Here is a 1153433-nt window from a genome sequence, read left to right as displayed (position 1 = left end):
TAGAAAAGTTCCTTCCCCAGTCAGATGTGGCTACATTTTCCTCAAAGGCTCCAGACGTTTTACAGGTAAACGCAGCAGCGGAGGCAGCTGGCAGATCACTCACCTGGCCAGTGCTCTGACACAGCTCTAGACGTAATTGCTGGAAGGTCGCCCCCCCCAGCTCAGTGATTTTGTGGCCACATGAGATCCTCAGTATGTGCTATGTCTGCTTAAATTAGCCATAGTGGATTCTGTTCTTTACAACTACAATGCTAACTAATAAAAATTGTTTTAATGAAAAACAGCTATTTAAATCCACACCTCACACCACACACATTAACGTGAATTCCTGTAGATTAAGAGATAACTGTTTTTGCATCAAATCTTTTAAAAACTAAAGAAAAATATAGATGACCTCTGAATAGAGAAAGACTCTCTAATGAGGGAAAACAAAAAAAAAAGAAAACAAGAAAAAGGTAAATACATTTCAGCACTTAAAAATGTTATACTTCTTGGGTGAAAGGGTACAAACATACAGTAAGATAGAAGGAATAAATTCAATGTTTGATAGAGCAGGGTGAGTATACTTAACAAAAATGTATTGTATTCAGGTGATGGACACCCTAAATACCCTGCCCTGACTTGATCACTTCACATTATATACATGTAACACAATTTTACATGCACCCTATAAATTTGTACAAATTTAAAAAAAATGCATTGACAAAGGCTTTTTTAAAAAGTTAGCATGCAGAATCTGTAAAAAGAAGTAAAATGTTGTTCATTGTCTTTTTATCTTTATGAGTTCTTTTGTTTCTAAATAAAGAAGGATTTACTCAATTAAAAAAAAATGTCACACTTCTATCCCTCCAAGGGGGGGAGTGTACAAAAGCTAATAAATATGTACTTATTGGCTTATTTAGATATTTTTATAAACATCACTAGTAATTACATAAATGCAATAAAAATAAGATGGTTTCAACTATCAAGTTAGCAAAGGTTTAATAATAATAATAATAATTTTTGATTCTAATAAAAACATTCATTTACTCAATTTGCAGGAATGTGGATTGGTACAAACTTTCTGGGATACAATCTCACAATATGTATATTAAGAGTCTTTAAAATATTTAGGCTGTATATGAAATGAGTAGTTCTAGAAATCTGTGTAAGGCAATAAATTATACTTTTCTATATTACTTTCATAAGCGAAAAATCAAAGGCATTACAGAGTTACTAAATACAAATTTAATGGAAAAAGAGACTACAAGGAAATCTTCCAGCAAGACTACTACTTCCCACCCAATACACTTAAAATTATACGTTAACAAATGAAAGTAAAGAAGGATGTATTTAGTCTACAAGTCAGAAACTGAAGTAATTCTGTCCTTCAGGCACATCACACACATTCTCTTTTGGAAGAAACAGAATAGAAAGGTACAGCTCACAGGCCTTTGTGACCCAGGAGTGGTACAGGAAACGGAGGAAAGGTTGTAAATTACTCTGAGGATTTCCTCCCCTCATTGGCTAAGATGGGTGCTTAACCCACACGGCCCAGCATTTAACATTGGGACTATTCCAGAACACCCAGTCATATAGTCACTGTGTGATCCTGACATCTCCTCAATATTTATAAAATGTCATGCCAATAAGGCCTTTCCTCCTATGGTAAGCTGGGATATTTTACACTGCTCAGATATTTGTAGGGTGCAGCCTCTGGCTTAGTTTGGCCTCAACCACAAATATAATTAGCTAGAGAGTAAGATTCAAAATTTAGTATAAACTAACCCAATTTTAGAAGCAAAAATAAGACATAATTCTGCTTATAATGAATCCAAAAAGTATAGTAAAATGTAGAATAATTGCCTCACATCTGAATTAATAGTGTTGACATAATCACTTAAATCTGGAAGTTACTTATTTCAAGAACTAGACACCTGAATTTGAGATAATTCTCCAAAGACTATTAGTAAATTATCAGTTATATTCCCCATTTATAACTGTCTTGTATTTTTTTCATTATATTATGTTATTTTATTTTTTGTGGAGACAGGGTTCTCAATATGTTGCCCAGGCTGGTCTCAAACTTCTGGCCTCAAGTGATCCTTTCCCTTCAGCCTCCCAAAGGGCTGGGATTACAGACATGAGCCACCATGCCCGGCCACTCATAATTATTATTAAGTTATTTCCTCGGTTATAAGACATCTGAGACATCTGGGTCAAGCATTTTCAAGATGCCATAAAATATCAACATGAGGCAGAAAACGTGAGGATGAAATGGTTCAAAGATGCAAATCTGAGAGACAGGGTATGGGTGAATCTGGGAGGTGGGCACACACCGAGAGGCAGGCCCTGGAATCGGAAACCACTCTCTGCCAAGAAGGGATGCACACTGATCTTTCCAGCCACACCCACATGTGGGGGAAACAATATCAGTGGTTATCTTTAACATCCTCTAAGCACATAAAGGACAAATGCAAGATTGTTTTACTCATTTTGGCAATTGTAAGTTTTCTAACTTTGAATCCACGTAAAGCTAGAAGTGTCATTGATGTGTATCTATTAAGTTTTAATGGTAGTCACCATGCCTATAAAGGTGGCCCAAGGTGATAAGATATCAGGGTTCAGTTCCAGAGAGGTGTGGCTGCCACTTCCAAGGAAGGCAGCAGCACATGGATGACCCACTCCTGACCCAGGGATAGCAACAAAGAATAACGGCACAAAGACAACCATGATTCAAAATGCCAAGATGTGCGCCGTGGTCTGATAGAAAATAATTGATCATGTTCTTTGTAATCATCCAAAGAAAAGACCACGGGGCTTAAGGTATATTCCATACATGTTTAAAAAGTTCATTTTAGTATTATTTATGAACATATGCAAAAAATCTATCCTGTGTACACATAATAGAGTCTGTTAATTATTTTGTCAGTTAATGGAGAACTCAGTTCAGGTTGGGCCTTTTAATCTAAGTAGAAAGTTCCCTCTCTCAGGTGTAATCCTCACTAAAGGACAATATGTTTAAGAGATATTTTCTAAGGAAATCTGAGAAAACACTGAGGTGAAAACCAGAGAATGTCAAGATCTTTCTCCCCAAAACCACTGCGTCTCCTCCCAACTCCACCATACTCCTCAGCAAGTTTTTTCCAATTCCTGCTCCCTTCCACAGGACCAGGTTAAGGACATGGAGACTGGTACTTACCACAAAGTAAAAGCCCTGTTGTGAGGGAGACTCACTGCGTTTTTTAAGTCCCTGCTAGGTATGGATGCCACATTGGCCTCTTTCCACCCACAGATGGCCCTCTCAGCTTCCAGAAACTAATTATCTAGGCTCCTAGTCACTCAGCCTTTCTTCTAAGGCTTCTGTACTCTGTGTCTGTTAAGTCCACCACTACTCCATGCACCTGCATCAATTACAGCTTCCTCCCCCACCTGGTGGCAACTCCAACAACCAAAACTCTGGGAGGTCCCAGACTCAACCCAATTCCTGAGCCTATGAGAATGGAGACAACAAGGACATCAGCATCCTTGCGTCCACCCGCATCTAATGGAATCAGGAACTAAGTCAATGGAATAGAGCCAAGAAACCTAGTAAGTCTGTACAATATTCCTCGTAGTTCATCTCCCATCTCCCATCATGTTGGAGTCTCCAAAGGGTAAGGTTTGTGCGTTGGTTTCCCCATTTAGCACTTGAGTTACTCTCAAGCACTAGAGCCATGCCCATCATAGCCTGAGGCCTGAGAGCATGCATAGTTGTGAGCAGCCTTCTCCTCTGATTCATTCTAGCCACAGACAAATTACCTGGCACTAAGCAACTGCCATCTGGCTGGTTTTGATCTATGCTGGTTATTCTCTGTGTGCTCCCTCACTTCCAACCATCCTCCACCCTTGTATGTCTTGCTCTGTGCCCCAGGATGCTGACTTCACGGATTCTCTCATTGCTGTCTCCAGATTGGGTTTGACCAATGGGAGGAACCAGGAGGAGATGGAACAGAAGGAGAACAAGAGGTCAGGTTATTTCTTTTCTTTTCTTTTTTATACTTTAAGTTCTAGGGTACATGTGCAAAATGTGCAGGTTTGTTACATATGTGTGCAGGTTTGTTACATATGTATACATGTGCCATGTTGGTGTGCTGCACCCGTTAACTCGTTATTTACATTAGGTATTTCTTCTAATGCTATCCCTCCCCCCTAACCTCACCCCACAACAGACCCCGGTATGTGATGTTCCCCACCCTGTGTCCAAGTGTTCTCATTGTTCAATTCTCACCTATGACTGAGAACATGTGGTGTTTGGTTTTCTGTCCTCATGATAGTTTGCTCAGAATGATGGTTTCCAGCTTCATCCATGTCCCTACAAAGGACATGAACTCATCCTTTTTTATGGCTGCATAGTATTCCACGGTGTATATGTGCCACATTTTCTTAATCCAGTCTATCATTGTTGGACATTTGGGTTGGTTCCAAGTCTTTGCTATTGTGAATAGTGCCACAATAAACATATGTGTGCATGTGTCTTTATAGCAGCATGATTTATAATCCTTTGGGTATATACCCAGTAATGGGATGGATGGGTCAAATGATATTTCTAGTTCTAGATCCCTGAGGAATCGCCACACTGTCTTCCACAATGGTTGAACTAGTTTACAGTCCCACCAACAGTGTAAAAGTGTTCCTATTTCTCCACATCCTCTCCAGCACCTGTTATTTCCTGAATTTTTAATGATCACCATTCTAACTGGTGTGAGATGGTATCTCATTGTGGTTTTGATTTGCATTTCTCTAATGACCAGTGATGATGAGCATTTTTTCATGTGTTTGTTGGCTGCATAAATGTCTTCTTTTGAGAAGTGTTTGTTCATATTCTTCACCCACTTTTTGATGAGGTTGTTTGATTTTTTCTTGTAAATTTGTTTAAGTTCTTTGTAGATTTTGGATATTAGCCCTTTGTCAGATGGGTAGATTGCAAAAATTTTCTCTCATTTTGTAGGCTGCCTGTTCACTCTGATGGTAGTTTCTTTTGCTGTACAGAAGCTCTTTAGTTCAATTAGATCCCATTTGTCAATTTTGGCTTTTGTTGCCATTGCTTTTGGTGTTTTAGTCATGAAGTTCTTGCCCATGCCTATGTCCTGAATGGTAATGCCTAGGTTTTCTTCTAGGGTTTTTATGGTTTTAGGTCTAACATTTAAGTCTTTAATCCATCTTGAATTAATTTTTGTATAAGGTGTAAGGAAGGGATCCAGTTTCAGCTTTCTGCATATGGCTAGCCAGTTTTCCCAGCACCATTTGTTAAATAGGGAATCCTTTCCCCATTTCTTGTTTTTGTCAGGTTTGTCAAAGATCAGATGGTTGTAGATGTGTGATATCAAACTATACTACAAGGCTACAGTAACCAAAACAGCATGGTACTGGTACCAAAACAGAGATATAGACCAATGGAACAGAAAAGAGCCCTCAGAAGTCAGGCTATTTCTTCTCCACTCCCTCCCTGGTCTGGGCCCTGTGTCTAGAAGTGGCTCTGCCCTCTTGTGATCACAACATTGGCCAGAGGCAGCTCCTCCCTAACAGCTCCTGATCTCAAGGGGCTGCAGAGACATCATTCTCTCTTACTCCTTCAGACCTAGGGTAGTAACAACTCCCAGCTGTTGCTAGTCCCTGAGTACTCCATCTTCCCTGATTGGCTCCCTTAACTCTGTCCACACCATTCTCAGCTTTCCCTTCATCACTGTCTTGTGAATGATCTGAACTGCATTCTGTTTCTTGAAAGTTTCTCCGTCGTTCATATCTACCACCATGTCCACTACCCCATTCCACATGCCTGATTCTTCACCCCCTACCGAAGCCTACTCTGCCCCATGGACAGGACATTTTGAGCCTTTCTGCATCCCACCAAGTGTGCCAGCCATGCTATACCCCCTAAGCATTGGACTCTACTCTGTCCAGGATGCTGCATTGAGATCTCTGCACACTTCAACTACACTAGCAAGATACTCAGCTATGACTATGACTTCACTGTTTACCTGGATCATTTCTGGTTTGCAAATATCCCAATGCACACTATTCATGCACAGCCTGGTTGTAACCCACCTTGCACTCACCATCAATACAGTAGATGTATCCCATTCTGGCTCTTCTTCATGTATTGAAGACCAGCTATACCCTGACTACCAGTTTCCAAGTGCTGTTCAGGGGCTGGGGTGCTACTGTATCCTCCCCTCCATCCTGTACTCTATACCAGCCAGTATAGCTGGAGCAGTCCCAGCACCTTCAGAGGGGATAAGGAGATGGGAACCATAAGACTTTCCATTGGATTATATCCTAAAATTCCATCAGATTCTGTATCCACAAAACTCAGCTATATTTGGGATCATATGTAGATGTGTCATGGTCTTGGGTGACTTTGAAAGAGCTGATAATCATTACTTTTAGAATTCTAGGCTCTTTGGACTTAAAACCTTCCTCATCTTGCTACAGAGGTCTGCATGACTCATGCTGCTATTTGCCTCCCTCATCCAGTGTCTGACCTCACTCTCAGGGAGGCCCCCTCCACTCTGGCAACATCCTACCCCAGACACCAGGCAAAATACAATTTCTCCCACTCCCTGACAGCCTGCCTCCTGTCTCCCCAAGATACCACTCCCTTTCTTCCAAAAGAGCCTCCCAGCCCTCCCTCTCCAGAACATCAGCCCTCGTGCTGCATAAATAATTTGTGCGTCTTCCTCCAATACCTTTCCTCTTTTCCCTTGTCATTTTCACTCACATGCTGATGTCCAAAAAGATGTGGGGGTGGGGGAGGGCTCTAGCCAGGAGGGAAGAAGATACATTATCTTCCTGGCACTTTCTAATAGGGTCTTTTTCAAAATTTGAAGGGAGATACACAGGTTGGAACAAATTTCTTTCAAGCCCATTTAGGCTTTCTTGTGCTTTTTCCATTATCATTTTTATAGCGGAGATTTCAGTGAGGATTCACAGTGAGTCATTTTATGAGGTAGCTCCATCTGTACCATCTGCAAGCATGACTTTCCCATCACTCCAGACATTACGTATCTCCTTATGGCAGCCCGGATAGGGGGTGGAGATTGCCAAGCCAGGTCACATGCCAGGAGTCCATCACTCATCTGAAGGTGGTGGGCAGGGTCTGCTTACAATTAGGTTCAACTCCTGGTTCTAGATAATATGTCCCTCTGGCTTCAGATGCTTTCTTGCCAGCTCCCTGCTGGGCCCAGGAGGAGTTGGGACTCTGCCTTCTTGGTTTCTTTCCTTCTGTATCTCTGATCCCCATCACACCTGCTTTCTTGCTCTCATTATCCGTATCTGTCTATATCTGTTTCCATCATCCCATCTCTGTCTCTTATTATACACCTCTCTCCATCTCTTTCTCCTTCCCCATGTTTCTGTTGCTCCATCTCTCCTCTGCCTCTCTTTCGCTAGGCCTCATTCTTTATCTCCCTCCTCTTGTCCTTCCTCTTTTCTGTCCTCTTCTCTGTGACTGGTCCTTTACAAAGAAAATTTTCAAATCACGCTAACATAGAATACAGCTGCTTCTCACAATGTAACCAGAATGCCAGGATGCAGAGCAAATGAATTCAAAAAATCCATCTCCCAAGACAGAGAATCTCATGTTCAAAATGTTTTTAAGAAAAGTCAGGATTTGTATATAGTGCTATTGCTGGATAAAACATATGTAAACTTTAGGGATGGGAGTGAGAAAGTCATTTGTGAAATGAGTATTAGGGAGAGGTCACCACTAAATCAGGAAGTAGAACTTCTCACTACAGTCTTTTCAATGCTAATATGGCCCAAATTTTAATTTAGAATAAATTTCCTGGGTGTCAATTATTTCTCCCACATTCTGTTCCATTCATTGTAAAACATCAGAACCAAAAATGAGATTGTGATTACGAATTTTTTTCTATAACTCAATCGCCTGCATTTAATTTGCATCTTACTTGGGGAAGCTATATAAGTAAATAAACAAAGACTTCCAAATCTTCAACACTGTCAATTCAATTTAAAGGATTCCTAGTAATAAAAAAAAAAGTCTGTCTTTACACGACTCAGTGGTACAACCACTCTATTAAACAGATGAATCTACTTCATGATTGTTTGACACTCACACTCACATGTTAAATCATCTAAACATCAAGGAAGGTGATTGGGGCTTTTCTTTTGTCACACCACAAAGATATTCATACAGATGGCATGACAGATACTTGACATATTATCAAATTCAAATCAATATGTGCTCAAATCCTTACTTTGCTAACTTACATGTTATGTGGCAGTTAACTTTTAAAAGCTTCAGTGTCCTCCTCTGTAAAATGTGCACTGTAGCACCCGTCCCACAGTATCCTTGGGAAAATGTAATGAAGTGCTATCTCTACTCCAGCTAGAAGTTAGATCATGCCCAATGCCTTTTGTGTTTCTTAAAAAGCTGCTCTATTAGGTACTATGAATTAGCCCTCAAATTAACAAAATCACCCAGTGATATAGATGGTTGAAAAACTGATGATTCCACTGTTTTAAAATTGTCTGACAGCCTTTCACATAATGTATTTAATTGTCTCACCCTTAGAATTGTCAATAACAGTAACAGCAGGAGCTAATACTTACTTAGGTAAGTTCTATGCTGCGTGTTTTATATGTATTGTCTCATGTTGTCTCACGACAACTTTTAAAGTAGATGTTTTCCTCCTTTTTCATGAAACTGAGGCTCACAGATCTTAAGTAATTTGCCTAATGCCACACGTACCTAGTCAGTGGCACAGCTGGAAATTTTCTGCTGTCGTTGTTGTAATCTCACCTTTTATTTTAGATTTAGGGGGTACATGTGCCGGTTTGTTACTTGGGTATATTTCGTGACACTGATGTTTGGATTACGAATGATCCCATAGCCCAGGGAACGAGTACAGTACCCAGCTGTTAGTTTTTCAACCCCTACCCTCCTCCCTCTCTACTGCCTCTAGTAGTCCCCACCGCTGGGAATTTAAACCAAGTCTTTCAGACTCAGAGCCCATGCTCTGCTCCCAAGACAATGTGGCACAAAGGGATAAGGTGACTACTGAACTTTATCATGACAGCTGATTTAGCTAATAAGTGGCTGAGGTTTTTTTTAATCTATGAACAATCTAGAAACTGAACAGCAATGTCTAATTTAAACTCTTGGAAAACAGCGCCTTTCTCCATCACAAGGCCTGAACATCAACTCCAGCAAGATTACAAGACCATGTAACATGGAGCCCAAGTCCTGGTATTAAGTCCCAGCTCTAACTGCAAGCTGTGTGCCCTGGGTAAAATCATATCACCTCTCTGATTCTCAGTTTTCAAATGTTGAAACATAACTAGAATAAAAGTTGAGAATTGAACCAAATGGTATGTTAAGTGTACCTTTTACCTAAGTGTAAAGTATTTTCATTTTCCTATGTAGGTTTTCCAAACAATAGAGTGTGGAAAAGCCGAGTCACCCTGAGATAAGTGTTAGGCTGAGAAATATTTGGCCTATGGGCCACTAGTCCAAGGCAAGAGCATGATATCTGCCATTATTACCATTCAAAAACTCTACGCCAGAATGAATGGGGGGTGGGGAGGAACAGAACTTTTGACAACAGACCAGTAAGAAATAGAATGTAGATGTTAATTCATAATAGAAAAAGAAGTACAATTCATAGCAGGAAAAAAATAAAAAGAAGTCTATTTTTTTCTATATATTAACATTTTCTGGCTGGGCATGGTGGCACATGCCCATAATCTCAGCATTTTGGGAGGCAGAGGCAGGAGGACTGCTTGAGCCCAGAAATTCAAGACCAGCCTAGGAAACATAGCAAGACCCCATCTCTACAGAAAATTTAAAAATTAGCTGGGCATGGTGGTGCACACCTGTAATCCTAGCTACTCAGGAAGCTGAGCTGGGAAGATTACTTGAGCCCAGGAGGTTGAGGCTACAGTAAGCAGTGATTGCACCACTGTACTCCAGCCTGGGCAACAGAGCAAGAACTTTTCTCAAAAAAAAAAAAAAGTAAAGAAATAGAATGTAGACATTAGTTCACGGTAGAAAAAGAAGCATAATTTATGGCAGGTAAAATTAAAAGTCTCTTTTTTCTATACATTAATATTTTGTATGCGTTTTTATCTATTCAGTAATGTCACATGATCACCTATGGAGTTTAACTTGAAATCTACTCCAAGACATGGTAAAAAACATAGAATCTAAGACTCTTGTGAAGTTTACTTCTGTTTGCCCAAAGATGGTCTATATCAATCAACAACTTCTGGTGTCACTGATTCACCTGCTAACTCTTCATGGGTAGATGAGTCCCTTTTCTGTAGCCCTTGTTGTTTTTCAGTTGGGAATTTCCAAAGGATTTGGAGTGCAACAAATGCTTTCCTGGACCCTGTGTAGTGAGTTACCACTTTGTCATCATTCAGGATTCAACACGGACATGAGGCTAATGCAGGACATGGTCATATAGGTTCATGGTTGCAGAACCATCTCAAAACAGAAAGCAAGGCTCTTCCTGTACTTTCTGTTGGTTTCAGGTGGGAACATTCACTTCCTAAATCATTTCTCATCGGAAAACAGCTGAACTTGGGTGTGGATGAGGAAAAAGGAAGAGATGATAACCAACTGAATGGAAAGCTCTTCTCACATGGCACCATCTGGTAGTGAAAAAGCAGGGGATTAGAGCTCCAGGCCCTGACCTGCAACTCTCTGTGGGACCTTGACTAGTCACTTAATTCTTCTGATCTCTGTCTTCTCATCTGTAGAATTACAAGACTCACCTAAATGGTCTCTTTCTAAGCCCAAGACTCTATCCAGTAATTTTAAATATTCTCTAGATTAAGTAAAGCTAAAATACTTGATTTCTGATTAAGCCCTTTTTTATTATTTACTCTAAGAGGCAAAGAAGATTCATCTTTTAAAAAAACAGACTAAGAAAAATTAACTATTAGCTCTGGAAAAAGTATAAAAATATCATTTTGCTCTACGTGACTATGTCAGTCCATGGTGGACATTAGCATCAGAATGCCGAGAGCAAATTTAGCTCCGCAGTGAAATACGGATTCAAACACATAGCCTTTATCAGTCCCTAGCAAATGTTATTCCCCGTACATAACTTTCCTGGGATCTTCAGTGTATTCCTTAAACTGCAAAATTTAAAGATTTCCCAAATAGCTGCTTCTAGAAACACATTTCACCCATGCAATGCCAGCAATACCAAAAGAAACTGCCATTTTAATTTTAATGTAAATATTGTAGACACTCATCACTTCATTGCCTAGTGGCACAGAAACAGATCTGGTACTTGAGATACCATTTTTCCTTTGTACAAGACGAACACTGGGTTCTTTGCTTAAAAATAGCTAAATTGATTTGTCCCCAGCATAGCATATGATAAGAAGAAAAAAAACAATTTAACTGAGGGGAGTTTCTTTTTGCTTTGGGAATTGTTTTAGAGCATTTCCTTCTGCTCAAACTGCATTTCTCTAATAGTAAGAGTAGTAGTGTAGAATGTGAAAATACCACTAAAAATTAAGGCCACTTTGAAACCCAGGTATATCAAAAACCAAGCCCTTCCCACCTCACCTTAAGAGAGAATACAGGAAGAAATCAGGATGGGTTTTCTGATAGCTACTATATTGCAATAATGAGACAGTTCAATATCTGAATCTTTACACCAAAAATTTCAGACCAATCTGTTGAGTAGGATAACAAACTACAAAGCACAAATGCCAGATTCCAACAGGCTTCTCATTCTTTGACTCAGATTCAGAGGCAAAGACTCATGATGGTAGTTTCATGTATTATTCAATGAGTAATACAATTTTAATGAGAAAAGCAAGAGAACAACAGAAAAGAAAGCAGCCTCCTAGTACACAGACACTTGGCTGAAGGCCAGACATACAGCCATTTGCAGCAATGAAGAAGTGGTCCATGTTCTCCCCACAAGTCTCATATGGTTGTATAAGTTCAAATGACAAAAGATATCAATTAAGCAATGGCTCCTTTCCTTGGCGTCAACCACAATTTCAGAAAAGCTGCCTGTCATCTTCTTTGCAGCCTAAGTCTATGTACAGTAGCTCCATTCAATGCAAGAGTCTGTGTGCTGGACACCAAGGGACGACAACAGAACTGGTTCTGCTTGACTCTCTATGAAGGTTGTATAAGCAAAGCTTGGAGTTCAGGGCAGAAGCCCAGATGGGCAAAGGACCAAAGAAGACAAGGGCAGCACCCTGCCCCTTTGCAACACAAGTAATCTCTGTTTATCACAGCAAATCCAGGCAGCCTCATGTTTTAAAAAGCAAAGTCACCAAATTTTCACCACCCAGAGATGACCATCTTTGCATGTTTTTAGATATCCTTCAAGAATTTATCTCCATACAAATGAGTGTATACGTCCATTTACTGCAAATAGAATAATAGCCATTTTATACATATATATAACATTCTAAAACTTATTTTTCTGACTTAGTAGTATGTAATATTCTGTATTACTTTTTAAAACTTCAAATCCCCTATTTTGGCACATTTAAGTTGTTTCCAACTTTTCTTTGTTCAAATGTATATACGCTCACATTTGCATGGCATTACATTCTGGAAAGACACATACGAAAATATCACACTATGATAAACATCTTTGAACATGCGTCTTTTCATGGAACATGCTTTTTCTGATTTTTTCCTTTGAAATATTACAAGAAGTGAAATTACAGCTTCCAAGACTCTGCACGTTTTTAAAGCTACTGAGACTTATCCCCAGACTGCCATACATTTTTCTTCAAGGGGAGCCCCACGCTCAGCATGGTGGCATGCAGGATGCCCAAGATTGGATGCTAAACGGCATGCAAATCCCTACTGCCAAGAAGCCGATGGGAAACAAACTGGAACACTTTCTAAAGCGTTGAGGTGATTCTTGCTTAGTGCCCAGAGATCTTTCAGCAATTTCATATAAAATATTCCTTCACGTCAGACCCATAATCACCCTTTCAAAATTGTGCCGTGGAGAGTCATGGATATGTATTCGCTGTGCAGGGCATAAATCTCTCTGATCCACGCTGCAACCTGCAGAGCTTCCCCTCCCACAGGAGCAGGGCTGCTCCAAGGCCAGCCAGGGCAGCTGAAAAGTATATGTTCTGGTCCCCGGTTCTCACCTCTTCTCCCCACCTCTCCCACACCCTCCCCCAGCTTCCGTCCACCTTTGGACTTGCACACTTCCCTTTGATAAATGCTTTTGGGAAAATATTTTATAAAATGCTTAACTATGCAAATCTGTCTTTCAAAACAGTACCCACGATCAAACCTAAATATGTAAAGGAACTACTGCACCTATTCAGTGCCAAATGGAAATGCTAGGGGGATCAGAGCCGTGAGGATTTGGTGAGTGCCAGCACAGAGCCCAGTCCTTTTCTGGCCTGGATCATTTGTCCAAAGAGCAGAACACAGTGGCTCTGCCCTTCAGTTGAAGAGCATCTCACATAGACTGAGGCTGGGTAGGAGATAGACCAATCAATGTCATTCCCCAAGAAGTTGGCATGAAAGTTGACATATGAGGGGAGCCTTTCTCATAGTCCTGGGGTGTTCTGCTATCATACTTGACACCTCTTACTTCACCATGAAAAAAATAATCACTCTAAGTGCAAACAGCTTCCCAAGCCCTGGGCTAAGTATTAATAGTCTGGCTCCTCCAAAAGCTGCCAAGAGTCCCCGTTCAGGTCTCCCAGAGTCTGCTGCCTTGGGACAGGCTTGGCTGCCCTCACTTATGTCACCACACACAGGCTCTCCAACCCTGGCTTATTCATATGCAGCATTTGCTGACATAGCAGCACACAAAATCACGGGGCTGTTATTTCCATTGTGGTCTTGCAATCAGTGCCAAGTGACCTATAAGCTCCTGAAATGCATCCTGAGCCCTTGGCACAGGAGGGCTATTTAAAGTCCGTGTCTGTGCAGGACCTGGAGTGTTTGCAGAATGTCCTAGTGCTGTGAGCTTTGGCCACTGCCCATGGTTATTCTGAACTCAACCTTGTCAAAGCTCAGAGGCAGTTGGTGGGGGAGGGGACAGCTGATAAGAACTTGGAAAGGACTGTACCTGTGTAGGGGCAGCTATACAAAGCTAGACCTTTCATGGTGGTCAGGGAGGTAGGCAGGTTCTGGGGACTCTGGAAGCTGCTTAAAGAAAACACTCTGTGACCCTGGTGAAATGATATCTTTCTCCAATCAGGCTCGTAAGAAGCAGTGAATGCTTTTATCTGTGCTCAGCAGCTTCAGAGTGATGAAAAGTTGATCAGCAAGACCCTCACACTCAGAACAACCTTAGTCCCCAAGACGGTCACCTGAGAGTCCCAAGCCCACTAATGGGTTTGTAGACTGCAGTCACTACAGGCAGCCAGACATCAATGATAACAATAATAATTACTGCATCTATGACTTGTAGAGTGCTATATACTATTGTACACTTCTTTGTAAATGAAATTGTATGCAATTTTATGTAACCCCCCTAATATCTTTGTGAAGCTAGTATATTATTCTTCATATTACAGGTGACTATCCTGAGGCTCAGAGAGGTTACATTGATGGTCCAGGTCACACAGCTAGTAAGTGACAGAGCTGGAATTCAAACCCAGGTCTGGCTGACTCGGAAGCACCTGCTCTTAACCTCTGCACCAGGCATACACCTACCTGCTCACTCACAGACAGAACAGAAGATAAGCACATTCAAAAGTTATTCCCATGTTGACACTCTTCTTTCTCATGGGCAGTTGACTCAGGTCCTATCTTCACAGGGTTTACTGGACCATGTCATTTGAATGCTACCCCATACCCACACCACCACTTGATATGGCCCAAAGCAAAATCAGCCTCTTTCATCAAAACTATTTCCTTCTTCATCTCTGACATGGAGCCATTATGCACGTCAACCAGGTGTGAAACTACATAACCATATTTATCTAACCCTTCTTCCTCACTTTCATGCAGTCAAATAAATCCTATCTTTTCTCCTTCAAAATGGTTCTTTGAAGCTAGCAATCAAGATTTCCTTATTCCAGCTGCCTTGGAGCTGGGCTCCCTGTATCCAGCCCCCAGCTCCTCTGCTCTCTCCTGAATATCATTTCCAGACCAGACTTCTTCAACAACGCTTCTGTCAATTCATATCTTGCCCTAGGCCTACAATCTCCTGACTATATTCCTTGGTCTGAGTATCAGGGCCCCCTATAACTGGACCCACCCTACCCTTCACTATTCCTCAAAGATGCCCTCTGCCCTACCAGATAAAACCACCTACACCATGCTCAGGGCAGAGGGCATTCTCTCCTCTGTACTTTTACTCACACCAATCCTCTCACCAACAAAACCCATCCCAACAACCTACAGCATCCCAATCCAAACCACCGTTCAACCATGAGGTTGATTTCACTGCCTCCATGAAACCTTCTTTTATTTCTCCCAACAAAACTGTCCTAACTTTTCTCCGATCAGCACTTTTGGTCTACTCAACACAATTTCCCAGTTCCTCATAGTCTTCACTAACTGCTTCCTGAATCTTGGTCCCTTTGCCTCTCAACCAGATGTTACATTTCCTGAAAACCAGAACTATGTTTATTTAAAATTTCTTAATAAATACTTACTAATAAAATAACTAATAACACAGTTGTCACTTGACTATACAAAGTGTATATTGTTGCATTTCACAAAAAACTCGGTGTATAGAGTTCAGTCAACACATCCATTTCTAAACTAATTATGATAAAGTTAAAACAACTTTCTCGAATCAAGAGACTTGGCTTGGCGTGACCTTGTGTGAAACAGATCTTAGCCATTGGTTGGCCATACATTTAAGTGAACCAGTTGAGGGAAAAAGCCAAGCCAAGGCAATTTGGTTCTGTATCATGAGAAACACAGTGACCAGGTGATGAATATAGGTCCCAAGGCAACCTGCACTGACCTGAACACATGCTGAGTGCCCTATTCAAATTCTGTGTATCACATGGTGACACTATTGATTACCCATGGGAATGGGATGAAACCAAGGAGGGGATATAGAAATGATTATAAATGGAAAAACCTTTGATGGAGTCAATATGTTCAGAGGCCTTTCCAATAAAAGGGACATTCTAACAAAAATCTGTTCTATGTTCCTCCATGGGCAGAAGCATTCGAAGAAAGTTTTAGGTGAGGGATGCAGGTTGTCCTAGTTTAACATGTATCTTAAGTATATATAAGTAGTAATTTCTCTGTCATAGAAACAATTGCACCAGACATTAAGTGTCTATGTCAGGAATGCTTTAGAAAGGATTCCTCCATTGAGTAGAAGCTACAGTGACACAGTCCACTGGAGGCTCTATGACCTCTTTGCTATATCACCTGGTTATATTGAGGAGATCCTGGACTTTTCTTGCCTCCAAGAATGTGATCATCATGACATTCCAACAGTCACAGACTCTTCTTTTCTGAACCAGCCACAAAGAGCTAGAGAGAATAGAAAACTCAAATGCCTACCGGGGATAAGCAGGTAACTAATTGTCTGTATCACATTGCAAATAAAACAATAGAGTAGAAAGTCCAGTGTAGAACTAGTATGTCCAGGTCTTGCTCAAAGTTATTCAAATTCCATTTATTTCAAAACTTTGTGCCAGGAAAACTGGAACAACCAGTTTGTAACTCTAAAACATAGTACAGAATAAAGTATTAAAGGATTTTGCTTTATTTTGTTCTGTTTTGTTTTTGCTATGACTGCAGATCACTGTGATTAATAGCAACAACTGTGAGTCAGAATGACTGGGTTTAAGTACCAGTTCAGTTGTTTTTAGTTATTTCATTTCTGTGGACCTTAATTTCCTCATCTTTAAAATAGGGATAAGAAGTATAATTACCTAACTGGGTTGTTTTGAGGGAAAAAAATGAAATAATGTGTATTATATGCTTACAGCACAGCTTAGCACTTTGTAAGCACTCAAAATTAAGTTGTAACTGGAAGGATATTCTAAATTGTATATTTGTTAGGAATTCCTAAGGTGTTTTTATAAACAATGCTTGAAGTTTAATTAGGACACAGTCATTACATTTTCAAAAAAAAGACTAAATATTTTCTCTTGTAAAATATGTTGTGCTTCATTCCAAGAATGGGTAGGATTCATAAAGTGTGGGCAGTACAGATTACATAAATCCAAAAGGGGTCACAGAGCATGAGGGGCCCTTCCCCACTCGTGGGCTGAGCTGGGGGACACATGTCACCCCTACAGCTCTGTCTCATCCACAGTCTCTGGATACAGCAACTTTACAGCAAAACCCCATTATTCGAATCTTGAGAGGCATTTCTAGTGCGTGCCTGATAAAGCAGTGAGTCCTAATGGTTTAGTGTAAATGTGGGTATTCAAGGGCTTTCTTATGATCTGGTCTACTGCAAATTCCATTTACGTTCAGAGAAAACCAAAACCTTCAAAAACACTTTAATTTAACTAAGACAATATGGCTGCTTTTTTTTTTTTTTTTTTTTTTTTTTGAGACAGAGTCTTGCTCTGTCGCCCAGGCTGGAGATCAGTGGCGACATCTCGGCTCACTGCAACCGCCCTGACCCCCCAACCCAGGTTCAACAGATTGTTCTGCCTCAACCTCCCAAGTAGCTGAGATTACAGATGCCCGCCACCACACCCAGCTAATTTTTGTATTTTTAGTAGAGATGAGGTTTCACCATGTTGGCCAGGCTGGTCTCGAGCTCCTGACCTCAGGTGATCTGCCCGCCTCGGCCTCCCAAAGTGCTGGGATTACAGGCATGAGCCACTGCACCCGACCAAGATAATATGGCTCCTTTTGCAATTATTCCTTAGTGTATCATTTCCCTCTTAGATTACAGGAATCTCTGAAGTTTTTAGAAAAAAAAAAGCAGCAATGTAAAAAGGTCACTGACATTAATTGAGCTTACCCAAAACAGAGCAGCATTCCCTAAATCACAGTCCTCAGAAGAGTTGATAACAAATGTTCTGCACAAAGAGGGGTCCATGATTAAATAATTTTGAGAAGTGATACATACTATAGAAATCCTCTCGAAAATATACAATATACATTAGTATAATAATGGCACCAACAATGAGTTAACTTGGCTTGATCTGGTATATTGACCACAAAACTCTATTCCTTGAAACATGTATATAATCACATTTAGAAATGCCTTCTTGTGACAGTCTCTTAATTTTCTTTCTCAAAATATTTGCTCTTTTACCACCTCTACCTCCAAAAAAGAATTTGAAGCAAATGCTAATGGGGTCAAAGAAAGTGACCTCTCTAGAGACCTGAAATTGTAAAACTTCAACCTTCTGTCTTTGCTAGCCTTATTCCTATCCCAAAGTCACTGCAAAACGTCAAAGACAGCATTAGCATACCTTTCTTGATCTTGCTCAAAGGTGTTGAAGTCTACATGTGTTCTGCATAAATGATCACCTCTTCTCCACTGCTGATTATCTATGCAACAGTCCTCCCCACTTACCTGAGGCCGCAGGACCACTTTCATACTTCTCCAGGTCAAATTCTGCTCTATAATAAGTTGTAAGGAATACAAAGGTAGTAAAAGACATGCAGACCCTGACCTCATGGAGTGTACCTTGTATTAGAGGATCCAGGTCTACACTTATGCGAGAGTCAGATAGGCTAAGAATTAACAAGCAGGGTGGAGCAAATATGGCCAAATAGGAACAGCTCCAGTCTACAGCTCCCGGCGTGAGTGACAGAGAAGACGGGAGATTTCTGCATTTCCAACTGAGGTACCTGGTTCATCTCACTGGGGATTGTTGGAAAGTGGGTGCAGGACAGTGGGTGCAGTGCACCAAACATAAACCGAAGCAGGGCAAGGCATCGCCTCACCCAGGAAGCGCAAGGGGTCAGGGAATTCCCTTTCCTAGTCAAAGAAAGGGGTGACAGATGGCACCTGGAAAAATGGGTCACTCCCACCCTAATACTGCACTCTTCCAACAGTCTTAGCAAACAGCATACCAGGAGTTTATATCCCGCACCTGGCTCGGAGGGTCCTAGGCCCACAGAGCCTCACTTATTGCTAGCACAGCAGTCTGAGATCAAACTGCAATGCGGCAGTGAAGCTGGGGGAGGGGCACCCGCCATTGCTGAGGCTTGAGTAGGTAAACAAAGCAGCCGGGAAGCTTGAACTGGGTGGTGCCCACCACAGCTCCAGGAGGCCTGCCTGCTTCTATAGACTCCACCTCTGGGGGCAGGGCACAGACAAACAAAAGGCAGCAGAAACCTCTGCAGACTTAAATGTCTGACAGCTTTGAAGAGAGTAGTGGTTCTCCCAGCACACAGCTGGAGATCTGAGAACTGACAGACTGCCTCCTCAAGTGGGTCCCTGACCCCCAAGCAGCCTAACTGGGAGGCATCCCCCAGTAGGGGCAGACTGACACCTCACATGCCCGGGTACTCCTCTGAGACAAAACTTCCAGAGGAACAATCAGGCAGCAACATTTGCTGTTCACCAATATCCGCTGTTCTGCAGCCTCCACTGCTGATACCCAGGAAAACAGGGTCTGGAGTGGACCTCTAGCAAACTCCAACAGACCTGCAGCTGAGGGTCCTGACTGTTAGAAGGAAAACTAACAGAAAGGACATCCACACCAAAACCCCATCTGTACATCACCATCATCAAAGACCAAACGTAGATAAAACCACAAAGATGGGGAAAAAACAGAGCAGAAAAACTGGAAACTCTAAAAATCAGAGCACCTCTCCTCCTCCAAAGGAACGTAGCTCCTCACAAGCAATGGAACAAAGCTAGATGGAGAATGACTTTGACGAGTTGAGAGAAGAAGGCTTCAGATGATCAAACTACTCCGAGCTAAAGGAGGAAGTTCGAACCAATGGCAAAGAAGTTAAAAACCTTGAAAAAAAATTAGACGAATGGCCAACTAGAATAACCATGCAGAGAAGTCCTTAAAGGACCTGATGGAGCTGAAAACCAAGGCATGAGAACTACGTGACGAATGCACAAGCCTCAGTAGCCGATTCAATCAACTGGAAGAAAGGGTATCAGTGATGGAAGATCAAATGAATGAAATGAAGTGAGAAGGGAAGTTTAGAGAAAAAAGAATAAAAAGAAACAAACAAAGCCTCCAAGAAATATGGGACTATGTGAAAAGACCAAATCTACGTCTGATTGATGTACCTGAAAGTGACAGAGAGAATGGAACCAAGTTGGAAAACACTCTGCAGGATATTATCCAGGAGAACTTCCCCAATCTAGCAAGGCAGGCCAACATTCAAATTCAGGAAATACAGAGAACGCCACAAAGATACTCCTCAAGAAGAGCAACTCCAAGACACATTATTGTCAGATTCACCAAAGTTGAAATGAAGGAAAAAATGTTAAGGGCAGCCAGAGAGAAAGGTCGGGTTACCCACAAAGGGAAACCCATCAGACTAACAGCTCATCTCTTGGCAGAAACTCTACAAGCCAGAAGAGAGTGGGGGCCAATATTCAACATTCTTAAAGAAAAGAATTTTCAACCCAGAATTTCATATCCAGCCAAACTAAGCTTCATAAGTGAAAGAGAAATAAAGTCCTTTACAGACAAACAAATGCTGAGAGATTTGGTCACCATCAGGCCTGCCCTAAAACAGCTCCTGAAGGAAGCACTAAACATGGAAAGGAACAACCGGTACCAGCCACTGCAAAAACATGCCAAATTGTAAAGACCATCAAGGCTAGGAAGAAACTGCATCAACTAACGAGCAAAATAACCAGCTAACATTATAATGGCAGGATCAAATTCACACATAACAATATTAACCTTAAATGTAAATGGGCTAAATGCTCCAATTAAAAGACACAGACTGGCAAATTGGATAAAGAGTCAAGACCCATCAGTGTGCTGTATTCAGGAAACCCATCTCACGTGCAGAGACACATATAGGCTCAAAATAAAGGGATGGAGGAAGATCTACCAAGCAAATGGAAAACAAAAAAAAAGGCAGGGGTTGCAATCCTAGTCTCTGATAAAACAGACTTTAAACCAACAAAGATCAAAAGAGACAAAGAAGGCCATTACATAATGGTAAAGAGATCAATTCAACAAGAAGAGCTAACTATCCTAAATATATATGCACCCAATACAGGAGCACCCAGATTCATAAAGCAAGTCCTTAGAGACCTACAAAGAGACTTAGATTCCCACACAATAATAATGGGAGACTTTAACACCCCACTGTCAACGTTAGACAGATCAACGAGACAGAAAGTTAACAAGGATATCCAGGAATTGAACTCAGCTCTGCACAAAGCAGACCTAATAGACATCTACAGAACTCTCTACCCCAAATCAACAGAATATACATTTTTTTCAGCACCACACCACACTTATTCCAAAATTGACCACATAGTTGGAGGTAAAGCACTCCTCAGCAAATGTAAAAGAACAGAAATTATAACAAACTGTCTCTCAGACCACAGTGCAATCAAACTAGAACTCAGGATTAAGAAACTCACTCAAAACCACTCAACTACATGGAAACTGAACAACCTGCTCCTGAATGACTCCTGGGTACATAACAAAATGAAGGCAGAAATAAAGATGTTATTTGAAACCAACGAGAACAAAGACACAACATACCAGAATCTCTGGGACACATTCAAAGCAGTGTATAGAGGGAAATTTATAGCACTAAATGCCCACAAGAGAAAGCAGGAAAGATCTAAAATTGACACCCTAACATCACAATTAGAAGAACTAGAGAAGCAAGAGCAAACACATTTGAAAGCCAGCAGAAGGCAAGAAATAACCAAGATCAGAGCACAACTGAAGGAGACAGAGACACAAAAACCCCTTCAAAAAAATCAGTGAATCCAGGAGCTGGTTTTTTTTTTTTTTTTTTTTTGAGACGGTGTCTCACTCTGTTGCCCAGGCTGGAGTGCAGTGGCGTGATCTCCGCTTACTACAAGCTCCACCTCCCAGGTTCATGCCATTCTCCTGCCTCAGCCTCCCGAGTAGCTGGGACTACAGGCGCCCGCCGTGATGTCCAGCTAATTTTTTGTATTTTTAGTAGAGACGGGGTTTCACCATGTTAGCCAGGATGGTCTCGATCTCCTGATTTGTGATCCACCCGCCTCGGCCTCCCAAAGGGCTGGGATTACACACGTGAGCCACTGCACCTGGCCTCAGGAGCTGGTTTTTGGAAAAGATCAACAAAGTTGATAGACCGCTAGCAAGATTAATAAAGAAGAAAAGGAGAAGAATCAAATAGATGCAATAAAAAATGATAAAGGGGATATCACCGCCGATCCCACAGAAATACAAACTACCATCAGAGAATACTATAAACACCTCTATGCAAATAACTAGAAAATCTAGAAGAAATGGATAAATTCCCAGACACATACACCCTCCCAAGACTAAACCAGGAAGAAGTTGCATCCCTGAATAGACCAATAACATGTTCTGAAATTGAGGCAATAATTAATAGCCTAACAACCAAAAAAGGTCCAGGAGCAGACAGATTCACAGCTGAATTTTACCAGAGGTACAAAGAGGAGCTTGTACCACTCCTTCTGAAACTATTCCAATCAATAGAAAAAGAGGGAATCCTCCCTAACTCATTTTATGAGGCCAGCGTCATCCTGATACCAAAGCCTGGCAGAGACACAACAAAAAAAGAGAATTTTAGACCAATATCCCTGATGAACATTGATGCAAAAATCCTCAATAAAATACTGGTAAACCGAATCCAGCAGCACATCAAAAAGCTTATCCACCATGATCAAGTGGGCTTCATCCCTGGGATGCAAGGCTGGTTCAACATATGGAAATCAAAAAACGTAATCCAGCATAAAAACAGAACCAAAGACAAAAACCCACATGATTATCTCAATAGATGCAGAAAAGTCCTTTGACAAAATTCAACAACACTTCATGCTAAAAACTCTCAATAAATTAAGTATTGATGGGACGTATCTCAAAATAATAACAGCTATCTATGACAAACCCACAGCCAATATCATACTGAATGGGCAAAAACTGGAAGCATTCGCTCTGGAAACTGGCACAAGACAGGGATGCCCTCTCTCACCACTCCTATTCAACATAGTGTTGGAAGTTCTGGCAGGGCAATCAGGCAGGAGAAGGAAATAAAGGGTATTCAATTAGGAAAAGAGGAAGTCAAATTGTCCCTGTTTGCAGATGACATGATTGTATATCTAGAAAACCCCATCATCTCAGCCCAAAATCTCCTTAAGCTGATAGGCAACTTCAGCAAAGTCTCAGGATACAAACTCAATGTACAAAAATCACAAGCATTCTTATACACCAACAACAGACAAACAGAGAGCCAAATCATGAGTGAACTCCCATTCGCAATTGCTTCAAAGAGAATAAAATACCTAGGAATCCAACTTACAAGGGATGTGAAGGACCTCTTCAAGGAGAACTACAAACCACTGCTCAAGGAAATAAAAGAGGATACAAACAAATGGAAGAACATTCCATGCTCATGGGTAGGAAGAATCACTAACGTGAAAATGGCCATACTGCCCAAGGTAATTTATAGATTCAATGCCATCCCCATCAAGTTACCAATGACTTTCTTCACAGAATGGGAAAAAACTACTTTAAAGTTCATATGGAACCAAAAAGAGCCCACATTGCCAAGTCAATCCTAAGCCAAAAGAACAAAGCTGGAGGCATCACGCTACCTGACTTCAAATTATACTACAAGGCTACAGTAACCAAAACAGCATGGTACTGGTACCAAAACAGAGATATGGACCAATGGAACAGAACAGAGCTCTCAGAAATAATGCCGCATATCTACAACTATCTGATCTTTGACAAACCTGAGAAAAACAAAAAATGGGGAAAGGATTCCCTATTTAATAAATGGTGCTGGGGAAACTGGCTAGCCATATGGAGAAAGCTGAAAGTGCATCCCTTCCTTACACCTTATACAAAAATTAATTCAAAGTGGATAAAGACGTAAATGTTAGACCTAAAACCATGAAAACCCTAGAAGAAAACATTGGCAATACCATTCAGGACATAGGCATGGGCAAGGATTTCATGTCTAAAACACCAAAAGCAGTGGCAACAAAAGCCAAAATTGACAAATGGGATCTAACTAAACTAAAGAGCTTCTGCACAGCAAAAGAAACTACCATCAGAGTGAACAGGCAACCTATAGAATGGGAGAAAATTTTTGCAATCTACTCATCTGACAAAGGGCTAATATTCAGAATCTACAATGAACTCAAACAAATTTACAAGAAAAAAACAAACAACCCCATCAAAAAGTGGGCGAAGAATATGAACAAACACTTCTCAAAAGAAGACATTTATGCAGCCAAAAGACACATGAAAAAATGCTCATCATCACTGGCCATCGGAGAAATGCAAATCAAAACCACAATGAGATACCATCTCACACCAGTTAGAATGGCGATCATTAAAAAGTCAGGAAATAACAGGTGCTGGAGAGGATGTGGAGAAATAGGAACACTTTTACACTGTTGGTGGGACTGTAAACTAGTTCAACCATTATGGAAGTCAGTGTGGCGGCTCCTCAGGGATCTAGAACTAGAAATACCATTTGACCCATCCATCCCATTACTGGGTATATACCCAAAGGATTATAAATCATGCTGCTATAAAGACACATGCACACGTATGTTTACTGCAGCACTGTTCACGATAGCAAAGACTTGGAACCAACCCAAATGTCCAACAATGATAGACTGGATTAAGAAAATGTGGCACATATACACCATGGAATACTATGCAGCCATAAAAAAGGATGAGTTCATGTCCTTTGTAGGGACATGGATGAAGCTGGAAACCATCATTCTCAGCAAACTATCACAAGGACAAAAAAACAAACACCGCATGTTCTCACTCAGAGGTGGGAATTGAACAATGAGAACACACGGACACAGGAAGGGGAACATCATACACCAGGGCCTGTGGTGGGGTGGGGGAGGAGGGAGGGATAGCATTAGGAGATATACCTAATGTTAAATGACGAGTTAATGGGTGCAGCACACCAACATGGCACATGTATACATATGTAACAAACCTGCAAGTTGTGCACATGTACCCTAAAACTTAAAAGTATAAAAAATAAAAAATAAAAAAATAAAAATAAAGGAAAAAAGGAAAAAAAAAGAATTGACAAGCAAACTGTGTGACAAGACCTGAGATGTCTCCCTTCATTTTTTGATTGAGTTTCTGCATTGCATTTTCAGTGGAACAGCTTAAAGTAAAGATCAATATGTTTCCCAGGCAAAAATAACCTCTGTCAGGGATGAGTAATGGACACATCAGCCCTCCAAGCATCAATGACATGGTTAAACCTCCACTGCCTAACTAGAGAAATGTGAAAGTTTTGCATTCCTGAGAGTCTCCATAAGCAACACCTTTCTCAAATTCACCCAAAACTGGCTTTGCTTCCAGAAGGACTCAGGGGGAAACAGCTCAACTGGTGGCATGGTCTAGAAATCAACTGCGGGCTAATTAACTGGAAATTTTGTGTTCAGGCAGTTTGAATTGAGTTTGGGGTGGTTCAGGTTGAGTTCGGGGCAGTCCCTATATATGTCAGCCTATGAGACCTCCAGTGTTTGGAGTGTGACTTTGGGGGTTGGTGGGGGTTTATGATGGTGAGGGAATATTCATTCATAAGTTAAATATGCAGAGGAAACACAGCCCTGAAATTGACCATGCTCATCAAAAACTACCTTCAGTGTTTAAAGGTACACTAAGTGGCCCTACAGTCCCCCATCCCTGGAATAGGTAGGGAACAGCCTGGGAGGAAGCCAAGGACAAGAATACCAGGGACTCTGTCACTTCATTTGGAGCAATTATTAAATGAACACTGAAGATTCTGGCCAGGTGTGGTGCCTCATGCCTCCCAGCACTTTGGGAGGCCAAAGCAGGCAGATCACCTGAGGTCAGGAGTTCGAAACCAGACTGGCCAACATGGTGAAACCCCATCTCTACTAAAAATACAACAATTAGCTGGGCATGGTGGTGCGTGCCTGTAATCCCAGCTATTTGGGAGGCTGAAACAGGAGAATTGCTTGAACCAGCGAGGCGGAGGTTGCAGTGAGCTGAGATCGTGCTGTGGCACTCCAGCCTGGGCAACAGAGCAAGATTCCATCAGAAAGAAAGGAAGAAGGAAGGAAGGAAGGAAGGAAGGAAGGAAGGAAGGAAGGAAGGAAGGAAAGAGAGAGAGAGAGAAAGAAAGAGAGGCAAAAGGTTCTATATGGTTTATGAAACAGTATCACACACACTATTTAATCTCACAAGTATCCTTTGAGCTGAGACCCCTGTCTCCCTTTTATAGACAGAGCAACACAGCTCAGAAGCACAGATAAAATGGTTTTAACCACGATCCTACACTTCATGCACAGCAGAACTGAGACCCAAACACAGATCCTCCTGGATTCCAAATTCCATGCTCTTTCTCTCTTTCCACCATTTAATATCTCTGCTCCTACAGGTGGTAGCAAATAAGTCCAGTCAAAAATTAGAGAGGAAAAGACAGAAAAGGTTTCCCATGCTCCCTAAACCACTGCAACAAGTGGCATTTCAGTGTCAGTGAGCAGGAGACAGCTCTGGCATGCTTGCGGCTCATGCAGTCCTCCAGATCTGCCTCACTATCCATGATGTCCCTTGATCCCAAGGAGAAAACCCTCCATTTCAAAATCATATGGGAATTGTAAGTACATCCAGACAATGGAATCATACTCAGCACTAAAAAAAAAAAAGAAAAAAAAAAACCCCAATGAGCTATCAAGCCATAAAAAGACATAGAGAAACCTTAGATATATATTACTAAGTGAAAGAAGCCAATCTGAAAAGGCTACATACTGTTTTAGTCAAACATGACATTCTGGAAAAGGCAAAACTATGAAGATAGTAAAAGGATCAGTGATTGTCAAGGGTTACAGTGGAGAGACAGGTGACTAGGCAAGACACAGAGGATGTTTAGGGCACTGAAATTATTCTGTATGATATTGTAGTGGTGGATACATGTCATTATACATCTTTCAATACTCATAGAAGGTACAGCAACAAGAGTGAACCCTATGTAAAGCATGGACTTTAGATGATAATGACATGTCAATATACGTTCATCGATTGTAACAAATTTACCACTCTGGAGAGGATGTTGATAACGGGAGAGGGGAAAGGCGGTTCCAAGATGGCCTAAAAGGAACAGCTCCAGTCTACAGCTCCCGGCCTGAGTGACACACAAGATGGGTGATTTCTGCATTTCCAACTGAGGTACCGGGTTCATCTCACTGGGGCTCGTTGGACAGTGGGGGCAGGACAGTGGGGGCAGGACAGTGGGTGCAGGCCACCAAGTGTGAGCCAAAGCAGGGTGAAGCACTGCCTCACCCAGGAAGTGCAAGGGGTCAGGGAATTCCCTTTCCTAGCCAAGGGAAGGGGTGACAGACGGCACCTGGAAAATTGGGTCACTCCCACCCTGATACTATGCTTTTCCAATGGTCTTAGCAAAGGGCACACCAGGAGATTATATCCCGTGCCTGTCTTGGAGGCTCCCACACCCACGGACCCTCACTCACTGCTAGCACAGCAGTCTGAGATCAAACTGCAAGGCGGCAGCAAGGCTGGGGGAGGGGCGCCCTCCACTGCCAGGGCTTGAGTAGGTAAACAAAGAGTCCGGGAAGCTCGAACTGGGTGGAGCCCACCGCAGCTCAAGGAGGCCTGCCTGCCTCCGTAGACTCCACCTCTGGGGGCAGGGCATAGCCAAACAAAAGACAGCAGAAACCTCTGCAGATTTAAATGTCCCTGTCTGACAGCTTTGAAGAGAGTAGTGGTTCTCACAGCACAGAGTTTGAGATCTAAGAATGGACAGACTGCCTCCTCAAGTGGGTCCCTGACCTCCGAGTAGCCTAACTAGGAGGCACCCCCAAGTAGGAGCAGACCGACACCTCACACAGCTGGGTACCCCTCTGAGACGAAGCTTCCAGAGGAACAATCAGGCAGCAACATTTGCTGTTCAGAAATATTTGCTGTTTGGCAGCCTACGCTGCTGATATCCAGGAGTGGACCTCCAGCAAACTCCAACAGACCTGCAGCTGAGGGTCCTGACTGTTAGAAGGAAAACTAACAAACAGAAAGGACATCCACACCAAAACCCCATCTGTCAGTCACCATCATCAAAGACCAAAGGTAGATAAAACCACAAAGATGGGGAAAAAACAGAGCAGAAAAGCTGAAAATTCTAAAAATCAGAGCACCTCTCCCCCTCCAAAGGAGCGCAGCTCCTCGCCAGCAACGGAACAAAGCTGGATGGAGAATGACTTTGACGAGTTGAAAAAAGAAGCTTCAGATGATCAAACTTCTCTGAGCTAAGGGAGGAAGTTCAAACACAACACAAAGAAGTTAAAAACCTAGGAAAAAGATTAGGCGAATGGCTAACTAGAATAACCAATGTAGAGAAGTCCTTAATGACCTGATTGAGCTGCAAACCATGGCACAAGAACTACATGACAAATGCACAAGCTTCAGTAGCCGATTCGATCAAGTGGAAGAAATGGTATCAGTGATTGAAGATCAGATGAATGAAATGAAGCAAGAAGAGAAGTTTAGAGAGAAAAGAGTAAAAAGAAATAAACAAAGCTTCCAAGAAATATGGGACTATGGGAAAAGACCAAATCTACATCTGATTGGTGTACCTGAAAGTGACAGGGAGAATGGAACCAAGTTGGAAAACACTCTTCAGGATATTATCCAGGAGAACTTCCCCATCCTAGCAAGGCAGGCCAACATTCACATTCGGGAAATACAGAGAACGCCACAAAGATACTCCTCGAGAACAGCAACTCCAAGACACATAATTGTCAGATTCACCAAAGTTGAAATGAAGGAAAAAATGTTAAGGGCAGCCAGAGAGAAAGGTCGGGTTACCCACAAAGGGAAACCCATCAGACTAACAGCTGATCTCTCGGCAGAAACTCTACAAGCCAGAAGAGAGTGGGGGCCAATATTCAACATTCTCAAAGATAACGGGAGAGGATATGCACATGTGGGGTAGGAGGTATATGGGAAATCTCTCTACCTTCCTTTCAGTTTTGCTGTGAACCTAAAACTACTCTAAAAAAAGAAAGTATATTTTTTAAAAGGAGTAGGTTCACATACCCAATTTGTCCCAAATATATACTTAAAAATTCTCCAATGACTGACTTGTGTGTCAATTTTTAAATTTAATTAATAAGTAAAATTTCAAACTCAAAATGAAAATTGTATGAGCATCATCATAGAACCTCATCCTCATTTCTAATTAGAAATCTCACATCTTCCTAGGAGAGCTAGACCCTTCTGAGGATCTGCCCCCGAAATTTGGAAGGTCTTTTCCCAGTCTGGGGGATGGAGGTGAATATTCTAGCGGAAGTGAGTTGTTGCAGTTGGAACATTACCCAAATATGGAGCCATTCAGGGAGCTGTCCTCCCCTTTGTGGTATCACCCTGAGCCCCAAGATTAGCAGGAGGGTCTATGGACTTGTCTTGCGGAATTGGAAGCACATTTCCATTTGTATGAGTCATCCTGGTCCATTCAGCATCTGCTGCTCCCACCAGAATACGGATTCCTCTTCCCTCCCTCCCCACTCACTCCTGGAAAACATCTCCTGATTGTGGATGGTGCCCATGAAAGGAGGAGGAGGAGAAGGAAAAGAGGCACCTTCCTGACCCTACAAGCAATCTGTTCACACCTGGCAGCGTGAGCTTTGATTGTCCTCAACTCAGGTTGTATAACTACAGATGTCTCTAATTTTCACAAAGTAAAGGAGCCCTTGTCTGGAATAAATGAGATAGATAAATTAGACCAGGGAAGGGAAAAAGTCAAAGGTGTCTCCCCTACTTTTCATCTGAGGCGATCTGGGTGCTGTAATCTATTGTACAAATGTCTGCACACAGCATGCCAACACTTGCTTGTAAACTCACAAGAGAAATATCACCTGGAGACAATGAATAATGTCTGTTCCATGCCTTTCACCCCTAATATACTTTTTGTTTTGAAGGCATCATATGGATTAAGTTAGTAACACCCATCCTCACGTTTTCAAGCCGCTATCTCCTCCTAAATCATCTCTCTTTGGAACTTGACAGGTTATCACACCTTGTCTCATTTCATGCTGCAGCTTCCCACAAGCAGATTAGTCTTGCTTCACAAATCACAGGCTCCTTTCCTGAGTGAAACACCTTCAAAATCACAGTGACTTCCCCCAAGGGGTCTCAAAGTTCTTTTTTCCAAGGTCTATGCTGTTCCACCAAGGGGCTTCATTGTTCTGAAGCGCCAAGCCTTGCTTCATCTCCTTGGCTGATGGTATTATCATAAAACAGCCAGAGAAGAATTTGCCAAGCCAGTGATAACTTCATCTCTGTGTTTAACAGGGTGTCTTCTGGGCAGGGCTCCAGGCTGCCTCAGGCTTGTGAGCCTTCAGAGGGGCAAAGCAATGCCTAGAGCTGCTCTCCCAGGTCTGAGGTGCAGAGAGAGAAGGGAAACAGATTTTCAGCACTATCCTAGTGGTTCTGTAGTTTACAAAGTTCAAGCACAACTGCTTGTGATTTCCTGACTCATTCCAAACCATGGATAAACCAAACACAACCAGATGTGGCAATTTCTGTGTAAAAAGACACTATGAAGGATCAGGGAATTTGACTGCTTCTCCCATGTGCTCCTATGATATACTTCATAACTGTAGTGGCCATCTGTTGCTTCTGCCTGCTCAGTATCCATTCCTTTGTCTTATGCCATTATCACCTTTATTTTTCCTGCAGGATCACTTCTTAGTTGATGCAATTTGGGCAGAGCCTACTTCATGGTCCTAGTACTCAAGGAGAACATTTGACCAGGACTCAACGAAGAGAAGACTCCATCATCCTGGCCACAGTGATTGATTCAGGGCTACACATGTGGCCCATGTCTGAGAACTTCTTCAGGAACTACTGGGAAAAGATGTTTCCTTTCTACCGGGTTTGCTAAGCTGGTACAATGTAAATCTGGATCTGCTGGTGAACATCTTGCAGGGGAAAGATCCTGTGTGAGAACGGTGCCCTTAACGAATGAAGCACTGTCAAAAGTGAGAGATAGATATGAATATATTGCTTGACACCTGAATACAGTCATGCCTAAAGTCATTCTCACATTTTAATCATGAGACCCAATACATTTCATTTCTTGCTTAAGATGGTTTTATCTAGGTTTCTATTTTGAAAATAAAAGTTCTGATAAATATGCTACCCAACAACAAAAAGGAAATAAAAGGTGTCAAGTGTCTCAAATGATTCATGCATTGATTTATTTTAAAAGCATATATTGCCCAGGTGTGCTGGCAATGCACCTGTAGTCCCAGCTATTCAGGAGTCTGAAACAGGAGGATCACTTAAGCCCAGGAGTTCAAGTACAGCCTGAGCAACATAGGAAGACCCTCTCTTTTTTTTTTTTTTTTAAGAAAAAAGCATATATTAAATACCTAACCTATACCATGCTCTATGTTTGGTAAGGGACACAGAGACAAATAAGGCACAATCCTTGCCTTAAAGGTTTACAGTCTAATTTCCAGTTTGGCAATCAAATCATTGGCACTCGAGAGTTTCAAGAATTCAAAGGACAGTGGGGATTCTTGAGCTTATTTTTATTAAGAAATTAAACAGCATGGATTTGCACAAGGACCCAGTAACTTCATATAATCCAGATTATGTGCCTTAGTACTTCATATGCAACTTACTTCCATTACATACTTTTGTGAAAGGAGCGAAATACATAGCTAGCAAATTTGAGAAAGAGGAATATGGTAGCCACATGTTTATGCCTGCACAAGTCCATTCCTTCTGATAATGGCTTTGAAGTACCAACTCCACCATTGCCTGCAATCTTGGTGAGACTATCAAGCATGGTGCTCCGATTCACAGACTAAGGCATGGCCATAAGATACAAGATGGTCTAGTCGGTTAGGTCACTTCTCCTCAGTCCTCTTTTCCAGTTCCTCCCCTTGTGTCTCTGCCTCGGGCTTTTTCTCTTTTCCATCTACACTCACTCCCAAGTTGATCTCAACCAGCCTCATGGTTGTAATACCAATGATTTACTGATGTCTCCCAAATTAATATCTCCAGCACAGACCTCTCCCTTGAACCCTGATTGCCTACTTGCAATTTAACACATCGAAACCAAGCTTCTGAATCCCCCAAAAACTGCTCTTTCCCGTAGCCTTTTCCATCTTAATAGCTGCTCAGGTGAAGAAACCTGGGAGTCATGATTGATTCATCTCTTTCTGTCATGCTTCGTATCCTAGCTGCCATTAAATCCTAATGACCATTCCTTCGAAAAAGATCCAGAGCCAATCCCTCTCATCACCTCCACCAAGGTCACTCTTGCCCAAGCCCAAATCGTCTCCTACCTGGGTGTGTATTCTCAGCAGAGCAGCCAGGGTGAGCCTTTTTTTTTTTTGAGGCAGAGTCTCCCTTTGTCGCCCAGGCTGGAGTGCAGTGGGGCGATCTCAGCTCACTACAAGCTCTGCCTCCCGGGTTCCCGCCATTCTCCTGCCTCAGCCTCCCAAGTAGCTGGGATTACAGGCACCTGCCACCATGCCCGGCTAATTTTTTTTTTTGTATTTTAGTACAGATGGGCTTTCACTGCGTTAGCCAGGATGGTCTCAATCTCCTGACCTCGTGATCTGCCTGCCTTGGCCTCCCAAAGTGCTGGGATTACAGGCGTGAGCCACCGCGTCTGGCCCACAGTGAGCCTTTTAAAAAGCAAGTCATCACTGTCTCCTCTGCCAGGAAAGCTCATCCCTAACATCTACACAGATGTCTTCTGGGTCTTGGCTCAAACCTCACTTTTAAGTCAGGCCTTTACCAGTCACTCAATTTAAAATTGCATCACCCATAGAAAAAGTAAAACAAACAAACAAACAAAAAAATGCATCAACCTCTCCATTTAGTCTCCATAACATGAATTGCCAAGTAGCATATTATATGTTTTATTCATTTTTGTTTGTTAATTTATATTGCCAGTCTCTTCTAACTAGAATGTAAGCTCCATCATGGCAATAATTTTTATCTGTTTTGTTCAGTGTTTTAAACCGAGAACCTAAAACGGTGCTTTGCACTCAATAAATACATGATTCAATAGTAAAGCCATGGAATCAACCTAGATGCCCATCAACAGCAGATTGGATAGAGAAAATGTAGTATATATACACTATGGAATACTATGCAGCCCTACAGAAGAATTAAGTCATATCCTTTGTAACAACATGGATGCAGCTGGAGGCCATTATCCTAAGCAAACAGCACAGGAACAGAAAAACAAATACCACTTATCCTCACATGTAAGTGGGAGCTAAATACTGGGTACACATGGACATAAAGATAGGAACAATGAACACTGGAGACTACCAGAGTGGGTAGAGCGGAGATGGGGATAAGGGCTGAAAAAGTACCTATTGGGTACTATGATCCTTTATACCTCAAAACTCAGCATCATGCCATATACCCATGTAACAAACTTGCACAAGTACACTCTGAATCTAAAATAAAAGCTGACATTATTAAAAATAAATAAATATGTGATGCATGAATGAATGAACTGGTGTTCTTTTAGAGGAGGAGCCAGTAACAGAAAACAGTTGGTGCAGATTAATTCCGGGACCAATGCCCAAAAGAGAACACCCTTTAGCACGAGCCACCTAGATCTTCTGAGCTATTCTATATTCCCTAATGCCCAGTTCTTCTGCCTTTCTTTCCGTTCTTTGAGCTACCCATGTCTGACCAGTAAACTTTCCATGTTATGTTAGCCAAGGTCAGTTTCTGTTGCTTGCAACCAAAGATTCCTGGCTGATTCAAGGAGCTGAATGAACATGTAAGCCCTCACTACACCATGACCACTGTGACAATGCACAGAGATGTGGTAGTCTAATAAGGTTTTAAATGCAAATGGCATAGGGAGAGTTGTTTATAACTTAAATTCACCAAAAATAATAAAAATAAATGTCTTTACTCTGAGTCTTTCCTAAAATGAACATTATCCTGCTCATTTTAAACCAGCAAGACCTTGTTCATTTGCTAAATGTATCTTTTCTTCATAAAACAACGTATTTGCATAAATATTCTAAAGAGATTCATGAGGTGATACTAAACAGGAGATTTGTGAATAGAGCAGAATACCTTCACCGCAATGTTAGAACTGAGATGATCAGACATGAGTGGTATGAAAAACAGCATAGGCCTTTAAATATATTTGATTCCAATTTTTATGTAAAGTGGGAGAAGAAGAAAAGGAGATACACCAGAACATTAATGGTGGCTCTGTCTAGATAGAGGAATTATGATGATTTATATTTTATTATTTATCCCTTACTGAGTTTTTACAAGTTTTCTAGTTAATGAACAAATATTCCTTTGGAATTCAAAAGACAAACCTTTTTTTTTTTTTTAGGTATGAAAAGAGTCTGAAAACGGCATGCCCTTTAGTAAAACCTCCCAGTTACAAGCAAAAAGTCACAGGCGATAAAATGAGACCCTCACCTTCAGAAAGTCTTTTCCTTCTGGATAGCAACAGAACATGGGCAAAAAGGAGAAGAGGAAGCAGGAAGGGGAACAGATCGTAGATCAATGCTTCTCACATGACACCCGGAAAACCATCTGCAACAGAATCGCCAGGGGTGCTTGTTAAAAATGAAGATTCCTGACAACCAGCCCATATCTGCTGTACAGAACCTCTGAGGGTCTTGAGCAAGTTCCCCCAGTGAATTTCATGCCTGTTAAAGTCTAAGAACCCCTGGAAAGATGAAGGACACTACTTGAAGCTCCTTGGAGGATTTATCGAACCTCTGCTTGAATAATTCTAACCGAATGATAAAGCTTCACTCTGTAGAGAGAAAAATGCAATCAATCAGAACCATCACCAGTAGAAAGCAAAGTTTCTACTTTGCTTTCTATTGTGCAGACACAATGTATATCATATGCTGATGACACAACATCTGCTATCCGAACCCCCATAAATCCATCAGCCAGTTACCAAATAAGACAGTGGAATCTTCATTATGAAAGCTTATTTGACAAGTTATAATAATTGATCATTAAATCATTTTTCCCATGATAAAACTATCATCAGTGAAAATCTGATCAACCCAATTAGCACTAAACACATTTGTTTGGTCTTACTAGAATTTTTAAAGGACAGCTCTTTAATAGTAAATCAGTTTGATGCCTGCCTCGTCCTTCCTGCTTTTCACCAGACACTTTCAGCCAGAATAAATGACTCCTCAGGCTCTTCTACTCCTTATTCCCTGGGTATGACACATGCATTCCACTTCTGTGCCTGAGTCTCCCTGTGCCTCCTATGAATGACCCTCCTCTCTCCTTTCTGCTTTCCTGGGTCCTCTCCTTAAGGCCCTGTCAGTTAGGACTTGGCCACTTGGAGCAGAAGCCCAATGACCCGTGGCTTAACCCCAGAGTGGTTGGTTTCCTTGCCCAACAGGAACTCCAGGGCTGGTGCAGGTGCTTGAGGACATTACCCAGAGCCAAAGCTCCTTCCTTCCTCCCGCTCCACGCTGTGTGGCTTTTGTCCTCTTGATGGTAAGATGGCTAACCCTTCTCCTGGGCATCACATCTGCCTTCCAGACCAAAAAAAAAAAAAAAAAAAAAAAAGCACGTGGAGGGTAAAAGCACCTCTCCTATCACTCCTGCTCACTCAAGCTTGAAACACATGGTCACCTGGGTTTTCTTCCAGACCAGAAACCAGTCCTGCCAACTCTTCATTCCCAAAACCTCTTAGTTACCCATTTCATTCATTTTCTTCTGCCACCTTCTGTGTGTTCTCTTCCCCTCACAACCAGAGTGGTACAAAAGCTTTCTGTTATGTTCATGACGATGCCTGCATTAGACAGCTATCTTTTCACCTTGTTCATGCCTTTGCACCTCACCAGAGGGAAGGAATCTTATACCTCTCATGTGTATCCAGCAGAGTGCAGACATATATGGGACTTCATGAAATACCTGACCAATTGGCATTATTATGCACACTGTGTGAGGTCAGCAAACATTGCACCTGGGGAGCCACATTTATGTGAACAGGGCAGTGTTATTCGTACCAATTTCTTCCAGAAATTTGTTCTTTAGGCCACAATCACACCTTCCAAAAATGCATTCTTTTAAAAATAAGCATAATTTTTCTTTTATTTTACAAACAATATATAAACATTTTTAAAATCTATTGGTGTTTCTTTGGCAAAAATCTATTTTTTTTTCATTAACTTCAAGTTCCAGGGTATACATGCACGATGTGCAGGTTAGTTACATGTGGTGATTTGCTGCACAGATCAACCCATCACCTAGGTATTAAGCCCAGCATCCATTAGCTATTCTTCCCGATGTTCTTCCTTCCCCTGCCCCCTGATAGGCTCCAGTGTGTGTTGTTCCCCTCCCCCATGTGTCCATGTGTTCTCATCATTCAGCTCCCACTTATAAGTGAAAACATGTGGTGTTTGGTTTTCTGTTCTTGCATTACTTTAGTTAGCAGTTGCTGAGGATAATGGCTTCCAGCTCCATCCCTGCAAAGAACATGATCTCGTTCCTTTTTACGGCTGCATAGTATTCCACTGTGTATATGTACCACATTTTCCTCATCCAGTCTATCATGATGGGCATTTGGGTTGATTTCATGTCTTTGGTATTGTGAATAGTGCTGCAATGAACACACACATGCATGTATCTTTATAAGAGAATGATTTCTATTCCTTTGGGTACATACCCAGCAATGGGATTGCTGGGTCAAATGGTATTTCTGCCTCTAGATCTTTGAGGAATCGCCACGCTGTCTTCCACAATGGTTGGACTAATGTACTTTCCCACCAACAGTGCAAACCTAACTGAAAGTGGTGGTGTCACATCTTAATCCCCTGGAAATGTAGTTTCAAATACATTTTCTCTCACACAATGCTAGTGTTGTATTTCTCTTCATTGGTAAGTTTGCTCAATCCTCCATAAAAGCCAATGTGGTCTACATCACTTTTCTCTTTAAGCAATTTAACAAGTCGATACAATAGCCTCTTTGTAAAATGCTGGGTTTCTCCTTGATTTTTTTAAATGCCTCTGATGGATCCTACTTGGAGGTTTCCTTTTTCCATGATCTGAAATGTGAAAATGGAATTATTGTTGAAAAAGTCAGGTTCTCCCAAAAACATAATCACCCTTCTTGGTGCTGTCTAGCCAATCTTGTTATCTACTTTATGTAATGTTTCAGAGAAAAATAAGATGTTTGGGGAAGTTTACTCTGTAAACAGCACACTTTGTGAGCAACTTAAGAAAGAGCTTAATGTCTATCCATAAACACCTCCGCCATGGTTGCAATAAGGGTCACTGTTGTAAACAGTTTACGGTCAATTACTTGATCAAACAGTCATTGAAATAAAAGGTATTCGAGTTCTCCTTTGTGCCTCTGCACTCCACACCCTCCTCCCTTCCCCAGCAGAAAAATGCCTTTTAACTGGCTGCAGAAGGACTTGTTCACAAATGTTTCTAATTCAGCTAAACATCTTGATAGGAAATATCATAAATTATATGTATAGGCCTGTCAGTACAATTTTCAACAGGGGTAACATGAGTTCAGTTTGAAATAAAATGAAAAACTTCAGACCAATTTCTGAACTTGCTACCTTGAGTTTTAATCCAAAGCCCACTTGTGTAAAGAGAGACAGCAAAATTCTGGTGCTCTTGGATTGAAACCTACAACTAACAAAGATGCTGAAGACACATTGATTCTATTTTTTTACACTCTTTTGGGAGCTGGAAAAAAATGCAAAAGCATAAAAATGTTGGAGATAACCTAACTTAAGATCTAACAAGACTTTTGGTGTATTTAAATATCCACTGTGTTACTTAAGCTCATGCTTGACTTCCACTGAAGGGTTCCTTAGGAATTTCCCTATCCTAGACACTAAGAAAAGGGCCACCAAGAGGAAAGAGTGTGCTACCCATAGTAGACACTAAATACGCAAGGAGAGAGGGGAGAAGGGGGTAAAGGGGGAACTAGATTAGGGCTGATGATCTTGAATATAAATTACTTTTTAAATTTCAGTTGTACTCACTAACACAGCATTGCCAGCATATAAGAAGATCTCTGTTGTAGGATTGTCTAGAAAGAAAATTAGCATATTAACAACTACTTCTAGAGAACAAATTTAATGTTCTAGAAAATCACTGCAATATAGATGCACGGGAAATACACATTTTAGGTTTTCTTGTTTTAGTACAAGCACGTATGTATTCTGTCCCCTTTTCATAAACCTTTTGTTTATTCACATAGTGAACAATACTTTTCCAATCCCCATTCTGAGACAATAATCCTATATTTGATGAAACAAGTAATAACACAGTGGTTATTTTATGCTTTTGCATATTTTTCACCTTTTAAGATACAATATATAAAATTTAAGAGGAGAAAGGCTTAGACTGACAGATTGTGACTATATAAACAAAATTTATTCTCCCTTTTCACTCATAGAGAAATCTATTTTAGAAATTATTTGGGGGCTATTAAATCAAAAGCCTAAGATTATATAACCAAAAAACAAATTCATCCAGAAAGATTCAGCATGATTGATAACATTTTCTTTTTTTTTTTTTATAAAAAACATTTCATATTAACTTCAAAATCTGGTCCCACAAATTTAGCATATGTACAACAAATTTTTAATTCCCCTTCCAGATAACCAAGAAAAATAGACTTAATCTTAATTATACAATGTTTATTGCAAGTATAGTTGAAACTCATCAATTAAGAGTTCATTGGTTTCTAAACTGCAGTTGAGGGAACTGAAACATACTTTTAAAATATTCATTACTTCACATATGATCCCATGTATGTGACGTTCTGGAAAACGCAAAACTATGGGAACAGAAAACTGATCCATCACAGTCAGGGGCTGTGGAAAGGGGAAAGATGACTGATTCCAAAGAGGTACAAGGGAATCTGGGGAGGTGATAGAGCTATTTTAGATCTTGACTGTGGTCGTGGTTACATGACTGGACACTGGTCAAAACTCTTTGAACTATAAACCTCTATAATGTATCAAAATTATACCTCCATCGACCTGACATTTAAGACTATCTACTGAGAAAACAATTTGTTGAACAGTTTGAGTACAAAAATGAAATTATAAAATTATAAAATACTAGATTACCCAATTAGGAAGACAAACTTTTCAAACAGATTAGAAACAGTGTTTGAATATAAACAGTGCTACCATATGTCAACATAAGGAGAAAAGGTGAGGCCGCTACTAACTAATGATATGCTAATGATAAATGTGTCCTATCTGGTCCTTTAACAAGGGCCTCTGCAGACAAGGTTAAGCTACTTTTTTTATGTACTTAATTGAGGTAAGAAAACTTCATTTCAGAATACACTGCAATGCAACCTAGCTTTCCTTCACTTGCAGAAATCAGTAATATTTTACTCTAGGCCAGAGGTTGGCAAACTTCTTGGTAAAGGGCTAGAGGGCAAATGTTGCTGAGTGTGAATGAGTGTGGCTGTGTTCTTCTTCTTCTTCTTTTTTTTTTTTTTTTGAGACAGGGTCTCACTCTGTCCCCCAGGCTGTAGTGCAGTGGAGTGATCACAGCTCACTGCAGTCTCAACCTCTTGGCTCATGCAATCCTCCTCTGGTCTCAACTTCCCAAGCACCTGAGACTACAGTCATGCACCACTATGCCCAGCTAACTTTTGTATTTTTGTAGAGATGGAGTTTCACCATGTTGCCCAGGCTGGTTTCAAACTCCTGGACTCAAGCAATCTGCCCGCCTCAGCCTCCCAGAGTGCTGGGATTATAAACGTGAGCCACCGTGCCTGGCCGTGACTGCGTTCTAATAAAATTTTATGAACACTGAAATTCGAATTTCACATAAGTTTTCTGTATCCCGAAATATTATTCTTTTGATTTTTTGCAGCCATTTAAAAATGTACAAACTATTTTTAGATCAAGCACTGTACAAAAACCGGCAGGGGGCTAGATGTGGTCTGAGGGCCATAATTTGTCAACTCTAGCCTAGGTTATCAATAGATGCTTATAAGAGCTTCTTCAAAGTGTGGGTCTCTCATGTATTACAAACTCTTTTCTGTTAAGGCTGTCCATTCCAAGAGCTCTTGTTTTAAAATCACAGGACTTTGTCTCCCACATACAATTATTCAGATTGCTTGAGCTAAAATATTAGGTTGCAACAAAAGTAATCGTGGTTTTTGAAAACTGTGGTTACTTTTGCACCAACCTAATATCAGAGGAGATAAAAGGTGAGGAGCCTCTGGAAATACATGGGTCATGGAAAGAAATTCTGACTGCAGTAAGAATAAAAAAGGCAGAAGAAAAGCAATGGATGCACACCCTTCCAACTAAGTTTCCTCAGGTTTCTAGACCAAAGTGCTTAAAGAAACCAGGTTGAACACCTGTACTGGGCACCTCCAGAGGGTCAAGGGTTAATGTCACCTGTTTGCATAGTAAATTGCTTATATTGGTATTCTTTTAAGCAGTGCTTAGACCGGCTATGACTTATGAACATGTACTTTTAGATATACAGTATGATTTGGTGGTTTGTTTTTTTTTTTTTTTTTCCTGTCTTAGTGAAGACAGGAACGAGGAACATTTATCTGAAACAGATTGTGTGATGGAAACATTTCCAGCTGCACAAGTGCTGTAACATCTACACCCAAATTAGCTCATGAGTCAACATATCTCGTTTGGTTATTACATTTATTGCATCAATTATCTACAAATGAAATACAGCTGCATTGTCAGTATCCCCACGTTCAAGCATATGCTTAATGAGATGGCAAGGTAGGAAAGATCAGGAGCACTTGCTGACAACAAATAAAGAAGAAACCCAATCCTTGCACCCCAGCCGGACGTTGCCCAGCTGAAATTCCTTTCCTTTATGGGCCGTAGTCATCATATTTTAAGAGCATCTAATCAGGTATTTATCCCAAACATGAGCAGCAGTACATTCGATTTGTTTACTAAACAGAAATTGGATAAATCTGGCATCCAAGTCACAGTCACCACTTTGCTTGTACAGCCCAAGGTCACTCGGGTAGCTCAGGTGGGGAGAAGGGGGTAAGGCAGGATACAAGAGCCACTTTTCCAGCCGCACAAGGCCTATTCTGATGTTTTGACAGAGTCCCGCTAATCTTTTTCACATTTCTTTCTTCGTAGTGGTAGAACCATATGCTCCCAGTTTCCCTCCAAGTATTTGTTTGAATTTTTTCTTTTTTCTAAGAGAGATGGGGCTGGAGGTCTGGAAGGATCTAGGCAGAGTCAGATTTGGGAATTGTCTCCATATTTCTACCAGTTGAAAGAATCTCCAAGGATCTCCCCCATTGCCAGTATATATTTTATAGGCACTGGGTGGACACCTGTTTTCAATTGCACATTCAGATCAGACGAGCCCTCTAGGAGTGGCCTGGGAGTGCAGGCCTGGCCCAGAGCAAGAGGAAAAGTCTCCTGCCCAGGGCTGTCTTTTTTGTTTGCTTTGTAAATGATTTCTGAGCCACGTGTGGGAGAAAGGCCTGCCCTGCTCTCACTTACATCATGCATGTGGAACTTGAGTCTTGCCATAGGAATGCCACAGAAGGGGACATTTGTTTAAGCCGTTGGTCAGCCAGGGTCTTCCTCACTGCAAATGGATTTGAGATCATAAACTATGGGAGATTAGTTTTAAGCCCTCACAGTAGACCTCACTGAGCAGACTCCAGGTGATAAGAAAGGCAGATGAGGGGCAGCAGGGGCCCAGCCCGGCACCCCTTTCCAGATGGCTGCACTCAGAAACCAGGGTCTGGGGACGGATATCCAGGGCAGCTGGATTCCAAAGAGGTAGGCTAGGCAGGTTCCATCTACAACAGTTACGTGTGACAACATCTCCCAAAAAATAATTCACTGGGAAACAAAATATTTCACCTCCAGGTATAAGTGGGAATGTCATTAATGAGCCAGGCCATCTTCTCTGCTAGCACCTAAACTCTTGAGCATACATGGAGAAATTGCTTAGACACCAACTCCCTTCAGACAGAGAATAGGATTTAGGATACCTATTCCCAGGTTTACAGAAATCTTACCTTGACCACTTGTTAGTTCTATACCCAAAGACAAGTCAACTTCATGATCTCTAAACCAGGACACAAACGTCATTACTTACTCCAGACATTCCATAAATACAGAGTCCTAGGGTGCAGTTGGAGTTATCAGATTCCCTCACATCAACCAGAGCCCAGCAAAACACAGTCTTGCATGTCTTCACATGGCACACCGCCTTATGGGGTCACCCTGTCCTTCCCACTCTCCAAGCTTTCCTGCTGCCAAACCCTGGACTTTGCTGTCCCTGCCCCCCATGGCCAAACTTGGCTTCCCACACTTGGTGAGGTGCTATCTTAGAAAGACTCAGATAAAGCAATTCTGTACATGTCTGAGAACAGCTTAATAGGACGTGTGTAGTACACCAAGAAAATGCCTGACATCCAGTAAATAAGCCCAATCATTGTTTCAGTCTTCAACTAAAGGTAGGAGGGGACATTGTGAGGGACACCAGGGCCTTGCTGATAGCTTTCTGTAGGTCCTGCTATGTCATATTTTAAGAGATGTCAAAGACAAAACATAATCAGGGACAAAACCCCAGAGTCAAGACAGGTGGCACATTAATACTAAAAACTCCTGAGCCAGGCCACCTTCGCCACACCCAGGCCTTCCTCTCCCCATCCACCCAGAACCAAGAGGAGGGTGAATAACAGGCCAATGGCAGAATCAGGGAGGCAAAGGTCAAGATGGCTGCTGCACTAACGTCATCTAATGATGCCCTGTCACCTCTCGCCTACTCGCCTATTCAAGGCGCTTCAGAACCCTTCAGGCTTTTGGATGCCTAAGCTATTTCTCCTCCCCTGTCCCCACTCCTTGTCCCTGCCCCTTATTTTTCCTTCCCACACCCCCTCAAGGATGATGAGGGCCAGAGTTTGGGACAGAAATGGCAAACCTGATGGATACTGGGCCAGTAGCGTTAGTATCTGCCACCTCGGCCTGAGCGTCCCCCACCTTCTTCTTGGCAAGATTTCATTTGTTTTGTTTTTGCAAAAGAAAGAGAAAGCTCCATGCCAGCAGTGTCAGTCAGCTCCAGGGGACGTAGCTCAGAGTAAAGGAGGAAATGTGGTTTTCACTGACACCCATGTTCAAGTGTTGGTTAATGACAGCAAAACAGCCACACAGTTTACATTCCTTTTACAAAGGGTTTCACACATGAGACCCTGGCATTCTCCCTCCTGTTCCTGTTATTGTCATTTCATAGCATGTAATCCCACTGAAATTAAACAAAAATTTTATGTTGCCTTCGTTTGATCTGTCATTGTGGGGTTATTTTCCCTCCCTCTCCCATGCCAATGCCACCCATCTCCCTCTCTCTCTCTTTCACACACACACACACACACACACACAGACACACACTCTTCAAGGTGGGCCTGCTCTTCAAAAGCCAAAAACAACAAGATCAAAAAGTCTTGAGTGGAGCAGATGTCAAGTGGTCCCCCCGGACTCCTACTTAACCCTTTCCAGAGGTCTGGTTGTACCCTGACAAGGAATTGATTTGGTGGGGAAAGCAGCAGGCTTGGTAAACATGGCCCCACTCCTCCTTATAAATCTCCAAAACTAAGGACGGAGCAGCGATTCCACACAATTGCCATCTGCTCCTAGGGAAATGTACACACACCTGCCTTTCGAAAGGCAACTTTGACTGTGAACATGCTTTGCTAATTGTGGTTGTTTATGACCCAATGTAATAAAATTTGATGTTGCAAACTGGAAGTGTTTTCCTTGTGTTTTTCCTTAGACCCTCCCCTCTTCCTACTCTAGAACTCTTATCTGAAACCAGGTGTGTGAAATGTCTGAGTGGCAGTTAAGAAATTGGAGTCTTTTATCTACCTGACAGAGATGTATGGGGAATTTTAAGACCTAATGGCTAGAAATAGGCAGGAAATTAGCAGCATGAAGGAATTTTTCCATATCTTACCTCTAAACACAGTATGCATTACTGATTTATCATATTAGACTGGGATCATATTGGAATGGCCTACAACTCTTTAATACAGTGGAAAAAAATTGCAAGTAATTTTGAAGGACCTCAAAGCCATCTTCTCAAATTGCAGTCCTTTTTAAAACTGGAGGAATATAACCCAAGTTGTATAAACACAATAAGATGAAAACATGGAAATTTTCTGAGGGTGCTTAGTTGGAACAACCTTACAAAATATTTACAGTAATCAGAATGATCAAGTTATTTTCCTGTAATCAGATAACTTTTGACTTTAGTTGAGTGGTCACTTGGTGAAGGAGAAACTATGTTTGCAAATCAAACACAGAATGTGACATAGCATTGAACAAATTTCCAGCTCCTTGAACCAAAGTTCTACGGTCACTAAATAACCCTCAAAGATGCAAGCAACTTCTTTGCCTTGGGGGGAAAAAAACACCTTTTAACGGCTTTAGATTCATGCTCTTTTTAATCAAAAGCATTCGATGGTCATTAGTTATATGTTTGTCAGAAACTCTAGTCTGTTTAAAACGTTATTCTTTGAACTGGAGTATCACGTTCAAGTGCACTGCAAGTCCATAGTGGGTTTTATTGCACTTTTACTTCACCTTTTCCCCAGTGGTAGGCGATTCAGGTTGCATATGAGCTGACAAGCATCAGCAACATAAAGTCGATGCGGGATGATAGACAGTGGGGTTTGTAACTTTCAAAGATGTGGGCAGCCATATTTTAGGGGGCAGACCCAAGTGACGGGTCTGCTTTCATTTACTTGTGTGTGAATATTTTGGTCCCAGGGCTTAGTTATGGAGTTTGACATCTCCTGAGGTGCTCCAGAAAACCACACCCAAGCAAAAATGTGCCAAATGACAACTTAATTACAACCAGGAGATGCGGCATTGTGCAGTTGACCACTGTGGGCACCTCATTCCCAAAACTCAGTCTGCCCTCACATTGTGTGCAGGAGGCAGAAAGCAAGCCAGTGGGGCAGCCTAACAGGGAGGGGGGCCATACCAATCCAGGTTCCAAATGCAGTGGAAAGATGAGAACCAGCCACACATTCGGCGGCCTGCCTCGGACCTAGGATCCTAGGTTCTGTCCTAACTGGCCCATTTCAAGTTGGGACTCAGTCTGTGCTTTTCCCCTAGCCTGATGTGCGGGACACAGTAGGCGTGCTCCGTGGCTAGTGCCTGATAACAGCTCCCAGCACCCTCCTTTCTCAGTGTCTGTGCTCATTCTCATTCCTCCTCCTGGAATATCCTTCTCTTCTTCTCCCGCAGCTAAAGTGCAACCCGTATTTCAAGGTCCCAGCTCAAATTCTATCTCTTCCAAAAGCTTTCTTAGCATCATCTAGATGTCATGGGGCATCTCCTTCTCCTCAGAAATGTAGTTAAACGTGGCCAGTTTCCAGTTTCTTAACCAGGTCTAGTGTGAAGCTCTCCCCTTCACATCCTCAAGTTCCTGAGACATAACCTCCTGTTTCACTCTGTGGCCAGTGCCCTGCATCAAACTATCTCCATTCTGCCTTACTAGGGCCAGAGCACACAACTTAGTGTATGAAAAAGGATTTATATGAAGCGTTTCATAATCTTTGTAGGCATGGTTGAAGATATAGCACTTCAAAGAGAGGAATTACACTGAAAAGCATGCAACCTTGCATCCTCTCCTGGCTCGGTGTCAAGCTCCCACTTCCTTTCTCTCTCTCCCCGCCTTCTTTGCTCTCTCTCACTCTCCCCCAACTCTTTCCCTGTCTCTCCCTCTCTACCTCTCTCCCTCACCACCAACAACGACAAATTGCTTGCTTTGTCCTAGTTAGGGCAATTCATTCAGGACACCTGAGATCTCAGTTTCCATCCAAACTGATGTTTCAGGAAATTTCTTTTGAAAAAAGTTACAGCATTTATCCTTAATAAAATTTTTTTGAAAACAATTTTCGTCAATTGTGTTGCCTTCAGAATTTATATCCCTCTCAAACTCCCATGTTGTATACCTGCATGCTATTGATTCTTATGTAAGAATATATACATAGTCTATTTTTATGTGAGCTTTTTGTGTGTTTATCTTATTCCTCCATCATTTGGAGAGTTCTGGAAAGCACAAACCATGTATATTCATTTTGCATTCCCTTAAAAAGCATAGTACAGTGCTGTGCCCATATAGAACTCTCAAACTTTTCTGGAATTGTATCAGAAAGCAGGTAAAATGATGATGCATTACTCCTCCAAGTAGCATTCAACTAGTTGAGTTTTATTGGGGTGGCATTCACAGAAGTATGCTCAAAGACTACTACCACCACCACCACCCGGTAGTAAGAATCCAAGTAGATACACTGTACACAGCTGTGCTTTGAAGAAAGTAGTCAAATCTCCTGTTAAACAAATTGATAGAATTTTGTCAAATAATTCATTTTTCCGATTAAATCCAAATCTGATTAACTGTTCTTCTTGGTTTAATATTCCTCTACAAATTGTTTAAATTTTATTTCTTTAAATATTATAAACACTCATATTTTATGCCTAAAAATATCAGTATCTGGATTCTTTGTGGATCCATTTCTATTATATGTTGTTTCTGTTGAATCTCATTCATAACATCTTTTTTCTCTAAATGTTTAATGAATCATGGCAGTAAATTTCTTATTTTCCTGAATGGGGTGAAAGTGGTTTCCTCCAGTAGGGGTTTGCATTCATAGAGCTGGGGGCCAGGGAGGGGAATCTGCTTGTCTGGGACCACTTTAAACTACATTCTTAAGTTTTTATCAGGCCATTCAAGTAGTTTGTCTTCAGGCTAAGTATAGGAGAGGAGCTTGTGGTTACAGCTCCCCTCATATTTTTCATATTTCAAAAACTACTATTTGTCTTACTCCTCTCAACAGCTAAGCATTTTCCTTCCAGTCCTGATTATGAGAATGGGAGTGGGTTGGAAGAAAGGTTTATTTTTAGTTCATCCTTCAAGGCCAATAAATCCCAAGCAAGAAAACTTAAAAGGAAACCATAATTACATACTGGAGAACACCCACATCTAAGAGAAGATTGTAAAAGTAATCAGAGAGAAGAAATGGATTATATTCAAGGGGGTAGTTTTTTGACCAAAACTACAATGGAAGCCAGGAAAAAAAGTAATATATCTTCAATGCACTGGAAGAAAACAATTTCTAGCCTCAAATTCCATACCCAGCAAAATATCCTTCAAAAATTAAGGTGAAATAAAGACATTTGCAGACAAACAAAACACTAAGAGAGTTCGTCACCAGAAGAAAGAAATTCTAAAGGATTTCAAGCAGAAGGAACATGATTCCAGATGGCAGGTTAGAGATACAGGAAGAATAAAGAACAAAAAAAGATGAATATATAGGTAAAATTAAACAGATATAAACCACATTAAATAAAAATGATAAAGTCATTGTGAGATTAAGAATAAACAAAAATAAGATACACAATAACTACAGCATATAATGTAAGAGTAGAGCAAATGGAGTTAATATTTTGTTTGAAAACAAGATACTGATTGATTGTAGATTTTGATAAATTAGGTATGCATGTACTAATTGCAGAAGTAATCACTAAGAGATTAGAAATGGAGTGTAGTAAAGAAAAAGATAAAATGAACAATAAACTCAAAAAAGAAGAAAATAAACAGATAAAGCTCAGATTAATAGCACAAAATAAAATGCTAGATATAAATTCAAATATAGCAGTAATTACAATAAATGTAAAAAGACTATTTGTTTCAATTAAAACACAAAAATTTGCAGACCAACTTTTCAAGGAAAAGGCACAACAATAATATTTTATTTCTTAGTCATTATATTAGCAATAGAACTAAAATTCATCTATATTCATACTTTTCAGAAAAAACTGCCTTCTAAATATTTTATCCTTTTAGTTTTTTCTAAAGACATTCATTTTTATATTAAAATAGTAGTTTATGTATATGTTTTACAGCTTTATTCTCTTAAAAATATGAATATATTTTCATATTATTAAAACTTTCTCAAAGATTGCTGTAAGGATTAAATAATACATGTTCAGTAAATTCAGAAAGATTTTGCATTTATTATCATACCATGTGCATAGTATTTTATTGTATGGTTATAATGTATTTAACCAGTCTCCTACTGTTAGATATTGTGGTTGTTTTCAAAATTTCATTAATATATTTAGCTTCAAGGAAACTTCTCAGAGCCAAGTACTGGCACATAACCTTGATGATCCTTGGGCTGTATTTCTTAGTATGTACATTTGATGCCTAGTGCAAAGTTACTCTCCAAAATGTTTGCAAAAATTTACTCTCCCACAAGAAATGTGTGTATTTCCCCTAGTCAAACGAGAGAGATTATTATTTCCCTTGCACTTTTCACAAGTTAAAGAAGCAAATCCGGAGAATTTTCTGTCACCCGATTCATTTAATCCTTCTAGGATCTCCAAACTTTTCTTTTAAAGTCAAAAACAACAGACACAATAGAATGGGCAGAGAGGAGCAAAATCTCTTTCTCCTTTAAAAAACTTTTAAAAGATGATCCTTAATTCTAATTTACTATTTCTTCTGACATCACCTCAAATTACATGTATTTTGAATCCAAAAAAAAAAACAAGATGGATTTTTTTATCTTTATTGGTATATTTGAGTCCTGTCAAAGCAAAGCTCAGAAGTAGAATCACAAAACTGTTAGATTTATATCTCATAGTTCCATGGACAAAACGCTAACATAAGCTCTTTGATCTGATGTTCACAACCCCTCTTTTCTTTCCATTCACACCACTCCATCCTGTGAGATGGTCTGTCTGGGAATATGAATTTGAGTGAGAGGAAGAATTCAAGTCCTTGCTCTGCCATTTTCTGATTGAGAAAGCTTGAATGAGTTAACCTCTTAGTCTCCATTTCTTCCATGCAACCTGATGCTTACAAGCAGATTCTAGAACCACAGATGTGGGTACAGAATCACAGATCTGCCACTTACCAGCAGTTTGTCATGGACAAGTTCAATTATTCCACAGCTTACCTGTGAAATGAGTGTATTAGGAGGTTTATATGAGATCAATTTCTTAACCCAGTACCTGGCTCATAGTAAGTGCCTAATAAATGTTTTGCAGTTCACCTTCATCATTAGTGGATTCTGTATTTGCAAATTCATTTACTTGATACAATTAATTTGTAATATCAAAATTAATATTCATGGTGCTTTCCCAGTTGTTGGTCAACATTCCCAGAATAGCAAAACATTTGAATGACCCAATGTGCACATTCTCAGTGGAGATCAAACAAGGAAACACAGCCTTCCTGTTCAGCTATCACAGACACTGAAGTGTTATTTAGTGTTACTGAGCACAAAAAGGCTGTGATGTCCATTACAAAGAAAATACAGGTATTACATATACTTCATTTAGGCCTGGGATATAGTGCTGATGGCTATGAGTTCAATGTTAATGAATCAACAATATATATTAATATTAAATAGATATCTTTAAACAGAACTCTAAGACACATAAAGCCAAGATTATGTATCAATCAGTTGATGTCCAGAGACTCACATACTTCCCATTAATTCAGTATTCACTAATTCAGTACTTGTGGTAACTTTATAGAACATAACTACCAAGAATAATGAGAATCAACTGTATATTCTTTTTCAACTCTAAAATGAAGATTAGTAACTCCTGTTCACACAGCTGTCATGGTGATATTTATTTGTCAGGAAGTTTTATAAATGTGACATTTCCCATCTGGCTTATCACACTGGCTTCCTAACATGTCTTTCTTGACTCTTTCTCCTCCAGCATAATGGAGCTAATGTATACCTTTTATCAACCCAAAAGATTCCCATTGGCAGCCCAGGTGGTGGGAAAAAATATGGGCTTTGGAGGTACACTCATCTGGGATCCAATCCCCGTCTTTCTACTTAGCAATGATAATGACTTGGGGCAAGTTAGTCTTGAAACTTCAGTCTTCAATTTTCCTAGCCATCTACTGTGACAGAACGGACACCAAAATGCAGATTTTTGTTAAAACCCTCACAGAGAAGACCATCACTTTGGAGACTGAACTCTTGCATACAGTAGGCCAAGATTCAGGATAAGGAAGAAATGCCTCCTGACTAGCAAAAATTGACCTTCACTGGCAAACAACTAGAAGATGGACATCCTCCGTCTGACCACAAAATTCAAAAGGGGTACACTCTCTATCTTATTTTGAAGTTTTGTGGTGGTGCTAAAGAAGAAGTTTTATACAAGTCTCAAGAAGAATAAGCATAAGAGAAAGAGGGTGACACTGGCTATCTTGAAATACTATATAGTGAATGAGAATGACAAAAACTAGTCACCTTCATTGGAAGTGTCCTTCAGATGAATGTGGTGCTAGAGTTTTTAATGGCCAGCCACTTTGACAGATATTACTGTGGCAAATGTTTTCTGACCTACTATTTCAACAAACCAGAATGCAAGTAATTGTACACAGTTAGTAAAAGGCATGAACTAAAAGAGAAAGGAGAAAAGCAGGAAGTCAGGAAGAAAGAAATGAAAAAAGGGAGGGAGGAAGGATGGAGGGAGGGAAGGAGGAAGGGAGGGAGGGAGGGAGGAAGGAAAGAAGGAAGGAAGGAAGGAGGGAAGGAAGGAAGGAAGGAATTCCATTTTTACATGTAATACTTTCCTCTGCCTAAATGATAAAATACAAACTTAATCATTTAAACTGACCATAATATGCCCATCCAGACACCTCTCACTCTATCAGCTAGGGTGGAATATGCACAGGCTCCCTCCTCTGATGGCTGCAGAGCAAAGTGGAATCTGGGGAGGGAGGGAGGAAGTCAGGATAAAAGGAAGGAAGGAAGGAAGGAAGGGAGGGAGGGAGGGAGGGATTCCATTTTTACATGTAATACTTTTTTCTGCCTAAATGATAAAATACAAACCTGATCGTTTAAACTGACAATAATATGGCTCCAGCTTACCTATCATCCTACTTCCTTATATAAATCCCTGACATCCTTATATAATCTTCTCACTGGGCCCCAGGCACATGTTCTTCCCTCCTGCATTTAGTGTTCACTTCCTCCTGTCTGATATGCAATTCTGTTTCCTCTTTATACTGTCTAAATTCTTCCCACCTTTCAAGGTCCAGTTAGAGTCCTACTTCCTCCATGAAGCCTTTCCAGTTACATCAGTATACTATTGTCAATAGACATAGAAAGACTGAGGCAAAGACCAAGAAGGGAATCTCTAGATCTATGAAAAGAGCAAGACAGCACAAAAAAAGAAAAGAAACACCTACCTCCGTTCAATTTTTCAGCAAACCTATGTCTTACTCCCCAGCTTGGCTATTCATTTTTTATTAGTTTCACCCATGGTCTGCTCCCCAAATTTTATGTGTTGAATTTATTTATTCTGATTACAAAATAACCTGAATACTTTCTGTGTACTCAACCTCTGCCCCTATTCTCAAAATCTCCATTCTCTGGTCTACCCACTAGGCTAAAGTCTGACTTTCCCAGTCCAATATTAGCAGTTTACATAGAACTAGAAATGTAGCCCACATATGGCTCATATGGTGTCACCAAATCATATGGGAAACTTCATAAGCATAAGCCCTACCTTACCAACTAAATATAAATTATTTATTGGTAGCTCTTTATGTCTCCCACAGTTTTTAGACAGTGTAATGATAATAATGATATTAATAATAGAATAGAAAGCATTCATCAAGTGCTTGCTATGTCTCAGACACCATGCCAAGAACTTTACAAACATTACATATTTAATTTCCACAAAAAAACCTTTGCAATGTATCTCTGTTTTATACATGAGATAAGAAAACAAAAGCCCAAGAGAAAACAATGCTGATAAGATATCTAGTTAATAAACATTTGCAATAAATTTAAAAAGAAACAATTCTATTTTTTTCTTTCAGATTCTCAAAGACAATCTATGCAACTCTGTAACTTGTTAGCTCCTTTTTTCAATAAGTTTATAAAATTGTCAGACTGCAAAAAATAAGGCCATTTATTTCACCTAGAAACTTCAAATTTTCTGAAACAGGAAAATTTATAGAAACTTCCTAAGCCACAAAATATAAGAAAAAATAAGTCTCTAGCCATATAGGGATCTTCACAAATCTTGCATGTGTTGTTTAAGGCTCCATGACTATAGTAAGAGCTTTTTTTTGATATTGTATAGGAAGAAAGCAAGTTTATAAGAAAGTATATTCTCTTTTTCTAGCTAATAATAGCCTTCTTACTGTTGACCAAAAAAGTTAGTTTCTGGACCTGTACTTTACCTCACATAAATATTGCACAAACTAACACCATAACAATATGACACTAGAGAGAAACATTGGAAAAATATGCAACACTTCATCAGGTTGATTTTTTGGCAAAGATAGCCAAGATATCTGATAAGAAAGAGATACCTTTTAGCCATGAAAATTCAATCTTATCTGTGAAGCTAGATAACTCCTTTCCCCAACTGAATTGGACTGCCTGCCTACCTACAACACATATATCCTTGACAAAGCATAGCTTTCTTATGTTTGAGAAATACCATTCTTTTTGGCCCATCATAAAGTTTGGGGAAATTGAGGGGTGGAGGACACCCTTATAGCTCACCAGTTCAATTATATCAACATAGTGACCATCACTGGCCTACAATAATACTGGCTTTGCATTGGTGTTGATTTTATAGTGTTTTTTCTTACCGAGGCCCAAAGGGCTATTGTTAACATATGACTTCACTTACAATAAAGATTTCTTCCAGGTACTTCTAGAGATAGTGCCAGTAAATCCTATAAAATCTCACTATCAAGTTATTATGAAAGTTAGAAAGACTAACAAAAAAAGTTCCAAAATAAAAGGTGTATAGCAATTTCAGCGGATGCGTGGTCCTGGCCTACCTCACCATACCAGTGCACTCTCCTCCCAGAATGTAAGATACACATGCTTAATATTCAGGTTGTTGCTGGAAACACTGAGTCATATTTGGAGGCATGAGCTCAGACCTGACCTAGAATATAACTGTAATTGCCCTCATACTCAGGAGAAGAGAATATGGGTAAAATACGAAGAAAGTCATATCAACAAAAACTCATCTAAATTTTATCCTCTAAGTCCTCACCAAGTCAAAACTCATCATGTGAGTTTACTAGATACATTTAAAATCCAATTTCAGATATAGCATCAGCAATGCACAGTGGTGCCCCAGTAATCTTAGTACTTAAGGATAAGTAACCTATACTTTGGCTTCTCCTCTCTGAACAAATCTGTGTTTATAATAAGCGTACCAAATCTGCCCCAGCAGAGCAACCCAGTATTTCAATCATCTTCCCAATGTGTGTAACAGCAATGGGAACAACCAGTAGTCAACTAGATTTTGTCATAAAGAGACGAAGAGATCCAATGACTATGCCACCATTTGCTTATGTCTATAGCCTACATTTCCTGACTGCAAACGAAAAACATCTACTTCTTCAGGGTGGCAATGAGCTAGTTAGTAATGGCAGAAGTATGTAACAAGTATTTCTTACAATAATAAGAATAAATGTTTCAAAGAGAAAGAAATTATATAGATTGTAGGGTTGGCATCAGTGGGTTAAATTTCTACCAGATTTAGAAAGAGAGTTTTCATGCATGTTACTTCAAATTCAGAATTGTCATTTATTTCAAAGAACTTCTCCAGTTGCTGTGTTATTACTAGAATGACCCACTCTTTACAGCTTTCCTGGGACAGTCTTGATTTTAACACTGAAAGTCTCTCAAGCTGGGCCTCCAATTAGGGTGAGAAACTTAACCCAATTTTCCTGGAATTGTGTCCATTTTAAAATTGAAAGTTCCCATCTCCCAGAAATCTCTTCAGTCCATGGAAAACCAGGATGGTTGGTCACCTTAGTTGTCACACAGAGAAAATACAAATATGTTATAGGCCTTCATTTTGTCTATCTTGAAAATCGGAACTTCACTGGTAGACTTATACACATACATAAGTAATAATAGTACTAGACAGACATAGAACACTCAATAAATACACTAATATTCATTTCGTGGTGTAATCCTGACAATAAGCTTATCAAGAAGATGAACAATATATTTTCCTCTTTTTGCAGATGAGAAAACTTGGGGGCAAAAGGTTAAGTAACTTTCTAAAAGTCAACTTTTTAATTAGAACATAAGCTACACTTCTATAACAAAGAGACCAAACAATACTGTGACTTAAAAATAACATAATTCTATTGTCTCTTAATTAACAGTATAGAGATAGGCAGGTGGGCTAGGACAGTGAGTAGCTCTGTTCCATGTGATCATTCAGGGACCCAGGTTCCTTCCATGTTGCTCCACCATCCTCGACATTTCAGTCCTTATCCACTTGGTGCAAGCTAACTCTCCAGTGCCACATCAGCGTTCCCAACCATAAGACCAAGTAAAGATCAGTGGGGAAGGGATAGCAATTTTCTTTAAGGAGGTATACTGATATTTCATATATCACATCCACTCACATTTAGTTTAAGAGAACTCACTGACTTGTCAACACTAGATTCAAGGGGTGGAAAACATGGTCTCAACCTGGACAGTCAAGTGTCCCATTCCATTTTCAAAAGAAGGAAGGGGAAATGATTACTTAGGGACAATTAGTAGTCTCCCATGATTAAATAGCTGGGGTTTGGCATTGCGGAGATTACAACCCAAGCCCATCTGATTCTAAAAACCACACTTCTTCCCTCATGCCTTGCCACCTCTAGACCTAATTTGGTGGGAAGGGGCTGGGGTCAGGAAATATGTCAACCAATGAAAGTGCTTCTCAGAGCTTATCAAAAGAAAAATAAGTCATTCTGAGCACCTAGAAACCATCTCTCCTTCCAACTTATCCTGAAAAGGGCTTAAACAAACTATATCCTTTCACTTAAAATCTGACAGAGCTGTGCCTCCTGAGTGCGAAGTGAAACCCAAGGGCTGTCAGTTTTAAAGTGTGATGTTTATTCAAAGATGTGAGAAGCAAAGAGCACATAGGGTCTGCCAAAGAAATAGCAAAATACTATGGATCGTCTCTCTAGCGAAGTCACTGAAGAACAAGGGGGCGGTGGGCAAACCTATGTGTGTACCCATGAAACAAAGCCAATCAATACCATCAAAAACATTGCACTCCATAAATATTCACAATTATCATTTGACAATATAAATAAACAAATAAATAAAAAGGGAGCCACTTAGGATTTTGCTTCTGCTGGCAACGTTACCTGGAAAGAACATTCCTGATTAGAAAGCGGTTTAGGTTACTTTTTAGCTTTTTCAGTTGCTTTTGAAGGTAACATGAGTCTCAAGATGGTATTTCACTTTGACTTTATTCAAGCTTCTGTTGATTCTGGACAAACCTAATTTACACAAGACAACGCTATCTGTTGTCACTGTTCCTTCCCCCTGTTTGGTTTTCTCATTATTCATAGAGGCTTCCAGCTCCTTCCCCTCACTTCAGGCTTATTACTGAGCCCCTTAGAATTTCCGTAACACCAGCTTTGTAGCTCGCTATGAAGAAATGACGACTCAGTAAGAATGGGCCTGCAAGAGATTCACTTCTTGAAAAAGGACAATGAAAATCAGAGGTGAACAACTTTGCTGCTAGCAAAAAAATATATCAGGAAAGAATCTCTGTTGGCTGTACATTTTTTCATTTAAAATTAACATGGGGCTGGGCATGGTGGTGTATGCCTCTAGTCCCAGATACTTGGGAGGCCAAGGCAGCAGGATTACCTGAGCCCAGAAGGTCAAGGCTGCAGTGAGCTATGATCGCACCACTGCACTCCAGTCTGGGCAACAGAGTAAAACTGCATCTTTAAAATAAATAAATAAATAAATAAATAAATAAATAAATGAGTAAATGATACAATTAACATGGCTTTATAGAGTCCCATGGGATAAATGTATATTCTTACAGTGTTGTATACATGCGCACACACACACAAGAACACTCACCAAGCAGATGAGGAATACAACCACAGAATGGTGAAGATGGAACAACAACACAGAGGAAACCTGAATGATCACATGGAGTAGAACTGCCCACCCAGCCTCGCCCACTCACCTAACTCTGGGCTGTTATGTGAGAGATACTACTTTTTCATTTGGTTGGTTAGTTGTTTGTTTTTGATAGCAAGAGAAAATTAGAACTCTCTGAACCATGCTATTATTAATAGTAGAGAATATTTCTAAGTGGCACACATTCAAATAAAAAATGTGATTCCCTTCAGCAGTGCTTGTGCCTGCCTGGATGAGCTTATGGGTTCTATGGACATCACATACATGTCAGTCATGCCCTCCTCATTCAGAGCCACAAAGATTTTTCACACTCACTCTCAGGACCAATGAGATGTATCTTTTAACTGGTCTGTAAATGAAATAAATTTCTCTGCCCCATCATCCGTTAAGTTATGGGCTTTTGAAGTGATGGAAAAAGAGAAAGAAATGGTCTCACATCCCCTAAACAAGTCTCAAAGGCTCCTAGTTCCTGCATTTTGGGGTTGGAGCAATTTGCTTTGCCCTGAGTGAGGCATTTAAGAATATAAAAATGTCATCCATGGCTAATTTAGGGGTCAATGTGAAGCACAGGGATGCAGAGGCAGCTTTCTGATCTCTCTTGCTAAAATTAGGTTGTGGGTTGCATAAAAACACTGGGCACTCTGCTTGTATCACTGTGTCCATGCACTGTTATTGACTGCTTTCAAAGAAGAAAGCTGACCAGCCATCCAAGAAAAAAAAAAAAAAAGATGACTAATTTAAATCAGACAAATCAACACAAGACTGGCCAATCAGTCAATAAAGGCTGACAGTTCCTTTTCTGTGGGTAGGAGCTAGTGTGAGTGCCACTCACGTGCACCCCAAACACCCCAGTTCCCCTTCTCTCTGCCTTCCTGAGGGACTAATTCTTAGCTAAGCTTTCCTCCCTAGGAGCTAGCCAAAGGCAACTGTGTACACATCTTAGATCAGAGTAACTCAAGGAGATTTCCCAAGCCAAGTACAAAATCATTATTTATTCCAGAAGAGGCAGGTTAGCATAGTCCAGGTACCTATGGCCAAACAGCTTTCCTCCTTCCTACTTCCCAGTTCTCACCACTCCTACTTCTCATGCGTTTCTGAGGAAATTTAACCTGCAACTCTCATACTCAATGACAGCTGACTCACACAAACCCCTTCCCATTGAAACTATTGGATAGCCAGAAAATCCATGTGAAGATTTTTACTTTCGACCAGAAAATTGGATGCAAATTGGATGCCTAAGGTTTTGAAGGCCACGTAATCTCCCAAGACATTGGAGTTCTATCAACTCCCACATATAATCACTTCCACATATAGTATGTTTTAAAATAAAATGTTTGTCTTTATTTTCTAACTGGATTCCAACACATTAGGCAGAAACTATTATCCATCTCCCCATTTTACCCACAAGGTCTCCAAGGTTCTAAGAGGAAAGTAGACAAACTATGGTCCATGGCCAAATTCAGCCCCACACCTGTTTTGTAAATAAATTTTTACTGGAACACAGCTGCATCCATTTATTTACATTTTGTCTATGCCTGATTTTGCTATGATGCCAGACTTGAGTAGTTGTGCAGAGACCACATAGCCCAAAAAGCTGAATATATTTGTGATCTGGCTCTTTACAGAGAAAGCTTGCCAATTCCTGCTCAGAGAGATTATCTGGCTTTCACAAAGTCACATTTTGGTAATTTTCCTAAAGGCGATGACACTTAAAAATTTCCGAGAGGCAGTCAAATAATGTCTTTGGTCAAATAATGGCTCTTTCCTTTCTGCCACACTGCCTCCCTGTGTGCTAGTCAGTCTACCCTCTAGGGATCGCTGGTTGGGTCAGCAGGAGGACAGGTCAAATCATAGTTCTAGAGCATCACACAGAGGAAGCACCCAGGACTGTACAGGACAGACTATAAAATGAACAGAAAGTGTCTACCCCATTCTATTGCAAATCTCTTCCTTGCAAGGAGTAGGAAACATGCACACCTCCAAGGCTCTTCAAATTGTTACCCACAACCTTGGGCCATGGGCTTCAGGGACGTTTGCTTGTAGTCCAACCCTTGAAGAAGAGATCTCTCCAGGTGTTCTCAGACATGCCATTACACATTCCGTTCTTAGAACTTTCAGGGTTGGTGTTTGGTGTTTTTACTATTGTTGCTAGTATTGTTGTGGTTTGATTTGGTTGGGTTTTGTGGCTTTTAAGCCTATTTAGTAAGTATCATGCTATTGTCATAGAAAGCTAGTGGCTGCTTATTTAATATCTAGATGATCTTCAAAAGTGGAGAAAGCCAACTGAAATTGAAAACTACTTTTGTAAAAGTCCTAAATGCCTATTATGCGTGTAGTAGTCCTAAAGTTTGGAGATTGTACGTGTGTTTGAGTGGGGGGGGGGGGTGTTTGTCTAAGTGTGTGTGTGTGCGCGCGTGTGTATGTTTGGGAGGTTTGGGAATTTTGTTCTGTTTTTCTTTTATGGAGAAGCAAGAAGTGGGGATAGAAAGTACTAGACTAACCAGTTTCAGGATGTATCTGCATTCTACTAAATAGCAAAACTTGCCCATGTGATCAAGCCCAGTCACTTAAAGTCATAACCAGTGCTGCAAATTGTTCTGCTACAGACCTTGGAAACATGATTAGAAAATATATACTAAAGGATATACTGATCTTGAATAATTTCTTTCCTGCATTAGGCACAAACCTATGGTCACTCAGCCTATGGTAAAAGATTTATCATGTTGCAACTGGTTTGAAAAACTCCAGTGTGTGTGTGTGTGTGTGTGTGTGTGTGTGTGCGCGCGCGCATGTGTGTGTGCATTAAAATTTTTGTTTTGTTTTACCTTGAAGGTTGTAAGTGGTGTAATACTTTTTCCTTTGTTTTCTGTTGCATTTGATAGAGTTAATTTTTTTATTTTATTGGAGTATTTTTAAAGGAATGCTGTTTGGTAAGTATGGTGACCTGGGAGAGGGAAGAAAAACACAGACTTTCTGATCACCCAGGGCTATGAATTACCACTAAGAGAGACTGATTGATCCAAGTGCTATGTTCCCTGCCAGGGGTTGAAAATGAAACTGGTACAAAGAGGTACCAGATAAGAGAAGAGCAAACAAGAGTGTAAAGTAGTGGTTCTGTTGTGGCCAGGCTCACCACCCTGTACTTCATCCTCCTCCTTTGCCTCCACTCTTTTCCCAATAGACATTATTAAACACACTATCAGACACAGTACCTCATGCCTCCAGGGAAATATGAGCACACAGGAACAACTGCTGGATGAATTTGTAACTTATAAACTGAGCAACTCTTGCAGGAGGCAGGAGGAAATAATATAGAGATAGATGGTATAAAAGAGCATTTTAGAGATGTGGGAAGAGAAATAACTGCCTACATTGAATAACCGGACTACTAGAAAAAAGACAACATAAAATAAAGACAAGAAAATATTTGAACAAATAATGGAGATAAATTTCCTGGAAATAAAACAATATTTCTTAAAACCTGAAAATTAAAAAGGCACATAAATGCCAAACAGAGATATAAAGAAAAGGACACCTCTGTCTAGAGGTGAAAACTATCAAAGACAAAGCAAAATTCTAAAAGCTTCTAGAGAAACAGAGCATATCACTGATAGAAAACAAGAATCAGATTGTAATTACACATCTCGGTTCTAATACTATGTAGAAGAAATCAGTGGGGAAAGATTTTAAAAGTATTGAAAAACGATGTATTTAAAACTGGATTTTCCTAAGCAACCAAATTGTTATTCAAATCTGAGAACATAATACAACATTTTGGGCACACAGGCTTCAAAACTTTTTCTACCACAATTCCATATAATGATAAGGAAACACATTCAGAAGTACGAGAGATGTTGGGAGAAATGGAGTATCAAATTTCTTGGTAAGATGTGTCATTGTCCAAACAAATTTAAAGGACTAAAGAAAAGAAAAAGTACATCTATAATAAACTAGAGATGAAATTCTAGACTGTATCAGTATGATAGAGCCAGGAAGACAAAAAGTGTAGGAGCACATGTGACTGTGCTTCTCTTGTTAAATAAGTGTATAAATATGTATACTTATAAAATTTTAGTATATAAATATTGATATGTTTAAGGAATCAGAGAAAAATAAACATGAATCTGAAGAAGGCAACCACCAAAAGCACAAACATAGGATACCGCTTACCTTAGATGACACAGGTTTGAACTGTGCAGGTCCAATTATACGAGGATTTTTTTCAACCAAACATAGATCAAAACTACAGCATTCATGGGATGTGAAGCCTGTGTACACGGAGGGTTGACTTTTCAAATATGTAGGTTCTGCAGGGCCAACTTGTGGGATTTGAGTAGGCCCAGATTTGGGTATACGTGGAGGGTCCTAGAACCAATCATCTGTGTATACCAAGGATGACTGTATATAACTTTCTAACAGACAAAAAAAAAATCCTTCTATCTAATGGAAAACAAGAAAGAATAAAAAAATAAAGAAGATAGAGAATCTGAACCATTTATTCTTTTCAATTTACCTATAAGGTAAATCAAATAATACTTCTCCAAATTCGTGAATACATTCTCTTTAGGTTGACTTCTAGTAGTTATCTTTCCTACTTAGGACTTTTAATCCACCTAAAAATCATTCTTATATATGGGGTGAAGTAAGCAGCAGCATTTTATTCACGTGAAAAACATCACTCGTTATTGAAAAGATCATCTTTTTCTTAGTGCTCTGTAGTACCACCTTTATTGTAAAATCAAATTACCACGTTTATGTATTTTCTGGATGTTCTGTTCTGTTTTAGTGGTGTATATCTATCATTGTACCCATATCATACTTCCTTAGTACTGTAGCTATGTAATAAACATGGATACCTGGTAGAATTAATCCTCCTACTTTGTTCTTGTTGAAGATTGTCTTGCCTATTCTCAGACCTTTGATTTCCATATATTTTTAAAATCAGTTTCTACACATACACAAACACAACACAACCTGACATATTGCTAGGGATTACATCTGTACAATGTTGAGTCTTTCAATCCAGGAATATAATATATCCTCTGACAAAGGAGAAAAGTCATAAGATTATCTCCACAGATGCAGGAAATGCATTTAATAAAAACTAACATCCACTTATAATTTTAAAATGTTAGCAAACAGGAAATAGAAAGAAACTATTTAATCTGATAGAGTACCCACAAATAATCTCCAACAAACATCTATTTAGACCTTCTTTAATTTCTCTTAACATTTTTACTTTTCTGAGAAGAGAGATCACAAATTTTTCTTAGCTATATTTCAAGATAGTTGGTGTTTTTGAAAACTGAATATTTTTTGTTTTCTAATTAGTTATTAGTGATATGTACAATGTATAATTAATTTTGTGTATTGATCTTGTACTTGACAATCTCAGTATATTCAATTATTCATTTTAATAATTTATCTATGTGTTATTTTGGACTTTCTATGAATAATAAGGGTTATATTTTTATTTCTCCTTTTATAAGCAATTTGTTTTTGTTTTAATTGCAATGGCTAGCCAGGCTCTTCAGTAAAAATGTCAGACAGAAAATGGTAATAGTAGATATATTCATCTTGTTTCTGATATGATTTCAGAAAGGAAAAGAAGCTTTTAGTATTTCACCATGAGTGTAAAGATTATTTGTGAGTGCTCTAGCAGATTAAGGAGTTTCCTTCTATTTCCAACTTGCTAAGATTTTATTATTACAAACAGATGCTAATTTTTATTACATGTGTTTCCTGCATCTATGGAGATTATCTTATGACTTTTTTCTCCCTTTTTCTTTTTTTTTTTTTTTTGAGACAGAGTTTCTCTCTTGTTGCCCAGGCTGGAGTGCAATGGTGCGATCTCATTTCACTACAACCTCCGCCTCCCGGGTTCAGGCGATTCTCCTGGCTCAGCCTCCTGTATAGCTGGGACTACAGGCGCCCGCCACCAGGCCCAGCTAATTTTTTGTGTTTTTAGTAGAGATGGGGTTTCACCATGTTGGCCACGCTGGTCTCGAACTCCTGACCTCATGTAATCCACCCACCTTGGCCTCCCAAAGTGCTAGGATTATAAGCATGAACCACCGCTCCCAGCCTCCTTTATTCTTTCATACAATGAATTAGATTGGTTGATTGTGAATGTTGAACCAAACTTATATTTCTGGCAAAAAAAAAAATTGTTCTTGATGTAGTATTCTTTTTATGTATTGCTGGATTAGGCTTTCTAATACTTATTTCAGATTTTTAAATTTGTATTGATGAATGAGATTAGCCTGTAATTTTACTTTCCTATAATGCCCATATCAGGAAATGTTATCAAGATTATGAAGGCCTTATAAAATCTGTTAGGTTGGAGAATGCTTTATACCATATGCAGGAGCCAACAGTCACCAAGCCAGGACAGCCTGACAACCTGGGCCTGAGCAAGCAACACCACAGCCCTTGGGCAAAACTATTGTCAAGCCAACTGTTAGTAGTGAGCACCTGGCCAGATAGGTGCTGTGGGCTAGGGATGTGGGCAAGGGAGTTGGCTGGTACATAGACTGCTGAGCATGCACGCAGACATTTTCTCTCTCCCCATCTGTACAAAAAGTGCCTCACAACCTTCAGAATCACAGTTTTGACCCTCGTATCCCAGGATTTATTTTGTCACAGAATCCAGCAAAGTTGCAATTCTTCGTGTTCCAGCCCTGAGTGGAGTAAGAAACTTCCAGCAGAGTTGATAAAAATGACAAACTCAAAAACTTTCCCAGGTTATCTGCCAAATTGTCGCTGAATTTAGTGCTGTATCCACTGCAAACCTCATTTAGCAAATCTCCAAGTTATTTCATGTTGGTCAAAACAAAGACTGCCTCTTTAATTCTGGGAGAATGTAGGCTGTGGCCCAGCAGAGGGGAGGCCATCTCTGTAGTTAGCATGCTGTAGCAAAGATCTGCTGTGAAAACTGTAAAATTACTCTTGGTTGGAAATAGAAACCTGCCTTTGAGAGCAGTCAGCAATGTTAAGAGATGAAAGTTTATTACTGAATGAGCTCACATGTTCAAAGACAATGGTTGGCATAAAAACTTTCCGTTCTGTTTTGAATACCATTTTGTGAAAGACAGGATGAAAACAAAGGGGTGTCCTTGTTGATAATATTTCTTTAATTTTAACCTCATAGACTCACAGCAACGCTCGTGACACTCCTTATGGTTTCTTCGGCCTATTCTTCTTGGATAAGGTATTCCCTCTTTTATATATCATCTTATTTATGCAGTTACTTCTGAAGCTCCTGGTGACCTTTCTCTAAACTTTTGCATTTGACAAAAATAATGAATCAACTACTGAACTCATGTTCAGTAGATAACCAAAATGAGAATCTCTAGAGAATATAGGAATAAAGTCTCTCTTCTATAAAAATGTCTCACCACTATACTTTATTAGAGTGAAGAAAATAGAATGTTATAGTTCATCATTTAAAAATTGCAAACAGTGAAATTTAACTGGATACTCATGCAGATGAATTGCTAAATTCATAATGCTCCTTAGATGTCTTCTAGAAGCAGCACTAAATTTATATATCAAGGATGTTTTTAAATTTGTTCAAAATAGATGACCTCAGAATTTTATATAGAATATTACTGAAAAAATATGCCTAGTGTTAATATCTTGCATATTTAAGCATTGTGGTGTCTTATCTAAAAATCAAGTAAATTAGTTGTTATAAATGACTGCCTACCTAAAAGCAGAAAGAGACATTTATTATTAAGGAAACATTCATGTCTCGTTCAGTTAATGGAATTGGAAATTACACCTCAAATTTACACATCAGTAAATTATTTTATGGCTTTCAATGAAAATAACTTAATGCTGGACAAAGGAAAATTCCGAGTTCTTAGTCTACTATTAATTGACTTGAAGAACAATAATTCTTTTTGCAAATCAAAGAAGCCAGAACCAAAAGGAAATTAGATACTTGAAATACACCCAGACTACATCTTAAAATTTTTCAGAAAAGGTTAAAATTATAAGATAAGATTAACATTTTTAAGTGAACTGATATTTGATTTTCTGGATTAAAAAGAAAAAAACAGTTTTTTCTGAGTTTATTTTTTTCTACCCATTAGAAGAGATTGTGTAAAAATGGTATTGTTTCCTTCTAAGGTAACTGGTAAAACTCATTAAAGAAGTCATTTAAGCCAGGAGTTTTCATTGACTGACAGTTTGAAATTACTAATACAATGTTTTTAATCCTCGTAGAAGTCTTCAAACTTTCCAGTCATTTTGATGTGTGGCATTTTTCTAACAGTTTTTTTATTTCATCTAAATTTAGTAACTTGTATTTTCCTAGCAATTTGTCCATTTCATCTAAATGTGTCAATGTATTGCCATAAATTGTTCATAATATTTTATAAGGTTGTTTAATGGCTATACACTACATAGTGAAGTCTCATTTTTCATTTCTAATATCTCTCCTGTCTTGTTGCTCAGTATTATCCATGGGTTTATTTATGACCAATTATTCTTTTCTGTTTTTATTATACTTTAAGTTCTAGGGTACATGTACACAACATGCAGCTTAGTTACATATGTATACAAGTGCCATGTTGTTGTGCTGAACACATTAACTTGTCATTTACATTAGGTATATCTCTTAATGCTATCCCTCCCACCTCCCCCAACCCCACCACAGGCCCCAGTGTGTGATGTTCCCCATCCTGTGTCCAAGTGTTCTCATTGATCAATTCCCACCTATGAGTGAGAACATGCGGTGTTTGGTTTTCTGTCCTTGCCATGGTTTGCTCAGAATGATGGTTTCTAGCTTCATCCATGTTCCTACAAAGGACATGAACTCATCCTTTTTATGGCTGCATAGTAGTCCATTGTGTATATGTGCCACATTTTCTTAATCCAGTCTATCATTGATGGACATTTGGGTTGGTTCCAAGTCTTTGCTATTGTGAATAGTGCCACAATAAACGTACGTGTGCATGTGTCTTTATAGTAGCATGAATTATAATCTTTTGGGTATATATCCAGTAATGTGATGGCTGGGTCAAATGGTATTTCCAGTTCTAGATCCCTGAGGAATCGCCACACTGTCTTCCACAATGGTTGAACTAGTTTACAGTCCCACCAACAGTGTAAAAGTGTTCCTGTTTCTCCACATCCTCTCCAGCACCTGTTGTTTCCTGACTTTTTAATGATCACCATTCTAACTGGTGTGAGATGGTATCTCACTGTGGTTTCGATTTGCATTTCTCTGATGGCCAGTGATGATAAGCATTTTTCATGTGTTTGTTGGCTGCATAAATGTCTTCTTTTGAAAAGTGTCTGTTCATATCCTTTGCCCACTTTTTGGTGAGGTTGTTTGATTTTTTCTTGTAAATTTGTTGAAGTTCTTTGTAGATTCTGGATATTATCCCTTTGTCAGATAAGTAGATTGTAAAAATTTTCTCCCATTCTATAGGTTGCCTGTTCACTCTGATGGTAGTTTCTTCTGCTGTGCAGAAGCTCTTTAGTTTAATTAGATCCCATTTGTCAATTTTGGCTTTTGTTGCCATTGCTTTTGGTGTTTTAGTCATGAAGTCCTTGCCCATGCCTATGTCCTGAATGGTATTGCTTAGGTTTTCTTCTAGGGTTTTTATGGTTTTAGGTCTAACATTTAAATCTTTAATCCATCTTGAACTAATTTTTGCATTAGGTGTAAGGAAGGGATCCAGTTTCAGCTTTCTACATATGGCCAGCCAGTTTTCCCAGCACCATTTATTAAATAGGGAATCCTTTCCCCATTTCTTGTTTTTGTCAGGTTTGTCAAAGATCAGACGGTTGTAGATGTGTGGTATTATTTCTGAGGACTCTGTTCTGTTCCATTGGTCTATATCTCTGTTTTGGTACCAGTACCATGCTGTTTTGGTTACTGTAGCCTTGTAGTATAGTTTGAAGTCAGGTAATGTGATGCCTCCAGCTTTGTTCTTTTGGCTTAGGATTGTCTTGGCAATGCAGGCTCTTTTTTGCTTCCATATGAAGTTTAAAGTAGTTTTTTCCAATTCTGTGAAGGAAGTCATTGGTAGCTTGATGGGGATGGCATTGAATCTATAAATTACCTTGGGCAGTATGATCATTTTCACAATATTGATTCTTCCTATCCATGAGCATGTAATGCTCTTCCAGTTGTTTGTGTCCTCTTTTATTTCATTGAGCAGTGGTTTGTAGGTCTCCTTGCAAAGGTCCTTCACATCCCCTGTAAGTTGGATTCCTAGGTATTTTATTCTCTTTGAAGCAATTGTGAATGGGAGTTCACTCATGATTTGGCTGTTTGTCTGTTATTGGTGTATAGGAATGCTTGTGATTTTTGCACATTGATTTTGTATCCTGAGACTTTGCTGAAGTTGCCTATCAGCTTAAGGAGATTTTGGGCTGAGACGATGGGGTTTTCTAAATATACAATCATGTCATCTGCAAACAGGGACAATTTGACTTCCTCTTTTCCTAACTGAATACCCTTTATTTCCTTCTCCTGCCTGATTACCCTGGCCAGAACTTCCAACACTATGTTGAATAGGAGTGGTGAGAGAGGGAATCCCTGTCTTGTGCCAGTTTTCAAAGGGAATGCTTCCAGTTTTTGCCCATTCAGTATGATATTGGCTGTGGGTTTGTCATAAATAGCTCTTATTATTTTGAGATACGTCCCATCAATATCTAGCTTATTGAGAGTTTTTAGCATGAAGGGCTGCTGAATTTTGTCAAAGGCCTTTTCTGCATCTATTGAGATAATCATGTGGGTTTTTTCTCTGGTTCTGTTTATATGATGGATTATGTTTACTGATTTGTGTATGTTGAACCAGCCTTGCATCTCAGGGATGAAGCCAACTTGATCATGGTGGATAAGCTTTTTGATGTGCTGCTGGATTTGGTTTGCCAGTATTTTATTGAGGCTTTTTGCATCGATGTTCATCAGGGATATTGGTCTAAAATTCTCTTTTTTTGTGTCTCTGCCAGGCTTTGGTATCAGGATGACGCTGGCCTCATAAAATGAGTTAGGGATGATTCCCTCTTTTTCTATTGATTGGAATAGTTTCAGAAGGAATGGTACCAGCTCCTCTTTGTACCTCTGGTAAAATTCGGCTGTGAATCTGTCTGCTCCTGGACCTTTTTTGGTTGTTAGGCTATTAATTATTGCCTCAATTTCAGAACATGTTATTGGTCTATTCAGGGATTCAACTTCTTCCTGGTTTAGTCTTGGGAGGGTGTATGTGTCTGGGAATTTATCCATTTCTTCTAGATTTTCTAGTTATTTGCATAGAGGTGTTTATAGTATTCTCTGATGGTAGTTTGTATTTCTGTGGGATCAGCGGTGATATCCCCTTTATCATTTTTTATTGCGTCTATTTGATTCGTCTCCTTTTCTTCTTTATTAATCTTGCTAACGGTCTATCAACTTTGTTGATCTTTTCCAAAAACCAGCTCCTGAGGCCAGGTGCAGTGGCTCACGCCTGTAATCCCAGCCCTTTGGGAGGCCGAGGCGGGTGGATCACAAGATCAGGAGATCGAGACCATCCTGGCTAACATGGTGAAACCCCGTCTCTACTAAAAATACAAAAAATTAGCTGGACATCACGGCGGGCGCCTGTAGTCCCAGCTACTTGGGAGGCTGAGGCAGGAGAATGGCATGAACCTGGGAGGTGGAGCTTGCAGTAAGCGGAGATCACGCCACTGCACTCCAGCCTGGGCGACAGAGCGAGACACTGACTCAAAAAAAAAAAAAAACACCAGCTCCTGGATTCATTGATTTTTTTGAAGGGGTTTTTGTGTCTCTATCTCCTTCAGTTCTGCTCTGATCTTAGTTATTTCTTGCCTTCTGCTAGCTTTTGAATGTGTTTGCTCTTTCTTCTCTAGTTCTTCTAATTGTGATGTTAGGGTGTCAATTTTAGATCTTTCCTGCTTTCTTTTGTGGGCATTTAGTGCTATAAATTTCCCTCTACACACTGCTTTGAATGTGTCCCAGAGAGTCTGGTATGTTGTGTCTTTGTTTTCTTTGGTTTCAAAGAACATCTTTATTTCTGCCTTCATTTTGTTATGTACCCAGTAGTCATTCAGGAGCAGGTTGTTCAGTTTCCATGTAGTTGAGTGGTTGTGAGTGAGTTTCTTAATCCTGAGTTCTAGTTTGATTGCACTGTGGTCTGAGAGACAGTTTGTTATAATTTCTGTTCTTTTACATTTGCTGAGGAGTGCCTTACTTTCAACTATGTGGTCAATTTTGGAATAAGTGTGATGTGGTGCTGAGAAGAATGTATATTCTGTTGATTTGGGGTGGAGAGTTCTGTAGATGTCTATTAGGTCCACTTGGTGCAGAACTGAGTTCAATTCCCGGATATCCTTGTTAACGTTCTGTCTCATTGACCTGTCTATTGTTTTTGTGATTAAGCTAGAGATTACAATGTATCTTTTGCTTCTTAAAATATTTTACTACTTTCCGAAATGCAAGTACTTTAAAACACTTTAACTCTATTTACTACTCACTTTACATGGATTTTATTGCAAATATATATATGCTCAGATTCTTCAACAAAATACTAACAAGCTATAATACAACTAGCAATATAACAATGCATTGAAAAGATGATACATCATGACCAAGAAGGATCTATTCCTGAGATGCAAGGATGGTTCACACTACCAAAAATAATCAATGCAATCCCTATCAAAATCCCACTAGTATTTTTTATAGAAATAGAAAAAACAATCCTAAAATTTATATGGAACCAAAAAAAATCCTGAATAGCAAAAGAAATCTTGAGAAAAAAGAGTAAAACTGGAGGCTTTAAACTTCCTGATTTCAAAACACACTACAAAGCTATAGTAATCAAAACAGTATGATACTGGAATAAAAACAGACATATTGACCAACGGAACAGAATAGAGAGCCCCCAAAAATTCATTCATATGTAGTCAACTGATCTTTCATAAGGATGCTAAGAATACACAATGGAGAAAAGATAGTCTTTTCAAGAACTGGTACCAAGGAAATGATATAAACCATGCAAATGAATAAAATTGGACAATTACCTTGTACCATACATATAAGTAACTAAAAATGGGTTACATATTTAAGACCTAAAACTATAAACTCCTAAAAGAAAACAAAAGAGCCTTCATGGCATTGGCATTGGCAATGATTTCTTGGATATGACATCAAAAGCACAAGCAACAAAATTAAAAATAGATGAGTGGGATTATCAAACTAAAAAGCTTCTGCACAGCAACAGAAATAATCAACAAAATTAAAAGGCAACATATAGAATGGGAGAAAATATTTGTAAAACATATATCTAATAAGAGGTTAATAGCCAAAATATATCAGGAACTCCTATAATTCAATAGAATAAAAAATGATAATAAGATTAAAATGGGCAAATAAGGCCGGGCGCAGTGGCTAACACCTGTAATCCCAGCACTTTGGGAGACCGAGACAAGCAGATCACAAGGTCAGGAGTTCGAGACCAGTCTGGCCAATATGGTGAAACCCCATCTCTACTAAAAACACAAAATTTAGCCAGGAGGGATGGCAGGCGCCTGTAGTCCCAGCTACTCAGGAGGCTGAGGCAGGAGAATTGCTTGAGCCCAGGAGGCGGTGGTTGCAGTGAGGCCGAGATCGCACCACTGCACTCCAGCCTGGGCAATGGAGCAAGACTCCATCTCAAAAAAAAAAAAAAAATGGGTGAATAACTTGAATAGACACTTCTACCAAAAAAAAGACATACAAGTAGCCAACAGATATATAAAAGATGCTCAACATCACTAATTGTCAGGGAAATTCAAATCAAAAGCACAATGAGATATCACCTCACACCTGTTAGGATGTGATAAAACAGTAGATAAAACAAAAGATAACAGTTGGCAATAATGTAGAGAAATTGGAACCCTCGAATGCTGTTGTTGAGGATGTAAAATGTTACATCCATTATGCAAAACAGGCTCCTCAAAAAAATAAAAGTAGAACTACCGTATAATCCAGCAATCCCACTTCTGGGTATGTACTCAAAGGAATTGAAATCAGAATCTGGAAGAGATATGTGTATTTCCACGATTACAGCAACATAATTTAAAATAGCCAAGATATAATAAAAACCTAAATATTCATCAGTGGATGAATGGATAAAGAAAATGTGGTATATACAAAACAATGGAATATTAGTCAGCTTTTAAAAAAAAGATATGCCATACGCAACAACATGGATGACCCTGAAGGACATTATGCTAAGTGAAATAAGCCAGTCACAGAAGGAAAAATGCCACATAATTTCACTTATATGAGGCATCTAAAATAGTACATTTAAGTGTATTCATGTATTTTGTCTTTATTTTCCCTTCAATTTTGAGAGACATTTTCAATGAATATAAAATTTTAAGTTGGTGATTATTTTCCTTTAGCACTTTGAACATATGATTCTATTATCCTCTGATTTTCATCATTCCTGTTGAGAAAAAAAGTGTTAGGCCGTTGTTGTTCCTTTGAAGATAACAGAGCTTTTTTTCCTTTGCCTGCCTTTAAGATTTTTTTCTCTGTCTTTGGTTTTCAGCAGTTTTCTCTAATGTGCCAAGATATGGTTTTCTTTTTATTTATCCTGTTAAGTGTTCATAGTATTTCTTGAATCTATGGTTTCATATCTTCCATCGGATTTGGAAAGTTTACAGCCTGTGTCTCTTCAAATGTTGCTGTTGCTGCTATTGCATTCCCTGTTTCCTACTGCTAAAATTCTAATTTCGGGTATTTTGTGTCTGTTCATGATGTTTCATATGATTCTTAATTTCTTTTATCTATTTTCTACCTTTTTATCTCTCCATGTTTTATCTGGGTTGACCTTTCTAACCTACCTTCCAGTTCACTGAAGTTTTTCTTCGGCTTGATTTAAGTTGCTATTAAATTCATCCATTGCATTCTTAATTTTAAGTATTATATTTTTATCCCTAGAATTTCCATTTGGTTCTCCATCATAGTTTTCAATTTTTTGATGAAATTTTAAATCCTATATTTTAATTCCTTAAAAAATGGTTACTTGCAAGTGTGTGTCTGATAATTCCATCATCTGGATGCCCTAGGAGTCTTTTCTATTGTATATTGTCTCCACTGATTTATAGACAAGTCTTTTCTACTTTTACACTTGGATTTTTTTTTGGCTTGAAATTTGAACATTATTTTAAAAATCAAGAGATTATTTGAAATATTGGATATGTTGGCTTCCTAGAGAGGATTTATCTTTTTTTTTTGGCAGGCAACCTGGCTGAAACACAGACAATTCCAGATTATCATAGTCCAATCAGGGGTTCCTTTTATTCAAAGCTAAGCTTTAGTATCTGTAAGAACTGCTCTATTTTTGATGCACCCTTATTCATATAGTGACTCTATCCCAACCATTTGTGTTTTGACTCAAAATTTGTAGCTTATTTGGGCCCCTACACTTTGAAGGGCTCTGAAATTCAACTTTTGGCCTCAACTCATGAGTCTGTTAAAGTCTCTGTTCAGCTTATTATCAGCAAATGAAATGAGCAAATGTCTCCAGGGGAAAATCAGTCCCAAATGCTGGACTCACTGCTCTGAGACTTCTTTCCCAGATGCTGACCCACAGTATCTCAGTGCCTTTCTTATAGATTTACAATGCCTTTAAACAGATTTTTTAAAATATTTCTTCAGCTTTTCTAGTTGCCTTAAGTGGAAAGTCAGTCTAAAACAGCTCGTATGCCATTACTAGAAGTAGAAGTCTCCTTAGTGACTTTTTAACCTCCAAACTCTCAGTCACATCTTTTTAGATACCACCAATCTTTTGAAAGATTTTATATTTATGATCTCTATTTCTTCTCTGCATAGTCACAACTTAATCCACTCTAGTCTGACTTCTGCCTCAAGTATCCACCAAAAAAGATAAAGCTGAAGTCATCAGTGACCTCCGTTTTGCTAAGCCAATATCTTTCTCAGCCTTCTTATCCTCTGACTTCTCAGCAACATTTGTCACTGCTGATATCTCCTTCCTTTCACTTCCTGAAATATTCTCTTTCCCTTTGTTTCCATATTATAATTTTCTCCTTTTGCTGTCTCATTCTTCTCTGCCATGAAAATTAATGTTGAAATACAGACCTGTTTTTTAACACTCTACACTCTCTTAGATGATCCCATTTATCGAAGCAAATGACTTATCTATGTGCAAAAAACTCATATGTTTTTATGTCCAACTCAGACATCTCCTCTGTGCTCCAATCCATAAATCCAAGGAGCTACTTGAAGAAACTTCCTTTTGAATCTCATAGTGACACTTCAAAATCAAAAGGTCCAAAATCAAACTTATAATTACCCACAATTTAAAATAGAGGAGAGAAGGTGATGTCAGCCAGATGGCAGAGAAGGAGATCTTGTCTTTCATTCCCCCTACGCGCACACACACACACACACATAAACAACCATGCACAATTAGACAACTATCCATGAATGAAAATATCCCTGAAAGAGCTCAGGAGTCAAGTTAAGAAGCTGAAACACAGTGACATCAGCAAGATGGCAGAATAGTAGGTCTCAGGCTTCACTACCCTCCTCCACAGAAAGTACAAGCAGCAGCTATTGACAGAGAAGAACACTTTTGTGAAAACCCCAATATTTGGGAATGAGACTGAGACTCCTGCAAGGGCCACAAAATTGAATAAAAACATTAGAAAAGGAGGAGAAATGGACTTAGCCTGCACTACCCCTTCTCCTACCCAAAGTTGGCACAGCACTACACAAAGAGAATTCCCCTGGGTTTATGGTTTCCATAGTAGAAAAAGAGAACCAGAGGTGGACATCCAGCTTCCCTAGTATGCCAAAATGCTTCCTAGGAAGCTGATTCCAGTCTCACCTCTCCAGAAACACTTGGGATAATGGCAGGGCTGGACCACTTGAAGTCAGGTAGAAACAAAGAAAGGAGGCAGAGCTCACAGTGACCAGCAATCAGATCTTGGTGGTAACTCTGTGTTTCTATTGATGATAGCTCCCACTCACAGGTACCAACCAACAGCATAGCTACTCACAATGCTAAGCCAATCATTCTCAAAAGCACGGAGGAAAGTTCAACCTGGCTTGAGTCCCTAAGTAGCCAGCTTCCATGCCCAGCCTCAGAGCCCATCCCACAGCCCGGACCAGGCAGAGAGTTACCTGCTTCCACACATTTCTTTTTTTTTTTTTTTTTTTTTGAGACGGAGTCTCACTCTTTCACCCAAGTGGGAGTGCAGTGGCACGATCTCAGCTCACTGCAAGCTCCGCCTCCCGGGTTCACGCCATTCTCTTGCCTCAGCCTCCCGAGTAGCTGGGACTGCAGGCACCCACCACCGCGCCCGGCTTTTTTTTTTTAATTGTATTTTTAGTAGAGATGGGGTTTCACTGTGTTAACCAGGATGGTCTCGATCTCCTGACCTCGTGATCCACCCGCCTCGGCCTCCCAAAGTGCTGGGATTACAGGCGTGAGCCATCGCGCCCAGCCCACACATTTCACCAGAGTTTAGCGGCTGACCTGCTCAACCCAGGAGTTTAAACAGCGACTCTACCCAACCACAGATCCCAGCCCAGCAGGGATTTGCCTACCACTACACATTACAGCAGAGAGCAGGGGTTAGAACTGCCAACACAAGAGTTCAAACAGCAGCTCTGCCCAGCCTCAGAGCCTACTCTAAGGCCCCATCCAGTCAAGGGGATGCCTACCCTTGTGCATTTTGGCAGAGCTTAAGAGCTGGACTTGCCTGACTCAAGAGTCCAGGCAGTGGATTGCACTAGCCTCAGAGACTACCTTAATCCCTAGGATAGAGACAAGCCTCAACTGTACATTTCTATGTATCCTGCTTGGTCCCATATTTCCCAAGCAGTGACTTGCCTAACCTCAGAGCTCTCTACAGCCTTGTCCAACTGCAGGACTCACATAGTGATACCATCTAGCCAGAGAAGCCACTCTGCAACCCAGACAGATCAGAGGCAATCACAGTGTCCAGCCAACAGTCCCACCTGATTACAGAGCCTACCTAGTGGTCTTGTCAGACAGTGGAGCCCCGTCAGCTGCCTCACCTGAACCCAGAGTGAAAGTGGCAGCCCAGCCAACTAGTAACTTATGTCTAACTGAGGTCATTACCAGCTGGCCCATCTAGAATCACAAGCTGGACTAAATGGTAAGGGCCTATCCTTGCCAAGGAACACTGAAAAAGGCCAGGATAAATAGCTATCTCCTCAAATGTGCAGACGCCAACACAAAGACACAAGAATTATAAAGAACCAGGGAATTGCCTGGGTGCAGTGGCTCATGCCTGTAATCCTAGCATTTTGGAAGGCCAAGGCGGGTGGATCACTTGAGGTCAGGAGTTCAAAACCAGCCTGTCCAACACAGTGAAACCTCATCTCTACTAAAAATGCAAAAAAAAAAAAAAATAGCTGGCCATGGAGGTGGACGCCTGTAATTCTAGCTACTTGGGAGGCTGAGACAGGAGAATCGCTTGAACCTGGGAGGCAGAGATTACAGTGAGCTGAGATCATGCCATTGCACTCCAGCCTGGGTGACAAACTGAGACTCTGTCTCAAAAAAAAAAAAAAAAGAACCAGGGAATTATGACATCATCAAAAGAAACTCTGAGAACTCCAATAATGGACCCTAAAGAAATGAAGATCTATGAAATGACAGTCAAAGAATTCAGAATAATCCTATTAAAAAAATTCAGTGACCTATGAGAATATATGGATAGAAAATTAAATGAAATTTTAAAACAATGTACAAACAAAATGAGAACTTTTTTAAAGAAATAGAAACAGTTTTAGAAAATAGAAATCCTAAAGAGGAAGAATACAATGACTAACTGAAAAATTTAATAAAAGGCTTCAATCACAGACTTAATCAGAAGAAAGAATCAGTGAGCCCAAAGAAAGAACATCTAAAATTGTCCAGTCAGAGGAGCAAAAAGAAAAAAAAGAATTTAAAAGAATGAAGAAAGCCTATGGGAATTATGAGACACCATCAGGAAAACTAAGAATCACATAATAAAAGTTAAGGAAGGAGAGAGGAAAGGGGGAAGAAATCAAATTTAAGAAAATAATGGCTGAAAGCATCTCATATTTGGGGATAGATACCAACATTCAGGTACAGGAAGTCCAGAGCTCTCCAATCAAATTCAACTCAAAGAGGGCGGGGCACAGTGGCTCATGCCTATAATCTCAGCATTTTGGGAGGCCGAGGTGGGTGGGTCTCTTCGGGCCAGGAGTTCGAGACCATCCTGGCCAACATGGGGAAACCCCATCTCTACTGAAAATACAAAAATTAGCTGGTGTCATGGTGCATGCCTGTGGTCTCAGCTACTTGAGCGGCTGAGGCATGGGAATCACTTGAACTCAGGAGGTGGAGGTTGCAGTGAGCCAAGCTTATGCACTGCACTGCAGTGCAGGCAACAAAGCAAGACTCCATCTCAAAAAAAAAAAAAAATCAACCCAAAGAGGAGTTCACAAAGACACATAATAATCAAACTATCAAAATTAAAAGACAAAGAAAAATCCCGACAACAGCAAGACATAATAACACATTTACATATAAGGAAATTCTAATACAACTACCAGCAGATTTCTCAGGAGAAATCCTGCAGGCCAGGAGGAAGTGAAATAGTATATTTAAAGTACTGAAGGAAAAAATAACACTGCCAACCAAGAACTCTTTACCAGGCAAAGCTGTCCTTCAGAAATAAGGGAGAAATAAAAACTTCCCCAAACAAACAAAAGTTAAGGGAATTCTTAACCACCAGGCCCACATTACAGAAAATGCTTAAGGGAATTCTTTACACTGAAATGGAAAGCCACACTAATTAATAACATAAAACACATGATAGCACAAAACTCAATGATATAAGTAATACAGAGACATATTCAGAACACCCTAGGGCTTTAATTGTGGTGTATATAGCAATTTTAACTCTAGTATGAGGGTTAAGAAACAAAGCTATTAAAAAACAACTACAGCTAAAATAAATTGCTAAGGGATAAAAATTACAAAACTGATGTAAATTTTGATATCAGATATATAAAACATGGAGGGGGAGTAAAAGTGCATCATTTTATACACTCAAAATTAACGTGTTATCTGCTTGAAATAGCCTGTTATAAGTGTTTTCAGTAAGCTTCATGTAACCACAAGGCAAAGATATATAGTACATGTAAAAAACACACATAGAAATGATTCGAAGCATACCACTACAGAAAATTGCCAAATGACAACAAAAGACAGCCAGAGAGGAAGAAAGAAACAAATCATCTACAAACAACCAGAAAACAAATTACAAAATGGCAGTAGTAAGTCCTTAGCTATCAATAATTACTTTGAATATAAGTGGATTAAATTTTCCAATAAAAAGATATAGAGTGACTGAATGGATTTACTCGAAGACCCAATTATATGCTGTCTACAAGAGACTCACCTCAGTTTTTAGGACATACATAACTAAAAGTGAAGAGATAGAAAAAGAGAGTTCATGCAAATATAAACCAAAAGAGAGCCAACTTGGCTATAGAGATATCAGACAAAACAGACAGTAAGCCAAAAACTGTAAAAGGAGATAAAGAAGGTCATTATATAATTATTTAGTGGTCAATTCACTAAAAGAATATAAAAATTGTAAATATATTTGCACCCAACATTGGAGCACTTAAATATATAAAGCAAACATTAAAAGATATGAAGGGAGAAATAGATTCCAACACAGTAAAAGCAGGGACTTTAGTACTCTACTTTTGACAATGAACAAATCTTCCAAACAGAAAAATCAATAAAGAAACATTGTACTGGAACTATACTTTAGTCCAAATGAACCTAACAGACATATATACACCATATTCCATCTAACAGCAACAGAATACACATTCTTCTCAAGTGCACATGAAATATTTTCCAGGTTAGATTACATGTCACAAAACAAGTCTGAACAAATTTAAAAGGACTAAAATTATATTAAGTATGTTTTCTGATCACAGTGGTGTGAAACTAGAAATCAAGAACAGGAGAAATCTTGGAATATTGGCAAATACATGAAAATTAAACAACATTACCCTGCATAATCAATGGGTCAAAGAAAAATTCAAAAGGGAAATTTTTAAAATGTCTTGACATAAGTGCATGTTGTAGATCCAAGGAGAAAGAACTGGAAAAGTTGCTGCCAGAGAAAGGATATAGGACTGAAGCAAATCTCCCTTTAGGGAGAAGGGAAGAAGTTCTCAACTCAAGTATATAAAGAGGTCAGTGTTTCTGGGGTAAAGACATTATCCTTTTCCAGAACTGCAGGGAAGACGAGGAAAGGGATGGGATAGGCATCTGTTAAAATGGTAGTAGGAGCAGCTTGGGAAGATGGCGTCTGAAATTAATTTATCTGAGGGGGCTTGGAGTGAGATAGCATGACAGTTCAGTAAGGAAAGAACAGTGCTCATGCATACTAAAAAAAAAACAGTCTTCAGACAAATGAAAATGAAAATACAACATACCAAAACTTATAGGGTGCAGCAAAAGCAGTTCTAAAAGGGAAATTTTTAGCAAAAAAAAAGTCTTCATTGAAAAATTTTGGGAGGCCGAGGCGGGCGGATCACGAGGTCAGGAGATCGAGACCATCCCAGCTAAAACGGTGAAACCCCGTCTCTACTAAAAATACAAAAAATTAGCCGGGCGTAGTGGCGGGCGCCTGTAGTCCCAGCTACTTGGGAGGCTGAGGCAGGAGAATGGCGTGAACCCGGGAGGCGGAGCTTGCAGTGAGCCGAGATCCCGCCACTGCACTCCAGCCTGGGCGACAGAGCGAGACTCCGTCTCAAAAAAAAAAAAAAAAAAAAAAAAGAAAAATAAGAAAGATCTTAAATAAGTAACCTAATTATACACCTCAAGAAACTAGAAAAAGAAGAACAAATTAAGCCCAAAGTTAGCAGAAGGGAGGAAATAAAGATGAGAGCAGAAATAAATGAAATAGTATAAAAACAATAGACATGGTCAACAACCCGAAGAGCTGGATTTTTGAAAAGATAAACAAAATGGACAAACCTTTATCTAGACTAAGAAAAAAGAGAGAAGACTCAAAATTAGAAGTGAAAGAGGAGACCTTACAAGTGATATCATACAAATACAAAGGATCATAAGAGATTACTGTGAACAATTATAGGCCAACAAGTTGGATAACCTACAAGAAATGGATAAATTCCTAGACGCATACAACCCCCACAAGACTGAATCAAGAAACAGAAAACCTGAACAGATCATAATGAGTAAAAAGACTGAATCAGTAATAAAAGTTCTCCCACCAAAGAAAAGACCAGGACCTGATGGCTTCACTGCTGAATTCTACCATACATTTAAAGAAGAACAATACCAATCTTTCTCAAGCTCTTCTTTAAAAAACTGAAGAGAGGGGAATAGTTCCAGACTCTTTTTACAAGGGCGGAATTACCCTGAACTTATCAAAGCCAGACAAGGACTTTAGAAGACAAGGAAATTATAAGTCAATATCCTTTATGACATTGATGTAAAAATATGATATAGATGCAAAAATCCTAAATAAAATAATACCAAACTGAACTCAAAAACACATTAAAAGGATTATTCACCATGATCAAGTGGGATTTATCCCAAGATATAAGAATTAACATTTGCAAATCAATAAAAGTGATACATCACATTAACAATGAACAAAAACCATGCAATCATCCCATTAGATGCAGAAAAAAGCATTTGACAAAATTCAACGTCTTTCCATGATTAAAAACTTTCACCAAATTAGGTATAGAAGGACTATACCTCAACATAATAAAGGCCATATATGAGAAGCCCACAACTAACATTTTACTCAATAGTAAAAAATTGAAAGTCTTTCCTCTACGATCTGAAACAAGACAAGGACATCTACTCTCACCATTTCTATTCAATGTAGTAGTAAAAGTCCTTCCAGAGCAACTAGTTAAGAGAAAGAAATAAAAGTCATCTAAATAGGAAAGAAAGAAGTGAAATTAGCACTGTGTGCTTATGACATGATCTTACATATAGAAAACCCTATAGACTCCACCAAAAAAACTGTCAAAACTAATAAATGAATATAGTAAAGTTGCAGGATACAAAATCAACATGCAAAAATCAGTAGCATTTCTATACAATAACAAGAAAATTTATAAAAAGGAAATTAAGTGGACAATCCCATTTATAATAGCTACAAAAAAAAATAAAATAGGAGTAAACTTAACCAAGGGTATGAAAGGTCTATACACTGAAAATTATAAAATGTTGATATAAATTGCAGAAAACACAAATAAATTGAAAGACATCCTGTGTTCATAGATTAGAATAATTAATATTGTTTAAAAATATTCATACTACCCAGAAAGATCTACAGATTCAATGCAGTTCCTACCAAAATTCTATCATTACTTTTCACAGAAATAGAAAAGCAATTTTAAAATTCATATGGAACCACAAAAATACCTGAATAGCTAAGACACTTATGAGCAAAAATCATAAAGCTGGACCATCACACTACTTCATTTCAAACTATGCTATGAAGCTGTAGTAACCAAACCAGCATAATACTGGAGGGAAAAAAAAAGACACATCATCCAACGGAACAGAATAGGGAACCCAGATATCAACCACACGTGTATGGCCAATTGATTTTCAACAAAGCTGCCAAGAACACACAATGGAAAAAGGATAGTCTCTTCAACATATGGTTTTGGAAAAACTGGGTATTCACATGCAGAAGAATGAAAATAGCCCTTTATCCCATGCCATATACAAAAATCAACTCGAAATGAACTGAAGACTTAACAAGAACAGAAACTGTAGAAACATGGGGAAACTATACAACACTGGTCTGGGCAACGAGTTTTTGGATTTGACCTCAAAAGCACAGATAACAAAAACAAAAATAGGCAAATGGGTTTGCATTCAACTAAAAAGCTTCTGCACAGCAATGGAAACAATTGACAATGTACAAAGGCAACCTAAGGATTGGGAGAAAATATTTGCATCCATATATCCAATAAGGGGTTAATATCCAAAATATGTAAGGAACTCAAACAACTCAATAGCAAGAAAACAAAAAACGCAACTTAAAAATGGGCAAGCCAAGGTAATTTATAGATTCAGTGTTATCCCCATCAAGCTACCAATGACTTTCTTCACAAAATGGGAAAAAAACTACTTTAAAGTTCATATGGAACCAAAAAAGAGCCCACATTGCCAAGACAATCCTAAGCCAAAAGAACAAGCTGGAGGCATCATGCTACCTGACTTCAAACTATACTACAAGGCTACAGTAACCAAAACAGCATGGTACTGGTACCAAAAGAGAGATATAGACCAATGGAACAGAACAGAGCCCTCAGAAATAATACCACACATCTACAACCATCTGATCTTTGGCAAACCTGACAAAAACAAGAAATGGGGAAAGGATTCCCTGTTTAATAAATGGTGCTGGGAAAACTGGCTAGCCATATGTAGAAAGCTGAAACTGGATCACTTCCTTACACTTATACAAAAATTAATTCAAGATGGATTGAAGACTTAAATGTTAGACCTAAAACCATAAAAACCCTAGAAGAAATCCTAGGCAATACCATTCAGGACATAGGCATGGGCAAGGACTTCATGACTAAAATACCGGAAGCAATGGCGACAAAAGCCAAAATTGACAAATGGGATCTAATTAAACTAAAGAGCTTCTGCACAGCAAAAGAAACTACCATCAGAGTGAACAGACAACCTACAGAATGGGAGAAAATTTTTGCAATCTACTCATCTGACAAAGGGCTAATATCCAGAATCTAGAAAGAACTCAAACAAATTTACAAGAAAAAAACAACCCCATCAAAAAGTGGGCAACTGATATGAACAGACACTTCTCAAAAGAAGACATTTATGCAGCCAACAGACACATGAAAAAATGCTCATCATCACTGGCCATCAGAGAAATGCAAATCAAAACCACAATGAGATACCATCTCACACCAGTTAGAATGGCGATCATTAAAAAGTCAGGAAACAACAGGTGCTGGAGAGGATGTGGAGAAATAGGAACACTTTTACACTGTTGGTGGGACTGTAAACTAGTTCAACCATTGTGGAAGACAGTGTGGCGATTCCTCAGGTATCTAGAACTAGAAATACCATTTGACCCAGCCATCCCATTACTGGGTATATACCCAAAGGATTATAAATCATGCTGCTATAAAGACACATGCACACTTATGTTTATTGTGGCACTATTAAATATGGCACATATACACCATGGAATACTATGCACCCATAAAAATGATGAGTTCATGTCCTTTGTAGGGACCTGGATGAAGCTGGAAACCATCATTCTTAGCAAACCATCGCAAGGACAGAAAACCAACCACCGCATGTTCTCACTCACAGGTGGGAATCGAACAATGAGAACACTTGGACGCAGGACGGGGGACATCACACACTGGGGCCTGTTGTGGGGTGGGGGGATGGGGGAGGGATAGCATTAGGAGATATACCTAATGTAAATGACGAGTTAATGTGTTCAGCACAACAACATGGCACATGTATACATATGTAACAAACCTGCACGTTGTGCACATGTACCCTAGAACTTAAAGTATAATTTAAAAAAAAATAAAATAAAATAAAAAATAAAAAATAAAAATGGGCAAGAGACCTGAATAGACATTTCTCAAAAGAAGACATAAAAATGGCCAACAGCTATATATTTTTAAATGCTCAACATCATCATTCATTAGAGAAATGCAACTTAAAACTGTAATGAAATATCATCTCACCTGTTAGAATGGCTATTATCAAAAAAAGACAAAAGATAACAAGTGTTAGCAAGGATGTAGAAAATAGCATACACTGTTAAAGGGAATGTAAATTAGTACAGCAGTCCTCCCTTATGCATAGTTTCACTTATCTGCTGTACAGCACAATAAGATATTTTGAGAAAGACCCCACCCATGTAATTTTTACTACAGTACATTGTTGTAATTGTTCTATTTTATCATTAGTTGTTGTTAATTCCTTACTTTGCCTAACTTGTAAATTAAACTTTATCATAGGTATGTATGTATAGGAAAAAACATAGTATTTTTAGGGAGGGAAAAATACTAGACAACCCATATAGGGTTCAGTACTATCTGTGATTTCAGGTATCCATTGAGTGTCTTGTATCTCCCTCAGACTAGGCAGGGGACTACTGTATAGCCATTATGGAAAACTGTATGGAGTTTCCTCAAAAAACCAAAAGTAGGATTACCATATGATCTGGCAATCCCACTTTGGGGTATTTACCCAAAAGATTTGAAATTGGTTTGTAAAGGAGATGTCTGCACTCACATCCTCACTGCAGCACTATTCACAATAGATAAGTTATGGAATCAACTTAAGTGTCCATCAACAGATGAATTGATAAAGAAAATGTGGCATGTTTACACAATGGAATAGTATTCAGCCTTAAAAAGGAAATTTTGTCATTTGCAACAACATAGATTGAAATGGAGAGCAGTATGCTAAGTGAAATAAGTGGGTAGAGAAAGACAAATACTACAAGTTCTCACTTATATGTGGACTCCAAAACAATTGAACTCATAGAAGCAGAGAGTAGAATGTGGTTACAAATGTGAGGGCATGGGGGAATGGGTAGATGATGGCCAAAGAGTACAAAATCTCAGTTAGACATGAGGAATTTTTTTTAGTTCTATTGTGCAGCATGGTGAATATAGTTAATAACAGAGTATTGTACATTTTAAAATTGCTAAGAGAGTAAATTTCAATTGTTTTCACCATTAAAAATTGTTAAATATTTGAGGTGATGGATATATTAACTAGCTTGATTTAATTATTTTACATTGTGTACTTATATGATCACTTTGTATCCCATAAATGTATACAATTATAAATTGTCAATTTATAATTTTTTAAAGTCTTATTAAGAGAAATACAGTTAAGCATCTCCAAAATTAGGGACTTCAGGTTCCACTCCATCACGATCTGTTGCCCAGCTAGAAAACAAGGATGATATTTACCTACAGCCATGGCTATTTGAAGATGAATTTCAAATGCATCAGGAAAATAAAAGAATCTATGTTAGTTCCTATGACTTAGTTAGGCATGAGGAGGTTATTGCAGCAGCCCAGGACAAAAAAAGAAAAAAAAATTATAGTACAAGCATCCATGTAATGCAAGGAGACCTAGTTCAGAAACTTAGCAAGGTAAGTGGAGTATAGTAACCTCTCAATCTGTGAGTGAGCAATGATGAGTGGGTTAAACATAGAGGAGGAACCGCTGTCCTCACTCTGCAAAAATCTACATAAATAGGCAGGAAAGCAGGTAGGTTCAGGCAGTAGGTATGAGGTATCTGTAAGATGTTCAAGTAGAGATACCAAGTAGACACATCTGTGGATCTGGAGCTCAGATGAGAGGTCTGGGCTATTGGTAGGGCTTTTTTTAATATACTAGGTGATTCTAATATGCAGACAACATAGAGGTTTAGTACATGAGGAGACTCCTGCAAAGGAGAACTAGAAAGAACAACCTTATAAGGGGAATAATGAGCATGCATTGAGGGGGTCACAGAAACAAGAGAGTGTGTCAAGAAGGAGAAGGCCCCACTGTGTCAAATTATCCTCAGAAGTTAAATAAGAGGCTGGGTTCAGTGGCTCACGCCTATAATCCCAACACTGGGAGGCCAAGGCAGGAGGATTGCTTGAAGCCAGGAATTCCACACTAGTCTGAGGAACATAGCAAGACTCCATCAGAAAGAAAGAAAAGAAAAGAAAAGAAAAAAGAAAAGAGAAGAGAAGAGAAAAGAAAAGAAAGAATTGAGACAGAGTCTCACTCTGTCTCCCAGGCTAGAGTGCAGTGACATGATCATGGCTCACTGCAGCCTCAATCTCCGCAGGTTCAAGCCATCCTTATGCCTCAGCCTCCCAGGTGGCTGGGACTACATGCATGCACCACCATGCCCAGCTAATTTTTGTATTTTTTGTAGAGACAGGGTTTCGTCATGTTGCCCAGGCTCAACATTTTTTTTAATTAGCTGGGAGTGGTGCATGCCTACAATCCCAGCTACTTGGGAGGCTGAAGTACGAGGATCGCCTGAGCCCAAACGGTCAAGCCTGCAGTGAGCTATGATCACACCACTGCACTTCAGTCTGGTCAAGAGGGTGAGACCTTGTCTCTAAAAGATAAAAATAACATAAAATAAAACAAGTTAAATAAGATGAGAATGGAGAAATGTTTACTGGATTTGGAAATATGGTAGCTGTTGGTAACTCAGGCAGAGTTTCAGTCCTGGCTTTAAAGGATCTGGAGTGCTGGGAAGGTTATCCAGAGATCTTCTTAATGACCAAACCTGGGCTGCAAGTTAGACTCGATACCAAGACCTCTGTGTAGTCCAACTAAGCTCCAATCCTAACTAAGCTCAGACTTGGTACCAGATCTAGGGTAGGGCACAGGGTGTCTCCTCAAATATGAGAGAAGACTGAAAAAACAAGGAACTATGCAAGTGAACAGGCTTAGAAGAGCACACATACAAACTGGCATCACTGCTGATCAATTTTTCATGACAATGGAATTGAAACAAAATCATTCAATCCAAATTGGTATTTATGGACTCGCTTATTAATTCAACAAATATTTCAAGCTCTGAGTAACTGACAGAATAGAGTCAAGTTCCCAGATACAGCAAATAAATATACAGGATGCCTAATTAAACTTGAATTTCAGATAAAGAAGGAATTTTTTTTAGTATTTGGAACATATACTAAAATTTTTGTTGTGTGTCTGCATTCAAAGTTAACTGAGTGTCCTGTATTTTATTGAGCAATCCTGGAATAGAGGGTGCTATATTTTAATGGGCAATCATAGAGCAGAGGGAAGGAAAGACACACACTCTCTCTTTCATCACGGACCTTAGTAAATTAACACAATCAGTTCCCGGTGAATTTGAATTTTCCCAGCACTCCGGTGCATATAGGACTTTGTAACAATAGAGAACAAAATAAGTGGATCCTGAGACATTAGTCAGCAAGTATGCAGGTCACCCAGCCGGTGAGGGATACTCACAACCAACCTTATCTCAAATAGCCTTTGACATTTCCTCTTTGTATTAATAATATTTTCTTATTTTCCATATTCTTGATGTTCTGGCATCTGGTTTCTAGCTGCCCGGCAGGGACTATCCTCTCAGGGTTAGCTAATTCCTGGAGACAACAAGCAACTTGCCTGCGAGTGTGCCTTTCATTTGCAAATTCACCAAACACACAGCACATAATTTAAAACTGATTGATTAGCAGCAGGTTATCAGCTTCTCTGAGACTAAACAGCTTTCTCTCTGAGACCATTTGCTCTAAGGCTGTGGTTCTTAACGTGCTATCCCCAGACCAGCAACATCAGTATCCCCCCGAAGAACTTGTTAGAAATGCACACTCTTCACCCCACCCTAGACCTACAGAGTTAGAAACTCTGAGGATAGGGCCCAGCCATCTGTGCTGTAACAACTCTCCAGGTGATTCTGATGTATGCTAAAGTTTGAGAACAGTTGCCTAAAGTGTGCTTAGGTCATATACTAAGGATATTTACACTTGCACTCTTATCCCACAATACCTGGCAACTTTGTTTTTTAACTGATTTCCTGTATTCACTCTAAGAGGAAAGTCTTAGCCTGTTCAGCTGCTATAACAAAATATCATAAATTGGATGGCTTATAAACAACAGAAATTTATTTCTTACAGTTCTGGAGGCTGGGAAGTCCAAGATCAAGGCTCCAGCATATTCAGTGTCTGGTAAGGGTCAGCTTCCTGGCTCATAGAAAACTGTCTTTTTGCTCTCTCCTCACATGGAGGAAGGAGAAGGGGTGAACAAGCTCTCAGGGGCCTCTTTTATAAGGGCACTAATCCCACTGGTGAGGGTTCTATGACCTTGGAGGTTAGGATTTCAACACATGAATTGGGGAGGGACACAAACATTCAGACCATAGCAAGGGATTGTCTAGGGAAATCCTAGGGATGGTGGTAGAGAGAGAGTTACTATGCCTTGTGTTCTAGAATGTCTATAACAAACTCATTACTCCGTCAGTATTCAAAGACCTCCTATGGTGCCTAGAGCTCAAATCAATAAAATCCCACAAAATAAACAAAACACCAACAGTAAAAATGCCATTCTCGCATCTTAATTGGGGAAGGCCATGATATATTCAAAAATTTAAAATCAGATTCCTGTATTCTTAATCAGGGGGGTTTCTCCTTTTAAGCGTATTCATTGCCATGCCTCTAACTTTGACCCAAATATGGCTCCTTTCTCTCAAGACTTTGAGCTTCTGAGAACAGCAACCAGGACTTGTTTTTCTTTGAATCTTTGCACCAAAAACAGTGCCTAGCTCATAACTGGTGCTCAGTAAGTGACTCTGAAACCTAATTGCACCCGCCAGTCACCAGTTCACACAGATGTTCCACAGCCTGCTGTAAATCAAACCATGAAATTAGCATTATTTAAACCCACATTTACCTTTGGTTACTTTCTATCCCTGGGGAAGGAAGTTACTGTAGAATTCACAATATAACTTGGGGAGAAGACTATTTCTTCATAAGACACAAGTGAAGTTCTGGCCAAAAATCTTGATTTATTGGGCACTGCTAGAATCTGATCACTACATATTTATAGCAGTAGCTAAAGATAAGTGCATTCAGGAAAGTGCTACTGAAATGTGTTTCCTTCATTTCCTTGACAGCAAAAGGAAGCAATGAATGCTTTAAATCACAGAAAATATTTAGAATATGAAAGACAAATGGAAGTCACATCTTCCTCAACCTACAGAACAGCCAGTATTTTACTAGGTTCACCAAGAGTTTGTGGGAAACTTTGATCCCTCTTCTCTGCTTCTAGAAGAATCCATGAAGGCCCCGTTTGTTTACCAGCCTCGGACAGGGAGTCATCACTAAAGAGGAAAATTTGGTACCAAATGGGTAGCCGTTGCTTAAAAACAGGTTCATTCTTCATACCTCTCTCACTGTTCAAAGACCTAAAAGGTATTTTGAAAGGACCTAGCCGCAAATCAACTCTGTTCCCTTACTTCACCCTCACTCCAACCCTTGAAACCATGAATGTTAAAACAACTTCATTCTGAGGTCTACTCCTTTTAATATTTTTATGACAAAAAATTCAAACTGTATAGAATTATATAAGAAGAAAACCCAGGACCCATCACCGTCAGTTCCTACACTCTAAGAATAATCACTATTCACAGTTAGAACGTATCCCTCCAAATTTTTTCTACACATTTACTTGTGTGTATATTACATTTTCATACACTGTACAGTTATTGCACATTTTTCAATGCTATTATACTCACATCTGTATCATTCTTTTTCCTCTCCCACATCAACTACTCACTAATTCAGACTTTAGACCGCCTAGACTTCCTTTTTAAAACCCTTGTAAAATATTGTTTTGAAGAACTAAAACAAAAGATAAAACATATATGAACACTCATGAAAATTTCTAATGAAGAAGTATATGAAATAAAAAGAAAATATTTTCCTTCAACCATCTTTCCCATGCCCCTCGGAAGTAACTATTGTTAATAGTTTGAGGTGTATCCTTCAGTCCTTTTTGCGTATTCCTAGGCATTTTCAACATAAATTGGACTATACTGGAACTTGCCTTTTACATTTAATAATACGTCTTACAGATTTTTCTGCTTTAATACATACAGAACCATGTTCTTTTCATCTCTACATTGTAATCCAAAGGACGTATGTACTACAGTTTAACCATTTTGGCTGTTTCTCATATTTTACTCATACAAATAGACTTCTGCAAGCCATTTAAAATGCATAGTTTTCTATATTTATTTTTGTCCACATATGTGGGTGTCAGTGTATGAGTTGTTCTGTAGGATAAGTTCGTTAAATGGATTTTAAATCTTAATAGGCCTGGTCTAGTTGAACTCCAAAAAGGATATGTACCAGTTTACAATTCTATAAACTATATATGAGATTCCTATTTCCCCCAAACTGTCAACATCTGATAGACATTTGATAGACACCCGATTGCTGCTTCTAATTTATGTCTCTCCTGAGTTGTTGGTTTGTAAGAGTTATTATGTCAGTTCATTGTATCACATAAAGAACCCTCTGGAGATTTTTGTTGAGATTTTAAAGCTTACTTTGTGCAGAATAAATATCTATGTGGTGTTCTCATCTAAAAATACATGTCTCTTCTTTTATTTGTGTCTGAATTTTTATCCTTATAGAAAGTTGTATCATTTTCTTCATATAAGCCTTATATATATTCCCTCTCCAGTTATATTTTAATATTATTTTTAGATATTTTTGAGGATGTTTTTGCTGTTTTGAGTGGGTTTTTCTCTGCTCATTTAATTACTGTTAAAATATAAGAGTATCATCAGTTTATAAGTATTATTCTCATATCTGGACACCTTCCTGAATTCCCTCTATTAATCCTAATAATTTTCAATTGATAGTCTGGGGCTTTTTGCTACACAATTAGCTCATATATACCTAATTATAGTTTTCTCTCTTTCTTATTACTTTATTTTTCCATTCATTGCATTGGTTAGAAAAATGTTGAATCCTTGCCTCATTCTGAACTTTAATAGGAATGCTTCTAATATTTCATTATTAAGTGTATAACCAATTATAGGTTTCTTATATAGTCTTTTTTCCAAGTTAAGAAACCTGTCTTCTACTCTTAGATTACTGAGTGTTTGTTTTAATGGGAATGGGAGTTGGATTTTATCAAACGCTCATTTTATGTCCAGTGGGATGATCTCATGGGAGAAAACACAGTGAATTACATCAAGAGGTTTTCTAATAGTGAAACCTCCTTACATTCCTGGGATATGTTTGCACTGGCTTCTGACTCATTGCAGATGTCAGTGCAGGGTGAACTTGAAAAGAAAGGAAACCTGGAGAAAATTCTTCTCCCCCTGCTTAGGAAAACACACTCCTCAGGACATGATAAAGGAGCAGAGTCTTCAATTAGCTTGCCTAAGCTATAGTGATTCTCCAAGCTCCATGTCCTCCAGTAACACTGAATAACATAATTCATGGGCCTCGTTTACCATTAGTGTTATCTAGGGGAAAATGGGAAATGGTAAAGCCAGTGGAAAACTTATATCAACAGAAATCATATCCAAGGAAAGAAACCACGCAATTACAACACTGCTTGCACAGTTGTCTTCAGTACTGTGACTAGCACCTGTGAAATCCTATACCCAGAAACATTCTACCCCATTTTACACTCCCAATCAGATCTCTTCTCAGCACCAAGCTCCCAGTAGACTTAGATCAAATTTGAACTGTAAGAAATCAAAATGTAAACTAGTAATAAAGGATGCTTTTCTTTTTCTTTTTTGTAAAAATTCCAAGGGTACAAATGCAGTTGTTACATAGATATATCGTGTAGTGGTGGAGTCTAGTTTTTAGTGTAACCATCACCCAAATAACGTGCATTATACCCATTAAGTAAATTCTCATTCAAGGATGCTTTTAATTTCAAGATGTGATGGGGTCAGAGAAATGTCAGCAGGAAAAGTAATCCTAGCATACTTTTTTTCTTTTGAGACAGGGTCTCACTCTGTTGCCCAGGCTAGAGTGCAATGGTGTGACCACAGCTCACTGCAGCCTTGACCTCTCAGGCCCAAGAGATCCTCCCATCTCAACCTCCCAAGTAACTGGAACTATAGGCATGCACCACCACACTCAGCTAATTTTTTTAATTTTTTGTAGAGAAAAGGTCTTACTCTGTTGCCCAGGCTGGTCTTGAACCCCTGGCCTCAAGGAGTCCTCCTGTCTCAACCTCCCAAAGTTCTAGGATTATAGGCATGAGCCACCATGCCTGGCTGCATACTTCTTCTTAAAGCCAAAGAGATGAGACACCATAGGATAGACAACCCTGGGATAGCTTGGGCTGAAGTTGCCATCTTCAGCAAATAAAAATACAGGATGCTCCCTTAAATTTGAATTGCCCCATGCCAAATGTGACACATACTTGTACTGTAAAAAAAAATTATATGTTCCTCATCTGAAATTCAAATTTAACTGAGTGCCCCCATATACCTTACATTGGGATCCAAGTTAACTTGCCTTTATTTCTGGCCTGGCCCCACCTCTTAGTAGATATGTGACCCTAATATGTTAGGAATTACTCTAAGTTTAGATTCCTTAATGGTAAAATGAGTTATTTTGAGGATTAAATGACTTGAAGCATGTAAAATGCTCATTACACAGAAAACAATGAATGATAGGCAAAACTTAGCATTTAAGTAATAGTTACACTAGGGATTTCAGGGAAGTACAGAAAAGAGTAGTGGACTGGGAAATAAGGAGACATAAGTTTTTATGCCTGAATGTTTTGAACTAGCTGTGTGCCCATAAGCAAGTCCCTTACCCTCCTGTGTCTCAGTGTTCTTATCTATAAAATAAGGAGGTTGAATTAGATGGTCTCCTTTCACTCTCAAGAGTTTCTGATTCCAAACCCCCCTATTGCTTGAACTTTGGAGAAATATATAAAAGTATGTCAATTCCCCTTAAGTAAATTATTTCTATGGAGCAGTGTATGATTAATATCTTTTCAATACTATTGAGAGTAAAAGTATGCTGAGTTGAGATTTTAGTAGCCTTTGCTTTGAGGAATACAGGTGCAATTGGTCATACTTATTCTCAGACAACAGTCCATGTGGTTTCATGGTTTCACCTAAAGTTATAAATCAGTTCCTGGAGCCAGAGCCCAATTCCTGAGCCAACCTTGAATGTGAGTTACGGTAACTTCAGCTTTAACAAAATAAGAATATGCTGTCTTGTTGTCACAGTATGGTGGTTTATGACAGAGAGAGGAATAAGTTGTGGAGTCTCCAAATAAATATATGCAACATGCCTTTCAAACTAAGCAAATAACATATATAAATTTCATTTTAATTTCATTAGGGGTTAGGGGTTTTTTTTGTTTTGTTTTTTTCTCTATAAACCACTAATAAAACTTTTGATTTTTTATGGTGGTTGTGGAAACTGTTGTCTAATCGGCCAAGAGGAAATATCAGCCCATATTCCATTAGAGTCATTTAAACCATATTCATCTGATTTCCAGAACTATAAAACCATCTTTCCATATATTATGTCTATAGAGCAAGCCAAACTCAAACACACAATGTCTCAATCGAAATTTTTATTGTTGAAAACTCCACTCTTTTTAGGGGGGGATCACGTAATATTAGCACATAAAGGAAACAGTGATCTGGTTTGACTTCCTTGTTTTACAAATGAGCAAACTCAAGCTCAAAAGAGTTAGATGAGTGAAGAGTAAGATGCTTCCTTAGATCAAAAAGCAGCAACGCTATCTTTTCTCTGATGTTCCGTTTATTCTGATGTCCTCTGATCGACAAGTAAAGTGAAAATATGATGGATAAAATAATTTGGAACCCCTTTGGAGGGCACCAGCAAGAGTTTCTGCTGACATAACTCAGAAATCCATGAAACCTCTGAGTGGCTACTTTATGCAGGGCACTATATTAAGCACTGGGATGTTACCAATGAATAAGATAAGGCCCTATACTTGAGAAGATATTTCTTCTTCCTGTTAACTGAAAACTTGACAAGCCAAACCACCTGTCCATTTCACATCCACAGCAATCATGACATGGATCCAAAGAGTATTGTATCAGGTACCAGAGTTCATGTGAAATGATTGGAAACAGCTTTCAAAAGACATTATTTGAAATCCTATTCCTGAAAGCTCAGTTTACTATTTCAAGGGTTTCTCCTGACATTTTTATAATTTATGTTACAGGCATGTTTCCAGGTAGCATGGCATAGTGGAAAGAAACATGGGTTCTATTCCCAGATCTGCCGCTAACAAACTGGGTGCCTAAAATAAGTGACTAATCTTCTCTGATTCCCAGTTTTCCCATGGTATAACAATGCAGAGCTTGATCAACAGGAGCCAAAGTCTCCTCTGAGATAGAACATTCTAAGATTCTACTTAGGGTGCAGTACATACAATCAGCACAAGGCACCAGATGATGGGGAGGGATAAGGGGAGTGTGGAGTAGGGCTGAGAATGAAACTAGCCAACTCTGATGCTCCAAGCTTGGGCACTCAGGGGATGACACATAATTCCTTCCAAGTCTCATCCCAGAAGTGAATGCAACAGTGGAAGAATATTCTTAAGACTAACCAAGTATCTTTACTTCCATGCAGGATCACAGAAGTAACTAGGGGCTTATTAACTGACAGAGTTTTGTAAGGAGATTACTCTTTTGGAAAAAAACCCACTCTACTTCTCATTTCTGCACCTAGCCAAGTGTGCTGAGCTCCCACATCCCATCTACTTCTTTTAGTTGGATTTCTGAGGCTGTTCCCACAGTTTCAAAGACTCACTTTGACCTAATCGGGAGAAACACTGTTCCTAAGCATCAAGCAAAACTACCCTGGGTTATAATAAATATACCATTTTGGAAGGGGATCCTTTGCCAGAACATTTTCTTCTTTGCATTATTATTCCAGGAAGTCATGTGATTTTGTCAGCTCTCACATTGCCCATACCAGCAAGTCCTTTGCATTCAACTTCAAGCAACCAAACAACAAAGCTCATTGTGTCAATGTACTGCTGACTCTGCAAGAGTGAGACAGTCACACCTCAAAATGAGGAGGCTGGCCTATTCACAATAGCCAAGGTATGGAATCAACCTAAGTGTCTCTCAATGGATGAATGGATAAAGAAAACGTGGTACTTACACATGATGGAGTACTACTCAGCCACAGAAAAGAATGAAATCCTGTCATTTGCAGCAACGTGGGTGAACCTGAAGTACATTATGTTAAGTGAAATGCCAGGCACAGAAAGACAAACACTGCATGACCTCACTCACAGGTGGAATCAAAAAAAGTTGATCTCACAGAAGTAGAGAGCAGAATGGTGGTGACCAGAGGCTAGGAGCAGGAGGGTATGGGAACAGATTGGTCAATGGGTACAAAATTATAGTTAGGTAGGAGGAATAAGTCTGGCGTTCTCCTACACAGTACAGTGACTTTAATTAACAATATTATATTGTGTATTTTAAATTAGCTAGAAGAGAGAATTTTGAATGTTCCCACTACAAAGAAATGATAAATGTATGAGGTGATGAATGTGCTAAATGCCCTGATTTGGCCACATCATGCAATGTATCCATGGACCAAAACATCACACTGTACCTTCACAAATATGTGTAATTATTAGGCATCGATTAAATACAAAATTTGACCCGCCACGGTGACTCACACCTATAACCACAGCACTTTGGGAGGCCAAGGCTAAAGAATTGCTGAGGCTGGGAGTTCGAGACCAGCCAGCAGAACATAACAAGGCTCTGTCTCTTCAAAAAATTTAAAAATTAGCCAGTCATGGTCCAGATGCCCATAGTTCTAGCTACTTCAGAGGCTGAGCCAGGATATTGCTTGAGCCCAAGAGTTTAAGGTTACAGTGATCTAGATTGCACCACTGTACTCCAACCTAGGCAACAGAGAGACCCTATCTCTAAAAATACACACATATATATATATACATACATACATACATACATACATACATACATACATACATACATCCTTTTCCATTGCTTGTCTTCAATATTAGGCCATTGACATTTCTTGTCAAAAGGAGAAAAAAGCATCAAACATCACTGTGATGTTACACATACAAAGTGCTATGCAAATGTCAAGTGAATTCTTTGCCACAGGATTTATGGTCACTCTTCTTAGTTATCGGACTCAGAGGCAGGAGAGCTAGACAAGCATTAGCCTTGAGGTCAGAGAGCTGGGTCAAGCCCAGCTCTGAAAGCAAGTAGCTGCGTGACTTTGGGTGAGTCACTTCACCTCCTGAGCCTCAGTTAACAACTGGGCTACACAATCATTAAGGACACCCTCTCCCTCCCCTGCCCTGTTGTCTTAAGGTCCCATATTCTTTTCTCTCTGGCCAGTAAATTACCTGCTTTGGAAGATGCATTAGCTCTCTTAGGCCGCTGGAGCACAATTTAACACATTCCTGATGCAATAAATCAGCAGTCCTCCTTTCCCTTTGCATGAGCCTTGCGTTTTTTACATCACTCTGGCCATGGAGGATTACAAAAGAACAGGTGCCTCGAGGGTTAACACCAGGGCAAAACCTAGAGCTGGGACGGCTCACCAGTTCCAGGTGAACTGGAATCCTAATTCTGAGTCTTATTCATTTGTAAAGCAAGAACTGACTAGGAACCCCTGTGAAGTAATGAAAAACTACTTAACACCCAAACAGGAACAGGAATATGTGGTGACTTGGATCTGTACTCAGAGCTATCCCATCCCATTCATTCATTCATTTATTCATTCTTTCCCCCATGCTCGGGACCGGCTACATAATTTTTGGAACCCAGTGCAAAATGAAAATGCCAGATTCCTTATTCAAAAAAGAAAAGAGAGAAAGGGCTATTAAAATTTCTGAAAGAAAACATTTTCCTGTTTTACACAGTCTTTCTCTTGACCTGTCACAGTGTTTCTTTATGTACTATTTAAAGTCATGCTCCTTCAGGCACTGGGATACTTGCAGGGAGAGTTCAAACCCTCACAGGTTCGAGGGTGACTTGGCACATGTATGGCCCCCTGGCTGCCAGTTCCTTCTTACTCCAGCCCAAGTCAGGAAAATCAAGCAAGGAACTGCTACCCCAATACATGATACATGAGCAACTTCCAAGGATATTGCAACCTCTGCACCAGGATGCGAGAGGCTAGGCCCCACCAAGTCACCTGTGGAATGCACTGTGGTGCTGCCAGCCCCAGGCAGGAATGGCCAATGCTATGCCTGGCCCCAAGATGCCATATACCCCATGTAGCTTACCCCAACCTCCCTGGCACTCACTCATACCCAGGCTCCCACTGGGGCAGAGGGCAGCAGCAGTTACCAGCTAGAGGAAGGAAGAGGGAAAGACACGGGGAGACTGGGTACTGCCTAGGCCTCCAAGAGGCAGGGAGCAGGCAGCCAAGATTCATTTGGGGGAGGCAGGACCACAGGTGAGCCAAGGATTCAACACCTTAGCACAGGCTCCATTGTCCCATCAACTGCACTTACAAACATATATTCAAATGAATATATATTCATCTGAACATATATTCAAAGGTAAAATTAAGAATTTCCAGACTATGACAACAGAGCATCAAACCCCAAGCACAGGGTCCTTCCTTTGCTATAAGCTCCAGAGGCTGATCCTGCTGCTGTATGTAGAGCCTGAAGCCCAGATTCTCTCACATGCCCATGCACATGGTCCCTCTGCCTTCCATAATATCCCTTCCCACCTCATCAGACTGACAAACTCCTAATTATCCTTCAAAACCCATTAGGGCATTACCTCTCCTGTGAAGTCTTTCCTGCCTGCTCTTCCCTGGGCTCTGATTGCATTCTCCCTTGTATCCCATGCATTATCTTGGAAAACTTCTAAATATCTTATTATCAAACTTTATTTGCATTTATTTATTTCAGTCCGTCTTTCCCATAAGTGTATAAGATATTCATTTTTATATCCCCAAAGCATCATAGGTAATCAGGTTTTAGTACTTTCTAGCCTTTGCAACAAAAAGGTCCTGGATTGACTTGGTCACTGCTTAGCCTGTAGGCATCTGCTGATGAAGTCTGTGGCCAAAGAGCTTGTGATCCCCTCTCTCAGCTCCATCAGGCCTGGCAAGTCCTTTTGGCTGAATTGGCCCTCTTTCAGCATCCCTAGCACAGCACATCCATCCGAGGTCTTCATACAACTCCCATTTGATTTCTGGTTCCAGGAGCTGTCCCATAGCCCTTCATTTTGGCTTCGCCAATTGTGGGATATCTTTTCTGATAGTGCTGACTGCTAGGCATATCAGCACCACGCCACTCATGTACCTTCAAAAGCACGGGGGACTTTCTGGACACTCCCATACAACACAGGAGCCAAAACAGACTCCAGAAAGCCAACTCAAGCCAAGGCCACCACAAAGCACAACTCAAGGGGACAGAGCACTCCCAGCAATGTCTATGTGAGTGGTGACCTTTGGAGTTGTGCAGTGCACAACCTGCATAGCTGTATGCAGCAACCCCAACTCAGGTCTTCCTCTGCCTAATGTCATCACAGTGACAAATTTCTCTGATACACAGGGCATCCTTCAAGTCTGTTTCCTGCAAAACATCTGCCTTCCACTTTCCTCTCTGTGTATCTAATATTTCCCTTCTTCAGGATTTTGACCTTGATTGGCAACAGGTGAGTTAGTGTAGCTCCATAATCCAAGTCACCAAATACTTTTCTGCTTTCACCTCCTTCTGTCTCCCTTCTCGTTCCCACGGGCCACCATGGAGAAAAGGACAAGCTTTTTATTTCTTCCAATCTGACTGGACTCCCACTACATGCCTCCTATTTCTTCATGGAGATGCTAAGCCTTAAGGGGGAAGGGGCAGTCATACAAAGGAAATCTCCAGTCTCCAAACTTAGATCTTGATATGTGAACAAGGAAACTGAGAAATTCCTTCTCTAACAATGCCTATTTAAGGACATTGTTTTGCTCTGGACATAAAATCTTACTTTGTGTGTCAAAAGCTGACTGCTGAAGGGTTCCCTAATGAGTAAGGGTAAACAGCCGATTCCATGGCCAGACTGCCTGGGCTTATGGTATAACTACAAGGTAGGACCTTGTGGGGCTCTGCTGAGGATTGAATCAACATGTACAAAGAACAGAGACCAGGATCTAGCCACTAGCATGCACTATAAAGGGCTGGCTATGATTACTGGCCCCCTCTTTGTCATAGCAACCCTGCTGTAACTTCTTAGTCCTCTCTGAAGCAAATAGATACCTCTGGCAGAATAGATGGAACTCACACCCAAAGCTGTGCAACAGAGAAAATGGGATTTTCAAATAGTATTCTATTACCCACATTATCTTATTTAATATTCAAAACATTAAAAGGCAATAGTAGGATGGCATAATGGAATGGTCAAGAACACAGGCATCTAATCTCACATAACAGAGCTATTATAAGAACCAAATGAGATTGTATAAGCACAGTCAAAACCCACTGGCAGATTCCATATTTGCAATCTCACTTGCTCACTTAAATTTTTTCATAACCTTGAAATCAATACTTTGGCACATCCATAGCCATTCATGGGCATGTCAAAGTGGTAAAAATGTGAATCACCCAAAGCACACATCCCTAGCTCAGGTTAAACAAAGCCACCCACTGGCTTCTTATTTCAGCTCTCATATTAAAAACAAGTGTCCTTTTCATGGGATAGTTAGCACCATGCTTTCCTCATTTTTTGCAGCTTTTGTTGGTGGTTTTGCTATTTCAAATGTCCCTAAGCATTGTGCTAACGCTCTGCCTAGTATTCCCAAGTGCAAGAAGGCTGTGATGTGCCTTCCAGAGAAAATATAAGTTATGGCGCTGTTGACTGTGAGTTCAATGTTAATGAATAAATAATATATATTAAATAAGGTGTCTTCAAACAGAAATACACAAAATAAGGCTATGCATTGATTGGCTGATGAAAATATCGTGACCAGAGACACACAGGAGCTTAACCCTGGTATTTTCCCTATGAGCAATGCTTCAATATTTGCTAATTCAGTGTTCCTAGCAACTTTATAGAACATAACTACTGTGAATAATAACAATTAATCATACATACATTTATGTGTATGTATATATAACATATATCTAAGTATGTTACACACACATGTATATGTATAATATATATCTAAGTGTATGGGTATGTCCATGTATGTGTGTGTGTGGTGTGTGTGAGTATATATACTTAAGTAATAGGCAGTCAACAGATGATCAATATTACTGTCATTAACCTCATTTAAAGATGAAGGGGCTGGGCCTGGTAGCTCATACCTGTAATCCCAGCACTTTGGGAGGCCAAGGCAGGTGGATCACCTGAGTTCAGGAGTTCGAGACCAGCCTGACAAACATGGTGAAATCCCATATCTACTTAAAATAAATACAAAATTATCCAGGCATGGTGGCAGGCACCTGTAATCCCAGCTATTTGGGAGGCTGAGGCAGGAGAATCGCTTGAACCTGGGAGGTAGAGGTTGCAGTGAGCCAAGATTGCATGATTGCACTCCAGCTTGGGTGACAAGAGTGAAACTCCATTAAAAGAAAAAAAAAAAAGAAGAAAATGAAGAAAAATGAAGGAGGAGGAGGAGGAGAAGGAGGAGGAGGAGGAGGAGAAGGAACAACTGAGCTGCAATAGTGTTAAATACCTCATTCAAGATTGTCCAGGTACCAATAATAATATCTGTTCTAGTTCTCACTTGCTGCATAACAAACCTCCCCATACTTAGTGGCATGAAACCACCACCATTTTATTATGTTCATGGATTGGATTCTGTGAGTCAGGAGCTCTGATAGGGCACAGGGGAGATGATTTATGTCTACTCCATGATGTCTGATTGCTCCCATTTCCACCAAGAAACAAATTACTATTTAGGAGGAAAACTCTATTACTTTGGTGAGGGCCATTTTATGAGGATCTTTATCTAGGCCTAGATTTTTTCACATGATGGAGATCACATAATTCCAAAGAAAGATTTGAAAGATAACAAGGGTAAATGCTCTGAATAAAAGTACCTCGACAGAAACATGTTGCCATCTCTTTAATTTTTAGATTGCCTGTTGTGATCCCTCCTTATAAAGAGATGGGTGGCAGGTTGAGACAGTCACACTCCTGGGAAATCTCACTTTGAAACACAGATGTAAATGGATTCTTTTCCCATGAAGCCCAAGATAAAATGCCTCTTATGCCAGGTGATGGATTAGAATATTGCAACATGGCTTTATGTCGTCAGCCAATATCAACACGGCACCAATCAGAAGCGATTAGTTGGCACTGTCAAGATTCTTATCCAACAATTGTAGTTTAGAACTTAAAAGTGTGCCGTCTCGTTCTATATCAACATCACTGTACAGTAACATTGAATAAATAGAGAATAAATTGTATGCAGAGAATAAGTTTTTGACATGCAAGTTTAAACATAACAAAAGAAGCCTTTTAAGATGTCATTGCACTCAGATAAGAAAACATGTCTTTTATCACTTTGACCATATGTATGTGGATGCTTTTTAAGTATTCAAAAACCTCCGGGTAAAGTTTCTAATTTTTAAGCAGAAGATATTATTAACTCATGATCGAAAGAAATTTCACCTTTCACCAACTTAATCCACAGGTGCTTTAGAATATATGATACTTTCATTCATGTTCTTCATAGTCTCACTTTCACAAACAGCCTGTAAAGTATGTACCTGTACCAACAGAAATTGGTTATATTGTTCCATGAAGCTCCTTAATCACTCAGAGCTTTAGAGGTTGAACTCTGGCTCCTGAAAGAGCAGATGTGGGTCATTTTACAAACTTCTGACCGGATAAAATAAAAAAAAAGTATCTTCTTATTCTGGCTAGAGAAGAGAAGAGACTTCCCTTGGCTACCAACATCTTGACCAAAAGGTTTTGATCTAATTGAATAATATCTAGCTTTAAATTTTTCTCTAGCTCAAATTTGCCTACAACAGAATCACGGGTCCACCCCAGATTCAAAGAGAGAGAACCACACAAAGGTGATGTATTAGGATTTTTCAGAGAAACAGAAAAAAATAGAATATACAGATATAGATATACAAGAGAAGATTCATTATGGAGAGTGGCTGTCATGATTATAGAAGCCGAGAAGTCCCATGATATGCCATTTGCAAGCTGAAAACCCAGGCAATCTTGTTCTTAGCCACCCAGTATGTGATACTTTGTTACGGCAGCCCTAGAAGACTGTTATAACTTTCATGATTACACTTTTTAAACCTGTGTAAACATGAGTTTGGGGTTGTTTTCAATAATAGTCATTAAGAAAGCCTTTTGAGAAAACCAAATACTTTTTATAGCTAAATATGAGAACAAGCAGAGAAAGATGAAGACTGGAAGTCAATGTAGTATCTATTATGTGTTCCAGGCCAGGCACAGTGGCTCACACCTGTAATTCTAATACTTTGGGAGGCCAGTGTGGGAAGATTGCTTGAGCCCAGGAATTCAAGACCAGCCTGGGCAACATAGTGAGACCCTGTTTCTACAGAAACAATTGAAAAATCAGCCAAGAGTGGTGGTGTACACCTGTTATCTCAGCTACTTGGGGTTGCTGATGTGTGAGGATCACTTGAGCCCAAGAGTTTGAGATTGCAGTGAGCCAGGATCACACCATTGTACTCCAGCCTGGGCAACAGAGTGAGACCTAGTCTTTTTTTTTTTTTTAAGTGTTTTGACGGCAGAAGAAAACCATTTAAAGTGTGTAATAAGAGGTGTGGCAGGCCGGGCACAGTGGCTCGCACCTGTAATCCCAGCATTTTGGGAGGCTGAGGCAGGTGGATCACTTGAGGTCAGGAATTCGAGACCAGCCGGACGAACATAGTGAAACCCTGTCTCTACTAAAAAAATACAAAATTAGCCAGGTATGGCGATGCACACCTGTAATCTCAGCCACTTGGGAGGCTGAGGCAGGAGAACCACTTGAACCCGGGAGGCAGAGGTTGCAGTGAGCTGAGATCATGCCATTGCACTCCAGCCTGGGCAACAGGAGCAAAACTCCATTGCAAAAAAAAAAAAAGAGAGAAAGAAAGAAGGAAAGAAAGAAAGAAAGAAAGAAACAAAGAAACAAAGAAACAACGAAAGAAAGAAACAAAGAAAGAAAGAGAAAGAAAGAAAGAAACAAAGAAAGAAAGAAAGAAAAAAAGAAAGAAAGGAAGGAAGAAAGAAAAGAAAAGAAAAGGATGGGTGTGGTATCATTAAATCTGTGTTTCAGAAAATTCACTCAGTCCATGTGCAGAATGAATGGATTGAAGAAAAACAAGAGTAGAGAAGCGACACCAGTTAGAAGACTGCTAAAATGATCTAGGCCAGCCATTTAGTGCATAGGATATAGGAATGAGCCAAAGAAAATGAGGACAAGGGGATGAATGTGAAAAATATTTAGGAGGTTGAGTTAATAAGACTCAGCGATTGAGAGGACATAAGAGTAAGAGAAAGTCAAAAACTATTCCCAAACTTTTGTCTTCAGCAGCTGGTTAGGTAGCAAACCTGCCTTGTTCTATTAATATTTCTATACAATCAGTGTGCCCTCTGGTTCAACACACATAAGGAGACCATCACTATCATCTGATTCAACCTACTGCTCACATAGTCAAGGTCCAAGTATCCCTCTCTGGGACACACCAGTGAACTTCATTTTCTGCTGTCCCTAACAAAACCGATGTCTGAGTGAGAGTTACTTCTATTAACCCATCACAGTCTAGGACCACATTTAGCCAACCTGCCATAGAACATTGCAGCAGTTTATGGTACAGATACTAGAGCTAGAACTCTGAGGTTTGAATCCTGGCTCTGCCACTATGAAACCTTTGGAAAGTTATGCAACATCTTTGTGCCTCAGTTTCCTTGCCTATAAACTGATGATAATAAATGTATCCACCTCCTGGGCCATCTTCATAGTAATTGAGTTAATATAGAGTGCTTAGCACAATGCCTAACTCACACATAATACGCACCAAAAAAATTGTTTTTGTTGCTGAAGAAGATGATGATATTATTTACATAAGCCCAAAATTCCCAAATGCCGATTGGTGATGAAGTTTTCATCAGTCCACTGGAAAACTGTTATTGTAAAAATTCCAGCTGTCTTTTACTAGGAATGATTGTTCTTCCTCTTGGATTATAGCCTTTCTGCTTGGTCAGGGAAGTGGTAGTAAAAATATCCATTCCTTTATAAAATGATGATGATAGTAAACGATAGTTGGTTGGATATCTTTTTGATGCCCATAATTACAAAGTAAAAGTTGGCAATCCTTGGCCAGCTACCAAAATAAATTTGAAATCTTACCATTGTTTGAAATTTGAAAGTCTGAAAATTCCTAATGAAGATAATAATAGAATGAAAGAGGTGAGTGTCACCACAGTTCTACTGTAGCAAGGAAATGACATCAGACAGTAATTGGAATTCAGAGAAAGAGATGAAATGAAAAGAATCAGAACAAGAAAAAGAAAGAAGAATAAGAAGGAGGAGGAGGAAGAAAAGAATATGACAAACTCAATAAATAAATATTTGCTCTCCTTTATTCCCAGATTTTTTAAAAGACAAAATATTATAATAATAATTTTAACAATGTGTTGTTGGATTTGTCACATATATAGACATAATATATATAACAATACTAGTATAAAAAGGAGAAGGTGGAATGAAGCTATATAGGAATAAAGTTTCTATATTTCACTGGAATTGAGTTAGTATAAATATAAATAGACATAGATAATTTAATATGTATATAGCAAACCATAAAACAATAAATACAAAAACAATTTTTAAAAGTATAATTTAAAAAGTATCACAGGAATTTAAAAGTTAGACTAGGAAAAAACCCATTTAGTATAAAAGAAGGAAGTAAATGAGGAACAGAGGAACAAAGACATGAAGCACATAAAAAAACAAAAGGAAAATATCAGGTATAAATCTAACCATATTAATAACATTAAATAAAGTTGCATTACAAAATGCAATCAAAAGGCAGAAATTATCAGATTGGATTTTTTTAAATCAAGATCCAACTATGTGATGTCTACAGGAGACAAATTTTATATTTAAGGATAAAAATCGGGTGAAAGAAAAATGATGAAAAAAGATATACCGCAAACAGAAACCATAAGAGACTTACAGTAGATATACTAATCATACAAAGTAGAATTTATTACAAAATTTAACTAGAGATAAAGATGAACACTTCATAAAGATAAAAGAGTTAATTCATCAGGAAGACATAACAATCATAAACATATGTACACCCAACAACAAAGACCCAAAAACTGACACAAATGAAGGGAGAAATTGACAATTAAACAAATGTGGTTGAAGACTTCAATACCTCATTTTCAATAATGGATGCAACAAGCAATCAGAATATCAATGTAAAAATAAAATATGAAAATCATTATAAAGCAACTACACCAACAGACATCTATAGACATCTATAGTACTATCACTATACCCAACAATAGCAGAATATACATTATTCTCAAGTGCATCTGGAACATGTGCTAGGACATAAGACAAGTCTCAATAAATTTAGAAGGATTAATATCATCAAAGTATCCTCTCCAACCACAATAAAATTAAATTTGAAATCAACAACAGAAATAATTTGAGAAATTCACAAATATGTAGAAATTATATAACACACTTCTAAATAACCAACGTATCAAAGAAGAATCACAAGGAAATTATATAATTGTAGTTGACTACATTTTAAAAGAAAACTATCTCAAATCAATAACCTAACCTCCCATCTTAAGAAACTGGAAGTAGAGCAAACTAAACCCAAATCAAGCAGAATGAATGTAATGATAAAGATTTGAATAGAAAATTATAGACAGTAAGAAATAGTAGAGAAAATCAATGATTTTCAGAAGTTGGTTCTTTGAAAAGATCAACAAAATTGACAAAGCTTGAGCTAAACTGATCATGATCAAAAGACTGAAGACTCAAAGTACTAAAATTAGAAATGCAAGAGATTAAATCATTACTAAGAGAAATAAAAACAAATAATAAAAGCACACTATGAACAACTATATGCCATAAATCGGACAACTTAGATGAAGTGGATGAATTCCTAGGAAGATACAATTTCCCAAACCTTTCTCAAGAAAATTTGAATGAACCTATAACAAGTAAGAAGAGTGAATTATTAATTTTAAAATCCGTGGAAAAAAGCCCAAGTTTAGATGGCTTCATTGGTGAATTCTATCAAACATTTAAAGACATATTTCATAAACCCTTTTTAAAAATGGACTAGAAGGTAACATTTTCCATTTCATTCTATGAAACCAATATTATCCAGATAACAAAATCAATACCAGATAAAGCAATCACAAAACAGAAAACTTCAGAGCAATATCTCATATGAATATAGATGCAAAAATCCTCAACAAAATACTAGCAAAATGAATACAGCAACATATAAGAAGGATTATACAGAATAAATAAGTGGGATTTGCCTCATGAATGCAAGGTTGTTTAACATTCAAAAATCAATTAATGTAATACACCACATCGACAGAATAAAAGACAAAACTCATGTTTATCTCAATAGGTGCAGAAAAAGCACTGACAAAAACTAACTTCCTTCATGATATAAAAAAACTCAACAAACTAGGAATAGAAAGAAACTTCCTCAACTTGTAAAAGGCATCTACAAAATCTCTACAGCTAAAAATCATACTTAATGGTGAAAGATTGAATGCTTTTCAACCAAGATTAGAAGCAAGACAAGAATGTCCACATTCACCACTTCTAGGAAACATTGTATTGGAGATTCTAACCAGGGCAATTAGGCAACAAAATGAAATAAAAGGCATTCATAATAGAATGGAGAAGTAAAATTATGTCTATTCACAAAGAACATGATCATGTATATAGAAAATCATATATAATTCACTAAAAAATTGTTCAAATTAATAAAAGAGTTCAGCAAGATTTCACAATACAAGATCAATATATGGAAATCAACTGTATTTCTACACAGTTAGCAATGAGCAACCCAAACATGAAATTAAAAAAACAAGTCCATGTATAATAGTATCCAAAAATACATAGGAATACATTTAACAAAAGAGGTGTAAAACTTGTATTTTGAAAACTATTGAAAGAAATTTAAGAAGACCTAAGTAAATAGAAAGGCATCCCATGTTGATAAATCAGACTACTTAATACTGTTAAGGTGGCAATACTCTTCAAACTGATCTAGAGACTCAACACAATCTCTACCAAAATTTGTATGGAACCAAAAAAGATCCCTTATAGCCAAGACAATCCTAAGCAAAAAGAACAAAGCTGGAGGCATGATGCTACCTGACTTCAGACTATACTACAAGGCCATAGTAACCAAAACAGCATGGTACTGGTACCAAAACAGATATATAGACCAATGGAACAGAACAGACACCTCAGAAATAATACCACACATCTACAACTATCTGATCTTTGACAAACCTCACACCAACAAGCAATGGAAAAAGGATTCCCTATTTAATAATTAGTGCTGGGAAAACTGGCTAGCCATATGCAGAAAAACAAAACTGGACCCTTTCCTTATACCTTATACAAAAATTAACTCAAGATGGATTAAAGACTTAAATGTAAAACCCAAAACCATAAAAATTCTAGAAGAAAACCTAGACAATACCATTCAGGACATAGGCATGGGCAAGGACTTCATGACTAAAACACCAAAAGCAATTGCAACAAAAGCCAAAATTGACAAATGGGATCTAATCAAACTAAAGAGCTTCTGCCCAGCAAAAGAAACTGTCATGAGAGTGAACAGGCAACCTACAGAATGGGAGAAAATTTTTGCCATCTACCCATCTGACAAAGGGCTAATATCCAGAATCTACAAGGAACTTAATCAAATTTACAAGAAAAAAAGAAAAAAAACAGGCCAGGTGCAGTGGCTCATGCCTGTAATCCCAGCACTTTGGAAGGCTGAGCTGGGCAGATCACCTGAGGTCAGGAGTTCGAAACCAGCCTGGCCAACATGGTGAAATCACTTCTTTACTAAATATACAAAAATTAGCAGGCCATGGTGGCGGGAGCCTATAATCCCAGCTACTTGGGAGGCTGAGGCAGGAGAATTGCTTGAACCCAGGAGGTGGAGGTTGCAGTGAGCTGAGATCGTGCCACTGTACTCCAGCCTGGGGAACAAGAGTAAGACTCCGTCTCAAAAAAAAAAGGAAAAAAAAAACATCAAATGTGGGCAAAGGATATGAACAGACACTGTTCAAAAGAAGACATTTATGCAGCCAAAAAAACATATGAAAAAAATCTCATCATCACTGGTCATTAGAGAAATGCAAATCAAAACCACAATGACACACCATCTCACATGAGTCAAAATAATGATTATTAAAAAGTCAGGATACAACAGATGCTGGAGAGGATGTGGAGAAATAGGAGAGCTTTCACACTGTTGGTGGGAGTATAAATTAGTTTGACCATTGTGGAAGACAGTGTGGTGATTCCTCAAGGATCTGTAATTAGAAATACCATTTGACTCAGCAATCCCATTACTGGGTATATACGCAAAGGACTGTAAATCATTCTACTATAAAGACATATGCACAGGTATGTTTATTGCAGCACTATTTACAATAGCAAAGACATGGAATCAACCCAAATGCCCATCAATAATAGACTGTATAAAGAAAATGTGGTACATATACACCATGGAATACTATGCAGCCGTAAAAAGGAATGAGATCATGTCCTTTGCAGGGACATGGATGAAGCTAGAAGCAATCATTCTCAGCAAACTAACACAGGAACAGAAAACCAAATACCACATGTTCTCACTCATAAGTGGGAGTTGAACAATGAGAACACATGGACACAGGGAATGGAATGACACACACCAGGGCCAGTTGCAGGGGGTGGGGGACAAGGGGAGGGATAGCACTAGGACAAATAGCTAATGCATACAGGGCTTAAAACCTAGATGATAGATTAATAAGAGCAGCAAACCACCATGGCACACATACCTATGTAACAAACCTACACGTATCCTGGAACTTAAAGTAAAATTTAAAAAAAAAAAAAAGAAATTCATTCAAAACCATACAATTGCATGGAAATTGAATGACTTGATCCTGAATGACTTCTGGGTAAATAAATGAAATTAAGAAAGAAATCAAAAGTTCTTTGAAACTAATGAGAACAAAGACATAACATACCAGAATTTTGGGGATACAGGTAAGGCAGTGTTAAGAGGGAAATTTATAGCACTAAATACCCACATTGAAAAGTTGGAAAAATCTCAATTTAACAATGTAACATCACCACTGAAAGAACTAGAGAACCAAGAGCAAACAAATCCCAAAGCTAGCAGAAGACAAGAAATAACCAAATCAGAGCTGAACTGAGGGATATTAAGACACGAAAAAAAAAGCATTTAAAGAACGAATGAATCCAGGAGCTACTTTTTTGAAAAAATTAACAAAATAGATATACCACTAGCTAGACAAAGAAGAAAAGAGAGAAGACCCAAATAAACACAATCAGAAACAACAAGGGGGATATTACCACTGACCCCACAGAAATACAAACAACCATCAGAGAATATTATGAACAACTCTATGCACATAAACTAGAAAATCCAGAAGAAATGGATAAATTCTTGGACACATACACCCTCCCAAGTCCAAACTAGGAAGAAATTGAATCCCTGAACAGAACAATAATGAACTTTGAAATTGATGGGGATAGACAGCATTAGGAGATATACCTAATGTAAAATGATGAGTTAATGGGTGCAGCACACCAACATGGCACATGTATACATATGTAACAAATCTGCATGTTTTGCACATGTACCCTAGCACTTAAAGTATAATAAAAAATATATATATTAAAAAATAAGAAATTGAGTCAGTAATAAATAGCCTACCAACCAAAAAAAGCCCAGGACCAGACAGATTCACAACCAAATTCTACCAGATGTATAAAGAAAAGCTGGTGCCATTCCTACTGAAACCATTCCAAAAAATTGAGGAGGAGGGATTCCTCCCTAACTCATTCTATGAGGCCAGTATCATCCTGATACCAAAACCTGGCAGGCACACACACACACACACACACACACACACACACACACACACTTCAGGCCAATATCCTTGATGAACATCGATGCAAAAATCCTCAACAAAATATTGGCAAAAGGAATTCACCAGCACATCAAAAAGCTTATCCACCGTGATAAAGTAGGCTTTATCCCTGGGATATAAGGTTGGTTCAACATATGCAAATCAATAAATGTGATTCATCACATAAACAGAACTAAAGACAAAAACCACATGATTATCTCAGTAAATGCAGAAAAGACTCTTGAAAATAATAAACACCGCTTTATGTTAAAAACTCTCAATAAACTAGGTATTGAAGAAACATACCTCAAAATAATAAGAGCCATCTATGACAAACTCAGAGCCAACATCATACTGAATAGACATAAGCTGGAAGCACTCCCCTTGAAAACCAGAACAAGAGAAGGATGCCCTCTCTCACACTCCTATTTGACATAGTTTTAGAAGTCCTGGCCAGGGCAATCAGGCAAGAGAAAGAAATAATGGCATCTAAGTAGGAAGAGAGGAAGTCAAACTACCTCTGTTTGCAGATGACATGATCCTACAACCAGAAAACCCCATAGTCTCGCCCAAAAGTTCCTTAAACTGATAAACAACTTCAGCAAAGTCTCAAGATACAAAACCAATGTGCAAATAGCACTAGAATTCTTATACACCAAAAACAGTCAAGCTAAGAGCCAAATCAGGAATGCAATCCCATTCACAATTGCCACAAAAAGAATAAAAATACCTGGGAATACAGCTAACCAGAAAGGTAAAAAAATTATATAAGGAGAACTACAAAACACTGCTCAAAGAAATCAGAGATGACACAAACAAATGGAAAAACATTCCATGCTCATGGATAGGACGAATCAATATTTTTAAAATGGCCATACTGCCCAAAGCAATTTATAGATTCAGTGCTATTCCTATTTAAATACTAATGACATTCTTTACAGAACTAGAAAAAAACTATTTTTAAATTCATATGGAACCAAAAAAGAACCCAAATAGCCAAGGCAATCTTAAGCAAAAAGAACAAAACTGGAGGCATCACACTCTCCAAATTCAAACTATACTACAGGGCTACAGTAACCAAAACAGTATGGTACTGGTAAAAAACAGACACATAGAACAATTGAATAGAATACAGAACATGAAATAAGGTCACATGCCTACGACTATGTGTCTACAAAAACATAGAGACCAGTAGAACAGAACACAGACCCAGAAATAAGGTCACATGCTGTAATGGCTGATACTGAGTACCAGCTTGATTGGATTGAAGAATGCAAAGTATTGATCCTGGGTGTGTCTGTGAGGGTGTTGCCAAAGGAGATTAACATTTGAGTTAGTGGGCTGAGAAAGGCAGACTCACCCTTAATCTGGGTGGGCACCATCTAATCAGTTGCCAGTGCAGCTAGAATACAAAGCAGGCAGAAAAATGTGAAAAAACTAGACTTGTCTAGCCTCCCAGCCTACATCTTTCTTCCATGCTGGATGCTTCCTGCCCTCAAGCATCAGACTCCAAGTCTTTCAATTTTGGAACTCGTACTTGCTCTCCTTGCTCCTCAGCTTGCAGACAGCCTATTGTGGGAGCTTGTGATAGTGTGAGTTAATACTTAATTAACTCCCCTTTATATATATATATATATATAATATATATATATACACACACACATATATGTATGTATATATGTATATATGTGTATATACGTATATATGGGAATTAAATTCATATTTATATATTCATTACATATATTTATATATAAATTCATATATATGAGGACATATATATAGGGGAAGAATATATATATAAATCCTATTATATATAATAGGATATAAATATATATATCCTATTAGTTCTGTGTATATATATATAGGAAGTATATATATATATAAAGGGGAAGTGTGTGTATATATATATATATAAAGGGGAAGTATATATATATAAAGGGGAAGAATATAAATATATAAAGGGGAAGGATATATATATGTATATATATATAAAGGGGAAGGATATATAAATATATGCAAAGGGGAAATATATATATATATAAAGGGGAAGGATATATATATATATATAAAGGAGAAGGCTATATATATAGATATATATATATACGGGAAAGATATATATATATATTCTATTAGTTCTGTCCCTCTAGAGAACCCTGACTAATACACATGCTTATGTGATCTTCAACAAACCTGACAAAAACAAGCAATGGGGAAAGAACTCCCTATTCAATAAATGGTGCTGGCATAGCTAGCTAGCCATATGCAGAAGATTAAAACTGGACCTTTTCCTTACACCATAAACAAAAATCGAAACTCAAGATGAATTAAAGACTTAAATGCAAAACCCAAAACCACAAAAAACCTGGAAGACAACCTAGGCAATACCATTCTTGACATAAGAACAGGCAAAAATTTCACGATGAAGACACCAAAAGCAAATGCAACAAAAGCAAAATTGAAAAATGGGATCCAATTAAACTAAAGAGCTTCTGCACAGAAAAAAAAAAACTATCAACAGAATGAAGAGACAACCTACCAAATGGGAGAAAATTTTTGCAAACTATGCATCCGACAAAGGTCTAATATCCAGCATCTATAAGGAACTTAACCGAATTTACAAGACAAAACAAATAAACATTAAAAAGTGGGCAAAGGACATGAACAGACACTTTTCAAAAGAAGACATGCATGCAACCAACAATCATATGGAAAAAAAAAGCCCAACATCACTGATCGTGAGAGAAATGCAAATCAAAACCACAGTGAGATAACATCTCACACCAGTCAGAACGGCTATTATTAAAAAATCAAAAAAGAACAGATGTTGATGAGGTTGCAGAGAAAAAGGAACACTTACATACCATTGGTGAGAGTGTAAATTAGTTCAACCACTGTGGAAGACAGCATGGTGAATCCTCAAAGACCTAAAAGCAGAAATACCATTCGACCCAGCAATCCCATTACTGGATATATATCCAAAGGAATATAAATCATTCTATCATAAAGACACATGTACACGTATGTTCATTGTAGCACTATTCACAATAACAAAGAAATGTAATCAACCTAAATGCCCATCAATGGTAGACTGGATAAAGAAAATGTGGTACATATACACCATGGAATACTATGCAGCCATAGAAAAGAGCGAAATAGTGTTCTTTCTAGAAACATGGATGGAGCTGGAGACCATTATCCTTAGCGAACTAACTCGGGAACTGAAAGCCAAATACCACATGTTCTCACTCACAAGTGAGAGCTAAATGATGAGAACACGTGGACACATAGAGGGGAACAACACACACTGGGGCCTATGGGAGGATGGAGGGTGGGAGGAGGGAAAGAATCAGGAAAAATAATCAATGGGAACTAGGCTTAATACCTGGGTGATGAAATAATCTGTACAACAAACCCCCATGACACAACTTTACCTATATAACAAACTTGCACATGTACCCCTGAACTTAAAAGTTATGTCAAATATATATATACACACATGTGTGTGTGTATGTGTGTGTGCATGCATGTGTGTATGTATAAGTTAGTGTCAGGTTTGGACACCCTCAATTGGCAGGCAGATATGTTCTGTGTGTTTTCCTATCAATGACGGGAGGACAAGTGGATATTACATTATCTCTGCAACATTTCCTCCCCTAAATAAACACAGCAGTTTGCTTTCCAAGGAAAACTATGAGGAGCTGCAACTAGTATCAAATTGTCTTTCAGAAAGAGAGGACTTAGTAAAACAATCTTTCTATTAACAAGTACATTCCCATAGTAGTTTCAGGTTTGCTTATTTCCCTCTTACACAGCTGCCCACATTCTTCTAACCCATACTTTACCAATGTGGATAAACACTCCTGAGCCCTTTGCTTTGAGAATTGCAGGGTTTTTTGTTTTGTTTTGTTTTGGGGTTTTTTTGGTATTTTTTTTTTTAGTACTGAAAATGGCAGAAGCAAAATAACTGGGTGAAAGAAAAAGATTTGCTCTCTCCTTCTCTGTCTTCCCTGCCCTCAGTACAAAACTGAACTATATTGGCTTCATTTTCTTTTACCTCCCCTAAGAAATACCACCAGTCATAAATATTATAGCTGTCCCCTCGACTCTGGCTGACATTTCATGCAAAATTCATTTTAGAGAACATCCACCTTTTAGTGATTTATAGCCAAAGTGTTAGAGATTTCAGAAAGCAAAAGATTTGAAATACAACCAAACAAAGACCTCACCTTGTCAGTCACTGTGTGCTCTTTTTCCGGTGGGTGGTGGTGCATTGGAGACTTATTGTTCTGAAAATAGAAACAGAACAGAACAAAACCTCTATGTTCTTATGGAAGGGATTTCACGGTCATTACATGAAAGACAGAAAGGAAAATGCCTGCCTGCCTGCTGTGCTATCAACCTGAGGGATGAATTTTTCAGCATGGGGGGGTGGGGGGAACACCATCTCTTAAAGGGGACTCCAAGCATAACTGAAGACAAGACACAACTATAGCGAACAGTGGAAATTTGCCCACAAGTTATTTTAGCAGAGAAAATCAAAGTCGACAGACATGGCTGAAAAATCGATAGAGAACAGAAACTGAAGTCTAAGGACTTCTTGTTTCCAGTTTGGAGGCTAAGTCAGGTAACTTCTGGCCTATCAGTGAGTCTCCCTGGACCACAGTCCTCACTTGTAGAATGGATATCATCAAATTAACCTCTCTTGTGCTGTATAGAATTGTTTAAAAAGGAAAAAAGGCATAAACACCCAAAAACCTATAGAAAGATGCTGTGTCATATGAGGAAGCTCTCAGCAACGCTAATATATACCTGAAGAGTAATTTGGGGTGTCATGGGAGCAATTATATTTTCATACACACATACTCATCCACTCTCTCACCCTTTATTAAGAGCCAAATGAGCTATATTTAGAATGTTCCCAAATCAGTGGCTCTGAATGTACACTCATATCACCTTTTTAACCTTGACTTGACTGTCACTTTAAATATTTAGCCATTAAAAAAGCACTTGAACACCTGCAGTACAAAGAAAACGTTTCATTTCCCTACTAGAAAGGCAATCAGGCAAATTTAAATAAATCACCTCAATGTATCTCCAGCAATGGCCCAGCTGCCTGGTTATTTGTCCCTGACTTGCCATTAGATTTAACTTATCCCCACCCGGTAGATTTATCTAACAAAAGCACAATGTGCTGTTGACATTCTTCGGAGTAAGGAGAACACTGGAAAAATGGTAGGAGGATGATGGGGCAAACAGGAAAGTGACTTTTGTTGTAGCTAAGAGGGAATCTCTGTTTACAGCAATTCACGGTATGTTCCCCGCCCCTCTTAGCCCCCATCTCTCTCTCCACATCATTTTCTATCCCCCACATACTTCTAACAGAATGCCATGGTGCCATGGTTCTTTAAGTTAGGTTCCCCCGCAAGTGACAACAGCATCACCTTGGAACTTATTAGAAATACAAATTCTCAGGCCCTTCCCAAAACCTCTTAAATCAGAAACTATGGGTGGAACCCAGAAATCAGTGGTTTAACTATCCCTTCAGGTGATTCTGATGCACACTCAAGTTTGGGAACTGCTCCTGTAGTGAAAGATAATCACACCTGTTTGTAGTCTTCTTTCTGGAAAGGTCACATTCAGTTTACCAGAACCATCAGAAGTCATTTTAGTTTGGGGAATTTTGTTTGCATTTCTAAAGCCGTTATGAACCTACCCAGACAGCTAAAACTGTGCAGGTCATGCAGGCTTTGGGGTCTTTTCCTGTTTTTATAATTTAACCATCACATACACTACACGGAGACATCAGCGGCCCCCATGAAATGAAAGGAAACTGACTGAGATCATCACATGTCCTCTGTCTGAGCAAAGGCACAAAAGAATGTCTTCAGGACCTTGCCCACTTAAGCATCTTCTAGCCAATATGTGAGCATGGGAAGGGAGGGAGAGTGGAAGGCTAGTACTCTGGAGAGCCTGTCCCATTCACAGGCGTCACCTAGTGGGCATTGCTGAAAGGGAAGTGGCCGGGGAGGCATTCACCGTACGTCGGACTTCCAGCGCCCCAGCTGCAACTGCTGAGACCTCGTTTTGCAGCAAAAACATCATGGGGCAGGGAGGATAGGCCATTCTGGCTACAAAGCGAGGCTGGGGAATCTAATCAATTGGTGCTGAGTTACTCTAATATAAGCTGGGAAGAAGAAAAAGTACATTTAAAAAGGCACTTGCTATATTTAAAAGCAAAATCTCAGACGTTTATCATACCCTGACTTTTGGATTTCAGAGACCGAACTATCAAAGTAAAGGCACATATCTCTGGTCTGGCTCTAGCCAAATGATGCAGCCCTGGCTTTATATCAGTGTTTGTCCTGTAAGACAGTCAGATTGGACTGTCGGCCTTGTTCTTGACTTTCTTAGGATGCTGTGATTCCCCCGGGGTGCCCTGATGTGGGTAGCAATTCATGACTCCTAAACCTCTGTGACCCCTAAACTGTGGTCTCCACCTTCTGCCTTTCTCTTTGGTTCTGATGCTGGCTCCAGCTGACATCCAGACCTCTCCTTCTCCTGACTCATCCGTGCTATAAACTCAGCTTTACAGTACCACTCAGACTCCACTCAAGTCATGTAAAAGAGGCCAGAACGTTCTTGGGTGATACAGCACTGTTTTATATGAAACTCTGGGACAACTCTCACTTGCAAAGGTAAAGAGAGGACTTATACACAGTGAGATGCAAGCCTGATGAATCAGGATGTTTTACTGTGTGCACTGCAGCTGTGTCACTGGGGAGAGTCATGTTGAATATAAGGATGACATATCATACACACACATTTAATTTTCAGTGCTTGCAAAATTCTCCTCTCCCTCCCTCAAACCTGGAGCTTAGAATGGAAGTGAACTGACATCTTAATGGTCTGAGAATTTTTTTTAATACTTGAATGAAAAACAGCTTTTTAAAACTTTCCAAAATAGGCAGTTGAATGTTAGCAAGCTAAAAAATTAGTGTTACGAGAACCTATTATTGGGAGATAGAGTGACTCTCTGCATAGAAAGAATTCTAGAATAGATCAGTAGGAAACCCAGAAAACAAGCTGTGGCCCAAACTGCCTCACACTTTACTGAAAAGAGTACAGGCCTTGAAGACAGGTGGAACTGAGTTCAAGTTCCAGCTGTATGCTTACTTGGGAAAATGACTTTCCCTCTCTTAGCTTCAATTTCCTTATTTCTAAAATGAGGAGAAAAATCTATCTTGCAGCACTGTTAATAGGAATAGTAGGTGCTCAATTAATGCTATCTTTTATACTTTTTGTTAAATATTGAATGTTACAGAATGTTATCTATTATAAATATTAAAATAGAAATAAAAGAAATACTTGTCTTAACAGCATGGGGAAAAGAATACCACTGGTACTTTTGAAATGTCATATGTGCCTATCCCCATCCCCCCTCCTCATAGCTATTAGCTGTTCTTCTTATGGTCTGAAGCCTTCCCAGTCAGCCAGACTAGCTGGTTAGCACTTTAGGGAGAGGCACCTGTTTTTTTCCTTGGCCCAGCAGAAGTCACAGAAGAGGCTTCAAAGACAGACCTTGCTTCAGTTTTGAGCTCTCCCATTCCTGGACACCTTGTCCCCTAGAGTTTTTCTAACCTTTTGCCTGGTTTCTGACCCACTGCCTCATTTTAAGCACAAGGGTCGGTGTGTTCTTTGCTTTCTAATGGATGGCTTCTGAGTACTTCCAAGCCCAACCTACTCCTGTGTCTAGCTTCCAGCCTCTCATTCCCAACCTTGCCTAAGTTCTCTCCATACTGAATCCAGGCACTGCCTCTGTCCAGGGTCTCAATAAGATATGATTCAGAGGTACCCCAGCTCTGCCCTCATGTTGAAGGGACAGTAGACAACAGAGGACAGGGTGGGAGAAAGGATCCTCGGAGAGAAGAGAAAGATTATGAAGTCAGGGACATAGGAGACAAATCTCCCCTCCTTGGGGCCTGCTAGTATGGTGACAGTGAAATTTAACCTGACTCCAACACCAATAAGACAGCAGGTTACATTGGGAGTCTACCATTTGAGACTAAAATACTGTCCATTTATTTTAAAGAGTGCAAAGCTATGCATTCTGCACAGGTGTGTTGAGTTTTCAGGACACTGCGGGGGATGTCTTAAGGAACACAAAAACGGCTGTTTTTTTTCTCTCCACATTCATTTGCCCCAACTCTCCCCTCTCTCCATCAATCTCCTCCAGCAAAAAAATTCACTTATGTGTCCTTGGAGCCATTTATATGGTGCCAAGTCCACATGGTCAAATGAAACCATCTGGTTCATAGTAATGAAAGAGGCCTGTTCTCAGCACTGCAGGATAGAGCAAGGGAAGGAGGAGATCTGGCCTATGCCCAAGAGATGTTTGCAACATACCAGAGACATGTGATCAGCTTAAATATGAGTGACAGCACAAAGTATGGAGCTGGTACTTTACACAAGACCAATTATAGTTGTGCAGCTATTAACCCCAATGGCAATTGTTCTCAAAGTGTAGCCCCCAGACCAGCAGCATCAGCATCAACTGAGAGCTTGCTAAAAAGGCAAAAATTCTCAACCTCCTCCTAGACCTACTAAACCAGAAACTGGGGGAAAGGGGAGAAGGAAGGGTGGGCAATCTGTGTTTTAACAGGCCTTCTAGGTGATTCTGATGACCACTAAACTGTAAAACCCAATGTTCTACAGCAGTTTCTCAAGCTTGACACTATTGACATTTGGGGCCAGATAACTATTGTTGTAGGTGCTGTCCTGTGCACTGTAGGATGTTTGGCAGCATCTTTGGCCTCTATCTCCTAGATGCCAGTAGCAACCCACCCCTCAGCTGTTACAATAAAGATATCTTCAGGCATTGCAAAATGTCCCCTAGTTGAGAACTATTGCCTTATGGTAAACCGTTCCCTACTGTGGTTGGATTAGGAACACTACAATGATACAGAGTATCAATAATGGTGCCCAACAAATGAGCATGGAGTTGACTACAATACTCCAAGGAGACAGGAATATGCAAAGACCCTCAAAGGACATCAAATGAACCCGCACTCCTGGAAAAGCTCTAGTTCCCAGTTATCTTTGGAATATGGGATTACAGGTGACTATAATTTTCTTCTCTGTAGGCTTTTGGTTTGTTTTGTATTCCAAATGTTCCATTCCATATATGTATTATAATCATAAAAGAACAGAGAACTTAAAAGAAATAAAAGATAAATGACATTGGAGTTTTCACCCAAATAGCTCTTCCTTTACTTCAATTTAACAAGAAAGGATGAGTACTGAATGACATTTGTGCTTTCTTGCCAAATCCGCTCTCATCCAACATATAAAAGAATAACATTTGCACATAGTGCTTTATAATAAATTACCCAGTGCTTTCACAAACATTCTCTTATTTGATTATCTCCACAATCCTTTAAAAGCACTTGGATCCCCAAGTTCCCTCTACTAGTAAGTTTTAGATCTTTGAACTTTAAAGTCAGATGATCATTCCAATCAATTTTTGTACCTAAGACCAGAACCATTTTCTCCACTACAAAAACTAAAAAGTTTTGCTGTTCTTGGTTGCACAGTTGCTAGAACAGACCTACACCCTAGATCGTTGCTAAAGAAAACCTAGTTTGAGACCAACAGCATCATGTCACCCAGGAGCTGGTTAGAAATGTAGGATCTCAGGACCACTCTGGACCTAGTTAGTCAGAATCTTTATGTTAGCAAGGTCCTCCATATAATTCATATGCATATTTAAAGTTTTAAGATCACTGACTTGGACCACTGAGCTGGTCATCATATAAAGGCTAGAATCAACACTTTATTCATTTTTATGTTTCCTAATGAATTGCTCCATTTGGTACTTTTTCAATGTGTTAGTTCCTCATTGCTGCTGTGACAAATTACCACATGCTTAGTGGTCCATCTCAGGATCACTAGTTTAATCACATCCTCACAGTCCCCTTTGTCATGTAAGGGGCAGGTTCCAAGATTTAGGGCACAGGCATCTTGGTAGGGTCAAGAGGATCATTATTCTATCTATGACACTCAATAAATGTTTGCTGAAATGGATTCAAATGGGCTAAACTGATCTACAGTGGTTTACTTCTCCCTAGACTCCTATGTTCTTGGGAACGTCATCTCCCTTCTAGGCACTCAGTGCTTCCTGCAAGTCAGTATCTCTCCCTGTCACTGTCTACTTTTCCATTTTCCGCCTCTGAGCCACAGCATCCGACACTGGCTCCCTTCTCCTGCCTGCCATTCACACCTGTAAAATCTATATTTAGCAAGACTGTTAGTGTCAGCTCTCATTTCCTCCCACTCCCACCTCATCTGCCCAGACCTGTCCACTAACCACTGCGTATATTTCCTGCATTCACTCCCTTCTTTCCTCTGTCTCCCCCTATACCTGAGGCCACCTGCCTGCCACCAGCCTGTTGGCCCAGCTACCACCCTGCCTTCCTTTAAGTCTTCCCGAATAGTCACTTTTTCAAAACGACTTTGAATGTTACTTCCTTGGTAAGACATCATTTCTTTTTCCACACCTGCCTCAAGCTCACACAAAAAATGAAAAAGATAAACCGCAAATAAATATACTATTTTCTCTTGTCACAGCACGTTTCCAAGGAGCCTACTTCATTAATGCCTCTACCTTGTGGTGAGTAGATTAAGAGAATCATTAACCCCTGGTTGAGAACACACACTGAAAAAAATTTTCCATATGGCAGCAGCCAAGGTTTATTTTCAAGTTTAACCTCTTCATGTGTTTTTGTCATGAATCAGTCCATCTGATTTGCATAATCACCACATAGTGGTTAGAGACAATATGACATCGGAAAGGCTGGGATTTTTACTGGGAAATATGGAAAGCATGCCATATCCTGAGAAGGACCAAATGTGAGGACAGGCAACAGAAACATAGGGAATAAAATGGTAGGATTCGAAAGAGACACAAAGGAAAAGGGAATCACTATTACTATACCTACAAAATAGGGCTAAAACTACCTCTTTCTCTCTCTCAAGGCAACTCGGAGAAACAACTGAAGATGAGTGAAAGCACTCTGAAGCTTCAATCTGCCATTCACATTGAAACACTAATCCTAACAATAGCCACAAAAAAGAACATTCAATGATATAAAAGGAATAAGAGAACTCAGAAAGACTAATAATTTTGCCCATGATCACCTCACCATCTCACTCTGAAATCATTAGGTACAGAAAAAATTATTAAGCTAGGGAAGACTATAAGGTAGCAAGGTACTCAAATGAAGTCTTTCTTAGACATGCTTGAAGCTAGGAACTTCCAGGAACTAGAGACAGCTCTAGACATGGAAGCACAAGCAGAAAACTGCTGAGAATATCTGGGGAAATTTTGCTTTCCTAACAGAGACCCTGACCTTTGCTCCTTGTCTTTTTTTCCTTACACCTTCAAGAGAAGCAGATGTAATGGCTGGACCTGCAGCAGCCATGTTACACACTTGAAAGGTCAAGGAAATCTCAGGCCTTAGTATTGAAATCCTTGAGCCACTGAGTCAATAGCAGTAACTTTATATCTCTAAGACTCTTGTTGCATGAAATAAAAAGCAAGACTTTAACTGTTTAAGCAAATATCATTATGTCTGTTCATTGAGTTTTCTTTTCCTTGCAGCCAAACAGAAATTCTTTCTGAAGCCTCAAAGAGAAGTTAGAACTCTTGTGTCTTAGGTAAAATGAGTCTTTGACATCTTCCCAACTTAACTCCCAAAGTCCCTCTCCTTCTTAATATTCCCTCCTCATTGGCTCACTTCTCAGGATGACCAAGTCCCAGAAATTGTAGTGCAGTCCTGAAAAGTACTGCACCCCTGGATTCCATGGCCTATCTCAGGAGACTTCTCTACCCTCAAATGATTAATTAACCTCCAACATTTCACAGTGCTTAACAATTGTGTAAAATTATTTAATATATTATCTCATTGCTAAAACAAGTCAGTAGAATGGTAATTTTCAAAGTGTGGTCCTTGGGCTGGCAACATCAGCATAATCTGCAGAAATGCAATTCTCAGGGCCCACCCAACACCCATGGAATCAGAAACTGAGGGAGGGTGCAGCAATATGTGTTTTAACAGGCTCCACAGGTGACTCAGACATGCACTAAAGTTTGCGAGCCATTGCTGTATGGTACTACGTACATCTTTCAGATAAAGAAACTGAAGCACTTGTGGATTGTATTGATTCATAGTGAGGTGTTGGAGATAGGCCTCTGACTCCAAGCTCAGGGCCATTTTTACCATACACGAATACTTTCCCTCCAGTAATACCTGTTGACTGTCTCATTCTAGAGAGAGCTGTCATTTTGAGAAAAAAAAAAATTCTTACAAACTCATTGACTCTAGAATATTAGTAACTGATAATATTTTGGTTTTCCCTAAGGAAACCTGCACTTAAACTAAATACAAATCATGAGATGCCACCTCATACCCATTAAGATGACTGCTTCCAAAAAAAGAAAACATAAAATAAGCTGGTAGTAGGAATATAAAATGGAACAACTGCTATAGAAAGCACTATGGCGGTTCCTCAAAACTTTTAAAGAGAATTACCATCTAGCAGTTCCACTTCTGGACATATACTCAAAAGCACTGAAAACAGGAACACAAATATTTGTACACCAATGTTCATAGCAGCATTATTCACAACAGCCAGCAGGTAGACATAACCCACATGTCCACCAGAAAATGAAGATGAATAGATAAACATATTGTGGTATATACATACAATGGAATATTATTTAGGCTTAAGAAGAAAGAAAATTCAGACATATGCTACAGCATAGGTGAATCTTGAGGACATTGTGCCAAGGTGAAATAAACCAGTAACAAAAGGATAAATATTGTATGTTCACTTACATGAGGTCCTGCACCTAGAGCAGTCAAATCCGTAGAGACAGAAAATAGAATGGCGGCTGTCAGGGTCTTGGGGAGGGGGAATTGGAGAGTTATTGTTTAATGGGTACAGAGTTTCAGTTTTGCAAGATGAAAAGTTTTGTAAATGAACGGTGGTGATGGTAGCACAACAATGTTAATGTACTTAATGCCACTGAATTGGACAACTGGCCCATGAAGAGTATGGAGTTTACAGTACTGACCTGTCCCCCATACAGTCAAAAATTCGAATATAACTTTTGACTACCCCAAAACTTCACTACAAATAGCCTATTGTTGACTAGAAGCCTTACCAATAACATAAACAGTCTATTAACACATATTTTGTATGTCATATGTATCATATACTATATTCTTACAATAAAGTAAGCTAGAGAAAAGAAAATGTCATTAAGAAAATCATCACGAAGAGAAAATACATTTACAGTACTGTACTGTATTTATCAATACTCTAAGTTTATGTTATCTGTTTACAAGATCTGACACAGCAGGCAACCACAGCTGCAGACCTCAATCTGTGGTACATATCAAGCAGTTCAGCTTTTTCTTGTAAAGTCATGACTTTTCTCTGCTTCTTGGGAGCATTTCTGGCATCACTAGTAGCACTTTGCATAGGTCCCACGGTGTTGTTCAAGGTTTACAGTATTGTCATTATAAAATAAAAATAAAGCTCTTAGGCCCTCCAGGCAGAATGAAATGGACTGCCTGTGGCAAGAGATCCCAGAAAACCTTTTAAGCTGTATTCTACAGCTTTGGCAACGCAAGAGGTCAGTCATGCCTCAACTCTCCCCTATCTCATTAACCACCTCAAGACTTTCCTACAATTAAAGAAAAACCAGTTCCTAAAAAACTATGTCTGGAAGACTTCCCCTGCAACCTCGACAGACCATCCGACATTGTGGTCCACCTCCCTCCTGTCTGTATCAAAGTTTCACTCTTACACACGGCCAGCCTTGCAAAGCATTCCATCCTAATAACTGTCCACCAACCACAGACAGATTCTGGCCAGTTTACAGAAACTGTGCACTAAGTGCCTTTATGCCCTATGTTTCACCTTTTGGTGTATAGAGCCTAATTTTACTGCATTTGGATGTTAAGTCTCTACCTCAAAGTGAACATGGGTTGTATGTAATATATGTGTATTCACTATGCATGTGTTAGACTCCCTCATAAATATTAACAAGATGCTCCTATAACCTACTGAATATATGTATAGCTAATCATACTGGGCATAAATCTCAGCATCTCTCCCTTTTGTCTCTGAAGTGTCTGCTTTTGGTTTTGGCCAGAGACTCCTCTTTCCAGTCTGCAGGTTGTAACCCTTTATAAGAAATAAAGTTCGCTGGGCGCGGTGGCTCACGCCTGTAATCCCAGCACTTTGGAAGGCCGAGGCGGGCGGATCACGAGGTCAGGAGTTGGAGACCATCCTGGCCAATATGGTGAAACCCTGTCTCTACTAAAAATGCAAAAATTAGCTGGGCTTGGTAGCGCGCGCGCCTGTAGTCCCAGCTACTCGGGAGGCTGAGGCAGCAGAGTCGCTTGAACCCGGGAGGCGGAGGTGGCAGGCAGCCGAGATCGCGCCACTGCACTCCAGCCTGGGCGACAGCGTGAGACTCCGTCTCAAAAAAAAAAAAAAAGAAAAAAAGAAAAAAGAAAAAAGAATTTACTCGAGAGGTGAAATGCTCACACAGAGATGATTAGCATCACATGGTGTTTTAAGCAGATACTTACAATATTTGAGCAACAGGAGGTGGCTATGAAATTATTACAATAGTACAGAATGTAGTACAGTTAATTTTATGCAGTTATGATTTAATACTGCATCTTTATGTTTGTTTACATTTCTCTAGACTGTAAACGGTACCATATATGGTCTGTGTTTGTATGTGTGAGTTTTGATAAATTTTAACTTTTTATAATAGATTTGTGTATATTTTATGGTAGTGTGTGACAAAATAGACTAGTATCTACATATATTTTATGCATTCATGATATACCGTTTTCTTTTTTCAATATTTCCAGGCTATAGGGGTTCATCTGCAAGTTTTTGCAAATTGTTACAAATTTCCAAAAAATTGTCTAATGTATTTATTGGGAAAAAAATCCACATATAAGTGGATCTGTGTAGTTCAAACCCGTGTTGTTCAAGGGTCAACTGGATAATTTCAAAAAGTTAAACTGGTAAATTTTATGTTATATATATTTTACCACAATTTTTCAAATGTATTTTAAACAACAAAGAAAAGAAACACAACCCAACTTGTAACATTCCTATTCACTTCTGATAGGCAAAATATTAGAGATAATACAATCAGGGTGACTTCCTTGCTACTGCTCAAACCATATCCCAAAAGTAATCCTGAACTCCATATGGAATCTTGGAACACAGTTGGAAATTAAACTAAAGAGTAAATGTTTTTCAGTCCCCACCAGTTCAGGGTACTATAGAGGGGTGATTTCTTAAGGAATATTATTATAAACATATCATATTGGGGAATTGAGATGTTAAAGTTTTAGCAAAATTGAAATTGTTAGGTTTGGCATATTCTATTTTGAGTAAGGAAACAAAACCCTCTGTTCCCCAATAAATGGCTCCTCTTTTTATAATTCTGTTACTAAACCTACAAGCAAAAGGCAGTTAAGCCAACAACAAGTAGGAAGTCTTCACTCCTAATGAGTCAGTCTTGGGGACCAATATGCCCTTCAGGAATGCTATTATTTCATTCTCCTAGGGAAATAGAGATGTCATGGGTCAAATGTTGACTGCCGAAACTCATCAGAATTTTTTGTTGTTTTTTCTTTTCTTTTTTTTTTTTTTTTTTTTTTTTGATACAGGGTCTCACTCTGTCACCCAGGCTCCAGTGCAGTGGCGACCTCCTGTGCTCAAGCAATCCTCCTGCCTCAGCCTCCCAAGTAGCTGAGACTACAGGTGTGTGTCACCATACCTGGCTCATTTTTGTATTTTTTGTAGATATGGAGTCCCACTATGTCGCCCAGGCTCATCAGTATTTTTGACAAATGACCACATGTACTAAATTTTTCTGCAGTATTTTTCAATATGGAAATAATTGCATGCTTACTAAGAAGATGTAAAAATCATACAGAGAACTTTCATATACCCTTTATTCAGTTTCACTAATTTTTTCCATATTGGCATATTTTCTTTTTCTTCTACCAATATTCACTTTATCGTCGGTTTCTTTTCTTAACCATTTGTGAACACTCCTTTTCTCAATACTTTAGTATGTGTTTCTTAAGAGCAAGGATATTCTTTTACAATGCTACACTAGCTACACAATTCAGGAAATCCAAAATAGATGATAATAGTTTTATCTAATCTACCACCAATAATCCAGTTTTGTCAATTATACCAATAATGTCTTTTAGAACATTTCTCTCTCCTGTACAGGATACTGTCAAGAATCACATGTTGGATTTTATATGTTACATCTTTTCAATCTCTTTAAATCTGGAACAGTTAGTTCCTCAGTCTTTCAGCAGGGGTCAGCTATTCTATACAATGCTCCTCAATTTGAGGTTGGCTGATGTTTCCTTATGATTAAATTCAAACTGCATATACTACACATATTACTACAGTATACTACAGAACACCACATAAAGTGGTGTTGTGTCCTTCTCAAAATATCACATCTGGAGGCATATGAGTCCATCACTGGTGATATTAATTTTTACTACTAGATCAAGGTGTTGTCCACTTTCTCCACTATACATTTACTACACTCCTCCCTTCCATCTAATAGGTAATCTAGGAGTAAACATTTTAAGACCATGAAAATGTCATGATCTGCATCAATATTTATACCCTAGATATAGTATCCACTGATGATTCAAGCCTAAAACAATCTTTGTTATGATTATTGCAAAATAGTTATTTTTTCCAACCATACCACTCCCTCCATATTTATAGGTTGGTATTCTACCTCAAGTAAAAGCTTCTTTTCTCCCGTATTTTTATTTATTTTTCTATTATTTATTATCAGCACAAACTTGTGAATTATTTTATTCAATGGATTTCCATAAATTACTGTTCTTTTGATGCTCAAATTTTTCTAAATTTGGCCAGCTACAGCCCCTTCAAGCTGATTCCTATAGCCTTTTCACAGGTCTCCATTACTTTGTATGAGGACTTTTTTACTTTCTGGCATAATAACGTGTTCCAAGCTTATCTCTTACTTTCTCTGTTCTAGTTGGAATCACTCATTTCTCAAAGGACCTCTGGTTCATTTTCTTTTTTCACAAATTTGTATATACTGAGATAGAACTATTTCAGTGTTTTTGATGACTGACTAGGTTTCATTTTCATATCTCCTTTGTATTATCATTAGAAATCTTTTAAGGAACATACTATGGCATGTGGAAAAGACCTGCGCTTTGGAACGAGACCTGGGCTTTGGAAAGAGTCCTGGCATTAGCACTTTCTAGCTGCAAGAACCTGGGCAAGTTACCTAACTTCATTAAGCCTTTGTTTCTTCCTCTTTAAAGCAGGCAAAATAATGACCACCTCACAGTGTTGTTATGAGGTTTAAGCTTTAAAATGGCTTCTGAGCCTGACACATAAAAAGTACTCAGTAAATTTAAGTGACTTTTTCCTCTTTTAATTACACCACCTTACCATCTTAATGTGATTACTTCTCTCCCTACCCCTTCCATTGCTTCCTCTGAAGCCCTGGAGAACCACTGATTACCTGCCCCTGGTATTGTTCATTGAAATTTTCCCATAATGTCTAATTCTCACTTCAGCCCATCAGGATTCCTTGGCACAGGACACATGCCTAATAATCCCCCTCCTTGCCCCTTCCGTTCGTTCTTTAGAGTGAGAGGCAATATGGTATGAAGGACAAAAATCACTTGATTATATAAAAACATGCAGACAAAGCATTTGATGAAGTTCAGTGACCCCAGAGAGTTATGAATCTTAGGTAATTTCCTTGGCTTAAAATAGGCTACATATCAAAAACCTACACTAAGCATCACATGTAACAGAGAAATGTATTCCCAATAATATTGGACACAAGACAAGAATTCCTGTTATCATTTCTCCACTTAACATAGTACAAAAAGAACTAACCAATGCTGTAGGCAAGAAAAAGACATTAGATGCGTAAGGATTAGATGGGGAAAGTAAACTTACTATTTTCAGACAAAAGTATTATCCACGCAGAAGATTCAACAGAATTAACAAACTATTAGAATTAGTAAGAGTTTGACAAGGTTGTTCTATTATAGGATAAAATTTACAAAACACAATAATATTCCTCTGTGCTAGCAATGATGACCTCAACAATAAGATATCATTCGCAATAGTAAGAGATTATAATCAGTCTGGAAATCAACAAAAAAACTTTGATTTTTACAGAATAAAAACTAAAGAAAATTCTGAATAAATGGGTAGACATCAACTCTTTGAAATGTCAAAGATGACATGTCAAAGTAAAGGTGTCAGTGCTCCCCAAATTAATCTGTACATTCAAAGCAATCCCATCAAATTTGCAAAAGGATTTTTTAAGGAACTCCACAAATTCACTCTTAAAATTTATACGGAAAAGTAAAATTTCAAAAATAGCTAAGGCCACTTTGAAATAGATAAGCAAGGAGAGGAATACTCACTTCATCAGACACTGAGACATGATGGAGCCATAAAAATAGCGTGGTGCTGAATCTGAACCACTGCAGAAGAACAGAGGTCTTAGAAGTAGTACTACATATATATGGGAACTTCGTAAAGATGAAGTTGGAACCACATAACACGCAGAAAGGATGGATCATTTGCAAATTGTGACCGGAAAGTGAATTACTATGATAAGGCAAAATAATGTTAGACCTTATAACTTACATTAAACAATGAAAAAGTGTGCTTTGAATGGATTAAAGACATAAATGTAAGAGGTAAAATTATTTTTAAAAAATCAAATAGAGAAGAGGCCAGGTGCAGTGGGTCACACCTGTAATCTCAACACTTTGGGAGGCCAAGGCAGGAGAAATGCTTGAGCCCAGGAGATGGAGACCAGCCTGGGCAACACAGGAAGACCCAGTCTCTACAAAAATCCAAAAGTTAGCCGGGCGTAGTGGTGCTGGCCTGTAGTTCCAGCCACTTGGGAGGCTGAAGTGGGAGGATCACTTGAGCCCAGGAATTCAAGGCTGTAGTGAGCTTTAATTGTGCCACTGCACTCCAGTCTGGGCGACAGAACAAGACCTTGTCTCAAAAAAGAAAAAAAGAAAAAGAAAAGAAAGAAGAAATATAAAGAAAATGTAAAATAAATTTTAAAGAAAATGTAGAACAGTATATTTTTTATATAAGAGTGAGGGAAAGACTTCTGGAACAAGACCCTAAAATCTCAAAGATTTTTTTAATTGATGTATTTGATTCTATCAAAATAAAGAACACCATAAACAAAGGAACAAATGAATGAGTCTGGGGGAAAATATTTGTAACATCCAAAACCACCAAGAACTTAACACCTATAACGTACAAACAACTCCAGAAAATCAACAAGAAACAGGATGTGAAACCCAATTTTTAAATGAGCAAAGTATTGAAGAGTCATTTCTCAGAAAGGGGAGTGCAAGTAACTAATATATATTCAGAAATGCTCTAACTCTTTACTAAACAAAGAAATTCAAACGAAAATAAGATTATTAAAATAGAAAAAAAATTAAAAATTAGATAATTCCAGAGATGGCAAGATGTAACAAGACAGGAAGTTTACTGTACTGTTAAGAAAAATGTAAACTGATATAGTCATTCTAGAAAGCAATATATTCTGTTTGGCCCCCAAATCCCCTCCTGGGTCTATATGTTAGAGAAATTATTGCACAACTTCATAAGGAGGTCTGTATGAGGTTGTGATGTGGTTTGTGGTAGTGGATCTAAAGACAAACTTGGTGACCCTCAGTAGGAGAATAGTAAAATACAGTGGATGCAATAGTGACTGCCAAGGCCGGGGCTTAAGGAGGAATGAGGAGTTAGTGTTAGTCAGAGGCGCAGCTTCGGAAGAAAAAAAAGTTCCGGAGATGAATAGCGGTGATGAGTGTAGAACAATGGGAATGGATCTAATGCCACAGAACTGTACACATAAAAATGAAGAAAATTTTAAAAATTTTATTATGTAGATTTTACAATTTTTAAAAGATTTTTAAAAGAGAGTGAATGCTTATTATGTAATACCTTAAAGGAGTTAAAAATGAGGGAACCATAGTTATAGCAATATCAATCTCAAAAAACAGGATTGAATGATAAATTAGAAACAGAAACATGTTCCAAACAGCACTCAATATTTTACTATGATATCTGCATCATTAAAGACTCATTATCAACATATTAGTTTGGAAACTGCAGGGAGGGGACTAGCAATGGAGATTGGGGGGAAAATACTAGAATAAGAAGGGTGTTACACAGACCAGTGATAAATGACAATAAGTTATTATGAACTGAGAAGTTTATAGCTTCAGTTAAAAAGAAATGACATCATACACGTGAAAACCTTTGAAAGGATATAAAGTTTTACAGTTTATAGTTTGTTATTTCCGTTATTTGAGGAAGCATGAAATGAACCAAAATAGATTTCATTTCTAATTTTTTGGATCTTCGGTGCATTCTAAGAAATAGTGATTTATACATTGGCTAAGCATCACACATTGGAAGTTCATCTGTATTTTATGAGATTTTATATATCTCCAGTGATCTCTCATTACTACAAATTTTTTCTTTCCTCCTTTTTATACCTGTTCCATGCAGAGCCAGATTAAGGGTGAGTCAGATAGGAGTTGCCTGGGGTGCTAGTATTTAAGAGGTGCTAAAAATATCACTGGAATTATAGCAAGATGGAAAAAATTATTTTCCTAGCACTCCTGTTACAGAGAGTACTTTGCGAGGTTAACAAGAATCCAGTTATAAATTGTGTGGGGTGGGGCTGTGTGTGGCCCCTCTTCCAGGAAAATACATGAATAATAATAGGGGTTGTTTAAACTCAGGGTCACAAGGCCACAATGTAGAGTAGTGCACAACTCCAGAAGTCATTTACATATGACCTGCAAACTGTTCATGGTGACCCTGTTTAAAGTGCCTCCTTAGGAGGGTGATTAAACCATTTGAGTGAACAAATATCCCACTCAATCAGAGTGCAGGGCTTTTGTTTTGCACCCTGGATAATCATGTTTGGTACTGGAGTTGCGTTGGTTGGGAAAAGTGAGCAGATGCTGAGTGCCACTGCCAGTGGTCTTTCTTCCGCATCCTTCTTCCACACAGCCTGTATAAACATGGGATGCATATTTTAAAACTATCAAGGCACTAAGTTATTTGGTTGCCCGGGGAGCCACCTATTTATTTTGTCTGGCTCTGCTTCAAAAAGAAAGACAGAATCACAGAAGTTGCTCCATTTGAGAACGCTGAAGCCCAACTCTCACTCCCATCCTGGGGCAGGCCTTTAGAGTCTAACTGTGCCCTTCTGCTGGCCATCCTACTTTAAGTGGCAGAAAGAGGTGGGAGTGGTGCATGGCAGTCAAGGGGTACTCTGTGGATTCCATTTGCAAAGGGAACAAAGCTAGCATGGCTGTGGGTAAAACCCAGGTTGTCCCTTTTTTTGACAAGAGGGACAAGTGTCTTTATTTGATCCTAAGTCTTAGGAAAAGGAGATAAACCACTACTGATTTCCAGAGGCATTTCGGGATATCAAGAGAAGCATTTGTTTGTTTGTTTGTTTTTCTGAGCATATCTCTGTGGGATGTTAGGCAACTCATAATTCTTTAACCTTTGTTAACTCATTTAACACCACTTAATCTGAGCTGCAAAATAAGCATTTTAAAAGCTTTTTCGGATTACCCGATAATGATTAGGGTTCCAACAGTATTCTCATACATCAGTTAGCAATTTTCCTTAAAGTATTCCAAAATTTTTTGGCTCAGTTCACATATTAAATTGTTTAATAACTTGTGTCATGCATTAAGCACTTCACAATGTTATGCTCATCGACTCTTCAGAAAGACTTAGAAGCTGAAACAGTTCTAAGTGAAAAAGGATCTCTTCCGGTGACATCCTAGCATCCCTGAGTTTCATTTACCAATGGAACAAACCTTCATTGAATGCCAGGCACTGTAGCAGGTGATGATGATGCCCTTGTGGGCCCAGCTCTGGTGGCAGTGGGTTCTGGCAGTGTGGTTTTGAAGAAGGAACGCTGGATTAAGACTGGGCATCCAGGCCGGCTGCAGTTCAGGATCATGCCTGTAATCCCAGCACTTTGGGAGGCTGAGGCGGACAGATCACAAGGTCAGTAGTTCAAGACCAGCCTGACCAATATGGTGAAACCCCGTCTCTACTAAAAATACAAAAATTAGCCAGGCATGGTGGCATGCACCTGTATTCCAGCTACTCAGGAGGCTGAGGCAGGAGAATCGCTTGAACCCGGGAGGTGGAGGTTTCAGTGAGCCAAGATCACGCTACTGCACTCCAGCCTGGGTGACAGAATGAGACTCTGTCTCAAAAAAAAAAAAGGCTGGACATCCAGACATTCCAGGCTACTTTGCCCATCATCTCCTGTTCCCCAAGCCATGCCCATCTCTAAATCAGGATGTCAGACCAGATGGCCTCAAAGGTCCTTTCCAGTGTTTGAATTTGAATTTATTTATTTTTTTTTTATTTAGAGACAGGGTCTCACTCTTTCACCCAGGCTGGAGTGCAGTGGCGTGATCATAGTTCACTGCGGCCTCGAACTACTGGGCGCAAGCAATCCTTTTGACTCAGTCTCCTGAGTAGCGGGGACCACAGGCAACCACCAACACGCTCAGCAATTTTTTTTTTTTTTTGGTCACAGGGGTTAGAGACGAGGGTCTTGCTATGTTGCCCAGGCTGGTCTTGAACACCTGGGTTCAAGCAATCCTCCAGCCTCAGCCGCCCAAACTGGGATTACAGGCGTCAGCCACCATGCCAAGCCTGAATTTGAAATTTTGAATGACACTTTAATAAATACTTTGCCACCTTTCTTGTGTGTAATGAGTTCTATTTTTTAAAGTAGACACCTAGATAGAAACATTGAGCTAAGCATTTTACACACACTCTTTTCTTATTCATACTCCTCATAGTCCTCTGAAGTCGGCACTTAGAGCCCCAGTTTTTAGAGCAGAAACCTCTTAAGTACCTTCCCTAAGGCCACATAACTAGCAAGAGGAGGAATGGAACACAACCCAGGTCTTCTGGGACAGAACTCCAGACCTTACACTGTCTTTGCCTTTTTTAAGTCTCAGCTGGCAGGTCTCGGTGGTACAGCCCTGCACAGTTCAGCCACTTATTTCCCTCTGTGAAATGAACAGCTTCCTCAGGACGATGCCCTTGTACCATTCTCCAGGCAACTGAGCCCGCAGCCTGGAGGCAGCTCTTTCCCAAGGGGGGCGGAATGCAGGATGACTGACAGCAGCCCCGCGCATGCTCCTGGAGTCTCTCCCCACAGAGCGCCCCGAGGCGTTCCCATAATTTACATGCTCCATTTAAAATATAGACGCTGAAGCACCAGAATTACACATCTGCTCCCTTGACTTTTTAACCAAAGGGTGCTAGTTTATTGCTGAGCTTAAGGATAAAAGAACAAGAAATGAAAGTTGGGTTGGATTTTTTTTTAAGTTTCCTTCCCCGCTAAGTACAATCAGATGTTGGATTCTCAGCCCGATGCTGAGTGGATGCTCATTTCGCTTTGCCTCTCAGTTTAACAGCTCTTTTCTGAGATAACACTTTTCCTCACAAAAAAAAAAAAAAAAAAAAAACGAAGGGCCCTTCCCTATACAAATATTTTTAGTTAAATGCATCAAACAGCCCCAATTTTGTGGTGCCAGGAAAAAAAGAAAAAAACAGGAATGATACTGAAACTGATATGACGCTTTGTAGGGAAACAACTGTCCTTTCATCTCTGGATACACAGTTTATCTTTGACCCTGGAGTACTTGCTTGAATTCTTGGCGAAGGGCACCTATTTAGAAATCATCTAAGACCTGAAGAGCTCCATCATGAACCAGACATCAAACGCCTTTTATGTTCTTTCTGGTCCAGGATTAAAACTTCAGATCTATTATATTTTAATGCACAAATAAAGAATCAACCAGGGGAATCTGCAGCCTCGGCAAACACTTTCATCCAAAAGAACAAGTTATTTGTGATATAAAACTCAGCGAGTGTCTCTATTGAGTATCGCAAAGATGGTGAGATGGGATGAGTTTCTTTGAAGAGCAGTAAGGGAAATGAATGAGTCAGTGGCTTAACATGTCTCTTCATTGGAAGCAGAAAATGTCAAAGTGCTCATATTCATCCCTGGCTCTAAGAAATGTGTGTTCTTTTGGGATACATGGCACAAGAAATTTCTCCGCATCTTTCCCACAGCTTTCTTTTTTGGCCAAGAGAATTTTTTTTCCTGGGTCTCAGATTTATATATAGTCTCCAGGTGTATCACACAGTGTTTCTCCACGTTTCTGCACCTAGAGATCAGCACAGAAGCATATCAGATCAGATATGCAGGGTTTTTAAGAAATGCAAAGAGATGCCTGGGCACCCAGAGATAATTAGAACCAGCACACTGTGGTAGGCATCAAATAAGAGTCTATCTGGCTCAAGAATCTTTTTTTTTTTTCTTGATCTCCAGTAACCTTATCTACACCTTGTGCCTGCATCTTACTCACCAAGGTTAAGTGGTCCAAGGATGACACTCTACCCAAGCCTGACCAATCAGAGTTTTTTCCCAAGATGTTTAACCAGACATTTCTTACTTTTGTGCAGCGGGTACGGGGAGAAAGGGGTAACAGCAGTGACCTGTTACTCCTGAAAAATGACTTTAACTTGGCCCAATGGGAAGGTAACAACCCTCCTTTTAAAAAAAATCAGGTAGTTTTGAGATATAATTTACATACAATAAAACTCACTAATTTTAAGTGTACAATTCAATATATAATTTTAATATGATCTTTAAAAAACCATTTTAGTGAGATATTATTGACCTACAAAAGCCTACATATTTAATATGTACAAATTGATAAGTTTGTGGATAAGTGTATATCCATGAAACTATCTATGCCATGAATTTACCCATCACGTCCAAGATTTTCCTCCTGCTTTCTTATTATTATATTTTTGTGATAAAAACACAAGATAAGATTACCCTCTCAGCAACTTTTTATTCTATATTTTAAATATACAATACAGTATTATTGACTATAGGCATTATGCTGTACCATAGATCTCTAGTATTTATTCGTCTTGTATAACTGAAACTTTATACACTTTGACTAATACCTCTCCATTTCCCCCTCCCTCCAGCCCCTGGCAAATGTATACAGTTTTATAGCCCCGATCACAATCATAATATACAATTTCATCACCCCCAAAATGTCTTCGTGTTCCTTTGTAGCCAATCAGCTCCCCCGACCCCACCTTGGCCCCTAGCAACCACTTCTATGTTTTCTGTCATTATAGCTTTACCCACAGGCTGGGTAAGTGTTAGGTAGCATCTAATAGCCTGCCTTATTATTTCAGAAAGACACTATTTTTTTCAGTTTAGCTAATCAAGAAACTCATCCCATCTCACCATCTTTGCGATAGTCAATAGAGACACTCGCTAACCAAGAACCTCTGTTGAACCTGTCTACATCTTTAATCCTAAAGTAGCTAATGATCAAATAAACATGTGATATTGATTCCCAGTATGAAACATGAGGACACCAGCAATTAGGGATAGACCCATTTATTGGGGAATGTATTGATTATACAGCAAAATAATGCCAACACTCTACACTTCCATCAATAGTAGACCATTTAAATAAGCCATAGAACTTGCAAATAAAAGAAAAAGAATGTACTCTATATAGTAATATGAATCTTCTCAAACATGTATTGTTAATGAAAAAACAAGATGTAGGCAGGAGAATCATTTGCTACCATGTTTATGAAAAAGGACGAAGAAGAATGTCTATATGTATTTTATGTATATACTTAAAATTCCTCTGGAAGAATACACTGAATTGGGTGGCCAAGGGAGATGGGTAGGAAGGTGAATTTTCATTGTGTACAATTTCATAGGCTTTGCAGTTTGAACCATGGAAATATACTACACGTTCCAAACAAATTAATAAACAAAACAACATACTGATTACCACAGTGTACTAAGTCTTATCCTAGAACTTGGGTGGAGGATGGTCTGTTTAAATAGCCTATTATTCTACCATCTCTGTTCTCTCAATTTCTCTACCACTTATTTTCTCTAGCATTTATTTTGTTGTTAATCATGTTTTGCCTCAAATCTTATCTCTAGTTGTATAGAAGTGTTTAAGGAATTCTATGGTTAATATTCTATATTTTATGTCTTATCTATAACTTATTGGTTCCTAGAAATAGATACTATTTTATTATTTAAATTTTATCTTTTGATTTGGCTCAAAATTGCATCTATATTTTTAAAAGAAATGTTAGTTTTAAATTTCAGAAATAATATGCTCATATTTTTCAGTAAAATGATATATTACAGTCAATGTTAAAATTCCCATTTACTGCTTTGCTCATTTTCCTCCTGACTGAGATGAGGTAACTATTATCAGGTTAGGAAGTGTCCTTCTAGATCTATTTATGTGCTTTTACATCCATATATATACGTACCCTAGCAAATACATAGCATTATGTGGGTGTAGTTTTTTTCTTTTTATCTGTGTATCTTAATGTATGTCTTGGTCTATATTATTTATACGCAATGATATATTTTCATATTTGCACATATAATGTCAAGGTTGATTTTTTAAAAGTTCACACAGTATCTCATAGTTCAGGTAAACTATATTTTATTTATCTATTTCTTATTTACGGATATGTGAATTCTTTCTCAATTATTTTGCTTATATATTCCATACTATCTAAGCTAATGTCATCTACATGATAGAGTCTCAATATATATTTATTGATTTCCTAATATATCTCTGATATATTAATCTAAAGTACAAAACAAGGAATCAATAATTGTGTTGCATAATGATATATTTTCATTTCAGTATTATTTGTATTTTATGAGGTGTGTGCTATAATAATCTGTTACATACTAATATTTCTTCTGTGGAAACAAGTGGAATTTAGGATGAAAGTAGATTGCATGTTGAATATAAACCTTAATATTAACTGATGGAACAGGTTCTATTTGAATTTATTCTCAATAAATTCTATCACTGCTTTGAAAAACTCCTCGTGGAGTTTCATCAGAACACTTTCAACCAGACTCCTAATTAGGTCTCCCTCATTTTCTCAGACTGTGGTCTGCATGCATCTATGTTAGAATCATCAAAGGTACTTGTTCAAAATGCAGATACCTGGGCCCTGTCCAGACCTACTGAATCAGAATCTCAGGGAGCAATATCCTAAAAACTATTATAAACACAAACACCAGGTGATTTTTATATAACTCAAAGTCTAAATATTTCTAATCTAAGGATTCCAGGGGGGCTAACAGGTGGAATGGAGGATTACATTTTCCAACTTCACCTGCTTTTCTACTGATTTTTGGCTGTGAATTGTGGTTCTTGACTTATTTAAATCCATATGAACATGGATGGAAAACCACCCCTCTTTTCTATTCCAGCCCAAGCACTACTTATACAGGCTGATGTATATTCCTTTTAAAGACCTGGGAATAATTATGGGGTGGAGGATTAAGCATAGTATATAGAACAAGAAGCAACTTAACTCTAAGCATTCCACATCTTGCATTGATTTGCTTTATCCAATGGTTGTAGATTAGATCACTGTTTATTAGATAGTCACTTCCTCCTCCTTCCCCATTCTCACCTCCATTGGAGGACTGTCCGCAACCCACAACTTTGGACTTGGCTGTGAATTGCTTGGTAAGATGTTATTAAAATATGCAAGTATCTCCTAATATCATCAAGTGAAAAATCAGTTTGGAAAACAGGAAACTTAGGTTTAACTCTAACTCTATTCTTAATCAGCTTTGTGACCTTGAGGGTGTGGTTTGAACCATGTGACATATCTAAGGTTCTTTCCAGTTCTGACATTGTATTAGCCCATATGTAATGCATATTCTTGCATATTCTTCCATAGGGAAGAATTTTTCATTGGACTAGGAATGGCATCATCATTGTAACATGAGGACTAACCTGGATGTAGTATGCAGTACAACACAGGGAGTCTTTGTGTTGCTACCAGGTTATCCTAGCTCTTGAATTCTTTCATAAAGAGTCCAAGTCTCCTCTTCATCTTGAGAAAAGTTTGCTTCCTGAGCTGCAATACTGATGTAACTCTTTCCTCAGCTCAGGAGAAGACTCAAGATCAATATTTGGGACCTCTTTTCTCATGTTGATGGCATCATCTCCACCTCCCAGGTGTTCTGGCTCTCAGGCTCCTTCCCTCACCCTCCTGCAGTGTTCTGCCTCAGTACGTTCCTTCGCTGCAATCTATGGCATAACTGACTCAGAGGCCTATCAGAATCAGCTGGGGGTCTTTTTAGAAACATGGTGTCCCAGGTCTCTGTTCCATTGCATCAGGATCTTCAGGGATATACGTTTTCAAGAGTTTCTTAAGCAATTGTGAGGACTGCCAAGGTTTAAGGACTGACTTTACTCCCAGAGCAAGAATCCCAGCCCAGCATGCACCCATGGCAACTCACTTTGATTGGCCTGTCCATTCTCCTTTTGTATAGAGTCAAAGTCAGAAAGATCTTACTAAAACTGAGGTTCCTTGGAACTTCTGCCCATTCCTGTAAATTCTACTCTGTGGCACTATAGAGAGAAAGGGTAATTCTGCTTCCAGAGAAAGTCTTCAGATAATGAGAAGATTGTTGTTACGTTCTTGCTCTCTTGCAACAAGACTTCCAGGTCCTTGCCATAGATGTACTTTTTCTCTGCATATGCTCAGTTGGCCAGCGTTCCCCTTTAATGTATTGTGTCCAGTACAAAATGCTGCCTTAAAAATACAGAATGTGGTACAGTCTATAGGGATACTTACTTTGTACCAAAACTGGAAGTAGAAGTTCAGAAATTAGGGAAAAAAGAAAAGTTGAGGATGAATTTGACCTTCCCAATGCTTTTCCGAATTATACAGACCTGGCTGGGTGACTCCGCCTGTGCCAAGATATGCCCTAAGATAACTATTCCCCTTCTTGGGGATGTGCACAGCTCTTGTCTGTGCTCATTACAACAAATGAAAAGAAGCACTGAAGCAACTTTATAGAGGTTTTTCACGCTGCCTTCAGACTACCTAGAGGGAAACTAGGTGAATGTGTTTCCCTGACTTGTGAATGTTCTCTGTAATTCACAAGTCAAAAGAGACAGGAACCCTGCCAAGATGTACCCTTTTCTAAACAGATGCAGGAGGAAAACCACAAGATCACTGGGCTGTGAAAGGCAAAGGAGAAGAGATTCCCTCAACCTCAACCACAAAAAGGCTCTCCTTCTGCCCTGGGCTGGGCCATGGTGGCATCTGATGGCCTAAGGCCGCTTCATGCTTGTTCTCATTCCCAAACACTCTCCTGGAGAAAGGCCATCAACCAGTGTCAGACTTGTAAAGTTGTCTGACAATGTCTCCAGTTCAAGAGGTAAGATATGAGTGCCTCCACCACAACTAGCCCTCCCTATAAATATAGATGAGAAACACAATGATGTTTTCCCCAGATCAGAACTGTCACACAGTGAAGACGGTTCAAGTGACTTTGTCCTCCAAGGCCAGATAAGGGAATGCTTTCCTGGAGAAAGTAGGAAGGTTTCACAAGAAGCTGAGAATTCACAATGAAACTGGGTGGTATGTTCCATAGTTTAAAAGGAGGAAGTGGGATGCCGGCTAAATTGGCTGGCAAATTTGGTCCTTATGGAAGTAAAGCCAGTTAGCAGTGTTACATTGGAAACACCTTCATGACTGGGCCTGCATCACAAAGCTCTATGTTCTAACCACATTTGCAGGCACCTTTGACCCATAGCCCCTAATGACCAATCTTCCAGCTACCCATACCCCTCCCAACACAACACAATATGCCTTTCCATCAAGACAGACAACAGTGTCACTTGTTTTATTGGAAATATTTTACTTGACACCTGCCCATTTTTCAGCACTTCTCATCCTTTTTCCCCACTTTCCCAATCTTGTTCCCTCCTAGAGGAAGAGAAGAAGTAAAATACAGTATATAAGGGCACGGGTTTTGGAGTCAGGGAGAACAAGAAACCCTGGGCAAATTATTTAACTACTCAAGCCTCATTCTCCTCATTTGTATCTCACCCTTGTTATGACTCCTAAATGAAATATAGCACATTATAAGCACTAAATAAATATTAGCTAACTCACTGGCCCAATATGTTCACACATTTGTGCATGTGCACACACCTTTACTCATACACAGCATAGTAACATGGAAAGCTCATTGAAATGAAAATCAAGCAATAAGAAACCTTGAGTAATGCATATGCCCTCTATGGGCCACACTGTTCCCATCTTCACAATAAAAGCTTGAACTAGGTCATTTCTAAGAACCCGTCCAAGAGGAAGAGTCCAACAATCTGAGTTAGCATTAAAGCCGCTCTATATGAACTGGTATGGAATGCTCTCTAAAACAAGGCTCTAAACGAAAAAAAGCAAGATACAGAATGGTGCACATAGTATGCACCCATTCATGCCGAAAGAAAAGACTAAATACTTTTACACGTTTGTAGATTATTTCTGGAGGCATATAGAAGGGATTGGCAACAGTGATGCCTCTGCAGAAGGAATTTGAAGGACAGGAAGAGGGAGACTTACTCTGTACTATACACACTTTGTAGTCTTATACCATGTACATTCTTCAGGTATTTTTTTTAAAAAAAATTTAAAGTCTAGAAAAAAGGCCCACACTGTCCGGGTGCAGTGGCTCACATCTGTAATCCCAGCACTTTGGGAGGCTGAGGCAGGCGGATCACAAGGTCAGGAGTTCAAGACCAGCCTGACCAACATGGTGAAACCCCGTCTCTACCAAAATTACAAAAATTAGCTGGGCATGGTGGTGCATACCTGTAATCCCAGCTACTCAGGAGACTGAGGCAGGAGAATCGCTTGAATCTGGGAGGCGGAGTTTATAGTGAGCCAAGATCATGCCACTGCACTCTAGCCTGGGCGACAGAGCAAGGCTCTGTCTCAAAAAAAAAAAAAAAGCTCACACCACATTACAAGTGGATACAAAATAGCTAATTTTTATCATAGTGTATTTCTACCTATATGTAGCTTTTATAATAATTTTATATATATTAGGGTATTAGGCCAGGTGCAGTGGCTCACGCCTATAATCCCAGCAATTTGGGAGAGACCAGGGTGGGTGGATCACTAGAGGCCAAAAGTTTGAGACCAGCCTGGCCAACCTGGTGAAACCCCGTCTCTACAAAAAATACAAAAATTAGCTGGGCATGGTGGCACGCGTCTATAATCCCAGCTACTCGAGAGGCTGAGGTGGGAGGATGGCTTAAGCCTGTGGGAGGCAGAGGTTACAATGAGTCGAGATTGTGCCACTGCACTCCAGCCTGGGCGACAGACCCAGACTTTGTCTCAAAAAATAATAAAAAAGATAATAATTTTATATTATAATATTTAAAAGTTAAATGACGCAGGCTGCTGTTCTATGGAATCTTGAGGCTAACCTTTCCACTGTAATAATTAGTCCTTAAAACCACTCAATTCTTACAGGCTATGAAACTACTGGCTCTCAGTGGGAAGGAAATGCCTTTTAGGGAAAGCCATGGGTCAAAGGCAGAGAGAGAAACTTAATTATGGGTCACGTATTTTATATATATTGTCTCATTCAATCCTTAAAACAATTCACTGTGCTGTTAATTTCTCCATTGTACCCATCAAAAAAGGAAGCTCAAAGAGGTGAAATAAGCTCAAAGAGCTGAATTTTAAACCCAGGCTGAACTTAATTCCAAACTCACATGTATTCTGGTTTGCTACAATGTCTCCTGGAGGTAATCTAAGAGAACAGGTTCACATTAATAATTAATCAAGAATTAAGAATAGTGTTCAGGTCCGGGTGTGGTGGCTCACCCCTGTTAACCTCAGCACTTTGGGAGGCCAAGACGGGTGGATCACGAGGTCAGGAGGTAGAGACCATCCTGGCTAACATGGTGAAACCCTGTCTCTACTAAAAATATGAAAAATTAGCCAGGTGTGGTGGCGGGCACCTGTAGTCCCAGCTACTCGGGAGGCTGAGGCAGGAGAATGGCATGAACCTGGGAAGCGGAGTTTGCAGTGAGCTGAGATCGCACCACTGCACTCCAGCCTGGGTGACAGAGACTTCATCTCAAAAAAAAAAAAAAAAAAAAAAAAAAAAAAAAAGAATAGTGTTCAGGCCAGCAAGGTAGCTCACGCCTGTAATCCCAGCACTTTGGGAGGCCAAGACGGGTGGATCACGAGGTCAGGAGGTAGAGACCATCCTGGCTAACATGGTGAAACCCCGTCTCTACTAAAAATATGAAAAATTAGCCGGGTGTGGTGGCGGGCACCTGTAGTCCCAGCTACTCGGGAGGCTGAGGCAGGAGAATGGCATGAACCTGGGAAGCGGAGTTTGCAGTGAGCCGAGATCGCACCACTGCACTCCAGCCTGGGTGACAGAGACTTCATCTCAAAAAAAAAAAAAAGAATAGTGTTCAGGCCAGCGAGGTAGCTCACGCCTGTAATCCCAGCACTTTGGGAGGCCAAGACGGGTGGATCACTTGAGACCAGAAGTTCAAGACCAGCCTGGCCAACATGGCAAAACCCCATCTCTACAAAAAATACAAAAATTGGCTGGGGGAGGTTGCAGTGAGCCGAGATTGCACCACTGCACTCTAGCCTGGGCAACGGAGCAAGATTCTGTTTCAAAAAAAAAAAAAAGAATTAACAAAAGTGTTTATTTAAGTAAGTGGGGGAAAAAGAGAAAACGGCATGTGAAAGGTAGACAAGAGCTGATTCTTAGTTACTAGGAGCCACGCCTGTTTCCTTTGTAGGCTTTTTATCATCAGGGTAAGCTTCCTAAAACACACCCTCTGGTTCAACCCTCAGATGTCCCCCTGGACAATTTTTCTTTATTGTATGCAAAGTGACTTTTTAAAAAGTCTCTTCCAATAGATTAACGCTACAGGTGGATCATAAGCTGAATAGATTGGCCAGAGCAACCACAACTCAGTTCTGCTGCGTCTTCCTGCCACGTGAGAAGTATGTGTCCCATTAGGATTCAAAGTCAGGCCTTTCAACAGCCAAGTCTTTAATGCCCATTCACCTACTTCTCTTGTTTTACAAATAGAAAAAAATCTCTAAGCAAAAGGGCAGAGGGAGGAAGTACTGGGTGGGAACTCAGATCTCTCACCTCTCCCATCCTGTGCCCTTCATCCTATACCAAGACACTGCTGTAAAAATGGGCCATTTTTCATCTCTGAGAGACAGTGTAGGACAGTGATGAGGAGTATGATCTCTGAAATCCCAATTACCTAGGATTCTTCTCTACTCAGTCACTTCCCAGATGTATGATAGTGGGCAAGTTGCTTCACGTCTCTAAGACCATGTCCTTATATGTAAAACAAGGATAACAAGCATACCTACTTCACAAGTTAAATTGTATGTGGAGTAAATGAAATAAGGCATACAAAGTTGAGACCAAAAAAATGAAGAGCACAATAAATATTAAGTATTATTCTTAATAATCTCTGACTTAATGATTGAAAATGGATATTTTGCAAAAATCTTAAACATATGGATGTTTCTTCTTCAGTAGTCTCTGAACTCTTAGAATGCAAGGACCATGTCTTATTCATCTTTGAAACTAGTTTGGGAGAGGAATTTATTATATTCCAAGAGCCTGATACATCCAGGCTTCCAGTGAGAGGTTGCATATGGGAGCTTGCCATGGCTTATAACACATGACTCCCCACAAAGACCAACTGTAGGTACCTTACCTGTAAGGCAAAACAAAAGAAGCAGCAGGAATTAACTGGACTCATCAGATCCCACTCTTAGATTTGCGTGAAGGACTTACAGTACAAGGGGACAGTAGGTGGTAGAGACAGAAGCCAAAAGGTACACAGAAAAGAGTAAAGAGAAGCTATAAGGGGAAGGAAAATACGGAAGAGTCATCAGGAACCATAGGAAAAGCAAACGCATTCAGCAGATTGTCCATCAGAGTGGAGGAGTCCATCTTTATCAGAAGGAATTACATTCAGCTGTTTGTAACTGAGACCTAGTGATGATGGTGTGAAAGGAAAATACATCTCAGGACCCCAAAAATCACTAAGCCAAAGGGAAAAGTCAAGCTGGGAATTGTGTCATGTAAACCTGCCTCCCATTTTGTTCCTAAATAAGATAGCTATAATTTAAAAAATAATAGTTATAAAGCTACATACTTCCCTCACAATTTTCCCACTGGGAAATTCCTTGTGGACCCCAAGATGTTTATCCTAAAACAATTCTGTAGAATTTCCCCCTGACAATGTAAATTGATAGCTTATCTTCACAGGTACGGGACAAAGGACAGAACTCGAAGTCATCCCTCTGCTCACCTAAGACAAATGCACATCTGATTGTTTCCCTGCCCTTTGTTTATTTTACCGTATGTAAAAATGTAGATTCATTCAGCTAGATGAATGCATAAGTAACTATTCCCCTGCCCCCACTCACAGGTGAATGGCTGATTAAAGACTCAAAATAATGCAGACACGTGCCTCTTATCTACCCACAACTTTTTAAACTTTCTTCTTCTTTCCCAAATATCCACCCTTTCCCCTTTAAATATTGAAGACCTCAAAATCATCTTTGGAGAAAGCCACAGACCTGTCTCCTGGGCACGTCTTTAACCTTGGAAAAATTAACTTCTAAACTGATTGAGACCTGTGTCAGATACTTTCTGGTTTACAATGGCTTATGCACATAAAGAGTTCTTATTTCCTATAAAACACGAATGAGCCGAGGAAAGTGATCCAGGGCTGGTATGGCAGATCCTCAAAGTCAGCCAGCATCCAGCTCCTTTGATTTCTCTGCTCCAACCTTCTTTGAACATGGCTGCCAACCTCAAGGTTATAACAGGCTAAAAGAGGTCCAAATTCCAAGAAGAAAGAAGGTGAAAGAAGAAAAAAAAAAAACTCTTCCCTGTAGTTTCAGTTCCCTTTAGAGAGATCTTCTGAAGTCTCACCCGTGGCTGGCCACCTGCATCTCTACAGCCACACCTAGATGCAAACTAGGCTGGGAAATGCAGTCTTTTACCTGGGCACTTCGCCAGTCCAAATAAAACCAGGGCTCTGTTACTAAAGAAGGGAAGAATGGATATTGAAGAGGCAACTAGCAGTTTCTGGTATTTTCCCTTGGTCAAACTGCCAAGGGAACAATAAGGAAATAAGACTGCCAGATCTGGGTGAAGCTACCTTTTAGTGCTTAGACCATGTCGTAGTATTTGAAAGGCCTGCTAAGTGCTGAGATTCTCATATTCCTGATGTCCTTCTCTCTCCTTAAATTAAGCCTTATTTTTTAAAAAATAACTAAAGTGGGCCTCTGGTTTGGTTTTGCTTTTTGAAACAAGGTCTTACTGTGTTGCCCAGGCTGGAGTACAGTGGCATAATCGTGGCTTACTGCAGCCTCAACCTCCTGGACTCAAGCAGTCCTCCCACCTCAGCCTCCCAAGTAGCTGGGACCAGAGATGCATGACACCACATCTGGCTAATTTTTTTATTTTTTGTAGAGACAGAGTATTGCTTATGTTGTCAGGACTGGTGGATTGTTTATTTTTTTTTTTTTTACTTCAAAAAAAGCTCTAAATAACATATAGGCCCAGTTACAAGCATGCATCTGGCACATAGGAAGGTTTTCGATCAATATTCATTAAAGTGAACTGAATTCTATGAACAGTCACACAGCCCTATAACTTACTCACCTGCCCTCTGCCTGCCTTGGGTCTTCAGACTCATTATCTCAGAAGAAGATGCTTGGTTTTTGGTGGTTTGTTTTTCATTGGGACTTTGCAACTGTTTCCTGCAATATCACCATTAATAGCAAGCATTTAGGTGCTTTCTGGCTAGTGGGTCACACTGGGTTCTTAATTCTTTTAATGTGTGTGTTAAGGAATAACTGTCCTTTGTTGATTTCATGGCCACTGTTACCAACCTTGAGTTTTATAGCAAACTGGGGAAACTGAGACTAAACCCACTACTTTCCTACAGGAAACTCCTGAATCTACAAATTTCATTTCAAAAGCTCTGATCACAGTGAAACATGGAGAGAGGAAGAGTAAAAGACAACAGAGTCGCATCCAAACAATCCATGCCCAGAATGACAGGAAATAACTGTGGACTGTCTCCAAGCCGGAGACTAAGAAAGCTGGGAGGCAGAAGGGCTGTCTGCATTCACAAAGTACATGGAGAGAAAAATGATGAATGTAATCTACAGTAGCCTTCCAGATGATAAATGTTTGAAGACCATATCTTAATTGTCGCTACCTCTCAGAGGTCACCATTGCTCAGCTCACAGTTAGTGCCTAATACATGCTTGTTGAATTAAATAAAAACAGTAATTCAAATCTAAAGAATCAGATTTACAGATTTGCCTAACAACTTCAAGTAGAACTGAAGTTCAACTTCACTACATTTGAATAGAATCAGACTTTATCTAAATTAATAATCTCAATTAAATCTATTTTGGGTTTTTTAGCCATAAGAAATATTATTTTAAATCAAAATTGACTAGCTATTAAGATGGCTAAAACAGAGAAGGCATTTTCAGGATTTACTGTTTATCATCATATAGACCAGGGGTCCCCAACCCCCAGGCTATGGACCAGTACCAGTCTGTGGGCCGCACAGCAGGAGGTGAGCAGCAGGCAAACAAACATTACTGCCTTAGTTTCACCTCCGGTCACATCAGGAGTGGCACAAGATTCTCATAGGAGCCTGAACCCTATTGTGAAGTGCACGTGCAAGGGATCTAGGTTGCATGTTCCTAATGAGAATCTAATGCCTGATGATCTGAGGTGGAACAGTTTCATCCCAAATTCCTGTCCACTCTCGACCTGTCCATGGAAATATTATCTTCCATGAAACCGGTTCCTGGTGCCAAAAAGGGTTGGGACTGCTGATATAGACAATAAATCCCAAGAATTAATATGTACGTTTAATTTTACAATTGACCCTTGAACAACATGGGTTTAAACTGCTAAGGTTCGAGGATTTTCTTTCATCTCTGCCACCCTCAAAGACAGCCAGACCAATCCCTCCTCTTCCTCCTCCTTCCTCCTAAGCCTACTCAATGTGAAGGTAACTAGGATGAAGACCTTTATGATAGTCCACTCCCACCTAACGAATAGTAAATACATTTTCTCTTCCTTGTGATTTGCTTAATAACATTTTCTTTTCTCTGGCTTATTTTATTGTAAAAATACAGTATATAATACATATGACATATAGAATATTTGTTAATCGACTGTTTATGTTATTGGTAAAGTTTCCAGTCATCAATAGGCTATCAGTAGTTAAGTTTTGGGTGAGTCAAAAGCTGTAAGAGGACCAGGTGATATAATTTCAGCACCCGTAATCCCAGCACTTTAGGACGCCAAGGCAGGAGGATAACTTCAGGGCAGGAGTTTAAGGCCCCCTTGGGCAACATAGCAAAACCCTGTCTCTACAAAAAATTTTAAAAATAGCTGGGCATTCAAAAGCTAGCAGAAGACAAGAAATAACTAAGATCAGAGCAGAACTGAAGGAGATAGAGACACGAAAACTCTTCAAAAAAAATCAATGAACTCAGGAGCTGGTTTTTTGAAAAGATTCACAAAATAGACAGACAGCTAGCCAGACTGATAAAAAGAAAAGAGACGCCAGGTGAGGTGGCTCATGCCTGTAATCCCAGCACTTTGGGGAGCCGAGGCAGGTGGATCATGAGGTCAAGAGATCGAGACCATCCTTGCCAATATGCTGAAACCCTGCCTCTACTACAAATACAAAAATTAGCTGGGCGTGATGGTGTGCGCCTCTAGTCCCAGCTACTCAGGAGGCTGAGGCAGGAGAATCGCTTGGACCCAGGAGGCGGAGGTTGCAGTGTGCTGAGATCACGCCACTACATGCCAGCTTGGCAATAGAGAGAGGATCAGTCTCAGAAAAAAAAAAAAAAAACAGAAGAAGAAGAAGAAGAAAAGAGAGAAGAATCAAATAGACAATAAAAAATGATAAAGGGAATATCACCACTGATCCCACAGAAATGCAATCTACCATCAGAGAATATTATAAACACCTCTACCCAAATAAACTAGAAAATCTAGAAGAAATTGATCAATTCCTGGACAGATACACCTTCCCAAGACTAAAACAAGAAGAAGTTGAATCCCTCAATAGACTAATAACAAGTCCAAGTCCTGAAATTGAGGCAGTAATTAATAACCTACCAACCAAAAAAAGCCCAGGACCAGATGGATTTACAGCCGAATTCTACCAGAGGTACAAAGAAGAGCTGGTACCATTCCTTCTGAAACTATTCCAAACAATAGAAAAAGAGGGACTCCTCCTTAACTCATTTTATGAGGCCAGCATCATCCTGATACCAAAATCTGGCAGAGACACAACAAAAAAAGAAAATTTCAGGCCAATATCCCTGATCAACATTGATGCAAAAATCCTCAATAAAATACTGGCAAACCAAATCCAGCGGCACATCGAAAAGCTTATCCACCACAATCAACTCAGCTTCATCCCTGGGATGCCGGCTGGTTCAACATACGCAAACCAATAAATGTAATCCATCACATAAACAGAACCAATGACAAAAACCACATGATTATCTCAATAGATGCAGAAAAGGCCTTTAATCAAATTCAACAACGCTTCATGCTAAGAACTCTCAATAAACTAGGTATTGTTGGAACATATCTCAAAATAATAAGAGCTATTTATGACAAACCCACAGCCAATGTCATACTGCATGGGCAAAAGCTGCACGCACTCCCTTTGAAAACCAGCACAAGACAAGGATGCCCTCTCTCACCACTCCTATTCAACTTAGTATTGAAAGTTCTGGTAAGGGCAATTAGGCAAGAGAAAGAAATGAAAGATATTCAAATAAGAAGAGAGAAAGTCAAATTGTCTCTGTTTGCAGATGGCATGTTTGTATATTTAGAAAATCCTATCATCTCAACCCAAAATCTCCTTAAGCTGATAAGCAACTTCAGCAAAGTCTCAGGATACAAAATCTATGTGCGAAAATCACAAGCATTCCTATACACCAATAATAGACAGAGAGCCAAATCATGAGTGAACTCCCATTCTCAGTTGCTACAAAGAGAGTAAAATATGTAGGAATCCAACTTACAAGGGATGTGAAGGACCTCTTCAAGGAGAACTACAAACCACTGCTCAAGGAAATCAGAGAGGACACAAACAAATGGAAAAACATTCCATCCTCATGGATAGGAAGAATCAATATTGTGAAAATGGTCATACTGCCCAAAGTAATTTATAGATTCAATGCTATTCCCATCAAGGTACCATTGACTTTCTTCACAGAATTAGAAAAAAACTACTATAAATTTCATATGGAACCAAAAAGGAGCCTGTATAGCCAAGACAATCCTAAGCAAAGAGAACAAAGCTGGAGGCATCACATTACCTGACTTCAAACTACACTACAAGGCTACAGTAACCAAAACAGCATGGTACTGATACCAAAACAGATATACAGACCAATGGAACAGTACAGAGGCCTCAGAAATAATACCACACATCTACAACCATCTGATCTTTGACAAACCTGACAAAAACAAGCAATGGGGAAAAAAAATCCCTTTTTAATAAATGGTGATGGCAAAACTGGCTAGCCATAAGCAGAAAACTGAAACTGGACCCCTTCCTTACACCTTATACAAAAATTAACTCAAGATGGATTAAAGACTTAAATGTTAGATGTAAAACCATAAAAACACTAGAAGAAAATCTAGGTAATACCATTCAGGATACAGGCGTGGGCAAAGACTTCATTACTAAAACACCAAAAGCAAGGGCAACAAAAGCCAAAATTGAAAAATGTGATCTCATTAAACTAAAGAGCTTCTGCACAGCAAAAGAAACTATCATCAGCGTGAACAGGCAACCTACAGAATGGGAGAAAATTTTTGCTATCTATCCATCTGACAAATGGATAATATCCAGAATGTACAAGGAACTTAAACAAATTTACAAGAAAAAAACAACCCCATCAAAAAGTGGGTGTAGGATAGGAACAGACACTTCTCAAAAGAAGATATTTATGCAGCCAACAAACATATGAAAAAAAGCTCATCATCACTGGCCATTAGAGAAATGCAAATCAAAACCACAATGAGATACCATCTCATGCCAGTTAGAATGGCGATCATTAAAAAGTCAGGAAGCAACAGATGCTGGAGAGGATGTGGAGACATAGGAATGCTTTTACACTGTTGGTGGGAGTGTAAATCAGTTCGACTATTGTGGAAGACACTGTGATGATTCCTCAAGGATCTAGAACCAGAAATACCATTTGACCCAACAATCCCATTACTGGGTATATACCCAAAGGATTATAAATCATTCTACTATAAAGACACATGCACACATATGTTTATTGCAGCACTATTCACAATAGCAAAGACTTGGAACCAACCCAAATGCCCATCAATGATAGACTGGATAAAGAAAATGTGGCACATATACACCATGGAATACTATGCAGCCATAAAAAAGGATGAATTCATGTTTTTTGCAGTGACATGGATGAAGCTGGAAACCATCATTCTCAGCAAACTAATACAGGAATGGAAAAGCAAACAATGCATGTTCTCACTCATAAGTGGGAGTTGAACAATAAGAACACATGGATACAGGGAGGGGAACATAATACACCAGGACCTATCGGGGAGTGGAGGGTAGGGGAGAGATAGCATTAGGAGAAATACCTAATGTAGATGATGGGTTGATGGGTGCAGCAAACCACCATGGCACATATATACCTATGTAACAAACCTGCACATTCTGCACATGTATCCCAGGACTTAAACTATAATTTTTAAAAAAATAAAATAAAATACAAATACAAATAAAAAAAATAGCTGGATGCGGTGCTGCGCACCTGTAGTTGTAGCTACTCTTGAGCCCAGGAGTTGGAGGTTACAGTGAGCTATCATCACGCCACTGCACTCCAGCCTGGGCAACTGAATGAGACCCTGTCTATTAAAAAAAAAAAAAATTATGCTAGCTGGGTGCGGTGGCTCATGCCTATAATCCCAGCACTTTGGGAAGCTGAGGCGGGCAGATCACCTGAAGTTGGGAGTTCAAGACCAGCCTGACCAACATGGAGAAACCCCGTCTCTACTAAAAATAAAAAATTAGCCGGGCATGGTTGCACATGCCTAAAATCCCAGCTACTAGGGAGGCTGAGGCAGGAGAATCGCTTGAACCTGGGAGGCAGAGGTTGCAGTGAGCCAAGATTGTGCCATTGCACTCCAGCCTGGACAACAAGAGCAAAACTTCATCTAAAAAAAAAAAAAATTCATGCTGTACACCTTAAATAGGTAAAAGTATTTAAGTAAAAGTTAAAATTCCGAAGAACTAGTTGGTGATATGATTTTCTAGAGAATTTGGCTAGGAGGAAAAAAACTTCATCTGATCCTTTTCAGTGGTAATTTTTCATAAAATCAAGAATTACCGGAGTTGACGAAGATTCTCCTCATTCAGCAAAAATCTCTTGACACCAACTGTATGCTAGGACCTAGCAGATGAAGATAAATGAAGCAGTCTCTGCTTGCTAATTCATTCTCATACCCATTGCAAGGTTTGTTTCTTTGTTTCACATGAAGATCTCTAAATGCATTCTTTCACAAGGCCGACCAGGCCAAGTATGAACAAGCCAAACTGAAAGATGATCTCCCTTTTTTTGTGCTATATTTGATCCCCTCTAGCATCCTCTTAGCACTGTTTCTTCTAGAGACTACCAAGGGACCTTAATTCCCTCTCCAAAATGACAATATTTCAAATATATAAAAACACAAATCAAATCCTTTCCCTTAAGATATCTATTTTCCAGGCCACATCCCCAAGGCCCTTAACTGTCTATAGGTAGGCAAAATTGTCAGTCCTTTCACCATCCTCGTGGCCAAGTCTATCAATGTCTACACTAAAAATGCAGTGCTCAGAGCTGGGCACAAGTTACTAGATTTGATCTGTCAGGAGAAAGGGGAGGAAATGCACTGTAATTAGCATTTCTCTTCATCTGGAGTCTCTGTTAATGGAATCCAGGTTAGTATTAGCAATTTCTTACAGCCATGATTCATTATGGTTCTTTTTAAGCTCTGTGGTCTTCTATGACTGCCAGATCATTTTCACATAAACTAACATCAAGTTAACTCTCCCTCAACATAAAGTTTCATAATTGGGTGACAGTTACTTTTAAAATCCAAATATTAGATTTGACTTTGAGTTATAGTCCTAGTCTCACCCAACTCTACTATCAACAACAGTGGCCAGACCTCCCAACTTAATGTCATGTATAGATTTGATAAGTACACTTTTTATGTCTTCATTTGCCAGCCAGAATATCACCCAAAACAAGAGGTCTCAATGGCCATGAGACTAAAGACTTTCCTTGAAATCGACTTTGATTTATTACTCTGTCTTGTGAAGATAGCTGTTCAAGCAGCTACAAATTCCCCTGACTTCACTGTTATCCATCCTAAAATTCCCTGTCACGAAAGGCTTTCTTGAATTCCTTGACAAATTGAGACATAACTTGTATGTGGCCTTCCCCTAATACCTCTATAGTAACATTATTCGAAAGAGGAAATAATATTAGTTTGGCTTCACAGCTTCACAACATCTCAGGTAACTTCTTTTGATAACTTTTTATGATGACATTCCATGAAAATAATTTGGTGGTGATGGATAGCAGCAGAACACTCCCCTTAGGCCATGCTACTTAATGACATCAAATGATATACTCATCAGAAAAACAATTCTTCACTGCTTGCCAGCGTGCTATACCAAATGTCTCAGTTCCATCTGGGGTAAAGGAAGTTATTTCTCCAGTTTTATTTTTTATTCTAAAACAAAAATGTATATAGTCTTTAGTCTAGTAAGCACATATGAAGTAATAACACCATTTCCTGCCTTCCAGCTTATATCTTTATCAAGGACTTAAACTTTGATTGCAGTCATCAAATCCAAGCGTATATGGTCTTTGGATTGATCTCAATTCAAAACAAAGAAAATAATAGCAAAATTATGTTAATGAAAAGACGCAGGGAGAATACCTTACCTGATTGATGAGTTTGGGATAGGAAAGGGAGCCTGGGTAGCTCCTCCCGTTCTTCTTGCCTTCCCTTCAAGAGCTAACTTGAACGCAGAGAATACAGACACTCAATCACTACCCACATGCAGGGGAGGTGTGCTGGGCCACTGTTGACTGTTTCTAGGTAGGTAGTCTGTATCATCCTGGAGTTTAGTGTTATGAAGTCCCCTAGCTCCTGGATATAAGTCATATTCTCCAGTGTAATCATAATCAGTTTTAAAGGTAGTTAAGAAGATTCTAACCTCCAAGTGCCAACTCCTTTCTCTTATTTCTTGATTGGCTCAGAACTCCAGGCATGGAGCAGAGGTGCTGGTTTTGGAGCTCATCAAACATCTATAACAATACACTTGAATGAAGAGTTCCCCCACTAAAGATGCCTGATAGAGGAATCCCATGACAGGGCAAAAATGGCTCCTCTCCAGCAACCCTGCTCCACTCAGTCATGTGCAGGAAGCAACCCAGAGAAAATGTGGCCTTAGTGTTTCTCTTTCCCTTTTCTCATCTCACTTGGTCTCACAACCCCATGAGACTGGTGTGTGCATGTGTATAACTTACTGAAGGTAGAATGAATGTGCAAATGTAATAGAGATAGATGTAATCATACAAGTAAAATTATACTTATGTAATGTATAATATATATTACATATCAGCATTAGATGCACTTAAAATTTATATACAAAGGTTTAGGGCTGTATTATGCAATTTCAAGTCATGTTGTATATTGGAAAGAATTCCCAAATTTGTAAACATATCCACAGACATATAGATTCATCTCTTCATATGGCCATTTACCAAATTTCTATAGAATTTATGTGAGGAATATAAAAAATGATAAATGTCAATGTGCTCTGTAAATTGCCAGGCTCTAAACATATGTTGTTATTTCACATTTACCATTATAGCAAATGCCAACCTATTTATAGGTGTGCAGTTGTCCAGCATGCCCTAGATGTATTTAGACATCACAAGTTACAAACTAAAAGAACTAAGGGGGTGGAATGTGATAAAAGCTTTGTATAATTATTAAAATAAATATAAGAGGATGCCAAAGGCCCAAGTTTATATAATGCAAGGTCCAACCATTTCATGAACTATCAGCCCTACAAATTGGACCCTACCCATGGAAACAAGCCTAAGTTTATAGACATAGAATAGGAATATTAAAATTAATCCAAAATTAATGAAATCAGGTGAGCCACTAAGAATTCTAGTCCCTATTGAAAACTCAGCCTCGACACTAAGTCTTATCCATTATTCTACAAGGAAGCGTGGATTCTCCTTATTTCTTCATCTTGACCTTCAGCCATTTTCTCAGTTTAGCACTTCTGAGGCTTTGCAGAAGGAATTCCAGAAAGTTTGTTAATACAAGTTACAGTCTTTCATTACACAATTGGAATTAAGCTTTTAAATGAAGATATCATTTAAGCTCATACTAAAAGGTACACAACTGATACTGGAGCCTTTCTGGGCAACAACAGTGTTGAGTGGAAATGGTCCACACACTGCAGGAGAGGGGATAGTTGGGAGGACTGTATACCTGAGATAACTCAGTTCCTAAGGACAGGAAGCAGGTGAAACTCGGAAGTGAGAACAGGGTGAAGAGAAGGGGCATACATACCAAAAAGAGCTAAAAGCAGGGTTTCAAAGAACTATTTGGACATCCTTGTTCATGGCACTATTATTTAAAATATCTGAAAGCTGGATTCAACCCAAGTGTCTATCAACAGATTACCAGATAAACAAAAATGTATGTGTGTGTATGCACTGTATGTGTATGTATGTGTGTATATATACATATAAACACATGTGTATGTATGTATATATGTCTACATGTACACCGTTTACACTCATACGCACAGTATTCCACTGTGTTTGTGTGTGTATTTATGTATGTGTGTGTCTGTGTGTATATATATACATATATATAGTGTGTGTGTATATATATGTATAACATATATATACAGTGTGTGTATATAACTTACCTAATTGATTAGTTTGGAGTCGGAAAAGTACCTTACATAAGGAAAATACCTCATATAAGTAAAATAAGCCAATTGGATTCCCTTAATGGGATTAAAATGATACAGAGAGAAAGGACAGAAAAGAAATTCCCATACGTTCATTGAATACAAAAGAGAAACATCTTACAACTATTAGCATTCAAAATACAAAAATGGAGAAAGTAAGAGACAAAATTCATGTTTAGATTAAGAAGCCTTCTCACTGAGATTTTTTTATGTGGTTTTATTCTAATGGCTTTCCCTCATTACCTTTGAAGCAGCTTAAACACACAGACATACACACATATACATACAAACACACGCAAACACAGTGGAACACTACTCAGTCTTAAGCAGGAGGAAAATTCTGACACATGCTAGAACATAATAAACCTTGAGCACATTATGCTAAGTGAAATAAGCCAGTCACAAAAAGACATATAATGTCTGATTTTACTTGTATGAGGTACTGAAAAAACACAATACTGTATGATTGCCCTTTATGAGGTACTTAGAGTAGTCAAATTCACAGAAGCGGAAAGTAGAAAGGCGGTTGCTGGGAGGGGAGGGAGTTACTGAGGGTATAGAATTTCAGTTTTGCATGATGAAAAGCGTTATGTGGATGGACGGTGGTGATGACTGCACAATGTGAATGTACTTAATGTCACTGAACTGTATGCTTCAAAATAGTTAAGATGGCAAATTTTATGTTTTCCCACAGTTAAAAATAAAAGATACATATTATATTTTTAACCAAATTAAAACAACTTCTACCTTTGTGAGAAAAAAAAAGAGACGGTGGGGAGCAGGCACTGTCTGCTGCATGACTTGCCTGGGTCTTGGCCTAGGCTCAGTAAAAAGGAAAATGGCAGCCAGGCGTGGTGGCTCACAACAGTAAGCCCAGCACTTTGGAAGGCTGAGGCAGGTGGATCACTGGAGGTCACGAGTTTGAGAGCAGCCTGGCCAAAACGGTGAAACTCCGTCTCTACTAAAAATACAAAAATTAGCCTGGCGTGATGGCAGGCACCTGTAATCCCAGCTACTCAGGAGGCTGAGTCAGGAGAATCGCTTGAACCCAGGAGGCGGAGGTGGCAGTGAGCTGAGGTCACGTCACTGCACTCCAGCCTGGGCAACAGAGCGATACTCCGTAAAAAAAAAAAAAAAAATTTGGTTTTTTAAAACTATTTCTGTATATTAACTTACTCATGCTAGTAATATTATGATGATTGCATTACAACTCAAAATCCACAGCAGATAATATTAAATGTGCGTTGAAATACCAGAAATGCTGCAAGCATTGTTACTCAAAGTGTGGCCTGAAGCCCAGCAGCATCGGGATTCTCAGGTGGTTCAATTGTCCATTAGTTTGAGAAGCACTGTTGTAAACTTTCGAGAACTGCAAATTCAGCTAACGATCATGCTTGATGGGTTGAGATGGAAGGATAACATGTCATTAGAGTTGTATTATTGTATTGTGAGTTAAATTGAGAAAAATGTCCACGTTTTACTATCCTTTACATTCTCGAAAACTATTAAAACTGTATCCATTTATTGCCTTCGATAGAGAAAATGCTTAAATCGAATCCCAAGTTTGATTTAATGTCAATGGCAGTGTTTTCTGAAGATTCTATATGACACGTTCATGGAAGTGAAATGATTTTCAAAAGCAAAGAGCCAAGCACAAAGCTCTTAACAAGTGGCTGACGGTAGATTTGGTAGTTTTTTTTGTTTGTTTGTTTGTTTGTTTTTTTGAGACGGAGTCTCGCTCTCTCGCCCAGGCTGGAGTGCAGAGGCGCGATCTCGGCTCCCTGCAAGCTCCGCCTCCCGGGTTCACGCCATTCTCCTGCCTCAGCCTCCCGAGTAGCTGAGACTACAGGCCCCCGCCACCGCGCCCGGCTAATTATTTGTATTTTTAGTAGAGACGGGGTTTCACCTTGTTAGCCAGGATGGTCTCGATCTCCTGACCTCGTGATCCGCTTGCCTCGGCCTCCCAAAGTGCTGGGATTACAGGCGTGAGCCACCGCGCCCGGCCTTTGGTAGTTTTAAAATTCAAAGAACTCATTACAGCAGAACTAATTCATAGTATAATAATAAGTTTGCCAGGGGAAGTAGTGACCCTCATAAATGTTCAAGAACAATAAAATTCTGGTCACTGGTAATGTGAGAAAAACCACTAATACCCACAGCCAACTGGATTCACATAATGGGATTAAAATGATACAGAGAGAGAGGACCGAAAAGAAGTCCCCATGTGTTCACTGAATACAAAAGAGAAACATCTTAACAAATATAAGTATTCAAAACACAAAAGTGGAGCAAGCAAGAGATAAAATTCATGTTTAGATGAGAAGACCTCTCACTGAGATTTTTTATGTGCTTTTATTCTAATACGTTCCCCCTCATTACCTTTGAAGCAGTTTAATTAAATGCTAAGGATACATTTAACACTTGAAACAAAAAAGTAAATTTCCAATAGAAAGACAAAAATTAGTGATTATAGACAAAGCAGAGACGACTGGGAGGGAAAACTGGAGTTAGATTCTGTCTCTGACATCAGGGCACACTTGGCTGGAAAACATTTTTCCGCTTAATGATAATCTTTAAAAGTTATTGGAATCTCTGCCTGTTTTCAAATCCTTTGCCTCTGGCAAACGTCCATTCACTCTGACTTTTGCAATAATACAAATAACTAAATTTGACTCAATAAAACCAAGTATTATTTTACAAGTACAAACTGAAAGTCAACCCAAGGTTTGGCTTGTTGTTTTTTGAAATTGATGCTAATTTTAAGCAACAATTCAGAGAATCCCAGGAGGTTTACATGAGGTCATTAGTAGCAAAATCATTTCTAAGTAATTCAAAGTGTTTTCACACTGCTGAATCACTTGGCATCTTCCACATACCCACCTCATGTTCTTGTTACCCAGAAGACAGTAGCAGAATTTGACGTAAAACCTCCCTCTGTGGCGGTATTAAAAGTGAGATACGTGACTCTTGATTTTTTGTATTAGAATGACTATGACACCTTAAACTTCACTTGGGGTCCACAGGTGAGGTCTTAAGAGATGAACTTAGTACTCTCATAAAAGTCTTACTCTTATTTTATCAATTATATGGAACAACAGCTAACATTTTACTGAGTAAAACAAGAGATTAACAAGAACTTAAAAATGGGAGAAATGGTGGGTGTGGTGGCTCATGCTTGTAATCCCAGCACTTTGGGAGGCCAAGGCACGAGGATCATTTGAGACCAGGTGTTCAAGACAAGCCTGGGAAGCATAGGGAGACCCTGTTTCTACCAAAATTTTTAAAAACTTACCTCTGCACATATTCCAAAAATAATAATAAATTTAGAAATTGGCCAAGCATGGTGGTGCATGCCTGTAGTCCAAGCTACTCAAGAGGCTGAGGTGGAGCCTGGGAGGTGGAGCCCCTTGAGTAGCTGGGACTACAGGCATGCACTTGAGCCTGGGGAGGTCGAGGCTACAGTGAGCCATGATCACACCACTGCACTCCAGCCTTGCCGACAGAGTGAGACCTTGTCTCAAAAAAAAGGGGGGGTGGGGGGAGAAAAGGTGTAAGAATTAAGAAGCCACCCTCATGCTGTGATAAACATCTGCAAGCTTCAGCAACTGTCAGCTGAAGCAATCTGAATACTAAACGTTTTTGTGTCAGAAGAGAGTTACACTGAAGGCCTTTGACAGTGGTGCAAATGTGGGAGGCATAAAGCTGATACTTGGGGACCGGATGAGAGTTGTGACTGGGCCTGCATCCAAATGCCTGCTGTCACCAGTGATTCAGAAACAGTGGACTCACACAAGAGCTGAGAGGAGGTTTGGGCCCCATCAGTACTGACCACATCTTAAAAGGAAACCTGATTTGTGGCTCCTAGCAACCTAAAATCATAGACTGTTCAAAGAAACTAGAAATGTTTCTAGAAAGGAAGCTTAGGGCCCCACATAAACATCCTCGCCAGGGAAAGAAACTGGGACCCAGGGAGTCAGAAGAAATCTATTCCAAGAACCCAAACCATCTAATGTAATGTAAAAGAGACATTACACTTGATTTCCCTTCCAATTAATTCAGCTTTGTCCAATCACGTGAAATGAAGATACTGTAAACATGCAAATGGCCCTATGTTCTCCTTAAAGTGATTTTTGCCTCAAACAGTCTCGAATAATTAAATTTATGTGCCCTCCACAATGCAAAACTAAAGTATTATAAAGGTTTTCCTGTGGCCCCCAGTGACCATTAAGAGTACTTCAAAATATACAAATATACAGAATCATAGAAAAATAGCTTCTTCATCTAGACAGAGACAGCTATTTGCTTCGGCAAATATTGGGTCTTTGAGAAGACAGTGTCAATTTTATTGCTTTTTGAAATGCTGTGTAAAGTGTGGTACTTAACAATTTGCACATTGGGCAATTTCCATCTGTAAGTTTAAATATATGTGATAAGAAAAAGTACATGCATATTAGGAATATATAAAATTTTTCAAAATCATCATCTTTACATTAGAAATTTCTTTACACAAACATCTTAACTTTTAAAAAAAGTAGCAAATGGCTATAATGCTCTAAGACTGCAGAAAATCCAGCTTTCTGTTTAAGCAGCCTTTCACTGAGAGACACGAGTGATGGCAGATGAAGGCCTCTTAAGAATAGACTCAACAGAAAATGACAGTGGTTCATTCACCGAGAGTTTTGTTCCAACTTGTTTGGCTACAAAAAGGTCTTTTGCACATCTATCTATTGTAAATGTGTACTTCTGGTTGTCCTTAACTAAACACTCTCTGTGTTTCTTAGGGGTCTCTTCAAAGGCCTCTTTGACAAATGGTGTTTTCAACTCAGGACCCGATTTGTCAGTAAGTGTTTGCTGGAATAATGAGTGGAATGGATTATGTCTAAGTGGCAGAGGGTGCCTGGTGTTTTCTTTGCTGATCTTCGTTAAGACATGCCCTTGAGCTGCCAGGGAGTCCGTGTCAACAATGGGAGAGAAATTCCGTCGGGGTGGGGAGAACGCGGACCTCTCTGGGACAGCCTGATGACCCTGAAGGTCACTTCTCGTGGTCTGGATCTCAGGAGTGTGAGGCAGCACCAGGGAACCTTCCAATTTCGATGGCATCATGTCCTGCTCTGCACTGAGTCCATCCTGGACTCGTGCTCCCTTCAAGTCCCAGCTGGCCCCAGGCTTCAGGGCTTGAACTGAGGTGGTGGCATTTAGCAGGCATTGCTGGTAGAGGAGGGTGTCGCTAATGGGGCCACACTTGGGCCAAACTAAAAATCTTGAGGACAAGGGATACTGTCTATAAGTTGTGGCCACGCTGACATTAGAAGAAATTAGTTCCATATTCCCAGACCCTGAATACTGCATGGTTAAATCAAGGCAGGTGGGCAAAAAATTACAGAAGTCCTTGCTTGGTGGTTCCACTGGGCTGGGGCTGTAGGCACTTTTGTAGGAATTGTAGTCAGGTCCAGGCACCATGCGGTTGGGCAGAAACAGAGCAGCAGCTTGAGAAGTTTCCAACATCTCCCTTTCTTTATATTCTCTCTCCAGCATAATGTTCTCCAACTCTTTATCAGCAAAGGCTCTTCTTTTCCTCATCCTGTCACTAACTGGGGGAGGTAGAGGGAAGGTCCCTCCTACATAAGTCTCCGCTGGAATGGGGCGATAGCCTACAAGAAGCAAAGATTGCACATGAAAGAGATTAACATCTACGGAATAAAAATGTGGAAACCCAGAAGGTAACAGCAACACTACAGATCAGCAGAACAATTATTTACAGTTCCATCTCACTGATATTTTTATACAGATGCAAAAGTACAGATTAGGTTTGAAAGAGTTTCCTGGGAGGGTGAAAGATATCCATACTGCAACTTCTTCTTGTTGTTGTTCTTGTTCTTGTTGCTTGTTGTGGTTGTTATGGATTTGTTTGCTTGCTTGCTTCAACAGACATACTTTATTGATTAAAATTTTAATATTCTTCCCAGGCCCCCTACGCATTAAGAGACAAGACTATTTATCTTGTATCAATCAATGTTTTATTATTATCCATGTCATCTTTTTTCATTATTAAAAAATATATCTATACCTAGAGCTGATGTCACTTTTATTTTCTAAAGATGGTTCATTATGTACACATAATAGCTGTAGAATAATCCAAGGAGAACTAGGAAAAAAGAGAAAGAAAGAAAGTTAAAGGAGATTAGCGAGTAGAAAAAGAAAAAAAAGGCTTAAGAAAATAGAGAAGCATAGAAAATTGAAAAGAGCTGTTAACTAGTCAAACACACTCTACAGTGAACAATTTAACCAGGCCCCTTCCCCTGATACCACTACAAAAAAAAATAAAATAAAATAAAACAAAACTCAAAAAAGGCGGGGAGTATTCCCTGCTCTATCGAAAATAACTGTTCTGAAACATTCTTCCCAAGCTCTAATCATTTTGGCCGGATACCAAAATGGTTGAACAAGCAATCATTAAAACACAGGCTAAGTCATCGCACGAATAGGAGCAAACTCAAATACAAAGATTAGTGTAACATAAATAGAATTCCTGGAGGCATAAAATACTTGGAGTATTTCATCACCCCCAAGCACTCACCTCTGTCATATTTGTTTGAAGCATCCATTGTTATATTTGTGTTTACATAGTGACAAACCCATTATACTCATTTGCAAATAAAATAAAATTTGAAAATTAATGTTTACATTTCTATGATAAGTTTTTGCCAGGAAGTTATTTAGTTGAATTTACTATTCCATTTAGTCCTCAGACTTCACAAGTTGCTTTGCATAATCTCAGTTTATCAATGTGGCCCTATTATTATAAATCTGTTTATCCAGTTTGTAACCAAATTCATTTTTAATTCATAAGAAACCACTCTATGGTCAGAAGTATACAACACATGATAGGACACACACAAACTTCAAAACCTGTCCAGAACCAACAAAATTCAGAAGCTACACAAGAAAAAAACAGAATCCAAATGTCTACTTAAAAATTTTTATAGGACACACACAAACCTGTCCAGAACCAACAAAATTCAGAAGCTACACAAGAAAAAAACAGAATCCAAATGTCTACTTAAAAATTTTTGTTTACTTTCAACCTGAATTTCATGAAGTGGCAGTGATTAAAGCAAACATTAATTGTCCCTTATTTAAATTTTTAAAAATTTAAAGAGAAACGGTTAAAAATAGTCAATATATTATTGAGGTCAATAAATAAATTCCATACCCAAATAGAGATGCTTTTAAAAATGAGTAATATTTTAAGAAAAATTAATGTACCCCCAGGCTTTCACGAAAGTGAGAACATGGAGACAGAAAGCTAGAGATTTCGCACTGTTCGCATTCAACCTCCACTTCGCTTGCTGGATTCGAAACCTTTTTCAGATTCTATAACCTTGACTGTCAAAAAATGGTAAAAATGAAGTTTGGAATAATAGGAATTATCCAAGTAATCCAAAAAAAAAAAAAAAAGTACAATGAAAAAGAGCGGAATCTGAGGTTGAACTTCCAGACTAAACGGCTTTACTGGTTGCGAGCAGCTGTTAAACTCCTCACTTGACTTCATCTATTCAGCTCCCACAACTAAGAAAAGTGGACGTGGTTGTGTTGTTTTGTTTTGCTTTGTTTAAGTTATTTATTTCCTTCCAAGACATCTGCTCCAGGATCACTTGGCAGTATATCTTTGTACATCCCTCATACGGGGTAAATTTCACATGCACTCCACATTAACCGATTAACCACTAAGCAGACAACCAAATAATAGGGATTCTTCAACTGGTGGTGACAGAAACCTCAGGAGGTATGTGAGATTCATTTTCCCAGGTGGCGGTTTCCTTCCTAGAAGAAAACTTTCTGGTTCCCGGGCCATGCTAATCTTCTCCGTACGGGTTCAGTTTTAGCGTACGGGCTCAGCGAACACCTAAACAAAACCTTTCTAATAAAAAGTACTTTCCCTTTAGATAGCTCTTTCACAGATTAATAAACACACTTTGTGCTGATTAATGAGAGTCACTCAACTCTGTTTAAAAGGCTGAAGGATAATTTTGTTGCTTTACCTTCTAAAATGCTTTTGGCCAGCAAACTGGGGGCTCTGACTTGCCTCTGGTACACAGCTTTGCGCTCGAAATTATTCTGTTTCCCGGAAAGCCCCTTCTTGTCCTGTAAACACAAGAAACATCATCAATAATGCCCTGAAAGAAAATGGGGGCGAGAAGGGGGAAGGACGGGATGTCCGTAAATCTTCTAGAAACTCTCCCCCTTCTAAATGTATTGAATTTTCCCATTCCGTGTGAAAAATAATTACAAACGAATTAATATCAGCACCCCTTAATCCTAGGGCAAGGAGCTGGAACCTCAGCTGGTGAGCTGGATCCCCTGCTTTCCGCAGCATAGTCACTCTAGACTCTAATCACTCTAGATATACGCAGACCTATGGCCAGAAGTGAGGGGACATCCCGGAGGGAAGTGAAAAAGTGAAATCCCTTTCAGGGGGGCACCCGACCTCAAGAGATGGTTGCAGCCAGGCTGGGTCCTGGGAGCCCACCTGTCGGATAGAAGGTGCCCAAGGCCTGCTGTGAAGCAGTGAGGCCGGGCGGATTTCTCCCTGTGGCAGGGCAGGCAGGGTGGGGTGATAGGGGAATGAAGAGATGAGGGTCTCCTGGGTCCGGCTGCAAACTCCAAATTTGCGCTTTGCGGACACCCACCCTCGCCTCTGCAGTCACCTATCCCACCAGCTGGTGGGATTCTGGGCCCTCCCACGCCCGCGTCCTACCCAGCATATGCTACAGAGAACGCGTGGGAACGCAGGGCAGGCGATGACCCATGCGGGACGCGGGAGGAGACCAAGCCCAGGACCAGGTGCCCATGGCGTCCAGCGCGCTCTCCTGGGCCCTCGAGAGGCTTTCCAGTGGGGTTACTGCCTTCAGTGTGTCTGGCGATCCACTCCCCAGCTCCTCTCCGCCAAAAAGTAAAATTGAAAGTCTTCCCTGGTCCTGAGTCTGGGAGGAGGCCCTGTGAAGCCTCGCTCGCTGAACTCTCCCTGTCCAGGCGCACATGGAAACAAATACAAAATCGAAGGTTCAAGAGCGTCTCTCGGAAAGAAAGCCCTGGCTCTCCTCGCAGCTGGAGTCCTCCGATGGGAAGCAGCAGAGACCCTCCCCTTGCTCTTAGGTAGTTTGCAGGGACAGTAGCTTCGGATTGATGACCTTGGGCTGCAGGCATCTAATTTCTCATGCATTTTGTGTCTCATCCATAAAATGAGTGTTCTAGATATCTCAAACGTCCAGGTGACAGCTGAAGCACCGAGCGCATGCGTGCTGCGTGGTTCTTTTTCTCCATCATCACCAGTACAGCAGTGACGAGCCTGGAGCTGCACGCCGTGCTGTGGATCAACCACTCTCCCCCCAAGCCCCCGCCCTCAACACCACGAAAATGCACTTTAAAATGCAAAAAAATAAAAACATTGATTTTCTCGCGATGTTCCAAATGGGCCTAAACACTTTCAAGGCCTCTCTGCCTGCTTTTTAAGACAAAAACATTTCCCAAGTTCCCCAGAGATGCCTGCTTTTTCCCTCCCGACCCTGCTCGCCAGTGCAAGCAGAAAAGCGTTCTTACCATCCTTCCTAGGGAGTGCCAGGCACCGCAAGGCCCTGGGCGCGGGGGGTGTGGACGGCCGCCCCGCTCCCCTCCAACTCCCCCACCTCCACTGTGGCCTGAGACGCCCGGGCCGGGCGGGTACGCACCTCGGTGGCCTGCTGCCTCCGGAGCGCCACCTGGGCGGCCATGACGCGCTGCCGCTCCACCACCAGCAGGCAGTTGGCGCACTGGCAGTCGCGCCAGCGACAGAAGCGCTTGTGGCCCTTCAGGCAGGACACCACGCCGTGGTTGCGGCAGCGCGCGCACTTGGGCGTGCGGCTCAGCTTGCGCGGCTCCGCGCCGCCGCCCGCGGGAGTGCAGCGCTCTCGGGGACCGGTGCCGGCGGGTGAGGCCTGAGGCGCGAGCGGCGGCCTCGGCTGCGGTCCCCCCCGCTGCTCCGGCTGGCCGGGCATCCCGGGGGACGCGCCTGCCTCCTCGCCGTCGCCCTCTTCTTCCGCGTCTTCGTCCACCCCGTCGTCATCTTCGTCGTCCTCGCAGTCCCCGTCCGCCGGCGGCGGGCTGGGCCCGGGGGGCGTGGACCGCGGCGCCCCGCAGACGTCCTCTTCCAGCTCCAGGCTCTCGACATCGATCTCCCAGTCCCCGGCCGCGGAGCCAGCCTGCGGGTCGGCCATGGCGCTCGGGGCTTCGCTGGGGCCTGAGCCTGGCGGCCCTCACTCTGGGGAAACACAAAGAAATCCAAAGACCCACCGGCCGCCGTCAGGGACCATCCCTGAGCCTCCGGCCCAAAGCTCCTGGTCTGCCCGCCTCCGGCCGCTTGAGTCATCCTGTTCTCATTACATGTCCCTCACTTCCAGGCCACACGTGCCTTTCCTGTATCTCCAGGGCCCCCAGGGATCCACAACCCAACAAAGGTTTTATTTTATTAATTCTAAGTGCTCTGTGAGTACCTGACCTTTAACCGTGGCCCTCTCTGGCTTTACACGGGCTTTCCGGACAAGTCCCTGGGTAACTCACTTATCACACACACACAAAATATTGTGTCCAAATAGGCAGCCCCAGGCCACTTGTCGGATTTCCCCATACTCAACTAGTATGGCCATGATGCATATAAAACTATCCGTGGAAGAACAGTTTTCCTTTGATTACAAGTGGCCCTTCAGACTCACTGAAGTACCACTCTATGCTTCCCAAATGCCTCTCATCAGCCTACACCACCACAAGGACCCCTCCTTGGGCTTGAAGAGGTCCTCTCACCCCCCTCCCCAAAATACTCAACTGAAAACCAAAATTTTGTTGTCATTAGCGTCCCATAAGGGCAAAGAGCACAATACAGACGCCCGTCCAGCCTTAATAGTACCTGAGGTGCACAGGGCTGAGCCGCGTGGGCTCTCTGTACTTAGGCCTTGGTTTATATATTTAAGGTAAGGCATCCAAGTCACACAGAAAAGGTGAAAGATGATTCACGCCCTTTGCCCTCCCTGACACCCCGAGCGGCATCACAGCACTCACCAAAACTTTGAGGCCCGGGCTGGTAGCCCAGTTAAAAGATATCCAGCTTTAGGATCTGGCGCTAGGGCTGCTGGCTGTGCATGCAAACAGAAATCGGGGTCGCTACCCTCAAACACGAGATCGGGAGCTGATAGCTGGAGGCCCGGAACGAACCCACTGGATGGTGGAGGGGGAGGGAGAAGGTAGGTGGAGGGAAGGAGGGAGGAAGCCAGTCAAGTCCTCAGCGACCTAGCCCAGCACATCCCGAACTCTGCAAAGTTCTGCTCGGTCTTCTGCAGCCTCGGGCGCCTCACCTTGCTGAGGCCGCTTTCGGCTTCCTCTGACCCAGGCTGGGCGGGAAAGGTCGGGCCGCCCCCGCCTGGCTCAGATCGCTGGCTCACCCGGCGGGCGCGCGCAGTTGCATTCAGCGCAGCGCCACTGGCTTCAGTCTGCAGACTGCGCTCCCCTTCCTAGTACTGTCCGCTCAGGCCCCGGAGCTTTACGTCCTCTGATTGGCCGGTTGTCAGGCGGTGTGAATACTGATTGGCCGAGGCACGCTGGCAGGGAGCCCTCCGCCTCCCGCGGTCTACACTCTTCTCTCTGAAGCGCTCCGCCAGAGTCCGCCTACCGGGCCTTCGGTGCAGCCGGCTCGCCTGTCCAGAATCTAAACCCGAGGTATGACGGTGCCTGCAAGAGAGAAGTCACCATTTATCTCGCGGACTGGGAAACAAGCAGAGATACATTCTTAGGAATGCGTTGTCCACAAGAGAAGGTAATAAACGACGAGGAAGAGATCAGAAAGACCAGTATTGGCCTCTATCAGCATCACAAGCATTTCTGCGACTCAATCAATCATTAATCCAAACTGGGCGTAAAAATGATGCCTCTCTTTCGGGGCGTACAGCGACATCCTTCTTTCTCCTGCAAGAGTACATCAATGGTTACCTGGCACCGAAACTCCTAGTTAGCATACAAATAGCCTGTTGATATTTCTGTGTCTAGTGCCACCTATTCTCGAAGTGCCAAATAGCTCCTCATTAACCTTCACCGAGCCCGTGTGGCAGGTGGCCAAGTCGACTACAAGTCACTTACATTTTTCTGTTATATCAGTTGCTATTACAGTTAATGTAGGGAAGATCAGAAATGCATGCTATTAAGAGAATTAGGTAAATCCATTCACACTAAGCATGCATTTAAACAAAGTTATTTTTAAAAAGATGACTACTTTTTAGTGTGCGTAGTTGTATTTATAGACTTTCTAACGACTCCCTCAAAAAATCCTTTACAAAATGTTTAACGATAAAAAATTTTCAACATATTAAAAGAAGGAATTAGTCTTCTAATTCAACGCTGCATTCTATTTCTTGAACTCAATTAAAAATAATATGGGCGCTTTTCTAACTGCATCTGTAAATAATCAAGACCTCTCGAGTAGGATCTGTTTAGGAGACTACAAAATTGGGTATCATTGCACTGAGTACATAGTAGGCCCGCAACAAATATTTGTTGAAGGGTGGGAATTCCTGACGTAATCCCAACGTTACTTTTGTCCGAGTTTGTCAGAATGTTAAAAGTTAACCTGGATCAGAGAAGTGGGAACAAAGGCAGCTTAGGAACTACCGCGACCAGCCAGAAGCACTATTCTCAAACCTTCAGTGATGTTGTAAAGTTCCTCCCCGGTGACCAGGCACTGGGATTCCCATTTGTACGGGTGCTTCTTCCCAGAGCCTCTTGCGAAGCCCAATGAAGGAAGTAGAGAAACAGTCCTGCTTATTCCCATCGGCTTTTCGGTAGCTCTGGCGACTCAGAGGGTGACTTGGGAGCGGTGCGCGCTCCGACAAGCGACAGGGAGGTCATACAGACTTTTACTTCCTCTCCCTTGACACCACCTTGTAACGCCAGGTTCTTTTTGCACATTTTTTATACCCAGTCATCAAAGCACATTTCCTTCACCTGCACTGGAGCGTTTAAATTCTTGACAGCAACAGAAATATGTTCCTATCCCCGTTTTTCCAACGACGAAACTGAGGTTCAGAGAGGAGCCCTGGATCACCCAGTAGTCTCGGGAAGAGCAATGGACCTTGTCGACCTCTGTTCTGAAGTCCCAGAAATTTTGCAGAGCCCCTCACTCCCAGCAAGAAAGACTCGCCATGGGTTTGCTTTTTTAAATTTTATTCCCCTGCACCCCTTCTGATGTGAGTACCTGGGACTACTCCCAGCAGCCCTCCTGTAACAGGGCCCAGCACGTTTTTATCAAATCACTCTGTTTTTTCAGCGTCTTCCCCTGCTAGCTACATTTCAGCCTTTGCAAACAGGCTTCTGCCCCGCGACGTGTATGCAAACTACAAACCCCCACCACCGCTGGCCGTGTGTGCATGCGGTTGGCAGGCTGGGCTTTTATTTTATTTATTGCTTTTAAGGTTAGGGGTGGTGGTAAGGAGATGAAATCATTAGCCCTTCACCAGTTGTTTTAAATGTTAAGAAACAAAATCAAGAAAGTAGGTTTGCTAACTTTGGGAAACTAGATTGAGGGGAAGAGGGACTGGAGGAGAAACAGGAGGAGAAAGGGGTGTAAGCCTCTGTTCCCAAAACTGAAAGTAAACGAGCAGCCGAGCAGCTCTTGAACTAGTTCGAAATTTTAAAACTGCTGCATAAGGAGGAAACAAGCGGGATTTGGGTACAATAAACCACGCTGGCTGAGGCCAAATGGGAGATGGGACTGCAGGTCCCAGCGTAGGCAGAGAACAAGGCCCTCAGAATGTTCCGGCAGAGCCACCAGCCTTCCTCCTGTGTGTCCTCCATCCGTACTGACATAGGGAAAGCTGAGCCCCAGTGCTTCCTGGAGGACCTCAGCCCGTGGGTCCCAGCGGGGTGGGCTCGGAATTGTTTCCTCCCTAGCTCTCAACCCTCACCTCTAGCAAAAACGTGCACAACAGCCCCACTGCTCTCTCCAGACATCTTGCCCATCTCCACGTGCCCCACCCTCCCTACACACCCGTCTGCGGCACAGGGGAACCAGCAGCTGTAATCATAACTCAGTTGAATTACACTCAATCAATCCGCCCGGAATGCCTCCAGAGAATCGGGATCCCAGCAATTACTGGGAAGCGAGGTCGTGGGGCGGGGCAAGGGGGAGGAGAAAGAGGATCTTTATCCTGGGACTAACTTCAGGAAGTCCGAGAAGCTCCGATATTGAATGGGAAAATAAGTACATTTTGGGGAAGGGGAGGAGTAATTATAGATTTTACCGGATTGTGAAGGGAATCTACGGCTGCTCAAACAGTTTAGTAAATTAAATATTCAGAGGGAATAGGAGCCAGAGAGCCTGGGCTCGAGCTGTTTGTTCCACTGGCTGGGTGATCTTGGTCAGTTAGTTTTCTGCGGCTCAGTTGCCTCAGTTGCCTCATCTGCAAAGGGGAAAGAGTAGCCTTCCTTGGCCCCACTCCGCAATTATGAGGACAGCAGGTCTTCACAGGTTAGGAGTTCGGTACAGACGTTGATTTCCTCTGGAGGTAGCAGCACAGCCAGTCCGGGAGGGCCCGGCCAAAGCGTGCCTTGAAAACTTGATTGAAAGGCGAGGGCTCAAGGAATTCAGCTCCCCTCTTGAGGTCCCTCTCTTAAAAGGGGTCAGGCCGTGACTGAGGACCTGGTGAGGTGAGGAAACAGAAGTCCTTTGCCTTGTAAACCGACACCAAATTACAAAGTACCATTCGGAGTCCCTCTTGTAAATTACAAAGCAACTGGGCCGCTGTTGACTCAGCCCGTGGAGCTCGGCCGGCGGGGCTCGCCTCTTGGAACTGACCGGCCTGGGGCCCCCTTCCCCCTCTGCCTCCCTCTCCCTTTACCCCAAATCTCTCTCACCCTGTATCCCTTCCCTTTCTGGCGCTGCTCAGACCCACCCGGTGAGAATCTCTCTTTGGGCGAGTCACGTATGGGAACCTCAACAAGAAAAGAAGGAGGCCCAGCACTTTGGGAGGCCGAGGAGGGTGGATTGCTTAAGGCCAGGAGTTCGAGACCAACCTCGACAACAGGACGAAGCCCCGTCTCTACTAAAAATACAAAAAAAATAGCCGGGCGTGGTGGAATGCGCCTGTAGTCCCAGCTATTCAGGAGGCTGAGGTGGGAGGATCGCTTGAGCCTGAGAAGTCGAGGCCGCAGGTGCGCCGAGATCGCGGCACTACACTCTAGCCTTAGGCGACAGGAGTGAGACCCTGGAGACTGAGAGAGAGAGAGAGAGAAAACTCTTTGTTGTTGTTGTTTCCTGGATGAGGGTGGTTTTCTTGTTTTCTTCAAACACCCTGCCACAAATTTAAAAATAAAATAAATAAAGGAGGAAAGTGAGTTTCAAACTGGCTCCCTCTCACCCACCCAGTTCTTTTTACGAATCCCATCCCACCCAGTTCGCCCCGGAGCCACGCAGCCCAGGTGGCTTCCCCCTCGCGTAGCCACACGGGCTCGGATCCCATTCGAGGGTCCCGACTTCTGCAGCCCCGCCCTGCCCCTTCCCACTTCGCTCCCAGAGCTAATCGCGGGAGCGGATCCTGCCCCGAGCATTCCCCCCACACCCCCCAGCTCCGCCCGGACTCTGCGCGGACGGCCCGGCTTAGAGGCCCAGCCTGACAGAGGCGGGTTGGAGTGCGGATCCGCCCCTCCCTGGCCGGGACAGTGAGGAGGTCCCTTAACCCTCCTCTGCGCCTCGCTTTCCCCAACTGCAGAATGGAGGCCACCTAAGAGGAGGCGACGCGCGTGGACGCCCCGGCACGGTGACCCGCCCACACTGAGCATTCAGTGCTTGCGCGTAATTTGTATCATTTTTGTGGTTGTTTCAACTCCGTGAGCTAGCCTGCAGAGCGCCCGAGGCTGGGGGGCATCCGAAGCCCGATTTCCTCCCTATTCCACCCAACTCTCCAGCTTCGGAGGCCTGCAGAGGAGGCTGGGGGCCGGCGGGAATCCTCGCCTTCCACCTGCAGCCTAAGTCGCCTGTGGCTAAGTCAACCTGCCGCCAGCGCCCAGGGTGGCGACCGGCATTTGAAAACGTCTGAGCATCCCGAGAGAAGTGCTTTGCTGTGGCCGGCTTGGCTGTGGCTCCTCCAGAGCCGGCCTCGAAGGCACCTCCTTCTGCGGAAAGCCGCTCAGCGTTGCACCGTCTCACGACTTCCACCGGCTGCGGACGCGGCGAAATAAATAATCCCAGATGGGATTGCGGACATAGGATTTCCCAACTTACTTTGCGTAATCAAATACGCGACCCGTCGCAAGCCATGGGGGTGGGGAGTGGAGACTGCGGGAGACAATTCTCTCCGCCAGGCTGTTCGAATCCTCCCTTTCCGGCCGCGCGCGGTGGCTCACGCCTGTCATCCCAGCACTTCGGGAGGCCGAGGCGGGCGGATCACGAGGTCAGGAGATCGAGACCATCCTGGCTAACACGGTGAAGCCCCGTCTCTACTAAAAATACAAAAATTAGCCGGGCGTGGTGGCAGGTGCCTGTAGTCCCAGCTACTCGGGAGGCTGAGGCAGGAGAATGGCGTGAACCCGGGAGGCGGAGCTTGCAGGGAGCCGAGATGGCGCCACCGCCCTCCAGCCTGGGCGACAGAGCGAGACTCCGTCTCAAAAAAAAAACCAAAAAAAAAAAAAAAAAAAGAATCCTCCCTTTCCCTGCTCCGATTTACAAAGGAAAGGAAAAACTGAAGCTCGGAGAAGCTCATGGGAGTTGCTGGGAGACACACAGCTAAAACAGTGGCTGTGCGGGGTCAAAGAGCACCTCCAGCTCCCTGCCTCATACCGTCTTTTTAAATGTGCTCTTTGCAGCGGGATACGGAGTCAGACGCCGACTATGAAGTAATCGTCCCTTCCTAGCATATCTATCTGGAGGATCTGCCAGCCCGCCTGTCCCAACCCCCGGCAGCTTCCATCCTCCATGCTGGGAAACGTGGCTCAATTCCCTTGGGGGGCTGGTAGCAGCCAGGAGATGAGGCAACTGCAGACTTTCTTGACTTCTCAGTACCCATTCCAAATGGTCCTCAGGGGAGGCAGATACCGTGGGCTGTACTGGGGCCTGGGTTCCACCCCCGGGGCTGTGGCCTTGCTATGGAAGGCAGTCCTGGGAGGGCATGTGGCTGGTTGCCACATCAGGAGACACACAGCTCTTCACCCCCGAGAGCCTTCTTGCAGCCCCTAGGGGTCCTCACGACTAACTGGAACAGTAAACCCTTAACTCTGAGAACTTTCCACTCCCTATTCCCATTCTATTTTGGGGTTTTACATTTCAAGGGGGCAGGCTTTATCCACACTGAAATCACTCTCCATATTTTCCCAGCAGTCTAACAACCAGGTAGAGAGGAATCAAGGCGGGGCGGGGCGGGGGGGGGATTGCCAAGTGTTGGCAAGGCAGGTGCTGTGATGAAAAGTTAACTTCTTCCATGTGCATGAACCCCTCAGCAAATCTTTCCACCTTCCTGGGCCTGGGCTTCCTTGACTGTAAAGTGAAGGAGGGAAGTACATTGATTTCTAGGTTCTGCCTCAAACGTTAAAGACTGTAACAAATCTTAACTCCCATCTGATGGACTGCTTGCTCAGGTAGCAAGATCAAGGGTATGAAGAAAGTCCAAGCTGGACAGGAGGAGGAGAGGAGAAGGAAAAGAAGGTGGCGTGTGGGGAATTAGAAACAAGCTTTGGCATTGGTTTTGACATTTTGGTGATATTTTTGCTCCTCTATGCTACTGCTATTAATCTTACCTAGTTAAAAATGTAGGGGGTGGGTGGAATCTATCAACTAGGGAAACGATGGGACATGGAGTAGTTTCACAAAAGATTCAGTTTCCTAGAGCCCAGATCCAATAGGATTCATCCAAGTGACAAAGAAGGTTGCCACAAGTCACAAAGGTTCCATGATCCTGTGGCTTCTAGGTCAGGTTCATTCTGACTGGACTTTAAGCCAAAAATTACCAGGCTTCCTTAGCCCTGTCCTGTGCGAAGCTGACTCTGAGGTCTGAGTTTCAGCTCTGTGGAGGGCTGAAATATTGCCTTTCCTGTTAGCCCCAGGAGATCCCTCTGAAAAGTGTTCTTGCTGGAGGAGGGATTCCCCCCAATTATGCCAGAAGAATCCCTGTGCTCAAATTTTACCCACGCCTGGGAGAAGACTTGCCCAGAACACATGCTCCATAGTGTTTTTCAGGATGGAGTGGGAGTGAGAAAGGAGTGTCTCAGAGGAGGGATCAGAGTGTACTCGGCTCTGTCGTTGGATAGCCAGCGACTCCCCATGATGTCCAGGTGACAAGTGTGATGCTAAGTTTTGCAGCCAACTGGCAAAAGCACAGACACCTTTAAAGAGTACTTGACCTGCCTAAGAGAATGATTATTTTTGTCCATGAAATAAGTAGCAAAAAATATATAGTAAGACTCTAGGGATTCTCCTGTTCTACTCCTGGTTTTGCCAACTGAAGTAACCCTTGACCTTGGGCCACTTTTCTCACCATCACCACTTTAGGCTTCTGCAAAATGAAGAGGTTGAAGTGAAACCAAATCACCTTCCCATATATTTTTTGTAGTTCTAAGTGGGGTGAGAAAATGCAAAAGGCCTGCTCGGGGGTTTCTCCACGGGGATGTGGGGGCGGGGCAGGAGAAAGAGGGGACAAGGAGATACCAAAGCCAGCTTCCAGCGCGCTCCTTGTAACAAGGCGCCACGTAAATTTTAAGGGCCTGGAGGAAATCTTCTCTTTGATAATGCTGACCCCGGAGAGCAGGCGGTGTTCTAAAGGAGGGAGATGAGCAAGTTCCAAGGGGGCGGGTGAAAGGGAAATGTCACTTGCTTCCCACTGACTTAACGCGGCAGGAGCGCAGGTGCAAGAAACCCCCGGACCCTCCCTCCGGCCAACCCCCGCGCCCCACCAACCCCCGCCCCAAGCCTCCACTCCTGCTCCCAACTTTCGCCGAAAATTTATTGACGCGGCGAGGCCAGGCTAACAACACTGCAATCCCAGGCTCTTTGGGCCCCATAGGAATGCTTTGATCTCCCCCCAGCTCTAGCGGTCCTCAGCCGACGGCGTGGCCAAACGCCAGGGCTACCCGCGGCGGGTCGCCGTGCGGGGCGCAGCGGGAGGAGGCCGCGCGGGGGCGCTGTGGGGAGGACACGCCGGTCCGCGCTCAGCATCCGGGCCTGAGACCCAGCGCCCCCGGCTTCCGCGGCCTCCGCGCTCCCTCCGCGTTAACTCATCGCCCTGTCGCGCCCGCTTCTCCAGCGGGTTCGGCGGTCGGGGGAGGACAGTGATCGAGTTCGAAGTTCGGAGGGTCTCTGCGTCTCTGGGGTTTCTATCACTGCTCCTTCCAGCCCTCAAGCGGCTACTCCGAAGAATGACGAAGGGCCCTACTTGCGTAGATTCGTGGGATGATTTTACCAAGAAGGAAAAGGGGGAAAAGAAATCACAATTATTGAGGGTCCAGCCTTGGTCAGATTCCGTGTCAGACCCTTCCAACTTGACATTATTGACTCTTCACAACTCTTCATTTTGTAGTCCAGGAAGCAGGCTCCGAGAGACTGCCTAGAAAAAACAGCACCCGGATCTGAATTCGAGGCCGTCCCACACCCATCCCGGTACGGTTCCCAGCAGAACTGAGCTGGAGTGGCCCTGATGCAAATGAACTTAGATCCCAGCTGCTTGTGATGGAAGCCAATCCCAGCTTTCCCAAGCTTACAGGTTTTTTCCAGAAGAAGCCAACTTGATCTCCCGGAACACGAATTCAGCAGGCTCTCATCTCAGAACTGCCTCCAATCCATCCCATACCCCTTCACACTTCAGTCCTTGGTATTTTCTCCGATCACACCTTCCACTCCTCCTTCATATTTGCAAGTCTCTCCCTGCAGAATCTGCCCCGAGGAGCAAAGGACATTTTTCCATGGGGAACAGAATTTTAGAATTTCCCTTTGTACCCAGTGAGAAAGACTAAAGTTTGGTATAGGAAATAACCCAAAGACAAATCTATACACTGCATAGAACACAGGAAGCCTGGGCTCTGAAAACATAAAAGACACCAAATCATTCCTGGAGCACTTGTGAAGTTTTGGAAAATTCCTTTAACCTCTCTAAACCTCAGTCTCCTCATTTGTAAAATGAACATAATAAATATTTTTTCTTGCCTATGTCAATGGCTTCCTGATTTCCAAATGAAAAAAAAAGCAATTGGAATTCTTTGAAAATAAGAAAGCATTTAAAGCATAAGGTATGAATGAGACTTCTTTTCTTACTTAGTTTGCTTTCTAATCAGGAACCTCACTCCCTGAGTAACAAGTTGGTAAGATCAAATAAGACAAGTCTGGGAAAGGCCACAAAGGGAAATATGGGTGCTGGTTTATTAATTATTGTTCAAGCAATACCCTTTTCTAAAATGAAGCTGCCATTATGTTCCCTTCATCAGCCATATAAGAAATCCAGTGCCTAACCTCCCTTGTGGCCAGTGAGGAACAAAGCTCTGGAATTTTTACACAGATTTCTATTTCCCTGTGGAAGCACTGGAAAGGAAATGTCATTCTCACTTTGAAGAGGAAGAGGGATGCAGCAAGGTAATAAACGCTTTCTAAATAAGCACGTTGATTCAATGCTTTTCATTTCTCTTCAGAGGAAACCCTGTTATTGTGCAAGAAAGGATGAGTCCAGCTTCAACTCTTACCTCACTCAGCTAAGGCTGGTTTCCAGCTGGAACTATAAGCTGGGTTGTTTTCTTTTATATTACTTATACTTTTAATTACGGAAATTTTAACAATATACAAAAGTAGACCAGTAATATAATATCCATTACTATAACCCAGTAGAGTAACCTCCATACCTATATATCCATATGGGTATGTAATATCTATATATCTGTTAACCAGATTCGACAGTTATAATGGACCCATCTTTCTGCCCATCCCTGCTCAGAAAAATTCTTCAGAACGTCCACTACATTTCTGTCTATTAAAACCTGCAGCTGGCCAGAAGCGGGGGCTAATGCCTGTAATCCCAGCACTTTGGGAGGCTGAGGTGGGCAGACGGTTTAAGCCCAGCAGTTCGAGACCAGCCTGGGCAACATGGCAAAACCTCATTGCTACAAAAAATCAAAAGTTAGCTAGGCATGGTGGTGCACACCTGTAACCCCATCTACTCGGGAGGCTGAGGTGGGAGGATCACTTGAGCCCAAGAGGTTGAGTCTGCAGTGAGCCATGATCATACCACTGCTGCACTCCAACCTGAGTGACAGAGCAAGACTCCTGTCTCAAAAAAAACAAAAACAAAAGCAAAAAACCTGCAGCCCCATTTATTGAGTTGGTAAGATTTAATTATACCAATTGAATGGAATTTTTGGGACCTCAGATCTGATACTTTCTAGAACTCACAAACTCGTGATAAATCATCTGGGCAAGATTCTCATTGAGAGCCCAGCTTGATGCCAGTAGACTAGGGACAAAGATATAAGTAGCAGGGGTGAGTCATAACCCTAAATTCTAGAGTCTAGAATCTGAACTCTATGCAGTTTTTCTAACCAATTTGGGAAATTTCCTCCATAACTCACAATAATTACTCCCTCAAAGGGTTTAGGATTGTTAACGCTGTTAAGGATCTAGAATTCGTTCTTTTAGCAGAGACTTTATCTCAGCCCTGGCTTTAGAACTACACACCTGTTGTATTCCTCTCCACTTAGAGCCTTACACTTTGCCCAGGAGTAAAAACACCTCTTGAGCCCAGCCTAAGACCTCTTCAACTCCATCACATTCATGTTAACAGGCAACCTCCCAGGATCTCAAAGAACAGAGTTTTGATTGTTGTTTTGTTTTCTACAGTTTTTCTTCACCCTAGTTTGCACAATTCATGCAGACATCTGCACACTCAACTTTCATCCACTTAAGAGTCATGAAGTCAGTAGATTTGGCTTATCTTTTCCAAAAGAACTAGATCTGACCTCGGTATACAGTTCAATATACGAAAGCACATAATCAAGTCTCCAGTCATGGCACTCTTGTAATGTTTCCAGACACTTTGTGGTGTTTGGCAAATCTATAGGGTAATGAATATTGATGGCTCCCGTACATGTGGTGTTAAGATTTGCTCAGCCAAAAGTTTTTTCCTGCACTCTCTTTTAAAAATGTGTCACTAGAGTTGTCTTAAAATTAGTTTATACTCTGGCAGCTTTATTTAAATGTCAACCAGATGCAGCGTTTCATTAGAATGTTTTCCTTTTTTTATTTGTCCCTGCAGATTGTTGGTGTTTTAAAACTTTTTTTTTTAATCTTTCTGTCTTTTCCTGGCTGAAGATAAAATATTTAAAAGTCAATAAACTTCCTCACTTAACATATGTTTTAATTTTCTTTTCTGGCTGCAAGATCCCAGTTCCTGAATTCCAAATGTTTTTCAAGACCCAAGTAGAGTAACTGCATATTAGGTAGCTTAACGTTCCTGTAATGGTGACTTTTGCACCACAGAAGGGACCTGTCAGTTACAACCTTTTTGCCCTCCATTTATAGTTACGCACACACTTCCATTCAAAGCTTCTGTTTTCACTCCTTTCCAAAAATACTGTCTTTCTGGGTGAAATTTTTCACACAGAAACTCAGCTCTCCAGCAATTTCATTTTTTTAGTAAAGCTTGAATAAACTAATTCTTAAGTTATTTGAGGGAGCTAACATACACTGGTTTTAAAACCTAGATTCCTGTGTGTTAATAATTAAAAATTGAAAGAGGAAAATAAGCCTGCAATGAGAAAGACGTTTGAAGCTTTGAAAGTTACCAAATAGTAAAAAGTGAAAGTAATTTTAAATCACTTTATAGATTCTACAACATTTATTAAAGATTTAGGATGGCAGAATTGTTTCCATTTCTCTGAGGTTCAATAATTATAATAAGCATTCATTGCTACAGGGGCATATATATTTAGTAGGCTCAGATAAATGCAATGTTTTTATCACAGCCACAGGAAACGTTTTTGTTGTTTATGTTGCTGGTGTTTTTTAAACAACTCCTCTTTAAAAAAAAAAAAAAAGAAAGCACAGAGAAATAAAAGAAACTCTGATTATCCTGTGTTGTGCACAGAAATACAAAATAAGAAACTAGAAATTTTAGAATATTCAGCTAAAAATTCACATTGTGTGTAAATGGCATTTACTGGGAAGATGGTGATTCTTAACTGTGGGATTTTGTCTAGAAATGTTGATAAATTTACATCCTAATGGGATTGATCTCACATTTGGTTTTGCTTACATGTTTATAAAGCATTAAAGTTTGGTTAGCCAAATTTCTCATACTTGATATGTATCAGAAATTGTATTTAAAAGCTTTACTTCTGTTGTAAAATTAGTTTCCTGAAATGAATAAAACCAATTAAATTGATATGAAAAAGACTAACGCTGTGGTACCTGGTTTGGGAAAGGAGATATCTGAGTAGTACCAACCATTTAATTTCTATTTCTTATTAATTGTTCGCAAAATTTTTAATGAAGACAACCAAACTAGACTATTTTTTAATTAGTCAGTAATTACAACATCCTAACAAAGGAATTTGAGAGTGTAATTTATCAGATGCATTGGATTGTTCAGGAGTAACAGGCAAGGGCTATTCCACGTGATGCTGCTTGCTTTATGCTACTGTGTTATTTAATATTCATTCTCACAGACCCTGATCCCAGTCCCACCTTCGTTGGGCATCTCATCCAACCAAGAAGTAATTAATCTCAATTCAAGTCAGCCCTACTAAGTCTCAGTAGTCATGTTGAAATTTTGGGCAGCTGCTTACAGGAAAACCAGAATGGAGGGAAAAGCTACATATAATACTCTAACATTCATTTTCTCTGTGAAAACAGATCCTAAGGGGCTTTCAAAGGCATTTCTATGAATGTGTTTGTTTTCACTTTTGTGTTCTTACCACTTTAATCTACTTAATAGTGAAAAATATTGAAGGAGCTTCTTTTCTTTGTATACAATGAGGTGAGTTGTTTTTTTTTCTTAATTCAACTGTGGACAAAATTACTTAAATTTTTAAAGGCCATATTTGATGGCATTCCAAGATTCCAAGTCATAACTAAATCATCCTAATGGGTTTGAGAAATTAAATTCACATCCATCAAATAGGCTGTTACCAGAAGAACACCCAGAAGGCAACTGAGGCAACAAGCTAAGTAATTCAAAGACTCAAAACGCTTTATCACTTGGGCTTGGGGAATTGGGTAGCAGGCCATGTCTCTAAATAGACATGAAGAGACTATTCTTACAAACATAAGCAGTAGTCCACTGACCTGACAGGGCCTCAGAGACCAGCAAAACATTTGCTTAACTTCATTGTTATGCCTTGCCAGTGGAGCAGTTTCTAAGCAAAACATACTTATGAGCACCGCGGTAAGACAGCCAAAGCAATTTACTACACAGAGCCCTTGCTTCTATCTGTGTGTACTTGGGACTGTGATAGGCAGGTGATTGAACTAAGCTTGCTAAGCATGCAGTAATTAGTGTGTATAAAATATACAATTTTATAAAATATGAAAGTTAATATTTATAATTTTTTAAATGTTTATAAAAGCCCTGGACCCAACTCTTTGCCCTGTGCAAGCCAATTTTAAAAGGAGGGTGTGGCCTCACCGATAAGAGACCTAAAGGAGATGTTGATATCTCATGGAAGAACATTCCAGCCAGAGAAAACAGGGAATGCAGTGGCCCTGAGGGAGGAATGTTCCTGGTGTGTTTAAGGAACGAGAAGGGGCAAGTGCAGCTGGGTCAGAGTGTACAAAGGAGGCAGTGCTGATCTGTGAGTGTTTGGGGTGGAGAGGGGCAGATCATATATAGCCTGGAGGACTTGGGCAGACACTCTCAGGGAAATGGGGAACCGTTAGGGATTAGAGGAGGTGACATATTAATAGGTAAACCAAAGTGTAAAGCATTAAAGCAGTTTGTATCATTCATATCAGTCAGTGTCTAAGCTCCAACCAGCACTCAAGCTATTTTGTGTAAAATAAAAACACTACTATCGCTTCTTGGCCTTTTGGCTACCATCAAGTGTAAAAACACTACTATATTTATAGAACACTCACCTAGGCCAGATGCATGAGTAAATTATCTAATTCATTCCTCAAAACCATGCTCTAAGTCAAGCATCTTGTCTCTTTTGTAGTTGAATGAATAGACTTACAGAGGTTAAGAAACATACCAAAGGTCACACATCTGATCATTTAGTGGTGGGCCTAGAACCCAAAACCAAGTAGATCTAACTCCAGAGCCCATTCTCTTAATCGTTGTTCATGGAAATGGCAGAAATCTCAAACATACGTTACATTTGAATATATACAATTGCATACAGATGATTTGTATATGAAATGGTCAATATCATCTGTATAAGTGCACCCTTTAGTATTGCTAACATTTGAAAACCTGGGTATAGATTGTTGGCAAGTGGCACTACATAGATAAGTGGTAAGCTAGCTGCCATTAACCTATTTCTAGCAATACTCTGGTGGAACTACATTGCATGGAGGCCTGAGAGTATACAACCTCTCAGCATCCAGGCTACAGTGTCTTGTTACTACAGCCTCTCCATTAGCCTCAACAATACCCAAGGGTCGAGTGTGGTGGCTCACTCCTGTAATCCCAGCATGTTGGGAGGCCAGATGGCTTGAGGCTAGGAGTTTGAAACCAGTCTGGGCAACATGGTGAAACCCCATCTTTACAAAAACTACAAAGACTAGTCAGGTGTGGTGGCTCGCATCTGTAGTCCTAGCAGCTCAGGAGGCTGAGGTGGGAGGATCACCTGAGCTGGGGGAGATTGAGGCCTCAATAAGTTGTGATCATGCCACTCTACTCCAGCGTGGGTGACAGAGTGAGACTCTGTCAAAAAAAAAAAAAAAAAAAAAAAACCAATACCCAAAGGATCAAATACTGCACCTACCCCATCCCTCCAGGACAGAGTTTCTCAATTTCTGGAAAACATGGAAGCCACATATGAAATTTTGGTCCCCTTTTCCCCCCCAAAAAAATGTGCCTAGTCTAGCACCCATACAGGTACTAAATCAGCAGGTCTGGGGTTTGTTTTTTGTTTTTTGTTTTTTTGAGACAGGTTCTCACTCTGTCATGCAGGCTTGAATCGGCAGACCTGAAGTGGGAACCAAGCACTTGGATACCCACCAAAGATTAAAAATCATGGACCTAGTGGGTCAAATCTGTGAGTGCCATTCTATCCAGGGAACTTGTCCAGCTCTGACATAACTGAAAGGCTCACTAGGTAAATATATATCCAACAAATTCTTCTTTTTTCTTTTTTCATTTTAGAATCATAAAATGTTGCATCAATTGGGTAAGCACCCAAACTCAGTATTTGAGTCTAGATGTATTAAAAAAAAAGGAGAGACATTGATAGATACTCTCATAAACAAAAAGTAGGCAGGAAGTGTTGTCTTTGCAAAGACAGGGACCCCCTGGCCAACTGGATCATTGAATCAGGAAGCAGTGATGACCACAGAGAGGATGGCAAATGGCTTCAGTTCCAGTCCCAACTTAGCTTGACAGTTTGTGGGTGTCAGCACTCTGCCTTGAAAAGGATTCTGAGGCTGGGCAGGAAAGACAGAGTGATTGATGAGCAGTGTCTGCCATGGATGTGCAGATGAAACACATTTTACATGAGTGTTAAGTGGGAAAATGTCATGTTAGAGAAAGGCATCCTACCTTATTGAAAAAAGAAATTAGGCCTGGCGCGGTGGCCCATGACTGTAATCTCAGCACTCTGGGTGCCCAAGGCAGGCAGATGGCTTGAGCTCAGGAGTTCGGACCAGCCTGGGCAACATGGTGAAATCCTGTCTCTACAAAGAATGTAAATATTAGCCAGGAGTGATGGTGCACACCTGTAGTCCCAGCTACTCAGGTAGGAGGATCACCTGAGCCTGGGGAAGTTGAGGCTGCAGTGAGCGGTGATCACGCCACTGCACTGCAGCCTGGGTGACAGAGAAAGACCCTGTCTCAAAAAAAAAAAAAAAAAAGGAAAAAGAAATTAAATTACAAGGAACATCAAAATTTATACTTACTAGGTGAAAGTCCATCTATTATCTACTCAACCATTAGGAGCATTCAGATTGAGATTTCAATAGAAAGCCCAGTCTTTACAACGTTATTCGTTAACTTATCTAATGATGCTAATATTTAAGAAGAAGGGTAAATTTAATTGTCCTGTGGTTTATCAAGCATCTTGTGGTGAATGAAACTATGTTTTAATGTAATCCTGCAGCTGGATTAAGGCCAACAACACTTAGCTAATCATCAAATTGTTCATGTACTGACACCGTTATTTTTAATCTAATGGGTTGTTTGTTTAACTTCTGGCTACCGTATTAAGGGCTTTTAGCTTCTTCCTCTGATGTTTTTCTGAGCCTGGCAGTGTGATATTGTTTGTGTTTTTTTTGTGTTTGTTCCCAAAGCTTGCTGTTGGTTTGTTTTAATATTCTTTTGATGTGTCTACTTGTGAGACAGTTAAATAAACAAACCCTTAGGCTGAGAATACGTGAAAAACAAACCACCATCATCTAATCCCCTGATCTCTAAAAATATTTAGGCAGAGGAGGACACAAACAATTTTAGGTCATCCTTCTCTTGCCTCGCAATACAACTCTTGAATCTAGTTTTATTTTTTTCTCCTATGTTTATGGAACTATTTGTCATAAATACTTTTTAAAATATTATAATACCCTAGATTATACATAGTGATTATTTCTTATTTTATGTAATTTTTAGCATACTTTTTAAAATATTGGAATATCATATTATGCATAACTATGATTTTTTTCTACATTACACATTAGGCATACTTCAACATAAAAAGATACGTGATTCCGGAAAGATAACAAACATCTCACATCATAATGTATACTCATGCAAACATCTCCTAGTGATGTTACAAAATAATAGATGCATACAATCGAGAGCTGGGAGGGACATTAGAGATCATTTACTCAACGGATTTTCAAACGTATCTTAGCTCAAGAACCTTTTCCACAAAAGAAAGCATCACAGAAAGCCCCCATGTGAAAGAGGTAAATTCTGAGCCACCCTGATTGAAACAGGAAGGGAGATCCTGAGCTGCTCCACTTCTCTGCTTCCCCCAGGCCAGCCCAGGGCAGTGGTCCCTAAATCATGGAGCTGATTTAGGGAAGTGAAGCTTAGTTGGATGCTGTATTATGCAGGATCTGAATCCTGTATAAGGTTTTGCTGAGCATTTCGACACCAGACTAGGAGCATTTGTTCATGTTTCCCTCAGATGGCCCCTCTATGAATAGGCTTTGAACACGCACTTCCTTTTTTAAAAAATAACTTGTATTATAAGTTTACATCCATAGTCATTTACATCAGTAAGAATAATGTCATTAGAGAATAAAGACCATAGGATTTGGCATGCAGGGTTATGGGTGTCATAGTAGCCCCAGCACCATTTTTATATCTTGTTTTGATTGTAAGACATCCAAAAACTACTGGTTGCTGCAAAAGGTAATTTTTCAAACTATTTTATTGAGGAAAAATTTATAGACCATGAAAACACACATATTAATTGTGCAATTCAATAATTTTTTTTTTTTACAGACAGAATCTCTCTCTGTCTCCCAAACTGGAGTGCAGTGACATGAATCACGGCTCATTGCAGCCTCAACATCCCCAGCTCAAGCGGTCCTCCCTCCTCAGCCTCCTGAGTAACTCACAGGTGTGAGCCACCATACCTGGATAATTTTATTTTTGTTTTTGTGGACACAGGGTCTCACTATATTGCCTAGGCTGGTCTCAAACTCTTGGGCTCAAACGATCTTCCTGCCTCAGCTCCCCAAAGGACTGGGATTACATACATGAGCCACCATGCCTGACCACAATTCAGTAATTTTTGATAAATGCATTATACCCCCCATAACCAACAACCCGGTCAAGATCTAGATGCATATATTTCCGCTTGGCCGACTTTGGGATGAGGGATAAATGCTTTTTGCAGGGTGCAGGTAGGTAAGCCAGTTCTCATTTGAACAGCAAGTCTTCCTGAGAGGTTCACTTAAGAGCTGTGAACCAGGCAGGGCCTGAAATCCCAATGGTAACAGTAGCCCAGCGTGTGAGAGAAATGCCTCAACTCCCACTCAGGGATGCTGGGAAGCCTCGCTTTCAGGCCACCCCACCCCACCCTACTGTTCCGTGAACTCAGGCACTGTCCCAAAGCAGAAACAACAAGTGGACAGTGGACGCCGCCTATATCATGATGCCCAATGGCATTTTTTATTTGATGGGGCAGGTCGAGCCAGGGAGAAGGGGCTGGAGCTCCCTTTCCCAACGTGTGCTCTCCTTGGGTCAATAGTGAGATTGTTATGAGAGCGAAACCCGAGCCAGGTAATGTGTGCAGGATCTGTGGCTTTATTGTGTCCCTGCTATGTTAATTAGTATTAGGAGCATGATGGATTGGCAACACGTGTGCGCTCTGAGTCTTAAACCAGCCCTGAGAGTTTAGCACTCCATTAGTTACACATCACAGAAACCCAGGGGATGTTTACTCAAAAAGAGGATCACTTACAGGAGGGAAACATGCTAATTCACTCCCGATACTGTCTGGGGAGAGGGACACCCCATCCACCAGTGAGTAGTGTAACCCGTGATCCAAGACAGAGCTGGAATTAGAAGCTGGCGGGAAACTACAGAAAACCCCGGCCCCCAGCCTGGGAACCCTGAAATCTCAAATCCTCAGTTGTTCCTACATGAATCCCTCTGAGACAGAAGTTCAGAGAAGGCTCTGTGTTGACATTTCAATTCATTACCCCGTTCCAGAAGCAAGGAACCCTCTCCCACACCCGTGCCAGGCCACAGAGAAGGGAATTCCTACTCTGCTGTCCTTCTCACCAAATTTTCCAGCAGCTGTTGCCTCTCAGGCCTGGACCAGCTGTATCTACCCCCACTCCATCACAAAGGGTACCAAGAGGGCCCGTGAAGGGGTGTCTGAAATCCCGGAAATCCGCAGAAGCAGGCGATTATTACTGACCTATTTTTAATTACAAATTAGAAATAATCAAAATGATTTGATTTTGTGTTCATTCAGAGGGCTTTAGAGAAGATAAGCTCTCTGCTCCCTTCTGACCCTAAGGTTCTAGAGTTTTAATGTTGTCGAAAGCAATTCTGTAGACACGAGGAAACACAGGTGCAGCTAAAACATTAATGGATCCATGAATGGTGCTTGCTTTATATTCTCCAGGCTAACACGTATGCAATGTCTACCAAGAACACATGATGTCCAGCTTTATACAGTGCATGCATTTAGGCAATGATGGAGTTTCTGAGGTATAAATGGCCCTCCCCGCCCAGGGCCAATTTCAAGCTGACATCACTGAACACAAAGTTGAGAAGAGATGTTTACCATTAGCCCTTGCAAGATGGTAGGAGCAGGTCCAGCACACCGCTACAAATTCAATAAATAAATTGGGATTGAAAATTATCCCTGTGCCTTGTTGCCTTGTTATCTGCAAAGTCTGTCTTCCTTCTCTCCCTTCTTCTCTCTTTTTTTTTTTTTTTTTTTTTGAGACAGAGTGGCTGGAGTGCAGTGTTTCAATCTCGGCTCACTGCAACCTCCACCTCCCAGGTTCAAGCAATTCTCCTGCCTCAGCTCCCCCTCCAAGTAGCTGGGATTACAGGCGCATGCCACCATGCCTGGCTAATTTTTGAATTTGGTAGAGACGGGGTTTCACCATGTTGGTCAGGCTGGTCTCGAACTCCTGATCTCACATATCTGCCCACCTTGGCCTCCCAAAGTGCTGAGACTACAGGTGTAAGCCACTGCGCCTGGCCCTTCCTTCTCTCCCTTCTAATCTCAGGCCCTAAATCAGTATATCTGGGTTCAAATCCCGGTTCTGCTGGTGTGAAGCCTTGGGTGTATCCCCTTTTCTCTTTCCTCACCAACAAAATTTGATACTTTTAAAGATAGGCTGTTTTTACAGAGAGTAGAGTAATAGATATCAGGGGTTGCGGGGCAGAGGGAGCAAGAGAATGGGGAGATGTTGGCCAAGGGTACAAACTCTGAATTCTAAGATGAAGCAGCTCTGGGGATCTAATGTACAGCCTGGTGTCTATAGTTAACAGTACTGCATTACATACCTGGAATTTTTTTGGAGAGTAGATCTTGGGCATTCTCTCACCCACAAAAGGTAACTATGTGAGGTGACAGGTGTGTTAATTAACTCGATTGTGATAATCATTTCACAATGTCTACATATATCAAATTATCAGATTGTATACATTAAATATATATAATTGTATTCGTCAATTATAACCTAAATAAAGCTGAAAATTTTTAAATAGGTTTGACTCTATATGGGTGTTGTAAGGATTAAATACTTACTTAACATACCATAAAACAGTGATACTTGAACTTCAGTGTACATCGAGATCACCTGGTCTGCTTTCTAAAGCACAGCTTGCTGCGCCTCACCCCAGAGTTTCTGATTCAGCAGGTCTGGGCTGGGGCCTGAGACATTGCATTTCTAACACGTTCCCAGGCAATGACATGGCTGTCCAGAGCTCACACTTGGAGAACCACTAACCTGAAGGGTTCCGTAGGGTGCCTAGAATTTATTAAGTATGGTTTTATGATCATCGATTCCAAGATGTCAGAGCCATTGCCTCTAAATAAAGACCATGCCACGAAGACTCCAGGCCTTCCCTAAGTGAAGGTCCTATCCCAGAAGGCTCCTCTGGATCTGTGAAAACTTCCACTGCCGTCAAACAAGGAATAGCAGAGAGAGCTGCCACTCTTTCCTTGCTGTTCCCTCCATCGGTCAGTCAACAATTCAACACCAACTGAGTGCCCAGCATGTGTGCCAGCTCTACAAAAGGTAAAGATCAGGTAGGGTTAACAGGCACACACCTTAAAGAGACAGATAGAAAAGGGATTAGTTCAGAGGACCTTAGCCCAAAGGAGAGATCCCCTAAGGGCACCTGTTCTCACATCAGGCATTCAAGTTTGCTTGGCTGTTTGTTTTCAGCAGTTGATCATATGTACTCCTGGGCAGCACAGGTACTCACTGGTGACAGCAGGAGGTGATAGGGTCTACTCTAAGCCTCAGGTATGACTCAATCTTGAGAGAAGTACATGGATTAATTTATATTCTGCATCACGTATCCTTCCTAAACCCCTCATTTTGTGTTTCACACTACATGTAAATAACTCAAAAGTATGTAACTTCATATATTTGCTTTTCATTACAATTACTAATTGCCCCCAAGCCTACTGCATTTGCTGCATACCCAAGAGGGAAGGTAGGAATGGTTAAATCTTAATGGCTTTTTAGGTCAACAATGCTACTAGTAATTCTTTTTTGCTAAAATAAGTCACAGAAGCCACACCCTGGGATCAGGCCATACGGTAATGGCAGCTTAAAATAACACAAGGGAAAGCAGGGCTCACCAACTGAGAAACAGAATTTTTATGCCCCACTCATTCCCTCGAGAACTGCCTGGACAGTGGTTCCCGGCAGCTGGGGTGTTAGGACCCATGCTCTGCTTGATTATGAGACAACTAACACCATCCCTTCCCTGCACACAGCAACCACAGGAAACTACAGGAGACACAGTAGAGTATTGAAAACCCAGATGAGAATCCCTGGGGAGGCAGGTCCTTCAGACCCTCCATGGACCTTAGCCCTTGAAAGGCTCACTACTCTGATTTTCAGATATACCCAGAAAAGGACTGGCCTAACGTTTCCATCTCACTTTAATGGCTACATTTCTTCCCTTTCATGCAATACAGTTCCAAACTGGTGCCAGCACAAACGTTTGCCTTGTACACAGACCCCCCCGCCCACAACCCAACCCTGTTAGACCAGCTGTACCAGAGCCAAGAAATACTGGCTCCATCCTTCCCCCTTCCCATATTTTTCATTTAGAAGGTAGCTGGTTCCTCCAAAAGCATTTCAAGATGATAATCCTCTTCCTTCCTGCAACACTCAAGCCAACTGCCTTTCACCTCTCCTGCCATCTTCAAAGTTTCCACAAGGGTTACGACTAAGTGGGGAGGCAGAGGAAAAGTTAGCCTTCGGCCTGTTTGTTAATGAATCCCACAGAACAAAGACACAATGCCAAAAATGTTGGCGCTATATCATACCCTTCACAGAATGAACAAATCATACTACTAGAAAATTCCTAAAGTCAATACGGAATGAGGTGGAAACTAGCCAGCAATTTAAAACAAGAGAAATTTTCCCTTGTGTTTTAAGCGCTCATCTTTCCCTCTGTTATGCTAGTCACATTCTTGTGGCTTATAAACCAAAGTCAGAGGAAAAGATTAACAGAGGTGACAATACGAACATTAAAACAATAGAAGGAAAAAGGAAGGAAGGAAGTGAAGGGGGAAGGAAAGGAAAGAGAGAGGGAGGGAAAAGAAAGAGGAAAGGAAAAATTACAGACTAGTGACAACATTTGCAGGTGAATAGCTTAATTAGGTAAGTATTGTTCAGATAATAGAAAACAGCAGTGAACAAAATTCACAAAATAATAAATATAACTAGTAATCAAATACAGAAAGATAGCCTCACTGGAAATCAAAGAAATGAAAAATTAAGTTATTGAGATATCAGTATTAACCTAATAAAGTAGCAAAAAAGAATTTTCTGTTCACAGCCAAAGCCAGAAAGCTTACTGTAAAACTGGCACTCAAACACTGCTGGGAGCAGTAAAACTTGGTACAATACTTGGGCAAAGCGATTTAGAAATACAAATCAAATGCCATAAATTGTTTCTACCCTTTGACCCGGAAATTCTACTTGTGGAAAACGAAATAACCCAAAAGAAGGAAGCTATACACACAAGTATGTTGAAGGTAACATTTACAATTTTAAAAAAATTGAAGCAACCTAAAAGCCCCACAATAGGGAACAGCTAAGAAAACTGCTGTACATTCATGCATTCATTTATTCAACAAACATTTAATCATCAGCCTCCATGTGCCAGTCACTCCTTCTAAAGGTAACCAGTAACAGCAGGCGTGGGAGACAGAGTATACATTTACAGATTTTCCCTTTAAATGAAGAGGTGTCAGCCTTCAGTGGGACACTGGCATATGTATCACTCCCAAGTCATCAGAGAATAAAACACCCAATGTAAATATTACGGAAATTGATGACAGTTGGCCTTGAGGCCTACTTGACTAAGGGCTCTGGAGAAAAGCGTTGGGAAAATCATGGCAGATGGCTATGCTAAGGGCTCCAAGTAGCCCTGAATTCACAGCCCACTACTTTAAGACACTTGAAATTAAATGTACTGGGGCCGAGTGTGGTGGCTCATGCCTGTAATCCCAGCACCTTGGGAGGTTAAGGTCAGCGGATCACTTGAGCCCAGGAGTTTGAGACCAGCCTGGCCAACATGGTAAAACCCTGTCTCTACTAAAAATATAAAAAAATTAGCTGGGCATGGTGACAGGTGCCTGTAATCCTAGCTACTCGGGAGGCTGAGGCAGGAGAATCGCTTGAACCTGGGAGGCAGAGGTTGCAGTAAGCCGAGATGGCACCACTGCACTCTAGCCTGGGCAATAGAGTGAGACTCCGTCTCGAAAAAAAAAAAAATGTATTGGAGCCCCTGAGCCTGAGCAACCAGTTGCCTTTAAAGAGCCCTGTGAATATGTACTTGATTCCTGGTTTCTGGGGGGGTGCGTGGAGGCGACAGGCAGAAGCAGGTGATGGAACAGATCTTCGCTCCCCAACGGGGCTCCATTCCTCAAAACATGTTCCCTGAGCCTTCCTGTGTGCTCAGCACCGTACCTCTGGCTCTCAGGAGGCCCCACTGACTGTCCAGGAGCAGAGTCAGGGAGCACCGGGCATGAAAGGAGGGGCAGCCAGCACGCAGTCAAGGAAGCTGGCCTGTCTTAGGACCATCGGCTGCTTGGGTCAGCCTTGCCAAAGGGAGCCCTTGGGGACGCACCACCTGCCACTGGCCTCTGACAGCAGCACCCATCTTCCAGGAAGAGTGGGCTGCCCCAGGCGCTGACGTTAGGCATGGACACCTGCCTCCAGGCTGCAAATCAGGATATCGGCTAACATGCCACCCTCCAAAGGAGCCACTTTTCCACTTTTCCAAAGATTTTTTTCGATCGGGAATAACTCTTCATTTCATAATTAGAAATGTCTTCAAATCAATCCCCCGTGGCAAGATAAAAGTAACAAATATAACAAGTTAAGTATTAAGCATAGTACTTGCTATGTGCAGGATATTATTCTAAGTGCATTACATACAGCAGTTCATTTAATTCTCACAACAAACCTGTGAGTAAAGTACTATTTTATAAATCCCATTTTATACATGAGAAACTGAAGCACAGAGACACTGAGCAGCTGGCCCAGGTTACACACTAGCAGAAGGACCTTTTGACCCAGTAATCTCACTTCTGGGAATAAATTAACCAAAAAGAGTGAAAATTTATATACACAAATATATTTGTGGTGACATTATTTAACATAGGAAAAAGTTGGAAGCAACCTAGAATGAACAATAAGCAAAAAATAGCTAAGTAAATACATTCTTTTTGTATGGGATTTGTACTCAGGCAGGCTTACCTCTTTAGAAAGGGGATAGCTAGCCAGCCATGGTGGCTCATGTTGTAATCCCGGCACTTTGGGAGGCTGAGGTAGGAGGATTGCTTGAGCTTAGGAGTTTGAAACCAGCCTGGGCAACATAGTGAGAACCCCCCACCTCTATGGAAAAAAAATCGAATTAGCTGGGCATGGTGGAATGCACCTGTAGTCCCAGCTACTTGGGAGGCTGAGGTGGGAAGATCAGTTGAGCCTGGAAGGTTGAGGCTGTAGTGAGCCATGTTCATGCCACTGCATTCCAGTCTGGGTGACAGAGAAAGACCCTGTCTCAAAGAGAGAGACAGAGAGAGAGATAGAGAGAGGGAAAGGAGAGGAGAGGAGAGGAGATAAACTTTACTATGGGTAAATGGTTGAGATACAGAGCCAACTTTTCTGTGCCAACTACTTCTGTGAGTAGTTTTGGGAGAGGGGAGACACTAATGCCTGAAAGATGAGGGACATGGAGGTGGCGGTTAGAGTCAGGGCCCAGGTGACACATTTTGATGACCTCATGGTTTTGCCTATATGAGGTCTGTATACCCTAGTCTTTCCCAGACACAAACTGCTTATACCTACCTCCTCTTCTTCAAAATCAGAAATAAGAGGTAATAATCTAGTTGCCCACTTGTTTTTTTAAGGAAGTAATTGGGCTTTTATTCTCCCCAAAAGCCACAGAACCGCTGGCTAATCTAAACCAAACCAAAACTTCTACCCACTGTTTCGCTGTGGTCAAGAAACACGTTAACAGCTTTTGCTGTGGGCTTGGATCAAACGCCTCAAGCTGGGCTACCCAGGGGCTTAGCAGATTCCCATGCTTCCAGGCTAAGGAGCAGCGCCCCTGAAGAAGATTTTCTCAAGTTAGCATTGTGAGTCATTCCAGGGGCCGGGCTAGGGAACAAAGCACAGCTAGGACTGGCCTGCCATCTGTAGCGGCCCCACTCACGTCACCTGCCATGCACCTCAAGCACGGACAGGCACAAGCACATTCCACCTCCCACCCAACAGACACACTTGTGCATGAACTTGCCTGCACACACACACACACACCCTCCTCTCCAGTTGGTTTCCCTCCTGCCTCCTCCACAATGCTCACTGCTAAGAAGCACTCCTTCCTCTGAGGTTCTGCTGGAAGGTGTCTAGGGACACAGGTGAGGCCTTCCTGAGCCCCTGCTCCCATATGGATTGGGAATTACCCCCTTTTACTTTTGAAAAGGCCTTTTTTTTTTTGAGACAGAGCCTTACTCCATCACCCAGGCTAGATTACAGTGGCATGATCTCAGCTTACTGCCACCTCCACCTCCCGAGTTCAAGCGACTCTCCTGCCTAAGCCTCCTGAGTAGCTGGGATTACAGGTGCACACCACACGCCTGGCTAATTTTTATGTTTTTCTTAGAGGCGGGGTTTCACTATGTTGGCCAGGCTGGCCTCAAACTCCCAATTTCAGGTGATCCACCCGCCTCGGCTTCCCAAAGTGCTGGGATTACAGGCGTGAGCCACCATGCCCAGCCTGAAAAGGCCTTTCTTAATTCCTTCTTTAATTTAATATCCCAGGATATGAAAAAGAGATTTGGCCAAGAAATCAAGGGCTATCATGGATCAGGTTGTTGTGGACTCTTGGCATTCCGAGTTTCAACATTCATGATTCCAGCTTTCCCTGTGTGACCTTGAAGATCCGGGATATGCAGGCAATGGTGATTTTACTGGGACACAAATTTGAATCAGACTCACTGCATGGCTGGCATGCAAATGAGTCCTTTAATTAGAGTGAGTGAGCCTAGCTGAGCACCTAGCAAGTGCATCTCAGCCCAGCATTGGGGCTCTGTACTGGAAATCTAGAATACATTTACCAAAAGAAGGGAGAGTCATTTAGGCACCTGAGGCTCTCATGAAGGTCTTGGAATATATCACCATAATGCCATGAGTCATCCCTTTTCTCTTTCACTGTCATAAAGACACCAGGAAATGTATCCTTAAGTGTGGGTGGAGATAAAGGATTTGGTTCTGTGAGCTGTGTGACAGTACAACCTGCATGGATCAGTCAGTAGGTCAGGATGTAGATGACGTGGGTCCCCAAATCAGGATTTCTGTCCTAAGCAAGAGTTAGACAAGCAATGGGCTTCATCCCTTCCTCTGGGAACTTGTGGTATCAGCAAAGAAAATGCAGTCAGAAAGAGAAAAGAAAATGTAAGCTGACAACAACGACTGACTCCTCAATTCAAGGAAAGATACGAGGACATGCTTGTCTATAGGGGAAATGTTTCTGTAGTATCTCAAAGCACAGCTTTGATGACAGACATGGCTTAATGTCCAGCTCTGCCATTATTGGTTATAGTATTTCTCTAAGCCTTCATTTCTTTATCTGAAAATGAAAAATAGTAAAGTATCTTCCTCACTGAGTTACGAGGTTTCAATAAAAAGATGTGTATGAACTAGTAAGTGCTCAATTAACATTAAATAACATTTTTATGATTTTACTACCTGTTAGAGAATGATGGAAATCAGAAATTTCCTGGGTGCCTAAAGCACCACTTTCTCCTTCAGTTGCTTTTGGTTTTGAGGTTTATTTTCCCTGTCTGATAAATGTCTCTGGGTTTTGACTCTTGTGAAGCCAGAGTGACCTCCTGCATTCAGTCCATTCTCTAAGCCTATAGTAATAGGCAAGCCCTACCTTGTGGCTATTAGATAACTTTACTCTCCTGAAAGAGAATTGGCAGGCCAGAGAGGGTCCCTCTGGGCAAACAGCTGGTTAATAAAAGCCAAGGTGCTGCAAAAGGAAGAAACAACGTTTCAGAAATGGGATGGGCCCCATCCTGTGATGGACAAGACATCTGTTTGTTCCATCTTGCAGATTTTGGAATGCTGGGTCTGGAGCTGTTTTTTCTGACAGCATTAGATGGAATGCTCTATCTATGCTCACACAGGGTGTCTTTTCAACTCCAAATGTAAACATTTAGCTCCAAGAATGGAAGAAATACTAGAATGCAGGAGCAAGCAATTACATGGTGTTTCTTAAAGGATCCTCCAGTTTGGGACCACGTGATGGTAAATTAACTCTTGATCAACACCCCCACATAGTTTGGAAGGAGCAAAGTTTTAAAAGCAGACTAGTCCACCTGGAAGGAAATAATCAAAATACACATATTTTGGAAAGGACTTTTAATCAGATTATATAAAGAACTTTTGCAATTCAATAATAAAGAGTGAAGCAACTCAATTTAAAGAAAAATGGAGAAAATATTTTAATAGACATTTTGTCAAAGAAGATATACAAATTGCTAATAAGTCCCTAAAAAGATGTGTGAAATGCAAATTAAAACCATAATGAGGTAATATTATACATTTATTCGAATGGTGGATTTTTCAAAATTGACAATATCAAGTGTTGGTGATGATGTGGAGCAACTGGAACTCTCATACATTGTTGGTGAGAATGGAAAATGGCACCACTACTTTAAAACATTTTGGAAGTTGCCTATAATGTAAGACATACACTGATCTTATAACCTAGCATCCCACTCATTGGTATTTACTCAAGAGAAATAAAATATGTCTACATAAGGACTTCTATGTGAATGCTCATAGCAACTTTACTCAAAATAGCCCAAAACTGGAAATAAAACAAATATCCATCAACCGATGAACGGATAAACAAGTTGTGATATGGCTATGCTCCTGCTATGGAATACTACTCAGCAAAAAACTGAATGAATTAATATATACAACAACATAGTTGAATCTTAAAAACATTATGCTGGCCAGGCGTGGTGGCTCACACCTGTAATCTCAGCACTTTGAGAGGCCGAGGCAAGTGGATCACTTGAGGTCAGGAATTTGAGATCAGCCTGGCCAACATGATGAAACCCCATCTTTACTAAAAATACAAAAATTAGCCAGGCGTGGTGGCAGGTGCCTATAATCCCAGCTACTCCAGAGGCTGAGGCAGGAGAATTGCTTGAACCCAGGAGGCAGAGGTTGCAGTGAGCTGAGATCATGCCACTGCACTCCAGCCTGGGCAACAGAGCAAGACTCCATTTGGGGAAAAAAAAAACCATTATGCTGAGTAAAATAAATGAGACACAAAAGACAACATACTGTGTTCTTTAATGTATATGATACTCTAGAAAGACTACTCTAATGTACAGTGACAGGGTTTGCATGGGGCTGGGGTGGGGGGAGATTGAATAGGAAGGAGCAGAAGAAATTTGGTGATTCTCAGTACACGTATTTATTTTGCTTAGAATATATGTGTAGATATTCCTTATCAAAACACTTCCTACAAAGTTAGAAAGATAAAAAAGTCACTAATGAGAATTTAGTCTATGAATAGATTTTCCCTATTAACCAAAGTGAAATAACAACAGAGAAAACTTACATAATATTTATTATGTACCAGGAACCTTTTTAGACACTTCAGGCATTCAATCCTCTCCGGAGCCTGTGAGAGCCGTACTGTTACTATCCTCATAGTTGAGGAAACTGAGGTACAGAGAGGATGCTCAGATAGTAAGTGCCTCAGCTGAAAAGTGAAAGAATTAGGATCTGGACCCAAGTTGTATGGCTCCAGGAATCTGCCTTCTTAACCACTTTGCTATGGTGCCTCTCTTGGAGTGAATAATATTTTGGTGTCAGAGACTTTAATTTCCTAGAATTAAAAACATCTCCTAGAAAGGGAAGCAAAACAGAATAGCTCTAAATGGCAGAAGGCAGTACTTCCCAATCAGGATAAGTCAAGTTTCTTCTTGTGAGAAGATCTTTGAAAGGAAATGGGCAACTCTTTGCACAGGTCATTTTTCTCCTGGAAGCAGGAGAATGGATTGAATCAATATCTGAAAGTCCCCTCCCATCCCTTGCCTGCACTGGAGTTTGTAAGAAGGTTAGTTTGCATGCTGGTTAAAGGAAACACACACCTAAGCCAACATAAGGATCTCAAGCTAGTGAATCCAAAAAAGAGGCATGAAAAGAAACGAGGGAAAAAAGCGAGAAAGGAAGAGTCTACCAAGTACCCCAGGATAAAGAAAAGAGCGCATAGGAGAGAGATGGCACCAGAGACTCTTTCCTGTGCAGTCAGAGATTAAGTGGGAAGGTGAGACAATAAAATCTCAATGCACACTCTTGCACAAGCATACAAAACTTCTCTCCGGCAATTCCTAAGGGCAGGATTCAAGGGAGGTTCATTTTGGTGCCAGGCATCACTACCAACATCCAACAAAATCACCTAACCACAGAAATCTTCGTAAACAAGCCATGCAGGAAGAAGAATCGGCCCCTTCCCAATGCAAGCAAATAAGGAGGAGGTCCTCCTGGGAGCCCCAGTTTCCCAAAAGTCTTGAGTCGCAACTACCTAATCACACTTAGCCTCCTTCACACCAACCTGAGGTGGTGCCCTCCGTTCTAAACTCCTTTTTTACAATCTTGGGATGCTTTTCGGATTCTATCTTGCACACATTTTATATATGTTTTTATTTCCTACTAGAATGTAAACTCCATAAAGGCAATGACGACTCTGCTTAAACATCTGTGTATCTGCCTCAGCATCTACCGTGCATTAGCTACTGGTACATATTTGACAAAAGAAGACAGGAGGCAGGAAGGAAATGAGTGAATAAATAAATGCATCCAAATTTTCTTAAAATACTAATGATAGTAACCAGTAATATTAAGAAGCAAACTTGGCCAGGCACAGTGGCTCATGCCCGTAATCTTGGCACTTTGGGAGGCTGAGTCAAGTGGATCGCTTGAGTCCAGGAGTTCGAGACCAACATGGCAACATGGCAAAACCCCGTTTCTGCTAAAAATACAAAAATTAGCCCGGCGTGGTGGTGCATGCCTGTGGACCCAGCTACTCAGGAGGCTGAGACAGGGGGATTGCTTGAACCTGGGAGGTTGAGGCTGCAGTGAGCCAAGATCACACCTTTGCACTCCAGGGCGACACAGTAAGACCCTGTCTAAAAAAAGCTAACTTCCCCAGCCTGCCAAGGCCTCATGCTTCATGATGTTAAAATATCATCCCTGATGGCTGATGTCTTCTAGGGGCTCCATTGCTTCAGAACCAAATGGTGACTTCTGTTCTTCATTGTTAGTCTGCCATCTCAACCCTGGCTGATAAATAACTCTTTGGATTGTCATTAGTGAGTAATATTTTCCAGGTGCCAAGTTTTGGATAAGTACATCTGTCTTCCTAGGAAGCTCAGTAGTTTTTTTAACGGGAAACTATAAAACTCCAAATGGATTGGCTTCTACTGGGTGCATCCTCCTCTACCATTCTTATCCTGGTTTGAGTAACAAGATCCAGATGAACTGTAACGTTAGTTCATTTCTCTCCAGACCCTGATTTCCTATGAGAAAGGAAAGTGAATGACATTTCAAAAGGGCCTTCTGTGATTTATGTTTTTGTATCCATGGAGGTCTTCTCAGAGCCTAGCATTTTTCTCATAACCTATGGAAGCTCCTTTTGTCTGCCTTGAAAGTATTTATTAGCTGAACAATTTTTTTAGGCAAATTGAAAAAAGAAATAGTCTAAAAGTAAAAGTTAAATAGAGAGGAGTTAGGAAAAGGAAAATAATTATTTGTGAATTTCCAGTAGTAACAAATGGTCTCATCTGAAAAAATACACATACACACACACACTCACACCCCGTAAGTGTGTGCACATCCATATGTATGTGGGTATATGGGTATGTATGAAGAGAATGGCATTTATTATTTTAGTACACCAAAATATTCCTACTTTTCCTATACTGTGTTACAGGGAACACAGATAGACTACTTTTATCTTGTGCAAAAACAAACCTTTGCCTAAAATGAATTCCAGCATGAATTGCCATCAGAACACACCCCGCCAGGCCCCTAGGATACTCACAGCACAATACTAGCTCTCTGAAGCATAGAAAGAAACTAAGTCCCTGGCCCTGCTTTAAAGAGTTTATTGTCTTCATGGAGACACTCGAGACGTGCATATAAAATCTGATCATATCGTTCCCCCATGGAAAACCCTAGAATGGTTTTCCACTGCACTTAGGATAGAAAGTTAAAACATTAAGCTGAGCCTCGGTAAGTCTTTCTGTGGCAGAAGGGAACGCATTGCTCTCTGCATATTCAGCGAGGCATGGTGGCTTCTTCAGCTCCTCAAATACACCAAGCTCTTTCAGACCCCAAACCCTTAGCACCTGCTGTTTTCTCTTCTGAGAGCCTTCTTCCTCCCCCCTTCAAGTCTGTGCTTAAATGTTACATACTCAGGAAAGACTTCCTCCAATAAATCGGGCTATTGTTACCTTGCTGGAGTGCAATGGCGCTATCTCCAGTCACTGCAACCCCCGCCTCCTGAGTTCAAGTGATTCTCCTGCCTCAGCCTCCTGAGTACCTGGGATTACAGGCGCTTGCCACCATGCCTGGCTAATTTTTTGTATTTTTAGTACAGACAGGGTTTCACCATGTTGGCCAGGCTGGTCTCGAACTCCTGACCTCATGATCCACCTGTCTCGACCTCCCAAAGTGCTGGGATTACAGGCATGAGCCACTACTCCCAGCCCTGTGGTTTATCTTTATCTTTATTTATATTTATTTCCAAATTTCCCCCCACTGAACTATAAGCTCCATGATGCCTGCACTTTTTTGTTCCTTGCTATCTCAAATCCCTAGCACGATGCCTGTCACATAGTAGGTGCACAATAATATTTGTTGACTGAATTAACAACTCAATGAATGTGGAGGTTCACCAGCCATTCAAGACAAATTCACTGAAAGGTACAGTCCAGTTACATTTTATCAACGTGTTACCCATGCTCTACCTAAATTTCTTGCTATGTTTCCTTTTGTGATCTTCCGCAACATGACAATGTAAGATAGAGGCCCCACGGCCGGGGTCACGTGCCCGATGCAGCCCTGGGCCTTCAGGTTATCAGACTTTTACCCAGAAAGTCTTCCCTCTGGTGGCTAAACACTCCCTCCTAGCGCCGGTTCTGCTGTCTGCTTTTGTAACACGGGGCGGGTGGAGTAGGAGAGTGGATGAGGTCTTTCCTAATCAGCAGAAGTTTTCATGAATCTTCCAGAGGAAAAGCCACTGTTGCTGAAACACAGGCACAAGAAAGACACTTGTGGGAACACAGCTCTCCATATTCATCAGGGTAGGAGTATTTTTGTCTTAATGCTTAAAGATAGAGACTACAAATCCCCACTTTACAGAAACAGAAGAGAAGTGACACATTCGGAGTGACAAGAAAAGTTCTAAAGAATATTAAAAACCAGGCCTCCTGGTGGATGAGCACTGGTCACGTAGGAAATCTTCAGGCATTTGGTTGCATTCGTAATGTTTCCTTTGGGGGAAAACAAGTCATTTTACTTTCATGACGATAGTGGCAAGAGTGAGCACCCATCAGAACCCTCAATGGGGGAACAGACGTGGATGCCAGGGCTTCTGTAGAAACAGCAAGCATTGGAGCAGAGCCGGCTGCTGGCTGCCAGACCGTGCGTTCCCTTCTGCCACAGAAAATCAGGGGCCTGTGGGGTGGGTCTCCTTTGCACTATAGTAGCCTGACCACTACATACCCCCCAGTTTTTCACAAAATTATATATATTCCACATTAAACTCTTACACTCCTTACTTTGCAATAAGTAGTGAAGACAGCAATGCACACCCTGACCAAGCTCTTGAGTGAAGTAATTTCTAATCTACTGCAAGTCCTGGGGAAGACTGGAGAAGAACCACTTGCACCATGAGGGCGATGTCCCAGGGATCAGCAGTCCAGGGGCGAGCACGAGGTCATGCATGATGAGGGGTCCTGGGGTCATGGAGGAGAATGTGATGGACTATTTAAAGGATGTGGGAGCATAGTACCAAGACAACTGCATATCTTTGTGCAAATGAATGAAGTTGGACCCCTTCCTTCTACCATAAACAAAAATTCACTCCAAAGGATCAGAGACCTAGATGTAAGAGCTAGAATTATAAAATTCTTAGGAGAAAACATAAGAGTAAACTTTTGTGACCTTGGGTTAGGTAAAGCCTTCTTAGATACAACAGCAAAGAAACAAGAAATGAAAAGAAAAATAAACTGAACTTCATTAAAATTAAAAACTTGTGCTACAAACAACACTATCAAGAAAATGAAAAGACAACCCACAGAATGGTCAAAAATATTTTATTATTGAGTTGTAACAAAATCCAGCCTAGATAGAACACTATATAAAGAAAACTTACAACTCAATAATAAAAAGACAAGTAACACAATTTAAAAATAGACAAAGGACCTGAGTAGACATTTCTCCAGAGAATACATACAAATGGCCAATAAACACATGGAAAGATGCTCAACATCATTAGCCATTAAATAGATGAAGATCAGTCACAATGAGATGTCACTTCATACCCATTAAGATAACTATTAAAAAAATTAAAAATAGGCCAGGCCCAGGGGCTCATGCCTATCATCCCAGCACTTTGGAAGGCTGAGGCAGGCGAATCACCTGAGGTCAGGAGTTTGAGACCAGCCTGGCCACTATAGTGAAACCATGTCTCTACTAAAAATAAAAAAATTAGCCAGGTGTGGTGGCACACACCTGTAGCCCTGGCTACTTGGGAGTCTGAGGCAAGAAAATCACTTAAACCCGGAAGGCAGAAGTCACAGTGAGCCGAGATGGCGCCACTGCACTCCAGCCTGGGTGAGAGAGCAAGACTCTGTCTCAAAAATAATTAATTGGCCTGGCGCCGTGGCTCACACCTGTAATCCTAGCACTTTGGGAGGTCAAGGTGGAAGGATCACCTGAGGTCAGGAGTTCAAGACCAGCCTGGCCAACATGGTGAAACCCTGTCTGTACGAAAAATACAAAAATTTGCCGGGTATGGTGGTGCACGCCTGTAATCCCAGCTACTCAGGAGGCTGAGGCAGGAGAATTACTCCCAGCCCGGGAGGTGCAGGTTGCAGTGAGCCAAGATCACACCGCTGCACTCCAGCCTGGGTGACAGAGTGAGACTCCGTCTCAAAAAACAAAAATAATAATAATTAATTAATTAATTTAATAAAAAATAAAAATAATTTTTTTAAAAATGAAAGGAAGCAGAGATATGTGGAGTCAAGATCCCAGAAAGAAAAGAGGCACAGAGAGGTGACCTGATATTTGGCTACTTTTCCCTTTAAGCTTTTTTCACTATATAATTGGTGACCAAGAGGCAGAGAAACTGAGCAGAGTTTTTGGAGCTGGGGAGACAAAATTGGGGTTTTGGAGGAAAGGTCCAGTGAAACACCTCAGATTTTCTGTTAAGACCCCTGAAAGCCTCTACTCTGGGATTAAAGATAATGAATAGCACTCACAAATACAGAAATCCAGCTCAATCCCAGATTGGATAAAGTAATTCACCCTCAGCTCAACTGCCTGGAAGAATCAGGTTACATGATTGTGGAAGTCAAAAACTCAGAAAAAATCAACAGATAAACTATTAGAATTAATCAGTGAATTTAGCAAGGTCACTAGATACAAGGGCGAGGTTAAAAAGTCCATTTCATTTCTATATATCAGTAAGAACTTTTTTTATTTTTTGAGAGACAGTGTCTCACTCTGTCTCCCAGGCTGGAGTGCAGTGGTACAGTCACGGCTCACTGCAGCCTCGACCTCCAGGACTCAAGCAATCCCCCCACCTCAGCCTCCTGAGTAGCTGGGACTACAGGTATGCACCGCCATGCCCCGCTAATTTTTGTATTTTTTGTAGAGACAGGGTCTCACTATGTTGCCCAGGCTGGTCTCAAACTCCTGGTCTCAAGCGATCCTCCTGCCTCAGCCTCTCAAAGTGTTGGGATTACAGGCATGAGCCACCATGCCCAGCCCCAGAAAATATTTTAAGACAAAACTTTAAAATCTGTACCATTTATAATGGCATCAAAAATCAAATATCTAGGAATAAACCCAACAAACATATGTGAGATCTCGCTACATAAATCTACACAATATTATTGAGCATAATTAGGGAGGACTTAAATAAACGGAGAGATACATTCTGAGTCAGAAGACTCAATAGTGTAAAGATATCAGTTCCTCCCAGATTGATCTATAGATCTGATTTAGTCCCAATCAAAACCCCAGCAGGTCCTTCTGTCCAAATCGAAAATATATGTGGAAATGCAAATCACCATGAAAAGTCCATAAAATCTTTAAGAACAAAATTGAAGGGCTTATATGGCAAGATACCAAAACTGATTATGAAGTTATAATAAGACAATGTGATATTGGCAGAGGGATAGACAAATTAACCAATGGAAATAATCCAAAAACAAATCTTCCTATAGTCACTTCATTTACGGCAGAAATGCAATGCAGTGGAAGAAAGAGTCTTCACAATAAGTGGTGCTGGGCCAACTGGAAATCTATACAGAGAAAAATGAATCTTGACCCCTACCTCACCCGACACACAAAAATCCATTCCAGATGAATTGCAAATCTAAATGTGAAATGTAAAGTGGAAACATGTAATACCTTCATAACCTTGGACTTGATTAAAATTCAGAATTTCTGTTATTAATACATCCAACAATAGACTTGAATTCACAATATTTAAAAACTTCTACAAATCAATAAGAAAAAGACAGATAAACCAATTTTAATGGGAAAATGTGAATCTACACTACATAAAAGAGAATATCCAAATGGCTAATAAGCATATGAAAAAGCGCTCAACATCACTAGTTTTCAGGGAAATGCACATAAAATTACACTGAGATAATCACGGAACACCCACCAAAATGGCTAAAACGTAAAAGACTGACAGTACCAACTGTTGGCAAGGATGTAGAACATCTGACACTTTCATGCACTGCTGGTAGAAGTATAAATTGCTACAAACTTTTGGATAACTGTTTGGCAGCATCTAGTTAAACTGAACATATGTATACTCTGCCTGAGCAATTCTATTTCTACGAATATACATAACAGATATATGTACATATGTTCACCAAAAGACATGTGTAAGAATGCTCATAGAAGCACTCTTTGTAGTAACCACACCCAGAAATAGCTCAAATGTCCATTATCAGTAGAATGGATACAATGTGGTATATTCACATAATAGAATACTGTACAAAAATGAAAAGAAGCAACCGCACGCAACAATACAGATGAATGGGCCGCAGACATAATGCTGAATGAAAGCAGCCAGTCATGAAAGAGGACAAACTTTATGATTCCATTGTTATAAAGTTCAAAAAAGGCAAAATGAATCTGTGGTGTCAGAAATCACCTTGAGAGTTGCCTTTGATGGAGGGGCTGGCAGTAGGAAGGAGAGGAGGCTTTGAGGTCCTGGCACTGTTTTCAGTCTTGGTCCAGGTGCTGATTGCATGCCTGTGTTCACCTTGTGAAAAAAACATTTGGCTAGCCAGTGACTTGCGCTCTTTTCTGTATGAATGCTGTACTCAACATCTATTTTTAAATAATTGATAATCTGAATTTTATTGGCTTTGTTTGTATTTACTTTGTATAAGAACTATGAGGCTATCAAGATTATAACTAGTTACGTTCATGCATATTTAAATTTTATTATAACAAAAATAACTTGAGAAGACATTAAGATGTTAGAATCATTTTTAAACTCCTTGTCTGAATTTTAGATATTGATGAGTGATACCAGATATAAAAATTAGGAAATTAAACTTTTTAAACTTCTTCCCACTTCCCTCTCCCAAACTTCTGTTTTGTCGCTGTTAGTTTTGTTATCTTGTCTTTTATAATATATTTATGTCCTATTCAGTGATCATAAACCTTGTGGTCATTTTCTTAATTCTAATTTACATTGTTCACTTTTCACCACCCACCTCTTTCTTTTACTTCAACTTTTTCATTCTTGAATTTGTCAGATGAGACCACTATTCAATATATAAGATAAAAAGACAAAACTGAAGTTACTGCTTTATAAGAGACAACTGTGCTGATCAGCAGAGCTGACTATGGATCTCATACAGGGTTTAGGGGAAGGTGGAAGTTAGAGACAGGATTTCCAGGGGTGTAAGTGGGCTGACGTCATTGATGACACTGTTGTTGATTGGTTGACACTTGGAGGCCTGTTTAATTGAACTTCCTCCTTTCAGAAGGGAGACCTGACACTGACTGGTTGGCTTTGAAAAGTGTGTTCACTCAGTTGCCGCGTTGTTGATCTATTGGCAGGTGAAAAACAGGGATATGTCCGAAGTCTCCTAATGTATAACAGTTCCATGTTCTTGCCGTTGTATCATCTCAGGTTTTTAGCTCTCTTCTCCTGTGGGTATTTTTCTCTTCTACACTAGCTTGTCCATCTATCTTTGTGTGTTCTGTCCCTCTGGTATCTTTTCTTCTCTAATATTCTATACATTTTCATGTTTTTTTTTTTTTAGACGGAGTCTTGCTCTGTTGCCCAGGCTGGAGTGCAGTGGCACAATCTCGACTCACTGCAACTGCCACCTCCCAGGTTCAAGCGATTCTCCTGACTCAGCCTCCCAAGTAGCAGGGATTACAGGCACCTGCCACCACGCCCAGCTAATTTTGGTATTTCTAGTAGAGACGGGGTTTCACCATGTTGACCAGGCTGGTCTCGAACTCCTGACCTCAGGTGATCCACCTGTCTCAGCCTCCCAAAGTGCTGGGATTACAGGCGTGAGCCACCACGCCGGCCAATGTCATTTCTTTTCATCTTTTTCATGCTTAAGGTGGGCAATGCCATCCAGATGTTCTATAATCAGTGGCACAAAATTAACACCTCATGAAACAAACTTTTATTTTCTTTGGTCTGTCTGGTTTTTTCTTTTTTTTTTTCTTTTTTTCGAAAAGGCAAATTTGTTGCCAACATTTAAAAGTTGGGAGGTGACACATAAAAATTCAGAATTTCAGCTTCTCTTGAAAAACAAAATCAAAGACGTGACAATACCGGACTTAAGTTGGCAGAGAGCAACAATCACCTGGAGTATTATTTTTTATAGCTTCATGTATTTTAATACAGGAACGGCACAGAAGACAGCCAACATTAAAAATATATACTTGCATGTAGGACAACTCAGTTAGAAAAGTCTGTGGATGGAATCTGCTGTATGATAAAAGTGCTACAAACACCAGTTAGTTGCAGTCAATAAGAAATTTGCTTGTTTTTAAAAAATGCAAATGCTGGCATCGTCCAGAAACATTTAACAGGTGTATTTGTAATTGCTATAAAGTTGAACTGCTGAAACTTGTTCAACAAAACTTTTGACTTGCATGAATGCTGTACATCTCATTTATATGAACAATTCACACTCAGATGAAAATGGAAAAACTGCCCATACCTGATTTCTGTCTCCTGTTTTTCCAGTCACAATCATATACTTAAGTACCTTTTGGCCCCACGAAAAAAAATGTCTATTGTTCACAACTACCAAAAACAGGAAGAAGAGAGTTTTTATTTTTTTGAGAACGAAACGTGTTTCTCCTCATGGTAGATTATTAAGCTGTTCTCCACGTGCTAGCTGGATGCCTTTTGGCATAATTGTTACATGTCTGGCATGGATGGCACACAGGTTGGTATCTTAAAAAAGGCCAACCAGGCCAGCTGCAGTGGCTCACGCCTGTAATCCCAGTACTTTGGGAGGCCGAGGCGGGTAGATTACTTGAGGTCAGGAGTTCAAGACTAGCCCGGCCAACATGGTGAAACCCTGTCTCTACTAAAAATACAAAAAAAAAAAATTAGCCTGGTGTGATGGCGCATGCCTGTAATCCCAGCTACTCAGGAGGCTGAGGTGGGAGAATCGCTTGAACCCAGGGGAAGCGGGGGCAGAGGTTGCAATGAGCTGGGATCGCGCCATTGCACTCCAGCCTGGGTGACAAAGTGAGACTCTATCTCAAAAAACAAAAAAAGGCCAACCAGGTAGGCCTCCCTTGCCTCCTGCAAAGCACCAACAGCTGCACTCTAGAAGCACAGATCTGTTTTGATGTCCCGTGCAATTTCTCTCACCAGGTGCTGCAAAGGAAGTTTTGAGTTGTAAGTTCAGTGGACTTCTGAGACCATCTAATTTCATGGAGTGGCACAGTGCTAGGCCAGTAACGATGAGGTTTCTTTAGCCCTCCAATATGAGGCCCACTCTTGTGAGCAGCATTTGTAACCAGCTGCTTCCTAGGTGCTTTACCCCCAGTTGATTTGTGGGCAGTCAGCATGGTAGGAGCCACAGTATAGAAACTTCCTTCCCTACCCACCTTCCTCAGCTGGAGCTCAGCAAGCTAGTGGTGGCTGCGAACACAATTTGGAGACCGTTTAACATCGGCAGTTTTCAAATGTTAGTGAGCATCAGGACTACCAGGAGGGCTTGTTAGAACACAATTTTTCAGGTTGGGTGTGGTGGCTCAAGCCTGTGACCCCAACACTTTGGGGGCGCAGAAGCAGGAGCATCACTTGAGGCCAGGAGCTCGAAACCAGCCTGGGCAACATAGCAACACCCCATCTCTATGAGAAATTGTTTTAAGAATTAGCCAGGTGTGGTAGCCTGCCCTGTAATCCCAGCTACTCGGGCAGCTGAGACAGGAGGGTCACTTGAGCCCAAGAGTTCAGGGCTTCAGTGAACTGTGATCATGCTACTGCACTCCAGCCCAGGAGACAGAGTGAGACCTCTGTCTTGGGGGAAAAAAATCACAATACTCTTAACCTTTCCCACAGGCTGCCTATTTACTCCGTAGGTTTTCTTTTCTTTACATCGGTGGATATTAGTGAGAATTCTCAGAATTTCATCACCAGCCTCCTTTTCTTGAATCACTCCAGGCAGGTAGGATGGGATTGGTAGGTACCTGTGTGGTCTACACTAGAAGCTTCGATTATTTTCTTGGCCACCATGTTTTAAAGTTTCTAACAAGAATTTGTGCCTCTTAACCTAATTTGTTTACTACTGGAGAGTTTTTGCTGAGTTTTGGCACTTTTTGTTCCTTTTGTGAGATCTTCAGGAAGGAGCTATAGGCCAACTTCCTGTACCCTCACTGTGGTAAAATCCAGCTCTGGGTAATTGAATGGTCCTGCTCTAAATGGTCAACCTCTTTCTCAATGTTTGTCCTACCACCACACCACTTCCCACCCCCAGAGATTAGAATCAGTCTGGAGCGAGGGCCAGGTATCCAGATCTTTAGAAGCCCTCTGGGTCGTTCTATTGTGATGCCAAAGTTGAGAGTCACTGCCACAGTTCGGTGCTTTTCAAATGTTAGTGAGTGCGCCAATCTCTAGGGTCTAGCTAAACTTCAGATTCTGAATCAGTATGTCTACAGCGTGGCTCCAGAGTCTGCCTTCTAGCCAGCTCTCAGTGATGGTACTGCTGCTACTCCTTAGACCACACTTGGTAGCGAGCTTTTAGAGCTAACTCAGCTAATGATCTTGCCTGGGTACGCTTAGTGCCCCGTGTCCTCAGACTCAGTGTGGCAGATGTCCTGTCTAAAGCACGGAAGGCGATGTACAGAGACTACTTTTTGGAAATTTTCTGGGACTTTTGTGGAGTGAGGTCGGGTCATCATAGAGTAAGAGCCAATCACACATTGGACCCTGAAGCTAGCCACTTCTAATTATAGCTACTGGACATTCACAAATTCTTAGGGTTCCAGGAAGGGCATGGAAAAGACAGAAACATCCCCTTAAATCCTACTTCAGAACAGGACATATGATTTTTGCCTAGGTACCTATCATTTGTCATCAGTTCTCCAAAGGATAAATGGGACCACGCAGAGAAATGGCATCACCAGCATGTCCCAGCATGTCACCCACATGCCACAGTGAGAGGCACAGGAGTGAGGCAGAGCCAGAAAGAGAGGAACAGTGAGCAATGTTCCCACCTTCTGAGGAGCTGATGGGAGCCCAGGCAGCCGACTGCACTTTAGTAAGCGTGAAAGACAAGAAGACGTCGCTGAAGCTTATTCTTGTGAACACTCAGGGTAACTCTGAGAGTGGCCACAAAACCTGGGCCCAGGGCCAGGCTGTGTTAGCGCAACAGCACCACTAGATGGCGCCATTGGCTCGAGGAGCACAGAGTGTCCGCCCGGTGCTGGTGAGGCTTGTTTCAGCCCCGCTTTAGGACACGATGCTTAGATCCGTAGAACGAAAATGATGGAAGTGAAAGATCAGGGCTGCTACAAGATGCTTTTCATCAGGCCAGAGCCTTTCTTTTTTCCATTTTAAAATATTTATTTTTTATTGATACGCAAATATTTGCACATATTTATGAGACACGCGTATCTTTGGTTACATGCATAGACTGTGTAATGATCAAGTCAGGTTATTTATCGTATCCATCACCTCGAATATCATTTATACGTATTGCAAACACTTCAAGTCCTCTCTTCTAGCTTTTTTTTTTGAAATATACAATACCTTGTTGTCAACTCTGGTCATCCTACTCTGCTGTCGAACATTAGAACTTATTTCTTCTAATTGTGTGTTTGTACCCATTAACCAACCTCTCTTTACCCCCATCTCCCACTACACACCCTTCCCAGCTTCTAGTGTCTGTCATTCTACTACTCTCTATCTCCATGAGGTCAGCGTTTCTAGCTCCCACATATGAGTGAGAACATTTGACATTTGTCTTTCTGTACTTGGTTTATTTCACTTAACATGATGACCTTCAGTTCCATCCATGTTGCTGCCACTGACATGATTTCACTCTTTTTTATGGCCAAATAGTATTACATTGTGCATATGTACCATATTTTCCTTATGTATTCATCCATTGATGGGTATTTAGGTTGATTCCATGTTTGCTATTGTGAACAATGCTGCAATAAACAAGAGGGTATATGTATCCTTTCAACATACTGATTTCCTAACCTTTGGATAAATACCCAGCAGTGGAATTGGTGAATCATATGTTAGTTCTATTTTTAGTTTCTTGAGAAATCTCCATACTGTTTTACATAATGGCTGTACCAATAATTTACATTTCCACCAAAGTATATAAGAGTTCCCTTTCCTCCGCATCAGGCCAGAAATCTTTGACATTCAGAACAACCTAGCAATGTCTAAGGGGCATCCAGCTGTCGGTGGCTGACCAGGTCACTCCTGTTCGCATGACAGAAGGATACCTGGAGGAGTCTTTGTGCCCACTGGATTAGTGAAAATAAAATCTTTTTCTACCAACTGGTGGAATCCTCTTTTGAAGTAAAAAATCTTTTCCATTTTTTGTTTTCACTTTTTCAAAGTTATTATATATTGAAGGCTTATATGAAAGGAAATGTGGTAAAGGCTTCAAGTCCACTTAATCTTCACAGTAGCCTTGTGGCCTTGTTATTATCCCCATTTTACAGGTGGGGAAATTGAGGGCTGAAGACATTAAAGCCTCTAACCCAAATGATGAAGCCAGGACTTGAACCCAGTTAGATCTGTCTCCAAAGCCTATGAACTTAACCACTGTGCTACACTACCACCCAGTCGGTATTTATTCAGAAACGCACATGTCTAGACAGTGGCCTTTCTCAGTCCAGTATTGTGTGACTTGCAGCAAAAATATCTTACAGAGATACGGTGTGGTAGGGGAAGAATGGGGATTTCAGGTGCCCATAATCGGGTATCTAACCCATTCTTTAGCAGCTAAAAGTTCCCAGAACATCTTTATTTCCCTTCTTCCTTCTTCCTAGTATCTCTTCTTAGCATGAAATGCTGTCAGCTGCTTCTACTAGCTGAAAAAACAACAGCTGCCTCCACAACCATCTAGAAAGGGCCCTGCACCTGGTGATTCAACGCCCTCTTTTTGCTACTTCCTTTCCAGGCCTGTCTCTCCCGCATCAACCTAATCTGTGAAATGGAAAGCAAGCTGGTTGCATTAATTCTTACTAAAGTGTACACAACTGAGAGTCATTGCAACATATTATCCAAATATCATCCAACTAAGTGGTGTTTGGCTTTGGGGCGAAAGGAATGTGCTGAGATTTCAGTGATGATATTTCAGCCTACATGCTTTATTACAACTCAATGCTTTTGCTGATTCGAGGAGACAGACCCTGAGGAAAAGACCAAAGGCAGGGACAAAGGGTAAGGCCTGCAAGTAGAAAGGATCGATTAGTAATTATGACATTTCACACACATCTGGGGCTAAATATTCTATGGTAATAAGGAAAGCTAAAAAAAAAAGGCTATTTCTTTCCTAGGCTAATTCCATGGCCTGAACATAATATGCTGTTCTTTGTTTCCTCAACTGGAGAAGGATAGACTACTTAAAAAACAAGAAACCTGAGGAAGCCATTGGCCACTTTAACAATGATATAAACTATTCCAAGGTGACAAAATAACTCTAGTTTTCTTTATATACAGAAAAAACTCCAACTAATATGTGGAAGCAATGGTAGAATTAGAAAATCCCCGCTGGGTGCAGTGGCTCACGCCTATAATCCCAGCACTTTGGGAGGCCAAGGCAGGTGGATCACCTGAGGTCAGGAGTTCAAGATCAGCCTGGCCAACATGGCGAAACGCCATCTCTACTAAAAATACACAAATGAGCCGGGCGTGGTGGCGCGTGCCTGTAATTCCACTCGGGAGTCTGAGGCAGGAGAATCACTTGAACCCAGGAGTCGGGAGGTTGCAGTGAGCCGAGATTGCGCCACTGCACTCCAGCCTGGGCAACAGAGGGAGACTTCCTCTCAAAAAAAAAATTAAAAAAAAAAAAAGGAAAATCCCCATTTTTCAACCCCTAATTGAAATTACTGATTCCAGCAACATAGTGAGCAAATGAAAGGTTGTAGAGAAAAGATGGAAAGTGGAGTTTGCAATGGAGGGGTTGTCTGGCTGACGTTACTGACCCCTACTGATCTTGCCTGGTGGACAAAAGACCCACTGTGTCCTTTCGGAAGTGACGCAGTAGGCAGTGGACCAGCATCTCCTGGGAAGTACATCTCCCTCAAACATTTGAACCCATATCAAAGAAGCCTCTAGATCTGCTTCCACTCTACAGGAAACATGGGGGATCCAGGAACAAATTAAGTGACTCCACGAGGAAGCAAACACACAGTTTCAGAATGGAGAGGATTCTGCTGAGCAATGGACTCCGTTTCCTCACAAAGGGGGCGTCCACTGTGCAAATGAAGAGACGTAAGAAACATAGAACCAAATACAGCGTGTGGACCCCCATCAGACAAACCCACGGTAAAGGGGGAGCGAGGCTGGAGATAACTCGGAGATTTTTATGAACTCGGTCTTATGATACCAATGAATTACTTTTAATTTTGTCAGATCTGATCATGGCATTGTAATTATATATGACTATGCCCATTTTTAGAGATGTTTACTGAAGTACATAAGGGTGAAATGACATTATTTGCTTTAAAGACTACTTACCTCATCCAAAAGGAAGAAACAGGAAATGGGATGGATGGGTCAAGTGTCGTGTAGTCTTCGTAACTGCTTAATGTTGGTGATGTGTAGATTAGGGTTCATTTCACTATTCTCTATATATGTGGGCCTTTTATTTTTTTAATAATAAAGTTTTGTTTTGTTTGTTTTTTGAGACAGGGTCTCACTGCGTCACCCAGGCCAGAGTGCAGTGGTGCAGTCACGGCTCACTGCAGCTTCAACCTCCCTGGGCTCAGGTGATCCTCCCACCTTAGCCTCCCAAGTAGCTGGGACTACAGGTTCTTGCCACCACACCTGGCTAATTTTTTGTGTGTATTGTTTTGTAGAGACGGGGTTTCTCCATGTAGTCCAGACTAGTCTGGAACTCCTAGGCACAAGCAATCCATCTGCCTCGACCTTCCTAAGTGCTCGGATTACAGGCGTGAGCCACTACACCTGGCCAAACATTTTTTAAAAATCAAAAAGACATGCTCACTTCAGTGACATCAAGTAGGACAAAAGACAATTCAATAAGTTGATGATATTTTCAGCTTTGATGGAACGCATCCACAGCCCCTGGCAGAGCTCATCATCAGGGTCAGGTCCCTGAAATCATCCATGTCAGGTCCCAAATATCCCGCTTGTAAAACTGCATTGCATTCCATTTACCCATCTCAGAAAGATAGATGGCGCCATCAGCCTGGTTAGGATTGGTTTCAGTGACCAAGCATTTCTAATGAGAACACACTGCAGAAACCAACCACTTCCTTGCATAAGACATTCAGCTACAAACCCTGGTGGTTAAGCTGCGATGGGTTCTGCCAGCTTTGAGCTTGGGTCACAGACCTGTTCAAGGGCAAGTGTTCTTCCAGCACTCCGAGAAAGAGATGGCTGTTGATGCAGATGGCATCATACGAAAAGCTCACCTCCATTCATAAGAAGAGAATGCAAATGAAAGCATACTGAGATTTTCAAGTTGTGGGAAATCACAACTGAAAACACACTCACTGGGGATGTGGGGCAACTGACATTCTTGTACTTTATTGGTGGGAGTATAAACTGGAAAAATACCTATAAGGGGACAAATTGGCAGTATCTAGTAAAATTACCAATGCATGTACGCTTTGCTGCAGGAATTCCTCTTTCATCAATTCATGCAACTTATACTTGCTCCCAATTCAAATCACATTGGTCTAAAGTTATTTATTACTAAATCGTTTAATAGTAGATGACTTCAAAACTTAACATACTTACCAGAAGGGGACTGCTAAATAAACTATGGAACAGCCAAATACTATGTAATTTTTAAAATTTTTATTTTAAATAAAATTTTAATTTAAATTTAAATTTTTAAATGAAGAAACTATCTTTATAATTATATTTAGCTATCTCCAAAACATAGTAAGTGGACAGAAAAAAAAAGGCAAGGTAAAACAACTGTGTATATAGTATACTATAAATAATGTTTAAAGAAAATGAAAAAAGAATACTTATGCTTGCATGTGCATAAAATATATCTGGAAGGGCTGCGCATAGTGGCTTATGCCTGTAATCCCAACGCTTTGGGAGGTTGAAGCAGGAGGATCACTTAAGTCCAGGAGTTCAAAACCAGCCTGGACAACATGGTAGGATCCTGTCTCTACAAAAAAATAACATAAAATATAGAACAAAAATTAGCTGGGCATGGTGGCGTGTGCCTATAGTCCCAGCTACTAGTGAAGCTAAAATTAGGAGGATCACTTGAGCCTGGGGAGGTCAAGGCTGCAGTGAGCCGTGATCATACCACTGCACTCTAGCCTGGGTGACAGAGCGCTGCCTTGTTTGTAAAAAGAAAATTAAAAATAAAATATTTCTGGAAGGATGCCCAAGACACTAAACATTGGTTGCACTCAGGTAGCTCGGAGGAGGGAGAATTTTCCCTGTAAACCTTTTTATGTCTTTTTACTTTGGAGCTCTGTAAATCCCTGACCTTTTCAAAAAATAAAAACAATTTCCTAACAACAGAAAACAAAAAACTGTCGGTTGACTTTCAAACCAAGCTTGAAAAGAAAACATCATATTTTAATTAGGGGCTAGTCTGGGACTGGGAGTTGGAAATTGTACCCACTGGAACGTGGGCCACTAAATGGCAAAAAGAAAAAAAACACAGTTAAATTTCCCTGTAGGGGCAAAATATTTCACATCCAATTAAAGCCAACTTACTATAGCTGGTCAAATTAAGGCCAGTTTCATCTTACACTCAGGCTTCACTGTCCTGATGAGCTGGTCTCTGAAATCCTGAGGAGCAGACTCTGGAGGCTGGGCATGTCAGGGCCCCTGAGCCTAATGGCCCCAGTGTCAGCCCAAGATGGGCTCTCGGATGTGACTCTCAGGGGGAAATCCAGCTCCCCACAGCAACTGTGTGACCCTGAAGCAGCGTGTTAGTGATTCTGGGCCTTCTGCTGGGAAAATGCATGTATCAAGAATGCATCACTGAAACAGCACACAGTGGACTCGAGTTCATTTTTCAAATATATCTGTTCAAGTGAAGACAGAGCCTGTTTTTAAAATCTATGAAACAGTTCCTGTTAAAAAAAAATAGTACAGGAGCAATAAAAAACGTACCTACCTTTTAGGGCTGCTGTGAAGATAAGTTGAGTCGATACACGCACACAAAATAAAAGTTAGCTGTGGCCGGCATGATGGCTCACACCTGTAATCCCAGCGCTTTGGGAGGCCGAGGTAGGCGGGTCACCTGAGGTCAGGAGTTTGAGATCAGCCTGGCCAACATGGTGAAACCCCATCTCTACTAAAAGTATAAAAATTAGCTGGGTGTGGTGTTGGGCGCTCATAATCCCAGCTCCTTGGGAGGCTGAGGCAGGAGAATTGCTTGAACCTGGGAGGCAGAGGTTGCAGTGAGCAGAGATCGAGCCATTGCACTCCAGCCTGGGTGACAAGAGCGAAACTCTGTCTAAAAAAAAAAAAAAAAAAGCTATTATCATCAGGAAGGAAACATAGGATTTGGAACTACTTAAAGCTCAACATATCTGTAGCATCTGTTCTGCTTGACAGCAGTCAGTCATCTTAAAGGTCAAGCCAGTGTATCTACAGACCACACCATGTGACCACTCTGAAGAATGACAGAATGTAGGATTTTGGAACTGAAAGGGCTCATGTCCCTGTGGTGTCACCTCTTAGTTTCATTGTATGCTTTTCTCCACAGCTTCCCAGGCATGCAGAAAACTCTACCTCCTAGCCCTTTCCTCTAAGTGAAGCCATGGCACTGGATCCAGCCAATGAAATGTGAGCAGAGGTGAGGCCCTGGAAAGCCCACCAGCACACCCTCCCCTGCCAGGAAAACCACGTGTGGAAATGGTCAAGCCACAGTAAAGAAGGAAACTAAAGCCAGAGTGGCTGTAATCCCAGCATTTTGGGAGGGCAGATCGCCCAAGGTCAGGAGTTCAAGACCAGCCTGTCCAACATGGTGAAACCCCGTCTCTACTAAAACTATAAAAAACTAGCCAGGTATGGTGGTGCATGCCTGTAATCCCAGCTACTCAGCAGGCTGAGGCAGGAGAATCATTTGAACCTGGGAAGCGGAAGTTGCTGTGAGCCGAGATCATGCCACAGCACTCCAGCCTAGGCGACAGAGTGAGATTCTGTCTCAAAAAAAAAAAGGAAACAATTCTTGTGTCACTGCCTAAAGAGCTGCCAAACCCATGGCAGATTCTGCACGGGTTAAAGTTTTAAAATAAACCTTTATGTGTTAAACCACTGAAATTTTGGAGTGTGTTAGTGAAGTGTAACCTAGGCTACCCCACCCAGCCCTTACTGGCTTTAAAGGCATTCCTATTTTCAGCAAGGTTACAGGAGCTTACAAAATGGTTTTGCTTTTAGAGGGAATTTGACCCATGTGGTGTGATGAAACCAGTTAGCTTTCAGGCAGGCCAGAACTTACAGGCTGTTTGTAACATATGTCATTTGCTTGGGTAGACAGATCTTTGAAAACATCGGGTCCATGTGCTCGCTTCAGCAGCACACATACCAAAATCGGAATGACAGAGAGAACATTAGCGTGGCCCTGAGCAAGGATGACTCACAAATTTGTGAACCATTCTATAAAACAAACAAACAAGCAAAAACTGGAACCACAGTGGCATAAGGTTGACAAAACAGAACTTTTGGTACAAAAAAGTTGGGAAACATGGATAGTTGTCCCCTTGTTTTAGGGATGAAAATAGAGACCCTGGGAGAAGCAAGGGACCTGTCCCAGGTCACATGTAAGCCTTATAAGGAGCAAGTCTCCAGGTCAGACGTCGAGGGTGAGGGGTAAAGAGCCCTCCTGCTTTAGATCAGCCTGGTCAGGCTCAACAGGCACTCAGGGATTCCAGCACCCCAAAAAAAGTTCCTCCCTGTTCTAGGGAAAATTTTAGGGAATTGAATACCCTACATGGATCTGTCCCAAATTCAGCTACAGGAAAGAAGCACAAATGAGTGAGACCAAGACAGGGAACATCTAATTTGTTTCCATACGATATTGACAGATCTTCCACCTTTTCCAGAAATGCCTAAACACTCGGTGCATACGTGAGATCTCTGGATTTTTCAATGTTGGCAATTACTTGAAAATGAAAACAAAAACTCTGTACTAATCAAACAAAATACACCTGAGGGCTGGATTAGGCCTTCAGCCCATTTTGTTACCACTTCAGCTTTCCTGTTTTCTTAACTGCAGGGACATGACCGAGGCGACAGCTATAGTCATACCACAGACACATCGCTTCCGGTAGGGTTACAAGATTTAGCTAACAAAAACATAGGATGCCCAGTTGAATTCAACTTTGGATAAACAATGGATAATTTTTTAGTATAAGTATGTATAGGCCATACATATATTGTAGAGCATAATTATGTCCAGGGAATATTATATAAGTATTATATCATATGCTACATGTATCAGTATTATATATTATACTTACATACTATTCCCTGGACATAGTTATATATATATATACACACACACACACACACACACACACACACATAAAAATATATACCTATACAAATTCAGCCTGGGACATCCTTATGATAAAAAATTATTCACTGATTATCTGAAATTCAAGTTTAACTGGTGTCTTATATATGGACCAAGACAGTTGATTAATGAGCTCTTCCTTCTTTGGCGCTAATTTATCAGGAAAACTGGAAAACAAAGGTATCTGGGTCCAGCTAGGCTCAGAACAAGTCACCAAAGCTCTGGTGTGTGAATAACTGTATGCGATGCTGTAGGAAGGACTTGATCCCACCCACAGAGTGGCTACTCTCCTGGGCAAATGGCCACTGGAACCCGCTGTCTGGTCAGGCTTGCCTGGCTTCCTTCCAGTTGGGAGGCCTTTAGGCCACAACGGGAATGCATTTTATTCTCCCTATCCCTTCTACTCACTGAGGGTCAAGCCCACTACCTATGGGTGTATCCTCTGCAGGCCGCGCTGGCTTTTGCAGTGCCCTTTCCTCTCCCTGCCATAATAGCTGCAGCAGATGCTGGTGCTCCCAGGCACAGGTGGGCTCACTTCCCTTGTCCTCCAAACACTCATCATGCCCGTGCTTCTGGTGGGGGCCGGAGCTAATGGATCTCAGCTGAGGTTGCTCCAGGCCTCCCTCCCACCCCTTGGGAGAGGGAGGCCAGCTCAGAAACCACAATCCTCCCTCCTTCCTGTAGACTTAACTATCTCACCTTGTCCGCCCTGCTCCCCGGTGGAGCTGCAGAGGATATTCCTTTCAACCGGGAAGCCAAGCAGAGATCCCAGATGCCACCACCCACCTCGATCCACCCCCATATGGTGGCATAGGTCAGTGCCATGATTGGCCAGGGTCAGAGCTGTACCACCGAACGTGCTGAAAGCCCCGCTTTGCCCAAAGAGAGTCTCCGTCTTCACTTCTCCTTTCTTCCTCTCTTCCTCCTCCTCCTTCAAAGGCACACTTGTAAGGCAACTGGGTCCTCCACCCACAGTTCAAAATGCTTACTGACTGGGTCTCACTCTGAGTTTAAAAAAAGAAAAATTCTCTTTGGGTAATTTTTCTTTTAATTGATCGAACCAATCCATAACTATGAAGGGCAAATAACTGTCCTTGCACCCCAAGCCCTGTGGGGATGATGTAGTTAGTATTAATAGTTGCTGCTGATCACTGATGTTAACCACCCCCCACCCCCAGGAGCCTTATTACAATGATTTGGACAAATTCACATGTGCTTTTACCCTGAGAGAGTGTTTTATTCACCTGGGTGGGTAATTTACAGATGAGCAATATACTTCAAGTATTACAACTAGATTTGTCTTTTCCTCCTTCACTGGAGGGCCTGAGTTCTCTAAGGCTGTTCCCTGGACAGGAGTGGACTTCAAGGTTCTCATTGCAATTGTGGATTCCTGGGAGGGAGGGAGATATCCCCTCCCAGAAGTTCTGGTTGAGAAGGTTTAAAGATGGATTAAGAATCTAAATTGTTTGAACAGACACTTCAGGGGATTCCAGATCCAGTGAGTCATAGGCGCCCCTTGGAGAAACTATGGCTGAAATGGTTTTCCTGGCATTCTATTATTTGCCTAGCAGTTTTAATAAAGTTGGGTCTTAACATTACATTTCCTCCATGGCGGCATTAGATAATTCATATCTGAGTTTAATCCGCAAGCCGTGGTCAACACACATGCATGTCATCAGCCAGGCTGAAACTTCTAGGAGGGTCTCAGCGACCCATAGGCTAGGGGCTTCTTGGAGATCCCCTGCCGGTCCTGCGCCGTGGGGTGGGAGGATGTGAATCCCATGGTCTGTAGTCACAGCTGTCCTGGGAGAGGGATCCTTGAATTTGAGTGAAATAAAATATAGCAAAGATATCTTTGAAATACCCTCACATCTTTCTGGTTTGGCCGAGAGATGAATGAGGAGGACTAACAGGCGGAGGGAAAACGCCGACTTCACGCATTTACCTCCACTAGCCTCCAGGGGGCAGCAGAGCCGGGAAGAACATTCACGCAGGCGGCTCCGGGAAACGGAAGGAGGGAAAACGCCGACTTCACGCATTTACCTCCACTAGCCTCCAGGGGGCAGCAGAGCCGGGAAGAACATTCACGCAGGCGGCTCCGGGAAACGGAAGGAGGGAAAACGCCGACTTCACGCATTTACCTCCACTAGCCTCCAGGGGGCAGCAGAGCCGGGAAGAACATTCACGCAGGCGGCTCCGGGAAACGGAAGGAGGGAAAACGCCGACTTCACGCATTTACCTCCACTAGCCTCCAGGGGGCAGCAGAGCCGGGAAGAACATTCACGCAGGCGGCTCCGGGAAACGGAAGGAGGGAAAACGCCGACTTCACGCATTTACCTCCACTAGCCTCCAGGGGGCAGCAGAGCCGGGAAGAACATTCACGCAGGCGGCTCCGGGAAACGGAAGGTGCGGGTCGCTCTAACCCACAGGGTTTCACGCCACGTCCTCTCAGGCTCCTGGGGGTTGCCCTCGACAGCCACGGCCGCACCTCCCACCTCTCATGGAGGTGTCTTCGGGCCCAGGAGGAAGCCAGGCGGCTGGGCAAAGGTCCAGGGGCTCCAAAAAGCCCTGTGAACTCCGAGACCGTAAACTGGATCCAAAGTCCTGAGAGAGACCGAAGCCCACATCCACGTGACCCTTCCTGGTAGTTGACCTTGAGAAAGTTACTTCTTTGCTTCCTCATCTACGAAATGGGAATGGTAATCTACTGACTTCATGTGGTTGTTGAGAGGATTAAATGAGTTAATAGATGTTAATAATGGCTAGCACAGAATAAGTGCTTTTTAAATTATTATTAAGAGACAGCCGCCTGGGCTGGAGTGTAATGGCCCAATCATAGCTTACTGCAACCTCGAACTCCTGGGCGCAACAGATCCTCCTGTATCAGCCTCCCGAGTAGCTAAGGCTGCAGGTGTGTGCCACCACGGCTTTTAAAAATTTTTTGTAGAGATGAGGTCTCACCATGTTGCCTAGGCTGGTCTCAAACTCCTGGGCTCAAGTGATCCTCCCACCTTGGCCTCCCAAAGTGCTGGGATTCCAGCTATGAGCCACCACACCCAGCCGGAATAAGTGCTTTTTAAATGCTTGCTCCTGTGTTCACTTAATTCCAAACCACTTTTGGACAATGTGGGATTCTGGGTAGAATCGGTTTTTCTGTTTTTGTTTTGTTTTGTTTTGTTTTGTTTTGTTTTGTTTTGTTTTTGAGACCGAGTTTCACTCTTGTTGCCCAGGCTGGAGTGCAGTGGCATGATGTGGGCTGACCGCAACCTCCGCCTCCCGGGTTCAAGCAATTATCCTGCCTCAGCCTCCCGAGTAGCCGGGATTACAGGCGCCTGCAACCACGCCTGGCTAATTTTTGTATTTTTAGTAGAGACGGGGTTTCACCATGTTGGTCAGGCTGGTCTCAAACTCCTGACCTTGTGGTCTGCCTGCCTTGGCCTCCCAAAATGCTGGGATTGCAGGTGTGAGCCACCGCGCCCAGCTAGAAGTGTTTTTTTAATAAAATAATTTGCATTTGGATTGGTTTCAGATAATGTTTCAAAATAATACCTAGCAGGTGCTTTGAATTACTAATTTGACTAAATCAGTGTTGGATTCATAAGATTTTCTCTAAGGGTATAAGCAGTGGTATACAAAGCATTATTCCAATTCTCAAAACTCTGGATACAGTAAGATATCTTTAATACTAAGCTGCATTACACATAATGTTTCTTGAAGATTCAGGATCTGCAGTGAATCTCAAATATTACTGTATTAAGAGATATGCAGACAGGCTGGCTCACAGAGCTATCTTGAAGATAGAAAACTGCATAAATCGGCTGGGTGCAGTGGCTCATACCTGTAATCCCAACACTTCGGGAGGCCGAGGCGGGCGGATCACAAGGTCAGGAGGTCAAGACCATCCTGGCCAACATCGTGAAACCCCGTCTCTACTAAAAATACAAAAATTAGCCGGGTGTGGTGGTGCACACCTGCAGTCCCAGCTACTCAGGAGGCTGAGGCAGGAGAATTGCTTGAACCCGGGAGGCGAAGGTTGCAGTGAGCCGAGATCACACTATTGCACTCCAGCCTGTTGACAGAGTGAGACTCCATGTCAAAAAAAAAAAAAAAAGAAAGAAAACTGCATAAATTAGTGTTTTCTGTGGGCATTTTCATTCATTCATTTGTGTTGTTTTACATATGCTGTTGTCTACTCAGGCAGCCCTAAATGATATATGCCCACCTGGTTGCTGGTGGCCTGAGCTGGTTTTAGATCAGGGACAATCCTTAGAGATATACTGAGGTCAGAATGGTGGGCTGACCTAACAGATGCAGGTAGTAGATACTCAATAAAGGCTAGTTCTTCCAGCTCCCTTTCCAACATCTCCCTCCATTTCTAATCTCAAGTCCATTGAGTGAGATTTTTTTGAAAATTGAAACTACTTCCTATTTTCTCAAAGGGGACAGGCCAAAGGAGATAGGTTGACGAAGATTTATTTATCCATGGCTTCCACAGTATTCCTTTCAATGATCAAACTGTTCTCTAGCAACTCATTGTTTTTTCTTTCTCTCTCTTTCTCTAGGGTCTCTGCTAGGTTTTAGTGTACCTTTGAGCAGAGTAGAAAAAGGCTTCTCCTAAAACAGCACCTTTTCTGGTCTGACAAATTTGAAAAGGGTACCCACTCTGGATCTGAGGCCCCACTTGCTCCTTGGCTGGACCCCTTGGTGCAATACACAAAATGGACAGCCTCCACAGCAGCCTATTTCACCCAGTGATCCCTGAAGGCAGAAGCAATAAGGAAAGCCAGGGGCTGCAATGGACAGCCAGCAGGCTGCTAGTGAGGACAGAGCCCACTGGTATTGTCATAGCAGCCCCTGGGGCTGAGAAAGGTCCCACGTTTAATTCACCCACCCTCCCTCTATAGAAACCACCACACATCTGGTTCTGCCATATTTGGCTAGGAGACAGAGATACTTCCACAGATCTTAGGAATCTTTCATTTAAATCACAGTGGCAGGGTGAGGTCATGGTCTAAAACCAACAAGCAGTGACTCAAGTCTTCGGAAGGGATAATTTTTCTCAACAGCTGCTGTTTACTTTTGGTTAAGTCCAGTGGCTTTGCCCATGGGATATATGAAACTCTTGACATAACCTAACAATCTCGGCAAACTCTCAGAATCTAATTAGTAAATAAACTCCATTGTAATTTAAGGGAAAACCACTACCTTTCCTATTTACCCTTCACACTGAAATAGTAAATGATACTGTGGGAACGTTGAAGCATGTCCAGAATAGACCATCAACAAAAGGCAAGATTGCCTCTCCTGAGCCTCCTCTGTCCTCTGAGATTAGAATTTGGGGAGGATGCATTCAGAAATGATTTTTTTCCGGTAATGACAACGTTCAGTACCACATAAGAAATGAAATTGAAGCATTGATCTTATTCTTCAAATATAGGATAGCTTCCATATTAAAATTAACATACAAATTTAGCATCCATCTTATTTTTGACTCACTTCTGCTGAGTAAATGCACATATAAAGAATGAATCACTGAAACAGTATGCAGTGAAATAAAGTTCATTTTTCAAATACGTCAGTTCAAATGCGGTCAAAGCCTGTTTTCTGGGCACCCAACAAATGTTCCCAAGATGCTCCTTCTGCCACCACCTCCCATCCCCTCTATCCTTAGGGCAAGCTAGGGACCTTGGGAGTTGAGTCCCTAAAGAGCAAGTGTGGTAATACAGGACTGCTACACCTCACACCTCCTTCTCTAGTCCTGTTTCTTTTTATACATTTGAAATGTTCTTCGGCTCTTAGGAGCCTGTTGACCAACTTAACAGCCTGGACCAGTGGTCCAGAATCACTGCCCCTTTTCTCTGGTGCCTGATGCCTCCCCAGGTTGCCCTACCGTTAATTTCAACCATATCCATGTACCTAACAAATGTCTTGCTTCTCAATTCATCTATAAAATTACTTCCTCCCACCCCCATCATCAAGAATGTTGCTATTTCTTAAAGCTCAAATCTCGAGGGCAAAACCTATTCCCAGATGTCACTAGTAAACTGAAAATCATGGGACAGCCGGAAGGATCAGCAGTGCCAAAAATTCTGGCCCTCCCCTTGGGGGAAAGAATAGCACATTTAAGCTCTTATCAGGTCCTTCACCAACCAAATTTCCAGAAACAAGCAAGTCTGATCCCAAATGTATACTCAACCTAATAATTGACATTGATGCCAACATTGTTTGAACTAGATCTAGGGTATGTACTAGGACTGTTTACATGTTGATGTTTACCCTTGCCCTAGAAAAGTAGGTGGGAATGGGGGAGAAAGGACTTAATATCTCAGCATAAAAGTTTATGGCCTTCAGCCCTTTTACGTGGTGTAGATCTAAAAAGAAAACCCAAGGATGTGATGAAGAGGAAGTTCATTCTCACATCTTAGTGAGTGTACAAATTACCTGGAGAGGACAATAAAAATGTACTGCTTAGGCTACCAGGGATTCTGACTCAACAACTCAGGCCCAGGAATCTACCCTAGAAATTAAGCATCTGGGTACATGGACCACACTTTGACACAAATGCTCTAGAACACAACGAACCAACCCACACTCTCAGCATCTTAGACAAAGCATTTACACCAACACTAGGAGTTGGCAGATCCACCAGAAGGGAGGAGAGGCATTGTGGTTTAATGTGGATTAACTTCCTCTAAGACCGGATTGACACAAGTCAAACATCAGTTGATGGAAACTGAAAGTGTACAGCCTAGCCCGGCCCCCAGATGTTGCCTGTGTGACAGAAGGAATTAAAACAGAAGTTGGTTTTTCTCTTCTTCCAGATGTTCAGTTTCATGTGAAAGAATAACTGAGTACCTGTGGGCAGATGAGTATTCATTTCCCTTGAATTCTACGTGCTGCAACAGGATGGTCTCTGAGAGCTGAGTTAGAATCCAAGAGGTTTGCCTCTTTAACCAGAGGGGGCTCATAAATTGGGACTCGGAGTAAAACTGAATGCTGGGAGGACAGAGGATCTTAACACCCAGTTTCTCATTTCTGACCCCTGACCACACTTACCCCACTGAAGCAAACATTTCTTTCTTCAGAATTTTTTTTTTTTTTTTTTTTTTTTTTTAGAAGAAGTCTCATTCTGTTGCCCAGACTGGAGTGCAGTGGCGCAACCTCGGCTCACTGCAACCTCCACCTCCCGGATTCAAGCGATTTTCCTGCCTCAGCCTCCTGAGTAGCTGGGCCTACAGGCACCCTCCACCATGCCTGGCTAATTTTTGTACTTTTAGTAGAGACGGGGTTTCACCATGTTGGCCAAGCTGGTCTCAAACTCCTGATCTCAGGTGATCCACCTACCTCGGCCTCCCAAAATGCTGGGATTACAGGCATGAGCCACCACACCAAGCCTCTTTTTTCAGATTATATTGAGGATCAAACATACCTGCACTAGCCCACAAATAAATTGCTTTACAGATAATTCCATTTTGCTGGCCATCATAGAGAGGCCAATGATAATTATTTATAGGCAAAATCAAGCTGTAAGGATGCCGTTATCAGTGAGGTTTTGTTCAATTTGGGTGGTTCAACCTGAAGATGTAATATCTGAGGACAGGCTTTTTAGCATCTTGGCTTAGGTGCTGTGGTACATTATCATTATTGCTTGTTAAATGTGGGTAAACTTTTGCAATGAAGATGCCTTTAAAATACATTTGTCCTAGATAGGTCCAGACATCAGCACTTCATTGCCACATAAAATGTCCTGGACATGTCTTTAGAATCAGGGGGCAAACTGCTCTCCCTTCTACTCCCTTTCTTCCTTATATAAACATTAATGTTTAAATATAACCCTAACAAGAAGCCATATTTCCCTTTTTTTTTTTTTTTTTTTGAGACAAGGTCTGGCTCTATGGCCCAGGCTAGAGTACAGTGGTACAATCTCTGTCCACTGCAACTTTTGCTTCCCCAGCTCAAGCCATCCTCCCACCTCAGCCTCCCAAGTAGCTGGGACTACAGGTACATGCCACCACACCTGGCTAATTTTTGTATTTTTTGTAGAGACAAAAATACAAAAGCTGGTCTCAAACTCATGAGTTCAAGCGATCTGCCTGCCTCGGCCTCCCAAAGTGCTGGGATTATAAGCATGAGCCACCATGCCTGGCCCGTATTTAAACACTCTAGTATGTAACTATGTCAATTAAATACATAGTAGTCCAACTAATACAGGGGATTTTTTCTCCTCAAAGGTTTTTCATGTCAAAAGTGCCCAGTGGAATTAAAAATGAGAAGGCTCTTTTACATATCTCCCTTCTCTTGGGAACCCATTCAAGGGTGGGGAGCATCTCAGGCTGAGAGAACTTGCCCTTCTCCCTCCGAGGACCGAAGAACCTTTTAAGACTTATTCCTGCACTGGGAGCTCTCTCTGCATCCTTGTCATGTAGAGGCTTTTATTTATTTGCTTATTTACTTTCCCTTCCACATTTGTAAGTTTATTGTCTGACCTAAGCAGTCATCTTACCTTTCAAGCACTTTGAAAAATGGAAACAGTAAGTCAGAGAAGTGGTTGGTGTGAGCACCACTGAATGTTACTGTTTGAAACTTCTCTCTAAAAAAAAAAATCTGAGCAAGAAGTTTGTCATATACAGCACCTCAAGAATGTTTTTAAAACGAAAGAAAAAAGCCCTGGTTTTCAATGTTTTGCCTCAAACCAGAATGGCATGGTCTCCAAGTAAGAATGAAGGAATGCACGTCTATATTCTGAATGCAAGGCTACTGAATTTCATTAATAGAAGCAGTAGTTTTCATGGACTGCATACTTCCTATGTCAGGTACTGGGCTAAGCACTTTCCTTGCTTCCCACACTCAACTATACATTGTTGGGAGTTTTCCATTTTTACTTTGTTTTCAATGGGATTCTCCACTAAAATATCTGCTTATCTAGGACTCACGGGTAGGTAACTTGGACAATACATGGAAAGCACATTCTCTTACACATAGTAGGCACTCAGTAAGTATCTGTTGAATAAGTGAATGGATGGAGAGAATTAACTCCATTTTGAACAAATTATCTTTCTGAATGCAACCCTAAAACTTTGCCATTCATATTTCTCAGGAATGTCTCATTTAACTGATAATTTGATTCCTGGCCCATGCGTTAGTAAAAGTCATTTTTACATCAAGTTTCTATTTTTAGAGATCCTCTTTCCACAAGTAGAAATGACATAAACCACGCTCGTCTCCTTAGTTTATTTTTTTCTAGAGTCCTTAACATGCTACATTAACCTGACAAAGCTTAATCTTGTGTTCGTTTCACAATACATTTCATGCAGTTCACAGCTGTGATTGGTTTTACATTGACATTACACATGTTTCGATTCAGCCATGTGAAAAGAGTAATTCTTAATGGGGTTTGTCTCTGAAAACTGTCCAAGCTTAAATAAGCATATGAGCAGTTCACTCTATTCTTAAGTGCATCTCTCTTTAAAATGCAAGGATTTTTAGTGTAAGAATATAATGTCCCTGTTTATAGTCCATTTGCAACAGAACCACTTCCTTTAGGTTTCACATATCCTGAGGAATCCACTTTTACAAAATTGCATTCAAGTATATTATTTCATTTAACATTCCAGGTTGGGTTTAGGTGCAAGGCTGACCTTCAGCTTTACATCCCCAAATAAATCTTCCACGGACCCAGCCTTCCCAAGACTATTCTTAACATTAGACTCTCTTTTACAATAAACATTCAGCACTAAAGCCACAGAACAGAGCTATTTGGCATTTTCCAGTGAAGTGCAAGAAGTTAAATAAGTTATGTTTTTATTGCTAATGTATAGAATCAAGCACAGTCACTTTGTCAAACAGAAGGAAAGGGCATACACAAGATGTGGCCTCTCCTCAGATGCCTCAGGGTCAAAACGCACAGAAAATGTCACCTGGCCACCACCCATCCAGCACCACTTTAAGATGATGTGTTGAGTGTTCTAGAGTCTGAGGAGTCAGACCTCTCGTCATAGTCGTCCTCGGTGTAAATGGACTGCTTTGACACAAATGGACACCCATCATCAGGGATGGAAATCCGAGGGTCTTCCGTGGCGCGGGCAGGAAGGACGGGCGAGCTTCTGAAGACGCTGGTAGAGTTACTGGGGAAAGGACTGACATACTGGGACCTCAGCTGATACTGCTGCTGCAGCGTCATGGTGTTCCACAGGGTGACATCATTGGGCAAAAAGGGGCTCGACTGGCTTCTCGCCAAAGTATTCCTCAGCATCAGCGGGTACCGGGGTGGCTGGGGGAAAGGGGGCTGCAGAGGCCCAGCCAAGGGACTGGGGACAACGTTGCTAGAGTCGGCAGAAAACCTCAACGTGTCTGGGACTCGAAAGGCTGATCCCACAGACCATTTGGAAGACGAGATGGGGTAGGAGCTCAAGGTGTGTTCAAAGATGTGCCCATTGGAGGGCAACGCTAGACTCTCAGGTTCTGCGGAAGTTCGCTCTGCTCCCGTGACTGAGGATCGGCTGGACAGAAGGACTTCCACGGCGCTCACCAGGTCCCCGCCACAGCCCTTGAGGATGAGCTCAAGCACCGTTGGCTTCTGGTTGGGGAATATCTTTTTTAACACTTCAAGCGGCGGTCTGTTGGCTTTCAAGCTGAAGGGCAGAGAAACAGTCCCCGAGGGGCCCTCAATCAGGAGGTGATTCTGCTCCGCGTGACACTTGGGGCTGTCAGGGCGGCTCTCGGGGTTGCCTCCGTTTTTCTGGACAGCGTATCCCCCTTCCTCCACGGACACTATCTCAGGGCTCTCAGGGGTGAAGCAGCCCTTACTCTTTGCCACATCTGGGGAACTCCTCTGGTCAGTGTCTTTGTCACTGAAGACCTCTGTATTGTCTGCCGACTTGCCGTCTCCAAGTCGTTCTTCAGTCAAATCTGGAAAACAGAACAGCTGAGTTAATCTTTTCCTGGTGTGCATAAAGAGGAGCAGATGTGCTCAGAAGAGACCTGTACACGTGCTTTTTGGAAGAGCAAATGCATCTCAATGGGTCATAATATACTACAAGCCTTTTTAAAAAAATTCGAACTATATCACTGGCAAATGAAACAAAAACCCTGTAAATAAAGATCTAGAAATCAGAGTGGCTTCCTGGAATGCTTTGTGCAAGGAAGCTTGCCTTCAACATAGAATGGCTACATGAACCTGTAACATATGGCTTTCATAGCAGTAACAATCTCAATAGAGAGCCTCTTTGGGAGGAGGGGTGGGGGACTCCTGGAAGAGCAAAGCTCAGGGAGAAACAGGAAAATCAGCTCAGCTTGTCTTCCGGCTCCTCTTCTGCAAATAAGGTCCCCAGCTGTTATCTAGGGATAGTACCATCCAGATACCCACAGGGAATTTTAATATCTGAAATCTATTTTCCCATAGGCTGATTTTGTGTTAAATATGTCTTATGAACCAATCAGTAAGTTGCATCAGGTTACCATATACAATAGCTAGCTAATTCAATTGCTGAAGTGAAAGATACCTCTATCCATTGAAATCTTTCATAAGAAGCCACTTGAGGCATTGGCAAACTTGGTTGCCAATAACTTGTACTAGAAAGCAAACGAAACCAGCTATGAATTCCGGATGGCAGGATAAGTTGCTGGAGAGGAAAAAAGGAAGTGGCTAGAAAGGGTTTGTTAAATTGCACGGGGGCATTATTATCCATCAATGAAACAACGCATCACACTCCACCGCCACGGGTGGCACGAGGCAGATACCTGTGCATGAACTGTTTTGCTGGTACAGTTCATGGAAAGGACTTGAAGATACCTTTTTTTAAAGCCAGTGAAATTTGAAGATACCTTTTTATATTATATGAAAAGAAGAAGGAGGGAAAAAAAGGCTTCCCAAATAAAGCAGAGACTTGCGATAAAGTAAACCAGTTGCAAATTTAACATCTTGACCTAAGAACATTTTTACTTAACAGCTGGTAATATTGCAGGGCTAAGCACACAGAAAAGAGTAAGTCAGAGTGGTTTGCTTTGCAGTAGTAAATTCCAACAGGACTTTATAATAAAGAAACATATTTTTTAGTAGCAAGCTATTTGCAAATAGAGTTTTGTCCTTTTTTGAAACACGCGCTGGCTGTGGCTACTCAAAGCCAGGGTAGCTGATCGAAAGATGAAAATTCCTAATGACCCAGTTGTTGAGTTGTAAACAATTGCTTTGCCTGTGTTTTCTGCTGCCCTGCCTGAATAGCTTCATTGTTGCCTTCTCTGTGGGCACACCTGATTATATACAGATAGCCAGCCGGTGAAATTTCATCAAAGCACCCTCTAGAAACAATCTTCTCCTACACTTGTCATTTTAAAAGCCTTAAGGGCCTACTTATGAACATTCTTCTAATACAGGTGTATCTTAAGTGTAACCAAAAAACAAAACTTTGTGAAATTTCATCAAAGCACCTTCTAGAAACCATCTTCTCCTACACTTGTTATTTATTTTAAAAGCCTTAAAGGCCTACTTAGAAACATTCTTCTAATACAGGATGTATCTCAGATGTAACCAAAAACCAAAACTTTGGCCTTTAACAAAGCAATAAATATGTGGCAAACATAAGTAAATACACTTTAAAACACTCTTCAATTACCTCAGTGCAAGTGTCAACATACATCTGATAGGAATTCATACTTATCCCAAATTTGCATTTTAATTAAACTGCTTCTTTTTTAATATAAAATATAAGGTTTCCAATGAGAGGTTCATTTGCGTCACATACATATGAAGCCATCTTCACTTTATATAATGACTCTATAGAAAGACTCTACTGTAGAATGACTCTATTTTTGTAAGAGAAATTTGACATATTCTCTCCTACAACTTCTTAGGATGGGGGACACAGCTTTTACCTCTTGAGTTAATGTGGTATTTGAACTCATGTCCTTGATTCAAAAGAGAAAAACAGCAACAAAAAGGCTTCTATAGATTTACTTTATAATCAGCTAGATCTATTTAAATGTTCCTGACTCATGACCCATACATACTTCTTGGCTGTTACTCTATTATTAAACATTTGAAAATTATTAAACACTTGAAAAGTGATAGCATATTAATATACTATCACTTTTAGAAATTGGAAAAACAAGTCAAATACTCTCCCCATGTAAATATGGACATAAAGTACTTCTTTAAAATACTATGTACTTCTAAACAGTTTCCTTATTTTTTAATTTTAGCGTAATTATCAGCACCAAGTATTTATATTTCTGCACGATACTGGGAGAAACAGAATAAAGGATGAAAAACACCAAGAAGTGTAAGACCCACACCTAGCTTATGGACCTTATCTTCTAGCTGGGGAAATAAGACACACATGCAGGAGAAGAAGCAAACAGGGCCTGGCAGCATTTGCTAAGCCTCAAATATGACACACATTGTATACCAATGTTCATGGCAGCAGCATTCACAATAGCCAAAAGGTGAAAGCAACCCAAATGTCCATCAGTGCATGAATGTATAAAACGTGGTGTACACACACACACACACACACACACACACACACACACACACACACAGTGGGATATTATTCAGCCTTAAAAAGGAATGGAATTCCAATACATGCTATAACATGGATGAACCTTGAGAACATTAGGCTAAGTGAAATAAGCCAGACACAAAAGGACAAATACTGTATGACTCTACTTATATTCGATACCAAGAATAGGGAAATTCAGAGAGAAAGTAGTGTGGTGGTTGTCAGGGGCTGGAGGAAAAGGGAATGGGGAGTTATTGTTTCATGGGTATGGAGTTTCCGTCTGGAATGATGAAAAGGTTCTGAAGATGGATGGTGGTGATGGTTGCACAACATTTTGAATAAATGCCACTGAATTGTGCCCCTAAAAATGGTTAAAATTGTAAACTTTATGTTATATATACTTTACCACAATAAAAAAAGAAAAATATATGCCACACAGTGTCATAGTAATATAGAGAATGAAGAGATTTTTTTAAGCAAGAGAAACAACTAGTCCTTCTTGGGAATAAAGCGTACATAGGCACAGCTGGAAAGCTCAAAGCTCAACTTTTTTTTTTTTTTTGAGACAGAGTCTCACTCTGTCACCCAGGCTGGAGTGCAGTGGCATGGTCTCGGCTCACTGGAAACTCTGCCTCCTGGGTTCAAGTGATTCTCCCGCGTCAGCCTCCCGAATAGCTGGGACTACAGGTGTGTGCCACCACACCCAGCTAATTTTTGTATTTGTAGTAGAGACAGGGTTTCACTATGTTGGCCAGGCTCCTCTCGAACTCCTGACCTCATGATCCACCCGCCTCAGCCTCCCAAAGTGCTGGGATTACAGGAGTCAGCCACCACGCCCGGCCAGCTCAACTATTTTTAAAAGAAATATATGAACCAAATAGCTTTGTGTTTTAAAAGGTACATCCCCTGCCCCCACTTTAGATAAGTTTCAAACACTGAAAACATATTAGGAAGTGTTTTCTCAGGTCTGTCAACCAAATTGACTCTTCCACAGTACACTTCAGTCTCCAGAAAAAAAGTGGATCAAACAGCAGAAGGCTAACTGAAAGGGGAATTAGGGAATGAGGTTCTCACTAACATAATGACTCTACCATTACAAAAATGGAGGCTTTTTTTTTTCAAGGTAGCAACAGATATACTGTCCCAATCAACTGAATACTTGATACCAGGATTACAAGTCTGACAATATAAAATTCCACTCTTGTACCTATTTTCCTAAGTTCTGCGGAACAGACGGTAGTGGAATCTTATGTCAGTGCCAGCTTGTTCAGCAATTGTGAACTCTCAGACTGTGAAAGTCACTTTCTCATTTTGTTGTGTTACCCTTTGCCCCTGCTACTGGGACATGCTAGTGCATCATGCACTTCTGGTTACTTGTCAAGGAGTGGTGATAGATTACACCGAATCCTCCATGCTCTCTCCGCAGGTCTCTGTGCCGTCTGGCTATAGCCAAAATATGAGAAAAGCTAACACAATGTCACAGGAATCAAATCTACAAATTCAGCGTAAACCAACCAACCAGCTGAGCTCAGCACTGCTTACACTGTGTTCAAAGGAAAGACAAAGATGATGAAAGAACAAGCAGAGCACACCTGTGAGGCTTATGCACCTGAGCCGCACACAAGGTCCTGCTAAGTAGTGCTGGGTGAGCCAAATCCCCATCAACATGTAAGGCTGTTGGAGTTTCAAAACTAGGCAAAGGAAGACTAGCCTCTAACTTTGCACCAAGAATAACTCCTCACCAAACAATAATTTCTGAAGGGCAGGATATATAGTTCCTGCAATTTTGTGGCGCTATGGTGTCTAGTACTGGTTGTATTATTGCACCTAAACTAAATATATTGTAAATTATTCTATTATAAATACAGACTTTCACAGGTAATTATAGAGGGTGAGTTTTGAGCCCAGTGATAAAGTGTAATTTAATAACAGGTACTTCTTTACATCTCCAGATTTGTTCTTAAATAAACTTTACAAATCATTCTAGTTGGTTTAAAACATAAAGGCCTTTCTAGACATAGAAATGTGAAACTGCCAACTAACAAAATAAAATAGGAAATACTCCTGAAACATTTTACCTTCTTTCTTCTTGAAACTGAAACCCTAATTCCTAGAACATTAAGAGTGTATATCAACTGATAATATTTTTACCCCGGTAGATGGGTATAGAAAGTCAAAGCTATTAAACAGGGAAGAAATCAATTTTATCGAATATGACAAATATTACTGAAAGTGATACAATATGCTGTTTCTATTGCTAAACATGTACATATTTTTAAAATCTTAATATTCTCTCTTCCATTTCATATTTCATGGGGTAGAAACACTTATAGCTATCCCTGAAATAAACTGTGCACTAGGGTAAAGAGGTTTTTAAAAGAAGTAGATATTCAATTAAAAAGAAAAGTTTTTCTACAGATAACAATGCTACCGACTTCAAAATATATATGCCATAAGATGACTACAATACTTTTTTTTCTTTTTTTGCTACAAGACTTTAAAGAGAGAAAATAAACACTCACAAAAGTGCTTTCAATCTAAAATTACAGTTTGAAAATGTAACTTTCTTTAGGGGAGTTTTTCACATAAAAATGCAATTTAGTAAAAAAAAAATGTATTATTTCAAATACTTTGAGAAAGTCTACCACATATGAGAAACAAACATTCTGCTCACGATGCATAAAAGTGAAAAATCTGGCTGGGCGCGGTGGCTCACACCTGTAATCCCAGCACTTTGGGAGGCCGAGGCAGGTGGATCACGAGGTCAGGAGATCAAGACCATCTGGCTAACATGGTGAAACCTCATCTCTACTAAAAATACAAAAAAAAATAGCCGAGCATGGTGGCAGGTGCCTGTAGTCCCAGCTACTCAGGAGGCTGAGGCAGGAGAATGGCGTGAACCCGGGAGGCAGAGCTTGCAGTGAGCTGCAGATCTCACCACTGCACTCCAGCTGCGGCGACAGAATTAGACTGTCTAAATAAAAAAAAAAAAATGTGAAAAATCTTTCTGACTTAGATGTCATAGGTTATATCCATTCTATCCAATTATATCTACGAAAACAAAATAGTTCTTACATACAGAATGAAAACACAGAAAAACTCGAGCAGAGAGGAATATTTCCTAGCTCAAAAGTCACTGGACTCCCCCATCCCTTTTGAAATCATGTCACGCATTTTGAAACATAGATTGTCATATCCTCATCTGTTCACTTGAGCTGTGGGGAACACACCTGTAAATAACAGGTCCTTGATGGGTAGTTTTCAAAGCACATAAATCTTACAACAATGGCAAGGGAGGGAGCCCAGGCAGGATGAGACTTTTACAGGAGACCATTGCCTAATCAGAATTCTAATCGTAGACAAACGCTTCACATTTTCTCTTACCTTCATCTCACACTAGAAGTGATGAATTATTTTAAAAAAATGAATAGTTGAAAATCTAAAGAACACCAGGGAATGATCTCGATCTAAAAACTTTCCTTTTCTTCCTGGGGTGGATTGCCGGGTTGGGGAGGGTTGTGAAAAGTTAAAAAAAAAAAAAAAACTAGCCATGCTTTACTTTTTAAAAAATCATTAACAACACTGAATTAATAACGTATGAAGGAATCAGAGTGGTTCCTTGACACTATATTTTGGGGGAATATTGCTATAGACAGGACTGGGCTGAAGGAAGTATGGTTTGCAACTGTGGACCTCACATATTTTGTAAAAAATTAGTTTTGATCTCTTTCTTGACTCAGAAGGGAATACCTTCCAAGAAGCAGAGGGGAAATTACCTACAAATCTACATGTTTATTTGGTACCTTCCAAAATGCACCTGTCTAACTCATCCATCTATTTAACAAATGCCCCTAAATGCCTTACTATGCTCTCATGTACTGTGCTGGGTAAGATCATACAGAGATGATCAAAGCATTGCCTCTTGACCACTGAGAGGCATACAGTTTACTAACTAATCTTTTGCAAAATTCCAAGTAAGCTGCAGTTGGTTATATTTCACAGTGAAATACAGCAAATAATTCCAAGGATAGCAGCTGGGCAGACCATGGTGTCTTCACAGGAGGAAATATTGTTTTAAATGCTTACATATAAAGATTATGGGTGCTAGAGATATATACTGAACTAAACAAAGTAATAATCAGTGGGAAAAACGTGGAACACTAATCCCAGCTCTGTAAAATTTATGTCTGCCTAGTTGTTGTAATCAAGAGATTGGAGATTTTGTAAAGAATTGATGTGCCGACTCTTAAGTTTTTCATTATTATTATTGTTACTTGGTACTTGATTGTGCCTTTTATAGCTGTTTATGCAATAAAATGCAAAAAAACCCCATACCTAGTTATTTTAGTTTCCCTTCTGAGAACAGTAGTATGCATTGCTCAGGCAAGAGGATGACTCACTAAGGCGATGTGGGACGTAACTGACACAATCACAAGGCGGTGGACCTGTGAGGACCAGCTGTCCTATCACTGCATCCTCCACCTCTGCCATGAGCACCCGTGCACAAGCCATCAGAGCCACACAGGACTAGACAAGGAGGTCCAAGGACCTGAGCAGCTAATGGCTAAGGGGCTGCAACAGGTTTAAAGGCGGGAAGAAAGGAAAAAAGCAAGAGGCGAGGAAGAAAGGAAGAGAAAGAAAGAGGAGGCGGGCAGGCAGGGCAGGCAGGCCCATGGTTTTTTGCTGGGCTTAGTCCTCCTTCCCGTCAGGAAGAAGTGCAACATTTCCAGAAAAGGGCTCCGAGTCCTCCAGGGACTTTGATTTATGAAGATTTATTCCTTTTCTCTCTGTAAAGCTGTTAGCAGAAAGTGCTGACTGGCTGCAGCAAAGAATTTCTCATCAATGCTCTTTGATTGTATTTTGCAAACAAAATGCCTGTTGCTTGGTAACATTTCACTTGAGCCTGACCTTCTCCGAAAGTTATTGCTATCAGATTCGATTCACACTGTCCTCCTGTGATTACTGTAATCTTTTAAACCCGGGAGTTCATCCATCAGGGAAAAAGAAAAGTTGGTTGTGTAAGTCGAGAGCACGGCTATCCTCCAGATTTATAACACCAAGGAGTGATTTGGAGGTGGAGAGAGGTTCTTTCCCAGATGGCAGTAGAACTCTGGTTCCTAGACGTGGAACACACTCTCGTTTTTCCTGCCAAACCGTCCCAGATCCACAGGATGGACCCCAGCACCTCCCTGACGCCAGTCCCAGGCAGCTCGGGCTCTGCAGAGAAAGAACTAGGAGATGAGCACAGGCGACCCCACCGCCAAGGGGTGCCCTGCGTGGGTACTGGGGCTGGGTGAGGAAGGCCTAGGCCTATGGTTGCCAGATAAAATAACAGGATGTCCAGTTAAGTGGGACCATCAAATAAACAAAGAAGGCTTTCTAGAGAAAGTATGTCCCATGCAATATTGGCATCCTATTTTTTGTTTGCATGATTTTTGCAGAAGGTGTCAACTCACCTCGGGACTCCTGCCTTGGGAAGGAGAGGGTAGTGAAGCTCAGGAAGAGCAGAGAGGGAGTGGTGGCCCAAGAGCTGGGCAAGGGAAAGGCAAGGGATGTGGCTGTCTCTGGGCGGTTCCTGAGCTGCCTAGTGAGCTGCTTCCTGACAGTGACCAAGGAAAGAGCCGTCCCCAGCAGGCGGCGAGAAGCTGGGCTCAGCTGCAGCTCCGACCCCCTGGTGCAAGGAGACGGCAGTCCATTGCGGCCGCAAGGAGCCGCTGCCCCCTATCTTTGCCCCTACTTTGAACCCGCTGTGGCCAGGGTCCCAGTCCTGGGCCAGCTGCCGCAACCCTCCGCAACACACACACAGCAACTGCACTGCGTGCAAACCGGCCAGGCCAAGAGCTGGGAAGACCGGTCCCCAGCAGCATCCCAGCCCCAAGAGCCAGCCCTGGGGTGGGGTTTGGAAGAGACCTTAGTGCCTGTATGCGTATTCCTTTTTATTTGGTTGGGTTTTGTTTTTTAAAATGCAACTGAGTCAAGCCCCTCACCCTCAAATCAAGCTGTCTTAAAATGAGACCCTGTTTTTCAATTCACAGGTACACTTCATAAATGGTTTTTAAGTATTTCCCGCTTTTCTTTTCTTCCTAGCCAACAGTCAGAGGGTTTCTCATCCTGGCCTGGACGAGTGTTCCGTAACACCCATTACACTTGCAGGTGCTTCTCTTTGGGGGAAAAAAAAATTAAAAAAAAAGGAAGTGGACTTTGCGGGACCCAGTCAAGCCGGAGCAGAAAAGCCCAGAGGCAAGCATAAAGATGCTAGGAGGCGCAGGGCAAGAGGAAAAAATAAAATAAAGGCAGTTTTCCAAAATCTCCTAACTTCTCCCCCTATAGTTATCTTGTTTGCTCCGCCCCCACCCCCTAAGAAATAAACAGGAAAGAAGATCCTACTTTCCCATTTGATCCTTCTCTCTTATTCCTAACCATGTTTTCGATTTCTTTTTCCTTTTAAAAGCATTTAAAAGAATGTGTGTACATATTCATTTTGATGGCAGATGGAGACCTAGGAAGAGTCTACAGCCACAGATCTTTCTTCTCATCGCACCACAGTCTAAGGTGTCCGAGGACACTCCCCTGGAGGAAAAGTTGGGGGTAGGGAAGGGAGCCACAACACAAGAATGTAACTTTAGCTTTTCACCTTGGCAGTGACCCTTAACTTCCCTCAGCTCTTGAGCCCACGTCCTGAAAGGCTGGCTAGGCTGATTAAAACTGCTGATTCAGATACACTAACAGTTGGAAGATCTTCATGCCTCCTGTATTTTCATGGGGAGAAGGAGTATGAGAAGAACATAGAGGGAATTTAGGAGAAGAATAAATGAATTAAATAGTGTATGTATATATACATATATATATACACACACATATATAGCTTAAATTAGAATTTAAATTTAAGCTATATATATAGCTTTTAATAGATATATATAGCTTAATATATCTATACATAGCTTAAATCAAAATGTTCAGCTCAATCAAAATCTAATAATTAATTCCAGGTCCATCGTAGATGGTAATCAAAGAGAAGGAGAAATCTACATTCAAAAAGAAAAAAGAATACTTCATAACTAGAAGTAAAAACCACTAGAATATGAAAATTCTCCTTAAAAACACCACACATTGAAAGGGATATTCAACATACTACACCATTAGATAAAATAACCCCATTCCTTTAAAGAATCTAAAGCAGAATTTGAGAAAAAATTCTTCCAGTTACAAAACTGAGTTTTGATGTGAATATGTCACTCCCTCAACGGGGTGGTTTTCCTCCAGTGATTCACAGCAAACATACTCTTCCTTAAGGCATGTGCTTTTCTCAAAGATTTCTGGAGAGGAAAGACTCCATGTGCTTCTGTTTACAAGAAAAAAAAATCTCTCTTCACAGCTTATGTATTAAAGAGGTCCTTTGCCCCGCAAAAAGACTAACCACATTTCAAAGTCAAAGTTCACAAAGTAATAGATCTACATTGCCAGCAGATATTGAAAGATTTCTGATGGTCTGTATACTTAATGTACATGTGGAACTACCATTCCAATAGAGTTCTGCTTACTCTCTGCACTTAGTTTTGCTTACTCTCTGCACTTATTCAGGAGTAGTTCTGATATGCTTCTAAATACATATGGAATGTTATACACAAATACATTATTAGAACAACTGCAAAAAGGGTATAATACCTATAGCAACAGGCAGTCTCAGTGAGCAGTTTTCTTCAGCTTAAACCCCAAATAGACTTTATTTCTACAAGCACTGTGTAGAATGGATCCACTTGTATGCCTGTCTTCCTAAACAATCATCTATTATTTTCCTACCTTTCTCCCCACTCCCCATCAGAGTGGTGATTTGCTTTTTTTTAAAAAAATGGGAATTATGGGGTCACAGCAAGTGAAAGAAGAAAACAAAAGTTGTGTACATCAATGTACAAGGTATGGGGGGGTGGGGGTGACCAGCTGGAAACTGAGCCCTTGGTCCCTGATGCCTCGGTCCCCCAAAGTCCTCACTTGGACCTCGCCTTGTGATAAATCCTATTCTCCTTTGCAATTACTTGTTTTCAATTCGGAAGGCTCAGGCTATCCCTGAGTGCTAAGTAGGAGTAAAACAGCACAGCTCTGCTTTGTCCAGTTGAGATCCGTTTCCTTTTTCTATTCTCCCAAAGCACGTATCCTGCTGCCGCTGCCTACTCTGCCTTCCTGCCTGCCCTCACTCCTCCTCCTCCTGGGGTTGTGTTTTTAGTTTTGTGACTCTTTAGAAATCATGAACTTTAGCTATCCCAAAGAATACTCTGAAGAACACAGGATGTGAAAGGCATCTCCTTGGATAAAAACCACAGAACCCAATGCCCGATCACAGGAGTGCTGCTGAGTTAACCTCTGATGTTAACTCAGGCCTCTGCCCTAGTCCTGGGGGAAACGGAACCAGAGAAGCTGGAAATGGAAAAAAATTAAGAAAATATATTGGTACAAATCCAATTCTAGAGCTGAGACCAAACTCTTCCTTGTTATTTGTTCAAACCTATGGGAGAAAAATAATAAAACCTTTTTCTCCTCCCTCCTCTTCGTCTGTGACAAATCCATAAATATAAAAAGATGAGACAGACAAAAGAGAGACAACTGGCGATCATTTCTGAGAAACGTTTATATGCTAACTTGGATTAAATATCCACAAAATCCAAGTTCGGCAAACTCTCTTCAGGCTTTAAAATTCCCAGCTCTACTGTCACACAGGCTGTTCTCAGAGCTTCAGGCCTGGAAAGCATGGCGGAAAGACAGGGCAGCAGAACTCCACCTGCCAGTCACCCGTTGACTCACCATGAAACAGGTGAGTCCGCCTCACTTCCTCAGCTCCACAGGATCCAGACAAAGCAGTCCTGGGCTCCTGAAAGCCTTTCTCCGAAGCTAGGGGTACCGTCTTTAGGGAGTTGGCAGGTCAGTGTAGGTACCAGTTTTGCCACAGTTCTACTTACAGGAGGGCTCTGGACCTTCCCACTCCTAATTCCAGCATGCCCCCTTCCGGGAGAAGGTGGGCTGTGTTCCTTTGCACATTTGCCCCAGTTAAGGAGAAACACCAAACACATATCCACTGAATTCCAAGAGCCATCAAAAGAGCTCTTGAGCTGGGCAGAACCGCAAGCTAGAAATTCCCCAGGAAGAGAGAGACTAAGAGACTCAACTCAGGCCTGCCAAGCTCAGGAGGCCTGGATGGAAACGGATGGGTGGTGGGGGATCAGATTTTTTGTATTCCTTTAAACCACGAAGACAGCTGAGGGCAGCCTGGGGAACAGTGTTAAAGGATCTAGGAGGTTCTGCAAAGGAGTGAATTCTGGGCGCATCAGATTCTTTTCCCGCTATCAGCTCACAAGCCTTTCCGGACCCTTTTACTATCATTGCTAAATGGAACTTATTTCACCAGTTACAAGAGTCTGGAGGCCACGGAGCAAAGCTAGAAAGGCCAGGGTTCTGAGAGTTGGATACTTGTCCTCACTCAAATTTTCCTGGGCCCTGGGCAGGGCCGGGCCGGCCGAGAAGCACAGCCAGCTCGACTCAGCCGAGTGTTGGCCTTGGCTCCTTCCCTACACCTACCTACCCATTCCAACCCCCAAATGGCAAGGACCTCTAAAGCCTGCAGCCAGGAAAATCCGACCCCACCGTAGTGAGTGTGCGCACGTGGGTTTTAATTTTGTCCTGTCTCAACTCCGTTGTCTCCCTGCTCAATCTGACACGTTCCGAACCCTTCAACCTGGGAAGGCACCTGGCGATACTGACGCACAGTCCCGTCGTTTGGCTGCCCGGAGGCGCCTTCCCTGCGGGCGCGAGTGCCACTCGCGCTGGGTCCAGACTCAGCCGGCTTCTCCCGGGAGAGGAAGCCCCGGCCTGGCGGAGAGTAGGAAGGAAAGCCCCGACAGGCCCACGTCCCAAAACTTTGCCTCCAGTCCTCCCAAGTGGAGCTGCAGCTGGCACTCCGAAGTTGCCCCCGCGCCCGGCCAAACTCCCGCACCTCAGACGCTCTTACCTGGCTTGGCGAGCTGCGCCTGCAGAGCCCCGGGCTGCGGCTCGGCAGTCCAACGCAGCGCGGCGGCCGCGGCCAACTCGGCAGCAGGGCGCGGCGGCTGCGGCTGCGACGGCTGAGAGGCTGGCGGCGGCTGCGGGGCGGCGACGGCGTCCCCCGGCGGCGGGGGCCCTGGCAGAGCGCGCAGCGAGTCGGGGATGAGGCTCTCCAAGCTCTCGTTGGCCTGCTGCCGGCGCAGCGCCACCTGCGCAGCCATGACCCGCTGCCGCTCGATGATGAGGATGCACTTCTCGCAGGTGCAGTCCTTGAAGCGGCAGTAACGCTTGTGGCCCTTGAGCCAGGACAGGACGCCATGGTTGCGGCAGCGCGCGCACTTGGGCGTGCGCTGCAGGGGCGCCCGTGGCGGCTGCGACACCGGGCCGCCCATGTACAGGTAGGGGGAGCCGTAGCCGTTCATGCCCCGGGCTCCCGAATGAGTTGGCAGCCTGGCTGCGGGAGAGGGCCAGGGAGCGCTGGACGGCGGGGCTGCGAGGCCCGCTCAGGGGCGGCCTCCGGGCGACGCGGCCCTTGGTCCCGCAGCCCCGGTGGTCGTGTGTGCTCCGGGGCGGCCGGAGGTGCCGCAGTCGTCTCTCCAGCTCCCTTCGCGCTCACAGCTCGGCCTCCCAGCTCACGCCCAGCCAACGCCGACGCGGGCCTCTGCCTTGGGCGCGCAGCCGGGTCGGCACGTCCTCCTTCGCGGAGGCGCTGCGGCGGCTGCAAGGAGCCGGCGACAGCTCTGATTAAGGTCTGAGCCAGCTCTTCTGCAGCTCCCTCGTGAGCCGGCCGGACCCAACACCTCCGCCGCCCTCCCCCAACCCCTCCTCCTTCCCACCGCCACCCCCGCCCCTGGGGTCCCTGTCTCCTTGCACTCCCCGCCCCACGCCTTCCTCCTCCTTTGCGCCCCTCGGGTGCCTGCACTTCACCTTCCTTGCCACCTGCAGCCAGGCCACTCTCGCGGGGGCGCTCGCGGCCCCCTCCTCCAAGCCCTCTCCGCTACCCCAGCCCGCGGCTGGAGACTGCGGCGCTCCAGAACGCGGCGGTGCTCGCGGGGCGGAGAAGGGGAGGACCAGCGGGAGTGAGGGTGGGGGTGCCTGTAAGCGAGTGAGGTGGCCGCTCCGCTTCTCTCTCTTCTCCTCCCTCCAGTCCAGATCTGGCCGCGTTTTTCCGAGCCCAAGGCCGCTTTTATCCCGACATTTGGCCGCAGAAGCTCAGCTCCGGGAGAACTCGAACCTACGGGAGTGTTGCGGTTGCACCCCGGACCTGGGTGGAGTTTAGGATAGGGGAGTGAAGTGATGTTGGTTTAGGAAAGTTAGGCTCTTTTCGTAATTTCCTTTTAGAACGTATTTTTTTCTCTTTTGTTGCTTTAGAAGAAAATGGTTTTGGAGATCTGCCGGCCCAAGGATGACAAGCCATTTTGCAGGCGAATTTTACTTTTCTACCCTCCTGTCCATGTTTTAATATAAAACAGTATCCTGAAAGGTCAGGGACGTACGTGCTCCTGTAAAGGATTTGTTAAGCGCCGGGTATAAACTTTCAAGGGGCAGACACAGAAGCCACATTGGCGCCCCCAAAGTTACCGATATCCTCTTCCCTCGCTCCCAGCAGCTACTGGAAGCAAACGGAGGTCTTGCGCCAGCCACTCAGTTCAAATCCCCACGGATTCTGTGATTCAGTTATGGATATGGGATGGGGCCACTTTTTCACCTCCTTAACCCATAGACCCCAGTCATAGATGTCTTGGGGGAGAGGGTCCTTCACAAGATGACAGCAGAAAACTTTGTTTAGATTATTTGCGTGTTCCCATTCTCCCAGGAGTAGCGGGCTTGGCCTAGTGCAGACTATCGCTATATATGCACAAAGAAGGCCCTCCACCCTCGCACCTCCCCACTGCCCATCAGCAAACAAGCAAAAACCAAAAAACAAACAAACAAACAAAACAAGTGGATACACTGCAGGGCAGCACAATAGCTCTATGCGAAGCGGGGCAGTTCCAGAGCCTTCGGTGGATGCGCTTCTGAGAGCGTGCACCAAGCCCATCTCCTGGTGGGGAATCAAATGCTAGATGAGAGCGTAGGCAAGTCCGCTGCAATGTCCGACCCCTCATGGGCACAGAGGCCCTTGTCCCCTCGGGGAGGCCGCTTTTCTCTGTACTGCCCTGGAAGTAAGCAAGCAACCTGAAAACTTTCCTCTGGTGTTTGCCATGAATTCAAGGGAAGCACCTCCAGGCGTTCTAGCAGCCAACCCTCTGCCCAGAAGGCTGATTTGCGGAGAGGAGGGTTGAAAACCGAACCCCAGTTGTGTGTTTCCCTTGAAGCCCTTAGCTGTTCCCGTTTCATACGCGTCCGGGAGGTGGGGATCGCGGGACACTGACCTGGTAGAGTGTGGACAAGAAGCTCTAGCATTCGAGTGCTAACCCTGGGAGGCCATCCTCCAAAGCCGCGTGGGGTAGGGACCCCTCGGTCTTGCCCCTTCCCCCACCACTTTAATCCTTCCTCTAGTCTCAACCTTCTCTAGGAAAACAAGCCCTAAAATACAACTGGAAGGAATTTTGTAAGCTCTGGGGACGGGAGGCAGAGGTCGCCCCCAGCCCTGTAGGCCCGAGGCTAGGAAATGGGGAGCTGGACGCGAGTCATTTAACGTGCTGCGATATAGAGGGCCTCAAATGACACCTTAACTGAAAACTATTGCGCTGAAACCTCCGGATCTCTTGGAAACGTGGGGACCAACGACTTTTTTCAAAACCAAATTTCTTCCGATTTTCTTCAAACAGTGAAACGAGGAAGTATAAAGAACTTGAGTATGAATAAATTTTTAAAAGGAAAGCAGAAGAGCTCTGCACCAGGTTTGTGGGGGCACTTTCACTACCAAGGCGACCCCTTTTCCCCCGTCGGTCACCTAGCCACCCTATCTCGTTGCCACTCAAACAGTCTGGCATTTGGTCCCGGGGGCCCGTTTCACTCCGGTGCACATCGGGGGCTGAGATCTAAATACTCATTTGATATAGTGCAGTAATCCTTTTCTCATATTTGATGGGAATGTTTTCCATATCCCAGTATTTGACAACATCTCCCTATAGGGACAGGTTTGTATTTATGTTGGTAAAATGTCCCCTGCCTCAAAGTCTATTGTAACCCAACACCTGACAACCCCGAGTCCCATTTCTGTTTGCAGAAAGGGTTTATTCAAGCACATAATGGGATCCCAGCAGAAAGCCTTTCAGAACAAGGGGCTGTGGTAAACTTCACCACATGAACTCCGTTTCCAGGGCTATTAAGCTTTTAATTGGAAAATAGCAGAGGAAATTTCAAGGTGACTATAACGTGTTAGCAGTTAGTGCAGAGAAGAAAAGCCGAAGCGGGAATGAATGTAGAAAGCATATGGTCCAAATCACATTTAGGAGGAGCGGCCTGCTTCTACTAAGTCCCAGTAGCTTACACACTTATGGGAAAAATCATCAAAGAAATGGGAAAGGGAAGGGGGAGGATTACAAGTAAATGTAACCTCACTAGACTAGATCCATTGGTGCTCTCCTGTGGATGGTGTGTTCTCAAACCGCAATTAACTGAGTAGAATTCTGGCAGATAATCGTGGAAGAGGAAAAAACAATGTGCGTATGTGGGTCTTTCTCGGCACACACAATCGCTGGGTGTGTGTACATGTAAAAGCTCAGGATGCAGGTGCCCTTGCTGAGAAAGTGAGGACTCCAGATCTGGGAGTCCTGGTATGTGCTCCTCATCCCAACTAATACTCAATCAAAACGGCAGTTTCCGATTGTCCCGGATGTATAACACATCAGCAAATTCTCTGCTGGATTCTCATGGAAGGGGAGGTCAGGGTTCCTATTTCACTGTTTTCATCGCGACCACGATGATGTCAGTGCAGGCAGACGCTGGAAGCCTGAGCGTGAGGAACCCCTGTGAAAACAGAAAAACTTGTCCCCTCTTCCTGTGCGTGAACTACTCAGCTCTCACCTGGTCAGCTTCTCGACCTCGCTCTTCGGCCCGCTTCAAATTGAAAGGAGTTGGGGGAATGTCCAGCCAGGCAGTGGGGCATCCAGCAATCAATTTCTTTAGATGGCAATAATGTCTTGGTTCTCCCTCAGTTGGCTGGGGACAGACTCATGCAAACCCCCCATGAGATCCCCGAAGCCGCCCTCCGGGGCGAGGGGTGGAAAGCAGAGGCCGCTTGGGGTCGGGGAGACGACTGAACCCCGGGGTCACCGGCCCGGGGATACCGCTGAACAGGGGAAGGTCCTGGACCGCTGTTCCCACATAATTTTGGTAGGGGAAGAGACGGGTCGCAGCCTGAGGCCTGCTCCAGATCCCCACGTGCCGAGGCCTTTGGGGACAAACAGGGAGAGCAGAACGGCCTGTGACCTCGCTGGCCCTAAGCCGACCGGGCGGGAGAAGCCAGGTCCTTCATGTTCTCGAACTCTCGAAGCCAGCAGCGGCTCACGCCTAGGAGTTAGCGCTCTCCCGCTTGCGGATTCCTCAGACCCAGCCTGGATACACGACCGCGCCAGCCTTTCGCGGGGTTCAGGTGTAGCTACAGCACGGCTTCATCCGAGGGCCCAGCGCCGCGACCTCAGCCCCGCGCTTTCGAAGGGAACTGGAAAAGCGCTAGCCTGGGGCGCTCCCCGCTGGGCCGCGGTTCCTGGAGGCCCTGGGGGCAGCCGCTCGTCCGACTCCAGCTCCCTGTCGGGAGCGCCCGCGGCGGAGCCGACGCCCAGTAGTAGGAGGGCGTGAGTCCGGCTGGGGACGTCGGCCGCTTCCCCACACCGTCCTGGAAGGGAGCGTCGCAGACCCTGTCCACCTTAAGTGCAAAGGAAAAAAGGCACGTCTCCACCAACGTACAAATGAGCAGCGCTGATGTTAAGTCTTAAGATAACCTTTACCCTGCGACTTTAGAACACAAGGGCTGAAAAAATAATTTTAGGTAATCTGAGCAACATTCAAGGGAGAAGGAAAGTTTCTTCTCCCCAGAGCGTTGGCTCTCAGGGATCTGGGGCACTTCCTCCTCGGGACAAGCCCCTTTTCCAGAAAACCTCACCAGCCTCCCGCCTCCTCCTTTGCTGTCCCTGAACAAAGCCCAGCCGCGGGGAAAGCAAGCGGATTTGCGCGCTTCTGGGAAAGCGTTCGGATTCAGGGGCCCGGGAGTAATGAAGGGAAACGGCCCGCGCGGCCGACACCCCAGGAACAGGGGGCGCGAACTTTGCCTGGAGGCCAGGCCGAGGCGCCCTGCGGAGGCGCGGGAACTGGGAGGAGGGGAGGCTGAGGGGCGCCACACCAGGACGAAAGTAGGCCCGGGCCCTCTCCTCACTTTCCCAGGAGCCTCCTGGGCGGGGCAACTTCCGGAGTGCTCGGGGCCCCGCCCCCCAGACACGCCCCGCTTTCCCCTCCCAGCCCGGCCTCGCGGGCCGCGGCTTTCAACTGTGGAAAAGTTCCGTTTGCTGGTTTTTTGGACCGGGGCCGGGGTGGGGACTGGAGGGGCGCCGAGGGGGAGGAACTTAAACAGGTGGTGGAGTGGAGGCGACCCGCTCCCGAGGGCAGGCGGGTGGGGGAGGGGTAAGGGGGCGACTGTTGAAGGTGAGAATCGCGAGCGGTTGGCAGTGGCCCAGCTTCAAAGGCGCAGGGCCTAGAAAAGGCTGTGGATCTAAGGCCTCGTCCGCGTGTGCGCGGAGGGCGAAGGGAGAGCCAGGGCCCTACGCCAGTTTCCCGGACAAAATTCCAGAGTCAGCGGCGCGCGGGCAGGCTGCCACGACCCTAACCCGCCCGGCGGACGGGGCCCAGCAGGGAAAGCCAATGAATATCCCCTACCCCTCCACAGGCTGCCCGTAGGGTTTCTCTGTAAAGCGCGACGACGCGTTCTCAAAAGCGCCATTAATGCGACTCGATGCAAAGCGTCAAAATGCGGTGCGATACACGTATACGTGGGAAACCGGTTCAGCATTAAAGTTCAAGTGGAGCGGAGGGGGCTGCATATTTTTATTTCTATTTATTTGTTGAGACGGAATCTCATTCTGTCGCCCAGGCTGGAGTGCAGTGGCGCGATCTCGACTCGCTGCTTCCCTCCGCTTCCCGGGTTCAGACGATTCTTGTGCCTCAGCCTCCCGAGTAGCTGGGATTACAGGCATGCACCACTACTCCTGGCTAATTTTTGTATTTTTAGTAGTCGGTCAGGCTGCTCTCGAACTCCTGACCTCAAGTGATCCGCCCGCCTCGGCCTCCCAAGGTGTTGGGATTACAGGCGTGAGCCACCGGCGCCCGGTGGCCGGGAGCTGCATTTTTATGTGTGGGCGGGAGTCTTGTTTCCGCAAGAATCGAGGGAAACGGCAGTGCAGGCCAGGGGGGGTCTGACTCCCACCTCTGTCCCCGATTGGGGTCTCCAAGCGTGGTTAGCGGAGGGAGCCCCGGCTGCGGGTATGACGGTGGTTGTGGCAGCAAGAAGGCGAGTGTCACCAAGGGCGTCCTGGGCCCCAATTCAGTGGCGCAGGGTCTGCAGGACTCGAGGTGAAATTTGAGCCAAGGGCCCCGGGGCGGCGGCGCGAACCCAGCCGCCTGCTTGTCGCGGTGGGTTGTCAGCCCGCGGGTCAAGTCCGCTGGAAGCGGGGAGGGGTCATCAGCGCCCTCAGCCACTGCGGCAGCAAGAGGCGGCCTGGGGAAAAGCGCGTGCCCCCTTTGCTTCTAGCCCCTCGTGGAGTAGCGGCCGCTCACCAAGAGTCCAGGAGAATTAGGCCTGGCGCTCCTGCCTGGGTTTCCCCACACCGTAGCACCCAAACATCTGCAAAAACCTGTCAAGGCTGTCTGGGCGATCCGCACAGTGCGCGGGGCGAGCACACGACGCCTGCCACGCCCACACTTGAACACACGCGTTCTGCGCACTCTTACACTGCACACACCATGGATCCCGCCCGCGGAAGGGGGCAGAGCTTGGGGAAACTGACACCCCCTCGAATGTGTTTATTAAAATACGGTTAAAATCCAGCCGTGAGGATGTACTGTCTGTGCTCTACCTTGTGTTTAGAATTGGACATTCATAACGCAATCCCCCCAGGCCTTGGGCCTGTCTTGCACTCTCCTGGGTCAAGACTAACAACCCGAGGACACCTGAGCGTCACTACGCGTGGGAGGAAGGCTCCAGACCCCTCTCTTCTGGGGCTATTGGACACAGGCCAAAAGCCGGGTCTTCCGGTCAGCTTGAGACCCTGCGTGGCCAGCGCAGGTCCCGGGCCCCGCCCTCCCGCTGGGAGTGGCCCTTCCAGGGGACCGCGTGAGGCCGCTCGGATGCAGCACCAAACGGCGTTAGGCGAGGCCGGTGGGTTTAGAAGGGCCTTTTCAAAAATGAGGATGCTGCCCACTGGACAGGCCTAGTTCCCAGGGTGCAGGCGGCCACGATGCGCATTGCTTGCGCAGCCCAAGCCCGCTCTGCCGAGCCAAACCTGGCTCTCGGGGCTCACCAGAGGCCCGAAAGGTGCTCAGTCAAGGCTGAGAGTGCACTGGCAGCCTACCTGGGCCTTGCCTGACTTTCCAGAAATGCAGGGGGACTGAAGGGGGCAGTGCTGAGAGGGGACACTTTCCCACTGAGGACGCGTGCGGAGCTTCTCCGACCACCCCGCGGGTCACAATTAAGTGTGCGGAGGTTATCTGCGGAATGGCGGGAGCTGCAAGACTCCGGGATCCTCAAAAGCCAGACCTAAAGAAAGAGGGGGGGCAGTGGGCAGGGGCCCGCGAACACGCCGGCAAGGTGGGCGCGGGATCATCTTCCAGGAGGCCACTAGAAACACCTTGGAGGTGACGACTCCGCGGTCCGGCTCCATTCCCCGCGCGGCCGCAGCCTCCGCCGTAGCCGTCACAACAGCTACAGCTACAGCCGCCCGCCGAAGGGCACACGGCTGCAGTAGCAGCAGCCTGACAAGTGTGATAAAATGATCTTCCTTAACTAAACTCGTAAAGCACTGGGCAATAAAACTCAATCTTCTGTAAAATCCAATTAAGTCATTATCTGACTGATTGTATCTTTAATTGAAAACAGAAGTGACAGTAAATTTCTGTGATATATCAGGATCAATCGATACCGCTATACGATTCAGCCCCAAGAAGTGATTTATAATGTCAAACCTATATAGGTAACTCCACATTATTCTCTCTAAAACCACTGGTGGATGAAATTAAGAGTAAGTGCATTTAATAAAAAACAAGATGGTCAGGTTATTGATTACAACAGATGGGGGTGAAATCAAATAGATGTTTTCAAAGCACAGAGCGAAGAAAATACAAGTAATTTCTTTTTTCCTGTTTAATACCGCTCACCAAATATACACACAAGAAAATTCAGTCATCAATAACATTTTTATTTCAGGTACAGCTGCAACTAAGTAGAACAATGAATTTTTTTAGACTAGTTTCATTTCAGGATGGCTTCTGTTATATAACAAAGTACTCCATAGCAATTTTTAACAAAATCATGAACTCAAATCTGTAGCAACTTTTAAAGATGTACTTATTTCCAAATCAGATTACAACCTAAGGTTACAACAGTCCAGACTGCATCCATTTTTTTCCAGTAGTAGAAAGAATGTATGATAAACTCATTCTACAAACACCACTCAGGAACTCTGCATCACTAAGGTCACTTTAAATTGCACTGTTTACAAATTACACCCTTTACCAAAAACGCAGCAATTTTTTTTTACAGGCTTTAATGTTTCTGATTATATTTCAGTTACGTTTTGGATTGGGAGGATGGGGTGGGGCTATTTCCAACAGCAACACACACAATATATCCATTTAGCAGACTTCTAAAAAAATCACTAATTTTGCCTGCTCTTTTCTTCTCACCCGTCAGGTAACTTGGCTAAATTTATATCTTTGCAGGTTTTTAAAAAATACTTAAAAAAAAAAAAAACCCCTAAGGCACCTAAGATTTCATTTTAAAACTAAAAGTAACATCTAATTAGATGACTCATTTAGAGGCACACAAATGGCTTCACTTGAATGAATTCTTTTATTTCTTGAAAACTACATGAAACCAGTGTCATTAAAAAAATGAACACTATTATTTAAACTCCGTGAGTAAAGCACTTAAACCATGCAGATGGTAGTCACGGACCCTAAAGTATTACAAATGTGTTACAGCCTCTGGACTAAACTCTAAGGAATATAAACCAAATACGTTCTCAACAGTTAAGATAGTATGAGTCAATGCAAAATATTAACAAACCCCATGGAAAGTGGAATAAGCCTGTTACTCCAAGTGAACCGCCATCGGCAGCAGGCACTGCTCACTCGTCCTCCTCGATGACGGGAGTGACTGTGAAGCTGCTGGGCTCCGACGCAGGCTCACATTCAAGCACTGCCTTTGTGCTCTTGTTACTAATAGGAGAGCTGCTCGAGAGGGAAACCAAGCCAGAATCTTGACTGCTGGGCGGCGAGAATACTGCGAAGTGAGGTGAGAGAGAAAGAGAGAAAGGGAGAAAGGGAGTAATGTTAAAAGTGGCTGGTCTTTATACATTCATTATTCAATTAGGTTACAACAAAGAAAGTGACGCTCTCCATTTCTATTCTGAGTTGAAAGTGTTTTTATAGACACTCATTAAAACTCCTAGCATTTCTTTAGAATAAAAAAATAGTATTCTACACAGTATACCTATTTAACGAAAGGAGTAAGCTAGATAGCAGAGTTCCAGTTTAACGTTCATTAAAAAACAAAACAAGTCGGCTGCATCCTCTTTGGGAAACTATTTCCACCCTTCACCGGACTCCTCCCCTTTATGCAAAGTATGCTGATGAAACTTGTCAAGTGATCCATCTGACACATTACCTCAAGCAAGACTCCACCCATGCATTTCCACCACGACAGGTAACCCACCCTACTTTTTCAAGATACAGCAGGTGAAGTGGATAGCATATTAACTTTACTATTATTTCTCTTGGCATAACAGGACAAAGACGGGGGAAAGGGATGTCAGCATACATAACTTTTAAAAAGTAAAAGACAGTAAATGGGAGAGAAAAATTGTAAAAACAGAAAAGTAAATAAATTACATCACACTAAAATAGAAGTCAGATAAATTGTGAAAGCAAACCTAGGAACATAAAACTCCACTGGAAAACCCACATTAAATATGAAGGATGCAAAAGTAATAATGTGTTAAGCAACTTTTGCAACCTTAGCAGCCACAGTAGATAAAAAACTTAAGCAAAAGGGTCTCTGACCTTCTTAACCTTAGCTGAGTTTAGATCCACCCCCAGAACTCCCTTCCTGCCTAGTGTGAATGTAATTAAGGGGAAGCTGCAGTGGTAATTTCTCTCCTCATTAACTTCCTGATTGGTTTCAGCCTCAGGATTCTGCCGGGCAGTAGTTTGTCACCAATTCCAAATGGCCAATCGTTAATACTAATGTTTGTGTAACTAACTGCCAGCATCTGCCACGGCTTCTTGTACAACAATAATGGTGAAAGGGTACATTAGTGCTCCTGTGTTAATTCAGCTTGTGTTCATCAATAGGGAAATCTATGATGTAATTAGCAAAATGCATTGGGAGCTGAGTGCTGAAGTCATTTGTAGAGAACTAAATCATAGTAGAAGCTGCACTGGGTCCTGATGTGTTTGCCATCAATACTTATTATGTTTGGAATTTAATAAGGTATATTACCATGCTGAAAAGAGACCTTTTTACAACTGAACACTATTTACACTCGTTACGGGTTTGGAAAAGGTTTGCTGCAGCTAGTGGAACCACACAGAAATAAAAGAACAGAGCTAGGATTTAAGAAGCAGGCCCTTAACCACTCCACTGGACCACATTCTTTCAGAAGGCCCCCTTCTTCCAGTGTGACATATGGGTAGACAGATAGACAAATGGATAGTTTTGTACAGCTACCTCAATATCCAAGAAGGAAAGAGATGATCTGAAAATTCAGTAAGTGAATAAATTTGAAAAACAATTTAGGCAATTTCCTGACAAGTGGTTACTTTTTATATTGATAGATTTGTTTAGTCTTTAATAAGGTAAATAAAAAGCAAAGGATAAGTTTGTAAGCTTTAAAATATAGGAAAATATTTTTTTTTAATTTAAAGGGAGTCATTAAGTAGTATTTCATAACAAAAAAGCACGCATATGCATATATAAATATAGCAACCAAAACTAGGAATCTAGGAAATATGAAGCCTTCATCTTATTACAGTTCATAAAAGTATCTTACTAAATTTGTATTGTTATATGCATTTAAATTCCATGCAAATCCAAGGTGATTTATTAATTGTATACATGCACCTGGTTGTCATATATATGTACAGAGAAATGTTTTCCAAAGGCAGCAGACTGCTTTGAGATCTTGTTACTATACAGATCTGGAGAGCCGACTAAGAGCTTCCTGGAGTCCGTGCGTTAATGTCCCCACCCCCAACCAGTGACAGAAGTTTCTCTGTATAGAAGCTATGGAGAAGAACAGTAAACATTACTGACTACTACCTGTATGCCACACACATACTTTAGTGAGGTATTTCACCCTCAAACCATTCACTGAGAGAATTACTCTCCCCGTTTAACACAGGGATCCTGTGCAAGCTGTCAAGGGCAGCACTGTACTGATTAGGCTGACTCTGGCGTGCTCTGGCCCCTGCACCAACCTTCTCCTGGGCCCCACATTTCAGAACTGGCAGCTGAACCTTCCCAATCCCTGTGTGAGTTTAAGGAGGCAAAGCAACGGACCTTTGCCAAGCTGATGCAGAGGCTTGTAAAGGAATAGGTATGTGTTCTCCCAACATGTTCAGAGCCCTGGGCCTGTTTCCAGTTAGCAGCTGACTGGGAGATGCCCCGGGAGATGCCCTCTCCTCATTTAGCCAACTTGGGACTGAAAAGGGGAGGAGTGGGAATTTTGCAAAAGAAAGGAATTTGACAATATCCCCCTTTTGCTCTAACTTGCCTTATGAATATTTTCTTGGAAAGTGCTCTTGCGACGTGGGGCCACAAAGCATGCAGAATATTACCTGCATGGACTAGCGGGGCTCCAAGCATACTTTTAATGCATGACTGCACTCTAGAGAAAATGTAAAACTCACCCTGTTTTGAAAAACAGCCGTATTGTTTATAGTGTTTCTCCACTCAAAATTTAAACCCATGCTATTTTTACATTTGTTCAAGGCTTAGCATTGTTTTTAAATAATAGGCTGTTGAAGTTAGGGATAGTATCTGTTTAAGTATAGCCCCTCATAGAGTTCTAGGTACGTGAAAAGATTTAGTGTGTTTTTCCTTAGTGACTAATGTCCAAAATCACTTTTACTACCATCCTTAAAGATCGTCCCTCAGAGGTACCTTTTCCATTTTAATGCAGCTTCCTTAAACTTTTGGAAGGAGAAGGCTAATAGTTGACCGTTGTAAATTATTTCATACCAATTAAAAATTCAAAAATCTAAATGATGCTTTTCGCTCTTTGATTCTAAGGGGCCCTACACCAGGCTAATTTCAACTCAAAAGTCTTGTCTTAGGTCATTTTGTAAAAATGCTAACTCCTAGCGTCAGTGGCACTGTGGGGGAACAGATAGTATTGGTAGCACTAGAAATTGGTTCAATCTCTCTGGACAGCAATCTAGTGACATGTAATAAGAACCATAAAGCTGTTCAGCCCCTCTGACCTGGTAATTCCACTCTGGGGAATAACCCCGAAGAAAGGAAGAATAATTGAGCCTGAGATGCTCAACACACCGTCAGTGAAGATGTTAGTGTACTGCTCTTGTGCTTGGGGAAGGGAGTTGGGGCCAGCTGCACTGGGGTTGGGGGCAGGAAGCATTCACAGGCAATAAACAATTAAGGATTATACTACCCTATAATCATTGATAGCCTCCCAGCATTTACAGAAATAGAAGAAATTATTTCTGCACACCACAGCAGAGACTGAAAAGTAAGGAAAAGAAAAAAGGAAAACTTGCCCATCTGATATTTTTTTGTGTTACAATGAAAGGTGGGTAAACCTCCGAGGCTGACCCTTGTTTGAACCAGCAAATCTAGTATCTGTTTTCTCTCAAGAAGCCTATTTGTCTACCGAAGCTACTGGGATGTTATTTTATTATGATTTAAAAATAAACAGAAAACCTTACACAGGATCATTCTTACCAATGAGGGGAAAAAACACTTCAAGATGATTTTGATGCCATCTAACCATGAGTATTATTTTTGAAAAATATTTATACTGTCAAAAAAGAAAACCTTCTTAAAAAAAAAACCACAAAACTCTAAGTGCTAAATCTTTTGACATTGCAAAGACCCCTGACTTTTAACTTGAATGATCTGTTGGAAGTCAATGGACTGGAACGAATAATTCTCTTCCAGTGATGTGAGAAAACAGGATATTCATGCTTTAAAAACATTTTTCCTTCCTCTATATGTTAAACACTATTAAACTCCTAAGAAACCATTTTAAAATAAAATACAAGTGGCATTTTTCAGTTGTTACCAACTCTTCATCTAGATGCTGACTGCCAAGGCAGACAAACAAAATTGCTGGCCTCTTCAGTTTCCTAGACTTTGTAGGCATAAGAAAGAATCTGATGAAAAGCTGATGAAAATTTCTTAAACAACAAATTCTTCCACTTCATGATAACCATAGTGTTTGGAAATAAAATCATGTGCAATCAATACCACTTAGCATATATTTAATGTTTCACAATAGAACTCTTTTCCAGAGTGGAACTGCTGCCCTTCTCACTAACATTTAAAATAATTAGGATTATCTTAGCTGTCCGAAGCTTGGCAGGTTCAGTTTGTACTTTCAAATAGCATTAATTCTTGGCACTCAGAACAAGGGATAAAAGGTAAAGATATGAATGGAGATCTTTATTCCACCTGATCTATCATGGATTAGCTCATTCTTTTCCAGTTCATGCCTGCACTCTAGTTAAGAAGAAGGCTGAGCTGTAACTGATGTAATTAGAAACCACAAGCTGAGAAAAAAATAGCCCTTTGGTAATCTCCTCCATTTACTATAAATTTACTAAAAAAAAAGTAATGATCGTTGAAACAATTAAATGTGTTTTTCCCCCGAGTGCAATTAAAGAGTAGTGATGAGAGAGTGGAGCATAGGATTGTGTTTTCCGTAACACCATATCTTAGTTATCAGCTTTAAAATCGAGTATCGGTTTTGAAGGGGGCTAGCTCTGCACTTTGCGTATTGTAGAGAGAACTGGCCAATCACTGTAAATGAAAGAACCTATAGATGGCATCAGGTAAATTAAATGAAAGATCCTATAGATGGAATCAGGTAAATTATCAGTGCTTCCTCGTTGATACAACTATCACAACCTTTGCAAGCACTGGCAAATAGCATACTTTAAAAACTAGGTGAACTTAACAGAAAGTACATATTTATGCAACATTACCTCTTTCCCTCTAAATTTTATGTAAAACATAATGTACACACAATTCACAAAATAATAGTAGGCCAATTTTTTAACTCTCAAAAGGAACAGAGCCAAGCAAGCATCCTTCTACAGCATGTCAGAGGTTGGGGGAGCACTGGCCCGGGAGTCTGAGAATCTGGGCTCACAGTCTGGTCCTACTGTAGCTGCAGATTAGTTTCCCTGCTGCTTGTGAAACTAAGTGATAATGCACCCATCAAACTTACTCCCCCACTTACAGAGTTCAACCGAGAAGCAAAGGGAAGAAGCCTTTTTTGTTTATATTAACATGGTATGCAAAAAGGGAAGAGAAAGAAGGGGCGCATTCAGCCTTATACCCCAACCAGGGACTCAAGCAAAATTAGCTCACGGCCAGGCGTTCCTTCTCCAATGCCACCTCCACCCCACCCAGGCCCTCCTGGACCACAGCATGGCAGCTGGTGGGTCCCCAGTGCCACCTCCACCCCACCCCACCCCACCCAAGCCCTCCTGGACCACAGCATAGAAAGCTGGTGGGTCCCCAAATTCCCTGCTTGTTTCATGGAGGAGGTCACCACAAGCAACTTGTGTCTCAAAGCCATGAATAATCAACATGTCCATGGCAGCAGCCCTACCCTGATAGGGGCTCAGCACCCTTTGAAGTACCTCCTCTCCCCTCACTCCTCACCTTCCAAAAAACCCTTCTTGCCTGTCAGCAATGGTGATGCTCCAGACTGCTCCCTTGCCCCCAAACTCAGTCAGTTGTGGGAACTTTCCTCCCACTGACATCTCTTCCTAAACCCTCTCAGAGGTGAGCAAGCGTGCACACGAGGGGCTGACTCACTTTTACTGACTCAGTTGACTAGTCCCGTCCAGGGGTGTCGCATTTGGTGATACACGCAATCCAAACAGTCAAAGTCACTCTAAAACTATGTTTTAACCAAAATATATTAAGTCTTAACACCTAATCATCGTGGGGCTTTTAATTCCCTTTAGTAACAACATCCTGCAGTAAAACCACAGACTGGCTAACTCTTTGCTCTCCTCTGCTCTCCAGTAAAATAAACACGACCTAGACTTTTAAGAAAACTCCTCTGGTACCTGGGACATTGTTTAAGCATCCTGCGCCCTAGTTTCTCCATCTGTGAAAAGGGGGTAATAACAGATAGTAGTGAAGATGACTGGAGTAATGTTTACTCAACAAATATTAGTTTCCTTAATTCCTCTGTCAGCTGTCTAAATCTCCATGTCTTAATGTGAGAAGATTCTTGCTTTTGAACGCATCAGAATCATATCAGGATTTAGTACAAGGTCTGTTTATTCCAGGCCACACATACATGTTGCCTTTTTCAGAGAACCAGGAATACATGTTTACTATGTAATAGCCTGAAGGTCACATCCAAGAGGCAAAACAACCTATTCCTCACTTGAACGGCCTTTGTTAACATCAGTTCTGCCTTTTTCAATCTTTTTGAGGAGGGAGGTGAGAAGATGGCTGGCATCAAATCAAACACCAGAATGTCTGTGAACATACTTTATAAACCAAACAGAAAATAGCATTATTATCCCACGATCAAGCAAACCATCCCTTCAGACTAGCATTTGGAGGAAGGAAGAATCTGTGGTTTTTGAGCCTAAGTTTGTCCTAAAAGTTGGGAACTCTGGGAAGTACATGGCACAGGTGTCAATGTCTCCAAATAAGTACGGGTCTCATCTGTTCCTAATCTACAATTACTGGGTTCCTGGAGCCCTGTCACAACGAGGCTTGCGTTCTGAGGAGAGAAGAGCAAAGAGTTACCCAGTGTGTGGGTTTGCTGCAGGATGTTGTTACTAAAGGGAATTAAAACGAGGCATTCCAGAAACTGTCCCTGGGTCAGAATGCAACAGAGTAGAGGGGTCAGGTGTGGGCTCCGGAGGTGGGCTGTCTTACTACCTGAAGACCTTGGACAGGTCCCTTAACCTCTCCATGTCTCTGCTTCCTCATGTGTAAAATTGGGGATACAGTAGAGCACTTAGGAGGATTCTACACAAGGCGTGGGGCCCCATTAAGTGCTACGTTCCCTCCTGTGGTCACCCACACGTGTGGCCCGGTGACAACCACATCTCAGCACCTGATGCTGTCTGAACTGAGCCCTGTTCCTAGCGTCACTTCTCAGCACTGCTCCCCCACTCCACTTCCCTTGTCTACACCTGCCCCACCCCACCCTACTTCATCTTTCTTGAGCTCGAAGAGGCAGCAGAAACACAGCCTCCTTTCTGGGAGACTGTTTTCCCACCACACTGCACGCTAGGCAGGAGGGCTGAGGGAGGCCTGCTTCTGGCTGGCTCCTCTCACTTAGGAGTACCTGTCAGGCTGGGCCAAGCCCAGCTCGTACCCCTCAGCCAGGAGCAGCCACCGTCTGAGAATTGTCCAGAAAGACCAGGAGCTCTGCCATCCACACTGGCACCTCAATAAACACCCTGTGCCTCAGTTTCCTCAATTGTAAAGGAAGGTAATAAATATCTCACAAAGTTGCATTGAGGATCAAGGAGACAAAATAGTTTGTAAACCCTAAAGGTCTATACACTTGTTACTCATTATTTTCTGTCCCCTCTCCTCTGGCAGAAGCCTATACTCTTCTCCAGGAAAGAATTGTGAGTGTCTGTACTCCATTGGAAATTAATAGGATTTTTATTAAACATTGGTTGAGAAAGGAAAAAAAGTGACAACACACCCAACACCTCTGAATGTTCTTGGACAAGTTTCAATTCTGATGTGAAGGAAAGTCAACAATTGCTTTCTTCATCCCTCTTTACACACCAAAAGACTGAAAGTTAAAATGAATTCCAAGCTAAAACCTGAGCCTATTGTTTGTGCTTTTCACGGCATCATGTATAGGCCTTCAGTGACACTTAACCATTCCTGAGGCTGGGCCAACAGGCAAGCCGACTCCACTGAATCAGGCTAGGGCAAAGAGCCAGGAGAACCACCTGGAGGCAAAGACACAAAGTCCACAAGGTAAAAGACAAACCTCGGGTAAATGGAAATTGAGCTGCGAATGTCTACCATCCATTGTCCATGTCCAGCACAGTGCAGAGCACATAGTGGGTGTTTAATAATGGATGCATGAGTGAGAAAAACAATGGAATGTAGCCTTCACAAGACACACTGCAACCATAAAACAGGACTAACCCATGCATGCACTGGCAGACAGTCTCAAGTCTAAAACCAGTTTAAGGTGGCTGGATGCGGTGGGTCACGCCTGTAATCCTAGCACTTTGGGAGGCTGAGGTAGGTGGATCACCAGAGGTCAGGAGCTCAAGACGAGCCTGGCCAACATGGCAAAACCCCATCTCTACTGGAAATACAAAAATTAGCCGGGCATAGTAGCACATGCCTGTAATCCCAGCTACTCGGGAGGCTGAGGCAGGAGAATCGCTTCAACCCAGGAGGCAGAGTGGCAGTGAGCCAAGATAGTGCCACTGCACTCCAGCCTGGGCAACAGAGCAAGACTCCATCTCAAAAAACAAAAAACAAAACAAAACAACAACAACAACAATAAAACCAGTTTAAGGAGTTTAGAGTACAAGTGTTTGAATCAATTCTGCCTGTAGTGACTACATAGTGACTCTATGCAAAGCCTGGACACAGAGGCAAAGGGAAAAGCAGCATCAAACACACCCTCTGACAAGTGGTGGCACCAGGACCCTGTCAGCCCAGGCCAAAGGCCCCCAGCTTTTAATGAGTTCCTCAGGGACTCTGTGCAATGCAAATGAGTGCTCAGATCCACATATAGGTGCCATGACTGGGTTGGCCACACACACCACAAGTGCATTTGAAAACAGACTTAAATATATACGTGATCATCTCAGTAACGAAGGCAGGCTGGGCAAAGAAGATGCTCTACGAGTCGTCTCTGAAATAGACTTATCATTTGATTCTGGGAAAGCTGTTTTCTCAGATACAAAAGTAATCAAACCCATAAAGTAGGCTGTGACATTTGCCACTCTACAAACTAGGTTGGCTGTCCAGATATTTTGCAGTATGAGAAAATTTTAAAGCAGCCTTGCAGAAGAATCACAGATGCTCCAGTCTGAAAGGGTAAGGTGTGATGGAAATCCCAACCTTGATGGGCATCTCGTTAAGGCTAAGAAAAAGGATTACAGTTTTGGAGTCAACACCACTGCCAGAGGAGCTGGTCACAATAATGTCAACACTGCCTTCTCATCCAGAGCGCCAATGAGCTTGGTTTCCTATCTAATCCACAAACTGCAGTTAGCCTTTCACTTTAGATTTATATAATCTCTAATAAAACACAATGTTTAACAAAATATTTACACTTAGGATGTGCATCTTTAGCTATATGGTTTTTAGAAAGTTTTTCATTTAAAAATATTCTGGACCAGGCGTGGTGGCTCACGCCTGTAACCCCCGGAGAGTTAGGAGGTCCAGGCGGGTGGATCACCTGAGGTCAGGAGTTTGAGACCAGCCTGTCCAACATGGTGAAACCCTGTCTCTACTAAAAATACAAAAATCAGCTGGGTGTGGTGGTGTGCGCCTGTAATCCCAGCTACTTGGGAGGCTGAGGCAGGAGAATCACTTGAAGCCAGGAGGTGGAGGTTGCAGTAAGCTGAGATCACGCCATTGCACTCCAGCCTCAGTGACAGAGCAAGACTCCATCTCCAAAAATAAAAATATTCTGACACTTTGCAATTAAGTGGATATGAGAGAAAGTTCCCAAGCCATTTCTCAAGTAGAATTTTATAGAATTTGCAGCTTATAATTTGAAAATAAATATTGTGGCACAAATGATATGCTAGTAGCACGGTAGAGGATTGCATACAGCAAATTATTTTCTCTTTACTACTGGGAGACTCATATTCTTCAAAAAGCAACTATTAATACTATTTAGGGTGAACATTACATGTAACACACAAAACTTCAATGTTGGCTTATCATACTATGCCAACTATTTCCTTCTGTTTCTTTATAACCAGCATTAATGAAAATTTAAGATTCATAAATTATTAGTATTTTTCATCTTTTTCTTCTTTTTTTAAAAACAGAGTCTCGCTCTATCCCCCAAGCTGGAATGCAGTGGCACAATCTCCAATCGGGGCAACCTCCGCCTGCGGGTTCAGGTGATTCTCATGCCTCAGCCTCCCAAGTAGCTAGGATTACAGGCGCCCGCCACCACATCTGGCTAATTTTTGTATTTTTAGTAGAGCCAGTGTTTCGCCATGTTGGTCAGGCTGGTCTCGAACTCCTGACCTCAGGTGATCCACCTGCCTCAGCCTCCCAAAGTGCTGGGATTACAGGCGCGAGCCACTGCCCTCAGCTCAATATTTTCTTCTAAAATAGAAGGAGGAAGCAAATACCAGGACACATCTAAATAGAACATCTACGGATCGAAAAACAATCAAGATTGAACATTTTAGGCATTTCCAGACAGGAGAATACATGCCTACTCAAAGTTGCACATGTTATTTTACCACCTAAATATAACACGGCCATCATGGATGATAAGGTAAGTTCAGATTACAGAACCAAGTGCACACTGTTTAGGAATGGTTCACATTAGGGCTGAAGAGAAATAAGAAAATAACAGCACAGACTGTGTAGGCTTTTCTGAAATAATATTTCTATACATTGCATAAGACTCCAATTGCTAAAATTCTTTAATACATGTATTTCTTAAAACATTTTTGTGGTATCTTCTGTCCAATTAGCCCCAAGAAAGGACTTTAACCCTAAAGAGGTTTAGTCTGTAGGCAATATAAGGCATTCATGGAATGTTATTGTTACTGTGCCTTCTTCTCTCCAGGTGTTTATGATATTTTTAATTGTTTCAGGACAGGTGAGCTCATGCTCATGTTTCAACAGGTATTTTAGTCTGCCTTCAAGAAAAGATGTTCCATTGGGTATGGACATAAAGATGGCAGCGATCAACACTGGGGACTACTGGCGGGGAGGCAAGGGTTGAAAAATTAACTGTTGGGTACTATGCTCAGTACCTGGGTGACAGGATCATTCATACCCCAAGCCTCAGCTTCATGCAATATGCTGACGTAACAAACCTGCACATGAACCCGCTGAATCTAAAATAAAAATTAAAGGGAAAACAAAAAAGGGTTTCCTTTTTCTCCCTAGCTGCAGCCCACCTGAAGCCAAACTTAATTGTAGACTTTCTTAAGGGGCTTCTCAGAACAACCACCTATGATCTCTGGGTGAGATGATCCCAGAAAGGGCCTGTTGGTACTGGGTCAAGAGAGCGAGGCTCTGAACTTAAGGAAAGAAAGGCTGGCAGTTATTTACCAAAGCATGAGATAAATTTTTATTTAATTATTTCTTCCCCTGGTCAACAAATTGGCTTCTTCCAGCATTTGCTTAATTTTTTATTGTAGTAAAATACACATAGCAGAACATTTATCATTTCATCATTTAAAAATTGTCTGTATGGCCTTTTAAATTTTGGGTTTTTTGTTTTTTGTTTTTTTTTTTTTTGAGACAGGGTCTTGCTCTGTCTCCCAGGCTGGAGTGCAATGGCTCAATCATAACTCACTGCAGCCTCAAACTTCTGGGCTCAGGTGATCCTCTTGCCTCAGCTTCCCAAAGTGCTGGGATTACCGGCATGAGCCACCACACCTGGCCCTTAACCATTTTCAAGTGTAGCGTTCAGTGAAATACATGCATTTGAAGTACATTCACAACCACTGCCACCATCCATCTCCAAAACTTCTTCATCTTCCCAAACTGAAATTCTGTACCCATTAAACAACAACTGTCCATCCTCTTCTCCCCTCAACTCCTGGCAACCACCATTCTACTTTCTGGCTCTATGATTTTGACTACTGTAGGTACCTCATATAAATGGACTCATACAGTATTTGTCCGTTTGTGTCTGGCTTATTTTACTTAGCATAACGTTCTCAAGTTTCATCCATGTTGTAGAATACATCAGAATTTCCTTCCTTTTAAAGACGAAATAACATTCCATTGTATACGTATACACCTTTTGTTTATCCATCCATGCACTAATGGTCATTTGCGTTGCATCCACCTTTGAATAACGCTGATATGAACATGGGTATACAAATATCTCTTTGACACCCTGCTTTCAATTCTTTGGGGTATTTACCCAGAGCAGAACTGCTGGACCGTATGGTAATTCCATCTTTAATTTTTTGAGAACTGCCATATGGGTTTCCACAACATCATTTCACATCCCCACTGGTAATGCACAAGAGTTCCAACTTACCCACATCTCAGCAACGCTTATTTTCCGTTCACTGATTATTTTTTAAATGACAGCCATCATAATGGGTGTGAAACGCAGGATTTAGTTTTTTGCTGCTGCTTTTTTTTGAAACAGGGTTTCATACCCACAGCCCGACAGTGCAGTGGCACTATCACGGCTTACTGCAGCCTCAATTTCATGGGCTCAGGTGATCCTCCCACCTCAGCCTCCCCAGTAGCTGAGACTACAGGCATGCACTATCATGCCTAGCTAATTTCTTGCATTTTTAGTAGAGGCAGGGTTTCGCCATGTTGCTCAGGCTGGTCTTGAACTCCTGGGCTCAAGCCATCCACCTGCTTCAGCCTCCCAAAGTGCTGGGATTACAGGCGTGAGCCACCACACCAGCCAAGTTTTTTGCCTCTTTTATACTAATCTTTTCCTTCTTTCCCTTCTTCCTGCTCTCCCTTAGTCATGACCTACTGTCCTGTCTCTATTTTATTACACAGTAATGCTGGCAAACTGGCTACTGTCGAACTCCCAGAAAACTTTCCTCATGCTCACATGTAACCTGCTGGTCACCAATGCCAGTGGCCTGCCCTGCTCTTTCCTGCCCTCTCTCAGGAGCACTGGACAAGTGCCCATGCCCTACCCTCTCCCTCCTCCCCAGTCCTCAGGCCACAGTACTCTCCTTTCTCCAGGCCCTCCCCACTCCACTGACCACCTCTTCTCTAATCCAACCCTGAGCACGGACATTCTCCAACTGCTGAACTGGGTTCTCTTTTGTCACACAAGGCTTTAAATATCACCTCATTGCAAATGACTTCACAATGTATATCTCTTTCCCTGACTTCTTACTGAGCACTATGTCTGTATTTTAAATAGCTAACGAACGGCCAGGCGGAGTGGCTCATGCCTGTAATCCCAGCACTTTGGGAGGCCGAGGCAGGCAGATCACGAGGTCAGGAGTCCGAGACCAGCCTGGCCAACATGGTGAAACCCTGTCTCTACTAAAAATACAAAAATTATCTGGGCGTGGTGGCACGCACCTGTAATCCCAGCTACTAGGGAGGCTGAGGCAGGAGAATTGCTTGAACCTGGGAGGCACAGGTTACAGTGAGCCGGGATCGTACTACTGCACTCCAGCTTGGCGACAGAGCAAGACTCTAAAAAATAATAATAATAATAAAATAAAGCCCAAACAACAACAACAAAAAAACAAACAAAAAAAACTGAACCTACCAACTTCTCCTCCTCCAATAACAAACCTGACCCTCCCTCATCTCTTGGATCTTGGGCTCACACCCTCTTCTCTAGCCAGCTCAGACTCGAAGCTTAAGACTACTCCACCTCCCTCCCACATCTAAGCAGCTGCTGCATCCTGCTCTCTTGAACTCTGCCACATCCCTCCTTACACATATCCTTCCTTTCCAATGACCCTATCCTACCACAGCCTCATCTAAATTCCAGCCCTCATCCCCTCGCGCCTTCTCTGCTAGCATCTGGTGCCCTATCCGGTCCCTTCTCTCTCTGCTTCACTTTACCCTGGTGGCTGTTACGCTTCCAAAAGCACGTCTCTGACATCTTTCCTAAATAAACACCTTTGGTGGTTTCTGCAAAGGTCCAAGCTCCCTAGCCTGGCATTTCAAGAGCAATCTGATTGCCCACTTCTCCCCGTGCTTATTATGCCACGTCCTAGCCTCTCTCCTGCTCCAGATGCCTGCACAGACCTCTAAGGTCCCCTGCCTTTGATGCTGAGTTCATGCCAGTCCCACAGACTTTCCCCAATCTCCACAGCTTAACACTCAACTCAAATGCCAACCTCCTCTAATCCCCCTTCTCTAATGCCCACAGTACTCCACCTTCCTTGTGCCACTATCACTTTCACTCTCATTATGGATCTAATGACTCCCCTACAGACCAGAGGAGGGACCATGTTATGGTTCTATCTTTAAAGCCCTTTGGTGGCCACTAGTTAAAAGACTTACATGTGGCCAGCACTCAACAAATAGTAGTTGATGAATAAATGAAAGATCACTGTCATGAGACAAAGCCAGCCAATCTGTTTCCTAGACCAATCGTGATCAGCACACTAGGTAAGTATGCATGGAAAGAATGGTGGAGAGGCAGCTCTGGCAAGAGAGAAGAGATGATTGCTGGCCCCACGTCAAGGAAGGGGCGAGGAAAACTAAGAAGCAGCTTAAGCAGCAGTGGAGAGGGAGTACAACAACAGAGGTGGCAACGAATCCAAAACCTCAAGAATGGGTCAGCTTCCTGCAGGCGAGAGAGAAGAATCCACTTGATAAACTTTCCTGTCATCAAAGGTCGGGGGGGCAGAGGCCTTTGACAACTGCAAGAGAAGATTTTCGTCATTTAGAAAATAAATGCATGTATGTGAAACAGATCATTTCTCAATGATGGCGAGTTAATGAGGCAGCTCGAATCTACCCTTAAACTCTGTCCTTGGATGGGTATAACTAAACTCCAGACACTAACAGAAATATCAGAATGACTAAAGCTAGAAGACCAAAAAGATACACAGACTTTTTTTTTTCTCCATAATAAAGGAGGCTTATTAAAGCTACTACCTTAGAAAAATAGATAAGGGGTGGCCGTCAGATACGTTTTAGATAGATCACTTTCATTATTAATTGACTGAAAATGTAAACAAGATAAGTAAGCTTGACTCCACGTATATAAAATTCTGCATCCAACAATGAACAAATCCGCATTCTTCACAGGGACACACAAAGCATGTATGCAAAATAACCATGTAGCAGTCCACAAAGAAAGTCTCTACACATTTCAAAGATGTGTATCTTTCAAAACCTTTGAAGTCTTAAAGATTTAAGTCTATAGGCTATGAGAATATCTCCTAAGGAAAAAAACCCTTTCGGCTTTAAAAAATGATCAACAAAAAAAGAATATAAATTTCACTGACTCTGCCTAACCAACACGCCAACATTTGGTCACAATATAATTAATTTCACCCTTAATGTTACTGTTGAAAGTATTTAAATGCCCAGGCACTGACTCCAACCCACACACTCCTCCCTGATCCCACATTCCAAGTAGATCAGGTATTTTCACACTTGGTTCATCTTCAGTGAAGACTGTAATTAAATCTTTAATTTGAAAAAAAGAGTGGAAGTCCAGCACTCACTGCATTATTGGCTGGCTTCGAAGCTCAGGGCAAAGAGCAGTCAGATAACAAATGGCGACCTCAGCTCCTTCAAGCATAAGTAATCTGCTAATTTCAGAAATTATCAGCTCATCTCAAAACTGACCAATTTACATGTAAAAATGCTTTCCACTGTTAGGCGCAAGCTTCCTGGGAATCAGAAATGTTAGTCCAATTGCACAAATTCTCAGGTTTACGGGCTGCCTGGCCTTTTGATTACACCGTAATTTTAAAAGTATAAATTTTAGAACATGTTTTATCTCACGTCCAAGGTGTTGGAAGAGCCTCTTTGGGAGCCGAGTACTCTAAGGAAAACAATGACTACTGTTAGTCCTTTTTATTTCTTAATCTACCTCCACAACTAACTAAAACTCACGCATAAAAGGCACTGTGGCGCTAATTTGGTTACGTAATTCACAGAACATTTACTGAGCATCTGCTCTGTGCCCAGCACTGTTCGAGATACAGGGGATATGGCTGTGAATGAAACAAGGCTCTGTTCTCAGAAGAAAAACACCTGTAATCAGACACACCTGGGATTACATTCTGGCTGGGTCACTTACTAGTTATGGGACCCTGGGCAATCATTTAACAGCTCTGAGCCTCAATTCCTCATCTATTAAAGGAAAACAACAATGTTAAAGGCTGTTGTGATTTTAAAAATATATACATAGCATAGCAAGCTCCTTAGCTCAAAACAGGCATTGAATGGACACTGGCCCCCCTCCCTTCCTGTAAGAAGAGAGCAGATAATCAGTAAGTGCTTCAAACTGGCACCAGGGACTACCTGAAACAGAATCAGAAGAAGGTGCCATTTTTTCTCTATTATGTGTTTGCCTGGTCCTCTGCATCTTCCTCACATCTGTGCTTCTTTTCTGTTCTTAGGTATCCTGTGGCCCCTGGTCCACTCCCAGGGTCTCATTTCTGTCAAACTACAACTTATACCCTCCCTCAATCTGCTCCAGAACAGTTTTATTCTTTAAGTATATTGCTTGGAGCTCTTCAAAGAAAAGCATTCAATTAAACTAATTTACCCAAGAGGTACATGCAAGCTTCATGCTGCCAACCCTCTTGTTGATATTTTCATTTTAAAGAGGAAGCTTCTAGACATTGCAGAGATGTCATCTTTAGGGGCAGGGCAAATTGCTGAAGTGTCATCTGTACCATTCAGTATACAGAATGCACTGCTAGGTAAGTGGATAAATCAAGTTTTATTTTTACTACATCAAATTTTCATAATTTACAGAAAAGACGCATTCTTGCTGATTAAGGTTACTGTCCATGTCTGGTCTGTGTTTCCAGCTTACCAGAGGCTTAGCCTTTCAAAGTGATTTACCAGTGAGCTAATCTCAAAATCATTTTTCTTTAACTCTGCCTTCCAGGAGCTTAACTTGAATGTAGTCCTTACAGCCAAACAGAAATGACTGGTATTTAAAGAAAAATATATATTAAAATAAATTTATTTTTTGCTAGCAGTTAACTCTCATGTTGTCTAGTGCTTCAATGAGGCTCTAGGATTTAATTATTTGTCAGAAATTTTAATAAAATGAACTTTTAATTATTTCCATTAGCAAATATTACTAGTTGTAATACTGAATCAGATAAAATTGAGAGAAAAGGCAAAAGACACAAATATTAGCATTAGCTAACTAATATGCCTGGTAGTAAGGGGGATATACTTTTTATAATCCTAAACCAAGGTCATCCATTTATTTAAGAAGCACTTATAATTTTCTATATCAAAACAACTATGAAACAATAAAGGACGAAACATTTTTGTAGTAACAAAAAGTGATAGAAAAAGACAGAAAGCAAGAATAAAAGGAAGTCCAAGAAAACAGTCGTTTCTGGAAACACTGCTTTTCACTTGAACTGCAGGAGTGAGATGCTTTCTTTAATGAGTCGGGGCTAGGAGATGCTGGGGAAATGAAACAGGAATTCTTAGGAAGGCTCATCTACCAGCCTAAGGCAGGAGCTGGTAAATGCTGACTTGGGGAAGCAGGCTTGTGAAATGAAGTTCAGTCCACATTATTTATTAGCATAATTATTAATAATAATTACTATCATTCGTTGAGCCCCTATCATGTTCCAGGCACTATACTTTACCATCTTCACAAAAACCCTTTGGGGAGGTGGATATTAACATCCTTACTTGACAGATTTTAAAAACAGACTCAGATTAACATGCCCAAGCTCACATGACTGCTGAGTATCAGAGCCAGAATTTGTACTCAGGATCTGAATGTGGGACTGTTCACAAGAGACCACAGTGCATCACAACAAGCTTGCTGGTGGTGTTCCTCACGCTGCCTCCTGCTGACCCAGAGAGACCTCTGCAGTGAGCTTTCCTCTTCTTCACATCCACAAATCTGTTGCCCAAGTATCTCTCTAGATAATCATGATTTTGCTGCAAAAAGACAGCTTTGAAGTCTAAGGCATCAACTGAGTTGCAGGTTTGCCTTCTAAAAATGAGCTGAGTAAGGAGATATCCAAGAGACCCAAATTCCCACATCTTTCCACTTTCCAAGCAGAAGAGACTTCAATAAACTACTGTATGATCCAAGAATGCTACTTCTGAGTGTATATTCAAAGAATTGAAATCAGGATCTTGAAAAGGTATCTGCACACCCATATTTACTGCAGCACTAGTCACAGTACCCAAGGAATGCATGGAAGCAACCTACATGTCCACTGACAGACAGATGAATAAGGACAATGTGCTATATGCATACAGTGGAATATTATTCAGCCTTAAAAAGAAGGAAATCTTACCATTTGCAACGGAATGAACCTGGAGGACACTGTGCTAAGTGAAATAAGCCAGACACGGAAGGACAAGTACTCTGTGATTTCCACTTACATGAGAAATCTAAAATAGCCAAACCCACAGAAGCAGAGTAGAATGGTGGCTACAGGGCCTGAGAGAAAGGGAAAACAGGGAAGTGCTTAAAGGGTACAAAGTTTCAGTTACACAAGATAAGTCCTAGAAATCTGTGCAGCTTAGTGCCTACAGTTAACAATACTGTATTTTATGCTTAAAAACTTGCTAAGAGGGTAGGTCTTATGTCAAGTGTTCTTATCATGAATAAACAAAATAATAAAGCAGACAGTAAGAAACTTTTGCAGGTGATGGGTAGGTTTGTGGCACAGATTGTGGTGATCGTGTCACGGGTGTATACTTATCTCCAAACTCACCAAGTTGTATACACTAAATAAGAACAGCTTTCGGTATTGTCAATCATACTTCAGAAAAGTTTTTTGTGGGTTTTTTGGGGTTTTTTTTTCCCCGAGAGAGGGTCTTGCTCTCCCAGGCTTCAGTGCAATGGGGCTGTCACAGTTGGCTTGCAGTCTCGAACTCCTGGGCTCAAGCGAGATCCTCCTGCCTCAGCCTCCCAAGTAGCTAGGACTACAGGTATACGTCACCATGCCAGCTAATTGTTTTATTTTTTGAAGAGAAAGGCTTTGTTGCCCAGGCTGATCTTAAACTCCTGGCCTCAAGGGATTACAGGTGTGAGACACTGCACCTGGCAAGTGTGTGTTTTTGTTTTGTTTTGTTTTTTAAGATGGAGTCTCACTCTGTTGCTCAGGCTGGAGTACAGTGGCACGATCTCAGCTCACCACAACCTCTGCCTCCCGGATTCAAGTGATTCTCCTACTTCAGCTTTCCAAGTACCTGGAAGTACAGGCACCCACCACCACGCCCGGCTATTATTATTATTATTATTATTATTATTATTATTATTATTATTTTGTATTTTTAGTAGAGACAGAGTTTCACCAGGTTGACCAGGCTGGTTTCGAACTCCTGACCTCAAGTGATCCATCCACTTTGGCCTCCCGAAGTGCTAGGATTACAGGCATAAGCTACCGCGCCAGCCTGTTTTGTTTTTAAAGGGAGAGACTTTAAGGACCCATTGTGTGATTGGGTGGAGTAAAGTGTTGGGTGGCCACTCAACTGTTTGCTGCCTGGCAGATTCTGAGTGTTTCAGTCAACACAGTGTAAGCTGCTTGGTAAAATTCCAGGTTTTCTTTTAAATCAACCACTTGTTGCGGAGCCTTCTGGGCCCCAACACAGCAGAGCGCAGGGGAAGGATGGTCTGTCCCGGGCCAGCAGAGAGGCTTCCAACAGGCTGTGGAGAGGATACTGACTTCCACAGACTCTAGGGCATCTAATGGTAGAGTCTGAAATGGAATCATAGGGTCTGGGAATTTGAAAGCTACCAGACACCCAGATGTCAAAGAGTTTTCAAGAAATCTCGTTTTTCCCAGTAGTTCATGTCCCTGTGGAGAGGAGAGGAGAAAAAATGGGCCAAATAATCTTCCTAATATAAAAACTTTGCTTTTCCCTTCATCTCATTTAAGATAACGATGAGAAAAACTGTTCATTAAAGCACACTTTCAACAGAGGGGAGGAGGGGCGGGCCTGAGCAGGCCGGGGCTGGGTTGCAACCAAGGCAGGCTCCACCCCACAGGCCTCAAGCTCCCCACTGTGTTCCCAAAGCACAAAGCAGCAGCACAGGAGGCCCACATTCTGTGCAAATCCATACAGGTGTGTTTTCAGAGTAGATAAGTAATTACCCAATTCCACCTCATGTGACCTTCCATGAAGTCAAGGTGGAGAAAATGAAAAATGAACTGATTCACCCCAGTGAGCTCCAGCACCTCCCAGTCAGCAGCAGCAAGGGCTCCTGGAACATCTAACAGAAACACAGCATGGCTGACCCCAGGCCCACTGTTGGGAGAAATCCATTCATCAAAGAAGCTAACATAGAATCCAGCTCCGGCTGAGATCTATGACTCCAGCGACAGGAAATGGTTAGTAGTACAATAATAAAACTTGACTTCAGACAGTATTTGTCTTGAAGGGCTATACCGTCCCCTTGGGCAAGTCATCTCTGGGGCCTCAGTTTCCACATCTAAAGTGAAGGGGTTGGTCGGGAGGCGGAGGCTGCAGTGAGCCGAGATCGCGCCACTGCATTCCAGCCTGAGCAACAGAGTCAGACTCTGTCTCAAAAAAATAAAATAAAAATAAAGTGAAGGGGTTGAGCTCCGTGACCTCCAACTTCCAGAATTTAAATTCTATCATTTTGTTATGATTTCGCCAATCTCCATTTCTTTTAAGTGCTAAAGGTTTGGTGCCTGCTCAAAGTCAGAATAAATGGAGTACAAAACAAGAGAGGATAATTTAGAATTGAGTGATTACTTCTGAAGCAAGAAATTACGAGCTTTCCTTCCTTAATAGACACATTAACATTTTCTGTCAATAATGGACTAGGCCTGGGTGTTCAACCTTTTGGCTTCCCTGGGCCACATTGGAAGAATAATAATTGTCTTGGACCACATGTAAAATGCACTAACACTAACGACAACTGATGAGCTTTAAAAAAAATCCCAAAACGATCTCATAATGTTTTAAGAAAGTTTACAAATTTGTGTTGGGCCACATTCAAAGTCATTCTGGGCCGCATGTGGCTGTAGTCCTGTGGGATGGACAAGCTTGGACTAGGTTCTTTCCATTTACTGGAATTCAGCCACTAAATGGGGTAGGGTTCAATTCCTCCATCCTTCAGCTGCTGTAGACGAGTTGCTTCAAGTGACGTAATGACAGCCTCTGCCTCATAATAAACTGCCAATCATGTAACTGGTCAAAATCAAATCGTTAGCTAATTCTGCATGACGAATTTCCTAACATTATCGGCTCTTTGGTATCTTGATGGGCACCGTCTGTGAATCCAGTCCTTGCATTGTCAGGCACTGCTCTTTTGTGTGAATCTCAACTACTGCCAGTGTAAACTTGCAGACCTGGACGTACACACCCATTAGCACAGAAAGGACGTATTCCCCAATCTTTCCTACCAAGGAGGCAGCACATTTTTCAGCCCAAGTGGAAACACAATTGTCCCCACATCATGTCAACAAGAGTGCAGGGTGGAATGGCCTTCTGCTTTCTGGTTTTATTTTGGGGAGATCGCCTAGTAATGAGAAAGTAACTACAAGGAAGGAAAGTCACAAGGCTCTTTACCGGAACCTCTGTTTGTACAAAAGCCAGCGTTTTTATGTGGAGATTGATTGGGATTCAGTGTGAGGTGGCTGTTAGGCAGAGATGGACTATGCCGGGGCTTGTCTTATGACCTGTGACCCACTCTTGTACTTTTCTTGCAGAGGGAGGAGAGAGCCACGGTGGATGAAATGGTCCAGTTACCTGGCACTTCAGGCACTGCACAGATGCTGGATGGGGCACCTCCCTTACCATGCTGGCTCTGATGGAAATGGAAATAAAAACCACCACTAGACTCCATTTCCCATCCACCCAATAGACAAAAATGTACATGTTGGATAATACCAAATTGCTAGGAATACATTGCTGCTAGGATTGTAACCAGGTGCAGCCAGTCTTGGGGTTAATTTGGCAGTATTCAATACAACCTTACTTGCAGGCTTTCATCTCCCCAGAAAAACACCAGCACAATTGCACAAGGAGAGGGCAGCATTTGTTTGTCACATCAAAAAAAAAAAAGAAAGAAAGAAAAATAACATGACTGCCAATAAATAAGAAAATTAACTAATAAACCATGCTCCATCCAAACTGTGGAATAGTAGGTGCCAGTTAAGAATAATAAAGTAGACCTACATGTACTAAACATGTAAGATCTCTAAGACCAAGCATTGATTGAAAAAAGGAAAGTGCTGAGGAACAATACATTGACTACAACACCCCTTATGTTAAAAAGCCAAGCAAACCACATTTCTACAGAAACACATATCTGCATGTAATTTCATAGCAAAAGGTCTGGAACAACACACATCAAGAGTTTAGCTCTTGAGGCAACTGTTAAAATAAATAAAATGAGGGAAAAGTAGGCCATAACACTGTATTACGCCAAGATTACAACTGGCAAAAAAAAAAAAAAAGTGTGTATTTTTTTTTAAAAAAGCAACTCATCAGGAACTACAGAGAATAAAAACAGCAGTGTTCTGTTCATTTAAGAAAAAAAAATAAAGCTGTCTTAACTATACATTGAGAAACATGTTCTGAAAAACCAGTTTTCCAGTTATTTCTGACTGCTGTCTTTTAAATCTCTGCTTTTAAAGGTATTTTTTAGATGAATAAAAATACAAAAAATAGCAGTGTAGCAAGTTTCATCTTGATGAAAGTACGAAATGGCTGATTGGAAATTATTATGAAAGACAGAAACAGGCCAGATACGGTGGCTCATGCCTGTAATCCCAGCACTTTGGGAGGCTAAGGCCGGTGGATCACCTGAGGTCACGAGTTCAAGACCGGCCTGGCCACCATGGTGAAACCCTGTCTCTACTAAAAATACAAAAAAATTAGCCAGGCGTGATGGCAGGCACCTGTAATCCCAGCTACTCAAAAGGCTGAAGCAGGAGAATCGTTTGAACCTGGGAGGCAGAGGTTGCAGTGAGCTGAGATTGAGCCATTGGACTCCAGCCTGGGCAACAGAGCAAGACTCCATGTCAAAAAAAAGAAAGAAAGAAAGAAAGACAAAAACATTAGAGTCTAGCTAGCTATACTGTTAAGATGAAGCACTTTATTTTCACTTTTTGAAAATGCTATTTTGCAAAGGATCTAATTTGTGGATAAAACTTGTAGTAGATTTCATAATTATTGTCAATGTGTTTTTATACAGCTGCTTTATCTGACAGAGGTCTGGACAATTCCCCAGATTAAGTCGGTTGTTTGGGGGACATTAATTTTAGGCAACTAGATTTACCAAATTATCTTGTTAACTTTGTAGGTGGTCATGTGCTTTCCAAAGCAAGTAACTAACAGAACTAAAATACACGATAGTGCCTATGTTTGAAACACCATAGAATAGTAATATTTTATGACAACATAACCTTTTATTATAAGCATTTGATATCATAATGGGTGCACAAATATAGTATTTGGAATCAAACACAACTTAAAGCACTTCAAAAAGCAAGAATCAGGCTTGGTACCATTTACCCAAAAGAGGTTGCTACTTATAAATGAGGGCAACGGATTCTGTTCTCAAAATGTGCCTGCCAAGCAAGGACCAAAATATCTGAAATTCCACCATTAAAGATCCGTTTCTTCAGAATTAAATATCCATCTCCTTTTAAAATGCAAACAATCAGGAGGACTAAGACACAAAATCAGTTTTATTTTACCATGTTATTTATCAAATCATTTTCTCTCAAAGGAGGGAGGAGCAAGAGGGGAGTGAGCTGCTGAAAATTGTATATGTGTTTATTGAATGTGCTTATTGTGTGAGGATGCTGGAGGGGAAATTACAACAGTCTAATCCTACTAAGCATACTGTTTCCTGGAATTACTCTTGACTGTAATCTTTCCACTGAAATCTTTCAAAAAACTGTGGCAGGTTCAAAATCAGGAACACACAATAATTAAGGAGATCATGGAATTCCTGGACAACCAATAAAGGTAGTAACTACAAATTAGTGAACACCACTCATGTGCCGGGTGCAGTGTTAAGCCCTTTAGAAACACTATTTCACTTACTCCACACAAAAACTAAATGAAATGCATCCTATCACCTCCAACTTACAGTCAGGAAAACTAAGGTTTAGAGAGGGGAAGAAATTTGCCCAAGTCAAATGGTGCCCAAGTTTATATGGTTACTAAGTGATGACCCAGGTCTGAGAGACCCCAAACACAGTACTCTCAACCATTATGCAATGCTGCCCCACTCCAAGAAACACAAGGGAAAAGAATTTGGCCACAAATGAGTGCTTAAGCCCAAAAGCCAACCACATACTCTGAAGGATACCTTTAAACTCATCTTTTCTTTAAATCAATGTATTTTGATTAAGAAAGATAAAAATAACTTCTTTCCCATTGTGCTTTTGCGGCTTTTCTTACAAAAATAAATCCTCTTGAGAATGGGGTCCTTCATCAGTAAATTGTAATCTGCTGGCGGATCTTTAACACGTTATTTCCAACACTCCTCCCTGACCTCTTGCTTCTAGCAGAAGAAGAAGTCCATTTCGCTATGGACCACATACATATCCCCACCATCCCCATGACCTTCAGAATTTAAGGAAATAAAAATAATTATCAGCACCCCAAATTCAGGATGTAAGTGTTAGACAACTGTGTATTACTTGCACAGAAAATATTTGGGTAAATGTACTGTCAAGTGTGAGTTCCAGTGACATGCCTGTTGAGAGAGTGTCCTCGTTGCCCCTGGTGCCAACTCTCATTCTCCAGCCAATGCCTCTGTGAAAGCATCACCTCACCTCCCTGTGACAGCAACCTGCATGGAGATGAGACTATGAGTCACTTCCTGCCCCAGGGCTCCTGTTACTGTTTTTCAAGTACACAGGTGCAACTCAGAAGTGAGGGGGTTCAACACCTCATTGAGAGATAAGGGCCGATGGGAAGGTAAATACTCTGTTTTATCCTCAGATGAATGATTCTGGAAGGCTCTCTAGGAACTCTGCAGAAAGCCCTGAATCTAACACCTGTTGCCTTCACAATTTTATGTTGGCTTTTCTTCCTCCTCCTGATCCTTCACTCTTACTCCTTGGAATAACAACCTGATATGCTATCAAAACGCAAATCCTTATTGTCTTCGGTTCTGCTTTTATGTGAAACCCAAACTAAGACACAGATATCCTGTATACTTCACTAAGCAGCATCATATAGGGTTGGGGGGAGGGGTGTGCAGAGGTTTAAAGTCAGATCTGGTTTTGAATTCCTGCTCTGCGATTTATTTGCCACATTCCTTAAGGGAGTAATTCTTTGCGACAGATGGCTTAAATAACACCCCAGTGTTTTTTGTGAGGATTGAAAAAAAAATAGAAATAAATAAAGAAGTTCAAAAGTCTCTTTAGAAACAACTATAAATTATATCAACCAAAATTTACACATGCACAAATAAACTCATGATGTTGCTACGAAATCACCAATAAAACCAACGAACCTCTGGAAAATCTGACTATGAACACAAGAAAATAAACAAAAAGAAAAGCAATAAACTTGAGATGTACCTCCAGAACCACAGGTATAGTGTTTTTAAAAATTTGAGAGATCATCATTGCAATTTTATATCAAGTTTAAAATGAAAAATAGGCCAGGCACAGTGGCTCACACCTGTAATCCCAAAACCTTGGGAGGCCAAGGCAAGCAGATCACTTGAGCTCAGGAGTTCAAGACCAGCTTCGGCAACATGGCTAAACCCCATCGCTACAAAATATTAAAAATTAGCTGGGTGTGGTGGCACGCGCCTGTAGTCCCAGCTACTCAGGAGGCTGAGGCAGGAGGATGAACTAAACCTGCGAGGTTGGGGTTGCAGTGAGCCATGATCACACCACTTCACTCCAGCCTGGGTGACACATTGAGACCCTGACTCAAATAAAAAGGAAAAGGAAAATTGATATTTCTCTTTAAAGAAAGACACATTGCCAAAACTGAGGAAGAAAGCTTGTTTTTAAAAGATTACCATAAAAGAAACAGAAAAGTTAATCAAAAGATTTACCCCCCATCTCCAAAAAGACCAAGGCCTAGATGGTCATGGGCAATTTTATTCAAATACCAAGATGTTGTCATACCTATGTCACTTAAAATGTCCCAGAGAATAAAGGAAGATGATGGCTTCTGTTTCATGTTATACATAACCATGATATAACAACATTACAAGGATACCACAAACTGGGATAGAAAGCCAAGCTCACTTCTGGATATAAGTGCAGATGTCCTAAATAAATACAAACAACCTGAATCCAGCAATGTACTAAAAGGACAATACCTCATAACCAGATAAGATTTATTCCAGGAATATAAGAATCATTCCACATTAGGACATTCATCAATGTGACTTACTACATAAATAAAGAGAAAATAATGTTATCATTTTGATACATGCAAAAAAGATACTTGATATAAATAAAATGTCCATACTTTTTTCTTTTCTTCCTATTTTTTTGGTGGTGAAATACATGTAAACATAAAATTTACCATCCTAACCATTTTTTAAGTGTACAGTTCAATAGCAATTAAGTTCATTCAGGCTGCTGTGTAACCATCACCACCCTCCATCTCCAGAACTTTTTATGTTCTCAAACTGTAACTCTATACCCAAAAAAACGATAACTCTCCATTCTGTCCTCCCCTCAACACCCAGCAACCACTACTCCACTTTTTGCCTCTATGTTTTGACTACTCTAAGTACCTTAAACATGTGGAATCATACAGTATTTGTCTTCTTGTGAACGACATGTAACTTAGCATAATGTCCTCAAGGTTCATCCATGTTATAACATGAGTCAGATTTTCCTTCCTTTAATATTCCATTGCATATGTGTGGGGGGGGGGAGGGGGTGTGTGTGCGCACACGCTCATGCATGCGCCACATTTTCTTTGTCCACCCTCTGTTGATGGACACTTAGGTTGACCCCCATTTATGCTGCTGTGAACATTGAGTGTACAAATATCTCTGGACCCTGCTTTCACTTCTTTGGGGTAAATATCAAGAAGTGTAATTGCTGGATCATGTGGTAATTTGGGTTCATATTTTGAAGACCCACCATACTGTTTGCATAAAGGCTATAGCACTTCACATTCCCACCAATAGTGCCCAAGGGTCCCAATTATTCCACATCCTTGTCAACATTTGTCATTGTTTTTATAGTAGCCATCCTAATGTGTGTGAGGCAGTATCTCATTGTCATTCTTATTTGCATTCCCTAATGATTAGATATTGAGCATCCTTTCATATGCGTATTAGCCATTACTATATCTTCTTTGGAGAAATGTCTGTTCAAGTCCTTTGGCCATTTTTGAAATGGGTTGTTTTGCTGTTGCTGAGTTTTAGCAGATCTCTGTGTATTTTGGATATTAATTCCTTATCAGACATATGATTTGCAAATATTTTCTCCCATTCTGAAGGTTGTGCCTCTTAACTCTGTTGAATAGTGTCTTTTGATGTACAGATTTTCAACATCAAGTCCAATTTTTTTTTCCTTTTGTTACCTGAGCCTTTAATGTCATATCCAAGAAGTCATCGCCAAATCCAATGTAATGAAGCTTTTCCTCTGTTTTCTTCTAAGACTTTCATAATTTTAGGTCCTGCATTTAGGTCTTTGATCCATTTTGAGTTAATTTTTGTATATGGTATAAGGTAAGACTCCAACTTCATTTTTTTTTTATGTGGATAGCCAGTTTTCCTAGCTCATTTGTTAAGAATGTTCTCTATTGAATGTTCTTAGCACTCTGGTCAAAAATCATTTGACCATACATGTGGGAGTTATTTCTGGGCTTTCTATCCTAGTCTATTGGTCTCTATGTCTGTGTGTGCCTTCTTTTGTTTATCTGTTCTTCTGTTGATGGGCACTTGGGTTTCCACCCTTTGGCTACTGTGAAATAATGCTGCTGTGAGGTTTGGTGTACAAGTATCTGTGTGAGTACCTGCTTTCAGTTCTTCTGGATATATATCTAGAAGTAGAATTGCTGCATTAAATGGTAATTTTATGGTTAAGTTTTTGCAGAACTGCCAAACTGGTTTCCACAGTGTCAGCATGATTTTACATTCCAGTCAGCAGTGCATGATGGTTCAACTTTTTCCATATCCTTCCCAACTCTTGTTGTTTTCCGTTTTTTTGATAATAGCCTTTCTAATGGGTGTAAAGTGGAATCTGATCATGAGTTTGATTTGCGTTTCACTGATGGCTAATGATGTTGAGCATTTTTTTCATGTGCTTCTTGGCCATTTATGTATCGTCTTTGGAGAAATGCCTGTTCAAGTCATTTGCCCATTTTTAAATTGGGCAAATCTTTCTGCCAGTATAATGTCCACCCTTATAGGTATTAATGACTATTTCTACAACATACAGAGGAGGGAGAGGAAAAATATGTAGTATCTATATGAAAGAAACTATAAAACTTCACTACAAAATTTCTGGTTTTACTTTGTACACTCCTACATTATTTGACTTTTCCCCCCGTGAGCTTGTATTGCTTTTGGTAAAAATGATAAAAATAACTTTGTATGATGCTCTAAAATAGGAGTTAAGCAGAGAATAATGCAAAGCCCTCTTTGTAGCTTAGGTGTGCATTAAATGCCAATAAAGGAATAATAAAGTCCAGAGAACAAACGAGAGAAAGAATATACAACAGAGAACAGGACAAAATATTTTCAGCATGTGTGGGGAAGTTTCATATTTCAAAACAAGACTGGCCACGGTAAATTAACTCTGTTTTTGTCATTCATTTTGGAAATATCCTGACATAAGAGTTTTAGAGACGGCTAATTAAAGAAGAAGACTTGGTGAATGAGGGAAGTTAGGAGGACTGGGTAGGGAGTTAAGATTGTTCCCAGCATATGGTGCAATTTGGGAGTTAAGTGCAACAGGAATAAGCAGACAGTTAAAAGGAGGTCCTTAGTGGCCTGGTAAGTGGTCTCTAGAGTGGAGGGTAAGCACTGGGATGGAAGCATCTTGAAAGGAAGAAGCTGAACTATCTAGGACAGACAGAAGATGAGCAGGGCTAGGTCAGGATCCACTAAATCGTGTAAACGAAGAGGATTCTTAGGGGAAAAGGATGCACAGGCATAAATGGGGTGTTACTGGTACCTTTAAGGTAGCCCTAGAAGGCTATGGAGTGGGGCAACCCAACCTAACCAGTGAAGGCAGGGGTGGGTTACAAGATCACTGAGCAGTTGACAACTCCACCACCCACTTCTTCATAGATTAATGATTACCTTAGATTAAAGAGTCCAGAAAACAAGCAAATCAGGCTATTAGTGTTCAACATGATCACGGTCGTATATGAAAAACCCAGAGCTAAACATCACATTCAATGGTGAAATAATAATGCTTTCCTCCAAAATCAGAAACCAAACAACGATGCCCACTTGTGCCACCTCTGTTCAATACAATACTGTAAATTCTAGTCAGAGCAAATAGACTAGAAATAAAGCACCCAAATTGGAAAGAAAGAAGTACAATTATCTTTGTTCACAGAGGATGTAAACTTATTATAGAAAATACTAGAGAATCCACAAAAAAACTGATAGAGCTAATAAATTCAGCAAAGTTGCAGGATATAAAATCAACACACAAAAATCAGTTGTATTTCTATACCCTAGCAACAAAATATTAAGAAATTCTATTTACAATACCATCAAAAATAATATTCAGAAATAAATTTAACCAGGGAGGTGACAGGCACAGATAAAACTATTAAAAATGCTTAAAGAAAGTATTAAATACCTAAATAAATAGAAAGACATCATCCCGTGTTCATGGACTGGAAGACTTAATATTGTTAAGATGACAATAGTACCCAAAACAATCTACAGATTCAATTCAATTTCCATCAAAATCTCAAAATCTGTTTTTTGCATAAATAGAAAAACCCATTGTAAAATTCATATGGAATTCCAAGGCACATCAAATAGCCAACATAACCTGAAAAGAAAGAACAAAATTAGAGGGATCACATTTCCTGATTTCAAAACTCACTACAAAAGCTGCAATATAAACCCTCAAATATACGGTCAACTGATTTTTGACAAGTGTGCTAAGACCACTCACTGGGAAAAGGAGTCTTTTCAATAAACAATGTTGGGAAAACGGGATATCCACATACCAAAGAATAGAGTTAGATCCTTACCTTACATTGTATACAAAAATCAACTTAAAATTAATGAAAGATCTTAAGAGCTAAAACTATAACTATAAAACTCTTAAAAAAACAAAAATAAATCTTTATAACCTTGGATTTGACAATGGTTTCTTAAATATGACACCAAAAGCACAGGCAACAAAAGAAAAACTAGATAACTTGGACTTTATCAAAATAAAAAAAAAACTTTTGTGCAAAAGATACTAAAAAGAGAGTAAAAAGACAACCCACAGAATGGGAAAAAAAATACTTGGAAATCATAGCTTAAAAGGATTTGTATCCAGAACATAATAAAGAACTCCTACAACAACGACAAAAAACCAAACAACCCAATTTAAAAATGTGCAAATGACTTGAACAGGCATTTCTCCAAAGACGATACATAAATGGCCAAGAAGCACATGAAAAAAATGCTCAACATCATTAGCCATCAGTGAAACGCAAATCAAACTCATGATCAGATTCCACTTTACACCCATTAGGAAGGCTATTATCAAAAAAACGGAAAACAACAAGAGTTGGGAAGGATATGGAAAAAGTTGAACCATCATGCACTGCTGACTGGAATGTAAAATCATGCTGACACTGTGGAAACCAGTTTGGCAGTTCTGCAAAAACTTAACCATAAAATTACCATTTAACGCAGCAATTCTACTTCTAGATATATATCCAGAAGAACTGAAAGCAGGTACTCACACAGATACTTGTACACCAAACTTCACAGCAGCATTATTTCACAGTAGCCAAAGGGTGGAAACCCAAGTGCCCATCAACAGAAGAACAGATAAACAAAAGAAGGCGCACACAGGCAATGCAATATTATTCAGCCATAAAAAGGAATGAGGGTCTGACACATGCCACAACATGGATGAACCTTGAAAACACCGTGCTTAGTGAAATAAGCCAGATGCAAAAGGACAAATATGGCATCATTCCATTTATATGAGGTATTTGAAATAGGCAAATTCATAAAGATGGAAAGTAGAAGAGAGATTACCAGGGGCAGGAGGAAATGGAAAATGGGAAGTTATTGCTTAAGAGGTAAAGAGTTTCTGTTTGGAATGATAAAAAAACATTCTGCAAATAGATAGTGGTGATGGTTATACAAGATTGTGAATGCATTTAACGCTACTGAATTGTATGCTTAAAAATGTTAAAATGGCAAATTTTGACATTTTATGTTATGTATATTTAACACAGTAAGAAAAAATGTAATAAGAAAGGATTATCAGGGCTTCCTTGAAGAAGACTTTTTTTTTTTTTTTTTGAGATGAAGTTTTGCTCTGTTGCCCAGGCTGGAGTGCAATGGTGTGATCTCGGCTCACTGCAATTTCCGCCTCCCAGGTTCAAGCGATTCTCATTGCCTCAGCCTCCCGAGTAGCTGGGATTGCTGGCGCCTGCCACCACACTTGGCTAATTCTTTGTATTTTTAGTAGAGACAGGGTTTCGCCATGTTGGCCAGGCTGGTCTCGAACTCCTGACCTCAGGTGATCCACCTGCCTCAGCCTCCCAAAGTTCTAGGATTACAGGCATGAGCCACCACACCCGGCCTGAAGAAGACATTATTAATATAGCCTAATAACCTCACAGGAGATGTTAAGTGGAAGAAGACAATGGCCCATCAAAAAAGCCAAGAAGAAAGCCAGGAGATAGTTCTTTCATCTAGTATTAAATATGAAGCAGGTATTTCATAACCATAGAGCTACTACAATAAAACTGCAATATCTATGTCCTACCAAGAAGGGGCAGACCTCTGATAAGTCTAATTTGCAAAAGGAATGCATACATTTCAACAGTTCTCTCTTGACTCCCAAGTAAATAAGTATCAAGCAACACACATCCTTCATAAAGAAGTGGAGACAAGCAATCCAAAGAGAGAGAAATGTATTTTACAAAATTCACTTTCTTCTCATAGAAATGACTGGGACAAGAAGCCATGCTTTTCCGAGCTCTGCATTGTTGCCACATATGAGGTAGTGGGTAGAGACAGGCTGCTACTCAGAGTTGCAGAATTACAATAAAGTGTCTCCAGCCTTGAAAACGACTTTGGGATATTTCACTTATGGGAGGGTGGGGATAGGTGGCACTTTTCTACCTAACAATACACAGAATTTCCTCTCTGGTTTCACAGCAGTGAAGTGCTATTCACAGGATTAAAAAATGAACAAATCATCTGCCTCCATTTCCTGGAGACAAACATTTGGTTTGATAAGTAAACAAAAGTCATTTATACTCAAAAGACCACTTGGATGGATATAAACAGTTCTGATTTACTCAACGGGTCTGGAGGGGGTGTAATTTATTACAGTCCATTTAGCGCTGTAACAACTGCTTTTCAAAACCCGACACTGATTCATGAAAATGAACATACGGGCTCTCTTTGCAGCATAAACTCTCACAGCCTCAGGCAAGTGCTGATAGAAATGTAGTACAAGGCACTGCGAGACTGGTATGCGGAAGCGAGCAATTACGCCAGTATTTAACCCAATCTATCGCTCATCAGAAAAGTGCTTAGCACTGGAGTCAGACTCAGACAGGCTGACAAGGAGCAGAGCCACTTAACTGTCCCCTCCGGCAATTACACTCTCTCAACCTAAGAGTGTGTCAAATTAAAACAACTACACATTGACTTTTCACTTTTGTAAACATTAAGAGGTGATTGACAATTTCAGGCTGCAACCAGCCAGGCATTATCCATCTGCCCCCCTCGTTTGCCAATCTGCTGTTAGCTCTGATAGTCCGTTTCTTTAGGAATATTCCTATAGGACACTAGAGGATATAGGGGCTTTTCCACTGGAACTTACCATCTCTTACATATAAGCAGCTACAGATGATCCTTAAAAACTGGGTATTTTAAAAATTACCATTAGTCACTTTCAATTAGAAAAACACTAGTCACTTAGAACTAGAAAAATTGAAAATCACCCACAGTCTTTAAATGCACTACTATTCTCACTGCTTCTATTATAAATGATTTTGGAGGATTCCCTTCCCTGGTTACCCTATATGCCTTTATTTCAGAACTGTAGGAAAGATATAGTTGAGACAGCTGGGAGAGACAAACAAAAGTAAGATAACCGAGAAAATATTCACCAGAGAGATCAAGGTGTATCAACAACTGCCGATTTTATAGGCTTGTGCTTAGGATTCAACATTCAATGTCTGGTGTTCTCTGATGCTCACAGAAAAGGGCCACAGTCATCGAAAGTGTCAAAACTTTCCTCTTTTGCCACTTTGTCCTCTTGGCACCAAGACCATTTAATGGAGGAAAGGAGAGTGTTTAACAAATAGTGCCGGGAAAACTGGATATTCACATGCAAAAGAATGAAGCTGGACTCTTCCCTTACACCATATACAAAAATTAACTCAAAATGGATCAAAGACCTGGATTAAACCTAAGAGCTAAAAAACTATAAAATGCTTAGAAGACAATATGACACAGATTTGGCAATGACTTCTCTTTTTAAAATTTTTAAATTTTTTAATTTTTGAGACAGGGTCTCATTTTTTTGCCCAAGCTGGAGAGCGCTGGTGTGATTACAGCTCACTGCAGCCTCAAACTCCTGGGCTCAAGTGATCCTCCTCCCTCAGCCTCCTGAATAGCTAGGACTACAGATGCATGCCATCACATCCAGCTCTGATTTCTTAAATATGACACCAAAAGCACAGGCAACAGAAGAAGAAACAAAACAAACTGGGCTTCATCAAAAATTAAAAATATGTGTGCATCAAAGGTCACTCACTGGTCACTATCAACAGAGTGAAGAGGCCACTCACGAAATGGGAGAAAATATGTGCACATCTTCTATCTGATAAGGGATGAATGCTACATCCCCAGTTTTGGTTTTAATGAAAGCATCCTTGCCAAGTCTCCAAGGCTCACATGCTGCTCCAAGGCCATAAGACAAGTTTTCCACTCTGGGCAAGTACTATTCTTGGACTGAGATCAACCAAGTTCTAGCTGAGTTACTCACTTTCATCATCTTTTTTTTTTTTTCTTAAGTGTGCATCACAGGTTAGGTCCAAGGATCAACTAATTCTGTTAGCAGTCACTCAATAAGTCTGTCAGTAACAGCTCCTCAACCCGACAGGATAGGAGAATAAGGGCTGATGTTCCCACAAAAGTCAAGACCTTTAAATGGTGTTTGTGAGCATATGGGACTTGTTTTCTCAGGTTTAAACCCTGCAATGTCCTTTCCTGTCACTGTAAAAGACCCAAAAAGTTGCCGAATACAACTTCCTATGATGATGGAAATATTGTTTCTGCACTATCCAATACGATATAACTAGCCTCTTGTAGCCACAAAGCACCTGAAATGGGCCTGGTGTGACAGAGGAATTGCATTTTCCATTGTAATTAAAATTTAAATAACCCTATGTGCTGGTAGCTGCTGTACTGGATGGTGCAGGTCTACAACATCAGGCTAAAGACAAGGGTTCAATGCTGGTTTGACAGCCTGAGGCTGAAAAGTGTCCCAGGAAGAAACCCGGTCAGGAGAGATAAGGTCACCCTGCTCCATTCCTAGCTTTGTTACCCATTCTCTCTATTCAGCATCGGCTTATGGATAAAATAGGGTCAGTGGTTTTTGCTCTACCTACCTGTGGTATCGCAGAAACATACTTGGTCTTTGTCCTGGGTTCCTGGCACAGAGTTCCTAAAACCCTTGGAATTTCCTGAGTGCTAAGGATGTAGAAGCCTCTTTTATTCTAATAAAGTGACTTGGTGGCAGGCAGTTAGATAACATCAGGATGGGGGCTGGTCGCCCGAAAGACCCTAAGCCTTGATTAAAAGCTTGGAGCTCTCACCGGGGCGTGGTGGCTCACACCTGTAATCCCAGCACTTTGGGAGGCCCAGGAGGGTGGATTGATCACCTGAGGTCAGGACTTCAAGACCAGCTTGGCCAACATGGTGAAACCCCATCTCTACTAAAAATACAAAAATTTGCTGGGCATGGTGGTGTGCACCTGTAATCCCAGCCACTCGGGAGGCTGAGGCAGGAGAATCGTTTGAACCCGGGAGACGGAGGTTGCAGTGGGCCAAGATCACGCCATTGCACTCCAGCCTGGGTGACAGAGCAAAACCCTGTCTCAAAAAAAAAAAAGAAAGCTTGGAAATCTCAAAGAGCACGGAGATACCGCGCCCCATGCACATCTTCCATTTGGCTGCTCCTGAGTTGTATCCTTTATTTAAAAAAAACTGCTTAGAGTAAGTAAAGCACTTTCTGAGTTCTGTGAGTCATTATAGAGATTTACTGGACCAAAAGGGGGATTGTAGGAACCCCTAATTTGTAGCCAGCTGGGTAGAAATGTGGATAACCTGGGCACCCCATTTTCAGCTGGAGCCTAAAATGGGGGCAGTTTTGTGGGACTGAGCCCTTAACCTGTGGCATCTGGGCCAACTTCAGAAAGTTAGTGTCAGAATTGAATTGAATTGTAGGACACCCAGTTTGTGTCAGAAGGAAAAAAACCTCTCATTACTTAGTAAGATTGTTGTTAGGACTGAACAAAATGATCTATGTCAAAGTGCTTCCAAAAGTAAAAGTTTATTTTTCATATATGGATGGTCTATATAGACATTAGATAGTTCATGAATGTTAGCCAGTTCACTCTGAAGTTACCATTGCATTGGCTCATTATAACATCAAGAAATAACGCACTGCTCTCTCATTCATGTCCCTGCGTGTGGAGGCCCAAATTCTGCTGTATCTGCCAGGAAAACTGGCAAAGTCTCTCACTTTAGCAGTACATCAGAGTTAAACTGTTTAAGGTTATGCAGAGCATTTGTTAAAAGGCAAAGATGGCATGGATTAGAAATTTTCTGAAATTCAGAGGTAGAAATGAAATGAAATGAAATTCTAGGGAGTTAAATGAGGAAAAGAAGAGCAACAATCTGGAAAAGTGTTCCCGTGAGTGGGGTGTGAGTGACCACTGCGTTCTCTATCTCTGAGAGCCACCGCTGGCTCTAGGGATGCGATCTGCAGATGAGGGCCTGACGTGGGCTGGGGTCTCTGTGTTGGAGAGTTAGGAAGGTAAGTGATCAGCAAAGACCAGAATTGAGGCAGTAAGACCTGAAAACACACAACATACTCCGTTCATTTTACACACACCGACCCACCAAATCTCATCAAGAAGAGACATTTAGAGACATAAAACCCTTCAGTAGTGTTAGTGACTGAATGTAGTCTCTGTGCTAAAACTACTGAAGTCCTAGCTCCCAATGTGACTGTATTTGGAGACAGGGCCTTTAGGGAGATAACTGGGGTTAAATGAGGTCATACTCTCTAAGACTAGTGTCCTTTTAAGAAGAAGAGAGACCAGAACTCACATTCCATTCTCTCTCTGTGTCTATCTCCACACACACAAAGAGGAAAAGCCATGTGAGGACATAAGATGGCAGTCTACAACCCAGGAGAGAAGCCTTACCGGAAAGCAACTCTGACAGCACCTTGATCTTGGACTTCCAGCCTCCAGACTATAAGAAAATAAATTTCTGTTGTTGGGCCACCTAGTCTGTGCCTTTTTGTTACAGCAGCCCAACCAGACTAATAGAAATAGTATTAGCACAAAACGGGAAAATAACACAGCCTGGACTGCTCAATGTCCATATGCACCACATTCCTCTCACTGCATAGAAGAGGTTCTACTCATTACATTTGTATGTTGAATTCAAAGAACTGGAGACTTAATAAAATGAGACAGAATAGATATTTCACTTTGGTAATCTTGTGGTTTAATAGTTTTTCTTGGTCCTCTAATAGTTTTTGAACTAAAAATAAACCAAGCCCCTCCATATAATGGAACGTTATTTAACTACAAAAAGAAATGAAGCTCTGAAACATGCTACAACATGGATAAACCCAGAAAATATTATGCTAAATGAAAGAAGTCGGACACAAAAGACCACATATTCTATGATCCCATTTATACAAAAAGTCCAGAACAGGCAAATTCATAGAGACAGAAAGTAAACTAGTATTTTGGCAGGGGCTGGGAGGGAGGCAGAAATGGGAGTAATATGGGGATTGTTTTGGGGATGATGGAAATGTTTTGGAATTAGATAGCAGTGATGGTTCCATAGCTTTGTTAATATACTAAAATCCAATGAATCATACATTTTAAAAGGATGAATTTTATGGTATATGAGTTATATTTTAATGAAGCAGTTATAAAAAGACAAACAGGGCTGGGCACAATGGCTCATGTCTGTAATCCAAGTGCTTTTGGAGGCTGAAACAGGCCGCTTGAGGCCCAGAGTTTGAGACCAGCCTAGACAACATAGCAAGAACCTGTCCTACAAAAAATTTTTTAAAATTGGCCGGGTGCGGTGGCTCATGTCTGTAATCCCAGCACTTTGGGAAGCTGAGGCAGGCAGATCACGAGGTCAGGAGATCGAGACCATCCTGGCTAACATGGTGAAACCCTGTCTCTACTAAAAATACAAAGGATTTGCTGGGCATGGTGGCGGGCGCCTGTAGCCCCAGCTACTCAGGAGGCTGAGGCAGAATGGCATGAACCCGAGAGGCGGAGCTTGCAGTGAGCCGAGATCGCACCACTGCACTCCAGCCTGGGCGACAGAGCGAAACTCCGTCTCAAAAAAAAAAAAATTTTTTTAATAAAAAAAATAGCCAAGTGTGGTGGTGCACACCTGTAGTCCTATCTACTTGAGAGGCTGAGGCAGGAGGATCACTTGAGCCAAGGAATTCAGATGACTTGAGCCAAGGAGTTCAAGGCTACAATGAGCTATTATCATGCCACTGCACTCTAGCCTGGGTAGCAGAGACCCTGTCTCTAAAAAAACAAACAAATAGAACAATCTAGCTCCATCCTACCTCTATAGCTATGTAAGTAACAAAGGTGAAGTGTGCCTGGAAAAGGCTCCGTATTTGGAGCATTTATCAAGAATTTGACTGTAATCCTGGTTTCTCTAATTTGAGAAGAAAACACCCTCTTAGGTTTATGAGGAAGACTTCAACCAGGTCTTGAATAAAGTCAAGACGGCTGGGCACACAGCTACTCCATTCCACAGCATACAGAAGCTCAGACGCAAGGCTGTTCTGCAGACAGGAAGGGAAGGGAGGTGTCCCTAAAACCGCTGACCTTTCACTATCCCTGCAGCCACGCCTTCTCTCATGGTTCATCTCCCAGAGCATTATGCTAGGCCCAGACACTAACTGGCACTCAATGAATTTCTCACTTGTTTACTGACTGAGCCATCAGTTTACATCCTGGGGGGACTTAAGGAAAGAGATATTGAGGAACTGACCCTGCAGAACAGCTTTAAGAGTCACTGTTAGGCCTGGCACAAACAGGGGGACAACGGAACAAAATGCATGAAAAGTATAAATTTCCATTTTCATTCTGAGCAGCAGTGGATTAACTTTCATTTACATATATGAATGTGTCTAGCCTGTATAATAGAAAGAAAGAAAGAATATTCTTTTGACCTTTCTGGACCTATGTATCACCCAAGCAGAAGGAGAAATAATATGTTAATATGTTCAAGGATAAACTACAATCCAGAAACTTTTCACCAAGAAATTACTAAACAACATCAATCAAAATAAGAGCTTTCCAAGCATGATTAGCATTGCCCTCTTGTACTGTTTTTGTAGAAATAAAAATGATACTCTGGAGGCTAAGGCAGGAGGAACACTTGAGCCTAGGAGCTCGAGTCCAGCCTGGGCAACATAGTGAGATCCTCATCTCAAAAAAAGAAAAAAACTGAAACCACCCTTAAAATTACTGAACATGCTTAGAGAAGGTACTGCAATCCTTTGTTCACTTTCCATTTTGCCTTCTATCCCAGGGTGTTTCAGAGAAGACACAGATGAAGTACAAGGTTGTCAGATTTAGCAAATACAAATACAGGGTGCTAAAATTTAAGCCGGGAGTGGTGGCTCATGCCTGTAATCCTAACACTTTAGGAGGGTGAGGCAGGCAGATCACTTGAGATCAGGAGTTTGAGACCAGCCTGGCCAACATAGCGAAACCCCATCTATACTAAAAATACAAAAAATTAGCCAGGCTTGGTAGCATGCACCTGTAGTCCCAGCTACTCAGGAGGGTGAGACACAAGAATCTCTTGAATCTGGGAGGCGGAGGTTGCAGTGAGCCAAGATCACACCACTGCACTCCAGCCTGGGCACAAAATAAATAAATAAATAAATAAATAAAAATAAATAAATAAATAAAATTTAAATTTCAGAAACAAATAATTTTAGTATAATAAAATATTCATAACATGCTTATACTAAACATTTGTTGTTGTACATCTTAAACTTAAATTTAACTGAGTGTCCTACATTTTATCTCGAAATCTTAATAAAGTGATTGTACATGTTGGGCCGACCCACCCTGGTAAAAAACTACTGGGCTGATTTGGGTATAGTCTCTGGTTCTCCAAGAGTCAAAGCCAATGGAAAGCTTCTGGCTCCTCTACTGCCCCTAGAGGTCAAGTTCCATACACCTGTGATTGTTTCTTTCGCTGCCTCAGGAAGCTCAGACCTGGCCGAGTTAATCATCTCTAGTAAGAAGACACTGCAACTAAGAGGCAGAGAGTATGGCTGGGAAGGCTATGTTGACCTCTGCATTTAAAGTAGAGGAAATCCCTAACCCAGATTTTATGCAAGTATACATGGGGGAGAGACCCTGGATTCAATGTAAAGCCAGGTGTTTAAAGACCACAAAATGACTCTCCTAACAATCCTGCTATACTTAACAGAGAATTTTAAAATATGTGTGTTAAGCAGATGATCATGGGACTGCAGAGCCGGCTGCTGTCTCTGAATATTATTTTTTTATGGAGCTCATTTTTAATATCGGCACTTTTAGCGTGAATGTAAATAAACCTGATCATGCAATAAATTCAGTGTGCTCTTTTATTTTGCAGATTTAAGCTAAAACACCATCAATCTCTTGGAAGCAGCATCTTTCAAGATAACACTAGGCAGCACTAGGATTTTGATACCCACTAAAAGAAATAATAAATAAGCCACTGACTTCAGAGACCTCCCCAAGCATATGTGCTCAACAGGACAGGCAAGATGCTCCACAATGGGTGGCAACAGTTGTATGGGTTTCTCCTCTTTGCCCTCCTATCAAACGGACATTCCAATGTACCACAATACTCCCGGGAGAAAGTGTTCCAAGTTTTCATAGGAAAGGATGGCAAATATGGTCACTTCACACATAGCAAAATCAAAGCTGCTTCTAAACTGAAATAACCATCTACTCTAGTTCCCCCCAAAGATTCCATTTATGCCAATTTCAACGGACAACAATTTGGAAGGCACATAAAATCTGGTCACCATTCTTTACACCAGGAAGCGCATTTGGAACCTGACCTCAGCATCTATTGTATACCCCGTGTATACGGGCAAGATGGGAAGTATATGCCTATATATAAATATAAATACATATAAAGCTAACTTTCAGTGTTCAGAAAACAAAAGCTATCCCCATATAACAGCCAAATTCTGACATAACTCAATTTGGACACCTCATCTGGTGTGCACTGCACTCATTCCTAGTGTAAACGCCACCGCGCCGGGCAATGATATACTGTAATGTCACATCGCAATCTGGATTTACTATAAAGGGCCGCTGACGAGCTTCAAAGCAGTAAACATTGCAGCGAGGTGTATTTCACACTGAGCTGGTTTTTATGAAGAACACTTCACCGCCCAGGCACGGCACCTGGATGATGAATGGTGAAAGATGCATGACAAGCTTCATCATTGTTTGTAAATCTTAACTGTTCCTGCTCACTAACTCTGGAGGCAATTTTCAAAGACAGCGGCCGGCCGAAAGAAGGACAGCACACCTTTCCTGAAGGTTATTCAAGTTGTACTTGGCCTGGGCCGTGCCTCTGAAGAGGCAAGCAGGGAAAATAAACTCCAGAAGTACTCCACGCCATCCCTGAAAAAAATCGCTAGGGCCCTGTGGATTCAGGTCAGATTCAAATGAGGAAATCTCATGAGTGAGGATGCTGGAAGCTCTAACCCAACTGGCTAGTGTCACATCCAAGGAGGGCCCAACAGACAGACGTCAGTTCTCTGGGATGTTCAAATACAAATGGTCTCTAAATGAGTAACAGAAACTGGCCAACTTGATGATTTGTGATGTACCCACAAGAGAGCTGGGTCCCTCTACTGAGCAGGCAGGGATGGAACTCACTGCCACACCTGAATCCCATGAAGATAACATCAGCATTGAAAACAGACAGGCAATGTTTTCTAGTAAGTATGTTCAACCTGGCTATGTCAGAGCATTTAGGCATTCCTAAACTGTGGTTTCCAGAGCTTCTCTCTCTCTCTCTCTCTCTCTCTCTCTCTACCTGTGTCTTCTCTAGGCTGCAATCTTTAGCCAAAATGAAAACCTCTGTGTAGTTGCTCTGTGTATTCAATCTATAGCTTTTACAGAATAAATTAAAGTCGTAAAAGCAATCTCATGATAAGCTGCTGACAGACTAGGTGAAGATTAAATAACATCTTCCTCAAAAATTATCTGAGGAAAACTGCCAGGCCTCTTAGTCACAGGAGTTTAACAATAAAATAACAAGTAGAATATGTAATCACTTAACAGCTGATGCCCACAGGGAAAAAAGAGAATAAATATTTTTGAAAGTAGCTGATTGTGTTTCTATTTGCACTTATGATTTCAAAGCTAATCACTAGTTAAATTTTGTGATTTCTGCCCTTATCAAATATTAACCCTTCCACTTGACTCTCTCTTATTAAATAAAAGGAAAATTCAAATATAATCACAAAATTAAAAGTGACTTTACTGTGCTCATAAAGGTATCTTAAAGTTTATACTGAGCTTTGGGAATAGCAATGTAAAGAGAACACCACACCTGATATGCCGAAGGGTTTAAGTTTGCTTTTGAGTTTTTTTACTGTGACAGTAATGTGCTACAGAACCACAACCCCAGATGGGGGCATTTCTGCATCAGGCATGTGCTACCTGTAAGACAGGTATCTCATCATTACAGCCAAACAAACTGCATCCATGCCTTTAGTCCCTGCAAATAGAACATTCCCAAGTGCACTCTCAACCCCAATCACAGCCACCATTTCCTTGAAAATACTTAAAACATGAGGGTGCTAGACTGTAGCCCAGTGAGGCCTTGGATAAACAGCATCATCACTGAGCTTCAGTTCCTCCACGTGCCACACTGGAACAGGACCCCTCCTTTCCCCTACCTAACAGGCACTGTCTCTATGCTTCAATATCCTCATCTGTCAAATGGGGATAATAGCATTATCCAGATAATTAAATGAGTTATACACAGAGTGGTCAGATATTGTCTTACAGACACTGGAGGAGCTGCACGTGTGTTTGTAAGGGAAGAAAAAGAAAAGGAAGGAAATGAAGAGAAAAACACAGGATATACTAGAAGAAAGAGCGCCCAGGAAAGTAATTCAGGGATCTGAGTTCGTAGGCTGGCTCCTCCTCTTAAACACTAGCAACAAGGCTTAGAGGAAGTCACGGCGCTCTGCCTGCACACCCATCCTCTCTGTTAAGTGTGAATATTGAATAAGCACCCCTGACCCTCCGGCAGGGCTGCGTTCTTAATCAAAATACCAGTCACACATAGATAATTAAGTCCCTAAAATTCAAGTTTTGCAAAGGGAAGATTCTACATGGCATAAATCCAAGATGTCTGTGGCCTGGGGACAGTACCCCATGTTTGTTGGTGTCTGATTTATTTCACTGAATGCTTCACTGGAATACCTAACTCCAAGTAGATGAGGAACGAACAGAAAAGATTCCACAGTTGGTTTCTTACTCATTTAAGAAATGACAAACCATCCCGGGAGCCATCTGAGAACACTGCACGATGCCAGGCACCTGGAGGAGTACGAAGCTGACCCTCCGTGTGGGCACACACCCTGGTAATTCTTGCTAACATGCTGCAGTGAATGGACCTTATCCTTACATGAGTAAGTGTGACCTCCCTGAGGTAGGCCCCTGGGAAGTCTTGCTATTTCCAGACTACAGCCTGGAGGAGGCCTTGTCAAATGGCAGTGCTTTACACAGAGGACACGTTAGGAGCCCGACAGCTCTCAATCTTGCCCACAGTTTGCCTTGTGGGGTGCTCTTTGTATGTAGAAAGAGAAAGAAGTTTGAAGGAAAGACAGAAATCTGCTTGTCCTCATCCAACAGCATGTCAGCTTGCTTCTGTACCATTCTTTAGGCATAAAGGGACCTGCTGGTGTTCTTCACATTCCCTGAAAAGCACTGGTGTGTTTTACTTGGCAAACATATCATAAGTGTAATATATTAAAAAATACATCTTTAAAGCTGCCATTTCCAAATGTTTATTATCTGCTTAAAATTAGTATGCTCCATCTTCCTCACTCGGCAGACCATGATGTCTAGCTAATTTCAAGAATCATGATACACATACGCTTAGCCCTCCTTAATGACAGTAATCATTTTCATTTGTACAGCCCACTGCCAGGCACCTGCCAAAACAGAAAGATACATAAGCCACGGTAAAAGGTCTACATACAAGTATATGAGAGATGACAGATTCTGCCATACTTTTACATAATTCCTTATGTGATCCATATATAAAAATAGATACATGTGTTATTATTGTTTTCCACTTTCCAGATGTAACTGAAGCTCTAAGGGATTGATCAGGCCAGGCACAGTGGCTCACATCTGTAATCCCAGCACTGTGGGAGGCCAAGGCGGGCAGATCACTTGAGGTCAGGAGTTCGAGACCAGCCTGGCTGACATGTAGAAACCCCATCTCTACTAAAAATACAAAAGTTAGCTGGGTGTGGTGGTGCACCCCTGTAATCCCAGCTTCTCAGGAGGCTGAGGTAGGAGAATTGCTTGAACCTGGGAGGCAGAGGTTGCAGTCAGCCGAGATCATGCCACTGCACTCCAGCCTGGGAGACAGAGAGAGACTCCAGGTGGAAAAAAAAAAAAAAAAAAGAGATTGATCATCTTACTACTGGCTCCAGAGCTGGGGACCTGAGCAAGACCTCGTCTCCTGGGATAGTTCCAATGCCCTTCCATTCACTGGCCTTGTTGCCACTGAAAGCCCCACTTACTTCTCTGTTCCAAGTTAAAGCTGAGAACAAAATGGACACATAACGAAAACAGATTTACCTACAAAGTTCTCTTTTCTTTGAAATTTAGCAAATAATAAGTCGTTTCTAAAATGTCAAGTTTAAATTAAACTCAGCATTTTCTAAATGTTGCATAAAACACATTCAGCTTTCCTTAAAGCAGAGAAAGACAAGGGTTGATGTTTTTCTATCCTACTGGCTGAGAAATACAGCTCAGGGCAGGATGCATACATAACAAACGCAGCCCTCTGAGTCTTTGCCCCACTCTCCTTCGTGCCAGCCAAGCTCTACAACATTTCAAAGGCATCGTTCTCCCCTACAAGAAGAGCTATGTGAAATGCCCACACAGCCCTCGCAGGAAAAAATGGGGGAAAGTCATGATAACACCTGCCATCCTTTACCTGCATTTTGTGATTATTGAGCTTGTTTGCACATCAGACACCATTTCATCCTCACTGGTGTGGCCTCCACAGAGCCAACATCCTCACCCTCTCTCAGCAGGTAAGGAAATCGAGGCTCTCAGGGAAGCATTTGGTACTGCCACATAACCTGCTAAGTCATGGGTCCCATTCAGATTCCACGTACAGAATTCTCTACCACCCCACATGGCCGCTTGTCACAGAATGTCACCTCACCTCACATAAAGGGCACCTTTGGCGTTCTGGATCAAGAGCAAGTAGATCTCAGGGTGCTCCCAACAGAGAGCAGAACCTCAGTTTTCTCACCTGCAAACTTGGGAGGTGCAGCCAGATGACCTTTTCCTAAAAGTCCAAGTCTGACATGCAGCATTAAGCAAGTCCACTCCCTGAGGTGCAAGCTACCCATTTTGCATGCAGTCCTGGTCATCCTGAAGGAGAGGCCTATGGTATCAGTGAAATCAGGCACTGCTAGACTCCCTGGTCCACGACATTGCCAACGCCAGATGGATTCGAAAAGTTGTATTTGGGAGCACAGAGGCCTCTGCAAGCTGCTTACACATCACAGAGGAGCATGAAGCCTTCAACTCCATGGAGCCCATCACTGACGGTGGCCATCTGACCTTTGGGTAAAATGTAGATGCTCTGCAACTCGCTTCACGGAACTGCTGACAACCTCTGTGTGTTAAATGAGTAATACATGAACACTTCATGATCTGTAAGCACCACCTTAAATGTTTCTTTCTCCTGAAAAGAGTGCAGCTTGGACGTGAAGGAAGGCTGAAGTTGCACGGCAGGCTGCCACTCTGAGACGGAACCAAAAGAAATAAGGCACCATTTCTAACTTTTAAACCGAGATCACAAAATAAACAGACAAAAATATCTAAGTGTATTACCTTCACCAACTGAAACCTAAACCTTTTTGCAGGTGTCGACCAACCACGTACTCCAGCAACTTATACTCAAGAATTCAACATGCAGAGAACGATGTCTATTCTCAAATGTGCAGTGCCACCCACCTCTAGACAGAGGTGCATCTGTTAAAACACAGGGGCTGCTGTGGAGATCTGTCTCTTCATCACCAGCTGGGGAAGCATCATTTCAAAGCTGTTCCCACTACCACTTCCCGAACAGCTTGCATCTGTTACTACGAAGTGGCCACATTCTTATATAAGCCAACCCTCCATCTGGGCACTAGACAAGTGATCTTCAAACAGTCTGTGGAGCAGGAGAGGCCTGCTTTAAACTTTTTTTTTTCCAGTTTCCAACCCACCGTGGTCTGGTACTTTGGCAAAATACAATAAAAATGAATTACTAGAGCCCCCCAGACTTTTTTCTTGGCCAGGTAAGATGGCTCACACCTATAATCCCAGCACTTTGGGAGGCCGAGGTGGGAGGATCGCTTGAGCCCAGGAGTTCAAGACAGCCTGAGCAATATGGCAAAACTCTGTTTCTACAGAAAAAAAAAAATTAGCTGGGCGTTGTGGTGCTCACCTGTAGTCCTAGCTACCCGGGAGGCTGAGGTGGGAGGATTACCTGAGCCTGGAAAGTTGATGCTACAGTGAGCTATGATTGCACCCCTGCATGCCTGCCTGTGCTACAGAGCTGGAGGGCTGTGTCGTGATGCAGTGCTGGATGCAGTGTGTGTCTCAGGGTTTCGCTCTGTCACCCAGGCTGGAGTGCAATGGTGTGATCATAGCTCACTGCAGCCTGGGCTCTAGTGGTCTTCCTGCCTCACCCTCCCAAGTAGTCAGAACTACAGGTGGGTGGCACCAAACCCAGCTAATTTTTTATTTTTTATTTTTTTGTAGAGATGGGGTCTCACTATGTTGCTCAGGCTGGAAACTGTTTTTTTAAATGGAAAACAAGTGTTGGCAAGGATGTGGAGAAACTGGAACCCTCATATACTATGGTAAGAATATAAAACGATGCAGCTGCTGTGAAAAACAGTAACATGTTCCTCAAAAATTACATATAGACTTACCATAGGACCCAGCAATTCCACTTCTAGGCATACACCCAGAAGAAGTGAAATCAGACATTCAAACAAAGACTTGTACACAAATGTTCAAAGCAGCACTATTCACATTACCCAAAAGGTGGAAACAACCCAATATCCCTCAACTGATGAACGGCTAAACAAAATGTGGTATATCCATCCATACTATGGAATGATATTGAGCCACAAAAACGAATGAAATACTGATCTATACGACAGTGTAGCTGAATCATGAAAACATTTAAGCTAAGCGAAGCAAGACACAAAAGGCTACATATTATGAGATTCCATTCCAGAACTGGCAAATCTATAGAGACAGAAAGCAGATTAGTGATTACCAGGGGGCTGGAGGAGGGAGGATGGGGGGTTTCCTTTTGGGGTGATGAAAGTGCCTTGCAATCAGATAGAGGTGACGGTTGCCCAACTCTGTGAATGTACCAAATGCCACTGAATTGTACACTTTAATTATGGTTAATAGTTAATGTTAGGTGGATTCTACCTCAATAAAAAATAGGCTACTAGAAAAATGAAAGACAAAAAATACAAGCCCCAATATTTTATCAACCTCAACAGACAAAACTGCTCTACCAAATTGCTATAAAGTTTGTTTCCTCTCTATTTCTTATCTCCCCTCTTAGACAAGTAACAAAGCACTCCCAGACCCACATCAGACCATGGCCCCCACTCTGCAGACCCTTGGTTCCCACCCCACCTGGCTTGCTCAGGGTCACCCCTACAGCAATTGTGCCCTCCACACACTCCCTGTATCCACAAATTCTCCCTCTATTGGGATCGCCCTCATCAGCATACAAGCGTATTATAAAATCTCTCTTCTTTAAAGAAGGAGCCAAGGCCCTTCCTTGAACTCACTTCCCCACGGGTTGACGTCCCATCCCACTATTCCTCTTACAGCAAAACTCCTGAAGAGCTGCCTGTATTCACTGCACCAATTCTTCTCTCCCATGCACTCCTGAATACGCAGGCAGGCTTTGGTTCTCACCTCCCACCAAAGTGACCACTCAGAAGGTCACTGATCATTTCCACCTTGCAACAGCTGATGGTCGATTCCAGTCCTCATCTCATTTGACATATCAGCACTCTTTGGCTCTCATTAAAATCCTTTAATTTGGCTTCTAAGGCACCGCTCACACACAGTTTCCCTCCTGCCTCACAGGCTGCTCCTCCTCCCTCTTTTCCTTGCTAGTCCTCCTCATCTACAGGGCCATAAACACTGGAGACACGCAGGCTCAGTCCCTGGTCCTTTATATTCTCCACCTACATTCATCTCTCCAAATGATCTCATCACATTGACTTCAAATAAACCTATGCACTGAACCCCCAAATCTTCATCTCCAGTAGAGATATTTCCCCTCCCCCTCAGACTCCACACATCCAACTCCTAATCAACAATCCACTTGGGTGGTTCATGGACATCTCAAACTTAACACATGCAAAGTTAAACTCGTAATGCACACAAACTTATTTTTCCCATAGTCTTCTTTACCTCAATAATTGGAAACCCCAATCTACTTTGGAATTATCTTCGAGGAGTGTACAAATACGTAGAAAATCAAAATACCAATTGGTCAGGTCAAAAATTAAGGAGTCATCCTTCACTCCTCTCTTCCTGTCCCATCCAAAGACCAACAGCAAATCTTGTTGGTTCTATCTTTAAAATATATCCAGAATTCGACCACCCGTCATCACTGCCACGCTCCCACCCTCACTCAGCCACCATCTTCTTTTGCCAGAATTACTGCCATCACCTTCTAACTGGTCTCCCAGCTTCCACCCTTGCATCCCTATAGTCTATAAGAAAACAGTCATCAGGGTGATCATTTAAAAGCACAAGACAGACAAATCACCCTGTGCTTGAACCCTGCTATGGCTCCCCATCTCACTTGAAATAAAAGCCTAATTGTTTCCAATAGCTTACAAAGACCTGCAAGATCTGACTCCACCATCTCTCTGACCTACCCTCTTAACGTTTTTCAGGATAAGGAAAGAAGGAATGGCTCCTATCCTTTTACAAAGAAAAGCATTAAAAAGCAGTAACACGACAAAAGGAAAACTTGCCCTGTAAAATGCCCCCCTCCCCCCGCCCAACATTCCATTTATTTCATGTTGCCAGCTTTATAGCAAACCCAGAGGAAGACACTGAACTTGGGTTCATTTTTTTAGATGACAGAGAAGCTAAGCTTAAATTTATTTTTAAAGAAACTGAAGAACATAGATTTAATGGGCAAATTTATACTTAAATAAGACTTTAAAGAAGACATTAAACCTACTGAAAACACTGTCTTTCAAGTTCTTTAGAAATCCCTATTTAGAATAAATAATAACTTACATATTAACACAATCAACCAAAGGAACTTAGACTTGACGGATCTGCCACATGTAACTGGTTATGAGCCAACCTTTGCCGATATCTCACAAATGAATATACTGATGTCCGCATCCCCACCCATCATTTCCTGTCTCTAGCCTCAGCCCCACCTCCCAGAAGGGCTAACATGCTCTCAAAGAACACCCCACTGTGTCAATGCTGATAAAACTGAGGATCCAGTGTCCCATGAGATGACCTTTGAGGTGTCCTTACTGACCTCCAAACACGCTTCCTTTACCTTCCCACTTGCTTTGTAAAAATTCATGCAATATAAAAAAAGCCAAAATAGCACACATTTGGAAGGCATTAAGCCTTCTGTTAAAAATTAGCTGGGATTTTGATTTTCTACGTATTTGTACACTCCTTCTCGAAGATAATTCCAAAGTAGATAGTGCTGAGATTTTACTTCCCAGCTCTCGTTTCTGAAGCTTGGGCCTCCTACTTAACTGTTAGTGGGTTAGCAGGGTACCAGGAAGTTAAGCCTGGGGCCTCCTCACACACTACTCTTTCAAATAAACACATGGCCAGAAAAGTAATAAGGAATTGTAGGTGGTATTCACCTATTCTTCTTTCCCTGTGAGCGCTAGTACAGCTGGTCTTTTTCTTTCCTGGACTGTAACCTCTTTCCTTCTGAGTCGCTTCCTTTTCTGCCATAAATTCAAATGCCTACCGCTCCTCTCCAAATTCGCTCCTCTCTGCTCTAATAAATTGCCTCTTATATTTTTGTCTTACTGCCTTGCTCTGAATTTACACCTTTGTCTCAAGAACGCCAGTGCTTCAAAAAATATTCCATTATTCCTGGTGTAAGAAGCTCAGGCAATTTCTTCCTGAAAGTGGGTTTCATTCTTAATTTTCTGTATTAACAAATGTTCCTTTAACTGCTTCATCCCCAAATTGTGCAGACAGGCCAGTTAGGATTCTGACCTTTCATGCTTGCACGCCCTTACAGGCCAAACTCAGTTAAAAATAATACCAGATTCATTCATTCATTCACTCAACCAACAAATAAATAAAAGGCATCACAGCAGGTAAGAAAGTATAGAAAATGTGTTGTTTGTCCTTAGGGAGCTTATAAGCCAAATAAATATATAGACTCAAAAGCAGTATGAAAGAAGGACCTATGGGCACACATTATATAGTATGAATACTTATAAAACAGAGTTGTGCTTGTCCACTCCCAACGGAAAGTGATTCTTAATAAAAGTGAAACTGCAATCAACAATGTGTACTTCGGCCTCTCTGCAGCTCAAACTACATAGGCTCCCGTGACCTATATATTTCATATTAATAGAAGTCCTTTATTTTATGTTAATATGGTAAATAAAGCATAACTTGCCCAGCTATTTTAGACTTTCTGGTTCTGAATTTGGAAATCAAAGCATGGTTCTGATTCTCATTCTCTAAGTTCTCTAAAGAGTCAAGTTACTTAGAAAATGAACATATCCTTTTATTTAGCACAGAGTAAATTCTTCTAGATTGGTTTCTCTTCCAAGACACCCTCTACTGCCCTGATTTCCACTTACTGCCTATTGTGTATGTTTCTCACTTTCCTACATCAAAAGAGGATGCTTAACTATAAAGAACTTAAACACGGGATCTGGAAACGCAGCAGCTGTAAAGACCTGCCTCTCACCACAGTGAAAATGCTGGGGGATGTTAAAATTGAAGTCGAGTTACTATGTATTTCAAAGTGCTTTGATTCATTAAACAGTCATTTTTTATTTCAAAGCCATTATATCAGAGTTATTTGCATTGCTACTGCATAAACTCTGAGATCTATTGTATTCAAAAATGTTTTATTATGTTGTTTTCGCCAAAAAGATGAATACGCCTTCAATTTTAAAATGAAAGTCTTTGGGAAAGGAGTTTTCAATGCACAGAAACTCACTTCACAAAAAATACCAGGTCTTGAACCACATTTAAAGTGCCCCTGTATTTCATATTGATCCTCCATAAAATACATTTTTAGCTTCCAAGGGAGAGTCTCTCATCTTACTCCTGTCACTCTAGGAATCCAGAAAGGAAAAAAAACATGATATTAAGAATCAAGCATAGCAAAGTCATTTTATAACTAAATTCTTTAAAGGATACTTATCCAAGCTTCACACAGCAATAAAATTTCCAACAATTACTAACAGCTAAGCCATTAGACACAGCTAATGACCCAATACTGGATAGCCATCCTCTCTCAACCCCAAATCCAGTCTGTGTGACCAGACACCTACCGCTCGCCCTGGCTTCCGGGTAAGAGGGAGCATCCTCAAAAGTGAAGAACTGGGGCACGCTCTGGCCCAGGTAAGAGGGAGGCGGGTAGTAAGAATGCATCCTGTACTGGGAGCTCATTGCATGGCGGTTCTCCATGTTCTTCATCTGCTTAAGAAAAAAGAAGAAATATACTGAGATCAACATTGCATGTCACAACTAGTACAATAATTATCTAGTTCTTTAAAACAAGGTAACAGGCTGGGCACAGTGGCTCATGCCTATGTTCCCGACACCTTGGGAGGCCAGGGCGGGAGGATCGCTTGAGCCCAGGAGTTCAAGACCAGCCAGGGCAACACAGTGAAACCTCTTTTCTACATAAAAATCAAAAAATTGTTTGGGTGTGATAGTGCACGAGTGAGATCTCAGCTACTCAGGAGGCTGAGGTAGGAAGATCACTTGAACCCAGGAGTTTGAGGCTGTAGTGAGCCGTGGCTGCTTGCACTACTGCACTCCAGCCTGGGCAACAGAGAAAGACCCTGTCTCAAAAAAAAAAAGCAAATTAAGGGAATAGCCTATCTAAGTTGGAAGTGGCCTCAGCCATGAATATGCTCTTCCAATGTACTGGGCCTAGAACTATGATGGTGCCCTTTCTATCTTAAGGTCCCCTCTAAAGCACCCCTGAAATTCCTTCTGTTCATTTGGTGCTCGATTAACCAGTACAAAAGAGAACAGGGTGGTGGAGAGGGGACAACACAATCTGCTGTAACACTAACAAATTTGTTTGAACGGGCGCAAGTTATCAGACCTCTTCCCATGTTTCTTCATGTGCAAAACTGGAATTTTATCTTGGTTACCTTACAGTGTTCATATAAGGAGAGTATTTAAAATGACTATAGGCTGGACGCAGTGGCTCACGTCTGTAATCCCAGCACTTTGGGAGGCCAAGATGGGCAGATCACAAGGTCAGGAAATCGAGATCATCCTGGCTAACACAATGAAACCCCATCTCTCCTAAAAATACAAGAAAATTAGCCAGACGTGGTGGCGGGCACCTGTGGTCCCAGCTACTTGGGAGGCTGAGGCAGGAGAATGGCGTGAACCCGGGAGGCAGAGCTTGTACTGAGCCGAGATCGCGCCACTGCACTCCAGCCTGGGCGACAGAGCGAGACTCTGTCTAAAAAATATATATATATTAAAAAAAACAAATAAATAAATACTGTAAAACAACATGCAAACCATGTGTAATGGGAAGCTGTGGACATTAGCACAATGCCATGCTGGATCCTGTTAGTCGGTGTCTGTTCCCTGCAGCAAGAACAGGAGTCTGAGATCTGAATTCTGGAGGTGATTTGGCTTCTGCTAACTGGACACATGGGGCAGAGCAAAACTCGGAAGGCAGTAAGGAGGCACAAGCGCCCCTCCAGTGGCAGCTGCATGTGAGCACAGCAGTCATTCATTTTTTTCCGGCAACCAGACCCTGCCTTTAGGACCATGAGATAGCTTTTATATAAGAAGCAGTTCATTCCCTGTGGCTTCCTGATTCTCATTCAAAGCTAAGAAGATATGACTTGATGGCTTAGAAAGGGCCCCCCCTCCATTTCCACTTTCCTGGCCCTGATGACTCTGATTGTGTAAGACCCACTTCCATGAACATCTAGACCCTGTTAGAGACACCGAGCATTCAACTCATGATCACATCTTCACGGCAACAACAGAGCTGGACTTCAGTTATTTATGACAGTCTTTTAAAACTTAAATTTAGATGGTACTCGCTTTTAAACAAAATTCGATCTAAGGGAATGTTCAAGATAAACCAATTCTGTCCAGAAATATGAGTAATTTCAAAATAATCCAAAATAATTCAAAATCATGTTTTTCAATCAAGTATTTTAAATGGTACTTGAAAAAGAAAATAGCACTAACTTGACAGAGCCTGGTAGTGTAAAATTAGGCACTGGGCTTCCTCAAGATTTTCTATGAACATCTACATTCTGGACAATTCACCAACTAACACTGGCTTAAGTGTACTTTGGGTATTATGGTGCTGTTTGGTAGAAAGAGCTAAGTCCCTGATTTCTGCCTGATGCTTTGAGCAGCTCAAGGAATTTATTTTTGATCTCTACTGCTCTCAAGCTCAAATCTATGTTCTCATGAGTGGATTACTTCTTCTGGAGAAGCAAAGATACCATTACAGGTGATTATTTCCTCTCAAGTGAAGTTTACCTGGGTAAGTCCCCTTTATCCTTTCTAGTTTGTTTTTCTGAAGTATATGAAATGGTGTCTCTTCTAGGCCAATCACTCCGTTTTCACTTTCTACCATTACATTAAATCTTTTTTTTTTTTTTTTTTTTTTTGAGACAGAGTCCCACTCTGTCGCCCAGGCTGGACTGCAGTGGCATGATATTGGCTCATTGCAAGCTCCGCCTCCCAGGTTCACGTCATTCTCCTGCCTCAGCCTCCCGAGTAGCTGGGACTACAGGCGCCCGCCACCATGCCTGGCTAATTTTTTGCATTTTTAGAAGAGACAGGGTTTTACCGTGTTAGCCAGGATGGTCTCGATCTCATGACCTCGTGATCTGCCCGCCTCGGCCTCCCAAAGTGCTGGGATTACAGGCGTGAGCCACCGCGCCTGGCCACATTAAATCTTTACTAAATAGAAGGTTAAAGAAGCTATACTCGGAAAACAGCCAAAAAGGAAAAACTGGCTACCCCTAATAAATAAGACCACACAGCAGAAGAGCCCATTAAGAAGCCACTAAACCATTTAAGAGAAAAGGGACAATCATGGTAGCTGTTTACTACACACACCCAGTTATCAATTAGAGCACTGCAGCATCTTTTGATGATTCCCAGCAGCTCTCAATGCGCATATGAATGGCCAGGGGGTCCTGTTAAAATGCAGGTCCTGATGGTAAGACTGGGCTGGAGATGCTGATATTGCTGGTGCCCAGGGACTAGAATACGTGATCCTTCCTCTCATACTTAGTACCTCTCAGAACCCAAGACCAAAGGAAACCCTTTAAAAAAAATTGTTTGAGACCGAGTCTCACTCTGTTGCCCAGGCTGGAGTGCAATGGCACAATCTCGGCTCACTGCAACCTCTGCTTCCTGGCTTCAAGCGATTCTCCTGCGTCAGCCTCCTGAGTAGCCTACTCTACAGACATGCCCCACCACGTCCGGCTAATTTTTGTATTTTTAGTAGAGACGTTTTCTCCATGTTGCCTAGGCTGGTCTCAAATTCCTGGCCTCAAGTGATCCGCCCGCCTCGGCATCCCAAAGTGCTGAGATTACAAGTGTCAGCCACTGCCCCAGCTTAAAAAAAAAAAAAAATTACCAGTTGCTTACAACCATCCAGTTTCCAGCTGAACTGGAAAAGTGAAACTATGTAAATAGCAATTTTTAATTTTCATTCTTTTTTTATTTTTATACACAAAATTCCCCAGAACTAAAAGATTTTTTTCAGGGGTCTGTTGCCATCTACAACTGCTGCAGCAGTAAAAACTCAAACACACTTTGAATTGAAAAGCCATTTGTGTCTCCATAGACTTCCTTAAGTCAATTACACAGTCTGAGTAGTGAACACTGAATTAGAAGCAAGGTGCCGACATAAGCCGTAATATAAATAATGGAGCCTCCCTGCTCTGGGGGCTGAGTTTGTCACATCTACTTCAGGTTTGACAATATCTTCAAGCCAGTTCTTCAAGGAAAATGCTTTTCAATTTTGCCAGGGTACAAGAAAACAGATAGGATTTGGGCCTAAATGCTCTGCAAAATGCTGGATGTTTTTTTTACTATGAAAGTTTACACAAACCTTCCTTTCAAAATGTTTGAAAAATGTTGATCATGAGTCTATAGCAGGTGTCAGCAAACTTTTTATTGTAAATGTCAAACAGTATATATATTTTAGGCAAGCCATACAGTCTCTAGCAATTTGTAAAATGAATGGGCATGGCTGTGTTCCAATAAAACTTTATTTGTAAACAGTGGCACTGGTTCCTTCTCAAACTTCACTCTCACTGGAGTAAGGTGAGAAGGGAACTCAGTACTGATGCCTGGACTCCACTCAAGAAAATCTGGTTTAACTGCTCTGGGATGTGGCCTGGGCCCTGGATATTTTCAAAGATCCCAGTTAATTCTAATATGACACCGAGATTGAGAACCAGTGCTCTACAATTACCAACATATCGTCCATATACCTTGGAAGTACGAGATCCCAACAATCCCCTATATTAACTAAAACAGGCTAAATCTGACAAATAGACTGGCTAACGCTGCCAATCCCAATGTATGTATTATTTGACAAAAAGATGAAGATGAACAGTAAAATTCTTTTTTTTAACTAACGCTTACTGGAAAATAAACACAATTTCAAATCCATGCGTGTGCTTATTTATTCCCTTAATTCCTTTTCCATGTTTTCCAAAAGCATGAAATAAAAAGAACTATTAGGAAATAGGAATTTAGTTATTTATATTCAAACATTCACTATCCTTAATGAATCCCCAAGATCACTGAGCTATAAAAGAATTCCAGTAAAAGAAGAAAAAGATACAAAGGGTCAGACTCCATTTGAGGTTACTAGAATGTGAACTGATATGGTTTGGCTCTGTGTCCTCACTCAAATCTCATCTCACACCGTAATCTCCACGTGTCAAAGAAGGAACGTGGTAGGCGGTGGTGATTGGATCATGGGGGCGGTTGCCCCAATCTGTTCTCATGATATGGAGGGAGTTCTCTTGAGATCTGATGCTTTAAAAGTGTTTGGCAGTTTCCCCTGTTCTCTTTCTCCTCTCTCCTGCTGCCTTGTGAAGAAGAGAAGGTGCCTGCTTCTTCTTCGCCTTCTGACATGACTGCAAGTTTCCTGACGCCTCCCCAGCCATGCGGACCTGTGAGTTAATTAGACCTCTTTTTTTATTTATAAATTACCCAGTCTTGGGTAGTATCTTTACAGCAGTGTGAGAACAGACTAGTACATGAACTTACTGAGGTCATCAGTCACTTCAGCTACATCCACCTCAAAGAATCCACAAACAACCCATCCACGTGACAACTTGCTCATAAGAAGAAAAGGACAGTTCTATGTGTTTCTAAGTGCATGTGTAGCAATATAAACAGGATGTTAAAACTGCAATTCATGGATGGGCGCGGTGGCTCACGCCTGCAGTCCCAACATTTTGGAAGGCTGTGGTGAGTGGATCACCTGAGGTCAGGAGTTCAAGACCAGCCTGACCAACATGGTGAATCTCCGTCTCTACTAAATACAAACAATTAGCTGGGTGTGGTGGCAGGCGCCTATAATCCCAGCTACTTGGGAGGCTGAGGCAGGAGAATCGCTTGAACCCAGGAGGCAGAGGTTGCAGTGAGCTGAAATTGCACCACTGCACTCCAGCCTGGGCGACAGAGTGCGACTCCATCTAAAAAAAAAAAAAAAAAAAAAAAAAAAAAAAAAAAAAAAAATGCAATTAACCCAGAAAAAGGCATGGCAGAATGCAATTTCAAACTAAATTACTTCCTGCTCTCTTCTAACTTTAAAAAGAAAATCACAACCCTGCTACTTTTGGCTTAAACAAAATGGGAAATTAACGAAGCCTTTGAAACTCACTTTACTTTAAACCAGTAGTTCTGAACTAGGGGCAGTCTGATCCTCCACAGGGCATCTGGCAACATCTGGAGACGCTTTTGATTGTGACAAGGGGGCAGGGAGTTGATGCTGGCATCTAGTGGTCAAGGTCAGGGATGCTGCTGACTGTCACTACAGTGTAGTGTCCCACAATTCCCACAGGACACAGAATTAACCAACCCAAGGCCTGAACAGCGCCAAGGTGAGAAGCTCCCTTTAAACTAACTGAGCACCACCCCTGTGCTCAGTCCCTCACCTCCAGCTAGAAGAAAACAGCTAAGTGCTGCTGAGGGACAAGAGCGGCAAAGAAATCAGAGGAGCCACTCAGTTTTCCTAAAGGGATATATATTTTTCTCCTTTGTGAAATGCCTCCTTGTTTCCTCTCAAGGTTTTTTTTTATTCCTTCAAGCTAAGCAAATAAATAAACCAAGTAAACCCTAAAAACCCAGGATTCCAGTGAATGATGACTACTATTATTATTAGCAGTGGTCACTGGCAAGCAAGAGGCATGTTTTATACGTTATTACCCATCCAAAGTCTCTGAACCAGAGTACGACCCATGGATAAGAGCTGGCTGGTGGAGGATGCTCATGGTGTTAGTATTAACTTTGCAGGCAACCCAAGACCTTGGAGTTGTGTTCTATTAAATTGTTAAGAATATGCATTACAGTAAACCCGAGCCATAATTTCCTTTTATACGTGTTAGCCACCCTATTTTATAGTAACAATAATATCTGAAAAAAAAACCATAAAAATGTTTGAGTTCACTTCTTTTTTTAAAAAAAAAAATCCCAAATACCAGTCACTGGTTATCTAGTAACAGTTTAGATGAGTGCCTGGTCTTGCATCAAAGTGAACAGTCTATCCAGGTGAATGACTAAAAGGGATTTGTGAAGACCAAATTGTCATCTAGTTGTTTACTAAACATCGCATGGCTGCATAAAACTGGAGTTGATGTAACAAAGGGGAACAGTCTTTTTTTTTTTTTAATTTCTAAGTTTTTTCATTTGTTTTTGAACTTATATCAGATGATGCCTTTTTCATTAAAAATGCCTGTGCTCACATTTATTAAAAGTTTTCATCATCAGTATTTAGGTATCTTGATTCTTCATGCTTCAAGACAAAAAAATCTTCAGCGTTAAGTTCGTATCTCTCTAGAGCTTCATTCAGCTTCACTGGAGGCTCTAAGTAATGCTCATTTGCAGAAAGGGGAACAGTCTTAATGAGAAGAGTTATTCTATAGGATAACATTCCTAATTGCAAACTGATATTTAAACAAATAGTGTAATGACTCAGCCAGGCACAATGGCTCACACCTGTAAATCTCAGCACGTGGGAGGCTGAGGAGGAAGGATTATTTGAGCCCGGGGGTTGGAGAACAGTCTGGGCAACATGGTGAGACTCCATCTCTACAAAAAATTTAAAAAATTAGGCAGGCATGGTGGTGCACACCTGTGTTCCCAGCTACTCAGGAGGCTGATGTGGGAGGATCGCTTAAGCCCAGCAGGTCAAGGCTGCAGTAAGCTATGTTTGCCCTGCTGACTCCAACCTGGGTGACAGATTAAGACCCTGTTTCAAAAAAAAACAGAAACAAAAAAACTCCCTTGGTATTCATATGTGGCTTACAGTCTTTTAAATGGCAAAAGCTGTATTTGGGGTAAACCTTTGGTTTTCTGAACAGAAACCTTTTTATAAAGGTAGGACTCTTCACAGGCTGTAGAATTCTGGGTCTTCTGGTGGTGCTGGGTGTGAAGGCTGGGGTTGACTTTTACCCTCATTAAATGATGGCTTTAGTTTTAATAGATGCTTCTTTTCGAACCATCTAAATGGGATGCCTGTTCCCAAGCTCACCTAAGCACACACCGTGAACTGTCTGAGCCTACAGACTTCACCTACGCAAAGGGCTTCACCCAAAAAGCCCCGTTCACCTTCTGAAATACACACCTTATTCATTTTTCAGCATTCCATATTTCACAGCTGAGAAAAAAATTTTAATATATAGGCTAAAATGATTGCTATTATGCACACATTTCAGAGATTACCAAAGCACCAGGCCAAATGCTGAGGTGTGTGACCCAAGCAGATTCCCACAGCGAAAACCCGCCCCTCCCGACTTCCTTTCCTTTTGTGTCCAGAGCTCTGAAGATGAGTCCTTTGCTCCCTTCCTCTCCTGCGCTCACCTTGCTTTCTCTTAGGTGGTCCTGCTATGGAATGCCCTCCACTTCCCTCCTAGAGGGAGGAAAGAACCGAGGCAGGCAGAGACAGGCACTTGTGAGGACTCAGCCTTTGTAAGGGATTCCCGCAAAGGCCAAGAGGATCCTTCAACGTGTGTGGGGTGAGGGGTGGACAGGGGAGGGGTGAAGCTGCTGTGCTAAGCGTGGGGCTGGGGCTGGGCATTCAGATGCTGAAGAACCCAAGAGTCCTTTTTCCAAACGAAAGCTCTCCCTCCAAATGCGCCCAGGAGAGGTGGGAGGGGAAAACGGGGGAGGAGTGGAGAGGAGGACGCTCACACAACAGGGCAGAGAGAACCAACCATTTCAGAAGTGATTCATTTAAGATGTTTTAAGTTGCAAATCCCAAATTTCCCACTACACATGCAAAAACAAAAGAAAAAGTGTGGGTGGAGTTTTCAAAAAAAAAGAACCAAAGGAAAGTTTGTATTACAGTAGCTCCAAAAATAAAAATAAACAACAGCCCTAAGGTGAACCATAAAAAAACAAACAACTCACATGGAAAAACAGAACCAAAATTGAACACAAGGATATAAAGCAAGCCCTCCCGCAATTTCCATAAATTGTGGAGAGGGCATGGAAGAGAAATTCACATCAGTCTTTTTTAAAAAAACATTTTTAGAGACAGGGTCTCTCTGTCGCCCAGCCTGGAGTACAGTGGTGTGATCGCAGCTCACTGCAGCCTCAATCTCGTGGGCTCAAGTGATCCTCTCACCTCAGGCTCCTGAGTAGCTAGAACTACAGGCGCACAACACCAAGACCAGCTAAATTTTTTATATTTTTTGTAGAAACAGGGTCCCACTATGTTGCCCAGGCTGGTCTTGAATTCCTGGCCTCAAGTGATCCTCTCACCTTGGGCCCCCCTCCAAGAGCTAGGATTACAGGCATGAGCCACCATGCCCAGCCCACAACAATCCTGAATACCCATTAAGGATAGAAACCCCATAGGATATCAGGATTACACTTGTATTTATTAGTGGTCCATTTTGCTTATCTTTAGCCCAGAAGCAATTCAGATGTGAGTATTTTGACATTTTACAAAGGCCAAATTATTTTTTTAACTTGTGTTGTTCAACTGTTTTCACCATCTGCCATCAGTGGTACTGACGGAACAACAGTGTACTTCTTGAGACCATGTTTTCCAAAAGGCAGAAGTGTTACCTTTTATAGGGCCCTCAAATAATTCAGTATGCAGTCAGTGTGTGTTATATACATATAACACACACACACACACACACACACACACATATATATTTTAGAGAACTGTATGGAATTGAACAGAATGCAATAGAATAGAACAGAACAGAATAAAAGAGAACTGTATATAAGAATTCATTGCATATACAATTTGGGTAAGGGGTAAGAACTGTTCTACAAAACTTGTCATTTTGTGTATGTGTGTGTAAATATATACTGGAATACAGTTTCTTACTGTGGGTCTCAATCTAAAATGTTTGAAAGACACCAACGTATAAATCAGGTAAAGGGATGCAAGTACCTCTAAAAGGAGGTAAACAGTAAGAAAAAGCCAAATTTTAAAAAATGTTTCCTTTTCCTAAAACCTGAAAGGGTCTTGGTGCATATCAGGGGGTTCACAAAAGAGAGTGGGGTGGTTGGTTTGGACCAGTGTCTGGCTGGGACTAGCTCAGCGCCTTCTTCATCTTGAGAAATCTATGCAGGATTTTCCAGTTCCTGGGTTGGAAACCTACATTTGTCTAGTTCACAAATCTAAAATACAGACCCGGACTTCCCAACTGAACCCATGTATACCAGGCATAAATGCAAGTACCATTTACATAAAAGCAACTAAGAAACAGAGTTTCAGTAAAATGGCTGGAGAGAAAGGAAATTAAAAAGGTTGTATTTTTTAAATTTGGTTAATAATGATCAGCACGCTCCACTCTCTCACATGTCCAGTCTCTGAAGGCATCTACAATGCTTCTTAAGACTGGGGTGTGTGTTTGTACGGATGGGGGTTGTACTGATGATATTCTTAATGTTAATTTTCCTGAGAAAATACTGGTTACTGACGATAAGATTAACCAAATTTCAGAGGAAGAAAATGAGCATCTATTGAGAAATAATATAGAGACTTGTTATCTCATGAGTCTTCATAATTTAATAATCATTGATATAGGAAGAAACTGCTCAGAGAGATCAAATAACTTGGTTCTGGTCCCAAGGAATTAAGTACAGACAGCAAGATTCAAAGTAAATCACCTCAGACGCTTCTGAGATTTCTCTCTACTAAACCAAGGAAACTTTCTAATTTTAAATGAAGGTATCTGCTTAGTATAAAGACCTACTTTGCTGCCTTTAGCTTTTAACAACTCTTCGCATTGTCTCTACTTCTGGAGCAAATAAACTTTTTTTTTGATTGTCTGAAAATGAGAAATGATGCCCACAACCGCACATTTAGGAACTTTGATTTCAGAACCAGAAACATCAGAGGCATCCATATCTGTTCCCACCTTGATGGACAAACTTAATTAACCTTTGCTACTCTGTTCCAACCTACTGTTTTAGACAAAACTAGTGACCCAGAAACAATATGTCACCATCACAATCTCCAGGGCTGCGACATCAAGAGATATAGCCCTATCAGCAGTATAGGAAAATAAGCCACTTGGATTAGCTGCTGTAAGAAATATGGATTATATTCATGTCACACATGAGCTGTCAGAAACATTAGGATACTTTTAGCATAAATCAGCAGTGTGAAGGGTGTCTTATGAGCACAGAACATGAGAGCCTGCCGGGAGGGCAACGTGAGGCTGTCTGGGGCCACATTCTAACTAAGCACACGCACACACTCACATCCTTTACCAAACTGGTATTCAAGATCCGACGCAGGCTGGTGACCTCTGATGGACACACTCAACTTGTGGGTGGCAGGAAAAAGCCCTGCCCACTCTAAGACCATGAAGGGAGTCCACCTCCAACTAATTGAAATGACACAAGAATGACCAAAAGCATCACGTTACCACTGTTCCCTAAAGTACATGGATTTGGAAGAGTGTGTGAGTGTGTGTGTGTGTGTGTGTGGGTGTGTGTGTCACAGAAGCATCTTGAGAGACAGCATGCCTAGTGATTTTCCAGAATTTCACGGCTTTAAAAGGAAAACCAAGAAATGTGCACTGCCCTGCAAGGAAAGCAGAGACACCACGGGAACAGAGGTGCCTCTCTGCAGTCAGGCAAACTCCAAATCCAGCTTCCCCGTTTCCAGCCGTGCAGTACTAGCTAGCTACTTCATCTCCCTGAGCCCCAGTTTCCTCATCCACAAAAGGAGGCTCACAGCCCGGAAAGGCTGTGTTTATGGATGAAATGGAATAGGAGACAGGAAGTGCCCAGCAGCGTGACACTGTTCCAGGGCTGTTCTGCTTGCACCCTCCTCTTCCCCTCACGGGTCCACCTGCTTCTGTCAACGGGAGAACGGGGCACCGCAATGAAAGACTCCTCTTCGGGGTTTGCAAACAAATGACTCAAACAAAAAACCTTTCCATTATACACTTTAAAGGTGATTTTAAGTACATAAACTTTAGTTTGACATGTCCTGCAGTGCCACACACACACACACACACACACACAGACACACACACACAGGGGCAAGGGAGTGAGGAGACAGCGAAATTTCCAGGCCTTCCCATTTTTTGGTTTTATACAAATACTCCAGACATAGAATTATGTCTGCCTTCCTTCCCCTAGAACTGGGACTTGCCAGAAAGAATGTTGTGAGAAGGAATGTGATAAATAAAATGTGGGGATAATACCTTTTTCCCTGTTCCTCAGTCTATGTATGAACACCCCTTCCAGGAGGCTGTGCATCTCAATGGTGATGCCCACAGGGCCAATGCTATACCAAGGAGGGGGTGCTGAGGGCAACCCATCCTGGGGGGAGGCAGTAAGGGGGTGCACTCACTGTGGGATAATTTTTTAAAAATAAAATCCACTAAAGTCAATCTATCACCATGCACTGGAAATTCTAAACAATAGTTGTGATCAAACACTTGTCCCCACCCTGCCTCTTGGCATGCCACAGCAAGGGCTCATCTTTCCACAAGGCATCACAGTTCTCCCCGGGCTCTGATCGAAACAGGAATAAGAGAATTACATGTGTCTTTTTTTTTTTTTTTTGAGACGGAGTTTCGTTCTTGTTGCCCAGGCTGGAGTACAGTGGCGCAATCTCGGCTCACCGCAACCTACGCCTCCCTGGTCCAAGCGATTCTCCTGCCTCAGCCTCGAGTAGCTGGGATTATAGGCACCTGCCTCCACGCCCAGCTAATTTTGTATTTTTAGTAGAGACAGGGTTTCTCCATGTTGCTGAGATTGGTCTCAAACTCCTGACCTCAGGTGATCCACCTGCCTCGGCCTCCCAAAGTGCTGGGATTACAGGCGTGAGCCATAGCACCCGGCCACATGGGTCTTTTGAGTTTTCTTTCTCATCCATTCCACCATGAGCCAGTACTTGAGAGTCTCTAGCACAGTGCCAGGCACGGAGCAGCCACTCAATAAAAACAATCAACAAATGCATAAAGGAGTCTCTAACGCATACTCTGTAATACAGTGGATATTTTTTGGCAACTCTAGTCTTTTTTTCTATCCTATTTCTATTATGGTATTGAAAAAACAGGGCAAACCTGTTATGCATTCCCTTGATTTTCATCTTTATTCAAATGATGAGGAACACTTAAGAGACCACAGAAATATAGACTCCTAAGAAATCTGAGAATCACTTATACATGTAATTAAACGTTCTGAAAAGCAACTAATTTCATATCATATTCATGTCTACTTAACAGGAAAAAAAGTAAGCTAAAAGGGCAAACATAAATGGATAAGATTTTGGCCACCAGCCAAACCAAATCAAATCTGAAAGCTTTCAAAAACTGTGATCTAATTATCTAAATTTCAAGCCAATTACAGAATCCCCAAATGACTATATTATTTACTAACCTAATGCTACTGTGTCAGATAATAGGTAATGTAACAACCTCGCAAGACTAATAATATGCTTCTGCCTCCGATTCAATTGTGAAGTAGTCCCTGGAGTACATCAGCACTTTACAGGGGATTTCTTACTCAGCCCAGATCACACTGAAGTCATCTAACAATGGAAATGAATCTGTAGGACAGCCCAGGACTTACACAAGTCTTCCGAAGGTTGCTGAAAAACCTAATGTTTCACTCTATCTGGCTTCCTGGGATGCTACTGGACCACTTCAACCAGACTGAAAAAACAATCCCTTAGGATGCCCAGGTCTGCACTCCTTCTAGATATTCTCTGAGTCAGAGCTGTCTGTTCTCCAGGGCCCCAGGTATCCAGAGGCCAATTCTAGTTTCTTCTGGAATCTACATATTTTTAACCAAAACACACTCCAAAAATGTCTCTCCTGTGCACTATACTGTAGCTACGGGATATTCCTAAACCCAACCTCTCACCATCTGTCTGGGCTCAGCGGCTAAACTTCCCACCATCACCCTCCCTGAGCTTTGGCTCCAGACAAAGAGCCACTGGGAAAATTGTCATCGCAGGCACCAGTTCTTACAAACAACTACCCTTGCTGCAGGATCAAAAGCATGCAAGTCATTAAGCTTTCATCATCTGTGAAACAAAACAGCAATTCCTTCAAGGAAAGGTGTAATAAAAACCAGATGATGACTGTCACGATCATCACTTGTCATCAGCTAAAATGAGACAAAATAGGAACTCCTTGGTGAAAGTGCTGGTAGGTGAGGTGATCACCTAGAAACAGAAAGCCGGGACTGCATTCACCCAGGCTTAATGCTTCAGAGGAGTAATGTGGGTGGGGGTGGGCAAGGACTCTCACTGCTCCTTACAGGGCCAGCTAGAGAAAGAAAGCTTTGCTCCCTGCAGGAGTAAGACTATGTTGTAAAGACCCAAGAGAATTGGGTCCACTATTTCTCTTTAAAAGAGAGGAACCTAATGAGGAATTATGTTGCAGAAGAAAACATCATAGGCATGGCTAAGACTTGACAAGCCATTTAAGGCAAAGTTTATACTAATAGTAATGTGACCCCCAAACTCAGGGAACATGACAGCTTTAATTCCACTGGCTTTAAACTTTCTAGGGTCTATCATGACTTTGGAGTTGCATTTCCTTAAACAGAAGAGTCTCCAAAACTTGCCTACTGACCTAGTAGGCCCAATCATTACATCCTCACCATGTACCTGACAGCAGAACCTACTTGGGGTTCCTGTGAATGAATTCCTCAAAATGCTAGACCAGCATGAGGGTGTTCCCATGGCTGTCATAAAAAGGAGCGGAAAGCTGGGCATGGTGGCTCACACCTGTAATCCCAGCACTTTGGGAAGCTGAGGTGGGCGGATCACTCGAGGTGAGGAGTTCGAGACCAACCTGGCCAACATGGCGAAACCCTGTCTCTACTAAAAATATAAAAATTAGCTGGGTATGGTGGCGTGTGCCTGTAGTCCCAGCTACTCAGGAGGCTGAGGCAGGAGAATCGCTTGAACCCGGGAGGCAGAGGTTGCAGTGAGCCGAGAAACTGCATTGGTGTACTCCAGCCTGGGCAAGACAGCAAGACTCCATCTAAAAAAAAAAAAAATGTGGTGGGAGGGGAAGCACCCTGCAAGTCAAGAGGTAAGCACAAATGTAAGTCCACATAATTGCTAAAGGGAGCACACTGAAGCCCCTAAAGAACTTCACTGTTGTCACAAGGACACACTGAGTACTGCAGCAGTCTTAAAAAAGAAAGGTGGAGGAGGAGGGGGTGTAGGAAGGAGGCGAGAGACAACGGGTATCAACTTTTTACATTGCTGAATAAGAGCATTAACAAAAAACATCCCACCATCTAATACATCACTTTATGTTTTAAAAAGTTGAAAAGTGGCTGGCGCGGTGGCTCACGCCTGTAATCCCAGCACTTTGGGAGGCTGAGGGGGGCGGATCACCTGAGGTCAGGAGTTTGAGACCAGCCTGGCCAACATGGCAAAACCCCATCTCGACTAAAAATACAAAAATTAGCTGGGCGTGGTGGTGCACGCCTGTAATCCCAGCTACTCAGGACGCTGAGGCAGGAGAACCGCTTGAACTAGGGAGGAGGTTGCAGTGGGCTGAGATCGCATCACTGCACTCTAGCCTGGGCAACAGAGCGAGACTCTGTCTCAAAAAAAAAAAAAAAAAAAGGGCTAGTTTCACTTGCTGATGGTGTGGGCCATGGGGGTGAGAGGGCAGCCTTGGAGTGAGGGTGTTATCTTGTGGATAACAAGACTGTGAAGGGCTCCCGGCCAAGGGTGAGAGGGCCCAGGGCAGGTTCGTAAGGCAAGTCACTCCCGCTTTCTCCATCCAGAACTTCCCAGGAGTTTCCAGTGACCAGAGCACATCATCCTGGGAAACCTGACCGTGGAGCTCAGTGGCAAAAAAAAAAACTCATGTGAAGTCTCCTACTATGTCTTAAAAATTGGTCAGGCAGCCGGGCGCGGTGGCTCCCGCCTATAATCCCAGCACTTTGGGAGGCCAAGGCAGGCGGATCACCTGAGGTCAGGAGCTCAAGACCAGCCTGGCCAACATGGTGAAACCCCGTTTCTACTAAAAATACAAAAATTAGCCAGGCATGGTGGCAGGGGCCTGTAATCCCAGCTACTTGGAAGGCTGAGGCAGGAGAATCGCTTGAACCCGGGAGGCAGAGGTTGCAGTGAGCCGAGATCGCGCCACTGCACTCTAGCCTGGGCAACAGAGTGAGGCTCTGTCTCACAATAAAAAACAAACACACAAAAAATTGGTCAGGCGTGGTGGCTCATGCCTGCAATCCCAGCACTGTGGGAGGCCAGGGCAGGCAGATCACTTGAATGTCCAGGAGTCTGAGACCAGCCCAGGCAACATGGTGAAACCCCATCTCTACAAAAAGTACAGAAATTAGCTGGGTGTGGTGGTACATGCCTGTAGCCTCAGCTACTGAGGGGGCTGAGGTAGGAGGATCGCTTAAGTCCAGGAGGTGGAGGCTACAGTGAACTGAGATCATGCTGCTGCACTCTGGCCTGGGTGAGAGAGCAAGATCCTTCTCAATTAAAAAATAATAATAATTAAAAAAAAAAAACTGAAGTAGAGCTAGGCACAGCAGCTCAAGCCTGTAATCCCAGCGCTTCTAGAGGCTGAGGCAGGAGGCTCACTTGAGCCAAAAGTTTAAGACCAGCCTCGGCACCACACTGAGACCCCCATCTCTACAAAAAAAGTTTTTTAATTAGCCAGGTGTGGCATGGTGGCACACACCTGTAGTCCCAGCTACTCGTGAGACTGAGATGGGAGGATCACTCGAACCCAGGAGTTGGAGGCTGCAGTGAGCTACGATTGCACTACTGCACTCCAGTCTGGGTAACAGAGCAAGACGCTGTCTCCAAAAAAAAAAAAAAATTAAGTAGATTTTGCATTCTGCTGTCTTCTCCCTATTATGTCTTTGTTGTTTTTTTTTCAATTTAAGAGTATTTTAAAATCATATTTGTTCATCATAACTGTCTCCTGAGAGCCAGGTTTCCGCCTTGTCTTCCCATGGCTCCACCCTCACTGCGCCTTCCTACAGCACAAATATGGCACAGCTGCAGAGAGTGCTCTGGCCACCCCCACACAGCAGATACTTTGGAAAGTGACTTGTTTTGACCATTCTTTCAAGCTAACAAACAGGTTGTTCTGATGCTGAGCTACACTTAAAAAACAACAAAAAAAGGGGGGGCAGTGGGAAAACGAGAGCCTGTCTGGCTGCTCCTTACGGCGGACAAGCAGTGAAAAGGTACTGGCTTTTCTGAGTGCCCTTCCCAACCCTTCCACCCTCAGCAGGCAGAAGGTGCTGGAGCACCGGGCCAGGAACACTCACAAGGGGGCACTTTTTTCTGTGCTTCAAGCTCCAGATGCCAGAACGCGGTTTCCTTCCTACCTGTAGAAAGGTTTAGGCAATCCCCAACTCCAGGGATCAAGAAATAGCAGCCTTCTCCCAAGACTCACTTTTCCCAATTTTTGTGTTTTGTTCAGTGGTAGATCCCCAGCACATGGTGGGCTCTGGAAGCATGTTAAGACATGAATGCATTCCTTCGAGGTGCCTTATCGTCAATGGACAACCATAAAACACTTCAGAGGAGACCACATAACCACCAGAAAGAACGAAATAACTGCCAGTGCTGCCATTTGGCCACACCCTAAACGTGGCTGGAATGTAAGTCTACACATCTGGGGGCACAAGCTTTGGAAAAGCAGTCAAGAGGGCGCCTGCCATAGGGCCTGAAAGGAGATCCGAGGCATAGCTCAGAGTCCTCCCATATTTATTTCTGCTCACTCGATACGCACCTCTCCCTTGTCAACCTGGTACAACATGTTTATTTAAGAGATAATGTTGCGGTGGAGGAGTGCACAAGGCAATAAACAGCTTTTGCAGGCAATTAAATGCAGAAGTGAAATTGAGCTGCTGGTCAGCGGAACCAGCCATTCATTGTGAGTTTGTTCCAGTGTCACAAATGTTATTCCTGTTTCACAACAGGACAGGAATCTATGATTGGGCCACAAATCTCCTACACAGGCTGAGGCAGACCAGAAGCAATTAAAAGCAGCTCTCAGCAGGCAGGGCATTTACACAAAAGAGCCTTAAGATTCTGGAATGCCGAGCTAGGAGACTGCTCTATTTTTTAAGGAGGTTTGGCACTTAGTAGGTGCTCAGTAATTATTCGTGGCTTGCTTGTTTTTATAGGGAGGCTTGCAGGAAGTCTCAACTGTACAATAAAAATTCGAAACCCTTTCTACTCATCTCTAAGAATTCCTTCTAGCTTTAAAAAGTTATGACGATCTCCACTAGAGTCAGTTTTTTTTTTCTAGGAATCAAAAAGGAGTTGTTGGTTTTAATACAAATTGTTTTCTTGTTTCTTTTTTAAAATATTGATTTTTTTTGAAGAAAGATTTGAATCTTTCTTGATTCTGATATAAATCAGAAAGGAGTTATCCTACAGGATACAAAAATCAACATACAAAAATTAGTTAGCATTTCTATACATGACTAGTGAACCATCTGAAAAAGAAATCAAGAAAACAATCCCATTTACAATAGTTAAAAAAATACATGTAATCAAAGAGGTGAAAGATTTCTTTACTGAAAACTATAAAACACTGATGAGAGAAACCGAAGACAGATAAATGAAAAGATATTCCATGTTCATGGGCTGTAAGAATTAATATGGCTAAAATGTCCACACTACCCAAATTTGTATCACAATCTAAAAAGAAAAAGAGAGTTTACATCCTACTAGGCAGGATAGCTAATAAAAAGATGACTCCATCTGGTTAAGTTAGGAGGAGAGTCCGGCCTTAGCAACACAGTCAAGAAAGTAGTTGAAGACCCAACCTCACATTCTGGCCTCAAGGTTGAGCCATTTTCACACCAAGAAAATCAGTCAGGAGAGAACAGCACAGGTGCTCTCCAAGTGCAGCGGTGGGGCACCTTCTACAAAGAAGACAGAAAAGCAGGGCAGCAACCAAAGAAGAGCCCCCGACTCTGCCCTCTCCTAGGAAGCTGCCACCAAGAGGGGCAAGGCATTGTCCAAAGAGCAGAGTGAGAGAGCCTTCCAGGAACAGCAGAAAAAGCGAAGTGAGGAAAAGACTGCCATCCAGATCTCTGTTCCTGACACTTCTGCTACCTCTCTGGGCCAGGCACGGTGACTCATGCCTGTAATCCCAGCACTTTGGGAGGCCGAGTGGGCGGATCACTTGAGGCCAGGAGTTTGAGAACAGCCTGGACAACATGGTGAAACCCCATGTCCACTAAAAATACAAAAATTAGCCGGGCGTGGTGGCACATGCCTGTAATCCCAGCTACTTGGGAGGCTGAGGCACAGGAATCACTTGAACCTGGGAGGTGGAGGTTGCAGTGAGCCAAGATCACGCCACTGCACGCCAGCCTGAATGACAGAGTGAGGCCCTGTCTCAAAAAAAGAAAAACAACAATAACAAAAGAAAAAAGAAAAACGACTCTGGTTAAAAAGTGAGCCATCCAGTTTCTCTCCCTTCAACATTAGCTAAAGGTATTATTTGTAGATTTTTACTATTTAATTTTAATACTTCTTTATAACATCTATGTCTTAACGCATTTTGCACCATTATCATTTTTACCTATACTTTATGTTTTCTATTTCCTAAGGGCATCAAATTCTTCCCCAAAGATACAGAAATCAATCCATACACATTCATACTTGGTCCATATTCGCATGTCAGTCTTTTGATAATAGTTAACATATGTATTTTTATACCCTATCTTGCTACAAAGGGGATCTGAGGTAGCTAACGAAAATACATATGAACAAACAGTCAAGAACTCAATAGATTTTTTAGGCCGGGCGCGGTGGCTCTCAGGAGACAGTTATAATGAACAAACATGATTTTAAAACATTCTTAAATTGGAAAAAACCAACAACGACATAATAGGGAGAAGATAGTAGAATGCAAAATCTACTTAATTTTGTTTTTTTTTTTTGGAGACAGTGTCTTGCTCTGTTACCCAGGCTGGAGTCCAGTAGTGTAATCATAGCTCACTGCAGCCTCCAACTCCCGGGCTCCCATCTCAGTCTCAGTTCCACAGATCATTGCATTTCCTTTATACGTATATTACCTCTCAATTCCAATATCAATGTGCTTTAAAAGCTCCCTTCAAAAATAGTATGATTCCCTCACGCCTGTAATCCCAGCACTTTGGGAGCCCGAGGCTGGTGGATCACGAGGTCAGGAGATTGAGACCATCCTGGCTAACATGGTGAAACACCATCTCTGCTAAAAATACAGAAAAAAAAATAGCCACGCGTGATGGCACGTGCCTGTAGTCCCAGCTACTCAGTAGGCTGAGGCAGGAGAATCACTTGAACCCAGGAGGCAGAGGTTGCAGTGAGCCGAGATGGCGCCACTGCACCCCAGCCTGGGCGACAGAGCGAGAATCTGTCTCAAAAATAATAATAATAATAATAATAATAATAATAATAATATGATTCCAAAAATAAAACGTATGAAGAACTTAAGAAAATTTGTAGCTCAGGGGATTAAAATTGACATTTTAATATGCCCAAGAAGTCAGATCCCTGAGGGTAGCAAAAGATCCCAAAAGTGGAATGACTTCAATTTTATCAACCTAATGACTTCAATTTTAACAACATTTTAATACCTGAAAAAGGCAGACGCAAAATGGAACAGAATGGGTCAGAGGAAAATTTCAATTCACATTTTCTTGAAGTGGGCTTAGAAAAGTCAATTCTTTTTTTCTTTTGAGACAGAGTCTCACTCTGTCGCCCAGGCTGGAGTACAATGGCGCGATCTCTGCTCACTGCAACCTCCACCTCCCGGGTTCAGACGATTCTTCTGCCTCAGCCTTCTGAGTAGCTGGAATTACAGGCGTGCGCCACCATGCCCAGTTAATTTTTGTATTTTTAGTAGAGACAGGGTTTCACCATGATGGCCACGCAGGTCTTGAACTCCTGACCTCGTGATCCACCCGCCTCGGCCTCCCAAAGTGCTAGGAATACAGGCATGAGCCACCGCACCTGGCCTAAATAATGCTTAAAAAGTCAACCTCACAGAATCAGAGAACAGTGGTTGCCGGGAGCTCGAGGTGGAGGAAATAAAGGGATGTTGGATTAGCGAGGAGTGGTGGTGCGTGCCTATAATCCCAGCTACTCAGGAGGCTGAGGCAGGAGAATCACTTGAACCCAGGAGGTGGAGGTTGCAGTGAGCCAAGATCGCACCAGCCTGGGCGACAGAGTGAGACTCTGTCTCAGGAAAAAAAAAAAAAAAAAAGAAAAGACAAGAAAAAAAAAATCTCAGTTTAAAATGTTCTTACTCCTTCAACAGAACCAAGATACTAATGGTTGACAAATATCTACTGGTCAATCAAAGCATTTATATACAACAAGGGAAATAAAATTCATTGAGCTGGAAAAAAAAAAAGATGTTGGGCAAAGGGTAAAAAGTTTCAATTACGGCTGGGAGTGGTGGCTCATGCCTGTAATCCCAGCACTTTGGGAGGCTGAGGTGGGCCAATCACAAGGGCAAGAGATACAGACCATCGTGGCCACCATGGTGAAACCCCGTCTCTACTAAAAATACAAAAATTAGCTGGGCTTGGTGGCGCGTGCCTGTAGTCCCAGCTACTCGGGAGGCTGAGGCAGGAGAATGGCTTGAACCCGGGAGGCAGAGGTTGCAGTGAGCCGAGATCGCGCCACTGTACTCCAGCTGGGTGACAGAGCAAGACTCCCTCTCAAAAAAAAAAAAAAAAAAAAAAGTTTCAGTTATAAGATGAGTAAATTCTGGGAATCTAACATACAGCATGGTGACTGTACTTAATAATATACTGTACACCTGAAAAATGCTAATAGAGTAGATCTTAAGTGTTATCAACCACACACATAAAAATGGTAACTATGTGAGGTGATTAATGTGTTTGTTAATTAGCTTAATTGTGGCAATCATTGTGCAAGGTACACATATATCAAATCATCACATTGTACATCTTAAATATATACAACTTTTTTTACCCATGATACGTCAATAAAGCTGGGAAAGTGAAAAAGAGGGTCAAACACTTGCACTGAACTCCCAAATATATATGTGGCATTGCGTTGAATCAAATCCCCACTGAGGAAGCCTGAGCATGGCAAATGCATCCAGAATGAGAACAGTTCTTGCAGAATCCTAATGTCTTTCACTTGGAAGAGGGCTTGGAGGTGTTGAGTCTAACTTTTCACCTACATATTCCCACAACATACCTCTGTACAAGGTAATCTAGCCTCTGAATGCTTTTGATGCCTTCAATCTGCTGCTAACAAACGGGCATGATGAAAATGGTTGCAACTGAGGAAGCAGAACAGCCCTAGATAAACGCTCCCTTCTCTAATAAAGTAAAATGCTTTGTTTTACTCCAAATATCAAATGCCCTTGATTGCATGCTATTTTAAAAATACATACTTGGGGCCGGACACGGTGGCTCATGCCTGTTATCCCAGCACTTTGGGAGGCCGAGGCGGGCGGATCACCTGAGGTCAGGAGTTCAAGACCAGCCTGGTCAACATGGTGAAACCCCATCTCTACTAAAAATACAAAAATTAGCCGGGTGGGGTGGTAGGCGCCTGTAATCCCAGCTACTTCACAGGCTGAGGTGAAAAGAAGCACTTGAACCCAGGAGGCAGAAGTTGCAGTGAGCTGAGATCCTACCACTGCACTCCAGCCTGGGCAACAGAGCGAGACTCTGTCTCAAAAACCAAACCAAAACAAACAAACAAACAAAAAAAAAAACAAACTTGGAGAATGAAAGACTGACCTCTATTCCTAGCGAAAAATGCACCCAGGTTGGGTCCAGCTCAACAGTGACCGAATTCCTTTTCTTACCTTTCTTCCATACAGATTATGACCTGTTTCCTTCCCAAGGTGCAAATTCATCACGCAGATTACTGCCACCCAGAAGGCTTTACCCAGCATTTTCTAAGGTGCCCAACGAAAGTGGGGACAAAGCTGGAGGAGGTGGTACCTCATTCAGTACTTGTGATCTGCCTGTGCCCAACTGGTTATTTATGCAACATTCAAAAAATGAGAAAAGTAAAATTTGAAAAAGAAAACAAGTTTGTACATTATTTCTTTCCAATTCCTTGCAGCCAACCTTTGAGGCTAAAGGGCATTATTGACAGAGTAAAAAATTCCTTACACATTTTGCATATTGTGCCTACATGTGTGCAAAATGGCACACACACATATGTGTGTGTACCTGTGTGTGTCACCTGTGTGTGCCTCTGGGCGCACAAGTGCGTGTGTGCCTCTGTGTGTATGTGCATGTGTGTGCACATGCATGTGGCTTTCACACAACCAGTTCACTCTCTGGGTAATTAATATCATACCTGCCACTGGTTTCCTGTCTGACCAGGCACATAAGGTCCGGGGAGGCCCCGAAGGCTGTTCTTCACAGGGGATCCCCCGAGGGGATTTCCCACCTCCCCAGAAGCAGAATCAGCAGCCAAGGCCATGGAGTACTGCGGGCAGTTGTATAGATTGTTGTAATAAGGAAACAGAGACGGCTGGTAGAAGCTGCTGTAGTAGGTGGAGTCTGAAACCAGGTCAGGTGTGTTCTCCACATGCCCTCTGCTGGTGACAGCAGGAATATCCTGGATGACCATACGTCCCTCTAAATTGGAAGAAAAAAGAAAAATACAACATGGTATTAATGTTAGTCCACGAAACTTTACTTCTAAACCTTCCTACCCAAGACCTGCGGAGCAAGGTAGCTGAATATGCAGAAGACAAAACCATCTGTTGCTTCTCCTATAGCCAAAATAAGGGAGAGTTTCTAAGGTTCGCTTCACTCTGGTGGCACAACCGAAAGACTCAGCTGATTGTTTTTACTGAGAGTATCAAAACCATTTTAGAGGTGATTTTAATTACATAAAGCCCAACAGCACAACTTCTATCCAGAAATTCCTATCCTAATGTCAAGAAACTGAAGAGCAAATCTAGTTGACCTGATTGTGCATTCTTAAAACAAAATTAATTGTAGCCACATAGATAGGTTAGAAAGTCAAAACGAGTGGCCAAGAGTTTAGGTGAATTTAGGTGAACACCTGTTTCCTTAACTTCCTTCCACAGGTGATCAGGTATCTTCAGAAATCTGGCCAAAGGTGCGGACCAGGGGCAAACTTCTAGTGTAAGAGGTCAGTAACTATTTCAGGTTTTGTCAACTATTCAATCACTGCTGCAGCATGCTTGTGTTGCAATAAAACTTTATTTATAAAAACAGGCAGTGGGCTGATCTAACCCAAAGACTAGTTTCCCAACCTCTGGCACAGACATTAAAGTGTTTATTGTCAATTCCAATAAATGAATTCCTAAGTCATCCATCCAATGGACATTTATTAAACAATGTTCTAAGAGCCAGTCCGGGTGCCTGAAACGTCTGCCAGCTGCCGTGCCCACAGGGAGTCTACGGTCTAGGATAGAAGATGGGAAGGGAATACCACCTACCACCTACCATCATACAGGAAGACCCATAAACTTCCATGGGAAGTCAGAGGAAACAGAGATGGCTTGTAGCCTAGTTAGAAATTCATGGACAAAACTGCACCTGAGTTGCACTTAAAAAAAGATGCAGGACACAGGTGAAAAATGAGAAAAGGAGAGGAAGGAGAAAGGAGCAGCAAGGACAAAGGAGTGGAAGCAGGAAAGTGGGGGTAGAGTTTGGAATGATGGGCAGGGAAGTGAGGCTGAGGAACTGGATGAGAAAAGGGAAGGAGACATGTAGTATGAAAGATGGGCTAGGGTAAGGTGAGGCGGGCCTCAGTCCAGCTCTCCTGACTCTGGGATGTAATGGGAACCACTGAGTTCTGAGCAAGGAGGTTACACGGTCAGAGCTGTGCTTGGAGGAGATTTATCTAAGGGCAACTGCTTAGGGCAAGTGAAGGAGAGAGAGATCAGAGGCAGAAAGACCTGCTAGGGAACCACCAAAGTGAGTTCAAGGACAGACCAGAACTCTAAGGCCTGCAAATGTAAGAGAGGAGCCTGTTCCAGGGACATGTGGGGGATGAAACGCAACAGAACTGGAGGGCTGAGGGGCTGCCAGGAATTAAGATGCAGGGGAGGCAGAGAGCAGGAGCCTGGGTGTGTAGAGCAGAGGGTGGGCAGGTGTGCAGGTGGAGGGCTGGGTGAGGGTGAGGAACATGAAACGCGTGCTTTTGGGAGAGGCTGAGACTGGAAGCCAGATCCAAGAGTCACCACTGGAGGTGCTAGCTCCATCTGGGCAAGGAAGGGAGGAGCTGTTACAGAATAAAGGAGAGCCAAGACCTGGAGCGTGAAAAACAGAGAATACAACGTCACAGAGGTTAAAGCTGACTTGAATCACAGAGCAAGCAGGCTGTGGTGTCAACTGCTGCTGGGACATCAAGCAAACAGTTCTAGAAAAGACCAACAGACAACTAGGTCTTCAGGGCCTTGCGGTTTTAACCATGATGAAAGGAGCAGATGCAGGCCTGCAAGAGAGCAAGGAGCAACAAGCAACAAGAAATCCAAAGAGATGACTCCAGTGAATGGCCTCTCTCCTACCAGGACTACCAGGACGTGAGATCCAGCAAGAAGGCACCCAGCCTCCGGGCACACCACTGTGTCCTCCGTGCTTAGCACACTGCCAGACACAGTGGGTCAATATTTGCTGAAGGGACTGAGGAATAATCATTTTTCAAGTAGCTTGGCATCAAAAATAATGTGAGTTAAAAGTAAAAGCTCCAGCCAGGCACGGTGGCCCACGCCTGTAATCCCAGCACTTTGGGAGGCCGAGGCAGGTGATTCACGAGGTCAGGAGATCAAGACTATCCTGGCTAACACGGTGAAACCCTGTCTCTACTAAAAATACCAAAAAAAAAAAAAAATTAGCCAGGCGTGGTGGCGTATGCTTGCAGTCCCAGCTACTTGGGAGGCTGAGGCAGGAGAATCGCTTGAACCTGGGAGACAGAGGTTGGAGTGAGACGATATTGGGCCACTGCACTCCAGCCTGGGCGACAGAGCAAGACTCCGTCTGGGAGAAAAAAAAAAAAAAGTAAAACCTCCAGGGAGTCATAAGATCTTGTCGTTTCACTTTTATTTTGTTTATTTACTTATTTGAGACAGGGTCTCACTCTGTCGCCCAGGCTGGAGTGCAGTGGTACGATCTCGGCTCACTGCAACTTCCTCCTTCTGGGCTCAAGCGATCCTCCCACCTCAGCAGCCCAAGTAATTGGGAATACAGGCGCAAGCCACCATGCCTGGCTGATTTTTGTATTTTTTTTAAGTAGAGACGGGGTTTCACCATGTTGGCCAGGCTGATCTCGAACTCCTGAGCTCAAGCAATCTGAATTTTAATAAGCTCTTAGCTTTTTTTTTTTTTAATTTTTTTGTATAGAGATGGGGTCTCACTATGTTGCCCAGGCTGGTCTCAAACTCCTGAGCTCCAGCAATCAAACCACCTTGTCCTCCCAAAGTGCTACGATTACAGGCATGAGCCACTACACCTGGCCTTGTTTCACTTTTCTAAAAAGGTTTAAGGCTGAGCGCGGTGGCTCACGCCTGTAATCCCAGTACTTTGGGAGGCTGAGGTAGGTCTGATCATTTGAGGTCAGGAGTTCGAGACCAGCCTGACCAACATGGTGAAACCCCGTCTCCACTAAAAAAAAAATACAAAAAAAAATTAGCCGGACATCGGCATGGTGGTGCGTACCTGTAGACCCAGCTACTGCAGAGGATGAGGCAGGAGAATTGCTTGAACCTGGGAGGCCGAGGTTGCAGTGAGCAGAGATCGCGTCACTGCACTCCAGCCTGGGTGACAGAATGAGACTCTGTCTCAAATAAAAAAATAAAAATAAAGAAATAAATAGAGGTTTAAGTGTCCTTAAGCAGACAGAATTGGCTCATGAGAGAAATTTCCAGCACAATGCATGGCCCAAAGAAGGTGCCCAGAAACCATCCACTGGCTGAGTGTGTGGGAAAACAAAAACATGCAAGGGAGAGGGCAAAACTAAAGTGCAAGCTCTGGAAGGTCTGGCTGAGATCTACAACAAAATTTATTTTTGAAGCCTCATTTTAAAGTCAGCATTGGTGTCACTTTTCTCTGAAAGGAAACCAAATCCACCTATGCTAGGCTCCTGTAAATGCACTCCCAAACCACTGTTTTATTCTATTCCTTTCCTTTCTTCTCTCCTCTTCCCAGCTAATGAGATGAGACATTCCAATGCCATTATTCCACACCCCCAAGTCTGGAGAGGGCACATGTCCATTCGCTCCTCCTCAACTTCCCCACTGGGCCTTTCTCTTATTTTAAACATCAGTTTGGGCCGGGTGCGGTGGCTCACGCCTGTAATCCCAGCACTTTGGGAGGCTGAGGCGGGCGGCCTGAGATCTCAGCTCAGTCGGCCTGAGCCAAGATCACGCCACTGCACTCCAGCCTGGGTGACAGAGCAAGACTCCGGCTCAAAAAAAAAAAAAAAAAAAAACACGTTTGGTGGCGTTAAGTGGTGGTTTTCTATATCATTCTTTTGTTTTCAAGGTCATGTCTCTATTGTTTATCTGATTACAAAAGCCTTATGAGCTTCTCAAATTTAATAAATTATATGAGCATCTAAGTCAGAAAAAGAATAAATGACCTATCCTACCATGCAGTCATAAACATTAATGGTTCATTCCTATACAATCTCACAGACATTTAGGAAGGCATTTTAGACACTTAGGCCTGTCCCTGCATTAAAAACACTGAATACCTCCCACTTAAGGCCTGCCTTTCAAAAGCAAGCTTCTTAAAAAAGAAAACAAAATACAGTAGCAGACGAATAAATAGAAACCCAAGGATTCCAGCATTCCAGAATCAGGGCACAGCACAAGTTCTTGAATTTCTGCAGCATGACCTTAATCTGAACCTTTTATCAGGCCTCAGTTTATCAAGCAACAAAATAATGGCAGTAATAACTCTGAAGGTAACAAGAGAATGGCTTCAATAAACTGCATAGTAAACCTCAACTAAAATGCTACGTCAGGTCAAAGCAATAATTTGTTTTGTTACAGCTGACTGTAATTAGTTAACAACACCATCACTTTTCCACTTACCCGTATTTTATTTCCTCTTTCAAGTTATACCAAGCTTTAAGAATAAATAGGAGATATGTATTGGAAAAGTTGTTCCATACCAATATTTAAATAATAAAACCATTTGAACTTTGGAAGAGCAGATGTCTGCCTTTACGCTGTTAAAATGTTTAACCACTTTAAAAAAGTTAGATTTGACAAAGTACTATGTGTATAAACCACCGAATTCTATATGTTAAAATTCCCAATTAAAATTCTCAGTCAGTGTTAAAAACAGCTTCATAACTCCTGGCATTTATATGAACACTGCTAGTACATGGAAAGGTTGAAATTAATATCTGTCAAGCTACATGTGTCTAATCCAATGGTTCGCACAGTGTGGTCCCTGAATCAGTAGCATCAGCATTACCTGGGAACGTAAAGAAATGCAAATTCTTGGGCCCCACCACAGACTGACAAAATCATACACCCCGAGAATGGCGCCCAGCAATCTGAATTTTACTAAGCTCTCCAGAAATTCTTTTTTTTTTTTTTTAATACAGATGGGGTCTCACCATGTTGCCTAGGCTGGTCTCAAACTCCTGGGCTCAAGATATCCTCCTGCCTTACCCTCCCAAAGTGCTGGGATTATAGGTGTGAGCCACTGCATCCAGCCCAGGAGATTCTGATGTGCTAAAACTGTTGAGACACACGGCTGTACTCTCAAAATTCAAAGCAACTGCTCCACACGCTATTCCTAAAAATATGAGATACCTTCATGCCCCTGACTGCATCGCTGTGACAGTCCTGACTATTAACAACTGCTCCACACGCTATTCCTAAAAATATGAGATACCTTCATGCCCCTGACTGCATCGCTGTGACAGTCCTGACTATTAAATAAAAGTATACAACAAATGAGGTCAGGCACAGTGGCTCCTGGCTATAATCCCAGCACTTTGGGAGGCCGAGGTACAAGGTTCACTTGAGCCCAGGAGTTCGAGACCAACCTGGGCAAACAAAACCCCTCTACAAAACATATAAAAATTGGCTGGGCATGGTGGTGCATGCCTGTAGTCCCAGCCACTAAGGGAGGCTGAGGAAGGAGAATCACTTTAGCCTGGGAGGCAGAGGGTGCAGTGAGCCGAGATCGCACCACTGCACTCCAGCCTGGGCAAAGGGGCAAGACTCTGTCTCAAAAGGAAAAAAAAAAAAAAAGAATTCCATTGTATTGAAAAGCTAGGCTTCTACCTAAATCACTCAGAGCTTAGATCCCAAGCTGTATGTACTGTGTGTGTATCGCTGCCAAATGGTTGTGAGTTTCATGGCTTACATCCAGACTTTCTTCATTTATTCTAACCACAGTAACTTAATTCATCTATTCAAATGCTTATTCCAGTTGACAAATATTTATTAAGCACCTACTATTTGTCAGGCATTCAGTTAGATACAAAACATTGCAGAGTCAAAATTTAATATTCTTCAGAAGACTTCTGGGTAATCCAGAGGAGCAGGTGTTACAAAAATCATTTATTCTTGACCTTAAGTTGTATTTTTATATTTAGATTTGATTCATTCACTAGTTATCATATAACAACTATGTTCAAAGCTTTCTTTAAATGTTGTCAAAGGCACAAAAACATACTTTAAACATTACATTTTTTCTTAAGAATTTGCCATCTATTTGGGGAAATTAGGTGCAAACTGGGAAATCTACAAAGCAATAATCCAAGTGCCGCAGTGACAGTATAGATAATGTCACCAAATGGTTCTATATAGAGAGGTGTCAGAAAAGGCCACGGTGAGTGATGAGCCAGAGTGGAGGTGATTTAGAGACAGTGGGTAAACACTCAAAAAAAGGAGAATAATACCAATAGAGTCATGAGGGAGGTCAACAGAGGCCCAAAGGAGAGAAAGGACAAGACGCGCTCCAGCCACAGTGACCAGATGAGCCTGGCTGGACTGCAGAGTTCACAAGTGACAACTGCAAATGAGAATGGAAGGTTATGCTGGAGTTAATTGCTGAAGACCCTGAATGTGAATGCCAGGCCAACAAGTTCTCCTCTAGGGAACCAATGAAGGTTTTCAGAGCAAGGGAGTAGCAGAAATATATTTGGGAATCTGGTCAAAGCACAAAAAACAGACCTAAGAGAATAAGGAGATGGGGGAATAGACTAGGTGCTTTAAATACTCCAGGCAAGAAGTCACTTTAAGCTTGCACAAGGAGGCCGTAGTAAAGGAAGGAACTTCATGAAAATCACTGGCAGATCTCCTTTTCTATGAATTCCCTCCAAACAACTAAGTTACATTGTTTGTTTGTTTGAGAGACAGTCTCACATTGTTTCCCAGGCTGGAGTGCAGTGGCGTGATCTCCTGATCTCGGCTCACTGCAACCTCCGCCTCCCAGGTTCAAGTGATTCTCCTGCCTCAGCCTCTGGAGTAGCTGAGATTATAGGCTCCCGCCACCACGCCCAGCTAATAAATTACATTGTTAATATCTGTCATCCAGAGACCAGGAAAGCAATCCAGATTCCCTTTTGATGCTTGTTCAACTGCTGAGTGATCATAGAATAAGCAGCTTCAGAAGGAATATCCGATTCCTTGCCCAGACTGACAGAGGATAAGCATAAGCAGAGTATACCTACCATCTGTCCAGCCCATGCTACAGCAAACTCCCCAGAGAGAAGCCAGCAATATTTGCTTCAACACTGGGGTGTCAGCAAAGATGGCAGGCCAGCCTAAGTGTCCCTATTAATTGATGATAAACCTAAAAGTAATATTTCCAACTGATACGCCACAAAACACACAAATTTATCATACAAAATTTAAAATATGTATATATTTATATATACATAAAGTTTTCAAAAAGTGGTTTTCCACATACAATTAATAAGCTCCCCCAACCATATCCATTCCCACTCTGAGCCACAGGAAAAAAAAAAGTCACAGTAAGAAGTGACAGTTTGGCCGTACACGGTGGCTCACGCGTGTAATCCCAACACTTTGGGAGGCTGCGGCGGGTGGATCACTTGAGGTCAGGAGTTTGGGACCAACCTGGCCAACATGGCAAAACCCCATCTCAAAAAACAGAAAAACTAGCCGGGCGTGTATCTGGCCCGTGCCTGTAGTCCCAGCTACTCAGAAGGCTGAGGCAGGAGAATCGCTTGAACCCAGGAGGCGGAGGTTGCAGTGAGCCGAGATCGCACCATTGCACTGCAGCCTGGGTGACAGAGCGAGACTCCGCTCAAAAATAAAAAACAAACAAACAAAAAAACACAGTTGGCTCCATGAACCTGAGCTGAATGCACCAATGTTTATCAAGTCCCTTGATCTGAGTATGAATTACTCCTGCCAGTCTCCATGGCTTGTGTGCACTGTAACACGGACTTTTAAAACTGCATGGCCAATACAACTAAGTACAGCAACCACAGAAGTATATTGAAGGGAAACATTTTAATGAGTCTGCTGAAAATTCTTAAGCTAGATCTCACTCTCTATTTTTCTAGAATGATAATTGGCCAAAATTGCTTAATGAATAATAACAGAAAGCTAGCAGCATTGTTTTCAAGAGAATGTGCTGTGTTGTTATAATGAATAATAACAGAAAGCTAGCAGCACTCTTTCCAAGAGAATGTGCTGGCTTTCTTAACCAGTAGTCCCTTACAGTCCATTACAGAATTATCAACCTGTAGATCTGATACAGAAGTGGGCAGGGAAGTGCTGGGTAGAGGTGGGCGTGGTCCCTTGCGAAGGCTCCACTGCAGAAGCCTGTGCCCATGGACTAGCTGAAGACAGGCACTTCTGCCTTCCCACCTAAATGTTGCATTTCCCAAGACCACCCTGGACCACCATGCCTCCATCCTGTGTCTACAAAACCCCTGAAACCCTAGCGAGCAGACACACAAGCGGCTGGGCATTGAGACGAGTAGATTGGTGGAAGAAGGCAAGCAGCTCAACGTCGAGAGCAGACTGATAGGCACTGGCAGGTCATTGATGGGCCTAGGCCATTTGACCAGCAGAACAACGCTGCGTTTGGTTGGGGAAGTAGGAGAAGAGTCGGGCCGCTCGACAGCCTGACTCCAGGGGAAAACCATCTCCTTTCTGACTCCCCTATCTGCTGAGAGCTACTTCCACTCAGTAAAACCTTACACTCATTCTCCAAGCCCACATGTGATCTCATTCTTTTGGTACACCAAGGCAAGAACCAGGGGATACAGAAAGCCCTCTATCCTTGCAATAAGGCAGAGGATCTAATTGAGCCGACTAACGCAAGCCACCTACAGACAGCTAAACTAAAAGGCACCCTGTAACACACACCCACTGGGGCTTCAGCTGTAAACATTCACCCCTAGACACTGCCATGGGGTCGGAGCCCCACGGCCTGCCCATCTGTATGCTCCCCTAGAGGCTTGAGCAGTGGGGCACTGAAGAAGCAAGCCATGCCTCCTTCACACGCTCTAAAACGGGGACAAGAGGACCTTTCCCATTTCAGATCTGCTGTTATGATGCAAATGGAAATATGAAGTTAGATGTTTTTGTTTTTGTTTGAGACCGAGTCTCACTCACTCTGTTGCCCAGGCTGGAGTGTAGTGGTGTGATCTTGGCTGACTGCAACCTCCACTTCTTGGGTTCAAGTGATTCTCCTGCCTCAGCCTCCCGAGTAGCTGAGATTACAGGTGCGCACCACCGTGCCTGGCTAATTTTTCTATTTTTAGTAGAGACGGGGTTTCACCATGTTGGCCAGGCTGGTCTCGAACTCCTGACCTCAAATATCTGCCTGCCTCGGCCTCCCAAAGTGCTGGGATTACAGGCGTGAGCCACCGCACCTGGCCAGATGTTTTAAGTGTTACCATTGGTATATACTCCTAATTTGTGCAATAAGAACAAAAGATCAGAAGGACTGGATCCAACCACTCAGAAAAGCATCAGGAACTCAAGAAATACACATCTGGAAAAATTACCAATAGCATTTGTCCCACAGACCATAACAGAGCTCACTGTCTCCCCTCAGATGCATCTGCAGAGATGTTGCTTATGAGCTCAGTCACCTCTTATTCTAATACTCATGTTCATGGCTACACCCGTTTACTTTCTGCACATTCAGTTCTTTGATAGGGCTTCACAATCCCTCTGCTACTTTTTTTTTTTTTTTGCACTAACATGCAGTGTGAAATATGATTCACTCCTTCATGAGGGATCAATACCTGCACATGATAAATACCCTTACTGATCGTGGAGTGTTATATGCTGGTCTCTGGGCCCATGACATATTAATAGTAGTTAACCAGTAATTCATTTTAAGGTGGGTGAAGGCTTGCCCCCCTCTTTGCTGGTGTCATGATTCCCAAAGTTGTTGCACTTTGAGTCCTTTGTGTTCAAATCTGGATCCACACTCACCTCCATGAAAAAACCAAACATCACAGTTTCCAGCATGAAGTAAAAAAAGGTCACAAAACCAAATTTACCATTTACAAACAGTAAACTACTTGTGATTCACATGAGGTCATGTAAACGATTAATTTATATACTCCAGATTTTCTCTTTGTAACCCCATATCTTGCATGGTGTTTGTCCTACTTAGCTTCTGAGTTTTAAGAGTTACATACCAGTCAGGCAAAATTATTCACCAGTAAGTCTGAAAACTATCCATCACCAACTAATACTTTGTGTTGAGCGCTACGAGGGTATAGCAAAAGCGTAAGTTGTTTTCCCCATTTTTTTTTTTTTTTTTAAGAAACAGGTCTTGCTCCGCCCAGGCTGAAGTGCAGTGGTGTGATCATGGCTCACGGCAGCCTCCAACTGCTAGGCTCAAGTGATCCTCCTGTCTCTGCCTCCCAAGTATCTGGGACTACAGGGGCACGCCACCATACACGGCAATTTTTTTTTTTTTTTTGTAGAGACAGGGTCAGGCTATGTTGCCCAGGCTGGTCTCAAATTCTGGTCTCCAGTGATCCTCCCACCTCAGCCTCCCAAAGTGCTGGAATTACAGGTGTGAGTCGCTGCACCCGGGCTCTCCTTTTGGGGGTCGGGGGAGTTAATGCATTTTTTTAAAAGGCTGTGTCATTCGATGATGACTGATTTCATGGCACTGGGATGCTCCTCACTGAGGGGAGAGGATTCATCTCAACCTTCAAAGTACAGGTTCCCCTGATGTTGGCTCACTAGTGTCGCTCCTGTAGCACAAGACACGGAATGTGGTAGAGCCTATTTCTCCTTTCTCCCAGGAAGAGATTTTTGTCTTATCTTTTTAACGTAATTTGGTTGTGAAGGAATGTCAGCTCCTTTTTTTTTTCTTGGTGTGAACTCTTTTCATAGCAAAGTGAACCTGAAGTTGGCTTTTAAAGATAGGAGCGGGCTTGGTTCAAAGGGGAGTGCAGCGTCAATGTGGGACAGATGGCAGGCTATGCGTATGGAATCTGGAAAGAGTGAAAGAGTGAAAAGGGTGGGGTGGGCAGGCTTGGTGGCTCATGCCTGTAATCCCAGCACTTTGAGAGGCCGAGGCGGGAGGATCACTGGAGGCCAGGAGTTCGAAACCAGCCTGGCCAACATGGTGAAACCCCGTCTCTACTAAAAATACAAAAATTAGCCGGGCATGGTGGCAGGCACCTGTAATCCCAGCTACTGGGGAGGCTGAGGCAGAAGAATCACTTGAACCTGAGAGGCAGAGGTGGCAGTGAGCCGAGATCATGCCACTGTACTCCAGCCTGGGCAACAGAGTGAGTGAGACTGTCTCAGACAGACAAAAAAAAAAAAAAAAAAAGATTCAGGGGAGACGGGGGCGCCACTGAGCACAACCAGATCAAAGAAATCAAGCAGGAAGATGACGGGAAAATACAAACATGAGGCTGAGCAAACACAGGCCTTCAAGGTGAGCAGGTCTTGATTTGAAACAGGCTGCCCTGGGGCTACTGAAAAGCCCAGAGTGTCAAAGCCCATCCATTGTGTGCAGCAACTCCCAAAGTGTTGGCTGAGAAGAATGCAAAACCCTGGCCTGGAGGAGCTCAGGTGATTAACAGTGCAAAGGAGAATGTAAAGGACTGGAAAAGGTTTCCCAGAAGACACCTTTAAGCAAGAGAACATTCTGGATGTATAAAGGATAAGAAAGGACTTCCAAGTCAAGGAAAGAGAGGAGACACACAACAAGAGCTTCGAGGCACAAGTAAGGTTAAGAGAAGAGCCTGCAGAGCAGGTAGAGCACAGGGTCCACTGCAGGAGGAGAATGGGGGTGCTCCTGGCACAGTGGTATGCAATTTGGGATCCCCCTTCACACCCCCAGAGAAACTTAATTGGGCCTGAAAAGGCTGGCATGTAACGCACAGTGGCATGCTAAAGTTAGGAGGATCCCACTTCCACCTGCAGGGGTTTCTGCCTCTCCCTGCCCTGATTCCTGCTCTCTGCAGCTTCCTCCTTCTTCCACACCTCTGCCTGTGCCTCAGAATTCCCCCAAGTCACCGAGGAAAACTGTTAATCCTACAATGAGAGTCAGATTTGGAGGAAATGCCATTTCTCTGACCCTCCAAGGCAATGTCTCATGGCCATGAAAGCCTGTCTCACGGCCAAGACAGAGATTTCTCTCTTTAGGCCAATTCAGAATGTCCTACCATTGGCAAGATACCAGAGACAGTTTGGGACTCTATCAACACCTCCCAGCGGATTGGAGGAGCAGGTTGTGCCACAAACAGGCCAATGGGAAAGCTTGAGTTTGGGGGTGGAGAAGAAGAAAGGGATGATTCCCAACACAGTTCCTATCCATCAAGGCTACATTCTAAAAGCCGTCTTACAGAGAATCCCTTCTTGAACCTTTTAAATATTTCGTACACTGAGGATGTTTTAAATTAGGAACTTGTTTGACTGACTGTGTACATGTATTTAGGTCTCCACAGAAAAGATCTGCTCTCAACTGTAATCAAACAACTTAAAATGGAGAAGCCTAATTTATCAGGGTCTTTCTCTCTAGAGCATGTAGGGAGCTGGACAGAAGGTAGCAAAGATACATGTTTAAGTTTGCTCATGGTCAGCTCCATGTAGATATAGGATTCAGATCCTGCTTTTATGACTTTCTTTTACTAGTAAGATCATAGATGTTTTGTCTTTGTCCCTGCAGGCCCCAGAAAGTGATGTGAAGGAGTAAGTGGACCTCTACATAAATGTATACAATTAAGAAACCGAATTATACCTCACCATATTGTTTCACATAGCTTCCGTTCAACTCAAGATTATACCTAGTTCAATTTATTATCGCCAATTTTCAATCAGGCATTTGTCTTGTAAATTTTCCTGGCTGTCATGAACAGTGACTTATCCAATTGTACAGGACTGGAGAGCCCCCTCCCTACCAAGAATGTTTTAGAACCTGCCTCTAAACCAGAAGTTTTCAAACCTGGCTGCACAGGAGGAGGAGGTGGGGGGGGTCTATAGAATTCCCCATGATCAGGCCACACCCCAGACCACTTTGCGTGACAGCCTCCCGCAATGGGACCCAGGCAGAGCAAGTTGAGAACTGCTTTAAACCCATTCAAGCTTGGTGCTTTGATGTCAAGAAATCACACCCTTACATCTTATCGCAGCAGCTGTCAAAATGTGGTTGGAGGTCCTCGCCTACAACTTCCTTCTGAGGGCCCAAGAGGTCAGAAGTATTTTTGCAATAACATAAAGATGTAATTTGCCTTTTTTGCTGTGGTGACGGGCACTGATGATGCAGCGGCAAGGGTGGGGAAGGCCGCTGGTCCTTAGCACATGGCAAACTACCCAAGTATACTTTTTTTCCTTTTCTTTTCTTTTTTTTTTTTTTTTTTTGAGACTGAGTTTTGCTGGTTGCCCAGGTTGGAGTGCAATGACACAATCTCAGCTCACTGCAACCTCTGCCTCCCAGGTTCAAGCAATTCTCCTGCCTCAGCCTCCTGAATGGCTGGGATTACAGGCATGCGCCACCATGCCCAGGCAATTTTGTATTTTTAGTAGAGACAGGGATTCACCATATTGGCCAGGCTGGTCTCGAACTCCTGACCTCAGGTGATCCGCCCACCTCAGCCTCCCAAAGTGCTGGGATTACAGGTGTAAGCCACCACGCCCAGCCCAAGCTACCCAAGTATACTAATGCTCGCATATTCCTCATCGCTATGAAGGAAAATGTTAAAACTTTAAAAAAATGTTATGTTGATTTTGCTAAAGACACCCTTGATGAAGCAGAAAGAAAGAGTAACTTGATCAAATCTGTACCTCAGAGTACACGTCTTTTTAAAAACTGTGTGACTCAATGGGAAGGACTCACACAGCCTTTCTGCACACCAAAGGAAAAAGGACATTTGTGCAACTGTTGAAGAGCTACACTCACTGCTTTTTCTTAAAGGAACACCATATCCTGGAAGAGTGACTGATGACAAACTACAATTACTGAAACTCAGATATTTGGCGGCATTCTCTTGAAAATGAACTAAGTGAGCCTGTCACTTCAAGGAAAACAACTGACAGTATTTATTGCCGAAATTTGAGTTTTCAAGTAAAAATTAGAATTTTAGAAAATTTATGGCCCCCCACTATGTGGATGACAGCTTCCAAACTTGAAGATTATTCTAACAAGATCAGCAGTAGTATTAATGAATGTGATTTTCTGGTATTTTGTAATAAAATGTGTCAACATTTGGAAGTTGTACATAACTTACTGAAGTAGTATTTCCCAAATGACCAATGCATAATGTTATAAAGTCATACACGGATGAAAGAGCCATCCAAAGTATAAGAGAGTCTATGGCCATACCACCTTGAACGCACCAGCAGATCTAGTCTGATCTTGGAAGCCAAGTCTGAGACAGATGAATAGATTTTAATGAAACAGAGTACAAAATGTTCGTTAGCATGGTTTTGGTTTCCACATCACAACTAATCTTTAAGCAATTACCACTTGTCAAGTTTTGGTCTAGTATCAAAGAATAGTGACAATGATGTAAAAGGCTATTAAAATACTTCTACCCCTCTTCTAACTATCTACGTGAAGCTGAATTTTCTTCCTGTATTTCCATTAGAACAACAGCCTACCTGAAGCAGCAGCTATGCAAACCCACCTACATCCTATTAAGCCAAACGTAAAAGAGATTTGCAAAAATGTGAAACAATGCCACTCTCTTGTTTTTTTTTAATTTGCAAAATGTAGTAATTTTTATTGAAGTATGTTACGTATGCTAAGAGGTAATGAGTTTATTATTTTAAAAGCATAATTTTTTTTTCATTTCTCAATTTTAGTTTCCAGTATGGTATCGATAGATATAACCCACATAAATAAAAGCTCTTGAGGTCCTCAATACTTTTTAAGGTTGTAGAGAGATTCTGCAAGTAAAAAGTTTGAGAACTTCCATCTTAACAGCCCCTGTCTTTTTAGGGGGACTGATTTGAGAGAATTAGAGCCTGGCATCTTATTCTGAGCTGGCTCTCAGGGTTGTGTTATTAGTAGACAGCAATAAAGTCCTAACCAGGCAGCTCTGGCTTTATCCTTATGTCTGAAATATTTCTTTCCATGAAACAGGCATTAAGAATGACACAATATGGCCAGGCAGCACAACTTCAGGTTGAGAGCACTGGTCCCAAGCAAAAGTAATTGATCGGATCTGAAATCTAATGCCATGCAATCATGGGGCAAGTTATATACGTTTTGCATGTCCCAGCCTTTGCACGTAGCAAAGAAATACTACTACTACTTGAGAATTATATGAGAGAAGACATGTACTTAGAAAGGCTCTGCCACGTGTTGAGTGCTCAATAAATGTTAGCTATTATTGTTATCACAATCACAACACGGCCATAACGTTTTCTGCCATCAAGCAAGAGAGCCACCAAATAACTCCGCACAAAGTTATCCTTGCTCCAAATCCTCATCATTAGGGTACTGCAGGAGGGCTGGGCTGCACCTGGCCAGGCTTCCCAAGCTCAGCTGAACTTGGAATCTTCCACTCCTGGCCTTCTCTGAGGTCAGACAGTAGCCTTGAGTGCGTTTGGTGTGATATTACTCCCTAAAGTCATAATCAGGAAATGCGGGAACAATGTGTTTCTCCCACAAGGCAATCATGACAGGGCTATTTTAAACGTCAAACACAAACCTGGCGCCAGGAAAGCAACAACTGCTTACTGTGCACCTCCTGCAAGCCACCACCTCTACTTAGTGAGGCAAATGCAACCCAGTGGAGTAGAGTGCACCATTCCTTCCCTTTTCCAAAGTCTGTCTCCCACAGTCCCATCTCCTCCTTTATTCGACTCTGCTTTTGAGAAGTGCAGCCACTCCTGTGATTACCTTAAGACAGGCAGACATTTTTATTGGGTGGGGGGGGGGCAGCAGCTGCAGTTCCAGGGCTGAACTTTTAGCTTGCTATAAAGTTAATGTGCTATTCAATGTTCATTCCAGGCAAGGCTGTGGGGCTGTGTATTTTCTGCCACCCCCGGAAGGCCATTATCTGTAATTGCCCATTACCATGCATAATTATTTCTCCTAGCGTGGTCTATGACCTCCAGGGTTGCTGGATGTTTTAGCAACCTGCTCCACCTAACCAAATTTGTGAAGGAAGCTTTTCTGACCTCCAGTACTTTAATGGTATATTCCAAAGCCAACCATGGGTCATTGTACAGGCACACTTATCCAGAATCAGGAATATTTCAGATCTCTTCCAGGTGTACTTTTCTCACCTCCATGGACTTTTACCTTCCCTAAAATAAAGGAAAAATAATCAACTCTCCATTGTGTGGGAGCTGATAACCCAAACTGGGAATTATCTGGAGCCCTTTATACTCCCTTTGCTTTGATTCTGCTGTTTAATTGTATCGTGCTTTTTAAAGACTGCTACTGGGAAAGTGAACAGAGACACAGAGAAACTTTACATCTTAAATTCAATATATACAATTCCATATTTAGCTTCTTTTTTTGGAATGGGAGGAGGAGTTCTGTTCAAATTAGTGACTGAAATGAGATGTGCAGATTCCCTATGGATTCAAAATATTAATGCTAGAATTGACATCTAGTGCTACATCAAAAAGTGCAGCTTTACATTTAGCTTGCTTTTCAACATAAATAGCAGGGAAAGAAAAGGTGCAAACAGGGTTGCTGGCCATACATGTGCCCACCAAATGCTTAGCCACTTGCTGGCATTTCTTTGTCTCCTCTACCATCGCCTCCTTCAGAACCCTTACTGCACCCTCCAGGGGGGTGAGACATACCTCTAAGGTATTACACGGTTCAAAACCTGTTCAGCAGAGTGTATGTATATCCTGGGAACGAGACCACTCAATTTTTTTATTCCTTTGGAATAAAGCTTCTTTGACATTAAAAGAAGGTGATTCTACAAATAAAAATTCATCCATTCTTTCAACCATCATTTTTACCAAAGTCAGGGAAGGTGAACCACAGAGAATTAAATCCAATAGCCTTTCACAGAATGTGACCACAGAGAAGTCCTTGGAGGTAATTTCATCCCTTGTTTCTACACCCAGAGAGGTTCAAGTGGCAAGTCTGAGGACACACATGTAACTGGAAGTGGGACCATGGCTGAGGCAGCCTCTTCTGAGCAAGTCTGAGGACACACATGTAACTGGAAGTGGGACCATGGCTGAGGCAGCCTCTTCTGAGACCTCACACTTGTCTACCATGCCGTGTCAGAAGGGGAAAAGGGAGCCGTGGAGTCTGGCTGATAGACATTCTCAGACACCTGTTACCTGGGCACAGTGGTCATGCCTGTAATCTCAGCACTTCAAGAGGCCAAGGCGGGAGGATTGCTTGAGGTCAGAAGTTCCAGACCAACCTGAGCAACATGGCGAGACCCCATCTCTACAAAACATTTTAAAATAGCTGGGCATAGTGGCACGAGCCTATAGACCCAGCTACTCAGGAGGCTGAGTGGGGAAGGATCACTTGAGCTCAGGAGGTGGGGGTTGTAGTCAGCTATGATTTCACCACTGCACTCCAGACTGGATGATAGGGCAAGACTCTGTCTCAATAGATTAAAAAAAAAAAAGCCTATTGACGAGGAGTCAACCTAGCAGTTTCCTGGAAAAGAATATAAATGACTACTAACTTTAAGCACTCACATGGGAGTGTGTCAAGCAAAGAGGTCAAGTTCTTAAGCTCCAAAGACAGACTGTGATGGTCTAGGCCTTTTCCCCTTTTCAGCAGGGAATGTCAGGTAAGGCAGTGGCTGAGAGTCATGATTTGGCCCCAGGTCACTTCCCACTGGCCCAAAGCCCCTGACTTGTGGCTCTTCTACCTTATCCTGGAAGCAGCTCCCTCTAAATTCTGGCTTCTTGTTCAGCTCTGTACTTGGAAACTGCAGCCTCACTGCCAGCTGCTGCTAACCTAACTATGTTGTGCTGTTCTCAAAGGATATACACAAGCTACTCGGAACCAGGTAAGAAGACCTGTCACCCAGCTCTCAATTGTGTCCCTAGGGCTAACTGCTCCACCAAATCTACCACTAACCACAGGGATAAAAGGGTGCAGCAAAGCATGCCATACTGTGTCAACTCCAGCATCCCCAGTGTAGGGGCGGGAACTCGAGTTCCCAGCCAGGCAGGTGACACAGCTCTGCCAATCACATGTGGCACCTCTTTTTGGCCAGAGACAGGGGCTTCTGGCTTTTAAACACCGGACGCAGCTATTTTCCAGCAGTTCAAAAGCCCTGAAGGCTCTGGTAACTTGGGATATGAGCGTAAATATATATGTGTGTGTACATACACTATATATGCACACACACATACGTACACATACATACATACATACACACACATGCACGTGTCTCAAAATCTTACCTGAAAAGAAAATCAAATCTGAACTGAAAGAAATGACTACAAAGAGCCATGCTGGGCTTGTTAGCTAAAATGTCTCTATGGCAACCAAGACACAAACAGCATGACAGAAGCTATCTAACTGGCCCACAACTATAGTCACACCATCATCCATATATTTTCATTTTCCTCATTTGGTGATCTTCATTGTACAGAATTTGTACATCTGGATCACCAGAAACCTAACATGCTTTCTGAAATTTTACCTCACAAGGTCTTGATACCTCTCAAGTATCAAAAACTATGTGACAGTAATCAAAATAGATGCAGAACCTAGGAAAATCTCTGTGGGGAGGGTCCGGCCTGTGTCAGGGAAGGACAAAGACTCTAAAGCTGTCGGGCCCAGGTCTGGGAGCCCTATCTGTGGAAAGTGAGTTTGCAAAGTCTGTGGGCAGCACCTGGTATCATCTGTAACTGCGTCAACCACTAGCCTCACCCACAATTCTCAAGGTTTATTCCACCACGGAAACAATACTGGTTTTAAGAGTAAGAGAATAAAGACATGTTTTTTAAAATTTACAATGAGGGAAGGGCCATTATCAGAACGACAAGCACATACTCCTACAAACATACAGGTTTTAAGATTAAGTGTTGGCCGGGCGCGGTGGCTCACGCCTGTAATCCCAGCACTTTGGGAGGCTGAGGTGGGTGGATCACAAGGTCAAGAGATTCAGACCATCCTGGCTAACATAGTGAAACCCCGTCTCTACTAAAAAAAATACAAAAAATTTGCCGGGCGTGGTGGCGGGCACCCGTAGTCCCAGCTACTCAAGAGGCTGAGGCAAGAGAATGGCATGAACCCGGGAGGTGGAGCTTGCAGTGAAGTGAGATAGCGCCACTGCACTCCAGCTGGGGTGACAGAGCGAGACTCCATCTCAAAAAAAAAAAAAAAAAAAAAAAAGATTAACTTGTTGTTGTTGTTATTGTTTTTAATACAGGGTTATGACAAGTCCCAAGAAGAGAGGAAGGAAGGCCAAGACAGCCAAGAAGGAAGTTCCTTTTGTGTCCACAGAGAGGATGCATACCTAAATTTCACTCAAGAAATTAAGGCATCAAGATTTGAAGAAAGGGGTACTGCTTTGTTCCAAATTCCTTTCAGGCATCATGGCCCTTTTTCTAACTAGGAGCAGGGAGTTTATGGCAGTTGCCATCATTAACAAGAATATCTAACATAGCATGCACAGACATGTATTTAAGGCTTGTGTGTGCCTCATACACATTTGCTGTATATATTAAGATTGTGTAAAATAAACTTATATACAAGTTCAGAAACAAATAAAGGGCTGAAAATGACAATGAAGGGGAAACAAAGCAAGAACTAGATCTAGATACAAAAAGGGACCCAATCTATATCTCAACTGTATAAATATTAGATGAAGGCGCTATGATTTTTCTGAGAACTATTCAAATGATCCTGATATTCTGATCCATGAATCAAAACTTACACCATCTCAAAAAACAAAACAAAATGATTTAATAGAATCTCAAGACTGGGAAAAAATTTCAAGAGGTATTGTTGACTCATTCATTACCTTCAAAGAGAATCATACACATGAGGAGAAAAGAGATTCTACCCCCTATTCAAAGCTGAGAGAGCACCATGCCAATGCTAAAATCTCACTTACCAAAAGGACTACATTTTAAATTTGTTTCCTCGTTTAATCTTAAGAGAAATACAAAATACATGGTCACCATACTCTGTAGGAATAATTTATTTCCTTGAGAGCTTTTAGGTACTTTCCACTTCCAAGTTAAATATGCCCACTTCCTATATTTCTTTTCCCCTACTAATTGAATTTTGGGGGGAGTACTAGAAGGTGAACTTTTTCTCTTCTTTTCTTTTTCTCACTTCCAAATCTATGCATTGTCTGTTCTCTCCCTGCAGGTCATCTTTAGCCTTAGTCTCTCCAAATGGACAATACAATACTTAAAAGGTATTAGAAGGCCATTCCCCCAGTTATTAAAACACCTTTCCACTGCCTTTCACCTCACCTTTGCCACTGCCTAGCTAAAGGGTTTCCCTTCCTTTATTTCACTCATTCACAAGACCTAGCGATAACCTAAGAACATTAAATGTCTATAGAGGCTGGGCGCGGTGGATCACGCCTGTAATCCCAACATTTTGGGAGGCCAAGGCGGGTGGATCACCTGAGGTCGGGAGTTCGAGACCAGCCTGGCCAACAAGATGAAACCCCATCTCTACTAAAAAAAAAAAAGAAAATACAAAAAATTAGCTGGGCGTGGTGGCAGGCACCTGTAATCCCAGCTACTCAGGAGTCTGAGGCAGGAGAATCACTTGAACCCGGGAGGTGGAGGTTATGGTGAGCCAAGATTGCGCCACTGCACTCCAGCCTGGGCAACAAGCGCAAAACTCCATCTCAAAAAAAAAAAATGCTTATAGAAATGTGTTTTACAATTCAAACTTAAAAAAACAAACAAAAAAAACTTACAAATGGGCAAAGGACTTGAATAACCATTTTCTCTAAAGAAGACAGACAAAAATGGCACAAAGTGCATGAGAAGATGCACAACGTCATTAGCCATCAGCAAACTGCAAATCAGAACCACAAATAATACCACTTCGTGCTCACTAGGATGGTGTGATGGTTAATTTTAGATGTCACCTTGACTGGGTTAAAGGTTACCTAGCAAACTGCTCAAGGATTATTTCTGGGGTGTGTCTGTGAGTGTTTCCGAAAGACACTGGCATGTGAATCCATGAACAGAGTAGAGAAGATCTGCCTTTAATGTGGGGGGACATCGTCCAATCAGCTGGCCCAGATGAACAAATTTTTGTGTAAATGTATGTCACACTGCTGGAAATGTAAAACGGTGCACCCGCTTTTGAAAAACCTTAGCAGTCCCCCAAAATGTTAAACACAGACCCACCACATGAACCACCAAGTCCGCTTTGAAGTAAATACACAAGAGAATACATATATTTACACAAAAATTTGAACATAAAATGTTTTCCATTAACTGATGAGTAAACGAAATGTTGTATATTCATACAATAAAATACTGATAAGTAATAAAAAGAAGTCCTGATGTCCTGAAACATGCTACAACACGGATGAACCTCAAAAACATGCTAAGTGGAAGAAGTCAGACACAAATAATCCCACAGTGTATGATTCCATTTACATGAAATGTCTGGAATAGGCAAACCTATACAGATAGAAAGTAGGCTAGTGGTTACCAGAGGCTGGGGGAAGAAACCCAGTAACCAGTAATGGGTATGAGTTTTTTGGAGATGGTATGAGAATGTTTTAAAATTTGATAGTGGTGATGTTTACCCAACTCTGTGAATATATTAAACATCACCTTAAGATAGTGAGTTTTGGCCGGGCGCACTGGCTCACGCCTGTAATCCCAGCACTTTGGGAGGCCAAGGCGGGTGGATCACAAGGTCAGGAGTTCGAGACCAGCCTGGCCAACATGGTGAAACCCTATCTCTACTAAAAATACAAAAAATTAGCCTGGCATGGTGGCGGGCGCCTGTAATCCCAGCTACTCGGGAGGCTCAGGCAGGAGAATCCCTTGAACCTGGGAGGCAGAGGTTGCAGTGAGCCGAAATCAAGCCACTGCACTCCAGCCTGGGTGACAGAGTGAGATGCCATCACAAAAAAAAAGATGGTGAGTTTTATGGCATGTAAATTATACCTCAGTAAGTTATTTTTAGAAGGGTCTCAAATAATATAAAGTCTGCTTCCTATTTACTCAGAAATCAATAGAAAAATGTAAATAGGTATATAGAGAGATGAAGAAAATATAACAAGAAATGGTAGTTGTTGGAAAAGGGCCATCGTTTTAAACTCAAAGCAGTGGTTCTTAATACTTTTTAGGTCACAGACTCCTTGAAGAATCAGACAAAAATGCTGGGCCATCTTCCAAAAGAAATGCAGCTTTAAGAGTTCAAAGACTAGGCCGGCCAGGCACGGTTGCTCACGCCTGTAATCCCAGCACTTTGGGAGGCCGAGGCGGGCGAATCACGAGGTCAGGAGATTGAGACCATCCTGGCTAACACGGTGAAACCCCGTCTCTACTAAAAATACAAAAAGTTAGCCGGCGCGGTGGCTCGCGTCTGTAATCCCAGCACTTTGGGAGGCAGAGGCGGGCGGATCACGAGGTCAGGAGATCGAGACCATCCTGGCTAACACGGTGAAACCCCGTCTCTACCAAAAAAAAAAAAAAAAAAAAAAATTAGCCGGGCGTGGTGGCGCATGCCTGTAGTCCCAGCTACTCTGGAGGCTGAGGCAGGAGAATGGCGTGAACCCGGGACGCGGAGCTTGCAGTGAGCCGAGATTGTGCCACTGCACTCCAGCCTGGGTGACAGGGCAAGACTCAGTCTCAAAAAAAAAAAAGAGTTCAAAGACCAGCCGGGCTACCGGTTCATGCCTGTAATCCCAGCACTTTGGGAGGCCAAGGTGGAGAATTGCTCGAGCTCAATAATTCAAGACTAGCCTGGGCAACGTGGCAAAACCCCGTCTCTACAAAAAATTAGCCGGGCATGGTGGTGCACACGCCTGTAGTCCCAGCTACTCAGGCTGAGGTAGGATGATGGCTTGAGCCCAGAAGGCGAAGGTTGCAATGTGCCCATGATTGCCCCATTGCACTCCAGCCTGGGCAACAGAGCCAGACCTTGGGTTCAAAGACCCCCTGAAACCCAATAATACAGTTTTAAAAGGCTTGAATGTATGGGCACAATGGCTCACAACTGTAATCCCCGCACTTTGGGTGTCAGGAGGATCAGCTGAGCCCAGGAGTTTAAAACCAGCCTGGGCAACATGGAGAAACCCTGTTTCTACATACACACAAAAAAAATTAGCCACACTTGGCGGTGTGCACCTGTAGTTCCAGCTACTCGGGAGGCTGAGGTTGGAGAATCACCTGAGCCCCAGGACTAGAGGGTGCAGTGAGCCATGATCACACCACTGCACTCCAGCGTGGGCAATGGAGTAAGACCCTGTCTCAAAAAAAAAAAAAAAAAAAAGTCAAGAAAATGAGAAATATGGGAACCTAAGCTTAAAGAACAAAATAAGCAAAGCCTTTAGACTCACCAGGGGTTCTTTCTTGGACCCAACAGAGACCAGAAAAGTGACAGACTAAAAAAGTATCAGAAAGCTTAACCTTCTGAGAAGAGACTACAATGCTGTGGCTAAAAGGATTTCACAGCTGAAGAGCTAAGCTTAGTGAAAAAATTATGACGGATGCTGTCACGGGACGGACTCATCAAAAGGTCAACCACAGGCCACAGGATGGCGACCAGAGCTATGTTGTTGTTGTTATTGTTGTTGTTTTTTGAGACAGAGTTTCATTCTTGTTGTCCAAGCTGGAGTGCAGCGGCATGATCTCGGCTCACTGCAACCTCCGCCTCCCAGGTTCAAGCGATTCTCTTGCCTCAGCCTCCCGAGTAGCTGGGATTACAGGTGCACGTCACCACGCCCAGCTAATTTTTTGTATTTTTAGTAGAAACGGGGTTTCACCGTGTTACCCAGGCTGGTCCCAAACTCCTGACCTCAGGTGATCCACCTGCCTCAGCCTCCCAAAGTATTGCGATTACAGGCGTGAGCCACCGCGCCCGGCAAGCTATTCTTTCTTACATGTTGAATAGTCACAGTAATTTGCCCCCAAAAGGTCAACTTCTAAGAGAAAGCTCTCAAAAACTTAAGAAACTTATTCGTTCAATACAAACTGGGTGCTCAACTGTTTATCTCCAGGGCCGTATTTTTACAACATTACCATATACACGCGCAGGGGTCTTCAGGTTCAGCCAAGTCTGTAACTAGGACGCCCACCAACTCCACAGAATACACAGGACTTTATTACAAGCCAAAATAGAGACACAATGCAGACTTGCATTAATAGCTAATATAAACCAAATGGGGAGAAGAGGAGAAAAGACTATTAACTGTGCGACAGAGAATGCGACACCTTAAGAAAAAATAGAAAATAATGAGAAACAGATTATTAAATTCTCGGGGATTGAAAAAGCCAAAATAGGGAGGAGAAACAAAGTCACTGCAGATTAAATATAGAGAGCTTTAAGCCAATTATAAAAGATCAAAGAGAACAAGAGAGGGGAGGAGTAGCCTTACAAGTAACCGAGATAGGAGACCTTGGGAGAAATATGGCCAGAGTCAAATCATTACAGTTTACAGTAAAAGTAATCTAGGGATACTTTAGAGAAGAATTCACTAGAGACAACAACTAGGAGCAATGACCCGGAGACGGAAATTCAAAAAGTTCTGAATTTTAAAAGGTACACAATTCCAAAGGGAAGGTAATTCCTACGGAGAACAGCTAGGAGAACTGGCAAATGGAAAGGTGCAGATGAGTACACCTTTGTATTCACAATGCAAGTGTAGATGAACATGCCAATGCCTTGAGCCACATTTTTATTTCTATGCCATCCACCTTTAAGATCTGGCATGGTCTCCATTGCATGTCACCATAGGGAAAGGGGAGGAAGAGGCAAAAGCTGTGGCCTTAGTAGAATATCCTTGAAATTCACTTAGTACTTTCTGTTCCGCCCCCGGATAAAAATCTAACAAGGTCCTTTGGATGTCAACTTCCTCAGAAGCCTCAACCATCCCTAAACTATATCAGAGTTTTACCAAGAGAAGCTGCACTAAGAAAAAAGCTGCTAATATAAAGGATGCTAACTTTTATTTTTATTATTATTATTTTTTCAGATAGTGTCTCACTCTGTCACCCAGGCTGGAGTGAGGTGGCACGATCATGGTTCACTCCAGCCTCAACCTCCCCAGGCTCAGGTGATCCTCCCACCTGCATCTCCCAAGTAGCTGAGACCACAGGTGTGTGCCACCATACCCAGCTAATTTTTTTATTTTTTGTAGGAATGGGGCTTCACCATGTTGCCCAGGCTGATCTCAAACTCCTGGGCTCAAGCCATCTACCTGCCTTGGCCTTCCAAAGTGCTGGGATTATAGGCATGAGCCAACGTGCCCAGCCGATGCTAACTTTTAAACTTAACATTTTTCATTTAAGTATACTCTGCAATTCATAAACAACATTTTATGTATATTCTTTCAAACGCTACCTACGATAACCTTGTAAGGTTGAAGACCAGGAGGTACAATGGCCCAAGACAGAGGAGCTAGCTGTGCTTAGAAAGGTGCCCAGCACACAAAGAAACATAGCTGGAACTGCGATTGAAACCCAGGCCTTTTGATTCCAGGTTTGGTAACTTCTTGCAATGACATGAAAAACCCAGACACACAGCTCTTCACTTTTATTCTAAGTAGTGAAGAATTCTGTGAATTTTGTTTTTTTAAAGCAATCATCAATACACCGGATATTATCAAATATCAGAGACAGAAAGCTGAGGCAAATATAGAATACAGCTAAGAGATCCCCTGTAAGATCCAGGATAATGCTTGCCTTGTAAAATACTTTCTTTCAGGCCAGGTGCAGTGGTCACGCCTGTAATCCCAGCACTCTGGGAGGCAGAAACAGGCAGATCGCTTGAGCTTAGGAGTTTGAGACCACCCTGGGCAACATGGTAAAACCCCATCTCTACAAAAAAATACAAAACTTAGCCGGGCATGGTGGCTTGCGCCTGTAGTCCCAGCTAATCAGGAGGCTGAGGTGGGAGGACTGCTTGAGCCCAGGAAGTCAAGGCTGCAGTGAGCTGTGATCACACGACTGCACTCCAGCCTGGGCGATAGAGACCCTGTCTCAAAATAAAAAACAACAATTGTTGATTTCCTAAGTGAGATTGTACATATCACTATATAACCACAAAGATGACTAAAAGCATATAGTATAACTTAATTTACAGAATGATAAAATGTAGTATGTTAATAACACAGCACTTACAGAGAAAATATATCTCAAGAAAGGAAAATAAGAGAAAAAGAAAGCAAAGGGAGCCTTGGACATCAACTATTTTACTTACCCTTGTACCAAGATACAAACCACCTGGCCACCTACTGGGTCCCAGTTACTACTCTCATGACCACAATGACAGAGTAATGGAGCCCGATGTAGGGCATGAGCATGGGCTGTGGGTCACAGACCCGGGTTTGAGTTCCACCTCCACCACTTAATACACATGCCATCTTGTGGAAGTTACTAAACCTCAATTTCCCTATAATTGGAAAAACATACTTCCTATTTACAGAGTTGCCGTAAAGATTAAATGAAAATATAAATAACAAAGCAGCTAAGACAACACCTGCCACAAGGCAGACACTCGGTAAATGAGAGCTACTCGGGTTATAATTATTACTACCACCTATGAAAACATAATGCCAAAGAGTTGAGAATTAAACCGACTGCATGCTTAGGAGGCACAGAATAAAGCACTGCCCGCTCTCCTGGCTTCCCAGAGAGGAATTAGGAAAACGTGATTCATAGTCGTGTGTGGATCTTCAGTTTGACAAACGTCACTTCTTCCTCCTACCATCCTGCATCCTGGAAACACAAACTAATGTGAGAATTACATTTCTTTGCTTAATCACCCTTATTATGCTTTGTTTTTTTTCAGTCCTACCCAATTTCCCCCTGCTCCTAGATGCATGCTTTTGTTCCCTGTCAAACTCCTCTCCACTGCTGTAAATAATCTCTCTCCCTCTTTTATATTACCTTTCAAATATTTATAGACTGTTATTCTCCTTCTCTCCAAGTCATACATCATTTTTGTTGCCCTTCCCCTGGATTCTCTCTAGTTTATCTACATCTTTTAGAAAAAAACAAACCCCAGGTGCTTCATGATGAAAATAGCACACCCAAAGCTAACAACCCCAAACCAATAAGGCCGCTTATTCAAAGCCACACAAAAAGGCTTTGATGTGCCTCTTACTCCTTCCTCCTGTAACTCATAATTCCATCTCTCAGATAAAAATTGAGGGAGAGGGTGATAAGGAAAATGAACACCACCCTCATCAAGTGGATGACTGGACTCTACAAGGTAGCAGCTCCTGGGGTGGGAAGCCATGGGACAGTCTCACACACATCTCAAACTCACTAAAGAGGAATTATGCACCGTGTACATACATTGCTTCCGCTTGTTACTTCCTTGCCCATCCACTGCATTTGGTATCAGTGTATCAGCCCAATAACGTCCTTGAGACTCTCTCGTTGCTTTCTGGTTTGCCCCTAATGAAAAATCTGACACTGTTTATTTTCAAGTAAACACAAGTTTTGAGAGTGTTTTCAAGAAGGAAAACTTCTGAAACTAAACACTTTAAAATACTATCCCCACAACGGGGTAAATGAGTCCCTTTTGCAATGGATCACAGTGTGACACACCTAGTTCAGCTTCCCCATATTGCTTCTTAAAGGTGGTGACGTCAAGGGGTCTGAAATATTATGACATTCCCTTGTCCCACCCGCAGGCCAGTGCTGATGCCTCCTGCTTCTTCATCTGATATGCAATGTCCTGACGATTTCTAAATGTGCATTGATGGTGCTTTACCTGTTCTGCTAAAGGTAACGTCCCAGTCTCAGAGTCCTGAGTATTTGTGTGGTTATAAAACACCCACCACTGTCTTTTTTTTTTTTTTTTTTTTTTTGAGATGGACTCTCACTCTGTCACCCAGGCTGGAGTGCAGTAGCAGGATCTCGGCTCACGGCAGCTGCTGCCTCTTGGGTTCAAGCGATTCTCCTGCCTCAGCCTCCTGAGCAGCTGGGATTACAGGCACCCACCACCACATCCAGCTAATTTTTGTATTTTTAGTAGAGACAGGGTTTCACCATGTTGGCCAGGCTGGTCTCGAACTCCTGACCTTAGGTGATCCGCCCACCTTGGCCTCCCAAAGTGCTGGGATTACAGGTGTGAGCCACCGTGCGCTGCCCTCACTCTCTTTTGAAAGGATGACAGATGGCTAATACTGAAGGCATCTATCAGCGAAGTCAACAAAACAGAAAAAGAAGGTCATGAAAAGAAGGGGAAATATTTATATTCTAATGGGACGGTTTAATACATCTACCATGTTTGAGCATTAAGATGTGTCTCTGAGATTCCTGGCAACTGGGGGTGTAGGGAAATGTGATGGGTTATGTAATCCTCACCCAAAGATGTAATTCTTGTTGTATCTGTTCAGGTAGCTTCATTTTTGCAAAAACTTGTTTATTGCTACAGGATAAATCATATCCGGGCTCATTCATCTGCTCCTCCTATTAATATCTGAAATGTGAGCTCTATGACTTGTTCATGTACTTCATCACAGTGTACAAAGGTATTTTTCATAAATACCTTATATTTCATATATATCATATATATTTATGAAAAATTAAGTACCATACATATCTTAAGAAAAAAATGAGCACTCTAACAATTCTACAAGATATCCTAGATAGATATTATTATTTTATTCATTTCACAAATGAACAAACAGACAAAGTTAAATGAACTGCTGAAAATCAGAGAGGTGGTAAGAAACTGAGCCAGGTCTTTTGACTCCAGATCTTAGGTTCTTTCACTGAGAGTCCTTTCCAGGTATAAAGTTATCAAGATAACAACAAATCTCTTTTCCCAGGTGTCTTCAATATTCGAGAACTTTGATCAAGCCATATACCATTCTCTCAGGGAAAACCTGGAAACGTCATGCAGGAATAATGACAATGCTCATTCCACATCAACGCAAACAGTAAAATGACTCTGAGATAGCTGAAGGTAACGTGCATTCTAATTCCATGCTCACTGACCACACTGGTAAGAATAAGATTAGCCTCTAGAAACCAGAATATGTGACTGGACAGTATATCTCCCCATTCCTGCATCACGGCCATACCACAGTTTATTATATAATGAATGGAACTGTAAAACTTCCAAACCATAACTATGAAATGGTTTAGTCGAAGCTTTTGGCTTAAAACTTGAGACCTACTCATAGCTAAAATTGAACTGAGGAATAGAAGTTAAAAGAATACTGGCTGGCGGGCACGGTGGCTCACGCCTGTAATCCCAGCACTTTGGGAGGCCGAGGTGGGCGGATCGCAAGGTTAGGAGATGGAGACCATCCTGGCTAACATGGTGAAACCCTGTCTCTACTAAAAATACAAAAAAAATTAGCCAGGCGTGGTGGCGGGCGCCTGTAGTCCCAGCTGCTCAGGAGGCTGAGGAAGGAGAATGGCATGAGCCTGGGACACAGAGCTTGCAGTGAGCCGAGATCGCACCACTGCACTCCAGCCTGGGCGACAGAGCAAGACTCCGTCTCAAAAAAAAAAAAAAAAAGAGTACTGGCTGGGCATGGTGGCTCACGCCTGTAATCTCAGCACTTTGGGAGGACAAGGCGGGCAGATCACCTGAGGTCAGGAGTTCAAGACCAGCCTGGTCATCATGGTGAAACTAAAAATATGAAAATTAGCCAAACGTGGTGGCAGACACCTTTAATCCCAGCTACTCGGCAGGCTGAAGTGGAGAATCGCTTGAACCTGAGAGGCAGAGGCTGCAGTGAGCCGAGATCACACCACTGCACTCCAGCCTGGTGACAAAGCAAGACTGTCTCAAAAAAAAAAAAAGAAAAAAAAGAAGAAGAAGAAGTTAAAAGAATACAAATAACACATTGGTTTAGCCATTCTATGGCCATTTTCATTTGGACTGAAGAATGGCCTACCAACAGGAAGTGGAAAAGTTACAGGCTTCTCTGCTCCTCTGCTTGTCCTCCAAAGAGTGCAGTGACGAGGACTCAGTCCTGGGACTCTTATCACCCCGCAGTCTGTCCCCCGCCAGTCTCATATAGTTTCCTGGTTTAAAATACCAAATAGTCGGGGGAAACTTGCACCTCATATCAAAAAGGGCCAATCTCCACAATAAATAAGGAAATTCTTGATGTTGGCCGGGATCAATAGAGAAATGGGCAAAGGACATAGATGGTTCAGAGAATAAAATACAAATGGCCTTTAAACATACGGAACGATGTTCAACCCCACTAACAAGGGAAATCTAGATTATAAACTATACCAGTTGCATTAGTCATCTTTCACTGTGTTAACAAATCACCAGAAATTTAGTGGCGTAAATGACACAAATTGACTATCTTAGAGTTCTGTGGGTCCGAAATCTGACGCCAGTCTCTGTCAAGGTGTCTGTGGGGCTGCATTTCTTTCTGGAGCCTCTAGCAGGGACTGTTTCTTTGCTCAATCAGTTAGATGGCAGAATTCAGCTCCCTGTGTGTTAGTAGGACTAGGTCCCATTCCTTGCTGGCTGTCAGCTGAGGGCTGTTGCTAGCCTGTAGAGGCCTCCCATATTCTTTGGCTGAGGGGTTCCCTTCCTCCACCTTCAAAGCCAGCAATAGCAGGTCAAGTCTCTGTCAAGCCTGGAAACTCTCCTGTGTCTTCTGTCATGGCATCTCTAGTTGCAGCCAGGAAAGGTTCTGTCCACACTTCCCCTGCCCTTTTTTTTTTTTTTTTTTAAGAGACGTGGCCTCACTCTGTCACCCAGGCTGAAATGCAGTGGCATGATCACTGTTCACTGCAGCCTTGAAATCCTGGGGTCAGGCAATCCTCCCACCTCAGCCTCGCAAGCAGCTGGGACTAAAAGCAGCCACCCCCACACCTGGCTAATTTTTTTTTTTTTTTTTTTGTAGAGACCTGATCTCGCTGTTGCCCAGGCTGGTCCCAAACTCCTGAGCTTAAGCAATCCTTCAGCCTCAGCCTCCCAGAATGCTGGGATGAGAGGCATGAGCTACCACACCCAGGGAGCTCTCCACTTTTAAGGATTCATGCCATTAGATTGTGCCCATCCGGAAAATCCAGGATCATCTCACTCATCTCAAGACTCTTGACTCAATCACATTTGCAAAGTCCCTTCTGCCATGTAAGGTACCAACTTCACAGGTTGCAGGGATTAGGGCACAGGCATCTTTTGGGAGGCCGTTATTCACCTGACCACGCTGATGTACATAACCTCACCTAACTAGGAAAACCCCAACCACCTAGTGCTGGCTGCGCTGTAGCAGCCACTCTCAGAAGGGAATACCATTGACAACACCCACCAAAACTACACTTCAACGTACCCCCAGTATAGACTTCCCGTCCCAGCCTTTCTTTCCATCTCTACTGCCACCACCCCAGCCTAAGCAGCTCTCCCTTTCACCTGGACAACAGCACGACCTTCCCATCAATCTCTCACCCAGTTCCCTTCAAACACCACCACACAAGAGCAGAGATATTTTAAGAAAGTAAATCTCAATCTCCCTCCCCCTCCCCCTCCCCCTCCCCATTGCACGGTCCTCGTCTCCCCTTTGCACCGTCTCCCTCTGATGCCGAGGCTGGACTGTGCTGCCGCCATCTCGGCTCACTGCAGCCTCCCTGCCTGATTCTCCTGCCTCAGCCTGCCGCGTGCCTGGGACTGCAGGCGCGCGCCGCCACACCTGACTGGTTTTCCTATTTTTCGGTGGAGACGGGGTTTCGCCGTGTTGGCGGGGCTGGTCTCCAGCTCCTGACCGCGAGTGGTCTGCCAGCCTCGGCCTCCCGAGGTGCCGGGAGTGCAGACGGAGTCTCGCTCACTCAGTGCTCAGTGTTGCCCAGGCTGGAGTGCAGTGGCGTGATCTCGGCTCGCTACAACCTCCACCTCCCAGCCGCCTGCCTTGGCCTCCCAAAGTGCTGAGATTGCAGCCTCTGCCCAGCCGCCACCCCGTCTAGGAAGTGAGGAGCGTCTCTGCCTGGCCGCCCATCGTCTGGGATGTGAGGAGCCCCTCCGCCCGGCCGCCCAGTCTGGGAAGTGAGGAGCACCTCTTCCCGGCCGTCATCCCGTCTAGGAAGTGAGGAGCGTCTCTGCCCGCCCGCCCATCATCTGGGATGTTGGGAGCGCCTCTGCCCCGCCGCCCCATCTGGGATGTGAAGAGTGCCTCTGCCCGGCCGCGACCCCGTCTGGGAGGTGAGGAGCGTCTCTGACCGGCCGCCCCGTCTGAAGGAGCCCCCCCCCGCCCGGCAGCCGCCCCGTCTGGGAAGTGGGGAGCATCTCCGCCCAGCAGCCGCCCCGTCCAGGAGGTGGGGGGCAGCCCCTGCCCGGCCAGCCGCCCCGTCTGGGAGGTGGGGGGCCCCTCTGCCCGGCTTCCCCGTCTGGGAAGTGAGGAGCCCCTCTGCCCGGCCGCTGCCCCTTCTGGGAAGTGAGGAGCCCCTCTGCCCGGCCGCCACCCCGTCTGGGAGGTGTACCCAACAGCTCATTGAGAACAGGCCATGATGACAATGGCGGTTTTGTCGAATAGAAAAGGGGGAAATGTGGGGAAAAGAAAGATCAGATTGTTATTGTGTCTGTGTAGAAAGAAGCAGACATAGGAGACTCCATTTTGTTCTGTACTAGGAAAAATTCTTCTGCCTTGGGATGCTGTTAATCTATAACCTTACCCCCAACCCCGTGCTCTCTGAAACATGTGCTGTGTCCACTAAGGGTTAAATGGATTAAGGGCGGTGCAAACTGTGCTTTGTTAAACAGATACTTGAAGGCAGCATGCTCCTTAAGAGTCATCACCACTCCCTAATCTCAACTACCCAGGGACACAAACACTGCAGAAGACGGAAGGCGGCAGGGCCCTCTGCCTAGGAAAACCAGAGACCTTTGTTCACATGTTTATCTGCTGACCTTCCCTCCACTATTGTCCTATGACCCTGCCAAATCCCCCTCTCCGAGAAACACCCAAGAATGATCAATAAATACTAAAAAAAAAAAAAAAAAAAAAAGAAAGTAAATTAGATCACACCATTCACTGCTTTAATAGTTAATGGCTGTCCACTGCATTCATGCTAAACTCCCAACCCTTTCCGTGGTATACACAGGCAGCTGTGCGCCCTTCTGCTATGAGCCCATGACACAACCCCACTGGTGTCACCCTGTGCTCAAAGCACTCAGGCTCACAGCTGCCTGCCTCAGCACAGTCTCACCTTGCTGCTCCTTCCTCCTCAAATGCTCTTTCCCCAGATCTTGATGAGAATGGCTCACTGTCATTTGGGACTAGCTCTGACTTAACTTCCTTAGAGAGGCCTCCCTTCTTTGACCACCCTATTTAAAACAGCCCGTGTCCCCTTGGTCACATCCATCATATCACTTTGTTTTTCTTTACAGCACTTACCACTTACTGCAAATATCTTATTTATTGATGTACTTGTTTATCAACTGTCTTCCCTGGCAGCCCCCAAGAGATATAAGGTCCATGTGAGAGATATATGCACTGCTATATATCCTGCACCTAGAATAGGATCTGGCTCAGTGCAGCCATAGAATGAACATTTGTTGAACGAATAAAGAAGTAAAATGAAAAAACAGAGTAAGAAGAGTGAGGGAGGAAATCTTGCTCAGACAGCAAACTCTCCAGCAGAGATGAATTCAATTCAATTCAGCAAACATTTATTGCCATTTGATAAATCCAATCTGCTTCACTGAACTAATTTGTATTTTGTGTATTTTATTTTACTTTTTATGTATTTAATTTTTTTTGAGACAGAGTCTCGCTCTGTCGCCCAGGCTGGAGTACAATGGCACGATCTCGGCTCCCTGCAACCTCCGCCTCCAGGGTTCAAGCCATTCTCCTGCCCCAGCCTCCCAAGTAGCTAGGACTACAGGCATGCGCCACCACGCCCGGCTAATTTTTGTATTTTTAGTAGAGATGGGGCTTCACCATGTTGGCCAGGCTGGTCTTGAACTCCTGACCTCAAGTGATCCACCCACCTCGGCCTCCCAAAGTGCTGGGATTACAGGCGTGAGCCACCGTGCCCTACCCCATATTTTAGATAAAACCTAAAACCTCAGGACTAGAGTTAACGGGTAGTTAACGGCAATTTTTATAAGTTCTGAAATCAACATTGAAAGTCATCTGTTACTATATGCTGAATGGCAATGGATGGCTGAAGCAGTATCTAAGAACCTTACTGCCAATAAACATCAGAAAATCTGCTATTACTGTAATACTGAATTGATTATTTTCTTTTCACAACTTGCCAGCTATTTATAGTCTACTTTAAGAGTTTCTTACACATTTTTTTCTGGAAAGCATGTTCAGTGGTATTGTACAATGAGACCAGATTAGCAACTATGAAGTCTGCCTGCAGACGTTTTAGAGACTGGCATAAACTTGGTTTGAAGTGTAATTTGGTTCAACAACAGTAATCAATATTTATGTGAATTTTCATAGGAGACTCAAAAACACCGAATTGGATTTTTTTGTGATTTGGAAAGTGAAGACACCTTCAGGCTGAAACAGAAATGCACATATACATTTGCATAGCTGCTTTTGACAACCGCAAAAGGGACCGTGACAAGTCAAGACTCCGTGAGAGAGCACTGAGAGCCCCAGGGGACCCACAGGCACCCCTACTCCACTTCCTTTGCTTCACGGTACAACTAAGGGCACTCCTAGGCTCAGAGTCCAGATCATCAGACAGAATTTACAGTGTACTGCATAAGGTGTTAGTATACAGTCCCCTGCATCCGTTCCCTATAAACCTCAGTTATTTTACAGACTTTGGAGCCCCTTATTACCCAAGAGGCACAGGTTAGAGCAGCACTTAAAACAAAGGAAGAAGTCAGCAATACAGGAAACATTTGGGAGTTAAGAGAGCCAAGAAAGGATGCTGGCAGAGATCAAAGGAATCATCGTAACTCATGTGAGTCTACAGGTGATTTCAGAAGCCAGGGAACTTTCAAGAAAGCTGGGCTTGCATAAGAGACTGGCCTCAGTCATAAGTTAGTTCATGAGAGGGGTAAATGGGAAATAATCGTTTAATGGGTACAGAGTTTCTGTCTGGGAAGTTCTGGAGATGGATGGTGGTGACAGTTGCACATTATGGTGAATGTACCTAATACCACTGAACTCTATGCTTAAAAATGGTTACAATGATAAATATATATATATATATATATATATTTTTTTTTTTTTTTTTTGAGACAGACTGGAGTGCAATGGCGCGATCTCAGCTCACTGCAACCTCCGACTCCCAGGTTCAAGCGATTCTCCTGCCTTAGCCTCACAAGTAGTTGGGATTACTGGCACCCACCACCATGTCTAACTAATTTTTGTATTTTTAGTAGAGACAGGGATTCGCCATGTTGGTCAGGCTGGTCTCGAACTCCTGACCTCAGATGATCTGCCCGCCTCGGCCTCCCAAAGTGCTGGGATTACAGGCGTGAGCCACTGCGCCCAGCCTAAAATGATAAATTTTAAGTTGTGCATATTGTACCACAATAAAAGAGAGTTTTTAAAAATAAGTTAATTAATATAAAAAGAGGACAAAAAGGCATTCACAAGACTCCAAAAGTAAGTAGGTACCTGAGGGGTGATCAACAGGACAGGATCCTCAAACCACCAAGTAACTAGGAATATGTGAGTCAAAGAACTCCAGGGGGATGCTGCTGAGTAAGCAAGTGACACTGATGACACAGATGACCTTTGTGACCTTCCAAAAGTTCCCTATGGCAGCAAGCGTAAGGCAGCACAATACAAGGACAATACCTAGTGTCACCACCTGTAAAAGTTCCCCAATGCTACAACCAGGTCTGAAAGTCTTTGTGAACTGCCCTCTTCCCACTGGCCACATGAAGGACAGCTGTCCATTTTCACCAACTCTCGGGTTTTCTCTTTCACTCCCCAGAAGAGTGACAGTGGTTTTCCAATTTTAGAAACTCACAGATTAAAAGGCACATGCACACGTATGTTTATAGCGGCACTATTCACAATAGCAAAGACTTGAAACCAACCCAAATGTACAACAATAATAGACTGGATTAAGAAAATGTGGCACATATACACCATGGAATACTATGCAGCCATAAAAAAGGATGAGTTCATGTCCTTTGTAGGGACATGGATGAAACTGGAAACCATCATTCTCAGCAAACTATCGCAAGGACAAAACACCAACCACCACATGTTCTCACTCATAGGTGGGAATCGAACAATGAGAACACATGGACACAGGAAGGGGAACATCACACACCAGGGCCTGTTGTGGGGTGGGGGGAGGGGGGAGGGATAGCATTAGGAGATATACCTAATGTTAAATGATGAGTTAATGGGTGCAGCACACCAACATGGCACATGTATACATATGTAACTAACCTGCACGTTGTGCACATGTACCCTAAAACTTAAAGTATAATAATAGAAAAAAAAAGAAACTCACAGATTAAAACTATTCCTGCCAAGTTTTAGGGCAACAGAATTCTTGCTCCCTCGTTTTCAGGAAACACATGTCACCCAAAGTCCAAAATGTTACTTTAGCCCTTCCTATAGATACCAATATTTCTACCAACCAATAATACAGCTACAGCAAAGAAAAACTCTCTCCAGGTCCCTTTATGAATTGCTTTACTTCCACAAATACTGTTCCTTTCAATATAAACTCTGTGACAAGTAAGAAAGGAACGTTTTCAAAGACTGAATATATATATACATATTATATTCAATATATACACATATATATATTTTTTTTGAGATAGAGTCTTGCTCTGTCACCCAGGCTGGAGTGCAGTGGAGCAATCTCAGCTCCCTGCAACCTCCACGTCCTGGGCTCAGAAAATTCTCCCACCTCTGCCTCCCGAGTAGCTGGGATTACAGGCATGTGCCACCACGCCTGGCTAATTTTTGTATTTTTGGTAGAGACGGGGTTTCACCATGGCTGGTTTCGAACTCCTGACCTCAGGTGATCCACCCACCTCGGCCTCCCAAAGTGCTGGGATTACAGGTGTGAGCCACCACACCCAGCCTGAATATTAACATGTATCTATTGATAATAAAATGCAAACCTAAAGAATCCTTCATAATCTAAACTTGTCATGAGAGACTCTCGCAGGGTTTTAATTACCTGTAGCTTGCTAGGATAAAGGCATCTTCCCTTGTAACTTAAAAAAACTTAGTTTCAATTTTCTGGAACCCTCATAGACTGTCGGTAGGAATGTAAAATAGTGCAGCCTCTTTGGAAAAGTGTGGCAGTTCCTCAAAACGTTAAGGACAGAGTTAACATAAAACTCAGTAACACCACTACTTGGTATATACCCAAGAGAATGAAACATACATTCATTCAAAAACTCTTGCACACAAGTTCACAGCAACATTACTCATAATAGCCAAAACCCATAAGTAACCCAGATGTTCATCAGCTGATAAACAGAAAAATAATGTGGTATATATCCATATGATGAAATATTACTAATATAAAGGAACAATAATAATTAAAAATACATGCTACAACATGGATAAACTTAGAAACATCAGGCTAAGTAAGAGAAGTAAGACACAAAAGGTTACACATCTTATCATTCCAGTTATATAAAATTTCCAGAATAGACACCTCTGTAGAGACAGAAAATCTATTAGTGTCTGCCTAGGGCTGGAGCGAAGAGTACATGGGGAGTGACTGAAATGTTCCAAAACCAGATTCTTGTGACTGTGGTACAACCCTGTGAATTTACTAAAAAACACTGAATTGTACACTTGAGACAAATGAATTACCTGGTATATGAATTACATCTTAAGTCGTTAAACTACATTTGAATTTTTAATCACCTTAAAAATTCAGAGGTCACCGGGCGCGGTGGCTCACACCTGTAATCCCAGCACTTTGGGAGGCCGAGGCGGGTGGATCACTTGAGGTCAGGAATTCGAGACCAGCCTGGCCAACATGGTGAAACCTCGTCTCTACTAAAAATACAAAAATTAGCTGGGCATGGTGGCGGGCGCCTGTAATCCCAGCTGCTCAGAAGGCTGAAGCAGGAGAATCGCTTGAACCTGGGAGGCAGAGGTTGCAGTGAGCCGAGATCATGCCATTGCACTCCAGCCTGGGTGACAGAGCAAGACTTCATCTCAAAAAAAAAATTCAGAGGTCAGGCATGCTGCCTCATGCCTGTAATCCCAGCACTTTGGGAGGCCAAGGTGAGAAGATCACTTGAGCCCAGGAGTTTGAGACCAGCCTAGGCAACACAGCGAGATCCCCATCTCTATAAAAATATTTAAAATGAGCCAGGAGTGGTGGCACGTGCCTGTAGTCCAAGGTACTTGGGGACTGAAGTGGAAGAATTGCTGAGCCCAGGAGGTCAAGGCAGCAGTGAGCCAAGATGGCACCACTGCATTCTAGCCTGGGCTAAAAAGCGAGACCCTGTCTCAAAAAGAAAAAAAATTCAGATATATGTTTAAAATATCACAGAACAAAAATGTACACTGAACATCAATAGTTTTATTCTCTGGTGTCTACAGGTGGGTTCAGATCACTTACCTAGTATTTTAAAATAGAGCTTCAAATTTAACCATCATTTATTCATTCAGCAATGGTTTATTGACCATTAACTATAAAGCCAGGTACTGTACTATACAGAAATGGATAAAATGCAGTGTTTGTCCTTAAAGATTAGATTTTCACAAGGGAGACACAGATGTAAACCAATCAAATGTTTTTGTTTTTTAATATGCTGTTATAAAATTTATTTGTAACTTTAACCCCTGTATTTACGTTTCCTGGCTCTAGATGTTTTCTAAATTTCCTTTCTAGTCAAAGGTAGACAAGTAGGTTACTTCCTACGTACTTTGTTTTCATAATTGCTTTATTAAAATACTATCCACAGAAAGTTTCTATCTGACCAATTAAACTGCTATACTTGACATATAAGCAAAGACTATCCCTGAGATAAACAAAATTGAGACACTATCTAAAATAGGCTATCAAAGCCATCAGTCCCTGGCCGGGCATGGTGGCTCACCCCTGTAATCGCAGCACTTTGGGAGGCTGAGGCGGGCGGATCACGAGGTCAGGAGATTGAGACCATCCTGGCTAACATGGTGAAACCCCGTCTCTACTAAAAATACAAAAAAAATTAGCCTGGCGTGGCGGCGGGCGCCTGTAGTCCCAGCTACTCGGGAGGCTGAGGCAGGAGAATGGCGTGAACCCAGGAGGCGGAGCTTGCAGTGAGCCGAGATTATGCCACTGCACTCCAGCCTGGGTGACAGAGTGAGACTCTGTTTCAAAAAAAAAAAGGAGTTTTGTTTTGCTAGAAACTCTGAAAATTTGTTTAATTTGAAAGTAAAATTTGGGAATGTTTTTATCTGAAAAGCTTTTTCTTAATCTAATATCATTTCCTATTCTAGCTTTAATTGAAAGCTGTCTAAAATCAAACGGATCTCATTTCACTTAAGTGGCCAGACTCTTTCAAAAATAAAGTCTCAATCCAATTTGTATAAAACGCTTTTATTGCTTATTTGAATAAAGTATTTCCTTCTTTACAACATTAGAAAACTCCAAAGATAAGACCAGCCTGGCCAACGTGGCAAAACCCTGTCTCTACTAAAAATACAAAAATTAGCCAGGCATGGTTGCATGCGCCTGTAGTCCCAGCTACTCAGGAGGCTGAGGCACGAGAATCACTTGATCTGGAAAGTGGAGGTTGCAGTGAGTCAAGATCACGCCACTGCACTCCAACCTGGGCAAGAGTGAGACTCTGTTTCCCAAAAATAAATAAATTAATAAAATTAGCTGGGCATGTAGCGCACCTGTAGTCCCAGCTACCTGGGAGGCTGAGGCAGGAGGATTACTTGAGTCCAGGAGTTTGAGGCTACGGTGAGCTATGATTGTGCCACTGCATTCCAACCTGGGCAACAGAACGAACCTCTGTCTCTTGAAAAATTAAAAAAAAAAAATGGGCTTAGTGTGTAGGCTCACACCTGTAATCCCAGCACTTTGGGAGCTGAAGCAGGAGTTCAACTCCTGACTGCTGGAAGCCAGGAGTTCAAGACCAGCGTGGGCAACAAAAAGAGACCCTGTCTCCACAGAAAGAAAAATTTTAAAAATTAGCCAGGCATGATAGCGTGCACCTGTAGTCCTAACTGCTCGGGAGGCTGAGGTGGGAGAATTGTTTGAGCCTAGGAGTTGGAGGATGCAGTGAGCCATGATGGAGCCACTACACTCCAGCCTGGGAGACAGAATGAGACCCTGTCTCTAAATAAATGGCCAGTCCTGGTGGCTCATGCCTGTAATCCCAGCATTTTGGGAGGCCGAGGCAGGCGGAGCACCTGAGGTCAGGAGTTCAAGACCAACCTGGCCAACATGGTGAAACCCTGTCTCTACCAAAGATATAAAAATTAGTGGGAGTGGCTAATTTAAAATACAAAAATTAGCCAGGTTTGGTGGTGCATGCCTGTAATCCCAGCTATTCAGGAGGCTGAGACAGGAAAATCGCTTGAACCTGGGAGGCGGAGATTGCAGTGAGCCGAGATCACACCACTACACCCCAGCCTGGGAGACAAGATCAAGACTTCGTCTCAAAAAAAAAAAAAATTAATTAAATAAACAAAAATTTAAAATAAAATAAAAATTTGCAAAAAACTCTAAAATGTTTAAAATGTTATCTTAAATTTAAATAACCCCACAGAGAATTTTTAGGACAGTGGCAATGCTGTGAATACTATAATGGACACAAGCTATTACACATTTGTCCAAACCCATTAAAAAGTACATCAACAAGAGCAAACCCCTATGCAAACTACGGACTCTGGATGACAATGATGCATCAGTGTAAGTTCATCGATGCTAGCAAATGCACCACTCTGATGGGGATGCTGGTAATGTGGGAGAGGCTCTGCATGTGTTGGGGCAGGGAGTATATAAAAAAAATCTCCGTACCTTCCTCTCAATTTTGCTGTGAACCTAAAACTGCTCTAAAAAATTGTTTTTTTTAATTTAAACAACTATCTTCCGTTGTGAATTCACCAGCCATATCTCTTACTTGTAAAAACTGCATGGGATACTATTCCATTTTCAAACGAACACATTTCATGTTTTATGAACTTTTAAGCACTTAAACATACGACACAATGTGTTTCCCAACTGGCGTGTGCTCTCTCACTGTGTGCTCTCCAAGTGGAGTAACTGCTGAAGAAAAGTGAAGGAAAGGCCCCTTCAATATTAGACACAGACCTGACTGATCCTTCTAACAGGGGAAAGGTGACTGAAACTGGGCCACGAGCCACAGAAGAGGCTGGAGCTGCCCAGGGGGGCCCGAGGTGGTTTGATCTGGGGGAGGGTGAATGTGAGTGTGGATGGAAGTCCCCGGTGCTCCAAAAGGGAGGGCCCCAAGACAGATAACATTCAGGTCCTTACAAAGGACACACATGCAGAACTGAATTATCTACAATGCAACCCTTCATCTGACAGCTTCTGCACAGAAAAGGAGAGGAAGAGAACTATGCAGACCTTTGCATTAAGTACTGTGTCAAACAGCATTCTATAGGAGCACGGGAGGCTGAAGAAAAAGTAGAATATTAAATAAAACAAAACAAAGAGGAGCCTACATTTACAAAGAGGAAGAAGACCTGAGATTTAAGTCAGCTAATAACTTTCGAAAAAAAAAAAAAAGTACATTTTATGCTAAAGTTCAAAACATGAAACCACCGGAAAAAAATGTAAATTTGCCGTTAATTATTTGTCATGTAGAGTCAAAATCATTTATCTTTTTTTTTTCTGAATACTCCAAAAATGGCTGGGAATAAACTATTTGCTTATCAATAGTGTACCTGCGGCCAGGCACGGTAGCTCACACCTGTAATCCCAGCACTTTGGGAGGCCGAGGCAGGCGGATCACTTGAGGTCAAGAGTTCAAGACCAGCGTGGCCAACATGGTGAAACCCCATCTCTACTAAAATACAAAAATTAAACGGGTGGTGGTGATCGCCTGTAATCCCAGCTACTCAAGAGGCTCAGGCACCAGAATCTCTTGAACCCAGGAGGCAGAGGTTGCAGTGAGCTGGGATCGCGCCACAGCACTCCAGCCTAAGCGACAGAGTGAGACTGTCTCAAAAAAAAAAAACAAAAAAAAAGTGTACCTGCTAACAACTGATCCTGCTGGTACAAGCAACAGCAATAAACAGAATTTCTTCAAAAGACTATTTCTTTCCACAGTAATATCCAAAATCATGTAAGAAAATAACAACAAAAATATTTTACACTCGTTATTCAAAGACTATCCAGTTAATCTGGTCAGTCTTAGCCAATCTTTGGCTAAAGATTTTAGAGATTTTCTTCTAATATATGTTATCCTCCTCAGAGAGGCCAGTTTCTCCAACAAATGAAACCATACTTAATTTCCTTCTAAGTGTCCTCAGAATTTGGCCAATATTCTTGGCAATAATTCTTGAGCATTTCTCTTCTTCACTTTTGGCCCTTTTGGGAGCCAAAAGGAGATAACTAAGAAACTTCAAGGACTTTAAATTCTACTAAGGCCAGATGCAGTGGCTCACGCCTGTAATCCCAGCACTTTGGGAGGCCGAGGCGGGCAATCATTTGAGGTCAGGAGTTTGAGACCAGCCTGACCAACATGGTGAAACTCTGTCTCTACTAAAAGTACAAAAATTAGCTGGGCATCGCCACGCACGCCTGTAATCTCAGCTACTCAAGAGGCTGAGGTGAGAGAATCGTCTGAGCCCGGGAGGTGGAGGTTGCAGTGAGCCAAGATTGCACCACTGCACTCCAGCCTGGGCGATAGAGCGAGACTGTGTCTCAAAAAATAAATAAATAAATAAAAGTTGACTAAATTTCACTAAGCTACTGACCTAGTAAACACTAGACATCAGGTATTAGAAAGTAGAAAGTTAGCAACTTGCCCCAAGGTGTGCCAGGTTGGTAGGTTTTACTATTCCATGACAACTCCTACAACTTTCACCTCTCACTGCATAACTTCAAATCGTAGCCTTCCACGTCTATTTTTCTTTCTTTTTTTTTTTTTTTTTGAGATAGAGTCTCACCCTGTCGCCCAGGCCGGAGTGCAATGGCACAATCTCAGCTCACTGCAACCTCCACCTCCCAGATTCAAGAGATTCCCCTGCCTCAGCCTCTCGAGTAGCTGGGATTACAGGCGTGTGCCACCATGCCCAGCTAATTTTTATATTTTCAGTAGAGATGGGGTTTCGCCATGTTGGCCAGGCTGGTCTAGAACTCCTGACCTCAGGTGATCCACCTGCCTTGGCCTCCCAAAGTGCTGGGATTACAGGCATGAGCCACTGCGCCTGGCTGGCCTCACATCTATACAGTGGAATTCTAGGTCACTAAAAATTCTCAGCTGTAGTAAATGAAAAAAGCTAATTAGACACAAGTAGGAACAACATACTTCCACTATATTAATTATGCAAATATTTTATATTACATATGAAAAGGATAAACAGACACATACACCTGTACATGCAGTAAATCATCCTGGAATGACAAACAGACCTGCAGGTTGGGGTTAGAAGAACAATGATCTTTCATGGAATATATTTTTGTACTCCACTATACATGTTTACCATTCACCTCCATGAAATTATTTTAAGTAAATCCAACCTCTGAAAAATGAATATAAGCTATATATTTGTTAGTAGGAAGCTATCTAAGAAGCTCCCTTTGCTGCATACAAGCTTCAGGACTCTCCACAGTGTGTTTGTTTTTTTGGCTCTCCCCCACTCTCCCACACTCCATCTTTCTGTCTCTATATTTACGTAGTTTAATTCTGCTGGCATCTGAATTTCCCTCTTGCTCACATCCTAACTCAGTCCAGAAGTTATCAATCCTCACTCAGGAGGTCTGGTAGCAAATCCCATGAATGACAGCAACCTGTGGCTCCTGCCCCACAGAGATGAGCTGGTTAGCAGAGAGCCTATTGTCAGCTGGGCGTGGTGGCTCACGCCTGTAATCCCAGAACTTTGGGAGGCTGAGGCATGCAGATCACCTGAGGTCGGGAGTTCGAGACCAGCCTGACCAACATGGAGGAAACCCCGTCTCTACTAAAAATACAAAATTAGCCAGATAGCGCATGCTTGTAATCCCAGCTACTTGAAAGGCTGAGGCAGGAGTATCGCTTGAACCTGGGAGGCAGAGGTTGCGGTGAGCCAAAATCGCACCACTGCCCTCCACCCTGGGCAACAAGAGCAAAACTCTGTCTCAAAAAAAAAAAGAGAGAGAGAGAGAGCCCATCGTCCTCAGAAGGTAAAGGCTCCCGGAGCCATACTTGCCCACCTGTGCCTGAGCAAATGAGCACAGCACGCTGTAGGCTTCCACATGCCCCTTCCCTGTGAGTGCTAGTTCAAGGCTGTAGAATGACTCCAAGGTCTGTCAACTCCACAGGTGAGGAAGGGACTCTGGTTAAATCCTCCTTGACCCTGAACCCTCTATCTTGCCCCCCTACTGCTTCCTTTTGTAACTTTCCCTATCACCACTCTGAAACACCCTTGTGAGAGTCGTTCTGAACTCTGCATAGCCTAAAGTCCTTCTCTAAAGCTCCACTATCTTAGGGTTTATAATCAAACCTTGATGTTATGCCACATCCAGCATTGACACTGATCCGTCACTGGCCTTTCCCTGTATTTCTTCCTGTGAAGACCCATGGCTGCTGTCTTCTCTGCCAAGATAGAATGGCAGGGACTTTTTCACCTAACATTGTTGCTAACTGTCCATCAGCCCTAAATTACTCTGAGGATTAGACCACAGCCTCTAAACAATCGTTAAGTGTCCATTTTCCAAGGAAACATGGCAACTGGTCCCAGTTAAGTAGAATGGGAAATCCATAGGTTTTGGAACCAGACAGGCCTGGAATAAATCCTAGCTCAGCCAGCTCTTTTCTGTGGCAGTCTCCTTACCATTTACTAAGCCTTGGTTTTCCTATCTGTAAATGAGGATAATAATTCCTACCTCCTGAGACGTTTGTGAAAATCAAATGAGTTACTCCCCTATGGAAAACCTGGCACTGGAACTTGCCCTCTTTACTCATGTGACACATCCCATTTCTCATCTCAGCCCCACAGCTGAATCCACCAGATTAGCCATGACCCTGTATTATTTAGTCACTAAACCTTTGACACATCTTAAAATCTTAAAGCATAAAGATCGTATTTCTGATACACTCCTTCCTTCCTATGAAAAGCAAAGTTTTGGCCTGGCATGGCAGCTCACGCCTGTAATCCCAGCACTTTGGGAAGCTGAGGTGGGTGGATCACTTGAGGTCAGAAGTTCAAGGCCAGCCTGGCCAACATGGTGAAACTCCATCTTTACTAAAAAATACAAAAATTAGTCGGGTGTGGTGGCGGGCGCCTGTAGTCCTAGCTACTCAGGAGGCTAAGACAGGAGAATCATTTGAACCCAGGAGGTGGAGGTTGCAGTGAGCCAAGATCACACCACTGCACTCCAGCCTGGGCAACAGAGTGAGACTCCATCTCAAAAAAAAAAAAAAAAAAAGAAAGGAAACAAAAGTTTGGAAACTATTATAAGGACATACTATGAGCAGCCAATCCAAGCAAAGAAAAAAGAGTATCTTGACCTCTGTTAATTACATAGTCAGTAACTTCAGTAAAATACACAAAGACAGACACAGACAGACACACCTTCCTGCTTTCTTTGGTGCTTAACTTCTTTTTTAACTTCTTTTCTGCTTAACTTCCTTTTTAATAATGGCCAAGATTCATAAGATCTTTAAGACCCTCAGGAACCCTTTCCCTCATTTTTGACAAGAGGAAAAAAAGGCCCAGGGAGCTTAAGTAACTTCTCCAAAGTTGCACAGCTAGTTAATAATATATAGTTGTGTGACTTTAGTACACAGTGCTTAAGCCCAGCAAATGGAGTAATTCATGAAAGCTTAGTCAAGGTGATATCACACTGCTAGGCTGTATTTCATGGAGCTTAGAACACTTTAAAGACATTTAAAGATATTCTGTGAATTACAGTATGTGTATCTAATTGCCAGAAATAACAAGATTCCACAGGTCTTTATTTGGTGGATGTCTCATAGCTCCCACATTCTAGACCAGTGCCATCGAATTAGACTTTCTAAGAGACAGCAATGCATTATCCAGTATGATAGCCCTTAGCTGTATATGGCTATTAAGCACATGAAATGTGGCTAGTGTAATGAAGAAACCGAATGTTTTCATTTATTTCATTGTAATGAATTTAAATTTAAAAAGCCACATGTGGCTAGGGGCTTCGATATCGGACAGTACAGCTCCAGACCTGTGTAATTTAGAGACCTAGTGCAGTAAGCACATTGAGTATTGAGCTTTGGAGACAGATAAACTCATTCAGATACTTTCTAATTCAGTAAACTTGGCCAATCCCATAACTGTCTATGTCTCAGGTTTCACATGTGTAAAAAAGAACACATTCCTCCTTAGCACCCAGGGGAGAGAATTCAAGCCAACGTGGCCTTCCTTCCGGTGTTACTTCCCGCTCATTCAAATTTGACACTAGGATTTGGCCTTTCTAGACACTTTCCCCAAATGGATGCAGTGGAGAAGTGGACTTCTAGTTCTAGGAAACAAGGATATTTAGTTCCCACAAGGATGACTGGAAAATGAAGGGGTGGACTGAGATGAAATCTGAACAATCTCACCTCTCTCTAACATCATTCTCTGTCCAGACTCAGTCTTGACTAATAACCAACAGGAAAGAGTTGAACCTGCATTTCTAGAATTCACGGCCCCCTCCTTTGTGATGCAGGCACAAACAGCCCTTCACAGGGAGAATCCTCTACAGAATCCTCTAAGCTCTAAACACTGTATGTAGCTCAGGGGAGCCCTGCTTCTGTGGCTGCAACCCTTCGGCCTCCCTCATGCCCAGCCTCCATGTGAACCCCAGCCCCTCCAGATTACCTGAAGCTGCAGTGGTGGGGACACTGGCCGGCGGTGGCTGAGAGGTGCCACTGCACTCAGTCATGAGGCACGGGTTACTGCCATTGTTCTCTCTTTTGACAAGCAGCTCGGCCGCACTGGGCAGTGGGATGGGGTGGCTGATACCCAATTCCTCCTCCTGGGCCTGCTGCCTTCTCAGGGCCACCTGGAAGCACACGACAATGAGTCATCCTCCAGCACTCCAGAATCAGCTTTGCCAAAACACAGAAGCCCCACCCATCCCAGACACCATGATTCACTAGCTCTGGAGGTGAGGTCTGAAAATCTCCCATTTCTTCTTAAACCCACCCAGGTAACTATGATGTGCAAAGCTGAGAAACAGTTTTGAGCCAGACAGTAGGTGCTCAAAAAATGCTTGTTGCCAGACATGGTCGCAGATACCTGGAATCCCAGCTACTCAAGAGCTTGAGGCAGGAGACTCACTTAAGCCCAGGAGTTTGAGGCTACGGTGGGCTATAATCGCACCACTGCACTCCAGCCTGGGAGACAGAGCAAGACCCTGTCTCTTAACAAACAAATAAAAAAGCTTGTTAAACAAATGACTGTGTAGAATAAGATTGGCTAGGGAGGATCAGGAAAAAACTATAGTCAGCCAAGGGGAGGAGTACAATCTGAAGAGTAGAGTGGGTCAGAAGCACTAACAGATTAGGAAGGAAAATGGGATCACTCACTCCTTCATTCCATAAACTTGTAAAAGGCCACTGTACTAAAAACAGGTACCAGTAAGAGTAGATTGTATCCTACATTACTTACTGTTTAACAAATGAAACAGGGCCAGGAGTGGTGGTTCGCACCTGTAATCCCAGCACTTTGGGAGGCAGAGGTGGGCCGATCACCGGAGGTCAGGAGTTCGAGATCGGCCTGGCCAACATGGTGAAACCCCATCTCCACTAAAAAAAATACAAAAATTAGCCAGGCATGTTAGCCCACCTGTAGTCCCAGCTACTCGGGAGGCTGAGGCAGGGGAATTGCTTGAACCCAGGAGGCAGAGGTTGCAGTGAGCCGAGATCGCGACACTGCACTCCAGCCTGGGCGACAAAACAAGACTATGTCTCCAAAAAAAAAAAAAAAAAGGCAAAAACAGGAGGCAAACATGCAACTACAACAAAAGGCAAACTGAGACCAACACCACAAGAGTGGTACACAGAAGTACCTTTCACTCCTACAGAAGAAAGTCAGAGAGAGAAATGTCTTTCACATGTTAAAATCAGCCAGCAGTAGTATTTGGACAGAGCCTTGAAGAATAGGATGAGGAGGACTTGGACAGGCAAGGATGAAGGGGCAGTACATATCGGAATAATATGGAACAGGGTGGGCAGGAAAGGCAGGCAGGGTCTGCTTAGGAAAGCCTGCAGAGCCCTGATTCCTGGGGTGGAGGGAGCATGCGGGAGAAGCAGTGGGGAAAGGGGCTGGAATTTGGTGTTGAAGTCCCTGAAGGAAGAAGAGGCTGAAGGCAGGGAGGAAGGGAGAAGACAGGTGTGTGATATTCCAGACAGACAGGAAGAAGAGAGCCAGAACTGGGGACTGGAAAGGACCTGACATACCCAAGAAGCTCTTCATGGTCCCTCTTCAATAACACCGTTAAAGATTGAAAAAAGGCCAGGCGGGGTTGCTCACACCTGTAATCCCATCACTTTGCGATGCTGAGGCAGGTGTATCACCTGAGGTCAGGAGCTCGAGACCAGCCTGACCAATATGGTGAAACCCCATCTCTACTAAAAATACAAAAACTAGCCAGGCATGGTGGTGTGCGCCTGTAATCCCAGGTACTCAGGAGGCCGAGAGGAGAATTACTTGAAGCCAGGAGGTGGAGGTTGCAGTGAGCCGAAATCGAGCCACTGCACTCCAGCCTGGGCAATGGAGCAAGACTCCGTCTCAAAAAAATAAATAAATAAATAATAAGATTGAAAAAACAGGTTTAAAGAAAATTAATTGTATTTTTGCTTTCTACATGTAACAAAGACTTTCTGTTGAAACTAAGGTATGGTGCTTATGAAATGACAGTGAAGCACCCACACCGCAGAGCTGCCCAAATATAAGCCAAAGGTGAAATCAAAACGTTCAATTAAAAAACACAACTACAGGCCGGGCGCAGTGGCTCACGCCTGTAATCCCAGCACTCTGGGAAGCCGAGGCGGGTGGATCACCTGAGGTCAGGAGTTTGAGACCAGCCTGGCCAATATGGTGAAATCCCGTCTCTAACTAAAAATACAAAAATTAACCGGGTGTGGTGGCGTGTGCCTGTAGTCCCAGCTACTCGGGAGGCCGAGGCAGAAGAATCGCTTGAACCCAGGAGGCGGAGGTTGCCGTGAGCTGAAATCATGCCACTGCACTACAGCCTGGGGGACAGAGCGAGACTCCTGTCTCAAAAAAAAAAAAAAAAAAGAAAGAAAGAAAGAAAAACAACTACAATTTATATGTTGTTTTAGGAAAACCACAGTCCAAACACAGGAAGCTGATTAATTGGGAAGTAATTTTCCTCATAGCCAAAAAAAAGTCTTCGACTTAGAAAAATTCATCTTAAATAATTAATTACTTAAAATTAAATAATTAAGCTTAAATCTTGGATTTCCTATTACTAACCAAGAGGCTTAGAAAGAGAACATCAATGAATCTGGCCAGAAACAAGTTTTAAACCCCTGCAAACCTCTGAAGCACATCCAAAATGCACAGGTATCTACTCCATATGCTAAGGACCTTCTCTCAAGGTTTCTTAGAAAATATTATATAAAAAGGAAAGGGGATAACAATTGATTAAAAATGCAACTATACAATTATTTTAGAATCATACGTAAGATCAATTTCAAACTATTTAAAAATGACTAGAAGTAGTTGTTTTATGGATTTTTAAGGATTCATCTGGCACAGTACACACCTTCTGGTGTAGAAAATACTGAAGTTTCCCATTCTAAGTGACCTTGAGTTGCTTTTGTTTTTAACGGTGTAAGCAGCCTCCTCTACTAATAAAGGTTATTCAAAATTAATTCCTCTACTAGAATATTTTTACTACATTTTGAGAAATCCCCCAAGCATGTTCTCCACACTAAATAAGCCAACGACTAAATGTTTAGAGAATTTTTCTGCCCAGAGTATAATTTAAAAGTCCATTAATTTTTTTCAGTAAACTCATTGTGATGCATTTTACTGCCACACCCAGTGTATTCTTTTCACCCACTACAGATTAAGCTTTAAAAATCTATTAAGAAATTAAGCAAAACAATATCTATTTTCATGACTGCACTCGCCATCTGTGAAGCCAAAATACGTTTAGTATAAAACACATTTGTAAAAATCTGATATATTATATAAAAGCATATAACCTTCGGGCATTTGTTTTCAATGGAGGATATTTACACGTTCCTAATCAAAAGTAGCACATCGTTAGCAAACATTTCTTCGTTATCTTTTCATTTTAAATAACCTGTCTTAAAAAGATGAAACAACTTTTAACTGGAAATAACGTGGATTACTGCCTTCCAAAAATCCTTTTAGAATACTAAAGACATTAACTTTCCGTTAAAATGTTAAATTACCAGCCTACTTACGAACCTTCAAAAAAACAAAACCACAGACGGACCAAATCTCAAACCCTGGCGCGCTTTTTTCCACCTGCGCATATTCTTTAAAATTCTTAAGCGTGCTTTAAAACATCTTCAAAGTAATTTGCACTTTAATCTTCGGTCGAGAATGCAAATTTTAAAATGCTAATAAAATTTCCAGAGCTCTCAAAATGGCTGAGGCGCTCAGCCTCCATCCACGGAGGGCGAAGACAAAAAGCGCCCCAGGCGCGCAGGGAAACCGCGCAACGCTGTGTCCATTGCAGCGACTTTTCCAGAAAAACAAACAAGGCTTTCCGACAGGTTACCCGCGTAAGCAGCAGCCGGCCGAGCCTCCCTTTCCCGCTAACCTAGCAGCCAGCGCTGCCGCCCTCCAAGATCCTTTCTAATTTAAGTGCAACTCAGCAAGGAGGGAGAGTCAGAGATTCTGGGGACGCTCGAGGAAATCGAACCCCGAAACCCTCTGCTCCCAAGGCGCGGTCGGAGATTTTTGGGACCCCAAAGCGGAGAGAATTCCTTAATTCTCTGCTAGAAGAGCGGGGCTAGAGATCCCTGGGATTCCCTTGGAGTCGAACCCTCCCCTCTAGCCTCACCTCGGAGGGCGGGAGCGAAGATCCTGAAGACTCCTCTAGCGCAATAAACCCTCCCAATTCTGTTGGAACGCGGGCTCTGGGATCGCGGGGAAGCCCAGAGGGGCGAACCCCGGAATTCCCTGCCCTGAGAGCGGGATCAGGGATCTCAGGGACCCGGGAGCAGAGGGAACCCCCGCAACTCCGCCGAAACACAGGGTGAGAGATCGTGGGGAACCCCGAGCCGAGCGAAGCCCGCAACTCTGCCCGGCGGGCGGGATCAGACGCGTCTCCGGCGCTCCCAGACCGGCGATGTAGCGTGGCCGGGAGCCCAGGACCCCAAGCGCCGCCGCTGTCGGCAAGTACCGCCGCATCTCTCCACAACCCAGGACCCGCATGGCAACGGCCATGCTGGGGGGACTTCATTCAAGAAACTCGGGCCCCGCCGGGAGCGGTGGCCCACGCCTGTAATCCCAGCACTTTGGGAGGCCGAGGCGGGTGGATCACCTGAGGTCAGGAGCTCGAGACCGGCCTGACCAATATGGTGAAACCCCCGTCTCTACTAAAAATACAAAAATTAGCCGGGCATGGTGGTGTGCGCCTGTAGTCCCAGCTACTTGGGAGGCTGAGGCAGGAGAATTGCTTGAACCCGGGAAGCGGAGGTTGCAGTGAGCCAAGATCGCGCCACTACACTGCAGCCTGGGCAACCGAGCGAGACTCCATCTAAAAAAAAAAAAAAAAAAAAAAACTAAGGCTGAACCCGGGCTCCCGCACGCCCGCACCCACCTGCGCGGCCATCACGCGCTGCCTCTCGGCGATCAGGTTGCACTTCTTGCACTGGCAGTCGCGCCACATGCAGAAGCGCTTGTGGCCCTTGAGCGGCGAGGCGTAGCCGTGGTTCCTGCAGCGTGCGCACTTGGGCAGCCGCGGGGACTTCTTGCTCCCGGCACCCAGGTCCGACGCCCCGGAGCCGGAGCCGCCTCCTCTGCTGCTGCCCCCGGCGCTCGAGCCGCTGGCCGCCCCCACTAGCGCCCCAGACGCTTTGCCAAAGCCCCCGGCTCTGCCCTGCGGCGGTACCCCGGGGGCGTGAGGGGCTTCCGACGGTGTAGAGGGCTTGCTGAATGCCTCGTCGTTGGGCATGGTGCCCCTAGGAGAAGTGCGAGCACTCTGGCCCCCTCTCTCGCCTGGAGACTGCTGCGAGGGATGAACCCGACGGACAGCGACGCTCCGGAGGAGGAGGCGCAGGAGACGTGTGCGCTGCAGCCGGAGGCGCAGCTGGAGTGGCGAGGTCTGGGCACGCCACGCCCGGAGTGGTGGGGGGTTGTGCCTTTTCTTTTGGCGCGCGCGCGACTCAGAACTTTCGGATACTTTTCAGAACATTCCCGGGACTGCCTGGGAGGGAGCGTGGCCACGCCCACCGCCCCCCGACTCCAGCCACCGCTCTCCAGCTGCTTGCAAACTTGCACCGGCTGCAAGCATCCAGGGCTTTGCTGCAGGGTCCCTGCAAGCGCACCGAGAGATACAGAGCGGCCTGGGAATCGCGTGGCACCCCTCGCCCCGCTCTCGGAGGCGCCAAGACCCGGTTGCCAAAGCACGGTGCACCGAGGAAGCTGGGCTCCCCAGGTCAAGACCAGAGCCGTGCTTGCATGCTTAGAGGAGGTGCAAACCACCCTATGGGGTCTTCTAGCTCCCTTTCCCCCAGAGAGACGCACCAGATTTGATAGAGCCGACCTTGGCAGCAGCCAAGTCAGAAAAAAATTTTTTTTCTCGCTTAAGAGAATTAAATATGAGGTGGAAGGCCTGAGAAATTTATAGGGTAAATCAGAGTTGCCCTATATACGGCAAAGAAGATCCTCAGTGTTGGGGCACAAGCACTTCAAAAATCTCAAAGGTTGGAACTTTCTGTTCTCCGTTTATCCCTTCCTGCACCTGTCTTCATTTGCTCACAACACTTCTACCTCCTTCGCTCCAAATAACTTTACGATCTACTGTTGCAGCCCGTGTTCCCGTTCACTTCAGGTGCATATAGCTTCTTGTCTGTGAGGCTGTTTAAACTTAGACTCTGCAGGCACGGGAAACTCAAACTTAAAAAGAAACATATGTATTAAAAAAAACTGAGGTTGTGGGGGGTGGTTACACAGATGTAGAAATGTATCAAAACTCATTCTACACTTCATATCTTGCATTTTACAGTATGTCATTATACCTCTACACACACACACACACACACACACACACACACACACACACACACCCCTGGCTCGATCATCTTACAGCCTGTCCCAGGGTTCTCATCCTGAACTCCCGCCCCAGCCATGCCTGTGTCCTCTCTGCACCTGCACAACAAATGTATCCCTAAGGCCTGCTGAGCAGTTCTTCCTACACACCCACGTGCCCCCCTAAGGCCAGCCCTTCACCTCAAGTCTGAATCTCTGCGGTAGCTCCCAGCTGCTATCTCCATGTCTTAGTCTTCCGGTATATTCTATACACACAGCAGGGGGCCCCAGCAGTACTTTGCTATTGTTTTCCATGTTAACAAGTTAAAGACCCCGGAGTGGCTCTTAATGCACTTTGAATGCTCCTTATTTTCCACCAGCACTGGTACTCACCTTCAGGATCCTGGGCCGCCTCCAGACCTAGGGGATTATTTCTCCAAAGAGGCATGGTCACCCTGTTCAACTTCTCATCAAAATGGTTGTACTGTGGCCACCTCTTTCAGCAGTTTGGTGTTTTCAGCACTGAGTTCTGAAATCCTCGAATCTGCCTTTGGAGCTCTAATTCTGAGGCCTCTCTCACAGGCCCTTTCCCTCAGTCTGAAATTTCTCCATTAGTATTCTCTGTCTGAAAATTACTTCCAAAAGAAGCTTCTAGCTTTACACAGCACCTCATACCCTACCTGTGAAACCAGTGAAGCTCTACTCCTGACAGGAGCTAGGATGCAACAATCTATTCCATCCTGGAAACTTATAAATGATAACCACTTAAATCTTCCATTAAAACAATCTTCCATTAAAACACGCATGTCAATTGCTGTTATCCAATATTTATGTTCTTTTTCCAGATTTATATTTTATTTATTTAATTTTTAGAGATAGAGTCTTGCTCTGTTGCCTGGGCTAGAGTGCAGTGGCACAGTCATAGCTCACTGTAGCCTCCAGTTTCTGGGCTAAAGGGATCCTCCTGCCTCAGCCTTCCAAGTAGCTGGGACTAGAAGCATGTGCTACCACGCCAAATTTTTTTTTTTTTTTGAAATGGAGTCTCGCACTGTCACCCAGGCTGGAGTGCAGTGGCGCGATCTCAGCTCACTGCAAGCTCCGCCTACCGGGTTCACGCCATTCTCCTGCCTCAGCCTCCCAAGTAGCTGAGACTACAGGCGCCTGCCACCATGCCCGGCTAATTGTTTGTACTTTTAGTAGAGACCGGGTTTCAACATGTTAGCCGGGATGGTCTCGATCTCCTGACCTCGTGATCCACCCGCCTCGGCCTCCCAAAGTCCTGGGACTACAGGCGTGAGCCACCAAGCCTGGCCCCAATTTTTAAAAATTTTGTGGAGACAGGGGCTTACTATGTTACTCAGGCTGGTCTCAAACTCCTGGCCTCAAGTGATTCTCCTCCTTCCACCTCCCACAGCACTGAGATTTATAGGTGTGAGCCACCGTGCCTGACCCATATTTGTATTTTAATATATAAACTGGAGCTGAATCATTCCCAAGGTCCTGTCCAGTTCTAGAGAGTGAAGTAGATGCAGGAGGAAACAGCTGTCAAATCCCAAATTACAGGGGAATATAGGTTCTTTATAAGCATCCTATTACTGGAATCTGTGAAGGAGGAATTTAAGCCCACAGAAAATTCGGGGCTAGGAATCTCTGTGACCAAGGTATTATAACATAAAATGTTGTGATGAAGTTAATAGCCTAGTAAATTTATTCACAAACCACAGAAGAGGTACCAGACAGGAGACCACCAAAAATAGAGACGGGCCCTGCACAGTGGCTCACGCCTATAATCTCAGCACTTTGGGAGGCCGAGGCGGGCAGACCACCTGAGGTCAGGAGTTCGAGACCAGCCTGGTCAACAGGGTGAAACCCCTTCTCTACTAAAAATGCAAAATTAGCCAGGCATGGTGGCACACACCTGTAATCCCAGCTACTCGGGAGGCTGAGGCAGGATAATCACTTGAACCCGGGAGGCGGAGGTTGCAGTGAGTCAACATCGTGCCATTGCACTCCAGCCTGGGCAAAAAAAAAGCAAAACTCCACCTCCAAAAAAAAAAAAAAAGTGGCCAGGCGCGGTGGCTCACACCTGTAATCCCAGCACTTTGGGAGGTGGAGGCAGGTGCATCATGAGGTCAGGGGTTCAAGACCAGCCTGACCAACATGGTGAAACCCTGTCTCTACTAAAAATACAAAAATTAGCCGGGCTTGGTGGCGCGTGCCTGTAATCTCAGCTACTCGGGAGGCTGAAGTAGGAGAATCTCTTAAAACCTGGGAGGCAGAGCTTGCAGTGAGCTGAGATTGCGCCATTGCACTCTAATCTGGGCAAGAGAGGGAGACTCCTTCTCAAGAAAAAAAAAAAGTCTGGGCGCAGTGGCTCATGCCTGTAATCCCAGCACTTTGGGAGGCCGAGGCAGGCAGATCACTTGAGGTCAGGAGTTTGAGACCAGCCTGGCCAACATGATGAAACCCTGTCTCTACTAAAATACAAAAATTAGCTGGGCAGGGTGGTGGGTGCCTGTAATTCCAGCTACTTGGGAGGCTGAGGCTAGAGAATCGTTTGAACCCTGGAGGCAGAGGTTGCAGTGAACCGAGATGGTACCACTGCACTCTAGCCTGGGTGACACAGTGAGACTCTGCCTCAAGAAAAAAAAAATAGAGACAGGAAGGCCCCAAGAATGAACAAATTTGTACTGGATATTTCAAGTAGCCTGGCTTTGTTGTCTCCTTTCTCTCCTCTCCTTTTTCCAGACATGGAAGCCATAAAGATGGTGATGCAGATCTGTATTTACTGAAATAGAAATATGTCCAAGACATATTGGTAAGTGGGGGGAGGGGCAGTTCTAAAACATGTCAGGGTTGGGCAAAGACTTCTTAGGCATAACACCAAAAGCAAAAGTGGGCCGGGCGCAGTGGCTCATGCCTATAATCCTAGCACTCTGGGAGACTGAGACGGGTAGATCGCCTGAGCTCAGGAGATCGAGACCAGCCTGGGCAACACGGTGAAACCCCATCTCTACTAAAATACAAAAAATTAGCCAGGCGTGGCAGCCTGCGCCTGTAATCCCAGCTACTGAGAAGGCTGAGGCAGGAAAATTGCTTGAACTGGGGAAGCAGAGGTTGCAGTGAGGCAAGATCACACCACTGCCCTCTAGCCTGGGCCACAGAGCAAGACTCCATCTCAAAAAAAAAAAAAAGCAAAAGTGATGAAAGGAAAAAAACTGGCAAACTGGACTTCACCAAAATTCAAAGCTTTTGTGTCTTCAAAAGATACCATTAAGAAAATGAAAATACAGCCTGACCCGGTGGCTTATGCCCATAATCCCAGCACTTTGGGAGGCTGAGGTGGGCAGATCGCCTGACATCAGGAGTTCAAGACCAGCCTGGCCAACTTGGCGAAACTCTGTCTCTACTAAAAATACAAAAATTAGCCAGGCGTGGTAGCGGGTGCCTGTAATCCCAGCTACTCGGGAGGCTGAGGCAGGAGAATCGCTGGAACCCCGGAGATGGAGGTTGCAGTGAGCCAAGATGGCGCCACCACACTATAGCCTAGGCAACAAGGCAAGACTCCATCTCAAAGAAAAGAAAAAAAAAAAAAAGAAGAAAAAAAGAAAAGAAAATGAAAATACAAGCCAAAACATTTTGTGAGAAAATATTTGAAAATCATATATCTGATCATCATATATCTGATTTGTATCCAGAATATATAAACAACTCTTACAATTTAATAATGAAAAGACAACCCAATTGAAAAATGGGTTTAATATGGCCAGGCATGGTGGCTTACACCTGCAATCTCAGCACTTTGAGAGGCTGAGGCAGGAGGATATCTTGAACCCAGGAGTTCCAGACCAGCCTGGGCAATATAGGGAGACCCCATCTCTGTAGATAATTTAAAAATTAGCCAAGTGTAGTAGTGTGCACCTGTAGTCCCAGCTACTCAGGAGGCTGAGGTGGAAGGATCACTTGAGCCTGGGAGGCTGCAGTGAGCTGAGATGGCACCACTGCACTCCAGCCTGGGAGACAGAGCGAAACCCTGTCAAAAAAACAAAACAAGATTTGAACAGACATTTTACCGAAGAAAATATTCAAATAGCCAAAAGATGTTCAGTGTATTTACTCATTAGAGAAATACAAATAAAAAACATAATAAGCTATTGCTTCACACTCACTAAGATACCTGTGATCAAAAAGATAGACAATAGCAAGTATTGACTAGGATGTGAAGAAACAAAAACTCTCGTATATTGCTGATGGGTATGTAAAATTGTGGAAAACTTAACATATGACCCAATAATTTCAATACTAGGTCTCTTCCTCAGAGAAGTGAAAACATACACCCATGCAAAGACTTGTACATTAAAATGTATAGCAGCATTTTTTTTTTAAGCGGAGTCTCGCTGTTGCCCTGGCTGGAGTGCAGTGGCACGATCTCGGCTCACTGCAACCTCTGCCCCTCGGGCTCAAGCAGTTCTCCCTGCCTCAGCCTCCTGAGTAGCTGGGATTACAGGCGCCTGCCACCACACCCAGCTAATTTTTTTTTTTTTTTTTGAGATGGAGTTTCACGCTTGTTGCTCAGGCTGGAGTGCAATGGCGTGATCTCGGTTTACCGCAATCTCTGCCTCCTCGGTTCAAGCGATTCTCCTGCCTCAGCCTCCCAAGCAACTGGGATTACAGGCATGGGCCACCACACCCGGCTAATTTTTGTATTTTTAGTAGAGACGGGGTTTCTCCGTGTTGGTCAGGTTGGTCTCGAACTCCTGACCTCAGGTGATCTGCCCGCCTTGGCCTCCCAAAGTGCTGGGATACAGGCATTAGCCACCACACCCAGCCTAGTTTTTGTATTTTTAGTAGATATGGGGTTTTACCATGTTGGCCAGGCTGGTCTTGAATGCCTGACCTAAGGTGATCTGCCCGCCTTGGCCTCCCAAAGTGCTGGGATTACAGGCATAAGCCACCGTGCCCAGCCCAGCATTAGTTATTTGAAACAATTCAAATGTCCATCAACAGGTGAATGAATGAACAAACTGTGATATATCCATACAATGGAACATTATTGAGCCGTCAAAGGGAATGAAGTAATGATATATACTACACCACGGATGAACCTTGAAAACATTGTGCTATGTAGAAGAAGCCAGATTCAAAAGACTACCTGTGGTATAACCTCATTTATATGAAATGTTCACAAGAGGCAAAATCAATAGAGACAGAAATCAGATTAGCCAGTTGCCAGGAACCAGAGGTAGATACTGGGAGTAAGTGTAAATGCATATAAAATATTCTTTTGGAAGCCAGACATGGTGGCTTGTGCCTGTAATGCCAGCTACTTGGGAGGCTGAGGTGGGAGGATGGCTTGAGCCCAGGAGTTTGAGGCTGCAGTAAGCTATGATCAAACCATTGCAGTCCAGCCTGGGCAACAGAGTGAGACCCCATCTCCAAAAATAAATAAATAAGGCCGGGCGCGGTGGCTTACACCCATAATCCCAACACTTTGGAAGGCCGAGGCAGATGGATCATGAGGTCAAGGGATGGAGATCATCCTGGCCAACATGGTGAAACCCCGTCTCTACTAAAAATACAAAAAATTAGCTGGGCATGGTGGCATGTGCCTGTAGTCCCAGCTACTTGTGAGGCTGAGGCAAGAGAATCACTTGAACCCTGGAGGCAGAGGTTGCAGTGAGCCAAGATCTCACCATTGCACTCCAGCCTGGTGACAGAGCAAGACTCTCTCAAAATAATAAAAATGTTAAAAAAATAAATAAATAAATAAATAAATAAATAAATATATTTTAGGGATAATGAAATGATCTAAAATTGGATTGTAGTAATGGTTGCAAAATTGTAAATTTACTGAAATTATTCTTATCATTAAAACAATAAATTTTATGGTATATAAATTATACCTCAATGAAGCTATTTAAATTTTTTTAATTAAAAAACACAAAGAAAACTACCCATAATGTACCGTATGGTTCCATTGTGGTTTTCTTCATTGTTGAAATACAAACTAATGCATGTTTATTTGTGCTTGAGCAGGTTATTTAATTTTCCCTGTGTGATAGGATTATGAATGGTATTCTCCTACTTTACAATCTGACTTTTTTTTTTCCAAGATGGAGTCTTGCTCTGTCACCCAGGCTGGAGTCCAGTGGTGTGTTCTCGGCTCACTGAAACCTCTGCTTCTGGGGTTCAAGCGATTCTCACGTCTCAGCCTCCCTAGTAGCTGGGATCTTGGCTCACTGCAACCTCTGCTTCTGGCGTCCAAGCGATTCTCATGTCTCAGCCTCCCTAGTAGCTGGGATTACAGGCGCCCGCCACCACACCCGGCTAATTTTTTTTATTTTTAGTAGAAACGGGGTTTCACCATGTTGGCCAGGCTGGTCTGGAACTCCTGGTCTCAACTGATCCGCCCGCCTCAGCCTCCCAAAGTGCTGAGATTACAGGTGTGAGCCACCGCACCCGCCCTGATTTTTTTTTTAACACTTAGCAGGCATTACTTTTACTATTAGAATAAAACAATATGTTGTTTTATTGGTGAGGCAATATAGCATATTGATTAAATGCATAGCTTTGAATCCAAGCTCTGTGACCTTAGGCTCCTTAACCGTTCTGTGACTCAGTCTCCTCACCTATAAAAAGGGGTTAATACTAATGCCTACTTCAAAGGGTTAGTGAGAAGACTAAATTAGTTAATACTTGTGGAGTGCTGAGAAAAGTAAGTGGTACACAGTAACATGTCTTCTACTGTGGTTGTTATTTCCCGATTGGAAAGAAAAAAAGAGTACAGAGAAAGCAGATATATACACATATACACCTGCCACATATTGGAAGAACTTGTGGGGAGGGGCAGCTACAGAAGGCACTGATGATCAATTCCATCTACTTCGCATTTCATCCACAGAAAGCTGTTTTTGTCCCAGATCTTGGTACAACACGTCAAGGGAAACTTCTCTGTGGTGCCTCTGACCATGTATATGAAGTGAGATACTATGTGATCAAAATATTCAGCTCCCTATGCCAAGCATGCAGCTGTGAGTCAGCTGGCTTGAACTGACGATAAGGTGTACAGCTGTGTGTGATCAATGTCCCGGTTGATTCCATCTCATACGAGTCCTCCTCCACTAAATGCTACTGCTCCTACCAGCAGGTAGAAGGGACAAGTGGGACTGCTAGGACCTGAAGCATTTAGTGGAGGAGGACCTTGTATGAGATGGAAGATTGAACTGTAGTCACACAGGATTTGAGGAGGCTGAAAGGAGAAAACAAGGCATTCTAGGTCATGGGAACAACGGATGGAAGGCTGGGCATTGGGAGTGTGCCTGTAGGTTGGGGGAGAGGGCACAGACATGCCAGTCTGGAACAGAGGAGTCAAGCTGGAGCCCAGCAGGAGATAAGGTTGGAAAGATAGCATGGCACCTTGCCTGCCAGTGAGGAATTTGGCTTCTATCCTTTAGGCAAATTGAGAATGATGGAGGCTTTTGTCCTTGAGGTGTTTGAGGAATGAAAGTGTAAGTGTGGGTTCTGCCAATCACTGCCTGATTGGAACAAACCAGTTAGCAGCATCTTTGAGCTTTCTGTCCTTACACAGGGACAATATCAGGGATTAGGGATGTTTGTAAAATGCCCAGTTGTTTGTTCTATGCCTGCCACATAGAAATTGCTTGATCATTGTTGGTAGCTGACACTGACTGTAGTTTGGATTGGAGGAACAGGAGGAACCTGAACGCAGATAGTGCTGGCGTGGACCTAGTTGTTCAGAAAGATGGCTATGTTTGAGGTTGCAGAAGTGAAACCTAATTACCAACCATTTTCCTCTATGCATTTGAGTTCCCACCAACATCCATGCAGACAAACAAAGGCAGTCAAGATCCTGTGTATCTTAGGTAAGAATACAGGCCTCGCAATCAGACTCCCTGTGTTGGAGTCCCAGTTTTGCTATTTACCAGCCATATGCCTATGAGCAAGTCACTTACCCTCTTTGTGTCACCCTTTCCCCATCTGAAAATTGGAAATAACCTGAGAACTGTTGTGAAGATGTAATAATTGATGTATGTAAAGGGCTTAAAACACTGCCTACGAGAGAATAAAGACTGTCCAAGTGTGAGCTATTACTGTTTTCTAATTCTGTAAGAGGAATTTCTTTTTCTTTCTTTCTTTTTTTTTTTGAGATGGAGTTTCACTCTTGTTGCCCAGGCTGGAGTGCAATGGCTCGATCTCGGCTCACCCAATCTCCACCTCCTGGGTTCAACAGATTCTCCTGCCTCAGCCTCCCGAGTAGCTGGGATTACAGGCATGTGCCACCACTCCTGGCTAATTTTGTATCTTTAGTAGAGACAGAGTTTCTCCACGTTGGTCAGGCTAGTCTTGAACTCCTGACCTCAGGTGATCCGCCCGCCCTGGCGTCCCAAAGAGCTGTGATTACAGGCGTGAGCCACCGGTGCGTCCGGCCCTTGTAAGAGGAATTTTGAAGCACAAATTGAAGATGAGGGGATCTAGGAGGCAGGTTTAAGGATCTGAGCAGTTTGCTAGTTCTTCCCAAATACAATGTTCTCAACAACGTAGTAATTAGAACCCCAGCTTGGAAACTGGAAGTAAATGACAAAGCCTCTAGGTGGTAGACATTTGTCATAAGCACAGCATCCTGATGTTATCTGAGCATCCAGAGCCTGTCTCAGGCTCTTAAGAAGATGAGGGGTACACTAAGGTGGCACATCATAAGCAGCACATTGGCTGGCAGGTTAGCAAAATAGAAGGCTGATGAGAGGGGGCAGCACAGCCATAAAACAGGGAAGCCTGGTCTGTGTTACTCAGGGCTGGGGCCGTCACTGCTTTATTAGACTATATAAACAGTGATTGGTTTTCACAAGTAATGCCTGTATGAGTTATCAAAAGAGTACGTCATGTTCATTTCATTACCTTTTTTTTTTTTTTTTTGAGAGGGAGTCTCGCTCTGTCGCCCAGGCTGGAGTGCAGTGGCGCGATCTCGGCTCACTGCAAGCTCCGCGTCCCGGGTTCACGCCCTTCTCCTGCCTCAGCCTCCCGAGTAGCTGGGACTACAGGCGCCCGCCACCACGCCTGGCTAATTTTTTTTGTATTTTTAGTAGAGACAGGGCTTCACCGTGTTAGCCAGGATGGTCTCCATCTCCTGACCTTGTGATCCACCTGCCTCGGCCTCCCAAAGTGCTGGGATTACAGGCGTGAGCCACCGCGTCTTCCCTCATTACTCTTTTTTTAAGCGTGTGAATAATTTTAGATTTTTTTTCCCCAGTGAAAATTGTTAAAATGTAAGTTTTGACATGTAAAAGAGAAACTTTGTCATTTAGAAAAAGCACTGAATGTGATGCAGGTTAAAAAAAGTAATTCAAAGAAAATGGACTCATAATCCAGATAAATTAAGGTATTTATTTATTTATTATTTTTTTGAGACGGAGTCTCGCTCTGCCGCCAGGCTGGAGTGCAGTGGCGCCATCTCAGCTCACTGCAACCTCTGCCTCCCAGGTTCAAGCGATTTTCCCCTGCCTCAGCCTCCCAAATAGCTGGGACTACAGGTGCGTGCCACTGCCCAGCTAATTTTTGTATTTTTAGTAGAGACAGGGTTTCACTATGTTGGCCAGGATGGTCTCAATTTCTTGACCTCGTGATCTGCCCGCCTCGGCCTCCCAAAGTGCTGGGATTACAGGTGTGAGCCACCTCGCCTGGCCAAGATATTTATTTATTTATTTATTTATCTTTTTATTTTTTTGAGACAGAGTCTTACTCTGTCGCCCATGCTGGAGTGCAGTGGCGTGATCTCGGCTCACTGCAACCTCTGCCTCCCGGGTTTAAACGATTCTCCTGCCTCAGCCTCCTGAGTAGCTGGGATTACAGGCGCCTGCCACGGTGCCTGGCAAATTTTTGTATTTTTAGTAGAAACGGGGTTTCACCATCTTGGTCAGGCTGGTGTCAAACTCCTGACCTTGTGATCCACCCGCCTCAGCCTCCCAAAGTGCTGGGATTACAGGGGTGAGCCACTGCGCCGGCCCCAAGATATTTATTTTTAAGATAATTGTAGATGACTTTTCAGTATTAACTGCTGTTTTGAAACAATCAGGAGACTGACTCATATTAATCTAAAGAAAAAAATGGTTTATCATCATACGTTTTTCTTGTAGAATCAGTTGCTTAAAACTTCAAGAAGAAGGATGGGCTCTGTGGCTCACGCCTGTAATCCCAGCACTTTGGGAGGCTGAGCGGGGTGGATCACTTGCGGTCAGGAGTTCAAGACCAGCCTGGCCAACATTGTGAAATCCTGTCTCTACTAAAAATACAAAAAGTTGCCGGGCTCAGTGGCTCACGCCTGTAATCCCAGCACTTTGGGAGGCCAAGGTGGACGGATTGCCTAAGGTCAGGAGTTTGAGACCAGTCTGGCCAACATGGTGAAACCCCGTCTGTACTAAAATTACAAAAAAATTCGCTGGGCGTGGTGGCGTGCACCTGTAATCCCAGCTACTCGGGAGGCTGAGACAAGAGAATCACTTGAACCAGGGAGGTGGAGGTTACACTGAGATGCACCACTGCACTCCAGCCTGCGTGACAGTGTGAGACTCTGTCTCAAAACAAACAAACAAACAAAAAACAACCCAAAAAATTAGCCGGCTGTGGTGGCATACACCTGTAATTCTAGCTACTCGGGAAGCTGAGACAGGAGAATCACTTGAACTTGGGAGGCAGAGGTTGTAGCGAGCCGAGATCAAGCCTGGGCAGCAGAGCAAGACTTCAACTCAAAAAAAAAAAAAAAAAAAAAAAAAAGAAAAGAAAAGAAAAGAAAGAAACTTCAAGACGAAACCTGCTTTTAAAAACATCTATTTTGGGCCAGGTGCAGTGGCTCACGCCTGTAATCCTAGAACTTTGGGAGGCCGAGGCGGGTGGATCACGAGGTCAGGAGATCAAGACCATCCTGGCTAACACGGTGAAACCCCGTCTCTACTAATAATACAAAAAAAATAGCCTGGCATGGTGGCGGGTGCCTGTAGTCCCAGCTACTCGGGAGGCTGAGGCAGGAGAATGGCGTGAACCCAGGAGGCGGAGCTTGCAGTGGAGCATCCTCGACCTCCTCAGGCTCAGGTGATCCTCCCACCTCAGCCTCCTGAGTAGCTGGAATACTGACGTGCACCACCATGCTTGGCTAATTTTTCTATTTTTTTGTAGAGACAGGGTTTCTCCATGTTACCTAGGCTGGTCTCAAACTCCTGGGCTCAAGCAATCTGCCTGCCCCAGCCTCCCAAAGTGTTGGAATTACAGGCTTGAGCCACGTGGCCCAGCTGCAAAATAGATGGGTTTTTTGTTTGTTTGTTTGTTTGTTTTGAGACGGAGTCTCACTCTGTCGCCCAGGCTGGAGTGCAGTGGCGCAATCTCGGCTCACTACAACCTCCACCTCCTGGGTTCAAGCGATTCTTGTGCCCCAGCCTCCCAAGTAGCTGGGATTACAGGCATGCACCACAACACTTGGCTAATTTTTGTATTTTTATTAGAGATGGAGGTTTCACCATGTTGGTCAGGCTGGTCTCGAACTCCAGACCTCAGGTGATCTGCCAATCTCGACCTTTCAAAGTGCTGGGATTACAGGTGTAAGCCGCCACACCTGGGCTGCTATGTTAGATTTTAACTTATTTTAAACAACTTTTTTTTTTTTTTTTGGAGACAGAGTCTCACTCTGTCACCCAGGCTGGCGTCCAGTGCCGCGATCTTGGCTCACTGCAACCTCTGTCTCCCAGGTTCAAGCAATTCTCTTGCCTCAGACTTCCAAGTAGCTGGGATTAGAGGCGCCCACCACCATACCTGGCTAATTTTTGTATTTTCAGTAGAGACGGGGTTTCACCATGTTGGCCAAGCTGGTCTTGAACTCCTGGCCTCAAGTGATCCACCCCCCTAGGCCTCCCAAAGTGCTAGGAGTACAGGCGTGAGCCACTGCACCCCGCCTAACCAACTTTTTTTTTTTTTTTTTTTTGAGACGGAGTCTCGCTCTGCCGCCAGTCTGGAGTGCGGTAGCATGATCTGGGCTCACTGCAACCTCCGCCTCCTGGGTTCAAGCAATTCTCCTGCGTCAGCCTCCCAAGAAACTGGGACTACGGGCGCCTGCCACCATTCCTGGCTAATTTTTGTATTTTTAGTAGAGACGGGGTTTCACCATGTTGGCCAGGATGATCTCGATCTCTTGACCTCGTGATCCACCCTCCATGGCCTCCCAAAATGCTAGGATTACAGGCATGAGCCACTGCACCCGGCTCAACTATTTTTTAAAAAGCAGCTGATTGCTTTCTGAATTTAATAATCCACCCAAAATTATTGTCTATTTAAATACTTTCTTATACAATTAATGATCTGATAAACGGAGACTATCTCAAGCTTTCCTGTGCCTTCTGCTATAAGAGACCTGAAAGAACAGAGGAAACAGTGAAAACAAATACTGAAAGAAAATTTCATTAAGAGTTTCAAGATGAATTGGAAGTTAAAATGTGTATCACCAAAAGTGCTCAGATACATCCCCTATTGGGTTCAATAGCCACTATCTTTCTGATTTTTCAGCTTGTCAACAAAATAAAAACAAGTCAAACAGATTAGCATATGGATACTGCTAGGATAAATAACAATGTAAGTGTACCTGTATTTTTATCATAGGTCACTTACATAGGGTAGAGAGTTGGGAATAGTAAAATGAATATTTTGTGACTGATTCAACGTTTAACAATTGAAACCCTAAGTAGACACATATATGTAGGCTATTATGTATTTTATCAATCTTTTTTTTTTTTTTCAAAGAAGGCCTTGTTAGGTTTCTGCTTTACCAACTGTTGGAGAAAACTACACCATTTTAGAGATCCATTATAGAAACAAAAATTCACCTAATTGCAGAAGACAGATGAGCCAAGAGTCAGAGTCTGGCTCTGTCAACCAGGCTGGAGCGCAGTGGCATGATCTTGGCTCACTGCAACCTCCACCTCCAGGGTTCAAGTGAGTCTCCTGCCTCAGCCTCCCGAGTAGCTGGGACTACAGGCGCATCACCACACCCAGCTAATTTTTGTATTTTGGGTAGAGATTACCCAAAATACAAATGCCATGTTGCCCAGGCTGCTCTTGAACACCTGACCTCAAGTGATCCACCTGCCTCGGCCTCCCAAAGTGGTGCTTATATATTTCTATATGACTATTGATATGCCAAGAGTTGATTATATGATTATTGTCACAGTCGTCTGCTATGTCTTGAAGGGTCAAAACTACCTTTAGCCAACCATGACTTCAGGTACACTGATAAAAAGCATGTTCCTGGCCCTTAGAAAATAAGGAAAATGAGTGAAATATTTCACCATAGAAAAAAATTAGCAACAGTTCAAGAGGTGTTGCGACTCATTGCTAAACCATTAGTGCAAGATTCATTGCTAAAGGTTACTTTAAGGAAGTTAAGGAGTTTAGAAGAGAAAAACACTTAGGATTGGAGCGGGACGGGAGGCTTCCTGGAAGAAGCAGGCTTCTAGGAGAGCAGTTTTTGGATTTATGAACCATATCAAGGAGTGGTAAAAATACAAACTAGAATTCGATCTTCTAAGAAAGGGCTGGGTCTCATGGTGGGGACATTCACGCAGTCCCGACTCTGCCCTCGACATTCCATCCCTGGCCTGCCCAGTTCCCTGTCCCCGAGCATTCCTTGCAGACTTACACCGTCCTACTCTCATAGGCTCAGGAGGAATACAAAGCCTTTCCTTTGTTTACAGGATCCTTTCGGAGACAAGACTGGGGTATTTTTATTTATTACTATCTACAAATACTAATGAAAGCTGCAAACAGTCACAGAAGAGATAATCATAGCGCCATGAATCGACACACTGGGGCCTGCAAAGTGTAATCTCCTGTTCTTCTTCCTGAGAACCCCCCAAAAAATTGTTCTTGCCTGGGGCTTTACCAGCCTGCAGCCAGGCTGCCCCTGCCCGCATGGTCTCGCCCCACGTGACTGGCGCCATCTTCCTGCAGCTCCCGTGCTGGGCACAGGTAGTCCTCGGCCCGCTCCCCACTGATTGACAGGGAGTGGTTTTGTTCTCCCGCCCACACGGTGAGGTCAAAGGGCTCTCCACGCGGGAATATACAGCGGTAACTGATAGCTCTCACCGGGGGCGGGGATGGAGGTGGGGAAATGCGGCTGGAGAGCGGGGTGGGGAAGGGAAAAGAAGGGAAGACAGGAAGGAAGAAGACGGGGAGCATGGTGAGAGGGTGGGCCATGGGCCAGCAGTGTGGGAGGTGGGGGTGGAGGATGAGAATATCTTTGCACCTGGAGAGTACTATACTATTTGAATTAGGCGTGTCGGATAAGATACGTAAATATTGCATGAGACATATACTTTTAAAAAGTATCCCTTGTTTACCTGAAATTCAAATTATCTGGGTGTTCTGTATTTTTATTGCTAAATCTGGCAATCCTACTTTTAAGGGTCCTTGGATACACTATTTCCCCCAAGGATTCACAGAAATAGAAAAAAGGCCTGATGCGATGGCTCACGCCTGTAATCCCAGCACTTTGGGAGGCCAAGGCGGGCAGATCACTTGAGGTCAGGAGTTCGAGACCAGCCTGGCCAACATGGTGAAACCCCGTCTCTACTAAACCTACAAAAATTATCCAGGCGTGGTGGCGCCCGCCTGTAGCCCCAGCTACTCGGGAGGCTGAGGCAGGAGAATCGCTTGAATGGGAAGGCAGAAGCTCCAGTGAGCCAAGATCACGCTACTGCACTCCAGCTCTGGGCCACAGAGCGAGACTCTGCCAAAAAAAAAAAAAAAAGAAAAGAAAAGCCCGGGCAACTCAGCATGCAAGAACCGTCTCTACCAAAAAAAAAAAAAAAAAAAAAAAAATGCTGGGCGTGGGCGTGGGCATGGTGGTACATGACTATAGTCCAGAGGCGAGAGGATCGCTTGAGCCCTGGAAGTCCAGGCTGCAGTGAGCTACGATTGAGCTACTGCACTCCAGCGTGGGTGACAGAGTGAGACCCTGTCTCTAAAATAAACAAACAACAATTGAAAAGCAGTAGAAAAAAAGATCCTTTATACCAGTAGTCTACAAGCCGCAGGCACTTCCGCCAAATCCACCTACCTTCTGTGTTTGTATGGGCTGCAGCAAAAAAATGAGTTTTACTTTTTTTTTTTTTTTTGAGGCACGGTCTTGCTTATTGCCCAGGCTGGAATGCAGTGGTGTGATCATGGCTAACAGCAGCCTCGGCCTCCCAGTCTCAAACAATCCTCCCACCTCAGCCTCCTGTACTGGTACTAGAGGAGCATCCCACCACACTTGGCAAAATTTTTTTTTTTTTTTTTGGTAGAGACGGTGTCTAGCTATGTTGCCCAGGCTGGCATAGAACTCCTGGGATCAAATGATCCTCCTGCATTGGCCTCACAGTGCTGGAATCACAAGGTGTGATCTATTGTGTCCCGCTGAGTTTTACTTTTTTTTGTTTGAGACAGGGTCTCACTCTGTCGCCCAGGCTGGAGTGCAGTGGCACAATCATGGCTCACTGCAGCCCCTGCCTCCTGGGTTCAAGCGATTCTCCCACCTCAGCCTCCTCAGACTACAGGCTCGCGCCACCACACCTAGCTAATTTTTGTGTTTTTTGGTAGAGAAGGGGCTTCACCGTGTTGGCCAGGCTGGCCTCGAGTTTTACATTTTAAATGGGTGAATGAAAGTCAAAAGTAAACTATTTTGTGACACATGAAAATAGTATGAAATTCAAATTTCAGGGTCCATTTATGAAATGTTATTGAAACGCAGCCACACTCATCCCATTCCTGTACTGTTGAGCTACTTTGAAGATACATGGGCAGTCAGTGTTCAATAGTTGCAACAGGGACCAGATGACCCACAAATCCTAAAGTATTACCAGGTCCTTTATGAAACAGTGCCTGACTCCTGCTGTAAACTTTCCTTTTTCTTTTTTTTAGACCCCCAGTATGATTTTTTAAATGAAGATAAGTCAAAAGGGTCTAACACTTGGAGGTATGTCCAAAGTCTTATAAATGGCAGGCATAGTCTAAAATGGTCATCCTGTCCTTGCCCCTCAGACAGTCCGCCTTTCCCAGGCCCCTGCTGGCTTAGCCGATGAACAGGGCGTAGACCCTGCCATTGCAGATCTCATGATTACCAGGAAAGGTGGCCATGTAAGTTAAATAGGACAATGGCACTTTGAGGAGGGAGCAGCTAATTTCACCTGGGAAAGTTGGGGGGGAGTTATGCAGAGAGTCCAGCCTTACCAGGCAGACAGGGAAGACAAGAAACCTAGTCAGCCAAGCAGGCAGGTGCATGATGTATTCCAGAAATGGAGACATGTTATGTTTGGCTGAACTTGATGGAAAGGGGTGGTAGGTGGGGGAAGGAATGACTAAAGATAATAGCGATCATTAACAAAATCCACATATTGCTTTCTATATGCCTAACACTGTTATAAGTGCTTTGTGTATTCATTTTTATTTTTATTTTATTTTTTTGAGATAGAGTCTTGCTCTGTTGCTCAGGCAGGAATGCAGTGGTGCCATCACAACTCACTGCAGCCTCAACCTCCCAGGCTCAAGTGATCCTCCCACCTCAGCCTCCTGAGTAGCTGGGTCTATAGGTATGTGCCACCATGCCTGACTAATTTTTTTTTTTTCTGTAGAGATGGGGTCTCCCTATGTTGCCCAGGCTGGTCTTGAACTCTGATTCAAATGATTCTCCTGCCCTTGCCTCCCAAAGTGCTGGGATTAGGGGCATGAGCCACTGTACCAGGCCTGTATATTAATTTATTTACTTATGTGGCCTATATATTAATTTATTTAGTTATCACAACAGCCATTGACAGAAGTCATGTCATTATCCCCACTTTAGACTTGTGGAATCTGGGGTGTACAGAGGCTGACTGATTTGCCCAATCTGAAAAAAGGGGAAGAGCAGTCGGACCCAGGTTCACTTGTTTTGTTTTGTTTTTAAGAAACTGTCTTGTTCTGTTGTCCAAGCTTGAGTGCAGTGGTGTGCATGTGCCACCATGCATGGCTAATTTTCTTTCAATTTTCTATTTTTTGTAGAGACAAGGTATTGCTAGATTGCCCAGGCTGGTCTAGAACTCCTGGCCTCAAGCAATCCTCCCACCTCTGGCCTCCCAAATGTGAACCTAGGACAGATTCACACTTTTAACCACATCCTAGGAAGGTCCCATTGCTTATCTCTTGTTCCTCAGATGGTGGCAGTGGGAACAAGTGGGTAGTGGGAAGGGAGAAGAGGGATATTTCTTAGGTCCTGGGATGATCTTAGACAATTGTGTGAACGGTGACAACAACTGAGTGTGGGTGATCTACACTGAGCACTCTTGAAGCCACAGCAAACGAAACAAAGGGGCAGGTAAGTAATTGTTAAGTGTGGTGCAGACCAGTTCTAAATGCTATAGAAAAATCAGGAGAGAAGTGCAAGATTTCTGTTCATAGAGGAGTTATTACTGGTGTCAAAGGAACTGTCTTTTGGATACAGGAAACAAGGGGCTGTAATTAGCTGGGTGTGGTGGTGCACACCTGTAGTCCCAGCTACAGGGAGGCTGAAGGAGGAAGATCACTTGAGCCCAGGAGTTTGAGGTTATAGTGAGCTATGATTGTGCCACTGCACTCCAGCCTGGGTGTCAGAGTGAGCCCCTCTCTCAAAACAAAACAACAAGATGTGTGACGCCTACGAAAGTCTTTCCCATCTTTTCTATTTGGCTTGGTTCCTATCTGTATCCCCAGCACCAAGACCAAAACCTGTTATCCCTAAGGGGCTCATTAAATTTATTTATTTATTATTATTATTTTTTTAGACAGCGTCTTGCTCTGTCACCTAGGCCAGAGCTCAGTGGCACAATCTCGGCTCACCGCAACCTCTGCCTCCTGGTTCAAGTGATTCTCCTGCCTCAGCCTCCTGAGTAGCTGGGATTACAGGCACGCACAACCATGCTCAGCTAATTTTTGTATTTTTAGTAGAGATGGGGTTTCACCCTGTTGGCCAGGCTGGTCTTGAACTCCTGACCTCAGATGATCTGTCTGCCTCGGCCTCCGTAAGTGTTGGGATTACAGGCGTGAGCCACTGCACCTGGCCGGTTTTACATTTTCTGAGATTTCTTGCAGAGTTACTGTGTGCATACACAAGTAAAAACATATATATGTGTGTTACTTTCCACTTCCTCTCCACATTTTTTATACACATGGTGGCATAGTATACATACTGTTCTGTATGTGGCTTTTGTTCACTGTGTATATCAAGATTATTCCCTATCAGTCCAGAAGGATCTTTTTCAACCTATTTGACCGCTGAATCCACTGCATGGATGTGCCACACTTTATCCAGTCCTTTACATTGGTCTTGTAGGTCTTGTTCTTCCTTGGCTCTTGGAAACAGTATTGCAATGAGGAATGTGAGGATGATGAATGAGGAGATTTTGGGCTAGGGAAGTATAATGATTTAAAATCATCACTCTTTTTGACTAACCAGAAGTCACCACCACTCATGGGTGTGAAACCACCCACTGTCAGAATCTGATAGCCCAAAAAGTGGACCAGTCTAATGAAAGGAAGACAGTGGGCTTTGGGGCCAGGCAAACTTGAATTCCCATCTTTGTTCTACTCCTTATGACTTGAATTCCCTTGGAAAACCTATCAAATTCCTTTTTAGTTTTTCTCATCTAAATAGGGGATGGTAGTGCTCCTAGACTATGAGGATTAAATTAAATAAGACAATGAATATTAATAGATTGCTTAGGTACATGGTACATAGAAGGGAATTTATTCCTGCCATCATCTCATTGTGCTGTTGTGTCGTAGCCCTCAGAATTCTCTTTCTCATTCTTCTCTTTCTCATTCTTCTCTTTCTTATTCTTCTCTTTCTTATTTTTCTCTTTCTTATTCTTCTCTCTGCCCCTTTATTCCACTTACCTTGACAAGAGCAATTGAATAATCTGGAGGGCTATGGCATGGATAAAACTTGAAGACATTACGCTAAGTGGAAAAAGCCAGTCACAAAAACCCACATATTATATGAGTCCACTAATACAAAATGTGCAGAAAAGGCAAATCTATAGATTGATGGTTTCGTAGGGTTAGGGGTTGAGGGGAAATGGGGAGTGACCACTAATGAGTACAGGGTTCCTTTTTGAGGTGGTGAGAGTGTTTGAAAATTGACATGGTTGCATAACACTCAGTATACTAAAACTCATTGAATTGTACATTTTGAATGGGTAAATTTTAAGACATGTGAATTAAAACTCAGTAAAGTGCTAGGCCAGGCACGGTGGGTCACGCCTGTAATCCCAGCACTTTGGGAGGCCGAGGCAGGCAGATCACGAGGTCAGGAGATCAAGACCATCCTGGCTAACAAGGTGAAACCCCGTCTCTACTAAAAATACAAAAAATTAGCCGGGCGTGGTGGCGGGCACCTGGAGTGCCAGCTACTCGGGAGGCTGAGGCCGGAGAATGGTGTGAACCCGGGAGGCAGAGCTTGCAGTGAGCCGAGATCGCACCACTGCACTCCAGCTTGGGCGACAGTGCAAGACTCCATCTAAAAAAACAAAAACAAACAAACAAACAAACAAAAACAACTCAGTAAAGTGCTTATAAAAAGTGCTCCAGGCCAGGTGCAGTGGTTCACACCTATAATCCCAGCACTTTGGGAGGCCGAGACAGGAGGATCTCTTGAACCTAGGAGTTCAAGACCAGTCTGTGCAACATAGGAAGACCCCATCTCTACAAAAAGTTTAAAAATTAGCTGGCCTGGTGTCACATGCCTGTAGTCCCAGGTACTTGGGGGCTGAGGTGGGAGGATTGCTTGAGCCCTGGAGGTCGAGGCTGCAGTGAGCTGTGATCATGCCACTGCACTCCAGCCTGGGCAACATAGCAAGGTCCTGTCTCAAAAAACAAAAACAAAAACAAACAAACAAACAAAAAACTCCGGCAGGAAGGTAGAGGAGAAAGAAAGGAGAGGATTGTGGAGCAGCACAGAGACAAGACTGCACACAAGGTACAGGTCTCAGACAGCACTGGGCATCAGAGGGCCTAAACTTTAGTCCTGGCTCTGCCTCCAGCTGACTTTGTGACCTTGGAAAAGCTCTTTCACTTCTCTGTACTTTGTTTGCCTCATTTAAAACTGAAATGAAATGATGACCTAGGGTCTCTTTCCTGACTAAAAGTCTACAATTTGCCCCCTGCCTCAGGCTGGGGGAGGAGAGGCAGGGGGAAGCCAGAGATAGGAGGAGAGCAGAGATCCTTGCAGGGCCTTTCCCTCCTCTCTGCCCTGCCTGCACCCTGCCCTCCCCTTGAACCCTAGGCCTTTGTTCAGCTTCCCCCAACCCTGGAAGTCATGCATGCAGGGGAGAGTATGAGAGGGTTGGGTCAGGTGCGGGTCATGAGGAGGCTGGGACAGGAGGCACACTGTCCAATACTATTCCATTTTCTAGTAGAGATTATAGACCTTGGGAGGGAAGCAACTTGGGAAAATAAGTGAAGAGCCAAGGCAAATGTTCCAGGCAGAGAGGTGTTTTTTCCATCTACTTATAATGTTAACTTTTCCATCATTAGGGTCAAGTTTTTTATTTATTTATTTATTTATTTTTCACTTTTTAAAAAAAATTTTGAGACAGGTATGCTCCACCACACCCAGCTAGTTTTTGTATTTTTAGTGGAGACAGGGTTTTGCCATGTTGCGTAAGCTGGTCTCAAACCCCTCAGCTCAAGAAGCCTACCTGCCTCAGCCTCCCAAAGTGTTGGGATTACAGGCATGAGCCACTGCACCCGACCAGTAGCATCCCTTAATATATGATAGTGAGCTGTACTCAATTAAGTATGTGTCTTTCAATTTTTTATCATGGTAAAATATACATAAAATGTTCCACTTTAACCTTTTTTAAAATGTACAGTTCAGTGGCATTAAATACATTCATGTGGTTGCACAACCACCACCACCATCCATCCGTTTTTAAATTTTTATAATGAAGTATAAGGCCAGGAGCAGTGGCTCACACCTGTAATCCCAGCACTTTGGGAGGCCGAGGCAGGCGAATCACCTGAGGTCAGGAGTTCAAGACCAGCCTGGCCAACATGGTGAAAGCCTGTCTCTACTAAAAATACAAAATTAGCTGGGTGAGGTAGCATACACCTGTAATCCCAGCTACTCAGGAGGCTGAGGCACGAGAATCACTTGAACCCAGTAGGTGGAGATTGTACCACTGTACGCCAGCCTGGGCGACAAAATGAGACTCCATCTCAAAAAAAAAGAAGTATAATACACATAAAGTGCAAGAATCTTAAGTGTTCTCCCCATCAGTTTTTACATTTGTATGTATCCATATAACTGCCACTGAGATTATGATACCGACTGTTTACAGCACACCGGAAGTCTTCCGCTTACTCCTTCTCATCAATTATGTTTTTTGTTTTTGCTAAATTTAAGTCTTTGCTCAAAGAAAAAACAAAAAACAAACGTGGTTCTTTTGCAAGCAACTTAAGTGGTTTTGCAAATTGCATAATTAGTATCTCAATATTTCATTCCTAAAGGTTCAAGTCACAGTGTACTCTGGCAGGAAGGCACTGTGCTAGCACAGCGAACACATTGCTCTGCAGAGAATCTGCTCTCCTCCAGTCGGATGGAATCCCTCTGTTGCACATCCCAGGGCCAGTTTCCAGATTAAAGAATTCTGAATGTGCTCTAAATTCTCACTGCAGATGGGACAATGGTAACAATCCTTTTGCTAAACAAAATGCAAAAGATACATTCTACCCCCTGCCAGGTAATTTACTGGGTAAGGCATCTACACTTATGCCCCATCAGGGACTTCAAAATATTTGCTGGTTCTGTAGCTGGATTAGAAATGACATTTTAGCCCACTTTATCATTCTGTAGCAGAAGCTGAAAGCTATAAAAGGTTAGCATTAGCCTGTGATTTATTTTTCTTTTCAGTATTTAAATTTGGGCTGGTTGTGGGTGAAGGAGGAAGCATAGGAGTTAAAAGTATAATTCATCAGGCTAAGAAAGAAACCAACAGGAAACCGGGGAAAATAGATAGTAAAGGACACTTCAAGAAGGGAAAATTGGAAAAGGATCATATAAATCCCAGAGAGGGAGAGGTCACACAGCTCTATTCAGGAAATCCAGAAGCAGGCAAAAACAAACACTACCCCACCACTGTCCCCGATCTTCACCTCTACCTTTTCTACCTGCAAATTGGCTCTTGGCATTTGTTACCTTTTCTTGAAGCCCTGCGAAAGCCGGTGTGCTTTATTCACCACAAGTGAAAAAAGAGCCTAACACAAGTGCCTGGCACATGGCAAACAGTCAAGAACCAGGAAGCCATGGATAGAGGAACCAGCTAGAAAGGCCCCCTCCTAACTGGAGAAAAGGGCCAAGGCAAGGAGGATAGGAGGCAGGGAAGAAGGGTCGGTAGGGAGGCGGTCACCTGTTCAGAGTGAAACGTAATAGTGCTGGCACTTCCAAGCGTAGGTACCTAGAAAAGGGGAAATAAGCCTTAGGGTTTTTTTTTGTTTTTTTTTTTTGTAAGAGAAATAAACACTTGGAATGGGACAGAATTAGCCAGAGGTTATGAGGGAAAAGCCTTTTCATTAACTCTAGCAAAACAGAATCTATAAAAATTAAAGAAAAGGAAAGCAAGGAGTATATTTTTTTGTTTGATATATATATCTATCTATATCTATCTATCTATCTATATATATATATATATATTTTTTTTTTTTTTTTTTTTTGAGACGGAGTCTCGCTCTGTCGCCCACGCTAGAGTGCAGTGGCGCCATCTCGGCTCACTGCAACCCCCGCCTCCCGGGTTCAAGTAATTATCTGCCTCAGCCTCCCGAGTAGCTGGGATTACGGGCACCCGCCACCACACCTGGCTAATTTTTTGTAGAGACAGGGTTTCACCATCTTGGCCAGGCTGGTCTTGAAGTCCTGACCTCGTGATCCACCCGCCTCGGCCTCCCAAAGTGCTGGGATTACAGGCATCAGCCACCACGCTCAGCCTATTTATATATATATTTTTTGAGATGGAGTCTCGCTCTGTCGCCCAGGCTGGAGTACAATGGCGTGATCTTGGCTCACCGCAGCCTCTGCCTCCCAGGTTCAAGCAATTCTCCTGCCTCAGCCTCCCAAGCAGCTGGGACTACAGGCATGCGCCACGACACCCAGTTAATTTTTGTATTTTTAGTAGAGACAGGGTTTCACCATATTGGCCAGGCTGGTCTCAAACTCCTGACCTCGTGATCCACCTGCCTCAGCCTCCCAAAATGCTGGGATTGCAGGCGTGAGCCACCGCGCCTGGCCTTTTTTCTTTTTGAAGAGACAGGGTCTCGCTGTGTCGCAAGCTGGAGTGTAGTGGCACTATCGTAACTCACTGTAACCTCGATGTCCCCAGGGTCCAGGGATCCTCCCGCCTCAGTCTCCTGAGTAACTGGGACTACAGCTGCACACCACCATGCCTAGCTAATTTTTAAATTTTTGTGTAGAGATAGGGTCTCACTGTGTTGCCCAGGCTGGTCTCAAACTCCTGGCCTCAAGCAGTCCACCTACCTTCGCCCCCTACAGTGCTGAGATTATAGGTGTGAGCTACCATATACCCAGCCTAAAAATAACTTTTGTAAAGTATAATTATAAATCATAAAGTTCACCTGATTCAAGTGTAGAATTGGATGATTGTTAGTAAATGTACAAGTTGTGCAAACATCTCCGTAGTCACAGTCTTAGAACATTTCATCACTCCAGTGAGATTCCTCTTATCCATTTACAGTCATTGGCTATCCTTCCTACCAGCCCAAGGTAGCTACTAATCTACTTTCTCTCTCCAAGATTTGTCTTTCTTGGACATTTCATGAAAATGAAATGATACAATATAGAGATTTTGGAACTGGCCTTCTTTTACCTAATATAATGGTTTTGTGGTTCATCCATACTGATGTGGAATACCACATTTTGTGTATTTATTAACCAGTTGATGGACATTTGCATTGTTTCCATGTTTGTAGTGGATGAATGAAGCTGCTATAAGTCTTTGTAAAGGCCTATGTTTTCATTTCTCTTGGATAGATACCTAGGATTGGAATTGCTAGGTTATAGGGTAATTTTATATTTAACGTTTTAAGAAAGTGCTAAATTGTTTTCCAAAGTGGCTACACTGGCTGGGCATGTTGGATCACACCTGTAATCCTAGCACTTTGGGAGGCTGAGGTGGGCGGATCACCTGACGTCAACAGTTCGAGACCAGCCTGGCCAACATGGTGAAACCCCGTCTCTACTAAAAATACACAAATTAGCTAGGCATGGTGGCAGGTGCCTGTAATCTCAGCTACTCGGGAGGCTGAGGCAGGAGAATCACTTGAACCTAGGAGGCGGAGGTTGCAGTGAGCTGAGATGCCGCCATTGCACTCCAGCCTGGGTGACAAGAGCGAAATTCCGTCTAAAAACAAAAAAAACAAACAAAAAAAAACAAAAGTGGCTACACCATTTTACATTCCCACCAGCAATGTATGAGGGGTCTAGTTTTTCTCCATCCTCCACAACACTTATTATTGTCTGTATTTTTTATTATAGTGATCCTAGTGGGTATAAAGTATATCTCATTGTGCTTTTAATTTGCGTTTCCCTAAGGCTAATTAATGATGCTAAGCATCTTTTATGTGCTTATTAATTATTCCTATACCTTCTTTAGTAATCTATTCAAATTATTTGCTATCTTAATATGAGATCGTTTGTCTTCTTCTTACTGAGTGTTAAGAGTTCTTATTGTAGGCCAGAATGGCTCATGCCTGTGATCCCAGCACTTTGGGAGGCTGAGGCCAGAGGATTGCTTGAGCCCAGGAGTTTCAAGACCAGCCTGGGCAACATAGTGAGATCTCATCTCTACTAAAAATAAAAAATTAGCCAGGTGGTGGAACACACTTGTGGTCCCAGCTACTCAGGAAGCTGAGGCAGGAGGACTGCTTGAGCCCGGGAGGTCAAAGCTGCAGTCAGCCATGATCACACCACTGCACTCCAGCCTAGGTAACAGAGCGAGGCCCTCTCTCAAAAGAAAAAAAAAAAAGAAATGAGCCGGGCACAGTGGCTCACACCTGTAATCCCAGCCCTTTGGGAGGCCGAGGCAGGTAGATCACTTGAGGTCAGGAGTTTGAGACCAACCAGCCTGGCCAACATGGTGAAACCCCATCTCTACTAAAAATACAAAAAATTAGCTGGGCGTGGTGGTATGTGTCTGTAATCGCAGTTACTAGGGAGGCTAAGGCAGGAGAATTGCTTGAACCCGGGAGGCGGAGGTTGCAGTCAGCTGAGATCATGCCACTGTACTCCAGCCTGGGCAACATAGTAAGACTCTATCTCAAAAAAAGAAGAATAGAAAATGAAAAGACAAGCCACAGACTGGGAGAAAATATTCACAAGTCATGTATCTGATAAAGGTCTTATGTCCATAACTCTCTCTGTCTCTTTTTTTTTTTTTTTTAGAGAGAGAGGGAGTCTCACTCTATCACCTTGGCTGGAGTGCAGTGGCATGATCATGGCTCACTGCTGCTTTGACCTTCTGGGCTCAAGTGATCCTCCTGCCTCAGCCTCCTGAGTAGCTGGGACTACAGGTGCGTGGCACCATGGCTGGCTAATTTTTACAAAAATTTTTATTGAGATAAGATTTTGCTCTGTTGTCCAGGCTGATCTTGAACTCTTGGGCTCAGGCAATCCTCCTGTCTTGGCCTCCCAAAGTGCTGAGATTATAGGCATGAGCCACTGTGCTGGGCCCCTTGGCCTCTTTTTATTTTCTTAATGGTTTCTTTGGAAGTATAAAAGTTTTGAATTTTGATCAAGTCTAATTTATCCATTATTTTCTATTATGTCTTGTGTTTTTGAATATTCTAGCTAAGAACTCTGCCTAACCCAAAGGAAGACCTGGTTTTGCTGAATATACAGTTGGAGAGGAAAGGATAAATTGATTGCTTTAGGAGCTGTTTCTTTTTTTTTTTGAGACAGGGTCTTTGTCACCCCGGCTGGAGTACAGTGCTGTGATTACAGCTCACTGCAGCCTCAAACTCCTTGGCTTAAGGAATCCTCCTGTCTTAGCGTCTTGAGTAGCTAGGACTATAGGTGCACAGCACCATGCCCAGTTAATTATTTTTATTTTTCTTAGAGTCTCACTGTGTTGCCCAGTCTGGTCTTAAATTTCTGGCCTCAAGTGATCCTCCCTTCTTGGCTTCCCAGAGCACTGGGATTATAGGCATGAGCCACCATGCCCAGCATGGCCCTAGGAGGTGACATTTCTATGTGTTGTTGGTTTAGAACTAGCTTTCTGAATGCTTTTTGAGGTAATATTTGAATGCACATCTCATGAAAAATAATTTAAATCTGGTAATCAGTTTATAATGAGAATAAGAATGGCTAATATTTATTAAACTGGCACTTGGCTGAACTCTTTAAATGAACAAATCTCACTTAATCATGATACCCAACCTCTGGAGTAAGCACTGTTATTATCATTGTGTTAAAGATGGGGCAACTGAGGACTGAGAGGATAAGTAAAGGGATGAAGTAAGGGTTGTAACCCAGGCAGTCTGAAATGATAGTGCAAGTATGCTCAATCATGATGATATACTCACTCCATGGTGGGTAATACTTACATTTCTGGCTCCAGAATTCTGTGAGCCTCATCTGAATGCACGAGTATAAGCCTCCTGATTCTCAGCTACTTGCTGGGAGCTAGCTGTGGGATCAACAAGTCTTAAGTGATTTTTGGGTCTTGCCTGTATAAAAGTTTTTTCTTTTTCTTTCTTTTTTTTTCTGAGGCAGAGTGTTGCTCTGTCACCCAGGCTGGTGTGAGTGGCACAATCTCGTCTCACTGCAACCTCCGCCTCCCTGGTTCAAGCGATTCTCTTGTCTCAGCCTCCCAAGTAGCTAGGATTACAGGCACCCACCACCACACCTGGCTAATTTTTTCTGTTTTTAGTAGAGATGGGGTTTCGCCATGTTGGCCAGGCTAGTCTCGAACTCCTGACCTCGGTTGATCTATCCGCCTTGACCTCCCAAAGTGCTGGGATTATAGGCGTGAGCCACCGCGCCCTGCCAAAAGTTTTTTTCGTAGCTCTCTAGGGTACCTACAATTTCTACCTTTGATAGTTATATGTTTTGGGATGAAGCGTTAGTAGTGCAAAATCCTTGGTGAAAAATTCATCTTAACATAACGTTCCTTTTCTTTCTTTCTTTCTTTCTTTTTTTTTTTTTTTTGAGATAGAATCTCACTCTGTCGCCCAGGCTGGAGTGCAGTGGCACAATCTCAGCTCACTGCAACCTTCGCCTCCTGGGTTCAAGCGATTCTTGTGGCTTAGCCTCAGGCTCCCTTGTTTCTGGGATTGCAGGCATGTGCCACCATGCCCAGCTAATTTTTGTATTTTTAGTAGAGATGGGGTTTTACCATGTTGACCAGGCTGGTGTTGAACTCCTGACCTCAAGTGATCCACTCGCCTTGGCTTCCCAAAGTGCTAAGATTACAGGTGTGAGCCACCACGCCAGGCCCATAACGTTTCATTGAATGTGAATCTAGGCCTACTCTTTCTGATTGATTCTGAATGATTATCCAACTCTAAGATGGTTGGAATCAAGTTTTCTTTTTGCATGCATTTTAAAATGTGGGCTTCTGGGCTCATGGTCTGTGAAGCTTTATTTGTGAGAAAGGAAATCTAGGTTGAGGGGATGGTCCTCCAGAAAAATTTTGCATTTGCTTCTGCCAGCTACTCCTGAGGGTGTTAACAGCCCATAACCACTTCTTGACATTAATATCTCAGCCCTCACAGGTAGTTCCAGCCCTAAAACTCTGTGAAGATAGGTTTGTGGTTACAAAGTCTCATGGAAGATGTCTTCCCCATATCTTGTCCCATGCATCCAAAGCCAAGGCCTAGGCAGACAAGGTCCCTCATCATCCTTCTTGGCCAATGGGTGTGATTTTCTAGTCCACTCTTTCATTCAGGATGTATCCCTTTGAAAGCCCCAGCTTTGTGTTGGTTATCAATTCGAACTCATTTTTAGGAGAAGCCAAAGGCCTTGTCTCCTGGCCCTGTGAGGCCCTTAAAACCCAAGTCCCTTCATCACTAAAACAGGTGCAACCCACACTAGGGTATCCAAAGTGTCCATTCTCTTACCTTCAGTTTTTTAGCTGCTTCTTTGTGTTTGACCTCTGGGGATTTCCTTCATTTCTTGTGAGATCAACCATGTATTTATAGGATATTTACGATATTTTATTCATAATGTATAGGTCTTTTGTTTTGGGGAGTGGTTCAAAGTATCTACCTTGCTGTTTTGTTGGAAATGGAAATCTGCCAAAAACCACATTTTTATGTCTTTACATTTTCTTCAATACCCAACATTGTATTGTATACAGATTGATTGCTTAATCCTAAATAATGATTGAATGAATATCCATGCTGTTCCCAAGGGATAACATATTATTCCATGAAAATATATTTGCTTATCATATTTTCATTTTGCACTGACGCCAGATTCCTTCCCTTAACCGATACGACACATCTAAGACAGGGGAGCTTTAGTGGAAAATAGGGAAGAAATGAAAGATAAGGACGAGATTCAAAAGTCAGGCCCAGGCAGGTCCTTGGTAGGTTAGGGAAAGGGACAAGATTGTCAGGCAGCAGGTCACTGTGATTTCATTAAAGGGAGGGGCTTCTGGGAACCCAGTCCCAACTTTTGCAAATTATTATATGGAGGGCAGTTTCTTGAGTATCACTTTTCCATTTATAAAGTCTCTGGAAGTTTGATAAGAAAATGTGGCAATGTGTGAACAGAGGTTAAGCTTGCTTTCCTCGATTTTCTTTCTTTCTTTTTTTTTTTTTTTTAAAAAAAAGGGTCCTTTTCGAAAAATTAGGAAGAGAAAAGAAACTCCATATTTTCTCTTCAAATGTGTGGGTGGTGAGATTTAGAAGGGGCAGACATGTTTACTAACTCTTAGTAAAAATATTTGTTGAACACCCACTGAGTGCCAAGCCGTGTGCTGGACACAGGGCTATAGCTGGGAACATGGAATGAGGGCCTGGCTCTGTGGTACTTCCATTCCATTTTACAGATAATCACAGAAAGAGATGTATACGTACAGATTATGAAGCGTGTTAGGAATGCAAGTCCATTAAAGAGCGTGGTGAAAGACTATAACCTGGGGTTGGTAGGGAAGGGAAATCAAGGAGCATCAAGAAAGGCTTCTCAGAGGAAGCAGCTCTATGCAGAGATCAGAAGGATGGGCCGGGTTAGTCAGGCCAATAGCATGCAGAAGAACAAACAGTGGAAGGAACAGCCTGTGTGCAGTTTCTCATTAGTCATAAACTTATGCAGAAAATACTGAAGCTTTTGATTCATTATAATATTACCTGCCATGCGGTGGCATGTGGCGGCTCACTGATTGTTTTCCTTGAGCTGGGCAGCCGGGCATCATCATCTCCACTTTCAGGATGAAGTTAGCAAGGCTCTGAGGTGCCTGGCTACCTGCCCAGGTCATATATTTTAAAGAGTCATAAGGCTGGGCGCAGTGCCTCATGCCTGTGATTCCAGCACTTTGAGAGGCTCAGTCGGGCAGATCACTTGAGGCCAGGAGTTGGAAACCAGCCTGGCCAACATGGTGAAATCCAGTCTCTAATAAAATACAAAAACTAGCCGGGTGTGGTGGTGTGCACCTGTAGTCCCAGCTACTTCTGCTTAGGAGACTGAGGCCGGAGAATTGCTTGAACCTGGGAAGTGGAGGTTGCAGTGAGCTGAGATCACTCCACTGCACTCCAGCCTCAGCAACAGTGCAAGACTCTGTCTAAGAAAGAAAAAAAAAAAAAAGAGTCATGGAGCTGGAGGTTGTGCTCTGGTTGTTTAAGTAGCTTGTGTTTAAAGGGAAACTTTGAAAGGCCCCCAGAAACAAGTGGTTTTCTTTTAGACAGCAGCCTGGCAGCTTATTGGATGCCCAACAGAAATGACTAGCAGTCTCTCGAAATAAATAAATGGCATTTTGAATAGGACAGAGGCTCAGGAGGAAGAGGTCCTAGCGGTAGATTTAACTGCAGGTCATCATCATAAATATAACTGGTTTCATCAGAGCTGTAATAAGGTTCTTGTGGGTGGAGTGTGCTGGTTTTGCTGTCAGAAATTGAGTAATGCAGTGTTAGTGCTACAGCTATTGACAACAAAACAAATTTCTATGGAAATTACTTTTAATATTGAGTTACTACAATTTAATGGCCACAATTTTTTTAAAGATTGGCTAAATCGAACACTAACTCCTCTCATCATTCATAAAATTAAAGGTGAAACAGCAAACAGAGTTGAAAAACCTACCTAGTCAATGAAAACACTGCGCCGTACCTTTCCCTTTATTTTTATGCGTGTATTTATTTATTTTTGAGAGACAGGGTCTTGCTCTGTTGACCAGGCTGGAGTGCAGTGCTGCAACTGTGGCTCACTGCAGCCTCGACTTCCTAGGCTCAAGTGATCCTCCCATCTAAGCCTCCTGAATAGCTGCAGCTACAAGTGCACACCACCATACCCAGCTAATTAAAAAAATTTTTTTGTAGAGGCGTGGTCTCACTACATGCCTAGGCTGATCTCAAACTCCTAGGCTCAAGGAATCCTCCTGCCTCAGCCTCCCAAAGTTCTGGGATTACAGGCGTGAGACACCTTTCCTTTTATTGCTAGAGATAGTTCTAATATGTTCTGCAAAAGGGCCTAAAGCAGTGTTTCTCACGTTTTTTGATATTATTAATTTTTACTCTGTCTTAGCTCAGGCTGCTGTAACAAAATGCCATAGATTGAATAGTTTAAACAATAGACATTTATTTTCTTACAATTTTGGAGACTGTAAATCCAATATGAGGGTCTAGCACAGTGAGATTCAGGTGAGAGACCTCTTCTGGGTTGCAGACCGGTGACTTCTTTATCCTCACCTGGTAGGAAGACAATGAGAGCTCTCTGGGGTCTCTTTTTTTTTTTTTTTTTTTTTTTGAGACGGAGTCTTGCTCTGTCGCCCAGGCTGGAGTGCAGTGGCGCGAACTCGACTCACTGCAACCTCCGCCTCCCAGGTTTAAGCGATTCTCCTGCCTCAGCCTCCAGAGTAGCTGGGATTACAGGCTTGCACCACCACGCCTGGCTACCTTTTGTATTTTTAGTAGAGACGGGGTTTCATCATGTTGGTCAGGCTGGTCTCGAACTCCTGACCTCGTGATCCGCCTGCCTCGGCCTCCCAAAGTGCTGGGATTACAGGCGTGAGCCACCATCCCCGGCCAGGATTAGGATTTCAATATATGGATTTTGAGGGAATACAAACATTCGGTCTATAACACACTTTCTAAGGAGAAAATTTATGGTAATTTAATAAATTTAGACTAATTAAAGTTAAACAAATTAAGTTCCATAATAGGAAATTATAACATATATATAATTTAATTTCTCCCTAGTGAGAGAAATATTAAAGAAGAAGAATTTGTCAGGTGGAATTTGACTTTGGAGGGCTACACACCATTGTAATATCTAGGATTTCTTGGCCCCCCAAGAACCAGTTTTAGCTTCTGAGAATTCATGGCCTAAAGGAGAAACAAAGAAAACACACACACACACACACCACACACCACACACATACCACACACACACCACACACACACCACACACACACCACACACACACCACACACACACACCACACACCACACACACACCACACACACCACACACCACACACACACACACACACCACACATACACCACACACCGCACACACCACACACACACACACCACACACCGCACACACCACACACACACACCACACACACCACACACACACACCACACACACACACCACACACACCACACACACCAGACACACACACACCACACACCACACACACACACCACACACACCACACACACACACCACACACACACACCACACACACCACACACACACACCACACACACCACACACACCACACACACACACCACACACACACACACACACACACACACACACACGTTGCAGAGCAGCATTATCTTATAACCTGTAAAGGATTGTACTAAATGGGAACTAAATGGTCATTGTGATGGTTATTTTGTTTGTTTGTTTGTTTTTGAGACGGAATCTCTCTGTCACCAGGCTGGAGTGCAGTGGCACAATCTCAGCTCACTGCAACCTCTGCTCCCCGGTTCAAGCGATTCTTCTGTCTCAGACTCCCTAGTAGCTGGGACGACAGGCACAAGCCACCACGCCCACGCCCAGCTAATTTTTTTGTATTTTTAGTAGAGACAGGGTTTCACCATGTTGGCTTGGATGGTCACTGCAGTAAGCATTTTGCCTGCATTATTTGTTTAATCCTCAGAACAACCCTATGAAGCATATACTACTGTTGTTCACCTTTTATAAATTAAGAGAGGCTCTGAGAAGTTAACAGCTGTCAACTTTTAAGTAGCAGAGCTGTGAATCGTACTCATCTCTGTTCCCCACACAGCTCCCAGGCTGCAGCCACTGCAGAGGATAGCATCCTCTGGAAGTGTTCTTAGTATCTATGCGAATTTTGTCCTTGGGGCCATCTCACCTCTCATTCCCCTTCTCTTCCACTCCTGGCCTGCTCCCTTGTTCCTATTACCCAGTATAAAACTTATTCCTCCTGAATCAGGGTTGGAAAGCAATCTGATAAATAGTTATTATTGGCTTGGGATTCCTAGCATTTGCCTTTCAGCAAAGGATATCTGTAACTCCCAAAAACTGAGTGGTGGGATTTGAGCAGGGGGGAGGAATTTCAGCAGGTGGGTAAAGTATTTGGAGGCTATGTGAGTTAGGCTACTGACAGGAGGAGGGTGGTACCCTTAGGTGGGGAATGGAGGAGAATTTAATAAAGAGATAATTTACAGAAGTTTGAGGAAGGTTAAGGGAAACCAACATGGGATAGCAACAGGCCTCCCTGGGGATGGCAACAAAGGGAGCCACCACCATCCGACACCTGAAGGGACAAGGAATAGTCCTAGGAACCCAAGAAAGGGGCTGAAGCTTTGGAGAATGCCATCTGGCAGAGGCCTTGGCTTCAGCAGAGACCTGCAGCCAACCTCTGGTCACCCAGCAGGGAGAAAACCAGGGAAAGAAAGACTCCTTCCTTGCCCTTGTCCTACCCTCCTACTTTTAAGGGTACCTTTTATGACCACACGCAAACTAAAGCTAGAGGACAAGGGGCCTGTTGATGCAGTCCATAGAGGCCAGATTTTGGGACACAGAGCAGAGTGGAGAAGAGGGCACAGGGGACCTGGAGGGCAGCGCTACAGCCTAGGATGGTGGCCGTCTGTGACAGGTGAACACAGGGCCAGTTTCATAAATGAAACACAGAGGATACCTCAGTTTTCATCAAGTGGCTGGGAGCATAGCAACGAAGGACACAGGGAGCTGGACTGCCTGGCCTGAAGACTGCCCTGCCATTTCTACCTTGGTGACTTTGGTGAAGTTCCTTAACCCTTCTGTGCCTTGGTTTCCTTATCTGTGAAACAGGCATGATAATCTCTACTCATAGGATTGTGAGGATAGAATTAATTGTAGCACTTGAACAAGGTCTGACTGAATTAACACCATCCTTATGACACTCCAGGTACAAAGCAGGTAGGAAGAAGCAATGTGCCCTTAGGTACTTACACGCTAAGCGGGAGACAGACACACCAGCCCTCACGACACAAGGTTAGGTGAGCTGGCAACTGAGGAGAAAGACTTGGCCGAAGGAGGGGTTGATCCTGCACCTCAGTGGGTCAGGTAGGGTTTTGCAGAGGAGGAGCCTTGAGCAAGGACTTGCAGAATGAGTTGATTTGCAGATGTGCCCAGTACACATCAATTAACAGTTCTGGAACTTTAAGGAAGGAAGGAAGTCCAGTTGGGTATTAAAAAGACTGGTAGATTTGTGGATTGTCAGAGGACAAGAAAGAACCCTGGAAATTAGGGCACAACTAAGCAGTGCAACAAGAATCCAGTAGGTGGCATAAATACCCCATTCATTTGGAGTTCCATTTGTCGTTTTTTTGTTTTGGTTTTTGGGTTTTTTTTTGTTTTGGATTTGGTGAATTTCTTTTTTTCTTCTTCCCTTCCTTAAGCTGCCCATTTCACCAACACTGTTGTTAGCAGTTTTATATGATCTTTATTTAATGCAATTAGATTTGCCTTTAGATCAAAGCAAACTATTTACAATTGATATAATAACTAAGCACCTCTCCAGAAAGAAGGTTGACTGCTTTGCAAGTATGAGCCCATTGTCTTAGTCCATGTGTGCTGCTGTAACGAAATATCACAGACTGGGTAATTTACAGCCATGAGCCACTATGCCCGAGGTGCTAAGGCCACCTCTTCACCTCTTTTTTTTTTTTTTTTTGTGATGGAGTTTCACTCTTGTTCCTCAAGCCAGAGTGCAATGGGGCAATCTCGGCTCACTGCAACCTCTGCCTCCCAGGTTCAAGTGATTCTCCAGCCTCAGCCTCCCGAGTAGCTGGGATTACAGGCATGTGCCACCATGCCTGGCTAATTTTTTTGTATGTTTAGTAGAAATGGGGTTTCACCATGTTAGCCAGGCTGGTCTCGAACTCCTGTCCTCAGATAATCCGCCGGCCTTGGCCTCCCAAAGTGCTGGGATTACAAGTGTGAGCCACCGTGCCCGGCCTAAGGCCACCTCTTAATACATCATATTGGTGATTAAGTTTGAACACATGAATTTTGCAGGACATTCAGACCATAGTACCATATTTAAAGAAAGACTGATTCACGTTGAGGTGAACCATCTAAACCCAATTTTCGTTATATTGTTTTCTAGAAAGTAGATTAAAAATTAAAATACTCCCAAGCTTGTCATGGTGGCTTACACTTGTAATCCCAGCTACTTGGGAGGCTGAGGTAGGAGAACAGATTGAGCCCAGGAGGCGGATGTTGCAGCGAGCCAAGATCACCCCACTGCACTCCAGCCTAGGCAACAGAGTGAGATGCTGTCAAAAAAAAAAAAAAAAGAAAAAGGAAGGGAGGGAGGGAAATAATATTATAGAAAGCATATAAAAATATTAAGAAAGAGAAAAAAACAATCTTAACTCAGGTATCTTTGTAGAAAATGCTAGCGATTTGAGGTATTGCCTTCCTTTTTCTTTTTTTAAGAAAATTAAATCACTTATTGATTACACATGATAATAGATGATACAAGCTTCATTCCAATCTATAATTTTATCTGGTAGCATTATTCAATTTAGATACATTGCATAGGATGTGCTAACAACCATTTTTATAACCACATGATTTTGCTTGATCCCTTTTAATGGTGAACTTCAGGTCACAACAGTAACTATCAGATCCACTACACCAAGATTTCTGAAGACAATGGCATCTCCACCCAAGCGCGTTGTAAATAAATTCCGAATAGAACCTGTCATCACCCTGAAGGAATTCTAACTTCACACTGTTGGGGAAATTTACCAAGATGGCTTCAGAATAGACTAACTTTACACAGCACATTTTTCAAAAAGACATTTATTCAGCATCATCATCAGAGTATTACATTTAGCAATCAACAGCATGGGTGCAAAAAAAAAAAAAAACTACATTAAAACCCTTTGTTGGAATGCTCTTCACTTTCCACAGAGCAGAAACTAAAATTACCTGTTATACAGTTAGTCACAAATACAGTCCTTGAGTGTTTTGCCCATACACATGAGCATTTGTCTAAAACATGTCTTATTTGGAGCAGCTATTGCCTTTCTTTTCCTTTGCATATTTTCTTTTTCTTTTCTTCTTTTTTTTTTTTTTGTTTGTTTTGAGATTTTGTCTCGATTTGTTGCCCAGGCTGGAGTGCAGTGGCGTGATCTTGGCTCACTGCAACCTCTGCCTCCCAGGTTCAAGCAATTCTCCTGCCTCAGCCTCCCGAGTAGCTGGGATTACAGGTGCCTGCCACCATGCCCGGCTAATTTTTTGTGTTTTAGTAGAGACAGGGTTTCACCATGTTGGCAGGCTGGTCTCCAACTCCTGACCTCAAGTGATCCACTTGCCTCGGCCTCCCAAAGTGCTGGGATTACAGGCGTAAGCCACCGCACCCGGCCACATATTTTCATTTATTCATGGAACAGATAGTAACTGACCAAATGTTATTCTGGGATATGGGGATCTAATAGCAAACAATTGGCAAAGCTCCTGTTGTCATAAAGTAAACAAGAAAATGAATGAATAAGCTGAAATAAGGATAATTTCACATTCACCGGAGAAGAAAATTGAACAAGGTGATAAGGAGGCTTGTGTTCTCTTCTTTAGATCGGGCTTTCAGGGAAAGCCTCATGAGGGCATGATGTTGAGCCACACTTGACTTGAATTGCTAGGAAGGATGTAGCATGTGAAGAGAGGGAGAAGGGCATTCCAGGCAGAGGGAAGAGCTGTGCAGAGATCCCAGGGTGCAAACAAGCTGGGTGTGTATGAGGCACCAAAAGAGGTCCTGAGTAGCTGGAGCACAGCAAGAGACCAGGAGAGAGGGAGGAGATGTGGTCAGAGAGCTGGACAGAGGGCTGAATCATGCAGGCCTGGACAAAGGTGTGGGACTTTATTATAACTGTTAATCATTGTATATGAGTTTGTAAGAACACATTTATCCTTCTGCCTTTTTCTCTTTGACATTATTAATACACTTTCTCCATGTCATTACATAGAGCTCAAAGCCATCATTTAAAATCAATACATACAATTCCATCAAGTGGATAATAATTTACTTAACCATTTTCCCCGTGAAAAGCATGTCCTCTTAACAAATATCCCTGAGTGGCAATATGTAGGCCAGGCACAGTGGCTCACGCCTGTAATTCCAGCACTTTGGGAGGCTGAGGCAGGCAGATCATCTGAGGTCAGGAGTTCAAGACCAGCCTGGCCAACCTGGTGAAACCCCATCTCTACTAAAAATACAAAAAAAATAGCCAGGCGTGGTGGCGGTTGCCTGTAGTCCCAGCTACTCAGGAGGTTGAGGCATAAGAATCTCTTGAACCTGGGAGGTGGAGATTGCAGTGAGCCGAGATCACACCACTGCACTTCCAGCCTTGGTGACAGAGCGAGGCTCCGTCTCAAAAAAGCAAAAACAAAAATCAAAAACAACAACAACAAAGCAAAATAAGGAAATAGTTTGGACACAGACATGCGCACAGGGAGAACACATGAAGATGAAAGCAAAGATGAGGGTGATGCTTCTGCAAGCCAAGGAACAGCAAAGAGTGCCAGCAGACATCAGAACCCAGGAGAGTGGCCCGGAATAGATCCTTTCCTTACATCTCACAAGGAACCAACCCTGCTGACACCTTCATCTTGGACTTCTAGCCTCTGGAACTGTGAGACAGCAAGTTTCTGTTGTGTAAGCCACCCAGTTTGTACGAAACCCTAGCAAGCTAATATAATATCTGTGCCTGCTAGATAGCTAATGAATTAGAGAGTCCAAAAATATGTGACTGTGTCTTGGAAAATATAGAAGAAATAAAGCCCATCAATAGGTGATATTCATCTGAAGCCAATTTGTGGCTGTGGGCTTGAGTGCCACAAATTGCCAAACTACAAATTACAAAGATTTCACAAAATTCAAATTAAAGCCCATGTGGTTTCTGGAGACTCTGAATGGTCTGGCTTTGCCCAACTATGGTGTGTTATCGACAAATTATGCTACCCCATATTAATGCTGTTGGAGGGAGGAGCTAGGAACTGAATGTAAGCATCTTGATAAATTCTTTGTATTTTGCGCAGGTTTTCATGTTTTTCTTTGATTTCTAGGTGGTATAATACATGGCAGTTATTTTACATTTTGTTCCTTTTCTTTTTTGAGAGCTATACCTTTGTATAGGGGAAAAGTCACGTTCCTGTTCAATTTTAAATTCTTCTCTTCTAAGTTGTGATTTCCTTTAGCTGTCTCCAGCCCATCAGGTCTAATATTCATGCATAACAGTGTGCAGTGATGTTATGGAGGAAGATGACGAGTGGACACAGTGGGGACAGTCTCCAGCCTCCCGGCTCACTCACACCAAGGGGAGGAAAGCATTTTCTGAAGGAGCAGTGGCCAAGCCGTCTGATGGGCGATAGAGCCACCCTTCCCTTCCCAAAGCGCTACAAGAAGGGGGCCTTTTGGGGCGACTCACACTTGGTTTAGATGACAAAATCTCTCTTCTGAGGACTCAGCAGTGAAAGTACACAGTCTCAGCACAAAATCCAGTACAGTATAACCTTTTAAAGCCTTTGTCCTATTAAAGGCTATTTACCTGAGTTGGCAGGTAAAATTATGGCCTGAGGATAAAAACATGTAGGGCAGCAAATGAAAGAATTAGTGCACTGTTAAAATGCGATTTGGCATTCAAGCAGAGAAATCTTTACCTGTTGGGGCTGTCGAGGGCACCTTCAAAGGTCTTGGGCCAAGGACGCTGACAGGGCCAGAGAGGAGCACATTTGTCCCCACATTTCAGCAAGAGCCCTTTCCCACACTCACCTCCCAGTTCTGCTCTGGCAAGAAGTGTACAGGAAGGGGTGGATTCATTGTGGGCACTGCATTTAAAGTCCCCTCTTGCCAATCCCCTCACCGTTACGATGCATTTATTTTTCTTGTTTGGCTCTGATAATGATTCTGATTATCAGGTGACCTGGGGTTTGGGCCACTGGGATGCCTTTGCTTTTTAAAGTGCAAGAAAACGGGCAAGAATTACAAAAAGGCAAGTCAGAACCAAGGCATTTCAAAAACAACTTTATCGCTCTGCCGCCAATGGCCTTTGGAGGGGGAAACGTAATTGAATCACTGACTTTGAATACTGAGCCGCTTTGCATGACTCATTAAACTGCCATTTCCAACACTTTTGGCTCGTGCTGTAAGAATGATAGAATCCTATAACAATCTATATGTTTAAATTCTTTTCTATTTGAAAGCGCCTTGTGGTACAAGTGCCTTCAGATGTGAGCACAGACATCAGTTGAAATACAAGACAGTCGTAATAGAGCTAAATTTGATAAGCCACACAAGCATGACTCAGGCAACCCAGCCTCTTAAATCAGGATGCACAATTAATTGCTACTCTTTTATTTATTATCTTTAATCCCTCATTGGATACAGTTGACTTGCTACTTCCTGGGATGAGGCCACAGCATAAGCAGGGATGAATAATTTTTAAATTATGAAGCAATTTCTTTGTTACAAACCTGGGCTCAGATGTAAATTCTAATCATTTCCTTTTCCCAGGACAGTGCCCTCTGAACTCAAAAGGGCGTTCATCCTTTTCCTCCTTCTACCCGTAGCGGGCAGCAAGCCAGGCATGTCTAGTTCTTAGAGGTCATTGTTGTTTTTCTTGCCCTCACTAAGGAATTGGCATATTCCCCCGAGACTCCTTTTTGACACCCTAAAGGCTCATTTAAACCCTATCTGATATTACAAATAATAAAACTCTCCTGGGTGAACTAGCTCTTTCTCCAACCCTCTTCCACCCTGCCTCTCACTTGGCTTCTTCATTCATGTTCATTTTTTGTTGTTGTTTTTTTGAGATGGAGTCTCACTCCATCACTCAGGCTAGAATGCAGTGGCGAGATCTGAGCTCACTGCGACCTCCACCTCCCGAGTTCAAGTGATTCTCCTGCCTCAGCTTCCAAAGTATCTGGGATTATAGGTGCGCGCCATTATGCCCAGCTAATTTTTGTATTTTAGTAGAGAGGCGGGTTTCACCATGTTGGTTATGCTGATCTCAAACTCGTGACCTCAAGTGATCCGCCCTCCTTGGCCTCCCAACATTCATGTTTATTTTAGCAAGTTTTGTACCTCTTAGGAAATAAGGTTTTTCTTACTTTGAGCTGTCAGTGGTTTTGAGCTGAGCCAGAATGAATAACTCAACCGAATGAATTAACAGGCTTTGATTTCAGGAGCATCAGGAAGCCATTTTCCTTCCTGCTTATTCCACAGCTTCCTCCATTGTCTTGGTGTTGCCCAAAATGCCACTCTTAGGAATTTCATCCTTTGTTTCCTGGTAAAACGTACATTCTTGTGGCAAGCATAATGCTTTATGCCTTTTTACAGTTGAGCTTGAGTTCACAGAATCCCGTGCTGAGAGGAGGCCATGTAAGGGGGAGGAGAGGAGGGAAGTGAAGAGTGGGACAGTTGTGATGGGAGAAGGGCCACACGTCTGGAGATACCCAGAGAGCAGGAAACTGCATTGAGGGAGCACTGATGTGGAAGAAAAGCATTACCATGGAGGGTGCAGCACAATCGTCCCTCGGTCTCCACGGGGGATGGGTTCCAGGACCCCTTTCTTTTTTTTTTTTTTGAGGTGGAGTATCACTCTGTCGCCCAGGCTGGAGTGCTGCAGCGTGATCTCAGCTCCCTGAAACCTCCACCTCCCAGGTTCAAGTGATTCTCCTGCCTCAGCCTCCCCAGTAGCTGGGATTACAGATGTGCGCCACCACGCCCAGCTAATTTTTTTTTTTAATTTTTAGTAGAGACGGGGTTTCACCATGTTGGCCAGGCTCATCTTGAACTCCTGACCTCAAGTGATCCTCCTGCCTCGGCCTCCCAAAGTGCTGGGATTGCAGGCGTGAGCCACTGTGCCCGGCCCGGGACACCTTTCAGATACCAAAATCCACAGATGCTCAAGTTCCATGGCGTAATGTTTGCGTATAATTTACATAGACTCTTCCATGTACCTTAAATCATCTCTGGATTACTTATAATACCTAAAACAATGTAAATGCTATGTAAATAGTTGTTATACTGTATTGGAAAGGAATAGTAACAGAAAAAAAAATCTGTACATTTTAGGTACAGAATCAACCATCCATTTTTTGCCCCAAATATTTTCCATCTGCTGTTGGTCGAATCCACTGATGAGGGTACCCACAGATATGGACAGCTGACTGTACATATATACCCTAAGATGCTTCTTTATTAAAAACAATTCCTGATTATAGAAGTAATTGATACTTATGATAGAAAAGTTTATAAAATTTGTAAAATATTAAAAATGCCCATAATCTTTACAGGCCAGAGATATCTAATAATTTTCCATGGTGATGTTTCATGGCCCCATAATATCCCGTCATTTATTTTACCAATTCCCCATCAACGTTTGCTATTACAAGTGATAATAGCTAACTTTTACAAAGCCTTCTAGGCTCTTTTCTAAATGGCTGGTGTCAGTCAATTCACTCAATCTTTAAAGCAGCCCAGTGAGGAGGTACAGGTATTATTCTCACTTTAGAGATGAGGAAACAGGCGGCGGGGGATAACCTGTCCAGAGCCACACGCTAGACAACAGTGAATTCAAGATTCATACCCTGGCAGTTGTCTCCAGGGCTTGGGCTCTTAATGTTTCTGCACAAATTGTTTTCTGAGGCTAGTTTCCCTAAGATAGCATCTCTGGGTCCAAAGTTCAAGAGCATATTTAAGGCTCTTGATATATTGCTAAATTGCTCTCTGTAAAATTTACTCATTTGGCAATGTGTTTCCACTTCATTTGCTTCTTTGATGTTTGAAAACAAAATGAGGCCGGGCGCGGTGGCTCACGCCTGTAATCCCAGCACTTTGGGAGGCCGAGGCGGGTGGATCACGAGGTCAGGAGATCGAGACCATCCTGGCTAACACGGTGAAACCCCGTCTCTACTAAAAATATAAAAAATTAGCCGGGCGCGGTGGCGGGTGCCTGTAGTCCCAGCTACTCGGGAGGCTGAGGCAGGAGAATGGCGTGAACCCGGGAGGCGGAGCTTGCGGTGAGCTGAGATCAGGCCACTGCACTCCAGGCTGGGCAACAGAGTGAGACTCTGTCTCAAAACAAAACAAAACGAAACACCTGTGTTGCTGTAGCTGAATAGCTCTATTTACATTTTGTCTCCCATCCCTGAGCTGGCAGCAGGAGAAGGGACCAGAGAAACAAAGATTTGTCTGCACAGGAGACCTGAAGTCCTTGAATTATGACAGCTTTGGAGATTTCTAAAAGCACATTTCGATCAGGCACATCCTGGGCTTGGCCTCCCTGTTCTTTGAGTTGCCTTGGATATGAGGTGAATTATCAGTGTCACTCCTTTTGGGCTTTTCTTTTTTTGTAAACCACATGTCTGGGAGGCAATGACAGAATTCCTCCCCAGTCCTCTGTCTTCAGAGCACAGTACGTGCACTAGGACACTGGCATGGGGGAGGTGCCCCTCGGAAGGGCAGCAGGGACCAGATAGTAGCCTGAGCTAGAAAGCCCAGAGGTTTACTTGGTTGGTTGGTTGTTCGTATGTTTGTTTGTTTGCTTGTTTTTTGGAGATGGAGTCTCACTCTGTTGCCCAGGCTGGAGTGCAATGGCGTGATCTTGGCCCACTGCAACCTCTGCCTCCTAGGTTCAAGCGATTCTCCTGCCTCAGCCTCCCGAGTAGCTTGGATTACGGGCATGCACCACCATGTCCAGCTAATTTTGTATTTTTAGTAGAGACGGGGTTTCACCATGTTGGCCAGGCTGGTCTTGAACTCCCGACCTCAGGTGATCCACCCTCCTTGGCCTCCGAAAGCGCTGGGATTACAGGCATGAGCCACTGCGCCCAGCCTATTTGTTTTTTATAGAAAAGGCTCTTAAATGTCTCATGAGAGATCAGTTAACTGAATTATGGAATATCCATTCAATGGGATACTATGAATGAGGTAGATCAGTATACACTGACATGGAAAGATGACCAAGGCATTCTTTTACGTAAAAAAAGAAACAAAGAACAAATTACAGAACTGCACCCGTCATATAATCCCATTTCAGAAAATGCATAGAAAAGATTTCCTCTAGAAACTGCGATGGGCCGGGCGCAGTGGCTCACGCCTGTAATCCCAGCACTTTGGGAGGCCGAGGCGGGCGGATCACGAGGTCAGGAGATCGAGACCATCCTGGCTAACATGGTGAAACCCCATCTCTACTAAAAATACAAAAAATTATCCGGGCGTGGTGGTGGGCACCTGTAGTCCCAGCTACTCGGGAGGCTGAGGCAGGAGAATGGCGTGAACCCGGGAGGCGGAACTTGGAGTGAGCAGAGATCACGCCACTGCAGTCCAGCCTGGGCGACAGAGCGAGACTCCATCTCAAAAAAAAAATAAGTTAATAAAAATAAATAAAAGAAACTGGGATGGATAGAGTTTAGGGCCTTCCATCTTCTTTTTGAGGTGGTGTTCACTCTTTGTCATCCAGGCTGGAGTACAATGGTGAGATCTTGGCTCACTGCAACTTCTGCCTCCCGGATTCAAGCGATTCTCCTGCCTCAGACTCCAGAGTAGCTGGAATTAGAGGTGTGCACCACCACACCCAGCTAATTTTTGTATTTGTTGTGGAGATGGGGTTTCGCCATGTTGACCATCCTGGTCTCAAACTCCTGACCTCCATCTGCCCGCCTCAGCCTCCCAAAGTGCTGGGATTACAGGCGTGAGCCACCACGCTGGGCCCCATTTTTTATTTTGTATATATTTCCTTGAAATTTTCAGTGAACTTATGTTACTTTTAAAAGTAATATAAAATCAATAGAGACTTTATAGTAAGGTGGAACAGCTGGATTATAAAATTTTAAAATATGCATCACTTGAGCCCAGGAGTTTAAGACTAGTCTGGGCAACACAGCAAGACCTCATCTCTCCAAAATAAATAAATAAATAAATAAATAAATAAATAGGCCAGGTGCGGTGGCTCAAGCCTGTAATCCCAGCACTTTGGGAGGCTGAGGCGGGCAGATCACGAGGTCAGGAGTTTGAGACCAGCCTGGCCAACATGGTGAAACCCTGTCTCTACTAAAAATACAAAAATTAGCCAGGTGTGGTGGCACGTGCCTGTAGTCCCAGCTACTTGGGAGGCTGAGGCAGAAGAATCGGTTGAACCCAGGAGGCAGAGTTTGCAGTGAGCCAAGATTGCGCCACTGCACTCCAGCCTGGATGACAGAGCGAGACTCCATCTCAAAACATAAAATAAATGAATGAAATTTAAAAATTGTATCTTAATTAGGTGGGCATGATGGCATATACTTGTGGTCCCAGCTACTCAAGGGGCTGAGGTGGGAGGAGCCCTTGAGACAACGAGGTTGAGGCTGTAGTGAGCCATGATCACCCCACTGCATTCCAGTGTGGGTGACAGAGCAAGATCCTGTCTCTAAAAAATAATATTAAAATAAACATTTTAAATATGCAAACATATAAACTCATATTTATAAATGGAGAAAATTTTATATGTAGAAGTAGAAAACAGGATCTCAAGGAATATTAAAATAGTACTAATTGAACTGGTGTTTGGGGAATGGAAATATGTTGTTTTCCTTTGTATTTTCTAAATGCTTGGTAATTTCATTGCATAGCTACTGTACACTATTAACATACTTTAAATATAGATGCAGTGAAAGAAGGAATGAAATCATATTAAAATTAAAAAGGCAACTCTGAAAGGAAAGGAGAGAACGTGGAGCAGCCGTAGGAATGGAAAATCAGGATCCAGACACCTGACTTCTCCCCGAGGCTTAAACTGTGTGATCTGGGACAAGTCACTCTACCTTTCTGGGCTTCAGATTCTGCATCTAGCCTGGGGGTCCTCAAACCTAACTACACATCAGAATCACCTCAGGGGCTTTAAAGCAATCAGTGTTCCAGCCCCTCTGAGGTGGGGCCTGGGAAGGCTCAGCAGGTGATTCTGATGAGCAGACAAGGCTGGGAACCCTGAGCCAGCCTGAGCTCTGGGAGGGGCCCACCCTCCACCCAGGCCCAGAGTGATCATTTAAATAAGTAAATAAGTAGATGTTTGTGCAGATCTTGAAGAAGAAGAGCTTTAAAGACACAATGTGGCCAGATCGCCCATCAGTTTTGAAAAGTGGTTGCCCCTGACTGTGCGCGGCGGCTCACGCCTGCAATCCCAACACTCTGGGAGGCCAAGGTGGGCGGTCTGGCCAACATGGTGAAACCCCATCTCTAGTAAAAATACAAAAATTAGCCAGGCATGGTGGCACACACCTGCAATCCCAGCTACTCGGGAGATTGAGGCAGGAGAATTGCTTGACCCAGGAGGTGGAGGTTGCAGTGAGCCGAGATTGTGCCACTGCACTCCAGCCTGGGTGACAGAGTCAGACTCTGTCTCAAAAAAAAAAAAAGTGGTTGCTCTTTGCCTATAACAACCACTTGCCATTGGGGTTTTCACTCGGCATTTGGATGTAAAGAGTATGCATTTTTAAAGCTGTCCAAATGCCTATTTATGCAGCAGACCATAACTCCTCTCTTGATAGGCTGCTATGCTTTATCAAGTAAATGATACACATTTAAAAAACTGTCTGAAGGAGCATTTACCTGAGGGACTGTTATTGTGTTTGGTTTTTTTTTTTTTTTTTTTGAGCTCTCATGGTTCATTGGGTAAATAATATCTTTTAACCAATTTTTAAATAGACGTGTCTAGCAAGATGCCATTTTATCAATCTTACATACCCTTACAATCTCTCATACCCTTCAGAGAGGGCTCCTTTAGGTCATTTTAGTTTTAAATTTCACATTAAGGCCAGGTGCGGTGGCTCACGCCTGTAATCCCAGCACTCTGGGAGGCTGAGGTGGGTGGATCACCTGAGGTCAGGAGTTCAAGACCAGCCTGGCCAACATGGGGAAACCCCATCTCTACTAAAAATACAAAAAAAAAAGTAGCCAGGCGTGGTGGTGGGCACCTGTAATCCCAGACACTTGGGAGGCTGTGGCAGGAGAATTGCTTGAACCCGGGAGGCAGAGGTTGCAGTGGGCCGAGATTGTGCCATTGCATTCCAGCCTGGGTGACAAGAGTGAAACTCTGTCTCAAAAAAATAAATAAATACAAATAAAAAATAGTAAATTTCACAGTAAGATATTTTACCAAAAAAGGAAAAAGAAAGGATCAAATCTTTAAAAATGGCTTTGAAGCAAGCATCTGGCACCTGACTTTTTTTTTACTTTTAGTAGATAAAAATACTTTTTTCACTTATTCTTCTGTGGTGCTACTTCAGTGCTAAAATCAGAATATTTTTGCCTTTACGGCAATAGACCCCAGACCTGTTGTTCAGTGAGGATTCATGGATTATTTTTGAAGAAGGTGGGGAGATTGGAAATGTTGCAGAATGAGAGGGAGTTACTTAGATATGATTGGGAAGTAGAACAACTTCTGGTAGGACAGGGTTTGTGTCAGCATGAGTCATATGACTCGTCTAAGAACTAGAGGCAGGGACAGAGCATTGACATAGGGATCCTAATGAGGAGAAAAGGAGAATTCAGTAGAAAATGGCAAGTGACTAGAGCATCAGTAAATAAAACCAAGGATCTTATGTGGATCAGTGTTCTTAGTTGCAGACAACAGAATTCACTCAAGCTAGTTTAAGCAGAAAGGGGTTTACCAATGGGTATTACTGGATTCACAGAATCCCCAGGAAAGCCACACAACCTTGGAAGTTATACATAGGAACAATGCAGCCACAGATAGAGCAGCCACAAGAAATGAACCACACTTTTAAAGAGTGGTTTCCAAAGTGTGTCCCCCAACCAGTAGCATCAGCATCACCTGCGAACTTCATAGAAGTGGGAATTCTCAGGCCACTCCTCAGACCTACTGAAGGAGAAACTATGGAGTTGAGGCCCAGCAATCTGTGTTTTAATAAGCTTTCCAGGTGATTCTGATGTACAGTGAAGTTTGCAAACCACTGCCTGATGATTCTAGTGCAAGCACTAATGCTGCTGCTTCCCACTCTTTGGCACCTGCGAAATTAGGGACTGGATGCTGGAGATTCTGCCAGAGTTAACGCAGAAGAATCAGCTGTGTCTGCCCGTGTGTTTGCCAAAAGAACTCATTCCCCCCTGCCTATATATGGCTGCTGTATCACACTGGTTACTTCTAGCTCTGAGACTCCTGGAAGTCATCCTCTGGGGAGAACCAGAACCATGTTACGTATGTGCACCCCTAGCTGGAGAGGACACAAGAAATCACCTGTAGGCCGGGCACAGTGGCTCATTCCTGTATCCCCAGCATCTTGAGAGGCTGAGGTAGATGGATTGCTAGAGGCAGGGATAGAGCATTGACATAGGGATCCTAATGAGGAGAAAAGGAGAATTCAGTAGAAAATGGCAAGTGACTAAAGCATCAGTAAATAAAACCAAGGATCTTATGTGGATTAGTGTTTTTAGTTGCAGACAACAGAATTCACTCAAGCCAGTTTAAGCAGAAAGGGAGTTTGAGACCGGCCTGGGCAAAATGGCAAAACCCCATCTCTATAAAAAATACAAAAATTAGCTAGGCAGGGTGGCATGTGCCTGTAGTCGCAGCTACTTGGGAGGCTGAGGTGGGAGGATCACTTGAACCCAGGAGGTCAAGGCTGCAGTGAGCCAAGATTGTGTCACTGCATTCCAGCCTGGACAACAGTGAGACCCTGTTTCAAAAAAAAAAATGGAATTTTGCTCTCCATAATCTTCAGCTCAGAATTTAGCTAGAAAGCAACCGGAATGGACATTGAGAGAGCTAACATCAAGCAATTGACTCCATATCCCCTTCCTCTTGTGGATGTCCATGACTACATGTAAGGCAGCCTTTTACAGCAGGGTGGGCACAGAAAATGAAAGCTATTGAGACTGGCCACCCAGTCCTGGCTCCACACACAGGACAGACAACACCCCATAGGAACCCCAGCCACTGCGTGGAATCCAAAGACTTCTCCCAGATTTCAGGGAGCCTTAACTCAGACTGTGTATGAGTTACCGTAACCGTGACAGAAGAATGGCAGAAGTGGCCTGTGGTTTAAAGAAAATAACGTCCTTCCTAGCTCCCTTTTAAAATAGTAAATTGAGGTAGAAGTTGTTCCCAAGGGAACATCCCTTCCCTGCCTTGATGAAGTGGACTGTTTCCCAATACTGAACAGTTAACAAGCTTACATCCAACTGTGTGCACACATTTATTTCACAATCAGAGCAAAATCTTTGTCAATACGTTTTTTGTATTTACATTTGCCCTCTTAAGCAGTATTGCTTTAACAGTACTGACTGGAAGGTATATCAAAGCTCATTACCAACAGCAGAAGTTCATTTACTTGGTAGGCGCTGCCTGCCCCAGGTGGAGGCAGGCCAGGAAGACTGAATAAATCCAGCACTGTGTCTCTTGAGGCCCCGCTTCAACCTAACAACGCTGTACCTCCTTGTAATTCTGCTCAAACATCATCTCCTTAAAGAGGGTCTGCTTTGAGCACACAGCTCACGTTGTGCACCCAGAGGTCGCCGTGGGTCACAGTGCCCTGCATCGGCAGCTTCTCAGTACTTAGCACTCTGAAATGAGCTCGTGTTTATGTTTATTTCCCTGGCGGAACAGAAGCTCCATGGGGGAGGGACTGGTCCATCTTGTTCACCCTGGCGGCTCCATGCCTTCCTTCTCCAGTGTCTAACAGGCTCACAATGCAGTGACTATTGTGGAATGAACAAGTGAGTTTGGGTGGCCCCAGGGCTGCGGTGCTGATGTCACTAGAGTGTGGTGGGAAGCTATCACTCACCTCGCAGGTGGGAGAGGTGATGTTGGGGGATGTGGCTCCTTTGAAATATCCGCCTGTTCTGGTCGGCCGGTGCGGTGGCTCACACCTGTGATCCCAGCACTTTGGGAAGCCGAGGTGGGTGGATCATGAGGTCAGAAGATCGAGACCATCCTGGCCAACGTGGTGAAACCCCGTCTCTACTAAAAATACAAAAATTAGCCGGGCGTGGTGGCACACACCTGTAATCCCAGCTACTCAGGAGGCTGAAGCAGGAGAATCACTTGAACCTGGGAGGCGGAGGTTGCTGTGAGCCGAGATTGCGCCACTGCATTCCAGGCTGGGCGACAGAGCGAGACTCAATCTCAAAAAAATTGTGCCTGTTCTTTCCTCTGGAGACGGGTAGAGCAGCCTCACAGGGTACGGCCAGGAGGGAGGCACCCCGTGGAAGAGGCATCTCAGGCACGGTCTCGGGAAGGATCGTGGTTGTGCCAGAAGGATTGTTTCCTCCAGCCTACTCCTGAACCTGGAAACCAGCAGCTGCTCTCTCAATCAAGGAGAAAGAAAGTAGAGGCCGCACCTTCCTTACGTGGTGCTCATGGATTCAGGGAAGAAACCCAAATCATGACATGAAGGTATCTTACCTGGGGTCTTTGGTTTAAATTTGCTGTGTGTGACTAATTTAAAGAGATTTGTACTGTTTCTCATAGGTAGCCTTTTCCTTTCTCATTGCTACACAGTTGTAATTATCCTGGGTAATTTCCTTTCAAATATTTTTGTTTTATTTTAAAAATGTGAACATTGGCCGGGCGCAGTGGCTCACACCTGTAATCCCAGCACTTTGGGAGGCCGAGGCGGGTGGATCATTTGATGTCAGGAGTTCAAGACTAGCCTGGCCAATGTGGTGAGACCCCTGTCTACTAAAAATACAAAAACTAGCTGGGCGTGGAGGTGTGCACCTGTAGTCCCAGCTACTTGGGAGGCTGAGGCAGGAGAATAGCTTGAAACCGAACCTGGGAGGCAGAGGTTGCAGTGAGCCAAGATCGCGCCGTTGCACTCCAGCCTGGGCGACGGAGTGAGACTCCGTCTCAAAAAATAAATGTAAAAATGTGAACATTGATGTAGTATTTCCCCTACATATTTTAGTTTTACATTTCCTAAAACTACAAAAAGCAAAATAAGCAGAAAAGAAGCACACTTGGTTCAGACCTAAATGCTCTGATACCGTAGTTTCCCACCATACGCAGCAGAGCATGTGGGTTAAGAACATGGGCACAGAGGTAGTTTGGTTCACCTATGGGGGCCTCTGTAGTTCATTTAACATCTCAGAGCCTTTAGTGTCCTCTTTTTTAAAATGAGGATGGTGAGAGCCTCTTAAGATTTTTGTGGTAATATAATGAGCTACTGCGTGTAAAATTAGGTACGGCCTGGCCCAGAGTAAGTGCTCAACTATCATTAGCTGGGAGCAGACCAGGGGCTAAGGTAAGTGTATCCTCAGGAGAGTAAGCTAATCAGCCACTTTGGAGCATGCCCCCAGCTCTCACACAGGAAGATTTAGTCACTGTCCTGGGTTGACAATTGTCATATCACCCCCCACCCCCAAATTCATGTTCACCTGCAACCTCAGAATGTGATCTCATTTGGAAATAGGATCTTTGTAGATGTAATTAGTCAATTTAAAGTGAGGTCAGGCTGGGCACAGTGGCTCATGCCTATAATCCCAGCACTTTGGGAGGCTGAGGCGGGCAGATTGCTTGAGCCTAGGAGTTGGAGACCAGCCTGGGCAACATGGCAAAACTCCTCCCTACCAAAAATACAAAAATTATCCTGATGTGGTGGCGTGCCCCTGTAGACTCAGCTATTCAAGGGGCTGAGGTGGGAGGATTGCTTGAGCCCTGGAGGTCAAGGCTGCAGTGAGCCATGACCCACTGCACTCTAGCCTGGGTGACAGAGATCCTGTCCAAAAAAGCCAAAAAAAACAAATTGATGTCATACTGGATTAGAGGGGGCTAATTCAATTCCTGGTATCCTTATATGAAGAGGGAGAATGTGGACACAGACACACAGGGGACAACACCATGTGAAGACCCAGACACAGAGGGAAGAGGACCGGATGAAGACAGGTAGAGTTTGCAGTGATGTATCTACACACCAAGGAATGCCAGGGTTGCTAGCCACCACTGGAAGTGAGTGGAGACAAGGGCTCTCTTATATTCTTCAAAGAGAGCTTAGTGCTGCCAGCACCTTGATTTTGGACTTCCAGCCTCCAGAGCTGTGAGACAATTTATATTGTTTTAAGTCACCCAGTTTGTAGTAATTTTGTTACAGTAGTCCTCGCAAACCAATAGTCATTTAGCAGAGACCACACTGCATTGAGTGGGCCTTATGCCCTGCTTTCAGCTAAAGCCTCTTGCTTTCTTTAGTGGGAAATTTTAGCATGAAGGAGATTAAGAGAACAAGACTTTAGGGTTTTGACAAATGGGCTATAGCTGATACTTCATTAGATTGTCAGGCATGTGAACAGATTGAGGAGGATCTTAACATGCATTAATTACTGAACTCAGAAATGTTGCTGCAGCAGCAGCAGCACTGACAGGCTTTCCCTGTGACTTTTTTTTTTTTTTTTTTTTTTTTTTTTTTTTTTTTTTTTTTTTTTTTTTTTGGCCAAGGTCTCACTCTGTTGCCGAGGCTGAAGTGCAGTGGCACCATCACGGCTCACTGCAGTCTCAACCAGGGCTCAGGCAATCGTTCCACTTCAGCCATCCAAATAGCTGGGACTACAGGCATGTGCCACCATGCCTGGCTAATTTTAAAATTTTTTGTAGAGATGAAGTTATACTATGTTGCCCAGGCTGGTGTCAAACTCCTGGAATCAAGCAATCCTCCTGTCTTGGCCTCCCAAGGAGCTGGGATTACAGGTGTAAGCCACCACACCCAGTCTCTGTGACTTTTTTTTTGTTGGAGTCTCCCTCTGTTGCTAGGCTGGAGTGCAGTGGCATGATCTTGGCTCATTGCAACCTCCACCTCCCAGGTTCAAGTGATTCTCATGCCTCAGCCTCCTGAGTAGCTGGGACTCCAGGTGTGTGCCACCGTGCCCAGCTAATTTTCGTAGTTCTAGTGGAGATGAGGTTTCACCATGTTGGCCAGAATGGTCTCAGTCTCCTGACCTCATGATCTGCCCACCTTGGCCTCCCAAAGTGTTGGGATTACAGGTATGAGCCACTGTGCCCGGCCCCCTGTGACTTTTAAGAGTCCGTGTAGCACTGTGCAGTTAGGGTATTTTACAGTGCAAAGTGCTCATCAACAGAAAACAAGTGAGAAACCAGCACCACTCAGTGTGGTGCAGAGGTGCCACCCACACCAGCCTTCCCTCATTAGACCCTGTGCCCTGGCCTGCAGGGTATGTGCAGTGGCCCAAGAAGCAGCCGCACCCTACCATAGCATCCTAGCTGGACTCCAGCCCCGCGCAGCATCTTGTTCATTTATTTGCTTACTACACATCTATATCTCTCCTAAACTAAGCAAAATCAATTGAAGCGACAACAAAAATCTTTTCCTCCATCTTGCAGCCCTAGTTACTGCCATTTAGCCAACCACCTTTCCCCATTCAAGTGTCCATTTCCTTATTCAGCATAGATAGATGGAGCTCATTTATGTGCTGGGCGCTGGACAAGCTGGGAATAACAGCAGATACTTAGCACTCTGTTGGGCACTGTGCTGAAGGATTTGCATATATTATCCCTTCCAATATTCACAACCCCACTAAATAATATAAAATTTTCTGTTTTACAGATGAAGAAACAGGCACAGTGATGGCAGGTGACTTGTTCAAAGAGCTAGACCAGCTCAAGGCCTACGTTCTTTACCACTGAGGCCTGTGTGTCTCTTAGAGTAAGATACAATCCCACCCTCCAAGGAGCCCCTCTGGAAACTTCCCAGCACCTTTTCCTAAAAGCTTTGATCCTGGCCAGAAGACCTCAGCTTTCGTCTTTTCGTCTATAAAATATGAACTCTAATACTCTCAGCTTCTTAGAACTGTTGAGTAAGTAACGTGATGCTTAAGAGTGATAAGCCGAGCGCTCCAAGGTGTCTGTTGAATGGAAGTGACAACAATTTATATTAATTGATTCCAAATGTGTATTCATTTATTGTCATGGAATCAGGTGTGTTCAGCTCAGTTTTGTGGGTTCAAGGTCATGACACCCCTTTCTGTCCTGCTCTCTGCTACATACTGGGCAAAAGGGGCCTCAAAAGGGTGGCCTCCCCTGCTACAGAAGCTTGTGATAGGATAAGACCACATAGATGAGAAGAGAGCTAAGATTTTCTCAATCCTTTTCATCTTTCTTCGACCAAATGCATCCTGCAAACGAACTGACTATATACAGATATCTTCGCAAGCTCTTGAAGACCCCAAACAGTACCTTTTGGAGGGTGGCTATTATGGGCTGAATTGTGTGCTCCCCACCAAAATTCCTATGTTGAAGTCCTAACCTTGCAGGACCTTAGAATGTGACTATATTTGGAGATAGGGTCTTTAAAGAAGTACTTCCATTAACATGAGATAAATAGAGTGGGCCCTGATCCGGTATGACTGGTGGCCCTCTAAGAAGAGGAAATTTGGCGGGGCACGGTGGCTCACGCCTGTAATCCCAGACCTTTGGGAGGCCAAGGTGGGCGGATCACCTGAGGAGTTCGTGACCAGCCTGGCCAACATGGTGAAACCCTGTCTCTACTAAAAATACAAAAATTAGCCAGGCGTGATGGTGGGTGCCTGTAATCCTAGCTACTTGGGCAGCTGAGGCAGGAGAATTGCTTGAACCCAGGAGGAGGAGGTTGCAGTGAGCTGAAATGAGGCCATTGCACTCCACACTGGGTGACGAGTGAAACTCTGTCTCAAAAAAAAAAAAAGAAATTTGGATACAAACATACATGGAAAGATGTGAATATACCTGAGAAAGATGGCCATGTACAACCTAAATAGGCTTGAACAGATCCTTTTTTTGTGTGGTCTTGGAAGGAACCGACCCTCCAGAAACCTTGCTCTGAGACCCATCCTGCAGAACTGTGAGGCATACACTGTTGTGAGGCTGCCCAGTCTGTGGCGCTTTGTTCCTGCAGCCCTAGAAACCGAATACAGTGGCTTGCACATGAACAGGAACCTCTTTAGGCTCCAGAAGGTTGGGGGTGGTGGGGAGATTTTGTGGTTTAATCAGTCTTCAGGGATATCCACACAAAAAGGCCTGAACTACAGTGTGAGACAATCAGTGAAGATGCTAAGATTTATAAAACTTTTAGCTCCCAAAGGGTATTGTGGAATCAACTTCATTGAAATTCCCTAAAAACTGAGCAGACTCTCCCTTATTATGGATTAAATCACTGTAGAAAGAGTTTTGGAGTAGCTGTTAGGAAGATGCTTGATTTTTAGTCCTTTCTGCGCTAGTATTAGGATGGGCTAGGTTATGCTGTAGAAACCTACAAGCTAAAAATTTCAGTGGCTTAAAATGACAAAGACATTTTTGCTTTTTTGTTTTTGAGACAGCTTTGCTCTGTTGCTCAGGCTGGAGAGAAGTGGCATGATCTCAGCTCACTGCAACGTCTGCTTCTGAGGTTCAAGTGATCCTCCCCTCTCAGCCTTCCAAATAGCTGGGACTCTAGGTGCATACCCGGTTAATGTTTGTTTTGTTTTGTTTTCGTAGAGACAGGTTTTACTTTGTTGCTCAAGCTAGTCTTGAACTTCTGAGCTCAAACAATCCAACCCCCTCAGCCTCCCGCCGTGCCGGGATTGTAGGGTGAGCCACTGAGCCTGGCCTGTGGGGTTTTTGCTCATCCAACTTGTCCATCAGTGCACTGTTGGCTGGAGGCTCTGCTTTGCATCCTTCCTGCAGGCCCCAGGCTAAAGGAGCAGCCACTCTGTAGAACGTTCCCAGTCATTGTAAAGGGAAAGGGAGCTCTCGAGGGTCTCACACTGACAATTACGTACTCAGGCTCAGAAGTGACATATGTCACTTCTGCTCATGATTCATTGGTCAGAACTAGTCATTCAGTCTCTACCAACTACAAGGGGAACAGGAAGTGCAGCCCTACCCTGTCCCCAGAATGAGAGAGAACTAGAATACTTAGTGAACATCACTGATAAGTCTAACAGTCGACCCATCTGGTAACCAAATATTCAATTCAGCCCTCCTTCCCATGCAATATACCCATCCCCCTCCCATTTCCTAGGGAGCCCCAGCGTCCCATCCAGTTTCAGTATTCAGCTCAAAGTTTAGGATGTCATGATGGTGTCTACTTTAGTGAATGAGGCACAGTCTCACTGATGTGGAGTACGGCTCCTCTTGATTTTGAAACCAGCGAACTAGGAAAATGAGCTATTCGTGTTCTCTCTCTAAAAATGCAATCGTTGAATAAGGCTGGGATAACAGCATTAAATGCTCCCAGTGGAAATGGGAGAAGTGGGAGATATACAGCATTTGCTGGTCCATAGCAATCCTGAAGTAGACTAAAGGTGGGCGGATGTTCCGAGACCTCCACTCTTGCAGAGACGGTATGTTTCTTGAATCGGCAGCCCTGGGTCAGCTCCCACGAGTTGTTCCCTGTCTGTGTTCTCCATGGCCTTTGGTTCTGCTTTGTTTTTTCTTTACTTTCTTGGGTATCATCTGAAGAGGGCATAAATGAGATGATCTGTTATATATTATGATATATATGACATATTTGAAAGAATACACACAGGTTTTCATCCACATTTCCTGGCTCATAACTCCCATAGCCCTTGTTATAATGTTAGGGCCCTTTAGGCCTTAGAAAACAGAATCTCTCTTTCTCTTGCCCTCCATTCACTTGCTCGTTTTCTTTCCAAGGCAGGAATGTCCCCCAGCCTTTCGGTCTTGAAGCTGACTATAAAGAAATTCTCTGATCTATCTTGTCTGATTATAGGCCATAAGATGTAAAGAAAGGGTCCTGCCCCATACCCAGGAGGAAGGAATGCTGCACAGAGAGGCCAGGAAGAATCTGAACAGACAGGCCTTGCTGGGTTTCCCCACTCAGTCTATTAGTATTTATTAGATCATACCTTTTTTGTCCAGCCAGTTCCACATGGCTATCCATCTTTCAGTCATGCCTATCAAACGAAGTCTCTGTAAAAGGCCCAAGGGGGTGGATTCTCCATACCTCTCTAAAAGTATGGAGAACTTCTGGATAGCTGAATACGTGGAGGTTCCTGGAATGCAGTGTCCTTAGGGAGGGCATGGAATCTCCATACCCCTTCCATACATCTCTATGTATCTTTTTATCTGTATCCTTTGTAATATTCTTTTTTTTTTTTTTTTTTGAGATGGCATCTTGCTGTGTCACCCAGGCTGGAGTACAGTGGTGTGATCTCAGCTCACTGCAACCTCCACCTCCCGGGCTCAAGTGGTTCTCCTGCCTCAGCCTCCTGAGTAGCTGGGGTTACAGGTGTGCACTGCTATGCCTGGCTAATGTTTTTGTATTTTTAGTAGAGACGGGGTTTCACCATGTTGGCCAGGTTGGTCTCGAACTCCTGACCTCAGGTGATCCACCCGCCTTGGCCTCCCAAAGTGCTGGGATTACAGGCGTGAGCCACTGCACCTGGCCTGTAATATTCTTTCTAATAAACCAGTAAACCTAAGTGTTTCCCTGAGTTCTGTAAGCCATCCTGGCAAATCAGACTCAAAGAGGAGGTTGTGGGATCCCCAATTTACAGCTAGTTGGTCAGAAGCATGTAACACAACCTTAGGCTTTCAACTGGCATCAGAATTGGGGACAGTCTTGTGGGACTGAGCCCTCAGCATGTGGTGTCTGACACTGTCTCCAGGTAGAGAGTGTTGGAGTTGAACTGGATTGGAGGATACCCAGATGATGTCACTGCATGTTGATTTACTTGCTTGGCACGTAGGGAAAAACCCCTACACATCTGGCCACAGAAGCCCTCAGTGTTGATTATTGTGGAATGAGCATAGAGGAAAGACAGTTTGTGATTTGACCTCACAACCTCCTTGGGGGATGAACAGCATTCTCTGACTGGTTGCTGCTCCACAGTGATGGTGGGCGGCGGGGAGGGGAGGAATAAGTGAACTAAGGACTGGGGAGGGGAGAAGGAAAGGGGAAAATGGGGAGAAGCTGGCCAACAGGTACCAGGTTTCAATTAGATAGAAGTAAATTCTGGTGTTCTTTTAGTCAGGTGACGGTGATTAATGGTAAGGTACTGAATATTATAAAACAGCTAAAATAGAGGCTTTTGGATGTTCTCGCTGCAAAGAAATAAGTGCCTGAGGTGACACATTAAAAACCCTGATTGGATCGTTATACAGTATATAATATCAAAACATCAAATTGTATCGCATAAATATCTATAATTACAAGATGTCATTACAAGGATCATTTAAAATCTCCAGCAGTCACAAACATTTTTAGGCTAGGCTAGTGCTTCCTTTAAAAACACGGTTAACTTCTTGACTATTTTAGTCTAGTCGGTGCTGAGGCTAAAGCAGCTCCATCTTTGATGCTAATCTGCCACGTTGACTTCTTCAACGCTAGTCCCGGGAATGCCTGTAAGATTTCTACTTTCATGTACCACAAATCCTGCCATTAGATTGTTTACCTTGATGTTAATGTAAACACATACTTACCATAAATACTGCCGTGAGGCAAATTCCCTCTAATATATAAGCCCTGGGTCTGGGATGGGGGTAACAGAGAGGGGACACCCCATCTCTTCGCCTGCAGCCTGAGGCATGGCTTGTGTTTTTAAGGGCCTATTACATTTTTGTTTTGTTTTTTGTTTTCTTCCCCGCTGAGAAACTGGATTTGTTGCCTCCTCCTCTGGCCCCTCAGCTTCCTCAGACTTTGAGGGTAGGTTTACATAGACCTGCTTAGCACAGAACATTTTCAGGTGCTTTTTTTTTAAATTGATATCTTGTAATTATAGATATTTATGAAATACAGTTTGACGTTTTGATATTATATATTGTATAATGATCAAACCAGGGTATTTAATGTGTCACCTCATGCACTTATTTCTTTGTGGTGAGAACATGGCAAAAGCCTCTATTTTAGCTGTTTTATAATATACAGTACCTTACCGTTAATCGTCGTCACCTGACTGTAGCACAACACCAGAACTTACTTCTATCTAATTGAAACCTGGTACCTGTTGGCCAGCTTCTCCCCATTTTCCCCTTTCCTTCTCCCCTCCCCAGTCCTTATTTTCACTTAACATAATGTCCTACAGGTTCATGGATATTGTCACAAAGGACAGGACTTCATTCTTTTTTATGGTGGAATAGTATTGTGTATGATAACTACATTTTCTTTATCCATTTGTCACTTGCTGCTCCCTTAGGTTGATTCCATAGTTTGGCTATTGTGACTAGTCCTGCAATAAACACGGATGTACAGCTATCTCTCCAACATACTGGATTTCCTTTAGCTATCTGGTAGCGAGACTGCTAGATTATGTGGTAGTTCTATTTTTAATTTTTGTGGAACCTCTGTACTATTTTCCACTCTACTAAAATACAGTCCCATCAACACTGTATGTTCCCTTTTCTCCACATCCTTGACAAATCTTGTTTTCTTTGTTTTTTATTATAGTCCTTGTAATTGGAGTGAGGTGGTATCTCATTGTGGCTTTGATTTGCATTTCCCTGACAATTAGTGATGTTGAAAATTTTTTCCTGTACCCTCTAGCCATTTATATGTCTTCTTTTAAGAAATGTCTATTAAGGCATTTTGCCCATTTTAAAATCAGGTTATTATTATTTGCTGTTAAGTTTCTTATATATTCTGGGCCAGGAGTGGTGGCTTATGCCTATAATCCCAGCACTTTGGGAGAGAGCGAGGCAGGTGGATTACCTGAGGGTCAGGAGTTCGAGACCAGCCTGGCCAACATGGTGAAACCTTGTCTCTACTAAAAATACAAAAATTAGCCAGGTGTGGTGGCACATGCCTGTAATCCCAGCTACTCGGGAGGCTGAGGTAGGAGAATTGCTTGAACCTGGGAGGCAGAGGTTGCAGTGAGTCGAGATTGGGCCACTCCACTCCAGCCTGGGCGACACAGCAAGACTCTGTCTTGGGTGGGGGAAAAAAGTTCCTTATATATTCTGGATATTAATCCCTTGTCAGATGTAGAGTTTGTAAATATTTTCTCCCATTCTGTAGATTTTCTCTTCACTCTGTTGTTTCCTTTGCTAGGCAAGAGCTTTTCAGTTTGATGTAATCCAATTTGTCTAGTTTTGCTTTTGTTACCTGTGCTTTTGAGGGGTCTTCTTTAAAAAACCCTTGTGGAGCCCAGTGTTGTAAAGCATTTCCCCTATGTTTTCTTCTAGTAGTTTTATAGTGTTGGGTTTTACGTTTAAGTCCTTAATCCATTTTGAATTGATTTTTGTATAAGGTGAGAGGTAGGGGTCTAGTTTCATTTTTCTGTATGTGGATATCCAATTTTCCCAACACCATTTATTGAAGAGACTACCTTTTCCCTAATGTATGTTCTTGATACGTTTATTGAAAATCAGGTGGGGCATGGTGGCTCACGCCTATAATCCCAGCATTTTGGGAGGCCAAGGTGGGTGGATCACTTGAGATCAGGAGTTTGAGACCAGCCTGGCCAACATGGTGAAACCGTCTCTCTACTAAAAATACAAAAATATTAGCCAGGTGTGGTGATCCGTACCTGTAGTCCCAGCTATTCAGGAGGCTGAGGTGGGAGAATCACTTGAACCTGGGAGGTGGAGGCTGCAGTGAGCCGACATAGTGCCATTGCACTCCAGCTTGGGTGACAGAGTGAGACTCTGTCTCAAAAAAAAAAAAAAAAAAGTTGGCTGTGGGTGCATGAACTTATTTTTGGGCCCTCTATACTGTTGCATTGTTCTGTGTGTCTGTATTTATGCCAACTTTAATCATGTTGTTTTGTTTATTACAGTATAATTTGAAATAAAGTAGTATGATACCTCTAGATTTGTTCTTTTTGCTCAGGATTGTTTTGGCTATTGTGAGGTCTTTTGTGGTTCCATATGAGTTTTAGTATTTTTTCTGTTTCTGTGAAGAATGTCATTGGCATTTTGATAGGGATTGCATTGAATCTGTAGATCACTTTGGATAGTATGGCCATCTTAACAAAATTATTCTAATCCATTAACATAGGATAGCTTTCCATTTATTTGTGTCATCTTTCATCAGTGTTTTATAGTTTTAATTGTAGAGATCTTTCACTGTCTTGGTAAAGTTTATCCCTAGGTATCTTATTGGTTTTGTAGCTATTGTAAATAGAATTGTTTTGTTAATTTCTTTTTCAGATAGTTAACTATTAACAAATAGAAACACTTGATTTTTGTATGTTGATTTTGTTTCCTGTGACTTTAAATTCATTTTTTAGTTCTAACAGCATTTTGGTGGAGCCTTTAGGGTTTTCTATATGTAAGATCATGTAGCCTGAAAACAGGGACAATTCGACCATCGGGGGACCGGCCCCGATAATCACGTAGGTTCTTTTCTATTTTCCTAAGCGTCGGCTGGCTTGAGAAATGAAAGGACAGAGTACAAAAGAGAGAAATTTTAAAGCTAGGCGTCCGGGGGAGTCATCACACATAGGTAGGATCCGTGATGCCCCACAAGCCACAAAAACCAGCAAGTTTTTATTAGGGAGTTTCAAAAGGGGAGGGAGTATACAAATAGGTGTGGGTGACAGACATCAAGTACTTAACAGGGTAATAGTATATCACAAGGCAAGTGGAGGCAGGGCGAGATCACAGGACCACAGGACAGAAGCGAAATTAAAATTGCTAATGAAGTTTTGGGCACCATTGTCATTGATAACATCTTATCAGGAGACAGGGTTTTGAGATCAACTGCTCTGACCAAAATTTATTAGGTGGGAATTTCCTTTTCCTAATTAGCCTGGAAGTGCTATGGGAGACTGGAGTTTATTTCACTCCTGCAGTCTCAACCACAGGTACGCCCCAGTGGGGCCAGTTCAGAGACCTACCCCTAGGTGTGCATTCTCTTTCTCAGGGATATCCCATGCTGAGAAAAAGAATTCAGCAATATTTCTCCCATTTGCTTTTGAAAGAAGAGAAATATGGCTCTGTTCTGCCCGGCTCACCGGCGGTCAGAGTTTAAGCTTATCTCTCTTATTCCCTGAACAATTGCTGTTATCCTGTTCTTTTTTCAGGGTGCCCACATTTCATATTGCTCAAACACACATGCTGTACAATTTTTGTAGTTAACGCAATTATTACAGGGTCCTGGAACGATATACATCCTTCTCGGCTGACAGGATTAAGAGATTAAAGTAAAGACAGGCATAGGAAATCACAAGGGTATTGATTGGGGAAGTGGTTAAGTGTCCATGAAATCTTTACAATTTATGTTTAAAGATTACAGTAAAGATAGGCATAAGAAATTACAAAAGTGTTAATTTGGGGAACTAATAAATGTCCATAAAATCTTCACAATCCATGTTCTTCTGTCATGGCTTCAGCCAGTCCCTCCGTTTGGGGTCCCTGACTTCCCGCAACATTCGACTCCCCTCTTTGCAATTTGGATACCTTTTTTTATTGTCTAATTGCTGTGACTAGGACTTCCAGTACTAGGTTGAATAGGATTGGTAAAAGTGGGCATCCTTATCTTGTTCCTGATCATACCCCATTCAGTATGTTAGCTATGGGTTTGTCATATATGGCCTTTATTGTGTTGAGGTACATTCTTTCTCTACGTAATTTGTTGAGAGTTTTTTCATGAAGCGATGCATTTTGTCAAGTACTTTTTCTGTATCGATTGAAATGATAATGATTATTTTTGTTTCTTTTTGTTAATGTGATATATCACATTTATTGATTTGAGTATATTGAACCATCCTTGTATCTCTTGGATGAATCCTATTTGATCATAATGAATTATCTTTTTAGTGTGCTATTGAATTTCCTTTACTGGTATCTTGTTGAGAATTTTTGCATCTATGTTTATCAAAGATACTGGCCTGTAGTTTTCTTTTTTGTTGTGTCCTTGTCTGGTTTTGGAATCAGGGTAATATTGGCCTCATAAAATGAATTTGAAAGTATTCCATCCTCTCAAGTTTCTGAAATAGTTTGAGGAGAATGGTGTTAGTTCTTCTGTAAATGTGTAGTAGAATTCAGCAGTGAAGTCATCAGGTTCTGGGCTTTTTTTTTTTTTTTTTTTTTTTTTGGAAGACTTCAACTTTTCTGAGTTACTACTAGTCTTCAGATTTTCTATTTATTCATAATTCAATTTTGGTAGGTTGTATGTGTCTAGGAATTTATCCCTTTCTTGAGTGTTCTCACATTTGTTGGCTTATAGTTACTCATAATGGTGTCTTATGATCCTTCATATTTCTACAATATAAGTTGTAATGTCTACTTTTTCATCTCTGATTTCATTTATTCAGGTCTTTTTTTCTTAGTCTAGCTAAAGGTTTATTGATTTTTGCTTATCTTTTCAAAAAACCAACTCTTCATTTTGTTGATCTTCTGAAATGTTTAGTCTGTGTTTTATTTCTGCTCTGAGCTTTATTCTTTTCTCCCTTCTACCAGTGTTGGGCTTAGTTTGTTCTTGTAGTTCCTTGAGGTGCATGGTTAGCTTGTTTATTATAAATCTTTCTCCTTTGTTGATGTAGGCATTTGTTGCTATGAACTTCTCCCTCTTAGAACTGTTTTGCTGTGACCCATAGGTTTTGGAGTGTGCTTCCAGTCTCATTTGTCTTAAGGAATTTTTAAATTCCCCCTCGCCCCTTTATTGTCTTCATTGACCCACTGGTTATTTAGAAGCATTCTCCATTTATTTATAGAGTTTCTAAAGTTTTTCCTATTGATTTCTAGTTTTATACCATTGCATTCCAAAAAGATACTTACTATTTCAGTTTGTTAAAACTTGTTTTGTGGCCTACTGAGATTTGTTAGCTTTTGCTTGTCTGGGAAGGTCTTCATTGTGCCTTCATTTCTGAAGGATAGCTTTGCCAAATAGTTTATTCTTGGTGGAAAGTTTTTTTTTTTCTTTCAACACTTTGAAGTTTATAATCCCATTGTCTCCTGACCTGTAAAGTTTCTGCTGATAAATCTGCTGATAGTCTAATGGAGATTCCCTTATATATGACTTGATGTTTTCTCTTACAGCTTTTAGAATCCTTACTTTGCCTTTGCCTTTTGACAGTTTGATATAATGTACCTTGAAAGGGTTTCTAGGGGTTGAATCTTATTGGGGACTTTTTTTTTTGAGGCAGTATCTTGCTCTCTGTTGTCCAGACTTGAGTGTAGTAGTGTGATTGTAGCTCATTGCAACCTCAAATTCCTGGACTCAAGTGATCCTCCTGCCCTAGCCTCCCAAGTAGCTAGTAGTTAGTATTAGTATTAGTTTGTTTGTTTGCTTTTGTAGAGACAGGGTATCACTGTGTTGCCCAGGCTGGTCTCAAACTCCTGGACTCAAGTGATCCTCCTGCCTCAGCCTCTCAAAGTGCTAAGATTGCAGACATGAGCCACCATGCCTGGTCTCACTGGGGACTTTTAAGCTTCCTGGATTTGGATATACATCTCTCTCAAGATTTAGGAAGTCTTCAGCTATTATTTCATTAAATAGGTTTTATATTCCTTTCTCCACTTCCTCTCCTTTTGACATTTCTATAATATAAATACTTGTTTGCTTAAACAAGTATTAAATTTTCATTTTTTTTATTTTTATTTTTTGTCACCCAGGCTGGAATGCAGTGGTGTGAACATGGCTCATTGCAACTTCAACCTCCGAGGCTCAAGCAATCTTCCTGCCTTAGCCTCCTGAGTAGCTAGGACCACAGGCACTTGCCATCATGGCTGGCTAATTTTTGTGTCTTTTGTAGACACGAGGTTTTGCCATGTTGCCCAGGCTGATCTTGAACTCCTGAGCTCAAACAATCAGCCCATCTCTGCCTCCCAAAGTGCTGGGATTACAGGCAAGAGCCACCATGCCCAGTCAACACCTGTCTTAAAGTTCAGAAATTCATTTGCTTAATCTAGTCTGCTGTCGAAGCTCTCAGTTGTATTTTTTTTATTTCATTCATTGAACTCTCCAGCTCCAAGATTTGTTTTTTGATTCCTTTTTATGGTATCTATCTCTGTTGAATTTCTCATTCAGATTATAAATTCTTCCTGGTTTCACTACATTGTTTGTATTCTCTTGTATCTTGCTGTGATTCCTTAAGATCATTACTTGGAATTTCTTTTTCTTTTCAGCCATTTCATAAATAACCTTTTCTTTGGGATCTATTATGGAGATGTGTTGTGTTCCATTGGGGCTGTCATGTTTCCTTGATTTTTATCATGTTTCTTATATCCCTACATTGAGATCTATGCATCTAGTGGAACAGGCACTTTTCCCAATTTTATGGAGTGGCTTTTATAGGAAAAGCTTTTTTCCCTGTAATTGGGTCCTAGGATGTTGATTGGGAATGGTGCATTGCTTTAGGTTCTGGATGAACTCAGTAACATGGTCTTTGTACAGATTCTTCCACTGTAATTCTTGATTGTGATGTCTGCAATTGTCTCAGTGACCTAGGCCATGGGGGTTCGTGACAGTGGTGTTGCAGTTTTGCTGGGGCTGGGGGCACTGGGTTGGTTGTCAGGTCAGAGGAGGGGTGTGTGTGTGTGTGTGTGTGCGTGTGTGATGAGCTGGCAAGCTGTGCAGTGAGCTCTGCAGAAGGGCAGGGCCACCACTAGGCTGGGTGCTGGCATGCATGCCAGGGAGCTGCGTGGGGCTCTCTCTGGAGGAACAGGGTTGCATCCTCTTGGCTGCATGTTTGGCTGAGGGTAGGTACATGAGAGCTGGGTAGCTGAGTAGCTCTTTGGCAAGTAGGGGGCATCTCTAGGCTGGCTGTCATGCCAGGGGCAGGCACATGCAGGCCAGGCTGCTGTCACGGCTTCCCGACTATGCAGGTCCTCCTGTTTCCCTGGGGAATAGGGTTTCTCATTGGTTCAGATATTGGGGTTTTGGTCATTCCTCCAGGCCTAGGCTCTGAGCAGTTGGAGTATTGGTGCTGTAAGTACCATGTGAATGTAGTGGGATGATGGCAGGGCCTCAGGAATGGAGGGGGGTTAGTGGCTACTGGCCCCTAGGACAGGATGTACTCCAGCTGTGGGTCTGGTTTCAAGATGGTGTTGTGCCCTACCAGCTTAGATCATGGAGGTTGGGAGTGCCAAGAGTGTTCCTGTTCCGGGGCAAGGTAGTGGTGTGGACTCCTGGCAAGAGTTTCTCCTGGATTTAAGGACTGTGAGGACTGGGAGACCCTCCTATAGCAATGATTTCTGGTGTTTGTGGCAGTGGTGGGGACCTGTGAGGGTCTCCAGCTTACCTTTTTCCCTGTAAGAAGAGGTCTCCTCTGGCTCTGAGCTGAATCCAGTTGGGGAGACAGTGTGTCAGAGGCAGGATGCCTCACTTCCCTCTCTGTGGTGCCATCCTGAGCTTCTGTGCCCTGCAGGGATTTCACCACTCCACTGGTACTTTCCAGCATTCTTTCTCCATCACTCTAGTCAAAATACAGTTTGTTTTTTTTTTGGTCTTCCTCAAAGCCAACATGGAAGAATGTTTTTCACAAGACAGGCATTAGAAGCTACATAATATGGGCCAGGCGCGGTGGCTTACTCCTCTAGTCTCGGCACTTTGGGAGGCCAAAGTGGGCAGATCACTTGAGGCCAGGAGCTGAAGACCAGCCTGATCAACATGGCAAAACCTCATCTCTACTAAAAATACAAAACTTAGCCAGGTGTGGTGGTGCATGCCTGTAATCCCAACTACTCGGGAGGTCGAGGCACGAGAATCACTTGAACCTAGGAGGCAGTGAGCCGAGAATGCATCACTGCAATGGTAACATTGCTAGCCTGAGCAACAGAGCAAGACTGTCACATTTAAAAAAAAAAAAAAAAAAAGGCTGCTACGTAATATCACAAGTGACATTCTATCACCCTTTGCCATATTGTTTTGATTGAAGCAAGTCCCAGGTCCCACCCACAGTTGGAGATGCACATCACATAGGTGTGAATGTCACAGGCCCAGATGATGGGACAACCATTGAATCTGTCTGCCACACTAATTTTCTGATTATATATATATATATATATATATATATATTTATTATTTATTTTTATTTTTTGAGATGGAGTTTTGCTCTTGTTCCCTAGGCTGGAGTTCAATGGTGCGATCTTGGCTCACTGCAACCTCTGCCTCCCAGGTTCAAGCGATTCTCCTGCTTCAACCTCCTGAGTAGCCGGGATTCCAGGCATGCACCACTATGCGTGACTAATTTTGTATTTTTAGTAGAGACAGGGTTTCTCCATGTTGGTCAGGATGGTCACAGACTCCAACCTCAGGTGATCCACCCGCCTTGGCCTCCCGAAGTGTTGGGATTACAGGCATAAGCCACTGCCCTGTGCCAATTTTCTAATTATTTAAAGTACATATGTAGCTTCTGTAATAATGTGCTATTTTTAAAATATTGGGCCAGATTCAGTGGCTCATGCCTGTAATCCCAGCACTTTGGGAGGCTGAGGTGGGTGGATCACCTGAGGTCAGGAGTTCGAGACCAGCCTGGTCAACATGGTGAAACTCTGTCTGTACTAAAAATATAAAAATTAGTGGGGCGTGGTGGCATGCACCTGTAATCCTAGTTACTCAGAAGGCTGAGGCTGGAGAATGGCTTGAACCTGGGAGGCGGAGGTTGCAGTGAGCTGAGATTGTGCCACCGTACTCCAGCTGGGACGACAGAGCAAGATTTGGTCTCAAAAAAAAGCTAGTTGAGCCTGGTGGCCAGCGCCTATAATCCCAGCTACTCGGGAGGCTGAGGCACGAGAATCAGTTGAACCTGGGAGGCTGAGGTTGCAGTGAGCCAAAATTGTACCACTGCACTCCAACCTGGGTGACAAGAGCAAGACTCCGTCTCAAAAAATAAATAAAATGTTGTATTAGAGTTTTAAAACTTTAAAAATCAATAGAAAAATGATTATAAATAACACTACAAGGTACTAATTTCTTTGTGAAAAATTTGTTAAAAGTTATGCACAGTTCTAATTATTGTGCTTCTAAAGTTAAAGTGTATTTAATAAAGCTAATAGGAAAGATTGAATTTTTTTTTTTTTTTTTTTTGAGATGGAGTTTTGCTCTTCTTGCCCAGGCTGGAGTGCAATGGTGCGATCTCAGTTCATTGCAGCCTCTGCCTCCTGGGTTCAAGTGGTTCTCCTGCCTCATTCTCCAAAGTAACTGGAATTTCAGGTGCACACCACTATGCCCGGCTAATTTTGTATTTTTAGTAGAGATAGGGCAGCCTGGTCTCGAACTTCTGACTTCAAGTGATTTTCCCGCCTCAGCCTCCCAAAATGCTGGGATTACAGGCTTTTTTTTTTTTCTTCTGAATCCTTACCTCAAATAGGTGGAGGCTTGTCAAAGATTAAAATAATCTCAGCACTTAGGGAGGTTGAGGTGGGTGGACCACCTGAGGTCAAGAGTTCGAGACCAGCCTGACCAACATGGTGAAACCCTGTCTCTACTTAAAGAACAAAACAAACAAACAAAAAAAGCCGGGCAGGCATGGTGGCGGGCTCCTGTAGTTCCAGCTACTAAGGAGGCTGAGACAGAATTGCTTGAACCTGGGAGGCAGAGGTTGCAGTGAGTCAAGATCATGCCACTGCACTCCAGCTTGGGCGACAGAGTGAGACTCCATCTTAAAAAAAAAAAAAAAAAAAAAAAGATTAAAAACACTGTTGGCAATGGGGGTCATGTCTAGAAGGCGATGCCTCTCATCAAGCCTTTATGGGGTTGTCACTAGAAATCCAAATGTTTTCTCTGGAGGCTGTCATGGATGGAGACCTAAACTAGAATGTGGAGGACCTGCGTTCACTTCTCCGGCCATTAATTTTCTTTTCTTTTCTTTTCTTTTCTTTTTCTTTTCTTTCTTTCTTTTTTTTTTTTTTTTTTGAGATAGAGTTTCACTCTGTCACCTAGGCTGGAGTGCAGTCGCGGCTCACTGCAACCTCTGCCTCCTGGGTTCGAGCAATTCTCATGCCTCAGCCTCCCGAGCAGCTGGGATTACAGGCACATGCCACCATACCCAGCTAGTTTTTTATATTTTTAGTAGAAACAGAGTTTTGCCATGTTGGCCAGGCTGGTCTTGAACTCCTGACCTCAGGTGATCCACCTGCCTCGGCCTCCCAAAGTGCTGGGATTACAGGTGTGAGCCACTGCACCCCGCCTAATTTTCTTATATTTAAGATAGGGATAAAAATGATACTTGCACCAAGTTGACTCTTCAGAGGCAGATGGATGAAAAAAATCAATCTGTACTATTTGGCTTTCTAGAAGTTCAATATCTAGAGTCTATAGATAGGGGCATTCTTAATCCTCAGCTTTTCTTTTTTATTTCATTTTACTTTGAATTCTGGGATACATGTGCAGAACATGCAGGTTTGTTACATAGGTATACATGTGCCATGGTGGTTTGCTGCACCCATCGACTCATCTAGGTTTTAAGCCCTGCATGCATTAGGTATTTATCCTAATGTTCTCCCCACCCTTGCCCCCCACCCCCTGACAGGCCCCAGTGTGTGATGTTCCCCTCCCTGTGTCCATGTGTTCTCATTGTTCAACTCCCACTTATGAGTGAGAACATGTGGTGGCTGGTTTTGTGTTTCTATGTTAGTTTGCTGAGAATGATGGTTTCCAGTTTCATCCATGTCTCTGCAAAGGATATGAACTCATTCGTTTTTATGGCTGCATAGTGTTCCATCGTGTATATGTGCCATATTTTCTTTATCCAGTCTATCATTGATGGGCCTTTGGGTTGGTTTGAAGCCTTTGCTATTGTAAATAGTGCTGCAATAAACATGTGTGCATGTGTTTTTTATAGTAGAATGATTTGTAATCCTTTAGATATATACCCAGTAATGGGATTGCTGGGTCAAATGGTATTTCTGGTTCTAGATCCTTGAGCAATCGCCACACTGTCTTCCACAATGGTTGAACTAATTTACACTCCCACCAACAGTGTAAAAGCATTCCTATCTCTTCACATCCTCTCTAGCATCTGTTGTTTCCTGACATTTTAATGATCGCCATTCTAACTGGCGTGAGATGGTATCTCATTGTGGTTTTGATTTGCATTTCTCTAATGACCTGTCATGATGGGCTTTTTTTCATGTTTGTTGGCTGCATACATGTCTTATTTTGAGAAGTGTCTGTTCATATCCTTCACCCACTTTTTGACGGGGTTGTTTCTTTCTTGCAAATTTAAGTTCCTTGTAGATTCTGGATATTAGACCTTTGTCAGATGCATAGATTGCAAAAATTTTCTCCCATTCTGTAGGTTGCTTGTTCACTCTGATAGTTTGTTTTGCTGTGCAGAAGCTCTTTAGCTTAATTAGATACCATTTGACAATTTTGGCTTTTGTTGCAATTGCTTTTGGTGTTTTAGTTATGAAATCTTTGTGCATGCCTATGTCCTGAATGGTATTGTCTTGGTTTTCTTCTAGGGTTTTTATGGTTTTAGGTTTTAGGTTTAAGTCTTTAATCCATCTTGAGTTAATTTTTGTATAAGGTGTAAAGAAGGGTCCAGTTTCAGTTTTCTGTGTATGGCTAGCCATTTTTCCCAGCACCATTTATTAAATAGGGAATCCTTTTCCCATTGCTTGTTCTTGTCAGGTTTCTCAAAGATCAGATGGTTGTAGATGTGTGGTGTTATTTCTGAGGACTCTGTTCTGTTCCATTGGTCTGTATATCTGTTTTGGTACCAGTACCGTGCTGTTTTGGTTACTGCAGCCTTGTAGTATAGTTTGAAGTCAGGCAGCATGATGCCTCCAGCTTTGTTCTTTTTGCTTAGGATTGTCTTGGCTATATGGACTCTTTTTTTTTGTTCCATATGAAATTTAAAGTAGTTTTTTCTAATTCTGTGAAGAAAGTCAATGGTAGCTTGATGGGGATAGCATTGAATCTATAAATTACTTTGGGCAGTATGGCCATTTTTCACGATATTGATTCTTCCTATTCGTGAGCATGGAATTTTTTTTCCATTTGTTTGTGTCCTCTCTTATTTCCTTGAGCAGTGGTTTGTAGTTCTTGAAGAGGTCATTCACATCCCTTGTAAGTTGTATTCCTAGGTATTTTATTCTCTTGATAGCAATTGTGAATGGGAGTTCACTCATGATTTGGCTCTCTGTTTGTCTATTATTGGTGTATAGAAATGCTTGTGATTTTTGCACATTGATTTTTGTATCCTGAGATTTTGGTGAAGTTCCTTATCAGCTTAAGGAGTTTTGGGGCTGAGACAATGGGGTTTCTAAATATACAATCATGTCATCTACAAACAGAGACAATTTGGCTTCCTATTTGAACACTCTATATCTCTTTCTCTTGCCTGATTGTCCTGGCCAGAACTTCCAATACTACGCTGAATAGGAGTGGTGAGAGAGGACATCCCTGTCTTGTGCTGGTTTTCAAAGGGAATGCTTCCTGCTTTTGGCCATTCAGTATGATATTGGCTATGGATTTTTCATTAATAGCTCTTACTATTTTGAGATGTTCCATCAATACCTAGTTTGAGTTTGTAGCATGAAGCAGTGTTCAATTTTATCGAAGGCATTTTCTGTGTCTATTGAGATAATTGTGGTTTTTGTCATTGGTTCTGTTTATGTGATGGATTATGTTTATTGATTTGCATATGTTGAACCAGCCTTGCATCCCGGGGATGAAGCCAACTTGATCGTGGTAGATAAGCTTTTTGATGTTCTGCTGGATTTGGTTTGCCAGTATTTTGAGGATTTTTGCATTGATGTTCATCAGGGCTATTGGCCTGAAATTTTCTTTTTTTGTTGTGTCTCTGCCAGGTTTTGGTATCAGGATGATGCTGGCCTCATAAAATGAGTTAGGGAGGAGTCCCTTTTTTTCTATTGTTTGGAGTAGTTTCAGAAGGAATGTACCAGCTTATCTTTGTACCTCTGGTAGAATTTGGCTGTGAATCCACCTGTTCTTGGGCTTTTTATGGTTGGTAGGCTATTAATTACTGCCTCAATTTCAGAACTTGTTATTGGTCTATTCAGGGATTAAACTTCTTGGTTTAGTCTTGGGTTTATGTGTCTGGGAATTTGTCCATTTCTTCTAGATTTTCTAGTTTATTTGTGTAGAGGTGTTTATAGTATTCTCTGATAGTAGTTTGTATTTCTGTGGGATTAGTGGTGATATTCCCTTTATCATTTTTTATTGTGTCTATTTGATTCTTCTCTATTTTCTTCTGTATTAGTCTGGCTAGCGGTTTATCTATTTTGTTAATCTTTTCAAAAAAACAGCTCCTGGATTCATTGATTTTTTTCAAAGGGTTTTTCATGTCTTGCTCATTCAGTTCTAATCTGATCTTAGTTATTTCTTGTCTTCTGCTAGCTTTCGAATTTGTTTGCTCTTGCTTCTCTAGTTCTTTTAATTGTAATGTTAGGGTGTCAATTTCAGATCTTTGCCGCTTTCTGATGTGGGCATTTCGTGCTATAAATTTCCCTCATAACACTGCTTTAGCTGTGTCCCAGAGATTCTGGCACGTTGTGTCTTTGTTTTCATTGATTTCAAAGAACTTATTTATTTCTGCCTTAATTTTGTTATTTGCCCAGTAGTCATTCAGGAGCAAGTTGTTCAATGTCCATGTAGTTGTGTGGTTTTTAGTGAGTTTCTTAATCCTGAGTTCTAATTTGATTGCACCGTGGACTGAGAGACTGTTTGTTATGATTTCCGTTCTTTTGCATTTGCTGAGGAGTGTCTTACTTCCAGTTATGTGGTCAATTTTAGAAAAAGTGAGATGTGGTACTGAGAAGAATGTATATCCTGTTGATTTGGGGTGGAGAGTTCTGTAGGATTCTATTAGGTCTACTTGTTCCAGAGCTGAGTTCAATTCCTGAATATCCTTGTTAATTTTCTGTCTCGTTGATCTAATATTGACAGTGGGGTATTAAAGTCTCCCACTATTATTGTGTGGGAGTCTAAGTCTCTTTGTAGGTCTCTAAGAACTTGCTTTATGAATCTGGATGCTCCTGTATTGGGTGCATATGTATTTAGGATAGTTAGCTCTTCTTGCATTGATCCCTTTACCATTATGTAGTGCCCTTCTTTGTCTTTTTTGAGCTTTGTTGGTTTAAAGTCTGTCTTGTCAGAGACTAGGATTGCAACCTCTGCTTTTTTTTTTGGTTTTCATTTGCTTGGTAAATATTCCTCCATCCCTTTATTTTGAGCCTATGTGCGTCTTTGCACGTGTGATGTGTCTCCTGAATACAGCACACCGATGGGTCTTAGCTCCTGAATACAGCACACCGATGGGTCACTTTATCCAATTTGCCAGTCTGTGTCTTTTAACTGGGGCATTTAGGCCATCTACATTTAAGGTTAATATTGTTATATGTGAATTTGATCCTGTCATCATGATGCTAGCTGGTTATTCTGCACATTAATTGATGCAATTTCTTCATAGTGTCATTGGTCTTTACATTTTGATGTGTTTTTGCAGTGGATGGTACCAGTTTTTCTCTTCCATATTTAGTGCTTCCTTCAGGAGCTCTTGTAAGGCAGGCCTGGTAGTGACAAAATCTCTCAGCATTTGCTTGTATATAAAGGATTTTAATTCTCCTTTGCTTATGAAGCTTAGTTTGGCTGGATATGAAATTCTGGGTTGAAAATTCTTTAAGAATGTTGAATATTGGCCCCCACTCTCTTCTGACTTATAGGGTTTCTGTAGAGAGATCTGCTGTTAGACTGATGGGCTTCCCTTTGTGGGTAACCCGACCTTTCTCTCTGGCTGCCCTTAACATTTTTTCCTTCGTTTCAACCTTGAAGAATCTGAGAATTATGTGTCTTGGGGTTGCTCTTCTTGAGTATCTTAGTAGTGTTCTCTGTATTTCCTGAATTTGAATGTTGGCCTGTTTTACTAGGTTGTGGAAGTTCTCTTGGATAATATCCTGAAATGTGTTTTCCAACTTGATTCCTTTCTCCCTTTCACTTTCGGGTACACCAATCAGTTGTAGGTCTTTTCACATAGTCCCATATTTCTTGGAGGCTTTGTTCGTTCCTTTTCATTCTTTCTTCTCTAATCTTGTCTTCATAACTTATTTCGGTAAGTTGATCTTCAATCTCTGATCCTTTTTTCCACTTGATTGATTTGGCTATTGATACTTGTGTACACTTCACGAAGTTCTTGTGCTATGTTTCTCAGCTCCATCAGGTCATTTATGTTCTTTTCTAAACTGGTTATTCTGGTTAGCAGTCTCTGTAACATTTTATCAAGGTTCTTAGCTTTTTTGCTTTTGGTTAGAACATGCTCCTTTAGCTCAGAGGAGTTGATTACCCACCTTCTGTAGCCTACTTCTGTTAATTTGTCAAACTCACTCTCCATCCAGTTTTGTGCCCTTGTTGGAGAGGAGTTGCAATCATTTGGAGAAGAGGCATTCTGGTTTTTGGAAGTTTCAGCATTTTTGCGCTGCTTTTTCCTCATCTTTGTGGATTTATCTACCCTCAATCTTTGAGGCTGGTGACCTTTGGATGGGGTTTTTGTGTGGGGATCCTTTTTGTTGATGTTGATGTTACTGCTTTTTGTCAGTTTCTCTTCTAACAGGACTGTCTTCTGCAGGTCTGCTGCACCTTGCTGGAGGTCCACTCCAGGCCCTGTTTGCGTGGGTATCACCAGCGGAGGCTGCAGAACAGAAAGATTGCTGCCTGGCCCTTCCTCTGGAAGCTTCATCCCAGAGGGGCACTAGCCTGATGCCAACCAGAGCTCTCCTGTATGAGGTGTCTGTCGACCCCTGTTGGGTGGTCTCTCCCAGTCAGGAGGCACCGAGGTCAGGGACCCACTTGAGGCAGTCTGTTCCTTAGCAGAGCTCGAGCGCTGTGCTGGGAGATCTGCTGCTCTCTTCAGAGCCGGCAGGCAGGAACGTTTAAGTCTGCTGAAGCTGCGCCCACAGCTGCCCCTTCCCCCAGGTGCTCTGTCCCAGGTAGATGGGAGTTTTATCTGTAAGACCCTGACTGGGTTGCTCCCTTTCTTTCAGAGATGCCCTGCCCAGTGAGGAGGACTCTAGAGAGGCAGTCTGGCCACAGCCGCTTTGCAGTCCTGTGGTGAGTTCCGCCCAGTCCAAACTTCCTGGCATCCTTAGCACTGTCAGGGGAAAGCCACCTACCCAAGCCTCAGTAATGATGGACATCCCTCCCCCAACCAAACTCGAACGTCCCAGGTGGACTTCAGACTGCTGTGCTGGCCGCAAGAATTTTAAGCCAGTGGTTTTTAGCTTGCTGGGTTCCATGGGAGTGGGACCTGTTGAGTGAGACCACTTGGCTCCCTGGCTTCAGCCCCCTTTCCAGGGGAGTGAACAGTTCTGTCTCGCTGGGGTTCCGGGCACTGCCAGGGTACAAAAAAAAAACCTGCAGCTAGGTTGGTGTCTGCCCAAACAGCCACCTAGTTTTGAGCTTGAAACCCAGGGCCCTGGTGGTGTAGGCACATGAGAGGATCTCATTTGCAGATTGCAAAAACCATGGGAAAAGCATAGTACCTGGGCCAGAGAGCACAGTCCCTTACAACTTTCCTTGGCTTGGGGAGGGAGGCCCCTGGGTCCTTGCGCTTCCAGGGTAAGGCAACGCCTCACCCTGCTTCTGCTTGCCTTCTGTGGGCTGTACCCACTGTCTAACCAGTCCTAATGAGATGGCCAGGGTACCTCAGTTGGCAATGCAGAAATCATCCGCCTTCTGCATTTGTCTTGCTGGGATCTGCAGACCAGAGCTGTTCCTATTTGGCCATCTTGCCGGAGCCACCCCCAGTCCTCAGTTTTTCTAGGAACTCAAATTGGAAATCAAAAACTAGATCTATCTTTTTTTTTTTCTATTTACATTCCTCCTATAATAGTCTCAAACCTCCCTGAGGCATAAGAATCACCTTAGGCTTACTAGGGGAAAAGTCATTTACAAAATATAAAAGAGAAAAATACATCTAAAATATATTATCCTTATTACATTCTTTCAGACTTTCCATAATGTCCTTTACTTTATCGCCTGTCACCCAAACTCCCTGTGAAGCCCTGCTCAAATTGCCAACTGGGGTAATGACAGTAACGATTGTTTATTAGCTACTTAGTATCAGACAAATGTGCTTTTAAACTTTACCATAAACTTGTAGATGTTCATATCCGCATTGAACAGATGAGAAGCTGGATCTTAGGAAAGGAGACTTGTGCAAAGTAGCAGAGCTAATTTCGGGGAGAAAAATAGTTTAGAAAAAACTCATTTGTGTCTTGTTTGTTTTTTCTCACTTTGGCTCAGAAGTCATTCATTCATTCAAATGCTGCAACTTTAAAACACAGCTAGAAAAACTTCCATTAAATAATATGGATGCTTACACACTGCTCAGTAAACAGCAACAAATATTACTTATTAATATTTATGATGACCAGGAAGATAAATGTCTTAGTGTGCAGAGAACAGAGTCCATCATGGCCAAAATCTTAGTACAGTTTGATATTTCAACAGCTGGGCAGGAAAGAAAGTAAAGTGCTTTGGGAAGACAATAGATCCTGGGTGAGATGGAAACGGGATTGGGTTTCCCCTTTTCTTTTGGATGGGAATTCGGAACACCTGGGATCTTGTTCAGGTTTGGCTAATACTGTGGAGAGACCATTTAAGGACCTTGTAGTTTAGTTTCCTTACCCATAAAATGACAGGTCAGGATGTTGGCAGCGAATCTGTATGGGTCTGCAGCAACTTCAGTGCTTGCCACCTCAGAAGAAAGAATTTGAGGGGCATAAGGCAGAGGGAGAGACTGAGGCAAGGTTTAGAGCATGTCGACGAAAAGAGTCAAACTCTGTAAAGTATTTGAAGACATTTATTCTGAGCCAAATATGAGTGACACAGCCCCCAGGAGGTCCTGAAAACATGTGCCCAAAGTGGACAGGGTGCAGCTTGGTTTTATACATTTCAGGGAGGCAAGAGACATCAATCAAATACATTTGAGCACTACATTGGTTTAGTCCAGAAAGGTGGGGGCAAGTCAAAGGGTTGAGAGGGTGGGGCGCGGGTTTCCAGGCTATAGGTGAGTTTAAGTATTTTGACAATTGGTTGAGTTTGTCTGAAGACCTGGGATTCATAGAAAAGGAATGTTCAGGTTAAGATAAAGATTGTGGAGACCTAAGTTGTTTTGAAGTCTCATAGTGCTGCCCTTAGAGACAACAGATGACAAATGTTTCTTATTTAGATCTTAGTTAATCTCTTTAGGATTGGGAGGGTCTGGAAGAAAAGGATCTAGCTGTGTTAATAGATTCTTTACAGATGCAAATTTTCCCCTATACAGAACAGCTTTGCAGGGCCATTACAAAATATGACGAACATGTTTTGGGGTAAAATATTTTGATTTTCTCCCTTGTCTCATGTTATGCCAGAGTCAGTTTGGAAAGTAAGTCACAATATATAGGGCTAATTAAAACCCATCTGATGAGAATTTGTGATTTGTAGGGCGTGATGCCCCAGACCCCTTAGATAGGAGTTTGGGCAAGATAAAAAAACATAATTTAGTCCTCGTGGGGTTTCACCCTGTTGCCCAGGCTGGTCTTGAACTCCTGACCTCAAGTGATCTGCTTGCATCAGCCTCCCAAAGTGCTGAGATTATAGGCCTGAGCCACTGCACCCAGCCTGATCTATGCTTTGCAGGCACTTTATCTGTGATATTTCATTTAATGTTTATAACATCATACCCATTTGGCTTTCTAGAAGCTCAGTGGTTACAAGTCTAGAGACAGGCATTTTTACCATCCATATTCTATAGATGTAGAAACTAGGGCTTAAAAAGGTAAAGTCCCTTGCTCAAAGTCTCGGCTGGTAAACGGGAAGCTAGGAGTCTAAGTTAGGTCTGTCTGGTTCCAGAGCTGCTGCTTTCTGGAACCCTGCAACATGGTGGCGCTTGTTCTCCATTGCAGAGCATTGGGGTTGGTCGTAAGGTGATGGTGATGGCGGTGGCCGTATGGTGGAAGGAACTTCATCCTTCGCAGACCAAGGGATATCGAGGAGAGTGCAATATGCAGATTCAGACACTAGGTGACAGAGTGCCACAGGGCAGACAACTCGCTACGCCTGGGTCTGCGGGGTGTGGTTCTCTCCTGCGTCCTGTATTCTTTTAAATTAAGAAAAGGCTACGCGCTCCTGTAAACCCTGTGGTCTTTTACACTAGGGCCAGGATATGTGCAACTAGATATATGCCCAAACTGTACGTGTTTCTTCCTTTATTGCGAGACATGAAGGAATTAAAGAACGAAAGAGGAAAGGAAAAGAGCAGTGGACTCAATACTGTAAAAGGCAAAGATTCCCTTTAAATTGCTTTTTAGAAAGTTTTTTTCAAAAAGATTTTTAAAGTTTTTTAAAAAGGATTTTAATAAATTATAATGTTTTATTTGGAAACATTTAATATTAAATTTCATTTAATTTCCACTTAGTTTTTAAAATTACTTTTATTTTACTCTGTCGCCCAGGCTGGAGTGCAGTGGTGCCCTCTCCACTTACTGCAACCTCTGCCTCCTCAGCTCACGCGATTCTCCTGCCTCAGATTCCGGAACAGCTGGGATTACAGGCGCCCACCACCATGCCCAGCTCATTTTTTTTGTATTTTCAGTAGAGAGGGAGTTTCGCCATGTTGGCCAGGCTGGTCTCGAACTCCTGATCTCGAGTGATCCGCCTGCCTTGGCCTCCCAAAGTGCTATGATTACGGGCGTGAGCCACTGTGTCCGACCTCCACCTAGTTTTTGAAAGAAGTAGTTCTCTTTCCATTTTTATTTTTTATTTTTTATTTATTTATTTTTGAGACGGGGTATCGCTCTGTCGCCCAAGCTGGAGTGCGCTGGTGCAATCTCGGCTCCCTGCAAGCTCCGCTTCCTGGGTTCACGCCATTCTCCTTCCTCAGCCTCCCGAGTAGCTGGGACTACAAGCGTGAGCCACCACGCCCGGCTAATTTTTTGTATTTTTAGTAGAGATGGGGTTTCACCGTGTTAGCCGGGATGGTCTCGATCTCCTGACCTCGTGATCCACCCGCCTCGGCCTTCCAAAGTGCTGGGATTACAGGCGTGAGCCACTGCGGCCGGCCCCAAAATAGGCTCATCTTTTGATGTTGCCCACAAGTGAATAAAGTTAAGGCAAAAGGTAGGTGTAGTGTAGTTGGCCCTGGAAGCCCGTCTTTTGGCCTTCACCTTACTTTAGGACGAAGTAGGGTCTGTCCAGTGGCCTACAAGAGGAAGTAATTCTGCTTTTTCCAAAGTTGCCTGGAGCATATTTTCAAAAATGAAGACTCTCACTTTAACTATATGAAGTCTGGTGCACACTATTTTGCATGCTGTGATTACTGGTTATTTAAGCTTCATCAATGAAAAGAAACAGCAGAGCAAGAGTCAAGCTTTAGTCTAATAAGAAATGAGAAACAGAAGCTGTCAGCCACCGAATGGGAACGAAGGGGTAGTGAGGCAAGGACATGCCACCTTCCTACTCTACAACTCAGAACCTCACAAGGGAGGCTGTTTTGCCTCTCTAGTTCCATGTTAAGCTGGTTTTAATCTCCATCTTGATTGCCTTCCTTCCAAATGGATGGATGTATTCAGAGAGATTGTCCTGATCCATCCTGATTGTCTGCCAATGTATCTGCTGATGTGGGTAGGGCCACCTGGCATACACTTGCAGGGCCATGCTCTTGTGAATCAGACAGTCACATTGCATGGCAAAGGAGACCTGCATTTGATGTTCAAAAATGAGAGAGCCCAAGGAGCCTCAGCTCTTGGTTGCAACACTGGGGACAAACTATGAATAATAAAGTGAGTGACACAAGGGCTTAAGGTCAGGAACTCCTGTGGCATTTTGGTTTAGCTCAGTTGGAGGTGTGGGAGGAGTGTGATGGAGCTGAACCCAGATTACGGAGGAAGCTTCATCATGCCAGACCGAGCTGAAGCCATTGAGTGGCTTTCAACAGGGAATAACATGACTGTACTGAAAGCGGCAGGGCTGACATTGGGGAGACCAGTTCTGATGACCTTGCAGCAGTCCAGAAGAAATGATGGTGCCCTGAACTGTGTTAGCAGCAGTGGAAGAGGGTGGACCCAAGAGCTGTGGGGAGGAAGAACCTGTAGACTTGACGACCACCTAGCTAACATATTCATGGCAATGAGTCTTGGAAGTTCTACAGCGCACCTGGAGGGATGGTGGGATCAGCGAGGCCAACACTGAGAGAAACGCAGGCGTGGATGCCCTGGCACAACCTCGCAGCAGATCCTAATTCCTGGGAGGACCCCTTTCCTTCCCACATTTGACAAAGACAGTCTACGCAGATTCCCTAGAAAAACCTCCTCGCTGCCCACAGGTTGCTTTTTTTTTTTGTTCCCCATCAGAGCAGCCTGCTGGAACTCAGCAAGGCAGTGGACAATCCAATGGTCGTACCAGCGATTGTCCATACCTGTGGGATAACTAGGAAGACAGTTATTTTTGTGTGAGTGCCTGTGTGCTCTGGGGAGAGATGCCAGTGAGTGAAACTGGAATGAACAACCTGACCTCGAGGAAAAAAATGACCTTATCGTTAACAAAATAGTGAATGCTTCCACAGTGCCTGTTTGTACAGAGTGCTTCACAAGCATGAGCTCATGTGATTTCCTCATCACTTGCTTTTCCAGCTGTAACAGGTTTGGAGAAGGCAGCTGTGGATTCTCTTTAGCTTTTGTTTGAGAGGTTTCTCTCTTCCTGGTCAAGAAGCCACATGACCCGAATGTAACTAGGACGGTGTTGTTGAGCACTTGCTTGTGGACCCCTCTGGGGTCTGCAGATGACTGGCAGGATGCTGGAGCCTGCAGGTTTTGCTAGTTTCCTACTTGCATGGATCCTTTCTTGCCCCAGCTCTGGATAGGTTCCCAGGCTTCATTAGAATTCATGGACGGTTATCTGCAAAGACTTCTGGACAAGAAGGTATAATGGTTCTTTTATGTGTCAATTTGACTGTCAAGGGATGCCCAGAAAGCTGGCACACCTCTGCGTGGGTGTCTCTGAAAGGGATGAGCATTTGAATTGGTGACCGAGTAAAGAAGGCTTTCCTCACCACTGCGGGTGGGTACCATTCAGTCTACGGAGGGCTTGAATAGGACAACAACGTGTAGGAAGATAGAGTTCCCGTTCTGCTTGAGCTGGGACCTCCATCCTCTCCTGCCCTCAGACACTGGCTTCCCTGGTTCTTAGGCCTTTGGGTCTGGGCTGGAGCCACACCCCTGGCTTTCCTGGGCCTCCACCTCACAGATGGCAGACCACAGGACTTCCTGGCCTCAGTAATTGCATATGCCAGTCCCTTGTAGTCGATCACTTTCTATACATCTATATATATCCTATTGGTTCTGCTCCTCTGGAGAGCCCTAATACAATGGAGTATCACAGGAGTGTGTCCCCCAAACCCTATGCTGTGTAGCACCCTGATTCCTGTGGCACCTTTCTTCTGATGTAGGAGATGTTAATACTGGTGGTAAGGTTGAAAATAATTTTTTAAAATGGCTAGACACACAAAGTAGCAGTGTATTTAAACCTTGTCTGCTATTTTAGTAGCATGAGGCATTCCTGAATAAAAAGGAAATAGCAGAAGCAAGCAGGCTGGTCGCTTGGGAAGGGCACCTTGAGGGGCCCTTATCAGAGCTACAGCCCGAGGTACTGTGGCAGGTAAATAAGTTCTGTTCTTGTTGACCGATCAATGGAAGTGTTTAGACTTGCCGGCGAAAACCACAACCTAGAGAACACAGATGGCCCCACTGCAAGGACAAGGAGTCTCTTGGAGCTCAGACTTCCGAATAATACATTTTCTCCACAGCGCCTGGAAACTGTGTTCTTGTTGATTTTCTGGGAGACAGCAAAGCCTCCCTCCTCCTTCCCCTCATCCTCAGGGTGGGAGTGACAGCCTCATCACTTGCATTTTCAAGTAAATCTGGCTTGCAGAAAGCAGCTGTGGATTCTCTTTGGCTTTCTTTCTAGAAGTTTCTGTCTTCCTAGTCAGTGAGTCACATGACTTAAATGTAACAAGGGCATGGTTCTCAGGTGCCTGATGCTTCTGGGCTTTGTAGAGTACTGGCCAAACCCGCCATGGTGGCCATGGTAGGCTGGGGCGTGGGACTCAGGCACGCAGAACACTGCACAGTTGGGTCTTCAAGAGCAAGGGCATCTCCAGAATCAGACTTCTGTGTCCTTAAGCAGGGTCTAGAATGTGTCAGGGAACCAGTTCTGGGCCTGAAGAATTGTTTTTTGTCCTGTTGTTCCTAGATTGTCATAGTCAGAGGAAGAGACTGTCTCACAAGCCCCATGCAGAATTTTGGGACCGTCGATGTTTGTGTAAAGGCAGGTATAACTTGCAGTCTTGCCTTTGGAATACATTTGTCTTCCTAAGTTAATCTGTTACAGGACACCGTATTTGATTTCTTGTCTGGAATTTGAGTCTCTTACCACTAGAAATACGGTGTTGTTTTGGTGAAGAATGCTTTTCTCTCTGCAAGAGTGGCAGTGTGGCGAAGTGATTCAGTGCAGGGACTTGGTGCAGGTCTGCCTGGCTTTCTCACTAATAGCTGTGTGATCTCGGACAAGTTACTTAACCTCTCGATGTTTATGTTGCTTCATCTATAAAAAGGGGATAGTAATGGTGTTCAACTACTTTATAGGTTTCTGGAAAGGAGAAAATAAGGGAACGTGAGCAAACCACTCAGAACAGCGCCTGCTGTGTGGTTAAGTGCTAAGGGTTTGTTATTTTTCACGACTTGGAATTGGAACAGAATATGAAATAAAGGGTGTCAAGGCAAAGCAGGCTTGTCAGTAGCTTGGAGTAGTGGCAAAAGTCTTGGCTTAGAAGGCAGGAGGCCTGCTCTTTCTGATCAGCCTTCCCGCTAAGTAGTGAAGCCAGTCTGAGCTTCACTTTATTTTAAAATGAGGTGGTAGCTGGGTGTGGTGGCTCATGCCTGTAATCCTAGCACTTAGGGAGGCCGAGACAGGAGGATCATTTGAGACCAACCTGGGCAACATGGTGAAACCCCATCTCTACAAAAAATTCGCCAGGCGTGGCAGTGCGCACCTGCAATGCCAGCTACCTGCGAGGCTTTAGGTGGGAGGATCACCTGAGCCCGAGAAGTCCAGGCTGCAGTGAGCCATGATTGCGCCACTGCACTCCAGCCTGGGTGACAGAGTAAGACCTTGTCTCAAATAAAATAAGATGAGGTGGTGATAACAAATGAATGCATAAACAAAAGGCAGAATATACATACAGTGCACTACTATTCAGCTATGAAAAGGAATTAAGTTCTGACATGTGCTACAACATGGATGAACCTTGAGGACATTATGCTAAGAGAAATAAATCAGACACAAAAGGACAACGGTTGCATGATTCCCCTATGTGAGCTATCTAGAATAGGCAAAGGCATAGAGACAGGAAGTGGAACTGAAGCTACCGGGGTTGAGGGAGGGGATATGGACAGTTTTGCTTAATGGTTATGGAGTTTCTTTTATGGGTGATGAAAAAGTTTTGGATCTGGATAGTGGTGCTAGTTACAAAATATTGTAAATACAATTCATGTCACTGAATTATACACTTAAAATAGTAAAGATGGCAAACTTCATATTATGTATGTTTTACTACAATAAAAAATTCGAACATAATTAAAAAGAAGAGTGAAGTAGGCTGATGTTGAAAGAAAAAGTTACTTGCTATAAACGTTGAAACTTTTCTAGACCATGAGGCTACCAGACAAAAAAGTGACTAGCCTGGGCAACATAGTGAGATCCTGCCTCAACATTAGCCTAGTGTGGTAGAGTGCGCCTGTGGTCCCAGCCACTTGGGAAGGCTTAAGTGGGAGGATCGCTTGAGCCCAGGAGGTTGAGGCTGCAGTGAGCCGTGATTGCACAACTGCACTCCAGCCTGCGTGATAGTGAGTCCCTGTCTTAAGGAGAAACCAAAAAACCCCAAACACATCTTATTTTGTGACTGAGATGATACACAAACACACACACACACACACACACACAAAGCTTCATGAAATGATGTTACCATCAATATATCTGATACAATCAAGATTTCAGATTTATTCAACTTTTAAAAATGCTTGTAGTTACATTAATTTTGTAACCCATTATGTCCTGTTTTAAAAACATTGTTGGCCAGGCACGGTGGCTCATGCCTGTAATCTCAGCACTTTGGAAGGCTGAGGCAGGTGGATCACCTGAGGTCAGGAGTTCGAGACCTGCCTGGCCAACATGGTGTGAAACCCGGTCTCTACTAAAAATAGAAAATTAGCCAATGTGGTAGTGCCTGCCTGTGATCCCAGCTACTTGGGAGGCAGAGGCAGGAGAATCGCTTGAACCTGGGAGGTAGAGGTTGCAATGAGCTGAAATCGTTCCACTGCACTCCACCCTGGGTGACAGAGGGAGACTCTGTCTCAAAATAAATAAATAAATAAAATTAAACGTTGTTGGGAGACTGGCTCATGCTTGGATATGTCTCCCACTGGCCACTAGGGAGAGCTGATAGGTCAGGCTGAGGAGTGAAGGGAACTGGTGGGGTTGCAGGTAGTAGTAGCCTCTGTGCTGGCTGGGACCCTTCTCAGCTAACCTCTCGCACTCCTTACCAAGGCCTTTCACAGGGGGCGGGCGGTGCCCATTTGGAGTTGAGTTGAACGAGTGTCTGTTTATTTGAAGAAACCTTCCCTGCCTCATTCCCGCCTGGGGGAGCCCATTTAAATGTGTGCTAGTTGTTGGATTTTTGGCTCAGCACTTTGGACCCTCTTCCTCCTGGAGAAGCACAGAACATGTCTCTTTCCTGTTGGCATAACGGCCCCCTTCAGATGTGTTACTGACAGCCTTAAGACTTGCCATGAACGGGCACGATGGCTCACGCCTGTAATCCTAGCACTTTGGGAGGCCGAGGCAGGCAGATCACGAGGTCAGGAGTTGGAGACCAGTCTGGCCAACATAGTGAGACCCTGTCTCTACTAAAAATACAAAAAATTAGCCAGGTGTGGTGGTGTGCGCCTGTAATCCCAACTACTTGGGAGGCTGAGGCAGGAGAATTGCTTGAACTCGGGAGGCGTAGCGTGCAGTGAGCCAAGATCGCACCACTGCACTCCAGCCTGGTGATGGAGTGAGACTCCCTCTCAAAAAAAAAGAAAAAGATTTGCCACGAACAACCTGCAAAATTCACCTCACTGGACAGGTTCTGAACCCTACTGTGTGTCAGGCGCCCTCCTCTCAACCTCAGCAAATGAGGCTGGTTCTGCCTGCCATTTTGGTTGTCAGGAAAATGGCATCCCTAGAAGGGAGTTGAAGCTCAGCAGGGAAGCAGCACAGAGAAGCAGCCATGCATGGGGTTGGAAGTCAGCTCCAATGGGGACTGCCTTGCCTGCCCTGGGCTCTCTCTGAAGCAGGTGTGACAAGTCACCTATGTTGGCCGGGTGCGGTGGCTCATGCCTGTAATCCCAGCACTTTGGGAGGCTGAGGCGGGTGGATCACCTGAGGTCAGGAGTTTGAAACCAGCCTGGCCAACATGGCAAAAATCCCTCTCTACTAAAAATACAAAAAAAAAATTAGCTGGGAGTGGTGGTGGGTGCCTGTAATCCCAGCTACTTGGAAGGCTGAGGCAAGAGAATCGCTTAAACCTGGGAGTCGGAGGTTGCAGGGAGTGGAGATCTCGCCACTGCACTCCAGTCTTCTGGGCGACAGAGTGGGACTCCTTCTCCAAAAAAAAAAAAAAAAAAAAAAAAAAAAAAAAAAAAAAAAAAAAGTCACCTATCTTAGCTCCAGGATCTCTTCTGTTTTTGCAGGGAGAAGCCAGAGGTTGTCAGGCATTTCAGCCTCCCTCCATGAGCAGAAGGAGGATCAGACCACTGGCTCATTAACCCCATCATGTTCAGTGCTTCCAAAAGTGTTGAACATGATTTTCATCTTTGTTCCCCCATTAGCTCCACCTGCTCTCCTATAAGGCTGTTGTTCATGTTTGACCAAAGTGATGACCACAGCATGTTCCACCTTCAGAGCAGGCAGAAGAGCTGAAACGTCCTTGCGCAATGAGGATTCCCTTAACTTCATTAGCAAGTGGTAACCTCTCCTCTCAGTCAGTTCCTCCACTTCCTCCTCCTGGGGTTAGTATGGCACAACCAATGTCCAACTCCTATGTGACAAGTTAGTCTGGGATCAGCTGTCAAAGTTAAGGAAGAGATGCCTTCAGGTCACTGCCCAGAGACAGAGCTAGACTTGCTTGATAAGACTGCCTCAGAGTAGTTCTTCCACAGGAATTCAGAAATGACTATGCAGCCTTTTCCTGTTGGCCACAGGAAATAGCCATGGCTTGTGGTGAAATAACGCTCACCAGCTAAGGGTTTAAGGGGACTCTACTATGACTCATGCCTGTCCTTGCTTTGATCCTCAGTTGGAAGCCAAAGGCTGTGGAGGTCAGATTTCCCTAGTGCTTTATGGTACAGTCTCCTCAGTGGGAACAGGCTGGAGATGGAATTCTTCCCTTACTGGTGCTTCACCCCGGTACTCGTCAAAAATACCGCTTGAAACTAGCTCCCAAGGCTGTGTGTGATGGTCACGCCTGTAATCTCAGCGCTTTGGGAGGCCGAGGCGGGTGGATCACTTCAGGCCAGGAGTTCGAGACCAGCCTGGCCAACATGTTGAAACCCCGTCTCTACTAAAAATACAAAAATGAGCCAGGTATGGTGGCACATGTCTGTAATCCCAGCTACTCAGGAGGCTGAAGCAGGAGAATCACTTGAACCCAGGAGGCAGAGGTTGGAGTGAGCTGAGATCGTATCACTGCACTCCAGCCTGGTGACAGAGTGAGACTCCGCTTTAAAAAACAACCCCCAAAAAACTAGCTCTCAAGACTTTTATGATAGCTCTCTTCTCTTACAGCTGTTTTTGGGTTACGACCCCCATATTTTCCAACAAGCTACCATTTTCTACCTTCCGCTTTTACATTCACAGTCACTGGACACTTAGCAGATGACGGCTCTGGTTGGTGGCTTCTTGATGGCAGCACTCAAGGTAGTGATAATGGTGTGGCTGAGAACTTACAAAAGGGCTCCACCACAGAAAAGGCTCTGCAGACATCAATCTCAAGGGTGGACCAGAGTTCCTAGCTCCACCCTTCCCCACAGGTATTTAAGTAGGTTATTAGAAGTATGCCTCCTGAGCAATTCCAAAATCCGGGCCGGAGCTATTATTGGGAGAGGATCCCACTCTGATGGGTTTATTGCATTTTATGGCTCCAAATCCTTTCTTTCTTTCTATAGCCAAACATTCCGGCATGTGGCTTTGCAGTTCCTTTCACTGAAGGATTTGTTTCCCAATCTCTTTGAATCTGGACTGGTCTTATGATTTGCTTGGGCCAATGGAGTGCCATGAAATTAATGGAGTACGAGTTCTGAGCCTGAGCCTCCAGGATCCCTGTCCACCTGTATTCTTGCATTTCTGTTATGGCCATGAGAACGCACTTTAGCTACCCAGCCTAGGTCAGCTGACAGCTGTGAGACTGGCCAAGGTCAGCACAGCCACTTCGCTGGGCACCCAGAGGTGTGAGCAATGCATGCTTACTATGGTAGGCTACTGAGGCTTTGAGGACTGTTACCTAACAATATCGTGACCATAAATAACTGAAATGTCCCACTTAGAATGATGCATTTCTTGAAGAGTTAACAGAAGCAACTTTCACCTTCAAATAAAATAGTTCCCTGTAGATTGCTTCTTTCCTTGCATTGCCCCAAACTGAATATCTTTCACTGGTCTTCAGCGCTATAGATGTATTTCATATCTTGGTAAAAACTGGACAATGAGCACAAGTGAAAAGTCATTCTTTATTAGGCATCAAATGAACAGGAGGGGGAAGCAAAGGGAAGAGTGACTGCCTACGTTTCTGTAGACTCTGGCTGACAGCCTGTCTACCCGGATGGGTGGATTGCTAATAGCAGTTAATGTTCATCATGTTGGCACCTGGGTGAAACTCCTTTCCATGCAGAGGTAAATGTAGGTACCGATCATTGAAAGGTAATCTTTAATTAATTGATTGTTTTTGAGACAGAGTCTCACTCTTATCGCCCAGCCTGGAAGTGCAGTGGTGTGATCTCAGCTCACCGCAACCTCTGCCTCCTGGGTTCAAGGGATTCTTCTGCCTCAGCCTCCCAAGTAGCTGAGTAGCTGGGATTACAGGTGCAAGCCACCACGACCGCCTAATTTTTGTATTTTTGGTAGAGACAGGGTTTCACCACGCTGGCCAGGCTGGTCTCCAACTCCTGACCTCAGGTGATCCACCCGCCTCGGCCTCCCAAAGTGCTGGGGTTATAGGTGTGAGCCACCGTACCCGGCCGAGAGGTAATCTTCAGAAGACTTACTGGTGGGTGATGACAGTGTTTGGGCCCCCAATTTTAAAAAGGATTAGAAGCAGTGACAAGAATTTGGCAAAACAAATTTCTGAACCCAAGACTGTTGTGCACTGGCAAGTGTAGGATGTTTGTCCTCAGCTGGAGTCCCTAAACTCCGACACACACAGGTAAGTAAAATGACTGTGCTCTACTTTTTTAAATATGTGCCAGGCACAGTGACTCATGCCTGTAATCTTAGCACTTTGGGACGCTCAGGTGGGCAGATCACCTGACATCAGGAGTTTGAGACCAGCCTGGCCAACATAATGAAACCCCGGCTCTCCTAAAAATATAAAAATTAGCCAGGCGTGGTGGTGTGTGCCTGTAATCCGAGCTGCTTGGGAGGCTGAGGCACGAGAATCGCTTGAACCCAGGAGGTGGAGGTTGCAGTGAGCCAAGATCTCATCACTGCACTCCAGCTTGGGCAACAGAGTGAGACTCCGCCTCAAAAAAAAAAAAATGTTCTACAGACCAATATCTATAGCAAGGTTTATAAGACAGACACCAAGCTTCTGGCTCTTTGGTTATGTAGTGGTCATATATCTCTGATGATGACTGAATGAAGCATATGGGGAACTTCATTAACGTTCCTTTGGTCATTCAAGGCCTTCCATTAATCAATCTCAGCAAGTGTACTTTCTGAGTGTCTTGTCTCTTGGAGGTGAATTTACAGATGAGAGAAGATATAAACAAGTTGCCTCCTTTCCCAGTGAAACACTGATGTCTTCTCCCTCTTCTAACTCATCTCAACTTGGTCTCTGAACTTAGCGCTGTGGACATACCATATGTGTCCTTAGGCAAGAGGATCTTCAATTGGTTCCTGGGTTCATTGGACCCCTGTGGCTTTCCAACACAGATGACTCAGTCTCTTGCATCTCAGTGTGAACACCTAGGATGACCGTTTTTCTGCTCTGGAAAGGAAAAACACTGTGCACTTCTGCCTGATGGCAGAATCAGAACCCAGGATGGAATGCAGAGGCAGCAGCTGAGAGGGCAGCAGTGCAGCACACTCTCCTCCATGCCACCTGGGTTTCCAGAGGAGACCATGATTTTTTTTATTATTTTTTGAGACAAAGTTTTGCTCTTGTTGTCCAGGCTGGAGTGCAACGGCACTATCTCGGCTCATTGTAACCTCCGCCTCCCGGGTTCAAGCGATTCTCCTGCCTCAGCCTCCTGAGTAGCTGGGATTACAGGTGCCCACCACCATGCCCAGCTAATTTTTGTATTTTTATTAGAGACAGGATTTCACTATGTCGGCCAGGCTAGTCTCGAACTCCTGACCTCAGGCGATCCACCCACCTCAGCCTCCCAAAGTACTGGGATTACAGGCATGAGCCACCGCACCCGGCCAACCATGATTTTTTAAAATGTGCATTCATAAGGGAGTGAGCTGACACAGAAACTCATGGGATTAGCATAAAGAAACATTACTTTCTAAGGGAAATGTATGAGTCATTTTTTTTTTTTAAGACTGCTGTGAGTCAAGTTCTATGGCCAAATTCTGGATGAATACAGGATTTATAAACACTTGATATATTGTACAAGCTGTAGAAAGACTTCCTATTGGGCAATGGTATCTTTGCAGAATTTGTTTTTTATACTGGGAAGCAAAAGTTCCACAGGGAACAAGTTAACTCATAAGGTTTAGTCACTGGAAACTGCAAAAGACGAAAGCCTACAAAGATGAAAGAACAGACACTTTAGAGCTCCCTGATGGACAGGAATCCTCCTTATCAGAGCCCTTCCTCTAGAGCAGCATTTCTCAAAGTGGGGTTTCTGGACCAGAAGCATCAGCACCACCTGGGAACTTGTTAGAAATGCCAATTCTTGAGCCTCTTTCCAGACCTACCGAATTGGAAAGTCGAGGTTGAGGCCCAGCAGTGTGTTTTCACAAACCCTCCTGGGGATTCCGATGCACACCAAAGTTTGAGAGCTACACGTTTCTAAGAGACAATCTAGGCAGACTGTACACAGGAAATGGCTTTCCTTTCACAAAAATATGTAGTCCCTAGTGCCCTAAGGCATCCACTGTAGATAATAGGTTACATTCTCTCTCTGCAACTAGGATGGTACTGGTATGTACCATCCCTGGGGATTATTAAGAAAATAGTCATCCAAATAGTTGTCATTGTTCTATGATTAAGTCCCCAGTGACAGTTTTGTTGCTGTCCGCCAATCAACTAAGCCATTTGGTTACACAGCAGCACTTCACTTCGAGGAACCAGTTTTTGTATGGATAAAGAAAATCTAAGTTACGCTGTGACAGCAAGTCACTCCCTAGCTTCTCTGGCTTAGCATAATAAAGGACTATTTCTTGTTCCTAATACACCTGCAACACAGCTTGGCAAGGAAACTCTATTCCACGTAGTCACTCAGGGTCGACACTAATGGGATGTCTGTGTCAACACTTGCTTCCGTGATCATCACTGTGACAAGGGGAGTACAAGATACGGTAAACTGCACTGGCTTTTGAGGCTTCCATCTGGAACTGACACATAACCTTTTCTGTTTCATTGGAGAAGTCACATGGCCAAGTGTAACTTCAAAAGTGTGTGGGTAGTACATCCGATCCTGTTGTGCCCAGAAAAAGAACTGGAGTATCTGAGAACAGCCCTCGTGACTGCTATTCAAGGTTACGAGTGGGCCACAATGGCCATCATGCAAAACTATGTGGTCACATTCAAGAAATAGCAGGGCTAAGAGTTTCCAGTTTTTACCTTCTTTCACTATCTCTTTGATTATATTGACTCTCAAATCTGCACCTTCCTTCCCAAGGTTTTTTTTGATCAAACTTTTTCATTTTCTTAAACTTTAAAAAAAATTGAAGTTAATATACATACAGGAAAGCACACACGTGTGTCTACAGCCTGATGAATGGTCACAAAGTGAGCATAACAGTGCAACTACCCCCCAGGCAAGAAATTGACCATTACCAGGAGCCCACCAGCCCCATTTGGGCTCCTTCCAGCTCCCTCATGGCAACACTCCTGACTTCTAACACCATCAGTTATTTTTTTACACTCATTCATTCAACTAGTATTTCTCAGCTAGGCACCGGAACTTCTCAGTCCTGGCAGATGGTGTTACAAACCGAAGCATGAGATTTCATCCTAATAAGCTTCCTGTTGGAAGACTGGATTTTTCTGGGGGTGGGGGTGACATATTTTAGGCAGGATTGGGGGTGGGTGAGCTCTCTGAACTCTCAGGGATTTTACCTAATAAATATTTTCCTTATTACCTGTTTAAGCACATCCAGTACTTCCTAAAAGAGCAGATGGGACCATAGCAAGAATCTCTTTGCTGCCCGACACATGAGAAGCGGCCTGCCCAGCTGGCACTTGCTCTCCTACAACCAGCCTCAACAAGGCATCGAGCTGCCTGCACCAGTGACAGCAAAGCAGCACCTGCCTGTCTGCAGCTCAGGGATTTTCTCTCGCCCTCAGTCGTACAGCCTTAGCCTTCCAGGTGGTTTCTAGGGCTGGGTAACTAGTTCCTTCTGGGTTGGGGAATGGGGAACAAGTGTAAAAGTTATTTTGGCTCAAATACAAGATTGACATTTGGTTTTAGAAATAGGAATATTTGTTATGCAGCTTCCATTTTATGAAAATGAGGGATATGTTTTCCATCCTCTTACCTATTTAATCAACAAAGGTCTTAATGGAGATGCAGTGGGCAGCTGGATTCTTAAAATGCCAGCTCCTTCCCAACATCCTCTAAATCAGACATTTCTGTCTAAGCATGCACCTGCAAAAATGATATGTTGTTTTCCAGCTTCACTGCAAGATCCTTGCCAGAATTCAGGATAGGTATCTCAAGGATATCATTACAAGTTCCAAATAATGCCATCTTTCATGCTTGAAAAGCCATGACTGTCTGGTCCCTGCAGGGAGTAGCTGGTGCCTTCAGTGGGGAGGGGTTCGAGCGTGAGCAGCTCAGGAACGTTGTGGTCTACGGTTCAGCCACATCCTTTGTGGTAAGAAACTGCAACAAAATGTACTTTATATTTTTATAATCAGCTGGCTTTTAAATTACAGCCATGCTGAATAAGAGCAGAGAAAACGTATGATTAGTAATTTCCTTATGCAGAAAGTAGAACAGTTTCTGGCTAAGGCCTAGGGCTTTAAAAAAAAGGTGCTTTTAGTAAAAAAAAGAAAATGGAAAATTCTTTATTCCAAAGCCAAAGCAATGGTTCATGGCCTCCTTCTGAGCAGTAATAGTCCAACTCCACGAGGAAGTGGAAATGGAAAAGATTAGCTTGGGAAAATATTCTAAGGGCTGTCTGCCTGCCCAGCCACTGTCACCTATATACTGAGCCACCTTCTCTGGTCCTTACAAGCACAGAAAAATGGATCTGTGGCAGTCATGGTTCCTGGACTTCTAGAAATGACTATATTCCAGGAGATGCAGAAATGCTACTGAACATGGATGTGCAGCACCACAGAAAACCTATGTGGGATCCTGATCACCAGTGGAAGCCCGGCTCCTTAGAGAGCTAAGGTAAAGCCAATGTTTGTTTTGATGTAGTTCCCCCACCTTGCCTAACATGTGTGGGGAAGAACAGATGCATCATGTCTCATACTTTGGGAGCAACAGCTTCTTAGTGTGGACCAAAGGCTATGTTCAGAAACACCTGGGATGCTTGTTAAGGATGGGGATTCTCAGACCAGGCTGGAAATTTGCTTGTTTGTTTGTTTGTTTTTTGAGAACAGAGTCTTATTCTGTTGGCCAGGCTGGAGTGCCGTGGCGTGATCTTGACTCACTGCAACCTCCGCCTCCTGAGTAGCTGAGATTACAGGCGTGCACCATCACGTCCGGCTAGTTTTTTGTAGTTTTAGTAGAGGTGGGGTTTCACCATGTTGCCCAGGCTGATCTCAAATTCCTGAGCTCAGGTGATCTGCCTGCCTCGGCCTCCCAAAGTGCTGGGATTATGGGCCTGAGCCACCGTGTCCGACTGAAATTTGCATTTTCTACCTGCTCCCTCTGGAAATTCTTAAGTGTCTCGTGAAGGGAAGGCTTATACAAAATCATAAAAATGTAATTCTACTTGTAGCAAGTTCCCCCACAAAAGATCTAGCAGAATTTAAAGAAAGGTTATGTTTGGTCATTATTTCCTTTGAAGGAGAAATAGTTTTCTTATGTGATTCCATCTGCAAGGATTGTCAGATATCGGCAGTACTTCAGTAGTACAAAAATCAGGGATAATGTTGTTCTCCCAAGTATTAACTTACAAGGAAAGCGCTCAGAGCTTCATTTATTTTGGATACCAGAGCTAGATGAAGTGTTCCTAGTAAACGTCTCCAGAAGCACCCTTCCTCCCCCTTGGTGAGACATTTAGTTGTCAGTTTAGTCGTAATAGTGTCACGACAAGTTGCCAGTTTTTTTTTCCTTTGTTTGTTTGTTTTTTAAAGAGATGGGGGTCTCACTACATTGGCCAGGCTGGCCTCAAACTCCTGGATTCAAGCAATCCTCCCACCTCAGCCTTTGTCCCAGTAGCTGAGATTACAGGTGTGAACCACCACACCTGGCTTAGTTTTACTTTCTTAAGGTTAAACTCTCAAAAGTCCCACTGTTCCACTCCTGTTGTCTTGGGGTGGCTCCCAACTGTCCGTGGTTCAACTTCCAAGGCAAGGTTTCTGGGAAGCTGTCTTTTCATCACTTAAAGATTTAAACCTTCCTTTTTTTTTTTTTTTTTTTTTTCCGAGACAGGTTCTCACTCTATTACCCAGGCTGGAGTGCAGTGGCACAATCATGGCTTACTGTAGCCTCAACTTCCTGGGCCAAGGTGATTCTCCCATCTCAACCCCTAAGTAGCTGGCACTACAGTACATGCCACCACGCCCAGCTAATTTTTCTTTTGTAGAGATGAGATCTTGCTATATTGCCCAGGCTTGTCTCGAACTCCTGGACTCAAGTGATCTGCCTGACTGAGCCTCCCAAAGTGCTAAGATAATGGGTGTGAGCCACCACACCCACCTAGACTTCTCTTAAGCTGGAAAATAAGATCAGGAGTTGCCAACCCCATGCTGGTCTTACTTGGGAACCTTGCCCAAGCCTCCTGTCACAAATCCCTTTTATGGAGTTTGTGCCTCAATAAACTGCAGCTGTACCAATGGGCATAATCAGGCTTGTTTATATAGTATACCAGGATCCCAAGATAAAAGGCATTCTAAATGCCTAGTGTGATTAGAGCAAACAAGGTACCATCTAGCATTCATTACTTAGAGGTCAGATACATATCTTGTATCTGATAAAACAAGCACTCATTTTCTATTTCAAAATCTAGCATGAGAAATCAGAAGGGCAGCATGCAGACAGGGGGATTCATTTGCTCATTCATTTACATTCATGCCTTTCCTTTCTCAGATGGAACAAAGAAAATTCCCAGGCCCGGGAACCACCAGAGGTACTACCTTATTTGCTCAAAAGGTAGGTTATGCCCATAAGGGGCAGACCACGCATGGCTCTACCTCTCTCTCTCTCTCTACACACACACACACTCTCTCTCTCTCTCTCTCTCTCCTGCTTTTATTGTGCCATTTTGGATCTGTAGGAACTTGGGCTTGAAGAGCTACATGATCTGAAATTCAGCATGTATCAGCTAGTAGGTTTAGGTTATGTCCCGAGAGGGATGTGCCTCCAGGTGGCTGTGACCTCACTTTCACAGTTCATGCAGAGGAAAGTCATCCTTGTGGTCCTGGGAGAGCTGGTCTGTTGCTGCCCAGGTTTGCCTGCACTGCCAGCATGGCTCTCACAGCCCCCCAAATTGTTTTCCTCTGAAAGGTTCAAATCTTGACTCTGAAACAGACCTCATAATGAAACACCTATGGGAAAAGTCTATTCTCTGGCCTCTTTCCTGAGCTCAATAATGTTTAATTTTTAAAAGCGGGGGAGGGAGGGAGGGAAAGAAGAAGTCTCTGATATTTCTCCAGTGCACTTGGCTCTCATAGATGGCCTTGGCCAAAACTCACCACCAGCGATTGTGCCAGAACACCTGGTTTGAATTCTGGCTGCCATGCTGCTTCATTTAATGAGATGGTCCCAACTTACTTTACTATTTAAAAAGAATTTGAGGCCAGATGCAGTGGCTCATGCTTTTAATCTCAGCACTTTAGGAGGCCGAGGTGGGCTGATCATGAGGTCAGGAGATCGAGACCATTCTGGCCAACACGATGAAACCCTGTCTCTACTAAAAATACAAAAAATTAGCCGGGCGTGGTGGCGGGCGCCTGTAGTCCCAGCTACTTGGGAGGTTGAGGCAGGAGAATGGCGTGAACCCAGGAAGTGGAGCTTGCAGTGAGCCAAGATCATGCTACTGCACTCCAGCCTGGGCAACAGAGTGAGACTCCATTCTCAAAAAAAAAAAAAAAAAAAAAGTGTCCGGCTTCATCTCTCCTTTCTTGTCACTACACGTATCACCTAGTCACCCAGCAGTTGTACTCAGAGTCAAGGACTAGTGCTTCTGCACCTGAGAAGAAGCATCTCCGGCTACCCATCGGAAGAGCGCTTTGTCTAAGGAGGCCTCAAACTTCAGCCTCCCGACTTGCAATCTGAGTCAGGAGCCAAGCTGTGCAAGTGGACAAGCGCCCTCGGAAGATGCTGTCTCCCTGTCGGAGCCAACTGGCGCACTCACCCTCCCTGCTCAGCTCAATCCATCAGCGTGTGCTGCCACTGCCGTAAGTCAATCGGCTCGGGGCGGACAGCTATCAGAGATGAAACAGGGACAAGGAAAAGAGCTTAATGGAATTTTATTTTGAAAATATGGCAAGAGTCTAAGGCACTTCAAACATTTAAATACATAGAGGACCAAAGTAAATGTGACACGGTAAAAAGGAATCCATAAATACAAAGAGAACACTGTGTTTCTCTAGAGGCAAATACAGAGCCGATTCCTCTAACACAATCCAACCTTTAGCATTGGAGTTGTGCAATTAATACAAATGATGATGTTACGTGTAGTTCTTCATGGCTTTAGTATGGAATACAAAAGCTGAAAATACTGTGTCAAGTTCATATAGATACCCTTTTTATAAAAAGTCATATATTACATCTACCTAGTTAAGACCAAATGAGAATATTCTTTTGTAAGTTTTATACTTTGTCTGGCCCAGGCCCAAGTTACCAATGATCAAAGTCATCTCGACTTCCTTATTTTAAAATAAGACAAAAGAAAAATCCAAAACTATGCTGGAATGAGATTTTGGAAGAACTTTCTAATGGTTCCACATTTAGTACATATAAATATTTGTGGAAAAATCTTAAAACGTCTCAGTGAGAACCAGACACCACTTTGTGGGAGTGAACAGAAGGTGCCCCTTCAGATCAGAATTCCCTGTGACTGTACAAAACGGAGCAGAGACTCAACAGCAACAGAGACTGGGTTAAAGTGTGCCCTACACAGAAGACGGCCAGAAAGGAGGTGTGTGTGCCCAGGCTAGCAGTCTCTGCACTGTGAAAGCTTCAGCCTTTACCCCTGGGCTTGATGCTTCTGTTTGCTGGTGAGCTCAGGCACAATACGTATACATTCAGTATCTGTCACCCCAACAGGAACAATTAGCAGCTTAATAGTGGCATGTAAATAAAGGGCTATTTGCATACAATCAATCAAATGAACCTCGGTGGGTGGGGCCAGGAGACGTCTTCCTTCCAAGCCTAGGGGTGCCCTAGAGACCAGGAAAGGAAAAAAACTGGGGGTTAATAAGTGACCTCAGGCAGATGTGTACCCTGTGACATAGGATCTTGGCCCACCACAGGCAACAAGCAGCTGTGAGCCCGAGCCAGGAGAGCTCTGGCTGAGAACAGGGAACAGGTGTCCACAGCTCCAAGGCCAGCTGGGCTCAGCAGTGCTATGTCCGGCTGTCCTGGGAAGTCACCTTCCCACTCAGAGTGAACTGTGGACTACAGGCTGCCTGCCATCTGCTTCAGGAACAATGCCAGAACCATGGCGAAATATCCCCATGGGCTCAGGGGCTGCTATCTGGATAATTCTGCACAGAATCAAAACCTCTATGGGAAGCTGTGAGCATATGTCTTGCAAGGACAAGCAAGGTCCAGCCTCTGCTAAAACATTAGTTCTCCTGCTTTTTGCGGGGTGGAGGCGGAAAGGATGAACTCTTAAGCTCCAGACTAAAACTTCCATTTTCTGAATCAACATAAAATCTGTCTCCCGTCAATTCCTGGAGGAAGGGGGTCCACCAGTCTGGTGGATTTCAGCCTATTTACAAATGCCAAATGCACAACACTGACCGGAGACTGGGCTTTTGCAAAGTTGACATGGGCATACAGAAGAACAGCGATGTCCTTGTGTCCTGCTTCCAGGGCGATTGAGAGCGCAGTGCTGCCATCCTTAAGATAAGATGGAAAGAACAAGCCATGTTGGGTTTCTCAAACCTCCAGACAACCGAAAGGTAACAGAACAAAACACCCTCCAATAATTGGCAAGGTTCCCCAAATATCCCTACTCGTTCGGTCTTCTGGGAAACTTTTTTGGGACCTCTAAGGGTGAAGGCCTGAGGATGTGAAGATGAATGAGGCAAGCCTCCACCCTCCAGAGGTCCCAGTTAAGAGGATTATCTTACTCAACCATTCTGCCCACCAGGAGGGGGAAGCAGAAGATGGGGATAGAAAGTTTTTTTTTCTTCTAATTAATTATGAATGACCAGGCAAGCAGCAGTAGTGTGTGTTTAGAGACTCTGCAATTTGCCAAAGATCTTTTACCTTTCCTCTTAGAGAGGGCACTGTGATCCTAAAACCCTAAACCACCTCGGTTTAAGGCTACAAGTAACATCTGTGTGTAAGCACGCAATCCCAGTGGGTTGCACAGATCCAACTTCTGGAAATAAGAGGGGAAACACTACATATGGGTGAAAAAAGCTTCACTTAACTGCTTGATTTCCATTAAATTTCAGGGATTTAAATGGATATAAAGGAGTATCAAGGGAAAGAACAACACAACTTGTCTTCTGTCTAGTGTGTTTTTTGAGACAGGGTTTGTCTCCCAGGCTGCAGTGCAGTGGCACGATCACAGATCACGGTAGCCTTGACCTCCAGGGCTCAAGTGATTCTCCTGCCTCAACCACCACGGTATCTGAGACTACAGGTGCATACCACCACACCTAGATAATTTTTTTTTTGTAGAGATGGGAGTCTCACTATGTTGCCCAGGCTGGTCTTGAACTCCTGGGCTCGAGCGATCCTCCTGTCTCAGCCTCCCAAGGTGCTGGAATTACAGGAGTGACCCACTGTGCCCAGCCTATCTAGTCTTGAAATACGGATTTCCCTCTGGTCAGCAGCAGCAGCAGGACACAGTTCTCTTTGGTTTAATCTTATGATCCTTCCCCTCAAAAGCTTTGAAAGATAATAGAAGTAAAATCAAACAAAAACCACAGCACAGCTAACAAACTCTTCTGGAAGAAAGAAGTCGGTCAGAAGCTCTCCCTCCCACAGAGGGGAAGAAGGGAATCTGCTACAGCTGCAGCTTCCATGTGCTCCTGTGGAGATGGCTGAGTGTGAAGCTAGTCAGTCCCTCATACCAGTGAAAAACTCCGCTGGTTTTTCTCCCTACTGGCTTGGGCCCAGAAGAATCTGACCTACAAAGGATATTTTCCTAACTTTTTGGTGTTTTGAGCTAAAGAAGCTCTGATCCAAACCTGTGATCCACAGAGATAAACTTTCAAAAACGGAACCAAGCCAACCCGACCTCTGTGACCTTTACACCATCTCACTGCCTACATGCCAGTTCCTACCTTCTACCTATCACCACTCCTGTCCTTTGGCCTAGAGACACGCAAAAGTACCCCCTTTGGTTGAGTTTCCCGGTCAAGGAGTTATCTGGAAATGTGGACAGCCTGGGAACTGGGAGAAGAGAGCAGAGTGGTGTTGATGGGACAGACTAAGCAGAAATGGGAAAACGCTTCAAGAAGTCAAGCTACTCTGCAGGCTCTGGCATATGTTGTGTCACAAGCTACTCACTTTGATGGGTCAGTGTGTTCACTTTGGGTGGAAAAGGTTCACTATAGTAGGAACTGGTTTTAGTCACCGTGTAACCCCAGCCTCTAATGATAATCCAGATTTCCAAGTGCACCTGTCAGAAGTCACCTACACTGAATTTGATTCTGCAGTGCAAATCCATTGATTTCCCTTTAGTAGAGGGGCTCTTGGACATGCCCGTTAAATCACTTTTTCATTTCATGAATTTTTGGGGTAGGGCCTATTTATTCTGCTTTGGGTACTAGTTTATGAGCGTGTTAGTTTGCACACACACAGTAAGTGTAGCCAAGCTTGGCTGTGAAGGGAGGCACCTAGATGGCGACACAAATCCCAGAGGAGAATAGAGGAGGATTTGGTCGCTCCTGGCCAAAAGGCACTCCCAGAGCTCCCGTCCAGAGTCCCCCAGACCCCTGGCCAGGAGGCCCAATGGAGACAGCTTACGTTGTCCTCTAGGTGACCGTTGCAGCCGGGCTGGGCCAGCAGCAGCTTGACAATCTCCACGTGTCCGTGCTCGCTGGCACACATGAGGGCCGTGGAGCCCTCGTCATCCTGGATGTTGACATCAGCCCCACAGGCCAGAAGGCCCTTCACCATGTCTATCCGTCCGTGACTGACCGCCAGCATGAGGGCCGTCTGTCCCGCCTATGGGAAGAGATGACAAGGACTTCAGAAGTACGTACTGAGCTGGCAGTGGTGGCCTCTAGTGGGGCTGTGCTAGGGAAAGGGGGAAGAGTGTGGTGACAGAAGGGAAAGAACTGGCGATGGAACTACTTGGGGCAGGTGGTGGCAAGCAGGGAGAAACCAGCTTCCCATGAGCTATGAGCAAAGGAAGGGCATAAAGTAAGGAGCCAACTTCATTTTAGCGTGGAGGATGTCTCAGTAGAGTAAGGGGCTGGAAGTTCAGGTGGTGGTTAAAAGTCAAGCTGTGGGCCTGGAGTGGTGGGTCACGCCTGTAACCCTAGCACTTTGGGAGGCTGAGGCAGGCAGATTGTCTGAGCTCAGGAGTTCAAGAGCAGCTTGGGCAACACTGAAACCCCATCTCTACTTAAAAAAAAGCCAGGGGCTGGCGCAGTAGCTCACGCCTGTAATCCCAGCACTTCAGGAGGCTGAGTCAGGTGGATCATGAGGTCAGGAGATCAAGACCATCCTGGCTAACACGGTGAAACCTTGTCTCTACTAAAAATACAAAAAATAAGCCGGACGTGGGGGTGGGCGCCTGTAGTCCCAGCTACTTGGGAGGCTGAGGCAGGAGAATGGTGTGAACCCGGGAGGCAGAGCTTCCAGTGAGCCAAGATCGCACCACTGCACTCCAGCCTGGGTGACAGAATGAGACTTAGTCTCAAAAAAAAAAAAAAAAAAGCCAGGTGTGGTGGTGTGTGCCTGTTAGTCCCTGCTACTCGGGAGGCTAAGGCAGGAGAATCACTGCAACCAGGGAGCCGGGGGTGGTTGCAGTGAGCCAAGATCCCGCCACTGCACTCCAGCCTGGGGGACAGAGCAAGACCGTCTCTTAAAAAAAAAAAAGTCAAGCTGTGAACACATCTGGACCTGGGACACTGTTTGCTATGAAGACAGTACAACACAGAGACAGGAAGCAACAGTCACTGAGCATCTGATGGGGATGCGCAATCATTTATATGTAGGGGAACTAACAGTATTTCCATGCAAACTATGCAAATGGACAAAAGGCAAGGCAAAGGAGGGAGAAGTTTCCAGTGTGAAATTTAAGCCCATATTTCCCTGGTATGTTTGGTCAGCAAGGAGTGCCAGGCAGTGTATGGACTCAGGGCAGGCCTGCAAACAAGTGCACTGTGGTGGAAGCGTGGCATCTATGCCTGCTCTGCCAGAATGGCCACCGCAGTCCTGTCTGCTGGTTACGGGTGCATTCCTGAGCACAGGAACCAGGCGCACTAACCTGACTAGCTTTGGCATTCACATCCCCACAGCCGAAGAGTTCTTCCACAATCCGCATGTCCTTCTCTGCTTCCACAGCGGCGAGGGCCGCCAACATGATGGGGGTGTAGCCTGCCTTGTTCTGGTGATCCACATTACACACATCTGTAAAAAAAAAAAAAAAAAAGTCTCTTAGGAAGCAGCCCCTTCTAATAGCAGCCGCTTACGAAGCCACTGAAGGGATGGTGTTTACAGGAGCCCAGTGAAATGGTACCAGGTGGCTGGAGACCAAGAGTGACTTAGAAGGAAATGTGAGAGATGTTTTCATACTAAACCAAAAACTTTTTTTCCCCCTATTTCACGACACCTGAAGCAAGAGAAACAACGGTAAGCTTCCACAGCGTATCTTGTTTGCAACTGGTGGCTGAAATGCAATGGCTTGGAAGTCAGGGTGGTTGTTCTACTGGTTGCTCTTGAGAATAAACGATTTTTGGAATCTAGGCACTCAGCTGTGTTTAGGAAAGTGAAGCAGGTAGTGAGCTATTCATGAACGAAGTGTTTGCAAACGCTTACGTATGGAACGTTGGACAGGGTGGTACCTACTTATCCAAACATTACTCATTCTGAGACTCTGAATTTACTACTCTGGCCTGTCGGGGGTCCTGAAAAGCAGAATTCCAATCATATAACATCCAGCTCCAGAATTTATGGTCGAGAACAAATGCAGTTAAGTCCCCTTAACAGAATCGATGAACCAGACCTTTTCTATTCTTGTAATTCTTAAGGAGTCTTCAGGGATAAAATTATCCTTCGGGCATTTAAAAGTTCCTTCGGCACTTTCTCTGAAATGACCGGAATGGTGAGTGTTAGAAAGCAGCTTTTATGTGGGACCAAATATGAAGTTAAAATGTTCAGAATGTTTCTATCATAAAGGAAAATAAAAGGTACCATGAACATTTACCTTAAGATCCCAAACAACTCCATACTAAGGACATGTTTTTAAAAGTGGGTGTTTTTAATGCAGAAAATAAAAGGCCCTGTGGAGGAGAAGCAGGTGAATTCGTGTGCGCTTCGGGGCTCCTTAGCACCTCGGACTTTGCGGACTCTGCTCTGCATAGATGCTGAAGCATCCTAGATCTACACCTTATGGAGCCAGAATCTCAGCCTAGAAGGGGGAGCAGTAACCATTAAGATAAGTGATTAACCCAAACCATCCAGCAATGGAATTAAAATTATTTAATTTGCCAAGATGTTTTATCAACTTCTAAGGGTATACTAAGCTGTTCCTGTCAGGAGTGATAGTGAAATCTTGTTTTCAGCTTCCCTGGATATTATCTACTTCTGTTTAAACAATCACTCTGGCTGACTGTATCACCAGCTCTGTTTATAGTCTAGAAAGCCTGAAGAGGAGGGGCTTGAAATTCCTTCCTGTAAGATGGAAGCAGTTATACCCTAACATGGCTCCAAAAAGAGGGAACAAACACACTTATAAGAGAAAGGAAGGATAAATCTGCTTGGCTTTCTTCTCTGCATCAATTCCAAGTTCCCAAAACAGAGCAGAAGAGATTGGACAGTGGATGAAGACAGAATTTCAGAAAATTGGACAGTATGATTGCATATTCTAAGGTTCACACTACATCCTCATTAATCAGACTGAGATACTCTGACTTCTCTGTCACATACTAGAAATAAAAATATGTATTACAAAAATTAAAAGACTTGGGGTCTATGTGGCATCAGGCTGCTCCATTTGAACAAGAAGTTGAAAGCTCACAGTTTCTTGAGGGTACCATCTGTGTATGTGCCCCTCCCTCACTTCATGTCTAAGATGTCCACTGGCTCTATTCTGGGATAACAAGTTTCTACTATTCTATTATGGTTGAGAGACAAGAATAACATGCCCTTTGCTCTATGCTGTTTCCCCAATAACAGTATATTTTGGTGAGAATGGTGATCATTTGACCATCTGTTAAGGTGGCTTTGCTTAGTCCCCATCTTGACTAACCACACACTTCTGCAAGGACAGCAGTCATGGAGTAAGGTCAAATCAAGTGGTCCACACGCACCAAGGCTGTGACCCTGGGCCTGTAAGCAGCACTCTGCCTCCTGAGTGCAAACCGGCCAAGCCCGCATGATTCAGCTCAGGAGGGAACGTGAGACATGCTTCTTACCAGGCATACACCTCTCACTTTTGAATGCAGCTGAACTGCAGCAAGAAGATCCTCAAAACCTCCTTTCAAAAACAGATCTAGAATCTGTGTCACCCAGTTTTGTTTAAACTTCAAGCCTCTTATGAATGACTCAAGAAAATTCTTGCCATGTCATGTGGAAAAGCAATAAAAAGGATTTTAGCATGGTCAGAGAATTCAGGAGTGGCTCAACCAGGTTCTCTGAGATGAGTCACAACCCAAGTACTGTTAGAGAAGAGAGGGTGGAAGGGCAGCCAACATACCGGCATCTAACAGCAGCTTCACAATCTCGAAGTTGGAGTGGGACACGCTGTAATGGAGGGCTGTGTTGCCGTTGCCGTCTGCCAAGTTGATGACATAGCGGAGGACATCTGGGGAAATGGCCTCAAAAGCAGCTATGTAGTCCCCCACCATGGCTGGAATGGCTGACTTCTGACTGGACACGCGGAACCACTCGTGCTGGAGGGTGTTCAGACAGAACCTCTGCCAAAACACCAAGTGGTCGTTAGTTCTTCTATTTATAGACTTTCTGAGACCTAGTTGAAAGCACAAGTAACCTGTCCTTTTATAGTCAAAGTATATATATGCAGTTAGAATCTGCTCTCAAAAACCAACAGCCCTAAGAGAAGCTTCAAACACCAAACTGGGACATTTCTCCTGATTTTAAATGACGTGTAGATTCTAATGTCTATAAAGGAGACCAGACAGCACCATGCAGAAGCAGAGGCTCTGGAGCCAGACCACTGAGTTTCAAATGCAGGCTCTGCTACCTAAAAGCTTTATGACCCGAGGGAAGTTATTCTGCTTCCGTTTCCTCATCTGAAAAACTGGATAATACCATGCTTTCATAGTTTCTGTGATGAGAATAAACACTCAGGCTTGGCTCCATTTATTAAGCTATTAATATGATGTAATCATACTGGCCTTGCAAACAATTTTCATAGAAATTAGGAAGAAATTAACTAGCCTACACTGAATTATGCTGCTTCCTTCCTATCCAGACCAAACTCACCTCCTTCAACTCCTCAGCACAGCACTAGGTTGGGAGACCGTACGTGTATAGCCAACCCAATTCCCACCCCAATCCCAAATACAACTGTTCAACCACGGAAAGGGAAAATAAAAGGGAACCCCGTCTGGAACTAATTTCATTCTCTCATCAGCTCCACTCTGACTTCCTTAGGCTGTGGACACATGAAGAAGGCACTTGCTTTGTGGATGATCAACTCAACCCTGGGTCACATGAAGCTCAGTGGAGACTGAGCAGTCAGTACTGGTGATGAGGATGACTACAGTGTCTTTTCAATGGGCCTTCATATGAGTTTAATATTCATTTCTGCTGTGCTTACTCTTTAAAAGTTTAAAAATATATCAAAGAAAGACAGCCTATGTCAGAAGCACCAGAACCCAAGAAGTCCTCTTTCTGTAGAAAAGGTAGAGTTGGGATTATAGAGCTTCCATCTCTTTATCATCCTGCTACTGATTATTTAGTTTTAACCATTTCAATCACATTTTGGGTCACTTGAAGAGTGTCCTTTTTTTTCTGTATATATTCACATTCCTGTTTCTCTGGAGTTGTCACACTGAAAGAAGGGAAATTATGTCTTCTGGTCATTCTAATTCTATTACTGCTAAATAACTGGTGTCCTGACATGATTATCTAGCCCTGGCATTGTGTTTACTCGTCCACTACTTTTCACAACACAATACTTTAAACACTTTCACACCAAATGAAAATTCAGTTAAAAAGATGTACCCATCACAGTGTGTGTGGATGACACCATGCTCGGCAATTTGGAGGATGCAGGAAAACAGAATCCTTCCCAAAGGCCACGTAACCTAGTATTTTGAGAACAGTGAAAGAAAAGTGTACTATGGCTATAAAATCTGGGGTTGTAAGGCACCAGTTTTAAGTTTAGGTTAAACCTGATGGGAAATACTGACCCTGCAGTGAGATTTTATGGTTTTACTAGTGACCAGGGTATAGCCAGGTATTTTCATGAATACAAATCCAAGAATTTCAATATGTAGTTCTATGTTTCCCCTTGACTAGGAATTTTTTTTTTTTTTGAGAGGGTGTCACTCTGTCTCCCAGGCTGGAGTGCAGTGGCATGATGATGGAGCACTGCAGCCTGAACTTCCTGGGCCTCCAGCTATCTTCTTGCCTCAGCCTCCCAAGTAGCTAGGACCATGGGTACATGCCATCATACCTGGCTAATTTTTGTAGAGACAGGGTTTTGCCATGTTGCCCAGGCTGGTCTCAAACTGAACTCCTGGGCTCAAGTGATCCACTGCCTTGGCCTCTCAAAGTGCTGGGATTACAGGTGTGAGCCACTGTGCCTGGACTTGACCAGCAATTTTATTTAGTACAGCTGGCCCTCTGTATCTACAGGTTCCATTTCCATAGATTCAACCACTGGCAGAGTGAAAATATTTAAAAAATATGTAATACAAAACAATACAGTATAACAACTATTTATATAGCATTTACATTGTGTTAAGTTTTTGAGGCCAGGCGCGGTGGGTCATGCCTGTAAATCCCAGCACTTTGGGAGGCCAAGATGGGCGGACCACGAGGTCAGGAGATCGAGACCATCCTGACTAACACGGTGAAACCCGGTCTCTACTAAAAATACAAAAAAATTAGCCGGGCGTTGTGGTGGACGCCGGTAGTCCCAGCTACTGGGGAGGGTGAGGCAGGAGAATGGCCCGAACCCGGGAGGCGGAGCTTGCAGTGAGCCGAGATCACGCCACTGCACTCCAGGCTTTTTTTCAGATGGAGTCTCACTCTGTCACCCAGGCTTGAGTGCAGAGGTGCAATCTTGGCTCACTGCAACCACCACCTCCCGGGTGCAAGCAATTCTCCAGCCTCAGACTCCCGAGTAACTGGGATTACACGGGTGTACCACCATGCCTGGCTAACTTTTTGTATTTTTAGTAGAGAAAGGGTTTCACCATGTTGGCTAAGCTCGTCTCGAACTCCAGACCTCATGTGATCCACCTGCATCGGCCTCCCGAAGTGTTGGGATCATAGGTGTCAGCCACTGCACCTGGCCCTGTATTAGGTATTATGATATAGAAATGATTTAAAATATATGGCAGAATTTAAAGTAGATGCATAGTTTATATGCAAATACTACACCATTTTACATAAGGGACTTGAGTATCTGTGCATTTCGGTATCCTTAGGGGATCCTACATTTTCTCAATGCACTAATAAAAAAGACAGCTGTCAACCAGGGGGTTAGTCTGGCCTATGAAAGAATGTGCACATAACTTCGACACATGAGAATATGTCATTCTTGGCCATGGTGTCACATTAACCATTGCCATAGAAATACTTGTGTCCTATGTTGTACCATTCATGATCACTAAGGCAACCACAAACTCTTTGCTGTTTGCTCTGAATTTCTTAGACTGCGAGATGACAAGTGCGGTTATTTTTATGTTTAAAAATAGTGGCCGCCTGCATTCCACATCAGAGCATAACATACAGTTTCATAACTGAAAGGAATGCTGACCTTGGCTCAGATAGGTTTCTTTTAAAAACATATGCTAACTTAAAAAAAAAATTCTTGGATGCTGCTCCCTGGATCTTACTGTTCTATAAATAGAAATGAAATATGTAGAAAGATGACGACTGACTGCAATTAGCCCTGCTTTCTGTCTGCAAGTGTACGCCTCACAGATGCCTCCACCCCAGGAAAAGTCCAGGGTGGGTAAAGGATGTCCGAAGTTGGGCCTCAAGGAAACGCTGGCAGTGTGATCCAGGGAGCAAGACCACATGATGTTTACCCAGCCCACTCATGCTGGAAACAGTTCAGGAGAAAAGCATGCAAGCAACAGCTCGGGCAGCCTACAGCTGGCCTTGACAATGAACCCACTCATGCACTTTGTACACACTGGGGATGGTGTTTGCAGGTCAGACTCACCATATCTTTGCTGGTCAAAGCTTTGGGGTCATTTATAGTATTTTTCAGTAAGTTGCATGCAGACAACATCTTTTCACTTAATTCATACCTGAAAGGAGAAAAAACAAGTTACGATTGGTCACAAGAAGAAAATCATTTTTATTTCAACCCAAATATCTAATTTTTTTTTTGAGACAGGGTCATGCTCTGTCGCCCAGGCTGGAGTGCAGTGGCATGATCTTGGCTCACTGCAACCTCCGCCTCCTGGATTCAAGCAATCCTCCTGCCTCAGCCTCCCTAGTAGCTGGGACTACAGGTGTGCACCACCAGGCCCAGCTAATTTTTGTATTTTTAGTGGAGACGGGGTTTCACTATGTTGGCCAGGCTGGTTTTGAACTCCTGACCTCAGGTGATCCACCTGCCTCGGCCTCCCACAGTGCTGGGATTACAGGGGTGGGACACTGCGCAGCTTCAACTTTTAAAAATATATTTTTAAAAGGCAAGTGGCCCCAAGCCAGCCCAGGCAGGTCATTATGGCACAAGGTGCTTGGGCAGAGGCAGCACAGAAATCCTTAGGGGTCTAAGGGTTACGTCCACTGTGCAGAGCCAACACCTCCAGCCAGAGATTGAGGCCTTGTTTGGGAGGGTGACATTCGGCTTCACCAATTGGCCTTTATGACATTCTGGAATAACATTTAGAGATTTTTTTTTGCCATTTTTAAGTTTTTTTTTTTTTTTTTTTTTTTTTGAGACAAGGTCTCACTCTGTTGCCCAGGCTGGAGTGCAGTGGTGCAATCACGGCTCACTGTAGTTTTGCTGTCCCAGGCTCAAGCAATCTTCCTACCTCAGCTTCCCAAGTAACTGGGATTACACGTGTGTGCCACCACACCCGGCTTTGTATTTGTAGAGACAGGGTTTCACCATGTTGCCCAGGCTGGTCTCGAACTCTTGGGCTCAAGCTATCTGCCTGCCTGCCTCAGCCTCCCAAAGTATTGGCATTATGGGTGTGAGCCACTGTGCCCAACCTGTTCTAAGTTTTTAAAAAATATTTTTAATTTTAAGGGGGTTGAAGGAGACCCAAATTACTTTTTTTCTGAGACAGGGTCTTGCTCTGTCACCCAGACTGGAGTGCACTGGCTCACTGCAGCCTCAACCTCCAGGGTTCAAGTGATCCTCCCACCTTATCCTCCAGAGCAGCTGGCATGTGACACCATGCCCAGGTAATTGATATTTTTGTAGGGATGAGGTCTTACTATATTGTCCAGGCTAGTCTCAAACTCCTGTGCTCAAGCGATCCTCTTGCCTTGACTTTCCACAAATTACCATATATCCATCGTGCTGACCAGTAAACCACACATCTGAACCCACATTTGGTGACTCAAGTGTTTAACCCATATGAAAAGTAAAAAAATGACATATGGTATATAAATTACATCTCAAAGCTGTTAAAAAGCCATGTGAAACACTTGGAAATATAAACTAAAAACACTTACCTTGTTTTAATGCAGTTAAACTTTCATTTGCCAAATTAAATAGAGGTAAGTTTTCTGAAATGTTCTATTTATATTTCACATACTGAAAAACCATACTGAAGTTTCCACCTTTTCTACTCTCTATTTTATGAGCATCAAATCCTTATCTAATGGTCTTGAAAACTTACATTCTGAGGCACATATTTCAGCCAACCAGAGTGTTTTTCAGCTACTATTTATGATATACCCAAATCCATTCTTGTGGTATTCCTGATCATTCAATGTGTAACAAAATACAAACATGTAAGTGATATGCATCATCTTTACAGTATATGTGATCTTTGGCTGAGGCCTCATCCACACAATGATCCTGTAATAATGATACACCTGTATCAAGATAAATGGCTAAACATAAAATCTGAAATCTTAAAGTAGGCTGGCCACCAAAAAATTAAAATGTCTTTAAATATAAGGTAAGGTGTTCAAACAATGCAAGTTTTAGTGGATTGTGGTTCCATATGTTAAATTATATAGCAGAGTTAAGGTTTCAGAAAACAAGGGTGATTAGGTACCAGGCCATTCTACCATAAGAGATCTAAGAGTTGTAATACTCTGCACTTGTATATATTAGTATCTCAAGATGTGTATACCTCTGAGGAACAGATAAAAGCAAACATTTAATTACAAAAGCTCTGAACTGGCCAACTCTATTGCCAAAGTACATTAAATGTGGGAGGGGCAAGGGAGGGAAGGGGAATGTACCACACCTCTCTCTGATTTCCACCTTCTCAGGTTCACATTCTTGAACCTGCATTTCATCTTCCACCCTGGCAGACTTCAAACCTTCAATATTAACTGCATGGTGCCCTTCTGCCATTCCCCGAGTGTCTTCATCCTCCTCCTCCTCCTCTTCTTCAAGAGGATACTCAATGACATCACACTCGTCATCTGACTCGGAAGAAGAGCTTTCATCTGAGCTGGAATCATCACTTGAAGTTGTTTCATACCTAGGTGGCAATTGGGATTTCAGGAGATGCAAGGTGTGCTCACGAAGACCCAGTGATAGAAATTTCTATGAAGGGATTTGCTAATTGACTCCAGAAATTTCACTAGTGGTTTTAGATCCTGCACTTAGAAGTTCAAAGTAAGGTCTATTTAAATGCCTGGTGGTTTTGAATGGACTCTAACTTAAACTGGTTATCGGTATCATATAACCAATTGGTATCATGTAACACTTGTTAAAGAAAATAATGGCATCTCCGGCTTAGCATAAATCATGAGAAAACATACTTTATGGAAAACAGATCGGTAGGTGCTTTTTGTCCCCCCCCCACCCCATGTCTTCCTATTTCATCCTATTAATTCTCCCAGTATCAAGGGGAATAGATTACATAGGCAATCGATAGTTTTTCTGGTGTATGCCCTCCAAAATCTCCTGGCCATTATCACTGAATAAAACTTCTAGATTTGGAAAACAGGCACCATAAGGTTAAACCCTAATGGTACACTTTGTATTATTTCTTTCTTGTGGGGGCCATGTATCAATTCATTGATTTGATTCAATTGTAGGACAACAAAGGGGCTTAACTATGTACGTGGGCCAATGCAAAGAGAAGGAACAAACAATAACCATTCTATTTAGAAAGCAAACTGGTGATGTGGTTATCAATTGTGAAAGGCCCTACAATTTGGGTCGTAAACATGGAGAGCTAAGCAAAAGGACCCATTTTGAAGGAAAAGATGACGATCGTTGGCCCAGAGAGTGATGCTCTCAGTCTTTTTCTGCTCAATTGTGAGTTCTCGTATAGGTAAGTACAAGTTGTCCAACACAGTGCAGGAACCCTGCTGCGTTCGCTGAAGACTATTTCTTTCAGATCAGAGGTGAGGAGATGTAAACCGCTCAGCTTCATCAGGTATCCTTAAGAGAGTGACAAATCCTTAAAGACAGCACCAGAGGAGGAAAGCAAAGCCCAAATGCACCTTTCTGCCTTTCTGAGGAGGGAATCTTTCATCACTGCGCTGTGGCCGCTTCCCCGACTAGGCGCCTTGAAATGTGACTTAGGCAGGAGGTAAAGGAGACTGACAGCATTAGCCTCTAGAACCACCATCTTTCCTTACCCTCCATTAATGCCAACAAACTGAAGATTCTTTTTTGCGCCATTTGAATCTTTGTTACCATCTTTCTTCTTCATGATGGACTTCAGTGTACTTTCATTGTTTGTACATGCTGTGAAAAAGTCAAGGCAATAAAAATGAAAACTCACACCCATACATGTTAAATGATCTTTTTTCCTGTACAGTTCTTTTCTCATGCATGTAAATGTAGATCTTGGCATATATATGTGAGAAGTTTCCACAAAATTCAATGGGAAAGTGTGTGCATGCAAAGAAAATAATTCAAAGTTCCATTAATAACATTCTTCACATGGGAAAAAAATCAATTAGTCCTTCCAGACATAACAAAGCCAGTGAAAACTGACATTTGTATCCGGCTTTACTGCTTATAAAGTGATGTCGTGTCTCACGAGCCTCAAGGACCATTTACGTACTAAACAGGGATTATTATTCTTCTTCAGCTGAGATAACCTGAAAAAACTTATGCCTGCCAGAACGTGAATAAAATGCTATTTAAAATATTTCATAATTTGTAATATCAGGTAAGCTTTCTTGTACAGCTTTCTTTCGTAATTTTGAGACAGGGCCTCTTTCTGTCACCCAGGCTGGAGTGCAGTGGCGTGATCTCAGCTCACTGCAACCTCCACCTCCCAGGTTCAAGTGATTCTCCCACCTCAGCCGCCGGAGTAGCTGGGACTACAGGTGTGCACCACCATGCCTGGCTAATTTTTGTATTTTTTAGTAGAGATGGGGTTTCACCATGTTGGCCAGGCTGGTCTCGAACTCCTGGCCTCAAATGATCTGCCTGCCTTGGCCTCCCAAAGTGCTGGGATCACAGGTGTGAGCCACCATGCCCGGCCTCTTTGGTAACCTTATTTAAAGATATTCTGGGCCTACCTTCCAAATAACGATATTAACTTTCTTCCAGGTCAATTTAAAAGGTACATTGACATTAAATTGGAATGCTGGCAATGCTGGCCCTAGAATCCTGATGCCAATGACTGTGAGTGAGAAAAGTTACCATAGAGGCCAGCGGCGATCTGGTCGTCTGTCAGGTTCACTGGAGACAGCGTACCTTCCTGAGTGGGGAAGGCATCCAGGCTGCTGATTGGCTTTCCTTCTGAGGTCCCCACTTCTTGCTCAGGCTGGGATGTCTGGGAGCTTAAGGGACTTCCTGACTGAAGGCCCCCACACTTACAGGTATATCCCAAATAATTGCCTATCAGGAAAAAGAAAGGTACAGAGTGTGTGATGCTAGGACTGAAAAAGCAGGCTTCAACAAAAACAATTCTTGCCACTCATAATTTAAAATGGGACTATTATCCCAGCCACCAAAACTCAGAAGCCCCTTTGACGCTCCAGCTTTCCTGATTTCATTAGCGTAGGCAGACTGCCGGGCCTCGTCATTCTAACTCCACAGCACCTCTTCTTTTCTCTGTTTTGGCTGCTACCGTCATAGCCTTGGTTTCTAGTCATGGAAGTAGCATTTTACTGCCCCTCTTCCATTACTACTTCCACTCTGGCACAATGCTTCAGAGCATTACTCCCAGCCAGCTCCAATGCCATCATTATTCCAGCTAAAACAAAATGTGACAACGCCTAAAAAGCACCCACTGCTCAGGAAATGTAGTCCACACTGCAGAGCCAGAGATTCTAAACTATCCATAACCTGGTACTGGCTGACCCCCGCAACTTCATTTCCCACTCCTCCTGTCGTCCTTACTGGGACAGGGACTGCATCCCATTAAGTGCCAGGACTCGCTGTATAGAGATGCGGGTCTCTTGTTTCCTGGCAGCATGCCTCAGCTTATGCCCTTCTACTACCTGGAATACCTTTCTTCCCCCATCTTCACACAGCCGCACCCTCCCATCACTGCCTCTTCAGACCCTTCCCTGATCTCCTTCACTAACAATGTTCTTGCCCTGAACTCTCACAGCCCATCTTTTGTACCTTCTCCTGGGGATCTGTGATACAATGTACAAGATGACTTGTATGATGGTTTTAGACTCCCTTGTAGATGGTAAATATTTTGAGGGCATCAAACAGTTCTGATCAACTTTCTCTTAACAAATCTACTAGAGTGCTTTTGTATATGTTAGCCACTTAAAATCTGTATACTGACCGAAGCAATTTGGATTAAATAATATTTTGTAATTAATGTATACAGATATGTCAATGAAAAGAGTCAAACTCTGTAAAAAAGAGGTTTACTCTGAGCCAAGTATGAATGACCAAGGCCAAAAGCACAATCTCACGAGGTCCTGACAACATGTGCCCAAGGTGGCTGGGTTACAGCTTAATTTTATACATTTTAGTGGACTAGAAGTTACAGGCAAACACAAATCAATGCATGTAAGGTATACACTAGTTTAGAAAGGTGGAAGAACTCAAATAAGGGTGGGCTTCCAGGTCTTCGGTAGATTCAAAGATACTCTGATTGGCAAATGGTTGAAAAAGTTAACTTATTATCTAAAGGCCTGCAATCAACAGAAAGGAGTGTCTGGGTTAAGATAAGGGGTTGTGAAGACCAAGGTTCTTATTATGTAGATGAAGCCTCCAGGTAGCAGGCTTCATCTACATAGATGGTAAACGTCACTTTTCAGACCTCTATATAGATGGTAAATGTCTCTTTTCAGACCTAAATAGGTACCAGACTCTGAATCTCTCCTGGATCAGGAAAAGGCCTGGACAGGTAAGGGGATTCACTACATAATGTAGATATTCCCCACAAGAGACAGCCTTGCAGGGCCATTTCAATATACATCGAAGAGGCCGGGAGCAGTGGCTCATGCCTGTTAACCCCAGCACTTTGGGAGGCCAAGGCAGGTGGATCACCTGAGGTCAAGAGTCCGAGACCAGCCTGGTCAACACGGTGAAACCCCGTCTCTACTAAAAATACAAAAATTAGCCACGCATGGTGGGGGGTGCCTGTAGTCCCAGCTACTTGGGAGGCTGAGGCAGGAGAATGGCTCGAACCCGGAGGTGGAGGTTGTAGTGCCTAGATCGTGCCATTGCACTCCAGCCTGGGTGACAGAGTGACAGAGGGAGACTCCATCTCAAGAAAACAAAAGAAACAAAACAAAAAAAGACAAAATACATCGAAGAAATATATTTTAGGGTAAAATACTTCATTTTCTTTTAGGGTCTGCTGTCATGTGATGCTATAGGAGAGTCAGGTTGGAATTTGTTATCTTATTGGTATAAAGAGTCTGTTTGTCACTCCTAAGATCTCTGTTTTAATGTTAATGCTGGTCAGTTGTGCCTGAATTCCAAAGGGAGGAGGGTATAATGAGGCATGTTTGACACTTCCTTCCCATCATGGCCTGAACTAGTTTTTCAGGTTTACTATGGAATCCCCTGGCTGACAGGAGGGATCTATTCCGTTGGTTAGGGGGCTTAGAATTTTATTTTTGGTTTACAGATATATTGTAGAATTTTCAATGTGGGTGATGTGGAAAAATGTTTGTAATATATGGTTAATTGAAAAAAGCAGATAATAAAATTCCATGTATTGTGTGATCCTATTAAAATACATTACCACACACACACATACACACACACACACACACACACACACACACACACACATGAAAAGTTATCTGACTCTGTGCTAAATGAAACAGCTATGGTAGTTTTAATTTTTCCCTGGATTAGCCTGGGCGTGGTGGCTCATGCCTGTAATTCCAGCACTTTGGGAGGCTGAGGCAGGTAGATTACTTGAGGTCAGGAGTTTGAGACCAGCCTGGCCAACATGGTGAAACTCCATCTCTACAAAAATACAAAAATTAGCTGGGCATGGTGGTGAGTGCCTGTAATCCAGAGCTGCTCGGGAGGCTGAGGTAGGAGAATCACTTGAACCCGGGAGGCAGAGGTTGCAGTGAGCCAAGATCGTCCCACTGCACTCCAGCCTGGGCGGCAGAGCGAGACTCTAATAAAAAAAAAAAAATTTCCTTGGATTTGCCATTTTTTCTATAGTGAATATGGGTTAACTGTGTTCAAAATCACTTTTAAAAATGAAAAATTATTTCACTTAATTGTCTAAAAGTTTTATCCTAAGGATGTACAAAAAGACACAGAAGGCTATTGTTTCCATGTTTAAAACAGTAAAAAGAGGCAGACAGTCTGCTTGTAAGAAACAACCATATAAGCACTGGTATATTTATACAGAGGAATTCTATATGGCCATTACAAATCTTGATATAGGAGAATATTAACATAGATGAGCATGATGTGTATTAAAAATAGGTCATACAATAATACGGAGAAAATAAACCTACTTTGGTAAATAATTTTTTATTTTAATTGAGAGAGTGTCTTGTCTTGTGCTGTTGCCCAGGCTGGAGTGCAGTGGAGCAATCCTGGCTCACTGCAACCTCTGCCTTCTTGGTTCAAGAGATTCTTGTGCCTCAGCCTCCCGAGTAGCTGGGATTATGGGCACCTGCCACCATGCCTGGCTAATTTTTGTATTGTTAGTAGAGACGGGGTTTTACCATGTTGGCCAGGCTGGTCTTGAACTTGTGACCTCAGGAAATCTGCCCGCCTTGACCTCCCAAAGCGTTGGGATTATAGGCATGAGCCACCACGCCTGGCCTTATTTTTAATTTTTGTCTCCGTTCAAGTTTTCTTCTTTCGAGACAGAGTCTTACTCTGTTGCTAGGCTACAGTGCAGTGGTGCGATCTTGGCTCACTGCAACCTGCGCCTTCCCGGTTTAAGCGATTCTCCTGCCTCAGCCTCCCGAGTAGCTGGGGCTACAGGCAAGTGCCACCATGCCTAGCTAATTTTTGTATTTTTAGTAGAGACTCGGTTTCACCATGTTGGCCAGGTTGGACTCGAACTCCTGACCTCAGGTGATCCACCCGCCTCAGCCTCCCAAAGTGCTGGGGTTAGAGGCGTGAGCAACCGTGCCTGGCCTCTCAGTTCAAGTTTAACGGAAACTAGAAAAGATCAATGGGCTTATTCCCTCTAATGATACATCACACAAATCAGCGGCCTGCCCCACAACACAGCTCAGGCCATTCCCACCAAGAGAAGAAAGGCTGGCCTCTCCACCCCTTGTAGGAAAGGCCTGCCCTAGCACACCAGAATTGATCTGAATCTGAAGTCTTTTGTTTGACTCATGGGAAAAAAAAATACAAAAGAGGTTTTGTTCTCATTGCTGCCTACTGGCATTAGTAAATAATTATATTTACATATGTATGTATTAGAAAAATCATGGAAGGATATACAGGAAACCCATTTAACACTGCTTTGCTAAGGCTAAAGAGTCACAGGCTACTATAACTTTTTTCTTTTTGTCTCTAGTATTTCCTAAATTATACTTTATAAATTACTAACAAAAATTAAACATTTAAATCTACTCACAATGTCAGGTGATCACAACTTTATCCCTTTCAAAGTAAAGCTCTGAAATCTCTTAGATTCTTAGAAGAAAAGCAGCTTAAGTGTTGATTGTATTTTGAGGCAATATGAAGAAAAAGAACGAATAACAAGCCCTAAAACTGCTCTGAGTTCTATTCTTCATAAGAATCACCTGTGACATTGGCTAAAATGCAGATTCCCAGGAACATGCTGCCAGGAGATCATTCTGCAGTTCTGGGATGGGGGCCAAGTGATGGCATTTCTGACATTCCCCACCACCTACAAGAATCACTGATGCAGGTGGTCTACTTTGACTGGTTTAAAACAATGACGCTATAGTAAAAGAGTGAGAGCTGGCAAAAAATTCAATGTAAGGCATTAGAGATCATCTAAATTTTTTTTTTTTTTTTTTTGAGACAGAGTCTTGCTCTGTCACCCAGGCTGGAGTGAGGGCTGTGGCGTGATCTCAGTTCACTGCAACCTCCGCCTCCCGGGTTCAAGCGATTCTCCTGCCTCAGCCTCCCAAGTAGCTGGGGCTACAGGTGTGCACAACCATGCCTGGCTAATTTTTGTATTTTTAGTAGAGACTGAGTTTTACCATGTTGGTTAGCCTGGCCTCAAACTCCTGACCTCAAGGGATATCACCTAATTTTTAATTCCAGACTTCCAGCTAAGGATTCTGAAGGCCAGCTAGGTTCAGGACTTGCCCCAGGCCACAGAGCTGAACGAGAACTCACATTTCCTAATTCGGTGAACAGTCCCCTGTCCCCAAATCAACAGCACAATGCTTTCTCCTTTAGCTGTGGGACATGGGGGCTACCTGGACGATTCCTTTACAACTCCAACTTCCTCCTCAACACACATACACACAATACTGAATTCAGCGGTCCAAACAACGTTTCACACTATGTGACTTGATGTCCCCTAACTGCAAATATGAAATGCCTAATGTGCCTTTGACTTATTTTAAGCAAAGTAGATAAAGCAGGGCATTTATCTTCATTTTTCCTTCTCCAAGTCCATTCATCATTACTTAGAAAATATTGCAGCGGCCTCCAAAAAGTCTCACTAGTTAATCACTGAATGCCAGAACACTCTTGTTTTTTTTGAGATTGAGTCTCGCTCTGTCGCCCAGCCTGGAATGCAGTGGCGCGATCTCTGCTCACTGCAACCTCCACCTCCCGGGTTCAAGTGATTCTCCTGCTTCAGCCTCCTGAGTAGCTGGGATTACAAGTGCCCGCCACCACGCCCAGCTGTTTTTTGTATTTTTAGTAGAGACGGGATTTTACTATGTTGGCTAGGCTGGTCACGAACTCCTGACCTCAAGTGATCCACCTACCTACCTCGGCCTCCCAAAGTTCTGGGATTACAGGTGTGAGCCACCGTGCCTGGCCGCCAGAACACTCTTTGTAGAGAAATGCTTGTACGAAGCATTTTCCTCTTCAATAACCAACAATGACTTTTTAAATGCAAATACATGATAGTTTTGACTATTATTGAAACCATAAAACAGATACAAAAGTAGATAATAGTTTAATAAACTCCTGTCTTCCCATTACTAGCTTCAACAATGATTAGAAAACATCTGGTTTCCCTGATAACTCCCTCTGCCCACTCACACTGGATTATTTTGAAGCAACAGCTAGAGATTCAATCATTTTCATCCATAAATATTTCAGTATATGTCCCTAAAAGAACTCTAAAAAATGCAAACCATTGAGGCTAAAACTATCAAATCTTAAAAAAAGATAAGTATGATTATCACATAATCCAGTCAGTATTCAAATTTCTCCAATAGTCTTTTTTTTTGATATGGCATCTCACTCTGTCACCCAGGCTGGAGTGCAGTGGCGTGATCTCTGCTCACCGCAACCTGTCTCCCAGGCTTAATCAATCCTCCCACCTCAGCCCCCCAAATAGCTGGGACCACAGACGTACAAAACCACGCCTGGCTTCTTTTTTTTTTTTTTTCGTATTTTTAATAGAGATGGGTTTCACTATGTTGCCCAGGCTAGTCTCGAACTGCTGGGTTCAAGCTATCCACCCACCTTGGCCTCTGAAAGTACTGGAATTACAGGCATGAGCTACTGTGCCCAATCTCCAATAGTCTCTAAAAAATTTCTTTAATAGGGTGTTTGCATCAGAATTCCAGTCATGTATTTCCATTGGTTGCTATTATTTTAAAGTCTTTTAATCCATAGGTTCTCTTTGTTTAAATACAACTTAAAATTTTTAAAAAATTCAAACACAATTTATAGACAATAAAATGCACAGAATGAATTACAGACAGGGTCTCACACTGTCACCCAGGCTAGAGTGCAATGGAATGTGATCATAGCTAACTGTAGCCTTGAACTCCTGGGCTCAAGCAATCCTCCCACCTTGGCCTTTGGAGTAGCTAGGACACAGGACCCAGGTGCTTGTGATCATGCCCCACGAAAATGCACTGATTTTAAGTGTAAGTCGGATGGAATTTGGTAGATGTATACGCCTGTGTAACCACCTCTGTAACAGAGATACAGAACATTTCTAACAACCTGGTAAGCCTTTCCTCCCACCCCTTCCAGATAGTGTCACCCAGGAATACCAGGTGCTATAATTTTTCTCACCACAGCTTACTTTTGTAAACTAGGGCTTTTTAAAGCTTCTCCAATCAAGGTCCACCTCCTCCTGCAGGCATCCAAGGGTCAAGGTGGAAGGTTTCATCTTGCCTGCGGGAACTTTACCTCTCAGCTACTCCTCCACTCTGTCCATTCTGTTCAGAGTGGTCCTGTGACTTAATTACTCCAACTCTGTGAGTAGGGAGTAATTAGATCATCCTACAGGTCTGGAAATTCGCCATCCTTCACCAGCTGAATTCGACCCATACTCTTTTCAAGGCTTGGCCCAAATTCTATCTTCTCTAGTCTTTTTTCTATGATACCATTCCAACCATTCCACAGAGATGTCTTTTTTCCCCATCATTGTCCTGTAGCACTTACGGTCCAGATTCAAATATGCCCTGTCTCCTCAATGAGATGGTCAGCATCTTGAGTTCCTCCCTGCTACATTCTTATTTGGTGTCCTGTCCAGTGCTTAGAACAGTGCGGGACCATTGAGAGCCTTTAATAAGTGTCCATGTAATTCAACCAAAGGTCATGAGGATTCTACTGAGGCTTAACTGGTAAGGAAAAGAACCTCATTAAATTCCAAACTGGCTCTCCTTTGTCAAGTCAGAGGGAATTGGTCACCTATATTGCCAGAAAATGTTCTTTGGATGGTGTTGAAACTCTGGCTGGTCTTGAGTGGCCTATAAACAATTCTCTGAACTTGATAAGGACCCACTTGTAGTTGTAGGCACCGCATGCACCAATGTAAGACTGACAAATGACTGCTGTGTTTGAGCAAAACGAAGAAAACGTGCAGCCAGGAAAGCCAAAGAACAAAGAGGCCAACAAACAAAATTCAGTCGTTTCAACCCTAGCTACCCTTTAGAATCACCTGAATCGAGGGTGAGACTTTAAAAAATGTAGATACAATGATCTGGATGGGTCCAGATATGAGAGAGAGAGAGCAAGAGAGGCAGACAGACAGAGAGACAGAGAGAGAGAGAGAGAATGAACACTTATTTGCAGTTGAAGTGAAACTCCATCTCAAAAAAATAAAATAAATAAAATAGAATTCAGGGCCCGTCCATAATTCTAACCTTGTGTGCTTTCATTAGTTTTACAAAGGCAGTTTAGTCTTGGGAAGGGCTATTATCATCCTTGCTTTAAGGTTAAATTATAAACCAAATTCTACCCACAGTTAGCTTGGCCTGTGCCTAGGAATGAACAAGGACAGCTTGGAGGTCAGAAGTAAGACGGAGTCAGCTATGTCAGGTTTCTTTTACTGTCATGATTTTGGAAAGGCAGTTTCAATGTCCCCACCCCCTTGGGTTTCGGTACACCTCAATCCTGAGGTGTGAGCTATGGAGATGGGAAAGGCTAATGACAGCTCTAATTTCTTCTTGCTTATGGAACATTGTTGGGGAAGGGGTTGCCCCCAAGGTAAGAGGAGTGAAACCGTCTTCAAGTTGACCGTATGCCTTCACTGGTGTCTGGTTGGGGTCATTCTTATCCACAGTTTTAGTACAGCACATAAGTGAACAGCAGACTGTAAGATTAATAGTAAGCCCTACCACAAGAAGTGAAAGTCCTAGCTTCAGGAGTCCCTGTAGAACCAACCTGAAGCCTTGAGGGACCCAGGTAAATGACCCTGAGAACCAATCAATTATTGAGTTATCAGCAGATGACCTTATCCAAAAAAGTGGACAAAGCTGGAGTCAATAAAAGGGGTACTATAGTTTTTCTGAAACATAATTTTTCTCTCTCTGGTTTTCTATTTCTACCAAAGACCAATCATAGTGGGACCAATTTATTTCCAAAATAAGTTTTAGTCTTATTATGCTTGGGCTAATTATTTGCATAAAGTGCAGCAAGAGTAAGTATTTGCCATATGGCCCCCCCTTTTTCTTTTACATTGACTTTGCTGACATTTTTCATAAGGAATCTCAAATTAGACCTTTTACAAACCTCTTGAGCCCAGCCAAGAATTTATTTGTGCCTGCAGATACCTATATAAATTAGGTGACTTCCTCTTTTCCCGAGGTCCCAAAATAACGTGGGGCTCCTGAGCTTGTCAGAAAGTGACATTCTTTACTTACCACAGGTTAGGAACCCTGTAAAGGACAAGGTATGAGGGAGGTCAGTTTTTCCAAGGGGCTTCCATTGGCTCTAAAGATCAACTTCAGTTCCCCAAAGCACTCTGTAAACATGCCATTCCAGTCAAAGCCTTGGTAATACAACTAGTGTCTCCAATTGCAGGCATCAGTATTTTCAAACTTCTCCCTAGGTGATTCTATTGTGCTGCCAGGATTGAGATCCACTGAATTAAATTAACCAATATAAAAGCTGACTACTGAAATTAAGAATTTAGACTCCCCTCTAGTTTCAACCCATCAACTTGGATCCATGTGAATTTTTAGGAACTGCTGGTGGTTTAATTAACAGCCCTGGGCCACTAATGGTAGATGTTCATACTAAACAGAAAGTAAATGCTCCCTGAACAATAGGGATAAAAACAGGAGTAATTACAGGCTGGGAGTGGCTCACACCTGTAATCCCAGTACTTTGAGGGGCTGAGGCTGGAGGATGGTTTGAGGCTGGGAGATTGAGACTGCATTCCAACCTGGGTGACAGAATGAAACCCCGTCTCTGAGGAAAAACAAAAAACAGGCTGGGTGCATTGGCTTACGCCTGTAATCCCAGCACTTAGTGAGGCTGAGGTAGGTTAATTGCTTGAGCCTGGGAGTTGCAGATCAGCCTGAGCAACATAGTGAGACCCCCCTCTCTAACAAACAGAACACAACAAAACAAAAAACAGCTGGGCATGGTGGTAAGTGTCTGTAGTCCTAGCTATTGGGAGGTTCACGTGTGAGGACAGCTTGAGCTTGGCAGTTAGGGGCTATGGTGAGCTATGATTGCACCACTGCACTCCAGCCTGGAAGACAGAGTGAGACCTTGTCTCAACAAAACAAAACGACAGCAACATGTGGAGTAATTACAAAACACCTTCAGAATTCTGGCACTCTGGTCTAGATGCTCAAAATTCTCACCAGGTGGCAACGGTTTTCACAGGCACAACTGGGAAGTTAATGGACAGCAGAGTGGGCAACTGTGAAGTCTTCTATCATTAACTCAAACTTATAACAGCCATAAACACCAATAAAGCATGAGCCTCATTTTACGACTTGGTCAGATTAGTGATCACTAAAGGACAACAAGTGACAGAAATCTCAGTGTCCTGGAAAATAAGAGGAACACCTTTGATGCATTAATTATCATTCCGAAGTGCACTTAGCTTTTATAATTATCCATATATTAAATTCTAAGGCAAATGAGATGACTATAATGAAAAACAAGCCACTTAAAATGAAAACTTTATGTCCTTGACATAAAGGAATGTTAAAAGCAAACTGTTTTACAAGAAAAATAATTCAGTGAAACTAGAGCTGGAAGGTGGGAGGATCACTTGAGCCCTGAGCCCAGAAGTTGGGGGCTGCAGTGGCGTGAGCCCGGATCATGCCACTGCACTCTAGTCTGGGTGACAAAGCAAGACCCCATCTCTTAAAAAAAGAAAAAAAAAATCACCCAAAACTAGAGCTGAATGGGTTTTAAAGAGATCAATTCTCCAGTCTTCTGTGTAACATTTATCTGTCCAGAATGGGTATTAGTTATTGGTATATAGCCATGGGTTTCCAAATTTGTTAGAAAATCAATTTAAAAAAATATATTAAAATGGATTTTAAAAGTTGCTCTGTTCACCTATTCCAACTGTTCTGGTATGCTGATCTACATTTGTATTGATAGTGCCAAGAACTTTCTGAAAACACAAAAAAGAAGAGTGTAGCCAGCTAACTAACCATGTAGCTGTGCCACATTTTCAGCTTGACATTCTGATTTAATTTTTAAAGAACATCTAAACTTACTCATTGAGAACAGGTAGGACTGAAATTTCCAATTCATTATGGAGTCCTTTCAAATATTTAGGTTACTTTCCCAAAGTATGACTAAAAATTCAAAGGGATCTGAAATAATGTTTGTTTTTAAGAAAAAGGGCTTGAGGCCGGGCGCGCTGGCTCACGCCTGTAATCCCAGCACTTTGGGAGGCCGAGGTGGGTGGATCATGAGGTTAGAAGATCGAGACCAGCCTGGCCAACAAGGTTAAACCCCGTCTCTACTAAAAATAATAATAAAAAAAAATTTAGCCGGGCCTGGTGGCGTGTGCCTGTAGTCCCAGCTATTCAGGAGGCTGAGGCAGGACAATCACTTGAACCCAGGAGGTGAAGGTTGCGATGAGCTGAGATTGCACCACTGCACTCCAGCCTGGGTGACAGAGTGTGACTGTGTCTCAAAAAAAAAAAAAAAAAAAAAAAAGGGCTCGAGCATGAATTCACTCTTTAAGCCCAAATGATGGTTTGGGGAACAGGCAGTAGAGATTATTCATGAAGGACCATCTTCTTTTTTGGTACATACTACTTTGTGAGGAAAAGCATGTAGCTTTGATAGAGGAGAAAGGACAAATATGTTGTTTCTACGCTCTCCTCTCAGACCTCAGCCTGAATGCTAATACATGTGTGGTCACCAACATAAACAGTTAACTCACACTTGTACAGAATAATCCTGCTGAAGGGACTGTAGGAGAAAAACTAATCTCACCCTATTTATTTGACACAGGAGGCCATGGAAGTCCACAATCTCCCTTTCTAAAATGATACAGTGGCCTGGCATGGTGGCTCACACCTGTAATCCCAATAATTTGGGAGGCTGAGGCAGGCGAATTGCTTGAGCCCAAAAGTTCAAGACCAGCCTGGGCAACATGGGGAGACCTTGTCTCTAAAAATACAAAAATTAGCCAGGTATGGTGGCATGCACCTGTAGTCCCAGCAACTTGGGAAGCTGAAGAGGGAGGATGGTTAGAGCTCGGGAAGTTCAGGCTACAGCAAGCTGTGATCATGCCACTGCACTCTAGCCTGGGTGACAGAGTGAGACCCTGTCTTAAGAGTAAAAAAAAAAAAAAAAAAAAAAAAAAGACACAGCAAGTTACCTACACAGCCAGTATGAGAGGTCAGCTCTTCTGACTTCTAGGCCTTCCACTACCTACATCATATTTTTATATCTGCAGGGTCCCAGAAACACTTGGATTGCATTGTTTTGGTGCTTTTGAGCATTAAAAGAAAGTGATTAAGAAGCCAAGTGCTAAGACAGGTAAATGATATATTATTTGAACGAGGAGAAAACTACCTAGAAACGTATTTTGTAATGACTACTTTTGCTTTGGCTCAGATCTCTTGTCTACAACTTACTTTCATAGTTATGGGAATGACTTCGAGTTCATTAACTTTTGATGAACTAAGATAACTAAGAGTATAAATACGGAAGCTGATTTTAAAAAGCAGGTCTTTTCAGTATGAGAGATGAATGTTCTATAAATCATGGGGCAGGCAGTTAAATTCCACTGTTATAGTTTTGTTTGTATTTGCTCAGAGACAGTTATATATTTTTAGAGTATCTGTAAGTCATTTATCTGGAATTTTCTCTCTCCTCTTCCCTCTCTAGAAGAAAATAGTAATTAAAAAAAGAAAACACTAATCTATGCCTCAAACGAAAACAATCCAACTGATTTACAGGAAGAATAAACTTTTTTTTACCAACATTTTTGTTATAACAGAAACTCATTTCCTCTTAACTTTTTTATTTTATAAAAGAAAATATTAAATGCATTAAACTCATACTATCAGGAATTAAAAAATACAGAACACCTCTGGTCACTATCAGGTTCCAATTCCATCAAAACCAAGACATTGTCTCTCAAATCCTAGAAAAATGTTCGTGACCTTTTAGGTGAAAAAACAAAGAGGCGGACTATGTATGATTCAAATTTTATTACAAAAATATATGTTTCTAAAATACAGACGTGCAAGCATGGACATCTGTAAATACCAAACACACGCGGGCTACCACAGGAGTGTGCCAGGGAGGCTTTAACTCTTTTATTATATGCTCTTCTGAACTTTTAATTTCTTTTTCCTTTTTCTTTTCTTTTTTTGAGACAGGGTCTCACTCTGTCACCCAGGCTAGAGTGGGTGACAATCATGGCTCACTGCAGCCTCCACCTCTAGGGCGCCGGTGATCTTCCCACCTCAGCCTCCTGAGTAGCTGGGACTACGGGCATCTGCCATCACGCCTGGCAAATTTTTGTATTTTTAGTAAAGACGGGGTTTTACCATATTGCCCAGGATGGTCTCGAACTCCTGGGCTCAAGCACTCTGCCAGCCTCAGCTCTCAGAATGCTAGAATTACAGGTGTGAGCCACCGTGCACAATCTCCCCCCACCACCCCCACCCACAGACAAGGTCTCATTCTGTCACCCAGGCTGGAGTGTAGTGGTGTGATCACAGCTCACTGCAGCCTCAAATCAACCTCCTGGGCTCAAGAGATCATCCTACCTCAGTTTCCTGAGTAGCTGAGGCTACAGGCACAGGATAACATGACCAGATAATTAAAAAAAATTTTTTTGTAGAGACAAGGTCTCACTACGTTGCCTATGCTTGAACTATTAATTTCTTATGATGCATGCTCTAGTTGTAATTTTAAGAAATTAAATATAGTGTTAAGCATTATGATGCTGCTAAAAATAACACTTTTTTGCATACTGAAAAGTGACACCATCATCAAATCTTCAACTCTAGGAGAAATGAACAGAATTCTATGGATTGGCCGCTAATATACTTCGTTTTGAGCTTTGACACGGATTCTGAATGACTCTGGACTGAACATTTATCAATTTTGTGTTTCCCATTGTTATCTATGTACTTCTTTATATTGATACAATGGTTAGTTGGAGAGGTATAATAATTGGGTAGGGGCATCACCCAGAATAATGAAGATAAAAATTTAGGCTGAAAACAAAAGACCACTTGTACAATTTCTGTGTGGCATCATTTGTTCTAGATCTACATTTCTATTTCTGGAAATACTCTAACCATAACAACAACGTCAGCCAACTTTCATTGAGCATTTATACTCTGTGCTTTACTCCTATTGACTCACTGAATCTTCATTACAACCCTGTGAAGGAACAAAGACAATCTGTTCTAGTGACAGAGAAAGAATGTGAACCCACACTGTCTAGCTTCAGAGCCCAAACTGAACAACTTCCTTAAATTAGAATACTGTGTTAGGTTCATATAAGTGATCATTTATATGCTCTTTTTGGTAGGTGTCAGACCCAAATTCCCTACTGTTTTATTTGGGGAAAACAAACATTGAGATGAATACCCTTCTATACTCCAGTATATCTTTTGGTTCAGAAATACATTCTAGACTGTGGTGAGTGCTATTCTCTATGGTATGGTGTGCACAGGAATGCACAGTGCACCCTGGGCCACCTGGATTCTCAAAGCTTCTAAGTGTTGAGCATCTCCACTTTACTATATCAAGTTGCTTTAATTTTCAGTCCACATGACAAATGCCAGATAACAAAAATGGAATACTCTGCGTTCATTTCCTAACCTAATTAATTCCTCATTAGAACGTTAAACAAAATGGTGAAAACACAAATATGATGTGCATTACAGAAATACTTAAAATTTGTTCTTGTGTGCTCTGAGAGGGGCTGCCATTGTGACTAAATAAGTGCTGTTAAAAATATTTATTGTTTTGTTCACAAGTGCTGTAGGTCTTCTGTATTTTAGCTGATTAATTAGGTGTTTGTTAGCAGGGTTGGATCTAACCAGTGATGTGTGGCATGTCAGTGTGACTGGAAATAGACCAAAAAACACTGTCACACAGCCAGACCGAACTTGCTCCCTGGTCTCCGTGCTCAGAGGGTCAGCAAATTACTTCAGGGTTACAGCTGAATATTTCTGGCAAGAATGTGAAATAGAAACCCCAGTTTGGGGAGGAGGGAGGAAGGCTGGGAACAAAATGCTTTTATAATGGATGATCCACTGTGCCATCTGTCTGGAGGTATTTAAGAATTTTATTTTGACTTCATCTGACATCATGATTTTTAAAAGGATGTCAAAGCAGACATGGCATGAGTTCTTGCAGACTCTGTTTGAGTCTACAGATCATTTTTAATCCTGTTTATTCTAAAATGACTTCCCTGTATGTTTATTAGACTCTTTGGATTCTAAAAGGCAAAAACCCCACACATGAGCTGTCATATTCATTTTTTTCTTCCACAACAAACTAACTGTCCTATAGCACAGATACTGAAAACTAACAATAATTCAGGTTTGAAAGTGGAAACCTAGGAAGATATAAAAATAATATATTTCAGTCTATTTTAATCATTGCCCCATCAGACACTAATAGAAAGACTGGAATTTCTGTGGATGGCTTAAGTCTGTATCACACATTTTCATGTAAAATTAATCTAATGCACACTCTTTCCCAGGTCACACTGATTCATGAGAATTGGAGAGCCAGAAACGGAAGCCAGGCAGTGTGGTCCTAAGCTGAGGATGATGTTATACACTGTGAGAGGCAGTGCACATGGTCACAAGCAAAATCAGGTTGGTAAGGCTCACAGGGAATTACTGTAAGCCATAAAATCATCCAGGGTGGCTTTCTGATTATTAGCTTCAATTTCAAGAAGGAAGAGTGAGCAGGAATCCCAATGAATACGAGAAAGAATAAGACAGACAAAAATGTAAGCGCCTATCGGGCCAGGTGTGGTGGCTCATGTCTGTAATCCCAGCACTTTGGGAGGCCGAGGTGGGTAGATCACCTGAGGTCAGGAGTTCAAGATCAGCCTGACCAATGTGGTGAAACCCTATCTCTACTAAAATACAAAAGTGGCTGGGCATAGTGGTGGGCACCTGTAGTCCCAGCTACTCAGGAGGTTGAGACACAAGAATCGCTTGTACCTGAGAGGCAGAGGTTGCAGTGAGCCGAGATGGCACCACCACCCTCCAGCCTGGGTGACAGAGCGACTCTGTCTCAAAAAAAAAAAAAAAAAATGAGTGGGAAAAGACTCCCTTCTCTCCAAGTTTGACCACCTCATCTCAAACAGCCCTCACCCTGACCACTACCACTCGCTGTTCCCATAACCGGAGTTAATTTCTTCACAGTATTTATCGCCTCCTGACATGTTATAGGTCTACTGTCTATATCCTGCACCCCACCTAGAATGTAAGCACCGCAGGGACAGGGGCTCTGTTCTGTTTTGTTCACACTATCTTCACAGCCTATAGCTTGAGACAGAGTAGGAATCCAAGTAATAATGATTTTTACTTCATATTTTTTTAGAAATGGAGGTCTTACTATGTTGCCCAGGCTGGTCTCAAATTTCTGGGCTCTAGCAATCCTCCCGCCTCAGCCTCTAGAGTAGCTGGGACTACGGATGTGTACCATTGCACCTGGCTCAAATTCAATAATTATTTGCTGAATTAAAGAATGAATTAATGGAGTCTCTCCTCTCATAAACGTTTTAACTGAAAACATTTTATGCCAGTATTTCAATTGCTAATATACTGGTAATAGTGGGTACAAACAGGGTAGGATTTTTTAAAGGCAGTTCTATAAATAATGAGCAAGTAAATAACTGAAAGACAAAGAATAAAGCATCTTACCAAACTAGCAGCCCCAGAAGACAACCTCTAGGCCAGCCAACACCAGTTTACTTTTCTTCCAGCGTTAGTCCTCAGCCAGAGGCCAGTGAGGCTACCAGATAATAAGCATCAGCAGAGGTGCTTATGGATTTTGATTCTTAGTTTTCATTCTACAGATTACCACTCTAAAACTTTCTCCATTTCTCCTCCAAAAATGGTTCCAGCAGTTAAAAAATAATCCTTAGCTTCTGGAAAGACATTTTCCCCCATCCTTCCTCATTCCCAGGTCCTCAGGGTACCACCTACCTGTGATTTTACCCAGACTGGTTTTCTGGAAGTCAGGGTTCCTCAGCTCTTCAGTGCTTGCAGATTTCATGACAGAGTTGATAGACGACAGGGTGCTGATGAGCTGAGAGTTGAGGGAGCCCATCTGTGAGTGAGGTTCCCCGAAAGCTTCTGCCAGTTCACTGTAGTTCTCAGCCAGCAGTGTCTGCTGTTCTGCCAGCAGCTTCTGGATACGCTCAATGTAGTGATCCAGGCCAGTCATCATTCCAAGTGGAGCTTGAGGCTGGGGGTTCTCCAGAGATTCCCCTACAGGGTCATCCCCAACCCCCACGCTCCTTCTGCTGGCTGTCAGCCCCACAGTCAACTGTGGTGGCCCACAAGCTATAGTCCTCATTTTGAGACCAACCAGATAGTTGTCGTTAATATTTATCTGCCCCACACCTGACTCTTTGGTCTTCACAGCTGATGGCCTGTCAAACCCAGAATGGCCAGAAAGCAACGTTCCAACACCAATGGACCGCGTCTTGGTGGAGGAGTTGATGTCCTTGACACGGCCTTCTCCTACAGCTACTGTCCGCGTCTCCACAGTCTGGGTGCTGGTCTGCTTGTCCAAAGTGCTTAGACAAGTGTTGGTGCAGGACTCTATGAGGGTGGCCGTCTCGGTGTTGGTGAACTGGTGCACCTGTTCCAAATCTGTGCTAGTGTCCTGGTCTGCAGTACGAGGCACTGCCATGACGGCAGCTTCCACCTGGCTAACAGCCTCAGTGTTCACGCCCCGGGAGGCGCACTCCTTTGGAGAGCAGACGGTCACGTCAACAGAACAATCTCCACAACCGATAGACCGCACTTCTTTGAGATTCAAGTTTGTCTTGAGGAGTGTGAGGTCGTTCACAGACTCCTCTGTGTTGCTGCCTGTTTCGCAGACGCTGACTTCCACACTCACACTCTTGTCACACATTTCCACAGACCTCCCAGCACATCGGTCATGCATTTCCACCCTCTCCTTAACAATCCACCAATTCATAGGCAGCTCAGGCCCTACGACTTTATTCTTACATTCAGGCTGGCAGGAGATGCCTACACTGTTTGTTTCCACGGAGGTCCCAACACACGTGTCCACCAGGTCCATGTGACTGCCGACCATTTGGTCTCTGGTCTGCACCACTGCCTCCACCACCTTACTGAAAACAAGCGGCTGGGCCATCGTGGCTTTGTCAACCTTTTTCCTCGATCCAGCAGCCTGCAGCTCTTGTTTCAGTTTAGTCATCTCCCGGTCATGGGTGGTTTCTCTAAGCTGTACTTCTAGGCGATAGATCTTTTCCTTCAAGGATTCTATGGTCTGCTGTTGCAGCTCAATTTCTTTGTCAGCTTCAGTCATCACTCCAAGCATGGCCTCTGTCACGCTGACCCCACAATTTCTCATCTCAACAAGTGTCCCTACAGCTGCATCCTTACAGGACCTGGAGCCTCTGTGGTACACGACGATGTCGTTCATGTTCTCCTCGGCACCCACAGCCACAGACCGGCACTCTCCATTCTCCCTGAGCTCTGAGGAGGCCTCACAGCTGCTGTCCTGGATCTTCTGCTCCAGGGCTTGCATGTCTGCTGTAAGTTGCCGGAACTCCTTTATCCTCTGCGTGCTCTGTTCTACGGTCTCCATTTCTTCCTCCTCATAGTCAATGTATAATTCCCCGCCACTTCTTCGGGCCCGGGAGAGCTGTTCCAGCTGGGAGGCGTTCCCCGCACTATAGGACCGCTTCCTCACACCACAGACATTGATCTGGGATGCAGCCCTTTGGTTTTTCAGCTGTGAGACCAACTGCCTTTTCTCTTCTTGCAAGACAGAGATCTTTACCTGGAGCACAGGGATGGTTCGCACCTGCTCCTCCAGCTCCTTCAGGCGTTTCAGAGCAATGGCCATCTGCTCGCGGATGTGCTGCAGGTGCATGGGGCTCACGTTGGTCACTGGGGTGGAGATCCCTGAGCTCAGGGGGCTGTGGCGGATGGAGCTCCCCATGGAGGAAGTGGTGGGAGCAGCTGGGGCATAGCTACCATAATCCCCATTACCTTGGTATCCATTCTGAAGCTGGTGCTTGGCAGGATTGTGGTTTCCAGAACCCACAAAAGAAGGGAGGGAGCTTGTGGTGCCCATGCCTCCAAAACTGGCCAGCCTGGGCCTTCTGAACTCACCCGGTGTCATCTGCATGGTGGCTCTCTCCTGTTCCAGTCTTCTCCGGGTCTCCATCAGTGTCTTGGTGACATGAAGGTTATGCTTTGGGAGTTGTGGTGAGGGAGGTGGCAGCTGTCGATTTTCTGGGATGGTAAGAAAAGGGAGTGAGGTCTCCAGAGGGGGAGGTGGCTTTGAGATTGGAGTTGATGTAACTTGACTTCTGGCTATGAGGAAGTTGGGGCACTGCTTGTTGTCATCACTGTTGGAGGATGAGAGGGATTCAGTGGAAGTCCATATACCTTGCTGACCAGATGTGGTCCTGGGTTCTGGGCATGGCACGGACGGCTTCCGCCTCTTCTGGATGTTCAGTCTTTTGATGGTATTTCCCTTCTGTATGTCATCCACATATTTGAGGAAATCTAAGTCTAGTTGATAACCATAGGGGGTCTCCACAAAGTAAGGGTCTTTCTGTTCCTTGTCCTGGTCTCCACTGAGAATATCACCTGCTTTTCCTAGAAGAGGGAGAAAAGAATATTATAATGACATGCAATACACCTAATGGTAAAAACTAATATTTGTGTTTGTTGCAGTACAGCAAGCTGGTATGATTTTAAGAGTTGACACACCTATGTTTTGAACCTGGATCTACAACAGCTGGGTAAGCAAGTTTTTTTTGTTTTTTTTTGTTTTTTTTTTTTTTGAGACAGGTCATTCTGTCACCCAGGCTGGAGCTGCAATGGCATGATCTCGGTTCACTGCAGCCTCCGTCTCCTGGGATCAAGCAATTCTCCTACCTCAGCCTCCTGAGTTGCTGGGATTACAGGGGTGCACCACCACGCCTGGCTAATTTTTACACTTTTAGTAGAGACAGGGTTTCACCATGTTGGCCAGGCTGGTCTCGAACTCCTGACCTTAGGTGATCCACCCAACCTGGCCTCCCAAAGTGCTGGGATTACAGGCGTGAGCCACTGCGCCCGGCTTGGGTAAGCAAGTTAATAAACCTCTCTTAACTTCAGTTTCTCCCTGAGTAAAAATGGAGATGCAAATATTTAACTCACAGGCTTAAAAACAATGTAATGAGATAATGATTGTATTATTTTTTAAAACTGTATGTTAGATTCAGGGAGTACATGTGCAGGCTTGTTACAAGGATATATTGTGTAATGATGAGCTTTGAGCTTCTAGTGTACACATCACCCAAATAGTGCACACCGTACTCAATAGGTAATTTTTCAACCCTCACTCCCCTCTTTCCCCACTTTTGTAGTCTAAAATGTCTACTATTTCCATCTTTTTCCATCTTTATGTCCATCAGTACTCAGAGATAATGATTAAGAGACAAGCACATAGTAAGTCCTTACTAAATATTTTTAAAAGAATTCATTATAAAAGACACGAAAGGCTGGGCACGGTGCTCACTCCTGTAATCCCAGCACTTTGGGAGGCCAAGGCGGGTGGATCACCTGAGGTCAAGAGTTTGAGACCAGCCTGGCCAACACGTGGTAAAACCTCGTCCCTACTAAAAATAAAAAATTGGCTGGGCATGGTGGCAGGCGCCTGTAATCCCAGTTACTTGGGAGGCTGAGGCAGGAGAATTGCTTGAATCCAGGAGGTGGAGGTTGCAGTGAGGCGAGGTCACACCATTGCATTCTAGCCTGGGCAACAGAGCAAAAACTCCGTCTCAATTAAAAAAAAAAAAAAAAAAGACATGAAAGCATTGTCCAGTAGATAATTTCATTGGTCATCTACAGTCTCTTGGAATATAGACAGCAGACATTAAGATTCCTGTTTTTCAAAGTGTTATCTGAGGCACACAAAAAAACTAAAAGTCAGTAGCAGACAGACAAAGTCAGCAGCATAACCAGGAGGCCTGGGATGAGATGTCCCTGCTGCTGTCTTTTGCAGACTGGGCTGCCTTTCTAAATGGAGGTCAAGGGCACTCAGCTCCTGACTACCTCCATGGGCTTACAATTTGCCTTGGCACCTCCCCGGCTGAGAAAGCTGGGGCATGGGATATTTAGTGATTAACTCTGGCAGCATGAGTAGAAGCACACAGAGGAAAGACTTCAACTCTATTTTGTGTTTTCCACTTCTCAGTTTCTCTCCTCATTTAAAAACAAAACCAAACCCTGTCTTAACTGTAGGAAGAGTTTTCTCCGTGTTGACTCCTTTTGGACAAAACATTCCCTATCCCAGGAACACCTTGTTTTGTATTGTCATGAGTTCAAACAGATGCAAAGAATGAAGATAAGGGCAAAACCTACATACTCCAACCACTGGATCATGTGGCACTCAGTAAATACTACTTAAGGCTAAACCAGACATTTAAAAGAGGAAACACAAGAACCTTTCAAAGCGCAGACCTTGTCGCTGACCTGGGCTATGCATTTCAAACTTAAAAGCAAGGTCATTTTTATTTTTTTAAATTGTAGGATCAGGTCATGTGTTGTTTTCCCAGAGCCACGCTAATAAGCTGCGCATTTTTAGAGCTATGGAAAGAACTCAAAAGCAATGAGTGAAAATGTAAGCCATCAGTCTCCCTGCCCTCTCCTGAGTATACAAACCCACTTGACTGCTGTCCAGTTTGAAGTAACTTCCAGCAAACCTGGTTGCTGTCTGCCCTCCCAACCCCCAGCACTGCCGAACATTTACACCCGACAGTGTGAATGCTGTGAAGAACACTTCTGCTTCCATCTGCCCGCTTTCTTCCCAAATGTTGGAAAGAAAGTACAAAAATAAGATTGCCAAGCAGAGGAATAAAAAGGACGTATATTCCTTACGTCCCAATTTAAAACAATATTAAATTGCTCTAGCTGTTCGATTCTAACACGTGTGGGAAGTGAATTCTATGTGAAAGAAGTGCCCAGCAGCAGTCATGCTCTAGCCTAAGAATGGGAGGGCTGGTCGGGAGGGCTGTGCCTGGAAACTTGTGCTCGTGTTAAAAGAACGTAGCTGTCCTTCTCTCTTTCCCTTTTAACTTTCATCTCCACATGGAGAAGGTGATCACTCAAAATATGCAGCCAGACCTGTCTCCAGTACTGTCTGAAATTCCATTAACAGGAGAGAAGCTGCAGCAGCCAGACCTGTCTCCAGGACTGTCTGAAATTCCATTAACAGGAGAGAAGCTGCAGCAGCCAGACCTGTCTCCAGGACTGTCTGAAATTCCATTAACAGGAGAGAAGCTGCAGCAGCCAGACCTGTCTCCAGGACTGTCTGAAACTCCATTAACAGGAGAGAAGCTGCAGCAGCCAGACCTGTCTCCAGGACTGTCTGAAACTCCATTAACAGGAGAGAAGCTGCAGCAGCCAGACCTGTCTCCAGGAATGTCTGAAACTCCATTAACAGGAGAGAAGCTGCAGCAGCCAGACCTGTCTCCAGGACTGTCTGAAACTCCATTAACAGGAGAGAAGCTGCAGCAGCCAGACCTGTCTCCAGGACTGTCTGAAACTCCATTAACAGGAGAGAAGCTGCAGCAGCCAGACCTGTCTCCAGGACTGTCTGAAACTCCATTAACAGGAGAGAAGCTGCAGCAGCCAGACCTGTCTCCAGGAATGTCTGAAACTCCATTAACAGGAGAGAAGCTGCAGCAGCCAGACCTGTCTCCAGGACTGTCTGAAACTCCATTAACAGGAGAGAAGCTGCAGCAGCCAGACCTGTCTCCAGGACTGTCTGAAACTCCATTAACAGGAGAGAAGCTGCAGCAGCCAGACCTGTCTCCAGGAATGTCTGAAACTCCATTAACAGGAGAGAAGCTGCAGCAGCCAGACCTGTCTCCAGGACTGTCTGAAACTCCATTAACAGGAGAGAAGCTGCAGCAGCCAGACCTGTCTCCAGGACTGTCTGAAACTCCATTAACAGGAGAGAAGCTGCAGCTTGGCTGTCAGGCAGGCTGATCCGGGCCTCCCGGGATGTGTGTGTGGGAGCCGGCGGGTCTAAGCTGGACTCCCGTAGGCCTGCGGTGGAGTGAAGCGGCCCAGCAGTGCGCACCTTCCCGGCCGGCCCCCCTCGCCCAGGCCCCCCGGAATTCGGCCAGCGGTGGCCGCCCCACGCCGCTCGCAGCTCACCTACCACGTGGCGCCCGCCGCGCTCCCCGCCAGCCCGCGCTGCCCCGCACAGCTCGCTCCAGCTCAGCCGGACCCGGCCTCGGGCGCCCTCGATCCTCACCCCGTGAGGAGAAGTTTCAACATTCGTGTAAACTTGGCCGGCCACGCTCGGATGCCATAGGCTGAGCTTTCACCGGCGAGGTCTCCCTCCGGCTGCAGTGACACCACCCCCGCCGCACTCAGCTGTTCCGCATTCCCTGTTTTCTTAATGAAAACAGGAAACCGGTATCTTCTGAAAATGTGTGTTCTTCACTCCCGCTTTGCCAGCTGATTTTTAAATAAAGCTAGCACTTTAAGCATCTCTACAGAGAGGCTCTGTTTTTCCTATACTAGTCACTGCTTCATGAAAGAGTCTGTGTCCTCCTGCCCAGCCCTCGGTCACCTGAGGAGGTGCAGAGGCACAATCAGCCCCACTGTTCTCTGCGGGTTCTCAGGATCCGGGCAGCACTCACTGGTTCCAGAGCACTGCCTGACTCTTCTCAGCCCTGGGCTTATGACACGTGGCAAGTAGTTATCCTTTATCATTAATTTCAACTGAGCCTTTGCCACTGATGAAAAGTTCTTCTTAAAAAATGAAAGAAAAACAAACCTTTTTCCAGATACGAAAGTAGTACATGCTTGTAAAACATTAAAAAAAAAAAAAAGCCACATACAGATAATTTAAAGAACGTAAAAAAAGGGCACTCAGATCCTACCATCAAGTGGCAAGCGTTAATATTTTGGTGTAACTCCTACTTTTTCTATACTTTTCCCACTTAAGGATTTTCAGTAGGAAAGATGAACTGACTCAACATCAGTATTTAAAACACAACAAAACTTATCACAGTTTTTACCAAAACCTAACTGGTCCATCTTTAGTTATTTCTTTAGTTCACCTTGTAGAAATCACAAAAAGCATGTATCACGTTGTATTACCCCCAAATGAACTTTGGACTTCTGGGAATCAGAAGAGGTTAGAATTTAACTAAGTTAGGCTTGCTTATTTCCTAATACTGCTCAAACCAGGCTACCCAAAGGACTTGTAATTCAAGTTTCATTCTCCAGCAAGTAAAAAAGTAAGATGTGTTTTCAAGGTGTCATTTTCACAAACAATTGTCCATGGTAAAAATTATTCTACAATAAAACTACCCGGTGTCATTATTTTTTTAATATCCTGTTTTCTAGTGTATGTTTACATACATCAACATAAATTAGGCACTTATGAGTCCCTGATTTATTTCCCAACTTTAACAAGACGAAAACACTTTTTTGTCTTTTGTACCAGACTATAAGCACCCAGAGAGCAAAAAACTTAATTAAAAAAAATTTTTTTTGGAGAGCACGCTGGCTCATGCCTGTAATCCCAGCACTTTGGGAGACCGAGGAGGGTGGATCACTTGAAGGTCAGGAGCTCGAGACCAACCTGGCCAACATGGTGAAACCCCATCTCCACTAAAAATATAAAAAATTACCCAAGCATAGTGGCGGGCACCTGTAATCCCAGCTACTTGGGAGGCTGAGGCAGGAGAATCGCTTGAACCTGGGAGGTGAAGGTTGCAGTGAGCCAAGATCACACACATTGCACTCCAGCCTGGGCAACAAGAGCAAAACTTCATCTCCGCCCCCACCCCCCCAAAAAAAATATACATTTTTTTTTTCATTGCTTCCTCTCCCAACCACACACCAATTATCAACATGCTGGGAAGAAAGGAGATGTCTGACAACGTTTACTGAAGGAATAAATAACTGAATATATAGTATAACATAATAAACTTGCTAGAGTGCAGTGGCGCCATCTTGGCTCACTGCAACCTCCACCTCCCTGGTTCAAGGGATTCTCCTGCCTCGTCCTCCCGAGGAGCTGGGATTACAGGCGTGTGCCACCACGCCCAGCTACTTTTTGTATTTTTAGTAGAGATGGGGTTTCACTATGTTGGCCAGGCTGGTCTCAAACTCCTGACCTCAGGTAATCTGCCTGCCTCGGCCTCCCAAAGTGCTGGGATTACAGCTGTGAGCCACTGTGCCTGGCCAACAGAATAAGATAATAAACTTTGAAAAACATCTTGATGCTCTGAAGACAGAAGTTGTTCGTTAAATATTAGTGTTAAGGACATTTCTTCCATGATATTGTTTCAGTTGTTATCTTTAGGTTGTGGAATTATAGATGATTTTTATTCTTTATATTTTATAATTTTTACAACACGTGGGTATTGCTCTTTTTTTTTTTTTTTTTTTTTTTTTGAGACAGGGTCCGACTCTGTTGCCCAGGCTGGAGTGACGTGGTGCGATCATGGCTCACTATAGTCTCTATCTCCTGGGCTCAAGTGATCCTCCCGCCTCAGCTTCCTGAGTAGCTGGGAACTATAGGTATGTAGCACCACGCCTGGCTAATTTTAATTTTTTAAAATTATTTTTAATAGAGATGAGTTCTTGCTATTTTGCTCAGGCTGGTCTTGAACTCCTGGCCTCAAGCAATCCTCCCACCTCAGCCTCTCAACATGCTGGAATTACAGGTGTAAGCCACTATACCTGGCCTGGGCATTTGTCTTAAAATATATTACAAGAAGTCTCTGTTTGGAAGGCAAATGGAATTGACTGCAATAAAATGAGAAAGTTCACTTGGGAGGTGAATGAATAGGGGTGGCCATGGCAAAGACAGCTTGATGTTCTTTAGTATGCATTATCCCCTCCTTCCACACTAATAGGGGCAAATAAAAGTCTGTAAGCAGAAGTGTCATGTAGTATACCCCAGGAACCTCCATTAAGAAACACAGAAATAATCCTTTCACCTATGTTCTTCTTTGTGCCTTCCTCCATCCTGCTGCCTGGAATGCAGATGTGATGACTAGAACACTAGTGTAACTTTGAAACATGAGTTCATATCTAGGGGTGGAGGAACGATGTACTAGAAGGAACTTGGGCCTCAAAGGACTTTGTGGATCAGAGCTACTATAACATTTCTAAAAAGCCTACCTCTATACTTTTAAGTGAAAAAGATATAAAGGTCTATTTTGTTTTAGCTATCGTTTGTTTTGGGTCTTGTTTACTTGGAGTTACACTGAATTCTAACAGGTACTACAGTTCTTCCCCCTTTCCCTCTCAAAAATTAAGACTAGATCTTAAAAAGGAGAAAGACGCTAAATTATTAACTGGAAAAGTGTTACAATAAAACTTAAATTATTAATTCAGGATCAAGAGGAAGTATAAAAACAACAGTTTTGGCCGGGCACAGTGGCTCACGCCTGTAATCCCAGCACTTTGGGAGGCCGAGGTGGGCAGATTGCCTGAGGTCAGGAGTTCAAGACCAGTCTGTCCAACATGGTGAAACCAGGTCTCTACTAAAAATGCAAAAAATTTAGCTGGGCATGGTGGTGTGCACCTGTAATCCCAGCTATTCAGGAGGCTGAGGCAGGGGAATTGCTTGAACCAGAGAGGTGGAGGTTGCAGTGTGTCAAGATCACGCCACTGCATTCCAGCCTGGGTGACAGAGCAAGACTCCGTCTCAAAAAAAAAAGAGCAGTTTAAAAAAAAAAATCTACCTGGGTTATAAAGAGACTCTTAACTAAGCCTTTTTGGACTAACAGAACTATGCCTGCTTTTGCACAGTCAAAATTCCACTGGCTATATCTGCAACTGAAATCCTGAGAGTAATAGCTTCCAACTAAATATTCTGGAATTGGAGGGCTGTCCCTGGTGTTTACAAAAATTTTTTGAATGTCTGGAAATCCAGTGGTGGAGACTGCTCCTGGCACCACCTCTACTTTCATTATATAAACATTTATTGAAAGCTTAATTGGCTACAGAAAATGGTCCTATTCAGTGGAAGGAGTAAGAGGAAAAATTTTTAAGAAATAAAATCAGATATAGTCTAGCTGAGAGATGACTACCAAACACCCTTAACACTAATTGAGATCAGTGACAAAGGCATATATCAACAATGCAGGCCATGAGTGGAGACTCATGCCTGTAATCCCAGCACTTTGGGAGGCCAGGGTGGGCAGTTCACTTGAGATCAGGAGTTCGAGACCAGCCTGGCCAACATGGTGAAACCCTGTCTCTACTGAAAATACAAAAATTAGCTGGGTGTGGTGGCACATGCCTGTAAACCCAGCTACTTGGGAGGCTGAGGCAGGAGAATCGCTTGAACCTGGGAGGCGGAGGCTACAGTGAACCGAGATTGCACCACCGCATTCCAGCCTGGGCAACAGAGAGAGACTCCGTCTGAAAAAACCCCAAAAAACAACAACCCCGCCCCCACTCCAAAAAACCAAAACACAATGCAGTATGAAAGTATGTAAACTAGTGATCAAAACAGAACCGAGTTAACGAGAGATGAGTTCTGAAGACAAGGTAAATGACCAGAGTAAAAAGGTGAAGAGCCAGGACAGAACCTGTTGGTGCTGCTGAAGGAATGCCAAGGTTAGACAAGGGGAAGAAGATGAGTACAGGAGAGGCCACCAATCTCACATCCTGGAGCAGGGCAAGTTTTTCCACTGAAACTAGGGGCTAAAAGGCATCAACAAAGATCGTCTTGACAATTGTGCGTGCGTGAGACTGACGTAGGGAAAGAGGCTACATTCAATAGGACCAGTTAAAATGTTATAATACCCAGTGGGAAGTGCAGACCGAATAAAACATTTATTCACACATTCGACTTACATTTATAATTGATATTGATAATAAAGGCACATGAATTAATTTCTGCTTTCTGTCTCTGTCTCTCTTTCTCTATCTCTCTAGTTTTCTATGGATCTTCACTTACTATTTACCATGCACTGTTCTCGGAGCTGGGGGCACCGAACAAAATGGACAAAGTCTCTGTTCTCACAAGGCTCACAGTCTAGTGGGGATGGGGTGCATAGAAAAGTAATTAAAGGCAGAAGTGAAGCAAACAGCTACATGACAGCTGGCATTGCCAGAATTTATACCAGCGTCTCAAGGTAAGTGGATGGCCTGCTAACTAACACTGGGCTCCATGTTGTCTTAGGTTGGCATCATCTCTGAGCCAACTCACTCCTAGACACCAAGGGTCACAGAGTCCATTTCCTCCCTCTCGCTCCCAACTAAGTTTGCACACTCTGCAATTTGGGGTAACCAAACACCAATGCAACGGCATCGATTAAAGAAAACTCTCCAAGTTCAGACCAAATTCCTCTGTGTTCAGAGAAAAGGTGAAATCAACAAACTGATGGCAAGTCTGCTCCTTATTTATATATTCATCTCCTATAAAACTTAGTGCTCTGTGAGAGGGGCCCAATTTACTGCCTCAAGAACAGTGAGAAATTTGCTTGCAATTCTTCTGCATTAACAAAGTGAAATGGAGTTATGGATATTTCAAAAATCATTTCATCTAGATTCATAAAGTACTATATGATTTTAACTTTTAATGAAACTAAACTTGCTGTCCAAATAATACATGGTTTTGAAAGACATAAAAATTAACGTACTCACCAGGAAGAAGATTAGATCGCAGGAAACTAGTCGAGTACTAACCTGCTTGCAGTGATTCTCAACTGGAGGTAATTTTTCTTTTAAACCAACCAAACGAGGCATGGAGGTGATTTTGCCCCCGCGAAGGGACATTTGGCAATGCCTGAAGATATTTATTGTTGTCGCTGCTTGGGGTGCTACCCGAATCTAGTGTGTAGAGGCCAGAGCTGCTGCACACATTTTGCCATGCACAAGACAGGCCCTCCTTCCCCCAACAAAGAATTATCTAGCTCATAATGTCAGTAGCGCTGAGGCTGAGAAAGCCTGTGCTGGGGACAGCGAGAAGAATAAAAATTCACAGATAGCAACTGAAATTTTGGCCATATAATCTGTATTCTTCCATTGGGCGCGGAGGCTCATGCCTGTAATCCCAGCACTTTGGGAGGCCAAGGCGGCTGGATCACCTGAGGTGGGGAGTTCGAGACCAACATGGAGAAACCCCACCTCTACTAAAAATACAAAATTAGCCCAGCATGGTGGTGCATGCCTGTAATCCCAGGTACTTGCGAGGCTGAGGCAGGAAAATTGCTTGAACCTGTGAGGCAGAGGTTGTGGTGAGCCAAGATCATGACATTGCACTCCAGCCTGGGCAAGAGTGAAACTCCATTTCAAAAAAAAATCTGTAGTCTTCAAGTCTTTCATTTCCTATTGGGGCCAATAACACTACGCTCAAGTGCTCAAGTGATAAAAAATGCCACTTTTGAGTAAAGAAAAGCATTCAATACTTTCTACATACTCTACCACAATGAGCCATTCTTTAATATGAGCAAAAAGCACTGGGGTGAAATAATGTGTCCTGTGGACTTTAAAACGGAGGAGACTTTGATATTATTACTTTATCTATTAATTAGGACACACTGACTTCTTTGTTCTGATTTCACTGCTGCACACTCTAGGCCCAGTTACTGACTGACGGTGCTGTGAAAAATAATTACACCCCTGTGCCACAACTTTCACACACTATTTATGTGTTTTTCTTCGCCAGATACCACACCTGACTGTTGAAACTGAAGAACTTTGCTAATTCCCATTAATGTTATTGTCCCCTCTCACATGAAGCATGAAGATTTTGCTTGAAGAGCTGAGTCAGTCCTAGAGAAGTACATAATTATCACAGATTTCCACATTTAAAAGCCCCAGAGTGTAAGCATCCTGCTGTTCAAAGCAGTCAAAAAGATCCCACGTCAGCAGGAAAGCAAACCAGTAGGATGAACTCAGGAAGAGAGGCAAGTTCTCATGAAGCTAATTACTCAGAGTATGAGAGTAATTAAGTTAGCACATCAACTTTTCCAGGAGTGGAAAGTGTTCTAAGAAGACAGCGAAGTACAACAGCGTCCTTCTGAACGGGTTTAGCAGGTGGTATCTCCTGATGACACTGTTAGCACTAAGCTCTTTGAGACCCAGCAGCTTCGCTACCTGTATCAAATTTGTGTGAGGAACACCATTTGTTAGAGAACACACAATAAAAAGGGTAGCAATATGAGTGTTCCTCCTTCTGGTTTAAAGGAAATGTATAACAGATGAGATTTTCTTTTGCTCTTGCATTTACCAAAGAGTTGTTTTTAAGCCTGCTCTTTTCCCTCCCAGATAAAACCCGTTCATTCAGGCATTCAAATGATGGGCACCTGCCACGTGCTAGGCTTTTTCTAAGAAGCCTGAAATGCTTCTCCTCACAGAGTTTATACTGCCTACTGCAATTCACCAATACCTCTTCAGGTTATACGTAGGTAGGTAGGTAAGTATGTATTCATTCATTCTTTTAGAGACAGGGTCTTGCTCTGTCACTCAGGCTGGAGTGTAGCGGCACGATCACAGCTCACTGCAGCCTTGAACTCCCCAGCTCAAGCGATCCTCCTGCCTCAGCCTCTCTAGTAGCTAGGACTACAGATGTGTGTGACCAAACCCGGCTAATTTTTAAATTTTTTATAGAGATGGGGGTCCCACTATGTTGCCCAGGCTAGTATAGCTGTTTTAAAAAGCTACCTAAACACTTCATGCAAATAAAATTGTAACATTAAAGAAAGCAAAAGTATATGCCAGAAGTTCCTAAGAAATATCAGGTCAGTTGACACATATGTAGCATAACTGCAATTTTACAGGCTTGGTTTGTTTATATGATTAAGTTAGAATGTGGTCTTGCTTCGTGTACTCCTAACCCTTCCTAACTCCTTTTGGCTTCTCCCCACAAATCTTTGGATTTCCTCTCACAGATAATCTTATCTGGACTTTTTTAACAGACATTAACCTGCACACTACTCCTACATCTTCCACTGTCTCCCATCACTACCCTTCTCCATACCAGCTCCATCTTCCACATCTACCTGTTCCTGCTGATGTAAGGAAGATGCAGTTGTTACACTGAAAGATGGATGTATTCTTTCATTCAGCAAATATTTATTAAGTGCCTGCAATAGGCCAAACACGGCTAGGTGCTAAGCAAAACAGACACAGAGCCTGTCTGGGTAGAACTTACGAAGTATAGGAGGAGACAGACAAGTGATCACATAAATAACAACTGTATTAAGTGTTGTGAAAGCACAATGCAGGCGTTATGTTGGAACACAGCAGGGACCCTGCCTAGGCTACGGGTAGGGAGGGTTCTTCAAGGGAGCGGTAGCTAAGGAGTCCACCGGGCAGTGTGGTGGGGATGTGTGGAGGGATGGCAGAAATTCTAGGCAGAGGAAAGAGCATATGCAAAACCTGCCACTTTTAAGAACTGGGAAGAGGACTTTGCAAAGACTGCAGTGAGGCAGAAAGGGGACAGACAGAGCCCTAATTCCACAGGACCCTGGGGATCAAGTTTTTGCATCATAGATGCATTGGTAAGCTATTGAAGGGTTTTAAACAAGGGAGTGAAATGATCAGATTTGCATTTTAATAAGATTGCTCTGGCTAGATGCTGGAGATTAAAATTCTCCTCAGCATTCTCCATTAGGGTTTCCATGGATTATTCAAGTCCCCATGAATTTTTGTCTAGGTATAACAAACTCCTTTGCACCATATGAATTTTACCTACCCAATTAGATGGTAAGTGGTAATAGTAAGATAAGTTCTGGTGGTATTCCACAATGAGAACTTTGACACTGTCTGCATCTGGGCTAGCCAGCCTGTAGCCTTGACTCTGTCTGCCCCTAATACTTCGGAGGAAACTGAGAAGGTCTGACAAATTCCAGCTACTCTGGGCTGAGCTGGAGACCAGGATCCGGTCTCTGGGCTTGTCTTCTAGGGCTCTGTTACCTCATTCTGCTATTAAAAAAGAAAATTTTTTCTTTAAACCAATGGATGACTCACCGCAGAGAAAAGTGATGGGATTCCTTTTCTGAAGGTCACTGAAGTATGAGAAATCTAACCTGGGAAGGACGGATATGGCATGAGTGAGGGCAGGAAGAAACAGGAGACAACATTTTAGGGAATCCAGGTTCTGATTTAGCATGTTGAGATGCAGAACACAGACTCGCTCTGTGTTTGAAACTCTAGGATGGGAAGAGCAAGGACTGAAAATGCCTGTGAGGCTAAGACAACACCGACCCTGACAGCCAACAAGTGTCTCTGGAGGCAGGAGAGAAAGGCGGGCAGCACGCTGTTTCCAGCTTTGTGTACCTATCCACCCGCATCTGACCAGGGCCTGAATTGGCCAACAGGGAAAGCTAAAGGTAGACGATAGGCCTGGGGAACTTAAACAATATACTCTGAAAACGCAAAACTTCCACCCACCAGATGGTCTCTGACAAGCTGAATTTCAGGTTGGCTTGCCTCTAGGGTCCCGAGTGTTACTGTTGGCCTGCCTACCACAGATCTTGTTGCAGGTAACCCATACTGTCTGAGATAAATACATATCTAGAACTCAGATAACACCCTCCGCCTACCAGTTATTAGTCTCAATCGTCAGCACACATCAGATTGGCTATTTAATGCCAGTGTCAAGGGTATATTTGATTCAAACTCTTTTGAACCCCCACTAGCCAAATCTAGGATAATTTGAGCATGAAAATAATATGATTAATGATAGTAACAAGTTACAATCCAGAGAATAGGTATCTACTTGTGAGTCCATCATGCTATAATAAATATGTAGGAATACCAACTAATATATACAAGGAATTATGTCAACAGAAAATCACCATGGACCAATTATTAGAACAGTGGCGGATTCAGGTAGGAATCACTAGCTAAGGCTAGTGGGTAGAGATTTCCTACTAAAGACTAAGATACTGATGTCGTCTCAGAATATCTCACCAGAAAATATTCCTGGAAACGTCTACAACTTCTCAATTACTATCCTTGCAAAGTCATGTGCCAGGAGCTCCATTTTAAAGAATAAAGCCTAAAAGCTCTTTTCTGTGGCATGAAATGTCAATCATAAAAAAAAATGGTGACTCTATGATGAGAAAGCTGACAAATAACCACCTCGACCAGGTGATCAAAGTTGACATCATGTATCTGCATGGGGAAGAGCAGAGCATCACTTTTGCACTGTCCTGCCAAGAAGGCATGGCCTGGACCCTGCCTGAAACACATTCTACAGAATGTCAGGCCTCTCTTTTTAAAACCATCATGGCCATGAAAAAAAGGTAAAAACGAGAACTTTTCAGATGGAAGGAGGCCAAAAAGACATGACAACTGCATTTCTACACACAGACACACACACACACACACACACACACACAGATGGAACAAATACGGTAAAATGTTAACCACTGGGAAATCTGAGTCTGGGTGAGGAAGACATGAGAGCTCTTTTTATGTACGATTAAAATTATTTAAAAATAAATTTTATTTCTGTCTTTCCTTTCTTCATCTGTGCATCAATGTCCTTAGGGTGCACGAGTGCAGTCAGCCTGCCACTAGGGAGCACAGCCCAGACTCTGCTGTTACTCATACTGCAAATATGCAGCCTGTTTTCAGGGGCAGATGGCTTTGCTTTCCTGTATTACATATTATTTGAGAAATTTTACATTTGTTTCAGGTATTCCTGGAAACGTCTACAACTTCTCAATCACTATCCTTGCAAAGTGATGTGCCAGGAGCTCCACTTTAAAGAAGAAAGCCTAAAAGCTCTTTTCTGTGGCACGAAATGTCAACAATTTAGCCCCAATCCAGCACCTCCCAGGTTCCTCCCCACCCCAAACCTCAACGTACTGAGAAATTTTCAAGCTTATCTATCTTTGCTCATTCTATCCCCTCTACCCAGCACACCCTTCCCCACACTCTCCCATCTGTCAAAATCAGCTGCATTGTCCTAAAGGGCCCAACCCAGATACCTCATTTTTGTAAAGCCCTACTTACCCTCAACTGCTCTGTCCTGGGAATAACTGGTCCCCTTCTTCCCTCTTGTTTCCTAAGTCACTTTGCCTATATACGCGGAACTGTGTTACAGTTAGCAAGCACATGCCTGTGTTTCTCTACCAGACTCTAAGTGTCTAGGGGAGGCAGAAGTCAAGCAGTTTTTTTTTTTTTTTTGAGACGGAGTCTCGCTCTGTCACCCAGGCTGGAGTGCAGTGGCGTGATCTCGGCTCCCTGCAAACTCCGCCTCCCGGGTTCACGCCATTCTCCTGCCTCAGCCTCCCGAGTAGCTGGGACTACAGGCGCCCGCCACCACGCCCGGCTAATTTTTTGTATTTTTAGTAGAGACGGCGTTTCACCATGTTAGCCAGGATGGTCTCGATCTCCTGGCCTCGTGAGCCGGGCTTCCCAAAGTGCTGGGATTACAGGCATGAGCCACCGCGCCTGGCCCTCAAGCAGTATTTATGTTTGTATTCCTCAGTACTTGGCGCTTGGTACATGGCCCTCTTAGTATCTGCTGAAGTGTAAAGCCCCACATCTAGGCATCTACTGATGAATAAGTATAACAGAGGAAGAGATGTAGTGATTTGAAGCAGGCACTCTGGGGCCAGACTGCCTGGGTTTGAATCCTGGCTCTGCTGCTTTGCAGCTGTCGGCAAATTAGACTATATTCCAATTGTTTGAGAAAATAATAGTACCTGCATCAGTGTGTTGTCACTTAGAACAATGGGTGGGTTCTATTGTCACTACTAGTGGTACTGGATCACCCTCTGTTGTCTGGAGAAGAACACAACCCTGGCCCCCCAGAGAGGATCCAGAACCCTTCCTCCTCTATACCTTGCCCCCCCCCCCACGAAGTCAGGGTTTAAGGTATTTGTGATACTTGTTCAAGACCAAGTAAGTCTGCTAAAATCTTGAGTTCTACATTGGTTTCTTCTTCTTAAGAGTGTATGAAGGAGATGCCAGCAGGGAGCTGTAGGGGATGTGTGTGTGCACACGCACTGCTTGGGCAGAGTGGTATGTACCAGTTAGATAAGGGGGAGTCCCAGTCCAGCACAGGAAGGAAATAAAAGCAAAAGCAGACAAACACCCCCCAACTTTTAAAGCATATTATGGCCAGGTTAAAATATCTCCATCTCACAACATGAGGGCAAAGGTGAGTGCCGATTATTCTGAACACTCATTCTGCAGCTCTCCCGAAGTCCTCAGGGCACAGTGCTCTCTAACACACTGTGCAAAGACGGTGCTTTAAGCCACCCAGAGCACCTCCAGGGTAGTCGTCCTGAATGGCCTGCCTAGGTTGGGGGAAGGTATACTATTGTTTTCATAAAACAAGAACAGGAACTATGATCACTTCCTAGTTCATGCACGAGCCATGGGCAAGAGAGCCCTGGAATCATACAATGCAGTGATGTGATTCATACCCTTAAAATGAGGGGGGTCAGTGGAACTCTGATTTCCAAAGTTGCTTCCAGGCTATGAGTAACTGTCGACTAGACTTGATACAAAATTTCTTAACATGGCATGAAGAAAAATGAATCACGGCAGGTGTCAGACCAGATGAGCTCAGGCAGACAGAGCCTGCAGTCTTCCCCTCTGCACGTCCCACTCAGCAGCACCTTTCCAGCTGCATCCTAACTGGCATGACCTAACAATCCCCAGTGCAGTGTCCCTCCTGGGTATTGCCAATTCTACTCTGGGCATGGGTTAAGAGGCCAGAAGCCAGGCTGCACGTAAGAGTGAGGGGAAGACAGCGGAAAGGGTTACTATTCTCAGTAGTGGAACGGCCTGTCTTAATAAAGGGCACATTGTGCTAGGGAGGCATGTGATGGTAACAGGGGCCTTGCGGTTTATACAGTGGCCCTCTTCTCCAGTGTTCAGTGCCAACTACAAGATGCAGCAACTCTTTACCCCAAATCTGTCTCAAAACAGCCAAAATGCCATGGGCTCCTAAGTGCAACCCCAACTATGCTGCTCTCTAATGTCCACTGTCTCATTTTAAAAGTTGTTGCTGAAATACAGCCCAAATCAATCATGCATGCACAGAAGAGAATGAGCTTGGACTGTTATTTTCCAAACTTTCTTCAAAAGTAACATGCTGTTCTAAGCGTAAAAAAGAAATGTGCCAGTTCAGAGAGTAATTCTGTGAAAAGCAGAAAAGGAGCACTGGCTAACTTAGGGATAAAACAGGCTTTTCTAACAAAACATTACAGTTTTTTGGCCAGGGGGAGGTGGGGTGGTAGTGGAAAGCTAGTATTTGTATGAATCCCTGTCCTTATTTTGTTTTATAGTGTTTATACAAGAAGCCAGCTTTAATGAATATTGAGCAACTCCCTATTGGAAAAACAGAGCTGAAAACAAATACCCAAAGATGGATTTAGCAACAAAAAAGGAAATTATTGAATTGAACTAAACCTTAAACTCAAAAACTCAAATCTTAGCATATATATATGTACAACCATTCACTCCTGCAACAATGACATCTTTATGTTAAAGCCATAGGTAAAGCTGAAATTTTCACTGGACCAAAAATCAAGTACTGGGTTATTCTTTCTAGCTTGAAGTAAAAGCAAATCTTTTTCACAACACACAGAGCTCGAGTTTATATTTCACCAACCCCCACCCAAACATCATGCTCTCCTCCTCTCTTTCTTTTGTGGGCATTCTTACTTACCCACCCAGAAACAAAATAACTGTGATTTTCAGCGAGCAGGAAGCCAGGTCTCAGGCAAACTTCCCTCAGCATTAAAGGGACTCCACACATTAGCAGGCAAAGAGCCCAGGAGCTGTTGCAGAGAATTTATTTATACCCATTTGGAATTTCCTGACGAACTAACAGCCTGCTGGCCACGGGGTTTAATTCCAGGACTCTTGGCGTCAGTGAGACAGCAAAAATTACCAACAAACAAAACTGCTAGCAAGATCTTAAAAAAGAGGCAAAGCCCTCTCTCATCTTCCTTCTGATTTTTCAAACTATCCTCATACTCTTCAGGCATATGAAATGCTGACCTAGAAATGCAGCTGTAAGCCTGTTAATTCTAGGAAGAAATCAGAAAGGCAGCAAATGTTTCCTCATTGTTTGTGCTGACTTACTCCCTCTTTCCCTAACCCTCCACTGCAGAGAAAGGCTCTCTGTTACAATTTGAGCTATAGCACAGCAGCTGGCTTGTGAAGGAAATGATTGAGTTTTATGCTGAACCGAGGCTGGAATGGAGGCAAGTGGTTCCTTTTTGGTTTCTTCTTATTTAATGCAACATATAATTAGAAGGCTAAAAACAATCACCATTCGTAAACCATAGGCCCAAGCCTCCTTCCCTTGCTCTGTACCCTCATACTCTTAAACATTTTATTCATAACATCTTCGAGCAACCTTTGTTTTTGTTTCAAAAAGTTAGTAAGAATGGTATGTTCCCCTAATGATTTAAATTCATTACCTAAAAAAAAAAAAAGTTCTTTTTTGAGATAGTGTATCACTCTGTCACTTAGGCTGGAGTACAGCGGTGCAATCACAGCTCACTGTAGCCTCAACCTCCTGGGCTCATGTGATCCTCCCACCTCAGCCTCCAGAGTAGCACGACACCATGCTCAGCTAATTTCTGTATTTTTCTTGTAGTGATGGGGTCTTACTATGTTGCCCAGGTTGGGCTCGAATGCCTGAGCTCAAGAAGTCCTCCAGCTTTGGCTTCCCAAAGTGCTGGGATTACAGGCATGAACCACCACACATGGCCCAGAATTTTTTTTTTTTTCAAAAGCAGAAGAAAACATTTCTGTCAAAAGTAAATGATAACATAAACCTCAAGAGAATTTTTAGTGTTATGGGTATGTTCTAAAACTGGATTGTGGATATACAACTGTCCACATATACTAAAACTTATCAAACCATACACTTAAAATGGGTGAATTCTATGGTATGTAAAACAGCTCAATAAAGTTTAAAGTAAAAAAAAAAAAAAGGAAGAAAAAATCTAACCCAAATCTCTTACTAATGGAGGTCTTGTTGTGTAAAGTAATATGAAATTATTTGGATCTGCTATTTCAAAATACCTGGCACTTGAAACTTTGTTTTTAGTTTGTTATTTTTTAATCTGTTGGTTTATTTGGTATAAACCAAGCCCCAAGCCCAAATAAGTGCCATGGTCTTATAGAGTTTAATCTTTGTGTCTTCACACAGGAAAGTATGTGTCTCAAAGATAATCACCTTTAAGGTCTCCCATCAGTAACTGTGGTCACCAGTAGGAGATGAGACAGAAGGAAAGTAAATGGAATAAGGCAGGGCATGTGCAGGCACCAAGATGAGCCAAACTAGGCAGGTCCAGTGAATTCTTATAAAACTGTGCCTCTCTCTACACAGCTGTCCCGTTTTGAATTTTACAAAACAGGCTATTTAGAGTCATCCGTCATCTTTGTTGATCTCTGTTTTATTGTTTAGAACTGGCTTTGCCTGCCTGCCCTGTGATAAAATTCAGTAAATCTTGTTCAACTAGTGCCACATTTACCCAATGTACTTAGACAAAGGTGAAGAAGGCATTTAAAAGAACCCTTTTTGGGGGGCATGGTGGCTCATGCGTGTAATCCCAATTCTTTGGCAAGCTGAGGAAGGAGGATTACTTGAGCCCAGGAGTTTGAGACCAGCCTGGATGACACAGTGACACTCTGTCTCTACCAAAAAAAAAAAAAAAATTAGCTAGGTGTGCTGGCTTGCCCCTGTAGTCTCAGTTTCTCGGGAGCTGAGACTGGGAGGATTACTTGAGCCTGGGAGGTTGAGGCTGCAGTGAGCTATGATCATGCTACTGTACTCCAGCCTGGGTGACAGAGTGAGACTCTGGTCTCAAAAAAAAAAAAAAAAAAATTCTGGTATTATTTAGTTACATTATTATATTCCAAACTAAGATTTAATATCGGCTGGGTGCAGTGGCTCATGCCCGCAATCCTAGCACTTTGGGAGGCCAAGGCAGGAGGATCACTTGAGCTCAGGAGTTTGAGACCAGCCTAAGCAAAATAGTGAGACCTTGTCTCTATTAAAAAAAATAATAATAAATAAATATATATATATATACACACACACACATACAATTTTAAAACTATCAAAAGACTTGTTCTTAAAAGTTAAACGAATAAAGTACTGAATGTAGTGTTTCTTGATCCTGCAAAAAAAAAAATCTGCTACATTCATAAATATTGTGTTCTGGTAAGAGTTTAGATTACATAAAGCAGTCAAAGTCAATCATTTTGCTAAAGTAGCTTGTATCTGACCCTATGGGTGTTTGCCTCTGTGCTTCTGTGAAGGTGAGGTCCACCAGAAAAAGTCATTGTATGCAAATAAATGCCTAGTCCTTTATCAGACGATGACAAGGGTTGGGAAGGGAAACAATTAAAAATTTGAACCTCTTCTGCCTGGAAACCATCAGTCACAAAGGTTCCCACTGAAGAGAGAAACACACACCTATCTGCCTTTACTCTTTCAATATACATACAAAGAAAGAAGCCAAGTAAGATGTGGGAAGATGAAGATATACTCAAGGCTTGGCCTCTGACAGGCGGAGAGTAGCCAGAAAAGGTGACGCCCAGTGAGAAAAGGAACCTGCTGGAGACAAAAGCCTTCTGTGGTACCAGGCTGGCTGAGCGTATACCAGCACAGTCTTTATCCCTGGGATGGTGGCTTTGGAACTTTGAGACTTCAACCTGAACCTTCAGTTCTTACACTTAACAGGATTACTGCAGCAACACTTTTCCCCCAGAGAGCCTGCTCCATTAGTCTAGAGATAAGAACAAAGTTAAATTAAGTAGTGAGTGGTGGCCTGAATTACACTGTGGACAGGTCAAGATGCCTATTTCCTGACATCCATTGAATTTACTTTCCTCCCCCAATGTTCCCTGCCCTCATCTTTCCCCACCACCCACTGTGCACAATTCTTCTGGACTCCACTGCTGCAGGTGCCTTATACATACACGAACTCATTTAATCCTCACAACAACCCTACAGCAAGGTATGATTACTTCAGCCTTTTACAGATGAAGCTTATGTCATGCATAAGCATGGTGCTATTCTACTGCTACTGCTTACTCTACTGCTGAATGCATACTATTTTGGTACTGAAAAGCCATAAACTAGGGACATTCTCTCTTGTAGCCTTTTTTTTTTTTTTCTTTTTTTTGAGACAGAGTCTCGCTCCGTCACCCAGGCTGGAGTACAATGGCGGGATCTCGGCTCACTGCAACCTCTGCCTCCCGGGTTCAACCAATTCTCCTGCCTCAGTCTCCTAAATAGCTGGGATTACAGGGGCCTGCCAACACACCCAGCTAGTTTTTTTTTTTTTTTTTTTTTTTGTATTTTTAGAAGAGATGGGGTTTCACCATGTTGGCCAGCCTGGTCTCAAACTCCTGACCTCAGGTGATCCACCCACCTCAGCCTCCCAAAGTGCTGGGATTACAGGCATGAGCCACCGTGCCCAGCCTCTTGTAGTTCTTATAAACAACAATAACAACAGCAACAACAAAACCCAAGGACAACAATCAAAACAATCTCACATTCCTCCCACCCTTTCTGGCTCAGGTAAGCTTACCTTGCAAAAACTCTACCTATGAGTATTTGCCTTAGAAAGAGACAGAGTGAAAGGAGGATGCTCTGCTACCCCACGCTGAGGGCCTGGGTTATTTCTGTTATATTGGACTTCCCCAAACCCCTGAAGAGTTCAAATACTGTATTGTGCTGCTTTAACCGACCCCTCCCCTTAGGTGCTTGGGATGGGTGTGAGACCTACACTGTGAGCTGCAATGAGGGAGAAAGTGGGTATGGCCCTTTCCACAGCACCAAGGCTCTTCTCCACCCATCTCTTTCATAGTCTTAGGGTGTGACAGGATTTAGGGGATTAAAAGGAAAGTCCAGCAAAGGTGCCTGCTTTTCCATTCCTCCTCCTGTGAGGTGTGCACCATGTTGGGTCTTGGATGAGGACTCCTCCTTTACATGCCTGGATTAGCAGGATCCGCTCAGAAGACTTAACATGAGGGGAGATTTTCCAAGGAGAGGCCACCCTGCCTTCCACATGAGGAGGGTGTGCCCCGGCAGAGGGGTCTGATTCTTGTCAGGAGAGTGACTTTAGGAAGACGATGCTATCTGATGGTCCTACCTTAAAAGACAAGAAAAATAAAAAGTCTTCTGTCTTCTTATCCTTTATTCAACAAACGCATTTCCCCAAACACATGTGAAGGCTTAAAACTAGTGTCGCATGGGCTTTCTACACCTTAGGCTTTCTTCACAGTCTGGATTGCCCCATGGTTATTACCTTTGTCACATCTAAAGAAGAGATGGTCTCATAATATATTTTCATCCAAGATTTGAAATCAGCATTAAGAAAAGCCAATACCAAATGAATTGGGGGGACACAGAACTAAATAAGAACATTAAGACCTTAACTTAGATTACTACAAAGACTCTATGAAGGCTGTAAATAAGGGATAATAAGGACTATTTATCTCCTCACACCTAAAAGAGGTGAGGTCTGTAGAGACCTTCCCAAGAAAACAGTGGGAAAGAAGGAAAGCAGGCCAGCCAGCCATACCCCCAGGGGCTACCAGCTCAGGTTCTTACCTACGGTTGCAACCAGCCCACCAAGCTGCACCAGAGAATAAGCCTGAGACAAAAGGAACCAACTGGAGTACCACCTCCTCCCTATCTGGTTGTGCTGCTAACATGCCACAAAAAGCAATGAAAGGCCATGGCAGCCAGGAAGAACTTTCCAAATGGCCCCTGACAATAATCTTCCCCTTAAGACAGCCACAACATACCTGGTCACCTCTCTCTGGAACCCAAGGCACTTAACAGACAATACCATCTTTCTTTCTCACTCTTTTTTTTTTTTTTTGAGACAGAGTCTCGCTCTGTCGCTCAGGCTGAAGTGCAGATCTCGGCTCACTGCGACCTCCACCTCTCGGGTTCAAGCTATTCTCCTGCCTCAGCCTCCCAAGTAGTTGGGATTACAGGTGCCCGCTGCGACGCCCAGCTAATTTTTGTATTTTTAGTAGAGACGGGGTTTCACCCCGTTGGCCAGGCAGATCTCAAACTCCTGACTTCAACTGATCTGCCTGCCTTGGCCTCCCAAAGTGTTGGGATTACAAGCATGAGCCACCACACCCAGCAACAACACCATCTTAAGCCTGCCTTAGAGCAAGTGAGGGAGAGAAAGCAGATAACTACAACTTTCACGAGAGGAGGCAGAACGCAAGAGTGTGTGTGTGACACAGTAAAAGCCATCTGTTCACCCAGGAAACACACCCAGGTGAAGTGTCACACATGAATTCACAGAGCGACCAACTGGGAACTTACGGGAAAAGGCTGGAAGAAAACTGCAAAGAATATAGCACATCAGATTGGCAACTGGCAGGGCTCAGGCCCACAAATTCTTAGGCAGGTGCTGGGCCTGATTTTTGACCTGTATTATATGCCCAGCATCATGCCAGCACAAAGTAGGTGCTCTGCAAATATTTGCTGGTTGAACATTGAATCTGTTGACTCTACAAGGACTACTAAGCAAGGCATTGTTGGGCATACGAAGAAGATGACATGATTCTTGCCTCTTAAAACACTCAAGTTTATAAGATTAGTGACGCACACAACCGTAACTCTTAATTAAAAGCAACTGATGGCAATTATTTAATAGAAATAATAATAGAATAATAACAGAATAAAAGGAATAAAGAAGAGGAAGAGAGGAACTCCCATTGGGAGTATCTGAGAATGCCTGTTGGGAGAGGTAAGAGAGGCAGCAAGACTTGAAGGATAAGAAGGGCTTATATTAATAGATATGGGAAAGATATCCAGGTCAAGAAAGCAAAGACACTAACTGGGGAACAGGGCAGGGTGGGGCTGGGCAACAGCACTGGGAGGGAGCAGATGCCCCTATCTTACACAACTCTTTGGATACAGCTGGTCTCTGAGTACCTGTAGTCATGGACCTCCGGTAAGGCCTACTGTGATTTTTACAGACACAAGAACTGAAGAAACGGAAATAGACCATGATTTCAGACAAAATAAGTCCAAAACAAAAGTTCAGAGTTAAGATAAGGGAATAATAGTTAGAGATTAAAGTTTGTGAAAGTGAAAATGTTTGGGGAGACAGAAAAATAACAGAAAATACAAAGCTCAATGATCCTTAATCTTGCCAGCCATCCTTACATACACAAAACCACAAAGCAGGGAGAAAAAGGCAAAGAAGGACCAATGCTCGCAGCCTCGGGGCTGGTCCATTACACAAAGAAGGAAAATGGCAAAGATGTATTCTGCCAAATACATCTGTATGGTCATTTAAAAGTGAGCCACTGAATGAATGAACTCACTGAATTGAAGTATTTCTATGGAGTTTCATAACATTCCTTCCAGTAGTCCCCAAACAACACCCCAATTGAAATGCAGCAGTATTAAAAAAAAAGAAAAGAAAAGAAATTCAGCAGTATCTGCAAAGTCTCATCTCAAAGCATCCAGGGACAACATACCAAAGGATAAGAGCCCAGAGGAAAAGCCCCCAGCCCTAAGCCCCCTTTACCTTTCTAGAAGATGTTTAGTCTCAGGATTCTTCATTTACAATCAGTGTCCTGAGGTGTTGTGAATTCCAGCTGCTGTTTTCTAGCACCCAAGTAACATCCTAGCATGTTCCTCAGAGAACACTCAGCTCCAGCACGTGTGTGATGCTTGGGCCCACTCAGATCCCTTACCGGATAGGCTCATAGGTAACAATCATTGCACTTATGACGTGATGCTGCCATTTCCCCTCACACTGCCAAACAGTTGTCCCTGGGGCAGACTTGGAAGCTGTATAAAGTGTGGTGCTAATGGAAAAATCTGGTGGCAAAGGGCATCACAGTGTTTTGCAATTAATTTTTTTTTCCTGTAAGCTGCATTGTTGAAATGGTTTGACATGCAAACCATCCCTCCCTCCCCGACCAGTGTACAGACTTCCAGGTCTCCACCCTAGCGTGTTCTAAAAATCAGTGTATCATCAGGCTGATTCACCACTTGAAGAGGTGGGGCACCGGTTGGGGTACATGCTGCATAAGCTCAGCAGGTACTTCTGCCTCCTCTGCCAGGTCACAAGAAGACAAACCAGTCTTTGTCCTCACAGCTGAGGGGGAACATGCCAAACGGGTTGCCCCAAAAAACATATTCGTGGTGCGTCCCTGAGTTGAATAAAGCATCCCAGTCAATCCACCTAAAAATGCTGAGGGAAAAATAAATAAATCGGCTGCACCGTGTTGGGTAGACAGACTTACATGAGGGGGATACTGAGAACAGAGGAAGAGAGAACTTTTTTCTGGTTTTAGTTAGAAAAAAGTAAGAGCTGATGCACATGAGTAGGGTTTTTAAGATATTAAGCACTGGGCATATAAGTTACTGGAAATACCCCATCTCTCTCTTTGATGTTTTCAGTTTGGAATATTCTTCCCCCTTTCTTCCTGGAGAGTCTTAAATGTACCTGCTGTACAGAAACACTTCAAACGCCTTGGCCTAATGGACAGTGGATGCAAATGGAAAAGGCACTCAGTAAACTGGGCAGGGATGGGAAAATTGGGCAGGACAAGCTGAATCAATGTTTTCACAAAATTATTTGCAAAGCTGATGGATGGGATTTATCAACTAAACCAAATATTGTGAGACTAAATTCAGAAAGCCACACAGCTATCTTTTGATTCTGCCTAACAGAGATCATGTCCAAAGTAGAAAAGATCCCTGAGAGAAAACTTTTCCAATGGAATAAAATCATGAAAAAGGAACTAAAATAAACTCAGTACTAGTAACTATTAGTAGCAAACTGTTCCCATAAATGGTTACTCTAGTACTACCTCCTTTAAGTAAAGGTTTGTATGGTGAAATTCCAATTCCACAACCTCTGATCCAGTTGGGAGGGAAATCAGGGATCAGGCAAATCTGGCCATAAACAAGGTAAGAGTACAAAGATTTAACTTTCAGGATACGAACAAATCCTACAAATCCAACAATTTGTCCCTTAGCACAGCTCTCCCTTATGTCTATAGTTCTGTTTTTCTATCTGTTGATTAGAGTGGCCTTCTCTCATTTTTATAGAATATTGTTTAATCTGAGTTTCAGCCATGGCTTGCTTTAACTAGGGTAAGAAATCTGGTCACTATATATATTTTTAAATCTCAAAATAGCAGCGTACTTATTTTTAAGTGGTGAGATAACTCATCGTATAGAACTACCAGCTGAGATGACTAATGCTATATGTACAAATGGGCCGCATTTCAAAAACCTGTGTTTTCCGGATTCATAATGAACTGCAGCTCAAAAGCAGAACCAGGCTTAGCCTGTAAAACATGAGCATACTTTTCCTAAAGCATGTGGAAATGAGTAACTCAGTTAAGGCTCACTCCAAAAATATCCAACAGAGAAGCCAAGGAAGGAAAAAGAAAAGAGTCTGCTTTTGGTTTTTGAACTTAGAATTTCTACAACTGTTTGAATGAATCTTATAAAATCTGATTTCCTGGATGGGTCTCCTTAAAGGTTTTATTAGAGAAGTCTACCCAATGCAATTAATTTTTTTTTTTGGTCAGGAAAGAGCAAGAACTTATCGTTTCTGTGAATTTGAGAATTATGATAATATTTTTCATGCCAGATCAAATCAAACCACCTTTTATAGAAAAGGAGCCAAAGCGGTGACTGTGAGCTTTAGTCACGATCATTTTCCTCTAAGCCCATACAAACCTTTCTCAGAAACTGCACAAAGGAGATGAACTGAAATTATCCCAGACACAGGAAGAAGGCAAACCCTGGAAAAGGAAGCAAATGAGCTATACCTTTGATGGGCTCAGCTAGCCCACCCAACTCATTCAAGAAAGAGGGGAAGTGCATAATCAGAAATAAATGCCAATACTCACAACGAGAAGTCTGCTGAGGAAGAGCAGAGCACAGAGTTTTCAAATCCTTGTAGGAAGGGCTGTTTTAACCCTTTGACTGGCTACCCAGTCTCTTAGAATAATAGCAACAGCTCGAGTTCTTAACACAGCGAATCTCCCTGTTGGGTGTTTATTTTGTATGTGTTTTTTTCTTTCTTTCTTGTTGGCACCTATAAAGTTGGTACCAGGCAAAAATCCCCAACCAAAGGGTTTCTTTGCCCAGTACCCAGGAGCAGGAGCACAGATTTTTCTCCTTCCTACACTCAAATAGGCTGGTACTCACTGGAAGATAAATCATCCTTTCTTGGCTTAGCTGGAGAGCTAATCGCCTGTCTGAAATCTGATGCTTAAGCCATTATGACTGGCTCAAGGCTTGGGGCAAGAAAGCTTATAAGGCGAAGCTGGCTACAGGTTAAAACAAAGCCTTAAGAGTTTATGAAACAAGCAAGCTCTGATGAGCCAGGGGCTTTTCAAAACCTCTCCGGGGGCTGGGTGAATTCTGAGGTTCTGATTAACCACACAGGCAAGACTTCAAAACCCAGGGTGTCCCCCATTTGTAGGTGGTCCCAACATTTTAAGGGTTATGAAATTGAAATCTAAGAAGTAGTTACATTATCTTCTCAAACACCACCACTATAAGAAAATTATTTCATCTATAAATTTCAGCGTGAAATTAGCCTTCAAAAGACTAACAGCTACAGTTTCATTGAAAGTTGAAATGCATAATCTAATTAAATGCAATTATTAAACACACTAATACTAGGATGAAGCTGTATGATGCAATAAATAAAGGAATAACAATATGTTTATTAATTTGAAATAATCCATACTAAGAAAAAAAGTAACTTACCAACATAATCCCTATCAGGGAGGACGTTTTATTTTTAAACACTGTACTTTAGGGTTTTATGCAGTTTTCTGAACTACATCCTTTTCACTTGATCTGTTTAATCAGAACTTCACAGATATCACACTTCTGATTTTAAATGTCAACATAATAAATAACCTTGAACAAAGGAAAAATGTTCTCCATGTCCAACTTCTGGCTTAGTCATTAGCTGTGTGAGCTCAGCAACTTGTGTTTTGTCATCTGAGAGTATGGAAGGAAGGCTGGACAACTGAAATGGAAACACACCCTTTTAGTTCTTACCTACGTGCTTATGGCAGGCTCCTACCTATGTGTTTATGTCAGGCTCCTACCTATGTGTTTATGTTTTACCCTCTCAGCTATTCTAATAGCCTCCAACACACTACTTATGGGAGAATACAAAGCACAAATAAGAACACACATTTTAATCCTTCTGCAAATTCATTCAACCAGGAGACCCTGAAAAGTCACGGAGGGTACCCATGAATTAAAGCAGCCATAGTTTCTAATCAGCAAACTCTCTGCCTTCGGGGTAATGCTAACACAGATGACAGGTCTAAGACTCACCACCACGGGCGCACACTGCCTCTGCTGTGCTGTGTGTTTCCTTACAGATGATCTCAGAAAACACCAGGTGGGTTCTAGCCAGACCAGTCACTGCAAACTAGTCTTATACTTGACAAATAGCACGTAATTCCTGCTATCAGGTTCACCGCAGTGGGCTCAGAGTTCTGTTTGAGAAACGCTCCTGCCCAGAAAAATATTTACACAAGCGAGAGTGGGGTGCACCGCACTGCAGCATTCTGCCTACCCTGCCATGAGCCTGGCTCTGTCTGGCTGACCCGGTCTTATCAGTGGCCTTTGTACTCATTTAAGATCAGCATAGAGACAAAAGCTGGAGCCAAATAACTGACCAAGATAACGAGATTCAAGCCCCACAACAGTTACTAAAGCCATGAAAACATTGTGCCCTTTAACCCAGTCATCCTGCTTCTTTGAAATTGTTGGGAAATAATAAAAAAGGAGGAGAAAAATGACCAGGGAAGATGTTCTCTGCAACATCATCTACCATAGGGAAAATGTGGAAGCAGTCCAAACATCCAAACAAAAAAAGAATACTTCAACTGGTAGAAACACCATAAGGAATATTATACAGTCATTGAAAATAATAATTTGAAAACTATTTTCCATGAAGACTTGGAAAAATGCAAAGAATGTTAAAGTCAAGAGCTGATATCCAAATTATAAAAGCTTATTGAAACTGTGTTTAAGTTTGTTAGCCTGAAAAGCATGAAAAATAAATACTAAAAATAAGACCTAGTGTGGAATTTTGAGTAATTCTTCTCTTCTGGTTTCCTGTCAAATTTTATGTTATCATTAATTTAAATAACTTTTCTTTTTTTTTTTTTGAGACGGAGTCTCACTTTGTCATGGAGGCTGGAGTGCAGTAGCACTGTGTCGGGACACTGCAACCTTCGTCTCCCGGGTTCAAGCAATTCTCCTGCCTCAGCCTCCCGAGTAGCTGGAATTACAGGCGCCCACCACCACACCCAGCTAGTTTTTATATTTTTAGTAGAGACGGGTTTTCACCATGTTGGCCAGGCTGGTCTCGAGCTCCTGACCTCAGGTGATCCACCTGCATCGGCCTCCCAAAGTGCTGGAATTACAGGCGTAAGCCACCGTGCCCAGCCTAAATAACATTTTAATGCAATTCAATAAGCATCTTTAATAAATAAATATGTATCTGTCTGAAAAAATATATATCCAGGCTGCAAAAAAAGAAAGAGCATGAGGGAAAAGCTATAATCAATTGGGGAAGGCAACTAGTAGCAAAAATAAAGATGATAAGAGCAGGCATAAAAAGTCACCTCCCAGTGCTCATCCATTTATGTCATTTAACTGGGTTTAATGAGGATGTTAATACAACTCTGGCCCCAATATCATGGCGTCCAGCAGGGCCTGACATGAGGGTACCTGGGATGTTTCCTGATCAGCGGCTCATGACAAGGACAAGAGAACAAGGGGAATGGTGCTATCCCCTGACATATGACCAGCACTTTGTGTTTTAAAAAGTGTTTTTACAGCTATTCTTTTTTTCCCTGCACAACCACCTTGTGAAGAAGGTAGGATAGCTATTATTATCTTTCTTTCACAAATAAGCCACTTGTTATTTGGCTTCTAAAGCATATCTAAGCTCTAATTAAAGTTTCACAACATTAGTGTTTAGAGAGGTATCAATCAGTGCATTCAGTTTACAACATGATTCAGAAACTTGGGGAAAAAGCAGACTGCCTCATCCCTACACCCCAAAGAAACACAGCTATTTTCCTAACCAACAATCACCATTTACTTCCTAGCTGGCTATGAGAGAACAGTCAAGAGCAATTTATGATGCTCTTACCTCCTTAACAAAAGACGCTGCAGTACTGTTAGCAGTACCATAATAAAATGTTTTTTGTTTTTTGCTTTAGAGATAGGGTCTGGCTCTGTCACCCAGGCTGGAGTGCAGTGGTACCATCATAACTCACTGCAGCCTCAGACTACTGGGCTCAAGCAATCCTCCCACCTCAGCCTCCTGAGTAGCTGGGACTACAGGTGCATACCACTATGCCTGGCTAATTTAAAAAAATTTTTTTTTGTAGAGATGGAGTCTGGCTATGTTCCCCACACCGGTCTTGAACTCCTGGCCTCAAGCAATCCTCCCTCCTCGGCCTTCCAAAGTGTTGGGATTACACGTCTGCGCCACCCCATCTGGCCTAAAATGTTTTGAATTAATGAAAACAGTACTGTACCAATCAAGAGAAGTAGGATGGAGGATCTGGTGAAAAAGAGGTAACACTACGAGGGAAGATTGATTTTGATGGGCTGGCGGTGAGGAAGGGCAGGGGTGCAATCTGCAAGGGGTACACAGGTAGGGCCGCGCACGAAAGTGGAGCACCATTAAACCGAATTTTAGATAAACGATGAACACGTGCTTAGTATTTTTTCTTCTGGCAACCGTGTACACAGGAGACTTTAACTGTCCCTAGAATGTACAATCCTTGAGGGCAGAAATTTTTGCCTCTTTGGTTCACTGCTGTATCCCCAGTACCTAAAACAGCACGTAGTAGGTGCTCATGTATATCTGGCCTATATTAATAAGGTTTATTTCTTAAGCTAAGTAGTGTGTACAAAGGTGCTTGTTATATAACTTTCACACATTTTGTATGTCTGAAGTGTGGCATAATACATTTTACAAATTACAGCATTAATGAATAGCTCGTTTTAAAAGCAGTTTCTTTTACCCAGCCTCCGTGAGGGACTCCAAGGGGAAGTCAGAGTATAAAAGGTTGTGAATCACCCCTTATCCCATTTAAATGTTACATGGGGATGTCAACTTGAGATGATCAGTCGTCGGATGTATTTTGTGCCAAGGGCATGGTTTGCCCTTTCCCAGAGGCTCCTCTTTTGCTTGTTTTATTACTAACACTATGGAAAGTGCTTCTTTTGCCACTGCCCTGACTCCATCGTCACATGAAATTTCCCCTCATGCTCTATGAAGCCCAAGCAGCAATTTTTGGAAATTGAAGAAACATATAATTTACTCCACATCTGAAACTCCTACTAAACCCAAATAGCTTATCCTTTTCTCATAGGAGACCAGTAATTGGCCCTCACTAGCTGCCATGAAGCCCTCTTTATCTCATCTTCATCTAGGTTCTCTAAATGTTATTTACATGCACAGAAGTGTATTTATAACCCGCATCTCTTACATTGAGTATTTTTTTAAACATTGGAGAGGTGTTTCCTTTGTAATACAAAGTGGGAAAAGGTAAAGGAATGATTTTTATTAACATATTCTCAACCATGTGAAATATATAACATTTGACAACTATATAAAAAATAGGAAGACATTTATTTCTAGGTGGTATTATCACCAGTAATTCTTGCTTTTGTTTTGGTTTTCAGACAATACAACACACATCTATACTTTTAAATTTTCAGCTGGGTGCGGTGGCTCATGCCTGTAATCCCAAAGTGCCGAGGTAGGCAGATCACCTGAAGTCATGAGTTCAACCCCAGCCTGGTTAACATGGTGAAACCTCATCTCTACTAAAAATACAAAAATTGGCCAGGCGTGATGGCATGGGCCTGTAATCCCAGCTGCGTGGGAGGCTGAGGCACAAGAATCACTTGAACCCAGGAGGCAGAGGTTGCAGTGAGCCGATATCGTGCCACTGCACTCCAGCCTGGGTGACAGAGCAAGACTCCATCTCAAAAAAAAATTTTTTTTTTCTATGAGTGTCATATATATGGTGTACACACATTTGTGTTTGTATATACATATATGTATGTATATATTACTATGTGTGTATATACATATACAGACACATACACACATATATGTATGTTTGCATATATATTACTGTTTATGGTTGAGTCTCTAATTAGATTTGCTTATAGATGTACATGGGTCATGGTGACTAGAATAAGTAAAAAATCTTCCCCTGCACAGTCCAGATAACTGTCTGCAGTAACAATTCATACTCTGACACCCTGAAAGTCACAAATCGGAGAGCTTTCTTTTGCCTTCAACCTCAATGCCCAGACCTGTTAGGCAGGATACCAGGTGGGAAGGAAAAGTTACAGCTTGCTTATTAGATCTCAGGAACAAAGAAAAAAGGTAAGTACAGAACAAACCAAGTTGGAAAGGAATTAGTGGGGTAGGTATCTAAACCCATGAAGAAAGGATTTTGCCCAAGGCACCAGAAGAAGGTTGAGGTCTTGAGGCACCAACAATCTTAAACACCCCTTCCCCTGAGCATGTGAATGGAAGCAAATGGAGGGCAAGGGAGGAAACCACATCATCAGAGGGAATTAAAACCCACCCACTACACTTGAAATTTCATAATGTTTCAATCTCCTCTCTCACCAAATATTTTACTGGAGAAAGTCATCATAATTCTGATTTATTTTATTTTTTGATATGGAGTCTCACTCTGTCACTCAGGCTGGAGGGCAGTAGTGCAATCTGGGCCCACTGCAACCTCTGCCTCCCAGGTTCCAGCCATTCCTGTCTTAGCCTCCTAAGTAGCTGGGATTACAGGCATGCGCCACCATGCCTGGCTAATTTTTGTATTTTTGTAGAGATGGGGTTTCGTCATGTTGGCCAGGCTGGTCTTGAACTACCGACCTTGGGTGATCCATCCCCCTCGGCCTCCCAAAATGCTGGGATTACAGGTGTGAGCCACTGCCCATAATTCTGATTTTTCTTACTTCATTTACAGTAAGTCCCTGAACTTCTCTGTGACATTACATAGGGATGATGATGACAGTAAAATAATAGCTTAATCTCATTAGATTATTGTGAGGATTAAGTATGAAAATGCAGGCAAAGCATTTTAGGCACCATGGTGCATTTAAGTGTTCAATGAATGTTAGATATTATCATTCATGTCTTTATTATTGATAGCAGTCCCACAGCAGAATCTATAAAAGTCTCAAGAAGCTGGGCAGTAAAAAAGGTCAAAAATGGAATGGACAGGGAAAGATCAGTCATCCCAGAACAAATAACTGAGTTTATCTGGGTTTGGGTTATAGTGTTCTACCCAGAGGAGATAATTGCAGCTGAGACCGCTAGAATAAAAAGTCACATTCATGGGCTGGGAATGCCCACTTTAGAGGTCACTTCCTGCTGTTGTCTTCAAAAGTGCTTTACGGCTTACATAGCTCCTCTAAGTATGTTTCTGGTGCGCTCACTGGTCCTAAACCGGCAGGTGGATATACTTACCGATGGTTTACATGTGGAGAAATAGCCCTGCCCAATATTTCACGGTTAGTGCTGGAACTAGGACTCAAATTCAGGTTTCCTGGCTCCAATTCTACACTTGCTCCAGTATATAATGTTGTCATTTGAAGGTGTTCAGAGCCAGCAGACGTAGGAGTCTGGACTCAGACGCTCAGAAAAAATTTCTGCATAGACAATTACTATTCTTACTCATTCAGCTATTTGGCACATAACTCAAAAAAGAAATGAACACTTGGCACGCCATTTTGGGCAGGTTGTCCCTATGGTGATGTGTCTCTTAGGAGGATCTTCTCTGCATTTCGTGTACAGATTTCTCCCGAATCTCACAGAAGCAATATTGGAACAGAAAGTGAAACTATGTAAGTCTCTAATATAACCAAAATAAGAATTCAAATACAGGTCTTTATGATTCATAATATGGCTTGTTGCATATTCCTAAGAGAATCATTTTACAGAATATATACTTCTCTTCCCTCCTTTCTCTTTGTTTAGCAACATCAAACAAAAGCTGCTTGGGAGTGGCTACTAGGAATTGGTTTTAAGCATCCAAACTAATTTCCTCTCTCCTCATTCAATCCCTCAGAAAGAAGTGCAAGAGGAGTATACATTACATTTGCATCAGCATTCAGTATTTACATTTGTCTTTCAACACTTCAACAGAATTGACTTAGGTAATAATTTACTCAATTGATTTCAGTGCAAGACTCTAAGATAAAAGCAAATTTTCTGAGAGTAAAACAAAACAAACCCAAACTTCAATGGACAGAAAATTGCTTTGAAATCCTAGTTATCTAGGCAACTTGCTATTATCCGTTCATTATTAAAGAGAATAAAAAATTAGTTTGAGAAAAGACATACATTTAACACACAAACTCCAGAGCACAGGGTTACCTGAGGCACTGCCGTTAACCTTTGTGGTGTGAGCCATGCTGGCTTGAGTCCAATGAGAGATCCAGAAAGGAGTGAGGAGTCATGCAAATTTTATGCATCAAGTTCTCAAAGGCATTCAACCTGAAACAATAAAGAGAGCCCCATCAAAATGGATCATTTAAAAAATGTACAAACTAAATCTTAGACTTCTGTTTACAAAGATGACTGCTAACAGAGAAAGGAAATCGGAATGGGGGGAGAAAGACTATAGATCCAGGAGGTGACTGCATTGGACCTGGCAGTATGGAGATAACACCCACGGATGTACCAGTGGCTACATACTGAAAGGGGGTCTCTACACATAATAATCTATGGGAAACAAAATTGGTTCTCTAGAAATGAGACTATTTTAGGAAAGTGGTCACCAAATACAAATGACTTCCTAATGTGTAGCACTCTACGAAATATTTTTGGTTTTTAAGCATATCTTCCTTTCCAAATTCTGGTTCAAAAAGTTCATTTATTCAACTGCAATTTCAAAGCAATTATTGCACCAAATGTTTACATTTTTAAAAAGATTAACTTCATGGAAATTCTTTTGAGATATCCGAAGTCTTTCTACCAACGCCTCTTTCTTACATGCAACCACCTTTCTAAAGCACAAATCTGATCCAGTCAGTCCTCCTCCTCTTAAACAAAAATTCATTATCTCCCACTGTGCCGTTGGATAAACTTCAAATTATTAGAGGCATTCGGACCAGAGCAACTCCATCTTGAGTAGGGGCTAGATAAAATAAGGCTGAGACCTTTATTTTAAGTCTAAATTCCCAGGAGGTTAGGCATTCTTAGTCACAGGATGAGACAGGTCAGCACAAGATACAGGTCACAAAGACCTTGCTGATAAAACAGGTTGTGGTAAAGAAGCCGTCCAAAACCCACCAAAACCAAGATGGAGATGAAAGTGATCTCTGGTCATTCTCACTGCTCATTATATGCTAATTATAATGCATTAGCATGCTAAAAAACATTCCCACCAGCAGCAGGACAGTTTACAAATGCCATGGCAATGTCAGGAAGTTATCCTATATGGTCTAAAAAGGGGAGGACCCCTCACTTCCAGGAACTACCCACCCCTTTCCTGCAAAACACAAGAATAATCCACCTCTTGTTTAGCATCAAGAAGTAACTGTGTGTATAATCAGTTGAGCAGCCTACGCTCCTGCTCTGCCTATGGAGTAGCCATTCTTTATTCCTTTATTTTCTTAATAAACTTGCTTTTACTTTACTCTATGGATTCACCTCTAATTCCTTCTTGTGAGAGATCCAAGATCTTGGGGTCTGGATTAAGACCCCTTTCCAGTAACAAAATGATAGAGCATGGCACATAGTTCTGAAACACCGGGGTCCACATTGGGCAATATATTCATTTTGCATTGATATTTCTATTTAAAAGTTACCTGAGATTACCATAATAAGACTTATATTTCAATCACAAAATTTAAAACAAAAAAAGAAAAAAAAATACAAAAAAGTATACTGTTTCCCCTTTGGTTTTTGCAAATACCTTTCGAAAAATACTAGCAAACAGTAAACAACAGTACATATAGAAATCCCATTTCCATTGTGCCCAAACTCTGACTCTAGACCCATGAAATCAGAAGAAGTTGGGAGAAATAAATTCTAAGTTGAGAATTAAAGTGTCAATTCAGAAACCCACATGACCTCTTAACAACAGAATGCCAAAATAATATCTGTATACACTAATTCTAATGCAGCCATTGAAATCATATAAGTTTTTAATAAGGCAAAATATTCAAAGTATGTTGGTTAAAAGAAAAACAAAACTGTATACTATCCTAAACCTAATTTTATTAAAAATATGTATGTGTATATGTACACATTTAAACGATGAGAAGTAATTGTACCAAAATGTTCACTGTGGTGGTTGCCTCTGGGTGATGAAATCATGGATTTTAGCTCTTTTCTTACTTTTGTAATAATAATCATTATTAAAAATAAATATTTAGGCCAGGTGCGGTGGCTCACACCTGTAATCCCAGCACTGTGGGAGGCTGACGCAGGCAGATCACCTGAGGTCAGGAGTTTGAGACCAGCCTGGCCAACATGGCAAAACCTCTTCTCTACTAAAAAATACAAAAATTAGCCAAGGCTGGTGGTGCACGCCTGTAATCCCAGCTACTCGGGAGGCTGAGGCACCAGAACCACTTGAACCTGGGAGACGGAGATTGCAGTGAGCTGAGATTGCACCACTGCACCCCAGCCTGGGCGACAGAACGAGACTGTCTCAAAAAACAAAACTAAAAATTTAGACCCCTTCTGTCTTATTTGCTTTAAAACCCTCAGGGAAAAGAAAAGGTATTTTTTTAAATGCTATTCAAAAAAGGAAACTATCAGGCTACAATCATGAAGATTATAAGGGGTCAGAAATATAAGTAAATAAAAAGGAAAGAAAAGGAAATGGCTGATTGCTTTGATCACACAGGGTGAGAATTTCTTGCCACTTAGTGAAATTTCCCTCATTGTTTAAATGGGTTTGCACCACAGTTCAAAGCTAACTACTGTGAAAGCAACTCAGTGTAAATTCAAAAGGACCCTTTTTTCTCTCTCTCTTTTTTTTTTTTTTTAAACAGATTGCTTCTGACAAGCCTGCCCGCTGCGTGGCTTTTCCAGCTACACTGACTAGCATTGTGTTCACCTGGAGAGAGGAGATTCTAAACCATCCACTCCCTGCTGATCCTTAGTTTCTGGCTGGTGACACACCAGAAGGATAGGATGGCTCCAATCTCCCTGATGAAGGGGTAATCACCTGACTTTCTCTTGGAAACAGAGGCACTGGTTCAGGTCCACAACATTGAACTTGGAGAGCAATAACCTCTGTGTGCACAGTCACTGCTGGCTGAATCAAAAGGCAGGCATTAGGGATAAACACTGTCTTTTAAGAATAGGAGTGAATGTCTATACATTTCTGACAAACGCAGTTTTATTTAAACAAAAAAAAAAGTGGAGACTGGGAAGACCAGAGAGGGAGGGGCAAATGAAGGGGCAAAGGAAAGAAGCCCAGTTTCTGGAATTATTCAACTAAGTATGCTTTTAAAAGCTAACAACCACAAAACCCTAAGCCAAACCCTGTTTACTGGCCCCTTGCTAGCCTTGTGTGTTTGCACTCTTGCTCCATAACGGCTTGTAAATACCACCATGTAAAACCTTGAAGGCAAACAGAAGACAAGAAGGGACAAGCTGCATGTGCTAGGGGTGAATGAAGTATGTGTCAAGGTATTTGGATGGAGATGTGCCCAGAATCTTCCTAGTCAAGCTTAATAAACTTTGGCCCAAGGTCCTCTCCTGTTATTGAAACTCTTTCATCTGGCAGAAGATCTTTTTCTCAGATCCAAATTGGTGCCTCCCACCCTTCCCCAAACTGAACAATAAAACCAAAATAAGGAGGAAGCCTAAAATTAGGAACTGTAAGCATATCACTGGTAAAATAACAAGACACTGTTGGCCGGGCACGGTGGCTCACGCCTATAATCCCAGCACTTTGGGAGGCCGAGGTGGGTGGATCACTTGAGGCCAGGAGTTCAAGACCAGGCTGGCCAACATGGCAAAATCCCATCTCTACTACAACTACAAAAATTAGCTGGGTAGGGTGGTACACGCCTGTGATCCCAGCTACTTGGGAGGCTGAGGCACAAGAATCACTTGAACAGGGAGGCAGAGGTTGCGGTGAGCCGAGATCACGCCACTGCATTCCAGCCTGCACAGCAGAGTGAGAGACCCTGTCTCAAAAAAAAAAAAAAAAAAAAAAAAAAGAAGACACTGTCACTGGGTGTGAATCCTGGCAGTGTCTGTGCAAAGAGAACAGTTGTATATTGTGTATTGATTTTTCTCAGTTATTATTCATGCTGACAGGCGGCCTCAAATTGTGAGTGCTCATTCTTCTTAATGCTATGCAGATTCTTATGTCGGTGCATTGTATAAACCAGAAAAGGTTTGGCCACAGTCCATTCCTGTGTTACAGATCAATAAATTGCTTCTTTTCTCCCTCAGAGGACAGTGCAAACCAGTAAATCTTAAGTGGTACAATGGTGGCTTAGTTCTCCTAGCTAAGAAAGAAACCACTCCTGCGAAACGATTTAGGAAAATACATCAACAGAGAAAATAAAGAATTTGTCTTTGTGTCTATTTATTTCGGGAGACTGAAGGATGCTGATGCATGTTTTAGTAGATCGCCAAGTAAGGTACAATGAATGACGGAAACATTGCATGAGCTGACCCCATAAATACTTTACATTAGCTAAAATGATACAAATATGAAAAACAGCACACTAGAACTTTGATAAAAATACACCAATGCAAACAAGTAGTTAGATAAAATTGAGATTTGATATATACTCTAGCACTGCTAAACTATCAAATGCCACTATCTCAGTTAGAAACAAGATAATGCTGATGATAATATTGATGGTAATGTTGATGGCAGCTAATGTTAATAGACCTCTTACTATTAGTTATTGAAATATAAAATGTCACCCAAAGTGTAACATTAAGTACTACTAATAAAAAAGATGTCACTAAATGATAAAATGCTTATTAAGAAATTACATTCATTATAAGACACATCCTCATTTCAGAGGCCATATGAGAAAAATGCATACCTTACCACTGATGCAATTGTTACATTCAAGGGACTTTTAAAAACACTTAACAGTTATTACCTTGTTTAAACTTCACAACAACCCTACAAAGTACTACCCCTTCTCTCCATTGTATACATAAGAAACAAGCACAGGGAGTTTTAGAACTTGCTCACATCACACAGCTAGTATGACAGTGCTGACATTTAAAGCTGAGCAATTCAGCCCTAGGGCTCTTGTGATTATGTGATTTAGAGTAAGGGCACTATTGTTTTAACAAATGAGAACTTAGGGCATAAATGAGTGATGCATATACGTAAGGTAGACACCTTAGTTACCTATATGCTTACTGCAAGGAGGCTTTGCGCAAATCCTTTTTAGATAAGAAAGCTGCATCTCGGAATTTTATGTAATTTTTTTTCTTTTTTGAGACGGAGTCTTGCTCTGTAGCCCAGGCTGGAGTGCAGTGGCGCGATCTCAGCTCACTGCAACCTCCGCCTCCCAGGTTCAGGTGATTCTCCTGCCTCAGCCTCCCAAGCAGCTGGGATTACAGGTGTGTACCACCATGCCCAGCTAATTTTTGCATTTTTAGTAGAGATGGGGTTTCACCATGTTGGCCAGGCTGGTATAATATGTTTTTAGAGCAACTGTATTTGCAACCTTATTCCTTGGAGTAACACATTTAAGAGCCTGAAGTACTTACATGAGACACACAGGAAATGCTTCTCAGTACTTAACCAGTACACTCTTTTTTTTTTTTGAGACGGAGTTTCGCTCTGTCACCCAGGCTGGAGCACAGTGGCGCCATCTCGGCACGCTGCAAGCTCCGCCTCCCGGGTTCACGCCATTCTCCTGCCTCAGCCTCCACCACGTCCAGCTAATTTTTGTATTTTCAGTAGAGATGCGGTTTCACCGTGTTAGCCAGGATGGTCTTGATCTCCTGACCTTGTGATCTGCATGCCTCGGCCTCCCAAAGGGCTGGGATTACAGGTGTGAGCCACCGCGCCCGGCCCCAGTACACTCTTTTCTAGACTGCACAGAATTACTAGAGCAGGCTTGATTATCAACCTTGTTCTTTATATGAATGTCAACTGTTTCAAAAAATCAAATACTTCCAAAACTGAAAAACAAAAAACAAACAAAAAAAAAACTCCACCAGGTAGAAGGTTCTAAATGCAATGGTAGGAATTTCAAAAATGCATAAAAACTAAGGCAGGATACTGGAATCAGATTCTTGCCACTCAAAATAAGAATTATACTTTAAAAATGTAGATGAAAGCTGGCTTCACTTCTCCCCACAGAATAACCAAAATAAATATACACCATCGAGATTATCACCAGCAATCTCTCAGAACTCATGAAAGAGAATCGGTCAGTTCCTGGGGCCACTGAGAAGTAAAAAAAAAAAAAAAAAAAAAAAAAAAAACTCCAGCAGACAGTAAGAGAATCAGATTTTCATATCTGTGACACCCTTCCCCCAATCTGCTTGGTATCAAGCACATGTAAAACTTCCCCCAACTCAGATTCTACACTGGAAAAAGTGAGATTAAGTTGGACACACAACTTGCCTACCATCTTGGCTTCTTTGGCAGGAGACCTATCCATGCCTCAACCCATGAGAAGCATCAGGAGTGCCTGAAGGGAGATACCACCCTGTGGACAGCCGGACACAAAGGAAGGAGGCAGGATTACCATCTCCAGCCCTGGAAGCTCCGCTCTGTAACTCAACCAAAGGAGACGCCAAATCAGAGTGGGTGTTCGGCAGCACTATGCTGTAGGAGGTAGATTCCACAGGTCTCTTGGGCATGAACTCCTAGCCAGCCTTTCCATACCACAGGGATAGCTCCTTTGCAACCTCCCCCATTCCAGCCAGGCAATCCTCTGATCCTTTGCTAGAAGAACAGAGGCAAACCTGGGTTTTAAGTACCATTTAGTGCTGAAAAAGAGGCAGTGACCTAGCGGGAAAAATGTGTAAGAAATTCAACAGCTAAATTACAAATAATCTCTAAGCAAACATACCAGTAAAAACCAAAACAGACTAGACAGAGAAGATTGGAATAAATAATAAATCCTTTAATGCAAAGACACAGACATATATCCATAAGAACATGGAACCATGACCTCCCCAAATGTATAAAGCAAGGAACCAGTGACTGACCCTAATGAGATGGTGATTCATGAGCTCTCTGACCAAGAATTCAAAATAGCAGTTTCACAGAAACTCAGGGATCTCCAAGACAACAAAGAAAAGCAATTCAGAAACTTATCAGAGGAATTTAACAGAGATTGAAGTGATAAAAAATCAAACGAATCTTGAAATTGAAAAATATATTTGCTAACTGAAAAATTTATTGGAGGCTCTCAACAGCAGAATGCATCAAGCAGAGGAAAGAATCAGTCAGCCCAAAGACAGGCTCTTTGAAATTACATAGAGGAGAAAAAGTAAAATGAATGGAAATATATTATACAAAGATTGCCTACAAGATATAGAAAATTACCTTAAAAGACCAAATCTAAGAATTATTGGTGTTCAAGAGAAAGTTGAGCAAGAGTGAGGGGTAGAAAAAAGCTTACTCAATAAATAATAACAGAAAACTTTCCAAAATATGAGAAAAATATCCAGGTAGAGGAAGGTCAGAAAACACTAAACAGATTTGACCCAAATAAAACTACACCCAAGGCATATAATAATAAAACTCTCAAAGGTCAAGGACAAAAAGAGGATACTAAAAGCAGCAAGAAAAAAGGAGGATATAACATACAAAGAAACTCCACTTCAGTTGGCAACACACTTCTCAATGGAAACCGTAAGTCAGGAGGAAGTGGAATGATATTTTCAAAGTGCTGAAAGAAAAAACCCCAAAAAACCCTGCTATCCTCAAATACTTTATCCAGCAAACAGCAGAAATATCCTTCAAGTATGAAGGAGAGATAGTCTTTTTCTGACAAACAAAAGCTAAGAGAATTTACCACTACTAGATCTGTCTTACAAGAAATGTTAAAGATGGTTCTTCAATCTGAAATGAAAAAACATTAATGTGCAAAAAGAAAACATTTGAAGGTATAAAACCTACAGGTAACATCAAGTATAGAAACCCCCAGAATATTCAAATACTCTAATTGTCATGTGCAGTCCACCCATAAGTTACCCATAATTCTAGTATGACACCTAGAAGACAAATCTATCAAAAACCCTAACAGCTACAGCAATCTGTTAAGAGATAGGCAATATCAAAATACGTAAATTCAGGCCCACAAAAGTCAAAATGTCAGGGGATGGAATTAAAGATGGAGGGTTGTTTTAAAGTTTTTTATTTATTCTTTTTTTTGTGATCTAAGACAGGGATCTCCAACTCCTGAGCCATGGACCAGTACTGGTCCGTCGCATGTTAGGAACCAGGTCACACAGCACTGCCTGCTCCACCTCCTGTCAGATCATTAGCAGCATAGATTCTCATAAGAGTGCAAACCCTATTGTGAACTGCAAGTGCGAAGGATCTAGGTTGAGCGTTCCTTATGAGGATCTAATGCCTGATGATCTGAGGTAGAACAGTTTCATCCCAAAACCATCCCCACTGCCTGATCTATGGAAAAAATGTCTTCCATGAAACTGGTCCCTGGCGCCAAAACAGACTGGGGACTGCTTATCTAAGATAAGCTGTCATCTCTTTAAAATAACTTGTTTTATCTATAAGATGTTTTCTATAAGCCTCATGGTAACCACAATGTAAAAACCTATGATAAACACACTAAAAAAAACCCCAACAAATTAAAACATAGTACCAGAGAAAGTCACTTAACCATAAAGGATGACAGGAAGAAAGGAGGAGAAGAGTTACAAAACAACCAGAAAACAAGAAACAAAACGGTAATTCTCCATTCAGAAATTTATCAGAGAAATTTAACAAAGAGACATTATTCAAAAAATCAAACAGAAATCTTAGAACTGATTAATACATTTGATGGACTGAAATTCAGCTCCCAAGTATATAAAGCAAACATTAATAGATACAAAGAGAGAGAGAGATTATAATACAATAATAGTGGAGGACGTCAAATACCCCATTTTCACCAATGAACAGATCATCTAGACAGAAAATTAACAAAGAAACCATTGTATCAAACTACACATCAGACCAAATAGGTCCAACTGATATTTATAAAACACACTTCACTCAACTATTCAGAATACACGTTTCATCAGTACATGGAACATTCCCCAGAATAAACCATATTTTAGGCCACAAAACAAGTCTCAACAAATTTTTAAAAGTAGAAATCATATCAAGTATCCTTTCTGACCACAATGGAATAAAACTAGATATCAATAACAAGAGGAATTTTGGGCTAGGTGTGGTGGCTCATGCCTGTAATCCCAGTACTTTGGGAGGCTGAGGTGGGTGGATCATCTGATGTCAGGAGTTCGGGACCAGCCTGACTAACATGGCAAAACCCTGTCTCATTAAAAATACAAAAATTAGCTGGGTGTGGTGGTGTACACCTGTAATCCCAGCTACTTGGGAGGCTGAGGCAGGAGAATCACTTGAACCCAGGAGGTGGAGGTTGCAGATTGCACCACTGCACTCCAGCCTGGATGACAGAGGGAGACTCCATCTCAAAAAAAAAAACAAAACAAAAAAACCTTTGGAAATTAAACAAAAACATGGAAATTAAACAACATGCTCCTGAATAAACAATGAGTTGATGAAGAAATAAGAACATTTAAAAATTTCTCAAAACAAATAAAAATAGAAACACAACATATCCAAATCTATGGGATACAGTAAACACAGTACTAAGAGGGAGGTTTATAGCAATAAACATCTACATCAAAAAAGTTGAAAGACTACCAAAAGACAACCTAATAATGGACTAATAATGGAGCATCTCAAGGAACTAGAAAAGCAAGACCAAGCCAAACCCAAATTTACTAGGAGAAAGGAAATAATAAAGATCAGAGCAAAAATAAATGAAATTGAGATTAAAACATTACTGAAGATCAACAAAACAAAAGTTTAGTTAAAAAAAAACTGACAAAACTTTAGCAAGACTAACTAAAAAGAGAGGACCCAAATAAATAAAATCAGAAACAAAAAAGATACAAAACAACAGAGACCATAGGAGTACAAAGAATCATTAGAGACAATTGCCAACAAATTGAAAAATCTAGAAGACAAAGATACATTCCTGGACATATACAACCAAAATTGAACCACGAAGAAAGAGAAAACCTCGACAAACCAATAGCAAGTAATAAGATCAAAGCTATAATTAAAACTCTCCTATCAAAGAAAAGTCGAGGATCTGATTAATTCTATTAAACATTTCAAGAAGAACTATAATAATTCTACTCAAAGTCTTCAAAAAAAAAAAAATTGAAGAGGAAGGAATGCTCAAACTCATCCGGCAAGGCGGGCATTACCCTGATACCAAAACCAGATAAGGCCACCAAAAAAAAAAAAAAAAAAAAAAAAGACAACAATAGGCTAATTTCACTGATGAACACAGATAGAAAAATCCTCAACAAAAAATATTAACAAACTGAATTCAGCAAGATATTAAAAAGATCATTCAACATTATCAAGTGGGATTCACCCCAGGGATGCAAAGATGGTTCAGCATATGCAAATCAGTAAATGTGATACACATTAACAGAACCAAGAACAAAAACCATATGATCATTTCAATAAGTGCTGAAAAGTATTCAATAAAATTCAATATCCCTTTTGATAAAAACCCTCAACAAACCGGGTACAGAGGAAACATACCTCAAAATAATAAAGGCCATATATGATAAATCCACAGCCAACATCATACCAAACAGGGAAAACCTAAAAGGCTTTCCACTAAGATCTGGAACAAGACAAGGGGGTGCACTTTCACTACTTTCATTCAACATAAAGCGGAAGTCCTGGCCAGTTAGTCAAGAAAAAAAAATAAAGGTGTTCATATTGGAAAGAAAGAAGTCAAATTCGCTTTGAATGTAAACGACAGGATCTTCTATTTTTAAAAACCAAAAAACTATTAGAAGTAATAAGTGAATTCAGTAAAGCTGCAGGATACAAAGCCAACATACAAAATTCAGTAGCATTTATATATACCAATAGTGAACAATCTGAAAAAGAAAGAAAGTAATCTAATTTATTGTATCTACACAGAATGTAAAATACCCAGGAATATTTTGTTTTTTTTTTTGAGACAGGGTTTTGCTCTGTCACCCAGGTTTGCACTCTGTCACCAATGCAGTGAGCACTGCAGTCTTGATTTCTTGGTCTCAAGCGATCCTCTGACTTCAGCCTCCCAAGTAGCTGCAACCACAGGCACATGCCACCACGTCTGGCTAATATTTTGATTTTTTTTTAGAGATGAGGTCACACTATGCTGCCCAGGCTGGCCTCAAACTCCTGGGCTCAAGCAATTCTCCCGCTTTGGCCTCTCGAAGTGTTGGGATTGCAGGTGTCAGCCACTGTGCCTGGCCCCTGAGAATCAATTTAACCAAAGCTGTGAAAGATCTTTACAAGGATCACTATAAAAAACTGATTAAATAAATAGAAGATGAATCAAAAAATGGAGAAGATATTATTCCATGCTCATGGATTGAAAGAATATTGTTAAAATGACAATCCTACCCAAAGCAGTTTACTGATTCAATGTAATCCCTATCAAAATACCAACAATATTCCCCATAGAAACAGAGCAGACAATCCTAAATTTTATATGGAACCACAAATAACCAAAGCAATCTTGAGCAAAAAGAGCAAAGCTGGAGGCCTCACACTACTTGACTTAAAAATATACTACAAGGCTATAGTAGCCAGATCAGCACGGTACTGGCATAAAAAACAGACACAAACACCGACTGAACAGAATAGTGAACCCAGATATAAATCCATGCCATTTGCAGCCAACTAATTTTTGACAGAGGTGCCAACAATATGCAACAGGGAAAGGACAGTCTCTTCAATAAATGGCACTGGGAAAACTGGACAACTGTATGTAGAAGAATGAAACTAGACCTCTATCTCTCACCATGTACAAATATCAAATACAAATGGATTTAGACTTAAATCTAACACCTGAAATTATAAAACTAATAAAAGAAAACATTGGGGAAATGCTCCAGGACATTGGTCTGGGCAAAAATTTTTTGTTTAAGTTCTCAAAAGCATAGGCAACAAAAACGAAAATGGACAAATGGGATTACATCAAGCTGAAAAGCTTCTGCACAGCAAAGGAAACACTCAAACAAGGTGAAGAAACAACCCATAGAATGAGAGAAAGTATTTGCAAACTACCCATCTGACAAGATAAATAACCAGAATATATAAGGAGCTCAAACAACTCAATAGCAAAAAGTCATTAATCTGATTTTAAAAAGGGCAAAAGGCCTGAACAGGTATTTCTCAACAGAGGACAAATGAACAAAGGGTATAAGAAGTGCTCAACATCAGTAATTATCCAGAAAATGCAAATCAAAACCACGATGAGGTATAATCTCACCCCAATTAGAATAGCTTTTATCAAAAAAGACAGGGAATAACATGCTGGTGAGGATGCAGAGAAAGAAAAATCCTCACACATTGTTGGTGGGAATGTAAATTAGTACAGCCACTATAGAAAACACTTCAGAGGTTCCTCAAAAATGTAAAAGTAGAATACTATATGATCCAGCAATTCCACTACTGAGTATTTCTCTAAAAGAAAGAAAACCAATATATTGAAGAGAGATCTGTACTTGCATGTTTATTGCAGCACTATCCATAATAGACAAAATATGGAATCAACCTAAGTGTCCATCAATGGATGAATAAAGAAAATGTGGAGGCCAAGGCAGGTGGATCGCTTGAGTCCAGGAGTTTGAGACCAGCCTGGACAACATAGCAGGACTCTGTCTCTACAAAATAATAATAAATATTTAAAAAGAAAGTGTGGTAAAAATACACAATAGAATATTATCCAGCCATAAAAAGAATTAAATCCTGTCATTTGGAGCAAGATGGATGAAACTGGGGGTCATTATGTTCAGTGAAACAAGCAAAGCACAGAAAGACAATGTCGCATGTTCTCACTCATATGTGGGAGCTACAAAACTGAATCTCATGAGGATAGAGAGTAGACTAGTGGTTACCGGAGGCTGGGAAGGGTAGTGGGGATGGGGAATGAAGAGCAGTAGATTAATGGGTACAAATACACTTAGAAGAAATAAGACTTGGTGTTCGATAGATCAGTAGGACAACTACAGTTAACATTAATCAAGTGTAAAGATCTCATGAAAACTCACTATTACAAGAACAGAATCAGGGTAACTGCCCCCATGATTCAATTACCTCCCATCGAGTCCCTCCCACAACACACGAGATTATGGGAACTACAATTCAAGATGAGATCTGGGTGAGGATACAGCCAAACCATACGACCTTATTTGAAGAGTTCCCATGAGAGCATCTGCCTCCTTGTGTCCCAAAGTGGGCATGAGTGTGTTCAACCTTCCTAGAAACCTTCACTGCTCATCCATTCTACATCATGAAAGTAAACATCAGTATCTTTCCAAGAGTGTACACAAGGGCTGCACTGCCAAGGAACAGGTTAAAACCATCTCAGAGCCTGCAAATGCTTTCAGAATCCCGTGCTGGCTCTGCTCCAGCTGGGTCTGAGACCCACGCAGCTTCCTGAACATTTAAAGATAACTGACACTTCCAGAGTTTCTTTCCAAGAAACTGTCTATGGTGAAGGTTTATCAGATCATGAAAACCTAGGCGGAAAATCAGCTGTTCTGCTACAAAAGAAAGCAGCAATAGATAGTCTAAAGAAGAGCATCAGAATGAAAATCAGAATGATTAAACTTTCTCTTTTTCAGTTAACCAACTTTATGTTTCTTCCTGACTTGGGAGGAAAATAATTTTATGACTCGGTATAGGTACATTAAAACAGTATTTACTGATTTGCTTTCATTTGTTTGTAATAGATTTAGGGAAAACAGACCCTGGCAGACACCTAAACCTTGACTTTATAAATATGACTGTGTTAGTGGGGTCTTGCTCTTACTGAGCAAGCATTCCTACTGCTGGTAGTTTCAACTAAAACATCAGTGCTTTTACCTATTTAAGCATTAAAGAACAACAATGTAGTAGCCACAGATATAAGTTAGTTTAGTACGATTTGAAAGGCTTTCTGTTCATTTATTTATTTTAAATGTACAGTTCTCATTTATTTTCTGCTTAGCAAAAATTTTTCCTTTAATTCCACTGAGATTGGATTCTTGTATGACCTTCTCTGATCAACTCTTAAATTGATGAATATTGTTAATGACAAGCTCGTGTGTGCCTGGGACTGTCACTAAGTAAAAGGGGGACATGTAACACATCCTCAGATTTATTTTTTTCTGAAAACAAGTTTTAGTTAAATAAGGGTTTAGGCCTGGCGTGGTGGCTCACGCCTGTAATCCTAGGACTTTGGGAGGCCAAGGTGGGTGGATCACCTGAGGTCAGGAGTTTGAGACCAACCTGGCCAACAAGGTGAAACCCCATCTCTACTAAAAATACAAAAATTAGCCAGGCGTGGTGGCGGGTGCCTGTAATCCCAGCTACTCGGGAGACTGAGGCAGGAGAATCACTTCAACCCAGGAGGTGGAGATTGCAGTGAGCTGAGATCGCGCCACTGCACTCCAGCCTGGGTGACAGAGCAAGACCCTGTCTCAAAAAAAAAAAAAATTAACTTTTGTATAAGGTGTAAGGAAGGGATGCAGTTTCAGCTTTCTAAATATAGTTAGCCAGTTTTCCCAGCCCCACTTATTAAACAGGGAATGCTTTCTTCATTTCTTGTGTTTGTCAAAGATCAGATGGTTGTAGATGTGTGGTGTTATTTCTGAGGCCTCTGTTCCATTCCATTAGTGTCTATCTCTGTTTTGGTACCAGTACCATGCTGTTTTGGTTACCGAAGCCTTGTAGTATAGTTTAAAGTCAGGTAGCGTGATGCCTCCAGCTTTGTTCTTTTTGCTTAGGACTGTCTTGGCAATGCGGGCTCTTTTTTGGTTCCATATGAACTTTAAAGTAGTTTTTCCCAATTTTGTGAAGAAAGTCATTGGTAGCTTGATGGGGATGGCACTGAACCTATAAATTACCTTGGGCAGTATGGTCATTTTCACAATATTGATTCTTCCTATTCATAAGCATGGAATGTTCTTCCATTTGTCTGTGTCCTCTTTTATTTTGTTGAGCAGTGGTTTGTACTTCTCCTTGAAGAGGTCCTTCACATCCCTTGTAAGTTGGATTCCTAGGTATTTTATTCTCTTTCAAGCAATTGTGAATGGGAGTTCACTCATCATTTGGCTTCTACCCATCTGACAAAGGGCTAATATCCAGATTCTACAAAGAACTTAAACAAATTTACAAGAAAAAATCAAACAACCCCATCAAAAAGTGGGCGAAGGACATGAACAGACACTTCTCAAAAGAAGACATTTATGCAGCCAACAGACACATGAAAAAATGCTCATCATCACTGGCCATCAGAGAAATGCAAATCAAAACCACAATGAGATACCATCTCACACCAGTTAGAATGGCAATCATTAAAATGTCAGGGAACAACAGGTGCTAAAGAGGATGTGGAGAAACAGGAACACTTTTACACAGTTGGTGGGAGTGTAAACTAGTTCAACCATTGTAAAAGACAGTGTGGTGATTCCTCAACGATCTAGAATTAGAAATACCACTTGACCCAGTGATCCCATTACTGGATATATACCCAAAGGATTATAAATCATGCTGCTATAAAGACACATGCATATGTATGTTTATTGCGGCACTATTCACAATAGCAGAGACTTGGAACCAACCCAAATGCCCATCAATGATAGACTGGATTAATAAAACGTGGCACATATACACCATGGAATACTATACCGCCATTAAAAAGGATGAGTTCATGTCCTTTGTAGGGACATGGATGAAGCTGGAAACCATCATTCTGAGCAAACTATTGCAAGGACAGAAAACCAGACACTGCATGTTCTCACTCATAGGTGGGAACTGAACAATGAGCACACTTGGACACAGGGCGGTGAACATCACACACTGGGGCCTGTTGTGGGGAGGGGGAAGAGAGGAGGGATAGCATTAAGAGAAATACCTAATGTAAATGACGAGCTAATGGGTACAGCACACCAACATGGCACATGTATGCATACGTAACAAGCCTGCATGTTGTGCACATGTACCCTAGAACTTAAATTTAAAAAAGGGGTTTAAATACATTACACATAACATTAAAACTGGAGGGGAAAAAAACAAACAAACCTCAAAACCAGTTGGTTACTTTCCATGAAATTGGACAGCTGTTGCCATTAAGTTGCAAGCTCTACAGCTAGCTACATGACTGGTACATCAGTTTTGAGATTTGTTCCCTTGTCAAAGGTTTAACTTTGATGGAAGGTTGGTCTCACATTCTGGTGTTTGGACATCCCTTAGCTAGGGCATGTCTGGTCAAAAAGACCTTTGTGGCAAGCCAGATGTCCTATCACCTCGCTATTGGGAAGGGGGCCTCTCTAAAACTCTGCACCTGGTCAGGTTATAGACACCAGGGGATCTTTCTTTGACCACCAAAGGCTCCCTTCCAGTGGTAGAGTTGCTGTTGCTGCCTTACCCCATCCTCTCCTCTTAGATTCACCGAGGATTGTTCGGGTGGTGACAGTCTCTTAGGGCAGGGAACTCTGCAGAGGGAGAGCGGAGGAGCTTCTGGCCAGACGTAGTTGTCTATGATCTTAGGGGTCTAGGTGTGGCTGAAACATGACAGTATTGCTTTGTTTCAGACTTGACACTGCCAGGCGCCTACTGCTTGACCTCTGTTTAAATGAGGGACTTCAAGACTAGACAGCATGGCTCTTTCAAGTTTACTGCATGAAGGAATTACACTAGGTCAAGTTAAAAGCAGACCACAAATGGTTACATTATACAAAGCTGTGAGGTTTTTAAACTTGTGACAAGGGACAGAAAGGAAATTCTACTCATTGCAAGGAAAACCTCATTCAAGCTTCAGCGAGCCACAGCAGTTAAAACCCATGAACATTTAGCTGGTTGTCCTTAGCCATTCCAATCTCTAAGAGGAACTGGCACATGTTCTTGTGCTGGTCACCCTGTAGCTGAATGACCTCCATATTCTGGATGCTCAATTACAGTATCATTGCAGGCAAATTTCTTTTTAAATGCCTTCATTGGTTTCTTTTTATCATAATCATCAGCAGTCCCTTGGACAGTAGTAAGGGTCTTCCTGCCATTTCTCTGTTGGATGAATTCTTATATGGATATAATCCTCAGTGCCAGCAGGACAGGTATCACCCTTACTTGTATCAGCAAAGGGGTGGAAAGAGTGGAGGTTCTGGACTGTGGACATACGATTGTTTTTCCTCAGTGGAAATGGCTGCAAAAGCGGGCGGTGGCGGGAGAAGGGGGAGATGAGTCCTTGGCAGTGGCGGCTCAGTGACTCGGGCCTCTTCAGATTCTTAACGTTAAAACACTAGTGCTTGATACGGTTTGGATTTGTGTCCCCACCCAAATCTTATGAGTTATAATCCTCCGTGCTGGAAGAGGGGCCTGGTGGGAAGTGATTAGATCATGGGGGCGGACTTCCCCCGAGAACTGGTTGTTTGAAAGTGCATAGCATTACCTTCTTCCCTCTTTTTCTCCTGCTCCCACCACATAGGACGTGCCACCTTCCCCTTCGCCATCCACCATGACTGTAAGTTTCCTGACGCTTCCCAGCCATGCTTCTTTACAGCCTGTGGAACTGTGAGTCGATTAAGCCTTTTTTCTTTATAAATTACCCAGTCTCAGGTAGTTCTTCATAGCAGTACAAGAACAGACTAATACAGTTCTCAAAGTGGGTTCCCAGAACAGCAGCATCAGCATTATTTTCTGGGAACTTATTAGAAATCCAAATTTTGGGGCCCATCCCAGACCTACTGAAGCAGGAACTCTGGGTTTGGGGCCCTGCAATCTGCATTTTGATAACCCGCTAGGTGACCCTGAGGTAGGCCAAAAGTTCTCAAAATCCCTATCTTCAAAGATGGGTTAACTGGGAAAAAAATTATGCCCTAAGGCTCCAAGAGCCAAGAATATCCTCTAATTTTAAGAAAATGATACCTAGGGATTTAGAAAACATCCCCCAGGAAGCCTAACTTTGTTTCACTCATTTATTCAAAAATATTGACTGAGAACTCAGCATGTAATAGGCACAGTGCTGGGCACTACAGTGGTGAACAAAATAAACTCAGTTCTTGCCTTTTTGAGGCTTATAGGCACGAACTATATGTGCACAAACAAAAAAAGTTATAAACGTATTATGCTAAATGCTACGAAGGAGAAAAAAACAGGTGTTGAGTGAGAATAACAGAGGTACCCTTCCTTAGGACTGAAGTTGAGGGTATGCAGATGTATAGGAATGGGTGGTCCTTAAGGGTCTTTCCACGGAAACAACATTGAAACTAAGACCTGAAGGATAAGTAGGAGTTAACTAGGGGAAAGGTGGAAGGTAAAAATGGTCCCAGGAACAGCATACAGCCCAGAAATAGACCCACACAGATGTGCCTATGCGATTTTTGACAAAGGCATTTCAGAAAAGAAAAACTCTTTCAGAAAAGGAAGGAAAGTCTTTTCAACAAACAGTGCTACAGCAATCTGGTATCTATAGTCAAAATAATGAATCTTCTTAACCGTCTGTCTTATACAAAAGTTAATTCCAAATGAATCTTAAATCTAAAATTAAAAAAAAAACTATAAAACTTAAGAAAACCTAGAAGATCTTTAAGACCTAGGGCTTAGAGAGGTCTAGACATAATACCAAAAGTAAGAGCCATAGAAATAAAAATTGACAATGCGGTCTTCATCAAAATTACAATCTTTTTTTTTCTTTAAAAGGTCTGGAGGCTCGGGGCCAGAAAGAGCTCCATATATTTCAGCTACTGAGTTTTTAAGAGAGGGAAAGAGTAGGTTGGGCTGAAGTGAGAGGTAAGCAGAGGCTAGGTTATGAGATTTGCTTAGTCCTGTTGGTCATAGTAGGAAGACTAGGTTTTCTTCTAAGTTAAAAGTCATTGATGGGTTTAAGCGGATGAGTAAAATAAAATAAATGATCTTATTTTTAAGTGTTTTGTTTATGCATAGGCTTCTTACTATCTTTAAAGAGAGGCAGCTCTGGGCTTTGTTTATCATCACGGGGAAAGGACACTGGACATTCCAGGAATAGTTTATTTAGATTTCACATAGAGGATTTCACATTGAAGATATAACCAACCCTTCCATTTAAAAAATACATGTATTTTTTCCACTGTTTAAAGCAGAATGGAACTGGGTATGGTGGTTCATGCCTGTAGTCCCAGTACTTGTGAGGCTGAGACAGGAGTTCGAGGCTGTAGTGAGCTATGATTGCACCTGTGAAGAGCCACTGCATTCCAGCCTGGGCAATTTAGGGAGAGCCTATACCACCCCCACACCACCACCACCAAGAAAACAGAAAGGCTCATGCCAAATGGAAATTTCCCATATTTTCTTGTGTTTTATTAAGAACATAAAAGTTCCTAACTTAAGCTTTACAGAGGTCAACTGTCTGACCTAGAAGGGGCTTTACAATTTGCTGCCTGATAAAAGCTCTCACAATGTTAAATTTATGTTACCAACGCAGCATACGCACCTCACCTGAAAATGGTTATGGGAAAAGCTGTAACCAGAGACTGAATTTGGAGTTTAAAAAGGCAGAACCAAATCAAAACCACAGTATCACCTCATACTCATTAGGATGGCCACTATTAAAAAAAAACAAGAACAAACAACAACAAAAAAACAAAGCATCGGTAGCATGTAGAGAAACTGGAACCCTACATTGGTGAGAGTTGTTGGTGAAACTGTAAAATGGTGCAGCTGCTACAGAAAACAGTATAGAGGTTCCTCAAAAAAATAAGAAATAGAACTACCATGAGATTCAAGAACCCTACTTCTGGGTATATGCCCAAAAGAACTAAAAACAGGAACTCGAAGAGACATTTGCATCCCCATGTTCACTACAGAATTATTCACAATGACCAACATGCAGAAGCAACCTAAAAGTCCATTAACAGATGAATGCCTAAGGAAAATGTGGTATATGCATACAATGGACTATTATCTAGCCTACAAAAAAGGAAATTCTATCACATGCTACAACATGAATAGAATGGAAACTTGAAGACACTATGCTAAGTGAAATAAGCCAATCACAAAAAGCCAAATTTCTATGACACATACATGTAATTAAAGTCATAGAAACAGAAAGTAGAAAGGTTGGTGCCAGCGGCTGGCACAGGGGGAAACAGAGTTGTTTGATGAGCACAGCATTTTAGTCATGTGAAATGGAAAAGTTCTAGAGATCTGTCATGGCATTGTGCATACAGTTAACAATAATGAAGTGTACACTTAAACATTCAGAGGGCAAATCTATGCTATGTGTTTTTCACCACAATAAAAAAAAAGGAAAAAAGTAGAAGTAGCATTTACGGTGCTCCAGTCACACTAAAGGTCAAGCTGCCTTATGTTGCTATCCTTTAGTGGAAATAAACCTCACTTAAGCTTTTCCCTTTTTAATACAGGAGACTCAGAACATTCTCTGCTTTTTTATTGTCACAGGCTCTCCTGCTAGGACAAGCACATCCCTTTAGTGATTCTTCAAGAGTTCTGCTGACGTTCACCTACCCACGCTAGACAGGCAAATATTCAGGCACCGGGAGGGAGTAGGGGCATCTGCCATGGAGATGTCCTTTAAAAATGGGAAATGACTGAAAAAGCCTGATCCCATTCTGTTGAGGAATGCCTTGGAGAATAGCAGTATGGTCACAGACTGACCAATGACAGGCCACACCCAGGAGACAGAGCCTTGTCCCCTGGTCAGCATGAGGTAGAGGCAAAAGGGAAGACCACTGGCTCAGCCCCACCCATTTCCCAAGGACACTTTCATAGCCTCTAATTCAAATATCAACCACTTCTGCCATGTTCAGCTGAGAAAATTCAACAAGCCAGGGGAAACAGATTCCACAGACGGGACTTAAACTCTTTCCTCCTCACGCGAAGGTCTTGTCTCTCCCTCTCTCCTTCTGAACAGGCTCTGACAGCAAGGTCTCAACTCCACCACGCTGGGAAAGGCGCCAGACTGTGGGACCTGCCAGATAAAAGGCTTCACCCCTAACCCAGGCCTGAAAGGTTGGGCTCAAGCCAGAGACACAGGATGAAGCCATGTCCCAAGAAGACTGGCTCCCAGAGCCTGCGGTCTGACAGCAAGAAAGTGCCAAAAGTGACTAGCTCCTGCAACGAGGCTCTGGGGCATTACTAAACTTTCAGCCTCTTAGGGCAGTAACCCCTAAAGGGCAGGGTCTGAGGCAAGGAGGAAGCCAGAAGGCAAGATCCTCAAACTCCGTGAATCCTGGGACTCAGTTACAAAGGGGAAAGGCCTGTTACTACATGTGTCATACTAAAGCAAAATTAATTTACAAACATTTGATTGAAACTCTGAGTAAGCAGGTAGGGAGAAGCAAAAACAAAACGTTTTAGCCATCAAGGGAAGGGAAATAGTCATTAATGGCAAAATATTTATTGTTTCTAAGGTATCTGAAATCTCAATGACATTGCTTTTATTTGTTCTATACTACGTAAAAATATATAAAAACTGTGTGTTGATAAGCACTTACATAGGTCAACACTTTCTAACCACCTCACTACTCAAAGTGTAGACCCCTGGGCAATCTTAGCAGCATCTGCCTGACTTGATTTAAAAAAGCAGCATTTTGGGCCCTACCCTAGACCTACAGAATCAATCTGCATTCCAGCAAGACCCCCAGGTGATTTGTATGCACACTGAAGTGGAAGGAGCACTGGTTTAACCTTTATTTTTCCTCATCAAGTCTTAAGCTTCCTAACCCATTACCTTTTATCTGGAGCAACCTACAGTAATGGTTCACAATCTTGGATTTTTTTTTTTTTTTTTTTTTAGACAGAATTTTGCTCTTGTTTCCCAGGCTGGAGTGCAATGGAGTGATCTCCACTCACCGCAACCTCTGCCTCCCGGGTTCAAGCGATTCTCCTGCCTCAGCCTCCCGAGTAGCTGGGATTACAAGCGTGTGCCATCATGCCCGACTAATTTCTTGTATTTTTAGTAGAGACGAGGTTTCACCACGTTAGCCAGGCTGGTCCCGAGCTCCTGACCGCAGGTGATCCACTCGCCTTGGCCTCCTAGAGTGCTGGGGTTACAGGCGTGAGCTACCACGCCCGGCTGGATGATTATTAGAATTACTGTCTAGGTCTCATCAAAGACCAATTGAACTAATCTCTGGGGGTGAGACCTGAGCAGAAGTATATTTCAAAGCTCCTCCAGGAGATTCCAACTGCTACATTTGAGAGTTATTGGTCTATTCCAGTGGTTCTCAAAACGTGTTCCGAGATCAGCAGCATCACCATCACTAGGGAACTTGAACTTGGCAGAAAACCACATTTCTTTTTCCTTCCTCCCTTTATCTCTCTCTCTCTCTCTCTCTCTCTCTCTCTCTCACACACACACACACAAATGCATATTGTGACTATGCTTATTAAAAAGGAACTCAGTAAAACTTGAGGAAATTCTCAGAAAGCAGGTATTCTGGTATCTCTTTCAAACAATATATTGGTACCTGAAACAAAAATATTTATGTCTTAGAAGGGTGACTTAAAATTCATTTAAAAATGTGGATGCTGCTAGGTGCTCATGGGCTCATAGGGTCAAAGCAGACAATGGATGAGAAACGATTGAGTGGTAAATATATTACATTGTCCCTTCTGGTTGAGTTAGTGTTTGAAAAAAAAAATTCTATTGTCCTGTGAGTGGTTTGCAAACAAGTGACACTCTATGGGGCTTACCTGATAGCAAGAGAATAGTAGTTCCTCCAGATCTGGTAATATACTATTCCAAGATTCTCCCAGAGATTTTGATTCAGTGAGTCTGACATGGTGTTAAAATTTACATTTCTAACAAACATTCTCAACTGATTCTTGTCTTCAGCAAAATTTGGAAAACACCCTGCCTTCTAAGACTGTTATTCTCTGGGCCACTGTTTCTCAAAGTCTGGCCGTGGACCAGTGATGTCAGCATCACCTGAGGACTTATTAGAAATGCTTGGGCCCCACAACGGGCTACTGAATCAGAGACTCTTCAGGTAAGTCCAGTCATCAGTGTGTTAACTGCTGCATGTGGTCATTTTCAAAACTTACATCTTTTAAGTAAAAACGATCTGCTCTTATTCAAATACCTAATTTCTGGTAAGAAGCCACTCAATTTCAGCCTCAGTTTGTGTCTTTCATGTGGAAGCATGAAAGGGCATAATGAACAGTCTTTGGCTGTAACCAGGAAGTATCCATGTGGAAAGGAACAGGGTGGCACACTCTGCAAAAAATGAAAGCAGTTGTGCTAGTGTGATGGGAGCTTTAAAAAGTATTACATAATTTTACTTTTATTGGAATGACAATCTAACAGCAACTGTAAACACAAAGACAACACTAAGTATCCAATGTGATGAGGCTTGTTCATCTTCCTAGTTGCTATCCTCTCCTTCTTTTTTATTTGAAGAAAACATATCTGCAACAAAGGTATGAAAACCAAACCAGATCACAGTTCTGTTACCTCCAAATGCAAAAGAACTGCTTGAAAACAGGGGAGCACAAGACAAAGGACATTCAGAACCCAGGGACAGGCTTTACAGGGCTCTTGAAACCTCCGAAATCAAATGCAAAGTTTTGTGGTTTTCAGCAAACTTGCATCGTTCAAGGGAAAGGTTTTGCAGCCTTTATTAAATATCCAAAAGAGGCCAGACCCAAGGAAAGTCAATAACCTCTGAATTTCCATGTATCTCACTGAATGCAGATCTGAACAAAAGTCCTATTAATTTAATCTTCTCTTATATGACAAAAAAAATTCTCTTACCTGGAAACCTTTTGCTCTGGCCTTAAAAACTGCTTGTGAGAACTGGAGACTCATCCACCAGAGCAGAGCTTGGAGACAAGCAAAGTAGTAGCACTAGAGAGACCACGAGCCTGGGAACCGCATTTTCATTTCCAGTTGGCCTCGAACTACCTCTGGGACTCTGGGAACGTTACTTAAATGCTCTGGGCCTCAGACTCTTCATGTCCAGACTAGGACAGCCCTAATGACACTTCCAGGCCTGACAGACATTCTATGATTATGCTCTTCTAAATCCTGGGCCCAAAGGGAACACAAGGCTTCCTTGAGCTGACGTTGCTAAATAAAGTTAAGGCCATATGGGATGCTGTGTATGAGTCAGCAGGACACAGGTCTTGCCTCACAGGACCCAGCTGTGCGCAGAAAGCTTCTCTGGCACAGTGAGGACTATTCAGAGAATTCCCACCGCCAACGCCGGAACAGATGCTGAAACACCTGGGCTCTGTGTTCTCCTCTAACTCAGCTCCCAGGGTGGCTACTTTTTCCCCATCCCTTCCAAATTAAGTTTTCTATTCCCTCTCCATGTACTAGTACTAAATATTCAACAATAAAGAAATGCATGACAGAGAAAGTAAAAAATCAGCCGTAATTCTACTACTATCAACGCTTTGGTGTATTGCTTCCCAGTTCTTTCTTGTGGTTTTATAAGCATGTATGTACCTATACATTCTTCCCAAATGTTCCTTTGTAACTTTTAACTTCATATTATAGTCATCTTCCTAAGATAACAACCACATCTCTCTTTTATGGCTGCATAGTATTCCCCTTTCATCTTTGTCTCATTTGACCTTCCTTTATTGTTGAATATTTAGATTGTTTCTTCACACTGCAAACACTTTATTTTACTTTTGAGACACAGTTTCGCTCTTGTCGCCCAGGCTGGAGTGCAATGGCACGATCTCGGCTCACTGCAAACTCTGCCTACCAGATTCAAGTGATTCTCTTGCCTCAGCCTCCTGAGTAGCTGGGATTACAGGTGCAGACCACTATGTCTGGCTAATTTTTTTGTATTTTTAGTAGATACGGGGTTTCACCATGTTGGCCAGGCTGGTCTCGAACTCCTGACCTCAGATGATCCACCCGCCTTAGCCTCCCAAAGTGCTGGGATTACAGGAGTAAACCGTCGCACCTGGCCCACACTGCAAACACTCTGATGAATGTACTTCTACATATAGCTTTCTGTACCTGTCCAATAATTCCAAACACATATTTGCAATAATTAATTATAAATGGGTAAATTACAAGAAATGAATCTGTGAGATGAAGAAAATAGGGCCTACACATTCTAATGGATAATGTCAGGTTGTCCTTCAAAAAGCAGGTATTAATTTATATTCTCTCCAAAATGTTATAGCAGGGCTAATGAAACTAGATTCCATTCCTAAATTTATTGCTTTGAACATAGTAAACACATCCTCAAAACAATGTTTCAAAAATCCCAGTATACTATTAATTTTAATATAGCAACTTTAGTTTTTTATCATGGGATTCTACATTTATTTTTCATTTCTGGCTCAGAGCAATTTATATTTTATAAAACTCAACCTCTGTATATCATACAAACATTATCTATGTTGGTAAATTTGTAGATAATTTTTGAAATTCTCTCATCCACAAGTCTAAGAACTGAAAATCCCTAACTCACTTAGAGCATTTCATTATCCACTACATTATATGGAGCCTGATGTGTAAAACAATTAATCAAAATAGAGATGTGAATGAACTCCAGACTTCTGTCCTAAGACTGAAGACATCATTGTGTTGAGAGAACAGGCTGAGTATGGAACAGAGTTGGAGCCAAGGTAACTTGTGGAACGAACAAGCATTCCTTTATCCTTTCAACAGAGGATGTATCCAATGCATGGTACTTACACATACACCCAACACATGCAGATGCTTAGGGAAAATGCCAGTAAGTCACAGAAGAAAGTTCTAGCTATTCCTGCCACTGTTAGGCCACGTTTCCTAAATTAGTATGATGGAAGCAGAAATTAACACAGCCAACTCTGTATTATATAAAAAGACAGAAAATTTTTCAGGAATTTTGAAGCAATGAAACAAACTAGATTTTCTTAAAAGGAAGAGAACAAAGAATATAAAGAAAAATATAAAATGCACATGTATTAACACACCACTTGTTTTGGAGGTGCTCTTACAGAAATAAAACCCCATTCCTAAGGACATATGTATGATTTTTAGTGTTGTATGACCATAAAATTCTTAGTCGCTATGCTTTAACAATTGAAGGGGTTCCGAAAACTGTCCCGATTCCAAATTCCTCCTTTCACAGATGAGGACTTTTTGTGAAATAGCAGAGGTTAAATAGCCAGAATATAGTCACACAAACTAGTTAGTGGTGGCCCTGTTGCTTTATTTAGAGGTGGAAAGAGAAGGCACATAACATCTTTTTTTCCTTTGACAGAAGCAGGAGGAAATGCAACTCTCCTTTGTGCATTTCTTCTCATTTCCTATTTTCTTAGTCTTCCAGCCCTTCCCTCCACTTCTTTCCTTGTAGCCTTTAATAGATGTAAAATAAGCCGTTACTGGAATTACAAATCCATGGACTGCAACATTTCTTTATTCATTTCATTAGCAGGAACATTGGGCCTCTGTTAGGGATACCTTAAGACTGGTAAAGAGACCGGGGACAATACTTAAGCTTTACAAGTCTGGGTGGTCCCTCTCACCCTAACCTCTAGCTAAAACACAGCTCCTCCTGCCAGTTGAGGGTCTGGTGTGTGCCACTCTCATCTGCATATTTCACAACAGGGATATGCAGAGTCACAGCCCACTGAAGCACACACTTCCTGACAACCTGCTACTCAAGTCATGGCCTGTGGTCCAGCAGCACCAGCATGCTCTACAGCTAGTTAGAAATGCAGAATCTTAGGCCCCCATCCTAGACCCAGGAGTAAGAATCTACATAACAAGAGTCTCACATTAAAGTGTGAGAAGCACTGTTTTAACAGAGATCTTTAAGCCACTTTCCCTTGCTGGAGAGTAAAAGAGGAATCGCACTAAAAATGTTCCATTCCCCTGATTTGTCTTTATTTCCTGATCTTTTACTTTCACTTTGCAAGAATTAAATAATATACATTCTTTGGCTCTAATAAGCACAGAGGCCAATCCCAAACTCCAATACAGCTGCCAACAGAGAAAGGTAGATTTATGTATTTGATTTTAACTCAGCATAATTTGCAATGAATTTGCAAGCTGCCCTGCAATGAAAATATTGGGATTGCATATTAATAAAACAGTAAAGTAATCCCTCCACCTTTATACAAATTTCATATTAATGCTGGCAGTAGGGACAGTTTTATTCTATTATATTGGGGATTGCAAGCAGTCTTACGAAGTAGCACCTTTCCCTCTGCTCAGAAAAACACAGGACTGCAGAATTTTCTCTCTAGGCTTTTGAACCTTTCAATCCTCTTTTCTCATTCTAAAAGGGCAACGGGGATGACGCAGAGAAGCTGCAATGTAGAGCCATCCTTTCAAGCTGCATCGCAACTGTCATCCCATGGGTCACACCAAAGGAGGTGCATATGTGGGCAGGGGGACAAAAGCATTTTACACCTCCCTGGTTGGCTGCCATGGGTGAATGATGGTCAAAAACGAGATCAGTACCAGCTTAACACATAGCTCACAGTGAATGAAAACCTTGATGGGCCTTTAAGAAGGAATGCCAGTCTTCAAGCCCCAACAAGCCATGCTATGGTGAAAACTACTGAAGTGTCAAAGCTACTGTTCTGTGCCACAGTGAACAAACACATGCTTTCGTTTTAACAGCTCATTAGGAAACCTGCTATAGTGTGTAGCTATAATCAGGCACTACTTACTTACATCTGTAAGCTGCATTCCAAGATATTACTGGACCAAATCCACACTCTGTAAATCAGCTCAGCTCAGTGACTGAAGTCAGTTATCACACATCTGTACAATTTCACTAATTTGCTGGCTCTTCATTTAATTTTCTTCTATGCTTTGAGCCAGGGTGACCAGATAAGGTGAGGTCCAAATTGGGACGCTTTCGAGGGTGTTAAAATGTTAAGTAGATGGGATGTAGGGACAAGAGACATAAACCAGGACAGGCAAACTGGGACATATAATCTCCCTACCTGTAAAGAACTAATGGGAAAGAAACAGAGGTGGAGAGGGAATAGCAATAAATAGAAATACTGGAAGACTGCTATGAAGACACTCTAGAAACCAACTATACAACACGTATCTTACATATATCCTTATATGCCAGGAGACTTAATATATTATCTTATTCACGAGATACAGTAAAAACATACCATGGGTACTAAGAAAGGCTGACAATAACGTCAGATGTCAGATGAAGCTGTGCTGTTCTCAGTGTCATCGCCACTTAGTATAAATGCCAACAAAATGATTTCTGGAATGAGAGTCTCCTAATAATACAAACATTCTCCCAGGAACTGCAATTGACATGCAAGTACATTGTTTTCCTCACTTTAACTAGAGTCTCATCCCTGGATTATCTACATGGTTTCAGAATAAAGAGTCTCCCAGCTTCTATTTTAAACCAAACATGACAACTGACATGTCCGCAGCTTTATAATTTTACAGTGTTTTCACATGCATTGTCTTAGATAAGCTTCAAAACAGCTTCATGAGATACTCTCCCCCGCAACAGATAAAGAAATTGAAGCTCAAAGACGTGAGCTCCCCTTGGCCTGCGATTCTGCAACCGCACTTATTACACTCTACCTTTGTTACTATCATGTTGCTCTTCCCCACTGGGCTTTAAGCTTTGCAAGTACGATGATGATGTCATTTTAATTTTCTGAGAGCCTCGCGCTCAGAGCCTAGGATACCCAATGTTCAAAATTATTTTTAATTATCATACTTCTTTTGCATGAATGGATAAATTTCATAAAAAAGGAATTGGTACATTTCTATGTCTGTGATGCCATTTAATGACCCAGAGGTGGCAAATCTTATACATATACGGCATAGTTTTTAAATATGTTGAGATGATCCTATTAAAGAAAGAAGAAAGAGAAACTAACTACTATGCAGTTAATACAAGTTAAAGGAAAAGAACTGGCCAGGCGTGGTGGCTCACGCCTGTAATCTCAGCACTTTGGGAGGCTGGGGCAGGCGGATCACAGGGTCAAGAGATTGAGACCATCCTTACCAACATGATGACACCCCGTCTCTACTAAAAATATAAAAATTACCCAGGCGTGGTGGTGTGTGCCTGTGGTCCCAGCTACTCGGGAGGCTGAGGCAGGAGAATTGCTTGAACCCGGGATGCGGAGGTTGCAGTGAGCCAAGATTGCACCACTGCACCACTCCAGCCTGGCGACAGAGCAAGACTCTGTATCAAAAAAAAAAAAAAAAAAAAGATAACAACCCCCAGAAATGGTGGTCTCTAATCCGTAGACTGGCTGTGTGTGAGGTGCACATGAGAGCAGAGGGTTGCAATGTACTGGGTCAACCGGGTCCTTTAGTGTTCTACCTGATTTCCATGGACTTCAACATCTCTATGAAAAACACTTTCCCAAAATTACCCATGGAAGATCTGGGATTGCGGGCTATTTCGTATCTCTGCTATATATAAGTGTGAGCCAGAAGAATTGAGGTTGTTTGGCACTTTCTTTAGTATTTGTTGTTCTGAGTTAACAAGTAAAAAATAGCTCAGGACATCTGATGAGATTGTGGTGAGAACTTTGGCTCCTAACATTGTTACAATGTTTCCCCTCATTTGACACTATGGATACTCACAACTATACTAAGAGTTTTCTTAAGACCACTCCCCTTAAGGCAAAGTGAAACTTAAAAAAGAGTGGGGATTAAATATATTTTCGTAAGATGAAAGACTATACTAGAAAACTGCACTTGTTTCTGTAGTTTTCACTAGTTTGGAACCTGACCAATGTTAAAGACAGAGAAAGAGACCAAAGAGATATGAAGTGATAGAGTCTTCTTAAAGTTCCTATTATTTATTTCTCATATGTCATAAATATAATAAAACTACAACACAGTATAGTCATTTATAATGCCAAGAATAAGACATCATTACGTAATAATGACATATCTTACCCAGAACTTAGTTGTCTAGTCATAATTAGAAAATTAATGAGAACAGAAATAATCAAATAAGTAAATAAATAATCAAGTAAATAAAGTAATCCAAAAATACTATGGATGAATTTATCTTATACAGAAGGCTTAAATCCATGGCAAATTTATACTTGGTTCTAATTAACTTTGGATGTCTCCCTCCCCACTCCCCACCTATGGCTTAGGCCAGATAACAAAGTCATGGGGATGGCTTCTGGAAGGCCTAGTAACTCAAAGCCAAATTCCTATAGCAAGGGAAGTGATTTTTACAATGATGTTTAAGGGGTGTGCATAGTAGCTCACGCCGGTAATCCCAATACTTTGGGAGGCTGAGGCGGGTGGATTACTTCAGGTCAGGAGTTTGAGAGCAGCCTGGCCAACATGGTGAAACCCTGTCTCTACTAAAAATACAAAAAAAAATTAGCCAGGCGTGGTGGCATGCACCTGTAGTCCCATCCCAGCTGCTTGGGAGACTGAGACCAAGAATTGCTTTAACCCGGGAGGCGGAGATTGCAGTGAGCTGAGATCGTGCCACTGCACTCCAGCCTGGGTGACAGAGAGAGACTGTCTTTAAAAAAAAAAAAAAAGATACTTAAAAAACAAAAATGATCAGGCGAACTGCTCTATAAACTGTCCAGTTTCTAGGGACATTGTTATCACAGCACAATACAATAATATGATTGAAAATAATGAACCTAACTGAGAGATGATTAATCATGTTCAACATATTATTTTACAAAGTCTGAAAGCATATAACTTCAGAAAGTTTTCAAAAGAAAATTATTCAAGTGAGAGAGGAATACAGAAGATATAATTAGAGAGAGAACTCATGTACCATTGGGAAAGCTTAGCTTTTCAGAATAGCTTATTTTCAGACGAAGAAACATAACCTACATTTTTACTACAATTTATTTACTTATTTTAAATTTTCTTAAATTTTTTTTTTAGGTAGATATAGGTCTTGCTATGTTGCCCAGACTGGTCTTGAACTCCTGGCCTCAAGTGATCCTCTAGCCTTGGCCTCCCAAATCACATGCTGAGATTACAGGCATGGGCCACCATGCTTGGCTTACAATTTATTTTTAAATATTTTTCCACCTATTTCCTTGTGGTGTCTGGTGATAATCCCTATTTTCTGAAGATCTGTATGGCTGTCAAAATAGGTATCCTAAACAAACTTAGAGAAACTTACAAAAGGAAACAAAGACTTTATTAGATGTCTACCCTGCCCTGAAACTATCAGCTCCATGGGTCTACTACTATGCCTCAGACCTCTTGTTATTCCTACGCATCATCCAGTCAAATGGGTAAGCATTCAATAAGTGTTTGTTGAAATAAATCTTTTAATTTTGTGGCTAAATCATGAGATAATTTCCTAATGCTTTGTTTTTGTTGTATAGACCAATGTGTGTCTATGAAGTCATATATATATAATATACACATTTTTTGAGATGGAGTCTTGCTCTGTCGCCCAAGCTGAAGTGCAGTGGCACGATCTCAGCTGGCTGGTCAGGATTACAGGTGCATGCCACCACCACACCCGGCTAATTTCCGTATTTTTAGTAGAAATGGGGTTTCACCACGTTGGCCAGGCTGGTTTCGAACTCCTGATCTCAGGTGATCCGCCCACCTTGGCCTCACAAAGTGCTGGGATTACAGGCATGAGCCACCACGCCCAGCCTGAAGTCATATTTAAAAAAATGAAATCCCTAATGTATAAAAATTGATAATTTTATACATTAAATAATTTTTAAACATTAGGGATTTCATTTCTTAAAAATATGACTTCTTTTATTTCACTGTTTTTTATCTTAAGGCCTTTTTTTTTTTTTTTTTTTTTTAAGACACAGTCTCATTGTGTCACACAGCCTGGAGTGTAGTGGTATGATCTTGGATCACTACAACCTCCACCTCCCAGGTTCAAGCAATTCTCCTGCCTCAGACTTCTCAGTAGCTGGGATTACAGATGTCCACCACCATGGCTTGCTAATTTTTGTAGTTTTGTATAGACGGGGTTTTGCCATGTTGGCCAGGCTGATCTTGAACTCCTGACCCTAAGCGATCTGCCCACCTCAGCTTCCCAAAGTGCTGAGATTACAGACGTGAGCCACCATGCACTCCCTAAGCCTAATTCTTTTTTTTTTTTTTTTTTTTGTAGAGATGGAGTCTTGCCCCGTTGCTGAGGCTGGAGTGCAGTGGTGTGATCTCCGCTCACTGCAACCTCTGCCTCCCAGGTTCAAACAATTCTCCTGCCTGAGCCTCCAGAGTAGCTGGGACTACAGGTGCACACCGCCATTCCTGGCTAATATTCTTTTGTATTTTAGTAGAGAGAGGGTTTCACCATGTTGCCCAGGCTGGTCTTGAACTCCTGAGCTCAGGCAATCCGCCCACCTCGGCCTCCCGAAGTGCTGGGATTACAGGCGTGAGCCACCACACCTGCTAGGCCTAATTCTTAAACAAAAAATGTCACAGCAGAATTCAGTTCCTTTTCACACAGGTTAATAGTAATATTAATGCTTGATATGGTTTAGATCTGTGTCCCCATCAAGTCTCATGTTGAACAGTAATCCCGAGTGTTGAAGGTGGGGCCTAGTGGGAGGTGATTGGATCATGGGGGCAGAGTTCTCATGAATGGGCCAGCACCATCCCCTGGGTGCTGTTCTGGTGACAGTGAGTCAGTGAATTACTGTGAGATCTGGTTATTTAAAAGCGTGTAGCACCTCTCTCCTCTCTCTTCCTCCTGCTCTGGCCACGTAAAACGTGCCTGCTTCCCCTTTGCCTTCTGCCATGATTCTAAGTTTCCTGAGGCCTCCCCAGAAGCCACCATGCTTCCTGGCCTGCGGAACCCTGAGCCAATTAAACCCCTTTTCTTTATAAATTGCCCAGTCTCCAGTATTTCTTTATAGCAGTGAGAGAACGGACTAATTAATGCTTCTCAAAAGGGTAGCACATACACACAAATCATAGGTAGTCACCATCTTGACTGAAACATTAGTGACCATAACAATTTATAAACCTGTGTTTTGTTTAAGTGCTTTCCCAGAAGACACTATAGTTCGGTCTCTAGACCTACAAGGCTAGGATAGGATCTGCTCTACTTCTGCTTCCTCTGTTATAGAGATTAAGAAGACTGGCGACTAGCATTACCACATTATTAGCATTCTACTGAATGTAGAAGAACCAATGTAATCACTGCATTGGTAAGAACAAATCATGCTTCTAATGACACACCACACTACACTAGGACATACATTTTCTCACATGCAAAAACAAATCAAGGCCAGGCGTGGCAGCTCACGCCTGTAATCCCAGCACTTTGGGAGGCCAAGGCGGGTGCCTCAACTGAAGTCAGGAGTTCGAGACCAGCCTGGGCAACATGGTGAAACCCCGTCTCTACCAAAAATACAAAAATTAGCCGGGCACAGTAGCAGGCACCTGTAATCCCAGCTACTCAGGAGGCTGAGGCAGGAGAATTGTTTGAACCCAGGAGGCGGAGCCTGCAGTGAGCCAAGATCATCCCACTGCACTCCAGCCTGGGCAACAGAGCGAGACTCTGTCTCTAAAAAAAACCCAAAAAAAACAAAAAACCCCCACAAATCAATGCTAGGCACATTGGCTCACACCGGTAATCCTCACACTTTGGAAGGCCTATGCAGGAGGATTGGCCCAGGAGTTCGAGACCAGCTTGGGCAACACAGAGAGACCCTATCACTACCAAAAAAAAAAAAAAAAAAAAATCAAAAAGAAAAAAAGCAAATTCTGGTTTATTTATGTTAAAAATCTTTTGCTTTTAAACCAAATTCTTCGGGAGGAGGCCCCTAGAGCTTGGACCAAAATTTTGGGTAGGTATTAAACAACAACAAAAAGTACTGCAAAAAGGATCTTATTCTGCAAAAAAACATTTAAGAGTTAACTAGTATTTGAAAGATGTTTTTAAATGGCAAAAAGCAGATCTTAAAACAATAACTACAGTAAAAGTAATCAAAAAGATATTTAAAGGCAGTGGCTTTGATGCTTATGAAAGTTATGGATCTTCTCATTAGAAAATACAGACACACACAAACACACACCAAAAAATCTGTATGAAATTTCAAAGGAAGATGGAGATGAATGAGAGTCACTCCCCATCTTCAACAGATCCTTGGTTCAAAACTTTTGCTTTAAAGAATAAGATCTTTCCAAATGGTGATCTGACCAGAATCTGAAAAATGACCTATCCTGTGCTATTTTTATATGTTTCCAAATAGGCTTTCCTCTTTTTTATTAAAAGGTGCCACCATATTTAATATGGAGCTATAAAGTAGAAGAAAAGGAGATAAATTACTTAGTAATAAACATGCATTAAAAAAATTTAGAACGCTAAGCATACTTACCATTGCCATTACTTCGACACTGGCTTTACAAGGAGAAAAGACAGCCAAGGAGAGGCCTAAAAATAAAACTCTCAAAATACCAAAAGGAAGGACTAACTTTCTTCCATCTATAGAAGCAGCTCACTAGATAGAGAAAAAAAAAAGGTGACAGGCACCTATTTATTGTGAAAGACAGAGAGAGAAATTAATTTGCCTCTAGAAATCCAAATAAATTTCAAGTAAGAGTTACCTGCCACAAAAGTTCTTGTCTGGCTTGAATTTTTCTCCCACTCAAAGGAGGGGAATTTTATCAGCTGGTAATTCATAGAAAAAATATAAACCATCTCTCTGTTCTAGTAGCTGAGTGTGTCCAAGAACCAAGAATTTTTCTACAGGAAATTTACAAAAGTGACCTTATGCACTACCAAGATTAGCAAAATCAAACACTTGTTCAAAACCAGGCCTGCCAGCTAAGCTCTACTCTTCTTGTAGTTTTTAGTTTGTTCAAGTGTAAGTCAATTTAGAGAAGCTGCTGTAAAAATAATGTCGACTTTTTAAGGTTAGGGAGGATGAGGAAATGGCTTTTTGTATGTGACCCTCAAAGGTTATTCCCTTCCGCTATCTTTGTAAAACACAAATGGGGTAACTTAACCACGCAGTTTTCTGCAGACTCATTTATTCTACGACCTTTCATGCTTTTATGATACAGAGGTAACAAGTCAGGAAGCACAATGAGGAAAGAGGTTAAAAAGCCCAGCATCTGCCGTGTCAGAAGTAAGCTGGTTTAATCCGCACAGAAATCCAAGCCAACAGTTCATGTGAGCTCAAGCTTTCTGACTATGGGCATCCTATCTCCAGTTACAACACAGTATTTAATATACCCATGGACACAGAAAGTAGAATAATGATTGCCTAGTGCTGGGGGGTGTGTGGTGGTTGGGGAGGAAATCGGCTTTTGATTGCCAATGGGTATGGGTTTTCTTTTTTGGGGTGATGAAAATGTTCTAATGTTGTTTATGCCAATGGTTACACGATTATGTTAATTTACTAAAAACCATTGCATCGTATACTTTAAAGGGTGGACTGCATGGTTTGTGAATTATACCTTAATAAAGTAGTCCTTAAAAAACCAAAATGTATGAATTTCCTTGTCATTACGATCAGGGTAAGCTGGTAGCTGAAGGTTAAGACAGGATGAAAAGGTGTTACAAGAAATGGCAAGAGAGTAAGATGTAAGATAGGTAGAGAAAAAAATCACTGTGTTCTTTCTCACTGAATCATTCCTCCATCAACAAAGGACACAGGCTACGCTTCCTTGCAGTTAGGATTTGAGGATGCCTCTGTTCCGAGTTTCTTCAGTACAGGGTAATATGCCTTGGAATCCCAACGCTTAGAACTCCCTAAACTTTGTGCAGCAGCTCCATTTGCATGTTGTTCATGGTGGTGGAGATGATCTTAGCCATTTCATAAAAGAAACCTGTCTCTTGGAAAGGATATACAGAGTACTAAGAAACAAGGATCACCACCAAGATGGATGTTCTACTTTCCTTCCAATGACCAAAGCAGGTATCTGATAAGGAGGATTCTTCTAACTCAGGAAACGACGATTAGGTAAAAGACTTTTATTTGTTTATCTGATAAAGACAGATTATACACATTCATGTCCAGACTATCCTTAAACATACTGTTCATATCTGATTGCATTAATTATCAGTTCCATGGGAGAACCCAGTTTCTTACTGCATTTCTCACCATCACAGGGCTTCTTCCCACACTGGACTACATTTTTCAGGCTTGAAGTATATCACTGGTATAAATGGAAAATTGGTTTGGGCTATCAACATGGCTCTTGGCAGCATCTATTTAAAAACTGACATCAAAATTTAGCTCTCTCTTTTAAAATTTCACTGCAACACAGACATTTAAAAGTGGTGGCCAGGCGCGGTGGCTCACGCCTGTAATCCCTGGACTTTGGGAGGCCGAGGCGGGCAGATAACAAGGTCAGGAGATCGAGACCATCCTGGCTAACATGGTGAAACCCTGTCTCTACTAAAAATACAAAAAATTAGCTGGGCCTGGTGGCGGGCACATGTAGGTCCAGCTACTCGGGAGGCCAAGGCAGGAGAATGGTGTGGACCCGGCAGGCAGAGCTTGCAGTGAGCCAAGATTGCACCACTGTACTGCAGCCTGGGCAACAGAGCAAGACTCCATCTCAAAAAAAAAAAAAAATTAGGCCGGGCGTGGTGGCTCACACCTGTAAACCCAGCACTTGGGGAGGCCGAGGCAGGTGGATCACCTGAGATCAGGAGTTCAAGACCAGCCTGGCCAACATAATGAAACCCCATCTGTACAAAAATACAAAAATTAGCTGGGCATGATGGTAGGCGCCTGTAATCCCAGCTACTCAGGAGGCTGAGGTGGAAGAATCACTTGAACCTGGGAGGCGGAGGTTGCAGTAATCCGAGATTACACCATTGCACTCCAGTCTGGGAGACAGAGACTGACTCTGTATAAAAAAAAAAAAAATTAGCTGGGCGTGATGGCATGCACCTGTAATCCCAGCTAATCGGGAGGCTGATGCAGGAGAATCGCCTGAACCCAGGAGGTGGAGGCTGCAGAGAGCCGAGATCACACACTCCAGCCCAGGCGACAGAGCGAGACTCTGTCTCAGAAATATAAAATAAAATAAAAATGATGTGTGCCCCCCAAAAAGGAGTTTCCATTCAGATGGACTACCCCTGCCTGAGCAGTGAGAATGAGAAGCCAAGAGTCTTTAACCTCATGAAGCATAGAGTTGGGAATACAAACTCTTGGTTTCTTAACTCAAATGTGGAGTTATCCTAAAATGAAGCTGAGTACAACGAGGTCTGAGAGACTGCTATGGTTCTCAATGTTTTGTGTCTCCCAAGATTTACATTTTGAAACCCAACCTTCAACGGGATGGCATTAAGGATGGGTCCTCTGGGAGGTGATTAAATCATCAGGGTAGAACCCTCACAAATGGGATTAGTGCCCTTACAAAGGGTTTGAGGAAGCTTGTTAGCTCTTTTGCCCATCTGCCATGTAAGGACATAGAAGGCACTATCCTTGAGGAACAGGCCCTCACCAGATACTGAATCTGCTGTCATCTTGATCTTGGAATTCCCAGACTTCAGAACTGTGAGCAATAAATTTATGCTGCTTATAAATTACACAGTCTGTAGCATTTTGTTACAGCAGCCTGAATGGACTAAGACGGAGACTTTACTTACAGCCTGAGACACACACAGAAGGCAGAGGGTGTGGCACTGTTTGGTAAATCATCTAAGATCAGGCCAGGCGCAGTGGCTCGTGCCTGTAATCCCAGAACTTTGGGAGGCCGAGGTGGGCAGAAGACTTGAGGCCAGGAGTTCAAGACCAGCCTGGCCAACATGGTGAAACCCTGTCTCTACTAAGAATACAAAAACTAGCCAGGTGTGATGGTGTGTGCCTGTAATCCCAGCTACTTGGGAGGCTGAGGCAAAAGAATCCCTTGAGCCAGGGAGGAGGAGGTTGCAGATCGTGCCACTGCACTCTAGCCCGGGTGATAGAGTGAGTCTCTGTCTCAAAAATAATAATAATAAATAAATAAAAATAAAATAATCAAAGATCAAATCTCCATGTGAAAAGAAAGTGAACTCTTGCCACACTGATTACTGCCAATGATAAGAATGAGAGAAAATTAAAGGGAAGGTGTATATTTAAGTGAAATAGGGTGGAATGTAATCCCAGCTGAAGTAAAATGACAGCTTTGAAGAGACCTGTTGAAGCCTAGTGAAACAAAGTGTTCAGCAATCAGATGTGTGGGGGGAAAGCATGTCCTAAGAGTGTTTTTATGGGACTCCTGTAGGAAGGTAAGACTTACACTGAGGTGTGATTTCTGTTATGCACTATTCATTTTATGAAGCTTCTAGATCACTGACTTTGCTCAGGTGAACATATTAAAATACACAAAAATAAGTACAGTCAAATCCACTTGCTCAGCCATAGGAAAAAGGAATGAACTACTCCTAAGTTGTCGACATTGCTGATGCCCTTTTATCTGTCTCTTCCTGGCAGTAACACAGTCAAATTGAATGGCAGAGAGAAGAATAATTCTCTGGAAGGGATAGAAGAGAAAATTTCCATACGCTGATGGAGAATCAGAGGAATCTACAGAAAAGAATTAGAAGGAACCAAGTGCCTCTTCAAGGGCAGATCGCAAATTTAACAAGTTTATGAAAGACAACAAAGTCCATCTATCTCAAAAGAATGGAAACTCAAAGTTTGCCCAGAACCTGGAGGTAAAGAACCAACATATTCTTTGCCAAATATTTTGCCTTTGGTTGAAAAAACACATTGAGGCACTTTACAGAGCTGGTGCTAACAATATAACTCGAGCCCCAGTGGCCAGGAAATAAGAGATTTATCTGAAACTCTGTTTATATGTTTATCCTGAAACAAACAATCTCTCTGACATAGCAGAGGGTAACAAGTTAGTTACCTTACTGAAAGGCAAGATGATGATGAGAGCAAAACCTCAGGACCCATGTAGGAAGAGAAAGCAAAAGTGGCGAATATGATTCAAGTGACACTCCAGCTCAGCAGGCTTTACTGGTATCAGCAAGAAGGCGTTTACCACATGTCCCCCTGATCTTGGACTTCTCAGCCTCCATAGCTATAAGAAATAAATTTCTTTATATGCCATTCAGTTTTAGGAATTCTATCATAAGCCACAGAAAATGGGCTAAGAAACTATTCAATGACTGCTTTGTTTGTATCTTAAGGATTATATTTGATAAGAAGTTCTGGATCCTCCATTTCAGTTTCTCTAATAGTTACTGATACTGCATAAGCTTGGCTATTAAACAGTGTGCATCTGTATGTAACCTGGATGTGATGCCTGGCACTTCTACAGCCATTCTGTCACCATGCAGAGTGAGTCTGAAGATGTACCAGCACATGGTCCATGGCACAGTGGAATAAAGAGTAGGAACCAGAGTCTCTGATGGTTTCATTGAACCACTGAATCAACCAACCCCAAAAGCTGCTTTTGGGACTTATGAAAAATATTGGCTTTTCTTATGCTGAAGGCAATTTCCCATCTGTCCCAGTCTAATAGTTTTTAAAATATATGACATTGGTAGTCTCACATGAAATACTCTGAGTACCCACTATTAGGAAAAGTATCTGACAAGCACCTCCCTAAAAAAATTCTAAACATCTTAACATTAAATATTTAACTAGAAAAAATATACACTCGTTCCTGGCTTATTTCTTGATCCCATAGGACAGTGGTTCTCAAGTGTGGTCCCCAGATAAAGCATTAGCATCATCTGGGAACTTAACAGAAATACAAATTCTCAGGCTTCACCCCAGACTTGGTGACTTAGATATCCCTGAAGGTAAGTCCCAGCAATACGTACTTGAGTTAAGTACCCCAAGTGATTGTGATGCATGCTAAAATTTATGAAACTTTGCTGCAAGAAACACTACTTATGACATCAGCTATCAGTCATCATTAGTCACAATGAAATGAATGTTGAACCATACAAAATGGGCTATACAAGTGCCACCCTACCCTCCATTTTCTAAACAAAGTACTGTCACAGATGATGAAAGGCCAGAGAAAAAATGAACATTCAACAAATGCTGGAACAAAAGCTTTCACATCATTATTGTGAATAGATAATGAGACTACTTGGTAGTGTTTGAAGGCAACAGAAGACCTGGGAATAGCAAACTTGAGAAAGAATAGGGTTGAGAGAAGGACAACTCTTCCAATTACCTAGGAGAGGCTCTGCTGATACAGCAGAAATTAAGGAGTTGTTGGAGGAGTGGAATAAAGTAGAAACTGTCAAAAAATGGAGAGAAGGGGCACATAACTGGATGAAATCAATAAAGTACTAGATAAAATATTCCTGAAAGGTATAAACAAAGTTTTGAATAGGGGACTACAGAAGGACTGGCAAAGTCTAAAGTGGCTTGGTTTAAAAACAGTCTCTGAGGGAAAGGTTGGCTCTCTGGGCCTAAAGGAAGGGTTTCTGTTTTGTTTATGTTTTTATTTTGAGACGGAGTCTCGCGCTGTCGCCTGGCTGGAGTCCAATGGCAATCTCGGCTCACTGCAACCTCCACCTCCCGGGTTCATGCGATTCTCCTGCCTCAGCCTCCTGAGTAGCTGGGATTACAAGCACACACCACCATATCTGGCTAATTTTTTGTATTTTTAGTAGATATGGGGTTTCATTATGTTGGCCAGACTGGTCTCGAACTCCTGACCTCGTGATCCGCCTGCCTTGGCCTCCCAAAGTGTTGGGATTACAGGTGTGAGCCACCGCACCCAGCCAGGAAGGTTGTTTAAAGGTGTACAGGACAGAATGCCCAGCAAGTTATGAAGTGGACAACGTTTCGGACTCTGTTGATGGGAACTGACTGAGCCTCCATGATCTCTTTAATATTGTCCTGAATGCTGTGGAACAGAAGAGAAATGAGATGTTTACAATCCAGGCAGGAAAAAGATAAAAGGGAAGGTGGATATTTAGCCATCAAACACAAAAGAAACCAGGACATACCCTGCATGATCAGCAGTGCTAATATGAGAAGCAGTAATATATGGCAGCAGTCTGGATAAGAGCTCTGAAAAGTTTGAAATTATTCTGATAATTCTCAGCCAGGAGAGTTCTGCATATAAAGATCTAAGAGCAGAGCTCTCAACCTGGCCGCCACTAGAATCCCTGAGAACTTTTACAAAAACACCCTAGGCCCTAACCCAGGCCAACTGAAACTGAATCTTTAATTGATACTTGGATAGGCATATTGTTTGAAAGCTCCTCCAATAATTCTGATGTACAACCATTTATTTGTCTGAGAATATCAGAAAAACAGTAAAACTATGAAAATCTAAAGGCTATATGTACCACGCAGAAACTGAGTTTGTGCCTCATTAAGAAGGAATAAAGCCAGGCACGGTGGCTCACACCTGTAATCCCAGCACTTTGGGAGGCTGATGCAGGTGGATCACCTGAGGCCAGGAGTTCAAGACCAGTCTGACCAATAAAGTGAAACCTGTCTCTACTAAAGTGGTGTGCACCTGTACCGCCAGCTACTCGGGAGGCTGAGACAGGAGAATCACCTGAACCCGGGAAGCAGAGGTTGCAGTGAGCTGAGATCGTGCCACTGCACTCCAGCCTGGGCAACAGAGTAAGACTCCGTCTCAAAAAAAAAAAAAAAAAAAAAAGAATAAAAAGGAATGTGGGTAAATGGATGAAGGGACATTAATAAATTGTGAATGCCACATTAACTTTTTCTTATTCTACTCATATAGAATTCTTACTATTCTAATAATAAAAAGGGAACACTATTATTCCATTTTGAAGACTAGCTCCAGTCTCAAGGGGCTGATATGACTAGGATGTAAGAGTACTTCCATCTGTGCGTGGTATTAGTCTTAGCATTTTGGGGAAAAGGTTTGCACAAATAAAGTCAGGGTCTGTGGTTCTCTACGAAGCACATGAAGGAATAGAGAGCAGCGCAGGCATGCCCCAAAGGACCTCAGGGTCCAGCTAGAGAGATATGACCTTCACACAGGTGGCAAAGGGGTAGAACAGGGAGTGCGCAAGGAAAGTTCCATGGAGCAAAGCGAACTCGGGTATAGGCCTGGGGGGCTGGGTACCTAAAATCTAGAGGGGCAGAGAGCAGGTTTGGTGGTAGGCAGGCACAGACTTTTTAGGGTCACCATGAGGTCAGGATGGAAGAGGGACATACAAAGGGAGAAAAGGAAGCCCTGTAGTCCTGGTGGTTGACTCTCCACCTGTTCCCCCATGCTGGTTACCATAATAACGGCATTCCCTTTACCTGTGATTGGTTTGTAAAGGACCATGTGACTCATTTTTGGTCAGTGAAATGTAAGATGTTCTCTAGGGTGCGTCTGGAAATGTTTCCTTACTCCTACAAGAGCCACAAGATGCCCTGTCTAGATGTGATGCCTGGCACTTCTGTAGCCATTTTGCCAAGAGGCAGAGCAAGTCTCAGGATGTACCAGTGCATAGTGGATGGCAGAGTGAAGTGACAATAAGAACCTGGGCCCCTAATGATATCAGTGGGCCACTAAATCTGAAAGTCCTTTTGCAAAAATGATGACATTGAGAGAAATCTAGCATGGTTCAACTCCATCTTGCTTCTGGCCTCACAGGCTGGTTCATTCCTGGGCATGGGCTAAGATAACCACGGGAGAAATTTAGTTTGTAATTTAACTTTGAAACAAGGATGATAACAGTCCCTCCCTGAAACTCATTCCCTTCCTTGTTCAGGTGCTGAAACTGCCTTTGTAAGACTAATAAAGGCCACAAGACTAGAATAATGGGAGGGGCCTGAATTCTGCTAACATGTAAGCATACTTTCTATAATCTCTTACTGCTCAGAAGTCAGGTGGCCAGAGGTTGCAAGGTTTGTGACTTCCCCAATTGCTCCTATAGATAACATCACTACTATAGAACCTAAGATTAGTCTTTTGAGATGCTTGTCAGACTTTTGCATTCAGGCAACCGAGTGACCCCACCGGGAGCCAGGACTCATAACTCAACCAAGGAAGTCCAGAGATGGACTCAGTGCAGGTGAGGTGGCACAGGATTAGACCATTTTGCACATCCCTATGATTTCATCCTCAACCAATCAGCAGCACCCATTCCCTAAGTCCTCCGCTCACCAAACTATCCTTGAAGAGCCCTAACTCTCTGAGCCTTTGGGGAGATTGATTTGAATAATAACTCCATTTTCCACATTGCTGGCCTAGCATTCATTAAACTCTTTCTTTACTGCAATATCACAGTCTCAGTGAATTGGCTTTGTGTGTGCAATTGGGCAATTACAAATTAATTAACCCCAGAAGTTCATTTCTGAACTTATGAAAAAGATAAACCTTTCTTACCATGTAAGGCAATTTGTTTCAAGGTTTTCTTGGATTTTGACTTGCATCTATTTATGGCTCAGTGCAGTGGCTCATGCCTATAATCCCAGCACTGTGGGAGGCTGAGGCCAGAGGATCACTTGAAGCTAGGAGTTGGGCCCAGCCTGGGCAACATAAGGAGACCCTGTCCCTACTAAAAATAAAAACTTAGCCAGGTGTGGTGGCATGTGCTTGTAATCTCAGCTACTTGGGAGGCTAAGGCAGGAACACCCTTTGAGTCTAGGAGTTCAGGGCTGCAATGAGCTATGAACATGCCACTGCACACTAGCCTGGGTGACAAAGCGAGACCCTGTCTCAAACATTAATAAATAAAACATATTTAAACAGTAAGCCTGGAAAGATGAGTCAGAATGAATTATTGAGAGCTCATATGCCAGGTTCAGGAATCTGGATACAATGCTATGGACAGACAGACTACATTAAGAGTCTTGGGAGAAGGGGTAGCACTGTTGGAAGTAACTTGAATGGCAAGACAAAAAAAGGTGTTTTTTTTGTTTTGTTTTGTTTTTGAGACGGAGTCTCGCTCTGTCACCCAGGCTGGAGTGCAGGGGCGCGATCACGGCTCACTGCAACCTCCGCCTCCCGGGTTCACGCCATTCTCCTGCCTCAGCCTCCCAAGTAGCTGGGACTACAGGCGCCCGCCACCACGCCCGGCTAATTTTTTTTGTATTTTTAGTAGAGATGCGATTTCACCGTGTTAGCCGGGATGGTCTCGATCTCCTGACCTTCTGATCTGCCCGCCTCGGCTCTCAAAGTGCTGGGATTGCAGGCGTGAGCCACTGCGCCCGGTCAAGGGTTGGGTTCTTATCAATAGTCCATAAAAGGTTTCATTAAATATCCTTCTTATGGGGCACTAAAAGTGAGTGTAGAAAAAGTCACGATTGGACAGAAAATGGTAGGAAACCTCATAAGATGTGGAGGGAGGGGGCCATGTTACCTCTGCCGTTTTGCTTTGCTAAAACACTCACTCTCAGGCTGGGAGCAGTGGCTCACGCCTGTAATCCCAGCACTTTGGGAGGCTGAGGCAGGTGGATCACCTGAGGTCAGGAGTTCCAGACCAGCCTGGCAAACATGGCGAAACCCCGTGTCTACTAAGACTACAAAAAAAAATTAGCCGGGTGCGGTGGCGCATGCCTGTAAACCCAGCTACTCGAATGGCAGAGGCAGGAGAATCACCTGAACCCAGGAGGTGTAGGCTGCAGTGAGCCGAGATCTCACCACTGCACTACAGCCTGGGCAACAGAGAGAGACTCCATCTCAAAGAAAAACAAAACAAAACAAAACACCACTCTCATTATCTCATGAGGATCAAAGCAGATAATGTGATAATCAATTACAAGATAAATCCTCAGTGTGACTCCACGGAATGAAAATGTCCTCCCCTGCCTCTCACCTTGGCAGTCCAAGGTGCATTTGAAAGAAGTTGTAAAAAATTACAAGCTGCTTTATTTTTCATAAAACCTCCATCTTCACCAGTTACAGTATATGTAGTAATTATCTTTTCCATGCTCTCAATAATTATCTTCTTAACCAGTTTTTAAAATATTTTCCATTCAACTTTCATTTTAAGATTAACAATACAATTACTAAACCACTGATTCCTTTAACCTCTTCTCTTAGAGCCCTAAGGTAAAGCTCAATTATTGAGACAAATAATTACATGCTGTAGATGTATCATCCTAGATATCAAAATCTAGGGGCATGCAATTTTAGTAATATTTTTGGCCAAGAAAATCTGGAAAAGCTGGCTGCCAATATCTGATGTTAAAGGAAAATATGAATTCTGACTTCAAAAGAAGTTCACTGCCACTTTCTAACGTTTGACCATACCTAGTCAAACTTAAATTGAAGGTCAAATGTTATTTCCTTTTCATTGCCTTTATTAAGTGACTGTTAAAGGCTAGACACAATGCTACGGAGACAGGGATTAATGACACAGTCTTTGTACTCATGCAATACAGAATGATGGAAGAGAAGTTATCATGGCATACTGTAATTTAACAGTATGTTAAATACTTATCCTATTGGTGTGAGCTGAGAGCTATAGAGCCACAGCGGTAGATAACCCAAACTGGTATGTGAAGAAGGGTTATCTGAGGACACCACCCCTGAAATGAGGCTTAAAGATGACTAAATTGGCCCCAAAGGGGAGGAAGTACAGTCTTCAAAGAGCACCCAGAGCAGATGCAAAGGGAAGAAGAGACCACAGAATGGGGTGTGTGAGGAGTTAAATATGCAAGGGATGGATGACTACAGGTTTTGCATGCCAAGCTAAACAGTTGGACTTTATTTTGGAAGCAGCAGGAGTCACTGAAAGACACCTGAGCTCAGAAGCCACCATATTGGGTTAGTTTTCAGTAACTACTGCTCTGGCTGAGATGAGGAAAACGACTTGCCTTGCCTAGAGGAGGAGGAATGTGGAAGAAGGAGATCCTAAGAGGGTGTTTCAGTGCACAGGTATAGTGGGGAATTAGGAGGGAGGTCTGGGCTGGAAGTACAGATAAGCCTCAGTGCGTGGGATGGCTGAGCTCAAGGGTATAGTTGATGGTCCTCAAGGAGATGAAAGGAGAAGTCTTAAATCTTGGATGGAATGCCAAGGAGACTATGAAATTTTCCTGGTTAAGGCTGCCCAGGGGGAGCCCCACAAATCCTGGGGTGCTAATGAGGCCGCACAGCATTTCTTTTTCCGTGTGGGCTGCATAACTTGCATAGATAATTCTGCTTGCTGGGCATAGGCTGTACTATATATTTAATCTATTTTCAACTCAACTTATAAACTCATGCCCTTTGTCTCAAAGGCAAAGGAGTAAGGAAATATTTGTGGTACAATGCAAAACGTATTAACGCTGAACAGAAACAACAATAACAGCAGCAAAAGACACATATCACTCCTAGAACTGCTTATACCAAGATACATATTTCTACCAACCAGTCATACCCTCACTTGGCCTTTTCCTTAAACAATCAACAACCAGATATTGACTAAGCACTTTTTGTTTTGTTTTGTTTTTTGAGACAGAGTCTTGCTCTGTCACCCAGGCTAGGGTGTGGCGGCATGATCTCGGCTCATTACAACCTCTACATCCCGGGTTCAAGTGATTCTCGTGCCTCAGCCTCCCAAGGAGCTCCTCTACATCCCGGGTTCAAGTGATTCTCGTGCCTCAGCCTCCCAAGGAGCTGGGATTACAGGCGCCTGCCACCACACCTGGCTAAATTTTTGTATTTTTAGTAGACACAGGGTTTTACCATGTTGGCCAGGCTGGTCTCAAACTCCTGACCTCAGGTGATCTGACCGCCTTGGCCTCCCAAAGTGCTGGGATTACAGGCATGAGCCACCGCGCCCAGCCCTAAGCTTTCTGCAGCCTCTCTCACCTTCCACCTGAAACGAAGCTACTCTTCAGGTTATTACTTTTTATCCTTCTGAGTCTCGCTCTGTCGCCCAGGCTGCAGTGCAGTGGCGGGATCTCAGCTCACTGCAAGCTCCGCCTCCCGGGTTTACGCCATTCTCCCGCCTCAGCCTCCCGAGTAGCTGGGACTACAGGCGCCCGCCACCATGCCTGGCTAATTTTTTTGAACTTTTAGTAGAGATGGGGTTTCACCATGTTAGCCAGGATGGTCTCCATCTCTTAACCTCATGATCCGCCTCAGCCTCCAAAGTGCTGGGATTACAGGCGTGAGCCACCGTGCCTGCCCCCCAACTCGTTTTTTTTCTTTTTTTTAAGACAGAGTCTCGCTCTGTTGCCCAGGCTGGAATGCAGTGGTGCAACCTCAGCTCACTGCAGCCTCGAACTCCCAGCCTCAAGCAGTCCTCCCACCTATGCCTCCTGAGTAGCTGGGACTATAGGCACATGCCACCACGTCTGCTAATTTTTGTATTTTCTAGTGGAGACAGCGTTTTGCCATGTTGGCCAGGGTGGTCTTGAACTCCTGGCCTTAAGTGATCGGCCTTTCTCAGCCTCCCAAAGTGCTGGGATTACAGGCGTGAGCCAGTGCGCCTGGCCTTCACTTTTATTCTTATTATTCCCTTTGTTCTTGAAAAACAAGCATTCTTCCACTTATAGATGAACAAAGTGCGTAGTACAGTGCCTGACACACAGAAAACACTCAGTAAATGAGTCATTGCCTGCTGTTTAAAATATGGTCCTCTCCCTGAATCACTGATTGGGGTGCCCATTCGTCTAATTCTCCTCTCTACTTTGTTATGCCAATTCTCTCTACATACGTATACAAGGTGTTATATCTCCAACACGTTTGTACTATAGGTTACAACTGTGAGGCACTGTAACTGAGTTGTTTGAGATCTCCTCTGGGAGAAGGGAGAATCAGGTATCATTTGTTTCTGCTTCAGAGACCAATGCACTTCTCTCAGGATGTGTTTGGATGTTTATAATTTATTTATATGTGATGGGCCTTTACAGAAGGCAGGAGAATAGTTAAGTTACTGAATCATAAAATGTCATTGCCTTTCCTAATAATGTATCTGAGCAGATGGCAAACAGCTACTTTTATGGCTTGTTTCTCCATTACACGTAGAAATATTTATTAACATTGTATTTCTGTCACATGTGTGCACCAGCAAGAAACCAAGTTAGGCAGCTGCCACTGTGGCTGGGGGAAGAGAGAGAGTGACTCGTGACCCACTCTGGTTTTTGTCTTAGCAGGTGATCAAGCAAAGCCTCAGCCTGAGGGAGGGGGAGCAAGAACATGGCTTACTCCCCTGGTGCTAAAAAGTGCTGAACAAGGCAACCCCATCAGCGGCTGGGAGCAACTCTCATGACAAAACACTGCATTTTATCAGATCTGAGATCTCACTGATCACAAACATACATTATTTTACATACTACAGAGAAAGGAAAAGCATGCAAGATGGGATTTTTTTTTTTTTTTTTGGAAACAGTTGTGCCCTGTTGCCCAGGCTGGAGTGCGGTGGCATGATCTTGGCTCACTGCAACCTCACCTCCTGGGTTCAAGTGATTCTCCTGCCTCAGCCTCCTGAGTAGCTGGGATTACAGGCGCCCATCACCATGCCCAGCTAATTTTTTGTATTTTTAGTAGAGATGGGGTTTCGCCATGTTGGCCAGGCTGGTTTTGAACTCCTGGCCTCAAGTGATCTGCGCACTTTGACCTCCCAAAATGCTAGGATTACAGGAGTGAGCCACCATGCCCGGCCCAAGATGGTAAACTGAACAGGTATCAGGGACCACTTGAATCCAGGGAACCAAATGGCCACAAAGAAACCCGCCATGCAGAAAGGGATGGCAAAGAGCCTTGGATGTTTCAACCTGGGAACTGGGCAGAGAGGGGAGGAATCTCCCCTGAAGATTTGAATCCTAAGTCAGTAGTTACTCTCATTTGCATTCTGAACTCACCACCACTGTGGTTCAAGTGCCCTCAAGCAGGGAATCTAAACTTTGGTCTTAGTTTACCAGCACCTCAAGTGACGAGCAGAGGCAGACACTGAAGAAATGAACTTCCATGGCAACTTTAAGATGTATACTGATTTCAGATGTTAACTATTAAAATACGTACATCTGTGAATATAAATACAGGAACCCCCCCTACTGGGAGGCCCATTACAGGAGTTATTCAGGATTTGGAACTAAGAATACCAAAGTTAGGAAGAAGGCAAGACAGAAACCAAAGTCTCAAAAACAAGATGAGGTCTGACAAGTTACCCACTGAAGGGAATGAAAGCACACTGGAGACAGGCAGAGTCAATCAAGACTCTGCAGCCAGGAGCAGGTTGAAGACGAGCAGGCTGAGGCTTAGTGCTACAGCTCCGTCCACTTGTTTTCGGACTTCAAGAGTCAGGAGAGAAGCTATCCCAGCTTCAATTCCTCATCAATAAGATGCAGGAAATACTCTCTAGGATTACTGAGGAAATGAAATAAGCAACTGTATTTTAAGTGTTTTATATACTGTAAAAGCATTGTGCCAATAAAATTATACTTGTTATTCTAGATACAAATATTCTGAATGCTCCTTTAGTCAGATTCTGTGTTTTTCTTTTTTTTTTGTTGTAATTTTCACTTAGCGGGGGCTGTATATAAATCAAGCCCTTAGTAAATTTTTATTTAGTGAATATATAAATACTGCCAGCATCTGGCCCTAGCCCTATTTGGCCTAAAATTCCTGAGGGCTGGTTATCACTATTGCTGAAAATAGAAAGGGAAAAACAAGAACAAAACCCACCAATCCAAGACAGGATATACTTGTGCTTAATTAAACAAGCACACAGCACTCTCCCATCCACCCTCTGGTCCCCCTGAAACTCATACCTGCAAAACCAAGATACGAGCTGGAATGACATGATGCTTTCAAAATAGCAGACTGAAGAAGACTCCAGAAGACAACTTTACAATGTATTAAACAAGATAAAAGGCAGCTTCAAAACAAGAAGATTGTTCATTACTGGCAAAAACACCCTCAACACCATCAAAGAGCAGCTTTGGAGAAGAGATTAAATTCTAGGTCCCCAGGAATATCCTGATAATCAAGCTTACCAGCAGAGATAAGAGAAAAAGGTCCTCTCCTGGGCACAATGCTTCCAGTGGGAGGGGGCAGAAGCTCTGTGGCTAGGAGGGGGCAGAAGCTCTGTGGCTAGGAGTGAGAAATCCTGGGCAGAAGATGAGGACTTCTATTTCCAACCTGGGTAGCCCTGGGTACTCAAATCAGGCTTTGTGGTTTAGGGAGAAGGAGGAGGGAATGGAGACTGGGGTTCTTCCAGGCTCTGCCCTCATCCATCACAGGTTTCTGGATGGACTTGTCCATAAAATGAAGAGTAGGACAGGAGGATCTAGGGCACAATCTGTATCTTACATTTCATGATTCTAGATTTCCCAGGATGGCAGTATTTAAGGAAAGGAATTCTGTGCTGTTCATTCTCTGTTGTCCAACCCCCACCTTTTTTTCCCCCTTGGAATAAAGGGTACAAGAAAAGAGCAAATCAAATAAATATGAAATAAAGACCAAAATAGCTACACAGAACACCAAAAGGAATGAGTTAGAATGTGAAGAGACTGAGAAGCACCGATGTACACCAGTGTAAAACACCAATAGCAGCCGCCTGTCTTCTATCTGGTTTAACACACTGTAAAGCTGTCTTCTGGAGTCTAACTTCAATCTGCTATTGTGAAAGCATCATGTCATTACAGCTTGTATCCTAGTTTTGCAGGTCTGAGTTTCAGGGAGACCGAGGGTGGATGTGAGAGTACTGTGTGCTTGTTTAAGCACAAATATATTCTGTCCTGAATTGGTGGGTTTTGTTTTTTGTTTCTCCTTTTCTATTTTCAGCAATAGTGGTAACCAGCCCTCAGAAATTTGAGGCCAAATAGGGCTGGGGCCAGATGTTGGCAGTATTTATTTATTCACTAAATAAGGATTTACTAAGGGCTTGATTTATGTACAGCCTCCTCCTAAGTGAAAATTACAAAAACAAAACAGAAAACACAGAATCTGACTAAAGGAGCATTCAGAATATTTGTATCTAGAATAATAAGTATAATTTTATTGGCACAGCTTTTTTTTGTTTCCTTTTTGAGATGGAGTCTCGCTCTGTCACCCGGCTCACTGCAACCTCTGCCTCCTGAATTCAAGCAATTCTCCCGCCTCAGCCTTCCGAGTAGCTGGGACTACAGGCATGTACCACCACGCCTGGCTAACTTTTTTATTTTTAGTAGAAATGGGGTTTCACCATGTTGGCCAGTCACTCCCGACCTCAGATGATCTGCCTGCCTCGGCCTCCTAAAGTGCTGGGATTACAGGCATGAACCACTGCACCCGGACGCACAATGCTTTTACAGTACATAAAATACTTAAAATACAGTTGCTTATTTCATTTCTTCAGTAATCCTAGAGAGTATTTTCTGTACCTTATTGATGAGGAATTGAAGCTGGGATAGCTCCTCTCCTGACTCTTGAGGTCAGAAAACAAGTGCACCGAGCTGTAGAATGCACAAATGGCAAACATTAAAGGGGAGGTCCAGAAAGTTGAATGGAGTGCAGGGGAGTTTCTGAAGTGACTGAAGGTGGGAATAAGAGGCTCAGGATGAAAATGATCATCTGGGGACCGTGGGGAGTGGTTAAAACCGGGAAATGAACCGAGTGGTGAGAGATATGGGCAGCCTAGAAAGAGGCTAAACTGTCACAGACTTTAAGTACACAGTGCAACAAACTCAGGGGCTCAGCTTTTTAAAGCACAGGTCCATGTTTGATCAAGGAGACTCAAAACTTCTTCCCATTCATTTTATTCTGAATACTTGTTTGATTAAGTCTTTCAGAATGTTTCTATGGGGGCTGTTTCAGTTAACAAAGCAGAGAAAACCAGAAACCTGTCTAAAACACTAATTTTTAAAGAGTGATCTCAATGTTGTTTTTTTTTTCCAGATACTCCTCGCACAAGAAGGTTTGTAGAAATATAGAACTTTTAACAACGGATAACTATGAGAAGGCCCAACCCAGAAGTTTCCTGTAGATTAAGAGAAAAGAAAAACAAAAATATAGGCAATCTTGGAGGCCCAAGATTTGCCCAGTAATAAACAATTTTTCTGGAAAACTGGAAACAAGGTTTATTTCACCTCAGTCAGGCTGTTAGCCAGTATTTTTGTTGGACTCAAGTTCTTAAAGATTCAAATGTTTCCTATTCTCAACCTCTGGCTTACAGATAAATACTTAACGGTTTTTATCTGGGGGCTGGCCCTACTTGATAAGGACTTATAAAACTGTACTAAAAAATATGTTTAAACAAATCTTTCCCGTGACAGTAGCAGTCTTTTCCTCCATGAGGAAATCTGGCTCTTAGAGCTGATCTGCAGGAATTCGCTGCCAAATAAGAGATCTGCGGGCTGTGGGTTTGCCCAGGACGCTAACGGTGCTAACTGCTGTACACCCTTAGGAGCACCTTTCAGACCCCAGGGCATCGAACAAGGCACAATTTCATCTTCCATTTCATTCCACTGCCATTTCATAATTTAGAAATTAAGGAACAAAAAAGTTAAATAGCTTGCTCAGGGCATAAAGTAAGTCCAAGTCAAGGTTTAAGCTTTTAAACTGAAGCCTGTCCGGCTGCACACCCCTTTTCCTCAGAGATGGGCTCTCACTGGTGGCTTGGTAAGGCAGCTATTTTTTTCATTGCGTTTTTAAAGGGGATATTGTTTTTGTTTGTTTTTTGAGACAGAGTCTCGCTCTGTCACCCAGGCTGGGGTACAGTGGCGTGATCTTAGCTCACTGCACCCTCCACCTCCCAGGTTCAAGTGATTCTCCTGCCTCAGCCTCCCGAGTAGCTGGGACTACAGGAATGACTACGCCCGACTAATTTTTGTATTTTTAGTAGAGATGGGGTTTCACTATGTTGGCCAGGCTGGTCTCAAACTCCTGATCTCAAGTGATCACCCACCTCAGCCTCTCAAAGTGCTGGGATTACAGGCATGAGCCACCACACCCGGCCTGTTTTCATCATTGTTTTTAATGCAACTTTTAGGATGCTTCTGATTTTCCTAATTTTATTGAGGAATAATTAATAGAAATTATACGTATTCAAAGTATACAATGTGATTATTTGATATAAATATAGATTGCATATTGATTCCCATAATCAAATTAATCAACACATCTGTCATCACACATAGTTACCCTCTGCATGGAGAGGGAAAAGACTAAGGACGCTCCCTAATCTCCAGAACATATTCATCTTATAAATGAAAGCTTGTACCCTTTGACCAGCATCTCACCGTTTCTCCCATGCCCCAGACCCTGACAATCACCATTCTACTCTTGGCTTGTGGATTCAACGTTTTTATATTCTACATATAACTGAGATCATACAGTATTTGTTTTTCTGTGTCTGGATTATTCCACTTAGCATAATGTCCTCCAGGTTCATCCATGTTGTTGCAAATGGCAGGCTTTCCTTATTTTTATGGCTAAATATTATTCTATCCTGTATATATATACCACATTTTCTTTAACCATTCCTAAGATAAATGGCACTTGGGTTGTTTCCATATCTTTGCTATTGTGAGTAATGCTGAAATAAATATGGAAGTGAAGATATCTCTTTGACATACTAATTTGATGTCTTTTAAACATATATCCACAAGTGGGACTGCTGGATCATATAGTTGATTTTTACAAAACTTCCATACCAATGTCCATAATGGCTGTACCAATTTTCACCCTAATAGCGTACAAGGGTTCCCTTTCCTCCATATCCTTGTCAAAACTTGTTATATTTTGTCTTTTTGATAACAGGCATCCTAACAAATGTGAGATAATATCTCATTGTGGTTTTGATTTGCATTTCTCTAATGATTAGTGATGTCAAGCACCATTTTTCTTTTTTTTTTCTTTTTCTTTTTTTTTTTTGAGACACAATCTCACTCTGTTGCCCAGGCTGGAGGGCAGTGGCATGATCTTGGCTCAATGCAGTCTCGACCTCTTCGGGTTCAGGTGATCCTCCTGCCTCAGCCTCCTCACCTCAGTCTAATGGGTAACTGAGACTATAGGTGCATGCCACCACGCCTAGCTAATTTTTGTATTTCTTGTAGAGACAGGGGTTCACCATGTTGTCCAGGTTGGTCTGGAACTCCTGGACTCAAGCAATCCACCTGCCTCGGCTTCCCAAAATGGTGAGATTACAGGCATGAGCCACCGTACCTGGCAAGCATCTTTTCATTTACCTGTTGGCTATTTGTGTGTCTTCTTTGGAAAAGTGTCTATTAAGGTCCTTTGCCCCACCTCCACTTTTTTTTTTATTTTAGTATTGAGTTGTACGAGTTTCTCGTATATTATGGACATTGACCTTTTACCAGATATATGGTTTGTAGACATTCTCTCCCAGCCTGTATGTTACCTTTTCATTTTGTTGGTTGTTTCCTTTGCCGTGCAGAAGCTTTTTGGCTTGATGTAGTCCCACTTGTATGTTTTTGCTTTTGTTGCCTGTGCTTTGAGGTAACAGCAACAAAATCATTGCCAAGGCCAATGTCAAGAAGCTTTTTTCCCCTGTGTTTTCTTCTAGAAATTATATGGTTTCAGGCCTTACCATTAAGTCTTTCTTTTCTTTTTTTTTGAGATGGAGTCTCGGTCTGTCACCCAGGCTGGAGTGCAATGGCATGATCTCAGCTCACTGCAACCTCCGCCTCCCAGGTTCAAGCCATTCTCCTGCCTCAGCCTCCCGATTAGCTGGGATTACAGGTGCTGCCACCACGCCTGGCTCATTTTTTGTATTTTTAGTAAAGATGGGGTTTCACTATGTTGGCCAGGCTGGTCTCAAACTCCTGACCTTGTGATCCGCCAGCCTCAGCCTCCCAAAGTGCTGGGATTACAGGCATGAGCCACTGCACCCGGCCTCTTACAGTTAAGTCTTAATCCATTTCAAGTTGATTTTTGTATATGGTGTTAAGGGTCCAATTTTATTTTTTGGCAGGTGGATATCCAGTTTTCCCAACAGTATTCTTCGAAGAGACTGTCCTTTCCCCCATTGCGTATTCTTGGCACCCTTGTCAGGATGCTTCTATGCAATCCTCCAGGTACGTACTAGATCCATCTGACATTTAGGTCATTATGCATTTATCATTTACTCCCACTGGATTTTAAGCTTCTTTCCAGGGCAGTGACCATGACTTATTTATCCTGTAGCAGTCTTTCACCACACCTAGAGCAGTGCCCCAACACACAGCGCTTAAGAAGAGCATGAAGTGACAATATACACAGATTATTAACTTCTTTGTGCTCCAAGGGAAGTCTTTTATGGATACTAAAAGTAGAAGTCATTAGTTCCAAATAAATTTAAACAGGTTTCAGGTATTCTTCTACTGACCGAAATTAGACCATTCCTTGTCCCCCTTTTCCTTCCATCCCTTATAAATTCCCATGACACAACAAACGAACAAAAGCTCTAAAAGTAGACTGTTGTATGAAAAAGACCCTGAACCTATCAGTTTAAAGAAAACCTGGAAAAATTTTTAATGAAAACCAAACTTAGTATCTTTTCTTCTCCTCTTCCCTCCTTCCTTCCCAAGAGGCTTCGGCAGCACCAGGGCTCCCCAGAACAAACCAAAGCCCTTTGGTGGAGCATTTGGATTTCATCTCCCATCTGGACTGTACCCCTTCCACCGGCGAGGGCAAAGTTCACATGTGAAGTCTACAGAGTAAGATGCCATGATGGGTAATGTGGGGATTCAGGAACAAGCGAGTGAGTAAGCAGGGCTGGAAACTGAGATTTGAGCTGCGTTTGTGGTAGGCTCTGCTTACGAGATGGGAGGGCAACCCATGCTCTTGCTGAGAGCGAAGGAAAGAGGAACTCACCACTGGCTGGAGGAATGTCCACTCGTCATGGGAAGGCAGAAATGGATTATCAAGTTTCAGACTTAGAAAACAAAGAAAAACTCTAATTGCGGACATTCCTTGCAGTTTAAGATCAGGGTAAATATACCAATACAAAATTACTGGGGTCAAAGGCTTTTGTATGTGTGGTTTTTTCCCGCAGTAATGGGTCACTTGATCAGAAATCCCTGTGTGAACTCACTTTTTTTTGGTAATGATGACATGAGAATTTCCACACTTGCCAAGTCAGTATTACGTGGAACTGAAACCAGACTCAGTGCATATGAAGACTTTGCTCACACTTGTTTTTACTACAGTCAGCAATGCTTCATAAGGCCAAATTTAATGATGTAATTTTGGCAGAGCTAATATAAATAGCTCAAAATTATTAATTTACTTTTGGTTGCAATTATTAACCAATATGTATGTTATGTGATAGCTATCAGTTTTCTATTTACCTTTATTAGGTGAGGCCCCAAAGAAAAATTTTTAGCTAAATATATTAGGTTCTCCAAAGGGTCAGGAAAGGAGCCTGAAAACAGAGAAGAGACTGAATTGAATAGCTTAGATTTCTAGTACTGGGCATTCTGAAAGCGTTTTGGCAATTTATCCCCTAAAAAAGAATTTAGATCAGATGGGAGATAATAAATTAGAGAATTTGATTCAAGAGGCTTAACTCTGGTTAATCAAATGATGACTAATTTCCAATCTGGAATTTGATCAATTAGTAAACTGGTACCCCAAAATTGGTTAAGAGTAAAATTGTTAAGAGGGCTGTAGTCATTTTTAAAAGAGATGTTATTTCTTATTCCCAATCAAATCTTATATTGCTGAATTCTATTATGCTCCAATATTAAATTTTTAAAAGTTGGCTTTTTAAAAATTGGTTTTTAAAATTGGTTTTTGAAAATTTAAAAAGTTGGTTTTTAAAAATTTTTTTAATTTTTAAAAGTTGGCTCACGCCTGTAATCCCAGCACTCTGGGAAGCCAAGGCAGCTGGATCATGAGGTCAGGCATTTGAGACCAGCCTGGCCAACATAGTGAAACCCCATCTCTACTAAAAAAATACCAAAAAATTAGCCGGGTGTGGTGGCAGGCGCCCGTAATCCCAGCTACTCAGGAGGCAGAGGCAGGAGAATCGCTTGAACCTGGGAGGTGTAGGTTGCCGTGAGCCGAAATCACGCCATTCATTGTTCTCCAGCCCGGGTGACAGTGCGAGACTCCGTTCCAAAAAAAAAAATTATAATTATCACTATTTTGCTTTTCTCGCAAAGAATTACGTGTTGTTTACTATGGCCCAAGAAAGCAGGTTTTATTTAGGGGGCAGATCGTTGAAGAGTTAATGTCCTATTCCAAGACAGGGTGGGAAAGGAATGGATGTGATTAATGACACTGAGTAATAGAGGGTACGATGCACATTTTGGAAGACACCAGTGTACCTGACAAAGTTTTCTTGCCTGCCTAGACCTGAAATAGACAACTGAGAATACAACAAAACAATTTTTTTTTTTTTTAGATGGGAGTCTTGCTCTGTTGCCCAGGCTGGAGTGCAGTGGTGTGATCTTGGCTCAACCTCTGCCTCCGAGGTTCAAGCGATTCTCCTGCCTCAGCCTCCCTAGCAGCTGGGATTACAGGCGCACACCACCACACTAGGCTAATTTTCTTATTTTTAGTAGACACAGGGTTTTGCCATGTTGGCCAGGCTGGTCTCGAACTCCTGACTTCAGGTGATCTGCTCGCCTCAGACTCCCAAAATGCTGGGATTACAAGCGTGAGTCACTGCACCCAGCCACAACGAAAGAATTTAAACTAGCTAACTCTGCTTGGAAAAACAATCTCACCAGTGGAAGAGCCTGTTTAAAGTATTTAAAAATCATTGCAAATTATTAATATTTTAATGTTTCAACATCTTAATATAGGAATGTATTGCATATTAAATCCTTGAAAATTACAGTACGGCTGATCTACGAACATCTGCATTCTGCAGTCCGTGAGCACCCACAAGTCAAAGGTAAACTTTCTTGTGGATCATCACTTATCTTTATCACTCACTAGATGAATGCTGAAGAGCTATTATCATTATACAGTAGCAAAACTGGTTCCAAAAGAATGATGAATTCAGCTATTCTGAACTAATGTTGGCTCTTCTTTGCGTTAATACTCCCATGTTTTCAAAATTTAAAGCAACTGGGCCACCCAAATCTGACGATAGGCAAAGGGACAATTATACTCTACCCATCCCAAGAAAGAAGGTGCTCTCACATCAGCCTGTCCCTGATGCTGCTGCCCTAATTTAATACTGCTTTGTTCTCTTGCCCCCTCTTCTACCCAACTAGATAAACTAAACAGTGTGATGGTTTTAAGTACTGTGTGGCTTGAAATATAACATTTATACAAACTATTCTTGAGGCACAAATAAGAGGCCTCTCTGAAATTCAAAAGCACTGTAGCTCTCCCCTGTTCCTTTTAAGTATTGGCTGTAAAGCAAGAACTGAGGATTCAGAACTACAAGGAAGCTTTTAACTGACCTGGGTAAGCATTTAAAAAGAGAGGCTTGTACTTAGTTATGGCCATTTTCTCTCCTAAAGGTCCTGTGGATTTTGACCAACAGACACTAAATTTAAGTTCATAAAATGTAGAGTCCACATTTAAAAACATTTTCTTAAGTCACAAGGTGCCTGAAAATAAGTAGTGAGGTTATTTTCTCTAATTTTCTATTTTTCTTCTTTGACAAGTTTTATTCTCTGTTTTAAGGCTCGTGAGGAGCCATGGATTAATAAGGTGGAGACAATTTTGCCTCAAGACAGGTATTAAATGTCAGCGATGAGAGGAGAAAACACCGCCTGTTCACCCAGTGTGCAGGAGCTTTCTTACTGAATGGAAGCATCACTTCCCAAATGACCAGTTTGGATGTTGTGGTTGGAGACTTTTTTTTAAAAAAAGCAAGCCCTGGCATTCATCATCATTTAAAAAAATAATTTCACGAATGTCTACTGTGCATGTGAAGCAGTGATTCAGATGCCTAGGAGTGAATATGTTTTTTTAAATGATGCAATCTTTGCTTTAAAAAAAATTGTTCCGATAAGTATTTTGACTAAGAGAAAATATCTGTTTCTTCATTTTAAAAATGTAATCTGGGGCCAGGCATGGTAGCTCACGACTGTAATCTAAGCACTTTGGGAGGCTGAGGTGGGCAGATCACTTCAGGTCAGGAGTTTCAGACCAGCCTGGCCGATATGGTGAAACCCTGTCTCTAGTAAAAATACAAAAATTAACTGGGTGTGGTGGCGTGTGCCTGTAGTCCCAGCTACTCGGGAGGCTGAGGCAGGAGAATTGCTTGAACCAGCAGGTGGAGGTTGCAGTGAGCTGAGATCACGCCACTGCACTTTAGCCTGTGTGACAGGGCGAGACTCTGTCTCGTAAATAAATAAATAAATGTGATCTGGAATTAGAATAGCCTGTATTTTCTTCAATGAATGCCATAATTTTATATTACATGGGCTTTAACCTGTATATTTTGTTCTTGGGAATACTTTTCCTTACCTAAAGGAAGCAGAATTCCGTGGGTACTACTGAAATAACCTTCAAGATACTGCCTTGTGTGCAGGGTAAATTATATTAGGAGGCAGGTAGGCCAAACTGATTTTTTTGGTAACTGCCCACAGTAAGTGTGGCATCCAGAGAGTGGTTCCATAAATGTTACTGAGTCAGGATTCATGTCATCCTCCATTCTGCCCGCACCCTCTTTCAGTAAGAAATTCCATTCTATAAATACGTGCTTTCTTTTTCACAAAAGACAGAAGTCTTACATGGAGCCTACTCCTATGAGAAACCTGAGCAGGAAAGAGGAAAGTGGAAGAAGCAATCTGAAGTGTGCACATGCACGCGTCACAAACTGGCCTGCTGATCGGAATGTCTGCTGAGGAAGAGAGGTGCAGACTGTCAGCCTATCAGCCTAAGTTTACGGTGGGAAAATTTCAGCCTGGGAAGTAACTTTTCCTGCCCACCCATATTGGTGTGCCTCCCCCAACAGCCAGGTGAAAGAAGAGCAGCTGGCTCTTGATCACCATCAAGTAGCTGTAAAGGTGATACTGGGCTCTGCCTGCCAGGCTGCCTTCAGGGTCCCAAAGAACAAAGCTCCAGGGTCCTGAACCTCTTTGGCCAGACAGCAAAAGTAACTACTTCTTAGACTAAACAGATAAACCCGTGTGAACATGAGCTAACATTTTTGAGAAAATAAGGGAATAAAACATAGGTTTTAGACATTTGCCACAACCCCCCTCCTCCCCAATCCTTCTCCTAACCAATTCCATTTATCCTTTGAAGACAAAAGACATGTCTGGTTTTGAAAAATAAATGTTAAACAAGGAAGGCAACGAGTGAAGTTGTAGAATACAGATTGTTAAAGAAACTAAACCACTGCCAAAAGAACTGGACTCAGTAAAATAACATTAAGGACAGTTCAAATATACCATAAACTCTTTATTATATTTTATTAGACATAATGATTCCTTGCAAGAATGAAAAAAAAATCGACCTAACTGACCTAACATTCACTTACGGTAGTATATTAAAAAAAAATTATTCTCTCTTAGACTACTGAGATCTTCTAGAGAAGGGACTGCATTTTAAACATGTGGTAGATTACATTACTATTCACCAAAATTTCCTGCTCCTTCCTAAGGAAGAATCACATATCCCCACCCTCACTCAACTCGGGTGTGGCATTGTGACTTGCTTTAACCAATGAAGTGGTAGCAGAAATACCATGTCTCACTTCCAGGAAGAAGTTTTAAGGGCTAGTGTGGAACTTTGCCTTGCTTTCTTTCCTTCCTCTGCTATAAAGAACAGCAGCGACATAAGCAGAGGCTGCTCCATCACAGGTTGAGGTCAACACTGAACACAGCTGCAGCTGACAAATAATGGACGTGTAGCATATGAGTAAAAAAATCAGTGTGTGTTGTTGAAAGCCACTGAGATTTGGGGTCTTGCAGAATAATTACTATCTTGATTGATAATGAGTGGCTTAGAAAGGACACTTAGTAAAGCCAAGCCTGGATGGAAGGATAGAGGATATAAAGTATTCAGAAATTCCAGTGGTGAAATTTGGTAGGTATCAAGTGAATATAAATGAAATATTTCTTTGATTTATATGTGTAAAGACAGCAGCTTTTAGCTTAAATGACAGCTTGGAGAAGTGACAAAATAGAGGTTTCGTAAATTAAAGATCTGGCTATGCAGTTTGATGGTAATTTAAGTGGTGTTCAGGATGTCCATTCTAATAATCAGCACAAGATCTACTATCTTAAATCCAAGTTGCTTCAGACACGAGTTGATACAGTATCACCTAAATGCTGAGGACTCACTGAAGTGACTGCTGAAAAGCCTTCACTTTAGTCCTCACGGTTATGTCATGCAATAAGGTAGGACCGGATAAAATTTGGAAGTCTAGTAACCCAAGCCAGTTCCTAAGTTTACCTAAACCTGAAAATTTCATCTTGTTGATTGAAACTCTTCAGCATTAAACATTTCTTTATTGAGCTTCAGTGGATGTGGTGCTCGGCTGATGCTGGGTGGGGAGGTGACACTGGTAGGACGGATACAGAAGAGTCCCTGTTGATCCTTAATATGAGAAACCTTCCTTAGGCTTTCATGCCTCAAGAGGCTTGTCTGGGCAGGCAAATGGCATCAACACAGCTGTTGAACATATGCTATCAGCTGGCACCACCTTTGGATCCTGGCATACCAAGGACCAGAAGTAGGCCAGCATTTTTCCACCTGGATTCAGCAGTTGTTTTCCCTGTTCGTTCTTTCATTCCTCATGGGTCTTTAGCTAGGTTAGGTATCACTTGGGATCTCCTCTACCACTATCTTCTGTCTTTAAATGTCAAAGAGAATATATAACATTTGTTCTTCATGTCTTGGACTTTATGGTGATCTAATATCCAGAAGCTGGTGTTAACTGGACAAATGCAAAGACCAACCAGGGAAAATAAACTGAAAGCACACCAATTAATTAAGTCTTTACCTAAAGGATATACTATGGGACTGACTCTGTGCTAGGTACCACAAGAACAAGTGGGAATCAAATTCCAGCCCTTGAGTAGCCTTTTTAGTCTATTTGATAAGAAAAAGAGAAAAGAAACAACATTATTCCCCCTCTTCTTAACTAGCATAATTTTAAAATGTGGGTACTCAAACCATCACAGGTAAGGCTTTCTCCCACCCAGTGATACTTCTGTAGAAAGAAAAAAAGAGGGAATTCTAGCAAAAAGGAAGAGCATATGATGCCAGATGGACTAAAAGAGCAAAGAATACAATTCATCAGCAAATTATGTGTCTATTAACAGTTTCAAATAAAATGCAATAAAATATATTTATAGTATGTTGGTATCAAAAAGATGATACTATGCCAGGCGCGGTAGCTCAAGACTATAATCCCAGCACTTTGGAAGGCCAATGCAGGAGGACTTGCTTGAGGCCAGGAGTTCAGGACCAGTCTGGGCAACACAGGGAGACCCTCTACAAAAAATTAAAAATTAGCTGGGTATGGTGGCGCACACCTTTGGTACCAGCTACTCGGAAGGCTGAGTAAGAGAATTGCTTGGGCCCAGGAAACGGAGGCTGCAGTGAGCCATGATTGCATCACTGCACTCCAGCCTGAGACCCTGTCTCAAAAAAAGGGCAGGGGGGGGATGGGTACCATAAAATTATATATGTACAATTTTGTACTATATTAAGAATTGTATGTAGGAGTAATCACAATCAGAATACATATATAAATATGAATGAGCAGAAGTTTAAGGTGATGGGCTGTAGTGATTTTTTAAAAATATAAAGTACATTTATATACATTTCTTTAAAAGATCATGTTCACTAAATCCACAAGGCCCACAACCTACACCAAAATCTCTAGCCCAGCAGTTTTCAACACTAGAGAGTACTGGCCCCACCCCAGGAGGCACACGGAAATGCATGGGAGTGTTACTGGGCAGTCATGTCTGAGGGGCACTTCCGGCATTTAGTGGGCAAGGGCCAGGAATGCAGAATACCCTGCCGCACACGAGACAGTCCCACACAATGAGGAACTGTCCTACTCATAACACCAGCAGCACAACTGTTAAGAGATTGCCACTAGGATAGGACCAAGATCAGTGTCAGCCAAGATATGCTGTAAAAATCCTAAAATTTAACAAAATACCATTAACTTTATGCCAGTATGATTTAAAAATAAATCTTTTTCATTTAAAAAAACTGCAGAAGTATATAATCACTCCTCAAAGATGGAAATGGGTAAAAGATCCTATTACCTGAATAGAGAAAACAATCTCATTTCCTGAGAGAGATCATATTGCTTTCATGCTAGAAACAATTTAAACAAACACTGAGGGTCGAAAAATTATCCCCATCTGCTAAACACACTTTTGTACCTTATCAATACACCATTATCTCACAGCTGGTTTGTGAACTCTTGTCAGTAACTCCTGCCCCGGACTGAAAGTTCAGAAACAAAGAAGCAAGGACAAGTGGCTGGAAACCCTGCAGCCACTGGCATGACCAAGAACTGAGCACTCTGCTGGCCGACTTGCTCCTTGTGAAAAATGGCCCTCCAGTGCCACCCAGAGATGCTTGGAGCGCTATGCACAGCGCCTTCTTCCCGGCCTCAAATAAGAGGGGAGGAGAAAAAGGAGAACTACTCTTTCCTGTAGGGCGCAGAAATGAGATCCTTTATGCTCAGTTAAATGGTCTTCCTACTTTTACCCATGTTTAGTACTTAGGACAGTCACACTCATATTTAACTTCCCAAAAGGCTGGTGACACTGCCATCTAGTGAATACAGTCTTTTTTACAACAGAAAGTCACAAAACTTAAGGGGCTCATGAACCTGTATTTTTAAAGTAAAGTTCAAGAAGTATCCTGTTTTTAATCTCATTTGAAATACTACTTAATTTACATTGAGAAGAGGAAAAAAGTTAGTAATAGAGAGTTTGCTCTCTGTGGATTCCTTTTAGGAATTAGCAAAATTTCAAAAATGAATACAACAGGAGAATGTAAACAAATTCGATTTTCCATACAGCAGGGGAGTCCAACGTTTTGGCTTCCCTGGGCCACACTAGAAGAATTGTCTTGGGCCACAAATAAAATACACTAACACTAATGATAGCTTATGAGCTTTAAAAAAATCTCATGTTTTAAGAAGTTTACAAATTTGTGTTGGGCTGCATTCAAAGCTGTCCTGGGCCACATGCAGCCTGTGGGCCATGGGTTGGACAAGCTTGTCATAAAGGACTGAAGCTCTGCTCTATCTCCAGCAACGATTGTTACAGCTGTACTTGCTATCTAGTGTGCTGTTCACAGCATGGTCCACTTGTCCCTATATGGTGACTACTTGTGCTTTTCTTGAGTTGCTAGCTTACTGAATCTTAAAGATGCTGTGAACTATGTATCTGGTCACAATTACTTCTTTGCCTTGGCTGCTAGGAAGCATGGAGCCAAATTACTGGCCTATTCTGGTCTACTTACAAGATCTTTTACAGTACATGCTACCTCTATCTTTACTCCATATTTCCTCCTCTTGATATCTTCCTTCTGTCCCAATATCTTCACCCACTCATTTAAAAATTTTATTTTGTATGCCCCTTTAATTTGGTACATATAAATAAAACACATTAGTGTTATTTGCTGTGTGTATGATGCTCCTGTTGGGATCCTCTGCATGTAACCATAGGCATATGTATGGCAAATATCACAGGCAAAGGTGATTTGTGTCTTATATGACTCTTAGGGTCTCTTACTACTTCTTGACTCCCCATTAGGAGAGCTGCTGCTGGTCTAAACTGGGGTTCGAAAGAGTGTCACAGTCAAAGGTATTGCTCACATATAACTGCTACCTTTTCCACATTCCATTCCAGTATGGCCGCCTGAGATGTCCGGCTTAAATTTCTAAGCAGCTTCTTCAGCTGAAGGGACTGCTTTTTTAATTTCTCATCCCACAAATCCTGTCTCATTGTTTCTGTACTTTGTCCCATTCCTAGATAGTTGACCTATGTATTCCAAATGATAACTTTTTTTAATATGAAACGTTTTTAACATAAAGGCTTACTAAAAGGCAGAACATAAACTGTTTTAGCAAAAGGCATAAAGATGATGACACTGAAACCCTAAAGGCTGTCTTCAAAAAAACACCGATAATGTGGGATACCTTATCACCATTTCAGCAGACATCATGTCTAAGAAACCGGGCCTACATACTGTTGAACTACATTCATTCCTGTTGAGATAATGACACCCAGTCAGAGTGCATCACTGGGACATCTTAGACTTTGTACTGAATTTCTCTTTCTTATCTCCAATAACTGGCTATTAAAAAAACACAGATTGCAAAAATCACATTCTCAGTCTTACCCAAGAGCCACAACACCTGGCTTTGTGTATTTTCTCTACAGCTGCCAAAAGCACAAAACAACAGATAGTTTCCTATTAACAAAGTGCAATTTAAGAGGCATAGGTGGCTTTGTGTGGGAGGTACTATGGGTAATATGTGTGTTCATTATGCAAATGAAAGCCAATCCTATTTTTAAATGTACTTTTATATGTACAGGCAAGGGCACATAAGAGTTAGATGGTCGGCCGGGCGCGGTGGCTCACGCCTGTAATCCCAGCACCCTGGGAGGCCGAGACTGGCGGATCACAAGGTCAGGAGATCGAGACCATCCTGGCTAACACGGTGAAACCCCATCTCTACTAAACATACAAAAAATTAGCCGGGTGTGGTGGCATGCGCCTGTAATCCCAGCTACTCAGGAGGCTGAGGCAGGAAAATCGGTTGAACCCGGGAGGCGGAGGTTGCAGTGAGCTGAGACTGCACCGCTGCACTCCAGCCTGGGCAACAGAGAAAGACTTTGTCTCCAAAAAAAAGAGTTAGATGGTCAAGGTGATGAAGATTACAAAAATATTACTGGGAAGATAAACTATCAAAAATGCCTGCAAAATAGAATGACACTGTCATTTGACAGTCAGATAATTAGTGTCAAAGGTTCTGAATTTTAGACACACTCCTATCTAATGGGATCGACATACCTATGTTATTAAGAAGTGAAGTGAAATGTAACTTCCTCAGTGGCTTGTTTGGATTCAGCTTCTGTGCAAGGAGCAGGCACTAAGACACATCTGAAAAGCATGAGAGACAGAGGACATGGGCCTTAAGGTTTTTATTCCAAGTTCAATCATTACTTGAGTCCTGTACTTTTTTCTATGTCCTACACTGAATCCTGGAGATAAGTGTAGTCATCCAAGCTTACACATTGGAAATTAAGGCATAGAGTCGGTGAGGAACTGGCCCCGTGGGCTGGGCTCTTGGTTCAGTGACAATTGTCTGTGACTTACTAAAAGATTCTTTAGTTTGCCTGTTGTTTTTAGTAGAAAGCTGTGGGCTGGACCCAATACTAACAAATGGAACTCAGGGGGCTGACAGCGACATCTCTGAAGGCCAAAAAACCTCCTCACATGTCAAGCCAACCGTCCCTTCAGGTCTTGGGGATGGAGATAGGGCTGGCAGGTGGAGTGATAAGGTAACCTAATTATAATAATGCCAGAGTAATAAAGTGAGTGACAACATAAAGGATACAGAAGATGCCTTCTGTCAGAGACAAAGAATTCAAAAACAATCAAATAAAACCACCAAACAGGAGAATACCATTTCATTCTTCTTCTACGGGACTGGGGACGATGTTAACCATTTATAAACAGCACTCTTGCGTACTGGCCTCTTTCCCTTTGCCCAGTCTCAGTTCCCAGAAAAATAACCACAAACATGATCTCTGCCTCTGGGTCTAGAAGATGAAATCAAGTCTCAAAGATACTCAGGTCACAGATGTGCAAGTCTAAAGCTGTCTCAACTAACCCTCCGAGCTTTCCAAGGCTAGCTATGCCTCCAGTTCCTGGAATGTACAATTCTTCTCTTATCTACAAGGATTCTTCAATGGCCCTTAAACCCAGGAAAGCTGGAAACTGCAGGTTGTAGCCATGTCTTGATCAGAGTCAAGGGGGCATGGACATCATTTAACATTACCTGACGCAGCAGAGGGTACTCGGTCAAACCAGCTGCTATATTAAACCAACACTGGACACCTCTATGGCTTATCCACAGAGGGAACTGTCAGGATTCTATTTCTTAAATCATGTATCTAAACCAGTACTTTATTTTTTCACCCATATAGTACACCATTATCACTTCCATATCACTCAATTCTTCAGGACTATCTTTTCTCATTATATATAACATTTGCTTAAGGTCTCATCATGGTTCACTTTGGAGAGCAGGACTGAAGTTCAGTGAGAATGTTTTTTCATCTTATATACTTCTAATATTCTAATTTATTAGGATAATTGTGTTACTTTTGTAAAGAGTTTTTGATAAACGTAAGTGTTCAACCAAATTAAAATGTATTCATACCTTTAATCTAGTTATTCCTGTGAACTTATCGCAAGGAAGTAACTTATTATGGCCTGAAGATTTCACTGCAATGATACTTAAAGTAGCAAAGAATTAGACACGATCTAAATTTTAAACATGAGAAAGTCAGTTTTATAAATTATTGTACATTAATGTAACAGTATTTATCATTATAATTGTAAAGGCTTCATAAATGAGTGGAAAGTCCTGACACCTCAAGTAAAACAAGCATTCCAAATAAAAATCAAACCACATAAATATATGTATAAGAAAGATAAAAACATTTCTATGTGAGAGTGGTACAATTCTACGTAATTTGAAATTTTAAAAATTTTCTTTAGTGAATAAATATAAAATACTTACTAGAAAGTAGCCTGAGAAAAAATAATTTTGCCATAGTTCCAAACTATGATATTAACCAAATTAAGATACTTCTCCTTTATTTAGAATTAACTTTAAAGGGAATAAAAGAAGTACCAATAGATTAAAAGGCAAAATATGTTAGCAGGATCAATGTCTATTGAGTCTATTCATTATTTTATTTTATTTATTTATTTTTTGGGACAGCGTCTCACTCTTGTCACCCAGGCTGGAGTACAGTGGAGCGATCTCAGCTCATTGCAACCTCCACCTCCTGGGGTTCAAATGATTCTCCTGTCTCAGCCCTTTGAGTAGCCGGGACTAAGGGTGCACGCCACCACACCCAGCTAATTTTTTGTATTTTTAGTAGAGATGGGGTTTCACCATGTTGGCCAGGCTGGTTTTGAACTCCTGACCTCAGGTGATCCGCCCTCCTCGGCCTCCCAAAGTGCTGGGATTACAGGCGTGAGCCACGATGCCCAGCCTATTGATTCTATTTAAAAAGGACTTGTAGCTAGCAATAAAGTTTAAGGAATTCCCAAAGAACTGTTAAGCAAATCTATTTAATTTACAAACAATAAACTTATAAAATGTTTTCTAAATTAAAATAATATAGTGGCATTATAAAAACACCACTGCAATTAGCAGTTTAATAATGTGGTAAATAATACTAGGTAAAGCCAATTGCTATTTATGGACAATCTTTTTTTTTTTCAGCCAGCTTTCTGAAGGGTTAGGGGTCAAGTCTTCTTCCCTTTGAGTTCTGAGAACATGAAGATTTTCAACGATCTTGCAGGAGTTCAAGTCCCAAAGGGTAACTGAACAAGGAAGGATATCAGCAGTGACCCCGAAAGCTAACAACAAGCGTGAGTATACGCCCATGTGTTATTTCCCATGCTTCCATCCAAGAAAATGCTCTATTGAAGCAATGTGTATGAATGCATCTATTATGCATGTCACCATGGCCTTATCCCACTCAGTCTCAACATTGGCTTAGTTCACCTCCCTTGGAAACACTCTGGACCATCAACTGGGGTGGAGGTTGTTAAGTAACTCTGTGAGTTGCCTTCATCTAGGTAGCTCTTCAGGTGTGGTTCGTCAGCCACACCCTAATAACTGACAACCTTTGTGAACAATTTTTCAATTCTGTTTATCTCCCTGACTTGATGAAAGACAGACTGACCAAATCAGTCAGTCGTGATGATGTCCTGATGATGGCATTCCTCCCGAAGTGACTAGAGAGAGAGCCCACTCTTGTAAACTTCAACTACCTTGACAGTTCCCACATGTAAATGCCCTAAAGTCAATCATCTTCATCTCACATGCTCTGAAACAATGATCTTTTCTTATAGGTAACATTGGCCAACATTAGATATAAAGAATTTTTAAAAAATGATTTCTTTTAGCTCTTTAAGAGAATACACAAATATTGATAAAGGAGAGTTGGTCTATGGTCACGTAGAATGTGCTATACAACAAATGAAACTTATTGTTATAATTCTGAAAGTTTTCACGCCTGTAATCCCAGCACTTTGGGAGGCCGAGGCGGGTGGATCATGAGGTCAGGAGATCGAGACCATCCTGGCTAACAAGGTGAAACCCCGTCTCTACTAAAAATACAAAAAATTAGCCGGGCGCGGTGGCGGGCGCCTGTAGTCCCAGCTACTCGGGAGGCTGAGGCAGGAGAATGGCGTGAACCCGGGAAGCGGAGCTTGCAGTGAGCCGAGATTGCGCCACTGCAGTCCGCAGTCCGGCCTGGGCGACAGAGCGAGACTCCGTCTCAAAAAAAAAAAAAATAATAATAATAATAATAATAATTCTGAAAGTTTTTTAGTCTTTCCTTCAAAGATTCCATGGTACTAGATAAATTATACACATACACACACACAGAGAGATGTTCACAAGGAAAAATGAACATTACAATACAACCAGGTAAAGGTACCAAGAACATGAAAGGAGGTTGCTAAGGTGCTTCCAAAAGATTGGCCTAATTTTACCACCACATCCATTTCGGCGCTTTTTTTCTTTGCCTAAAATCGTTACCACACCATATTATTTCCTCCCAGCATAGTAAGTTAGGAGAACAAGGAAATGGGAAGAAACTACAGAGGTTCTTACAGCCCTGCCAGCAAAGTTTCCTAGCACTCTGCTGCTGGGCTGGGTGAAGAGAACAAGGCTAGCCGTCCTGGACTGGGTGAGGCACATGTGCAGGTATGTGCAGCTAGTCCTGGACTTGGGCAGGAGCAGGAATCTGCACAAGAACCAACAAGCCCACAGGAGAGGTACTCAACTGAAACAGTGTTTAACAAGCATAGCCATCTCCTTTTTTTTTTTTTTTTTTTTTTTGAGATGGAGTCTTGCTGTAACGCCCAGGCTGGAGTGCAATGGCACGATCTTGGCTCACTGCAACCTCTGCTTCCCGGATTCAAGCGATTCTCCTGCCTCACCGTCCCAAATAGCTGGGACTACAGGTGTGCGTCGCCACACCAGCTAATTTTTGTATTTATAGTAGAGACGGGTTCTCACCATATTGGCCAGGCTGGTCTTGAACTTCTGACCTCAAGTGATCCACCCGCCTTGGCCTCCCAAAATGCTGGGATTACAGGCATAAGTCACTGCCCCTTGCTAACCATCTGCTTTCAAGTGGATTTTGATATGCCAAAGTTTACCTTAGTGCCACTCTGAATGACCTAACAAGCATGCAAAGGAATTGAGGAAGGTGAAAGAGAGTGACACTGTATTAATTACTAGTCTAAGACCCTGTTTTAAAGAATAACCCAAGAAAACATAAAATTAGAATTCAAGTCCCAGTCCCACAGTTTTCCGTGGGCATAAAATACTTAAAAAAATAAAAATGTGAACGGGCAACTACACTTCACTAGTTTCCTCTTAGTTTTTAAGCCAACTCAGTAGCCTGCCTTATCTCATTCTAAACCTTCTGAGAGCAGGGACTTTGTTTTTCCTTTCTGCTATTTCCACAGTAGTAAGAACAGTACCTGGCATATGGCAGGTCCATATATATTTGATGAGAGGATGAAAACATTTCAAGAGCTTACTGGTTTCAGTCCTCTCCACAAACAGATAAAAATTCTACTTTTTAAAAAGCTTTAATCTTCCTTTGTAGCTGCAACTGTCATAAGAAAGCACTGACATACTGCATCTTTTATTTTCTAAACATATATATATATGTAATATATATAAATATATAAATATATACACACACACACACACATATTTTATAGGTTTATAAAACACACACATATATTTTTTTTCTGAGACAGAGTTTTGCTGTTGTTGCCCAGACTGGAGTACAATGGCGGGATCTCAGCTCACTGCAACCTCCACCTCCTGGGTTCAAGTGATTCTCCTGTCTCAACCTCCTGAGTAGCTGAGATTACAGGCATGCACCACCACACCCGGCTAATTTTGTATTTTTAGTAGAGACGGGGTTTCACCATGTTAGTCAGGCTAGTCTCGAATTCCTGACCTCAGGTGATTTGCCCACCTCGGCCTCCCAAAGTGCTGGGATTTCAGGTGTGAGCCACCGCCCCCACCACCCCCAGCCCTTCTAAAAATATATATTTTTAAAATTTTACATATTATATAAAAATTCTATTATATATGTATGTACGTATATATGTGTGAGTGGTGTGTGTGTGTGTGTGTGTGTGTGTGTGTGTGTGTGTGTAGGAATATGTGTAATTCAATGCTATATACTGGGGGAAAGTTCTATGGTTTTTCTTCCCCTATAATTTTTCAGAAGGGAAGACATGATCATCTTAATTTGATAAAACTGACTGAATAGTAAAACCCAGAACCAGAATTTAGGGTGTGGCATAGCTTGTTTAATCACCACCTATTCTAATGGGAAGGGAGTCAGAACACAGGGCCCCCTGACAACACAGACCCGGCCTTCCCCTCAAATGCCATCTGGTGTATGGGCCAGTTAGTCCCATTACCATTTCTCTCTCCCATCTTGATCACTGCTCAACCCATAATAAAATCTGGGCACAGTGGCTCTCTGTTCATTTCCCCATAATCCAAAGCACTGAGGGAGAGCGGGCCACTGGGTGGTCTCCATCTCTATCCCCCTTCTTTCCCCTCCTCAACATCCCCAGCCTGATCATGCTTATTCTCTTTTAAAACCCAGAATTTTGCTATGGCATGGCACTCACAGCCATTCATCATTTGGGTCTCTTGCTACCTCTCCACCTGTACAGAAGAGATTACAGGAAACAATATTACACAGCTGCCTCATGTTTAACGCTCTCTTACCCCTCTACACCTTTGCCCAGGCTGATCATTCTGTCTACAGCAGGAGGACTTCACTGGTTTTTCCTCCCACGTGCTCTTAAAGACTGAGTGTACGCACTTTCTCCTCCAGGAAGCCCTTCCTGATGCTCTCTGCCTGTTTTAGATGCCCCTTCATCTGAATTCAGAGCTTAACATATGGCTAAGCAAATGCTTTACTATCTGAGAGTGATTATCTTTCCTCATGGCTAGTATTAGATTTTTTTTTTTTTTTTTTTTGAGACGGAGTCTCACTTTGTTGCCCAGGCTGGAGTGCAGTGGTTCAATCTGGGCTCACTGCAACCTCTGCCTCCCACGTTCAAGTGATTCTCCTGCCTCAGTCTCCTAAGTAGCTGGGATTACAGGCGCGTACCACCACACCCAGCTAATTTTTCTATTTTTAGTAGAGACAGGTTTCATCATGTTGGTCAGGCTGGTCTCAAACTCCTGACCATGTGATCTGCCTGCCTCGGCCTCCCAAAGAGCTGGGATTACAGGCGTGAGCCACCACTCTCAGCAGGAGGTTTCTATTAAAAACAAATGAGATGGTATTTGCAAACTGTCAGACATTGCCCAATTGCATTAGTCCATTTTCACACTGCTATAAAGAACTACCTGAGACTGAGCAATTTATGAAGAAAAAAGGTTTAATTGACTCACAGTTCTGCATGGCTGGGGAAGCCTTAGGAAACTTACTATTATCATTATTTTTTGAGAGAGTCTCACTCTGTTACACAGGCTGAAGTGCAGTGGCACAATCTTGGCTCACTGTAACCTCCATCTGTCAGGTTCAATCGATTCTCCTGCCTCAGCTTCCCGAACAGCTGAGATTACAGGTGTGCGCCACCCGCCCGGCTAATTTTTGTTTTTTCAGTAGAGACAGGTTTCGCCATGTTGGCCAGACTGGTCTTGAACTCCTGACCTCAAGTGATCTGCCCGCGTTGGTCTCTCAAAGTGCTGGGATTACAGGTGTGAGCCACTGCACCCGGCCAGGAAACTTATAATCACGGTGGAAGGCCAAGGGGAGGCAAGGACCTCTTCTTCACATGACAGCAGGAGAGACAGAGAGAGACATGGGTGCAAGGGTGAAACTGCCAAACACTTTTAAACCATTAGATCTCATGAGAACTCCCTCGCTATCAGGAGGACAGCATGGGGTAAACCATCCTCATGATCCAATCACCTCCCATCAGGTCCCTCCCTCAACACGTGGGGATTACAATTTGAGATGAGATTTGGGTAGGGACACACAGCCAAACCACATCACCAGTACAATGTCTGACACATAGTGCTCATTCAATAAATGGTCATTATTAGAATCATCATTATTGTTTACCACGTCTCCAGGAAAGAGACAAATTTAAGGACCAGAATAATCAGAACAATAACGTATTTGGTACTTTGAATATCAGCTGTAACATTAATCTTAGACACTAATTTATTATGAACTGGTACCCCAACTTTTTGCTGAAATCACTGACACTCCATTCTCCTCCCCAAACATAAAGTGAATGAAAAAACAAAGACAAAGAAACCAAGCATGGTAAGGCCAAAATAATTTTACTTTTTTTTTTTTTTTTTTGAGACAGAGTCTTGCTCTGTCACCCAAGCTGGAATACAGTGACGTGATCTTGGCTCACTGCAACCTCTGCCTCCCGGGTTCAAGTGATTCTCCTGCCTCAGCCTCCAGAGTAGCTGGGACTATGGCGCACACCACCACACCCAGCTAATTTTTGTATTTTTAGTAGAGACGGGGTGGGTTTCGCCACATTGGCCAGACTGGTCTCGGACTCCAGACCTCAGGTGATCCGCCCGCCTCGACCTCCCAAAGTCCTGGGATTACAGGTGTAAAGCCACCATGCCTGGCCTACATTTTTTAGAAGAGAAAAATTCAAACGAGTATATTAATTAATGATAGAATCTAAGTAAAATATTTTGCTGTTCTAGAACTAGGGAAAGGTAAGGAAAAAGATGATTTTAGAGTTAAGGAACTGTTAAGAGTAAGAATTACTGAATGTCAATGTGATGTCTCTCTGCATAACTAGGTCTAAAGGCACCAAGAATATGACTTACATTACTAACCTTTACATTAGATGGAAGACACACAAACTGCTCTTAGTGAATTCTTCTGGCTGAGTTATCATACTATGATTAGCTATCAAAGCTACTTCAAGTTCTTATTGCTGCAAAGATAATTTACACATTCAGGGTCAAAGTCAGCCAGCCACGTTTCTGAACTGAAAACAATTCAATACTAGGCTTTATCTGCCAGTTGAGATTTGTGCCACACTCTGACACATTTAACATCATCTCCAAATTAATGTGCCCCAGGGATGGGATGAGTAGGGAAATTTCTTACACAATGCCACGGTCCAGAGGAAAAACATCCTTGAAAAAGATTCATCTTTCAAATCCTGATATAAATCTACTCTTAGATCTATATTCCAAAAGAGAATAAGAGACTCTTTCCCCATATGTAAGAAACAGGTGGTAAGGCCCACAAATGAGCTCTGAAGTAGAACAAAACGCTAAGGAAGATAATTATCACTGTGGATAAATATGATTTGTAACTATGATAACCCCATCAGCCACACGTGGAATGTGCCTTGACTGCATGTTTGGTTTTCACAGAAATAGCTCTTCAAGAGTTGAGATGTAATAGCAAAAATATGAAAAATTACAAAGGAGTCATGCTGGAATCTCATCTAAACAAGATCTATTTTGCAAGAACTAAAAGCGCAGTCAAAAGAAGTTATACTGAATCATCAAGGAGAACAGGCTTTCAATCTAAAATATTTTGTCAATGTCCTCTGACCGTAAAGACTTCACACATAAAATTATAAGGACAAAAATAACTTATCAAAAGTTTATGCAAAAAGAGTTACTTTATTATAGGATGATGAATCTGTAGTTACACATTGTAAATCCAGGTATTTACCTCTATAACTAACCAAAAGATATTCTCATTAAAATATGGAATGGGGGCCGGGTGCAACAGCTCACACCTATAATCCCAGCACTTTGGGAGGCTGAGGCAGGCGGATCATGAGGTCAAGAGATTGAGACCATCCTGGCCAACATGGTGAAACCACATCTCTACTAAAAATACAAAAATTAGCTGGGCATGGTGGTGCATGCCTGTAGTCCCAGCTACTTGGGAGGCTGAGGCAGGAGAGTCGCTTGAACCCAGGAGCGGGAGGTTGCAGTGAGCCAAGACCACACCACTGCACACCAGCCTGGCAACAGAGCGAGACTCCGTCTCAAAAAATAAAATAAAATAAAATAAATAAAAATGGAATGGGCTAAAAATGAGAGTCAGAAACTCAGGAATAGTTATTGAAGGAATGTCAAAAATGTCTGGATGCTAATGCTATCCTATCAATGTAAAAGTATTTTTCCACAAAAAGTTAATCTATTCCATTGATAAAGAACCTATTTTTCTACAGGGTATGTGCATTGATTTTAACAACTCAACATTAAGTGATCAAAATGACTTTACATCAAAGTGACTGACTACCTAGAAGTGTTAAAAACGAGTTTCAGACCTGGTACAACCATGTTCACAGGAAAGAGCTCACCATAAAACTCATGGAAGACAAAAAGCCACCCCAGTTGCAATGTGCACGTCTGGTACTCAGATATTGGTTTCTAAACACCATTGTCCAGTAAAAGGACCCAGGCTCCTTAGGGAAGTGACTGATTCCAAAAGTAGGGCAAGGAAAATACAAGATTAGCCTAGAGCATCAGGGGATGCCATAATGTGAGGAAGTACTTGAAAAAAGATGGAAGCATGTCAAAAGGACATCAGAGTCAGCCTGAAGGAGCTCCCAGTGGCCAAAGCTAGAATAATTTGAAGAAGAAAATAATGATGATAATATTGGGTTATAACCCACAGAATGAAGTAACTGTCCATGATGAGTCCACACGAATAGCACTAGCAATAAGGGAAACTGACATCAAGTAACCAGTTATGAGGCAATAAAAAAGATACATCATTGCTTTTGTGGTCTTCTTTCAAAACAAAAAAAAGCATAACTTAAAGGTAAACACTAGGAAACATCAGACAGCCCCAAATCTAGTCATTCCACAAAATAACTAACCAGAAATAACTGACAGGGAATGACAAGGAACTGTCACAAACTGTGGGAGTTTAAAGAGTCAGAACTACTCAATACAATGTGGATCTTGGATTGGATCATGGAACATAAAGAAAGGATAGCGGAAAACTGGATAGAATGCTAGTAAGGTCTGTTGTTTAGCTGGAAGTATTAGACCAATTTAGATTCCCAATTTTGATAATTATATTAACGATAGTTCAATATGGTTATGTAAGATAACAACATTAGGAGAAACTGAGTGAAGGGTATGGGAGCCCCGTACTACCTTTGCAACATTTCTCTAAATCTAACATTATTTCAAAATAAAAAGTTTTTAAAGACTGATGGAAGAGGAAAGCAACTGTGGTTACTCTTACTCCTCACTTCCATCTGGCTTTCTTTTCTTTGGGCATTTTACAAAAGGATCTCCCTCCTTCTGCTTTAGTTAATTATGACAGAGCACAGAAAGGTATGAGACATGAGACTCAGAAAGACAGAACATCACAGTGACCCTCCTGAAAAATGAAGGTGGGCTGCCTTTTGGATAACTAAACTTTTCAGTTATCCCAGAACAAAAAGCTTTAACTTTAGAACATGTTAGCAAATTCCCAAACTCATCTTTCTTGGAAAGTGCAAAAGAAGCGAACACTGGGTATTCACAGAATCTGTCAACAAGTAGAAGATCTTTTGGCATAAAATCCAAAGCTATTTAAAAATGACTGCCAGCAATGGGTGGAGGGATAATGAAAGTTATGTTGGGCATGAGGTGAGGTGTATGGAGGGCAAGTGTGCAAGAAGCCCAAGAAGCATTTATGTGCTACTAGTTGTTTCCTCACCTACTAATATGAAGTTGGATCCACAATGCATTTAAAAATACCTGTTTATATAGCTCATACACATACCTAAAAGGACTTCATTTTATTTATTTATATTCTATTTAGATTATTACGTATGTTACCACATTGTATGGGAATGAAAAGAGTCAGACATACCCTTCTTTTTCTTCTTTCTTTCCAAGCATTTAATTACTCAATGTGATGCTACAATGGAATATTATTCAGCCTTAGAAAGGAATGAAATTTGGACACATGTTACAACATAGATGACCCTTGAGGACATTACACTGGGTAAAATAAGCCAGCCACAAAAAGACAGACAGCGTGTGATTCCACTTATGAGGTACCTAGAATAGTCAAAATTACAGAGACAGAAAGTAGAATGGCTGCCAGGGGAAGAGGGGGGTGGGGAGTTGTTGTATAACAGATATAGCGCTTTTGTTTTGAAAGATGAAAAAGAGTTTTAGAGACTGGTTGCGCAATAATGTGAATGTAAACAACATTACTGAATTGTGCAATTAAAAAAACAGTTAAGATAGTAAATTATGTGTTATGCCTAACACAAAACTTTAAAAAAATTTAAGGTAATTTTTTTTGCCTCAGCAATTCTTATTACCTTAAAGACTTACATGGACATACGTTGATGTGGGTATAAAATTGTTAACTGTTGCATTATTTATACTATAAAACACCAACACCACACTAAATGATCATTAAAATAAAGCCTTAAACAAAGTACAGTCATCCCTCGATATACAAGGAGGACTGGTTCCATGACTGCCTGCAAATACCCAAATCCTCACATACTGAAGTTCTGTAGCCAGCCCTGAAGAACCTGCGTATATGAAAAGTCAATTCTCTCTTTATGCAAGTTTTGCATCCCTCAAGTACTCTATTTTCAATCCATGTTGGGTTGAAAATATCTGCATAAAAGCAGACCTGCACGTGGACCTGCATATAAGTGGACCCATGATGTTCAAGGGTCAGCTACGTAGCATATCAGTATGATGGGTTACTCTGCAGCATTTAAGAGAAATAAGTAAACTAGCAGAGAAAGACACAATCTATAATTATGTAAAATAGTAAGTTAAAATTTAGACAAAGTATATGACTTTATTCACAGTAAGAAAGTATGTTTGTATATAAATGCATGGAAAACATGTAGAAGGATGTATATCAAACTTAACAGAGACCACTCTACAGAATATTTGGAGGAATAGTGGGGTTCTTACCTTGAATTTTAAAATAACCACTAGAGATTATTTTTTAAAAAATAAAAATAATATTTCTTGCCGGGTGTGGTGGCTCACAACTATAATCCCAGCACTTTGGGAGGCTGGGATGGGCAGATCACCTGAGGTCAGGAGTTCAAGACCAGCCTGACCAACATGGAAAAACCCCGTCTCTACTAACAATAAAAAATTAGTCAAGCATGGTGGTGTGTGCCTGTAATCCCAGCTACTCAGGAGGCTGAGGCAGGAGAATTGCTTGACCCTGGGAGGTGGAGGCTGTGGTGAGCCAAGATCGCACCATTGCACTCCAGCCTGGGTGACAAAAGCGAAACTCCGTCTCAAAAAAAAAAAAAAATAATAATAATAAATACAAATCATTCATAAAGTAAATTAAGAAAACAATTATATTTATAATTGCATATAAAGAATAAAATACCTAGGGATGGCCGGGCATGGTGGCTCATGCCCGTAATTCTAGCACTTTGGGAGATGGAGGAGGGCGGATCACCTGAGGTCAGGAGTCCGAGACCAGTCTGGCCAACACGTCAAGACTCTATCTCTATTAAAAATACAAAAAATTAGCTGGGCGTAGTGGTGTGCGCCTGTAATCTCAGCTACTCAGGAGGCTGAGGCATGAGAATCGCTTGAACCCAGGAGGAGGAGGTTGCAGTGAGCCGAGGTCGTGCCACCGCACTCCAGCCTGGGCAACAGAATGAGACTGTCTCAAAAAAAAAAAAAAAAAAAAAAAAAAAAAAGAAAACCAACAAAACAAAACAAAAAAACCTAGGAACAAATTTAACACAGGAGGCAAAAGACTTACACACTGGAAATTACAAGACACTGCTGAAGAATAAGACCTAAATAAATGGAAATACATCCTATATTCATGGATTGGAAGTCTTAATATTGTTAAGATGACAATATTACTCCAAATAATCTGCAGATTCAATGTACTCCTTATCAAAACTCCAACAGCCCTTTTTGCAGAAATGAAAAAACAGATCCTTAAATTCGTATGAAGCTGAAAGGGATCCAAATAGCCAAAACAACACTAAAAAAAAGAAAAAAGTTGAAGAACTCTCACTTCTCAATTTCAAAACTTACTACAAAGCTACAGTAATCAAAAACGGTGTAGTACTAGTATAGGGATAAATATATGGACCAATAGAAAAAAGAGTCCAGAAATAAAATCTCACATATATGGCCAATAGATTTTTAACAAGGGTACAAAGACCATTCAAATGGGGAAATACTGTCTCTTCAGCAAGTGGTGCTGGGAAAACTAGATATCTACATACAAAAGAATAAAGTTGGGCCCCTACCCCATACCATATGAAAAATTAACTCAAAATGAATTAACAACCTAAGTATAAAAAATAAAAGCATAACTTCTTAGAAGAAAACATAGGGAGGCCAGGGGTGGTGGCTCACACCTGTAATCCCAGCATTTTGGGAGGCTGAGGCGGGTGGATCACCTGAGGTCAAGAGTTCAAGATAGCCTGGCCAACACGGTGAAACCCCATCTCTACTAAAAATACAAAAAAATTAGCCAGGCGTGGTGATGCATGCCTGTAATCCCAGCTACCCAGGAGGCTGAGGCAGGAGAATCACTTGAACCCAGGAGACAGAGGTTGCAGTGAGCCAAGATCTTGCCACTGTACTCCAGCCTGGGCAACAGAGCAAGACTCTGTCTAAAAAAAAATAAATAAAAATTAAAAAAAAAGAAAACCTTAAAAATGAGAAAAACTATGTGCAAATCACATATCTATTAAGGGTCTAGTATCCAGAATATATAAAGCACTCTTACAAGTCAACAACAAATAACAATTTTTAAATGGGCAAAGGACTTCAACAGACATGTCTCCAAAGAAGATATACAAATGGCCAATGTGTACATGGAAAGATAAATACCATTAATCATTAGGAAAATATAAATCAAAACCATAATAAAATACTACTTTATACCCACAAGGACGACTATAATTTTTTTAAAAAGGGAAAATAAATGTTTGCAAGGATATGGAAAAATTGGAACCTTGTACATTGTTGGTGGGACTAGAAATGGTTTGGCCCTGTGGAAAACAGTTTTGCAAAAAGGTTACACAGACTTGCCATATAACCCAGCAATTACACCTCTAAGTATGAACCTAAAAGAACTGAAAACAGGGACTCAAGTACTTACACACCCATGTTCATAGCAGCCTTATTCATAAGAATTAAAAGGTGGGGAAAAAATCAAAAATCTATCAACAGATGAATGGATAAACAAATTATGATATATCCGTACCATGGACTATTCAGCCATAAAATGGCTAAGACATTACAACATGGATGAATATACTAAGTGAAAGAAGCCAGACACAAAAGGTCACATATTGTATGAGAACATTTATTTTACATGTGGTATCTAGAATTGTAAATTCATAGAGACTGAAAGCAGATTAATGATTGTCAGGGATGAGAGAGAGGAGAGAATAGTGTGTTACTGATTACTGGGTACGGGGTTTTCTTTTGTAGTGACAAAAATGTTTTGGAACTAGAGAGAGGTGGCAGCTACACAATATTATGAATGTACTAAATACATCTGAATTGTCAATTATTAAACTGCCTATTGTTATATTATGTGAATTTCATCTCATTAAAAATAAATAAAAGTTAAAAAAAATGTATAGGGAAGACCAAAACACCAATGGGGAACTGGTAAAGTAATGATGGTGGACTTCATTACTTTACCATGACATAACGAGACAGTGGTACCAGTGTAAACGGGCATCTTCTGAATCCCGTTGCCTCTCTGTGAAACACTCTAAGAGCTATTGCCAGGGGAAAAGGAAACCTACTCAAAACCAGGGGTGGTAAATAATCACTGGCTCCGTGACAGCAAAATGATCCATTGCCAGAAACAAAAGCCTAGTTCAGCTTAGCATAGGGGCTCAGAGGACAGCCAGCCTTGGTTGCCTTTAGTCTTTTCTCTACCCGAACTTAACCTACAGTGATGTACATTAAAAGAAGTTCTACACCCTCCCTTACAGGTGAGGAAACTAAACCATGGCTGCTTCTAGAGCCCATACACAGGGATGTGGGTAGGAACTCAAAAAATATTTACTAATTTGGCATACAAGTTGAACGTCCTTAATCCAAAAATCTGAAATAGAAATGCTCCAAAATCCAACACTTTTTGAATGCTGACATGACACCAAAAGTGGAAATTTCACACCTGACCTCATGTGACAGGTTACAGCCAAAATGCGGTCAAAACTTTATTTCATGCACAAAATTATTAAAAATATTGTATAAAGTTACCTTCAGTCTTTGTATATAAGGTGTATATGAAACATAAACGAACTTGTTATTTAGACTTGTGTCTCATCCCCAAGGAATTTCATTATGTATATGCAAATATTCCCAAATTCAAAAAAGTCCAAAGTCCGAAATACTTCTAGTCCCAAGCGTTTGGGATAGGGGATGCTCAAACTGTAAAAGCTATTTGTTATCATTTGTCAAACTGTGGAAATTAATAATTCTTCTATCTATCATCATAAATCTTCTCATGAGGCTGGGCACAGTGGCTCATGCCTATAATCCCAGCACTTTGGGAGGTCCATGCAGGAGGATCACCTGAGTCCAGGAGTTTGAGACCAACCTGGGCAACAAAGCAAGACTTCACCTCTACAAAAAATAAATTAGCCAGATGTGGTGGTGCATTCCTGCAGTCCCAGCTACTCAGGAGACTGAGGTGGGAGGACTGCTTGAGCCCAGGAATTTGAGGCTTCAGTAAGCAATGATCACGCCACTGCTCTCTAGCCTGGGCAACAGAGTGAGACACTGTCTCAAACAAAAGAAAAAAGAAAAAAGAAAAAAATTCTTATGTATAACTGTCCAAAAGCACACCCTATATCGCAGCAGGCTCATTTTGCAGGCTTTTCCTCGGGTTCTTGTTCTGATTGCAACGCTCAAGTTTGGAGCTGAAGTGCTCCTGCAATGGCATTAGGTCTCCCCTTCAGAGTGCTTTCACAGCAAGAGAAATTCACACCAGAAAGAGCACTTTTCAGCCACTTTCTGGGCCATGTGAATAACTTTCAGTTAACCCTTCTCTCAACAGGTACCAATCACCACATTTTAAAAGTAGAGACAGGGTCTCACCATGTTGCCCCAACTGGTCTTGAACTCCTGGGCTCAAGCAATCTGCTGGCCTTAGCTTCCTGAGTAGCTGGGACTACAGTCATGTGCCACCATGCCGGGCCATCGTTGCATTTTAATTTATATTATTTGTTTTGGCTATTTCAATGTGATTATTAGGACAAAACAAGAAATTTAAATTAAAAGGCAACTTTTCTAAAAATTCTTTTTTTTCTTTTCGAATCTGCGTTCTGAATAAAAATTCTTAAAATCAAACTGTTTCTATAATAAGAAAAGATGACAAAGTATCTACATATCTTTGTTTAATTCCTCTGATTGTAATAAATAAGCCATTATCAATACACAGTGGCTGAATCAAAAGGATTTGTTTTATACATTAAAGGTTGAAAGAGGAGAGACAGGGAATCTGAACTCTCCAGATTTTTATATTTGGTTTTAAAAGCCTTCTCCTCATTTAAAGTGTCATTATTAAAAATTATTAATTTTTTTAAATTCTAGAAACAACTGAAATCACGTTCAATATTTTTGAACCTTCAGACACATCTATAATTGTGGATCAGAGTTTAGGAAATCAAAAAAACACTCAGGGATTCTCCATTTCATTGTATCTTAAGACATTTTACAAAATATAAACAATCTCACACTTATTAACTATTTAAGACTTTAGAGTATTTCTGGCTCACTTTAGTCTCTGGCAGGGCTGGTTCCCATTTTGAAATGAGAACTCTATGTTAAGGTGGAGGATTTAGAGACTTACAAAGTCAAAAAGAAATCATAACTCCTACATTTTTAATCATCCATCCTTCTGGTATATGATTTGTCCCTAATTCTCACCAGAAAATGAAGAAAGTTTTGAAGAACGAGTTATTCTCAATGTAAATCTCCAGCCAGCCTCTGTCAATCATGTTGGCCTTTTCCCCCTAGTTAGCCTTTCTCCACCTCCTGCCTGAAAACTACACTACTATTTAATTGCTTTGTGACTTCACATTTTATTAAAGGCAGAAAAACATAAAGAGCTAAAACAAGGAGATAAGCCTATTGCCATAAATTGTCCCCTTAAGCAATGAAACCTGCCTCTCTAGTATAATAAGGTGGGTACTGTGAAAACCCCCAACAAGTGCACTTCTGCATAAGTCCACAGCCCCCATCACTTACAGCAGACCTTACAGTTCTCTCGAGCGCAGCACCATAGATCAGACCCCAGGGCAGTCAGCTGCATGCTTTCTAAAACCAGTGTGAAGGGCACAGCCCAGGGAGTCACTTTGCTCTCCACCCTCACCTACTCCAAATTTATCTTGTGTTCCCATGGCTGGGGGAGGGAAGCAGAAATAAGAGACAAGGTTACAAAAAATTTTATAAACTGATAGCACCCCACCTGCCATCCCATTCCCTAGAAGTCCAGTTACTTGTCATAACCCAGTGAACACATTTTAGCTAAGTGTTCATTTTCATAAATTTGGAAGAATTCACTTCTGTCCCTTTGGAGTCTCCATTTCTTCCTCTGTCGTGGGATGGAAATCATCATGATCAGATGATACCATGTTTCTGAAGGTGCTCAAGCCCTGGTCCTCTGTAAGATTACATCCAACGATTTACACAAACAAATCAGGTCTTCGTGTTTAAAGCCCTGTGAAAACATCAATGGGTAACTTCTCTAAGTTACTCTGGTTTTTTTGCCACCAGCCAAAAAACAAAGGCTTCAGGTGTTTTTAAATCCCACTGAGGTGTATAACAAAGTTTATGACATTAGTCAAAAAAAAAAATGCAAGTATATGGGGGGGGGGAATGTATAAAGATCTAATATATCCACTAAGCATAAAAAATGTCTGAAAGTATATACAATAAACTCAGCAGTGGTTATATTAGGAATAGGATCAAAAAGTGGGATACAAGAATCCTTTTTTTGTCTGTATGTTTTATTGTTTGAATATGTGAGAATGGGCACATCTGACTTTTGTCATTAATTTTAATTTTCAGAGTTAAAATAAGGAAAAGAATAATAATCCATATTTTCCAAACCAAAAACTGGAACACATGGTCTGCCAAAGGATTTTTATTCCACATCTAGAGATAAGAGGCAGTTAGGAAAGGTAGTCACTGGAATGTTCAAATTTCCAGGTTCCAACAGTTTAAAAAAACTGGCGGCCAGAATTATCTAAAACAAGATTGTCTACTAGCATTAGATATTGAACAAATAGTACAACTCCCTAAGTCAGTCACATGATGTCTTCTTTCTTCTTAGAAGGTAGGCTATGGTGGGTGACGCCAAGATCATCTTTCTTGGTATTGAACCAGCATGCTCATGAGCAATTTGGCTCAAGTCAATGAGCAGTTTCTGCATTTACGTTTTGCACAAAGGACTACCCAAGGAGAGAAAAGCAAACAGAAGAAAGAAAAAACAATATAATAGTGCTTAAGGACTATACTTTGAGTAAGGACTCTCTAATAAACAAGAACTACAAAAATTGCAGGTGGCTATTCATTTGGGAAAGAAATTAATTTTAATTCCTATCTCAAGTCACATTTCAAACTAAGTTTCATACAGATAAAATATTTTAAAATGTGAGATGAAACCATAAAACTACAATAAGGTAAATATAGTTAAATGCCTGTGCAATCTTGTGGTTAGAGATGTAATATTGATTCATTTCTTCTATAAATACTTGCCAGGTCTGACCGGCAGATTCTGGCTGAGCGATGGATGAAAAAACGTACTTAGACACAGGTATCCAGTGAAAGAGCGGACTAGGGGATCGGGGTGCTCACAGAAAGAAAGAGTCATAGCAGCTGTGGCCCTGACAAGCCAGTGCTGCGGGCATTTATTCAGTATGGATGTAATGACAAAGTCTTTGAGTCAACACACTTGTGGGTAATTAACATGGTTCCCCCTCCCCCGGCTTCCCGCTGCTCCCTGGGAAAGAGCAGTCCTGCGCACAGATGATTAAAGGCCAGGTTCTGAGGCCTAAGTAAACTAACTTATCTAGATCAATTCCTTTACATCCCCTTATTATCTAACCTTTGCTCTCAGGCTCCAGGTAAGAGAATTTGGCTGCCTTCAGCCAAACCCTTTTTTGAAGCTTTTGCAAAACCTCTTCCAAGAAGGTTTGCATCTTTTCCTACAATTTCTTCCACCACCCTGACCGATCTCCTACAAATACCACATGTTAAGCACTAGAGACCTCGCTGTGGTCAACACAGACAAGGTCCCTGCCCCTATGGTGTTACAGGCTGGAGGGGGAAACAGGAAAAGAGTAAGTTAATAAGAAATGATAATTGTGGCTGGGCACAGTGGCTCACTCCTGTAATCCCAGCATTTTCAGAGGCTGAGGTGGGTGGATCACCTGAGGTCAGGAGTTTGAGATCAGCCTGGCTAACACGGTGAAACCCCGACTCTACTAAAAATACAAAAATTAGCTGGGCGTCGTAGTGGGCACCTGTAATCCCAGCTACTTGCTAGGCTGAGGCAGGAGAATCACTTGAACCCAGGAGGCAGAGGTTGCAGAGTGAGCCAAGATCGCACCACAGAACTCCAGCCTAGGCGAGACTGCATCTCAAAAATAAATAAATAATTGCATATTGACAAGTGCTCAAAAGAGTGTGTGTGTGTGCGCGTGTGCACACATTTCCCAAGCAAAGAAACTGCACCTGCAGAATTTCAGGGACAGGAAGGAGGTTGGCATATTCCCTGGACTGAGAAGAGACCAGTGGGGCTGGAACATAGTGTTCAAGGGTGAGTGACAAGAGGTGGGGCTTTACAGCAGGAAAAGCAAGATCGTGCCAGGCCCTGCAGGCCATGATAACAAGAATGCCATGACGAGCTCAGGCAGGGGTATGCCAAGATGTGATCACACTTGAAAGAGATTACTCTGCTATGTAAAGAACTGACAATGGGCAACAAATACCAAGGCATTCTTACTTCCTAGTTAGCCTATATGGAAACCATAAAGAAAAAGATTTGACAACCTAAAATTAAATATTTATATACATTTAAAAGCAGTATAAAAATTCAAAGAAATTATCAAAACAACTAACATACTTTTATAATAAAAGACATTTAAAAATTTTAAATCTTTAAAATCTCGTTGCTGCAAGTCAGTAACAAAAATAGCAAATACCCCTCTGGAGAAATGGGCAAAGGATATGAACAGAAAACTCACAAAGGAATATAAATGGCATATGAAAAGATGTTCATCTGTCTATAAAACTGGTAAGGTTTTTTTGTTTGTTTGTTTTAAACTCCACTATCCAATGTTAAGGGTGTGGGAAAAGAGACCTCTCGCATACTGGTGATGGAACTGTAAATCGGTTCAGTCTTCCAGGCAATGTGTATTATATATTAAACCTCTTTCCTAATTTTATAAGAAAATAATTCAGAGCAGCCTCACAAATACAGTTAGAAGAATGTACATTAATGCATATGTCCAAAGTGAGATTTGTTAAAATACATTCCTGAAACAGAGTCTTCATCAACCTTTAATAATTACACAGCAGTGACTACTGATAAGCAGAGAGGTTTATAATTTTCAACTGAGAAAAGCAGGGTGCATTTCTGTATTTAAGAATCTTATTTAGGCATACACACCTAAAAAAAAAAATCTCCGGAAGAATATAAACAGTGGTTATTTAATGGTGGTAAAGTTACATATTTTTAACAGGTCTTTTATTTATCGATACATCTTTCATTTTTCTACAGTCACTACATACTGCATGAAGTCTCTAATAATAATGCATGAAGTCTCTAAGCAAAAATATACATATATATATCTAAAGCACCATAAAATATAACTTGAGACACACTAAACTGTCTGGTAAAGGAGGAAATGGAGAGGAGGCAGCGTAGACTGGAGTTGGATGAGAAAATGGTAATGTTAGAAAGGGACTTTGGGGAGCACCTGCCTAGTCCAACTCCTCATTTCACAGATTAGGAAAGCATCTATCATCTCCTCACTTCACCTCCCTGACTATAATAACAAAGGCTATTAGAACACAAAACAAAACTATTGCTACTCGGTCTTCACTAATTAAAAAACCATGTACCCCCTAAAAAGCAACCATAAATATCATCATGTGGCACTTAACTCCTGAGGAAAAGGTACCTAGACAGGAGCACAGCCCAACAGCTGCTTTGGTATTTGGAAACAAGAGGGTTATTGCAGAGTGCCGTTTTTTTCCTCACTCCTCAAGCAATTAAGAAATGTTTCCATCCTAATACTGCTCCTGTGCCTGTCTAGCACTGAGCTCACAAAGAAACATCCTCAGATAGTTACATCATCTGGCAAGGAAATCCTCAGCATGCCTAAGGGGTTCACAGAATCTGTCGACTTGGAGCCCAGACGTTTTTATCTGGGTCCTTCCTGCATCCTGCAGAGGTCTCTGGCAGGCATTTCTAATTCCTTGGCCCATTTCCCACACAGATACTCTAAATGGTTTCCCTTTCTCAAATCTAAAACCCCAAACCTACCACTTTTACTCTCCAGAAATAAATACTTCCTTCTTTCTTCATTCAGGCCACAATCCTTCAGCCCTCTTAATGTTCCTTTCTATTTCAAATCACCTGTGTCTACTTGCTCCATCTCCTCCCTCCTTCCTGGCTCAGGGGACGCATTCCTTCAGTCTCAAAGATGAAGCCCTCCACCCTGATCTATTCAGCCAGCCCTGTAGTCACGGAAGTCCTGGCCCCCTGTTTTTCCCTTTCTTTATGACTCCTTCCCCACCTCTCTCCCCGCTGGGTACCTCCCTCTCTTTTAGTATATCTAAGTTTCCTTACCCCAACTCTGCTCCCTCCTCCCAGTGGCATCCTCTTTTGCTCCTTCTTTTCCAGCAAATCTCCAGACCTGGGCATCTACACCTGCACCTCCTTAGCTTATCATGATGTTATGAAGCATCAAGAGTAAGTATTTACAGTCAGAAGGCCCAGAGTACACATTCAGCTCTGCCACTGACCATTTCCACAACCATCAGTGAGCAAGCCACTTAATCCTCCAAGTCAATTTCCTCCTCTGTAAGATGAGATTAATAATACCCGCTCCATCTCCTTCACAGCTGTGTTGTGAGGATCGAATGAGATAATGTGTGTGGAAGTGCACTGGCAGCTTAATATAAAGCACTTTAACATTCTAGTTATTCCTGTTATTACTCTATCCCTGACCTCTCAGCATCAACTGAGTCACGGAAGGTAATTTGTGATCTTCAGGTTGGTCACAGTGTTAACACTAACAATGCTTCAAGGTCAGCACTTTAGTTTCTACTGTGATTTACTGATTTGGTAATAATTACAATTCAAAAACAAGTATAACCTTGGGTTTTTTTAATCATATAAGCAGGGACTTCTGGAAGACAATACTAGTAGGCCAACAATTACTGAACACATACCAAAAGTCAGGCACTGTTCTAAAGTACTTTACCAGAGGGCTTTTATTACTATTTTCATTTTACTTACGGGGAAATTGAGGCACAGCACAGTCATGATTTGAACCCAGGCATCTAACTCTACAGTCCGTGCCCTATCCGATTCTGTTAGTGGCAAAGTGGGTGCTAGATAGAAATAAACCAGTAAGGAGATCATGACTACTACAGCATTAGAGGCAAGAGATAATATGGACTTAAAAAGGAATACCTAGAATGTTTTTTAAAAACAAACACTTTTTTTTTTCAAATTGCTAACTACCAATGTTGCTGAGAGCTGAAAGTTACCAGGTACTTCAATATACTGCTACTGAGATTATAAACTGGTGTGGCCTTTCGAGAAAACAGTACATCAACAGAGTAAATTAACAGAATACATCAACACCTGAGTGCTACATTCTATCATTGTTCAGCAATGCCACTTCTGGCAATTTATCCTAAGGAAATAATCATAGATGTGCATGACAGATGTTCACTGCAATGTTATTTCTAAAAGTAAATAACAAGAAACAATATAAATGTCTAATAAAAGGAGATGGGATAGAGAAACCATTACATTTCCATATAACTGAATACTATGCTGTCATTTAAAATGATGCTGTAGAAAAAAGAAATAAGCATTTTATTAAGGAAAAGAAGTATGTAAAAAAGCCCACTGATATGGGCTTTGGTATCTCACTGGTTTAAGTTCTGAACCAGTGTGGGTTTACCAGCTATGTGAACATGGGCAAGTCATTTCTTTCTTTCTTTCTTTTTTTTTTTCTTGAGACCAAGTCTAGCTCTGTCACCCAGGCTAGAGTGCAATGGTGCAATCTCAGCACAATGCAACCTCTGCCTCCCAGGTTCAAGCAATTCTCCTGCCTCAGCCTCTCTAGTAGCTGGGATTACAGGCATGTGCCACCACGCCCAGCTAATTTTTGTATTTTTATTAGAGACGGGGTTTCGCCATGTTGGCCAGGCTGGTCTCAAACTTCTGACCTCAAGTGATCTGCCTGCCTTGGCCTCCTAAAGTGCTGGCATTACAGGAGTGAGCCACTGTGCCTGGCTAATTTCTCTGAGCTTCAATTGTCCTGTGTGTAAATGAGGATAATAAAAGTACCAAGGGTTATGAGAATAAATTAATATATATAAAATGCTTGGTATTTAGCTTGGCACAGCACAAGCATGTAATAAATGTTACTCAAGTTGCAAAAATAGAGAAAGCTAACACAACAACACATGCACATATTCTAAAAACTTGGAAAATAATATAGTACAATTTTAACATTGATTATCTCTAGAAACAGAGTAACAGATTTTGATTTAAACTCTCTATTTTCTAGGTTTATTGAATAAAGCCTGCAATAAATTGAGTATCTCCATTTTTTTCAGTCTTAATACTCCTTTTGATGTATCAAGTTTCCCTAGTATTATCTAGTCTGTGCATATTGTGTTTATGAAAATGGGGTATTTATTGACTTAATCTGCAGAGTAATACAATTCACTTTTATTCTTCAGAGTAAAACAGCTTGCTCATATTTCATCCTATAAAAGTCTTTTCTCAATCATACATTTGTAGATCAAGAGCAGTCTGAACAGATCATTGGAGCATAAAAGACTAGGGAACAGATTCGTACCTCTAAAAAGCAAAGTTAAAGGAAACAAACATGACAACTTCATGATAGTTATAAAGAAAAAAACGATATGTTATCTTAATTATGTAAGGCCAGAAATTACTGCAATAAATATTTCAACTCCGTGGACAATTTCCTAGTGTGATCAAAAGATGAAAGTAATTCACTAGTTCAGAAGTCCATCCAGTATAGTGACCATCATTCTGAAAGGAAAAAGAAATGTTTTTGAGGGAAATGTAATGGAACAATACTCATTTTTAGGCTTGAGATCTGCAGGAGAGGGGAATCAATACTAGAGACTGCTACGCATTTTGGAAATCAAAGTACAGTTAAGCCACTTTCCTGCTGGGGGTGCAGGGGCAGGCCAGAATAAAAGGGAGCCTAAGATATCATGCAAAGAGTCCCTTTTGCTTTAGGTAAAGGCTAGCTATTTGCTCTCGTGACTCTCCACCACTGCAAAGAAAAGCGCTGGATCCCTCATAGCTTTCCACCTTCTGTTCTGTTCTCCTCCTCCGTGTGTTTGGTAGTACAAACATAATTCAGCACATGCATACCACTCTATTTTTATGTATTTTTTAATGTCTATCATACTTACTCAGACCACTCCATAACACACACATGGCTTTTCTCCTAAAACTGTTAATGGCAGTTCCCTGGGACTAAAACCTCGGAACTGTTTTCAAGTCATCTCTCTCGTCATTACCTTCCACTAACAGTCACCACCACTTTCCCCGAATGTCCAGCTGCTCTCTACCCCTTCTTTTTCACTCCTATCACACTGCTGAACCCAACTTCCTTGGCATACCTCATCTGTTTATAACAAGAGCCTCTAACTTGGACCCTCTGCAGATCACAGCCTATCCACTCTCTCTTACAGAGAAATTGCTTTCATCCTATTCCTGTAACCTTGAATAGGCCTGGGCCCATCCCCTTGACTGTAAAATGAAGAACTGGTCTCAACATTCTCCATCCTCACTGTGCTTTGAAGTCAGATGTCACTGGGCATGAATCCTGGTCCAGCCACTCTGCCAAACTTAGACAAGTATGTCTGCTCAAAATTCCATCTCACTATGCATAAAATGGGAACTAGTACATCTACTCCAAAGCTTGCTGTAAAATAATAATGACATCTTATGCCTTACAGATCACACAGCAGGTACTCAACAATATTGCTTATTCCCATCCCACCTTACAGAATCCCACAAACTTTGAAGTTCTCTTGTCTTATAACTTCCAAACCTAACGTTTTCTTACATCTACATCCCTAGTGATAATGATTTTCTCTTCCATCACATATAAACTCCCCTGTTGACCTTCAGTTCTTCCATTATCTATCACTACTTTATCTTCCTTTAATTTCCAATAAACGTCTTCTATTCAATCAGATTAGTCTGATCATTTTCCCAAGAACAAACACTTACACCCTGCCTTTGTGCCCATCAGTTCCCCATAGACTTTTCTTACCCCCTCTTTCAAGGCCCAGTTTGAATCCGAAGCCCCAGCAATGCCGACCTCGCAAACAATTTAACCCTCACACAATGCCTTAACATTATTGTCTACTCTTCCATGTTCACCAAGATTAGCTGTCCAGCTGACAAAGACTATTTGGATTATTCTAAGTTAAGCTTTTTACTTCAGTGTGGATTGTATTAGAGTTTTTACAAACTACATATTTTTTGGATCGGTTCTGTCAATGCTTTTTGAAATTCATAGGCCTTTGTGCCTTAAGGTAAGCGTCTTTTATTAATTCCATCATTTTTATTTGAGGCTGATACAAGGAGCTTGTTCCATCATCAATGGGTAGACCATTGGTAGACAATCTGACAGCTGTCTCAGGAAGCCAGATATGAATTCTAAGTATGTCCAATGTCTGTCAGATTTTGTGACAAAGTGAACGTGTTCTAATTGCAAGTACCATTTTAAGACCAAACTCTCAATGGCAGCAAGGATGATGCACAGCGGGCAAAGATGACTTGTTGCTAGAGTTTTACCTGAAGATGATGGTTGAAGCTCCAGGGGTAAATGAAAGTTCTAAGGGGAATCAGTAGAAGACACAGTGAAGGGTCAAGGGACATGGAAGAAGACACTGAGTGGTTACAGAGGCAGGAGAATAACCACAAGGGTGGAGAGGCACACAAGCCCAAAGAGAGTTGAGTAACACATCAAATGCTGCAGATAAGGACAAAATGTCACTGGGTTTAACAATAAGGAAGGGGGTCACTCATGACCCCTAAGGGCAGTTTTCAAAATGGCAGATACAGGATGCTGACTGCAAGGCATTGAGGAGAAACTGGGAGGAAGGCAAACGGAAACAAGCAGAGACTTCCTGCCAAGAACTTTGGCTCTCAAGCCAAAAGGTTTGTGCTGGTCATTTTCTAACCCTGAACTTAACAGCTCAACCAAATACCCAAGCTTGCTCTTCTTCCCTTGGTCCTCACCTGTCCATGTGCAGCGAGCCTGAAAGCTGAAGATAACTGACAGTTGACTGCAAACCCTTCCCGCCTTTTCTCTTCCAGCACCATCCTCACATGCCTGGTTTTGGTTCCCTAACAAATCTTACAGAACTATTCAACAGCTCTATGTTATCAAGTCTCAAATGCTAAGTTATATTCTTCTTCTGCTGTAGGTAAATGATAGTTACTTATTTAACATAAAAGGAAAGACACCAAAATGTGTCAAATCAACAGAACAGAAGTCTAGGTTCAGATCAAATACCATATTACTATCTTTGGATAACCTATGTAATTTATGCTGAATTATTAAAAAATAATTTTTCTTCCTTCAAAGTAGTACTTTGTTCTTTACTGTAAGTTCATAAAAATCAAAGAAAAAATAAAAATCATGAGGATAATTAGCACTTTGTTGAACCGCCTTCCACTTTTATATGTATGCATGACACATAAACATAATACACAAATGTGTAAGTGCATGTAAGTTTCACTAAAAGTAAATCATATGATATTACTTGTAACTTGTTTTTCCCACTTATTCTGATAGAAATTCTGTACCATTTAATAGTCTTGTATGCTTTCATTTTTAATGACTGATCAATAATCCATTTTAATAAATTCCCTTGAAGCACTTAAGTCACCTCTTATTTTTGATTATATATGTAATGCTGAGAAAGATATCCTTCACTATACCATCAAGTATTTGCCTGGGATAAGGTCAAGGTCAAATGTACAGAAAATGTGAGGATCTGATATTGTTAATTTGCCCTACACAATGTTTGACCCAGTGGCACATGACAATACCCACTCCTCCACACCCCCTCTAACAATGGGTAATGTTATTTTTTAAATTGTATTGTATAGATTTAATTTTTAAATTTTGATTAGCATATCTTTGGGGTTGAACACTTCGCACCTTTTTACACTCTTGTTCATGTTCTCTATTTTTCTACTACTGTGTTCATCTTATTGATCTGGAATACCTTTTCATATATCCAAGATATTAATTTCATATATCCAGGATATTAATAAAGGAAGTATATGTTAATATATATTACTATATAATGGATTTATATATTTATATATTAATATTAATCCATATATCCTTGATAATGGAGAGAAAACAGTATATTTATTGAAACTTTTGCCTACAAGGAACAAAATCAACTGAAGCATATTAGAGCCATAAAGGATCTTTATATAAGGATACTGAGGGATCCTTCATAGAAGGATACTAATATTAAGCTTTGTCATGTGTATTACAATTCGTTTCCCCAGCGTATTTTATTTCTAAAATGGAAACATCACTACTTCACTAATCTATTTTGAAGATTAAAGAACATGCAGGTAAAGTCATGAGTGGAAGTAATCATCATAAAAACAAAAGCAAAATTGCTGCTACTTACTGAGGACTTAATAAGGTCCCGTATCCTCTCAGTCCTTATGATGAACCTACTAGGCAGGCATTTCCATTCCTCTTTTACAGATAAAATGTAACAGATACCCATAGACAATAAAGTGATAGTTAGATTTTAATTTTTACAAATAAGCTCTGTATTGATCCTAAAAAAGACTTGGTAACAGAATTATTCCCAGCTGTGTTTGTAGTAAAATTTCCTCCTTAGAAGTAATCCCAGGGACTACTCCCATTTCTGCCAGCCACAAACCAAGTTACTAGGTTCTGCACCAACCAGTCTTTTAAGTTTCTCTAGTAAATTCTCTTCTTCCCCTTCCTCTATGACATATCTTTACTATTAAGTGTCATTCTGATATCAAAAAAAATATTTTTGGCTAGGAGCCAAGGCTACATTATCAGTCACTACAAGTTTAATCTGATGACAGATACTTTGCTAACATTACAAATACATTAAAGGTTCTTCACCGGCTTATATGTTAGTGACGTCTATAGTAACAGTGTACATCTGAACCCACGCTTTTGTGAGGGGCAAAGCACACTGTGCTGTATAAATATTTTATGTACAGCTTGTACTGAAATTCTAGATGAAGAGGCATTCACAGAGCCTCTGTAATATGCTGGTTACTCAAGACAGCATATTTTTATTAAAGTTGTGTGCAAGCTTTGCCATACTCTACAGAGATCTCCTTTATTTAATCATAGTTCTCCCACCCCAAATGTTTTTATTTTTTAAATGCATTGGTTGTGCTATGGGCAAGGCAGCATCTGAAATAATGGCAAAAGGAAGGTAGCTGATCATCTAAACTGGTTGTAGTCAATTAGGCTAGCCACTGAGGATTCTGAGGGCAAAAGTGCACAGTGTGAGTGAGGCTGGTAGATGAGTTTCTTTGCAGGAATATTAACAGAACTAGACTACCCATTGCCAGAAAAGGGAAAAGGAAATACTTTTATTAGTTCACTGAAGATTTATAGAAAATGCTTAAGAATTTGAAGGCTACTCTTACGGAATAACAGGTTTCCAAATGGGTTTTGGAAACAGCCAAACAACAACAACAACAAAGAAATGCCTCAAATCCTCCTGACAATTTGGGGCAGGTAAAGCCACACACACCCCCCATACTCCCCTCCTCCCACAAACCTCCAGCAAGTAGCCATGAAGAAGGGCAGTTGCCACCTCTACGTGGGGAACTGGCCACAGGAGACTGCTGCTAGGTGACCACAGAGAAGCAGCGCCTCTTGCACCACCTGGCGGCAGCCAGCATTTGAGCAGTTACCAACTCTGGGGCAGGGGGAGTTCCAATGTTTTTCTCTCTGAAATTTCCTCATTCACAAGGGTCGAGGGCTCTGGCTTACCTTCTTGAGGAGAAAAGCAGGTGAGAAGATAGCAAGATCTCTCACACTTAAGGGAGATCTTGGAAGTGAATGACTGTGAAACTCTGAGTGGCAGATGGCCATACCTGCACTCTGGCTGCACCCTGAGGTGTGCAGCAACCCCAGGAGGATGGCTGGATGCTGACAAAGCACCCTCCCTAGCCTCAAATGCAGCCCAGAAGCAGTAGGGACTGGTGTAAACGGATAACTTCTCAGGCCTTCCTGACATCATGACATTAGTAAAGCCTGGAACCTTGGCACAACTCTGGGAGGGTGATATGGGAAAGAAATCCAAGAATAATCGAGGTGAATCTTTCTGCTACCTGAAAGCAGTAGAAGCTTAAAGTCAAGATTAAGTCTATTTAGCAAACTGCAATATTCTCTGCACCTCTAGTTTGTGGACTAAGATTCATTCCCAATTCAAATTAACCCATTACCAAGCAAGTGCACTAATGAAGAATGGTTCATAGCTAGTAACCTATGTATTTTCTTAGTTCAACATCATTGACTTCCATCAGTGGATCACGGATCAAAATGGTATTCAGAATAAAGGACACTTTTAAAACAGATTTACGAGAAGGCTCTTGTATCATGCAAGCATTTCACAAAGAATTTCCAGTCTCACTTGCCACCAATGCCATGTAAAGGGTCTGTTTAAGATAGGCATTGAGAGGTGACAACGTGCTGTCAGCCCTTGCCTGCTCTCGGCGCCCCCTCTGGCCGTGCTTGAGGAGCCCTTCAGCCCGCCGCTGCACTGTGGGAGCCCCTCTCTGGGCTGGCCGAGGCCGGAGCCGGCTCCCTCTGCTTGCGGGGAGATGTGGAGGGAAAGCCGTGGGTGGGAACTGGGGCTGCACACAACGCTCGCGGGCCAGGAGTTCTGGGTAGGCCAGGAGTTCTGGGTAGGTGTGGGCTCGGCGGGCCCCACACTTGGAGCGGCCGGCCCCTGGGCAGTGAGGGGCTTAGCACTCCAGCCAGCAGCTGCGGAGGGTGCGCTGGGTTCCCTAGCAGTGTCAGCCTGCCAGCGCTGCGCTCCAATTCTCACCAGGCCTCAGCTGCCTCCCCGTGGGGCAAGGCTCGGGACCTGCAGCCCACCATGCCGGAGCCTCCCCCAGATGCCGTGGGCTCCAGCGCAGCCCAAGCCTCCCCAACGAGCACCGCCCCCTGCTCCGCGGCGCCCAATCCCATTGACTACCCAAGGGCTCAGGAGTGCGGGCGCACAGCGCGGGACTGGCAGGCAGCTCCGCCTGCGGCCCCAGTGCGGGATCCACTAGGTGAAGCCAGCTGGACTCCTGAGTCTAGTGGGCACTTGGAGAACCTTTATGTCTAGCTAAGGGATTGTAAATACACCAATCAGCACTCTGTGTCTAGCTCAAGGTTTGCAAATGCACCAGTCAGTGCTCTGTGTCTAGCTGATCTAGTGGGGACTTGGAGAACTTTTGCGTCTAGCTCAGGGATTGTAAATGCACCAATCAGCACCCTGTCAAAATGGACCAATCAGCTCTCTGTAAAATTGACCAATCAACAGGATGTGGGTGGGGCCAGATAAGAGAATAAAAGCAGATGCCTGAGCCAGCAGTGGCAACCTGCTCAGGTCCCCTCCCACAGTGTGGAAGCTTTGTTCTTTCACTCTTTGCAATAAATCTTGCTGCTGCTCACTCTTCGGGTCCGCGCTGCCTTTATGAGCTGTAACACCAGGAAGGTCTGCAGCTTCACTCCTGAGGCCAGCGAGACCACGAACCCACCGGGAGGAATGAACAACTCCAGACCGGAGGAACGAACAACTCCAGACGCGCCGCCTTAAGAGCTGTTACACTCACCGCGAAGGTCTGCAGCTTCACTCCTGAAGCCAGTGAGACCACGAACCTACCAGAATGAAGAAACTCTGAACACGTACGAACATCAGAAGGAACAAACTTCGGACACACCATCTTTAAGAACTGTAACACTCACCGCAAGGGTCTGTGGCTTCATTCTTGAAGTCTGTGAGACCAAGAACCCACCAATTTCGGACACAGCATCACTGGAGACAGCAGATGCTGACAGTCATGAAGCCTCATGGGGTGGAGTCATATTAGAAAATTCAGCACAATCCAGGACTGATTCACTGTCTGGCCTGAGGTTTTTCAGGTCCAACCTCCAGATTTTCTTAGAGCCAAAGATGATTACTTTCTAAGTGTGGGGTTAATGAACCCACAGCAACATGTGAACGGAATAACATAGGGAGAATGCTTTTGTTCCATCTATGCAAGCTACTCCTCTCTTTGGGGTCTTCTGACTGGGCCACAGGGTCAGAGGTGGACCTCCCATACTGCCTCCCTGCACCCACCTACCTCCCCCACCATGGCTCACTGGACCACATAAAGATGTGAGACCTATGCTGAGAAGATGCTTCTCCCCTAGGGTTTTAAAATTGGGGCTGAGGAGCTGACAGGCGGGCTCCAGATGGAGCTGGATCTGTGTGTTGCATGCTGTGGACGACACAACAGAGCTGGAGTGCAGAAAGGTGAGGATGGAGCTGAGAGAAGCAGGGACAACACACAGAGACAGAGTCCTTCAACTTCCTGTGCTTTTCTATTTTTGATTCTTAGGTTTTCTCTGAAGATCCTGGATTTTGGGGAGGACTTCAGTATCCTGATAACATCCTCCCCAAGTTTGTTTTGTTCCTAGAAGCCAAAGATTCCCAGTTGAATACCATCCTTTCCCCATTACCAAGCTAATACCCAGCTGTGCTACGGGAGCCCACACTGGGGGCAGAGGGAAGCAGACCCAGGGTGGGTGGGTCGGGGAAGGCTACGTGGAGGGCACCAGCCCTCAACTGAATACCTCCCCAGTTACTAGACCTCCCATCCCTGCAGCTTCAGTGTGCCTTCCCTGCCAAACTGTGCCTCACTGAACCCGATTTTTCTTGGCTTGCATGCGGAATACTCTGCTTCAGCTGGCATTTTTTATGTCTATGTGTTCAAACATGCATATAGTCAATTTTTCCTATTTTCAGCTGCAGACATTTATTAAGTCAAGATATAACAGTCAAATTCCTAGAGTTATGAGAGTGCTCTGCCCTCCATCCCCTCCCCATGGATAAGCTCGTCATCTTCGAGATGGGATTTTTAGCATAGCTTGAGCCTACATTTCAAATAAAAGTTAAATATTATACAGAGGTGGGAGAAAATGATTATGTAGAGTAATATTAGTTTTCTGACAGAACTGGTAGGATTTGGAATAATTTCTCCCATAAACATCCAAGTACAATTTCTTGAGGGTAAAGAAGAGTCCAACTTAGTAATGGTTATTTTATTTTCAATTGTCATGCTTGATTTTTTCCTAAAACTTGCACTGATGCTTTAACAGTGCATAAATCTAGCTGTTTACATATTTATTTTTTAAAATCAACATTGAGATATACTCCTAAACTATGATGATGTTCCAGGGGAAAACAATTAGAATAGATATATTTAGTTTTTAAGATTTTTGTATAGAGGACTGCACCCCCTCCCTGCCGCCCAACAAAAAAAAAAGGCTTTTTCTTTCAGGATTAATAAGAAATGAAACATTTAATTGTCTGTGGTCCATGTCAACAATGTTGCTAATATATTTCATTTTTTACCCTCCATGGCTTAGCAAAGGCAAACACACACACACACACACACACAGTTGAAAAATAAAATAAAGAGACTCAAGAATCCAAATCATACTTCCTTACTTGGTATCTAGATATATAAAGCAAGAAGAATGTTTCCTACTTTGTTTGAAGCAAATAAAACAAAAGGTGAATGCTTTTACTGATTTATTTCTGGGGTGATCCAACGAGAAAGCAATTTTCTGAGGAGTCCTCATTTGGCTCAGTTCTGCCCTTTAAACCATAAGCCCCAGTATGGCCAGTTCAGTATCCTCTGGTGTTCTTCTCTTCTCTCTCAGTTCTTGTGGAGGAAGTGATCACATCTAGGGGTGACCTGGTTACAAGGTGAAAGGAGGCCTCCTAGCTGGGCTCTGAGTGAGGGAATGATGTGTGCACAGGTAATGATCAACAACTAGCACTCTTTGGGGCTTTGCAGGATGCCATTGTGAGCTTCAGGGTGCTCCTATTCCCAAAGTTTACAGGTGAAACAGCTTTACTTTCCCAGAAAATTATAATAAAAAGTACAATTTTAAAATCCTACTTCTCATGCGTAAAGCCAGTGGTTCTCAAATGCTAGCATAAATCAAAATCACCTGCAAGACTTGTTGAAACATAAATTCCTGGGCCCTACCCTCAGAATTTCTGATTCAAGAGGTTTGGGGTGGAACTTGAGAATGTGTACTTCTACCAAGTTTCCAAGTGATGCTGTTTCTGGTCAAGGGACATTTTGAGAATAACTGCCTTAAACAAAGAAGTCTGAAGGGTGGGCACAAGCTATCTGGGAGATGATACTGAGAGGTGAAGCCGGCTGAGCTTCTGGGTCGGGTGCGGACTTGGAGAACTTTTCTGTCTAGTTAAAGGATTGTAAACACACCAATTAGCACTCTGTGTCTAGCTAAAGGTTTGTAAGCGCGCCAATCAGCACTCTGTAAAAACGCACCAATCAGCGCTCTGTGTCTAAAGGTTTGTAAACACACCAGTCAGCACTCTGTGTCTAGCTAAAGGTTTGTAAATGCACCAATCAGCACTCTGTAATAACACACCAATCAGCACTCTGTAAAATGGATCAATCAGCTCTCTGTAAAATGGGCCAATCAGCACTCTGTAAAATGGACCAATCAGCAGGACGTGGGCGGGGCCAAATAAGGGAATAAAATCTGGCCACCAGAGCCAGCAGAGGCAACCCGCTTGGGTTCCCTTCCATGCTGTGGAAGCTTTGTTCTTTCGCTCTTCACAATAAATCTTGCTGCTGCTCAGTCTTTGGGTCTGCACTACCTTCATGACCTGTAACACTGCAAAGGTCTGCAGATTCACTCCTCAAGTCAGCGAGGCCATGAACCCACTGGAAGGAAGAAACTAAGGACTCATCTGAACATCTGAAGGAACAAACTCCGGACACACCATCTTTAAGAACTGTAACACTCACCGTGAGGGTCTATGGCTTCATTCTTGAAGTCAGTGAGACCAAGAAACCACCTGAAGGAACCAATTCCGGACACAATACAAGCTTTCTGTTAATAGTATAGAAATCTATTTAACAGTTATTTATCATGCACCAGGTACATGGTACGTACAGGGAATGTCATGGTTTGCAAAAAAAAAACAAGGTCCCTCCTCTTCCTCTCCCACAAACCTGAAATAAAATTACTGTTCCAGGAAGAAGCACCAAGTTCAAGATGAAGCTTTCTGTATCTCCAACACAAACTGCATGCCCCATGAGGAAATGTACAGTCCCCTAAATGAAACAATGTCAAGTCTCCGTGATTGCCAGTGAAAGAATCGAAGCAAACGTCTGAGCCTGCTCTCAAGACTGAGATTACAACTAGAAAATGATGAAGTACCCAAAACATATAAGGAGCACACTATGACAAGCATATGATTGGCATGAGGGCTAAATGCAAGGGAACTGTGGGAAAGATAGGCACAGTGCCTAGCAGAGCAAATATTGGTTCCTCTTCTGCTTTCTTACCTATCTGTATATTAAAAGGGAGGCCAGTAAGGTTGTCTATGCTGGGCCTTCAAGGAGGCTGCCAGCTGCTTCTTACCTTGTATACACTCAGGACCCAAGGGTATGTTATCTCAGCAGCCCTGAGCATTTAAACTCATAAAATTATAAAAGGATGGTATGAAGCTAGTGGTACTGAAACTTTATCATGAATCAGAAGTATGTGGAGGGCTTTGTAAAAACACAGATTCCTAGACTCCCACCTTCAGAGTAAGCAGTAGGTCTGATAGGGCCTAAAAATTTAAAATTTCTAATAAGTTCCCAGATGATGTGAATGATGCTGGTCCATAGACCATACTTTGGGAATCATTCATTAAACTTATTGTTTTTTGTTTTGAGATGCAGTTGCACTCTGTTGCCTACGCTGGAGTCCAGTGGCACAATCTCAGCTCACTGTAACCTCCACATACTGGGTTCAAGCGATCTTCCTGCCTCAGCCTCTCAAGTGGCTGGGATTATAGGCATACACCACTACATCTGACTAATTTTTGTATTTTTAATAGAGACAGGATTTCACCATGTTGACCAGGCTGGTCTTGAACTCCTGACCTCAAGTGATCGGGCCCGCCTTGGCCTCCCAAAGTGCTGGGATTACAGGCATGAGCCACTGTGCCCGGCCAAGCTTATTGCTTAAGCCATTCTTTCCTTGCTATTAACTAGAACACTATCTCTGTAATTAATTTTTTTTGAGACAGGGTCTTGCTCTGTTGCCCAGGCTGGAGTGCAGTGACATGATCATGGCTAACTGCAGCCTCAACCTCCCAGGCTCAAGCAATCCTCCCACCTCAGTCTCCTGAGCAGCTGGAACACAGGTGTGCATCACCATTCCTGGCTTTTTTTTTTTTTTTTTCCCTGTAGAGACAGGGTCTTGCTATGTTGCCCAAGCTGGTCTCAAACTCCTGGGCTCAAATGATCCTCCCAGCTCAGTCTCCCAAAGTGCTGGAATTACAGGCAAGAGCCACTGTGCCTGGCCTCTGTAATCTATTATATAAAACAGAAGTCTCATGAAGTACTAAGAATAGTGGCTTTTGTCACCAACTGCGTGACTGACCTCAGGCAAATACTGTACTAACTTTCTCTGTGCTTTAACTTTACAGATATAAGTGGAGCTTATCTCCAAATTATACAAATCTCACTGAAGGTTATTACTATGCAGTTTTAAGGACATTACCAAGTATCAGCTGCTGCCTTGTCTTTGAGAATATTGTTCACTGCTTTAATTGAAATATGTCAGAACATTTAAGACAAGTACCCTAGACTCCTCATTTGCCAAGCAAGATGGGAGAAGCCCAGGATCTTTTTCTGTTTTTGTTTTTTTAAACATAAAGCCTAGCAAATGTTAGCCTTCTCAAAATTCAGAATAACCTGAGAAGATGCTTTTGATATGTAAAATGACTTCAAGTTCCCCTGTGGGCATAAAGACAAGGCAAACACAGGTTTCAACTTAAAAAATATATACACTTAAAAAAAGAAAAAATATTTTTTTTCTTTTTTTTTTTTTTTTGAGACGGAGTCTCACTCTGTCACCTAAGTTGGAGTGCAGTGGTGCAATCTCGGCTCACTGCAACCTCCCACCTCGCAGGGTCAGCGATTCTCCTGCCTCAACCTCCCAAGTAGCTGGGACCACAGGCACGTGCCACCATGCCTGGCTAATTTTTGTATTTTTAGTAGAGATGGGGTTTCATTGTGTTGGCCGGGCTGGTCTTGAACTCCTCACCTCAGGATCCACCCGCCTCAGCCTCCCAAAGTGCTGGGATTACAGGCATAAGCCACCACGCGCGGCTGAGAAAGAATATTTTCAAACATTACAAATAAAAAGGCTTCCTCCCTGTTGAGAACAGAGTGGTACAGCTGCTCATTTCAATATTAACAATCATATAAATGACATACTTCAATTTAAGGTGGAAAAGCAGGAAGTGAGGCTCATTTTCCCAGAGCACCCCATACTTCAATTTAAGGTGGAAAAGCAGGAAGTGAGGCTCATTTTCCCAGAGCACCCCAGTCAACTAGGTCAAGCATTAAAATATGCCAAAGGAATGTTCCCTCGAGCCTCATTCATTATCAGAGTGCAGGCTCTGGTATTTCAGTAAAGACCGCTGGGGCCCTGCCCACTCAACATCCTCATGATCCTTAGCCTTTATGGAATGTTACAGGTACAGAGCTTCGGCCCCCTTTCCTAAGGGAAGAGTGGGTGCGAGCTGCGCTTTTCAAACATGTGCGGCAGAGAACAAAGGCCACATGATGTTAGTGATGCATCAGTGATTTCTACTTCTACAGGACAAGACTCCTTCCAGTACAATAAAGACAAATCCAGGTTACCCTGGCAAACTTCTTGGAAGCACAGAGCTGCGGCGGATGGGCACAGCCCATTAATCTCCTGGTTGGCTCCTCCAAGCAACTCTCAGCTTTCTACTCTAAACCTCTAATTAAAGCTAAATGCAATTACAAAACAAAAAGTGCCCTGTTCATCTACAGTCCACCCAGTCTAACAGAAAACCTTTCAGAAGTGTGTATGAATCTTGTAAATGTAGGAAAACTGACCTTCTGACATCAGTCACTCTCAGCACAATGAAGTAATTCCTGTCTTTTCACTCAGGATTTCGAAAGCAAACCATCAATCAATGGGTGAGGTGGGGGTGGGAGTGTTGAGCTAGAAAACGTCAACCATTTTAACATTTTCTTTAAGATAAAAATAAAATGCCCGCGACTTACTTAATCCCTGCTATCCTCACCACCTTTTCTCACTGATACCGACTTATATTACTTCTGGCTTTAAAAAAAAAATCCTTGACCGGGCGCGGTGGCTCATGCCTGTAATCCCAGCACTTTGGGAGGCCGAGGAGGGCGGATCACGAGGTCAAGAGATCGAGACCATCCTGGCTAACACGGTGAAACCCTATTTCTACTAAAAATACAAAAAAATTAGCCACGCGTGGTGGCGGGCACCTGTAGTCCCAGCTACTCGGGAAGCTGAGGCAAGAGAATGGCGTGAACCCAGGAGGTGGAGCTTGCAGTGAGCCAAGATTGCGCCACTGCACTCCAGCCTGGGTGACAGAGCGAGACTCTGTCTCAAAAAAATAATAATAATAATAATAAATCCTCATTTTTATTTATTAGATAAGTTTAGTGACAAGTGAAATCAAGTTGTTCCTCTAGCTCCTCCACATTTACAAATTATACTTTATTCTCTGATTATAGAGACTGTCCTTTGGTAATGACATCAACTCACGCAGCACTTGACTGACTGCAGCAGCATATCAGCATCATGAATACTCCAAGTCAGACTCTCTTCCATATCTGCCAGTAATTACAATTTACACCAGCTCAAATATTTTCTCACAAAGCATGCCAGAAGAAAAGAGAACTTTTGGTTAAACCTCAACTTTATTGTATTAGGACATACATTGTGATAATAGTAATGAGACTGCAAAGTATGAAAAGGCAAGTCCTAAATGGATCACTTGATCCAATCTTACCTTTTTCTAGCCCAAAAAGAAATTTTATTTCAGAAATTTTTAATATAAAGATGGAAATGTGGGAAGACCGTTATGCCAGAAACAGCGATGTTTTAACTCATGAGTTAAAACATGTTCTGATGCAAAAAATGCACTGACTTTAGAAATTTCTGCTTAACACACATGTCCTTCAAAAAAGCAAAAGTAGGGCTGGACATGGTGGCTTATGTCCATATTGTAATCCCAGTGCTTTGGGAGGCCATGGCAGGAGGATTGCCTGAGGCCAGGAATTCAAGACCAGCCTGGGCAACATATCGAGACCCTGTCTCTACAAAAAAAATTTTTTTTTTTTGAGATGGAGTCTCGCTCTGTCACTCATGCTGGAGTGCAGTGGAGCGATCTCGGCTCACTGCAAGCTCCACCTCCCAGGTTCACGCCAGTCTCCTGTCTCAGCTTCCCGAGTAGCTGGGACTACAGGAACCCACTACCACGCCCAGCTAATTTTTTTCTATTTTTTAGTAGAGACGGGGTTTCACTGTGTTAGCCAGGATGGTCTCGATCTCTTGACCTCATGATCCGAAATAGCTGGGTATGGCAGCACAAGCAAGTAGTCCTAGCTGTTCAAGAGGCTGAGGCAGGAGGATGCCTTGAGCCCAGGAGTTTAAGGCTGTAGTGAACTACAATTTCTCCACTGCACTCAAGCCTGGGAAAAGAGCAAGACCCTGTCTCTTAGAAAAAAAAAAAAAAAAAAAATCACTGTTTATTACAACCATAAGTTAAGAGTTGTATTAGTGGAGGGAAAACATTGACTTTCCATTTTTAATTTGTTTTAAACTGAAATGCCCTAAAAAAGGAAAATAAGCATCTCCTCCCAGCAACCTCCAAAGTTGGACGGCAGAAAAAGATGCCCAACCACAAAGTTCCGAGTTGTTCTGCACCTACACCCACAAGTAACCTGGGAATACTATCACCTGGTGAACTTGGGACTTGATTTATGAGACATGAAGCTAAAGTACAAACTCAGAGTCCTTACCAAATACATAAGAATTTTCCTATAAACCCATATTTTTCTCTCTCTGAATAATCTATGTGCTGCCTTTTAAACAAAATGAATTCTTTAACTTTTCTGATAAATGACAGAACATACCTTGCTCCATGTGTCTGCTTCTCAGCTGAGACTCTATAGTCCAACTGTATTTCTGGCATTCATTCAAAAAAGCCAAACTGTTAAGTCTCTAAATGTAAATTTATATGAGATTAAAAAGTGCCTGGGAATGAGACAGTTATCTTAGTCACGTTTTTCTTTTTAAAAAACGTTTTTAAAATTTTTTTTTTTTTTATTTAGAAGTGAAGCATAGCTGTTTCCTTGCCTACTACAAAGAAAAAAGTAATCTACCTTGTTAAATAACATGTGACTTCCTTGGCTAAATCTTAACAAGCAATACATTCCTGACTAAGGCTTTTTATTTTATTATTTTTCCAGTGTAGGTGTTGAGAATTTTCATTAAAAAGGGCTCCAACACTGGAACAAATCCATTAACACGTGTTGCCAAAGGAACACTCTGTAACTTCTGCATTATCATACCCTCTAGCAATTGTCAACAATCTCTCTGGCAAAGGCTTCCTCTGGTTTATACATAACTGTATCGAGTATTTCTGTTTGCCTTGCTAACAATGCCTTTTCTTGCAGAGAAGACATATGACACCACCATGTCACACAAAACACCCCACAGTGGAGCTGGTTTTCGATGGAGTGCTGGAACCATCAAGGGGCTAGGTCCCCAAGGAGATGGGCACTCTCTCATACCACAACAGAGGTGCAAACTGGTCCCATTTTTACAAGAAATCAATTTGACAAAATGTATCAAGGATCTTTAGAGTAGTTTTTTAAAAATATATATGTTTGTAACTCCTGACCCAAACATTTCACCTCTAATAATATACAGTAAGAAAATGATGTTCAAAAAAATTCCACACAGATTTCAGCACAAATATATTCACTGCCCATTATAATAGCAAAAAGTCAAAAACTTACATTATTATTAAAATAGTATGCAGAGATTAAGCATGTTTAGAAAGTCTCATGAAAAACTAAGCCAACGGGTCTTAAATGACTTTACTAAATTCACATGAAAAGCAACATAATTTAGGCATTATCTAATTAGCATGCATATTTCCTAAAAACTTACAAAAACTACAAATTTTCAAAGGCTTGGTATAGATGACAATTAGTGTAAGTTACTGGAGGCAAGTGGTGTTAAAAAGGAGAATAAGTCTCCAATGCTCAGTTTCCATAATCGAATGAAGCAGCATGCACTCACATTTTATCAACAGCATTTAGAAAATTATTTCTGCCTTTTATGCTGATGAAAGATCCTCTAACAGATTAACTTTCTGGTAAGAGTACCTCAGAGACAGGGTCTAGGTCACAGATTAGGCTTCTAGGGACCTGTGTCTAGATTTCTGTTTATACGGCGAGCTGTACACCCAGCTGGGCCCACTGGACAACAGTGCAGCCATCAGTGCAACTGCCAGCAAACCTCTCTTATCTCAACACTGTTAACTATGCTCAAAAAGCAAGTCAAGGCTTTCTATTCGGGGCTTACTAAGGACATCAAATTTTCATTGTGACGAAAATACAGCTACGGATTTAAAATTTTAAGTCTACATTATCTCCACAAAAACATTTTGTCCCCAAATGTACACACACAATCATACTAGGCCAAAGAATAATACATTCTCCAAAGTAGCAATGAGAGAGCACTCTCCAAGCACAGATTAAAACAAAGCCATCACAGAAACAACAGACATCTAAACAAACAAAAAACCCAATACAAGGAGAAAAAAACTATTCTATTCTCCTAAATAATTGTTTTAAAAAACATAAATCCTAATACGAGACTGTGTTGAAAGTAATGAAAAGGCCTGGGGTGGGGAAGGTGTATAATGAATGAAAACAGAAACCTTACAACGTATCAAGTGTTACGGAATCTGATGAAGGTTGAGAACAGAGAAAAATGTAAGCCCTAAATAATTAACATAAGTGAACTACATATTGAAATGAGAAAAAAAAAACACCCAATCTGTTTGAAAAATGATTACAAAATACTTCACTAATAATGAATGCATTAATAGAAAAAATAGAAGTGAAATTCAAAAGCTTCCTTGAAAAGCCAACCAGAGAAGTAAACTTCTGGTAAGTCTAGATGAAAGAAAAGTGAACACAATTAGAATATACGTATTGTCTCAGTCAATTTTCTGTTGCTTATAACAGAATACCTGAAACTGGGTAATTTATACAGAAAAGGTATTTATTTCTTACAGGTACAAAGGCTGAGAAGTCCAAAGTCTAGGGCTGCATCTGGTGAGGGCCTTCTTGCTGGTGGGGACTTGACAGAGTCTGGAGGCAGCACAGGGAATCACATGGTGAGGCGGCCGAGTGTGCTAGCTCAGGTCCCTTCCTCTTCTTAAAAGCCACCAGCCCTACTCCCCTGATAACCCATTAATCCATTAATCCATGAATGGATTAATCCATTCATGAGGGCAGAGCCACCTCTTAAAGGCCCCACCTCTCAATATTGCCACATTGGGGGTTAAGTTTCAACATGAGATTCACATGGGACATTCAAACCTTAGCAAGCACTATAACATACTGAGGGACCATAAATAGGAGACGAACATATAGAGATAGGAAGCTATGTTTTTTGAGACAAAGTTGATAAAACAGAGGGGAGGCAGGAAGAAAGGAAGGCAGGTGGGCAGGACTGGGTCAGGCAGCTGGATACAGTAGTGTGTCAGGCAGATACTGAGAAGATACCTCTGCACTAACAGCCTCCCAATGCCCCACAGTGGAGCTGGTCCCCAGCTGAACCTCTACAGGTGGGTAGAAGAGCACCAGAGCCATTCCTCCCTCCCCAGGAGCTCTGTCTACAGTGAGCTACATACTCAAATATACCCCGATGAGTGTGGAAATCGATCCCATTTTTAAAAGATATAAATTTGGCAAAACATATTAAGGGTTTTTTAAGTGGTCATGATCTTTTAAAATGTGACTTCTGACCTGTAATTTTGCTTCTAATCATACACATACTAAGGAAATAATGTTTTTAAAAAATCAACCTTGGCCAGGCATGGTGGCTCACACCTGTAATCCCAGTGCTTTGGGAGGTTAAGGTGGGAGGCCAGGAGTTCGAGATCAGCCTGGGCAACATATTGAGATTTTGTCTCTACAAAAAAATTTTAGAAAATTAGGCAGGCATGGTGATGCACACCTGTAGTCCTAGCTATTCAGCAGGCTGAGGCGGGATGATAGCTTGAGCCCAGGAGTTTGAGGTTAAAGCATGCCATGACTGCACCACTGCACTCCAACCTGGGCAACAGAGTGACGATCATGCCACTGCACTCCAGCCTGGGTCACAGAGCAAGTCTCTGCCTCTATGGGAGAGACAGGAAAAAAACCCCACAGACTTACACATAAATACATCCACTGCCTCACTACTGTAAAAATTTCAGAAACTTAATAATTTGTTAAATTATGATACATATCTTAAACATGTTTATGAAGATTAAGGAAATGCTTACTTTATAAAGTTAGGTTGAAAACTGGGTATGATGTTGAAGATTTTAAACAAAAATATAAAAATGAATGGAAGGGACTATATCAACATTTGAATATTTTTGCCTTTGGTGTAAAAAATCTTGAGAAGTTGATTTTTAACATGCATTATAGATAAGGTAGTGGTTATAACCACATCAAGATAAATGTAAACTATTCTCACACAGGATCACTCTCTACCTCATACTTCACTCATCTGTGAATTTAGTCAAATTAACTCTTGAGCTTTGTTTTCTTCTCTGTAAAATGAAGATAATCATAGCTACCTGATATGGGCACAAAGAAAAAAAAAAACCAACAATGCCAAGCGTTGAACTTTGGCACTCTCTCTTTGGAAGACTGTAAGTTTTGTCCATGCTGGTGACTTTGGAGCCAGTTTTAAAAATTAACTCTAAATTCAATACCACTGGGCCTCTTAAAGTTATAAAACATCTGCAAACTTCTATACTGCAAGAACGTACTCAAATGAGAGACTCTAATTCTGATAAGCTCGGGCATCTCCCTGGGTAACCAATAAATTTTAAAATGGGCCAACACTGCACCAAAGTTCCATGAGGAAGGGACTTATCAAGAAGTGCTGCCTTTCAGAGGAAAACATTCTCATGGATGACTTGGTTTCACATTTCCAAACATGTTTCATTTATATGGCACATTCAAACTAAGAAATGCTGCAAAAGTTCTCTTTGCTGGCTCCAATCAATGCAGAAGGTACTTAGAAGAGGGAAGTGAAACTGCTTTTGCAAAACTGTGACAGTAAGAGATATCTGACCCTTGCTTCTAACCTCCAAGTTGTCCTTCGTCATTCCTGGGCATGGGCAAAGCTAACTTCGGGGAAAATTTAGTTTATAGTTTAACTTTAAAGCAAGAATGAGAATAGCACTTTCCAAAACTAAATCAACTTTGTAAAGCTAATGAAACACCACAAGGTTAGGGTTATGAGAAGGGCCTGAATTCTGCTAAGATGTAGGCATAGAAGGCAATCCTAAGCAAAAAGAACAAAGCTGGAGGCATTACACTACCCAACTTCAAACTACACTACTGGGCTACAATAACCAAAACAGCATGGCACTGGTACAAAACCAGACACACAGACCAAGGGAACAGACGAGAGAACCCAGAAATAAGGCCGCATACCTACAACTATCTGATCTTTGACAAACCTGACAAAAACAAGCAATGGGGAAAGGACTCCCTGTTGAATAAATGGTGCTGTGATAACTGGCTAGCCATGTGCAGAAAATTGAAACTGGACCCCTTCCTTACATCATATACAAAAATCAACTCAAGAAGGATTAAAAACTTAAATGTAATACTCAAAAACCTGGATGATAACCTAAGCAATACCATTCCGGACATAGGAATGGGCAAAGATTTCGTGACGAGAATGTCAAAAGGAATTCCAACAAAAGCAAAAATTGACAAATGGGATCTAATTAAACTAAAAGGCTTCTGCACAGCAAAAGAAACTATCAACAAAGTAAACAGACAACCTACAGAATGGGAGAAAATTTTGGCAAACTATCCATCTGACAAAAGTCTAATATCCAGCACCTACACGGAACTTAAATTTATAAGAAAAAAACAACTCCATTAAAAAGTAGGCAAAGGCATGAACAGACACCTTTCAAAAGAAGACACACATGCGGCCAACAAGTATGTGGAAAAAAAGCTCAACATTACCGATCATTAGAGAAACGCAAATAACAACCACAAGGAGATACCATCTCGCACCTGTCAGAATGGCTATTATCAAGAAATCAAAACATAACAGGTGCTGGCGAGGTTGCAGAGAAAAAGGAACATTTACACAGTATTGGTGGAAGTATAAATTAGTTCAACCACTGTGGAAGACAATGTGATGAGTCTTCAAAGTTCTAAAAATATAACTCCCATTCCACCCAGAAATCCCATTACTGGGTGTACACCAAAAGAAATATAAATCATTCTATCATAAAGATGCATGCACACATATGCTCACTGCAGCACTATTCACAATAGCAAAGACATGGAATCAACCTAAACGCCCATCAGTGGTACAGTGGATAAAGAAAATGTGGAACATATACACCATGAAATACTATGCAGCCATAAAAAAGAATAAGATCATGTCCTTTGCATGGATAGCTGGAAGCCATCACCCACAGCAAACTAACGCAGGAACAGAAAACCAAATACTACACGTTGTCACTTATAAATGGGAGCTAAATGATGAGAACACATGGGCACATAGAGGACAACAACAGACACTGCAGCCTAATGGAGGGTGGAGGTTGGGGAGGAAGCAGAGGGTGAAGAAAAATAACTATGTATTATTAACTTAACACCTGGGTGATGAAACAATCTGTACAACAAACCCCCATGACACGAGTTTACCCATATTAACAAACCTGCACATGCACCCCTGAACCTAAAATAAAAGTTTTGTTAAAAGCGTAGGTATAAATGATAACCAGCCATTGTTCTGGAAGTCACAAGATTTGTAACTTCCCCAATTACTGTGGTAAATAGCATCACTCTTGCGGAACCTAAGATTGGCCTTTTGAGATGTCTTTTCAGACTGCTGCATTTTTGACGACTGGCTGACTCCACCTGGACCTGCGACTCATGACTCAACTGGTCCTATGGCCCCTAACCCAGAGGCAGACTCAGCAAATGAGGGCTGTTTTCCACACTCCTATGATGGCATCCCCAGCCAATCAGCAACATCCATTCTATAGTCCCCTGTCCACCGAACTATCCTTGAAAAACCTCAACCCCCAAAACTTCAGGGAGATTAATTTGAGTGATAACTCCATCTCCCATGCGGCTAGCCACCTCTTCGTCAATTAAACTCTTTCTTTACTGCAATACCATGGTCTCAGTGAACTGGAAGACCCTTTTGGGTGACTACACAAGTTATGCTCTGCAGAAGACATCCTTAAACTACTGTCTGCACAAGGTAGAATGGGAGCAAACATGAAACCATTCTTTAGGGTTGACTTTCCCATTGCAAGAACTATGGCTTAAGTCTTAAAGATGAAGCTGCTACCATTTTTCTCTTTAGCAGTAACTAGTCAGGGAGTTGAATGGGTGGGAAAGATCTTAACAGGAATAGATGTTCTCCAGCTCTCTGATTAATTTAAATTGCTGAAAGTTTACCTGACATGCCTAGTGGTCTTCAAAATATATAGGTATGGATTTGCAAAGGAAGAAAAGGGGATTTTTCTGTTTCTAAAGTCACACTTTGGTCTCTCTTCTCTACCCACTGACATTTGTCTAATGGTGAAAGCAGTCACCATTCCAGCCTCACCAGGCTCCTTCTCAGTGAAGCCGCCCTGCACACACTCTTTGTTACCTGAACAGCCATGTCTGTGCCAAGTGTCTTCATTTCCCACTTCATGCAGTCACCTGTGTGGACCAGAGTGGGCTTCCCAAGAGAAGCCAAAAACAACACTGTATGTCAATGAGACTCACATGAGTTGACCTGGAATGATAAGGTGAACTGAGTCAATTAGATGCTGACTCTCAAGAATATGAATTAAGAAGCACAGAGAATAAGCAGTTAACAGTAAGGGCATCTCCTGAAAGAGTGTTAGGAGGTGGAAGAGCGGCTGCAAAGAGCCAGAGCTGAGCGCATGCTCAGATTATGAGAACACCAAAAGTAGGCATGGGCAGAAATAGGTATAGCTTTTAATATTAATATAAAGCCATCATGGTTATCAATACATGCTAAAACATTACTTTTCATCTCTCAACATTGCAACTATGTATGTTTCATATTAGCATAAAACAATCTGAACATATATCCTCAATAGAGATATGTACACGTATATAATTTATAACTAGGTGTCTACGTTGAGGACACATGTTCAGATTGTTTTGTATGTATAAGGGTGTCTGGTGAGAAAAAGTTTTACAACTTCTACTTTGCTACAGAAAGTGCATTCTGGCCGGGCACGGTGGCTCCCTCCTGTAATCCCAGCACTTTGGGAGGCTGAGGCGGGCGGAGTCATGAGGTCAGGAGGTCAAGACCATCCTGGCTAACACAGTGAAACCCCGTCTCTACTAAAAAACACAAAAAAATTAGCCGGGCGTGGTGGCGGGCGTCTGTAATCCCAGCTACTGAGGAGGCTGAGGCAGGAGAATGGCGTGAACCCGGGAGGCGGAGCTTGCAGTGAGCCGAGATTGCGCCACCGCACTCCAGCCTGGGCGACAGAGCAAGACTCTGTCTCAAAAAAAAAAAAAAAGAAAGAAAGTGCACATTCTATGACACTAGGAGACAGACGCGAGAAGTTAACACAGCTGCCAAAGACTAAGTAAGACAAAGATCCTGTCTTCTAGAGGTTCACAGGCCATAATGTGTTACAGGGAAGAAAGAAAAAAAGCACCAGTGATTTTTATTGGGTTTCCAACAAATATTTGTGTAGAACCTATGTGTGCCCTGTGCTAGTCTAGGTATTTTATATCACTTTCTAGTGACACAGTCACCACAGATCAAATAAACTATCCGGGCTGAACTGAATTTGCTGCGTCAGTGGTCCCTAAACATTTCTGAACCATAGAGCAATTTTGAGATTCTGATTAAAAAGAAGAGAAACCTCTCCCTAGGAAAGCACGCATAACTACAATTCTGGACTCAATTTCACTGACACTTCTGACCTCACACCCAAGGATAAGAAACGAATGGGTCTACTGCCTATTTGAAAATATAGACACACACATACATATCTACAAAATCATGTGATCCTACACTGAAGGATTGTTTCAACAATGCAAAGTACTTATGAGGCTTATTAATAGCCTTATATTTTCAGTTAACAACATATTACTAGTGGCAATGAGAGAAGTCCCACCACAAATAAAACAGCATGTTTATTCTCAAGTACAATGCATTGAACTGACACAGACTATCACTCCAGTTACACAATGGCTGTTCAGAGTTCTCAGTTAATGGAATATTCACAGTTTAAGACCAAACACAATGCACAAAGAACAGAAAAATAGACAAAGTTGCCGTATTAGGGATAGCAACATTAGCTTCCTGGCAACAGAGACTCTGGGGAGGGCTACACATAAAATTATTTTCTATTAAGGGTCAGTAAGTAAAAAAAAAAAAAAAGTCTGACAAAATATTTCATTCATTTGCTCGAAGTGATTTTACACAATAGAGCTACAGAACACAGGCTTGGTTCCATCTTTCCTCTTAAATAACCAAAAAAGAGTACTTGATCTAATCTCTTTCATGTAATTAGAAATCACCTGAAAAATGCAGAATCTGGCTGTGAGAGTGATTTGAGAATTGATGGATCTGCTTCCCTGCTTGTAAGAATGAATAGCAGTACTTACTCCACAAAGATGAGAAGCACACATTTTCATGGGTGCCTCTCTAATGTGTTAATAAAACAATGAAATGCTAATTTCATTTTTTTCATTCAACAAATATTTAGTGAATTGCAACTATGAGCCAAACATCAAGGCAAAATCAAGCAAAATCAGACCCAACTTCTGCCGTGATGAAGTTCACTAGCTCTTTCATCCATTAGAAAGCTTTAAATTGGAAATCTCCACTAGCATCGGTTGTCTAACTTGACAACTAATATTTGTAAAGCATTTTACAGGTTAGAAAGTACTATCCAATATATCATCTCAGGAAATCCTCACTGTAACTCTCTGACTTGTATTGGTAATTCATCTCCTATGCAGGTTAAGAAACTACAGCTCAGAGAGGCCCAGTGGCTTACTCAAGCAGTGAAGCTGGAATCCCCTTTGCTGATAATCTCAGTGCACTACACCATCTCACTGCAGCTGAGCTTTAGGTCATGAGGATAAAACACGTGCAAAATCACTTTGAGCTCTTTACTGGGAACATGATCTAGAGCAGCTTTTTGTCCGTTCCCATCTTCCCCAGAAGCAGTTGTTACCCAGCTCTGGCAGGGTGTAGAAAATGCAATTTACTTGGGCCGGGCGCGGTGGCTCACGCCTGTAATCCCAGCACTTTGGGAGGCCGAGGCGGGTGGATCATGAGGTCAGGAGATCGAGACCATCCTGGCTAACAAGGTGAAACCCCGTCTCTACTAAAAATACAAAAAATTAGCCGGGCGCGGTGGCGGGCGCCTGTAGTCCCAGCTATTCGGGAGGCTGAGGCAGGAGAATGGCGTGAACCCGGGAAGCGGAGCTTGCAGTGAGCCGAGATTGCGCCACTGCAGTCCGCAGTCCGGCCTGGGCGACAGAGCGAGACTCCGTCTCAAAAAAAAAAAAAAAAAAAAAGAAAATGCAATTTACTTACTTGGAAAACCCCAACTTACCTAAGTTATAAAATGGTTAATCTGCTGAAAGATTCCTTTACTATTTCTATCATACATGCAACCTAACAGCATTGCGTTGTTGCCTGCCATGAGCCTCTCTTCCTTGGTCAATTTCTACAGTGCTTTCTGAATACAGAAAACGTCTGCAGTATTTTCTCTGTTACAGACTCTTGACAGTTTTCTTTAACAGTGTGACTTACATAGTAAGACTGAAATGTGAAAGTTCTAGATGAAACAGTCATCTGGTCCTACACTAAAACTTTCATGCATTTTTTAAGGAGCCTTAGATCACTGTCCAACATTCAACCCACTGCCAAAATCCTATGACAACATCTCTAATTTGGGGTAATCTGACTTCTTTAACACATGCGGTTCCTATTACTGGTAAGAAGCAGTTTGGCAATAAGTATTCAAAAGCCATAAGTAAATAGTACCAATGCTGACTCAGCTGTCCTGCTGCTAAGAATTTGTCCTAAGGAAACAACTCAACAAATGCACAGTGATGAGTGTATTTGAGATATCTTCATTGTAGAGTTGTTGTTTATACTAAGAAATTGGAAATGACCAAAGTAACTGTCAGGGATGGTTTTAATAAATAAGAGTGCACTCATACAGAGAGATGCTATGTAGCCATTAAAAATCATATGAACATATCAAATAGTTACATAAGATATACATGCTCTATCAAGTGAAAAAAGTGATTACTAAATAGTATATGATATCCATTTTATGTGTGTTTACAAAGCAAAAATTCTTAATTGATTGAAATAGAAAAACATATCCTTCTTATGTCTACCCATAAATTCCAATCCTGCCCCCCTGAAGTTGAGAATTAACTTTGCTCTCCTTTCCACCCCGATAGCCTTTCAACTATTCCTGGTAGGGCATAGTTTCTAGTCCATTTATTTCCCTGGCTTACCCTCTTAAAATGTAGAACTTGTTTGAAAACAAGCCCTCGGAGGTAGCCTAACGAAGTCAGAAAACAACGGGATGATTATCTCCTTAATTCTGAGTACTGTGCCATTAAAGCTGCCAGAGAAGGCCACCCATATCAAATGGTTGGCTGAAACCTTCAATCTTTTTAACAAGAGCTGCTACTGATCCAGGTCTCCCATTCTATAAACATGCAACTTTCCCCCGACTCTAGGAAGCTGCATTCAGTAGAGCTTAATTGTGTATTTGTTCATGTTGATTGCCTTCAACTTTTTGCAGCCTTTTTTTTTTTCTATCCTGATGTCTGACATCCAGTTGGTTAGCTTCCCTCCCAACAATGGGATAGACACAAATTTGATCCACCTTTCTTGATCAAAGACCACTCTTCTCAAACTAGAATATCATGACATTGGGAAAGGGCTACTCAAACATTTTATCTGGTGATAATTTAAAGTATTTTAAAACAAACATGGGCATGTTAAAAATACAAAGTGAATGCATCTTTATGTGAAAACATGAGTCTTCAAAGACATTTCGCTCCTGGCTGTGCCTCTAAAGTCTCCCTACATCCTGCCCACAATCCAACCTTCAATTCCTGTACCCTCAACCCTCTAAACCCTCCAAAATAAAGTATAAACTTTCCTCTTCCTTAATAGTTCCCTGATGGAAAAGTTAGAATAGCACTGGCAAGGCAGTGAATTGCACAAAGTCAACAGTTAATCAACCTGCAACACATTCATCTATCTTATTACAATCAAGCCCATGCTTTTCCAACTTATCCATAAAAAATCCTAAGAACTTAATGAAACATGTAGTTTTTTTATTCTGATATCCTCTAACAACAACATTACCCAAATTCTCTCTCCAATAAGTATCTGATTTATACAGGAAATGAGGTTAATTCAAGAAAGGCTTGTTCTTGAGAAACCCATGCTGACTTAACCACACTGCTTTCCCAGGTAACCACAAACTATCCCTTCTTCTCCCCATTTATTCCATTAGAGGATTATTCCATATCTGCTGTTTAAAAGGCACTGAACTAGGGTCTACAATAGAAAACATGGAGTCAGATGGAAACTTCTCTTCTAAGACGAAGAAGGATGACACGTAACTACAATACAAATAACTATAATACATGGTAAAAATGCTTAAGAAAGTTCCAGAAACAGGGAAGCACTAGCCAGCAGAAGGAAGAGTATGTGAAGAACAGAGTATGTGTGAAGGGGCATAACAAAGATAAGACTGGGGCACATGGTAGAGAGCCACAACCATATTTAATCCGAGAAAACTCAAATCTTGTTAGGAAATCACCTGAAAGCCTTCTGGGTCACATTTAGAAAAATCTCTCATTCCCTATGTCAGAAAATGTACATGTTTTTCATTTCTGAAAAATATCTGTTTGTCTTTTCCGTCTTTTTCACCCTTCTCCCGTCTTGAAAGATTGTCAACAGAAGTCTACAAATCAGAAATTATTATGCACTTACATTTTACAATTTAGAGGTTTAAGGTTTATACAGCATTTTCAAGCAGATTGCCTCTGCAAGACTTTTTTAAGTGTCCCAAGATATAATGAAACCAGGCCTGGACACTCAAACTCAATTTCAAGTACCACATATTCAGTCACCACCCTCAGCCTAAGCATCCATCACTTTTACCTACTTTTTTTTTTTAACCTCTCCAATAAAAAAGTCATCATCCTTCAAGTTTTCTAAGCTTGGAAAAAATGAAAATCACAAGTGAATGACAGTGTTGACTGTACAATTAAAACCTTCAATGCACAAAAATATTAAATGGATGATCTCTGCAAAAACCTCTGCAAGAAATTATAAATGGCAACTACCATTAACTTTTAGTTTAGAATAAATCTATAAAACCAAAAGAACAGACTAGACAACTCACAAGAAGGTGACAAATCTTTGGGAAAAACACTCAATGCCTATCAAGCTCCCCCAAAAAGGCTCATTTAAAATACAGATCACAGTTGTTAATTAAGAAATAAAGATGAAAAAATACAGTACATCCTTATTATTCACGGATTCCACATTTGCAAATTCATCTACTAAAACTTATTTATAACCCCAAGACTAATGCTCATGGTCATTTGCGCACAGGTGGAGAGAACCAAAATTTTTTTTTCTTTTTTTATTAAGGAACGCTTCACGAATTTGTGTCATCCTTGCACAGGGGCCATACTAATCTTCTCCGTATCATTCCAATTTTAGTATATGTGCCACTGAAGCAAGTACACACCAAAATATTTGAGTCACTCCACATACATGTACCCAGCTGAAGCCAAAAAACCAGCCTACACTCTTTGTTCTAGCCCTTATACTATTAACAAATGTCCCTTTTGTGGCTAGTTTTTAGGGCTTTTTTTTTTCATTTTTGTGGGTTTCTTGGTGATTTTGCTGTTTAAAATGAGCCCCAAACATCATGCCTTAGTGTCGTCTAATGTTCTTAATCACAACAAGGCCATGATGTGCCTTAGGAAGAAGAGACGCATTGGCTAAGCTTCATTTAGGCATGAGATACAGTGCTCTTCGCCATGAGGTCAATGTTAATGAATCAACAATGTATATTAAACAAGGTATCTTTAAACAGAAACACATGCAAAACAAGGCTATGTATTGATCGGTTGACAGCTGACAAAATCGTTATAACCAGAGGCTCACAGGAATCTAACTCTGTATTGTTCCCCTAGGAGCAATGGCTCAGTATTCACTAATTATGTCCACAGCGACTTTATAGAACATAACTGCCACAAATAATAACAGTGGGGTGTTCTTCCAAATTATCCTCTATTTCCCCTATTTCCTGCAGTGAGCAGTTTGCTATCTCTGGATATCCTATTTATATAACAGAACAGCTCCAAGTCATAGGTCTAGACTTCTTTGCTATGCTCCTCCTTAATGCCCTTCCAAAATTTTCCTCTAGCCTTTTCAAAGGTGCCTGCCCATTCTACACTGGTTTTTTCCACCTCCTCTCACAGCATCTGACTAATCCGATCTTCACTCCTGGGTTCCTTGACATTCCTACCATTGTTCGTATAGGTTTGTTTGTTTGTTTTTTGAGAGAGTCTTGCTCTGTCACCCAGGATGGAATGCAGTGGCGCGATCATAGCTCACTGTAGCCTCAACCACCCAGGCTCAAACAATCCTTCTACCTCAGCCGCCCAAGTCGCTGAGACCACAGGCGTGTGCCACCATGCCCAGCTAATTTAATTAAACCAGCCCAGGCTGGCCTCAAACTTCTGGGCTCACACAGTCCTCCCACCTCAGCCTCCCAAAGTGCTGGGATTACAGGTGTCAGCCACCACACCTGGCCGTACAGGTCCTTTTACAAAACAGATTTCCTTAGTTCTTGGGGCCTCAGTTAAGTTCTTGGGCTGCCTTCTCCTGTTCTTCCTCACCCAAGGATTAGTACTTTCGTGATCTGTCTTCTACATTACTATCTGTGGCCATGAGATCATATGTACATTTTTGACTAACAGTTTGGCTATTTTTCAATAGCCCCCTACCAAGAATTCCCTGCCTTAAACTCCAGGATGATATGGACATTTTTCCCCATTGTCACTTAAAGTTCATTTAGAAACATCTGGTAGGATCCTGAACCTCCACATTCATTTTTGTTCTAAATTTTTAAACCTTCTATCATGAAAAACTTCAAATATACACAAAAGAGAATACTATATTGAATACAATGCACCCATCACTAAGCTTCAACAATGATACATATTTTGCCAGCCTTTTTAATATATTCCCTCTTTTTCTGTTTTATATTTGCTGGAATCTTAAAGCAAAACCAAAACAATATATCTTTTCACTTATAAGAACATCAGTGTGCATTTATAACTAATGAATAAATTTTTTTTTTTTTTTTTTTTCCTTTTGAGACATGGTCTTGCTCTGTCACACAGGCTGAAGTGCACTGGCGCAATTTCATCTCACTGCAGGCTCAACCTCTCAGGCTCATGTGATCCTCCTGCCTTGGCCTCTCAAAGTACTAGGATTGCAGGCATGAGCCACTACACTCGCCCAGAAATTTGTTTTTAGAGTAACTACCATGCCATTAACAAACCTAACAAAATTAACAATTTCTTATCTTCAAGAACTCAATTCATATTCAAATTTTTATCATCTCAAAGCTGGTTTGTTCAAACAGGAGTCCAAAGTCCCCATACTGCATGTCATTACTGAGACCATACTGGGACTAAGGCAGGGAGGAATGAGCCCTAAGTGAGTCTGTAACAAGCGAGAAAGCAGCTCATTCAACTAAAAGAATTAAATTGGAGGTCTGGCCCAAGAAAGTGGAAAAATAAACAAAGAAAACTAAAACTATTCAGGAACATCATGAAGCAGGGCAAGAGCTAGAGAGAAAAGTACCAAAGGGGCTAGCAATTTGAGTAAGGAGAGTAACTGGACAAATGACAGAATTATCTTAATGGAACAAGGACTTTAGCTTTAAAAATCTCACTTTGGATCAATGAAGTAATGAGAAACAGTTACTAAAAAGCAAAACCGCATAGTCATTGTATCTAATTCCTCAAATTTTAGTTTCATAAGCACCTTTGTACATCATAGCACTTTAATAATTATAAGTTTAAAATGATCATGGCTAACTCCATGAGACTAAGATCTGGATCTGGCTGACTCCAGAGACTAAGACTCACCACGTAGTCAGAGGAGAGCACAACTCAGAAACCAAGGTTCCCTAAGTCTTCCCTGGGAATCACTAAACTCACATTGAACTTCTAACTGCATCAGATACAGACACATACAGAGAAAAGTTTTATATAAGCAATGCATGCTCGTTAATTAAAAAAAGAAAATTAACCAAGATAAATTCTAATACTTCTCACTTTTTGAGGTTTATTATCAGAAATAGCTCTAAAATTTCTCCTCCTCTTTAAAATAAGATTTTTTAAAATGCTTCTGTATTCAGTTACAATTCTTTGGGTATTTTCCCCCCAAGGTAGAGCCAAAACAGACTGTAGAGAAAGAAGAAATAAGAACTACAACTTAGTACCCCACCAACAACTTTGCAGCAGTATTTTATAGTATGATTAAAAAGTCATTTTAAGTATAACTCTGAAAATGTTTAATGATTACTTTAAATGTGAGCACTGATGTTTGTCTACACAAGTTAATGATGTTATTATAACATCATGAAGGTTAAAAGTTGTTTGTTTTTATTTAAACAGAAGGGGTTGTCGGCATCTTTATCACCACTAAAGGTAGTTTTAGCATTTCAAAGGGATTTTTTCCTAATTGTATTTTGAGAAACACATTTCTAAAAACACGTATGTACTAGGAACTCACAGATCTTGTCAAATTGAATATTTCATATTCCAGTACAAGTCTGGACACATCAAATCTAAAGGAATTTCTTAAGGCTTAGTAAACCAACCTCTGTGATTTCATCTCCAGCCAAATGGGAATCTTACGCTTTTACAGTTATTTCAGCTAATTCTCAGTCACTGCAAGAAGACAAACGCAGCAAAGGTTGGATGCTGAAACATTCCAGAAAAAGGATAATCCCCATCATATACAAACTATAGTATTTTACCTAATTGGTATCTGAATCCTGATTTATGTTCACTCATTTGATTTATTTAATTTAGCAGTATAGTGACTATGCCATATACATAGCAGACTGAGTGGAAGAGTTTATCATCACAAAGCTGACACTGCACAGTTTGCACATCTAAGTCACGTGCCATCATGTACATGGTGTGGAAGGTAGGGGAGGCAGGTGTCCCCACTGTCTTCCCAATAGTGGTGATGGCTCCATAGAGTCATCGTATCACCCTTGACTCTTCAGGACTTCAGATCGCCATCCTGCTTTGGATTACTGACGTGGTATAAGACTAGGAAATGGCTTTCTCAGGGATTAGCTACTGGCCAGCTCATTTCACGAGCACTTATTACTATCCAGGGGTTCTACTGTCTTATGACTTATTAGTTGTTCTCAAAGTGTGGTCGCTAGGCCAGCAGCAGAAACATTACCTGGTATGCAGGTTAATTTCACGTGCCAACTTGACTGGGCAAACGGATGCCCAGGCAGCCGGTAAAACATTACTTCTGGGTGTGCCAAGAAGAGATCAGCATTTGAATTAGTAGACTTCACTAACTCTCTTCCTGTTTGCCCTGAGAATACTTGCCCATGGTGCTTGCAGCTGCAGTGTTTACCCCAAGATAACCTTGCCACGAAAGATCTCGTTTTTTAAATTTTCACATCGTTCTAGTATATCGACTTTGGAAACAAAAGACATCATCCTATTTATAGGATTCTGTTTTTAGTAGTGGCATTTCCATTTACAAAATATAGTAATTCTCAATTGCTGAAAATGTCAAATCCTAGAAAACATAGCATTCCTATGAGTGATGTTAACATCGTTCTCTAACAGTTGATGGAAGATTCATTTGATGAATCCGATTTTTCTGAAATAGATGATTCTGATAATTCAGATGGTTGTGATGTTAGTTCTGTTTAGAAATAATATTTTCTATTTTATTTTCACACTGAAAATCAGTCCGATTTGCTTTAGCCTCCAACAGCCTGTTTATGTAAAATTAAATAAGCACTGGCCACAAACCGCACTTTTTTTCTAAGTGGGAAAAGGGTTAAGACCGCCAACATGGATGCTCATCAGTGTGGATGGGTGTCATCCAATCAGTGAGGGCCAGAATAGAACAAAAAGGGAGAGGAAAGGCAAATACTTGCTCTCTGCTTGAGCTGGAACTTCTATCTTTTCCTGCCCTCAGACATCAGCGCACCTGGTTCTTGGATCTTCAGACTCAGATGGAGATGGAAACTTACGCCAGGTGCTCCCAGGTTCTCAGCCCTCAGACTCAGACTGAATTACACCAATGGCCTTCTTGTTCTCTAGTTTGCAGATGGCAGATCTTGAGACTTCTTGGGGAACATCCTGGGACTTCCTGGCCTTCGTAATCACATGAGCCAATTCCTATAATGAATCTCCTTCCTAATATACCTATGCTGTCTCTTTGGAGAACCCTCATACAGCTGGTAACTTGTCAAAAATGTACATTTGTACGCCAGTCCCAGAACTCCTGAATCAGAAGGTCTGGGGTTGGAGCCCAGCTATCTGTGTTTTAACATAATGCTCCAGAGGACCCAAATGCACGCTAAAGTTTGAGAACCACTGCTATAAATTATATTTTTTTAAATGAGCATTCATTCAGATTTCCATTATATTTGGGTTTAATTTCCATTAAACCTATTAAGTACAGGTTATTTTCTAATATTTCTTAGTATAGATTTTGTAATATTCCTATAAAAGTAAATTCGTATAGAGGGAAGCTTTGAATTTACCAAAGTTCAGTAGAAGAGGGTGACTAATATGAAACTGAACAATTGGCTTATATTTTTCTCATACTTCATCTCTGGAACAAAATCCTTACAACAGTTTATAAGGAAACGCTTCATTACATTGCTCACATTTACTTCATCCCCTGTGTTACACAGGTTCTTGGCATTTGAGGTGACTTCTGATAATTGCCTAAAATGAACCAGAACTACAGGGTGCGGAAGATCAAGGACCCTGAGAAGATATGAAGCTGAGGACTCAGCTTGATCACTTTCCACCTGCGTGCTCTTAGAAAACTCAGCCACTTTAAGCCTCAGTTTCCCCAAATGTTTAATAAAAATCACAGTATACCCCTCATCATAGGGAGAAAATCAAAGGTGTTTAAAGCTGATTGCCTGGCACAAAGTAGCCCTCAATGCTCCACAGTAATTTTATCATTATTAGCTAAGATAATTATTTCATTTTAAATACTTCTGAACACACTTAAGTCCCTGGAAGGTAGAGGTTGTAAACAACTAAATTGCTTTTCATTGCAACCACCTGATAAATGATTTTTTTAAATAAAGGTGACAAAATTACAATTGCATTCTTTTTGAGACAGGGTCTCGCTGTCTGTCACCCAGGCTGGAGTGCAGTAACACAATCATGGCTCACTGCAGCCTCAACCTCCTAGGCTCAAGCGATCCTGCCACCTCAGCCTCCCAAGTAGCTGGGATTACAGGTGTGTGCCACCAGGCCTGGATAATTTTCTAATTTTTTTGTAGAGAAGGGGTCTCGCTATGTTGCCCAGGCTGGTCTCAAACTCCTGGGCTCAAGCTATCCTCTTGCCTTGGCTTCCCAAAGTCCTAGGATTACAGGCGTGAGCCACTGCGGCCAGCCACAATCATGTTCATTTCTAACAAAGGATCACATGGTAGAAAAATAGCTCATTCTGCAAATAAAAGCAGTGTATGCAATACCTAACCACAAGCACCCTGATCAAGAGAAAACATTTCAAAATATTTTCTTTAAAGATCCCTAAATTGTCACAGGGAAAAAGGCCAAGGCATAGTACAGACTTGAGCAGATTAGTCAAGAATGTGATTTGATGAATTAAAGAAATTACATTTTGGCAGGGCTGAAGCAGAAGGCAGGCAAAATTCCAAGTTTCTTCTGGTTCATTCAAATGAGCAGTTCCCTTCCTTTGTGCAGCTAATAACGTCATATTAAAACATATTATATTTAAAAGGTCAAAAAGCCATGTGAAAAGAAAAAGTCACTTAAGAATCTTCTAGACATGTGCCAGGTTGACATGAACACCATTATCAAATATTGTTTAACAACTGCTGAGGAGATGAGGGTGTGCGGCCTTCATAAAAATGAGTTTGAGTCTTGGCTTGGGCAATCACCGGCTAACTGACCTTAGTTAGGCAGGTCCTTGGAACCTCCTAATTGGTCTTCTTGCTTCTACTTTCGTCTTCTTCCTGTTCATTCTCCCACAGTAATCACACAAGCAGGCCAGAGCTCCCTTTCTACCTCAGGGTGTCTGCATATGCTATTTCCGCTTTTCCCCCTCAGAGCACCCGCTGCCAATCTTCACACAGACAATTCGATCAGTCCTTCAGGTCTTAAGTCACTTCTCAAGAATGCCGTACTTGCCTAGGCTAGATTAGATCCTACTGTTACATGCTCCCTTTATTTTTGTTTTTTTGAGACAGGGTCTCACTTACCCAGGCTGGAATACAGTGGTGCGATCATAGCTCGTTGCAGCCTTGACCTTCTGAGCTCAAGTGATCCTCCCAACTCAGCCTCCTGAGTAGCTGGGACCACAGGTGCACATCAACACACCCAGCTAATTTTTGATTTTTTTTTTTTTTTGTAGAAACAAGGTCTTACTATGTTGCCCAGGGTGGTCTCCAACTCCTGGGCTCAAGCAATCCTCCTGCCTTGGCCTCTCAAAGTGCTGGGATTACAGGTGTGAGACACTGCACCTGGCCCCTTATTTTGTAACTCTTATCACCATTATAACAACACCGATGGTATCTTTTTAATGTCGTCAGTCTGCCCTACTAAACTGCAAGCTGTGTGGAGGCAAGAACCATGTCTGTTCACTGCTGTATTTCTAGCACCAAGTGGAGCGTCTGGAGCACAGGTGAGAGTAACCATTATAAACGGTCCTCACCATTGTCCCAGCCATCCAGAATAACCAGCTAACTTCACAGAGTTAAGAGGTAAACACTTTCAGATCAGTTGGGTTCACAGATGTGCAATATTGTCAGATGAAAAGTAAATTCAACATCTTCCTGGTTTCCAAAGGCAGAATCAAGAAAAACCTGAAAAACAACTGCGGACCCTCTGAATTTAAACTGACAGCTAACTTCAGATTCAAAATTTGGGAATCACGCCTATAAAACCAAGCAAACTAGTAGATTGACTCTGGTATGAAACACCATCATGGGTAACAGCCCTGCCTCCCATCTACTCAATCTGGACAAAAAGAGGGAAACAGGCAAATGTGTGTGTCTTCTGCTTGCCCTTATTCTTCATCTTTCCACTTTTATTGTAACTGCGAAAAGCCCCAGGCAACAGAGGGGGAGAGCTGCCTGAGCTTCTTATGACAATCTGGTTATACTGAGCCACACATGTTGTATTAACCATGAATTGACACCCCAACCCACATCATGTTCCTCATTCATTCCCATCCATTTTCCATCTTGGCTTTCCTCCCTGACCCATCTCTTTTTCTGCTTTCCTTTACTTTCTACCACTCAACTTCTCTCAAGATGTGAGGCACAAAGATACAGCAGAAAGAGGGCTGGATTTAAAGACTCCTGGAGCCTTTTCCTGGAGAAACTGCTAAAACATATCACAGGAAATTATTCTGGAGTCTGGGAAAAAGAAGACTTTAATAAAGTATAGACAGTTCGGAGAAAGAATGGAAAAAGAAATAGGATGAAATGAAATTGTTAGGAAGAAAAGATGCCTGGGCCTTACGCTCATAATTAACCTTGTAACTCCCACACCGCCAAACATCTACAGTGAAGAGCTTGTGTATCTTCTTAGGCTGCTGGCCACTACCTTGCACGTGAGAGAATTTAATCCAACAAAGAAGAACAAATCACTTTCTGACAATGGTGTAATGTTTTTGTTTTATTAGAGACAGGGTCTCCCTCTGTTGCTGAGGCTGGAGTGCAGTGGCGCGATAACTCATTGCGGCCTCAAACTCCTGACCTCAACCAATCCTCCCACCTCAGCTTCCCAAATTGCTGGGATTATAGCTGTGAGCCACGCCACCTGGCGTGGTGTTTTGATAAGATACCTTATCTGTTCTTGCTGTTTAGCTCAAAGAAATATACTGTTCGAGATCTGCAATCAGGCTTCATGTACGGATGCAGGGAAAAAGGAGTGGCTAGGCACTGTATTATTAAATAAGAAGGAGGTTTTTTTGGTAATAAACACCCTATAACGGCTTTCATAAAACCCAGTTAAGATTGGAGCTTTAGAATTACCAATATCCAAAACAATACTTAAAATTACAGTATCCCTGGGGGGAGGGGAGGCGGTTGGGGTGGGGGAACCTACCACAGACTGTCTGCTTATTTATCCCACCTGCAATGTGATTGCTTGCAAACAGGTAACTCGTGATTCTGAATAATTATCCTGCATCCAACCCAGTGGTGTTGCGACTGCTGACATTCCTCACGAGAAAGCAAGTCCTTGCTTTGAAAGGTGTCAGTTATGTGGAAAGGACCAAAACCCACCTCAGTGTCCCCAGTGTTAATTCTCCTTTGTATATTACCCTAGGGAACTTTCTGACCACTGCCCCCTCAACCCAGGACTTTGTGCGTGCCACCCCCCAACCTCCATTAAGGTTCATTTTACCCTCTGGAAGCTAGAGGGAAATGAAAGCAGTCCCAGGAAGAACCGGGCTTATTTCCTCCACACAGACAATAACCGCCACCTGCGTGAGGATTTACGCACCAAACCGTCCCCTCACCCCGCTTCATAGTTCCTATGTCATACAGTCACAGCCACTCATACCTCAGAGGACGAGGAGGAGAAAGGACAAAGGGGCCAGGTGGCTTGGGCAGAGGGAGGAAAAGGTGGCTTCTCTTTCACACTCCCACAATACAGCTATTGCCGGTGGAAGCCAGGCTGCTCCCCATCTCGGGCTGTGTTGAGACAGCTGTTGGAGCCAGAATAGGAAAAGGAAGGAAAAAACTGTCCTCCCTAAGGACTGCTAGTTTTTTATTTTGAAGGAAGGAAAACTGCTTAACATGAACGGGACCCCGTCTTGAAGCACTGTGGAGCTTTCATCTATCAGTTTAGTTCTATCCTGCCATGAACCAATCCTTGGCAATTCTCACTAGCAAGCTGGAGAGCCTGAACATGAACGAAGTCAGCCATAGGAGGAGGCCATTGTTGACTCTTTCCCAAAGGGCACAGTCAGTGACAGGGGTCTTCGGCAGGCACCTGGCACACAGTCACATCCACTACAGGAAGTCAGCGGGGAGACCTTACAGGAAGGTTCTGGGAGGGGGTCTTCTCTACTCTCTCAGGCGGACTGCGAGGACTGTCAAAGGAAGAGTGAGGAAGAAATAAAATCAGAGAAGGTGAAAAGCTGAAAATTCACACAGGTTTCTTTGTCCTGTTTTTCTGTGGAAGAAGTAGAAAAAAAAAAAGAAAAGAAACTTTAGAATTATTGGTGGAATTATAATGAAAAAAGGTAACCTTACATGACCATATCTATAATTTCATGCAATGATAGTTCTTTGACCAGACCATAAAATTTCTGTCATTTATATATTTGCATTTATTGTCCCCCTCTCTTATTTTATTTTTTAAAAATAAAGATAGGGTGTTACTATGCTGCCCAGGCTGGTCTCGAACTCCTGGACTCAAGCAATCCTCCCATCTCAGCCTCCCAAAGTGCTGGGATTACAGGTGTGAGCCACTGTGCCTAGCCTCTATTTTATTTTTATTACATAAACATAACGTGGTCATTATAAAACTTTAAAAATCTTGATAAAAAAATTTTAATTAAATTCAATTCCCAGAGAAACTATGCAATTAACATTTTAGTATATCCTTTCATTTTTTCTATACACACATAAAAATACACGATGGGTTAGTTGGTAGGGGTGTTTGTTTATAAAAATTTCCTATATTACAACTATTGGAATTTTTTCACAGAAGTCACAAATATCTGTTTGTGCAAACAAATGTCTGCTTTCTTTTCTTAAACATTCTTGAGAAACACCCCTGCTATTTAGCGTTAAAGTCATCCCAGAAAGCATGTGAGGGCATCTGTACGTGCTGCTGAGAGTTTAAAAGCCAAAGAAGTAAGTACCAAGTTCACGTACAACAATAAAAAGCTCAGGAACCCCCCAACTATCTCACTGACAAACCTTCAGGAAGCCCTCCTGAGTTAATACCTAAAATAACACCAAGAAAAAGCTGGGACTCTTCCCTGGCGGATCTTTTGAAGTGAGAAAAATCTTTTGTAACCACTTTTACTGAAGATGTGTAATGTGGTTTAGAATGACTGCTGATACTAAGGTTTAAGAATTATCTTACTTTCCCTTATTTATCCATAATACATATTATTTTCTCTAGAAATCCTAAGGAATTTTTTAGTACTAATGTAATAAAAGGATTTGGCCAAACCATGAAATACATGAGAAATAGTTTTCCTAACTATAGAAAACCATATGCTATCATAGTTATGAAGGAAGATTATGGATTTCATGGTATAGACAACTTAAACAGATGTTTATCAACACTTCCTGCAGTCCTAAAGAAAAAAAACATAAAAAAAAGTCAGATGATCTCAGGCTTCTTAAATTACATGATGAAAGACTGCCATAATCAGAAATAAAGTTTAACATCAACATCCTTCAGCCTAAAACTTACCACTTTTTGTCCACCACCACCTTCCTCTTTCACAGCATGGGCTAGTCCACTGCAGAAATGTGTTTTACTATTTTGTGGAGTGCCAGACCAAGCAGTTATACAGAGACACAAGAAAAGCATGCTCATACCGTTTATATAATGGTACCCACCATGCAGGAAGAGAATTCTTATCACTAGCCCTATCTTTGAAACCATGTGAAAGACAATTTAATAGAAAGAGGCCTAAAATATATCTGCATAGAGTAATTCAGAAGGGAATGTGCCCACAACCAAGGCTTGCCTATCTCAGATTCAACATGGCCAGCAGTTTATTTTAATCCGTCTCCCCATCACCATCTTTAAATTAAGACACTTCCTGTTTTTAACCCAGTCTCATTGCTTGCACACACTGTGCCAAATCTTAATACTCAAGCTCGTTTTCATTCTTGCACAGGCTTTAGATTTACACATCGTTGCGGGGTAAAATATTTCTGAAAACAGAAAAGGCAACTTTGCTCTTCAAACTTACCCAGGGCTTTCCGAGACAGTTCTGTGAATTCAAGTCCTTCCCCATTGACAAAATGTTACTGTAGACTTTCTTGTTAATTGAACCCAAGATACTGCCAGCCTGACGTTAGAGGGGCTCACAAAACTTAGCCAGCAACCTTTTGTACTGAGCAAAACACAGATTATCAAATGAGCAGCCAGCATGTCTAAGGGACTCTCGTGCTGCAATGTGAGAAGGCTGAAAAAGAACACCAACAGAGGGAGCTGCTAATTAATTCTCCTCCTCCGCATCAGCCCCAAATGTTTCAAACAACAACCGATCTGGGAACACAATTTTGACATTGTTGAGATAATGACCTGATTTGTTCCCAAAATGCTGGGAGAGCTGCTGCAACCCTATCTGGTGAGAACCATTTGTACTCTTTCCTTCCCAAAGCCAGAGTAGGCTCATTTCCAAAGACAAGGAATACTTCCTGTCTTTTTTCCAAGCCTGACAGTCAAGGGGCTAACTATGCATTAGAGCCTTATCAACATAGCACTCAAGTATGGGCTACTTTAGATTAGCCCGTACTTGGTTGCCAAAATAGAATTTCCTGACAGATACTATTAAAATACAGATGTTTTACAGTGTGCCCAGAAACAGAAATAAGGACACAAGATTGCCTTGCATTACAGAATTTACTGCTTGGGGGAGTGGGGGTGGGAGAGGGAATAGTGAAAATGGCTACATAAGAATAAACAAATGAAAACCTATAACATGATGAGTAAGAGTTCTATGGTAGAGAGGTAGGAGAGGCAAGGTGAAAACTGCCACAAGCAAATGAGACTGCAGCAAAGTATGTAAGGAGCCTGTTCTCAGGTCCACCCACCTCCAGCTATCACCCTCTCTGACCGCCTTTTCCCATGAGCCTGAAAGGGTCACAGACACCAGCGTTTCTCAGCACAACTGGTGTTTGGGGCTGGATAATTCTTTGTTGTCAGGGGTTGTCCTGGACACTGCAGAGTGTTTAGCAGCATCTCTGGCCTTTACACACTAGATGACAGTAGCACCTACCCTCTCTGATTCAGCTATAACAATCATAAATTTCTTCGGATATTGCCAAATATTCCCTGGGAGGCAACATTGCCTTCGATTGAGAAGTGCAGATATATCCTAGGCCACCACGCATGGAAGGTGTATTCTGCACACTAAACAAGTGCACCCAGCTAAGGTGGCACATAAGAGCTGAAGTCCCATGCACGGTCCACTCACCAAGCCAGGGACTGTGTCCATCCAGAAAGGCACACATTTTCTAATGTCTTCAAAGGCTCTGTACTGGCAGGGTGTGGTGGCTCACACCTGTAATCCCAGCACTTTGGAGGCCAAGGCGGGTGGATCACTTGAGGTCAGGAGTTCGAGACCAGCCTGGCCAACATAGCAAAACCCTGTCTCTACTAAAAATACAAAAAAATTAGCCGGGCATGGTGGTGCATGCCTGTAATCCCAGCTACTTGGGAGGCTGAGGCAGAAGAATCACCTGAACCCGTGAGGCAGAGGTTGCAGTGAGCCGAGATCGAGTCACTGCGCTCCATCCTGGGCGACAGAGCAGCGAGACTACATCTCAGGGAATTTAAAAAAAAAAAAAAAAAAAAAAAAAAAGGCTCTGTACAGGCCAACAGTACTGCATCTCCATATGCTGTCACGCTGCCATGAAGTCCCTGAAAGTTCTTGTTGCTAAGCCCAGCAAAATGACTCAATTCTCTTGGCTCTGCAGGAGCTAATGCTGGTAACCACTGCCTCCTTGAAAAGCACCCATGAAGATTTCCTCCACCCTTTCTGTCCATTCCTCCTCAGTCTCCTTTGCAGGTTGCTCTTCAGAGTTCTGCCCTAAGCCCTCTTCTGCTCCCCCACCTCTAACTAGGTGATCTTATCACCTCATCCGCTGCAGTTACTATCCACATGGGAAAGACTCCCAGAACTCAATTCATTCTGCTCTTTCTCTTTTCTGAACTTCAAATGCAGGGTTCAAGCTCACATTTCCCCTTCAATGATCTGTAGATGCTTGAACTCAATCTGTCCATAAATGAGCTCATCCATCTGCCCTCCCAAACCTCCCAGGCTTCCTTTCACTGAGTAGCAGCCAGATCCTCCCAGAAGTCTGGGCACTGGGCTTGATGTTTGCCTCTCCCCATTCAATCAACTCACAGAGATTCTCCTCCTCAACCGCCATACTGAGTAGCAGCCAGATCCTCCCAGAAGTCTGGGCACTGGGCTTGATGTTTGCCTCTCCCCATTCAATCAACTCACAGAGATTCTCCTCCTCAGCCGCCATTTGTCCCCTTTTTCTAGCCCCAAGGTCAGCTCAGGCTACAGTGTCTCTCACTGGGGGATTACTGCAGGTGCCTCCGTTCTCAGGCCATCCTCACATACCCAAGCTGGAGGGATTCCTCCAGCCAGCACTTCACCTACCAACTTAAAACTTGCCAGTGATTTCCCACAACTCTTGAGATAAAGTTTAAAATTTCTTAACAGTTTACCAGGCCCTTTATGACCTACCCTCCCACCCCCACCCAATAATCACACACTAAACTCTCTTTGGTTCTAAACACAGGATGCTCCCCCTCCTCTCCTCTTCCCCAAGTCTACCACTTCACCTGGCGAACTCCACCTCACCCAACAGGTTTCAGCTTCAACTACGACCTCCACCTCCCATTAATGTTCCCAGTATGAAGCGCCCATAACAGCCCGTACTTCCCCTATCAGAGCGCTTACTCTGCATATCTGTCTGGTTCCCCAGCGAAATATGTTACGTCCTCACTTTGCATCATCCATCAGCTTTGGCCTCACTTATTCCTCCACATAGTGTTTGTTGGCCGGTCCATCTATTAATTGCTCATCTCAAATTTGTTATGGCTCATCAGCAATAGTGAAGATAAGAAGTACGAAGACTACAGAATGCCCCTCTCTGCACCAGATGCGGTAGTGATGTTAAAATACATACATGACACAGAACTAGCCCTCAAATATATTAAAGTGGGGAAATGACATAAGAAGTTAACAGGGCCAGGTGCAGTGGCTCTTGCCTGTACTCCTAGCACTTCGGGAGGCCAAGTGGGGGGTGGCTTGCTTGATTCCAGGAGTTCGAGACCAGTCTGGGCAACATGGCAAAACCCTGTCTCTACAAAAAATAAAAAAATTAGCCGGGTATGGTGGTGCACACCTGTGGTCCCAGCTACTCAGGAGGCTGAGGTGGGAAGATCACTTGAGCCTAGGAGATGGAGGTTGCAGTGAGCCATGGTCATGCCACTGCACTCCAGCCTGGGCAACAGAACATTGTCTCAAAAATAAAAAATAAAATAATAAAATAAAATAAAATAAAATAGAACATGAAATGTTATATTTACTAAGCAAATAAAGATAGCGTAAGAAAATAGCCAGGTAGGTAGGAAACAAAAAACTGAGAAATTATCAGGATTAAAGAGATATGATATGGAGCCTCCTAATAGAGAAGCCCTGGATTTGGATTCAGATTTTGAAGACGGTAAGGGGCAAAACAACAGGCATAGAAATTAACTAGAGAAATGTCAAGTCTTGCAACAATCAACTACTTTTTTAAATCAATTAGAGTTATGTTTTTTCAAGTGGAAACTTTGTAAACTGCTGCTAGTTTTCCATCTGCACTGACAGCATAATGCACAATGGTCATTTTCTGGTGAAATGAGAACAAGTCATTGAGATCTGTACTGACTTCCGTAGAAGGACAAACACGCAGTAGTGTGTCTTCTGAAGCTTGCGGATTTTCAATTTTTTTTTTTTTTTTTTTTGAGACAGAGTTTCACTCTTGTTGCCCAGGCTGGAGTGCAATGGTGTGATCTTGATTCACTGCAACCTCCACTTCCTGGGTTCAAGCAATTCTCCTGCCTCAGCCTCCCGAGTAGCTGGGATAACAAGCGCCCGTTACCATGCACAGCTATTTTTTTTTGTAGTTTTAATAGACATGGGGTTTCACCATGTTGGCCAGGCTGGTCTCAAACTCCTGTCCTCAAGTGATCCGCCCACCTTGGCCTCCCAAAGTGCTGAGATTACAAGCATGAGCCACCGTGCCCGGCCTCAATGTTCTCCAAGCACATTACATTGTATAGAAAAATTAATAAATACGTTGGGTGACAAGTTAACTTATTACCTTTAAGGGCTTATTACCGTTTATCACTTTTCCTCCCACTTTTATTAAGGTTATAATTAAAAAATAAAAATTGTATATATTTACAATATACATGGTTTGATGTACATAGACCTCGTGAAATTAAATCTAGCTAATTAACATACCCACCTCGCACTTATTTGTGGTGAGAACATTTGAGAGCTAATCTCTTAGTAATTTCCAAGTATACATTAACTACAGTCACCACACTGTACAATAGATCTCCAGAACATATTTAACTTAACTGAAACTTTTTACCTTTAACCAACGCCCTCCCAAGCACCGCTCATCTCCCAGCCCCTGACAACCACCACTCCGCTCTCAGCTTCTGTGAGAGTTTGACTTTCTTGGATACCACATATAAGTGAGAAAATGCAGTATCTGTCTTTCTGTGCCTGGCTATTTCATTTATGAATAGGTTCATCTATATTGCTGCAAATGACAGGATTTCTTCTTTTGTAAGGGTGAAGAGTATTCCAGTGTACACATATACCACATTTTCTTTACCCATTCATCTACTGATGAACACTTCCACTGTCTCCATAACTTGACTATTGTGAATCATGCTGCGAGGGACACAGAAGTACAGGTATCTCTTTGATTTCAATTCCTTTGGATGTATACCCAGAAGTAGGATTGCTGGATCATATGGAAGTTCAGTTTTTATTTTCTGCAGAACTTCCATACTCATACTATTTTCCATATTGGTTGTACTAACATTCTCATCAACAGTCTAAGAGGGTCCCTTTATCTCACATTTTCCCAACACACTTGTTACCTTTTGCCTTTGATAATATCCATTCTAGTAGATGTGAGATGATACCTCACTGTGGTTTTGTATTTTTTAGTAGAGACGAGGTTTTGCCATGTGGCTAGGCCAGTCTTGAACTCCTGACCTCAAGTGATCTGCCTGCCTCGGCCTCCCAAAGTGCTGGGATTTACAGGCATGAGCCACTGCATCTGGCCACTCACTGTGGTTTTAATTTGCATTTCCCTGATTAGTGATATTGAGCACTTTTCATGTATCTGTTGGTCATCTGTATGTCTTCTATTGAGAAATTTCTATTAAGGTCCTCTGTTCATTTTTTTTTTTTGAGACGGAGTCTCGCTCTGTCGCCCAGGCTGGAGTGCAGTGGCGCGATCTCGGCTCACTGCAAGCTCCGCCTCCCGGGTTCACGCCATTCTCCTGCCTCAGCCTCCCGAGTAGCTGGGACTACAGGGGCCCGCTACCACGCCCGGCTAATTTTTTGTATTTTTAGTAGAGACGGGGTTTCACCGTGTTAGCCAGGATGGTCTCGATCTCCTGACCTCGTGATCCGCCCGCCTCGACCTCCCAAAGTGCTGGGATTACAGGCGTGAGCCACCGCGCCCGGCCTGTTCATTTTTTTAATCCGGTTATTTATTTTCTTGCTATTGAGTTGTATGGGTTCCTTGTATATTTTATATATTAACCCCTTATCAGATGTATGGTCTGCAACCATTTTATCCCATTCTACAGGCCATCTCTTCATTCTATTGTTTGTTTCCTTTTCTATGCAGAATTTTTTTTTTAGTTTAACACAATCCCATTTGTCTATGTTTGCTTCTGTGATACTTTTGAGGTCATATCCAAAACATCATTGCCCAGGCTAATGTCAAGAAGCTTTTTCTCTGTGTGTTCTTCAAGTAGTTTTATACTTTTGGATCTTACTAAGTCTTTAGTCCATTTTGCAGTCAAATCCTCTACCCCTGAGCCATGCCCCCAATCTTTAGTCCATTTTGAGTTGATTTTTGTATATGGTGTGAGAAAGGGGTTTAATTTTTCTGTATGTGGATGCCCAGTTTTTCCAACACCATTTATTGAAAAGACTCTCTTTTCCCCATTGTGTGTTCTTGGCAACTTTGTCAAAGAGCCAACCGACTGTAAATATGAATTATTTCTGGGGTCTCTATTCTGTTCCATTGGTCTATATGTCTGTTTCTACACCACTACTATGCTGTTTTGATGACAGCTTTTTAGTATATTTTGAAGTCAAGTAGCATGATGCCTCCAGCTCTCTGTTTTTTTGTGTTTTTTTTTCGTTTTTCAACAAACCAAAACTTAAGAGATGCAGCAAAAGCAGCACTACAAGGAAGTTTACAGCAATCAACTCCTATATTAAGGAAGAAAGAGCTCAAATACACTTAACTTTACACCTCAAGGAATTAGAAAAGGAACAGCCCAAAGTCAGCAGAAGGAAAAAAATGAACATTAATGAAACCAGGAGTTTTTGAAAAGATAAAACTGACAAACCTTTAGCTGAACTAAAAGACAAAATTATACATGAAAGATGAGACATTACAATTGATACCACAAAAATACAAAGGATTATATAAGATACTACTATAGACAAATATATGCCAACCAATTAGATAACCTAGAACAAATGGATAAATTCCTAGAAACATACAACTTACACCAAGGCTGAATAATACAGAAATAGAAAATCTGAAGAGACCAATAGTAAGTAAGGAGATTGAATCAGAAATCACAAACCTCTCAACAAAGAATATCCCAGGATGTCACGGCTTCACTGGTGAATTTCATCAAATATTTAAAGAGAAGAATTAACACCAACCCTTCTTAAACTCTTTCCAACAACTGAAGAGGATGGAATCAACCCTTCCAAACTCATTTTGCAAGGCCAGCAAGGACACTACAAGAAAATAAAATTATGGGTCAATGTCCTTGATGACTAGAGAAGCAAAAATCCTCAATATAATACCAGCAAACCAAATTCAAAAGCACATTAAAAGGATCATACACCATGAACAAATGGGATTTATCCCTGGGATGCAAAGATGGTTCAACATATGCAAATTAATTAAAATTAACTAATACCACGTTAACAAAATCGAGGATAAAAATCAAGGGATCATCTCAATAGATGTATAAAAATCATTTGAAAGAATTCAACATCCTTTCATGATAAAAACTCTCAACAGATTAGGTATAAAGAATGGACCTCGACATAATAAAGGCCACATACGGCATGCCCGTAGCTAATATCATACTCAGTGGTAAAAAGCTGAAAGCCTTTCCTCTAAGATCAGGAGCAAAACAGGATGCCCACTCTTAACCACTTCTATTCAATATAGTACTAGAAGTTTTAGCCAGAGCTATTAGGCAAGAAAAATAAAATACATCAAAAATGGAAAGCAAGAAGTTACTCTGTCTCTGTTTGCAGATGATATAATCTTATATATAGAAAACCTTCAGAACTTCACCAAAAGATTGTTAGAATAAACTCAGTGAAGTTGTAGGATACTAAAATCAACATATAAAAATCAGTAGCACTTCTATTATATATACTAATAATGAACTATCTAAAAAATAAAGAAAATGATTTCATTTACAATAGCATCAAGAGAGAATAAGGCCGTGTGCAATGGTTCACACCTGTAATCCTAGCACTTTGGGAAGCCAAGGCAGAAGGACTGCTTGAGTCCAGGAGTTCAAGACCAGCCTGGGTAACGCAGAGATGTCTCTACAAAAAAATTTAAAAATCAGCCAGGCATGGTGGTACACACCTGCAGTCACAGTTACTTGGGAGGCTGAGGCAAGAGGATCACTTGAGCCCAGGAGTTCAATGCTGCAGTAAGCTGTGATCGCACCACTGCACTCTAGCTCAGGTGACAGAGTGAGACCCTGTCTCAAAAAAAAGAAAGAATGAAATACTTAGTAATAAATTTAACCAAGGAGGTGAAAGATCTGTATGCTGAAAACTATAAAACATTGCTAAAAGAAACTGAAGACATAAATAAATGGAAAGATATCCTGTATTCATGGGTTGGAAGAATTAACACTGTTAAAACTGTTCATACTCCCCGAAGTGACCTACAGATTTAATACTATTCCTATTAAAATTCCAATGTAATTTTTTACAGCGGAAAAAAATATTGTATGGAACTACAAAATGCCCCAAACAGCCAAAGCGTTCTTGAGCAAAAACATGCATGACATTTAAAAACTGGAAAGTTTTCAGCCAGGCATGATGGCTCATGCCTATAATCCCAGCACTTAGGGAGGCCGAGGCAGGTGGATCACTTGAGGCCAGGAGTTCAAGACCAGCTGGGCCAACATGGTGAAATCCCGTCGCTACCAAAAATATAAATATTAGCCAGGTGTGGTGGCTCATGCCTGTAATCCCAGCTACTCGGGAGGCTGAGGCAGGAGAATTGCTTGAACCCAGGAGGTGGAGGCTGCAGTGAGCTGAGATTGTGTCACTGTACTCCAGCCTGGGCAACACAGTGAGACTGTCTCAAAAAATAAATAAATAAAAAACAAAAGCTGGAAAATTTTCAAACAAAAACTTTTATAGGTGTCATTTATGAAGTACTTACTATGCCAAATGTGTAACAAATATGTTGTCCCTTATAACCATCCTCTGAGGGACAATCATTATTTCCATATTACAATTAGGAAAATGGAGGCTCTGATCCAATCAGAGACAGAATTCCACCCCAACTCTGACTCCTTCCTTATGTTCTAAGCTGACTCTCAAACAAATAACTAAGCAAACAATAGCTTTTGCTAGATAGCACCACGCTGTTGAAACCCACCTGTTTGAAGGAACCTCTGCAGGTATCTATAATTAAGTTAGGACTGTTCCAACTTGAACTAGTTGCTGTCAATTTAGTTTTAAAAACTGCTCCAGCCTGAGGCAGAATGTGCCTCTTAGGATCCTCAAAATTGTTTTGTCAATCATGGAGTAATCTTTACTGAAATGCTATAAATGTTTTTCTTTCCCTCTTCTTCCTGGAGAACTGATAACAATTCTGAAATGTGTAAGATGTCTGCCCCTCCTTTACTCAACTTTTTACAAAAAAACAGGGCCCTGAGATAGAGGGCCTTGCACACAGTCTCCTGCTCAGCTGCCTGAGAAGGCATTACTGAGCACTTACTACATCCCCATTTTTTGCAACACGATCTTTCTCAAGTACAATCATCCTAAGTTGGGCACTATTATTAACTTTTTTTTTTTTACAGACGAGAAAGAAGGGGCTGAGAGAAGTCCAGAGCTTGTGTTCTTTCCGCTCTCCCAACCATGTTGATTCTGCCACAGCTCTACCATCTGCTTTTCAGTGCTGCCCTCAATAGCTCTGCTCCAAGACAGAAAAAAAAAAGGATGAATAGCTTAACAAGAGAGAGGGGAATCAACAGTAAATAAATGTTTGAGCCTACTCAGGGCAACTTGTTGTGTTGAGTGAGAAAATAAAAGGATGGACCCTATCCTCAAAGAAATTAAATCCAGGAATAGTGTTAAGACACACGAAAATAAGTAAAATAGAAAACACTCCTTTCTCAATCAAGAGTTCTCCACCTCAGCACTACTGACATTCTATAACTCTTTGTTGTGGGCTATTCTGGGCATCTCTGGCCTCTACTCCCTAGATGCCAGTAGCACCCCTCCCCAAAATCATGGCAACCAAAAATGTCTCCAAACACTGCCAAATGCCCCTGGGGGGCAAAAATCGATCTCCCACCCCCACCTGTTGAGAATCACTGCTCCGAATGGCACAGGTGTTGAAATATACCTATTATTATTATTTCAGGTTATTCCAGGGCTTCATCTTAGGTGCAAGCTTTCAGAGTTCTTTTTCAACATATGAATCAATCAAGATTTATAATCTCAAGAGAAAAAAAGAGCCCCCCCAAATTACTTGTTTATCAAAGACATTAGCAACACTTGAGAGACAATTATCCCAAACCTGTGGCTTGTTGAAAAATTAATTTATCCCATCCATGCTTTGATCTTCTAGCAAATTATTTTCTGAGACAAGATTTAACTTGTGAGGGCCTGACAGGCTAACCAGCTGTCAGACAGGAACTGGTATCAAATTCCAAGTGTCAAGTGGAGAGGAGGCTTCTCGTCCTCCCCAAGGGAACCCTGCTCAGTAACATACCAAATGTCACAGAGGGGTCCAATTTTCCCACGCAAGAGCAGAGGTGCAAGCATCAACGCAGCTTAGCTTTGTTTTCAAAGGAAAAAGAGTTGTTTAGGAGGTGGTTTCATTTTATACTTCAGTATTTCCGTTATGAAAGGGTTCCTGTTGTTTTAGTTTTAGTTCTTAATTTCACCATAAGCAGGAGAGTCACAACTCAAGTGGTCTCCTCGCTTCTCTCTCGCTTCCTTGTCCTAAAAGAGAGAAGGAGGTAGCTTCCAGTCTTCCAATGGGTCTTGCTCATCTCACACCTGACCTGCAAGGTGCGTGCTGCCAGCCAGGTGGAACAGATGCACCCTGAATAAAATGCTTGATTAGAAACCACACACTTTACTTAAAGGGGTGCCGACTGCGAACTAAGAGAGTTAACTGTATTGTGTCTACACCTTATCATGTGTGGCAGGCAGAAAAATGCGCCCCCCAAAGGTGCCCAACTTCTAATTCCCAAACCTGTGACTATGTTACATTCATGGCAAAAGTCATTGTGCAGACGGCATTAAGATTAAGGACTTTGGGATGGAGAGATTTTCCTGGATTATCTAGATGGACCCAATCTAATGAGTCTTTTTAAAAAGTCTTTTATTTCTGTGGTCAGAGACAGAAAGATGGGATCACATAAGAGGAGCCAGAAGAAATGTCAGGCGTAAAAGGGACTAAATTTGCCAGTGGTGGCTTTGAAGATGAAGAAACGGGTCACAAGCCAAGGAATACAGGCAACCTCTAGAAGCTGCAGCAGTAAGGAAACAGATTCTCCCCAAAACCTTCAGAAGGAACTGGTCCTGCTGACTTCTTGATTTTATTCCAGTGAGACCTGTGTCCAACTTCTGATCTACACAACTGTAATATAAAAAAATGTGTGCTTTTGTGTATTTTTTTTCTCAGACAGTCTCGCTCTGTTGCCCAAGTTGGAGTGCAGTGGCATAATCTCAGCTCACTGCAAACTCTGCCTCCTGGGTTTCAAGTGATTCTCTTGCCTCAGCTTCCCGAGTAGCTGGGATTACAGGTGCCCGCCACCATGTCTGGCTATTTTTTTTATATTTTTTAGTAGAGACAGAGTTTCACCATGTTAACCAGGATGGTCTTTAACTCCTGACCTCAAGTGATCCGCCCACCTCAGCCTCCTGAAGTGCTGGGATTACAGATGTGAGCCACCGCGCCCCACACGTGCTGTTTTAAGCATGAAATTTGTGGGTTTTATTACAGCAGGAATAGAAAACTAAAAGACTTTAGTACCTGGAAGTGGGGTGCTGTTATAACAAATACCAAAAAATGTGGAAGTGGTTTTGGAATTGGGTAGTGAAGGAGCTTGGAAGAATTTTGAGGAACATGGTAGGAAAGGTTTACGTTGCCTTGAACAGACCTGTTAATAGAAATATAAACAATAAAGACTGCTTGTGAGGACCCAGAAGACTGCTTGTGACGAGCATGGTAGAGAGAACATAAATAGCCTTAGAGAATATCTCAACTGTCAAGGACACAGGAAATCACAAATACCATGATTCTACAGCCCATTTGCTGCCTACTGTGCACCAAGCAAGTGGAGCTCCAAGGCGGGCAAAGGCCCTAACAACTCAGGGACAACTCTGTCACTCAGCAGGTGTACTGTATTGTCTGTTTCATCTCACGCTGAGAGTAAAGCCATTTTCCTTACATGTTACTAATTTTAGCCCTGTGACCTGGGGCAGACCACCTCTCTGAACGTCACTTGGAGATGATCATAGTACCTGTGAGGTCACACATGAAAACTCACAGTACAGTGCCCAGTACAGAGTAGGCACCAAAAATGTGAGCTATTTCTCTATCTGGAGAGAAAGAAGTGTGGGCAGGAATAGATCCTTCCTTTCTCCCACAGGAAAGCCCCCGAGGACTCTTCTCCCAGGGAAGACGTAGGGCCTTTGCATAAGGGAAGGAAACAGATGCAAATGTAGGGGATCCTCAAGAAGCCACATACATCAAAGGCAAGGTTTGGGGACCTAATGGGGTTATTCCAAAAGCAAGGGACATAGGTACTGAGGTCTGAGGAAAACTGCCCTAGGCAACAGAGAAAGAAAAAAAGGAGGCTGCGTTGTTTCTTTGGGTGACTCTATTGCTGGAAACTTGCCCACTGCAGTCTGAGAACACTGGGCAGAGTTACTGTGCCACTCTCAGTGCCAACTTGGACAGGAAGTGATGTGGCCAATCCCACGGCTGCGAGGCCCAGCAGGAGGGGCAAAGGGGGCATCCTCAAAGAAAGACATCATTTTAAATTCTCTGGTCTGGCTTCTTACCTCAGCTTCCCCTCGGCCCAACCTCCACCCATCTCCATCCATGGAATTACAATACACAACTCAAATTAAAAGACTAATTGTTCCCACATGGGCAAAATTTTACATAAACTTATAGAATTTTCTACTTAAGATGAATAAACAGCTTTCTTATTGTAAACATGTTTTAGTGTTGGTGCTTTTATCAAGTTTCTGGGAGAAGCCATCAGAGGAAGAAAAAAGGCACTAGAAACATCTGATCCTTTCTGTCTCTTTACATCTGTACCCTTGACTATAAATCACAGTAATTCATTCCCCAGGATGAACAATCAATAGTTAAATGTCAGCCAGTAGGCTGCTGCATAACTAAGAGGGGGAAAAAATCACGCTAGGAGTGATCAAGATAAAACTAAGGGGCAAATGATTAAATAATTCTCTGCTGGTATGTTTCAAAGACGTATGTCTGCCAACATGGTCCAGATTTTTTGCTTAAGAGCGGCATTTTCCCCTTTTCTTTCGAGAAAATCTCCTTAGGTCCTGCTGAAAAGATATCACATCTTACATTACTTTCTGTTGATAGTGAAATCCACAGCCTCCCCAGCAATGTGATTAAGGCACAAATTTTTGAGACCAAAGCACATGTAGCCAACCGAGCACAATAATACTTTCAAAAAAAGAACAAGTTTCAAAAGTTCTTCTAACAATTCCATTGTTCAACATTCACAAGCTGGAAGAACGTACATTTCTGCATTTTCTGAATTTCCACAAGTTGGGTCAGTCTAAAGGCTCATTCTTCACACTCCCACAAACTATTTATTACTCTATGCCCTTTCCAAGCAAATCGAGATAGGCAGTTATCAAAGCAGATGCATTATTTGGGTCCACCTGAAAACAACTGGTTCTGCCCCCCCCTTTCTCCCAATCTGCAAGCTTCTGTTCATCCCTGTGAATAAAAATGCAGAATGACAAAAAGTCTGGGTGACTTACATTATTCTCCTTATCTCAACATAAATGTGAAATCTGGGGGTGTCAGCTAGTCAATCTCCAGGTCCTCGTAAAAGATAATGTGCCTGGTGGTTTTGTTTTGCTTTTCACAAACATGGAAAAGGGGAGGCATGGCTTAGAGGCAACTACATAATGAACTTAGCTGCTGAAAACAAATTCCAGCCCACTTCCAGAAGATGAAAAACAACACATAATGCATAGAAACTGTTCAAAGCTCCCATGACCTTTGCATCTGTCTCACTCTATCAGGAACTAGAAATGCCACCTCAGTTTTGACAGACTGGGCCTCCAAAACACAGCCTCTCTCATCCTTGGCTTCTCACCCAGCAGCACCACCTTCAAACCAGGGACAGTCCAGATACCAGAGTATGATCCAGTAAAAACTATTCAGGATTCAGATAAGTCAAATAAAAATCAGATGGTCTAAGAGTGTTTTGGAGGAGGGTAAAATATATAAACAATTTTCCATTTTCTATGCCTGTGCAGGAGCACTAGGTAGTATTTAGACTGTGCCTGCCACTTTAAATGCATTATGCCTTACCTCATCTGTCCCCCACAAAAAGCCCAGTGATAAATTTTCTCTATGTCCATTCTTCAGATGGAAAAACAGACTTAGAAAGGTTAAACATGCCTAAAGTCACAAACTGGCAAATCTAAACTCTGTACCCACACTAATGCTCTTAACCTAGGCTTAATATCTACGATATACAGTGATTAGCAACAGATTCTAAAAACAGCTATGACCCCTCCAAATTGCCCTTGGGGTTCAATGAATTTTACTGAAAAAATTAATGATTATCTCCTTTTTTCAACAACCTTTGTTCAAAACCTCACACACTCAGCTTTGCCTCTGACTGGCAATAAGTCACAATATCTCCATGGCACTGGCTTCAAAGCAATGCAAATATTCAAAAGTGCTTTCCTCTTCAAAGACATCACTGCAGGACAAAATCCAACTCCAAAACTGTTCCGACCAGCAACATGGTGCCAGAGATGCCCCATTATCGTCGGCAAAACACCCGGCCTCCAAGCACAGCCACCTCCCTGTTCCCTCCTGCAGCTGTGTACACAAGGTTTATTATACCCCAATGGCCAGCTTTGCTTTCTTGCCAAGAGATAAGAAAAACAAGGTTGAGACCCTACTGCTGGTATGAAAATCTTCGATCCACACTCCAGAAATCTGGAAATGCACTTCTACATAATAAACTGAAGCAGTTTTACGCACTTCCAAGATATTCCAAAAACAGTGATAAAGGCTATATTTTATTCCCAGGGTAAGGCTTAAAGGGCAAATAAGATGCTCACGCCAAGTAGCTTGGTGAAGACTTTCATATAAGGAATGTTAAGCTTCTGAGTATCAACTATATGTCTAAATTTAAAAATAAAACAGTTAGAACGTAGAATGGTTGTTACCAGGGGCTGGAGGGAGTGGAGGGAAATGGGGAGTTAAGGGTTGAATGGGTGCAGAGTTTCTATTTAGGAAGATGAAAGAGTTCTGGAGATGGATGGTGATGATGGTGGCACAACAATGTAAACATACTTAACATCAATGAACTATACACTCAAAATGATTGAAATGGTAAAAAAAAAAAAAAAAAAAAAAAAAGTGCTTGAGGCAGGAGAATCGCTTGAACCAGTGAGACAGAGGTTGCGGTGAGCCGAGATGGTGCCACTGCACTCCAGCCTGGGCAACAAGAGTGAAACTCTGTCTCAAAAAAAAAAAAAAAAAAAAAGACAAATGCTCTCAAACTCCTTTTAAATCTCTGTACACGAATGCTCTCAAACTCCTTTTAAATCTCTGTTCACCGTTATGCCTAAGTGGGGCCCAAGTCCCCTTTAGAGTCATCCAAGGAAAGGACTGACCACAGGGGCTCAGAGTGGCCCACAGACGATTTTACAGTCTAGTCTATAACGCCTCTGTGTTTGTGCTCATGTCCAATGAATGTTTTACACTTATTATCTTACAGGAAAAAAACAAGTTGTTGAAATTCCTCACTCATGTGCATGCTGCTTGGAGGCCAGGTGGATGTCTCAGGTGAGCATCTAGACAAAAGTTCTCTTCTCTCTTGGTATCACAATGTAACACAACAACAATCTGGCCCACACACACACAACACACACACACAGAAGCAGCCACATTTTTTCCCGATATATGGGCTATTTCAGAGTAACAGTGAGGACAGACGCCAGAAGGCGTTTTATTCTGCCACAGTTCAGAATAAAATGGTCTCTGGTTCACTACAGTCTCTTTTCTACATCTTAGGCAAATAAAGACTTTTTTCACAGAAAGAAAGGCACCAATGCTGCTGTACTCCAGTTAACTACTGATGCTGTATTTTCATCACCTGAGACTGGACCAAGAGTTGCATCTCAAATGACAGAGTCCCCACAATCAAATCTCTTTATCCAACTCTCAAATTGAGTTTTGCTTTGCAATTGTTGACCTATTTAATTGCTTTTTCTCTTCCTCAAGCCTGAATGTTCTGATTTGTAAGCCGATCTTGATCCCAAATTAAGTACTACTTTATTTTTACTTTTTTGAGACAGGGTCTCACTCTGTCACCCAGGATGGAGTGTAGGGGTACAATTACAGCTCACTGCAGCCTCCACCTCCTGGGTTTAAGCAACCCTCGCACCTCAGTCTCCTCAGTAGCTGGGACTATAGGCACGCACCACCACATCTGGGTATTTTTTATAGAGGGAAGGTTCTTGCTTTGTTGCCCAGGCTGGTCTCAAACTCCTGGCCTCAAGTGATCCTCCTGCATGGGCTTCCCAAAGTCCTGGGATTATAGGCATGAACCACTACACCCAGCCAATTAAGTACTTCTCACTATTGTTTTAGCATCTGTTTCCCCCTCATTGGAGGGATTTAAAAAAAAAAGGAAGCAAACCTTGAGTTAGAAAACTCTGACCTTTACCAGCCTAGGTCCCTAAACATTCTTTGAGTTACATAAAATATGATCAGTTTCCTTTAAAGTTTGCATAATTCATTTTTTAAAATTATTTTATTTTATTGAGATGTTGTCTCACTCTGTCACCCACGATGGAGTGCAGTGCCACAATCATGACTCACTGCAGCCTCAGCCTGCCAAGTAGCTGGAACTACAGGCATGCCCCACCACGTCTGGCTAATTTTGTATTTTTCATAGAGACAGAGTTTCATCATATTGTCCAGGCTGGTCTTGAACTCCTGGGCTCAAGCACTCCACCTTCCTGGGCCTTCCAAAGTGCTAGGATTATAGGCATGAGCCACCGCTCCCAGCCACATAATTCATTTTTAAATACCACTACAAAACTGACAATTAACATCAACAATAAAATATTTAATACAAGCCCAATCCTCCCTAATACAAACATATTCTTAACAATTAGAATAGTGTCACAACTAAAACATGAATAGCTCAACATCACAGAGCTAGGCAGAGCAACACAACAGAAGTCAAGAAACAGAAGTCAAGAAACAGACACATAGGCATGGGGGATTTAGTCAGAGGGAAAATGGACTATTAATAAATGACTGGGAAAACCAGTAGCCATCTGGGAAAAAAAGTAAACTTGGATCCATATGTACTAAAATAAATTCAATATGGATAAATAATTTAAATATAAAAATATTGAAACTACAAAAGTACCAAAAGAAACCCTGGACATTTTAAAAATAATAATTTTAAGATGGGGAACGCCTTTTTCTCTTCATGATATTAAATCCAAAGACTTTAAAATAAGCTGCTAATAAATTCACCAACATGGAAAAATGTAATATAACCCGAATCAAAAGATGAACAAACTGCAAACAACTCCAATTCTTATCACATGAGGGGCTTATTTCCCTTAGGTATAATGTCATACAACTTGGTAACAGCCCAATGGCAAAGGATATGAACAGTTCGCAGAAACACAAATACAAACAGCTCTTATAAATTTATGAAAATATGCTCATTCTCCTAAGAGAAATGCAAATTAAAAACAGATGAGATACCATTTTTTACTTAACAGATTGGTAAAGATTAAGAAATGTCATAACATACTGTACTGGCAACGATATAAAGAAACAAGTGCTTTCATGCCTTGCCTGTGAGAGCATAAGTTAGCACAGCTTCCATGAAAGGCAGCTGGAGTAACATCTGTGAGAAGTACAAATGCACATATGCATTCACCTGGTAATTCCATATTCATCACACATGGCACTATCACGTGTGAGCATAATACACGTACAAAGTTACCCCTTGCAGCATTGTTGGATGTAGCAAATCAATAGGAAACTGATTAAACAAAATATGGAGTTTAAAATCATACTATGCTGCTCTTTAAAATGATTTTAAAAAGAAACCCATACCTCCACATGGAGCAGTCTGAAGACACATGGTTCTATGAAAAAAAGATGCATAACAATATATGAAGTCTATTATCATCTGTGATTTCACAGGGAGAGAGAATATGATCATATACACACATTTTAAAAATATGTATGAGGCCGGGCGCGGTGGCTCACACCTGTAATCCCAGCACTTTGGAAGGCGAAGGCAAGTGGATCACGAGGTCGAGAGATCAACACCATCCTGGCCAACATGGTGAAAGCCCATCTCTACTGAAAATACAAAAATTAGCTGGGCATGGTGGCGCCATTGCACTCCAGCCTGGCGACAGAGCAAGACTCCGTCTCAAAAAAAAAAAAAGTGTATATATGTGTGTGTGTGTCTGTGTGTGTGTGTATATGTGTGTGTGTGTGTGTGTGTATATATATATATATTAACAGAGTTATCTCTGGAAGGAGGAATACCAGTTGCCTGTAAAGAGAGAATATGGTAGCTAGTACAGGAAGTGGGTGGCTTTTCACTATACACCTTTTACATCTTTTAAATCTGAGCCATGGGCCAGGCACAGTGGCTCACACCTGTAACCCCAGCACTCTGGGAGGCCAAGGCAGGAGGATCACTTGAGTCCAGGAGTTCAAGACCAGCCTGGGAAACATAGTGAGACCCTATCTCTACAACAAATAATAAATTAGCTGGACGTGGTGGTATGCACCTGTAGTCCCAGCTACTCGGGAGGCTGAGGTGGGATGATTGCTTAAGCCCAGGAGGTCAAGGCTGCAGTGAGCAGTGATCATAAGACTGCATTCCAGCCTGGCTTACAAATAAGATCCTGCCTCAAAGAAAAAAAAATTGAGACATATTAGCTTGAAAATGGCATGGTGGCTCATGCCTGTAATCCCAGCACTTTGGGAGGCCGAGGCGGCTGGATCACCTGAGGTCAGGAGTTTGAGACCAGCCTGGCCAACATGGTGAAACCAGGTCTCTACTAAAAATACAAAAATTAGCTGGGCATGGTGGCGGGCACCTGTAACGCAGCTACTTGAGAGGCTGAGACTGGAGAATTGCTTCAACCTTCAACCCAGAAGGCAGAGACTGCAGTGAGCCGAGATCAAGCCACTGCACTCCAGCCTGGGTGACAGAGTGAGACTCCGTCTCAAAAAAAAAAAAAAAAAAAAAAAAAAAAAAGTTATTTTTTAATTCAGTAAAATGGTTGTAAGGTAAAGCTGAGGAAATCCACCAGAAAATGGAATAAAAAGACCAAGACATAGAAAATAGGAGAGAAAAAGGTAAGATAATCAGAGGATTGCCCAGAAGGACCACCAACATTAGAAAATGCAAATTCAATGAAAAGAGGGAAAGTTATCTAAATATAATTTTTTAAATGTTCCAATAATTGAAAAACATTAAGTTCCCAGTTTGAGAAGGCCATTGTGTGCCCAGAAAAATGAATGCAAAAAGACCAATCAGAATACTTGGACAAAAAGAAAAATCCTAAAAAGTTTTTTTTTTTTTTTTCCCGAGACGGAGTCTCGCTCTGTTGCCCAGGCTCGATGGAGTGCAGTGGCACGATCTCGGCTCACTGCAAGCTCCACCTCCCGGGTTCATGCCATTCTCCCGCCTCAGCCTCCCGAGTAGCTGGGACTATACAGGCGCCCGCCACCACGCCTGGCTAATTTTTTGTATTTTTAGTACAGACAGGGTTTCACCATGTTGGCCAGGATGGTCTCAATCTCCTGACCTTGTGATCAGGAGTGCTGTGATTACAGGCATGAGCCATCGCGCCCCGCCCCTAAAAACTTTTAAAGAGAAGTGAGGGGAAACTCTATTTTTTTTTTTTTAATAAAAAGCTGGAACTTAAGGGAACAATCTCTTTAAAGTTCTGAGGGAAAAGGACTTTCAAACTAGAACTGTACACCTGGCCAAACTAGTAAGTGTGAAGGTAAAAGAAAAAAAAAAAAAAGACAATTTAGATATGCCAAATCTCAAGGAGACTATCTCCCTTGTAACCTTGTGCAGAAGCTGTTGGCCAATGCTCTCTACCAAGACCAGAGAGCAGCCGAGTGTAGTGGCTTACACCTGTAATTCCAGCACTCTGCGAGGCAGAGGTGGGCAGATCACCTGAGGTCAGGAGTTCAAGACTAGCCTGGCCAACATAGTGAAACCCCATCTCTACCAAAAATACATAATTAGCTGGGTGTGTTGGCGCCTGCCTGTAATCCCAGCTACTTGAGGGGCTGAGGAAGGAGAATCACTTCAAACTGGGTGGCGTAGGCTGCCGCGAGCCAAGATCGCGCCACTGCACTCCAGCCAGGGCGACAAGAGTGAAACTCCATTTCAAAAACAAACAAACAAACAAACAAAAAACACACAAAAACCAGAGACCAAAAGAAACCACAAAGGAGGAGGATACCATAGTATCCAGGGAAGAGAAACAGAGAGAAGGTACAGAACGGCCTGGAAACTTCAGAAGGGACGCCTTCAGGAAGAAAGGATGAATGGACAGCTACCCTGAGGTGTGCAAACACACAGAAAGGAAGGTTAGGCTTCAGTTTGGGAATGAGTCAGTGACAGGTACTTAAAACAAGCACTCAAAACAATGATTAACTCTGGGTGGGCAAAAGCTGTATGAGGAAGGAAATATTTAAATTACATGTCTTGGCTGTGAATTATTTCCAGTCTAAATAATACTATAAACATTATATATTAATCAAACAAAAATCATATTAATATTACAGCAGGAGAAGAGACGTGTTGGGGGAAGTCATAAGAGTTATATCTTCATCTTCCACAGTGTGAGGAAAGTAAATATCCAAAATTGAATTTAAAAAAATCAAGAAATGACATGATAAGCATGCTTTCTCAAGATACAGTCATTTTCACAGATCTAAAGCAGTCAAATATCAGCATTTTCTTATGGTTCAACATCAGAAGATAGATGAGAGATTCCTCTGAGGAGAGGGAATCAGGTGGGAAAAGCAGGGCAGAAAGCTACTGTTTTCATGGACGGTTTTGTAGAACAACTTGACTTTTTGAAGTATGAGAAGACACGTACATAAAACATTGCTAAATTTCATTTAAATAATTTTTTGTAATTTTTATTTTTTTGTACAGAAAGGGTCTTGCTAGGTTGCCCAGACTGGTCTTGAATTCATGGCCTCAAGCAATCCTCCAGCCTCGGCCTCCCAAAGTGTTGGGATTACAGGCACGAGCCACCACACCCAGCCTTAAAATCTGTCCTAGAGCCAATATTCAAGGGTTTTTCCCATATGAGAACCAATGATGGTCTTATGTGTGCTGCTCCCATAATAAAAGCCATATTTCAAATCACATCTAAGTCTAAGACTTCTAGGTCTACTGCTGCTGGTGCTGCCCACCAGCTCCTACCTGTGGGCTGGGGAACAGTCATTGCTCTGCCGTCCCGTTCTCTGGGAGAAATGCCTGAGAGACAGCACCAGGATCACACTCCTTGAAGACTTCAGAATTTTTCAGGTTTCTCATTAGCTCCAAAATTTTTATAATTGTAAAGTGACTAAGATCACAAAATAAAATCAGAATTCCTACTTTTGTGTTCTCCAAGAAAGGCCCCATTCTCCTCAGAGGCAGAGAGGGATACATGTGGGTTTGCATGCACAACTCAATTAAAAGTAACCTGAATAAGAAACAACTAATTTGTCAATGGCTTCAGGTAACCAAATTTCAGAAACAAACTGATCCTTTATTTTAGAAATTTTAGAAAAATATTGATCCTCTGGGTGACAAATGCATTTTTTTTTAAAACTAACTGTGAAGTTTTCCAAGAGGTCCTTGTGAAATCCCCAATTCCAGTTCTAATGGAGAAACGGCAGCCAGGGGAGCAGGGAAACCAGCCCAACCTTTGCTGCTTATTCTCCTATATCACAGGGCTAACATCACCACATGCCTCCTTAAATAAAAATGCAACACTTATTAGAGCCATTGACAAATCTGGCCAGCTCAAAAATATGAAATTCTACGGCTTTTTGTATGCCTCACTTTGGGAAGCGGAGGCAGGCAGATCACTTGAGGCCACGAGTTCGAGACCAGCCTGGCCAACATGCTGAAACCCATCTCTACTAAAAAAATACAAAAATTAGCAGGGCATGGCGGCGCATCCCAGCAATCCCAGCTACTCAGGAGGCTGAGGCATGAGAATCGCTTGAACCAGGGAGGTGGAAGTTGCAGTGAGCCAAGATCATGCCACTGCACTTCACTTTGGCCTGGGCCACAGAGCAAGACTCTGTCTCAAATAAATACACACACACACACACACACACACACACACACACGTATGTATACATATTCTGTCAGAAATCAGGGTCCTTGGGTTTAAGAAGCAAGAGTTGGCTGGGAGCAGTAGCTCACGCCTGTAATCCCAGCACTTTGGGAGGCCAAGGTGGGTGGATTACCTGAGGGCAGGAGTTTGAGACCAGCCTGGCCAACATGGCAAAACCCCGTCTCTACTAAAAATATAAAAATTAGCCAGGTGTGGTGGCGCATGCCTGTAGTCCCAGCTACTTGGGAGGCTGAGGCAGGAGAATGGCTTGAACCCAGGAGGCGGAGGTTGCAGTGAGCTGAGATTGGTGCAGTGAGCCAGTGCTCTCCAGCCTGGGTGACAGAGTGAGACTCTGCCTCAAAAAAAAAAAAAAAAAAAAAAGGCAGCAAGAGTTTGGGATTGACTAACCAAAGCAATAAAGCAATAGACAATAGTAGTTTACAAGCATGTTAATACCTGTATAAATGAAATTCAATCAAACAGAAGCCTGTAGAGAGACAGCATACCCAAAATTACTATTTCAGAACACTGATCAAAACCAGTAACGAGCCGGGCACGGTGGCTCACACCCATAATCCCAGCACTTTGGAAGACCAAGACCAGCAGATCACCTGAGGTCAGGAGTTTGAGACCAGCTGGCCAACATGGTGAAATGCCGTCTCTATTAAAAGTACAAAAATTAGCCGGGTGTCGTAGTGGACACCTGTAATCCCAGCTACCTGGAAGGCTGAGGCAAAAGAATCGCTTGAACCTGGGAGGCGGAGGTTGCAGTGAGCTGAGATCGCAGCACTGCACTTCAGCCTGGGTGACAGGCCAAGACACAGTTTCAAAAACAAACAAACAAAAAACCCCACAATAAGTGACATACTACTTGAAACAATGGTGCCAACCTGGCCAAAGCTAAAATAAAACCAGCCGTAAGCTAAGATAAACAAATCTCTGTAATAAATGAATTCTCTTCCTTTGAAGATTGACTTGAATTCTTATACACATACACTCCAAAAAGTTACTTGAAAAGTCAAACAATAAAAGGCAGAGTTATTGTCAAGAAAAAAAAAACAACAAAAAACTACAGAACGACTTAATCAAGTAAAGGCTGGGGAAAAGGGAAAGGAAGGGAAGGGTTGTATTACTTCACCAGCAAGTTGAAGCCAATCACTTTCACAACTGAGCATGACACTTAGTTCCTGGCATCCTGGTAGCCAAAGCAGAAGAGGGAATCAGGTAAGTTGGGAGTCCCTGTTCATCAAGGAAATAAACGTTTTCCTAACAGTGAACTGAAATATATATTTCCTCACATAATGGGTTCTGAACAGCATAGTAAATCCTTATCAGCAGCTCATTTAACAGCAAATACCTATTTAAGTGTCTTCTGCGTTTCCAGTTCCGTTCTAGGAGCTTGATGTACCACCAACCAGCAAACCAGCTAAAGGTTCCTGCCCTGGAAAAGCCCGTATTCTACTGGGATATGCTGAAAATAAACAATAAATATAATAGGTAAATTCCATAATAATACTGGTTAATTTTTGATATGGAAAAAAAAAAGAAGAGGCCAAGCGGATTAAGAGAGACCTGGAGTGCCAGGAGAAGACAGGTTATAACTCTGAATAATCACAGCACTGACATGGTGACATCTGAGCAAGGACCTCACTGAGGTGAGGACAGAGCACTCCAGCCCCAGGAAGGAGCCAGTGCAAAGGCCCTAAGGGAGGCAAAAGGGACACCTGTGGAAGAGCAGAGGTGGGGGCGAGCACAGGAGAGGCTACAGAATAACAAGGGACCGGGCAAGGACAGCCATGGAGTTCACTGTAAAAACTTTTCCTCCCATAGAAACAAGGAGCCAACAGAGAGTCTACGCAGTGCCACAATGTGACTTTTGTTTTTAAAAGATGGCTGTTGAGAATGGATTGCAAGGGAAGCAGAGAGTCCAGGTATCAGGCTAGTGCAGTAATTGAGGTGAGAGAGGATGGTGGCAGTGGAAAGAGGGAGGACGATGCAGATTCTACATATATTTGAAGGTGAAACAGGATTTGCTACTGAATTAAAGGTAGGGTGTATGAGATAGGGGAGTGAAGATGATTACAAAGTTTAGGGGTTTTACCACTAGAAGTCTGTGGGGAGAAGGAGTTTGGGGGAAATAAGAAATTCTGTTTGGGTGACGTTGAATTTGAGGTGGCCACCACACACTCGGGTGTAGATACTGGGGAAGGAGTTGGGCCTTACAGAGTGGAACTGGAGAAAAAAGTCAGAGCTGGAGACCTAAATGTGATAATGATTGGAATATCAACCACACTTAAAGCCATGAGAGAAGATGAGGTCACCACGAGAATGAGTGTCTACAGAAAAGAGATCAAGAACTGAGACCTTACAGATGATCATGTTTTGCATTATCCATCAATACAAGCAAAAGGCTAACATTAACTCAGGGAAGGCATTTTCATGGGAAACCACAGCTCAGCAGTGCAGGCATTTAGCTTTTGGGCCAATTCTGGCTTAATTCCCATGAGCTGTCAGCACCAAGGGAGGAGTAATGAAGTGAAAACCAGGGTAGGTCAGAGGCTGGTGGTCAGGAGAGCACAGGCAGGCACACATTGCTAAGCTTAAGGAGTGCATTAGAGTTTACAGAATTCTATGAGATACCAAAGTCACTCATCAGAAAATACCAACTTAAAAACCCAAAAGTCAGCATGAAGTCCCTTCCAGATCTGTCCCTGCAGAAGTAACCATTATGGTCTTTGCCTTCTGCCAGTTCAACCCCACTGTGGGTCCCAGGCCTGGAGAACAAACCCTGGGGTACACCAGGACCCCCTTCCTCATGAGCAAAAGGGCTCAAAAAGAATGCCTTTCTCCAAGTCTCAGCACTGAGACAGAGTACTGAGTACCCCCAGTATGCCACAGAGCATATGCTCTGCTTGTGAAAACCATGAAAGAGACGGAGTGAGCACAGAAAGGAGCGTTAGGAGTGCTATCCAGCTGTGTGTATGTGCACTCCCCCACACAGAGTCCTCTTAAAACTTTCAACTGCATGAAGGAACCACGATATATGTATCTGTACCCAACCTTGGTCCAAAAACACTTGCGGCATCTTTCAAAACTAGATGTAACTATATTTACCTTTAATTTAAAAATAAATAAATTCAGCAAAAGGGAAAACAGAATCGTAAAATGAGACCTAAATTAGTAAATAACCATCATGAAATTCTCCATTTCTTTTTAACAGTGGGATATAAATTTGGTCAAAGCAATGAGGAAATCACAATCTCTTACAATATTTACATTATTCAACAAATCAAACATTTTCCCAAGAAATGTGCCAACATTTTCTAATACCAAGGCCTACAGCAACTTTTCTAACAGTTCTCCAAAAAAGGGCCACTGAGAGAGGCAAAAGGGATCACCATGTATGAGCTGCCTGTGGCTGTTTCTTAAACTCTTCTCTATTTCTAAATAATGGAAGCTGAAGACATAGTAGACGTTCATTCAATAAAAGAATCTGAGCCAGGCACAGTGGCTCATGCCTGTAATCCCAGCACTTTGGCAGGCTGAGGTGGGTGGATCTCCTGAGGTCAGGAGTTCGAGACCAGCCTGGCCACCATGGTGAAACCCCATCTCTACCAATAATACAAAAATCAGCCACGCGTGGTGGCGCACACCTGTAATCCCCAGCTACTCGGGAGGCTGAGGCAGGAGAATCGCTTGAACCCAGAAGGCAGAGGTTAAAGTGACCCAAGATCACACCATTGCACTCCAGCCTGGGTGACGAGCAAAACTCTGTCTCCAAAAAAAAAAAAAAAAAAAGAATCTGGAGGGAAAAGAAAGTAGAGAATTCCAAGTGCCCAGTGTTTGATGAAATTTCATGAATGAACACCATCTCCCAAAAACAAGTTTTCACTAAGAGCTGGAAGCAGGTTAAGAGCTCAGGAAGAACCCCAAGTGCAGCAGTCTGACACCAGCTGAGGCTTGGTGCACCTACTTTTTAAAAGTCAACCAAGCAGAAGAGACTTCAGCTTTCTCATAAAAATTACAGAAGCTACCTAAGACTCTTGCCTAAGTAGATGGCCCCCACACCTCATAAAAAGGAGTGTGAGGGTGAACATGCAGAAATGGCCAAGATCCCCCACAAAAAGAATCTCAACATGTAGATGGTGAATAACCAATTGAGGCACAAACGTTCTGTTCCTCACAGCAATGTATGACTTTATTTTGTCATCTTGCTTCAAAGAATTCCGATTTCATATCTTTTATATAAGACAGAAATTTCCTAGTAAGAACATCAGCAACAGTTCATCAGTTTCATTTTTGAAAGAAAAATACCAAGACAGACTGATGAGGCCTTAATAAATTTTATTTCTGTCAAAAGGCCCCATCTCTACCCTTCTCTTGACAGTAGCATCCACTGTTAATTGGCTGCCAAAACCATATTAAATCAGGCAATTAAACAAAAATCATCTGACCAATAGGATACTAACAATGCATGCAAAATCAAGATATAAAAGTCAAGAGAGGAAGAAGTGTAACTTCTTGATTAAAATACAGATCTGGAGCCATGGGAAACAACTAATGGAAAGTTACCAAGTTGTTGGTACAGCTCTCCAATTCATAAAAGATTAATCAGTCCTGTCCAAAAACTAGACCCTGTTTTCCATATCTAGGCAGATTTCTGAGGCATAATCTTTTCAAAATAAAACCCAAAGTGCAGATTTAACCAATTCTAAAAACTATTTCTGAATCAGAACACAGGCCATTAAATTTTTTGAGTTAAATATAGTCTTCCATTATGTTAGATTATATTGTTTTCAATTATTCGCTAACCTCCCTGAAAGAGGATTATATCCCCCATTGTCACGTGACTTATAGCATCTCCAGATGGAAGAATTAACCACACTTCTCTACCACATTGCTGGCAGGCCTGGCCATATGACTTTCTTCAGCCAAGTGAAGGCGAGTAGAAGTGACACACAAGCAGAAGTGTTAATAACTATGAATGAACTGGTCACTTCCTTTTTAATTTTTATTTATTTTTTTGAGACAGGGTCTCACTCTACCAAGCAGGCTGGAGTGCAGTGGTATGATCACAGCTCACTACAGCCTTAACCTCCCCAGGCTGAGGTGATCCTCCCACCTCCACCTCCCAGGTAGCCGGGACTACAGGGGCGTGCTACCACACACGGCTAATTTTTGTATTTTTTGTAGAGATGGGGTTTTGCCATGTTGCCCAGACTAGTCTTGAATTCCTGGGCTCAAGCGATCTATCCACCTCAGCCTCCCAAAGTGCTGGGATTACAGGTGTGAGCCACCGCACCCGGCTATGGTCATTTCTTTTCTTACCCTCTGCCATAAGTATGTCCCAGAGTGGAGTGGCTCATTAAGTCTAGAAATTAAAATGTATTGTTTTAAGTCACTGAGCATAACTAGACTAATATGAGTAATGAAACCACTTCATTTTTAAAGCTGTTTTAATGATCAATGGAATGGAATGAATGATCATTAAGTTTTTGCCTTATAAATGCATGCTTTAAGGGGAGGAGAAAAATCTAAATGACTTGTTTGTCTGACCTTTAGAAGACCTTATTGAGAACAATAGTAGGTTCAAAGACGACAAGGCTCAACAGCTCACCATTCCAAAGGCATGTAATTAATCTCTAACTGATGGAGGATAAAACAAGGATCGAGGTTATAAACTTAACTGGCATACCAGTCTCCTGGCAAAATAAGGAAATGTAATTGTCTGGGATTTTATGAGAGGTCGAAATCATTCCAAAAAGTCCAGGTTCTTCTTTAGCTTTTCAGTATTAGGCTCTGCATGGAAATCTTACCAAGATCTGAGGATGTGAATAGTTTCACAAATGATTGCTTAAAAAAGAACTTAATGAAAATCACTAGACCTCTCAAACTTTTCTCTAGAAGCCAAAGAAAAACAATACCCAAAGTTAAGACTCCTCTCATAGCTACTCCTATGAAAATATACAAGAATTAAAAACTTAATTTCTGAAGGAAAAATATTCAACACCACCTTTTGCAAATTTGTGGCAGATCCTGAGAAGTTGGAAGTTCAGAGAAACTCAGAACACTTACTAAGTTAAGGCTGACAGATCTTGATATCCAGAGGCTGTCGTGAGAGCGGGCTTTGGGGGAAAAGACACAATTATAAGGTGCCTAGTAAAAGTTGAAAGACACTGGGCGCAGTGTCTCATGCCTATAATCCCAGCACTTTGGGAGGCCGAGGCAGGCAGATCACCTGAGGTTGGGAGTTTGAGACCAGCCTGACCAACATGGAGAAACCCCGTTTCTATTAAACATACAAAATTAGTCAGGCCTGGTGGTGCATGCCTGTAATCCCAGCTACTCGGGAGGCTGAGGCAGAAGAATCACTGGAACCTGGAAGGGGGAGTTTGCGGTGAGCCGAGATCATGCCATTGCACTCCAGCCTGGGCAACAAGAGCGAAACTCTGTCTCAAAACAAAAAAAAAAAAATTTAAAGACAATGCTAAGAAACTCCATATAGGCTTCATGGAGTTGTGGTTTCCTACAAGACTTGGGTCCCTGAGCCTGCCTCTACCCTTTACTTCCTGCCAGAGTTCCACCTCTCTTGTTCACTGTATGTCATACAGGGTCACCGCCCTTTCTCCGCTCCTCTAGCCTAAAGTAAACAAGGTGGCTCTTTGAGGACTTTTCCTAGGGAGTTTTATAGTCAGGAAATACTACATCCTAGGTCTTCCTTCATCTTCCTCCCAGCTCCTCCTCTTTACACACTTAAACACCACGGAATGACAATATCAATATTTCTTTCCAAACACAAAGAAGCAAAGAAAACATACACCTCGCAGGAAATAGTAGAGTTTCGATTCTAGAACCCATGCTCCGAACCCCTCCCCTACATCGAATCAGATCCCCTTGAAGTGTCTGGCCGAAAAGTATAGGTAAAAAGCCAGGAAGAAACGGTAAAGTAAAAACTGCCCTGGGCCACTGGGGGTCAAGGAGGGAGAAGGGGAGGCTCGGGATGACACAACCCAGCCTGGGAGCGGAGCTTAAATACAGACTTCAACATGTGAACAACCGCTTTAAGCCAGGACTCAAATCAGATGGGCCTCAACAGGTAAGCACAGTTATCTGGTCAAACTGGATGTGAGGTCAGAGGTTTACAACACTTCTTTTGAAAAGTTCCCAAGAAAATGATTCACAAACTATATAAACTTCAAGCCCCTTTAGCAGTGTTTCCTCCTTTTGCTATCAAAGTTGACAGAGCAGGAAAGAGTGACACTTTTTTCCACAGTACTAAGGCTACTTTATCAGATCATTTGGGGATGGCTAAGAACCCTCAAGGTTGGCCGGGCAAGGTGGCTCATGCCTGTAATCCCAGCACTCTGGAAGGCTGAGGCAGGTGGATCACTTGAGGTCAGGAGTTCAAGACCAGCCCGGCCAATAATGTGAAACTCCATCTCTACTAAAAATACAAAAATTAGCGAGGCATGGTGGGGGACTCCGTAATTCCAGCTACTTGGGAGGCTGAGGCGGGAGAACTACTTGAACCTGGGAGGCGGAGGGTCCAGTGAGCCGAGATCACGCCACTTTACTCCAACCTGGGTGACAGAGCGAGACTCTGTCTCAAAAAAAAAAAAAAAAAAGAATCCTCAAGGTCTTATTACTCGTTCTTAACCTCAAAAGGTGACCCACCGGCACACCCTTCCCTACAACAGGCAGAATTGAGCCCAGACATATTATCCCCACTCTTTCTCAGGAAGAGATGCTTACCTTCTCTAGAAAGTGTGAAAAAGCTCTATAGGCACATAGGATTTCACTAAAGGAAAAAAAAGGCTTCCCTATTTTCCCATGAATATCCTAACAGTAGGCTTTTGTTTCCTCAGGTTGGCTAAAATAAACCTAAAAAAGAAACAAAAAGAAACAGTGTTCTTTATTAGCCTAAAAACTAATCGAAACCGTCCCGACAAAACACAGCTTGCAGCCGGGCCGCAGTGGCTCACGCCTGTGATCCTAGCACTTTGGAAGGCCGAGGCAGGCAGATCATGAGGCCAGGAAATCGAGACCATCCTGGCCAACATGGTGAAACCCTGTCTCTACTCAAACTACAAAAATTAGCTAGGCATGGTGGTGCATGCCTGTACTCCCAACTACTTGGGAGGCTGAGGCAGGAGAACTGCTTGAACCGTCGGAAGTTGCAGTAGCTGAGATCACGCCACTGCACTCCAGCCTGGGTGACAGAGCGAGACTCCGTCTCAAAACAAAAACAAAAACAAACACAAACAGCTTGCTGAATTTTGGAAGGATAACTAATAGCTCCCTCGTGGCTCTGAGCCCACCAAAAAACACAAGACGGATGTGTGTGTGTGTGTGTGTGTGTGTGTGTAGAGGGTGATGAAGAATAGAAACCACACTCAGATGCACACCTGGCAGGGCATCTGGGGCCAAACCTCATTAGGACAAATTTCTTCGTAACCCAAGTGTTCAAACTTACACTGATGGAGGCATGAAATTCCTAATCACCTGAAGGACAGGTACCCCCCAGCGGGCTGCTAAGCCACTATAATGATAACTAGTGAATCAATAGCTTCATGCAGATCTGACAGCCTTAGTATGCTACTGATAAAATGATCCATATTCATTCAACAAGTATTTTTGAATGCCTATGAAGTATAACCTAGTAACTCCCCTCCCACCTGGGCCCATCATAAAAGGCCTTGCTATTCCTCAAGCCAGTGTCTCTGCACTGCACTTCGCACCCACATTTCTGTCATTCCCAGCATTATGAACAATTTTCAGATCCCACTCTACAGCCAAAACCGCTCCCCTTCCCTCCCCACTGACTCTAATAAAGACCCACCAGAAAGAACATCACTAAGTTCACATGATCTCATTTGGGAGCTAGCCCTGAATTCCCTAAACTTCAAAAAAGGAAAAATAATATACAACTTTCATCAGCAGTTATTTGAATCGCTTCTCCCAACTGTTTCATGCCAGAGCTGAGAAACTGTGATGAATTAAGCAATCTTCAATCATGTCTCTCAACCACCTTTTCTTGATAGGAATTCAGCAAACTTTCCTCCTACTCCTGAAGTATAACTCCAAAAGGAGTTAAAAGTTTGGTGTCTCTGGAGGCAGAGAAATCTTATTCTGCCTCCAAGGTCAAAAGCCTGAATTCTCCAAAAACCCTTTAGATAATCTGACCCAGGACATAGTCTTGCCACCAAGAGGCCAAACAACACCTGTAAGTACCTTACAGATATTTAAGACCACCTTGTGTCTGTCCCCTGATCAGCAATACACCAATAATATTTAAGGGAAGATGGAATATATGCACAGAAGTACAAAGCTAGATGACAGCTGCATGTTGGATTCCTAAAGAGGCATACAGGTCTTAAAAAGAAACAACTGAGAGGATAAAATAGGTGCCCAGAATAAAAGCTAAAGGAAGAAATCTCAAAATGTCAACAGGAAATAAATCAAAACGAACTCAAACACATCAAACCACACGTGAGGTTTCCTTGAAACTATGCATTTCATTTGCTAAGAAGTGACAAGAACTTAACAGCACTGCCATCGAAGCCTCACAATATATAGCTTATCCCTACGTTAACAATTCCCCTTTTTAAAACCCTTTAAAAAATGGTGCATCAGGATCTCAAGTTTTCTTTTACATTTATGTGGAAATTTAATTCCTGGAAACTATAGAACATGATTCAAATTCTCCTATAAAAATGTCAAAGTGAAAGGCAAAAATAAATAGACTGAGTTAACAAATTAGAAAAGTTGAAAGAGTAATACAGTATGAGCAGTTTCATCCTTTAAATACCTTAATTCTCAGAACTAGTAGAGTTATCCATAAACTTCTGTTCTTTAAATTTTTATTAGAAGTAAATTCCTTGAAATACATCTCTCATAAAACTAAAACAAAAAAACACAATAAATGTGTAGAGAAACAGAAAAGCTAGAGTGGTTAAAGAACTGATACAATGTCTCTAGATGAATTCTTTAACTGGCTTTTTTTTCTTTTTTTTTTTTTTGAGAAGGAGTCTTGCTCTTTCACCCAGGCTGGAGGGCAGTGGCACGATCTCGGCTCACTGCAAGCTCCGCCTCCTGGGTTCACGCCATTCTCCTGCCTCAGCCTCCCGAGTAGCTGGGACTACAGGCTCCCGCCACCACGCCTGGCTAATCTTTTGTATTTTTTTAGTAGAGATAGGGTTTCACTGTGTTAGCCAGGATGGTCTTGATCTCCTGACCTCATGATCCACCCGCCTCTGCCTCCCAAAGTGCTGGGATTACAGGCGTGAGCCACTGCACCCGGTCAAACTGGCTTTGTTTTTCTACTTTGCTATGCAATAAAATAAAAAGTATGAACCCTTTTTGAGGTGTTCATCTTCATTAGTCATCTAGGGAATCAATAACACACGTTTACCAGATTAGCTAAAATAAGACAACAGACAATAACAAGCACTGTGGTGCAACTGAAACTCATACACCACTGCTGGGAATACCGCTTGATAAAACCACTCTGACGGTACCTACTCCAGTTGAACTGCATGGCCCAAAAATTGCACTCCTAGATATATATCTAACTTAAATGTGTACCTATATTCACCAGAAAATACATACAAAATCATTCATGACAGTACTGTTCATACTGGTCCAAAACTAGAAACCTAACGTTCATGGACAACAGGATGAACAGCAGTATATTCACATGATGGAACACTATACAGCAATGAGCATGAACCCATAACCACATACAACATGGATCAATCTCACAAATATAACATGGAGAGAAGCTAGACACGAAAGAGTACATGCTCTGTGATCTCAGGTACATAAAGTTCAAAAACTGACTAAATTGATCTATGATATTAGAAGTAAGGATACCCTCGGGGCAAGAGTTGTGACTAGAAGGGGATATGACACCAAGATGGTCAGATTGGTCTGTGGCTCCATTTGGGTAAAGGAGATGAGGGAGTATTTGGCAGAAAAGTGAGCTGAACCATCTCATAACAGGGATAATCCCATCCCCTAAAAAGGGCTACCCTGAAGCTATTATTTTTAGAGGAAAAAGCAGCTCTATTGAGATGAATAGGAAGGAAGGAAGGAAGGGAGGGACGGAGGGAGGAAGGAAGGAAGGGAGGGAGGGAGGGAGGAAGGGAGGGAGGGAGAGAGGGAGGGAGGAAGGGAGGGAGAGAGGAAGGGAGGGAGAGAGGAAGGGAGGGAGAGAGGAAGGGAGGGAGGGAGGGAGAGAGAGAGGGAGGAAGAGAGGGAGGGAGTAAGAGAAGGAGGGAAGGAGAGGAGGAGGACAGAAAAGAGAAAAGGTGAATACAGTATTTATGTTTCATTTCAACTTTTGTTCGAGACGGAGTCTCGCTCTGTCACCCAGGCTGGAATGCAGCGGCGTGATTTTGACTCACTGCAACCTCCACCTCCTGGGTTCAAGCAATTCTCCTGCCACAGCCTCCCAAGTAGCTGGGACTACAGGTGTGCACCAGCAAGCCCAGCTAATTTTTGTATTTTTAGTAGAGATGGGGTTTTGCCATGTTGGCTATGGCTGGTCTTGAACTCCTGACCTCAAGTGATCTGCCTGCCTCGGCCTCCCAAAGTATCTACTTTTGTTCTAATTGCTTTTGTTCTATTTTTTCCCAAGGTCAAAGGGTGAACCAGTCAGAATTAACAACAGAAATCTGAAAAAATTTAGCCAAAAATATTATGCAGATATCAAACACAAATTTACATTCTTGCCACTAACCAAGTCAAATTTTATTAGTAAGACAAATATCAAAAGAGGTTATATCTGCAATATACAATGAATGCAAACCAACAAGACTAGAGGTTCTTATATGTTTCTTGGATGATAATTATAAAAAGGGATTAGTTATGTGTTCTGAGAGTTAAACTAAGCCCCATTGCTCAATTGTATTAACTAAATGAATCCAAAAAAAGAAAAAACCCAAAACACCTCCAACAGAGTTACAGGGCTCCTGACACTCTGTTTCCAATTAACTGATTGCTTTGGTAATGAAAAAAGCAAGAGAGCACTTATTTCTGACAGCACATCCACATACAAACACTCAACTCAACCATGTGTCTGTAATAAGATTCTTCATTGGTGAAAATATCATTTGCTTCCAGCATTCATAATTTAAATGCTAAGTGTAGGGAAGAAAAAGGCAAACAGGTATCTGAGTTTAAAAGCCAAAGAGAAAAAATAAAAAGTGTCAAATTATGCCACCTGCTAGGCTCACAAAGAGGACACACTCATAGGCAATTCCCATTTTTAGTGGCTGGAGTGTTTTAACAAGAGCCTCATTGTCAAGCCTCAACCATTTGAAGCTGCTTTTCTGCCATGTCCCTCCCCAACACCATACCCTTCAACAAACCTGAGTTTTCCATATCTCTACGGCCTGGTAAAGAATGGACTGCTTTATTTTAAATCAGAAAGGTAACCAAAAGAAGACAACTAAAAATAATAAGGCAAAAATAATAAGATATCTAATAAAAACCAGGAGGCAGAGAGAAGAGGAAAGAGAGGTGTGAGGGAATATAAATTCCACTTCTTCCTTAGCAGGAAGTTAACAGACACTGTCAAATTTATGAACTCAAGCATAGACTGGCAGTATATTTTATACTGCAAATTCTTTGACACTCCCATCAAGTGGCAGGTCGATGTCCCCTCTGCTTGAGCCTGAGCAAGTTTTGTGCTACAACCAATAGTTTGGCAAAAGGGAAGTTATTAACTTCTGATAATATGTCATAAAAGGCCATGAAGCTTCCAACTGGTTTACCCAAGGTGCTCGTAGCAGGGTATGATGGTTAATTTTATGTGTTGACTTGGAGGATGTTTTTGGATGAGATTCACATTTAAATCAGGTAACTATGGGTAAAAGAGACTGCCCTCCATAATGTGGGTGGGCCTCATGCAAACAACTAAAGGTATGAACTAAACAAAAAGACCGGCCTCCCTGAGCTGGAGGGAATTCTCCAGCAGACCTCCTTCAGTCTTCTTCTAGACTCTCCTTGTCTCCATCTGTTGGCCCACAATGCAGTATTTAGGACTAGCCCGCCTCCAAACTGAATAAGTCAATTCCTTGTTTTAAAAATCTTGTGTGTGTGTATATACATACACACACACACACACACACTATTGGTTATGTTTCTCTGGAGAGCCCTTAGTAACACATGAGGGAAGCCTGCTGCCACACAAGTTCAACTACCTGGAGCCACCATGCTGAAGTCACCATGAAGACATGTAGTTGCCATGAAGACAAATGAAGTCAACATGTGTAGGTGCTCTGCTCAACAGTCATTGCTGAGCCCAGCATTCCAGCTACTCCCACTAAGGCAATAGTCATGGGAGCAAAGCCTTTTTGGAGCCAGTGGACCAGCACATCCACCAGCTGGGTACCAGGGAATGACCTCAGTCAACACCGAAAGCAGCAGAATCACCCAGCCCAGCCCTGCCTGAATCCCTGACCCACAGAATCCAAAACACCATAAAACAAATTTTTGAGCCACTAAATTTTGGGGGGTAATTTGCTAAAATAACCACTAGAAGAACTAAAAACAGAAACAGCAGTTATCACACCTAAACCAAGACTGTAGCTGAGTTGGGACCAGACAAGAATGATGAGTTTTGTTTTTATTTTAAACCCTTTGTTGTTTATATTATTTACACTATGTGTGAGTATTAGAAATTCTATAATTCAGAAATTCAAAAATTAAGGGAATAACAGCAAACATGTATAAAACTTACTGTATACCAACCACCCTTCTAAGTGTTCTTGAGTCTGGACAGGTGACTGCCTCAACCAACAGAGTTGGTTTTAACTCATTCAATCCTCACAAGTACCCAATAAAGGAGATGCTTTTATTATCCCTGTTTATAGATGGGAAATTGACACACAGAGAGGTTTAGTAACTGTGCCAAAGGTCACACAGCAAGCAACAGATCCTAGATTAAAAGTAGCCAGCCTGGGCCTACACCTACAATATTTCCACAGAGATCACCAGGCTGGCTCAGCAGTCACAAGTCACAGGAAGAAAGGTACAATCTCAAATTGCCATTCACCTGGGTCTCCAAGCCTATGACTGACCATGGTATTATGTGTCAAGCACTGCCACCTTTTACTTTTTCAAAACCTATTGCCTAAATGCAGTGCCCTTTACTCTAATTCCCACCCATACACATTTTTCAAGGCCAAATCCCCCTAAATATCACCCAGATCTCTCTACTCAGCATTAATTTCTCCATCCCTTTCCTTTCCAGAGTGAACCTTTTGTATCGATATTGAGTATTTCTAACATTTTGCCTATTAATACAATTTTGCATCATTATACATTCATTCCCTATGAACTCTTAGCTTTCTAGTCTCTGATTTCCCCCACCAGGGCCTTGCACATAATACAAATTTAAGTACTGTTTACTAAAGTTAAGTGATATTGGCTTATTCTGAATGAAGGCTGGTCTAGCAGCCTTCATCTTAGAGAAATTATCACTGAATTTTACCTGAGGGGAAAGGAGTTAAGATCTATAATTAGGCAAAAAAGCAGCCTACTGCATTCTAATCTCTGGCAGGTGTTTACCATTAAACCCCATGATGCTGACTTGAATGTACCAAACAGCTTTCTCCCAAAATCCTCCAAGTACTTTTTTCGGCCTATATATTAGTTCATTTATTTTCGGTATCTTCCAGAAAAAGAATAGTAAGGAAGCCAGCATCACCAACCCCACTGTCCAGTGGTCAACCGGGGCTCTCCCTATGCACCGCTGATCTCTCTCCTTGAGAAGGCTCAGTGTCTCTTTAGTGATGTCTGCTCCCTAGCCAATTTCTAGAGACTCCTTAAAGCTGAGCTCAAGTCTTACTTTTGGGGGAAGCAGCTCCTAATCATCTAGACAAGAAAGACTTCTCCCTCAGAACTTAAACAAGCACTGCATTTGTAGAATGAACACTCCTTGGTCATGTGTAAGAATTTTGCCTAACTGGTATTTTTAATTATTAGATATAATTTCTGGACAATCAACTACTTAATGGTATGATCCTTCTTATATCCTTTCAAGCTCTTGGCTCAATACCTTTGTAAACAGGACCATATAAAGAAAATTAATCAGTGATACCTAAATGAAATTGCCACAAAGGTTCAATTTATGCTATTTTTAAAGAAGTTATCATGGTCAACCTCACCATTATTTTCAGAATTGCAATTTAACCCAATGAGACACCCTTTTGCAGGTAACATATTAGCAATTTAAAGATTTCTTAGACTGGGTGCAGTGGCTCACACCTGTAATCCCAGCACTTTTAGGAGGGCAAGGAGGGAGGATTGTTTGAGGCCAGGAGTTTGAGACCCGCCTGGACAACCTAGCAAGACCCCATCTCTACAACTAAAAAAAAAAAAAAGGAAAAATTAGCTGAGTGCAGTGGCACATGCCTGTAGTCCCAGCTACTCGGGAGGCAGGCTGAGGCGGGAGGATTGCTTGGGCCCAGCAGTTCACGGTTACAGCGAGCTCTGATCCTGTCACTGCACTCCAGCCTGGGTGACACAATGATATCCTGTCTCAAAAAAATAAAAAAGATTTCTTTAATCAATTCCATATTAGGTTCAAGGATAACTCTGCAGGCAGCAGTTTAACAAAGATCCCAAGCCACATAAACAAAAATCTCAAATTTATGAAATACCCAAGAGGGAGGTAAAAACTATATGCACAAAGATGATTTCCACAACGGTATGTACTAGTAAAACACCAGAAATTAACACACATTTCTAATAAGAGGATTATTAAATGAAAGCATATCCTTAGGCATATGCAGGGATTAAAAAGTCAGAGACTGAAGCAATATTAAGATACTGTGTTAAGAAACAAAATACAAAATTGAATATTAGAATTGTGACTTCATAAAAACATGAACAGACATGGAAAAGCACTGGAAGTGAAGACAACAAATAATTAGTCTGCTAGGATGGGGTAAATATAGGTCATATTGGGCCAGTGGCTCACGCCTGTAATCACAGCACTTTGGGAGGCCGAGGTGGGTGGATCACGAGGTCAGGAGATGGAGACCATCCCGGCCAACATGGTGAAACCCCGTGTCTACTAAAAGTACAAAAATTAGCTGGGCGTGGTGGCGTGTGCCTGTAGTTCCAGCTAATCGGGAGGCTGAGGCAGGAGAATTGCTTGAACTCAGGAGGCAGAGGTTCCAGTGAGTCAAGATCGCGCCACTGCACTCATCCTGGTGACAGAGCAAGACTCCGCCTCCAAAAAAAAAATAATAAATAGGTCATATTTTGTCCATTTGCCAAACTCTGCAGATCTACTGCTCTTCCAATTTAAAAAGGACACAACAGAACTCTCTCACACTACGGGTAGAAGTATAAACTCTACAACCACTTCAGAAATCCGCATGACTGTACCTCTAAACTGAATCCTAGTTTGGAACTGGGAAATTCTACTTCTGAATAGAATTTGTACAAATGTACACATTTGTATTGGATATTGTGTATCAAGACGTGTACTAGAATTAGAATGTTCATAGTCACACTACTTACCATGTAAGAAACTGGAAACTATGTAAATGCCCCTCAAACCTAAAAATTGATAAATTGTAGTCATACAATTGAATATTACACAGCAGTGAAAATAACTGAACTACAGCCACAAGCAACAACACAGCTGAATCTCACAAATATAATGTTGAGAAAGAAACCAGGATACTAAAAGCTATATACCGTGTGAGTCTGTGTAGAGCATGAAAACAGATAAAACTAATCCACAGTTGGCACAACGGTTACTCTTCGGGAGGGGCAGTGATTGGACAAGAGTATAGGGGCACTTCTGCAATGCTGGCAATATTTTGGTTCTTTCCGTGAGTACTTGTTATATGTTTATGTTCACTTTGTGACAATTTGTGAAGATGTACTCTTAAGATGTATAGCTACAGGCTGGGCACAGTGGCTCACGCCTGTAATGCCAGCACTTTGGGAGGCCAAGGCAGGCGGATCACCTGAGGTCGGGAGTTCGAGACCAGCCTGACCAACATGGAGAAACCCCGTTTCTACTAAACATACAAAATTAGCCGGGCATGGTGGCAGATGCCTGCAATCCCAGCTACTCAGGAGGCTGAGGCAGAGAATCGCTTGAACCCGGGAGGCAGAGGTTGCAGTGAGCTGAGATCACCCCAATGCACTCCAGCCTGGGCAACAAGAAAGAAACTCCATCTCAAAAAAAAAAAAAAAAAAAAAAAAAAAAAAAAAAGGCTGAGCAGGGTGTCTCACACCTGTAATCCCAACACTTTGGGAGGCAGAGGCGGATGGATAACCTGACGTCACGAGTTCAAGACCAGCCTGGCCAACATGGTAAAACCCCCGTCTCTAACAAAAATACAAAAATTAGCCAAGTGTGGGGGCGCATGCCTGTAATCCCTCAGCACTTTGGGAGGCTGAGGTGGGCGGATCACAAGGTCAGGAGTTGGAGACCAGCCTGACCAACACGGTGAAACCCCGTCTCTACTAAAAATACAAAAACTGGCATGGTGGCTCACACCTGTAATCCTGACACTTTGAGAGGCCGAGGTGGGCACATCACGATGTCAAGAGATTGAGACCATCCTGGCCAACATAGTGAAACCCTGTCTCTACTAAAAATACAAAAATTAGCTGGGTGTGGTGACACGGTGCCTGTAGTCCCAGCTACTCGGGAGGCTGAGGCACGAGAATCGCTTGAACCCAGGAGGCGGAGGTTGCAGTGAGCTGAGATCGCGCCACTGCACTCCAGCCTGGCAACAGATCGAGACTCCATCTCAAAAAAAAAAAAAAAAAAATTAGCCGGGCATGGTGGCAGGTGCCTGTAATCCCAGCTACTTGGGAGGCTGAGGCAGGAGAATCGCTTAAACCTGGGAGGCGGAGGTTGCAGTGAGCTGATACTGTGACATTGCACTGTAGCCTGGCTGACAAGAGCAAAACTCCGTCGGCAGGGCTGGGGGTGTGGGATATGTATACCTATGGTACAGCTCATCTTGTTTTGAGAGAGGATATTGCTCGGTCATCTAGGCTGGAGTGCAGTGGCATGATCATAGTTCACTGCAGCCTCAAACTCCTGGGCTAAAGCAATCCTCCTGCCTCAGCCTCCCAAGTAGCTGGGACTACAGGTGCATGTGCCACCATATCCGGTTATTTTTTATTTTTTTTGTAGAGACGGAGTCTCGCTATGTCAATGTTCTAAATTACCAAAAAAAAAAAAAAAAGATGGCATAAGCTGTCACCCATGCAACAGGCCTAAAACTTCCCGAAACACTTGAAAACAAGTTGACTTTTCTTATTGAAGGGTGAGTGAGAAGTGTAGTGGATGTTGCATAATTTGGATAGCTTCAACTCTCCTTACTAAAAATGATTTTTAAAACATGCACACATTATCCAACAAAAAGCCCGAGTGAAGTGTCCAACTTTTCACAGACCCACTCTGCTCTTTCAGAATCTGCTCACCCTATAGTTATTCCATCTCAACAGTCCTCAGCTCCCACAAGCACTGCCCCTTTCGGCCATTATCCCATTCCTCTTCCCAGTTCCTTGCACTGCCCCCAACTAGATCCTTTTCCATCCTCCTCCTCCCACTTGGGATAAAAAGTTAATGTATGCACACATTAACTCAGAACTATTTGTGAACTGATACTCATGAAATGAAACTAGTCTTGAATGTATCAATTCCAGTGGCCATTTGCCTGTGGTTTTTTGGTTTCTTTCTTTGGGGCCAGTTTGGATATTTTAAAAAATTACTTTTAAGCCTAGTCTTTTTTCCTTCTAACATTCCCTGCCGAGCGCGCACGCACACGCACACACACACACACACACACCCAGAACTCACTTTCGCTGAGGCAGAACCTCGACTAGAGTGATTTATGGACTAGGCAAGTCTAGAGCCCAGAAAGCATCCCTGTGCCCTAAGGGGATAAAATGTATTCCCAACTTGTGGGTCTCTACAGGAGGCAATTATTCCTCTACTGGCAGCTTCTCTTCCATCCTTATTCATTTTAACCTCCCCATAGGACAGCCAATACTTAATTTTTCTTCCATTGCTTCAGCAGCACCTTTCCCCAAACCTAGTAACAGAAAAAGGATCAAAGTTAATCACCTCTCAGTTTTCTCACTCAGTCTCTATCTTAGAAAAACTTCCTAAGTAGCTGCCTTAAAATGAGGGAGAAGGGCTGGGAGATGGAAGAATGACTGCTAATCGGTATAGGGGTTCTTTTTGGGGGCAACGAAATGGAATCAGATGGTAGTGATGATTTCATAACTTTACGGATATATTAAAAACCACTGAATTTTGACCTTAGAAGAGTAAATTTATATGTTTATTACACTTCAATTTTTTTTAAATAAAACGTGCTCAACATTTTAGTAGAGAAAGTTGGATGAAAGGAGAAACTGGCAGATGAACAGCTACTTAGCTGTTAACGCCACCTAAAAATGAACTTGAATAAACTCAGGAATTCAATATAAGCAAACAGACCCTCATTTCCATTCAGCTCCAGAGGTGGGGGGCAATGACGGTGAGGAAAGGAACTGCACGATTACACATCTGGATGATTAAGCTTCCTTATTAGCCTCGGGTATCAGGGTCTAATAGAATCCACTATTTAATAAGATGGGCTGACCCTCCGCAGAGGCCACGTGCGGAAAGCGAGCGCTGGCGGACGCCATAAATTGTTAACGCCAACTCGCCCAAGGCCTTCACTAGGTCACGCTCGTGCAGCACGGCTCGTGCTGACCCGCAAGAGCCACCAAGAACAGTTGCCTCTGAAAGTTCCACGGGACCCGGGTGAAGGAGATGAACGGTCAAGGAGCCGTGGCTGCCGCGAGCGCCACTGCGTGTTGCCCAAAGCGGCACAGAAAACGCAACATTCGGGGACCAGCCCGCTTCAGGGCCCCTACACCTTCCCTCGACCTGGAACCGCGGGACCTCGGAAACCCACGCTGCCCGCGCCGGGTTGGGCCGCCCCAGAGGCCGCAGCGCCCACGCCCCTCCCCCGCCTCCCCGCCCTCCAGCCCCGGCCGAAGCCACCTCGGAGTTGGCGGAGGGCGACCCGAGGCCACCTGCCCCTCTGGGGCCGAGGATAAAGGGGTCTTGACCGCCACTCCCTCCCGCGAAGGGCAACATCCAACTCCACGGAGAGCCGCTTCAGAGAGGGTCCCCCGTTCCGCCCCGGGCTAGGGAAGGGCCCAGAGGCATCCGAGGGACAGAGCGCCGGGCCGGGGTAGCCAGGCGCCCGCACCCTCCCGCCGGCCGGCCCGGCCCGAACTTTCTCGCTGCTCCGTGCCCGGCGCGCCTCTCCCTCCTCCAGACCGGCCGAGCGCCGCCGCTGCAGAGCGCGCCAAACTCCGACGGCCGCGGGGCCGACGCCACCTCTCGGACCCCCCCCCAGGACCGCCCCGAGGCCGCCGGGTTCACCCGCACGAGCGGGAGCCCGCGGGGGCTGCCCTCCGCCACCGCCACGGCCGCCGCGCAACCCCGGCGCGCGCCAAGTCGGCTCCGCGCGGGGCCAGCCCGAGGCAGGGGTAGGGGCCTCGCGCTCCGGGACAACCTCGCCGCGGCACGGGGCGCGGCACGGCCCCGCCGCGTCACTCACCTTCGGCCGCTCCTCCCAACCTGCCGGCCGCTCGCTCGCTCCGCCGCGGACCCGGAGCTCGGGGAAGGGCGGGGCGCAGGGGGCGGAGTCGGCCCCGGCTGGCAAGCGCCAGAATTAAAGCCCGAACCGCACGGCCGCCGCCGGGGCGGGGAAGCCGGGGCGGACCAGCAAGCCTCTCACCCGCGGTGGGCGACAGCTGTGGCTGCGCCCCGGAGCGGCGCGTGAGAAGAACGGCGCGGGCCGGCGAAGCCCCGGCTGCTCCCTCCGCCCAGAGGACGCCCGGCTCCCCGCGGGGGCGCTCTTTGTACCGCGGAGCCGGCCGCGGGCGGCCCTCAGTGCGCCTGCGCGCCGCTGCAACTCCACCAGGCCCGCGGGGCACCTTCGTGCACCTTCGTCGCCGCGCCTGGCCCGCGGGCCTCGCCGCGGCGAGAACTAAGCAGAAGAACTTCCTCCACCGCGGTTCGCTCCTTCTGCCAACCCGTATTTACCACGTCCATCCTCGCACACACACCCGCAAGGGGAGAAGAAATCCAGCCCCCGTGAGACGGTGCGGTGCTCCCATCTCCGGCTGGGGCGGGGGTTCTGGCAACGAGGCTGGCCTGCTCGACGTCCTCCCCCAGCGCCTCTGTACCTCCTCTCCCTCCCCGGGTGAGGGGGACCGGAGCGTGCAGAGCTCTGTTTCCTGCAGGTGCCTCGTCAGCACGGTCGCCCCGGCGGCCAGAAACCTCCCGCCTCCAAGGGCACCTCCCTTGTGACCTCCGTGCATTCGCCCTGGCTCGGCTGCAGGACAGAGTCCTCGGCGGAAAGGGGAGGATGCGTGTTCAGAAGGTTGCAGGTCTCTGGGGACTCCACAGAAGACCCAACGCCTGCCTCGGGGGCTCAGGATTGAACTGGCTTCCTAGTTCAGTCCCAAATACTCGATTTGGAGCAATCCAGTAGGTCCATGAGAAATTAGTAGGGATTGAGAAGCTGTGACTTCAGTCTTTTTCAAATTGAAGGTGGCTTGAACAAACAGAAGAGGAGCTTGGGAACTGAAGGGACGACTTTATAAAAACCAGGTATTACTCAAAAAACAATGTTAGCTCTGCAGTCAACTGATTTTCTTAAGGGAGAGAGTCCTCCCCTCACCCCCAAGCTCTCTAGCACCGCACACATCCAGCAGGGCGTTACACACGCTCAGTCTTTTTTGTGAGTGTGCAAGTGAAGAGCCATCAAACTTCACAAGGCGACATGCTTGCCTCTGGGGAGAAGACGCTGCTTTTCCACAGTTCACAGCGAAGCACACCTGCAAATTCCTGAACTTGATGGCTCCTGACTGTTTAGGGAATAGGCAAAGGGCAGCCGGAAGATATGTGAAGGCAGGAAAGCTCATTTTGAATCTCAGCGCCTTTGCCAGCTCACTGGGTGGCAGTAAGCAAACTCTTTCCTCCTCCTGGGCCTTGCTTTTTCGTCTGTAGAGTAGGGCATTTGGATGCAGTAGATATTTTCTAAAATCCCCCACCACCACCACCCCGCCCCAAATGTCTACTCTTCTATGAAAAGGAGAATTGTTTGCATGGTGATAAGGGATGAGATATCAGAGGCAGGAAGACTCCTGCATTTTAAAAGTGCTCGTCGGCCAGGCGCAGTGGCTCAGGCCTATAATCCTCACACTTTGGGAGGCCGAGACAGGTAGATCAGTTGACCCCAGGAGTTCTGGGCAATACAGTGAAATTCTGTTTTCACCAAAAAAAAAAAAAAAAAAAAAAAAAAATCAGCTGGGCGCGATGGCGCGCGCCTGTAGTCCCAGCTACTCTGGAGGCTAAGGTAGGAGGATCGCCTGAGCCCTGGAGGTCGAGGCGGCAGTGAGCAGAGATTGAGCCACTGCATTCTAGTCCAGGCTACAGAGTGTGACCCTGTCTCAAAAATAAATAAATAAATAGTGCCCTCGACCGGGTGCACTGGCTCACACCTATAATCCCAGCACTTTGTGAGGCCGAGATGGGTGGATCACTTGAGGCCAGGAGTTCAACACCGGCCTGGCCAACATGGTGAAACCCCATGTCTACTAAAAAATACAAAAAAATTCGCTGGGCGTGGTGACGTGCACCTGTAATCCCAGCTACTCGGGAGGCTGAGGCAGGAGAATCCTTGAACCCGGGAAGCTGAGGTTGCAGTGAGCCGAGATCATGCCACTGCACTTTGGCCTGGGCGACAGAGCACGACTCTAAGAAAAAAAAAAAAAAAGTGCTCTCCATCCCCAGAATTCCCAGCCTTCACCTCTCCTTTATTTCTCCCTCTTTGCATTTAGTCAGTAAACATTGATAGGCCCTCAAGAGTAAGCAAAACGAATCAATCAAAAGTATGGCAGATTCTGAATTTTTAGTGGATTTATACTTGAAATTTCATTTTTAATTTAGTTATTTTATTGACATACAATTCACATGCCATACAATTTACTCCCAAAATGTATAATTCAGTGGTTTTGAATATATTCCCAAAGTCACACAACCATCACCACTAATTCCAGACATTGACATCCCAGTAAGAAACCCCATACCCATTAGTCACTCCCCATTCCTCCCTACTCCCAGCCGCTGGCTACCACTAATTTACTTTCTGTCTCTATGGATTTGCTGATTCTGGACGTTGCATATAACTAGGAACATAACAACATGCTACTAGCTTCTTTCACTTAACATAATAGTTGCAAGGCTCATCCATGCTGTAGTATGTTTCAGTACTTTCTTCCTCCCCCTACCCATTATACCATTTACTGATGATAGAATTATACTGGAAAACTGTCACAAAAGAACAATCTTTGAATAGAACCGTTTACTAAGTGAAACATTTCTTGAAATATAACATGCGAAAGATTGTCAAACATGTCAGCATAGAAGCCCTTGGATTTATATAAAGACTCTCGCGAGGCTGGGCGCTTGTGCCTATAATCCCATCATTTGGAGATCCCAAAGCAGGAGGATAGCTTGAGCCCAGGAATTGGATTGAGACCAGCCTGGGCAATAAAGTGAGACCTCATCTCTATTTTTTTAAAAAGTAACAATTAAGAAAATTAAAATACTCTCAGCAGTAATTTTCACAAATTCCAATCGATATCATATCAAGCAATTGGGGTGTGTGTGTGTGTGTGTGTGTGTGTGTATGTCTGTGCGTGGGCGAATACCTGTATCTGGGAACAATGAACCATATTTTAGCTGGGCTTCTTGGAATAGATTTGCTCACACTGAGATATATGAAAGAAAAGAATTATTTTTAGTCAATACATAAGCCCTTAGCTATAAATGAAGGCAACAAATAGCTTCTAAATATAGAATGGTCTATGCAACACTATTTTTTTTTTATAAAGTTTGTGATTGGTTCTTGGTGCCTTGATTTATTTCTTCTCATTTTCAAGAAAAGATGGAGACTGGTACTGAAAACCTTGGGGGCAGACACCTTATTGAGGCCACTTTAACCAGTCAGTGCGTTGTCTGGTCCTTGCTGAAAGTTCTTGCCACGGATTTAAAAATGAACTTTTAAGAGTTTTAAAGTCCTAAGTTGCAACCAACTGTTTTGTGGTGGATGAACTTTTTAGAGTTGGTGGTCTAGAATTTCATTTATATTTTCCAGCATTGCTCCAAATCCATTTTGAAGCATTTTGCTCAAGCTTGAAAGAACCCGATTGGTTTTTTTTTTCTTTTTTCTCAACTTTTATCTACACGAGATGTCTGAAGACTCAGTGAATCAGAAAGTTTTGGCTGTCCCACTCTCAGTATAGCTTTGGAGGAAGAAAGTCATTCAGTAACTGCTGGGGTACAGAAAGTAGTTTGTAACTTTGACCTCTCTTTTTGTATAGTCATATGTTGTAATCTTTCCATTTCCAATAATAGAGCTTTCTGAAGGTTCCCCTGTTGCTTTCCAATTTTCAGATTTTGTGAGGGCCTCATCTGTGCAAGTCCAGGGTACTGAAGCTCCGTAGGAGGGAGAAAATCAGGGTATGGAAAAACTTCACTTGGCTCCTCTGTGAAAGATTCTACAACATTTTCTGTTGTTTCTGGCTTTCAGTTTAGGTCCCTCCTTTAAATATAATTGAATAAAGTATCCTTTGCCTTTTCGTTTTCTGATAAATCACCTTCATATGTTAAATTTCCTTCCACACTGCTGTTTCCATATTTCAGTTTCCAATTTGGAGCAAACAAAGTTTCACTTGTTGTTTTCTGTAGTTGAACATGAATTAACATGGGGCTCATTTTCATCCTTAAAAAAGTCTTCATCAGCATAGGGCCAGCAGAGACCTAATGGCATCTGCAGTCCAGGATAAGAACCAACTTGCTCATCAACTGAAGCACTTGTTAATGAGTGGTTCAGAGTGAAGAGCCTTATGGAGTTACCAGTTACATTAAAGCCAGTTTCCATTACAGATTTTTTGAAATTCCTATTATCTATGGGATCTCTTTCAGTAAGAGGATAACTCCATAGCTGACATGTCACTTGTTTATTATTCTTGTTAATTTTGCTTCATGAGAGATGTTTGACACGTGTAGGTTACTGCCACAGTTGTAACTATTTTTTCTCCCCATTTTGTTGTAGCTGCTTGAAGGAGTTAAAAATATGCTACTCTAGCATGTTGACCATTTTGAGTTAAAGGCGCTTAAAAAACAGCAGGTGCAAGAAGATCACTCTACCCTTCCTTCTGTTTCTTAAAAGCAGCAGATAAAATTCCCATGCAAAAGATGTTCTCTCTCTACCAGAAGGAAATATTATCATCATCAAGGAGGGGAAGAGTCTGAGGGAAATATTACAAACAAACTTGTTAGACTAATCCTTATCCTCTTCACCACTTCTTCACCAATTAACTAGCAAGCCCCTTTTCCTTGTCACATTTTCATAAAGTACTTCTCTTTGTCTAAATCAGTATATACATGTTCATCTCTAATTGCATCTTTGGGTCTTCATTTCCTTGTAAAGTCTCCTATGCCACACAAAACTTATATTAAACAAATTCGTATGCATTTCTCCTATTGATCTATGTCAATGTAATTCTCAGTTTTAACCAAAAGTCCCCAAAAGGGTACAGGTAAAAAAGTTTCCCCTTCGTGCTCCTCAGGGCTTTTCCTGTTTTTAAGGTGTCTCAGGCCCACATGTCCTTTCCAGAGTCCTCTTCCCTGGCCCCTGCTTCAAGTACAAGGTAAAAGATTTGCAGGAGCCCCCTCTGCAAGGATGGCAGTTGGTAGCAGCCTTGTCGGCGGTGGAGGATCTCCAAGGTCTGGGGGCTGGCAATAGTGGAACTGTGGCAGCAGGAATTGGGCCCAGGGATGCCAGCTTCATCTGGGGCTGTGGCTCCTGGGGCTTCTGTACATCTTTCCTTTTTATTGCTGGACAATATTCTATTGTGTGGATGTACCACATTTTGTTTATCCATTCATCCTTTGATGGACACTGAGGTTGTTCCACTTTGGGCTATTATTAATAATGCTGCTATGAATATTCAAGTGCATGTTTTTGAATAAACATGTTTTCCTCTCTCTTAGGTATGTATCTAGGAATGGAATTTCTTGGTCATATGATAACTCTGCGTTTAACTTTTTTTTTTTTTTTGAGACAGAGTCTTGCTCTGTTGCCCAGGTTGGAGTGCAGTGGTGTGATCTCGGCTCACTGCAAGCTCCGCCTCCCAGGTTCATGCCATTCTCCTGCCTCAGCCTCCCGAGTAGCTGGGACTACAGGCGCTCGCCACCACGCCTGGCTAATTTTTTTTTATTTTTAGTAGAGACAGGGTTCCACTGTGCTGGCCAGGATGGTCTTGATCTCCTGACCTCGTGATCCACCCTCCTCGGCCTCCCAAAGTGCTGGGATTAAAGGCGTGAGCCACCTCGCCCAGCCAACTCCATGTTCAACTTTTTGAGGAACTACCAAACTGTTTTCCAAAGTAGCTATACACTTTTAGATTCCTGTTAACAATGTATAAGGGTCCTAATTTCTCCAAATCTTTGCCAACAGTTGTTGTTATCCTCTTTTTGATTATAGATATCCTAGTGGCTATGAAGTAGTATCTCACTGTGGCTTTAATTTGCTTTTCTCTAAGACTAATTATGTTGAGAATTCGTATTGGCCATTTGTATATTTTCTTTGGAGAAATGTCCATTCACATCTTTTGTCTATTGTTAAATTAGATTATGTGTCTTTTTATTATTGAATTGTAAGAAGTCTTTATTCATATCTGATAAGTGATACTAGTCTTTATCTGATATATGATTTAAAATATTTTCCTCCATTCTGTCAGTTGTGGGTCACAAGGAGGACTATCCTACTGACAGCATGCCCATGTTTAGAACCTTTCCTCTCCCTCCTTTCTCATCAAATCTAATTTGTCTTGTGTCCATTGTCTCAGAATTCAGTTAAGCTAATCTAGTATTAATACTGAACATGACCACGCGTTATACAAGCTTTGTAGTTAAAGAGCATCTGCCCTGGTTCCGAGTTTCACCCCATCAGCCCATTTCTGTAGTAGACCTTCGTGTGGTGCAATTAGTTATCTGCTAAATACTTGGAATTGTGTGCAAATAGCAATAGCCCAACTGTTGAATCTCCCCAAGCCTCAAGTTTCTTGTCTGTAAAATGGCAGTAATACCTACCTGTGCCTCTTTCATTAAGTTGCAGTAAGGATCAAACCTCACAGAGTAAGTTGGATCAGAATGAGCCTTGGGTATGCTGCAGGTAGAAATCTCGTGCCCTGAGTTTCCCATCAGGGCCTAAGAGGGTATATGGCAGCAAGGAAGCAAGTCAGGAGGGAGCAAGGAAGACACCCCAGCGAGAGATCCCCGAAGTCATACCAGACCTTTGGGACGGATGGAACTGGGGTGGTCCCTAGAAGTAATTTTCTTCTTTATACTCTTGTGTGTGTGGGTGTGTGTGTGTGGGGGGTTAATACAGGGTCTCACTCTGTCGCCCAGGCTGGAGTGCAGTGGCACAATCACGGCTCACTGCACCCTTGACCTCCCGGGCTCAACTGATCCTCCTACCTCCGCTTCCCAAGTAGCTGGGACCACAGGCACACGCCACCACGCCTGGCTAATTTTTTGTATTTTTTGTCAAGACAGGTTTTGCCATGTTTCCCAGGCTGATCTCAAACTCCTGAGCTCAAGCAATCTGCCCACCTCAGCCTTCCAATTTATACTCTCCTTAATTTCATTTAAAAAAATGGTTATATACTACAGTTATAATTAAGGGTTTTTTGAAAGTTTTTGTCCTTCTCAAATATTTTACAGAGCTGTGAGAGAAGAATTCTTGAACATTAAATGGAAGTCATGGTGGCAAGAGTGTGAGTGTGAGTGTGTGTGTGTGTGTGAAGAGTCACATGCATACCTGAGCACCAATGAGTCTCCCTCAGAGAAAAGGTGAACTGGGGAGGGCGTGCACAGTGGGACAGCTGGATTTGCTACCTGCAGATCCTTTCCAACGCCAACCTTGGAGGCTTGAGATTTACTAAGGAAAGCTGTGTGTTCCCTCACCCTTGCCCATGGTCATACTGCCCTTAAGGAGTCTTCTTTTCCTTTTTTTCTTTTTTTTGAGACTAAATGTTGAAGGAAAAGACCTAATTTATCACAACTTGCATATGATAGCCCCACACTTCTGGTTCCTGGAAACAACTGTTTGAAAGGAAAGGAAAGGACACATTGGTTCATTTGCTTTAGTTATTTTAAAAATCAAGTTACAATTCTGTTTACATTAAGCTGGAACCCTGTATGAATACATTTTCTCCGTGGCTGAAGGACATAATTCTAGTTCAGGAAATTGAGCTAAGAGTAATCTTCATTCATAATTATAATTATTATATCATTGTTACTATTATAAAATATTTATAGAGCATTCAGAATGTGTATGTCATTCTACTAGGATCCTAAGTAGAGGGATTATGTGTACAAACCTGTCCCTGCAGATCCACTTTATTTAGAACATTTATTTATTTATTTACCAAATATTTATTGAAGGCCTGCTGTGCTGAAAGTGCTGGGTTAGGCTTCATAAAGGACAAAAATAAGAATAATCCCAAGAAACTATCTGTCCTTTAAAGGGAGATGATACATGTGCAAAAACAACTTGTAATGCTATTAGACTTTGGCTTGAGAGACATATAAAATGTTGTTATAACTAAAACAAGAATATAATTTTATTTCTTTCATTTATTTATTTATGAATTTATTTATGTATTTATTTATTTTGAGATGGAGTCTTGCTCTGTTGTCCAGGCTGGAGTGCAGTGGCACGATCTCAGCTCACTGCAACGTCCACCTCTCAAGTTCAAGCAATTCTTCCACCTCAGCCTCCCGAGTAGCTGGCACATACAGGCATATGTGCCACCATGCCCAGCTAATTTTTGTATTTTTAGTAGGGATGGGATTTGACCCTGTTGGCCAGGCTGGTCTGGAACTCCTGGCCTCAAGTGATCCGCTCGCCTCGGCCTCCTAGAGTACTGGGATTACATGCGTGAGTCATTGCACTTGGCCAAGAATGTAGTTTTAATAATCAATAATTCTTATTGAGAGCTTACTTCCATGCTTGGCACTGTAGTTAAGTGTGTTCTCTGAACCAATTTACTTCTCCTGTAAGGTAGTCATGATTATTATCTACAGTTTGCAGACAAGAAGAATGGGGCTCACAGAGGTTCAAATAGCTGCAAGAAGCCACAGTGCCAAGTGGTAGAGGCAGAATTTGAACCCAGGTTGCTGGAGGCCAGAGCCAGAAGTCCACCCTGACCCCTTCCAGCTGGGACAGTGTATGCATTGTGGTGTGTGTGTGTGTGTGTGTGTTTAATTATGCTAGTGATGATAACTTTACACTGAGTCACTGTCACTGAAGCTTTTCTTCCTCAGCAAGGAAACCCTGACCTGGTGACCTTTTGATCTTAACCTTATAGCACCATTCTCTAACCCAGCAGGTTTCAAACAACTGAGCTGTCATTTGAGCCTCAGAGCCTTTTCATCAGACAAACTTTAATGGGAGATAAAAATGAAGGTTTTTCTGAACGAAGCTGAATGGGGCTGGGGTGGGGTGGAGGGAGTCTTCCAAGGGAGGCAAGGCATTGCGGGGAGGAAAAGAGACTGCGCCACATGATTATCACAGCTGAAGCCAAATACACTGATGTCAATAAAACCTCATGACCTGATGAAGTTTTAGAGTTAGTTATATTCAATGCTCCTTGATATATGAAGTGCAGCTGCCTTCAATCATGATTTTTTTTTTTAACGTTGAAGATAGCATGCTTACCTAGTGGTCCTCAACACTTTGTCAGGAAGGTGGGTAAAGTCAAAAGTTGAGCACCAAAACCAGCCAATCTGAAGAAACTAAGTTGGAGGCACGATGGCTCTCTGCTCATAGGATCTGGTTACGTAAGAGTCTTTTATTGAAGGCTGTATTTGATTGAGACCTGGTATCTCTAACATAGTCCCGAATTTCAACAAAGAACGGTTAAGTCAACTTTTTTCTTCTAGCCATGATTGTAGAGTCTGACAAAGGACAGCCAGAGGAGGGGAGGAGAATGCTGAAAGAGAAGGAGGCAGAAACTCATAGTCTGGGGACAATGACTTTAGTGCAGGAGGACCTTCTCCGAAATTCTGCTTTGATACTTGGAGCCAAGGCAATTACTTACAGGATTTTTCCAAAGCTTTATTGTCAGCTGTCATTCCTGTATTTCTCTAGGAAACACACAGAATTCTAGAAAGTTATTATCTAAACAAGTAAGTTCACCTAGTTACTTTGCACTTGCTGTCTTAGGTTAGCCTTGTATTTGCTCACTTATTTAACAAATGCATGTGTTCAATATTTGTTCACGGTCTATGTACTTTAAGAGGACTTGCCCCTTCTGTGTTATCTGTGTTTTATGTATCTAAGAGAGCTGATCTATTTAACTTTCACTACACTGCCCAGCTAATTTGCACTATTTTTATTGTGCCAGTTATTATTTTGAAAAACTGGAATTTAAATTCCAACAAAAGGGACTGTTTGAGGTGGTGTGACATACAGTAGCGGGGCAGGATGCTATACAGCCAGTATAGATCCACTTCTGAGAAGGCTTCTTGGCTCTTCTAAGGAGACTCAGCAGCTCACATGGTTGTTGGCAAAAGGCTTGTCACGTGTATTGCTCCATAGTGCTGCCCATGACATGGCAGCTGGTTTCCCCCAGAGCAAGTGGGGAGAGAGAGAAAGTTAGAATGACCAAGATGGTAGCACAATGCCTTTTATAATCTAATCTCAGAAGTGATATACCATTGCTTCTGCTATATTCTATCATCACACAGACCAAACCAGGTACAAAAGGGACTATTGGAGGTAGCGTGGTTACACAGTAACAGGGGAGAATTCTATACCGCCAGTATAAATGCTAAGAATCTTGTACTCTATTGGTATACATGAAATAATTCTAAGAGGAAAAATCAGATATGAAGTAGGATGTATACACTGATAACAATTATATAAAAAATGAATGCTTGTAAACTACCAAGGATCAGTGAAGATCTTTAAAGATCAAAAATGATAGAATTGGGCTTGAGCCCAATAAATTCTTTATATTCAAAAGTTTATGAAAACTTAAAATGTATTGCTGGGTGCGGTGGCTCATGCCTGTAATCCCAGCACTTTGGGAGGTCAAGGCAGGCGGATCACGAGGTCAGGAGTTCCAGACCAGCCTGGCTAACATAGTGAAACCCCATCTCTACTAAAAATACAAAAATTAGTGGGGCATGGCGGTGTGCACCTGTAATCCCAGCTACTCAGGAGGCTGAGGCAGGAGAATCGCTTGAACCCGGGAGGTGTAAGTTGTGGTGAGCCGAGATCGCACCATTGCACTCCAGCCTGGGCAACAAAGCAAGACTCCATCTCAAAAGAAAAAAAAATGTATGTAAACTATTAGTATTTATTGCTACATAAATTGCCGGCCAGGCGCGGTGGCTCATGCCTGTAATCCCAGCATTTTGGGAGGCTGAGGTGGGCAGATCACCTGAGGTCAGGAGTTCAAGACCAGCCTGGCCGACATGGTGAAACCCTGTCTCTACTAAAATACAAAAATTAGCCAGGCGTGGTGGTGTGTAGCTGTAATCCCAGCTACATGGGAGGCTGAGGCAGGAGAATTGCTTGAGCCTGGGAGGTAGAGGTTGCAGTGAGCCGAGATCACCCCACTGCACTCCAGACAGAGCTAGACTCCATCTCCAAAAAAAAAAAAAAAAAAGCAAATTACCCCAAAACTAGCAGCATGAGACTATAAATGTTTATCATTTCACATAGTTCCTGAGAACCATCCAGTGAGCTGCTTCACTGGATGGTTCTGGCTCACAGTCTCTGATAAGGTTGCAATCAGAATGTCACTGGGGGCTTCTGTCATTTGAAACCTTGACCAGGGCTGGTGGATCCACTTCTGAGAAGGCTTCTTCACTCTTCTAAGGAGGCTCAGCAACTCACATGGTTGCTGGCAAAAGGTTTGTCACGTGAACTGTCCCATGACATGGCAGCTGGTTTTCTCCAGACCAAGTGGGGATGGAGAGAAAGACAAAAAGAATGACCAAGATGGTGGCTGCAATGTCTTTTATAACCGAATCTCAGAAGTGACATACCATCACTTCTGCCATATTCTATGGTCGCACAAACCAACCCTGGTACAATATGGGAAGGGACTGTACAAGGATGTGAATATTCAGAGACAGGGAGGCCGGCTACCAGGCCACAGCTGGTTTTCTTTTCTTTTTTTTTTTTTTTTTGAGACGGAGTTTTGTTCTTGTTGACCGCCCAGGCTGGAGTGCAATGGCACGATCTCAGCTCACCGCAACCTCTGCCTCCTGAGTTCAAGTGATTCTCCTGCCTCAGCCTCCCGAGTAGCTGGGATTACAGGTAAGGGTCACCACGCCCGGCTAATTTTGTATTTTTAGTAGAGACAGGATTTCTCCATGTTGGTCAGGCTGGTCTCGAATTCCCGACCTCAGGTGATCCACCCGCCTCGGCCTCCCAAAGTGCTGGGATTATAGGCATATGACACCGCACCTGGCCACAACTATTAATAACAATAAGATATTTTTTCTCAAAAGCATGTTTTGGTTATTAAATATATATTTCAAATATACATTTAAATGCATATTTCAATATATTTAATCTTAAACTTTTCAAATAATAATAAATAATGATATTTACTTAGTACTTTCTATATGCCAATCACTATGTTAAGCATGTGATGTGAGACTGTCTCTCACAGACAGCCTCACAGTTGTCCAGGCAACCCTTAACAGCTCTAAAGGATGCATTTATTAGTTGCCTCATTTTACAGAAAGGAAACCTGAAGCACAGAGAGGTTTAAGTAACCTGCCCAAGGACACACATCTAGTAAGTAAATCAGCATATAAACCCAGAGCTATCCACGTAAGTACCGACAGCATGGCTAAGCTATACTGATTCTCTCTAGTCAGTTTTGTGAAATAAATCTCTAACTATCGATGCTTTGCAAGTTAAGTACTATCATTCTATTTAAGCAGTTAAGGATTTCCCTACAGTCACAGAGTAAATAAACTAAGACTCAAAACTGGAAGTTAGGTTTGTGGAGTTCTGTCACAATTATGATGACAATAATGACTCTGTCTTTTCTCCTACTACTCTCCTCTTCCCTGTCTCCTGTCCAGCCACGTTGCCTCCTGGCTGTTCCTGGAACACTCCAGGTATGTTCCTTGCATTAGTCTGTTTTCACACTGTTGATAAAGACATACCCAAGATTGGGTAATTTACAAAAGAAAGAAGTTCAATAGACTTACAGTTCCATGTAGCTGTGGAGGCCTCAAAATCATGGCGGAAGGCAAGGAGAAGTAACTCACGTCTTACTTGGATGGCACCAGGCAAAGAGAGGGCTTGTGTAGGGAAACTCCCATTTTGAAAACCATCAGATCTTGTGAGACTTAATCACTATCACAAGAACAGCATGGGAAAGACCCACTCCCGTGATTTGATTACCTCCCACCGGGTTCCTTCCACGAAATGTGGGAATTGTAGGAGTTATAATTCAAGATGAGATTTGGGTGGGGACACAGCCAAACCATATCACTCCTGCTTTAGGTGATTTGTGTTTGACGTTTCCCTTTTCTCGCCCCAAATCAGCATGCTCCTTCTTTCTCTCCTGTCCACAAATGTCACCTCCCCAGAGAGGCCCACTATCACCATGCTATTTAAAATTGCACTCCAGGCCGGGCACAGTGGCTCACACCTGTAATCCCAGCACTTTGGGGGGCCGAGGAGGGTGGATCACGAGGTCAAGACATTGAGAGCATCCTGGGCAACATGGTGAAATCCCATCTCTACTAAAAAATACAAAAATTAGCTGGGCGTGGTGATGCACACCTGTAGTCCCAGCTACTCAGGAGGCTGAGGCAGGAGAATTGCTTGAACCCGGGAGGCGGAGGTTGCAGTGAGCTGAGATCATGCCACTGCACACCAGCCTGGTGACAGAGCAAGACTCTGTCTAAAAAAAAAAAAGAAAATGCACTCCAGGAGTGGGCACGGTGGTTTACATGTGTAATTCCAGCACTTTGGGAGGCCGAGGTAGGAGGATTACTTGAGCCCAAGAGCTCAAGACCAGCCTGGAAAACATGGCAAGAGCACATCTCTACAAAATGTTTAAAAATTAGATGGGGCATGGTAACACATGCCTGTGGTCCTAGGTGCTTGGGAGACTGAGGCAGGAGGATCCCTTGAACCCAAGAGTTTGAGGCTGCAGTGAGCCATGGTTGTACCACTGCACGCCAGCCTAGGCAACAGAATGAGACCCTGTCTCAAAAAAAAAAAAAAAAAAAGCCACTTTAGCCCTTCACATAGTCTCATCTTTGTTCTCCTCATCTTTTTTCGTAGCACTTATTGCCATCTATATTCTAATTAATTCATTTATTATGTTTATATTTGTTTTCCTGTGTCAGAATATAAGCTCCACAAGAGCAAGAATTTTGTTCTGTTTACTCATAGTCCCTGGCACTTACCACACTGTCTGGTATATAATATGTGCTCAACAATAAATATGTGTTGAATGAGCAATGAAGTAAACATAGGGAGCTTAACGTATTTTTGCCAATATCAGAGTTGCTCAGTTGAAACTTTGGCAATTTATTTTCCAGCCATCTCTTTTTAAATTTGATAATGAAATTATCTAAAGATTTTGTCCAAATAGATCTTTCTGGAGATAATTTTTTAAATGAACATTTTATGTTTACTGCTATGTTTGCCTATTGTTATTATTATTATTATTAGTTTGAGACAAGGTCTTGCTCTGTTCTCAGGCTGGAGTGCAGTAGCACAATCATGGCTCACTGCAGCTTCAACCTCCTGGGCTTAAGCAATTCTTCCACCTCAGCTCCCAGCTAGCTGGGACAACAGGTGTGCACCACTGTGCCTGGCTTTTTTTTCTTTTTAATTTTAGTAGGGATGAGGTATCACTTTGTTGCCCAGGATGGTCTTGAACTCCTGAGCTCAAGCAATCCTCCCACCTTTTTTGGGCTCCCAAAGTACTGGGATTATAGGTGTGAACTGCTGTGCCTGACTGTCTATTTGTTTAACCAGTGGAGATGTATTTAAAATGTCTAGAAACAACTAAAACTCTAGAAGAAGAAGATGCCTTTAACTTAGAAGTCAGAAAAACCTGGTCAGGATTGAAGTATTTCCGCTGGCCAAGTAATAGCCTATTTCCCCAGAGAGTGACCCTATAAAACCTGAACAAATATTTATCTTTAACGTCAAAAAAGTCAGTTAAGCAAATGACATTTCATAATGAATGAAATAAAAGTACTTCCTTCCTTTATTTATTCTGGATGATCTGTACTTAGTACGGTTTTGTTCCCCCAGACATAGAGGTATTGTTTAATACAAGGTCAGCATTCAATCTAACTTTGCCAAGCTCTACCTAGAACTGTTAACTATAATCTTGGTTATTTCAAGTGCCAATTTACGAGTAAACAGTATTGCCAATAACAGTCTCATTGATACTATTATTTTTCTTCAAACCCCGTGGAGCAGATAAAAAATAGTAATAATAGCTAAGCTTTATTAAATGCCTGCTAAGTGCTGGGCATCTTACCTCTATTATCTCTAATACTTTCACCAACTCTACAGGGTAGACACTGTAGTTGTGGAGCCCAGTGAAGTTAAGCAATCTGCTAAGATCAGGGCAGAGACTCAAACCAAGACTATCTCTGTCTGATTTTCAAATCTGGGCCAGTTTCAAGGTGCCACTCTCTGGCCCAAACTATCAGTCTAAGCAGAAGTCTTATCTGGTTATGTTTATTTAAGTTGCAGCAACCAAATACTGCATGACCTATACTTACACTAAAAAAGTATTCATTGTTTATCTGAAATTCAAATTTGGCTGGATGCTCTGCATTTTTGTTTGCTAAATGTGGCAACTGCATGTGAAGGGACCTTGGAGATTGTTGAGTTTAGTGGCTCTTGGTGGTTATTAATTAGCCAGGAGCACTTGGCAAAACGATCAGAAAGGCCTTTCCAAAATACACATGTAGGCTCTACCCCAAACTGCACGAGGATTTCAGAGTGGAACCAGGCCTATGAATTTTGAAAAAGTTTATTCATTCATAAAATATATGTGTATTTATTGAGTAGCTTCCCCACACCAAGTACTTTTCCAGGCCTTGGAAACACAGCAAGAAACAAAACAAAAATTCTACCTTTGGGGATTTTCCAGGTGATTCCAAAACTCCTCCTAGTTAAGAAACAATGGATCAAGCATCCTCATTTTACAGATCGAGGAAACTGAGGCCCAGCATGGTGCCATGATGACTCCAGATCACTGAGGTACTAGGTGAAGTCTCCTAACTTCTATTCCAGTACTTTTTTTTTAACTATCTCTCCACTGACCATAATTTTTCAACTTTCCCCATTATGCCCCTAATATTCCATTATCCCTAAAATTACAATATTTGGTTTGTAAAATACAGACCCAAAAGCTATGCTATTCTTAGAATAATAATAAACAACACTGCTTGAGATTGTACATAACAGGCAGCAGTAAGAGTGAATCCTGACCCCAAATCAAAGTGACAGTCATTATTGACACTTGACTCTTACAAGACAGTCACAGTTTACACTGTCTGTATGCAGCATTTTTGATTACATTGACTGATTCATTCCCCCAGTAACCCTGTGAATGAGACAGGAAGGATGTTATCAGAACTGCTCCTTTGCAGTTGAGGTAATTGAGATTAGTTGATGTGTTCGAGTTCAAACAACTCATAAACGGCAGAAACAAGGTTCAAATCCAGATTTTGTCTCCAAGTTAGAATAAGACAATCTGAGGATGAATGAAAATTTTGGCTTGTTTCTTGTCTTCTTTTCCAGCATGAATGAGCAACAAAGTGTTGAACACAAAAGTGTAAGAAACTTGCTGTTACTTGTTAGACTCTAATATCCCTGCTTGCTCCAAAGCCTTTCCTTCTCCAGAAGCTCCATCCTCCTCTCCTCTTTGAGCCACACATTCCCACCACACTGGATATTGTGAGGCTAGACCACTGATTGCAGCAAAAACCTCAGCCTCAATCAAAATGCATACACATTACCCAAGAACCATACCCCAACATGCTCCCGTATTTGTAGGGATTCATGGAGTAGATTAACCAGTTAATACTGAGTTCATGTGGAGTTCGTAGCCATGTTGACCATCTCCTCATAGAATGAATATGGACCAAAGAACAAGAAACCTAGAAATGAGAGCTTGGGAAGGTGGGGCCTATGTTGAACAGGGAAGGTGTTTACTTCTTGTCAAATTTTCACATATCCCGAAGGCAGACATAGGCTTTCCTAGGGAGTGAAGCAGAAATTCTACAAGAATTTTAAATAGAAAACTGGAAAGGGCCGCTGAAGCTGTGTCTTAGACTCTTAGGGGTACCAGGCTGCCTTCTGCAATAAGAGATCACTGACAGAGGATTTGGGAAGCCGAACTCTAACCCACCTCCATCATTTGAGGTCTGTGCAGACATGCCTAGAATAATTTGCCCAGGTGCCACCATTAAGTACTCCAATCCACACTTCATGCTGCTGTTTTTCTAGTTATCTACCCCTCCCAATAGGGCAGCTTCTCAATTACCTCTAGTGCCCTATTGATGACTCATTGATTTTAACAATGGCATTAGAACTTAGAACAAAGTTCTGTTGCCCCAGGAGCCAAGTCAATCCCAAGTAACTTGTACAGACTCCCTATACTAAACAAATATATCTGAGGTACTGATACCCAACTTACGATGAGGTTATGACATCCCAATGAACCCACTGTAAATGGAAAACATTGTGAGTTGAAAATGCACTTACATCTAACCTACCAAACATCATAGCTTAGCCTAGCCTACCTTAAATCGCTCAGAACATTTACCTTAGCCTACAGGTGGGCAGAATCATCATCACAAACCTATTTTATAATAAAGTTTGAATTTCTCATGTAATTTATTGAATTCTGTACTGAAAGTGAAAAACAGAATGGTTATGGGGTACTTGCAGTGTGGTTTCTACTGAACACGTATGGCTTTCACACCATCATAAATTTGAAAAACCATAAGCCAAACCATTGTAAGTTGGGAACTGTCTGTATTTGCAGGAGCAGCCTTCTAAGCTGTTCTCCGTGCCTGCAGCTCCCCTCCTCAACCATCTTGTATATATCCACTGGCTGAATTTCCTAAAATTCAGCATATCTTTCTTCTACATAAAAATAACTTCCAGGTCTTACTTTCTTGTCAGTTGGCTGATATAAAATGTAAAATTTCATATTAAATTACATTAAATATCATTACCATATCATATTAAATATCAATAAAGCAGAGCAGTCATCTAGTTTTTTACTGCAAGAAGACATAAAAATTAGACTTTTGCCATGATTAAACTTTACTTTTACTGTGTTTAGAAGAGCAGAACAAAGTTGTAAGAAGCACAGAAGTTTATGACTACTTGAAATCAGATAAAAATTGTTTATATAATTGAAGAGTCTTAAAATACAGAAAATATTTGAGGTTTTTGCTTTTTATTTTTTTATAATGACGGAAATATAAGTTCAGAAAAAGGTAGTATCTCTAGCTGAAAGACCACTGGAACACTGATTAAAAGCTTATGTTAGATTAATTTTTATTTATAAAAGGCAGTACAGTGCACAGATTAAGAGTGTGGCCTCTGTAGCCAGTGTGCCTGCATCCAAATCCTGCCTCTGCTACTCACAGGCTATATAACCTTGGAGAAGTTATGTGACCTCTACAGACTTCAGTTTCCTCATCTGTAAAATGAGAATAATAATAATACCTACCCCATAAGGCAGTTGTGAAGATTAAATGAGTTAATATTTATACAGTACGTACTCAGCATAGGTCTGACACATAGTAAACATTTTGTAAGAGGTAATGGTGATGATGATCATGACGACGATGATGATTACTTCAAGAGGAAAGACAGGATCAAATTCAGGGTTACAAAATCAAATTCAGAGTTACACGGACTTCTCCAGTTTCTCCTATGTATCCTGGTTAAGCAATTGACTTTTGCAGGGCTGAATCCTCATTTGTAAAATGGCATCTATGATCATATGTAAAATAATCCTTTGATTACAGCAAATCTGGAGATTTGCTTTCCTGTCTGATATTCAATTAATAAAGGTTCCAGTTCTAATCTTTAGAGTCTGGTCAAAAATTTTTGGAGTCAGGCGAGATTCATCCCATTGCAAGAGATGGAAAACACAAGTCAAACTGGCTAAAGACAACGGGAAACTTCTCAGCTCATGGAACTGAAGAAGTCTAGGGGAAGCTCTGACTTCAGGTTCAGCTTGATCAGAGCCTCAACCAGGGACCTCCGGACTCAGCTTCTCTACATCTCTCTCTCTCTTTTTCTTTTCTTTTTTTTTTTTTTTTTGAGACAATTCTCACTCTGTCACCCAGGCTGGAGTGTAGTGACACGATCTTGGCTCACTGCAGCCTCCGCCTCCCAGGTTCAAGCGATTCTCCTGCCTCAGCCTCCCGAGTAGCTGGGATTACAGGCATGCGCCACCACATCCAGCTAATTTGTATTTTTAGTAGAGATGAGGTTCCACCATGTTGGCCGGGCTGGTCTCCAACTCCTGACCTGAAGTGATCTGCCCGCCTCGGCCTCTCAAAGTGTTGGGATTACAGGCGTGAACCACTGTGCCCAGCCTATCTCTTTACTAAGCAGTTTTTGCTTTATTCTCAGGTTCTATGTAGATCCAGGCTCTTGTAATCATTATTGCAAACAGACCCAGACAAAAGGAACAGGTGAATTTTCCTCAATAACTCTGCTAAAGTTTCCTTGTACCTACAAATGGCACAAGAGATCTTTTTGTGATTATAGAAATATTCAAAAACCAGATTTTTGTGGTTACTTTGAAAATTTACTAAAAATCATTGAATTGTATACTTTAAATGGGTGAATTTTATGGTATGTAAATTATACCTTAACAAAGCCCTTAAAAACAGTTTCCTTGTATCACTCTGACTCTGAGGGGTTCACATGCCCATTTCTCAATGGGTCACTATCTATCACTGGATCAGAGGAATGTGATGCTCTGATTGGCCAGGCCTGAATACCACACCCACTCCCTGAAGACAGGGATAAAGTCAGTTTCATCCAAAGCACAGTGACTGACAGTGAGGGTGGAGGGTGGTTCCCCAGTTGAAAATCAGGTGAATGAATGCTGTTTCTTAAAGCCCAAGAACCAAAGTTGGTCTAGGACTAGTCCAGGCTTCCAGGGCCTCTCTGAACTCAAATCTGGGCCTGGATAGGCCAAAGCATTGACACATTTATGTCTTATGAGGCCTAACTTTTTTTTTTTGCATTCTCCATGGCAGATGTCAAAGCAAAGCAAAATGCAATGAAGGTGGGATGAATCCCATGCTGGATTCTTATTCTTGGAAACACTGAGAGTAACTATCCCCAGAGAAATCCAGAAAGTCCTTCTCTCTGCCTGGGTGCTGCCCAGTGCTCACTGGGGCCACTGCAGGCCACAGATGTGGGAGGTGTACCGTGTTCCCTCTCCATACCCCATTCAGCAAGCCACCAGACCTGTGATCCTTGAGAACAGACAAGGAACAAATTATCTACCTTTTTTCTTTTTGGTCACTTTATATCTTTTATCTTGCCTCTCCTTATCTCTCTCAAACTTGTTTGTCAATGCTTTTGACTGTGGCTTCAAAGGAGGGATGAGGTAATGTATTAGAATGAACCATGTCATTTAAATAATTTACCAGGGCAAGGGGAGAAACAATGCTTACAGTGCTTGAGGCTCTTTTAACTTTGTTGAAGAATGGCAAAATCACAACAAAAGCAGACACATCTGGAGTGCTTCCCAGAGCAGAGGCACTGTGCTGAGCACTCTACATCTCTTGTTCTTTTAATCTTCACAACATCCCTGAGAAGTGGATAATTTTTTCCGTGTTTTACATGTGAGCAATGGTTCAGAGAAGTTAGGTGAGGCCACACAGCTAGCCTGAAACAGAGATGGGCCCTCTGTAAGGTGGGAACTTTTAAACAAATAACTGCTTGTCTGCCTTTAACAAATCTGGCTGTCATCTGCAAGCCCCTTCATAGTCACCGACATATCCTTGAAACCCCCTGGCTTCCAATGGAAGGGGAAGTAGCTGCCCTCAGCTCACAAGTGCAGAAGCAGGGAGGAGCCACTGACCTGAATCTCTAAAGCTGAAGGTGTGAACTACTCGTGGTGCAAACTGGCACCCTACCTGCTGCATGTGGGGACAGACGGATTTGTTTGGCTAGCACTTTGTTGGTAGTAATTATTATTTTTAATGAACTTTAAGCCCTTTTATGGGGTATCTTCTCTTCAAATCATACCTGCTCGCTCTGTCTCCCTTTTTTTAAATAGCCCTGATAGCTTATCCCAGTTACTTCACATCTGTATGTCAGCTGTCTAGCTCTGAAAGGCCTTTGCATTTACATCTCTGAAAGAGCTAGCAGGTTGTCAAGAGTGCCTGTCCAGCCCTCTCCTCTACCCTGAGGTGTCAGAAAGTCTGAGTAGAAAGCCAGGAGAATACATTTTCTCATATAACCAATGGGTGTTTGCCTAAGAGACTATAAACTTCCATTTCATTATGGATCAATGAGGCTTTTAGGGATGGCACCAGGAACCTTACCATTTTTGCATTCCATTGTTTCCATCTAACTTAACCCTTGCATCAGTGCTATAAAGTACACAGTTCTGTAGTTCCCATTTTATAGATGAGAAAACTAAGACTCATAGGTGTGTCATAGCTGGCCTATGGTAACAGAAATCAGACCCCAAGCCCTCACTCCTAGCAACTATTCACTGCCTATGTTCTCTACACATTAGGATCATCTGGGAAGCTCCTCTAGCATTCCAATGTTTGATTCAAACCAAAACCAGTTAAATCTAAATCTCTGGGGATTGAAGCTAAGGCATCAGTGCTTTTTTATTAGTGCCCCCAGATGATTCAAATGTGGTGAGAATGCTGCATTACCATACTCCCCTCTAATCCACAGGGGGTATGTTCCAAGACCCCAGAGGATGCCCAAAACCATGGATTGTACTGAACCCTCTATATACTATGTTTTTTTTTCCTATACATACATATCTATGATAAAGTTTCACTTATAAATTTGGTACAATAAAGGATAACAACTTATAATATAATAAAACAATATTCTGACCTCATTACTCTTTGGGCCATTATTAAGTAAAATAAGGGTTACTTGGACGCAAGCACTGTGATGCTGCGACAGTTGACCTGATAACCAACAGATCTACTAAGTGATTAACAGGCAGGGAGCCTCTATAGTGTGAATACTCTGGACAAAAAGATGATTCACACCCCGGCAGGCAGAGCAGGATGGCTAAGATTTCATCATGCTACTCAGAACACGGACAACTTGAAATTTATGAATTATTTCTGGAATTTTCTGTTTCATATATTTGGACCTTGGATAAGGGAGGACTACTGCGTCTGAAGAGTCAGCGATACAAATTCATACATCAAATGCGTGTATTGTTTGGCAGATGGCAGCTGCTTACATCCAATGATAGGCCAGCAGGTGATTCTGTGCCATTGAGGGTGCATTTACACATCCATATGAATGGTACAATCACATGCAGTGATAACCGTCAACCACATGTGATTGTAGTCAGTTTTTGGAGACAGAAGACTTGGGTTTGAATCCATGCCCGTTAGTTGTATGACTTTGCATGTGTTATTTAACCCCTGAGCCTCAGTTTACCCATCTCGAGAGAGGGGAAAATATTGTGCCCCATTTTGGAGGTTGAGTTGGCAAGGGAGGGCATGCATGCCCTGGGCTCAGCACAGATTCTGGCACGTTGTAAGCCATCAATTGCTGCTAGCTATTTACTGATGGCACTTAGTACCCCAACAAAGGTGTACACCACATAATAAAGACAAATTCGAATCCGAAAATAGTTTGTGCCCCCTCACTTCTGACCATTAAGTGCTTAGGATTACACTCGTCACTTGAAAATTCAATTAATTTGCTTGGGTGATTCAGCATCAAGGGTGATTGTCCAAGAGGTAGCCCAATGACTGTGTTGACAAGTCTGCAAACAGGCGGTGAGGCTGGGATATGTACCAGGCGAATACAAGGGGAGCGCTAAGGGCTCTGACTGCAGGTGGTAGGGCCCAGCTGTGGGAACTGTGACCCTAAGAAACCTTTTAGTTCATAAGAAGGGAGAGGTCCAGAGGCTGAGGAGGAGGCTCAGAACAGAATAGGTGACAGGAAGCCAATTTTAGGATCTGAGGAAGAAGTTGAGAGGTTCAGAAGGATCCAAGCATGACCCTCCTCCTCGCCCCTGGGCTTCTTGTTTGTCCTATTACTATCTAACAACTCTATCCTCCTATACACTCTCCATTTAGCTGAATGTTCATCCTTTATTTTTTTTTTTTAGAGACAGGGTCTTGCTTTGTCACCCAGGCTGGAGTGCAGTGGTGTGATCATAGCTCACTGCAGCCTCAACCTCCTGGGCTCAAACGATGCTCCCGAGTAGAGATCGAGGTGTGAGCCACTATGTCAGACCTATTTGTTCTTTTAAGCCCCACTCAAGCCTTGCCTATTCTGTGGCTCTTTCTGAACCCATCTAGATCAAAGTTAGAAATGCTTCCTAATGAGCCGTCATGAGCTTTTTGCCCGCCGTTGTTGGCTGCCTTTGTATGGACATATCTTATTTTAAAGTAGTTTTGAGTTTTCTGAGGATGGAGACCACATTCAATACTTCTGTTCAACTCCACTTTCTCCTACCACAGAGGTTAATGTGTTTGGCTCTTATTAGATAAAAGTGCATTATTTTTATACACATCACAGAACTCAGCAGGCAAAGAAGGCTTAAGGATTTGCTAGTCCAGGAGCGGCAAATATCCTCTTGATCCATAGGCCACGTCCTTCCAAAGTGGTCTATTTGGCCAGACCAGTCTATTTTTGTTTTTGGGTTTTTTTTTGTTTTGTTTTGTTTTTAAATACAGATAGTCTCCAACTTACAATGGTTTGACTTATAATTACTCAACTTTATGATAGCGTGAAAGCCATACACATTCAGCAGAAACTATACTTCAAGTACCGTGTAATCATTCTGTTTTTCACTTCCAGTCCAGTATTCAATAAATTACATGAGATATTCTACACTTTATTATAAAACAGGCATTGTGTCAGATGATGTAGCCCAATTGTAGGCTCATGTAAGTGTTCTGAGCATGTGTAAGGTAGGCTAGGCTAGGCTGTGATGTTTGGTAGGTTAGGTGTACTAAATGCATTTTTTCACTTAGGTGGGTTTATTGGGACACAGTAGCCCCATGGTAAGCCAAGAAGCATCTGTACCAAATTTGAATGTCTTTAGGTGGGCTGTGCCTCTCCAGTCCTCTGCAGTCTGGTCCACTTTCTAATGCCTTACCATTTTACACAATTTATCTGCCCAACCCCTTAAGGAATTTGAGTGTCACCCCTAATCTGCAGATCTTCAGCTTTCCAAATGTGGAGATCTTCCCCACAACGTCTCTAATACACGGCTCCCCTGCCTATGCTTTCAGAGGCAGGGAGCTTAGGAGGAAGTATGTTCCACTGGTGGAAAGCTGACGAAAATAATTCTTTCTGGATGAAAATCATAACTTAGAGTCATCTACTGAAATTAACCTGCTACATACTAACTGCATTAAATCCTTTTGGTAACTTACTTTTTACTGCTAAATGCTTTCCCCATTCTTAAGTATTCCATCACAGGATGATATAAGCCTTTTTAGATATACTTTCTCATCTGTTATTTAGGCAGAGGACATGTCACTTAGAACCACATTTGACTTTGCTCTTCAACTATGGTCATCTGAAAATGACCTTCTTGGTAAACATTCCCCTTCATTCACATAGAATAAGGGCTGCACGTGTCCACCTAGCCTTTTGTACTCACATGTGAGATTTTCAGATATCCTGGAATAATCTTACACATCTGTCTAGCCCATCAGATTATGGGTGATTTGAGTCTGGCATGAACCAGCATCCCAGAAGGTTGCAATTTGAGTATATGATAGACCTAAGTAGATCTTATCTCATGTTTCCCCATTAAGCCTAGACATTTTCACAGCTTTATGCTGTACAGCAGTTAGCTTGTGCCTGAATGCACAGGAATGCAACTCCGGCAATTATTTACCAGATGGAACGTGTTTTTTGTGTTTCTGTTTTAAGGGAACTCCGTTAAAGTTTTTGATTCTAGTTTTGATGCAGTGGATTGTAAACCTGTTATAACCTGCTGAGAAGGGAAAAAACCCATATTTTTCTGTTTTCAGGAAAAATCATTTCCATATGAAAGGCCATCTGGAGAACTGGGCATATAATAAATCACTGTTCGCACCAATTATACTTACTGGGGGGGCTCAGTTATTTTCTTGCAAGTAGAGACAGGAGAATATTGGCTTCTGAAAACAATATTGCCATGAACTTCCTTGTGGGTGAGCCAAGGGTCAGGAAGATGCCAGGTGGGCATTCTGAGATGACAGAAGCTGCCCTGGTGTGGGAAATGGAACCCCATTTGCATGTTTCTCTTCTCCTTCAGCTGTAGTCCTCACAAAAATCAAATATATTCTTATCCTATGTGACTATTCTTACATATTTTTGAAAAGTTTTGTCCCTTGCAATTTGTATGGATCCACCAATCTGAATCAAGATGCTGGTTTTCAAATCAATGCCATTTAGCAGCTGAATCACCTGCAGTGAGTCACATCTAACTCCCTTAGTCCCTCCGTCCCCATTTGGAAAATGTGGCTAATGAAAATGACCTAACATGGCCAAATGCCTAATACATTTATGTGGAGATGTCTGTAGGAAGAATGAGCAGTGAAGAACTCTGGTGACTTCAAGCCCCCGTCCCCTGCATTTAGGCCCTCAGGGCTGCGTGGTTCTTGTAGGTCAATGAGCAACTCCAGTGTTCTTCCATTAAATACCCATTTTCTTCAGTTGAGTTGGAATTGGCTTTATGATACTTGCAATGACAAGAGTTTTGACTAATAGCTTATGCGTCTGTTAACATTGGTAACCAGGAAGAACACACAGCAGCATGGAAAAGGAATTTTGATGAATTTTACAAAGAGCACGATATAAAATTGTGACTGATATGCATTGCAGTTATTTGCAATAATCATGCCTATGCAAGACAAGTGAAAGAGAAGTATTTTAAAAATCTATGGGTGGCTGTAATCCCAGCTACTCAGGAGGCTGAACATGAGAATTGCTGAAACCCAGGAGGCGAAGGTTGCAGTGAGCCAAGATTGCACCACTGCGCCCCAGGCTGGACCACAAAGCGAAACTCTCAAAAAAAAAAAAAAAAAAGTAATGGATGTTTAGCGTGGTAGAGTTATGGATGATTTGTCTTCTTCATATAATGGGGTCAAAAACTTAGCAAACTACATTTGGTTGTGCAAAGTAAATGTGGCTTCACTTGTTTTCTGTAACTGATCAAATCTTACTCATTGGCTCCACATCCACATTCATCACTAACTGTATTTTAGACTCTTTGGATATGGAAGAAGTTTTGGTGTAAAGAGTTTGGTTTTGTTTTTAAAGGTAAGTGGCTATTGTCTGCCCTCCTTTCTAGATGGTTTCTTGGTATATTGGGGTGGCAGTGTTGTGAGAAAGTGAGCTTTAGGAGTGAGCAGGAGAAAGTGGGCTTTAGATTTGTATACACTGGTCCTTATGCTGTGATTAGATTTGGTATTGACATCTTTTAGCAATGTCTCTGGATACCTGGTTGACTTGTACTACTGACATCTGTGCATGGGGAAACTGGCTTTTTCAAGGAGGCACAAAGGCACTCATGCAGACCCTATGTCATAACCATGCTGTGTTTTTATTTTTAGTTGTCAAATGATCCTTTATTGAAATTTTTTCCTTCGTAGTTCATAGCTAGCTGGATATTTACTTGCACCACTGTTGATTTGATGTCATCTATGATGTCAGGAGGCTGGCGCCCATCAACATTGGAGCTCACAGACTGGGCAGTCTCCAAGATCTCTTTACGGGTCCCAGAGAGTTCTGTGACTAAGGATTGGTGCTGCATCTGTCATGCAATCTTGACAGTGTCATGAAAAATGGCATTTCCACTGTGCTTGATTGTTTTGCTTCTTTCTGTCTCTGGTTCCTTGAGGGCTTTGATGCTCACGGCAGAGGCAGAAAGTACCACCTCAGTCTGAGCCTGTCTGTTCTGAATGGTCAGTTTCATTGTAATCCTTTGACTCTTCTGGTGACCTGTGGCCTTGGGAATGTCATCACCAACTTATTTTGGAGACAGGTCCAGAGGGTTGATCTTAAGGGCTAGGGCAGACATGGTACCCAGTTTTCCACCAGGGCACCTGGCAGGTATATGACTGATCTCATTGGGGTTGAACTTGGGCAGCATGGCAGAGGTGGCTAGATGAACCCAGATGTAGTATGACTGAAGAAATGTGCACTTTGGCTTCCTCCAAGCCAAGAGGCCCATGCTGTTGGTTTTCCTTTCTGTGTTACATATTGGCATGGGCCACTTGGTGGGGGTCCCTTTTGCTGAGTTTTAAGTGAGGAGCAGAACACAGTCTTTTTCTTCTTTTGGGATTCCTTTCTTTCAATTTATCTACTACTTGTGATATCAGCCCTGAATGGAGAAGCCAAGATACATAAAACTCACTTTTCCCCTTTAATCTCTATCTTTTCTTCCCCTGACATTCCCTTGGTTTGGAAAGGAAAAACACCCCATCTTTTCTGTGCAGTAGGGACACCTCTTACATCAAAGGTCATTTCTCTCTACCAATAGCTTTAGAATTCAGGTTCATTGTTCTGACCCTTGGTATTTTAATGGAAGTGATAGGAATCTAGAAAATCCTTTTCTTTATCTCCAACCTCTGAATTTTAAAGACAGTTATTCTAGGAACTCAAATTTGGAAATCAAAAGCTAGATCTTTTTTTTTTTTTTTTCTGTTTGCATTCCTGCTGTAACAATCTCAAACCTCCCTGAGTCATAAGAATTACCTTAGGCTAACCAGGGGAAAAGTCATTCACAAAATATAAAAGAGAAAAATACATCTAAAATATATTATCCTTATTACATTCTTTCAGACTTTCCATAATGTCCGTTACTTTATCGCCTGTCACCCAAACTCCCTGTCATGCCCTGCTCAAATTGCCAACTGGGGTAATGAAAGTAACGATTGTTTATTGGCTCTTAGTATCAGACAAATGTGCTTTTAAACTTTACCATAAACTTGTAGATGTTCATATCCCCATTGAACAGATGAGAAGCGGGATCTTAGGAAAGGAGACTTGTGCAAAGTAGCAGAGCTAATTTCGGGGAGACACATAGTTTAGAAAACTCATTTGTGTCTTGTTTGCTTTTTCTCACTTTGGCTCAGAAGTCATTCATTCATTCAAATGCTGCAACTTTAAAACTTTAAAACACAGCTAGAAAAACATCCATTAAATAATATGGATGTTTAACACACTGCTCAATAAATGGCAACCAATATTATTTATTAATATTTCTACTGATGATCAGGAAGATAAATCTCTTAGTGTGCAGAGAACAGAGTCCATCATGGCCAAAATCTTGGTACAGTTTGATATTTCAACAGCTGGGCAGGAAAGACGGTAAAGTGCTTTGGGAAGACAGGAGATCCTGGGTGAGATGGAAGCAGGGGGTTTGGTTTCCCCTTTTCTTTTGGATGGGAATCCAGAACACCTGGGATTTTTTTTTTGTTTTTGAGATGGAGTCTTTTGTTCCATTGCCCAGGCTGGAGTGCAGTGGCGTGATCTCAGCCCACTGCAACCTCTGCCTCCCGGGTTCAAGCGATTCTCTTGCCTCAGCCTCGCGAGTAGCTGGGATTACAGGCATACCCCACCATGCTCGGCTAATGTTTGTATTTTTAGTAGAGACAGGGTTTCACTATGTTGACCAGGCTGGTCTTGAACTGCTGACCTCAGGTGATCCACCCGCCTCGGCCTCCCAAAGTGCTGGGATTACAGGCGTGAGCCACCACGCCCGGCCTAACACCTGGGATCTTGTTCATGTTTGGCTAATACTGTGGAGCAGGCATTTAAGGACCTTGTAGTTTAGTTTTCTAACTTTTTTTTTTTTTTTTGAGATGGAGTTTTGCTCTTGTTGCCCAGGCTGGAGTGCTGAAGCAGGTGGATCACAGTGAGGCCAGGAGTTCAAGACTAGCTTGGTCAATGTGGCGAAAACTTGTCTCTGTTAAAAATACAAAAATTAGCCGGGTGTGGTGGCAGGCACCTGTAATCCCAGCTACTCGGGAGGCTGAGGTAGGAGAATGGCTTGAACCCAGGAGGCAGAGGTTGCAGTGAGCTGAGATGGCGACGCTACACTCCAGCCTGGGCAACAGAGTGAGACTCTGTTTCAAAAATAAATAAATAAATAAATAATTTTAAAAAGGTGCTAGACTCTTAATCTCTTCAGATGGGAGCGCCTGGAAGAAAAATATCTAGCTATGTTAACAGAGATTCTTTACAGATGCAAATTTTCCCCTACAAAGGATGGCTTTGCAGGGCCATTTCAAAATATGCCAAAGAGACATGTTATGGGATAAAATATTTTGATTTTGTCATGTAATATTATGCCAGAGTCAGACTAAAAAGTCACAATATATAGGGTTAAATAAAACCCATCTGATGAGAATTTTTGGTTTGTAGGGCATAACTCCCCAGACCCCCTAGATAGGAATTTGGAAGATAAGAAAAGATCAGAGCTTAGTCCTCAAGCAGGAGTGAAAATTTATTAAAAAGCTTCAGAGCAGGAATGAAAGGAAGTAGAGTATATTTGGAAGAGGGCCGAGTGGGCACCTTGTGAGATCAAGTGCACAGTTTGACCTTTGACTTGCGGTCTTACAGGTTGGCATACTTTCGGGGTCTTGGGTTACTTCTCCCAATTCTTCCCTTGGGGTGGGCTGTCCATATGTGCAGTGGCCTGCTAGCATTTGGGAGGGGAGCATGCACAGTGTATTTGCTGGAATGGTACAGATGCTTTCTTGAGGCTTTCTTCCCTTACCAGCGTAGCATTCCTACAGGAAGGTCATTTACCAATTAAACTCCGCCACTTTGCCTCTTAGTGCACATGCTTGAGCCCACCTGCCCAATTCCTGAGATCTTATTGTGAAGCTGCTGATTGTCACTTTCAGGTTTTTCCTATCTATTTGGAGACTGCCTTTCCCTGGTGCTGGCTGCAACCAGTTATTATTTGAGAGAGACGGTGTAACAACCATGTGACCATCACCTGATGGTCACCTGACATTCCTGGTCAGGGTGGGGGGCCCTCTCCTGCACTGCACATGTCTGCCTATCTACTGTAACAAGTACACCATCAGATGATTGCTAAGGTTTCTCCCAGTGTGAGGAGTCCTGAGAAAATGGTATTCTCAGAGATACTGAAGTGTCCTCAGGGAAAGTCTAGATGGCCTAGACAGCTTGTGGTGCTCCATTGTCACCCTGCCACCAATGTCTCCCTGCCTTTTCTCATCCTCTGATCTCCCCCTGCTCAACCCCATTTCAGGGGAGGAGGGAAGAAATATAGAAAAGATAATGAGGGAAAGTGGCCATGGGTAGTGAGAGGATGATGAAGTGGTAGATAATGGGAGAGTGGAGGGAAGGCATAGAAATTACACACATATACTTTTTTAGAGAAACGACACAGGGAAAAGATAGGGGGCATCAAAGAAAGAACATTTGCCTTCTTTTGTTCATCAAATAAAATAATCGCTGACATTTATTGAGCCCTTGTCCTAGGCCTGGCACCTTGTTCAGTTTTTCACATGCATCATTTCATTTAGCCCTCATACATCTCATTTTATAGATAAGTGAGAAACATACTTATGCAATTAATCAATATGTCCAATATCACTAATTAGTAAGAGACAGGACAAGGCATTGAACTTCAGCATCTTTGACCCCTGAGCTTGTACTTATAAATACTAGTCCATATGGCTTTCCTACCAGCATTTCCTCTGAGCCAGGGAATGTCACTATTTTCCTTATGGCCAACAGCATTTAGACTCAATGTCATTGCTGACCTACAGTGATGTGTTCATCACCATGGGCAGACAGATAGGCAGGTACCTATCCATACACTCACTCACCCACTGATGACACTCAGGAAGGCTTGGTAAAGACAAGTAAAGCCAATGAATATTATAAATAGATAGTATTTCTTGTGAGGAGCCATCATGTGGGGAAAGCTTCTTCATTAACTCTGGCTGAGTCTAATGTTGAAATTAATTCTTGGCTGGCACACTGGCTCACACCTATAATCCCAGAACTTTGGGAGGCCGAGGTGGGCAGATCACAAGGTCAAGAGATCGAGACCATCCTGGCCAACATGGTGAAACCCTGTCTCTACTAAAAATACAAAAATTAGCTAGGTGTGGTGGCACATGCCTGCAGTCCCAGCTACTCAGGAGGCTGAGGCAGGAGAATCACTTGAACCATGGAGGCAGAGGTTGCAGTGAGCTGAGATTGTGCCACTGCATTCCACCCTGGTGACAGAGAGAGACTCTGTCTCAAAAAAAAAAAAAAAATTCTTGTTCTTTCTGGGTGCAAGATAGTTCCTGAACACATACCCAGATGATCACAGGTGCCTGTGGTTTGTTGGGGGATGATATACACTAAAATAAGTGGTGAATACCCATAGCTAACCATAGCAAATTTTCTCAGTATTATACCTATCAGAAAACCCAAGTAAGCCTCATTGTAGGATAACTCTAGGTGACCCTCTAGGGATTATGGTTGATGATCACAGAGCTGTGATGTCATGATGTCCCATTAGGGGTCTTTCACCTGGTTATCATTTCTCTGCCTGATACTTCAACTGCAAATTTATGAGGAAATTTAGGAAAGACTGAATCAGACCCCTATCCAATAGTCTCCAAGCTGTGTGCACTTTCCTTGGATTTTCCTCTGTTTCAATGCAGGGATATTACATGGGTTTTGGAATCAGTCAGACTCACGTTCAAATTCTGTCTCTGCTATTTACTGAGTGAGGAGCAGTGGTACGAATCCCTTGTCCTTGGAACTGCTGTATTCTCTCCTGTAGAAAGGAATTATGAAAGGTGTTGTGAGGATCAGGTGAGCTGGCACATGCAATGCACCAACACAGGGCCTGGAATATGGTGGGTGACCACTCACTGCAAACTCTTATTCTTCATGCTTCAGTTACCTATTGCTATATAAAATCTCAACCCAGGCCTTAGCGGCCCCCATGACTATACCCGTTTGTCATGAAGAGCTTTAGTGAGCTTTACTTGAATAACAACCGTTTGTTTGCTCATAGTTTTGTAATCTGAGCTGGGTTCTTCTACTGGTCTCACCTAGGGTAGTTCATGCTCTCATGCTGACCATTAGGAGGCTGAATTGGGGCCAGAAATCCAAGATAGCATCACTCATGTATCAGGAAGCCTGGCTGTCATGCCTGCACCAGCTCGGATCAAGCCTCTGCTTGGTATAGGGCTCTGTTGTCACCGCCTTAAAATTCGGAATAATTTTAAAACAAGGAAACCTGCATTTCCTTTTACACTAATCCCTGCAAATTGTGTAACCAGTCCTTGCAGCTGGATCTCTTTCTATACTAGCTCAGGGCTCCAAGGGAGTGAAAGCAAAAGCTGGCAGGCTTAAGACCAAGGCTAGAACTTGTACAGTATCACTTTGCCGCATTCTATGGGCCAAAGTAATTCACAAGGCCATGCCTGATTCAAGAGGAGGAGTGGGAAAATCTTTATGGCCTACACTTGACCTCCATTTCCTACTTTCAGCATTTGCAGCAACTGGGTCAGCAACTGGGTCCTGAGAGAGCTCTTCTGGTGCTAAGAAGCAGACACCTCCCCAAGTGACCTCACAAAAAGAGGAATATATGGCAGAGGGTTGGAAATCTCTCAGAAATGAGGCATAACCCCATCTTAGGAAAGTGGAAAGAGTTAGAAACTCAGAGTCTGAGGCTACGCCTTGCTTCTCAGTGGTGACATTGACTTCCTTGGTCAGTCATGGCTTGAGGGGAGGTCAGGGAAACTGGTCACTCAGAAGAGACAACTGCCCCTTACAGAGACTGTGGGCAGGCCAGCTCTCTATAAGAGGCTGTGAATAAGGTAGGGTGTATTCCCTGATAGAAAAGTTTTTTTATCAGCCATTTATGAAGCACCAATAATTATATGTAAGAGTGTTTTGGCGTATGGGGATGTGACTCTGGGAGAGCAGGGCTCTTTTTTGTCAGTCACATAAGGGTATATCTCTTTAATTGAAGTTGGGGTTGGGGGCAGGGGAATAATCGGAGGTTTATTCTTACTGTCCTTGTGCTCGGGGAGTCAGCCGCAGTCCCTGGTGACCGGCTCACATATCCTCATGTGGCTAGCAACACCCACCTACCATGGCAGTACAGGAGAACGCTTAACTCACTGTAATCTCCAATGCCTAAGTGCAAACGATTCTCTCGCCTCAGCCTCCGAAGTAGCTAGGACTACAAGTATGCACCACCATGCCTGGCTAATTTCTTTTACAGAGATGGAGGTCTTGCTATGTTGCCTAGGTTTCGAACCCCTGGCCTCAATCAAGCCTCCCACTTTGGCCTCCCAGAACCCTGGGATTGCAGGGGTGAGCCACCGCATCTGGCAGAGAATGCATTCTTTTACAAAAATGCCAACTCACCTCAAAGAAAAGTTGAGTGAAGAAGGATGAGAAATTGTGACTTTATCTTATTTACTTTGGTCCTGCTCCAAGGAAGATGACAGACTGAGGCCCGCATAAGGAGGGAGTCCCACATGGACTTGGGAGTGTCATCACCATCTCCTTGGGGCATGCAGAGAGCGGTCACCATCTCTTGACCTCTCTCCTCAGCATGCTCCCCACTTCCCTACTCTACTTCCTTGTGGTTTCCTTCCTTTGTGCCCTCAGTCTAGTGTCCTTACCCCTGTCCTGGAGACCCCATCTCTTTTCTCCAGTACATAGTGCCCCTCCTCGGTCCCTTCCTGCACATTCCACTCAGCTGGCACTATCGCTTTCCTTGGCCCAGCTTCGCCAGCTCTGAAAAAGCAAGGGGTGAGGTGCAGTCCATCAGATGGAAGAGATGATATAATTGATGATCAGATCCAGGGCAGGTGCCCAGCAGTAACAACTGTGGCAAATTTCTACATAAGCTAGCTGAGAAACAAGCTAATAGAATGAGCTTATTTCCCAGTGACAATGCAATCTAGTGTTCTATGACCGGCTCCTTGCAAAACAATAACCCTGGCATTATGACAAGATTCACATTAACTGTGCAGGGCCCTGTCTTGACTACCCAGGTGGCTAGCACCTACTTGGATAAGAATGTCCTGAGCTTCAAATCTCTTCCCTGATAAAAAGAGGGCTGCTGCTCTCAAGGAACTTCAGTCAAGGGGAGTGGGGGAAGACAGTCCCACACACAGACAAAAAACTAGGGGGTGAAAGGCCAATGAGTGGTGGGAAGGAAAGGGAAAGAAGCTTCCAGAAGTAAGTGCTGAATGGGAGATTAAACTTGGCTGGGGGCCACGGTGGAGCACAGGTGTAATGGAGGGTGGGGCCTCTTTCAAACCTCACTCGTGGCTGTGTGCACGCGTGTCCGTTCCCACTGGAGTGGCGGTGCTTTCTTGTGGCAGGGGATGGGTTGCTTCCCTCCGAAGTCTTCGCTAGAACTCCCTCCTCCTCCTGCTTCCTTTCACCTGTTCGTTCCAAACATACATTGAGCTGCACGTTCTGGGTTCCCTCACGAAGGAGATTTCAGGTCTATGCCCACTTGCCACGATTTTACTTTACTTGGTTCCCAGTTCTACTCCTTTCCCTGAGCTTCACAGTGTTGAGAAAAAAAGCCCTCAGCCTCCCCGAGTCCCTCAGGCCACGCACCCTCTCACTTTGCTAATTTCCAACCACTCGCTGCTGAGCAGGCTGGAGCACGCCCGCTTCGGACGCCCCGAAACACCCTCGGGCGCATGCTCAGTAACTCCCCCACGCCCCTACCCGGGCGCATGCTCAGTAACTCCCCCACGCCCCTACCTGGGCGCATGCTCAGTAACTCCCCCACGCCCCTACCCGGGCGCATGCTCAGTAACTCCCCCTACCCCGCCCGTCCCACCACTGCTGCCCTTCGCCGCCGCCCCCGGCAGTGCTCGCTCTCTCTAGGCCCCATGTAAATCGCTGTGTTTGCTGGGGAGCCCTTAGTTCAATTCTCAGGGGATTAGGGCCATTGAGATTCTTAATCAATTGCTGGGTTCCACGCGATCCTCTTTAGAAACTTTTTGCTTAATATGCATCTAGAGACATGCACGGCCCGCCTGCAGCGCTGGAGCCGATGGAGTGGAGCCTGGGAGGCTGCAGGCGACCCCCAGGCTTCTAAACAGCAACGTCAGTTTAATTATTGCAGATCCGTCACAGCTGCCAAGTCCTCTCTGTCTTCGTTGTTGTTAACGGGGAAACTTGCCGCCCGGTGGCTTTGCTTCAGGCGGAAGTCCGCGTGCTTTGATACCCTCAGGGGGCACTTACAGGCTAGGTGGACACAGGTGGGCTGCGGGACTCCGCGAATTTACCTTCCAGGGGAATGCACTGCACACATGCTGCACACAGGAGACAGGGAAGCCTGGCGAGGTTGGGTTTTCAGGCGCCACTGTATACACTCTCAGTTCCACTGATACCCTTTCTTTCTTCTACCCGCTTTCAGGCGCCACTGTATACACTCTCAGTTCCACTGATACCCTTTCTTTCTTCTACCCGCTTTCAGGCGCCACTGTATACACTCTCAGTTCCACTGATACCCTTTCTTTCTTCTACCCGCTTTCAGGCGCCACTGTATACACTCTCAGTTCCACTGATACCCTTTCTTTCTTCTACCCGGAGGCCCTGGTAGTTGGCTCTCGCCAGACAATGTAAACTGGCACTACAAGTGGAATAGACCAGACGTTTATTTTCTGGTAAGTCAGGCCTCTGTCCTGCCTGCACCTTTGGCCTGATTTTGATTAACGTTGTCAGAAGCGGATGCCATGTGTGGGGGTGCTGGCTAAACTTTCTGGAAGTGTCAATTGTAAACAGTGTTACCTTACATTTTGGGCAGCACTTTTGAGTTTCCAAAACATGTTCCCATGCATTATCTCATTGGGTTTCCTCAGTAGATTGGAAGAATGTGGAGGAACTTGCACCCTCTTTCACAGTGAAAAAAACCCTGAAGCTCAGAGCAGTATAGTATCTTCGCCAGAATTGCAGGACTAGAAAGTGAAAGAACAAGAAACCAGGTCTTCTGGTCCTTAGTCTGGAGACTTTTGGCAGTCACATATACTTTTTTATTATCTCACTAATAACTCTTGATAATCTTGTTGGATAACAGAACAGTTTGTTCATCCGTGTCGTGTTCTCTCATTGCATTAAGGAAGTGATGAGGGAGCTGATTTCTCAATTGTTTTTTAGAGCTATAATGCCTTGAAAATCATTCCCTTATCCTGGCTATCAGTAATTTGCCATCTCCTAATATGTAGTAAAAATAGTAAACGTAAAAACTAGCTGCCAAGCTAATGCCACAAACATCAAGTAGGAACTGGGTTGGATTCAGTAACATCGGTCCAGAGAGAGCACTGCTCCTCAAGATGGGTGCAACATCAAGGACTTAGGGATCAGGAATGTGCACGGCTCTCCAAATGGTTTTCAACCAAGGTGATGCTGCATTTCCTCTAGTAATTTCATAATTAAAAACTTAGTGATTATCAGAAATTTAGTTTTTGCTTTCTTTTTTGTTTGTTTTGGTTTTTGAGACAGGGTCTCACTCTGTTGCCCAGGCTGGAGTGCAGTGACACAATCATAGCTCACTGTAGCCTTGAACTCCTGGATTCATGCCTCAGCCCCCCAAGTAGCTGAGACTACAGGCAGGCACCACCATACCTAGGTAATTTTTGTATTTTTTGTAGAAACGGGGTTTTGACATGTTTGTCAGACTAGTCTCGACCTCCTGGGCTCAAGCGAACTGCCAGCCTTGGCCTCCCAAAGGGTTGGGATTACAGGCACGAGCCACTGTGCCTGGCCAGAAATTTAGTTTTTTATTTATTTATTTATTTATTTATTTATTTTTTTGAGACGGAGTCTTGCTCTTTGCCCAGGCTGGAGTGTAGTGGCGCGATCTGCGTTCACTGCAACCTCCGTCTCCCGGGTTCGCGCCATTCTCCTGCCTCAGCCTCCCGAGTAGCTGGGACTACAGGCGCCCGCCACCACGCCCGGCTAATTTTTTTATTTTTGTATTTTTAGTAGAGACGGGGTTTCACCGTGTTAGCCAGGATGGTCTTGATCTCCTGAGCTCGTGATCCGCCCGCCTCCGCCTCCCAAAGTGCTGGGATTACAGGCATGAGCCACCGTGCCTAGCAGAAATTTAGTTTTTAAATCAGGCTGTGTGAGGTTGGGTTTAAGAATATTGAAGCTTGGCTCACGCCTGTAATCCCAGCACTTTGGGAGGCAGAGGCAGGTGGATCACCTGAGGTCAGGAATTTGAGACCAGCCTGGCCAACATGGTAAAACCCCATCTCTACTAAAAATACAAAAATTAGTCAGGCGTGGTGGTGGACGCCTGTAATCCCAGCTACTCAGGAGGCTGAGGCAGGAGAATTGCTTGAACCACGGAGGTGGAGGTTGCAGTGAGCTGAGATGGTGCCACTGCACTCCAGCCTGGGCAACAGAGTGAGACTCCGTATCAAAAAGAAAAAAGAAAAAAATTACATTCAAAGCAAAACAAAAGCTTCTGGTCTTTGAAAGCATACTTGCAACCACAATTACCAATGACAACTCTAAATTTTGTTTGTTTGTTTGTTTTTAAAACGATCTATTGTCATAGAAACCACTCTTTATAGAATAGAATTATGGAATTTAAAACAATGTGTGGCATGACAAACCCAATCAGATCTGTGCAGTATATTCATGTTTAATTTTTATGAGATTCTTATGTGATAGTGACAACTGCACCCTTGACCTTGCTGAAGGAGGGGAGGCATGAAGCTAATCAGAAAATTTTCTCTAATAAGCTTTCATAGAAGAGTTTTCCAAATAAAATGAAGAGGGCTATCATGGCATATCAAGTTTCTCTAATTTTCAGGAAACAAAGATACTAATTTGCTTTACTCTTAGGGATTCTTAAAAGGCCTCTTTTCTAACTGCATATTTAGAATATATAATCAGAGGACCAACGTTCAATATCTTTTTTTGTGCCATCACTTTAAAAAGTGCAGCCATGCTCCCCACTTAACTATCTGGAGTTGAGAAATGATCTGGGAGTTGGCCCAGAAATAGTGTGAACAGCTAGAGCCAATATTGACAAATCCTTATTCTGCAACCCCACAAGTTTCTCTCCTAGGTAAGCTCATGGGGCTCTCAATCATACCCTGTCATTCTTACTTCAGACACTAGTCCCACTTCTTTGGTTATCTGTATTCTGAGTCCACAAATCAGAGGCATCCAGTTGAAAAAGCTGAAAGCTTCTAGAATGGCACTATCCAATATGGTAGCCAGTGGCCCCCTGTGGCTACTGTGCACTTAAAATGTGGCCAGTCCTAACTGCAACGTGCTGTAAGTACAAACTACACATCAGATTTTTAAAGACTTAATATGGAAATAAAAGACTGTAAAATAATTTTTTATAGTGGAAGCATATTGAAATAATATTTTATATATATTGGGTTAAATATACTAGTAAAGTTAATTTTGCTGGTTTCTTTTTATGATGCTGATTATTTTTTGAGACAGGGTCTCACTCTGTCACCCAGGCTAGAGTGCAGTGACACGATCATGGCTCACTGCAGCCTCAACCTTCTGGGCTCAAGCGATCCTCCCACCTTAGCCTCCCGAGTAGCTGGGACTACAGGCACATGCCACCACACTTGGTTAATTTTTTATATCTTTTTTGGTAGAGATGGGGTTTAGCCATGTTGCCCAGGCTGGTCTCAAACTCCTGGGCTCAAGTGATCTGCCCACCTTGGTCTTCCAAACTGCTGGTATTACATGTATGAGCCACTGCACTTGGCCTATTATTATTTTTAATATGGCTACTAGAATTTTTAAAATTATATATGTGGCTTGCATTACATTCTTATTGGCAGTGCACTTCTAGAAGCAGGCCTACTCATCATTCATTCATTTAGTGAATCAACAAATATTTATTGGGTATCTTTTGTGTGTTTGTTGCAGGGCTAGGGGTAAGAATGCAGCAGTGAACATGGTTCCTGCACTCATGAAGCAAATGTATCCACTGTGGTACAAAAGAGACTGTAAAAAACAAACCCAAATGGACAACAGGTATCTAAAAGCAGGGGATATTTAATCAGGAATATTCTAGGTTACTAGGGCTATTCTGGCTATTTGAGTTAAGGTCCAGGACTATATAACTTAGCATCTAACTCTTATTGTTTTAGGGCAGAATCTAATACCATAGGTGTTGGCCTATCCTTGAGTTAGTCAGGAAAAGGTTACATGCTATGGGCTGTGTTCTAGTCTGTTTTGTACTGTGGCTACTACACAGGTATATGATCTTCCTCAGGGAACGGAGACGATTTGGAGGGCGGTGACCACGTTTTTTGACCTTGGTCTCAACACAGTGTCTCCCAAAGAGTAGGGGAATACATATGGAATTAAAGTATGTCATGTGTACTCATTTTAAAAAGCAGTTAGGTGTATACTTTAAAAAGAGTTCTTCCCCAAATACCTAAAAAATAAAAAGTTTAGCACTTAAGCTGGTAAGTTTTAATTATTATTTTAAGTCCTCTTTCAGATTATAAATTCATGCATACCTGATGGTATAAACAAAAAGTTCTGAAATATCCGAACTAAGTCATCGTTCATTACTAGCAGGGTTAAACATTGCAGAAGAGGTGCCACCTTGGATAGTGTTATTTGATGGAGGCCAGGATGATGCATCTGTCTTCTCTCTGAAGTGCCTTACAAAACATTACGAGCGAGTAGGTCATCAAAACAAAACACAAAGCATGAGTTGCAAAGGGAAACATTTAGCTTGCAATTCTTATTACATCTTTATTATCAGTCAAGGTCACAGTCATATTAAAAATATATAATTTAATTCTCAAATAATGTCTTTGTTCCTCTTTTTCCTAAAGTCCTTTGTCAAAAGAAGTCAAAGTTGAATATATTTTGTAGCTGATATACATATGCTGACAGACAGCACAATGTTCTGAAATGAAAACAGAGATATTATTGCTTTATAAAAAGAAACTTGGTCCCAGAGAGGAGAAAAATAGATAGTACACAAGAGTGACATAAGAAAAAAAGCAAAGCATTATCGGAGAATTGTTTCCATTTAAGTGAAAGCAGTATCTGTGATTTCTGGCTGACTGCTCCAAGTACCGTGTATCTCCTACATCAGTGCTTTGAATGTATTCTTCTATAAATGCATGTTAAATTAATGTAACAGTAATAATAAAACAAAAATAACTATACAGCAATTAGTCCACCATTACCAAAAGGGTAACAAGTTCACAAATAATCTCCTCCCAAATTTCCAACCATGATGATTTTTGGAATTGTAGTAAGGCTTCCCTTTGTAGATTTATTGAAAATGTTTCGTACTCCTACAAGTTTGCCCTGCCTTCCTATAAAGAGTGAAATTCAGTTTGAATCGACTGGTGGATAATTTTTCCATTTTTCCTCAGGCAATTTGAGTTACTCCAATAAATTCAAATATGGGCCAGAGGAAATCATCTCTCAGATGGGCAGTGATTGGCCAGTCAGCAGGAGAAGCTGCTTATGCCTTGTTTGGTACATTGTGGAAAAACACACTTTAATAAATACGCAGTCATGCCTGAGTACCCATCCTCCATCCCGCCACCCCCCAGTATGGCAAAAATCTGGTCAGAGTCCATTTGGGAATAATTCCATGGTTCCTGGGATCCCAAAGCTTCCAGAGTGCTGGCTGATCAGGGAGTGTACAGTCAGTCCTGGGTGGCAAATGTCCCATTTTTTAAGTACCAGCAAGTCCTTCTCCAGGGTTGCAGGGCCACAGTCTCCACGAATGAAGATGGCTTTTCTTAGCTGCCCTGTGACAACTGGGTTTCACATTTCCTGAAACTAGATCTGTGGAAGGAGTCCCTGAAATTAAGAAAAGAGAGGGAGGAGAGGGAAAGAGAGCGTACAGAAGCAAGAAAAGATCAGTTAGCCTTTTAGAAAGGGTTGGGGGTGGATCACCCAGTAGAAATGGACATCAGTCATGGACAACTCAGCAAATAATAAGTGAAAGGTCTGCGACCCCTTCACACTGTGCCAAAACAAACATACAAACCAACCAAACAAACAAAAAAACCAACACAGGCCATCATTCAGCCCTGGGAATACCCTGGCACAAGACCAACACCAAGGTGTCTGGGAGAGGTCAAGGAGCAGGGATGGGGAGGACAGAGGCAGAATGAATCACACTCTGGTAGCCTCTCTGACTGTGGGACCCTCTTCCACCCTTTCGAGGTTCTGCAGCTCCCCAAGTGCAGCAGAGCATGCCCCAAGGTGCTAGGCCCCATGCGCTGCTCTTTATCCCACAGGAAGAGGCCTCCTCTGCCCTGTTCTTACCTCTTTTGACTCTCAACTCTGAATATTGGCTTGTACAGTTCTGGAATTTTCCGCTCGATCATTGGCCTGAGGTTCTCTTTTAGCTTGTTATAGTTCTTTTTGAGTTCCTGCTGATATTCCCTCTGGTCTGCCGTGATGAGACGCTTGTTTTTCTCTACAGCTTCACCACATCTGAGATGAAAATATCAGTGTGGGAGAAATAAATGACTTTGAAGTGCTTAGAAATCTGAGAACAATGAAATTACTTACGATTTTTCGAATAACTTTAAGAACGTTTTCAAACTGGGTGGCATATCGGGATCACCTGTGGAGCTTTTCAAAATGCAGATTTCTGGGATCTATCTCAGACTTAATGAATCATAACTGCTGAGGGGTAGCACCCAGAAATCTCTGTGTTTGTTTTTTTTTTTTACCTTATTTTATTATTTTTTGAGACGGGGCTCACTCTATCACCCAGGCTGGAGTGCAGTGGCATGATCACAGCTCATGGCAAACTTCGACCTCCTGGGCCCCAGTGATCCTCCTACCTCAGCCTCCTGGGTAGCTGGGACTACAAGTGTGGGCCATTGCTTCTGGCCCAGAAATGTCTAATGTTAAAAAGTTGCCCAGGGGATACTGAAGCCAACCTAGCCAGAATTGAGAACCTCTGACTTGCTATGTGCCAGAAGAAGTTTCAAGAAGTTTTACATGCATTATCTGTTTAATTTTCCCAACAACCCTAAAAAGTCAGCATTTATCTCTATTTTGTTTCTGAAACTCAGAAATGTTAGGATGCTTGCCCAAGATAACACTGTGAGGAAGTGATGGATCTAAGAGTCAGACTCAAAACACACTGCAGAATGGAAGCTGTTACACTTACAAAAAACTCACTGTGATTTACAGCAACATGGCAGACAGAGCAGATGGCATTCAGCCTCCTCCTGCTACGTACATATGGAAGTGCTAGGAAAGCACAGCAAAAACTTGTTGAAAGAGAAAGGGGAACACCAGGTGCCAGAAAGAAAGAGAAAAATCAAAGCTAGAATGATCACAGGAGCTGGTGACAAGGCAGCTGTCAGTAGGACTGCCCATTAAGATTTTAGGACTGTGTATAGGTCTATGGGCTGAGGGGAAGGGGCTTCAAAGCTCACACAAGATTAGTGATGTGGCCTTGGCCAGGGCAAAGGGAGATTCTGGATATGCCACCTGCATATCGTCCAGAGCCTTGAAAAGCTATCCCATCTATGAAAGAGGGTTTAGAAAAATGCTGCAAGATGTCCAGAGAGGCAGAATGAAAACTTGCTATCAGCTTAGGGCCATTTATGGAAAAGAAAGTCATATTGAGAAATGGAAATTCTAGGCTTGCACCACACATAGTATAAGTTACAAATGTACATTCCTTGACTGTATGTGCTTCAAGGTGAGAAAATAACTTAAAAGCCAGTCCAAGATTACTGAAATTGCTAGGATTCAGCCAAACCAACATAAAGTTGTTCTGGAGGAACACATTCTCAATCAGGGCATATGAGCCACTCTCGCCAAAGATGAGCTCACAATAAAAAATTACAAACCATATGAAGAAACCAACCACCACGAGGGAAAACTAACAGATGCATCAAACAAAAGAATTAGTCCAATAAGAATTAGAGATAATAAAACAATGTAAAAAACCAAAGTTAATATAGAGAGGTAATAAAATGTATAAAATCCTAAGTAATCATGTAACTAGAAAAAAAAAAAGAAAATAAATAAAAGGTATAAAATCCATGATAAAAACAAATAAACAGGGAAAATGAAAAAAGAGACCAGGAAAAGTTCAGAAAAGGACCAAACAGAACTTCTAGAAAAAAGAAAAATGCAGTCACTAGGCTGGGTGTGGTGCCTCATGCCTGTAATCCCAGCACTTTGGGAAGCTAAGGTGGGTGGATTGCCTGAGCTCACAAGTTAAAGACTAGACTGGGCAACATGGCAAAACCCCATCTCTACAAAAAATATAAAAATTAGCTGGGTATGGTGGCAGGTGACTGCAGTCCCAGCTATTTGGGAAGCTGAGGTGGGAAGATGGCTTGAGCCTGGGAGGTGGAGGTTGCAGTGAGCCAAGATCATGCCACTGCACTCCAGCCTGGGTGACAGAACCAGACCTTGTCTCACCAAAAAAAAAAAAAAAAAAAAAAAAAAAAATGCAGTTGCTAAAAGACAAAAAACTCAATGGAAAGGTTAAAGGTTAAATAATAGACTAGACATAATTGGAGAAGTAAATGTATGACAGATCCAAGGAAATCACCAATGAGATTTAAAAAATAAAAAAATATGAAAAAATTGGTTAAGAAACATAGAGATATAAGGAAGATCCAACCCACATCTAATAGAATCTCCAAGGGAATGGAAAATGAGAGGGAGACAATATTTAAAGAGATAACAGCTGGTAATTTTCTAGAGTTGAAGAGAGATATAAATCCTCTAATGAACAACAACAGAGCTATATCCAGTCTTCTCATGACAAAACTGAAGAACATTAAAGACAGAGAAAATCTTTAGAACTCATCATGGTTATCTGGCTTGTGGACCGTTAAACCTGGTGTTTTCCCTGTCTCCTGCACGGTACGGTACACACCAAAGAAGAAAATCACGTTATTTAAACATGATGAAGTTTTGCCTTTTGTTTTGTACTCTTCTACCCAAGGGAACTTACAAATCAATAAACCTTAAAGGGACAGAATAATGGCTGTATGTTACCTAACACGCAATAATTAGTAATAACTATATTATCCTTCAAATGAATAAGACGTGGGTGATCAATATGGCTTACATTATTTTCCTAACAGTGGTACCAGATTTGGACTAAGTTATGGAGATACCCAGACATTGTTATCAAATCCTCTTAACACTGAACACATTTTCAGGATGACAGTCAAAGAGGAAGAGGATAGCATGTGGCAAGGAAGAGCTACCTGCCTAGGCAAAAATAAACTTAGCACCACAGCTTCATCATGGAATTAGCCTGCTATAGAAGAAGGACTTGATTTAACTCACACAGAATCTGAAAGAACTCCCTTAACTGGATTTTCACCTATCTTTTATGTTTGTCATTAATTGAAGCAAATTATAGGATAGCTAAGGTTATGAATTAACGGTTTTAGGGAAGAAATAGAAGGGAAGGCATATGGCCTTTGAATCCTGAGAAATCTATATCACCCCTTATTATTTTTTTATTGCTTCTTAACTAACAGTTACAATTACCACCATGTGTAAAATAAGATCAGTTTCAGGATGACTTCAAGGCCCAAGTTTATAACATTGGCAGGCTACAGGAGGTGGGATGAGTCCTGCCAAAGCTAACAGCTAATTTGGGGAAGTCTACTCGGACAACTTTGGTAAAATCAGCTAAACTCTCCTTAGTCTTTGTTTGCAGAAGTAGCAGCAGCTAGCTAACACCTTCTGATTGCTCACCATGTGCCCTTGACTGAGTTAAATGTGTTATATGCAGACAACTGCGGTTGAAACAAGCTGCTACTCATTAGCAGGATGACTTAACCATAAAAATCTTCAATTTTCTCTGGAAAATGGGGATAATAAGCTCATATAATCTCCTAGGGTTGCTGGGAGAATTAAATCAGAAGCTATGATAATAAGGCAAACAGATGCTTCTGGAGTGTAGCAGATTGTATTTCTGAAAATGGCCACAAGAATGTGCTCTCCTAGAACCTTGCCCATGCCCCCATCAAGAGGTGGATGGTTCTTTGTGACAGCCACACTGAATAGGATGTGGTGGAGGTGGTACTGTGTGACTGGCTAATAAAAGGTAATATGGCCTCTGTCTCTCTCTCGTTCTGTACTATAAGAGTTCTGAACCATCCTGTGACAAGTCTAGTTACCCTAAAGCTGTCATGCAGGAGAGACCATGTGGAGAGAAGGAGAGTTAGAGAGAGGAGGAGCCCCTGCTGTTTGAGTATTCTCAGCCCAGACACCAGACATGAGTGAGGAAGCATTCAGGTAATTCAAGTCCTAGTCACTGTCTCAGTGCAACTGAGAGACTCCAGGCAAAAACTGCTTAGCTGAGCCCAGCCAACCCCAAGTTGCAGCAAAACCATTCTCATGGCCACAATACACCTCGCTAGGGCCCCAGCCATCATGACCACATCATAGGCAAGTATCAGGAGTAGAAATGAGGAAAGCAAAAATTATTATGTACCACATGCATAATAATTAAATTTTCTTTTAAGCCACTAAATTGTGAGGTAGTTTGTTACACAGCAATTAATAAATGTGATGTTTTATAAAGAAAAACATATTAATAGCTGGAGTAAAAAACTTAGATTTTATGTAGTAATATTACTTTATGTCTTTAAACTTTTATAATGCAAAAAATTATTTTATATACTTTTTCTACATTTCTTCCTTTCAGTCATTTGGGTTATATTCTCTAGGTTATTTGATTAAAATTGAAATAATTTCTACTATCCCTCCTAGAGAATAGCCACATCGCTTGGAAAATGTACACAAGATCATAAAATGACACTGCAAACAACTTTTCAAAAATGGTCTTATCTGTAACATTCTCAATAGGTCCACAAACATCTGTGCTGCTCTCACTTAGTGATACAACCATTCCAGACTTCCCTCACATCCTCTGATGCTCCCTTTGTTGGTAAATTCACCGAACACAAGTATTTTCTTAGAACAAATATGCCTGGGGTTTTCTAGCAGTCACAGTTCTACAGAAACCAGATTGATAGGGATTAGAAAGGGCAGGAAGTTACGCCTCCAGAAAAGGATTCCTGGCTTTTGATGGCAGTAACATTTTGGGGCCTCCATTTATAGAGTTAAGGTCTCCTACAGAGAGAGTAGTCATGCTGCCCTCACCCCCCCTGCATCTCTTGGTACCCCCTCTATTTTTAGAGAGAGGATCTCATTCTGTCATGCAGGGTGGAAGGCAGTGGCATGATCTCAGCTCACTGCAACCTCTGCCTCCTGGGCTCAAGTGATCCTCCCACCTCAGCTTCCCGAGCAGTTGGAACTACAGGCACGCCACTACACCCGGTTAATTTTTTTTGTATTTTTTGTAAAGACGAGGTTTTGCCATGTTGCCCAGGCTGGTCTCGAACTTGTGAGCTCAAGTGATCCGCCCACCTCAGCCTCCCAAAGTACTGGGATTACAGGCGTAGCCACTGTACCCAGCCTTGGCCCCCCTTTTTCAGCACAGCCCATACATGGGTTCCTCAGTGTGGCAGACAAACATTCGTTAGTTGTTTTCTCAATATCCATTCTTTCTTCCCTACTGGCAGAACTCCAGGCAGTGTGACCACCTGAAAACTTACACTTCCTAGCCTCCCATGCAGGTAGGGATCGCTGATAATATAGGTGAAGGCACTGGGAAATGGGCACATCTTTTTGCTGTTTCCTCATTTCTACTCCTGACTTGCCTAGATGTGGTCATGATGGCTGGAGCCCTAGCAACCATATCATGACCACGAGAATGGGTACACTAGAACCAGGATGGCATGGCAAAGGATTGGAAAAGAACCAGGGTCTCTGATGACTTTATGAGGCCACTACACAGCTCTACATCGACTACCTCCAATCTTATTTAATGTGAGAGAAAAATAAATTTCTTATTTAAGCTACTCTTCCTTCTGTTACTAGCAACTGAATATAGTCACTAGAGGGAACAGCTCAGCATGGCAATTAAGAGGATGGACTCTGGAGCCAGAGTGCTCAACTCTGAATCCCGCTTTGCTGCTTACTGGCTTTGCAACCTTAAACAAGCTACTTAACCTCTTCATGTCATAGTTTCTTCATCTGTGATGTGTGGGTGATAAGAGCCTACCTCATAAATTAATGTAAAGATTAAATTAGTTGAAACATATCAAATGTTCAGAAGAGTCCCTGCACACAGCTGAAGCCAGAGCACATGGTAGCGTTATTATGCCTGACAGACCCAGGCTAAGTAAATGAACTATTTGTACAATATGAGAATGATAAACTATTAGAGATGCTGTATTCTAGTCTCTTTATTTCATAGTTGATGAAACTAACATGCAAAGAGGTGAAGTGCCCTGTCCAGTCACATACCTGTGGGACAGCACAGCTGGATATAAACCCAGAATCCTGCTGCTCCCAGGCCAATGTCTCATCAGCATCACTGTGTCTTATGATTCAAACTTTATAGAGACAGACAAATCATGGATAGACAATCTCCGTATTTAAGTCAGATTAATTCTCTATTTCCCACTCAAATCCATCAGTCCCCTATTTGCCCCACTGAACAATGTTACACTTACTGATCCCTTAGTATGTATGAAGTCTTATTCTAAGTTCCATGTATTAACTCATTTTATTCTGTCACTAACTGCAAGGGAGAGGTACAATTATTATTCCGATTTTACATCTGGGGAAACCGAGGGTAGGTAACTTCTCAGGGTCACACATCTAGTTGAGGCAGAATGGGATCTGAACTCAGGCAATCTGGCTTGAGTGCCCATATTCCCAACCCCAACGCCACATATACTGCCTAGGAAAGCCATTTCCCCATTTCCAGCTATAAGCCAGGCATATGGCCTTGGTCTCAAGTTAAAACTACTGCTTCTTTTTCCACCTACACTCTACACATTTGGTTGTCCTTTGGCTACTCGGACAAATTCCTTCTCCTTCCTCTTCATAGACCCCAACTCCAGTTTAAAAACGCCACCACTCAACAGCCTGTTTTCTGAGCCTATGACCACATATATGCTGCAGAACCCTTTCAGGGTGTATCTGAAACTACTTCTCTTAAAGGCAAGCTGTAACTGGTGCCAGTGAGTACTACTATCTTTTATTTAAATTAAAAACAAATTTAACATCACTTAGTCTTTATAAGAATGAGAAAGTCCAGATAAGTATAAAGAAGAAAATTTAAAAATCTAAATGGTCGGGGTGTTTGGGGGAGCAGAAGAGGAAGATAGAAGATTGTATCTCTCTATCTTCTTGTCTTGGCTTCTGAACCCGAGATGTTTTTTATTATTGCAGGAAAAGACAGAAGCTGATTGAGGTCCCAGCTTGGTAACAGTTTGAAGAGTTGCAGGACTGGCTGGATGAGTACTGGCTGCAGCAAATCAGGCTGCCAGGATTCTTTATGGCTGTTTCTGCTTCCACTACAGCTGAGTCAGAAAGGTCGCTGCCCCGTGGTGGCACTAGACGCAGTGGACCTGGCAAGCAAATGTTTCCGCTATTAGCTCTCAGCAACAGAGACTCATTTATGGTCACCTTGGAAATCTGGGCTTATCGATCTACAGCCCAAGTCTGCTGAGAAGCTGGAGCTTACTAAAGGGGAAACCTGAGAGCTGTTCAAGCCCCAAATATTTTCCACTTCTGCGTCACCTCTGCTGTCTGTTAGCAGAGTGGAGGAGAAAATACACAGCACAAACAACGTGAAAAAATAGTTACTCTATTCATTAAAAGCTGTAACTTCCAGATTGGACTTGAGAAGCAATTAAGCAACAGAGGAACCTCATCTACTATCTGTATTCAGGGTATGATTTACATACCGTAACATTCACCCATTTTATGTTTAGAGTTTGATGAGTTTTAGTAATTTACACAGTTGTGCACCATCAGCACACTCTCACCCACGACTTCTGATCTCTGTAGAATGAAGTGGAGGGCAGGCCATCTGTTGTGTTTGCACATAGAGATGAATAATGAGCAGCAGTACTGTTTTGTCTGTAGCCTTGTCCTACTGATATTGGGACTTCATCCTTCCACATATGTAGCACAGTGCCTGGCACAAAGTAGGAGCTCAATAACTGCTGAATGAATGGATGAACTGACGTCTATAGTTGGTTCAAGGTGCAGCAGTTTGAGCATGTTTGCTTTTTTTTTTGTTCTCACATAATTTTATTGAGATTTACAACTTCTTTTTTTGCCATTAAAATTTTATTTTATTATTTATTTATTTATTTATTTTTTGGGAGGAAGCAGACGGCAAAAGTGGTAAATGATGATAAGGATGGCCTAAGAGATTAAGCCCTCAGGGAAGGAGGGAGAGGTAATAGGGAGAAATGTGAAAGGGAGGAAATTAAGCAATCTTTGCAGGCTCTCCACTCAAAGTTTGGTCCAGTGTAGCAGCAGCAGCATCACCTGGGGGCCTGTTAGAAATGCAGTGCTTCAGGACCAACCCCAGACCTACTGAATCAGAATCTGCATTTTTCTTTTTCTTTTTTTGAGACAGGGTCTTTCTCTGTCACCCAGGCTGGAGTGCAGTGGCACGATCATGGCTCATTGCAGCCTTGACCTCCTCGGGCTCAAGCTATCCTCGCACCTCAGCCTCTCGAGTAGCTGGGACTACAGGCACACACCACTACCACGCTTGGCTAAATTTTTGTATTTTTTTGTATTTTTTTAAAGAGACAGAGTTTCGCCATGTTGCCCAGGCTGGTCCTGAACTCCTGGGCTCAAGCAGTCCTTCCACCTCAGCCTCCCAAAGTGCTGGGATTAGAGGCGGAGCCACTGCATCAGGCCAAAATCTGCATTTTGACAAATCCTCAGGTGACGTGTAAGAACAGTGAAGTCTGGGAAGCATGGACAGTCTCCTGGCCTCCTAGAACAATGCAGCAGCCCAGCCAGTGGGGAGAAAGGTGGGACTGGTTCCCATGTGGAATCACCATTAAAAGGGTAGGAGAACAACTTTAAAATGGTGAATTTGATTTTGAAAATCCAACATTTCTGTAGGCCATCTGGGGAGAATGATAGCCTCATTATTGAAACTCTAATGACTTTGTTAAAGGAGCGACCCCTAGGAAAGTCCATTTCCTCTTGTATCTCTTGCCTGGGACTAGTTTTACTGGGCACTGGTTCTTTTTGGAGTAACTTTTCCTGGGGCTGGGAGCTAATGAGAAACGCATGTTTAGTAGGGATTTTGTAAGTACATTTTACCTAGGTGGTGTCATGGAAAGGATCATACCCGTGAGATACTGGATTGCAAGATTTATAACTAGTAGAAAAAATTGAGGCAAACTGAAGTAAATGAAAATCACTCTCCTGACAAGTTTTCTTAAACATTTAAATTGTATTCAGAGCCTCATTTACTGATATTATCATATTTCCAATCTTTCCTCCTTGTCCTAGCATGCTCATGAGAACACGCTGCTCCAGCTGGACTTAGAGGAACCCGGTGCATCACAGGCATTCCTGACAGAGTCTCGTGGTCCTGCTGGTCCACTCAGTGGTACTCAGTCCTCCTCATTCTCGGGGATAGGTTCCAAGACCCCCAGGGGATGCCTGAAACTGCGGATGGTACCGAACCCTACATATATTATGTTTTTTTCCTATACATACATACCTATGATAAAGCTTAATTTACAAATTAGATAGAGTAAGAGATTAACAACAATTACAGCAATATACTGAAATAAAAGTTATGTGAATGTGGTCTCTCTCTCTCTCTCTGAATATCATATTGTAAGTAATACTTTCAAACCATGGGTAACTAAAGCAGCTGAAAGTGATACCTTGGATCAGGCAGGGCCACTGTCCTGGCTCCCTCTTCCCCACTAGCGCCTTTCTTCCACGTATATAGTCAAGACAAGATTTAAGTGGTGTTTTTCCATAACGCCTCCCACAAATGCTCCAGCCTGAAACTGATTTCTCTTTTCTGATCTTTATAGTCCTGTAGTTAGTCATTCTTAAAGTTCTGTGCATATGCTGCATTCTATTATTCAGCCATGCAGGGCTATGTCCTGTCATTAAGAACAGAGGAACAAGCCAGATCTCTGTAGTCCCATAACTAATATCATGCCTGGAATATAGTGAGTGCTCTTCAAACATTTCATAGGTCCTTTTAGAGGTCCTGGGGCATAGTCAACTTTGGAAGCATTCAACCATAATGAATTTTAAATAAAAATATATGAAAAAAAATTTTTTTAAGCCCCCAATCTCTGAGCCCAGGAATTCAAGACCAGCCTAGACGGCATAGTGAGACCCTGTCTCCACAAAAAATAAAAAATAGGGCCGGGCACGGTGGTATATGCCTGTAATCCCAGCACTTTGGGAGACCAAGGCAGGTGGATCATTTGAGGTCAGGAGTTCAAGATCAGCCTGGCCAACATGGTGAAACCCCATTTCTACCAAAAATACAAAAATTAGCCAGATGTGGTGGCACACGTCTGTAGTCCCAGCTACTTGGGAGGCTCAGGGAGGAGAATCTCTTGAGCCTGGGAAGTGGAGGTTGCAGTGAGCTGAGATTATGCCACTGTACTCCAGCCTGGGCAACAGAGTGAGACCTTGTCTCAAAATAAAATAAAATAATAAAATAATTCCCCAAATATTTTTCTAGCCTTTTAAAAGATACGTATTATGTACTGAAAAAACAACAACAACAACTAGTTTTTCTGTCAGAATTGTTGTCAAATACAGGAAACAATTCAAATATCAAAACATTAATCAAGATAATCTGTGAGTATGTTCACACACATGCACAAATACAAACACGCAAAGCCACACAAACATCCTATTACCAAGCGGCTGTGATTCACTGCAGGGCACAGTGTGTCTCCTGTATATGCAGCAAAATTGCGGACCTCTCGCAAAAGCCTGTGAAGGAGGAGATATCTCTAACCTCACAAATGCTAGCATTTTGATGAGTTTTCACTGAATTTAGCAAACTTTTAGTCTCCTTTATCCCCATCTGCCAAGTGAAGATATTCTTATACTTAATATTCTTCTCTAAGGTTTTGAATAGAAAGAAATATTGCTACACATTTTTCTGAAGTCCTTTTCTCTTATAGGTGAAATGCCATCACATCCTTCATACTCATATTTTTAGGACCATAGGAGACCCAATATATCTGTCTGTATTGCAATAAATTACAAGGCTTTGACCAAAGACCCAGTTCCTAACTGACTGCTCTTGAAGCCAGCTCCACTGCAGAATTAAGGAACAGAGATGAGACTTGTCTGACATGGGGAACTGTCACAGGATAATACCTTTGAAAAGCCTGGTTTTAGAACTTGCCTCTCTCAATTTGAGGCAGTGTATGTTTTTAAGTTTCTAAAAATAAGATATTATAAGATTTGTAACATTACAATGACTGCCAATGCAAAGAACCTCTGGGACTCTAGTGCATCAGTGGAATATCAGCACATTGATGGACATGTGGACTATTTGGATTCAGAAGACCTGGTTTGAGCTCATCTCTGCTGCCAACTGTCTGTGTGACCTTAAGTAAAATTATCTCCTCTCTCTGAACCTCTGATTCCTCTTTTGTAAAATGAGGAAGATGATGATACTTGTTTTACAACAAGTGATTGTGAGGCACACGGGATGCTAGCCACAAAAGCGTTTCATAGTTGACGTGTTAGTTACTCATTAGTAGTTCAAGTAGTGTTGCTCTGCTGCAGTGGTCCTCAAACTTCAGTGTGCATCAGGATCACCTGGAGGGCGGGTTAAACTGCACATTGCTGAGCCACACCTCCAGAGATTCCAATTCAGCAGGTCTGGAGGGTGCCTGAGACTTTGTCTTTCTAGCAAGTTCTCAGGTGATGCTGAAGCTGCTGGTCTAAGATTGCACTTTGAGAACCACTGCTCTACTGAAATTCCCAGCCATTTTCCTTCTTACCTCATGATGAATTCCTTAAAGCATAACCTCAACTTGTTGTGATGTCGATAGAGTTTTGGATCAGCAGGAATTTCAGCCAAAAACACTTGGGCTACTTCCAGTGGTCCCTGGTGGGAAAAAAAAAAAAAAAAAAAAAAAAATATATATATATATATATATATACACACACACACATATATATATACACATACATATATATGTATATGCATATGTATATGTATATGCATATATATGTATATATATATACACACACATATATATGAATATATTCATACATATATGAAGGAAATTAAATTGCTTGGGAGAAAATATTGGAGTGACTTCTTAGTTTGAACATTTAATTTTGTAGTTGGTTTGAAATAAACAAAAAAAAATAAGGAAGGTCTTGGACATCTCAGGAAATTTTGATTTCTTAGGAGGAATCTGAAGTTTTAGAGGAACACTCAGAAGTATAAATGTATTTTCCCTGTGTGTGTGTGTTTTGTTTTTGTTTTTTAGACAGGGTCTCGCTCTATCACCCAGGCTAGAGAGCAGTGGCATGATCTCTGCTCACTGCAGCCTCCACTTCCCAGGCTCAAGTGATCCTCCCATGTCAGCCTCCCAAGTAGCTGAGACTACAGGTGTGTGCCACTATACCTGGCTATTTTTGTATTTTTTTGTAGTGATGGGATTTTGCCACATTGCCCAGGCTGGTCTTGAACTCCTGGCCTCAAGGGATCCACCCACCTCAGCCTCCCAAATTGCTGGGATTACAGGCGTGCGCACCATACACAGCCCAAATTTATTTTCTTTTTTATTGTTGTTTTTGAGACAGAGTCTTACTCTGTCACTCAGGCTGGAGCGCAGTGGCATAATCTCAGCTCACTACAACCTCCACCTCCCGGGTTCAAGGGATTCTCCTGCCTCAGCCTCCCAAGTACTGGGACTACAAGCGCCTGCCACCACACTGGCTAATTTTTGTATTTTTAGCAGAGATGGGGTTTCACCATGTTGGCCAGGCTGGTCTGAAACTCCTGACCTCAAGTGATTCACCCACCTCGGCCTCCCACAGTGCTGGGATTATAGGCATGAGCCACTGAGCCTGGCGCCGAATATTATTTTATCAATCAAATACTACTAATAATAGATTTTCATTCATATATAAGTGTAATACAACTACATCAAATGGTATGTGCTTTGAGTTGCTTTTCTAAAAATCAGGATTGCCTTGATCTATTCATTTTTGTTCACTTATCTAGTTGCCTTCATGGCAAACATCATTTTGCATAACTGCTGGATTGAGTCAGAGATATCCATCGTGTACAGATAGACCATGGTTGTGGGCTTGGAAAGTCTTCCATTTTATCAAAGGATTGGCACTTACAAAGGCAAACGTTTCCTCATTTTTTTTTCCTGATCTTGGGAATGTAATAGGCATTTCTCTTCTCTGTTTCTGCTCCCTTGATGTCAAGTACACTCAGAACTTTTGTGGGGAAATCCAATTACGCTGAATGAGAAAAGACTCATGATGCTCACTGAATAACTGCCGTGGAAGTGTGGACAAGAACAGATCTAGATTTGAATTAAGGAGGCCCACTGGACAGAGGTATTAGGCTGGTACCTCCCTTCATCTGAGACTGCTTGAGCACCATGCTGAACTTGGGAGTCAGCGTTCTAAGAAGTCTGATAGGAAGATCTAGTCTTGTCTGAAGTAGCCTAAGAAGTCAGGTCCCAGGTCATTCCTGGTTGTCAAGGTCCTTGGCATGCTGGGTTCATCTGCTGACTGAGCCAAGAGTTGGATGTTCTAGATCCTTTTCCTTCTCTCCTATAGGCATTTGTAGGTGAGTCTCAAGCCCTGCAATTACTCTGCGTGAATTGGTCATGACTAAGCATTCTTCAACATGACTCCAGATTTGCATCATATTGTCAGGTCTGGCCCCGAAGTGGAGACTCCTCTGAGAAAGTGGTACTCCTTAAAGCCTGGTCCACTCATCTCTAGGATTTCTTTTTTACCTGGGGTTGTTACATGAAAGGGAAGAGGTTTCCTAAAAGTCTTCTAAACCTTACAGGTGTTCAGGTTAAGTGTAGGAACATTTCTGTGTTTGTCTATGGATCAAAGTCCTCATCAACCCCAAGGAAGAAGGGTGCAGACGTATAATGACAACCTAAATAATAAGAACCAGAGGAGCTGCCACCTCTGGTTTTGCTTACCTGATTTACAGTAGCTCCCACAGAGCCTTGCAGCACCATCTGAAGCATCTTTGCATCAGGCGGCTCCTGGTTAATGGCAACTGCTAACTGCAGGGTCTTCTTCTTCATGTCTTCAATGGCAACTTCAATCGGTGTCAAAACAAACTGAACATGAGACGTAAACATAGGGAAGTCACTGTCTGGTCTCATAAGCTATGGACAAGCCTGGAGCTATGACAGAGAGGCCACCTGAATTTGAAGAGGCAGCTAGGGAAAGACTTTCAGAGTAATTTAAAATACTCTTAACAGGTTAAAAAGAAAGATGGGCCTAACATTTCTTGATTCCTTATGTTCCAGGAACTTTACATACATTTAGCATTTATTCCTCTCAACAACCTCTTTATACTCTCCATTTTACAGTCAAAGGGGGATTTGTAAGGTTAAGTTCCACAGAATGCCACAGGTAGTAAGGGAGGAGGTCATAATTCGATCACAAGTATGTCTATCTTCAAAGTCCATGTTTTTTCTACCCTGTCAGGTGCCTTTTCCTATTACTGAGCAAGTTACTCAACTTACTTATTTATTTATTTATTTATTTGAGATGGAGTTTTGCTCTTGTTGTCTAGGCTGGAGTGCAATGGCATGATCTTGGCTCACTGCAATCTCCGCCTCCCGGGTTCAAGCAATTCTCCTGCCTCAGCCTCCCAAGTAGCTGGGATTACAGGCATGCACCACCACACCCAGATAATTTTGTATTTTTAGTAGAGATGCGGTTTCTCTATGTTGGCCAGGCTGGTCTCAAACTCCCAACCTTAGGCAATCCCCCTGCCTCGGCCTCCCAAAGTGCTGGGATTACAGGCAAGAGCCACCGCACACAGCCTCATGTTACTCAACTTACAATGCAGAAAGCTGTAGTAGAAGCACAGCACTCAAGATTTTCTCCCCCATCATAACACAGGCTTTTGATATCACCTGTGCCTTCTCCAACTGAGGGTGAATTTCCAGTAAATGGAATTCTTTTAAGGGTCAATCAATCTATTTGCTAAGTTCTGCTGGTTTGGGGTAGAGTCTTTTCTGAATTTTATAGGTTGAATTGTGTTCCCCCAAAATGTATATGTCGAAGTCCTAACCTTCAGTACCTCAGAATGTGACCTTCTTTGGAGATAGGGTCTTTACAGAGGCAATCAAGTTAAAATGAGGCCAGCAGGGTAAGCCCTAGTCCAATATGACTGGTGTCCTTACGAGAAGAGGAAATCTGGACACGAACACAGAGGGAAGATGATGTGAAGAGACACAGGGAGAAGAGGGCTGTCCACAGGTCAGGGAGAGAGGCCTGGAACAGACCCTTTCCTCACAGCCCTCAGAAGGCACCAACAGTGCTGGCACCTTGATTTCAAACTTCTAGCCTCTAGAATTGTGCAGACAGTAAATTTCAGTTGTTTAAGCCACCCAGTCTATGGAACTTTGTTCTACAGCCCTAGCAAACAGCTGAGAACTGTTGTTGAGGTTGTTGGGGAACGAAGGAAGGCCAAGAAAACTTCAGGCTGGTGCAGTGGCTCACACTTGTAATCCCAGCACCTTGGGAGGCTGAGGTAGGAGGATCGTTTGAGGCCAACAGTTTGAGACCAGACTGGGCAACAAAGTAAGACCCCTGTCTCTTACAAAATATATATCTCTCTGTATTTTTAATTAGCTGGGCATGGTGGCACAAGCCTGTAGTCCCAGCTACACAGGAGGCTGAGGTAGGAAAATTGCTCGAGCCCAGGAGGTCGAGGCTGCAGTGAGCCATGTTCATGCCACTGCACTCTAGGGCAACAGAGGAAGATCCTGTCTCAAAAATGAAAAAGAGAGAAAGAGAGACAGAGACACAGAAAAAAAGGAAGAACGAAAGGAAAGGAAGGAAAGGAAAGGAAGGCAGGAATGAAGAAAAGAAAAGGTTTTGAAATGCTTTTGGGCACCATGAGTTTATATCTGTGTTATGCCTAGAATGTCTCAGTGTTCAAAAGTCCAAACCAAGAAGTATAGGAAGTACAGCAGATGGCTTCTAAACCCACCTCCTCCCGACTGAGTCACTGCTTCAGGCTTTCTTCAGCTTCTGTGAAAGCCACACCCTGATGTGGTTACCCAGCTGAACACTACCTGCTGGATGACTCTCCAGTTAGCTCAGCTATTTCTGCTTCTGCCTGATGAGGTATATATTCACCACAATTCATCTGTGTTTGTTCACCAACTTGATTATGCCTGTTATACTTGTTATTTTAATGACCCAATCTAATTAGATAATGGAGAAACTGATGAACCATGGGTGTGGAAAGAAAAAGATTTCTTTCTATGAAAACCAAGCCAAATGGTTGGACAAGATATTATGAAAGTGAGTTGCTATAAAAATTCCTGTCATATTAGGTGTGCACAAGACTGCTGTCAAAGTCTCGGGGAGAAAAACATCATAAACATCCAGAAGGCTTCTGCTCTCAAATTGTTTAACAAGGATCTTTAAGCTCTCACTCTGCTTACACAAAGCAAAACTGAAAATCATGGACAAAGCACTACGGGTGTGGTTTATAAAAGAAAATGCTGAATTGTGATCAGCAAACCCACAGTCACAGAGAAGTCTGTGGCCCTGCATAAAAAGGACGACAAATAAGTGTATATATATGTGTTTTAAAGAATAATAAGTTGTTTATGGTGTGTAGAATTTTGAACAATTCTGTGGTTTGAGAGACCTTCTTGACCAGTCCTTTTATTAATAAAATGAGTATAATCTTGTACTGTACTTAGAGGTCTTTCCTGCTAATGCATAGATGAAGAAACTGAAGGTACGTAGCTTGTTTAAAATCACAGGAGGAAGCTAGGACTAGAAGCTAGTCAGTGAACTTGTCTACCTTACACGGCCCTTTCCCACAGCACACCACCGCCTCACTGGGGCTGCCCACGTGCAGGTCCCGTCTCCAATAATTAACAGCACGACTATGCTTGAATCACCTCTAAGCTTTGAAATATAGAAAAATTTTATATAAAATATTTAAAAGGTAAATATATCTGTTGTACAAGTTTATAATTGAAATATATATTAAATATTATAATTAAATACATAAACACACTTATACTAAAGATATAACTTTAAAATATTAAATATTTAATATACAATAGTGCTATAAAATATGTAGCTGCCTAAATGGGATTTTCTGGCACTATGAGAGTGAAAGGACAACCATATAATCATATTTCAAGTGCATCCCTCCTTGTTTTCAGTCCAATCCACTGTGAAAGAGGTTTGTGGGTCCTCCTGGGAGGCCACCCAGCCCACTCATCCAGTGGTGGCCAATCCCTTGGGTGCATTACCTCCTCCTTCTGGATGACGCTGATCCTGGTCTTGATGTAGGGGAAGGCGTGCATAGTGGTCAGGACTGTGTTCCTTCTGTACTGCTCATGCAGCTCTCCCCGAGGCCGCCCCTCCAGGGTGAACGGGGTGGTGTACATGAACCTCCGGAGGTTGAAATTCTTCTCAAAGTATGTGACCCTGTCTTTCATCTCATACTCATCAAAGTAGGGCTCCACAAAAGTGATCTGTATGTAGGCCTAAGGGGGAAAAGGCACGGAGGGAGAAGATGAGCTATTCTGCAAACGGCCATCCCTGACGCAATGGAGGGGCATGCAGGAACACGGCGTGCCGGCACCGCCCTGCCCAGTGCAGAAAAGCTACAGATGCAGGGGAGAATGTGGCCAGCAGAAGTTCCTCCTCTCCACCCCCAAGGACAGAAGGGGCTGCAAGGAGGGAGAGGGGAATGTGCCTGTGGGGAGAGTGAGGGCCACCGGCCGCACCTTCCTAGCAGAGCAAACTGATCCACAGTGGAAGCCTTGGTATGAGAGTTTGCAAACTGCTATTCCAAAGAGACAAACTTTCCTTTACAGAATGACAATGACTACCTCACAGTTATGAGGAAGCATGAATGGCCGAACTAAAGAAAACTAACAATATCAAGTGCTGGCAAGGATGGAGATCAGCTAGAGCTGTCATACACAGAGGGTGGGAATGCAAAATGCACAGCTACTTTGCAGAAGAAGCTGGCGGTCTCTTATGCAGTTAAACTGCACTACCATTGGACCCAGCAACCCCACTCCTATGTGTGTACAGGAGAGAAATGAAAGCTTATGTCCATACAAAAACCTGTACACAAATGTCTCCAGCAACTTTATTCATAACAAAGACTAGAAACAACCCAAATGTCACTCCAGTGGGGAATTAACAAGCAAATGGTGAGGTAGTCACACAACAGAATACTACTCAGCAACGGAAAGGAAGGAACTATTGCAACATGGACTACCAATGGGCACGGGAAGTATTTTGGAGTGGTGGATCTGTTCTATATCTTGGTTATGAAGGTAGTCACATGTGTTTGTCAAAACTCATAGAACTAAACACCAAAACTGAATTTTACTGCCTAGGCCTCATTTAAACACACACTCACATCACCTCCACCCTCAAACACAGAGCGAATAAGTACTCATTAAAGACGACAATCTCTTAGGAAAAAAAGTGACCATGAGTTCAGATGCTGGGACACTCACCCACTGAAAGGGATGAGTGGGGTCACTGACCTCAGACTGTAAATCACGACTTAGTATAATGAAATCTGGTTGTAACTCTGGGTTCAGACTCTCATTCCAAACTCTCACAACCTACCCTGGGAATTTTAAAAGAGGGGAAAAGGGCACCTTGGCTGAGGGAGGTCACATTTTACACAGCTTGTGCTATGTACAGATCACTGTGGGCACACGGCCAACTCCATCTCCCAGACATGTGTGTCTGAAGATTAGTTAAACTCTTACCACAGCCACTGCTTTCAAGCCGAGGCTAGGGAATGTGTCTTAAGTGAGAAAGCATTCTGAAAAATGTAGAAAAACAAACTCTTCAATTTGGCCAATTCTTCCCCTCTTCCATTATCTTCTTCATATCCTGGAAGATGGAACTGGGAGTTTGGACCTTTCATTTTATAGGTTTGCTAGATGGTGAATGGTCCTCTGTCCCAGGGCCCTTAATGATACCTTGCACTTGCACTATTTCCAGTAACTTAGAAAGCTCATTCATGGACATGTGAGTTGGGCTGAGTGGGCAGCATCAGCTTGTGGTATAATAAAGAATATGTCTGGTCTTTGTCTCCATTTCCTAGCACAGAGCTTTAGAAACACTTAGAATTTCCTCAGTGATGGGTGTCTTTGTGATGCTAATGAGGTGACTCATGCTGGGCCCCTGGATAGCTTCAGGATGCCAAGTGGCCACCAAAAAGACCAATTCTGTGATTACAGGGTAGGAACTGGATGACCTCTGGAGACAGGAGAGGGGCTGGAGACTGTATTCAATTTGCCTACATAATGAAACCCCAACAAAATCTCTGGACACTGAGACTTGGCGGAGCTTCCTGGTTGGAGAACACACTGATGAGCCAGGAAGCCATAAATAAAGGCACAAAAAGATGTTCACCCTTTATCATAATACTCTGATAGTAACCAGAGTACTTTTTGGAATTCTGTGAGTCATTGTAGTGAATTATTTAATCTAACAGGTATCATAGAAACTCCCAAATTATTATTATTATTATTATTATTATTATTTGCTTTGTTTTCTCCTATTTTCAAGCTAACAGGTTATAGAAACTCCCAAATTTGTAGCTGGCTGATCAGAAGCGTGGCTGGCCTGGGGGTCCCTCTTGAAGCTGGCATCTGAAGTCAGGGCAGTCTTGAGGAGGACTGAGCCTTTACCCTGTGGGAGCTGATACCACCTCCACGTGTTAGCATCAGAACTGTACACCCATTTTGGGGTGAAATGGAACATACCCTCTTGTGAAAGTGAGGAAACCCAAACCCAAGCCGTTTTTACCATTCCCCCAACAGCACAGTGATCCCGGACTTGGATGGAAGGAATACTTGCAGCCTAAAGAAGGAAGCCACTAAGTGTTGTCGAGTTTGAAATGGAGAGTTTAAAGGTTTTATAAAAAGGCAGTAAAGAGCAGTGCTGAAGAGTAGGGGTTCAGAAGCAACAGACCTCAAGTCTGAGTACTGGCTCTGCTGCTTGCATGACCTTGAAACTTGCTTGACTCTTCCATGTCTCAGTTTTCTCATCTCTAAAATAGGAATGACAAAATCTACTTCCAGGGGTCGTTGCAGGATGAAATAAAATGATGTATGTAGAGGGCCTAATGCAGTTCCAGGTACACAGTTGGTGCTTAATAAGTGGTAGCTCCTATTATGATTCCTGCCTTTGACTATATTTTCTTTAAGATCTGACCAATTAGTAGTTGAACTCTAGACGAAAAGGTTTGACTGCATTTAAGTGACTTGGAGAGTCCAGATAGATGAGATCATTAGGTATTCTTGGGTAGAGAACGAAGGGATTTAGAGCTTGATGGTTAGTTTTTGTAAATTTTTGTATACCTTGTTAGGATCCAACTTGGTTTTGTCCACAGGAGTGGAGTCTTTAATCACTTCCACAAATTCTGCACCAAAACATTGACCATAAAATGCCTAGGTAAGAAGAACCAACAGTTTATAAAGGTTATTTTAACATAATGCAACTCTTTGTCTTCTTGGAAGTGAAATAAGTTTGGAGCAAGTGCAAGGTAGAATGATGTTCACTGATTATTGAGAGTTCCTCTGAGCTAATGAGCAAAGTTCAGCATTTCCTAAGACAAAAATAAAAATAGCACTGTCAACTGGTATATGCTTCCCTATAAGATGTATGCTTGGCCTCTAATTCAGCTAACATCATTATATTTGCTGAGGTATCTCCTGGGGTATCACACTCTTTACTTCTCGCCTTCTGTACCCTGGGAACTTGGAAGTCACCAGCCTTCCCATATTGTGGCAAATCACAGTGCACAAGAAGATAAAATATATACCTCTAATTCTAAGTAGGGGAAACAATATAGGGAACCAAGTGGACTGGGGTCAATTGCTAGCTCTTTTTCTCATGTGCTAAACAATTTTGGGGCAACTCACCCAGCCACCCTGGGCAATGGCTTCTTTGAGTCAAGTAAGGATAAACCCTCTTGTCTTTTTTGGCATGGATGGAGAGTGTACGAAGCCATTAGGCAACACAAATGTTTTAAGTTTTACACTCATAGGAGGGCACAAATTCAAAGCAATGAAAGCCTAAGGAGTGAATCTTTGGTTAATTGTGAGCAGTTCAAAGGACCCCAGTCCTGCTTGGTAATTGCAGGCTCTTTGTAAACAAATTCCTGTTCATCCAAATCCCATCGGGGAGGCACCTTTGACTGAGTTCTTAGTGTTTGGCCCTTATAACCTGTGTTTCTTTTGTCCTGACCTTTCTCTAGGCTGTTTCTCTTTTTCTCCATGCTTTCAGCTTTGCTTCTAACAACATGCTACACTTTTCTGTTGTATTATGGACCAAATGTCACTCACTGGCAGGTTGGAGCCGGGCTGGCCACAGCTGAGTAGCTCCACATCAGAAGGACCCCAGGTGCCATCCAGTGATACCTAAAGGATGGCCTCACCATTATCTAGGGGTGATTCAGTCATTTGGCTAGATTACTTCAAAGTCAAGATGCTAAACTTCATGTTGAAAAACTCTACTACTCTCTATCTACTAGTATAAACTACTAATATTTGGAAAGGGTGATAAGAAAGCACATGACCTTGATTGAATTTTGCACAGACTTCAAAATAAATATTCACCATATAAAATTCCAAACTGTGAAAAGCATACACAGAGTATTAGGGAAAAACTATCAAAATATTACATCACCTCATGATCTCACCTAATACCTTTCTACTTTGCCTTTTATAAATGCAAAGGGGAAAACTTTATGTAGAGATCAATGATGAATCCATAACTCTTTATTTGTTTATTTTTGGTGATGACCCACTCTAACTTGTTTTTGTAAAGTGTACCAGGTCAGGCGCACAGAATCACTTTTCTTACCTCTAGTCTATGTGAGATCTCAGGAAGCTTGGTAATTGCAGGCTCTTTGTAGACAAACTCCTGTTCATCCAAATCCCCAAATTTGGATCCAAAGAAACCAACTCGGAAGTAGGTTCCAAACATTCTCTTATGATCCTGAGGAACAAAATATAAAAAGCTCTCCTTAGTTATGTCATCCTGAGGAGCCACTGAGTTGCAAAGGGCAGGGGTCTCTCATTGTGTTAACAAAGCATTTTACTCCTATGGCTGATGTAAACAGAAATTACTCCTTAAAAAAATTTAATGCTTATGGAATAAACTTCAGAAATAACAACAAAAGGAATCCCATGAAAGATTTCTGGGACTTCTTTTAATTACACTTAAAAATTTCTCACATTTCCTGGTTATAAAGTAATTTAAGCTGTATGTTTTCACATATGGAATTTTGGTCCTCTGTTAGAAGAATTTCAGCCCTTTTCTGTTTGACAGGTGAGAGCAAAAGCAATGTGCTAAAGATAAATCACTCCCTGGAGAGGAAGGATGGCTAAGCATCTGTAGGACAGGGTCGCCTGCCACCAGGTAACAAGACCTGCCAGCCAGGCTCCCCGGCTACCTTGTTAACGATGCTGTCGAAGGCTCTCTGCAGCTTGCTGTGAGTGAGTGTCAGCTTCCGGAATTCTCGATGCGCTTCTAGGATGGGGATGACCAGCTTGTAGACCTCATTAACTGTCTCATATAAGCCTCCCTTGGAAAGAGGAGAAGAGCATCAGAGAGAATTTAATCCACTGGAAACTTAAGAAGAGCAACCAGAGGTCATTGTCCAAACAATGTGCTGGAGAGTGAATTTATTGTTGTATCACAGTATTTCACAGGGCAAGAAGGGGTATCTGAGCACTTTTGGGACAGTGGTAGCCTTCAAACTGAACTAGACACCTCGCTAAGTAGTCCTGTATGGCGATAAGTAAGGAGAAGAGCTTTCGGGGGAAAAAAAAATACTGGCTGAGTGCAGTGGCTCATGCCTGTAATCCCAGCACTTTGGGAGGCTGAGGCAGGAGGATCACTTGAACCCAGAAGTTCAGATCATCCTAGACACCATAGGGAGACCCCATCTCTGCAAAAAAATTAAAAAATCAGCCAGGTGTGGTAGCATGCTCCTGTAGCCTCAGCTACTTGGGCGGTTGAGGTGGGAGGCTGAGCCCAGGAGGTCAAGGCTGTAGTGAGCCAAGGCTGCATCACTGCACTCCAGCCTGGGTGACAAGGCAAGACGCTGCCTCAAAAACAAAAACAAAAACAAAACAAAACGAAAAGAAAAAACAGGAGAGAAGTTTGGTAGCAGGGACTAACAGCAATTCAGAAAGGCAGTTTTAGTATATTTAAATTTCATCAGAGGTCCTCCTCTAGCCAGATGCTAAATGTATGCCTCCAAAGAGTTAGTAGGATTCTAATTCATTTTGTTGAGTTTGAGGAAAAATGAGAGTATATTAGACATTTTCTGAATCTTGAAAAGGAAAGCAAGAATAGAGAGAAGACAGTTAAAACAATAATTAAAATAAATAAAATTGTAGAGAGGAAACTTGGAAATAAAAACTGGAAAATAAGGATGAGTATAGTATAGATGAAAACAAAATTGGGTCAGCTAAATATAGTAAAGTACTGAATACTTTCTTGGCTTAAAATGTAAAGGAGGAGGGAGATTATTAAAATGAAAACAAGTTGGGCGTGGTGGCTCACACCTGTAGTTCCAGCACTTTGGGAGGCCAAGATGGGCAGATCACTTGAGGCCAGGAGTTTGAGACCAGCCTGGCCAACAGGGTGAAATCCTGTCTCCTCTAAAAATACAAAAAATTGGCCGAGTGTGGTGGTGCACACCTGTAATCCCAGCTACTCATGAGGCTGAGGCAGGAGAGTTGCTTGAACCCTGGAGGTAGAGGCTGCAGTGAGCCATGATTGCACCACTGCATTCCAGCCTGGGCGACAGAGCTAGACTCTGTCTCAAAAAAAGAAAAGAAAATAGACAAGAGTGTTTCCTCTTTGCCCTGAATCTCAATGACTTCATCTCTCTATATATTTTTCTAGTATATATACTAGGAGTGTTTAGATCCAGATTACGTTAACCAGAGGAGTCTCAGTGGTTTCTGTGCCCACATTTCTGTAAGCTGGTCCTGGTCTGTGATGGTCCTTCAGACTGCACAGTGGCTAGGAGGGAAGACACTGTCTGTGTATTCCTCCTCTCTCCTCCCAGTGGTTCCTCCCTAATTTTTTTCTCTCTGAGAGGAAAAACGAGGGAGTGAAAACATGCCTCATCATTTATTGTGTAACCCTGGGCAGGCCATTTCACCTCTCTGTGGCTTAGTTCCACCCCTATTAAATAGAAATAATACTGTGAAACTGCTGCCCAACCAATGAGCATACAGTGAAGCTCAGATCGGCACTGTGATGAAAGGTTATCTCAGCTCCCTTGGGAAGCTCATGCAATTTGCATACATCAAAGTCCTCCCCGGGCCCATCCCCTGCCCCGCACACCCTGGCACGTGTCCTCGGGAAGTGGGGCTGACTGGGCCATTAAGACCAGGTGTTCCCAGCACCCCAAGTCCAGCTGGAGTATGGGAGGCCAGGCCCCGGGATGCCCTCTGGGCACTGACCGTGCTGAAGAGCTCCGCGGCCTGCTCCAGGAGGCCTACCAGGCCACTCTCGGTGAAGTACTGGCCTGCGCACACCCCATCCTCGTCAGGTGACAGGGTGTCCTCAGAGACCACAGACTCCTCCAGCACATTGGAAGAAATATTCTGAAAGAGACCACAGTATAAGCCTGGAGAACAGGGCGACCAGACTAGTAAGAGACCACAGGAACCCCGAATGGGGAAACGAGGAAGCTGGTGTGCAGATCCTTACCAAGACCGTGACTAAACTAGGTCTGTAATTCTACCCCGAGAGTATCTGTCTGCCATTCATTTAGAAGAGGCGCACTGAGCAACTGGTCTTCAAACCTCACGTTTTTCTTTTTAACCATTAGGAGATTTTGTATAAAGGACACTTACCTCAATGTCACAACAGCTGAGTTACTTTAGTGAAACAACCCTAAGGGACATAGGGCTGGTGTCCTGGTTTTCAAAAGGCAAAGACCCAATTAACATTAACTAGGCTCCCTGTTTCACCGAGTGGACCTCTGACTTACAGTGGTGTTTTTCTGAAGTATGTTGCTACTCTGGAGTTGACTCAGATAAACAGCCATGACATACGACAACAGCAAGCGAGGCTGTCTTCATTAAGGAAGTTTTCATGGCATTGCAGCAGTTACTGTGTGTGTGTTTTTGTTCTTCCTGAACATTTTGTTTCCATGCATTTGTTTCCTTTACATAAACTATTGCGTTTAGAGCCTCTAGCAGAGCATGCAGAGACCATGGTTGGGGTGAACCAAATGAGAAACCCAAGACAAAATTTAGAGAGGTACTCGCTTTTAGGGCCATGGAAGTACTGATCTTGTACCCGCTCGACCCTGAGGGTGAGTGCCTCTTCACCCTAGCACTGGCCCTGGCAGTGAATATGTGACAGGTCAAGAATCATTTTCTTCCTAGCTCACAGCTATGGAAGAAATGCATATGAAAAACAGAAGAAATGGGAAACCTTCCCAGTTTAGGGATTACAAACAGGTGGCACACATGCCACTCCTTCCTATTGCTGTAATCATGGCAGGCATAACTAATCAACTGTAGCACTTTTTCCCCAGAGCTTGGACATAGTCTCGAAATTCTTAAGCATAGTTCTCCAGTCAGCCACTACTAACTGATCAGAGTTGGCTTGTGAACTAAAAGCTGTCTGCCTTCTGGCCTGGTTAGCAAGATCATGTGAATCAACCTTAGCAATCAGTCAGGACATAGTTGTCATAGATAGCCCTATCTCTTCACATGCAATACTGTAACGTAGTTTTAGGAATATAGGAGGAGGCTCTCAAAGCCTTTGTGGCCAGTCTTTCTTCCAAACCTGCCCTATGTATTATGATGTTTCTGTGACAACAGAAGATCCAAGAAATTCAGTTGAAAGCATTTAATAACCCAAGATACTAATACTATTAGAATGTATGCAATTTTCCACATTAGAGGAACAGATTTGAAGCTATGTAGCCTCATTAGCTGTAGTCAGAGGAAAAGGATTCTGCAGACTTTCTTGGCTTCAGGATCAGGGAGGTACAAGTAACAGCAGTATCTAAGAATGTGTCCGTATCTACAGTTGTGAAATAAATATTGCACTCTGGGACACAGAATTTCAGTGATCTCAGTTTCCTGGAATTCAGTGACCTCAAAGTTATTTTCCTTGCACATATTTATTTATCTCTAGTTTATAAATCTTTTCCAAAAGCTCTATTTCATTGGAGCAGAACAAGGTTGAAAATTAAAGCACAGAGCATTTGCAAAATCAACACTGGACATCTGTTGTTAATGCTGTCTAGAATTCTTTCCTCCTTCTATAAAGTAAGGCATCCTGATTTAGGGGAAGAAATCACCCATAATTCCAGGTGTGGACCCATGACCCGGGGTCAGTAAATCAGAGCACTCCATTTCTCTGGCCAGTATGGCTGGTTCAGGGATGAGCACAGGATCAGATGTTCAGACAGGATCAGTAAGATGCACTGAGGCTTTCTCTGCAACTGCTAGAAAGGAGGCATCTCTCTTCTCTCCTAGACTTGAACCTAGAGATGTAAACCTAAACTGTGGTGTGGGAAGCCTGTGAAGAATGAAGCTGACACAACAGATGGCAGAGATGGGAAGTGGTGATGACAGTGAGCTCTGCTGACATTGTTTGGGCCCCTAGGTCCAGTATGGCAGGTGCTACTCCAGGCTCACATTCCTCAGACGGGCTGATAAATTCCATTTTTACCTTCTGTCAGTCTGGGTTGGGTGTCCTTTCACTTGCCAGCTACATTTCCAAATTGATTTGGTATGTCCCATTTGAGAGAAGTAAGAATTCACTCATACACATTAATATAATTTGGCTTCTCTTCTGTAGCTGACAACACCTAACTCATTGCCTCCTCTACATCAAGAAGCCCTCACACTTCAGTTTCTTCTGCCTTCCTTTTCACCTTCTTCACCCTTCCCTGACCCACAGGGCCTGGACCATAAATGCTCACAATATCTTGTGCCTCTTTATAACAGTATTTCTCATAATTATAACTGAACAAAGATTGGAATAATTAGTTATATTACGTCTCTCTGGTTAGAATGTAACGTTCATGAGGACAGAATAAGTATTCAATAAATATTCTCTAAAAGAAGGAATCAATGGATAAATATATGTGAACAGATAGAGCTGTATGCCCCCATGTCGGAATAATGTGGAATATTTCTGTTGATTGTGTAATAATGATTCACTTTGGCATGTCATTATTAGCAAATCAACTGAATTCTAGGTAAAATTAGAACAGTAAGGCTTACTAAATATAAAAGTCAATAATGAAATGCAATTGATATTTAAGTGATAAATATAAAATAAAATATAGTCATGGGAAAAGGAATAAAAGAAGTATAAAATAATTTAGTAAATGAAACAATATGAAGTGCTAAACCTTACAATTTCCTGGGAATTGAAAGAGTAGTACTATAATATTTATTTTTGATAGTATCACATGGTCAAAATAAATTTGAGAAAAGAAGCAAATACATCTAAAATAACTTTTATAACTTTCTTGTACACTTCTATGTGATTTGAAATCAGGTGTTATTTTTATGCTTTTGGATGAGATTTAATTATCAGCTTTTATAACAAACATTTCTGAATTAAGAAGAAAATTCATTTGCCAAGCATGAAATCACAGAATGACTATTTTTGTTCTTGAGGACCATAAGAAAGGAGGAGTTATTCATAGGAGGCAATACCCAGCTTTGCTGTGTTCTGGAAAACCAGAAGCTCTTGGCTGCACCAGCATAGTTTCAGTGACTTATTCTCTAAGCCTGGGGAAGCTACTTTGAATTGTTCTTTCTTTCTGGTTCATACAACATCACAAAATTGTGTTGAAGAACAATAACAAGAACAAAGCTTTTCATAAAATCAGCCATGTAAATTCAAACAAGAATAATACAAACCCTTGTAAATGACTTCGTGAGTCTGGCTTGAAAAACACTCTATTACTGTAGCTATATTGTTCATGGTTTCAGGGATGGTCATCTCTACAAACTATGTCTCTTACAAAAAAAGTACCCAACATTGTGCTTTTTTATTTTCTCTCTCTCTAAAGACTATTAAACTATTCAGTAAGAACACTTTAAGTGGCCACTGAGCATCCCCATCCGAGCCAGCTTTTAGGTCTGGCAGACAATTTCCCTTTGCCAAATGTGGGTAATTTTCAGCTTATCCTAAGAAGGTACTGATTCAGCCTTTTGTCTCCCTTCTCAGGTCAATTTGATTCTTTCTTGATTTTTGGATTGGAGAGTGGGCCCCTATAAAGTTGAAGAGTGGAATCAAATGAATGGGCCAGGAGGAAAATCATTTATCCAATGTTTTCCAAACTTTCACAATGTCAGTATACTGTGTCAACTACAAGTCTTTGAAAAAGAGTTTAAGTGACCTTAGAAAACTTGCTCTCTCAGTTCTCTCATCCGCGAAGTGGGAATAATAACCGCCTTCCCTACCTACCTGCCTCACAGCTTTACGGGGAGGTTCAAATGAAGCCATGCATGTGAAAGTGTTTGCAAATGTCTCCTAAAGTGCTATTAATAATGGCTAGGTGCCATTATTGTAAACAGTAATTTAAAAAAAACCCAACGACGATGGGAAAGCAATTAGAAGAAGCAAATGTAATGTATGAACTTGGAATTTTTCAACCTTAGCACTACAGACATTTGGGGCCAGACAATTCTTTGTCAGGGGAGCTCTCCTATTGCAGAATGTTTCACAGCATCCTGGCTTCTACCAGTCAGATGCCAGTAGCACCTACTCACCCATCCCAGTTGTGATAACCAAAAATGTATCTAGACATTGCCAAATGTCCCTGGGGCTGGGGGACAAAATCGCCCCAGTTGAGAACCACTGCTCTAAGGGAAAAGCTGCACACACCCTACCTGGAAGCTGACACTGCCCACGGGCAGGTAGCTGTGGTCCTCCAGCATGCTCAGATACTCAGCCACTAACGCAGCGGCGTGCACCAGGCACATGGCAGCCTCCGTGTAGCACTTCTTCTTGGTGTGTTTCTCTGCCATGTTCTGGAGCCAGGTCAGCCGCAGATCAGGAGATGCCTGGTAACTCTTGGCAATTCTGAAGACAGATTGAGTGAGAAGTAGTTTTGAGGACAGTGGGTTAATGACACTGTTCTTCTACTTTGTGTGACCTTTTCTTTTTTTCTCCCCAAGAGTTCCCTGTACCCCTCCACCTGAGATTTTGCCCTATATTTCCAGAAAACGAGACAGAAGAAAACATTTATTAGTCCAACTATTTTTATTCCATGTTTAAGCTGTGCTGACCTCCAAGAAATAGTACTTAGTAAAAGCCTTATGGGGAAAAAATACCTGATAACATGATGTCTATTTTAATGGCTCTCAGGCAAATTTCTGCCTTTTCTTTCCTTTCTCTCAAAATAAAACAGAAGACAAAAGTACTGCCCTTTGTATGATGTTGCATCAGAACAATTTTGCCTCTGTAAGTAATTTCTCCTGAACAAGGACTGGAAGACCAACTTTTAAACTACGCGTAAAAAATGATTTCTAAAGTAAAACTATATATGTATGTCTGAATATAATTGGAACAAAAGCATATGGAAAATAATTCCTATAACAGTTAATTATTCTTTCTCTGATTCTGTGGTAAGTAGAAGATAGTGTTATTATATTTAATAATGTTATTATATTTAATAACATTATTATGCCTCACTTTAAATTAGGGAGATCCTTCTGAAAACTTACATATGAATTAACCTACTCTGAATGTTTAATTTCTATATATTATTTGGCTATCATCCAAATCACTATATCCATGTTAGCTGTGATCATTACATTAGTAAGAACTCCACAGTGACAAATCCTCGACCCCCAAATGGTGTCCCTTGAGTGTGTCAGGAAAGCTTACCTGTACATGAGATCCATAAGCATCTCAGGATCTTCCTGAAATTCCCTCATTTTCACTGTGTCATATAAGATGCTATTCAGATTACAGAGAAGTTCCTCCACCTGCAAAAAGTGTAAGCCTCAAAATAATCTTAGCTTTGTAGTCCCAGGTGAAGAGTTAGGATTACATTGAAATGCAAGGGGAAGCCATGGGAAGGGTTGGATCAGAGGGCAGCAGAGACTAGGGATGGCGGAGTCATCTAGACCTGACTCTGTAGTTTTCATCTTCGCCAGCCCAGGAGTTTATGAGACCTGGATGTGTGTTGGCCCTTGAGATCCAGAAATCTGCCTGAATCCTCATACTATCTCTATCTCCAACATTTTTGTTTAAATTAGTTTGAACCAGTTTCAGTTATTTGTAACCTGAAAAGTTCTAAACTCTACTCTGGAATATCAGGGATTTTTATACCAAGTAGGAAGCAGCTTAGGACCTCAGCTTGAGTTCCATGTCTCAGAAGCCTCCTGGATCTTCCCAGGGCTTCAGAGATTTTAGAACCTCTTGTAATCATTTATTCTTAATTATAAAACCAACAGTGGAGGTCCAGGGGAGCCTGCAGTACAAAAACAGGGAGAGACTATGGCTTGATCTAGAGACCCTGGCAGGTAACTCAGCCACAGAATGTTGTCTTATCCCCGTTCCCCTCTGCCAGCTTGCCAGGGCTCCTAAAATTTCTACCACTAGAGTCATTTCATTGGGTGAAGGCACTGAAGACCTTTATTAAACTGCCCATAGTTTGATTGGTCTTGTTGGTGAATACCTCTATATAAATGATGGAACTAAAGGAGTATGGTCAAGATGAAATGAGAGAGGAACGATTTGATGTAGAGGAGAGGAAAAAGATTCTGAGAATGAGGATGCAACATTGCCCGAGAGGGCAAAACAGACTCCGGAAATAGGGTTCTCAGACTAAGGGAATAAAAGAAAACATTCATTCATTCATTCTCACTTAATTAAGACCCTACCATAGAGCAGGCTAGGAGCTGGAGTTAAAAGACAAATGGGACAGGCTAGAGTTCCACGGTCATCGTAATGGACATGGAAGAGATGACTGTCCTTACACATTTCCTTAGGACAACCTTGTTTACAAGCTCTCTCAAACTCGGCCCTTCCTTACCCCTCACCAGACAAGCTGGTCCCTTTACCATCCCTACAGATACAAACAATTCATTGTTTCAACTACTCACAATTTCCCCCTCACTTTTCCCCTGCCTAGCGGAATCCTACCCCAGCCTTTAGTGTCATCCCTCCCTGCAGGCTTTCCTGGCCACCAGATTGTTTATTGATCACGACCTCTCTTCCTCTAACCTTCCATAGCATTTAGCTCCTTACCACACAGTTTGCACTTATGTATCACTTGTCTTGTACTGCCTCCTAATTGTTTTGAGACTGAGCACTCCAAATAGACTGTTAGCATATTGAGACTGGGGACAGTGATGGATGTATTTCTTTTTAAAACCTCTCAGAGTGCTGAGAGCACATGCATATTGGACAATAAATACTTGCAAATGTTATATATTTATATATAAATTGTGTATATATGTACATACATACATACACAATAGTTGGCAGATCCCAAACTCATGCATGAGACAAGGTATGTGCTTCGGTGTACCTGGGTGGGAAAAGGAGTCATCTGCATGGCTGTGTCCTCTTCTGAATAGGCCAAAATTGTCCTCAAGGATCTTCTCAGGTGCTCTTCATTAAAGTCTGGTGCTCTTCCCACCAAAGATGCCAGGGACATGGTTACTTGCATCTTTACTCTTGCAAAATTCTGCATCAGTGAAAAAAAAAAAAAAGATGAAGTAAATAAGACACACTTAGCAGTAGATAACTGAAAGCAGCATGGCCAGACACAAACAACTCCTCAGTGTTTCCTTTGCCCCGTCTTAATTATTTCCTCTTCTCTCAATGAAATGGGAGCTACACTTTGCACAACATTCATATTGTTGTTTAAATGGTTTAAATGGACATTGCTCTCACATAAATCTGTCAGGCTCCCTTTAAATTTTCATTGAGGACTGGGCTGCCTTTGTGCTGCAAGCTGGAAGATTCTTATAAAGTTGGGTCCAAGAATACAGTATATCCTTTTGTGCCAAGAGTTTCTTCTTGGGACTTTATTTAAACTTTATTAAAAGAAAGGGACTTCTGGCTCAGCCTCCCAGCACTTTGGGAGGCCAAGGAGGGTGGATCACTTGAGCTCAGGAGTTCAAGATCAGCCTGGGCAACACAGCAAAACCCCGCCTCTACTAAAAATACAAAAATTAGCTGGGCATGGTGGTGGACACCTGTAATTCCAGCTACTCGAGAGGCTGAGGCAGGAGAATTGCTTAAACCTGGTAGGCAGAGGTTGCAGTGGGCCAAGATCTCGCCACTGCACTCCAGCCACGGTGACAGAGCGAGACCCTGTCTCTAAATAAATAAATCAGGGGACTTCTGTGGCCAGCATTTCTGAGATTTTGAACTCCGGGTAAGCAACAAGGTTTTGTTTCTTCTTTCTTTACAGGCCCATGGAAAAACATGGCTACCTCAAGGTCCCCTGAGGAATGTCTTTTAAATAATCATCCCTAATACATTTGGAGGAGGCTGACTTTTTTCCATGGGCCAATTTATCTTTATATATCACTTGAGCATACTTATTAACATGGCCACAAATGGAAATTCCAAAGAAGGTATCAAAATCTAGACAAACTAAAGCAAACTTGACTGTTCTATAATAAAGCTGAACTCCAAAGTCTTCGTAGCTTTGAATAAAACTCAAGTCTTGGCTAGGCAGGATGGCTCATGCCTATAATCTCAGTACTTTGGGGGGCTGAGGAGGGAAGATCACTTGAGCTCAGGTGTTCTAGACCAGCCTGGGCATGCAGCAAGACCCTGTCTCAACAAAAATGCAAAAAAAATTAGCTGGGTAAGGTGGCTCGTGCCTGTAATCCCAGTTACTACATGGGAGGCTGAAGTAGGAGGATCATTTGAGCCCAGGAGTTGAAGGCTGCAGTGAGCTCTGATAGTGCCACTACACTCCAGCCTGGGTGACAGAGCAAGACACTGTCTCAATAAATAAATAAATAAAATATTAAAATAAAACTCAGGTTAGATGACACCGATCATTTAAAATCCTCTTCCACAGGTCATTCTGGCACTAGCTAGTCAGAATTTAGAAACAGGAAACACTCTTCTGAATTCTAACCTGTCTATTGTATTTTTTCCCCCACAGATGATAACTTTTAATCTAAAATACTCTTCCATTTCTTTCTTTCTTTTTTTTTTTTTGAGACAGGGTCTCAGGCTGGAATACAGTGGCACAATCTTGGCTCACTACAACCTCTGCCTCCTGGGTTCAAGCGATTCTCGTGCCTCAGCCTCCCCAGTAGCTAAGATTACGGGCGTGTGTGCCACCACACCCGGCTAATTTTTTGTATTGTAGAGACGGGGGTTTCACCATGTTGGCCAGGCTAGTCTTGGACTCCTGGCCTCATCTGATCTGCCTGCCTTGGCCTCCCGAAGTGCTAGGATTACAGACATGAGCCACTGCACCTGGTTATTTTATTTTATTATTATTATTTTTTGAAATGAAGTCTCACTCTGTTGTCCAGGCTGGAGTGAAATGGGGCAATCTCGGCTCACTGCAATATCTGCCTCCCAGGTTCAAGCAATTCTCCTGCCTCAGCCTCCCAAGTAGCTTGGATTACAGGCATGCGCCAACACATCTGGCTATTTTTGTATTTATAGTAGAGACAGGATTTCACCATGCTGGCCAGGCTAGTCTTGAACTCCTGACTTCAAATGATCCACTCACCTCGGCCTCCCAAAGTGCTGGGATTATAGGTGAAAGCCATCGTTCCTGGCCCCTGGCTGTCTATTTTAGAAACACACTGATAGAGACCACTGCATTTATCTGATGAATTCACTTTTAGATGCAAATTAAAATGGAAGCTGCTATCTATCTACATACTCAATTGTTTCTTTCTCACAGGACAGAAGTAAACTGCAATACTGCAAAATTTCCTTATTTTTTTTCGCAGCTGATGCTTTACATCAATTTTTCTCTACTGATTCCAGGTCACTCAGCTGGTTTGAACTCTTACACTGGTGGCTCCAAAACTGAACCTCATGAGGAGGTAAAGGGTGGCACAGGCTTGGCTCCGGGTGACATCCATGCTGCTGCTGCAGTGGTGCAGGACTTGGTGACATAGGTCGAAACACTGTTCCACCTCCTCTTCAAAGAGTAAGTCTCCAAACTAGGAGAGACATAAAGGGCCATTAGGCATCACTTGGCAGTTTGATACACTTTCTGGACCGTTGAAATATGCAAATGTCCATTTGGACAAGCAAAAAGCCTAGAAGAGTTAATGCATTATTCCATAAAGATAATGAGCTATGTGAATCAGAAGATGGATTTAAGCAATGGAGTAGACTTGAGATTTAATAATGAACTGTCCAGCTAAAAGGGTCAGAGCTGTGTTATCAACTGCACTGTGAGCCAGGTCGCATTCACTGGTGAAATCACAACTATGATGGAAGGAAACCTGAGTTTCTTGGGTTCCTGGGAAATTACTGGTGATGAAGAAAGAGAAAATGGTCCTGAGAAGGATGAGCAGAAGAATTTTACTTTTTAAATTTAAAAGACCCCATGTAGAAGGCACCAATTGAGATCTTCAATAAAGGGAAAAATAGGCCAGGAACGGGGGCTCACGCCTGTAATCCCAGTGCTTTGGGAGGCTGAGGCAGGTGGATCACTTGAGGTCAGGAGTTCAAGACCAGCCTGGCCAACATGGTGAAACCCTGTCTCTACTAATAATACAAAAATTAGCTGGGTGCGGTGGCACACGCCTATAATCCCAATACTCAGGAGGCTGAGGCATGAGAATCGCTTGAGCCCAGGGCGCAGAGGCTGCAGTGAGCTGAGATGGTACCACTGCACTCCAGCCTGGGCGATAGAGCGAGACTCAGTCTCAAAAATAAATAAATAAATAAATAAAGGGAAAAATAATCTGCATGTTACCCCAGGATAATCCTCATTCCTCAGGCCGTGAGAAATTCATTTCTGACCTTCCTGGCATTTTATGGCATGACATTTTGTAAGACTAATGGGCGTCACATAGAGGATTTAATCTCACTCAGCAGAGGTATTACAGAGAAAGAGTGAAATTGCTAAGTCACTCAGTTGATCTCTGTTCTCATGTCATAGACCTTCAGCGAATGGCCATTTTAAACTTCTAGAGTTAGGTCCACACTTCAAATATGGGAGCCACTGCTTTTCCTCTCCATGGTGGCTTCCCACAGAATCAGGGCATCTGCTTTCTTCCTAGGAAGACTTAAGACCTTTACTGTGATGCCACTTAATATGCTCTGTGACTTTTGGTCCACCTGAAGAGAGAAGTATGAAGCTAGATGAGAATCTTACTCTTAATTAAGAGGAAGAAAACAAGCATCCCAAGTTTACCTTGGCGATGAGAGCACGGAGTGTTGCAAAGCAGTGAGTCAGGTAGGTGGTACTCTGATCACAGTTCAGAGAATTCACCAGCACCCTCAGAACACCTCCCAGCAGGCTGTCTTTACAGTCCAGAGCCGAGCTCGCCTGGGGGAATGGAAGAACAGCATCATTGAATCCCTGCACTGTGCCAATGAACTGGATGTTCCTGACAATTAGCTCAGTAATGCTGATGTTCCATGTCCAGTGGTGAGTCTTAAGAGTTTGGTGAGCCACCATGGGTATCATCCATTAACCATGGGAACTGAAGACCTATTTCCAAATGGCTTTATTTCAATGCTTCCAATGAGTTTGGGATTTATACCTAATTCTGGGTTCCTAAATGAAGGTATAAGGCCCATCTCCCTCATCCTGGGTCACATCTTTTGGAAAGTTCTTTCTTTGTATACAAGACATAGCTTTCCTTATGGGATGCAAAACACAATTGTGGGCTTCCCAGTACAACAGGGGCTGCTTGGTGGCAGCAATGTTTCTAAATAGAAGCTTGTTTATCACCTACAGAAGGACTAACAACACCAAGGATAATAACAAAAGGTTTCAGCTTTCTTTGAAAACTGCAAATATATTTGGGGGCTAGTATAGATATTTGGCACCTAATATTGTGCTATATAAAGATAAGGTAAATGTGATACCAAGCATTTAAGTTATCAAAGATATTAAAGTCAACAAAAATATCACATACTTTTTGTGTTTATTTTTGTATGATGATTACTTTGATTTTAGACAATTCAAAAGTTAGAGAATTAAGATTTCACTGTGTTTCAACGATATTTCTTCTAGCCCTAAAAGCAATCCTGGACCTACTCTAATGAATGACTTCTCAATGGAAACATGTAAGAACTCATTTTTCAGGGTAATTAAAAACTCATTATTACCTAGACAGCTTGGGAATTTGTGGAAATAATCACATAGAAGATAAAATTAGTATGGTACAAAGTTCACAAAGCTATATTTTTCTACAGCAGGGATGGCAAATTCATGGTACAAATGACTTTCCTTAACAAATTTAAGTCCAAAGAAGACATCATTTGTCAAATTTAGCACTCTTTTTACCTAGCCTAGTCATAATCATAGCTCCCATATCAGACAGTGACCATCATTCAACTGGAGTTGACCCATCAGAAAAAATTCTACTTACCACTACTGTTCTAGATACTAAACGATAAACCCAACATCCATATTATAAACTTGGTACATACTCACACAGATTTAACCAAGAGGGTCAGCTGGCCAAACACCTAACCCTCTCCAAGTAAGCCCTAAGTCAAAGAAGCCAGAAGAATGTTTGGTATCTCTGGAATTTATAAGGTAGACACTGTTGTAAATAGTAAACTTCTCAACTTCATTTTTTTAAAAAAGGTACTATGGGATCACATTTATGTCTTTCACAATTTTGCATAAAGAAGTCCTTATTCTAGTAAACATATTCATGGCCAACAAATCAGATTGGGTGTTTGTTTTCCTCACCTGGATAATGTTTTCCTGCATATCCAGGATGATTAAATGTGCTTCTGTAGCCAGATTGCCACTGATCAAGGCTTCTTGATCTAACTCGGCCTTTGTTCTAGGAAACAACAAGAGGTCAAATTAAAGCGCATGTCAAACCTGGCCAGGTTCCCATGATGGCAATCTATACACCAAGGTGTAAAGAAATCTCCAAAATAGTCAACCTTGAAATGAAAACAGAGCAACTGGCCCTGAGTAACTACAGTGCAGGTGCCTTCTGTGATTCATGTCTTGTCGAAACAACTGTCTAGGTAAGGTTTCCTGGTCATCCTCATCCCCACTATTATTAATAATGATGAGGACAATTATAAAAATAACACTATGGGTAGAGAAGCAGTTATTAGTTGCTACTAGCAATTAAGCTCCCCTCTCAGATTGTTGCCTAAAGCCTCAGGGCCATGGCTGTATTTCACGCATGAAAACCATTGCTAGATCTGAGTAAGGGGAAGCCCCTGCAACATGCGAGAGAGAGTGAGACTGGATGTGATGTGAACTTGGCAGTGATGCGGCTGGGTTAGGAAAGGGTGGAGCTTCAGAGCCAAGTCAGGGGAGAGTCAGCCTCTTAACTTCCCAAAGATCACCTTGAGGTTGCTCAGCCAAGTGCGTGGGGTCTTTCGTCCTTTTCCATTGGGAAACAAGACTGTATTCCTGTAGGGCAGGTGATCTAATATCCTGCCGGACATTACTGGTCATTGCCCACTAGGGAATGGGAAATTGCCTGGTGCTCGCTCCTCTATTAGGTTTCACTTTAAGGAATCAGAATGGTTTTTTTTGCTAGCCCATCCATTCTTATGAAATCTAAGTGAAGCTGTAAAGGGATATTTTGTATCATCATCCAAATCTAGTTGCAAGGAAAGGGAGGTATGAAGAATTGACTTTACCAAGATGCCTCAGTAGCCAAGATGTTACCATGGGGTTGGGGTATCATTATATCAGCTCATATGTCCTGGGCCAGGGTTACCACTTACCTGTTCTTGCGTCCCATTAACCTAATAATGGGGGCACTGCAGCTGCTTACATACCACTGAGGACTCAAAAAATAAGTACTTCTGTGTGTTTTACTTGTTTTCATGTTTAGGATAGGCTCTCTGGTCCCAAGCCACTTGACACTTTTTCTCATTTTCCAAGTGATAATATATGTGTAAAATAAATGAAATCTAAAAGTTTTTTTTTTTTTTTTTCCTTAGAGACAGGGTCTTGCTCTATCACCCAGGCTAGAGTGCAGTGGCACTATCATAGCTCACTGAAGCCTCGAACTCCTGGGCTCAAGTGATGCTCTGCCTTAGCCTCCTGAGTATCTGGGACCACAGGCATGAGCCATCAAATTTTTATATCGTGATAAAGTACACATAACATCAAATTTACCATTTTAACCTCATCATCCTTTTTTTTTTTTTTTTTTTTGAGACGGAGTCTCCCTCTGTCGCCCAGGCTGGAGTGCAGAGTGCAGTGGCGCAATCTTGGCTCACCGCAAGCTCCACTTCCCGGGTTCACGCCATTCTCCTGCTTCAGCCTCCCGAGTAGCTGGGACTACAGGCGCCCGCCACCGCGCCCGGCTACTTTTTTGTATTTTTAGTAGAGACGGGGTTTCGCCGCGTTAGCCAGGATGGTCTCGATCTCCTGACCTCGTGATCCACTTACCTCGGCCTCCCAAAGTGCTGGGATTACAGGTGTGAGCCACTGTGCCCGGCCCCTTATCATCCTTTTTAATTAATTGACTGCTAGTTTAGTTTTAAATTTAGAGCAATGCTGTCTAGTAGAAACAATGGGGGCCACATATGTCATTTTATATATTGTGGTAACCACATTAAAAAAGTAAAGAAAAAGTGAAATTATTTTTAATATATTTTGTTTATCCTAAAAGATAAAAAATACTGTCTCCATGTAAGCAATATAAAAATTACTAGTGAAATATTTTATTCTTTTATTCACAATAAGCCTTCAAAATCTGGTGCGTATTTTTCACTTATCTTGATTTATTATCTCAATTTGAACTAGCCATATTTCAAGCATTTGATAGTCACATGTGGCTAATGGCTACTGTATTGGACAGCACAAATCTAGAGTGTCCTAATCTGTTTTTTCCCAAATTTTTGTATTGTGATAAAGTACACCTAACATAAAAATTTACCATCTTAACCATTTGTAAGTATACAGTTCAGTAGTGTTAAGTACATTCATATTGTGCAACCATCACTAACACTAATCTGGTTTTTTAAAAGCTTTACCATCTGACCAGGCGCAGTGGCTCATGCCTGTAATCCCACCACTTTGGGAGGTTAAAACAGGTGGATCACTTGAGCCCAGGAGTTTTAGACCAGCCTGGGCAACATGGTGAAACCCTGTCTCTACAAAAAATACAAAAAGTAAGCAGTTGTGGTGGTACACACCTGTAGTCCCATCTACTTGGGAGGCTGAGGTGGGAGGATTGTTTGAGGCCAGGAGGGTAAGGCTGCAGTGAGCTGTGATTGTGCCACTGTATTCCAGCCTGGGTGACAGAGTGAGACCTTGTCTCAAAAAAAGAAAAGAAAAAAAAAAGAAAAGAAAAGCTTACCATCTATTCCTTTAAAACAATGGATTTGGTGGCAATAGAATCACCTGGGAAGTTTTACCAAATACTGATTTCTGGGTCCTGCTGGAGTTTCCAATTGAAGTAGTCTAGGGTGCAGCTGGGCACTGACAGGTTTTAAAGCTCCCCAGGTGATTCTAATGTGCAGCCTAAGTTGAAGATCATTGCTCTAAAAGAAACAGAGCCAAAATAATCGAAAAATGATCAGAAAGAGGGTGAAAGACACCATTATTATAATTATAAATTTTCCAGGTAGGTAGGTTGAACAGTTATAATTTTACTATGGTTTCCCTTTTAAAAAAAAAAAAAAAGCACAAAGCCCCTGAGAATTTGTAGATGTGAATCATTAGCTCTGACAACCAGCAGCCCACCAGGTAGCGCAGGGCTGAGAACTAACCTAGAGCAAACCGGTAGGCCATGCGTGGTAAGGACCAATATTGTGTTGCTCCTGCAAGCAAAAGGGAAAGGTTTTCCAAAACACCAGTTTACACAGCCCAGGCAAAACAGGCCTACTTAGGGGTCTTCTTTTAATCTAGTAGAGTAGATGAGCTAAACCACCTAAGCAATTCTGTAGCACCCACGGCATGCATATTTTGTAGTTGTTGTTCATTGCCCGAAGTAGAATGTATGGACTCTCCGATCCAAGTATTTTATAAATCAGTCCAGGGAATTTAGTGCAAGAATAACATACCCAAAGCAAATAGGCATGATACCAACAACTGGGTTTCCAAGTCACATCTATAATAAAAATATACTTATTTCTTTAATGTTTTAAAATAAATGTGACTCCCCAAAGTCCCATAAGTTAACCAGAATGATTCATTCTTGTGGTAACAATAAAGATATTAACTCACATTTATTTACAAAACAGCACTGCTAATCAAGTCTGCCCCATACCCCCTTTGATGGGTGCTTCATCACCCATGGGGTATCCTACCTTGTCAACTGTGTGTGAGGGGTGATTTTAGCTCTACGACATTTTGCTCAGCAAACCCTGGGACTCATTAGGCTACCTGTGGCTAAACGGTATCGGAAACATGTGCTATCTAGTCAAACATATATACTTTTAGCTTTCATATGTCTAAATTGTTGCATATATAGCAATACACGTCAATATATCTATTCATCTATAGCATAGATTTTGATCCAAACAGGTTTTTTTATTCTTTCATTTCTTTATAATTTTTTTTCTGGTAACAATATATATTATAATACACATCTACTGTAGGAAACATAGCAAAGTATAAAAGAGAAAACATCAATTACCGATATTCCCAGCACCCAAAGAAAACCGCAATTAATATTTTGGTAAATTTCCTTCTAGCCTTTAAAAAATACATTGACTATATGTCATCAGAGATTTGAGGTTCTTTTTTTTTTTTTTTTTTTGAGATGGAGTCTTGCTCTGTCACCCAGGCTGGAGTGCAATGGCACGATCTTGGCTCACTGCAACCTCTGCCTCCCGGGTTCAAGCGACTCTTCCTCCTCAGCCTCCTGAGTAGCTGGGATTACAGGCATCTGCCATCATGCCCAGCTAATTTTTCTATTTTTTGTAGAGACGGGGTTTCACCATGTTGGCCAGGCTAGTCTCGAACTACTGACCTCAGGTGTTCCACCGGCCTCAGCCTCCCAAAGTGCTGGGATTACAGGCGTGAGCCACACACTACTAGAAAACCAAGTGTCTACCCTGCCTTTGTTCATTTAACATTATGTCATAAGCATTTCCCCATGTCATTAAGATGATTTTAAAACATTTTGATGGCAATCCAACTTTTAAATATATTTTTCTATTCTGGAGCATTTAGAATGTTTTCAATTTTAAAAAACAACTTTAAGTAGCACTGACATAAATATATCTGAATGTATATCTTGTACATATTTCCAGAAAGGAAATATCGATTTGAAAGTATACGGTCCTAGGCACCGTGTCCTGCTTTCTCTATTTCCCTGCTACCCTCCCTGCAAAATCAGCTGCTTTTATTAAGCCATCTGAGGTTGCTAAAGAAATATTAGTTTTCTTTACATGCTTATCAATGTGACAAATTTTTAAGAGCTGGAAACCACAACTCCCTATACCTTTGATTATCCTGGGTCCCTGGATGAATTGTATTTACACAGATAATGATGTTTCATTTTCTAACCCTTGGAAGGATGCAGTTGTTTCAGTAATACAAGCAGCCTGGGAAAAATAGTTTTGGACTTTAGGTAAAAGTAGCAGAAAGTTGCCGAGTGACTCACTTATCTAGCTTCTCATTAGCTTGCCGCCAATGTGTCTGCTCTTTCTTCCATCTCAAATTTTCATTTAGGCCTGGAAATCGGTCGTTCCCTAGGAGTTAAGAAATGCATGATAGGAATTTGATTAGCATGAAACCCTCCAAGATAACCAGAAGTTCATAACAAGCTCAACTGAGAAGCCTCAGCACCATTTCTCGGGCTAATTAGAGTCCATGCAGGTTGCTGGTAGGAGACAAAGTCGCCACACCTATGTCCAAGTTGGCCCGCTCTTTGATTGATAGACTAGAATATAAGAAGAACCTCTGCCTTTCTGAGTGTCAGAGAGACATTTCTCATGAGCAGAGGATTCCTGTGAAACTCTGGGGGCTTACTGAATTATTGGGTATGAAAGTATGGGTGTCAAATGAGGGTGCCTGACCACCACTGAAAACTATGAGCTCCCTCCAAGTTCCCTGCCACTGTGTCCCTTCGAATACAATAAGCTGTCACTCTGTTTTACTTTGAGCATGGTGAATAAGACTGAGGGTACCTGGGGATTTCATTCTATTCAAGCTCAGCCTTTTTGAGATCATTCCTCCTGTGGTGGAATCCTTGAATGACTGGGACACTCTGAAGCCATTTCAGGGAACTGGTTCCATTCTAATAGTGCCCTGAATGATCGAGAAGATGATCTTGGGGCCAGAACTGTTCAGTTTCTTGACCATGCTCCGGATAGACTAGCCAAAGGTCACATAGAAAGGCCTCAGCCTTGAGGGAAACACCTTCCACCTCATCCATGACTGACATTCTTAGAGGTGACCTTTTACCATCAACGAGTTTTAATTAAAAGATGTCATTTGGTGCTGTTTTCAGGGTTCCTACAATTGTAGAACAGCGCTTTCCCTCACAGGCACAGGGCTAACACAAATGTCACACACAGACTCCCAGAATCCGCTGTCTCTGACACTACCGTAAATATCTCAAGAAAGTAATGGTGTCTAATCATGTTGGGAGGACATTCCTCCCCACAAACAGTGAAAAACTGCTTGACAGAGAGCAGGGAAGGGCCAGTCCAACACACCTGGAGCCCGGCGGCGCATCATCTCCCCTCTGGCCCCTTCCCCACGGAGCAAAGCCTCTTCCAGCCGGGCCTTGACATCCCTTGACTTCTGCAGGACTTGGGTACTGACTTTGTCAGAACTCTGTTTTCCCTGGACAAGACAGAGGTAGGAGGACATGTCCTTTGGTGAGATCTCCGTTGATGGGGAGAGTTACCAAAACAGTACACTCCACAGTGATGCCAGCTAAGTTTGACATGTGCTTCACTGAGATGCTGCTCTGGAGCATCCTATGGGCCAAAACTCTGTCAACAGAAATGGGGTTCTCTCTGCAGAAGGCAGAGATCCTTTCCCTGTGAAATGATCATATCTATACCTACAAATGGGTTATGGATTTGAATACAGAAATGAGAAAAATTAATGATGCCTCCATGGCCCAAACAAAGGGGATGAGTAAGAAGACAGAATTGCAATTGAGAGATAAGAGCTGGTATAAAGTTGTGCCACTCCAGACTTACCTTATACTCAAAACATAACACACAGATGAAAAGTAGATCTAAAATCCTGTTGAGCTGCGTTGATGGCAGGTCAGCAATCCACTTCCTAATGAGGCTCTGATCAGCATTTTTCATGATCCAGAGGAAGCAGATCATGAGGTTGCGAGTAGTGTCCGCGTTCAGCATGTTGTACTGCTTATAGGGCTGAAGGGAGGCAGATTGGGGGATGGAGGCCAGGGAAGAAGTCAAGCAACAGAAAAATTTGAGGCTTAACAGTCAAGCAACAGAAAAATTCAAAGTGTTCTCTTAAAATACCATGACTGTACATCACTGCTAGGCTGGAGATCTATTGCCAGTAGCCCTGCCTTCCCTAGGCAGGGGAAGCTGTGTTCTTTGAGTAGCGCTACTCAGCAAAGAGGCTCACCTGGGGCAGTATTTGAGCTAGGCTTTCAGCCACGTATCTGAGTACCTCTGTCTTAGGAGCAGTGTGGCCTGGTGATCACCCCTGGGCCTTGATCATGCGTGCTGCAATCCCAGTGATACAAAGAGGCTTTCATGCTGCTAAGATCTCCAAGTATTTCTCCTTCGTGCTGGGCAGCAGAGGGTTAGACTTACAGGGGAGAAGGAAACTGGCTGGGTGCCATGAATAAGCTTGCTGTTCAAGATTTAGCTTCTTTGTTACATAGTGCAAAGTATAACATAAGGGTCATGAACTGCTCAGCAAATTAATCAAATCCATGTTTGTGGAGTTCTCTGTAATGGAAGTTTAACCATAATTTATGTTTGCCTGGGGCTGGGGTGTGGGGGTTCAGGCTATTTGCTTTAATATTTTGGCCACAAGTATTCATTTTAAAGTGCTGAGCGCACTCTCTGTTACTCATCTCATCAACACAAACAACAACAATGAGGCTGCACCCTTGGTTCATGCAGCGTAGCTAATATCCAGTGGAATGTACTGGTGAAATTGCAATGAGGAATTTGTGGGTATGGGAGGGAAATGTTAGTTTTGGATGGAAATAATAGAGGTTATAAAGCAACTTTAACTTTAGTTATTCTGAGTTTGTTGACAAGAATAAAGGAAATCTTGAGATACAACCTCACAAGGACTATGTTCTAACAGGTGAACTTTGGGCTTTTGAGTTTTTCCCTTAGAGGCAAATAATGTAAAAGGCATATACCACCTCAAGCAGCTAACTTTGGTAAGACGGATATTAGAAAGGTGGAGGAGGTCACACAATATTTCTCCAACAGTAAGATCGGTGATGTCAAATCTCAAATGTCTTTTCTCTGTCTCATCTTCCTGCCTCACTGTCCCCCCAATCCTCATGGTGATGGAGCTTGCTAAGTGCAGGAAGGAAGACAAGAAAGTCATCCAGCAAGAAGAGTTAGGTCAGGATGCTGCTTTCTCACGGGAGAAGAAAGTTAAATTCTCTGCACATCTATACCCTACATTGAAATGTGAAAGTAAATGACATTGGAGGATGCAGTGCTGTCTTCACAAGGGATAGTCAGAGCTCATCAATGAACAGAGATGAATCCCACCTCAACTGAATCAGAGGATACATTCCCAGAGGAGCCCCTCTTTGAGCCCACAGAGTCCATGCAAAAGGACAGAGCCAAACAACCCTCCTTAGGCTCCCTGGGGTCCTAGAAAAGCTGCAGTCTTGTTTAAGAAGCCCTTACGCTAAGCTACCAGCCTCCTTCAGTCTTTTTTTTTGGAGGCATTACACTGTATGAATTACACACACATAGACTGAACACAGCCTAAGCCTCCACCCTCAGAGAGCCTTGGTTTGATCTCCTTTGCAAGGATTTCAGATTTCCCAAGTTTTCCTCTTTTCCGGTTTCTTGAACTTGAACTCAGCACCACTGGGACTGCCTGAATTTGATCTGCACATCTCTTGCTGTTGCCAGAACCCTTTCTGACTTGTGTGCACCTCAGCTGCCAGCCTCACAATGATTCTTTCCAGCAAAATGAGGCGGAAATAATCAATGCCTGCTCTAAGCTGAGTTCTCCCATCAGAAGATGACAGAAGAGGCTGGGCACAGTGGCTCACGCCTGTAATCCCAGCACTTTGGGAGGCTGAGGTGGGTGTACCATCTGAGGTTGGGAGTTTGAGACCAGCCTGGCCAACATGGCGAAACCCCGTCTCTACTAAAAGATACAAAAAAAATTAGCCAGGTGTGGTGGTGCACGCCTGTAATCCCAGCTAATCAGGAGGCTGAGGCATGAAGAACCCGGGAGGCGGAGGTTGCAGTGAACTGAGATTGCGCCACTGCACTCCAGCCTGTGCAACAGAGTGAGACTCTGTCTCAAAACAAACAAACAAACAAAACAAAACAGAAGACAGAAGACATGAAATGAAAAATCAACCAGACACATGTGCACCAACATACCAAGGAAGACAGCACTATTCCACTTGTTTTCAAATTGAAATTATTCCCTGCTATGGCCAGAGCCACATTCTGGTTAATGGCACCGGCTCCTTCTTGTTCTTCATCCGAGCCACTGGTGCGGTATCTGCGAGTATCTGCAACTGCAATGAAAACATCGTTTGTGATGTCAAGTCAAACATGACATTTCCCCATGTCCCCTACCCAATAAGAGACTGATACTTCTCAGTCACTAAAGTCAGCACAGTAATTTCAAACCTGATGTTTAGCATTATGTATCTGCTATCACCTATAGGAAAACACAGCAGGCTAAGAGACAATGTCTAGCACAAGATTAGGCTAGAAATTAATTTTTCAAATTGTGTGAACAAAAAGTTTTCAAACCTTCCATAATTGTTTCCTGTAACATAATTTTTTAAACTTCATTCTCTATTCTAATAATTGGCATTATTTTAAATAATGACCAAATAGAAGACACCTACAATTACAGAATTAAGCAACTACCTTATATAGAATAATAAGCTATTATCACAAGTTCAGCAATAATTTGTCATATTTCAAATGTTTAAAATGAATGTCAATTTATTGTATCTATGTAATATAGACATACCCATATTTATAGATAGGTCTAGATGTATGCAAGCAAAAAAACGATAAACCGTTTAAAAGTCTGGTTTTTAAGAATGCTACCAGTATACAATCAAAAACTATTAATATTTCAAGCAGTTCTGGGAAAAGTGTGGTAAAACATTCACAACTGATTGATTCACTCATGTTTTCCTAAAAATTCATGTTTTTCTAGACCTGTTGACATTACAGCCATCTGGGCCTTCAATTATTTAGAAAAATTTGAGTGTAAATAACATTTCTTCTACTAAAGTTGTGAAAACAAAACCCAGTTCTTATTATTTATTTATTTATTTATTTTTAGACAAAGTCTCACACTATCATCCAGGCTGGAGTGCAGTGGCGCCATCTCCGCTCACTGCAATCTCTGCCCCTCCATCCTCCTACCTCAGCCTCCCGAGTAGCTGGGATTACAGGTGCGCCACCACGCCTGGCTAACTTTTGTATTTTTAGTGGAGACAGGGTTTCGCCATGTTGGCCAGGCTGGTCTTGAACCCCTGGCCTCAAGTGATCTGTCCACCTTGGCCTCCCAAAGTGCTGGGATTACAGGGGTGAGCCACCACACCGAGCCAAAACCCAATTTTTAGAAATACTTATTAAGGCCATTGGGATTTTAAACAAATGGTTAAATAAACAGCACATGGAAATTATGCAAGACCTGATAACATTATCACAACTAACATAGAGACACATTCTTATTTCCCCTTAATTGCCATAGGGTTATAGTTACAAGAAAAATCGGGAAAGATACAAACATGTGCTGTGCAAAATGCTTTTATAGAAGTTCTCTAGTTTCACCTTTATCGTAAACCTAAAAGGTAGACATCGTTATCACATTTTTATAGTTTACAGAGGAAAGGAAGGCACGGAAAGGTTGAGCCTTTCAAAGGTCACTTATATTAATAAATGGGGCTGGAATCTGAATTCAGATGCATCTTTTTGAAAGACTGTATTCTTATGAGTTTATCAACCTAAAGATTCCATATTTAATAGATGTACTGTGTAACCTATAACAATAAAATACTTTTCACTGTTTTTTTCTCTCATCAGCTACATCATGATCATAAAGTTCAACGCATATACAAAGAAGTCTTTGAGGTTTAAAAGGCTTGGAGACCAAATGTTGAAAAGTTCTGATTCCGAGTCACTGATACGGAATATTCTAATTGACAAGAAAACTTCGGATAATGTGTGCTAAAGTGGTTCCTGGCTTTGGGAACAAGCAAGCTCTTGAAATGGAACTTTTTAGAAACTTGCCATCAAGGATTCTCAAAATGGGCTACAAGTCACATGCCATGCTCTGCATTATGTCTGTAAATGTTAAAAACAACTCCATTTTCAATTCCGCGCAATCAGGCGCTGCTAGAGGAAGCTGCTGACCTCATGGTGCAGCTTGCTCAGCCCTGTGTGCTGAGCTTGTTTCTATCATTTCCTTGCACTCTGGCCCCAACAGAACTCTACAAACCCTAACCCCTGTCTCAACCTTTCTCTTCTGAGTTACTCCATTAGCAGTTTGCTAGAGGATTTTTTTCAAGAAAGGAGAGAATTACTTCCACAGGAATACTTGCTTTTCATTTTATGATTTGTATGAATTAAAGACTATAGGCGTTTGGTCCCATTTTCATGAACTAAATACTTGTCACCGTAATAGTATTATAAACAATTTAGTCACACATGACACTTTCCATTTGGAGGAGGTGGGAAAACCTGGATGGTTCCAAGATTTCAAGGATGACTGACTATAAAGAGGCTGGCTCAGGGAAGCATTGCCCAGATCCCAGCACCCTTCAGCTGCCAAGAGAGCAGCATGGACATTTCCAAAACTTCCCTTGAGCTGGAGGAAAAGCAAGAACTACTCTGATGGGATAGGAATTGTGTGTGTGTGTGTGTGCACGCGCGCACACACGTGCACACACACGTACGCTGTGGAGAGGGTAGGCCAATGGACTGCCTTTCTCAGGTCAACATAAGAAGTTCTTCTATTTGGGAGGATTTTTTTCCCTCTACATTCCTTAATCCACAATGTAATTTGTAAATAGATTCTGGGGTTTCACAAAACCCCTTTAAGACAACTTATCCTTTCATCTTGTTGCTAATCTAGACATATTAACCTCAAAATTAGTCACTTAGTGCCAAGGGCAATATTTCTCTGCTATGATAGAATTTTCTAATATTGACATATGCCATGATTTTTTTTTTGCATGGAGCAATTAGTTGGGTTCATTTGAGACCGCTTTTTTGCTTACATATTCATAAAAGAAAAGGGAAGGAACACCTTTATTTCAAGGTGTTAGAGCACGATCTCCAAAGGCAGTAATCTTGTTATTATTTCATCCTTTGTGGTGTATGGTTTATAAAGTTCATTCCATACTAGCAGATCAATGAATGAATAAATGAATGAATGAAGAAACAAGTAAATAATTTCTAAACAAAAAACACATATGGGGCTATGTGACTTTTTTTGTTTTTTTAACTGATTGGGGCCAGTGTTAAAGAGGTTTGGAGACCATTTTTGTGAAGAATTGCTCATATGAACATATCAGCACTGGAACGAATGACAGAGATCTCATTCGGATGGGGCATTTGGCAGGGGCCCCCAACAATCCAAGAAAGAAAACAGAAGGGCCATTACCTGTAAAGTCACAGAGCTGTGGCAAAGCATCCAAAATGATGCCAACTAAAGGTAGGTAAAGGGCGGCGATTTTGACCTTCACCTCTGGTTTGACACAGCGTGGGTCCAGGTCGTGAGAACTTAGCAGGCTGTGAATTGCACTGACAGCTTTCCTTTGTACTTTGCTGATTCTGTTGGCACAACACAGGAATCAAGAGGTTATGGTGAAAGGAAATTGACTAAAGAGCTCTTAAACAGTCAAGAGTGATGAAAACGCTCCTAAGCAATGAGGTGACTGTGAAAACCAAGCAATATAGGATAGAACTACATAGAATCCAGAAACAGACTGCCTGTGTTCTAACCCTGGAAAACCAAGCAATACAGGATAGAACTACATAGAATCCAGAAACAGACTGCCTGTGTTCTAACCCTGGAAAACCAAGCAATACAGGATAGAACTATATAGAATCCAGAAACAGACTGCCTGTGTTCTAACCCTGGAAAACCAAGCAATATAGGATAGAACTACATAGAATCCAGAAACAGACTGCCTGTGTTCTAACCCTGGGTCTGCTGTTTAGCATGATGTTTTTAAGTTTATCATATTGTAGCATCAGTACTTCATTCCTTTTTATTGCTAAATAATATTCCATTGGTGAATTTTATCCATTCATCAACTGATAAACATTTGGATTGTTTCTGCTTTTGAGCTATTGTGACTTACCAACGCTGCTATGAGTATGTGTATACAAGTTTTAAGTTTTACTTTTCTTGGGTACATACCTCAGAGTACATTTGCTGGCTTGTATGGTAACTGTCTGTTTAACTTTTTTTTTTTTTTGACATGGAGTTGTTCAGGCTGGAGTGCAATGACACGATCTCGGCTCACTGCAACCTCCACCTCCTGGGTTCAAGCAATTCTTCTGACTCAGCCTCCCAAGTAGCGGGGACTACAGGCACCTGCCACCACACCTGGCTAATTTTTGTATTTTTAGTAGAGACAGGGTTTCACCATCTTGGCCAGGCTGGTCTCGAACTCCTGGCCTCAAATGATCTGCCCACCTCAGCCTCCCAAAGTGCTGAGATTATAGGCGTGAGCCGCCGAGCGCCCAGCCTCTGTTTAACTTTTAGAGGAATCAGCAAGTTGTTTTCAACGGTGGCTGCACAATTTTACATTCCCACCAGCAGTGTCTGAAGACTCCATTTTATTCTTGCCAACACTTTATTACCTGTCTTTTTTATTATATCCATCTTCGTGGGTATCAAGTGGTATTTAATTGTGATTTTAATATGCATCTCCCTGACGGCTAATGATGCTGAACATCTTCATGGTCTTATGGCTGTATCTTCTTTGGAGAAATGTCTATTCTGATCTTTTGCCTTTTAAAAAACTGAGTTATTTGTCTTTTTATTACTGAGTTGTAAGATTTTAAAATATATATTCCAGATACAAGTCCCCTATTAGGTTTTTGATTTGCAAATATTTTCTCCCATTTTGTGTGTTGCCTTTTCATTTTTTTGATGGTGTCCTATAAATCACAAAAGTTTTAATTTTACTGAAGTCCAGTTATCTATTTTTTTCTTGTTACTCATACTTTCGAGTGTGTCATATCTAAGAAACCACTGCCTTTTCTAAGTCTATGATGATTACCTCTATAATTTTATGTAACAATTTTATAGTTTTAGCTCTTACATTTAGGTCTTTGATCTATTTGAGTTAGTTTTTGTATACAGTGTAATATAGGGTCCAACTTCATTCTTTTGAGTGTGGATACCCAGTTGTCCCAACACCATTTATTGAAAATTCTATTTTCCCCCATTGAATTGTTTTGGCACTCTTGTCAAAAATCAATTGACTATAAATATGAAGATTTATTTTTGGACTCTTAACCCAATTTCATTGATCTATATGTCTATCATATGTCAGAACCCCATAGTCTTGACTACTTTTGCTTTGTAGTAAGTTTTGAAATTGGGAAGTGTGAGTCCTCCAATTTTGTTCTTGTTTTTCAAGGTTGTTTTGGCTATACTGGGTCCCTTGAATTTCCACACGAATTTTAGGATCAGTTTGCTAATTTCTGCCAAAAAAAAAAAAAAGCAAGCTAGAATTCTGAGAAGAACTGCATTTAATCTATGGATCAATTTGGGGAGTATTGCTATTTTAATAATAAGTCTTCTGATTCATGAACATATGATATCCTCCATTTATTTATATCTTTCTTTCAACAGTGTTTTGTCATTTTTAGTGTATAACTCTTGTGTTTCTTTTGTTACATTTATTCCTAAATATTTTTTCTTTGTGATGCTATTTTATATGAAATTGTTTTCTTAATTTCATTTTCAGATTGCTCATCGTAAGTGTATAGAAACACAATTGATTCTTGTATGTTGATCTTATACCATGCAACACTGCTGAATTCATTTATTAGTTGTAATGGAGTTTTTTGTGGATTCCTTATGGTTTTCTATAAACAAGATTATGCCACCTATGAATAGAGATAGTTTTACTTCTTTTCCAATTTAAATGCTTTCTTTTCTTTTCTTCTTTTTCTTTTTTTTTTTTTTTTTGAGACAGGGTCTTACTCTGTGGCCCAGGCTGGAGTGCAGTAGCGTGATCTCAGCTCACTACAACCTCCGCTTTCTGGGATCAAGCAATTCTCCAGCCTCAACCTCCCAAGTAGCTGGGACTACAAACACAAGCCACCAATGCCCAGCTAATTTTTGTATTTCTTGTAGAGATGGCGTTTTGCCATGTTGCTCAGGGTGTTCTCAGTCTCCTGGGCTCAAAGCGATCTGTCCACTTTGGCCTCCCAAAGTGCTGGGATTACAGGCGTGAGCCACCACGCCTGGCCTAGATGTCTTTTGTTTTATTTTTTTGCCTAATTGCCCTAGATAGAACTCCTAATATGTTGAATAGAAGTGGCAAGGGTAGACATTTTTGTCTTGTTCCTAATCTTAGGGATAAAGCACTGTTTTTCACTAATAAGTGTCACATTAGCTGTGGATTTTTCATAGAGGCCCTTAAGTCAAGTTGAGGAAGTTCTCTTATTTCCTAAAAGGTTTGTTGAGTGTTTTTATCAGGAAGCGTTATTAGATTTTATTAAATGCTTTTCTTTGCATCTACTAAGATGATTGTATGGGTTTTGTCCTTTATTTTATTAATATGGTACAACAATTGATTTTCAGGTATGCAGCCTATCTTGCATTCCTGAGATAAATCCTACTTAGCCATGGTGTATAATCCTTTTTATATGCTGTTGGATTCAGTTTGCTAGTGTTTGTTGAGGGTCTTACATCTATATTCATCAGATACTGGCCTGTAGTTTTCTCATGATGTCTTTGTCTGGTTTAGTATAGGGTAATGCTAGCTTCATAGAACAAGTGGGGAAGTATTCCACCTCTTCCATTCGTTGGAAGAGAAGACTGGAAGTTGGTAAAAAATTAGAATTAATTCTTTTAAAAATATTTGGTAGAATTCATCAGTAAAGCCCCCCAGGTTTGAGCTTTTATTGTAGGAAGTTTTAAATTTTAAAATATATTATTATTATTATTATTATTTGTGATGGAGTTTTGCTCTTGTTGCCCAGGCTGGAGTGCATTGGCATGATCTTGGCTCACTGCAACCTCTGCCTTCCAGTCTCAAATGATTCTTCTGCCTCAGCCTCCCGAGTAGATGGGATTACAGGTTCCCGCCACCACACCCAGCTAATTTTTGTATTTTTAGTAGAGACGGGGTTTCATCACCTTGGCCAGGCTGGTCTTGAACTCTTGACCTCAGGTGATCCACTCGCCTTGGCCACCCAAAGTGCTGGGATTACAGGTATGAGCCACTGCGCCCAGCCTAAATTTTTAATTTGTGTGGGTACATAGTAGGTGTATGTGGGAAGTTTGATTACTAACTCAATCTTTTTACTTCTGTAGGTCTATTTGGATTTTCTATATCTTCTTGGAGTCAATTTTAGTACTTTGTACCTTTTAAGGAATTTATCCATTTAATCTAGGTTATCAATTTGATGGCTTTCAATTGTTCATCGTATTCTTTTATAATCCTTTTTATTTCTGTAAGGTCTCTTGTGATATGATTGTGTTGAATCTTTCAATTATGATTTTAGTAATTGAGTCTTCTTCCTTTTTTCTTGGTCAGCTCAGCTAAAGATTGGTGAATTTTGTTGCTCTTTTCAAATAACAAGCTTTTCATCTTGCGGATTTCCGTGATTGTTTTTCTATTCTTTATTTCATTTATTTTGGCTATCACCTTTGTTATTCCCTGCCATCTTCCTGCTTTGACTTGTTTGCTCTTCTTTTCCTAGCTCAGAGTATATTCTTTTGACATTTTGTTAAGACCATGTACACATATTTATTAAACTATTCAAGAGCAGTATATTAAAATAAAAAATAGGCTGTATTTATAGCCCCAAAGAAATGAGTTCTAACGTCCACCCAAAACCATGCACAGGCATGTTCACGGCAGCTGTTTTCATAATACCCAATACCCACAAATAGAAAGCAGCCCAAATGTCAATTTACAGAAGAGAAATTATAGTAGACAAAGGAATATGACATACAGTTGAAAAAAAATGAATACTGACACATGCGACCACACTAAAGGATGTCACAGTCACAACATTCAGCAAAAGACTATGAAATTCAACAACAGGCAGTATTAATTTCTAATAATAAGAGTCAGAATAGTGGTTACTTGAGGGGGGCCTGTAACTGAGAGAGGATAATGGAATATTATATTTTTTATCTGACTGGTGGTTACTCAAATATATTCACAGGAAATATTAATCGCACTTTACACTTAGGATTCAGGTTCTTTATATAAATTATACTATAATAAAAAGTAAATAAAATATATAGTGGAGTATCTGGAACCTAGTCATAGATGTTCAATTTTAAAAATATACATCTTGCCGCAATAAACATATGTGTGCATATGTCTTTATAGCAGCATGATTTATAATCCTTTTATTGCGGCACTATTCACAATAGCAAAGACTTGGAACCAACCCAAATGTCCATCAATGGTAGACTGGATTAAGAAAATGTGGCACATATACACCATGGAATACTATGCAGCCATAAAAAAGGATGAGTTCATGTCCTTTGTAGGGACATGGATGAAGCTGAAAACCGTCATTCTCAGCAAACTATCGCAAGGACAGAAAACCAAACACCGCATGTTCTCACTCATAGGTGGGAACATCACACACCGGGGACTGTCATGGGGTGGGGGGAGTGGGGAGGGACAGCATTAGGAGATATACCTAATGTAAATGACGAGTTAATGGGTGCAGCACACCAACATGGCGCATATATACATATGTAACAAACCTGCATGTTGTATACATGTACCCTAGAACTTAAAGTATGATAATAATAAAAAAAGAATCCAGATTTAAAAAATATATACATATATATACATTTTTTTCTTTCAAACAAAATAAGGCTACATCAGAATTCAACGTTATATAGAAAATATTAACCAAAATTTTAAATGACTCAGACTCTTGCACTGTGGCTAAAGTAAGATAATTGTAAATTGCATTTCAAAAGTTTTTCTTGTTCTTAGTCTGTGGTCCCGGCAATGGGTTGTGTTTTGAATTAGGCATTGCAATTTGCTGGCTTAACACAAAGATGATAGACAATTTCTAAATGCTTGAAAAACACTGTGGATTTAACGATGCATAGACACTTGTGGATATACCCAGGTGTCAGAGATCCAAGGGAAACCCAGTGGAAACTGGAGCTGTAGCTCCCTAGGGGTTCAGGTACTGAGATGCGTCCTTCTGGCCCTTGCCCCATGGATGTACAGGTGTTGGCAAGTCTACCAACTGTCTTGGAAGCAAAAGAAAAAAAAAAAGGAAGTGCTGATCAATAGGAAGTATTGTTGAAGCATGACATTTTTCTGAGGTTTTAGCTTACATGATGAAGTTGTGACAGTGTATCTAATGACTTTCCAGGAGAGTAACTGACAACCCAGCAATCAGGGATTACTGTGTTGCCAAAGGAGTTACACTGTTAATTACTCTTTTGGGGGAGAAAGGGTACTGTGTGTGTGCATGTGCACGCGCGTGTGTGCGTGTGTGTGTGTGTGTGTGTGTGTGTTTGAAGAATGTATCTACCTGATTAAACATAATTACATGATTATCTCTGAATATACTCTACCTTGTTGCTAGTAATATAACAGCAACAATTTTACAAGGAATCCAGAACAGAATGTCATGGCTGTTTCCAGCTAGAATGAAAATAGAAAATAGAAACTACGCTATTGTAAATACTAAAGATGTTTCTAGAAATCACTTAAAGTACTGCTATTAAAGGACAACTAAGAAAATGTATGTACATGTTTGTGCATGAAGGCAATTTTCTTTGTGTTCAAACTTTCTTCTCAGTATCTTACTTATTAGCATAAGTGTTCGGTGCACTTTTTGTTGCTGTGGAAATTTATGTTAGTTGTAGGGTAGAACATTCTACTGAGATAATTGGGAGAAATTTAGTTAGAGTTGAGAAGAGAAGATAGAATTGAAGCCATGGAAAGTGAAGTTCTCAAAGGATATACTCAGGCCAGTTTATCTGGAAGGAGGCAGAATTGAGAGCTAAAAGCATGAGATTCCCCACACTATCCTGCCAGGAGACGCAGACATAGAGTCACTTCAGCGGTGTCAGCCTGGGTACATAGCTTGGGACACATGTGACTGTTGCAGTTGCACGAACTCGATGTGCTCCTGTATTTGTTTCATGCAGGAACCTCCTGTTTCCTTCACTAAATTGTAAGCACTTTGAGAGAACTTGAGAAATTCCATTTAGATAAAAATCCATCCATAACATACAGCAATGCTACCATTAATTAGCAAACATTATTCTGGAAACCTCTTTAGCATAGGAGTCATGGGAACAGGTTCCCTGTGCAGGGAGATGGTTTGGTATAGGAGAGTGGGTCCTGGGAAGGGACTGGGAAGACCATGGCTTTAGATTTCGTTCTCTGTTATGGAATAGTGGGCAAGTTCCTGCAATTCTGTATGCCTAATCTAAACACCAGAAGTGTTGAATCTCAACTACTTTGCAATCCTAATCATCTTTGAATCTGAGTCCCTGGATGGTGAGCTCTTGAGGGGCAGCGAATTTTGTCTGTTTTGTGCACTGATATATCTCTGATGTACTCTAACACCTAACTGTGTCTGTCCCATGGAAGGCATTCAATAATTGTTGAACGGAATGAATAATATTTTAGAAGGCATTATCTTTTTCAGTCCAATCAGATAGGCTGTGGGTTTCTGACTCCATGAGCTCACGGAGCATAGGGAGAGAAGGAAAGAAGGGGGTGGTCTACCTCTCTGTCTGTTGACTTCTAGGCTAGATACTGCCACATGTCCCTGAGTAATCAGATAGATAAGAGGTAAAAGGATTCAGAAGCCCTGGATGTGTGGTGTCTCTTGGCCTGAGAAGCACTGTCTGCAAGAAACCTAATCTGGGCATGGGACAGCTGCCTTCTCAGCAGCCATTATTTCCTTCATCAGCTTTGAACCAAGTGACATCTTGTGGTTGCCTCTGCATGCTATCCCCTTTGTTAAAAATGGCTTTGCTCCTAGGGAGTTCACTAATCAAAGCATCCTTGGGAAACCTGCTATAGCAGAACTGGTAAATTCCACTGAAATAGTTGACCAAGAAAAGTCATTTTGTAGTTCTTACCCATCCCTGGTGCCTTTCTACACAAGAAAGGCCTTTCTTGTGCCTTGTGCTTATGGGTACCATATTCTCAAGACAGATGTTTCTACTCCTCAGAACTGGTCAACTACAGTAGAGTTTTTTACCAAGTGTGAGAAGCTAGACTGCAAATTTTATTAAAGAACATCTGTTTTTTTGGCTTCATCTTCCATTTTAAATGCCAGAAACATACCCTTCCCCTTCGGCATCCAGGGCAGCAGCCAGTTCTGTGAAGAGGAGCCCGGTGAGGAAGTGCTGCTGGCGGTACTCGGAAGTCAGATCGAACATGCTGGCGATCTTCTGGTCCTGGAAGCTGGAGCAGGAGCTTGAGTTCTACAGAAACGTAAGGAGCCATTTTATGAGCCACAAGAACTGGAATGAAAATAGCGATGGCCAGTGTTTACTGAGTCCTCGCCCCAGCCAGGCTTCGTGAGCCCTCCCCAGTGAGGTAGGTACTCTGGTGCCAGATAAGGCGGACAAGGAAACTGAGGCACAGAGTGGTTACTGCACTTTCCCATACCCACAGAGAGAAGACTGCCCAGCGGGAAAGATGAAAATAAAGCACCCCGGGTCTGTTGAAAAATGAATGACGCTCCCTTTCCCACCTGAAATCAAAAGCTGAAGATAAAAATCCTAGCATAAAAGTTGGACAGAGAAATAAGAACCTCACCCAGTCCTGGGGCTGGGAACAGGCAATTCCTCTGTAACCAAATGCCCCCTTTGTTTAAGGCCCTGCTTACTCAGGTACCTTCTTTTTTTTTTTTTTTTTTTTTTGAAAGACAGAGTGTCACTCTGTTACCCAGGCTGGATTGCAGTGGCATGGTCTCAGCTCACTGCAACCTCCCTCTCCCGGGTTCAAGCAATTCTCATGCCTCAGCGTCCCAAGTAGCTGGGATTACAGTCACACTACCACACCTGATGCATTTTTGTATTTTTAGTAGATATGAGTTTTCATCATGTTGGTCAGGCTGGTAACTCCTGCCTCAAGTATTCCACTCCCTTTGGCCTCCGAAGATGCTGGGATTACAAATGTGAGCCACCGTGCCCGGCCTCAGCTACACTTCTGAATTTGGCTTAAGCACATTGTCAGACTTTTGCTGGCCTGGAACTACAAGTGATGTCAGGGAGGGAAGTATTAGATTTACCGGTCCTCAGTAATTCCTGTCCTGTATTTGTATCCTGGGAGCACACTTTATATTTCATTAAGAGCATCTAAAGTGTCTTTAGAAATCCTTCATGGTTTTGTGAGCCTGGCCCCTGGGTTTGGCCACTCCCTGGGGCAGTCAGAAGGGGAAGGTGGGAAAGAACCTAGGGTAAGCTTAGTCCAGGGAAGTTTTAGGACTTAAGCTGCTGGGCAGGATGGAGCAAAAAGTTTATACATTTTGAATTGCTGCTTGTGAGTCAGATCTTTCCCTGTTCACAGTAAGATGGTCATGTAGCTAATATCTGGATCATGCCATATGGCATATATGGCTAAGATTTTTTTTTCAATTAGTAAGACAAGCCTTCACTTTTGTACTAGTATCAAGGAATATGCAACAGAAATATAACCTAATAATGAGAAATTTTGCCTGATGCTCTGAGCTACTGATGTGTTCCCTATAAATGGAATGTGACTATCAAACAGCATGTTCTTAAAGTTATTCCAGAGTAACATTTCAAAAAATGTATGAGGTGGGGTGGGGTTTCCATGTTAAATCATTTGGGGAATCACTGCTTATCATGCACACCTCCTCCCATTTCCTCTTCTGCTTCTCGTGCATTTGCAATTGACATGAACAAGTTAAAACCTCTTAGAGGGCCTGCTGCAAAGAAACCTGGTGAATACATGGTTTCCAAAACTTATTTACTTTGGAATCCTCTATTTGCATAATATAACAATTGGCTAATGTCAGACAAAGGAAGATTTGAGACTTTTCTATGAGTTTCTAAATTTCATAGGGCTTATTGGATTCTTGGCTTTACTTAACCTGATCAGGGAGCCTTGAGCCTGGGGAGAAACCAATTACTTAGATTGTTAATTCTTAGCTAGTGGTGTAACTTCAGGGTAGCATACTTGATCTGGTTTGAATTGTTTGATTTTTTGTCAAATTAATAAGACTAACCTTTATAGGAAATACATGATTAAACTGAGCTAGTTAAATGAAATAGCTTGAATAATTCTTTTAGTTAAATAATTCTTTTATTACCTGGGAAGATATGGAAGGACAAGGAGATGTTGGAGCAGTATCAGCATTCATAAAAAAAAGGTTCAGATTGAGGTAATGCTCATGGCTACAGAGGATTCTCAGGAACTCTAGCCTCATGGAAATGAGCGTTGGAAGGTTACTGAGCTTGGCTGACAGCTGGGAAGAAAAATGAAAAGAGGAATGAAACATTTATTACAAGGTAAGTGGAGTTGAGGTTGGCAGACACAAAAATATCCTTTCTCTCCAGGTTAAGGCAATCAATTTAATAAAAACTAATGGGATAGTGCAACAGATGGTAAATTCTGCATTACAGAGAGGTCTAATAAATTTTCATTCATTACTGTTCCCCTTAGTGATTCTAGCCTAGTAGCTGTCCAGAATGAGGATTCTTATCCCGATTTCCACTTTATCAAATCTTTAATACCATGGGAAGCCTGTGCTGAAAATCTTGAGGTACATCTTCACCGTAACATAATTAATTTTACAAAAACTCTACTATGTTCGAGAAACTAAATGAAAGGAGTTGACCTCATATGAGCCTGTATGAAACTAATAGAATATGACTAGATGACTTTTATACTACAAGTGTTCTCTCGTAGTTTCTAATTAAAGGCCCCATTGGAAAGTTGTAGAACCAGTTCCCTAGAGAAAGGCATCAAACTGTTTAGCAAAGTACATAGTACCTGCAAAAAACTCAAGGAGCTTGTCCCAGACTGAGAGAGGAGGAAATGGAGAAGAAAGAGAAAGAAAGCTAGAAGAGTTTTTAGGAAAAATCTTCCTTTAAAAAATAAACCATGAAGCAAGCAATGAAAAGCAGAAAAAGGTGACTGTCTGGAAGAGACCCCTTGCTTCCCCCAGGCAAGCTGAACAACTGAAAGACCCAGACTCAGAGGCAGCTCCTCTAAAGGCAAAATAGGGGAAGGAAGGGGCGCTGATGCACCTTGAGCTCCTCAATATTTCATCATTATCACCCCCCACCCCAGCACAGAAATATGAAGCATCATCCTTGTGATAGACATGCCTCCTCTTCACTCACTTCAAGAGTAGTTTGTTTTTTAAACTATATATATATATATATACACATATATATATATACACATATATATATATATACATATATATATATACACATATATATATACACATATATATATATGTATATATATATATATATATATATAGAGAGAGAGAGAGAGAGAGAGAGAGAGAGAGAGATACAGAGTCTTGCTCTGTTGAACTGGAGTGCAGTGGCATGATCTCGGCTCACTGCAACCTTCATCTCCCAGGTTCAAGCGATTCTCTTGCCTCAGCCTCCCGAGTAGCTGGGATTACAGGTGCACATCAACATGCCCAGCTAATTTTTTGTATTTTTAGTAGAGATGGGGTTTAACCATATTGGCCAAGCTGGTCTCGAACTCCTGGCCTCAGGTGATCCTCCCGCCTTGGCCTCCCAAAGTGCTGGGATTACAGACTAAACAATATAATTTAAATGAACACATATTTTCAGCCATTTTACAAGAAGCCAATGTGTTGTGGGACATATTGCCTACAGAATTAATTCATAGTTAGACATCCACTTAAAATAAGTAAATGCCATTATATATTATTTTAAAACCAAAACATATGACTTCTATGTAAGCACAGTTACCAGATCCCATAACCTTTCGATGTGCACTCCTGGCTGACTTTGGACCAGTGGAGCCACCAGCACATTGAAGGGATTAGAACTTGGTCATGTGCCTGTCACTTAGGTTACTCATTAACAGGTGTCGGGTCAAGCCGGCTATCGGAACTTGAACCCACAACACATTGGCACTTAAAAGAAGGCCCCACTATGGGTATCTTTCATAGGTCCCTTGAGACATCATTCAAGACAGACATTTCAGGCTGGGTGTGGTGGCTCACACCTGTAATCCCAGCACTTCGGGAGGCAGAGGCAGGCAGATCACTTGAGGCCAGAGTTCAAGACCAGTCTGGCCAACATGGTGAAACCCTGTCTCTACTAAAAATGCAAAAATTAGCGGGGAGTGGTGCCACACACCTGTAATCCCAGCTACTCGGGAGGGTGAGGAAGGAGAATCGCTTGAACCTGTGAGGCGGAGTTTGCAGTGAGCCAAAATTGTGCCACTGCACTCTGGCCTGGGCAACAGAGTAAGACTCCATCTCAAAAGAAAAAAAATAGACATTTCAAAAACAATTTGAGTGATGTTTTGAAAAGAGGAGTAAGGTGCATTCCAAAAACTTCCTTCCCAAAGGTCAAGACCCACAATGCCCCTACCCAAGGGATGGGTGTTTGCTTAGTGGCACATTGTAAGTGACAGACAGTAATTGAGGAAATGGATTTGTCTATTTTTAGTGACTATTAAAAAAGACTAAGGTTATATCCATTGCCACAAAATCTTTAGATGGCAGAAAACATAATAGGTTATGCAAAATGATAAAGTCAGACGACTTTGTAAGAATACAACTTGCTTAAGGTATGAAGTTCATCCTGTATCTAGAGAGCTGGGATCAATGAATTAAATCACCACGAATGGGGGTCAGTGACCTTCTGAGGCCTGAGTGCCACTAATGGTGCTAAGTAACATCCGTGGATGTCACTGGCAGACACAGACCACAGAATCAGTGGATAAATCTAATCCAGCCTAGTTTTTTTGCAGATGAGGAAATGAATGCCTCAAAGGCTGATGCTCCCAATCACAGAAGTAATTAATGGTGTCCCAGGAATCAGCATGCAGGCTTCTTGACTCCTGGTCTAGGGATCTTTGGCATTTGAGTCAAGGAGAGAAACAAAAAAAGAAATGGTAACTAAAAGAAAAGGGAAGAATTTAAGGAGAAAGATAGTGAGCAAGAGAAAAGAAAGGAAAGAGAAAGAGAAAATAAAAACATGAGTTTTGCAGGGAAGGCAGATATCTACCTTGGGTTGCCTTATTTCCCTGTCGGGAATGAAGATAGCCTGCATGTGAGTAGCTAAGCCTGGGTCTGCAGTGGTGATCTAGGGTATCTTTCATACACTCAACTTAAAGTTTTGAAAACAGACTAACCTGGAATCCTAAATACTGAAGAGGGAGGGCAAGGAGGAGTGAAGTGTCCCTCTGCCATTCTATTCTGGTGGGTCCTGGGACAGAAGATCCGCTGCAGGGCAGGGGTCAGGGTGCATGGGATGGGGATGCTTGGGGACTTCTGATGTTTCCTTAGGATTCTTTTTTATTATTCTGCTTCCTTATCAGGACTTCCCTTAGATGAGACTGCGTGCGTTCAGGGTGGTATGGCTGTAGACAGGACTTCCTTTAGAAAAGTCATGTCTTTTTCTTTTTTTGGAGGAGAGGTGTTATGTAAACAAGTCAAAGATTGTTTCTGTGTATTGGCCCCTCGGTTGTTTATTTCTTCACTGTCGACTGGTGCTGATCCCTTGGCTCATACCTAACTCAAATTTTACCATGCCCAGTCATTAACAAAAATAGCTCATATAAGCAGATTTTCATCCATTTAGTGCCTGCCTCCTTTGCAGACCCCATAAAATCTCGATGGACAGCTGTTTCCTAATGATAAGATAGAGCCTTGCAGATACAGGGCCCTAAGCTGCTACAGCCCTTGGAGCTCTCTGACCCAGAGACTCCCTACTGTGCTGTGGAGCAGCCTCACCCAGATCTATAAGCTTCTGCCCTAATCCTCCTCTCCCCTGGGAGTTCCCCTGCTCCTCTGGATGGTCCCCTCCTCACTGCAGGCCTATGGCTGTTCTCATGCTGGGAGGGGCTTCCGCTCTTATGTAACCCTGTCCAAGTGCTGCTCAATGAAGCTTGTATGTCACTGCTTTTTATGGTCCTATCCTTTTCGTTGATCAGCCCTCAAATCTCTCAACCCCCCCTTCTTATTTTAAAACTGAGGAAATTAAGACCCATAAAATTGGAAAAACTTATCTAAAGTCACTAAGTGACTAACCACAGAGAACGTGGTGGTGATGGGAGAGGTGGTGATGGTGGTGGAGGTGGTGGTGGTGATGATGGTGACAATGATGATGGTGGAAGAAGTGATGGTGGAGGTGAAGGAGGTGGTCATGGTGGAGCTAATGGTGGTGGTGGTGGAGGAGGTGGTGATGGTGGAGGAGGTGGTGGTGGTGGTGGTGATGGTGGTGGTGGATGTTGTGGTGATGGTGAAGGAGCTGTTGGTAGTGGGGGAGGTGGTGGTGGTGGAGGTGGTGGTGATGGTGGAGGAGGTGGTGATGGTGGAGGTGGTGGTGATGGTGATGGTGGAGGTGGTGGTGATGGTGGAGGTGGTGGTGATGGTGGAGGTGGTGGTGGTGGTGGAGGTGGTGGTGATGGTGAAGATGCTGGTGGTGGTGGAGGTGGTGGTGGTGATGGTGGAGGTGGTGGTGGTGGTGGAGGTGGTGGTGATGGTGAAGATGCTGGTGGTGGTGGAGGTGGTGGTGATGGTGGAGGTGGTGGTGATGGTGGTGGAGGTGGTGGTGGTGATGGTGGAGGTGGTGGTGATGGTGGAGGTGGTGGTGGTGATGGTGAAGATGCTGGTGGTGGTGGAGGTGGTGGTGATGGTGGAGGTGGTGGTGGTGATGGTGGAGGTGGTGGTGATGGTGAAGGAGGTGGGTGGTGGTGATGGTGAAGATGCTGGTGGTGGTGGAGGTGGTGGTGATGGTGGAGGTGGTGGTGGTGATGGTGGAGGTGGTGGTGATGGTGATGGTGAAGGAGGTGGTGATGGTGGAGGAGGTGGTGGTGGTGGAGGAGGTGGTGGTGGTGGAGGTGGTGGTGACGGTGAAGATGGTGGTGGTGGTGAAGGAAGTGGTGGTGATGGTGGAGGTGGTGGTGATGGTGGAGGTGGTGGTGATGGTGGAGGTGGTGGTGATAGTGGAGGTGGTGGTGATGGTGATGGTGAAGGAGGTGGTGATGGTGGAGGTGGTGGTGGTGGTGATGGTGGAGGTGGTGGTGATGGTGAAGATGCTGGTGGTGGTGGAGGTGGTGGTGGTGATGGTGGAGGTGGTGGTGATGGTGATGGTGAAGGAGGTGGTGATGGTGGAGGTGGTGGTGGTGATGGTGGAGGTGGTGGTGATGGTGGAGGTGGTGGAGGTGGTGGGAGGTGGTGATGGTGGAGAAGGTGGTGATAGTGGGCATGGGACTAATGAGAATGGTGGTGGCTGGTGGTAGTAGTAGCAGTAATGATGGTACTAGTGGCTAGATTAGGGATATGGAAGGAGAGGAGCAGCAACAATAACTGCTATTTATATTACTATTGTTAAGGTAGTTTGAGGGAGACAGCACATGAATAATTCCATTTAAAAATCTGGGGGGATGGCACTGATAGATGCACTTGGTTTATGAAATATTTGCTATGTGCTCAGTGAAATTAAATCTCTTTGAATGATTTTATTTAAGAACACTTTAAAAAGGTTCTTTCAAGTCGGAGCATCACAACAGCAATTTAATTAATTACCCTAATATGTGAAAAGAGACCTCAGACTGGGAGCGCAAGGACTTGTCAAAGACTGAAAGCACTGTATAGCCATGTTAATTTTCTGTTGAATGTCAAATTGAAGATTCAGATCATATCACAAATTTTAATTCCCACAGATGAATCTGTTGACCCTTCTACACTGTCGGTAAATGCTCCAGGAATCAAGGTAAACCAGCATGTCTGAGGAATGTCCATGGCACAGACATGAGGGACGTGCTGCAAAACACAGGATGTGTAGGATTCATGCCAACTCAGTAATGAAGAAGACAGCGTGCCATGGCAACGAACATCACATTATATGAGAAGGAACCAAGTGGCTCGCTCGGGGGTGGGGGTGGGGGGGACACTCACCTGGCTGCAATAATGTCTGATGAGGTTAAACACAAAGCCCCGATCCATGAGGGAGAGAAGGTCATACAAGAAGAAAGCCAGGCTGATGTTCATCTTTTCCGCCTGTTCATTTTCCTTAAAAACAAACAAACACCCAAATCATTTTGTGGGACACTCTGGATTTGAACTTCCAGGTCACTGGTGGGAACATTGGGAGAGACAGGTCCTATTATTTCAGCCACTGTCCTTCTGGGTGGCACTGGGCGAAGTAGTTGAGTCTCCTTTAACTAAAGCCATGACTGTGAGGTTGAATCAAGTAATTATTCGTGCACTGTTAATATTTAGGTGCATTTCCTTCCAGTCACTTTTTTTTCTACATGCATATTTATATGTGTATAATTAACCTCATTCTCTATATACTATGTTGGATCCTACTTTTTTTTATATCCTGGTAACTTTTTTTTTTGTAACTATTTTCTTTTTTTTTGGCAAACTGACTTGAAAAATACTTACTGTTTTCAATGAGACAGTTTCTTAATTTTTAAGGATTATTACAGAAAATCCAATCAGGATAAAAGAATTAGTTTTTACCTAAGAAATTTATTCCTCAATTAGGCAGCATTTCCAGCCTAAGAGAGGTCAGAGTCATACTCCGCAGGGTGTATTCACTCCGTAGGGTAAATTCCTCCATGAATCCCAATTAATAAGCTACGCCTATTTTTAAAATTTTTAATTTGTATTATTTCTCAGTGCTCCTGTTTATGAGGGATTTTACAGTGCTTCAGAGCAATCTGGGATTCAGTTTTTCATGTTTATGTCCTTTATTCTCAGAATGACAAATCAATTTCCTTTGACACTATTAAAAATATGGTTTGAAACTATTTTGCTTTTGTTAACATGCAATTTGCAAATTCAGGCCATGCTGACCAGTCAAGTCACTGGGATGGATGGGGACCTGATAAAGAGGTTGCTACCGTGCCGCTGAGAGGTCCTCGAACTCTCTCCGCATTCTCCACATGGCCACTCCTCCTGGGTGCCTTACGTGACTCAGTATCTGGGTCTAAAATCTCCAGTCTTGGCTTTACTGCTGGCTGTGTGTGACTTTTGGAAAATTTATCAACCTCACTGTGCCTTATTCTCACACCTGCCAATGTGGAGATACCATGCTGTTCCAACAAAGTTTGCCATGAGGAATAACCGAATGAAAATCTCCTGAGCACTTGGTACTATGCACATTCTCAATAACGACAAAGCGATTAATAATAAACATTGCTTCCTAAGATTTTTGTAGCTGCCTTTTAAACATTTGATTTATTCCATTTTATATATGTTTTAGCTTTTATTCTGAAACAATTTTAAACTTACAGAAAAGGTGCAAGAATAGTACAAAGAACTACTGTATACCCTTTAACGAAGCTTATCAATACTTGACATTTTGCTACATTTGTTTTATCATTCTATGAACATAAAAACATTTTTTTCTGAACCATTTGAGAATGGGTTGCAAATATCATGCCCATTTACCCCATAACACTTCAAGGTGTATTTCCTAAGAGCAAAAATATTATCTTTCATATCTACATTTTTCTTTTAGATGGAGTCTCACTCTGTCACCCAGGCTGGAGTGCTGTGGTACCATCTCGGCTCACTGCAACCTCCGCCTCCTGGGCTCAAGCGATTCTTCCACCTCAGCCTCCCGAGAAGCTGGGATTACAGGTACGTGCCACTACACCCGGCTAATTTTCCATATTTTTAGTAGAGACGGGGTTTCAACATGTTGGCCAGGCTGGTCTCGAATGCCTGACCTCAAGTGATCTGACCACCCTTGCCTCCCAAAGTGCTGGGATTACAGGTGTGAGCCACTGCACCCAGCCTGATATGATCATTTAAACCACAGTCCATATTGCAATTTCTTTTTTTTTTTTTTTTTGAGACAGAGTCTCACTCTGTCACCCAGGCTGGAGTGCTGTGGCACCATCTCGGCTCACTGCAACCTCTGTCTCCCAGGTTCAAGCAGTTCTCTTGCTTCTGCCTCCCAGTTGCTGGGATTACAGATATGCACAACCATGCTCAGCTAATTTTTATATTTTTAGTAGAGACAGGGTCTCACCATGTCACCATGTTGGCCAGGCAGGTCTCGAACCCCTGGCCTCATGTGTGTAATTTGTTTATAACAATTTTCCAGCCCCACATCAGGGTCCAGTCCAGTATAACATACTGCGTTTAACTGTCATTACAGTTATATTTTAATTATTGTTTTAAAATGATGCTTATTTTTCTCTGATTATGAAAGTAATATATGTTCCAGGTAAACAATTTAGAAAATAAAGAGTAAAATACAGTTACCTTCTGTGGTTTTACTAAAAGGGCTGCAATTTCCGAGGTGACCACATTAACAATAGTAGTTATGTCATCCATGAAACGGTCAGAAAAACGAGTCCTCCGAAAACTGTCCCGTTTGTCCATGTTATGTACGTGCTGGGCCATGCTTTTCACCTGCGGAGGGGGATGGAGGAAATGTCAACATGGAGATTGGTGACCTGCTTGTACAATGCAGAAAAGGGGGAAAGACTCACAGAAATGCTCTCTAACAATGGATTTTCTGACACTTTATCTGTGCTGGTGGTGCCCGAGCAAGCTCTGGACTAAAATGCTGCAGACACACCAATGGTTACCATGGTGGCGGGAGGTGGGAAGGGTGTCCTCTTTTTGACCCCAAGTCAGAGGCTCCCTTCTTGCTGCTGACAAAGCCAGGAGCTTAATTCTTTAGCTACAGTGTTCTCAACTGCCTACATCCTGGAAGGCAGACCTGAGCTGGGCTCCTGTAACCAGCTAGGTGTCCTCTATCATAGGACAGAACACATGACTCAGAAAGGAACAGTTTATCACAAGGTTCTTGATGCGAACTAAAGTCTTTTCTGTTCCTGAAACTACAGTAAGGAGAACGTGGGAGAAATGTTCCTCCTATCTTGAGTTTCAGTGTTTCTCGAGGGAGCACAGTTTTTCCAGAAACAGTTCTATAGTTTCCAGCAGTTATCTTCTGCTCCTATAAATTTTAGCTATATTATATATTGAGCAGGAAATGTTGGCCAGCTGGAAACAGAACCACTATTTAGAACATTGCCTCCAGGGAAAACATTACCTCTAGGGGAAATTTTGAGTTCCATAAGTCTAATTTTTAGTTACATAATGCAGACAGTCACCAAATGACACAAAAATATCTATATACAGATTATCTATCTATATCTAGTATCTCTATATAGATATCTTTGTGTCAATACAAGTCACCAATTGACACAAACTGGTGTATACTGTGGTTACATATATAATGCAAACAATTCGTCAACTGACAGAAAGATATTTATATACAGATATATCTATATGGATATACATACATATACATATCGTATCTATATATAGATATCCTTGTGTCAATTGGTGACTGTCTGCATTATGACTAGAATAATACTATCTCAATGCCTACCACAATTTTAAATCAAGATCATGCTTATTTTTTGGACATCTTCTTGGGGCCAGGAGATTCACAGGTCAATATGGGCCCCCTTGTCACCATCTGAGGGTGAGTCTTATCCTTGTTGGAAGTTGCTTACACTATTAGGAACATGGGGAAGACTAGAAGGTCTTGTGGTTGGGTCCCTACACTCTGAAAACGTTTTCATGTATGCGTCTAGATTAGTCAGACAGCCACTGCAATACTACTACTACTACTACTACTACTACTACTACTAATGGCACTGGAAGTTGAACCACCCACATTTGCCCTCTGTGTTGAGACTGGAAGAAGAGGGGACTTCCACTCCCAGGAGCTACATGAGAGAACGTTAATACACTAACAGCAGAATTCAGTTTCTAAGGATGCATGCAGCACTGGCAATTTTTGTTAGCATGGAAACAAACAGAAAAAACAAAGGGAAGGCAAAATAAGAAAAAACCAGAGACACAGGCTTTATGTGTTTCATGTTTTCAGACAACGCCATGGCCAGCTCAGGGAAGACCTAAGGACATCAAACCCTAAAGCTCAGTAGAGAAACCATGGTTTCTCCTCATGGCGGCATCCTCTTTGGTTTGGGACACAGAGATGGCTTCATATCCCACAAGGCCGCATGCACCTGGTGAGAAGACCCGAATGAAGGGTGGGAACTGGACCCATTTTTGTCCGAAAAAAGCCTCTCTCTCACTATGCTCCTAACAAAGGACTTAAGAAGATAAGGCCTCTTTGTTTTGGGCAATGCCAATCCTGATTCTGGGCAGGCTAACCATCCCAGCACTAAGGCTTTCAGAACTCACTGCTGTATTTGGCTCCTGTCTGCTGAGTTTGGCCATCCTACAACCAAATACATAATTCTCACAATACCATACTTCCAACCAATGGCCTCTTTCCAGACTGTCAGCAGCTTGCCAGCTACTGTGTCCTCCAGATCTCCAGAGAAGAACATCCAGTAGAAACACTAGTGGAGGCCTGGCCCTGTTGAGTGGGGCGAGGCACAGAAATCTTTCCCCCTATATGGGCCTTTGTGGCCCATTTAAAGTAAGGGTACCTCTAAAGAACCCCTTAATGTGGAACTTCATGTCCTGAGTGAGTAAACTAGGTCACCCATTTATCTCTATTTCTCCAAGGTCTGGCTCAGCAGTTTCTAGAAGCACAGGGATTTTATTCATTAGCAAGTGTGAAAGTCGCCCAAGCATTGTGTTTAACAGCTCTAATGCCAAAGTGGTTGTTCATTAGCGCTTGGGCACTGACACAACTAGAGGGTGTTAAATTGCCCAGGTTGTTGGCTAAGGCCAAGGAAGCTGTTGTCTTTCTCAAGCTTCTTGGAAAAAAACAAAACAAAACTGTTTTGGTTTTCAAATAACTTCCTGGGCATTGGTCAGGCAAATGCATAAACAATGTATGAAGAATTGGGCACCTTGTCTGAGTCTGAGATCAATTTCCTTGCAAAGTTCTGGCTGGGGGATGATAGTTTCCATTTGCCCCTACCCCAGCTCCCTGATGGATTTCTTGTCCTTCTCTGTCTGTCTCTGAATGCTGGGAAGGGGGTCTCGAGGGACCACATCACTCAGGCCCCCTTAACCTTTGGCTTCCAGTTGGAGTTGGCCAACAGGAGCACAAACAAGGGGATCATTACGTGGGAGAACAGAGAGGCCCAGGTAGTTACTCACTTCCACTGCCCTCATCCCTGCTGCAGTGAGGTCCTGGTAGTGGCAACATTTTTCTAAGGCCCCAGGCTCCTTTTCTAAGATTGTCTCATCTGCCTCCAGATTTTTCTAGGCCCCAGTTACTCTGCTATACTCTTGATTCTTTAGAGCTAGCATAGAGAAAGGCTTCTGCCAGCTGCTGTACCCTGGGGGCTCTCACCAATCCTCATTGGCCCCTGAACCTCCCATACATGCTGAGCAGAGTCCTTTTGATCAATGCTTTTCAGTTAACCCTTTTGGGCAACGGAAACTCTGTCCTGCCAGAACCTGACAGACTTAGGTTTTAGGCTGCTGGTAGAACTGGTGTCTTGGGTGATCTGCATGTTGACAAACCCCTGCAATATGCTTAGATCAGCAGGGGCTTTCTTCCCAAAAAACTTCATCTGTTTACCATAAGGGACTTCCTAGAGGTAAGATGGGCCATGTGCTTTAGCTTATGCTTTCTCTCCTGGGCCAACGAAGCCCTAGTAAATAAATGTGCAAGGCCAAAAGCAGTTAGGGGCAGTGAAGTGGTACTGCTGAAGCATTTGGCTGACTTGGAGACTCTCTTTATGGCCACCACCCTTCCTCCAACCCCATCTGTAAATTTGGGATAATAAAAGTTCCTCCTGCCTCAAGATTGCATAATGATTACATTAGATGATGCTTTAAAATGCTTAAAACACTGCCTGGCACATATATAGTAAGATGCTCAGTAGTTTTGATGTGATTATTCTTTCTCCCATTGGTATGCCAACTATTGGTATGCCAACTATTATTGGGATTCTGTGAAGAACAGAGACATCATTACACCTGCAGAGAATGCAAACTTCCTTTGGAAAGAGAGCTCTAAGATGCCACATGGAACCACTCAGAATAAGCAATGCTGAATTCCGCATTGGGAATGAATTATTTGTATGAATTATCCATAGCTGGATTATGACTCAAGTGAATCTTCTTCTTCTTCTTCTTTTTTTTTTTTTTTTTTTTTTTTTTTTTGAGACAGGGTCTCAATCTGTTGCCCAGGCTGGAGTGCAATGGCATGATCAAGGCTCACTGCAGCCTTGAACTCCTAGGCTCCAGTGACGCTCCTGCCTCAGCCTGCTGAGTAACTGAGACTACAAGCACATGTTACCACACCCAGGTAATTTTTTCATTTTTGCAGAGCTAGGCTGAGTGAATCTTCTTTATGGAGAGACATGATGGTGGGTGGGATGTGTAAATAGAAGCAGGATATAAAGGGCATGGGGTGACGGTTTTGATACTTCTCATGCCTCAAGAAACAAGAGGGGAATGGGTCTTATGGCCCAGTCCCTTTCCTGCCAGAGCATGGAGCTCATGTCTCATTGTTAATGCTCTTGCCCCAAGACTTGTGAGCTGCAGCCACCACCTTAATTAGCTCGGCTTTTGGAATGAAAAAAAAATTCTGGTGTTGTCTGAGTACAAATTCCAAAAGACCTGTAGCTCTGTATAGGATTCACAGAACAGAGGTGGTGTAGACCAGTGGATCATTAACAGGCTTAGAAGTCACCTGAGAAGACAGGTAAATGCACAATGCTGGCCTCCAGCCTCCTAATTTTAGTGCTTTGAGAAAGAATCTCTGCTTTATTTTTACTAAGCACCTCCAGGTGGTTCTGTGGCAAGGATTTGGGACCATGCTTTGGGACCCTTCTCAAAACAGAGGTTGGGACTTTGCAAAACTTCATGGGATTTGAATCCTGGGTGTGTTTCTGTGGCATGAACCTGACTTCTTCTGAACTCTATTCCACATTGCTTCCTATTTCCTCCCCAGTGGATGGTTCATTTGTTTCCTTTGCCCTTTGTTCTCTGTGTCCTATTGTTCAGCATTTCTCCCTTTTTCTTGGGCTTCAACTTACATACAAAAACTAGAGCTTAGGTGGAACCCCTCCCATCTCTTTAGTCCCTCTCTCTTTTTTTTTTTTTTTTAGATGGAGTTTTGCTCTTTTTGCCCAGGCTGCAGTGCAATGGCGCAATCTCAGCTCACTGCTGCCTCTGCCTCCCAGGTTCAAGCAATTCTCCTGCCTCAGCCTCCTGAGTAGATGGGATTACAGGCACCCGCCACCACACCCGGCTAATTTTTGTATTTTTAGTAGGGATGGGTTTTGTCACGTTGGCCAGGCTGGTCTCGAACTCTTGACTTCAAGTGACCTGCCTGCCTCAGCCTCCCAAAGTGCTAGGATTACAAGTGTGAGCCACCACACCCAGCCTAGACTCTCTTTAAAAAAAAAAAAAAAAAAAAAAAGATTCACTTAATGGGACAGGGGAAAGAACCCAATGAATATAAAGCTAACATTATCACTAAATCTCAACCTACTCCAAATCCTCTGAACTGTTTGCATATATATTTTTATATAGTTGGTGTCTATGTCTTTAGACCTCTTTCATTCAACATCATCTCATTATGCATCTCTGTTTATCAACATTGAGAAAATGTTTATTTTTAGTGCCTCTATGGGAAAATCCTTTTGCTTCCATTAATAATTAAACAAAAAAATAGTTATCACTATTATTCCCCTTATTTTAAAATTAAGGTATTATGGCTATACCTTTTGCTTTTCTGCTCGAGTAATGGTAGAAGTTTTAGGATAAACAGATATACAAATTTCATTCTGTTTTCCAACAGATATTAATTGGGCCTTGCATGGTACCAAGCAGTGTGCTGAGGCTAGAGATGGGATAATACACAAGAGAGACCCAAATCCTGAAAATCTAACCGCTGAGACAGAAAAAACAATTAGAAATTGTGATAACCACTAGGAAAGAAATAAATAGGGTGCTCAGAAGGAGGATAATAGAGGAAGATATATTACAGTATTAGGTGGTCAGAAAAGGCCTCTTGGGGATGGTTCCACTGAAGCTGAAATCTACAGAGAAGAATAGAAACTGTGTGTGTTGGGGGTGCGGAGGTGAAAGTTAGGGAGCAGGAAGAGAATCTGGAAAAGGCTGTGAGGCCAAAATGGCCTTGGCATCTTCAAAGCACCAAAAGAGGACCATGTGGCTGAATGATGGGGGAATGTGGCGTGAGATGAGGTTAGAGAGGGAGGAAAACAACAGAATCATACAAGGGCTTTTTAGGTCATGATAAAAATTTGTGCTTTCTTCTCAGTGCAGTGAAAATCATCGATCGGTTTTTAAAAGGAGCGTGACATTCTCTGTTTAGTATTGGCTGCCATGTGCAGAATGGGTGGGCCAAGAGCAAAAATGGATACAGGCAGGAAAAAGAGGATGTCACTGCGAGAGGCACATGAGAGATGATGGTGTGTGGCCAGGTGGAGAGTGGTGAAGGTGATGAGAACTCACAGGACGGCGATAGATTTTCATGGTAGAAGCAACACAATTTAGTGGAAGAAGGATGGGAGGGGTGAGAGATTATTAGATTTCAAGAAACCACCCCAGGTTTTCAGCAGGGGCAACTCAGTGAACAAAATGTCAATTCCTTTCTGCTGTGTGCTTCTCTTGGCCTATTGAGCACAGATACAAACGCGCAAGAATCTCACCAGAAGCTCAAAGAAGAACCAGGCATACTTGAAGACTGTTTCTCTCACCATTCCGGTGCTGACCACCATCTGAAGGGCAAGCTCCTCATGGAAATGCTAAATAAGAACCACAAAAATTAGGCTGTGAAACAAAGGCTATTATTATTCACCAACACTTTTTTTCTTTTCTTTTATTCCCCCCAATTTAATAGCTTGTTCGTTCCTGAAGCATGTGTCTTAGATGTTCTAGGCAGTAAGTGGTGGATGGCAAAGTCAGTGCTGAGATCACCTGAGACTGGAGGACATTTCGGTGCATAGAAGGCTGGGGTCAGTGCTGCACAGGACAGACACATCTGAGGGAGTGGACTCAGCCTGGGAGTGAAACTCTATTCTACGGGGGAAACATTCTGGGTAGCCATTAAAACTGGTACTGTCTTACTTTCCTCTTGGGTCCTGCTGAAAACTCTCTGTGTGACCATGTGCAAGCCATTCCTCTCTTCACCCTCAGTTTTCTCATCCATAAAATCAGTTGGTTGGTGGCAGCAGTTCTCAAACTTTTTTTTTTTTTGAGATAGGGCTGCACTCTGTCGCCCAGGCTGGAATGCGGTGGCGTAATCTCGCTCACTGCAACTTCCCTGGCTCAAGCAATCCTCCCACCTACTTTAGTCCCAAGTAGCTGGGACTAAAGGCGTGCACCACCAAGCCCAGCTAGTTTTTTCTTTTTTCTTTTTTTTTGGTAGAGATGGGGTTTCGCCATGCTGCCCACTTAGTCTCAAACTCCTGAGCTCAAGCAATCCACCCGCCTTGGCCTCCCAAAGTGCTGGGATTACGGGTGTGAGCCACTACGCCCGGCCTCTGTGTATCAGAATCTCCTGCAGGGCCTGATGAAACACAGACTGGGGGGCCCCACCCCCAGATATTCTGATTCAATAGCCTGGGAATTTGCATTTCTAACAAGTTCCTGGGTGCTGCTGCTGCTGCTGCTGCTGCTGCTGGTCCAGGGTTACACTTTAGGGACCACTGTCTAGATGGTGTCTAAACTCTCTAGGAGACTGGACAATTTTTGTTTTTATAATGCCCATATGGCATTGTGGGAAGCAGGATCGGTGGGGTTTATGAGAGGATCTTGGGCTCTGAAAGGCATAGTAGTATCAGCCTTAACTTACAACATCTAAATGTCTATGTCCCAGGGCCAGATGCTTGGAAAGTCCCCCAGCTCCACTTTGCGTCTTCACTTCCCTTCAAGTCACCTACTGCTCAGTAGCAAATAGTGCACAGGGTGACTTATACCTTTTCCATTCTACAGCATATCTGGCTATGTGTTCATATTCCTGACAATCATTTTGATGAGGAAGAAGTTCAAGACTAAAGGTAGGGCAATCAATCCATTACAGTGTGCCTGATAATGTCCTGGTCCTAAAATAGAAAACCTTACATCTTGGGGACTCCCTCAGTCCTGGGCAAATGAGAACAGTTGGTCACCCTAATTAATGCCAAAAATGATGTCTGGGAATTTTCTGTGGTTTTCTTTCATCTTATGCCCACAAAACCTGGAATAAACGTAGATAAACTCATTTTTTTTTTCTGGTAAGAAAGTAGGTAAGAAAGCTAAAGCTATTTGAACACCCTAATATCATATCCTTATTTGCAAATTAAGTTTTAAAGTCAACACCTAAAGCAAAAACTGATTACAGCAAACATTGCTCTTGACAGTCGTTTAAATTATCCACAGAGGGCTAGGTGTGTTGACTCATGCCTGTAATCCTAGCACTTTGGGAGGCCGAGGAGGCAGATTACTTGAGGTCAGGAGTTTGAGACGAGCCTGGTCAACATGGTGAAACCCCATCTATACTAAAAATACAAAAATTAGCCAGATGTGGTGGTTCACGGTTGTAATCCCAGCTACTCTGGAGGCTGAGGCAGGAGAATCACTTAAACCTGGGAGGCAGAGGTTGCAGTGAGCCAAGATTGCACCACGGCACTCCAGCCTGGGTGACAGAGTAAGTGAGACTCTGTTTCAAAAAAAAAAAAAAATTACCCACAGAGTCCAGTACGCATGCAACCCAATGTACTAATTCTTGCGTACATTAAAATTTGAGAGCTACTTAGCTAAACTAAAAGATGACAAAAGGAAAATCTCTGTATACATGCTTGGGTATTTTAACCAATTAGATCCCAGGCGGGTTAGTGGTGAGGAATGGAGAATGCTTAGGTGTTTCAGCTTATCGACTGGTTTCACTTCGTTTTGTGAGGTTAGTCAAACCTTAATAATTTTAATATGCGTTAACACATTTGTTTGCTGTTGTGAGTCTGAAGTGAAGCTGTCTCACTTGAGAGAGGCGTGGGGTTGAGTTTTAGTCTAGCAGGTGGTCTAACTGTGCACATATTATAACTGGACTACACCTTGATCTTCTCATTGTAGGAAAGACATGCTCCCCCAGCTTCAAAGGTCGCCTCTAGAAAATAGGTCAGTTTGTCTGCCAGGGTCTTATGGCAAGAAGAGATTAGACAAGGATAAGCTGCTTCTTAAAGTAATTCATGCTGCTTTCTGGGCAGCATTATTACAAGAACACCTTGCTCTGGAGGTTATATAAAATAGCCAAGCAGCAAAACTCTGTCTGCTAAGGTATTAAGGAAACATATTGGCCAAACTTCCCTTTGAAATAAAATGTCTCTATTCTGGTCATTTCAAGTCAAAACATGGCAACTGCGAAACCAAACAGGACATGGGTTAAAGAAGTCAGGCTGTAGGCAAATAATGGTTTTTAAGAAAGGAAAATGGTATAATACCTATAACCAGTCACTGCATAGGGCCTGTGATAGCCTAATATTAAATTTTAGAGCAAGTGGACTAATTTGTTTTTAGCCTAACCATATCTTTTTTCACTTTTCCTTTTATAGTTAAATCCTGGTACCTCTCACTAGACATATGGTGCCTGGAATACTGCAAAGTGCACAGCACCAGGCCCCGGCCCTCCCACACTTGGTCTTTCCCTCATCCAGTCCAAAGGGAGACTTGGGGAGGCTCATTCCCTCCTTGCCTGTTTAATAAACATTTCCCTGTGATGTCAGCTCTTGCAAATGGCTTCCTGTGTTATCCTTTGCAATAAGCATATTTACCCTTTTTTTCTTTTTTTTTTTTTTTGAAATGGAGTCTCATTCTGTCGCCCAGGCTGGAGTGCAGTGGCACGATCTCAGCTCACTGCAGCCTCTGCCTCCCGTGTTCAAGTGATTCTCCTGCCTCAGCCTCCTGAGTAGCTGAGATTACAGGTGCCTGCCATCATGCCCGGCTAGTTTTTGTATCTTTAGTAGGAGGGGGTTTCACCATGTTGGCCAGGCTTATCTTGAACTCCTGACCTCAGGTGATCCACCCACCTCGGCCTCCGAAAGTGCTGGGAATACAGGTATGAACCACTGTGCCCTGCCATATTTACATTTTAATACAGGTCTTCAAAGACATTAAAAACTTAAGTAGCTACTATAATGGTGAGATTCTTGAGTGCCTAGAAGAGAGGAAATTAGGGCAGACAGTTTTTTTTCCCTCCATCCCTCAGACCACATAGGCTGGGACTATGATTGGGGAATTTTGTTGCTTTAAAAATCCTGGTAAGCAGTTTAACAGCTTTTAAAGTTTCTGAACTCATAGGTAAGGCTGATTGTGAAGAATTATGAGGAAGCATTTCATATTAGTTTATATGGTATTGAAACAAATGATACCTAATTATTGCCATTCACTTTTGTCAAGGATGACTTGTGCCCAGCTTTCCCTCTACTAAAAGGAGGCCAATGCAGTGGTTCTCAAAATGTGGTCCCTGGACCAGCATCAGCTGGGAACTTGTTAGAAATGCAAATTCTTGAGCCTCCAGCTCAGATCTATTGAATCAGAAACTCAGGAGGTAGGGTCCAGCGATGAGTTTTAACAAGGCTTCCAGGTAATTCTGATGCATGAGAAAGTGGGAGAAACACTGAGTTAATGGGCAATTAGGTGGTCAAATGTGGCGTAAAGGACAGGGCTGCAAAAGTGTGTGTGGGGTGTGTGTGTGTTAGCACATCAGGGACAGGCAGGGGAGCACTTTGACTATTCCCAAGCACAGTGTGAGGGCATGAGGAAATCCTTCTGTTCTTATCCTGGGATGAACCTCACATTGCTCTCTTCAGTACCTTTTTGCTGGCTGGCCTTGGGGCTGCAGGTGAACTTGGAGCATCACTACTGCCAGAGCAATAGTAAGACATTCGGCTGCAGTTGCGATCGGCGATCTAAAATACACAAACCATGGCTTAACAGTCAACCAACCATGGAAAGGTAAGCCAGACATCTGGAAATCACAACCTCAGAATTCATTTTTTTATACATATTTTTTTTCCTGGTTACAAAGGTAAAACAATTGCCATAAGTAAATATAAAACAAAGCAAAGACAGTGAAGTTATACCTAATTTTACTTGCTCTTGAGACAACACCCGTTAATAGTTTGTGTGTAGCAACCTACAGTTAAAAACTATTTAAGAATCTGGGCTGCTGAGTAGTCCCTTCTAGGAGTCTGTGACTTCAGGGGACGCCAGGAAAAAATGTGTGGGAACAGTGTCTCTCTGTGGTTTAGTACGGTACTGCACCACGCTGTCTCCTAAACACCAATACATTGTCAAAAACTACCTCTGAAGGGAAGTGGAGTGCTCATGCTCTATCAGACATTTTCTCCCCATGCAACAAAATAATTCGAAAATTGCTAACCCTGTCCACATAAAAATTTAATATTTTCATTTTATTAAAGAAAAATAGAAAGATCAAGGCTGTCAGTAATAGCTGCAGACCACTTCTTTCCTGGGTGATCAGAAAGTGGTATTACTGAAAGGGGCTTTCAATATGAGGCTGAGTTGTGTTGTGCTGGCAAATGTTTAACAACCAGTTGTCAGGGGGGTAGGGGTAATTTGTAGCATTTGCCAATTTTTGTGCCACAAATACTTTCATCATAACTGATTTCAATCTACCAACACGATGTCATAGAAATGCAGTGTGGTAGCAAACCATTATATAATATTTCCATCACACAGACACAGTAAACGTAAAGAAGGAAGAACTTAGATATTGTAGCATATAGTGAAATTATTAGGAAGGGACTAGGTTTACCTTTTTAAAGTGAACTTTTAATTTTGAAGTATAAGTTGTATAGTTATTATTAGATTTACAGAGAAGTTACAAAGGTAGTATTTCTTATATGACTTTCATTGCATTTCTCTTAATATCTTTTATAGTAAGGTACATTTGTCAAAACTAAGAAACTAACATTGATATGTTACTATTAACTAAACACGAACGACTCGGATTTCACCAGTTTTTGCACTCATGTCCTATTTCTGTTCCAGGATACAATCTAGCATACCACATTGCATTCAGATTACCTTTGTTTTTAATATAACTTATTTAATTTTAAGTTTATACGATTTAATTTTAACAATGTCTGTTTCAAAACTGGCTCAAAAAATTCTGGAAAACTAAGCAATCAGCTTTTGGGAACAGGTATGAGCTCACTCCAGCACATCCCTGAACTGATTTTTGTAAGTCAAAAAGGATAGAATACGAATAATTCCTGATGGCTCAAACTACAGATCATCAGCATCTCAGGGGGTGAATCCAGTGGTTTTTTCATTTATTTTTTATTTATTTTTATTTTTTTAGACGTAGTCTCGCTCTGCTGCCCAGGCTGGAGTGCGGTGGCACGATCTTGGCTTACTGCAAGCTCCGCCTCCCGGGTTCACGCCATTCTCCTGCCTCAGCCTCCTGAGTAGCTGGGATTACAGGCGCCCGCCACCACGCCCGGCTAATTTTTTGTATTTTTAGTAGAGACGGGGTTTCACCGTGTTAGCCAGGATGGTCTCGATCTCCTGACCTCGTGATCTGCCCGCCTCAGCCTCCGAAAGTGCTGGGATTACTGGCATGAGCCACGGTGCCCGGCCAAATCCAGTGTTTTTAAAAGACCCAGGGTAGATGGTTCTTAAGTTCATTCAGGGACCAGGACCTCTGCAGAGATGAGGACATGAGGCCCAGCACAGTTACATGACTTTCCCATGGCCACACAGCGGGGCAGTATTGGCGCCCAGCCCCAAACCCTGGCCTGCAGATTTCCTTCCTCACACCACACAGTGTCAAGTGGCTGGAATTTGTAAGGGTGAAACTGTGTCTGTGTCTAAACCTAGAGATTTTGATTTCTCTTTATCAGGGGAAATGATATTACTCTAATAGCTCGGCCACCCTGAGGCCACAGATCATTGGAGAAAAAATTCAGGCTAAGAATTCATCGTGGTAGCTTTGTGAGTAGATTAAAGACTGTTGGATCGTATACTCCATCTTTTAAAAAAGGGTGAATTTTATGGTATGTGAATAATATCATAATCTTTAAAAAATTCCTAATGAGAGACAATCTACAAAATACTTGACCATTACTCCTCAAAACTGTCAAGGTCATGAAGAACAAAGAAAGTCTAAGAAATTGTTTCCAGCAAGAGGAGCCTATGGAGGCAAGACTGCAAAATGTAATATGGCATTCAGAATGGGATCCTGGGACAGAAAAAGGACATTAGAGAAAAACTGAGAAGGTGTGAATAAAGATGAACTTAATGAATAATATTCCATGAATATTGGTTCACTAATTGTGCCAAAAGTACCATTTGAATGTAAAATGTTAATAAAGGAGAGACTGGGTATAGAGTATATAATTCCGTAACTCTAAAACTGTTCTGAAAGTAAAGCTTTACCATGAAAAAAATAAAGAATTCATAGAGGGAAAAACAACATAGGGCAAGCCATCAACCCTCTCAGGATGTCAGTTTTTATATGCTTGTAAAATTTGGCATTGCTCCTTGGGATTTTTTTTTTTTTTTTTTTTTTTTTGAGACGGAGTCTCACTCTTGTAGCTCAAGCTGGAGTGCAGTGGTGCAATCTCGGCTCACTGCAACCTCCACCTCCCGTGTTCACGTGATTCTCCTGCCTCAGCCTCCTGAGTAGCTAGAATTACAGGGACCCGCCACCATGCCCAACTAATGTTTTGTATCTTTTTTTGAGACAGAGTTTTGCTCTTGTTGCCCAGGCTAGAGTGAAATGGCACAATCTTGGCTCACTGCAACCTCTGCCTCCTGGGTTGAAGCGATTCTCCTGCCTCAGCTTCCTGAATAGCTGGGATTACAGGCATGTGCCACCACGCCTGGCTAATTTTGTATTTTTAGTAGAGACGGGGTTTCACCATGTCAGCCAGGCTGGTCTCGAACTCCTGACCTTGTGATCCACCCACCTCGGCCTCCCAAAGTGCTGAGATTACAGGTGTGAGCCACCGTGCTTGGCCAATGTTTTTATTTTTAGTAGAGACAGGGTTTCACCATGTTGGCCAGGCTGGTCTTGAACTCTTGGCCTCAAGTAATCCGCCCGCCTCGGCCTCCCAAAGTGCTAGGATTACAGGCATGAGCCACCATGCCCGGCTGTTCCTTTGGACTTTTTTGTGAGATAATCAATCTGTGGATGTTAATGAACGTAAGAGGTAGGTATTAAAGAAACAAAACTAAATTAAAGGCAACCTTTCCAGGTATCAAAAGTTAAAGCTATTTTTTTTCCTTGAAAATAAAATGCATGGTTTAGCCACATGACTCCATGTGGCTAAACCCCTGATGCTTTAAAACTTTGCTACCCAAGCTAAGTAGTTCTCAGCAAATCCTCAGATGCTGGTCTTGCTGCTGCATCTGTCAGAATGGTCTTAATCTGTTCTAAAGAACGTTAATCACTCCAAAGCTGAGCATTAAAGCATCCGACCAGCATGGTGGGCAGCAGTAGTGGTTGCTTCTGTGTTACTTCTCCAAGTTTTAGTTAAAAAATAAAAAAGCCTGTGTCCCCTTCCACGGTTTGACATCTTTCCTACCTTTGAAGACATGATGTTCTTCACTTCCTCGTCTGCTGCGGAGTGTGTCCCCGCGAGGTCTGGGTTACTGCTGCTCATCACCCGGGCCTGCAGCAGCTTTGAACTCACAGCAGCAGCTGATGTGCGGCCATACGTGTGGTAGCTCCGAGGGTCTAGGAGGGCAGTGGGAGCGCCTGCACCCCACCAGGCAGAGACATGTCAACAGACAGGGGAACAGAGTTACTTACTGAGTTTAAGAAGGAATTGAAGAGGGATAGGGTGGATGAAAAGCCACCGGATTAGGCCTTGGAATTAGAGACTTCTTAACAAATCCTGGTTGGGGTAGGAGGCAATCTTTTGGAGAGAAGTAGATGGGGCATAAGGCACCAGGGAGTGGTGGAGATCATGGTAAACAGCCAACACATGCCTCTTACAAAGGCAGGGGGTACTACTGGCTCCAGTCTATTACTGCCATCGGGAAATGGACCCCAGGGTTGCTAGAGCTTCTGATTTCTCATGAGAAGCTAAAAATGTGGATATTTTTAATTTGTCAATATTTAAATGACAACTTTACAATTCATGCAGTGAGGTTTTCTCAGATTCAAAAATCCATAGAGTCATCTGAACCTTGTGAGGATTACGGTATATGATGTATACAGCACTGTTTTTCATCTTTAAATGTTGACATGTTTTCACAAGCGGTTATGGAAATCTATGAGATATTACTATTTAATTTTTTTTTTTTTTAAGACAGGGTCTCACTTTGTCCTCCAGGCTGGAGTGCAGTGGCATGATCTCAGCTCACTGCAACCTCCGCCTCCCAGGTTCAAGCAATCCTCTTGCCTCAGCTTCCCGAGTAGCTGGGACTACAGGCACCCGCCACCACGACTGGCTAATTTTTGTAATTTTTATAGAAATGGGCTTTTGTCACGTTGCCTAGGCTGGTCTTGAACTCCTGAGCTCAAGTGATCTGCTCACCTTGGCCTCCCAAAGTGCTAGGATTGATTACAGGCATGAACCACCGCACCCAGCCACATCACTAGTATTTTTAAAAACTCAATCAAATTTTCAGATTTACTAGAAATGAGGCTGCACAGACCAACAAAAGTGTCATGTTTATTTGGGCCTGCAATTTTGTGAACTCACTGACACTAATTTTTATATCATGCTGACAAGAAGTTCTACTTGATTATTACTTATGTAAATAATTAAGAAGAGTTGGGGAAATGCATTACTATTATTTCAATAGTTCAGTTTGAGGGAAATGTGAAAAGGGATTTTTTTTAATAACAAAAAGTTTAAGAACCACTGCCATTGGATATATATTATTTCCTTTATTATACTAGAATCGTAGGCATCAGTCACCACTTCTCCATCTTAAAAAAGAGATTCTCAGCTGAATCATAAATTAGCAAGTGGGTAAAGACCAGTGAGGGATTATCAAATGGGCAGACAAAATAAGTGTTTAGAGCATAAAAAGAGGCAAGGAGGGAGGAAGAAAGATCTATAAAGAAACACATAATTTCAGCATTCATGTAAGTTTTGTATTGTCCTGAAAACGAAAATGGAATTTTAGGGTGTTTGTTTGTTTGTTTGTTTGTTTTAAGAGATGGGATCTCGCTCTGTTTCCCAGGCTGGAGTGCAGTGGTGCAATCATAGCTCACTGCAGCCTCCAACTCCTGGGCTTAAATGATCCTCCTGCCTCAGCTTCTTCCTGAGTAGCTGGGACTAAAGGTATGTGCCACCATGCTCTGCTAATTTTTATATTTTTTGTAGAGACAGAGTCTCATTATGTTCCCTGGGCTGGTCTCCAACTTCTGGCTCCAAGCGATCCTGCCATCTCAGCCTCCTAGAGTGCTGGGGTTGCAGATGTGAGCCACTGCTCCAAGCGATCCTGCCATCTCAGCCTCCTAGAGTGCTGGGGTTGCAGATGTGAGCCACTGCTCCAAGCGATCCTGCCATCTCAGCCTCCTAGAGTGCTGGGGTTGCAGATGTGAGCCACTGCTCCAAGCGATCCTGCCATCTCAGCCTCCTAGAGTGCTGGGGTTGCAGATGTGAGCCACTGCTCCAAGCGATCCTGCCATCTCAGCCTCCTAGAGTGCTGGGGTTGCAGATGTGAGCCACTGCTCCAAGCGATCCTGCCATCTCAGCCTCCTAGAGTGCTGGGGTTGCAGATGTGAGCCACTGCTCCAAGTGATCCTGCCATCTCAGCCTCCTAGAGTGCTGGGGTTGCAGATGTGAGCCACTGCTCCAAGCGATCCTGCCATCTCAGCCTCCTAGAGTGCTGGGGTTGCAGATGTGAGCCACTGCTCCAAGCGATCCTGCCATCTCAGCCTCCTAGAGTGCTGGGGTTGCAGATGTGAGCCACTGCTCCAAGCGATCCTGCCATCTCAGCCTCCTAGAGTGCTGGGGTTGCAGATGTGAGCCACTGCTCCAAGCGATCCTGCCATCTCAGCCTCCTAGAGTGCTGGGGTTGCAGATGTGAGCCACTGCTCCAAGCGATCCTGCCATCTCAGCCTCCTAGAGTGCTGGGGTTGCAGATGTGAGCCACTGCTCCAAGCGATCCTGCCATCTCAGCCTCCTAGAGTGCTGGGGTTGCAGATGTGAGCCACTGCTCCAAGCGATCCTGCCATCTCAGCCTCCTAGAGTGCTGGGGTTGCAGATGTGAGCCCCTGCACCCAGCATAGGATGTTTTATTTTGGATTACACTGCAGTGGGGTGGAGGTGGTGTTGCCCCGCCCACCAGAGTCCCACACTCAGGGCAACTCTACCTGACTTGGGCACATCCCTTTGCACCTCTGGCAGGCGGAAGACGTAGTGCACGTAGGAAGCCAGCAGGCAGTTCCTCCCATGCTGGTCCTTGCTCAGGTCCTTGCTGTTGTGCAGACTGTTGGCGATGGCCACCACGGACTCGAAGGCAAACTGGGAGAAGTTGGCTGAGGAACCAAGAGAAAAATGGGTAGTCCCACAGCTGGTCCTTAAGGAGCCTGAGGTGGAAGTTTCTCCAGGACAGTGACAATGAGTCCTGACCGCTGACCAATTTAACTAGGCCTGGGAAGGGTAGATGGTTTTGGTGAGCTCTGGCATGCTGGCTCTGAGTACCACAGATGCCTCCACATTCCCTCTTTTGAACTTCCTCCTCCTGCCACTGAATAGCATTGATGGTTTTTAATGACAAAGACATAAGACTGTCCAGACGTCCTCCTTCTCTAAGCCAGGTTGTAAACTGATGCTACTCAGTGGGGGCTGCGGACACACACGACCACTATCACCTGCTTGCTACTAAGAAATGCAGAATCTCAGGCCCCACCCCAGAGAGTGTATTAATCAGGTTCTGCATCTTTACAAGATGCTCACGTGACTGTTGTGGACACTATGATTTGAGATGTGCTGCACAACCCTGATTCTTGTACAGATTAACCTAAAAATGTCTGCATATCAAGTCATTCCCACAGTGGGCCCATACACATTTGATTTACTGCATAGAACCTCTTGTTCTGGTGCCCTAAGCCTCTATAGTTTGGCTCCAATATACTTATCTAACCTTGTACCCTTTTTGGCTCAGTTCGACATCCCTTAAAATGAGGCAGTCATTGTATTGTCCCATCATGCCTGCTCTCTTACCTCTGAGACTTTGCTCATGCTGTTGTCCTCGCCTAGGAAGCCCTCCTCACTCCCATCCACAAAATCATACCGACCCTGTGAATCTCAGCACAAGTCCCACCTCCTCCATGAAGCCGTCTGACTCCACACAGTACAGGGCTCAAGTGAAACTGAGTTACATGATTCTCCAGCCATGTCTGGTGGTAAACTGTCTGTCTGTGAAAGCTGGAATCCTTCCCATGCGAAGTGCATTTCTCACATCTTTTGTGCCCCCACTGTGCTTTCCATTGCAGAGACACAGAATAGGTTCTGAATAAATGCTTGTAGACTAGCCACCTCCACTTATTCTGCCTATGCCAACACCCTGTGGTCCTCACACCACAAGGTGGCAACTTGCTATGGAGAAGCTGCTCAAAACATATAAATATTTTTGTCTGGTGAACAAGTCTGTATTAACTAGCTGGAACATACAAAGCAGTGTGCCACATATGCGGGGGCACAGAAAGTAATCGAAGGAGGGCAGAGCTCTGCAAGAATCTAGCTGGAGAGGCAACTGCTACATGGATGAAAAGTTAGCCTCCAACACAGGACGTTTGATCTGTGGAACCACAGAAGATGCATATCAGGGTGCAAAGCAGAGTGAGAGATTAAGGGGACATGCCCCTCCCTGGCTCTAAAAGCCGTCTCACTTCATTGTCCCAGCCCACTTCCACACGTGCTTCTGTTCCACCACCAACTGTGCTACTGACTTTCTTCCTGACACTCCCACACTTTTCTGGTTCTCTGCAGTGCTGCACTCATCTCATTGCCCCTATTCTGTCGGTTTTCACTCTATCCCTTCTTCAAGGCCATCTCTTTATGTGGACCTCCTGCATCCTCCCAGATGGATGTTTTCTCACTCTCTCCTTTGATACCACCCTCCCCACAACCACTGCAAAATTTAGCTGTGTCCCTTTGAGGAGTCTTGTCCTGTGCTGCTGACTCTTTGCCATATTATAAGTCCTCTGAGGTCTGAGATGCTCTTGGTTATTGTCACAAAGCCTACAACTTTTAGTACAGTACTGGGCATATGGATGGTACCCAAAAGACGTCTGCTGGACTGGAAAGCAAAGAGCTATATAGGCACAGCTGAAAATGGTGGCAAATAAAGATGCCCTATACCAGCCAGTCTACCCTGGAAGAGTTAGGAGAACCACTGGACTCTGGTCATGCCTCCAGGATAAGCTTTTGAGATTATTTCTAAGGGAAAATGTACACATTGTATTTAGTGTTAACTTGTTAAAAGTAAGCATTTAAAATAGACTGTAAGAGAGAACGGATGAGTTCTAGGGGGAGGGATGAATAGGGAGTGATGGGGTTTTATTTGGAGGTGATGAAAATGTTATAAAACTAGATTGTAGCGATCATTGCACAACCTTGTGACTATACTAAAAACCAATGAACTATACACTTTAAAATAGTGAGTTTATGTTTTAACTTTAAAAATTGATTGCATTGCATTTCAATGTAGAGAGTTCCTTCCCTCCATTTAACACAGGTTGTCTTACCTTAAAATGTTCCATTTCCTGTTAGTCAAGAAAACAAAAATATCTTCAAGGTAAAATAAATTCATCAATTACCAGAAATGGAATTTTAAAGACTGCCTATAATCATTTAATAAAGTTTACAAAAAGCTATAATATTAAGAACCCTATTTTAATGTTTCTTTTTCTTTCCAACATGCAGAGAGTCTCAAAAAAAAAATAGCATAAGACTTGGCCTCCCTTGAGCACACATCATCAGTGGAAAGGAAGATCACATTGTCTCTGGATTTCTGGAAAGTCATTTTTCATTAAAGAAGGCAATGCTTGCTTGCTCCTGCCTCCTCCCAGCCCAGCCCTGCAGGTTCATACCTGTCTGGCCAGCGATGACCATGGGCTGCACGGACAGCTGGAAGAGCTTGTCCAGCACCAGGTGCAGGAAGAGCACGAGCGGCTCCAGGCGGGAGGAGTTCAGGCAGATGATGCTGAGCTTCAGCTCATGCTCCAGCGCCATCTCGCTGATTTTCTGATCCAGCACGCGGATGGGGAAGGTCACCTGGCTCTCCAGGGAGTGGCAGAGGGTGAAGAACTTCTCCAGGTGGTTGTCCTGCGAAGGGAGAAGGCAGGCCTCATGGGGTTTTATACCATCAATGTTCACCAGTGGATTCACAAACACAATCGAATAGCTCTTTATGGGTAGAACCTCTTATCCAGCGTTTCAGACCAGAAGGTCTAAGACATGATGTTTCAGACCGAGGCTATGAACTTCTTTGTAGAATGTGGTGCATGAAGTTGAACGTTTCAATAATTATTAGCTAAAGAAGAAATAATTTTGGCTCTGACATGTTCTGTAAGCAGAGGTCAGCGTACCAGGTAAGCATACTGCCAAGAGAGAGGTCTCAGCAGATGCAGAACTCAGACAGTGGCAGGTAAAGGAGAGAGTACGGAATTTCTTTTTAAAAGCTGGCAAAGTGGCAGAGTTACAGAGGGAAAAGAAGTAACAGCAGATGAGAGTTTCAAATCAAGTCCCCCTGCAAAGTTTCTCCACCAACAGTGCAGATACTAGGTTCTTTCCTTTAGGTGCTCGGCGGTTTTGTAAGGTCTTTCTATTCCAATGACAAATGAAACCTAAAGAGGTTTGCATGTCCCCACAAAGAACTAAAGGGTTATTTTTTATTTATCTGTAGACAAGGATTTTCACTGATCTTTTATTGGCCTGTCCTTCAAAGGCTCCTCCGCTGCACCTTTACCTTCATGATTAACCTTGACATTCCTTACCTGGGTGTGTACAGAAGAAACAGCTTGCACTTCAATATTAAATACTCCCTTATGTCCTTCAGCCCACTTAATGGGAGGATTCTGTAATGGGACTTTCTGTGTTAAAGAGAAAAAAAAAAGATTAGCAATCCAATTCCCTTTTCTGATTACTAACAAGCAATGCAGACCAACTTGACTGGAAATGTCAGGGTTATACAAATACAGAACTCTCTTGAAAACTAATCTAACTGTTCTTGGAGTCAGGAGCCCTGGATTCAACTTCAATTCTACACCAAACTAGTTAATATTTATGTATTTATTCATTCCTTTTGAGACAGGGTCCCACTCTGTCGCCAGGCTGAAGTGCAGTGGTGCAATCACGGTTCACTGCAGCCTCGACCTCCTGGGCTCAAATGATCCTCCCGTCTCAGTCTCTGGAGTAGCGGGGACTACAGGCACACACCACCACACCCAACTAATTTTTCTATTTTTTGTAGAAATGTGGTTTCACCATGTTGCCCAAGCTGGTCTCAAACTTCTGGGCTCAAGTGATCTGCCCACTTCAGCCTCCCAAAATGTTGGGATTACAGGTGTGAGCCACTGTGCCCCGCTTCAAACTAGTTATTTTTACTTAGACGACTCAACTAAACTTTCTGGGCCTTAGTGTTCTGTTCTCATGCTGTGAGAAGAGGGCTGAACGGTGTAATCTGTCTCTAAGTTCCAAACCAGCATTGATGATTCTGGATTCTAGGAATTAAAATAAATTAAGATCCCAGCAATTTCCCCATTAATCAGAATTGTCAGGACAAAGTATAGAATATCTTTACAAGACATGAAATTTTAATACTTTTGAGTACCCGATATTACTTTCCCTTTCACCACAGTTTTTCCAAGTGTTTCCCACATGTTTCTAGGCCAGGTCGGCTCCTGCTTTAATTACTCAAAGTGACTCTTTTATACGTTTATATATCATTACCTTCGTAGGTCTTACAGACAGTTTCTTGCCTTAAATTCCCATTGAAATTGCATTCCTTTAGAGATGTCCTGCAGTGTTGAGTGAGGGCCTCGCCTAGGTTTGTATGTCTTTCATCATAATGAAAGGTAGATGTGTACAGGGGATGGAGACCTTTAAAGCTATCTGAAGCAGTCAAAAGCTGGGGCCCAAAGTGGGCTCTAGCCTACACACACGTTCTGTTTGAAGTATTAGGAACTTTAAAAAATTAATTACCAATATTTGAAAGCCTGAAAATTTCCTATAAAAGACTGCTTTTCTAACTTCATTTGAGTACTGGAAGAAATGAAAAAATTGGCCTTATATCCCAGCATGTCACCAATCTGCAGAGTGAAGAGAACAGCTGTGACCTTCAGATGGGGAAGAGACAATCTCCAGAGTGAACAGATGCCACCAGAACAAGGCATTCATTTATGTTACTCATCTGGATCCTGTGGGCACTTGAGTTTGCCATCTGTGATCTAAAATAGCACTGTCCAGTGGAAATATAACGTGAGCTATATATGTAATTTAAAATCATCTAGTGGCCACATTAAAAAAGTAAAAAGGGGCCGGGCATGGTGGCTCACACCTATAATCCCAGGACTTTGGGAGTCCAAAGTGGGAGGATCACATGAGGCCAGGAGTTTGAGACCAGCCTGAGCAGCATAGCAAGACACTGTTTCTAATGAAAAAAAAAAAAAAAATTAGCTGGGCGTGGTGGTGCATGCCTATAGTCCCAGCTACTAAGGAGGCCGAGGTGAGACGACTGCTTGAGCCTATGAGTTCAAGATTACAGTGAGCTGTGATCACGCCACTGCACTCCAGCCTGAGTGACAGAGCAAGACCCTGTCTCTAAAAAAAAAAAAAAAAAAAAAAAAACACAAAAGGACCATGTGAAAGTAATATTTCATTTAACTCAATACAGCCTAAAGACTGTTTCAATATGTAATCAATGTAAAAAATTATTAATACAATATTTCACATTTTTCCCCATGAAGTTTTTGAAATCTGTTGCATATTTTACTTATAGCACATATCTCAGTTTGAACTAGCCATATTTTCCTCAATAGCCACATACAGCTAGTGGCTATCTTATCAGACAGTGCAGGTTTAAAGGATACTAAGAGAGGCTAAGGGTATATCTATAAACACAGCATAGCGCAAGTAAGAAAAAGGAATTAATGTTTACTTAGGAATTGAGTTTGTTGTTTGGCAAGCATTATCTCATTTAATGCTTACAGCAACCTTATAGGCAGATATGCAGATATGGGCTCAGTTTCATCTTCGAGACTCAGAGAGGGTAAGCAACTCACCAACATTCACACAGCTAGGGAGTGGCAGAATCTAGACTTTGGACACAGATTTGTCTCTCTCCAACACTCAGGTCTTTCCTATAGCTTAAAAAGATAATAGGGGGTTCTAAGAAATTAGAGTGTGCAACTTGATGATAAGAAGGTGGTTTTGAGGGATACTGAAAGGTGTTGATGTCCAAATCATAAAGACCAATCAGGGAAATGTCTGTGGACATACTCGGATTGCCCCTTAGATGGCTTTGATGAGAGAAGTTTTGGTTTACCAGACACATGCCTGTGGTCCAGGGCAAAAGTTGGTTCTCTCTTTAAGGAAAAAAGAAAATAAGAGGAAAACAGCCGGAAGTGAGACGGTAGATGGCGAAAGAACAGAGAAGAAAGTTGACTGGAACGGTTGAAATTAAATTCAAATTTCTGAGAAATTCTTCAACTTAAAATTGCAAGGAAAGCAAAAGAGATGGAGGATCTGTAGATTAAAAGCGTCTCCAGAGATGTAACAATCAATATCAGTGTGTGGACCTTATCTGAATACCAATTTTAAAAAGCAAGCGTCAAAAATATAGCATTAGTGGGATAATTAAAAATTTGATCAGTGACTGAATATTTGATGATACTAAGAAATTACAGTTAAAATTTTAAAGTATGACAATGGTATTGTGATGGTTAAAAACAAATCCCTTATCTTTTAAGATGCAGACTAAAATGAAATATGATGTCCGAGATTTACTTCAAAATAATACTTATTGATGTAAACCTATGCAAGGAACTGAGAAGTGGGCTAGCAGTGTGACAGCTGGTGCAGTCAGGGTGGACAGTCCCCTGGGCTCCCTTTATTTATTTTTTATTTATTTATTTTGAGATGGAGTCTCACTCTGTCACCCAGGCTGCAGTGCAGTGGTGTGATCTCAGCTCACTGCAACCTCCACTTCCCAGGTTAAAGCGATTCTCCTGCCTCAGCCTCCCGAGTAGCTGGGATTACAGGCACCCGCCACCACGCCCGGCTAATTTTTTTGTATTTTTAGTAGAGATGGAGTTTCACCATGTTGGCCAGGCTGGTCTTGAACTTCTCACCTCAAGTGATCTGCCTGCCTCGGCCTCCCAAAGTGCTGGGATTACAGGCACCCAACAGCAGGCCCAGCTAATTTTTGTATTTTTAGTAGAGATGGGGTTTTGCCACCTTGGCCAGGCTGGTCTTGAAATCCTGACCTCAGTTGATCCACCTGGGCTTCTCTTTAAATGGGTGCACTGCAGCAGAGTGGATGAGCAAGAGAAAGTGCCAGAAACAGGAAGTGGGAAAGGCTATTGGCATTGGGATTGGTAGGAGAATAAATACCTTGGTATCTACCGGAGGGCTGTGACAACTGACCCAAGAAAGAAACGGATGAATCTGGCCTGGGAATCTTTTATAAGGATCCTTGATGGGAACAGTTGTTTACTATGAATGGCCTTAGTTTGCCTCCTCTTCTATAATACATTATTCTGGGAATCCCTCTGTGGTAGATAATGCAAGGTTATGCTGCCTTGGGTGTAGGTTGCGTCTACTGAACATTCTGATTTGGTGGCATTTAAAAGAATGAGGTTTCACAGTCAGTTATTCCTCCCATCCTATCAGAACAATGTGCTCTCTGAGAACATGATGAACATCCATGGCCACATGGGAATGGAAAGTGAGTCTGGGAAGGTGGTCCAAGACTACAGCTGGACAAGAAACAGCTGATGGCCAGCTTGCCAATTACCTCAGCAGAATGCATGGAGTAGTTGGGTGGCAATTTTTCCAAGGCAACTGGGAGACAGTAGGATCCAGTTTGAAGACGTTCATTTAAGAGAATTGGCAGCCACTGAAACAGATGATGTAAATAATAAAGTGGTATTTATTACAGCATATAATTCTGATAATTTATCTAGCTCGCAATAATCAAATGCAACTAAACAGTGAGTAGATATTGACCAGTACTCTTTTTGGCAGTAATTTCTGTCCAGTTCTTTGCATTTTAAATCTCCGAGACCTCCTGAAATGGTAATATTGATGATTTATTGCTTTTGGAGCTAAAGCAGTAGCATTTTTCTCTGTAGCCAATGTTTGTGTGTGTCTGAACAACATCAATGTTTATTTCACCTTTTATATCTTTTAAAGAAAAAATGGTTTCTTCTTGGGGGACAAAGCTAGTTCTATACGTGAAGCATGGATATTAAATTTGGAAATAGTGAACACTGCAATGCTTTTTAAAAAACAGATGAGTATTCTTCCAACATCTATCACCCGCTAGCTTTCCATTCCTGAAATTTGACATTTGCTAAGGCAAATCATTTCTGCCTCTTGCTATAATGTGGCTTAGCATGTTTTGCTACTTCTGACTGGAAAAAATCAAGTGAATAGAATTTGGTTGTTTATCTCTGCAGGGACCTCAGATGCACCAACAACTGCAGTGTGAGTCAGCAGGCTGGAAACAACTCACTGAATATCCCAGGAGAGTTTCCACGGAGGCTCCTTGCTTCTGCTGACAGCTGATATGGTAGAAGGTGAACAGGAGGTGGTGATTTACTGTGAGCTTAGCGGGGAGCTTAATTTTCACTTCTTCATAAAAGTCAGGAGACCTGTTTCAAAAGCACATTATACACAAATAACTTTTAGCAAGAATGATGACTTCTCTGATTGTAAAACGCCACAGCCCCTTTGCTCCTCAGAATTTGCCTGGTGTTTTGCTTTTCATTTTACATTACTCTGCTCTGAAGCTGGAAGTCCCTGAGACCAAGCTTATGTTATTAGATGCACTTCCCTTACATAAAACTGTTCATGAACTAAAGGCTTTGTCAGGAAAAACAAAAAACAAAAAACAAAAAACAAAAAACAACTCCCCCACACAATGGAAAACTCCAACAACTTAATTTGAAGAAAGGATGAGGTTTGGACTCCTGCTGTGACCTCCTTTTTCCATTTCTACCCAAGGAACCAAGCCTAGCACCTAGCTGCACTCATCAAAGAGTAGAAGCAAATGAATGAGGCAGGAGGAAAAAGGAACCAATTTAACTGCATTATGAAGCCCTAGGTTCTTCATTAATTACGAAGTACATTACGTACATTGTAAAGTAATGTAGGTATGTAATGTACATTACCTCACTTAATCCTCATCCCAATCCCAGAATGTGCTTAAATGAAGGACTTAATTAGGCCCAGGTTATCAGGCCCGGATCAAACCCAATTCCGTCCAACACTGTGCAGGTGTCTCTCCCTTCCCTGTGGAACATGAATAATAGGGTGGGCATTATCCCATGACTCCATTTGCCGGTGGAATAATGAGTGTTCCATTTCTCCTTTGGTCAGCCTAGGCAGACAGTGGGGCAGGTGTCAAGTGGAGCGGACAGGGACACACAGGGCAAGGGGAGCCGGACTGTGCTTCTGGTCCCCTCCAGGGTCTCAAAGCAAGTTAGGAAATGTGTTTCCTTAATTAACGTAATACAACCTCTTTGCATCATACTAGAATAGAAGCTTCTGGAAAAGTCAAAACTATATTGGATTCTTGAAGACACGTTCTTCTCTCAGTCTTGGTTAATGGCAAAGTTATACATCTTCAACACAGAGTCACGGAACTGGCATGGATTTCCTTTGCCCCTCAGTCCCTGAATTATAAAAATAGTTAGGAGGAACCACCCACGGGACTTGGAAAAACCAGGAGATGATGAAACCATCTTGGCATATATTTAGAATGCTGAAATAGACTTACTTATTATGGTATGTAACAGCTGTGTACACTTCCTGCAGAAATTCAGGCCCGCTGGATTTTCCAAAGATGACCTGTTCACCAGTAGAGAAAGGATCAAATTATCAGTAACATTTGGGTACATCAAATTGACTATCATCAGGCCAACAGGATGTTCTGGTCTCATAGAGCTGCATTTTGTACAATTAAGAGTGCTGGGTTGGCCAGGAGCAGTGGCTCACACCTGTAATCTCAGCACTCTGGGAGGTCGGCGTGGGAGAATGGCTTGAGCCCAGGAGTTGGAGACCAGCCTGGGCAACATGGCGAAACCTCATCTCTACAAAAAAATACAAAAATTAGCCAGGCGTGGTGGCACATGCGTATAGTCCCTGCTACTCAGGGGGCGGAGGCAAGAGGATCGCTTGAGCCTAGGAAGCAGAGGTTGCAGTGAGTCGAGATTGCACCATTGCACCCCAGCCTGGGCAAGAGTGAGATCCTGTCTCAAAAAGAAAAAAAAAAGTGCTGGGACTACAACTGGCCCAAGCACACCAGTGCAAAGGAACTGGCTATGAAGGGTGAAATGAGGTTCCAAGGGGCTATATTAGTGACCAAAGGCCACATGTTTGTGAGATTAGAAAACCAGTACTCTCTCCACTCTGCCTCACTGCCTAGAGGTCTATCCAACAGGCCAAAGTTACATACTTTTGTCTTGAGTGAGAAATCCCCAGTTCCAGGTTCTTCTCTCTCAAACATACAGACCTACTCACTTAGGTGATTTGAATCTCCACTGCCTTATCCACATTTGTGCCATTTAGAAAAAGATACCTCCTTGGGCCTGAAGCAGCATTTAGGATGCATTATGAACAAGTGCACTCACCTTTGTGCAGAGAAAAAAAGCTCTTTCCTCTAGATGCAGTAATCCCAACACCAGAACCCATGGCTCAGTGAATGAAGAACAGACTGGACTTTAGCCCACAGTCACTCTTGGCTGGGCATCTTGGTTGCCACAGGATCTGCACAAGCATATCTGGCACTCCTGGCAGTGGCATGCCAGGGGCCTGAGCAGAGAGGACTAAGAGGACCCCACCGCTGTCTTAAGACACCTTGCATTGGGAAGACAGGTGGGACGTTAGGAGAAAGGTTTTTTTTTTTCTTTTTTTCTTTGGGTGGGACATTAAGAGAAAGGATTTTTTTCTTTTTCTTTTTAGAAAGGTATATTAACTGCGTGCAGTGGCTCACGCCTTTAGTCCCAGCACTTTAGGAGGCCAAGGCGGGTGGATCAGCTGAGGTCAGGAGTTTGAGACCACCCTGGCCAACATGGTGAAACCCCATCTCTACTAAAAATACAAAATTAGCTGGGCGTGGTGGCACGCGCCTGTAATCCCAGCTACTTGGAAGGCTGAGGCAGGAGAATCACTTGAACTTGGGAGGTGGAGGTTGCGGCCATTGTACTCCAGCCTGGGCAAAAAGAGTGAAACTCTGTCTCAAAAAAAAAAAAAAAAAAGAAAAAAAGAAAGAAAGTTATATTAACTGAATTCTATGACTTATGGGAAATAGTAATAGCTAACCACCATCTCATTTAGTAGGAGATGGTTTAAAAAGTATAAATTCTGGCATTTTGAGTTCCTTGGAGCACACTGCATTTTATATATATATATATATATGAATAATTTGATTTATATTTTGCCTCAGAACAAAGATCCACTCCTAGAAGGTGTGGAGGTGGTGTGTGTTTATAATTACTAGGCGGTACTTTGTATTCATCAGCACTGTGGTCCGAGGCTTGAGTAAGTGTGTAACACTGTGTGTGTATAACACAGTGTGTACAGTTTGTGCATGGAAGACACTCAGCAAACATGGCGCACGTGTTGAGCCATCTCTTTACTTTGTATGCCTTTAGAGTGGGGTGGTCCTATGGGCAGTATGGAAAGACTTTATGACTTTTTTTAATCCTCTAAAATGATCTGTATGTTCCAAGCTCACTACAGAATAAGCCGAGAAAGAGATCGTCAAGTAAGACTGACCCTGTTTCCCCACTGATATCCTGGGCACAGAAGCCCTTGCACATGCTGAGCAGTATTGGCCTGGAATAGACGGACTTTGTACACTGATGAGTCCCGGACTTGTGTGAAGTGACAGGGGTGAGCAGCCCACCCTGATTTGAGGCAAATGTTCGTTTCCCTCCTTACCGGCATCGCATTGCTAGCATCTTCTCCACACATAAACTGGATCTTTATTGTAATGTTCCGGGCTGATGCTAGTTTGTTTACAAAGTTCAGCCTCTGTGGGTAGACATAGAGAAGGTTTCTGGAAAAGAAGAGATAAAGAATCAATGAAAAAGGTCTAGAGTTTATTTTAACTAAGTTCTTCAGCAAATGCTGAGACTTCCATTCATGGGGTGCTTTTTCCAAAGAAGTTTTTCCTCTCAGAAGTGAATTATTATTGGGGGGAGTGAATTACTTGATTCTTCCTCTTCAGCTACAGTCATCTGAAAATAACCCCCATCGCTCTCTGTTTTGCTACAAGTAAAGATGTGTCTGCTGCAGCTTAGAAAGTCTTCATGTCTTGGAATGTGGAAATCTGCCTAGAGGTAATTGTCTATCTGATACACAGATAAAGAAGGCAAAAAAGGTCCAGCTCATTTTAAATAAAACTCATGGCCATAGATAATGGCCTACTTGTCATTCTTCTCTTTTTTCTTCCTAATCTTTATGTAATAGTTTCCTTTTCTTACTGGCATGGCACTCGTATTGGCTTAGCTTTCTGTTCTTATCTAAGATGGCAGCTCAAACCTCCAAGCTCAATTACTGTAAACGACAACAACAATAAGAATAATATATCCATCCATTTGACAACTATAGGACAGGTACTAGGCTACCCAGTGCCTGGGTAACTTGCATATATTTTTCTTTCTATTTGCATTATTAGTAGTAGATTCCACTACAGTGTAAGTTCCACAAGGACAGGGATTTTTCTCTCATGTTTTTGATTCACTGATGTATCTCCAGCACTAGAACAGTGCCTAGGACACAGGAGTATTAAGTAAGTGTTTGTTGAATGAAGGAATGAGTGTACACATAATTGATGAAGTATATTCCTGGCTTGAAGAAACAATAATAATGATACTAACATTTAAACAGGACTTATCCTGAGTCAGGCCAATGTTCCAAATACTTCATATTTACTAATTTGTTTAATTCTCATAGCTATCCTATAGGTTGGTACTATTATCATTGTCATCATCCCCATGTCACAAGTGAGGAACAAATGAGATACAGAGATGTTAGGTAATACACCCCATATCATATAACTAAATGGCAGAGCGGGGAATTCAACCCAGACTGTCTAGTTCCAGAGTCATGCTCATAACCACTGTATTCTCTCAGATAAGAGCCCTGATAAGCATGGCCTTTCCATACTGTGCTATCCTGACATCTCTCAGGGACAAGTTTGCCTTAATTTTCTAGGTATTAACAGTGGCATGTCAACCTGCATTTCCCAGCCTGTCCCACAGAGCCCTAGTGCTCTGCAAAGTGTTAACAAGTGTATGGGGAAGGTAGGGGGCGTTGAGCAAAAATGTGCTTGGGAAAGAGCAAGGCAAAGCGAGATAAACAGGTTACTGTGCACTGAGAATGCCTCAGAAGGAGAAAGACTCTTCTTTCCCCAAATGTTTTGACCTCAGAACTCCTTTCATTTATTTATCCTTTCATGGTAGCTTTTATGAATTTAACATTCTGAGAAATTATTTGGGGACACATTGAGATAAACTTACCTAGTCACAGAAGAACATCCCACATCAAGGAAAGAAAAGTTAGGGCACAGGGATTCTCAAATCTCTTGCAAAATAATGAATGCTCTCAGGTATTCGAGAGGAAAAATGATAATTGGAACAATCAAGAACACACAGGAGCCGTTACGTTGGATGTGCAAGTTCAAAGGCCATGGAGGCAAATAAATAGTATTCCTAGGTCTTATTTTACCCTCATCTCTCTATTTTGGGTGACTCCCTGGAGGCAGAATGGGGCTGGCCTGGTGCTGGGAGCAAGTATGAGTTGCTGTACCCTGTGACTTTCTGGGCTGATATGTGACAATACTCAATGAGCTTCAAGTATCAGTGAGGTGCAGATGGTCTTCCCAGAAGAGTAGATGACAGGCCATGTCACAATGAAGGGATCAGCATAGAATTCTGGGGTGCTCAGGCCAGGAGGCACCTAGACTGAGCCCCAACTTTTAAAGATGAGACACATGATAAACGAGCCACAGAGCAGGCAGAGGCCCACTGCAGGGCTGTTTCTACTCAGCCACTGGCTGACTTAGCAGCACTTCCCAAATCGTGCTCTGTCTAAACAGAGGCAGAGCCCAAAACCCTGATGCAGGTCGGTAAGACTGAGCCACTGATGCTGTCAGGAGTGGACGTGGATATAGTAAATGATGATGGAAGACAGTTGACAGTTGGGGTGCAGGGATGTGTGTGGGGTACAGACCCCTCTCTGCTCACTGTTCACTTCTGTTCATCTCCACTGCCACCAATCAAATAAGCAGAGCTAATGTCTGTTAAGCGGGATTGAGGGTGTTCTCTCTGGAGGCAGAGAGCTGAGATTTGAATCCAGCTTTTGCTTCTTTTAGCTGCATGGCCTTTGGCAAGTTACTTAGCTTTTCCAAAGCATAATTGCATCGACCTCAAAGGGCTGTGGTGAGCATTAATGAGCAACAGCTGAAACCTGGAAGACTTCTCTGAAAAAAAAAAAAAGCCTTCTCTGAACAGATAAGTTTTATGACTAGCAGTAGACTTCTATTATTATCATTACTATAATAGAAGCATGATATATGCTTCTAAAGGCATGATTTTTGAGAAGTGACTTACTTCTGTACCTTATCAAGTACAAACTCTGTAAACCTACAAATGTGAACACTGAAAACATACTGAAGTTATAGAGCCCCCTAAAAACATACATGATAGTTATTATGATAATTATTTCCTCCACATGGCTAACAAGTCAGACCCACACTCCAACTTACCTTGTCCCTGTCTCTCCACTCTGAACCATCCTCATTCTCACCTGGACCCCTGCAACGCCTTCTCAATAGATCTTGACTTCTACACTTGCCTCTTACAATGTTCCTCATATATTGGTCAGAAGGATTTTTCAAAAATGTAAAATAAATTATGTCAGTCCCCTACAAGGGTTTCCCAAACTTTTCGTCATGGGTCCTACATGACCTTGCCCTTGGCAATGGCTCTGACCTTATCTTTCATCATTCTCCCATGCTGGCCTTTTTTCAAAACCTAGAACATTCCAAACTTATTCCTTCCTTCGTGCCTTCTGTTCCCCAGAGGGCTTCCCCATTCACTAAATGGCTGGTTCTTCTCATCTTTGGGGTTGAGCTCATGTGTCATATCTTCTGAGGTCTTCCTACTGTTCTATTTGATTGGTCCATTCCACTTTCACACACACACTCCCTCTTTCATAATCATATGATTATCTTAACAGAAATGACTATGAAAGCAATATGTGCCCATTTTTTCAACCTTGCATAACATAAAAGTACATAAAAGTATAAAGAAAAGAATAGCAACCACCCACTATATCATTGCTCCAAGGAAGATCACCGTTAAGACTTTAACACATTTCCATTTAGCCTTTTCCCTTCTACACATTAAACCTTTTTTTTTTTTTTTTTTCAATTTTTGAGACAGGATCTCACTCTGTTGCCCAGGCTGGAGTACAGTGGTATGATCATGGCATACTGCAGCCTTGACCTCCTGGGCTCCAGTGATCCTCCAGCCTCAGCCTCCCTAGTAGCTAGAATAGTAGGCATGCATCATGACCACCTGGCTAATTTTTAAATTTTTTGTAGAGACAGGGTCTCACCATGGTGCCCAGGCTGGTCTTGAACTCCTGGCCTTCAGTGATACTCCTGCCTTGGCCTCCCACAGTGCTGGAATTACAGGCACAAGTCACTATGCCCAGCCACATTAAACATTTTCATCATACTGTATGTACAAAGCTTTATCTTTTTTTATGCCACTAAACGTTGTTCAGTTATGACCATTTCCCTAATGTGACTATTCTTAATAAACATGATTTTAATGGGTGCATGGTATTGCATATTCTGAATATGCCATAATATATACTGGTCTCCTCTAAAAATAAGCGTTCAGGTCATTTCCTTGTTTCAGTTAGAAACCTGTGATGAACACTTTATATATCATGCCCCTCTGCAGTGCAGATACTTTTGGAAGAATCCCCTTATATTCTGTAATGCTCAGCTTCATCATCTTTGAATTAATTAAAAGGCGCCTATCAATCTTTCTTGAATGCTGTGTTTGAAGGAATAATGAGCCAGAGTTTGTGAAGGTGCTTTGAAGTAGCTGGATGAAAGGGACTGTGTAAATCATAACAGTAGTAGCCCTGCCAGACTGCTCTCACCACACTTGTCTCTTACACTCCAATACAGGGGCACCGCCACCCATTCCCATGCACCCCCACCACTGCTCAGCAATTTTGCATGTTGCTTCCAAAGGGGTTGCTCACCCCTGTATCCAAACATCACCACCACAGATATTCAGTGTCCTGCCCCACACTGCCAGCACTCCCCACCGAGCACACAGCTGGAAGGAAACTTCAAGATAATTTGGTCCAACATCCCATTTTTTGAAGGTCAGGAAACTAACATCCAGAAAGGTTAAATGAGTTTGCCTGGAATTTCTTTTAAGGAGATGCATTTCCTAAGGGTCATCATATTTCTAAATCAGTAAGAGTGCTAAGTAATATGTTTTGTTAAATCTGCATGTTTTTAAAGAAACGAATACAAGAGAATAATAACGTTTCCTTTTGGAAGGGAAGATCTGCCTGCATGGCCAGTAACCCAGAGCCCAAGCCAGATAAAAATAATGATTAACGAACGGATAAACAGGCTCATATGCTTCATACGTGATAAATTAAGGGTCTCATACTGGCCAGAGAATCATGTTATCTAAGTAATTTTGAGAAGACAGCCCATGACCTTAATAATTTGCCACTTGTTATGGCAAAGTTATTTTGAAAGTTTTCTAGGTAACTGAAGGTCCAGTGTATGTGCCAGGCATTTAGTATAATCTTATCTTTCCCCAAATGTGGACAAAAGTGGTTTTTTTCAGTCACATATACCACCGCATTGAGAACTGGACATTTGATAATCATCAGCGATTTTCCCTCCAGGGCCTCCTCAGATGGCTTTTCTTGATTACAAACTATTTTGGAAACTCCAAATTCTTTCCACTGATTTAGCAACGAATCCTCAACTTATTTTTAAACTGCTGTAATTGAGCAGCTCTGGGGGTTAACTTGTGGAGTCTGGTCACTTTTAGATCAAATTATCAACCAAACACTCTGCTCTTACCATCTTGGGACCATCTTCTATTTCTTTTGCTGAGAATAGGTTAACCAAGGGACCTTGAAATCATTCAAAGCCACAATACAAAAACATCACTTTGGCTTCTCCCAAGTTTATCCTACTCTTCATCTGGTGCAAGGAAACGAACAGAAAAACCGGACCCTGTTAATTATTCCCAAGATGACATCAATGTGCTCTTCCATGGCCTTCTACAGCTTGGAGCTGAGCTCAAGGAGCAAGGAGTTATAGCAGAAAGCACACTGGCCACCTGTTTAAGCGACTGGACCCTTTGAACACCTCTTTAGCTGAGCTTCTAGGTCAGCCAGCAGGAGAGAAGGAAAGAGGGCTTTGAGAGGAGAGAGGAGCAGCTCGACAAGAGGAGTGAAGGCCCCTATCAGCTGGCTGCTGAGCTCCAGTGTCAACTGGTTGCAGGGATGACCTACAGGGAGGGATTTAATGAGGAGCTGAAGTTGCTGGAGCAAAGTTGGAAGATGCTGCACCCTTTAAGGCAAGTGGGCTTCCAGTGACAAAGGTGATGGATGATGTCATGGTGAGTCAATCATTACTGATCATTTGAGTTGGCCATTATTTTAACAGATTGGCAAATAGGTCATGGGAATAGGGTTCATGAAGTTGGGGTTATTTCTTCTGTGAAAATAGCCTGGTTAAGAAGAGTGGAGGTGCAAATAAACCTTCACAATGAGAATGCGTATGCATCGGCCATTCCTGGTACTGGTAAGCTAAACCATGTTTTGAGTAAAAAACATTGTGTCACTGATACCCACATCTGCCAAGGAGAACATGGAGGACCAATCAGTCATGTGATAAAGACAGAATCCCAAGCCTTCTGTAATCTGAAAATATTTTACTTACAGGGCCTTAAAAATCTCAAAGAGAGCCAAAGTATTATCTGTAGTTGTTCAAGGTCGAACAACCCTTGCTGCTGCTTTTCCTGGGTATCTCTTTGAAAGTGGCACTGAGATGAGTGAAATGGCCAATACTCAGTGTATAATGTTGAGTGAAAATGCAGAAAATAAAATTTTATCTTTGACAGGGCTGTAAATATGCAAAAATTGAATATGCATGAAGGTTAGCAGCTAGAAAATGATGTGGGAAAGTGAAAAAAGTAGATTTTATTTCGAAATAAAATTGGTGTCAATTTTGGTTTTATTTTTGTTACTTCAATATACGGCCTGAAACAAAGTAGTAATATGAAATCTACGCCTTTTTTAAAAAAGGAGGAAACAAAGAAAAAATATTTGCTGATTTTGTGGGCTGCATTTTGCATCTTAGTAGCACCTGTAATTTAAGCTGCTTTTATACCAGGGGAGATGGGATTTATGGAGACTTGTGATTAGATAATGGGTGGAAATGTCCTTCAAAAAAATTGCAAAATGCTCTACAAATGTAAGGTGAACAAGTCAATCTCCTCATCTGTAATAAAACGGCTGGAGCCAGGTCTTAAACGCAATGATGCCTAAGAACTGCTTGAAAGCTGCAAAGTATGATACTAATTAAGATGATCTTCTTACCAGGATTGTGTGAACAAACGGAGTGCCTTTTAAAATGCAACTTTAAACATTCTGCAGGATTGTAAGATATTATATGTTACCTGGGAAGTCAATCAATCTGTCTGGGATCCTCTCTTCATTTTTCCATTTCTCTCAGTCTGTGTCTTTAATTTGTGTAAGTCTCTCTGCCTCTCTTTCAGACTCTCCCAGTCTCTATGTCTCTCTGATTAACATCCCCCTGCCTTCCTCTGTCACAGCCTCTTTTTTTGGAGATGGAGTCTATGCTCTGTTGCTTGGGCTGGAGTGCTGTGGCGTGATCACAGCTTACTGCAGCCTCAACTTTCTGGGCTCAAGCGATCCTCTGCTTCAGCCTCCTAAGTTTCTAGGACTACAGATTCAAGGCACCACAATGCCTGGCTAATTTTTTAGTTTTACTTTTTGTAGAGGTGAAATCTTCCTGTGTTACCCAGGCTGGTCTCGAACTCCTGGGCTCAAGTGGTCCTCATGCCTGGGCCTCCTAAAGTGCTAGGATTACAAGCCCAAGCCACTGTGACCAGCTGAAATGCTCTTTTTGAGGGAGCACTCCATTCCTCCCGCTCCATTTAGTGACTAAAATCCATTTGCTTACCAGTTACCAAGTGCTTGACAATTTCCTACTCTGAGCTGAGGCTGAGGTTTGGACAGGGCCATTTAAGCTCTCAGGATGACAAACACAGCACCTAGGATCTATGAACAACTTAAGATTCCACAAAAATGTCTGAGATTCCAGAAGTTATTGGCTCTAAAAATATGAAAAGTAAAACCTCAAAACCGAAATCAATAAATTTTTAATTAAATGCTTACCAAATGCAAAATTTTTCAGTTAGCCAATGGCAACTCTTCTGAGTTTAACCTGAAGGCAAAAATTTTTTCCTGCTACTTTGCAGACTGTTATAAAATGATATACAAAGTATACATAATACAGTAGGTACATCTTAATATGTTTTAAATAACATGTGGTCTGGTGCTTCCAGCTTAGGGAAATCTTAAAAATGCCTTGGGTATGGATATTCGGGGAAGGGTATAAAATACCAGAAAAATCAGTGTTTCTATTTTATTCTTTTTTTTTTTTTTTAAATTTTGAGATGGAGTCTTGCTCTGTTGCCCAGGCTGGAGTGCAGTGGCATGATCTCAGCTAACTGCAACCTCCACTGCCCAAGATCAAGCAATTCTCCTGCCTCGGCCTCCTGAGTAGCTGGGACTACAGGAGCATGCTACCAGGCCCGGCTAATTTTTGTATTTTTAGTAGAGATGGGGTTTCACCATGTTGGCCAGGCTGGTGTCGAACTCCTGACCTCAAGTGATCCGCCCGCCTCGGCCTCCCAAAATGTTGGGATTACAGGTGTGAGCCACCATACTTGGCCTATTTTATTCATTTTTTAACAGCTTGAAACACAAGTGTTGTTTTGATAGTAAACTACTAGCAACATGCAATTCTGATACAACACCAATGAAACAGGTTTATACATAAAAAGCTCTGTTTTTCTAAATAAGCTCTTTCAGCCAAACAATTTTGGCAATTTCAAAGTAATTTCTTTTTCTTCATTTGTGTTTTAAAATTCTCCCTCTGTAATTTTTTTTTTTTTTTTTTTTTGCAAAGACAGAGCCAAAAAATTGATGAAGTGGAAATGCAGCAAAGCCAACTGCATGAACAAAGATGCTGTCATTCAAAAACTACAGGAAAAGGTTGGCGCTTTTTACTCTCTATAGCAATTTGTTGTAAATAGACTGATCCCATCAGAGTGAACTTCAAATGCCTACTAATGTCAGTAACATCTTCTGATTATCTGGTGTCTTTTATTCAAGGATTCAGAAGGAAATTGCAAATACATTATTTTAAGGTACTTATGCAAGGAAAACAGCTGAGGAGATGATTTTATCATTCATATTTCACTACCAGCAAAATCTATTTTAAATGTAACAATAAAAAATAGCTAACATTATTTCATTCTTACTCTATGCAGGCACTGTTACAAGCATCTATGACAGGTACTACTATTAGCCTCATTCAGAAGATGATAAAACTGAGGTGTGAAGAGAATGCATTAACTTGTACCAGGTAACACAGCAGCAGGTGGCACACTGCAATTCAAATCCAGGTGCTCTGAAGTAAACAATCTCTCTGGTCAACAATTAGACTCACCAGAACTTTATTGTAATGTAGTCTTATAATATCTACAAGGGCTAAAGGGATGTTACTCCAAATAAACTATGAGGTTTTTCTGAGTGAGCTAAAATTTTACTACTCAAAGGGCAGTCCAATGAGTAGCAGCATCAACGTCAGCGTCAGCATCAGCATCAGCATAGCATTGCCTGGGAGCCAGTTAGAAATGCACCATGGACCTGCTAGATGAGAACCTACATTTTAACAATGCACCAGGTGTCTCAAATGTACATTCAAGTTTGAGAAGCACTGACCCAAGAGAACTGGTTTGTTTTTAAATTGGCAGATATATGAATCTTATCGTTCATTGTGATTCCCTTTATTGCTTGGCTGCTAGGCAGCTCAAATTTGCAGGTTTTGTTGTTGTTGTTGTTTGTTTCTCTTTGAGATGGAGTCTCCCTCTGTCACCCAGGCTGGAGTGCAATGGCGTGATCTCAGTTCACTGCAACCTCCACTTTCTGGGCTCAAGCGATTCTCCTGCCTCAGCCTCCCAAGTAGCTGGGACTACAGGCACATGCCACCACACCTGGCTAATTTTTGTATTTTTAGTAGAGACAGGGTTTCACCATGTTGGCCAGGTTTGTCTTGAACTCCTGACCTCAAGTGATCCGCCCACCTCGGCCTCCCAAACTGTTGGGATTACAGGCATGAGCCACCGCACCTGGCCTGCAGGTAATTTTTAAAGGAACTGTCAAAGGCCTTAATAAACATTCTGTGTACATATTAACCTTACACACACTTAGATTTATTTCTCTCTCCTTATTTTCCTTTCACTCAGAAATTTTATACCTTGTTATATAACCTCTATAACTGCCTTAGACACTTTTTAGAATGGGAAGCAGTTGAGCACAGTGGCTCAGGCCTATAATCCCAGCACTTTGGGAGGTCAAGGCAGGAGGACTGTTTGAGGCCAGGAGTTCGAGACTAGCCTAGCCTGGGGAACATAGTGAGACCCCATCTGTACAACAGAATTTTTTTTTTATTAGCCAGGCATGGTGGTGTATGCCTGTAATCCCAGCTACTCAGAAGGCTGAGGCTGGAAGATCACTTGAGTCCAGGAGTTCAAGGCTGCAGTGAGCTATGATCATGCCACTGCACTCCAGCCTGGGTGACAGAATGAGACCCTGTCTCAAGAAATAAGTAAGTAAATAAATAAATAAATAGAATGAGAAGGTTCATAAATGTGAAAAAAACCCAAAACATTTGCTGTGTCCTGTCTTGTCATTCTGTGGCCACGGCCTCATGCCATTATTTGTGTTTATTCCTGTTTCCAATGTTTTAGGTTAGATAAAAGTGCAAATTCACAAAGGAACCAGTGAAAAAGGAAAACAGAAGGAAAACTCCTGATGTGTAGGTTGAAGAGAACATTCTGTCTTCAGAAATCAGAGCAAGAAAAATGGAAGGTAAAACATGTTCCAGGGCACCAGTCAGAGCCCCACAAGGCTGTCTGCCCTGGGAAATGGCGCAAGATTAGAAGGAGGCACTGGGGGTGTTATCGCAAGCAGCAGCTTGCCCCTTAGTAACCCCTGTCCTCCACAGGCCAGGCTGCAATATTTCACATAAACGCTGGTACTGTACTCTGAACATCAGGGACCTCTACACCCCTCACAAACAGCAAATGCAGTTAAGACGCCAGAAAAAAAAAATGGTATCAAATTGTTTAAAAACTCTACAATAAATGGTCCAATATTCTTTCTCTATGATTTTGTAATGTTAAAAAAATCCACTGAAAGTCAGAAATCAAATGACAGAAAGAGAGAAAGAGAAAGAGAGAGAGAGAGAAATAAAACAATAGCCAGTCTTAATGTCTCTTATGGTACCACTTTTAAAGATTTCTTTCAGTGAGAAAACAATCCATGCTTTTTCAACTGATGATCTGCAATTTGAATATGAGATATGGTGATTTTATACAGCACAACTCTTATTACTACTAATTGATCTTTGAACATGAATTGATTAAATATAGCTGCTATGATATTTGTAGAATACCTTTTCTATTACATTAATCTCCATCCCATTCTTTTCTATGAGATAAGTAAAAGTTCCTTTTGAGTGAGAGATTGGAAAACCAGCATTCCTTCTGCTAAATAAAGCAGACCCTCAAGAATGCTATCTTTTAGAAATGGGTGAAAGGAGCCATCCTTAAAACCCACTTCACTTGTTTAAGTCCAACTAGTTTTCAATAGCAAAGACCCAAAGGGAAAGCTAGAGTGTTTATGGTCTTAGGTCTTATCCAGATCAGATTCCCATAGAAAAGAATCACAAATATCCAAGCATTCGAAATCTGCTGGGGAAACCTAACTGCTTTAAGAAAAAAAAAAATTCTCTCCCCGATCCTGATTGAAAATGATTTCTAAACCATACTTTGTTGAACCAACTGAAATTTTTTTCAAGTAAGATGCCCATGTTAGCAGATTTCCTTCTGAAACACTGCTTGGTAGATTTAATATATTAAGAGGTTTATATATAATTCACTCTCACCTTAGTATGAATTGGTTTACTCACCCTCCCTCCTTACAAAAAGCTTGGATTTATGGACTGAAGGTGTGCATGAAGAAAAGGAATAAAAAGAGGATAGGGTAATCACTGACTAGGAAGCACTGCTTTGGGGAAGATCTGGATGCTTAGAGGCTTAAGGAAAGTGATGAAGCAAGGGAAGGTGGGAAGGGACCCAAACCAAATTTTTTCTTTTTTTTTTTTTTTTGAGACAGAGTCTCGCTCTGTAGCCCAGGCTGGAGTGCAGTGGTGCAATCTCGCCTCGCTGCAAGCTCTGCCTCCTGGGTTCACGCTATTCTCCTGCCTCAGCCTCCGGAGTAGCTGGGATTACAGGCGCCTGCTACCACGCCTGGCTAGTTTTTTTTGTATTTTTAGTAGAGACGGGGTTTCACTGTGTTAGCCAGGATGGTCTCAATCTCCTGACCTCGTGATCCGCCCGCCTCGGTCTCCCAAAGTGCTGGGATTACAGGCGTGAGCCACCACGCCCAGCCAAAATTTTTTACTCTACATTTTTTTCTTAAGATTGACAAGACAGTCAAAAGGTCCACTGGATAAATGTATCTTTCCTAACTCGCAGCCACTGTCCTTGGAACCCAGGATGTGGTTTGAAGGGTCTAAGTGATCTGGATTTACTTTTTCTTATTTGTCTTGTGGTTTCTGTATAGGGATGGCTCAGAAATATGTTCACCAGCTAGAGCCCCATGTTGGTTTATTAGAATCCTATTTCCAGTGTGGTTTTCTTTTTCTGCCTGAAAGTCATTTACTAAGAATGTATTTTTTTCTAAATGGGGGAAGGATTGGAACTACTTTAGCAAGAAACATTTCAGACAGCCTGCAAATCTCACCTTTCCATAGCTACAGTGACCATTTCACTCAGTACTCTGTACATTTGATAATATGTATGTAGATCTGCAGATGCTTGGGAGGTGAGTGTGCGGTTGGGAGTTAGGGAGGAATAGGGTGTACAAGGTGCTGGGGTGCTGTGCAAGAGGAGAAATGAATCCATTCCTTCATATGTACAGCTTAGGGTTTCTCCCCACTATTTGAAAATAAGAAAATGCAGAGAATCTGCTTTCTAGGTAAAAAACAACTTTTCCCTATTTTGCAGGCTTATTTCTTTGGAGTGTGGTTTAGTAAGGGACTCCACACCTTTGAGTATCTGTCAAGGAGTGGCTATTTTTTTTTCTTTTATTAGAGAGTGATGCATTGCAGATGTCCTAGAAATACACCATTCTGGGCTGGGCACGGTGGCTCATGCCTGTAATCCCAGCACTTTGGGAGGCCAAGGTGGGTAGATCACAGGGTCAGGAGACTGAGACCATCCTGGCCAACAAGGTGAAACCCAGTCTCTACTAAAATACAAAAAATAAGCTGGGCGTGGTGGCACATGCCTGTAATCCCAGCTATTCAGGAGGCTAAGGCAGGGGAATCGCTTGTACCAGGAAGGCGGAGGTTGCAGTGAGCTGAGATTGTGCCACTGCACTCCAGCCTGGTGACAGAGCGAGACTCTGTCTCAAAAAAAAAAAAAAAAAAAAAAAAAAAAAAGAAAAGAAACAGAAATACACCAGTCTGATGGGAACACTTTTCATGAGGCACGTTGTCCTCAGCATCCACAAAATTAACCTGCCCTCCCTGTCACCCTCCTACCCCCATATTCCTCCCAGTTCAATGTTTTGTAGCTTCATTAAGAACTGTGCCAGCAGCTTCTAATGAAATAACCAATGATTCTGCTTCCTGATATTCTTGCTCTGTGAAATCCTCTCCCTTTGAGTGTGGGCTAGACCTAGTGACTCGCTTCTGATGTAGTGACAAAAGTCAATACGACGTTTGTCAAAATAGGACAAAAGTGATGAGGTACTGCTCTTGAGATTAGGCTGTGAAAGACCCTGGCCTCTGTCTTGCTTTCTGTCTCTTACCCTCCCGCTTGCTTGTTTTGACGAAGCCAATTGCTACACTGTGAGCTGCCCCCCATGAGAAAACATGTTAAGGAACTTAAGGAAGCCTCTGGCTTAGTGAGGAACCGACGCCCTCAGCCTAACAACCCGTGAGCAACTGCATCCTGCCAACAGCCACATGAGTGAGCTTGGAAGTGGATCCACCCCCAGGGGACCCTTGAGGTGACGGCAGCCTAGGCTGACATCCTCACTGCACTTTTCGAAAGCTCAGACCAAGCAGGTCAGCTGCACCTGCGTAACCTACATAAACTTGTGAGATAATGACTGTTGTTTTGAGCTGCAAAGGTTTTGTTATACAGCAATAGATAACTAACACAAGTATGTAAATTTTTAAAAGTATACGTCCAGTGTTCTTTGATATTTAAATATGTGTTTCCTTCAAAAAAAATGGTTTTACTTCAAAAATTTCTGCCTCAATTGGACCTCCTGGTCTAAGGACATAATATAACGACTCCCCACACAAAAATATTCTTCCCAGGCTGGAGTGGAATGCTGTGATCTCGGCCCACTGCAACCTCCACCTCTCGGGTTCAAGTGATTCTCCTGCCTCAGCCTCCCGAGTAGCTGGGACTACAGGCGCCCGTCACCACGGCTGGCTAAGTTTAGTATTTTTAGTAAAGACAGGGTTTTGCCAAGTTGTCCAGACTAGTCTTGAACTCCTGGCCTCAGGTGATCCACCTGCCTTGGCCTCCCAAAGTGCTGGGATTACAGGCGTGAGCCACCGTGCCCGGCCACAAAAATATTCTTAATCACAAAATAGTCTCTTTGGAGTCAATTCAATCTCCAAAGAAGTATAAGAACATGAGAATTTCTAAAAGTATAAATAATTTTTCCTTGGTTCCAGTGTTGATTATATGAACTAAATTAATTAATGTCTCCTGAAGAGGCTGTGATAGGTCAGATAATAAGAAGAATGCTAAAAAGTACCTAGTACAAACACCCTTCCTTTTCCCCCAAAGCACCACATTTTGAATGAAAACCTCCTGCAGATAAAAACAAAATAAACATTTCAATAATACTTGGCTTTGCTCAAGACCTAAAAGTTAAGTTTCAAGACACCATTTGCATAGTCCAAATCTGGACTATGCTGTATTTTTCTTTTTTTTTGAGGCCACCAGACAGAACTGTCAGATGGAGAACCAGCACCAACCAACCTGCATGTTCCTTTAACAGACAGAGAAAGCACATTTTTCCCAGGCTTTGCAAATAGTTTCCTAAAACAAATCTGCCAGCTGAGAAAAACACATATAAATACCAGAACGCTTCCAATTTCTGCTGGTGCTGAGGCTGATATTTTTGGTTATTTGGGGTAGATCCTTTATTAGTTCTCTACCCATTTAAAGAAACAGCCAATGAATACATCAATAATCTTCATTAAAATGCTTGTTTTATCATTCTTGATGTTTTTAACATTGCCAGACGCCTTGGTTTGGGTTGGGGAAGAAAGTATTGGAATCAGGGGAAGCAGCAGGTCTGCTGGGAAATAAATTGGCCAGATGCCCCCAGCTGCCTCTATAAACATATCCTTGCTTTAGGCACTTGGCAAGAGAGAGGACTTGTCTGAGTTTTGGAGGTAGGAGAACTTTCAAAGATCTCAAGGTGGTTGCAGGACAAAGTTGCATTACATGTCATTGCATAGATCAGCATGGTTGCCTGTGGTTCTAGTGTCTCTTAGGAGACTGGGATTTGCCTTCCAAGACAGGCAGTCCCCTCCTTGTCTATTTCAGCACCAAGCATAGTGTCTGACACACAGCAGGGGCTTATAATACTGGTTAGGTGAATGCATCAACATTATTCACAGGGTGACGAGTATTGCCAGGCATATGAGATTTTTCAAAGGGAAGATATCCTGCTCCCTTTGTCCCTGAATGACACATGGTGAGGAAGGAGCTGAGAAGAAGTGTTCCCACTCCCTACACTCATACCAGTGTGACAAGTCCACAAGGGGATGTAGCATCCCCAGACCATTCTGAGGGTTAACAGTCCTTCTTACAGACTTCATTTCTTTCAGAAGATATATAAAGTATCGGCACTTTTTTTTTGAGACAGAGTCTCACACTGTCACTGGACTGGAGTGCAGTGGCGCGATCTTGGCTCACTGCAACCTCCACCTCCAAGTTCAAGCGATTCTCCTGCCCCAGCCTCCCAAGTAGCTGGGATTACAGGTGCCCGCCACCACGCCCAGCTAATTTTTTGTATTTTTAGTAGAGATGGGGTTTCACTATGTTGGCCAGGCTGGTTTCAAACTCCTGACCTTGTGATCCACCCGCCTCGGCCTCCCAAAGTGCAGGGATTACAGGCATGAGCCACCGTGCCTGGCCAAGTGTCACCACTTGTTTTGGCTGCTGGCCTGGGATGCCGATTCTCATGCTAGAGTTTGGTTCAGTTTCATCACAACTCTGGGAGGAAACGTTAGAGGTTGCATAAAATAAGCATATTCTCTCTGGGCTCTTTTGTTCCACCCCAAGAGCATCACGGTGAGGATCATGCTTAATAGTAATAATAATTCCATGCTCAATGCTGCAGACCATGGCTCCTGTAACAATCAGTGACCTTGAAAGAGCAGTTAGGCCCTGAAGCCTATTGCCTGGAGTCCCATCCAGCTTTGCAGGCAGCTATCTCTAGAGCTGTGTGTCAGCAGCTACCCGCACCATGCCTCCCATTCCCCGAGTTCTAGGCTTGCTGTGGGGTTGATGTTTAGCAACATCAAACATTTCTCCTGCTGCTGCTGCATTCTCCACTTCCTTCTCCAAACTGCCACATGCTCGACGCCCACCAAACATGCATATGAATCACTTGGAGGTACTGACATGTCTAGAGAATCATTGATTAGGTAAATGCTAAATTTCTAGACAAATCCTGATTCTCACAGGGTTCTTGCTGACTTCAGGGAAAGTTCTACAAGGGAGTTGCAAACACTGGATACAGTGCAAAAATGCAGGGTTTACATGCCACTGGCTATTGCTAGAGAGCTGTCTAGGGAAGACTGTTGCCATGACATCTTTAACCAGAAAGCATCATCACCATCCTGTTGCTCTAAGTAGACAGACTTTGGACATAAAGAGGCAAACTTCCTGTTCTTCACACGTTCCCCTCCCATTCCACTTTCTCAGTCCCATTCAGTGGATATTTCCATGCCTACTGAGTAGATGCTGTGAGCTAACACAGCCTGCTGCTCTACCTGCACAGAAGATAACTTGTCAAATGGAGCCCAGCCTTAATTCCGGGACCAGGGGAAGAAACAGTGAAGGAAGACTGCAATGTGATTAACAAAAACTAGTACCTGATTTGCCAATGGGCAGCTGTAATCACAGCTTTGTGGCATCTGAAAGAATCTGCAGACTATCTTCTAGCCTTGGTGATTGGTGAGTGAGAAAGGCACTCCCTACTGGGGCCCTTTTCCAGCCATGATTTGTGTTGAAGATGGTGACCAACTATCTGTCCTTCTGACCTGCCCAAGACCAGGGTGCCACTCTAGAAACAAGACTATAGAAAAACTGATTTCTCCAGGTCCAATCCAGTCCCCGATGATGAGATCACATCAAAACCTTCTCTCTGGAGAAAGGCGTTCCCCAGTTACCTACTTAGAGTTTAATTTCAGTCAGAGGTAGACCATACTAGGCAAATCCCGGTGGAACCCCGACCCTACCAGGACCTATCAGGAAGCCAGAGAAATTAGGGATGTCGCTGGCATCCCCTGTTGGCCATATGGTGCCACCACCCAGCTCCTACAACAAAATCCCAGTGAACTAGGCTAATTGTCAATCGGCCTCATCCCCTTCCCATGCCAATCCCAAAGAGCATTTCCTGAGTGAGCTCCAACACACTGATTTTTGTCCTGATGGGAGAAAGGGTATGAATCTCTGCCACCCTCAGGAAGTTTACAAACAGGACGGGGGTCCACAGCTCTGATCCTATGTCCATTCTTTGGCACCAGAGTTGCTGCCTGACAGGCTGACTGGTCCCCCTTCAGTAATTCCTCTTCCACATTCCTCCCCATTAAGGTTGCTATCTACGTTCTGTCCAAACAAAATTATATTAGTTTCAAAATAATGCAGGGAGAGGCACAGGTGTTATTATTCTGCTTATCCGCAAAGTGAGGACAAACCACTAATTTGATGTTTGTTCTTTACAAAAGAGGAAGCAGCCATCAATCAATTCCTTCCTCCGTGGGTTGGCTCGTTATTAAAATGAAAGAAAACCTGCCAGAAAACCAAACCCCTGCCCTTTATCTCTCCCTAGTAAGACTATCTCATTGATGTTCTAAGAAAATTAAAGTGGCATGAACGTGTCCTGGACGGCACGTACATTGGCAGAATCTAGTTCAGCAGCCATTAAGTTAAAAGTATTGTAACCAGGAAATAAATGCAAAGGTAAAAAACACAAGAAGAGTGGCACCTCCCAGTGCTTTGGGAAGCTGAGGTAGGAAGATTGCTTGAGGCTAGGAGTTCAAGACCAGCCTGGGCAACAGAGTGAGACCTTGTCTCTAGAAAAGATAAAATAATTAGCTGGTGTGGTGACACACAGCAGTGGTCCTAGCTTCTTGGGAGGCTGAGTTGGGAGGATCACTTAAGCCCAGCAGTTTGAGGCTGCAGTGAGCTAGAATCGTACCACTGCACTCCAATCTTGGAGACAGAGCAAGATCCTGTCTCTTAAAAGAAGAAAATGAAAGAAGGGCATGAGAAAACAGAACTCCAAGTTTGCGATGAGCCGAACTTGAGGAGCACAAGGAGATTCCTGGAAAGGTGAGAATGAGGGGAGGCCATGTTTTCAACAATGGGAGTTAGGGGAAGAACAAACAAGCTCAGAAGAGCTATTGGAGGGCGGCGGAGGGAGAAAGAAGAAACAGATTACATGAAGTATAAATTAAGAATAATTTTCATGTCCCTACTCTGAGAAGCAAATTCATCCAAGTCTGAGCCAAAGAGAATGAATCAGAATTCTAAGGTTTCTGAGTGTGTCTTCTGAGAAAAATTCAGAGACTATTGTGTACATTTGTGTATATTACCTTTAAGGACATTAACTGACACTTCCAGAGAACAGAAATGTAAATCTGTTAATGGGATAACGAAACTGGTCTGTGTCCTGTGAGCTGATTGACAGAAGTTTAGAAACGCTGCTAAACTTGTCTTTGAGCCCTGATAGGAGAGAAAGCTCAGCCCATGTCACCCCTATCAAGTGAGTGGAGTGGTATAAAAGGAACGACCAGCTTGGGCTTAAAAGCTGTAATTCTAGGGAAAGATAAGAAATAGGCTTTGAGATTTGCTTATTGCTAAATGTACAGTTATTAGCCTGGGCATGGAAACCCCTTAGAAATCATTAAAATGAGCCGTTATGTTGAGCTCCTCTAATTTTATCCTTATGAAGCCATGATATTTATATTTCCATTAATAGTTGCATGAATCTCAATTTACATTTTGAAAGTTGTCAAAGAACATGAAACAAAGCAGCCAGGACTGGCACATTTTTTGAAAGTTTTAGAATCTTTCTGTTGTTGACACCAGTGGGTAAAGAAATTTCATCTTTTAACTATAAAAGACACATGACATCTGATGAATTAGCCATGGTTTTAAACAATTACCTTATTACGCTGTCAAAACACAGTCCTTTCAACTACTCACAGCTCTGTTTTATTTTGTACTGTGGGGTTTACCTGCACCTCCCACTCAGTTTCTTCCCTTGGGAAACCCTGACACAGCATCTCATATTTTGCCTGAGTAAAAGACGATCTGGAAGTATAAGACGATTCCCGACTTCTGCTGAGGGCCCAAGGGCAGCCTGTCTGAGGCCTGAAACCACAGGACATCCATTAAGGAGAGCTGTTAAAATACCTCTGCTTTAGAGATGGCCAAACACTCTCAGTGAAAGGTGGATGAATGCTGACCTTTGGGGGCATCTGTAAAGCACATGAGGAGGTCAGAACTGAGGATGAAAAAGCTGCAAAATAGCGTCCCCCACAACTTCCCAATAGCAAAAGAAATAAGACTAAACAGTTTCCCAAAGCTGTCCCGTCAGAAGAGAAGAAGCCACTTCAAAGGACTGATTTTAAATAATAATTTGTAAAACTAACAAAAGTATAGAAATCAAAGACAAAAGGCTTTTTGGATTTTAGGTGCTCCCTCTAATCTAGACAAACTATTCAAGATCAGAGTCAAATGCAAGCCTAACTTTGACTTAATTTCATCACCACTTCTCCATTGCTTCTGCCTCCACCAACCAGGGCAACTCATGTAGAAACAGGGTGCCTCATGAAGCTTCCTGCTGAATTCTATGTAAAGGACAGTGGAAAAATGACACTCGTCACTGTTAAACCGACCGCAGGACTTTTAGGTAGGACCGTTCTATATGGGCTGTAACACCAAAGCACTGTGGACTCAAGAGTATAAAATAAGGAGAGTGGTATGGAGTTGTGAACGGTGGAATCAGTGACACTAATGTACACAGCACCTCCTTACTCCTACCTGCCTCAACCATGATTCTAGGAAAATTCGGCACATTCTGTGGTTTACATATGAGACAAAATTGGTGAATGTGTAAATATGTATAGTAAGCAACTCTCCCCAAAATGAGAAGATTTCGATCTTTAGCTACATTAAGGGATGCATCTCTTGGTCCCCCTCCCCACTACACCTTCCAAAAAAATGCCAGATGTCTAAGGTCAGGACTTACTAATGAAAGGAGGCAGAAACTGACAGGCTAGAATAAAATCCTTTGCGAAAAAATGACAACAGTGATCTCGGAGGATGCTGCAATACTTTTCAGTTTTTCCTGGTCTTGCACTTCAAGGGCAAAAAATACAATATGTGTCCTACTTTCATAAATCACGACTTCATATGTTTTGTAACGAAAAAGGTAGTCGTGTGTCTGAATCTAGAAAGTGAGTGAATTGTGTCCTCTAGTGGCTGAATATTATACTGGAACGGTAGCTTTGCTGTCATAACCTTAGGCAATTGGTTCCCTCCTGAATTTTTTCATTCTTACAAATAGGAGGATTGCTGAGTTTTGGAGCAAGGCATTAGGAATGTGGGGATTGTGTTCCTGATTTATTATCGAGACCAAGTTGCAACTAGCACCAGAAATTCACTTTGTCTTTGTCTCCGTTCCTTGGCTAATTCAAATGACTAGATTTTGCCTGGGCTGCCACTGCCCTTCCTAACTACATGGTTTGTTTATAAAAGCTTCTGTTCCATAAGCGACTGCTTGCTAAGCCTAGTAAAACCAAGTACTGGGCTTCCGCATCATCTGATACTTAGGACAGAGTTTTTTGTTTTTGTTTTTTGAAAGAGTCTCACTCTGTTGCCCAGGCTGGAGGGCAGTGGCATGATCACGGCTCACTGTAGCCTCGACCTTCCTGGCTCAAGCGATCCTCCCACCTCAGCCTCACAAGTAACTGGGACTGCAGGTGTGGACCCCCACCCCTGGCTAATTTTTTTGTTGTTGTTGTAGAGACAGGGTCTTGCTATGTTGCCTAGGCTGGTCTTGAACTCCTGGGCTCAATGGATCCTCCCGCCTCGGCCTCCCAAAGTGCTGGGATTGCAGGTGTGAGCCGCTGTGCCCGGTATGGAGCATTTGACAACTCCATATGGTACAGGAACTCATTAAGGGTTGGTGGAAGCTTCCCTTCCATGAGAAGGAGGGGGACGCTTTGATTTTGAACAAAAGAGAGTGTCAGACCACCAGTGCCCCATCCCAGACCACCTGAATGGGAGTCTTCAGGGTGGGGCTGGACACTTACTCTGATGCACAACCACCCTTCCTTCACCTAGCACTGAGAAGATCCACTCTGAATACAGAGCTAACTGGGCTTAAACTGGGAACCTATTTCCTTGGATGAAATTAAGTCCCTTTCAAGGATACTCCCCATGTCCTGCCCCTCTTCCTAACCACTTCGTTTGCAGTTATTTCTGGTTCATTTCTTTCCTTAGAAGTTCTAGTCACTAAATCATAACTCGCAGACATTCCTTCCGGTCAGGTCCTGCATGCATGCTACGCCATTCCTTTTCCCCCGCAGAAGAGAAGGTGGGTAGTACTCCTTAAGACTCCACTGCGATATGGGAGCACATCCCCGTTAGGCCAGATCAGACTTCTGGTCTGAGAACATTCAGCTGAATAGGAGGAGTCCTGAAAACAGCTAATTATCCATCAGAGAAATCATGTTCCAACTGATATGCTTGTTCTCAGCAAGCACCGTCCTCCACAGCAAGTCTGATAATTGGATAAACAAGACCTCAGAGGCTCTCGGGGGCTGAAGTGAGAGATGAAAACGTACTTTATGTGGCTCTTTTTACTGTAATCACCCATTAAAGGGACGGCAGGGAGCTTAACAGCTCATTACAACCTCATTGCCTGTGATCTCCGCACATACCCCTCTGGCGGCCGCAGGATAGGATGCCCTTGAAGACCTTGCTGGGCCTTGGCCTCAGCCCATGCTGTTTTCATTCTGCCCCCACCAGAAAGCAGCTGGTGTCTCTAGTACCAGCTGTTGGGTCACATGGAAAATAAGCCAGGAGTTGGTGCAAATGTGTTCCTAGGCAAACCACTAGCATTTTCTTAATCTGGACACAGAGCAAGGAACGCCAAGCTTGGATTCGGATAATCCTTTTCATCAGCTCAGTTTTTCCAGCTGTTCTGCTCTGCTTTCAGAATTGCTGTCCTTCTGCTTGTGATTTCTCAGAGTGTCCTGCCTGGCTCTGGTTCAGAGGACCCTGCTCTAGCTCCATGCCTCTAACCCACAGAGGCTGCACATGGCACTGCAGAGGGCCCGAGCCGCTGGTTTGGGAGCCCCTGGTCATTCCTGGGATGAGCACTTCTGGCTCTAGAAGTTGGTCTCTATCGTTAGAGCAAGGATTTATTTTATGAATGCCCAACCCTCACGGACCCACGGGGATACTTCTGGGAGCACTACCCAGTTCTACCAGAACTCATCTACAGCTGTTCCTTAAAGAAACTTGAATAAGGTAGAGACACGGGGCAGCACACACACATTACCGCAATTACTTTTGCACCAACCTAATACACTAGAATGCAACTCGAATGGTGCCCCACGCAGGACACCTGAAGGGGCAGGGCAAAGAAAAGAGGCAGTGAAGAGGTGGGAGGAAGGTGAGGCTGGGGACTGGAAGGCAATGCCAGCCTATCCCAAGCCAACTTTACCTGAGGCACTATGGCAGCTGCTCCTTTAAGACAGGTAAAGATAACTGGAGTTCAACTCAAGTAATATTCAGCTGAAACCCTCATCAATACCAAAATCCTAAAATGTGTGACTCTGGTTACCACTGGCACTCAAGGCCAGAAAACATCTGCTATTAGAACCAGGTAATAGTTCCCTCCACCCAGGGGGGCTCTGCAGTTTATGTTAAGGGCACATTAATTTGAAATCCCAAACCTGGCTTTCTCAGTGTAAGCATTTATTGTTTGGCCCGACAGAGGTGTTAGCTACAAGCTCCAGGCAGATCAACTTTTTATAAGCCAAGCCATATTTCAAATTCATGAGGTGAATCCTCTATAAACGAAGAAATATTCCTGAATTTATCTGCCCCACAGATCTTCATTTTCAGTTATTTGATTTCCTTAAGGGATACAGGTATGATCAGGATTATTGATTGGCATGGAAATAGCAACATCAACAGTGAAAGTTACCTGACAGACTCTTGGAATGAGAAGAAATCTGGATTTCTTCAATTAAGAAATAGGAACTGCTGTCCCTGCCAAGATAATACCTTTTTTTTGAGACAGAGTTTTTTTGCTCTGTTGCCCAGGCTGGAGTGCAATGGCAGGATCTCAGCTCACTGCAACCTCTGCCTCCTGGGTTCAAGCGATTCTCCCGCCTCAGCCTCCTGAGTAGCTGGGATTACAGGCACCCACCACCACGCCCAGTTACTTTTTGTATTTTTAGTAGAGACAAGGGGTCACCGTGTTGGCCAGGCTGGTCTCGAACTCTTGACCTCACTCAGGTGATTCACCTGCCTTGGCCTCCGAAAGCGCTAGGATTATAGGTGTGAGCCACCACACCTGGCCCAAAATGATAATACTCTTGGGAGTGATAAGACTAATCCATACCTGTTATCAATACCATAGCAAATGAGTTTAGAGATCGTTGCTTGAAAAGAGACTTTTATTTTGGGGGCCAGTATAGAAAAGCTACAAGGTCCAGGTTTTTTGAGATATGGGGAGATGGCAAGGAACAAAAAGAGAGGAAAATGGACAGAAATGAAAAGGTGAGGTCACCCAAGGCGAACTTAGTCAGCTTGCCAATTTTACCTGGGGTTCAGACCTCACTCGATTCTTTCCATTTCCATGTCGTGAATGGGGGGAGGTGCAGGAAAGGGGACACTCATCTGGGACTGGGTAACTGTCAAGCCCAATCTAATCAAAACCACCCTAAAGCACACAAGGACTGGAGAAGAACACTAAAAATTTAGAACAAGATATTTAGACAAGATGCTTCCTAAATTCTGTGAAATTTTCATGAAGTAAGATTCCAAACCAAGTTCATTATCTCTCTCTTTCCTTAAATAGACTATAAAATATGGTGGCCTGAGAGCCACAGAGAAGAACTGTGAGCCAAGAGAAGGGGCCACAACCAAACTGGAGAGAAATCTCTTCTGTCATTCCCCAAGACCTGGTTTCTAACAGGGTGGCCTTGGCATTTCTAACGGGGTGTCCTTGGCACTTCTACAGTGGCCAGTACAGCTCAAGAAGATTAACTCTGTATTTGTGGGTCTGTTTCTCATGATGACAAGTTGGGTCCATTGTAATCCGTCCAGACTTGTCCTCCTTTGCCCTCCTACATTTCTGGATCATTCAGTGCACTAATGCACTCTAAGTCCCACTGTGATGTAATTAAGGGATAATGTTTGCAGGAACGAGTAGAGAACATTGTAAATGCCACCTGTGGGTGATTAAATGCTGAGGGGAAGTTGAATAACTACAGAATTCATTGGATGCAAGTCTCTTCCAATGCCACAAGCATTGTTTCCCGATTATAGGATAAAGTTTCTAAAAAGATACAAAGCATCCATAAGCAAACATTTTCATGCCTTCATCTTCCTCTAAGGAATAGAGAATCGAAACTACTGCATCCTGAGAATGCTTATCTCCTCTAGGAGGGAGACGTGGGGACTAAGTTTAGATGTAAGGAATGAGGATTGAAAATGAAGAGCTGCTCCAGGAAGGATTAAATGGGGAAATAAGTGTATACCTCCTGAATACTGTAAAGAAGAACTCTCCATTCCTGTGTGAATAGCTGTTTGTATTTCTCAGTATAATTTTATTTTCTAAATTATTTTTTTTTTTTTAGAGATAGGGTCTCACTCTGTTGCTTGATTTGGAGAGCAGTGGCACAAGGCTAACCTCGAATTTCTGGGCTCAAGAATCCTCTGCCTCAGCCTTCTGGGTAGCTAGAACTACAGGGATGCACAATACCACACCTGGGCAATTTTTAAAATGTTTTGTAGAGATGGGGGTCTCACTATGTTGCCCGGGCTGATCTTAAACTCCTAGACTCAAGCAGTCCTCCAGCCTCCCAAAGCAGCGGGGTTACAGTGTGAGCCACTGTGTCTGGCCACCTCGCTGTAATTTTTGACCTCAAGGAACCATTCACTTATCCTTTCCGGGTCTTAATTTTGTGCATCTGGAAATGTGGGGGTGGGAATGCTTGGATCAGGTGAGCTCTGAAGTTCTTTGCATTTTAGTCCCACATACGTCATACTGGAAAGTATGGGTGAGGAACTGGAAAATGGGAATTCTCTCACACTGCTGTTAGGACTGCAAATGTAAAATTTTAGAAAACTTAAGACTGAAATGTGTATTACTTGTGATCTGGTAATTTCACTTTTAGATATATTAAAGAAACTTTCACAAACGTGTACAGAGGGGCAAAGACAAAAAATCTTACTTCATAGTGTTTGTAAGAGCTGAAAACTTGAAAAAGACTTAAATGCGTATCAACAAGGAAATGAATAAAATATGGCCTCTTCACAAAGGAATACTAAACAGCAGTTAAAAGGAATAACAGGATGGGCATGGTGGCTCACACCTGTAATCCCAGCACTTTGGGAGGCCGAGGCAGGTGGATCACGAGGTCAGGAGTTCAAGACCAGCCTGGCCAAGATGGTGAAACCCTGTCTCTACCAAAAATACAAAAATTAACTGGGTGTGGTGGCAGGCACCTGTAGTCCCAGCTACTCGGGCAGCTGAGTCAGGAGAATCGTTTGAACCTGTGAGGCGGAGGTTGCAGTGAACCGAGATCATGTCACTGCACTCCAGCCTGGGTGACAGAGTGAGACTCCATCTCAAAAAAAAACAAAAAAACGAAAAAAACCCCAAAAAAACCCACAAACCTTTACATGAATCAATACTGATATTTCCAAAAATGCAAGCCATTAAAAAGTTCCCATTGGTAAAACTTGTGGAAATCTGGGTAAGTAGAAAGAAAAATGACTCACGACTCCATAGTAATACTCAAACAAAAAAAAAAAAAAAAAGAAAAAAGAAAAACAAATCAATCTTTTGAGTGACAAAAACAAAGTGTAATATAACACCTAGAGCAGCAATCCTCAACCTTTTTGGCACCAGGGACTGGTTTCATGGAAGACAATTTTTCCATGGACTGGGGTGGCAGCGGGGGGCAGGGGATGGTTTTGGGATGACTCAAGCACATTCCATTTATCGTGCACTTTATTTCTATTATTATTACATTGCAATATATAATGAAATAATTATATAACTCACAATAATATAGAATCAGTAGGAGCCCTGAGCTTGTTTTCCTGCAATTAGAGGGTCCCATCTGAAAGTGATGGCAGACAGCGACAGAATATCAGGCATTAGATTCTCATAAGGAGCGCACAACCTAGATGCCTCATATATGCAGTTCACAATAGGATTCATGCTCCCATGAGAATCTAATGTCACTGCTGATCTGACAGGAGGAGGAGCTCAGGTGGTAATGCCAGCAATGGGGAGTGGCTGTAAATGAAGCTTCACTCACCCGATGCTCACCTCCTGCCATGCAGCCTGGTTCCTAACAGGCCAAGGACCAGTAATGGTCTATGGCCCGGGGGTTGGGGACCCCTGACCTAGAGTGTGAAGTCATTTGCGTACATTTTAAATGAATATGAAGATAATGCCATTGAGCGTTCACAGATGTGTGTGTAAGTGTGTGTAAAAGGAGAAAAAATAGGAAATACATAATTTCATGATGATAAAAGTCTAGGAGGTGAGGTAAAAGTCTGTGACTGGAGACTGGGGATAAAAGAAGACTTCAACTGAATCAGTACCACTGTATTTCTTTTATATAAAAACACAGAAAACAACAATGTCATTTCTGGATGGTGGGGAAGAGATGATTTTTATAGAAGGCATCCTTTTCTGCATTAAAGGAAATAGTCTCAAAATAAAGAAGTGCATGAGCATTAATGCCTTTGGCAGATATGTGTTGACAAGCACTCCTTCCAGACCCCATGGAATAGGTCAGGTGCCACCATAAGCGATTCAGAAACCAAGGCAGCCCAACCTGTTAGGCCTTCAGTGTCTAGCTCCATACTCTCCAATATAGTAGACACATACAGTTACTTGACTTTAAATTAAAATTAATTAAAATCAATTTTTCAGTTCCTCCATTGCACTGGCCACATTTCAAATGCTGAACAGCTACATGTGATTAGTGGCTATTGTACTGCTGGCACACATACAGAACTTTCTGTTATTGCTGTAAATGCTATTGGAATGTGTGCTATTATTATGTTATTGCTGTAAATTCTGTTGGAAAGAGCTAATCTTTAGCTGAAAACCTGTCCTTTTGACAACTAGCACATTTTGGTCACATTGCTCTTTTTCTAATATGTCCCTCTGCACAGAGGAGAACAAAGGTAATGGCTAGCAGATTTTTTTTTTAATCTCTGGAAAACATATGTCCACTATAATCCTAAACTACAATTACATCTGAAGTAACCCTTTCTTGTTAAAGAGAATTAGGTAAACTATGTTTAGAAAGAGATTTGGCAATCACCTACGGTTACATAAATATCACATTTCATTTCCCTGAAACTTAGGAAGTAGGAAGACAGGTTGAAGGATGAGAAAACGTTATTCAAATAAAACTCAGAATGTGAGCTCAACGGTTTTCCAAGAACCTGCTTTTCTTTTTTTCTTTTTTTTTTGAGACAGAGTCTGGTTCTGTCTCCCAGGCTGGAGTGCAGTAGTGCAATCTTGGCTCACTGCAACCTCTGCCTCCTGGGTTCAAGCGATTCTCCTGCCTCAGCCTGCCAAGTTGCTGGGATTACAAGCATGCACCACCATGCCCAGCTAAATTTTGTATATGTTGTAGAGACACGGTTTTGCCATGTTGCCAAGGCTGGTCTCAAACTCCTGAGCTCAAGCAATCCTCCTGCCTCGGCCTCCCAAAGTTATGGGATTATGGTGTAAGCCACCACGCCCAGCCCGAGCCTGTGTTTCTTACCTGTACACAGTGTGAGGGACATATACTTCTCGTGTTGGAAATTCCAAAATCTCTTTGTGCGGGCGTGTCCGGTTTTCAGGAAAGGGTTTCACGGGCAGCATTTCAGGAGTCAGACAGCAATTGATGATCTCTGGAGCTGTAGAAATCTCCAGTCTTAGCAAGCCTAAAGAGAGAAAATAGGAATGTTCTAGTAAAGAAACTGTCATGTTATGAGGGAATCAAGAAAGATTGTTGCACTGTGTTTCTTTCATGAAAATAAGAACAAACTATAGTACTGTAAAAAAGTTTTGGAGCTAATTTCCTACAGCTTGAGAAAAGTGTGTCATGATAACTTTCGAGATTTAGCCTCTATAAAATAAAATATAAAGCAAGAAATTGTAAAATGAGAAGGAATGGATTAGAGGATTTTTAAAGTTCTTTCCTGAATTACCACAGTATAATTTTACATTGTTAAGTAACTTCCCTGCATTGCTAGCAGTAAAAATTGGGAGTTTTAAAATTGGCTTCCAGCCGGATGTGGTGGCTCACGCCTGTCATCTCAGCACTCTGGGAGGCCGAGGCAGGTGGATCACGAGGTCAAGAGATCGAGACAATCCTGGCCAACATGGTGAAACCCTGTCTCTACTAAAAATACAAAAAATAAGCTGGGCGTGGTGGCAGGCACCTGTAGTCCCAGCTACTCGGGAGGTTGAGGCAGGAGAATCACTTGAACCTGGAAGGCAGAGGTTGCAGTGAGCTGAGATTGTGCCACTGCACTCCAGCCTGGTGACAGAGCAAGACTCCATCTCAAAAAAACAAAAACAAACACAAACTGGCTTCCCTGGACCTGAGGATGCTACAGAAGTACCTCCAGGGCTGCCGAGTGAGGATAAGGAAGATGCCTTTGCCTTCTACCAAAGCATCTCACATTTACTTTTTTAATACTAAGTATAATATTTTATTTGATTAAAGGGGCTCCTCTGTTTAAACAATTATCTCATTATCTGAGAAACCAGATCTAAAGCACAAGGTTTGTTTACTAAATCAATCCTTTAAGAAAATTAAAAAAACATTAATAGGTTTGCCAAAGACATAGAACAATTCAGATTCTTAACCCCTAACACAAAATCTCACATTTCACTTGGCAAACATGATTTTATAAATTCTGGCATTAGACAAAGACTGTGTCTAACGATAAGCAGTTTTGGCACAGCTAAAGAGGATAAAGATAAGTCATTCACACCTGGAATTGACTTGACTCGTCTCTGTAAGGATGATGATCTTTTGTAGTCAGCTAAAAACTTGAATAAGTCTTCATCGCTAAGGCGATCTCCTTCCTGCCAAGAGAAAAGTCAGAGTTAATGTAGATGCACCTTTGACTCTTGGGTTGGGGACAAACGATTTCTGGGAAGATTTTTACCTTTAAGTTTTATTCTCACAAGTCTTTCATAGAAATTAGGATTATAGACAGCTCTGAAATCACTGAGCTCCACTTCTTGTTAAATCCTTCTCAATCACTGTGACTCACTGTGCCTCGGCCTCTTATCAGTCCTTCTGGGGATGGGGCATCTGCTGCATTCTAAGGAAGCCCGTCTGACCATTAGAAAACCAGGCCAAAAGCTTCCCCCCGATAACTCTCACCCTCTGATGCCAGTATTACCCCCCGGAACAATACAGAATAAGTTTACTTTCTTCTTCAAATGTTCGAAGGTGGAGAAAGCATCTTTCCATCTCATTTTCTTCACATTTGTCTCGAACAAGGTTAAGTATAAATGCTGTCCACCCCCACATATGCCCAAGATGGGTCAGGAGCACACATGCATGATCTCCAATCCTTACAACAACCCAGTAAGGTAAGTGGGTAGATATGTCTTATTCCCAGTGAGACCATCCAGACTTAGTTAAGTACCTTGTCCTCCAAGGTCATAAGATTGGGAAGGGTACATGTATGCTGAATAGAAACCTTTTCAGACCTTTACTATTTCTATGATGTGGCACGGTGCACAGGCGCCCTCAGCATCCCTTTTGCATTTCAGTTTGTTAATGTAACCCCTTTAAATGCTCCACGAAGACTGCGTAGCTATGGAAAACTTTCCAAAACAGAGTCAGACCAAGCGAGTTTATTTTAAGTGTGGCAAAATATAACTAACATAAAATTACCATATTACCTCTTTTTTTTTTTCTTTTCTGAGATGGAGCCTCACTCTGTCACCCAGGCTGGAGTGCAGTGGGGCAATCTCGGCTCACTGCAACCTCCACCTCCCAGGTTCAAACAATTCTCCAGCCTCAGCCTCCCAAGTAGCTGGGATTACAGGTGTGCACCACCACACCCGGCTAACTTTTGTATTTTTAGTAGAGACGGGGGTTCACCATGTTGGCCAGGCTGGTCTTGAACTCCTGACCTCACATAATCCACCTGCCTCGGCCTCCCAGTGCTGGGATTACAGGCATGAGCCACTGCGCCCGGCCCATCTTACCTGTTTCTAAGTGCACAATTCAGTAGTGTTAAGCACATTCTCTTTGTTGTGCAACCAACCTCCAGAATGCTTTTGTCTTGCAAAAAAAATCTGAAACTCTGTACCCTTTAACCAGTGACTCCCCACCCCTCTATCCCTAGACCCTGGCAACCGTCATTCTACTTTCTGTCTCTATACCGTTGACAAGTCTAGGAAGTTTTTTATTTTTTTAAATAGTCTTGATGTTTACTGAGCTAACAAAGAGTACCATCTGGAATGGTCACCCTCTCTGAGCAAGCAGGGAGCCCTGGAAACTTGCACATCAAGCAGTAGTGAAAGTGGAAACTTGCACATGAATAGCCAGGCCAAGAAACCCTGAGATCCACCGGGAAGGAGATGGCCCAGCCAGACTGTTGTCATAGCATAATGAATGGATTGGCCAAGATAGTTCAAATAGGATAGTTGGTATCACAAGGAACAAAACCTAACCCTTCTCTCAGTTAAAATAGCTAACATTCATTGAGCACTTACTGTATTCCAGGCACTCTAAGAAGAGCTTGACAGGTCTCATGTCACCTGACCTTCCTGCTAGCCACATGAAGTTAAGTACTATTGTTCCCGTTTTCTGGCTAATGAAATTGAGGCTTTGTGAATGCTGTGGTTTGAATGTCCCCTTCAAAACTCATGGTGAAGCTTGGTCCCCATGGTGGCAGTGTTGGGAAGTGGAGCCTTTAAGACGTGATTGAATCATGAGGACTCTGCCCTCATGACTGGATTAATCCATTCACAGATTAATGGATTAATCTGCATCATGGGAGGGGAACTGGTGGCTTTATAAGAACAGGAAGAGAGACCTGAGCTAGCATGCTCAGCTGCTCACCGTGCTCCACCTCAGGACTCTACAGAGAGGCCCCGCCAGCAAGAAAGCCCTCACCAAGGGTGGGCCCTCAACTTTGGATTTTTCAGCCTTCAAAACTGAAAGAAACAAATCCCTTTTCTTTTTAAATTACCCAGTTTCAGATACTCTATTATAAGCAGCAGAAAATGAACTAAGAGAGTGAGCTTAACTAATTTGCTCTCTTAATCACTACGTATCCTCCTCCTGTGGGTTCCAGTGCCCATGCCAGTATGGGGAAAAATCCAGACACACTGTAATGTGAAGAGATACCTGCTTGAAAAAGCTGCTAACGCTCAGAGTGGAGGTTTTGAAGTTGGATCCAACCCCATTTTCCTCCAAGGAGAGGGCTCTTTCAGAAAGCCTTCTAGATTGGGCCAATGTCCTCCGTTCACCCACTGAGCTTCTCCCTTTAAGAAAAACAATTGTCACTCCAAAGTATGCCTTTCTGTTCAAACACACAGCAGTTATTAACTTCACAATATGTATGATTAAAGTCACTGATCAGGAACACTGAATATGGCCATCCTTGTTTTGAATGAAAATGTCCTTCCATTGGCCCCTACCTTTCTTAGTCCTCCTGTTGGTGTCCTTAATCCTCCTCCGACCAGAGGAGAGAGGCCAGGAGCAGCCATGGGCCCCTCCCACATGGAAATTAGGGTAGCCCAAATGCCACCCGGCAAGAGTCCAGAGCTATAGCCAGAACAGGGTCTCCTGATAAGCTTTATTTAGTCAGCACAGTGTTTGCTTTTCTTTTATTTCTATATTTGCATTCCACTGGGAGAGGCATGTACTCAAATGCCCCTGAAGGCATTTGTGATTGTGACCCAAACATGCTGGGGTCAGCCTGTGTACACTCTGAATCCCAGCATTCCTCTGCTCTCATTATGTGGACCAGGCAGCAAGACTGAGTTTCTGCCTTGGGTGATCTGCCCAATGGGAATTAGAACCCCAAATCACACTCAGACTTGGGCTGGGACCCTGATAGTTTGCCCAGTTGTTTCTTATCCCCTTTTGGGATTTGGGTGGAGATCTTGTTGCTTTTATATTGCAAAAACTCATGGGTTCTCTTGTAAATAATCAAATTGCTTAGAACTAGAGCAGTTCCAACCCGTCTTTGAGTATCTTCTTATCCTTAATTCTTACCATGATGTTGAATTAGAATTTCTTGCTACCTCTACCCACCTAAACTTGCCATTCTGCCTCAGTATAATACATGACATCTTTGCATCTTCTGGTTGCTCCTTAAGAATCAGTCTCTGTTGTCAGGTTATCCTTGACCTAGAGATGATTGAGGCCTCAGCATGCCCTATCCTGAATTACCTAGCTTGTGTGCCCTCTAAGCTCTATACATAACTCTTATCAATAAGTTACTTGGGTCTACATAGACGGCATTAAAGAAAGCTGTGGCAGGAAGATCAGGATGTGGTAAAGTGAGGTTTGTTATTGACGAACCAGAAATAACCCAGGAGTTCTGACTGGTGATTATGTACCAGTAACTCCAAAATAGCAGCAGCAATCACAAAATGCCCTTTCCTCCACTTCCCTGCTCAAGGTAGTATTTCAGAAGTGGCTTAAGCCTTAGCTTAAGGAATGCATGAAAAGATGTGAACATGGACTTCTATATTTGGTGGATACAAAAGCATTTAGGGAAAGAGAAACCCCACCACAGGTGATATGGGCAGGTCTACTTGAAAATTTGCAACCCTTTTGAAAATTTCTACACCAAGCAGTGTAGGAATGAATGATTCAGATCACGGGTGAGATGACGAAAAAGAAATATGCTAAATAAACTAAAACAGTAAATATTCTTTGGATGCCCATTTTTTCATTGCACTTGGCAAAGTAAACTTTAACGAACTGGAAATTTTGCTGGGAAACTTGAGTTTTTCTCTTTTTTCTTTTTTTTTGAGACAAAGTCATGCTCTGTTGCCCAGGCTGGAGTGCAGAGGCCTGATCTCGGCTCACTGTAACCTCGCCTCCCTGGTTCAAGCGATTCTCCTGCCTCTGCCTCCCGAGTAGCTGAGATTACAGACGTGTACCACCACACCCAGCAAATTTTTTGTATTTTTAGTAGAGACAGGGTTTTACCATGTTGGCCAGGCTGGTCTCGAACTCCTGGCTTCAAGCGATCCGCCTACCTCGGCCTCCCAAAGTGGTGGGATTACAAGCGTGAGCCACCACGCCCTGTTCCTGTTGAGTTTTGCTTTTTGAAGCCTTTGTAACAGAGGCTTTTTTTTTTAGGTTTAGGAGTCGACCATGGTGTCTCTGCTTAACACACTACAGATGGTTACTACATTTTCTTGTTAAAGTTTTACTTTTGAGAGCGGGTGGCTAGCAAAAATCAGCTTTTTAAAGTGTCATACCATCTAGAAAATCTTACTATAAGAGTATACTTAATCTTCACCAATGTTCGTGATAATTTCTTTTGGAGATCACCGTCCAAATCTACGTAATCCAGTCATAACAGTGTTTCATTCTATTTATCTCCTTCTGCCTCCCCACTTCCCACACCTCACTGTGCCCCCAGTCCCCGCTAGTAAGCTGTGGACCTGGGCAGCGCACACTGGGGAGCCCTCCCTTTCCCACTGCAGGTGAAAATCTTACCAACCACAGAGTCCACATCAGTTACCTCCCTCTCAAGGGTGGAGACATTGAAGAAGCTTGATAAGCTTATGGGTGCCCAGGCAAAGGGCATCCGGTATTTCCCCAAACGCTGGCAGAAGGATTCAGCTTGGAGTTTTAGTTTTTCAATCTTTTCTTTACTCTGGAGGAAAATGGAAAGAAACAAGCTGAAACAAGCATCAGCACCAAGTCAACTGCCTCTGACCTGAATATGACAGCCATCTCCAAAATCCAAACCCTACTGATTAAAAAGAGTAAAAACATATCTTCCCACTAAAAAATAAAAACAGTGAATAGGCAGAAAAATGATGCACTTGGGTCTAGCTGATAAGGAAATAAAGATTAAAAAACGAGGAGTTTACAAAAAGGCTACATTTAATTAGTAAAATACATTTTTAGCTAACGAAAACAAAAAGAGACTCATTACATCAGATTATCAATTCTTTTGGTGGCTAGCTATGTGACTTGGATTTGCATAAAAGAATCTTGAAATCAAGTTTAGTATATCATCTACCAAGCTCCCAAGTGAACCTGTTTCTCCAAAAGTCACCTTGGAAAACTCCAAAAAATTCTAAAAAGCTTCCTAACAACTCCTTAGGAAGTTTACAATACTTCCAAGGTGTTCTTTCTGAGTTCAGAATAAAAGACAGATTTTAAAAAAAAAATGCCTTGAGTTCAATAAATCTTACTTGACATTTATGAGTCTGTAGAGTACAATACTAATAAGGTAAGTCTTATTCCAGAAAGGCTATTTTTTTTTTTTTTTGAGACAGAGTCTCACTCTGTCACCCAGGCTGGAGTGCAGTGGCACGATCTCGGCTCACTGCAACCTCCGCCTCCCAGGTTCAAGCTATTCTCCTGCCTCAGCCTCCTGAGAAGCTGGGAATACAGGCACGTGCCACCATGCCCGGCTAATTTTTTGTATTTTTAGCAGAGACGGGGTTTCACCGTGTTGGCCAGGATGGTCTCAATCTTCTGACCTCATGATCTGCCCGCCTTGGCCTCCCAAAGTGCTGGGATTACAGGTGTGAGCCACCACGCCCGGCCAAGGCCATGTTTTAAAAATCACACTGGGAATCTTTGCAAATTGCTGTTGAGAAAAGATATCCTTTTCATAGGCTCAACACCTATGCTGTGCTAATGAATATATATAATGCATGGTAGTGGCAGCCAATTCCCAGTTATTTGCATACCTGAAAGGGCAGCGGCCCATGCTGTTGAGGAAGGCCAGGAGAGCTCTGGCACTGTTTAGTTTTGGGGTCTCCACGGACCTCCCAACCAGCTGAGTCAGAGCCTCAGAATGAAGACAACAGGGGGTGGCCTTGCCCCAATCAAGTTATGCAGTCAGACCTTGCTGTATGTCAACATTAGAAAATTCAAGGATTTATTTCTCTAAAAAATCATCATCAGGCTGGGCATGGTGACTCATGCCTGTAATCCCAACACTTTGGGAGGCTGAGGCAGGAGAATCACTTGAGGCCAGAATTATGAGAGCAGCCTGGGCAACACAGTGAGACCCCATCTCTAAAAAAAAATAAAAAACTAGCCAAGCATGGTGGCATGTGCCTGTAGTACCAGCTGCTCAAGAGGCTGAAGGGGGAGGATCATTCAAGCCCAGGAGTTCAAGGTTGTAGGGGGCCGTGATTGCACTCCAGCACTCCAGCCTGGGAGATAAAGTAAGACACTGCCTCAAAAAAAAAAAAAAAAAAAAAAAAAAAGTCATCATCGGTGACCAGTTTTCTTTTCCTCTTTTATTTAATTAAAATGTAGTAGTGTCTTATATAGGGACACATTAGGGACTAAAGCCCATTAACTATTTGTGTAACACTTCTGAAAATACCTGCTTCTTCTAAGATGTCTCCATTTAACAACACTCAAATTACCATACCTTTCCACCATCACTTTCTTTGATAACCGTGTAGGGCTCTGCACAGTCTCCAATCTCTCCCTGCTGCAGGACTTTTTCAATCTACCAATAAAAAGAATATTAAAATAAGGCACATAAATTACATCCATAAAAAGGAATCTATGCAACCATCAAAATTACATTTTATGACAATATTTGATGACATAGGAAGCTATCTGTGATACATATTTTTTTATTAAAAAATTTATATAAAGAATAGCATACAATTTTATTTAACAAATCATAAAGGCATATTAAAAGGGTGACAGTAGATACTCAGCAAATGCAGCAAGTGTTAATAGTAGTTAACTTTCTATGGTGGGATTATGTGTGATTTTTATTTTCTTCCCATTGCTTATGTGTATTTTCTATTTTAAACAATAAACATGTATTATGTATATAATAAAAACAGCAATAAAAGTTATTTTATAAAACAAAACCCAGGAGACATACGTAGGAAGTGGAAAACTCATTTTCTTTATTATTGCTTACAATGTAAAAAAGAGATATGGTCTCTGTGAAAGTTGGGTTAGGGACTAAAACCTTCCACAAAATGAATGACTGAACCGAATAAATTATCTGTAATTGTCTCCCTTGTAATTCCTATCAGGGCTAATTCTCTGGATTTAACAGACTTGGAAAGAAACTCAAAAGCATTGGGATGTGCAGCTTCTTGCTTTGCTAACTGGCTGTTGATAGGAATGAATGCTGGTAATAAGAATGAATGAAGTGTCTTCTGTCTTGCTTCAGGTAAAGTGACTGGCTGGCCAGTTGTCATAAATTTGGGCACCATATTTAAAAGAAAGACAAGGAGAAATTTGAAATTTCCTAACTCTCTGCTCAAAAAAAATTTAACTTAGATGTTGAAGAGTAAAACCAGTGGATTTAGTCCCATCAGTTGAGATGATCCTTGAAGAAAGAATTTGGGTCAACACAGTACAAAAGGGACACATACTTAATAGGTGCTGTGAGTTAGGCACAAAGTATTTAACAATACCCATGATAAAGGGGCATTTATGGGGTTTCAAAGGAAGCAGCATGAGGCTACTCAATGAATATCTGCTTCAGGGAGGACTCCAAGCAGGAAGTCTCTCTTCTCATCAAAGAAGTTCAAAACCCCCTCCCATTGCCACAGCATGAAGAGAAGGCGAATCCCACTGAGAGATGCACCACACTGAAAACATAAGCACGTAACACTTGAGCTAGAAACTGACCAGTATTCCTGCTAATCAGCAATCGTTTACTTATTGTTGAGTACCTTCTATATGGTAGCAGCTGGGAGATAAGGTGGCGATAAACACTGCCCCCATTCTCCTGAAGCTCATAGTCAGGAGCTTGTAGAACAAATTGGAAGGAAGCTAATTTTTCCATGAAGTGAATGGATTAAAAATGTGGTCTTTAGAATAAATTCTGAACAGAGATGAAGAACTTCTTAATTAGGACCCTGAAGCAAGGAAGGGGAATGCCACGGCTTCATGCACTAGTAGTGTGTATCATGGAACATACAGGAAGCAGGAGAAGTCAGATTTGACCAGACCAGCAGATACTATGCCCTGGCTGCAGTGGGCAAGGAGAACTCCAGGTACTTCATGAGAAGGAGCTGCAGACCGACATGAGAACCTATTGTTTGTTCCCTCATGATTTATGCAAAAGTGTGTAATGAAATGCATGACTCCTCATAACCATGGAAAGTAGGGCAAATAAGCCTATCAGATTAACCTAAAACTTTTCTTAAGGGAACAGACTACTTTCTGCTCTATTCAGAAGGGGTAGGATTAACACTTGGCATACCTATTTTTTTCATATTTCATGGCCATTTATTGTTTACCTAATTATGGTATGTCAGGTACAGGGTAGGTGTTTTTACATACATTATTTCAATTTTCTTCAAAACCACTCAGGCACAGGGATCATTGTCCAATTAGACTGACAGACTAAACTTGCTACCATACACAGCAAATGTAGCAAAATAGGAATTTGAACCCATTTCTTTGAATGCCAAGTTGTTTTTTTAACTGGATTGTAAACTCTTTAAGATGGGAAATTTAACATCTGCAAGACTTCTAAAGTGCTAGGCTCTCTGCTTTGTGTTTTCTCAAACTATGTGGCCCTTACATAAGGATAGGCCCATCGCAACTTATGAAATATTTAAATTGGGCACGGCATACCAATTTTTAAACAATTTTTGAAAAGTTTCCAATTCAATCCCATTTTCACTCTTCTTTCCTTGATTGTAAAACAAATTCTTTTTAAAAAAAAATTTCACAAAATCTTGAATTAAACTTTTAAGCGGAAATAATCCCTTAAAGCCGTATTATATGCAACACCTGAACTAGATGATGCTACCTAAAATACAGTAAAGACCCTGATGTTCGGCCTGGGAATATAAACAAAAAAGAAAGAAGCCCCTCTTACCAAATAATGTCTGCCTGGATGTGCTAAATAGTTTAACACCATTTACTATATATTTAAAGGGAAAGAAGCAACAATGATGGCATTACGATAAAGAAAAGCAAACAGAAAGCCAACCAGGGGCTGTCTTGCTGAGTAGATTTCAATTTCTTAAACCTATCCAAACACTTTAGTATGTTTGTTATGCCAAATGAACACATTTATACATTTGAAAATTTTGGAACATATTTAGTAAGTGATAGGAACCAATGGGTAACCACTGTTACTTGGCAGAATATGACGGATTAATCAAGAGAAAGTCATCCACTGGGAAGTAGAGTTTGAGATAAAATTTGGCTCTATAGAACTAGTGTTGGCTTCTTCAGTTTCCTAGGCTGACAGAGAATTGTGAACTTACCTACAGGGCTATCATAGTGGGCTTTAATTTTCCTGTATGTCTAAGTAATATTGCAACGAAAAGGAGACACATTGAAGTTTGACAACAATAGAAGTGTCTTTTCAGCAATATAATTTTAACTATACTTCTATAAGCTTAAATAAGTTCCCCTCAAGCTACAGTAACCTCTCATAATCTTTGTTATATGGTGTTAAAGAAGCTAGAGTGAAAAGACATTTGCCATCTGTTAAGTGACCTCAAAGCTACCTGAATTATTTGGAATCCATGAGATCATGGGGCGATCACTGAGACTACAGACATAAAACACTGTACTAACTAGATAATGTTCCAAACCTAAGAGGCTGGGGGCACATGAAATCAGACACCTGAATTTGTTGTTTTGTTTTTACAATGATTTTACGGCCGGGCACAGTGGCTCACGCCTGTAATCCCAACACTTTGGGAACCAAATACAGGTGAATCACCTGAGATCAGGAGTTTGAGATCAGCCTGGCCAACATGGTGAAATCCTGTCCCTACTAAAAATACAAAAATTAGCCTGGTTTGGGGTGGTGGGCTCCTATAATCCCAGCTACTCGGGAGGCTGAGGCAGGAGAATCGTTTGAACCCGGGAGGTGGAGGTTGCAGTGAGCCGACATGGTGACACTGCACTCCAGCCTGGGTGACAAGAGCAAAACTCCTCTCAAAAAAAAAAAAAAAAAAAAAAAAAAGAATCAATAAGACCAATTATCTGGCCTAAGGTAGGTAAAATACCTGATGTTTGTTAATTTCTAACCAGTCATTTTGGTGTACAGAGAAAGGATCTGGTTTTCTTACAACAGCAAAGAGTATAGCCTAGAATGAAAGGCTCTTCTACTTACAATTGCCCCATAGATTTCAACTCTCATTAGAGACAGTCTGTGACATGGTAAGAAGAAAAAAAAAAAAGGAGGATGAAACTTGAAAACCACAGCCCACGCTTCAGCTTGTAAGAGGCTGGACTTGGGAACACGTAACTATGCATCTCTAGAGCAACATGAACATCGTTAGGAAACTCTAGCCCAGAGATTTTGTTCCTTTCTCCACAGCAGCTTCTTTGCACCAGGTCACTGAGGGAACTCTCCTTAATTAGGAGAAGGGTGCCCAAGATGTGCCAAGCTTTATTCTGTAGTCATGACTATCCACTGAGGTCAGTGTGATTATCTCCACTTCACAGATGAGGAAACTCAGTCTCAGAAAGACCAGGAAACTGCCAATGCCATTTAATTACTAGGTTGTAAAGCCAGGACTCAAACCTAGGTCTGTGTGTCTCCAAAACCTAGTCTTTCTAGTATCTGAAACAGTTTACTTAGAACGGAAAAGGGGTAAACTGAGAAGGAAACAAAGTGAATCTCAGAGGATATGTGGACACATTCTGAGATTGCGTGCACCCCAAACATGTGCTGGGAACAACACAGCAATGAAAACATCAGATTGGGCAAATCAGATCGTACTGAATTACCTTGACTACCAGGTAGATGTCTGAGGACGGGTAGGTGACTGAGAAGACTGCAGATCTCGCCTGACTTGATGCGGCCACTGAAGGCGTGTGAGCTCGCAGAAATCCTTTGAACTGGTCAGAGTTCAGGTCACAGTGAAAATTTTCTGAGATCTGTAAATGAGCAGCAAAGTGAAATATAAGTTAGACCTGTTGCATTCATGGTTTAAACATGTTAAAAAGGAGTAAAAACACCACAGAGAAATTTTGCTGAAGGAGTAAGTGTAATAATCACAGATGTGGTTTAGGAAAGTGGCTCCTGGATAAATCTGACAAATGTTTTGTCACAATGTCTAGGTATTCTGGAGCCATTTGAGAGATGTTCCTTGAAACATTTAAATGTTTATTAACCCACCGGTATTTCCTGAGTATCAGTTACTTCACTACAGAAGAGGAGGACCTCTGCTCTCAATTAATTCACAATCAAGAATGAGGGAAGGACTGGGTGTGGTGGTTCACACTCGTAATCCCAGCACTTTGGGAGGCCAAGGCGGGCACATTGCTTGAGCTCACGAGTTTGAAACCAGCCTGGGCAACATGGTGAAACCCTGCCTCTACAAAAAATACAAAAACTAGCCAGCATGGTGGCATGTGCCTGTGGTTCCAGCGACTTGGGACGCTGAGGTGGGAGGATGGATCACTTGAACCCGGGAGGCAGAGGGTGCAGTAAGCCAAGATCGCCCCACTGCATGCCAGCCTGGGCAACAGAGTGAGACCCTGACTCAAAAAAAAAAAAAAAAAAAGGTGAGGGAAAAGGTAAACATGTAACTAACTACAGTAAAAGCAAAATACAAGTCACCACATGCATACAAAGAAGCACTGTGGAAGTTCCAGAGTGACAGGCCATTTGCAGTTGGGTGACAAGGACAACTTTTCATGGAAGCAGCACTGGAGATGGATGGGCCTTAGAAGATTCTGATAGGCAGGGGTGGAAGGTGATGATGTGCCAGGGAGAGATTAGAGTATGAATAAATATCTCAGAGGCTTGAACGGCTGGGGGAAGCTTAGTCAGCGGTCTAGCTTGACTCTGCATAGACTATGGATGGAAAGAAGGTAGAGGAATGCCATCATGAAGAAAGCCTGGTTGTAGGGAATGAATCTTAGTGAAGATTCTGAGCAAGAGCATGATGTGAACAGTGCTCCTGGCTCTCTTAGTGTCGTATTACTTAAGAGCCACTGTATGGTTGGGTTCTCTCCTTCATCACCATGAGAATTTTAGTGGTGAGTGGCTGCCCAGGCAGAGACTACATTTACCAGCCTCCTTTGCAATGAGGGGTGATCATGTGACTCAATTCTCTCCAGTGAATTGTTAGCAGAAGCAATGTATCAAACTTCCAGGCCTCCTCCATCCTTCTTTTCTCTTCTTCAGGGGCAGCAATGGCAGTGACAAGAGTAATTTGGGGAGAGAACATACTGAAGATGGAGGAGCCACTGCCAGCCTGTATTTCTGAGTGGCTGCGTGGAACAGAGGGGTCCCTCCTCCCACCCTGGATGGTTAAAGAAACAAAGACAGCAACTTCTTGCTTATAGGCCAGCGGTTTTCAAAATGTGGTCCCCTGACCAGTAGCTTCAGCATCAGCAGGGGACTGTTAGAAATGCAAATTCTCAGGCCCCACCTGGACTTGCTGAATCAGAAACTCTGTGGGTGAGGTCCAGCAATCTGTGTTTTAACAAGTCCTCCAGGAGATTGTGATGCATGCTCAAGTTTGAGAACTACTGCTTTAAACCACTGAGATTGGGTTCTGCTTGTTTTAGCAGTTAACCTATCCTACAAATCTCAGTGATTATTAATATTTATGCAGGAGATGCTTGTTTCCTTAAATACAGAATGATTATGGGTAAAGAAGGGCAGAAGTGTCCATCCTACTCTGGATTTGCTATTGCTGTCCTCTTCTAGGAGTCACAAAATGACTAAACATTAAAAACACACGAGAGGTCTTGGTCACTGTTTTCATTAAAAGCACATTACAGTTGGTAAGGTCTGAACTCTGTGACAAATTGAGACCTCTACCATGTAAGATGCCCTTCAGTCATGAGCCTATTTCACAGTGCAAAGAACTCTCAAACTGAGGAAGCTTTACATGCGCATCCAAGCTTGTTAAAAATGTATTTAAATGGGTTTGTTTTATACATAACCCCATGCGCTATTTCATTCTTTCTCTATTCCAACCAGGCCAGCACCTCCAGTAGCCTCTCCCTCTAAAATTCTTCAAAGATCATAAATTACATTCTCAGACCACTGCTTGAAAAATTGCAAAGGCAACAGAACTGGACTCATCAAAGATCATTTGCTTTCAAATCTGATAGGTTCTTGCTGCAAAGAAATTTAAAAACATACATGCAAAGAATCATGAACAATATATGTGCCTTAGGGATGGATTTTTCTTTGCTTTCTTACCTTTTTCCTTTCTTTAACATCGTAGAGGGCAATGCTGGCAAACAGGGGCTCAATTTCAATCTCGAACCTACCATAGAAAGAGAGGAAAATCTATGTGGCTTTGAGTTAGATAATTTTGAATTTTCTGAAAACACCTAGATAGATAAACTGGTTAAAAATATGAGCAGTTTCCCGAAATATTTGGAAAACTCCAAGTATATGAGAATCGCACTGGGATATTAATAGAGAAATATAGGAGGTTTGTGAAAAATTCCTAATCATTTGAGATCATGGTGGACATTACAAAAGCATGGTGGATATTTTTGGAATATCTCACTCATTCACTCACTCACTGCAAGAGAGAGTGGGCTGAATGGACCTTTAGTGTGATTCACCTTCTTATTGTAACTACTGTGTTTTCAGAGGGTAGACTTTCTGTCTGAGGTAATGGACTTGTTCACATTTCACATTTTATTGCTAGATAGTATCTGTTTCACAACTGCAAAGATATGGAACCAACAACCAACCTAATTGCCCACCAACCAATGAGTAGATAAAGAAAATGTGGTATCTATACACTATGGAATACTGCTTATCCATAAAATAGAAGGAAATAATTAATGTCTTTTGCAGGAACTTGGATGGAGCCGGGGGTTGTTATTCTGAGTGAAGTAACTCAGGAATGGAAACCAAATGCTGTATGTTAGTGGGAGCTAAGCTATGAGTACACAAAGGCAAACAGAGTGGTATAATGGACCTTGGAGACTCAGAAGCAGGAGAGTAGAGGGGGATGAGGGATAAAAAAACTACATACTGGGTACAATGTACACTGCTTGGGTGACGGGTGCACTAAAATCTCAAACTTTACTACTATACAATTCATCCATGTAACCAAAAACCACTTACCCTAAAGCCATTGAAATAAAAAAATTTAAAGGATAGAATCTGTATTATTCAATTCTAAGGAATGGGGCTTTTCAGATGGCAACAAAAGAAAAGTTCAATTGCTTTTCCTTAGATTTGTAGTGGGACAGTCAGAAGAAGGCTGGGTTTTGATGGGGATGAATGTCTGGCCCTTCCTAACTCCATTACTGGGGAGTTGCTGAGTTGAGGTCAGGGAGGGGCTTGAGCACAGCAGATAAACACTGAGGTGCCTGGGCCCCATGAGAGCTAGAAAGATGAGCCCTCATATTGGCCCTAATTGCCAATTCCCCTCGAAACGGTGAATCCCAAAGCATAATCCTGGTGCATTATTTGCCTTTAGTATCTTGGTGGACATTACAGGTGCACATGGAACACTGGTGAAGGTCTTCCAAGTTTCTCAGCTTGATGTCCCATGGCTTTGGATGTTACCTGCAGAGAGCACCAGGAAAAGGGCCCCAGTCCACCATTACCTCAGACATCATGTCAATAAAGTCATGTTTTGTCTCCAGGTATGTGTGAGAGGATGTCCTCATCAATGGATAGCTTTGTCTCAAAAGAGGACTTTTTAGAAGAATATTTGGACAGAATATGAGCACAGACAAAAAGGGTTATTTGCTCAAATGGCGCCTTTGGAAATGAGGCAATTTGGAATCATGGCAGACTCCCAGGGCACCCAGGCAGAGACCTGGACTCTGTTCCTCCTCCACCATCTGCTAATTCTGCGACCCTAATCAGGTTACTCGCCTTTCTGAATTCCATTTATTTATCTGCAAAATAAGGTAAGGATGCTTGCCTTTCCATTTTCCTGGTTGTTGTGAGGATCACGTATAATGATGTGTGTGAATGTATCTTAAAAACAATGCCAAGTAGCAGCACTATTCACAATAGCCAAAAGGTGGAAGTAACCCACTTGTCCATGAACAGATACATATATGAGGCCATAACAAAATATGCTACATATATACAATGGAATATTATTTAGCCATAAAAGGAGGGAGATTCTGATACATACTACAATATAGATGAACCTGAGGACATTATGAGTAAAAGAAGCCAGTCACAAAAAGACAGTTACTTCATGATTCCCCTTACATGAGGCACCTAGAGTAGTAAAATTCATAGAGGCAGAAAGTAGAATGGGAGTTGCCAGGGGCTGGGGAGTAGGGAGAATAAGGAGTTATTGTTTAACGGGTACAGAGTTTCAGTTTGGGAAGAGAAAAATTCCTGGAGATGGATGGTGGTGATGGTTGCAGAACAATGTGAATGTACTCACCACTGAACTGTACCTTAAAAATGGTTAAGATGGTAGATTTTGGCCAGGCGCAGTGGCTCATGCCTGTAATCCCAGCACTTTGGGAGGCCGAGGCAAGCGGATCATGAGGTCAGGAGTTCAAGACCAGCCTGGCCAACACGGTGAAACCCTGTCTCTACTAAACCACAAAAACTGGCCGAGCGTGGTGGCAAGTGCCTGTAATCCCAGCTACTCGGGAGGCTGAGGCAGGAGAATCACTTGAACCTGGGAGGCAGAAGTTGCAGTGAGCCGAGATCATGCCACTGCACTCCAGCCTGGACAATAGAGTGAGACTCTGTCTCAAAAAAAAAAAAAAAAAAAAAAAGATGGTAGATTTTATGTTACATACATTTTACCACCGAAAAGCCCAGTGTTGAGGATTTCTATGATTATTCTTTCTATTATTAGGTAATTGCACATTAATTGGGGGCTTTCTTTTTTTTTTTTTTTGAGATGGAGTTTTGCTCTTGTCACCCAGGGTGGAGTGCAATGGTGCAACCTCGGCTCACTGCAACCTCCGCCACCCAGGTTCAAGCGATTCTTCGGCCTCAGCCTCCCTAGCAGCTGTGACTACAGGCATGTGCCACCACACCCAGCTAATTTTTGTATATTTAGTAGAGATGGGGTCTTACCATGTTGTCCAGGCTGGTCTCAAACTCCTGAGCTCAGGTGACTCACCTGCCTCAGCCTCCCAAAGTACTGGGATTACAGGTGTGAGCCACTGCACCAGGCCAATTGGAGGCTTTCCTGGGCCTAGGCTCACCAGCTGCTGCCTGGCATGCTCAATCTATATTTAATTGTTTACTCCCTACTACACAAAGGGCCTGAATATTGCTGTGATATACTTAGGTTGGTACTGAGTAGTAAGTCCTCTGTGGTTCCGAGAAAGAAAAAGAGAATTGACATTTATTAAAGACTTAAAATTGTGTTATAATAAGTGCTTTCCACACATCAGTCTCTTTACACAACTACAGCGTAATGCAGATATTATCTGCATTTAACACACCAGGAAAGCAAGGTTCCCAGGGAATAAGGAACTTGCCAAAGTCTACACAGTTAGGGACTGGCACGGTCAGGTTTTGAGCCCAGCCATCTCTGATCACAGAACCTGGGCTTTTTCCGTGAGTGTTCGGTCAGGTTTTGAGCCCAGCCATCTCTGATCACAGAACCTGGGCTTTTTCCGTGAGTGTTCGGTCAGGTTTTGAGCCCAGCCATCTCTGATCACAGAACCTGGGCTTTTTCCGTGAGTGTTCGGTCAGGTTTTGAGCCCAGCCATCTCTGGTCACAGAACCTGGGCTTTTTCCGTGAGTGTTCGGTCAGGTTTTGAGCCCAGCCATCTCTGGTCACAGAACCTGGGCTTTTTCCGTGAGTGTTCGGTCAGGTTTTGAGCCCAGCCATCTCTGGTCACAGAACCTGGGCTTTTTCCGTGAGTGTTCGGTCAGGTTTTGAGCCCAGCCATCTCTGATCACAGAACCTGGGCTTTTTCCGTGAGTGTTCGGTCAGGTTTTGAGCCCAGCCATCTCTGATCACAGAACCTGGGCTTTTTCCGTGAGTGTTCGGTCAGGTTTTGAGCCCAGCCATCTCTGATCACAGAACCTGGGCTTTTTCCGTGAGTGTTCGGTCAGGTTTTGAGCCCAGCCATCTCTGATCACAGAACCTGGGCTTTTTCCGTGAGTGTTCGGTCAGGTTTTGAGCCCAGCCATCTCTGATCACAGAACCTGGGCTTTTTCCGTGAGTGTTCGGTCAGGTTTTGAGCCCAGCCATCTCTGGTCACAGAACCTGGGCTTTTTCCGTGAGTGTTCGGTCAGGTTTTGAGCCCAGCCATCTCTGATCACAGAACCTGGGCTTTTTCCGTGAGTGTTCGGTCAGGTTTTGAGCCCAGCCATCTCTGATCACAGAACCTGGGCTTTTTCCGTGAGTGTTCGGTCAGGTTTTGAGCCCAGCCATCTCTGATCACAGAACCTGGGCTTTTTCCGTGAGTGTTCGGTCAGGTTTTGAGCCCAGCCATCTCTGATCACAGAACCTGGGCTTTTTCCGTGAGTGTTCGGTCAGGTTTTGAGCCCAGCCATCTCTGGTCACAGAACCTGGGCTTTTTCCGTGAGTGTTCGGTCAGGTTTTGAGCCCAGCCATCTCTGGTCACAGAACCTGGGCTTTTTCCGTGAGTGTTCGGTCAGGTTTTGAGCCCAGCCATCTCTGATCACAGAACCTGGGCTTTTTCCGTGAGTGTTCGGTCAGGTTTTGAGCCCAGCCATCTCTGATCACAGAACCTGGGCTTTTTCCGTGAGTGTTCGGTCAGGTTTTGAGCCCAGCCATCTCTGATCACAGAACCTGGGCTTTTTCCGTGAGTGTTCGGTCAGGTTTTGAGCCCAGCCATCTCTGATCACAGAACCTGGGCTTTTTCCGTGAGTGTTCGGTCAGGTTTTGAGCCCAGCCATCTCTGATCACAGAACCTGGGCTTTTTCCGTGAGTGTTCGGTCAGGTTTTGAGCCCAGCCATCTCTGGTCACAGAACCTGGGCTTTTTCCGTGAGTGTTCGGTCAGGTTTTGAGCCCAGCCATCTCTGGTCACAGAACCTGGGCTTTTTCCGTGAGTGTTCGGTCAGGTTTTGAGCCCAGCCATCTCTGGTCACAGAACCTGGGCTTTTTCCGTGAGTGTTCGGTCAGGTTTTGAGCCCAGCCATCTCTGATCACAGAACCTGGGCTTTTTCCGTGAGTGTTCGGTCAGGTTTTGAGCCCAGCCATCTCTGGTCACAGAACCTGGGCTTTTTCCGTGAGTGTTCGGTCAGGTTTTGAGCCCAGCCATCTCTGGTCACAGAACCTGGGCTTTTTCCGTGAGTGTTCGGTCAGGTTTTGAGCCCAGCCATCTCTGGTCACAGAACCTGGGCTTTTTCCGTGAGTGTTCGGTCAGGTTTTGAGCCCAGCCATCTCTGATCACAGAACCTGGGCTTTTTCCGTGAGTGTTCGGTCAGGTTTTGAGCCCAGCCATCTCTGATCACAGAACCTGGGCTTTTTCCGTGAGTGTTCGGTCAGGTTTTGAGCCCAGCCATCTCTGGTCACAGAACCTGGGCTTTTTCCGTGAGTGTTCGGTCAGGTTTTGAGCCCAGCCATCTCTGATCACAGAACCTGGGCTTTTTCCGTGAGTGTTCGGTCAGGTTTTGAGCCCAGCCATCTCTGATCACAGAACCTGGGCTTTTTCCGTGAGTGTTCGGTCAGGTTTTGAGCCCAGCCATCTCTGATCACAGAACCTGGGCTTTTTCCGTGAGTGTTCGGTCCGGTTTTGAGCCCAGCCATCTCTGATCACAGAACCTGGGCTTTTTCCGTGAGTGTTCGGTCAGGTTTTGAGCCCAGCCATCTCTGATCACAGAACCTGGGCTTTTTCCGTGAGTGTTCGGTCAGGTTTTGAGCCCAGCCATCTCTGATCACAGAACCTGGGCTTTTTCCGTGAGTGTTTGTTCTTTAAGTGTAGTCCCCAGAATCTAGCATTTTGAAGCAAAAGAAGTTAGCCAGCATGCAGGTTTCTTGATCCCACCTGAGACCTACTCAACCAGAATCTCTTGAGGGAGATTGTTATGGAAGGTCCTCCAAAATCTGCATTTAAAAGAAACTGCCTGGGCAAATTTTCTGCACATTAAAGTTTCACCATCAAGAAGACTCCTAAGAGCTGAGATTACTTTTCATAAGATGGTATTAAATCTTAAAATATTTCTCCATTTAAAACACAAAACAGAAAAATACTTTGTTGTCATTCTTTTTTTTTTTTTCTGTTACAAACATTTGCAGAATTGGCAGGACCCTAATTCTCTCTGTATCTTTGAGGGTTTCTATATTTCTGAAAAGCAATACAGAGACAGTTACAGATGTCTACAACTTTAAACAAATTCCTCAGGGGCTAAAACATGTAGTATTATGAATAGAATCCTACATATCAATGTAAATGGGAAAACATTTGCCATTAATATTACCCTTATATTTTTACTATTCATACTGTCACATTCTAGGCTTACCTATAAGAATTTGTTTCTTTCTTTCATCTAGTTTACTCTAAGTAGTTACTCGGAGGGCTGTCTTTTTGGTCTATCTCTTCTCTTGCAGTTATAGGTTAGTATAGATACTATTTAAAACACATGAGCAGGCCAAGTGCACCTGGCAAATATGTCAATTCGACTTAATTTCTGCTTTGGCAGTTGCGGGGACATCACTAGAAACTGCACTTTACAATTTTCATTAAGAGATATTCAAGTGACTCCTCTTTTTTTAATTTTAGAGACAGGGTCTCACTCTGTCACTCAGGCTGGAATACAGTGGCATGATCATAGCTCACTGCAGCCTTGAACTCCTGGCCTCAAGCGATCCTTCCACCTCAGCCTCCCAATGTAGCTAGGGCTAAAAATTAACACATCTGTTAGTTTTTGGTAGAGAGGGGGTCTCACTATATTGCCCAGGCCGGCCTCAAACTCCTGGCCTCAAGCGATCCTCCCACTTTGGCCTCCCAAAGTGTTGGGATTACAGGTGTGAGTCACCACACTTGGCCTCCATTAACATTTTTTTAAAATAACACATATCTCTCTTAGTGACCATGTTTTCCCACCTGTGAGAACAGCTGCCTCTCATTCACTGGAGAGGTCTAGAAAGCTTGGCTATGAGCACCATAGAGGAGAATTTCTGCCATCTCAAATGACATAGTCGCTGCATCTAAAAGTAGCCTGATGATGCATCCTGTCGGGGCAGGTGTGTCCCTCAGACAATAGCGAAGGCTTCCTAAACAATGCAGAGGGGAAGAGCCACTTCCACTCAGTCCTCCCGCCAACCAGACAGATGAGGAAGCTCCCACTGCCAGGTTGGTTTGCAAGGGCAAGAGCTTGCTTTTCTGTGCCCATTACTTGACACTCAGCTGGTTTATGGGCTGCTCATTTCTCCGTACAAAAGGCCCTGAAGACCCTCTGGTAGAACTGGCCAGCGGGAGGAGACTATAATATCAAGAGACCACCCATAGCTGTGTGAGCAGACTTGCTGGCTTGTTTTCTGAGGCAGAAGAAGTTGGCAGAGGCTATGCGTTAGAATCATAGAAGTTTGTGGTAGGTAGGAATTTTGAGACCATAAGGTCTATCAACTTCATTTATAGGGAAGAACTCAAAATCCCAGGGAAGTTCCCAGGGGTTGAAACCCAGCCTTACATCCAGAATCCAGATGCCTTCTCACTGCAAACCAGGGGCCGCTGAAGGGACCTATGAAGTGACTTTGAGAGATGGATGACCCATCTAATAGTATATAAATAAATGTTACGCTTCTGTAGTTTTGCTTAGGTAAAATATGTACAACTTTAAAGTTTTCATCTGTGGATTTGAAGGAGAACTAATTCTTGAAAATAGCAGTCTGCAGAGACGAAGAGAGGTATGGAGGCACTCCGAGGGTACACAAGACAATCTATTGCAGTGGAAGAAGAAAATACTAGAATTTATATAGATTTATCTAGTTCATCTTTAAAATTTCTATTATGTTTTATAATGTAGATAATATTTTAATATGAAAGTACAAAATTAATACATGTCTATAGAGGATTTTTTTTTTTTGCTATCATAGTATACAATTGAAACGTTTGGATGCAACTACTTTGAAGTAGATGTGGCAAATAATTGGCCCACAAGATGAAACCAGACTGTAGTCGTGTTTTAATTATATGGTGTTTATAAAGGGAATGAGAACATATTTAGGGAGTCGGTATATTATGCAGAAAAATCTGGGTTTTCAGCTTCTCTTGAAAAAATAGAAAAGACAGTTGACAAAAATGGGCCTGTTTATTTGGATGGCAAGAGTCTGTTGCTAGCAGTGAGTGCCCCCTTAACATAGTTTACTACAGTCCTCACCACTCCCTATTGTCCCCTGGCACTGAGTTTCAGTTGCATTTATCATTGTGTTTCAACAGTGGCATACTGGTAAATGTTTTACAAATAATCTCCGGGTGCTGAGGGTGGTGCAAACGTGTAGCATTGGCTGATTTCTACATTGTAAATACTTTCGCCATGGCCAATTTAAAGTTACCAATGTGACTTCACCGAACCCAGGAAGAGATATGCACTGTCAGATCTCACGAGTTAGTACAGTCGACTCCAGCACACCACTGACTTAAGCGCTATTTTTCTTAATGTAGGTCATTTCACTCAATGACCTTACCTGCCTAACTTTAGTAGACACGTGTGTTTGCCTTCTCTATTGTAGAAGAATGACCATCAAGAAGTTGGTAGAAAAAAAATCCAGGAATGGACTCAAACGTGCCCTTTCTACTACTCCACAGCTGCCCACTGTTAGACGTATTTTGGGAGCTCCGCTTTGATTCAAGCTCTGATAATAAACACAACATTTGTATGTAAAAGGCAAGATAAATCTCAAAGCGGTGGCAGTGTGTTTGTTGATACTTACTTCAAGGTCAGCAACTTGACCAATATTCTGTTGCCCAGGTGTTCCTTGGGACATTCTGGTACTGGACGTATTTCCACAGCATCCTCCTATTTTTAATCACATCGTAAGGAAATCATTAGTGAATTCTGTGGGGAGCTCCAATTAGAGTTAACCCAGGGAAGGGAAGGCTACCCTCCACGGCTCAAGTTAACTTAGATTTGCTTTTTTTCTAACACTCTGCCTTTTATAAGAAAGTTTCTCTTCCAACCCCCAACCTCAAAGCCAGCATTTGCAGCAAAACAGTTTCTCCTTTTAGAAACCCAAGCATTCAAGACAAAGAGACTGAAGCAGGAAGGAAGGAAATGTGAACATGGATATGGCTTAGTAACATCCACCAGATGGCATTGCAAAATCTTATACCTATTGTTGATGTTTTTGTGTGTTTTTTGCCCACTCTAATTACACATTTGCAATATTTCTCCTGTCAAGGGCTTTACTAGTAAGTATGTGAGTTTCAGATTTGAAATCTGAGTCAGAATGGTTCACTTAAGGCTGTAAACCATTGATCCTATAATACAGAGTCACTTTCTCAGTTCACTGTTTTCTTAAACAGATGATAGAGACTTGGGGTTGAATTGACAAGTTCTAGACAGGCTTATGCAGTTAGAGCTTCCTAAAGTGCTAGGTATATGAAATTTAGTAATGACAAATTAAGAGCTCTACCTGTTTATTTTACCGCACAGAAACTAAACACTTAAAGAGAAATATCAAGCCCCTATTGTAACCTTAACATCTGTATCTGAACTATCATTCTATGTTAATTATATTCATGTATGCAAAAATAAGTAGTGCAAATCCTTGAAAACAGTAATTCCCACTCTTGCAGTATGCTTTCCAAACACTGGTGAGTGCTCTGCCCATCGCAAGGGTCCAAAGAACAGGGTCACATCTCACTGTCTTTTCCTGGGAGCTTTCCAGTGAATACCCCACAGCAAGCTTAACATTCTTGCAAATAGCAGTAAAGTCACCTTCCTGGTAAATATGTACCCACTTTGATGGAATGATCAATGTGGTAAGCTCATCATTACTCCAACCTCTCCCTGTGGTCCCCATTCCTTGTGGTTACGGCGGTTGGCCATGTTGCTGGGTGGAATGGCTGAGTTTATTTCAGAGGAGACATTGTTTTGATGCCTACTCGCTCAGGGCAATCTGGACCTTTTAGGATCATTGGAACAGACATATCTAAAGGGAAGATCTCCCTAACTGGAAAACAACCTGAAGGTAGAGACACTCATGGATTTCTGGGACTGCCTTTGGTCTAGATTCTAATTTTTGAAATCCTTTTAAAAAAGATTTTCATTGGGAAAATTTTAAACATACACAAAAGTTGAGAGAGCAATGCAATGAAGAACCATTCACCCATCATCTAGCTTCAACAAGTTCAATTCAGGGGCATTCTGGTTTCATCTATTTACCCACTTACCACCTTTCTCGCTCAATACTGGATTACATAGAAGCAACTTCCCAGAGACCATATACATATATAAATATTTCAGTACATATCTTTAAAAGATAAAGACTTTTAAAAACATACAGCAATACCATTATGCCTAAAAATTAATAATTTCTTATTGCCACTAAATAATTTTTGTCAGTTTCAAATTTCCCTGACTGTCTCAATTTGTTTTTACTGTTATTTTGTTAAATCAAGATCCAAACAAGGTCCACATATGACATTTGGGTGATATATTTCCTCAGTCTCTTCTAAGCTATATGAATTTCCTCAGGCTTTATAGCTAACTGAAATGGCAACTAATTCCCAAGCAAACAGAAAGTGGAAATGTGAAACATTAATGGATACCTCTTGTTTTCATCATCCTAAAAATATATATAAATGAACGGAATGAAAGAGATAATGAGAGAGAAAGAGACAGTATGAGAGAGATGATATTCTTTCATTTACTCTCCCAATGGATCCAGAGGTCAACTCCACATTTGCCTACCTGTGATTTTCTTAGGTGAGCCAAGAAGTACTCCCCTAGCCTTTTTTTCTGAATTGGTTTTAGTTGGGTTCTGTCACTTGTAACCAACAGCCTCAGCAAACTTTTCTATAATTTGGAGTATCAGTGGAATCTTTCTTAGGGATTGACATAGAATGCCTTTTGTAGAATAACCGCCTTTTGTAGACTCAGAATGAATTAGGGAAAGAACTTGCCTTATAGAAGCTTGGTGGTTAAGTCCAACTTTTGCTTCTCCTGTAGACTCAGCCATAACTTGGATATACTAGTTTACCTCTCTTCTAACTTTCCTTACAGGGAAATCAAGTAATGATATATTTAAAAATCTGATTGTGTCATCGAAAAAACCAGCATTTGTAATCATGTCAGAGTAGGCAGAAATTTACCTTTCTTCCATAGAACTTTCTTTGGAGAAAGCACAAATTATAAATACAAATGCAATTTCTGTGACAACAGCTTCAAAATATTAAAGGGCTGGTATAGAGGCCCTCAAGCATTTTAGACACGCCAGTTTACAAATAACTGCAACACTAATTACGAAGCACTTCTCTCTACTCAATAAAAGCAGGCCCCATTAGGCCTGCTCCCAGATTATAACATTCAGTCCCAATGGAGCGTCTGCATTGTTTCAAAGATCATAAAACAAAGTTCCTCTAAAACCAGGCTACGTTTCATTATTTTAATCTGTTCAGATGGAACATTCTCCCCTCTAATACCACCAGGGAGACACTGACAAGCAAACGTCTCACTGGACATATTCTCTGCATCCTTTAATTGTTCTCTCTCTTCTGGCATCCACTTTGGGTCCCTCTATTACATGTTGGCATCTCCATCACAGAACTGAGAGGAAGAGGAAGGAAAGTAAAGGCCAAATCAGTCTGATTTAATATGTTTTGACAAATCTGGTAAAAAGTCTTAATGTCGTGGATGGAAACTAAAAAGTTACATGATATTTAAAAATATCATATTTGGATTTCAGTTATGTGTCCCAACATACCAGGTAGTCATATGTATGTAGATACATAAACAAGGGAACACGAACTTTGTAGTTAGCGGGTTAGGGCCCCATTTTGTAATTTAATTTATCTGTTGAATCTTGAAAAAGCTCTTTAGCCTAATTGTTGCTTTTTAATCTGAGGAAAGGAGATGATGATATTGCTCACATTATTCATACTTTATTAATTTATTTTTTAATTGACAAGTAGTAATTGTGAACATCTATGGGGTACAGTGTCATGTTTTGATCTATGTATACATCGTATAAAGATTAAATCAAGTAATGTTTTGATCTATGCATACATTGTAGAAAGATTAAATCAAGCTAATTAACATATCTATCACCTCACCAACTTACCTTTTGTGTGTGTGTGATGAGAACATTAAAAATCCTTTTTTAAAGCAGTTTTGAAATATGTAACACATTATTATTAACTCTGGTCACTGTGCAGTGCGATAGGTCACTAAAACGTATTCCTCCCGCCTGAGACTTTGTGGCCTTTGACCAACACCTTCTCCCTCTCCCCACAGCCCCTGCTATAACCACCTTTCTACTCTGTTTCTATGAGATCCACTTTTTTAGATTCTATATATAAGTGAGATAATTTATTTTTATATTCTGCCTCATTCAGAAGACCATTTGAGGCTGCTGACAAAAACTGCAAATAAAATAAAAATAGATGAGGAAACCAAGGTGCTTAGAAAATCAGGATAAGAAAAGAAAAGAAAGCTGGAGTAAATTCAGGACCCCAATCATTAAGTTGCCACATTTGGTGAAGGTGGACAGAAGTTTGCTCTAAGTAAAGAACTTAAGAGAGTTAGTTACAAAATGAGCACAATCTCTAAGTGTTTGTATTATCTCAGCAGAAGCGTGCTTCTTCTTTCTCGGAAGATGTGAAGGCTAATTGCCCTTTAGATCATCAAAGAGGAAGGTGCTAGATGGTGAGTAGGTCAATGTCAACAATAGTATTTCCATGTGGACGTGATATCCTATCTCATGACTGCTGTTTCCTTTATTGTCCTCCTTGCTGACCAGTCGTGAGCTCACTGAAGGGCAGGTTAGCAAACACAATCCAGAAGGGTGGGGGTATCAGGCTCTCTGATTGTCTCACTTAATCCAAGGATCGAATTTCAAATATTTAGAGGCATGGATGGATAGAATATCTTTTATGCAGTTTCCTCAAATCCTGTTTCTTCCAACTGAACTTTCAATACCATTTGGACAGCAGAGATATAGCAGTAATCTGTTCTGGCAAGACCCAGAAGTGTAGATAACCTCACGCAGAGGGGAAAACTGAGAGCCTCCTATACAGTATAAGGAGTTCAAACAGACAAAAGGCTTGAATAATCGTCACCTCTCATTTCATCCAAAGTGCCTCAGGCAGTGACCACAGGCAAAGTCTACATTATCCTATTGTTGTCAGTCAGCTCCAATAAATGAAGAAGTAAACAATCAAGATCCCAAAGTTCTATACATTGGGAGCATGGGCTGTGATTATCCTAGCCTGAAATGTTTTCAAAGCAGGTCTCTCTGGTTGCTCATAGAGACCATTAAAAAGAAAGTAACAAAGCACTAAAGAACATCAAAGTTTAAGTAATGTATGTCTCAATGGATTAGTGACCACACATCCCCTCAAATAATAGGATGGTTTGACTTGCTGGGTGTGATTACTACATGTAGACCCTTGAAACATTTGGGGATTAAATGAGATGCTCTTAGTGAACATATTTTGTAAAGTGCTATGAAAATTCCAGTTGTTATTATTATCAGAATCCCATCTGTGTGATAATCAATAATGGCTCTGCTATGACACACAGGCTTGCCTGAGTGAAAAACGAGGCCCCAGAAATCATACAAGTGAGCCCTGACACCATGGGCTGCTATATAGTAATAATGAACAACACAATTGTCCACATGACTCTCAGAGTCTTCACTGAGATTCTCCAGTATGGAAACAGTGGCACCCACCTCGTCCACTGATGGGTAAAGGGCAAAGAGCTCGGCCTGCCTATTGGTCCTCCGGGCCTCCTCGTTCTGCTTCTCAAAGTCCTCGGCACTCACTTGCTGCAGGAGGTTTTCTAGCCGCTTGTCAGGCTGCAGGCTGCGGAGGTCAAAGTCACAGGCAGTGACGGGGCCTTTCCCAGACACGTCGCACAGCACGTTTAAGTGGCGGGGGCCTGCCTGTGAGAGAAAACAGTGGGTCTTTGTGAGAGAGACGGCAAGTCTAAAATGAGAACCGAAGAATCTTGGATGTCTCAAGACTGCTCCAATTTGGGACTACAGAATCTCAGCCAGGCCTCAAGTCTTCTGAAGAAACTGCGGATTTGATAAGAATGACATCTCAGCTTCCTGGCTGGACTACTCTAAAATTAAATGTCTTCTTCTCACCTGGAAGCAGGTAGTTACTCATCTTATGCAGACAAACCAGTCCTGAGGAAAGGACTAAAAACAGTACTACATTCCTATCGGTTGTTGGCTTGTTCTTTCCTGGGGCTGGGGGGGCCAAGCCTCTTAATGAACCATGCTCATGTCTCACACCAGAGCAAAACAGAGCTGGAGGAAGTTGTAACAAAAAGGAGACTGGGCCAGGTGCAGTGGTTTATGCCTTTAATCCCAGTCCTTGGGTAGACAAGGTGGGAGGACTGCTTGAGGCCGGGAGTTCAAGACTAGCCTGGGCAACACAATGAGACTCAGTCTCTTAAAAAAAAAAAAAAAAGCAAAACTTAGCCAGGCATGGTGGCGTGCACCTACAGTCTTAGCTACTTGGGAGGTTTAGGTAGGAAGACTGCTTGAACCCCGCCCAGGAGTTCAAGGCTGCAGTGAGGTATGATTACCTTTTTTTTTTTTTTAAAGACCGAGTCTTGCTGCGACACCTAGGCTTGAGTGCAATGGCGCCATCTCAGCTCACTGCAACCTCCGCCTCCCAGGTTCAAGCAATTCTCCTGCGTCGGCCTCCCTAGCAGATGGGACTACAGGCGTCCGCCACTACATCTGGTTATTTTTGTATTTTTAGTAGAGATAGGGTTTCACCATATTGTCCAGGCTGGTCTGAAACTCCTGACCTTAGGTGATCCGCCGCCATCAACCTCCCAAAGTGCTAGGATTACAGGGGTGAGCCACTGCGCCCGGCCCCATTTAAGTCTTTAATCCATTTTGGCTGCTATCTAATATGATCACAAGTGACATCCTCTCATGCTTTGCCATATTGTTTTGACAGAAGCAAGTCCCAGGTCCCACCCACAGTCGGGGATGAACATCACAAAGGTGTGAATGTCACAGGCCCAGATGATGGGACAATCATAGAATTTGTCTGTCATACTAATTTTCTGATAATAATTTAAAGTGCACATCTAGCTTCTGTAATAATGTACTATTTTTAAAATATTGGGCTCATGCCTGTAATCCCAGCACTTTGGGAGGCCGAGGTGGGCGGATCACCTGAGGTCAGGAGTTCAAGATCAGACTGGCCAATATGGTGAAACCCCATCGCTACTAAAAATACAAAACAATTAGCTGGGCATGGTGGCCAGTGCCTATAATCTCAGCTACTTGGGAGGCTGAGGCAGGAGAATCGCTTGAACCCGGGAGGTGGAGGTTGTAATGACCCGAGATGGTGCCACTGTACTCCAGCCTGGGCAACAAGAGCGAGACTCCGTCTCAAAAAATAAGTAAATAAATTATTGTATTAACTTTTTAAAACTGTAAAAATCAACAGAGAAAAAGATTACAAATGACCCTACAAGTTACTAATTTCTTTGTGAAAATTTTTTTTAAAGTTAGGCCAGTTCTAATTATTGTGCTTCTAAGCTTCTAAAGTTAAAGTGTATTTAATAAAGCCAATAGGAAAGATTGGATTTTTTTTTTTTTTAGACGGAGTTTCACATTTTTTGGCCAGGCTGGAGTGCAATGGCGCAATCTCAGCTCACTGCTGCCTCTGCCTCCCAGGTTCAAGTGATTCTTTTGCCTCAGCCTCCTGAGTAGCTGGGATTACAGGCACGCGCCACCACGCCTGGCTAATTTTGTATTTTTAGTAGAGACAGGGTTTCACCATGTTGGCCAGGCTGGTCTTGAACTCCTGACCTCAAGTGATCCACCTGTCTTGGCCTCCCAAAGTGCTGGGATTACAGGCATGAGCCACCACGCTTGGCCACGATGACTTCTTCTGCAATCCAGCCTGGGTGACAAAGTGAAACCCTGGCTCATTAATTAACTAATTCATTCATTCACAAATAAATAGATAGGAGACTGCACTGGGAAATAAAGAGACCCTGTCTTAATCTCCACTCAGAACTTGGTTTTTGAAACTGGAAAATAAGATGATTTGTGAGGAGCCTTCCAAATTAAATTGTGTATAGACACCAAAGCTGAATGTTATGCTTCCAAAGGTCGATGTGGGAGTGGGCAACACTTTTCTACGGGAATTTGGTAACAGTTATTGGATGAAGCAACAACAACAAAAAGGAAAAAATTTGCTATTCAAGCTGTGTCCACTTTTGGCTGCGGTGTGCTTTAAGAAAACAACCTTAAATCAGTCACAAAGTGGATGTTTTATTCCATTAGGAATGTCTTTGTAATTGGGAACTGCATGCTTTGAACCAAAGACTCAGCAAAAAATGTATAACTGTAATCAACTATATGTTGTAGGACTACAAATGGATTAATGGTAAATATCTATAAAATTTATGGCAAAATGTTATTCTCAAAATTCTACTAAATGGACATACTACTGGACAATTTCTCCATACTACACATTTTTTGTGACATCTACCTCACAAAAGTACTACTCTACTAGATCATAAATTTTCCCCAAACTGAATGTGCTAGAAATAATCAATATTAACACTTCGATTATTAATACTTTTGTTTTTCTTAAAATTTATAAGAGTTTAAGGAAAATGACTTTAATTTCCCAAATTTATTTAAAAGGATATCAAGATACATATAAGTAAAAAAATCTAACATTACTCATCCCTTAATCTAGAAATTTCACTTCTAAGAATTTATCCGTAGGGTATAACTGGCAAGTGTGCAAGAATGTGAGGGCAAGGGCATCTCTGAAACACTGTTCGTGATAGCAAAACAATAGAAGTAAACTAAATGCCCCCAAAAAGGAAGTGTTAAGAGATTTTGGAACTTTCATAAAATAGAATGTTATGTAGCCATTAAAAGAAAGAACCTGGCCAGGTGCGGTGGCTCATGCCTGTAATCTCAGCACTTTGGGAGGCCAAGGCCGGGGGATCATGAGGTCAGGAGATCAAGACCATCCTGGCTAACATGGTGAAACCCCGTCTCTACTAAAAATACAAAAAATTAGCCGGGTGTCGTGGCACATGCCTGTAGTCCCAGCTACTCGGGAGGCTAAGGGAGGAGAATCACTTGAACCTGGGAGGCAGGGGTTGCAGTGAGCCAAGATCGTGCCACTGCACTCCAGCCTAGGCGACAGAGCAAGACTCTGTCTCTAAAAAAGAAAGAACACGTATTAATTGGAAGAGAAAGATAATCACAGTATATTGCTAATATGAAAAAGGAAGTTTTGCAATATTATGCATAATATAATCTAATTTTTATAAAATCTACGTGTACCAAGGAATCTTATCATATACTTGTTTAAATTTTATAAATCTAGCTATGTGGCCTCACCATTCTACTCAATAAGAAGGTGCACAAGAATGAGAGTGGAATTGAAAACATTGCTGTCATCTCGCAGTCTGAGATTCTCTCCATGATGAGTATTATTCCAATATTTCAAAACAAACAACTTTTGTACAATTTGGCTCTTTAAAAAAATTTAATAGACACATAATAGTTGTACCTATTTATGGAATACAGTGTAATATCTCAATACCTGTGTACAATGTGTAATGATCAAATCAGGGTAATTAGTGTACCCATTGCCTCAATTATCATTTCTTTGTGTTGGGAACATTCAAAATCCTTTCTTCTAGCTATTTGGAAACACAGAATAAATTATTATTAATTCTAGTCACCTTACAGTACTATCAAATACTAGAACTTATTCCTCCTATCTAGCTATAATTTTGTAACCGTTAACCAACCTCTCTATTCCCTTCTCCATCCATCCTTCCCAGCATCTAGTTACCACTTCTACCCTCTACTTCTATGAGATCAACTTATTTATCTTCCACATATAAGTGAGATCATGCAGTATTAGTCTTACTGTGCTTGGCTTATTTCACTTATCCTCTAGACTCATCCATGTTGATGCAAATGACAGGACTTCATTTTTTTATGGCTGAATAGTATTCTATCGTGTATACATACCACATTTTCTTTATCCATTCTTCTGCTGATGGATACTTAGGTTGAGTCCACGTCTTGGTTACTGTGAATAGTGCTGCAATAAACATGGGAGTGCAGATGTCTCTTTGATATACTGATATCCTTTCCTCTGGACATATATCTAGTAGTGAGACTGCTGGATCATATGATCAAGTTGGCTCTTAAACACAGACAGTGGGCCGGGTGCGGTGGCTCACACCTGTAATCCCAGCACTTTGGGAGGCCAAGGTGGGTGGATCACCTGAGGTCAGGAGTTCGAGATCAGCCTGACCAACATGGAGAAACCCTGTCTCTACTAAAAATACACAATTGGCCAGGCGTGGTGGCGCATGTCTGTAATCCCAGCTACTCGGGAGGCTGAGGCAGAAGAATCGCTTGAACTTGGGAGGCGGAGGTTGTAGTGAGCCGAGATCATGCCATTGCACTCCAGCCTGGCAATAAGAGCAAAACTCCATCTCAAAAAAAAAAAAAAAAAAAAAAAAAAAAAAAAAAAAAACAAAAAAAACCACACACAACACAGTGACTTGAGTTCTCTGCTAGTATGCTGCAGGAAAGCGTGTGCTTTGTGTGTACGCTGGTCTTCACCTATTGTTTCTGGGCTCCAAATTCACCCTTTTATGCCTTGTTCTTTGATGCTAGGTCAGCAAATCATATTTCCGCTGTGTCTGCTGCTCCCTTTAGGTTCTGTCAATAGGGAGCACTACAGGGTTACCGGATGGTTCAAGGAGGTCAAAGGGCCTGGCTCCTTCCTCTTGCTATTCCTCTCACCTTCGTAGTGACAGCTGGTTCTAGCCTTCAGGTTCTTTTGGTACTTCCAGAATCACCCTTATCTTACCTCCTTGAAGGTACCAGCACCAGCCGGGCAATTTCTCCTCCTGTGAGGCGTGAGTCCAGGCTTCATGAGGTTTTTCCCTCTGAGATCTTGAGACAACACCACCAGCTGGGCAGTACCTTCTCAGGGATTTCAGTCCTTGCTCTCAGGCTCCTCTTCTGAGCTTCTACGTTCTGACAACTCCAAGATCTTCCCCTAGACCTGCAGTCCTCAAATTGTGGTCCTGGGACCAGCAGCATCAGCATCACTTAGGAAATGCTAATTAAAAAGTATGAGGTTCACCCTCCAGACCTACTGAATCAGAAATTCCAGCAGACAGGGCCCAGCAACCTATATTTGAACAAACCCTCTGGGAGATTCTGATGAAGCTGAAGTGGAGAACCACTGCCGTATACCCCAGCCCCAGGCTGGTGTGCTGTTTCCCATAATGACGATTTTAGGATAGCCTCCATTTTTCCCTTTTGGTTCTCTCAGACCTCCAAAACCGGTTTAATCAATTCCCTGTGTTAAATTTCTTCTGCTGAAATACCTACCGTGGCTTCTATCTGACTAACATTAAGAGGAACAATTTAATTGGTCAGCATGTAGGGTGAAAATGGAATTCAGTCAAAATTACTGATGAAAAATTCCTTAAATCTCCCATAGAGCAGAGCATCCAGGTATTCTATCCCTCAGTAAGCCTGTCATATTTAGCGCTGGAAATGATGGCTGATTCTACTGTGAAGCTCCAAGTAAGTAGTGGGCTTTGCTTTAGGGGGACCACCTTGTCTGAAAAATTAGTATTATTTAAAAACCTCGAATCATTTCCAGCATGGTGAGATTCCTGTATTATGAAGACACATGGAAGCTGAAAACTATATTAGTTTACAAGAAGTTCTGTGCAAACTTGAACAAATTTTTTCTTCTCAATTTTATTTTTCTCATCTATAAAATGGGCAGGTTGGACAGCTCAGTAGTGTTAAACACATTCACACTGCAGTATAACCATCACCAGCATCCATCTCCATAATGCTGTTCATCTTGGGATGCCGAAACTCTACCCATTAAACAATAACTTCCTACTCCTCCCTCCCCCAGCCCCTGGCGACCACATTTTGTTTATCCATTCATTATGGATGGATACTTGGGCTGCTTCTACTTTTTGGCTGCTGTGAATAATGCTGCTGTGAGCATAGGTGTATAGAGCTTAACTTTTGGAAACATGGAATTTATTTGGCTATTGTTCTTTGGCCGTTTTATGCAAATGAAGGCTTGCTTTCTTTCTGTCTTCTATTTGTTAGAGTGTTTGCTGGAGTTCTTCAAATGACCCCAGGCATTTAAAAAATTAGTTACAGAATAGTGTTAAAAGCTCATTTCACAATATGTACACTTTAACTTGAATTTTAAACTGTAATTACTTTATAAGAATAATGACAACTGGCCAGGCGTGGTGGCTCATGCCTGTAATCCCAGCACTTTGGGAGGCCGAGGCGGGCGGATCACAAGGTCAGGAGATCAGGACCATCCTGACTAACACGGTGAAACCCCGTCTCTACTAAAAATACAAAAAGAAATTAGCTGGGCGTGGTGGCGGGAGCCTGTAGTCCCAGCTACCTGGGAGGCTGAGGCAGCAGAATGGCGTGAACCCGGGAGGCGGAGCTTGCAGTGAGCCAAGATCGTGCCACTGCAGTCCAGCCTGGGCGACAGAGCGAGACTCTGTCTCAACAAAAAAAAAAAAGAAAAAGAATAATGACAATAACAATAACAGTGACCAGCATTGACTAGGCACTAAGTGTACTTGGCATTATTCTAATTCTTTATGGATATTAACTCATTTAATACTCAAATAACCTCATGAGTTAGTATTACCATCCTTGTTTCCCAGGGGAGGAAACTGAAGCCCAATAAGTTTAATTATCCTGCTTGAAGTTAGAGAGTTAGTACATGGTAGAATCACTAGGAGAATGCAGGTATTCTGGCCTCAGCATAGAGCTTTTCATTACTCTGTAGTTTGCCTTAGGGGCACCAAGAGTCTCTGCAGGAACTGTCGTAGGGATGGGCCCAAGGTGTCTCTGTCCCCCAGTTAGAGCTTTTCCACTTTTTTCTATTTTAATCATTGGGTTTCTGGGTTTTCATTTGAACACCAATTTCTACAGCTACAAATAAGTTTGAAAAAAAAAATCACTGACTCAGATGGTAAAGTTCCTCCTACTCAAACTTTCTATGCGTCTATCGTTTATTCTAGTTTGTAAAACTGACAGCATGCCCTGGGCAGAAGAGCCCAGTAACCTGGTAACCATGTTTGTTGACAGGAAATACCTGAGCAGCGGGTTCACTGCACTCCAAGGTTTCCGACTCAAACGTCTGTTTCGGAAGCGTCTTGTGAAAATCTTTTCGAGATCCAGTCTTTTTAAAGCCACAGATTTCTGGACTTCCTTGGTTTCTTTTATGGTTGATATTTAATTTGGAGAGAGAAAGAGGGAGAGAGAGCGGCAAACCATTAGATTAAAAATAAAAGTAATGGCTTAAGTGTAGACATGGTGCTGAGAGAGCTTTCAAAGAGGGAACCAATTATAATTCCTCACATTTAATTATTCTCCAGGCCTAATACAAGGCTCTGTTGTAATGAGATACAAATTTACCCCCTGGCTGGCTCATTATTAAAGGGAGGCATGGCCTGGGAAAATGCCACTTCAGAGGTGCGGTCATTTCAGCTGTGGGGCATTTGGCTCCGAGCTGAAGCTAAACTATGACCCTAGTGTAAGTGGCTGGAATAAATCTAGCAATGTGCAGAAGCCACAAATAGAGATCGTTTGAAGATAAAAATAGAGAAAACCATTTAATCTTCACATCAATGTTCTTAATAATGAATAAAGCAGGCGGGACATGGTTAAGAAAAAATAAAAATAAATGATTTAACTTTGCAAACATCCTCAATCTCCACTCTATGAACTCTGTTAAAGTTGTGTTGAATAATATACAGCTGTGGGAAGAGTTTAAAACAGAATGTCTAGCCCTGTCACTGAAGAAATGAGACAGACCATCATAAGAAAGGTAAAACATGTAAGTTGTCAAGTGATGACTAGAGAAACCAACATGTGTATTTCCCATTTTTATGACTCAAAGACATCTTTGGAAAACATGTTACAAAGTCAAGTGCACAAACACGCCACTTTTATTTTTATTGAGGATACGGGATATCTTATCTTTTATTTTTTTCCAACTTTTATTTTAGGTTCAAGGGATACATGTGCAAATTCATTACATGGGTAAATTGCATGTCACTTAGGTTTGATGTATGCATGATACTGACGTCACCCACATAGTGACCATGGTACTCAATAGGCAGTTTTTCAACCCACACCTGCTTCCATCCTCCCTTCTTTAGTAATCCCTGGTGTCTACCGTGTTATCTTTATGCCCATGTTTACCCGATGTTTAGCTCCTGCTTATAAATAAGAACATGTGGTATTTGGTTTTCTGTTCCTGTGTTAATTTGTTTAGGATAATGGCCTCCAGCTGCATCCATGTTGCTGCAAAAAAACCCCCATGATTTTGTTCTTTGTTATGGCTGTGTGGTATTTCATGGTGTATATGTACCAAATTTTCTTTATCTAGTCCACTGTCGATGGGCATCTAGGTTGATTCCATGTCTTTGCTATTGTGAATTGTGCTGTGAGGAACATACGAGTGCATGTGTCGTTTTTGTAGAACAATTTATTTTCCTTTGGGTATAGACCCAGTAGTGGGATTGCTGGGTTGAATGGTAGTTCTGTTTTAAGTTCTTTCAGAAATCTTCACACTGCATTCCATAGTGACTGAACTAATTTCCAACATGTTAATTTTTGCCTTTTTTTTTTTCTTGAGACAGGGTCTCGTTCTGCTACCCAGGATGGAGTGCAGTGGTGTGATTATAGCTCACTGCAGCCTTGAATTCCTAGGCTCAAGCAATCTTCCCACCTCAGCCTCCCAGTAGGTGAGAGTATAGGTACACGCCACCATACCCAGTTAATTTTCTTTTTCTTTTTCTTTTTTTTTTTCCATTTATTTTGATGTTTTGTAGAGACACAGTCTTGCTACATTGCACAGGCTGGTCTCAACCTCCTGGCTTCAAATAATCCTCCTGCCTCAGCCTCCCAAAATGCTGGGATTACAAGCATAAGCCACATGCCCAGTCTATTTTATGACTTTTCAATAACAGGCATTCTGACTGTTGTGAGTTGGTATCACACTGTGGTTTTGATTTGTATTTATCTAATGATTAGTGATGTTAAGCATTTTTTCATATATTTTTTGGCCACATGTATGTCTTCTTTTGAGAAGTATCTGTTCATGTCCTTTGCCCATTTTTAAATGGGGTGGTTTTTTGCATGTTGAATTATCTAAGTTCCTTATAGATTCTGGATATCAGACATTCTTCAGATTTACGGTTTGCAAATATTTTCTCCTATTCAGTTGGTTATCAGTTTACTCTGTTGATAGTTTCTTCTGCTGTGCAGAAGCTCTTTAGTTTAATTAAGTCCCACTTGTCAATTTTTGTTTTTGTTACCATTGCTTTTGGGGACTTATTCATAAATTCTTTACCAAGGCCAATGGCCAGAATAGTATTTCCCAGTTTTTTTCTCTAGGGTTTTTGTAATCTTAGGTCTTACATTTAAGTCCTTAATCCATCTTGAGTTAATGTTTGTATATGATTAAAAGGAGGGGTCCAATTTCAATATTCTGTATATGACTAGCCAGTTGCTCCAGCACCATTTATTGAATAGGGAGACCTTTCCTCATGGCTTGTTATTGTCAACTTCGTCAAAGATCAGATGGCTGTAGGCGTGCAGCTTTATTTCTGGTTCTTTATCTTGTTCTATTGGTCTACGTGTCTGTTTTTGTACCTGGACTGTGCTGTATTGGTCACTGTAGCCTTGTAGTGTAGTATGAAGTCACACAGTGTGATGCCACCGGCTTTGTTCTTTTTGCTTAAGATTGCTTTGGCTATTCAGGTTTTTTGGTTCCACATGAATTTTGGAATAGGTTTTTTTTTTTAAATTCTGTGAAAAAATGATGTTGCTAATTAAGATAGGAATAGCAGTGAATCTAAAAATCTCTTTGGGCACTATGGCTGTTTTAATAATATTGATTCTTCCTATCCACGAGCATGGAATATTTGTCCATTTGTTTGTATCACCTCTGATCTCTTTCAGTGTGTTTCATAATTCTCATTGTAGAGATCTTTCACCTCCTTGATTAGCTGTATTCCTAGGTATTTTATTCAAAAGGATAAAATAAATGGAATTGCATTCTTGATTTGGCCCTCAACTTAGACATTATTGGTGTGTGGAAATGTTATTGACTTTTGTACATTGATTTTGTATCCTGAAACTTTACTGAAGTTGTTTATCAGTTCTAGGAGCCTTTTAGCAGGGTCTGCAGTGTTTTCTGGGTACAGAATTATATTGCCTGCACTGTGACAGAGCTAGTTTGACTTCCTCTCTTCCTGTTGGGATGTCTTTTATTTCTTTTTCTTGCCTGATTTCTCTGGCTAGCACTTCCAGTACCATGTTGATATAAGTGGTGAGAGTAGGCATCCTTGTTTTGTTCCAGTTCTCAAGAGGAACGCTTCCAGCTTTTGCCCACTCAGTATGATGTTGGCTGTGGATAGTTGAATAATAGATGGCTCTTATTATTTTGAGGTATGTTCTTTCAATGCCTAATTTGTTGAGGGTTTTTAACATGAAGGGATGTTGAATTTTGTTAAAAGCCTTTTCTGTGTCTATTGAGATTATCCTGTGGTTTTTGTTTTTAATTCTGTCTATGTGATGAGTCTCATTTATTGATTTGTGTATGGTGAACCAACCTCGCATCCCAGGAATAAAGCCTACTTGATTGTGATGAATTAACTTTTCAATGTGCTGCTGGATTTGGTTTGTAGTATTTTGTTGAGGATTTTTGTGTCGATGTTCATCAGGGATATTGGCCTGAAGTTTTCTTTTCTGCTGTGTCTCTCCCAGGTTTTGGTATCAGAATGATGCTGGCTTTGCAGAATGAGTTAGAGAGGAGTCCTTCCTCCTTGAATTTTTGAAATAATTTCAGTAGGATTGGTACTAGCTCTTCTTTGTATATCTGGTATAATTTGGCTGTGAATCCATCTGATTAAGGGCTTTTTGGGGTGGGTTTTGTATTACTGATTCAATTTCAGAACTCACTATTGGTCTGTTCAAGATTTCAATTTCTTCCTGCTTCAATTTTAGGGGGCTTGTGTGTTTCCAGGAATCTATCCATTTCTTCTACGTTTTCTAGTTTGTGTGCATAGGGGTATTTATAACAGTCTCTGAGGATTTTTTATATTTCTGAGGCATCAGTTGTAGTGTCATTTTTGTCATTTCTGATTGTGCTTATTTGGATCGATCTTCTCTCTTGTTTTCTTTATTAATCTAGTTAGTGATCTATCAACCTTGTTTTTTTTTTGAATCACAAACTTTTGGTTTCATTGATCTTTTGTATGGATTTTCACGTTTTAATTTTTTTCAGCTCTGATTTTGGTTATTTGTTTTCTTCTGCTGGCTTTGGAGTTGGTTTGCTATTGTTTTTCTAGTACCTCCAGGTCACACACCATTTTGTTTGATTTCCTGAACTATAGAAAAACCACCAAGCTGGTAAAGGGACATGAGGTGATATTGGAAGGTATTAGGTAGATCAAATGCCAGATAGATAAAGTAAGAAATGTAAGAGAGCTACTAGCAATTATACAAATACAAAGTTTATAACTCTGGCACAGAGAGCAGGTATTTGACCAATTTTAGTTGACTGAATTAATTAAAGAATAAGATGTCCCAGTGACGTCTGTAGGAAGAACAGGACACTCTCCCTGGATTTTATTGTGTTCTGAAGACAAACAATTTGTTTTGAGCCAAACAAAAAACAAGAATTAGCCTAGAAAAGAGATAAGACTAGCTTGGTGACTAATTCAAGTCAAGGCTTACCACAATGGGCCATCTTTTTTTTTTTTTTTTGAGACGGAGTCTCACTGTCGCCCAGGCTGGAGTGCAGTGGCACGATCTCTGCTCACTGCAAGCTCTGCCTCCCGGGTTCACACCATTCTCCTGCCTCAGTCTCCTGAGTAGCTTGGACTACAGGCGCCCACCACCACAGCCAGCTAATTTTTTTGTATTTTTAGTAGAGACGGGGTTTCACTGTGTTAGCCAGGATGGTCTCGATCTCCTGACCTTGTGATCTGCCTGCCTCGGCCTCCCAAAGTGCTGGGATTACAGATGTGTGCCACCGCGCCCGGCCATAATGGGCCATCTTCAGCATCCCCTGGCCGCTTGAATTTCTCTGACCCAAACCTATATTGCTAGGGCTGGGTGAAACGCAGGCTAAATTGGGGAAATGAAAAAAAAAATAAACAGGTGAACTCTGAATAAGGAAATAAGACTAAACATCCAAAAACGATTTCAAGGAAAATGTACAGGCTGGGTGCAGTGGCTCACACCTGTAATCCCAGCACTCTGGGAGGCCAAGGCGGGAGCACCACTTGAGCCCAGGAGTTTGAGACCAGCCTGGGTGACATGGTGAAACCGCATCTCTACAAAAAACACAAAAAATTAGCCGAGTATGGTGCCACCTGCCTGTAGTCTCAGCTACTTGGGAGCCTGAGATGGGAGGATTGCTGGATTGTCCATTAACAGTTATTTGAGAGAAATTCTCACACGGATTTTATAAACCTGCTAGTTTCTTAACAGTCACTCTCACAAATATAAATGTAGGCAACAACATATCTGTGTGTGCTGACTGGGTAAACTTTCCTAGTACATGAAGTGACTGTTTTGGACTCTCCCTAAGGGCTCAAAGAAAAAAAAATCTGTGTGATCTAACATCCTGGCTGGGGGTCAGGGGACAAAAACCAACTCAAAGTAGTGACAAATATATGCAAATATTAAGTTATCGCCTAAAATTATGCTACCCCAAATAACAATATACTGAACCAGTGATGTTTCTTGAAAAATCCAATTTTAGGGGGAAAAATTACCAAAGAATTTATCTAACATTAATTTATCCTAACATTGAAACAAACAGTTAATTAAAATTCAAATTTCCCACATTAGTATTTGCCCTTTGCCTTTTTTTTTTTTTTAAGGACTTGTACATTTTAAAGGGTATTGATGTCAAAGGTTTAGTATGACATGACACGAAGGTTTACAAGGAGACTTTTGGGCCACAGAAATAAAAATTAGGAAGCAGCTACCTAAAGACCTTTTGTGTGTGAAGCTTAGCAACCAGAACTATATCAGCTTTAGCATTACTTTTTGTGTTATAATAAAATGCGGCTATTTCCAAGAGTGTTTACTTACAAAGGAACATCTCTCTCTCTCTCTCTGACACACACACACACACACACACACACACACACACACTTACAGATGTGTGCTTGTTTCCATTATCCTCAAGTTATTTCTCTCTGTGCCTCTGTTTCTTCACAGGGTAAAGCATGAACATGAGGTGAATTCTAAGATATTTTCCCCAGCTTTAATATTTTATGATAAAAAGTTCATGCACTGTATCTGAAAAAATCAAAATCAATTCTTTTTTCTGTTTGTTTTTGTTTTTGGAGACAGAGTCTGGCTCCTTCACCCAGGCTGGAGTACAGCGGCATGATCTTGGCTCACTGCAACCTCCGCCTCCCGAGTTGAAGCAATTCTCCTGTCTCAGCCTCTTAAGTAGCTGGGATCACAGGCATGCGCCACCGTACCCAGCTAATTTTTGTATTTTTAGTAGAGACGGGGTTTTGCCGTGTTGGCCAGGCTGGTCTCGAACTCCTGACCTCAGGTGATCCACCCGCCTCTGCCTCCCAAAGTGCTGCGATTACAGGCATGAGCTACCCCACCTGGCCCTAAAATCAAATTTTCTCTTCAAAAGATGCTTAACTTTTGAGACCATCAAATTTATTTGGCTATTGTTCTTTGGCTATTGTACACAAATGATGCTTGCTTTCTTTTCTGTCTTCCATTTTGTTAGAGTGTTTGTGGGAGTTTTTCACATGGACCCCACAGTCAATGACAAATAGGCATTAACAAATGAGTTACACAATAATGTTAAAAGTTCAGTTCACAATGTGTACACTCTAAGCCTTCAGGGTTTTTGCTATGGAAAGCATTAAGACTAGCATCTTCTATGACTGTGTGTTTGAAACCAGAGCAAACTTTCCCTCTCTTCCTCATACTAGGTTTAACATCTACTTCCCCATTTAAAAATCTCAGAAAGTCTCAAAGCTCCTTGACAGCAGCAAGGGTGAACCTGGCTGGGGAGGAGAGGACAAGGGTTGGCAAACATGTAAAGATGACTCATTCCAGAAGTGCTGGCCACAGAAGGAACCATCACTGGGTAGGCAGTGAGACTGCTGGCTCACTGCCGCTGGCTACAAGAGAGTCCCAGCTTCATTACCCCACCCTGGCAATGGAGTCAAATAAAGCCAAGTTCCTGTTGCACCTAGATGCAGACAGGAGAAAAATGGGGAAGTAGGCCAATGGCTAGAAAAATGATTCTCATGAAATGAACTCGACCTATTGCTTCCCAGGAGATCTGCATTCCTTTTCTTAAAACACTATTCTAACACATTTGAGACAATCCAAAGACCAAGCGCGTTTTGAGAGTGTTCTCTTTAAAGACAGTGTGGTGCAGCCAGCAGAATCCAGGCTCTAGAGTCAGAAGGAACTGGGTGCAGACGCTGGCTCCTTAATGTACTAAGAGACCTTGGGCAAGTGCCTTAGTCTCTCTGAGTCACAGCTTCCTCAAGTATGAAATAGGGGGAAATGTTGCTCATTTTGAGGACCTATTGTGAGGATTAGAAAATAATACGTGTTCCTCATCTTCTTTTTCCTCTTCCCTACCCTCTCTTTCCTTTCACATCTTCTTTCTCCTTTCCCTTCTCTCCCTTCCTGTACAATTTGGTGCTAAAATCATAAGGTGCATCAGAACAAGGCAGCCCTCCATGCCTTGGGGTAGGGAGTAGCCGAGGAGGTCCAGAATAGGAAGTTGAAGCCCAAACACGGTGAGGATGCATCCATTTAAGATGGACTGCCTGGCATGGAAAATCAGAACCCACATGGTGTGAGGAGGGCATCCAAGCTGAACCAGGCTGGTGTGTGTTAACAGAGCCTGGAGAGTCTTAGTGGGTTTGGATTTGTGGGGAGGGAGTCTATGCACAACAGGTCAAGAGTGGCTCTGTGACATCCACAGCTGGATTGCTCTTTGTTACCACATAGGCTGATGAGCCGGGCGTGCTTTTCATACTTTTAGAAAGCAAATAGCTAAGCACCTTGACAGCTAGCACAACAAATGCATGTCATAATAAGCAATTATTGATCAGGGAAACATTTTTATGGTGTTCTGGGAGTAACTGAATTATATGCACTGATGTGTTTGAATTTTAATTGTTTACCACTTCACTGGGAGTAAAATATGGAGTAATAAAACAGATGATACCCCATTCCTTGATATCTCAGCTCTCCTTGAGCTCAACCTTCCTTCAGAATTACCTTAATCACCCCAGATGAAAAACAAAGTCTAAAGGCTTTTATGATGCTGCCCATAACACTCATGAAATGTTTCACTGTCTCTGCGGCAAGAATAAATATAGTATGTAAACAAGTTTAATTTCTTAAGAGTTCAGCTCTCCACCAGGCATCAAAAACATTCTGAAGTTTATCCCTCTTTGGTTCATTTAGAGAAAATGACAGAAGAAATAAAGCTTAAAATCGTTAATATCACCCAAAGGATGTCATCAAATATTAATCCACACAACATTATCAAAATATGCAGATAAAAGGTTGGACAAACAAGCAAACATGGCGCCATGCTAATCAGTAAACCAGTAATCATTTTCAAAAGTCATGGGGAGAAAAGTACTATTGTTTTTAGAACAAGGACACCAAATTTGGTGCTGTAAACATGAGTGATAGAATGGAAATCATTTAATAAATCTTCCAGTCTAAGTAACACAAACATTTCAAGTAAGAAAATACATTTCCTTCAATGTACTGGAGATCATGTATTTTACATTTTTATGTAACTTAATCTTTCTCTGTTAGGTTTAAAAGGAAATCTAAAAATTTCCTCTATCCTTCATGGGCAGCATTATTTGTATGATTTAAATGTCTCAATTACAGTACTTGAGTGGCAAATGCCCTGTAGAATGATGAGGGTGGGAGGGAACACAAGTGGCCATTACTCTACTCCTCTGCCCCCTAAGTGGGATTCAAAACCATTACCACAGCTAGCAAGGACATAAAAGCCTATCTCTAGATATTATGGAGAAATGTAATATCAGCAGGAGATAACTGAGAAATAAAGGAGCTAACTAAATCAGTGTTTGACTGCTTGGTTCTGGATAACAAAGGCATGTCCTTATAAGGCAAAGTGGCTTCACTAAGTATGGTCCTCCAGAGGAAGGCAGGTCCCCCCTCCATGGTGCGTTCAATATATGGGAGAGAATTTTGTGTTCATTCCTTTGACATGCTAATATAAGTATGTTTTCTGATAGGTACTACTTAATAAATATAATAGCTAATACTTATTGAATTATTATTATATATGCTACCAAAGTATTTCACTTGGAGGGAATATTGGGATAACTGGAATTGATTTCTTCTAATGTAATGGTCCAAGGCAGATTTTACATCATGGGCACTACAGTCCCAGCACCACGCAAAGGGCACTCCCGTGTCCTTTTGTAGTCAGCCCTCTTCCCCACTCCCAGACCCTGGGAACCATGGACCTGTTTTCCATCCCTGTAGCTTCATCTTTTCCAGAATGTCAGATACATGGAATCATGCAGTTATCTTTTTTGTCTGGGTTCTTCTTCTTTTTTTTTTTTTAAGACAGAATCTCACTTTGTTGCCCAGGCTGGAGTACAATGGCATGATCTCAGCTCACTGCAACCTCCGCCTCCCAGGTTCAAGCGATTCTCCTGCCTCAGCCTCCTGAGTAACTGGGACTACAGGCACGTGCCACCACGCCCAGCTAATTTTTGTAGTTTTAGTAGAGACGGGGTTTCACCATGTTGGTCAGGCTGGTCTGGAACTCCTGACCTCAAGTGATCCACCTGCCTCAGCCTCCCAAAGTGCTGGGATTACAGGCATGAGCCACCATGCCCGGCCTTTGTCTGGCTTCTTTCACTTAGCATACTGTATCTGAGATTCATCCATGTTGTTGTATATATCAATTGTTTGTTCCATTTCACTGCTGAGTAGTATTCCATTGTATGGATTTACCAGAGTTTGTTTATCTACTACCCAACTGAGTACAATCTGGGTTTTCTTCCAGTTTTTGGCAATTACAAATAAAACTGCTATGCAGTCTTGGCAATTACAAATAAAACTGCTAAACTGCTGTATTTGCACATAGGTTTTATGTAAATACTCAAGAGTGGGACTTACGGTTGTATGGTTAAGTGCATATTTAACTGGGATTTTAGAACACATAAGGAAAGGAAACTTGGTGATAGGAAACTGTATTCAGAAAGTAGGTGTAATAGCTTCCAGATTAAAATAATAACTAAAAGAAGACTGGAGGAACTGAAATTTTATTTTAATAAATAATATCCAGCACTGGCAAGAATATGGGAACACGCCAGTTTAATGCCCAGTTGGTAATGGAATGAAACAGCACGACTTTTCTGGAGAAGAATTTGGCAGTACCTATCAGAGCATACCATGTACACTGGCTTCATTTCTACCCTCAGAAATATTCACACACATGTATGGGGCAAATGTGCAGATATGTTTGTTTCAGTATTATTTGCAATTATGAAAAATGGTGACAACCAAAATGGTCATTTAGTTTCAGTAACTTAGGACACATTCCTTCACCCTTTGAATACTAGGCAGCATTTCAGTAGAATGGGATATAGCTCTGACATGGACAGTTATTTTAAAGAAATGTTTGTAATATATAAGTACATACATTAATACATATATCTTTATGTGAAAAATATAAATAGACAAATATTTTTTGTGAGGGTATGAAAAGATCTGGAAGCTACACAGCTGGGCTTTACGCAGTGAAGAGTGAGTTAAGGGAAGGGTAGGACACTGGTAAGTAGTGAGGCATGAGATTTGCCTTTTCCTTAATGCACCTCCATATTACTTGATTTCTTTCAAAACAATCATACATGATTTGGCACATAACCAATTAAAGGAGAGCTAAATAATTAATCACTAATTAACAAATGGCCAGCAACCCCTATTGCATCCTCCTCCGACTTTCTAGTAAACCACTTATGAAGACACAGAAAAACTGGAAACTCATCCAAATGAAGAGATAACTTAATGCCTGAATCTGGACAGAACCTCTGTGGATCAGATGGAGCTGGAAAGAGAAGGATGTACCAAACTTTGTCTCCCCAAAGGGGAACTCACTGAATAAAGATAAGAAGGTGTTGCACACCTTCCTGCCCACGAGTCCCTGGTCAGTGTCTATACAGAAATCTGAAGTCTCCTTCTTCATAATAGTGGCTTATCTATGAAAGCATCACAGCTTCCAGCTGGTTTCATTTATATGAATCACCACCTTCTCCTTGTCCTTCTCCTTCTACCATCATTCTAAAACAATACAGATACAACTCACAGAAAACAATAAGCTAAAAATGTACTGTGTGAGGTTGGGAGATGAAGGACATCTGGCAATAGTGTACTGGATTCTCCCCACAGATAAAATACGACAGGTGCATATAGAGACAGAATGATCCCTGGGAGGAGTGTGTGCTAGGAATTTTAGTTTTCATGGGCAGAGTGTTAGATTCAGAGTGCAAGAGAATGAGGCAGAGGGATAGAAAGAGATGCAACTTTTCTACAAGAAAGCTTGCCAGAAACTGACAATGAGTTCTGAAGTTGTACACTTCTCCCTGTCCACTAGGTGACCGTTAAGAAGGGAACTGCTCCATTACACAGGGGTGCAGAGAACTGGGCCAATGGTAATCCCATCCCTAGAATGTTGCCAAACATAAAATTAAAACACATATTCCTTTCTTTTTTAGGGGAACAAGATGCAAAAACTTGCATATAATAAATATATGGGTAACCATTGCTTCTGTAGAAAAGATAAAAACAAATGGAGACACATAAGGGAACAGAAGCAACAGTCAAGTGGCTAATGATCTGGATTAATGCTTTAATCCCATACTCTTAGAAAATAATAATAAGTTTGTGAATCAAATTTTAAGCATGATGCCAAAATTAAACATAAGGAAAAATATTAATATAGATTTAATGACATAAATAATTCTGAATGTTGAAAATTAAAAACAACTTTAAAAGACAAAAGGCATACTGGGGAAGACATTTTTAATACATGGTAGACAAGGCTTAATATCTTTACCAAAAAAGTGCTTATAAAAATAAATCAGACTAGACAAATACATTAATAGGGATGCACAAATTTCACGAATAAGCAGAGCACCAGGAAAAATAAAAAATGGCCAAGAAATATATAGAAGAAAGATGCCTAATCTAATAGTAAAAGAAAATGAAAAAAAAGACAACCTTTTATCAAATAAAATTGGAAATGTTGATAAATTATAACATCTAATATTCTTGAGGATTCATGCATGTAGTGTCAATAATCTTTTTTTTTTTTTTTTTTTTTTTTTTGAGACGGAGTTTCACTCTTGTTGCCCAGGCTGGAGTGCAATGGCGCGATCTTGGCTCACCACAACCTCTGCCTCCCAGTTTAGCTATTTTTAGAGGATCAAGTGATTCTCCTGCCTCAGCCTCCCAAGTAGCTGGGATTACAGACATGCACCACCATGCCCGGTTAATTTTGTATTTTTAGTAGAGACTGGGTTTCTCCATGTTGGTCAGGCTGGTCTCAAACTCCCAACCTCAGGTGATCCACCCGTCTTGGCCTCCCAAAGTGCTGGGATTACAGGCATGAGCACCGTGCCTGGCTTTTTTTTTTTTTTTTTTTTTGAGATAGGGTCTTCCTCTGTTGCCTGGGCTGGTGTGCAGTGGTGCAATCGTCACTCACTACAGCCTTGACCTCCTGGGCTCAAGTGATCCTCCTGCCTCAGCCTCCCGAGTAGCTAGGACTACAGGTGCATGTCATCATATCCAGTTAATTTTTTAAAAAATTTTTTTAGAGGTGGGGTCTCTGTATATTGCCTAGGCTGGTCTTGAACTCCTGGGTTCAAGGGATCCTCCTACCTCAACCTCCCAAAGTGCTGAGTAAGATTATAAATGTGAGCCACTGCGCCCGGCATAATGTTTGATCTAGTATTCCAAATCTTTAAATTTGTGCATATCCTTTGACATAGAAATTCCTCTTGTAGGAATTAATTCCAAAGAAAAAAATCATAAATATGTACAAATTTTTCCTGAGAAGGATGTTTTTGCATTTTAAGCACAACACTGAAAAGGAAGGAATCACCTAAATATTAAAATTGGTTAAATAAATTTTGGTATAAATATATTATGCAATCATCAATCATTGTATTGAGGAAGCATATTTAATAGCAAAGGAAGAGAATCACTCTTTACTGTGAAAACTGAAAATGCATGTTACAAAAATGATATTATAATCTTATTTAGTTTTCACGCAAATATATACCAAAAAAACCCAACACTATTCAAAGGACAGACATCAAATGTTCATGATGATTATCTGTCTAGAGTGAAACTGAGTGATTTGTGTTTCATAATTATTTCTAAAATTTCAACGAGTATTCCAAAAAGAGTCATTTTTTTCTCTTACATTTGTGCAAGATCAAGAAAAATCACTACTCCAAGAAGCGTGCATTGCCATGAGAAATGAAAAAGTGGACAAGCCCGAAATAGAAAATAAATCTGAAAACCAAATGTATCAAAATGGATCTTTCTATTTGTTCCTTCTCAGATTTTTTTTAGATCTTTAATGTCCAGAAAGTACCTCTAATGATAGCATTTAAAAACTTGAGAACAACTTGTTCTGAAATCTTTTATTTATTATCAGCAAACCATAATTTTATCTGACTGCCCAGCAAACTTTGTTTTCCATTCATTTTAGAACAGATGATGGATTGGCATCTAACTTTCTCTTAATAACTTTTAATAATGAATGCTTTCTCTTTTTCTGCTGCTGAAAATGTGTGCATATTGACATTACTCCAGAAAACCTCAGCACAAACTCAATGGCACCCTTCCAGGAGCTAGATAAAACCCAATCCTCAAAGTCTTTCATCATTTACCCCATAGAATAGTAATTCTTACTGAGGTATAGGAGGAGTGAGGCTATCAGAATTTTAAACTACTAATGTCTTGTCAAAGGTTCTGTGACGTGTCTCTAGTGGGGTGTGCCCTAATCTGTAGAGAGTCCACATCTCACTCCCCAACAGGTACACCCATGCAGGCTGAGAATTTCAATGTGCATAGATGTTTCTCATGAGAGAGTGCTGTCCAGGTCCATGGCATGGAGAGAAAAAGCTCAGAACAATGTCACAGAAGGTTTGATTAATCCAGGAGAGAAAGATCCCTTACTGGAAGGCCAGCAAGTAATTTATTTCTTGGTCATAAACTCGAATGCCACCTCTGAAGCTGAGGCCAGGTTTCAATTCACTTAATTTTTCCCCCTGGGAATTCATCAGAATTAGAAGACAACAAAAAGGCTCTATTCCAGGTGCCCAAACTTTTGGCTTCCCTGGGCCATACTGGAAGAAGAATTATCTCAGGCCAAATATCAAATACACTAACACTAACAATAGCTAATGAGCTTTAAAAAAATCGCAAAAAAAAAAACCTCATAATGTTTTAAGAAAGTTTATGAATTTGTGTTGGGCCACATTCAAAGCCATCCTGGGCTCCATGTTGCCCACGGGCTAGGGGTTGGGCAAGCTTGCAGTCTATTCTTTATGTTTAAAATAGAACTTTCTTTCTCAGTAAGTTAATGGATAAATAAACAATGGTACAGCCATGCAATGAAAGATTATTCAGCAATAAAAAAAATGAGCTATCAAGCCACAAAAAGACATTGAAGAACAAGGTGGAATTATGGAGACAGTAAAAAAGGAAAGTGGTTGCCAGGGAGGGAGGATGAACAGGTGGAACACAGAGGATTTTTAGGGCAGTGAAACAATTCTGTATGATACTGTAAAGGCATATACATGTCATTACACATTTGTCAAAACCCATAGAATATACAACACAAAAAGTAAACATTAATGTAAACTATGGTCTTTAGTTAATAACAACATATCCATATTGGCTCAGCTACTGTAACAAATGTACCACACTAAAGTGAGATGTTCATAATAGGGGGAACTGTGTGTGTGATATGGAGTGGGGATAAGGAAGGCATACATGAGAACTCTATTTGCCATGCAATTTTTCTGTAAACCTAGAACTGTTCAAAGTATTAAGAAATATTTAAAAACTAGCAATATAAAATTAATATTTATATACAAAAAGTGGAAAAAAAGTAACTTACTTCCGGTTCACGATTAGCCACTCACGGATGTAGGTCTGAACACAGTCCCTGACATGAGGGTCCAGTTCAACCCTAATGAGGTAGAAAATGAAATAAACACGTTATTACTGGGTAAAACAACAAAACAACCCCTAATCATGAGCAAGGAACATGACACGAATTTAAATCCTTATCAGTGAGAATGCTTAGGATGTTCTTGCCCAATCATTCCAAATGTCTGAAGTATTCCTGGGGCAATAAACATTTTTACTTTGATGAGACAAACATGTTGGCATTTTTTTGCTTTGTGGGTTTTCTTTATTATACAGAATCATGTTAAATTATAACTATCCCCGAAGGCATTCAGACACAAGACAGGTAGAACTAGCTGTATTCGAATACAAAACAAGGAAAATAAGTATAAATACCTATCTCTGACAGGGTAATTTGGACATATTTTTTATGCATGTGTAACCTTGTTAGGACACGCGTGTTCTCCTTTTTGAAAGCCAGGAAAAAGAACAGTTGTCTTATGCTTTGATGAAATTGCAAACACTGGCTTTTGTTGGTGATCATTAATTCAGTTGGTTCCTGTCATGTCTACTTAAGGAATGCACCATGAGCAATACTCTTCAAGTGCTTCAGAGTCTTGAAATCAAAAATAACAATTGTAGCAAAGCTTTTTGCTATTGTTGCAAATGCATTAGTACCAGAAATAAACAGGCTTAAATGCTACAAGCCTTAATTTTCTCATCTGTGATAAGGAGGTAAGAACAGAGACATGCTGTTAGTATTAGATAAAATATTGTAAAGGTTACACATGCAGTCTCTGGGCCCTAATTGCCCAAATCCCAGCTTCATCGCTTATAGCTATGTGACCATAAGCCAGTCACTCAACCCTTCTGTGCCTCAGTTTCCTCTCCTTAAAGCTGTTAGAGTAGTAAGAGTGCCCCTTTTAGTAGACAGCTTTGATGAAGATTAAATCGGTTAGTGTGCAAAGTGCTTAGAAGACTGCCTGGCACACAATAAGACGCATATATGATATTAATAGTTTACACTTAGGTAGCATTTACTGTGCATTATGCACTGAGGCAATCACTTTATATGTATTAATTCAGTTAATTCTCAATCAGCACCATAGGGCAGGCATTACTATTATTCTCACTTTGCAGAAAAATGAGATGGTAAGGATCTTGTTCCAAGTCACACAGCAAGTGGTGGAGCAGGGACCTGAATCCAGGCAGCTCACCTGTAGCGTTCATGTTTTTCACTACCACGCCATCACAGCTCAACATAAAGTTCTGGGCTAGGCACAGGTTGTTCAACAGGAGTCAGCTATTGTTTACTCTGGTGTGATGATGATACCTTCCCCTGCCTTAATTATACAGAAGACTTTTTGGCAACAACTGAAATAGTAGAGGCTGTCTTAAAGACATCAGACAGGTATGTTACCTATAAATTCTTTTGACAAGGCAACAGTATACTAAAAAACTGATGCTAAGTAAAGAAATTATCTTCCTTATCAAATTTCAAAAAAAAAAAAACCTCCTCCTTCCTCTAAATTCATTGTACTGTTTTTTGTTTTTGTTTTGTAAGAAACAGGGTCTCACTATTTTACCCAGGCTGAACTCAAATTCCTGGGCTCAAGTGATCCTCTTGCCTCAGCCTCCCAAGTAGCTGGGACCACAGGAACAAGCTGCGGTGACTGGCTACTGTAAGCATTTTAAACAGCTTTTTCCAAGATTCTGACCATATTTGGAAACATCCATAAATTTTACATAAAGGAATAAATTAAATGATTCTTCACTAAAGATGAAATAGTAGGTGTTAACTTATACTAAAGTCATACCTGAATAAATGGACTGAAAATGGGGGAGTATGTTTCCCAAAAATGACAATGTTTTTCTTTCCTGGGAAGTGTGTATTTTTAAAACATCAGAGCTACACATATGGTCAGTTCTCCTATGTGAGTGAGGACTGTCTGAACAAGAGAGCAACGGTTCACAATAATACCAGCCCATTATCATCCAACCTCCTTAAACTGTGATGAAATAAAATCCAAAATAGAACTAGAATATCTCAGAGTAAAGAGGGCAGGGGCTGTGTGTCAGGATCTTCTTTCTGGGACCTTCTGGGGAAGATGAGAAGATGGAACCTGTCCAGGAGGATATGAATCTTAATTTGGCTTTTAAAATAAATGTAAATAAAAGTTTATCCTAAACCTCCAAAGAGACATTTTTTTTTACATTTTAGAAGCAACAGGCGTTTCATTTAGCTACAATTCCACAGTTAGTTTGATGCCAAAAACTAATGCCCAAGCCTATAAACATATAGAAGAGCCAACTATAGAAACTCAAGCCCTAATTAGCTATTCACATATTTATTCTACAGAGCTCTCCCCACTGTTTTAGCACTGCATGACACTTTCTTTAAAGGAGGGACTTTGACTTATTCATCTTTTTATCTCAGTACCCAGAACATAGTAGATGCTCAATAAATGTGGGTTTACCTTATGTTTCTAACTTGATCCAGTCTCATAACTGTAAGCAATTAAAATGCTTCTGGATGGTGGCATTTCAGTAATTATTATTAAAAATCTTGACATTTTTACAAATGGAGAAACCGAGGATTTGGGAGGTCATGTGACAGCCAAGGTCACTGAGCTGGCAGCCAGGTGGTCTGGCTCCAGAGCCTGCACTTTTAACCTCCTCTTGAGCATTTCATTTGGTCCTCCTGCATCCCTTGCACTGGCTTAGTCTTCACATAGCTTTTCAAAATCTCTGGCCAAACTAATTTAAAAACTATCTATACTTACATGATGATATCATATAGCTGTCCCACACATTTGAATGGATTGAGTAATTTTATTTTATTTTTAAGTTCAGATTGAAGGCATCTCCCCTACCCACTTATTGAAAACAATCATGACAATCCCAATCACATCTACATTTTAGAAAACTATTTACCCTTCCTCCGGCAAAGAGGGCTGCAAAGTCCTACATTCCTTTGGCGTGAACACCACGTCCAAGTCGTCATCAGTGAAGTCCCCGAGCTCCTGGGCAAGCTGCACATCCAGGCTGTTCAGGTGTGTCATCAGAAGTCCTTCAAAGTCCACTGGCTCCACAGGGTCATAAAACTGAGGCTGGAGGGGCAGGGAAAAGGAAAAGGAGGTTCTCACCCAGTTTTCTGGTAAAAGCACAAAGGCAATAGTAGATGTTTGCCTTGCTTTCCTTTGACTTAGTAAGTACTTCGCTCCTGGCATAAAACGGAGCGACTCTTTGGAGGAGCTGTCAAACACAGAAGTAGTGATATGGAAAAAAATGCAGCACAGAAAGTCAAGTCATAACATGATGAGTAATTAAAATCCCACCCCAAGGCGGAATTTTTCTCTCCTTAATTGCAACTTGATGAGGAATCCTGAGGAGATCCAAAATGAGATCACAAAGCTTTGCTGAATTTTTATAATTTCTCCCGCAAAGGCTCTCCGAGGCCATGTTTTGTTTACCCAAATACAGTGAACTAGGGAACGGAGACAATTTTCCAGAAATCCAGGCAAACTCAACACTCCTTGGCTGAGTGTTTAGGCACAGTGTTTCTTTTGGCCTAAGTTATGCTATACATTGGTTCTCGAAAGCACTTCATATATAATCATAGCTGACAGTGAACACCGAGTGTTTCGGTGGCTGAAACAATCCAGGGCAGTGATTTCTAAATGTCACTGGGGCGACTGGTGCTGGTCTGGAAGAAATTTCCACTGGACTGCAGCTACGCAAGGAAACTCAGGGCAATCTGCTGAGTTTTCATATAGCTAAATTTACTCACTTTGAAATAAGTGTTCTTTGCTCTTCAATTTTACCTTCCACAGTTGGAAAGAGGGGGAGTAAAAGAAATAATAGAAATTGATGGTAATTATAAAAACAATTCTTATAATTGATAAAAAGTTGGCAACCTTTGTCAGTCCTCAATTAAAATATATTTTCTTTTCTGTGAAATCCAAAGACTTAGGAATGACCACCCTAAGAAAGTAAAAGAATCCCTTAGATCAAGTAGATTTGTGTCATATTAATAGCAGCTCTATGAAGTGTTCATTTATGGCAGTCTTTGGAGTCATCAGCCCAAGGGAGGTTGGGGGTGGTGGGGAAGTTACTGTTTTTCTCTATCTCTACCCTCCAGTGGACCAACAAAACAAATATCTTGGATTCTTTACTTGCACTGCCTTGATGGGAGACAAGGGCAGATCCAAGGGAAGTACTAACGAAACCAGTTTTTCATCGCTTTGAAATCACATACCAGAGTAAGGGCTTCAAGCTGGAGAGGAGAGACAAAGCGCTGTTGAAGAGGCAAGAGGAAATAAGATCAGAGAATGGAGATGTGGCAGGCCTCGTCCCCTCCCCACTCTTGCTGTCCCTGATGATGGAGGAGACATGAGTGGCGTAAGTTAGGGAGTGAGGATGAAGCTGCAAATTAGGCAAAATATGCCCTACTTCCTGTCTGGGATTTTTTTTTTAACTTTTAGGTTTGGGGGTACATGTGAAGGTTTGTTACATAGCTAAAGTCATGTCATGGGGGTTTGTTGTACAATTATTTTATCACCCAGGTATTAAGCCCAGGACCACATAGTTATCTTTTCTGCTCCTCTCCCTCTTACCACCCTTCACCCACAAGTAGGCCACAGTGTCTGTTGTTCTTTTCTTTGTGTTGGTAAGTTCTCATCATTTAGCTCCCACTTATAAGTGAGAACATGCAGCATTTGGTTTTCTATTTCTGCGTTAGTTTGCAAAGGATAATAGCCTCCAGTTCCATCCATGTTCCCACAAAAGGCATGATCTCATTATTTTTATGGCTGCATAGTATTCCATGGTGTATATGTACCACATTTTCTGCATCCAATCTGTCATTGATGGGCATTTAAGTTGATTCCATGTCTTTGCTATTGTGAATAGTGTTGCAATAAACATTCACACGCGTGTGTCTTTATGGTAGAATGATTTATATTCCTCTGGCTATATACCGAGTAATGAGATTGCTGACTTACATTATCCTATGCCATGGCAAAGGAGGGCAGAAGAGAAGGTGACAGGACAACCTCAGTAGCTGAGAGCAAAGCATTCCCCTCGTTTCCCGGGGTTTTCAGGTGCTATGAGAAGGGACAGAGTCGGTTCCCTTGGTTCTGACTGGGGACCTGAAGGTCAGCTGAAGAGAGGACTATAGTCCTTACAAGGGTCCCTCTGAAAATGAAACAACAGGAACCATGAGGGGCTAAAGGAGCCAGAGATCAGCCTGTGCAGGAGCCAGATGAGGACTAAGTTTGCATTAGGACACTGGTGAACTCTGCCAGAGGAAACAACAGACACCATCTATGCACAAGACAAATGCATCTGCCAATCTGCCACAGACACCTCCATAGGACCAACCCCACAGGATAAAGAGGACTCTCCCACGCCACCCAACCACCACATGGAATACAGAGTTTAGAGTCAGGATTGAATGACTTCTATAGGAAATTATGAAACTGCATTTTTTCCAGCCCCAACCTCATTACTATAAAGTTTATACCCATTTAAGTAATAATTATTGAGCATTACTATGTGCAAAGAAATTGGACTAGGATTGTCTCATTCAATCCTCACTATAACCCTGTGAGGTATGCATTCTTACTGCAAATTGAGTTCAATTGGTGTTTCAGAGTTTTGAATTTTTCATATCATGTCATATTTACATATACAAAATGAGACATCCACGGGATGGAACCCAAATGTAAACATTAAATTCATTTATGTTTCATATACACCTTATACACATAGCCTGAAGGTAATTTTAAACAATATTTTTAATAATTTTGTGCCTGAATAATTCTATTCAGTCATAACAAAGAATGAAATCATGTCTCTTGCAGCAACGTGGATGGAACTGGAGGCCATTATCTTAAGTGAAAAAACTCAGAAACAGAAAGACAGATATCACATGTTTTCATTTAGAAGTGGGAGCTAAATAATGTGTACACATGGACACAGAATGCTAGACATGAAAGGCTTGGAGAGGTGGGAAGATGGGAGGGGGTGAGGGATGCTAGATTCCTGAATGAATACAATGGATGCTATTTGGGTGATGGAGACACTAAAAGTCCAGACTTTACCACTATGCAGTATATTCATGTAGCAAAACTGCACTTGTACCACTTAAACTTATACAAATAAAAAAAAGTATTGTGTGTATGAAACAATGTTTTGACTGTGACCTATCACGTGAGGTCAGGTGTGGAATTTTCCACTTGTGGCGTCATGGAGGCACAAAAAAAGTTTCAGATTTTGGAGCATTTTGAATTTTGCATTTTCGGACTAGGGATGCTCAGCCTGTATGCTCATTTTACAGATGAAGAAAGCGAGGCTAGAGATTTAATAATTTTCCCATGATTACACAGCTAGGGACTGGCCCATCTGGAATTCAAACCAAGGCAGACTCACATTCTTAACCGCTATAATTTTGATTGTTTCCTTTTGCAGGCCTTTCAAGAAATCTGTATATTTTGAAATAATCAAAACACCAGGCAATATTAAGTGTGTTTGGAAGTGAGTCAAATAATATATTTACCAGGACCCACACGTTCCACTCTGAGCTTCTCATAAGATTGGCTGCTCAGAGTAATAATAGTAAGTAAATAAAAGTGATAATAAATGTAAACTTATTGTGAAGAATATCAATTACTCAAGGAGAGGCAATGGAAATATACACTTCAAAATTATACTGAAGCATAGTTTGAAGCAAGGTGACATGAGCCGTAAAACTAGTGAGTAGAAGCCTCATGGAGATATGACATTTGTGTGCAATCATCAGTGAGAAAAAATTTCACTTCCTGCCAGAGAATAATACTTGTCATGTTGGATAGGCAAGGTGGCTCACACCTGCAGTCCCAGCACTTCGGGAGGCCAACGCAGGAGGATTGCTTGAGCCAGGAGTATGAGACCAGCCTGGGCAAAAAAGTGAGACTCTGTCTTTACAATTTTTTTTTTTTTAAAGTTAGATGGGTGTGGTGGTACACCACCTATACTGCTGGCTACTCCAAAGGCTGAGATGGGAGAAACACTGAGCCCAGGAGTTCGAGGCTGCAGTGAGCTGTGATCACATCACTGCACTCCAGCCTGAGTGACAGGAAGACCCTGTCTCTAGAAAACCAAAAAAAAAAAAAAAACAAAACGAAACAAAAAGCAAACTTGTCATGTCCCTGAAATTCAAAGCCACAAATGATGAAAAACCTGGCTGATAACGGCCCCTGTTATCTACAGGAGAGACTATCCAGGGAGAAAATGATGGCTGACTTCCTCACTCAGCAATGATGTTCTGAGCATCTACTGGGTAGGGCATACTGAGCTCCTGAGTTGGCCACTGGGGATACAGAGGATCACAGGCAGTTGTTCTCACGGAATTGCACTCTAATAAACCATGAGGTGGTGAAATGTGCAACTTTCTCACACGTAAATAATGCCATTATTTGGTGGGGGGAATTTGATAAAGAACATATATCATCATTAAGCACTGTGTGGCAATGTGCCAAGGGCAACACACCCAGTTGATGATAAAGTCATAAACTCTCGAGGTCTGAAGCTATTCCAGTACTGAAGAGCTGGTAAGCACCAACAGCAATGACAGCATTACTGAGTACGGTTCTGGCACTACACCCAAGCTGACATTGAATAGTTCGTCTCCCCTACTCTTTCTACACTGAAACTAAAGTGGGAGGAAACTGGTCATTCCAAATGTGGTGTAAACTAGTCTTGCCCTTGGCAAGTGGGTGGAGACCCTAACTACTGTTAACTAGGCCTCCTAGCAGTTGTTCCTCTTGCAAATTCAAGTAATAACCAGGAACTAAAAAAGATTTCTGTTCTCTAAACTATCAGGAGTCTTAATCTCAAGAGTAGGCTTTACTATGAGGCAGTCAACACACACACACACACACACACACAGGCACACAAACATATATACATACATCTAGTGGTAAGCCAAAGAAGAAAACAAATATTGGAGAGAGTTACAGTGGCATTGCATTTCAGCAGGGATGCAGTTTAGAAACAGGGTCGGGTAGGGAATGAGGAATTTCCTAAGATCGGTTCAAGGCAAGACTTGGGTCCCTGGAAGCTCAAAAGCCAAACATGAAAATTAACTGTTTTGCTTTCTCTGCTGTTCTGCTATATGTGGTCTCCTAGCCAGTGGAGACCAAAGACTAGTTTAAATGAACATCAAAGTAATTTCAAGGTCACCTTTATGTCATGATTTTTCAGAGTATGCATATCATTCGTTATATGTAATAACATAAGAAAAAATCAAAAATTAAAAACCAAAACTACTTTTTTTTTTTTTGAGACAGAGTCTCACTCCGTTGCTGGACTGCAGTGGCGGGATCTCGGCTCACTGCAACCTCCACCTCCTGGGTTCAAGAAATTCTTGTGCCTCAGCCTCCTGAATAGCTGGGATTACAGGCATGCGCCACCACGCCTGGCTAATTGTTGTCATTTTAGTGGAGACGGGGTTCCACTACGTTGGCCTGGCTGGTCTCAAACTCCTGGCCTCAAGTGATCTACTCACCTCGGCCTCCCAAAGTATTGGGATTACAGGCGTGAGCCACCGTGCCCAACCCCTTTTGAAAAATAAGACAAAAATACTTAAGACTGCAAATGCAAATGCTCCTAAACCAGGCTTTACCTTTTGTGACGGCTTCATGATGTGTCAACGTGGCTAGGCTGAACTACATTTCCTTGAATTCCTTTCCAGTATGTTTTCAGACAGGGTGAGCTACAAGAGAGTTCTCCTGCAAGAGCTGGAGGACAGAAGGGAGACTGCAGCCATTTTGTAGCATACACACACATTTTTTCAGTTACATCATCAGTCATTTAGGTGCTTCTGTGAAGGGACTATTGCCAATGTAATTAAAGTCCCTAAACAGGTGACTTTAAGTTAATCAAAGGAGAGATTCCCCTGGGTGGGCCTGACTTAGCCAGTGGGAAGCCTTTTCTAAGAAGGTAGAGGCTCTCTGGCAGTTCAGACTCCAGGCTTCAGCTTGTGCCCAAGGGAGCTCAGTCTGTTGGGAATATTTCCTTCCTGACTATCTGCCCTGCGGACTTTTAAGCTCGCTTAGCCACACACCAGCAGTAGGCAAGCCAATACCTTCACACACATCCATATGGATTTCCTACAGCTTCTGTTTCTCTGAGTGAACCTGACTGATACGCCTCCTTTCATTCATTCAACAAACACTACACTGGGGTCCTACAGACACTAGGCTAAAGAAACCGTCACTTCCCTCAAGCAATTTTCAATACTTCTCTAGTGAAGGCTTATGCAGTCTTTCTTTTTAGTTGTTTTTTTCAGACTTCTGGTCAGTAGACTAGAAACACACAAAAAATAATTAGAAATATCACCAAAGCTTAAATTATCCACAACCAAATATTCATTTTTAAAATTAAGCAAGTTTGAGATTTCCCTTGCCCCTAACACATGTCAAAGGCTATTTCTCCTGACAAAGGGTAAGATTCAATTTGTTCTCAAATTGAAAATTCCTACAACCCCAGAACCATATCTGTTGAAAATTAATCTACATAGCTCCTAACACAGTGTAGTATACAGATAGCTGACTCAAACCACAAATCTAAACAATATTTCACAAATAGGATAGTGAAAACAGAGAGGTTAAATGACTTGCCCCAAGTCACATGTGCAGTCACACAGGACCTGGCTGCCTCGTTACAGCACTGGGGAGGCTTCACGCCACTCCTGGTGGGGACGGGGAAGAGGCATGATGTCTCCAGCTGGCGCACCTGTATCCTCATGCATGTTTCTTTACCTTTTGGAGAGTGGTCCTCACATTTACTTGGCTGTTCACAACAGACAAGCCTTGTCAAAGTCACCTAAGACTTCATGATGCCAAATTCAATGGTTTTTGCTCAGTCCTGGTTTATTGGACACAGTTGTTCACTCTCTCCCTCTTGACATACTTTCTTCCCATGGAAGGCAACCAATTGTCTCAGGGTGTCCCAGTCTCTTAAAGTCTCATGTACTGAGAAAATCCTCAGTACCAGGCAAATTGTGACAGTTCGTTCCTCTATTTTACAGATACCACTTTTACTAGGTTTTCCTCCTGCTATGCAGTGCCCTGGAGTTCAATTCTAAATCTCTTCTCAATCTGCATTCAATCTCAAATGAACTCATTCACTCCCATGGCTTTAAATATACATTTTTAAAATTACAAGTTTATATCTGCAGCCTCAACTTCTGCCATAAATTCCAGGTTGACTTTTCCAATTACACCTCAACATCACTACTTGATAATTTAACAGACCTCTCAAACACAATGAGTTCAAAACTAACTCAACTTTCCTGGCAATCTGCTCTTCCCATACCTTCCATACCTCCACACTTCTGCAAGTGGCAATTCCAGTCCACCAATTGCCCAGGTGGAAAACATTAAAGTCAATCTTGCTTCTTCTCTTTCTCCTACACTCTACATATCACCCATCAGAAAATCCTATCCACTTTCTTCTGAAATATATCCAGAATACTTCTCACTTTCTCTTCTGCCACCACCCTCGTCCAAAGCACCGGTATTGCTTTCCTGAGTTACCGTGACATCTTCCTAACTGCCCTCCCTCGTCCAGTCTATTTTCCACACTGCAGCCAGAGTGATCCTCATAAAAAGTCAAATGGTTCCACGCCCAACCTCAATGCTCACAGCAGCTTCCTGTCTTAGAGTAGGAGCCAATGTTCTACAGTCTCTGAGGCCTGTGACCCAGCCCTGCTTTCTCTATGACTGCATTTCCTACTGCCCACTCTGTTCAGGCCTCATTCTGCTTCCTTGCTGCTTCTGGAGCACGTCACTTATTGAAGTTTTGGGGACTTTGCACGTACTGTTCCTTCTGACTGGAATATTTTTCCTTCAGATGTCCGTCAAGTTCATTCAGAATTCTGCCCAAGTGTCTCCTTTCTAGATAGAGGCCTTCACGGATGATCCAATCTAAAAGCATCTCTTCTGGGTCACGATTTCATTCTTCAAAGCCCTCAATACTCCCTGACACAATCGACATTTTCTATTTGTCTGCGTCTGTCCCTCATTCTGAAAGGCAAACTCTATGAGGATAGGCCCTCTATTGTATTCACTGTTGTATCTTCAATCTCACTGCTGTGCCAGCAGTTCCTGACATAGAGACCCAATACATATTTCTAAAACGAATGAGTAAGCTCTCTACTATCTTTAAACGAAGCTGAAGGCAGTAAAGTTCTTCTAGCTTCTGTGATATCGAAGTTCTGTACTTTATGGACTAAACACTCTCCTGCTTCCAACAACAACAATCTAGCACTGATGCCACTAAGAGGGAGATGCTGACATGCCACCATGGGCATCACTCTAGTTTCACCAAGGCTGAGTTGATTCCTCTGCTGAACAATGACAATAAAGAAACGTCTGCTCTGTGTGCAGAATGCCTGCCACTCTTTCCTTTTATCTTCCATTGTGAATTTGCAAGAAAATTATCTTGAGATCTTCATTTTCCGTCATGTCCCTTCCAGTGCAATCAGTGAAACCTAAGAATAGCCCAACCCCTTGAAAGATGAAGTGCAAAAGAACAACAGAATCAGAAGAATAAAAGAGGACCATATTTATCAGGCAATTAACCATTTAAGTCATCATGAGCTGTAAAATAAAAAAGGCTGCTTTATTGCACAGAAGCCTATACACATAACAAAAATAAATGCCTTCTAAGCTATGAGACTTTTTTTTTAAATAAATGTTACATATACAAACATGCCATGTAACCATGGTGTTTGGTACATATCCAGGATGTGGCTTTTTACATCCTTTTCTTCAGTCAGAGCCGTTATGGTCCAGCTAATTCATTCCATTTCACTTCAAAATTGTTCTATTCTCACTTTTAAAAATAGGATTTTTCCCTCCATAAAATATGTAGCTTAAGGTTATTAACCACCTACACAGTCTCAAATCCTCCTTACTTCCTTAGGGCATAGATCCTAACTCTTTCTTCTCTTGTCCTCTCGCCTCCCCTCCCCTCCTTTCCTCTGAGACAGGGTCTCCTAACTCTTCTCTTGTATGTTACTCTTCTTTTGTATGTCTTCTCTTCTCTTCTCTTCTCTTCTCTTCTCTCTTTCTCTTCTCCTCTCTTCTCTTTTCTTTTCTGAGACAGGGTCTCACTCTGTTGCCCAGGCTAGAGTACTGTGGCTCAATCATGGCTCACTGCAGCCTCCAACTCCTGAGTTCAAGTGATCCTTCTGCCTCAGCCTCGCAAGTAGCTGGGACTAAAGGCATGTGCCACCATGCCTGGCTAATTTTTCTTTTTAACTTTGTTGTAGAGATGAGTTCTCACTATGTTGCCTAGGCTGGCCTCGAACTCTTGGCTTCAAGCTATCCTCCTGCCTCTGCCTCCCAAATTGTTGGGATTACATACAGCCATGAGCCATTGTGCCTGGCTTCTACTTTGAACAATCAGAAAATAGGCCGGGTGTAATGACTCATACCTGTAATCCCAGCACTTTGGGAGGCCAAGGCAGGCAGATCACTGAAGCTCAGGAGTTCAAGACCAGCCTGGACAACATGGAGAAACTCCGTCTCTACAAAAAAAATACAAAAATTAGCCAGGCGCAATGGTGCGCCTGTGGTCCCAGTTACTTGGGAGGCTGAGGCAGGAGAATCGCTTGAGCCTGGGAGGCGGAGGTTGTAGTGAGCCAAGATTGTACCACTGCACTCCAGCCTGGGCGACAGAGCAAGGCCCTGTCTCTAAATAAATAAATAAATAAATGAAAAGACAATAGTATATTACAGTTTCATTTTAACAGAGGTACTGATTATAGACTTGTTTGCCTGAATAGGTGGCTGGCACCAGAGGGTCTCTGGTTAATCTATTCACACAGCTGTGGCAATAGAGAATGCCAAAGCCAATAAGTGAGTCTACACACAGGGTTATTTACTAGCCACAGCTGCCTTCTAGCCCTGGTCACAAAGGATTTTGGTAGGAGTGTCAAATAGACCTGGGACAAGTTTATCATCACATCTAGAAAACCAACTTCAAATGATGGATCCCCTTCATACTAAAAAATGCAAAATTTGAAAATATTTTATCTACTTAGAAAATGTTTATACACATAGTCATCAGACCTGATATTTATAGTTTTTAAAAACCCCAATAAAACAAAAAGAAAAATCAACATCAAACATACACCCTTCCTCTCATCTGATTTATCAGATTTATGACAGAAACCACTGTATTTTCTAAGGATATATCTGTAGGGTTAGTAAGTGGTCTTTGCTTACTACACCTTCTGAAATTCAAAGCACACAGGGCAAAATAAGTGTTACCTTTCTTTATATATTCCCCCCATTTGGAATACGTCTACCTTTAAAGTTTTTTTAAATGGGCCGAGCGCAGTGGCTCAAGCCTGTAATCCCAGCACTTTGGGAGGCCGAGGCGGGCGGATCACCTGAGGTCAGAAGTTCAAGACCAGCCTGGCCAACATGGCGAAACCCCGTCTTTACTAAAAATACAAAAATTAGCCAGACATGGCGGCAGCTGCCTGTAATCCCAGCTACTCAGGATGCTAAGTCAGGAGAATCACTTGAACGCAGGAGGCAGAGGTTGCAGAGAGCAGAAATCACATCACTGCACTCCAGCCTGGGTGACAGAGGGAAATTCCATTACAAAAAAAAAAAGTAAAACTAGGCCGGGCCCAGTGGCTCATGCCTGTAATCCCAGCACTTTGGGAGGCCGAGGTGGGTGGATCACTTGAGGTCAGGAGTTTGTGACCAGCCTGGCCAACATGGTGAAACCCTGTCTCTACTAAAAGTACAAAAATTAGCCAGTTGTGGTGGTGCACGCCTGTATTCCTAGCTACTGGGGAGGCTGAGGCAGGAGAATAGCTTGGACCTGGGAGGCAGGAGTTGCAGTGAGCCAAGATTGCGCCACTGCACTCCAGCCTGGGTGACAGAGCGAGACTCCATCTCAAAAAATACATTAAAATTTTAAATAAATAAATAACAGAGCTGTTTAAATGATTCTCAACCTGGGCTTCAAGTTAAAGTCCCCAGGGAACTTTAAAATACTGATGCTTGGTCCCCACCCCCAGGAATTCTGATTGAATTGTCCCTAGATAATTTTAATGTCCAGTCAGGGCTGAGAACCCTTACTCTAAGTCTTCTCAGCCTTCTCAATCAAGCCTTTGCCTCCTATCACATCATGTATCCTTTTCTCTTCTAAACACCTGCCACTTTTGAAGCCAGTATATTCTACATTACCTGTTCTCCCAAATGGATCATAAAGCCCTTCAGAGCTGAAGTCACCTTTTATTCATCATCTTCTTTTAATCTCCCACAGTGTCTCCATAGTGCCAAATCGTAAGAGAGCAATACTAGCCAATATATACAAAGGACCCATTATATAATTCTATATTCCCTACTAGGGACAGCATTATTATGCCAATTTTACAAATGAAGAAACTGAAGTCTTCAGAGAGATTAAGTGGCTTGTCACAAATTACATGACTAATAAATGACAACTGTACCTCATCCCAGATTCACCTGACTCCAAGCTCTTCACTCTTGCAAAACAGCAGCAACAACAAAGACGTGTAAATGATTAGGTTCTAAATAACTTGACTTCAATTAAATGCTTTTTAAAATTAAACAATCATTTGTATCAGCAAGTGGGCCATTGAAATGGTGGTTGTAAAAATAAAGGTAAGAGAAACGAAGGTCAGAACGCACTTGGTCTTATTTTTCAATTAGCCAAAATAATGCAACGAAAACCTACGGCTTCTCATTTTAAGGAAAGTTTTCTAAAACAGCTTTAGGTTGAGAGTCTTTAGATGATAAACTACTCCTTTGCCTTCCTAGAAATGAATCTTACCGACATGTTCCATTATCTTTCCATGAAAAGAAATTTTTTTTTAAAGGTAAAAGGAAATCACCACATAAGTTGATGATTTCTTTTGGGGAACCTTCATTCGGGACGATGACTCAAGGGGAAGAACAGCCACTTCATTCTGACATTACAACACGATACCAGGTAAACATTATGGAGATGGATTTCCTAAGCAGACTATTCATCTAAAAAAAAAAAAAGAAAAGAAAGAAAAGAAAAAAAAAAGAATTCAATCCTCTGGGCTTCCACATGCCTCCGTTCTCCAGGTAGAAGGAACAAGAGCCATATACTGAAGTTGAAGTCAAGAGATGGGAAAAGAGATTCAGAAAAGTAAAGCGGAATAACTGGGAGTAATATATTCTAAAGGATATTCACATGCAAATAGAACCAAGACTAAATGATGACAGGTAGGAACATGTGATTCTTGCATAATTTAACAATTTTACTTATTGTTGCTGGTTTCTTGATATCTTAGAAAATGGACAGCTAAGCCACATGTTAACGTCACTACCCGGCTAAGGTAGTAATTCATCAAAATTCACTTTCATCAAAACTTACTGAGGAGGCAGCAAACTTACCAAACGAATGCTTACAGATATTAAGCATTATTTTCCTTTGTAACTTTACATAAAATAATTTCTCCTGAAAGAAAATTTAAGGCTGTGGCATTAAAGTAAAAGCTGGTGGCCGGGCATGGTGGCTCATGCTCGTAATCCCAGCACTTTGGGAGGCCTAGGCGGGCGGATCACCTGAGGTCAGGAGTTAGAGACCAGCCCTACCAACATGGAGAAACCCCGTCTCTACTCAAAATACAAAATTAGCCAGATGTGATGGTGCATGCCTGTAATCCCAGCTACTCGGGAGGCTGAGGCAGGAGAATTGCTTGAACTACAGGAGAATTGCTTGAACTAGGAGGCAGAGGTTGCGATGAGCCGAGATGGTGCCATTGCACTCCAGCCTGCGTGACAAGAGCTAAACTCCATCTCAAAAAAAAAAAAAAAAGAGTAAAAGCTGGTATGGAGAGAAAGGGTTAAAGCCTGTTAGCTAAACTTCCTTAACGTCTCTTAGGAGTGATGTCCACACTACTTCCCAAGACAACTACTGCAGAAAGCTGCAGCCTTCATTTACTTTTTAAAAAAGCAAAGCACTAAACCCTCTACCTTGTTTAAAATTTAAAAGTGTATCCAATCTATTTTAAACTAAATTTTGCATGTTTTGGAATACAACTTCAGTCAATTTAAAAAAATTTTTTTGATTTTTCAATTAAATATATATTAGCACAAATTAAACCAATAAGCATATCTAATTTATCTTGGTGTAAAGCTTATCTAATATACCTGAAAATGGACACAATATGCACTTGACATGCCTTTATTATACTCTGCAATTCTGAAACACAGGAAAAGTACAAATAAAAAGGCCAGTCTAGCAAGCCACTGAAGTCATAAGTAGATTTTCTGAAAAAATGGCATGGAAAGTTACCTCCTGCAGTAAAAGATGCTATAGGTTTTTCGTACTACTATTTCATTAATGACGCAACACACAAATTATCCTTCTGAAATAACCAGAAATCACTCCAGTAAAACATACCTTTGAAAGATTCACAGTTACACGGCGCGTAAATTGTTACAGGAGACAAAATGGCGGTTACCGGAAACTGAGCGGAAGGTTACAAAATTTCTAAGGCAGAAGTGGTTTCGAAGTAATAAGTAGAAACAAAAAGTAACCTAACCTCTTCAAGATAAGCAGCAGAACCAGCAAGAGTGCTGCTGTGCTGTGTGAGGAAGTGAGTACAGGAGGGCTGGAGCTCTCTCACAGAGGAAGTGAATATTCACTGCTGGTTTTACAAACCATCTCATTTGTCAGATTTATCTCACTTGGCACACATCTGGCATTTAGTGCTCAAATAATATAACACATATAGGCACACTCAACAATTGGCATTGATATAAAAATGTAGGCAATCTTCAATTTAAGAGGAAATGTGTTTTAAAAATGAAGGTTTAGGGCCAGGTGCAGTGGCTCACTGTAATCCCAGCACTTTGGGAGGCTGAGGCAGGAGGATCGCTTGAGCCCAGGAGTTCAAGACCAGCCTGGGCAACATAGCGAGACCCCTGTCTCTACAAAAAGTACAAAAATTAGCCAGGTGTGGTGGCATGCGCCTGTAGTCCCGGCTACTTGGGAGGATGAGGTGGGAGGAGAATCATCTGATCCTGGGAGGTTGAGGTTGCAGTGAGCTGAGATCACACCTCTGTACTCCAGGCTGGGTGACAGACTGACACCCTGTCTCAAAAAAAGAAGGTTTGTACATACTGTAACAGGATATGAAGCTCCAGATAGAGCAAAATTATGGTGACAGAAGTGAGTCAGAGATTGCGTGAGTTGGAGGGTGTGGCCTGGGGAGAGGAGATTGTAAAAGCGCGCTGGGGAACGCTTTAGGATAAAAGAAGTGTTCTATATCTTGACTGAGGAAAGGTTAAGTGACTCTAAGTTGCCCAAGTTCACCAAATTGTACACCTAAAATGTGTGAATTTTATTATATGTAAATTATACTAGCAAGAAAATTATTTTACAAAAAGGAGGTCTGTAACTTGGCATTTCAGATTTTGGAATATGCTTTTCCAAAAAAATGCATACTACAAATGGTGGTAAGTTTTTGGGCTAGCCCTTCTCCCCCAAATATGAACCATAATTTGGATGAGACTGAGTCACCTGGAAGCCCACCTAGTCTAGAGACATCAAAACCACAGCTCCCAGAGGTTCTATTATGTACCCTAAGTACCGGTTGGCAGAGAGAGAGAGGGATATTGTCTGATGTCCAGACACAGTCACAGAGTTAGGATCTGGTGACTGGAGAATGTGAGGTGATGGTAGGAAGATCTAAGGAACAGGAGGCAAACACATACCCTGGGCACTTTTGCACTTGACCAATCGCTAAGTAAACCTGGAACTCATACTTACTAGTTGAAGAGAGGGGAAGCCAGAGGTACTTATGCTCTGTCGATGGTACTGGCCAAGGTTTGGTGGGAGAGTAAACTGTTTCCTTATTTCCGCTGAAGAATACCTTGGATTAAAATAGAAAAATCTAAATGAAATGATTATTTTAGGAAATCATCACAATTTTAGATGCAATCTTTGATATCATGTTATAAAACGTAGGCCTTGGCTGGGCAATGAGCAGAACTGACTAAGATACCTTTTCAGTGGCCTGTTAGTGGACATCGTAGTTTTTGTCAGATAATACATACCCTTGAGAAGTTCACAGAGGCCATGATGCCTGCAGTCAGGTCCTGCCCAATACTGGAAGGATGATGACAGAAGGAGGACTTTGAGGCCCAAGAAAAAGATCCAGGGCATTTGACTCCTTCTCCCCCAGCCATTCAGAGTTTTCTCTATGTGAGGATGTCTGGTATCTGACTAGAATCCTTTAAATCCTGAGCTGCCATTTTGATCCAGCCATTCTCATTTCAAGCAGCTGAACCCTTTTGGCTGACTGGTTGCTACAACAGAGAACACCAGAGAACTGTTGTATGAATACTTCTACCTCCCTGTAGGCACCTTCGATGCTACAGGAATTCCCAATGATTGTATTTTTTCCCAACTGCTCCTAGTTCAGTGATCCTTTGCATCACCCATGTGGACAATGCTCAGCCAACACTTTAGGGAGCCATACACATGAGAGGAAATTGTTCCCCACTGTCTACTCACACCTGCTGGCATGTGACTGCTGGCCAGTGATACCCCAGCTTACAAAAAGGTTGACTTCTGAGCACTTATCTGTTAGCCATTTGTTTGGAACTCAGAGCACGTTTTCTCATTACATCATTGTGTTGGTGGTTGGATTCTCAGGCTAGTTCACAAAAGTGTATTTAAACCACAATGAGGCCAAAACATACAATACCAATACCACTACTGAATATAATTAGAAACTAACAGAGATTACTGAGGATCAAATGAGGTCACATATTTTAAACATGCTTTGTATCCAACAAGGGTATATATAAATTTTTAAACATTGTAACTTTAGATGTAATACTTAAATATTACAAATGAAGCGTATTATGTTTTCTCTGTGAAAACGTGTGCTAGGGCATACTTATTAACTACCCAGCATGATGAGGTTTCCTACATGGTTTGCTTTGCTCCCGACCTTGGCAATGAGTTACACCTAGAAAGGCAGGAAACTGGGCTCTTGTCCCAACTTTGGCATCTATTCTCCCTCAGGAGCACCCCAGTTTCCTTTCAAGATGCCAACACTCATGCTGTGCACTGTCTAGGCAGAAACACAAATCAAAAGAGTGGGCACATAACTCACGGCAGGACAAGTGTCTCTCTTTCCCAGGATTCTGAATGACAAATGGAGAGAAGATTGGAAGAATAAGACTGGAGCACCTTCATCCTAGTGGTGGCCCGTTACATGATGAGGCAAGGAAGTGTGAAACCCCAGAGGAAGCTGTAGCTGCAAGCATACATTTTGCTCCTTAATTTTCTACAGCGTTTTCTTTATTTAATTTTTTAAAAGTATAAGGAAAAACTAGGATAGGAAGTAAGTATTCTACTAGCCGTGAGGGAAATGGGAAATGCAGATCAAATCACAATGAGTTGCCATTTCACAACCACTAGGCTGGCTATAACAAGAAAGAGGGGCAATAACAAGTGTTTGCAAGGATGTGGAGAAACTGGAGCACGCATATGCTGTTGGTAGGAGTATAAAATGGTGCAGCCATTTTGGAAAGCCATCTGGCAGTTCCTGAAAAATTTAAGCAGAGCTCCCATGTATCCCAGCAATTCCACTCAAAGGTATTTACCCAGGAGAAATGAAAACATACTTCTGGCAGTGTGTGGTGGCTCACACCTGTAATCCCAGCATTTTGGGGGGCTGAAGTGGGCAGATCACTTGAGGTCAGGAGTTCATGACCAGCCTGGCCAACATGGTGAAACCCCATCTCTACTAAAAATACAAAAAAATTAGCCAGGTGTGGTGGCGTGTGCCTGTAATCCCAGCTACTTGGGAGGCTGAGGCATGACAATTGCTTGAACCCGAGAGGCGGAGGTCACAGTGAGCTGAGATTGCTCCACTGCACTCCAGCCTGGGTGACGGAGCAAGACTCTGTTGCAAAAAAAAAAAAAAAAAAAAAGACAACCACACTTCCCCACAAAAACTTACACATGAATGTTCGTAGCAGCCTTATTCATAAAGGCCAAAAAATGGAAAAAATCCAAACGTCCATCAACTGATGAATGACTTAACAAAAAGTTGTATATCCACACAATGGAAAATTACTCAGCAATAAAAAGGAAAAGAGTACCTATATACACCACAACATAAATGAACCTTGGAAACATTATCCTAAGTGAAATAAGCTAAACCAAAAGACCACATGTTCTATGATTCTTTATATGAAATGCCCAGAATTGCAAAATCTATACAGACAGAAAGTAGATTTGTGGTCACCTAAGGTTGGGGATATTGTAGAGAAATGGAGAGTGGCTGCTAATGAGTTTGGGGTTTCTGTTTGGAGTAATGAAAATGTTCTGAAATTGATTGTAGTGATGACTGTGAATACATTAAAAATCACTGAACTGTACACATGGGTGAATTTTGTAGTATATAAATTATATCTAAATAGATATAGATAGGTGTACGTGTAAATATTCTACAGAGACAAAAGTGAAGGCAAAAAATTAGTGTGACAACTAGGAATGAAAGAATAACCTCAGATTTTGTCTCCAAGTGCTTGATAGACTGATTTTAATTATAAGTTGGACAGTCACCAATGTTTTAAAAACCAGCAGATTAGACCACTGTCCAAAACAAAGGTCTATATTGCATGAGCAACAATGTGTCTTGTGTTTGGCACCACAGGACTCAAACCAACACTGCAATCATTTATTTGCTTACTTGAAAGAGGATCATAAGCCATGGAGGGCCAACACAACCAAGCCAAAGCCTTTTTCTGTGATCAAGCTGACCTTTTTACAGATAAGACTGACTTCTCCTGCGACTGCTGTGTCCAGGTCTTCCCCTAAGAGCTCTCAAATAACATGTCTTAGCTTCATGGCCACTCTAAAACTGGTCCTATTATACACCAGAGTGGTCTATCTGAAATAAGAATATCTGAAAATGTTCAGGAAAGAAAGTGGCACTGTGAGAGGATCAAAGAGGCAGGAAGGATAGGGTCTTGCTTTCATTTTGAAGCAAGATCTGTTGTCCTATGTCAAAACTCTAGTATTTTTGTCATCATGAAATCAGAATGTTCCTGCTCTCTAGCCCTTCTTAAACAGGGTCAACTGGTATTTCTGTTCCAGTCGTCCACATACAAGTTTCCAAATTCAGAACTACACAACTAATCTTCTTTCTTGACTCTTTGAGCCTAACCCAATACCTAATAGCACTCCTATTTTCTCTCCCTACAGAATCAATTATACAGAAGGCAATTAAACCTGTCACTTCAAAACTGTCAAATACAAACGAATGGTTTGTCCTTAAAATGAAAATAGTGAATCATTCCACGTGGAAAAGAATTGCTTCATATCATTTGAAGAACTTCAAAATAAAATATCTCTAGTGAGGCCCTACACACATATTAAGCTAGCAGAAATAGGCTGGAATGATAAAATTTCATGTTGGTCAAGCTGTGGGAAAACCAGCATGCCTCACACCCCTGGTGGGGTTGTATATTGGCTCTGTGTGTCTGGAAAGTAATACTGTAATATGCAACCAGAACTATGAAACTGCTGTTACTCTTTTATCTAACTATCTCGCTTTGGGAAATATACACCGTGGAATTCATACAAACAAAAATATAATTTTGAGCAGAAATGAACATAAGAATTCTGTATATGATAGCATGATAGCAAATAATTAGAAATAACCAAAGCATCCCACATTGGAAAGAACACTGAACAAATAATACTACAAAATATATGGGATATCATTTTTCCATTTAAAATGACAAAAATATAAATTAGGTTGACCCATGGAAACCTGCATATAAAGTAAGCTACAGTAAAAAATAGTATGAGCAACTAAATACAAACACACAACAGTATAACAATATACGTGGAAATATACTACAAGGATCAGAAATCCTTTCCATAGTCAGAAAGTAGTTTAATAACTACCTCATTCAGGTCTGTCTCCTGTGAAGTTATGTAAGTTCATAATTTTAAAAAAATCCATATGGCTGGGCACAGTGGCTCATGCCTGTAATCCCAGCACTTTGGGAGGCCAAAGCAGGTGGATCACTTGAGCTCGGGAGTTTGAGACCAGCCTGGGCAACATGGTGAAACCCAGTCTCTACAAAAAATACAAAAATTAGCCAGGTATGGTGGTGTGTGCCTGTAGTCCCAGCTACTCAGGGGGCTGAGGTGGGAGGATTGCTTGAGCCTGGGAGGTTGAGGCTACAGTGAACTGTGTTCATGCCTGCTGCACTCCAGCTTGGGTGACAAAGTGAGACCCTGTCTCAAAACAAAAACAAAAACAAACAAATTGCATACATATAAAATAGTGTGCAGACAGAGCGTACTACTTGGGATGTTTAAAAGTTATGTAAATGTCAGCTATTAAGTTTCCTAATATGGAACTTCAGTCCCAAAAGAACATATAGCACCCCAATGTCCAAATCAACCTTCTTCATCTCTACCCTGGTCCTAGTGAAGGGGGACATCTGTCTCCACAAAAAGGAACATAGCCAAAGCAGGTGTTTGCACAGGTTCCGTTTCCATGCAGGTACTGTGTGTGGGTTTTATTTTCCTCTACATTTGATTCTTAGACCAAATTTGACATGTCCAAGATAAGTTTCATGATGTTAGATTTATATCATGATAATATTTCCTTAATGAGCTAAGATACCCTTCTTCTAAGGAACTCAAAATAGTTTATAAATATTATCCTCTTTATTCTCCCGGAAGGGAGCCTTGGGATTTATTTAAAATGTCAATACCCATTGTGACTAAGGAGTCAGAATGGTGGTGATGGACTGGTGGTAAGGAGTGGGTAGAGAAGCTCTATGTTTTTTTCAGATCAGCAGATAATTATGATATACAATTGGGACTACAAACCACAACTAATCATAGCGTAGAGCTTGCAAAGTGTGGCTGCTGGATCATTTGCATTAAGTCATCAGCTACTTAGATAAAAATTCGAATTCCTGGACCTACCCCAGTCCTGTATTAGCATCTCTTGTGGTATAGCCTGGAAAACTGTATTTTAAGTCAGCAATTCCAGGTGATTTTTATGTTCAATAAAGCATAAGATTCACTGATAGTGCAAGACTGTGAAGGAATGGTTGGTTCATTCATTCATTCATTCATTCATTCATTCCACACTGAGAACACACAAATTGCTGGGCTCTCTGTTGCTGTTCCTGGGAAGCCTGATCCAGTGGGTAGGTGGGAGGAGGGCAGATGAATAATTTAATACTTACAATATAATATGGTAAGTATTCTATTACAGGAATATGCACAGTTCCTTGTTAGCAAAGAGGAAGGCGTTACTAATTCTGCCTAGGAATGTTTAGGGAGCTTTTAAAACAAGATTTCTGAGCCAGATTTTGAGAAAAAAATTCGTAAAAGAAGTTCTAATGGAGAAGACAATGCACGTTAAACTTTTTAACCATTTCATGATATGTAGACATCAGTTTTTCTCATTCTCACTTTAAGTATTTTAAACATCATGCTGCCTCATTTCTTTATAAAATATGTGTCTAGAAGAATAAAGAAAAAGAATGAAAACTCATTGACAGAGTCCTGAGTTTTGCCATTTGCCATTTGCTTGAGTTTAAGCACATTAGTTGACTAAGGTGGGCCTTAGTTTCATTATATGTAAACCAGAAGGGCTGGGCTGTATAGTCCTGAGCATCTTTCCAGCTCTAACAGGTGAAGATGCACAAGAATCTCCAAGCAGATCAATCAGCACCACGAGCTACTCCAGCAGCTGTGCTAGGAAACCAAACAGCCCTGGAAGGCTTCTCCCTGGCTTTTGACCCTCAAGGAAAATTCTTTCATTATCTGCTGGTATGGCCGGCAGCCAAAATGGCTGGATGGATTTTAAAACTGATTTAAGGAAAAAAAAACTTTGTCTATAAGTATTGAAAGAGGTTTGGGTCTCTTGAGGTTTTCCTGAATCTGACATGTTTTAAACAATAGTGAAAGGGGTGGGGTAAAGAAAAGCAAATATATAATTTACTCTTGGTAACGAACGACTGTAAAACACTCCAAAAATACAGTGTAAAGTACAAAGCTAGTGATACGTATTAATGACAGACATTTGTGGGTGTACCTATGCATGCAACCACAACACACAGTATAATTAAACCTTGCAAAATAGCCATTGTTTCAGGACTAGAAATGATTTACATCAAATAAGCAGTGAAAGGTTGTTACACACCCCTCTCCCCAAACTTCCTAAGTTACAAGGTTAGGGCAGGGTAGTATTTTTTTAAAAATCAAGGTTTAGGCCGGGCACGGTGGCTCAAGCCTGTAATCCCAGCACTTTGGGAGGCCAAGGCGGGTGGATCACCTGCGGTCAGGAGTTCAAGACCAGCCTGGCCAACATGGTGAGACCCCGTCTCTACTAAAAATACAAAAATTAGCCTGGCTTGGTGGCAGGTGCATGTAATCCCAGCTACTCGGGAGGTTGAGGCAGGAGAATCGCTTGAACCTGGGAGGTGGAGGTTGCAGTGAGCTGAGATCACGCCATTGCACTCCAGCCTGGGGGACAAGAGCGAGACTTTGTCTCAAAATAAATAAATAAATAAAAATCAAGGTTTAAAAATTTGTTGCATGTAGAAAAACTGACTTTGAATGATGCAGCTATCAAAGGGTTAGATCATTGTGCATGGCATGGATAAGCTCTGAAAACACACATCTATCTCAAGAGTGAGTAGTTCCTGGAGTTGACCACATAAAAGAAATCTAAGGCTTTTTCTGAGATGCATTCTTGGATGCTTTTAGTAAAGTGCACTTTTAAAAGTGTACAAAATGAATTTCTGTAGCAAACTTTATGTATCTATATATCTACACATATATCTATAGATCTCTATCCATAACTGTATCTCCATACACTCATATACATATATGCATACATATTTTCAGCCATAAAGTCTAGAATAAATTCCTTGTAAGTTCTTCAGCCTGTGGCCTCACAATGGATTATTTCAGGTTTTATCGTTTCTCATATTCTCTATCTCTTCTCATAAACAGACAAGCCATAACTGTACAACTTCCATAAAACGGATTCAACAGGTGGAAACATGACTACAAAGAAAAGTTTGCCCCTTATTTGGAAGGCATGGAACTTATGTTTCTTCCTCACAGGGGTGTCCCAAATCCCTTTCACTGAGAAAATTCCTCTGAAGACAGTAGAATGTTTATTAGATGACTTAAGTGTTTGAGGGTTCCAGCAGCAAGACTAGAGAAGGATTTCTCACTGTCTTCAGAGACATCTCCTCTCCCCAGCTTTTATATGTCATCATATAAGTTTCCTTCTTGATATAATCACCATCTGCTGATGAAGCAGCATAATCACCTAAAAGAACACCTGTAACCATTTAGTGTCTTGTGTTTAAAGAAAAGAGAGTCTTTCCAGAAAAGTGTGTTGAGTCATAAAGTAACAGATGTAACCTGTGTAAGCTGGATCCCAAAGGAGGAGGAGAGATGAAACTGGAGCAGAAGTAATATTTAAAGAAATACTGGCTGGCAAAAATACCAGACGCAGCTTCATAAAGTTCTATAAATGCCCATCAGAATCAATACAGAGGAAATCAAACCTAGACACATCATAGTAGAACTACTGAAAGTCAAAGAGAAAAATCTTTAAAACATCCAGGGAAAAGACACATTATCTTCAAAGTGTAATAATGCAACCAACAAAATTAACTTCTCAATTGAAAAAGTGAAATCCACAAACCAATGCAATGACATCTTCAAAGTGCTGAAATAAAATAACTAACAATCTAGAATTTTCTACCTAGTGAAAATATTCTTCATAAGTAATGAAGGAAAAATATTTTACCAGATAAACAAAAATGGAGAGAATTTATCACCAGCAGAGCCATACTAAAATAAATAGTAAGGAGAGTTTTTGAGGCAGAAGAAAAGCAATCCCAAAGGGAAACACAGAAGTGCTGAAAGCATTGAAATACACCAAAAGGGTAAACATAAGTAAATCTAAATGATAGTGACTGTGCAATATAAATATAATAATGATAATAATGTGAAGTTTAAAATATACATAGAATTAAAACATCAATGATACACAAAAGGTTTGAGGGGTAAACGGATTTCATGTGTTTTAAAGCCCATATTATATCATCTGGGAAATGGTAAAAGTACTAATTAATACTAGGATTCTAATAAGTCAAACATGTATTGTTGTAATGACTATAGCAACAAGAAACAAGTGGGCAAAATGGAAAAAAAAACCTACAGTAGGATTGAACATTTATACCCAAATATATCAGGTTTTTTTTTTTTCCTTTTGAGATGGAATCTCCCTCTGTCACCCAGGTTGAAGTGCAGTGGTGCAATCCCAGCTCACTGCAACCTCTGCCTCCCCAGTTTAAGCGATTCTCCAGCCTCAGCCTCCTGAGTAGCTGAGACTACAGGCACCTGCCACCACGCCCGGCTCATTTTTGTATTCTTAGTAAAGACGGGGTTTCACCACGTTGGCTAGGCTGGTCTTCAACTCCTGACCTCAGGTGATCCACCCGCCTCGGCCTCCCAAAGTGCTGGGATTACAGGCGGGAGCCACCGTGCCCTGCCTATATCAGTTATTAAATGTAAACAGATTAAATTCTCTAATTAAAAGACAAAGGTCATCAGACTACATTTTAAAAAATTGTTACTTATAAGAAGCACATTTTACTTTTAAAAACAGATTGAGTATAATTAGCTGGCAATGAACTGCACATATTTAAAGTATACAATTAGATAAGCTTTGACATACGTATAGACCCATGAGACCATTACTACAATAAAAAAGTTTCTTCATGCCCCTTCTTAATTTTTACCCTCCGTCTCCTGGTAACTACTAATTTGCTTTCTGTCACTGTAGATCCTTTGCATTTTCGAGAATTTTACATAAATAGAATCATACAATATATCTCTTTTTTTGGTCTGGCTTCTTCCATTCAACAGAATCATTTTGCAATCCATCTATATTGCACTGTGTATTAGTAGTTTACTCCCTTTTATTATAGAGGAGTATTCCTTTGTATGGATATAACATGGTTTTTTTTAAATCCATTCATCTGTCTATGGACATTTGAGTTGTTTTCAGTTTTTACCTATTACAAATAAAGTTGCTGTAAACATTTGTGTTCAAATCTTTATATGGATACATTCTTTCATTCCTCTTGGGTAAATGACCAGTTAAAGTGTTTTACAACATGGTTGTATACTCCCATAATCAGTGTTCCAGTTTTTCCATATGTTCAACAATACTTGGTGTTGTTAGTATTTTTCATTTTAGCCATTATACTAGACATGTTGTATGTGGTGGTATCTCATTGTGTTTTTAATTTGCATTTCCCTAATGACTAATGATGCTAAGAAAGTTTTCATGAAGAGACACTTTATTTATTTATATTTAACTTTTATTTTAGGTTTAGGGTTACATATACATGTTTGTAACATAGGTAAATCGCGGTGTCTTTCTTTCTTTCTTTCTTTCTTTCTTTCTTTCTTTCTCCTTCTTTCTTTTGACACATTTTAAATATAAGGACATAAAAAGACTGACAGTGAAAGAATTTAAAAAGTTATGAAACCTAGCCAAAAGAAAGCTGAGGTAGCTATAGTACTATCAGACAAAATGGACTTTAAGAAGCATTACCGAAGAGAGAGACATTTCCTAAATAATCAAAGGGCAATCCACCAGGAAGACACAACAATTCTAAATATGTATGTACCAAGTAATATAGGCTCAAAATATATAAAGCAAGAACTGCAAAAGTAGAGGAAAAATATTACATCCACAACTACAATAAAAGTTTCAAACATACTTCTGTTCTATCATGCAGATTAAAAAAACCCAGAGATACACAGAGCTTGAACATGATAAACAGACTTGTGCTAATTGACATATACAGAAAACACTATGCCTAACTTCAGAGTACACATTCTTCTTGCACACATTAAACATTTACATATTGACCATATCCCCGACCATAAAACAAATCTTAACAAATTGCAAAGGTCCAGAAATCATATAGAGTAGCTAGTCTGATGCCATGTAGAACTAAACTAGAAACCAACAAAAACATACTAGCTCTAAAACATCTAAATATTTGTTTTTGCAAATAACATAATTTTAAGCATATCTTTCTTTCCATTTATGTGCCTGGGCTAAGTAAGTGGATTTTAAAAAATTATATAAAAACCAAAAAGAAAATAGCCAGAGAAGAAAACTACATGTAATATTTAGACATAGTTATATAAGCTATTCTATTTTTATTTTGAGCATGTAAGATATTTTGCAATTTTAAATATAAAAAGTATAAAAAAGCATATTGTACAATGTCTCCCTCCTACTCCTGTCTGCCAGGTACCCAGTTCCCTCTGCATAGACAATCTAGGTAATAATTTCTTTTTTTTTTTTTTTTTGAGACGGAGTCTTGCTCTGTCGCCCAGGCTGGAGTGCAGTGGCACGATCTCCGCTCACTACAAGCTCTGCCTCCCGGGGTAATAATTTCTTGTGTTTCCTTCTGTGCATATAGAGTTTATAAGCAAATACATGTATACATTCTTTCCCACATTTTTATTTACACAAATGGGAATACAGTACTTGAGAGTCGTCTATGTTGTAGTGTTCACCCATTGTTCATTCCTTTTTATTATGGAGGAGTATTCCACTGTATGAATACCACAATTTCTTTATCTGTTTGCTGGTGATCTTCATTTTGCTTTATTCACTTAATAGATAAATACATAATAATTCCCTCATTCTTTTTTTACAGCTGCATATGTATTCTACTATAAAACTGGGCAATAATTTCTTAACTAGTCTCTTTCATTCATTTCTGTTGTTTCTAGTTTTCTGCCAGCACAAAAAAATTCAGAAAACTGTACATGTGAACTCATACATGTATAAATATATCTGTGGAATAAAGTCCTAGAATTGGAATTGCTGGGTGAAAGTGTTTGTGTATTAGTCCTTCAGAGTATTTTACCAATTAACACTCTAAGCAGCGATATAAAGAAAGTGCACAAAATACTTTCAACAATTTTAAGGAGTTACTGAATTTACTGGCTATTCTGCCCATTGTTATCTGTAACTATCCTGAAGAACCAAGAATCCATTTATTTGATAAGCAAAACCAACATTTGCATTGAGGGGCTCTTTTCTTAACTTTATGGGCAGGAAGTTGCTATCTAGTAAAGTTAATCCCTTTGTTTACAGGGTAACTGTAAGACTCAAGACAGTATGGTTACCTTCTGGTGAGCTGAAAATTTCATTTGGGCATACTAAGTTTGAGGTTCTCATGAGGACTCCAAGTGGCTGTCAAGTTGGCAGTTGGATAAACAGGTCTGGAACAGAAACAAAGTCCCAGTTGCAGATGTGAAGTTGGCCAGGCTTGAGAGGGCAGGGCTGAGAGGTCCACACCTCCCCACCCATGGTTTCTTGCCCATGTCCCTAGCAACCCATATCTAGTTTACCAAAATGGCTATATGTGGTGCCCACAATGGTGTGGTTATAATCTGTGGTCTGGGAACAAAGCCACATAGCCTGGCTAAACAACTAAACCAATCTCTCTCACTCTGAGCACCAGTGGTCATTCCTTTGTTTTGGCTTTCACACATCTTTCATGAGTCTAATCTTTGAGGAAAACACAGATAACAAAAGCTCTCGACAAGCTGGTCAGAGAAGATCTTGAAAGCAGCTCCTGGGACCACCAAACAATTTGTGGAATGAAATTTTGCCAAATGCATAGACTAAAAATAGGTATACTTCTGGCCATTAAGAAGAACTTACTGATTATTAGGATTGCAGAAGGTCGACTCATTTTTTGTGTGTGAAAACAGAAAATGATGCCACTATTTACTGAGTGCTTACATGACACAGGGCTCTGTGCTGAGCACTTGATGAGCACCTCAGTGAATCCACACAGCAATGCTATGAACCAGGTTTATCATCCCTATTTAACAAATGCAAAACTCAGGGCTGGAAATGTCTGGAGGATTTGAACCCAAGACTATCTGACTCCAAAGAACATTCTGTTAGTTACTATGCTTATTATATGGGTATAAGCTTAAAAATGCATTTAAATCTAAGTACATTATTTGAAAACCTTCCATGTTTTTAAATAGTGTACTTAAAAACTAGAAGGAAATACTACTATTCACAGTTATGTTAGAGAGGTGGGAAAATAGAATTTTTTTTCTTTTTTGAGACAGGGTCTTGCTCTGTCACCCAGGCTGAGTGCAGTGGCGAGATCACAGCTCACTGCAGCCTCAAACTCCAGGACTTACGAGATCCTCCTACCTCAGTCCCCTGAGAGTAGCCAGGACTACAGGCATGTACCACCATACCTAATTTTTAATTTTATGTCGAGATGGGTCATGCTATGTTGCCCAAGCTGGTCTCAAATTCCTGGATGCAGGTGATCCTCCTGCCTCAGCCTCCCAAATTGCTGGGATTATAGGCATGAACCACCACACTCAACCGAGAGTTGTTTTTTTTTTTCTTTTTCTAAAATGTTTGTGCTGTGGTTACCATAGATTTATGACAGAAATTGTAAACACACATACAGCTTTTTAAACTATTATGAAAGTATCTTAAGAGTCTCTTCAGGGCCAGATATGGTGGCTCACGCCCGTAATCCCAACACTTTGGGAGGCCAAGGCGGGCAGATCACCTGAGGTCAGGAGTTCGAGACCAGCCTGGCCAACGTGGTGAAACCCCATCTCTACTAAAAATACAAAAATTATCCGGGCATGGTGGCACATGTCTGTAATCCCAGATACTCGGGAGGCTGAGGCAGGAGAATTGCTTGAACCCGGGAGGCAGAGGTTGCAGTATGCCGAGATCGTGACACTGTACCCCAGCCTGGGCAACAGAGCAAGACTCCATCTCAAAAAAAAAAAAAAAAAAAAAAAGAGTCTCTTCAGGCTCCTTTCATCATTACCATGTTGTTTCTAAGTCTCCTGGAATTTTGAAATAAAACTATTCTCAGCATACTTTGAGCTCTTGCACCCACTCCCTCCTCTACCTGGATTCAGTTAAACTCAACACACATTGTTGGATGCTGTTGATTAAAAACACCTCATTTCTCCACTCTGATTTGTGATTTATCTAAGTTATTTGTCCCAGCATAGCCAGCTCCTTGGCCAATTTAGAGGCCACATGCTGTATATTCATGAAAGGGCCTATAATGGTGCTATTTATTTTCAGATGTGCTGGCCAAGGCAGTGAATTAGCAGCATGTCTGTGTGACTTAGTGACGTGACTTCAGTAAAGACATGGAGAGCCTTCCAGCCTCTGCTATTCAAGCTGATTGCAGTTGTGAAATACACATGCCTTTGCTATAAGGGGAAATGGAGCAGTCCTAACTTCCTCCTTCTTTGTGAGTTTGCTTTGTTAAATAAACTATGGAACTTATGGAGGTGGCTGAGAGAGAAAGTTTTTGTTTGCCCTTGAACACTGCTTCAACCTGTGGGGGACAACTGAACTAAGCTAAGGACCATCAGGTAATTGTTGTTGTATTTTCATGCACACTCTCTATTGCAGTGGTTCTCAAAATGTGGTCCTGGGACCAGCAACATCAACATCCCCTGGCCAAGCTAGAAATGCAGACTATCAGGCCTCCGCCAGACCTACTGAATCCTAAACTCTAGGGATGGGCCCAGCTATCTGTGTTTTCACAAGCCCTCCTGGCTGGGCGCGGTGGCTCACGCCTGTAATCCCAGAACTTTAGGAGGCCGAGGTGGGCAGATCATGAGGTCAAGGGATCAAGACCATCCTGGCCAACATGGTGAAACCCCGTCTCTACGAAAAATACAAAAATTAGCTGGGCTGGTGGCACATGCCTGTAATCCCAGCTACTCAGGAGGCTGAGGCAGGAGAATCGCTTGAACCTGGAAGGCTGAGGGTGCAGTGAGCCGAGATCGCGCCACTGCACTCCAGCCTGTCGACAGAGTGAGACTCTGTCTCAAAAAAACAAAACCAAAAACAAACAAACAACAACAACAAACAAAAAACAAGCCCTCCAGATGATTCTGTTGCAGGCTTACATTTGGGAACCACTGGTCTATTGCTGGCAGAAAAATTCCAGCTCTACCTGCCAGCCTTCTCTTGCCCTTTCACCATTCTCCCTCAGTGACATAGGACTGTAATCACCCTCCCTCAGTCTAACTAACGCTGACTATCTAGTTAATTTGAAAATCAAGATTCTAACAGACATCCATTTAATGATACCTGCTTGCTATGTAGCCAAATTTAACTAAGATATTCTACTTTGTACAAATAGTTAATGTGCCCTCAAATAATCACTTCTTCCATTCCCTTCTTCCCCAGTCCCAAACCATCTCCATCTTTTCTCAAAATTTATTTTAGTTTGGAGGATGGAAACAATGCTTCTTAAACCAAAGACACTGCACTGTTCCAAAGTTATGAAGCTATTAATTGTTGACTGTTATTTACTTTAAGAAAAAGCTCTGATGTGGGAGGTGGAGTCAGTGCCTGGAAGGGTGAATATTTGGAGAAGGAGAGCAGGCTCAGGAAAGTTGTAGAATGACGAGAATCTCTTAGTTGAGAACAGTAGAAAGATGAGACATAAGCCCAGATGTCTGACATTGATTTATTCTTTCAAGTATTCATCGAGTGTGCACTTGCTCAAAGTTCTGGGGATACTGCAATGAGGAAAGCAGACAAAAGCCTCTGCCCTCATGAAGCTTCTATTCTGATGTGCACTGAAGCCTGAGCTTCTGCCACATTCTTTTGTATTGAGACTGCCCTATCCAGCGATCCTTTCAGCTCAGGGTGTTTTATCACTATAGGTACCTGAGACAAGAAAAATATATGGTGCCTCTATAGGAGGGGAGGAGATGACCAGAATGAGGGAAAAATTCTTCACAAGGAAAAGTACCCAGACCCCACCCCAGCTAACCAAATTTAGTTATTCACAGAGCAAAGGAAATCTCTCTGAGGCTTCTAAATTTGACATCTTTATGGGTTCCAGGAATCATGCACATTCAATAAAGCCAAATTTATCCTCATAACAGCTCCCTCATGGGATAAGTACTACCCTCATTTTATAGAAAAAGAAGCTGAAGCAGAAACGAATTGGGTACCGGATCAAGTTCTGAAGCAGAGCCTGTTCCGACCTAAGAACCAAGTCTGCCTCTTGCAGGATTTTCTTGCCTGTATTGGCATATCGATGCTCACTTGGCTCTAGCACTGAGCCTTTTCCAGAAGTAAGGCTCAGTCTTCGGCCAACATTCTCCAGGAAGCCACCATGTCCTTTATTGTTCTGCAAATATTCTTTCCTGCAGGGCTCAGAAAGAGCCTCGTTCTTGTGATCTATCCACTATTTCCCCTATGAATCCTAATACTGTATCCTTAATAAAATTTCTATCTAGATATAAAATAAGTTCCCTTACTCTTCCCTTACTAAAGAGTTGGTCATGTTAGTGTGATAGATGCAGAAGTAATAATCTCTTAAATCACTTCTTAATAAATGAGACTACATTCTGTGCACTAAACAGTTATTCAAGATGACAACTATTAGGATATTTGTTTTGGTGAAATCGTATGGCCTGAATTACGGATCAAGCAGGTATTTTAAATCAATAAGCCTGAATAAAAATACCAACCCTTCTAATTTTGAGGGGAAGAGGTATTTTTCTCTATGTGCAATATTAAAATAATACTATGTTTGTTGTATAAAATATAGCAAAATTTACATCAATGAGTATAAATTATTCTTCATATGAAGAAATGATAAGAGACTAGAGGACATGTATGGTAAAGTTATGTACGGTAAAGTTATTTGAGCTGTTTTTTTTTTTTTTTTTTTTTTTTTGGAGATGGAGTCTTGCTCTATCCCCCAGGCTGGAGTGCAGTGGCGCGATCTCGGCTCACTGCAACCTCCACCTCCTGGGTTCAAGTGATAATACTGCCTTAGCCTCTCGAGTAGCTGGGACAACAGGCAAGTGCCACCACGCCTGGCTAATTTTTGTATTTTTAGTAGAGATGGGGTTTCACCATGTTGGCCAGGCTGATCTCAAACTCCTGACCTCAGGTGATCTGCCCGCCTTGGCCTCCCAAAGTGCTGGGATTACAGGCATGAGCCACCGCGCTCTGCCTGTTATTTGGACTTTTTAAAAGAGACATGGCAAATGTGAATATTATTATATACAGAAATTTATTTCCTTCTGCATTAATTGGTGATTTCTTTCTTATTACCTGTCTTCAACTCAAAACAGTCAAAAGAGTCTCAGGATCGTTATAAGGATGATCTAAAGACATTCTGTTTAGACTCCTAGAATACTCAAGATACTTATAATTGGGCACATATATGAAAACCTTTCCTTTTATATATTGAGACTGTTCTCTTTTTTTCTTTTTCTTTTTTTAGAGAACTTAAATACAAAACCTCCTGATATTCAAGCTAATGCTGTAACAACAAAGTTAACTTGAGCAAACTTTGAACAATTCCCTTGCAGGCCCTGTTCTGGAATCTCTCCAGTGGTGACCCTCAAACTTTAGCATACAAAAATAAGAATCTGCTAAAGAACTGATCAACCATGCAGATTTCTGAGCGCCACCCTCCTGAGATTCTGATTCATTGGTTTGAGCACAGCTAGAATCTGCATTATAATAACGCCAAGGGTTCAGATGTAGTCCACCTAAGGACACTCTGAGACAAGCAACAACTGCCTTGTGAACTTCGAGCCAATGGAAAACCCGACTGAGAAACCTGTCTCATCATTAAGCCAACTTTATAATCTCAAGTCGTGATGCATACTTGGTGCTCACTCAAATGGAAGTAGAAGGAGAATGTGAGTCAATGTGGTTCTATCTGCAATTTTCCACTTCCACCTGCAGGGAAATGATTTATCCATAATGCAGGAAGGTCAAGGTTCCCAGGATAGCACAAGTCAACATTTTCCTTCTTACTACTATGTAAACAAGTTTTTCAAGGCACTTTAGATTTAAAAAGTTAACAAAGAGGAAAGACAAAGGAGGAAAGAAGGAAGAGAAGGATTTTCACAGGAAAAATAAAAGAAAGGTAATCTTGCTAAAGTAAGTAGGACGAACTGGACTATACCTGCTGAATAATTATAGGGTACGCTTCAGAAGGCACACACTCAGCGAAGCCAGACACACTGGCCAGTAACGAGATAGCAAGAGTTGGGAATTATTCATTTTCTGGCCTCATATTATCTGCAGAGTCCATGAGGGTTTAGGAGGATGGTCTTTTTCAGAAATCTTAATCTGTATCAAATGGAGGAATGGAATTGCATCTCAGTGAGATCTTGCTGTCCCGATTCTTCTTCAGCCACCTGTATGCCTACCATGGGTTTGCAAATTCTGCCCTGGGTCTGGTTACTACATTAAGAATATATCTTACTGTCAATATCAGGGTTCCTATTAAACTGTTCTCCTATGCAGTTCCCAAATATTAGACACATAAGGAAAAGTGCTTTCCTAAAAATGCTTTACTTTTTACCTTCAACAAGGGAACAACAGTTAGCTTCAACTTTCAACAGTTTTAGAATACTTTGCATTTTAAAAGCTTCTTGCATTTGAACACATCTCAAAATCTTGGCCTCACTCTCTTTTCTCAATGCATAAATGTGGTTACGATCCCTGGGGGTTTTCACATGCTTTTATACCAGGTGACTGTGTATTAAACGAGCTAAGGTAAAGTTGATCCATGATAATTAACAGGAATAAGATTTTAGGGGAAAAAATCCTAAAACCTGTTTCTTAAATGAAGCCATCAATCATGGCAGAGGAGCCACATGTTGGGCACAAAGCCAACACCCACACGGCTCTTTCTGGGACAAGGCTTTTGGTCAAGGGCAAGGTATTCCCCACAAGAAGAGAGCTGAATATGTCTCCCATTTTGCTAGTCTCTTATATTAGCATAACTTTTAGTCTTATGGAGGCAAACCTTCCCTGTTCCAGAGCCTTACTTCCAATGAAGTAGGCAAGGCAACAAACACTCAAAGAAGTTAAGGGACTGCTTAAGCCTAACAAATCTTGCAGGTGGTAGAGGTGGAATGAGAACTGAGTTTATGCTTAGGAAAGTAGACTGTGGTCTTTTTTCCTAAAGAAAGTTGCTTTGAGTAGGTACAATGGGCAGTAGGTCACCATTTAAAGAGGAAAGAAATCCGTGACCAATCATAACTTGCTATGCTTGTAATTCCCACCACCTTAAAGCACATAGGAAGTGTTTAGTTCGATTGAAAGATCAGTTACTTGAGAGAATAACATACAAACTAAACCTTAGTACAGTGTGATATTCCTACATCAGACTAATCTATATCCACCTAATTTCATACAGGGACACTGAGGAAGTGAAGCCCAGACTACCCTGTAGATGCATAGGAAGCTAAGGAAGATAATGGGTCCCAAAAAAGCAATGGTGGGAATTGGGGTCCAGTCCTTTTCCAGGAGGGATGGAGTGTAAAAAGAATATTAATAAAATTAGGTGTTCAAGGCTAGTTTCCGAAAAAACATTTTGAATCAAACCTCTGTCCCAAGGACAGAATAAAACACTCTGTGCTTTGGGATACCCTAGGACCAACTTCATCCATTTCTCAGTTTTTCTTAGATTAGGACAATAATAAGTAGTTTAAATGCATGTTGGCTACCAACAAAAGTTAACAAATAAAGCCTGCCTAAATTGATGTGAAGAAGTATACATAGGACTTTTTTTTTTTTTGAGATGGAGTCTTGCTCTGTTGCCCAGGCTGGAGTGCAGTGGTGTGATCTCGGCTCACTGCGACCTCCCGGGTTCAAGCAATTCTCCTGCCTCAGCCTACCAAGTAGCTGGGGCTACAGGCATGCATCACCAGGCCCGGCTAATTTTTTGTATTTTTAGTAGAGATGGGGTTTCACCATGTTGGCCAGGCTGCTCTTGAACTCCTGACCTCAGGTGATCTGCCCGCCTCGGCCTCCCAAAGTGCTGGGATTACAGGGGTGAGCCACTGTGCCCGACCTACATAGGAATTTTTTAAAAAATAAATGAATCTAACAAGACATTTATTTTCAATATTCTCATGCTAACTTACACAGTAATCATATTCCAATGAATAACAACTGGTTCAAATCTTGCATAATCATCTACTAATTGTGTGATCTTGGGCAAATTAATTAACCCTGCTAAACATATGGTGGAGTGACAGAGACACAGACACACAGAGAGACTCAGAGTTCCAAACCTGTCAGGCTGTAAGAATTCCCTTGGGGCTGGGCACGGTGGCTCACGCTTGTAATCCCAGCACTTTGGGAGGCCGAGGCCAGTGAATCATGAGGTCAGGAGTTCGAGACCAACCTGACCAACATGGTGAGACCCCCGTCTATGTTAAAAGTACAAAAATTAGCCGGGCATGGTGGCATATGCCTGTAGCCCCAGCTACTCAGGAGGCTGAGGCAGGAGAATCACTTGAACCCAGGTGGCAGAGGTTGCAGTGAGCCGAGATCTCACCACTGCACTCCATCCTGGGCAACAGAGCAAGACTCCATCTCAAAAAAAAAAAAAAAAAAAGAAAACACAATTGCTCTCGCTTCTGCACCCCATGTGCTGGTTAAGTAGTTTCCCATTCTTCTTACTTTTTGGTGTACCCTTAAAATAATGCACCATTAACTTAGGTAACATGAGCGTATCTTTAATCCTTATAACCTGGAAAAGCCTGCTACTAGAACTACTATTACTGCAATTAACAATGCTAGTCACACTTAATGAGTGCTTTCTGTCTGATCGTTAGCCCATGTAGTCCTCACAACAACTCTATGAGGGAGGTATTATTATCTTCACTTTACAAATTTGGAAACTGAAGCCAAGAAAGGTTAAGAGACTTGTACAAGGCTTTACTGGTACACACAGAGAAGGAAGGAGACAGAAGATAGCCCTACTGGAAAATGTTATCACCAGGCGCATCTCAGAAAAAGCTGCTATCGGAGTGAAACTTCTGGTATTTTCCTTCCCGGGGGCTTGGCAATGGAAAGCTTAGCATGCGAAAGCTTTCAGAAGAAAGGATACTAAGCTTTGCCCCTGACTACTAAAAAGAGCAGGTTTTAGCTTGTTGCTGAGACTTTGAACCTGGCTCCAATATCATTAATCCTTTCATGGATAAGTAGTCCTGGAATACGTTCCAAATGGCATCCAAATACCCATGTTAGCAATGGGTAAAAGATTTAAGAGCAACTTCTAAACATTGATTTTTTTCATCAAGTATGATTCTCTTTTTGTGTAGTTTGTCTCTTTGTGTTTCACCAAGGAACAAATATTAAGCACAATAAAAGTGAAGCCCTGTGAAGTCCAAAATCTGTTAATGCACCAAATATTTTTCTAGAATGTGGGATGGGGCAGGCAAAGGAGACATCTGAAACAGAAATTGCATTCATGTTTTTATTCGAGATCTGTCCTTGTCAAATGTTTCCTACATTACCTGGACAATCCCTGTCTGTCCCTAGACTCCTCTTTGCTTCCTATAAGTCTGCTCAACTCACTGGCATCAGAAAAGAGCCTTCCCTTCATCAGAGGGCCTTCCTCAAGCTCATTCTCTCCCCTTCCCCTGAGCTCGAGTTTCTACTTCCTTCAGTCCCTCTCACTCCTAATCCAATGTTCGCAGGCTACCACCCTCACCCTTCTGTAAAAGCTTCTCTTGATATAGCCACTAAAGACCTTTTGCTGGACAGCCAGGACTTCCTTCCTGTCCTGTTTTAATGTGATCTTTCGGCTGCATCAGGCAGTGTTGACCTTCTAATCCGTCATGAAACTCCTCCCTGGGATTATACACATACTATCAACTCTACTATTTGATCATCCTCAGTTTCTTGAATGGGCTTTCCACCCGTGTAGGCCCCTTACATGTTGTTTACTCCCAAATGATAGTACTATGATAAATTTGGAATTGAGTGTGGAAGGTTCCGGGTAAGCAAATCTGTTTCTAAAACATGGGGAAGCATTAAAGAAAAAACATGGGGGAATCCCAATAAGGAAAAACCCAGTATGGTGTGGTATCAGAGGGTCTTGTTTTGATGAGTCTACTGGGAATATTTTATGTAGAGTAGATAGGTTATTGTAAATGGTCTTTTTCTCAGAGGAGATCAGTTTCTTTAATTGTTTCATTCCTTGAAGGGACAATGTCAAAGCTGTTGAGCCCAAAACCACCCCCTTTGACTCATTTAGCTCACATGGAAAAATTTTCCCTAAAGAATGCAGAAAGGAATTTCTACAAAGCAATTAATTTATCCTCTTTTGCCCAACTGCAAGCAGTAGCACATGAGCCTTGGCCATTTCCTGTCAGCTTAATAACAAACAACTCAGCCCTCTCTTGCCCTCGCATCTTGAACCCTACATGCTCCCAGAAATATGATAAATGCTTGTGCCAGGACATAATGACAACTTAAAAGATCCCTAGTATGTGGAATACAGTGGAGGAGTTCAGACTGTTACAGACTTGCCAAAGCCTGTGCTATAAAGCCTGTGTTCTAGAATAAGGGATAGGGCCTTTGGACTACCTGCAACATTATAGAGCTTTCAGACTGTTAGGGATTGTCCAGATGCTGTAAGAGTAATAGCACGTCAGCCAGGTGCAGCAGTTCACGCCTGTAATCCCAGCACTTTGGGATGCCGAGGCGGGGGCGTCGCTTGAGGTCAGGAGTTCGAGACCAACCTGACCAACATGGTGAAACCCCTTGCCCACTAAAAATACAAAAAAAAAAAAAAATTAGCCAGGCATGGTGGTGGGCACCTGTAATCCCAGTTACTTGGCAGGCTGAGGCAGGAGAATCGCTTGAACCTGGGAGGCAGAGGTTGCAGTGAGCCAAGATTGTGCCACTGCACCACTCCAGCCTGGGCAACAGGGCGAGACTCCGTCTCAAAAAATAAAAAATTAAAAAAATTAAAAAATAAGAAAAGAGTAATAGCATGCTAAACTATTAAGAGTAATAGTTTTTACTCTTAATAAACTAAGAGTAAGAATTGTATTACTCTTAATAGTTTGGCATGGCAGATGTGATGCAGTCTAACCAACTAGGAATGAAGAAGAAATGCCAGTTATTACATATTAAACTTTTGAAAGAAAATGTATTGAGGCTGTGAGATTGCTGCTGACAGTATAGAAAACATCACTGACTTTCCTCTTTTCATTTATCTTTGTGGAGTCACAGGCTGTGGTCAGAGGTAGGCTAAGGCTTGGGTGGTGACTTCACTCCACTTCGCAGAGTTTATTGTTGGACAAAAGAACTGGGCGTGGCACCTTGGGAAGGATGTGAATGTTCTGGTGAAGGAAGTGGTGTCCCCCAGTCATGCCATAGGACCATCTCTAGACTTGAAAGTTTGCCATTTGTTGGCACTGGCCCAAGATCCTGGGAAACCCCCCAGCAATCTTTCATCTATATGCAGTCCCAGGTGAGGGAAGTGTTTACAATAGCAACAACAGGTACCAAGAGCGGAAGGAGAAGATAGGATATTGGGTTCAACCTGGAAGAGTGGGACCTCCCACTACCTGTCTGTGGTGGAGGCAGCCCTCTTTCCATAAGTGTGCAGTCATTTTTGCCCTCACTCACTTCACTCTGTCACCTAGAATGAAGTAACAATAACAGGCCACAAATGTCCATCCTTAAGATTATGATGTTTCTGGAGAGTCTCTATTTTTCAGAGTTAGGTTTACTTCTTCAAGCAGCACCCCTGCTTTTGGTAACAGCACTATCTCAGCAAAAATGCAACTGAATCTATGAGCAATAACCCACCAAGTACTTACAGCCACAAACCAATTCATGTTGGTGAATAGGACAGGAACAGGAAGGTGGAGAATCTAAAGGTGGCATCACTCATGCCAGTATTTTCATTAGGTCGTGACAGCTACATCAAAAGTAAGAAAGATAGAAAGAAAAGAAGATGGAAAGAAAGAAAGAGAGAAAGAAAGACAGAGAGAGAGAAAGAAAGAAAGAGAGAGAGAGAGAAAGAAAGAAAGAAAGAGAGAGAGGGAGGGAAGGATGGAAGGAGGCAAGGAAGGAAGAAAGAGAGGAGAGAGGAGGGAGGGAGGAAGGAAGGAAGGAAGGAGGGGAAAGACAGAAGGAAGGGAAAAATAAAAGAAAGAGAACACTTGACATAGGCAAATGGTGTTCCTTTGAAAGCAAGGAAGGTAAAATTGACCAAATAAAATTGGTAATGAGTCAGGCCTTATAAAGACAGAATGTTCAGTATTGACGGCTTAAAGGTGATGTTAATCTGTTTTGTCTAAAAGGCACAGGCCAGGGAGACTATAGGGAGAAACAGGCAAAACAAGAGACCTGAGCCCTGGTGCTTGAGGGGCAAAGCCCAGGGTGGACAGTGAATGTGGTAGCAGGTGACACCTCAGAGATGCTGTTCACGGAAAGCCACCTCAGATGAGGCTCTCTGCTCCACCAAATTATCAGACTCTCTGTATTGGACTTAATGCAAGATTCTTTTCCTCGGACATATTAAAGTTTCAACACAAAGTTTGCTCAGCTTGTTTACTCAACTTTGTTTCTTTTTTTTTTTTTTAACTTAGAGAAGATCAGAAAAGAACATTTTAATACAATATACATTGGGGCAATGAAACAGAAGTAATGTTTTAGTTTATTTATTAATGATAATACTATAAACAGAATTTAGTCTGGAAGTATTCATTTCCTTAGAGACTAACACACTTTTGAAACAAACATTTCTCTGCCATAATCCCAGCACTTTGGGAGGCCGAGGAGGGTGGATCACGAGGTCAGGAGATTGAGACCATCCTGGCTAACACGATGAAACCCCGTCTCTACTAAAAAAAAATACAAAAAATTAGCCGGGCGTGGTGGTGGGTGCCTGTATTCCCAGCTACTCGGGAGGCTGAGGCCGGAGAAGGGCGTGAACCCGGGAGGCGGAGCTTGCAGTGAGCCGAGATCACGTCACTGCACTTCAGCCTGGGCGACAGAGCGAGACTCCCTCTCAAACAAACAAACAAAAAAGAATAATGATAACAGCAATAACAGTGGCCAGCATTTACTAGGCACTAAGTGTACTTGGCATTATTTTAAAAAAAACTAGTTTGAATATTTAAAAAATGACAAATGGATGCTACAAAATATTTGCTGTCGAAAATACCCTCTCAGTTAAAAGATTAGGAAATTCAAGTAAATTCCACAAGCTCACTAACTTGTCGTATTTGATTAACTTAGGAAATGTGGAAGCAGTAAAATAGATATTCATAATCTGATTCCCCAATTGACTTTAAAGCAATTAAAAAAAGAATAGCACATTCAAATTAATAGTATGATAAATAAGGAAACACATTTCTTTCTGTGTATCAGGTGTAAATAACAATTTATGTAGAACTATATTCCAATTCAGCTGTAAGTGGTAAATGTTTTTAATAAGCATGAGAAGGAAAACACTCAGGTCATTCAGAATGCTTTAAATACTCAATATTCCCTATCTGTAGCTCGCATGTGATCCTCAATATTAATTAAGGAATTCTAAATTCAATATTCATCTTAAAGAGAAAAATCTCATTTTTTTTCTGTGGTATCACCCTTTATCTAACTTCCTTGAACTTGCAGATGATCTCATTTAAAAGTTGACAAATTAGACAGGCACAGTGGTGTGTGCCTATAGTCCCAGCTACTAGGGAGGCTGAGAAAGGAGGATCAGTTGAGCCCGGGAATTCTAGGCCAGCCTGGGCAACATTGCAAGACTTCATCTCTAAAATAAATAAATAAATAAATAAAAGCTTTAAAAAATAAATAATAACTGATAAATTACCTATGAACTACATGACCACAATCTCTGGATTCAACAACAAGACCACTAAGAAAATATCATCATTTTATACAATATTAAAAATTTTTCAAACATGTCTTTGTCCTTCTGCTACCATAAAGAAATAATCCCTTAAATACTCTTACATTCCCTTTCATCACCTCTCCTGTCTCTGTCAGACAAAAAATGGATCTAAGGGAACATTTTTTTGGATGCCTCCTTTTTTCCTGAGACAGGGTCTCACTCTGTCACCCAGACTGGAGTGCAGTGGTGCGATCTTAGCTCACTGCAGTTTTGATGATCCTCCTGCCTTAGCCTCTCTAGTAGGTGGGACTACAGGTGCTCACAACCATGTCTGGCTGTTTTTAATTTTAATTTTAATTTTTTTGTAGAGATGGGGTCACGCTATGTTGCCCAGGCTGGTCTCAAACTCCTGGCTTCAAAGAATTGTCCAGACTTGGCCTTCCAGTGTTGGGATTATAGGCATGAGCAACCACACCTGGCCAGATGCCCATTTTTTTTTTCTGAGATGGGTGTCACTCTGTCACCTAGGATGGAGTGCAGTGGCACAGTCTCAGGTCACTGCAAGCTCCATCTCCCAGGCTCAAGCAATCCTCCCACCTTAGCCTCCCAAGTAGCTGGAACTACAGGTACGCCACTATGCCTGGCCAATTTTTTGTATTTTTAGTAGAGACTAGGTTTCACCATGTTGCCCAGGTTGGTCTAGAACTCCTGAGCTCAGGCAATCCACCCTCCTTGGCCTCCCAAAGTGCTGGGGTTACAGGTGTGAGCCACCATGCCCAGCCAGATGCCCAATTTTTAATTGCTTTTGTTTGCTTGCCTAAATTGTCTGAATAATTATTTCAAAGTCCCCTATCATTTTGTCCAGCAAGTTTAAAGTTTTAGCATCTACATCTTGGTGCTGCCCAAGTTCTTGGTTTGCATCTCTATTCTGCCAATGACCTGGAATTATGTGAGAAGAAAAAGGGTATCTGAGAAAGTACCTGCCTCCTGGCACTAAATAAATGCTTCAACATGTTAGTTTTTTCCTTTATTCACAGCACTAGAGCACATGAAGCCAGCCTATGGTAGGCAGTAGGGTGTGGGTCAGCCTCCTTGGGATGCTATTGAGAGAACCCTTCAATTTCTTCACTCTTTGTCAAGTTGCCTGATGATTTCATCATTAGAGATGTATTCTGAGGGCTTTAAGAGCTGCCTATCAAAAAAGAAACTATTGGCCGGGCATGGTGGCTCATGCATGTAATCCCAGCACTTTGGGAGGCTGAGGAGGGCAGATCACCTGAGGTCAGGAGTTCGAGACCAGCCTGGCCAACATGGTGAAACACCATCTGTACAAAAAAATACAAAAAAATCAGCCAGGCATGGTGGTGCTTGCCTGTAATCCTAGCTATTGGGGAGGCTGAGGTAGGAGAATCACTTGAACTCAGGAGGTGGAGGTTGCAGTGAGCTGAGATTGTGCCACTGCACTCCAGCCTGGGTGACAGTGTGAGACTTCATCTCAAAAAATAAATAAATGAATAAATAAATAAAAGAAAATATCTTGGAAGGCAAAATAACCTAGCTGTCGGCTGAAAACAACTACAGCTGTGTAGGTGGCTTGTGGAGTGAGTGTGAGACCTTAGGGGCCTGGGACCTGAAATCAGCACCAGCAAAGCAACCTCAGGAGGTGGATGAGCACAGATGATAAACTCTCCTGATGTGGGAAAAACAAGTGGCCAGTGGTCAGAAAACCCAAGGGTCTTGTTTTTCCCAGTGGTCTGCCCTGCCCCTGGAGAGTCTCTTCATGAATTCCCCTGGAGAAAGGCACCTGTCCCCAGAATTTGGTGAGGCATCAGCCAGTCTTCTTCAAAACACACTGGCCCATCTGTCATGATCAACTAGAGACGGACTAGGAAGAAAACACCAATAGGGCCTTCACGAGCTATGGTGGGAAGCACCTCCAGCAGTTTTGAGCTTCAAACCTCCACAACTGGGAGGAAACTTTAGATCTGTGAAGTGTGATGGAACTCTAGGGAGGAACCATGCAGACCTGAATAGGTTTGGCCACATTCATTTATTAATTCTTTTAATAAATATTTATTAAACATTTATGATATGATAGGTGTTGTATGGGATCTAAAAATTCAAAGGTGAGCAAAACATATCCTCTTGAAGTTTACAGAACACCAGGGGCAGGTTGCGGGAGACATTAAGTAGGCAATCACATGATTTAGGACTTACAAATTGTGACAAGTACTAGGAAGAAACAGTAGAGAGTGCTCTGTGCGTATAAAAGGGGGAGTCTGATTTATTAAAGTCTGATCTGAGATCAGTTTAGTGGCTTGTGACCAGCGTTTTTTAAATGCAATAGAACAGAATAGAAAATGTTGAATGAATTGGAAATGGAAATGAAGTTGGATATGGTTTCGTTTCAGTATATATGTGTGTGCGTGTGTGTGTGTGTGTGGTGGGGGGAATACTAGATTGTAAAGTGTATTTTCATGGAACATGGAGGAAAACTTTGAGAGCTAAAATTTTTTTTTTTTTTTTTTTTTTCAGACGGAGTCTGGCTCTGTCACCCAGGCTGGAGTGCAGTGGCGCGATCTCTGCTCACTGCAAGCTCCACCTCCCGGGTTCACGCCATTCTCCTGCCTCAGCCTCCAGAGTAGCTGGGACTACAAGCGGTCGCCGCCACGCCCGGCTAAATTTTTTTTTGTATTTTTAGTAGAGACGGGGTTTCACCATGTTAGCCAGGATGGTCTCGATCTCCTGACCTCGTGATCTGCCCGCCTCGGCCTCCCAAAGTGCTGGGATTACAGGCATGAGCCACCGCGCCCGGCGAGAGCTGACATTAAAATCATGTCAATAAGATGAGGAGTAGTAGGCACCATGGATTGTCTTTGAGGATGCCGATGATGGAGTTGTGAAGAAAAAGGGGGATTGTGGGTCAAAGAGTCCCTTTCATTGACACACTCTGAGAAACACATTTGGGTATCAGAGTCCTCTAGATTCAGACAGTGAGATACATGGAATAACACTTTATCTGGAACCACTTGAGGCTGCAGGGGAAAGGTAGGGAAGAAGGGAAAACATAGGTTGGCAGTTGGGACCGCTGCAGTGGTCCAAATTGGAGCCCCCTGGAAATCCTGAGATGAAACAGAACATGGGTCAGTCAGTAAATATTGGACTGTCACGGAACTAATCTGATCTTTCTTCTTCCCTTGATCTCAGCAAAGAGGCCAAGAAACAATTGATCTTTCCACTTTGCATCTGAAATTCATTTCACTGGTAGCAGAGGAGAGACAGAACCCAAGTCTGATCAGCAGCGCACTGTCCCTTTCACCACACCATGATGTCTTCCCAGATCAGGAAAACAACAGTGACCCGTGTTCTGTTTGCAGTGCGATTCACAATGTCAGTAGCACTCAGGGTCAGAAACATGCACTGGTTTTAAGGGGCTAGACGCGAATTGAAATGTATTTGTTATACACGTAAAGAAACATATAAAGGTCACCTCCCGGCAATCCAAATATTCTCTCCTGGATCTCAGAATCAAGTTTCATGCTTTATACCACTGAGTTGATTAAGCCCCTGAAGGCTGGGCAGTGTTTTTAATGGATTGTTTCTAGTTTTGATAAAGTGATGGGGGAAAATAAGCTTAGAATCTTTAGTTTGAAAAGGAATCTTTGTCCACAGCTAATTTCAGAGAAAAATCAAGTCAGTGTTGGCCTGCTCTAATGAAAAGATAGAAAAAACTCTTAAAATCATATTCCAAGTTCCGATGAAGAGATACTACCACAGGATTTTCTGATGCTGTAAGGCTACCTCTGGTACTGTTTAGAGTGGACAGCGTCCAACTTTCTTGAAAGTAAATCCTCTGTCTCATCTGAGGTGAAACTAAACATATTATGGCATATGGAAAAAAAAAAAAAACAAGCTCAACAGATTCCGTGGAAGGCCAGGATGAAACCATGTTCCAGCAACAAGTAAGTTTTGACTCGTTGGTGGCAATGATTGGCAAAGGCAAGAAGCAAGTGGTTAAAAACATGGGTTTGGTCTCAGCTAGACTTGAGTTTCTGTGGCAGCATTGCCCCTCACATACTGCATAACCGTACTCAGTTTCAGTTTCCATATCTGCATCCTTGGGAGAATAAGAACACTCTTAACTTTTTGGGCTATTACAAGACTTATACAAGGTAATGCATATGAGGGATACAGCAGGTGCTCAATAAATGCAAGAATTAATTTTAAAAAATAATTATTAATAATCATATTGTCTCTAGCTTTTTCCTTTAACATAACAAGACATGTATCACTGGTTTTTCCATTTCTCCTAGTTTACATTTGTCCTCTCCTATCAATGAGGACAAATTAAAATATAAGCATTCCACAGTAGACCTTTCCACTTCTCTGTAAAACAGAGTCTTGAAAAAAGTCACAGTCAAGTGTTTATCATTTTTGATTGGCTTGGGTTGGAGCACAGCAGTCATTTTTTGGGGGGTGGTGAGGTGGGGAGTGGACCCACTAGGCAGATAATTTTTACAAGGACAAAGTGAAGTTAGCCCTGAAATGAACTTTACGAACCATATAACATAACTTCATCTTCAGGAAACTGAGGCCCAGAGAGATGAAATGTATGATTCGTCTAAGGCCCTGCAGATCGCATGTACCAACACAAGATAGCTATGTTTGAGAAATGGCAAAAGAAGACCTGAATTATCAGAACTATGTGCTGTGAAGGCTTAAGCTGCTCTTCTTTGTGGAGAAACAGTTGATACCTAATTTTGCCTGAAACAAAACAAACATTTTAAAAAATGTTTACCTATCCCATGCCAGGTGCTGTGGCTCACCTCTGTAATCCTAGCTACTCAGGAGGCTGAAGTGGGAGGATTACTCCATCTTTAACAAAATAAAAAATTTGAAAAAAATTTACCTATTCCTTCCTTTAATATGGAATATAGAATTTGCTAATTAGAACTACCATATGATCTAGCAATCCCACTCCTGGGAATTTATCCAAAGGAAAAGATTATTATATTGAAGAGACATCTGCGCCCCCATGTTTCCTGCAGCATTTTCACAATAGCCAAGATATGGAATCAACTTACGTGTCTGACAATAAATGAATGGATAAAGAAAATGTGGGATAGATACACACTGGAATGGTATCCATTAAAAAATGAAATCCTGTTATTTGCAGCAATATGGATGGAAATGGAGGACATTACACCAAGTGAAATAAGCCAGGAACAGAAAGTTAAACACTTCACATTCTCACTCACATGCAGAAGCTAAAAAACTTCGATCTCATAGAAGTAAAAAGTAGAACAGAGTTTACTGGAGGCCAGGAAGGGTAGGGGGAAGGGAAAGATGGGAGAGATTTGTTAAGGGATACGAAATTACAGCTACATAGGAGGAATACGTTCTAGTGCTCTATACTACTGTGGGATGAGGTAGTTAACAATAATGTATTGTGTCGTTTCAAATACTTAAAGGGAGGATATTGAACATGCCCAATACAAAGAAATGATTAGAGTTTGAGATGATGGATATGCTAATTGTCCTGATCTGATCACTATAATTATATGTACCAAAACATCACTATGTACCACCATGAATATGTACAATTATTATGTGACAATTTAAAAAATAAAATCAAAAAACAATTTGCTAGTTTTGTAATATCAAGGGAGTATTTAATGATTTATACAAATCATTTTCCCTTTTCTAAAAGATAAGAGGAAAAAGAAACAATAATCATTTTCCCTTTTCTAAAAGATAAGAGGAAAAAGAAACAATATTTTTTAAACATGTGTATGGTAATTTCCACATAGTCTCACTCAGTTCTCATAACAGCCCTATGGAATAGAATATTTTTTTATTTAAGAGATAAGGAAATGAGACATTATCTGACATGATATATTAGTTTACGCACTTACAGATGATCTGTTTCCATCATTGGAATGTAAGTTTCATGAGGGAAGCAGGGTCTTTCCAAATCCCCAGAGTCTAACACAGTGCCTGGCACAAGTAAGTGCTCAAGAAATATCTGTCATATGAATGGATGAATTAATTAATTCAATAATAAGGGAATATAATAGAGAATTAAATATCAGACTTAAATATAAGTAACATGTAGCTCTGGCAATAAAAAGAAATTGTCCATAATACATTAATAGCTCTTCTAGGTGACCTTATACTTATATTCTATATAACCTTACTTTCTTCAGGAAAATATACATTTAATTGCCTACAGAGGGCTAGTTTACCTGTTGGGTATAGCTGGAAATATTGGTAGTGCATATGAAGATGGCCTCAAATAGGACCAAGATTACTCAGAAAAACATTCATTAAAAAAAAAAACTGTGGCCACAGGGAACTTAAGGAATTAATAGTATTTGTCCAAACCAAACACATCTTTAAGTTTGCTGACTCAATCATAATAATGGGTTTAGTTCCATCTTATGAGGTTGATTTGTTTCTGATAACCTGTATAAAAGATTGACCTTGCCAGTTTGTACTTATTTGAATACAAACTACTTTTCAATAACTTTCCCCAAGACTTGAGGTAAAGTTCAGGGATGTTATAAGTAAAAATATCTTTAACCTTTTAAAGGCAGATGCCACACAAAACCTTGCAAAGGAAAACAAGGGAGCCACACATATCAATGGAGACCTTTAAGTCTGTGGTTCTATTTCTAGCATTTATCGTGAAGAATCATTAAAGAGGTAAGCAAAGATGAATGCATAAATTTATTCAGTGGTGTACTGTTTCTAATGTGAATAACTGGAAATCAATGTAGCTCAATACAGACTGAGTTAAATTACGCTGTATCCTTACAATGGAATGTTATGCATTCATTAGAAATGTAATGCAACAATATTTAATGACATGAAAAGTTGTTCATGATATTTTTTAAATAAAAAAGCAGGTTATGATACAATATATAAGCATACTTCCAGTTTTGTAGAAGTATGTATGTATGTGTGTATCTGAAAAAATATCAATCAAGCTGTTAAAATGATTAATAAGTCAAAGAATTAGAGATAATTTTGATTTTTAAAGTATTTGCTTACCTGCACTTCTGACTTTTCTATAATTTATATATACAGCTTTTGTAATAAGAAGCTATTCTTCATTTTTGAAAAGAATAGGAAACTTGTTTGCAGGTCTCTAATCCCTGACTACAGTTGCTATTCTTCAGGATCAATTGCTTCTTCTCCTTCATGGTTCTGCTCTTTCAATATTTCCTTTCTTTCCCATCTCTCATACAAGTATACCTGGTGATCATATTGCATACATTACTTAAGTGGCTCTATCAAATCACCTTTGTAGTCTCTTATAACTCTCAGGATTTTCCATAGAAGTTATTTTTGGAAAAGGCAATCATATGTATCTACCATATCTTTCAGTACCCAGAAAATGTGAGCTCCAGGGGAAATTTAAAGTCCAACTTTCCTTTTAGCCTTTAAATCTCTTTCAAGTTTAGCATTAAGTGTGTGCAGTGTGTGCATGCACGTGTGTGTGCGGCCATGCGTGTGTGTATGTGTTTCAGAGGGATAAATTTTGTGAACTCTAAATACAGCAGGTTATCAAATAACATTGTTTCATTCAAAGTCATTTAGTTATAACATTGATGAGAAAATAAATCAATTCCTGGCTGGAGCCACCGTCTGTGTGGAGTGTGCATGTTCCCCCATGTGGGCTTTCTCAGGGTACTCCGGTTTCCTTGACATCCCAAACATGCACAGAGTAGGTGAATCGGTGTGTCTAAATGGTCCCAGTGAGAGTGTGTGTGAGTGCAAGCTGTGATAGGATGGCGTCCTGGCCAGGGTGGGTTCCAAACTTGGCCCTGGACGGCTGGGATAGACTCTGGCCATCCACGACCCCGAACTGGAATAACTCAGTAAATAATTATTGTACTTGTTTGCATTAATTTTTCTTATATGAAAGTATAGCTCACATTTATTTCAATGTTTAATATTAGGAGTCTTTTGGTCTTTATTTAGAAGTTTGGTGATATTTTGTAACTGGAAATATGCCATCACATATGTACTGGAACTTAACTCTTGTTTATATCCATTAGCCTATGGCAAAATTGGTTTTCCTTTATGTTGTTTTACATAAAGACACTGTTTCCAAGAACTTACTGACAACATTAAGTGAGGACTTACCATATAACCTCTGTGCTTGTAAATGAGCTGAAATCCTACTTTACATTATTATGGTGCCTGTTGTTTTAACATTTCTCCATCTCCTATTTCCAGTTTATTTTACTTTGTCCATGTTAACTTTTTATTTTCTTTTTTGAGTATCTACCAAGTGTGGAACCCTGTGCCAGTTGTATTACATGCTACCTCAGAAACGTGGTACTTATTCCCATTTTACAGATGTTTCATTAATATGTCTTTAGCACTCTTTGATTTGTGTAGCATTTTCACGCTTTTTATTTCATTTGGTCCTATGATGTTGAACCACATCTCGCTGGGAATCAGTGGAGCTGGGATGGAATCAAACTTGTATCCCCAAACTCAGACTCAAAGGTCTGCCCTGCTTTCTGTTAGTAGCAATGGCTCTGTGCATTGTTATTATTAAAACAACTGCCAACATGAATAAGGCAGTCTGATTGTACAGATTATTCAATGATTAGAAGGTGAATAAAACAAGAGGAGTCAACAAATGCAAAGAAAAATAGTCACAAAAAGTAACGTGACTCATCTTCTCCTATAAATCCTCCTCTACAGAGGAGGGGCCGGACTATAACTCAGCTATTCCACAAGTGGGAGTGAATAATTTAGAATGTCATCTGCCAGACCAGGAACATCTTGTTTTTTTCTCAAATAAAATATGAATTCTAAATTAATCACTTTGTTTAAATATATGCTGTTTAAATATAAGCTGTTTAAAAATATCTCAATATTGTGGTTTTTCCTAAAATATTTTAAAATTGGTTGTTCTCAGAAAAAAAAACTGGCTGAACAACCCGGCTGCTTATCAATGTGTGGGATTTCTAGGAAGTCTTTAGTTGCACTTGCCACTTCCTGTGGCCTTGCCTGCAATTAGATTTTATTTTATTATTATTTTTTCTGAGACAGGGTCTTGCTCTGTCACCCAGACTGGAGTGCAGTGGTACAATCACAGCTCACTGAAGCCTCAACCTCCCAGGCTCAATTGATCCTTCCATCTTGGCCTCCTGAGTAACTGGGACTACAGGCGCATGCCACCATGCCTGGCTAATTTTTGTATTTTTTGTAGAGACTAGGTTTCACCACTTTGCCCAGGCTGGTCTTGAACTCCTGAGCTGAAGTGATCCACCTGCCTCAGCCTCCCAAAGTGCTGGGATTACAGGCGTAAGCCACAGCACCCAGCCCTTGCAATTGCAATTAGATTTTAAATGGCCTTGTTTCCTACCATCTTTCTGCCTGGCTGATAGGACAATGGCACCTTGTATTCTTCTTGTCTCCTCCTAGGATCTCAGGTGCTTCAGCTGTACTTGTTTGGCTTTTGCTTTCCTTGCAGCTCCCACATCCAAATCCTTGTGACTAAAACAACACAGTTTTTATCTATCAGACAACAGCAAACCACAGTAGGTCTACATTGTTTATGGAACATTTTGGTAATGGCTTTTTCTTTGTGACTGGGCTTTTGTGGCACAGAAGGCTAGCTGTCCCCCCAAAGACTTGTGCTCCCTTTTCATAGTGAAGTGTTCCTGCTGGAAGTGCCGCCAGGCAAGAACTATAATATATTCCCCCAGCCCTCCTTGCAGATTGATGAATCTTGTAAGCAGTCCTCCCCAGGGAAGTGTGAGTAGAAGCTATGTGTCCCAGTGTTGAGTGGAGGTATTTAAGAATTGGGTGCACAATCTTTCATTCTCTCTTCTTCCTAGTCACTGGCTGAATGATGCCAACATAATCTGAAAGTCACAAGATGGTAGAGCTGTAAGATGGAAGCAGCCTGGGTCCCTGAGTCACTGCTTGGAGGAGAACCACTCGATCTGCATCAGACTGTGATATAAACATGAAACAAGTTTTTGTTGGTTTCGTTCACTGAGATTTTGAGATTGTTTGTTCTCACAGCTAGCTTACCTTGATTAATACTGGACCTAGAAGCCTCAATATTCCTCTTCTTTAAGCCAGGCTCCTGGAATTAGATGATTTGGACCTACTACAGGTACTAGTGGGATAGAGGTGCTATGATGCCATAGTGGAAGTTCTGTTACTAATCTACATCCACAGCAATTGTTGGAGGCTGTGTAGAAACTACTAGTGGCCTATCAATATGCACTAGCCCCTTCATTCTAACTCAACCCTAGTTTTGTTGGGGGTGACAATGTGCTGGGCTAATGAAAACTACATTTGCCAATCTCCCTTGTAGACAAAGCTAACGCAGCTCTGAATAATGAAATACATAAACAAATGTAATTCTGTGAGCTTCTAGAAGAGCTTCCTAATGGGAGCAAAGTTAGCTGGCATGTCTTTTTTACCTCCTTTCTTCTTCCTGTCTCCAATACTGATTCACTGTACAGAGTTTTAGGAGTCATCCTGTGACCATAAGGATGAAAGCCACACACTAAGGTTGGTGGGACACAAAGACACAAAGAACCAGAGTCTCCAGTGGTACCTTGGGGGCCATGACACCAAGCCTGCAGGGCCAACCACTGGCATTCTTGTTATGTAAGAAAAAAATAAATAAGGGGAGGAGCCAAGATGGCCGAATAGGAACAGCTCCAGTCTACAGCTCCCAGCGTGAGCGACACAGAATACGGGTGATTTCTGCATTTCCAACTGAGGTACCGGGTTCATCTCACTGGGGAGTGCCAGACAGTAGGTACAGGACAGTGGGTGCAGCGCAACATGCGTGAGCCGAAGCAGGGCAAGGCATCACCTCACCCGGGAAGTGCAAGGGGTCAGGGAATTCCCTTTCCTAGTCAAAGAAAGGGTGACAGACGGCACCCGGAAAATCGGGTCACTCCCACCCTAATACTGCGCTTTTCCAACGGGCTTAAAAAACGGCACACCAGGAGATTATATCCCACACATGGCTCAGAGGGTCCTATGCCCATGGACTCTCGCTCATTGCTGGCACAGCAGTCTGAGATCAAACTGCAAGGCGGCAGCGAGGCTTGGGGAGGGGTGCCCACCATTGCCGAGTTAGTTGTTTGATTAGGTAAACAAAGCGGCCGGGAAGCTCGAACTGGGTGGAGCCCACCACAGCTCAAGGAGGCCTGCCTGCCTCTGTAGGCTCCACTTCTGGGGGCAGGGCACAGACAAACAAAAAGACAGCAGTTACCTCTGCAGACTTAAATGTCCCTCTCTGACAGCTTTGAAGAGAGGAGTGGTTCTCCCAGCACACAGCTTCAGATCTGAGAACGGGCAGACTGCCTCCTCAAGTGGGTCCCTGACCCCCGAGTAGCCCAACTGGGAGGCACCCCCCAGTAGGGGCAGACTGACACCTCACACAGCCAGGTACTCCTCTGACACAAAACTTCCAGAGGAACAATCAGGCAGCAGCATTTGCGGTTCACCAATATCCACTGCTCTGTAGCCACCGCTGCTGATACCCAGGCAAACAGCGTCTGGAGTGGACCTCTAGCAAACTCCAACAGACCTGCAGCTGAGGGTCCTGTCTGTTAGAAGGAAAACTAACAAACAGAAAGGACATCCACACCAAAAACCCATCTGTACGTCACCATCATCAAAGACCAAAGGTAGATAAAAACACAAAGATGGGAAAAAAACAGAGCAGAAAAACTGGAAACTCTAAAAATGAGAGTGCCTCTCCTCCTGCAAAGGAACGCAGCTCCTCACCAGCAATGGAACAAAGCTGGATGGAGAATGACTTTGATGAGTTGAGAGAAGAAGGCTTCAGACGATCAAACTACTCTGAGCTACAGGAGGAAATTCAAACCAATGGCAAAGAAGTTAAAAGCTTTGAAAAAAAAATAGACGAATGGATAACTAGAATAACCAATGCAAAGAAGTCCTAAAAGGACCTGATGGAGCTGAAAACCAAGGCAAAAGAGCTACGTGATGAATGCAGAAGCCTCAGTAGCCGATGTGACCAACTGGAAAAAAGGGTATCAGTGATGGAAGATGAAATGAATGAAATGAAGTGAGAAGAGAAGTTTACAGAAAAAAGAATAAAAAGCAACAAACAAAGCCTCCAAGAAATATGGGACTATGTGAAAAGACCAAATCTACGTCTGATTGGTGTACCTGAAAGTGACAGGGAGAATGGAACCAAGTTGGAAAACACTCTGCAGGATATTATCCAGGAGAAGTCCCCCATTCTAGCAAGGCAGGCCAACACTGAAATTCAGAAAATACAGAGAACGCCACAAAGATACTCCTTGAGAAAAGCAATTCCAAGACACATAATTGTCAGATTCACCAAAGTTGAAATGAAGGGAAAAATGTTAAGGGCAGCCAGAGAGAAAGGTCGGGTTACCCACAAAGGGAAGCCTATCAGACTAAGAGCTGATCTCTTGGCAGAAACTCTACAAGCCAGAAGAGAGTGGGGGCCAATATTCAACATTCTGAAAGGAAAGAATTTTCAATGCAGAATTTCATATCCAGCCAAACTAAGCTTCATAAGTGAAGGAGAAATAAAGTCCTTTACAGACAAGCAAATGCTGAGAGATTTTGTCACCACCAGGCCTGCCCTACAAGAGCTCCTGAAGGAAGCACCAAACATGGAAAGGAACAACCAGTACCAGCCACTGCAAAAACATGCCAAATTGTAAAGACCATCCAAGCTAGGAAGAAACTGCATCAACTAACCAGCAAAATAACCAGCTAACATCATAATGACAGGATCAAATTCACACATAACAATATTAAATTAAATGTAAATGGGCTAAATGCTCCAATTAAAAGACACAGACTGGCAAATTGGATAAAGAGTCAAGACCCATCAGTGTGCTGTATTCAGGAAACCCATCTCACGTGCAGAGACACACATAGGCTCAAAATAAAGGGATGGAGGAAGATCTACCAAGCAAATGGAAAACAAAAAAAGGCAGGGGTTGCAATCCTAGTCTCTGATGAAACAGACTTTCAACCAACAAAGATCAAAAGAGACAAAGAAGGCCATTACATAATGGTAAAGGGATCAATTCAACAAGAAGAGCTAACTATCCTAAATATATATGCACCCAATACAGGAGCACCCAGATTCATAAAGCAAGTCCTTAGTGACCTACAAAGAGACTTAGACTCCCACACAATAATAATGGGAGACTTTAACACCCCACTGTCAACATTAGACAGATCAGTGAGACAGAAAGTCAACAAGGATACCGAGGAATTGACCTCAGCTCTGCACCAAGCAGACCTAACAGACATCTACAGAACTCTCCACCCCAAATCAACAGAATATACATTCTTTTCAGCACCACACCACACCTATTCCAAAATTGACCACATAGTTGGCAGTAAAGCACTCCTCAGCAAATGTAAAAGAACAGAAATTATAACAAACTGTCTCTCAGACCACAGTGCAATCAAACTAGAACTCAGGATTAAGAAACTCACTCAAAACCGCTCAACTACATGGAAACTGAACAACCTGCTCCTGAATGACTACTGGGTAAATAATGAAATGAAGGCAGAAATAAAGATGTTCTTTGAAACCAGCAAGAACAAAGACACAACATACCAGAATCTCTGGGACACATTCAAAGCAGTGTGTAGAGGGAAATTTATAGCACTAAATGCCCACAAGAGAAAGCAGGAAAGATCCAAAATTGACACCCTAACATCACAACTAAAAGAACTAGAGAAGCAAGAGCAAACACATTCAAAAGCTAGCAGAAGGCAAGAAATAACTAAGATCAGAGCAGAACTGAAGGAAACAGAAACACAAAAAACCCTTCAAAAAATTAATGAATCCAGGAGCTGGTTTTTTGAAAAGATCAACAAAATTGATAGACCGCTAGCAAGACTAACAAAGAAGAAAAGAGAGAAGAATCAAACAGACGCAGTAAAAAATGATAAAGGGGATATCACCACCGATCCCACAGAAATACAAACTACCATCAGAGAATACTATAAACACCTCTTTGCAAATAAACTAGAAAATCTAGAAGAAATGGATAAATTCCTCGACACATACACCCTCCCAAGACTAAACCAGGAAGAAGTTGAATCTCTGAATAGACAAATAACAGGATCTGAAATTGAGGCAATAATCAATAGCTTACCAACCAAAAAGAGTCCAGGACCAGATGGATTCACAGCCAAATTCTACCAGAGGTACAAAGAGGAGCTGGTACCATTCCTTCTGAAATTATTCCAATCAATAGAAAAAGAGGGAATACTCCCTAACTCATTTGATGAGGCCAGCATCATCCTGATACCAAAGCCTGGCAGAGACACAACCAAAAAAGAGAATTTTAGACCAATATCCTTGATGAACATTGATGTAAAAATACTCAATAAAATACTGGCAAACCGAATCCAGCAGCACATCAAAAAGCTTATCCACCATGATCAAGTGGGCTTCATCCCTGGGATGCAAGGCTGGTTCAACATACACAAATCAATAAATGTAATCCAGCATATAAACAGAACCAAAGGCAAAAACCACATGATTATCTCAATAGATGCAGAAAAGGCCTTTGACAAAATCCAACAACGCTTCATGCTAAAAACTCTCAATAAATTAGGTATTGATGGGACATATCTCAAAATAATAAGAGCTATCTATGACAAACCCACAGCCAATATCATATTGAATGGGCAAAAACTGGAAGCATTCCCTTTGAAAACGGGCACAAGACAGGGATGTCCTCTCTCACCTCCTATTCAACATAATGTTGGAAGTTCTGGCCAGGGCAATCAGGCAGGAGAAGGAAATAAAGGGTATTCAATTAGGAAAAGAGGAAGTCAAATTGTCCCTGTTTGCAGATGACATGATTTATATCTTGAAAACCCCATTGTCTCAGCCCAAAATCTCCTCAAGATGATAAGGAACTTCAGCAAAGTCTCAGGATACAAAATCAATGTATAAAAATAATAAGCATTCTTATACACCAATAACAGACAAACAGAGAGCCAAATCATGAGTGAACTCCCATTCACAATTGCTTCAAAGAGAATAAAATACCTAGGAATCCAACTTATAAGGGATGTGAAGGACCTCTTCAAGAACTACAAACCACTGCTCAATGAAATAAAAGAGGATACAAACAAATGGAAGAACATTCCATGCTCATGGGTAGGAAGAATCAATATCGTGAAAATGGCCATACTGCCCAAGGTAATTTAGAGATTCAAGCCATCCGCATCAAGCTACCAATGACGTTCTTCACAGAATTGGAAAAAACTACTTTAAAGTTCATATGGAACCAAAAAAGAGCCTGCATCACCAAGTCAATCCTAAGCCAAAAGAACAAAGCTGGAGGCATCACACTACCTGACTTCAAACTATACTACAAGGCTACAGTAACCAAAACAGCATGGTACTGGTACCAAAACAGAGATACAGACCAATGGAACAGAACAGAGCCCTCAGAAATAATGCCACATATCTACAACTATCTGATCCTTGACAAACCTGACAAAAACAAGCAATGGGGAAAGGATTCCCTATTTAATAAATGGTGCTGGGAAAACTGGCTAGCCATATGTAGAAAGCTGAAACTGGATCCCTTCCTTACACCTTATACAAAAAGTAATTCAAGATGGATTAAAGACTTAAATGTTAGACCTAAAACCATAAAAACCCTAGAAGAAAACCTAGGCAATACCATTCAGGACATAGGCATGGGCAAGGACTTCATGTCTAAAACACCAAAAGCAATGGCAACAAAAGCCACAATTGACAAATGGGATCTAATTCAACTAAAGAGCTTCTGCACAGCAAAAGAAACTACCATCAGAGTGAACAGGCAACCTACAGAATGGGAGAAAATTTTTGCAACCTACTCATCTGACAAAGGGCGAATATCCAGAATCTACAATGAACTCAAACACATTTACAAGAAAAAAACAAACAACCCCATCAAAAAGTGGGCGAAGGATATGAACAAACACTTCTCAAAAGAAGACATTTATGCAGCCAAAAAACACATGAAAAAATGCTCACCATCACTGGCCATCAGAGAAATGCAAATCAAAACCACAATGAGATACCATCTCACACCAGTTAGAATGGCGATCATTAAAAAGTCAGGAAACAACAGGTGCCGGAGAGGATGTGGAGAAATAGGAACACTTTTACACTGTTGGTGGGACTGTAAACTAATTCAACCATTGTGGAAGTCAGTGTGGCGATTCCTCAGGGATCTAGAACTAGAAATACCATTTGACCCAGCCATCCTATTACTGGGTATATTCCCAAAGGACTATAAATCATGCTGCTATAAAGACACATGCACACGTATGTTTATAGCAGCACTATTCACAATAGCAAAGACTTGGAACCAACCCAAATGCCCAACGATAGACTGGATTAAGAAAATGTGGCACATATACACCGTGGAATACTATGCAGCCATAAAGATGATGAGTTTGTGTCCTTTGTAGGGACATGGATGAAACTGGAAACCATCATTCTCAGCAAACTATCGCAAGGACAAAAAACCAAACACCGCATGTTCTCACTCATAGGTGGGAATTGAACAATGAGAACACATGGACACAGGAAGGGGAATATCACACACCGGGGACTGTTGTGGGGTGGGGGGAGGGGTGAGGGATAGCATTAGGAGATATACCTAATGCTAAATGATGAGTTAATGGGTGCAGCACACCAACATGGCACATGTACACATATGTAACAAACCTGCATGTTGTGCACATGTACCCTAAAACTTAAAGTATAATAATAATAATAAAATTAAATTTAAAAATAAATAAATAAATGAAAAGAAAAAAATAAACCCCTAATTTGTTTAAACCATTGGATGGTTTGGTTGGCTGTTACTTGCAGCAGCTAAAAGCAATCCTAATTGATATAGGGGTGATCCTTCTAAGACTGCCCACAGCACCTATCTTTCAGATATGTTAGTCTCTCTGTCTCTATTTTCTTTTTCTACTCATTTTTAATTCTCCCATTCCAGAACTAACACTAGACAGCAGCAGTCATTGAGTTTCTAAGCTTATTTGGTAACTCTTGAGAATAAAGAGCTTGGTAACTCTTTATCATTTAATTTAGCCTCAAATCCTGCCTTTGGGGACATGTGGCAATTTTCAGGCACCTTCTCTCTCTGATACTCTCAAACCGCTGCTTTATCTCTGGACCAGACAGCTCTGCAATCTGGAGTCCATCAGTGTAATTATGGGATTTAAGAGCATCTCAAGGGATTATTAAGTTCATATACCTGCCTCCAGGCAGGACTATGTTTAGCTCTTCCAGACATATAGTTGTCTTCATGTCTCTCACAAAGCATGACTCACTTGGTAACTTTAAAGGAGTCAGTTTTATTTGGTCTCAGTTTCTCTGCCACTAAAATGGGTATTGTGATATACGTAGGGAAAGACAAGGCCTTCTGATTAAACATTCTGAAATCTGAAACGGGATAGTATTAATTTTTTTGGTTGGGTGCTGTGGTTGGTTAAAATGACCAACTATTTTGCAGCCCCTCCTTTCAATAGGTTGATTCTATTCTCCTACTCTTTGAAGCTGAGTTGCCTTATGACTTGCATTAACCAATGAATGTGGTGGAAGTGACGTTGGAGAGTTCTAGACTTAAGCCTCAAGAAGCCTTGCAGCTTCCACCTTCCTTCTCTTAGAATGTTCCCTTTACCAGCTAAGAATGCAAAAAAGACCAGCTAGGTTTCTGAACAACAAGAGACCGTGTGAAGAGGGAAAGCTCAGCCAACAGTCAGCACCAAGGTCCTGGACTTGTGAGTGAGCCCATCTTAGACCCTACAGCTTCACTTGAGCCACCCGATAATGGCAGCCATGTGAATGTCTACAGGAAGACCAGCAGAATAACTGTCCAGCTGAGCCCAGCCCAAATTGCCAACCCACAGAATTGTGAGAAATAATAATGGCTGTTTTAAGTCACTAAACTTTGGGGTGGTTTGTTAGTTTCCCAGGACTACTGTAACAAACTACCACAAACTGGATAGCGTAAAACAAAAGAAATTTATTTTCTCAGAGTTCTGAAGGCCAGAAATCTGAACTCAAAGTGCGAGTAGGGCCATGCTCCCCTGAAAAATGTTGGGGAGGCAAAATTCAGCACACAGGAGGTGGTTTGTAAACAGAAAAACATAATTATAAAAGTACTCTTTCCTGTAATTTTTCAAATTTAAACATATGAAGATAAATATAAAAATAATAAAATTTTAAACAGTACCATGTTCTGAAAGGTAGTATGTCAGTGTCATCAGAGTTTCAAAATCTCCTGTAAAAAGTATCTAAATAGAATATTTTACTTATTGTTAGAAGTCTTAATGCTGGTGCAAAGAAAAATTTGTTGCATATTAGACAGCACAGGGTCTCTTGAATAACTTTACCCATATGTAAAGTTTTTTTTGGGAATAAAACACATCCTTCCTCTGTAAGATCAGCACATCCTTTGTTCAGCATTGTATGTCATATTTGTGTAAAAGTCACAGCCTTGTAGGGGCCTTCTGGTTACCACTTGTCCCATTTCTCTTCGGCCTCATCCAGGCTTTTTAAAGGAGTGGCCTCCACCAGCTTCCTCTATTTCCTCTGCATGGACTCCCTCTATAACCTTATGAAACCTGACTTCCTTCCCCACAGCTCCGCTAAAACTGCTAATTCAGAGGTTTTCAATGACCACCTTCAGGGTAAATCCAATGGCTCTTTGCCCTCATAATTTGGCATGTGATCTTTGTAACTACCCTCCTAGCTCTCTTTTCTGATACTACAACGGTCTGCCATGTGTTGGCCAAATCCCCCCTCCTATCTTTTCGTATCTCTTCTTTTTGTATGGATTGACAGTGACTCTTCCTCTAGGCCCATTCCTCTTCTCTTCCCCTTATACTTTCCATTCAGAAAATTTATCCATTCTTCAGTCCCAATCTCCACCTCACAGATGACTTTTTAATCAACATTTTCCATGCTGACCTACCACTGATGCCCCAAGCCTGTATTTCAAGCCGCCCAATAGAAATGTTCTGTATTTTATGTTCATCTGTGTTAGGGTGGGCTAGGTTATGGTGAGATAACAAACAATTCAAAAATCTCAGTGGTTTACAAAAACAAAGGCCTTCAGAGGGCAGCTGCAGCTCTGCTTTAATCATCTTTACTCCAGGATGCAGGATGACAGATCATCCACCACCTGGAACGCTGCAGATTGTTTAGAATAGGAGAAAGATAATGTGACAAAGTCCAGGCTATCTCTTCACCTCCAAGTGACCACATCACCTTCAACAGGTGAAAAGTAAAATCCTCCCATCGGGAGGGACAGCAAATATATGTAAAGGTACAGTCTACTACATCGTCTTAAACAAAACCTCTACGAGGGAAGTAAAAAATCATCCCCCCAAAACTAAGTCTAATTTCCAATTTTCATAATTTCTCATTGGCATCATCCTTATCCCATTTGACCAGGATGGAAATCTTGTGCCATTTATTTTATAATTGCTTCTTCTTCCAATTACAAAAGCATCCTTTGAGGAAAACTTGCAAAATATGCATGCATACATACACTCATACATGCATGTCCCAAGTACACAAAAGTCATCAATAATTCTACTACCCAGAGATAACACTCATGACATATTGGCGTATGTCCTTCTGGTTCTCTCCTTGTTATATGTATTGATCATTTATCTCTGCAGAGAGTTATGCATATATTTATTTTTTAATTAAAATGATACCATATTACGCATATAGCTTTCTGGCTATTAAAAACTTATCAAAATCATATCAATATTTTTTCCTTCTTATGTAAAAATATGTTTGGTATTGACTTGCAAACTTAAATATCCAGTCTTGACTTCTCCCCTGAGTTTCAGATTCCTAAATAAAACTGCATAGTAGCTAATTCTACTTGAATGTCTAACATGCATCTTAGACTCCATATGTCCCCAGTTAAACCCTTGATTCACCCTAAAAGCCTGCTTCTCCTCCAGTCTTTTCAATCTCTGTTAAAAGCATCAATATCCAACCCTGGAGACATCTTGATTTCTCTTTTTTTTTGTTTTTCATTGCCCCACCCCATATCTAATTCGTCAGCCCTAGCTCCAGAATGTTATCCCAGAGCTGCCTGGTTCTCTCCTTCTCAGCTCTGCTCTCTAGTTTTGCCATCGTCATCTTTCCCCTGGATTCTCCACTGCCTCCCAGCTGGTTTCCTTGCTTCTTTGTACAATAGATCTTTTAAACACAAAAGTCAATCGCATCATGCCCTGCTCCATAAACCATCCCATTTGATATGGTTTGGCTTTGTCTCCACCCAAATCTCATCTTGAATTGTAGCTCCCATAATCCCCACATGTTGTGCGAGATAATTGAATCATGGAGGCAGGTTTTTCCTCATGCTATTCTCATGATAGTGAATAAGTCTCACGAGATCTGATGGTTTTATAAAGGGCAATTCCCCTGCACACGCTCTCTTGCCTGCCGCCGTTTAAGATATGCCTTTGCTCCTCATTCACCTTCTGCCATGATTGTGAGGCCTCCCCAGCCATGTGGAACTGTAAGTCCATTAAACCTTTTTTTCTTTATAAATTATCCAGTCTTGGGTATTTCTTCATAGCAGTATGAAAATGGACTAATACACCATTGCACTTTGAATAACATTTAAATTTTTTCCATTGCCTTTAAGGCTTTTATGTGATTCGTTCTTTGCTAACTTCCCTCTTCAGCTCTCCTCCTCTCCCCTCATTCACTCCACTAGAGACAGACCAGTTCTTGCTTTTCTTCCAACACATCAAATTTACTCCTGCCTCAGTCATGTGCTTCGTCATTCCCCTGCTTGATCTTGGCTCAGAGGTTTTTCTCTAAGAGATGCTTTCCTTGACCATCCCATCTAAAGAATCCATGCCCTCTCAATGGCCCGTTTACATTCTCTGTATCACACTTATTTTATCTGATGTTTCCTTGTTTATTTAGTGGTTTATTTCTTCATTGTCTCCCCACTGGTATATTACTTTTTTTAGAATAAGAACCCTGTCTATCTTATTCATGACTCTATCCTCAGCACTTAGAATAGTGCTAGGCACATAGTAGGCTATAAGCAATATGCATGAAATGAATGAATGAATAAGTATGTAGTTGCTTCCCACATCCAGCTGATTCCTTTAAACTGTCTGCAGAAGCAGGCCCTTTTTTTCCATTCTGATGACCCAGTCTAATCCCAGATCTCACTACCTCACATCGGAATGACTGTGGCTCCCTCCTCACTCCTCCCCTGGAATCCCTTCCAATGCCTTCTGCACACTGCTAACTATTCTTCCCACCAGGTTTGTTTCATCTGTGAGTCACCTCCCTTCAGGGCCCAGCTGAGACTCATCTCCTCAGAGGTGTTGCCCTTCTGTAGCCAGGGCTACAGGCTTCTCTCTCTCTGAGTTTTTGTCCTTACCCCTCCCCAGCCACACAATCAAACACTGTTCCCCATGCTCTCTAACTTTTGCATTTATAGTCACCCACTCACCCCAGCTGGATTCTGAGGGCATAGGCTGCTTGTCTGTTTGTGTTTTGAATCTCCCGTAATACCTAGAGGAAGTCATAGGCAATAAAATATCTTGTTGATTTGAGTGAAATTATTGGACAGAGAATAAGGTACAGGAGGTAAATTGGATACCCCATCTAAGGGGATCTGTGAGACCAGGTAGTTATTTGGAATGAAAGAGTAAGATATTAAACCAGCCAGCATGTCAACAGGTGGGTGATAGTCTTGTTCTCACAGACAACAGATGGCCATCATCTTAAAACAACATTTATGTTAACCAGCAGATAAGGGACTCCTGCATTGTCAGTGGACTTTGAGCCTGAGTTTTTCTACTTGCATAGGTGAAAGTGGACTGCAATGCTAGTATAAATGCCGTATGATGACTAGTACCCCTTAGGGAGCTCCAGTTTGTCTTCCTGGGGAACCACAGACCCCAAGTGTAATTTCCTGAGGACAGCCCAACTTCTCTAGAGTGCTCATATTACACAGCAGAAAGCTGAGTAGAGAGAACTCAAAAAGGTCTGCCAAAGAAGGTTTTGGCTGTGTCCTGAATATTGCTCTGTATGGCAGTGAGAAGAAGCAGCGATTTAGGAAAAAGTATTTCTACCCGTGGCAGCAGAGGGACTGGGCCTCCCTGAGCAAACGAGAGAGTCAAGCTTGACCATTCAGCCATACGAAGGCCAAAATATCCACTTCAAGACTTCTGAGCAAATATCACATCTTCTTTTTGCTAATGTGCATACTCTCCTTAATTGAGTCTCCAAGCAATGAGGTAGAATTTTTATTCTGTGTTTTAAAACCATGTATTTAAAAATTAACATGTTATCGACTCAACTGCTTATCTTGGGTCAAATGCAAATCGTGGGTATATTCATCGGGGGAGAAAAATCTTTTTGAAAAATTTCCTGGTGATTTCAGGAAATGAGTAAGTGGTTATAATATTAAGGAGTAATTGAAAAACACTGTCAGAATGAACAGTTCTAAATAACCGTTGTTCTTTATAGTTTCCTGTATGCAGTACCATGCAATTTATTCTGATAAAGCTGTCTTTCTGAACTCACTTTTGGAACTCCTCTTTGCAATTACTTTCAGAACTATTTGACAAGGTACCTAAAAATCAGCTCCGTTATTTCACGGCTATATGTTATCTTTAACTCAAGCTGATATTATTTTATTTAATAGGCTTGCTTGAGTGCTAATGACTTTGGATCCCTCCAGAAGCTATACCATATATTGTTTATGGATATGCATATACACACACACCCCAGAAGTACACCTTTGTGTTAGTACTCTCAGGGAGCAGCAGGGAGAACAGAAATGGGCAACAGAATAACAGGGACTTCACATTTATCTGTAATGTTCTCTTTTTTAATTAAAAAAAAAACAACTAAAGCAAAAGTGACAAAATGTTAACAGATGTTAATTCTGTTAAGTGGAGACCTTTAGATACTTGCCATATTATCATCTGTATTTTCTATATTTTTTGAAACTTCTCAAATAATAAAGCAGATTCTCCCTAAAAAAAAAAAAAGATTTTAAAACACCAAGTTTCTTTTTAAAAATAAATGTACTCCAGTCCCTGAGAATAATTCTAAAAGGATTTCCAAAAATGTTTTTGGATAATGCTATTATCCCTAGTGGCATGACCCCAGAGAGGAATACTTTGAAGTCACGGAGGGCTATGAGGCCAGGGAAAGTGCCTTTCTTTTTCCAGCTCTCAATTTTGAGTAAATCTCCTCACTCCTTGCAGGCAGGCCCATGACTCACTTGTCTTTGTATTTCTGGGGCTTAGCACAGCACTTAGAACACAATAATCCTCAATGGCTGGCATGAGTGAACAAATGAATGAACTAACCAGCCTAGGACTTACAAGCCTACTAACTTACGAAGAGATGGGAGTGAGGCGGTGGAGTTTATTAACTTCTGTTTTTCTTAATTTAGTTCCAGTTTAGCTATTTGTATTTTTGGTCTCTATCACAGAAGAACAATGAATTTTGCCCTTTGATGAGAATGACAGAAGTCGAAGTTTTTTGAGGTTTCTGAGCAGAGTGGTACTAACTACTGTTTCCTTTTAGCCCCAGAAACCAATTCTAGAGGAAAAGGAACATTAAAAAAAAAGTATGAAAGAGGTCCATACTCTCTATTCTCTCATCCAAGTGAAAACACATACAATGAGTTATGTAATCTGGACTCTTATTTTGCGATAGAAAGGGATTCTGATTTTCCATTTGCTATTTTATTTAAAAGGGCTATGGCTTAGGCACCCAAAGGAGGAGGTAGATTGGATTACATTGTTAAGCAAAGTAAAAAGCACAGTTTAAAGTCTGGCAACTAGAGCTTACAACAAAATTAAGAAATAACTAAGTTGTTTGAACAATCTACCTTTATCATTAATCCACCTATTAAAGGAACAGAAGCAGAAAGTGAAAAAGGATAGAAGTTCTCACCATTTATGGTTGCATGTAAGGCAAAGAAAAAAGGAGAAATGCATGACTATTTTAATCCCTAAAGAATGACTTCAGAGTTCACTCTCTGACCTAGGAGAGAAGCTAAACAGGAAGAGGTTACAGGCATTTAAGAGAAGAGGTCAACACTGGCAAATAAAGATTTAAAAGAATGATAAAACTCGGTGGGGGTGTGAATGTGGGGAAAGGAGCATTCGTAGGGCCACTGGTAGGAGCAGAAACAGGTATACCTTTTCTGGGCGTCAATTTGGCAATCAAAAGCTTGAAAAATGTTTCTTTCCTATGACCAATTATACTGTTAGAAATTTGTAAGGAGGTGTTTGCACTAGCGCAGAAAAAAGTATGTATAAGACTGCTCCATCAAACTCTATACACTATTGTGAAAAGTCAGAACCTATCTCTTTTGGTTTTTTGTGTTTTTTTTTTGAGACAGGGTTTCACTCTGTGGCCCAGGCTGGAGAGTAGTGGCGCAATCATAGCTCACTGCAGCCTCAAACTCCTGGTCTCAAGTGACCCTCCCACCTCAGCCTTCTATGTAGCTGGGACCACAGGCATGCACCACCCTGTCTGCCTAATGTTTTGTTTGCTTTTTGTAGAGCTGGTGTCTCACTATGTTGCTCAGGCTGGTCTTGAACTCCTGGGCTCAACTGATTCTCCTGTGTCTGCCTCCCAAAGCACCGGGAGGCAGGTTCCAGGCATGAGCCACTGTGCCCAGCCTGGAACCTATCTTCATGCCCAATAATAGAAAATTAATTTAATAAATCATTTTACATCTAATCAACAGGATTTTATACAGCCTATGTAAATTATAATGCAGCTCTGTATTGATTTACATGCAGAGTTGTTCATGATTTTTTTTTTTTTAATGAGACAGAGTCTCACTCTGTCACCCAGGCTGGAGTGCAGTGGTGCGATCTCGGCTCACTGCAACTTCCGCCTCCCAGGTTCAAGCGATTCTCCTGCCTCAACCTCCTGAGTAGCTGGGACTACAGGCACCTGCCACCACACCTGGCTAATTTTTTTTTTTTTTTGTACTTTTAGTAGAGATGGGGTTTCACCATGTTGGCCAGGCTGGTCTCAAACTTCTGACTTCAAGTGATCCACTCACCTTGGCCTCCAAAAGTGCTGGGATTACAGGCATGAGCCACGGTGGCCAGCCCTCCTGTATACTTTAAATCATCTCTAGATTATTTATAATACTTAACACAATGTAAATGCTATGTAAATAGTTATTATACTATATTTTGTATGGAATAATGACAAGAAAAAAGTCTGTACATGTTCAGTACAGATGCAACTATCTACATTTTTTTCCAAATATTTTTGATCTGTGGTTGGCTGAATCCAGGGATGTGCCCACAGATGCAGAGGGCCGGCTGCCCTTTCCTATCTGTGATGATGAACATGAGAATAGACAGCTGGAGAAACTGGTTCTGTTGCCATCATTTCTCCTTTCTAATCTTGGGTTTAATCATAATGCAGTGGGACATGACATAATGTCTTGTACCCTAGGCCAACTTTATCAATTTGCTTAGTTTCACCAGAAATGCTGCATCGACATGTGTTCATATATACTTTCAGAGGTGTCAATCTGTTTTTCGTCTATACCCCCACTGTTGTCGATACAGCAAATGGTACCACTACTGTGCCAACTCCAGAAGCACAGGAACCACACTTAAACACACTATATAAATTTCATGTGTTTACCTAGAGCCCAGAGAGCCTTTCTGCTGCTGACTGGGTAAGACTAGACCAGCCTGAACAACACGGTGAAACCCCATCTCTACTAAAAATACAAAAATTAGCCGGGCGTGGTGGTGCGCACCTGTAATCTCAGCTACTCAGGAGGCTGAGGCAGGAGAATCGCTTGAATCCGGGAGGCAGAGGTTGCAGTGAGCCGAGATGGCCCCACTGTACTCCAGCCTGGGCGACAGAGCATGACTGTCTCAAAAAAAGAAAAAAAAAAAAAAAGAAAGAAATTAGACTACTGCTTGTGGGAACAGCAGTAGCACATTCCTGTTGCTTTAACCCTTTATCAAATAGGCCAAACGTTAATAAGCACCTGCCACTGAAAAAAACTAAATGCTTTTGTTTCTTAGCTTTCTCAGCAAGAAGTCTGAGTATGGTAACATCCCTACCTTCTCACGGTCCCTTAAAGAGGACGGAAAGTTGAGGTGTTTTTAACATCATCCCATTCCATCACTACCTTTATGGGGAGTTGAGATGGGAGACTTGGTCCCCTGAGTTCTTCATCTTTCCCTGGGCAACTACATGTTACTACGTTTTCTTTCCACTGGTCTATGAAGAAGTAAACATTAGCTTCATCAATATACATAAATGGTCAGAACTCAAAGAACTCCAAATGAAGAAAATTCACCCTGGTAGAAGGTTATTTCAGCATACATTTTGTAAGGCATCTTCAGAATAGCACTAGATGCCTAAAGCACAAATGGACCTTTTCCAAGAATCTGGAAGGAACCGATTCTAAATGTGAAAGGCCAAAAATTCTGTGTCTGATTGCCCAAGCCCCTCTGTTGGTCTTTGGTCTAGAACACATCAGACAAATAAAGCAATTCCTGAAAGCACACTACCTCACTCTGCCAGCCACCCCCACTACTGAGGAACAGCTCTGCTCTCACTGCAGATACACATCTATACATTTGAATACATATATTTTTATGCTTGTATTATCTTTGCAGATAAAATTAGCAAATACTTCTCAGAAAGCTCTCTGTAGCTCATTGTGCTCTGGTCGTTATGCCCAAAATTATTGGGTTTGTTCCTTTTTTTTTGAAATAGAGTCTCGCTCTGTCACTCAGGCTGCAGTGCAGTGGCGCAATCACTGCTCACAGCAGCTTCAACTTCCTGGGTTCGAGTGATCCTCCCATCTCAGCCTTCCAAGTAGCTGGGACTACAGGTGCAAGCCACCACAGCTGGCTAATTTTTGTATTTTTTGTAGAGACAGGGTTTTGCTATGTTGCCCAGGCTGGTCTCGAACTCCTGGGCTCGAGCCATCTACCAGCTTAGGCCTCCCAAAGTGCTAGGGTTACAGGTGTGAGCCACCATGCCCAGCCTGTGGTTGTTCTTAAATGCTATCTTTATGTAACTTTATTCTCTCTTCTTGCCACCTTGTTTTTGTCTTTCATAAAATCACTCTCTGGTGATGATTATTATGCCTAATACTTTGTTCCTTTTTTATTTTTTATTTTATTTTATTTTGAAACAGAGTGTCACTCTGTCGCCCAGGCTGGAATGCAGTGGCACATCTCAGCTCACTGTAGCCTCCACCTCCCAGGTTCAAGCAATTATCCCACCTCAGCCTCCTAAGTAGCTGGGATTACAGGTGCACACCACTACACCTGGCTAATTTTTGTATTTTTTAGTAGAGACGGGGTTTCGCCATGTTGGCCAGGCCGGTCTTGAACTCCTGACCTCAGGTGATCGTCCCGCCTTGGCCTCCCAAAATGCTGAGATTACAGGCGTGAGCCAGTGCACCCAGCTCTGTTTGTTCCTTTTCTGAAAGGACGAAATGAAGGTATATAAAGTTCTTAGCACAATATGTAGCACATAGTAAATAATTAATAAATGTTACCTATTATTATTTTAAAATAAAACTGAGATGGCAGCATGGTATAATGATTAAAAGAGAAGACTCTGGAGCCAGGCTGCCTGCATTTGAATCTCAGCTGTGACCTTAATTAGTTGTTTGTGAGTTTGGACAATTTCTATATCTTCTCTGCACTCAGTTTCTCCATCTGTAAAACGGAGATAGTCATTGCTCCTATCTCATAGAGGTGAATGAGTTACGATATGTAAATATTTAGAACTGTCTCTGCCACATAGAAAGCATTCTAGAAGTGTAAGCCATTATTTTTTCTTCCTTTCAATCCTGACTGTCCACAAGAGGGTTAATGTTTTTTTCTGCATTCTACACTTTCGTCCTCTTTATCCAAGGTTCTTATTTTACTTTAATATTTGATCAAATTTTACATCTATTCTGTATTTGAAAGACACTAAGATTTTGTTTAATAAATTTTCAGAGTACTAGTAATAATTTTTATAATCTACAAAGGCACTAAATTCCAGTAAGAAAAAAGGCAATTAACAAGACTAGATGTTCCCACAAGTACCATGTTATGACATTTAATGCAGCAGCACCTGAAATCCCAAACGCAAATGTTATTACGAACTGCCTAACTTAGATCTAGTCTTTCCTTGGCACGCAAGTCAGCAACAAAAAAATGGAAATGAAGACAAGTATATAGCACTTACAAGAAAATTAATTTCACCTTTCTTCTCAGACTGTGAGATAGTCTGCTCACTCCTTCTGGAGACTGGTGTGGTCAGAACTGAACGCTTTACAAATAATATTTTTAATATATCAGATTTGAATACTTCATTAACAGGAAGCACACTGGTTTTATCCCACAAATATTTTTAAGAGATAGTTTACACTATTCTGAGTAGTAAGGTGAAAAACATGAGCACATGCTGAATGTACTAATGGCCATATTTCAACACAGTCTTACTTTTGGAATTTGACCTATTTAAAAAAAATAATAGGTAGGCACGTAAGGGAAAACATTTCTTTTCCACCTTCAACATTGCAAAACATCACATTGTTAATGTTTATATATTAAACACTAATCAGAAACAGAACACTTTGCCAATGCTGCTACCAAAATGATGATTTTTTAAAAATTAATTCCCCTCTTGCTTTAAAGGAAATTCTTGGGATACATATGCATCAAAATAACAATCGGCCCAATTAAGAGCACAGTCTTTGGAGCAGTTTGCAATCCCAGCTCTGCCATTGCTGGTTGTATGGTCTTGAAAAAATTACATGGCCTTGTGCAGCTGTATCTCCAAGATTCCTTTTCCTCTTCTGTACAAGACTTCATGAGTTTGATAGGCTTTTTGTGAGAATTTAATCATAAAATCCATTAACTGTATAATATAGTGTCTGGGACACAATAAGTAAACAATAAATGGTGAAATTAAATGATATATGAATACTAGGTATGTCCTTATTAATCTGCTCCTTTGAATAATAATTTCTGCCAAGCTCCTTAGCATAACTCTCCCACACAACACACAGAGTGCTTCAAAAAGGAAAACAGAACTCTAAGAATACGAATTTCCAATCCATTTTCTTGCCTGAGGATTATAGAACCTTTTATACTTTATTAAACTTGAGGGGGCTCTTCTTGATCAGATTTCATCACATATTTTCTTCCATTGAATGTGTTTTGGGTTCTCAGCACCAGATGGAAGGCACAGGCGGAGAAACACTGGCCCCAAGAAAGCTCCCAGCCAGCCACTGGCATCTCCATACCTAACCCAAACTGATCTCTGCCTGAAGCTCTCCAACTTCAGCTTTCCTTCCTACCTTTCTATCTTAGGCTCTCAAAGATGGTGATGATGGAGATAATGACAGCAGTGAAGCTGATTGTAATGTTAATGATGGCAACTAAGAATTATTCACCATTTATTCTGAGCCAGACACTACAAGCAACATGCAATCAACATGAAAATCATTAACAAGACATTTTGCATTATTTTTTCTGTACTGTCTCTAAATTCCAATGTGTATGTTACACATCCAGCACTTGGCAATTCGGACTTTGTACCTATTATTCATTTAATCCTCCCCACAGTCATAAGAAGTAGGTACTATGATCAACTCTACTTGGCACATAAAGAAACCAAAGCTTAGAGAAGTTAAGTAACATGTCCAATGTTGCACAGTGACTTTGTAGCAGAGAGCCAATTTGCAAGCAGATCAGACACTAACCAGGGCCTTTATTCTTAACCCCCAGGTGACACCGACCCCGCAGTTGCTTGCAAGACTGCCTGTAGGATTAGTCCGGGTCTCGGCCACTCACCCCAGATCAACCCTGCCCAACCCCATAGTTTCTAACATCTTTCTGCCCCAGTCACACTTCCTGATCTAAAATTCACAAAGACAGAGGATCAGGAGCTATAGCAAATAATACACCCATCAGTAACTTCAGTTTGATTCCCTATACTCCTTGAATGAATTACCCCTCCTGGCATGCAACAGCTATGAACCTTAATGTAGAAAAAAATTCCCATAGGGAGATCCCTGATATACTTCATGCCTTGTTTTTGCTTTTTTTTTTTTTTTTTTGTCTGTTTTTTGAGACAAGGTTTCACTCTCTCACCCAGGCTGGAATGCAGTGGCATGATCACAGCTGTGATCCTCCTGGGCTCAAGCGATGCTCTTGTCTCAGCCTCTTGAATAGCTGGGGCTACAGGTGCATGCAACCACACCTGGCTAATGTTTTAAAATTATTTTTTTGTAGCCACAGGGGTCCCACTATGTTGCCCAGGCTGGTCTCAAACTCTGGGCTCAAGTAATCCTCCCATCTGGGCCTCCCAAATTGCTGGGATTAGAGGTGTGAGCCATGGCACCCAGCCTCTTTATGCCTTTTGACTAGTACCTTTTGGCCTCCAACATTAATATGCAATATACATAAATAATTAAACTCATTTTACAGATGACGAAATAGTAAGGTAAGAGAAACAGTTTGCTGGCAGTCACGTATCAAGTGGAAATAAAATCGTCAATAAAGCTCGATATGCCCTCTAGAAGACCTTATCGCCTTGTTTTTCTAGGCTTTTAATTCCTTGTTCAAACCTCTTCACACACTAACAGCACAAAGATGAACCTACGGTGGAATCCACCTTTCACAGGCTCAGCTAAGTGAAGATTAACAAATCGGACAGCCCTGTGGGCAATAGAATAAGTTGACACTTTAGAATGAGTTTCCTATTATCTTTTAACTAGACAGTCTAGCTTTCTCAGGGCAAGACAAAAATGTCCCAATTACTTGTCAGCAGTTTTTAGTGGAGGAAAAACTGCAGTTAAAGCACCTTTACTGAGAACTTTGAGCAGTAAATGTGCTTACATATTTAGTTTGTGCAACTTTGATTAGGAATTGGATGGTGAGTTGGGATCCCCCAGTCCTTAGCTTTTTGCTGGAGTTCTGTAAATCTCAAAATGTCAGCCACAGGCCATTTCTTTTGGTTTATTTAAGTGTAGATTTTTTAAAAAATCACTTTTTCCACTTCATGGCTCCTTTGGACCAGGGTATAAAAATAGCGATGCCACCAGGAGCCAAGCTCTTTCTGGAATAATGAAGCAGGCGAGGACGGAGCCTTGCTCAGGACGACAGAAGGCTTGCAGCCTGCCTCAAACGCAACTCTAATTTCAGCCACTTCACTTCTTCCCCCCGCGCTCAGACTTGCCTCAAAGGAAGGAGCCGTTTATGAGACACTCCGTGGCGCGCCCAACACGGTTACCCAGGCGCCTATCACCCTTCTGGGACCCGGCCACCTGTAAGAACCTGGAGGGCGGAGCGGGCGAGGTTGTTCGGGGAAGGGATCCCCGGCGGCTGAGGACATCCAGGAGCACCGAGATTCTTGGGGAGGACCTCGCCGGGCCCAGCGCAGGAGCCGCCGCGCGTCCAGCGGCTCCACCGCCGCAGCCTCGGGAACCGGGCGCCCCAGGTCTCAGGCGCGCCCCGCCGCGGACGCGAATGGACTCGTCCGGCCTCGGCCCCTGCAGCGAAGCTCCGCTTCACACCAGCGCTGGGCTGTCCGGCCGCAACCTGCGCGCCGCGGGGGGCGTCTTACCTGTTGATCTTGAGCGCGAACGCGCGGCGCTCTGCGCTCGGCAGAGTGGCCATGGCCCGCCGGCGGTTCGGTGGCTTCTAGGGTCGCGGGGTGCGGAAAGCGGGGGCCTGGCGCGCCGCAGAGTAGCCGCGGAACATGCCCAGCCAAGCGCAAACCTCGTCTGTCGGTCGGCGCTGGAAACTTCCGCATTTCCACCTTCTAAGCCGAAATCACCCCGGGGGAGGGTCCGAGCTCGGAGCAGCGACGGCCGGCTCCGCCACCCGGCCTGGCGCGCAGGCAGCGGCGGGCGAGGAGGGCGTGGGCCCAGCGCGGAACTGGCCTCCCGATACTGGGGCAGACGGCGCGCTCTGCCCGGGGCCGCCGACCTCCGGCCGAAGGGAGCGCGGGCGGACGACAGGCGACCACTGCGCGCAGGCCGGAAGCTCCATCTGCCCGAAGCTGCGAGGCTGCCAGGGAATGTAGGCAAGTCGGGGGAGCCCCACAAAGCTGGCGAGGTCGGGAATCACCCCAGGGATTCGTAAGGCTAGGTGTTATTAAGGGTTGACACCATTCTCGAAGAAGGCAGCCAAAAAAAAAGACAAAAAAGTTAGTGGAATCTATCAGGATTCAAATCAACTTTTGCAAGCAATATGCCCATCATCCTTCCTGAGACACTAAATAAATATAATGGATTCATCCAAGGAATAAACATTATGAGTTCTCAAAAAATGTTTTCGTCACAACCTGGCGTGAATGCTTTTCTCCGGAGAAACACTGAAGGCGGCGTTCTTGCGATTCAAGGGTACGCTGCGTCCAGGTTTATTTCAGTTTCAGACTGAGGTCTGCTAAGAAGCCCGGCCTCAAACTCAAGATAAAAACAGAAAAGTCCCAGTGTTGACGGGAGTGGAGGAGCCCGTGTTCGCTTCAAGGTGCCGGCGTGCTGCTCTAACCTGTGCTATATATACTCGAGCACTCTCCATATAATGCCTCCATTTACCAACTTGCTCTTAAAAAATACCAAAGCAGGCCGGGCGCGGTGGCTCACGCCTGTGATCCCAGCACTTTGGGAGGCCGAGGCGGGCGCATCACGAGGTCAGGAGATCGAGACCATCCTGGCCAACGTGGTGAAACCCCGTCTCTACTAAAATACAAAAAATTAGCCGGGCGTGGTGGCGCACGCCTTAGTCCCAGCTACTTGGGAGGCTGAGGCAGGGGAATCACTTGAACCCGGGAGGCGGAGCTTGCAGTGAACCGAGATCTGCCACTGCACTCCAGCCTGGCGACAGAGCAAGTCTCCGTCTAAAAGAAAAAAAAAAAAACAACCAAAGCGAAGTATTTTTGGTTCAAACCTGCACTATTTAATATGATAGCCACTAGCCACATGTGGCTATTGACCACTCGGCATTATGGTTAGTCTGAATTGCCCACTGCTGGATGTGTAAAATGTACACTGGAATTTAAAGACAGCGCAGAAAACATCGTGTAAAATGTCTTGTTAATGATTTTCATGTTGATTGCATGTTAAATGATACTTTGGATATAAAAAATATATTATTAAAGTTAATTTCACCTGTTTGTTTTCCCCTTTTAAAAATGTGGTTTGCATTTTTAAAAATGTAAAATTACACATGTGGCTCACATTTGTGAGCCTCATTATATTCCTATTGGACAGTGCCAGTCCAATACAACCTAATTTGTCACCTAATACTAAAATCCACCTAAGGACTATATTCAGTCTCTTCCTGATACAGCCTTCCTTCCTGGTTTCAGCTGTGTCAGGTAGTTTAGTAACTTTTCAGTACTGGTTAGGTAACTCCCCGCCCCCCAATGCCCACCAAATATCAGTGCCCTTTTAAGCATATAAGACAAAGTTCACTGCATAGACTACAATAGACTACATACGAAAACAAACCCAAAGAAAAATAAAGCTTTTTTGAAATTTAGAGTTTCTGACTTTCAAAACTGTCCTTATTTACTACATTGGAATTTATGAGCAAACATTTGGATAGCAAAATACAAAGAGAACAAATGTGTAAGTACTTCTTCAAACTGAGACTCAACGAATGATACATAGAAAACATTTTGCCCCAGAGGCTTCGGTCCACGGTGTACCATGTCAGCCTTTCGGATGAACTCCTCTGAATTTCTGAATGTTTATGACATACATTTTCATATAGAACAAAAATATACTGGTTTCACACAAACATAAATAAAATGTAATGAAAGCATCTCAGATTTTCAGCATTTGCAATCAAGGAAACTTTTTGGGTGAATGTGGGAATCATAAAACCTTCCATCTTGCCTCAGATCATACTGCAATAGATTTAGTATTTGGTACCTAACCATGAAGGTTAGGCCAGCATTATTATCCTCTGTGCTGTCAATTTCTTGATGGTTAGAATTGTCTCCAGATTTCCTTAACACTCTTTTAACAATTCACCATGAATGTGTTATCCATTAATTTAGTCAAATGCCTGTTTTCAAGTTTGATCTGCTGTTAGATACATTCACATATTGCTGGCAAATAGCCATCCAAGTGCCTTTCTTCCTTATTCTCACTGCCTCTTTCGTTTTCCATCAGCCCTCTGTCCAGAGAGAACTCTGGGAGGCCTCCTTCTTTCCGCATCTGATGGTCTCTCTTGGCCTTCCTCTTTCTCCGTATCTTTGTGTCATTCAATTTTGTTTTTCACCTTTATACAACTCTTCCCTTGACTTCTATCTCAGACCATACATCAATTATCCTAAATGCTCTAGTTTTCCCCACATCTTCTTCTTACCTCCCCAGAAAGCCGACCTCTTTCTCTACATTGCATCTTACCTATTTTATTGAACAAACAACTAAATAACACTTATCTTGTACCGGGTACTGCTCCAAGTCCTTTATAAAAATTAATTCATAGCAACCATTAAATAATAACATTAACCCCCCCACACATACCTCTTTGCAACTGGAGAAACTGAGGCTTAGAGAAGTTAAGTGACTTGACCAAGATTACAAACTAGTAAGGGCAGAGCCATTTCCTATCCTAAAGTTTTGCCTATTTCCCAGATTTCTGTACTCTAACATCTTCAAACTCCAGTATAAAACTAAAATTCTCCATCTACCCTACTTAACTGGAAGCTAGCTATCTCTCCATAATCACACATTTTTTGGGGGGTCGGTGGTGGCACACTACTTCCTCATTTTCCAGGTTTAAAACTTTGGAGTCATCCAGTGGAGGGAAAAGCAGGAAATCTGGGTTCTGGCTTCAGCTTTTTGCTAATTGTGTAATCCCGAGTAAGTCACACGGTCTTTGGATCACAGAGGCCTGTATCTTGGAATGACTCCATCTGCTTGCCTCTCTCTGAACTTTAGAAATACGTCAGCTCTAACTTTTTTTCCTCCTGTGTCCTTCAGATCTAATCACCTACCAAGGTCTGCCATTTATTTCTTATAAATATCACTTCTTTGTAAATATCACTGTTCTCACAGTGGCTTTCATTCCGGTCCAGCCCTTATAAATTAATACCTAGATAACAAAAATAAGATTTTAAATGGCTTCACTGCCTGTAGCCTCTTCTTTCTCCTATCTCATCTGTTTCTATCACTAGATGAAGTTTACTAAAATACCTGTTTCACCATATTTCTTCTCTGCTCATTTAGCTTTGGTGACTTCCTGTAGCCTCTATGACCAAGCGTGACCTTTTCTAGCTAGCTCGTATGCCCACTTCACAAAACCAGCTTTATTCTTTACCTTTCTGTTGGAGCAGGGAAGATCTCCAGCTTGTCCCTAAAGCAGGCGGTGCTCCTGTCTGCCCAGGCCCTCTTCCTGCTTACGTTATCCTTCCTGCTGTCCTCGCCTCGCACCACATCCAGTCTCTGCCCATCCCTCAGGGTCTGAGTCAAGCTACCATGCTCCATCTCTATTGGATGGAGTGTCTCTTTCAGTCTGACAGCATCATTTAATTAATTAAAAGTGTGGGTCATTACCAATAAACACAGCGCAGTGGAATGCAAGATCCTGAGGACAGGACTAGAGAGGAAAAAAAAGTGTGATCATTTTCATGTCCCTTCCTTCTTCCCCAAAACCACGCAGGACCTCCCCAGATTTAGTTCAAATGTCACCTTCCAAGAACATCTAGTTAACATGACAGTGCCCCCTTCCCTTGTCCTGACACTTTCTAACTCCTTTTCCAACTTTGTTTTTCTCCATAGCTGTTATGACCATCTGACATACTATATATTTTATTTATTTGTTTATTATCTCTTATGCTTCTAGAATAAAAGTTCCATCAATGCAGAGGTTTTTGTTTGGTTAATTTGTGCTCTATCTCTACTGTCTAGAGCCCTGGCATATAGTAGGTGCTCAAAAAGTATTTATTGAATAAATGAATGAATAAGTGAACTTGAATGGGAATGGCCAAGTTTCACTTGTCTTTCAGGAGACAATGACAGTTTTTACCTTTTTATTCTCTTATTTTAGTTGTGCCTTTTTATGAATATCTTTCAACTCTGTTTTGTATTTGTTTCTTGGTTTGAAAAATCAAACCAGCAAGTAGATATCTTTATTGTTGTCTTACAATTGGTGAAACATACAGAAAGATTTGAGTGCAGGTATTTAAAACCAGCCATACTTTAGATATTAGAATTTGTAGCTCCTAATTTTCTTCACGTCATTCCTTGTTTTGTCATAAAAAATCTTTCAATATGAAAAGAACAAAGATTAGCAAACTTTCCTTTAAAAATTATCATTGAGGCCAGGCACGGTGACTCATGTCTGTAATCCCAGCACTTTGGGAGGCCGAGGCGGGCAGATCACCTGAGGTCAGGAGTTCGAGACGAGCCTGACCAACATGGAGAAACTCCGTCTCTACTAAAAATACAAAATTAACCTGGCATGGTGGCACATGCCTGTAATCCCAGCTACTAGGGAGGATGAGGCCGGAGAATCGCTTGAACGTGGGAGGCAGAGGTTGCGGTGAGCCGAGATCACACCATTGCAGTCCAGCCTGGGCAACAAGAGCGAAACTCCGTCTCAAAAAAAAAAAAAAAAAAATTATCATTGTGTTTTAGATATATACACATACAGATTTTTTATATTTTATATATAACTTTAATATACATATTAGTGTTTTAAATATAGCATTTAGAATATATTCAAATGTACAATGCTATTGCATATTCAGTAGGAATATTTGTACCATAGCATTTTATAACTAAAAGAATTTTGGATTAATTCATTAATGAGTGAATAAGTTCACTCTATCATCTGTGTGTCTTCTGTTCGTTCTTCCAGACCTTTACCAAGTGGTTACCATATGTCATGCACTGGGCTAGGTGATAGTAGGGGCCAAACAAAAAATAGTTGTTCCCTGACTTCCCAGAACTCATAGTCCAGGAATGAGACACACGTAAAGAAGGAAAGAAGAGGCTCAGGCCCAGGAACATTTTGCCATATAACAGCCTGGGCAAGTGAGGAAGCACAGAGAGGAAATGACTTGTTCTTGGGAGAGGGTAGTGGCAGAGAGATTGACGCTGAGGAAGAATGACTATACCGACGCTGTAACCGTGGAACTGGGTCTTAAACAAGTTCATGAGGCAGAAGGAGCACTTGTGCAAAGGCAGGGAGACAGGGGACACCGCAACTTATCCTGAGAACTAGAAGAATGATGGGAGCCCGGGGGTGCGGAGTGAAGTGAGTAGCAAAAATAGAGCCTTGGAGGTGGGCAGGGTCTGAGTGTGATCGAGCTTGATCTCACAGGCTGTTGACACCCGCACACGGCGATTGCTGTTTCTGTATCTAGGTCATAGTCTCTTGGGGGAGGCCTTGCCACCGGCTGTCCACAGTGAGGGTGCTGCTGATCCCAGTAGAACATGGCAGCAGAGGGTGGGGAACATTATGTCTCCTAGACCTGGCACCGTCAGCTCCACCTTTCTCAACCTGAGCTCACATATTGGACACTAATGCAAAATACATAGTTCTTTAGGGAAAAATTTAGGCAATTTTCCCAAAGTCATATCTCACGGAGAGAAAAATAAATTACGGGGACAGAGAGTCAAGAGATGATTGTGTAGTGTGGTCATTTTTGTCCCTCATTTGAGTGCCTACGTGCCTCTGGTCACTGCCTCACTCCTGACTCCCAACTTCCCCCTGCACTTCCCTCAGGCCTCTCTATTTACCCACTGCCCCATCAGTCTGTCTTCTCCTCCCTAAACCTTCCATTGCACATCCTTTGTCTAGTTCTTATGTCTGGACAATTTCCCAGGCAGCCACCAAATCTTGTGAACTCCCCTCTCCACCCCTTCCAGTTTCTGCTGGCCCTACAGAGGGGAAAGTTGGGCTCTGTTCTATGCTTGGGGGAGATCCAGTGGTGGGCTTCTATTCCAGGCTGTGGATAACATTCTTCTATGGAAAAAAATTAATTTCCTTCTGAAGACCCCCATCAAATATATATGAAAAAATCATATTCTTCCCATTCATTTATCTTGACCTTACTTCTTATAGGTTATAATATTGGCCTCACTATGCTAAGAGAGAAACTCCTGCCCACCCCCGCCCCTCACCTCTAGGCACATTACAAAGCTGTCAGCATGTTGGAATATTTCCTCTCAGTCTTTTTTAAATGAAAAATGTATTAATCTTTCATGCTACAGTCACATTGCTGGAAAGTTTCAATTTTGCATTTTATATTTATTTAGCTGTATTCATTTTCTGCGTTAATCTTATTTCTGTATTTACTATTTTATATCCATTATCTTGATGCCCTCAAATATTTATTTTGTTCTTTTTTGTTGTGTGTGTTTACATGTCACCACTAGCTCTGTGGATGAGGTGGGTATAGCAGGCACATATTGCTGTATTGATTCAGTATCCATTTCTCCCATTTCTGGGAGCAGCATCTGCATTTTCTGTATTTTCTGAAAAAGACGCTTCCTCCGTTTTCAGACCACAGTCTTGATGGAGCTGCCTCCACTGTAGGCACCAAAAGTGGGTCTCCAACCTAAGTCTGGCTCGTCAGATCATGTCCATCCTGTCCTTCATAATTAAGTCAGAGGACCAATAAAAGTCAGTAAGCCTCAAACCCAGAACTCTTGCTGGAACCATTTGCAGTGGAGACTTTCTCATTTTGTTGCAAATGAAATAGGAGAGGATGTAAGCCTGGACATTTTGTGGCCTTTTAGCCACCACCAGGATAGCTGCCTGAGATGGGAAGAAGGCAGAGCCGAGAAGAAGGAAAAAGAGAGAGATTCCTGATCAAAAGCGAATATTGATTGATTAGTTATTGTATGCCAAGTATTATTTAAGAATATATTGTTTCAGTTTATCTTCATTTTACAAATATGAAATGCATTGTCATTATCTCCACTTTACAGAGGAGGAAATTGAGGCACAGATTAAGAAAACTGCCTAAGGTTACCTAGCTTGTAATTAGTGGCATCAGGATTGAAACACAGGAGTTTGACCCTAAAGTCTGCCCTTATGACAACTCCACTATTCTGCCTTCTGATAATTTTTTTTTTGTTTAAATTAGTAAGCTACAAAGAGACTTGACTAGTAAAATTGAGCATAAGAAAGCAGATAAATGAAATAATTATACCTTCTTATGAGCATTTCAACTGACTCTTTCTCACCATGTATTTACTAATTTTCCATTGGCCATATATGTCATAATGTACATGGCCATGTCCTTGCTTAGGAGGAGGCAGGATAATGCAGTGGTTGAGAGTTTGAACTCTGAAGTCCAAACACCTGGATTCACATCTGACTTTTTCCTTATGAGCTATGTGACTTTTGGCACATTATTAATGTCTCTGTATTCAACTTTACCCATCAAATGGGCTTAATAGTGGCACCTTTTTCATAGGATGGTTATAAAGATTAAATAATAGAAAGCACTTATGCTAAGTGACAAGTAACTATTTCTATTATTATCACTACCTGTATCCATTAGTAATGTCTATAGCAACAACGTACTGAAAGTCCAATTGAAAGTGGCTTAAACATCTAAATTTATTATCTAAGTAAAGCAGATGAGATGGTCCAGAACTGGGCCAGCCACTCAACAGTGCCGTATGAACTGAGGTTCTTTCTGTCCCTTCCCTCTGCCGTCCTCAGCACATGGGCCTTTGGTTGTCATTCTTATGACCTCAAGGCTAAAAGATGGCTCCCATGACTCCAAGCAGCCACAGCATCACAAAATGGAAGAAAGGAAGAGGCCAGGGCTTTCTCCATGGGAGGTTCCATCTTTCCCAGAAGTCCTCCAGGAAATTTGTCTATAGTGTTCACTGGCCAGAAAAGGGTCAGATGATCATCCTCAGCTGCAAGGGATGCTGGGAAAGAGAGAATATCTGACTGAGAAAAGTGGATAACCCATGGTTGGCTCAGAACTATGGTGATTCATTTTCTTGAGCTGCCAAAATGAAAGAGGAACAAAGGGGAGAAGAGTTGTGTAGGCAGTGAAAAGAGGCTGCCATACCTTTTATTAAAAATATTAATTAAGATAATATACATAAAGCACAGAGCATATTACTAGATATTGAGTATGCTCTCGGGACATTTTGGCTGTGAATTTTATTACTAGTTGACATTTGGGTTGCTTTAGAGCCATATGGCTAAGGAAGCAGTTTAGTAATGCTTGCAAGGACAAATTCCTCCAACAGCAGAATGTCTAGATACCTCAATATTACATAACAATATATGCTTTTAAGGTGATTATAGTCGTGCTTTGATGGGTTTACACACTAAAATGCCCAAGGGTAATGTTCTTTAAATCAACAAAGTACTAAATTTTGTCATGCTGTCAGCCCACCCACACGTAGCTATAACTTAGCTTACTTTTACTTAGATGAGACCCCTATATAAGAAGAGTTTAAAACAAATATGGTGCATTCCTCCTCTTGCTTTCTAAGGATGCTCTACTCTGTAACTGAATAACTTTCAATAAACTCTCTTCTCACTGCACTCTGCAATTTGCCTTGAATTCCTTCCTGCATGAGATCCAAGAACCCTCTCCTGGGGTCTGAATCAGGCCCCTTTTTTTCCAGCAATACATTTATGAAAGAGAATATCCTTATTCTTAGAAGATACACACTAAATTATTTAGGGTAAAAGGGACAGAATGGTATGATGTCTACAACTTCCTCTTAGGGGGTCATCAATAATGCTGCTGCTGCTGCTGCTATTAGTAATTTCTATTAGAATCAGACTACAAATAATAATAATAATAAAATAAAACAATTGGTGAATCTAGATGAAAAGTAAGCAGAAATTCATGGTGTGTATGTTTTCAAGATAAAAAATTAAAGGTAAAATGCTACCAACATAATTTTGTTTTTTGTTGGTTTGTAGCAATTTATAAGCAATGTTATAAGAAATTCTATTTCATAGAACCCTCTTTGAGTTTTTTTCATTTTTGCAATTTTAATAAGCTACAAGTACATTTCAAAATATTTTTATGTGTTTATTAGGTGAGTTGAATTTTTTCCGTGTTAGTTCACTACATAGTTATATTTTCTTTTTTTTTTTTTTTTTTTTTTTTTTTTTTTTTTTTTTTTTGAGACGGAGTCTCGCTCTGTCGCCCAGGCTGGAGTGCAGTGGCGCGATCTCGGCTCACTGCAAGCTCCACCTCTTGGGTTCACGCCATTCTCCTGCCTCAGCCTCCTGAGTAGCTGGGACTACAGGCTCCCACCACCACACCCAGCTAATTTTTTTGTATTTTTAGTAGAGACAGGGTTTCACCGGGTTAGCCAGGATGGTCTCGATCTCCTGACCTTGTGATCCGCCCGCCTCGGCCTCCCAAAGTGCTGGGATTACAGGCTTGAGCCACCGCGCCCGGCCCTATATTTTCTTTTGTGTCTGTTTATGTCATTCCCCACTTGTCTATTAGGGCCTTAGTGTTTTTCTTATTGATTTATATTCATCTTTTATGTAATATGTGACTACTTTGGGGCATCTCTCTTTAAGTAACTATAATCTCCCTAAATACCTTGAACCATTTGGAGGACAAAGCCCAGGCAGGTTTACAGAATCTTTAGAAATGTTGTTGGTCCCTGCTTTCTCTCAGCATCAGACCGAATTTCATATAATATTATGAAATGCCTTTTTCCCATTTCAGTATTCTTCAATATCCTTCTGGCTCACTCCACCCCAACTCACTTCCCTACATAACACCATAACAATTCAGAGACCGTGACAAGCACCAGGACATTTTCAGAGAGGGAAAAGCAAGCTCTCAATTGGCTGGGCTGGAGCAATTGACTGGGCTGGAGCAGAGACTGGTTATGATACCATGACACAATCCAACTGCATGATCTCTGTGATTCTTGTGAACTATGCAGCAGCATGATGATGGTGTAGAGTAAGAGGTCAACTCTGGATGTTAGATCAAGGCAACATGACTGCCATGTCTCCAAATCTGTGTCGCATCCATTAGCAATTTGTGTCTTTTAAGACAGAAGCTCTCAAACTTTGGCAGTATCAGAATTGCCTGGAGAACTGATAACAAACACAAAGACTCAGACTCATTGAAGTAAATGAAGTATTGGCCTTTACAGGTATGCCAAGTTCCTCAGATGATTCTGTTACATATCAAAGTTTGAGAACCATTGCTTGAGAGTCATGAAATAAAAGGAAAATATTCCTAAAAGATGTGATTAAAAACCTTTATTAGCTTGAATTTTAGCTTGGATTATTCGAACAGAGTTGAGAGGAATCGTTTGCAAAAATGGCAATTAAGTAGGTATTTTGAGAGGCAGGATTCCTAACATGGGGAACAGAGCTCAGAAGGAAAAGCACAGGGTCAAAGGGGAGCTTAGTGCTGGTATAGGAAGGCATACTGTGAACTTAAGATGCTGAAATGGTTCTCTCTCCAGGAGTAGATCATCGTTCAGCAATAAACTTTTAAAAAACTGAGTATACTAATGTAAATGTCTATGTAACCCATACAGTGAAGGCATTACTAGTAGGTAAAATCAAAACACATCTTGGCCGGGCATTGTGGCTCATGCCTGTAATCCCAACACTTTGGGAGGCTGAGGGGGGCAGATCACTTGACCCTGGGAGTTTGAGACCAGACTGGGCAATGAGGCAAAACCCCATCCCTACCAAAAAATAAAAATAAAAAAATTAGCCAGGCATGGTGGTGGCATGTGCCTGTAGTCCCAGCTACTTGGAGGCTGAGGTGAAAGGTTGGCTTGAGCCCAGGAGACAGAGGCTGCAGTGAGCTGTGATCGTGCCGCTGCACTCCAGACTGGGCCACAGAGCCAGATCCTGTCTCAAAAACAAAACAAAACAAAGGGAAAGAAAAAAAGAAAGAAAAGAAAAAAAATCCCACATCTTTATTATGGTTTCCCAATGCCTCTTCAAAGCGCATTAAGTAGGTGTAATCCTCGCCCCTCCCATACGATAGTGGGCAGACCCCATGACTTTTACTAGCCAAGATAATATTCAAAACTCCACCTTATCTTTAATGGCAAACCTTCCTCCAGTTGGAGTGTGCTTTGGGCTGTCCACCTGTGGTGGGAAAGAGAGGAAAGGAGGTATGGTCGGTGTCTTCTCTCCACTTTGTGCCATTTCTCTTTTCTTCTCCCATCTCGGCTGGCCCACCATTTCTGACCTCTTGCTGTTGGAGGAATGCTAAGGAACAAGAAAGCTCTTACAGAATGGACACTGATGTAATCTGGTTTTGCACATTCTATGCCTGGTGGTTGTTCAAAACTGACGCTTTTCCTGGGGCTTGCTTGGGTCCTTTGGAAGACTGTTTTCCAGAAGACTTCTCTCCTACAGGTCATCGTACCTGGTTCATGCATCTCTAGTTGCATGCGTTCTTGGTGTTTACTTGTGACGCATTTGTAGCCCCCGTCTAGCTTCCTGCTGGTAGGGCCCTCCGCTCTCTAAGTGATCGTACTGGACAGAACCCCAAAGGACCCTTGGCTGGATCTCTCCCACATGGCACACATCTGCTCTACTGAAAATGCTCATGACTTTCCTGGCCCGAGAAGACTTGCTGATTCCAATACCACCTTACCCTGGTGCCCCAGGCTACTTTAGCATCGTTGGGCCAGAGTCAGGCAGCATCCTCTGGGTCTCCCAGCTCCATTTAAGTTCATGAAAATGGTCATTTAAGCTTTCTGAAAGGTGTCTTAAGAAGCCTTGTTAGAAGTAGCAGCCCTTCCTCATTTTTCTTCCCTATAAGCAGAAGTGGGAATTCTCCTTGATAAAATCCTCCCCCTAAAAATATCTTCAAAAATCTTGTGGAATCCAATAGTCATGGAAATGGTTCTCAGAATTTTCATGATAAGGTCTGCACATGGTGATCTGGTTTTGGAATACCCCTTTTGTTGTATTCGATTATCCCAGGGAAACTTTTTTTTCCAACATCCTGTTACTATAGTTTCAGATATCCTGCCATTAGGCCATATTTGGGGTCATAATTCAGGGCACTTTCGCCTGTATGGGGGGCCTCTTGGAAAGAGGAGCATATTATTGAAAACAGTAAGCAGTTAACGCTTTATTTTGCTTTATTATTTTATTGGTAAAATTTATTTCAATGCAAAACATATACAGAGACAAGTACACGGTGGTAAATGTATAGCTCAATAAATCTAATGAAATAAACACACCAATGTAACAGATCAAGAAAGAGGACATTACTAGCTTCCAGATGCCCTATCATGTGGCTTCCGAGTTTAGTTCCCTCAAAGATAATGAATATTCTGACTATTAATGTCATAGATCAGTTTTATCTTCTTTTGAAGTTTATGTAAGTGGAATCTTTTCTGTCTGGTCAATATCATGTTTCTGAGATTCATCTATATTGTTGCCTTTAGTTGGAGACTGTTCATTCTCATTACTGGATGGCCATCCTATGAATATACTTGGGCAGTTAATATTTGATCAATTAATTTCTTCCCTCAAGGGTAGCTCAAAAGTTGACCATGGCCTCCCTACACCATCCCTGATTTCAATCTGAATACACAGGAAGAGTCTCACCTTATTCTAATGACTTGCATTGAATATCAGAGCACAGAAGTTGGATTTTTTCCAATTTTTAAACAATGTGCAGAGGTAGGCTTTTTCAGGGTAGCAGTTTATTATTTATTTCCATACTTTGTGTTTTATCCCATCCATCTGCTCTTTCAATTTGGCTTAGAGTTATAGAATGTTCGAGCTGGAGAAACCACATTTTCTGAGAAACATTTTATATAAATTCTGATAACAGTTGTATGAACTCCTATTTCTTCAAGAATCATGATAAGTTTTATCACATAGGTCCCAAGAAAAATCTAGGTACAGTAACAACTGGAGATCAGGAATATTTTTCTAAATATTTCTTGCATTGTACTTTTATAATGAGTCTTTTTTCAATTAAAGTGAAAAGCATCAAAGCATGATAGATTTTTTACCTGAGAATAAAATGGTCTTTTCATTTATATTTGAATAAAAATTCAAATTTAAAACTTCACCATAAAATTCAGTAATGTTGACAACTTGTCAGCACCTACTTCATAGATTGATACCCACACTATAATTTAGAATGTGGAAGTTAAAATAGTATCTACACCCTGAATAATAAATAATATGCACTAAAGACTTTTCTTTTATGGAACTCTATTTGGCAAATGCTAAAATATCATTGGAATATTACTTTAGATTAGAAAATATTTTATTAATAATTCAGACACTGTGATATGGTTTGGCTGTGTCCCCCCCAAATCTCATCTTGAATTGTAGTTCCCATAATCCCCACATGTTACCCAGTGGGAGGTAATTGAATCATGGGGGCGGTTAGCCCATGCTGCTATTCTCATGATAGTGAGTGAGTTCTCATGAGATCTGATGGTTTTATCCAGGACTTTTCCGCCTTTTGCTCAGCACCTCTCCTTGCTGCTGCCATGTGAAGAAGGATGTGTTTGCTTCCCGTTCCGCCATGATTGTAAGTTTCCTGAGGCCTCCCCGAACTATGAGTCAATTAAATCTCTTTCGTTTATAAATAGCCGAGCACTGTGAGAATGGACTAATAAATACGAGTGTCTTAATCCATTTTGCATTGTTATAAAGGAATATCTGAGGCTGGGTAATTTAATAAAATAAGACATTTCTTTGACTCACGGTTCTTCAGGCTCTGCAAGAAGCATGGCACCAGCATCTGCTTCTGGTGAGGACCTCATGAAGTTTCCAACCATGGGGGGAGGCCAAGAGAGAGTAGGCATGTCACATGGCAAGGGAGGGAGCAAGAGAGAGGGGAGGAGTGCCATGCTCTTTTAGGCAGCCAGATCCCACAGGAACTAAGAGCGCGAATTCACTCAATCCTAACCTAATGACACCAAGCAACTCATGAGGGATCTGCCCCCCTGACCCAAACACCTCCAACTAGGCCTCACCTCCCACATTAGGGATGAAATTTCAACATGATATTTGGAGGGAACTAATATCCAAACTATGTCATAGAGGTATGTGTGTAACCTCATTCATTTATGCATTCATTCAACAAAATATGTAGTGAGCACCTGCTATGTGCCAGGCACTGTGCTAGGCTGTAGATATGACTCATAAATAAGATGAATATTGCCACAGTCCTTAGGAGCCTAGTGTAGTTGGGGAGTAAATAAGCAAACAGATAATTTCTTTTTTTTTTTTTTTTTTTTTTTTTGAGACGGAGTCTCGCTCTGTCGCCCAGGCCGGACTGCGGACTGCAGTGGCGCAATCTCGGCTCACTGCAAGCTCCGCTTCCCGGGTTCACGCCATTCTCCTGCCTCAGCCTCCCGAGTAGCTGGGACTACAGGCGCCCGCCACCGCGCCCGGCTAATTTTTTGTATTTTTAGTAGAGACGGGGTTTCACCTTGTTAGCCAGGATGGTCTCGATCTCCTGACCTCATGATCCACCCGCCTCGGCCTCCCAAAGTGCTGGGATTACAGGCGTGAGCCACCGCGCCCGGCCCAGATAATTTCTATACCTGGTAATTACTACTTTGATAGGGCAAAGAGGATTCTGTTTGTGCTGTAAAAGCACATGAAAAGTACAAAGTCAATCCTTGGGAGGTCATGGAATCTTTCCTAGGAAATGATATATAAGGTGGATAAAAAGGTAACCAGATACAGATGAGAAGAGAAGGTGGGCCAGAAATTTTGAAATACTGAACCAACTGGATGTCATTCACTGACATAGGGTAAATAGTATAGATGACTGGATTGGAAAAGGAAAAAGGAACTAAAAGTAATTAAATGAGCTGCAGACGTGAAAATGAACACTTGGGAAGTCCTGGCAGGAAGTCAGCAATAAGACAACATAATGAAGTGGAAAGTGGTTGGGAGTAAGGCTGACTTGGATTCAAACCCTGGTTTCACCACTTAATAGATGTGTTAAGTTGAACAAATCCTTTAACTTTTCAGAGCCTCAATTTTCCTCTTTGTAAAATACAGATAATAACATGGACACTATAAGGGTTTTGTTGTTGTTGTTGTTGTTTTGAGACGGAGTCTTGCTCTGTTGCCCAGGCTGGAGTGCAGTGCCTCGATCTTGGCTCACTGCAACCTCTGCCTCCTGGGTTCAAGCGATTCTCCTGCCTCAGCTTTCAGAGTAGCTGGGACTACAGGCGCGCGCCACCATGCCTGGCTAATTTTTGCATTTTTTGTAGAGACGGGGTTTTACCATATTGGCCAGGCTGGTCTCGAACTCCTGATCTCAGATGATCCGCCTGCCTTGGCCTCCCAAAGTGCTGGGATTACAGGCGTGAGCCACCGCACCTGGCCCAGACACTGTAAGTTTTGGGGAGGATTAAATGGGATCATCCATGTAAATGCGCCTATCCCAGTCTCTAGCACACACTGAACACTCAAAAATGGGAGGTTTTCGTATTTCAGAAGAAAATCAGGTGTCGGGGAGTGTTAGTAGTAACCTTGAACTATATGCAGAGACTAAAGCTAGGAAGATAGGAAGAGTTTTACAAGATCCTTTTGGCTATATAGTTAAAGTTATTAGCAGTTAGAGTTTCCCTTACAGTTGACAAGTGAACCATAAAAGTGAATGACTTGTGGTTCCTCAGATAAAAGCACGAGTCAGAGTTGTAATTTCTGTTTTGTGGACGTAATTGTTGACCAAGTGCACTGAAGGTAGGGATGGCCAGTAGCAAAATTATAAAGCAGGCCTGTTTGTCTTCAAACACTCCTGAGTAAACTTGTCATTTCCTTGTAAAAATGCAAAATAGACTACTGAGTAGAGGTGATCAATTATAGAAATGCACTTACTTTGGCTTTCTTCTGAAACCTAATAAAATGACAGTAAAGGGATTATTTTTTTAAGGCAGAAACCCACAATGATGATGAAATTAGAAAGGAAGACAAGAACAACAAGGTTGTGGAATTCAGAAGCCATAGAGACAAGAGGTAACACACCTGAGAAAGATGATCCCTAAGTTTGTCTTGGAGAAAACTCAGAAGTACCTGACTACATCGTAGACCTCCCAAACAGCTTCCAAATGTCAGATACCACTGAACATGGGGATAAAGGTAGGGTCAAAAATAGGAGGATTGGGTTATAAGTCTGTATAAGAAGTTGTTAGATCCCTACATCCTCTCTTCAAACCTGTATAGCCAGATAATGGTCCCTCTCCCAGCCTGGCAGAGGCTGGATAAGGTAAATAGAGAAAGTTACCTCCTGGAGAACATTTGGCACATTTGGGGATGGAGTTCAGTAATATAAATGAAGAGGTAGTGAAAATTTATGGGAACATTTATAACCTAACAGAACCCCATGTCTTCTACCCCATTCTAATTCCAGACCACTAGAGATCAGAAAATTATTCTCTGGGGTATCTGACCACTTCCAGAGGAAAGACATAAAGATGCTGATGTCAAGAATGACCCAACTAAACGGCCCAGCCACATGACCCAGTTGAAGCTGGTGGACAAGAAGTTTCATTCATGGAATCAGAACTTCCAATAAGGTCTTTTAGTACCTCACTCCTAAATTTGAATAGACTACCAAAGATTATCAGACATCTAAGGAGAACTACCAGCATGAAAGGTAGAGACCAAAGCAAACAAACAAACAAAGAAAATAATTTGGAACTAACCAAGACTATGCTGGGAGAAGAAAACTATTATTAATATCCACAGAGCGTAGTACAGCCACTATGGAGAACAGTATGGAGGTTCCTCTAAAGACTAAAAATAGAACCATCATAATTCAACAATCCCACTGCTAGATATATACCCCAAAGAAAGGAAATCAGTATATTGAAAAGATATCTGCACTCTCATGTTTACTGTAGCACTATTCATAATAGCCAAGATTTGGAAGCAACTTAAGTGTCCATCAACAGATGAACAGATTTTTTTTAAATGTGGTACATATACACAATGGAGTACTATTCAGCCATAAAAAAGAATGAGAAATGTCATTTGCAACAACATGGTTGGAACTGGAGGACCTTATGTTAAGTGAAATAAGCCAGGCCCAAAAAAGCAAATTTCACATGTTCTCACTCATTTGTGGGACCTAAAAATGAAAACAGTTGAACTCAGGGAGATAGAGTAAGATGATGGTTACCAGAGGCTGGAAGGGTAGTTGTGGTGGGAGGTGGGTGGTTAATGAGTACAAAAATATAATTAGATAGAATGAATAAATCTAATAGTTGCTAGCACAACAGGGTGACTACAGTCAACAATAATTTACCGTACATTTAAAATAACTAAAAGAGTATAATTGGCATGTTAGTTACACAAAAAAAGGATAAATGCTTGAGGCAACGGATATACCATTTACCTGGATTTGGTTATCACACATTGTATACTTGCATTAAAATACCTGCCGGGCACGTGGCTCATGCCTGTAATCCCAGCACTTTGGGAGGCTGAGGCGGGCAGATCACCTGAGGTCGGGAGTTTGAGACCAGCCTGACTAACATGGAGAAACCCCATCTCTACTAAAAATACAAAGTTAGCTGGGAATGGTGGCTCATGCCTGTAATCCAAGCTACTCGGGAGGCTGAGGCAGGAGAATCACTTGAACCTGGGAGGCGGAGGTTGCAGTGAGCAGAGACCGCACCATTGCACTCCAGCCTGGGCAACAAGAGCAAAACTCCGTCTCAAAAAAAAAAAAAAAAAATCTTATGTTCCCCATAAATATAAATACCTATTATGTACCAATAAAAGTAAAAAGTAAAAAGTTTCAATTGATTCACAACTTTAAAAAATATCCACAGAGGCGTAAGAGGAGATATTGTATTGCACCCACAAACCAGTCTTATGCTGTTTCAGAAAGGGACATTCAAGAAACAAAAAGGGAGCTCTGGGAAATTTGAACAATAAATAATAGTAGAATAAAAAATTCAGAGAAAGTTTGGATGATAAATTGGAGCCAATCTCCCAGTAAGCAGAGCAAAAATATAGAAAATGAGAGTTAGAAAAGAAAAAGAAAAAAATTAAAGGACTAAAATAAGAAGTCCAACATCTAAATAAGAGGCGATCCACAGAGAGCAACAGAGATAAGAGAAGAAAGGAAATAATCAATAAAATAATTCCAGAAAATCCAAGGACATGAGTTCTCAGATTGTAACAGACTACTCGAGTGAAAAAAAAAAAAAAAAAAAGAATGGAGTTAGACCCATCCCAAGTCACATTATTTGTGCGATTTTAAAATACCGATATATTAGTTTGCTAGAGCTGCAGTAACAAAACACCACAGACTGGGTGGCTTGAACAGCAGAAATTTGTTTTCTCATGGTTCTTGATGCTAGAAGTCTAAGATCGAGGCGACAGCAGTTTCGTTTTTTCCTGACGCTTCTCTCCTTAGCTCACAGATGGCTGTCTTCTAGTTGTGTCCTCATACTGTCTTCCCTTGGTCACTGTTGTCTGTGTCCTCGTCTCCTCTTCTTAAAAGGACACCAGTCATATTAGGTTAAGAATTGCCCATTAGACCTCATTTTACCTTAATTACCTCTTTAAAGGCCCCACGTCTAAATACAGTCATATTCTAAACTACTGGGGGTTAGGGCTTCACTGAGTGAATTTTGGTGGAAAGTGGGGCGGGGGACACAATTCAGCCTACAAAAACTGGAAACAAAGTGAAAATCCTATGTGTTTCCGTGCTCAGAAGACAGGAAGTAGTCATACCCAAGAGTCAATAATTAAACTGGTTTCTCACCAGCAATTTGGAGACTGGAAGTTGGAAGACACAGAGCAGTGCCTACCACATTCAAAAGAGAAAAGAGGCCGGGCATGGTGGCTCACGCCTGTAATCCCAGCACTTTAGGAGGCGAGGAGGATGGATCACCAGGTCAGGTGTTCAAGACCAGCCTGACCAACATGGTGAAACGCTGTCTCTACTAAAAATACAAAAATTAGCTGGGCATGGTGGAACACGCCTGTAATCCCAGCACTTTGGGAGGCCACAGAGGGCAGATCACCAGGTCAGGAGTTTGAGACCAGCCTGACCAACAAGGTGAAACCCCATCTCTACTAAAAATACAAAAATTAGCCAGACGTGGTGGCGCATGCCTGTAATCCCAGCTACTCAGAAGGCTGAGACAGAAGAATCACTTGAACCCAGGAGGTGGAGGTTGCAGTGACCCGAGATCGTGCCACTGCACTCCATCCTGGGTGACAGAATGAGACTCCGTCTCAAAAAAAAAAAAAAAAAAAAAAAGAGAGAGAGAAAAGAATTCCAACCCAGAATTCTCAACTTCACTGTGTCAGAGGATATGAAGTAAACAAATATTCATCTCTACATTTGCCAGTCCCTGTGGACTTAGACCAGATAGTATAAATAATAGTCACAAAAGGAGTATGAATGGGATAAGAAGCCACTTCTAGTCTGAGACAATTAAGAGTAGTAGTGCCTTCTCTGCACTCTCACCCCCTCATTCTGACAGCTGAAGTGAAGGACTCCCAACTTCTGGAACTGCCCAATGAAAGTAGCCTTGTGTGAGTGTTAGCTGGCCTGCTTTGGTCTGGGATGCAAGTAGAAATAAACTCCTCTCATATTAAGCCACTAAGACTTTAGGGATATGTTGCTGTAGCATAGCCTAATATAGCCTGATTACTGAACGAGCCACCCCATCAACTGAATCTATGTATATACTAAAAACATTTTAAGATATGCAAGGTCTCAAAGAGTTCACTCGATGCACGCTTTTTCTCAGGAAGCTACTAGAGGATGTGCTCTACAAAAAATAAAGGTATAAATTATGAAAGAGGAAAACATAGGATTTAGGAATCAAGGGAATTCAGCACAAGACAGAAGAAAAGGGAATCTGCAGCAAGATCCCTGAGCTGTGCATGTAACATAAAGGGCAACAATTTCCAACACAGAGCAGATCACAAGACCCGAGGATAGATTTCTTGAAGAAAATGAAATTAAAAGAATACTGGATTCATCTGAACATACGAAAAGGAGATTTAAGCAACTTTTTAAGAGCTTGGGAATGAATTAATGATAAATATATGGTATTATGCAACCAAAACTACAATAAAAACTCATTAAAAATTATAACTCATAAAATTATTAATTTCAGGGAAAATAAAAAGTTGAGTAGGAATGAAAAAAGAATCAGAGGATACTATAAAGCTCATCTGTGGATATTGTTTACGTAGTCATAATAATGAAAAAGAAATAATCTAACCAAAATTAAACGTTGGAAGTGTGGGGAGATAGAAATGGTAGAGTGTATTCGGTATTTATGTGTTGGGGAGGATACCTGTAAGTTTAACATTAGTGAGCTTTACTTTACTAAGGCTAAATAAACAAACTCAAGTGTCCAGAAAGGCTAGAGAAGGAGCTTACAAGAATGAAGCTATTGTGGTGTGATTCAATGGGGAATAGGTGAGGCATTGGCAACATCAATTTGTAGTATCCCTGCCAATTGATACTACAACATCAATTTGTAGTATCCCTGCCAAAATTTAACTATGGAAAATAGTTAAATTTTAATATGCACACATCTGTGGTTGTGGTTATACAGATATATATATATATAAAATAAAAATTTATATATAAATAAATACATAAACAAACTCAAGTGTCCAACAGGGCTAGATAAGGAGCTTACAAGAATGAAGCAGCTGTGATGTGATTCAATAGGGAATAGGTGGGGCCTTGGCAAACCAAAGAACATATTCTGTCTAAAGTGGATGGCCACAACTTGCTCCAGCTGTGGAAACTTGGGCCATGTACTGCTAGATCTAAGGATTTTCTTTTGAGAGATGCTAGATATATACGTTTTTTAAAAATAAAATTATCCTGATTTTAACAACATTGTGTTATTATATAAAACATACCTTGGAGGGTGTGGGTAAGACACAATGTCCTTGAAATTATATTTCACTGGGTTAATGAAATTGGCTCCGGAAGAAACTAATTTTAAACAGCAAACCAAAGAGTGAAGGCCTTCAAAACTAACAAACCAAAGGAAAACAAAACAAAATGACAACAAGAAAAAAACAAAGAAACAAAACCCCTGGACCTTACCATTTTTCTAAGGCATGTTGACATGATAAAATCAAAATTGCTTTGTGCATATAAGGATCAAAGGTTATGCTTTTGACTTTATAAATTCAGAGAAAGAATTTAATTGGAATTATTTTTATGAATTAACTGAAGATCTAAGGCAACTGGATAATTTAGGTTCTGCTACTATCTAGAATGTTCAAAGTTTATGTTTAGTCTGACACTAAAGAATCCATTATTTCTCTTGACTTCCAGGCTGGTCAGTGTCTTTCCTGTGTCATATACCAAACAATGTGTTAGAAATTGTCTTCTCACTCATAAACTAATATGTGTTCAGAGTAAAAAGGCAAGCAAGTAAATAATGAGAGAAAATTCAGTGTATTGTATAAACAAAGACAGAAGGCAGACCAATGGTTACCTGGGGCCAAAGCTAAAGAGATTAATTGTACACAGACACAAAGGAATTTTTTGGGATGGTGAAAGTGTTCTAAGACTGGATTGGGATGATTGTGGCACTACTGTATAAATGTTATTAAAACTCATTGAGTTGTACACTTAAATGAGTGGCTAAGTTGTGCCTTAATAAAGCTGTAATTTTGAAAAAGAATAATGGGTGATCAACTGTGAGCTAGAGTATGATGAAAACACAAGACATTTACATAGTTTCAAAGTATCTCCCCATCAGGTACTTATTAACTGCATCAGGGAAACAGTAATTTTATTGTGGCAGAACCCTGCTGACAAAGTTAACATTCTAGTAAAAGCACAGGTGGACGTCTTGTGCCTCCTGAAGTGATGCACAGAGAAGGATGCAACATCAACTTGTAGTATCCCTGCCAAAAATATATAACCTGAATTTAACCATGCTGAAACATAAGACAAATCCAAGCGAAGGAACATTCTACAAAACAACTGACCAGTACTCCTCAAGAGTGTCAAGGTCCTGGAAGACAAAGACTGAGCAATGCTTCTGATTAAAGTAGACTGAGAGGTGACAACTGAATGCAATGTGGGATTCTGGATTAGGTCTTGGCCCAGAAACAGGTCTTCGGTGGGACAACTGGCAAAATGTGAATAAGGTCTCTGGTTTTGTGAATGGTAGCGTATCGATGCTCATTACCTGCTTTTGATCATGGTAGTGATAGTAAGATATTAACATTCAGGAAAACACAGTGAAGGGTATATGTGAATCTCTACTATTTTTGTAACTTTTGTAAGTTGAAATTGTTTCAAAATGAGTTAGAAGATTAAAAGGAAGTTTTCTCTTTCAGCTGGGAAAACGGCAATGGATTAATAACAAGAAATTAATGGTGAAGTGGTGACTAAAATTCTACATTGCTTAGAAAGCAAGTAAGAAAATCAGTGGTTGTAGAGAAGTTCTTCCATGAGGTAATAAAAATAAAAACTGTGATGTTAAGCATTTTCTATTTTCTTTTCCTCCCCTCCAAATGAAACAGCATACTATTCTGCATGTTTTTCTACCTAACGATGTATCATTTTAACGACTCTTGTATTTTAAACCTAAAATTTTGATTAAGCTTCACTTAATATTAAAAAAGATAGTATAGGTCACGATGTTATTTGATGCAAACGTTGGAAAGACAGAATCTTCTTGATCCAAGAGCTTCTAGAATTCAAAGTCTGATTCTGGTTATTTCTCTGCTCATTTAAGATAGTGAAATGAACATTTACATTCTGGCAACCTCAGAAGTACAACGAACAGAGGACACCCGCCAGGTAGGGCAAAGGCCTGTGCACCCCCTTTTGCTGTTACATGTTTACCAGGTGCGTGCTCTGTTTCTGTTGTATTACATTACTTTTCTCTTCAATGTCTACTGAGGAAGAACAAGTAGCTCCTCAGGCAAGTCAACTGTTAACTCTGCAGTTTTTATTTAATCTCCCAGGAATGTAACCTTTAACTTTAAAGAATGTAGTGACCATAAAACTTATAAAGCATGTTTCTTAAGGAAATTGTACCTGTTTATTTAATCTATCAGATATGAATGTTATAGAAAATTAAATTTGTCCACTTAAGCTATAGATGAACTTTTCACCTTTCTGATCAGAAATTCACCATCTTATAGTATAGGTTCTGTTATTAATCAGAATATTTCATTTAGACTCTTTCTATCCAACTTTTTCTTAGAGGCTATTCAAAATAAAGGTGCTTCTAACAGTTTCATATCGAAATACGATGCAAAGCCTTGCTCTTCCATGGTATCCTTTGAGTGAGCCAAACTTATTTGGTCATTCCCCTATAGTTAAATAGCTAGGATGTTTCCAACATCTCACCTTTAAAACAATAGTGCTATGAATGTCATAAATGTTTGTATATGTAAATATGTAGGATAAATGCCTATCAGTAGAATTTCAAAAGGTATACGCAATCAGTATTTTCATACATATTTAAAATTTTCCATCCATACAAAGGTTGCTAACATATTTATTTAAAATTTTAAAAATAATTTTATATGCCTCTTGTAACCAGTAATAGGATGCAAAGTTTTTTTTTAAGGTAACATTGCTCCTCTTCCCCCACTGTCTCTGTCATCTATAGTACTCCCTGAGGTAGTTCATGTTATTGCAAGGGTGTGTATCATCCCAAACATATTGCTTCCACATACATATATCAGCATACATATATATATATGTATAGCATGTATATATGAGCACATATTAATATATGCCCATGCACATACAAGCATGTTTTTGTTAATTTTTACTGAAATGGAATCATGCTACATACTTATGAACAAATTGCTTCTTTCACCTTATATCACTTATAATTGTTATTCTACAAATCAGTACATATAAAAAATACATATTTACTTATGTAATACTCTATCTTTCTGTTATAATTTTCTGCATGCACATGTATGCATATACATATATTCATAAACATAAAAATCTAAACGGGATTTTTTTTGGGGGGGTGATATGGTTTGGCTGTGTCCCCACCCAAATCTCATCTTGAATTCCCATGTGTTGTGGGGGGACCCGGTGGGAGGTAATTGAATTATGGGGGCAGGTCTTTCCTGTGCTGTTCTCGGGATAGTGAAAAAGTCTCACGAGATCTGATGGTTTTAAAAAGATGAGTTTCCCTGCATAAGCTCTCTTCTCCTGTCTGGTTCCATGTGAGATGTGCCTTTTGCCTTCCGCCATGATTGTGAGGCCTCCCCAGCCATGTGGAACTGTAAGTCCAATAAACCCCTTTCTTTTGCAAATTGCTCAGTCTCAGGTATGTCTTTATCAGCAGCATAAAAATGAAACAATACAGTAAATTGGTACAAGTAGAGTGGGGCGCTGCTGAAATGATACCTGAAAATGTGGAAGAAACTTTGGAACTGGGCAACAAGCAGAGGTTGGAACAGTTTTGAGGGCTCAGAAGACAGGAATATGTGGGAAAGTTTGGAGCTTCCTAGAGACCTGTTGAATGACTTTGCCCAAAATGCTGACAGTGATATAGACAATAAAGTCCAGGCTGAGGTGGTCTTAGATGGAAACAAGAAACTTGTTGGGAACTGGAGCAATGGTGACTCTTCTTATGTTTTAGTAAAGATACTAGGGGCATTTTGCCCCTGCCATAGATATATGTGGAACTTTTAACTTGAGAGAGATGATTTAGGGTACCTGGCAGAAGAAATTTCTAAGCAGCAAAGCATTCAAGAGGTGACTTGGGTGCTGTTAAAGGTATTCAGTTTTATAAGGGAAGCAGAGCACAAAAGTTTGGAAAATTTGCAGCCTGACAATGTGCTAGAAAAGAAAATCCCATTTTCTGAGGAGAAATTCAAGCTGGCTGCAGAAATTTGCATAAGTAACAAGGAGCTGAATGTTAATCCCCAAGACAATGGGGAAAGTGTCTCCAGGGCATGTCAGAGTTCTTCATGGCAACCCTCCCATCACAGGCCCAGAGGTTTAGGAGGAAAAAGTGGTTTCGTGGGCTGGGCCCAGGGTCCCTCTGCTGTATGCAGTCTAGGGACTTCATACCCTGCATCCCAGCCATGAATGAAAGGGGCCAAAGTACAGCTCTGTCTGTTGCTTCAGAGGGTGCAAGCCCCAAGCCTTGGCAGCTTCCACATGGCTTTGAGCCTGTGGGTGCACAGAAGTCAAGAATTGAGGTTTGGGAAACTCCGCCTAGATATCAGAAGATGTAGAAGTTTGCGGTAGGGGTGGGTCCCTCATGGAGAACCTCTGCTAGGGCAGTGTGAAAGGGAAATGTGAGATTGGAGCCCCCAAACAGAGTCCCTACTGGGGCACCATCTAGTGGAGCAGTGAGAAGAGGGCCACTGTTCTTTAGACCCCAGAATGGTAGATCCATGGACGGCTTGCACTGTGCACCTAGAAAAACCACAGACACTCAATGCCAGCCCGTGAAAGCAACCTGGAGAGAGGCTGTACCCTGCAAAACCTCAGGGGCAGAGCTGCCCAAGACCATAGGAACCAACCCCTTGCATCAGCATGACCTGGATGTGAGACATGGAGGCAAAGGAGATCATTTTGGAGCTTTAAGATTTGACTGTCCCACTGGATTTCAGACTTTCATGGGGCCTGTTTCCCCTTTGTTTTGGCCAATTTCTCCCATTTGGGATGGCTGTATTTACCAAATGCTGTACCCCCATTATATCTAGGAAGTAACTAACTCGCTTTTGATTTTACAGCCCCGTAGGTGGAAGGGACTTGCCTTGTCTCGGATGAGACTTTGGACTTTGGACTGTGGACTTTTGAGTTAACGCTGAAATGAATTAATACTAAAATGAATTAAGACTTTGGGAGACGGTTGGGAAGCCATGACTCATTTTAAAATGTGAGAACATGAGATTTGGGAGGGGCTGGGGTGGAATGGTATGGTTTGGCTGTGTCCCCACCCAAATCTCATCTTGGATTCCCATGTATTGTGGGAGGGACCCAGTGGGAGGTAGTTGAATCATGGGGGCAGGCCTTTCTCATGCTGTTTTTGTGATAGTGAATAAGTCTCATGAGATCTGATGGTTTTGAAAAGGGGAGTTTCCCTGCACAAGCTCTCTTCTCTTGTCTGCTTCCAGGTGAGACATGCCTTTCACCTTCCGCCATGATTGTGAGGCCTCTCCAGCCATGTGGAACTGTAAGTCCAATAAACCTCTTTCTTTTGCAAATTGCCCAGCAGTGTGAAAACAGACTAATACAGTGGGAGATTACTTCTCCATACCCTCTTTGTCTGCCAACCATATCACCTCTGCTGTTTCCTCTCCCCAAAAGGTAACCCATGTTAACCTCTGATTATGATCAAATAATTGTATGTATTTATTTATATAAATACCATTTCTTTATATATTTTGAACATATTAATGCATACACAAGTGTGCTAAAGTTTATATTTCTACTGCTGTCACCATCTGTAGCTTGTATGATTTACAGAATTTCATGAACAAAAATACATGAAGTAAAAGGAACCATTATGATGTAAAAGCATATAGATTAATAATATTCTGCTTACTAACAGTTTCTTTTTTCTTTTTTTTTCCTTTGGAGATGGAGTTTCTCTGTTATCGCCCAGGCTGGAATGCAATGGCACGATCTTGGCTCACTGCAACCTCCATCTCCTAGGTTCAAGTGATTCTCCTGCCTCAGCCTCCCGAGTAGCTGGGATTACAGGAGTGTGCTATCACACTAGCAGATTTTTGTATTATTAGTAGGGACACGGTTTTACCATGTCGGTCAGGCTGTTCTCAAACTCCTGACCTCAGGTGATCCACCTGTCTTGGTCTCCCAAAGTGCTGGGATTACAGATGTGAGCCACCGTACCCGGCCTACCAGTGGTATTACCCAGGGATATGAATAGCTAAGCTATACTTTAGGCACAAACCAGCACTATTATCAAGATGCAATATGTGAACTCATCTTTCTTCTAGCATCAGTTCAGAATTAATTTTAATCTGTGTATTGTATACTGCTGCCAAAAACTCATTAACCACAATTAAATTATGAAAGTACATGTGTAAATTTATGGATAGCAATACACAATCCAAAATATGAGTTTGCTATAAAAATACAGTATATGGGTAGAATCAAATTAATTATAAGTAACCAGAACTGTTAATAAGAAATTAATATTAAAATATATTGAATTTGATATTTCCATAACTGAAGTAAACTAATTCAATAAGCGAAGCTAACAAGTCTAAAATATCAAAGGAGAATAAGAATAAAGTTTATTATTAAACATACAAGCTATGGCTAATCAACATACTTTCTTATATTTCTTGATAATATGTTGAATTTACTTTCGAGCATGTTTTGAAGAGGTAGTTAGTCAATCTTTATGTCCCTTTTGAAGATATGATGAAATAGTTACATCTCTATTATGGAATAACATGAAGTGGTTTAAAAAATGAATGATGTATGGTCTGGCACGGTGGCTCACACCTGTAATCCCAGCACTTTGGGAGGCCGAGGCAGGTGGATTATCTGATGTCAGGAGTTCAAGACCAGCCTGGCCAATGTGGTGAAACCCCATCTGTACTAAAAATACAAAAATTAGCCAGGCGTTGTGGCGGGTGCCTGTAATCCCAGCTACTTGGGAGGCTGAGGCAAGAGAATTGCCTGAACCTTGGAGGCAGAGGTTGCAGTGAGCCAAGACTGCACCATTGTACTCCAGCCTGGACACCATGAGCAAAACTTCGTCTCAAAAAAAAAAAAAAATAAAAGATGAGTGATGTATTTCTAATTCTAGTGAGAAGGAAAGAGTATCAGTGCATATTGTCAAGTGAAGAAAGCAAGCTCCAGAACAAAGCCTATGTATGTTCCTAGTTATTAAAAACAAAAGCCACATATGTATACAAATGTACTCTATCTTTCTGTTATAATTTTATGAACGCACATGTATGCAAATACATATATTCATATACATAAGACTTAGTCTAAACAGGAATATTCTTTCAGGAGGGAATCTTGCTTCTCCCACAGAAAAATACCTAACATGGCAGGGGCAAAGATAATATTGGACCAAAAAAATCTGGACCTATGTCTATTAAATTGCTCACAATGTTTATATAATATCGGTGAAGGGAAGTAAAACTGAGGTTAGTGAAAGAGACTCCACGTTTTACCCTAATACTTTTCTACTGTTTGAATTTTTTATAGTTATAATACATTCAGGTATAATACATAATTTATATATAAATACTATATATACATACATACACACACATATATATATGTGTGTATATATATATTTTAATAAGAAACAAGGTCTTTCTCTCTCACCCAGGCTGGAGTGCAGTACAGTGATCATAGCTCACTGTAACCTCAAACTCCTAGGCTTGCGTGATCCTCCCACCTCAGCCTCCTGGGTAGCTGGGACTACTGGTGCATGCCACCATGCCCAGCTAAGTTTTAAAATTTTTGTAGAAACAGGGTCTTGCTATGTTGCCCAGGTTGACCTTGAACTCCTGGCCTCAAGAGATCCTTTCCCCTCAGCCCCCCAAAGTGCTTGTATTACAGGCATGAGCCACTGTGCACAGCCTACTTACATTATTTAAAAAACAATTAATCAAATAAGTTGGTTAGGATTAGTTTCAGTGGCATAAACAGAAACTTAAACAATGTGAAAGCTTATTTCTGTCTCCTTCTGCCAGGTGAACACACAGTGTTCATCCCCTCAGGAGGACACAGCTTTTGAGGTACCATCTTGGAAGCAGAGACCAGCCCTCACTAGACAAAAACTTCCTGGCACCTTGATTTTGGACTTCATAGCCTCTAGAACTGTGAGAAATAAATTTTTATTATTTATAAATTACCCTGTATTGGATATTTTGTTATAGCAGCACAAAAGGTCTAAGACAATGACTGAAGGACAGAGCTATAGGACTCAAAAGACCCTGGTCTAGAAGCCAGAAAGACCTGGCTTTGCCAGTACCATGGTATTTCAATTAAGTATGATTAAACACTCTTCGAGGGAATAGAAAGGGGAAGGAAGAATGGAGAAGGATCATTAGTTTCATGCCTTTTACTTACGTTTAAGGAATTATAAGCAGGTGTCTATGGATTTTGGAATATCCTTCTCTAACACTATAAAAATTAGAAAGTGAAACTTATAGCCACAAATGTCAGTTAAAAATTTCTAATGACAATGGAAGAAATTATTTAGACTCTCTCCTAAACTATTACACCATACATCATTGCAAAACATTTTTTTTCATTTTGCCCAACCTCCGCTCCTGTCATTCCACCACTCCTATAGTATCTAAAATATAGTTTCTTTTAGAGAGATTGGTGCACCACTCAACTTGTCAGCTTGAGGGCTTTGAATGGTGTTTTCTTTTTTTTTTTTTTTAATTTCATGGCAAGCTGACTTACAAGTGACTCAACTGTAAGCTAAGACTTATTAATAGAATGGTTTAACCACCAAAGATAATGAATTCAAACAATGTTACTTGCAGCCTTTAATGTCACAGCCCCTAAAAACATTGAAATGTACATTTTTCACCTGCTAGTCATCTTCAGTATTCTGGAGAGGAAATATTCTTTCCTGTCCTTACAGTGGTTGTATATCTTAAAAGACGACTATATGACACTTGAATATTGATATTCAACCTTAACCAAAGCAGTCACAAGAATACAAGCCATTGGCCTCTGGCCTTTTAGATATGTTCCCAACAAGTTCATGTGTACCCAATGAAAAATGTTAAATAAACTGATAAACTTTAAACATTTAAAAATATTTTATTTATTTACTTGCCACAGCTAGATAAGAGGAACTGGGTTAATTTTGAAACTCTCAGTTTCCTTTCCTCTAAACCAGTAGCTATTGCTGGCCACTAGTATGTTGTTTCCTTTGCAGGAAGTTGCAAAAATGAGAAAGAAAAAAACGAAAAACAAAACCAAGTTGGTATTATTTTTAGCTTTCTTCTTATTTGGATATAGCTACAGTTCTTTTTCTTATGGTGATTAACATAACTATTCAAGAGAGAAGAACCAAGCAAAGGGGAGTAGTAGGGAATTAGTAGGGAATTGTGCCAAAGGACATATGGCAAGGTTATTGTCAGAAAGCTGAGCTGCTGAAATCCAGACAGTTTAAGAGCTTATCTGCTCTGCTCTGCTCCCACCTAGGCGGACTCCTACTACAATGCAAAGACTCAAGTTTCACCTTAATTAGGTCTTTCCCAGGCCAGGTATTAGTGACCTTGGGAAAAAAGTTTAAGCTTCTCAGCTTCAGATCTTCCTCTGAATATTAGCACTGTGGTAATTGGCACAGTGGTACCTAACCCTTTGAGGGTCCAGGATTGTTTTAATGGTGAGTGATTTACAAACTGAGTTTAAAAGAGCAAGGAGGATCCAATTTTGCAAAATTTCATTAACTCTGCTTAAGAAAACAGTATATTATATTAGCTTAGATCAGGAGTTGGGAATCTATAGCCTGCTACCATTTATTGTGTAGCCTGCAAATGGTTTTTACATTTTTAATACATTGGAAAAAAAATTAAAGAAGATTATTATTTCGTGATGTGAAAATTATACATGTTGAAAGGAAAACTTTAGAGTTTAATTGAGTAAAGAATGATCTGTGAATTAGGCAGCCCCCAGAACCAGAGTAGGGTTGGTTACAGCTGAGCATTTGCCTTATTTGAACCTGGTTTGAAGAGTTGGCTGCCTGTGGTTGGCTGAAGTTCAGCTGCTGTGATTGGCTGAGACTCACTACTTGTTACAAGAGTAGGTTACATATCAAGTTTTACATATCAAGTTGAAATATAGTTTTTTATGTACTGGGAAACCTTTAGGGTAAACTTAAAATATGTAAGGAGGCAGCTTTAGGCCACAATGAATTTAACAATTCCTCCTTTTGGTCAACCTGTCAATTTTGAGAGGATGATTAATTTTGAGGTTGCCCAAAACTTTAGGCATTGACATCACTTTTTATCATCATAAATAGAGTTATTTGGTCTCTAATCCCATTGGAAAATAGCAGAACACTGGATTTTGTAAGGTGGGAACAAGGAAACAGTATAGAAAAAAAAAAAACTGATTGGTTAACATCAGATTACTTTTTTATTTTTTTGTCACCCAGGATGGAGTGCAGTGGCACAATCTTGGCTCACTGCAACGTCACCTTTTGGGTTCAAGCAATTCTTCTGCCTCAACCTCCCGAGTAGCTGGGACTACAGGCGTGTGCCACCACACCCAGCTAATTTTTGTATTTTTAGTATAGATGGGGTTTTGCCACGTTGGCCAAGCTGATCTCAAGCTCCTGACCTCAGGTGATCCACCCGCCCTGGCTTTCCAAAGTGCTGGGATTACAGGCATGAGCCACTGTGTCTGGCTGAGATTGCTTTTTTGTAAGTAATCTGTTGTTACTTTGGGTTACTTTTCTGTAAGGGATAGAGCAGAGAGGACTTCCTTATTATACTGGAATCTTCTGTCTTCAGGAGAAGAAAAAAAACTCGTCTATTTTGGGACCTGTTTTTTAACGTTTTAGTTTGATTTTGTGGTGCTTACCATGAGTGACTCCATTTTGGTTTGGTCTGGTCTGCTTGGGATTAGTGCAGGAGCTCAGTCCAAAACAATGGCCTCTCATAATTTTGTTTAATACATGAAATTCAAATTTCAAACTTGTAGACATTTGCTCTCTCTCTTATATTATATAAGTACCTACACAATGTCCTCAAATTTGCTTTTTGATCTGTAAAGACTAAGATATTTATCATCTAGTTTTACAGAAAAGTTTGCAGATCTTCTGGTTTAAAAGAGCAGGAGATTTAGTGTCAGGCAGGTTTGGATTGAGCCCAAGGGCTGCCATTTACTGATTGTATGACTTTGAGCAAGGTATTTATCTTTTCTAAGCCTCAATTTCCTCATCTATAAAATGGGCACACAAATAGTATTTACCTTGGAGAGTTAAATGGGATAATGCATTTAATGTGCTTCACACAGTGCCTATCAGATGCTTACGGGCTCCACACATTACTATTGTTGTTGTTGTTGTTTTACCGTAAAGTAAATGAGACAAAATAGCAAAGCTAAATGAGGAGGAATTTTTAAGTTACATCAGAAACTGTAATAGATTCTAAAATATTATAATTAAGAAATTTCATACTTATTTAAAAAGGCATTTTCAATTTAACAATTTAACAATTTAACCCTCTTATAAGTTAAAAAAAAAAAAAAAAAAGCCCGGCACAGTGGCTCACGCCTGTAATCCCAGCTCTTTAGGAGGCTGAGGTGGATGGATCAGGAGGTCAGGAGTTCAAGACCAGCCTGGGTAACGTGGTGAAACCTCGTCTCTACTAAAAATACAAAAATTAGCTGGGCGTGGTGGTGCATACCTGTAATCCCAGCTACTCAGGAGGCTGAGGCAGGAGAATCACTTGAACCCGGAGGCAGAGGTTTCAGTGAGCCAAGATCGTGCCACTGCACTCCAGCCTCAGCAACAGATCAAGACTCCATCTCAAAAAGAAAAAAGAAATAAAAATAAAAAGTCATGCCCAGCTATTTTGGGAGAACTGAAATTACAACTCTATCTGAGAAAATAAAATGACAGGACTCCACAGAATCCATAGATAAAAATTTAACTGAAGAGGAATATGGAACAGACTAAAGGAAAAATTTTATCAAGCTGTAATCTTTATACTTGTGCCTGAGGCCAGAACTTGAAACTGCTGAAGACAGTGTTTCTCTACAAATGTACACAGGCACCCCATTTTGATGCACAGATAGGTGTTTATTTCTTTTAAGAATAGCAGCTTTATTGAGATAAATTTCACATATGATACAGTTCACCAATTTAAAGTGTACAAGTCAATGGTTTTCAGTATAATCAGAGTTGTACTACCATCACCATAATCAATTTTAGAACATTTTCATCACTGCCCAAAAACCACTGTAGTCTCTCCCCAGCCCTCCACTCCTGGGAACCATTAATGCACTTTCTGTCTCTATAGATTTGCCTATTTTGGATATTTTATGTAAATGGGATCATACAACGTGTGGTCTTTTGTGAATAGCCTTTTTCACTTACCATAATGTTTTCAAGATTGGTTCATGTAGTAGCAGGTATCAGTCCTTTTTCCTGTTTATTGCCAAATAATTTTCCATTGTACGGATAGATCATATTTTGTTTATCCATTTGTCACATTTTAGTTGTCTATCAGTTGATAGATATTTGTGGTGCATTTAATTTTTGGCCAATGTGTAAAACTTATTTTGCTGTCACTGAGGCTACATACTGTTACAACAATGCTATTTGGTCAACTTGACTGAGCTGGCCTCATAGGTTACAGGCTGCTCATTGTTAGAGATGAGACTTTAGACCAGACTGGACAACATAGTGAGACCCTGTCTCTACCAAAAGGAAAAAGAAAAATTAGCCAGATGTAATGGCATATGACTGGAGTCCCAGCTACTTGGGAGGCTGAGATGGGAGGATCACCTGAGCCCAGGAGTTTAGGACTGCAGTGAGCTGTGATCGTGCCAATGCAATCCATGCTGGGCGACAGAGTGAGACCCTGTCTCAAAAAACAGAAAGAGGGATTTTAGTATAACATTCAGCCAGTGCCATATTGGGAACCCACAAGAATGTACTTTAAAAAATATGTCAAAGAAGGTGGTGAGGGCTGTAATAGCTGCTATTCAGGCAGTAATGCAGTGCTGAAGGGACATCAAGCAAATAGTGTGATGCCTGTGGGTGCAATGTTACTCCTTCCCTTAGGTTGCCAAAAAAATCAATACTTCATAGCATTCCTGAAACGAAAAAGCTTATGAACCATTGTGTTTAGGGTGTAAGCTATCTATTTTGGGCTACCCATCACAGCTTCTCTCCTTTGGTAGAATAAAGTGAACTGAACCACCACGCCTAAGGTATTTGCCTTATTTCTTCCTCAGCTGGTTCATGGTTACATTGTCAAAGCTGGCAAAGCATTCAAGACCTGATTTCTCAGACCGAGTGTATGTGTGAATATAATATACTCATTTGCACAAATATAAACCCTCTGTCTTAACTGTGTTCTGCAAAAGGCGTGATAAATACTTTCAAGTTATATGTCCTTATCAGTAGAACTAATGGAATACACACAGTATATTTTATGGGGAATTTCAGAGAAGGAAGGAAAAGTCAACCTTTTATTTGGCATCAGGATAGTAGTAAAACATTCTACTTGTGCATCAGATAGATTTTTATGACCTAACCTGGACAAGTAACTTAACTCTTGGTGCCTCATGTTTGAAAGAGGGATAACACTCTACAGGGTCATTCTAAGAATTAAATATTGCCAAAACACATGAAAAGATTCTCAACCTTGTTAGTAATCAAGGAAATGCAAATGAAGATCACAATGAAGTCTTCTTTTGTACACAATTGATTGGTGAAAAATGCATGCCTGATAATATTGACCTACAGACCAATGAGATCTCTTATAATTTGCTGGGAAAATGTATCAATTTGTACAAACATTTTGAAAAATAATTGTGCATTTTCTTGTGAAGTAAAACATTTGAATAATCTAGGACCCAGCAATTCAACTCTTACACAGACACTCAAGAGGAAGTTGCACACACATATATCAGGAAAAATGTTCATAGCAGCCCTGTTCATAAGAGCAAAACCTGGAACAATTGAGAGGAAATGAATAAATTGCCGTGTAGCCACACAATAGAATACAAGACAGCAGTGATGCTGAAAAGTATAGCAAGCCTCAGGAGTTTATATATTATATGGATAATTTTATGAAGCTCAAAAACACCCAAAATTAAACAACATATTCTCTAAGTACGTACGTGGGATATGTGATAAAATTAAAAAGAAAACAGGGAATGATCAGCAATCCAGAACCAATTCATGACTGTTGTTACTATCTTATGGGGCAGGCTGTGGATTGGAAGCAGGGGCGGTGCACATAGGTACGTGTAACTTACTGGTAATGCTTTTACGTTAGGAATGACGTCAAAGGAGTTCACTATAAATTTATATTAGAAAGAAGGGCTATCTATGGATTAGTGATGAGAGTGTCATGCACCAGCAAATATGATTAATGAACTTAGGTTACCTGAGGTCCAAATAAATAATGAGAAAAAAGTAAATAAAAGTGATGCATGAATACTAAAAATTTGGAATTACATATATAATATGTAATAATAAAAAAAGAAAAAAGTGTCACTGGTTATCCTTCAGGTATAAAAATTACAATTAAAATTATAATGTTATAACCTTCCATTCTTTCCCCTATGAATTAAAACTTTTTTTTTTAACGAGACTAAAAAATCAAGGTGATAAAATCTATGCCCTGTGGGAACTGGTTAGGTCAGGCTACCCACTCCAGATTTCCAGCAGACTGGCCTCAGCTCTACCTACAGCCAGTAGCTTATTAAGGCTCTAGGCGCCAGTGACACCTTCAGACAGGTGGTTAGTGCGCCCTAGGGACTCTCCGCAGCGTCGCTCAGGTTCACAGAACACGCCCAGGGGCGTGTCCAGCTGTCGTCGGGGAGAGCCCACCTCCCCGGGGGGTGTGGCTAAGGGGCGAGGCGCTTCTCGTCCAGAGCCCAGGTAATCCGGGCGGGATCAGCGAGCGTCGCGATGTGATGACGTCAGGCCCCGGGCAGGCCGGGAGTGGCGTGCTGGGCGTGCGCGGCTGCGGTACGGCGTGTTGGTCCCAGCGGTTCAGCTGAGGTAGGGACGTGCTGTAGGCCGGAATGTTACCGGCTGTTGGATCTGCGGATGAGGAGGAGGATCCTGCGGAGGAGGATTGTCCTGAATTGGTTCCCATTGAGACGACGCAAAGCGAGGAGGAGGAAAAGTCTGGCCTCGGCGCCAAGATCCCAGTCACAATTATCACCGGGTATTTAGGTAACTAACCATCCCAGTCACAAAATGGCGTGACCTCTGGTGTCATGGGATTTTGCGGGCTGCCGGTGCCTCTTCTCCTGAGGCATTGGGGCCTCATGATCAAGAGCAAATGTCTTCGAGGTCGGGGCTGGGTCACTTGCTTCTCGTATGGGTTGCCTCTCATCTTGGGAGTTAATGATGCCCGGCCCCCTCTGCGTTAGATTCCCATTTCTCAAGTGAGATGGAAAGTTAGCCTTTGAAGCAAGGCTTTGACGCTAAGACACGCCCCCCTAATTGTCTCTGTGACCTCTTACCAAGTTATCTTACCTTCCTGACGCTCATCTACCTCACCTGAAAATGGAGAAATACCTGTCACCTGTGAAACAGGGCCGGAACCACCTACCTGTTGCCATTAAAGGATGTCCCGTCTGTAAAATGCCCGACACGTGGGGCTTTCGTCAGTAGATTCCCCTTCCCCACGAGCCAGAGTCCTCCAGCCAGCTGGCAGGGAGCGCTCCTATCTTAAACACTTTTTTTTTGAGGTCTGTTTGTAAACCACTGCGTAGGAAGTAAGAATAAAATCTCTGTCCTCCAAGACTATTTCTCAAACTAAGAACGTTTAGAGTGTACAGGGATACTCGAAACCACAAGTTTGTGAACTTGGTAGTTTCGTGAAGGGCGGTTTATGCACTTACACTAGAAGTTTCTTACTGGAAAAGTTTGAGAAATATATTTTTAAACCTTACAGTTAAATAGAAGGGCTAGAACAAATATATGGCTGTATTAGAAGTTTGGAAAAAGTTAAGAAATATAAATAAAATACTGTTTCCGGGAAATAATATTCCTAGTTGTTGCTAGAGACAGGTACAGACTTGGGCCACTTCGTGACCTTTTATGTAAAAATAAGAAATAACTGCTTTTGTTTTTTTTAAAAACTTTGTAGACTGTAAGTTTATTCCCGTTTTTTGCTCGGAAGTAATTTTATAAAGGAATTTATTTTTGGCGTTTCCCCACAGTTATTCAGAGGCTGCTCTGCTGAGAAGATGAACAAATTTCTTGTCCAAAACAATGTATTTCAAACGTGCCGCTCGGGCCTTTCCCGTATTGCTCACTGGTAGGTCAGTAGATCACTGGAGAAAATGATCTGAAGCTCAGGAGTGAGAATTAATACCAGCAACCTTGTTGCTGAATCTAGGGATAGTTTCACTCCTATCCCTGACCATTTTCCCTTTTTGAAACGCTGTTCTTTTGGCTTCTACTACATTTTTCTTCTGATTTTTCCACCTGCTTCTCTGGCTTCTTTTTAAGGCTCCCTCCTCCTTCCCCCTTTGTCCATCTTTAGCTACACACCTGTGTAATTTCTATTTTGATGTCCTACAACTTAAAACTTAACATGTCTGAAACTTCGTCTGTTACCATCCCCCCAAATCCTGCTTCTGTGATCCCAACCATTTGGAATACTCTAAAAGCCTCCTGACTAATCTGGAGTCTTGCTGCCCTTTAATTTATTCGTTGCATGTTAGCCTTAATGATCTTTATAAATGTCAATCCGACTGCGTCACACCTTTCAGTGGCATCCCTATGGGTTAAAATCCAAATTCCTTAACATGAATTACAAGGACCTGTAGGATCTGGATCTTGCCAACCTTTCCAGCCTGCCAAATTGGCCCCGCACAATGAACTAATGTTACTTCAAAGGTGCCAAGTGTTTTAGCCCCTTGGAATAGGTACTTTTTTACTGTGACTCCTCTGGCTAGATGTCCCTCTTAGGTTCTCCATAGCAATTTGTGCATCTCCTATTGAATATGTCACCCTGTGACATAATTGCCTCCTTATTCACTGAATTCCCCTCCATTCCCCCCTTCCCTTGATATTTCTAAGCTCTATGAAGGCAGAGACTATCTTGTTCACTTTTTCACCAAGGCCCAGCATAAATTTGTAACGTATTAGAAACCTTCGAATGAATGAGCTATGTCTTAAAGTGTTTTTTTTTTTCATAATATGGTTAAAAAGCCCTAGTAAATCTTCTCTTAGAAGATTTCTTACATTCACCCTTTCCTTTCAGTTTTCACATCACTGCCCTGTGAAACACTCATGTTCAGGGCCTCTGTCTCAGGCTTGGACTGGTTTTAAGATTTTCCTCATTGCCCTAAGTCTCTCTCTTCCATTCTATACTTCATATTTTTGTGATGTTGAGCTTCCTAAAGTACTCTAAATATAAGCCTTCATCTGTTAAAAAGCTTTGAAAGGAATATGACCTAAAAGATATTAATACCCTAATACTCCGTAAAATCTTCCTAGTTATAGGAAGATCTAGTTATATACTAGAAAACTTAATGTATTTCAGAAGACATGTATAGCCTACATGTAAAAGTTTTTAGCAGCACTGTAATAGTAAAACACTGGAAACAAACCAAATGTCCAACAAAAAAAAAAGATAAAGAAATGATATAGTCATACAATTGAACTACAATACTATGCAGTTAGGATTTTCTTTTTTTCCTCTATGAATTTTAGTGTGTACGGTTCACAAGACTATTTTTTTTCTACTGGAGATTGACATATTGGGTTTTATATGCCACCTGCTGGATAAAGTTGGTATAGCTTTATGAATTTATCTTACTGAACATTCTGTCCATTGTTGACACTACCTGGCTCTATTCCCCATTTCATAAAAACTTTTATAGATTGTTTAAAGCATACTATAAGTAGCCATATAGTCAGCCTGAAGTTGCGTCTTGTTAATGTTGAAATAAAAGGTCATTATAAATAAAAGATTGTGTGTAAATTTTAGGGAAGGTTAGGCTAGGTTGAAGAAGCTGTTTCAACTTGTAGGAGTGTTTGTAAATATTTATAAAATTTTATGTCTACATAAAGTATTTTGCAACAGGTTTCGAAGGATGCTTTAATCTTATCCTCTAGGATATTCTATGCTAAAATAATATATGAAAAATAGCACGCAAATTCTCAAAAACGTTAGGATTCTTTATATGTTTTTTGTATCTTTAAAATTATTTTGAATTTTTTTATTTACAAAAAATATGTTTTATAGGTGCTGGGAAGACAACACTTCTGAACTATATTTTGACAGAGCAACATAGTAAAAGAGTAGCGGTCATTTTAAATGAATTTGGGGAAGGTAAGTAAAGTTCAATAAATGTCATGTTGCAAGATTTTGTGTGACTGTTTATTCCTCTGGTGAATTGATATTCCATATTTAAAAATGAAAATGCAAGGTATTGTATTGATGTGGATAGCTTTAGAAAAGTTGGATTAATTTCTGTTAAGATTTATATGGGTTGAGATACTGAAATTAGTTTTAATAAAATTTTATTTTGTATAACTTTGGAATTCTTATTAACAGAATTAAACTACATTTTTACATGAAATAAATGACTCCAGAAGTAAAAATCTAGACATATGAAAAAACGTTTATTTTTTATTTTATTTTATTTTTTTTGAGATGGAGTCTCTCTCTGTCGCCAGGCTGGAGTGCAGTGGTGCAATCTCAGCTCACTGCCACCTCTGTCTCCTGGGTTAAAGTGATTCTCCTGCCTCAGCCTCCTGAGTAGCTGGGACTACAGGCGTGCGCCACCATGCCCAGATAATTTTTGTATTTTTAGTAGAGACAGGGTTTCGCCATGTTGGCCAGGATGGTCTTGAGCTCCTGGCCTTGTGATCCACCCGCCTCGGCCTCCCAAAGTTGCTGGGATTACAGGCATGAGGCACCATGCCTGGCGAAAAAATGTTTTTTTTAGGAATTAGGAAAGCACTTTTGTATGGACTCTATTGCAACTCATGAAAAATACTTGAAAATGCTTCTGTTATTAGTTAACTTTGTTTAATGTTTATTATCTGCAATGCAGTTAAAACTCAATATTTTAAAAATAAAGGTAAACATATGGTCTTTATCCTCATGTATTTTAAGTTATCTGTGAAAATAAGTGTGCTTAACTTCTCAACTGAAATATTAAACTGTAGTCAAAAAAATAGCTCTAGACACAATACTTCTGTTATCTTTATAGAAGTTTTTCTTCATAAGTATGAATTGTAATCAAAGCTTACTTCTAGCCAAAAAACAATATCTATTAAACGATTTCTTTTAAAATGTACTATTTTTTTTCAGTTGTAAAAAGTAAAAGAGCTAGGTTTTATGAACAGGATGGGAAGCCAGTTATATTCGATTTCTGGTTTTAATAAACGAAAGAGAAAAGTGCTTTTTAGGCAAAAATCCTGAGATTTCTAATAACAGACTGTTTTTTTCATCATCTTATTAAATAACCTATTGCACACTGATTACATTTATTCTTACTATTTTCTTTATTTTTTCCTGGATCATTTTTGCAATTTTATTTTTCACAGCATTCTCAATACTTTTCTTCATGTTTCATTAATGTTCTGTATATAGTCCAAATTCTGTAGCAACCTCTTTAGAAGCTCTTTATTAATACCTAGCTGAAATATAAAAAATATGTAAGTGTAAAACTACTCGATTTTATGGGAGCTCATTTGCTTAGTGGGCTTTTAGAACTTCACTGTTTGGTATATTTCTTTATTAGAGGAAAAGTAAAACATTTAAAATAATTCTTATAGATAACAAGCATTTCAAATGTAGTTTATTCTTTCTTAAGTAAGTATTGCTAGGAAAATATGTGAATTTGACTAAAAGTTTAGGTTTTTTTTTTTTTTTGAGATGGAGTCTCGCTGTGTTGCCCAGGCTGGAGTGCAGTGGCGCAGTCTCGGGTCACTGCAACCTCCGCCTCCCGGGTTCACGCCATTCTCCTGCCTCAGCCGCCTGAGTAGCTGGGACTACAGGCACCCGCTACCACACCTGGCTAATTTTTTGTAATTTTAGTAGAGATGAGGTTTCATTGTGTTAGCGAGGATGGTCTCGGTCTCCTGACCTCGTGATCCGCCCGCCTTGGCCTCCCTATAAGTTTAATTTTTAAATGAGCACGTGGTACACTGGCCAAAAACCTTCCTCAAGATGAACTAGGGTTTTTACTCATTGGGAATATTCAGCAGTTTGTCTAACAGAAACAATTTAGAAGAAGAATGAAAAGAAAAAGATAGATAAGGCAGTCTCTTAAGAGGTTGAAGGGCATACAAAATCCAGTATATAAAACATACTGGTCTATTTAGAAAGTTTACCCTGGACAAGAAAAAAATGCCTTCAAGATAGCTACTTTATTAAGAAATGGGGGTGGCCAAGTAAGAGGCCTAAGGAGGAAGTAGGTATGTTTATCAGTTTAGGATGTGTCTTTTTCAGGGCTTAAGTCATCTTAAATAAAAGCTAAAATAATGTAGTGTACTGTAATTTAGATATCGAGGCTGCATGAATAAAATGAAAGAATATAAGTTATAAAATGCAGTTTCTGCTTTAAGATCTCCATTATTGAGTTATCCTCATCTTTGTTTTTTTTTGGCTAATGGACATAAGCTAAAGAGTGCTGTTTGTTAATTATTCTAGGAAGTGCGCTGGAGAAATCCTTAGCTGTCAGCCAAGGTGGAGAGCTCTATGAAGAGTGGCTGGAACTTAGAAACGGTTGCCTCTGCTGTTCAGTGAAGTGAGGAATGTGTTTACTGTGTACATGGTTTACTAGAAATGTTTATTGATTATATTTCCAGCTTTAATTTTCTTGAGTAATTTAACTGAATTTACACAGTTTGCTTCATTGTATTTTCAAACAAATAGAAAATAAACTTATTAGGAAGCATTTTCTTAAAGTGTTTCTTGCTGTCTTTTCTATCTGCTCTAATGTTTTGGTCCTTTTATTGAGTTTTTATTGCTTTTGATGTCAGGGCTTATTTAATCTCTAGTGCATGAAAGTCTCATATGTAAAAAATGATTATTCTGAATTTAATCTGTCATTGGTCATACTTCTAAGTGTTCAATCTTATAAAAAAAATAAATGACTATCAAAAAAGAGAAAAACCTTACGTTATGTTCTACTAGTTAAGTTTTCAAGGACAGTGTTCACTAGTCTACCATAGACCCTAGAAGAGTTACCCAACACATAGTAGCACTCAAATATTTGTTGAATGAATTATAAAAATGACTACTTGTACTGTTAATTTTGTGTATTCTAGTGAATTAAATCTCTTCGGCATCATTTACTCCCTTAGGTATTTGACTTTGTGTCAAATGTTTTGGCAAGGATAAAATTATAACAGACTTTCTTGAACAACCAAAATATAATCTATTAAGGATTTTCCTTCACTTTTGATAAAATAAGAAAAAAGGAAATTAAAACCTTGCATCCTAATGTAAAATAGAATTATATGGTGTTTAATATCAGTGTCTCTTTAGCTATTATATTAAACTACTATAGTTAATACATTTTATCATTATTTTGTATGTTGGTTTTTAAAAATTTCATAAAGCTATAAAAAGATACTTGGTCAGATAAAGTTTCCTCTGCTTTTAATTTTGATAAAGTATTATGTATATGATTTCTTTTTACCTATTATATATATGCATCTATTGTTTTCTCACTGGTAAATATGGGACGGACATTTTGTTAGAAGGTTAGAAGTGAGTTAAATTTTCACATTCCCAAGGGTACTTTTGTCTCGGGTTGTTGAATATATTTTAAAGTGTTTATAATAATCACTTCAAAATATTTAGGTAATTAACTGTAAATTATGTTTTGGTATTCTCCAGGGACAGTGGCCTTAGAGCTATTGAGAATTTGATGCAAAAGAAGGGGAAATTTGATTACATACTGTTAGAGACCACTGGATTAGCAGACCCTGGTAAGAAGTGAGATTATTAATAACCAGAATATAGTTCTGTGATATATTGTAAATAGATGTATTAGAGGAATATCTAAAATGAGGATTAAAGCTTTTGTTAGTATTAAACCAAAAACTTTTTTTGGTTTAAAAGAGGAAAAGTACTCGGTTGTCATTTTCTTTGGCAGTTGAATGAATGAACAGAGTATTTCTTGGTACTTTTAAGCTGTTAATAGAATTTGAAGTTTTATTGATTGACTTAGGATTATTTGTAAGAACAGAAGTTGTTAAAAATAAGGACATGTAGGAAGAGCAGAGACGTTCTACCTCTAAGTACAGTTGTCCCTTGGCATCCATGGGGTATTAGTTCCGGAATCTCTGAGGATACCAAAATCTATTAATGTTCAAGTCCCTTACATAAAATGGTGTAGTATTTGCCTATAAGCTATGCACATCCTCCCATATACTTTAAATCATCTGTAGATTACTTATAATACCTAATACAATGTAAGTGCTGTGTAAGTAGTTATTACACTGCATTGATAAGGGAATCATGACAGGAAACTCTGAACTCTACTATGGAAAGCTACACAGAGTCAACCTGTTTCTAACAATGGGTTTCTGTTACCTTCTTACCAAGCTCTAATTCTTGATAAAGTCTGCTTATTTTCCCCAAATAACTTTTAGATAAAATCTTTATTTTCATTTTGCATAAAAGTTAGTGCTTATTCTGTGAATCTGACCCATACCATTATTTTTTTTTTTGATCTGGGTCTCTGGCATTGGGGCGATTTGTAAAACTATATTAAAGTATTTGGGGGTAATTTACTCAACAGGTCATAGTTGTCCAAAAGAAATATTGAAGTATCCTGAGAGTTCAAATGTGATCAGTGGTTATTGTACTTAAAACAATTACATAATAACATCATCCCCATGTTTTCAAAGTAGTATTGAATTAGGCTATTTTGGTCCTTATAGTAGGCATGGGTTTTCATACCTTTCTGATAAATCTGACTGATGATAGGACTTGGACTAATATGTTGGTGTTAAATATTTGAATCTGGTAAGAAAGAAAAATATATTGTATGCTTTTATTAGAAATAGCAAATATCAGTTTATTTCATCATAGCCAGTTTTGCCATTTTATAGACAAAAACTTGATACTTTTGAGAGTTTAATTAAACACGATTCAGCTTTTCAGAGGAAGAAAGAAAAACTAAAGATCACAGAGAAAGCTTTTATACAAATTGTAGTTATAAAAAATGTTAATGTTTCTTGCTTCTAACTTTCTTTACAATAAAGATTTTATTGTTTGGGTAAAGATGGAACATTCATTGTAAAAAAATTTAAATACCTAAAAAATACAAAGAAGAAAGTTGAAAAGTAATCATCTCACTTTTGTGATATACAAGTAGGGGCTGGGCATGGTGGCTCATGCCTGTAATCCCAGCACTTTGGGAGGCTGAGGCAGGTGGATCCCTTGAGGCCAGGAGTTCAAGACCAGCCTAGCCAACATGGTGAAATCCAGTCTCTACTGAAAATTCAAAAACTAGCCAGGCGATGTGGCGCACCCCATAATCCCAGCTACTCAGGAGGCTAAGGCAGGAGAATCGCTTGAAAGCTGGGAGGCGGAGGTTGCGGTGAGCCGAGATCACGCCACTGCACTCCAGCCCAGGCAACAGAGCAAGACTGTACACACACACACACACGCACATGCACATGCGCACACACACACACACACACACATTCATACACACACACACACAAGTAGGTACATTTTATTCCAGGGATCTCTCTATGCCAGTGCTACTTGGTAGTATGTTGAATGGCAGCCTCAGCCTCAGCTGGGAGCTTGTTAGAAAGGCAAATTCTTGACCAACCCAGATCTACTGAATCGGAATCTCTAAGGGAGGGGGTCAAGCAAGCTGTTTTTAATAAGCCCTTCAGGTGATTCTTATACTGTACAGCCATACCGCAGGGATATTGTGGGCTTAGTTCCATATCACTGCAGTAAACTGAATATCACAATAGAGTGAGTCACACACATTTTTTTGTTTCCCATTGCATATAAAAGTTATGCGTTTTGGCCGGGTGTGATGTCACAGGCCTGTAGTCCCAGCTACTTGGGAGGATCACTTGAGCTCAGGAGTTTGAGGCTGCAGTGAGTCATGATTGCACCACTGCACTCCAGCCTGGATGACAGCATGAGACCCCATTTCTTAAAAAAAAAAAAAAAAAAAAAAAAAAGCTGTGTTTATACTATACTGTAGTCTATAAAATGTGTAATAGAATTGTCTAAAAAACATACATACCTTAATTAAAAATATTTATTGCTAAAAAATGCTAACAATCATCTCAGCTTTCAGCAAGTCATAGTCTTTTTGCTGGTAGAGGGTCTTGCCACGATGTTGATGGGTGCTGACCAATCAGGGTAGTAGTTACTGAAGGTTGGGGTGGCTATCGCAATTTCATAAGATAATAATGAAGTTTGCTGCATTAGTTGACTCTCCCTTTCATAAAAGATGTCTCTATAGCACATGATGCTATTTGATAGCATTTTACCCACAGTATGACTTCTTTCAAAATTGGAGTCAGTCCTCTCAAACCCTGCTTTATCAATTAAGCTTCTGTCATATTTTAAATCCTTTGTTGTCATTTTGACAGTGTTCATAGCATCTTCACCAGGAGTAGATTCCATCTCAAGAAACCACGTTCTTTTCCCGTCCATAAGAAACAACTTCTCATTAGTTAAAGTTTTCTTATGAGATTGCAGGAATTGAGTCACATCTTCAGACTCCCCTTCTAATTCTAGTTCTCTTACTGTTTCCACCACATCGGCAGTTATTTCCTCCATTGAAGTCTGGAATCCCTCAAAGTCATCTGTGAGGGCTGGAATCATCTTTCAAACTCCTATTCATGTTGATACTTTGATCTCCCATGAATCACAAATGTTCTTAATGGCATCTAGAATGATGAATCCTTTCCAGAAGGTTTTCAATTTACTTTGCCCAGATCCATCAGAGGAATCACTGTCTATGGTAGCTATAGCCTTATGAAATATATTTCTTAAATAAGACTTAAAAGTCAAAGTTACTCCTTGATCAGTGGGCTGCAGAATGGATGTTGTGTTAGCAGGCATGAAAACAACATTAATCTTGTACATCTCCATCACAGCTCTTGGGTGATCAGGTGCGTTGTCAATGAGCAATAATATTTTGAAGGAATCTTTTCTTTTCTAAGCAGTAGATCTCAATGGTGGGCTTAAACTAAACCGTGCTGTAAACAGATGTGCTGTCATCTAGGCTTTATTATTTATAGAAAACAGGCAGAGGAGATTTAGCATAATTCTTAATGGCCCTAGAATTTTTAGGATAGTAAATGATTATTGGCTTCAACTTGAAGTCACCAGCTGCTTTAGCCTCTAACAAGAGAGTCAGCCTGTCCTTTGAATCTTTGAAGCCAGGCATTGACTTCTCTATAGCTATGAAAGTCCTAAATGGCATCTTCTTCCAAAAGGAGGCCATTTCATCTCCATTAAAAATCTGTTGCTGGCCGGGCTCGGTGGCTCATGCCTGTAATCTCAGCACTTTGGGAGGCCGAGGTGGGCAGTTCACGAGTTCAGGAGTTCAAGACCAGCCTGGCCAACATAGTGAAACCCCATCTCAGCTAAAAATACCAAAAATTAGCCTGGCTTGGTGGTGGGAGCCTGTAATCCCAGTTACTTGGGAGGCTGAGGTAGGAGAATGGCTTGAACCCGGGAGACGGAGGTGGCAGTGAGCTGAGATTGCACATTGCACTCCAGCCTGGGTGACAGAGCGAGACTCCATCTCAAAATAAATAAATAAATAAATAAAAAATAAGTCTGTTGCTTAGTGTAGCTACTTTCATGAATGATGTTAGCTACATCTTCTAGGTAGTTTACTACAGCTTCTATATCAGCATTTGCTGCTTTCCCTTGCACTTTTATGTTATGGAGATGGCTTCTTTCTTTAAATCTTGTGAACCAACCTCTGCTACCTTCCAACTTTTCTTCTCTAGCTTCCTCACCTCTCTCAGCCTTCATAGAACTGAAGAGAGTTAGGGTTGCTCTGAATTAGGCTTTGGCTTAAGGGAACATTGTGGCTTGTTTGATCATCTATCCAGACCACTTCATATCAGCAATAAGGCTGTTTTATTATCATTTGTGTGTTTACTGGAGTAGCACTTTTAATTTCCTTCAAGAACTTTTCCTTTGCATTCACAACTTAGCTAACTGGCTCAAGAGACCTAGCTTTTGGCGTATCTTGGCTTTCAACATAACTTCCTCACTAAGCATAATCATTTCTAGCTCTTGATTTAAAGTGAGAAACAGGTGACTGTTCCTTTCACTTGAACACTTACAGGCCATTGTAGGATATTAATTGGCCTAGTTTCATGTTGATCATATTCTTTATGTTGTCATGGTTCTGTCATAATTCTTTTAGTTCTATGTTTTAATAGTTTTGGTGCTTATTACCAGTACTGTTGCTTCTCCATTCCCGAGTTAGTCCATCTCCTGATTGAATTTCATTGTCAGGCAGTCTTTTCAAGTTACAGGTACTGCATGCATTCTTTGGGTTCTTATACACTTCATTGATTCAAAATATTTGTCTTTTGTTTTTATATTACTTGAAGGATTACTTGGCTAGGTATAAAATTTATCAGTCACACTTTATTCCCCCTCAACTTTGTAAATGTTGTTCCATAATCTCCTAGTGTTTGATTGGCTGGATTTCTTTGTCCAATGTTTTCTCTTTTTATTAGGAAGAATTTGTGAGTATTATAGTCTCTGAGTTTCAATGCTTGCTGTTTTCTTTAATGCTTGAGAATGTCTGTCTATTGCTTTCGTTCCTGAAAAATAACTTGTTTGGGAACACTTTCATTAGAACTTTGTGGTCCCTGTTTTATTATTTTGGGACATCTAGTGTTACTGTAGAAAAGTCTGATTTTTCTCCCTACCTCCTTGAAGGCAATTTTTTTTTTTAATCTAAAATGCCTGAGAGTTTTCTTCTTTATTTTTGAAATTCAGTAATATAAACAAGGTATATCTAAGTGTCACTTATAATCATTTTTCCCTAAATTATAGTATGCCCTTAGTTCTTCTAAGAACATTTTCCTTGTTTATTACCATGAATACTTTTTTTTGGTCAAATTATTAGATCCTCTACTTCATGACACCAGTTTTTTTAATACTGAATTTTCTTTTGTTGTTCGTATGTATTCTAATTGCTTTGATTTGTCTTTTACCTTTGCATTTACTGTGATCATCTGAAGCCTTTCTTTTTGTCAATAATTCTGTTTTCTCCAGTGTCTGTCCTGTTTTTGATATTTTAAATGAATTAATTGGTTAAGTCATTGTGTTATATAGGCTCTAAGTTTCTTTAGCGCTACAAACGCATTTTCATCTTATTCTGCTTCTTCTTGCTTTTGAGCTTGTTTATTATAAGGTTGTATTGTTTTCAAGTTCTTCATTATGATGAAGTTGTTGAGAATTTTCTTTAGTTTTTATTGGGTTATGTATCCTTCCAGAATGGGTTCTTTGCCACTTGTGTGCCCTATTCATTTCTTCATTTTGTGTTCTTTCTTGCTTTTTATTCCCTGTATGTGCGTGTTTCTTTTTGTCAGGCTGTAATACATATGCATACATGTTTCTTCTTGATGTGGGAGAACTTCTATGTGGTGCTGATGGGAAATATTTTTAATACTCCACTCTCCTTACCCAAGTTTGTTTTTCTCCTGAGCCCTAGTTTGAAAGCTGTATATTGTTGGAGTGGAGGGAAAGAGAAGGGAAAAGTGGTGATTCAGAGAGCCAAATGGGGCAATGTGGCTTTTAGGCTCTGCTCTCTTGAAGTACCAAGTATTTCACTCTTGGGTCTGCCCAACTGCTTATGAATAAAATTCCTTTGCCTTGTATGGGGACATCATTCGACCTCAGAGCTCTCATTTCTCTTTGTTCTGAGCCCTAGAATGTGACCTGACCTTCTCCTTCCCAAAGCAAAGAGATGGTTAAAACTCACTCTTGAAATTTTTTTGTTGACTTTTCCTTGTGTTGCTTATTCATTCCTCGGCTCTACTTTTTGTCATTTTGGAGTGTATTTCTGGTAAGTGTTTAGGATTTTGTAAACTATTTCCCTACAACCTCTTATTGGAGGTAGGGGTAGAGTTGGGAATGACCATCAATCACATATAACTTTGTTTCTTATTTTGACTATCAGTCTTCAAAATTTATGGCAGGCCCTTTTATATTTGGTTGCTGCTAATAAAATGTTGGCCTTTTTGTTTTATTTTTTGTTTTTATTTTTTGTTTTATTAGATTTTGAAGAAGGGAGATTCTAAAATGTAGTTCAGGTTTTCTCAGTGTCAGCACAAATAACATTTTGGGTTGGATAATTATTTGTTGTGAGGGGGTTGCCCTGTGCAGAGTAGGATATTTAACAACATCCCTGGCTTCTACCCACTAGATGCCAGTAGCATTCCCCTAGTTAAGACAACCAAAAACATCTTCAGACATTGCCAAATATTCCCTGGGGAGAAAAGCACCCTGATTTGAGAGCCACTGATCAATTTTGTTCATTCATCTTTACTCCCCCTAAATACCTACATCCAAATTTTAAATAGATCTTTCTCATGTAGTCTGGCAAGTATTATATCAAAGATAAATACCAGTTTTAGAATAAAGCATTAATATACTCTTACATTTCAACTTAAGAGGCAAATATTAACAGTAGGATTTGTAAACTATTTATTGGAATAAAAATCAATGAATTTTTAAAAATTACAAAATGATTTATGTATGTTAGATATTTTACTGAGTGAAAAAATTCATGCTTTTTTAAATGACTTATTGTTTGGAGTAGTGATACAGTAGATTTAATTTCCCCCCTCATTAATTAAAATCATGTTTTAGCCAAGAAAGTGAACAAAATTCTTATTGGCAATTCAGTTGTTTCCCGTTTTGGAGACTGACACGCTCCAGTTCTAAGTTAAATAATTGTCATGGTAAAGTAATTTCCTTGAAAAGAACAGACATTGATTCAGCCCCTGTTACTCACAAATCCTATTTGAGTCAAATTGGAAAACTATTAAGTTTTTGGGAAAAAAATCAATAGGTATCAGGAAACCATTAGATCTTGTGGCCCTTGCTATATCTTGCATGAGTAATCACTGTAAACAGCTGACAGGTATTTCATTGTTGACACCGAGTGATGCTTGGGGGACCACATCTTGGCAGAGTAGGTGGACAGCTTTAGACGCTGGAATGAGTTTGATTATCCTTGTTTTTCTCCTACACTCATTCTTTTAGACAGCCCTGTCACTAACTGGGCCTGTGATGCTTTCAAAAATCAAATACTTTCCTTGCTGTCAGTTTTCTTTTTCTTGCGTTGTGGCATACTAATCAGGGTATGTGGTTTGGTACTGAACCAATTTCTGTCAAAAGCAAGTTTTAATTTATTATTTAGGAAAAATTTTTCCTAAGACCCAGGTTTTATACAGTACTAAATAAATAGTGTGAGGAATAATTAGTAATGCCATAGAGTATATAATTTTACTTCTAGTTCTACACAGATTACAAGTAAATTTTTTTTGGGCAAGTGATTTTGGAATTATCTATGTTTTGTTTTCCTTTTCCTTTAGAGTGATAATTCACTATTTATGATTGAATGATTATCATATTAAAGAGGTGAGAAAATAAAAATAAGTCTGATGTGCACAAAGCCATACTGCTCAAATTGTTTGATAATATCTGTTAATTAAATTATTATGGCATCGGTAGAAGAATGATGTTTTGTTTATATGTGGTTAGAATTGGTCTTTTTTAAAGGAAATAACAAGAGAGATGGAAATGGAATGGGTATAAATAGTAAAAGGTTCTATCACTATAATTCCCTTTTGCTATAAATAGTTAAAGCTTCTATCACTATAATTTCCATAAGAAGATATATGTGTTTACCTGTTAATTTTATCAGGGCAAATTAAAACATGGATAGAATCATGTTTCTCAGTGTGAAGAAATATTTTTATTTGATGAATATTATATATTTTCAGGTGCAGTGGCTTCTATGTTTTGGGTTGATGCTGAATTAGGGAGTGATATTTATCTTGATGGTAAGTTAAAAAACAGTTTTCTTTTATCTTTCTTGTTTTTTTTTTTTTTTCTGAGACAGAGTCTCACTTTGTTGCCCAGACTGGAGTGCATGGAGTGCAGTGGCATGATCTCGGCTCACTGCAACCTTTACCTCCTGGGTTCAAGTGATTCTCTTGCCTCAGCCTCCCGAGTAGCTGGGACTACAGGCGTGCACCATCGTACCTGGCTAATTTTTGGATTTTTAGTAGAGACGGGGTTTCGCCATGTTGGCCTGACTGGTCTTGAACCCCTGACTTCAGGTGATCCGCCAGCCTCGGCCTCCCAAAGTGCTGGGATTACAGGCGTGAGCCACCACACCCTGCCTCTTTTGTTTTTTAGTAAAATCTTTATGGTTAAGCTTATTGTTGTTGTTCATTCATATTATAACTTTAATTCCTTGCATTGTTGTTCTTTTCACACTTTAGTTTAATGATGAAATCTTTGTTCATATAGATTAAAAAACCCCAGACAGTGGTGGAACTCGATGTCACTCAACTTCCAATTTAGTGCTTCCACTAAGGTTTTCTTTAAAAAAAAAAATGCTTTGTAGGTTTTCTGTATCCTCTGTTGTTTGATTTATGCCCTTAATATAATGTTAGAGCCTTTTATTTTAATCCTCCAGGCAATATGAGGATCATATTTTTGCTTTTATTTTCTCTTGAAGATAAGAATTAAACACTCCTGTCTTACTTTATTTACCTGAACACTTTTGGGCAATGATATGCCTTCATTTAAAATATATTAGAAACTTTCTTAGTTAAGCGACTATGTTTTCTCCCTTTCTCAGTCGAAATTTTCTTACTTTTTCAAAAGTAATAATCATTAAGAAATTTAAGAATTATTAAGCTGGGCCCCATCATTGAGCTCTAATATATGTGGCGGGTAACTGGTTGAATTCCTTAGGCATAATTAAACTCATTCTTTTGTTATCAGCATATATTCAGAGATTGCAAAATGAATTGGTAGTTTGGAAACTTAGGCATATGTTATGTAGAACATTTATGAGTTGGATTTGGATTTGGTGAGAGATGTTAGGAATGATACCTTAAGATGTCTCATTCTTTAGGCAATAATTTAAATCTTAAGAAAAGTCTTGATTTTGATTATGTGAAAATAAACTAGAAATAACCTGTCTTATGTACTTATCACATTTGACTATGTTATGAAATTTGACTTATATTTTGGATTGTAAGCTTTTTCAGTGCCAAGGAAATCTTATTTTCTTATTTATTTAATTTAAAATTTTTATTTGTTTTATATCGTTTCTAGTGCCTTAAAATAGTGCTAGCCACTCAGGAAATGCATTGACTTATTACTGGAATTTAATTAAATGGCAGCACTGGCAAGAGAAAAAAACAGTACATTGTTTTATTGAGTAGTATTTGTGAACTGAAATAGGTTAGTTTTAATTTTCATTTTGAAGTATGGTTGTACAAATATTAATAAACATTCTTTTTAAAAAGTGATTAAAATGTTTTTTCCTTTGTAGGTATCATAACTATTGTGGATTCAAAATATGGATTAAAAGTAAGTTGAAAGATTGCTATGAGTGGGTCATTATTGAGAGCTGGGAATATGGGGATTGATTGTTTAATTTTCTTTATGTTTGTATCTGAAATTTTCTTTAACAAAAACCTTTCTCAAAAAGATATCCTGAACAATAGGTGAAATTTGTGTTTTAATTATTAGTTTGTGTTAAATATTTCTTTTCTATTACTCTGAGTTTGATTTGGTGATAAAATTTGGAATTATAATTTGTAATAAGCATATGGGGTTAGGGTAGAGTTTGGTATGTATAACTCTTCACAAGGATTCAACCCCAATATTGGTAAGTTTTTCTGTTCCATAGAAGAAGCTGAGCTTGATAAAGCATCTGAGATCTTATTTTTCTTGTTAAATTACTATTAAACACACACTGGAAATGAGTTTTTAAAAAATATTGAAGACCTAGGTGATGGGTTAATAGGTGCAGGAAACCACCATGGCACCCGTTTACCTATGTAACAAACCTGCACATCCTGAGCATGTACCCTGGAACTTAAAATTTAAAAAGTACATATTGAAGAAAATCAGGATATACACATAGGATTAGTAAGAAGACCCTCTCCATTAAAAGGCATCTTGCATCGCTTCTTGGTCTTTTGGCTAAGATGAAGTGTAAAAGACATCCTGCTATGAATGTTTTTGTTAACTTCTAAGGTCCTAGAATGCATTTAAATGAGGTTTAATTTATAAAATGCATTTAGTAAGATCTTTAAAAGTATGTTGTTACATACAGTAAAATGATGTTTCTCAACTTCCCAAGTGAAATACCACTAAAGGCAGAAAAGAATGAAATCATCCCACCCACTGACCCGTTCCCAATCTGAGCATATGGATAGGGCCCAAAGCAGTAAGTTCTTGGAAGTTTAAATTCAGTGTTTAAAAATTAGTGTCTGTTTTGTATCCAACCTCATATCTGAACGTGTTAATTTTTTTTTTTTTTTTTTTTGAGACAGAGTCTCACTCTGTTGCCCAGGCTGGAGTGCAGTGGCACCATCTTGGCTCACTGCAACCTCCACCTCCCAGGTTCAAGCGATTCCCTTGTCTCAGCCTCCTGAGTATCTGGGATTACAGGTGCACACCACCATGCCCAGCTAATTTTGTATTTTTAGTAGAGACAGGATTTTACCATGTTGACCAGCCTGGTCATGAACTCCTGACCTCAAGTGATCCACCCGCCTCGGCCTCCCAAAGTGCTGGGATTACAGGCATGAGCCACCACGCCCGGCCTGAACTTGTTAATGTTTAAGTTTGCTTTTTTTCCCCAAATCTTTGCTGAAATTATGCTCTAAGGGGATATGTCAGGTTTGTCAAATAGCTACCAATACCTCTTCACTGGGCCTTCTCTCCCTCGTTGATAGAGTGCCCTAATTTGAAAAGTTTGGAAGAAAACTCCTTTTTTAGAGTTTAAAATCTCAATTTATGAATTTATGAATATAATTTAAGAATCAAAGAATGATCCCAAATACAGTATTACAGTTTCATGCAGAAAAATTCCAATGACTGTTGGAAATCATATTTCTTGCAAAATGCTTATGGAGGTAGCAAAAAAGCCCCAAATTATTCATTTTGAATGTTTATTATAGGCATGTTTGAATCTACCTCTTCCATAAATTTATTACAAAATTTGATATACCTATGTGACAGATAACTGCTAAGACATTTTGTTTTTTTTTTATTTTGATAGACTGAAAATGCCATGCTAAAAGTCAAACTGTTTATGTATTTTATGATTATAGGAATAATTTTATATGTATAGTTGGGTATGGAGAAGAGTTAAATAGAATCTATTATCAGCATGATGGAGGCCAAAAAAACAAAGCAACATTCTGAATAATGCAAACACAGTAAACGTTTAACCTCCTGCTACCTTGATAAAACCTCTTAAATTATTAAATCAATATACCTACACAAAACTGACACACTGTCAGGATAATGGAAACTTTAGATTTTCTAAGTCGGATGCCAGATAAATAACTTTGCCTTGATATAAAGAATTTTCCAACTTGTCCAATTCCTCTGGTTGCAAAGCTTGACCTCAGTAGCTGCTTGTGATTCAGAGAATTCTGAGGCAGTACAAGTAATGACACTTGGATAATGGGCAGCAATTTAAGAATGTCATGCTTCACAGAGCCAGCCCATCACAAGTAAAGCTGAGAAATGGTACCCTGTGGCCAGCCAGCCAAACTGAAACTGAGGTGGTAATTGATATCATGGGGTATCATGCTAATGGGATTGTCACCCATTGATGTGAAATATTCATTTTTTAATCATAGGCAAAGAATTGGACAACTTAAAATGACAGCTCTCTATTCTGAGGACTTGACACCCAGGCTACTGACATTGTTCTTTTCAGTTCCACAAATGTGACAGCATTTAATGCAATAGAAGCAATGAATGAAGTTACCCAGAGAAGGTCAAGTGAGAGGTTTCTTCTTGGTTCGTCTGTTATATTGCACAATCTGTTGAAACAATTCAGTCAGAAAACAGTTAGCTTGGAAAAGGCCAGAACAATAAATAGACTGACATTATGCAATAATTTTTTAAAAACTAAAATAGTGTTACATCTGTAACCAATCCATTTAAAAGAAATAGTTCCTGCTGCTGCTTTTTAAAAATGACACCAGACATCTTTGACACTAGATTTATTTCCACTCTGGTCAACAGCAGTGTTCTTTCATAGCCAGTGGGTTTTAAGATAGTTTTTTCTTTTCTTTCTTTCTCTTTTTTCGGTCCGGCTTCTTTCTTTATTTCTGCAGAAAAGGACACCCTATAGCCCTTCATGAAGTTAGGTCTACAGTGGTGTTATTTCAGAGAGTTCCTTTGTTTCTCTCCCTAACCCCCCCAGCTTTATTGAGGTATAATTGACAAGTAAAAATTATATATATTTAAGGTATACAATGTGTGAATTACATTATAAAACAATCGAGCTAGTTAACCTATCCATCACCTCACATTGCTATTTTTTTGAGAGGGGGTGGTAAGAACAGTTAAGATCTATGTTTTAGCAGATTCAAGTATACAATAGAATTAACTACAGTCATCATGCTGTAATTAGCTCTCCATGACTTATGCATCTTGTATAACGAACTTTGTATGCTTTGACCAACATCTCACACCACTCCCCTTTAATTTCCTTTGTTTCTTGTGGTAAGTTAAATTGGGGTTTTGATCCTTAGCCTTTTGAATATGTTGGATTAATTAGTATCAAAATTATTTTTGTCTTTTTTGATATATAAGCAAAAGCCATAGTTGTTAAGCAGAGATAAGGAATACTTTGGACATCTATGTAATATAAAATATTTAAAAAATATTTTGCAAAAATTTTTTCTTCATTTACTTATACAGGTGGAATAGAATGCCAAAATTTCCATTTTGTTTTATTTTATAAATGAAAGTCATCTGACTTAATGACCAAATGGTATAGAATGTATTATTGGAGAATGTTCTTTTGAATAGAAGACATTGATTTTATACTTTTTGCAGAGTTTGACTTGGGAAGGTAGGAAGTCACATGAGGGAAGTGCAGGGCTGATATCTAAAGAAAATAAATGTTAATATGCACTTATTTTTTAAATGTTTGTATGGCTTTCCTATGGGCATAGAAGAGGACATTTATCTCTTCTGCTATAATGGTATATGATTACATATAATTTTAATACAGCTGTAAATATTGGCAGGCTCTCATTTGGGGTGATTTTCATTTATTTTTATATTTGATACTTTCTGACTGCCTGGAAGTAGTAAAACGTTAGTCTACCACTGTTAGCTTTGAGTGAAGAATTCTAATATTTTGGAGAGGTAAATGCATTTAAAACATTGCACATTACCTTGTGAAACTAACATTGTATTAGTTACCTTTAGGCATGGAAATGCAAAAATAAATCTGTAATTCTTCTGTCATATCATTTTTATGCCTCACAAACTCATAGCCAAATAACCGCAATTTCATACGTTAAAAAAGCTTTCATAAGGTCAATAATATAATATCTTGAAAAATATTTCAGTTTAAAAAGAATTTTCAGTACTATAGGATCATTCAGAGGCAGATGCCTTGCCAAAAATATATCATTGTTAAGTAGATTTACTGCTTAATGGGAAGAGATTCGTTGCTGCATGTTAGATGGCATTTTTCATGTAACATCTTTTATGTATCCCCACAACAGGAGGTGTTAATTACAATTCATTCAACAAATATTTCTTGAGCCTGTGTGCCAGGCACCATTCCAAGGTCTGTTAGCAGCCTCATTCTCTAGAGGCAGAGTATATAACAATAGGACTTGTTGTAGCCTCAGGCCAAGATGAATTATGAAAAAAATATTAAACTTGGTCTTTTGGCATGGAATGAATTTTGATACAATACTGGTCAAGTTCTGTGACTTCCATAATTGCAGAGTGGGTCTGCAGTTGAATTGAACAAGATTTTGCCTGAAGTAGAAGTATCATTGCCATGATTTTATTTCAGTTTTGTTTTCCTCAAAATAGAATTTGCTGAACTTTTAGAAGGAAAAAATGTTTCTTCTATAGACCTCATCAAGCTTGTTAAATAAAATTATTACCTGCTTGCTCTGAGGTTCCAAACTATTCAGATACCCCTAATGATCATCTCCCCATGAATTGTGAAACTGGTTTGGCTCTGATATATGATTATTGACATTTGTGTAGCATTGTACACAGACTGATTTTATGTGGCATAAAAGATTTCACAAAGACTTTAAAATTATGTCATTTTACTTGATGGGTGTGTGTTCAATTAAAAAAAAAAAGTCCCTGTGATTGTATATAAAATATAGTATCCTGTGATGATGAGGGTGTTAGATTTAGTTTCTTCCTTTATAAATGAAAATAGCCATCTCCCATAATTATTATGAAAGCTAAATGAGAAAAATGTATATAATTCATAAAGTTAGGTTCAAGGATTTAATTCATTTGTAAAGTTGGCTTCAAATAGAGAGTATTACTATAATCTAGTTGCCTCTAAACCTCAGTAGCCAGCTTTTTATTGTGACAGGGAACCTCTATTGAGGTTTGAGGTAATGAGGGTAAAAGTGTAATTTCCCAGAGAAGAAGCTTGTGATGTTGATGACGTTAGGGATGTAAACAGGATTATGAGGGGGAAAAAAAAAAAAACAGACAACAAAGCTTGCCTCCAGAGAGATGAAAACTACCACTTGGGCTCTAAGTCAGTGTCAAAATATTTTTTGGAGTTAGCCTGACTCTGGAGAGGTCAGTAAAATAAACAGTTGCACTGAGAGGCCAGATTAGCAAGTATGGGTTTCTAAATGATAAACTGCTTTTAGGCTAGAATCAGGGCTGAATCAGCCTTCCCACCACTTATTTGTTTCTAGGGTGTTTGAAAGGCCTAGTACTGAGTTCACGTGGTGCATGATTGTGGGCTGGGGTGTAGGGAAGTATTTTAGATTCTAATATGGGGGTTTGGTGTGAAGGGAAGTATATTAGATTCTAAGAAACTATATTTCAGTGGTTATCCTTTTTTAAAAATAAGTAATAATGAATATTTAGAACCAGAACAGTTTTTTAAGAAGGAAAATACCTAAAATCTGAACTGTAATCTTCTATGTTTTTATGACATTATGTGAATCAAAGGGGTTTTCCTTTTAAGTAAAAGAAAAGGTCAGGAGTATGAAATCCTAAGCCCTCTTCCTCCCCCTATAAAACCCCACAGGTTCACTTGTAGAAAAAAATTGCAAATGGGGAAGAAAAATGCTTTTAGCTAGAAAAGTTAGTTTTGGATTTATGTATTCAGTAAGAGAACATGTTGAAGTTTTTATTAGATGCAAGAAAATGTCTCTAAAGTAAAATCCTTTGTGTTGACATTAGATTTTTTATTGTATTATAGTAACTTTATTCCAACTTTTTTTTGTTTAGCATTTAACAGAAGAGAAACCTGATGGCCTTATCAATGAAGCTACTAGGTATTCATATTTAAAGTATATATTGATTGCTGGCTAATTGTAAAGAGAAAAATCACTAAGATGAAAACCAAAAACAAACTAAGAAATTTTAAAACATAGTCAAGGAAAATTTATTTTCTTTTTTTCCCTTAGTTGAATTATTGCTATCTATTTATAATGATCTGATAACTAAACTTTTACTTAAAGTCATTTTTGTCGTAGCATAAAGTGAATGCTGAACACAGGAGTTCTGTAATTTTGAGGAACTCGGGAAATATTAACATTTAAAAATATTTTCTTGTTATACAATTTCTTTGGGATTGAAGATTTTATATATATATATATATGTATAATAATAATAATAATTATTATTTTTTGAGACAGAATCTCACTGTCACCCAGGCTGAAGTGCAGGCTCACTGCAACCTCCGCCTCCCAGGTTCAAGCGATTCTCCTGCCTCAGCCTCCCAAGTAGCTGGGATTACAGGCACCCGCCACCATGCCCAGCTAATTTTTGCATTTTTTTTTTATTTTTTTATTTTTATTTTTATTTTTTTTAGTAGAGATGGGGTTTCACCATGTTGGCCAGGCTGGTCTCGAGCTCCTGAGACCAGCTCGATCCACCCGCCTCGGCCTCCCAAAGTGCTGGGATTACAGGCATGAATCCACTGTGCCTGGCTGAACTTAAGTATTTTTGTAACTGTTTTCCTTATGAAAATATGGTTATTATAGAAAATATAAATAAGCCAAATAGAAAATAGCCAAATTGGATTTGTGATGTACATACTGTTGAAACCTGCTCTTTCAGTGAACTAAAGTGAATTTAGTTTTGAGAATTTAGTTGTATTCTTTGAGATAAAGCATAAGACCCTGAATAATTGAGGAAAATTGAAAGAATTTCCAGTTTTACTATCCTGCTAATAGAAAATAGAGCTTCTGATTATTATCATCTACTTTGTTATCTAGCATTCAGTCAACTGGATTCTTTACAGAGATAATATACAGTATATTTATAGTGATAAAGAAGACATTTGGGCAATATCCTGATATATCTTCTGAAGTATAGCTTATTTTTTTTTAAGAAATGGAGTCTTGCTATGTTGCCCAGGTTGGACTTGAACTCCTGGGCTTAAGGGATCCTCCCTCCTCAGCCTCCTAAGTAGCCAGGACTACAGGTGTGCTCTACCATGCCCAGCTCTGAAGTATAGTTTTAAAAAACCTGTTTAATACAGTTTTTAGTATTAAGTGAAGTTATTCTATTTCTTTGAAAATTTTGGTAAATATTACAGTATTTTAGTAGGTAAACTCTTCTTCTTTTTACCATATTGGATATCTGAATTTTATGCTTTTCTTCACAAAGAAAATTATGAGTTTAAAATCATCCTTTTGATTGTAAACTTTTTGAGACTTATCTTTGTAGCACAAGAGTAGCAAGTAACAGAACTTAGTAAATACTTTGCGAATGGGTAATGTGAAATCTGAACTTGCATAGTAATGAACACAATTCATCCACATTGAAAAATTAGCGGATTAGGAGTAAACTGAGTCACTCCTATAGAGCACTAGATAATTCTTAACTGATATATTGATCTACATGAGGCGTTTTTATTTATTTTTGATTTGTTAACATTCCTCTTTTGATGTATTAATCTGCATGCGTGTATATTATTTAAAGTTTCTTAACATTTCTCTGTTTGCTATTTTAGACAAGTTGCTTTGGCAGATGCCATTCTCATTAATAAAACAGACCTGGTTCCAGAAGAAGATGTAAAGAAATTAAGAACGACAATTAGGTACGAAATGATAAGTGTGTTAAGTGCCTACAGATCCATGTTGTATACACAGAATATTTTTTACTCTGATTGTTGCCCTGTAGAAACTTAAGGTATAAGGTTGAGCTGCTTCAAGAACGTTAGGGAATCACATATATTGTTGATGGCTAATTGTTATATAAATGGTAATACATAAAATTAGTCCCCAGTGCTTGCAGAATATAGTTCACAGTTAATAGACTGATATTCAGGGTCTTCGCACTCCATCTTTCTTTTCCTGTCTTCTCTTTGACTCTTTCCTAATGTCAGTCTTCCCTAACTTTACCCAGGATGGTTAATTCACTTTCCCATGGATGCATCCTGTCAGTTCCTGTCTTTACTCGTAATGTATTCTCACTCTGCCAATCCCTGAGTTCTTTCTTGTTCTGCTTTTTTTTTTTTTAATTTATTCTATAGAGCCTATTCTGTCTCTCCCCCCTTCCTATGTGAAGTCTTCCCTGACTCAAGTGGTCTCAGTTTTCCCTGAACTCTTGTTGACTTCATCTTCCTTAACTGTCAACCATGCCTTGTCTTCCAGCTTGCTTTAATATCTTCTTTGTCCATAGCCAAGGCTGATCAGCATAGGACAATCAGGACAATATGAATGATGCTCAAATATGTGCTAACAGTCATTTTGCTGACTGTTCTGGAGACTCCCATTCCTTTTGAAAACAAAGATGGGCTTTTCAAATGAGGTTATAGTTCAGGGGCTTTGTTTTGAATTATTTTGTAAGACCTGAACTAATAAAAGCCCTATACAGAGAGACATTCGGTAGCTATTAGTATTGGTTATCTTTAATGTGTACAATGCTTTGAGCGTGATGGCTCAAAATTACTATTCTTAGTATTTATAAGTTCTACTGACATTAGATTTTGAATCTGTCATCTCAGTTCATATAGTATATATTATCAATTGAATCAATAAAGGTAAGGCTCATTAGGAGATTATTTGCCATGATTAATGATTGTGGAAGAAAGAAATTCATATTTTTTCCACATATTTCATCTTATTTTAATAGTAATGTCCTTAAACTTTACTATAAAAAAATATAATGTCTCCACGTGGAGGGTAGGTATTGTTGCGTAGTGTTGAAGATCACAGACCTTGGAATCTGCTTGGGTTCTAATCCTTGGTCTGTTTCTCATTGTCTTCTTAGGGAGCTTATTTACCCTTTTAAAGCCTCCTCTGTAAAAGGCATAATGCCTATCATAAGTTTGCTTTGAGTATTACATGAGACAATGTTGGTAAACTTTGCACAGTGCTGACACATAGTAAGTGCTCTGTTAGCTATTATTATGTAATTTTTTTCTTAGCTTACATAGTAAGTTCAAGGTATAGTAAAAAAGGGAAGAAAGAAAAAGATGGCTGATTTTGAAAAGGAGAAAGTGATGAATGAAGATTGCTTTTACATTTTTTGACACTGGTCTTCTAATCTTGTTTCTCTTCATAAATCTTGTGCACCATTGTGATTGCTAAGAAGAACACAATCTATTTAGCAAATGTTTTTGGCATAAAAGGAATGATAATTATTACTTGACTTTTATATCCTTATAGAGACCTAAGCTAAATCTCTGACACTGACAATATTGACTATTAGCCAGCTTGTTAACAGTACTAGAAATGAATTTGGAAGAAGCAATTTGATAAATTACACACCCTTTTGGCTTTTACCCTCCCTTTATATCAGACTTGTGACTGACTCAGAATGATATTTGGGGAGGTGAAAAAAGGTAAACATGTTTGAGAGGAATTAGCCATCAGACTAGAGTGTATTCAAAAAAGAAGATTTAAGAATTTTGTAAAATAGTGGAGAGACTTGCCTCAGAATCATTATATGTGGGAAGCCTTACCCATGAGAACAAACTTGAACAAGTAGCAAGAATCTTGGGTAAGTAACCCTAAAGACAATTGAATTCATGATAGAGAATTGATGATTGATGATAGGCAATGGAAAAGATAAATAGATGAGGTGTACAGTGTGTTGAAAAGAATTTAACAGGTACTTTTTGGTGCCATACGAAGCCATATTCTATAGTATCAAAAGAGGGAGAACAGGCATAACGGGTAGAGAGCCTAATTAGGTAACTGACGAGGTTATTCTATAAAGGAACCTGGGATGTGTGACTTAGAATTACTGTGAATACTAAGGACAGGCTGGGGGCAAAGCAACTTGCAACTAGGTTTTTATTTTTAGTGTGTATATAGCCATTTCTACCATGTATGCCTGAGGAAAAAAGTGACCACCGTAAAAATTTTGAGTATCTACTCATTTTTAAGAACACTAGGATAACTGACTATTTATGAATGATTTTTTCTAAAGTGAAGTGTCTTTTTATTAACCACAAAGTAGCCCTTAATCTGACAGTTGTGCGAATTTTTGCATATATGTTTTATTAATGTATGAGTGGAATATATGTGATTTATTGTTTGAAGGAAAATCACAATTATTTTTTAAAGCAAGTTTTGTTTTTCTGTTTTTAATTTTTTTCTGGTTCCAGATGTATTTGGGTATGCTTATTTCCTGTTTTAGAAACAATATACTTTGTATACTTTTTTAAAAAGTTAATTTTTACTTTTAAACTTTGTCTTCCTCATTTATTATTTATTTCAGATCCATAAATGGACTAGGACAAATCTTAGAAACACAAAGATCAAGGTACTTTAAAAAAGCTATTCCTATTAATAACAAATCATTTTAGTTATTAATAATAAACATTAAATAATTGACAAATATGCTTGATTCTAATATAAGAAAGATCTAAGTGCATTTAAAAAGAATTGGATCCAAAATGTTGTTTGGAATGCTCTTAATAAGTTAGTTTGGCATATTTGGCTAGTACATTTGCCTGTCTTCAAAACTAAGAATACAAAGCCATGATAACACTGTGTAAGTGTTTGCTTAATGAGGAAGAAAAGACTTCCAAACACTCGAGAGGGTAACTCAGTACAGAAATCTGAAGTATATTGAGGAATCTTAATTTGAAGTGTTTAAATGGCTTTTTAATATTTAAAAAGCCTTCTTAGTGTTTTATAGTTGCCAAAAAATACATGGAGTCTTTACCTTGAAGTTCCTGACAAATTCTTTTATTAAATTTTGACTTTCATTTTCTCTAGGTTCTGTTCCTAAAACATCTGTGAAGTGTATTTCTGTAGATTAAATTCTGTTTTCCATTGAATGTTATCTTAATTTCAGAAAATTTCTGTGCAGGGTTATTTTATTAAGCTCATTTTTTTTTTTTTTTTTTTTTTTTTGGTGAGAAAGGCTCAGCAGCTAATAGACTCAGCAACAGGCAGCCAGGAGCTCTGAGGCTCACAGCTGGCAGTCTAGTTCCACTCAGTCTCTACTGGAGAAATTCTTTCTTTGGAAGTACAGCAGAGGCCTTAGGTGAGTGGCTTGTCTGCTATGGCAGAGATTAGAGGTGCTGCCAGACTGCCATAAGTGTTAGGCAGTAACAGCAGCAGCTGCTTATATGCATGTGAACAGCTGGGGAATTAATTTGGTATGCATTCTCAGGAGCCACTCATCTGCTGGCAGAGGTAGCAGAAGAATGCCCTTAGTGTAAGTCCTCTACAACCATACACCAAATGTGCTCCCTGCATTTCAAATTCCATTGTAGAAAGTCTCTGATAATCTCACTTATACTATGAGCCATTCCTCAGTATCTGTCCTCTTCCTGTTAGTGTTCTACAATTCCTTTCTCCTTAATTTTTCTCCGCTTTACAAAATGTCACACAGACAAGTGCATAATACTTAAACAAGCTTTTAAAAATAATGCTCATAAATAGCTTTGGTTCTGTCATAATATTCGTATTTATAAACATTTTAAGTCAATTCTCTTCTTTTGTTTTCATTTCAGAAATATCCATGTCCTGAATAAAAGTTGTGTCTTGATTAGTTTATTATGTAACAATTTAGTGTGTTTGACATTTCTAACTTTTATTTCTAACATTTGCTTTATTATAGAACAATAAACATGCAGTGATTGATTTTTCTTACTTCAAGTGGATGAGTGAGCAAGTGACTAAAATCTTCTGTGAATTATTCAGTGTATGGTGCTTGCCAGTGCATCTGAGAATCTAGGGACTTTCTGAAATAGTACTTCCTTGCTATGAGGACTGAAGTTGCATTAGAATCCTTTTCAATGAAGATCAGATGTCCTGAGTACAATTCTTACTATTGGGTCCTGAATCTTACATTAAATATTCTCTCAAATTCCTTGAGGCATAGCAACTTGAGCTTACCAGTTTAGAAACTGGAGATTTGGGCTGGGCGCGGTGGCTCACGCCTGTAATCCCAGCACTTTGGGAGGCCAAGGTGGGTGGATCACGAGGTCAGGAGATGGAGACCATCCTGGCTAACACTGTGAAACCCCGTCTCTACTGAAAATACAAAAAATTAGCTGAGCCTGGTGGTGGGCGCCTGTAGTCCCAGCTACTCAGGAGGCTGAGGCAGGAGAATGGCGTGAACCCGGGAGGCGGAGCTTGCAGTGAGCTGAGATCGCACCACTGCACTCCAGCCTGGGTGACAGAGCGAGACTCTGTCTCAAAAAAAAAAAAAAAAAAAAAAACAAAACCGGAGATTTGGTTAACAAAATAGTCAAAGTCACTCTTATAGAAGTTTTGTTTTATTTTTTGTTTAAAATTTTTTTACCATTTTGTAGCTGACAAGTACTGACAATAAACTGCTATAAGCATGTGTAGAAAAAGGCTCACCTTGAGTAGTTAAGAGTAAGGAAAAGGAATAGTGTGTAGCATCGTCTTAGTGGTAAGACTTAAGTTGATTTAGTAGCAAATGGAAGTACTAGTGAACCACATAGATTTCAGAAGTAGGAGTAAAAGGTTAGAAGATGTGTCATTTTAATCTTCTCTAGACTTTTTCTTAATTTTTAGAAATGTAAGTGGACTGAACAGAGGAAAACCAAAACACAGCTGGTCAATAATAAGTTAAATTAATTTGACAAACTGCCTACTATGCATTTCATAGCATTTTAAGGACTATATAAGCAATGGATAAGGCAAAAACTCTGCCTTTAAGGAGATCAGTCATTGGGGGGAAACAGAAGCAAACAAACAAAAAGGCAACATAATAGATATTAATATTAATACAAGAATTTTAAAAGCACAGAGTTCTATAATAATAGGAAAATAGAGGGAATGATTGCTCAACTTTTCTTGAAAAAGAGTCAGGAAAATATTGACCGAGAAGACAGTCATTGACCTGAGTCTTAAAGAATGAATAAGGCTTTTACAGATGGAGTAGGGTAGGGATAACTTTCCAGGTATAAGGAAGATTTTGTATTCCAGGGACCTTTGAATTTTTTAGAATGGCTAGAAAACTTGGTATTATGTAGCACAGAAAAAGTGGTATGACTGAAGAGATAGAGAACTTACCACAAAGGGTCTTGAATGCCATGATACATAGTTTGGATTTTCTTCTGTAGGGAGCAAGGAGTTAGTGAAGGATTTTAAAAGCAACATGCCTCTTGGGAGGTAGATTCAATGTGAGGCTAATCTCCGAGGTATAGGAAATACAGGAAGGAGGAGCAACAGGTCGGGTAGTGGTGGAAGCAGGTTTGGAAAATGTGATTAGTTTTGTAAGCGTTTTTGAGTTTGAAGTGCCACTGGGGAAGGCTTTTGGAAATTTATTTCCAGAGTTCAAGACTGAGCTATCATTGCAGTTTGCTCAGCTATTTACTGAGCTATCTACTGTCAATTTGGATAGTATCTACAGTTTGCATTGTAGATACTGGATACTTGGATTGGCTGGTGCACCCTGTTTGTGAGACTCACTGGAGTTTGAAGAGATGACCACTGGAAAATATCCCTAAGCAGTAGCTGCAATTCCACCCCCACCTTGGAGAGCCAAAACCCTCTTCATTTTCACTCTCCTGTCCTTGGTCTTAGGCTACTTAAAGCAGCCTTTAGACATAGGGAAAAATTGAAAGCCTCTCTTTTAAGAAAAACATTAGGTACTTCTGGAATAGAGAGTTCAAGAAATTAGGAGAAAAATGAACTTTTGAAGCTTTTTCTTTCCCTTTTTTGTTTACTTCATTCTCTTACTCAGTTTTAAAATGCTGGTAATGGTCTTTTTTTTCTTTTTTTTTTTTTCTTGGCGATTTTAATGCTTTGGAAAAGATCTCATGGTTTTATCTCCAAAGGAGGAAATTAATTTGATGCCATGGAAATTAGTTTTCTAGTCGTATGCCTTGAATGAGTGAAGAATTTGTTTTTCATGGTGGTACTAAATTTGGGGAAAGCTATAGAAACTTTCATCTGGAAGCTTACACTTTTCCTCTTTTTTGAAAATTTGGTGAGAGACTTGGATATTTTATTGTTTTCTGTAAAAGAGTGTAATTTGTTGTACAGGTCTAATATTGATCCTTTTTTGGAAGTATGGAAAGAATCTGAGTATAAAGCAGAATTACCTCTGGATGGCATGTATTCTCAAGGACACTGTCACAGTGAAACAGTTTATTTAGAAGCTTGTGTTTCCAAAGTGTTGAATTTGATATTCACAAAATTGGCATGTGTAAACTTTATTAAACTTTAAGCTATTTCCTAAGATGAAGATGACAAACTTGGAGGGAAACTTCATTCATTTGGTTTATTTTTATTTTTATTTTTATTTATTTTTATCTTTTTGAGACAGAATCTCACTCTGGTTTGAGACAGAATCTCACTCTGTCCCCCAAGTTGGAGTGCGGTGGTGCGACCTCGGCTCACTGAAACCTCTGCCTCCTGGGTTCAGGCGATTCTCCTGCTTCACCCTCCGAGTAGCTGGGATTACAGGTGTGCACCACCACACCCAGCTAATTTTTGTATTTTTAGTAGAGACGGTTTCGCCACATTGGCCCGGTTGGTGTCAAACTCCTGGCCTCAAAGTGATCCGCCCACCTTGGCCTCCCAAAGTGGAGCCGCCGTGCCCCTTGTCTGTGACCTGTCAATATAAATATGCTCAGTAGCGGGGGGAGGGGGAGGTGAAAAAGGAAATATGTTTAATATTAAGACTTTGGCCTTTTAGTGTAAACTGATACTCAGAAATTTCTTCATAGAACATTTGCTTCTTTGCTTGATCATTTTTCTAATTCTGTACATCTAAAATGCCCAGAATTTGAGTTGCTGTTATAGTCTACTAACATAGAACTTTGGAGTAATAAGATGGGAATTTGTCTCTCTTTTGCCAAGACAAGCATTCGTAATCTAACACAGTATTGTTGCCACGAGTACGAGTATGTGATAGACTGTTGAGAATAAAGAAAGCAGGCACAGTTGGTCAGTCCTAAGATAAAGGAGATGTTTTTCTTATATGTTTGTGCATTAAAGAAAAAAAAATCTTGAATCTGACCAATGATGTTTTTTTTCCTTGTAAGAAAATTTAACAAATGTTTGGCAAGCTTCTGGAATCTAAATTTGAAATTATACATTTGTCATTTTCTTTAAATATTTCTTCACCTTAGCTTTGATTATGAGAAATCACTGTCCTCTGCTGTTCTTTTTTTTTTTTTTTTTCTTTTGAGGCGGAGTCTCACTCTGTGCCAGGCTGGAGTGCAGTGGTGCAATCTTGGCTCACTGCAACCTCCACTTCCTGGGTTCAAATGATTCTCCTGCCGCAGCCTCCTGAGTAGCTGGGACTACAGGTGCGTGCCACCACACCCAGCTAATTTTTGTATTTTTGGTAGAGACAGGGTTTCACCACGTTGTCCATGGCCAGGATGGTCTTGATCTTGACCTTGTGATCCGCCCGCCTCGGCCTCCCAGAGTGCTGGGATTGCAGGCATGAGCCACCGCGCCCGGCCTGTCCTCTGTGGTTTTCTGGGCTTATGTTAAAATTATAACTCAATCACCAGTCTTTATAAATTTGCTTTTTTATATTTAAACCAAACCTAATGCTAATTGTGATATGTTATTTATTCTCACCTGATTTGAATCATTGGATTCAATTAAATGAGTAATTATCATTAAATAATTCTAAGAGAAATAATGTCTATTCGGATGGTGGGAATTTTCTTCCTACATGCAGCCCCATTCTGAATGAATGAAATCAAATCACGTGAAGATCAGGGTCCTAGAGTAACTTAATATTTTGTACATTGGTTATTTGACTCCTCATTTTTATATTACATGTTATATCAAGGGAGGGGGTATAAAAGAAATACAAAAATTGCAGAGGTATCTGGAATGTACCTATTTGTTAATTCTATTTGTCATTTCTTTTGTTTCATCTTTTGAGTAATAAGCTGCTTGGAAAAGTTTCTGTTCTTTAGCTGATTTTTTAGCTATAAAAATGTATTTGAAAAGCTCATAAATTTCAGGATTGAAAAGATAATTGAAAGTTTTAAAGAAACCTAATTCATTGAAGTAATAAACAAATAATTTTCAATCTTGATTCAACTGTGATTCAAATCTTACACCATTTGCCCACTTCTATGAATTTTATGTATAAAATTTTTTAAGTCAGAGTTTTTTTTCTTGATTAACTGGATGTATTTCACAGAATTTCCAACTGCTCACGTTAGTTTTCTTCCTTTTAGAGTTGATCTCTCTAATGTATTAGATCTTCATGCCTTTGATAGTCTCTCTGGAATAAGGTATGTTTTGTATAATTTGGTTACTTTTATTGTTATGTACCTTTTTTCCCCATAGTTAACAGGAATGATGTGCACAATTGCATCCATGATTTAAGCTTCCTGCCATTCCTTTGGCATACAAGACCATTCTTAATGAGGTATATTCTTGGAAGTTTTACTAATTGGTTGTTTGGAAATCATATTGCATTTTCCTGTAGAAATTATAGTGTAAATGATAGTTAACTTTAGAGGCTAATCGTTAACACTTCTACACCAAACACTATGTCTAATACTCTTTCTATGAGAAAATGCATGAAATACATAGAAAATTTTAGCTTAGCGTTTTCACACAAATAACTCTCTTCACTTTATTTTTTTATTTTTTATTTTTTCTTGAGTTTTTTTTAAAATTTATTTATTTATTATTATACTTTAAGTTTTAGGGTACAGGTGCACAATGTGCAGGTTAGTTACATATGTATACATGTGCCATGCTGGTGCGCTGCACCCACTGACTCGTCATCTAGCATTAGTTATATCTCCCAATGCTATCCCTCCCCCCTCCCCCCACCCCACAACAGTCCCCAGAATGTGATGTTCCCCTTCCTGTGTCCATGTGTTCTCATTGTTCAATTCCCACCTATGAGTGAGAATATGCGGTGTTTGGTTTTTTGTTCTTGCGATAGTTTACTGAGAATGATGATTTGCAATTTCATCCATGTCCCTACAAAGGACATGAACTCATCCTTTTTTATGGCTGCATAGTATTCCATGGTGTATATGTGCCACATTTTCTTAATCCAGTCTATCATTGTTGGACATTTGGGTTGGTTCCAAGTCTTTGCTATTGTGAATAATGCCGCAATAAATATACGTGTGCATGTGTCTTTATAGCAGCATGATTTATAGTCCTTTAGGGTATATACCCAGTAATGGGATGGCTGGGTCAAATGGTATTTCTAGTTCTAGATCCCTGAGGAATCGCCACACTGACTTCCACAATGGTTGAACTAGTTTACAGTCCCACCAACAGTGTAAAAGTGTTCCTATTTCTCCACATCCTCTCCAGCACCTGTTGTTTCCTGACTTTTTAATGATTGCCATTCTAACTGGTGTGAGATAGTATCTCATTGTGGTTTTGATTTGCATTTCTCTGATGGCCAGTGATGGTGAGCATTTTTTCATGTGTCTTTTGGCTGCATAAATGTCTTCTTTTGAGAAGTGTCTGTTCATGTCCTTCGCCCACTTTTTGATGGGGTTGTTTGTTTTTTTCTTGTAAATTTGTTTGAGTTCATTGTAGATTCTGGATATTAGCCCTTTGTCAGATGAGTAGGTTGCAAAAATTTTCTCCCATTTTGTAGGTTGCCTGTTCACTCTGATGGTAGTTTCTTTTGCTGTGCAGAAGCTGTTTAGTTTAATTAGATCCCATCTGTCAATTTTGGCTTTTGTTGCCATTGCTTTTGGTGTTTTAGACATGAAGTCCTTGCCCATGCCTATGTCCTGAATGGTAATGCCTAGGTTTTCTTCTAGGGTTTTTATGGTTTTAGGTCAAACGTTTAAGTCTTTAATCCATGTTGAATTGATTTTTGTATAAGGTGTAAGGAAGGGATCTGGTTTCAGCTTTCTACATATGGCTAGCCAGTTTTCCCAGCACCATTTATTAAATAGGGAATCCTTTCCCCACTGCTTGTTTTTCTCAGGTTTGTCAAAGATCAGATAGTTGTAGATATGCGGCGTTATTTCTGAGGGCTCTGTTCTGTTCCATGGATCTATATCTCTGTTTTGGTACCAGTACCATGCTGTTTTGGTTACTGTAGCCTTGTAGTATAGTTTGAAGTCAGGTAGTGTGATGCCTCCAGCTTTGTTCTTTTGGCTTAGGATTGACTTGGCGATGCGGGCTGTTTTTTGGTTCCATACGAACTTTAAAGTAGTTTTTTCCAATTCTGTGAAGAAAGTCATTGGTAGCTTGATGGGGATGGCATTGAATCTGTAAATTACCTTGGGCAGTATGGCCATTTTCACGATATTGATTCTTCCTACCCATGAGCATGGAATGTTCTTCCATTTGTTTGTATCCTCTTTTATTTCCTTGAGCAGTGGTTTGTAGTTCTCCTTGAAGAGGTCCTTCACATCCCTTGTAAGTTGGATTCCTAGGTATTTTATTCTCTTTGAAGCAATTGTGAATGGGAGTTCACTCATGATTTGGCTCTCTGTTTGTCTGTTGTTGGTGTATAAGAATGCTTGTGATTTTTGTACATTGATTTTGTATCCTGAGACTTTGCTGAAGTTGCTTATCAGCTTAAGGAGATTTTGGGCTGAGACGATGGGGTTTTCTAGATATACAATCATGTCATCTGCAAACAGGGACAATTTGACTTCCTCTTTTCCTAATTGAGTACCCTTTATTTCCTTCTCCTGCCTAATTGCCCTGGCCAGAACTTCCAACACTATGTTGAATAGGAGTGGGGAGAGAGGGCATCCCTGTCTTGTGCCCATTTTCAAAGGGAATGCTTCCAGTTTTTGCCCATTCAGTATGATATTGGCTGTGGGTTTGTCATAGATAGCTCTTATTATTTTGAAATACGTCCCATCAATACCTAATTTATTGAGAGTTTTTAGCATGAAGGGTTGTTGAATTTTGTCAAAGGCCTTTTCTGCATCTATTGAGATAATCATGTGGTTTTTGTCTTTGGTTCTGTTTATATGCTGGATTACATGTATTGATTTGCATATATTGAACCAGCCTTGCATCCCAGGGATGAAGCCCACTTGATCATGGTGGATAAGCTTTTTGATGTGCTGCTGGATTCGGTTTGCCAGTATTTTATTGAGGATTTTTACATCAATGTTCATCAAGGATATTGGTCTAAAATTCTCTTTTTTGGTTGTGTCTCTGCCTGGCTTTGGTATCAGGATGATGCTGGCCTCATCAAATGAGTTAGGGAGTATTCCCTCTTTTTCTATTGATTGGAATAGTTTCAGAAGGAATGGTACCAGTTCCTCCTTGTACCTCTGGTAGAATTCAGCTGTGAATCTATCTGGTCCTGGACTCTTTTTGGTTGGTAAGCTATTGATTATTGACACAATTTCAGATCCTGTTATTGGTCTATTCAGAGATTCAACTTCTTCCTGGTTTAGTCTTTGGAGGGTGTATGTGTCAAGGAATTTATCCATTTCTTCTAGATTTTCTAGTTTATTTGCGTAGAGGTGTTTGTAGTATTCTCTGATGGTAGTTTGTATTTCTGTGGGATCGGTGGTGATATCCCCTTTATCATTTTTTATTGCGTCTATTTGATTCTTCTCTCTTTTTTTCTTTATTAGTCTTGCTAGCGGTCTATCAATTTTGTTGATCCTTTCAAAAAACCAGCTCCTGGATTCATTAAATTTTTTGAAGGGTTTTTTGTGTCTCTATTTCCTTCAGTTCTGCTCTGATTTTAGTTATTTCTTGCCTTCTGCTAGCTTTTGAATGTGTTTGCTCTTGCTTTTCTAGTTCTTTTAATTGTGATGTTAGGGTGTCAATTTTGGATCTTTCCTGCTTTCTCTTGTGGGCATTTAGTGCTATAAATTTCCCTCTACACACTGCTTTGAATGCGTCCCAGAGATTCTGGTATGTTGTGTCTTTGTTCTCGTTGGTTTCAAAGAACATCTTTATTTCTGCCTTCATTTCGTTATGTACCCAGTAGTCATTCAGGAGCAGGTTGTTCAGTTTCCATGTAGTTGAGCGGTTTTGAGTGAGATTCTTAATCCTGAGTTCTAGTTTGATTGTACTGTGGTCTGAGAGATAGTTTCTTATAATTTCTGTTCTTTTACATTTGCTGAGGAGAGCTTTACTTCCAAGTATGTGGTCAATTTTGGAATAGGTGTGGTGTGGTGCTGAAAAGAATGTATATTCTGTTGATTTGGGGTGGAGAGTTCTGTAGATGTCTATTAGGTCTGCTTGGTGCAGAGCTGAGTTCAATTCCTGGGTATGCTTGTTGGTTTTCTGTCTCATTGATCTGTCTAATGTTGACAGTGGGGTGTTAAAGTCTCCCATTATTATTGTGTGGGAGTCTAAGTCTCTTTGTAGGTCACTCAGGACTTGGTTTATGAATCTGGGTGCTCCTGTATTGGGTGTATATATATTTAGGATAGTTAGCTCTTCTTGTTGAATTGATCCCTTTACCATTATGTAATGGCCTTCTTTGTCTCTTTTGATCTTTGTTGGTTGAAAGTCTGTTTTATCAGAGACTAGGATTGCAACCCCTGCCTTGTTTTGTTTTCCATTTGCTTGGTAGATTTTCCTCCATCCCTTTATTTTGAGCCTGTGTGTGTCTCTGCACGTGAGATGGGTTTCCTGAATACAGCACACTGATGGGTCTTGACTCTTTATCCAATTTGCCAGTCTGTGTCTTTTAATTGGAGCATTTAGTCCATTTACATTTAAAGTTAATATCGTTATGTGTGAATTTGATCCTGTCATTATGATGTTAGCTGGTTATTTTGCTGGTTAGTTGATGCAGTTTCTTCCTAGCTTGGATGGTCTTTACATTTTGGCATGATTCTGCAGCGGCTGGTACCGGTTGTTCCTTTCCACGTTTAGTGCTTCCTTCAGGAGCTCTTGTAGGGCAGGCCTGGTGGTGACAAAATCTCTCAGCATTTGCTTGTCTGTAAAGTATTTTATTTCTCCTTCACTTATGAAGCTTAGTTTGGCTGGATATGAAATTCTGGGTCGAAAATTCTTTTCTTTCAGAATGTTGAATATTGGCCCCCACTCTCTTCTGGCTTGTAGAGTTTCTGCCAAGAGATCCGCTGTTAGTCTGATGGGCTTCCCTTTGAGGGTAACCCGAGCTTTCTCTCTGGCTGCCCTTAACATTTTTTCCTTCATTTCAACTTTGGTGAATCTGACAATTATGTGTCTTGGAGTTGCTCTTCTCGAGGAGTATCTTTGTGGCATTCTCTGTATTTCCTGAATCTGAATGTTGGCCTGCCTTGCTAGATTGGGGAAGTTCTCCTGGATAATATCCTGCAGAGTGTTTTCCAACTTGGTTCCATTCTCCCTGTCACTTTCAGGTACACCAATCAGACGTAGATTTGGTCTTTTCACATAGTCCCATATTTCTTGGAGGCTTTGTTTGTTTCTTTTTATTCTTTTTTCTCTAAACTTCCCTTCTTGCTTCATTTCATTCATTTCATCTTCCATCGCTGATACCCTTTCTTCCAGTTGATCGCATCGGCTCCTGAGGCTTCTGCATTCTTCACGTAGTTCTCGAGCCTTGGTTTTCAGCTCCATCAGCTCCTTTAAGCACTTCTCTGTATTGGTTATTCTAGTTATACATTCTTCTAAATTTTTTTCAAAGTTTTCAACTTCTTTGCCTTTGGTTTGAATGTCCTCCCATAGCTCGGAGTAGTTTGATCGTCTGAAGCCTTCTTCTCTCAGCTCGTCAAAGTCATTCTCCCTCCAGCTTTGTTCCGTTGCTGGTGAGGAGCTGCGTTCCTTTGGAGGAGGAGAGGCGCTGCGTTCCTTTGGAGGAGGAGAGGCGCTCTGCTTTTTAGAGTTTCCAGTTTTTCTGCTCTGTTTTTTCCCCATCTTTGTGGTTTTTATCTACTTTTGGTCTTTGATGATGGTGATGTACAGATGGGTTTTTGGTGTGGATGTCCTTTCTGTTTGTTAGTTTTCCTTCTAACAGACACGACCTTCAGCTGCAGGTCTGTTGGAGTACCCGGCCGTGTGAGGTGTCAGCCTGCCTCTGCTAGGGGGTGCCTCCCAGTTAGGCTGCTCGGGGGTCAGGGGTCAGGGACCCACTTGAGGAGGCAGTCTGCCCGTTCTCAGATCTCCAGCTGCGTGCTGGGAGAACCACTGCTCTCTTCAAAGCTGTCAGACAGGGACACTTAAGTCTGCAGAGGTTACTGCTGTCTTTTTGTGTGTCTGTGCCCTGCCCCCAGAGGTGGAGCCTACAGAGGCAGGCAGGCTTCCTTGAGCTGTGGTGGGCTCCACCCAGTTCGAGCTTCCCGGCTGCTTTGTTTACCTAATCAAGCCTGGGCAATGGCCAGCGCCCCTCCCCGAGCCTCGCTGCCGCCTTGCAGTTTGATCTCAGACTGCTGTGCTAGCAATCAGCGAGACTCTGTGGGCGTGGGACCCTCCGAGCCAGGTGCGGGATATAATCTCGTGGTGCGCCGTTTTTTAAGCCCATCGGAAAAGCGCAGTATTGGGGTGGGAGTGACCCGATCTTCCAGGTGCCGTCTGTCACCCCTTTCTTTGACTAGGAAAGGGAACTCCCTGACCCCCTGCGCTTCCCAAGTGAGGCAATGCCTCGCCCTGCTTCGGCTCGCGGATGGTGCACGCACCCACTGACCTGCGCCCACTGTCTGGCACTCCCTAGTGAGATGAACCCGGTACCTCAGATGGAAATGGAGAAATCGCCTGTCTTCTGCGTCTCTCACGCTGGGAGCTGTAGACCGGAGCTGTTCCTATTTGGCCATCTTGGCTCCTCTCTCCTCTGTTCACTTTAATAATGGATTAGTTTTCTGCCTTCTCCTGTGGGGAATCTTTTTGGTAAGGGAGGGAAGAAAGATTAGTTATTCTTGTGCATCAGTATCTTTTTCTTTTTTTTATTGTAGTAAGAACATCTAACATGAGATCTACCCTCTTAACAATTTTTTAAGTGTACAATACAGTATTGCTAACTATAGGCATGAGGATGTGCAGCAGATCTCTGGAATGTTTCACTCTTTATAACTGAAGCTTTATACCCCTTGAATAGCAGCTTCCCATTTCCCTGTCTTCATAGCCCCTGGCATCCACCATTCTACACTCTTTCTATGGGGTTGACTATTTTAATTACCTGACGCAAGTGGAATCATGCATTATTTGTCTTTCTGTGACTGGTTTATTTCACGTAGCGTAAAGTCATCAAGGTTCATCCATGTTTTTGCATATGGCAAGGTTTCCTTTTTAAGTCTGAATAATATTCCATTTTCTACATATACCACATTTACTTTATCCCTTTTTCTGTTAGTGGACATTTAACTTGTTCTCACAGCTTGGCTATTGCAAATAATGCTGCAGTGAATATCTCGTAAGTCTCGTATATGTCCATAGAAGATCATGAAAATGGACATGTCTCTGGGTATTTTGAATTGGTGGGACAATTTTGCTTAAGGGTAGGCATAGTGGGTGGCTCTACATTTGAGAGTTCTAATTCCCATTCCTATATATATTTCTTTTCTTTTTATTTATTTTTTTGAGATGGGGTTCTCTGTCACTCAGGCTGGAGTGCAGTGGCACAAACATGGCTTACTGCAGCCTCAACCTCCTGGGCTCAAGTGATCCTCCCATCTCAGCCTCCCAAGAAGCTGGGACCACAGGCATGTGTCACCATGCCTGACTAATTTTTTTTTTTAATTTTCTGTAAGCATGGTGTCTTGCTATGTTGCCTAGGCTGGTCTCAAACTCCTGGGCTCAAGTGATCCTCATGCCTCAGCCTCCCAAAGTGCTGGGATTACATGTGTAGCCCACCACACCCAGCCTTATATATATATTTCTAATTTTGCCTTAGCCATGCCCTTAAAAACTGATTCTACTTTCAACTAGTTTTTTTTTTTCCACCTTCAGTCTGTAGTATTGTTCACATTTTGAAAACAATACCTACAGTAACCTGTGAGGTAGGACATGATAGTGTTTTATTGGACCCCTTTTACTTTATGAATTGGAAAAATTAAATTTGCATGTAGTTTGTAAAAAAAAAAAGAAAGAAAGAAAAAAGAAATTGATTGAGATTATTTCAGCAGCCAGAAGTGTGGGACAGGCAGGGCAGTTATTCCTCCTTCTCAGTTTGGAAACTGAAGCTCAGAGAGTAAACTTGTCAGTGACACAGTTATTCAAGAAGTTGTCTTCAGTTGAGAGATATGTTTTTCACCTGTAGCTTCTGGTATTGGAGCAGTACCTTTTTAGACTAAACAAATTACGGTTAAAATTATAAAGGTATTTTTGGAGTACCTGGAAAAAATCAGCATTTTGCTTTTCTAGTTCCATTTAGTAGGAAGACAGGAAAGTTTGGTATACCTGAATTACATGTGAGTTATTTCTATTTTTCTAAAAATTCTTATAAATTGTGTAAGGTAAAAATGACTACTTCTTGTTTTATGGTAAATATAGTTATATCCTTTCAAGCCACTGCTGTACAAAGTTGTGAAATCTCCCTGAGGCTTTTTCCCTCATGTCAGCTTCAGGTATCCAGTATCACTTATGCTTGATAATGATTGTATGAAAATCATTCAGAATTATACTATGTTTTTTCATATAAAGCTTTTGTTTTACTAATTTTGAAATGACTGTTCCTCCATTAAGCGAATACAGCCCTAAGCATAAATTTGGTTTGTTCATTTAAAAATGGTCTTTTTTTCCCATCTTAGTTCTGGCTTTACTAGGGAGATAGATTGGCTGAGGTTGTCACCTAATTCTGGGAGGTTAAGAGCCTTTGTCTTTTGCTACCCATTTCTGAAATAACCAGAAGTCTAGCCCATCCTAACTTTTCTCTCGATGATCCTTTTCTTCTTTTTACTTCAAGGTTCCAGCTCTTCATTTGACTATCAGTGCTGTTTCACTAGTTAGCCATGATCCCTTTCATCCGCCGTGTCTGGATTAGAACTGTATTTTTAATTTGATGCTGTGGGCAGTTTTGATAGTTACAGATCCTGTGATACATTTAAATGTGTTTACAAGGGGAACAAATGAAACAATGCTGCATGAAATTTGCCTTTCTTTTTTTTTTTTTTTCCCCTTGGAGACAGGGTCTGGGTCTATTGCCCAGGCTAGAGTGCAGTGGTGCGATGTCAGCTCCCTATAGCCTCTGTGTCCTGGGCTTAAGCCGTCTTCCCACCTCAGACTCATGAGTAGCTGGGACTATAGGCACGCACTACCATGCCTGGCTAATTTTTTATTTTGGTAGAAGATGAGGTTTTGCCATGTTGCCGAAGCTGATCTTAAACTCCTGGGCTTAAGTGATCTGCCCACCTCAGCCTCCCAAAGTAATGGGATTATAGGCGTGAGCCACCACACTTGGCCTTTTCTTTTTTTCATATTTATTTAATTATTTTATTTTATTGAGACAGAGTCTCACTCTGACACCTGGGCTGGAATGCAGTGGCTATCATGGCTCTCTGCAGTCGTGAACTCCTGGACTCAAGTGATCCTCCCATCTCAGCCTCCTGAGTAGCTGGGACTACAGGCTTGCACCCATGCCTGGCTAATTTTTTATTTTTACTTTTTTGTAGTGACAGGCTCTCGCTACGTTGCTCAGGCTCGTCTTGAACTCCTGGCCTCAAGTGATTCTCCTACTTGGCCTCTTAAAGTGCTGGGATTATAAGCCTGAGCCACTGAACCCAGCAAAATTTGCCTTTCTTAAACTAATTTATCTCTGTTGGGTCCAAGAGCTTACAAGTTGGTTGTCATTTAATATGTTAAACACTAGAATATTTTTTAGTTGAAATTTTATTTTTTCCCTTTACATGTTGTATCCTTTAGTGCTTTATTTCACTAATAAGAATTATAGTATGCAATCATTTCCCACCTCTATATTCAGTATATCAATTTTTGTTTTTCCTTTCTACTTCTGTCTTTTGCTATAATTTGCTGTAATACAGGTACTTTCATCAAGGCATCCAGTTCTTTATATCATTCTATATTTTTACTTGGGAGAAATAGAAATGTTGCTAATTCCATCTTACTGACAATACCTAAATTATTGTTTGTTATAGAACATAATGATTTAAATATACAAAACACTAAACTGTTTGAGATTTTTTACATTTTATGCGTGCAGAATTTACATTTTATGTGTGCAGAGACAAAAATTGTTATAAGATTACAAGTTAATGTGCAAGATGATTTCCGATTCATGAGTTTCAGGTTTTGATAGCATATCCTTATCCACTAGATTAGTCTTTTAAAAATGTGTATGATAGGGAAAAAATCGAGGGCATGAAATTCTGAGACTTGTGGGAACTAAACTTAAATGTTCGTTGTTAGATTTTTTTTTTTTTTTGCTGCGTATGAAGTTCTAGGCAGTCATTGTCCAACAACATTAAATACTGAACATATGGGAAAAGCATATGATTTTTCGAAATGTTTTTCTAAAGTAATCTCATTCTACATACACTTAAGAGCAGTTATAATGCTTTAGTGACACTTGAAGTAGCTATTTAATGTGATCTCACCACTATAGGGAAGGCCGTTGCATGACTTTTTTGTGTGTGCTTAACTGCTAAACAGGAGAATCTTTTCCTGAGCAACCAGCTGGGAAGGATTTAATTTGACATTCTCCCTACTAGGACCCCCCAAAGAGACTCATTCCCTCCAATAGTTCCTACAAGTTCTTTCTCTTTCCTAAACTTGCTGTTACTAATTTACCCCTCACTGTTTTCAAGGCAAAGCATCTGCAAGGTTTTCAGTCCTTTCCCCCTCCCGTCCTGTCCCCATCAGTGTTGAAATGTATGCTACAGTTATTATGGTTGTAATTTGTTATGCCATGTTGATCTTCTTGTGCTTTTCATATCAGAACAATGCATTTTTAACATTCTGACTTTCTTTTTCTCTCAATTGGTAACTGACTATATAGCAAATTTATATTTATGGATACTATTTCTTTTTTAATAAGTTCAAGGGAAAACATTGATAAAGGAAAATTTATCCTTGCAACTTTCTTTAGGTGCCAGCATTATTTTCATATTAGGAAGCAGGAGAAAGTTAAGGAACTCTGAGCAATACTAGAATGGTTATATATATTTAAGTTTGTATTAAACCTGTTGGAATGGTAAAGAAATTTACTGACATATTTAACCATACAAAATAGTGTTGCTAAAAGACTAGTTTTTCTCTTTATTCTGTGCATATGTATATATATGAATGTGTGGTTTTTTTTAAAGAAATTTTTAAAAAACTTAATCTGCCAGCTTTTCTCTATTGGAATTTGCGAACAACTTGTAAAATTGCAATTACAGAATATTAGAATAGTCAGTTATGGAAAGTCACTTCATTATCCTTGTGTCACTAAATAACGTATAAAGTTAAATCAGAAGTGTATTCATCTCTGAATTTCTAATCAGTTGTTTTTAGTTTGCAGAAAAAACTTCAGCATGTGCCAGGAACACAACCTCACCTTGATCAGGTAAAGAAAAAAAATCTAAATCCAAAATTCCTAATCAATGTTTTTAAAGGACCTCTTTAACTAGATAGGCTATGTTTAGGACTATTTTATTATAAACTTTTTCTAAAATGGTATTTTTGAACTGTGTTGATAATTTTTGGAATCTTAAATGCTTTTGACATAGTCTAATTCTATTTCTTAACACATAATAGGAATTCATCAAACCAGATTTGTTTTAGAATCTGAGGAAATCATGCTTTCTAGCCTTTCCATTCTGTAGATTGCTTAGCATATTGGTTAGTTCTGATAGGGATTACTCCTTAAAAGCAGCCTGGGGGTTCTATAGGCAGTCTGTTTTTAAGTATGTTGAATTGTTTAAGGAAAGGTCTGATATAAGCATGGCTTATTTAAATAAAAATTGACTTGGAGTTTCACCTTCAGGTAGCACTATAAATTTGAACTCCTTAAGATGTTTTTCATGCTCTAAAATTCTAATCCCTAAGGTAAATATCTAAGATGCTAGGAACAATTTAAATATAATTTTACTGTACCTGCGTTTCTGTTAAGCAGATCATAGATCGTAGAGCTTTAGGATAACTTCTTTGTTCCTCTTAAAACCCTGAGGGGTGGAGTGGGGGATGTGTAAGTGAGCAGTGTGCCTAATCTTCCTTCCTCTCTCTCAAGTGATCACTCAGTTTTTGAATTGCTATTGGTTGTAATAGGGCCGAGATAACAGCTACTTGCATTTGTATTCATTTTGGTTCACATTTATGAGCAGGTTTGCCACTATGTTTGTGGCACCTTTCCCTGTGAAACTTTTGTTAATAGGATATTCCTCTTCACTTATCTTTAAAATGAATAAATGAGAGAAATACAAGTCCTTGGAGATAGAATTTATGGTAAAAAAACAAAAAACCCAGTTCTTCATGATAGTCAGTATCTGTCATATAGCTGAACATGAAGCACATTTGAGCTTCTGGGTAAAGAACGTGATGCCAAGAATCATAGGGATGAAAAGATGAAGCAAACGCAGCGCTCACTTTCCATGAGCGTTTGGGGCGGCCAGTGTCTCCATCCATAGAGCCTCGAATGAACCTCTATTGTGGCGGTTACGATGCCTTGCAGTTTGCTTGAAATGCTTTTGCCTGGCATGAGTCTATACGTTCCTTACGTATAAAATCTGTATTGCTTAGTACAGGGCTTGGTGGGTACTCAGTGAGTATTTGTTACAAGAATGAAAAGCTGCGTTTCTCAAATGGGGCATAAATCAGAATCGCATGTGGAGCCTTTTTAAAAAAAATTCGATAACTCAGTAGTTCTCACCCTCAGTCTCCAGGATTGGGACTTGGGTATGTGTATATTAATGTATATTTTTAACATTTTATTATGGAAGATTTCAAAGATATAAAAGAATAAACAGAATAGTAAAGTGAACCCCTTGTATGCATCACCCAGTTTAAATGGCATCAACATTTAGCTGATTTTATTTCACCTATCCTCCCAACATTTCTTTTGCCTGGAGTATTTAAAAAAAACAAATGTATTTTAATAGGAAATTTCAAACGTGCGTAAGAGTAGAATGGTATAATGAGCCTGTATGTACCTATTGCCCTTGGTGTAGTGTATTAAAGCAAATTCCAGACACTATGTCACTTTACTACTAAATAGGGCATATCTATATTTTTGTAACCTCTGTAGGAGATTCTGATGCACTGTCCTGCTTTAGATAATATAAACATAGGGGAAAATAGTATCACAGCCAAAGGGCTATGGGATTCAGAGGCATGAACAATTTCATTTGGTTTAGTGGATCTGAGGTGTAAGGGAGGAAATTTATCTTTTCCTCGCCTATCACTAGATTCATGGCTGAGGTCTCTCTAACAGAAGACCAACTATCAAGAGAAATTTCAACATAGAAATTTATTTAGTAAGTTTTACTTGACACAGGAGCCTTCATAAAACATACCTGTGTATGTTTTCTGTTAGTTATGATATGGAAGAGGATAGTAATGGAGAAGCATAATTAGATAAAACAGTATGATCTAATAATAAACTGGGAAGAACTTAGCAAGGCCTGTTTGCTCAGATTTTTCTCTGTGACCCTTCATATTCAGACTTAAGGATGTTGTTTTCCTCTGTGTATAGAGAGGGCACCTCTTAAATGAGGGTCTTATGACCTGCATCAGCGGAAGGTCAGAAAATCTTTCCTAGGTTTTATGACCTGCTTCAGGAGAGAAGGTGAGAGTGACCTTCCTGATTCTGCCATTTTCTCAAATATTGAATTGGCATATTTTGGGATAGCATGTCCTGAACCCCATCAAATGCTTCATGAGGATAGTTTTTTGTTTGTTTGTTTTGGTTTTGGTTTATTTATTTGCATACAGTAAAGCATGCAAATGTGTAATTTTAGTGTACAATTCGATGTTTGGGTTTTGTTTTTGTTTTTGTTTTTTTGGTTTTTTTTGAGACGGAGTCTCGCTCCGGCTGGAGTCTCACCCAGGCTGGAGTGCAGTGGTGTGACCTTGGCTCACTGCAACTTCCTCCTTCTAGATTCAAGTGATTCTCATGCCTCAGCCTCCTGAGTAGCTGGGATTACAGGCATGTACCACCATGCCTAGCTAATTTTTGTATTTTTTTTTTTTTTTTTAGTAGAGATGGGGTTTCACCATGTTGGCCAAGCTGGTCTCAAACTCCTGACTTCACCTGCTTCGGCCTCCCAAAGTGCTGGGATTACAGGCGTGAGCCACTGTGCCCGGCCTCAATGTATTTTTACATATATTTGTACCTATATATCTGTCTATATGCACATTCAAACACATATCCTTCTAACTCCCACTCAGGTCAAGATACAAAAGATATCCAAAATTGTAAAGAGTTCCTTTTTGCCCCTTCCTAGTCAAAGAAGGGGTAAGTGCTATTCTGACTTACTTAACAAAAAATAACCTTGAACTGGTAGGATTTTTTTTGACGGTAGGATTTTTTTTGACGGGAAGAAGTAAGGAAAAGAGCAATACGGATGTTTAAAAATGAGAAGGTGAGAATCTTATAGATGAGTAGGTGTCTGGTACAGAAGTCTTAGTGGAGAGTTGGTACTGGAATCCTGGTCTAAGGTATTAGGTTTTAATTTGCTAGACAAAGAGAACTCAAGCAGTGCTGTCTAGGAGTGTTATGTAAGCTAGATTGGACTTTAGAGTCCGGAGACCATGCGGGAAGATACTGTGTGATAAGGGCCTGAAACATGTTGGTTACAGTGAGACTAGAAATGGGATAAATCCAGAGCTGTTTCACCAGTAGACTTGCCTGAATATCCTGTCTGACTGAGTATGGATCAGAAAGAAAAGAAGGGGTGATGGGAAACGAGCCTAGATTGACTAGAGAAACCTAGAAATAGAAAAATCGGGAAGGCAAAGTGATTTGAATGATAATGCCATATATTCAGTTGTCCCTGGTGGCCAGATATTATAGTATAGATATTATACAGGCAAAGAAGAACAGAGGGATAGAGTGTGAAGGTACAGATTTTGAGTTTAAGCACATTAGGGGGCTTAGTGTTCTGGATGAAGAAAACCTATAAAAGTTATTGTATGCTAGGTATTGTTTGCAAAAAAGTAGAAAATGGAGAAATAACCCAGTGGGTTAAAGAAGAAACAGACTAAATAAACAAACCTGAGTAAGTTGTTCCTAAATTTTATTTTAGAGACAATTCCTTATTTTGCTTTAGTTTTCTCAATTATTGGCTCACTTTTCTGTTTCTTTCTGTGTCAGCATACATGGAAAAAGGAGTTAATTTTAGATTCAAAACAAAAACTGGAAAAAAAAAGTCTGAAATGGGTAATACCTAGGACCTAGTATATATGTGTTATTAAGGCTCTATCCCTGAATTTTTAATGCAGTTATCTATTTTTCATGGATTCTTTGTTTATTCCCCATAAGGAACACCTGGGTTTGGAGAGTGGGAAGGTAGATGAGAAAACCCAAGTGACAAATAATGTTTAGTTTATTATTAGAACCAACTATGAGTTGTGACCCTTATCTTCTGCACTGGGAATTACAGATTTTTTTCAGGGTTTTTCTAACGTGAAAAGAGTTTATTGGTGTAGGAAAACATCTGGTTCCAAAATATAGATCATCCTTATTGAGCCCCATGATGCGTTATCTTAATTTTTAAAGCCTTTTTTGTCTCATACTGGAGTTTATTGTACCCCTTAAAAATATTAAGTCACATATTTAACCTGATAAAAGCAAAAATCATTATAAAAATCTTTAGGCTGGGTGTGGTGGCTTATGCTTGTAATCCTAGCGCTTTGACAGGCCAAGGTGGGTGGATTGCTTAAAACCCAGGAGTTGTAGACCAGCCTGGGCAACATGGTGAAACCCCATTTCTGCAAAAAATACAAAAAATTAGCCAGGCATGGTGGCATGTACCTGTAATCCTAGCTACTCGAGAGGCTGAAGTGGGAGGATTGCTTTAGCTTGGGAGTTCAAAGCTGCAGTAAGCCATGATTGTGCCACTCTACTCCAGCCTGGGCAACAGAGTGAGACCCCATCTCAAAAAAATTTATTAAGTTAAAATCTTTAACAATAAAGCCATTTGGAGTCGTATTTTGCGACATTCTCAATATAGTTTTCCAACTTGCATTAAAATACATTTTAAACATTTTTGAAGACTAAATTTATTTTTTTTTAACTGACAGTTATGTTTCATTTGACAACCTTTTGCTGTATATTTTTATGTGGACTTTTAGGTATTGTAGTGATTCCTTTAATGAAGAAATAAAATAATTGTCATTTAAAAATGCATATTATTATTACCTTATGCTATAAAAATAGTTTTAAAATAGAGTATGTTTATTAAGATTTAAAAATAAGTATAGTCATGCACCGCATAACAGCGTTTTAGTCAGACTGCATAAGATTACGATGGAGCTGAAAAATTACTGTCACGCAAATACTTACCATTGCGTTATTATTTCCATACACTGTTCAGTACAGTAACATATATGCTGTACAGGTTTGTAGCCTAGGAGCAACAGGCTATACAGCATAGCTTAGGTGTGTAGTAGGTTATACCATCTAGGTTTGTGTAAGTGCACTATCATGTTTGTATAACAACAAAATTGCCCAACAGCTCATTTCTCTTTATGTATCCATGACTGTATATTTTTTATTGTGGTAAAAAACACTTAACATGAGACCTACCTTCTTCCACAAATTTTTAAGGGTACAATATAGTATTGTTAACTGTCTGTACATTGTTACATAGCAGACCTCTGGACCTTTTCATCTTGCATGACTGAAATTATCCCCATTGAACAGCCCCCCCCAATTTTCGTCTCCCTCTCACCCCTGGTAACCACCGTTTTACTTTCTGATTTGATGAGTTTCACTGTTTTAGACACCTGATATTAGTGGATTCATGCAATATTTGTCCTTCTGTGACTGGCTTATTTCACTTAGTGTAATGTCCTCAAGATTCATCCATGTTGTAGTATATGACGGGATTTTTTTTAAGGATACATAATATTTGGTTGTATGTATATTACCACATTTATTTTATCCATTCAACTGTCCTGGACATTTAGGTGGTTGTTAGTGTCTTGACTGCTGTGACAAAATAAGTACTTTTAAAAGTCTCACATTTGCAAGTTCAATTTGAACCTTTTTTTAGTCTGCTTGTACTTCTCTTATCAAGCAAGAAAGCACTTTTCTGCTTTTCCTATTACTAGTAACAGTGGAGATTAAATATCTCATGTTTTTGGGCATTCTAGAGCCCAACACATCACCTGTTCCTTTCCATACTACCACAACTGACACTCTCTGGAAAGTGCCACCTCCCTGCAGCAGGCCAACCAGTACAAAAATAGTACATTAAACCAGCAAAGCTAAGAACCCTCAAAGAGTACATTTCACCCTCCTACCGCCTCCACTGGAACAGGTGCTGGTATCCACAGCTGAGAGACCCACAGATGGTTCACATCTCCCGACTCTGTGCAGACTACCCCCCAGTACCAGCCTGGAGCCTGGTAGACTTGCTGGGTGGCTAGATCCAGAAGAGAGATAGCAATCACTACAGCTCAGCTCTCAGGAAGCCACATCCATAGGAAAAGGGAGAGAGTACTACATCAAGGGAACACCCCGTAGGACGAAAGAATCTGAACAACAACCTTCAGCCCTAGACCTTCTCTCTGACAGAGCCTACCCAAATGAGAAGGAACCAGAAAACCGACCCTGGTAGTATGACAAAACAAGGTTCTTTAACACCCCCCAAAAAATCCCACTAGCTCACCAGCAATGGATCCAAACTAAGAAGAAATCCCTGACTTACTTGAAAAAGAATTCACTAGGTTGGTTATTAAGCTAAGGCACCAGAGAAAGGTGAAGCCCAATGTAAAGATATATAAAAAAAAAGATACAAGAAGTAAAGGGAGAAATATTCAATGAACTAGATAGCATAAATAAAAAACAATCAAAACTTTAGGAAATAATGGACATACTTATAGAAATATAAAATGCTCTGGAAAGTCTTAGCAATAGAATTGAACAAGTAGAAGAAGGAAATTCAGAGCCTGAAGACAAGGTCTCCTAATTAACCGAATCCAATAAAGACAAAGAAAAAAGAATAAGAAAATATGAAGAAAGCCTTCAAGAAATCTGGAATTATGTTAAATGACCAAACCTAAGAATAACCGGCATTCCTGAGGAAGAAGAGAAATCTAAACGTTTGTTAAACATATTTGGGGGAATAATTGAGGAAAACTTCCCCAGCTTTGCTAGAGACCTAGATCCAAATACAAGAAGCACAAAGAACATCTGGGAAATTCATCGCAAAAAGATCATCATCTAGGCACATTGTCGTCAGGTTATCTAAAGTTAAGATGAAAGAAAGAGCTGTGAAACAAAAGCAGCAGGTAACCTGTAAAGGAAAACTTACCAGATTAACAGCACATTTCTCAGCAGAAACCCTGCAAGCCAGAAGGGATTGGAACCCTATCTTCAGCCTCCTCAAACAAAACAATTATCAGCTGAGAATTTTGTATTCAGCAAAACTAAGCTTCATATATGAAGGCAAGATACAGCTTTTTCAGACAAACAGAGAATTCACCACTACCAAGCCACCAGTGCAAGAATGCTAAAAGGAACTCTAAATCTTGAAACAAATCCTGGAAACATATCAAAACAGAACCTCTTTAAAGCATAAATATCACAGGACGTATAAAACAAAAATACAATTAGAAAAACAACAAAAACCAGAAAAACAAGGTATACAGGCAACAAATAGCATGATGAATAGAGTGGTACCTCACATCTCAATACTAACATTGAATATAAATGGCCTAAATGCTCCACTTAAAAGATACAGAATTGCAGAATAGGTAAGAATTCACCAACCAACTATCTGTTGCCTTCAAGAGTCTCACCTAACACATAAGGACTCACATAAACTTAAGGTAAAGGGATGGACCAAGACATTTCATGCAAACGGACACCAAATGTGAGCAGGAGTAGCCATTCTTATATTAGACAAAACAAACTTTAAAGAAACAGCAGTTTAAAAAGACAAAGAGGGACATTATATAATGAAAAAAGGCCTTGTCCAACAGGAAAGTATCACAATCCTAAACATATGCACCTAACACTGGAGCTCCCAAATTTATAAAAGAATTACTAATAGACCTAAAAAATTAGACAGACAGCAACACAATAATAGTGAGGGATTTTAATACTCCACGGACAGCACTGGACAGGTCATCAAGACAGAAAGTCAACAAAGAAACAGTGGATTTAAACTATACCTTGGAACAAATGGAGTTAAAAGATATATACAGAATATTCCATCCAACAACCACAGAATATACGTTCTGTTCAACAGCACATGAACTTTCTGTAAGATAGACCATGTGATAGCCAACAAAATGAGCCTCAATAAATTTTAAGAAAATTAAAATTATATCAAGCACTCTGTCAGACCACAGTGGAATAAAACTGGAAATCAACTCCAAAAGGAACCTTCAAAACCATGCCGATACATGGAATAACCTGCTCCTGAATGATCAGTGGGTCAAAGATGAAATCAAGATGGAAATGTAACAATTCCTCAAACTGAACGACAAGAGTGACCCAACCTGTCAGCCTCTGGGACACAGCAGAGGCGGTGCTAAGAGGAAGGTTCACGGCCCTGAGCGCCTCCATCAAAAAGTCGGAAAGAGCACAGACAATCCACGGTCACACCTCAAGGAACTAGAGAAACAAGAACAAACCCAGCAGAAGAAAGGAGATCAGAGCGGAATTAAATGAAATTGAAACAAAACAACAAAAAAAATCCAAAAGATAAATGAAACAAAAAGCTGGTTCTTTGAAAAGATAAATAAAATTGATAGACCGTTAGCAAGATCAGCCAAGAAAAGAGAGAAAATCCAAATAAGCTCAATAAGAAATGAAACGGGAGATATTACAACTGACACCACAGAAATACAAAAGATATTCAAGGCTACCATGAACACCTTTACATGCATAAACTAGAAAACCTAAAATAGATGGAGAAATTCCTGGAAAGATACAACCCTCCTAGCTTAAATCAGGAAGAATTACCCTGAACAGACCAGTAACAAGCAGGGAGATTGAAATGGTAATTAAAAAATTACCAACAAAAAAATGTCCAGGACTAGACGGATTCACAACAGAATTCCACCAGATATTCAAAGAAGACTTGGTACCAGTCTTAAAGACACTATTCCACAAGAGAGAGAAAGAAGGAATCCTCCCTAAATCATTCTATGAAGCCAGTATCACCCTAATACCAAAACCAGGAAAGGACATAACCAAAGAAGAAAACTACAGACCAATATCCTTGAACATAGATGCTAAAATCCTTAAGAAAATTCTAGCTAACTGATTCCAACAACATATCAAAAAGATAATCCACCATGATCAAGGGGTTTCATACCAGGGATGCAGGGATGGTTTAACATACACATGCGCGTAGCCAAAGCAAGACTAAGCAAAAAGAACAAATCTGAAGGCATCACATTACCTGATTTCAAACTTATACTATAAGGCCATAGTCACCAAAACAGCATGGTACGGTTATAAAAATAGTCACATGGACCAATGGAACAGAATAGAGAACCCAGAAATAAATACTTACAGCCAACTGATCTTCAACAAAGCAAACAAAAACATAAAGTGGAAAAAGGATACCCTTTTCAACAAATGGTGCTGGGATAATTGGCTAGCCACATGTAGGAGAATGAAACTGGATCCTCCTCTCTCACTGTATACAAAAATCAACCCAAGATAAATTAAAGACTTAAATCTAAGACCTGAAACTATAAAAATTCTAAAAGATACCATTGGAAAAATCATTCTAGACATTGGCTTAGGCAAGGATTTCATGAACCCAAAAGCAAATGCAATAAAAACAAAGATAAATAGCTGGGACTTAATTAAACTAAAGAACTTTTGCACAGCAAAAGGAACAGTCAGCAGAGTAAACAGACAACCCACAGAGAAGGAGAAAATCTTTCATAATATATACATCTGAAAAAGAACAAATATCCAGAATCTACAATGAACTCCAACAAATCAGCAAGAAAAGCAGTCCCATCAAAAAGTGGGCTAAGGACATGAATAGACAATTCTTAAAAGAAGATATACAAATGGCCAATAAACATATGGAAAAATGCTCAACATCACTAATGATCAGGGAAATGCAAATCAAAACCACAGTGCGATACCACCTTACTTCTGCAAGAATGGCCATAATAAAAAAATCAAAAAAATAGTAGATGTTGGCATGGATGTGGTGAACACGGAACACTTCTACACTGCTGGTGGGAATGTAAACTAGTACAACCACTATGGAAAACTGTGGAGATTCCTTAAAGAACTAAAAGTAGAACTACCATTTGGTCCAGCAATCCCACTACTAGGTATCCACCCAGAGGAAAAGAAGTCATTATACGAAAAAGATACGTGCACACGCATGTTTATAGCAGCACAATTGGCAATTGCAAAAACGTGGAACCAACCCAAAGGCCCATCAATCAATGCGTGGATAAAGTAACTGTGATATATATGCATACAATGGAATACTCCTCAGCCATAAAAAGGAGTGAATTAATGGCATTCGCAGTGACCTGGATAAGATTGGAGACTATTATTCTAAGTGAAAGAACTCAGGAATGGAAAACCAAACATCGCTATGTTCTCACTCATAAGTGGGAGCTAAGCTATGAGGATGCAAAGGCATAAGAATGACACAATGAACTTTGGGGACTCAGGGAGAAAGGGTGGGAAGGGGATGAGGAATAAAAGACAAAAATTGGGTGCAGTGTATACTGCTCAGGTGATGGGTGTACCAAAATCTCACAAATCACCACTAAAGAAGTTAACCAACACCACCTGTTCCCCAGTAACCTATGGAAAGAAAGAAATGTCTCATATGTTTCTGCCTAAATTGGTCTTTAATACTTTAGCGATTCTCTTGAGTTTGGATTATAAAATAGTTTTGGTCTTTTTGTATTTTCTGCTGTAAGCCTGTATGATTATGTAATGGTGAGTAAAATTGCTAGGCCAGATATGCAGTTCTAGGAAGTTATGCAAAGATGTGCTTTAGTATATTATTTTCTACCTTTTTAAATTCATTTTGAGCTTGGCTTTTGAGCCTCTATTTTCCAAGGTGGGGTGTATGTTTTTATAATGTTATGCTTAGCCCTTGTGTATTTTCATCTCTGAGTTTGAAATTTGGGGTTATATTGGCAAAGGGAGGTTTGGGTTTTAATTAGGTGACCTGTTAGAGGAAATGTTAAGCTTCTGTTTCTTTAGGGTAGACAGTGAGAGATTTATCAAGATAAAGAAGAAAAATAAATCCTAAAGTTAATATTCAATACATGATGATGTCCCCCTTACTAAAGCCAAAGAGGGCATTATCCTATCATTCTCATCGCTAAGAACTCTTCTCCTCTTGGCACATGCTTATTCAGTTAAAGATAAGCCAAGCCTTTCTTTTGTATTTTTTTTTAAGAGAACAGATTTACTTTGGTTTTGAGTTTTATTCCTGGCTCTGGGTAGCTTATTTTTTTGACCCTTATTTTCCCCAATTTATAAAATGAAATAGTTATCTTCACTCCCCAGGATTGTTGTGAAGAGTAAGTCAAAAGATAAAATGAGGTGACTCAGGCAAAAGTACCTGGCCCTGTGTAGTGAGTACATTGTATGTGTTACATATATTCTTATTGCTGAGAATCCACGAAAGAATGAATTAAATAATGAGGACCCCTTCATCAGGGTTTTTGAGTGAGTTTTTTAAAATACAAGGTAGTAGTTTGTGTAAATACTAAATCCATTGGTACCTGTGCAGAATGTAGGAAATGGAGTTGCTAATTCCAAAAAAACAGCACATATGCTGAGGAAAGTATAATACCTAATATATATGGTTTAAGCAATGTAAAATTCCATGAATATGTTCCTTTTCATCTTAAAATTTGTGATTTAAAAAACATTGATATTACTATAAAGAATTATTGTTATTTCCCTTGATTTACAGAGTATTGTTACAATCACATTTGAAGTACCAGGAAATGCAAAGGAAGAACATCTTAATATGTTTATTCAGGTGAATGCAATTTTTAACTGATTAATGATTTATCAATGGTTTTGTTACATAGTTGTTGCTATTAGCGATGGTTGGTCTTATTAAAATATGTCACTTGATACAGAATCTCCTGTGGGAAAAGAATGTGAGAAACAAGGACAATCACTGCATGGAGGTCATAAGGCTGAAGGTACAGTTTACTGTTGCAGACTTTCGGACAAAGTCCTTTTCTTGGCTGTTATAAAAACTATATTTGGTTTTAAACAGAAACACTTGTTTTAGTACAAATCATCTTTGTCTACTTTCATTTTTCTTTATTATTTTCGTGACTGAAAAGGAGCTTTGGAAATCACTGCATAAGGCTTGATTTATTTGCACAACTTTCTTTAGGGTTGCAGCTAGAACAAACCTGTGTGCTTTGAAATGTTACCTTCTGCTCTCTGTTCCCAAGTACAGAGAAATAATGTTGCAAATCTCACTTCTGCTGAACATTATGCTTCCTGATGCATTTAGCAGACACTAAACATTTGTCATACTCTAAACAAAGTTACAAAGGACTAGAAGAATTCTTGTTCTGTATTTAGAAACCCACTCACGTTACTTGATATTTGGGTATTTAAGTCATGAAAGGTATTTCTTCTAGGAAGCAGTGATTCTAAAGTGTATGCTTAACCAGTCAGTTGAGTGTCTACTCTTGTGTGTTCACAAGTGTGCACAAAGTTTTTGGTAAATTAAGAATATTATTTCAAATAAATTAATTTCATCCCCATAGGAGCCAGTTTATCAGATAATTCGTTTCTCATTTCTGCAAATCAATACACAATGAGCTCATATTCAGATAAATATAATAGTTTTTCTTTATTTCATCATTGTTCATTGATTGCAACCCATTTCTAAAACAAATTATTTAATATAACCAAACTCCTTTAACTTCTCAACTTTTCCCACGAAAACTGTGAAACATTATATAAAATCTTTAATCAATAGGATATGATACATATTTCATCATTTTGTTTCAGGTTTTGGTTGTGATAAATAACACTGAAAAACCATCCTAATATATGTATTAACTTTATCATTAGAAAAGGGGATTGTTCAAAAAGAAAATCAATACACAGAAACCTTTTTTGAAAATTAAAAACATTAAGAAACTTCTTGTAATTCACAAATAATTGGAATTAAGTAATTTTCTCAGCTTAAGAGTTTGTATTTTTTAAGTGAATATCAGTAATTAATCCATTAACATTGATGCTCTATTTCTGCTTTTAAGTTTGAACTGAGGCTGATTAATGTTCAGTCAATTCTCCTTTGAGCAGGGATTGGTGTCAATCAAAGACAAATCACAACAAGTGATTGTCCAGGGTGTCCATGAGCTCTATGATCTGGAGGAGACTCCAGTGAGCTGGAAGGATGACACTGAGAGAACAAATCGATTGGTCCTCCTTGGTAAGTCTCAAAGGATTCACAGTTTTAAAACAAAGTGAAAAATATATTTGAAAGGGATATCATGTGCCACTTAAACAGATTAACCATTCAGGTCCTCTTTTAAAACTAAATAAGCTTGTGGTCAATGTTTCATCTTTATCACGTTACAACGTTCGTAAAAGCTTGTTAGGACTTTTGTTCTTCTTCAGTTTTAGAAAAGTGGTTAATCCAAGGACCAATGTGACTTTGATGTACTGACCTGGAAAGTTAAAGATGGAATCACTCAATTACTATTCTTTTTGTAAATTTCTAAACACCATAAAGCATTTAATGAACTGGAATTGATAGGTGAACTGTGTCATTTTAATAAGCATAATGTAATCACGTCATATTTTGTTTTGTTTGCAGGCAGAAATTTAGATAAGGATATCCTTAAACAGCTGTTTATAGCTACTGTGACAGAAACAGAAAAGCAGTGGACAACACGTTTCCAAGAAGATCAAGTTTGTACATAACACTAGAGGCATTTCTTATCAAAAGGATTGGATAATAAAAATAAGTTTCTACTGGGTATATTTCAAGCATTTATTTATTACTTTAGTTACGAATTCCAATATACTTTAAAATGGTATTTGTTTTACAGCATACATAAAATGTAGCAAATCAGTACTGTAAAACATTTAACATTCATACAGTTATATATAATATCCTTTTTTTTAAAGAATGGTATTTCACAAAAATATCTTTTGAAATTGGCTTTGGAGTTTACATATACTGAACATGAAAGTTTATAATAATGATGATACAACTTTCAACATTGTCATTTTTTCTTAGAACTTCAGCTGATTGCAGAGATATAATGATTACATTGTTATTAAATTTTTTTAACACAAGTAAGTGTCACCATTTTATGACATGAAATAAAAGGTTATGACTGTTATTGATGTTGATGTTGACGACCTGATCACCTGGCTGAAGGAGTGTTTGTCAGGTTTCTCCATTGTAAAGTTACTCTTTTCCCCCATTTCATACTGTGCTCTTTGGAAGGAAATCACTATGCACAGCCCACACTAAAGGAATGGGGAGTTGTAGTGTACTTTCTTGGGAGTGGTCTACATGATTAATTGAAATTCTTCTGCAAAGGACAGTTGTCCCTTTCGCTTTATTAGTTCGATCATTTATGTTTATCAGTGTGGACACATGAATATTTTATACTTTGGGTTACAATTTAATACTGCTTTATTTTGTTGCTCAAATTATCCCAGCTTTGACCATTGGGAACTCTTTCCGTTATCTCCTGTTCCCACCTTTGACATACCCCCATCAATGTGGGTTTTGTGTTTTGTTTTTGAGTGCCTCCTTACTTTTCTCCTGTATTTTTAAATAACCCCAATCCCTATTGAAGCTGGCGCTAGGAAAACTAACAATACTCCCTTTCCCAGGTCATCCGATTCCTATGCTGATGGAGGAAATTTGCCTCACATGCTGGGGGCGCTGGGATTTTGTGGTTGAATAAGACACCTGGCCTGGCCCTCCTGGAGCTTAGTTTAGTAGGTCACACAAGCAGTCATTGGTAAATTTGGGATTCAAACAAATCTGTTAGGCTCAAACCTGTCTGTTATTTGTCCTCCAAGCTTCATATAAACTGAGGAGCCTTAAAGGGTAAAAACTTCAGGAGCAGCAAAGTTTCAAAAAAAGATCAGCAAGAAAGCCCTTTTCCAGATTTTATCCTGAAGGCACTAGCTACTTTAAGCTATTTTTTATTATATTTTGCCCTTGCAGTTGGCGTTTGATTTCTCACTGAACATTCATTGTCATAATTATAGACACTATGTGACTATCAAGGGCATAATATTCTTTCATGCTGCATTTTTATTAGATGGCACCTCAAAGTTTTCCCAAGTAGGTGGGTTTTAAATTATGAATATATACCGTGGCATAGTATCTTACTTAGTATTTTAATAAGATCCTTATTTATATAACAAATATTTTTTTTATTCCTCTGTAGTGCTACTTTAGTCTCTGAGCTAATTTTCATGAAGCCAATCTAAAAATCGTGTTACTTCTAAGGATGTGGAGCGAGTGAGATGAACAGTTGTGCTGTCATATTGCCCCTCCCCAGTGCAGACAGTGAATGAGGACCCACTGATTTAAAGGCAACACTGCAGCCCCTTCTTGCCTCATTGAAGTCCCAAGTTTTATTACAGTAAAAGCACTTAATGTTGACATTTCTGAAAGAATGAAGAGGCCGGGCGTGGTGGCTCACGCCGGTAATCCCAGCACTTTGGGAGGCTGAGGCGGGCGGATCATGAGGTCAGGACATCGAGACCATCCTGGCTAACACGGTGAAACCCCGTCTCTACTAAAAATACAAAAAATTAGCCGGGTGCGGTGGCGGGCGCCTGTGGTCCCAGCTACTTGGGAGGCTGAGGCAGGAGAATGGCGTGAACCCGGGAGGCGGAGCTTGCAGGGAGCCGAGATCCCGCCACTGCACTCCAGCCTGGGCGACAGAGCGAGACTCCGCCTCAAAAAAAAAAAAAAAAAAAGGAAAAAAAGAATGAAGAGCCAGAGCCAGGCATAGTGGCACGCCTGTAGTCCCACCTACTCAGGAGGCTGAGGCGGGAGGATCACTTGAGCCCAGGAATTCAAAGCCAGCCTGCGCAACATAGACCCTGTCTCTAAAAATGAATTGGTTATAAAGGATGAAGAAAGGAAGGAGGAAAGGGAGAGAGAGAAGCCCTTATAGAGTGGGTGCATTTCTTGTATGTGGGGCCACTTTGTAAGAACAGGATTTTTCAAACTGGGCCCATACTGGTATGTGTGAAATCAATTTAGTTGGTTATGGCCATTTTTTTTTAAAAGGAAATATCAGTGATCACTATAGTGTAAGTATATTGTTTCGTGAAAGCCATCTTAGTTATGTATTATGTCTGTATGTGTAAGATTGTGATATAAAATGTATTTCTGTGGTTAAATATTCAAAGAAATTGGAGAACCATTGCTACAAGGGGACAGAGGACTCCGTGTGAGCTCTCCTGCCTTCCCTGAATAAACTTACACAATTTAGTGCTGGGACATTTGAACCTTTTCTGAAAATTTGAGTCAGGGAGAGCATCTTGGGGAGGTGGGAAGGAAGGTAGAAGGAGCAAAGCAACACCCCCCTGAAGCCTGGGAATATTGTCAGAACCTTAAATATAATTCAGCTCACCATTCTGGGTAAGGACAGACTCTACCAATGAAAATGGGTGATTACCAGCTGTGAAACACAAAAACATACTTTCACGGTTACACATTCCTTTACAAACAACCGTGTACATTTCAGCCTCCTACCCCACCATTTCTTTTCTCCAGGCGGGAAGGCTGCATGTCGAGGTGGTCGTAGAATGTTGAGTATCCTACTTTCCTACCTCGCTTTTATTTGCGCGGGTTTAAATGCGCCTTAACAGAACCCGTGCAAAGGCTTGCCTACTGTCTGGCTGCACCGGATGAGTAGAGCATCTTCCTTGGTGGCAGGTGGGTGCGAGGAGGAGGGCGCTGGGCTTTTCTCCGGACGGTGTTTGCCCAGAAGACCATCATCCCTGGACTACGTTAGGAGGAAGTGGCACCGCTCCGAGGTAGGGGAAGAAGGGTTATAAAGGGAGGCGTCCACCACACATGGTCTTGAAGAAGCTTTTATAAAAGGCGAAGGCATCTTTGCCGGACGTTGTTGCAAAGGCGTAGAAACAAGCAGAGGAAAACATCCCAAAGGGTAACCACTAGCGTTCCTGCTTCTTGCAACATTCATCCCGGGCTTCCAGCTCAGCCCGCCGGGGCCAGGTGATCCGGCCGCCACATCCCCTGCGACTGAAGCACCTGCTCCGCCATGAACTTGCCAAGAGCTGAGCGCCTTCGCTCCACACCGCAGCGCAGCCTCCGGGACTCCGATGGGGAAGACGGTAAAATCGATGTCCTGGGAGAGGAGGAAGATGAAGACGAGGAGGAGGCGGCGAGCCAGCAGTTCCTAGAGCAGTCGCTCCAGCCGGGGCTGCAGGTGGCCCGGTGGGGCGGGGTTGCGCTTCCCCGAGAGCACATCGAGGGCGGCGGCGGCCCGAGCGACCCCTCAGAGTTTGGCACCGAGTTCAGGGCACCGCCAAGGTCTGCGGCGGCCTCTGAAGATGCCCGGCAGCCGGCAAAGCCCCCCTCCTCGTACATCGCGCTCATCACCATGGCCATCCTGCAAAGCCCGCACAAGCGCCTCACGCTCAGCGGCATCTGCGCCTTCATTAGTGACCGCTTCCCCTACTACCGCCGCAAGTTCCCCGCCTGGCAGAACAGCATCCGCCACAACCTCTCGCTGAACGACTGCTTCGTCAAGATCCCCCGCGAGCCGGGCCGCCCAGGCAAGGGCAACTACTGGAGCCTGGACCCCGCCTCCCAGGACATGTTCGACAATGGCAGCTTTCTCCGGCGTAGGAAGCGTTTCCAGCGCCACCAACCGACCCCGGGAGCCCACCTGCCCCACCCCTTCCCTCTACCTGCTGCACACGCCGCCCTGCACAACCCCCGCCCAGGCCCTCTGCTTGGGGCCCCTGCCCCGCCGCAGCCAGTCCCGGGGGCCTACCCCAACACCGGCCCCGGGAGACGCCCTTACGCTCTGCTGCACCCGCATCCTCCTCGCTACCTACTGCTCTCGGCCCCCGCCTATGCCGGGGCACCGAAGAAAGCAGAAGGCGCGGACCTGGCGACCCCGGCACCCTTCCCGTGCTGCAGCCCTCACTTGGTCCTCAGCCTTGGGAGGAGGGCAAGGGTCTGGCGTCGCCACCGGGAGGCGGATGCATCTCTTTCAGCATTGAGAGTATCATGCAAGGGGTCAGGGGAGCGGGTACAGGGGCTGCGCAGAGTTTGTCCCCGACCGCGTGGAGCTACTGCCCCCTGCTCCAGCGACCGTCAAGCCTGTCGGACAATTTTGCAGCAACAGCAGCGGCATCAGGAGGAGGACTGCGCCAACGGCTGCGCTCCCACCAAGGGCGCGGTGCTGGGCGGGCACCTGTCGGCCGCGTCGGCGCTGCTGCGGTATCAGGCGGTGGCAGAGGGCTCTGGGCTGACATCGCTGGCCGCCCCTTTGGGCGGAGAGGGGACCTCACCAGTTTTTTTAGTATCGCCCACGCCCAGTTCCCTGGCCGAGTCCGCAGGGCCCTCCTAGAGCCAGGTGGGAGTGGGGAGCGACCCGCAGCTGCTCACTCCACCTTGCGCGGCCCATACTGGGCGTGTGCATCTGAATCCCGCTGGAGAGCAAACACGAACTTCTGTTCCCTGCAAAATGGTTAGAAAGAAACAGCTGGATTACGTTCCTCTAAAAACCACCTGAACGTAACCTTCGCAGGGCGTCAAGTCATCTTTTCTTGCCTTCGGTTGTGGCTTCTGTGGCTTTCCCGATTTGCACATGTCCTGGGGTACTATGAACGTGAGTGGGGTATTTTGTTCTGGCATTAAAAGAAAAACAAGCAAGCAAACAAAAACACAGCCTCCGATGCCAAACATGTTCCCCCTTCTTCACTTCCTTGGAACTGGAAGTATTATTCCTAAGTCTAGTGCAAAATGCTTCTACTCTCTGTGTCTTCCTGATAGGGATGTTTAATGTAAGTAGGATATTAATTTCAGAACATTGATTTCTTATCTGTGTGTCTGACGTGCCATCTTTAATGTTAAAATTAAGGTGTTAAAATTAAGCCTAGTTATATAGACGAAATAAAATGCTAAGTCACTACACTACATCGTTTATTTTCTATTACGTCTCATTCTTCCCTTTCTAAATGGAACTTTTTAAAACCTACATTATTTTCCCTCAATTTATTTTCACAATTCATATTTATTATAGATAGCAGAAGTAATCCATTTTAATATGGCCTTTAAAAATTCCAAATATTTGAGGTTGAAAATGTCCTGGCTTTTAAAATAGGAAATTTACTATTTATGAGACTTCTAAAAGAATGAATAGGAGGGCATGTAAATATATTCTCCATTTATTTTTCCTCACCCCCCAACAAGCTGGAAAACCATTTGAGATCAATTTGGAATGTAGTGGCCAACATGTACTCAGGGAAAATAAAAGGCTATAAATATACATATATATATATATATATATATATATATATATATATATATATATATATATATATACACATTTTTTAAGCACTAGAATTTTCAAAACTTATTTCCTAAAAAAAAAACTCTGAAAAGACTTTGCAACTAGAAAGGTTTAAGTGTTACTCGGCGTCAGGGGACGGAGTGGGGGGAAACCAGACAAGAACGCCCATCATGAATTGCTCCCCACAAAGAAAACAAATTTCTAGGAACTTGGCCGTTTTCCCCTGTCCCGAGTGGGGTTCCCGATTCCGTGCCGCTTTGAGGGAAGCTGCTCTGTGAATGTGAGAAAGTTTTTCCCCCAGCCCCCATCTACTCCCCACCCCCAGCTATGAATTTCTTATTTCAGGAGGGAGGACAAACATGGAGACACATTTTTACAGGAGTCTAATTGGCCGATTTTTCTCCGGCTTCTCTTCTCCATCCCGTCTCTTGGAATTTCTTGGCATGCCCTACCTGAGATCCCCTACGGGAGATTTCCTCTTGGCTCCTGCGGTTCTGAGGACGTTCTGAAAAGTTCCCAAGCCCCATCTTTGGTAGCTGCCCAGACCCCAGCTTCCAATTCTTCCCTCTTCTTTGCACAGGCAGCCGTCAGCCCCATAGCCCCACCGGCGTCCAGAAGAGACCACTTTTAGCAAATCCGGCAGGGCTGGGGCAGTCTAAGAGTTTGGAAACAAACTGAGAATAGAGGGATCCTATGTCATGCCAGCTTCTCGCTGGTTTACGCTCCAACTCCCCTCTGTCCGTTGTGCGAAAACGTCTCCGGGCCGACCTTCCTTCATTTATTGCCAACAAACGTCCTGGGAGAGCGGCTACAGCCGCTGAACCCAGAAGGGACTTTCTCCAGGCTTTCTTGGCACCCTCCCAATCATCTTCCTTCTCTTGCCCGAGGGCAGATCACCCGGCTACGAACGTGGGTGACTGAGGGTCAGGCCCCTTCCCGGAACCGCCTCCAAGCTCCTAACTTTTGCCTAATGTGAAACCATATCCAAAGATGAATATTTAAACCATCAGTTCAGCGGCGGAGTAAATTGAACGTTATTCTCCGATCAAACAGGAGCTTCGGGTCCACCTGTTTGGAAGCTCCCAGGCGGCTTGGAGGGGTCCGGCCTTCGGGCGCGACCCGCAGGGGTTGCCTTGCCCGGCTCGCGGAACGGACGTTTACCCGTCGCAGCCACGAACCCACCAACGACACCAAGCACTGGCCGGGCAGACCAGGCGTCGTGGAGGCGCCCCAGCCCCCCAGCCCCCCGCAACGACGCGTCCCAGGGGTGCGCAGTGCTTGGCGCGGTGACCGGACCCGGCCGCCTTCCCGACCGCGCAGAGCGAGAGGCCACACCCTGGATCCCAGGCCGGGTCCCTGCGGTTCTGGGAGGGAGGTCCCGGACGCCTCCCAGATCTCGGGCTTCTGTAACCCCGAGGCCGGGTTTTAAAATCACGGCTCTTCCGAGTTACACGGAGAGTCCGTGGTCAAGGGTCAAGGGCGGCCTTCGACCCTCGGGATCGTCTTCTTGAGAAATGGCTGAGAGCTAAGCCTAGAGCTGCGCAGGGAAGGGAGCCAAAGAGCTGGCGCCGAGCGCGAAGGGCCGGGAGGCGCGGGGAGGCCCCTTACCCGCCCCACTGTCCTGCCCGCCAATGACGCCGATGACAGCGACAGCGTCGGCCGAGTGCTTCCCCTGCTCCGGGTCGTCCAGGCACCGGGTCCTCCTTCAGCACTCGCAGCACGCACTGAAGAAGACGCTACGGAAGTCTCCGTTTTCCAGACTCGGGGGAATTAGGAAACGCGCCCGGCGACCCTCGGGCAGTAGCACCGGGCCAGGTTTGCTTTCGGAACCGCTGACGCCACTCGCCGCCTTTCCCGCCTGGGCCTCTCGCGGGTCGCAGGGGTGGAAGCCCGACCTGGGCCAGGGCCCGGATTTCTTCCTCCCGGCCTCTGCGCCGCCGCCCCCGGTGCCAGGACGCGCTTTGCTCTCGCCGAGACCCAGACGCGCCGAAAGCCTCGCGCGGGCAGTTCCCCGCCCCACGCCCCGGGCTGCGCGTTCTCCCGCGAAGCCTCTGCCGAGTGCGCGCGACGGCGCCGCCGGACTCCCCCGGACCGCGCTCCCGCGCACGCCTGACCGGAGCACCCCGCTTCACGGGGGCGTTCTGCGCGTCCTTCCTCCCCGGTGCGATTTCCGTTCTTTTTCCTCTCGCGGTCCCCAGGAGCCCAGGCACCCCTCGACGCCGCTGCCGGCGGAACCGGGAACCCTCCCCGGGGCTCCCTGCGGGCCCGAAGCCGCCTTCCCGAGGCGGCGGAGTTGGGCAGCTCCGGGCCCCGCGCCGCCCCGCGCCGCCCCGCGGAGCCGGAGTTTCTCTCCGGAGTCTGGACACAGCTCTCCGCTTCGTCGCCGCGCACTGGACCCCGGTAGCGTGGAGCCTGCCCGGGAAGCTGGGCTGCGCCGGCCTGGGGCGAAGGTCCAAGGGGCGCGGGGGCCGGGACGCGGGGCTGTGGCGACGACCGGCCCTCTGCGAACGCTCAGGCCGGCGGGTCCGGGGCCACAGGCTGGGAGTGGAGCTGGCGGCCACTGGGGAGTAGAGAGGACGCCCAGGAACAGGTGCACCAGGGTCCCGGCGGCTGGGCCGAGGGTCGCAAGCAGAGGGGACCGGCGGCTGCCAGCAAGTCCCAAGCAGATGCCTCCGGCGGGGCAGCCGCATTTTACAGCGCCCATTCCGCGTACATCGAGTATCCAAAACGAGTAAAATCGGTTTATACGTTGGAATGTAGCTTATGATTCCAAAATCTCATCTCCAGGCTGCCTAGATCACACGGCCCCGTTTCATTCATTTTTACTGAATAACGGTCGTTGGACAATTTAGAGAAGCAGCAGAAACCACGAGAAAAACAGTGGAGTCAAACGGCGGTAAGGACCGACAAGGCTGGCGGGGACATTGAGCAAACGGCGGCTTCTGAGTTGGCACCTGTCCTTCACCACGTTGTGTGGGAAGTGTGGGGAGTCGGGATTCCCACTCCTCCCCAGCCTTCCGGAAAAATGCTCGGAAATTTCCTTCCACATTGACACCTGATTACAGTCTAAATAGTAACCTTATTCTGATTGTTAATGTAACCCTCTCGTAATCTCTACAAAAATACTTTAGTTTTTCTAGCTGTGTTTTCATGTAATCACTGAAATTATTTTTAATTGGTTTTAAGCATTCATTGATTCCATTTACACCACCTGCAAAAAAGTTACATAGGTGATCGCTAACAATACTAGAATTCGCCCCATCCAAAGGAAACATTAGAGTAGAAAAAGAAAAAGGATTTGAGAATCCAGTAGGAAATTCAGTTAATCATTCCTTCCCTGTTACTCAACTACCTTAACATTGTCAGGTTTACCTGAACATAAACTTCATTTTCTTAATTGTTCTTAGAACGAAGGGATATGTTTATTGAAATCAGTAATTAAGAATATTTTGGGACAGTTATGATTTACTTAGCCAGTGAAGCAGTTTCTATTCCCAAATCCAGGCAAAGAGAACAATAAGATTAAACGTAACCTAAGAGATTTCCTTTTTGTCAAATAATGTGATTTTGCTATGTATAGAGGAGATGTCTATATGTAAGGGCATATTTATGACCAGTAGTTCCTAAAATTAAGGGGACTATTATTGTGTTACTCAAGGTATCAGTTGTATAGGATACATTATGTCATATTTCAAACAATGTTTATAAAGAGATTAGTATAATTAACCTGTGTGTACTTCTCCTCTGGGCCAACCTTGTGTCTTCTTTATCTGCTGACAGTCCTCTCCCCACTGAATTATTTTGAATCAAATCCCAGATAGTCTATCATTGTATTGTATTTTTGAATATTTCTCTAAAAGATAATAATTCCATCAATGAGACTGGGTGCAGTGGCTCCTCCCTGTAATCCCAGCTCTTTGGGAGGCAGAGGTTGGAGGATCACTTTAGGCCAGGAGTTCAAGACCACCCTGAGCAACATAGCAAGACCCCATTTATAAAAAAGAAGATTCCCATCAACGTAACCACAATACCATTATCACACCTAAATAATCCATTAATAGCATCGGTTTATCCAGGCAATATTTAAATATCTTCAATTGTCTAAAAACTTTTTGTTTAGTTGGTCGGTTTGAATTAGAATGCTAATAAGGGTTACGTATTGTGTTTGGTTGATATGGGCTATTATATCTCTTTTAGATTTCCTCAATCCTCTTTTTTTGTTTCCCTTGCATTTTTTATGGGAGAAACTGAACGGTTTGTTCTGAAGAAGTTGACATTCTGGACTTTGTAGCTGCAGGTAATAGTTTTTTGGCAAGATATTCCCAGGGATAAGGTCGTTTATTCAGACTTTTGAATATTGGCAAATAATAATATTGTTTGTAGAGGGAGAAGGATTAGTCAAGATATTTTGAAGAATCAACTATTGAAAAAACAAATTTTTATCAGAGTAAGCATGGATCTGGTAAAGATTATGTGAAATTTTCCTAAATGCAAATACAATCTAAAATTGTAATGTCTTACAATTAAAAAATAGATTATTTTCCATATATTTATAGAAATATAAATGATCAATCAACTATTTCATTGACAATTTTAAATCTAGTTTTGTCTTGAGGAGAATAAAGTTTTTTATATCTTTAGTATTTTAGTTGAAGATCCAAAGACATTTTATGTTAAAACTTTAGGTTTTATATTGTTTTATGTTTTAAAACATAAAATCTAAAATGTGGTAATATCCATGAGGTGCAGAGAGAGTAATAGCACAAATTCTGTGTTCATGAAAATTCATTTTAGGATAACTTAATTAAAAGGACTCAGGATTTGAATGATATTAGATTAGACAGAAAAAAGTTCACTTGAGTGTAAGACATAAGTAATAAAAACCAAAGGTAGCTAACTTTTGTAGGCTTCTTCTTTCTTTAACGAGTATGCATATGAAATAAAATTTCCATGTCTATGTCCATTTTTCCAAGGTACATGGGCTTCTACAATTTCGTCTATTTCATCCTGCAGTTATTTTCACGGGTCTCTGTGTCCACCACTATCTGGAATCTCTGAGATGGTGAAAACGAAATCTTATTCTTCTTTATATTTCAAACAATTCCTAGCACATTATCAAAAATACCTGATAAAATTTATTGTGTCTGTAATACTGGTAAGCATGTAAAATGGTGGTAAATATATAGGCTTTAAGTTTAGATAGTTCTAAATATTATTAAAATTACCAAATTATTGTTTTTAAAAAGTATTAGTTTCCTAGGACAAATAGAGATTTTTAGATAAGGCTGGATTTGTAATACTTTAAGCAACAGGTCACAGTGCTTAAGTATTTAATGCCGATTTGGCAAGCAGCTGATGTTTTATATAATGCTGTCGGGTATTTTATATTTGCGTGTATTTTCTGATGCACTGGATCCAGCACTTCATGTCACGTCATATATCTGTTTATAATGTATACAAATGTATTTTCATATATATTTGATGTTTGATGGCTTTGAAACTTTAATCTTGAAATAGGTTTTAAATTTTTATTAAAACTATTTAAATAATTACTGTAAGGAAAGAGCTCTTATTAGTTGAAAGAAAATGTAGATTCATGTTTCCTTGGAGACTAGTCTAGTTTCCAAGGATAGACGGCAGTGAGGAGTCGGGTATCTAGATGGAATTTCTGTTGGTTTGGATTCCAGCTCTGCTGCTTACCAGCTTTGTGACCTCAGGCAAACAACTTAACCTCTCCAAGCCTCAATTTCCCCATCTATATAATGGTGATATTTATAAGTTTCACCTTATAGGGCCACGGTGGGGATTCCATGAAATAGTGTATGTGAAGTGCTTAGCACAGTGCCTGGCACATACTCAATGCTCTATGCATGTCAGCTAGTACTTAATGATGCTAATAAACATGTTATGTCCCTAAGCACGGGTGGGATCTTGCCTGACGTCCTTCTCTCTGCGTCCTGGTCAGTCTTCACATGGTGGGCATCCTTTATTTCCGGTCACACACGGGTGGTACACAGAGCATGCTGTTTCTTTCGTGCCAGAAGGTTCCCGCTGCAGCTCTCCTGCTAGTTTAGCTTAGCCTTCTGGTTTGAGGGATGAGTCACATGTACCATCACTTCCCAGGACCAACAGGACCTTTCAGGAAAGCTATCCCCTGCTTACACAGAGAATTGCCCTTGCCTAACACTGAAGCCTGGCAGAGTAACATGAAATAACCACAGCAATTCTAAAATTAGAATTAGCACGCCTAGAATAACAGGTATAACCTTCTCTTGTACTTTATCACTTGCTTCATTTCTGCTCAGCCTAATTTTCACTTGATGTGTAGATTTATTTTTTGTTCACCCATCCAGAAAATGTTGACTGAGGAATTACTCTGTGTTAGGCGCTGTTGTAGGAGCAAGGTATACAATGATGATCAAGGCAGATGCAGCCCTTACCTTCAGGTCGTGGAGTCCGGATACAGACTGGAGGCAGAGGCAGCTGTAAGATGTGTGACAAATGCTGCGCTGGATCAGCCCATGGTATTAGGAGAGCAGGTAAGGAAGGGTGGGGACGGGAGCGGACAACCTGGAGGAAGAGGCAGCTAAGCAGAGTCCGGAAGGCTGAGGAGGAGTCAGCAGGTGAAAGAGAGGGAATCATGACATGCCATCTCAACTGTAGGGCACGGCTAGCTGGCTGACTTAGCTGCTGTAACACCGGATTTTTGCAAGACTCCCTGAGTATTTCTCGTGGACTTGCGAACAAATCTGAGCAAGAAAACCACGTAATTTCTTTTATGCCCTGCCCAAGAAAGCCACCTGGAGGGGCAAGGCGACCTTAGCAGAAAGAAGCTGGAGGTGGGGGGAGAGCAGGGTGATGTTACTCTCCGTATGGTGGGGGGTGGACACCTCCCTGTCACATGGCTCGTAATATCCAGCGGGGGAGAGGGGGTTGACTTTCCCCTACGTTATTGGTAATATCACCTCCCTCTCTCCCGCTAAATATTAAGTACAATATCACAGGTGGGGCGTACACCCCCGGCGATGTTTGAAGTAACATCAACTTCTCCCCCTCTGGATGTTAGAAACAATATCACAGGGGGGTGAACACCCCCCCTGCGATCCTGGGAGTGACATCATCCTCTTTCCCCCGGATATTAGGAACAATATCACAGAAGGTGTTTACAACTTTTGCAATGTTGGGAGTAATATCATCCTCTCTCACCCTGGATATTCAGAACAACATCACATGGGAATTGTACCCTTCTGTTTATTGAGAGTAATATCATCCTCTCCCTTTCTGTATATTAGAAACAATATCACAGAGGGCTGTGTACACCCCCAGGAATGCTTTGAGTAATATTATCCTCTCTCTGCCTGGATATTTGGAACAATATGACAGGAGTTGTGTACACCCACTGTGATATTCGGTTTAATATCAACCTCTATCCCCTGGATATTGGGAGTAATATCTATCTTTAGCCCCTGGATACTAGGGACAATATCACAGGAGCGGTGTATACACACGGCGCTATTGGGAGTAATATCATTTTCTCCACCGCTTGATATTAGGGACAATATAACAGTGGGGACGTGCACCCCCTGGGATATTGGGAGTAATATTAATCTCTTCCCCTGTGGATGTTAGGAACAATATCACAGAAGGGGTGTATACCCCCAGCGATATTGGGAGTAAGATCATCCTCTCCCAACTTGGATATTAGGAACAATATCACAGGGGAAGTGTATAACCCCTGCGATATTGTGAGTAATATCATCCTCTCCCAAAAGGGAGATTAGGAACAATATCACAGGAAAGGTGTACACCTCTTCTGATATTTGGGGTAATATCATCTCCTCCCCTCATTGATATTAGGAACGATATCACAAGGTGCGTACAGCCCCTGCGATATTGGGAGTAATATTATTCTCTCTTCCCCTGGATATTAGAAATAATATCACAGGCGGAGTGTACAGCCAACCCCCTGCGATATTGGGGGTAATATCATCCTCTTTTAACCTGGATATTAGGAACAATATCACAGGGGGCTTGTACACTTCTTTTGATACTGGGAGTAATATCATCCTCTCCACAAGTAAATAGTAGGAAAAATATCAAAGAAGGTGTGTACACCGCTTGTGATATTGGGAGTAATATCATCCTACCTCACCTGGATATTAGAAAAAATATCGGGGGGCGTTTACACCACCTGCGATATTGGGAGTAATATGATTTTCTACCCCAGTGGATATTTAGAACAATATCACAGGGGCAGTGTACACCCTCTGAGACATTGCGAGTAATATCGTTCTCACCCCGCCGCCCCCACCCCAGATGTTAGGAACAATATAACAGGCAGATTATACACCTGCCGCAACATTGAAAGTAATATCATCCTTTTCCCCCTGGATATTAGGAACAATATCTTATGGGGGGTTTACAGCCCATTCCATTTTGGGAGTAATAGCAACTTCTTCATTGCTGGAAATAAGAAACAATATAGCAGTTCTGGTGTACACACCCTGTGATATGGGCAGTAATATCATAGACTCTCCCCCGGTGTATTAGGAACCATATCAAAAAGGGGTGTATGCCCACAGCGATTTTGGGATTAATATCATACTCTTCCCCCTGGATATTAGGAACCATATCAAAGAAGGAGTGTCTACCCCTTGCGATAGTGACAGTAATATCATCCTCTCCCTCCCTGGATATTAAGAACAATAAAACAGAATTGGTGTACACCCACTACGATCATGGGAGTAATGTCATCCTCTAACCCCTGGATATTAAAAACAATATCACAGAGGAGGTGTACACCCCTCGCGATATGGCCAGTAATATCATCGTCTCCTCCACTGCGTATTAGGAACAATATCAAAGGGGTGTGTACACCTCCTGCGCTATTGGGAGTGATGTCATTCTCTTTTCCCCTGAATATGAGGAATAATATCACTGATGGGGTGTACAACTCCTACGATATAGGCAGTAATATCATCCTCTCCCAACCTGGATATTAGGAACAAAATAACAGGACATGTACACCCCCTGCGATACTGGGAATAATATCATCCTCTCTCCCACTTAATATTGGAAACCGTATCCCAGGAAGAGTGTAAACCCTCTGAGATATTGAGAGTAACATCATCCACTCCCTACCTAAATATTAAAAACAATGTCACGGGAGGGGTGTACACCCCTACAATATTGGGAGTAATATCATCCTCTCCCTCCCTAGATATTAGAAACAATATAAAAGGGGTCGCGTACACCCCCTGTGATACTGGGAGTAATATCATTCTAATCCCCCCTGGATATTAGGAAGAATATTATACAGGGGATGTACACCCCTTGACATATTGTGAGTCATATCATTTCTCTTCCCTTGGACATTAGGGACAACATCACGGGGCGGGGGTGTCCCCTGTTATATTGAAATTATTATCATCCTCTCCCAAACTGAATATTAAAAACAACGTCACGGGGCTGCTGTGACCCCAGTAATATGGACAGTACTATCATTGTCTCCCTCTCTAAATATTAAGAACAGTATCACAAGAGGGGTGTACACCCCCTGCGATATGGCCAGTAATATCATCGTCTCTACCTTTGGATACTAGGAACAACATCACAGAGGGTGTGTACACCCCCTGCGATATTGGGCGTAATGTTAGCCTCTCTTCCCCTGGATATGAGGAACAACATCCCTGGTCGGGGGAGGTGGAGTACATTAAGAACAATATCTGAAGGAGGTGGGTGTTCACCCCCTGAGATATTGCGTGTAGTATCATCCTCTCTTTCCTAGGATATTAAGAACAATATCACAGGAGGGGTGTACAGCCCCTGCGATATTGGGAACAATATCACCCTATCCCCCTCTCGATATAAGGAACAATATCCCGGGGTGGGTGTACACCCCCTGCGATATTGGGGGTAATATCTTCCCCTCCCCCGCTGGCTATTAGGGACAGTGTCACAGAAGGGTGTCCACCCCCTGCTGTATTGGGAGTGAGATCTTCCTCTCCGTCCCTGGATATTAGGAACAATATCCCTAGGGAGTGTACACCTCCTGCAATAGTGAGACTAACATCATCCTCTCGCCCCCTGGATATTAGGATCCATATCTCAGGGGTGGTGTACATCCCCTGCGAAACTGGAAGAAATATCATCCTCTCCACCTTTGGACGTTAGGGACAGTATCACGGGGGAGGTCTACGCCCCCTGCGACATTGGGAGTCATATCATCCGCTCCCACCCAGGACATTAGGAACAAGATGACTGAACGGAGGTACACCCGCAGCGATATCTTCAATCATGTCATCCTCTACGCCCTGGCAATTAGGAGAAACATCATAGAGGGGTGTACACTTTCAGCGACATCGGGAGTAATATCCTCTCCCCCACAGATATCGGGAACAGTTATATTAATTATTAATAGTAATAAATATATTAATAATTAATAGTAATCATCGATATTAATAATTGCAATAGAGATAGTAAAAGTTAATACGGATTAAAAATATTAACAATTACTATTAATAATAACAATATCACTATTAATAATAAAATAATGATATTATTAATCAATGTTACATAAATCAGTCATAAGTGATGTTGGTAATAAAACAATAATTAATATTAAGATTAATAACTAATATTATTGAAAAATGACATTAATACAGATAATTTTAATCATGCATAATCGTACATTTAAAATAATCATTAATGATTAATAACGTTATACTATTAATTAATATTACCATTGATAATTATTAAGACTGAAGTTTAACAATTAATAATATTATTAAGATTGATGCTTAATAATTAATCGTATTATTTCTCCTAATACCGCAGGGGGTGTACACCTACCTGTGATATTGTTCCTAATATCCAGGGATGGAGAGCATGATATTAGTTTTAATATCTCAGTAGGTGTACACTCACCCTGTGACACTGATCCTAATAGCCAGGGAGTAGAGTATGACATGACTCCCAACATAGCAATGAATGTACAGCCACCCGGTGATATTGCTCCTAATATTCATGGAAGAAGCGTAGGATATTACTTCCAAAATCGCAGGGAGTGTACACCTCTTCTGTGATATTGTTCCTGGTATCCCGAGGGGGAGAGGATGATAATAATCCCAGTATCGCAGGCTGTGATCACCCACCCTGTGATATTGTTATTAACATCCTGAAAGGGAGAGGATGATATTACTCCCCGTAATAGATAGATATTACTCCCCATAACAGAGCAGGAGGTGTACACCCACCCTGTGATATTGTTCCTAATATTCAGAGGCCGAGAGGTCGATATTACTCCCAATATCGCAGAAAGTGTACCCCCCCAGGGATATTGTTCTCATGATCCTGGAGGGAAGAGGATGATGTCACTTTAAATATCACAGAAGGTGTGCACGCCCCCACTGATATCGGTTCTAATTTCCACGTGGGAGAGGAGGAGGTGACGCCCAATCACACCTGCAGTAGAAACACAGCTGTGATGCTGTTGTTAATATTCAGGGAGGAAGACGATGATATTACTCCCAAAACAGACGGCTGTACACCCTCTGCACACCGAGGGTGTACCCCCATCTGTGAAATAGTTTATAATTTCCAGAGGGGGAGATGATATCACTCCGAATACCGTAAACAGGCTGTGAGTCCACCGCGGATCCTAAAAACCAGGGAGGGAAGAGGGGCTGGCACGCACTCCCCGCATCAAGGGGGGTGTCTCACCCCCTTGCGATGGGGGTCCTAAGAGCCAGGGGGGAAGAGGGGCTGGCTCTCTTTGTGGATGATTCTTTTTCCATTCTCAGGCAGTTTTCTTTTTTCTTTCTTTTTTTTTTTGGAGACTGAGTCTTGCTCTGTTGCCCATGCTTTGCTGGATCTCGGGTGACTGCAACCACTGCCTCCCAGGTTCAAGAGATTCTCCTGCCTCAGCCTCCTGAGTAGCTGGGACTCTAGAGGCGTGTGTCACCACACCCAGCTAAGTTTTGTATTTTTAGTAGAGATGGGGTTTCACCATGTTTGCCAGGATGGTCTCTATCTCCTGACCTTGTGATCCACCCACCTCAGCCTCCCAAAGTGCTGGGATTGCAGGTGCGAGCCACCGGGTCCAGCCTCTCAGGCGATTTTCATACCTGCATACTCTGATCACTACGCTGTTAAACAGTCAAGGAGGGTAAGTATTATCTTCAGATTTCCAGAGCTCTGTCTCTGTACAGCCCTCTCCTCCTCAATATTCTGCCCTATGAATTCTAGCCACATTGGCCTTCCCAGACTCACAGTTCTGTCTTCTCAACTCAGGAAGATCTCTGAGCTCCATCTGCATTCTTTCTTCCTGTGCTGTGGCTTGGAAAGTTTTCTAAGGTGTTTGGGAGGTCAATTGTGGGGCTAGCCTCATTTGTTTCTCATCTCTTGAGGATCACTGCCCTTTGATGCTTGATTCCAGTGATTGATTCCCTTTGTTGCTTGAGGGCCATAGTTTCATATATTTTGTCCAGTATTTTTGTTGTTTTAGGTCAGAAAGTAATTTTGGTCTCTGTTACTCCATCTTGGCCAGAAGTGTAAGACCTAAGCATTTACACATCAAAATACTGCACACATAATTTTAGTTTAAGCTACTTTTAAAAAAATCTGCTTCATTTTCCATTAAGCATTCTATTTAGGGTATTACATTGTTTTTTTTGAAATTCTGTTATTGGCAGTTTCTATTGCCTATCAATCCCATTTAAAGATAGTGCATAGGGTATTCTAAAATAGCTGTTAAGCAAAGAGAAAATTGGGCCTGATAGGGTGAGAATCACAGCTCTAATACCTAGAGTGACCTTATAATGTATTGTCCAAAGGAGATATTTTTGACAGTGAAAGAGGGTGTTGTTAGTAATTATATCAGGACCATGGCCTAAACCAGGACTATCCCAGGCAGCCTGGGACATATTTGTACCCCATCTCTATTTAATGCCTTTATACAATTCTTAATTCTACCAGCCTTTATTGAGCCTGCTTTCTTTGTCTAGCTGAGTGCCACGTGCTGACATCACTAAGATCAATACAGCAAACTCTGAAAGATGGACGGAGAGACAGGAGATGGTCCTTTATAATGCAGTGTGATCTGTGCTGCAATAGAGGTGAGCACAAGCGCCTTACGAAGGCTCAGTGAAGAGCGTGCTTGACTGCAGGGGAGGGTACTTAGGTCAGAAAAGATGAGTCGAAGTATGTTCACAGGGAGCATGGGATGAGAGGTGGTGGGAAAGGTATTCCAGACAGTGTGTGTCAAGGCCAAGAGCCAGGGGAACACAGGTAGGGCTTTTTTTTTTTCTTCTAAGATGGAAGAGTGTTCTGATCGGCTGGAAAACAACGCACATGGGAAGCTGTACAGAAATGAGTGGGGAAAGGTAATACTTAACAGCAACAGCAGTTAATATTTAGTGCCCATTTACGACATGCTGGACACAGTTCCGGGTACTCTGAACATATTCGCTCATTTAATCTTTACAACAACTCTATGAGGTAGGTACTATGATTATCCCCATTTTCAGGTGAGGAATCTGAGGCACAGAGAGAGTAAGTATGTTGCCCAGGGCCACGCACCAAGTATGTGGTAGGTCCTGGAGTTGAATGCAGAGCCCCTCCACTCTAAACTCCTGAAAGCCAGATGCTACAAGGCGTTGTTATTCCAAGTGGAGGAATGCTAAGGGCATCATCCTGCAGGTGACCAGGAAACCCTGAAGCATTCGAAGCAGGGGAATGGCTTAAAACAAGGTGGTATAAGAAAGTGCTCCCAGAGCAGCATGAAAGTCTGGTGTAGTGGAGGTCTCCGCTAGCCACAAGAGGTGGTAAGAGGCTGAGCTGAAGCAGCTGCAGCAGGGATGCAGAGGATACATTCCCCAAACCCTTATAGGCAGAGTCCTTTGGCTTCAGTGACCACGGCCAAGGGTGCAGAGGAGAAGCCCAAGAAGATGCCAGGTGTCTGGCTTATGCCCCTGTGTGAACGTGAAGCCTCTCATTGACATGCAGGTTACAGGAGAAAAAGCAGGTTTATTTGGGAAGGAGGCTTCTAGACCATGACTTCCATTTTAGCCATGTAGTTTTTGAAGTGCTTGTACAAGTTCTAGGTGGAAATGTCCAGGAGGCAGTGGGGAACTCAAAGTAGATCTCAGGAGAGAGGCTTAGGCCAGAGGGCTTGGGGAATCATCAGCATGGGGGTGGGAGGAGAGCTGGTATTTGGATGAGATTGCAGTGGAGCATGAACAGAGTGGGAAAAGGTGGTGATGAACCCAGGGACTCCAGTATGCGGTAGCTGGCTGTGAGATTAGGAAGCAATGAAGGAGGCCGAGAAGGATGTGGGGGAGAAGCATCAATAAGGAATAAATGAGTTGCACGTGCTCCAGAGAGGCCAAATAAAGACTGGATTTGGCTCTCGCAGGTCATACACGAAAGAATCTTGGAACCAAAAGGAAAACGGTGGTGGTTTAAAGGGTATATTCAGTTTCTAGGTCTGCTGTCACAAAATACCAGAAACTGAGTGTCTTGTTAAAACAACAGAAATTTTTTCTCTCACAGTTTTGGAAGCTAGAAGTTCAAAACGAGGTGTTGGCAGCACCATGCTCTCTCTGAAGATGCTAGGAAGAATCTGCTCCATGCCTTTCCATTCGCTTCTGGGGTTTCCTGCAAGCCCTGACATTCCTTGGCTTGTAGATACACCACCCCAGTTTCCGCCCCCATCATCACATGGCCTCCTCTCTGTGTGTGCCTCTGCGTTCCCTCTATTCTTCTTCTAAGGACACCGACACCAGTCATAGTGGATTAAGGGTCCACTCCTAACCAATTACATCTGCAACAACCCTATTTCCAAATAAAGTCACATTCTAAGATTCCTAGGGAGAACAGGAATTTTTGGGGGTGTGTGGATACTGTTCAACCTGGGACATGGAGTAAATAAATGGCAAGGAAGATTACAGATGACTTTAAGCTAAAGAGGGAGATAGGGTTAAATGTAGGACTTTTTTTTTTTCCAGGACGGGAGAGGTTTAAACATGTTACTACATTGAATAAATGAAATAACCATGGACATGGAGTGGCTAAAGATTCTGAACTAAGTGCAAGTAATTGATAGCGCAAGCTCCCAAGGGGCTGGGGCCTGGAGCGCAGATGGATGGATCCACTGTGGGCAGAACTGGGGCGTGGGAGGGGTGTGCCGATGCAGATGTGTTTGAGTGTGGGGGGCCAGAAGCTGATTGGGGCGAAGCGTGACAGTGCAGCTCCAAGCACGCTGGAGGTGTTCGCCAAGCAACTCAAGAGCAGATGGCAGAACGAGCAGCTGAAATAACAGCTTGTGAAATCAACCCTACTTTGTGGGGAGAGGATTGGTTAAGGATTCTAGCCATGAGAACCAAGAAGAGGAGGATAATCTGTTCATGCCTATTATGGGGCTTTGGGGGAGCAGTTTCAGCCTCAACCTGGAGAATGTTTTAGAAGGCCAGAGAAAGGAACCCTGCAAATCATGTGAGCTGGCCCCTCACTTTGAGATGAAGTGTCCATACAGCAGTAACGCCACCCTCTGTAGTGGTTCTAGAGTGTGGCAATCTGGAGGGGTCATTATGGAAAAGGGCTGAAGCATAAGAATGTAGGCCCAATACTGAGATAGAAAGAGGATTCTCTGAGATGACTTAGGCAGGGTGATGGTGGTGGAGGTGGGTGTAAGAAGCCCTCTGCTGCCTCGGTCCGAGCATGGAGTTCAATTGGTCAAGAGCAGAGCCAATCACCATTTAGGCCCCAGTCCGAGCATGGAATTCAATTGGTCAAGAGCAGAGCCAATCACCATTTAGGCCCCAGTCCGAGCATGGAGTTCAATTGGTCAAGAGCAGAGCCAATCACCATTTAGGCCCCCTTGTTAGCCTGAATTTATTCCTCGGGTATGGAGAAGACTCCTCAAGATGCATTCAGAGTGTAAGCTCCCTCTTCCGCAGCAGAGGACTGCCCTGCAGGTTTGCAGTTCTGTCATTTGGAAACTCCCTGATGTGTCCCTTGGCTCTTCCCATTCTTTTGCTTCAACACATTTTAAGACCAGGCACCTAAACTGCAGAAACAGCATGAAAAACAAGTAGGTTTCAGGAAAAATTATCCCAAGTGGAGTCTCTACTGTGCTCTGTTTATCAGATGTAAAGCTTAAAACAGTGTAAGAGTTTTTACAGAGTGTATTCATATCACACCAGTTTTGGGTCCATAGACAGGGGCTTTTTCTAGATCAAACCGTTCAATTGTCCTATTGATCCTGGCCTAAAATCTGAGTGGATAAAAAATATTTCAGGAGAGATGAGATTCTAACCCTCAATGGCAAAAAGCAGGGCTGAGCCCTAAGCCCACGTTTTTACACATATTTTACAATTGAATGTGTCGCACTACCGCTAGAACACTAGTTCTCAACCAGGGGCGATTTTGCTTTCCAGGGGACATTGGCAATGTCTGGAGACATTTTTTTTTCCATTTTCAAAAATTGTGGCAAAGCACATAACATAAAATTAGCCATCTGAACCATTTTCATGTGTATAGTTCAGTGGCACTAAGCACCTTCACACTGATGTGCAACCATCACCACCATCCATCCATAGAACTCTTTTCATTTTGCAAAACTGTAACTCTGTACACATTAAACACTAACTCGCCATTTCCCTCTTCTCCCAGCCCCTGACAACCATCATTTGACTTTCTGTCTCCACGATTTTGACTACTCTAGGTACCTCAAATAAGTGGAATCATACTGTTGAGGGATTTTTGATGGTCACAACTTGGGATGGGGTGCTGCTGGTGTCTAGTGGGTAAAGGCTACGGAGGCCACTTAACATCCTGCAATGCACAGGATGGTCCCCACAAGAAAGCAATAACTAACCCCAAACGTCAATCCTACCAAAATTGAGAAACTCTGAGCTAGAAAAATCCCATGAGTAATCTTACACCATGGAGTATCAGTCAATAGAGACTAGTTATGTCTCCAAATTTCTGTGGTTTAAAACAACTTATATTTTTGCTCTAACATGGAGCATCCTTAATCAGCAATCCAGGCTGGTGGGAGTTCCATCCTGACCTGGGCTTCTACGATGACTGAAGCAGAAAAAGGATCAGTGATAAATTGTGCACTGGCTTTTAAAGCTCCCATTGGAAGTGTCCAGGTCATTTTCGGTCACACTTCCTTGGCCAGATCAAATCACAGGTCCACATCTCACTTCAAAGGGAGGAAGGAAGTGCATTTTTACTCTGAGGAAATACAACCACCACACCTAGCAATTAAAAATAAACCTCATACTGTTATCACCTGCTTGAAGTGCTGCTATCAGAGCAAGCCTACCAGTAGGAGTGGTGCAGGCTGCAGGTTTTTGGTTTTGTTTTGTTTTGTTTTTGGAGACTGCACTCCAGCCTTAGTCTGTCATGCAGGCTGGAGTACAGTGGTGTCATCACAGCTTATTGCAGCCTTGACCTCCCCACACAAGCGATCCTCCCACTTCAGCCTCCTGAATAGTTGAGACTACAGGCCCGTGCCACCACGCCCAGTTAATTTTTTGTATTTTTTTGTAGAGATGGGGTTTCACTATGTTGCCTAGACTGGTCTTGAACTCCTGGATGCAAGTGATCCACTTGCCTCGGCCTCCCAAAGTGCTGGGATTACAGGCGTGAGCTGCCATGCCTGGCCTAGAAGCTCATTCTTATTGGCCAGAAGCTAGAGAGTGATCTAAAGACTCCAAGCCAGGCCAGACCGGTTTCAAGCCTTAGGGCTAGTGTATTAATGAATGAGGTTCGAGCTTCTATGGCATGGGAACTGAGGGGCACCACAACACTCAGCTTACTCAAGGGACCAATTCTAGCAGCCTTCGAAAGAGTCTGAAAAAGGTAGCCTTGAATTAGTTTCCGGGTGAAAAATATTTGTCCCAATTGAAGCAAGTACTACTAGTGACTGCCTCTGCTATGGAAGCAGGGGTTACCTGCTTACCTGTGAGCAATAGGATTTCTTGGGGTTGATTTTGCAGGAACATGTACCTCCATGTGGCCAAACAAGCAGGCTTGCTTAGATTTGCACCACAGGATGTTAAAGTGGAAAGGAATCTTAAACATCTAATTGAGGGATGGCAAATTGGGTTCATTGTAAGGGTCACCTCTGACCCTTTGGTTGTGGCTGCTAGGAGCACTGGGTGGGAAGAATTCCGTAGTTTTTTCCAGAGAGAGACAGCCACGCTTCATTAGAGAGTCTAGTGGGCATGGAAGGGAGGGGGTGAGTTGTTGTGCCTGTAACAGGATTTTGCCATCCCTAGTTCTAATCCAACACTTTGAGAGCTGAGGCTCAGCTCCACGAGTGATTTATAGAGGTCCTTCCTTTATTGCTTTTATGTCACCACATCTAGAATTAGGTCTTCTGCTTCCAAGAAAGTCAGCTGCCTCATTACCATGTAGCATAGTTAGATTCCCCATTTCACCTAGAAAATAAATATTTATTGAGGGCTGGCCAAGTGCGGTGGCTCACGCCTGTAATCCCCGCATTTTGGGAGGCCAAGGTGGACGGATCATTTGAGGTCAGGAGTTCGAGACCAGCCTGGCCAACATGGTGAAACCCTGTTTCTACTAAAAATACAAAAATTAGCCAGAAATCCCTTGAACCCAGGAGACGGAGGGTGCAGCGAGCCAAGATCGCACCACTGCACTCCAGCCTGGGCGGAAGAGAGAGATTCCGTCTCAAAAAATAAAATAAATAAATAAATAAATTCACAAAAATATTTATTGAGGGCCCACTTGTTTTTTAGCACTGAACTAGGAGCCGAACATAGAGCAGTGAATGAATAGGCCAAGTCCCTGCTCTTCTTGGCCTTACATTTTGGGGGAGGAGACAGATTAGTAATTATTAGGAGAATTATTAGTAATTATTAGGAGAAAGCAGGAAATTTCTGCTTTCATGGGTGGGATACCAGAAGGTAAATCATTGTGAAAGGATATTTTGGGACAAGTTTCTATAGCATAGATGTATTTTAGAATGATTGGGGCTGTGTCTTGTGAGCACGGGATCTCTGAGGCAGTCAAAGGGCACCAGGAACCTCATCTCTTAAGACGTGCATGCACCGTAGGCTGCCGTTTGTGTCCCTCACTCTGGCCAAGCTCCCTTCTTCATCATGGCCTTTGCACTTGCTGTTCTCTGTCTGGGGAAGAATGCTCTTTCCCTAGAGATCCAAATGGCTCACTCCTTCAGTGTCTTCAAATCTCTGTCAAATATCACCTAAACAGAGAGGCTTTCCCTGGCCTCTAGAGGACAAAGTAGCACATTTTCTCACCCACTTACCCTGCTCATCCTTCTTTATAGCACCCCTCACCACCTGCTGTATTATTTGTTTATCATTCAGCTTTCTCTCTAAAATGGAAGATCTATGAGAACAAGAACCTGTCTGCTCATTGAGGTGTTCCTCTAGAAAAATGTCTGGCCCATAGCAGGTGCTTAATCAACAATTTGTGAAGGAAAAGTGGAGGAAAAAAAGATAGGAGAAAGCAAACTCATGAAGAAGAGTGCTTGGGTGGGGTGGGAGGAGAAGAGGGCAATGGATCCAGGCCCTACAGGGATTCACTGTTCAAGCAGAAAGTCCAGGGAAAGCCACATGGCCTCCTTCAGTCGGATGAGCTGGAGCTGCTGACATCCCCTGCAACCTGGGAGCCAGTGCATGCAATGCTCCAGCTGGGTCTAAGGACAGAAGGAGGCTAATGAACAGCCACCTTCGGAGCAACAGGGTCACTTCAGTCCTCCCTGTTTACTTCCAAGCTGCTGAGAGTCTTATGCACATTTCCTCTTCTCACTTGCCTCTTCACATCCCTAGCTGCCGCAGGAATTTATGGCTTAATTAAAGTGGGAAGCAGGGTTTATACATGTTTATATAAAGTTATATTTTCCTCCACCTCTTTGTCGGAAGAAAACTCAAATGTTAAAATTCTTAGGAGCCCAGGAGTTCGAGACTAGCCTGGGAAACATTGCAACCCCATCTCTACAAAGAATAAAAAAATTAGCTGGGAGTGGTGGTCCCAGCTACTTGGGAGGCTGAGGCAGGAGAATCATTTGAGCGCAGGAGGTTGAGGCTGCAGTGAGCCATGTTAGTGCCATTGCACTCCAGCCTGGGTGACAGAGTGAGATCTTGTTTAAAAATAAAGGAAGAAAGAAACACCTAGAAAGGACACTAGAGATAAATCTAGTTCATGCTCCTTGTTTTCTATGGGAGGACACTGAGGTCCAGGGTCACACAACTCACAAATGGCCAGCCGACGGAAACCCTGTAAGAGGCAGAGTGTGAGGAAAAGGCAGGCACTTGTGATAACCCCACTGGTGGGCAGGAGCTAAGCCTCCATAGGTGGGGAAGGGAATTAACCCCAGGACACAGGCTCCAGTCTGGGGGCTTGAGATGCTCAGGGGACACCAGTTAGAACTAAGGCAGGAGGCCAAGGCAGAAGCTGTTCTCCTCTGCCTGGATGTATGAGGGCAGCAGAGGAAGAAGTGTTGGCAAAGCAGCCCAGAAACACATGAAGAGGAGGAGTGAATGTAAGTAGAGCATGCCAGAGATGGCAGATCAAGGCAGGGAGTTAAATTGAAGGAGGAGGCGGCCGCGGCCAAGGGTGCACAGTGATTCAAAGTTACAGTTGGTTATGGGCTGAGGAAACAGCTTTCTGTTTCACTGCTGTGAGAGGCAACCAGGTTGCAAGGAAAGGAGGGGAAGAGAGAGGCGTGAATGTAGACAGAACCTTCCAGATGTTGGCTGAAGATAGAAAGGAGAGGGAGGAGGGGTTCTGGAGGGAGAAAGAAGTTAAAGAGTATTTTTTTATATGGGGAGATATGGGAGTTTTGGGTTTTATTTTTGGCTTGTGAGAATGAGCTAATCTTGTATAAAGGGATTAAAGATTTTTTAAAAAATTTATCTCTGAGCCTTAGGTCTTTCAACTTTAAAACGAAGATAAAAAATCTATGTCTTTGGCTTATGAGGATTAAAATGTGAAAACACATTACTCCAGTGCCTGGCACATTATAAACACATAATACATGGTAGCTATTTTAAATATTTTATTATAAACTTATGTAGTGCTCATCTGGAGGCCTAGGAAAGTGTTATTGAAAGTATTTTAAATCTTAGTATCTTATATTTATCATTTATAGGGTATAGTAGATTAAGAAATACTTCACGTATTTTGAAAGATTGGGCTGGAAACATACCCGAAGAAGCATTCTTTTTATCTCTCATGTACATGTGGACATTATACATTTTAATTAAGTGTTATTATATGAGTCAAATTCCCTCCTCATGGGTGTTAGTAGGAGTTGACCTCGAAGGAGGGAGGATTTGGTTGTGGATTTATGACTCACATCTGCGAAAGGAGTAAGGGCGAATAAGAACAGGAAACTCTGATAAGCAATTTTACTATGTTTTCATTTTTATCTGAAACTCTGTAATCCAAGACTGGGGTAACTTTTCATATTTTTTAAAAATACTTTTTTATAGGCTGGAGTGATCTTGTGTAAGCAAGGATAAATCATAGACGTTAGAGAGACGTTTGTCTCTGTGCTGTTTGGTGCAAATTCCATGAAAAAGAGCCAAGGCAGGGGGTGGGGGTGGTTGTCAGGAAACCAAGGGATGAGATGTTTTTCTTTTTCAAAGATGACACCTGTGATGCCAACTAGTGAGCATGGGCGAACAGAGCGCAAAGGAATTCGTTACAGTCCTAAAGAGGGATAAATGCATCTGGTGTCAGATTAACTCCAGCGAACAGCCTCACTCAGTCCTAAATACTGACTCAAAAGCATGTTGATTTCAGTGTGAGAAACAGATGTGTAAAGGTGAGTTCTCATGAGGTCAAATATAAAGCAACATGCCTAGGTCTTAAAATCATGATGTTGAGTGCAACTATAAGAAAAAAATGGGCTTACTGATATAATGTTATTATGTAATTTAAAGCCACATTTGCATATCAAACAACCTTGCCTATTTCTACAGAGATAGTTGTTTTTTCTTTTCTTTTTTTTCTTGTGACAGGGTCTCACTCTGTTGTCCAGCCTGGAGTGCAGTGGCGCCATCTCAGCTTACTGCAGTCTTGACCTCCCAGGCCCAAGTGATCCTCCCACCTCAGCCTCCCGAGTAGCTAGGATTACAGGCACAGGCCACCATACCTGGCTAAATTTTTTTGTTTTTTATTTTTAGTAAAGATGAAATCTTACTATGTTGCCCAGGCTGATCTCAAACTCCTGGGCTCAAGTGATAGACCCACCTCCATCTCCCAAAGTGCTGAGATTACAGCCACCGCGCCCCTGGCCAAGATATAAAGTTTAAGGACACATATCAAACATACTAGAGAGGTTGCTGATGGGATAGGGAGGATGAGCGTGAGCATCACAGACGAGGGAAAAAGCAAAATGAGACAGTGGCTTTGCCCAGATGGACAATGAAAATGTGCTATGAGTTAAAGAGCATGATTTTTAAAAGGAGAGAAATCTTTTAGTCATTGGTCTTCTCTTTGTTCTGGCTTAATGAATCTGCTGCAAAGGCAAATAGTTTTCAGGCAAACTTGCTGTCCTAGTGGTAACACTGGCTTCAAGGACTCCTCGAGCGGTTTGGGATGGCTTCCTGAGGGTGACAAAGAGGAGCTGTGTTTTCAGCCAAATATCCGAACCAGGACCACTGCCTGCCGCCACGCCCCAGCGGGCACCCCTGCTTTGTGCTTATCTGTGGTGGCTCCGCTCGCCCACCTGGGTGGGAACCCCGAGAATGACTCCAGACTTTTCCAGGGACTGCATGCCAGGGTATTTTTACAATTTATGTGTAGACTTTGTTCGGGTGGAAAAGTTATTTTATGAAGACGAAACAAGCAATTGGGGTACCTACCTTATGGCATTTTTTACCTTGAGAGTGTTAAAAATACCTCTCCCCTAACCAAAACCCTGACAAATAGAGCCAGGGAAGGCCATGCAAAAAAGGATTCTTGGGCTTGTATGCCTGATAACAAAAAATTATCACAGAAGACTGCAAAAAACACAATCTTGCACAAAGCCCATTGCAACTTTGCACACAACAATGCTTCTGAAGGATATTTGCCCAACAACTGCCTGTCCAGCCTGGGCCTGGCATCACCTTTGTTATTGATCTTTGTAGCCAAGGATAATCATTTCCAAATGATCATATAATCTTCCTCATTTTTTCTTTTGTCTTCCTTTACCTCCGTGAATATGCATATAGTTTACTCTGGCTTGCCTATTTCTATTGCAAGGCTCTGTTTCCAAACGAATATCTTTTTCTTGTGGAGAGCCTCTCTCTGTTTGTTATTTAGGTTGACAAGAGAAATGTGAACATTTGAGAGCTCAGGTAAAAGGCCTTAGTCTATAGTGAAACTTTTTTGCACCCTTAGATGCTTACTTCCACTACAACTTGCAGGTGGGCCTTGAAAAGTTCTTGGAATAAGTTTGAGCTTTGATCTTGTCCGGTTCATTTAGCATAGATTCTCAAAATGTGGTCCCTGGACCCACAGCATTAGCATCGCCTGGAGATTGTTAGAAATGCAAATCATCGGGCCTCATTCCAGACCCTCAGCTGGAAACTCTAGGGGCATGGCCAGACCCTCTGTAGCTGAACAAGCCATCCAGGTGGTTTTGATGCAGCTAAAGTTCTGGAACAACTAATGTAGCCCCATTTGGAAAACTTGGCTGTACAGGCCTCCCTAGCTGGTAAGCTGCTAGCATTTTTTGTTTGTTTGTTTGTTTGTTTGTTTGTTTTGATACAGGGTCTTGCTCTGTTGACCAGACCGTGACCTCCTGGGTTCAAGCGAGGACTCAGCCTCCTGAGTAGCCGGGACTACAGGTATGTGCCACCACCATGCCCAACTACTTTTTGTATTTTTTTTTGTAGGGATGGGGTTTTAGCCCGGGCTGGTCTCAAACTCCTGGACTCAAGCAATCTGCCCACTTTGGCCTCACGAAGTGCTGGGATTATAAGCATGAGCCACTGTGCCCGGCCCTGCCAGCTTTGTATAAGCTGAGGAGTTCTAAAAAATACCTAGACTCAGGGCAAACCCCAGACACTTAAATCAGATTCTCTGGGAGGTGAATCCCAGGCACTGGTATTTTTAAAGTCTCTACAGATGGTTCTAATGTGCTGCTAAGTTAGAGAACTGCTGATCTAGACCAGGCCTTTTCAAACTTAATGTGCACGTGAATTACCTGGACCTTGTTAAAATGCAGATTCAGTCTGCATAGGCCTGGGGTGGAGCCTGAGCTTCTGCATTTTTAACAAGTCTCTAGAGGATGCTGCTGCATCTGGGCTGCTAACTACACTTGGAGATAGGAGGTTCTGGAGAGCAGTAGTCCTGACTTCCGAGCCAAGGTTTGCCTTTATGTGGCTGGCAACTTGCTTGGACTCCTACCTCAATTCTTTGGGCCCAAGGTTTGTCCTGCCTCAGAAGGATGTCAAGAAAATTGAGTGAGTAATGCAGAATTGTTTCTTAAAGTGTGTGCAGATGCTCCATGAATTTAGAGAGTATGTGGATGCACATTACTAAATTTTAATAGTTGTGAACATGTTGTTATGAGTACTTAGAACAAGTAATAATGGCTTTTGATGTATAGTAGTAAGAAAGCTTCCTTTTAAAAGGCATGTATTTAAGTTTCAAAAGTGGGGCTATTTAAAAATATATGAAATAAATAATAGTAGAGGTAATTGACAGAGCAAAATTATGAAGGCAGGATGAGAATGACTCAAGTTTGGGAAATGCTGAGAAAGCAGATGCCCAAGGGCTATGAAAACTTAAAAAATAGGTAGCACTTGATTTTGATTGGCTGAATGAGATGATGTGTTTGATCACTTATGGGGTTGGCATTTGGCAACATGCACTGGGCGGCTGGGATCACTGTTTATTAAAAAATATTTGAGTCTCTACTTTGCACTAGATACTCTTTTAGTCTCTTGGAAAAGGGATTGGGGCAGGCAGGATAAAAACAAATCATTTATGCCCACAAGAAAATTGCAGGAAGATAAGAGTCAAGAAATAAACTCTGTGCTTCTAATTTAATATTTTATTATAGATTATGAGAAAAAAGGTTTGCTCACTATCAGCTAGGAAAGCTGTCTTAGCACAACCATTCATTCTTGCACAAATCAAAATCAAGATGAGCCAGAAGGCTCCATTCTGACAGCTTCTAATGGAGAAGCTACATTTACTGGACATGGGGAAAGTTGCTGGGCTCTAAGGACTGTGCTCATTTCTTGAACTAGATAAATGGTCTTGGTGTAGCATAATACCAAAACTTCTTGTCGCAGCCCGTAAGGACAGAACTCAATCAGCCTGAAAAGGAAGTCAGTGACTCCGACTCAACACAGGAATGTTCTGTGATTCCTAAAGAAGGATGTAGGAGTGTGGCACAATTCAACCACAGTCTGTGGCCCTGTGCCTCTGCCTTGACATGAGTGGGATTTCCCAGCTGGTCATTTTCTTCTTATCTAAGACATTGGGAACAAATTACTTGACTTCCTCTGGGCTTCAGTACTCCCACTCATCAAATTAGAGGACTGGGCAGTCGCTAGGCTCTATTTAGGCATCATATTTTAGTTTCTGTGATTTTAAATTTGAGAAGGGGTGTCTAAGGGAGAATACATAGGGGAGGGGGAAAGGCTTATTAAAAGTGTAGTTAGACACTGAATTTTTAAGAATTGCATTTTGTAATAATACCTTTACCTAATCAGGACTGACAATCTTACCTGATGATAGCACCTGGAGGAATGGCTGCATTCAAAAATAAAAATGAAATAAAACAAGACCTTATCTGAACTTAGCAATAATGCTGATTCCTCTTTTTGATTTGAGGAGGTTATAGCTGTTGTAAATGCTTGAATTGGGTCTGCCCAGGCAAAACGGAGTCAAGAGTCCATGTCTGATGAATTTTAACAATGTAGACAATAAAAAGGGGTGCTTAAACTGCCCCTCTTTTACCAAAACACATTTACAAATGAAAGAACAACACTTCCATTTTTTAAAAACATTTTTTGAGATGAAGTCTTGCTTTGTCACCCAGAGTGGAGTGCAGTGGTGTGATCTTGGCTCACTGCAAACTTTGCCTCCCGGGTTCAAGTGATTCTCCTGCCTCATCCTCCCGAGTAGCTGGGACTACAGGCGCCCACCACCATTCCTAGCTAATTTTTGTATTTTTAGTAGAGACAGGGTTTCACCATGTTGGGCAGGCTGGTCTCGAACTCCTGACCCCAGGTGATCCGCCGACCTCGGCCTCTGAAAGTGCTGGGATTACAGGCGTGAGCCAATACACGTGGCCAAAAAATTTCCATTTTTAATTGCAGGGTCTGGGGAATTAAAACGCATCCATAATTTCTTGCATCTCTCCGCTCGGGCTTGCATGAATGCAGAGGGATGGGGAGGACTTCTTGAGGCAAGCATCCCCCTCTTGTCGCCTGCCATCTGGAGAGAGAGGGCTGTGATTTATCTCACTTTAATCAGGAAGGACCCAATGGGTGGATGGAGAGGTCTGATGGCTTTGTTGCTCCATGTGGGAAAGAAACGGACAGAGTGAATTTGTGTATGATCCCTAAGGAGAAAGCGTCTTTGTGCTCTATTTCTTTTTGACCTGGAGCCCCTGAAAGCAAGCTAGTTACAAGTTGAAATAGGCCGTTTCTAAAGTGTGATTTTGTTTGTGTATGAGCCTTGATTACAAAGGGGAAAAAAACCCGCTTAATTTACATACACCAGATGTAGTGCAGGATCCCCTGGGCTGTCTTTTCAGGTATCAGGAAACTTTGATGAAAGTCGCTTGTCTCATCTAGGAGTCATTTCATATTGTTTAGCAGAGCCTGGTATTAACATTTCCTTCCAACTGTTTACTGGAATCTGTGTGTTCCCTTCAAGTGATGCATACTAGGTGCACAGGCGTCCTGCCACTGTCATCCTAATCTTTCCGTGCAGACAGGAGCAGAGGGGAGAGCGCTGAGCCAGGCCCCAGCTTGCTTTTCTTTCCTGACTCAGCCCGGCTCCGCTGCACTTCTCAGCTCTTGCTGTAGGTGGTGCTGTTTGACCATTTTCTTCATGTGACCCTCCACTCGGTAATATAAATTCATTCGGAGGATGACCTGATATCAAAAAAAAATCCTTTTGATTAGTAGAATCAACTTATTTCTTCACACGATACTCTTCCCATTGAGACACATGGAGACAATTCTGACTCCAGGTTTGCAACCTTGAGATTTCTCTCAGATGCAATAAAAAAACAAAAAAGCATTTTGAGTGGCACAGTGATGCCTAGTGCATGATCATGTTTGTCTGCTCACACATAAAAGGGAAACTGGTGGGTTTGAGGATGCCCAGCAGCAGGACAGCTGCCAATGTAAATGAGCGGTATAGAGAGGGGGGGCGGGAGGGGACTACAAACTTCAGAATATGAGCTGATCGTTTATAAGTTAAAAAAAAAACAAACAAAAAAAAACAAGTCAAAAGGGAGCCCAGGATGGTGCAGGAAAAAGGAGAAAGGAAGATTTTCCTTGCAGCTAATCAGGAGAGTTCATAAGGGCTGATTACATGTGTGGAAGCCTTAAGTTCTTTTTTTTAAAAAATGTGAAAATTTGCATGCATGCATGCATGTATGTATGTATGTATGTATGTATAGCTTCGTGTATTACCATTATTATTGCAATCAGCAAATGGATTTACTTCCTTTATCTCATGGGCTCCTTCCCACTCACTTCTGGCAGCACATTTTCCTTTCTCCTTCATCCCAGAACACCAAAGAACAGATGCGCTTCCTAACCCTGGCTCCAGGGGACTTTATACAATGTAAACAGTGCACCTCTAACGTGGTTCACCGCTTAGAGAACGTGTGTCCCATTTTAAAACTGTGACTCCTTTGTATTTTGCAGTGCTTATTTTAATAAGAGACATTGGACTTGTGACTTATTTTTCATGGAGGAGTGAGCTTAATGGTTGAAAGTAATCGATAAACTTGTTTTTCCTCTGATGCCATCAGCCAAGATCCTATGGCAATAGTAAGAGGATGACACTGGGCTGGCACCCCCTCCATAACATATTTGGACCATTTTTTCCCCCAGAATGCACATGCAATAGCTTCGGTTTGGTAAGAGAGAGATGGTGTACTTGGTTTCCTTCTGTCACACTTTTGGTGAAATGAATTAGACTTTTAAATCAGGAAATTCAGCGAGATGAGTTAGATTTTTACACAAGAGCAGTGGAGGACTTCCAGCTGGTTGGGGGAATGATACGGAAATATCTTGCTAAATCAGGGTCTGGTGGAATGCTGCTCCCCTGGCAGGCTCCTCTTCACAGGGAGCAATCTGTGGGTTGCTTATAGAACAGAGCGAGCAGGAGGCATAGCATGGTCTTGCTCGTGGGAAGACCCGGTGTTCAGATGTTTGTCATTAGGAACTGGGTGTGGGCTTTTTCAAGCTAAACTGAAGCAGCAGTTCTATTAGGAAGAGCCTCTCAGAGCAGCATCTTCTGTTTCTGGATACTCTCCCTTTGAAAAGCCAGATTTCAGCAAAAAGCTTTGCTAATGGTGAAATTGCACAACTGAAACCCTATGGGAGCAATGGGAAAGATGGAGAAAGAGGTGGTTATATCATGTACTTCAACAGTTTATTTAGAGGCTGTTGACGTTAGAATAACAAGCCAAGACAAACAAAAATACTCATTTTGGATGAAAATATTGTCTTTTCATGTTATTATAGATAGCTGAGTCCTAAGACTTATACAGAAACACATTTTCCTAATGAGTGGCTGATTTTTCTGGTTGTGCAAGTAATATCCAAATTATTGTACAAATTTTTGGCTCAGGAGCAAACATTGTATTGCATATTGAGCTAATCACTTGCCCTTTCTAAGGTAAGCCCTTACCTCTGCTTTCCCTTCATCTTGTCATTTCTGTTTGTTGGGTACAGGTTTCCTGTTGGTTCTTTCTGTTGGCTCTGATGTAACATGAATGCAGTTCTTAACATCCTTTCAGACATAAACACAACTTAGCTCATTGTTTCTGAGTTCATATAGAGGTTTTCTTGCCCCTGAGACTTTCATGTCAGACAGCTGGATGTTGCTGTGTTCAAGGCTCTATATGTTGATTTTGTATCCTACAACTTTACTGATTTCACCTATCAGTTCAGTTCTAACAGTTTTCAAATTTTATTTGTTTTTGTTTTCTAAATATTGTATGTTTCATTTTAGAGTCAGGAGGGTAGATGTACAGGTTTCTTACACAGGTATATTGCATGGTGCTGAGGTTTGGGCTTCTAATGATCCCACCACCCAAGCAGTGAGCATAGTAATCGATAGGCAGTTTTTCAACTCTTGCTCCCACCATCCTTCCCTCCCACCTTTGGAGTCCCCCCAGTGTCTATTGTTCCCTTCTTTGTGTTGAGTTCTAACCTTTTTTCAGTGAAGTTTGTAGGGTTTTCTATATATAACAAGATCATGCTGTCAGTAGAGACAATTTCACTTCTTCCTTTCCTATTAGGATGCCTTTTATTTCTTTCTATTGCCTAATTACCCTGAGAAGTGGTGTCTGTGGGCATCCTTGTCTTGTTCCTGATGGTAGAGGAAAAGTTTCAACTTTTCACCATTGATTATGGTGTTAGCTATGGGTTTGTCATATATGGCCTTTATTTTGTTGGGATACAGTCCCTCAATACGTGATCTGTTGGGTGTTTTTTTTTCACCATGAAAGGGTTTCGAATTTTGTCAAAAGCTTTTTCTATATCTATTGAGATGGCCATATAGTTTCTATCCTTTATTTTTCTAATATGGTATATTATATGTATTGATTTGCTTATGTTGAACCATGACATGATCGTGGTGAATGATTCTTTCAATGTGCTATTGAATTTGGTTTGCTAGGATTTTGTTGAGGATTTTTGCATCTATGTAGATCAAGGATATTGGCCTGTCATTTTCCTTTCTTGTAGTGTTCTTGTCTGGCTTTGGAATCAGGGTAATGCTGGCCCTGTAAGATGAGTTTGGAAGTATTCCCTCCACTTCAGCTTTTTGGAAGAGTTTGAGAAGGACTGGTATTAGTTCTTCTTAAAATATTTGGTAGAATTAATCTGGGAAGCCATCTGGTTTTGGGTTTTTCATTGATGGGAGACATTTTCTTACTGATTCAACCTCCTTGCTTGCTATTAGTCTGTTCAGATTTTTTAATTTCTTCATGAGTCAATCTTGGTAGGTTTTATGTGTCTGGGAATTTATCCATTTCTTCTAGATGATCCAATTGGTTAGTGTGTAATTATACATAGGAGTTTCTTAGGATCCTTTGTATTTCTGTGATATTGGCTATGATGTTTCATCTTTCATTTCAGATCTTATGCTATATTGAAAACATGAGGCATAGCAGGTAGGGGGCACTGGTCAGGACTTGGGGTATAAACTGGCAGATGTTAAGGTGGGTGATTCTGGTTAACTCAGAAACTCCAAAGTCCCCTGTGGAAGAATTAACTGCCTGTACTCGCCTAGTAATGTATATCCTTGGTCAAAAAAAGATCCAGCTGAGAATGTTGGATGAAGGGACCAAATCAATATTCATCATTATGTTGAAAACAAGTCAGATTGGCTGCGGTCTTTTGACAGCAGGTCAGTGGCTAAGTCTATTTGAACAAAGTTAGGGCAGGTTCAAGAGAGAATCCTGAGATCGGTATTCTTTGTTCCATACAACCTTGCCTTTCAGTTTCTTCTCCCCATGCCTCCAGGATGTCCCTGCACAGCCTGTAGGGCCCCCTCCTTCAGTACCTTGCCTTACGAAGGGGAGAAAATGAGTTTTCCAATGTTAGCATATATTTAGCCTTCCAAAATTTCTATTTCTATTTTAGGGGAGCTCTAGGAAAACAGCAGATTACTCTAAATCCCCAGGTAAAAATCTGAAATGGTGGAATTTCATATGACCAGGAGACATATTTTGGGGCAAGTGGGCTTTTCACAATCACTTGGACATGAAGGCATCTGCTTCTTCTATGCCTAAAATATTCCTTCAATTTAGTAGTTTAGTTCCTCTTCCTCTTTTTCAGATTTCAAGACAATACATGTACTGACTGAACAATTTGGATCCAAGTTTCACTGTTTAACTGCCAGTGTGACCTTGGGCGAGTCACTTAATCTTTTCAAGGCTCAATTTCATCATGTAAAGTGGAAGTACAAACAATCCCTGACTTACAATATTTTGACTTATGATTTTTCAACTTTAAGATAGTTTGAAAGCAATACACATTCAGCAGAAGCTGTACTTTGAGTACCCATACAACCATTCTGTTTTCCACTTTCAGTACAGTATTCATTATATTACATGAGATATTCAAAACCCACTTTATTATAAAATGGGCTTTCTGTTAGATGATTTTGCCTAACTGTAGGTTAATGTGAGTGTTTAAGGTAGGCCGAGCTAAGCTATGATGTTTAGTAGGTTAAGTGTATTAAATGCATTTTCAGCTTACAATATTTTCATAAGTTTATTGGAATATAACCCCATTGTAAATTGAGGGGTATTTGTAATAATGATATCTCTTCAAGGAGACTTTGTGAGCCTCTCATAGGAAAATGCATACACAGATGCATATAAATATATAATCTTTCTTTTCCATACATATGATATTCTTTAAGGATATTCAAAAATCTGGAAACAGTTGCCTCCAGGGAGATAAATGGTAGTGGGTTGGGAAGCTTTTAACTGTATACGCTTTTGTACCTTTTGCATTTTGAATCAGATGAATGTATAATCTACATAAAATATTAAGATTAAAACATCACCGAATAACTTATCAGGAGTTTGGTGAACATAAGGGAAGGCCACCTATGGTGGCTGTATTTTATTCAGTGTTGGTCACTGTTGGGCACTTCATAGAGCTTATTTCATTTCATCCTCACAAGCGCCGTAGGAGGAAGGGGCCCCAGAGGGATTCATGGTTAGAATAGCAGAGTAGGGGTCTCCCTCTGATGCCGAGCCAAAGCTGGACGGTACTGCTGCCATCTCGGCTCACTGCAACCTCCCTGCCTGATTCTCCTGCCTCAGCCTGCCGAGTGCCTGCGATTGCAGGCGCGCGCCGCCACGCCTGACTGGTTTTCGTTTTTTTTTGGTGGAGACGGGGTTTTGCTGTGTTGGCCGGGCTGGTCTCCAGCTCCTAACCGCGAGTGATCCGCCAGCCTCGGCCTCCCAAGGTGCCGGGATTGCAGACGGAGTCTCGTTCACTCAGTGCTCAATGGGGCCCAGGCTGGAGTGCAGTGGTGTGATCTCGGCTCGCTACAACCTGCACCTCCCAGCCGCCTGCCTTGGCGTCCCAAAGTGCCGAGATTGCAGCCTCTGCCCGGCCGCCACCCCCTATAGGAAGTGAGGAGCGTCTCCGCCCAGCAGCCGCCCCGTCCGGGAGGTGAGGAGCCCCTCTGCCCGGCCACGACCCCGTCTGGGAGGTGTGCCCAGCGGCTCATTGGGGTTGGGCCATGATGACAATGGCGGTTTTGTGGAATAGAAAGGCGGGAAGGTGGGGAAAAAATTGAGAAATCGGATGGTTGCCGGGTCTGTGTGGATAGAAGTAGACATGGGAGACTTTTCATTTTGTTCTGTACTAAGAAAAATTCTTCTGCCTTGGGATCCTGTTGATCGGTGACCTTACCCCCAACCCTGTGCTCCCTGAAACATGTGCTGTGTCCACTCAGGGTTAAATGGATTAAGGGCGGTGCAAGATGTGCTTCGTTAAACAGATGCTTGAAGGCAGCATGCTCGTTAAGAGTCATCACCACTCCCTAATCTCAAGTACCCAGGGACACAAACACTGCGGAAGGCCGCTGGGTCCTCTGCCTAGGAAAACCAGAGACCTTGGTTCACTTGTTTATCTGCTGACCTTCCCTCCACTATTGTCCTATGACCCTGCCAAATCCCCCTCTGCAAGAAACACCCAAGAATGATCAATAAAAAAAAAAAAAAAAAAAAAAAAGAATAGCAGAGTAGGAGCATTTGGCAGCTATATTCTGTGTAGGTGATAACTTTAAAGATATTTTTGTTATAAAATGTTTCAAACATACAAAAAATATAGAGAAGCAGTTTTCTATAGTTATTAAATATTCTTAATGGGTAGTCACAGAAATTATCATCCAAAGTGGGATATTCTTGAGAGAAAAAGGAGGTTCTATTTATAATTATGGTGGGATAACAAACTTAAGATGAACAGCTCTAGACAAACTGGGTTGTATGGTCCCTGGAAAACAAGGATTACTGTAAATGTGAGTCCCGCCTTGTGCTTTTCTCTGTCCCACCAAGAAAATATGATCTTGATACAGATGTTCATTGTGTCAAGGCAACCATGGCAACCATGATCTAGATACACTGTTCAAGTTTTATGCTGATCCTACCTATATATGTCTCAGGAGCTTTCCAGAGTTTCCTTTGAGTGCTTCTAAATTTTGCATAAATGGTATGTTGTCCCTTGTCTCTTTTTAAAACCAGTAAGCCATTTTCCCTTCTTTTCCTGGAAAATTAAAGGAACAAAGACCAGGAAATAACAATGTATTAGCTAAGGTTCTGTTGATTGAAAGCAACAGAACCTAATTCTGGCTAGCTTAAACCATGCTAGGATTTAATGAAGAATACTGCAGAATCTTAGATATCTTATGACTGGGAAAGAGGAGGTTCAGGCAGTTCCTGGGATGTCAGCAACAGGTAGCTGTCAATTAACTGCCCCCACACCACCCACTGCTGCCGTCATCAATATAGCACACCACAATGGCTCCCAGCCTCTGTACGTCTGGGTTCCGGGGTTCAAATTCTAGAGACAGCAAGAGAAATCCCATTGAGTCAGGGATCCTTCACTGGGTCACACTCCCTGCATATGGTCAGAAATGCAGGATTATGTACTAAAGACACAGCTAAAGAGGACCCACTTCACTGTTTTGGGACCATTTGCAGGGGAGGCAAAATTGTGAGCTACGCACTTAAAGAGGTGATAACCATAAGTTTGCAGGAAAAAAAAATTGGAGAAGAGAAGGATAACACTACGCTACAGTTTCTTCTGAAAATGGATGAAGGGAATAGCATTTCCATTTGGAAATTCTCTCCTGGCATTTCAATATTTATGGATTCTGAATTCTGAGAAAAATCAGTTGAGAAATTAGGAAAATGGGAAGGAACATTCTAATTTTCCTGTGAAAATTACAGCTTAATAGTCAGTATAGAGAACTTACTGGCTTGAAGAAATGCACTGACTTCAAGTCAAGCAAGATGAGGAAGCACTGACATGTGGAGACGAAAGTTAAGGTGAACAGGACAGGAGCAGTAAAGGAGCCTCAGTCAGACTTTCTTGTATCTGTTGCTGTGTTACAAGTGTGTGTTCATGGCCTTGTCCACTGCTAACAGTGAACCATTTCTGCAAATAAATATTAATGTGTTCATAGGCATAGTATATGTTTTACAAATCCTATGAGAGGTGTTCTAAGAAATGCCAAGTTTTAGAGACAAAATATGCCCTTAAATCGGCAATTTTGACAGTTGCTTCTTTCTAGTGCTATTCATCTTGCCAGGAGATCAGAATGTTATGTTATTTAGATGGTATTGGAGGGGATGATTGATGCCTTGTTTAACAATGTCATGTAAACAATGATTAAAGCATTAAGTATTTGTGGTGTTACCTTTCAGTCTTTAAAGGACTTTTCTTTAGCATTTATTTTGTGATAATATTCATTTCTTTTTAATGTTTTCTCTATTAATGCTATTGGATTTTATAATCTTGTTACAATATGTTGGCTCATAATAATAATAAATCATCATTTGTTATCATATCTTTTTAAAACAGAAGACTACTAAAACTTTTCATGTAATCCTGTTACAGAAAAAAATGACTATTTGCTTGTTATTATAGTCACTTATTATTTTTCAAAAACTTGTAAGTGAAGTGTTATGAAAATCATATGAATTTGGGAATTCCCAAGCATTCTCAGAAATTCTATTTCCTTGTTCCCAAATCCCAATGATTAATATCTGCCAGGAGTCGGAAAACAGTGAAAGGAAGTAACATCCTATGTTGGATACCTGGTAGGGTTAGTGAAGAAACGTTATTGCTGAGCTCTGTGTTACGCTCACGAATGATGCCATGGAGGAAGTCACACTTGTTGAAAGGAACGCAGATACACAAAGAGTTTTGCTGCTGTCTGTTGGATAAGAACCCCCTGGTCGATTTCAGCTCCTACTGCAAGTTACAAAAATCAATCCAATGATAAATGAAAAGTGACCAGTGTGCTGGGAAATAACTTATTTTTTGGCTTCAGAGGAAATTTTAGAAACAGTGCCAAGTGAAACGTAAAAACAAACTACGAAGACATTCATGAATTTCCCTCTGAAGCTGACAGCCGTATTTTAGCAGATGGAACTCCTACTATTAGCCCAACTCTTGGGTTGAAACAGTGTGTCCAGGAAACCCTATGTTAAAATGCAATGTGTTGGGGATATTGTTCCTCTATTTGCTTGAGTTAATTTTCAAATTAGTGTACTCTTGCTTACCTGTGCTCTGAGGGAATGAACAAAAGATTGGTAAACTCTGATGGAGAACACTGGTCAGGCAGGGCACATAGAATCCCTGGGGATGGTGGTTCCTGACAAATGGGGGAGGAGGACCTGAGCCAGGCTTGGGCTGGGCTGGAGGAACATGAAGATGGGATCTACTCACAACCCCCAAAACAGAGGGGTCCTGATAACACATTATTTCATCCTCAGCCATGCAAATTCATTATTTTTATGGATAAAATAGCTTTAAAAAACTAATTTACATTGAAATGTTAAAATATTTATATGGAGATTAGAAATATTTATATAGAGATTATTGGGAATCCCCTCCTAAAGCCCAAACATAAAAACTACCAAAAAAAAAAAAAAATTCCGTGTAGGCTAAGATTGCAAATGACTGATGGAATGTAATTTAAATTAAACATGGAAAATATATTTCCTCTTTAATAAAGATCTAAATTCTATTCTTTTTAGGAGCCTTCAGAGATGAAATTCAACTATTAAAAAAAGTATAGAGAAGCCTTTAGAAAAGAAACTTTTCTTTTGCTGTATTATATAATAAAGAACTTTGATGAGAATAGTTCTAAAGTGTTTAATAATCGATTACACTGATGTTTCTAGGTATTGTGGGGAATACCTAGAAATTAAATCTTCATCTTTGGCAGATCAGAGGCCTATTATTTTTAGGTAAAACAATTAAAATCTGCTTTTAATAAATCACAAATTTTGCAAGTTAGCCATTAATAGTAAGTGCTTTTCAAAGTTTGGCCCAATACATGAAAAAGCCAGAAAAACATACCTGCATTAGTTTTGCCCATCACCTTCTTATGCTGGCCTCAGGAGATTTATTAACAGCATTCAATATTTTAGGTAGGCTGGATGTGGTGGCTCATGCATGTAATCCCAGCACTTTGGGAGGCTGAGGTGGGAGGATGGCTTGAGGCCAGGAGTTCAAGACCAGCCTGGTCAACCTAGTGAGCCCCTCGGTCTCTCTGAAAAGAAAAAAAAATTTAGGTATCCTGTGGCTACCTCCAAAAACAAACTCCAGAGGAAATGAATTTTTTTTTTATTTCATGTGTTGGGATAATGGCTTCTTTTGCAGTTACTTACGAAGAATTTAAGGGTCAGTAAAAATATTTTTTCATGCTTAATAACATGAATTCTCTAATTTGTGTGTGATATAATGCTAGATATTGTGCCAAAAGTGTTACATAGACATAATCCGTGCCCATTTTCAAAGATAATACTAATATAGAGAATAAGAATCATTATTATTGTAGTAATTATTATTTTAGTAATAGTAGTGATAATCAAAACAATTACATCAAACACTTATTAAACCCTTATTATGTGACAGGTACTGTTTAAGCAATTTCCACATATTAGCTCCTTAAATGTGATCACTAACCCCATGAGGTAGGTAGCATTATGTCCATTTTATAGATGCAGAAACTGAGCTTTGAAGAGGGAAAGCAACTTGCCCAAGGCCATGCAGGCAGTCATTGATAAGGGTGGGAAGCGAGAAGTTGAAGTCTGAGATGTAAGTTCACAGACACGAGTACGCAAACATGTACAAGATACTCGTATGACATGTGGGGTTGCTTGAAATATGTAATTGACTTTCCCCAGCACAAGAAAGTGTTTGGACAGATTTCAAAGGGATCTAACACTTCCTTAGAGGACTGCCCTACGACATTTTTCTGTGTGCTTTTCTGCCTCTTGTCCTATACTTTTGGCATTTCTTCTGCTCTTAGAGGCAATGAGTCAACAGCATATTTTTAGCACCTCCTGTGTGCATAGAAGTGGCCCCTGACTCAATGGGAGTGTATAACTACCATGGGCCAAATCAGCGTGCCTTCCTGTCAGCCAGGGGATTATAGAAGAACACGCTCCCCTGATTCCAACAGAACTTGCTGCCACTCTGATGTCTTCATGGTAAGGCCTCTAAATGAATGTTCCAGAAATTCATGTTAAAGGCACTTGTCATATCTGTAACTTGTAAACATTTGTGTACTTGTCTCTGTGTCCTTACACCTCAGGTTTCAACTCTTGTTTTTACCTTTATCAATGACTACCTGTGTGCTGTGTGGCTTTGGACCAATTGCTCACCCCCTCTAAAGCTCAGTTTCTGCATCTGTAAAATGGATATAATGCCATATATACATAGATATACATACACAAATATATATATACACATATATATGTGTGTATATACATATATATATAATATACAAACTGAAATATATAGTTAAATAAATATTTCAGTTTAAGTTTCAAAAATCACCGGAGGGTATTTTTATAATACCCTTCGGCAATTTTACCTGCTGCCTTTGCACATTCTGGTGAATTTCTAAATGGAAGTCTGATAGAGATTAATCTTTTAATGCATCATAAATAAAAAAGAAAATCACAGAATGATGTAGCTGGAGAGGACCCTGGGGATCTAAAGTGTTTCATGAAAGATTAATGTCCTTGATCTGTTTGTAAGTGTTTTGGAAAAATCTTCCATGGTCAAATAAAACTTGGCAATGTTGGATTAAAGTTAAATAGGTTTTTTTTCCTGCAGAACTTCATAGTCTTTAATATGCTAATGTGTTTTGTGAATCTACAAGGAATGAAGTGTTTCAATACTTATTTTACCCAGATTCTCATTTTGGGACAGGCTGGTCAAGCTGAGTCAGCTAGTATATTCTCTAGATGGAGATGATGGCTGATGCCTTTTTGAGAGCAAGAGAGTCCCCAGGGGAAGCAAGGGTATATCAGTTGCTCCTATTTCATGCCAAGGATCCTCAGTCTTTAGAGGCTCAGAGAAGGCTGAAAGGCTACTCTAGGCTATCAGGGCTACCATTCATTGTGACCCATGCTACAGAGAAGCTTTGAGCTCAGTGCAAAGGAGTGACCAGCCCTTGAGAATCAGGAAAATTTATTTATTCCTGACCTAGTCCACTGAGGACATACAAGGAATGGGGCAGGGGAGGGTCACCAGCTATGGTTACAAGCTAGTCTGATTCTCTTTCATTAAGAAAACTGGTCCCTGTGAGTTTAGATTGGGAAGCACCAGGTTAAAAAATTTTTAGGCCAGGAGTGGTGGCCACTGTACTCCAGCCTGGGTGACAGAGTGAGAATCTGTCTTAAAAAAAAAAAAAAAGTTAAGTGATGTCTTTTGTTGAGGATCTCTCAGAACTTTTAATATGAAAGTGTGCATTGTGAAGAATGGGAGTAGAGTGTACAGGAGTTTTAAAAGCTACTTGGTCATGAAACTCTTGCTTTGTGCAGGATTCAAGGAGCACTAACATTCTGAGGAAAATGTTTTGGGAAACATTGATCTAATCCAAACTTCTCATTTTACCAGCAAACAACTGTGGGGCCCTCTAAGTTTCCTTTCTCCATCATTGTGACAAATTCATTGGAATTAATTCAATTAAACCTGGGGTCAGCTTTGAAGAGATTTATTTAGCAGGTAAATCTGTTTTGTACATTTTGAGGGAGTTCTGAGTTTCCATAGTCAAAAACCACAGATCAATTTAACCAACCTTTATGGAATATCACCTATGGCCCAAAGACCCTTTAGCTACAGTGATGGTCTACGAAAATATAAACTGTAATTCTTGCAATACAGGAGATTAGTAATAATGGTAAATATAATGATGACGACACCATGAATAGCTAACATTTATTGAATGCCTTTCTATTAGTCAGGCACTTTACTAAGTATTTTAATCCTCCCAACAATTTATGAGGTAGGGATTATAATAATTCCCATCTTATAGTGAGGACACTGAGGTTAGGAAATTATCCTAGCCTAAATGTTAAGTATAAGCATGAATAGAAAGGTGTTATCAGCCTATAAGACATTCCTTTATGAGTGATACAAAGTCCTATATAAATTCAGAGAAAAGAAAAGTGGTTTTAGAAATCCTTGATCAGTGAGTGTGAAGCACGTGGTGGCCCGGTTACTGTTTGGTTGCCCATCTGTCCTCCCTCTGGGGATCAGCACCCCCTTACTTTTGAAGAATTGTTTTCCTTTTCACTGTAAGGTTCTTTCTGGCTATGCGGTGGGGCACATTGCCTCAAACTAGCCCTGTTCCAGTCTTTGAGAACCTTGAAATTGGAACCAAGGGAAGAGGATTGCCTCTTGAATGGTAATTCTCTAAAATCTAGTCTGAGGTGCTGGTGCCTAATCCCTGGGTCTGTGGAAGGAGCTGGGCTGTGAGAGGGGAGAATGATGTTGATGTCAAGAGAGAGGCAGGTGCTAGGAGCAGAGAGATGGAGGCCTGGAGGGTTTCTGGGCTTCTCTGAGGCTTAGGGTTTGGATCATTGCCTTCGTTACTGGAACAAAGGATTTACCATACCTGCTCTTCTGGGAATGAAACTGTCCTGCTTTGTAAAATGAAGTGTCATTAGAAAGAGATCTTAAAAACCCCACGCCATAGACAGGTGCACAGATCCCTAGAAGTGTTAAAGTTTTGTCTGTTGGATGCTAAGCCAAGACTCTTAAGTATGTTCTAAAGAGAAACTGGTGTGTGTAGGCTGTGCACTCCCAGGGAGATAAAAAGTTAGGAACTTTATGGGTTGGGCTTGGTGGCTCACACCTGCAATCCCAGCACTGTGGGAGGCTAAAGTGGGCAGATTGATTGAGCTGAGGAGTTCGAGACCAGCCTAGGCAACATGGTGAAACCCCATGTCTACAAAAACTACAAAAACTAGCTGGGCGTGGTGGCATGTACCTGTAGGCGGGAGGATCGCTTGAGCCCAAGAGGGAGAGGGTGCAGTGAGCCATGATTGTGCCACTGCACTCCACCTGGGTGACAGGAACTTTATGGGGAATGGGATCTTGGAGACTGAGTAGAGACTAGAGGAAAAAAAAAAAAACAACACTACCTCCCCGACTGGCCACACTATTCTATTAAAAAAATGTTAATTGACAAATTAAAATTGTATGTATTTACGGAGGTATAATGTGATATTATGATATATGTATACATTGTGGAATAATTAAATCCAGAGAATTAATAGATTCATCACCTCAAAACCTATCTTTTTTGTGGTGAGAACATTTGAAATTTATTGTCTTAGCAATTTGGAAATAGACAATACTTCATTGTTAACTACAGTCACCATGCTGTGCTGTAGATCTCAACAAAATATATTCTTCCTGTCTCAACTAAAACGTTGTACTCTTTGACAACATTTCCCCATTCCTCTCACCCCCTCCAAAAACACCCATTCTTTATGTTGAAGAGAATGGCTAAAAAGTCCCAGCAGGTTTCAACTGACGGCTTCAGTGGTTGTCCCATCACACTTCAATGTTATTAATAAAAAGGGGAGGGGCAATACATAATTCGGACAGGCTGAAAGTACCATTGTAACCACTTTCTTGACTTCACAGAAAAAGTCCTCTTGTTTTCATCTGTAAAATGGGAACTGCGTGAATACCATTCTTCTTTTCTTCAGCCTCCAAAGGAAAAACAGATGCAAAGCCTTTTATCAATTGCAAAACAGTATACAATGTGTGTTATTACTCACAGTTGTCTTACTGTGACCAAACACTTTATAAGCCTGCGGCAAGTCAGCCTTACTCTCAGGAAGTGGACAATATTTGGGGAAGGAGAAGCAGCAGGATATTTCAGGACAGTAGCCTTGGTGGGTCCAAAAATTCCTTGAGAGAAATGGGAGATAGAACTTTCTTCCTGCTTTGAGTTTTATCCTGTTAGTCTTTTCTCTCTTCACTCCTATTTTCTATGGAGAATTTCCTGGTTTTGGAGTTTGGGTGCGTTTTATGGAGAGGAGGCAGAAAATCTTTAGCTCCAGCAGAATGAAAGGGTACATGCAAACGAACCTAGCACAGTATCTGGTACCCAGTTCTCCTTTAACTTGGCTTTATTCATTCACTCCTGGTAGGGCATTAATAAGGGATTCAGCCCCCTCCTACTGAAAACGATTAATTCAGGGAAGAGTTCAGACAGTGTGGACAGATACAGTGTAGGCCAAGCCTGTTTCTAAGGCAGGAGCTGGGTAGGGAGGGTGAGAAGGGCGAGAAGAATAGGGAAATACGTGTCGTCTGTGTTGCTGCTGTTGCTACCACCACAACAAACAAATAAGTGAAAAAAAAAAAAAAGAATTGTCCATACCGGAAAGTGTGCTGTTTTGGAGGAGGCTGGGGCAAGTGTGGATGGCTCGAGTGGGTCCTGTTGGATTGAAGTCTGACAGTGGTGATTCCCTTCAACAAATGGTCGGGGTGGGAGGGTACACACACACACACACACACACACACACACGCACACACACACACACACACACACACGCAGCGCCCGGCCTCCGATTTCAGCGCTGGCAGGAGATAACCATTCTTAGCTCGCCTTTCCAGGGTTGTTTTTGGCTGAGGCTGTTCGCTGATGGCAAAAGGTTTCAGCCCCCTCGCAAATCCCTCCCCGTCCTTGTTCTAAAGAGAAACTGGTGCGTGTAGGCTGCGCACTCCCAGGGAGACGGGACGGGCCTGGCGCCGGAGAGGAGCCCGCACTCTGCACGAAGTCTCGCCGCCCGCCGGCTGTTTTCTGGCGGAGGGTGCGCCCCGGAGGGCGGCGAGCGCGGGTGGAGGCGTCGCCGGGGTCGGGCCAGCAGGCTCTGGGATCGGGCTTGTGGGACACCCCGACAGTGAGTCCCACTTGGGGAGAAACTGAGGGCAGCTCGGGCGGTCTGGCAGCGGAGAAGGTGGGCGGGAGAAAACCTGGCAGCGAGGCAGAAGCAATCCCTGCCGGGGGAGTCAGCGAGCGGCGGCGCGGAGAGGAGGGGCGGGCGGTCCCCGGGCGGGCGGGTGCAGGGCGCGGGGCGCCGACCTGCTGGAGAGGGGGCCGGGCGCGAGGCGGAGTCCCGGCGCGCAGCCAGGCTGGCGGAGGCCCCCGGCCGGCTGCGGATTCCCTCCGGCCCCGGAGCCGCAGCAGGACCGGCCGGGAGGCGCCGCGGAGGGGAGCCCCATCCCGGTGCGGACAGTGCCCACCGCGCCCCGCGAGCACCGGCGACCCACCGGCCTCTTCCAGGGCCAGCGCAGCTACCCGCCCAACTTCATCCGGAGCGCGCTGTCGTCCGTCGGCCTGCGCGACCGTCAGGGCCGCACCACGGGGGCGGGCAGCGACGGCAGGTTCTTCGGCAGGACGGCCGTCGAGGTCGTGGGGCCGATGGCCGCGGCCAACGGGGCGAGTGTCCGGATGCCCCTCGCTTCCCGCCGCGCCGCCGCCGCGCCCTCTCCTGGCCCTTGTCCGCCTGCTGCCTCCGGGCCCAGCTGGGAGGCCCCTGCCCGGCTTTGCTCCCGCACTCCCGCGTCCTCACCCTCCAGCGCCCCACTCCCGCCGCGCTCGCAGCCTCCCCGGCGCACCCCGGACACTGGGTTCTATTAGTACCCACCGCCCCCAAAAGCCCTCAGGGGTTTCCGTCCTTCCTGGAGCCACTCCGGGCGCCCTGGACTCTTCTCCGACTCTGCCACATCCCGCACCTGCTCATTTTTCTTTCGGACATTCTCTTACCCGGCCCTGTAGATTCCAAGGCGGCTCCCAGTTTTCCATATTGTTCCCAACGCGTTCACTGCCCACAGTCCCCACACAAACTTCTTTCGCAGGCTCACAACATAGTCCCTCTGCCCCGTGCCCTTTTGCAATAATCTGCCAGTCCCCTAAGTCTTAGCTCTGCCTATTTAACAGTAGTGGTGTCTCAGAACACACACACACACACACACACACACACACACACACACACACACACACACGATCCCTGACATATTTGGCAAGAGTAGGCCCTGAAGGTTTTTAATATTTTGGTTCTTTAACCCAGTGGAATTACTGAATGATTTATTTAATTAGGGTAGGGATGGAGTGGATCCATTTGTTTGATGCTAAACAGCCTGAGCTCGCAGTTCCCAGGGGGCATATCTCTAAATGGTCTGAAATGAGATTTGCAGTGGTTTTCTTAATGCAATTCCCAACTTCTCTCCAAATGCCTTTTGACATTTGGCAACATTTCATGCCTCTTCCCCTTTCGGTTTTCATCCTTGTTTTCTCTCCCTTCTCCCACGACCTCGGTAGTCTTCTGCAATCCAGATTCTCAGACTTCGGGTTTTTCTCCCTCTGCCCCTTTCCTCTCTGTCCTATAACTAGAAGCACCTTTTGGCATAGACCCATATCCCAGTTTCCTCTTTCCCAGGTCCAGCAGCATCTCAAGGACATCTACAAGAGGGATACCTAATTTCAGGGGTCTCTGAATTGTATGTGGGAAACATCGTCTAAAAAAGTAATTTTATCCTTATTCATGCAACCAGACCCACACTCATAGAACTTTTCTTTAAGGGGAGTGTCTTGCAGATGTATAAATGAGTGTTAACATCTTTAAAAGCGAAACTGAACAATTCCCTGGCATTTGAATTCCCTCCTTCCTTCCCAACCCTCTCCTTTTCATTTTCTCATTTATTATTAAAAACATTTTTAAAGGATCTCCATGCTTCATATTTATCTACTATAATTCCTCCTTCTCGGTGTTGCAGGGATGGGGAAAGAGGATTTTTTAAAAACACAATAAAAAGCAATTGGGAGAAACAGGGCCAGTGGTGTTGGGGTGGGTAGTGGAATTGTGATTTTTGACTCCAGTAGACAATGATGCTGGATATATGGGGTTTGATTTCTCTCTGGCTCCTCAGTTGGGATTGATGAAGTTTGGCTAGAATCAGGGAGTTGAAGAGAGGTTGACAAATGGTCTTTCACTCTTCTCTGACAGGCTGTTCCTGTGGAGTGATGGAGAATAATGAGCCTTGGGAAAGCTATGGGAGCTCTCATACTCCTTCCCGAGCCAATTTTTTAGGGAGTGAGAGAAACATGGCCTGTCCAATACTTGTTGTGGGTCAGGATATTTTTGAAGCTACGGTTGTTGATTTGCATGGGAAAATTATTATGTCTTATTATTTCTTGTCCCACTTTACCATAAGGGCTCCTCAGCTTCTTACTTCAATGGGTCTTCCATGACAAACACACTTTATTAACTCTAAGAGTGGAATTTATTTTAACAGATAATTAGCATAGGTCAATATATGCTTAAAATAGAGTCAAATTAAACCTACTAGCTGTTATAAAGGACAGATGACAAATTAAAATCCACATAGAAGCATCGACTCTTAAATAATCTGAAAGTACTACTTCTAAGAGGGGTGGGCATGGGTGAAGGGAATGGTGGACATGTTTCAGAATTTCAAACAGCCAACTTTAACCAATCTTTTCCTCATTTTGTTCACCTTCTTGGGGGCTTATGCTAAAGTGAAGTGAATAGCCATAAGGCTGGCTTCAGGAGAAAGGTGGTCTAAAAGAACTGGATAATTATAAGCAAAATTGGTCTCGAATGATTGAAAATTGATGAGAATGTGCTTGTCTCCTGATTTGGCATCCTGAGTTAGACTCAGGAATACTGAACTTGGATCCCAAAGGCTTTGGTCTTTTTTGATATCCTATTGGATAATCATAAGCAGGCTAGAAAAATAGGAAACTAGAATTTATTCTCTTTGAACTGACAAATCTGACCAGTGGGCTGCATTCTCTATATCTGAAAAATCTTGGTTTTGATTGAAAAAGTTAATTTTACAAAGCAATTTTCTTTTTTTAAATTAAATTTCATTTTTTTTTTTTGAGACAGGGTCTCACTTTGTTGCCCAGGCTGGAGTGCAATGGCACAGTCTTGGCTCACTGTAGCCTTGACCTCCCCAGATTCAGGTGATCTTCCCACCTCAGCCTCCTGAGTAGCTGGGGCTATAGGTGCACGCCACTACGCACAGCTGATTTTTGTGTTTTTACTACTCATAGGGTTTCTCTGTGTTGCCCAGTCTAGTCTCAAACTCCTGATCTCAAGAGATCTGCCTGCCTTGGCCTCCTAAAGTGTCATGAACCACCATGCCCAGCCTACAAAGCAATGTTCTAGGAAAAACTAGTTACTCTTTGATTATGTAATTGCTGGAGAAGAAAAGCGTGGCATTTCTAAAATGATGAACTATATTACTTATATTTTAATATCTCATAAAGTTTGAAATAGACATTTCAAACATAAACATGTATAAAAATTTTTATAAATTAAAAATATAAAATCAAAAACATTATAAAATTATTATAGAATCAAAAACACTATAAATTTAAACAACTTTTTTAAAAATTTATTTTGGGATTTCCCATGGAGTGATGGAGAATAATGAGCCTTGGGAGAGCTATGGCAGCTCTCATACTCCTTCCTGGGCCAACTTTTTTAGGAAATGGGAGAAATATACCCTGTTCAATGTTTATTGTGGGTCAGGATATTTTTGAAGCTATAGTTGTTGATTTGCTTCAAACTTTAAAAAATTTATTATAAAATTATGGGATGTAAAAAAATTTATTATAAAACTTTGAAATTTTCAAACTTTCAGAAAAGCAGAGAGATGAGATTAATGGCACTCATAGGCAAACATAGAACATAGATTGTAAACATTTTGCTATATTTGTGTCATGATTATTTTTTGCTTGTGTTTGAAAGTATATTAAAGAAAATGATATTTTACCCCTAAATTCTTTAGTGCAGATTTCTAAAAAATAAGAACATTTTCCTGTATGGTTACAAAATCATCTTTTCAAACAAAATAAAAAATAGTTTTTTTATATCATTTATTACCCAGTCCACATTCAGATTTCCTCAATTATTATGAAATGTCCTTTTATTTTTTGAGACAAAGTCTTGCTCTTTCACACAGCCTGAAGTGCAGTGAAACAATCATAGCTCATTGCAGCCTCAAACTCCTGGGCTCAAGTGATCTTCCTGCCTCAGCTTCCTGAGTAGCTAGGACTATAGGTGCACACCACCATGCCCAGCTAATTTATTGTTTTTGTAGAGATGGAGGTCTTACTACGTTGCCCAGGCTGGTCTCAAACTCCTGGCCTCAAGTGATCCTTCCAGCTTGGTCTCCCTGAAATATCTTTTGTGGCTGGTTTGTTCAAATTAGTTTCTTCTAATCAAGGGACACACATTGCATTTGATTATTTAGCTCAAGACTTTTTTAACCTGGAAAATACCCTCACTCTTTGTTTATGTATTTATTTAATGAAATTGACTTGTTGAAAAACTAGTCAGTGGTCCTGTAGAATATTTCCCCTTCTGGAATTTTCTGGTTGCTTTTTATGGTGTCATTTAACTTTTCACTCTGTTTTTTCCTGGTTAACTGGAAGTTAGTTCTAAAGGCTTTTAGGCCTGGTATAACAAAATACCAAAAACTGGATGACTTATAAAGAACAGAAATTTATTTCTCACAGTTCTAGAGACTAGCAAGTTTAAGATCAAGGAGCATGCGGTTTTGATATCTGGTTAGGACCAACTTTCTGGTTCATAGATTGGCCTTCTTGCTGGGCCCTCACATAGTGGGAGAGACTAGTTAGCTCTCTGGGGCCTCTTTTATAAGGGCACTAATTCCAATCATGAGGGCTCTGTCCTTATGATCTAATGACCCCCTAAAGGCCCCACCTTTTAATACCAGCACCTTTGGGGTTAGGATGTCAACATATTAATTTTGGGAAGACATACACGTTCAGCCCATTGCAAGGTTTAGTTAGATTCAGGTTCAACTTCTTTTTTTAAAGACTATTTCATAGGCAATAATGTGTATTCACATCCCATCATCAGTGATGGTGAGATGATCGCAAGGTTAGGGCGATCACTGCCTATCTCCTCTGTTATATTCCCCCTTGGGTCAAGCCAGTAGTCTGTGACGTGAACTTTGTACCATGTGTATATTCAGTTATATTCTGTATCAATATTTACTTGATTGTTTTAGCATTTATTAATGATCCTTGCTTGAGTTGATTATTTCATTAGGGGTTTCAAAATGGTGAATTTCTAATTCTCTAATTCTATCTACATGTTTTAGCTGGCATTTTTCTATAAGCAGACCATTTTCTTCACAACTGGGTTATTTGGCTACCCTGAAACATAGTTCCTTCCGGGAAGGCAGAACATATGTTTATTTCTGTCTTTTAAAAATTACTGGTGTTTGGAGTGAAGATTAGGTGAGTTAACTACCTCCACAGGTGACAAATGAATTTTGTTTTGTCTCACTTTTGCTTTTTTGAATATCACTGTGGCTGCTTGGATTTTTATATTTAATTTGAATGGATTAGGGAATAAATGAGAAGATAGGTTTTATCTGTTTCTGTAGTTTTTATGTGGCTATGTGAACTTACCTTTAAAAATTCCCAGAAATATTTTAATTCCCCTTTAAAGATATAAACTATGTCATACTATAAAGCAAAAGAAAAACCAATCATGTGAAGAGTAAATAGTATCGTTTAAATGAATTGTGGTTAAGCTTAGTTTGTAACTAATTAGTTTTTAATTTTCTTTCTACTTTTATCTGCTTCAGAGCCTCTTCAGTGGTTTAGATCTTCTATGTGTCAAATTATTCTAATCTCTTAAAAAGTTTAAGAGCTAAAATACAACACAATGACTACAAGAATGCCTTTGTCCTTTTCTGGGTGGGTACACCTAAGGCAACTTCTTTTTCTCTTCTTTGTTCTCTTCTTCTTTCTTATTCTTAAATCATCTTCAATATTGGACAGATGACAGCACTATGCCTGCCTCAAGATGTTTCTGACTTTTTCTTTTTCTTTTTTCTTTTTTTTTGAGATGGAGTCTTGCTCTGTCACCCAGGCTAGAGTGCAGTGGCGCAATCTTGGCTCACTACAACTTCTGCCTCCTGGGTTCCAGTGATTCTCCCAACTCAGCCTCCTGAGTAGCTGGGGTTACAGGCATGCACCACCACGCCTAGCTAATTTTTTGTATTTTTACTAGAGACGGGGTTTCACCATGTCGGCCAGGCTGGTCTTGAACTCCTGACCTCAAGGGATCTGCCTGCCTTGGCCTCCCAAAGTGCTGGGATTACACGTGTGAGCCACTGCGCCCGGCCGTTTCTGACTTTTTCTAAAGTCTTCTTTCTCTGGAGATGACATTATATAATAGCACTGTTCAATAGAAGTTTCTTTGATGATGGAACTGTTCTATAATCTGCATTGTCCCAGCTACTAGCCATATGTGACTACTGTAACACTTGAAATGTGGCTAGAGCAACTGAAGAACTGAATTTTGCATTTTACTTAATTTTAATTAATTAAAATAGAAATGCAAATAACCATAAGTGGTTAGTAGCTACCATACTGGACAGCAAAGATCTATAATTCAGCATTTAAAATCGATTTTGTTTTGTTTTCAAAAATGGAGTCAGACTGTTACAACCCAAAAGAACTGTAGGTTAAATTAAGGTAAATCACCAAATACTACATACACATTTGGGAAATCCAAACCAGATTTTTTCATGTGATAACCACACCCTCTTTTGACTTTAGCCTTGGAGGTAATGGAGTATGGCAGAAAAAACCCTGTATCAGCAGCTGGAAGACTCACCTTCTTTTCCTAGCTCTGGCATATATTGACCAAAAGAGTCGAAGTCCATTCAGATGGTTGAGGGGCCTTGGAATTTTGTTTTTGGTTTTCACATACAAGTTGGAGGGCAGATGCGTTAGCCTCTTGAAATACCCAGAAACCACTTGTTTCCTCATCTAAAAATCAGGTATGACAGGATCATTTAATTATCCTGGAAATCAGATGAAGCACTGCATATGAAAGCACTTTGTAACATCGATAGCACTGGGAAATGTAAAGACCTTTTACTGAAATATAAAGGTGTATGGTCAACTGAATATATCTCAGATAATTATGATTTGACTGTATATATTGAATATAACCTGTAGTGGGCCCCTTGGTAAACAGCTTACAGTTTTGTTGCAAGTTTTAGCCAAGAGAAAATTTATTTGTTGACTAGTCATGCACTTTATTGGCCACATGATGAGCAGCAATGATATTAACACACAGTGCACCTTGCAGAATTCAAGAATGTCTCAGTGTCTTGTGAACTAGGAAGCTGAAATGCAGTGGTATGCAGAAGGCTGGCTCAGTAGGAGCCTTGGGAGTGTCCTCCAGATAGATGTTTGTGCAGGTTGTATTTGATTCCAGTTGGCCATGAAAAGCTGGTTGCTCTAAAGAATGAGAATATACTTGGTTTTGCATTTACTAGAACTATCTGGGGAACAAATCTTGGGGTGGAAGAAAGAAGGGAGGGAGGGAAAGCTGTGCTTCAATACCTAGGGCTTCTTTCCTGGAATGGATCTGAGAATCTGGGATTGGGTGGCTAATATCTCATCTCTAGAAGGGAGAAAGAACTGGGTGGTGATGGCTTTGTATTTTCTACTGGCGTTCACTACAGAATAGGTGAATGGAATGGGCTGCTATGATCCAGACATTAGGGAGGACAGGTTTGTGATACATTAGAAAACTTGAATGAGCCCTTCTATGATTCTCTCTTCTCTCTTTCTGCTTCCCTTTCTGAATCACCATCCCCAGGTTGTGGAATTAGCAAATCTATTATGTGAGCAATAGCAAACTTACAGGAGCCCTTGGCTCCATCTCTCTCCCTGTTTGTGTCAGTTCATTCTGGATGCTTTTAGTCTGTGGTCTTCATTCACTCTTTTTATGGGGAAGTAAAAGGAGTGGGACAGATTATGAGAACAGCTGGGTCCTCCCAGTTGCTGGGGTGGTTATTTTAAGCTTTGTTTAATGTGTCCAGAGACCCAGATGGCATTTTTAACTAAGCTGCTTTATTAAATCTTGTGATAAAGCATAGTGATGTTTATTGAAAAGGCAGACACACATCAGCAACATTATGCGTGAAACTTGCTCTAAGAATTTTCTATAAAACATCTGTTCTCTTTGAGCCTTTTGTGAACTCTGGAAGTTTGCTAGTTTCTATACAGACTTGAGGACAAGAAGTTGGTACCCACTTTTGGAGATGTCCAAGCATAGGTATTGGAATCATTAATCCTAACCCTTTCAGTTTTAAGGCCCTGGATACCCTTCTGTTAGACAACAGTAACATGAGCAAGCACTGTAATAACATTTAAACAAGATTATTTGGAAATAATGGACAAGAAAAATTAGTATAAATTGTTTGGGGATTTTAAAATTAAAGATAAAAAGCTAGGGCTTCAATGACCTGTGCCAGCCTATAGCCTTAAGAGTCAATTTGCAAACACTCAAGATTTGGCCAATATGCCTCTACTACTTCTACTTAACACAGTCAAAGGGAAATTTTTAGATTCTTTCATCTGATTTGACTCTCTTAGTTACGAATAAGAGGATATCTAGAATATATATGTGACTTGTTAAAATGAAAATCCACCTTCTCTGAGTCTTCAAATATCTTTCATATCTTACATTTTTAGTAACATCAACTTTTGAAGTCATGTCCGTAGTTGCATGAAAAGAAAAATTTCAGGAACATTCAACCTCAAAAGTTCTTTTTCTTAGTCTGAAGTCGTAGAAGCATTTGACTTTTACTTTCTCTTTTTAAGTTTGTACTAGTAGGTATTTTGTATAAATATAATATTTAATTATTGCCTTCGTATTCTTTTTCTCTAGTAAACATCCTGGTTTTTAGCTATCAATATGTAGTTTTACATTTAGGGATTTCTAATGGAAAGAGAAAGGAATCTGAAATCAGAGGACAAGAGTTTATTCTACTTGACCAAACACATACAAAATACTGGAAGGAGAGTTTTACAACAAATATTTAATGTCTATGACATGTAAAAAGGTTTTCCAAATCAAGAAAATTCAAACAATTCAATACAAATATCATCAATACTAACACATGAACAGGTGGCCAACCTTATTAATAACCAGAGAAATACAAATTAAAACAATCCATCAACTTGTAAAAAAGATGAAATTACCCAGAGTTGGTGTAGGTGATGGAAAATTGTCATGTTTGTATACTGTTCATAGAAGTTAAATTGACATAACTTTTTGGTCAGGCAATTTGGAAGTATATATCTAAATTAATAGAGTAGTTTTCTAATAACCTGGGAATCTCTTAATCTAAGAATCTTTACTGTAGATTTTTCTAGAACAAATGTACAAACATCTATGTACAAGGGTACTCACTGCAGCATTTTGCTAAGGAAAAACTCAGAAAAAATCTATATGTTCAACAGAGAACAGGTACATAATTTATGACACAACCGCACAATATACACCACTAAAATAAAGGATATAAATTTATATGTAGTATGAAAAAGATGTGAATGATAGCTTATTGGTGAAAAACAGCAATGACTGGAATATTGTGTGTAACGTAATCCTGCTTTTCTGTATATAATGTAGGCATAGAAAATAGGATTGAAAGGACATACTGTAGTCAACAGTGGATATAGCTTTGGTGGAGGGGGTGTATAATGGGGAAGGAGAGTCCCTTTTCCTATCTATTCCATATACATCTCTGGATTGAGAAGATCATACATGCATATGCATTACCTTCAAAATTAAAATGATAAAGACAAAAGGAGAAGCTTTGGATTTGAATCATGATACTACTGTTTGCAACTTATATGACCGTGGGGAAGTCGCCTAGCCTCCTGGGGTTTATTTCCTCATTTATAAAAATAGGGAAAGTAATAATACTTGTCTACATATCTTCTAGGGTTGTTGGGAGGATTGAATGTGATCATGGGTTACAGCATTATGAATTATTTATTCATATAACACAATTATTATAAAAATATTTTGCTCTGATTAAAATAAAAGAAGGACGAGATCGTGTGTGTTTTTTTCCCAGTAGCTTTACTAACCAGAAAGCGCCTGCTGATGTGGTGATCACAGTTGCTTTGGTGCAGCTTCCTCTTGACTTTTGGCATTTCTCCATGCTGCTAGCTAAAGCTGAGGTGGCGACTGTTGAAGGTGTGAGCTCCTCCCCCTCCCGGCACACATTTGTGTGCGTACTCACACTCATGCACACACAAACACACACATGCACACTCTATCACAGTACATGAGGTGGCAGCAGCTGCTCCGGCATAGACTTTCACACAACATAAAGGGCTTTTTTGGTGTGGTCTGTGCATTATTTCCTGTTAAGCATGAGCTGAGTCAGTGCCCTGCTTTTCCATCTGAAACCTTTCTGAGGCTCAGGCTGTGTTAAGAGCAAACCCTCTCCCCTCCATGCCCACCCCATGGCCCTCTATTGAAGCCAGATCTTAATCTGCTCATTGCATGAGGATTTTCAAACCGAATGGACTGGGCCATGTGAGAGATCACTGAAAGGAACAGACCAAGCAGAGGCTAAGAGACTCCACGTTAATCTGCTGAGTCGTCTGAAAATGCACAGCTGTGGGAGCTCACGGTGCTTTAAAGTACTTCGGCAGGATGTTTGTTCAGGGGGCCTGTTCCTGCAGCCCTGCTGAATGTTTGGTTAGGAGGCATAATCTTTTTTTGGACAGGATCTCCCAAATGTAAAGTGATAGATGCGAATGTGGAATATAATACGGAAGATCCAGCTTGGATGTCATAAATAACAATAAATTGTTTAATCTTGCTGAGCTGTAAATCTATGATTGCCAGAGGTCTTTAGTTCACTGGAACATAGTATGGGGGCAGGGGCACTTAGCAAATAGGCAGTTATTATTTTCCAACCAGACAGAAACTGGTCTGATGGAATTTATCTAAAAAGGCATACACATGTATTTTAATTAATTGTGACAATTACTCAGAGAAAACACATGGCCCTAAAGAGGCTGAGGGGTTTTTTTGTTCTACCTATAAATGTATATGTATATTCACCTATATTCTACCTATGTATAAGTAAGAGAATGAGTTTTTGTTTTGGGGATATATATTTATACGTATCTATACAGATATGTATAATTTCTGTCTTAATTTCTGTCTACCTATTAAGGTGCGGTGCCAGATGGAAAGTATTTTTAAGCATTTAGATAGCTTATTCTATAGCATATGTGTGCATATAGCCCCCCCATAAAGCTTTGTCTCTTTTCTGGATATATTTAACAAGAGGCTAGAACAGAGTCCAAAATGTCAGAAATGTTTGAATATTCCATAGAAATGAAGGAGGTGTTTCCAAATGACCTATGTTTCTATGGCAATAAATAGAACTTGTGCTGCGTTGGATGGGTCAGGAGTAAGGAATATAAACAGTGTAAGTATGACTATTCCAGGCAGAAATCTACCTTGTAAGAACAGCTTTGTGCAGTGAGCTCAACAACATTGATCAGTTAGCAGTCCGGTTCAGTACAACACTGATCAGGTAGCAAGCCGGTTTGGCAGTGCCAGTCGGAGACACAGATGGGGACAATCGAAGAAGATGCAGGTCAGGACAAGGATGCAGACATGTACCTGTCACTACCATGGACTTCAGCAGCTTCTTAGCAGGTTTATGATTAAAGAAGAAAGACATCGTTGATATGTAAGCATGTTACAATTAATTTGCTGTTTAGTTATTAGCAAACTACATCCAGTTTTTAGTTTTTAGGTTTTTTTTTCTTTTTTCTTTTTTGAAACAGATTCTTGTTCTGTCATCCAGGCTGGAGTGCAGTTGTTATCCAAGCTCACTGCAGCCTTAAACTCCTGGGCTCAGTGGATCCTCCCACCTCAGCCTCCCAAGAAGCTGGGACTACAGGTGCACGCCACCATGGCCAGCTAATTTTTCCTATTTTTTTGTAGAGATGAGGTCTTGCTGTATTGCCCAGGCTGCTCTTGAGCTCCTGGCTTCAAGCCATCCTCCTGTCTTGGTTTCCCAAAATGCTGAGACTATAGGTGTGACTCACCATGCCTGGCCTACATCCAGTTTAATTTATACTACAGTGTGGGTTTAGTCCTCAAACATGTTTTTGTTTTACATATAAAAATTTGAGATCAAAGAACATTTTTACATTGGTCAATAATGGTACATTTAAACAACGGACGACTATATCCATTAAAATCGTGTTG

General features: G+C 41.9%; 10 protein-coding genes, 12 long non-coding RNA genes and 8 pseudogenes across 154 annotated transcripts, besides 51 other annotated features; 17 read left to right on the top strand and 13 right to left on the bottom strand.

The window, feature by feature from the left end:
• Positions 13814 to 14108: an enhancer, noted in NCBI's record as "tiled region #3102; HepG2 Activating DNase matched - State 8:EnhW". NCBI's record gives its function as "activates a minimal TATA promoter and a strong SV40 promoter by Sharpr-MPRA in HepG2 cells {active_cell/tissue: HepG2}" and the evidence as "EXISTENCE:reporter gene assay evidence [ECO:0000049][PMID:27701403]".
• Positions 50030 to 50483, top strand: RPS27AP14 (RPS27A pseudogene 14; annotated as a pseudogene).
• Positions 130604 to 131104: an enhancer, noted in NCBI's record as "H3K4me1 hESC enhancer chr9:1083793-1084293 (GRCh37/hg19 assembly coordinates)". NCBI's record gives its function as "activates a minimal SCP1, AML or CMV promoter by ChIP-STARR-seq in primed H9 embryonic stem cells {active_cell/tissue: H9 hESC(primed)}" and the evidence as "EXISTENCE:reporter gene assay evidence [ECO:0000049][PMID:30033119]".
• On the bottom strand, positions 157345 to 164540 carry DMRT2 (doublesex and mab-3 related transcription factor 2). Of its 12 annotated transcripts, NM_001130865.3 has the most exons (6): positions 164415 to 164540; positions 164122 to 164277; positions 162759 to 163327; positions 161073 to 161175; positions 159098 to 159175; positions 157345 to 158681 (listed from the first exon to the last, which is right to left on the bottom strand). In NM_001130865.3, exons 3-5 carry the CDS (start codon positions 163281 to 163283, stop codon positions 159123 to 159125), a joined length of 681 nt encoding a protein of 226 aa, NP_001124337.1. In that variant the 5' UTR covers positions 163284 to 163327; positions 164122 to 164277; positions 164415 to 164540; the 3' UTR covers positions 157345 to 158681; positions 159098 to 159122. The 12 variants fall into 12 exon arrangements, 11 of the variants coding, with proteins under 11 accessions (NP_001124337.1, NP_001357462.1, XP_016869703.1 ...); NM_001370533.1 differs by having other exon boundaries at positions 164122 to 164540; XM_017014214.2 differs by lacking the exon at positions 159098 to 159175.
• Positions 163899 to 164768: an enhancer, noted in NCBI's record as "H3K4me1 hESC enhancer chr9:1050129-1050998 (GRCh37/hg19 assembly coordinates)". NCBI's record gives its function as "activates a minimal SCP1, AML or CMV promoter by ChIP-STARR-seq in primed H9 embryonic stem cells {active_cell/tissue: H9 hESC(primed)}" and the evidence as "EXISTENCE:reporter gene assay evidence [ECO:0000049][PMID:30033119]".
• Positions 166256 to 166754, bottom strand: LINC-ADAIN (long intergenic non-coding adipose anti-inflammatory). Its single transcript, NR_110643.1, has one exon. It is a non-coding gene; the product is annotated as a long intergenic non-coding adipose anti-inflammatory (long non-coding RNA).
• Positions 166750 to 166937: a silencer, noted in NCBI's record as "fragment chr9:1047960-1048147 (GRCh37/hg19 assembly coordinates)". NCBI's record gives its function as "represses an EF-1alpha promoter that drives an FKBP-Casp9 reporter gene in an ReSE screen in phorbol 12-myristate 13-acetate-treated (for megakaryocytic differentiation) K562 erythroleukemia cells {active_cell/tissue: K562(+PMA)}" and the evidence as "EXISTENCE:reporter gene assay evidence [ECO:0000049][PMID:32094911]".
• Positions 167341 to 168206: an enhancer, noted in NCBI's record as "H3K4me1 hESC enhancer chr9:1046691-1047556 (GRCh37/hg19 assembly coordinates)". NCBI's record gives its function as "activates a minimal SCP1, AML or CMV promoter by ChIP-STARR-seq in naive H9 embryonic stem cells {active_cell/tissue: H9 hESC(naive)}" and the evidence as "EXISTENCE:reporter gene assay evidence [ECO:0000049][PMID:30033119]".
• H3P29 (H3 histone pseudogene 29) lies at positions 203098 to 203812 on the bottom strand (annotated as a pseudogene).
• Positions 205500 to 205699: a silencer, noted in NCBI's record as "silent region_19727". NCBI's record gives its function as "represses an Ori minimal core promoter by ATAC-STARR-seq in GM12878 lymphoblastoid cells {active_cell/tissue: GM12878}" and the evidence as "EXISTENCE:reporter gene assay evidence [ECO:0000049][PMID:35858748]".
• On the top strand, positions 212934 to 213039 carry RNU6-1073P (RNA, U6 small nuclear 1073, pseudogene; annotated as a pseudogene).
• DMRT3 (doublesex and mab-3 related transcription factor 3) lies at positions 223165 to 238242 on the bottom strand. The gene is made up of 2 exons (NM_021240.4): positions 237442 to 238242; positions 223165 to 224856 (listed from the first exon to the last, which is right to left on the bottom strand). The coding sequence occupies exons 1-2, from the start codon at positions 237893 to 237895 to the stop codon at positions 223892 to 223894; spliced, it is 1419 nt and encodes a 472-aa protein (NP_067063.1). The 5' UTR covers positions 237896 to 238242; the 3' UTR covers positions 223165 to 223891.
• Positions 233168 to 233674: an enhancer, noted in NCBI's record as "H3K4me1 hESC enhancer chr9:981223-981729 (GRCh37/hg19 assembly coordinates)". NCBI's record gives its function as "activates a minimal SCP1, AML or CMV promoter by ChIP-STARR-seq in naive H9 embryonic stem cells {active_cell/tissue: H9 hESC(naive)}" and the evidence as "EXISTENCE:reporter gene assay evidence [ECO:0000049][PMID:30033119]".
• Positions 238075 to 238574: an enhancer, noted in NCBI's record as "H3K4me1 hESC enhancer chr9:976323-976822 (GRCh37/hg19 assembly coordinates)". NCBI's record gives its function as "activates a minimal SCP1, AML or CMV promoter by ChIP-STARR-seq in naive and primed H9 embryonic stem cells {active_cell/tissue: H9 hESC(naive and primed)}" and the evidence as "EXISTENCE:reporter gene assay evidence [ECO:0000049][PMID:30033119]".
• Positions 238575 to 239076: an enhancer, noted in NCBI's record as "H3K4me1 hESC enhancer chr9:975821-976322 (GRCh37/hg19 assembly coordinates)". NCBI's record gives its function as "activates a minimal SCP1, AML or CMV promoter by ChIP-STARR-seq in primed H9 embryonic stem cells {active_cell/tissue: H9 hESC(primed)}" and the evidence as "EXISTENCE:reporter gene assay evidence [ECO:0000049][PMID:30033119]".
• Positions 239609 to 241462: an enhancer, noted in NCBI's record as "VISTA enhancer hs112". NCBI's record gives its function as "enhancer in: forebrain[7/7]" and the evidence as "EXISTENCE:transgenic organism evidence [ECO:0001131][PMID:17130149]".
• Positions 243576 to 244136: an enhancer, noted in NCBI's record as "H3K27ac-H3K4me1 hESC enhancer chr9:970761-971321 (GRCh37/hg19 assembly coordinates)". NCBI's record gives its function as "activates a minimal SCP1, AML or CMV promoter by ChIP-STARR-seq in naive H9 embryonic stem cells {active_cell/tissue: H9 hESC(naive)}" and the evidence as "EXISTENCE:reporter gene assay evidence [ECO:0000049][PMID:30033119]".
• Positions 245261 to 245823: an enhancer, noted in NCBI's record as "H3K27ac-H3K4me1 hESC enhancer chr9:969074-969636 (GRCh37/hg19 assembly coordinates)". NCBI's record gives its function as "activates a minimal SCP1, AML or CMV promoter by ChIP-STARR-seq in naive H9 embryonic stem cells {active_cell/tissue: H9 hESC(naive)}" and the evidence as "EXISTENCE:reporter gene assay evidence [ECO:0000049][PMID:30033119]".
• On the bottom strand, positions 245807 to 373200 carry DMRT1 (doublesex and mab-3 related transcription factor 1). Of its 6 annotated transcripts, none has more exons than XM_006716732.2 (5): positions 372705 to 373200; positions 367754 to 367937; positions 320702 to 320985; positions 297990 to 298137; positions 245807 to 246912 (listed from the first exon to the last, which is right to left on the bottom strand). In XM_006716732.2, the coding sequence occupies exons 1-5, from the start codon at positions 373056 to 373058 to the stop codon at positions 246758 to 246760; spliced, it is 1125 nt and encodes a 374-aa protein (XP_006716795.1). In that variant the 5' UTR covers positions 373059 to 373200; the 3' UTR covers positions 245807 to 246757. The 6 variants fall into 6 exon arrangements, with proteins under 6 accessions (XP_006716795.1, NP_068770.2, XP_011516072.2 ...); NM_021951.3 differs by having other exon boundaries at positions 297990 to 298134; XM_011517770.2 differs by lacking the exon at positions 372705 to 373200 and adding an exon at positions 371943 to 372184.
• Positions 320652 to 320971: an enhancer, noted in NCBI's record as "active region_28121". NCBI's record gives its function as "activates an Ori minimal core promoter by ATAC-STARR-seq in GM12878 lymphoblastoid cells {active_cell/tissue: GM12878}" and the evidence as "EXISTENCE:reporter gene assay evidence [ECO:0000049][PMID:35858748]".
• Positions 333861 to 333930: a silencer, noted in NCBI's record as "silent region_19726". NCBI's record gives its function as "represses an Ori minimal core promoter by ATAC-STARR-seq in GM12878 lymphoblastoid cells {active_cell/tissue: GM12878}" and the evidence as "EXISTENCE:reporter gene assay evidence [ECO:0000049][PMID:35858748]".
• Positions 355312 to 355361: an enhancer, noted in NCBI's record as "active region_28120". NCBI's record gives its function as "activates an Ori minimal core promoter by ATAC-STARR-seq in GM12878 lymphoblastoid cells {active_cell/tissue: GM12878}" and the evidence as "EXISTENCE:reporter gene assay evidence [ECO:0000049][PMID:35858748]".
• Positions 388141 to 409661, top strand: LOC105375949 (uncharacterized). 3 transcript variants are annotated; one of them, XR_929411.1, is made up of 2 exons: positions 388141 to 388217; positions 409478 to 409661. It is a non-coding gene; the product is annotated as an uncharacterized LOC105375949 (long non-coding RNA). The 3 variants fall into 3 exon arrangements; XR_929412.1 differs by lacking the exon at positions 388141 to 388217 and adding an exon at positions 388335 to 388367; XR_001746561.1 differs by lacking the exon at positions 388141 to 388217 and adding an exon at positions 395708 to 395919.
• Positions 453174 to 453468: a silencer, noted in NCBI's record as "tiled region #15053; HepG2 Repressive DNase unmatched - State 8:EnhW". NCBI's record gives its function as "represses a minimal TATA promoter and a strong SV40 promoter by Sharpr-MPRA in HepG2 cells {active_cell/tissue: HepG2}" and the evidence as "EXISTENCE:reporter gene assay evidence [ECO:0000049][PMID:27701403]".
• LOC124902109 (uncharacterized) lies at positions 453516 to 467648 on the top strand. The gene is made up of 4 exons (XR_007061394.1): positions 453516 to 453598; positions 464312 to 464546; positions 465401 to 465561; positions 467428 to 467648. It is a non-coding gene; the product is annotated as an uncharacterized LOC124902109 (long non-coding RNA).
• KANK1 (KN motif and ankyrin repeat domains 1) lies at positions 468794 to 744602 on the bottom strand. 63 transcript variants are annotated; one of them, XM_047423052.1, is made up of 18 exons: positions 744523 to 744602; positions 744220 to 744341; positions 743311 to 743451; positions 741624 to 741703; positions 690891 to 691004; positions 675264 to 675381; positions 674230 to 674389; positions 537888 to 538007; positions 501433 to 504093; positions 484649 to 484846; positions 483631 to 483739; positions 482280 to 482519; positions 480062 to 480149; positions 476393 to 476612; positions 473963 to 474105; positions 472492 to 472692; positions 470308 to 470406; positions 468794 to 469724 (listed from the first exon to the last, which is right to left on the bottom strand). In XM_047423052.1, the coding sequence occupies exons 8-18, from the start codon at positions 537922 to 537924 to the stop codon at positions 469662 to 469664; spliced, it is 4059 nt and encodes a 1352-aa protein (XP_047279008.1). In that variant the 5' UTR covers positions 537925 to 538007; positions 674230 to 674389; positions 675264 to 675381; positions 690891 to 691004; positions 741624 to 741703; positions 743311 to 743451; positions 744220 to 744341; positions 744523 to 744602; the 3' UTR covers positions 468794 to 469661. The 63 variants fall into 63 exon arrangements, 62 of the variants coding, with proteins under 62 accessions (XP_047279008.1, XP_047278997.1, XP_047279016.1 ...); XM_047423041.1 differs by adding an exon at positions 603332 to 603421 and having other exon boundaries at positions 743311 to 744602; XM_047423060.1 differs by adding an exon at positions 603332 to 603421 and having other exon boundaries at positions 484703 to 484846; positions 743311 to 744602.
• Positions 475809 to 477008: an enhancer, noted in NCBI's record as "MED14-independent group 3 enhancer chr9:737889-739088 (GRCh37/hg19 assembly coordinates)". NCBI's record gives its function as "activates an origin of replication core promoter dependent on BRD2, BRD4, P300/CBP and CDK7 cofactors, and independent of MED14, by STARR-seq in HCT116 cells {active_cell/tissue: HCT116}" and the evidence as "EXISTENCE:reporter gene assay evidence [ECO:0000049][PMID:35650434]".
• LOC107987042 (phosphatidylinositol 4,5-bisphosphate 5-phosphatase A-like) lies at positions 504255 to 507989 on the top strand. The gene has a single exon (XM_017015393.3). The coding sequence runs from the start codon at positions 506572 to 506574 to the stop codon at positions 507472 to 507474; it is 903 nt and encodes a 300-aa protein (XP_016870882.1). The 5' UTR covers positions 504255 to 506571; the 3' UTR covers positions 507475 to 507989.
• Positions 529342 to 541419, top strand: KANK1-AS1 (KANK1 antisense RNA 1). Its single transcript, NR_198989.1, has 3 exons — positions 529342 to 529369; positions 533851 to 534040; positions 540518 to 541419. It is a non-coding gene; the product is annotated as a KANK1 antisense RNA 1 (long non-coding RNA).
• Positions 540266 to 540986: an enhancer, noted in NCBI's record as "OCT4-NANOG-H3K27ac hESC enhancer chr9:673911-674631 (GRCh37/hg19 assembly coordinates)". NCBI's record gives its function as "activates a minimal SCP1, AML or CMV promoter by ChIP-STARR-seq in naive and primed H9 embryonic stem cells {active_cell/tissue: H9 hESC(naive and primed)}" and the evidence as "EXISTENCE:reporter gene assay evidence [ECO:0000049][PMID:30033119]".
• Positions 542882 to 543382: an enhancer, noted in NCBI's record as "H3K4me1 hESC enhancer chr9:671515-672015 (GRCh37/hg19 assembly coordinates)". NCBI's record gives its function as "activates a minimal SCP1, AML or CMV promoter by ChIP-STARR-seq in naive H9 embryonic stem cells {active_cell/tissue: H9 hESC(naive)}" and the evidence as "EXISTENCE:reporter gene assay evidence [ECO:0000049][PMID:30033119]".
• Positions 543383 to 543883: an enhancer, noted in NCBI's record as "H3K4me1 hESC enhancer chr9:671014-671514 (GRCh37/hg19 assembly coordinates)". NCBI's record gives its function as "activates a minimal SCP1, AML or CMV promoter by ChIP-STARR-seq in naive H9 embryonic stem cells {active_cell/tissue: H9 hESC(naive)}" and the evidence as "EXISTENCE:reporter gene assay evidence [ECO:0000049][PMID:30033119]".
• Positions 554376 to 555008, bottom strand: EIF1P1 (eukaryotic translation initiation factor 1 pseudogene 1; annotated as a pseudogene).
• Positions 588881 to 589081: a silencer, noted in NCBI's record as "peak7200 fragment used in MPRA reporter construct". NCBI's record gives its function as "represses an SCP1 promoter by STARR-seq MPRAs in K562 erythroleukemia cells {active_cell/tissue: K562}" and the evidence as "EXISTENCE:reporter gene assay evidence [ECO:0000049][PMID:32103011]".
• Positions 592361 to 593560: an enhancer, noted in NCBI's record as "BRD4-independent group 4 enhancer chr9:621337-622536 (GRCh37/hg19 assembly coordinates)". NCBI's record gives its function as "activates an origin of replication core promoter dependent on BRD2, P300/CBP, MED14 and CDK7 cofactors, and independent of BRD4, by STARR-seq in HCT116 cells {active_cell/tissue: HCT116}" and the evidence as "EXISTENCE:reporter gene assay evidence [ECO:0000049][PMID:35650434]".
• Positions 639627 to 640466: an enhancer, noted in NCBI's record as "NANOG-H3K27ac-H3K4me1 hESC enhancer chr9:574431-575270 (GRCh37/hg19 assembly coordinates)". NCBI's record gives its function as "activates a minimal SCP1, AML or CMV promoter by ChIP-STARR-seq in naive H9 embryonic stem cells {active_cell/tissue: H9 hESC(naive)}" and the evidence as "EXISTENCE:reporter gene assay evidence [ECO:0000049][PMID:30033119]".
• RNU6-1327P (RNA, U6 small nuclear 1327, pseudogene) lies at positions 655967 to 656071 on the bottom strand (annotated as a pseudogene).
• Positions 656543 to 657094: an enhancer, noted in NCBI's record as "NANOG-H3K27ac-H3K4me1 hESC enhancer chr9:557803-558354 (GRCh37/hg19 assembly coordinates)". NCBI's record gives its function as "activates a minimal SCP1, AML or CMV promoter by ChIP-STARR-seq in primed H9 embryonic stem cells {active_cell/tissue: H9 hESC(primed)}" and the evidence as "EXISTENCE:reporter gene assay evidence [ECO:0000049][PMID:30033119]".
• Positions 677471 to 677683: a silencer, noted in NCBI's record as "fragment chr9:537214-537426 (GRCh37/hg19 assembly coordinates)". NCBI's record gives its function as "represses an EF-1alpha promoter that drives an FKBP-Casp9 reporter gene in an ReSE screen in HepG2 liver carcinoma cells {active_cell/tissue: HepG2}" and the evidence as "EXISTENCE:reporter gene assay evidence [ECO:0000049][PMID:32094911]".
• LOC105375947 (translation initiation factor IF-2-like) lies at positions 709344 to 715643 on the top strand. The gene is made up of 4 exons (XM_047424276.1): positions 709344 to 709637; positions 709728 to 709958; positions 710076 to 711200; positions 714051 to 715643. The coding sequence occupies exons 1-3, from the start codon at positions 709344 to 709346 to the stop codon at positions 710895 to 710897; spliced, it is 1347 nt and encodes a 448-aa protein (XP_047280232.1). The 3' UTR covers positions 710898 to 711200; positions 714051 to 715643.
• Positions 710077 to 710566: a silencer, noted in NCBI's record as "silent region_19725". NCBI's record gives its function as "represses an Ori minimal core promoter by ATAC-STARR-seq in GM12878 lymphoblastoid cells {active_cell/tissue: GM12878}" and the evidence as "EXISTENCE:reporter gene assay evidence [ECO:0000049][PMID:35858748]".
• Positions 713204 to 714638, bottom strand: FAM217AP1 (family with sequence similarity 217 member A pseudogene 1; annotated as a pseudogene).
• RPL12P25 (ribosomal protein L12 pseudogene 25) lies at positions 736501 to 737117 on the bottom strand (annotated as a pseudogene).
• Positions 736511 to 737010: an enhancer, noted in NCBI's record as "NANOG-H3K4me1 hESC enhancer chr9:477887-478386 (GRCh37/hg19 assembly coordinates)". NCBI's record gives its function as "activates a minimal SCP1, AML or CMV promoter by ChIP-STARR-seq in naive H9 embryonic stem cells {active_cell/tissue: H9 hESC(naive)}" and the evidence as "EXISTENCE:reporter gene assay evidence [ECO:0000049][PMID:30033119]".
• Positions 744493 to 745018: an enhancer, noted in NCBI's record as "H3K27ac-H3K4me1 hESC enhancer chr9:469879-470404 (GRCh37/hg19 assembly coordinates)". NCBI's record gives its function as "activates a minimal SCP1, AML or CMV promoter by ChIP-STARR-seq in primed H9 embryonic stem cells {active_cell/tissue: H9 hESC(primed)}" and the evidence as "EXISTENCE:reporter gene assay evidence [ECO:0000049][PMID:30033119]".
• Positions 744681 to 744730: a silencer, noted in NCBI's record as "silent region_19724". NCBI's record gives its function as "represses an Ori minimal core promoter by ATAC-STARR-seq in GM12878 lymphoblastoid cells {active_cell/tissue: GM12878}" and the evidence as "EXISTENCE:reporter gene assay evidence [ECO:0000049][PMID:35858748]".
• Positions 744768 to 750123, top strand: DOCK8-AS2 (DOCK8 antisense RNA 2). The gene is made up of 2 exons (XR_002956871.2): positions 744768 to 745583; positions 748828 to 750123. It is a non-coding gene; the product is annotated as a DOCK8 antisense RNA 2 (long non-coding RNA).
• Positions 744841 to 744990: an enhancer, noted in NCBI's record as "active region_28119". NCBI's record gives its function as "activates an Ori minimal core promoter by ATAC-STARR-seq in GM12878 lymphoblastoid cells {active_cell/tissue: GM12878}" and the evidence as "EXISTENCE:reporter gene assay evidence [ECO:0000049][PMID:35858748]".
• Positions 745551 to 745650: an enhancer, noted in NCBI's record as "active region_28118". NCBI's record gives its function as "activates an Ori minimal core promoter by ATAC-STARR-seq in GM12878 lymphoblastoid cells {active_cell/tissue: GM12878}" and the evidence as "EXISTENCE:reporter gene assay evidence [ECO:0000049][PMID:35858748]".
• Positions 745891 to 745940: an enhancer, noted in NCBI's record as "active region_28117". NCBI's record gives its function as "activates an Ori minimal core promoter by ATAC-STARR-seq in GM12878 lymphoblastoid cells {active_cell/tissue: GM12878}" and the evidence as "EXISTENCE:reporter gene assay evidence [ECO:0000049][PMID:35858748]".
• Positions 749642 to 1003640, bottom strand: DOCK8 (dedicator of cytokinesis 8). 17 transcript variants are annotated; one of them, XM_047423932.1, is made up of 51 exons: positions 999868 to 1000032; positions 954640 to 954735; positions 943168 to 943270; positions 933992 to 934106; positions 929585 to 929623; positions 928261 to 928436; positions 925316 to 925387; positions 910193 to 910316; positions 902731 to 902943; positions 897769 to 897854; positions 889160 to 889226; positions 886726 to 886875; positions 882419 to 882499; positions 880513 to 880672; positions 878179 to 878315; positions 875798 to 875891; positions 874576 to 874738; positions 846762 to 846879; positions 844597 to 844667; positions 843331 to 843469; positions 842611 to 842712; positions 838592 to 838687; positions 837686 to 837920; positions 834962 to 835126; positions 832212 to 832384; positions 828471 to 828566; positions 824331 to 824426; positions 817963 to 818112; positions 815638 to 815751; positions 809824 to 809979; positions 807828 to 807967; positions 799946 to 800115; positions 796690 to 796829; positions 794314 to 794496; positions 793819 to 793948; positions 792762 to 792849; positions 787916 to 788012; positions 786401 to 786535; positions 785043 to 785195; positions 782573 to 782731; positions 780922 to 781022; positions 779922 to 780114; positions 775509 to 775652; positions 773480 to 773611; positions 772888 to 773022; positions 771381 to 771470; positions 768291 to 768527; positions 764970 to 765113; positions 762780 to 762886; positions 751210 to 751380; positions 749642 to 749824 (listed from the first exon to the last, which is right to left on the bottom strand). In XM_047423932.1, exons 4-51 carry the CDS (start codon positions 934007 to 934009, stop codon positions 749758 to 749760), a joined length of 6207 nt encoding a protein of 2068 aa, XP_047279888.1. In that variant the 5' UTR covers positions 934010 to 934106; positions 943168 to 943270; positions 954640 to 954735; positions 999868 to 1000032; the 3' UTR covers positions 749642 to 749757. The 17 variants fall into 17 exon arrangements, with proteins under 17 accessions (XP_047279888.1, XP_047279887.1, XP_016870662.1 ...); XM_047423931.1 differs by lacking the exons at positions 943168 to 943270; positions 954640 to 954735; positions 999868 to 1000032 and adding an exon at positions 941797 to 941851; XM_017015173.2 differs by lacking the exons at positions 929585 to 929623; positions 933992 to 934106; positions 954640 to 954735; positions 999868 to 1000032 and adding an exon at positions 1003581 to 1003640 and having other exon boundaries at positions 749642 to 750738.
• LOC124902108 (uncharacterized) lies at positions 754949 to 760593 on the top strand. 2 transcript variants are annotated; one of them, XR_007061389.1, is made up of 3 exons: positions 754949 to 755181; positions 757850 to 758696; positions 760291 to 760593. It is a non-coding gene; the product is annotated as an uncharacterized LOC124902108 (long non-coding RNA). The 2 variants fall into 2 exon arrangements; XR_007061390.1 differs by lacking the exon at positions 754949 to 755181 and having other exon boundaries at positions 757797 to 758696.
• Positions 769904 to 770463: an enhancer, noted in NCBI's record as "OCT4-NANOG hESC enhancer chr9:444434-444993 (GRCh37/hg19 assembly coordinates)". NCBI's record gives its function as "activates a minimal SCP1, AML or CMV promoter by ChIP-STARR-seq in naive H9 embryonic stem cells {active_cell/tissue: H9 hESC(naive)}" and the evidence as "EXISTENCE:reporter gene assay evidence [ECO:0000049][PMID:30033119]".
• LOC105375945 (uncharacterized) lies at positions 850176 to 857355 on the top strand. 4 transcript variants are annotated; one of them, XR_007061393.1, is made up of 5 exons: positions 850176 to 852499; positions 855100 to 855185; positions 855464 to 855558; positions 856946 to 857066; positions 857203 to 857355. It is a non-coding gene; the product is annotated as an uncharacterized LOC105375945 (long non-coding RNA). The 4 variants fall into 4 exon arrangements; XR_929401.4 differs by having other exon boundaries at positions 856946 to 857355; XR_007061392.1 differs by lacking the exons at positions 855100 to 855185; positions 855464 to 855558 and having other exon boundaries at positions 856946 to 857355.
• Positions 882940 to 883915: an enhancer, noted in NCBI's record as "OCT4-NANOG hESC enhancer chr9:330982-331957 (GRCh37/hg19 assembly coordinates)". NCBI's record gives its function as "activates a minimal SCP1, AML or CMV promoter by ChIP-STARR-seq in naive H9 embryonic stem cells {active_cell/tissue: H9 hESC(naive)}" and the evidence as "EXISTENCE:reporter gene assay evidence [ECO:0000049][PMID:30033119]".
• Positions 927903 to 929102: an enhancer, noted in NCBI's record as "BRD4-independent group 4 enhancer chr9:285795-286994 (GRCh37/hg19 assembly coordinates)". NCBI's record gives its function as "activates an origin of replication core promoter dependent on BRD2, P300/CBP, MED14 and CDK7 cofactors, and independent of BRD4, by STARR-seq in HCT116 cells {active_cell/tissue: HCT116}" and the evidence as "EXISTENCE:reporter gene assay evidence [ECO:0000049][PMID:35650434]".
• Positions 932688 to 932737: an enhancer, noted in NCBI's record as "active region_28116". NCBI's record gives its function as "activates an Ori minimal core promoter by ATAC-STARR-seq in GM12878 lymphoblastoid cells {active_cell/tissue: GM12878}" and the evidence as "EXISTENCE:reporter gene assay evidence [ECO:0000049][PMID:35858748]".
• Positions 932908 to 933167: an enhancer, noted in NCBI's record as "active region_28115". NCBI's record gives its function as "activates an Ori minimal core promoter by ATAC-STARR-seq in GM12878 lymphoblastoid cells {active_cell/tissue: GM12878}" and the evidence as "EXISTENCE:reporter gene assay evidence [ECO:0000049][PMID:35858748]".
• Positions 999147 to 1001440, top strand: DOCK8-AS1 (DOCK8 antisense RNA 1). Its single transcript, NR_160804.1, has one exon. It is a non-coding gene; the product is annotated as a DOCK8 antisense RNA 1 (long non-coding RNA).
• Positions 999558 to 999697: a silencer, noted in NCBI's record as "silent region_19723". NCBI's record gives its function as "represses an Ori minimal core promoter by ATAC-STARR-seq in GM12878 lymphoblastoid cells {active_cell/tissue: GM12878}" and the evidence as "EXISTENCE:reporter gene assay evidence [ECO:0000049][PMID:35858748]".
• Positions 999868 to 999917: a silencer, noted in NCBI's record as "silent region_19722". NCBI's record gives its function as "represses an Ori minimal core promoter by ATAC-STARR-seq in GM12878 lymphoblastoid cells {active_cell/tissue: GM12878}" and the evidence as "EXISTENCE:reporter gene assay evidence [ECO:0000049][PMID:35858748]".
• Positions 999968 to 1000017: a silencer, noted in NCBI's record as "silent region_19721". NCBI's record gives its function as "represses an Ori minimal core promoter by ATAC-STARR-seq in GM12878 lymphoblastoid cells {active_cell/tissue: GM12878}" and the evidence as "EXISTENCE:reporter gene assay evidence [ECO:0000049][PMID:35858748]".
• Positions 1000028 to 1000277: a silencer, noted in NCBI's record as "silent region_19720". NCBI's record gives its function as "represses an Ori minimal core promoter by ATAC-STARR-seq in GM12878 lymphoblastoid cells {active_cell/tissue: GM12878}" and the evidence as "EXISTENCE:reporter gene assay evidence [ECO:0000049][PMID:35858748]".
• On the top strand, positions 1015747 to 1024183 carry LOC105375943 (uncharacterized). 2 transcript variants are annotated; one of them, XR_001746595.2, is made up of 3 exons: positions 1015747 to 1016333; positions 1022544 to 1022661; positions 1022945 to 1024183. It is a non-coding gene; the product is annotated as an uncharacterized LOC105375943 (long non-coding RNA). The 2 variants fall into 2 exon arrangements; XR_001746594.2 differs by lacking the exon at positions 1015747 to 1016333 and adding an exon at positions 1016625 to 1016770.
• An 11657-nt stretch (positions 1024184 to 1035840) lies between these two features.
• ZNG1A (Zn regulated GTPase metalloprotein activator 1A) lies at positions 1035841 to 1094060 on the top strand. 29 transcript variants are annotated; one of them, NR_174358.1, is made up of 17 exons: positions 1035841 to 1036081; positions 1037077 to 1037174; positions 1039113 to 1039199; positions 1041531 to 1041627; positions 1042725 to 1042816; positions 1050860 to 1050919; positions 1052428 to 1052465; positions 1058370 to 1058416; positions 1060102 to 1060188; positions 1062819 to 1062863; positions 1063470 to 1063592; positions 1068739 to 1068795; positions 1079867 to 1079918; positions 1091443 to 1091511; positions 1091615 to 1091680; positions 1092807 to 1092936; positions 1093324 to 1094060. NR_174358.1 is itself a non-coding variant. In NM_001399801.1 (16 exons), the coding sequence occupies exons 6-16, from the start codon at positions 1050874 to 1050876 to the stop codon at positions 1093428 to 1093430; spliced, it is 744 nt and encodes a 247-aa protein (NP_001386730.1). In that variant the 5' UTR covers positions 1035841 to 1036081; positions 1039113 to 1039199; positions 1041531 to 1041627; positions 1042725 to 1042816; positions 1050449 to 1050494; positions 1050860 to 1050873; the 3' UTR covers positions 1093431 to 1094060. The 29 variants fall into 29 exon arrangements, 20 of the variants coding, with proteins under 20 accessions (NP_001386730.1, NP_001138827.1, NP_001386727.1 ...); NR_174360.1 differs by lacking the exon at positions 1037077 to 1037174; NR_174356.1 differs by lacking the exons at positions 1037077 to 1037174; positions 1063470 to 1063592 and adding an exon at positions 1054757 to 1054896.
• Positions 1054117 to 1055240: an enhancer, noted in NCBI's record as "VISTA enhancer hs628". NCBI's record gives its function as "enhancer in: hindbrain (rhombencephalon)[8/10]" and the evidence as "EXISTENCE:transgenic organism evidence [ECO:0001131][PMID:17130149]".
• Positions 1074985 to 1075598: an enhancer, noted in NCBI's record as "H3K27ac-H3K4me1 hESC enhancer chr9:139299-139912 (GRCh37/hg19 assembly coordinates)". NCBI's record gives its function as "activates a minimal SCP1, AML or CMV promoter by ChIP-STARR-seq in primed H9 embryonic stem cells {active_cell/tissue: H9 hESC(primed)}" and the evidence as "EXISTENCE:reporter gene assay evidence [ECO:0000049][PMID:30033119]".
• LOC105375942 (uncharacterized) lies at positions 1079925 to 1086295 on the top strand. Its single transcript, XR_929381.2, has 2 exons — positions 1079925 to 1082135; positions 1082738 to 1086295. It is a non-coding gene; the product is annotated as an uncharacterized LOC105375942 (long non-coding RNA).
• FOXD4 (forkhead box D4) lies at positions 1096480 to 1098666 on the top strand. Its single transcript, NM_207305.5, has one exon. The coding sequence runs from the start codon at positions 1096778 to 1096780 to the stop codon at positions 1098095 to 1098097; it is 1320 nt and encodes a 439-aa protein (NP_997188.2). The 5' UTR covers positions 1096480 to 1096777; the 3' UTR covers positions 1098098 to 1098666.
• Positions 1096885 to 1097428: an enhancer, noted in NCBI's record as "H3K27ac-H3K4me1 hESC enhancer chr9:117469-118012 (GRCh37/hg19 assembly coordinates)". NCBI's record gives its function as "activates a minimal SCP1, AML or CMV promoter by ChIP-STARR-seq in naive H9 embryonic stem cells {active_cell/tissue: H9 hESC(naive)}" and the evidence as "EXISTENCE:reporter gene assay evidence [ECO:0000049][PMID:30033119]".
• Positions 1097429 to 1097972: an enhancer, noted in NCBI's record as "H3K27ac-H3K4me1 hESC enhancer chr9:116925-117468 (GRCh37/hg19 assembly coordinates)". NCBI's record gives its function as "activates a minimal SCP1, AML or CMV promoter by ChIP-STARR-seq in naive H9 embryonic stem cells {active_cell/tissue: H9 hESC(naive)}" and the evidence as "EXISTENCE:reporter gene assay evidence [ECO:0000049][PMID:30033119]".
• Positions 1099744 to 1100350: an enhancer, noted in NCBI's record as "H3K27ac-H3K4me1 hESC enhancer chr9:114547-115153 (GRCh37/hg19 assembly coordinates)". NCBI's record gives its function as "activates a minimal SCP1, AML or CMV promoter by ChIP-STARR-seq in naive H9 embryonic stem cells {active_cell/tissue: H9 hESC(naive)}" and the evidence as "EXISTENCE:reporter gene assay evidence [ECO:0000049][PMID:30033119]".
• Positions 1100716 to 1100765: an enhancer, noted in NCBI's record as "active region_28114". NCBI's record gives its function as "activates an Ori minimal core promoter by ATAC-STARR-seq in GM12878 lymphoblastoid cells {active_cell/tissue: GM12878}" and the evidence as "EXISTENCE:reporter gene assay evidence [ECO:0000049][PMID:35858748]".
• Positions 1101075 to 1101164: a silencer, noted in NCBI's record as "silent region_19719". NCBI's record gives its function as "represses an Ori minimal core promoter by ATAC-STARR-seq in GM12878 lymphoblastoid cells {active_cell/tissue: GM12878}" and the evidence as "EXISTENCE:reporter gene assay evidence [ECO:0000049][PMID:35858748]".
• Positions 1101102 to 1113898, top strand: LINC01388 (long intergenic non-protein coding RNA 1388). 2 transcript variants are annotated; one of them, NR_187612.1, is made up of 8 exons: positions 1101102 to 1101203; positions 1101830 to 1101938; positions 1103240 to 1103339; positions 1104016 to 1104104; positions 1105428 to 1105581; positions 1111103 to 1111208; positions 1112047 to 1112157; positions 1113593 to 1113898. It is a non-coding gene; the product is annotated as a long intergenic non-protein coding RNA 1388 (long non-coding RNA). The 2 variants fall into 2 exon arrangements; NR_187611.1 differs by lacking the exon at positions 1111103 to 1111208.
• Positions 1116181 to 1116381: a silencer, noted in NCBI's record as "peak7198 fragment used in MPRA reporter construct". NCBI's record gives its function as "represses an SCP1 promoter by STARR-seq MPRAs in K562 erythroleukemia cells {active_cell/tissue: K562}" and the evidence as "EXISTENCE:reporter gene assay evidence [ECO:0000049][PMID:32103011]".
• Positions 1119574 to 1119868: a silencer, noted in NCBI's record as "tiled region #4499; HepG2 Repressive non-DNase unmatched - State 24:Quies". NCBI's record gives its function as "represses a minimal TATA promoter and a strong SV40 promoter by Sharpr-MPRA in HepG2 cells {active_cell/tissue: HepG2}" and the evidence as "EXISTENCE:reporter gene assay evidence [ECO:0000049][PMID:27701403]".
• On the bottom strand, positions 1126071 to 1142207 carry PGM5P3-AS1 (PGM5P3 antisense RNA 1). 3 transcript variants are annotated; one of them, NR_121190.1, is made up of 3 exons: positions 1142081 to 1142207; positions 1135360 to 1135552; positions 1126071 to 1126155 (listed from the first exon to the last, which is right to left on the bottom strand). It is a non-coding gene; the product is annotated as a PGM5P3 antisense RNA 1 (long non-coding RNA). The 3 variants fall into 3 exon arrangements; NR_121188.1 differs by lacking the exons at positions 1126071 to 1126155; positions 1135360 to 1135552 and adding exons at positions 1139599 to 1140015; positions 1140692 to 1140748; NR_121189.1 differs by lacking the exons at positions 1126071 to 1126155; positions 1135360 to 1135552 and adding an exon at positions 1139599 to 1140015.
• Positions 1131513 to 1132037: an enhancer, noted in NCBI's record as "NANOG hESC enhancer chr9:82860-83384 (GRCh37/hg19 assembly coordinates)". NCBI's record gives its function as "activates a minimal SCP1, AML or CMV promoter by ChIP-STARR-seq in primed H9 embryonic stem cells {active_cell/tissue: H9 hESC(primed)}" and the evidence as "EXISTENCE:reporter gene assay evidence [ECO:0000049][PMID:30033119]".
• LOC124902106 (protein piccolo-like) lies at positions 1139599 to 1152900 on the bottom strand. The gene is made up of 4 exons (XM_047424275.1): positions 1152739 to 1152900; positions 1146788 to 1146844; positions 1140692 to 1141858; positions 1139599 to 1140015 (listed from the first exon to the last, which is right to left on the bottom strand). The coding sequence occupies exons 1-3, from the start codon at positions 1152898 to 1152900 to the stop codon at positions 1140911 to 1140913; spliced, it is 1167 nt and encodes a 388-aa protein (XP_047280231.1). The 3' UTR covers positions 1139599 to 1140015; positions 1140692 to 1140910.
• Positions 1141097 to 1141753, top strand: PGM5P3 (phosphoglucomutase 5 pseudogene 3; annotated as a pseudogene).
• Positions 1152901 to 1153433: the final 533 nt, after the last annotated feature.

This window comes from Homo sapiens, chromosome 9 (assembly GCF_000001405.40).
Source record: "Homo sapiens chromosome 9, GRCh38.p14 Primary Assembly".
In the NCBI taxonomy this organism is placed as follows: domain Eukaryota; kingdom Metazoa; phylum Chordata; class Mammalia; order Primates; family Hominidae; genus Homo; species Homo sapiens.
Note: the sequence above shows the minus strand (reverse complement) of the source record. Positions and strands in the feature narration are given on the sequence as shown.

Bases quoted from the DNA above. Each gene is read 5' to 3' on its own strand.
- DMRT2 (NM_181872.6), bottom strand. From the start codon at position 163,283: ATGGCCGACCCGCAGGCTGGCTCCGCGGCCGGGGACTGGGAGATCGAT. The intron at 161,176-162,758 runs GTGCGTACCCGC...TTGTGTTTACAG, and splicing joins GGAGGCAGCAGGCCACCGAG to GACAAGAAGGGGCTTTCCGG. The intron at 158,682-161,072 runs GTAAAGCAACAA...TGCTTCTTGTAG, and splicing joins GGCCAAAAGCATTTTAGAAG to GCTATCGCCCCATTCCAGCG.
- DMRT3 (NM_021240.4), bottom strand. From the start codon at position 237,895: ATGAACGGCTACGGCTCCCCCTACCTGTACATGGGCGGCCCGGTGTCG. The intron at 224,857-237,441 runs GTAAGAGCGTCT...TCTGTTTTCCAG, and splicing joins GGCGCAGCTCGCCAAGCCAG to ATTTGACTGAAGAACGACTT.
- DMRT1 (XM_006716732.2), bottom strand. From the start codon at position 373,058: ATGCCCAACGACGAGGCATTCAGCAAGCCCTCTACACCGTCGGAAGCC. The intron at 367,938-372,704 runs GTGGGTGCGGGC...GTGTGCTTCCAG, and splicing joins AGCGCGTGATGGCCGCGCAG to GTGGCCCTGAGAAGGCAGCA. The intron at 320,986-367,753 runs GTAATCTGGAGG...CTTCCAATTTAG, and splicing joins CCCCACCACTGCAGCTTCAG to AGGGACGTATGGTCATCCAG.
- LOC107987042 (XM_017015393.3), top strand. From the start codon at position 506,572: ATGGAGAAGGTGATCACTCAAAATATGCAGCCAGACCTGTCTCCAGTA.
- KANK1 (XM_047423041.1), bottom strand. From the start codon at position 537,924: ATGGCTCACACCACAAAGGTTAACGGCAGTGCCTCAG. The intron at 472,693-473,962 runs GTTAGTGCGCCT...CTCTTCCCATAG, and splicing joins TGAATGCCAAAGCTAGTCAG to GCGGGACAGACGGCCCTCAT. The intron at 469,725-470,307 runs GTCAGTGTTGTG...CCTGGTCTCTAG, and splicing joins TTGCAAAAGCCCAGTCTCCG to GGCACCCCTAGGCTTGGAAG.
- LOC105375947 (XM_047424276.1), top strand. From the start codon at position 709,344: ATGAACGGTCAAGGAGCCGTGGCTGCCGCGAGCGCCACTGCGTGTTGC. The intron at 709,638-709,727 runs GTCTTGACCGCC...GCCCCGGGCTAG, and splicing joins CTGGGGCCGAGGATAAAGGG to GGAAGGGCCCAGAGGCATCC. The intron at 709,959-710,075 runs GTTCACCCGCAC...AGGCAGGGGTAG, and splicing joins GACCGCCCCGAGGCCGCCGG to GGGCCTCGCGCTCCGGGACA.
- DOCK8 (NM_203447.4), bottom strand. From the start codon at position 999,920: ATGGCCACTCTGCCGAGCGCAGAGCGCCGCGCGTTCGCGCTCAAGATC. The intron at 874,739-875,797 runs GTGTGAATGACT...TTCTCTCTTTAG, and splicing joins ACGAGTCAAGTCAATTCCAG to GCTTGCTAAGACTGGAGATT. The intron at 809,980-815,637 runs GTGAGTGTCCCC...TTTTCTTCCCAG, and splicing joins TCAGACATTATTGCAGCCAG to CTGTCAGCCAAGCTCAGTAA.
- ZNG1A (NM_018491.5), top strand. From the start codon at position 1,035,928: ATGTTACCGGCTGTTGGATCTGCGGATGAGGAGGAGGATCCTGCGGAG. The intron at 1,036,082-1,039,112 runs GTAACTAACCAT...TATGTTTTATAG, and splicing joins AATTATCACCGGGTATTTAG to GTGCTGGGAAGACAACACTT. The intron at 1,062,864-1,068,738 runs GTACTTTAAAAA...TCTTCCTTTTAG, and splicing joins TTAGAAACACAAAGATCAAG to AGTTGATCTCTCTAATGTAT.
- FOXD4 (NM_207305.5), top strand. From the start codon at position 1,096,778: ATGAACTTGCCAAGAGCTGAGCGCCTTCGCTCCACACCGCAGCGCAGC.
- LOC124902106 (XM_047424275.1), bottom strand. From the start codon at position 1,152,900: ATGTCTTTCTTCTTTAATCATAAACCTGCTAAGAAGCTGCTGAAGTCC. The intron at 1,146,845-1,152,738 runs GTACTGAACCGG...TTTGCTTTATAG, and splicing joins CTTGCTACCTGATCAGTGTT to TATGACATAGTTTATATCTT. The intron at 1,141,859-1,146,787 runs GTAAGTTCACAT...GCGGGAGCAAAG, and splicing joins ATTTCTGGGAATTTTTAAAG to CCGGGCAGGGGCCTCCCAGC.